Source organism: Macrotis lagotis, chromosome X (genome assembly GCF_037893015.1).
Source record: "Macrotis lagotis isolate mMagLag1 chromosome X, bilby.v1.9.chrom.fasta, whole genome shotgun sequence".
Classification (NCBI taxonomy): domain Eukaryota; kingdom Metazoa; phylum Chordata; class Mammalia; order Peramelemorphia; family Peramelidae; genus Macrotis; species Macrotis lagotis.
This window is the reverse complement of record NC_133666.1, coordinates 104,248,545-105,401,977: the sequence shown is the minus strand read 5'-3', so window position 1 is coordinate 105,401,977 and position 1,153,433 is coordinate 104,248,545. Positions and strand designations below refer to the sequence as shown.

Genomic DNA, 1,153,433 nt, shown 5'->3' with positions numbered 1-1,153,433 from the left:
ACGGCAGTGTCCTGAGCTCGACCACATGCCCTCACTTCCTGGGTGATATAAATGGAGCTACAACCCATGCCCATGTGGCCTGCACAGCTGTCACCGCATTCCCACCAATCACCTGCAGTTGGGGGTACTTCTGCTTGATGTAGTGCACCATAGCAATCTGATGCACTGAATTCCCTTGAGATGAGTTCAGCACAATGACATGGGCAGCTCCTGGGTAAGCAAGTCCAGGCAGTATTTGTCATCTTCCCTGGTGCCCATGGTGGCTCCACAGAGCAACTACTTGTGGGCAACCTTGGAGGCCAGGGGATAATCCCGGTTCTTCTTCAAGTCAGACCAGGCAATGATGGCTACCAGTTCATCACTGTCATTAACAATAGGCAGTTTTCCTTTCTTGCTCCTTTTCAGGATCTCATTGGCCTCTTTCAATGTCACACCTGCTGGTGCCACCACCAAGTCTTTTTGATTTGTCATCACCTCACTGTGCAGGTCATGTGGTCTTTCTCAGCAAGGAAGGCTTTGTCCTGGGAAGTAACGATGCCCACCAGCTTGCTGCCCATGGTGCCTGTCTTGGTGATCCCATTTGGGGTTTTCTCAGTGATCTTGGCTTCTAACATGTCACCCACTGTATGCCAGGGGCTCAACACTACTGGATCTGTGATAAAACCCTGTTCAAATTTCTTGACCTTGAGCACCTACTTCCAGGAACTCAGGAGTACAATTATGGTGGATGAAGTCAATACCACCCATCAAATCCACTGCAATGGCCAAATCAGCTTCAGTTACAGTGTCCATAGGGATGAGATCAATGGAGTCTTCAGGGTGATTTTCTGAGTTAGAGCTGAAATCAAATCTACCTCATCAACTGTGAAGTCTATGAATCCTGGCAGCATCAGTAAATAATTATAGGTGAGGCCATTAATGATGCCTGCTGAGCTGTGAGCCTATCCTCACTGTGGCAGCTGATGAGGAAGTCTGCCATACTTCTGGGAGACACAGAGAGCCAGCATCAACGCTCTGTTGCCCCGCTGGCAGGAGGGTGGGATGGGGCTGCACAGGCACCTGGTCTGGCTCAGCTGCCTTCCCTTCACCTGCCTGCCACTCCTCTTTATGGAATTTTTTTGAGGGGAACAGGTCAATTCTTATCTGTGCCACTTTGAGGTTAGTTCATTAACATATCCAAATCATTTCAGATCAATGAAACTTCAAAGTCATCATCTCAATGTTATCAGCACCTTTTTGATATTCTGCTGGTATAGAGTTACAGAGGTCTGAAATTTGTCTGGAAATTAAATATTATGGAACCAGAACTCTGATAGCAGCATCTAGATGGCTTCTGCTATTTCATCACATATTACTAAAATACAAATTTTGATTATATAAGATACAGAGTGTAAGTTTTGTTCCATTTATCTTTGAAATTTCTTGTATATGACTTCCATGTTTCCCTTGCAATCTTATTTTTTGTTGTTGTCTTTTTATACTGCTGCTTATAAGAGATTAGGGGACCAGAAAGGATACAATTTTAGCACACTTGGCAAACCTGAGTGTTTTTCCATGGGAAAGAAAATATTGAGGTAATATCATCATCATCCTTGTTATTTTTTTCTATTTGCTTGGGGACTTGAGGTAGGCCTTTAAGCCCCAAGGCAGACTTATGCCTAGAGTGATGTTGAGCAATTCTATATTGGAGTGTAAGTATCAGACCCACCTATTATGGGAGATCTGGACCCTTACATAATTTGGTGAATGCCTTAACATAGATATTCTTAGTAGATTGTAATATGCTGAGAAGAGAATTAAACACTAGGAAAGACATTCAGGAAAAAAAGGGCAGATTTCATTGAGTGAGTTCCTGATGTTAGAGATTTCTCATGCTCATACATAGAAAGTTTCCCAGAATATGATATATGGACCACTTGATCTAAATAAATTCTATTCAATGTGTAGGGACTGCACAAATTTACCTAGTGGAGTGAGAGGGTGAGGAGTTGATCAAGGAGAGAATTTCTCACCTTGATGAAATTGTTGAACTTATGAAGCTCTGAGACTATTTTCCTGGAGAATGGAATTGTACCCATTACTGTTGAATTATTTCAATTGAATCCTACTCTTCATGATCCCATTTGGGGTTTTCTTGGCAAGAATGAAATGTTTTGCCATTTCCTTCTCTAGCTCATTTTATAGATTAGGAAGCTGAGACACAAAGGGTAAAGTGACTTGACCAGGGTCACACAGATAATAGGTGCCTGAAGTTGGATTTGAACTCAAAAAGATGAATCCTCCTGATTGCAAGGCCAGTGAACTATGTACCATGGAAGCAACTGGATGGTGCTTCTGACATTTACTAGCTGTATGACTTTAGACAAGTCACTTAGCCCTGATAGCCTCACATCTAGGGTTATCTCCTGATTTTTATCTGACCACTGGACTAAAAATGACTCTGGAGAAGAATGTAAGGCTGTGATTTAACACATTACTCCTCTCACTCAAATCTAATTTACATGCCTGTCATGGCATCACTTCCCTAATATCATGGTCTTTGAGAATATAGGAGAAACATCATCATCATCATCATCATCCACTATAATAACCTAATTGTTCATTGTGTCCATTACCATTTATTTAAGGTGCCTGATACAAAGTAAATACTTAATAAATTCATGTTGACTGACCCCACTGAGAGGGCCATAGATATTTCCTAGGGGGATTCTTCAAATGGGGGAATCTTCAAATAAATTGATGTACTGCAAATAAAATTTTATGTGCATATATAAATATTATATATATCATATTTATACATATATATTTTCCACATATATCACAAACCATATCACACTGAATATATCCTATCTCCATCTCAAAAAAGGCAGAAAGTCCATCCACTGGTCTACTCCTTCAGTCTCTCAAGCTGCAGCCAGGAGGAATAAGGACTCTGGTTTCCTGCCTAGGATGTGAAAATTGAGCTAGGAGGAGTTATTATATTTACTAGAGAAGCAGGCAAGTCTTTTGGGGAAAAAAAGGATTATACTGGAAAAAGAAGGGGAGAGGCAAAATAAGATAAATCACAGCACATGAAAAGGTACATAGGACCTATTTTAATAGAGTGAAAGAAGGGGGGGGCATTTATTAAATCTTATTTTCAATGAATTTGACTCAAAGAGGGAATAACATACACTTCCAATGGAGTTTAGGAATTTATCTTATACTACAGGTAAGTAGGAGGAGAAAGAGAAAAGAAAAGGGGAAGGGAGGGAAGAAGGGAGGACAGAAGTCAGAAGGGAAAAGGGGAATAAAAAAGGTGGGAGACTAATTGAAGAATGTACAGTTTGAGGAAGGTGGTAATCAAAAGCAAAATACTGGTGAGGAGGATTACAGAGTAAAAGGAGAGAGAAAAGCATAAATGAGTAAACTTGATTGATGATGTTTGTCAGTCATTATTTTTTAAATATTTTTATTTAAGACAATGGGGTTAAGTGACTTGCTCAAGGTCACACAGCCAGGCAATTATTAAGTATCTGAGGCAGGATTTGAACTCAGGTTCTCCTGACACCAGGACCAGTGTTCTATCCACTGCACCACCTAGATGCCCCTGTCCTTCATTATTGAAGAAGACTATGACATCAAGGAGGTGATGTTATTTCAAGCACATGAATTGGATTTGAATGAGAGGAGTGCCATGCAATGTAACCAAACTTGCTTTCTCCTCCAAAGTCAACTAAGTCCAGTGACCAGATATGAATCATGAAGATTGGAGATGGCCTTTTATATGAGACAATCAGAGTTAAGAGACTTGACCAAAGTCATTCAGCCAGTAAGTGGCAAGTGTCTGAGGCTGGATTCAAACTCTCAATCTCCTGAATCCAAGGCTATTGCTCTGTCCACTGTACCACCAGCTGCCCTAAATGGGGAAAATAGAATGACAGGAAATACAGAGTTAGTATTCATAATTATGAATGTGAATGGGATGAATTCTCCTATAAAATAGAAATGCATAGCAGAGTATATTAAAATGAAAATGCTACAATATGTTTACAAGAAATATATCTGAAACAGAGAGATACACAGGTAAAAGACTGGAGTAGAATAATGTTATGCTTCAAACTGAAGTAAAAATGGCAGTAGTAACAGTTCTGTTCTCAGACAAAGCAAAAATAGATCTCCCTAAAAGGAATGATACTACACAAATTTGCCTCAAGTGGTATAGCATCCAAATTCTTAGAGAAAAATTCAGTGATTTATAGGAAGAAATAGATAGCAAAGCTATACTAGTAGGATATCTAAGAATTAGATAAATCTAGCCATAAAATAAATAAGAAAGAAGTTAAGGAGGTCAATAGATTTTAGAAAAGTTAGATGTGATAGACTTTTGGAGAAAATTGAATGGGGATAGAAAGGAATATACCTTTCTCTCAGTAGCACATGGCACTTACACAAAAATCAACCATGTATTAGTGCATAAAACCTCACAATCAAATGCAGAAAGGCAGAAATGTTAACTGTATCTTTCTCATATCATGATGAAATAAAAATTACATGTAATAAAGAGCCATAGGAAGACAGACTAAAAATTAATTGGAAACTAAATAAATAACCTAAGTTTAAAGAATGAGTGAATCAAACAGCAAGTCATCAAAATAATCAATAATTTCATCCAAAAGAATAATGATAGTGAGGCAACATACCAAAACTTGTGAGATACAGCCAAAGGCAATTCTAATTATAGAAATACAATTACAAAACCTTTTTACAAAATAAAGTCATTAAATAACTTGAAAACGATCAACTGCTCATAGATTGGCTGAGTTAATATGATAAAAACAACAATTCTACCTAATTAATCCACTTATTCAGTGCCATACCCATCAAAGTACCCCAAAATTATTTTATAGAGTTAGAAAAAAATAACAAAATTTATCTGGAAGAACAAAAGATCATGCATATCAAGGGAAATGATGAAAAAACATTGCAAAGGAAAGTGGCTTAGCCATACCAGATCTAAAACTATATTTTAAAGCTGCAATTAAAAAATTATTTGAGACAGTCAAAGAAATAGAGTGGTGGATCAAAGGAAAAGGTTAGGTTTACAAGACAGTAGTAAATAAGTATACACATAGAGTGTTTGTATGTATGTATGTATGTATGTATATAAAACAGCACTATGCACCAATATTCTGTTAAATTGTCAAATTTAATGCTTCTCTGCAACCTTTGACAATATCAATCCCATTGTTTGCCTCAATACTTTCTTATCTCTCAGTTTTCAATGACATTGCTCTTTCTTGATTCTTCAATCTATCTGATCATTCCTGAGTCTCTTTTGTTGGTTTTTCTTCCAAACTATGAACATATATTATGGGTGTCACTGAAAGACTTTAATCTGGACCTCTCTATCTTATTTCACTTGATACTCTCATCATCAACCATGGATTCAATGAACTCTCATTGACTTAGAAGATTCTCATATTTTTATTTCCAACCTTTGCCGCTTTCCTGATCACCACTATCATGTCTCCAACTACCTATTGTACATCTCAAACTGGATTTCCCACAAATATCTTCAACTCTACATATTTAAGACTGAATTCATCTTTCCCAACCAAATCCTATCATCTTCTTAACTTTTTTTTTTTTAGGTTTTTGCAAGGCAAATGGGGTTAAGCACTTGCCCAAGGCCACACAGCTAGGCAATCATTAAGTGTCTGAGACCGGATTTGAACCCAGGTACTCCTGACGCTGGGGTGGTGCTTTATCCACTGCACCATCTAGCCACCCCTAATCTTCTAATTCCTATTAATTTTGCCATCTCTTCTACTTACCCCCTCCTCTCTTCTGACAATGACACTACCCTAATCCAGACTTTGTGACTTCATACCTAGACCATTGAGACTGCTGAGAGGTTGCCACTCAATTGCCAAAATGATCTTCCTTAAACCGAATTTATTTTAAGGTTTTATTTTTTATTTATGCATTACTAAAATATTCTTGTTTAAGAGTAAGTACAGTACTCCCCCATAAAAATATAAAACCTCATGAGAAATAAAGTAAAAGAAAGAGAAAAAAATGTGTTTCAGTCTGTGTTCTGATACCATAAGCTCTGTCTTGGGTGGATCACATTCTTTATCATAAGTCCATCATGGAGGGGTGGCTAGGTGGCACAGTGGATAGAGCACCGGCCCTGGAGTCAGGAGTACCTTGGTTCAAATCCGGTCTCAGACACTTAATGATTACCTAACTGTGTGGCCTTGGGCAAGCCACTTAGCCTCATTTGCCTTGCAAAAAACCTAAAAAAAAAAAAAAAAGAAGTCCATCATAGAAGTTACTTCCATATTTTTCCACAGTTGCTGTTGCTGATTGTAACTCTCTTCATCCATTACTCCCTGCTACCATCTATTATATTTTCTCTCTCCTTTCTTCTTCTTTTTTTCTCTCCTTTCACTCTATCCCTCTTCAAAAATGTACTGTGGGGCAGCCAAGTGGTGAAGCAGACAGACCACCAGCCCTGGGGCCAGGAGGCCCCAAGTCCACATCACACCCCAGAGACCCAGCAACCACCTGGCCCCATGGTCCAAGACAGGCCACCCAATCCCAGCACCATGCAAAAAGTAAAAAAAGAAAAGTTGTTATATCTGACTACCCTCTCCTATGATCTACCCTCTTCTCTATCACCCACATCCCCCCTCCCATTCCCCTGTCCCCCGTCTCTCCTTTTTCATCTAGATGTCTATACCCTAGAACGAAGTTTCCCTCATTCCCCCTTGCCTTCCCCTCCCTTCATACCATTTCAAAAGCTACATAAATATCTTTTATATGATATATGATATCTTAATCTATTCTACCTCTCCTTTCTCTTACTCCCAATACATTTCCCTTTCACCCACTGACTCCATTTTTACAATATACTCTCTACTGTGCTTCATCTATAAAAGCTCCTTCTACCTGCTCTATTAAATGAGAAGGTTCATATGAGTATTATCAGTATCATCTTTCCATGTAGGAATACACACAGTTCATCATCATTAAGTCCCTCATAATTTACTCTTCTCCTCCACTCTCTATGCTTCACCTGAGTCCTGTATTTGAAGGTCAGACTTTGTGTTCATATCTGGTCATTTCAACAGGAATATTTGAAACTCCCCCGTTTCATTGAAAGTCCATCTTTTTCCTTGGAAAAGGATGTTCAGTTTTTCTGGGTAGTTGATTCTCAGTTACATTCTCAGTTCTTTTGCCTTCCAGCACATTATATTTCAAGCCCTATGAGCCCTTAATGTAGTTGCTACTAAGTCCTGTGTGATCCTGACTGCAGCTCCATGATATTTGAACTGTGTCTTTCTGGCTGCTTGTAATATTTTCTCTTTGACTTGGGAGTTCTGGACCTTGGCTATAATATTCCTGGGGGGTTGTTTTTATTGGATCTCTTTACAGGGGAGATCAATGGATTCTCTCAATTTCTGTTTTGCCTCTGCTTCTAGGATATCAGGGCAATTTTCCTATAGGAATTCTTTAAAAATGAGTTCAAGGCTCTTTTCCTAATCATGACTTTCAGGTATTCCTATAATTTTTAAATTATCTTTCCTGACTCTGTTTTCCAGATCAGTTGTTTTTTTCAATGAGATGTTTTACATTTTCTTCTAATTTTTCATTCTTTTGGTGTTGAAGTATTGTGTCTTGATTTCTGGCAAAGTCATCAGCTTCCTTTAGCTCCATTCTACAGCTGAAGGATTTGTTTTCCTCAGAGAGCTTTCTTATCTCCTTTTCTATCTGGCCAATTTTGCTTTTTAAAGCATTCTTCTCCTCAGTAACTTTTTGAACTGTTTTATCCATTTGACCTATGCTGATTTTTAACATGTTATTTTCTTCAATATTTTTTTGTATCTCCTTGACTGCTGACTTTGTTTTCATGTTTTACCTGAATCTCTCTCATTTCTTTTCCCAATCTTTCTTCTACCTTTCTTCTACCTCCCTTATTTGATTTTAAAAATCTTTTTTTTTTTTGAGCTCTGTCATTGCCTCAGTCCAACTTCTCTATTTCTTGGTGTCTTTAGATGCAGAAGGTTGGACTTTCTCATCTTCAGATTGAGTATTTTGGTCCTCCATGGGACCAAAGTAATTTTCTATGATCAGGTTCCTTTTTTTTCTGTTTACTCATTTTCCTAGCCTGTGCCTGGTTTTGGGGTGCTTCCTGAGCTTTTGCGAATTATTGGGGACACCCCCACAAGGACCTCAGTGTATGAGGCTCTGACTGCTCTCCTGGTCTATGAATGACCACAAACTTGCCCCTCTGCCACAGGGCTGGGGTAGGGTCCTTGCTCTATGGGGCCTAGACTGCAACCAAAGTCTGAATGTGGTTGGAACCCCAGAGTATTGTTCCAGGGACAGAAGACAGACTTCAGCAGTCTCCCTTTGCTCCCTTACCTTCCTTGCTCTGAGTGCTCAGGGAGCAGCTGCCTGGAAGCTCCTTCTGGGTGACTACTCCTGGATCTGGGCTGCTGCTGCTGCTACCACACTGAGTACTGTGACTGCGCTGAGTGCTGTGACCATGCTGGGGGCCTGGGCTTTGTGCTCACTCTATCAGAGGTCTCCCTGCTGCTCTTCCAAGTTGTGCTTGGTGCTTCCTGGGGTGCAAGTCAGGAAACTGCTTCTGCTGCCAGAGCCGGTGCTCCCAGGTGCCCTGGGACTGTTCTCGGGATACTGAAGTTCCTTCACTCTGGCTTAGCTACCTCTCCAATCCCATGGGACAGAGTTTTTCTACTATTTCCCAGGTTATCTTGGGCTGGAGAATTGCCTCACTGGATCTTTCTGTGGGTTTTGTCTCTTGAAAATTTAGTTAGAGTCATAATTTTAAGATTTTTGAAATATTTTGAAGAGAGCACCTAAGAGAGGCTCTTCTCCTGCAGCCATCTTGGCTCTGTCCCCCTTAAGTCGAATTTGACCACATCTCACATACCACTTTCATACCTTATCCTCCCCATTCAAAAATCTCCTGTACTTTCCTATTGCCTCCAGGATCAAATAGAATGTCCTTTAGTTGACTTTTAAAGGTCTTCATATCTGATCCCATCTGTATTCTGCAATCCAGTGACTCCCTTGCTTTTCCTCTCACAAGACACTTCATTTTTCTGAACACATTTTCCACTGGCTGCCATTTATGCCCAGAATTCTTTTTTTTTTCCCTCATCTCTTCTTCCTGATTTTCCTGGTTTCCTCAGATATTGTCTTCTCCAAGAAACCTTTCTCAATACCCCTTAATAATAGTTTTCCCTCTCAAGTGACCTCTCATCTTCCCTTTATCTATCTTGTTTTATTAGTGACAACCAATGTAAATGCTCCTAGTCTGGATGAAGAGTCACAAAAGAGACTGAGGATTGATCACTGCACATGATCCCCCCCTACACACTATAATGTGAGCTTCTTGAGGGTAGAGACTGCTTTTGTCTCTCTTGGTAGCTCCCACACTTAAACAGGCACATAGTAAACCCTTAATACATGCTTGTTGATTGGCTGTCTATCCTAAATTTTATACCATCAATTGTAAAGGAAAAAGTCAGCCACAGTTATTTCTTCTCTGTTTCTGTCCTTTCTCTTTCAAAGCTCTTTCAAGACTTTTGAGTCTCACTGCTGTCTGTCCTCCCATCCAATCACCTGCAAAGGCATCACTATCTCTTGTGTCCTGATGCTTCTATGGCTAGAATATTTCTGTCCTCAACAGGGCAGGTGATTTTGCATCAGAATGCCTTTGCTTTGGCAATAGAGATTAACTCTCTCTTTATGCATTCCCATCTGTAGATGGGAAAAATCTGTAGATTCATTCTTGTCTTTTTTTTCTCTGTTCTAGGTCCCAACAATTCCTTTCAGTCCTATTTTGGGCCTTCAGGTAGAAACTAGTCCACACAGCCTCCTGTTATAACACTTCAACTGCTATTATTCTCAATTTTGTCCTGGGGTAATTGTACTATGTTTCTTGATTAAGGTTCTCAGTTTTCCTGACTTGAGTTTCACATAACTATCCCAGCTTTTATTATCCTTCTCCTCTGCTTCTCTTTTCTTTTCTATGTCCTGTCCTTAGTCGAGGTTTTTCTTATAAGTTCCTTTAAGTCCTTTCAGTCTTGAACAAATCATCTGGCACTTTCTTTTACTTACCCCACAATTTTAGTACAGAGCTCTCTTACCAGCTCTGAGTTCTGCTTCCCACCTGACCAGGTCAAATTTCTCCTCTCTGCTTATAAGGTTTGCTATATTTTTTCTCAAGGATTCATGTCCCTTAACTACACACATATCTAAAGACTATTGCATGTTTCTCTATAAAATCTCCCATTGTCTTCCTTTTCATATTTTAAAAATACTCATGACTTTACACCCAATTTCAAAAAAATATATTTTATTTTTAAATTTTATTTTTTTCTGTTATATCTAAAGATAATTTTCAATATTCATTTTTGTAAAATTTTCTTCCTCCCACCCTCCCCTCTCTTCATCCTAGGAAAACAAGTAATTAGAATATACATGTACAATCATGTTAAACATAAAATATATTTTATTAATATTTTATTTTCTTATTGTCATTTCAGTCCCCTCCTCTAGATTGAGACCTCTTTCTTAATTAAAAAATTTTAAATAAGTGAAAATATGTCTTTTTCAAATTAACTCCCTCTCCCACTTATTAAAAAAAGAGACAAGTAAATAAAATTTCTACATTGATCTTGTTAAAAAAAGTTTAAATTTTTATTTTGAATCTTTGACTTCTATCAGGAGGTAGACAATATGTTTTATCATTACCTTTCTTTTCTTTTTTTGTGGTCTAAGATTGTTTTTACTTTATTTTTTGATTGAAATTTTATTTAAATTTTTCCAATTATATGCTAAGGTAATTTTTCAGTATTCATCTATTTGCAAATTTATGAATTACACATTTTTCTACCAAACCCCTTCCTATGAGGGCAAACAGCCTGATAATAGTTGTACATGGACATTTCTGTTTAACATATTTATATATATTTGATTATTTTGTGTAAGAAGAGTTAGAGCAAAGGAGGAAGCCATGAGATAGAAAGGAAAGTATAAGAGAAGTTTTAAAAAGGTGATCATAGTATGCATTCGAATTCCATGTTTTTTTCTCTAGATGTGAATGGCAGTGTCCATAGCAGATTTCTCAGTATTGTCCTTGATCCCTATTGTCACCTTGCTATAATTAAGGTTAGTTCACATATCTTTCAAAATTATAATAGTTTTATATAGTATTATACAATATTTGTTGTTCTGGTTTTGCTCCCTTTCTTCATCAGTTCATACAAATTTTCCCAGGTTTCTCAAAAAGCATTCCCTTCATTTCTTACAACATTATAATATTCCTTTACATTTATACACCATAATGTTTCAGCCTTTCCTCAATTAATGCCTGACCTTCAATGTATAATTCATTTTCACCACAAAAAGTATTAGAAATACTTTTTGCACATCATAAATTTTTATTTAGGACTAATCCTTTCCTTAATCTACTCTTTTTGCAATTCTCTTTTTCTTTTCCTTCTTTCCCTCTATTTCCTTATTGGGAAAAATGTATTTCTGTACTGAATTCAGCATGTATGTATATATTTGTGTGTATTTTTTCATCCTTTGATCAATTCAGATGAGAATGAGATCCAAATATTGAGCACTACCCACCCTCATTGTATAGATATCTATTTGTGTACCCTAATTGAGCAAGATATTTTTTTCTAGCCTTTTTCTTCCTTATCCTCCCCTTCAAGATATAATAGAATCACTTTCTGCTTATTGTGTAATTGGATTTGTTCTATGACCTCTAATAGTAATAGATTTTAGAGAGGACTTTATCTCCCCATATTAGAGAATTGTTTGTCTTTGTTTAGTCTTCTTTGTTTGTTCATTAATATTTAAAGTTAATACGTAATTCTGTTTTTTCACCAGGAATACTTTGAAAATTTTTATTTCATTAAAGATATATTTTTCCTTTTATAGGATTATACTTGAATTTATTTGATTTAATTGTTCTTGATTAATTGTAATCCTTTTGGAATTTATTGCATGTTCCAAGCTCTCCTCTTAACAGTAATAGTTACTAAATTGTACATAATTCTAATTGTGGCTCCTCAATATTTTAATTATTTTTTGTTTGCTTGAAGCATATTTCTTCTTTGTGACTTGGAAAATTTGGATTTTTAACTATAATGTTTTGGGCAGTTTTTCTTTGTTATGGACTTCATTTAATTCAGTAATTTTTTTTTTTTAGTTTTTGCAAGGCAAATGGGGTTAAGTGACTTGACCAAGGCCACACAGCTAGGTAATTAAGTGTCTGAGGTCAGATTTGAACTCAGGTACTCTTGACTCCAGGGCCAGTGCTCTATACACTGTGCCACCTAGCCACCCTTCATTCAGTAATTCTTAAAATTTCCCTCCTTGATCTATTTTCTAAATATTTGTGTTGTTTTTCCTTTCAGACACATTTTCTTCTATTTTTTTCTATGTTGACTTTTTTTTAAAAAAATGTTTCTTGATTACTTTGGTTTTTACTTGGTCCATTTTAAATTTCAGGGAGTTTATTATACTTCATGTACCATTCTGCAAATTCCTTTTCCAATTCTTTCTCCTATATTTCTCATTTCGTTTCCATTTTTTCTCAATAAACTTAATTTATGAAAATAATTCTAATGCTTAATAAAACCTCTTGCTTCATTTCTTCTGGAAATTCTAGTTGAATTTGTGTCTAAACTGGGTTTTTCTTTGAGGCTTTGCTTGTAAATATTGGAGCCATTCTTTTCTTATGGATTTGTGTCTTGTGTGTCCCTATCAACATAATACATTTTTATGATGATATTCACTCTCTCAGTTTCTTTTTCTTTCTCTGTCATTCTCTTATTCTACTTCCTGTGTTCAATCTATTTGTTAAGAGTTAGGTTTTATGAATTTCCTAAGGGAATGTATGGGCTTGTCCTTCGATAGAGTTCTTAGGATGATGAGTGTTTTATTCTAGGATCTCAGGGACAGCTCAGGCTAGGGATCTGCAAGTTTTCATAGCATTCAAAGTCATCAGACCCAGGGCAAATCTCTGGGTCTGACCTTTTTAAGTCCTGACCTGGATTTGTGTTTGAGTAATAAACGTGTGAGTCTGCCTACTTTCTAGTTTCTGTAGATTATTATTGGATTCAGTTTTATCAGCCATCTATAAATCTCTTCTGAAATTTCACTCTTCCAGAGTGAAAGAACTGTAAACTTCCCTTTGATCGGAGATAGTCTGTCTTTGATTGTTTTTCTACAGGCTTCAGGCTGTACTAGAAGTTGAAAATGAGACCCTGCTCTTCTTCTGGGCATCTGAATCACATAGCTATAAATGCTTCTGAATTTGTTTCTCTTTCAGTATTCCATTTAAGACCAGTATTGCATTTGATACCACTCCAGGTTCAGGTTCCCTTGAATTTGTGATCAAAACTAGATATAGAATGACAAAACTTTCTTTGGACCCCTGTTACTCTACTTACACAAGGTAATATTCTTTCAATATAAGTATGGGATCTCATTTTGCTGGCATTCCTTTGTCCTCTTTTAGTCCCTTTATGCTACAATGATATTTATAGCTTACTCCTGGGCAGACTCTATTCCTCTGGGTCCACAGACCTCTTTTTCTATTTCCATATGCTGATCTGGATTGGAAAAATAAGTTTCGCTGTGATATTTTGCTGGATTTCTCCACTAGACTATCTCCTGATGTGTTTTCTAGAACTGTTTGGAGGAGTTTTGTGGTGTCTTTCCTGCTACTTTACCATCATGGCTCCTCCTCCATCTTGAAAAAGAAAAATAAATAGAAGTGAAAAGATCTGATACAATGTCTGCATCTGACAACATAAAAATGGAAGTAAAAGAGTATTTGTTAAGATGTTTCTATGTGCCAGGCTCTGTGCAGAATCCTGGAGATGCAAGAAAGTTAAAAAAAAACTACAACATGCAATTGTGCCCTCAAGTAGTTCACATGCTACTGTGGAGGAGAGCATGCAAATATCTATGTCTAGAAAATGGGCATGGTGAATGCAAGGTCATCCCAGGGGGAAGGCACCAACCTTAGGGGAATAGAAGTAGAGAAGGGGAAAGTCCTCTTTGAACTGAGGCCTTGGGACCGGTCAGAGCATAAATTGCCATGTGCTAAGGAACAGAAAGGTTGGTTTCACTGTGTCATAATGAACTTCCTGGAAGTTAATTAAGCATATGAACAACATATACCATATTCTCTCTTAAGAGTTCTTTGTGTCACATTTTATTTTTATAATATCCACCTTGCTTTAGAAATCCTTCAACCAACAATAGTTTGCGGAGGTGGGGAAATATGGATATTTGTGACAAGAAGCCTAAGGCATAAAATTCCCTCACATAATCAAGATTAGATAGGCAAAGAAAGTCCTGTTTGGTGAGACCCTCTTCCACAATTGTGTTGGTCAGATAAATAATAATTGGAAGAATTATCAGTGCTCTCCAATAGGGTTCATTTTGCATTAGCGCTCTATGCTCAAAGCAAAGTTCAGGAGGCTTGTGCTTCAGGAGCCTGCTACTCACTTGGCTCAGACACAGACTTGGAGCCCCTCATGGGGATAGATGAGTTTCAAGAGGCAGACCCGATAAATACCTGAGTGGCATTCCACCACCAAATTCACGGGTAGTTACTGCTGCTTCCTAGGCCCTCTATATTTACACACACAAAAGTATTGCTGAACCTACAGGAAAGTCTCCAATTATATTCAAACACAGTGTGACCCTAACTCTAACACTTATTTTTTGCTGTTTGGATCAGTAGGGAAGAAATATTGCTTTTGGTCATAATTTTAATCTCACAGAAAAGACATGTGACCTGTTCAAAATGGAATATAGGATTGCTACCCAGTGTATATAAGTAAAGCAAGGGACAGATAATTCTACAAGGTTTCATTAACCATGGTGATATACTTTGAGTTTAATGGGTTCATCTAGGTCAAACCCTCATCTCAGAAATGAGAAAACTAAAGTCCAGAGAAGTTGTGGGACAGATTGTGTCTCTGTGGTGGCAAAACTAGTAATTGGAAGAGTGAGTATTTGCACCCAGGTCCTCTAAATCCAAATCTGATTTACTTTCAAGGGTATAATAGAAAAGTGGGAAAGTAAAATTTCAGTAGTAAAACTCACCCATGGGCTTCAAACTTTTTTCCCTTGGTTACTAGCATGTATATGGGATTTGGGTGAAATTCCATGAATAAAAATTGAGCTAAAAAGTATCAGGGTATAGCATATTGAGAGTTAGATTTGGAGGCAGGAAGAATTATATTCAGATCCTGCTTCAGATACCTTGTGCCTGGAGCAGAACCAAGATGGTGGAGGGGAGGCATGATTTCCCAGAAGCCCTCCCCCAGACCATTTCAAATGCCTTAAAATTATTACTGTAATCAAATTCTAGAGTGTCAGAACCCACAGAAAGACTGAGTGAGGGGTGGCTAGGTGGCACAGTGGATAAAGCACCTGCCCTGGAGTCAGGAGTACCTGGGTTCAAATCCAGTCTCAGACACTTAATAGTTACCTAGCTGTGTGGTCTTGGGCAAGTCACTTATCCCCATTTTCCTTGCAAAAAAAAATACTGAGTGAAACAATTTTCCAGCCTAAGACAACTTGGAAGATCAGTGGGAAAGGTCTGTTTCACCAGAATTAGAAAGGGCTGCAGCACAGCCTGGTCTGTGCCAGAGCAAACCAACTCCACTCATCCAGGAACAGCTTGGAGGGTGCCTAGGTCTCTGGAGGTACTTAGGTCTGTGGCAGCAGGCAGTTTCCAGACTTCTCAGTCCAGGGATTGCCAAGGACTACTTGAAAAGTCAACAGAAAAACTGTGTGGAGCTCAGGGCAACTGAGGCCTCAGGACCAGGCTTCTGGTCCAGGAACCAGAAGCAGTCTTGCAGAGTCACCCAGCAGCTGCTTGAAGAATGCTCAGTTAATGGATGGCAAGGGAGTTGGGGGAGACTGCTGAGGTCTCTCCCACTATTTCTGGGGTAGGACTCTGTTGCTTTGTCCATATTCAGATCCAGGTCATAGCCTGAGGCCCCATACTGCCATATTGGAATAGGGACCCTCCTCATAACTCCAGATCATCCACAGAGCAGAGAAAAGGCCAGGAGGAGCAGTCAGAGCCTCTCATAGACCTTGAAGGTATTGAGTTGTGTGTGTGTGTGTGTGTGTGTGTGTGTGTGTGTGTGTGTGTGTATGCACGCACGTGCTTGCATGCACACGCACGGGGTGGAGGGAGATCTCAAAAATCCTCAACAGCGTGAGACAGTGCTTTCTCCACCCTGGAAGTAGAGGCTCAGCTCCTTCTATGGAGAATCAAAATATACACTCAGAGGGTAACAAAGTCAAAACTTCTTTATTCAAAGCCTCCAAGGAAAAAAGATTGGTTTCAGGCTATGGAAGAGTTCAAAAAAGGTTTTTAAAATCAAGTGAGGGAGATAGAGGAAAAATTGAAATGAGAAATGAGAGGGATGTGGGAAAATCATGAAAACCAAGTTAGCAATATGGTGAAGAAGATACAAAATTACTGAAGAAAATAACATCTTAAAAACCAGTTTAGGTCAAATGGAAAAGCAGACTAAAAGGTCAATGAGGAGAAGAATACCTTAAAAAGCAGAATTGACCAGGTGAAAAAGGAGATAAAAAAGCTCTCTGAAGTAAAAAATTTCTTAAAATGTAGAAGGGAAGCTAATAACTCTGTGAAAATCAAGAAACAATAAAATAAAACCAAAAGAATGAAAAACTAGAAGAAAATGTGAAATGTCTCATTACAAAAACAACTAACCTGGAAAGCAGATCCAGGAGAGATATTTTTAAAATTATTGGACTACCTTAGGGGGCAGTTAGGTGACACAGTGAATAGAGCACTGACCTTGGAGTCAGGAGGACCTGAGTTCAATTCTGGCCTCAGACACTTAATAATTACCTAGCTGTGTGATCTTGGGCAAGTCACTTAACCCCATTGCCTTGCAAAAAATTATTGGGCTACCTGAAAGTCATGACCAGGAAAAGAGCTTATACTCCATTTTTAAAGAAATTCTCCAGGAAAATTGCCCTGATATCTTAGAAGTAGAGAATAAAATAAAATTAAGTGAATCTAGTGATCACCTCCTTAAAAGAGTCCCAAAATAAAAACTCCCAGGAATATCTTAGCCAAATTCCAGAATTCTCAAATCTAAGAGAAAATATTACAAATATTCAGAAAGAAACAATTCAAATATTGTGGAGCTACTTTCAGGACTACAAATGATTTAACAGCATCTACATTAAGGATTCATAGGGTTTGGAATATGATATTCCAAAAGGCAAAAGAATTCTAAAAGGAAAGAATCAGCTATCCAACAAAACTGAACATATTCTTTCAGGGGTAAAGATGTATGTTCAATGAAATAGGGGACTTTCAACTTTCCCGTTGAAATGACTAGAACTGAACAGAAAGTTTCATCTTCAAATACGGGACTCAGGTGAAATATAGAGAGAGTGGATGGGAAGGGCAAATTTTGAGGGATTTAATGATTTTGAACTGTTTGTATTCCAGCATGGGAAGATAATATACTGATAATTCATATAAACCATCTCATTTATTAGAGCAGTTAAAAGGAGCATATATAAACAAGGCACAGAAGAAGCTAAACATGAAAGTATAATATATTATAAAGAATGATTTAATGGATGAGGAAAGAATGCACTGGAAGAAAGGGAAAAGAGAGAATGGGCTAAGATATTTCACATAAAAGAGGCAAGAAAAAACTTTTGCAATGGAGTGGAAGTAGGGATGATGAGGGTAAGAGCCTTCATTCTCATCAGAAGTGACTCAGAGGAAACAACATCCACACTCAATAGAGTATAGAAATCTCAGACACTTAATCTTTACCTAGCTGTGAGGCCTTGGGCAAGCCACTTAACCCCATTTGCCTTGCAAAAACTTAAATAAAACAAAAACAAAAACAAAAATAGAGTATAGAAATCTATCTTACCTTAGAGGGAAAAAAAGGAGAGGATAGGGATGGAAGAAAGGGGAGGAGGAGAGGGTATGTGTGTGGGGGCGTGATAGAAGAGAGGGAAGATAGTAGGAAAGGATAGTCAGATACTACACACTTTTGAGTAGGGACAGAGTGAAAGTAGAGAGAATAGAATACATAGGGGTGGGGAGGAATAGGATGGACAGAAATAAAGCTAGTTATAGGAACTATGGGAAAAAATACTGAAGTAGCTTCTCTGATGAACTTATGATAAAGAATGCCATCCATCCCAGAGAGAGAACTGATGGTATCTGACACGGACTGAAGTTACACTTTTTTTCCCTCTCACTTTATTTTTCTTGAGGTTTATCTTTGTAGGGAGAGGGGGAATATGTTTACTTTTACAATAAGACAATTGTAGTAATATGAAAAAAATGACTTAAATGTTAAAAAAATGAGTTAAGACTTTGCTTCTTTTTTTTGTTTTTTGCAAGGTGATGGGGTTAAGTGACCTGCCCAAGGCCACACACAGCTAGGTAATTATTAAGTGTTTGAGGCCAGATTTGAACTCAAATACTATTGACTTCAGGGCCAGTGCTCTATCCACTGCTTCACCTAGCTGTCCTAAAGGCTTAGCTTCTTTTTTTTTTTTTTGCAAGGTAAATGAGGTTAAGTGGCTTGCCCAAGGCCACACAGCTAGGTAATTATTTAGTGTCTGAGACCGGATTTGAACCCAGGTACTCCTGACTCCGGGCCAGTGCTTTATCCACTGCACCACCTAGCTGCCCCAGGCTTAGTTTCTTTAAGAAAATTTGTGGATCCTCCTTAATTTTAACACCTTTGAGATGATCTCTAACACATTCATATATATCTTGCTTGTATATAGTTGTTTGTATCTTGTCTCCCCCATTGGACAATGAATTCCTTGAGAGCAAGGTCTCTCTTTTGATAGTCTTTCTACAATGCAAAGCATAATTAATGCTAGTTGATTGGACTTGAAGATAGGGTATGTAAATGTATAAATGCTTACACCAGAACTTTAAACATAGTTTACCTCAACTGTTAGAACTGGCTGCAATTATATCTTTGCTTGAAGATGTCTTCTCATAATGTTATTGCATTGTTCTTAGACCTCTTCCATGCTGAATGTGGAGCCTCTGTTGAATGGATAACTCCTCTATGCTGCTGCATCTCTGTTGGTCTTGCTCCTTACAGGACAAGGACTTTCTGTTCTTATGGACTTTCAGTTAACTAGAGGAGTAGTCATCAAGACATTTTGATCTCATTGAAGCAGGTGAGCTCTGGGCACAGAGAAATGTTGCAGCCCTTTTGTACTGGAAACAAATCTTGTAATTTTCCTGTACTGTTAAATTGGTTTTTTGAAACCTCCTCTGGAGGATGTGGGAAAACTGGAACATTACCATAGTGTTGGTGAAATTGTGGACTGATCCAAGTTTTCTGTAGAGCAATTTAGTATTACACCCAAAGGGTAATAAAACCTTTGATCCAGTAATGCCACTACTAGATCTGTTTCCCATGACAAAGGGTAAAAAAATCCACATATACAAAAATATTTATAGCAGCTTTTTTTTTTTGTAGTGACAAAACTGGAAATTGAGGGGATACCCATCAATTGTGGAATGGCTGAACAAATTGTGATATATTAATGTGATGAGACACTATTATTCTATAACAAACCACGAAGTCTAGGACTTCAGAATAGCCTGATAAAATTTGTATGAACTGATGCTGAGTGAAATGAGTAGAACTAGAAGAATTTTATATACACTAATAGCAACATTAGGTGATAATCAACTATGATAGACTTGTTCACTTTAGCAGTACTATAATCAAAGATAATTCTAAAAGTCTTGGAAGGAAAATATATCCTTATCCAGAGAAGGAACTATGGAGTTTAAATGCAGACCAAAGCTTACTTTCTTCAGTTTTTAGAAGTTGTCTTATATTTTATATATTTCTCTCTCTAATTTTTTTTCCTATTTCAATTTGAGTCTTCTTTTACAGCATGATTAATATGGATTTATGTTTAACATAGTTTTTATGTATCACCTATATTAGATTGCATCCTGTCAGGGGGAGCAGGGAGAGAAGGATAAAAATGTGAAACTCAAAATCTTGCAAAAAAAAATTGCTGCATGAAGTTGGAAAGATAAATGAATAAAATACTAAGAAAAAAAGATACCTTGTGACCTCTAAAAATTACATAACATTTTTTAGCCTCAGTTTCTTCAATTATAAAATAGGAATAATAGTACTTGAAGCAAGAGGCTGAATGGTCAGTGGATGAGTGGTCCCTGAAAATAAGAAAATAAGGGTTAAAATATTGGTTAGGTGATCATGTGACCATGGGTACAAATGGTAACATCTCAGTGTGCTCCTAGGCAAATCTATAAATTACTGTGAATTGCCAATCTGCAATGAGTTGGGGCAGCTAGATGGTGGGTCTGAAGTCAGGAAAACTCATCTTTTTAAGTCCAAAACTGACCTCAGACACTTACTAGATGTATGATCCAGGACAATTCACTTAATCCTGCTTGCCTCAGTTCCTCATCTGTAAAATGAGTTGAGAAGGAAATAACAAACCACTCTAGTATCTTTGCCAAGAAAATCCCAAATGGGGCCATGAAAAGTAGGATACAACTGAAATGATTGAACAATGGGGTTGGGGGTGGAGGACTTTCCTATATTGGGAGAAACTTCTCCCCCTGCTTCCCTGCCCCCTCCTAGAATACTATGAAGTAATACAGGAAATCTGCAAGAGCTAAGATATATTGTTCAGAGAAATTTATATACCAGTCATTAAACTGATCACTGAGGATACAAAGAAAGACAAAAGATAGTCTTTACTCTAAAGAGCTCACAGTGTAATGGGGAGCTAACTTGTAAACAATTAAGTACAAATAATATATATATAAGATAAACAAGATAATCAAGACAGAAGGGAGGAGCAACAAGGGAGTTCTGGATGGCTTCCTATAGAAGGTAAGATTTTAACTGGAACTTGAAGTTAGGAAGAGGGGCAGCCAGGTGAGAGGGACAGTCAGAGAAAATACATAGATTTGGGAAGAGAAATGTCTTATTTGGGGAAAAATGAGCTCAGATTCACTGAATCAAAGAGGACATTAGAAATAGGACTGGGTGTAAAATGCTCCATTACTAAAAAGAAAACTTATGATTCACCCATGATCTTACAAGGACTATGAGAATGGATCAATGTCAAGTTCCATAATAATGATCTTAATATATTTTTCTTAGGTGTGCTTTTCCTGTATGAATCCTAAAAGCTATAAATAAAATAAAATAATGGGGAGTGTCTCAAAAATTTGTAAGTGCTTTTAAATAACATACTACTTTAGTATTGTAGTTTTTACCCTCCACAATAAAGATTTTTATGATTAATATCATAGAAAAAAGATAATAACCATCATCCCCCTGCTTGAAAGGGATAATTTCCAACTGTTTAGTATAAAGTGGAATCAGTGCTTCTTCACTCTTGGCCTTTTGGCTAAGATCAAGTATAGTAACAAAACAATGCTTCCAATTTTTGTCAGTGCTGAAAAGTTATAGATAGAAGAATTCCTGCTTAAATGGAATAAATGGGTATCTGTAAACTTTGACAAGCTGAAGGAATACCTAGGAATACCTCTGAAGTCATCAACTTGAACCCCCACCAGTGTACCTGACATATCCTTTTCCCTACCCCAATATTATCAGTTGAAAGTAAATTTAGTTAGTCCTCTGTTGGGAGCCAGGGTCTCTAAGCTGTTTGACACAGTCGTGGCAAGAAAACTCAAGGCAGTCACACTGCCTGATGGAACAACATTTCCTTCTTCAATATATATAGGGATTCCATGTATACCCATATTTATAGGTCTATTATTGATTGCAAAACTTACTCATCCTAATAGTGGAATGACTAAAGGAAGGATTTCAGAGAAATTCCTTGAATAAAACAGATTGTGAACTCTGTCCAAATTTAACAGGACTGCCTCTCCCTGAGACATACAAAAGGCTTCAACATTATCAAATCTTTGGAAGATACAGCACTGGGAGTTCCAGGGAGATGTCAGAATATATACAGAGAGACCAGATACAAGATGGGTCAGATAGAATTCCAGGGAAATTAACAGTTTTGCCCCCCTTATCATACACAGGAATATATGATAAAGATGGTGAGAGAATAGTTAGTATAGGTAACCAATATGTGAACTCTAACAGCCTTAGTTTATTGGGAAAGAATAAAAAGTCATAGAAACCGTAGCATCTACCAACAAGGCCTGAAAGGAAAATTGGTTACTGAAGGAGTACGGATGGGTGGACAAACATAACTACCCTCACTATAGGTTGTCAAGGGAGCATATCGAAAAACTTTACATATGCAGCACAAAAACATAAAAGCATTCCATTAAACAAATTATATCAAAGATTATTATAAGGAAAGTTCTGTTTAATTAATAACTTTACTATGCAGCAACAAACTAGGCAACAGGCAGGTTGAGGTCATCACAGTCTGAGCAGGGACAAGAAAATTAACTACATGATAGATAATCACACTTGTAACCACTACATGATCAAACTTGTAACCACACGAACTATATGATTAATTATGAAAATTGTACACTTTTGTAACCAAGGAAATGATTTTAGTTTGCTTGTTTCATATGATTCTGAGACTATAAAAATAAATCTGAGCAGCTGACAGTCAATCAACCTGCTCCTGCCTTTACCCACTTGTTGACTCAACTCATTTCGCTGACTCTATCCCTCCTGTCAGGTTCCAAGGACCCCGCGGAGGCTGGACCCCCACAGACTGGTGCCATGAACAGGGACTTGACAGGTAATATACCCCCCCCCTTTTTATTTTCTTAGCGGGTTAGATAGGTTTCTGTTCGGGGAATCTGCAGGCCCCTTGATGATAGTTATATCAGGCAAGAAGGGGCAGTAATCTTAAGAACATCATGGGGTAATACTAAAAGTAGTCAGAGAGTTCTTTTAGGAATCAAGGTTTCTAAGGTTGGAGTCACTCGATTCATCTCATTCATGCATAATTGCTGTCCTTGGTTTCCTGAAAGTGGGTCTATAGATCTTGATATTTGGCAAAAAGTAGGAGAAGATATCAGAAAATATTATATAGAACAAGGACCAGAGAAAGTTCCTACAGATGTGTTCAGTATATGGAGCCAGGTCAAGAACACTCTTGATCCTGACCATGAAATTACAAAAAATAAATACTAAGTTATCATCTGCAGTTTGTGCTGCAACTGAGCAAACTCTTTTATTAATAAAATCTAGAAATAACTTAAGGGCATCTCTTTGAGATGAGCCTGAGGAAGATCCTCCTCTGATAAATTAAATCCTGAGGAAGAGGAGGATCTGGAAGATGAAGCAGCTATATATAATGATGATTGTGGTGCATTTACTGTAGAAAAGAAAAAAGAAGGTAAGAAAAGCAAAAAAATAGTGACTCCAGCTCCCTTATCGGGTGTGGGATTTTATGGGGCTATTAAAGAAGCTCTAAAAAATGGAGATACCACCTTTGGGTGTTATCCTGTCATTTTTGATGAAAGAGAATTTGAAGATGATGAGGCACCCCCGATGGGAACCGCTCCCATATAAATTATTAAAAGAAATAAAACAAACCTGTGCCTCTTATGGCCCATCCTCCCCTTATACTTTAACATTAATAGAGGCTTTGGGAGGACAATGGATGACTCCACATGATTGGAAGCAGACTGTGAAAGCTTATCTGGAAGGGGGTCAGCATCTTTTGTGGAAAGCTGAATATGAGGATTTAGCTAAAGCTGAAGCAAAGACACCTCCTTTTAAAAGACTTGGTACCACAGCTGATATGTTAATTAGGAGAGAATCTGTGGGCTACAGATCAGATGACTCTGCCAAAAGAGGTGTTTCATGTTGTTAGCTCCATAGCATTAGGAGCTTGGAAAAAACTTCCCAATAAACCAGGACAAACTTCAGCATTGTCTGACATTAGACAGAAATCAGATGAAAGATATGAGGACTTTTTGAATTGGCTTATGGATACTGCTAAACAATTGATAAACAATGAGGAGGCAGCCGAGTTAATCATAAAACGATTGGCTTTTGACAATGCTAATACCGCCTGTAAAAATATGATGAGGCATCTTAAGAAAACAGGAAACCTCTCAGATTATGTTAAGGATTGTGAGGATTTTAACCCTTCCTTCCTGCAAGGTATGACACTAGCTGCAGCCTTGCAAGGACAAACTTATTCATCTTTTGTTAAACAAGCCATACAGAACCAAAGGCAGTCAGGTGAAAGAGGAGGAACCTGTTTTTCCTGTGGGCAATTAGGTCATTATAGTAGAAACTGCCCAAAGAATCAATAGCAGCAAGTGCCCAGGGGAAATAATCAGACTTGGCGAAAGAACACTACTGACCCACAGGGTAACATGCCAAAAACACTCTGCCCAAGATGTACGAAAGGTTATCATTGGTTTAAGGATTGTAGATCCAAATATCATAAGGATGGATGCTTGCTTGATACAGGTCAGGGAAACTTCAGGAGGGGCCAGCCCTTGGCTCCTCAACAAATAAAGGGCCTTCGAGGATCAATATTCACGACCTTCTCAGATCCACCCCAGGAAGCTCAGGATTGGCTCTATCAGCAGCAACCTCAGTCATACTAACCAATGACTCTTTCCCCTATGAAAATGAGAATAGGAGTGTATGGTCCTCTTCCTGATAATACAGTAGGATTAATTTCAGGGAGATCATCAACATCCTTACAGGGGATATCAGTAATCCCAGGAGTGATAGATTCTGATTACACAGGAGAGATTCAAATTATGCTTACCCCACCAATAGGAAAAACTGTTCAAAGTCATTCAGGGCAGAGAATTGCACAACTGTTTTTAATACCTTTACTTAAGGTTGGGAGCCCAGCCACAAAACGTAATAGAGGAAATCATGGCTTTGATTCATCTGATTTTGCTTTTTGGATTCAAGCAGTAGGAAAACAGAGACCATTAAAAACTCTGAGGATTAAAGGAAAATATATACAAGGCATTTTAGACACTGGTACAGATGTCTCTTGTATAGCTGGAAAAGATTGGCCTTCTTCATGGCCAGTCCAATCTACCCCCAATAAATTGATTGGAATTGGACAAGCCAAAGGGGTAGGGTAAAGTTCACAAATGCTTAATAGGTTTTCTGATAATGACTCAGGGAAGTTTCTGCCTTATGTTATTCTTTCATTACCCACCTCTCTATGGGGTAGAGACATCCTGTCCCCAATGAGAGTTGTGCTTTCTACCCCAGAGGACTCTAGTCCTGTTGTTAGTTCTCCTTCTACAATCCCACCTCCTTTTTAGGAGGGGCCATTGTTCCAAATTTAACAGCTGACCCAATATCATGGAAATCTAATGAGCCTGTATGGGTGGAGCAGTGGCCCCTTACTACAGATAAATTACAGACTGCTTTCCTGCTCCTGGAAAGGTCTGGGCATTCTTTTAACATCTGGAGGAGAGTTTGCTTGTATATTCCCACAGGATGCGGACTCACCTATCTGGATCCCTGATCGATTCATCCGTCATTATGAGGAAAAGACCGAATCCACAAAACCCCCAATGGAATGATGACTCACAAGTTGTCCCTATTTCTTCCTTGGTGGACCCAGTTTGGAAGCTCTCTCTTGAAGACATGTTTATTCCTCCACCTGCCTCTAGGAAAAGACTCTTCCTCTGTTAGATCATGTGTTTCAGCACCTTTTGCTCTCTTGTTAGTTCCATCTGATGCTGATTTTATTATAAAAGAAATGTCTCCAGATTTATTTATTGTTAACTGTACCACCTGTATAATTTCTAATTGCATTGATTCTAAATCTAATGTAAATGCTGTTATTGTAATCCATCAACCCTCTTTTATCCTACTCCCTACTACCCTCAATGAGACATGGTCTGATGATTCTGAGTTATTTGCTTTAGATGTTGTCAGTAATGCTCTCTCCCCATGAAAAAGATTTATAATTTCCCTGATACTGGGAATTTCTGCCTTAATTGCTATTATAACTTCTGTTGCCTTGGCCTCCACTGCTTTTATTCAAGAACTACATACAGAACACATGGTGGATAAGATTACAAAGAATGTTTCCTGAGCCCTAATGTTGCAAGAAATTATTGATAGGAAGCTAGAAGCTAAGGTCAATGCTTTAGAGGAGACAGTTCTATATTTAGGGGATCAGTTACAAGATCTGAAAGTTCATCAATCCGTTAGGTGTCATTTTTCCCTGAAATCTATCTGTGTTACATCTCTGCTGTGGAATGCTTCAGCTATTCCCTGGGACAATGTTCAGAACCATGTCTTTGGTATCTGGAATCATTCTGATTTGTCATTAGATTTCTCAAAATTACATTCCCAAATATCTGCCTTGTCTTCTGCTCCATCAGCTCTTTTGACTCCCGCTGTGACTTCCAAATTTTTAACAAACTTGAAGTCTTTTTTTAATTCTCGCAATTTAATATTGTATATTATAGGATCTTTGGGTATTATATTATCTCTGTTAATCCTCCTTTTTTGTCTTCCAGTCCTCTTCAAGATTATAATAAGATCAATTCAAACAGCCCAAGTTGAACTTTCTGCTATCAAATTAAATCTAAAAGGGGGAAATGTTGGGAGCCAGGGTCTCTAAGCTCTTTGACACAGTCACGGCAAGAAGACTCAAGGCAGTCACATTGCCTGATGGAACAACATTTCCTTCTTCAATATATAGGGATTCCATGTATACCCATATTTATAGGTCTATTATTGATTGCAAAACTTAATCATCCTAATAGTGGAATGACTATAAAGGAAGGATTTCAGAGAAATTCCTTGAATAAAACAGATTGTGAACTCTGTCCAAATTTAACAGGACTGCCTCTCCCTGAGACATACAAAAGACTTCAACATTATGAAATCTTTGGAAGATACAGCACTGGGAGTTCCAGGGAGATGTCAGAATATATACAGAGAAACCAGATACAAGATGGGTCAGATAGAATTCCAGGGAAATTAACAGTTTTGCCCCCCTTATCATACACAGGAATATATGATAAAGATGGTGAGAGAATAGTTAGTATAGGTAACCAATATGTGAACTCTAACAGCCTTAGTTTATTGGGAAAGAATAAAAAGTCATAGAAACTGTAGCGTCTACCAACAAGAGCTGAAAGGAAAATTGGTTATTGAAGGAGTCAACGGATGGGTGGACAAACATAACTACCCTCACTATAGGTTGTCAAGGGAGCATATTGAAAAACATTACATATGTGGCACAAAAACATAAACACATTTTCCATTAAACAAATTATATCAAAGATTATTATAAGGAAAGTTCTGTTTAATTAATAACTTTACTATGCAGCAACAAACTAGGCAACAGGCAGGTTGAGGTCATCATGGTCTGAGCAGGGACAAGAAAATTAACTACATGATTGATAATCACACTTGTAACCACTACATGATCAGACTTATAACCATATGAAATATATGATTAATGATGAAAATTGTACACTTTTGTAGCCAAGGAAATGATTTTAGTTTGCTTGTTCCATATAATTCTGAGACTATAAAAATAAATCTAAGCAGCTGACAGTCAATCAACCTGCTCCTGCCTTTACCCACTTGTTGACTCAACTCATTTTGCTGACTCTATCCCTCCTGTCAGGTTCCAAGGACCCCACGGAGGCTGGACCCCCGCAGTCTTCCATAAGAAAATTTTAGAAAAGGGCATTTAACAAGATGATACAAAGTATCCTTCCCCACCACAATGACTATGCCATACTCTTCCACAAGTATTTCAGGATTCAGGATGCTGAATGTATTTTCTCTCATTGATGGAATGTTGATAGTATAAATACTGATAATATAAATACTGTTGATAGGAGCTTAATGAGAAGTCCATCATGCTCTTGATCCTTCAGCCTTTTGAAGCTGGAATACATTTTTGAGTAAAAAGGGTGAGAATAGAGGAAATAAAGTCTTTCCTTACCTCTCAGGTGATTTCTCCCTAGCTGTGTATTAGGAGTCTATAGTTTACTCCAATTTTTGAAAAACCTACCCATGCCAGTTGACTTGGTGCTTTTATACAGGAGCCAGCACAGTAGTAAAGAAACACCTCATGAAATGGAACAGATCTCTTGAATATACATTTTGTCTCATTAAATGGCTTTCAAAAACTTTTCACATCTAGTATGAGATCTTTTCACTGTATGACAAGAGATGTTCTCATCATTAAGAAATAAGGCAGGGGCAGCTAGGTGATACAGTGAATAGAGCACCAGCCCTGGAGTCAGAATTACCTGAGTTCAAATCAGACCTCAGACACTTAATAATTACCTAGCTGTGTGGCCTTAGGCAAGCCACTTAACCCCATTTGCCTTGCAAAAGCCTAAAAATAAAATAAGACTAAAATTGCAGAGGAGGTGGAAAGGGTGAGGGAATCATCTCTACACAAGCAAGCACAAGCAGATGGAAAAAAAAAAAAAGCAATTTAACTTCAGAAAGCCAGGTACAAAAACTAAGCTCCAAGTCAGGAATGGGAATAGTTTTTTTTTTTAAATGAGACACGGTTTACAGAGTATATATTGTAGGGAATAATAAATTTGTTTTTTTAAAGCTTTGGTCTTTTGTGATGTATTCCCTGTCCTCAATCTTTGCTGATGTTTTGCTATGTCAGATATTGTGACCCACCTTGATTAAATCACACACTTAAAGGCCATGAGCATGGAGACAAAGTTATTATAGTATATTTTATAGTCAGCCTCCTTCTATCTGGAGCTCAGTTCTAATTTTTTCCTTATTGGGATCATTGAGTATTGCCAAGGTCTTTTTTATTTTACCTTTACAAGATCCAGATAACCAGGAATCAATTATCATAACATTGCCATACTCGCTAGCAGTGGTTATCAAGTAATCAATATTTATGAAATGCTTACTATGTGTCAGACAACGGTAATACAAAGACAACAGTAAAGCAGTCCCTGACCTTGGGGAACTTACATATTTAATGGGAGAGACAACATATTTATATGTATGGACATACAAAAAAAGGCACATTAAGTTTTTGAGGGGAAGAGGGAAAGGAATTAACAGAACAGCCTTTCCAACATTAACTGGAAAAATTTTTTTTACAACTTTATCTGATAAAAACTTAATTTCTTAAACATATAGGGAGCTGTGCCAAACTTATAAAAATAAGAACCATTTCCCATCTGAAATGTGGTCAAAGGATAGGAACAAGAAATCAAAGCTATACAAAGTCATATGATAAGATGCTCTAAATCACTAATAGAGAAATACAAATTTAAGTAACTCTGAGGTACCACTTCCTACCTGTCAGATTGACTAAAAGACCAAATGCTGAAAGGGATGAGGGAAAAAATAAGTATATTAATGCATTGTTGGTGAAATTGTGAACTGATCCAACCATCCTGGAAAACAGTTTGGAACTGTGCCTAAATTGTGCTCAAAGGGCTATAAAACTGTACATGCCCTTTGACCTAGCAATACAACTACTAGGTCTTATTCCAAAGGAAAAAAAAAGAAAAAGGATCAAAATGTATAAAAATATCTATAGTAGCTCCCTTGTGGTAGAAATAAATTAGAAATGGAGGGGATGTCTATCAATTGGAAAATGACCAAACAAGTTGTGACATATGATTGTGATGCAATACTATTGAACATAAGAAATTATGCACAGGATGGATTCAAGGGAAAAAGATAACTAGGAAGACATATAAAATGATGCAAAGTGAAGAGACCAGAATCAGGAGATTTTACACAATAACCGTGATATTATAACAATGATCAAATGCTAAAGTCTTAGTTACTCTGATTAATACAATGATTTAAACAAGATAATTTCAAAAGGACTCATGATGAAAAATGGTATCCACATACAGAGAAAGAAATGATGAACTTTGAGGCCAGATTGAAGCATATTTTTTATCACTTTATTTTTCTTCCTTATTTTTTTACAATATGGCTAATATAGAAATATATTTTGCATGACTTAACATGTATAGTGGTACTATATGCTTGCATTTTCAATGGTTGGGATAGGGCCTGGAGGGGAGTAAGGAATTTAAAACTCCAAATTAAAAAAAAAGTAATAGGCTCATCTAGAAAGTAACTTTTGAGTTGAACTTTGAAGAAAGCTAGGGATTGGGGTGACTAGGTGGTGCAGTGTATAGAGCACCAGCCCTGGAGTCAGGAGTACTTGAGTTCAAATCCAGCCTCAGACACTAAACCCATTGCCTTGCAAAAAAGTAAAAAAGAAAGCTAGGGATTCTTAGGCAGCCATGTGGTTGGGACATACAGAGAAGAAGGAACAGTAAAGTGCAAAGGTTTAAAGACAGAAGTAGATGGATGAGATATTAGGGATAGAAAGATTAGTTTGACTGAATCATAATGTTCATAAAAGGGAGTCATATATAATGAAACTGAAAAGTTAGGTTGGATCAGGTTGTGAAGGACATATAATGCCAGACTTTATTAACAGATCCCACATCGTTGGATCTTGAGCTAGTTCTCATCCAGATCTCACTTGTTCATTCCAATTTTCCAATTAGTTTAATCTTTTGGCCATCATGACATTACTATGATAATGCCAGAAAAACCCATCTCTGATAAGCTTACTCAGCTAGGAAGGCTTTGATTATGAGCCAGGGAAGGGACTGTATGACTAAGGATTAATCTAGCTGGGTTTGGTAGACCATGAAATCATGATTTGTTTTGGCCACAGAAACTTATAAAGTCCACTCACTGAGGGGATAGAGGATTTCAATCTCTATCAGTTGGTAGGGAAGGGCCCACACAGATGAGTCATGCAACCCTGAAACACCAAAATAAGTAGACATCATGTTGTATTAAGTAGGAAGAAACAATTTTGAAACACTTTTAAAAAACCCCCTACAGTATCCACTCTTGAAACTTAGCCTCATGTATTTTTTTAAAAATTTTTTTTATTTAAAAATTTTTTTAATTTTAGAAAGGTTTATTTTGAGTTTTATTATTTTTCCCCCAATCTTGCTTCCCTCCCCCCACCCCCCACAGAAAGCAGTTTGTTATTTACATCATTCCCATAGTATGCATTGATCTAAGTTGAATGTGATGAGAGAGAAATCATATCCTTAAGGAAGAAACATATAGTATGAGATATAGCAGAATTGCATAATAAGACAACATTTTTTTTTTAAATTAAAGGTAATAGTCTTTGGTCTTTGTTCAAACTCCACAATTCTTTCTCAGGATACAGATATCCATTGCAGATATCCCAAAATTGTGTTTGATTGTTGCCCTGTTGTTATGCGCAAGTCTATTAAGGTTGATCATCACTTCCATTGCTATTAGGGTGTACAATGTTCTTTTGGTTCTGCTCACCTTGCTCAGCATCAGTTCATGCAAATCCTTCGAGGCTTCCCTGAATTCCCATCCCTCCTGGTTCCATCACATACATATATCACAGTTTGTTAAGCCGTTCCCTAACTGATAGACATTCCCTCAGTTTCCATTTCTTTGCCATCACAAACAGAGCTGCTGAACCCTCAAATATATAGTTATTTTGATCATATCTTCTAATTTAAGTGACCTAAAACTAAGGTGCTTACCTCTGTGGTATTTTATACTTGTCTTTTATGATTATTTACACATTCTCTTAAGGGAGGGCAGAATAGCTTTCTTTAGCCTTTGCAGGTAGGTCATGAAGAATAGAATTTGAACTCTTTTTATATGACTGAGAGGGTCAGTGTAACAATAGGTGAAGATTTCTAAAAGACAGATTTCAACTCCATGAATAGTAGCTTCTTAATAAATAGAGCTAAGCAAAAGAAAATGGTGCATCTTTTGTAGGTGGTGAATTCACATCACTCAAGTTCATTTCACATAAACTAGCTGACCATTTCTCAGGAATGTTGAAGAAGGGATTTCCTTTCAGGTAGATCTTGGGCCAGATAAAGTCAGATCTCTCTGGGTCATGAGATTCTGAGATTTTTTTTGTACCCAATTTTTCATCACTCCTGAGTTGATTATTGAAATTCATTATGTTTTATCACATTGGAAGAAGAATATTGAAAAGCTGGAAAGTGAACACAAAAACCTGATCTGGATGATCTTAAAGATTAATTAGTAATAGTGTACATATACATGGCACTTTAAGACTTGCATAATCTTCACTTATATTATCTCTCCTGATTCTTACAACAAGCCTGTCAAGTAGATGTTATAATTATCCTCATTTTACAGATTAAAAAACAACAACAAACTGAATTGTGTATCTTTCCCAGAGTCACTCAGCTATGGTTTTCTGAGGAGAGCTTTGAATTCAGGACTTCCATACTATCTCTCTTCCTGACTATGCAATGCTCACTCCTTAAAACCAAATGAAGATTGGTAGAAAGAATTAGAGGTAATAACTTTAAGGAAGAGAAGACTATGGGAGTCTTGAGTCTTGAGGGGACAAAAAATGACTTTAAGCATTTTTAAAGATTGTAATATGGAAAGAAAAGGGAGAAGGAGGCTGTGATGAACTCTGAATGCAACCAGAAGGCAGAAAAGATGAAGGGGGGAAAAAAGCACTACTTAAGTATCTACTATTTCTTTTGATCCTTATAGCTACCCTGGGAGTTAGGTCAAGAAAACTGAGGCAAGCATAACCATATTTCCCCATGAATAAAATTTGAAAAAATCATAATACATAAAGTTATTGAACTCAAGTTTTATTCATCATGAAATTCAAGGACCTTCTGCTCATAGCTTTCAGCCATCTTTTGGGCAAGTCTGATGAAACTTCCATTTCATGAACCCAAAGCACCAATTGTGTCCTCCTTTGAAATCAGTCACTTTCTGTTCATAATCAGTTCTTCTTGCCTCCTGCTGAACCATCTTTGGGGACACAGGATTCTAATGGCTCTTTGCTCTTCAATCCATCTCATCAGTTCCCTCTGTAATTCAGACCATTTTACTGACTTGCCTCTCATGGCCTTCTTCTGCTGGGAGGGTTTCTTCTTCCCATAACCAGTCTCAGATTTTTTTTTTTTCAGTTGGAGGAAGACCAAGCTTACATTCAGCAGCATGATTTCTATTCACTTTTGCAAATTGGATCACTTTGAACTTGAATTCAACATTGTAAAAAAATCTTTTGGGCCATTTCTGGGCAGAATGTGGCAAACTGTAACCTAATATACTATAACAAATAATAACAAATAATATACTATAACAAATATAACAAATATAAAACAATGAGCACAAAGACAACAAGCTTGAAAAAGTGGGAAATGGAAGTAAAAAATTCTATAACCACTATATAAGATGCTCCAAAATTTTTGGGTAGTAACCTGACTATGGTCACAGTGATAATCACATGCCCAAAGTGGGATTCAAATCCAAATTTCCTTATTAAGAATCCAGTGTTTTGCATTTTTCCTCTAGTAGCCATAGGGATACCCAAGATGGCAAATTTAAAAATACAGCAAAGTCATCAGTTTTCTAAAAAACTTATGCTGGCCTCTTTCCCAAAATGGGGACAAGACTTGTAGAATTCTTAGAGAAATTGTAGAGATATCCTTGTGGAGAGCCATAAAGGTAGTACACTTCTCTGATCAACACACACATTTAAGCATTTGGTAAATCATAAAATGCAAGAGAATTCATCAATCAGTTTTAATTTCTTTTTCTGTACACCACTTTACCACACAACTGATTGTTTTGAGGAAAACATTGTGTAAACCTTAATGTATCAAAGAAATGTGAGTCAATTGATTTACTATTTGTTTACTTATCAGTATCATATAATCACATTTTTGGAATGGTTACTGGTACAGACAGACAAAAATAAATAGAAATCTCATATCTCATATAACTTTTGGTCTAGTAACTAAGATCTTGAACTTTTGTTGAGAATAAAGGACTGAGAAATGTTGTTTGATTGGTATGAGAAAGGAGATTGTTTGTCTATTTTTAAAATTGTCCCTGGTGGCCTTAGATATAACAAATCTATCATTTAAGATAAACATTTTTTTTTTTATGCAAGGCAATGGGGTTAAGTGGCTTGCCCAAGGCCACACAGCTAGGTAATTATTAAGTGTCAGAGACCAGATCTGAACTCAGGTACTCCTGACTCCAGGGCCGGTGCTCTATCCACTGGGCCACCTAGCTGCCCCTAAGGTAAACATTAATTAAATTTTGTGATATGCCAGGCACTGTGCTAAACCCTGGGCATGTAAAGAAAAAAATAAGAATGATCTCAGGACTCAAGGAAATTACTCAAATGTAATTTAGGAAATATAATAAAGGGAGACATAAAGTATAAAAACAGGAATATAAAAGATACCTAGAGTAGCTGAAAGATAATGTCAAAGGGGAAGCACTAGCACTTGGGGTTGGGAGAATTGAACAGGAAAGGCCTCTTACAGAAATATCATCACAAATCTACCTAGAGCAAAGTGCTTAATAATTGATTGATGTCCCTTCCAGTCCAATTGGTGTTTTCTTCTGTGTTGTGACATTCCCACCAATTTGGGGTGTACTGATACTATTGTGTTATAAGAAACAAGGAACAGGATATTTTCAGAAATAACTATGAAGTCTTATATGAACTAATGCAAAATGAAGCAAACAGAACTAGGAAAAAATTGCAGTAATAGCAACTCTCTAAAATGATTACTATGAATGACTTAGCTATTCCTAGCAATACAAAATCCAAGACAATTTTGAAAGACCTATGATGCAAAATGCTATCTACCCCCAGAGAAAGAATAGATGGTTTCTGACTGTAGATTCAAGCATATTGTTTTTCTTTAAATTTCTTTATTGGTTTTTTTTGGCCTGTTTGCTTTCACAACATGACTTCTATGGAAATACATTTTGCATGACTGCACATGTATAACTTTTATCACAATACTTGCCTTCTCAATGGGGGAGGAGAGGGAGGGTAAGAGGGAATTGAGAAATCCAAATTATAAAAAGCAAAGTTCAAAATTATTTTTAAATGCAATTTTAAAAAATTTAATATATTTTATTTTTCAAAAAAATATTTTTTATTCCAGTTATATGCAACATTTACTTCCAAAACCTTGAGTTCCAAATTCTCTCCCTTCTTCCCACCCTACTCCCCTCATTGAGAAATCAAGTTACTTGGTGTATGTTAAAAATGTGTAGCCATTAAACACATTTCTACAATAGTCATGTTATAAAAGAAAACATAGTCCCTCCTCAATAAAGAAAGAGAAGCCTCAAGAAAAATAAAGTGAGAGGAAAAAAGTGTACTTCAGTCTGTTTTGAGAAACCATCAACTTTGTCTCTGGGATGGACAGCATTCTTTATCATTAGTCCATCAGAGAAATTGCTTCAAAATTTTTTCCACACAAAATTTTTTCTACAGCTATTGTTAGCTGTATTTTCCTCCATCCTATTCCCCTCACCTCCATGTATTCTATTCTCTCTCTCTCTCTCTCTCTCTCTCTCTCTTTCTCTCTCTCTCTCTCTCTCTCTCTCTCTCTCTCTCTCTCTCTCTCTCTCTCCCTCTCACTCTCACTCTCTTTCTCTCTCTCTCTCTCTCCACCCTATCCCTCCTCAAAAGTGTGTTGTATCTGACTACCCTCTCCCATGATTTTCCCTTTCTTCTATCATTTATACACTGCTTCCTATCCATGGACCAAGCCCTCTGGAAACAGCTGCCAGGTGGCTGCCTGCTCCTGATTCCCAGGGCTGGGCTGGCACTGAGGCCTATGCTACACTTGGCTCTGTGAGGACTCTGACTCAGCAGAGTTTTCCCCTTGACCTTCCTAGTTGTCCTTGGCAATCCCTAGATGGAAATATCTGGAAAGTGCCACCCCTGTCATGCCCCCAGGTACCCAATGCACCTCCAGGAACCCAGGGACCCCTTGGGTTGTCCCTGTTTGACTGGAGTCAGTTTACTTCAGGCCCAAGCTGAGCTGTGGACTCTTTTTAACTCCAGTGTAAGAGATCTTTCCTTTGGATCTTGGACTTGAAAATTGTGTCACTCAGTCTTTTTATGGGTTCTGCCACTCTTTAATTTGGCTAGAGTTATATGCATCATATAATAATGATAATAATAATAAAAAGAAACTTTGAAAAATTTTATAGGGAGCAGCTAGGTGGCGAAGTGAGATAGAACACTGGCCCTGGAGTCAGGAGACTTGAGTTCAAATCCAGCCTCAAACACTTAATAATTATGTCTTGGTTCTTTCCATTTCCTGTGAACATCCCTATATGTCTCTTGTTTCCTCTGAGCCATCTAGCCACCCCCAAATCAATGTAATTTTGAGATAACTCACTTAACTTTTAGGGACCCAGTTTTTTCCTTTTCTAAAATTTTATGACCCTCATTTAGTCACATTCTGCCTTTAGATCAAATAATTAAAATAGGCATGATTTCTTTTACTGGAGTTTACTGAAGCTGGAAGAGATGAGGACCTATCTCTATGATAAGTGGTTTAAATTTATACAGCAGGATTATTAAGCAATGATCATGGTTTTTTTGTTATTTATTTTTTTAATCAGTGCTATAGGTTTACTTCAGCAGTTCATAAAAAGGAACTAAGTTACTCCAGCACAGCTCCATCTGGTGGAAACAAAAGAAGCTAAAATTTGATCTCTGTCTTTACTCGAACAACCACTTTTATATTAATAAAAAAGATATATGGTGAAGCATAATTAATAACAAGTAGAATAAGGAATTTCAGGCTAAATAAATAAGGGACATAATTTCCCTAAAGGCTTTCAGAAACATTATTAATAGATATCTTATTTTGTTTCCAATCTGTGATGTTCATGAAAGGGAAGGCAAACTGATTTATAAAACTCAAGCTAACAAAAATGGTTAGTTGTTTAAATTGCATTTTCATGGATAATTTGAAAATGTAATGCTCATTTTATACTGCTCATCTTACTTGGCATCAATTCATGTTACTCTTTCCAGGCTTTTCTGAATTCCCATCCCTCATGATTCTTTATAGAAAAATAGTGCTCCATCACATACATATACCACAGTTTCTTCAGCCATTCCCAAATTGATGGACATCCCTCTTAATTTCCAATTCTTTGCCACTAGAGAGCTGCTATGAATATTTTTTGTACATGTGGGATTTTTATCCTTTTTTCATGATCTTTTCAGGATATAGACCCAACTGGATCAAGGACATTTTTATTGCCTTTTGGGCATAATTCCTAATGGCTCTCCAGAAAGTTTGGATCAGTACACAGCCCCACTAACAATGCAGATTTCCTACATCCCCACCAACTTGGATCCTTTCTGGTCATATTGGCCAATCTGAGAGGTATTAAGTGGTATCTCAGAGATGCTTTAATTTGCATTTTGCTAATCAATATTGATTTAGAGCAATTTTTCATATGATATACATAGATAGCTTTGATTTATTCATTTGAGAATTGCCTTTGCATATCCTTTGACCATTTGTCAATAGGGGAATGAATTTTTTTTTATAAATTTAACTGAGTTCTCTATATATTTTAGAAATTAGTCCTTTGTCAAAATCACTAGTTATAAAAGTTCTTTCCCAGTTATCTACTTTCTTTTAAATCTTGGTTGAAATAGTTTTGTTCATTTGAAAACTTTTTATTTTAATGTAATCAAAATTATCTAGCTTGTCTTTTAAAATGTTCTCTGTCTCTTTTTTGGTCATCAACTTCTCCCCTTTCCATAGATCTAACAAATAAACTATTCCTTGTTCGCCTAATTTGCTTATAATGTCTTTTATGTCTAAATCCTGTTCCCTTTTTGACCTTATCTTGGTATAGGTGTGAGATGTCAGTCTATTCCTAGTTTCTGTCATACTATCTTCCAGTTTTCCCAGCAGTTTTTTTTTTTTATCAAAGAATGAGTCCTTATCCCAGAAGTTGAACTCCTTGGGCTTATCAAACAGTAGATTACTATAGTCATTTCCTACTGTCTCTTTTGCACCTAATCTATTCCACTGGTCTACCATTCTGTTTCTTAGCCAGTCCCAGACAATTTTGAAAACTGTTGATTTATAATATAATTTTAGATCTGTTATGGCTAGGCCATCTTCTTTTTCATTTTTTCCCATTAATTCTCTTGATATTTTTGACATTTGGTTCCTTCTTACGAATTTAGCTACTATTTTTTCTAACTCACAAAAGTAATATTTTGGAAGTTTGATTGGTATGGCACTAAATAAGTAATTTAATTTTAGGTAGAATTGTCATTTTTCTTATTAGCTCAGGCTATCTATGAGCAATTGATATTTGCCCAGTTATTTTGACCTGATTTATTTGTGTGAAAAATGTTTTATAGTTGTTGTCATAAAGTTTCTGAGTCTGCCTTGGCAGATAAACTGCCAAATATTTTATGTTGCCTGAATTTATTTTAAATGGGATTTCTCTTTCTATCTTTTGCTGCTTTATCTTGTTAGTAATATCTAGAAATGCTGAGGATTTATGTGGGTTCATTTTATCCTGTGGCTTTGCTAAAGTTGCTAATTGTTTCTAGTAGTTTTTAAATGATTTTCTAGGGTACTCTAGATATACCATCATATAATCTTCAAAGAGTGAATTTTGTTTCTTCATCACTGATTCTAATTCCTTCCATTTTTTCTTCCTTTATTGCTAAAGCTAACATTTCTAATACAATATTGAATAATATTGAGATAATGGGCATCCATGTTTCATCCAAATCTTATTGGGAATGCTTCTAGATTATCCCCATTGCATATAATGCTTGTTTGATGGTTTCAGATAAATACTGTTTATCATTTTAAGGAACAATCCAATTATTTATTCCTCCACTTTCCAGTGTTTTGACAATCAAAATACTTTTCAGCATCTTTTGAGATAATCATATGATTTCTGCTAGGTTTGCTGTTGTTATAGTCAATTATGCTGACAGTTTTCCTAACATTGAATCAACCCTGCATTCCTGGTATAAATCCTGCTTGGTCATAGTGTATTGTCCTAATGATAACTTGCTTTAATTGCTTTGCCAATATTTTATTTAAAATTTTTGCATCCATTTTGCATTCATTAGAAAAATCAGTCTATAATTTTCTTTCTCTGTTTTCACTCTTACTGGTCTAGAAATAAGCATCATATTGGTGTCAAAGAAGGAATTAGGCAGAGTTCCATCTTCACCTGTTTTTTCTAAAAGTTCATATAGAATTAGAACCAATTGTTCCTTGAATGTTTGATAGCATTCACTTGTGAATTCATCTGGCTCTGGAGATTTTTCTTAGGGAGTTCATTGATGGCTTGCTGAAATTCTTTTTCTAAAATAGGGTTTTTTAAGTATTTAATTTCTTCTTTTAACATGGGCATTATTTTCATAAATATTCATCCATTTTACTTAGATTATCAACTTTATTGGCATACAGTTGGGCAAAATAGTTCCAAATTATTATTTTAATTTCCTCCTCATTGGTGGTGAACTCACCTTTTTCATTTTTGATACTAGTAATTTGGTTTTGTTCTTTCATTTTTTTTAATCAAATTAACCAAAGGTTTACCTATTTTATTGTTTTTTTCCCATAAAACCAACAATTCTTGGTTTTATTTACTTGTTTTTTTATTTTATTAATATCATCATTAATTTTCAGAAATTCTAATTTGATATTTAATTAGAGGTTTTTAATTTGTTCTTTCTCTAACTTTTTTTTTAGTTACATGCTCAGTTCATTGATCTTCTCTTTATTTTATTCATGTAGAGATATAATAGTTCCCCTAATAACTGCTTTGGCTGTATCTCATAAGTTTTGATATGTTGACACCTTATTGTCATATCTAAGTTTTCTAACATTCTATTTAGCTCCTGTTGGGTTCCTGTTGGCTAGCTTATCCTTTACCCAGATGAAAGTTGAAGAGGTAAAGAGGCGGGAAACAAAGATTAAAAAGTTCTCCAAAAAAATTCTCCATTTATTCAACACCCAGCAAGTGTTTAAATACCCTTTTTTCACTTCCAATCCGAAGGCACTTTCTAATTACGAGTCAAACAATGCCCTGGTGCTTGCAGACAACAGGTGTTAAAAGTTTACTTAGTATTCCCACATACAAATCCCCCTTTTTTGTTTTTGAGGCAAATTTCCTGAAAGCCATCTGCAAGAGGGTGGATTATTTTCAGACTCAGCATGAATCAAGAGGGAGATCTTGTATTGGAACATTATCAATTTCACTTGCTATTTTTCCCCAAACCAATTAAATTCAAAACCCAAACCAAAAGGAGTAATATTTAACATAAGTAACTGTTGACTTATATCAATTTAACATCAGAACAGATCAGATAGTACAAATATCTCTTTGTCAAAAGAAATCAATAAATTATATAATTCAATATTCCCAAATTCCTAGAAATACAATTTATCCCAATGTAATTTCCTTCTGAATTACACACACACACACACAGACACACACAGACACACACACACAAACACAAACACAGGTACAAGCAACAGAAACAATTCTCTTGAAACACATTTATCAAATTGAGATTGATACCCTGGCCAGTACCAGATCTCAGAATATAGAAACATTTTCCCACCTCTAGGCCAGTAGAGAGATGTGAAAACATCCTATTGATGATTTTTTTTTTTAGGTTTTTGCAAGGCAAATGGGGTTAAGTGGCTTGCCCAAGGCCACACAGCTAGGTAATTATTAAGTGTCAGAGACCAGATTTGAACTCAGGTACTCCTGACTCCAAGGCCGGTGCTTTATCCACTACGCCACTTAGCTGCCCCAGATATCCTATTGATGATTAAATATACACATACACATATAATGTACCAATTAAGACCAATCAAGAAAAAATAACTCATATATATTCATGAAAATCTTGAAATAGCCAATCAAAAAAAATTGAATGCATTTTTGGGGGACACTTCACAAAATTCAAAGTTAGCTATTCTATTACAGAAATATTAGCCATAAGCACAGGCTTCATTCAGAAGATAAAATCTAAATTTCCCAGTCCAAAAAAAAGTCTTCCCCTTTTTTCTTAACTAATAGATCACGAAGTTTCCCAATCAATAGCCTAAGAAAAGTGTGGTCATTGCCCAACCTACCTCCCCTCCCCAAACCAGGAAAAAGGCATAGGGGTCCCTTGATTTCTAAAATAAGATTTTTTTGGAGGGGTCTTGCCCTTCTTGCAGCAAAGCATGCACACCTTCTGAGGCATAGGTTTGAGTTTCGAAGTTCTAAAAAGGAAGATTTCACTTCTCCCCCCCCCCCCCCCGCAGAGAATTAGAGAGCATTTGAAATTACTGGAGTTGTTAACAACAGTACAATTTGAAGTTGTTGCATTTTCTGAACAGTAGCCAGCATCATTACAAACTGTCCAATAGCATGTGACATTTTTGCTCTCTACACAGGAAGTGCGGTTAGTGTGTACTTCACAGCTTTCTGGTGCCAGAGCAATGGTCGTGGCATGCTTGGTTGTGGGTTGGAGAGTGGAATTCGTTGTGGCTTTCGAAGTGGAATTAATCGTAGGAGTCAGGTTCAGCAGCACTGATGAGGCGTCTCTGAAGTTAGCTGTAGGTTTAGGGGTTTGGGTTGTGCCTAGCATGCATAGCACAGCCAGGCAGACAGCAGTGACCAAAAGGAACGGTCAGTGGGTCCCCCGCATCCCATTCATGGTGCTGGTGCTTGGGTGATGACTGACTGCTCCTGAGGAAGAAGCTCCATCCCCCTGCAGCGCCGCCTCAGAGACTTCACTTCCCAACTCAACAGCAGCCCCAATCAAAGAATCAGTGCTAATTTTTGCCCCTAATTGAAGCAATATATCTCTTCCCCATAATATTGTAGAGAATCCTTCAACTATGAAAGGAGTCACAGTCCCTGCTTTATCTTCTTTTCTCCATTTCAAGGTTTGACAAGAAATTCTTGTTTCCTGTTGACTTCCATTGCCTACTAGATTAGTATAGTCAGTTTGTTTAGGCCAAGCTTATGGCCAGTTCTATATGGGGTACACAGTCCGATCTGCCCCAGTGTCAATCAAGTCTAGGAAAGCAATTCCTTCTACTTGGGATAACACAAAGAGGTTTTTGGAAGAAATCATAACGGTAAACATAATTTCATTGTGGGTTCTCAGTTTTGGCCCCCTTTTCAACTCACTTTCCTTCCTATTTATACTAGATCTTGAGAAAACATGTAACTAGGCTATGCATTGGTTCTCATTTATATAGCTATCATAATCATTAACATTCACTATTTCAATAGAGAAAATTTCCCCACTCATGTGTTTTACTAAAGGTATAATGTGAGTATACTCTGGATTTGGTGGAGCCAAAATGATTGCAAATTCCTTATGCGTTACTCATAAAGGGTGAATAGGTAGCTCAGTAGAAGCATATGAAGATAGCCTAAATTTCCCAGCACTTTTTTTTAGGTTTTTTTTGGCAAGGCAAATGGGGTTAAGTGGCTTACCCAAGGCCACACAGCTAAGTAATTATTTAGTGTCTGAGACCTCATTTGAACCCAGGTACTCCTGACTCCAGGGCCAGTGCTTTATCCACTGCACCACCTAGCTGCCCCTCAGCACTTTTGACCATCAATAGTTTGATATAGGTCTGTTTGCTGCCAAAACTGCATACTGGTTTTTCTATTCCATCTCCTGCTGGTCCTGAACTGTCATACGCCATGATTATTTTTGAGGGGCCCCTGGGAGAGGGCCCCTTTCTCCATTTAAATTTCCATGTTTACATTCTGATGACCAGTGTCCTGCCTTTTTACACTTTGGGCACAGATTTTTAGGATGATATGCCCTGATCTTTCTCCCTTAATTGCCAGAATATCATATTCAAGGCTCTTTGATCTCTTAATGTTGATGCAATCAAGTCCTTTGTAATCTTGACTGTGACTCCTTGGTATTTGAATTGCTTCTTTCTTGGCCACTTGCAGAATTTTCTCCTTGATCTGATAATTCTGGAGTTTTCATTTTGGGGTTCCTTTCAGGAGGGGAGCAAGGTATTCTTTCAATGGCTATTTTGCCCTTTGGTTCCAGGATAACAGGGCAGTTCTCCTTAACTATATACTGAAGTATGAAGAATAGGTTTTTTTTCCTTCTTCAAGGTTTTCAACTGGATCTATTTTCCAGGTCAATGAGGTAGTTTACATTTTCTTCTTTCATTTTTTGCTTTTGTTTAACAGATTCTTGGTGTCTCATGAAGTCATTCCAGTCTTTTTTTTTAGAGAAGAATTTTCTTCATTTATCTTTTGCATCTCTTTTTCCAATTGGTCGATTCTGTTTTTGAAGGAGTTGTTATGCTTTTCCAGTTGCCTAGTTGTATTTTTAAGGGAATAATTTTCTTTATATATTTGAATCATTTTGTCTTGCAGAGTGTTAATTTTCTCTTGCATTTCTTTCCCCAATTTTTCCATTTGATTATTAAACTTCTTTCTATCTCTTCTAAGAAAGACTTTCTGGACTTGAGACCAATTCATATTCTCCTCTGAAGCTTCATCCCTTCTGACTTCCTTTTCTGATCTAGTATCCCTAATTCCAGGGTAATATTCAATAGACCCTGATTTCTGCTGGTCTGTCTTCATTTCTCATCCTTTCTCTAGAGTCTTGTAAAGGGGAGGGACTGGTTTGCAGACCTTTGTATTGAGATTCCCTAGAGGCCTTTCTTTCTGAGGTTAGGAACATCTAGGTGTTCCTCAGTGGGCCCACCAGCAAGAAATGCCAGAAGCTTTCTCTGGGTTGTCTATGTTGGCCCCTTCCTAGGCTTGGGGCTGAATCTCACATTCTGGACTGGGTCCTCAGGTTAGGAAAGCCATAGGCTCTCTCTGGGGAGTGCTACCCCAGGCTTTGGGGTAAAGTGCAAACACCCTGGGGGAAGTAGCCCCAACTATTTCTATGTTTGAGTTGAAGAAAGTCAGATCCTCCCACTGGAAAGGGGCAGGGGAGGCTCAAGTGGAAACATGGGGACTCCTGATCTGGGTCTTTGAGACCAACCAAACTGACCAGATGGGTGACCCTACCACCCCTTCCTAGGGCTTTGCTCTCTGCCCTGGGTGTAACAATGCTCCCCCATGACAGATCTTGCTGGGAGATATCTCCCCCTGTTCTTCTGTGAGTTCTGTGGATCCAAAAATCTGTTAAAATCTTGATTTATGTCAGTTCTGAGCAAAGGCCAGGAGAGCTTAAAATAGTGCCTGGCTTTTCTCCACTATCTTGGCCAGAAGTTGCTTCCAAGTTTTTCTAAAATCATTTCTACAGTAGCAGCATTCCATCACAATCTATACCACAATTTGTTCAATCATTCCCAATTGATAGACATAACTGCAATTTCTAGTTCTTTGCCACCACAAAGAAAGTGGCTATAAACATTTTAGAATATATGTTATTTTCCTTTTTCTTCAATTATCTTCAGAAATAGAAAAAATAGTGGTATCAATGCATTAAATTCCTCTTAAAGAAATTTTAGGTAAAAGGGAGTTATGTAGAGTTGGAAGGGAAGTCAGTAAAGGGACATTCTCATGTGGCCTTGAAATTGAACCATAATTGGGATATAATTCTAGAAGAGATGACCTGAGGAAACTATTTTTTCTCTTAGGATAGACTAAAATTTGACATCTAGAAGTGAACTGCCAGGATCAGGGTGAGATGTGGAAAAGTTTATGTTTCAATAGCTTTGATTTTTATGAAGCAGTCCCAGGTACTTTCTTTAAGATGGTAAAATGAATAGAAGCAGAACAACCCCATTCTATCAAAACAATACCAGTACAAATTTTAAAAAATGGCATCATCATCATCAATAAAGACCAAGAAATGATCAAGAAATCTAGCTAAGGGACGTGGGAAAGGTAGGTAGCTAATAGTTTGTGGACATTAAGAAAGGAGTCCTGACAGAAAGTTTCATGTCAGAAGTATAACTCATGCAAACCTTCCAGTTAAGGAATGAAAGGCAATCAAAGGAAGCCTAGAGCCTATATCTGTCTATAGGAGTAAAGAGATAGGAGCCCACATAAGGGTTTAATAAAGATGCCTGAAGTCTCTGGTTGTGTCCCTCTGACCCTAAACATGACTCAAAAGTATGGGTGGCTTGGACTGGAAAGACAACATTAAAAGTGTCCTAGTACTGAACACTTCATAGATTATCCTGGTACATAGAAGTGCTAATCAGAAATATTATAGAGCCAAGGATACTTGAGACACAGAGGGTAATTTATACTCATACAAAGAAACCCTTAAAGAAAGGATTTGCCACAAATTTCACTAGAATTCTTAGAAGAAATGAAATAAAAGTTTTAAACTGATCATCTTGTAAATGAAATGATAGCTCTAGCGGAAAGAATGGATAAACAAATAGTTTTTGAGGAAAAAATTACAAGGAGACTACACAACTTAGGGACAAAATATTATTCAAGTGACAAGCTCATTAAAAATTGGATTAAGTAGTGATCAATGACTCCATGAGATAACAAGAAAAATAAGATAAAATTTGAAAAACTAAAATTTTTCCCCTTTGCCTTGAAATGTTTAAATTTAAGCTATGATGTTCCTAGAATTTTTCAATTTGGAGTTTCTTTTATTGCTTTGCCCTCTTTTTTTATTAATTTAAAATTTTTTTTAAGACAATGGAGTTAAGTGACTTGTCCAAGGTCACTCAGCTAGGCAATTATTAAGTGTCTGAGGCCAGATTTGAACTCAGGTGCTTCTGACTCCAGGGCCAGTGCTCTATCCACTGCGCCACCTAGCTGCCACTGTCCTCTGATTCTAAGAGTCTAGGAAATTTATATTAATGATTTTTTTTTTTAGATTTTTTTGCAAGGCAATGGGTTTAAGTGGCTTGCCCAAGGCCACACGGCTAGGTAACATTAATGATTTCTTCAAATATGCTTTCTAGACTTTTTTTTTTAATGGCCAAGAGATACTTTATATTTTCTGACATGTGTTTAGTCTTTCTAGTGTGGAAAGGTCACTTTTTAAAATTTATTTTTTTTTATTTTTTATTAAAGTTTTTTTTATTTTTGTACAAGTGATTTTTTTGATACATTGCTATAACTAAAATATTCTTGCTTAAGAGTAAACATAATACCCTACCCCCCAAAAATATAAACCCTCATGAGAAATAAAATAAAAGAAAGAGAAAAAAATGTGTTTTAGTCTGTGTTCTGATACCATCAACTCTGTCTCAGGTGGATCACATTCTTTATGATAAGTCCATCACAAAAGGTACTTCCATATTTTTCCACTGTTGTTACTGATTGTAATTCCCTCCATCCATACCTCCCCACTACCTTATATTATATTTTCTTTCTCCTTTCACTCTGTCCCTCTTCTAAAATGTCCTGTAGGGAGGCTGAGTGGCACCATGGACTGATCACCAGCCCTGGGGCCTGAGACCCAACAACCACCCAGCCCTGTGGTTCCAGACAGGCCACCCAATCCCAGCCCCTTGCAAGAAGTAAAAAAGGAAAATGTGCTATATTTGACTGTTCTCTCCTATGATTTACCCTCTCCTCTATCACCCACATCCCTCTCCCTTCCCCCTTTCCCTCTTCTCTCCTTTTTACTCTAGATGTCTATACCCTAGTGAGTGTGTATGCTGTTTCCTCTCTGAGCCATTTCTTTTTTTTTTAGGGTTTTGTTTTTTTTTTTGCAAGGCAAACGGGATTAAGTGGCTTGCCCAAGGCCACACAGCTAGGTAATTATTAAGTATCTGAGACCAGATTTGAACCCAGGTACTCCTGACTCCAAGGCCAGTGCTTTATCCACTACAGCGCCCCTCTGAGCCATTTCTAATGAGAGTGAAGGTTCCCTCATTCCCGCTCACCTTCCCTTCTTCCATATCATTGCAATAGCTCATTGCAATAAAATAAAAAAGGATCTTTTACATTAAATATCTTAGCCTATTCCACCTTTCCTTTCTCTTACTCCCAGTATGTTTCCCTTTTAGTCATTGACTCCATTTTTACAAAGATAATATATTATATCTTCAAATTCAACTCTCTCCTGTGCTTCATTTATATAAGTTCCTTCTACCTGCTCTATTGAATGAGAGGCTTTATATGAGTATTATCAGTATCATTTTTCTATGCAGGAATACATGCAGTTCATCATCATTAAGTCCCTCATATTTTACCCTTCTCCTCTACTTACTATGCTTCATCTGAGTCCTGTATTTGAAGGTCAAACTTTCTGTACAGCTCTGGTTGTTTCAACAGGAACATTTGAAATTCCCCTGGTTCATTGAAAGTCCACTTTTTCCCCCTGGAAGAGGATGTTCAATTTTGCTGGGCAGTTGACTCTCGGTTGCATTCCAAGCTATTTTGCCTTCCGGAATATTATATTCCAAGCCCTACAAGCCCTTAATGTGGTTGTTGCTAAATCTTGTGTGATCCTGACTGCAACTCTAAAATATTTGAATTGTGTCCTTCTGGCTGCTTGTAATATTTTCTCTTTGACTTGGGAGTTCTGGAACATGGCTACAATATTCCTGAGGTTGTTTTTTTTTTAATCTCAGGAGGAGATCGGTGGATTCTCTCAATTTCTATTTTGCTTTCTGCTTCCAGGATATAAGAGTAATTTTCCTGTAGTAATTCTTTGAAAATGATGTCAAGGCTCTTTTCCTGATCATGACTTTCAAGTATTCCAATAATTTTTAAATTGTCTTTTCTAAATCTGTTTTCCATAGCTGTTGTTTTTTCAATGAGATGTTTCACATTTTCTTCTGATTTTTCATTCTTTTGGTTTTGAAGTATTGTGTCCTGATTTCTTGTAAATTCAGCAACCTCCTCAGTTCCATTCTTTGGGACACTCCTACAAGGGTCTCAGTGTGTGAGGCTCTGTCCTCCCTCCTGGTCTGTGAATGACCATAAGCAGCTCCCTCTGCCACAGGGCTGAGGTGGGGGGTGCCCTGCTCTTCTATGGGGGGGCCTAGACTGCGATCAGGATCTGAATGTAGTCAGAGCCCCAGAGTCCTGTTCCAGAGGCAGAGGACAGAGCTCTGCAGTCTCTCTTCACTCCCCTCCCTCAGCTCAATGGGCTCATGCCCTGGGGGCTCCTGCTTACCAGCTCTGCCTGCTTCTGTTTCCTGGATCAGGGCTGGGGAAAGACCATGCTGCTCTCTGTGTGCCCTGAGGGCTGGGCTCCATGTGCTCACTCTGGCAGAGGTCCCCCGTTGTTCCCCCACTTTGTGCCCAGTGCTCCTCAGGGTGCAGCTCAGGAGACTCCCCCACTGCTGTGAGCTGAGATTCCCAGCACCCTGGGGCTGCCTCCAGGAGGCTGAAGCTCTTTGGCTCTGGCGGGCCACCCCTCTGGCTGGCTGCCTCTCCGATCCTGGGTTGCAGAGCCTTTCTGCTCTTTTCCAGGTTACCTTGAGTAGGAGAACTGCCTCACTGGGTCCCTTTGTGGGTTCTGTCTCTCAAAAGTTTAGTTAGAGTCCTTAGCTGATGAATTTTATCAGAGAGCTCCTAAGACTTGATCCCTTCTTGTCGACATCTTGGCTCCGCCCCGAGTTCCATTCTTTGTCTGAAGGATCTGTTTTCTTCAGAGAGCTTTCTTATCTTTTTTTCCATCTGGCCAATTCTGCTTTTTAAAGCATTCTTTTCCTCAACAACTTTGTGAATTGTTTTATCCATTTGACCTAAGCTGGTTTTTAGCATGTTATTTTCTACAGCATTTTTTGGGATCTCCTTGACTAAGCTGGGGAGTTCTTTTTCATGTTTTTCCTGCATCTTATTTCTTTTCCCAATTTTTCTTCTATCTCCCTCACTTGATTTTGAAAGTCTTTTTTTGAGCTCTGTCATAGCTTGAGCCCAATTTCCATTTTTCTTGGAGTCTTTAGATGCAGAAGCTTGGACTTCCTCATCTTCAGATTGAGTGTTTTGATCCTTCTTGGGATCACAAAGTATTTCTCAATGGTGTTCCTCTTTTTTCTCTGCTTACTCATTTCTCCTGCCTGTGCCTGGTTTTGGGGTGCTTCCTGAACTTTTTGGGACACCCCCACAAGGATCTCTATGTGTGAGGTTCTGTCTTCCCTCCTGGTCTGTGAATGACCATAAGCCCACCCCTCTGCCACTGGACCGAGGTGGTGGGGGCCCTGATGTTCTATGGGGGGCCCAGACTGCAATCAGGATCTGAATGTGGTCAGAACCCCAGTGTCCTATTCCAGGGACAGAGGACAGAGCTCTGCAGTCTTTCTCCACTCCCCTCCCTATGCTCAGCACTCATGCCCTGGGGGCTCCTGCTTACCAGCTCTGCCTGCTTCAAGTTTCTGGATCTGGACTGCCAGGGACCACGCTGCTTGCTGTGTGCCCTGAGGGCTGGGATTCACTTGCTTGCCCTGGCAGAGGGCCCCGCTGATTCCCCAAGTTGTGCTTGATGCTCCCCGGGGTGCAGATCAGGAAACTGCCCCTGCAGCAGTGAGCTGCAGTTCCCAGTACCCTGGTTACCCTACCTCCAGGAGGCTGAAGTTCCTTCGCTCTGATGGTCTGCCCCTCTGGCCGGCCACCCCTCTGACCCCATGTAGCCGAACCTTTCCAAGCCTTTCTGCTCTTTTCCAGGTTACCTTGGGTTGGAGAACTGCCTCACTGGGTCGCTCTGTGGATTCTGTCTCTCGAAAATGTAGTTAGAGACCTTAGTTTATAAGTTTTGATGGAGAGCACCAAAGAGACGATTCTCTCTTGTCGCCATCTTGGCTCCACCCCCAAAATACCTTGTTCTTAATAGTCAAAAGTTCAGAGAATTAGAAAACCTGGATTCTGAGGCATGCTGAGCCACCAAATCAGAGAATAACTTTTCTTCACTCATTTTTCAATCTAAGAATGAGAGAGTCAGAGACAATTCAGACAGTTGAGAGAGGAAGGATGTAAGATCTTTGTAGGCAGGGATTATTTCAATTTAGTCTTTGTATCCCAGGAACCTGGCATGGTGCCTGACATGCAATGTGGAACTTAATGATTTGCTTAATTAAATATTTCCATGTGTAAAATTCTAGTGAAGTATTTTGAGTTCAAGTTGTGTCCTTTGAATAATGAAGTATTTTAATAAGAATATCTTTTGTTGTATATGAAGAAATTTGATTGGGTTCACCAATTTGATAATCTGATGGTTTCACACTGTGTGGGATAAGAATCCACTTAAGGAGACTCCTATGAGCAAAAAGGAAAGATTATTTTGGCTTTTCTCCAGAAAAGAGCATCCCCAAGTCTCACAAAGGTAGTGAAAATCAAGGAGTAGCCCCGAGGTGACAGTCAAGCAAGATTATATGACCTAGCATGATTGCACCCTCCCTAAACCCCTCTCTTCTAACCTGATTGGTTAAGGTTTTCAGAGTTACAATCTTTACGTGAAAAATCTACTCAGCAGCAAAGAGAAGAATAAAAGGTTTTCATAAAATATTACCTCACCATCCAGATGGTGAGGGTATCAGAAGATTCTAATGACCTACTGTTAAATAAATTAATGTCTGAGTATGCAAGATCTTCTAAGGAGCTCTATCTTTTTAGTTTAGTACTTATCAAACAAGAGAAGCCAGGCTACTGTTCTCAAAGTCTATTATCAAATAGGTAGCTAACTAAAACTACAAGGTCTTTTCTCTGGAAGTATTCCACTATTTCCCTCCCTAACAGAATCAACATAAGGTCTTTCTGGAAACCGTCCACTGTTTCACCCCCTAGCAGAATTGGGAGGGTGTCTGACTGGGAATGCAAGGCCTCTCTCCCTCTTTGTAGAATAGTCTATGGGTAATAGTCTGTCTTTGTTTTAATGCTTTTTCACCCTGAGAGGATTTCACTAAGGATATTAACTCTTAAGAGGGAATATTCCATTCAACACACACACACACACACACACACACACACACACACACACAAACATACACTCATTAAATTCTAGCTGCTCTTTATTACCTCAAATATCTAATACAAAATCCTCTGATGATCATTCACAATCCTTCATAACTTAGCACACTGTATCTCTTGACTCTGGACCTTTTCTTTGTCTCCCAAGTCTGAAGTGCTCTGCCTCATGTCCACCTACTGCCTTTCCTGGCTTCCTTTAAATTCCTCCAAAATTTCATTGTCCAAAGGAAGCCTTTCCCCAAATCACCATGTAAATGAAATTTCAGAGCTGGTAGCTTCTAGATTTAAGAGATAGCAGAAGTTGGTACAATAGTAGAGCATCAGATATTTTTGTAGAGAATGGACCCTGTGCCCAACCAAATAGCAATAGCTATTGCGTAAGCTTTCAGCGATGATGAAAGAAACCCAGTGACGTTAAGAGGAGGATACTAGAATCAACTTGAACGTTAACGTCACAGAATAAAGAGCCAGGGTTTATATTTAACTTTTGACATGAGGTGTTCTCAATGTGAGCTTTATGGTAATGACACCATATATTTATCACCTATCTAACAGTCAGAAGTACATTTTCCTTCCAGGGTAGTCCAAGTACTCAGAGAAGAACCATAGGTTGAATATCTTGTCTTTGGGAGTAAAAGTATTTTATTTCCCAAATGTAATAGTGTTGCTTTTTCCAGCAATTTAAAACTTTGTTTCCCATCTTAGAGAAGTCCAAATTATAGTGAGGAGCTAGGAGTCAGAAGGTTATTGGGACCGTAGAGAAAGTAGGACTTAGTAGGGGGGGGTTCGATAATTGTGTCGATTGTTTAGGAATTACTTGTAAGAAGCTTCATAACACTGATCAGCAGGAGAGACCACAGTCACCTTTTATTGTAATCAGGAAACATAATTCTATTCTCCCTCTTAGGGAGAGGCATGTAATAAATGAAGACATGGTGGCAATCTGTTATTGACCGTGGAGTAGACAAATAACTTTTGACAACATGTTAGATATTAGGCCCTAGAAGAAGAGTACATTGATAATATCAAAAGATAGTAGTCTGAGACTAGGTAAGAATGGTCTTTAGTCAAGGGTCTGTGATGAAGAGACTGCAGAGAAAGATTGCTGGGAAAGGAAGCATACCTCCTCTAAGTGTCGACAACCTAGGTTAAAAACCCAGTTGCTATGCCCTTAAATTATAGTCATAATTTTTTGTTTTATTTTGAGGAAATTTTTTCTCTAAGAATGACAGCTACTTTAGCCAGGATATCTCTCATTCAAAAGGGAAACTATTACATAATCTGGCCCTCATGACCTATGTATTGCTTTAGCTATTTATGGTAATTACCTACTGGGGTCAAGGAAATATCACCCAATACAGGCAATTTCCTCTTACTTCTAATAGATGCCATTTACAGTATAGTATACAGAAGCTGTCCTGAGAGTTTTATAGAGATTTTTTTTTGAGCAGCACAGATGGTGTTGATAAATATTTAAGGTTTCTTGGAGGGTGGAGTTTTCCCAACCCAGGGGAAAACTGATCCTTTTGTTTCAAGTGGTTTGGCCTCTGAAATTCTAAGAAAGAAACTGGGTGACAGAAGGTCTAAGCTCCAACTTCCTGCCTTACCTCACACCAAAGGCTTTTATTAATTACTTTGCAAAGGGCTCTAACTCTACCTTCTCCCCTGTGCCAGAGCAGAATGCCACCAAGTGAGCAAGTGTTTAATAAACAATAAATAATTACAATAAAAATTATGGGAAGGGTGCTTTATTATAATTAGCTGACTAGAGAAACAACACTGTGTAATAAGGCCCCAAACTTACATTTAGGAAGCTGGTCATTGCCCCTGACTTTTCACATCATGATGATAGGGGCTATGGTTATACTTTATATCTCTTTTTCATTTTCCTTTCTCTCCTGGTTAACAAATTGTAGGCCCTGTGGGTCAGGATTAGTCCTACCCATAAATTTCCTATTGATAAGTATGCTCACAAAGCTTATGAAACAAAAAAATAAGATAGATAGCCTGGAGTGGAAGTGATATGGTAGGGAATATTGGTGGTTTTTGTTTTTATTTAATTTTTAAAATTTTTAAGGTAGAGATATAGGAGAGATAAAAGATAAAGGATCTTTGCTTCTAGAATTGTAGGCACCTATTATGATAAAAATATGTTAGTAAGATTCTACCTAAATCTAGGAGCAAGCTCATGAGGCCAGTTGTAAATTTGTGTAGTCATGTCCAGAACTGAGTAATCAAAAATTAGAAACAATATGATCACCTGTGGTTGAGGATTCAGTATTCTATTTAGGTGGACTGCCCTGTAAGAAGATGTGAATCTAATTACCTGAACTATGTCATTCTAAACTCCTTTTTAAAAAAATTCCTCAATTTGAGTGGGGTAGGATATGAGGGGGTTATTATCTACTGGGAGAAATGTGAAACTAAGCACTAAAGATGGTTTCTTTAATTTAACCCTAATTTCACTTGGGGTCAGGAGGCAGAATTTTCTTTTGGTTGAGTGGAATATTCCCTCTTAAGAGTTAATATTCTTAGTGAAGTCCTCTTAGGGTTAAAAAATCATTAAAACAAATACAGACTATTACTCTTAGACTATTCTTAGAAGAGGGAGAAAGGCCTTGCATTCCCAGTCAGACACACCCTTCTGATTCTGCTAGGGAGTGAAACAGTGGACTATTTCCTAAAAGACCTTGAATTGATTCTGTTAGGGAGGGAAATAGTGGAATACTTCCAGAGAAGAGAACTTGCAGTCTTAGTTAGCCACCTGTTTTATAATGGACTGTGAGAACAGTAGCCTGTCTTCTCTTGTTTGATAAGTGCTAAACTAAGAAGACCTTGCATACTGAGACATTAATTCATTTAACAGAAGGTCATTAGAAATCTTCTGATACCCTTGCCATCTGGATGGTGAGGTACTATTTTATGAAAACTTTTCATTCTTCTCTTTGTTGCTGAGTAGATTTTTAGCATAAAGATTGTAACTTTGAAAACCTTAACCAATCAGGTTGGAAGAGAAGGGCTTAGGGAGGGGAGAATCATGCTAGGTCATATAACCTTGCTTGACTGTCACCTCAGGGCAACTCCTTAACCTTCACTACCTTTGTGAGACTTGGGAGTGCCCTTTTCTGGAGAAAAGCAAAATAAACTTTACTTTTTGCTCAGAGGAGTCTCTCTATTTTTTTTTCTTTTTAGGTTTTTGCAAGGCAATGGGGTTAAGTGGCTTGCTCAAGGCCACACAGCTAGGTAATTATTAAGTGTCTGAGGCCTGATTTGAGCTCAGGTGCTCCTGATTCCTGGGCTGGTGCTCTATCCACTGCGCCACCTAGCTGCCCCTCTCTATATCTTTTTAAAGTGGATTCTTATCCCACACATGGTGGCTAGGTAAATCTAACTAGATAAAATTACACATGCACCCTGCTACCATTACCACCTTAAGAACACTTAGATTGACAAGATACATATTGCTTCTTACATAGGACTAGAGAGCCAGAGGAAAAAACAAAGAGAGCATAGTGATTCTCAGGAGGATATAATCATAAGGTTGAGTGTGCCAGTCAGTACCTGTCCTCCATTATTGAGGAGGAACAGGTACCAGTAGCACCACTGGTGGATAATTGCAGTAGCTCACCTGAACTTGTTTTTCAAGGGTGGAGTATTAATTTATTTAGATAAGGAAACAAATTGTTTTCTCTAGAATTTTGATTTATTTTTTCTAAGTGTTTTTGCAGTTTGAAAAATAGATTTTTTTTATTATTCTGAACTTGGCACACATATTTTGTATTTCTCTAATTTATCTGGTCTATATCTTGTTTATACATAGATGTTTACAACTTTTTTCTTCCATTAGATTTTAATTCTTTTTATTTTTATTTTATTGCGATTTTACCTTGCTCATTTCCTATTTATCAATTTTTGTCATCTTTTGATTCAGATTAGCTAAATGGTTTATCAAGTTTTAAAAAAGCAGCTTTTAGTTTTATTATTTCTATTATTTTTTATTTCCAATTTATTTCTCCCCCTAATTTTTAACTATTCTCCTTTTTTCTTCCAATTTTAGTTTGGCTATTATTCTAATTTTTAAAAATGTATATTCAGTTAATAATTCTCTTTTTGTTAGCTATTTTTTTGTAGAGTTAAGAAGACTGCTTTAGAGAACATTCCAGAAATTTTGGTATATATTTTTTATCATTATCATTTTCTTTTTTAATTATTTCTATGATTTGCTTTTTGACCTACCTATTATTTAGGATTTGGGAGCTGTGAAAGTCATGTGAACTGGATAGCATCCTCAGCCCAGATCTTGGTGTGGCATCATGGCCTCTATGGGGCCCCAACTCTCCAGGGCCCCACTCTCCCTCCTGCTGCTCCAAGGGCTGTTCTCTATAGTCTAGAGCATTCACTTGGCCCTGCAACCTCCACAGAAACTCAACCCTGGGAATTGGACCTGAAAAGGCACTGTAAGCTGAGTGAATTCTTATGGGCAGAGACCCCAAGCTCGGCTTCCTCAGCATCAAGATGCTTAACTTCCTTCAAAAAGATGACATTTCTAACTCCTGACTGGCACCTGACATACTATGCCCTCCTCAGATCTGCCAGAGAGGTGAATGAGGAAGACACCAAAGTGCATCAAAGAATCTTCTATCATATTCATATACCACAATTTGTTCAGCCATTCCCCAACTAGTTATTGAATCTCTCACAAACCAAGTTGTTTTTGGTTTGGGAGAAGTCAGAGCCTGGATTCTCTAAGGAGTCTGATGTACCAGGAGCTGCCTTGCAATATCTCAGCTTCAGGCTTCCTGACACTCACTTCTATTCATGTCCTGGGCCAACCAAGAAGTTCCCACCAGATACGCGGCCCTAAACAGTCTGCTATCCTGTGCCCTGCTATCCCTGTGCCCTGGTCTAGTTTGAAAGTGTGGAGACTGCTGACCAGTCCTTTACTACCTTCAAGGAAGATCCCAGGGGTTTCCATGTGAAGGGGCTAGTCAAAAATAATCATTGCCAGGGGGCAGCTAGGTGGTGCAGTGAATAGAGCACAGGCCCTGGAGTCAGGAGTACCTGAGTTTAAAATCCGGCCTCAGACACTTAATAATTACCTAGCTGTATGGCCTTGGTCAAGCCACTTAACCCTATTGCCTTGCAAACAAACAAACAAACCTAAAAACAAATAATCATTTCCAGGATAGACTGGCAGAAGGTAGCCTGTATCAACTGCCTCTGAGGGACTCAAATCATCTCTTTTACCTTCTAATCAGATGGAACCCTTACCCACTATGGCACCTTGCTGGTCCTGGGCTCCAGTCCTGTTTTGCATCTGTCCAAGCTCATTGCGAGTTGCCTACCCTGTTGGCACAAAAGGTTTTTACCACTATACTGGATGTGGCTACACCCTGAGTAACCAAAATATCCTGGAGGCAGTGAGGTATTAAGAAGCATGTGGAAAGTAATGGCAGCAGTGAGGAAAAAGTATGTTTCAACTTGCTTATTTTTTTGTCACTATCACCAATAAATGATACCTCAGTTTATGACTGCATATTTGGGCAAGAAGCAGAGTGGGTAGTGTCCCTGAACCAATGACTATTTTAATTGTTTTATGATCTCCAACAGAGCTAGTCATATAAATCAATCTTCTGGTTCTGCTTGCTTCACTTTTCATTAGTTCAAGTTTTCTCAGGGATTTATGACCCTGTCCTAAATCATTTCTTATAGAACAATAATATTCTATTATAGCATAATTTTTTTGGCAGGTTCCAATTAATGTGTCTACTTCATTTCTAGTTCTTTGCCTGTGTATATGAATTCTTTCCCCTTTATCTTTGAGCTCGTTGGGGATATAAACCTAGAAACATGGCATCCTTGGGTCAAAGGGAATATACAATTTAGTAGTTTTGAGGGTGTGGTTCCAAACTGCTTTGTAGAATGACTAGCATCAGTTTATGCAAATCTTTTCAGGCTATTCTGAATTTCTTATGATGTCTTATAGAACAAAAAAGTGTTCTATCATATTCATATACCACAATTTGTTCAGCCATTTCCCAATTAATGGGTATCCCCTCAATTTCTAATTCTTTAACTACAAAAAGGGTTGCTACAAATATTTTGTATATGTGGGTTTTTTATCCTTTAATTTATCTCTTTGTGATACAGACCTACTGGTGGTATTTCTGGATCAAAGGGTAGAGTTTTATTGCCCTTTAGGCATCATTCCAAATTGCTCTCCAGAAAGGTTGGATCAATTCACAACTCCATCAACAATGCTTAGTGTCCCAATTTTCCCACTTCCCCTCTTCTATTTTCCTTTTTAGTCATATTGGCCAATCTGATAGATGTGAGGTGGTACTTCAGAGTTGTTTTAATTTATATTTCTCTTATTAATAAAGATTTAGAGCATTTTTTCATATGACTATGGATAGCTTCAACTTCATCATCTAAGAATTGCCTTTTCAATATCCCTTGACCATTTTTTTCAATTGTGAATAACTTGTATTCTTATAAATTTAACTCAGTTCTCTCTGTATTTTAGAAATGAGTCCATTGTCAGAAACACTAGTTGCAAAAATTGACCCCAGTAGTTTTTAAAGAATAGTGAATTCTTACTATAACAGTTATGTGCTCAGAGGATAGAGTACTGAACCTGGAGTCAGGAAGACCTAAGTTCAAATCTGAGATGATTCACTTTCTAGCTGTGTGAACATGGGCAAAGCATTTAACCCTGTTGACCTGAGTTTTATCATCTGTAAAATGAGCTTGAGCAGGAAAGGTGAACCACTCTAGTATCTTTGCCAAGACAACCCTAAATGGAGTCACAAAAAGTTTAGTATGACTGAAACAACTAAACAACAATCAAAAAACTATAACAGTGGTGATACTTGGGTTTATTTTACAAATAAATCATGATGCTATGTTGAATTACTTCTGGACCTTGTGTACCTACTGTTCCACCAATCAAGCTTGCTTTTTTCTTTTCTTTTTTTTTAAATTTAAATTAGTGCTTTGATGATTGCTGTTTTGGATCAAAAACTTTTTGAAGAACAATTTTTCCCCTGCTATTTAATTTTTCCTACTGTGATAGCTTTCTGAATTCAATTATGTTTACTTACAATTAAAATTAGCATTTTCTTTTATGGCTAAGATTGCAGTTTGTATAGTTTTGTGTTTAAAGTAATGTCACTTACACTGAGGTCACTTACATTGTGATTAGTACTTTGAAAAATTACTTTGATAGCTCTGTAGTTTGGAGAGGGTAGAGATGAGGCAGGGAGATCTATTAGGTTATTCCAATAGCCCAAGCAATAAGGATCTGCACTAAAGAGGTGGCTGAATAGGAGGAGAGAAATGTTATAGAGGAAGAAATAACAAGATTTTTGACAACTTATTGAATATTTTGAGTGAGGAAGAAAAGACAATGCTGAATTGGTGAACCTGGGTGACTGAAAGATGGTTGTGTTCTCCACAATAATATAGAACTTTGAATATAAATGATTTTCTAGATTGAAGATAGAAAGTGTTTCCTGAAGCTGGATTCTTCTCTACTCATTTTATAAGAAGTATCTGCAAAAGATTCCTCTATATCATATGCATGGTCCCAGATTTTACACAATGATTACAATGATTAACCACATTTACACTAGTTCAGTGTGAGCAACTTCTTAGAAAGGAAGCAAGGTCGTTCCATGCATAAGGTTGATAAACAACTGTGGAATCTGACATGAAGGAACTTTTATCTTCATATTGCTCTGGGGAGCTTTGCCTTCTTTCACTCCCAGCCCCAACTCACTGAAAGCTATCTCCCTCTCAGATATCAGCATCCTGAGGAAATGACCTGGAAGTTCCATCTTAGTTATATCTCTATTGCCTCTGAGAAATAGTGAAGCTGGAAGTTTGAGCAGGTTTAAAAGAAACAATAAATTGTGGACATTATTACGAACCTCCCACCATATAGACTATATGACTCTCCTTTTCTGCAGTTGTCAGGTGAACGAATACATGTATCTCTAAAGCTGATTCCAGGAATTCCAAATCCAGTAGCTTGCATCTGAGATATTAGTCATGAAAAATCACATGTATCTCCCATGTACTTTTTGCCAGGGCAGTTATTATGGATTCTTGGGACTCCTATTTCCTTCCTTCATCCAGTTCTTGTTTATTCTGATAGAGCAGAACTTCAGTTTTACTTTTTTCTTAGAATCTCAGACAAGATAAAATAGGCAAAAGAAGGGTCCCTACCTTTTTTTAAATAAACACCACAAATAGACTATTCTTCCCATAAAAGTTTATACTATAAGAATATGATTCATCCTAAATATTGAAACCCATCCTCTATTGTTTACCAAGGGGTATATTAAAATCTTTCATAGGAAGGGAAGATTAAAATCCCAAACTAAGTTTCACTGCCTTCTAACCTTGTCAAATTGAGTAAGTTATTACTGTGAACAATACCTTATAATATAATATGCCATGTTCCACAATTCCATGTTATAATTATATGTAGTATGTTCTTTATGTAGTCTTCATATTTAGTCATTTTATACCATTTTTATGTGACATTATATATTCTATATTGCACATTTTCCCCTTAATGTATATAATGAGTAATGTTTTGTTATAAAGAATTATATGAGGGGGCAGTTAGGTAACTCAGTGGATAGTGTACTGACCCTGGAGTCAGGAGGGATCTGGGTTCAAATCTGGCCTCAGACACTTAATACTTACTTAACTGTGTGACCTTGGGCAAGTCACTTAACCCTATTACCATTACCAAAAAATCTAAAAAAAAAAAGAATTATATGTTGAAAAGTATATTTTCAGAAATATTTAGAAAAAGATTATATTTTTTGGTGGTTGAAGGAACCTAATCCCTACTTCTCATAAGTTCAATCAATGTATCAACTTTTGTGTTTTTGACTTTTCCCCTGTTTTCTAGGACTATTTATCTTCATGAAAGTTAAGGATTGACTGTGATTATATACCATTATGCCATATATGTGTGGTCAACTTAATTTTGTTGGTTCTAAGTTTGATTAAATTCCATTGAAATGCATCAGGGAAGGCAAGACATTAGAGTTTTCTATTGATAGATGAGTGCAAAAACCAGTAGAGAGTCCAATTAGATAAATATATGCAGGAGCCTCCCTACTACTAAATTTATGAGATTAATCTTGATGTCCACCAAAAGTGCAGAGCATGGAAGGTAGATATAGACCTTTCTATAGACTCTGAGAGGCTTAGAGAGCTTGACCTTTTACTGGATCTCCTTTTGATGCTTAGTGGAGGAGCATGAGATTGTCAGTACCTTGTTCTCAATGAGTATAGTCAGGCACCTGGGCAGCACAAACCCGTACATGAAAGTTGTGTTTTGTTTCTATGTTCCTTTGCTTTCCAGAAGTAAAATGATTGAGGAAAGGGGTATGTTCATATTGTGATAAAGTTTTGTTTTCTGGGATTGTGATTTCATTACCATAGCTATTTGAGAGAAAGGAATTGAGGTGAACTTTGTTTTTAATTTTTAGGTTAATTTTTCATGACTGAAATTTTTATTCAAAGTTACATAAAATCTTTTAAGAGACAAATTTTTATTAAGCAAACACTTGTTCTTTAATGAATGGAATTGCACATTAGAACAAACCACATTAATTGAATGAATAATGAACCAAATGTAACCCAAAGAAATACATACACACACACATACATCTCTCTCTCTCTCTCTCTCTCTCTCTCTCTCTCTCTCTCTCTCTCCAAGTCAATTTTTTTCAACAGAAGATTTAGCTCAAAAACCTTCCCTTCTCTTCTTCTTCTCTTTTTCTTTTTTCCCTTTCCCAGAACTAACTGAATACAATAAGCATGATAGTCACCCATGGACATAGAGGTGGATAGAGTACCAGATCTGGAATCAGGAAGATTCACCTTTCTGAGTCCAAATTTGACCTTGGACACTTACTAGCTATATCATCTTGTGCAAATCATTTAATCCTGTTTACCTCAGTTTACTCATCAGTAAAGAAAACTGGAGAAGAAAATGGTAAAGTACTCCAGTATCTTTGCTAAGAAAACTTCAACTGGGACTGTGAAGAATTAGGTATGATGAAAAAATGACTGAACATTCTAGAGCACCTTATGTAGGTTTGCCCAAAATGGTTTATCTCAAATTTTAGAGACCCACCAAAATCTGTCCCTTTCATCATCTTTTGTTCTTCTGTCCTTTTATATCATTGTAGTTAAGCTTATACATTTTTTTAACCCTCTTGCTGACTTCTTTGGTTTCTTTACCATCATTATAGTTGCTTGCCATTGTGTACACAAAATTTTTTTGTATTGCTTAACTTCTATATTGGGTTAAAGAGGTTATATGTAAAAAAAAATTGTGAAATAAAATGTTAACCATCTGTCTCTAGTCTTTTCTTAAATTGTATTGGTTCCATTTTCCACCATCAGACTTAAGAAACACTATGTAGGGGTGGCTAGGTGGCTCAGTGGACAGAGCACCGGCCTTGGAGTCAGGAGTACCTGAGTTCAAATCTGACCTCAGACACTTAATAATTACCTAGCTGTGTGGCCTTGGGCAAGCCACTTAACCCCATTGCCTTGAAAAATCTTAAAAAAAAACCACTATGTAAAAGTATTCTGTTTCTGATCATGGAAAATGATTTGCGGTCTTGATTCTTAGTTTGGAATAGTCCAAATGAAAAAATATTGCTTTTCATAGTGTTCAGAGAATGGTCACAAATTTTGAAAGCCATTTTGAAAAATTTCTTAAAAGGTACAAAGATTAATTTAGGATTTTCCAGTATATTAATTTCTACTATCTTTTTAAAGTAGGGTATGTAGTTAGAGCAAAAAAAAAAATCATGTGATTAAATAGCTTCTATAAAATTTGGCAAATAATAAGACTCCCTTATAATTTATGCCCAGTAGCAGAGACAAATTATCATAGCACCAGGTTTGAAAGGTTGATAAAGAGACATCATTCCCAAGAATCAAGGCCACTAGGTAAATACAAAGAAAAACTTTTCATTTTGAAAAAAACTTTATTCTGTCAATATAGAAATATTTTTTACAAGACAAGCTTTGTAAACTGAAGATTTTTTAATCTTTTATAATTTTTCAATAAAATTGTATTTCCAATTAATTAATCTTCCCTAGAGTTTTGAAATCTGTCACAGTTCTACAATTAAATTATAAAATCTCTTAAATTAATATTAGTATGTTGCTATCAATATTTTTCTTAAATAGAAATGACAGAAACCAGAAAAGATTTATTATAAATCATGTAATAATATATTTAGACTAAAAGGATCATTTACAAATTAGGAAACTGAGGCTGAGAATGGTCATACAACTGGAGAATACCTGAAGCAAGAGGACAGTGTAGGTACAGATTTAGAAGGGGAAGCCTGGAATGCAGTAGTATCAGAGCAGCAATTTGTCTACTGGTGTAATTATTAGTAAAGAAGAAGATTCTTGGGGTGGCTAGGTGGTGCAGTGGATAAAGCACCGGCCCTGGAGTCAGGAGTCAAATCCGGTCTCAGACACTTAGTAATTACCTAGCTGTGTGGCCTTGGGCAATCCACTTAACCCCATTTGCCTTGCAAAATCCTTTAAAAAAAAAGAATATTCTTTGCCTGCAAAAAGGTGGATGAGGCAAAGATATAAGTGCTATATTTTTCAAACTGTCTTAGTTAAGAAGTAGGGAGCTAGATGGCTTGGAGTGAGAAGGCAGGAGTTTGAATCCAAACTCAGACATTTGAAACTAGCTTGGTGACCTTGGGCAAGTCATTTAACCCTGATTGTCATCTCCAGTAGTCCTGATTCATATTTGGCCACTGGACTCAGATGACTCTGGAGGAGAAAGTGAGATTAGTGACTTAACACAACACCTTTCCATTCAAATCTAATTTATGTACTTGCCATGGTATCACCTCCTGATGTCTTCTTTGAGAATGAAGGACAAACATCAGTTAAGAGGTATATACTACTGTCCCCTAATGAATATTATTATCCTGAGATAAAACCTCAGAAGCACAACAATTGTTATGGTTCAGTTACTATTGACAGAAATGATCAAGGCTAAAGTTGGAGGTTTAAGGCAGAAGAAAATAAACTTAGTTTTTGACATATTGAGTTCATGTTATGGTGGATTAATCAGGGAGCTATATGTTCCATAGTAGTTGAAGATGGATGTCTAAAGTTTAATAAGAGGTCAGGGTTAGAGATATATATCTTAGATTCATCTGCATAGAGATGATAATGCCATGGGAATGAATATGATGATTAAAGTAGAAACTCTAAAGAGAACCCAAGTCAGATCTTTTGGCATAAAGTTGAGAAGATGACAAGATGCCAAAAAAGAAGAAAAAGTGGTAGTCAAAGATGGAAGAGGGAAGTAGGATAGTGTTTATACAATAAAAACTGATGACATTAGAAGCAGTAATTAATAAATAATATTCAATAATATCAAGAATGTAATTGTCATGGTAAGGCTAGAGATTAGACTTCTGATTTTATGGGTATAGAGAAATCTCTGATGAAGAAACTTCCCCAGTCACTACAAATTAGTCCCTTAGAGTCATAGAATTGACTAGAATACTGAGAGGTTCAATGACTTTCCCAGAGTCAAATTGACAGTATGTGTTAAAGATGAAAATTATGATATCCTGAATCTGGCACTTACAAGAAGGATGATCTTAGGCAAATTAACTTATTTGTTAGATGAAGATGGACTAGATGACCTGAATGATGATCAGTGAATTCTGTACCTGACTCAGTCTTCTCAACCTCACTCTTGCTCTTAGACTAGGAGACTACTATGTACATAATAGTGTTCTTTCCTCAGACCACCTTGGTCCTGGCCCTGATCATCTTACATCTAGAGTGTTATATAAACTGCTGATTGTTTTCCTTGCCTCCAGTCTCTTTCTATTCCAGATCACCACTCAACTGTCAAATAGACTTTGCTAAATTGCAGATCTGACAATGTTATCCTCCTCTTCCATTTAATTAACTCTAGTAGCTCCCTAACTCTTCCAGGATCAATTGGTGTTCAAAGTCATTCATTAGCTGACTCCTTTCTACTTTTCCTTGCTATATAATAGTTAGAAATTTGAGTTGGAAGTCAGGAAGACTTCAATTCAAATCCATTCTCCTCTGTTCTTCCCTTAGTGTATCTTCCCCCCAGTGCAATTTCTTTCTCCATTTCAGATTGGCACAAAACAAAAATCATTCCCAGGTCCTCCTTATTTGACTTGTTCTCTGACTAGCTCTCTGATGCTATAGTTCTTAATTCCCCTCCCCTCCTTTAAATTAGAATGAAAATATTTCATCCTTCACTGATTGCTTATTTTTACTGCTGTGTTTGTATTTCAAAGCTTCTACTGAACTTTGGTCTTTCCATCAGGAATCTTTAGAAGTCTACTATTTCATTAAAATACTTCCCCCAAGATTATATTCAGGTTTACCAGATAAATTATTTTTAGTTGCAGTCTTTGACTTTTGGGAAAATGAAGTCCAATTCCTCCTTGCCTTTATACAGTGACTGTCAAGTCATTTGGAATATTGGCTATGTCTCCCTGATATTTAAACTTCTTTTCTTTGTGGTTGTTTGTAGTATTTTTTCCTTTGGATTTTGGTTTTGATGTCTCTAAGAGTTTTGCTTCTGATATTTCTTTCAGAAGATGTCCATGATGTATATTTTCACTTTGTCCTCTTGTTCCAAAAAAATCTGAGCAGTTTTCTTTCATGAATTCTTGAAATCTATCAAGAAATTTTTTCTTTGTCATGGTTCTTTGGTAGTTCAACAATTCTTAAATTATTTCTTCTTATTATATTTTCCAGGTCAGTTGCTATTTGATGTGATATCCCTAATACTTTTATCTTTTCCCCCATCTTTTGACTTTGTTTTAATATTTCTTGTCATTCATGGATGACAAGATGATTAGTCCATTCTAATTTATTATTCTTAGGTAAGATTTTGTACCACTTGGTACAAAGTTCTGATAGTTTTCTTTCCAAAGTTCTCTAACATAGTTCTAATTTTTTAAAAAAAAACTATTTTCTCTATCACTATCATTTCATTTATATTATCATTTTAAACTCATTTTTTAGTACTTACATAATCTCTCCTAGAACTCCTAATTGATCTTTTGGGCAAGTTATGTTTTTTCTTTGTGGTTTTACTTCTCAGTATTTGGGAGTTACTTTTCTTTTCCAGTCTAAAAACTTCTAAGTTTTTGTCTTGAGTATTCTTGACCTGATAATACCTCTCACTCTGTGTGTCTCTGTTTCTGTCTCTCAATACATAAATATGTAAAATAATTCTAATTAATTTTACACTAGTAGTATGGGCTAGTCATACTTTCCCATGTAAATGTATATTAAAAGGTAATAGAAGGAGTACCTTGCCAAATATTGGGATCCTGGTTGTGAACAACAATTAGCAAATACTGAGAGTATAATTGTTTTTTTTTTTGCAAGGCACTGGGGTTAAGTGACTTGCCCAAGGCCACACAGCCAGGTAATTATTAAGTGTCTGAGGCCGTATTTGAACTCAGGCACTCCTGACTCCAGGGCCGGTGCTCTATCCACTGCATCACCTAGCTTCCCCGAGAGTGTAGTTTTGTCATAACTATATATGTCTGAAATGGAAGAAGACACATATTAAACCAATTTTCAGGTTATTCAAAACACCAGCAAAAAACATGCATGCTGAGGCAAAAGAGAATAATTACCAGGGGATACAAATATAATACTTTATACACAATGGAAAACATTATTCTTAAAGCCTTCAAGAAAAGAGCATAGAAAATGATCTCATTGTATCTGATTTTAAAATGAAATTTATTGAACAAAGAATCTTATTTAGAACAAAGTCAGCCTGGGAAGAATAGAGAGGAAAACTCAGTGAAATAAAGACAAATGAATACTCTGATGAGGGGGAGGGTAATTTGTCACATGTTTTGCTTCAGGGGTTATACTCTGGAGTGTAGTGAGTTGGCATGTTACCAAAGGGCAACCTGGGAGGAGAAAAGAAGATGCCAAGTAGTCCACAAGATTCTTTACTTATCTTTCCTCAACCATTTAATACAAGGGAAGGGAGGGTATGGTTAGATGAATGGATGGATGGATAGAGAGAATTGAGGGGCACAGTACAAACAGGCAGGGTAATCAGGAAGCCTTCTTATGGGAAGTGGTACTGGAGCTAGGAATTTCAGGAGTAGGGATGGAGAGAACATTCATCCCAAGTGAGTGTCATGTCCCATGAACCAATCACTATTAACAGACTGCAATTCCCAAGAATTTTATAGTTCAACTGAGATATTTATCTCATTTTGAGAGAGTTATGTTGATTACTCCTTCCAGAAAACAGGGAATTAGTTATTTCTGTCTTTATTTCCTATATCTCCTTCTCAACACCCCAGAAGAATTATGATAGAAGCTTTGGCTGATGACCTTTGAAAGGTTGCCAACCCTTCTTCTTTTTAGAGAGCAGGTATTTTCCTGACAACACTTTACTTTAACTAATTAGGAAAAAGATATTATTTTCTTCATTTGCTGCCTTTGTCTGATAATGCAATCTCCTGCTTCACTATTCATGATCTTATATTTCATAATGTTCATGCATTTAATTTGCAATACAGTAAATTCTGTTCTCTAGACTCCTATCCATCAGGCCCCAGCTCACAAAGGAGAGAAGTTTCATGAGACAAAAGAAATAGTCCTCTCTTGGGAGACAGAAGTCATGGGTTCAAATTTCTTCTCTAATGCTAATTGCCTATGTAACTTTAGGGCAAGTCATCTAACCTTACTGAGCCTCTGTTTTTTCATGTGTAAATGATTAAGTTAAGTTAGATGTCTTCCAAGTTACCTTGATTTTTGACTCTGAAGTACTATCAAATGCTGTGGAGGAAGGATAACTGATGATCAAGATAGCTTTTGCATTGTATATTTTGCTAATTTTAATTTTTTGAAGTACAGTAAGTCATATGAGGTATGGATATCAGCTTAAAATTAAATTCAAATTTTTGTTTGAATAGGACATTCTTCTCCCTGATCTTATTGGGAAATGAAGAGTTTGTAATATATTTTTAATAGTTTCACAGTGTCAGCCTCTTTGATTTCAGATAACAGACTAAAAATGGGTTGATGGTGGAAGGGATTAGTATATAAAAAAAGATCAACAAGTCTTTACAAAGCATTTCCATGTACAAAGCATTCCATAAGAATATTTCATTATTTGGTTGTATAATGGAAACCATTGGAAATAACTGTTGTTGCTATTAATGATTATGATGTTATATAATGACATAAAGAAATTTCAAAAAACTTCAAAAAAACATCTACCATCTAAAACCAAACTAATAAATTGGCAGTCATCAAAACTGCCTAGTACTACTTAAGAAGTAGATAAGTGGATCAATGAATTATAGTATGTTCAAAAGAATCAGTAATCTACTATTTGACAAACCCAAAGACATTAGTTTCTGGGTCAAGAACTCTCTATTTGACAAAAATTGTTGGGAAAAACTGGCTAAAATATCATTAATAAAAGAGATTAGGCCTTCATTTCATTTCTCAATGAGTTTTTTAATTTAATTTTTATTTTTCTTTAATTTATTTACACATTACTAAAATATTCATGTTTAAGAGTAAACATAATACCCCTCCCCCACAAAAATATAAAACCTCATGAGAAGTAAAGTAAAAGAAAGAGAGAAAACTATGTTTCATTCTGTGTTCTAGTATCATCAGCTCTGTCTCAGGTGGATCACTTTCTTTATCATAAGTCCATCATAGAAGTTTTGTCCATATTTTTTCACAGTTGCTGTTGTTGATTGTAATTCCCTCCATCCATTCCTCCCCACTACCATCTATTATATTTTCTCTCTCCTTTCACTCTGTCCTTCTTCAAAAATATACTGTGGGAGAACCAAGTGGTGCAGTAGACAGAGAACCAGCCTTGGGGCCAAGTGGCCACAAGTCCACATCCCACCCCAGAGACCCAGCAACCAGGACCTGTGGTCCTGGACAGACCACCCAATCTCAGCACCTTGCAAAAAGTAAAATAGAAAATGTGTTATATTTGACTATCCTCTCCTATGATCTACCCTCTCTTCTATCATCTCTATCCTCCTGTGCCCCTTCTCTCCCTTTTCTTCTACATGTCTATACCTTATTGAGTGTGTATGTTGTTTCCTCTTTGAGACATTTCCAATGAGAATGAAGGCTCCCTCATTCCCTTCCTTGCATCCCCCCTTCCATATCATTGCAAAAGCTACATGAATATCTTCTACATGAAATATTTAGCCTATTCTACCTCTTCCTTCTCTTACTCCCAGTACATTTCCCTTTCACCCACTGACTCCATTTTTACAATATATTATATTTTCAAATTCAACTCTCTCCTTTGTCTCTTCTATGAAAGCTCCTTCTACCTGCTCTGTTAAATGAGAAGGTTCATATGAGTATTATCAGTATCATCTTTCCATGCAGGAATACATGTAGTTCATCATCATTAAGTCCCTTATAATTTACACTTCTCATCTACTCTCTATGCTTCACTTGTGTCCTATACTTGGAGGTCAAACTTTCTGTTCAGCTCTGGTTGTTTCAACAGGAACATTTGAAATTTCCCTGGTTCATTTACATCTTTCCCCTGGAAGAGGATGTTCAGTTTTGCTAGGTAGTTGATTCTCAGATGCATTCCAAACTCTTTTGCCTTCCGGAATATTATATTTCAAGCATTATAAGCCCTTAATGCAGTTGCTGCTAAGTCTTGTGTGATCCTGACTGCAACTCCACAATATTTCAATTGTGTCCTTCTGGCTGCTTGTAATATTTTCTCTTTGACTTGGGAGTTACGAAATTTGGCTATAATATTCCTGGGGGTTGTTTTTTTTTATCTCTTTCTGTGGGAGATCAGTGTATTCTCTCAATTTCTTTCTCTCTTTCTTTCTCTCAAATTCTTTAAATTTCTATTTCTATTTCTCTGCTTCTAGGTTATCAGGGCAATTTTCCTGTAGAATTTCTTTAAAAATAAGGTCAAGGCTCTTTTTCTGATCATGACTTTCAGGTAGCCAATAATTTTTAAATTATTCTTTCTGGATCTGTTTTCAAGATCAGTTGTTTTTTCCATGACATATTTCACATTTTCTTCTAATTTTTCATTCCTTTGGTGTTGAATTATTGTGTCTTGATTTCTCACAAATTCATCAGCTTCCTTTAGCTCCATTCTACATCTGAAGGATTTGTTTTCCTCAGAGATCTTTCTTATCTCCTTTTCCATCTGGCCAATTTTGCTTTTTAAAGCATTCTTCTCCTCAATAACTTTTTTGAACTGTTTTATCCATTTGACCTAAGCTGGTTTTTAACATGTTAGTCTCCTTCCACTCCTTTTCCTTGCTTGGGCTGAGTGCTCAGGGAGCAACTGCCAGGAGGCTCCTACTGGGTGGCTCCATGCTGTGCTGAGGACCTGGGCTTCATGCTCACTCTGGCAGAGGTTTTCCTGCTGATCTTCCAAGTTGTGCTTGGTGTTCCCTGGGGTACAGGTCAGGAAGCTGCTTCTGCTGCATTTCAATGAGTTTTTTTTATAATTTCCTTGATTTCCTGGTGATTCCCTAATAATGTAGTATATATCTCATCCTTTGTCTCAGAGAATTCTAGTAGGAGATTAAAGAATTTGTTCATGTTCATACAGCCACTATATAAAAGAGACAGAACTCAAACTCAGGTTTCCTGAGGCCTTGAGGTCAGTTCCCTGTCCACTACTTTTGAGGCTGTGTCTCTTACTCTTCTTTTTTGATAATATTTTATTTCAATATTATTTTTCCTTGAAAGTAATTGTAGCATAGTCTTCTTTAATACTGTGATTCTCTCATACTTCACTTTTTCTTTTGGGATTCATTCAATATTTTTCTCTGATATGGAAACTCTAGATTATGAAACTATGAAATTCCTGAGTGTTTTCAATTTGGAGGTTCAGGAAGCCACTGGTGGATTCATTTTATTGTTCATTTTGCTTTCTCATTCTCAATGGAATAGAATAGTTTTCTTTTGTAATTTTCTGAAATATGGTATTTAGATTTTTTTTGTTTGGTCAAAGTTTTCAGAGATTTCAATGTAATAAAATTATATTTTGATTTATTATTCAGTCATTTCAATCATGTCCAACTCTTCATGACTCTGAAGATCACTTTCCAAGCAAAGATACTGGAGAGGTTTTCCATTTCCTTTTCCAGTGGTAAACATAAGTTAAGTTACTTGCCCAAGATCACATATCTAGGAAGTTTCCAAGTCTGGATTTGAACTCAGTTCTTCCTTCCTCAGCACTCTATTCACTGCATCATACCTAGTTGCTCAAATTATATTAAAAATATTAATTATTTCCCTCACCTTGGCCTCTTTTCTTAGTAGTATATACCTTTCTAATTTTTCAGTTATTGACTGTATTAGTATTTGATTGGATCACTGAATTATTTGCTTCATTCTATTTTTCAGAGTACATTTATTTGAATAAGATTCCCAAGCCTTCTGTTTTAAGCTTTGATTTCATTTATTTCATTCAATCAACTTCTTCCATCTGCTTTCAAAGTCTTTGTGATCAAGCCATTGTTTTCTTTGAACATAGATGTGTAATTTTTGTGAAATCACTTTCTTCCTCTACTTTACTTCATGGACTACTTTATCTCTTTGTTGTGATCAGTTTTCTTCTGCTTACTATTATTTCCAAGTCTCAATTCCTGATTTGAGATTTTGTGCCATGAGTAGGTTCCACCTAGTTTTTACAATGTCTCCACTGTTTTTTTAAATTTATTTTTTCACATTACCTCAATAGTCTTGTTGTAACACTAAATATAATTCCCCCTACCAGTCAAAGATAGAGAAACCTCAAGAAAAATAAAATTAGAGGGGGGAAGTGTATTTCAGCCTATATTCATATACCATCAGCTCTATCTTTTTGATGGATCGTATTCTTTATCATAAGTCCATCAGAAAAGTCTGTTTGATATTTTTCCCCATAGCTGCCATTGCTAGCTTTATTTCCCTCCATTCTATTCCTCTGCATCCTATTTATTCTATTCTCTCTCTTTTCACCCTGTCCATCCTCAAAAGTTTATTGTATCTGACTACATTCTCCCAGTCTTCTCTTCCTTCTCTCACTTAAACCCTTCCTCCCCCGTCCCCTTTCCCCATCTCTTTCCTTTCCTTTCCTTTTCCCCCTCTGTTATTAGGTAGATTTCTATACCCAACTGAATGTGGCCTCTCTAAGCTACTTCCAATGAGAATAAAGGCTCACTCATCCCACCCCCCACATCTTCCCCCCTTTCACTCCACTGCAAAAACTTTTTCTTGCCTGTTTTATGTGAAATATCTTAGCCTATTCTACTTCTCATTTCTCTTTTTCCCAGTACATTCCTTTCTCACCCATTAACTCCATTTATATAATATATTATACTTTCATATTCAGTTTCCTCCTGTGCCTTGTCTATACATGCTCCTTATAACTGCCGAAATAAATGAGCTAATTCATATGAGTATTATCAGTATCTTCTTCCCATGTAGTAATACAAACAATTCAACATCATTAAATCTTTCATGATTTACACTTTCTGTCCACCCTTTCCATGCTTCATCTGAATCCAATATTTAAAGATGGAACTTTCTGTTCAGCTCTAGTTGTTTCAACAGGAAAGTTTGAAAGACCCCTATTTCACTGAATATCCATCTTTTCCTCTGAAAGAAGATGTTCAGTTTTTCTGGGTAGTTGATTCTTGGTTGTAATTAAAGTTCTTTTGTCTTCCAGAATATCATATTCTAAGCCCTATGAGACCTTAATGTAAATGCTGCCAAATCCTGTGTAATCCTGACTATAGTGCCATGGTCATTGAATTGTTTCTTTCTGGTTGCTTGTAGTATTTTTTCTTTGACTTGGGAGTATTGGAATTTGGCTATAAAGTTCCTAAGAGTTTTTATTTTGAGTTCTCTTTCTGGAAGTGATTGGTAGATTCCCCAAATTACTATTTTTACCCTCTGCTTCTAGGATCTCAGGGCAATTATTTCTTGAGAAATGAAGTCTAGGTTCTTTTCCTGGTCATGAATTTCAGGTAACTCAATAAATTTTAAATTATCTCTTCTGGATCTGTTTTCCAGGTCAGTTGTTTTTCCAATGAAATATTTCACATTTTCTTCTAATTTTTCATTCTTTTGGTTTTGTTTTATTGTTTCTTGATTTTTGATTTCTCAAAAAGTCATCATCTCCCCTTAGCTCCATTCTACATTTTAAGGAGTTATTTTCTTCAGGGAGCTTTCTTATTTCTTTTTCTATCTGGCCAATACTGCTTTTTAAAGCATACTTCTCCTCATTGACCTTTTAGACTGTTTTTTTCCATTTTACCTAACCGGTTTATAAGATGTTATCATCTTCAGTTTTTTTTAATATCACCTTAACCAAACTGATGGCTTGGTTTTCATAATTTTCTTGCATCATTCTCATTTCTCTTCCCAGTTTTTCCTCTACCTCTCTTACTTGATTTTCAAAATCTTTTTTGAACTCTTCCATAGTCTGAGACCAATTCATATTTTTCTTGGAGGCTTTGACTTTGTCATCTTCTGAGTGTGTATTTTGATCCTTTGTGGGATCAAATTAATTGTCTTTGGTCAGATTCTTTTTCTTCTGTTGTTTGTTCTTTTCCCCAGCAGCCTTTGACTTGATTTTAATTCTTTGTTAAGGTAAAGCTTTTCTTCCAGTTTGAAGGATAAACTTTCCCAAGCTTTTGAGGGGATTTTGTAGCTGTTTTCAGTGACTTCAATTCCTTAAAGATCTTATAAGAGACTCTGACTGCTCTCCTGGCCTGTGCTCTGGTCTGTGGATGATCACAAGCACTCCCTTCTGCCCTGGAGCTGTGAGGAGGATCCTTGCTCCACCATGGCAGAATGGAGTCCCAGACTGTGACCTGGATCTGAGTATGGGCAAAGCAACAGAGTCCTGCCCTAGGGATAACAGAGATAACTGCAGACCTCTGCAGTTTCCCCTTACCCCCTTACCATCCATGGATTGAGCTCTCTAGACACTTCTGATTCTCAGGGTGAGGCTGTGCTGAGACCTGTGCTAGCCTGGACTCCACGTATGCTGGTATGGTAAAGTTTTCCCACTGATTTTCTAGTTGACCTTGGCATCCTTTGACTAAGGTTTGGAAACTGCCTCCACTGCCACAGACCTAAGTGAACTTAGAGATCCAGGTGACTTGCAGGTTGTTCCTGTGGTTGACTGGAGTTGGTTCACTCTGGTGCAGCCTGAGCTGTGCTGCAGCTCTTTCCAACCCCCATGAAGCAGACCCTTCCCTTGGATCTTCCAAGTTTTCTTGGGTCAGAATATTGTTTCACTCAGTCTTTTTGTGGGTTCTGCCAACCTATAATTTGGTTAGAGTCATAATTTAAATGTATTTGGAGTGTTCTGGTGGGGAGCTTCTGAGATTTCCTGCCTTCATTCATCATCTTGGATCTACTCCTCCACCCACTTTTAAACTCTTACATGGCCTCCCATACAAGAAAAATACTAAAATTATGGCTATAACTTGTTGCTACTATGCTTCTCCTCCTGCCACAATCTCTGAATTCTATATTGCTCAGCAGGTTACCCAATATGGATAATGGACTTGGTTCCATCTCTATCTTCTCTTATCACTTTCTTGCCAACTCTAAATAATGCTACTTGTACTCGATTCATTCTCCTCACCCTCCCATTTGATCTTTGACCCTGGACTCTATTAGGTGAGTTTTTGACAAATTTGCCTGAAATTCAGGCCACCATTTATATCCCAAATATTCTCATCCCCTTCCTTTTTTCTTTACAACTCTCTGTTTGTTATCTTTCCATTAGAAGCTTAGTGAAGACCAGCATTTTCTTCTATCATATTTTTATCCTTGATGCTTAGCATAATACTTGATCCATGGGATTTGTTTGTTACTTGTTTTTTCATTCATTCATTCATTCATTCATTCATTCATTCATTCATTTATCAATTCACTGTCCTCAATAAGGAAATTGGTACTACCCCACCTTTGGTCCTGATAGGCTTTAGAGGGATATAATCCTTCTAGTCTCCTGCAAGATTCCAACTGGTTCTGTGTTCTCCTGTGGCTCTGAATTCTCTTTGCAGTATAGTGTTCAGCCCTTTTTATAAAAATATACACCCTATTCCTTGCTGTTATTTTTACAGAATAGGGCAAGATTGAGATTGTTTCAAATTCCATATATAGAAATTCTTGTTGGATTCACATTTCCCTGGAATATTTCTCCTCAGGTCCCTTCCCCTAACCTAAGCTTCACCTCCTCCTTTTTATATACATTCAAGGAGCTCATATATACTTCTTATACACTATAGCATCTTAAGATCAGGCATGCTTCTTCCTTTCATAGTGTGACTGCTCAGAAAACCTGCAGTGTTCCTTCAAGTTTAGACTCTTGAGTGTGTAGAAGAGCTACTTCTCTTCATTCTTTTTGGTCATTGTTCAATCTGATTCTATTTTTAGATCTTTACTGAAATATTAGTAGCTATCTGGGGATGTGTGTATTCATATATGTAAGAGAGTTGAATTCCTCTAGAACATTTCTCATTCACATCACCATTTTGAATCCACTAATACTTATTGGTTTGCGAAAAGGATAAATATCAAGATAGAGTGAGGTCACTAGTGGAGTGCCTCAGAAATTTGTCCTTGACTATTCTGTGTTGCTACTTTTTATCAATACTTTGAATAACAATGCATTTATTAAATTTACTAAAGATATAATTTAGTGGTGGCAAATGCATTGGACATCAGAATCAAGATTAAAGCATTACCTTGATGGGTTAGACTGATGATTATCTAATAAAATCAAATTTGATAGGGATAAAAGTAAAAGTCAACAAGGGTTAACATTTTCGACTGTATAAGTACCAAATGAAGAAGTTGCAGAAGAGTGACATAAAAGTTATTTTTATGTCTAAGAAGGATTAGAGAAGATATTACATTTATTTTATCCCAGAAGGAAGAATAGGTGGTAATTTCATAGAGACAGATTGTAGCTTTATGTAAGAAAATCATTCTAACAATGTTCCCCTATTATAGATCATTTGATATAGTATGGCTTATCATGAATGTTGTAGAGGATGATCCTATTCACATATGGATGTAAAGGAAATGTCAAACCATTTTAATATCTTTGCAAGAAAAACCTCAAATAGGATCATGAAGACCTAAATGAAATTGATTTTTAGGAACTAAAGTTTTAGAGTATCAAGGAAAATAATAGGGGGGAAAGTGGGAATGGAAATGAAATAGCACATTCAGAAAACAAAGTATAACATAAACTAGTAATTATCAAATTTATTTGGTACTGGATAAATTGAGAATTATGTCAATGAATTAGACAAGATAAATAACAATAAAAACAATTTAACTTAACAAGTCCATGTTTGAGAAAACTGAAAATATAAATTCCCAAATATAAATTTAGGAAAAAAACTATTTGGTGGGAACTTCTGGGGAAACTGAAAAATAGTTTAGACCAAATATTATAATATATACCTTAATAAGCTCAAAATGGATTTGTTATCTAAATATTAAAGATTATATCAGGAAAACAAGGAGGGGAAACCTAAGAATCAGTTTTTCCTAGACAGGAGATAATTCTAGAATACAATTACATGAAATTTTATGAATTATAAATTATATGAAATTTTAAAACAATATTTGTGTAAACAAAACCAATGCAAATAAGGTAAGAAAGTAATTAAATAAAAAAACCCTTTGCATCATCAAAGCTCTGCTAAATGTCTATTATTTGAGATATAGATAAATAGTTCTTTAAAGATCAAAGGATAGAAACAGTTCTTAAAAGAAGAATCTCAAACAATTAAACAAAAGATTGTTCCAAATTACTATTAAGAAGAAAAATGCAAATTCAAACAACTCCATCTTACACTCAGCACAGCGGTGATGACAAAATATACTAAGTATTGAAGAGATTGTAGAAGGACAAGTACATTAATTTGCTGTTGTTGAAGTTATGAGTTGTTCTAGCTATTCTGGGAAGCAATCTTAAAATTATGCTAAGAAAGAAAAAAAAGTCCATTGTCTTTGAATTAGAGATCCCAATTCCTGATTCATCAAATTGGTCAATAAAACAATGAATATGAAGAACAATACAGAGAAACTTGAGAATTCTTCAATGAACTGATGCAAAATGAAGCAAGCAGAGCTAGAAGAATAATATATTCAATGATTATGACTTTATAATGGAAAGAATAAATATGAAACAATGATAATATATGCATTACTCTGGTACCACTGAAATAAGTTTTTAGTTTCATTGTGAGGAGCCTCTGTGGCAAACTCATGGAAGGACATGAATGAGAGTGGCACAAGATGGAAAATTTTCTAGACTAGGCCTGATTCAGGTTAATTACTAAGTAGTCTAGGTTTGTTAGTGGAATTGAATAAGACACTCATAGGTCATTCAACATTTAACAAAAGGAAACTTCCTTAACCATAAGAAGGGAAGAATATTTGGTACAGCATGAGGTGATTTCATTGAGTGATGCTTCTCTTCCTCTGAATGGTACTTGGTAACTGATCACTAATTTCCTAAGTGATCTATGCTCAAATAATAAAGAAAGGGATAAGGCAGTTAGGTGTAACAGTGTGCTGGGGTCTGAAGTCAGAAGATGTATCTTCCAAACAAATCTGATCTCAGTCACTTACTAGCTGTATGATCCTGGGTAAGTCACATAATCCTGTTTGCCCCAGTTCCTCATCTGTAAAATGAACTGGAGAAGAAAATATCAAGGCACTCCCAGTAGCTTTGTCAAGAAAATCCCAAATGGTGTCATGCAGAGTCAGACATGACTGAAACTAATGAATAAAAATGACAGCAAGGAAAGGATTTCAATAGTGCCTTCAGTCCTCTAAGTCCAAGAGTATACTGGCAAATGTTTAACAATTGGGTCTTTGGGGAAAACATGAATACATGACAAACTTCTAAGTTTAATCTGCATTATTAATGTTTGCTCCATCACTTCCTTAAATCTTAAAAATCAACAAAACAACAAATACAATCTTAATTTGCTGATAAACCAAAAATTTAATAATTGACTCTCTTGAGGCCTGTACCTACTGACTACAATACCTGAACCAATCAAGTCTCACGAACAGTTGCAATACCTTTTAAGGAAAAAACCAACCTAAATTGCATAGAGGCAGGGATTAGAATATTGTTCCCACCATAAGAGGCATAAAAGAGTTGTTACCTCTAACAATGGAATGAACACTCCTCATCAGAATCCCAGACTCATTTGAGTATTGTATTATTTTTGAGTCCTATTGAAGAATTTTTATTATTAGTTCTACTTCTTAATAGTTCTACTATTAGTTCTAGGTGGTTTCTGATTCTCCTTTCAACAATGAGTTTCTGAGATTCTTAAATATGAGAGTTAGCAAACAGTTGATCCAAAGCTCAAGCCCAGGGCAACTGACTTCAAATCCATTATAGCATTCTGTGTTCAGTAACTGGATAAGCAATTTGTATAATCCTCAAAGGATAGTTTTTCAACCATCAATTCCATAAATATCAGAGTGGTTCCTTGGTAGAACTGGAAGGAAAAACTTTGACAATCTGAAACAAGCCTATCAAAGCACACCTTGGGACAAGTAGCATGAAATCAGCTTTTGACTGCTAGCTGGTAGCTGCTTATTTTCACCAAATGCTTTTTGTTAAATGCAATGTTCAGCTATTCCTAATCATTGAAGGGGTATCAGGATTAGTACTCCAGAAAGCAAAGCTCCAGGCATCCTGTTCTAGTTATAACTGTTCTATTATGTATGTTGGGGGTTTTTTAATTCTATGTCCAGTCAAATGACTTCTTACTTTAAATATTTTGTCATCTTGCCTCTCTTATAAAACAAAAATAACCTATTAAAATAATAAAGTATGCTTCAGTATATACTTGTGATTTGTAATTACTTCATTAAAAAATCTCATTTTGAATGTTAGAAAAAGCAAAAATAAAATTTATTTTGCTAAAGGCTTACGAGTGGGATAGGGAAAAGATTATGGTAGAACAATATGAAATCATGGGCCTGACTCTTACCACATCTCCTTCTTCCATCACAGCTTTCTTCTTTTGGAAGTTGGAGCAGAATTAGTTCTTTAATTGTGAATTGTTTCCTTCCTGCTGCCTCTCTCTCCTCTATCATCACCCTTTCTAACATGACAGGGAATTTACCAGTCTCCACAGAGAGTCACAATTATTAGCACAGAACCTCTTAGTACAGACTTCCTTCTAGAGGGATCTATAGCTTCATTTGTCTTTTTTTTTTTGTAACCAATTAATGCCTAGAAACCCCAAATGGGGTCATGAAGAATTGGATGGAACTGAAATGACTGAGCAACAAATGAATAATCAACCAGCACCTGTAATGTACTACTACTGTATTGGGCATGGACAAAAATAAAACTGTCCCTGCCTTCAAAGGCTCTGCCTTCAGGTGGGTCAGCACAAGTCAACAAGCATTTATTATGCCTACTATTTGCCAGATACTGCACTAAATATTGGATATTCAAACACAGAGAGACAGACAGTCCCTGTTTACAAGGAATATATGGATATACATACATATAAATGTGTATGTGTTCATTAAGTATTATTCTAATATATTTTAATGAATAAGGGGAATGGGGGAGACAACATGAAAACAAAGAAAAATAGGAAATAACAGAACACAGTCATTGAAATCAAGAGGACTTGAGGAAGGCTTCCTGTAGGAGGTGGAATTTTAGTTTGGATTTGAAGGAAGGAGTGGAGTTGGTAGTTGGAGTGGAGGAGGGAGAGCATTCTAGACATGGGGCACAAGCAGAGACCCAATCTTTCATCCCAGATGTGAAGTTTTGTTGGGGGAATAGCTAAGAAATCAGTGACAATGGATTGAAGATTACATGTCTTGGAATAAAATGAAAGAAGAATGTTGGGGGCGGGGGGAAGAGGCTTGGCGGTCGCTTAGCGGGGGAAACATAATCACCTTATAAGGGAATGTTACAGAACTCAGCCCCTCATTGAGTAAGAGTTCATGGGAGGGAGGACAGAGGGGATAAAAGTGTCTGCTGAGAGGTTGGGAGGGAGCGGGAATGTGATCACAGAAGAATAAAGACTCATTATCCACCTCAGGCGCTCTGTCTGGTTCTTCCCCCATCAAAGAGTGGGGGCCGGAGGTACCCCGAAGACTCATCACGCGTTGGACTGGTGAGTAAGAGGACGGACTAGCATAAAGAAGCCGGCGTTGTAAATAAAAACCCGGCAAGTGGCGCCCGGAACAGGGACCTGATTTTGCTAGGGAACGTCTGAATCCGCTGGTCGGATTCTCCAGACAGCCTCGGTCGTTTCTGACCGGGAGGAAGGAGAGGGCGTTTACTCTCAGATATTGCCTGAAGGACATATCCCTATTGTGTTGACTATGCTTCCTTTCTCTTCCCTTTCTCCTTCTGCTCTAATCACGCTCCTTGCCGTGCTGGCCTGTCTGATTGTGCCCTGCTGCCTCCTTCTCTTTTGCCGAACGGGAACTTTCCAGTTCTGCCACCTGTTAGGATTGCAGCCTCGGCTAGTAGACAGCATGGGGGGCCGGAATAGTATTCCCGCCTTTGAGCCGGAGGAAAAAGAGGTCGTTGCAGCGCAGCTTTATAAACTCTGCGCTAAGCATGGCTGTAAATTACCTATCAAGACGTGCCGTGCTTTTGTTGAGAATATCTGGAACATCTGCCCTTGGGTGCAACATAGTGGGATCCAACCAGATAAATGGAAGGTGGTAGGGCAGCAGATGGCCTCCTATGATGACACCTGCCCGGGAAAACTGACCCCTGAGGATTTTACAGTGTATAAGATAGTGGATGCAGCCCTGCACCCCCAGAAGGTGACTTTGGCACGACCAATCAGCACTCAGGTGGGTAGCTCGTTGGCGGGATCGGATTCAGAGAGCTCAGAGGAAGAGGGAAGGCCACCCCCTCCCCTGTATCCGTGGGAGGAACTTAGAAGAAACAATGGGGGAACAAGGGGCCCCCAGGGAGAAGAAAATGCCGCATGCCCCTCCTTACCGAGACAGAATGAAAAGGGGGAGGGCGATGAATGTGGCACACTTAGAGATTCAGGGCCGGAAGTTTCCGAGCGCGGGAAGGGAGGGGTGCAAACAGTCCTCAGGGGTGGCAGGAAGAGGAGCGTGAGTAGGTGGGACCGGGAGGCTGCTGACGAGGAGGGAGAAGTCCGCGCTGATTGGACAGCTGCCGCGCCCCAGACTTGGCGGCCCAGCCAGGAAACAGAGGCAAAAAATCCCCCGTGTTCCTTGTCCGCCCTTCAGAGATCCCCTCAAGGGCTCCGCCCATCCGGCCTACTTGCCACCAGTGCCTCCATAGCAATAGAGAAAGGGGAGGAGGTGGACTGGGATGACTGGGGCCTCTACCCGGTATTTACGGACCCCCTTACCGGAGCCCGAGACTACCGCCCTGTCCCTTTTAAGATGCTTAAGGAACTTAAGGAGGCCGTGACTAAATACGGCCCAAGCTCCCCTTATGTAAAAAGACTGATGCAAAACCTCTTTGCTACGCACCCTTGGACCCCTGCTGACTTTGACGAAATTGCAGCCGCGTGCCTGGATGCCTCCTCATATTTAGCTTTTAAGGCTCAGGCCCGCAGAGAGGCCTCTAAGCTGGCAAAATCCCGGGGTTATACTCCCCTGGATTTAGCCATTGACCTCCTGTGTGGAACTGGAGCCTATACTGACCCTGCTGTTCAGGCCCGGTATGGCCAGTTTGAGCTAGAGACTGTTAAAGAAACACATGTTGCAGCTTGGGATAAGATTGGAGCCATGAAAGGGGGGAGTTGGAGAATGTTGATTGATCTTCGGGCAGTAAATGCCAACATGGTACCCATGGGGACCCTCCAACCTGGTCTCCCTATGCCCACTGCAGTCCCGCAAGGGTGGACTATTATAGTGATTGATGTTAAAGACTGCTTCTATAGCATTCCCCTCCACCCGGAGGACAAAGAAAAATTTGCCTTTTCCCTCCCCGCGATCAATTTCCAAGCCCCCAGTAAACGTTATCAGTTCACCGTCCTACCGCAGGGAATGGCCAATAGCCCCACCCTGTGCCAGCTTTACATGGATACTCTGCTACATCCTATCAGAAAAGAATTCCCGAATTGCATGCTCATACATTACATGGATGATATCTTGATTGCAGCACCTTCTGTGACGGGGGCTCGGGCTTGCTTGCAACGCACCACCCATGTCCTCCGCAAGAAGGGGCTTCACATAGCCCCGGAAAAGGTACAGATGGATTTCCCCTATGATTACTTGGGGCATAGGATTTTTCCGGGAAAGATTAGTAGGGCACTTCCTCCGATCAACGTCGAGGGATACACTACTCTTAATGATTTTCAGAGGCTTGTTGGCGCCATACAGTGGCTGCGTCCCGCTATGCCCCTCCCATCCTCCTTAATGCAACCTCTATATGATGTCCTTAAAGGCGACTCCCATCTGTCATCCCCTAGAAGTTGGACCCCCCAGGCAAGACAGGCGCTCTCGAAATTTTCCGCAGAACCTCTTCCTTCTTGGTTCAATACGACCCGGAGTCGCCTGTCCTCTTCCACACACTGGGGGACAGTTCCCTGGGCTGGGGATGTTTATTCCAGAGACATGGATGCCTTGAATGGCTATACCCCCGGACCACTAAGAGCATCATCCGGGACCGGTGGGAGGCCCTGGCCTTATTTTGCCTTCAGGCCTCAGAGCGATGCCAGCGTCTCTTTGGCCTCTTGCCTGTCCTCAACTTTACCCTCCCAGAGGAGGTGACCCACTCGCTAGTTGATAGATCTATCGCTTGGGCCACTGTCCTGACTACCCTCTCTCAGACCAGACTCACGCCACCTCCCGTGGTTAGAGTGTTCGCTGAACTGCACCTTTCCCGCCCGCGCCCTCTAGTGTCCCCAGAACCAGTGACCGGCCCTAATGTCTTCACTGACGCTACCAGGTTGGGCCGTGCTGTGGTCCATGACCCTGCTAGACCCGCCACCTGGATTTTTGATACCCCCTTTGACTCCACTCAGAAGAATGAACTATATGCTATACTTCAGGCATTCCATCTCTACAGAGACACCCCTTTTAACCTTATTACTGACAGTATGTATTTTGCCATGCTAATCCCTCGTTTAGAAGATGCCTTCATTTCCTCGACTTCTTCCATTAGCCCACTCCTTATACAGCTGCAATCCTCCCTCCGTGATAGAAACCACCCCCTGTTTGTTCTTCACGTGCGCTCTCACGTTTCTTCCACCGGCCCCATATTCCAGGGCAATGCGGAGGCAGATAGGGCTCTCTTGTTAAACCTGTCCACACCTGCCCAGCTGGCACATGGTAAGTATCACTTGTCATCCAGGTCGCTCCGGCGCCTATACAGCATTCCCCGGAAGGAGGCTCGCCAAATTGTGCGCTCCTGCACTTCTTGTGCTCCCTTTAGACAAGCCCTCCCCGCGGAGGGGTCTAACCCACGTGGGGACGGCCCCAATGCTCTTTGGCAGATGGACATTACTCACCTGGGTCGTAAGTACATCCATGTCTCGGTGGACACCTTCTCCTCCTTCACCTTCGCCTCTCTACAGCCAGGAGAAGCGGTTAAACACGTTCTCTCACATCTATATGCCCAGATGGCTGTCTTAGGCGTCCCCTCGGCTATCAAAACCGATAATGGGCCTGCCTACACCTCGAGAGCCTTTGCTTCCTTTTGCAAAGAATTTTCCATTTCCCATTCCACCGGGATCCCTTACAATCCCACTGGCCAAGCTTTGGTAGAAAGAGCAAATCGCACACTCAAAACTACGCTCTTTAAACAGAAAGGGGGAGTTGGCAGGTCACTGACCCATTCAGACCTGTCTCAGGTACTATTTACCATGAATTTCCTACAAGTCAGGGATGACGGCACTACAGCTGCCCAGAGATTTTTCTCCCCAAAAGGACATGCTAAGAAAGAACCAACACTCCTGCCCTCTCCCACCAAGGCCCTACCAGGCTCTAAAGTCATGTGGAGAGATGAAGAGGGAGGTTGGCATGGCCCTGTAACGGTAAAGAACAGAAGACAGGGCCACCTGTCATTTCATCCCGAGGATAAGATAGAAGAGCCAGAAAGATGGCTCCCTGTTTACAAGATAAGAGACCTTGATTAATGCCCAACCCTACGGGGTGAGAGGAATTTCTTCCTTTTTCAGGCCTTCTGATCGTCGTAGGGATCCTTGGAGGTGCTCCATCTGAAGGAAATCCGACATGGGGAATACTCCGAGTTATTCCCTCTCCCCTTCCGGTAGCACGGAACTCCCCGATCTACCCTCGCCTGCTAGTGACCAATACATCGATGGGGCTCAGCCCAGCAGGAACAAAAAAGGGGACCCAGCTCCGAGGCCTTCTGGGTTGGCGACCCCTGGTGAATCAAACTCAACGGGACTTCACGATTCCTCGGTGGGGCCCCTCATGTGTGGCCACAGGGGAAGACATCGAGGATCCCATACCATGGAGGGATTGCCAGATGGCGGGAGGATACCCCCTTGAGGGTGAACAAGGACGCTGATTCTGGGAATCACCCTACTTGTTGTCTGTTTCTGCCGCCTAGCTAGGCGACAGAGGGGCTATATGCTTCTTACTCAGAAAGCCTTCATGGCCATGGAGACGGGGGAGGATCCCCAAGTCTGGCTAGCCGCCATGCATGACATGTGACACCTAGGGGTAAGACGAGGTAAACCCCAAGACGGGCAACCTCTCCTAACCCAGCCACCTAAGACAGGCCCTGAGGGTGTCGGGCGCCTAGGACGGGCAAGGTCCTGGGTTGAAGGAGATGACCTAAGACAGGGTTCCTCGCCCCCGGCTATCAGAGGCCAGTAGAAATGACACCGCTTAAGGCTAACCTCAGCACCACTTAAGGTCACACCAAGTGATAACCTTGTAAAACAGAAAGGGGGAGATGTTGGGGGCGGGGGGAAGAGGCTTGGCGGTCGCTTAGAGGGGGAAACATAATCACCTTATAAGGGAATGTTACAGAACTCGGCCCCTCATTGAGTAAGAGTTCATGGGAGGGAGGACAGAGGGGATAAAAGTGTCTGCTGAGAGGTTGGGAGGGAGCGGGAATGTGATCACAGAAGAATAAAGACTCATTATCCACCTCAGGCGCTCTGTCTGGTTCTTCCCCCATCAAAGAGTGGGGGCCGGAGGTACCCCGAAGACTCATCACGTGTTGGACTGGTGAGTAAGAGGACGGACTAGCATAAAGAAGCCGGCGTTGTAAATAAAAACCCGGCAGAAGAATAGAAAGGGGTAAGGAGGAGGAACTTAAGGCATACACACACATCTATATCTATACATTTATAGATATCTATGAGGGGCAGCTAGGCGGCACAGTGGATAGAGCATGGTCCTGGAGTCAGGAGTACCTGAGTTCAAATCTGGCCTCAGACACTTAATGATTACCTAGCTGTGTGGCCTTGGGCAAGCCACTTAACCCCATTGCCTTGTAAAAAAACCTAAAAAAGAAAAAAAGATATCTATGTATGTGTGTATATGTATGCATAAGGGGTGTGTGTGTGTGTGTGTGTGTGTGTGTGTGTGTGTGTGTGTGTGTGAGAGAGAGAGAGAGAGAGAGAGAGAGAGAGAGAGAGAGGGAGAGCTCTATGAAGGTCTTTCTTTTGCCTCTTTTTCTATCCCCAATGCTTAATATAGGGCCTGGTATGAAGTTGGCATTTAAAAATGTCTATTGAATTGAATATATGCGCACACACACACACACATACACACACACACAGACACTTATAGATCTCTGGAGAGATAGAGAGAACACAAGACACTGAGAGAAGGTTCAAGGCACTAGTAATCCTTGGGCTGAACCTTGGAAGAAATTTAGAATTGCAAGAGCTGGAGGTGAGTTGGGGGTGTATTCCAGGAATGGGGGAAACATATTGCTTGTTCAAAGAGTCAATCATAAGATAACAAATTTAAAGTTGAAAGGGCCATCAGATTCAACTCCCTCAATTTGTACATGAAAAAATTGTGACTGAGAGAGGTTAAGTGATTTGCCTAGAATAGAAAAAAGATTTGGCTAAAGAACAGAAAACAGGCTAGTTTGGTTGAACCATAGAATGTTCCAAGGGGAGTAGTAGGGAACATGCCTGAAAAGACGAGTCAATTTCTTTCTTTCTTTCTTTTTTTTATTAAAGATCTTATTTGAGTTTTACAATTTTCCCCCCAATCTTACTTCCCTCCCCCCACTCCCCCGCTCCCCACGGAAAGCAATGTGTCAGTCTTTACTTTGTTTCCATGTTGTACATCGATCCAAATTGAGTGTGATGAGAGAGAAATCATATCCTTAAGGAAGAGACAAAAAGTCTTAGAGATAACAAGATCAGACAATAAGATAGCTGTCTTTTTTCTAAATTAAAGGGAATAGTCCTTGAACTTTGTTCAAATGGAGTTAATTTTTTTTTAAAAAAAGGTTTTAAGGACAGCTGGGCAGCACAGTGGATAGAGCACTGCCCTGGAGTAGGAGGTTCAAATTCAGCCTAACTATGTGACCTTGGGCCAGTCACTTAACCCCATTGCCTTAAATAAATAAATTTTAAAAAATAAATTTTAAAAAGTTTTGGGGGTGGCTAGGTGACACAGTGAAAAGAGCATTGGCCCTGGAGTCAGGAGTACCTGAGTTCAAATCCGACCTAGGATACTGAATAATTACCTAGCTGTGTGGCCTTGGGCAAGCCACTTAACTCCATTTGTCTTGCAAAAGCCTAAAACAAAAACAGAAAAAACCCAAACAAACAAAAAGTTTTGATAGCTAGGTTGCACAGTGGATAGAGCACCCACTCTGGAGTCAGGAGGATCTGAGTTCAAATCCAGCCTCAGACACTTGATAATTATCTAGTTGTGTGACCTTGAGCAAGTCACTTAACACCATTGCCTTACAAAAAAGGGGAAAAAAAGATTTTAAATGTCAAACAGGCATTTAGCAATTGGGAGCTTTTTAAGGTTTGAGTATTGAGCAATTTTTGAATATTGGTGGTCAAATATTCCTTCCTATCCTGTTGTCCCTGAAAACCTTGCAACTAACTTAAAATCCCTTCTTTCCTAATTTTCCTCCTCTGTTGGAGCTTCTTGCGGGGCGGGGGGGGGGGGTGATCGAAAGAGAACAATAGCTTTAGAGTTTCCTCTGGGAAGAATTTTGCAAGGCATAGAAAGGTCGTGAATGTACTTGGGGAGGTACATGCAGAAGAATAGGGAAAAGAAATCAAGCCTAGCAGCACATAGAATATAAATTGATATAACATTGATGTAATCTAAAGGGAAAATTGTAGCATGTGTTGCTTAAAAACAGCTTGCTATGGCATTTTCAGTGGTATTGTAAGGAGGGAAAATGGAAAGATTTTGGCAGTTTTATCCTGTGTAAATATTCTTGGTCATCCCTCATCTATGTAGTCTCTGTGACTCTTTCCCTGAGTTCATATGGTTGACAGATGGATGCAAAATGTCTTTTTACCCCAAGGAAGGCACACAGAAGGCATTTGTGAATTGTAGCTACATGACAAATAGGATGAGCAGAGCTTCAAAGATTTTCTGCTATTTTTGGTTGGCCAGATCACTACTTCAAACATCAGACTTCCAACTGGGCAGATTTCTTCAGCTTTTTATCACTGTGGCCTCCAATAGAGATTTTTATTGGAAAAATAAAGGGAAGGGATGTTTTTCTGTCTTTGTGAAAGCAGAATTAGCATTTACAGTGACATAAGGTTGTCATTTATTCTCAGTCATCCCAGTGAAGCAAGAGATTACTTTTGTAATCTGGCATGATTTGGTTTATTTCAATGATTTTTTGTCTTTTTCTTTATAATATAGCAGATTTCTTTTAACTGATATATGGGAAATCGTTCTTTTCAAGGATTTGCCTGAAAGGAGCCCTAACCATCCTTCTCAGCTATCATATTATTTTTATATTATAGTACATGTTATAAATGAAATGAAAGAAACCTGCTAGAGTGAGAGAAAATTGTAGATTTTTATTCATGAATCCTGTAGAATACGGGTACTTCACCTAGCATGAGGCATGAGGTAGCATTGGAAAATCAGGTAATTTATCTTCTTCAGAAACTCTTTCCCCTCCCTCTTGGATTTTCATAGGCTCTCAGAATTTGAGTTACAGTCTAAGAGGTCTGCCTATCCCATGACATGCCTCTAATATAATCCTCCCCACATCATACGTCACATAATATGCTGATGAACCCCAATAGTCACAGGGGGTGTGTGGGTTAATATTCCATTACCTAAATTGCACAAACTCAGTTGCATTAGGTCAAGATCTCTAGGTCACTCTTGACTGGCTGAGGACTAGTTTCTTCTAATCTTGGGCTTGCCATCTCTGGAATGGTATTAGGAAAACTCTCAGTTTTGTTGGGCGATTTGTTTGGCTGGGCCATTCCCTAGGGGCTGCCCTCCATATCCTGTGAAGACCAACACCATACATTCCTCACAGTACACATCATTTTTACATGTGACCCTGAATTCTGCCCTTGACTTTTCTTAGTCAATGATGAAACAAACCAAAGCAGATAATGAAGTTTTTTCTTCTCTGGGTAAAGTTTCCTCTTGTCCCAAGGATTATGAGGTGTCCTTATCCTTTGAAACAATAGATAAAAATTGTTCAGAACACTGTGCTAATTATCTTCTAGTTCATCTAGAACTCAGCAGTCTTATAATCTCCCTTTTCTAGAACATAGCTGAGAAACAGAAAATAGACAAAAAGTCATCTGAACAGCCAAAAATATTAAAATAGACTTGTGGTTTCATTGTTCTAAGAGAGCAGTTCAATCTATTTTTACCAATTGTGTTTAATATCTGTCCATGTCCTTCTATACATTTAACATAGATGGTCTACCTAGATTTCTTCAGAGTCTATAGAGAGATAGCTCCTAACCTAATTCCTCTTAATGGGGGGATCTTCCCTTCTATAAGAGCTTAAAATTTCACCTGTTATTGACTGGGCACTGTTAGGTGAAAGAAATTTAAGAACAAAGGCAGTTTTTTCCCTTCAAAGAGTTTGTACTCTATAAGACATGATAATAATATATTATATTTGTATGTACATGTAGGTAGATACAAAATTCATACAGAGTAAATTTAATGCAATTGGACAGGTATCAGGGAAACACTTCTAGTTTTCAAAAAACTTGTGTACTAAAACTCAAGCTTTTGCCTCAGTGGTGAGGCAAATAGCCTGAACCCAAAACTTTGTTTTATACACAGTTCTAAAAATTTGGTTCTTTAGTTTTCCATGCCCTCCTAGGGTTTGATGTCCCTCAGGAGGGACAAGTGCTGAAAGTTCCTTTAAAATTAGCCAAAAGAATTATTGGAAAATCAGGTGAGCTAAGGGAGAGAGAGGTCCAGTAATAGCTGTCTCTTTGATAGAGAATGGATAACTGATAAGGAAATAACTAAGGTTCCAGGTTGAGGATATATGAGGCTGACATTCCTAAGCAAGAAGACAATGCAAGACTGGCATCAGTCTTCTATAGGTGGAGCTATATAAATTGCACTAATTCATTTACAATCCTCATTTGCTGTGCTCAGAGGTTCCTTGAGTCATTCTCTTTCTTCTGCTGCCCTCATACTTGCTCTCATGTTCATAAAACTGCATACTTGTCCCTCACTGTGTCCTCATCCATTAAATGAGAGGAGTTAGATTAGATAACTTTCAAAGTTCTTGTAATTCATAGATCAATTAAATTGAGTGTACCACTTACCACCTTTTTATCTGTGAAAATTCCTACTCTGAAGGGGTTCAGAATCTAGTAGCCGTCATAAGATACAGTTTTTAAGAAATGAACTGCAATATGATGTGTATGAAATGCATTGATTATGGTCTCTCCACCTACAATTGCCTTGTGTTAAGAAGCACAAGACTGTACCTAGCTCTGAGGCATCAATTAATGCAAAAATGTGCTTAGTCCTTGGAGGTGTAGGTGCTGCAGTAGATAGAGCACCAATCCTGGAGTCAGAAGGACCTGAGTTCAAATCTGATATCAAGACTCTTAATGATTATCTAATGTGTGAACTTGCAAAAACAAAAATCTCAAATCAAGAGGAAAGAAGAGATAATTGCAGAGGGGCTACCATTTACGGGACAGATAGGATGGATGGATGATGGAATGGACAGAGTTCAAACAGCCAAAAGAATCAGGAAGACTATGAAAAGACCTCAGAATTCTAAGAGCAGAGATGGAGAGTACATTCATCCCAAGTATCATATCACATGGACCAATCACTATTAACAGACTGTACTTTCCACTTCATACAAGAATTTTATCCTTTAGCTGAGATGTTGACATCATCTTGAGAGAGTTACGATGATTACTCCTTCTAGAAAACACAGGTATCAGTTATTTCAGTCTTTATTCCCTTCTTCCTCTTTAACTCCTTCCCAGCACCTCAGTAGAATTATGATAGAAGCTTTGGCTCATGACTTTGAAAGGTTGCCAACCCTTCTTCCTTTTAGAGAGTAGGTATTTTCCTGATAATGCTTTATTTTAACTGATTAGGAAAAAGATATTATTTTCTTCACATACTACCTCTGTCTGATAATGCAATCTCCTGCTTCACTCTTCATGATTTTATATTTCATAATGTTCATGCATTTGTTTAATTTGCAACACAGTAAATTATGTTCTCTAGACTTCTATCCATCAGAACCCTCTGTGTTACCAGCACAATAGTAGCTGGAAAAACTATAATCAATGCATTTCATACACATCATACTGCAGTTTGATTTTTAAAAACTGTATCTTATGATGGCTACTAGATTCTGAACCCCTTGAGAGTAGGAATCATGTTTTATTTATTCTGGTATCTCTCCCAGAAAGTGCTTAATAAATATTTCTTCGAAAGATGATTTGAAAGGTTTTAAGATACAAAGGTTTGTTTGATATTTTTTTCTACTGCTAATAAGTGAATTTTTTATGTATTAAGAATAAGACAATTTTTTATTTTAAAGAATGTTTTATTAACATCTTAACATTAAACATTACTACAATTATATTTGTTTAACTCTATACACATAAGGCAATCAATTTAAACTTTAAAGTATCAAAACTTTTAAAAATTTCCTTCTGAAAGTGCCTAATAGAATTCTTTGTCTCTTTCATTTTGCTTCATATGATCATTGTTAGCATAGAGTCTGAATTGGTTTTGCTTTTTTTTCCTTTAAAATAATTAAGAAAGGCCATTCCAAATTTCTTTTCTATTCCTCCCTGTTGTTCATACTAATTACTCTACATCAATCCATCATATTATTGTGAAAAAAATTTATTTAACCATTTTACTCTAGTTTGCCTCTGGGTTTTTGTAATTATATGATGCTGCTATGAATATCTTTGAACAGACCTTAAATTTAGTTGGTCAAAGGAGGAATTGCTTTTTGGGAGCAGAAATGTATTGATTCTCATGACCCCTCTCCTATCTATGTCCTCATCTCTATGTGCACTTTCCAAAACAGAGAAAAAATTTGGGTTTGATGTACTTAATGTTGAGCAATTTTATATTTCTTGACAGCAAACCATATGTCCAAATAGTCTCAGAGGAGTTTTTTAGTGCCTTCATTTGGAGGTACATTGATACCCTACTGCTGGTCAGTTGAGCAACACAGCTCATCCATCCATCCATCCATCCATCCATCCATCCATCCATCCATCCATCCATCCATCCTTCCTTCCTCCCTCCCTCCCTCCCTCTCTCCTTACTTCACTCCCTCTTTCCCTCCCTCCTTCCTCCCTCCTTCCTTCCTCCCTTCCTCCTCCCTCCTTTCTTTCCTTCCTTCCTTCCTTCCTTCCTTCCTTCCTTCCTTCCATTTTGTTCCAATAGTCATGTGGTGCAGTGGATAGAGAACCAGACAGAACACTTTCTCTTCCTTATGTCCACTTAGAGTATCACACCTCAAAGGAATGTAAATTTTGATCCCTGAAGCTTTTCAGGAGATCTTGGAGTTTGCTAGTCACATTTATTTCTTAAGGGCCTACAATAGATCCCATGTCAAGTCCCACTTTGATGCTGTTTAGTCCTTGATTGACTCAGAGTAGATGTAAGTAGTTTATTATTCCTGTTTTATCTAGAAACTTTGAGGATCTTCCTTTCCCTGACTGATTTTTTTTTGACTTAGTAAAAGAGGCCATTCTTTGCTTCATTTTTTTCTTACCTAGCCATAATAATGAATAGACATTGACTCAGTCAATGGAGACCTGGGAAAGACCTTAACTAAAAAATGTCAAGGTCTGATACTAAATTTGGAGCCATCCTGATCTATATCTGATCACTGGACCTAGATGTCTCTGGAAGAGACTGGTGACTTTGTACATCTCACTTAAATTTAATTTACTTGTATCTCTTAGCATCACATCCCTGATATTATGGTTTTCTTTGAGAACAAAGGACAAGCAACAATAATATTAATGTATATTAAAATGTACTTATGAACTTCACTGGGCAGCCAAATTTTGACACAATTTCCCATAAACCCTTGGAACTGACAGTTAAATGAGTTAACATATGTAAGGAGTATTGTAAACCTTAAAGTGATACATAAATGCTAGATATTATATTAAAGGATTCAGTATGACAAGGAAGGCAAAAGACATTGTAGAGTACTTTTGTAATTGTCGGAATGCCTTGATCTCTAAATAGTGAAGTCACCACTGAGAAGAGCTTCTCAGAGATAAACCACAAGATCATCACTCAGTCTTTTGAAAGTTGCACACTGAACTGGGTTATTCTTCAAGGTCATCTTTTCAGGGAGCAACTAGGTTAGTGCAAGGAAATGATGTAGAAAATAATGAATGTAGCAAAAATAAAATCTGTACTCTTAAATGCTGTTAAATCTTGATAAATGGGTAGAGATTCCCTGCACTTGAGATGTAAACTGGCCCCTGTTGATTGTATCCTGCTTATCTTGTCCCCATTTTCCCTTGGCCTAGATGCTGGTGTGACAGAAAATGACATGTTGACTTGGGGGTCAAGCACTTTGGAGCAGGAATGACCAGTATGTAGATTGTCATTGGAAGAGACCTGGTCCAAGGTATAAGACCACTCCCCCAAGTGCCATCCTCTGTCCAACCTACCACAGAAAGGTATTTAATAGGAAGTGCCACCCTTCAAGCTTTCTTGCTTCTTCTGGGCTCCCATCTAGAAGGATGGAGCTTTATCATGTTCTTCCTTAATCCATGTGGAGCACCGTGGGCCTCTTATCATGTGGCCTGGTTAAGCCAAGCCCCATGTTTGCCTGCCCTTCTCTCTCTCTCTCTCTCTCTCTCTCTCTCTCTCTGCTTTTACCTGGCCTGTCATCAGGCTTCTTACTATTTTTCTTACTAATTTTGACCTCTGTAGTTTGTGACAATTTTTTGTCATGATAAAATCCTGAGCATTTTTAACATTCTATCTTCAATCTCTAAATCTTAAAAAAAAAAACTGACAACATTGTGACACAGAGGATGTGCTAGACTTGTAATAAAGAAGAGAGAGCTGAGTTCAAATTCCATCTCAGATATTATTATTCTTTGTGACTGAGAAAAATTATATAATTTTTCTGAGTCACCCATTTCCTCATCTGTGAAATGGAGATAATATAGTAGTCCATAGAGTTATTGTGAGGATCGAATCAGATCATCTAAGTAAAATGTTTTGTAAACCTTGAAGCTACATAAAAATGTTAGCTAATGTTATTCTATTTAAAGATAATCTCCTTAGGGGCAAAGTCTATTGTTGCTCTCCCTTTGATAATATATTTTAAATACTTCACACTGTTGCAACATTTACTGTTGCTTAGTCATTTTTCAGTTATCTCTGAATCTTCCTGAGCCCATTTAGGGCTCTTGGCAAAGATATTAGAGTTTTGGTCATTTCCTTCTCCATTTCACTTTACAGATGAGGAAACTGAGGCAAATGTGTTTAAGTTACATTTCCAGGCTCACACTTCTATTAAGTGTCTGAGGTCAAATTTTATGATGAAGAAGATGAGTCTTCTTGACTTCAGGGCCTAGCACTCTATCTACTGCACTGTGCATAGTGGATTCTTTGTTTGTTTGTTTGTTTGTTTTTGCTTTTTCTTTTTTAGGGTTTTTTGCAAGGCAAATGAAGTTATGTGGTTTGCCCAAGGCCACACAGCTAGGTAATTATTAAGTGTCTGAGGTTGGATTTGAACTCAGGTACTCCTGACTCCAGGGCCAATGGCCACCTAGCCGCCCCCCATAGTGGATTCTTAATGTGTTGATTGATTGAATGATCTGAGTTCTGGGTCACTCCCTACTTGGACTTTCTTCTCCTTTCTTATCTCTCCAAAATTTCTTCTCCCTTCCTTTTTTTCACTAATAATTTTCCAGTTCCACTGAGGTCTCAGTAAAGTTAAATGATTTGAATTAGAGACATAGGAACAATTTCTGCAGGAAAGATATCATAGGTGATTTCTGCCTCTGAATTCCTTTGATCTTTGGGAAACTGTGGGTCCAATTGAAGGTAAGAAAAGGCAAAAAATGACTGTTCAAGATTCCTTCAGTTCTGTGATTCACATAGTCATTTTCATTATTATCAGAACCTCTGAGATCATAGAGCAATATTAACCATTATTCAAAGCAACTCAATCTAAATGTCTCTGCACTTTGGACACCTATATTTCAAAAGAGGCAATGTTACTATAAGCAAAGCTACAAATAATGGAGATAACTTTGAGTAACTGAAACTTTGGACACAATACAAAAAAGATAAAGGGGACAATTCTGCAAATTGAGTCATTATAATATGTGCCCTAGGACCTAAAAGAAACCACATATATTAGGGAATGGGATTGAAAAATAACTTAATACATCTCTCTTAGATTTTCATGTAAGTTCTATAAAAATCTTTTTTTTCCCATATATTCTTTTAAGTTATAGCAGAAGTAGGAGGGAAAAGATATAATTAAGGAATAGGGAGAAATGACCAAAGTAAACAAATTGCATGAATACTTCATTATTCCAATTAACTTCAACTTCAGTGAAATACATTATATGATGATAGTGGTGATGCTGATAATTAACATTTATGTAGGACTTATTTTTTGCAAAATCTTTTACATATATTTTCTTGGTCATAATAACCATGGGACATAAGTATTGTTCTAATTTTATAGATGAGGCAATTGTTTACTCGATGATTACACAGCTGATAAATTCTTGAGGTGGGATCCAAACTCAGGTCTTCCTGTCTCCAAGCCTAGCACTCATTCATCATATTACCTAGCATGGTACAGTAGAAAGAGCATTGGCTTGAATGTGTTCAAATCCTTCCTCTGCCTTCCACTTTGGTTCATCTTGGGCAAATCATGTGCACTCCCTGAGCCTGTTTCATCATTTATAAAATGAGGGGGTGTTTGGATCTGTGGGACTATCTGTTCCCTCATCTTTTTAAGTTTATGATCCTCTTGTAGAATTTTTAATTTAGTCCATATATACATTTCTATCATGACAATTGACAACCTCTCTATAACTTCATAGTCTTCCAGAGAAAGTATGACTGAAAAATTCATTGCCATGCTACCAACCAGGGAATGATCCTATATCCACTTCCCTGTATTCAAAGCCTTTCCAGCTTGATAGAATCTGTTACAGCTTGTGCTTCACTTGCATCAATTCTGAGAATCCAGACTCCCTGCACTTAATAAAAGCTTTTGAAAATATTTAGGCAGGTGTAGATGTATAAATTTTTTCTTACATTGCAACAGAACTGATCTTTGGCAAAATTTTGAAGGAAGAATCCTTGAGTTGTCCTAGATTTAGAGCAGAGGACCAGGGTTCAAATATTATCTTTTCTACTTTCTACCTTAACTGTTTGGAAAAGTCATTTAACTTCTCTGGTCCTCAATTTCCTTACATGTAAAATCAAAAGGTTGGACTAGATGATCTCTAAGGTCCCATCTATAATAATAATTAGAGGGTATTAGTTTATAAGCATTTCCTAGGCCGGCTTCTCCTATCAGAACTGTTTCCCTCTCCTACACCTCCCCCTCCATCTGCATACCTCTCACCCCAAGCACTCAGCCTTTGTTCCATTATTATAAGACTTTGCTTTCAAGTTCCAAACTATTCCTACTAAGCTTATTATTACCTAACAAGGAATTACATCATGAAATCATAGGTTTACATTTGGGGGGATGTTGGAATAGACATTTTCTAATATCCTCTTTTTGCAAATGAGGAAATTGAGACCATGCAAGATCAAGAGACTTGTTTAAGGTCACATGGGTAGTTATTTAATAATATGCCTTTCCAAACTGAAAAGTCCTTAAAACAAAGGAATGAATGGGATTTCAGACAACATTGCAAGCAGAGAGGGAGATATTTCATGACAGAAACTCTGCCAGTGCTCCTCAAATCACACTGATAACCTCACCTCCTCTGTCTCTCCCTCTCCCTCTCTCTCTCTCTCTCTCTCTCTCTCTCTCTCTCTCTCTCTCTTTTCTTTTTTTTTTTTAGGATTTTGCAAGGCAAATGGGGTTAAGTGGCTTGCCCAAGGCCACACAGCTAGGTAATTATTAAATGTCTGAGACCGGATTTGAACCCAGGTACTCCTGACTCCAGGGCCGGTGCTTTCTCCACTGCGCCACCTAGCAGCCCCAGAAGGATCTATCTTAAAAAAAAAAAACACTATGTAACCTTACATGAAGAAGAGACGGGGGCAGCTAGGTGGCACAGTGGATAGAGCACCAAATCCGGCCTCAGACACTTAATAATTACCTAGCTGTGTGGCCTTGGGCAAGCCACTTAACCTCATCTGCCTTTCAAAAACCTAAAAAAAAAAAAGATAGATCCTTCTTAGAGGATAAGAGGAAGTTAGCAAACCTGACACAGTTTTGATAAGAAGTTTGAAATGAAATTGGATCTCACAGTTATCTTTGCTTGTTCCCATACTGAGATATGCTCTATAAATTCTTTCAAACCACCAAGAAATTCGTATCTTTATAGAGAAAGCAAAAGAAAGTGAAACAAGACGGTGACTCTTCTCATTCCACTCTCGAATAATGTTAATGTTGGGGAAATAGGAAACCCAACACAAACACCACTGTATCTCTTAATCTCTTCTGTGGCTTCTTTGTACTCACTCATTATTCTCAAGCCAAGTAATGCACAGCTCACCTTAACTTCTGACATTCTCCTCACATTCTAATATTCTCTGTACTGAGTCCAGTATCCCTATCACCACCTTTTGCTAAAAACAAATTTATCTCTGGTATTCCTCCTGATCCTCAGAGAAATACAATCAAGTGCCTGTCTCTTTAGCTGTTCTTGAAGTGAGCCAGGAATTACCTCCTTACTGAAGAAATTACCCCAACTACCAGCAGGACCTTCAGACCTCTTCTAGGCCTACTTTTCATGTCTCAGTAAAATTAAAAAATGCCCACTCTGAAGGAAGTGATTTTGGATAACCTCCTAAGCAGAATGATCTTTTGGAGAGTTGATTTAAACTCCTTTGCTCATCTGTATTGATCCAGAGAAATATGGGCATAGGGAATATTGAAATTAATTGCAGACAAATTTTTCAGATCTTTTGTTTGCATTGTTAAGGAAATCTTCCTTCTTCCTTTATACCTCTGTTAAAATACTCCTTCAGTCTAATCTAGGCCACAACCTGACCTTCAATCTGATCTAGATTGGGTCTTCTTTTACTTTGGGGCAGCTAGGTTGGCAGGTGCTGGAAACAACATCTGAGACTACCCATACCAGAATCTGAGACCCTTCGACCCCTCCCCAAAAGGCAAACTCTCCACTGCGGGATTTGGTCTACTCTCAAGTCACTACCTCTTCCCATGGACCCTGGTGGGGTGGGGAATTTAAGGAGATTTCGGGAGGGACTTGGTCTCTCTCTGTTCCTTTCCAGACTTCTGCTGAGCCTGGCAGCTGGCTGGGGAAGACTAATTAGCAATCCACATGGTTTTTCCTTAATCTCTTCTTAACTTTCCTATTACTTTCATGTTGTGATTTCTTTAAATAAATCTCTTTTATTTTTACACCTGCATTCCAGGGTCAGAAAGTGATTCTTCACAATTGAAAATCAAACAAAATCAGCAACAATATAACCTAGAAGAACTGTATCTGTACACAACTCCATTTTAAAGACAAACCCTGGTACAGTGTAAATGGACTACCTAGATCTCTTCTGATAAAGGCATTCTGCTAGCCAAGCCAAAAGTCACCAGTGCTGTTATCATCTGGGTAACCAGAGACAGCCAGCATTCTCCCTCTCATAGTCTCTTGTTCAGTTACAACAAGTTCTTTTTTTATTTCTTTTTAGAAACAGAATGATTTTTTTCTCCTTTCAAAGGGTGAAATTATTCGTGTTCCAGAAATTGTCTCTGAAAGAAACAATGTAAAATTTCCTCATGGAAACAATAAAATTCACTTATACCAAGTTTTATTTTTGGAAACCATGAGAAATATATACCATGCTTACAAGTTCCCTCACTTGTGAATGCAAAATGTAACATTACTTTTAGCCCTGAACTCTGGACAAAGAATTCATTATGTTCATATTGTTTATTTAAATTAATCATCACAGGTACAAAATGAGCAGTGTTTCCTGACCCCTTTCAATAGTATAGTCACCAAGATTGCCCCTAAAGAGATGAAATCAGCTTAACAAGGAGAGGAGACAAAATGTGGTGGCATAAGATATAGTTATATAAACAAAAATGAGATTATGATGATGTCAAATTAAGTTTGTTTGAGACTCATATGCTCTGTTTAGTTATACTTTCAGCATGAGACCCCCCAAATGTAACCCTTCTGACCTGAGCATTGCACCCCTAAATGGTAAACTAAACATTCATGAAAAATTAATGGGTGAGGAAATTAGTGTCTTCTTACATTTCAGACTGTGAAATGGCACCGGGGAGCATCCTTAATGACAGGCAAAAACTGTGTTGATGTACTAGAGGCTTGCCCTGAAATACTTATCCTTTCAACCTACTGTCTCCCTCAAAGCCAGTCTGCAGCTGAAGCAGCCTGATCACACATTGTCACGATGCCACCCAAAAAAGGTAATTTCAAAAGAAAAAAATCTGTTTAGGGAATGTTATCTTGCTCTCAGATCCTGGGAAGTTTATTCTGGAAGACTTTTCAAAGTTTGGGGTCGTCACTCTGATAGGATTATTCGCTGATTTTGCTATCTGTTCTGGGCAGTCCTCTTCTTTGCTCTTGAGAAATTTGATGGAATAACCTTTGCTTTTGCTTCTTCAATTTTTATTTTGTTGATTTCTCATTTCCTTGATGAGGGAATCCAGAGTACACCAAGAACAATTTGATGGACCTGCTCCATTTTTTCTTCTAATAGGGAAACCAGGATCAGGTTAAAAAAAGAGAACATTTTGATAATTCAGATTATTTCAGACCAATAAATTGGTGTAATGCCAATTAACTATAGGCAATTCATTTTGTGAAATTGTTTTAGACAATACCCACACATGCACACATGTGCTCTGTTGTGAAACCATTTTGAGATGGAAATTAAAAGTCAGAAAAGGAGAGGAAGGGGAATCAGGAAAAGGTAAAGCTAAGAGTCAAATAAAACTTAGGTTTTTGATATGGAAGGGCTAGGCAGTGTGAATGGAATGAGTTGGTCTATGTTTTGTGTGATTTGTTTTAGAGATTGCTTTAGCATATACATGAACATGTACATGAATTGTGATGCAGAGGAAAACACAATGTCTTTTAAATGTAAAGAATCTGGGGTTGAAATCTCACTTTTTGATAAGTGCCATATGGACAACTTTGGACAAATAACTTAGTTGGCTTTAGTTTTTCCATCTGTATAATGAGGTTAGATTGGATGGTCTCTAAGATCCCTTCTCATTCTATGGTCATATGAGTAAGTTGTCGACCTCATGGCAGTAGTTGTGTGGGGGCTGGTGTGCTTTTTTGCCTGCTAGAAGGTTATTTGAAATTTGACTCTTCTCTTCAACAAAAAGATCTAATCAGAACTTTTTTATTTTATTTTCTGTTTCTCTTCTTGTCTTCCTTCCTTCCTTCCTTCCTTCCTTCCTTCCTTCCTTCCTTCCTTCCTTCCTTCCTTCCTTCCTTCCTTCCTTCCTTCCTTCTTTCTTTCTTTCTTTCTTTCTTTCTTTCTTTCTTTCTTTCTTTCTTTCTTTCTTTCTTTCTTTCTTTTTCTTTTGCTGTAGGAAAAAAGCATACCCTCCTGTAGAACAGAAATTCTAATGTACAGAAAGTGTTGGAGAAAATAATCTTTTTGGTTTGATGTATTTAATGTTAAACTTGTAAGTGAATACAAGGACATCATTAAGTGATAATCTATTAAAGTGATCTGGCTTCAAGACTGTCTTTGGAATCTGAGTCCTCCCCTATTGAATGCACTCAGGCAGGATAGTTGACTGCAAACATCTGGAGTATCTTAGTGATAACCATTATCCAAGGTTTTTATTGTCGTCGGAAAGAACACTTCTGTCAAGGCTTTTGTGCACATTCCCAGGAAGGCTTTTGGTAAGGGACCAGAATAGCATATTAGCTTTAGAGGATGGTTCACGTTTCATTATTTTTGGGCAAGAACCAATCTTAGGTAATTCCATATGCTTTTCAGAGTGTCTCAAAATAATTTGGATTATTTATTTAAATATTGGATTATTATTTAAATATTATATATCATCAATGAACTATGACATTTGCAGAATGACCTGAAGTTATGATAAAACATAATTCAGGCTCCCCATCACCTTAATTGGTTTTTTTGCTTCAATGGCAATGGTGTGCTTGTTGTTCAATATTTATTGTATAGCTATGATGCATTAAGCATATTACCTTGAACAGTCAATATATTACAATATTACAAACAAATTGTTTTAGATAAGAACATACATTTGCAAAGCACTCTACATTAAAAATAATGCACAGGGTGGCTAGGTGGCACAGTGGATAGAGCACTGGCCTTGGAGTCAGGAGTACCTGAGTTCAAATTTGGCTTCACACACTTAATAATTACCTAGCTGTGTGGCCTTGGGCAAGCCACTTAACCCCATTTGCCTTGCAAAAACCTAAAAAAATGCAAAAAAAGATTTTTTTTGGGGGGGGGGGAGATGAGAGGAAAATGAATTGCCATAGAAACTCATGGATGCACATTGTCATTTTGATGTAGGGAATTATGAACCAAGAGGAATTTGTAATTGGAAACAAATTTTGTAATGTTTTTCTGAACTTGATCTTTACTTTGACCTTGATCATCTGCTCACCAGTGGGTCAAGTTAGATGCTTACATTAAACCAAGGAGGAGCTCATCTTACAGTCACAACTCCTCCTGCAATTTATCCAATACTACTCCCAAAACACTACCTCTCCCATGAATCCAGAGGGGATATTTAAGGAGGAACTGGAGTCTTGCTCTCTTAGTGCCTTACCTCTCTGATTTCTAATCAGCCACTAGTCTGCTTGGTTTAGCAACTTAGATCAAAATTGTATGGTCTTTAAAGAATTTTAACTCTCTTAACTTTTGGTCTTTTACTTGATGAGCTTTAATTCTTTCTTAATCTTGTGATTTTTAACTTAATGAACTTTAGCTCTCTTTTAATCTTTTGATCTTTAGATCAATGTTTATTGTATAACTATGGTGCATTAGGCATGTTACCTCAAACATTTATTATTTTACACAATAGACAAACTGTTTTGTCTCTTAGAACAGAAATTCTAATGTACAGGAAATGTTGGGGAAAATAATATTTTGGTTTGATGCATTATTTTTAATGCAGAGTGCTTTGTTCCTATCTAAAACAATTTGTCTATTGTGTAAAATATTGACTGTTCAAGGTAATATGCCTAATACACCATAGCTATAAATAATGAACAACAAACACACCATTGCTATTGATGCAAAATTGGTGATGGGGAGCTTGAACAGGCTGGATAATTGTCCAGATACTTGGTTGCATTATGCTTTATCATGACTTCAGGTCATTCTGTAAATGTCATGGGTCATTGATGATGGATAATATTTGCATCCAGATTACTTTGAGACACTCTTAAAAGCCTATAGAATTACCTAAGATTTGACTCTTGCCCAAAATTGTCTCTTAAAATTATGGCATCTAACCTCCCAATGCTTGAATTACACCAGCTGGCCTGCCTGGTTAAACTGCTACATCCAACACGATGTGTCTTTTAAGAAACACTTAGATATCTCTCTCTTTCTTTTGTATTATAATGACCTTTTAGTAAATTTGTGTTTTCTTTTATAACTGCACTCCTGGAGTAAGAATAAGAACTCTTCACAGGAAACTAATGAATCCTTCTACAACAATTTCAATAGTAAACAGAGAACTGAATTTGAAGTCAGGAAGATGAGAATTCTAATTCTACCTCAGAATTTACTAGTGGCATGAGGCTAAGTAAGTCTCCTAGAGTCTCTGATCTTCAGTTTCCTTAACTGAAAATTAAGGTGATTGGGTTTGATGATTTGATGAAGCAGGTCCCTTACAGCTTTAAATCTATGATCTGCAACTTAGAATGACAGTGATTGGGACTTGACTATAGTTATGCAACTAGTATGTGTCAAAGTTAGGATTTAAACCTTGAACTTAGGTCTTCAAATTCTAAAGGCTATGCATTATAGTATACTGCCTCATCTCTGTCTCTTTCTGTCTGTCTGTCTTCCCTACACACACACACACACACACACACACATACACACACACACACACACACACATATTTTCTATACCAATAGTTTAGACACTTTATCATGCATTCCACCATTGGTCCAGGAAACACTTGGTGAGGAAACTTCCAACAATGCAGATTAGACTCAAGTCAACAAATTAATAGTCTTATAGTTAGGGAACTGAGAGATTTAATAACTTGTTCATGGTCATGTATATGTCAATGGTAGGATTGAAATCCAGGTCTTTCTAAAGGCTGACCCTTTATCGACTCTGAAGTATTAAGATAAAGAAAACTGGGAGTGACAGAAAGGTGGGGTTTTTACCAAAGCAGAAAGACCACTGATTTAGGAGGCAGAAGACCTGAGAAGATCTGTCACTAGGACTGTGAACTTAGGTCACTAAACCTCTCTGGGACTCAGTTTTTTTATCTGTGAAATAAGGGGGTAGGACTGGAGAGCATTTCTTAGCTTGGGGGCTTGTGTAACTGTATTTCAACATAATTTATATTCTTTTAAATCCTATGTACTTTCTTCTGTGTACATTATTCTGAGAAAGGTTTCATGGGTTTCACCAGACTGCCAAATGGTTCCCCTAAACCCAAAGAAAAGTTAGACCATCTCTAAAATAAATACCTTTCATTCTAAAGTCTTTGACATGACACTAAATATTTACTCCCCAGGGAACTAATGTGATTTTGCCCCCACTGAGATTCAAGAATCATAGCTCTAAATCTGGAAGGTACCTCCAGCAGTCATCTTTCAGATGCAACCTACCTCATTAGGGTAATCAAGTTAAAAAGGAAATAAGTCTCAGACTTAAACCCAAGTTCTTCTAATTCTGGATCCAAGGTTCTTTCCACAGTTGTATGCTGCCTTCCATGTCTAGAAAGCAAAAGATTATTATGTACTCTTATGCAGAGCCAAAGAATAGTCTATCCTAGATGAACCAACATAGTTTTTTAACAATCCACAGCAAGCCTAAATCTTTGGGGAGCACAGACAAACAATGGAGACCCTTGGTCTTTCTGTGATTTGAAATTCTATTAATAGCTTCTTCAGACCCTGACAGCTCTGACTCAATGATGACATAAAGCTACTGCATTCTTTTTGTAGAGTAGAAAATCCCTGTAAAACTTTTGATTTTCTAAAACTAGAAAAGGACTACACTACTCCCCAGGCCCTACTACACAGGCTGTTTGCCCAATTTAATTGCATCCTAAAGCAATGTCCAACTTGTTAATTTTCTTATTTTTGTAGTTCCTATGCTGCAAGGCAAATTATGATATTCTGATTCTGATGGCTACCCTAGTACTACTGAAATTCAGTTCCATGGAATTTCTATTTCCCAGAAGTTGTCTTAGTTTGAATACTGCTTTCCTGAACCCTTTTCTTTTGATTGGCCATCTGGTCTAGATATATCCTTCCTTCAAATCAACAGACTAGATTTAGCTGGTAGTGGAAGTGGAGATTGAACTAGAAGACCCTGAAGTATATTCTAGTTCTAAATTCATGAACCTGTGAATGTAAATAGGGTAAGGGTTTTCTCCACTATGAGACCATTTTGTAGATCATAAACCATATTCTTTTTTTTTTCTTTTGTGGTGGTGGTGGTGGGGTTTGCAAGGCAGTAAGGTTAAGTGCCCAAATTCACACAGCTAGGTAATTAAGTGTCTAAGACTGGATTTGAGCTCAGGTCCTCCTGACTCCAGGGCATGTGCTCTATCCACTGCATCCACCTAGCTGCCCCTGTAAACCAGATTCTTTATGTCTGTCTGAAAGTTTCCTCTTCTTGCTTTTTTTTACCAACTTTACCCATCACGAATGGACAAATTTTTGTTTTTAGTGTGTTTATTTGTGCCAGTCTAATCTTTCCTTAAACCCTCTGGGGAGAAAGATAATTAGATAAAATTATTGCATCATTAGTGTGTTCTATAAACACAACCTAATTAACACTTCTTTGTTCTGATATTGAAATTTCATCTCTAGAACACAAATAAAGGTGTCCAGGAGATTTAAGTGATTGGAGTCAGGATATTTCATTTGAATCTAGACACCAATGTTTGTTGGCAATGTGATGATGGGCCAGTGAGTTACTTTTTGCATCTGAGCCTTAATAATCTTATCTGAATATATAATTGTATTATTTCACAGAGTTGTTGTAGGGAAAGTTACATAGAAATGTAAATTATCTCATCATCTTCATTGTTCACAGAATCATAGATTTAGAGCTAAAGGAACCCAAGACAAGTTATGACTTGACCATGGTCATAGAGACAGCAAGGAGCAAAGCAGTTCTGACTCCAAAGGATGCTGTCCACTGTACCATATTCCCTCTCCTGCTTTCTGTATGATAAAATAGAAACTTCTCTGCATTTAGCTTTAAAATCCCTTCACACCCTGGGCTCAGTTTATCTTCTAGGCTCATTAGTTATTAGTCCCTTCTTTCATACTATAGGGTCCAGCCAAGCTATCTTTCTTTCTGTCCCTCACACATGGCATTCTATCTCCCTTCTGTCTGTGCCCTGAATATTCCCAGACCTTGGAATGCCCTCCCTCTTTATCCTCCTCTCACTTCAAAATGGAGCCTAGGCATACATTCTTCATGAAGCTTCTATCATCCTAAGCTTTTCCTTTCAGCTGCCAGTGCCTTCCCTCTCAAACTCTCTTGTATTCTTTTTATCTTACATGAGTTCTTATCGTATCTCCATGAAAACATTAAGAGTTTATTATGTGCCTTGCACTGTGCTAAATACTGGGTATATAAAGAAAATGAAAAACAGGTCTAGCTCCCAAGGAGTTGTCTTATGATGCAGATATTATGCATATTGTTACAAACAAGTTATAGACAGGAAAAACTGGAGATAATCAACAAAGGTAAAGCACTAAAATGAAGAGGAATTGAAATTCTTCTTGGGTAAGGAGGGATTTTGTTGTTTTAGTCCTTCATTCTTGAAGAGGACCAATGAGACACCACAGATAATGTCTTGTTTGGAGTGAATTGGATTTAAGTGAGACAGAGTTGCCCAAAGTCTTCATTAAAGACCCTTGGCAATGTTTAAGTCAAGATGACTGGTGATGGTGCAGGATGCAGTAGGTGACCTTGGCCTTTCAAAATTAAGGTCTTTTGGGGGCAGTTAGGTGGCACAGTGGATAGAGCACCAGCCCTAGGGTCAGGAGTGCCTGAGTTCAAATCCAGTCTCAGACACTTAATAATTACCTAGCTGTGTGGCCTTGGGCAAGCCACTTAACCCCCATTGCCTTGCCAAAAAAAAAAAATTAATGTCTTTTCCAGGCCTAATTTTGTTTGAGGTAGTGTCCTTTCAGTAACTAAGTGTGGGATTTTAGCTGGAAGCCAAGTAAGGTGGGAAGTAGAGATGAGAAAAGGAAACATTCCAAGCAGAGGGAAATGCTCAGAGTCAGAGAAGAGTCTTTTTCAAGGAATAATGAGGAAGCCAGTGTCACTGGACAAGTAGAAGGATGAAAAGTGTAAGAAGCCTGGAAAAGTAGGGAAAGACTAGGTTATGAAGGGCTTGGAACACTAAACATTTATAGGGCTAAATGACATTGTGCTTCAGTTTCATAAATAAAAATTATAAATTAAAAATGGAAAAATCAATTAGCATTTAACAATATACTATATTCAATATACTATATTTAATAATTTGATTTGTTATAATGAAAAAATTACTAACAATAATTTATATTATATAGTGCTTCCTTACAATAATCCCATGGGGTAGTATTATTATGAGGAAATTGAGACTCTAAGATGTTTAGAGACTTGACTAAGGGTCATACAAGTAATGTCAGAGCTGAGCTTCAAACTCAAGTCTCTCTTGTTTCTAGGACTAGTGCTCTTCCCACTATATATCATTGCCTTTTGGGGGGGGGGGGGAGCAAAGAAGCCTAATTTGGAGTTTCATGATTTGGATTCAAAACTGTCCTCGTATATCTACTAGCTATATGATCCTGAAAAAGTTACTTAATCTCTCTTTATCTCAGTTTCCTCATCTATAAAATGATTTTTATAATAATATTTCACTTATAGGGTTGTTGCGTGTAAATGGGATAATACATGTAAAACAAAGCATTAGAAAAAAATCATTAGTAATTTTAATTGATCTCATGGTCTCATCATATTGGTCACTGTTTTGTCATAACTCTTTTTTGTTGGGGAGGGGTTCTGCAAGACAATGAGATTAAGTGACTTGTCCAAGGTCACAATTATTAAGGGTCTGAAGTCAAATTTGAATTTATGTCCTCTTGACTCCCAAGGTCGGTGCTCTATCTACTGGTCCACTTAGCTGCCCCTGTCACAATTCTTAGCTGCAGTTTATTCATCTATAATTTGAAGGGTCAGACTAAATGATCCATGGGGTCTCTTCCAATTCTTAAATCTTATGATTTTTAAAGTTAACTGTCACAGAATGACTGAGTCTGAGAGATGAAAGGAAACACAGAATTCAACTAATTCAACTCATGCAATTATTCCCCCTACAATTTTCCTAACAAGTGTCTGGTCAAAGACCAAGAGAGTATAACCCATTGCTTCCTGGATCTACCTATTTCACATAGGCAGTTTTACATACTTGGTAGGCAGTTTTTCCTCATGTTGTGCTGAAGCCTAGCCCTCTGTAAGTTCTATAACTCTTAGTCTCTTTAAGATCATGTATTGCACATGTATAACCTATGCCAAATCGTTTGCCTTCTCAATGCAAAGGGGAGGGGAAGAGGAGGGAAGGAGAGAATTTGGAAATCAAAATTGGAAAAATAGATTGTTAAAATTGTTTTATATGTAATTGGGGAAAAATGAAATATTCAATTAAAAAATAAAATGCAAAAGTGTCAGTATCAAATATTTTTTAAAAATTTCAAAATTAGCAAAAAAAAATTAAGACTTGCAAAACAAGTTCAATCTCTCTTCCACTTGGAAGTCCTGTAAATAATTAAAGCTAACAATATATTTGTCATCCATCTTCTCTAGGGTAAACAAACCCATGTCATTCAATCAATTCACATATGATGAGGTCTCCATTCATTCTGCTCTCCCAGCTCTGGACATACTGTAGCTTCTTAATATCCTCCCTAAAATTTTGTCTTGGGCACAAAGCACTCTACTCAGATATGTACTGACTAAGGCAGAGTTCCTATATTATTCTGAACCCCATGTCTTTCTTAATATAGCCTAAGAACAAGGGGAAAAAAATGTGCTGGCTGATAAGGGCAGTCAGGGTGGCGATATTAGGAGGTAAAGGACTTGGTAACTCTATTCTGATTGCTCACTATATAAACAGAACCATTATTGGAATATTTTGGTTTTTGGCTTCTCTGCCATGATTGTTACTTCAAATTGAGTTAATTTTAAAAAACAAAAACAAAAAACAAAACCCTTTCAATTCTTTTCTCCCCACATGAACTTAGTTTAACTACATGATTTCCATCAAATATATATCAGACTTTTTTAACCCTAATGTAGGGTATTTAATTTATTTTTTTTTCAATTTCATCTTCTTAGGGTTGGTCCATTATTCTAGCCTGAATATTTTTCTTTTTCTTTTAAAAATTATTTTATTTAAGGCAATGGAGTTAAATGACTTTCCCAAGGTCACACAGCTAGGCAATTATTTAATGTCAGAGGCTGCATTTGAACTTAGGTCCTCCTGACTCGAAGGCTGGTGCTCTAATCACTGCAACACCTAGCCCCCTTGAATGTTTTTCAATTCCAATTCTATTCTCTGATGAATTTGCTCTTCTCCTTAGTTTCATGTCATTTGTTCATCTGATAAACTAGCCATCTATGCCTTCATCTTAATCATTGACAAGAGCTCAGAAAATTATGGGACCATGGCAGATATGTGAGACATTCCACTAGAAGCCTCCCAAGATGACATCAAGCCAATAAAGACTTATTGCCTAAATGTGTGTTGTGTATGTGTTTTGGGGGAGAAGACCATGAACTGTTTGATAGTCTGATGACACTTATAGGATCCTTCTCAGACTGTTTTAAAATTTGAAGAAAAAATTAAGAATAACCTCAAAGTACAAAAATGCACAGTGCATTTTTTTTTAAAGGTAGAGAATGAAGATGATTGGATGAAGAATTTCATTTCAAAGTAAAATGATAATATTGTATTACTAGACATACCTGTTCTTTCTGGTGTTGAGACATAAAATATATGAAATTTTAATACAATTAAAAATAGCTATCAAAATGTTAAATAAACCAAAGTTACATACCCTAGATTAAGAACCCCTGTTCTATCAAAAGAATTTTGTACACCCTAACAGCAACATGGGGCGATGATCAACCTTAATGGATCTGCTCATTCCATCAGTACAACAATCAGGCACAATTTGGGGCTATCTGAAATGGAGAATACTATCTGTATCCAAAGAAAGAATTGTGGAGTTTGAACAAAAACCAAACACTATTACTTTTAATTTAAAAAAAAACTGTTATCTTATTATGTAATTTTGTATCTTTTATATTTTATTTTTCTTCCTTAAGGATATGATTTCTCTCTCATCACATTCAACTTAGATCAATGTATAGCATGGAAACAACGTAAAGACTAACAGATTGCCTTCTGTGGAGGGTGGGGAGAGGGAAGAGGGATTAGGTGGAAAATAGTAAAATTCACAATAAATAAATAATAATTTTTTTAAAAAAAAGAACCCATGTTCTAGAGAGTGTTTAATATTTCAAATCTACATAATCACATTGTCACATAGACTTCCTCTCTTTAGATTGTCCACAAAGGAATAAAAGTACTTCTGTACTTGTATTGAATAGAGTTGGAATCAAGAAGATTTGATTCGATTCCTTTCTTAGACTCTTACTAGATACGTTCCTTCTTGTTTGTCAGAATTAAGTTCAGAATACCAGTTTCTCTTGTCATTTTCTTCCATTTTAGAAGAATGAAATTATCATTAAGGCAAATAAAAAAAATTCCTCAGTTGATTCTTTGGAAGTGAGATCTCTCACAGCTATCTTGAACCAGGATGTGTTATGTTTCATAAATTTATCATATTTCTCTACCTCTGCATTATAAAAAATAACCTATTCTTATCAACTCGTTTCCTTGTTTCTCACACAGAACTCTTTGTTTCTAATCTTTATATCATTGCATTCATGTGCCCCCGTGCCTGGAATGCACTCTCTACTCATTTCCATTTCAATTTATAGCTCAAATACTACATTCTCCAAGTTTTTTCTTGACCACCACCTCCCCGTTCCCTATCACCATCCTCCCCCCAATGCTAGTGCCTTCCTTTTTTAAATTCCTTACATTGAGTTATCTTGTATTTGTTCTCTTTTTAGTTATTCTGTATATACTTGCAGAATATATACTGTATATGCTTGTTGACTCCCTTAACAGAATGTTCACTCTTTGAGAGTAGGGATTGTTTTTATATTATATGCCTAGTGATTGGCACTTAGTTAACACAATAAATGCTAATTTAGTGATTGATTTCTTCCTTCTTTTAGATACTCCCACAATGATTTCAATGTTTTCCCCCTCAGGGTTTAATACAATATTTGATGCATAATAAGTATTTAATAATTACTTGTACACTTGAATCGATTTCTTCCTCTATTTTTCTACATTGAAAGAAATTCTCTCCATCATGTTTCCCTTCCAGTTCCTACATTTTTCTCACATTAGTATATCTTTATGATATTCAAAGCTACTTTCCTTTCCTTCTAGTTATTCTTTTCCTTTTGAATGAAGTACACCTTGCCATAGGTATATCCAGTCATTAATCATATCCCAGCAAGTTTGAGGGATACATACAAGATTAGAATTTACCTCTGTGTATTAACACTTCTTACTTCTTGTGTTTTTGGTTATCTATACTCTGTGTATTTAACTCCGATTGCTTCGAATCCAGGGCTATCTCTGGTTGTTCAGATCCATATCTGGCTACTGGACCCAGATGGCTCCAGAGGAGAAGGTGTGGTTGGTGACTTGGGACAGCAACCCTCTACTCAAATCGAATTCATGTGTATGTCAAGGCAGATCCAAATTCAAATCCTGCCTCAGACATTTGTTAGCCTTGTAAGCCTGGCCAAGTCATTTAAACTCTCAAGTTTAAATTCTTATTTATAGAATTGGGATAATATCATTTAGCTCACAGGGTTTTTAGAATCAAATGAAATAATATGTTTTAATATATTGCAACTCTTAAAATTCTTTATAAATGTTAGCAATTATTATTTTTATCTAGATTGGCACATCAATGTATTAGTCTTCTCTATCCTTGCCTATTTTTAGTTTGAAGCCCTCCTGATGAGTTTTGAGGACTCTTGGAAGGTTTCCCCATTTCTTGAATAAATGGCAGTTCTATTCCCAGTTCTGGGAGGCTCTATTGCTGTTAACTCCCGAGCAATGAATTTTGTCATGACAGGCTTCCTGCTTTTTCTCTGTATAATGACACTTTCATTCAGTGCCATTTAGCTTGAAATTAACATGTTCTGCCAAACCCTAATGAAAGCAATAACCAATCCTCAGGCTGTCTGTCCTCTATAAGAGGGGTCCAACACTATGATTCAATTACCAGTGAAGAACTATTTAATTGAATCTAATTACTCTTTTCTTTTCTACAATGCTACAAATCACCAAATCTAAAAAGGGACGAATCTCAAAGATCTTCTAGGTCAATTGGAACCATATAAGGCTAACCCCCAGTCACATAAACCTGACACATGAGCATGACATCTCTGTTTGAAGACCTTTGTGTAGTGGGATCTTTTTTTTACAGTAAATGTCACTTCGGAATAGTACTAAATCTAAATTGATCTCCCTTTGCAACTAGTTCTATCCTCTGGTGACAAGCAGAACAGTTTCCTTCTTTTCCAAAAACCTTTTGATACTTGAATATTTCTGTCTACCTTGCATAAAATTACCTATATTAAATACCATTATTAAAATTAAAGATTATGTCTCACTTAAGTCTTCTTTCATCTCATTCCTAATCCATTTAACTACTCCTCATAGGGTCTGATGCCTGCATGCTCTCCAGTTTATCCAGCACAATCCTCTGAAAATGATCTGACCAGAGAAAAATATAACAAAACATTCCTAGATAGTTCTTGAAGCTTTATTGATTGCCACTTCATTTTACTATTATTGCATCTTAAATATTATCATTTAATACTATCATTGCATCTTAAATATTATCTTATTGAGTTTTTGCCCTGCTATTTCCACATTCTTCTCTTAACTTCTCTTAAACCATTATCTCCCCTTTCTTACAGTTGCAAAGTTCATTTTCTAACATCATCTTATATTTATGTTTATGAGATTTCATTTTATTAGGTGTAGTCTAGTGATTTCTCCTGTCAAGTTCTTTTTGAATTCTGCTCTTTAATTCTGCATGTTAGCTATATTTTCTATTTTTATGTCCAGCTGCAAATTTAATAAGCATGCCATCCATATCTTTGCCAAATTACTTCATCTTTGCCAAGTCATAGATAAAAAGGTACAGGGTCACACTCATAAATAGTTAAGATATTCTACCCTAATCAAGTCTTACCAAGGTGACATTGAACATTTAATGTATGTATATATATATATATATATGTATATATATATATATATATATATATATATATTTGATTCTTTCCTTCAACTATCTTTAAACTCACTTAACCTCATAGTCCTCATCTCTTCTCATTCACAAGAACAGATTTTGCTAAAAGCTTTGCTAAAATCTAGGTAAAGTTACCTACAGCTTCTCTTTATCTAGCAGTCTAATTTTGTTTGCTTTCTTGTCTAGACCTAAGATTTCATTAGCATGGGGAAGTTTTGTTGAGTAAATTGCTTCTATCAATGCAAATTGGTAACTGTTCTGAAACTTATGACTTAGAGAGCTCCTGACACTGAAAAGTTAAGTGATTTGTACAAGGTTGCACCACCAGTATGTGTCAGAAACAAGATTTGAATTAATCTTTTCTAACTCTGAGGTCATTTCTTTGTCTACCATACCACCTTTTCCCTCCCTACTAGACTAGTAACCTTGTCAAAAAAAGTAAGGTCTTTGTGGAAAATGAACAAAGGGAAACACAGTAAGACAGTGTAAAGTAATGAGAAAAATAAGTAAAGTACACAATTACATGTAAATGAAAAGAACAATATAATGAAGCATAACACTGATTGTAATGACCATTCTTTACCTTTGAGAAGAAATGAGAAAATTTATTTCACTCTTTTCATTGGCTATTCATGTGTCTACTGGTATGGAATGTTGCATATATGTCATACATAGCTGTTATGTTTGATTTTGTTTAACTGAAGGAGAGTGAATCTTTCTGTGAGAAAAAGAAACTAAGATAATGGATAATGGATTTAACACAGAGTGGAATTAAAAGACACATTTTTTTCCCTTGTATAAATCACTCAACTTCTCATTTATTTGTTTCTTTATCTGAAAAATGTACAGATTAGACTAAATGATGATGAAGTTCTCTTACAGAAATAAGCTATGACAATAAGAATAGAAAGTCACTAATATGTCTTAATAAATATTAAGTGTCTACTCTGTGGATGTAAAGCCAAAAATGAAAAAGAATATTTTCAAAAATATTTTAGTCTCTTAGTTGGTCTGTGTAACAATATTTACAAAATGAATAAAAAATAATTTTGAGTAAAGGGAAAAGGAGTAGCTTGAGCCAAGTTTTTTAGCAAGAGGTTGTGTTGAAGCGGGAGGGCATTCCAGGTAAGGGGGAAAGGAAAGGCAAAAGTGTGGAGATATTATATGGAGTGTTGTTTGAGAAATAACAAAAAGGCTAATTTGGTTGGTCAGTGGAGTGGAAGAAGAGGAGGATATAGGTTAGAAAGGTATCACAGAATTAGAGGCAGCTAGGTGGTGCAGTGAATGATAGAGAACTGGCCTTGGAGTCAGTCAGGAGGATGGGAGTTCAAATCTACCCTCAAATACAATATTTACTAGTTATGTGACCTTGGGTATCCTGACTTAATCCTGATTACCTTGCATCCACGGCCATCTCCAGGCATCCTGATTCATATCTGGCCACTGGATCCAGAGGTTCTGGAGGAAAAAGTGGGACTGGTGACTTAACACAGCAACCCCTCACTCAAATCCAATTCATGTACTTGTCATGGCATTGCCTCCCTTGTGTCATGGTCTTCATCATCATCATCACAGAATTACAAAACTTCAAGAGTGAAAGAACTCAGCAGCCATTTAATCTAACCCAGATACAAAAGCAATCACCATTTAATAGGCTCAACTAGTGGTCATCTTGGAAGTCCTCCAGGTAAAGGAAACCCACCACCTCTTGAGACACTTTTCCTCTTTCTTGAGACAGTCTTTTCCTCTTTCAAACAACTTTAATTATTAAAAAGTTGTTTTTCTGAAATCAAGCCTAAGTAAATTTGACTCTGTAACTTTTACATGTTGTAGACTGTTATTCTCCCTGAAAAAAAAAGCTGAACAAAATTCTAATCCTTCAAATGCTTAGAAATAATTAATATACCCCTGACCTCTGAATCTTCTCTCCTAAATGATAAATAAATTCAATTTATCCAACCAATATTATGTGAAATCAAGATCCTTTAACTACCTTATTAGTCCTCTCTGGATACTCCATAGCTTATCAATGTCTTGTCAGGATATCCAAAATTGAACACAGTTCTCCAGAGGAATTCTAATGAGGGTAGAGTACAGTGTCTCCAGAAGCTATTCCCTCTTCTTCTTAAGAGATTTAAAAAACAGATTATTTATTTATTTTAAACATCTTTTTCTTTTTAAATTTGAGTTCAAAAGTTCTCTTTCTCTCTCCCGCAACTTCACTACCCAAAGAAAACAATATATCAACAATATATCAACTACACATATGAATCATGTAATACAAATTTCTGCAATAATCATATATTTTTCAAAAGTAAGAAAAATATAGAAAATTATACTCCAATTTGTATTCAGAATTCATCACTCCTTTCTCTCTGCATGTGGATAGCATTTTTTTCCCATAATGAATCCTATAGAATTGTTTTGGATCATTAATCAGAGTAAAAAAGTCTTTCATTAGTGCTCAACAAAACAATATTGTTTTACGGTGTACAAAGATCTCTTTTGGTTCCTCTCATTTCACTTTGTATCAATTCATATAGGTCTTGTCCTCTATCCCCAAAGACATTTCCACCCCATCAACTTCCATGTGGATAAAACTAATTTCAAATAGTCTAAGTAAACTTCAAATTTACATTTCCTTGCTTCAAGGACTGGCTCAGTATTGATGAAATGCATATAAATATCTCAACAAGAAAGCCTGTGTGTTATAGAGAAAAGATCATGTTTTGCAACTATAGGTCCTGAGTTCAAGTACTAAGCTTTGCTACTTGTCAACTATATGACAATGGAACTTTTAATGATAGCATAATGAGCCCCAGTTTTCTCATCTGTAAAATGATGTCATTGGACTGAAGCTCCTTCTTGTTCAGACCCTTCTCAGCTTCCAACTGGTCTCTTTTCCTCTGGGTCAGCCAGCCAGAGACCTAACTGGTTCATGCTTTAAAGGCAGAAATATGAGTAAAGCATCATGTCCATTGGTGCCTATTTTTTAATACTCTTATTTTATTTTGCATTTAGACTCCCTATTTAATCTGAGACATTTTCCTGTATTGTTTTTATTCTTGGTTGTTTTGATTCTAACTTTAAGTCCTAATAAGCAATTTTGCCTCGGCTAATTTGGTTGTATTCATACACCTCTCTCCCTCACATATGCTGAGGTAGACTTTACCTTAGGAAACCCATTAAATTACCTTAAAAGCAGGCTGCAAACTTGGATTTGAGTAGATGTGATAGAAGATAGGGGTTCCCCCCCTTTCCAATTTACCCTGTACATACTGTCCAGATTTGTATTCCTGAAGTACTTCTTTGATTGGGTTATCTCTATTCAAATACCACAAACAGAGGTGTAACCATGAGTAAGAGTTCATGTATATATGAAATCCAATCTGAGTTATTTTAGCTAGCTTAATTTTAGTTGTAATACAGGATTTGATATTGAACTATGCAGAAACACTTCATACATCAAGCAACCTTAGCACAAAACTGCCTAGAAATGCATTGGAGATGACATGGAATGGGATGGAAACCTGACAACCTAAGCATGATGTATCTCCCAACCCTTTGAAAACCAGTTTGTAAAGTTAAATATAGGACTGAGGTGCAGGAGATCTCAAACTCTGACTCACTCTTCTGCTTTGACCTATGAATTGAAGATTATTTAATCTAACCCACCCCAGTTTGTTCACCTCAAAGTAGCAATTATCCTATCTCTCACAGGATAATTTGTTAAGGGCAAGAAAATAGTTTTGAAAGGTTTTGAGTTGAGGTCAGAGCCAAGATGGTGGTGTGAAGGCAGGAATTTCCAGAAACTTGTTCCCCAAAAAAACTCCAAAACCTGTCAAATTATGACTCTAGCCAAAATTTAGAGGGACAGAACCACAGAAAGACTGAGTGCTATAATTTTCCAGTCAAAGACAACTTAGAAATTCTGCAGGAAAGGTTTGTTTTACCAGGACTGGGGGTTGGAAAGAGCTACAGTGCAGCCCGACTGGAGTAAATTGGTAACAGCCCATGTGGTACCTGGGTCCATGGAGAGGGAATGGTTTCCATACCTCTTGGCCTAGAAATCACCAGGGACAGCTTGAATGGGCAATGAGAGAAGTCTACAGCACCAGAGTGAGTGCAGAGTACTGGCCTCAAAGCAGCCCTGTGGTAAGAACCTGCAGCAGGAATTGGCTGAGCCTCCCAGCACTTCCAGAGCTCCCAGCCCACAGACAGTAAGGGGACCAGGGGAGATTGCAGAGGTCTCTCTGCTCTCCCTGGGGCAGGACTCTGCTGTTTGCCCACACTCAGATCCAGGTTACAGCCTCAGCTTCCATATAACCTTAGCAGAGCCGAGATCCTCCTCACAGCTCCAGGGAAGAGGGGAGGGCCTGTGGTCATCCACATATCAAAGCACAGTCAGGAAAGTAGTCAGAGCCTCTCCTAGGATCTTGGAGGAATTAAGGTCCTTATAGGGTGTTCCAACCCCCCAAAGCCTTGGAAGTGTGATAAATTGGTCATAGGCTGAAGAAATGAGCAAACAGCAGAAAAAGAAGAATATAACCATAGAAAATTACTTTGGTCCCATGGAGCTTCAAAATACACACTCAGAAGATGACAAAGTTGAAACTTCTGTATCCAAAGCCTCCAAGAGAAATAAGAAATGGGCTCAGGTAATGGAAGACTTCAAAAAGAACTTTGAAAAAGAAGTATGGGAGGTAGAGGAAAAAATGGAAAGAGAAATGAGAGCAATGCAGATAAATCATGAAAACCAAGTAAACCAAGTCAGCAGTTTGATGAAAGAAATTAAAAAAAAATACTGAAGAAAATAACATTAAAAACCCGTTTAGGTCAAATGGAAAAAATAACCCAAAAAGCAATTGAGGAGAAGAATGTCTTAAAAAGCAGAACTGGCCATATGGAAAAGATTAAAAAAGCTCTCTGAAGAAAATAATTCCTTCAAATGTAGAATGGAGCTAAAGGAAGCTGATACCTTTGCAGGAAATCAAGAAACAATAAAACTATATGAAAAGAGCAAAAAAGGGGCAGCTAGGTGGTGCAGTGGATAAAGCACTGACCCTGGAGTCAGGAATACCTGGGTTCAAATCCGGTCTCAGACACTTAATAATTACCTAGCTGTGTGGCCTTGGGCAAGCCACTTAACCACATTTGCCTTGCAAAAACCTAAAAAAAAAGAACAAAAAATTAGAAGAAAATGTGAACTATCTCATTGGGAAAAAACTGAGCTGGAAAACAGATCCAAGAGATATAATTTAAAAATTATGTGGCTACCTGAAAGTCACAAGCAGGGAAAGAGCCTAGATTTCATTTTTCAAGAGATAATGCATCAAAATTGCCCTGCAATCCTAGAAGCTGAAGGTAAAAAAAAGAATTTAAGGGAATTCACTGATCACCTCCTGAAAGAGATCCCAAAAGAAAAACTCACAAGAATATTATAGCCAAACTCCAAAACTCCCAAGTCAAAGAGAATAGCTGTAAGAAACAAACAATTCAACTACCGTGGCTCTACAGTCAGGATTACACAGGATTTGGCAGCATCTACATAAAGGGTTTGTAGGGTTTGGAAAGTGATATTCCAGAAGACAACTGAGAACCAACTACTCAGCAAAACTGAACATCCTCTTTTAGGGGAAAAGATGGACTTTCAATGAAACAGGGGACTTTCAAACGTTCCTGTTGAAACAATCAGAGCTGAACAAAATGTTTGATCTTCAAGTACAGGACTCAGGTGAAGTATAGAGAGGATAGATGAGAAGGACTAACTTAATGATGTTGAACTGTTTGTATTCCTGCATGGGAAGAAGATACTGATAACTCATGAACTTTCTCATTTATAAGAGTTGTTAGAAGGAACATGTATAAGGCACAAGAGGAAATTGAATATAATGGTATAATATTGTATAAAAATGGAATCAATAGGGGGAAAAGGAAAGTACTGGGAGAAAGGGAAAGGAGAGGAAGAAGGGGCTAAGATATTTCACATAAAAGAGTCATGGAAAGTCTTTTGCAATGGAGTGGAATGAGGGGGCATGAATGAGCCTTCATTCTCATGAGGAATGGCTCAGAGAAGAAATAACATACACACTTAATAAAGTATAGAAATCTATCTTACCCTGGAGAAAAATTAGAGGAAAGGGATGGGATAAGGGGGAATGGGGGGGGAGGTGGGGGGGAGTAGGTGATAGAAAAGAGGAAAGATTGTGGGAGAAGGTATTCAGATACAACTCACTTCTGAGCAGGGACAGCATGAAAGGAGAGAGAGAGAGAATAGAATAAATAAGAGTGGGGAGGAATAGAATGGAGGGAAATATAGCTAGTAATAGTGACTGTAGGAAAAGATATCGAAGCAACTTCTCTGGTGGACTTATGATAAAGAAGGCAACTCAACCCAGAGACAGAGCCATTGCAATCTGAACACAGACTGAAGTACACTTTTTCCCCCCTTTCTCACTATTCTTGAGGTTTCTCTATCTTTTTTGGGGGGAGGGGGTTTATGTTTACTTTCACAAGATAATTGTAATAATATAAAATAAACCATAAAAAGAAACAAAGCTTTAGAATTGTTTGGCATCAAAATATGCTAATACAAGTTTGGTTTTTAAAATTTTTTTTTTGCTGATAACTCTTGCTTTTATTCTTTTTAGATTTTTCCTTGTTTTCTCTACTTCTCTGTACTCCCCCTTTCCAGCGAGCTATCCCTTATAAGAGAGATCACAAGTTATTATTATTATTATTATTGCTCTCATTATTGATTGCATACTCTCCTTTGCCCTTCCTCAACTGGTTCATTTACCTAAATCCTTTCCTCTACCCTGTGAAATTCAGTTTTAAGTTCTTCTTCTTCCATGATGCCTTTTATGGCTTCTTAAATTCACATGGATCGCTTTCTTTGATCTTCTCTGGCTCTCACCTTACACTGTTACTTTGTTTTATGTATACTCTCCCCCCACCCAGACACATACACAATCACACACACACAAAATTTCTCTATCTCAGTGACAAAATCTTATAGAGCTCATTTTAAATTTAAAAAATTCTTTTATACATATCACCATTAGGCATATAATGTTACTGAATTCATAGCCACAGCACTGATTGAATCAATGACATTATTTGAGAGTCTTTGTGTTTCAGTTCATCATCTAAAAATTGAAAAATGAGAAGACATAAAAAGACAATGACAAGAATGAGGAGAAAACTTGATACAGCAGAAGGAGCTAAGGGACATGGGTTTAAATGTTTATTCTGCTATTTACTATTTGTGATAGTTTAAAAGCATTTAACCTATTTGAGTTTCAAATTTCTTTTTTTAACAAAAATGAAGTGGTTATAGTCTACTTCTTGGACTTGTACCATTGTAAATCTATGGCACTGTGCTATGCTTGCATGTAATGAAAACATTCATTTCTCTTCATATTTCCCCCATATGCTAGTCTACTTTAAAATTATAGCCATAAATATCATTATAATATTTGATATTTTAGGCCAATATTGATGAATGTGGTATTAATATTTTATGTGGGTTGGCTTCTCTTTTCCTAAATCCATCTCTGCCATTTGGCACTGGTCCTGAACTGCTCATAATATCCTTGAGTCCCTCCCTAATTTCTCCTTTCTTTAGGTTTTTGGTTGTCCCTCTTTTTTTTTTTTTTTTTTTTTTTTTTTATTAGGTTTTTACAAGGCAAACGGAGTTAAGTGGCTTGCCCAAGGCCACACAGCTAGGTAATTGTGCCTGAGACCGGATTGAGACCAGATTTGAACCCAGGTACTCCTGACTCCAGGGTTGGTGCTTTATCCACTACGCCACCTAGCTGTCCCCAAGAACTTTTTTTTTTTTGCAAGGCAATGGAGTTAAGTGGCTTGCCCAAGCCCACACAGCTAGGTATTTATTAAGTGTCTGAGGCCGGATTTGAACTCAGATACTCCTGACTCCAGGACCAGTGCTCTATCCACTGCACCACCTAGCTGCCCCCAGTTGTCCCTCTTTTAAGAAAGCATAGTAGAGGGGGCAGCTAGGTGGCACAGTAGGATAGAGTACAAATCCTGGAGTTAGGAAACTGAGTTCAAATCAGGTTTCATACCTTTAATAATTACCTAACTGTGTGACCTTGAGCAAGTTATTTAGCCCCTTGAAAAAAGCCAAAAAGCCCCCAAAAATGCATAGTAGAAAGAAACTCTACTGCCAACTTCTAGCAATTTCTAGGTTTTTTCCACAAGATTTAAAATTCCAGATCTTTCTACCAAAGTGACAAGTATACCCAGAGAGGGTATAAGGACAAATAAAGGGGAAGAGCATAAAAATGTATTAATACTGAAAAATTCACATCTTCTATATTGCATTTTTAGTACCTAGCATAGTGCTTAGTACATAGTAGGTTTTTAAGCACTAGTAGAATGAATATTAATTTGTGTTTACAAACCAGGAATTTTAAAATAAATTTTTAATAATTTTAATTAAAATGCAATGTTCAATTTCAAACTCACACAAGTCAATGGACTCTAATAAATATGATATGAGCAACTTAATATTCTCTGAACTTTGCTAATACCAATCTGAAATACAAAACTTCCAAACATAATCAGGAAAAGCTTAGGCGATTTTTTGTTTTGGCACAAATTTCAACTTATACATATAATATTGAATTTAATAACATTTATTAAATATAAACAATGTGCAAGGAATTGTACTAGGTATAAGGATAAGACTGGTCCTGTAATACATTGCTATGGAGAACTCCTGGATGTGGAAATTGCCTTTATTAATGTAAGATAAGCAACTTATTTAGAGATTCTCTAGAGTAGAGGTGCCAAACTTGGCAAAACCAGCTGAAAATGTAATTGGAAAATTTTTAACAAAATAAAAATACAACATAGATAATGTTAATTTCTTTTTTCTAACTCAATATGTCATGCAGGGTGTTCTGTTTCTGTTTGAGTTTGACACCAGTGTTCTAGAGAACTGAGAGATTGGGACTCACACAGGCAGAACTTGATAAAAAAAAAAATGAAACTATTCCTGCCTTCAAGGAATTTACATTCTGGTGGGGGAGAGAACTTATGGAGAGAAGTAAATACAAAGCATATGTAAATGGAAAATGTAGTTAGTGGGGCAGGGGGTATTTTTGAAGGGTTTTGAGCACTAAGGATTTTGGATTTGATCTGGAAGTTGTTAATGAATGGAATGACATGATTGGATCCATGTTTTTAAGAAAATCATTTTGGGTGCAGCAGGATGGTATAGTGGATAGAGCACCGGTCCTGGAGTCAGGAGTACCTGAGTTCAAATCCGGCCTCAGACACTTAATAATTACCTAGCTGTGTGGCCTTGGGCAAGCCACTTAACCCCATTTGCCTTGCAAAAAAGAAAGGAAGAAAGAAAGAAAGAAAGAAAGAAAGAAAGAAAGAAAGAAAGAAAGAAAGAAAGAAAGAAAGAAAACAAAAAGAAAAAGAAAATCATGTTGGTGTCAGAATGGAGGATGAGCTGAAGTGGGAAGTCTTGAGGCAAGCAGTCACACCAGTAGGCTCTTTTAGTAGTGAAGTGTGAGACAATAAGATTCTGCACCAGGATAATGATAGTATCAGTAGAAAGAAGGATTTTTTCCCTTTTTTTTAGGTTTTTTTTTTGCAAGGCAAATGGGGTTAAGTGGCTTGCCCAAGGTCACACAGCTAGGTAATTATTAAGTGTCTGAGACTGGATGTGAACTCAGGTACTCCTGACTCCAGGACCGGTGCTTTATCCACTACACCACCTAGCTGCCCCAGAAAGAAGGATATTTTAAAGGCAAAAAAAAAAAAAAAAATGGAAAGGTTAGGGCACCTAGGTGCTGCAGTGGATAGAGCACCGACTCTGGAGTCAGGAGTACCTAACTTCACATCCAGCCTCAGACACTTAATAATTAATTACCTGGTTGTGGGGCCTTGGACAAGCCATTTAACCCCATGTGCCTTGCAAAAACCTAAAAAAAAAAGTGGAAAAGCGAAATTGACAGGTCTTGGCAAGAGATTTGATTTAGGAGGTGAGAGATAGTAAAGAGTCAGGGATGACACCTAGATAGGGTAGCCCAGGATGTTGCTCTCAGCCAAGATGGAGAAATTAGGAAGTCTGGAAGGGTTTAGGGGAGAGATAATGCATTTAGACAGGTTGTGCTTAGGTTGACTAAGGGACCTCCAGTTCAAAGTGTCTAAAAGGTGATTAGAAATCTAAAACTAGAGTTTGGGAGAAAGGTTAGGGCAGGATGGGAAGATTTGATCATCATCATGCATAAAGATTATAATGAAATTCATAGAAGTTGATGAGATAACGAAGGGAAAAAGAAATGATGGATGAGGATACAGCAAAAGAGGCTGAGAAGGAACCATCTGATTGGTAGAAGGGAGAGCAAGGATACTGTGTACTGAAAACCCAAACATTGGAGATTGTCAAGAAGAAGAAAGTGATCAAAAGTGTCAAATACTGCAGAAAGATCAAACATGAAGTTGATTGACAAAGATACTCAGCTTTGTAAATATTGTCAGCAATAAGAGAAAGATATTCATCTCTGCTTTTGGGAACACAGGGTCAAGGAAGATGTGTCTGTCATATAACATAATTCATAGTATATGGTTTGTCTTATGTGTCATTTCTATTTTCTTCAAATAGTTTAAGACTGTATAAGTTCTTGTTCTTTGTGACTTAGTTTCCTGTTCTATTATTGATAACTAAAACTGGCATTTATATATTATTTTAAGATTTGCAAAGTTCTTTACAAATATTATCTCATTTTAACCTTACGACAACCCTTGGGGTAGATGAAATTGTAATCCTTATTTTATAGATGATGAAACTGGGACACATAACAATTAAGTGACTTCCAGAGAATCACATAGTTAGTAAGTGTCTGAGGCTAAATTTAAATGCAAGTCTTCCTGACTCCAGGACCAATACTCACCACCTAGACTCTTATTTTTCAAAGCTTTGTTTGTTAATAGTGATATTCCTTTGTTTCCTCAATAATCCAATTTTACTTTTCAGCTACCTTCTATGTTCCACCCGAAAAAAGTAAAAATTCAAATTAACTATTTGTCAAGGAATGAATGCATGGAAATGTATAGCTGCTTTTGTTTTTCCACTCATGAAAAGAGAATTAAAAATATCAATAAAATGGACAATAGCATTTTGGTTGCAGATTCACAGCAGCATGTAATCATACTGGGGTAAATTTATTTATTCCTAATATTTGTGGAGCCAAGCTGTTCAATTAAAAAAAAAACAACTTTTACTTCATGTGAGTCCTGTTTCTTCATTGAAGGGTGCCTGAGGTTGTCAGAAGGGTTGTAAATATTCTCAGGTTTTTTTTCTTTTGAACCATCAAGTAATTGAAACCAGTTTCTTAAACCATTTCACCCTGGGATATCATGGAGATCTCACAGTTTGAGGTCACTTAGGACTCAGGGGTCCAGAAGAAGACTGATGGAGGGTAATGATGGAATTCAATGTCAGGTATGATAAGGAGCACCAATCAATGAGTCCATGGGATCCATTAAATTTTATTATTTATGTTCTCAAGCTGAGATGAATAAATAATAGGCTATTCTCATTTTTCTTCCTTGATGCTTTCAGATTGTTGATAAGTAGACTCTTATGATTCACCAAGCATAGGTAACAGACACATTTTGTTATCTGAAACAAATTTCCATCAGAGACTTGGATTTTTTTCAATTTTTAAAAATTTTATTTAAACTTTTGAATTCCAAATTCTATCCTTCCTTCCCTCTTTTTTTCTCTCACTGAGATGGTAAGAAATAAGATATAGATTATACATATACAATTAGGTAAGACATTTCCATATTTGTCATTTTGTACAAGAAGATTCAACTAAAAGAAAAATGAAAGTGAAAATAGCATGCTTCAGTCTGTATTCAATCAATATCAGCTCTTTCTCTGGAGGTAGATAGTATTCATTAGTTCTTTGAGATTGTCTTGAACGATTATATTGCTGAGAGTGTCTAAGACATTCACAATTCTTCACTGAACAATATTGATATTTCTATGTACAACATCCACATGTTCTGTTCACTTCACCATGTATCAGTACATGTAAGTTTTTATGGTTTTTTCTAAAAATACCTTGCTCCTTACTTATGGCACAAGTAGCTATCACATTCATATATCACTATTTGTTTGACCAACTGATGATCATTCTCTCAATTTCCAATTCTTTACCACTACAAAAAGAACTACTGCAAATATTTATGTACAACTAGATCTTACAGTTTTATAGATCTTTGGGCATAGTTCCAAATTGTTCTCCAGAATAATGGAACAGTTCACAACTCCACCAAAGATAATACAGATATTCTTTTTTTCGGGGGGGGGGGCTCCTTCAGTAGTCTTTATTAAAAATTTCAAGGGTAGATCCCTGGGTCCTGAACCACCCCACACCAATTTGAGGCAGGAGAGGAAGGAACTACTTGGATAATATACTGCTACAAAACAGTACCAGGAGGGAAGGATGGTTTAAGATAAGAAACTGCTTTCAGGGCAACTTTCCCTCTTCCACACCATACCCCACTCCAGCTGAAATCTTCACTGGAGCCAGTCATGCTGCCTTTTTGGGAGTCGAGGGGCCAGCAGTACCATCTGCAAGCTACTGGGCACACACCAGTTTATGCCAGGCATCCAGGAGGAGAACGGAAGGCATGATAATCCATAGGGCATTTAGGAAGATGAAGTAGAACCAAAAGTAGAGTGGGTGCCCAAGCTCCCCATGCTGAAAGCCATCTCGATATTCAGTGAGGAAATAAAGGACATCGCCATACAGCTGGCCCAGGGAAATAACAAGCTGGAGAAGGAATCGTTCAGGTCTCTGTCTCAGAAAGGCACCCACAGCCCACAAGCTGAGTGGACCCCATGCCCAGGCTGTCACTGTCTCCATGCACACAACGAAGTTGTTTGCTAGAATGTAGCGGCTGTCACCCTTGGAATATTCCTTCCCCGAGATGGAGCCTTACACGAATCGGGGCTCTCCTGGTCCGAGAGAACAAGCCGCAGTCAGATCACCCCAAAAGGCTGGCTTCTAGACTTCGCAGGGCTCCTACTCCGACCCGTCGAAGAGGGCCCTGGTCGGGGAAGCGCTAATACAGATATTCTTAAGAAGCCTGTATAAGATGTGAAAATAAACCTACAAATGTTCAAAACTCTTCATAAATTTTTGGAATTTATGCAGGCATGAATAAACAGAGTGTGCTGATGACACAAAGATAGAAGGTGAAGCAGAGCAGTAAAGACCAAAATCAGATTAATGTGTGAGGGAATACCATTTCTCAGTCCCTGGAGGAAAGATCTTTTCCATTCCCAGTTGACCCCTGGCTCTTTGCTAGTTCTTACTCTGAGAGATTGGGAAATTTCAAGATTGATTCTGCTCTAGAATGGCCTGAGACTCACTTTAATTTGATAATATTATTGAGCGCCTCCTACATATCAGGCACTGTGCTTGGCATTGGGGATGCAAATGTAGAAATAAATTAGTCCCCAATGTCACAAAAGTTATTCTATTTGGGGGAAATAACTGATGATGACAATGATGATGATGATGATGATATTGATGGTAACTACTGATAACAATTCTTTCAAAATTCTTATTTAGGTGAGAGGAAGAAGGATATAATTTCTTGAGTCCAGGAACTTACTGGGAAATGTTTAGTTTCTGTCTCTCAAAAAAAAAAGGTCATGAGATATTAAAAAAGTCACAGATTACTCTTCATTATTAACATTTTTCATCATTATCTTAAATTAGAACAATCAACAAAACATTAAATCAAGCCCTGATTTGTAATTTACCAATTTCTTAAGTGCAAATGCTGAAAATTTAACAATCTTGCTCTTGCTCGCATCATTTCTGGAGGAGCAGTTTGTGGCTATGTTAAAGAGTACCCTGGTTAGACCAGCAAAAGCTGATAAGTTAAAGGACAGAGGTATTGAAATGTAAAGGAAAGGTATTCTAAGATGCAAAATAAATATTCCATGGTCATAAAAGGTTTAAGACTTGAATATTAAATTAAATAAGAAAAGGTCAGTGAATAAAATGTCAATTCTTGAAAACAAATAACCAAAGAGTCAGAGAGGTTTTACAACCACTGTTAACTCTAAAAATACCAAAAATCTTTTCCAGGTTATCATAACCATAGTTAACTGGGAAAAATAACAAAACAAAATAAAGTCAAAGTGATCTTAAGCAAAAAGCTTTCTTTATTTAGTTGGAAGAGAAAAATTAGACAGGCACAGATCCCAAGATCTATACAATTACATGTATGTGTATATATGATGCCCATGTATATATTATACATGAAGTATATCATGTATATGTAAATATGTACACTGTGTCTTGATAAATCTGTAAAGGGAGACAGAGAGAGACAGAGACTGAGATGGATTTGTGGCCAGAGAATCAAAGATTATGATATGGCAACAGTTGTTAGGCATAACAGTAACATTAAAGTAAGGTTGCCTAGTGACAAAAAGGACTTCATATCTGGGCCTCTTGCTGTTTGCCCAAACTCAGGAAGCAGTAGTCCTATGATTTAGTTGCAGCATTGTCCATCTAGAGGATGAGTACAAAAGACTGTTGTCATACCAAATTCAGGGCAGAGTTTTCTTGCTGGGCCTTAACTCTGGAAAATAGGTATCTTCTAATAGTAAAAAGAGAGGGATGGTCTTGACATGGGATCCCCTCAATAATGAACTTTCATTTTTGTTATCAGCATCAGATCTCAAAAAGTGTGTAGGAGTTATAACAGATTTAAAATGTAATAGTTCCTAAAGAACACATTAGCACTTCAGAATCAAATAGCATAACAGTACTCCACTTGAAGAGACAACAATACCAACCAGCTGAGCCAGTGCCTGTGGTGAAAAACCATTTCTGCCCATCAAAGAGCCTGGCCAGAATTCAATTAATTGACTTGTCCATATAGACTCTTGAAAGAGTCCAGAAGGCAAGGGATCTGCCTGATCCAGATAGGCAGCAGTTTCCCAGAGACTGAGTGACTTGCCTGGTCCAGTCTGTGAAGCAGCTGAGTCTAGTAAGAAGCTGATAGTAGTTGATGGATCTAGCTAAGAAGCAGATGAACCAGTTCAATAGAGATGCTGTGCCCTCTTCAGGAGCCAGCCTAGCTGAGTCACAGAGCTGTTTGTTAATGCTAGGTGCTGTTTCTGAATTGAATTTTGTGGAAACTTCCAGAAAGAAATAGGACACTGAGACTCTGAAATTCAGTACTTATAAGTTGCCCTTAACATGTGTGTCACCTGAATATGAACTTCATTACCTTTTAAGTTAATATCCACTCTTCCCACAATGTATACTTGTGGGAGAGGGTTGTATAATTACTATTCTCTATATACATTTTGAGTAAATTCCTTTGCTAAAGAACTGAGTCAACTAATTGTTAAGGAGAAGCATATTGGTGACAGCTCACGAACTAATGCTAGGGTAATAAACCACCTACAATTAACTGAGAACTCTGAAAGTAGAAGCAGTAGCCACCTTTCTGGGGTCCCAATCTGGTAGTGTCTGTACATTTTTAGAGAATAAATAAACTTAGAGGAATTGCTATACCAATGCAAATTTAGGCAAATAATTTAATCCATTTCCCCACATTTTCCAAATTAGTGATTATCTTATGGCAATCACTAAATGGAAGATGACTCTAGGCCTGTTTGTTTTTGCTTGGTCATCTAGCCACCTTGCCCCAGGACTAGAGACAATTCCTCAGAGGATTTCACTCTCTCTCTCTCTCTCTCTGTACCAGAACTTCTATCCTGAAGCCTTACTGTCCTAATTAGTTTGAAACTACAATTCTTCTCTTCTTCTTGACCCCTATCCCCTACTACCTTCTAGTTCTAGAACTATAATCAAAGGAAAGGCTGTACCAATCTTCTCCCTTATAATTCCATTCACTATCTTTGTAACTTTGCAGTTCAAGATGCCGCTCTCCCAGTTCCCTACTCTCAGATGTGTGTTGTCTTGATCTCCTGGAATATAAAGTCCTTGAGGAATATAAAGACTCTCTTCTCTACTGTATTTATACCTTCCAGTGTTTAGCACAGTGCTTGTTAGATGGTAATTTCTTCATAAATTCCTTTTTCTCATTTTTCTTCCTTTCTTCCTGTCTTCCTTAATTCCTTCCTTCTTTCCCTTATTACTTTCCTACCTATCTTTGTTCATTCCTTCTATTCTTTCTCCTTTCATTCTTCCTTCCTTCCTTTGTTTCTTCCTTCTTTCCTTTATTACTTTCCTAACTATCAGGGTAGCTAGATGGTGCAGTAGATAGACACTACTAGCCTTGGAGTCAGGAAAATGGGAGTTCAAATCCAGCCTTAGACACTGTGTGAACTTGAGCAAGTCACTTAACTCTGATTGCCTCACTATCTCCAGTCATCCTGATTCATATCTGGCCACTGGACTCGGATGTTCTGGAGGAGATAGTGAGGCTGGTGACTTAGCACAGTATCCCTTCACTCAAATCCAATTCACACACTTGTTAAGGCATCACCTCCTTGATGTCATGGTCTTCTTTGAGAATGAAGGACAAACATCATCACCTACCTTTGTTCCTTCCTTTTTTCATTCTCTCCTTCCTTCTTTCTTCCTTCTGCCTTCCTCTTTTTCTTATTTACTTTCCTAACCTTTGTTCCTTCCTTCCTTCCTCCCTTCCTTTTTCATTATTTCAACCATTCTTTCATTTTTTTAAAGTTTTTTTGGAAGGCAAATGGGGTTAAATGGCTTGCCCAAGGCCACACAGCTAGGTAATTATTAAGTGTCTGAGACCGGATGTGAACTCAGGTACTCCTGACTCCAGGGCCGGTGCTTTATCCACTGCACCACCTAGCCACCCCAATCATTCTTTCATTAATGCTCAATGACAGTCTTCCAGCATTTCTATGTGACCCTCAAAGTAGGCTATTATTTTGTGATTTATTGTTTTTTCAAGGCTACTCAAAATGTTTATTCTAACTTAATTTCATTAGGAAGATAATATTGGGTGTGAAGGGGTGAGGTGAGGCAGATTTATCCCAGGCTCTCTCTTTTTCTTTGGTAGACTTCAGTGGCCAGGAGCTCCAAACGGAAATCTGAGCTTGAACTGAGATCTAGTTGAGAGAGATTCGGGGCTTAGATGGAATGGAAAAAGGAAAAGCTAGAAGTTATAAAGTTGCCAAAAATAACTATGTTTAGACTAGGTTAGTGGTATTGACTATAGAAAGAAAGGGATGGATGAAAAAAACTAGAAAAGAATAGATAAGACTTGGTTTAAAAAAAGAGGGAAAAGATAGTCAAAAATAACTCTTGATGAAGGGGTGGCTAGGTGGTGCAGTGGATAGAGCACCGGCTCTGGAATGAGGAGTACCTGAGTTCACATCCGGTCTCAGACACTTAATAATTACCTAGCTGTGTGGCCTTGGACAAGCCATTTGACCCCATTTGCCTTGCAAAAACCTAAAAAACAAAAAGTAACTCCTAATGAAATCATTGAACTTCAGTGACGAGATCTTGGCTCTGGCAGGAACTGAGTAAATCCCTGACCCTAGACACAAGATAACCCCACAATTAACAAAACAATAAATCCCTGCCCCAGTCTGAAAAGCTTCTCTGAGTTATAACTACTCATCCACAAGTCCCTAATTACCTCATCTTTGCTTTCTGAGCTACAGCCCCTCTTCTGTAGGTCCCTGAATAACTCACCTTCTACATCTTTGCCCTCTATCACCCTCTCTTCAATTTTAGTTGCTGTCCCTTTGGGAGTTCAATCCACTTTTGGGAAGCATGATCACCAAAATTAATGCCTTCTATTGAACTGGAGAAAGTCTGAATCTGAATTCTTTTGAGAGACAACCTGAATTCTGAATCTCAACAGAAATTATCTCTTTTTTTCAAATGAGGTAGCATCTTATTATTGTGTTATTAACATGGGTTGAAAACCAAGAACTCATTCATGTTTTATCACATCATATCAAAACATCAAGTCTTTCAACTCTGAGTCACCATATAACTAGAAGCAATCCTTAAATCTCCCTGTAGTTAACTAGAACTAGGAAGAGTAACTTTTGAGTATGTTCTCTGGGAACAACTTTGATACATTGGAAAATGGGCAGAAAAATCTATCACTTATGAATGAAGAGGTCACATCATAAGGTTAAATAGTTAAAACCTTTCTGATCCTTCTTTTGAGTTAGCAGGAGAACTCATCTTCTAATTCTGGAGTCTATTCTAACTATTCTCTCTTCCTCATTCCTCCATCTGTTGGTTTTTCTAAGACACCTCTCCTGTCCTCACTCCCACACAGTAAAACTCCCTCTGCTCCCCCACTTTCTTTTGCTGCTTTGAAATCATTCACTAACATTTTTTAATACATACTAATAAGCACTAATTAGCATGTCCATCTTGAACAAAGGAAATGCTAAGAGTAAAGGCTAAATTATTTGAGCTCAACCAACCCTAATCAACATTTGTTTGTAGTTAAGAAGTCGTATTATTCACAATTTGTTTATTTAACTAAATCACAAAAGCAGCAAATAATTTAGGTTTAGAAAAGCAGAAATTCTGGCCACCATTTTCACTATTTTCAGGATGTAACTGAAGCTAGCATCATGTCCTTAATATCAGTTTGTATTTTCATCTGGGTATTATTGGGGTTTCATAGCACCTTGAAAAACTTTAACAATAATAGATCTCATAAGAAAATGTATTTTCTTTCTATCACATCTATTTACCACACTTACTTTATGGTCATAATTCAGTGTGACAGTTCACCCTGATTACATAATTAATGCATAGCCAAATGATCAATAGGAACTTTCTCCACCTGGAAGCTCCCACAATTATCCTTTCCCTTCTTCCCCAGTCCTCTCTTAAATGCAAAGAAATTTCAGAATTTGAACATTTTCCCCCTACCTTTGTAAGGCATTGAATGCCTTTGTAAATATCAAGTTATCCTATATATATATAAATCTGAACTTCCAAATGATCTGTGTTATAACTGGCTCGTGAATACTTAGTCCAGAGTGATTGAAATGTTTTTTTATTAAGACATCTTAATAAAAAGCACACCTCTCTCTTTGTTCCTACCCCTTCATGCCAATTATTGGCAGGGGTCACAAATCTAATGGATACATTTGTCCCCATATGTCTTTCCCCTGCCCCAATATACTAATGAGCATGAACAACTACCTCCTTGAGCATGCCTGAAGGAGGAGGACACAGACCTTAGGTTAACTCAGAACTAGGTGGGGCCAACCTGACCTAATCTCAATTTTGATCAGATTGAGGCTAAATCTTCTGTTTTAACTCATATTCCTGCCCATAGACAACAATACAGGCAGATCCCAATCTTGTAATGTAAACATTCTTGAAGAACCCAAATATCCCCCATCTTCCTCACACTATGAAAAAAGGGGTTTTTGCTATTTTTCTAGGTCAAGGAGGTTATGAACAGCTTTAACTGCACTATCTTAAAAATATTTCAAGCATTTAATTCTTCCATTTGAATAGCCATGCTTCAGCATTTCATAATTTATTCTTCCCGCTCACTTGTGGTGGGATTTGGAGAGATATCAACTCCTTAATTGGGATCAGTCTGTGTTTAATCATAATTGATGATGTTTGTCCTTCAATCTCGAAGAAGAACATGGCATCATATGATGCCATGACAAGCATTATGGATTGGATTTGAGTGAAGGGGTGCTGTGCTAAGTCACCAGTCTCACTTTCTCCTCCAGAGCCACACCACCTAGGTCTAGTGATCAGATATGAATCTGGACAATTGGAAATGGCCCTGGATGTAAGGCAATCAGGATTAAATGACTTGCCCAAGGTCACACAGTTAATAAGTGTCAAGTGTCTGAGACTGGATTCGAACTCCTCTCCTCCCTACTCCAAGGCCAGTGCTCTATCTACTTCACCACTTAGTTGCCTTTAATTACATGTGGCAAAAAAAAAACCCAAGTAAAAAAGTGTCTTTATCACCTTTTTCCTAACAGAGGTTCATTCTCTTGACTGTTACTGCATTATTTCCCTTTTTTTCCCTCTTCATTCTCTTTAGTGTTACTCATCCTTACTGTGAATACACAATGACCTGTCTTTCCCTATAGATCTCATCCTGTGCCATTTGGAAGCCACTGTGTTTTATTCTGTTTTTAATAAAGCTGAAACCAACAACTCTTTCTTTGTTATTTATCCCTGGCCCTAGAGCTTGAGAAGAAGAGAAACTCAACAGTGGTGATTGCTACTTTAGCAATGGAAGGGTAGGAGGGAACTTTGGTGGGTGGTGGTTGTTCAGCTGTGTACAACTAATCCATGGAGTTCTCTTGGCAAAGATATTGCAGTTTTCATTTAATAACTGAACTGAAAGAAATTGCTGTGTTCATGTTTATTGGGCATTTGATGTCACCAGTCCTTTAGTTCCCTTGGTAACTTCCAAAACACTTTGTTTTACTTCCTTTTCCTAACAGGCAATATTATTAACTTTGAAACAACAACAAAAAAGTAAATAGGGTGACTTTTGTCTCCATTAAAAACATAAATGTATAGTTTCTATATTCAGGAGGGGTAAAATGCTTATTGAGTTTAGTGGGCCAAGATTTATCTTTTTTTGAACAATAATCATTTTTATCTTAACACATCAATTGTTTCCCTAATGAACAAATCCCATTTCTGTAGTATCTTTCACTTAAAACACATACACACAAATGCAAAGTAAAAAAACAAAAACTAAAACCTGCCTAATATACTGATTTTGAATGGTAGCAGGGAAAGGAAGGGAATAAGCATTAATATAGCACTCACTGTGCTAGAACTTTTTAATCTTTATTTTTTCTAATTACATGCAAAGATAATTTTCAACAGTCATTTTTGTAAAGTTTTGAGTGTCACATTTTTAAGTTTCACAGCATCCGTTCCTTACCCTCTCCCCCTGACAGAAAGTAATCTAATATATAGGTTATACATGTATAACTGTTAAACATATATCCATATTAATTATGTTGTAAAAGAACAATCAAATCAAAAAGGAAAAAATATTACATTAAAAAAAATTTTAATTGAATCTACTAAGCTTTTGATCTGCATTCAGACTCTGGATGTGGATGGTCTTTTCCATCACTAGTCCTTTAGAATTGTTTGATTGTTGTACTGCTGAGATGAGTAAGTCCATAATAGTGGATCATTGCACAATGTTGCTGTTAGTGAATGCATTGTTCTGATTCTGCTCAGCATCAGTTTTTGCAAGTCTTTTCAGGTTATTCTGAAGCCCAGTCCTTCATTATTTCTTATAGAATAATAGTACTCCATTACATTCATATACCACAATTTATTCAGTCATTCCCCAACTAATGGGCATCCATTCAACTTCTAGTTCTTTGTCACTATGGAAAGAGCTACCATAAATATTTTTGTACATGTGAGTATTTTTTTACCTTTTCTTTGTGTGATCTCTCTGGGATATAGACCTAAAAATAGTATTGTTGAATTAAAAGATATGCACAATTTTATTGTCTACTGGGCATAGTTCCAAACTGCTCTCCAGAAAGGTTCTATCAGTTCATAACTCCACCACCAAGGCATAAGTGTCCCAGTTTTTCCACATCCCCTCTAATATTGATCATTTTCCTTTTTTCTCCATGTTGACCAATCTAGTAGGTATGAGGTAGTACCTCAGAGATGTTCTAATTTGTATTTCTCTACTCAACAATGATTTAGAGCATTTTTTATATGACTGTAGACAACTTTAATTTCTTCATCTGAAAACTACCTTTTCATATCCTTTGATCATTTATCAATTGTGGAATGACTTGCATTTTTTATAAATTTGACTCATTTATTTATATATTTTAGAAACACTAGCTGTAAAAATTGTTTCCCAACTTTCTATATTCCTTTTAATCTTGGTTGCATTAATTTTATTTGTACAAAAAATTTTCAGTTTAATGAAATTAAAGTTGTCCATTTTGCATCTTTTAATTTTATAAACTGCTATCCTTTCCAAAGATCTTTCAAATAAATTATTTCTTGTTCTCCTAATTGACTTATGTTATCACCTTTTATGTCTAAATCATGTATCCATTTCTACTTTATTTTGATATAGGGTGTGATAGGTTGATCTACAACTTGTTTCTGCTATACTTTCTTCCATTTTTCTAAGCAGTTTTTGGTTTGTTTGGTTGGCTTTTTTTGGTTTTTGCAAGGCAAAGTCATACAGCTAGGTAATTATTAAGTGTCTGAGGCTAGATTTGTACTCAGGTCCTCCTGACTCTAGGGCCAGTGCCCTATTCACTGTGCCACCTAGCTGCCCCTTCCTAGAAGTTTTTATCAGCATGAGTTCTTATTCCAGAATCTGAATACTCTGGGTTTTTCAAATAGTAGATTACTATAATGATTTACTGCTATTTCTTTTGTAGTTAATCTATCCCATTGATCCACCACTGATTCAAAACCAGAGTTTTGATGACTGATGCTTTATAATATAATTTTAGATCTGATGTGACTGAGTCATCTTCCTTTGCATTTATTAATTCCCTTGATATTCTTGATCTTTTGTTCTCCAGGTGAATTTTGTTGCTAGTTTTCTAGTTCAGTAAAGTGATTTTTTGGTAGTTTTATTGGTAATATAATTTGGGTAGAACTGTCATTTTTATTAGCTCAGCCTACCCATAAGCCAATCACATATGCCAAATTTTTTAGATCTGATTTTATTTGCATGAAAATTATTTTTATGATTGTTTTCTTATAGTTTCTGAGTTTGTCCTGGTGGATAGACTCCCAAATATTTTATGCTGTCTACAATTACTTTAAATGGAATTTCTCTATCTTTTGTTGCTGGGTTTTGTGGTAATATATAGAAATGCTGATGATTTATGAGGGTTTATTTTATATCCTGAAACTGTGCTAAAGTTGCTAACTGTTTCAAATGGTTATTAAGTTGATTTTCTAGAATTCTCAGAGTATCCCCTATATCTCCAAAGGGTGAGAATCTTGTCTCTTCATTATCTATTCTAATTTCTTCAGTTTCTTTTTCCTTTTCTTATTGTTAATGCTAAAATTTCTAATACAAAATTGAATAGTAGTGCAATAATGGACACCTTTATTTCATCCCTGATCTTATTGGGAAAGCTTCTAGCTTATCCCCCATTACAAAAAATAATTATTGTTGATGGTTTTAGATAGATACTGCATATCATTTTAAGAAAAACTTCATTTATTCCTATGCACCCTAATATTTTTAATAGGAATGGTATTTTGTTAAAGTCTTTTTCAACATCTATTTAGATTATCATATGATTTCTGTTAATTTTGTTATTGATATGGCTGATAGTTTTCCTAATATTGAACTGTGCATTGCTGGTATAAATTCTACTTGATCAGAGTGTATTATCCCGGTTATAATTTCTTTGCTAATATTTTATTTAAATTTTTTTGTATTAATATTATTTAGGGAAATTGGTCTATAATTTTCTTTCTCTGTTTTACCTCTTTGTGGTTTAGGTATCAGCACTGTATTGGTGTCACAGAAGGAATCTGACAGAACTTCTTCATCCATTTTTTTCAAATAGTTTATATAGAATTGGAATCAATTGCTCTTTAAATGTTTGGTAGGTGATAGAGTGTATAGAGTACTGCCCCTGGAGTCAGGAGGACCTGAGTTCAAATCCAGCCTCAGACACTTAATAATTGTCCAACTGTGTGACCTTGGGCAAGTCAACTTAAGCCCATTGCCTTAAATAAATAAAAAAAAATGTTTGGTAGAATTCACTTGTAAATCCATCTGGCTCTGGAGATTTTTCCTTAGCGAGTACATTGATAACTTGATCAATTTGTTTTCAAGTAATTAATTTCTTGTTCTTTTAATCAGAACAATTTATATTTCTTTAAATATTTATCCATTAACAAATTTATTGTCTCACAGTTGGACAAAATAGCTCCAAATTAGCTTTCATTTCCTCCTTGTTGTTGGTGAATTCATTTTTTTCATTTTTGATACTGGTAATTTGATTTTCTTCTTTCTTTTTTTGAAATCAAATTAACCAAAGGTTTACTTGTTTTACTGATTTTTTCCAATAATAGTTTTCATGCTTTTGATTTTATTAATTTTCAGAATTTCTAATTTTGTATTAATTGGGGATTTTTAATTTGTTCTTTTTCTCACTTTTTTAATTGCAGCCTCAGTTTACTGATCTCCTCTTTCTTGATTTTATTCAAGTAAGTTTTTAGAAATACAAAATTTCCCCAATAATTGCTTTGACTGAATCCTAAAACATTGCTATGTTTTCTCCTTATTGTCATTGATTGGATGCAATTATTAGTTATTTCTATGATTTTTTGCTTGGTCCACTCATTCATTAAAATTAGATTATTTTGTTTTGAATTAATTTTAGTCTATCTTTCCATAACCCTTTATAACATATGATTTTTGTTGCATCATGATCTGAAAATGATATATTTAATATTTCTGCCTTTCTGTATTTGATTGTGAGATTTTTATATTCTAATAAATTGTGTGGGTATGTATGGACATGGTATGTACCACAAAGAAGATGGTATATTCCATTCTGTCCCCATTCAATTTTCTTCAGAAGTCAATTATCTAACTTTCCTAACACTATATTCATCTTCTTAACCTCCTTATTTATTTTATGATTAGATTTATCTAATTCTGAGAGAAGAAAGTTGAGATTCTCCACTAGTATAGTTATGCTGTCTATGTCTTCCTGTAACTCATTTGGTATGTCCTCTAAGAATTTGGATGCTATACTACTCAGTGCATACATGTTTAGTATTGAATTTACTTCATTATCTATTGTAAATAACAACATATTGTATACTTATTTTTAATTGACTTTGCTATCTTCCAATTTGAGAGAATGCATCCCATTCATATTCACAGTTATAATTTCTAACTCTTTATCACTCTCCATTCTATTTCCCCTCAGTTGTACTTTTCTTTCTCCTTTCACCCTCATCAATGTTTTGCTTCTGAATATTACCTCCCTCAATCTGTCCCACTTTATCAGCTTTCTTCCCTCTTCCTTCTCTTTTCCTCTTTCCCCTTCTTCCTTTCCTCCTTTCTATCATCCTTACTTCCCCTTCACCTTTTTCTTTCCTATTGCCTGAAGGCTAAGATAAATTTCTAAACCCAAGTGAGTATGTGTGTTATTCCCCTTTTGAGCCAAATCTAATAAGAATAAGATTCAAGCAATTCTCACCCCCTCCTTTCTTTCCCTCCTCTAGTAATAGGATCTTTGCACCTCTTCATATGGTATAATTCATTTAAAAGCTTGACTAATGTTGTTTCTGAGGGAAACCTGGCAGAGCTTAAGAAAGTTCCTGGCTTCTCTCTATCATCTTGGTTTTGCTCTGCTGTGCAATAGTCTTTTCACATTTATTTCATCTGATCCCAAAGCAATTCTGTAAGGTAGGTTATTATTATCTCCATTTTTAAAGTTGAAAAAACTGAGGCAAATAGAGATTAAATGACTTGCTTAGGAACACATAAGTATCTAAAACCATAATGGCAGTACACTCAGCTCTCCATCTGAGTAAACTGAAATTTCTGTCAGAGAGAAATGTCATTGATACACTGATTCTTGGCTAATAAGGCTAAATTGAGGAACATTTAAAACATTTTAGACCAGAGGAAATCTACAATACAGCTTTTTCTACTTAAATAGGTTAAGTGTGCAGTTTTCAAAAATATGTCCAAATCATAATGGGTCTACAGCCTACTCAGTCAATTTTTGAGAGTTGATAAGTTAAATGTCTTGTTAATGGGATCACATGGTGAAATCAATGTTAGAGGTAGAATTCTAGCCAATGTCTTCCAGACTCCCAATTTCAGTGATTCTAGAGTAGAAAAGTCCATCACAAGGTCTGTTGGCTACATGCATCCTGCAACACTCTTGAGTGTAATCTGGAACATATTAAAATGTAATTGGGAAATAGTTAAGAAAATTAATTAAAATACATAAAAATCATATTGGAACTATGCCCAAAGGGCAATAAAACTGTGCATATACCTTGATCCAGCAATACCACTACTAGATCTATATCCCAAAGAGATCATAAAAAAGGGGAAAGGACCCACAAGTACAAAAATATTTATAGTAGTTCCTTTTGTGGTGGCTAAGAATGGGAATTTGAGGGGATGTCCATTGATTGGGGAATGACTGAACAAACTATGGTATGTGAATATGATAGTGTATTATTGTTCTGTAAGAAATCATGAGCAGCCCAGACTTAGAAAAGCACAGAGAAACTTACATGAATTGATGCTGAGTAAATTGAGCAGAACCCACATCAATAATAACATTATGAGATGATCAGCCATGTTGATGCAACTCCTCTCAGCTGTTCAGATCAAGAACAATCCTGAAAGACCTGTTTTGGAAAATGCCATCCACAACCAGAAAAAAAACAAACAAAACTATGGTTCTAAATGCAGAGCAAAGCATATTATGTTAACTTTTAAAAATTTCTTTTATGTTTTTTCTTTCTTTCTCATGTTTTTTCCCTTTTCTTTTTTTGCAAGGCAATGGGGTTAAGTGCCTTGCCCGAGGCCACACAGCTAGGTAATTATTAAGTGTCTGAGGCTGGATTTGAACTCAGGTACTCCTGACTCCAGGGCCAGTGCTCTATCCACTGCACCACCTAGCCACCCCTTTTTCCCCCTTTTCTAATTCCTCTTTACAGTATGACTGATATGGAAATATATAAAAGGTTGTACATGTACAACTTTTACCAGATTGCTGTCATAGGAGGGAAAGGAGAGTTCTAGAAAAATTTGGAACTCATAAACTTGTGTATGGATGGTTGTTGAAAATTACCCTTGCATGTAATTGGAAAAAATGTAATAAAAATAGCATTGTGTTTTAAAATTACCATGTTACCCATAAGTCTTTATGTATAAATTAATAGCTCTTATTTCCATTTTTTATTTGACAACTACCTAAATAGGTAAAGAATAGAAAAACTCCTTTGATGGGTGACCTCATATGGTTAATTTAATTTAGATAAATAAAAAAGTTATACATTTTGCTCATCTCATTTAAGTGCACACATCTTTTAACTACCTTTTCATTTGTTGTGATTTCCTTTATTGTTCCTCCTTACATTCTTACAAGTCAAAGATAATAATGAATAGTCTTGAAAATTGCTTCAGAGGCTACATGATACAAATACCTCATTTTATGGAGGAGGAAACTATTTTATAAATTTTATATAAATTTTATAGTCTAGAGAAATTAAAATACTTGCAACTAGTTGGTGGACTCAAAAATTCAGATTTAAGTTCAGAGATTCAAATATTTGCTGGTGACTAGGTAAGTCATTTAACCTTTATTTGCCTCAGTTTCCTAATCTATAAAATGGGAATAAGAGGATTTCTCTCCCAAGGGCTGTCATTAGGATAAAATGAAATTATTCAGTTTTCCAAATGCTATATATAAATGCTTATTATTGTTGTTTTAGTAGTGGTAGTAGTGATTATCCAAGGCTACACAGAGGATCAAGAAGATGCTCTTCCCCCAGACATATTATCTAATGTTTTTCTTGCCCTTAGCTCCTTTTCCCTTTATTCTTTCCTCTCCCCTCTCTTTTTGACTCCAACTTTAAATTGAAAAAAAAAATTGTGACCTGTTAAATTTGTTATAAAATCCCTTACCACGAAACCAAATTATGCCCTCTAGATATAAATATACACATAAAAGTCAGATATCATATGGTTTTCTGCAAAGGAAGAATTAATACTTTTCCATGATGATTGTGCTATATTAAAGTACAGGCTCTTTTAGTTCTAAAAAATTCTAAATTTGCATCTCTATGAACTTCCTTTAGCATCTTGTCATGATGACTCAATAAAAGAATATAATGTACTTCTCATTTTTAACCATTAAGCAGAAATTGGTGATCTCTTGTCAAGAATATTATTATTGGGCGACTAGGTGGCGTAATGGATAAAGCACTGGCCCGGGAGTCAGGAGTACCTGGGTTCAAATCCAGCCTCAGACACTTAATAATTACCTAGCTGTGTGGCCTCGGGCAAGCCACTTAACCCCATTTGCCTTTCAAAAAAAAAGAATGTTGTTATTTAGGTAACATTTGGACTAGAAGACCTCTGAGGGCCTTTCCTACTTTGAGATTCTATAATTATGAGTTTTTATTTTATTTATTTTATTTATTTATTACTTTTTTATTTATTATTTTTATTTTATTTTATTTTAATTTTTATTATAAAACAAGCAAAAAATATGATTGAACATTGAAGCTTCCTACTATGTGCAACCTGCTATTCTTTTCAAATATTGAACAAAATGTAAATTACTTATGTTAAGAACATAAATGAATTACTGGTTTTTAAGTTAATAGTCCAATGATACAAATATCTGTTCAAATGAGATAGATATCTAAGATCATTTAAACATAATTCTTGTGCCAAGTGAAGTGCTAAAAAGTTCCAATAATTTATTTTTTAAAAATTAAATATTTGTTAAAAACTCAACATTGAACATTAGTACAACAAAAATACTGATAGTTTGATATCTTTTTACATTGAATTAATTTCATATATTAAATATGTTACTTTGTCAGTCATTGATTCTAAATCCCTATTAGTGTGTTTAATAGTCCATTCTCATTTACTTTTCCCTTCAATGTATATCTCATTCTAATTCTTCTCTTTCCTTCTTCTCCATTATTTCACAAAGATTTTTTTCAGATTTCTTTACATTCTTCCTACTTATAGGCCTATTATATAGCATAATTTACTTTGCCACTTCCTTATCATTAAAAAATCTAAATTATTTCCTGGCTTTTTTTTGTAGGTATATAATGCTGCTTTGAAAAGCTTAGAACAGAAAACGTTTTTCTTGTTTTAATAATAATATCAAAGTATATTTCGAATAGGAGAACTGTTGGGTTAGAGAGCATGAAATTTTGGTAATTTTACTGTGTATTGTATACACTTCAAAAATAATGCTATGGTTTTCAATTGTAGTATCACCTTTCCTGCAACCTAGTTTTATTGTTTTGTCTTTGGTCAACTTTATGGGTATGAAATGATACCTCAAAATTGATTTAATTAGCATAGCTTTAATTATTATTGAGATTGATGGTTCTAGGTGACAGTTATTGGAATTTGAGGTAAGGAAATGACCAATATGGATTATTTTGAAAGGGAATGCCAATATACTTTTCTAAACTTTATACCAGAAAGGAAAATTAATCTATTTATCTCCATCAAGGGACTCTATAAGTTATTCTCATTCACAGTTTTTTGTTTTAAATTGCTTTGATCATTAAGAAGACAATTTAATATATTAGAAATAATCTCATTTTGCCACTCATTTTAGAAGAAAAGGAATCAAGTTGCAAAGAGTTAGTGATGACTTGCTTAAGATTGTATATCAGCTAGTTAATGGAAGAGTCATACATAAATTATTAGTTTCCTGAATTCTGGACTAATGCCTTTCTATCATGTAATTTTGTAACTCTGAAATGAAAGTTTATAGAGATTATGGAAACCATTAATCCTAAACTTTTGCAACCTTCCCCTTGGGTATTTTTTTTAACTGAAAAATTTGAAACTTCTGTATGTGAACTTCTTTTGTTTTTTTTCTTCACCTCTATTCTTCTTAATATCCTCATTCTTTTTCTTTTCTTTTCCTCCAGGCTCAGAGAATGTAGTAATCTTTCTTCCTCCTCTTTATTCAAACCAGGCAGACCACCTTCCCACCTCCTTTGTCCTACTGTGAATTATCCACTTTTCTAAGCATCTTCAGTTTCCTCTCTCTATTGCACCTTTCCCTTCAGTCAACTAACAAACACATTGCTCTTCCTTTTTTTTTTTTTAATTTTAGTTTTTGCAAGGTAATGGGGTTAAGCGGCTTGCCCGAGGCCACACAGCTAGGTAATTATTAAGTGTCTGAGGCCGGATTTGAACTCAGGTACTCCTGACTCCAAGGCCGGTGCTTTATGCACTGCGCCACCTAGCTGCCCCATATTGCTCTTTTTAAAAAAGCACCCTTTTTACGTATCCTCCTCCAACTGTTTCTCTCTTATCATAACATACTTAACAAAAGAGAGCTACTTTCACCCCCTCCACTTTCTTACTCATTCATTCTGCAATATTAATCTCTGACCTGAAATAATTATCTCTAAGGTCATTTACTTATTGACAAAACCAGTGGTCTTTTTACTGACCATATGTATTGCTTCTCTATGTCATTTGGTAATCCCCTATTCTTTTTTGCCATCCTTTTCTCCTCAGGATTCTACATGATCATATACTTGCCTGCTTCTCTTTCTTTACTATTGACTTCTCATTCTCACTATGTTTTCTTACTTCTCTTCCTCCAGTCCCTCAAGTTTCTCTAAAGTTCTATCCTGGCAACTCATCCTTGGTAATCTCAAGGCTTTAATTAGAACCCTTACAGAAATGATATCTCAAATCCTCCAACTTCCCCCTCAACCTTTTGTAACAGCTCTAGTCATAACATCTAGGAGACATATTAAGATAGAGTGCTTGATTTGGAGTCAGAAAGTGTATATATACACATACATACATACATACATACATATATATATATGTATATATATATATATATATATATATATATATATATACTTATGTATGCTTATATATTTGCAGTCCTTAAAATACTTTACAAATATTGCTTATTATGTTTATATACATATTTGTGTATATTTATATATTAATACATTATATTTTGACTTATATTTTCTGTTGGTAACAAAAATACAATATGAGAAATAATGATCATTTCCCCCTAAATGTCTTTTATTCCTCTCAAAACTTTGACCTTTCCAGTCTGAGTTTAAAATCTACTGAACTATGAATCAACCTTGTCTCTTCTCTCTTGACTCCCATATTTAACCATTTGCCAGGTTCTAGCAATCCTAATTCATCCTCATCTACATTCCATTCTGGTATATACCTTTATTTCTTTTCCCTTAGATTATATTAATAACCTCCAAATTAATTTTCCTTTCTCTAGTCTGTTCACTCTTCATTCTATCTTGTACAGCTTTGCCTGAATTTTCTCCCTAAAGTACTATTACAATCATGTCACTTTGTATTTGAAAAATTCCAGTGATTTCTCATTTTGTAAAACAAATCTCTAACTCTGATATTCAGGGCTCACCTAACTCCAACTAAATTGTCTTTATTTAATATAATAACCCTTTATATATTCTACATTTTAGCTAAACATCACTACATTCTTTTTCTCCCATCTTGCCTTCTCTCATCTCCATGTCTTTGCTCAAGATAACTTTCTTCTTTGCTGAAATTAAATTCTCTACTGCCTTGGGCCTCATCTTTTGAAGTTCTTTTCTTCCTTCAAGACCCATGCCAGATATTACATTTTCCATAAAACTTTCCCTGAATTCTCAAAGACCTTCAGGTGAATTTGATATTTGCCTGCTTAAATGTCTTCATTGCACTTTTCTTGGAGACCATTTACTGTGCATTCTCTCATTTTTCTTTGAAATTCATTATTCATGAGTTTATGCTTCTACCCCTTGAATCATAGACTCCTCGAAAAGTTGATTGCATATAATACATTTTTATACATAGCTTTACAAAAAGTAAATACCTAATAAATGTTCATTATTCTAAATTGAATTGGAAAGAAAAAATTCTGAAAATTCCTTTGATAATAGATCAACTGGGAGATGGAGCCAAGGTGGCAGAGTAAAGGCAGAGACTTGCTTGAGCTCTTCCCGAAATCCCTCCAAATACCTTTAAATAATGACTTTAAGCAAATTCTAGAATCCACAAAAAGGCAATGAAATAATTTTACAGTCCAAGACAACTTGAAGGTCAGCAGGAAAAAGTCTGTTGCAGCAAGGTAAGAGAGGAGACCCCAACAAACCAGGAGCAGACCTGGCGGAGGTGCAACAAGGGTGGCTTCCATATCTCTTGACTCAGAGATACCAAGGACAATTTAAAGGTCTGTTGCACCTGGGTGAGAGTGGAGCACTGTTCAGTGCAGGCCTCACCAGCATGCCCTGGCCAACATAGCCCCAGCCCAGCAGATCAGGAGCAGGCCTCAGGGAGCCACTGAATTCATAGTGGCAACAGCTGCTTCTGGAGCTGGAGGGGATCAAAAGCAGGTCAAAAGAAGATGGTGGTCAAAACTGGTCTCTTTGTAGGCCTGAGGCAGGACTGTTGCTTTGCCCATACTCAGATCCTCGTCACAGTCTTGAGTGGCAGTCTCTGGGCAGGAAGGGCACAGGTACCTCAGAGTTTGGGGCCCCAGGAAAGGTATGACCTTCTTACCAGTTCCAGGGCAGAAAAGAGTACTTGTGATTGCTCATAGACCAAAAGAATAGTTAACACCTCTCCTTAGAGCATACCATCTTAGAAGAGCAAAACAGCTGCCCCAAATTTCAAAAGCTTGGGGCAGTGTACCCTCCACCCTGAAAGCAGAGCCATACTTTAGTAAAGAATTAAAATCAAGTCAGAGGCTGTGAAAATAAGCCAACAACAGAATAAAATCTGCCCATAGAAAGTTACTATGTAACGAGTAACTCCCTCAAAAGAAGATAACAAAATTCCAATATCCATAAAGCTCCAAGAAAAATATGACTTTATCTCAGACCATTGAAGAGCTCAAAAATGATTTTCAAAATCAAGTAAGAGGAAAAATTGGGAAGAGAAATGAGAGTGATTAGGAAAACCATGAAAAAGACTCAGCAGATAATCAACCATTTTTCATGGGGGAGGGTTGAAGGGTTGGAGTGAAGATCTGAATTCAAATGACCTTGGTCAAAATTCAAATGACCTTGGCAGAGAAATTAGTGTCACCAATAAAGATTGAGAACTCTTTTGAAAATGAAAGAATTCACTACCAGTTCTGGAGCTGAAATAGCTGGGGATTTATTTCATAAATCTGCATATTCACAGATTAAGACAAAGGACTAGGTGAGGTGCCTCAGGGAAAAAGTGAAAGAAGAGCAGCCAAGAAGATCTGACTGAGCTGAGACTCAAGGAAGACCTGCCATGGAGAGGAGGTCTTAAACTTGAGGACAGGCTGAAAAGCAAAGTTTTAGACAAAACTGCCTGAGGGTGTGGGAGGAAGGAAAAGAGGCCATAGTTCTCCAGTGGCCTAGGCCATGAGCACATGGTTCTAGCTTAGAGAGAGAGTGTGAGTTAGTCACCCTGACAGTGGGGATGGAAGGAAAAAAGAAGAGAGTTCTCTTCCAGGACTTCTTACTTAAATGCATTTCTATAGTGGACTGGACAAGGATGGTCTTTAAAGAGTGCTTTAGCAGGTACTCTCCAATACAGAGGTCACAGGGGTGACCCCTTAAGGAGTGGTCAAGGAAATACTCATTGGGCCTGGAAAAACATGGACACACTAGTCTTTCCTGTCCCAAAGGACATGGCTTTTAAGTCCAACACATCATTTTCTGTGGCTTAAGATGATTATCGCACCTGAAGTTAAAAAGATCAGTAAGTTTACAGGATTTTAACAGTGCAAAAAAGATTACAAAATTTATTTCCAATTACAATATTTCCTATGCCCATAAATCCCTGCATCAAATCACTTACCAACTTTCTTACTCAATTTCCTCATCTATCTCTCCTAGTGGTTGCAAGGATAAAATGAGATAATATGAAAGTTCTTTGCAAACTTTAGAGTGGTTTTTTAAATGTTAGCTAATATTTTATGAACATTAACCAAGTGCATTTAATTAATAAAAATTAGTCCAGTGTATGGTGAGCATTTTTTAAAACTTGCTTTGGTGATATGTTCAAGAGTTTCAGCATTTATGTATCAGCATTTATTCTTTATCCTCAGTTGATGGTCTATATAATATATAGACATATCACAGTTTGCCACATTGACTGATCTCAACATGGAAATTGTTCTTTGGGGAATTCCTCTTTGATTGAAGGAAGACTGACAGAAGCATTCAGTTGAACACAACATATCTTTTCAAAACTGGTTGTCTTCATCATTGCTAATTCTCAACAGTGATGTAAAGTACTTTGTCCAGTACTGATTCATTTACAGCTGGCAATAGCAAGCAGATAACCATACAGAACAAAAGAATGCTTATTTTCACATTCTGCAGCTGATGTTGAATGATAACATTTTTGCATAATTTAAAAAATTTTTGTGCAGATATTGTTCAGATAAAAAAATGTGTGCTAACAATGAGACATTTAGTAAGTGGAATTTAAACTCTTTGCCTATGTCTCTTGAATATGTCTTTCAAGTTTTGAAAAATAACCTTTGACACAATAATTCAAAAACAAAAACAAGGCTTGCAGTGAGTGCATTGTTTCTTCATAGCATGCTAGCACAGTTTTTTTCTTTAATGAATTTAGAGTCATATGATATAAATTGTAATAGCAGTAATAATGTTTTAAAATAAATCTTAGGCTAACAATTCTATGAAATTTAATTTTAATTATTAATCTGGAAAAATTGATAATAAGATAGTTTATAAATTATTAATGATTATTAAAGGAATATTATTAAAATAACTATCAACCTTTGTAAGGCATTTTACATATATTATGATCCTCACATAACAACCCTGAAGGTAACAACAGTAAATATTTTCTTACTTGACAAATGGAGAATAAGAAAGATTGTGACTTAAGGGGACTCTTGTATGACTTTGATTAACTCATGACCAGTGTTCTCATCTTTAAAGTAATAGGTTTGGATTAACTGGCCCTGAGGGTGTCTTTCAGTTGTAGTTTTCTGATTTATTATCCTATGACTTACATGCAGTTACCTTACTTAAATGTAGCTCTACCAGTTAGTCCTAATACCTCCCCATCCCTTGCAAATCTCCCTTCAATTAACTATGTTGCCTATTCATGTAGAATTGGTTGAAAAGCTATCCAATACCCAATTCATGACCTTTATTTTGCCTGAAATTTAAGAACAATTGAAAGAAACTTATCAACAGTGTAGAACTCAAACAAAAGCAAAGATTAGTCTTCCTCCACATTTAGAGCTTGGAGAAATGTCTGAGTCACCTAGTCCAATCCTCTCATTTTCAGATAAGGAAAATAATAGACAAAGAAATTAAATAACCTGCCCATCCCACCCAAATGTAGGAAATATGGAAAAGTCATGATTCAAACTCACTGGTCCTAAGATTCTAACTTCAGTGATTTTTTTTTAATACTTTGCTGCAAAGTGCTTTAAAAATATCACTTTTCACATCCAATCTCACTGGTGAAACACAATATGGCAAGATTTAAATCATATACCCACCACAAATCCAACAGAAACCATTGAAATTGGTGAAAATCATTCACATAATGTGAAAAGTCAGTCTAGCAATATAAAAAATATAAATGATGATGTACAACTGAATTCCCTCTTAAAATTTCCCCTAATGATAATTAAATAATTGGGGGGGGGAACATCAAGCTAGTTTGCGTGTTCACAGTTTTCATAATTGAATATATTTATGTTATATAATATGGCAGCTTATATACAATGTGGTGAATTGTAATGGAAGATTGTTGCTGAATTGGGAGTCAGAAAGCCACTAGATTTAAATCCTGACTTTTTCACTTATGATTTCTGTGATCCTGGCCTCTGTTGTTTCATTCATATGATGTTTATCCTTTGTTCTAGAAGAAGACCATGACATCAGGAGAGGTGATGCCATGACAAGCAAATGAATTGAATTTGAGGGGGTGCTGTGCTAAGTTACCAGCCTCACTTTCTCCTCCAGAATCATCTAGGTCCAGTGGCCAGATATGAATAAGTATGCCTGGGATGGCCCTGGATTCAGGGCAATTAGGATTAAGTGGCTTGCCCAAGGTCACACAGCTAGTAATTCAAATGTCTGAGACTGGATTTGAACTCCTGTCCCCATGACTCCAAGACCAGTGCTCTATCCACTATGCCACCTACTTGCCTTATTTCATCTGTAAAACTTGGGTGGTTGAACTAAATGATTTCTAACATCTCCAGATCTTTTGTTTTACTTAAGTTGGATCTCTGTTAATATTGGAATAGAAACTTTCCTTACCAATGCAGATTGGCATTTTCTTCACAATTCAGAGATACCTCGAAGCACTGAAAAAGTTAAGTAACTCCCCAAGGGTTCTAGTTGTGGCAGAAATGGGATGGGACTTGAACCTTTCTTCCTGAGGACAGTTGCTTGTCCCCTTTGTCAGGCTGCCTCACAATTAAATCTATGACTTTGAGATGGTGGAATGACATTGCCCCCTCCTAACTTTTTCATAACCTCACAGGGACTTTTTTTGATATGGGGTGGTTAGGATTAATCTGACTTGGAAGTTCTTGGGTCAAAGAATACCATGGACAGCAATGCTGGTATTGGTGCTTTTGTTCCAGACTTTTGTTTTCATTGATATGGAATAAAAAGAATGAAGGGAGGGAGGGAGGGAACAACATTTAAGTACCTACTATGTCCCTGGAGCTGTGCTAAACTTTAAAAATATTATCTTGTTTCATCCTCAAAATAACCCTAGGAGGTATTAGCATTCCCACTTCACAGTTGAGGAAACTGAGTTAAATAACTTATAACTGCAAAAAGAAACTTAAAGGAAACATTGACTTTTCTATAGGAATTGCATGAATATCTAAAGGATATAAAGAAAATTTAAAAGATGAAATAAAAACTTGGTGGGCATGGAGAAGGAAGTTGGAAGGAATAATTTCACTCAAGTAACAGACTAACTGAAAATTAGAATAGACCAAACTGAAATCAGTTTGCTCCCTGAGAAAGCAAGAATAAATAAGAGATCATTTAATTAAAAAAAAAACTGATTTGCAAAACAGGATAGAGATAATTTAAGAACATTGAACTACCTGAAAACCATGATCATACATATATATGCACATGCACATACACAGATGCCAGGACACTATATTTCAAGAAGTTAAGAAAGTATATACTGATCACTACCTGAAGAGAACTCCAAAAGATAAAGCTCCAGGAAAGTCAAACACAAAATCTAGGGCTTCAATGCCAAAGAAAAAATATTACAAGATTGTAGAAAGAAGTAGTTTAGTACCAAGGAGCTAACATACATAGAATAGAGTTTGAAAAGATTTGGATTTACAACCATAAATAATTTATCCCATAAAACTACAGAGGGAAAAAAAAGAATTTTAATTCACTAAAGGACTTTCATGCATTTCTAATGAAAAGACCAGTGCCAAATAGTAAATATAAAATGCAAACATATTTATAAATAAGTCCAGTGTATCCTAGAAAAGTATATTTATTTGAGCAATTGGAAGGAATTGTGCAATGAGAAACTGCCAACATCTTTTTTATTAATATTTTATTTGTTTTCCAATTATATACATATACATATATATATATATATATGTAGTTTTTTGTTAAGGCTTTTTGTAAAATTTTGAATTTTATAATTTTTCCCCCCATTGCCCCCACAGAAGGCACTCTAATAATCTTTACATTGTTTCCATGCTATATATCGATCAAAATTGAATGTGTTGAGAGAGAAATCATATCCTTGAGGAGAAAATAAAATATTAAAGATAGCAAAAAATTATGTAGTACCTGACACTTTTTTAAAAAAAATTGAAGATAATAGACTTTGGTCTTTGTTTGAACTCCACAGTTCTTTCTGTGGACACAAATGGTATTCTCTATCACAGGTACTCTAAAATTGTCTCTGAGTTTTGCATTGATGGAATGAGCAAGTTCATTAAGGTTGATTATCACCTACAAGTTGCTGTCAAGGTGTACAGTGTTCTTCTGGTTCTGTTCATCTCACTCAACATCAGTTCATGCAAGTCTTTCCAGTCTTCTCTGAAATCCCATCCCTCTTGGTTTCTAATAGAACAATAGTGTTCCATAGCATACATTGTATACCTCAATTTGTTCAGCCATTCCCCTATTCATGGACATTCACTAGATTTCCAATTCTTTTTTTTTTTTTTAAGTTTTTGCTAGACAATGGGGTTAAGTGGCTTGCCCAAGGCCACATAGCTGGGTAATTATTAAGTGTCTGAGGTCGGATTTGAACTCAGGTACTCCTGACTTCAGGGCCAGTGCTCTATCCACTGCACCACCTAGCTACCCCTTGATTTCCAATTCTTTGCTACCACAAATAGGGTTGCTATGAATATTTTTGCCCAACATATATACCTTTTTTCAGGGTATAGACCCAGTAGTGATATTGCTGTATCAAAGGGTATGCACTTTTTTATTGCCATTTGGGTATAATTCCAGATTGCTCTCCAGAAAGGTTAGATGAGTTCACAGCCCCACCAACAATTTATTAGTGTCCCAGCTTTCCCACATTGCTTCCAACATTGAACATCGTCCTTTCTGGTCATATTGGCCAATTGGATAGGTTGTAAGATGGTACCCCAGAGCTGCTTTAATTTGCATTTCTCTAATCATTAATGATTTAGAGCAATTTTTCATATGACTGTGGATGGTTTTGATTTCCTCATCTGACTATTTGTTAATTGGGGAATGGAAAATGCCAACACCTTAATAATGGGGAAAAATCTTAATGTCTTCAAATGATATTGAAGGAGTTAAATAAGATAAAGAGGTATGGATTGATTCTGAGATTTTTAAGAAAGGGAAGAAAAAGGAAAGTAAAGGGAATGTATTGCTGTTATAAAGGGAAAAAAGGAACCAACACTTGTTTTTTTTCTTTTTTTTAATAATTTCATGCAAAGGTAGTTTCAAACATTCATCCTTTTGCAAGTTTTTGAACTCAGCATTTTTCTATCACCTTTCCTTCCCTTCCCCTTCCCATACACATCTGATATAAATTGTACATGTACAATCTTGTTTAACATATTTATATGTGTTGTAAAAGAATTAGAAAAGGAGAAAAACCCATGAGAAAGAAAGGAAAACTACATTAAAATTTTTTTTAAAGTGAAAACCATGAAAACAGGTCTCTCAGGTTTGTCCTTGATCACTGAACTGCTGAGAAGAACTCATCCAATGTAGATGATAATCTCACAATGTTACTGTTAATGTGTACAATGTTTTCCTGGTTCTGTTCATTTCACTCAATATCACTTTATGTAAATTTTTTTCATAATTAGTCTTATGGGAATGGGTATTAGATGAAACTCTCTCTTGCCTGAACTGAACAAAGAAACACACACACACACACACACACACACAGCAAGTTTGGAATAGAAGTACATCAAAATTCAATAGGAAAATAAATGAAGATGGGAATGTTAAGGGATAGAATAATATCAAGAGGGAATAGTCAGGCTCGGAGGTCATGTTGGGCCCCCGCCGCGGGGCCGGGCCGCCTGGGCGCGCGTGAGCGGCCGACGAGCGGCCCCGCCAGCCCTCCGCCCCGGCCGGCCGGCCTCCCTCCGCGGGCCGCCCCGCTCCGCCGCCTCCCCCCGGCGGGAGGCCCCGAGCCCGCCCTCGCCGCCGCCGGCCCGGGTCCGGGCGGCCCCCCGGGGCCGCGACAGCGAAAGGACCCAACCCACCTTGGTGTCTGATGTCAGGAGCTGAGCTCAACACAGCCATGGCCCAGGAGACCAATCAGACCCAGGGGCCCCTGCTCTGCACCACAGGTTGCGGCTTCTACGGGAGCCCTCGAACCAACGGCACGTGTTCTGTGTGCTATAAGGATTTTCTCCAGCGGCAGCAGAACAGTGGGCGAATAAGCCCCCAAGTAGCCAGCAGCCCCAGCCCTGCCGCCCTGGAGACCTTCCCTGCAGCACGTACAGAGCAGACAGACCCGACACCTGATATCTTAGCCAGATCGAGCTCTCAGACCCCTGTGACCCACCAGATGACAGCTATGAGCATATCGAAAGAAGACAGCCAGAGCCAGACCAGCAGCTACATCCAGGCAGATGAGGCCATCGCCCCAAGTCCTTCAACAGGTTCACTTCTCGAGACATCTCAGAGCTCCTCTGAGGAAGAGAAGTCATTTGAGAAACCCAAACAGAAAAAGAATCGCTGCTTTGCTTGTCAGAAAAAAGTGGGTCTAACAGGCTTTGACTGTCGCTGTACAAATCTGTTTTGTGCTATGCACCGATACTCAGAAAAACACAATTGTCCCTTTGACTACAAGGCTGAAGCTGCTGAGAAGATCCGCAAGGAGAACCCTATCATCGTGGCTGAGAAGATTCGGAAGTTGTGCAGCGTGGCATCCCTGAGGGGCACCGTCATCCATGCCACTTAAGAGGTCCTTGACTCCTTACCCTGAAGTCAGGTCTTTTCCTCCAGACGGGGATCTGGCAGAATCCACTCTGAAGCCGTCTCTGGTGTTTGGGTATTCCCCAAGATAAAGAACTCTGCAGCTCGAAAGCCCTTAGACTTGTTTGTGTCCTCTCCCTCCCTGGCACTAGGGAAGATTGTGGGACCAGCTCCCTTCATGTCTCAGCAGGAAGCCTTGCCCTCATTTCTGTATCTCCTTCCTTCCCTTGCCATTTCCTAGGATGTCCCAGCACCCCCAGCAAAGTGGGGTCTCACTTTCCAATGGTCAAGAGTGTCCCCTCTCGACTCTGATCTTCCTACCTATCACAGGAGCAGTTTGTGACCAGTCATAAGAGATGCATTGAAGAGGGCTCCCCTCCCTTCCCCTGCCACTGCCCCCCATGTCCTCCTTTCCTCTACATGAACTCACCTGGCTACTACCTATGTTCTGCCTTACCATGCATCCCTGATTCTCAGGTTTGCATATCCAGTTCAGACCAGTACCCTGTCTTCCCTCACAGGGAAAAATCTCAGAGGAACTAAGTTTTGTCTAAAGGTATTGCTGATAGTTAGCAAGCCTGGGTGAAGGACAGACCCAGCGTGGTGCTCTGATTCAGAACCTCCATCTTGCTCTTGTGGGCACCCACTCCTCCAAACCTGCGTACCCATACCCCTGCCCATGTCAAGCTGACTCACTTTGCTTTTTCCAGGGGACACAAAATGTCTTGAGCATTGGTCCCCTGATCTATTGGGTACTCAACTACCTGCCCTCAGGTTCCATGGCATCATGAATGGATCTTTGGGGAGAGAGACAGAATGGGAGTCTCCTTAGTGTTGCCTCTTTCTTCCAAGGATGCAGTCCTGACAAGGAAACCAGTTCAGTTTAGAGATAAGGACTGGTGTCCTGTAGCACTGTGAAGGAGAGGGGGCCCCATAGCCAATTAGGAGAAAGCCCTGCTAGGAAGTGAGTATCAGACTCCTTTGGAGTCCAGGACCCCTCAGCACCTTAAAAGATCTTCCTGAGCCTCTCTGAGAGGCAGCAGAAGAATAAATCTCTAGCAGCCCAGATGGATTTGAATCTAGTCTCTGCCCCTTCCCCTCCCCAGGGAGTTGAGCCAGATCTGCATTGGGGTCTTGGCTCAAGATGACCCTCCAGGCCCTTTCCAGAGGCTAGTGGGCAGGATCAGGCTGCCATCATCTCAGGACTTCCACAGCCACCATGGCTGTTCTGGATTCTTAGTGAGTGCTGCTGACTTCCTTGCCACACTTCCTCTGTCTTCTCAAGCACATGCTCCCCTTTGCCCATCAACATGTCATCCCAGTGTTCTGTTTTAACTTTTACAGACAGATTGTATATGGCTGGGCAGGAGCAGCAGTCCTAGCCCATTCAGCCTTCAGGATTAGACTTTGCCCCACTCCACATGACTACTGCCCCTCCACCTCTTGACCTTGCAGACTCTTTGTAGTCCCAGGGGCTAATTGGTGGGCTATGTGGCTTCCAACCTGCTGTCCCCTCCCTCCTGCTGAACCAGTTTGATTCTATTTTTCTTTTCCCTGTACTCCAGTATCATGCCCCACCTATGTAAATATTAATATATTCTGTTTGTCTCCAAGGTGTGCTGTGTCTCACATCCAGCTTGAGCCTGGAGGGCAGAACCAGGTACATTGGTGGGGAAGCAACAAAGTGGTAGATTTAGTGTCCATGTGTGGAAGAACTTCCATAATAATTAGAGCTGCCCAAAAGTAGAACAAGAGCCAAGGGAGGCTGTGAGTTCCCCATCACTAGGAAGTCATCAAATAGCATTTGAATGATCACCTGTCAGAGATGTTTTAGGGAAAAATCCAGCTCAGGTATAGCTTGGACCCAATACTCTTAGAAGTCCCTTACCAGCTCTGCAGTTCAATGATGTTGAATATCAGGGATATGGCCTCTGCCCTTATCTTACCACTGATATTCCTCTTTCTGAGCCTGGTGGAATAGCAGTGGACATAGAAAGGGACATGGAATTGGGGGACCTTTGAGATCAACCCTTCCCATTCATCAGGGCTACTAAGCCACTCAGGCCCAGGAAGGTCCTCAGAGGCTGCTGCCATGTTAAAACTCATTTTAATGGGCCTTTTCTGACAGAATTATCACAGATCTATATCTTAAGGTTGGCCAGTCCCACCTGATTTCTTTGGAGCCCTCACTAGGAAACGAGGCTTTTGAACTTGTTCCCTTCCAGCTTTAAATTCTATGATTTATGGATTTGCCTTATGAGGATTAGACTGGGGTTATCTAGGAGGAAATAAGTTTTAGTGCCCCAGATAAGACCATATTCCTTTTTTCTCTTCCTCTCCTCCCCCCAAAACAGCCCATGTGGAGCTAAAATTCTAGTTCTGAATGCCAGTTTTTCCAGGGACCAGGAGTGGGAACTCCAGAATCTCAAGTCTCCATCCATAAAGAGTTGAACTGAAATGGTCTCCAGAGGGCCTTCTCATTCTGACCTCCTGTGCTCTCCATCTCCTTTTGGCTCTGGAGCTAGCTACATTCACTAGTGTTTGGCGAGCCAGAATTGACCTTAGATATCATTTCATCCAAATTCTTCATTTTAAGATGAGAAAACAGGCCTGAAAGGTAAAATAACTAAGGACCCATGCTGGGACAGAATGTTATGTTCTAAGATTCCTTCTGGCTCAGAGTTTCTTTGAGAGTTTATGATGGATCACAGGGCTCAGATCCTAGACTTGCAGGAACTGAGAGAGGAAGAAGGTTATTAGACATTCTCAACAATATGTCCCCTGCTCTCCTTACTCTGTTCTCATCTTTAAGATCAGCTTTTCTGGATCATTTCCTCTGTCTGCCAGGTACATAACAAGCCACCTTCATCCCACACACCAAGAGACAGTTCACTTTTATTTCCTCTTTTAATAAAAAGTTTCTCAAGCTTGCATATACAAGAGGGAATAGTCAGAAGGAAACAAACATCCTGATACCAAAGGGGGAATAGAAAGCTAAAAGAAAATAAAAGAACTAGAGTTTAAGGGGAAACCCATAAATAAAAGAATGGCTGAATAAATTGTGATATATGAATGTAAAGGAATTATTGAATTATAAGAAATGACAGAAAAAAATGTCCAAGAATCCTGGAAAGGAGAAATTGATGCAAAACAAAGTGAGCAGAGCCAAGAAGGCAATTCATAGAATGACAACAAAACATTGTAAAGAACAGCAATTCAGAAAAACCATATCTATTACCTACTTTCTCATTAAGAAGTTATGGATTCAAATTGTTGAAAAAGACTTTTTTTATTTTGGACATGAACATCACATGGATTTGTTTTGTTTGATGCTGCATATTGTTACCAAGGGTTTTCTTTCCCTCTGATTTTAATTTGTGACATTAATAGAGTTTAGATTAGAAATAATGGTGCAGAAAGATACAGACACATACAGAGACAGAAATCCATCAAAAGATTTTTTCTTTTTTAGATTCATAAATAGAAGAAAGTTCAGAAGGAAGCACAGACAAAAAGCTAGGCAGTTTTTTAAAGGCAACATTTTGGGGACAGTTTAGTGGCATAGTGGATAGAACACCAGTCCTAGAGTCAGAAGGGCCTGAGTTCAAATATGGCCTCAGACACTTAGTAATTACCTAGCTCGTGACCTTGGGCAAGTCACTCTTAACTCCACTGCCTTGTAATTAAAAAAAACCCTCCCCTAAAAGCAATGTGTTCAATTTATTATATGTTTAAAAATCAAGAAGTAGTATGAAATGGAGGCTCAGTTACATGTGTAGTCACTTTTGTGTGTGTGCAAATGGAAATGCCCATTTTGTAATAATTTAGTTAACAGAACTTTTAAAAATGTTTGTTGTTTTAAAAACTCAGCTTTTTATTTTTATATTTTTGACAGTGCAAATAGAAGTGAAAGAAGAAGAAGATGAAGACACTGAAAAGAGTTCAAGTAAGCAGGGTTAAATTTAGTTTTTTCCTTCTTTCCTTAAGAAATAGATGATTGTTGAATTGCCATGAATAATTGTGAGGAAGAGTGTTGTGTTTTGTTGGGCTCTTTTTTACTTATATTTATCATACTATAGATACCCACTGTCTGAATTTTTGATTGTTTTAAGAGAGGCAGATTGAGAACTACTGCTAATCTGTCTCTGAATTCCTTTAGTCTGGAGATTAACATTTCCCACAATCTATACTATATTCCATAATTGAAGAAGACTAGCAGAATGAAGGAAATTTCTGTATTTCCCTCTGTTCTGTATGGATAGCCATCATGGATTTGGAGGTATTTTAGAGGCCTCAGCCTTAATGTCATAATGTTCCTCTACTAGCCATTTTGCCTGAGTTGACCAGTTAGTTCGGTCAATCTACTGATTCTTTTGTATTCAATGGACACTTTTTTTTTGACTGAAACAATCTGTTGTTTTGGCTTTATGTAGTCATAGTCTAAATGTCTAGATTATGTTCCCTTAGAGACCCTGAAGCAACATGAAAATGGTTCTCTTTTGTTTCTTTAAATTTATGCTAGGGTTGGAATAAGAAAAGGTTCATTGTACAGGAAAATACGTTGATTTTCTCAAAGTCAAAAGAAGGAATTGTTATCCAAAGAAGGGTTCAATTAGAGAGCATATAGAGAATGTCTATTGTATGTCCTCATGGAGTTGCAACTAATGAATATTTCATTGTATGAATTCATCATATTAATTAGATGTACCTCCAATTTAATTTTGTAGTAATCCTCATTTTCTTGGGGATAGAATGGTGGGAGGCTAGCCCTACAGAAGCAATCCAGGGCTTCACATAATTTATGAATGCAGTGATCTGTCTTATTTAATTGAACAAATTTAAATGAAAAAAAAGATATTTTAAAACATATCAGCCTTTACTAAACTGTAATTGTAGGCTCTTTAGGATTTAAATCTGAGAAACTCATTTAAACATTAAAAAAAGGCAAAGGAAAGTAACCTAGCCATACCAGATATTTAACTATATTATAAAATAACAGTCATCAATACAACTTGGTATAGGCTAAGAAATAGAGTGGTGGATCAGTGGAATGGTTAGTCACAAGAAACAACAGTAAACAACTAATCTTTTGTTGGATACTGGGTTTTGGGATAAGAATTCACCATTTGATTAAAAACTACTAGAAAAACTAAGTACAAACAAATATCTCACACTTTATACAATGATACATAAAGGGTGATACCATAAATCAATTAGAAGAGTAAGAATTTGTTTACCTGTCAGATCTATGGAGAGAAGGAGAATCTATGAACAAAAAAGATGATGAAATGCAAAGTAGATAATTTTGATTAAATTAAATTGAAAAGTTTTTGCACAAACAAAACCAATACAACCAAGATTAGCATGAAAGTAGGTAGCTGGGAAACAATTTTTACAGCCTGTATTTCTACTAAAGATTTCATTTCTAAAATATATAGAAATCTGAGTCAAATTTACAAGAATACTAGTCATTCCCCTAATTGATTAATGGTCAAAGAATATGAATAAAAAATTAAAGCTATCTATAGTCATGTGAAAAAATACTATTAATTAGAGAAATGCAAATTAAAAGAACTTTATCAGATTGACTATTGTGATAGAAAAGGGAAATGATAAAGGTTGGAGACCCTGGGAAAACTGTGCTGCTAATACACTGTTGATGGAGTTGTGAACTGATCCATATAATGGAGAACAATTTAGAACTATGCTTAAAGGGCGAACTGCATATTCTTTGATGCACCAATACCAATGCTAGGTCTGTATATCAAAGAAATCCTAAAAAAGGACCAAAAGCCCACATGTACAAGAAATTCATAGCAGATCTTTTTGTTAGGTCCAAGAATTGGAAAATGAAAGAATGTCCATCAATTGGGAAATGGTTGAACTAGCTATGGTATTTGAATGTGATGGAGTACTATTGTTCTGTAAGAAATCATGAATGACCTGACTTCGAAAAACATGAAAAGACTTACATGACCTGATGCTGAGTCAAGTGAACAGAATCAGAAGTACAATGTATGCCTTACTAGCAGATTTCTGCAATGATCAACTATAATAGACATGGCTCTTTTCAACAATAAAACAATGAAAGACCTGTGGTGGAAAATGTCATCCACATCTAGAGAAAGAACTATAGAATCTGAATGCAGATCAAAGCATACTATTATCACTTTTTTAAAATTTGGTTTTTTTTTTTGCTTTTTCCTTTTCACTATTTTCCCCTTTTTGTTATGATTCTTCTTTCACAATGTGACTAATATGGAAATATGTGTACATATATAAAACCTATATTAAATTACTTGCCATTGTAGGGGAGGGGGAGGAAAGGGTAGGAGGAAGAAAATTTTATAAAACTGAATATTGGAAATTATCTTTTAATTGAAAAAATTAAAAATATTTTAAAACGAGCAATGAAAAAAGAAATTTAGGAATATTTGAAACAATAAAGTCAGTTAATTTAGGAATGGAAAAGAGATGACAGTTTTCCTCAAAATTGTTCCAGTTAACTGCATTTTCTTAGCCTTCTCCATCATTGCCCTATAGTGGGGCATAGCAGTGGACACAAATTGCCCTTTGACCACTGTAGTTAATTAAAATCCATTGTAACTAAAAATGACTTTTTTTTTGAAGGGCTGACTTAGAAGTAGAATGTACTCACAATATGCTATTTACGCCTAAGGTAATTATTGTGCACTAGATGGTGCAGTTGATAGAGCACTAGTCTTGAAGCCAGGAGGATTGTCCTGATTCATCTGTGGTCACTGGATCCAGATGGCTCTGGAAGAGAGTGAGGCTGGTGACTTATCACAGCACCTCCTCATACAAATCCAATTCATTTGTTATATCTTCACCTCTCTGATGTCCTGGTCCTCTTTGAGAATGAAGGATAAACAGCATCATCAATTATTGTCCTAAAAACAGTGCTTGGCAAATAATAATTACATAATAAATTATTTTTTATTCATTCATTAAGAACTGCTGGAATGTGGAGGCAGCATAAGTTCCAATTTGGATCAAATTATTCATGCAGACCTTAAAAGTGTGAAATGATGTGAGCAAGAGTTGGACTATATTATCTAAAAGGTCTTTTCTCACTTGAAATCCCTATGATTCTTTCTTTTTAATAACACCACTTGCAATTTTGTTGATATCTGGAATTTAGACTAATAAATTCCATCTATCATTATAAATAGGCTTATAGATAGGCTTTGAAATTTAAGATTTTTAGAGTCTTAGAGAGTAACCTTAGAAATTATTCCATTACTTGTCAGGTCTATGGGAAAGAAAGCAGTTTATGACCAAGGAAGAGATGGATAACATCATTAGAACCAAATTAGATAATTTTGATTACATTAAATTAAAAGGTTTTTGCACAAACAAAACCACTGTAACCAAGATCAAAAGAAATGTAGTAAATTGGGAAACAATTTTTACAACTGGTATTTCTGACAAAAGACTCATTTCTAAAATATTTAGAGAACTGAGTCAAATTTATAAAAAAAAACAAGCAATTCCCCAATTGACAAATGGTCAAAGGATATGCAGAGGCAATTTATAGATGAGGAAATCAAAGCTATCCATAGTCATATGAAAAATTACTCTATATCATTACCAATTAGAGAAATGCAAATTAAAGCAGTTCTAGGGTACTATCTCACATCTATCAGATTGGCCAATATTCCAGAAAGGACAATGATCAATCTTGGGAAGCAAGGGAAAAAAGAGAGGAGGAAGATGAAAAGAAGAGCATCAGTTAATTTGGTCTGTTGAATATTTGGAAGTTAACATTAGATTTTATTATGTAAAGAATGTCATAAGTATTTGTCATACTTAGGTATAAAAGATCAATAGCTAAAGCTTGAAATAGTGGAAATTTTAGTATATGTCATATCACCAGGGTAGGAAAGGAGAAACCCATGAAGGGAACCCTCATGAAGGGATGTGGGAAAGCTGGGAAACTAATATATTGTTGGTAGAGTTGTGAACTCTTTCCAACCTTTGTGGAGAGCAATCTGGAATTATGCCCAAAGGACAGCAAAAATATGCATACCCTTTGATCCAGCAATACCACTACTGTGTCTATACCCTGAAAAAGGCATATATGTTGTACAAATATAATATTCATAGAAGCCCTATTTGTGGTAACAAAGAATTGGAAATTGAATGAATGAATGTCCATGGATTGGGGAATAGCTGAACAAATTGTGGTATATGTATGTTATGGACCACTATTGTTCTATTAGAAACCAAGAGGGATGGGATTTCAAGAAGGATAAGAAACCTGGAAAGGCTTGCATGAACTGATGTTGAGTGAGATGAGCAGAACCAGAAGAACATTGTACACCCTAATCGAAATATGGGGTGATGATCAACCTTAATAGACTTTCCCATGCCATCAATGCAATAATCAGGAACAATTTTAGAATACCTGTGATGGAGAATATCATCTATATCCAGAGAAAGAACTGTGGCGTTTAAACAAAGACCAAAGTCTATTAGCTTCAATTTTTTTTAAAAAGTGTCTTATGTACCACATAATTTTTCTATCTCTAATATTTTACTTTCTCCTCAAGGATATGATTTCTCTCTCAACACATTCAATTTTGATCAATGTATAGCATGAAAATAATGTAAAGATTATCAAACTGCCTTCTGTGGGGGATGGAAGGAGGGAAGGGAGGGTGGGGGGGAAATTGTAAAATTCAAAACCTTACAAAAATGATAGGTAGAAACTACTAATATATAATTGGAAAACAAATAAAATATTAATTAAATTTTTTTTAAAAAAGAAGTTATCCCATGGTAACAGAGCAAATATATCTGCCAGGTCTTTCTCATTCTGAGGATAGGTCTTTATATCTTTCCACTACCTCATAATGCTTTGTGTTTTAAAAAAAATGAATTGTAATATAATTGGGACAATGATTTCTTGGGTTGTTTGGAGAATTGCTATGCAGCTCATAAGAAAATTGACCCAAGGAATATTTGTGGAAGTCTATTTTAAATTTTTCTCACTGAATCATAAAATATTCTATCTAGGTGAAGAGGAGAAGGAAGAAAAATTGCCACGAAGAAAGAGCATGAGACCACAGAGGAAAAGGAACAGGGATGTTATCAGTGAGGATGATCCACCACCCGAACCTGAGGATGCAGAAACCCGAAAAGCAAGGGAAAAAGAGAGGAGGAGGAAGATGAAAAGAGGAGCGTAAGTTAATTTTGTCTGTAGATTGTTTGGAAGTTAACATTAAATTTTATTATGTGAAGAATGTCATAAGGATTTGCCATACTTAGGTGTAAAAGATCAATAGCTGAAGCTTGAAATAATGGACATTTTAGTATATGTTATATCACCAAGGTAGGGAAAGGAGAAACCCATGATTGTTAAGATCAATGAAATCTATTTTAAAGGTATCTAGCACCAGTTTGAAGTGGGATTAAAATTAAAAATGCAATATTTCTGTCCATTGGCTCTTCAGATCCAGTTCCCTCATAGCTACTAATCTATGGAGTTACTTGCAAATTATTCATTCATTCATTCCTTTGTATATATCATTGTTAGCTTCTTTACCACTGCATGCACAGTGCTCAGCTTTTTGTATGGTTTTGTCTTGTTTTGGTTTGGTTTGGTTTGGTTTGATTTTTTTTAAGACTACGCCTCCTTATCTTGTCCAGGTTGGAAGTGCAATAGCCACCATCATTAGATTACATTTCTTATTTTAACCATTAACTTTTACCTATACTTTTAACTTTAACTTTAACCTGTCCATATTTTCTGACCTGGGCCAGTTTTACTCTCTTTAGGTAGTCTGGTGGTCCTCTGCTCCTAGAGGTCCACTATATTTGTGTCAAACTTAGTGAAATTACTGAATTGGCTTTATCCCTAATGCAGCTTGGAACTTCTAAGTTCTGAGAAAACTAAGTATCATTTATTTTTACATGAAAGTGTTTGTCCCGCTGAGGTACATTAAGCCAGAACCCAAGCCATTAAATACATTCTTATGCCTCCTATATTATTTGTATCTATATCAATGAAATATGCATCAATAAAGTGTTTTAAGGGTCAAGTGACTGGCCAGACTCAGTCTCTCCCAGTAGCAGAAGTTATAGGCATGTGCCACTATGCCCAGCTATATTCAGTTTATAAAGTTCATAAAAGGACAGTAGACCCTGTACCCAGGGAAGACATAGAGCAGAGATATTTATTTGAAAGTTTTACTCTTCTTTGTGGTCTTTATTGAAATATTCCAACATTTATTAAACACCTACTGTGTGCATAGGACTATACTAGACCTGAATGCTTGGAGTAACCTCTTTTGTTATCTCTGCCTCAAGGCCCAGAAAAGTGGTCACCTCCCTGACAAAATGTTTTAGTACTTAATATTTCAGTTCTAGGTGACTAATATTTCAGTTCTCCCTGACAAAATCATCTTGTATTTATTCTGTGTATACTTATACATACATGTTGTCTTATTTTAGTAGAGTTTATTCTCCCTGAGGGTAGAACCTTTTTCATTTTATTTTTTTATCCTCAACTCCCAGTATAATTTTTGGTATCATGGGTTTTAGAAGTGAATGCTTAATAAATACATGTTCATATACAATATACATATGTATGTAATAACTTGATTCTAATCTCTGCCTTTAAGAAATGTACAGGGGCAGCTAGGTGGATAAAGCCCCAGCCCTGGAGTCAGGAGTACCTGAGTTCAAATGTGGCCTCAGACACTTAATAATTACCTAACTGTGTGGCCTTGAGTGAGCCATTGCCTTGTTAAAAACCTAAAAAAAAAAAAAAGAAAAGAAATGTACAAAATAAAGAGACTTGAGAAAGACAGAAATATGCATAGACTCTATATAAATGAAGGTCTACATTCCTGCTGTTTAGAATTGCCAAGGAGATAAGGTAATGATAGTACAGTTATTCCTTCTAGTTCATGGGGGAACAGGTGCCTCTGTCTAGAAAATTAGTGTAAAATTTTTTTGGACTTCCTTTCATATCAGAGAAGAAGTCCAATCTTTCATTTTCTATTATGGGGTGTTTACAGTTTTGCATTGTAAATTTTGGGTTAAGCATTTGGTCATAGGCTCTGTTTTTTCTGCTGGCCTTCACATGTTGTCTGTGACTTTAACAAAATTCCCTCAATATTCCCATTAAATTTCTTATGCCACAATTTATCAAAACTGTGATGAGAAAAATAGTGATGTGATTCATAGGGGAAACATTTCTTGGAGAGGGGCTAAATCTTGATTTTAAATGTAGAAGACCAGGTAAGTATAAAGCCCTTTAAAGAAGCAAGGACTTTTTCTAAGTCTAAAAGTGACAGAAAAGGAACTGACCTAAATTGCTAAAGAGAGTTTCCTCATTCAGGAGTTTCATATTCCAAATGACATCACAGGTTCAGTTCTTTTTTATAATTAAAATATATTTTATTTATCTTGCTCCTTTTAAATGGGTAAAATGAATTCTAAACACTTTATTGATACATATTTCATTACTATAGATACAAATAATATAGGAGGCATAAGAATGTATTTAATGACTTAGGTTCTGGCTTAATGCACCTCAATGGGACAAACAATTTCATGTAAAAATAAATGATACTTAGTTTTCTCAGTCTTTTTAGGAAAAGAGAGTGGGCAGAGACCCGCAGAGAAAGAGACAAGTAAAGAGAGAATTAGAGAAGGGTGTGTGTGTGTGGAGAAACAGACAGAAATAAAGACAAAAACAGAGAGTCACAGAGATTGTGGATTTGAATTTCTCCCAGGATGACACTCTCCCCCTGCCCCAGAAAGCTTACTCAGGTACTACTTTTCCCAATCTCAGTTTATTCTTGGGCCTTAGACTATTCTGGAGAGTCATAGATCCTTGTGTTTTCCTCTTGAATTTCTCATTCTATCAATATTGCTCTGGGAACCACAGGACTTTCTTAAACTTATTTTATAAAATAACAAATCTGACTAAATGAGCCCTTTTCCTTAAACAAATGAGAATATCTCTGGAAGGGTGATACTCTGCTGCCATTGATACAGAGAACTATGAATGTAAAAAAATTATAAGAAACAAGTTCTGTAATTTTTAATGCTGTTAAATCTGGGGATCTTGTTAAGGGTATGGAAGGCTCTTTGCTCTTGAGATATAAATTGAGTCCTATTGTTTCATTGCTTAATGTACAATTTTTATCTTGTCTCCTCATTCCCGGTGCCCCAGTCTCCAACCTTCTACCTGGTTTGGGTCAGGTAAGGGGAGAAGGATTTCCCCTTTTGCCCTCACTGCCCAGTTAAGGAGCAAGGCTATAAAACCTAGACTGAACCTCTGCTTGGGCTAGTCCACTCTCTCTGGCCCAGTCAGCTCTCCCTGACTATCTTTATCCCTGCCTCTATCTCCCTTTCTTTGTTTCTGTCTCTGTCTACCAAGCAACCCCACCTAGCCTTTTGTAATTCACCTATCCTAAAGTGCTTATTGACCCATTAGAAAGGAAGAAAGATTTTTTAACCTATATACTTTCCTATATTTTATAATAAAATCCTGAGAAGTTTTAAAACCTCAGAAATCATGCGAATTCCTTCATCTTCAGTGACTCTTAATCTCTATCTTTAATTGGTTACCCCAAAATCCAGCAACACCATAATTAATGCTTATGTCTTAATAAGAATAGTAGACTCAATGTGATAAGTGGTAGCTCTGTTCTCTAATTTAGAGCCATCTTCTCTCCTAAATACTAAAGACTTGCATTTTTAAATAGAAAAAACACCCAACAACAATAAACATGTAGGCTTTAAAGAAGATTAGTAGGCAAATGGGGGCACCTTGATTTTAGTTAACTAGGATTTCTCATTCAGAGACTAAAACAATACCTATGGGAATTTCCCTAAGAAAACATTTAAAATCAACTAACATCAAAGATTGTAAAGCTGACCAATCTCTGGAGACAGTTAAAGAACAGTGCCTTCTTCGACAGTTTGGAATTTTTCTCATAATATCACAGGCTTTTCCTGACTCAATTTTAGGAGAATGAGTAATGATAAATGTTCAGAGCTGTGAGAATTTCAGCATAAAAGGATTCTTTTCCTCTAGTAACAACTGTTTAGACAAAGACAAGCAGAAAATTTCATTATAAATATGAAAGATTAAGACAAATATCTCCATACAATAGTAATAGTAATAATAGATCACATTTCTGAAACATTTTAAAGTTTCCATAATACTTTATATAAATTTTACATAATTGATTTTTATACTATATTTAGAATAAGTGCTATCATTTTCTCTTTTTTAATAGATACTGAAACTGAAGCTCAGAATGTTGTGACTGAGTTGCCTTGGGACAGACATCTAATGTATATTAGAAGTGTAGCTACAATCTAGGTTCAGAAAAATCTAGGTTCAAAATGACTCATAATTTAAATTAGATAGTTTGGATCTATAAATTTGGAAACTATTTTTAAAATTTTAACTGTTTTAGCAAAGCTTTTTTTTCAAAAACAGCTGGGAAATGTTATTTTTTAAATTAAGAAATAAAAGTTGATAATGTCTAGATATTGTTACCATCTTTTTCAGTAGCATCCACCATATTTGCTGTAATATATGTTAAGTAGTAATAACGAAAGAATCCATAATACAAACAGGTTGTTATAGTGATCATCAGAGTAAAGTGGTTTATTTTCAGTAAGAATGTTGGTAGCTAAAATGTTAGCCTGAAGTCAGAATAATTGCACATAGTAAATGGTTAATGAATCCTTTTTTTATTTGTTCATTTATTCATTCTTCTAAGTGAAAGAAAGAACCTAAGATACCACCCATTATAATATGCATTGACCCAAGAAAACTTCTATAACATCTTATCTTCAACAATGAGTTGACTTCCAAAGAATGGGTAAATGGGATTTCACTGCTGGATAACTTATTAAAAAGTATTTCCTTGTATTGAGCACAAATTTTTCCTCTCTTCAACTTCAATCAATCAATTAACTTTAGGATGAATTAGGCATTGAGAACATAAAATGAAATGGTCCCCTGCCCTTAACAAACTTACATTCTACTCCTTTACTCTTAATTCTGCCTCTTGGGAACAAGTAGAATAACTCCCCCCCAAAATATATATTGATCTTCAAATTCTTGAAGTTTAGTAATTTACTGAATCAAATTATTAGTAAATGGTACAACCTAGATTTACAATCTGGTTCCCTAATTTCACACTCTAGTGTTTTTTCCTGGACCAAACACTTTGGATTGATCCAAATAACAATAGCTATTTCTTTGATATATTTCTAAAAATGTCTTTTTTAAACTCCAATTTTTACTTAGCACAAATTTACTGATTAGCAAAATATAAATGTTGTAAAGTGGTAAAGAATCAAAAGATTTACTATGAATTATGTTCTTAGTCTTAGTTCTTAGTATCATCTTAGAAGATGCATTATCAAGCATACACACACACATACTAGTAGTATATGTACTAAGTATGATACTCTTTAATTCTATATTTCTAATAAAAATTAGTCTCTTAACCTCTAACAGTTATAAATCTGAATGTTGTCTCAGTGTGTAAATATGTCAATCTGCTATATCAAGGCCTGTCTCCTGCCTCTAAAATGTTGACTTGGCCAATGTCAATACTACCTGGTTAACTCAGTGATGGTACCAATAAATTCCATTACCTAGATCAACAAACCACAAGATGAGAGACATCTTGGATGAGGAAAAAGGAAATAGCTATTTGTAAACATTCCCTCTCTAGCCTAAGTGGGATTTTTATCAATAGGAATTTTTAACAAATATTATAAGTTATGAGAGGATCATAACATAGAACTATGTCATCTACGTGAAATCTCATTGGTTACCTGACTCAGTTTTATGATTCTTTGTCCTTTCTGTATTAAATATCCCCAAAAGTTTGCATCAGAGTTGATATTTGTAAGAATGCCATCCACTCATGGGTTATTGGTAAGAACTTAGAGAATAAATCTCAGTTATAAAACTAACTTTTGTTATTTCATTTTTAGCATTAAAAATTGTGGTTAACAGTAATTATATACATACATGCATACATACAAATACACACATATACATACATCTTGTTGGTTGTAGTTTGTCCTTTGTTCTCAAGGAGGACCAATGATATCAGGAGAGTGATGTCTTGACTTGCAAGTGATGTGAGGCAGGATTGTCAAAGTCATCAGTTTAGCTCTCTTCTCCAGGGTCATCTGAGTCCAATGGCAAGACATAGGTCAGGATGACTGGAAATGACCTCAGATGCTGTGGGAGACCTTGGCCTTTTTAAGCTAAGGTATTTCCCAGGTCTCAGTTGTCTGAGGCAATACTCATACAATGACTTAAGATTTGGTAGGAAATGAGGCAAAAGATGGCTTTGTTTGTCTCTCAGAAAAAGTAAATGAACTGTGTGTGTGTGTGGGGGGAACTGGGGGGCAGACACTCCCCAATACTACCTTGGTCTGTGGAGACAGTAGCCTCAGATTTAGCATAATTTATAACTTAGTAACCTAAGATGTGACATGACAGCTGGATGAGTCCTTATTTTAGCTTTTTCTGACCTGGATTCCAAAAGTCATCCCTGAAGGCCATTTCTTGTTCCTTGGAGCAACAATACTGGATTTGCTACAAAGCCCAACTTGAACTTTTATCCTTGGGATTCTGAGCTTCAGTGACTTTTAGACTGCTGGAAGCTCAGCTTCTTGAACACTAATTTGAGAACATTAATGAAAGGAATATGGCACATTCTAATCTTGAAACTGTGAACTATCTTGAGCTAATTGGTTTCTGACACATGTGGCCATTCTGTATTTTCCTTGTTGGTGCCCTGGGCACCCATGATGTTCAGTTAGAGAACCAAAACCTTTGGTTCCAAGGCCGACAAGTGACCCTATGAAAATAGTCCTTTGCTTCATCATTTTATTTTTATTTTTGAGGAGATTAATGATAAGGCCTTGATACACATACATACATATGTATGTATATATATATATTATATATATGTAAAGAGACAGACAGAAAGACACACACACACAGAAGAGAAAATTGTAGTCTCCATTCTCGTTCTCACATTTTATTTTCTTAATGTCCTGTAACTTTTTTAAAGAAGAGAAATACAAGTACAGAGGATAAAGGACTTGTTCAAGTAAACCACAACTGCTCAATAAATAAGCTATGTTGACTCAAATAAAAATCACATATACACATGTTTACATACATATAAGCATACAACATATGAAAGCTTCACTCCTCATTAAATACATTTGAGTTATCAATTGAACCTTAGAAGCAATAGCATACTATAGCAGGAAAACAGTGAATTTGGAGTCAGAGGACCAAGATTCAAATCTTGCCTCTGCCATTTGCTACCATAAGGTTACCTATATAATCTTGAATAAGTCACTTTACCTTTTTTAAGGCTGTAGTATCCTCATCTGTAAAATGAAAGAAAGGAACTTAATGATCTCTAAGAGAATTCTTTTTTTTATTAAAGATTTTATATATTTTGAGTTTTACAGTTTTCCCCCTAATCTTACTTCATTCCCCCTACCCCATCCCCCACAGAAGGCAATTTGTCAGTCTTTACATTGTTTCCATGGTATACATTGATCCAAATTGAGTGTGATGAGAGGGAAATCATATCCTTAAGGAAGAAACATAAAGTATAAGAGATAGCAAGATGAGACAATAAGATATCAGGTTTTTTTTTCTAAATTTAAGGTAATAGTCCTTGGTTCAACTCCACAGTTGTTTCTCTGGATACAGATTTTATTCTCCATCACAGACAGCCCCAAATTGTCCCTGATTGTTGCACTGATGGAATGAGGGAGTCCATCAAGGTTGATCATCACCCCCATGTTGCTATTAGGGTATACAGTGTTTTTTTGGTTCTGTTCATCTCACTCAGCATCAGTTCATGCAAATCCTTCCAGGCTTCCCTGAATTCCCATCCCTCCTGGTTTCTAATAGAACAATGGTGTTCCATGACATACATATACCACAGTTTGCTAAACCATTACCCAATTGAAGGATATTTACTTAATTTCCAATTCTTTTCAACCACAAACAGGGCTACTATGAATATTTTTGTAAAAGTGATGTTTTTACCCTTTTTCATCATCTCTTCAGGGTATAGATCCAGTAGTGGTATTGTTGGATCAAAGGGTATACATATTTTTGTTGCCCTCTAAGAGAATTCTAATGATCTCTTTATACCTTTAAAACCATTATCCCATTAAATATTTTTGCTCTTTTCCATATCACTTTCTTCTTTCTTGAGATAGGACCATTTGAATTTTGAGGATAATTAAATATCATTGCCACTTTTAGCTCATTATCTGTTGTTGACAATTATAACCAGAAGAGAAAATAAAAGATAGAGTTGACCAGGATGGATAAAGGGAAGAATGGTGAGGTGAGAGGAAACTATGTGGCACAGTGGAGAAAGCACCGGCCCTGGAGTCAGGAGTACCTGGGTTCAAATCCGGTCTCAGACACTTAATAATTACCTAGCTGTGTGGCCTTGGGCAAGCCACTTAACCCTGTTTGCCTTGCAAAAAAAACCTAAAAAAAAAAAACTTTATCTATCCCATTCCCCCCGAAAAGGTCTAATTCCATGACAGAGTATCAAGAAAAGAACTGTTTCAGAACAAAAGACTATTAAAACAAACAAACAGCTACTTAAATGTAATCATTTCTTGAAATTTGAGATGAAAGCTACAGAAACAAATGATAGATTTTGATGAATAGAATACTATTTTTCAGTTTTCAAAGTCAAAGAAATTGAATTGAGTATTTGTTGCAATACAAATATCAGTCTTTTTGTATTTGGAAATTGTCTGACTGTTAACATTATGTGTTCTTCCCTGAAAGAGATGAAGATGATGAGATTGATGAAGAGGAATTGGAGAGAATGAAGGCAGAGTTAGATGAAAAAAGGCAAGTCATTGCCACAGTCAAGTGTCAACCATGGAAGATGGAAAAGAAGATCCAAGTCTTAAAGTATGTATTTATTTTCATAATTTGGGAAAAATTCCTAATATTTAATTGCTAAAACCTCTTAATTTTTTTCTCTTCTACTTTACACAACTAAGAAAAATATGAGCTAATATTTTTAAATAATAAAAAGTTAAAAGCTAACTAGTTAATTAGGAGCATATAGACCCATCTAAAAGTTAACTTCAATCATTCATTTGATCAGATGTTTCATACTACTGTGAAATGTTGCATTTCATATGTCTATTTGATTAATATTCTTGACTCTCAGGTGAATTTCAGCTTCAGGTAAAAGAACACATGACCATCCTCATTAAAGTTTTGGGTGGTTAAGCTAGAACCAAAAACAGGATTCCAATTAAAATAGGATAATAGCCTCAGGTCAATAGTATTCAATGAAAATTAATATATACATGTCTCCATTTTGTCTAATATGCAAAAGTATGCACAACCAAATTAAAACTTCTTGGATATATTATGTATAGAATTATGAAAAGTATAGGGGCAGAATCTCTTCCCTCCACCTTCAATGCCCCTCCCAAATCTTATCCCCAACACTAGAGATCAAGAAGTATTACCTGACTGCACCTTTTATACTAAAGTTCCTTTTTTCATTTAGTGGACTGTTGGGATTCATAGGACCTGAAACTACCTTTGTGATGGGGATGTCTAATCCTCAGTTTCTTAATTTATAAAATGAGGTTTACTAAATGCTTTCTGAGGTTACCTCTAGTTTGAAATTTAGGATCCTTTAGTTAAATGGAAGCAGTTGGGTGGTGCGTTAGAGAGAGCTGGACCCTTCTGTGCCTTTTTCTGTTGTTTTATTTTTTAAATATTTTAATGTTCTTTTAAAAAATGTCTATCACTACCCATTAAGTGACCTTCTCCCTGCTTCTGGTAGGAACCTTCCTTTGTAATGCATTTGCATAGTCAATAAAAAAGTAAATAATATTGATCTTGTTTGAAAATACATTTTACACCCCAAGTTTATTGTCAGATTATCAACTGGTTAGCACAAAGTTCAAAATCAGAAAGAAGAATAATGAAGAGAAGATGACAGTAAAATTACTACAAATCCAGCCTGATCTTTTCAAACGGACTCTGACAAATGGGAAATAAATGAAGAGTCATGAATTATTGGTAGTTCTTAGAGAACTTTAACAAATAAAAATAGTAGCCATATTCAAGAGACCAAAAGAATCCAGAAACGATCTCAGTAAGGAAACACTTCATCTCTTTATAAAGCATAGTGATCTGAAAGTTGAAGTCAACTTTTATTTAGAATACAATCTCATTTTCAAACTATTAAAAGCTATGATGAAAGAGTATGTAGAATATCACCTCATAAAACAGTAAAAAGAGATAGATGGGAAATGAATCTTCAGAAAACAGATCCAACTAAACTAGATCATTCCCCAAAATATTTTTAGATGGACTTAGAAAGAGCTGTCAAGTGAAATAGATTTCTTAGCATTTTTAAGTCATATATTCTCATTTTTGAGTCATTATATTTGTTTTCCATCTCCTCAATTTGTGATATACTATACAGGCATAGCTCATTTTATTATGCTTTGTTTCATTGCACTTTGAAGATATTATGCTTTTAACAAGGTAAAAATTGAGACAACTGTGTCAAAAATATCTTTTGGCACCATTTTTTTCAACAGCATGCACTCACTTTTAGTAGATCTCACAATATTTCAAACTTTTATTATTATATCTGTTATTGTGATTTATGATCAAATGATCTTCAGTATTAACATTGTAACATGAACCATACTCATATAAGAGAGTGAACTTAATTGATAAATGCTGTGAGTGTTCTAACTGTCTCAAATAACAGCTTCCCCCATTCTCCTCCTCCCTTTGAAATTTCCTATTCCCTTATATAAAATAATACTGAAATTAAGCTAACAATGTAGAATCTACAATGGGTTCTTAGTGTTCATTTGAAGGAAGATTCAATTGATGCAGCAAACTTTATTTTTGTCTTATTTTAAGAAATGGCCACAGGCACCTCAACCTTTAACATGGTCATTTATCAGTCATTTAATGATTAAGGCAAGAGCCTCCACCAGCAAAATGATTACCATTCACTAAAGACTCAGATGATAGTACATGTTTCAATTAAAAATACTTTATGGATGTAACACTGTTGTATACTCTTGTGGCTCACTTTGAGATATTCAGTTTCCTATATGAGTAAACTAGGTGGTAGAGTAGATACTAACAATAACAATGATAAAAATATGATGGTAATTATAAACTAAAATTATATAGTAGTTAATGGTTAGAAAAATGTTGCTCATGATCCTTACAATAATCCTACTAAGGTAAATGCTATTATTTGTTCTATATAGATGAAGAAACTGAGGCAGATAGAGCTTAAGTGATTTGAACTTAATCACATAGTTATTGTCCTACCTTAGACACTTACTGCTATGTGACTTTGAACAAGTCACATATCTTCTGTCTGCCTCAATTCCCTCATCTGTAATTGAGGATAATAGGGGCAGTTATCTCAAAATGATTGCTATGATGGGTATGAGACAAGATTCTCAACCTTTAACTGTTATATAAATGTTAGATATTGTTATTATTGACAATACCTGAAATACATACAGAAGAATTCCATGTTGTATTAAAAAATTTTTTTTAAATAATTAGGATTTCCTTTTCAAGATATCTCATAGGAGATTTTTATTTTATTTTTGCAAGGTAATGGGGTTAAGTGACTTGCCCAAGGTTACACAACTAAACAAGGATTAAGTGTCTGAGGTCATATTTGAACTCAAATCCCTGATGCCAGGGCCAGTACTCTATCCACTGTGCCACCTAGCTGCTCCTCAGAGAAGTTTCTAAAGAGTGGAGACCACAGATAATATCACATCCTCCTCTTCTGTTGAGGACACAGCAATTGAAAACACAATTACTAACCCATGTGTCTACTTTCCTATTTCTAAAAAAACATATTTATGAGTATTTTATGCATGTATAGAGTGCTCTTGATGGAGTGCTGTGTAAAGGAACAATAAATAAGACAATATTTATTGTAGAGGTTGTGTGAGTGAACTGGGAAGAAAGGAAGAGCTCTATTTGTGAATGGTTTTAAATGCCTATCAGAGGGTTTTCTTTGATCCCAGAGGCTAACAGAGAATCAGTAGAGTTTATAGAATGGAGTAGGCATGTGAGGGAAGTACATGGAAGACCTTTACTTTTAAAAATAAATTGCTTGGGGCAGCTAGGTGGCAGAGTGGGATAGAGCACCGGCCCTAGAGTCAGTAGTATCTGAATTCAAACCCAGCCTCAGACACTTAATAATTAATTACCTAGCTGTGTAGCCTTGGGCAAGCCACTTAACCCCATTTGCCTTGCAAAAACCTAAAAAAATTAAAATTAAAAATCAATTGCTTTGGTAGCCAAGGGAGAGACTCTGGGGGAGTGATGATCAGAGCCTGTTTGAGGATAGTAGTGGCATGAATAGAACTAAAAGGACATATATGAGAGATGCAGTGAGCCAAGCAAAGAATAAACTAGAATATATTGTCTATGATGTTCCAGGTACTAGTCTAATTGCTGGAGATATAGTGAAAAAGAAGACAGAATTTGCTCTCAAGGAGCTCACAGTCCAACAAGGGAGACAATATGCAAACAATGCATATATATATATATATATATATATATATATATATATATATATATATAAAAGAAGGCACTAAAATTAAGAACTGGGAGTCTTTTTTGTTTTTTTAGATTTTTGCAAGGCAAATGGTGTTAAGTGGCTTGCCCAGGCTACACAGCTAGGTAATTGTTAAGTGTCTGAGATTGGATTTGAACCCAGGTACTCCTGACTCCAAGGCCGGTGCTTTATCCGCTATGCCACCTAGCTGCCCCTGGAAAGTCTTAAAGTAGGTGGGACTTTAGCTGATACTTGAAGATAGCTAGAGAAATTAGACGACAAAGAAGAGAAAGGAGAGAGTTCCAGACATGAGGGAAAGGAGATGGAAATGCACCGGGATAAGGAATGGGGTATAATGTGTGAGGAGCAGCAAGAAGCCTAATGCCACTGGACCTCAAAATATGTAAGGGAGAGGTAAGGGTGTATGAAGACTGGAAAGGTAGAAAGGAGTCAGGTTATAAAGGTTTTAAAAGCCAGATTTGCTAATTGATCCTAGAGGCAATAGGACACCACCATAGTTTATTCCATGGACAATTACTTACAATTAAATCTTTAGGAAGATCAATCTGACAGCTGAGTAGAGGATAGCCTGGAGTGAGGAGGGACTTGAGGCGGGGAATGCAACCAACAAACTATTGCAATAATCCAGACATGATGTGATAAGGATCTGTACTTGTCTAGTGACAGTGTTGGAAGAGAGAAAGGGAAATTTTTGAGGGATATTTCAAAGGTAGAAACAACAAACCCCTTTCTCTTCTTATGTTCAACATTATAACACCAATTTGCCTTTTGAACAGCTCAAAATGAATGTCCCATAGTTATCTCAAACAAAACTCATTGTTATACAACCTAGGTGTCATCCTTAATTTCTTACTATCTCATTCTCCTGCCCACATATCCATTCACTTGTTAAGTTTTGTTGTTTCTTCATTTGAAATTGGTTTCTCTTGTTTTTTCCCTCATTGAGAACACTAAGATGATATTTGAACCTATGGAATCTGAAGAGAATACTAAAACAGTCTTGGGCTGTGAAGGTAAATAATAGCAGGAGAGAATAAGAGAGAAGTAACTCATGAAAGCCCAGAGAGAAGAGAGTAACAAGAGGGAGACAGTGATCAGCAATGTCAATCTGCCTAGAGATAGGAAAAAATAAGTAATGCCCAAGGTCACACAGCCAATGTATTTCAGGAGGACTTGAATCCAGGTTTTCCTGGCCTTGAGATCAATTTGCTCTTTATAACACCATGCTGCTGCAGTATTTAATGATAAAATAGTACTATATATAATAATATATTAGTTTTATATATATATATTTGTGGCAATGGTGGTAAATAGTAGAAATAGGGGTAATAGTGGTAAAACAGTGATAAAATAATAGAATTAATATCAAAGAGTTGAACTATGTGTTGAAATATCTGTGCTCTGTAGTTAGTTCTGTAATTAGTCCAGGTTATGTAAATAGTGAACTGTGTGACTGGATAAAACACTTAATTTCCATGGACCTGAATTTCCTTATCTATAACATAGAGGAATGCATGCCTATAATTGCTGAAACGAGGGAGACTGAAGTTTTTGGAGTTTTTGAGCTCAGGAGTTCAGGGGACTATGTCCATCAGGACTTTAAATTGTTTGGTATAAATACAGTGAGCCCCAGACGAACCTGCTGTAGCGGGGCCAGAAGAAAGGAAAATCAGCTGCCTTCAAAAGCAGAGCTGGTCAAAACTCCCTACAGATCAGAGTAGGATCAGGTTTGGAGCAGCCCCTGTCTTTCAAGCCTGGGTGAGCTAGGAAAGCCCAGTATTTTAAAAATACTTTTTAAATTGAAAAAATTGAAAATAAAAGAGAGGAATGAAACTCAGGACAACCTCTAACATCCTTTTAATTCTAAGATTCCACATTATGGGTTAAATAGGCTTTTGTAAGCTGGTCTGGGAATCAAGCCACTAATTATTATATACTTTCTATGGGAAACTTTGTTTCAAATTCCCCAAAAGAGACATAAATTAGCATTTGGAACAGAATTCTTTTGCAAGCTGGGGGATTGCCTGCTTGTATATGCAGGCATAAAATGTTATAAACTGGAGGGTTTTATATGGAGATCCAGCATTCCAACTCAGTTGCAAATGTTGTTATATTTGAAATTTAGTATGGGTTATACTGGGGACTTTTTTTCTCTTCATTATCCTGGGGCACAAGTTTGAATGAAACAGAATTATAAAAATAATTACTATAGTTTCCCCAGATTGCTAAATAGTTTTTATCCTTCACCATCTGACATATTCATAGTGATGCAGGGAATTATGGACTTAAGCTGTGCCTATCCCAGGAACTCTGTTATGTGAATTCATCAAGATGGCCTTGACTTACTCCCTTTCCCCCAGCTTTCATTTCCCCTCCTCCAGCTTCCAGTTTCCAGATACCTGATCTTGGCCACTGATGGATCAAGCTTACACTGGCGAAATGGGAAATGACATGTTGGACTTGGAGGTCACACTCCTTGGGATGGGAAGGATCAGTATCTAGCTTATCTATTGGAGAACACTCGGAGCCATATGCTAGACTACTCCCCAAGAGCCACCCTGTCCAACCCCGCATTTAAGTCTGGAAGTCTATTCATCTATTCTCTCTCTCTCTCTCTCTCTCTCTCTCTCTCTCTCTCTCTCTCTCTCTCTCAAACCTTGCCTAATCTGTCTTCAAAGTGCTTACTGCTCTTCCAGTAGGAGAAAAGTTTTTAATCTATAATAAATCCTGAGCTGTTTTAAATTCCAGGGCTTAAATCCCAATCTGAAATTTGGCAACACCAATCTCTCTGCCAACAATAACTCTATATTTTTAGATTCACAATCCAAGGGAAACAGATAAATTTTCTTTCGTCATCCAGCATGATAAGGGACTATAAATGAATGGTCCTCTATGCTCTATAACAGGCTAGAAAATACTATACTGAATTTATTTTTATATATTACAGTATATTATAATATACTGCATCCAAATTCATTACATAGTCAGAATGTGTGAGAGAAACCAATTAGAAACCAGTAGGATTGCAGGAAACCAGTAGGACTGCAGTCATTTTCAGTATTTGGAAGCAGCTTTGAATAGGAACTGAAAGACCAAGGGACCCACCTTGTTCGACTTATTACCAAAACTTTTTTTTCAAAAAATTTTTTTATTTACTAAATGTTTAATAAAGATTCTTTCTCTGTTTCTCTCTCTCTCTCTCTGTCTCTCTCTGTCTCTCTCTCTCTCTCTCTCTCTCTCTCTCTCACACACACACACACACACACACACACACACAAAACTATATGCTCACACACACATAAGAAGACACTGTAACTCTCAGACTCAGTCAGAATGTGACCAAATCTAGTGATGTCATGAAAGATAGGATTTACAATGTTAGCTTATAAGGAATGTATGAATATTTGTGATGAGATGGTTTTCCTACAAATAACCCACTTTCATTAGGTCTTTTTCACACCAAAAAATCCTAGTAGGCATTTTCAATTCTTAATTTTATATTAACCTTTTTTTTCTTAAATCTAGGGCAATCAAATGTTTTGTATCCTGAGTGGAATGATATATTTTTTCCTTATTTAGGTGCTAGTTTATTTAAAAGATCAGTCTGTCAATTCAATAAGTATGTGTTGTACTAAGTTTTGGGGGTTTTTTATTTTGAATTTTTTTGAATTTTCCCCCTAATCTTGCTTCCCTTCCCTCACCCCCCCCCCCCCCACAGAGGGCAGTCTACTAATCTTTATATTGTTTCCATGGTATACATTGATCTAAGTTGAATGTGATGAGAGAGAAATCATATCCCTAAGTAAGAAAAATAAAGTATTGTGCCTGATTGTTGCACTAATGGAATGGGCAAGTCCATCAAGGTTGGTCATCACCTCATATTGCTGCCAGGGTGCACAATGTTCCTCTGGCTCTGCTCATCTTGCTCAGTTTCAGTCCATGAAAATCTTTCCAGGCTTCCCTGAATTCCCATCCTTCCTGGCTTCTAAAAGAACAATAGTGTTCCATCCCATACATACACCACATTTTGTTAAGCCATTCTGCAATTGAAGGACATTTACGTTAATTTCCAATTCTTTTGCACCACAAAGAGAGCTGCTATGAATATTTTTGTACAAGTGATTTTTTTATACATTACTAAAATATTCTTGTTTAAGAGTAAACATAATACCCCCCTCCCTCCCAAAACATAGACCCTCATGAGAAATAAAGTAAAGGAAAGGGGAAGAAATATGTTTCAGTCTGTTTTCTGATACCATCAGCTCTGTCAGGGGAGGATCACATTCTTTATAATAAGTCCATCATAAAAGTTACTTCCAAAATTTTCACTGTTGCTGCTGCTGATTGTAATTCCCTCCATCCATTCCTCCCCACTACCATATATTTTCTCCCTCCTTTCACTCTGTCCCTCTTCTAAAATGTTCTGTAGGGTGACTGAGTTGCGCAGTTGCCAAGAGGCCCTGAGCCAACTACTACCCCTGAGACCCAGCAACCACCCAGTCCCATGGTTCCATACAGGCCACTCAATCCCAGCCCCTTGCAAGAAGTAAAAAAGAAAATGTGTTATATCTGATTGTTGTTTCCTATGATCTACCCTCTCCTCTATCACTCACATCCCCCCTCTTCCTCCTTTCCCCCTTTTCTCCTTTTTACTCTAGATGTCTATGCCCTATTGAGTGTATGTGCTGTTTCCTCTCTGAGCCATTTCTGATGGGAGTGAAGGTTCCCTCATTCTCCCCTGCCTTCCCCACTCCCATATCATTGCAAAAGCTCATTGTAAAAAAAAATTTAATTAAAAAAATTTCTTAAAAATTATCTTTCATACAAAATATCTTAGCCTATTCCACCTCTCCTTTCTCTTATTCCCAATGCATTTCCTTTTTAGCCATTAACTCCATTTTTACAATATATTATATCTTTGTATTCAGGTCTCTCTTGTGCTGCATCTATAAAAGCTCCTTCTACCTGCTCTATTAAATGAGAAGTTTCATATGAGTATTATCAGTATCATTTTTCTATGCAGGAATACTTGCAGTTCATCATATGTCCCTCATATTTTACCCTTCTCCTCCACTCTCTATGCTTCACCTGAGTCCTGTATTTGAAAGTCAAACTTTCTGCTCCGCTCTGGTTGTTTCAACAGGAATATTTGAAATCCCCTGGGTCATTGAGAGTCCATCTTTTCCCCTGGAAGAGATGTTCAGTTTTGCTGGGTAGTTGATTCTCAGTTGCATTCCAAGCTCTTTTGCATTCTGGAATATTATATTCCAAGCCCTACGAGATCTTAATGTAGTTGCTGCTAAGTCCTGTGTGATCCCAACTGCTGCTCCACAATATTTGAATTGTGTCCTTCTGGCTGCTTATAGTATTTTCTGTTTGACTTGGGAGTTCTGGAACTTGGCTATGATATTCCTGGGGGTTGTTTTTTTTAATCTCTTTACGGGGGAGATTAGTGGATTCTCTCAATTTCTATTTTGCCTTCTGCTTCTAGAATATCAGGGCAATTTTCCTGTAGGAATTCTTTAAAAATGAGGTCAAGACTCTTTTCCTGATCGTGACTTTCAGGTAGCCCAATAATTTTAATCTTATCTTTTCCTGAATCTGTTTTCCAGATCAGTTGTTTTTTCAATGAAATGTTTCACATTTTCTTCTAATTTTTCATTCTTTTGGTGTTGAAGTATTATGTCTTGACTTCTTGTAAAGTCATCAGCTTCCTTTAGCTCTATTCTACATCAGAAGAATGCTTTTCCTCAGAGAGCTTTCTTATCTCTTTTTCCATCTGGCTAATTCTGCTTTTTAAAGCATGCTTCTCCTCAATAACTTTTTGAACTGTTTTATCCATTTGGCCTATGCTGGTTTTTAACATGTTATTTTCTGCAGCATTTTTTTGGATTTCCTTGACTAAGCTGCTGACTTTTTTTGTGTGTTTTTCTGGCATCTCTCTCATTTCTTTTCCCAATTTTTCTTCTATCTCCCTTACTTGATTTGCAAAATCTTTTTTGAGCTCTATCACTGCCTGAGACCAGTTTCCATTTTTCATGGAGTCTTTAGATGCAGGAGCTTATACTTCATCATCTTCAGATTGAGTGTTTTGATCCTTCTTGGGATCCTAAACAATGTATTTCTCAATGGTGTTCCTGTTTTTTTCTCTGTTTACTCATTTCTCCAGCCTGTGCCTGGTTTGGGGGTGCTTCCTGAATTTTGAGTATTATTGGGACCACCCGCTTTGGGGTTTTTTTGGTACATCCCACTGGGACTTTTATTCCTTCAATGGCATATTCTCTCTTGCCTGTGCTTTGATATGTAGATGACCACAAGCACTCTCCTCTGCCCTGGAGCTGTGAGGAGAACCCCCTGCTATCTTAGTATGGAAAGCCAAACTCCAACCTAGATCTGAGTGTGGGCAAAGAACGGAATCCTGCCACAGGGAGAACAGAAAGCTTTCTGACATCTCTCCCGACCCCCTTACCATCTGTGACCTGTCTTCTGGAGTGCAGGCTGGTTTCCCACATTTCTCATTGCAGGTTCTGTAGCCAGTACTCCTCACTCCACACTCATTCTGGTATAGCAGAGTTCTCTCATGGTCCCTTCAAGCTGTTGCTGGTGATCCCTGGGCTGGGCCTGGCTGGGCTGGGCTGAGCAGCCATGGCTTTTTTCCAACTCCCAGTCTCTGTTCTAAGTTATCTTGGACTGGGAAAATGTATCATTCAGCCTTTGTTGGGTTCTGCCCCTCCAAATTTTGGCTAGAGTCATAATTTGTTGGCTTATTGGTTTTTTGGGGGGGGGTAGTTTCTGGGAAATGCTGCCTTCACACTGCCATCTTGGCTCCACCCCCTATTGTACTAAGTTTTGAGAAAACACAAAGACAAAAGATTTTCTTTCTTCAGGGTGTTTACTAGTCTAATGGGAAGTCATCATGCAAATAACAATGTACAAGCAATAAGCCTCCAGGATAATTAGAAAAAATCAACAAAGAGAAATCACTAGCATTAACATGTAAAAATGTCTTAACTTCTTAAGGTATGACTGTAGAAGGAAGTCGGAGAAGCCAAGAGTCAGAGATAAGGAGGGAGAGAATTCCTGGCATGAGGGAGGTAGATGAAAATACAGACAAAGGAGATGGAAAGCCTAGTGAGAAGAACAGCAAAAGAGGCCAGTGTCACTGAATAACTGAATATATATGGAGGGGGTAAAGTGTAAGAAGAATGAAAAGAAAGGAAGGGGACAGGTTTTGAATGGTGAATAGAATTTTATATTTGATTCTGAAGGAAATAGGGAACTACTAGAGTTTATTGAATAGGAGGAAACAGTCAGATCTGTGCTTTAGGAAGATCAATTTGACCGCTGAGTAGAAGATGGACTAGTGAGTGAGGATAGCACCAATCAGCAGGCTTTTGCAGTAATGCAGGCATGAGATGATAAGGACCTGTACTAGACTGATGTAGATTGATGGCAATATCAAAAGAGAGAAGGAGATATATAGGAGAGATATTAGGAAGGCAAAATTGACAAGAGTTGACATCAGACTGGATATGGGAGATAAGAGAGTTAAGAATAGAGCATAACACTAAGTTTGGCACTCATGTAACTAGAAGGATAGTGATATCTTCAGTAACAGGAAGTTCTGAAGGGGAAAGGAATTAAGGAGAATTAAGTTTCATATGTGTTGAGTCTGACATCCCTTTCAAGATGACCAAAAGACAGAGATTTGAGGAAGTTTAAGGATGGATAAATTAATCTGAGAATCATCAGTATAGAGATGATAAGGGATTCTACAGGAGCTGTCGTGATAACTGAAATAATATAAAGGGAGGAGAAAAGAAGCCCAGGACAAAGCCCTGTGGGATCCCCAACTGCTAGTAGACATGACTTGAAAGAAGATTCAACAAAGAAGACTACAAATAGTATTCAGACAGGCAGAAAAAAGAGAGTAAAGTGGAGTCAAAATTGCAGCAACTGTCAAGAAGAATGAGAGTTGAGAAAATGCCATTAGATTTGGCAAATTAGAAATTATTATGAGGTCTTATGTTTCTGAGAAGATTCATTCCATAGTCTAAATTTCCTTAGGTAGATGACTAGAGTATGTCTCCTTTTCTTTGTCCTCTCTTTTCAGAAGAAGAGAAATGGAGCAGCTGAAGAAGTACTGGAGTAAAGACAGGAACTAGAGTAAACATTCTAGATGGAGATATAATTGAGCAGAGGCAGGACAAGGGAAATTGCCATTCATTACATGAAAAATTCCTCCAATACCAAACTCAAACATTGGCAAGTTAAAGTTGATGGAGATTGCCTTTGGTAGTCTAGAAGATGATTCTCACAAAGGACTCTGGACAAATCAACAATTTGTCCTGGATTTCTCCTTTCTAACATTTCTATTCTATCCGGTTATTTTAGATGGGATATTGCCTTGATTAAAGAAATTGACACAGAAGTGTGAATGACAAATAGACTTAAACCTCCCAGGGTATATTTATATCCCCTCTACTCAGTAGAGTTTATTAACCCAAATGAATCATTAATTGGAGAAATGTGTGACAATGATATTTTTGAGCAAGGGACCTTCTGGTACTTCCTACCATTTCCTCTCCCTCTTATCTCCCCCCTTTTTATTAAGTTATTTTTCAATCATGTCCAATTCTTCATGACCACATTTGAGGTTTTCATGGCAAAGATACTGGAATGGTTTGCCATTTCCTTCTCCAGTTTAATTTTACAGATGAAAAATTGGGATTATAGATGGGAAATGAGTGTTAAGGTCACACAGATTTGAACTCAGGAAGATGAATTTTCCTGACTTTGGGCCTAATGCTGTTCTCCTCGCTATAGCAGGGTGAAATCACATAGATTCAAAATTTTTAACCATGTCATGTAACAATCTCTACCTTTGCAAATGCCTTTTCCTGTGGGGTGGGAGTGTGAGTGGGGAGGAGAAAAGAACATTAGTCTGAGAAAGTCTAGACTGACACAATGAATATTCAACATTGGATACTGGAATGCTGAGGTTCTCCTACTTTTTTATTCCAAGTTTTTCCAGTGAAAGCAATGAAGAAAGGTATATGTGGGGATGATGAATAGAAGGAAGTTGATGAGGAATGAAGACTGAAGGAAAAATATTGAAAAGATGAGATGAAAAGGGAGTAACACTGAAGGAGGTGGGAAGTAGCAAGGCATGTTCTACTGGGCAGGTATAGATTTGGCAGCCATTTCACTACATGTAGAATTTCACAAGAGAAGCTAGGATAATAAAAAAGAATGGAGAGAGGAAGAGAATGATGATATAGGATATATCATTGGGAGAGGAGGGAAAGAACAGAGACTGAGAGAGGTTTAAAAGAGAGACAGAGCACAGAGAGAGAGAGAGAGAGAGAAACAAGGGGAGTCATTTTTCCTTACATCAGATATGTGAAAAATCACCAACAAGCTAATTTTGGTATCCTATTAACTAACTGAGAACCATCCTGACCTAATAGAGAACTAGTCTTATGCTAAGAAAGCCTTGTGTTCAAATCTTGCTTCTACTACACACTATCTGCATGACCCTACCAAAGACATTGAATATCTTAGTTCCCTGAGTCATAACTTTCATGTTCAAATAAAAATGAGGCCCGCTAAATTGTATGTAAGGATCCCTGTGGAACACATATTGACTTAGAAAACCACATGTCATCATCATCTATGTTTAATTGAATTTTTATTTATTTTGTTTTAAATATTTCCCAGTTACATTTTAATCTGATCTGGATCATACTTGGCCCATTGCCAAATTGACACTTCTACTGAAAGCAACTCTCTGAGACTACAGAGTGAAAAGAAACATTGAGCTATATTGGTAGATGAATTTTCTCATTCAGAATTCCTTTTGTCAATGAAATCACTCACAAGCTGAATCTAAAAAAAAAAAGGATTATGAAGAGCCAACAAAGTAGTAAACAGAATGCTAGGCTTTGTCAGAAAGATCAAAATACCAATGCCATCTGACTTTAGCAGTGCCTCAGGCTACTCCCTAGAACTTTTCAACTAAGTAGCAGACAAGCTATGATCTGTTGTGTTAGAAGGTTCCTTCCCTCAAAAATCCTTCCTATAGAGATTAATTACAATTGCTACATCCCTATCCACAATTTTTGCAAGAGCTTCTTTCTCCTGACTCCTACACTAAGAATTGGGAGATGACTCATATTTGAACTCCTTCAAGAATATGGAATTGATAGCATTCACTTATTTCATATCTATATCTAGATTTATATATAATATATATATATATAAATTACATCTCTCTCTCTCTACATATATATATATATATATATAATTCACAGATATTGTTTCATATAATTAAACTTCCAACTTTTTTTTTTTAGGTTTTTTGCAAGGCAATGGGGTTAAGTGGCTTGCCCAAGGCCACATGGCTAGGTAATTATTAAGTGTCTGAGACCAGATTTGAACCCAGGTACTCCTGACTCCAGGGTTGGTGCTTTATCCACTGCGCCACCTAGCTGCCCCCCAAACTTCCAACTTTCAAAGGCTTATTCCTAAATATGATTAGAATAAAGGGGTAAGGTGATATTTTAACTTGCTGATGAATTGGATTTGTGAGGCAGAGATGCACAAAACCATCAATACCAGTAGAATATTGAAGTCCAATGATTATTAGCCTAACACTAACAATAATACTGATTCTATTAATTATATAACTTCTTATCTTTATTCGGGGACCCTATATCCTTCACTTTCCATATCTGTATCCATGGTCTAATACAAAAGATAACAAATCTTAGCCAATGAAAATTCTAGTTTTGGATACTTAGACCAATATAAGTCCTCAGTAATCAAAACAATATTTAATTTTATCTATTACCTATTCACATGAGTGGATGAGTTCATTTTGCAAAGATTTTCAACAAAAAGGGTAGAAACAGGAAGAAACCCAGGTTCCTTATTAGAATCCATTGGGTTTTATCGTAGGGCTAATATCTGGAGTTTATCTTCAAGTTCCCTTGGTGAAGCAGAGGGATGACTTTAAGTCAAAGGACCTGGGTTTGAATTTTGACTCTACTATTAATATCTTTGTAACTAAAGACTCAACCAACAAACATTTATTAAGGAGCTCCATGTATCAGAAAATGTGCTATGGCATTGATTTCATAAATGTTTTGATCTTGACACTTCTAAAGAGATCTCTTAAATATTATTGAAGACCTCCTCCTAATACCCCTTGTTTTTCTGGATTATATCTATTCTTATTTACTATATTAAAAATATAAAGAGTTGCATATTATTATGAAAATAATTTGACTTAGAGAAAGTCTCTCATTGTCCTCAAGGTTGTCCATATTAACCTTTGAGAACCCTCGTGTTAAAGGAATGGGGAGGCAAAACAAAAGAAAAACAGTTCCTGTACTCAAGGACTTTACTTCCATGGGGAAGACAAAGTCATCTAACTTGTCTGAGCTTCAATTTCCTTGTCTTTAAAATGAGGGATTTAGCTACTTGATGCCAAGTAAGACAGTTCTAAAACTGTCTTATGTGATATTTTATGGTCCAATATGAAATATTTCCATGATAATCTTCTGAGAGCAAAATGAGAGCAATCTTTTTGATTTAAGCTTTCCAAGGAGATTGCTACATTCTGTGTAGTACTTCTTTAGGATAAAGTTGGCATACTAGTTTTTTGGCAAAATGGTTAGCATTTACATAGGACTTCAAAATTTGTAAAATACTTCACAATATGTTATTTGTTCCTTACAATAACCTTGGCAAATAGGTGTTACATATTACAACTGAGGCAGAGAGAAATTATGTTGAGGATTATATAAGCTAATAAATATCTGAGGCAGAATTTTAATTCAGATTTTCTTTTTCTTTTTTTTTTGCAAGGCAAATGGGGTTAAGTGGCTTGCCCAAGGACACACAGCTAAGCAATTATCAAGTGTCTGAGACCAGATTTGAACTCAGGTACTCCTGACCCCAGGGCCAGTGCTTTTATCCACTGCTCCACCTAGCTGCCCCCTTAACTCAGATTTTCAACTCTAAATCCATTATTCTATCCACTGGACGACATCAGATTGTCTACATACTTTTGTAATTGTTCAATCACTTTTCAGTCATATCTGATGCCCCATGTCCTGATACTGGAGTGGGTTTCCATTTTCCTTCTCTAGGGTCACCCAGATAGTCATTGTCTGAGGATGATTTTGAATTTAGGTCTTCCTGACTCCAGGCCTGGCATTCTATCTACTATGCCACTTAGCTGCCCCTTACAATACTGTTTTCATTGTATTAATTGTGGTCTTGGATCTGCACACTCTCATTTACTTCCTAGTTATCTCTGAAACAATTTCCTTCATCATTTCTTATAGCACAATTGTATCCCATCACATTTATTTTTTTTTAATTTTATTTAAAGGGGTGGCTAGGTGGCGTAGTGGATAGAATGCCAGGCCTGGAGTCAGGAGTACCTGGGTTCAAATCCGGTCTCAGACACTTGATAATTACCTAGCTGTGTGGCCTTGGGCAAGCCACTTAATCCCATTTGCCTTGTAAAAACCTAAAAAAAAAATTTATTTAAGGCAATAGGGTTAAGTGACTTGCCCAAAGTCACACAGCTAAGCAATTATTAAATGTCTGAGGCTGGATTTGATCTCAGGTACCCCTGAATCCAGGCCTGGCATTCTAGGCCTGCTACCTGGTTTCCTCCCCATCACATTTATATGAACATAATTTATTTAGGCATTCCATAATTAAGAGGGCAACTCTTTTAGTTAATTTTTTTTGCCATCACCAAAAATGCTATTTAAATTTTTTTTTCATATGTATATATATATATATATATATATATATATATATATATATATATATATGCCTTTTCCTCTTTCTTTCATCTCTTTGAGTTATAGGCCTAGTAGTGGTATCATTGTAACAAAGGTAATGAACATTTTAAAAGCTTTTGAACATAGTTCCTAATTGTTTTTCAGAATGACTGAACTAGTTTACAATTATAGCAACAAGGCACAAATATGTGTGTGTGTGTGTGTGTGTGTGTATGTACACATATATATGCTATCCCAAAGTCCCTCCAGTACTTCTCATTTTTCTTTTTTTTCAAATCCAACCAACTACATCAATTTTGATGGGTATTGTTTTAATTTTCATTTCTCTAATCATTAGTAATGTGGAGTATTATTTCATATAATTGATTTCTTGTATTTCTTCCTCTGAAACCACTTGCCTTTTTAAAAAAAATCTTATTTTGTATTACTTGTAAAAAATTTTAGCAATTGCTTTTTAAAAATTTTGAATTCTAAATTTTTGTCCTCTCTTCGTCCTTTACCCCCCCATTGAGAAGAGAATAGGTTATTCATATGCAATCATACTAAGCATATTTCCATATTATTCATGTTGTGAAAGAAAACAGACAAAAAAGAAAAATAAGGAAAAAGAATGCTTCAGTCTTCATTCAGAATTTATCAGTTATATATCTGGAGAAGGATATTACTCTGGAGGGAGTCCTTTAGAATTATCTTGAATTATTATATTGCTGAGAAATACCTAAGATGTTCATAGTTGACCATTCTATAGTATTTTTGGTACTGAGTACAATGTTCTCCAGGTTCTGCTCACTTCACTTTATATCAGTTTATGTATATGAACTCTCCAGGTGAGATTAACTATTAATATTCTTTTTCCATTTATCAAGTATGGAACAACTCTATTATTTTACAGATGAGGAAATTGAAATGCAGAAAAAATGAAATGACTTCTTCAACCTTGTACATAGGTTATAAGTGTTGGATCAGATAACTGAACTTTCTTTTTTTTTAAAGTCATACCATCATGTTCATTGGTTCTTGCCCCCTAGAAAAGTCTGTAAGTTTTTTACCTTAGTGATTATTTAGGTAATACAATGAATAAAGTACCAGGCTTAGAATTAGGAACACTAATCTTCGAGAGTTAAAATCTGACCTCAAACACTCACTTGTTGTCTGATCGTGGGCATTACTTAACTTGCTTATCTCAGTTTTCTTATCTGTAAAATGAGCTGGAGAAGGAAATGACAAACTGCTTCAGTATATTTGCCAAGAAAACCCCAGATGGGATCCTGAAGAGTCTACATGATTGAAAACACTTGATTGACTAAAAAAAATGAAACAAAGGAAACAAAGAAAACTTTGACTCAGTTCATCGTATTGGCAATCTATTCACTACTATCAGATAAAGGGACTTAAAACTTACTTTGCACTCATCTTCCAATCACTTAAAAACTTTCATTGGAATGGTCAGACTCTAGGGAAGCATGGAATGAATTACAACTGATGCTGAGTGAAGGGAGCAGAACTAAGAGAACATTGTACACATTAACAGCAACATTGTGAATTGATCAACCTTGATGGATGAAGCTCCTCTTAGCAGTTCAGAGAGCTAGGACAATCCTAGAAGACTGGCTATGAGTAATGCTATCCCCATCCAGATAGGAACAAACAAAACAAAGCAAAATTCCTACAGAATCTGAATGAACACTACATTCACTTATTAAAAATTTTCTCGTATATAATTCTTTCCTATTTCATGATTTTCTTTCTTTTCCCTTCATCCTAATTCCTCAAACAAAAAATGACTTATCTGTAAACATGTTAAACACAAATGTGTGTGTATAATATTCACCTGACTGTTTACCACAAAGGGGGTGGGAAGGGAGGGTGGAAGAAAATTATGTAACTTAAAAATATGCATATGAATGTGGATGAATGTTGAAAAACTTTCATAATATGTAATTAGAAAAATAAAATCAAATATCAATTTGGAAAAAAAAACTTTCATTGGATTTAGAGGCAGTAGAGTGAAAGTCCCAAAAGTTTTGGAGGAAGACAGACTGGTGTACTATGTAATTCCAGGCAAGTCATTCATAACCTCTCTCAGTCTTGGTTATTTGTCTAAAACGTCAAGGTAAAAGAAATGACTTTTTGGGAGCAGCTAGGTGGCACAGTGGATAGAGCACTGAGTCAGGAGGACCTGTGTTCAAATTCGGTCTCAGACACTTAATAATTACCTAGCTGTGTGACCTTGGGCAAGTCACTTAAACCCATTGCCTGGTAAAAACAAACAAAAGAAATGACTTTTAAATGCCTTTCACCCAGCATATAGATTTGAATCTGGAAACTTTATTTTCTTTTGATATTTAAAAAAAATGTGTGATTAGCTTCTCCAAAAATCCTTCAACTTTTGCACACACATGTCAAAAATTGGGGCTTTTTATTGTACATTTATGGCTGGGAGAGCAACAAGATGGTGAAACAGGAAATATCAGATAAGAGTCAGCAGTATGTCAAAAAGAACAAGCCAAATCTGCACATTCCGAATAAACTGCAGGAGGAGATGAAAAAAAACTGGCTCCGGAGAGAAAGTAAACCCCAAAGAAGCCCAAGATGACCATAGTAGAGTGAGCTCAGTCCAGCAGCGAACCTCTGTGCACAGTCAATGTGTAAGCAGTCTCCCACTTGGGGAGCAGTGAGACAAGTGGCCTGCAGCCCCGGGCAGTCATGCTAGCAGGTCAATTTTAAAGATACTCTTCTTTTTCTGCCCTTATCAGTCCCCTGTCATTCACCTCCACTTGTTACTAGGAGTCATGGTTAAATGATTGATCAAAAAAGGGAAAAAAAGGGTTCTTTGGAGGGGAGGGGGCTCCAAGGAGGGACATTAACAAACCACCCTTGTAAAAAGCAAGCACCTTGTCTTGACAGTCATCCCTAGTGTCCGCAGTGGATGGTGTTTGTAGACCAGACTTGGAGTGTGTAGTTTGGAGGAGATAAAGGAGGGAATTATGAAGAGATACAGGCTTCTGTGTGTGTGTGTGTGTGTGTGTGTGTGTGCCTCAAACTATTTTTATGGAAGGTTTTTGCATTTTAGCTTTTAACAGGATGCACTGGGAGAGGCCAGTGGGTGCCAGAGCAAAGGAACCTTGTTCCATTTCCAGACTTGAGCCCATTGGTGAGCCCAGCCCTGGCATGGGAGCAGGCCCAGCTGTGTATTTACATCCTAATCCAAAATGTCTCGTAGTAGGAGTGAGTGACAGGTTGGATTCTCCCCCACCCCCTTCCTTGACCCTTCTTTAATAAAAAAAAATATGGGGAAATGATGAAGAATCAATTGTAGCAGTGCCTTAGACCTTTTGGGCTTCAAAGCCACTTTTTGGATCCTGAAGGATAACCATTAACTGAAGACAATTATTCCTTTACTGAAATCCTCTGCCAGTGCATAACAAGTTATAAGTTGAAGCCATGATTGGCTGATTTTAATGGGTTTACTTCCTTGAGTGCATTTTTATTTGTTTTTCTACCCAAGTTTTAAACCCCTTAAAAAGATACCTTTTTTTAAAAAATACCAAGACTCCTCTTTCATTCCCTCTTTTCCCTTCATTGGCATCTAGCAAAAGTTTTTAGGGAATTGGTTCCTCTCATTATGTGGTTAGCTGTGGAACTGTGTTGTAATGCTTTGATATTTTAGTAGCATTCTTGAAAGGCAGCTTTGACTTCTTAAAGAAAAAAGTGTGATCTTGAGCAGGTCACTTACACCACACCCCAAACCAGTTTCTTCAACTATAAAATCAAGGGAGTTGGAATAAATATTTTCCAATTTCCTTTTCAGCTCAAGATCTGGTTCAACATGGTAAAAGTTTGCCAGATATTCCTGACTATATCTACAACCTACCTTTCCAATCTTATTTCTGATCATTGTCCTGCCTAAATCCTCAGATTCATCAGAATCAATCTACTCCTGTCCTTCCTCCATCTTTTTGGAGGAGCATATTACCATCTTTTTTTTTTTTAACTTCATCTCATTCTGAACATCCTGCCAGAAATTCCTACATCTTATAATATTTAATAGTAACTAGTATTTAATGCATAGTACTTTAAAGTTTATCAAATATTTTATAAATATCATCTCATTTGACCCATACAACTGTGTATTGATATTCTTATTTTACAGATGAGGAAGCTGAGAAAACTAGAGGTTAAGTGACTTGCCCAAGTCACACAGTTAAAAAAATATCTGAAGATAGATTTGAATTTAGGTCTTCTAGACTTAGTCTATTACTCTACCATCTACACCTGCTGTGCCACCTACCTGACTAGCTATTATCTTCATATAATGGAGAGAGTCTACTGGGATTGGAGTTCAGAATACCTGAGCTGAAATCTTACCAAATCATTAAATTGTAAACTCTTTAAGGGCATGAAATGTTTTTTCCCTCTTTCTGTATATCTAGTACCTAGCACATAGTAGGCATTCAATGGAATTGAATTATACCTTTAGATATTTACTAACTGTGTTGCCTTGGTCAAGTCAATTAAAATTTTTATATTTCAGTTCTTTTATCTAAAATATGAAGGGTTTAAACCTGATAGCTTCTATTGTCTCATCCAGACAGGTGCTACAGTAGATAGAGGATCAGTCCTGCAGTCAAGAAACTCATCTTTCCAAGTTCAAATCTAGCCTCAGACATTACTAGCTGTGTGACCCTGGGCAAGTCACTTAATGGCAAACCATTCCAATAAAGCTCCAAATTCAATCATTGAAGAGTTGGTTATGCCTGAAAAATGACCAAACTACAATAAAGACCTAACCAAAGGTATGCTGGTAAACACTTAGCAAGTTGTTCAAAAAGAAAAATGTATCCAAGACATACTTTTAAGTTTGGTGTAGATTACTGATGTTTTCTCCATAATTTTAAATCTAGACAATCAATGAAGCAATAAATCAAGACCTGATCTGTAGTGTTCTAGGGTATACATTTTTTGGTTGTTCAACTATTTTACAATCATGTCTAATTCTTTTTTTTAATCATTTATTTAAGGCAATGGGGTTAAGTGACTTGCCCAAGGTCACATAGTTAGTAAATTATAAAGTGTCTGAAGTCACATTTTGAACTCAGATCCTCCTGATTCCAGAACCAGTGCTCTATCCACTGTGCCACCTAGCTGCCCCTATGTCTAACTCTTGATTTAGGTTTTTCTTGGCAGAGAAACCTGGGTGCTTTGCTATTTCCTTCTCCAACTCATTTTACAGATGAGGAAACTGTGGCAAACAAGATTAAAGTGACTAGCCCAGGGTCATGTAGCAAGTGTGTAAGATCAAATTTGATCTCAGGAGTCTTCCTGACTCACGCCTAGCACTGTGCTATTTAGATGCCCTTAAGGTATAAATGCTCAGAGGACTTCAGCACAAACCTGCTTTATGTTCTAAATCCATGTTACCATGTTCTTTGGTCAGATCTACAAATGTTGTATATAGACCTCTGTTGTATTCCTGGCATTTTTCCTGGAGTTGTTGGGCAACAAACACCATATCAACTATTCCTCCACCCTTTCTGAAGTCACACTGGCTCTCAGGGAGGTGACCATCTTCCAGGTGAAGGATCAGCCTATTGGGAAGGACTCTGGCAAGAATCTTACCAGCAATGACTAAAAGAGAAATAACCTTGTGATTTTCACTAGACAATTTATTCCCTTTACCTTTTTTTTAAAAATTTTATACAAGGCAATTGGATTAAGTGGCTTGCCCAAGGCCACACAGCTAGGTAATTATTAAGTGTCTGAGGTTGGAATTGAACTCAGGAACTCCTAACTCCAGGGCTGGTGCTCTATCCACTGCGCAACCTAGCCACCCCACCCCTTTACCTTTTTAGAGATGGATAATGGAAAGATCCTTGAATTCTTGGGGAATAACCTCTTCATACCATTTATCCTGGAAAATTTCAGTCAGTTTTTGGATGAACAATAGCCCCCTACTTTGTAGATCTCAGTTGGAAGAGAATCAACACCAGGTGCTTTGCCATTTGAAAGGAGCCTTAATGGCATTCAAAATCTCTTCTTCAGTTGGAACTTCAAGTCAGAATTGATTGACTTCAACTTGAGGTAAATGGTCAATAATTCCTGCATTGATTGAAGATGGTCTATTAAGAACACTATGGAAGTATTCAGCCCATTTCTCTAGCCCATGTCCCTATCATTAATCAATGTGGATCCATCAGCATGCAGTAGTTAAGATGGACCATATGTCTTTGACCCATAAATAGCCTTTAGGGCATTTGATTTGTTATTGTCTGCATAAAATTGAATTTCATCTGCCTAAGAAGGCCATAAGAACTGAGCCAAGAGTCATGCATCTCTCTAAGCTTCACGTGTACTTTATTTTTGATGGAATTAAATGCTGTTGCCTTAGAAATGGACAAACTATATGCTGTTGATAAACCCTGTGGAGTTTTCATTTTTCATTTAGCAGCTTCTGTATTTCCCCATTATTTTCATCAAACCAGTCTTGGTGTTTGCAAATGTTCTTTGATATCATCTGTCATGAGGACATATGAAAAATGATGTCAAAATTTGGTTGTCCAGAGAAGTTAATCAGTATTGTACATCAATTTCATGACAGCATACAGGCCCAGGTTCTGTATAGTGGACAGTGCTCCTAGATTTTCCAGTCACCAATGAAGTGAAACAAGGATGCATCCTTGCTCCCATACTTTTAAGCATGATGTTTTTAGCCATATTATCAAACCTTTCAATGAGGATATACATGGCCTCAAGGCCAGCTTCCACACTGATGGCAAATTCTTCAACTTGAAAAGGCTACTAGCCAAGACCATAGTGCAGAGGGTTGGTGCATGATCTCATGTTTGCAGATGATTGTGCCCTCATTGCAACCTCTGAAACTGAAATGCAACAAAATATGGATTGATTCTCTGCTGCTTGTGCTTGTTTTGGTTTAACAGTTAATACCAAGAAAACGCAGGTGCTCCATCAGCCAGCACCACACCATTCAGATTGTGAAACCATCAATTACAGCAAATGGCGAAGTTTTGAGTACTGTGGACAAGTTCACTTACCTTGGCAGTGTCCTTGTCCTTTTTAGGACACATTGACAATGAGATTGACACATGCATTGCCAGAGCTAACTCAGTATTTGGGAGGCTCTGAAAGAAAGCATGGGAGAAAGGAGGTAATAGACTGACTACCAAACTGAAGGTCTATAGAGCCATTGTGCTGACCTCATTGCTATATACCTGTGAAACCTGGTCAGTCTACCAGTGCCATGTCAGGAAACTGAATCCCTTCCATTTAAATTGTCTTAGGGAGATTCTGGAGATCATCCAGCAGGAGAAGAAACCAGACACTGAAGTCCTTTCTTGAACTAAACTGCCTAGAATTCCAACATTACTAGAGTGCAACTATTATGGGCTGGACACGTTGTTAGAATGCCAGATGTACATTTAACAAAATGGAGAACTTACACAGGGCAAGCACTCACAAGAGGGTCTGAAGAAGTGACACCAAGACACCCTGAAGGTCTCATTGAAGAACTTTAGAATTGATTGTACAGCTTGGGAAATACTGATGCAGGACTGACTGCCCAGCAAGACAGAATTGAAGCAGTTCAAAGGAAACGAGATATGCATAAGTTTAAAGTACCCACCCAAGGTGTTCACATGAGCTATTTGTGCCCAACCAGTGGAAGAGAATTCTGAGATCATATTGGTTTGATCAGTCATAGTTGGACACTCTGTAATTTGTCTCAAACATAGTGATGTCATCTTGGTCTTTTTTGATAACGAAGGACAAGAACCAACCAACCATGCTCTTTTATTAATAAGGGCATGAAGATATAATCCTGCTCAGTTAATAAAGTTAATGAACTTATTGCTGTAGTTCATATTTGGAAGAACTAATTTTTATTTTTAAAATGTATTTCTATAAAGTAAAAGTTTGTTGTACAGGATATTTGCATATTAACAAACTGGGCAGGTAAATGAGATAATACTTTTCTTTTTCCAAATATATGGTCCCTGAGAATATTTCTATTATAATAAAACTAGGATGTTGGCTAAGATAGATTTCAAAACATACATGTGCTATGTTGGTGATATTTTAGCATTTTATTTGGTATTTCAGAGTCTTTATAAAAGTAGAGATTATAAAGTACACTCTCTTGTTTTATGAATTAACACTTTCTAACTCTTTCAAACTTGCTCAGATCAAATCCAAGAATCTGAGGTGACTATAAATCAATTCTTGCATTTCTGCATTAGGTTTTAGACTGAGTTTATGGAAGTAGTTAATTTCATTTCACAGATCTCATAGCATAAAAACATAGAAAATACTCTTCACTAATGCCAACTGAATGTTTACCAAACTAGTTATGTTATAAAACCAGAAAATTATTTTGATTTTATAAGGCTGTTTATTAAAACATCTAATATTTTAACAGGCTGAATGGCTTTGAAATCAGAAGGATCTAAGTTTAAATACTGCTTCTGACTCAGGAAAGTTGTGTGACCTCAGTCAGGCAACTCTTTGAACTACAAATTTCTGTAGTTCTTAACCATTTGTTAACCACTTACTATGTGCCAAGTTACTAGGAAAAGAAATACAAAAGCAAAGATAGTCCCCATTCTAATGGGTGAGACAACACACAAAGGATTGGGTTCAGGAAGTGCCACTTGAGTCAGGAAAGTTACAAAGACAATGAGTGGGAACCAGAGGAGAATAGACTGACCTTATTCAGAAATAGTGGCAGAGTTGATTTGATCATTTTTCATGGTTCAAGAGTTCAAGGAGTTTAGGAGAAGACAGCTCCTATAGGTACAAGAAGGTTGGTGAGGATGCACAGGAAATATTTAGAGAGTTGGGAGTGAAATAATGATCTAGGAAGGGTAGGTAGCAATCTGCGGCAACTGCATGTACACAAACACACCTTCCTAACCATTTTTATGTCACCTGAGAAACCTAAGGACTCCTTTTTCAGAATAATGCTTTTAAATGCATAAAATAAGAAAGTTGATATTTACAAAGAAAACCCATTATATTGAAATGCAGTTTCAAAATATTTTTTTCACTTTTCTCAAACCCCAGGTAACAAACCCCTGATTTGGTTAACATAGTATTTTCCTAGAGAGTTGAGAATGAAGTATCTATTTCTTATGTATACAATTAAATTTAAACTAGAGAGTGGGACCTTTTCAATCAGTCAATAATTTAATTTATTAAGTCCCTACTATGTGTCAGGCACTGTAATAAGCACTAGGGAGACAAAGAAAGGGCTAAGAGAAAATCAATTGTCTCTACTCTCAAGGAACTGTCAGTACATTTCCTTTATGTTTTCTCCTCCTGCTCCACAATGTTCCCCGCCCAATTCAGTGCCAACTACAATGTTATCCTCTCATTAGGTGCTCCTTTTGTCAAAGGAGTTATTAAAAAAACAAATTGTAAACCAGCACAGCTGACGATAATTACCAATCTACAATTCCAGATCCTGTTCAAGATTCTCTATGGAATAATTTCTTTCTTTCTTTCTTTTTTTTTGATCAAGAAACATTCATTTTCTTTTCCCCACTCCTCCCAATTTAAAGTGGGGGGGGGAGCAAAAACTTTTAAAACCCTTGCAAAAGTATACATAGCAAACAAAACTAATTTCTTTCAACACTGACAAATAATGAAAAATATAAATTTCATTCTGCAACCTTTCTGTCAAGTGATGAGAGCATTCTTCATTATCTGAAAATCTAATTGGTTACTGCATTTATCTTAAGTTCTTAAATCTTTCAAAATTGAAAGGAATGATTTCAGGGGGCATAGAATGTACATTAAATTTTATTTTAAAATATTTTGATTGCTGTAAAAATTGGTTTTCTTTGTAATCATATATGTAATTTATGCATTAAAAACATTATTCTGAAAATGTATCAATTTTACACTCAAAATGTTAAGAACCTTTGGGCTAGGTAATTTCTTAGCTCCATTTCTCCTCTGTGAACCTATGTACTTTTTCTTTGGCACTTAGCAAATATTGCCTTGTGTTGTTTTCTTTTTATTTATGTCTTTTTTCTTCAACTAGAGTGAAAATTTATTTAAAGCAGGAACATACCATTTTACCAAAATGCTTTGTACAAGTAATATTTTGATAATGTTTATAATCACAGAGGATATTATAAAGAGATGAAATGAGATAAACTGCTTAACTAGCGTGGAGTTTAAGACAGTCTGGTGAGACAATATAATACTCGTGTTAAACCAGTATTTCTCTAAAAAAAAAAAAATTCTTGCCATTCATCAGTGCTTGACCAAAAAACCCAGCTCCATGTCCCCAAGAAGCTATAAATGACACCATAGATCTAAAACTGAAAGTTCTTTAGAAGCCAAATAGTCCAATTCTCCCTTCCCCTGTACTTTATGGCTTTGGAAACTGTAGGCTCAGGGGACATCTCCCCCCACCCACCCCCCAACTGAAGGAAGCTTTTTATTTTTTCTGTTTTTAAATTTATTTTCATCCATTTGTACATGTATATTTCCAAGTTACAAAGTTTCCCTCCACCCTCCCTTCCTACCCCCCTCCCCTCACTTGAAAATGGTCAGGTTAGCATTTTACATGCATATTTTGTTAAACATATTTACAAATTAGTAGGGTTTTGGGGGGGGGTTAGGTTTTTTTTTTTGCAAGGCAAATGGGGTTAAATGGCTTGCCCAAGGCCACACAGCTAGGTAATTATTAAGTGTCTGAGACCAGATTTGAACCCAGGTACTCCTGACTCCAAGGCCGGTGCTTTATCCACTGTGCCACCTAGTTGCCCAAAGTTAGTAGTTTTTGGCATGAGGAATTAGGATTAAGGGAAAGAGATACGTAAGAGATAAATTTTATAAAGTGTGCATCAGATTTGGTAGGGGGGAGGTTTTTTCCCCCTGTATATTTTGGTTTTTTTTGTTTTTCTTCCTCTGGTTGGGGATAATATAGTCCATAATCTGTCAAATACGGTTGTCCTAGTTCTGTGGACTGCCAAGAGGGCTTGCTTCCATCAAGGTTGCTCATCTCATAATGTTGATGTGTAAATTATTCTCTTAGCTCTACTCCCTTCACTTAGCATCACATTCCATAAATTATTCCGTGCTTCTCTAGAGTCTGACATTCATTGTTTCTTATAGAACAAAAATATTTCATAGTATTCATGTACTATAATTTGTTTAGTCATTCTCTGATTGATGGGCATCCCCTCAATTTCCAATTCTTTGCCTCTACGAAAAGGGCTGCTATGAATATTTGAAACATGTAGACTTTTTCCATTTTTACAATTTCTTCTAGTTATAGTCCTAGAATTGGAATTGTTGAATCAAAGGGTATGAACAGTCTTATTGCTCTTTGGGCATAGTTCCATACTGTTCTCCAGAAAGGTTGGATCTGTTCACAACTCCACCAGCAAAGCATCAATGTTCCAATCCTCCCACAATCTTTCCAACTTTGATCATCTTCCCCTTTTCTCATCTGGGCTAACCTAATAGTGAGATGATGCCTCATTGTTTTAATTTGAATTTCTCTAATCAATAGTGACTAGGAGAATTTTTTCATATGCTTATATGAAAACTGTCTGTTCATATCCTTTGACCATTTATCAATTGGGGAATGACTTGTGACCTTATGAATTTGATTCAATTCTCTCTATATTTTAGAAATGAGACCTTTATCAGAACTCCTGGTGTGAAGATTTTTTCCTAGCTTTCCACTTTTCTTCTAATTTTGGCAGTATTGATTTTATTGATGCACAACCTTTTTAATTTAATATAGTCAAAATCATTCATTTTTCAGTTTATAATGTGCTCTAATTCTTGTTTGGTCATAAATTTATCCCTTTTCCATAGATTAGATAGAATATTTTTTGGTATATTAATTTATCTATGGTATCACTCTTTATGTCTAAATCCTATACCCATTTTGACCTTGTTTTGGTATAGGGTATGAGATATGGATCTATGCCTAGTTTCTGCCATACTATTTTCCAGTCTTCCCAACAATTTTTGTCAAATAGTAAGTTCTTATCCCAGAGGTTGATGTCTTTGGGTTTGTCAAATCATAGATTGTTGTAGTCATGTACTGTGACTTCTTTTGAACCTATTCTAATCCACTGATCTATTTCTTAACCAGTACCAGGCAGTTTTGATGACTGCCACTTTATAGTATAGTTTTTAGATCTGGTAGAGTTAGGCCACCTTCCTTTATATTTTTTTTTCAAAAATTGCTATTCTTGCCCTTTTGTTACTCCAGATGAATTTTGTTACTGTATTTTTCTAGCTTGGTAAAGTATATATTTGGTAGTTTGATTGACAAGGCACTGAATAAGTAATTTAATTTGGGCAGAATTGTCATTTGTATTATATTAGTATATCTCAACATAACCATGAGCATTTGACATTTTTCCAGTTATTTAGAACTGACTTTATTTGGATTAGGAAAGCTTTAAAATTGTGTTCATAAATTTCTAGGTTTATCTTGGGAGGTAGATTCCCAAGTATTTAATGTTATCTACAGTTATTTTAAATGGAATTTCTCTTTCTAAGTCTTGTTCTAAGTCTGTTCATATATAGAAATACTGATGATTTATGTGGATTTATTTTATATCCTGCTACTTTGCTGCGTTTGTTAATTGTTTCAAGGAGTTTTTTAGATGATTTTTTCAGGTTCTCTAGTACTTTATTATGAATAATCAGAAATTGTCAAAAGGAGCATTTGGACCCAGGTTTTCTGATTCCACAGTCAGAGCTCTTTAAAAAATTTTGTTTTAAACTTTTCCCTCTCATTGCTATGCAATTATTTTTTTTCCTCTATCTTCCCTCCCCTCCATTAGGAGGAAAAGACCTTACATAATAAATGGAAGGTCACACAAATTCTTGAATTGGGAATTCTTGGAAAATCGTGCAAAAATGTGTGCTTCTGTATCTTGAGTCCATCATCTCTATGTCAGGAGAAGATTAGAATGAACCAGTGTTTTTTTCATTGGATCACCAAACAGAATCACTTGAACAGAAATAAACACACAGACCACATAGACACAAAGACACACAGACACCCACCCACCCACCCCTCCCTCCCCACAGTTTTTTTTTAGCATGGAGTAGTAAAACTTCATTGAAAAGAAACTCCAGGGTTAAAAATCCCCTTGTCTAATATTGTGTTGTGTAATTACTGAGGCCTTTGTAACCTGACACTTGGGTCCTTCCTTCATGGGTTAGTCTTTTTCCATATAGTAATTACATTCTTGATTACCTTGCTCCAGAAACTATTCATTTTAAATCTCAGGGTTTTTCATAGTGGGAAGAGGAAGAGGTGATGTTTGTTTGTGCCTAGAGATAACCCTGATACATCCCCTACTTTATATTATATATATAGTAAATAAACATGAGAATAAATTATGACATTCCTTTTGTAAATCTCCCTTTCTTTTTGTTTTGCGTTTTCTTAGCAATATGTAAATACCAAAGAAATTCATTAACTTCTCTCTTCCCTGTGGTTGTAATGAAATTGTGTTACAGGTATTTTACTCACTTTGAATTTTTCTGTTACACTAGTGTAACTGACTTCTTACTGTCATTTTTCTGGAAAATATTAATGAACCATATGGCGATTCTCTGTAGTACTGGAGAAGAAAAAAATAATACTATGATATCATTAAGTTTTCTCTCAAGTCTAAAATTTCTAGCAAAAAATATTCACAACAATGAGATATGTTTCTAATTTTCACTAAATGATAATTATGAAAAAAATTTATATTTAGGAAGGTGGTATTTCTTTTCATAATCAAAATCAAAGTACAACTTAGCTAACACAAAGTGCAACGTGTAGCATTCATTCCTAGGATAAGAAAGTGTCCAAGACATCGGAATGTATACAGAGTTCATCATTTAATCATGTCTGTATAATGTGTTAGAAGTAAATTATCTATTTTGCCAAGTTAGGCCAAAATGTGCTCCCTAAACTAACTTCAAAGTCTAAGAAACCTTCTTGATCTAATTACTAACTCAAGGACCTGATCAATGTTTCATGTGGCCAGGTATTACCTGTCATTAAGTAGCCATCCCCCTCCCCCATTAATTATTTAACTTGAGGTCTGGGGTTACAACTTAGAGAACTATTCATATTGTTCTAGGACTGGGTTGAACCAGAAAGGTGGAGGCTGAATTACATCCCTGGCATATTGGAGTACAATTCAAGTGAATCTTTGTCAGGTAGAATGTGTTCTAATTTGGGCTAGAATATTCTCAAATCTCACCAATAAAAGTGTGTGAATGATCTTTATTACTCTCTAGGACAGGGCTGTCCATCCTTTATTTTTAAAAATTTTTATTGAAGCAATAGACAATATATTTTGACTGCCATTTTAGTGAGAGCTCTGCAGTAGCTCAACTTTGCTTACTAGAATATTCAATAAACCCACAGGGGGGTGCATAACATTGCACTGTGGCAACATTTTGGACAGCCCTGTTCTAGGCTGTATTAATTTTCTAACACTTGTATGGATTGCAAAATGCCATATATATATTATCTCATTAAAGCCTCAGAAGCAGGAACTTGTAGGAATTAATATTCCCATTTTACAGAGAAAGAAATTGAGACTCAGCAAAAGGAACTAAGGGTATGGAAACTGCCTTCACCAAAGTAGAGGACTACTCTCTATGACTTAAAAGCTAAATTCCAGGAAATTAATGGCTTGAGGCACAGACAGACAAAGTGACTTCCCCAGAATCACAGAACTAGTTGTGTCAGTGGTAGAATTTGAACTAAGGTTTACTTGATATAATAGAAATCATGTGGGAATTGAGTTCAAATCTCAGCTCTGCTACTTTCTACCCCATTTATCCTCTTTGGACTTCAGTTTCCTTGTCTGTAAAATGAAGTGGCTGAATCAATGCCCTGTACACTCCCTTTCAACTTTAAATCTATGATCTTATAATTTCAAGTGCAATTACACTATCCCAAGCATACTCTTACCAAAATAGACCCATGAACAGTTCTCTTTGCCTACATAAAACTCAATCTAAATGAATTTGTCTGTAGACAATTTTAGGCAGCAAGAAACAGGTGCCATTGAGGAATTAGTTTTGGGGTGTGGGTCTTCCTTGATCCTATCACTGTATTATACTGAATTACATAAAATTCTCCATCAGTAGGACCACTACCTTCTTCTGGCTAAAACTCTAATCTAAAACTTGCCTTGATGACATACTAAAGCACAGTTTTCTGCTTTTGATTCAGTACCAAATCTGTCATATTCTGGAAATCTAATATGTTCTCACTGTGTTTTTACTCCTCCAACACACACACAAAACACACACACACACACACACACACACACACACACACACAGATCCTAGTTCCTTCCATTGGTTTGAATCACTCACCCCACCCTTAGCAATCAACACCTATAACACTTTCCCCCTACTCCCTTGAACCCTTTGCCTCAAGAATGACTGTGATGGTAGGAAGGAAGCAGAGAACAGAGGGAATTGCTGCTAAAAGGTCTCCTAGAAAAATGGTCTGAAAAGAGATGTAGTGGAATGGGGGAGATACAGAGAACTTCAGATTCCAATGAAATAAGGGTTAGAAAAACATGATTAATGGAGGGAGAATCAGATGTACTCTTAAATGAATATCAGAATATGATGAAGATTAATTTTAAAAGCAAATAGGGAAAACTGTCAATATGGATATTTTATAAATACTTGCTAGAGAGATAACAGAAGGCTATATGAAACCTCATTTGGCTATATAAAAGAAATATTAAGTATAGTGATTTAGATGAACTAATGAACATTTATGCCTAGTTATATAATATCATAAGACTATATATCATTATATGCATCAAACTAAAATTTATTATAAGTTTAATTTGATTATAAAATTAAATTCTGTTCATAATTAATAGCTCATAGAGCAAGACCATTTCTTTGCAACTTAAAATAATTAGAACTTTGAGAATGCAAGATAATGCTGTAGAATATAAGTTTAGTTACATGTTCAAAGTTTCTCAACTGGAAACTTACCTCGAAAGTAGCATAAAAATGATTAAAGATTAAGGGTGTCTTATTTGATAGTGGAGGTGGTCTTGATCTAATTTCCTTAGTATAAGGAAATGCCAGTATGAAAATTTCTTACACTTGATAACAAATTGATAACTCATCTGTAATTTGTAGTTTTTAAAGTAGCTTTTAAAATTTATAATCTTATAAATTAAATGACTTGCCTCTGTTCACCTTGTTATTGTTGAATCATTTTTCACTCCTGTCCAATTCTTTGTAAACCCTTTTGAGTTTTTTGTGGCAGAGATACTGGTGTGTTTCCTTTTCCAACTCATTTTGCAGAAGTGAAAACTGAGGTAAACAGGGCTAAGTGGACCAGGATCACATAGCTAGTAAATGCCAGATTTGAAATCTGGAGTCTTCCTGACTCCAGGTCCATTGCTTAATCTACTGCATTTATTTAAAATGCTAATTATTTGCCAGGTATTGTGCTGAGCTCTGGGGATTCAAAAAATCAGATTATTTCAGAAGATCTTGAACCAAAGTTTTCCTGATGTAGCCAATGAGATTTAGGAGTCACAGATTAAAGATAGAGATAGAGAATTACTGAAACACAAAGGAATTCTCATTCTCCCTAGGATTTTAAAACTGCTCAGGATTTATTACAAATTATTACAAAATATACAGGTTAAAGCTTCTAGAAAAGCAGTAAGAACTTTGAGGACAGGCTAGGTGAAGTTTGAGTGTGTGTGTGTGTGTGTGTGTGTGTGTGTGTGTGTGTGTGTGTGTATGAGAGAGAGAGAGAGAGAGAGAGAGAGAGAGAGAGAGAGAGAGAGAGAGACAGCCATAAGAGCTGGTTTAGTTCCACCATGTGGTTAAGGTTCTCTAGAGGCCCAAGTTTGGGAGCACATGGCCTAAGAAAGAGAGAGAGATTAAGCCATCCCACAGGATGGAAGATAGAGTCAAGAAGTACTGATTCTTAAATATAGTTCTGCAGTGGGTTGGGTTCTTTAATGGGTTGGACAAACGGTGGTGTTTGAGAGGTGGTCTAGTACCTGGACCAGGTATTTTCAAATGGCAAGCTACGTACTGGTCCTTCTTTTCCCAAGGTACATGACTTTTAAGATACCTGTCATGCTAGCATCAATGAGCAAGGTCAAGTAACTGGGAACAGGAAAACTGCATGAAGGGGAAGTGAAAAGAACAGGATACAAACAACAGGGGTCAGTTTACATCTCAGGAGCAAACAGCCCTCCACAATTCACAAAATTTAACAACATAAAAGATTAAAGAATTTGTTTCTAATTATAAATTTCCTATATATTTCCTATATTTACAATTCTCTCATCACTGATGTCAAGGACAATTCACTTAACTTAGTCCTGCCTAGGCCTCTAGCCCTGAAGGGTGGCTTCAAATATTTGCATAGGGTATCAGGAAAGGGGATAGACTAAAGAGTTTTTAAAAAGGAGCTCTAAATTCCAATGCAATCAATCAATATCAGGAAAGGGAAAAAAGTTCTTTCAATTTGATTGTTTGAGATGTTATCATTAATTTGGGGGAAGGGTAGGAATTCCTGGGGCTATAGACCTTATGTGGACCTATATGACCTTACTATTTATTGAGGACATAATCCTTTGTGAAAGGATTATTATAATTGTAATTAAGTATTTGCCTCTTGATTTAGTCTTTCCAGATCTGAAACATGCCTTTTAGGGTCAAAGTATACTTGACCTATATGTCAGACATTCTTGTTATTAAAATGATTATATACTATACAATACATAAAAATTTCTTATTATTTTAGGGAGGAGGAGGAGGAGGAGGAGGAGGAGGAGAGAGAGAGAGAGAGAGAGAGAGAGAGAGAGAGAGAGAGAGAGAGAGAGAGAAAGAGAGAAGAAAGAAAAATTTGAAACTCAAAAATTTCATTAAATGGAATTTTAAAATTATCCATATGTAATCAGAAAAATAAAATACTATTAAGATGATAAAATGATTATATACTAAGGTGTCAGAGCAGTGATTAGAATTAGATGTGTCAAGAAGGCTGTGTCAAGAAGACCTCAATCTCAATCTTGCCTCAGACAGTTAGAACAATATTTATAACTTTTTATAAATGTATGTAGATATGCAAGAATATTATCAGTAACCCTACAGCAAACAGAAGACAGACTAGCTATTAACTGTGAGAATATGCAAATCCAAGTTCCCCTACTCACTTTGTAAACTTCTAATATTTTTTATCCCTTCTTTGGAGATGCAACATCTTAATCTTAACAATAGCACATTATTAAGATTTAAATTTTTTTAAAGTACAGATGGAGGTTGGTTAGAGTTTGATTCAAAGGAGGCCTGTTGTTATTCAGTTCTTCTGTAGTGTTAGATTCTTCCTGATCTCATGGACCATAGCATGCCAGACCTTTCCATCCTCTGCTATCTACTATCTTGTCCAAACTCAGGTTCATTTTTTTCCATGATATTATCTATCCATTTACCATCATCTTTTCCTTTTGACCTACAATCTTTCCCTACATGAGTCTTTTCCAATGACTCTCATCTTCTCATTAAGTAGTCAAAGTGTTTAAGCTTTCAGTATGTGTTAGAATCTAATTTGAGGGGCAGTTAGGCGGCATAGTAGATAGAGCATTGGCCCTGGAATCAGGAGAACTTGAGTTCAAATTTGACCTCAGACACTTGATACTTATTAGCTGTGTGACCTTCAGTAAGTCATTTGCCCCCATTGCCCCATAAAAACCAAAAAAAAAAATCAAATTTGAATCAGTTTTTCTGTGTTCTGAAGCCACCAACTTTACTAACCTCCAACTAGTCAGGTCACAAGCATAGGTCATGGAGTCATAGGGGTCTTCAGTAGTCATGACCAACTCTTCACAATTCCATTTGGGAATCTTAGCAAAGATAATGGAGTGGTTTGCTATTTCCTTCTCCAGTTCATTTTACAGATGAGGAAACTGAGGTAGGTAGGGTAAAGTAATTTGCCCAAGGTCACACAGCTGTTAAGTGTCTGAGACCATCTAGCTTTCCCAACTACTGATCTATCCATGGGGTCACCTTGCAACAATAACTAGAAAAATAAGTCAAATCTGATGTCCTATAAATTTTTTTTCCATCACAGTAATTCCATCTGTACTTGAAACTCCCAGTGTAGACATTCACTCCAGCACTGCAGACTGGCAACTTCTCTATCATTTGTAGTCATAGAGAGTCTCTATGGACACTGAGAGGTCAAGTGACTTCAGTTCACATGGTCCCTGGAATATACCTGTCTAGTCAATGTTCCATTACTTAATGCAAAGGAAATGTTTGGTTGCTTGATTGATTGGTTGATATATTTGAGAAAAAGCTTGAATCCTGCTTTCCTAACTACAAAGCTAATCCTCCATTCACTATACAACCTTGTTTCTTACCCTACTAATAGGACAAAAGCGTTACTGTCACATATAAAAGATAGTAACTTATAAAATAAGTGCTGGTATATATTATTATTACTTTAATGGAACATATCATGTTCATCAAATTGAAGCTTTTTATTTTCTTTGCTGACTTTAGACATTCCCTTGAATGATGGAACTATATTCATAACTTATAAAATATCAATGTCAATACATATATATTTATTTCCTTTTATAGACTAAATCAAGCATTTCTATAAGATAGTATAACAAAAAGTTGAATGCATATGAAACTGAATATCTATTATGAACAACTTGCTATTCGTTTTAAATATATAATAAAGTTATCATGTAAATTTTTACATTTTCCTTTTTTTTCTTTCCTTCTCCTTCCACCACTCCAGGGATGTCTACCATTAGACCTAAATAGATATATAAATGTAAAATTATTCTATAATAGATTCAATAATTATATTTACTGCTAATATATGACTTCAAATAGAAATGTATACTATGTATTCATTATAATTTCAAGTACAAACCACCCCTGAGTTTCTCTTTTTATAGGCTCAATTCATATGCCAATGAATCATTCATTTTTTGGTGCAGACCAAAACCCTACCTATATACATAAACACGTATTTGAGAGAACACAGCTAAAATCAGCCCTGCTCAAGTAAACTGAGAATTGAGTTGAGGATTATCTGGTCCCAATCAACTATAGTATACTTTCCAAAAACCAAAATTCATGAATAAATGTTGTTAGGCAAAATTGGATGTCAATTTTAAATTTATTTTTTATGTAACATTTCCTTGGATTGCAAATGGATAGGCAAATCATTTTTCTGTCAGTCTGCCCTAATTTTCTTCCCTGTTTTTGCCCCCCCATATACATACATACATATATATGTATATATAAATACATAAACAGGAAATGAATGTGGCATTAAAATCAGCACACAAAATGTCAGAATACTATGAAAATTTTAAGTCACAGATTCCCGAGGCCTGCCTTTTAGCTGTTTTCAGATCTGTTCTTGTGTCATTTACAACAGCTTATAAGTCAATATAGTAAGTAGGTCTTTTTTGCTAGGTATAATTTGAAAGCCTGAAAGTATGTTACAGTTAACCATTAAAATAAGCACAGGCTCCCACATTCATGGTTTGAAAATGAAGAAGTATTCTAGTAAAATTAGAAAGCCAGTCCAAAATAAGTTAGGAATATTATGACTTCTTTTTTTTTCTTTCCTTATATACCTTTTTGCTCTTTTGTGGGGGAAGCTATTTTAGCTGAAAAACATGGATCATTTCATATATATATATATATGTATATATATATATATATATATATACATATATATATATGTATATGTATATAGGCAGCTAGGTAGCACAGTGTATAGATGTATAGTGCACCGGTCCTGGAGTCAGGAGGACCTGAATTCAAATTTGATTTCAGACACATAATAATTATCTAGCTATGTGACCTTGGGCAAGCCACTTATCCCCACTGCCTTGCAAAAACTAAAAAAAATTAAAAAAATATATTTATAGCCATGCTTATGTTCTTTTAACCCACTCCTTCTCAAACTGAGTTTGAGTCCTTCTGTTTCTGAAACCCATAAGATTCTAACTTTCACCCATAAAAAAAGTTATTTCTGTCATTGGTTCTCTGGATGACAGATGACTGGAAACCTAGTCAGATTTCTAAGGGGTTTTATGCCATCTCAGTCTCAGCCTTGGGCTTTTTCACTCAAGTGTGTGCAAATGTCAGTCATCTTTTGGCTAGAAAAAAATTTGATTTAAAGGAAGATAATTGCAAGTAACAGCAAACACCTTAGAAGGTAGAATTCTACCTCCTCTATAATCATGATATTGATAGGTGATAAAGTTCTTCAAATGTCTGAAGGATATATTTCTATTTTAAACATGAAATTAGTTGAAAGAAAATAATTTCCATCTTAACATAACATCAACTTACATTCCTCTTTCCACTTTTTTTTTCCTTGCAAGGGAAGCCAAAGAATTTGTAAGTGCAAATGAAGGGGCACTTGGGAAAGGAAAAGGAAAACGATGGTTTGCATTCAAGATGATGATGAAGAAAGTAAGTATCTTTATTGAAGGATTTTTTTCAATAGAGAAGTATCAGTCTGTTAATTATACACTTCATAAATATTATCCCTTACATATTCACTCCTTGGGAGCTAAGGAGAGAACCTAAGTCTCCAAACATTCTTTTGTTGTTTTCAATACATCTCAATTACCCTTGTGGGTCAAGGGATGGGGAAAGAGGAAGAGTCATTTGTTCTGTATTGCATTAAATTTTCTGTCAAAGAAACTCTGAATATTATTACAGATATTAGTACAATTTATGGAAAGAACATCCATTTTGAGTCAGAAAATAGGAGTTCTATCCTAGCTCTACCACTTATCTCACAGATTTAGAGCGAGAGAATCCTAGGAAGTCACCTAGTCTTCTCGTTCTTCATTTAAAGATGAGGAAATTGAGGCCCAAAGAAAAGGATTGCTCAAAGTGACACAGGTAGTAAGTGGCAAATTGGGAAACAGACCTAATTTTTCTAAGTCCATATCCAGTTCTCTTCTTCCTGTACTATTATCTATTATACAGATGATCTATGACCTTGGACAATTACTTAACATCTTAGCTTCTTTTCATGGGATCATAAATTTTGAATTAAAAGGGTCCTCAGAAACTTTTTAATCCAAACCCTTCATTTTAAAAATCAGGCAACTTAGATTCAAGGAGGTTAAAGAATTTATCCATGGTAAAACCCAATAACAGCAAACTATCACATCAGAAATGAATTGAACCCAGATCCTCATATCTCAAATCTAGAACTCCGAACTTGAATTATAATGTCTCTCTGTGTCAAGTAAAGTCAAGCCAACATCCATGTGTTGGGCCCACTCTTAGTGCTAAACTCTAGGGATACCAAGAAAGACACATACAATCTTTCCTTTCAGGAACTCACAGTTTAGCTTGATCTAATCACAACTTCTCTGAACCTCTTTTCATTGTGAAATTAGAAAGTTGGACAAAGTCATCTTTAAATTGGCTCAAAACTCCAAAACTACTGTTTGTAGGGAAACTTCCATGAAGTTCTCTGAGACTGGAATAGTTTTCATATGGTCACCTAGTTAATTGGGTAGGAATAAAATGATATAAATGACTGTTATATCTCTAAGGCTAGGCTACCTCTCTGATACTTTCATAAATCTATTATGAAAATTGCTTGTTTTCAGAAAAGGAAGCAATTGAAATGATAGTGGCAAAGCAAAGTACACTATTATTACTCTAAAGGAGATTACTATTTGACATTCAAATCTCCTTTTCCCAGGACAATCATAAAAAGGTATTCCTCGGGTTCATAAAACTGAAGGGTGCAGAAAAATATTATCTCCTACCCTGTTATCTCAAGTAGGCCATACTATTTTTGCTGTAGGTGCAGAATTAGCTAGTTATGTTGTTATCTCTAGGAGCAGATGATCTATGGCACCTTGGGTTACCCCTTTTCCCATTTGACAATTGGATTACCAGGTAAACTTTCCTTCTTGCCAGGGATACATTACATATCCCAATATAAATGTTTAATAATTGGCTCTCTGAAAAAAAATGTGCACAGGACACATCATGAATATTTGTTTATCACTTTCTTAACTCCAGACAATCAATAAATCAGGTCCTGATTTGTAGAATTTGCAGATTTCTAAAGCAAAACTGCCTGAAAATTTAACAATTACTCATTCAAGTCATTTGGAGCAAGCTTAGCACACCTTTGCTGCTGCTTATATTTTTGAACTAGTTTCTGCCCTTTAATCCATGCTAAATTAATTGATCATATGAGCATTCAATCAAGGGGCAGCTGTTGTTTGTCCTTCATTCTCAAAAAAAACCCATGATGTCAGGGAGGTGATGCCATGACAAGCACATGAATTGAATTTGAGTGAGGAGGTACTGTGCTGTCACCAGCTTCACTTTTTCTCCAGAGCCATCTGAGTCTAGTGGCCAGCTAGGAATCAGGACTTGTGAAGATAGCCCTGGATGTGACATAGTCAGGGTTAAGTGACTTGCCCAAGGTCACACAGCTAGTAAGTGTCAAGTGTCTGAAGCAGAATTTGAACCCAGCTCCTCCTGACTACAAAGCCTGACTCCAGGTTCTATCTTTTGTGTCATCTAGCTGGTGGTTACAAAATAGAGCTCTGAACCTGTAACTGAGTTCAAATTCAGGCTCAGATGATTATTTAATCCACTACAAATCATTTAACCTTTGCCTGCTCCAGTTCTCTCATCATTTTTCAAGGTTATTGTGAAGATCAAATGAGATAATAATTTTAAAGTGCTTGGCACATAGTTAGCTTTATATAAATATTAGTTCTTAGAAAGTCTTTCAATATGATAGGTTCTGAGAAAGAAAAAAGGAAAGCAATGCCTGCTCTTAAGGAACTTCCATTCTATTGGAGGAGACCAGATATGAATATATGACAATATATCATATAAATTCAAGGTACCATTGAAAGGGATGGCATTAACTAGCAGCTGAATGGAATCAGAAACATCTTCAAGGAGGGGCTGGACCTCAGTTTGAAGTGGAGAATAATGCATGATTTTTGGATTTCTCTGCTTTTGTTTTACACCATAGATTTGACTCTTGTTATCGGTTTAGTTCTGTCTGTGTAGTTGTGTGGAATCCTGGAATTGTCTGGACATCTGCAGACAAGTTGAAGAGTGTTGCTAGTGGAAAGAATGAAAGCTTAAGAGTCAGATAATCTGAGTTTTTGTTCTTGTTCTATCATTAAATACTCACAGTGTGACCTGAGGCAGGTATTCCTAGGTGTTAGTTTTTCATTTGTCACATGAAAGATTTGAACTAGTTGACCTGTAAGATCCTTCCTGGGTCTGACATTCTATGATTCTTTAGTGCACATCTTGTACACTATCTATTATTCAGTCAATTAATCAATCAACAAGCATTTATTAAGTACTGACAAATATTATGAGTTCTTCTAATAAAGAATTAATACCAGAGTATAGTCTTAATAAGTAACAATTCACCTGGAATTAGGTGAACTTGGGTTAACCCTAGTTTGTTCTTTAGAGAGCACAAACAAAAATTAGGTTAATATTCATGTTAATAACTTTTCCAAGCTCTGCAGTCAAATGCATAAACATGGATTGGGGAGAGGATGTTTCTGACTTGGAACTAGGCTCCCCAGAGTAAGTTCTTGGGGCACCTATATTTATTTGAAGTAATCCGAGGACCATAGAATGACTAGCAGTAGTCAATGAAATTGCAGCTATATTATAATTCCCTTCACTGTTCACAATGCTTACTATGTGCCAAGAACTAAGTAAGGTGTTGGTTATATTAAAAAAATAAATAAAGGAAACAGTCCTTGCCCTCAAGGAGTTTATAATCTACTCTCTCTATAACCCACTCCATAAATTGACTAGATTTACCTGAACCTTGGAATAGGAATGGGTAGTGGGTAAAGTAGTTTAGAACTTTCTGCCTTGTTCCTCCTAAACTTTGCTGGAAGATTCAATGCTCCATGGCAGTCCATTGTTTCATATACTTGATGTTGCATGTTGCACATACCATATTTCCCCATGTATAAGACACCTTAATTTGGGGGCCCAAATTTAAAAAATAAAATGTATTACATAAAGTTATTAAACTCAAGTTTTATTCATCATGAAATTCAAGGACCTTCTGCTCATACCTTTCAAGCATCTTTTGGGCAAGTCTGGTGCATGGATGCATGCATAGTTCATTCTGTTTCATGAACCTGAAGCACCAATTGTGCCCTCCTTTAAAATCAGTCACTTCTTTTTCATCAGCAGTTCTTCTTGCTTTTGCCCTTCATTCCATCTCTTCAATTCCCTCTCTAAATCAGACCAGTTTGCCGATTTGCCTCTGCCATGGTGTTTTAAGGAGGGTCTCTTCTTCCCATAACCAGTCTCAGATTGTTTTCTTACCAAGTTTACCATTCACTTTTGCAAACTGGATCACTTTGAACTTGAATTCGGCACTGTATGAAAATCTTTTCCGAGCTATTTCTGGGCAGAACATGGAAAAAGATAGCCTAACATATCGGTAACAAATGCAAAACAATGAATGCAAAGACAATAAGCCCAAAAAAGTGGGAGATGCAAGTAAAAAAATCTACAACCACTGCATAAGATGCTCTCGGTTTTTAAGTCCCAAATTTTTCGAAAAAGGTATGTACTATACATGGGGAAATATGGTAGTCTTAGTGGAGTTTAATCTTCATATGACTTGACTTTCAAACAATCTGAGAACCAATGATTATGTTTTCTCCCTTTTAGAAATGGGCAAAATTTCTTCGTGATTTTGAAATATTCAAGCAGGCATGTATACCATGGGAAAATAAAATCAAAGCTGTTGAAAGTAAGTGTTCATTAAACCATGGCTGGGGAACTGGGAGGGGAAGGGAGATTGCTTAAGATATCTGTTGATTTCAACCAAACTTGCCTAGTTTGTCAAATGTCTTTCTTTGTCTTTGAGGAAGAAAGAAAAAAAGAAAAAAAACTTCTTTATAGTCTTCTCTTTCATGCTGTGAAGTTTCCTAGAGTGTAAATAGCTATTTTGATTGATCAGTCCAAGAAATAGAGTCATTTAGTTCTACCCTTTCTTCTTAGGCTAAAACAAAACTTTTCCAACATGACTTTACACAGGCTGAATGGGGTCATGTACAAATGGCACCCTATCATATAGTTGTTCTAGCAGAGATTTTTAATCTTATATAATAGTAAATGAATGTGAGTCTTATAAATATGATAATGTAATCCTTATAATTAACAACGATTCCTCTTTTTTAAAAGTCTCTTTTAAGATTCATTTAAATATTTCTGTTTTATATATATATATATATATATATATATATATATATATATATATATATATAAACATTGAATAAGGTGCTATACAGATAATGGAGAAAAATTATTTTCTAATCAAAAAGTTTAGTGAGTAAAATATACCAGTATTTTAAATTTCAAATTCAAAAAAAATTATTTATTTATTATCCCATTATTACAATAATCTTGTTGTGAAAGTAAACATAAACTTCCCTCCCCCTAAAAAATATAGAAAAACCTCAAGAGAAATGAAGTGATTAAAAAAAAAGTATACTTTACTCTGTGTTCAGATCCCATTGACTCTGTCTCTGAGAGGGGTTGCATTCTTTATCGTAAGTCCATCAGAGAAGTTGCTTCAATATCTTTTCCCTCTGTTGCTATTGTTAACTACATCTTATTCCTCCCCATTCCCATTTCTTCTATTCTCTCTCTCTCCTTTCACCCTGTCCTTCCTCAGAAGTGTGCTGTATCTAATTATCCTCTCCCAGGTCTTCTCGATGTTTTATCATGTACGCCCCTCCTCCTCGCCCCCTTCCCCTTTAGCCCATCTTTTCCCTCTCATTTTTCCTCTAGGGAAATTGAATGTGTATTGAGTGTGTATGTTATTTCCTCTCTGAGCCATTTCTAATGAGAATGAAGGCTCAGTCATTCCCCCCTCACTTTCCCCCTTCCATCCATTGCAAAAGCTTTTTCTTGACTCTTATGTGAAATATTTTAGCTCATTCTGCCTCTCCTTTCCCTTTCTCCCAGTACTTTCCTTTATCACCCACTGACTCACCTTTATACTATATAATACCACTATATTCAGCTTCCTCCTATACTTTGTCTATATATATGCTCCTTCTAACAACTCTTATAAATGAGAAGGTTCATATGAGTTATCAATATCTTCTTCCCATGCAGGAATATACACAGTTCAACATCATTAAATCCCTTATATTTAATCCTTCTCATCCACCTTGCTATACTTCACCTGAGTACTGTATTTGGAGATCAAACTTTCTGTTCAACTCTAATCATTTCAACAGGAAAGTTTGAAAGTCCCCTGTTCCATTGAATGTCTTTTCCCTGAAGGAGATTGTTCAGTTTTGCTGGGTAGTTGATTCTCCATTGTACTCCAAGCTCCTTTGGCTTCCAGGATGTCACAATCTAAACCCTACTAAATTCTGTGTAATCCTGACTGTATTGCCATGGTAATTGGATTGTTTCTTTCTGGTTGTTTGTATTATTTTCTCTTTGATTTAGGAATTTGGGAATTTGGCTAAAATATTCCTGGGAGGTTTTTTGGGGGAGGAGCTCTATCAGGAAGTGATTATAATTCATTATAATTCATTTTTCAAGAAATAATCCATCCAGAAAATTTACCCTCTGCTTCTAGGATATCAGGGCAAATTTGCTGGATTATTTCCTTGGAAAATGAATTATAATCTCTTTTCCTGGTCATGACTTTTTTTTAAAAGATTTTATTTATTTTGAGTTTTACAATTTCCCCCCTAATTTTACTTCCCTCCCCCTAGCCCCCACAGAAGGCAATTTGCCAGTCTTTACATTGTTTCCATGGTATACTATACATTGATCCAAACTGAATGTGATGAGACAGAAATCATATCCTTAAGGAAGAAACATAAAGTAAAAGAGATAGCAAGATCAGACAATAAGATATCAGGTTTTTTTTTTCTAAATTAAAGGGAATAGTCCTGGGACTTTGTTCAAACTCCATAGTTGTTTCTCTGGATACAGATGGTATTCTCCATTGCAGACAGCCCAAAATCGTCTCTGATTGTTGCACTGATGAAATGAGTGTGTCCATTAAGGTTGATCATCACCCCCATGTTGCTGTTAGGGTGACAGTGTTTTTCTGGTTCTGCTGATCACACTCAGCATCAGTTCATGCAAATCCCTCCAGGCTTCCCTGAATTCCTATCCCTCCTGGTTTCCAATAGAACAATAGTGTTCTATGACATACATATACCACAGTTTGCTAAGCTATTCCCCAATTGAAGGCCATTTACTTGATTTCCAATTCTTTGCTACCACAAACAGGACTGCTATGAATATTTTTGTACAAGTGATGTTTTTGCCCTTTTTCATCCATTCAGCCCAGTAGTGGTATTGCTGGATCAAAGGGTATGCACATTTTTGTTGCCCTTTGGGCATAGTTCCAGACTGCTCTCTAGAAAGGTTGGATGAGTTCACAGCTCCAGCAACAATGTAATAGTGTCCCAGATTTCCCACAACCTTTCCAACAATGATGATTGTCCTTTCTGGTCATATTGGCCAGTCTGAGAGGTATGAGGTGGCACCTCAGAGATGCTTTAATTTGCATTTCTCTAATAAGTAATTATTTAGAGCAATTTTTCATATGACTATGATTGCTTTTATCTCCTCATCTATAAATTGCCTTTGCATATCCTTTGACCATTTGTTAATTGGGGAATGGCTTGTATTTTATTAAATTTGACTCAGTTCTCTGTATATTTTAGAAATGAGTCCTTTTGTCAGAAATGCTAGTTGTAAAGATTATTTCCCAGTTTACTACATTTCTTTTGATCTTGGTTACAGTGGTTTTGTCTGTACAAAAGCTTTTTAATTTAATGTAATCAAAATCATCTAGTTGATTTTTAGTGATGTTCTCCATCTCTTCCTTATTCATAAACTGCTTCCCTTTCCACAAATCTGACAGGTAAACTGGTCCTTGATCTTCTAGTTTGCTTATAATATTGTTTTTTATGTCTCAATCCTATATCCATTTGTATCTTATCTTGGTATAGGATGTGAGGTGTTGGGCTAATCTAAGTTTCTTCCATACTAACCTCCAATTTTCCCAGCAGTTTTTATCAAAGAGAGTTTTTGTCCCAATAGCTGGACTCTTTGGGTTTATCAAACAGCAGATTACCATAATCATTCCCTGCTAATGCACCTAGTCTATTCCACTGGTCCACCACTCTATTTCTTAGCCAATACTAGATAGTTTTGATGACTGATGCTTTATAATATAATTTTAGATCTGGTAGGGCTAAGCCACTTTCTTTTGCACTTTTTTTCATTGAATCCCTGGAAATTCTTGATTTTTTTATTTCTCCATATTTATTCATTTACCACTTTTTCTAACTCATTAAAGTAATTTTTTGAAATTTTGATTGGTAGGGCACTACACAGGCAGTTTAGTTTTGGTGGAATTGTCATTTTTATTATATTAGCTCGACCTATCTATGAGCAGTTGATGTTTGCCCAGTTATTTAAATATGATTTTATTTTATTTTATTTAAGGGGTTTTTTTGCAAGGCAACCGGGGGTTAAGTGGCTTGCCCAAGGCCACACAGCTAGGTAATTATTAAGAGTCTGAGACCAGATTTGAATCCAGGTACTCCTGACTCCAGGGCCAGTGCTTTATCCAATGCGCCACCTAGCCACCACCAATATGATTTTATTTTTTGTGAGAAGTGTTTTGTAATTGTTTTCAAAAAGTTTCTGAGTCTGCCTTGGCAGGTAGACTCCCAGGTATTTTATTTTGTCTGAGGTTATTTCCAATGGGATTTCTCTTTCTAGCTCTTCCTGCTGTATCTTGCTAGTCATATATAGAAAAGTTAAGGATTTATGAGGGTTTATTTTATATCCTGTAACTTTGCTAAAGTTGCTAATTGTTTCCAGTAGTTTTTTGGATGATTTCTTGGGATTCTCTAGGTATACCATCACATCATCTGTGAAGAGTGAGAGTTTTGTCTCTTCGTTCCCCATTCTAATTCCTTCAATTTCTTTTTCTTCTCTTATTGCTGAAACTAACACTTCTAATATGATATTGAATAGTGGTGGTGATAATGGGCACCCTTGTTTCACCCCTTATCTTATTGGAAATGCTTCTAGCCTATCCCCATTGAATACAATGCTTGTTGATGGTTTCAGATAGATACTGCTTATTATTCTAAGGAACAGTCCATTCATTCCTACACTCTAGTGTTTTTAGTAGGAATGAGTGCTGTATTTTGTCAAAATCTTTTTCAGCATCTATTGATATAATCATATAATTTCTAAAAAGTTTGTTGTTGATATAATTAATTATACTAACAGTTTTCCTAATATAGAACCAACCCTGCATTCCTGGGATAAATCCTACTTGGTCACAATGTATTATCCTAGTGATAACTTGTTGTAATCATTTTGCTAAGATTTTATTTAAGATTTTTACATCTATAATCATCAGGGAGATAGGTCTATAATTTTCTTTCTCTGTTTTATCTCTTCCTGGTTTAGGTATCAGAATCACATTGGTGTCATAGAAAAAGTTAGGCAGAGTTCCATCTTTCCCTATTTTCCCAAAGAGTTTATATACAATTGGAATCAGTTAAATGTTTGGTAGAATTCACCTGAGAATCCATCAGGCCCTGGAGATTTTTACTTAGAGAGTTCAATGATGGCTTATTGAATTTATTTCTCTGAGATAGGATTGTTTAGATATTTAATCTCTTCTTCATTTAACCTGGTCAACTTATATTTTAGTAAATATTCATCTATTTCACTTAGATTGTCAAATTTATTGGCATAGAGTTGGGCAAAATAATTTTGAATTATTATTTTAATTTCCTCCTCATTGTTGGTGAGTTTGCCTTTTTCATTTGTGATACTAGCAATTTGGTTTTCTTCTTTATTTTTTTAATCAAATTGATCAGAGGTTTATCAATTTTATTGCTTTTGTTCATAAAACCAACTCTTGTTTTTATTTATTAATTCAGTAGTTATTTTGCTTTCAATTTTATTAATTTGTCCTTTAATTTTTAGAATTTCTAATTTGGTATTTAATTGGGGGTTTTTAATTTGGTCTTTCTATAATTTTTTTTAGTTGCACATTTAGTTCATTGATTTCCTCTTTGTCTATGTAAGCACTTAAAGATTATAATATATCCCCTGACAGTTGCTTTGAGTGAGTCCCATAGGTTTTGGTGTGTTGTTTTATTATTGTCATTATCCAGGATAAAATATTTAATTCTTTCTATAATTTGTTGTTTGATCCACACATTCTTTATAATGAGGTTATTCAGTTTCCAATTAGTTTTGGATCTATATCTCCCTGGCCCAATATTGCATATGATTTTTATTGCATTGTGATCTGAGAAAGATGTATTCACTATTTCTGCCTTTCTGCAACTGATTATTAGGTTAGTCAATTTTTGTGTAATTGTCATGACTGAAGAAAAAAGGTATATTCCTTTCTATTGCCATTCAATTTCCTCCATAAGTCCATCATATGGTTTTCCAACTATTTATTTAACTCCTTCTTTCTTATTAATTTTATGATTTGATTTATCTAAATCTGAAAGCAGGAAGTTAAGGTCTCCCACTAGTAGAGTTTTGCTCTCTAAGTCTTCCTGTAGTTCTTTCAGCTTCTCCTCTAATAATTTGGATGTTATCTCATTGGGTGCATACATCTTCAGTATTGAAATCACTTTATTGACTATGGTACCTTTTAGGAGGATATAGTTTCCTTCCTTATCTATTTTTATCTATTTTTGTAGCTGCTTTGTCTGAGATAAGGATTGCTACCCCTGATTTTTTCACTTCAGCTACTCTATATGTATCTCTCTGCTTCAAGTGAGTTTCTTGTAAGCAGTATGTTGTAGGATTCTGGTTTTTAATCCAGTCTGCTATTCACTTATGTTTTAAGGGAGAGTTCATCCTATTCACATTCAAAGTTATACTTAACTAACTCTTTATTTGATGCTATCTTCCCTCTATTTGTATTTTTTCCCTTTTATCTGTATTTCCCAGTATTTTGTTTCTGAATACCGCTACCTTCAGTGTCTGTCCTCCTATATCACCCCCTCCCCTTTCCTTCTGCTTTTCCTTTTCCCTTTTCCCTTCCCTTCCTTCTGTTAGTTTCCCTTTTTCTCCCCTTCCCTGCCTCTGTCCCCCACCCTCCCCTTTTCCCCCTATTAATACTTGAAAGGTAAGATGTTTTTTAAGTTAATTGAGTGTGTGTGTGTAAGTTAAGTTTAAGCTAAGTCTAATGAGAGGAAGATTCGGGTGTTTCTCATCTCCTCCTTTCTTCCCCTCTATTACAAAAGGTCTTTTGTGCCGCTTAATGTAATGAGATTTTCCACATTCAATCTCCTCTCTCCTCCTGTCTCCTTCCTGTCCCCCTTTTTAAGGAGGAAGTGTTTTTAAATCATTCTATCTAAGTCATAGAAAATCCTGAGTATTCATCACTTCTGGCTAACTATATTCTTTCTAATAGAGTTACATGTCTTGAGAGTTATTAGAGACATTCTCCCAAGTGGGGATATAGCCAGTTTCATCTTAGTGGGTAGCAGTCTCATGGATAAGTCATGAGTGTCCATCCCTTCTGGCTATGTATATTCGCTCTGATAGAGTTACAATTTTCAAGAGTTATGAGAATCTTTTTTCCCATGCTGGGATATAGTCAGTTTCATCTTATTGGATAGCATTTTTTTCTTTAGCCCCCCCCTTTTATCTATTTATATGTCTCTTGAACCTCCTGTTTGATGTCCAAATTTTCTATTTAGCTCTGGGTTTTTTTTCATCAGGAATGGTAGGAAATCTTCCATTTTGTTAAATGTCCATCTTTTCCCCTGAAAGAGAAGGCTCAGCTTTGCCAGATAGTGTATTCTTGGCTGCATTCCAAGCTCCCTTGCTCTTTTGAATATCTCATTCCAAGTACTTTGATCCCTTAATATTGATGCAGCCAGGTCCTGTATAATCCTTACTGTGGTTCCTTGGTATTTAAATTATTTCTTTCTGGCTGCTTGCAGGATTTTCTCTGTTTTCTGATAGTTCAGGAATTTGGCCACAACTTTCCTTGGTGTTTTCTCTTTCTGGAGGGGACCAATATATTCTTTCAATAACTATTTTGCCCTCTGGCTTCATGATATCCGTGATATCCATCACTAATTCCTGTAATATTAAGTCCAGGCTTTTTTTCTCTTCAGTGTTTTCAGGAAGGTCTATAATTCTCAGGTTGACCCTCCTTGATCTATTCTTGAGGTATGTGGTTTTGCTGATGAGGTATTTTATATATTCTTCTATTTTTTCAATTTTTTGGTTTTGTTTAACAGACTCTTGCTATCTCATGAAATCATTAGTTTCCACAGAATTTATTCTTTTTTTTTAAGAGAAGAATTTTCTTCATTTACCTTTTGCATCTCCTTTTCCAATTGGTCAGTTCTATTTTTGAAAGAGTTTTCCATTTCATCAATTGAAGTTTTGAGATAATTTTCTTTTTGCATTTGTCCAATTGCATTTTGCAATGATTTGCTTTCTTGTTGCAAGGTGTTAATTTTCTCTCCCAAATTTTCCAATTGATTTTTTTTGCAAGGCAAATGGGGTTAAGTAGCTTGCCCAAGGCCACACAGCTAGGTAATTATTAAGTGTCTGAGACCGGATTTGAATCCAGGTACTCCTGACTCCAGGGCCGGTGCTTTATCCACTACGCTAATACCTCCATGTCTCATCACAAACTTCAGATCTATGATTTTAGTCTAGTGGAAGGGGCCCTGGGTTTAGAGGAGGGGAATGAATTCTACTCCCACTGCTGCATTAACTAGAAATATGATTTTGAGGCAAGTCATTTGGAGGAAAATGAAAGGATTTGTGTAAGAAATCCACAAATTCCTTTCTGATAGTTTTGTCATTTCCCTGTGAATTTCAGATATGTTCTATTGCCTCCCAACTTTCTCTCTATTATGATATTCCAGAATCCAGAGAAAACTTTGATAGAGAAAATCCTTAATTTATCTAATTATTTTGGTTGCTTGCAGTATTTTCTCCTTATTTGAGAATTCTGGAATTTAGCTATGATAGTCCTTGAAATTTTTAATCTGATGTCTCTTTCTGGAGGTGTTCTTTCTTTCAAGGACTATTTTGTCTTCTTGATCTAGTATATTAGAACAGTTTTCCATGATAATTTCCTAAAAGATATTTTCCAAGCTCTCTTTTAAAAATCTAGACATTTGGATAGACTGGTAATTCATAAATTATCTCTCCTGGAGCTAGTTTCTGGGTAGTTTGTTTTTGCTAAAAGATACTTAGCATTTTCTTAAATTTTTTCAGCCTTTTGATTTTGTTTGATGGAATCTTGGTGTCTCATGGATACATTTATTTTTATTTGTCCAATTCTAATTTTTAGGGTTTTATTTTTTTACTTAGTTTTTGGACTTGTAATCTATTGTAATTTTATTTTTGCATTCCCTTTCCACTTGATAGATTTGACTTTTAGATAAGGTTACATTCCTTTTCCAGTTGATCAATTTTGCCTTTATATGAATTGCACTCCTTTTCCAGGTGGTTGATTTTAGTTTTTGATGAGCTACGTTCTTTTTTCCAGTTGGTTATTTTTATTTTTAAATGAGTTGGTTCTTTGGTCAATTTTTATCATTTCTTTTTTCCATTTTTCTTCATCCTCTCTTTGTGTTTTGTTTTTTGGGGTTTTTTGAAGTTTTATTTATTTTAAGGCAATGGGGATAAGTGTCTTCCCAAGGTCACACAGCTAGGCAATTAATAAGTGTCTGAGGCTGAATTTGAACTCAGGTCCTCCTGACTCCAGGGCCAGTGCTCTATCCTCTGTACCACCGAGCTGCCCCACTTCTTTGGTTTTTAAAATCTTTTTTAAGCTCTTCTTTCAGTTTGGGATTTGAGCCCAGTTCATAAACTCCTATGAGACTTCTCATGTAGGTAATTTGTCACTGCTTCCTTCTTCTAGGATGGGATTGTTAATATCTCTGTCTGCATAGTAGCTATCTTTGGTTAGTGTTCTTTTTGGGTTTTTGCTCATTTGGATAGTTGAGCTCTGCTCCTGGGGTTTAGAGAGTATGGTCCCAAGCTTTTTGTGCTGGGTCTGGGGTCTGATCCCTGACTTGTCACTGGCCAAGATGTTCCCTATGCACAGGTTTGTTTCCTCCTTTATGTCCAGGCTCTGCCTATGCAGCAATTTCTTCCCAACCCAGTCCTTCCTGTCTGTTGCCCCACTGTTTCTAGGGTTCAAACTTAGGGGTTGGGACACTCCCTTCTGGCCTACCATCTAGCTGCTGGGACCTGAACTGCTGTCTAACTGCTGAGGCTGCATTGTGGTCAGAAGCCTCCTACTGGATTTCCTCCCCCCCCCCCCAAGAGAAAGACCTTCACTGAAGATCTTCCACAATGTCTACAGTTGAAAACTTGTTTCAATCTTTTTTTTGATGGGATCTGTAGTTTTAATATCTATTTAGGAAATATTTAACATTGTGTAGGGAAAAGCTCTAGGAGCATGCTAGCATCTTGGATCCACCTCAGAAATACCAATTACCTAATTATTTTAATGAGTTTGTTTAGCTTCAGTTTAAAGCTATAGGAAATGCTATACTGCTTATACTTGTCATATCTTTCCTTCTTTCTGAATATAAAACTTTTGTAAGAGAGGTTCCTTACCTGTCATACTCACAGACATTGCTCATCCTGCTAAACGCCACACATGTATTAATCTTAGTTGTTTTGTTTCTTGTTCATGCCCACTATAACATCTTTGGCAAAGTCTAGGTTCCAGTATGTTGTAGACTCCCCCTTTGTACTAGAAGCAATCCTGAGGAACTTGCTTATTTTTAATGACTTAATTTGTTTTTTAATGACCTTGACCTAATCTCTTCTGGTTTGGCATGAGTGTAGCCTCCTGGTGGCCATCTCCCATTGACCCTCTCCCCCATACCACTCCTTTAGGTGATCAATGAATCTTGTGCTACACTTCTTCAAGGTTGGATCTTGTCACCCTCTTAACTCCCCCTTAATTTCTTCAGATAAAATGTTTGTGAATAATGAAACTATACATCCTTAAAGAGAAAACTGAATCTAACACAGTTATTGTAAGTACCATTAAGGAATTTTCAATTTCCCATCCTTGACCTGAGCCACATGCTGCCTTCCTCCATACATCCATCCCCTTTCCTGTCTCAAGATCTCAGTTCCTGGAAAAGTTTAATCCCTAAACTACTAGGACTTTTCTCACCTGCATTATTTATTCAGATATCCTAGTTAAGCTGTTCTGAATTCAAATGGGGCTTTTTTTCCTTTGAATAAAAAAAATCAGCCTACTAAAGAAAATTTAAAAGGATAGGTTTCTATATCTGTTCTTGAAAAGAAATACTTGTGATATATTAAAAGAGCAAACAAGGTATATCCTTCATATATCCCACAGTCCTTATTTCCATATACTCTCTCTACACACATAGCCACTATTGTTTTTTTCTCAGGACCATTTCTTTCTACCTTAATGTGAGGAATGTAGGGCATTGTAGGTTTTTCACAGGGTGGAGGGAGTCCCTATGAAATCCATTACAAAGGGGGAATGGCCCCAGCCAATCACAAAACTGAGAGAGTTCTCCTAATCTGTTCCAAAAATGACAAACCCAAGATTAGAAGAATCTAGTCCTAGGGGGCAGCTAGGTGGTGTAGTGGATAAAGCACCAGCCCTGGAGTCTGGAGTCCCTGGGTTCAAATCTGGTCTCAGACACTTATAATTACCTAGCTGTGTGGCCTTGGGCAAGCCACTTAACCCTGTTTGCCTTGCAAAAACCTAAAAAAAAAAAAAGAATCTAGTCCTTAACAGGTCAAGAGTGACCTAGAGATCTTGAATTAGGTAATTGAATATTATCCCACACACTCCCTGCGACAATTGCTTTGTACATACATGCTTTGTATGATGTTGTAGCAGCTAATTTGTTGGGTTCAGTTCTGCCCTGCGAGGAATCGCCACTCAGACTCAGGAATGCAGGTTTTGGGAAAAAAATAGAGATTTATTAAAGGAAGTTACAGCATATTAAGAAAGGGATAGAAAAGTTGGAAAGAGTTTTTAAGAAAAGACCACATGGATTGCTGATTAAATTTTGGCCAGGCCAGCTGGCCAGGATTCCATAACTAACCTGGAAGGTCAAAGAGGCTGCCTCCCCCTTCTTTCCCAGAGTCTATGGGAGGGGGGTAGTAACCTGGGCATGACCCAAGTCCCTCATTGGAGGTTTTGCCTTTTGGGGAGGGGTCTCTTTTAGGTGTTCTTCTAGGACCTGTACTCCTTGGCTGCCCCACCAAAAGAGAATACAACCCAAAACAGGTTGAAGGTCAGGCCCTCAGGTGTGGCCTAAATTAGATGATAAAGGAAGATTCCCTTTGCAATGTGAATAATTTACAAAGTTTGTCTCCAACTGATCTCATCACTCCCATGCCCAGTTTTCTCTGCATCAATGTGGAGGGGAATAATATTAAGGATATTTTATAGGATGGGCAGACCTCTTAGACTGTAACTCAAATTCAGAGAGCCTATGAAAATCCAGGTGGGAAGGGAAAGAGTTTCTAAAGACTATATAATACCTGATGTAATTAGCCCACCTTGTGCCTCACTAGGTGAGGTACCTGTATCCTGCAGGATTCATAAATAAAGTGTTCAATTTTCTCTCACTCCAGCAGATTTCTTTCATTTATAGATAATGCATAATTAGTCATATAATGAAATGGTAATGATTTGATGGCAAGGGACAGTGATCTACCTTTTTTGCATATTTACTGATTTTTGTATGAGGTCCATGCAAATGCACACTTTTTAATTATACAAAAAAGGTTTGATTTCCCAAACTATTAAATGAAAAATTAGAAGGGAAATGTTATTTTGACTGAGAGCTGAGATGAAACATAGAAATCTATTCATTATTAACTTCTTAGGTTTGGTTTAAAAGTTATCCTATGAAAGAAAGACAAATGCATAAACTGTTGCATAGAAATTTTAATTCAATTTTTGATTTTTTAAATTGAATTTTAATTTAAATTTTGATAATTGCTTGCTAAATGCAATGCAGGTGATGGGGATACAAAATGAAAAAAATCTTTTCTCTAGGAATTTAGATTTTATTTAGAAAATACATTTAACAGGTATATAAATACAATATAATTCAAGGAGGAGAATTTGAAACCTGGGGGAAAAGGCATCTAATAGGAGGAAGACATTGAATTGAGCCCTGGAGCAAGCTAACTTGGTCAAACAAAGATTATTATTGTGAGATTATTTTGATGATTGCGCAGAAGGTGGATTAGAGAAGGGTATCAATGATTTGGCCAAGCCAATGTTCAATTTTAGATGTCTAAACAAATGAAAGATCACATTTGAAATGTTATTATGGTGCTGTGAAAAGAACTTTGGATTTGAAATTAGTGAGACTTCTGTTTTGATCCTAGCCTTTCCCATTTACTACCTATATAATTCTGAGCAAGTCATAACTAACTTTTCTAGGTCTGTTTTCTTATCTGAAGAATTAAGGGATCAGACTAGAAGATCTCTAAATTCTCAACTAGCTCTAAGTGTATGATTCCATAACTTGATTATTTTATGTTTATTGGATTGTCAATCATCAAAAGTCAGATGAAGAAAAAAATTGCTATTTAGCAAGATTTTAGAAAAAATACATAAATATCTTAATAAATTGCCTACATAGTCTTTTTTTAGAGAGTTACTTAATCTTATAACTTCACTTATAATATTGCAGGTATGAAGACTGACCTTTACTTTCCTCATTAAAAAAAAATTCAAAACATATACCCCAGAGCTCTTCACAGAAATGCTTGAAGAAATTTTGAATACCAAAGAGTTTTACTGACTTGGTAAGCCCATGAAAGGCAAAAGCACAAAGCCCACAGGGTTGTACTTTATTAACAATGCTTTCCTGAGCAGCCTGCTGAAGAGTCTAGTTACTTTGGCCTCTGGGAAGCATAACCTATTTGAAACCCAAATTAGTATTTCAGCCATTCTAGAGAAGATTAAATAATTGTCCATCTTTCAAAAATAATTTTTATTTTTTTAATATCATATTCATTTAACAATTTATTTTTCTTCTGGATTTGATGTATTAAAAAGAACATTTCCATATACCAAATAGAAGAGGAAAAGAGGATAATAGATAATACTGTGAATCTCTTTATGTACAGTTTGCTTTTTTACTTTTAACAACTATATATTTAACTTTTTAAAATGTATTGCTTGTCTGTATTTTCTTGTCTGACCTTGCTCCCATTCACTCTGATGTACCTGGAAAAAGCCTTTTTTCTTCTTTCTTTTTTGATAACACTATCACTAGCTCTCTCTCCCATAATCTAACTCTTCATTTAAAAAATGAAATGGCAACCTTGTAAAACAAATAAGAATATTCAAGCAATACAAATCTGCCCAATTGCCAATATCATATTCATTACCAAATATCTTCTTCCTGTGATACCCCTCCAATTTTATTTTTGTAACAATGATTAGAGAAAAAAATTTAGCAAAATAGTCAACACATCCACCCTTTATGACAGTCTATTCAGTGTTCTATTCCTTTGCTTCTGTGCTTACATTTCCTTAAGATTTCTCCAGAGATAATTTTGATCATTATAAATGCACATTCAATTTAGTTTTAATATCATTTTCTTTATGTTGATGTAATTATCAAAAATAATAGTGACAAATAAAGAGGCTGAGTTGGTGATATGGCATCTCAAACACCAAAGTGCCACAGGTTTTCAGCAAGCTGTTTGAGAAAGTATTAATATGTAACTTTGAGTTCTATGCTTCCTTAGGACAGTCAAAGTTCTGATAGCTTTCATGTGAAAGAAATCACTAAAGCCTATATAACTTGTATAGTGGATACCTTATAACTAATTTATGGAAATCAATCATGAGCTCATGTTCCTTAGAAAAGCAAATTTGTTTCATCTCAAAAACTTTTTTTCTTGAAACCCATTGTTCTTTTAGTCCATATTATTGTGACCATTATATATATATATATATATATATATATATGTGTGTGTGTGTATATATATACACACATATATATATGTATACATGTATATATGTGTATATGTGTGTGTATATATATATATATATATATATATATATATATATATAGTTTTCCTATACTGTGGGTAAGTTGATGGCAGAGTGAATAGATAAGTCAACGTGACCTTGTGAAAGTTACTTAACCCTATTTGCCTCCATTCATCATCTATAAAATGAGCTGGAGAAAGAAATGGCAAAGTATGCTACTATGTTTGTCAAGAAAACATTAAATAGGGTCATGAAGAATTGGTCATGACTGAAACAATTGAGCAACAGCAACAATATACTTATTGTTCCTAACTTCAACGAAAAATGTAGTGTTCCAGTGGATTAATGAACTGACTGATGTGGATATTCCTTCTGGTTATATAGATCTCAACATATCTTCTCAACCTCTATCATTCTTTTTTACATCTTTACTCATCTCCAAGAAAAATAACAATATTTGACTTTTAATGTTTTATCCTTTCAGAGTCTTAATTTCCTTCCTCTTCTGTAAAATGTGGAGCTTTGAACTAGTTGACCCTTAAGATTAAAACTTGAAAATATGATTCACCTTGTGGCGGAATCCTCAAAGAGATTATTTTACTCAATTTGAAAGCACTTAAATCATTCTCTTATCTTGTTCAGTGGTCCTAGTTTAAGAATCTTGCACAAAAGTGTTTTGTTTACAGCAAGAATTTATTTACCTTGGATTACCATAGAAGTAAGCAGGCTCTTTCTCCAGATAATGAACTTAGAGTCCATTCCATTCAATAAAATATGAAGTGACCTGAACCATGAAGTATCCTTAGCTGATTAAGAGCCCACTGGGTCCTTATCAGAGAAAATAGATAACTTGAATGAAAAGATATGAAATCATTGGGAGTCAATTAAATGTTCAAGTGTTGAAAGAAGGGCAGAATTGCTTTAACATTAATGTTATCTCAGATAATGTGCCTGGTTGCAGTGGCTTGACATGTTAATCAAAACCAGATGCTATTAGAATTTTTTTTACTTTCATGGCATAAAATATAGATGTTCCTTTCTTTTCTTAAATTATGCTGAAGTGATTTCTTTTGTAGGAGAGCAGTTATGATCATAAATCAGACCATAAAGTTAGAGCCATTAATCTCTGAGGTCCTATTCTTACTCTATCTCCCTAATGTATCCTATCCTATTCTATCTTTTTATGAGGATGGAGTACATTTATGCTTTCATTGATGTGGAGACTTCTATGGAATTTCCTTTTTGATGCAAATAGCCAATACAGTTTTAGAGACTTACTTGGGGGTTTGAGAGGTTAAATGATTTACTTGCTCAAATTATTCCATGGGATAATGAGTCAGAGGCAGGACCTGAAGGCAGCTCTTTCCCAATTCAAGACTGGCTCTCTATCTCACTTCCCACACTGACTTTCTCTTCATTTATCCTTCAAACCTCTTTTTGATCCTTAAAAAAAGCATCTTTGTGATAAATGCAGATTACTGAAAGAGAGTCCTAAATTTTCTGGAGTTAGATATATTGGGATTTAGAATTAGGCATTGTGTCAATAGAGACAAGAGAATTTTCTTTTCCTATCCTACATTTTGAGATTAAGTTACAAAAAAGGTATACATCTAGTGACATACAATTGGGCAAAACAAAGTGTTTGATCTAGGTGGGTCTTTATATTTTTGTTGTTTGAGAATGTAAGCTTCTTGAGGAAGTATTTCTTTTTCTTCTCCTTCTTCTTCTTATTAACATTGCTATTATTTTTAGCTTCCTTAGGGCTTAGGTACTTAATTTTACTGAACTGAATCAAACTATTTAATTTTATTAAATACCCTAGGGAGAAACTAACAACTACTTTCATCTTAAGTTACAGAGAGAATCACAGAACTACTTGCCTTTGTAAATCTCTAAAATTTCAAATAGCTTCTCTTTATTTTTGCTATACTTCTTTCTCTTCCTTTCCTATTTTTTTATGGATGGAAGGTAGTGGGCTAAGATTAGTTTCTATAGACTATTTCATTCCTTTCAATTAACCATAATATTAAATAAAGAGAACTTTCCATTATCCAAAGATTTTAGATGAATGTAAGTTATTAGAAAATTTCTTTGTCTCCCACACAGCTGCTGAACAACAATGCCTATGGACACACGAACTTGGCAGACAAAATCAGTTATAGTAGTTCCCTTGGAGGAAGGCTTTGTATAACTGTGAGAAGAAGAAATGTTTAGTTTTGAATAGCAACAAATTGTAGCAGCAATAGTCTGAGCTATGAAGTAAAGCATAGCTTTCCCTTGTTTGAAATACAACACCCACTCTGCTATTATGCTCCCCCTCCCAATTCTTACAGGTTGAGTACTCAAAGGGATGACTGATACTTCAATTAACCCAGTGTGTGTTATTCTCCACGTTCTATAGATCCAAAGTCCTCATTGGTGTGCTTCTTAATAGCAGTTAACCTAGACTCAATCATCTTTAAGCAAGAATTTACTAAGAAAATATACGAATAGTTGTTACAAAACACTCCCTTTCAAAACCAGTGACTCCCTCTCTGAAAATATACACAGCACCCATGAGAAGAATGGTCTCACATGTAGTGTATAATAGCAATGAGATGGACATGTAGAGACCATGTGTAGCAATAAAAAGGGGTAATTCATAACTCCTGGTACTACTTGATATACTTCTTTGATTCTATCTCTTCTTGAAGGTCTGCTCTTCTAGATTCTAAGGATCAATTTTTTCCTTAAGTTTGAAACTGGCACTTTTTAAATCTTGAGAGGTCATGCTCCTTGAAGTTACTACTTTCTTTCAGTGACTTTTTGAATTTGTCATCTAAATATCTTTAAACTTCTAGTGTAGACCATTCCTTTGTCATATTCACTGCCATTCTGAAGATACCTCAGTTGCCTCCTTGGATTTTTGGATCTTTCAGAAGTCAAACTTATTTTTCCTCATATACATATGTGTATTTATATATACAATTACATATATATATGCTGAGAGAGAGAGAGAGAGAGAGAGAGAGAGAGAGAGAGAGAGAGAGGTAGGGAGGAGTATATTTGTATGAATTTTCACTAGCTATCTCCTATGACTGGAACATTCTACCTCCTCAACTCTGACTATTGATTGACCTTTCTGGCTTCCTTCCTTTCTTTCCAACTAAAATCTTACTTTCTTTTAAAAATTTTTATTAATATTTTATTTATTTTCCAATTATACACAATGATAGTTTCTACCTATCATTTTATAAGGTTTTTAATTTTATAGTTTTTCCCCACCCTCCCTTCCCTCCCTCCAACCCTGCACAGAAGGCAGTCTGATAATCTTTATATTGTTTCCATGCTATGCATTGATCAAAATTGAATGTGTTGAAAGAGAAATCATATCCTTAAGGAGAAAATAAAATATTAGAGATAGCAAAATTATGTAGTACATAAGAAGTTTTTTTTTAAAAGAAAAAATTGAAGGTAATAGACTTTGGTCTTTGTTTAACTCTAAATTCCACAATTCTTTCTCTGGATACAGATGGTATTCTCCATTGCAAGTACTCTAAAAATTGTGCCTGATTATTGCATTGATGGAATAAGTAAGTCCATTAAGGTTGATCATCACCCTCATGTTGCTGTTAGGGTATATAGTGTTCTGGTTCTTCTTATCTCTCTCAGCATCAATTCATGCAACTCTTTCCAGGCTTCTCTGAAATCCCATCCCTCCTGGTTTCTAACATAACAGTAGTGTTACATAATGTACATATTCCACAATTTGTTCAACCATTCCCCAATTGATGGACATTCACTCAATTTCAAATTCTTTACCACCACAAATAGGGCTGGCTATGAATATTTTTTGTACAAGTGATGTTTTTACCCTTTTCCATGATCTCACTGCCCAGTAGTGGTATTGCTGGATCAAAGGATATGCACATTTTTTATTGTCCTTTGGGTATAAATCTAAATTGCTCTCCTGGAAGGTTGGATGAGTTCACAGTCCCACCAACAATAAAAATCTTACTTCCTATAGGCAATCTTCTTAAAACCTGTTCTTAATTCTAGTGACATTCTATTTTTAATTATTTCCTATTTATTCTGTACATAGCTCATTTTGTATATATCTGTTGGACTCATTTTGTATTCTAAGTGTTAAGCCCAGGGCCTGGCACAGAATTGACACTTATACAATGTTTATTAATTAATTGATATTTTAACTTGTTCACCTAAGATCAGGAAAGAATAAACACAAATAGATGAAGAATCAGTGACTAGGTAGGGGCATAGAGCCAATTCTCTCTCACTGCTAACTCTATTTAGGCATCTCAAAGCAGTCTAAGTGGTGCAGTGGAAACAGCCTTGGAGTCAGAAGGATAGGAGTTCGAATCCAGCCTCAAACACTTAACACTAGCTGTGTGACCCTGGGCAAATCACTTAACCCTGATTGCCTTGCATCCAGGGCCATCTCCAGTTATCATGATACTTGGAGAAGAAAGTGAGGCTGTTGACTTAGCACAGAACCCCCTCACTCAAATCTAGTTCACATTCTTGTCATGGCATTACCTCTCTGATGTCATGGTCTTCTTTGAGAATGAAGGACAAACATCACCTTACTGGCTTACCAAGAAAGGAAACAGACAGGTACGTGTTGTGTACCTCTCATGTTTCTCACCAGGGAGTTTGCTATACCAGTGAAATCACAGGTCTAATTCTTATCTGTAAATGACTCATTAGTCAGTTATAGAAGTCTTCATTTTCCCATTGGTGATTAATCATACATGGTTGTAGTAGACTCACACAAATTCCACAGTGTAGAATAGAACCAGGCAGGGAATATTTAAATATCTGGTTGCCAAATATTTTTTTCCAGTCATACTTATAATTGGTGGAAGAGTGCTGCCTTTAGAGTCAGAGAAAAGATATATTTGAAGCTAAAATGTTATAACTTTGTTTTGGGGTGGTAACAAAAATAAGAATTTCTTTTGACTCTTTTCCCCCCTTTCTATAGGTCAGTTTGGGTCATCGGTGGCCTCTTATTTTCATTTCTTGCGGTGGATGTATGGAGTGAATATGGTTCTCTTTGTACTAACATTTAGCCTTATCATGTTACCTGAGGTGAGATTACGATTATTAATAATTTGGAAATCACATTTAAGTAGATTTTTCATTAGACCATTAAATTACAAACAAAAAATTTTTTAATCCTAAGGAAGAATGGAATGACTGGCAGGTGATATAGAGTTATATCAAATACTTTTTGGACAAGTTTGCCTCAGGGACCTGCTTACTAGTGACCTCAAGGATATATGTTTCTGATTTTTGAAAGGAAGAGTGACTTATTGTGTGCCTTTTTTTCCCTAGAGAAAATCCAACCAAGCAATGAGACATACAGAAGGTGGGGTTGGCAGGAATTCATACTTAAAATATACACAAATCTAGAAGTAGGATGAGAAAGGAGACAGATTGAGGAGGAAGATGGATAGTAGGGTTAACTTCAGGAAAGAGGAAGGGCAGGTTTAGATATAAAATGTAGTATCTACATAAAACCACCAGGACTATGCTGATGATTATCCAAAGATGCATGATTCATTTTAGAGGAGAAGAAAAATGATGGTATATAATAATTCTACTTTGCTAAGCACAAATATTTCTTCAACTTAAATTGGTAAATATTTATTAAATGCTAATGATCTTTAAGAAATTTGCCATATCTCAAAGTGATAGAATATTTCACACTCCATTTCTCATAGCCAGAAATCATTATCTGGTTGTATGAACTAGCTTGGGTAAAAATAATCTTACATTTCAATAATAGCTTTATAGAATTCTTTAATATTTATGATTTCATTTGGTCCTCATCATAACTCTCATAAGTAGGGAAGGTCTTTATTTAACAAATGAGGAAAAATAAAAGATTAGGAAGATAATAGATTTGCCCTCAAGGAGCTTATATTTGGTCAGGTAAGAAAGCTACAGCAATAACCTAGACAGAAGGTGAAGAATGAACCTAGGATGATTGCTGAATGATGAAAAGTCTATACACACATATGTGTGTATATACGCACACATTTGTATGCACATATGTATATACATATATATGCATATATATGCATGCATATATATGTTTAAGTCCCCTAGAATGAAGGTGGGAGGTGGACAAAGACAAACACAGTTTGTCGGACACAAAACTTATTGAGAAAATGAGGAAGAATATCCTGCAGGTTAGTAGATAATGGCCACTAGCATCTATAATAGATGACAAATTTGTACAAGGTGAATCTCAAAGTGAGTGTTAGTAGTACAGGGAGAGTATGGAAATGGCAATGAGAAGCAAGAAATATTCCAGTTTCACTAACATGACAGTTAGTTGAGACATTTTTAAAAAATATAGCCAGTGCTAAAAATGTTGATCAGGGAAGCAGTTTCATCAATAGGGAGTCAGTTTCATTGAATGCCAGAAGGTAGGTGGAAAGAAAGAGAAAATAAAATGTTTAGGTTCAAGGAATTCATTAATTATGGAGCAAGTGTTCCAAAGGGTCATCAGATCTAGAGAGGACTTTGAGGGAATATTTATAATATAATATTTATAAAATACATTACAAACCTTAAACTATTATATAAATGCTAGCTAGTATTTTTTAAATTTCAGGCTTTATCATTATATGACTTTCAACAGGTTACTCATCCTTTCTGGATCTCAATTTCTTCATCTGTAAAACAAAAGAACTAACTCTAGAGTTAATTCCTTTTCTAAATCTATAATGGTCTATGATCCAACTTTTTCCTACTGTAATAGTTCAATATCTCCCAAGAGCAGTGGCTCTTAATATTTATTTTGTGTTCTTCTCCCTGAGGAAGTCTGATATAGCCTCCTTAAAATTGTTTTAAGATGCATAAAATGATAGGATTACAATAGAAACCAGTTATGTTGAATTATAGCTCTTAAAATATTTTTTAAACTAATTTTATGGACTCCTGGCTAAGAACTGCTACCCTAAAATCTGAAATAAATTAAAATAAACTTTGCAGTTATTTTGAGAGCATATCAGACTACAGTATGACCAGAAAGTAGTGTCATATCTCACAACCTTAGAAATTAAGATATTGACTCTCCATTGAAAATATTGGGATCATTTAATTATTCTTTTTAGTTCTTTAAATATTTGTCAAGTAGTTTTCAAAGAAATTAAAGAATCTACTTTGAAAAAATTTATAAAGGTTGTCTATGTTTCTTATGTCATGTCTCTGATCACTAATTATTATTTCAAATTCTATCTATTTAGGCATTATGGGGTTTGCCATATGGAAGTTTACCTAGAAAAACAGTCCCAAGAGCTGAAGAAGCAACTTCTCAGAACTTTGGTGTGCTATATGACTTCAATGTAAGTGTCTTTCCAGAGGAGCATTGCTCTATTGTCCAGAATGAATCCAAACATCTGAGGCTCCAGGGCAGAGGCTGAATACTTTATATTTGTTGAATTCCAAATACTCCTGAATTAATTTGTTAATTAGGAGATTTTCATGAGACAGGGGTGGAGGTTTTCCACCTTGATCATCTAGTGCATTAAAAACTTCAGCTCTTATCTTTGCTGTTAAGTGTACCAATATACCGCTTTTTATCATGTACAAAACATTTCAGAAGCAAAAAATCTCATTCCACTATACTGGAAATGAGTAGCAATCTATTGGAAATCCAATCCAATTTTGAGAATTTTCTTAGTTATAGTGGAGTAATATCAAACCTAGCCAGCTGTGAGTATAATTTTTTGAGTAAAAAAATGTGACTGAAACTTGAGTGACTAGATAGCAGAAACAGAATGAACACATATACTAGAATTTCAAAGAAAAAACTATCCATACTCTATTAGATTGTAAACTCCTTGAGGACATGTCTCAATCATCCCTATCTTCTGTAACACACTGTGAGCACTTGAAGATCATATTTTTAAAGACAATGTGAAAAAAAAGAACCATTCTGATTTAGTTTCCCTAAGGGTTTAAAAATGTACTTTTTTGATAAGGATAATTGAAATTTTTCTGCTTGTCCAGGAGAAACAAAACTTTAAGAACTGAAAAAAGAACCATCCTTCCTTCCTAAATCTATGCACTTCAAAGAGTTCCTCATTTTCCCAATAACAGTATTTCTTGATGACACAATTTTTTTATTATATACATTTATTATTCCATTGACTTATGTCTATTCACTGAGAATATTTGGATTTAAATCTAGTGAGTCAGAATTCACACCTTATGTTCAAAATTACATCTAGCACAATGTTGCTCAAAGTGTTGTAAAAGTGTGAGGTGAGGTTTGGTCATCTCATGGGAATCCCTGGAAGGGTGTTTAAAGAAAATGAATAGTAAAAGGACAGGTCTTAAATAGAATGGGAAATGAAGGAAAGAAAGAGGAAGAAAAGAGAATACTTATTTAGAGAACTGTTCATATGTTTAATTTGAATGCCATGTGTTTTTCCCAATGTAAATCTCTTGAACTCATCATGGCCAGAAATAATATCTTACAGTTCCTCTGTATATGTGTGTAATGTATAATGTAATATACCTTAGTAAGGTCTCAATTTTATTGACTGACTTTTGAAGGGAAGGAGAGAGACATAGATTTGGAACCAGAAGGGAAGTCAGAGGACATCTACTCTAACTTCCTCTTAGAAGTTTTTGGTGATTTGCATGATTGATGTAATGGATAGAGTCTTGGAATTGGAATCAGATGTAACTTAGTTCAAATCTTTCCTCATAAACTTTGTAGCTGTGTGACTTTAAGCAAGTTTTTTAATCTTTCTCAACTTATCATCTGCAAAATGAGAATAATAGCAACAACAGTATTGTTGTTAGGATCAAATGAGATAATGTATGAAGAACTCTGAAAACCATTAAACAAAATGTTATTATAATTATTATCATCATTATCTACATAGTAAATGACTAAATTGAAATTTCAACCTGTCTTTCTCTGTCTTAAAATCTGATGCTTTTACATTTTTTGCCTCTCTAATATTCTGAAAGCTAAATAATGCCCAACCTGAGAAATCATTGACTGTTTAAGAAGGAAGAAAGTAGCTAACTGATTTGAACAGCAATAGAGGGATTCTTTTTTCAGAGAGATTCCTAGTTTCTGAGAGAAAAAAGTAGTCGGTCAGAGGGGTAAGTAGGATAGGGTGATCCTTAATCCCAGGTCAGTAACATTTAGATTATGTTGATGATACTTATTCAGGAGTAATAAAATAAATAGATAAATAAAATGTTCTTAATAGATGGTTAATAAGCCCTTTCTCCTGAAAATTCCTCCCCAATCTGATTTGTCTTATTACACCTACTCTTTTAATTTTGATTTTATTTAATTTTAAAAGCTAATTTGAGAGCATAGTTTATGCTTCTTGCCCTGGTGCTCTTTTGTGATGCTTTCCTGGGCACTGAAATTTCTAGTTATGTCTCTGATCAAGGTATAGAATAAGTACAATTACCTGATGAGGCCTATATTTCCAAGTTCACAAAATGGACCTTTCTTGTAAAAAAAATTGTTTTCCTCTGTCCCCTTTCCATCCCTTTTCACCCTGTCCATCTTTCTGTTTTTCTTTTTCCCCCCATACCATTCTGTATGTCAAATCTTGCCTATGTATATTATTTGGACCCACTTGGACCCTTGGAGCTAAAGAGATTGATACTTGTCTGGGAGAGACTCCTAGTGAAGGGGAAATGCATTCACAAGAATGTAGGATATCAAGAAGTTCATGAAAATGTGACAGAGAAAGGCAAAATATGATTAGGGCCCATTTGACATCAATATTGAAAATAAAAAGCCAAAAAACTTTGTGTAGGAGAACACCATTGGTAAAAAGGCTGTACACTCAAATGTCTTTCTTATAATTTTCCAAACCAAACACACAAAAACATAGCTATACATACAACATACACATGAACACATACTCATATATGCATACCCTTACCTGGGAATTGGGATTTCTTTTTATAGAAAGATTCATCATACAAATGTGAAAATGGTTGACAGAACTTCTATCACATTTCTTCTCTCCATAGTGTTTTAGTAGGAGGTACCAAAAAACAAGGCATTGATTTTTCACATTGCTTAATTGGGTAGGTAGGACGTAGAATTTCCATTTAGCAGGTAGAAAAATAGAAGCTCAGACTACATAGATAAGTTATGCCTGGACAGCTGGAAAGGAGCAGAGCAAGGCAAGGAAATTTGTTCTTAGGTTTTATTTCTGTGTCATACCCACTATTATGTTTTCAGTGCAAATCTTACATGTAGTAGTTGTTTAATAATTGCGTGTTGAATTATCTGAATAGTAAATTCTGAGAATGCTAGCCACACCAAGGAGGGAATTCTTTCTATTTCTCTAATACAGTTGCTGCCATGCACTCAGATATCCCATGGTCTGTTCCTGGATTTCTGAAGCCAGTTCACTCTGGCACAGCTGAGATTATTCTAGGGTCCCTTCTAACTAATAGCCCCTTCCCACAGATCTTCCAACTTGTCTTGAATTAGAAAATTGTTTCACCCAGTCTTTCTTTGGGCTCTGTCACTATAGAATTTGGTTAGAATCATTATTTAAAAGTATTTGGAGTGGTTTTGGGGAGAGCTTGCAGGAGTCCCTACCTTTACTCTGCCCTTGTAGCTCCACCCTGACTCAATAATCAATAATTGATTCTCTGAACTCAAGGGTAAGACTTTTATTTAGCCCAATGGTCACTTTTTGGTGCCTAATTAAATACTCCTTTGCCAGGAAACTCAACAGCAGATGCTCCTCTACAGAACTCTCAGGGTAAATCTGAGACAACTTTTTCCATCATTTGTCAGAATCTATCAACATGATCTCTCCTTTTAAGAACTCTGAATCTGAGCTCTGTAGGAGCAATAATGACCCATCAACACCTGGGAGTTGGCACCTATATATCCTCACAACATAATATAGAAGAAAATAAGAAAGGGCCATAGACCATTGCTTCACTAATTCTTACTTATGATTTGCTCCCAAACTCTCATATCCATGCCTGGGCTCATTTTGACTGTTTGTTACTAGTTGTTTACCCTAACCACACACACACACACACACACACACACACACACAATTTCATACACACATATACATACATGCACACAACCACATATATGTTATTTTCATGACAAAATTATGAAAACATTATGTAACCCATAATCTTTGGCTTTTCATACTACCATGTGGAGGAATTTTGCATGCTGTTTTGTTTTTCATTGCATGTGGGGAAACGATAAGTTTTTTGATTTTATTTTTATTTATGGAATAAAATAAGCATAACCATTACATAGTACAATAAAAAAGATGATTGCATATGAAACAGAAAATCTACTATGCACAATTTCATATTCCTTTCAAATATACAACAAAATTATCATGTAAATTTCTTTTTACTTTTTTTTCTTCCCTTCCTTGGCTTATCCTAGAGATGGGTATCATTAGATAAAAAAGTCTACATATATGTATGCATGTTTGTATGTGTATAATTATGTAATACATTCTATTTATTGGCTCTTTCTTTGGAAGCAGATAGCATTTGTTTTATATGTTCTTTATAGTTAAACCTGGTATTTATAATAGACAAAATAACTTATTCACTCAAAACCATTCTTATAAAACAATAAAAATGTTACTTAAAAGGAAAAATTAAAAACAATATAGCAAAAAGTTTTCTTGGTTCTGTTCATTTTGCTCTTCATTATTTCATTTGGTTGTTTGGGGTTTTTGCAAGATAATGGTATTATGTGACTTGTCCAAGGACACACAGTTAAGCAAGTATTAAGTTTTTTAGGTCAGATTTGAACTCAGATTTTCCTGACTCCAGGACTGGTTCTCCAACCACTGTACCACCTAACTGCCCCTCTCTTCAGTATTTCATGCAAAGCTAAGTCATTCATAGCTGATCAACCTACAATATTCTTGTTTCTTTGTAAAACACCCAAGAGTGCATTGATGTCTCATTTCCCCCTATGTTCTCTCCAACATTTGTTATTTTCCTTTGCTGTCCTATTATTCAATCAAATAAGTATGAGATAGTACTTAATAATTGTTTTAATTTGCATTTTTCCAATCCTTAGAACATTTTTAAAAACATGGCTATAAGATAGCATTGATGACTTCATATGAAACTGTTCATATCTTTTGATCATTTATCAATTGAAGAATGGCTCTTATTTTTATAAATTTAACTCTATCAAAGAAACTTACTTCAAAAAGTTTTTTTCACAATTACAATTCCTCATTATTTTGCCCTCTCTCCTATTCTCCCACCCCCTCATTTATTGTATTCTCTCTCTCCTTTTACTCTGTCCATTTTATTTTCCTTCTGATTATCCCCACCTAATTTGTCATACACATTTTTGTTTAACATGTTTATAGATTAGTCATTTTCTGTATGAGGAATTAGGATTAAGGGAAAAGAAAGAAAACCATAAGATAGGGAAAAATACATGAGAAATTTTTTAAAAAGTGAACCTAGTGTTCACTCAAATTTTATGGGGTTTTTGTTTGTTTTGTTTTTCTTCCTCTGAATGTGGATAGCATTGTCCCTAACAGATCTTGTAGAGTTGTCCTAGCTCTCTGAACTCATGGTTCTTTACTACTACAAAAAAGAGCTTCTATGAATATTTTAGAACTCTTGTCTCTTTTTTGTGAGATAATTTACCCCATTTTACCCCCCCTTTCCATTTCTCCTAGTACATTTCTCTCTCACCCCTTAATTTTACTTTTTTAAGATATCATTCCTTCAAATTCATCTCATACCTATGCCCTCTAACTATATGTACTCCTTCTAACTGCCCTGATAATGAGGAAGTTCATATGAGTTATCAGTATCATCTTCCCAAATAGGAATATCAACAGTTCAATATCATTAAATTCATTATGATTTCCTTCCTGTTTACTTTTTTTTTGCTTCACTTGAATCTCACATTTAAAGATAAAATTTTCTGTTCAGCTCTGATCTTTTCCTCAGGAAAATTTGGAAGTCCCCATTTTTGTGGACGGTCTATCTTTTCCCCTGAAAGAGTATGCTCATTTATACTGGGCATAATTGTTTATAATAGAAGCTCTTTTGCCCTCCAGAATATCATATTTCAAACCCTATGATCTTTAATGTAAAAGTGGTTAAATCTTATTTTATCCTGACCATGGCTCCAAAATACTTAAATTGTTTCTTTCTGGCTACTTACAATATTTTCTCCTTAATGTGGAGCTCTAGAATTTGGCTATGATGTTCCTGGGAGTTTTCATTCTAAGTTGTCTTGGACTGAAAAAAATTGCTTTATTCCATCTTTTTGAGGGTTCTGTCACTCTAGAATTTGTTTAGTCATTATTTAAAGGTATTTGGAGGAATTTGGGGAGAGCTTGGATGAGTCTCTGCCTTTACTCCATTACCTTGGCTTTTTACCTGTAATTATTTTCCAATACCTACATAGCATTAGATTTAACTGAGTAAGAGAAGAAAAGAAAATATAGTGCTGATAATGGCAATAGTCTGTGAAAAGCAATAAATTTTGGGACTTATTCAAGGCTGCTTAAACAAATCAGAATTGACCTAAGTCAAAATTATAAAAGGAAGCGAATTTATTTTAAGTGTTGTGATTTTTTTCTTATTTTTCCATACATGCCCTCTTTTTCTCCGCTGCTAAATGGCTAGGGATGTTTAGCCTAGGAAGGGCAAAACAGGGTTATGGGCCAAGGAAGACAGTTTTCTTCAAGCACTAAAAGGATTTTTCCCTGGACAAGGAGGATTACACTTAGATACAGTGGGTAGAAGTTATAAAGAATTACTGGGCTGGGTGCAGCTAGGTGTCACAGTGGATAGAGCACCAACCCTGGAGTCAGGAGGACCTGAGTTCAAATCTTGCCTCAGTTTACCTAGCTGTAGGACCTCATGCAAGTCTTACAAAAACCCCATTGACTTGCAAAAATAAGAAAAATAATTATTAGGCTTGTTACAAGAATCTAAAGTGGAATAGGATGCCTCAGGAGCTTCCTCTTCATAAGACAAGGTGTTTAAATAAAAGGTGGATGGATATTCATCAGGTATTCTAGATTGGGTACAGATTAACCAGTTTATGGGGCTTTTTTTCAGATTAAATGAGATGTTTTTGAGGAAATAAGTGATGAAATTTAGTGTTTTGAAAGCAAGAAAGGTTACAAATAATTCTGAGGTTTGATATTGGGAATATAGAAAGGTGGTCTTGTCTCCCAAAATGCCAGTTGATTTGGGTAGTGGGAAAAGCTCTGTCCTTTGCTCACATCACTATACTGCTGCATATGCCTTAATCCTGTAAATTCGTTGGAGGATAGGGATCATCTCTGATTCACTTTTTTAAAAAAAATCCATCTTAGTCCAGTATCTTGTGCAATAAATATTCATTTTGATTACTTAAATGAAGTAATGATGAAAAATTGAATTAGAAGAAATATGTTCATATAGTCACTTTCATATCTTGTGGAAGAGGGAAAAAATGAAAGATACTTCTAAATATCATCCATCTTACTTGATGCTGAATGAATATAATCAATGTACCATAGGGAGAATATATGAGATACATCTCAGGACTTCAGATGACTAGTGAGATAATAAGAAATGCTGTTGCAGGCTTTGGAGGAAGTGTTCTTATCTTTCACTTATTGGATAGAACTTCTAGTGAGCAAACACTTAAAAGCACCCAGAACTCAACCAATGGAAGTATTATTCTACTCATTATTGTTGTGAGTGTGTCTGACTCTTTGTCACCCCATTTGGAGTTTTCTTGTCAAAGACACTGGAGTGTTTTGTCATTTCCTTCTTCAGTTCCTCTTTCAAATGAGAAAATTGAGACAAAAAAGGATTAAATGATTTCATACACACACACACACACACACACACACATATATATAAATATATAAGTTTCTTTGAGGATAGGTATTCTTTCATTTCTGTCTTCTTATCCCCAATGCCTAGGACAGTACCACTTGATAAGTATTTGTTGATAAATAAGTTTACTGATCAATATAATAGTACTATAAGAGTGATCTTATGTCAGGGTAGTGTCTTCTATTTTTCAGTTGAAAAGGCTTCTGCCTGGAAAAACTATAATAACAGCAATAACAAAAACTTGCATCTGCTTAGAAATGTTTGAATTTTTAATATATAAAGTTGCTAATTGGCTAGGCAGCAACTATTTATCCTTCAAAGAAAAACAGGGTCTTTTCTGCCTAGTATCATAACCCAAGATTGAAAATAAATGTTTTGTTGTTCTCTCTTTTGCATTTAATGATATTCCTTTCAGACCTCTTTATCCTTGGGTTTTAGGGTATGGCACAATATTCTGTCCTTTTTTATGGCTATTATGACAATAAACGGACAATTGGAGCCATGAATTTCAGGATGCCTCTCTCCTATTTTCTGGTGGGAATCATGTGCATTGGATACAGCTTCCTGATTGTCATCAGAACGTAAGTTCCATCTGCTCTCAGGGAAGGAGAAAATTATTGATATAACTAAAAAAGTGGGGGTAGACGGGAATAATTTAAGAACTGGTTAAAATTATTGCATTGCTTTGTGTCCAGAGAACACACAAATGAGAGGAGATGTTATACAGTTTTAACATCAGGACTGATGTGAAACTGATGTTATTCCAATATTGGTTCACAAAGTCTTCATTGACAGCTAACCACTTATACCACTGGCCAACTTTTCAGGCCTGAGCGCATTTTTAGCTAATATAAATCTTTTAGTGCTTTAGAAGTATAAGTGAATTGCTCAGCAGATGCTCAGAAAACAGCTGTTGACTTCCTTTATACACTTTGTGATACTTGAGTTCGATCTTCTTTGATCATTTTAAGAAATCTGAAGTCTATTTTCTTATATTTTTTTTTAAAAAGTAGAATAATTATTCAACCAATTTCAACAATATAAGATAGTAGAAAAACAAGTGTGGTCTCCAAAGAGATCATCAGGATTAGGAGTATAATAATGCATTCTCTTGGAAAAGGATACATTTTATCTTAGGGGAGGATTTAAATTGGGAACAAGATCAACTCTTTTTCCAGTGCAAAAAAAAATATATTTTTCAGTAACAGATGTAGGAATTTAAAATAAAATTGAGTCATCTGTATAGGGTTGTGGGCTCTTTTCCCGGTTTGTTGTTTAATTAATTAGTTGTGTTTGACTCTTTATGACACTATTTGGGGTTTTCTTGGCAAAATTACAGGAGTGATTGACCATTTTTTCCTCTAGTTCATTTTACAGATGAGGAACTAAAGCAAATAAGGTTAAGTGACATGGATTTGAATTGAGATCATCTTGATTGCAAGCCTGATACTATATCCACTGTGCCATCTAGTTGTCCCTCGTCTCAGCTAGTAACCAATAATATATTCCAGTTTCACTTGAGAGTTGCAGATGCAAACACTTATCTGCAGTCTACCAAGTTCCTTGTAAGGATGCTAACTTATTTTTTTGATAAGCACAAAGTTTCTTTACAACTAGTTTTCAGGAGCTTCCAAGGATCCCTGAAGGACAAAGTATTACCATAGAATAACATGTGAGGTATTTACCTAAATTGTCTAGACATATTCACTTTGCTGAAGTCAGGATTATCATTTAATTTATTGAGTATTGGTTTGGTTTTTAACTTCCTGGCTAATAAGATATAGGTTATTTGTCCTTTTCCATTTTTCTGTGACCTTCAGTGACTGAGAAAGAGTGTTAGATGGTACCAATTTAGCCTTGATTGTTTTATTGACTACTCTGAAGCTTACAGAGGTAGCATTTTTTTTTGCAAGACAGTGGGGTTAAGTGACTTGCCCAAGGCCACACAGCTAGGTAATTATTAAGTGTCTGAGGTCAAATTTGAACTCAGTTCCTCCTGACTCCAGGACCAGTGCTCTATCCACTGTGCCACCTAGCAGCCCTGAGAGGTAGTATTTATTGCAAAAAATTTTAAAGGCAGCTTTATAGAAGATTATGCTTTTAAAGCTGTAAATAAGGTAGTATAATTGGTTACTTGTGGCTATCTAAACATTCTGTTTTAGCTTTGACAACATCCATCAATTTTCCCATTTCCCCATATCCATTAAAATTGATCAGCTATATTGAAACATATTTGATTTGACTTTTTTTTTTACTTTTTTTGGTTTTGATAACCCAAACTGGCTTGACTATTTTCTTGTGGATTAGGCTACTGAAGACTTGCTACTATTACAAATATAAGATTTATAATAAATTACACTGGGGGGCAACTTTTCATAAACAGAATTAACAGCTACATATATGCTTCTGTTTTATTCTATACCTAAAACTTCCCCAAGTTATTCAGAAATAAGGAAGTTTGGCCATCAAATCAACCATTTTCAAGGACTCCAGGCATTTATCCACAAAATTTTTAAGAAGGTCCCTAAAATATTTTTCTTATTGCCAAAAGTCCAAAGGGTTTTGCCTCCAAACTTTTTATTTTATGATTCACTCTTTTTTAAAATTTTTATTAAAGATATTATTTGAGTTTTACAGTTTTCCCCCATTGATGATTCACTCTTAAGGAATGAACATCCATCAGAGTATTTGAAGGTTTGGGTTCTAGTCCTAGTTCTAGTATCTTCCATTTAGATAACTTTGGACAAATTCTCTCTATATAATATTCTTATCTATTTTATACTTCTAGATTTAGGTAAATCAAATTAGTAGGTTAAAATTATGTGCTACCATACCATAAATATGCAGGATTAGTACTTTATATGTTGTTCTCATTAGTTTTCAAACCAAATAAGATAGATCAGTTAAATGGCAGGTCCTAATCAATTCTACTGGAATCAGTGTATTAAATAGTATGGACTTGACTGGCTTTTTTTAGAACAACTAAAGTATTGGTCAGGATGGGACCCTAATCTTTCCATGCCTAAATGAGAAAGTCTGAACTGGGTTCAAAATGTTCTAGTTTGTTCATACTCTTTTCACAAAGCTGTTCCCTAGGGACAGACAATAATTCTTATTTTGAGTATACTCTCATCTGGAAATAGGATTCTAATTTCTAACATTTATGGAAATTAACTTCAGGGACCTATTTACAATAGTGAAATATTCTCTTTCTTGCAGTTTCATATTAAAGGGAAAAACTTTTGGGGCCATTAGGTGTCATAGTGGATAAAGCACTGGCCTTGGAGTCAGGAGTACCTGGGTTCAAATCCGGTGTCAGACACTTAAAAATTACCTAGCTGTGTGGCCTTGGGCAAGCCACTTAACTCCATTTGCCTTGCAAAAACCTAAAAAAAAAAAAAAAGGAAAAAACTTTTACAAAACACTCAACACACACACACACACACACACACACACACACAAATACTCCAGTCTTATAAAGGCATTTAAAAATGTTTCATGGTCTGCTCAAAATGTTATCATCATTACCCACTGTTACTATCTTCATACTGGTGTTGGAATTCAAGGAAGTTCCACAGATTACATCTTTCATTTTATAAGGGGTGCAGCTGACCCACTTTAGTTGATTAACTCTTGGAATGTTTAAACTATGGACAATAGAATTCAGGGCTGCTTGAATTTTCCTAGAAAAGAAGAGTTAATTTTGAGACATACAGATAGACATCCTTACAAAGATGCAGAGACAGAGACAGGAAGGAGAGAGGTGAGTTTAATTTGACTTTTCAGCTCTAGATCAAGAAGAAAAGAGAGAGACAGAGACAGAGACAGAGAGTCTGAGAAGAGAGACAGAGAGGGAGAGAGAGAAAGAAACAGATAGAGACGGAGGCAGATACACTACTCTTTATACCTCTGCCTACAAAGAAAAGGATGAGAGAAGAATGGGAAAAGACTGAATCTAGGCTGATGTCTTGCTGGATCTCATTCAGACCTAGTTAAGTTTCATCCAGTTTCATCGAAATACAGAGCACAATATATATGAAATCAGAAGTTCTGGTTTCAAATCTTTTTTTTTTTTTGGCTTCTTATGTATGTGACTTTTGGCAAGTTACTTAATCTCTCCTGGCCTCAGTTTCCTCCTTTATAAAATGAACAGGTTGGACCAAATAGCCTCTGATTGCCTTTCCAGCTGTAAATAAATAATTCATTTTCATTTACCTTGTTTCTGTTTTTAAAATATTTTTATTTGTTTTTCCAATTTCGTGCAAAGATAGTTTTTTTACCAATCACTTTTTTTCAAGATTTTGAGTTTTACCATTTTTCTCCCTCCCTCTCTTCCCCCTTTCCCCCCCCTGTCAGAAAGCAATCTGATAAAAATTCTATACCATTTATCCTGTTTCTTGCTAAAGGTTACTGTGTCATTCTCCTTACCATCTATAGTAGGCTAAAGGCAACATAGTACCTTCTACATTCAGTCTTAATGGCATATTTGAGGGCCATTTTGAGGAAGCAAAATAAACCCCGGATGATTTTGATTATAACAATAATGATGGTGATCATGATGATTTCTCCAATGATGGCTTGGAGACAGAGGACCTGGATTTGAATTTCAGTCTTGCCACTTATTAACTGAATGACCTTGGGAAGGCTTTGGACTTTCCAAGGTCAAATCTATGATCCTAAGTTCCTTTTGAATTAAGGATTTGTAACTATGTTCATAATACAAAGTTCCTTCCTCACTCCAGTCCCAGGCCTTAGTTGCAGTTAAATGAAAGAGGGGTGGGTTATTATGCTTCCTTTTCCAAATAGATCTGTTGATAACTCTCATATTGTTAAGAGTAACTAGCAGAGTTTCTTGCCAAAAAGATAAAAAAAAAAGAAAAGAAAAAAGTAAATAAGGGCAGCTAGGAGGCATAGGGATAGACCATTGGCACTGGAGTTAGAAGGATCTGAGTTCAAATCTAGCCCCAGACACTTGCTATATTAGCTGTGTGACCCTGGGCAAGTCACTTAACCCCAATTTACTTGCCAAAAAGAAAAAAAGCAACTGTCAAAAATATCTTTGTTTTGAGAATTTATATGACAAAATACATAGAAAGAAAAAAATACCTCTGAGTGAAGCATTGAGAAAAATGTTTTAAACAAAACATCCTTTCCCCCCCTTCCTTTAATTCATTTCAACACTCCTTTTCCTTTTATTCCCTCTCCAGTTACAAGGAGGCAACAAAAATGAATAAGTGAAAAAATGGTGGGACAAGTGCATTTCACAGGTTTGTTGTATACTACACACATCCTTGACCATCTTGGATTCAATTTAGTTCTATTCAATTCAGAAAACATTTATTAAGCACTATACTGGACTGGAGACCTGTCTGTTCTCTATAAAAGGAAAGAATTGTACTAGTTGGTTTCTGAGGTTAAGTACAGTGTTGTGATGGTCTTGGATTCAGAAAGAATTGATCATGGATCTTTCCTCAGAAGTCTGATCATATATGAGCTCTATAAACCCTAGACGAATCACTTAACCTTTCTTAGTTTTTTAGTTGTAAAATGGGGATAATAAGTACTGAGGACATAGAAGGAAAAAAAGAATCCTTGTTTCCATGGAGTTTATTTTATATTAGATGTTTTATCCTCCAAAATCATCCTTTGTTACTTTCAATTGAAATTCTTACTTCTTTTAGTAGTCTGAAGAAAGCAAAATAATTCAAACTAAGTTTTTTAATAGGCAACAATCATTTATTGTGATATTTGTTTATTTTAGAAAGATCTAATGATAGGTCAATGGAACCCATATGCAACTTCTCTAAAACTTAGGCCTATTACAAAAGTTTGATTCTCTAATGCTATTATGTCAGATTCCTGGGATAGTTGACAGCTAAATTCTTGAACATTTACTCTGTTCATAAATAAGACTGGAACTGATTAAGATATAATTTTTGCCCCTATCTCTGAACAAGAAATCACTAAGTACTTAGAACCTAAAGTTATTATCTTTTAGTATCTTCTGCCTTCTAGGTGCTTAATGAGCTTGAAGGTTTATTACAAAATTCAATAATGTAAGCACTATTATTATCAGGTAGGTAATACATGAGAACAAGGCCATTAATAAATTCTAGTCATTTAAAAAATATTCTATATCAACAGAGACAATTATAGGTTAATTGACCAACAGTGGAGAAAAAAAAACAAACAAAAAACTAGCCCAAAATAAAACAAAACAAAAACCTCAATACAAAGGGTATTGCAAGATGTAAAAGTAATAACTGTCAAATATTCATTTATTCATTTGTTAATATGAAAGTAGAAAATTTTCGAGATTGGAAATCTTACTGGTGATTATCCTCAAAATGCCTATCAAGGGATGAGCAGGATATTACAAGGGTATGTTGGTTACATATTCATTTAAGAAATTTTCATCTTTTCAACCAAAATTTCCATTGAGGGCATCTTTCTTGAGCCTAATCCAATTCATTGTGGCCTTACTGTACCTTTCTGTTGTCTTCTATGGAGTCTTTAATGTAGGGAAAATGTCTGTTTTTCTTAATCTAGATAAAGGATTTACCCCCCACCCAAGCCTGAGTAGAACACAATGAGATGGGGACTAAACAAGATTGAAAAGAATATTAAGTTCAGGGGCAGCTAGGTGGTGCAGTGGATAGAGCACTGGCCCTGGAGTCAGGAGTACCTGGGTTCAAATACAGTCTCAGACACTTAATAATTACTTAGCTGTGTGGCCTTGGGCAAGCCACTTAACCCCATTGCCTTGTAAAAAAACTAAAAAAAAGAATATTAAGTTCAATTTCATTAAGAGTCCTATTCTTCAGGGGTTGATGACTAGATAATGAGGAAATAAGAATGGAAAAAATACTGCATCTCTCCAATAATAATTGATTATTAATTTAAGAGAGAAATAATGATTTCTCCATGATAAGGTAGGTACCCTAGTGTAGTGAATAGAAAGCTGACCACAGAATCATAAAGACCTGCCTTCTTAGAAATGGATGAATTATCCTGCTGGTAATACCTGTGGAATCCTGATTTTCCATGTAGCAGTTTCCATATTTCCCCATCATTTTCATCAAAATAGTCTTAATGTTTGCAAGTGTTCTGAACCAGATAAACAAATGTAATGCTATATACCAAATCTCTGAAAGCTGCCCACTCCTTTCCTGTTCCGCTGCTCAACTTTCCCTCCAAGTTAGCTGCAAATTATTCCAGTTGAGAATAAAGAAGCACTCAAATCTCTTGACATTGATTCTCCTGGTAGTCATTTTGCCCTGGAGCTGCTGCTTTGGTTGAATGTGAATATTTAACCTGGATAGGATAAGTCACAGACTGGCACTCTGTAGCACACATTACTTTCTTCATTCTCACATCCTGTCTTTCTTCTTACAATCACATAGTCTATTTATACTGATGCCAATGTTTGCTTCATGGGTATATCCAGGAAGGTTTATTGTATTTAGGTAACTGGAAGATATTGTTTGTGAGGAGATAGACAGAAATAAATTTAAGAACTATGGGATATCAAGTCAAGAAACATTGTCAAGGAAAAGGTGGTTCTTGATTCCAGGTTTCCATAAACTGAGAGTGGTTCTCAGATTCCATTAGTAGATTAATGGAAGAGAATGTTTCACAAAGCCATTACCTTAAAGTTTGCAAATAGAATTATAAATATGTCATTTTCTTTTCAACAACTCTGGGAGGTGGGTGTTATCTGCATTTTACAGTTGAGGACTAAGATAGGTTGGGTTTAAGTGACTTGTCCAGGGGCACATTAGTCTTTGGTAAATGCCTAATGAGTTATTATTTTATGTATCCTAGCTAATTTATGCAAAACATTATTTGATCAACCAACTGATTGTTTCCTGAAAACGTCAGGTGGACTATATCTTAGATTCAAGTAGGCTGCAGTTGACAAAAGCATTGCACTTTAGTGGAAGTCTTTTTTGGCCTTCTCCATCAACTTCTCTCCCCTTTTTTCCCAACCTTTATTGCTGAGGTATTTCTATGATACTATTAGTCTATTTTTCAGGAGGCTTTTTATGTGATTTGTAAAAAAGTATGCCTCTGAGCATATTTACAGTGTTAAAAATTCAACCTGTATATTAAATAATACAAGAACAAAATAAAAAAAACAAGCAAACACAAAAAAAAAGCTATTCAGAGTGAAAGCCTTAACTAAAAGCACATGGTTTACAATTATCTCATAAAACTTTGCATGGTTGCCTGTACTATATGGCATGGTTTCCTAGTTTAGTCCCTTGAAAAACAAATTTAAGCAAATTGTGAGCTGTATGTGACATGGTATTGACCATCTTGAGGCAAAATTAAGGAATTTGTCCTCAGTGCCTTCCACTCCTTTCAACATCCCAAATGCCTTCCAGTCTCTTAACTTTCCCCTTCCCCCACCAGTTACCTTTTCCTATCTCTTACCCTCTTCCAACTTTCCTGTTTTGTGTCTTATTCCTTCAGGGTCTACACTCAAATGAAGAAAATGAGTGTTAAAGGAATAGTTGAATGAACAATTTGTCTCTCCCAGATAACAAGTTTGAGGGCCGTAAAAGGAGGTAGTTGGACTAGATTAGTACTGAAACTGGGTCCCTTGTAGTGGGTCTGAGATTGAATCCTGATTTGAGACAAGTTAATTAGTCTCTTTCAGACTCAATTATGCAAAATATGCACAATAACAATAATAATAATAGCACCAACTTCAAAAGAATATTATGAAAATCAAATTAGATAATATCTAAGGTGCTTTGTTATATAAATATTGGATCATCATAATCAACATTATCATAGTATCATTTGTGCTACATTTTATAACTCTAGGGGAGAATTCTTAATAAAATTAAATTCTTAATAAAATAAATAATAAAGATAAAAATAAAGAATAAAAGACAAGTAGACACAGCACAATTTCTTTAAGAAAGCTCTTAAATGGAGAATTTTTAAAAACCACATTATAGGGGCAGCTAGGTGGCATAGTGTTTAAAGCACCAGCCTTGGAGTCAGGAGTACCTGGATTTAAATCTGGTGTCAGACACTTAATAATTACCTAGCTGTGTGGCCTTGGGCAAGCCAATTAACCCCATTTGCCTTGCAAAAATCTAAAAAAAACAAAAACCAAAAAACCACATTATAGGGGCAGCTAGGTGGTGCAGTGGATAGAGCACTGGCCCTGTAGTCAGGAGGACCAGAGTTCAAATGTAACCTCAGACACTTAATAATTACCTAGCTGTGTGGCCTTGGGCAAGCCGCTTAACCCCACTACCTGGACAAAAAAAACCCTTAAAAAAACCACATTATGGCTTTCTGCTTATTTTTAATGAGGTGAATTTTTATAGGACGTTAATGCCTATTATTCTAAAGACAAATAGATTGACTATGATATAGAAATAGAGGTGGGCTATGTGGAACCAAGATCTGAAACTACTCAAACTAAACTGCAAGTAAAAACTGGTTTTTTTCTACTTCTACTTCTAATTGGGTTGACTCTAACTACTTGACTTTTAAAATATTTGAAAATCTAACTCTTATCAATACAGTGAAAATTTTGGAACTATATGAAAACACTATTTTGGTAAAATTTTCTTTTGCTGATACATTTTTTAATTTTGTTTTCCTCATTAAACCAAGGTCCTTTAGAATAGAGGCTGCGTTTTTGCCTTTATTTGTATTACTTATGCTTAGCCTGCCACATAGTAGAAACTTAATAAAAGCTTATTGATTAACTGACAAGCTGCATCTGTCAAAAGCAACACCTGAACTCAGGTTTTCCTCACTTCCAAGGTTGGTTCCCTATCCACTTGGGGTCATTGATTTATGTCTTGTCATTGCACTCTGATGACCATGGAGAGAAGAGTGAAACTAATGATTCTGCAAAGCTCTGCCTTACTTAAATCCAATTTACACACAAGTCAAGACATCATTTTCATGAAGTTATTGCTCCTTTTTGAGAATGAAGAATAAACAACAATCCTTTAAATTTGACTTTAAAAAATGTCCTTTATAATTCTAAAGTTATTGTATTAGTTTAAAAATATAACAATATTTTATATATCTTACTTTGCCTACAAAAAAAATCCTCATGTTTGGCATCCATAGAAATGTTAAGACTCCAGGAAAAAGAAATGTATAAAAACATGGACCAGAAAATCTTTTGGGGAAAAACCATTTCTCTTCCCTTATGTATTTTCCTCCCCAGTTTTTTCTTCCCTTAAATTTGCCTTCCTTACTTTTGCCTAATGGTACCATTTTATATTTCCCTTCGAGGTTCAAATTTTGGATTTGCCTTTTTATCTTTGCAGAATGGCAAAGAATCTTGGTGAAGATGGAGGAGGGGATGACAACACTTTCAATTTCAGCTGGAAAATGTTCACAAGCTGGGACTTTCTTATTGGTAACCCTGAAACAGCAGACAACAAATTTAACTCCATCATAATGAACTTTAAGGTAAAGGAATTTTTTTACTGAATTTCTGGGAGCAAAATCTCACTAATCCCAAATCACTTCTTGTGGTCTAATAAAATATTCCCAGGAGAAGGGAAAAGTTGACTCATTTTATCTACCTGCCAGAATTAGGGGACAGTGCCTGCTTAGAGAAAATCTGGTGACATTTTCCAGCATTAATATTGTAGCATTGTCCTGCTTCCTCAGTTTTCACAATAATATTGACAGGAAACAAGAGATTCATCATTCACAATTTTAACACTAGAACGAAGGTCACTTATAAAAAAAGAGTAGTAGATTTGGAATTCTACCCACACTACTACTTATAAGTTCTGGGATCTTAGGCAAGTCATTAACTTTTCTGAAGATGTTGCTTCCTCAGTGAGAAGAAATGAAATATTAGCTATCAGCCTTAGAATCAGGAAGACATGTTCAAATTCTGGCTTTGAAGTATAATGAACATGTAACACTGAGCACATAATAGAGATTGTAAATTGAAGGTCATTTGCAGATGGTAGAGAAAGACATTGCAATGGTAGAGAAAATTTTCTTATTGGTAGTTCCCCATTCCAAAGCAATCTCAGGTTCCAATTCTATTCTTCCCCTTCTTCCTGCCCCCCTTATATTATTTACCTCATTGATCTTGATTCCACATGTCCCACCTCTTTTTCTATCATGCATGCATGACTTGTGAGTAAATTGGATTTAAATGAGACAGAGCTTCACAAAGTCACTAGTCTCACTCTCTTCTCCAGAGATATCAGAGTCCAAACACAATATATAAATCAAGTCTACTGGCAATGGCTCCAGTGGATAAGGAACCAACTTTGAAAGTAAGGAAGACCTAGGTTCAAGTGTTGCTTTCATAGAGGGCTCTCAGTTAATCAGTAAGCTTTTATTAAATTCCTACTGTGTGGCAGGCTACGCATAAGGGATACAAAGAAAGGCAATTTTATTTGCAAGCAAACAAAAAAGGTAAAAAGTTGAACTACTATAATGTGAGTTTTTGCAATAGAGGTCTTTTCCCATTTTAAAACAGTTTTATTGATATTGCTTTTACATTGCCTAGATTTTCCCATATATCCCTTACTTCCTCCTTCCAAAAAGTCATCTATCATAACAAAGAATTAAAGTAAATAAATGAACTAATAAGTAAATAATAAGGGGAAAAATCATCAAAACTTTTTAATACATAGAAAAAATTATTATTCTTACAAATTCTTGATTTCTATTTTAATGTTTAATAAAATTTGATATTCTAAGAAATATTCCACACCTATGGATATTCTAGTTCTATAAAGCAGTTAAGGGCTTTTCATATCTCTTTGTTAAGGACTTGTTATGTATATTTTAATAATACTTATTTGAACAAAATATAAACCATTCTCCAAAGTATCTAAAATACAATCAGAAGAGTAATACTACCCATTATGACAAAGGTCTCCAGGTCTTCCCTAATGCATCTCATCTATTTTGTAGAATCGATTCCCAGAGATTAATGAAAACTGATTTTTCAATTTTCATTTCCCACAAAACTAATCTGAAGTCCTGACCCTTAAAGTAGCTCAGTTTTTCTTTTCTTTTTCTCCTCTTTTTAGGAAGCTATTGATGAGGAATTTGCAGCCCAAAGAGAAGAAAATGTCCATTTGATCCGATTCCTGAGGTTCCTTGCTAACTTCTTCTGTTTCCTCACACTTGCTGCAAGTGGATATCTCATTTTTTGGGCTGTGAAACGATCCCAGGAATTTGCACAGCAAGATCCAGACACCCTTGGGTGGTGGGAAAAAAATGAAGTTCGTCCCTGCATGCTACTATATGTTTGGAATTTGTCATTTACTACTTTGTGGGTTATGGGACATGCTTTGGCTTTTTTCCTTTCTTTCCTCCCTTCATTTGACTTTATTCTCTTGAGTTTTTCCCTTCAATTCTAATCCTATTCCTGGGTCTTCTGTAACAAGAGGACAAGGATGCAGATCTTGCTTTTGATATTTACTAATTAGTCAGCCTTGAGTAAATCACTTAATCTCCCTGGGCCAAAATTTTCTCCACTATAAAGGTGGGCCTTTGAGGCCCCTTATCTTTAACTTTGGTTTTGATATAATTATAGGAATCTAGAGCCAGAAAGGATTGTGGAGTTTTTCTAGGACAATCCTTTATTTAACAAATGAAAAAAACTAAAACTCAAGATTTATTCAAGGTCAAACATTGTTAGAAAGAACTGGATCTTGAACCCAGGTCAGAGACTTGAGTTCAGGTAGCGAAAACAATATGGAAATGAATGGAGGAACGAGAGAGGATGGGATGGACCTCAAGCAATGTGAATTTCTTGGTTGCTGAATAATGGCTCTTTCAAACACAAACAGTAATGTAAACAAGTTAATTTATAGATTTTATTAGGAATCACTTTAATCGAAAGCTGATAAACAATGACAATATTAAATTCTGGGCATAGACAAAGTTTTTCCATTTTCCTTTTTATCCTGGTATACCTCTCATCCCTTGCCATCACCCTAAGGGAAGACACTCTTTTTTTTTTGATAGTGCCAAGAGACTTGCAAATGAGGTAAGCACATTACTCCCCAATCACTATTCTTGACTTTCTCTTTCCATTCCCAAACAGTATTTCATAAATATGCCCAAAGTCCACCGAATAAGGTTAAAGTGAATAACAATATACGGGAAGAACAGTGACAATTCTAAGAGTCTGCATCAACCAGCATCTCAGCAACTGAAATAACTAAATAACAACTATATATCTTTTTTGAACTCTAGTAATGCATCAGCTGCCTAATATAGACTTGCACATGTATACCCCAAACATATTCCAAATTCAACATGTCCCAAATCTAACTTACTATAGTTTCTTTAAAAATTCACTTATCTTCCTAATTTCATCACCATTCTTTTATCACCAATCAACTCTATGATTCTTAGAATCATCATAGCTCTCCTCTTCCTCCCATGTTATGCTCATCCCTTTTTCCTCCATTTATAAGACTACCACCTTGGTTTAGAACCCTCCCTTATTACCTCTCTTCTATACTATTGCAATATTTTCATACTCATTCTCAATTCCAGTCTCTTTCCTCTCCAATCTTTCATATCACTGACAAATTTATTTTCCTACAGGTATGTATCTGATCATCTCACTTTCATGAAATTGAAATGGTTCCAAATTGCTTCTAAATAAAGTAGTAACTATCTCATTGAGCCATTTCTAATTTAGCATCAAACTATCTTTTTGGGTTTTGTTCACATTATTCTCCTCCATTTAATTTGTTTTACAATCAAATTGACCTATTTGCTGTTCCATGTAAATGATATTCCATTTCTTAACTCTGCACTTGCAGAAACAGTTTCAAGTTCTTCCTCAATGTTGTTTTCCCTCCTCACTTTTTTTTCTGGAACCTGCAGTTAAGGGTTGATTTCAACAGAGAGCCTTTCCTGATCCTTTCAATTATTAATGGTCCCTCTCCCTCATCACTTCTAATACTGCATAGTATTTACTTTGCATATATTTAAAATGTACTTTTCTGAATATAGATATATATATACATATATATGTATATATATATATATATATATATATATATATATATATATATATATATATAGTAATCCCCAGGAGAATGCAAAAATCCATGAAGGAAGATCTATTTTGTCTTTTTTCCTTCTTTCTTTTTTTTAGTTAGCAATAGAAACATTGCCTTATATATATGCTTAATAAATGTTCTTAGATAAATAGATGAATGCTAAAACTGGCAATATTTAGAATAAAAATTTTAAAGCAAGAAAGGACCTTAAGGATCATCTTATTAAAACTCTTCCTTGGGGTGGCGCAGTGGATAAAGCACTGGCCCTGGAGTCAGTAGTACCTGGGTTCAAATCCAGTCTCAGACACTTAATAGTGACCTAGCTGTGTGGCCTTGGGCAAGCCACTTAATTCCATTTGCCTTGCAAAAAAAAAAACTCTTCCTTTTACAAATTGTAAAAGAGAAGCCAAGAAAGAGAAAGTCTTGCCCAAAGTCATACAGTTAATTCCTTATTAAGCCAGTCCTGAAACCTGAATCTTCTGACTCCCAGCTAATTTTGCCTTTGGTACTTTTGTCTATCTTCATATAAATGAAGACATGACTGAAGACATGATACTCAAACACTTCTGAGAGTTTGTATATTATACAATTCTAAAAACAGTATAAATACTGTACACAAGGAAAAAAGGCCCTGCAATTCAGTCAGCTCATGTTCAATTCATGGGCGTGTGTGTCTTTTTTTAAAATTTCTTTTGGATTCTGGGTATCTTGGGCTTTGGAAGACAGCTGAAGCTACTTTACTTTAAGTGCCTAATTTCTGTTTTGAAGAGGTTTGAGAGATTATGTAGATTTAAAAAAATGGCTAATCTGGTAGTTTATGTGACTCCTATAGTAATCTTATAGTTTCTATTTCATCACTATTACTATTACTACTCTTCTTCCTCTTCCTGCTGCTGCTGCTGCTGCTACTACTGCTAGTACTACTACTACTAAAACTACTACTATTACTACTATTACTGCTACTACTACTACTACTACTACTACTACCACTACTACTACTACTACTTCTTTTACTATTAATACAACTATTTTATCTCCCATGGAACCTGATACCTATCAAATATCATAAGATACTGACTCATGATTGGAAGCTTCCATAAATTGGTGACAAGCTAGCCTGAAGTATTTCAATAGGAGAGATTTGGGGCTGGATGGAAGTGAGATTAGAGGTTCAGTGATTTTAAATTTGTATGTTAGCTATTATTTCCAGAGTTTCCTTGTATTTTGTTGTTCCTACCTGAACAAACTGTAGAATTAACACTAAAAAATGAGAAGTTTGAACTGGATGAGGTTTGATCTGTATCATTAATTCTTTGATACTCCAACTATATGCCAGCAAATAGATAACTAAATTGTAGAAAGAATGAGGAAGGCTAGTAAAAATGCATTAAGGGGCAGCTAGGTGGCACAGTGGATAGAGCACTGGCCCTGGAATCAAGAGTACCTGAGTTCAAATCTGAACTCAGACACTTAATAATTACTTAGCCGTGTAGCCTTGGGCAAGCCACTTAACCCCATTGCCTTGTAAAAAACTAAAAACAAATGCATTTAAAGGAAAAATTAAACCATACTTTTACAAATTAAAAAAAAAATTATTCAGGGCTAAACCAGAATGCTCAACAATATACCTACTCTTCAAGATCTTTCTTGCTCCCAGGCAAAATGGAGAAAACAGATTTATTAATCAAATTCCATTAAAAAAAACCTGCTCCAAAGCAAGTCATCCTTATCATGTTTGTTCTATGACAAGTAAAGTTATGTTCTATATGAACATAATATTTTATAGTCACAACTTGGGGAAAATTTAGAAAATTGATTAGCCATTATCTAATACCATTTGAAAAAGTTCTACTATGCTTAAACACACACACACACACACACACACACACACACACACACAAACACACACACACACAAAGACACAAACATTGAAAGTTTAGCCATGTCTTATTTTGTCCAAACATCTGACTAGCCTCATGATATACTGCTTTCCAATTCTAGTTCTGAAAACACTGATTAAATCAGCACTAACATTTCTGTAAAGGATGTGTTAATAAATTTCCTTCCAGGGGTGTTGTGCTAGAGTCAACTCTCCTGAAAGTCCTAAGACTAAATACCTAAGAAATTGGCAAACACTTTGAACTAGAATTTGATTTATTGTTTTGTTGATTGTCTAGATTTAAGAAAGGGATAGAGAAAATATTAATAAAGCAGATTAAACTTAAAAACATGCTCATACATCTTTTTCCCTCAAGAGTTGGCAGTTAAGGGACAGCTAGGTGGCACAGTGGATAAAGCACCAACCCTGGAGTCAGGAGTACCTGGGTTCAAATCCAGTCTCAGACACTTGATAATTACCTAGCTGTGTGGCCTTGGGTAAGCCACTTAACACCATTTGCCTTGCAAAATCCTTAAAAAAAGAGTTGGCAGTTAAATATTTACTAGCATGTCCTTTCCTATGATGCCAATCACCATTCTTCTAAGCAAAAACTTTTCAACCATTTTCAAAGGTGGGGGGAAGGCAAGTTCCCTGAAAATAGAGACTAGCTTACTAGTGTGTTATTTGTATCCCTAATCAGCAAATTGATAATTATTAAGTACCAATGTTTAACATAATAAGTAGCTAATTAATTAAGCACTTACTACATGTTTTTTGTTCATTTATTTGGATAAAGACTAGAGTTCTTAGGATCCAAAATAATTCTCTTACCTTACAAGGACTGAAGAAAAGTTGCCAAAGGAGAATCTTAGGAAAAGGGAAAATTTTAAGATGTCTTCAATGTACTCTTTCTAGTTTCATTTATTTATTTAATTATTTTTTCAGATGAACATGATCATGTCGCTCCTGGGGATGTTTTGTCCAACCTTATTTGACTTATTTGCTGAACTGGAAAACTATCATCCCCTTATAGCTCTGAAATGGTTACTGGGTCGCATTTTTGCTCTTCTTCTGGGCAACTTGTATGTATTTATTCTTGCCTTGTTGGATGAGGTCAATAACAAGGTAGGTACTGTTTCTGTATTACTAGCCTTTGACAACTGTGTTAGTCTTTCCTTTTGTTAAATATTTCTCATTTATCCTTTATATAGTTTGTTTTGCATATATTTACTTGTTGCTTCTCACATTAGATTGCAAATTCTATGAGGGCAAGGACTGTCTTTTGTCTCTTTTTGTATCCCTGATGTTTAGTAGAATACTGGGAACATAAAAGGTGTTTAATAAATGTTTATTGCTAGATTAATTGGTTGGTTGTTTTCTTTGTGTTTGTTTTTCCTAGCTGGAAGAAGAAAAGTTAGTTATGGCAAACATCACTATATGGGAAGCGAACATGATCAAAGCCTTCAATTCATCTCAGAGTGAAAATAGCACTGGTCCTCCTTACTTTGTGGAACCTGCCGATGTACCCAGGGGTCCCTGCTGGGAGACAATGGTAGGACAGGTAATGAAATGGATGGGAATACACTGCCTCAGGACTCAAATACTCAAACAGATTTGCTAACAAAGATGTCTATGGCAAACTCATCTTATCTATTCACCCAGGGACATTCTTGTCCCTGCTGCTGGGGCTTTCCTCAATTTCTTTGACATTTTAAGCATACTTGTAGAGCACAGGGGCCATGAATCCTAATCTTAAATTGTAGTCTGTTGGACTGTGAAGAAAGGATGACTAAAGGCATTGTCAGGAAACATTTCTTTGATATTTCTCTCTTTGGATACCTTGCCATCAAACCAATTATGGTCATAACTTCTGAGAATTAATCTTGTTCCATTATTTCAGTTGAGTCTCATTCTTCAAGACCCCATTTGAGATTTTTCTTGGCAAATATACTAGAATGGTTTTCCATTTCCTTCTCCAGCTCAGTTTATAGAAGAAGAAACTGACAAACAGTGTTAAGTGACGTTCCTAGGGTCACACAACTAGTAAAAGTATCTGATTTGGATTTGAACTAATTACATTCCAGTGCTGCCTGGTCATAAATACATACTTCAGAAAATCATTAGCAGTTATCACCATGCTATGAAGATTTTTACACTGTTTGCAAATATTTAGTTAAAATTAAGTCTATTCCACTTCGCAGATATTCTTCTTTTTATTCCCAAACTAAGTCTAAAATGATCAGTACTGTAAAATAATTGGGATGACCAGGTCTTTACTCCAAAGTGCTAACATCTAGGGAGGACAAAGTCCTCTACTGGCTTGTCATTCTTGTTTGTTTTCCTCAAAGAGCTTTTTTATCTCCTTTTCCATCTGGCCAATTCTGCTTTTTAAGAATTCTTCTTGGGGAAGCTAGGTGGCACAGTGGATAGAGCACCCATTCTGGAGTCAAGAGTACCTGAGTTCAAACCCAGCCTCAGACATTTAATAATTACCTCGCTGTGTGGCCTTGGGCATTGCCTTGCAAAACCCTAAAAAAAAAAACTCCTCCTCATTAACTTTTTGAACTTTTATCCATTTCACCTAAACAGGTTTTTAATATGTTATTTTCTTTTTTTTATTTTTATTAAAGATATTATTTGATTTTTACAATTTTCCCCCAATCTTGCTTCCCTCCCCCCACTCCCACCCCACAGATAGCACTCCATCAATCTTTACTTTGTTTCCATGTCATACCTTGATCCAAATTGGGTGTGATGAGAGAGAAATCATATCCTTAAAGAGAACAGAATTCTCAGAGGTAACAATATCAGACAATAAGATATCCGGCTTTTTTCCAAATTAAAGGGAATAGTCCTTGTACTTTGTTCAAACTCCACAGATCCTTATCTGGATACCGATGGTACTCTCCTTTGCAGACAGCCAAAAATTGTTCCCAATTGTTGCACTGATGGAATGAGCAAGTCCTTCAAAGTTGAACATCACTCCTATGTTGCTGTTAGGGTGTACAGTATTTTCTGGTTCTACTCAACTCACTCAGCATCAGTTCATGCAAATCTCTCCAGGTTTCCCTGAAATCCCGTCCCTCTTGGTTTCTAATAGAACAATAGTGTTCCATGACATACATATACCAGTTTGCTAAGCCATTCCACAATTGAAGGACATTTACTGGATTTCCAGTTCTTTGCCACCACAAACAGGGCTGCTATAAATATTTTTGTACAAGCAATGTTTTTACCCTTTTTTCTCATCTGTTCAGGGTATAGACCCAGTAGTGGTATTGCTGGGTCAAAGGGTATGCATATTTTTGTTGCCCTTTGGGCATAGTTCCAAATAGCTCTACAGAAGGGTTGGATGAGTTCACAGCTCCACCAACAGTGTAATAATGTCACAGATTTCCCAAATCCCTTCCAACAATGATCATTATCCTTCCTGGTCATACTGGTCAATCTGAGAGGTGTGAGGTGGTACCTCAGAGAAGCTTTGATTTGCATTTCTCTAATAATTAATGATTTAGAGCATTTTTTCATATGGCCATGGATTGCTTTGATCTCCTCATCTGTAAATTGCCTTTGCATATCCTTGGACCATTTGTCAATTGGGGAATGGCTTTTTGTTTTAAAAATATGGCTCAGTTCTCTGTATATTTTAGAAATGAGTCCTTTGTCAGAATCATTAGTTGTAAAGATCATTTCCCAATTTACTACATTTCTTTTGATCTTGGTTGCATTGGTTTTATCTGTGCAAAAGCTTTTTAATTTAAAGTAATCGAAATCATCTAATTGGTTTTTGGTGATGTTCTCCAACTCTTCCTTAGTCATAAACTTTTCCCCTTTCCATTGATCTGACAGGTAGAATAGTCCTTGATCTTCTAATTTGCTTATAGTATTGTTTTTTATGTCTATGTCCTGTAATCATTTGGATCTTATCTTGGCAAAGGGTGTGAGGTGTTGGTCTAATCTAAGTTTCTTCCATAAAGACTTCCAATTATCCCAGCAGTTTTTATCAAAGAGGGAGTTTTTATCCCAATGGCCGGACTTTTTGGGTTTATCAAACAGCAGATTACTATAATCCTCTCCTGCTTTTATACCTAGTCTATTCCACTGGTCCACCATTCTATTTCTTAGCCAATACCAAAAAGTTTTGATGACTGATGCTTAATAATATAATTTTATATCTGGTAGGGCTAAGCCACCTTCGTTTGCATTTTTTTTCATTAAGCTTCTGGAAATTCTTGACTTTTTACTTCTCCATATGAATTTACTTACAATTTTTTCTAACTCATTAAAGTAATTTTTTTGAATTTTGATTGGTAGGGCACTAAACAGATAGTTTAGTTTTGGTAGAATTGTCATTTTTATTTTATTAGCTCTCCCTATCCATGAGCAGTTGATATTTGCCCAGTTATTTAAATCTGATTTAATTTGTGTGAGAAGTGTTTTATAATTGTTTTCAAAAAGATTCTGAGTCTGTCTTGGCAAATAGACTCCCAAATATTTTACACTGTCTGAGGTTACTTTGAATGGGATTTCTCTTTCTAGCTCTTCCTGCTGTTTCTTGCTAGACATATATAGGAAGGTTGAGGATTTATGAGAGTTTATTTTATAACCTGCAACTTAGCTAAAATTGCTAATTGTTTCCAGTAGTTTTTTAGATGATTTCTTGGGATTCTCTAGGTAGACCATCATGTCATCTGCAAAGACTGAGAGTTTGTCTCTTCCTTCCCAATTCTAATTCTTTCAATTTCTTTTTCTTCTCTAATTGCTGATGCTAACATTTCTAATACAATATTGAATACTAGTGGTGATAATGGGCACCCTTGTTTCACCCCCGATCTTATTGGGAATGCCTCTAGCCTCTCCCCATTGAATATAATGCTTGTTGATGGTTTCAGATAGATACTGCTAATTATTTTCAGGAACAGTCCATTTATTCCTACACTCTCTAGTGTTTTTAATAGGAATGGATGCTGTATTTTGTCAAAAGCTTTTTCAGCATCTATTGATATGATCATATGATTTCTGATAGGTTTGTTGTTGATACAATTGAGTATACTAACAGTTTTCCTAATATTGAACCAACCCTGCATTCCTGGAATAAATCCTACTTGATCATAATGTAGTATCCTAGTGATGACTTGTTGTGGTCGTTTTGCTAAGATTTTATTTAGGATTTTTGCATCTATATTCATCAGGGAAACAGGTCTATAAGTTTCTTTCTCTGTTTTAACTCTTCCTGGTTTAGGTAACAGTACCATATTGGTTTCATAGAAAGAGTTAGGCAGAGTTCCATCTTTCCCTATTTTTCCAAAGAGTTTATATAGGATTGGAACCAATTGTTCCTTAAATGTTTGGCAGAATTCACTTGTGAATCCATCAGGCCCTGGAGATTTTTTTTAGGGAGTTCAATAATGGCTTGTTGAATTTCTTTTTCTGAGATAGGGTTGTTTAGGTATTTAATCTCTTCTTCATTTAACCTGGGAAACTTATATTTTTGTAAATATTCATCCATTTCACTTAGATTATCAAATTTATTGGCATAGAGTTGGACAAAATAATTTCAAATTATTACTTTAATTTCCTCCTCATTGGTGGTGAGTTCACCTTTTTCATTTATAATACTAGCAATTTGGTTTTCTTCTTTCTTTCTTTTTTTAAATCAAATTGACCAGAGGTTTATCAGTTTTATTAGTTTTTCATAATACCACCTTTTGGTTTTATTTATTAATTCAATAGTTTTTTGCTTTTGATTTTATCAATTTCTCCTTTAATTTTTTAGAATTTCTAATTTGGTATTTGATTGGGGATTTTTGATTTGTTCTTTCTCTAATTTTTTTAGTTGCATGTTTAGTTCATTGATTTCCTCTTTCTCCAATTTATTCATATAAGCATTTAGAGCTATAATATATCCCCCGAGAGTTGCTTTGAATGAATCCCATATATTTTGGTATGTTGTTTCATTATTATCATTATCTAGGACAAAATGGTTAATTCTTTCTATAATTTATTTTTTGGTCCACTCATTTTTTAAAATGAGGTTATTCAGTTTCCAATTTGCTCTGGGTCTATATCTCCTTGGCCCAGTATTGCATATGGCATTTATTGCATTGTGATCTGAGAAAGATGTATTCACTATTTCTGCCTTTCTGCAGTTGATCATTAGGTTTTTATGTCCTAGTACATGGTCAATTTTTGTATAAGTTCCATGTACTGCAGAGAAAAAGGTATATTCCTTTCTATCCCCATTCGGTTTCCTCCGTAAATCTACCATATCTAGTTTTTCTAACAATCTATTTACCTCCCTAATTTCTTTCTTGTTTATTTTATGATTTGATTTATCTAGATCTGATAGTGGGCAGTTGAGGTCTCCCACTAGTAAAGTTTTGCTGTCTATGTCTTCCTGTAATTCTTTCAGCTTCTCCTCTAAGAATTTGGATACTGTCCCACAGGGTGCATATATATGTTCAATATTGAAATGACTTTGTTGTCTATGGTACCTTTTAGGAGGATAAAGTTTCCTTCCTTATCTCTTTTAACACTATCTATTTTTGCTGCTGCTTTGTCTAAGATAAGGATTGCTACCCCTGCTTTTTTTACTTCAGCTGAAGCAAAATATATTTTGCTCCAACCTTTTACCTTTATATGTATCTCTCTGCTTCAAATGAGTTTCTTGTAAGCAGCATATTGTAGGATTCTGGTTTTTAATCCACTCTGCTACTTCCTTATGTTTTAAGGTAGAGTTCATCCCATTTACATTCAAGGTTATGATTACTAATTCTTTATTGCCATCTGTGCTATCTTCCCTCTGTTTGTATTTTTCCCCCTATTCCCCAGTATTTTGTTTTTGAATACCACCCCCTTCAGTATGTTTGCCCTCCTATATCACACCCTCCCCTTTCTTTCCCCTTTTTCCCTTTTCCCTTCCCTTCCTTTTGTTATTTCCCCTTATTTCCCCACTCCCCTTCCCTTTCTCTGTCCCCCCTCCCCTTTTCCCCTTTTAATACTTGAAAGGTTAGATGTTTTATAAGTTAACTGAGTATGTGTAGGTTGACTTTAAGCCAAGTCTGATGAGAAGAAGATTCAGGTGTTTCTCCTCTGCTTCCTTCTTCCCCACTATTACCATAGGTTTTTTTATACCTCTTAGTGTAATGAGATTTACCCCATTCAATCCCCTCTCTCCTCCCGTCTCTTTCCTGTCCCCCTTTTTAGGGAGGTAGTGTATTTTTTTAGATCATTCTATCTAGGTCATAGAAAATTCTGAGTGTCTGTCCCTTCTGGTTCAGTATATTCTATTGAATAGAGTCAAAATTCCTGAGAGTTATTAGAGTCTTTCTCCCAAATGGGGTTGAAGCCAGTTACATCCCATTAGATAGCAGTCTCATGGATAGGTCATGGATGTCCATCATTTCTGGCTAGGTATATTCTCTCTGTTAGAGTTACATTTCTCAGGATTTATGAGAGTCTCTTCCCCTGCCCCCCCCCCCCAATGCTGGGATATAGCCAGTTTCAACTTACTGGATTGCATTTTTTTTTCCTTTTACCGCCTCCCCTTTTTTTTTTACCTTTTCATGTGTCTCTTGAACCTCCTGTTTGATGTCCAAATTTTCTATTTAGCTCTGGTCTTTTCATCAGAAATTTTTGGAATTCTTCCATTTCGTTAAATGTCCATCTTTTTCCCTGGAAGAGAAGGCTCAGCTTTGCAGGAAAGTAGATTCTTGGCTGCATTCCAAGCTCCCGTGCTCTTTGAAATATCTTGTTCCAGGCTCTTCGATCCCTTAAATTTGATGCAGCCAGGTCCTGCGTTATCCTTACTGTGGCTCCTTGATATTTAAATTGTTTCTTTCTGGCTGCTTGCAGGATTTTCTCTTTTATCTTATAGTTCTGCAGTTTGGCCACAACATTCCTTGGTGTTTTCATTTTAGGATCTTTTTCTGGTGGGGATCGATGTACTCTTTCAATAACTACTTTGCCCTCTGATTCCATGATATCAGGGCAGTTTTCCATCACTTGATCCTGTAATATTAAATCCAGGCTTTTTTTCTCTTCAATGTTTTCAGGAAGTCCTATAATTTTCAGGTTGCCCCTCCTCGATCTATTCTCGAGGTCAGTGGTTTTGTTGATGAGGTATTTCACATTTGCTATTTTTTCTATTTTTTGATTTTGTTTAACTGACTCTTGCTGTCTCATGGAGTCATTAGTTTCTGTAGACTCTGTTCTTTTTTGGGGGGAGGAGTTTTCTTCATTAACCTTTTGCAACTCCTTTTCCAATTGGTCAATTCTACTTTTGAAAGAGCTTTCCATTTGACCAATTGAGGTTTTGAGAGAATTAATTTCTTTTTGCATTTGTTCATTTGAGGATCTGAAAGATTTAGTCTCCTTTTGTCTTTGTCCAATTGTACTTTCTAAGGTTTTGTTTTCTTGTTGCAAGGTATTAATTGTCTCTCCCAAATTTTTAAGCTCCTTCCTTATTTCTTCAAGGAAGTCTTTCTGTGCTGGAGACCAGATTGTATTCTCCTTAGAGGTTCCAGGTCTCTCTGAGTTGGGGGTCTTTCCCTTCCAGGAATTTTTCTATGGATCTACCTTTCTGCTGACCCTTCTTCATTATGCTAAGACATTGAGTTGGGGGGGCAGTGCTGGTTCACCTGGGCTTGGGATTGCCAAAGGCTTTACTGGATGCACTTTCTCTGGCTGGCCAGTAGGAGGTGCTGGTTGCTTTCTCTGTAGTGTCTGTGACCTTGGTTGAGGCCCTCTCCCTTTGCTTGAGGGAAGGAATTGGAGGTATTGAATTCTTTTGCCTTCAATCAATGGTGGGCTTTGCCCTGGCCTGAGGTCATTCCTCAGCTGGGCTGTTTCTTCTGCTCACACACCTGGGACTGAGGCAGAAGTAGTTTGCAATTGTTTATTTTGGAGGAGGTGTGCAATGGAGTGCAATGGAGGTGTAGACTCAGAGTTTCTCAGACCTGAGGAGCCCAGGGATGATGTCTGCAGCTCTCCTGCACCAGACCTCTCCCCACAGCCCCTTCCCCAAGCTCCAGGGGGACAGCACCAACACCAGCACCTCTGCTTCCCCGAGGACCCAAGCCCCTTTTGTCCAGCCCCACCGCTGATCCAGCAGGTTCAGGTCTCGGGCCCTCAGACTCCCAGTTCCAATTCATCTGTTAATCTGGCTGATCCCGGGCTGATCCTCCCTCGGAGCCCAGACTCACTCACCGGTACTCAGCCAAGGCTGCTGCGGGAGACACATCCTGAGGTAGATGTTCCTCTCCTGGCTTTTCTTTTTGAGTTTCCTGGTTCGGATTTCTTTTAAGAGGTTTGTTTCATGTGATAGATGGGGAAGAGATCAGGAGACTTTAGAACTGTGCCTGTCTTCTCTCCGCCATCTTGGCCAGAAGTTAATGTTATTTTCTTAAGCATATTTTTGGATCTCCTTGACTAAGCTGCTGACTTGGTTTTCAGGTTTTTCCTGCATCTCTTTCATTTCTTTTCCTAATTTTTCTTCTACCTCCCATACTTGATTTTCAAAATCTTTTTTGAGCTGTATAATAGAGCCCAACTCCTATATTTCTTGGAATCTTTAGATGTAGAAGCTTGAACTTTGTCATCTTCTGAGTGTGTGTTTAGGTCCTCCATGGGACCAAAGTAATTATCTATGGTCAGGTTGCTTTTTTTTTCTGTTTACTCATTTCCCCAGCCTATGCCTGGTTTGGGGGTGCTTCCTGAGCTTTTGAGTATTATTGGGACTCCCCTGCAAGTTCCTTCAAGATCCTATGGGATGCTGTGACTACTCTCCTGGTCTGTGGATGACCACAAGCTCACCCCTCTGCCCCGGAGCTGTGAGGGAGGTCCCTGCTCTGTGGGGGCCCTAGACTGCGACCAGGGTCTGAATATGGGTCAAAGCCCCAGAATCCTGTCCTAGGGACAGAGGACAGACCTCAACAGTCTCCCTCTACTCCCTTACCTTCTGAGGGCTGAGCACTCAGAAAGCAATTGCCTGGCGGCTCAGGCCTGCTTCCATTTCCTGGGATCTGGGCTGTGCTGAAGGCCACGGCTATTCTGAGGAGGGCCACACTGGCCTGGGCTTCATGCTCACTCTGGCAGGGGTCTCCCTGCTGATCTTCCAAGTTTTACTTGGTGCTCCCTGGGGTGGCAGATCAGGAAACTGCTTCTGCTGCCAGGAGCTGGGATTCCAGGGACCCAGGAGCCCTGGGGTTGTTCCCAGATGACTGGAGTTCCTTAGCTCTGGTGTTCTGCCACCCCCTCCAACCCCATGGAACAGAGCCTTCCCACTATTTTCCAGGTTACCTTGGCCTGGAGAATTGCCTCACTGGATCTTTCTGTGGGTTCTCTCTTGAAAATTTAGTTAGAGTTATAATGTTACGGTTTTTGAAATATTTTGGAGGGAGCTCCTAAGAAAGGCTGTCCTTCTGCCACCATCTTGGCTCTGCCCTTGTCATTCTTGTTGGATATGAAAGCCCCTTATCTTTTTCCTTAGCTTTAGAGGTCTGTCACTGTGGCATCTAACACCTCCTCTTTTCCTTACCTTCTAAGGACTGGGAGGTCAAGAACTATTGATACCACTAAAGCTCATACTTTCTGGGGATGGGTGATGCCTTCTTCAAAAACATACTTTTGTCCTCTCCACCTCCTTATTAAATTCATTTTTTTCCTGCGGGCTTAAATATTCCCAGTTACGGCTCTGAATATTTTCCACATTTTTAGAATGCTTGTTTCTATGACAGGTATTTACAGGCAAAGTCAATGTCCATTCCTCTGATGCCTTATCAAAGAAAAGAAATAGCTGGCAGGCTTTAGACAATATATTTTATGGATCCTAAAGTTAGTAGGGATGCTAACAAAAGATTAAACAATATGAATTATTGAGATCCTTGCATTGTTGTGAGTTTTTAGATAGTATAGCTCCAACAACCTCAGAATCTGAAAAAGATTTCCTTTCCCAGTGCCATGTGGTCTGGTGTGAGGTTAACAACCCACACATACTCTACTATATCTACCTAGTTGTTTACATATTGTCTCCCCCATTAGAATGAAAGTACCTTGGGGGTAGGGAATTTCATTATTTATTTATTTATTTTTGCTTCTCTTTGTATATCTCAGGGTTTAGAACAGTTTCTGGGCTTTTTAAGTGCTTAGTAAAAGCCCTTAAACTGACATTTACCTAATGTTTGCCACAATCCTATTTAAGGCTTACACCTGGATTCAAAGATTAAGCTTGTCCACATCTGGGAATAATTGATTGAACATAATTGTTGATGAAATCTAACAATGTCCTTCAGTTTCTGAATATAGAGAAGACTCAGAATAAAAGTAGCAATTCATTGATTAAAATTCTTGCTTTCTGAAGTCTCCAGATTATGTCATGAAGTATTGATCTGTTTTTTAAAAAGCTTTTAGTGAATTTCTTTTCTTCTCTCTGTCTCTATTTCATGCTTTCTCTCTCCTTTTTCTCTCCCTTCTTCTTTCTCCTCCTTCCCCTTTCCTTCCCCACTCCCCTACTCTCTCTATTTCTTTTTTTGTGCACTTCTCCCTGTTTCTTTCTCTAATAGTCAATTTATTTGAGAGAGAGTTTGTTTTCTTTCAGCCTCCTGCCTCCTCTCTGAAAAAGCATTTAGCATCTTGAGAAATGGCTGAATGGAGCAAACAGGAGAGGGAGTGGCAGGGTTCTAAATGGAATTGCGGATGAGACAGGTGAAAAGTATGAGAATAAAGTGAACATAATGAAGATAAAAAAATAGCAAGGTTAGCAAGGCTATGACTTGCGAATATCAATATCCATATCTATGCACTTGAGACATTAATGGTTTAGTTCTCATTTTTAAGGAGAGCCTAACAGAAGCAGTATAGCTAGATATAAAACGTAAACTGCCAAAAATTAAAAACTCAGCTTTGAACATTTTGCAGAGTATTGTATACCTTTTCCAAAGTCTCTAAATTTTATGTGAGTTTTTCTAATTTGTCAGGTATTCCAATGTTTCCCTCTGCTTCTTTTTGGACCTCTCTTGGCCCCAACCTATTTTCTTTGAGAGATGAGCAATTTTGGTCAAGTCCAGTCCAACTTAGAATTAAATTCCCTACTTAGGGAAGAGCTTTTCTTCCTCTTTGATGCACTTTCTAAGGAAAAGCTTACTTGCAATATTAGGTGTCAAACAGTTAACATGAGTGAAGTACATACTATATGCCACCCTGTGCTAGATCCTAGGGATACAAATACAAAGTATATAACAACCCCTACTCTCAAGGAGATTAAAGTCTAATAGAAGAGTCAAGTATATATAAAACTAAATGCAGAAGAAGATGGTGTATATATATATATATATATATATATATATATATATGAGTATATATACATGTACACATGTATACATGCATGCATTTACATTTATACATATATAGATACACACAATGCATATGCTTATATATTTAGTTAAATGCAAAGTAGATTGGATTAGGAAACAGTCTTCCCTAAGATATTTGAAATGGGAGTTGGAGGACAGCAGAATCTCTAAGATAGGGAAGTTGCAAAGGATGGCTTCCCAAATGCCTTCTCAACTCCAAATCGGTAATACTTTGGTGCTATTGCCAGGGCTCTTTTATTTGGGCTAGATGAAAGAGCTTGGAAGGCAGAAGAGGTTGTTGGAAGCTAAAGTACCAAGTACTGCCCACCTCAATATATTTCCTCATAATATATTGCTCATCTTCTGTGTCAAGAAAAGATTTCTATCTGTGGTCCTCTATTCTCTGGGACCAAATATAAAATTCTGTCTTCTGTATTTCAATTCCTTCACAACTTAGGCTTTTCCTTCCTTTTCAGCTTTCTCACACTTTCCTTTCTTCTTTTCATTCTACATTTCAGGAACACTAGCTTACTTGGTATTCCATACAAATCACCCTCCATCTAGAACTCTATTCCTTGGCATTTGCTATTCTTTATTTCAAATTCCACTTTCTTCAGGAGGCCTCTGCCAGTGGTATGCTTTTAAATGTTTAACAACTAGCTTCGCTTGATGCCCCACCAAATGTATGCCTGACGTACTTTTAAGTTTGATCTGCTTTTCTAACATTTTTCTCCATCTCTTCCTAGGTCAACAAAGAAACAATAAATCAAGCCTTAATTCACAGAATTTCCTAAATTCTAAGTGATAAATGCTTACATTGAAAATTTAATAAAGGATTCTAACAAATTGAACTGATTCCTTTCCATTTCTCAAATTACCTTTAATCCTCACTATAAATATTATATGTACACAGTTATTTGTATGTTGTCTCCTCCATTTAGAATGTGAGCTGCTTAAGGATTGTTTTTGCCTTTCTTTGAATCTCCAGAACTTAGTACAAAATCTGGCAAATACTTATGAAATGCTTATTAATTGGTTACATTGATCAAAATTGTACTTGTTATTGTCAGTATATTCCATTCATACAAAAATGATAGGTTCACATAATGTGATTTATTTCCCTGTGACCAGGAAGAGGGAAATAACATCTTCTGACTGGAATATTTTTGGTCCATGGACAAGCTGTCTGGGAACATTATGTTGGCTAAGCTTAATATTGCTTCTATTTCCTTTTCTTTAAAGCAGGAGTTTTTAACCTGGGTTCATGGAACCCCATGGGTTCTATGGGTAGATTTTTAGAGGATCCAAGAACTTGGTTAGGAATTAAAATATTCACTTCAGGTTTCCTTTATAATCCTATATATTTTATATTATGTATTTAATACCATTGTTTTGAGAAAGGGTCTACAGGTTTTACCAGATTGCCAAAGAAGGATCCAGGATACACAGAAGAAGTTAAGAACCTCTTCTATAAAAATACAAAGAGTTAGTTCATAAGACAAGTGTGACTTTATATCACAGGGCATCATTTTCTTTTGTGTTCCTTTCCATTTGGCTTTGGGCTCTTGGGAGCAAAGAATTTACTAATTTACCAGAACTAACACCCCCACCCCTGAATTAGACACATCTTACTGGAAAACATCAGTTTGTCCAAAAGTAAATTCTTAGCTCTTTTTCATGACTTTGGGTAGTTATTGCTTTTTAGCTGTTCATTTCTGATTTGTAACTACATTGTTAGTATACTCATGTTATGGAAATAACATAGGAATAGAGATTTCAAGCTGGAATAGACCTCAGAAGTCATTTAGTTCAACCTCCTCATTTGATAGATGAGGAAACTGATACCCACAAAAGTTAATTGATGTGCTCAAGGTCACATAGCTAGTAAATGAGGCAGAATTGAAATTCAAGATTTCCTGATTTCAAGAGAAGGTTCATCTACTCTACCCCATGTTATTTCTTGAAGAAGAAAAGTGGTTCAAAATAATGTACTGTTTTATTTCCTTATGCTAAAATGACTGGTTTAGGCAAAGAGATGGATGAAGATGATATAAAGGAGATGAAGAAGAAAATCATTAAAGTTCAGCTTCCAACCTTCTTATACATACCTCAACCATGCTAGACCAGTTCAGAGAAATTCTTCCAACCTCTCCTCAAGAAGACAAGGAAGATTTTCACATATTTTGCCTTTTACACAGCTTGGAGCCAAGACAGAGTATAATAGTTTAAGTTGATCCATTAAAAATAAAAAAAATATATATAACAGAGAGTGGAAATTTTAGATTTAGTAGTAAGTATCATTCAGTTATTTCAGTCATATCCGACTCTTAGTGCCTCCTTTTGGGCTTTTCTTGGCAATGATACTGCCATTTCCTTCATCATTTCACTTCACAGATGAAAATACTTAGACAAACAGGGTTAAGTGAATTGCCCAGGGTCACACAACTAGTGACTAAAGCTGAATTTTAACTCATAAGATAGCTCCATTTGATCATTTTCATCTTCCCTTTCATCCTTTGTCTTCCCTCATGCCAACACATTGAGAGCCATGCCTATGCACACAAATGCTTTTGGTAAAAAGAGAGTTTTAAAGTTGGGAGAGGGGAGAAAGCAGGAGGAAAATGCAAAGAAAGGAAATGTGAGAAGGGAAAGCAAGAGTCACCGTATTTTTTCTTTGGATCATTTTTAGTCTACAAGTTTTTGGTCTACCAGTTTGCTTTTGTTTCCCCATTTTCACTCTTTTTTTTAACCTTTCCTCTCTACTCCTTTATTTTTTTCCACTATGCCTCCTTTCCCACAAATTTGAAATGACAATGAGGTTAGGAATTCTTCAGTTTAGAGAAGGAAAAGGATAAAGTTGTAAACTAATTTCTTCCTCACTTTCAGATTTAGTAATGGAAAGCATGAGTTTTGGTTCTGAATTGTTGAAATGGGATGAAAATGGAAATATAGAATTTTTCTTAGTTATTACTGTATCCATATTTATAATGCTATAAATCATATTTTTATAAATATAAAAGATAAAATAGCAATAGATAGGTAGATAGAAGCTAAAGATTAAATGTTTGCAGAGGAGTTTACAGACATCATAATTTGAATCTCATGACAACCTTATAGTAGTATAGCTCTATTGTCTTCATTTTTACAGGTGGCTGTGGCTTAGAGAGTTGAAAAAACTGCACGATTATCAGATATTTAACAATTTTTAAGCTCATATTTTTAGGTACTTTTAGGTTTATAAAACTCTCTCCATATGTTAACTCATTTTATCTTCACAACAACCTGGGGAAGGGGAGGAGGAGTAAGGACTTTTATTGTCCTGGTTTTACAGATGAGGAAACCATGTCTTAGTAATTTGTCCTCTGTCAATGTCTGAGGTAGGTTTAGTCTTAAACACTCAAAGTCTCTATTTTATCTGATGTATCACTTAGGAAATTTAAGAGGTCATATTCAAACTGCTGCTACTTACTCTTCCAAGAAGAATATTTGTTTTAATATCAATAATCCATTATTGACAATCCATTCAATTATGAGATTCTTGAAGGCAGCAACTGTTTTTTTCCCTCTTTTGTTTAGCACAGTGCCTGACACATAGGCATTTACTAAATGTTTGTCAACTGATTTGTTAATTTCTCAACAGGAATTTGTGCGACTGACTGTGTCTGATGTCCTGACAACCTATGTCACAATTCTCATTGGTGACTTTGTAAGAGCTTGCTTTGTCAGGTTTTGTAATTACTGCTGGTGCTGGGACCTGGAATATGGCTATGTAAGTACTGATCCTTAACTTTCATTAGGTTGTTTCAGGGTCACTTGCTTTTTTTTTTTTTTTTTTGTAATTCATCACACTGAAGAGAAGAAAGTATCTCATAGCAAGCTATGTGAGAATTTCCTTTTCAAAATACAACTACCAAATGTTTAAGGATGCAAATGATAGTTAAAAGACTGAGGAAAAAAAGAAAAGTCAATCCTAATTTATATTGCATGTCTAGTTAAATAAGCCTAGAATCATGAAAGCAGAATATGTCTAAGGAGCAGGGAGTAGGGTAAGAAGGGTCCTAAATTATTCATTGAGTTCAGTTTTGAAAATATGATAGATTGGTGAGTAGCCACTGGTCCTACTTTTTCTTCCACTTTTCCAACTTCTCATATTTCTAACAGAGAGTCAGAGAGTTATGTCACCTTCCTTGTGTCTATTTGAAATATTGATGAAAAGTTCTAATCATGGCTTCTGGTTTTACTTTCTTTCCTCAAGCTCTCTATTTTCCCTGATGATCACTATTAACCCCTTCCCCTCATTCCCAATCCCTTGCAGAATTTGAGATGAGTCTCAAAATAAACCCTTAACAGAAAATGCTAAGGGGTGGTTAGATAGTGCAGTGGAAAGAGCACCGGCCCTGGAGTCAGGAGTACCTGAGTTCAGATCTGGCCTCAGATACTTAATAATTACCTAGCTGTGTGGCCTTGGACAAGCCACTTAACCCCATTGCCTGGAAAAAAAAAACCTTAAAAAAAAAGGCCGAGACTCCCAGTCTTATTACATAGCATTTCCACTCTTCTACTCTCCCTTCCCATTACTGTTGCTATCAAATCATTTTCTTGCTTCTAAAGAAAGTATTTAAGGGGTGGCTAGGGGGTGTAGTGGATAAAGCACCGGCCCTGGAGTCAGGAGTACCTGGGTTCAAATCCGGTCTCAGACACTTAATAATTACCTAGCTGTGTGGCCTTGGGCAAGCCACTTAACCCAGTTTGCCTTGCAAAAACCTAAAAAAAAAGTATTTAGAAATGATATTGAGCCTGATGTTCCCTTGTTTCCATGTCTCTTTCCACTAAGATTGTACCAGTAATGTTGGACCTATGCAAAACCATATTCCTATATCATATCTAGAATTAAAATAATGTATACTTCGGTTGATCATTCAATCAACAAACCTTTGTTAAGGTCTTAATACAGACAGGTCTATGTGTCATACTATTAGGAATTTGACATACAAAAGTGAAATGATTCTTGACCTGTTTATACAAGATAATTTATCAGGGGAAATATAGAACTAGCAACTATTTCATTTTGAATTTCATGACATTCTCTATCTCTTCTTTGGTCATAAATTCTCCTCTCCATCAATCTGATGGTTATAAAAATTCCTTGCTCTTCTTATGGCTTATAGTATCAACTATATAAATAATCTATCCATTTTAACTTCATCTTTGTATATGGTATGAGATATTGGTCTATGCCTTGTTTCTGCTGTACTATTTTCCAGTTTTCCTAGCAGATTTTGTCAAATAGTGAGTTCTTAATCCAGAAGTTGAAGTCTTTGGATTTATCAAACAGTAGATTAATATAGTTATTTGCTACTCTGTCTTGTGAACCTAACCTATTCCATTGGTCCACCACTCTATTTCCTGTCCAATATCAAATATTTTTGATATCTGCTGTTTTGTAATATAGTTTTCCATCTGCTATGGCTAGATCACCTTCCTTTGCATTTTTGTCGTTTTTCTTGACATTCTTTATCTTTTGTTCTTCCAGATAAATTTTGTTATTATTTTTCTAGCTCTGTAACATAACTTTTGGATAGTTTGATTAATAAGGCACTTATTAATAAGTAGATTAAATAAATAAGTAGATTAATTTAGGGGAAATTGTCATTTTATGATATTAGCTTGTTCTACCCATGAACAACTGATATTTTTTCAATTTCTTTTTCTAAAATGTGATTGTTTAAGTATTTATTTCCTTTTCTGCTAATCTGGGCAATTTATATTTTTGTAAATATTCATCTATTTCACTTAGATTATCAGATTTATTAGCATATATTTGGGTAAAATTAGCTCTGAAGATTGTTTTTAATTTCCTCTTCAATGGTGGTGAGTTCCCCCTTTTAATTTTTAATACTGGTAATTTGGTGTTCTTTTTTAAATCAAATTAACCAAAGATTTATCTATTTTGTTGGGGTCTTCTTTTCATAAAAACCAACTCTTAGTTTTATTTACTAATTCAATAGCTTTCTTACTTTTAATTTTATTAATCTCTTTGGATTTTCAGGATTTCTAATTTGGTATTTAATTGGAAATTTTTAATTTGTTCTTTTTCTAGCTTTTTTAGTTGCATTCTCTATTCATTGTTTTCTTCTTTCTCTAATTTATCCATGTAAGCATTTTCATTAATTTCTCTTAATGCCTGCTTTAGCTGTATCCCATAGATTTCGGTGTGTTGTCTTATTATTGTTATTGTCTTGGATGAAATTATTGATTGCTTCTATGATTTGTTGTTGATCTACTCATTTTTAGAATTGGGCTATGTAGTTTCCATTAATTTTATTCTGTCTTTCCATGGTCCTTTGTTACATGGAATTTCTATTGAGAAAGATGTGTTCATTATTTATTCATTTCTGCATTGTACCGTGAGGTTTTTAATGCCCTAATACATAATCAGTTTTTATGTAGGTACCATATACCCCTGAGAAAAATGTATCTTCCTTTCTTTCTCTATTCAGTTTTCTCTGAGATATATTATACTAACTTTTCTAAGATTCTGTAAACATTTTTTGGTTAGATTTATCTAATTCTAAAAGAGAGAGAGAGGTTGAGGTCTCCTATTAGTATATATATATATATATATATATATATATATATATATATACATATATATATATTTAGTATTGATATTCATTGTCTATGGTGTGTTTTAGCAAGATGTAGCTTCCTTTCTTATTTCTTTTAATTAGGTCTATTTTTGCTTTTGTTTTGTGTGAGATCAGGATTGCTACCCCTGCTTTTCTTTTTTTTTTACTATAGCTGCTCCATAATACATTCTCCTCCAGTATTTTATCTTTATTCTATATATCTCCCTGCTTCAAATGTGTTTCTTGTAAACAACATATTGGAGAATTCTGGTTTATAATCTGCTTTGCTATCCACTTCCATTTTATGGGAAACTTCATCCCATTCACCATTATGATTCCTAACTCTGTATTTCCCTCCATTCTATTTTTCCCCATTTATACTTTTTTCTCTCCTTTCACCTTATTCCTCCTCACTAGTATCTTGCTTTTGATGCCCATCTCTCTCAATCTTCTCTTCCCTTCTATCAACCTCTCTCTTTCCGTTTCCATTTCTTTGTAGCATAAGATAAATTTCTAAACCCAATTGAGAGTGTATATTATTCCCTCTTTGAACCTAATCTGATGAAAGATTAAATCAATGCTCACACCTTCCCTTCTTTCCCTGAATTAAAAAGGTCCCCTTCACTTCTTTATGTGATATGATTTACCTTTATCTGCCTCCCCTTCTCCCAATAGAATTCTTTTTATGCCTTGTTTTTTAATATTATCACATATCACATTTAATATTATCATAATCAACTTATTCCTATACCCTCTGTCTAAGTATATTCCTTCAATTTTCCTAAGAGATATACAATTCTCAAGATTTATAAATATTATCTTCCTGTATAGGAATATAAACTGCTTAATCTTACTGACTAATAATTTTTTTTCCATTTATCTTTTTATGCATCCCCTGAGCCTTATATTTGAAGACCAAATTTTCCATTCAGTTCTGGTCTTTTTAGTTTGTCCATTCTCTATTTCATTGAATATCCATCTCTTCCCCTGAAAGAATATGCTGAATTTTGCAGGGTAATTGATTCTTGGTTTTAATCCAAGCTTCTTTGCCCTGTGGAATATTATATTCCCAGTCCTTTGATCCTTTAAGGTTGAATTTGCTAAGTCCTTGTAATCCTGACTATGACTAATTGCTATTTGAATTGTTTCTTTTTTCACTGCTAGCTGTATTTTCTCCTTTAGCTGATAATTCTGAAATTTAACTACAATATTCTTTGGAATTTTTATTTCTTACTTTTAGGAGGTGATTGGCATATTCCTTCAAAAGCTATTATACTCTTGGCATAATAGGCAGTTTTCCTTGATAATATACTGATAGATATTGTCCAGGTTATTTTTCTGATAATGACTTTTAGGTAGACCAATTATTCTTCAATTGTCTCTCCTGAATCCATTTTCCAGGTCAGTTATTATTCCTATGAAGTATTTTGCATTTTCTTCAATTTTTTCAGCCTTTTGATTTTGTTTGGTGGATTCTTTATGTATTATAGTGTTACTAGATTTCATCTTCCCAATTTAATTTTTAAGGATTTATTTTCTTCATTTACTTTTTTGAATTTCCTTTTCAATTCATTAACTCTTTATATATTGTTTTCCTTTTCCAATATTTCATAATTCTCCTTCATGACTCAATTCTTTTCCTGGTTTTTCTTCTAATTCTCTTATTTGATTTTTAAAATCCTTTTTTGTGCCAATGATATAGTCTTTGGAGTTTTTATTTTAAAATCTCAGGAGGTGATCTATGGATAGTATTGTTGATAGTATTCTTGGAGAAAAGAACAAAGTTCCTATCCTGGATCTTATCCTTCTATTTTTCTGCTGGAGACAGAGGAGGAATCCTGTTTTATAATAATCAAACATCCTTAAATATTGACTTTCTGATGTCAGAATCATCATATTATCAGCCATATTATGCAGTAGTGGAAATTTGTGAATTTAGAGTCACTAGACTTGAGTTTGATTTCCTAAATCTGCTACCAAGTATCTCTGTATCCTTGGTTATTTAACCTTTTGTAATTTCATAATCCTCACCTATAAAATGAGACAATTCCCAAGGTTCCTTCTAGCTTGAGATTCATGATCATATGATCAAAGGAATTATCCATTTACCAAATGTTTATTTATTTAATTTTACTTTTTTTAAAATTTAAGGTCATGGGGTTAAGTGACTTGCCCAAGGTCACATAGCTAGGCAATTATTAAGTGTCTGAGGTCAGATTTGAACTCAAATACTCCTGACTCCAGGGCTGGTGCTCTATCTACTATGCCACCCAGCTGTCCCTACCAAATATTTATTAAATCCCTATTATATTCACGGGACCACATCAAGGTGATGCAGGGAATGTAGAAATATCCTTGCCTAAAAGGAGGCCCTAGTGAAGTTGGAGAAATAAAATAAAATAAATGTGCAAGTAACTGTAAATTATAAATGCCAAAAGGGAGAATTAGAATCTTATGTATTGTTCATGTAGAGGGCTGAATTTGGGGTTAGGAAGACCTAGATTTGAATCTTGTTTACAATTATTACTAACCATGTGACTAGATAAGTAACTTAAACATTGTTTTACTTTTTGGGGGAGAGATGGGAGGCTTCTGGCACATAGTTAGGTTTTAATAAATGCTTGCTGACTGACATATATAAAATGAGAACTAAATAGCATCATGAGTTTAAATTTCTTGTCTTTAAAATGGGAAGAGTAATATCACCTATCCCAGGAGTGTAATATCCAGTCTTCATAGTGAAAATGATGCCTGAAACAGGCACATTTCTTGAAGAAAAGAAGGTTTTCCCCAGATAGAAATATACTGAGAGAAAGTTCTGGCCGTAGGGAATGACCTTTACAAGTGCTTAGAGACAGGAGGGTGCAAGATGAGATCATGGAAGTCCTGTTTGACTAGAATATAGACCAGGGCTGTACAAACCCACTTTTAAAAGTTTTTAATTGAAACAATAGACAACATATTTTGATTTGCTATCTTAGTGAGCTCTGTAGTAGCTCAGTTTCATTTAGTAAACCCACAAGGCAGGTTGCATTTTAGACAACCCTAAAGCAGAGTATGTATCGGAGAAGAAAACAAAGACTGCAGTGGTAGGCTGGAAGCAGATTGCAGAAGGTTAAATTATATATTATATTCTTTTGCCAAAGAGAAAATACTAAGGGTTTTTGAAGCAAAGAGTCAATTACTTTTAAACATTTGGAAGATTATTCTGATAAATATAGGAATGATGAATCATCATGTCAAATAAAACAAAAACATGATCAATAACAAAAACAACAGCAAAAATCATATAATTATTTCAATAGGTGCAGAGAAAATTTTTGACAAAATATAGAACCCTTTCATATTAAGAATATTAGAAAGCATAGGAATAAATAGAGCTTTTAAAAAATGTTAAGTAGTACCTATTGTATGGGATAAAAATCCACTTTAAAAAATATAGAGACTCCGCTGAGCAAAAACGAAAGTTTATTTGGGCTTTTCTCAAGAAAGGGGTATACTCCAAGTCTCACAAAGATAGTGAAGATCAAGGAGTTGCCCTGAGGTGACAGTCAAGCAAGATTGTATGGCCTAGCACAATTCCTCCCTCTGTAGCCCCCTCTCTTCCAACCTGATTGGTTAAGGTTTTCAGAGTTACAATCTTTACGTGAAAAAATCTACCCAGCAACAAAGAGAAGAATAAAAGGTTTTCATAAAATATTACCTCACCATCCAGATGGCGAGGGTATCAGAAGATTTCTAATGATCTTCTGTTAAATGAATTAATGTCTGAGTATGCAAGATCTTCTAAGGAACTCTACTATCTTCTTAGTTTAGTACTTATCAAACAAGAGAAACCAGGCTACTGTTCTCAAGGTCTGTTATCAAATAAGTGGCTAACTAAGACTGCAAGTTCTCTTCTCTGGAAGTATTCCACTATTTTCCTCCCTAACAGAATCAATGCAAAGTCTTTCTGGAAACAATCCACTGTTTCACTCCCTAGCAGGATTGGGAGGGTGTCTGACTAAGAATGCAAAGCCTCCCTCCCTCTTCTAAGAACAGCCTAAGAGTAATAGTCTGTCTTTGTTTTAATGATTTTTAACCCTGAGAGGACTTCAATAGAATGGTTAACTCTTTAGAGGGAATATTCCACTCACTATCTAAAACAGAAGGCAAATGTTATTGATAATGAGCCCTAATTAAAAATTTTTCCAATAAAATCAGGGGTAAAACATGAATGTCCACTATCACCATTATTATTAAATATTGTGATAGAAATGCTAATCAATGACAATGAAATGAAATGACAATGACAATTAAAAGAATTTGAAGGAATAAGCTTAGACCTTGAGGAAACAAAAATATTCCTTTTTGCAAATTATATAATAGTTTAAAGAACCCTAGAATTAATTAAAAAACTGGTTGAAACCTTCAACAATTTCAGTAAAGTTGCAGAAATAAAATAAACCCATACAAATTATCAGCATTTCTATGTATTACCAACAAAACCCAGCAGAAGGAAATAGAAAGAGAAATTCCATTCAAAATAGTCATAAAGAAAATAAAGTACTTGGAAGTCTTCCTGCTAATTCATACATTGGAACTCAATGAATACAACTGCAAAACACTCTATCTAATTAATTGAAGAAATATTAATTACTCATGATTAGGCTGAGCCTATGTTTAAAAAAATGAAAATGCTATCTAAGTTAATTTAATTAGTCAGGTCATACCAATCAAAATATCTAAGAATTATTTTATAGAGCTATAAAACATAATGACAAAACTAGTCTGAAGGAAAAAAAGAGAAGACTATCAAGAGAATCAGTTTAAAAAAAACCTATAAAAGAATGGGTCCTAGAAGTACCAGATCTCAAGCTATACTACAAAACTATCAAGATAAAAAACTAGCAGGATTGATCAGAGGAATAGCTTTAAGTACCTGATTAGTAATCTGCTATTTGATTTTCCAAAGGTCCCAACTATTTAGAGAAAAAAATTCATTATTTGATAGGGGAAGATCTGCTGGGAATTTGGAAAGTAATCTGGTGTAAACTCAACATAGACCTTTATTTCATACCATATTAGTCTCAAATTGGGTACATGATTTAGACAAAAAGGATGAAGTCATGAGTAAACTGGGATGGGGTGGGAACAGAAATAGAAGGAATTACCTATCAGATTATAGAAATTACCTGTCAGATCCATAAATAAAAGAAGAATTCATGACCAAACAAGAATTAGGTAACATTTTAGTTACATTAAATTTAAAAATTCTTTGCACAAACAAAACTAATGAGATTAAAATTAGAAGAAAAGCATGAAACTGGGGGAGATCTTTGAGTAAGTTTCTCTGATAAAGGTTTCATTCAATTTATAAATTGTCAAAGAATATGAGCAGAGAGTGTTCAGAGGGAGAAATCAGCATAGCTTTAAAAATGCTCTAAATCACTAATAATTACAGAAATGCAAATTAAAATAACCTTGGAGTACCAACTCATTCTCATCAGATTGGAAAAGATGACAGAAAAGGAAAATGATAAATACTGGAGAGTATATGGGAAAAATAGGTTAAAGAAAACACTTTTGGTGGACTTCTAAACTAGTCCAAACATTCTAGAAAACAATTTGGAACTATAACCAAAAATCTATTAAACTAGACAATAAACTGCAAATATTGCTATTAGGTCTATACCCCAAAATGACAAAAGAAAAAGTAATAAGGTTCCATATGGGACTGATACATTAGAACCAATGGAATTTCTAAGGGAACTGATTTTTATCTGAACTACATTCTGAGAGCAAATGATTCACTTATATTAGAGGACTTAAAAACTATAGGTCTTCTTGGAAGAAGGGTCTGGAAAAATTAATTTATCTTACATGACGTAGTAATTTCTTCACTTGAGACCAGGATTTGATATTGTGATTCCTCAACCAAGAATTGAAAACCTGAAAATATTTAGAGTCACTTCAAATCCACTCAGTCCTGATACAACTTATTTTAGCATTCTCTGCTCTAATGAATTACATACAGAGTCATATTTCTGTATGGACCATAGAAGTGGAAAAGAATGATCATCAGACCCTATAGTTTTATAATTTTAGGAGACTTTATTGCCAAGTTTATCTTACTCAATGATTTTATAAGAGAGAAAAGTAAAGCCAAGCCAAGGATAAATAAAGGCCTTAAGCTGGGTCTGGAATCTTGGTTTCCTGCATTTTAGATCTACCTCTATAAGATACTATTTTTCATTAAATATTGTAATACTTCTATTATGCTGTAGTAGATTTCTAAGAATGTAATCATTAAAGACATTATTATTTCAATGACTGCTACAGTCCCAAAATTTCACAGTCATAAGATCTCTAAACTATGTTATATTCAACTGGGTTTTTTTGGGTGGGGTGAAGACATCCTTACTGACTATAAAATGATCTCATCTCAGTTGGGTTTTGGGAAACTTTTGTACTTTTGAGAGCAAAGGAAATTTGCATTAAGTTTGTGCTATTCTCTTTCATTTTCTATGAGATCAATTCAGAATGTCAAAGTACTTTGCTAAAATAGGCTAAGGTTTTCTGGTTCCATTCCTAGACTAGAAGAGATAAGAACTCTGGTCCATAACCACATATGGCATAGCCTGTCCACTAGAGCATCTAGTCTCAAGTGATTAGATGAGAAGGTAGGGATATTCTTGGGTGTGTTATAGTAGATAAAGTTCTGAGCTTAGAGTCAGCCTAGGGTTCAAATACCTCCTCTAAAATTTCCTAACTGTGTGACAGTGTACAAATTAGCTAACCTTTATGACTTTAGTTTTCTCATCTTTAAAATCAAACTAATAATACCTGGAGTACTTATCTCTCAGGATTATGATAAGGTCCTAACTTAAGGATACTATAAATCATTGCTGATATTTACATAAAGTGAAGTCCTATGGAAAAAATTTCTAATATAATTTTAAAGTATTAAAGCATTATAACCTCTAGTGTTAAAATACAAAAACGTCTCAACATCAAATCAAACATTTTATTCTATTCTATTCTATTCTATTCTATTCTATTCTATTCTATTCTAGTCTGTTTGTAGAAAAGCAAATGAAAAATATATAAGTATTTTATACATTTGCACACATATCACATGTACACAGAGCTATATTTGTACATGAACATATGCATATGTCTATCTTGCACTTAAATATTAGATGTGATAAATATATTTCATTTAGATATTATGTACATACATATGTATATGTATGTATGTATTCAGAGAAATGTAGAGAGGAAAGACTAACAAACAACTAGGAGAATCAGGAAAGGCCTTTTGAAGGAGATTCTACTTGAGGAGTAGAAAGCAAGTAGAAAATTCTAGGCAGGTGTGAGATAGACTATCCTTTAATAGTGAACAGCAGAAAGACCAGTATGATTAGAGTCCAGTGTGCATGAAGGGGAGTAATGCATTACTATGTAAAATTGCAAAGGATTTTGAATATAATTTTATTATATACAAAAAGAAATTGCAAGCTGTGTATAATAGATTTGCAGTTTCATGTTAGAGAAATATTTGTTTTACTCCATAAATTGAAAATAAAACAAATAATTTTTTAATGAAAAAATGCTATACAGGGCAGCTAGGTGGCACAATGGATAGAACATTGGCCCTGGAGTCAGGAGTACTTGAGTTCAAATGTGACCTCAGACACTTAATAATTAACCTAGCTGTGTGGCCTCGGGCAAGCCACTTAACCCCACTGCCTTGCAAAAAAAAAGAAAGAAAGAAAGAAAAAATGCTATACAAAGGAATTTGTTTTTTTATGCTAGAATTAGGAACCAATACAGTGTGGAGAAATTATATAATCAAACATGTCTTTTAGGAATATCAATTTTTGTAACTGTGTAGAAGAAGGATTGTAGAGGAGAGATAATAAATATGTAGAGAGACTAAGAAGGACAGATCAGACAAGTCAGAACAAAAATACAACAGTATCTGTCATGCTATTAGAAAGTTCTTTCCAAATTCTAAAGCACTATGAAGGTGTCAGTTATTATAAAATGACTAATATCTTATAATTCTTCTCAATCTTGCCCCTTCCTATCTTTCCAGTTTTGCTACATCTTACTTCTCTCCACACTATGTCCAGCCATGTTGACTTATTTGTTATTTCTCACACAATCTCCTGCTTTGCATTAGCTGCCCTTTTTGCCTCAAATGCCTTTTCCTCTTTCCCTCAATTTCTAAAATTCCTTGGTTTCCTTTTAGCCTTAGTTTAAGGGTTATCTTTTGCAAGAGGGTTTCCCTTCTAAATTTGTATTTAATCTTGTATCTAATATACAAATGTTTATGTATGGACTTAAAATTTAAGGACTTAAAATTCTTGTGATTATTTTCCAAGTTAAGAATCTTTCCCCCAGGAGCAGCTGGGTGGCACAATGGACAGAGCACCAACCCTGGAGTCAGGAGTACCTGAGTTCAAATCCGACCTCAGACACTTAATAATTGCCTAGCTGTGTGGCCTCGGGCAAGCCACTTAACCCCATTGCCTTGCAAAAAACCAAAAAAAAAAATAATCTTTCCCCCTAAATCTCTCTGAGTTCATTAATTCTTTTAAGAAGTACTCCATACTTGTCTCTCATACCCTTAGGCCTACTTTTTTTTAATGAAAGACAGTGAAATACAAGAGGAAGAGCCTTGAATTTTTTAGTTGTTTTTAGTTTTTGCAAGGCAATGGAGTTAAGTGGCTTGCCCGAGGTCACACAGCTAGGTAATTATTAAGTGTCTGAGGTCGGATTTGAACTCGGGTACTCCTGAATCCAAGGCCGGTGCTCTATCCACTGTGCCACCTAGCCGCCCCAACCTTGAAATTTGAGTTAAAAAGAGACCTGAATTCAAATCGCAGCTCTGATATTTACTAGGTGTATGAATGTGGTTAAGGCACTTAAATTACCCAAGTCTCAGTTTCCTCATCTATAAAATGGAAATAATAAAATAATAAAACAGCATCTAGCTGTTGTTGCAAGGAACAAATGATATAATGTATCTAAAACTCTTTGAAAACATTGAAGACAGTAGTCATTGTTTCAATATATTGTGATCTCCATTTTCATCTTATTCAAAGTAATTCAGCCAAGAATTCTTCTGGGCAAATGTACTAATTAGCTACTCTTTTGTGTTTAAAGTTCTATGAATTATTGTATAGGTGGATATAATGATTTACCGTTAAATATATTTTGGGATTTAAGATCATTTTATATAATATGCTCAATCAGCAGATCTTTGGGACAACTTTAATAGAAGGTAGTCTAAGTTACAATCAGTTATTAAGTGCAGGTAATTCCATATTTTACCATTTCCCAGATCTGTCACCTTCTCTCTATTTTAATAACATCACTCACTATCAGGCTACAATATTGAAACAATTTCTACCCTTTGTGGTCTACACTCAATCCTTTCTACCTTTACACAAATATTTCGTTTGTATTGATCTAGTCATGCCATCCTTTTGCTCAAAAATCTTCTATAAGGGGTGGCTAGGTGATGCAGTAGATAGAGCACAGGTCCTAGAGTCAGGAGTACCCGAGTTTAAATCCAGCCTCAGACACTTAATAATTACCTAGCTTTGTGGCCTTCGGCAAGCCACTTAACCCCATTGTCTTGAAAAAAAAAAACACATAAAAAAAATCTATAAATTTAACTCTCTCACCTGTTGAGTAAAACTCTTTTCATGATAGGATCATAGATCCATAGCTGAAAGGAACTATGGCTATTTCACCATATGTCTGTTCCTGATATTCCAGATTCACTACAATTTTGTTCCAGCCTTCCTTTTCCAGCTTGCTTAATAGTGATCTCATCATATACTCTATGCTCTGGCTAAACTGGACACCCCAATGACTCCCTACTTTTCTAGTCTACCAGGTCTTGTCCTTTCTGCCTCTCTGCTTTATTGAGACTATTCTCTAAACCTGGAATGCTCTTCCCCATCCCTCACTTTTTTCACCCACTGAACCTTGTCCCATCCTTTTTAATGATGAATCAGAATTCGAAAGAATCAGTGCTGAAGAATGCTACCCACCACATGACAGACTCAAGATTCAGAATTAGACATGGCTAATGTCAAAATTTGTTTTGTTTAAATATGAATATTTGTTTCTTAAGAATTTTTCTTTTCCCAGAAGGCATAGCATCGGGGAGAAGGGAAAAAAAAATAAAGCAAAAATGAGCTAAAATGTCAACTGAAAATGCCATTTCTTCTTTGTTGTCTTCCCTTTAGATTTAGATTTCACATAGCACTTAGTTTAGTAATTTTCTAATGAATTTATCTTATAGTATATGGTATAACTGTACAGGTGCCTTTGTACCTCCCCACTAGAATATAAATTGTCTGAAGGTAAGAAAAGTGTCTTATCAAACCTTTGTATTTTCCTCCTCCTATTCCTATGTCTAACATAATGTTCTGCACAAGAGGTTACTTAATAAATTATTGTTGTGCTATTTCCTATTCTATTCTAGTAATATTATTTGTTAGTGTTGAATGTAATTGGTAATTAATTATCTTGTTCATATTTGTATGATAGTATTTAACTTGCTGTGTTTGAAATCATTGTGATCCTAACCCTATAAAGATATTTATGTTTCCTTTTAGCCCTCTTACACTGAATTTGATATCAGTGGCAATGTCCTAGCACTGATCTTCAATCAAGGCATGATATGGTAGGCAAAGTGTATGATAGTTTAAAATTGCAAGAAAAATATAAAAGGTCACATGTCCTCATGAATTAGCATGACCTCCATTCAAAGGATACTATATATTGAAAAACAATCTGACAGTTCTCTGCACTGAGTAAAAAATATCTATGGTTGCATCATTCTTGAAGCCTTGCCCCTCAAAGGTCACATACCATCTGTTTTGCACAGTCAGTTTTCTTTAGATGTTTCCCAGAGGAAGGATAATGGGTCTACTTGACAGGATATTTTTGAAGTATTTTTCAGCATTTATGAAACCAGAAATTATATGAGGAATTTTCCCCTGATCTCAACGTTGCAACACAGATTAAGTATGAATGTTGTTAAAAAATATTTTACAATCTGATTTTATTACAAATAATTCTATTGTCCTGACCTCTGATTTCATAAATAAAGGGAACTCTCTATGTAGAAACTTCCTTGATCAGCAATTCCTCTGTAATAGTTGCTTCAAGCAAGATAAAGTGAGTTGCCCATGGTAAAGAGATGTACAGTGATTTTCCCATCATCATGAATACATATATTCATAACCAATGAGAATTAGAAGTAAGAGTAAACTCACATCTTAATGACTCAAAGATCAGGTTGCTGTTCACCATATAACACTGCTCCTCATTTTTAAATAGCAATTATTTTTGTAATAATAATAGCTAACACTATGTGCCAGGTACTATGCTTAGCATTTTACAATTATTACCACATTTGATTCTTAAAACAAGCCTAGAAGGGAGTCCCTACTATCATCCCCATTTTACGTATAAGAAACTGAGGCAATCAAAAGTTAAACAATTTGCCTAAGTTCATATAGCTAGGAATGTGCAAGACTGTATTGGAACTCAAATCTTCTGATTCCTTGTTGTTCCAAGGTCCTAATTGCTACCCAAGGTCCAAATTGATCTAAAAATATTGAGTTTTGGACCTCTATTTAGGAAACAGGCATTCTAGACCTATTTTTGCTATTGTTACTAGCTGTTAAGGTTAAATTCCTCATTTATTTAATGAAGGACTTAAACTGAAAAAATGTCTAATTTCTCTCTTGGTTACAACAGTTGATGAGTCTAAAAAGCCATGCTTTTGATCAGAGGCCCAGTGAAATGCTGGATGTTTAGTTTTGAAACAATTTTATATGGAGACATCCCTATTAGAATGGTTCAAATGATTAGCTTACACACCATATTTATATACTTTGTCAAATGAAAACAGGATCATACATGGAAATCTGGTAGGGAGCTCTTTATGTTATAGTCAGAGAAACTGAAGTCCAGAGTCTTAATCTTGGCCAAGCTTGTATGATTAGTAATTGTGAGAGAAAGGATTTGAATCTACGTCCTTTGACCTAAAGCCTGTATTTTCTTCACCAATACTCTTCATAAACCTTTTACAAATTGGTAATGACTTTTTATAATGGGCATAAATTTTTATATTAGAAACATTTTTAATTTTACAAATGGAATCAAACTATATATTTCACTTGGTTGTCTAGAGTAGACCAAAGTACAAATGGTTAAATTTAATCCATTTTATACTGTTATCATACAGTACAAGTCCAATAAAATATCATTCTACTTAGTGATTATTCAGCACTTTATAGAACAGACTGATAGTCAACTATACTTGGAAGAACCTTCATCTATTGCACAAATCTTTACATCATTTATGTTCTGAATAATTGAATCACTATGTACTATCAGTTAAGTTTCTTCTGTTAAATTTTAAAATCATCTTGCTACAGTAATGTGAGGAGGAAAAGAATATGCCAATAAATACACCGTGCTCTTACTTCTGTTTTCAAAATCCCCTTACATGAACAGATGATGTAATCTTAAGGTTATGAGATTTCTGCTCATTTTATCCATTTACATTTTAAAGTAAAATGCAGTTTTTTTTAACTTTAGTTTTCTAAATTGTTACAAGTAGCAGTTCATTCAAGCTGAAGTGATATCAAAAGAAGTGGCATACAAATTCCACATCAAGACTACTTCCCTGATAGAGGAAACTTGGGTTTGTTTCTAGCTCTCCTTAATTGTCCAAAAATAGGTCTCATGCTAAACCTGCTTGGTCATTGTTTGAACCCTGATTGGCTCAAAGTGAATGAAAGTAGCAATTATGTCTTGGCCAGAAATTCCAGTTTGACTTTTTTTTATTTTTTTGGACTATGCAAAAGAAGGGGTTTTTTTGTTTCTTTTCTTTACTTACCTACCTTAATCATTGAAAAATCCTAAGGATCCCCCCCCCCAACAATTTTTTCTTTTTCTTTTTCTTTGTTTGGAAGTGGTCATTCTTGGACTCTTTGCCTCATCTCTCTCTTACCTAAACCTAATGACTGAATGGATAAACTAGCAAATGGCAGTCAAACTGCGATCTGGGAAAGACCTAGCTTTGAAAGATCATTGCATACAGGACCATCTCTAGTCATCCTGATCCAAATCTGACCACTGGACCCAGATGGCTCTGAAGAAGAATGTGAGGCTGATGACTTTGCATGGTTAACTTCAATTCACTTGCATGTCACAGCATCACCTCCCTGATGTGATGGTGTTCTTCAAGAAGACCAATAATATTGTCTTTAAGAAGACAATAATAATTGCTAAAGGTAGGAAAGGGGGGCAGTTAGGTGGCTCAGTGGATAGAGTACTAGCCCTGGACTCAGGAGGATCTGAGTTCAAATCTGGACTCAGACACTTAATAATTACCTAACTGTGTGATCTTGAACAAGTCACTTAACTCCATTGCCTTGCAAAACAAACAAACAAACAAACAAAGGTAGGAAAGGGAGTAAGCATTCTGGATATCTCAGTCATCTGCTGAGTTTCTATCTGTGATGCTAGAGTGGTACTCAATGTTGGTACTCAATAAGAACAAAAAAACTACTGTTGAGAGTAATATAAATCTTTTTAAAATGTCCAACTATCAGAAGGTTCAAGTCAATTCACAAAACTGACTTAGTGCTGTTTGTATAGCCATATGTTACATGTCTACAGGCTACATTCTGAGTTAAGACAACAGATTGGCCTAAACTATAAATCAGCTTTTGTTTTCTGGAAAGCTATCAAAGTGGTTGTCTGTCTTGATTGGTGCTATTTACTGTGTTTTGACTAATTAACCCAAACATCTTTACAATGTATCACAGCCAGAACTCCTTCCCAAAGTCATGCACTATCTCTCCAGTTCTTTCACAAATGTGTATGACATTCTTGGATCACTCTTTTTAGATAATAGGTGGGTATTTTTTTATAGAAAGATGGGCAGAGGGGCAGCTTAGGTGGTGCAGTGGATTGAGTACCAGTCCTGGAATCAGGAGGACCTGAGTTCAAATCCTGCCTCAGACACTGGATAATTACCTAGCTGTGTGACACTGGACAAGTCACTTAACCCTTGGTGAATTAATATCTTAAAAATCCAAAAGAAGAATGCCTTGTTTCATTTAGACTTGTCCAAATCCTTTGCTCAGATCTATTTTTCCTACCTCCCAAGAAGTCAGTAAGGTGTTGAATATATAAACATAGGAAAACTGACCTTTCTAGCAGATATTCAGATAGTCCCACACAGTAGTGCTTATGATTTCTGAGTCAGAAGGGGTAGAAGATAGGTTTTTGTCATTGTTCCAAAGGAAGAGACAAAAGCTCTAGGGATTTTATTTTCATTTCAGCTTGTCAGAGGTTTCAGTTACTGATGTCAGAGGTGATGAGTTGGTTGAATACTTAATGCTATTGAAATAGCATTTATGAGAACAGTCTCTTATTTCATTGTAATGATAGAGATGAAATGATTAGCGGGCCTTTTTTATTATACATTTGTTATCTGAAAGTACTTTCCAGTTAGTTTGATTGGTTAGCTCATTAAAGTTATACATCTCTATTAAGTTAGCACTGAAGCATAGAGGTTTGGGAGCTAGAGGGTTCATATATTTCATATATGATTTCAGCATTCACTCTGCTATTCAATTTAATCTTTTGTACTTGTTTCCCAACTACAGAGTGGTAATAATTTGCCTACTTCACAGGAATGATAAAAATAAGTAGATAAAATGATCCATATTTTTAGTTTTTTGGTAGAAAAGTACATATAAAGTCATCAATAAATAATATTTATTATTTTTAGTATGATTCCCTGGTTCTGGGAGTAGTCCACTAGGCTATGATTCTTTAATTGTTGATTAATGTTTAATAAATGCTGGGTTTTTATTTCCCACTTTTTCTCCCTCACCAGTTTCTCTCTCCATTCCCTCCTTTCCTTCCTCTTCTTTCCATCTCTCCCTCTCTTTTCTTTTTCCTCTCCCTCCCTCCTTCCCTTTCTTCTTTTCATTTGTCCCTTAACTCCCTCCCTCCCTCCTTTCTCCCTTCTTTCCTCCTCTCCCTCTATTCTTCTTTCTCTTCCTTCCTTCCCTTTCTCTGTCTCACTCTTTTTTCTTTCTTAACTTTCTTCTTTTATCCCCCAGATTAAAGTTATGAAATGTATTAGAAGTATCACCCTTTACATTATAGGTTAAAATTATTCTCTGCTTTCTAAACCAAATTCTTCAACTTTGACTACTTTTGAGAGTACTTACTTCATGACTTCATGTAATTAACAAAGGCTTGCTAATTTTGTTAGTTGCATAAAGAACTAACCTCCCCTTGTTCTAACCATATTGAGACCTTTAAAAGATAGTTTGTTGGGGGGAAAATCAATCTGATTGGTTACTTGGCATAATGTCAATAAATAAATCCAACTATTGACATTCAAAAAACAACACTGGGTATATTGGTATTATGTAGATATAAGCTCATTCAAAATATAAACACTTCCTAAACCTATTTTAGATGATGTTTTAAAAGTCTAAAGTTATTTATGAAGTTGCAACAGGTTAAACTTGAAAAAATCAAGTATTATATACATAAATATGAGCTATCTTCATTACCATTATCATTAAGAGCAACAACATTAATTACTATAATTCCTGGGGTTTTTTAAGGTCACTTTTTCCCTATCTTCCTCTAAAAGGGCAAAAACTCTAATTTTATTTGGGAGTATTTATAAAAGACTCATGAAGATTCCTTTGTGGCTTTGAAGGTTTCCCCTAACAAAATCATTGAAACCTATTTTGTTAAACTTATTAGCTCTACTAGGTAAAACTGACCTATTGTGTAACTTGTTCTTGTTTCTAAGAGTTGTTCCAAAATAATTTTTCAAATCTATTTATAAAAATTGAATGAGATTCTCAGTAGAGAGGAAAGGAGAAGTAAAGAAACTTCCTTTTAGTATTAACTGATTTCACAGGTCCATTCTATCTCTAACATTCTGTGCTCTAATGAGGGCAAAGATAAGATCTATTTTGAAGTCAAAAAAAAAAAAAGAGGAAAAAACCCTAATGCTTATATGGAAAGTGGCTTAATTATTTTGATTATAAATAAAATCCTTTTCTGACAGTATATACAAAGATATTTGAGTGATAACAATTACTAAAACCATAGAATAATATAGACCTTGTTAGGGTAGAGCCATTATAATATATGGAGAAAAGAATGACTTGGCCAACTGTTTAATTCATTGACAATAAGACTGAAAGTGGGCATATAATTTCCACCTTTCCCAACAGGAGGGTGATATTAAAGGAGATCTTGTGAGTTTAATATTAGACTCCAAAATTGAGTCATGTTCTTGTTTATTTGTTTCTAGGATGGGATCATTTTATGCTCCTTGCCTCCCAGCTATCAACATACTCCGACTGCATACATCCATGTACTTTCAGTGCTGGGCTGTGATGTGTTGTAATGTTCCTGAGGCCAGGGTCTTCAAAGCCTCCAAGTCCAATAATTTTTATTTGGCTATGCTTCTGCTTATCCTATTCTTGTCTACAATGCCAGTACTGTATATGATTGTTTCCTTCCCACCATCTTTCGATTGTGGCCCATTCAGGTACCTTACTTTTGAAACTCTGTTTTTACTTATTGTAAAATGAGATTGCTGTACATTTGCAAACTCTAATGCTATTCCCTCTTCTTCCCACTCGCACATAGAGGCAAAATTGTTTAGAAGGTCCTAGACTCAATAAAATCCTGGAACAATGAGTTCTAATGCCAGCTCTTCTTGTGGGCTCATAAGTATGGGAGCCATACCTAATGAATTCCTTAACAACTCCAGATCTAAATGTGAATGAATAGTGGTGCAGAGACATTTCCAATTCAAAGGGTAATGGAAGCAATTAGTGAAATTATAACTAGGTTAGCTTCTTAGGGCACATTACCTAAATTCCCATGCCACCAGGCAGATTTTTCTGTGTCAGTTGGAAAGGTACTCTTTCCTACAACCCAGAAGTACAGAAAGTACAGGTTATCCCAGAGGTCACCTAATAAAAGTTGAATTATCCTTCAGAATGGTATAGCTCTAGTTGTGAGAAATAATGAATAAAAAGTAGGACCATACATTTGTGAACAGAAGAATGTACAAAAATGAAAGTATAACAGAAAGAGAGAAAGAGAGAAAGAGAGAGAGATTGTAGAATCTTAATCCACAAGCATTTAATTGCCTACCATGCTCCAATCACAGCTACTGAAGATACAAGATAAAAATGAAAAAGTTCCTGGCTACAAGAAACTTATATTCTATCATATGAAAGCATCACACACATATAAACATATATAAACAAATATATATGCATATATATGTGTATATATGGAGAGAGAGAGAGAGAGAGAGAGAATTGATTGATGAGGAAGGGATAGAGGGGAAGAGGGCATTAGGAACTGGAAGTATGAGGAAAGTAATGTTTCAGTTGACTCTGGGTTTTTTTAGGTTTTTTTGCAAGGCAAATAGGGTTAAGTGGCTTGCCCAAGGCCACACATCTAAGTAATTATTAAGTGTCTGAGACCGGATTTGAGCTCAGGTACACTTGACTCCAGGGCCAGTACTCTGTCCACTGCACCACCTAGCTGCCCCTCAGTTGACTCTTGAAGGAAAATAGGCATTCAAAAAAACTAAGGTGGGGGTGGATAGAGCACTGGCGCTGGAGTCAGGAGTACCTGAGTTCAAATCTAGCCTCACACATTTAATAATTACCTAGTTGTGTGGCCTTGGGCAAGCCACTTAACCCCATTGCCTTGCCTTGCAAAAACTAAAAAAAAAACTAAAAAAAAAAAACAAACTAAGGTGAGGAATTCATTCAGACAGAGGCAACAGTCATTAGCTAAGGCATGGGAATGGGAAATTTGTACTGTTGTTGGAGAAGGTTACTGAACTCATTTTTAGGACTTTACATTTATCTAAATTAAATTCATATTAGTAGATTTGGCTCATCACTATAGCCTACTGAAATCTCTATGAATCCTGAGAGAGAGAGAAGGAAAATGATCCTGATTTTCACACATGCTCCCCAGTTGCCAATGATAAACTTTTGACATCCATAATCAGAAAAAGGCATAAATATGAGTTACTACCCCATTTGCAAATTGTTTATTTTATGCTTCTCACTATAACATAGTTTCCAATTGATCCCATGATTGAGTAAATTCATATATTGGACAAGGAAAATTAATGCCATAAGCCCTCTTAGGAGTGAGTAATCAAAGACTGAGTAATGAGAAAGTTAGCCACTGATTAGCATGCACTTGATGGGTCAACCTTAGTTAGGGAACTGGAATGGGACAATAATGATAGTAGTAGTATTTGTATAATTTCTTTCCATGGGGTCATAATTACTCAGATCCTCTACCCGAAGCTAACTGTCCTCACATAAGTTAAACTACTAGTTGGGTCTCAGTGGACTTGAACAAGATGTTGAGTAATGAGTTCCATTTTTTGAATTGTAATAAATAATATAGAGAATGACCATCTAGAGGCTGAAGACAAAATTACAGCCTTAGACCATAGCACAGTCTTAAGAAGCTGGGGCATTTTGTAACCCTCTCAATCTAATACCATCTCCCTTCATTTTATAGAGGAGGAAATTGAGGCCCAGAGAATTTAAGTGAGTTGCCCAAGATGGCACAGGTAGTAAGAAAGAAAGAATTTGAATAAAGAGCCTGGAGTAATAAGTAAGATTCATCTTCCTAAGTTTAAGTCTTGCCTTAGACACTTACTGGCTATGTGATCCTGGGAAAGTAACTTAACCCTGTTTGCCTCAGTTTCATCATCTGTAAAATGAGCTGGAGAAGGAAATGACAAATCAATTCAGTATCTTTGCCAAGAAAACTCCAAATGGAGTCACAAAAGGTCAGTTATAACTAAAATGATTGAATAGCAACAACCTCTTACTCCAAAGTCAGTGTTCCTTCAATTGTACCATTCTGTACTTTTTTGATTCTTCTTTACACATGACCTCTGTATCACTTTGTTTTTCATCAGTCTGTGAGAGTAAGAAGAGGAAGTTTAAAAAAAAGGGGAATAATTTTTCAGCTTTTTTGTCTATTTGTAACTTTCTTGAATATTTATTAAAATGATTGGCAGATTGGCATTTGAGATTATTGCTGGTTCACATTTTGTTATTGTATATTTCTTTTGTTAAAATTACAAATATATAGATTATATGTCAGCAATCAAAGAATGGCTTCCTTCAAAGAAAACTATGTGAAATAAGAGAAAAATAAGCAAATTTAGTAATGATTGACAAATTAATCTTCAAATTCTATAGAATCTAGCCAAATAAATATAATTTATTAGTTTTATTTGCTAATCCACTAAGATAAACAATTGGGAAACTAAGACAATAAAAAACAAAACTCATAATTCTTAACCTCAAAATTCTATGTTTTAAGAATATCCTCTTGGATTGCAGGGGTTTGTAAAGTGATGATGATGAAAAGGAAATAATGAGTGAAAAATCACTTTTTTTAGAGGTTTAGCAGAGAAGGGAAGAAAAAAGGATACACAGTAGTAGCATGGGACAGTCAAGGAAAAAGTTTTTTTTTAATTGTGGTATTTTCATGAAACTGGTTATAGGTGTGTGTGTGTGTGTGTGTGTGTGTGTGTGTGTGTGTGTGTGTGTGCGTCTATAAGTATGGAAGAAGGAAGAGGAGAATGAAAGAAAAGAGATGGAAAAAAGGAGAGGAAATGAGGAAGAAGAAAGGAGGAAGAAAGAGATAAGGGGAAAAGGCAAAGAGGAGCAGAGAAATGAAGAGCAGAGAGGGATATTTTGTTTTGTTTCTCAAGGCAATTTGGTATTTCATCTCAGTGAGAAGCAAACATGATTATGTTAAGAGAACCATGGATTATGTGTTACCAAATTTTCTTTCTCTGTTCTTGGGCAGTGTTAGAGCATCATTTTCAGTTTTGCTAGTATTAGTGCCACATGTCTGTAGGTAGCAGGATATAATTTGGAAGACTCTATTTGAAGTCACAGACATTTGGGTTTGAATTTTGACTCTAGTTCTTAACTAGCTGTGTGCCCTTGAGTAAATAACTTTATATCTCTGAGCCCCAGTTAGGTCATCTGTTAAATAAATATATTTTATTGAAAGTTTGAGTTGCATTTGAATTGAAGGCTATTGAATTTATATCATAAGGCTGTTGTTAGACTACATAATGCTTATAAAAGAAGCCATTCAAATGGTAAAGACCTTCACAAAAGTCAGTTGTTATCTTTTATCTTCTTGTTTTTCAGCGGCAAAAACAGAATGTTTGAAGTCATTGGTGAAACTCTGGAGCATGATTTCCCCAGCTGGTTGGCAAAAATCTTACGGCAGCTCTCTAACCCTGGACTTGTCATTGCTATCATTTTGATCATGGTGTACGTATATTTCTGTTAAGAGAAAAGCCTTTATAACTCTCTTCTCCTCTCCCACCACTACCCCTTTCCTTTCTCTTTACTTTCCTACATTCTTAGATTCCCAAAGGTCTCAATAAAACCAAACTAAGTTTAGGATTGATTACTTTATGGTAAGGGTCTGAAATTCATGACCCTTAATCTTGATCCTTTTGGATGTGATTCAGGCTTCCACATCTCTTTTCACCATTTAGGATTAAATAACTTGTCTACAACTGGCCAAAATAATAATTAAAACATACAACAAAAGGGAACATTATAATGATAAATCTAATCAGGAAACTGAATTTCACCCTTCTCCCCTACCTCTCAAACCCATGGAGCAGATGGCATTGAATAAACAAACATAATGATCCTGAATTTTAGAGTTAGTCTGAACTTTGAGTATCCTCTGGCCATTTTTCAGAGCTGAGGACCTTAAAGGTCATAGACATTAGAAGCACTAGCACTAGTGGGCCATACATAAATGTTTATTTATGAAATAGAATCATAGGATTCTTGGAAATATCATCTACTCCTTCCTCATGTATGCAAAACACTTAACCCTTGCCTCCTCTCACTCCCTTGAGACATTGATACTTCAAAAAAATAAGAACAAACTATAGGCTTGCCAGTACAACAGAACATAAGGTTTGAAACTAGGAACATGAAGAGGGAGAAGGACATGAGGAAAGATCATTAGAAGTTCATAGAAAAGAGTTCATAGGTTCATAAATTCTCAGAGGTAGGACTTCTCAGGTCACCTAGCAGTTCACTGATCAAGACCCAACATACCCATCAATCTTTCATTCAGTCTTTTCTTGATAATAGCTATTTGAGAGGAGGGTACCACTAGAATTTTGTTAGAATGAATACATTCTTGGAATCAGGAAGACCTGAATTAAGATCTTCCCTTTGACACTTTAATTCACAGGCAAACTATTTAACTTCCTTGAAACTCAGTTTCCTTATATGTAAAATTAAAGAGTTGGACAAGATGGCCTCTCTTCTCTAATGAGAATGTAATAAGGCAAAATTGTGTGACCTTAGACAAGTCATTTACTTTCTAAGGATTTCTCTTTTTTAATTAAGTATTAGACAGAATGATTTCTAAAACAGAAAATTTTCTGATTTTAATAGTTCTTGGTTTATCACAAAGGAAAAAAGTTTTCTAAAAAATTCTGAATGTTATTTTACTTTATTTTTTCAGTTACATGCAAAGGTAGTTTTCAACATTTGTCTTTTAGTAAGCTTTTGAGTTCCATATTTTCCTATCTCCCTCTTTTCCCTCCCTCTCCCCAAGACTGCATGTATCTAAGTTATATGTTTACATTCATGCCAAACATATTTTAATATTCTTCATGCTGTAAAAGAAGATTCAAAACAAAAGGGGGAAAAACATGAGAAAAAGAAAAAACAAAACAAGTTTTAAAAAGTGAAAATAGTATGATTTGGTCTGCATTCAGCCTCCATAGTGTTTTTCTCAGAACGTGGATCGTATTTTCCATCACAAATCTTTTTAGGATTGTCCTTAATCACTAAACTGCTAAGAAAAACTAAGTCCATCATAGTTGATCATAACAGATTGTTTCTGTTAATGTGTGAAATTCACTCCTGGTTCTGCTCACTTCATTCAGCATCAATTCATGGAAGTTTTTCCAGGCTTTTCTGAAGTCCTCTCACTCATGATTTCTTACAGAACAACAGTATTACATTCTTTGCCACTACAAAAAGAGTTGCTACAAATATTTTTGTAGGTCTGTTTCCCATTCCCATTTTTATGATCTCTTTGGTATATAGATCTAATAATGGTATTGCTAGATCAAAGGGTATATGAACAGATTTATTGTCCTTTGGGTATAATTCTAAATTGTTCTTCAGAATGGGTGGATGAGGGGCGGCTAGATGGCGTAGTGGATAAAGCACCAGTCCTGGAGTCAGGAGTACCTGGGTTCAAATCCGGTCTCAGACACTTAATAAAATTACCTAGCTGTGTGGCCTTGGGCAAGCCACTTAACCCCGTTTGCCTTGCAAAAACCTAAAAAAAAAATGGGTGGATGACTTCACAATTCCATCAACAGCAGATTAATGTTCCAGTTTTCTCACATCCCCTCCAGCACTTCTCATTTTCCCTTTTTGTCATTTTAGGCAATCTAATAGGAAATGGCACCTCAGAATTGTTTTAACCTACATTTTTCTAATCCATAATGATTTAGAGCATTTTTTTCATGATCATAGATAGCTATTCTTTATCTGAAAACTGCCTGTTCATATCCTTTGACCTTTATCAATTGGAGAATGACTTGTATTATAAATTTGACTCAGTTCTCTATATATTTTAGAAATGAGTTCTTTACCAAAACACTAGCTGTGAAAGGAAAAAAATTCTTGATAGCATTAGGGGTAACTAGATAACACTCTAACAGACCATTTTGAACAAATGCAGAATAGAGATCTCAGGGCATTTTTTTTTTAGGTTTTTGCAAGGCAAACGGGGTTAAGTGGCTTACCCAAGGCCACACAGCTAGGTAATTATTAAGTATATGAGACCGGATTTGAACCCAGGTACTCCTGACTCCAGGGCAGGTGCTTTATCCACTGTGCCACTTAGCCACCCCTCAAGGTATTTTTAAGTCTATGATAGCAACAATCTGCATAGGAAGGTTAGTAATATGGGTTACTTAAAGCTGTGAGTTGTGTTAAGATGTATAAAATGTACTTCCATAGTTAGGATACTAAGATTTAGTAGGATTTGCATTCAGAGATTGCTATGGATTACTATCCTAGAGTTTTAAAATGTATATTTTGGGGGGGTGGGGTTCAATCTAATGCTAGCTTTGATAAAATTTAAGTATGATATTCTCTCACTATCTTTTGGAGTCACTAGGTAGAATAGTTGGATGGTGAAGTGGCCTTGGAGACAGGAGACAGGAGACTGTAGATATAAATACAAATCCTTGATCAAACACTTACCAGTTCGGTAACCCTGGGCAAATAACTTAACCTTTCTTAGCCTCAGTTTCCTCATTTATAAAATGGTGATAATAGCACTTCACAAGACTATTGTGACGATCAAGTGAAGTAATATGTAAAGCCCTTTGCAAGTCATTAAGTGATATGTAAATGGTAATTATTATTAATTTAAATTAAATTAGCAAGGGGAATAATTGTCTTTTGGAGATTTTGAGCTACTTAATAGACAATTGAACTGTATGTCCATATAGATAACTCAAAATTCAAAATGTCCACAATAGAACTCATTATCTTTTCTCCCTAAACCTATTCCTTCTCCAAATTTCCTTGTTTCTATTGAGGTCACAGGTTTACAATCTTTGTGTCATCCTTGAATCTTCAATGTCATTCATCCCACATACCCATTAAAGACATATTTTTGCTACTTCCGCAACATCCCCTTCTTTACATCCATACAACTACCAATCTAAATCAGACCACTGTAATAGTTTTCTTAATTGACTCAGATCTCCCCCCATTCCTATCTATTCCCTAAACAAGAAGTGTCAAACATGGGGCAACACTTTCAAGTGCCCCAACTAAATTAGAATGCAATTGGGAAATATTTAACAAAATAAATAAAATACAGTAGAACATAATATTAACAATGTGATTTTTCTAAGTCAATATACAGTCCCTAGTGATATATATATATATATATATATATATATATATATATATATATATATATAGAGAGAGAGAGAGAGAGAGAGAGAGAGAGAGAGAGAGAGAGTTTGTTGGTTCTTCTTTTTAAGTTCAGCAGCATTGCCAAAATGATTTCACTAAAATGTATGTTACTCTTCCACACAATTAATCCCAATGTTTCATATTACCTCTAGGATAAAATAATAATTTTTCTGTATAGCAAAAGAGCTCTCTACAACTAGCTTTCATCTGTGTTTCCAGTCTTATTACATAATACTCCCATTCCATTCTAGTCAAATTGGCTTTATTGTTCTTCAGACATTACTCTCCATTTCCCATTTCTATGCCTTTTCTGTGAGTGTACTCAGTACCTAGAATGTAATCCCTCCATTCTCCACTTCTTTTTATTTTCTTTAACTTTTTATTGTTTCTTCTCCTTCCCTACCCTCTCCCTTGAGACTCAATTGAAGACCTGACTTCTACTTCTTCTACTCCAAATATATTTTTCTTATATATAGCACATATTTGTGTGCATATTATTCCCCCTCCCTTTCAACACAGTAAACTCCTTGAGCCCAGGAATTATTTCACTTCTGTCTTGGTTACCCCTGCACCTAAAACATAGTAGATACTCATGAACATTGTTGCTTATTAATTGACCAACTTTTGGTTCACTAAAGTCATGTGTTGAATATTATTTTTTATCCTGTTAGTTAACAGAAAAGAAATGATGAAACCTAGAGTAATTCAATGATTTGCCTGCCGTTCTAGTTAGTGGCAGACACGACCTTGTCTCTTGATTACTAAGACAGCACCATCCAGTGGTTAAAGTGAAACCTGAATGTGATTTACAAGTCTAGCTTTCTTCTGAATTTATGGTAAGAGAGACCTAGAGAGTTTGTTTTATTGAGTAGATTCCAGCAATGATTGACAGACTGTGCAAAAAAGTTCAAGTTCTCATATTACTTAGATAAATACCAATTTAGACTGAGCCAAATCATATAAGTAATTGCCTTACTAGTGCCAGATGGCTCACAAACATTTTAATCTAGGAAGTTTGTGAGTAGAGGAACTGTGTTCCATCGCCAGTTATCAACCTCAGAAAACAATGTTAAATATATATTTATCTGCCTTCAAATCCATACATTAGAAGAGATTAACATCTTTCTTTTTATAGATTCATTTGATTGATACGAATCAAATTGTCCAATTCTAGGTATCTTAAAAGTTCTGAGTTGCTTTTTAAAATAATTAGGTACTAATTTCCAAAAGTAAATGAGCAAATTATATGAAACATCTATGTTAATAAAAAACAGGGATGAATTAGATAAATAGAAGACATTAATGAAAAGAATGATTTTTTAAGTTGGCAAGTACCAACTGTTCACTGTTACATCAGTGAATCATTAAAAATTGGTAAGAAATGAGAGAGTGAAATAGAAGGTTCCAGTGCTTAAATTAACATAATAATAATAGCATTTATATAGTTCTTTAAGATTTGTAAAGTGCTTTATAAATATTATTTACAAAAATTCTGGGAGATAGGTGCTATTATTATCCCAATTATATAAATGAAGAAACTGAGATATGTAAGAAAACTTACCCAAGGTCATAGAGTAAGTACCTGAGGCAGAGTTTGAATGTATAACTTTCTGACTTCAAATTCCAGGTTCCATCTACTACCTTGTTTATCTGCCTTTAAGAAGAGAAGTTGGCTAAGGAGGTAGGGAAGTGTCGGGTCCCAAACATGAGAATAGGAACCTTGATTCCAGTTTTGACCTCTGTCATAATTTGTATGAACTTGGACAAGAAGTCCAACAGGTCTTTGGACCTCAATTTCTTCTTATTATTAAGTTTCTTCATTGTTGTAAAATTCTATGCTTTTAAAAACTCAATTGTTTTTAAAAATTGTCTGAGAGAAAAGAAACTATCTTATTTTCCTCTCCTTTTAGTTTGACTATCTATTATCTCAATGCTGCCAGCAAGGTACAGAAACTTGGAAACTTGGAATTAAAGAAGAAGATGAAGATGGTAAGATATTCATTGTATGGAAATATTGTCTCATTACTTTCAAATCAGAGAAAAGACTAAGATGTGAAGTGTTTCATCTCATTTTCTTTTCTTTGTACAGCAAGCAGAGGAGAACAAAATAAGAAACAAGAAAATGGCAGCTGCAAGAGCAGGTTAGAAATAATTTTGTGACAACATTTTGTAAGTAGATTCTTTTCAAGAGACATTTTGGTAGAATATATGGATCAAGGTGATGGTAGTAGTAGTAGTGGTATTAGTGTCCAGGACAATATACTTATATACTATGCAGTAAATACAAGTAATAGCCATTAGACAAGATAAAGAAATTAAAATAAAAAGACAGACAAAGAGGAAACAAAACCATCTCAATTTACTAATGACATAATAGTTGACTTGGAAAATCTTAGGAATCAGCAAAGAAAGCTCACAAAAATGAATGTCACTTGTAGTAATAGTAAAATTTGAGAAGAAATGATAGAGAAATTCTATTCAAAATAACTAAAAAATGCCTAAAGTTTCTGAAAATCAACAATTTGCCAAGTTACTAATGACTCATATAAATACAATTACAAAATGTTCCTTAAAGACATATTTAAATATCTGAAGGGAGTAAGCCTAGACTGTTTGGATAAAATGAAAATCATAATAGTATATAAATTAAATTATACATTTAGTTCTATATCAATCAAACTATTTTCTAGAAAAGACAAATAATAACAAAATATTTAAAATCTCAAGGGGAAGTTTAAAAAATGGAATTACGTGAATAGATCGAAAATTATGCCATTTATAGTAATTATCAAGCTTATTTAATACTCATTAAAAATAAAAGTATATCAGTAGGCTAGATTAGATAAGTTTGAATCAGGAATAATAAAACACAAACTCCTGACAAAAATTGCTTTGATAACTGGAAAGCATATTGATAGAAATTGGGTTTAGAAAATCACTTTCAGGGGCGGCTAGGTGGAGCAGTGGATAGAGCATTGGCCTTGGAATCAGGAGTACCTGGATTCAAATCCAACCTCAGATCCTTAATAATAATTACCTAGCTGTGTGGCCTTGGGCTAGCCACTTAACCCCATTGCCTTGAAAAATCTAAAAAAAAATCACCTTCACCATATGATACAATAAATTCAAAATTGAGCTAAATATTAAATTTACAGCTATGACTGGAGGAAGAATTCTTAAGTAAATATGAGCTAGAAGTAACCACAAAAGATAAAATAGATAATTTTTCTTCAAAGTGAAAAGTAATTAATTCACCTCTGATAAGAATGGAAACAAAAGTCAAAAAATCTTTATATTAAATATCTCTGATAAGATCTGATTTTCAAGACAGAGGACTAATACAAATATATAAAATAGAAAGTCATTTTTTGATAGATAAGTGTTCAGAGGAAAAGAACAAACAATTCTCAGAAGAACTGCAAACTACCATATTTCTCCATGTAAGACACACTTTAATTTGGGGGTCCAAAATTTGAAAAAAAAATGTATTATTGAACTCGTTTTGTTCATAATGAAATTAAAGGACCTTCTGCTCATAGCTTTTAGGCATCTTTTGGGCAAGTCTGGTGTGTGTGCTCATACTTAGTCCATTCCATTTCATGATCCAATCAGTCACTTCCTTTTCATCAGTAATTCTTGCCTCATACTAAACCATCTTTGTGGACACAGGAATTCCTATGCTCTTCAATCCATCTCTTCAATTCCCTCTCTAATTCAGGCCATTTTTCTGACTTGTCTCTCATGGTCTTCTTCTCCTGGGGTATTTTCAGTAGGGTTTCTTTTTCCCATAGGCAGTCTTAGATTGTTTTCTCAGTTGGAGAAGGACCAAGCTCACATTCAGAAGCATGATTTCCATTCACTTTTGCAAACTGGATCACTTTGAAATTGAATTCAGCACTATACAAAAATCTTTTCTGAGCCATTTCTGGGCAGAACATGGCAAAATGTAACTAATATACTAGTAACAAATGTGAAACAATGAACACAAAGACAAGTACAAAAAAGCAAGATATGCAGGTAAAAAAAACTACAGCCACTGTATAAGATGCTCCCAGTTTTCAGACCCCAAATTTTTCAAAAAAGGATGCATCATATACATGGGGAAATATGGTAGTAACTTTATGAAAGATTGCTTCAAATCACTGAAAAAAGAAAAAAGCATTTCAAAATTTTTAAAAAAGTCTGAGGTTTTACTGCACACTCCATAATTTGACAAAAATGACAATATTTAGTAATAGTGTAGAAAGACAATCAGTTATTGCACTGTTGGTAAAACTATGAATTGTCCTAATCATAATTCAGGATCATAAGTGCCCATACCCTTTGACTTAGACATCACATGCTAGACTTAAATATCAACTTCTGCCTTTTTCTCTTGTCTTGTCCAACCTTTCATATTCTCCTGGTCTTCTTACTCTGAGCTCCACCTTTTACCCAAAACCATAACTAGAGTGCAAAGACCAAGATTTTGTCTAAGTGGGGTGGGATGGGGATATTTAAAGGGTGCTGATAGAACTTACAACTCTTATAGACTTTAGCACCTAATTGACAAGAATATTTACTAAAAATGGGAAGTTGCAAGCTGACAAACTTCTTCTCCGGGTATTCTACTCAAAGTTTACCGCCTCTATAATGCCTATGATGCCCAAAGTAGAAAGTGTCTCCAGGCAGAAGCCTTATTATATCTTATTATATCCATCCCCTTAACCAATATATATATATTGAAAAGTAGATTTGAGGGTGCTTTTAAGTGTGATGATTGCATTGAACCACAAAATATCATAGTTATGACTGCCTTTTGTTCATGTCATCCTCTTCCTCCAAGCGCTCCCATCTTCCATTAGTGTAGAATTTTAAGTCTTGCAATACAATAAACTAAACAAAGAATTTACTGATCTTTTGTATCACCTATATTTCCAAATGAAACCCTTCCTTCTCCCCCTCCCAGAAAGCCATATTTTGTAAAGAACAAAAAGGGGCAAATAGTTCAGCAAAGTTATCAAACATAGCAACTATATTATATAAATTTTTCTACAACTATGGTGGGAGCACTTCTGGAAAATGGGAGGGAGAAAGGGGTATATTTCCTTATTCTTTCTTGGAGCCATTTATTCAGTTTTGATTATTTTGCTGTTATTGTGCTTGCCAGTTACAAAGTTCATTGTATTTGTTGTTTTCCTAATTGACTTTACTTTGCATCAATTCATATGGTTCTTTCCATGCTTCTATTTTCATTACATTCATCATTTCTACTCCTCAATCAATGTACATTTAGAGAGTTGAATTAATCAACCCCTTAGATCACTTTCTGGTATAGCACTATGGTTCCTTATCTTTTCAGTTCTTAGCAATTAGAAAAAAAAGAGTTATAATATAAATATTTTATAAATATATAAATGGGAATTTTTTTAATCCCTGACCTCCTGGGAATAAATGTCTGCAAGTGGAGTTTCCATGTGCAAATTTGTGGAAATTTTAGTCACTGTCTTCCCCTGATTTCAAATTGCTTTGCAGAATTGTTGAACCAATTCACACAACTCTACTCACAGTACATTAGTGCACCTGGATTTCAGGGAGGTTGGGAGGCTCAAATGAGGAAATGGATGTAAAGCACCATGTAAATGTTAAAGAATTATATAAATGTCAGTTATTGGTATTGATATTATTAGTCTACAATTACCAGGACTCTTTTTCAGTGATTATTTTATTCTTTGAGTCTCCTACTAAACAATATTTATAGAGCAAATACATGGGTGTAAATATAACAATTGGACTGGAAGTTACTTTCTATTCCACTTGTTACATGCTTAAGTTTAATGCATTATTCAAACTTTCTTAAGCCTATATACTATATACAGTCTATATACAGTTATGTCTATATACTAACAAGCTGATATACTATTCACAAAACAATAATCCAGATCTGATTTATAGAGATTTCTGATTTCTGAAGTATAAATAAATTCTCATATTGAAATGTAATATGGGTTCTATCATGCAGGTTAGAGCTGACTCTAGCACCCCCTGTGTGCTCTTCCAACACTGACTATTTCCATTTTTGACATCTTGTTGAGAGGTGAAACCTCTTTTCTTTTATTAATAGCAATCTGGGGCAGTCTTTTATATGATTCTTAATAGTTTTAATCCTTATTTGATACTTACAATTACCCTGGTTCAATAGGTATTATTATCACCACTTTATAGGTGAGGGAAATAAAACTGGGGATTGACATGTTCCTAGGATTTAATGTAGGATTCATTGTGAGGCACCCAGGACTCTAAGTCTAGGATTTTCTAGCCACTCCTCCATATTGCTTTCAGGTCCTTTCTAGTCCTAAATTTTGTGATCCTTTGAATCTTCATTTTATTCATCACAAAAGAAATCAACATAGCATTTTAAAATGCTAGAATTATTAGGAAAAAATATATGTTAATGAAAATCAGTTTGCTCACCTTATTTTCTACAGAATTGCTGTGAGGATATGAAAATACTCTCTATGCAAAATTTTTATTTAATCATGTGTTACATATGGTATGCAATATGTTATAAAAATATGAATTTCAAATAAACTTATTTTCATTTATTATATAGAAGACTAAATTTTTATTTTCTTTTTTTCCATATGTTTGTTTCAGCAGCTGCAGCAGGTGGCCAGTAACCCTAACAGACACTCCTGGGACTCACAAATAACCCTAACCTTGGAAAGGAAGAATAATGAGTTGTCTGCATGTCCAAAAAACCTCCATGTTGTTATTTCAATCTTCTTCCTTATTTCTTTTGTCTTTCAAAGTCAAGCACATTTCCAACTATCTTTCTTTTTAAAAAAATTATTTTTTCTAGTTACATGTAAAAGCAAGTTTTAGTATTCATTTTAAAAAGTTTGATTCCACATCTCTCCCTTCTTCCCACCCCACAACCCCCTCATTGAGAAAGAAAGTAAATTGATATAAGTTAAAAATGTGTTGTCATGCAAAATGTTTCCAAAATAGTCATGTTGTGAAAGAAAACAGAGACCCCTACCCGGCAAAAAAGGAACCTCAAGAAAAATAAAGTTAAAAAAAAGATGCTTTAATCTCTCTTAAAGCTTAAGACTTAACAACTTAAAACAATCAGCTCTCTCTCTAAGGATGGATAGTGTTCATCATAAGTCTTGCAGAGTTGTCTTGGGTCACCATACTGCTGAGAAAAGCAAAGAAGTTATTCACAGATGATCATCCTACAATATTGCTGTTACTTCACATCTCACAATGCATCTACTCATATAAGTCTTTCCAGATTTTTACTGAGAGCATCCTGCTGATCATTTCTTATATCATTCCATCATAATCACATTCCACAATTTGTTCAGTCATTCCCCAACTGATAGGTATGCCTTCAATTTCCAATTCCTTGCCACCAGAAAAGAGCTATAAATATCCTTATACAATTAGGTTTTTTTCCTTCCAGGTTTTCATCTCTTTGGAATACAGACCTAATAGTGGCATTACTAGATCAAAGGGTATACGTGCTTTCACAGCCCTTTAGACATTGTAACAAATTGCTCTACAGAATGGTTGAAGCATTCCACAACTCTACCAACAATGCATTAATGTCACATTTTCCCTACATCTCCTCTAACATTTGTCATTTTCCGATTCTGTTCTACTAGTCAATCCAACAGAATTGTTTTAATTTGCATTTCTCCAATCAATAGTGAGAACATTTAAAAAAAATTAAGGCCATGAATAGCATTGATAATCTCATTGAAACTGTTCATATCTTTTGATTATTTATCAAATGGGGATTATAAAAACTTTTTAACAAATTTAATTCAGTTCTTTATGCTTCAAAAATTATCAGTTATCAAAGAAACTTGTTTCAATATTTTTTCCTACAGATACTTTTCCTAACTGTATTTCCCTCCATCCTATCTCCCCCAATCCACATTTTATTCTGTTCTTTCTCCCCCCATGTTTTATTGATACTTGATTTCTTACCAAGTCATCAGATTCCCTTTTGCTCAATTCTATATTTTAAAGAATTATTTTTACAGTGAACTTTTGTATCTCTCTTTTTCCATTTGTTCAATTCTGCTTTTTAAGGCAGTCTTCGTCTCAATGAGGTACTTTTTGTACCTCTTTTTCCATTTGGCCCAATATGGTTTTTATGGTGTTATTTTCTTCAGCAATTTTTTGTGTCTCCTTTACCAAGCTGATGATTCATTTTTCATGATTTTCCCAAATCACTCTCATTTCTTCTCCCATTTTTTTCCCTCTACCTCCCTTACTTGATTTCCAAAATTCTTTTTGAGCTATTTCATGATCTGAGACCAATTCATATTTTTCTTAGAGGCTTTGGATGTAGGAGTTTTGACTTTGTTATCTATTTCTGAGTGTACATTTTGATCTTCTTTATCACCATAATAACTTTCTATGGTCAGATTATTTTTTCTTCTATTGTTTGCTTATTACCCCAGTCCATAACTTGATTTTAAACACTTTTTTAGGGGTTTTTTTTGCAAGGCAAATGGGGTTAAGTGGCTTGCCCAAGGCCACACAGCTAAGTAATTATTAAGTGACTGAGACCGAATTTGAACCCAGGTACTCCTGACTCCAAGGTTGGTGCTTTATCCAATGAGCTACCTAGCCATCCCGATTTTTAACTTTTATTAAGATAAGGTTCTGCTTCCAGAGTGGAAGGCGCACTGTCTCAAGCTTCTGGGGTTTTGTGAAGCTGTTTTCAAAGATATTTCAAGGTACCTGAAAGTTTTCTGTTCTTTTTAATCTCCTGACCTGTGTTCTGGTTTCAAGTGGCCTGTGCTGGAAAATTATTTTGTTCCTCTTTTTTATGAGTTCAGCCACTCTAGAATTTGTTTAAAGTTATTATTTAAAGCTATTTGGAGGGATTTGGAAGAGAGCTCAGGTGAGTCCCTGCCTTTACTCTGCTATCTTGGCTCTGCCCTCCATCTTCCTGGTATAAAGATCTTTAGTTGATTCTTTTTTCTATACTAGTGAATAATTACAACAATAATTTCTTCTTTATAAGACCTCCTTGATCAGTTCTACTGAGCCTGAGAAGGGATGAGCAAGAAATCTTCAAGCACTAATTCAGTGATTGCCTGAGTTTTGTTAAACATGTTACCATGTGGAATGCCCTTCTTTTACATTCTTTCTAAAAAAGAAAATTTTGCTCTTAGCAATTTTGCAGTTGAAATGTGAACAGGTATGTGTCACTTCCCCCATATCCCCCATATGAATGTCATATATAGTAATTATATAGTTCATGGATGATTCATTTATTTTTAAGCAAAAACTAGTCAATAGCATTGTACAGATGAATGTCTGAATGTCTTTCATCTAAAGGAAAATCATAGAGCTTAGAGAAGTAGTTTTTTTTGAAGGATAGAAAAGGTTTATTCATGCTACCCAAGGTATAAGTGATACAACAGGCTGTTCATTTGAATTTTAGTAGGAAGCAATAAAAGCATCTACTGATTTAATATGCTTTTTAAATTTTGGTAAAAATACATTTTTTTAAATCCCCCCCAGCTACATTCAAAAGCAAGTTGCAACATTTACTTCCAAATCCTGAGTTCCAAATTCTCTCCCTTCCTCCTACCCCTCTCTCCCCATTGAGAAAGCCGATTATTTGGTATAGATTAAAAATGTGTGACCATGAAAAACATTACTACAATAGTCCTGTTGTAAAAGTAAACATAACCTCCCCACACACACACAAAGAAAGAGAAACCTCAAGAAAAATGAAAAAAGTATGCTTCACAGTTTGTATTCAGACACCATCAGCTCTGTTTTTGGGATGGATCACATTCTTTGTCACAAGTGTATCAGAGAAATTGCTTCAATATTTTTTTCCACAGTTGATATTGCTAGCTATATTTCCCTCCATCCTATTCTCCCCACCCCCATTTATTTTATTTCTCTCCCCTTTCACTCTGTCCCTCTTCAAAAGTGTATTTTAGCTGTTTACTCTCTCCCACAATCTTTCTTCTCTTCTATCACCTACACCCTCCTCCCTTCCCCTTATCCTCTTTCTCCCATCCCTTTCCTCTTTTATTTTCCTCTGGAGTAAGATAGATTTCTATACCCAAGTGAGGGTGTGTGTTATTCACTCTCTTGGCCATTTTCCATGAGAGTAAGGCTCACTCACTCCACGTCTCCTTTCCCCTCATCCACCTCACTGCAAAAGCTTTCTCTTGCCTCATATAACTTATCCCATTCTTTCTCTCCTTTCCCTTTCTCCCAGTACATTCCTTTCTCTCCTATTAACTCATTTTTAAATATATAATCTTCAAATTCAACTCCCTCCTGTGCCTTGTCTATATATGCTCTGCTACTAACTGCCCTAATAAATAAAAAGGTTCATATGAGTTATCAGTATCATCTTCCCATGAATGAATACAAGCAGTTCAACCTCATTAAGTCCCTCATGGTATGCCCTTCCCATCTACCTTCTCTATGCTCTACCTGGGTTGAAGATTTCAACTATGGTCATTTTATCAGGAAAGCTTGAAAGTTTCATATTTCATTGAATGTCTATCTTTTCCTCTGAAAGAGTATGTTTTGCTGGGTAGTTGATTCTTGGTTGTAATTCAACTCTTTTGCCTTCCAGAATATCATATTCCAAACCCTATAAGCTCTTAATGTAGAAGCTACTAAATCTTGTGTTATCCTGACTGTAGCACCATTATATTTCAATTGCTTCTTTCTGGCTGTTTATAATATTTTCTTCTTGATTTGAGAGTTCTGAAATTTGGCTATAATATTCCTGGCAGTTTTCATTTTGGGATCTCTTTCAGGAAGTGATTGGTAGATTCTTTCAATTTCTATTTTACCCTCTGCTTCTAGATTATCAGGGCAGTTTTCCTGGAGAAGTTCTTGAAAAATTATGGATAGGCTCTTTTTTTTTAATCCTGACTTTCAGGTAATCCAATAATTTTTAAATAATATCTGTTGGATCTGTTTTCCAGGTCAGTTGTATTTCCAATGAGATATTTTACATTTCTTCTAGTTTTTCATTCTTTTTTTTTTGGATTGCTCACAAAGGCATCAGTTTCCCTTTGCTCATTTCTACATTTTAAGGAATTATTTTCTTCAGAGAGATTTTGCATCTCCTTTTCCCTCTAACCAATTCTGTTTTTTAAAGCATTCGTCTCATTGGCCTTGTGGACTGCTTTTTCCATTTGACCCAAACTGGTTTTTAAAATGCTATTTTCTTCACTAATTTTTGGTATCTCCTTCACCAAGTTGCTGACTTGGTTTTCATGATTTTCCCTCATTTCTCTTCCCAATTTTTCCATCTCCCTTATTTGATATTCAAAATCTTTTTGGAGCTCTTCCATATCCTGAGACCAATTTATATTTTTTTCCTTAGAAACTTTGAATTCAGAAACTTTGATTTAGGTTCTAAGCATTCTGAGTGTGTTCTGAGTGTTCTGAGTGTATATTTTAATCCTCCATAGGACCAAAGTAATTGTCTATGGTCTGATTTTTTTTTCCTTCTGCTGTTTGTTCATTTCCCCAATATATGACAATTTTAACTCTTTTTTAAGTGGAACTTTGCTTCCAGGGTGGATGATGTATTCCCAAGCTTTTGAGGGTTTTTGCAGCGATTTCCCTCCTCAGAGACCTGCAAGTTCTCAATTCCTTCAAGGTCTTAAGAAAAGCTATGACTACTCTCCTGACCTGTGCTCTGGTCTTCAGATGACCACAAGCACACCCATCTGCCCTGGAGCTATGAGGAGGGTCCCTGCTCCACTGCAGGCAATAATCTCTGTTGTGCTTTTGCTCCTTTGCCTAAGAGTGGGTCCCCAGTTTGTGACGTGGATCTGAGTACAAGCAAAACCATAGAATCCCATCTCATGGATAGTGAAAAGACCTCTGCAATCTCCTCTGAACCCCTTATCATCTGATAAGGACTGAGCACTCTGGAAGCAGCAACCAGGACTGCTCCTGGTCTCCTGAGGTCAAGTCTATGCTGGGGCCTGCATTGACTGGGCTCTGTTTTCACTCTGGTGCAGCTGAGTTTTTCTGCTGACTTTCCAGATTGTCCTTGGCAATCCCTGGGTTGAGAGGTCTGGATACTGCCACCCTGCGACTGACCCAGCCACTCTCAGGGACCCACATGCTCCATGATTTGTTCCTGGATGACTGGAATCAGTTTACTCTGGGTGGCCTAGCCCTTTTTAACCCCAGTGTGACAGACCCCTCCTGCAGATCTTCCAAATTGTCTTGGGCTGGAAAATTATTTCACTAAGAATTTTTGTGGGTTCTGCCCACTCTAGAATTTGGTTAGTCATTATTTAATGACATTAATTAATTTGCAGAGTCCCTAGCTTTACTCAACTGTCTTGTCTCTGCCCCCCCTCTATATTTTTAATGAATGAGAAAGAATATACCTTTTGGAAGCACAGGGTGTTTATTTTTTGGGTGTAGGTCAGCATTTTTTTTGAGGTCAGAATTGCTTCATTATTTTAGCAGCAGGTTTTCTGCTACAACTGAGAAAATACAAGGCCTTCCCTTCCCCCACAGGACCTCTGCCACCCCAGTAGAGCACCTGGTCTGAAGAGCACCAAAATCTGAATAAAAGATAGAGGGGGACCTCACAGTGTATTAGTAAAAATTAAGGCTTTCAAATGGATTTCCATAGGGAAACAGACTGAAAGAGAACAAATGGAATGGTGGAACTTGCTGGAACCTAGAGTCCCTCAGCCTCTGGGACTCAAGACTCGAGTTCAGATCCCAACTCCAACTTTAGTGTCTAAGAACAAATCACTTCTCAGTTTTTTCACTTATAAAGGAAAAGGGACTGAACTTCTGACTTTAGCGATGAAAGGGGACACTCCAATGAAGAAATTTCCTGTACCGATGCAGATCTGCAGCTTAATCTGAAGAAGATTCTCCGAGGAACCAGGCTCTGTGACTTGCCCAGAGGCACACCAGTGCGCACCAGAAGTGAGACAAGAACCTGGGTCTTCTCTAGTAGATCCACCATCTATAACACGGGGCTACTCTTTGCTCCAGCCATCTCAAAGGAAAGGGGTTAACCCGCCACACAAGGAAGTATTAAGCATTAAGTATCAGGCGCTGTGCTACACCCTGAGGCTACAAAGAAAGATAAAAACATTTTCCCTGATCCCAAGGGGTGCTATGGAGACCCCAGAAGCCACCCAATCTAATTCAGCTGTCATCTGAACAAGAATCCCATCCCCCAACAAGTAGATGTTGACTCTTTAAAGTCCTGCAATGAAGGGAAACCGCATAATAGGAGCATTTGACCCCTAGACTCACTATTCTCTGGACTTCTCCAGCACCATTTTGAGCATTTGATAAGCCCTACATAAAAGGGGAAGCCTATTTCCTTAAAACAATTCCTCGGAGAGACTTTTGGTGAAGAACATTCCATATAGGTAGCTTAATTATTAACTTTCCTGTCAAGCAGGTACATGTACCTTTGCTACAAATGAAACAAATTAAGGCCCCGAGTGGCTTTCAAGGACTAAGATGGTAGACAAATCAAAAGACAGAAAAATCCTAAACCTTAACATCTAGCATTGGGCTCAGCCCAGAGCTTAATATGCTTTTGTTGGATTAAAACAGAAGCCTCTTTACTACCCTTGGGGCCTTGAGTCAGGAGACAGGCCTAGAGAGTCCCTCAATCCCCCTACTTACTCTCTGTCTCTCTTCTAGTATCAAGTTCCTCTGTCAAGTACTGTTAATATGTTGTCTGGGATCTACTGAGCAAACCTAGCAGGCTAGAGTCCCTGGTGCCCCCAGTCCAGGGTCAGCCTAGTAGGAAGAGAAAACTGGCATCTTCAGTGTTTGATGACTGTTGGGGTGATCATCTTGGGGAAGGAGTAGTAGCGGCATTCCTCAGGGGGCACTAGGTCCATCACAGTAGTGCTGATATTCTCTTTCTTGAAACCTGCCTCCACCAGGGCTGCAATCTGGGTCTCCTCAAACATCTTTTTGATATCTGTGTACTTAAGTCTTCAGCAGTTCTCCCTAGGACGTGAGATTGCAATAAGTGAGGACACCCCCAGGCTTCAGCAGGCAGAAAGCATGAGCCTTGATGAAGTTGAATTGATGGGTATGCCAGGTCTCCTCAGAGAGGGGATAGGTGTCATATAGAATTCCATCAAAATGTCCATCATGCAGATTGGGCACCACCTCTTCCCACAAGCCTTTCAAGGGGACAACCTTATGGGGCTGGGCCCACTCCTGAAGCCACTGGAAGACGCCATCATTGCACTCAATGATCCAATGCTCCTGGATGTTGGCTTCTTGCACTTTGCTGGCCAAAATGGCCATTCCAAAGCCAACTTCCAGGACCCTTCCCCCTCGGGCGGAGGCAGCAGCGGCCAGCGAATGCATGTAAGGGGTCGCCCAGCGCTCCATCACCGGCTTGCCCAGGATCTGCAGGTGCGTGTCAGGCCCGTCGTAGCCAGCAGGTGCCCTGGCCCAGGAGGGCCGGTAGTCCTCGCCCACCTGGAAGAAGGGCGCCGGGGCAGCCTGGCCAGCCATGGTCCGCTCTCTAGGTCAGCATTTTAATTTCTTTACAGAAGTAATTTACTCTGAATAATTAACTCTAAAGGCTCTTTATCAACTGGTTTGCCTGTGCTTCTGCATTCTCATTTTTCTGCACTCTCCAAGATGGAAATTCTGCTCTATTTAAGTCTACTTGATGGCCAGCCCCTTGTAAATAACTTATTGATTCCTGCTCCTGCATGCTTGCACATGCTATTCCTGATTATTCCTGCCAAGTCATGGATTTACAAGTTTCTTTAATATCTTTTAATACCCAGTTTTATCCTCCAGGAAATCTGTGTAGAGTAAACCTACTTCTTCTCTGATCCACTCCTTTATTCTTTATCCTTCAATAATATGTATCTTCAATTTGTAGTATATTATTTCCAGTTTTTGGCATTTTTCTGTATCTCTATCAATCTCCTTTGTGCATGTTTCACTTTTTTGAAGTAGATGTAACCTCCCCAAAAGCAGGGATTTTCTTTTAACTTTTATATTCCCCAAAGGGGCTTAATTTAGTACTGTACACATAGTAGACAATTAATACTTGTTAACTAATTAAGTGAGATCATTTATACTTGCCACATTTTAGAGCAAAGAATTTGTTCTATATTTGTACAATATAGATGAAATTGTCATCATGGAATAAAATAATTCATTATCCAATAACACAAATGATCTGTAGGTCAATTTTTCCTTGCATGGGAAATTAGTGGAGCTCCAGGTTTCCTCTGCCTTTTGTACAGTATATGGCACAAGATGAGAGGCAAACTACTTTGTGGCTTTATGGTCATAATAAGCATGCTGCCACTTGCCCATGATCTACATCATAGGGATGGTGAAAATAACAAAATATCATCAAGTGTTATGACCTTTAAAAGTAAAATGTGATCCAAACACAGGTAAAGAGATATGTAATATGAATATAAGTTCTATTTATTTTGGAAAGGATAAATAGAACAAAAAATATAAATAATGAACTATATTTGATCTTGGTCTACCCTAAAAGTGGAGACTATTATGATTATGACCACCCCCATCAAAAGGAGATCAGGATACTTATACAAGGGGGAAAATGGGATATACATAACAAGAATAGAGAAAAAATTACCTCTCCATGGAGGCCATCCTATTAAGTTGATCATCATAGGCTGCTATCTTGTCTAAGAGAGGAAGCTTTCTTTCCTGAATAGAAGTACAAAGAGGGCAGGACAAGTATTCCAGAATCCTGATCATTGTCTTTCTGAGTTTGTAATTAAGATAGGTGGAGTTAATCAATGACTTCTCACCTATTGGCTGAATACTGTCTAAAGAAATCAAATTTTGGGGGGCCATCTAGGTGGTGCAGTGGACAGGACATAAGCCCTGAAACCAGGAGGAACTAAGTTCATATTTGACCTCAGACATTTAACAATTACTTAGCTATTTGACTTTGGGCAAGTCACTTAACCTCATTTCCTTGAAAAAAAAAGAAATCAGACTTTATAAAATCAGAAATTTACTTATGAAAAAAACATTATTATTTATTATTATTATCACACTTTGGCAATTTTTACATCCATCCTGTAAGATAAGCAAGTGTAAGCATTGTTTCCTTCATTTTATGAATGAGTCTGAGTCTTAGAAAGAATTAAGAGATACTTGCCCAAACCCACATAACTAGCAAGGGACTTGAAACAAAATCTTCTGGCTCCAGTGTCATTGCTCTTTCCACTAAATGTATCTCTTTTGTAAGAAAGACAGCATTAAAGCAGTTACCCAGGACATAGCTCACTTTCCTCCTTAATAGTCATGATATTTTGCCTGCTGAGCTCTCTGTCAGTCACCTACTCACAATCATCTCCACTTCAGACCTTTCCTACCTACCTACCTCATATGTTTATGAATGGGCTAAATGTTCTATGATCTATAAAGCAATGGAAGTTTTTCTTATTGGATGGTGGGTCATTTTCAGGCATTCAGTACCAATTCAGCTAATATGGTTTTGTTCTGCCTTAATTTGGTCAGAGACTGAATCTTTATTTGTTAAGAATGAATAATATATAACAACATTAAATAAAGTGTTCCATGACTTGGAGGGACTTATGTGCCATAAAGAGTACACAACTTTAGTGTGTTCATTCTGTAGAAGCCCTCCAATCCATATGCTTACTATTAAAGTTACTATTACTATTAATCTATTAAGATTAGTTTTAAATTTTAAATTCTGGTTTAGAAGCATTGCCATTGTGCTTTATCCTCCTTGTTAATAACTATGAATTCTGGGACACTATTTGGTCATCAAAGGCTAATTGATATAAATATATTTTTCTGTAACTAAAGAGTCTGTTCTCTCTTCCAGAAGCATTAAATTCAAATTTCAGTGAGATTTTTCTCTTGAGATGAAACTAAAACTCTTTGTTTTAACAATTGCCTCTATCATTCAGAGGTTTTTCCATTGATTAGAAATATTAAAAAAGAAATTTGTTTCAGAAGTCAAATCTAATATATTATATTAATGTTATGGAATTGGATATTTGTTTAGTGGCATTTGGGATTCAGTATTGTTTATACCTTGGGACTATCTTCTGGGAACTTAAAAATCATTCATAGTCTATTGGCATAATTAATGCATTAGTCTCTTTCATTACAGATCTAATATATTTTATTAATGAAAATTCAGAGGGAAAGTATTTTCCAGTGACAAAAATGTTATCTATCAGTAGGATGGTGGTAATAAATATTTATTTAATTGAATTGAAATGATGATTAAAAAACTAATAGCATAGTAATGAGGGTTCATGGTAAAGCAGAGAAAAATATTATGCCAACAAATACTTAATATGTTCATATATTACAGGAGCACCATGTAAAATAGTTAATCTGTTCCCTTTTTGAGCTGGCCTTGCACTATCAAGTGTATATCTGACACTCATCACATATATCTTAGTAACAAAGGCACTTTTGGGTATGTACTGTCATGCTGGCTCCTATCCTATGTATCTTCTTTTCTAGATACCTAGACTGGTATCTTAAAGCAATCTGAGCCAAAGAGGAGGCTGAGGCACTCATCCTATTCCATACATTTGATGAGTTATCTCACCAAAAAGAAATGCTAAGCCACATAGATTCACTAGGACACCTGTATATTAATTAAAACTATGATCCTGAATTATGACCCTGAACACTAGTTAAACTGTCTGGACATGTGCGGTAGACACTACCTTAGTCCTTTAGCCACTCCTTAGTACCTTCCTAATATTACCCTACTCCTCCTCCAATTCCTTCCAGAATAGGCACCACTCCATGTTTACCTTTAAATGCCATCTTTCTCTTTCTTACTTGTTATAAATGGCTCATAATAATAAAAACTTAGCCTGGAATGCTTGAATAGCTTTTATTAACTTTTCTGCAGAAAAGTCTAACTCCCCTAACTGGAAAAAAATCTCCAAATTGTGACAATGTCCAGGAGTCTTATATACAATTTCTCCTCCCCTCAGAGCCAGTCATTGGTCTGAATCATGAGGGATACAATCTAATCAATACAATGAGCTTCAATTTTACAGGAGGAATGTATGGTTATATGTATGGAACTCTGTAAGCAAAAGCACTTGCAGAGGTCAGAGACCCTAGGTCAACCCAGGACTAGTGGAGCAGGCCTCTGCCTGATCTCAGGTCTGGCATCTTTAGGTCAGATGGGAAGACCTCTCCCAGTTTGGTGAATGGTGGGGTCAATTCCTTAATCTCCCCTTTATCTCCCCTTAATCTCCCCTTACTCTCATATACCTGCACATAGGCCAGTGTCTTTCTACTCAATAGCCATAGACAAACCCTAGTCTTTGTAATGTATATTTTTTTAACTAACAATAGAGAAGATTTTTCTCTTACATCCTGTGGAAGTCAAGCAGCCTATATTTCTCACATTAAGAAATTAACTTGTTTTCTTAGGAAATCTTACCTGTATTGCTGTGTAATTTCTTTGCTACTTGTTACTCCACTGACCAGTCAATGAACTTGTTATGTATTTGATACTTCTGGGTCAAGAATGTGCAATTCATTCACATTCCTGTAACCTGATTGTCTTTACCACCACCTTTAATTTACCTATCAACAATGGTGTTGTTCAACTGGATCTGATTCTTGTTGACACCATTTGAGGGGTTTTTGTGGCAAATATCCTAGAGTGACTTGCCATTTCCTTCTCCACTCATTTTACAGATGAGAAAACTAAAGCAAACAAGATTAAGTGACTTGCTCAGCATCACGTAGCTAGTAAGCATCTGAGGCCAGATCTGAACTCAAACAGATGAGTCTTCCTGACTTCAGACCCTCTATCCATATGTCACCTCCTAGATGCCTGGATTTACATTTTGATTGATCATTTTTTTTTAGGATTTTGCAAGGCAAATGGGGTTAAGTGGCTTGCCCAAGGCCACACAGCTAGGCAATTATTAAGTGTCTGAGACTGCATTTGAACCCAGGTATTCCTGACTCCAAGGCTGGTTTTTTATCCACTACACCACCTAGCTGCCCCTTGATTGATTATTGATTGATTGATTCTTTCAAAATATATTTATTGAACAACTATTATATACCAAATACTATGTAGGTATTTTGTATATAAAGACAAAATATAAGGTCCCTGATGTCAAATAGTTTATATTCTATTTGAAGGAAACAATTATAATAACTTTCTAACTGATCATCCTGCCTCAAATCTCTCCCCACTTTTGATTCATAATTTTTAGTGGATTCCCAAGGTAATTTTCCTAAAGCTTAATTCTGACCATGTCACTCCTTGATTCAATGAGCTCCAGAGGCACCGTGTTTATCCTTGGGATCAAATATGAAGTCTTTCATTCAACTCATTATAACCTGACCTAGTCCCACCTTTCTAGTGCTTTTGTTTTATTCTCTTCCCCACATAGATTCAGCAACATTGGCCTGCTAACATTCTTCAAGCATAACATCCTCTCTCCTGTCTTTGTGTCTTTATGCTTGCCATCCCCCATACCTGGAATGCTCTGTCTACTTACCTTTGCCTCATTTCCCTAGCTTCCTTCCTAATGCACCTCATATCCCACCTTTTCCCAAGGCCTTTTCTAATCTTTCCTACCTATTCACACTGTTCTCTTCTCAGATGACCTTCCATCTACTCAGTGTATATCTATTGCTATTATGCAACTGATAATTCAGGCACTTTGAGGACAGAGATTGTTTTGGAGCTTGACTTTTTTTTTTTAAAACTTTCTTTGTTTCCCAGAGAAACACATAGTAAGTGCTAAATAAATCCTTACTGACTGATAGACTAATAACTAAATACAAAATGTATAGAAAGTAAATAAAAGTTATTTCCAGGGAAGGAGGAATAAGGATAGACATCTAAATTGAGCTTGAATGAAAATAGAAATCTTGTGAGGCAGGGGTAAAGAGGGACTACATTCCTTGCAGGAAGAACGGTCAATGCAAAGGCACAGAGATGGGAAATAGAATGTTATCTTTAGGAAACATAATTGTTTCCAATAACTGTAGGCCAATGTGTCTGAATCACTGGGTAATTTTAATGGAGTAATACACAATGCACAGTCTAGTCATCGCAGGCCACACAGATTCTGGCCTTAGACAGATCTAGTTGGAATCTAGGGGCTGCCCTAAGGAGAGTCAATATTTCTATCAACTTTATGATTTTCCTATCTCAGATTATTCTGGGAAAATCTCTAAAATAAAGATTAGATATAGCTTGTATCTAGTTGAAGTTCCCTTTCCTATTCAGAAATTCAAGGAAGTAATGGAATATCCTATATTTCATTCCATCTACCCTTCTTTCTCCTCCTCCCTTCCCTACATACAGAATTTGAAAATGGCTCATTAAACACTTAAGACACATGGAGCACTCATATTGTCCATAAACATTTCAATTAGAAGGGAACAGAATTTGATGTTACCCTTGGGGCAATTCTTTCCCCAATGGTACCTCAAATCTAGTGATTTTCTATTTTTTCCTCCCTCTCTTTCTCTCTCTGCCCTCCCTCCCTCTTTCCTTCCCCCTCCTACTGTACTACATCATCCCTCCAAAACTCATTTTGTTTCCCTGTGCTCTAAACTACTGTCAGAAAGTAAACATACTTTGGGGATGACTCAGCATAGGAAGTAATTCCCTTCCTATCAGTCTTGTACTATATGAATAGCACACTATTTTAAAAAGGGATTTTGCCGGGGCGGCTATGTGGCATAGTAGATAGAGCATCAGCCCTGGAGTCAGGAGTACCTGGGTTCAAATCCAGTCTCAGACACTTAATAATTACCTAGCTGTGTGGCCTTGGGCAAGCCACTTAACCCCCTTTCCCTTACAAAAAAAGGGATTTTATGCCACCCTATGTCATATGTGGCTTTTCTTTCTAAGGAGGACACTGTTCAATAATTATGTGGATGATTTTCATCTTCCTCCAAACATCTTTCAAAGGGACATGTATACTGCTCAAGTTCTAACTACTGCTTTCTTCTGGGCTGGGAGTCACTCAGGTTCCCACTCTCTCTTCTCTGGCTTATGCATTTCTCTTTCTGTCATATTTTATGCCTTGGAGACTACTATGTGAAATGCACAGCCAACTTTTATGTATACTAATAGCTGGCATTTATACTGTACTTTAAATTTTCCAAGTTGTTTACAAATATTTTCTCATTTTATTTTCACATCCATCCTGAGAAGTAGATTATTGTCTCTGTTTTATAGATGAGGAAATTGAAGCAGGGTGACTTGCTCAGTTACCACTAAGTATTTAAGGTTGGATTTGATTAAGATCTTTCTAATTCTGAATCTGGTACTCTATCTCTGAACCACCTCACTGCTTCATATATCAACATGGACTCCTCCTCAACTGATTACTATTAAAAATTATCTTTAAATATGGCTCTCCTTTTTTAGCACAAATTATGGTCTGAAGCCTTGCCATAATACTTTAACTTTCTTGATCTTATCCATGACAAATTCTTCTTCTGCCATGTTAGCTCACCAGCTATTTCTGCATTGTTTTCAAATCATATTTCTAAGACATTTTCTTCAGAAGTCATTTATTTTTGGATTTTTAAATGGTTGGTAGGCATAACTTTCCCATAGTCCCATCTCAATATTATGAAGAGAGTTATAATAGGAATTAAAGTAGCTGTCCTGATTTCGTTGTCCCTGGCAGGGTCTTTATCATAACTAATTGTACATTCCTTGAATTAGAATATTGTCATCATAGAATTAAAGAGTTTAATGCCTTAGACTATATCCCTGTTTCCCCCCCTAGCTTTCCACCTCTAGCTCTAGTCAAATCAATTTTACCATTCTTGGAAAGGGTGACAAATATTGTGTGATTCTCTTGACCACCCCTGAGAATTCACAAGTCAAAGAATCTCTTTCCCTGCTAAATGTATGTATTTTTTTTTGAATGGTCACAATTACCAAAACTTACTATACTTGTTGTATTGTCCTACACTAGTGAGTTTATCCTGAGGAAAAAAAATCACCAGAGCCTCAAAATTGATTATTGTCTTTCCCTTCCTTTCCCATTTATGATCAAATCTCTGCTTTTATTGCAAGTCAGAACAATTCAGATTTGAAAATCTGTTTCTTGCAGTGAAAACCACTACTTGATTAGCTAATTTATTGTTAGTGGAACAGAAAAGGAATTTTTAACCTTTTTTTTAAATCACAAACTCCTTTCAGAATAATGTTTTTATATCATTAATTATATCATGATTGGCCTGGGGGGTTGGATATGAGAATGATTAAAATGTCTGGGGATAAGAACTGCAATAAGGGGAGATCTCCAGGGTGGTGGGGTGGTGGCTAGAGTTGCCCTGGCTGGCTGAGACGTCCTCTAGGTGGGAGACCTGTCCCAAAGGAGAGGCCAGAGGATAATAGGGTACCCCAATGGAAGGGAGAGGGATTTGGGGTCCCTTTCAGGAATTTCCCTGAAAGAAACTTAAAGCCCACCAAGGGGTAAGTTGCCAGTAGAGTTGGGGGGGGGGTGAGACACAAGGGAGACATGTGGCCAGTAGCCAGAAGCCATGTATAAATGGCACTGATAACTCTGGGCAAAAGATGATAGAAATAATTCATTTAAAAATGAATTGTTGGGCACCTAGATGGTGCAATGGATATAGCACCGGCCCTGGAGTCAGGAGTACCTGAGTTCAAATCCGGCCTCAGACACTTAATAATTACCTAGCCGTACGGCCTTGGGGAAGCCACTTAACCCCATTACCTTGCAAAAAAAAAACCTATAAAAATGAATTGTCAAGTTCATAGATTATATTTTTATTGCCAAACTTATTGTTTCTCTTCCCAGTGAAATAGGAGTGGGGAATAAACATAAGTCTGGACTGTATTTGATATAAAAGAGAATTATGATTTTCATATGATCAATATGATAAGTGTAATGAATTTACTATTAATTTAGTTTCCAGAGATCATTTTCTCGGTCTGGAAATCAAAGAGAAGAAAGAAGTCTGAAGTAAATCATTAATCTTGACAAGTCTTCATTCTTTCTCTGACTTGTCTTTGCCTATGTTAAGTGAAGTCAATAAAAAAATGTATAACCTGTTTTGTACCCAAATAAAATAATAAAGTACCCCCCAAAACTAAGTAATCAACTTAATCATTTTCACAGGACTTGAGGACACCTATGTTATTGTACTTCAATGGTCAAAATTGCCAAAACTTAGTATACTTGTTGTATTGTCCTACACTAGTGAGTTTATCCTGAGAAAAAAATCACCAGAGCCTCAAAATTGATTATTGCCTTTCCCTTCCTCTCCCATTTATGATCAAATCTCTGCTTTCATTGCAGCAAGTCAGAGCGATCCGGATTTGAAAATCTGTTTCTTGCAGTGAAAACCGCTACTTGATTAGCTAATTTAATGTTAGTGAAACAGAACAGGAATTTTTAACTTTATTTTTATAATGAACTACTTTCAGAATAACATTTTTATATCATTAAAAATGCTAAATTTTTGTTAGTTTTTTCCAGTTTAAGTCCACAGTTTTCTTTTAAGTTTCTCTCTACATACCTATGAACCTTAGGATTAAATAAAGACATTAAGACACCTCATCCTGCAAATAGTATGACATATTAATTATAATTGGCAAATACTGTTAATGAATTCATTCATTTCAATATAGGGGCTTTTTTTTTAGGTTTTTGCAAGGCAAATGGGGTTAAGTGGCTTCCCCAAGGCCGTACGGCTAGGTAATTATTAAGTGTCTGAGGCCGGATTTGAACTCAGGTACTCCTGACTCCAGGGTCGGTGCTCTATCCACTGTGCCACCTAGCTGCCCCTATTTCAATATAGTTTTAAGATTCACAAAACTTTCCTTGTAGTAATCCTATGAGCTAGATTTCATGGAGTGTCACAAACTTCATTACTTATTCATCAAATAGCTGGTGGTCAACCCCAACTAAGGTTGATTCTCAGAGAACATTCAGTCTATTGTCAATGCTACTGCAGAAGTATTTACAGTTAAGAAGTTTTTGCTAGAATTCGCAATACAAACTTTAGCCTTGGAAACCCTGAGACCATCCCTACATCATAATGAGGCTACAGAGTTGTACTTTTGTGGATGCAATGTAGATAACTCAAGTATTATTTTACAGATAAGACCAAGGGACAGAGCAAGGACAAAGCTAAATTTTTCAACTCTAAGATTTTTCTGTGATACCAGATTGCCTTTCCATGGAATGTTTTATCTTCAAAGTGGTCACCTAATCTTTTAAACATATTCTCTTAAAACAGAAGCATCCAAACACCAGGGTGGAATTGAGGAATATTTAACAAAATAAATAAAACTACAGTGGAACACAGATAATATGTGGTTTTCTCAGTCCATGTATGATCTGCAGGGATCTTAGTTTTTGTTGTTTAGTTGTTTTTGAGTCATATGATCCCATTTTGAGTTTTCTGGGCAAAGATACTGGAATCATTTACCTTTTCCTTCTCCAGCTCATTTTACAGATGAGAGACTGAGGCAAACAGGATTAAGTGATTGACCTAGGGTCACATAGCTAGTCTCTGGACAGATATGAATTCAGAAAAATGAGTCTTTCTGATTCCCAAACTAATACTGTATCCACTAAAATACCTAATAGTTCTTGTGTATGGTTTAGTGGTCTCATTTCTATTTTGACATTATTGTTTTAAGAAACCTAAAGAAATCTATTGTTTCTTTATTAAGAGACTTGTCTTAAGAAATTTAAAGAAACCTAAGAGAGAGCTTAAGCAAATTGCCAATGGGAATTGTATAGGTGTTAACTTGGAATTTATTGCTTCTCAAACTTGAGATCCATATCCATACAGGTCATTAATATCAAAGTAGAAGAAACATTTGAAAACAGTAAGTCCAACACTCTTATTTATAGATAAGGAAACTGAGGTCTAGGGCAAGAAAGTGACTTACCCAGAATCACTTAGAAGTGGAAGAGTTAGGATTGGAACCCAGGTCTTCAGATTCCAAATCCAAAACTGAATACTGGTTAAATAAGGTGTGATAAATATGGGGGTGTTTAGGTTCCACAAGAATGTGAAGGGAGAATTTTTAGTTTACATTACAAAGACTGGGGTCTGCCTGTATTGTTGTCTATGAGCAGGTATGTGAATCAAGACAAAAGACTTAGCTTCACCTGATCAAAAAAAAAAAAACTGAGACTAGACCAGGTCAGCCCCTCCTGGCTCTAAGGTAACCTAGAGTCTTGGACCTTCTCATTTGTGCATGCTCAAGGAGGTAGCTCTTCTTGCTCATTAGTATAATGAGGACCAATAATTGGGGACCAATGTGTCAATTAGATTGTAACCCCAGCCAGTGATTGGCAAGAAAGGACAGGATCAAAGCCTTTCAAACTGCATAAAAGACCCAAAATTTCTTGGATTCCTTGCCCTTCTCCCACCTTGTAAAAGGTGTGCCTTTTTAATTAAGATGTCTTAATAAAAAAAAAACATTTTAAACACTCTGAACTAAGTATTCACAAGCCATTTATAACAATTTGGAGGCTCTCCTGGGACTATATAATGTAAATCTCTTTTTCCAGTATTTTCCCAGAAGAACAGAAGAAAATAATGTGAAGAAATGTCTTGATTTCAAGCCAACTTTCTTAGTGTTCTCTTCTGGGGAAATATCTCAGAGATTCCTGGGAAGATTGGCCTGGGGGGTTGGAGCAGAGAATGATTAAAATGTCTGGGGATAAGAACTGCAATAAGGGGAGATCTCCAGGGTGGTGGGATGGTGGACAGAGTTGCTCTGACTGGCTGAGAAGTCCTCTAGGTGGGAGATATGTCCCAAAGGAGAGGCCAGAGGATAATAGGGTGCCCCAATGGAAGGGAGAGGGATTTGGGGTCCCTCTCAGGAATTTCCCTGAAAGAAATTTAAAGCCCACCAAGGGGAAGGTTGCCAGCAGAGTTGGGAGGGGGAGCACAAGGGAGCCACATGGCCAATAGCCAGAAACCAAGGAAGCCAGAAGAAGGAAGCTGATCCAGTCTGATGTATGAGTAAGTTTGAATGTTCCCTCAGGGGTGTGTATGTTTGTTCTATGTCCTGTCTTGTAGAAATGTTCTGATTTAGTTATTTCTGGGTCTGGGGGAACTGGGAGTTGGGTCCAGGAGCTGTAGAATGTGGGGGTGGAGGAAGTAGGTTTGCAGCATCCCCACTCTTGGAGGTCAACCCCTCCCTCACTGGACATTGGTGCATAGAATGAAAGAGAGAAGTGGGGAGGAACTCTCAAGGGGAAAAAAAGCTGTACTTCGGGCAGAGTTTAGAATATTGAAAAGTTATAGCAGGGAAGATTTCTTATCCTTTTGACTGTCTGGGAAAGATCCCATGTTTTCTCCCTGGGTTGGGGGAAGGGGGTGGTGTGTTGGACACATAGTAGTCTTGTTCCCATCCACCATCTTGTTAAGACTTGAACTCTAAACTGAGTTCAGCTGAGAACACTGCCCACCTGTGAGGGATAGAGGAGGAGACTTAAAGTGCTTAAGCCTTAAAGGGAAAGACCCAGCCACAGGTGTGATATGTTATTGGGAAAGGAAGAAAATACAAAATCAGGGATTGGAGACACATTTATTGAAAGGAAATCATGTTTGATGAATGTCTTTGCTCTGGTCATGTGGCTTAAAAATGCTGATCTTCACTCCCTTTTTAAAGTTGACCTCTTTCTGAACTAGAGTTTTGGGAATCACTCTGAGGATTTTTAAAAAGGGTTATTAGTATTGTTATATTCTGACAAAATTTATATAGAATGGGAGGAATTAATCTAGATTGTTAAAGTGGTTTGGGATTTTAAACTATTGTAACACCTTTGAGTTAAAGTAAAGTGGTATTGCATTACTAAGAAGAAAAATACATGATTATGTTATCAGGGATTTTTACTATTTTCTTTTGGGCAAAATCTCTAATTCATTTTAATGTTAAGCCTAATAATGATAACAATTGTATTTTTTTTTTATTTTGGATGGAACTTTTGGAATGTGAGTGCTGGATTCTCTGTACAAGGTACTCTAAACTTTTATCAAACTAAACTGTTGGGAAGTTTCATTGTAGAGTTGACAGCAAATTAGAAGAACTGAGGTTTCATCTAATGATTTGGTACTTTGCCATTGGAATAACCAGGATATTAAAAAAATGGCATTTTAAATGTATCAAGATTAGATTCTTAGAGGATCTAGGTACAAATAATGTGGAAGGCTGTGACTAATAACTGAACAAATAGCAATTGTGTGGTCCATCTATAAGGTAAATTATTGAAGAATAAGATGTATTTATCAGCTAAGTGATATTCTTTTGTAACTGCAGAGAGATTATATTCTCTTGTGAACATATAAGCTATTTGAATACTGTAATGTTAAAGCCTGGGATTAACATGTGATTGCTTTGAAGGGGTAATAAGGGAAAAATAAAAAGTTATGACCCCTTTTGGGATAGATCTGTGAGTTCATGTAAAATGGAATAATGGATTCTTACTTCTGTTTTGTTTATTGGAATTAATAACACATGTTGGAAATTTAAAGTCACCTAAGATGTGCTAATGGTTTTAAAGAATTCTGAAAGTAGTAATTTGTATGTTAGGGGTGGTTAGGTGGTACAGTGAATAGAGCACTGGCCCTGGAGTCAGGAGGACCCAGGTTCAAATCAGACCTCAGACACTTAACTATTACCTAGCTTTGTGACCTTGGGTAAATCACTTAACCCCAATTGTCTTACAAAAAAACAAAAAAAGTAAGAATTTGTATATTAAGGATGACCAGTAGCTAAACAAGTTCATGTACAAAAGTTTCTAGTTATATATGTGAATTGGGAATACTTTGTGTGTGTGTGTGTGTGTGTGTATGTGTATGTATGTATATATTCCAAAACTGTGGTTGTTTGCTTTGAAGTAAAAGCACCAATGTAATATGAGAAAGATAAACACAAGAAAGATAATTTGAGATTTTTCTGTGACAATGTTTAGCTTAATTGTCATGTGAGAATTTAGGAGTCAATCTCCTGGCCAAAGGAGGTTGTAAAATACAACGGGCTAGAAGGAGGGTTCTCTAGCCAAGGGAATCTGATGTATCATCTTTATATAGAGCTAGAGTAGATTTGATTTCAGACAAAAGGATGTGGGTCTGGAGATCAGAGGCCCCAAGTAAGAGGTAGGAGATGAGGCCTGTAGGGCCAGTCATAGTTAGAATTCCTAGTTTTAACAAGGACCCAGGAAGGACATTCAGAGCTTTAAGTTTCATTAATTGGGATCCCATTAAGACTATCATTGGAATTTAGTGAATTGGACTCATTCTAATTAGGTAAAACAACTATTTTAGAACATGGGACTTTTAATCAGTTTTCTCTTTGTCAGATACCAGGATGGTCAGCAAAAAGGAAGTGTTACTGGGTCAATGTGTTGTTCTTGGAGCCAAGGAAGCCAATGCACTGAAGATGCCAGGTGACAGGCTGTACAGTCAAAGGGCAGCTTTTCAGTAAGACCTGGGGCTGGATGGACCCTTTTAACCTGATCTCCTCAAAGTGACATTTGGATAATGTCTTACCTGGTAGAATAAATCTGGCCTAAGGTATTTGACAATCCACATGACTTCTACCTGGACACTGATATTCAAAAAAAGTATATACATACATATATATATATATATATATATATATATATATATATATATATATATATATATATATATATATATAAAGAAGCTTTAGGTCAATTAGATTTAATAGCCAGATAGGTTAGGTATGTGACTCTGACACTTGCTGTCAGCTTCATGTTTAGATAGGAATTAAGATTCCTTAATTCTTATGTTAGAGGGAATATTTAGGTAAAAAGAAATTTTTAGGATAATTACAGTTTCTAGTAATCTAGTTTAAGGTCTATGAGTGAATCGGATAAGTACATCAGGAAAAGGAAAATCTATGGTATATTTTTCAATATTTTTGAAAAAAATTCATTTTCATTAAGGATGTTTGTCATTATTGTAATGAAGGCAAAAGCAAGACTATTTTTTTTTTTTTAGATTTTTGCAAGGCAATGGGGTTAAGTGGCTTGCCCAAGACCACGCAGCTAGGTAATTATTAAGTGTCTGAGGCCAGATTTGAACTCAGATACTCCTGACTCCAGGGCCAGTGCTCTGTCCACTGCACCACTTAGCCACCCCAGACTATTTTTATTTTTAAACCATATGCTGGGTACTCCTTGTACTAAGATGATTGTTGAATGTATATATTACAAGATTATTATAATAATTCTCATTGGAGTTTACTCATGTAGTAAAATAGTTATGGAAGTTTGTGTTCAAGTGAAGTATGTACGTCAATATGACAGTATTGTCTTGTGATGAAAACATATGTTTTGATCTGAGTAAAATGTTAAGCAGTTTCTTTACCAGAAGAGAATGTCTCAAATAGTCACCTGAGTTGGAGAGGACTTTTTTGGAACTGATTCAGAAGAATGTCTCCAGGGGAGAGGAGAAGAGAGAAGGAGAGACACTGGACCAATCCATCTTCACCATCTCTCACCTGTGTGTACACTGTTTAGTCAGGGGGTCTGTACCTGTAACTTCCTGTTGATTTTAAGCATGACCCCCCCCCCCCACTTATGCCCCTCTCCTTATGGAAAGGAGGAGAAGAGGGAGAGTAAAGACGTTCTCCACTGAGAGAAAAGGAAGTTGAGATTATTGGGTGGCATGATTATATTCTACATAGGTCCATTTATCCTATCTAGGGAGAGTCTTATCTCTGATTTAGCGAACAGGTTATTAGTAATGGTGGGAGGAGAATCTAGCTGACAGAAGTCATTGTCCAGTCTTTTGGTATGACTAACCATGGTGGCCACAGAAGTGTGAGAACTGGCCTTGGGTGCCAGTCCTCCTGGGTCCAACCTAGATTCTCCATTCCTTGTCAGAGGTATACTGTGGCACAGGATTCTGGTCCAGAGGAAAGAAACACCAGTGGTATATGACTGAGTCAGTTCAGGGTGAATATATTTACGTCATTCTGGCCAGGATATTTTCCTGGGGAGTAGCAAATGGCTGTGGACTAATGTCCAGAAGCAGGGTACATAGTCTAGACTGTACAATTTACACAGATGGGTAGATTGAGATTCATGTAAGATGTAATGATGGTACCTGGATCCCTTGTCAGGATCCATCACAGTAAAGACAATTGTGATAACCACTGCATACACCCATTTGCCAAAGGATTGGTCAGAGAATTGTCATCTAGATTTAAGGGCCTGCTACCTGGGCACAGGATGGGAGTTGGGGCTATGGAATCCTAATTTACATTCTGATTAGATTCTAAGCTGTAATGGAAACAATTACCAATTAGACAACTAGAGCCTTGGACTTACTTGCTAGCTAAGCCATACAAACAAGAGAGAATTATTCAACAGAGTTTTATTAGACAATCTGTTGGTTGGAGAAGGAGGGGTTTGTAGTAAATTGAATCTATCAAGTTGCTGCCTAAAGATAGACAACAAAAGGTAAGTAGTAAAAGACACCAGAAAATTAGCATGTGCTCTTGCACAAACCTGGACAATAGGACAGGTTCATGTCTCTGATAATGAGGAAGTAAAAATCTTGATAGAAGAAAACTCAGTAGTTATATCAAAAACAAGGAATGTGATTTAAGAAAGAAATCACTAATAAAGTTGGAACCCAAATTCTTATTAAAAAGTAGGAGGGGGGGTAAATTGTGAGGAATATTGAGCTGTTTGGGTTCCACAAGAATGTGAAGGGAGAATTGTTAGTTTACATTACAAAACTGGAGTCTGCCTGTATTGTTGCCCATGGGCAGATTTGTAAATCAAGACAAAAGATAGCCTCACCTGATCAAAAAAACCTGAGATTAGGCCAGGTTTGCCCCACCTAATTCTAAATTAACCTAGGGTTTTCGACCTTTCTCCTTTGTACATGCTCAAGGAAGTAGCTATTCTTGCTCATTAGTATAATGATCAGGGTGGGGAAAATGTATGGGGACCAATGTATCAATTAGATTGTGACAGCAGCCAATGATCGGCATGAAAAGGCAGGCCTTTCAAACTGCATAAAAGACCTAACATTTCTGGGATTCCTTGCCCCTCTCCCACCTTGAGAGAGGTTGCCTTAATGTCTTAATTAAAGACACCTTAATTAAGATATCTTAATTTCAAAAAACATTTTAATTACTCTGGACCAAGTATTCATGAGTCACTTATAACATAAGGTACTGATTATAATTCAGGTCACCTTATGTATTCCCCCTTCTGATATGATTTACTAGATGAACCTGAATCAAGCACTTAACCTGTTTGTACCTCACTGTTTCTACTTGAAAAGGTGAGCAAATTTGCATTATATCCCATTATAATAATCTAAAGATAGAAGTTAATAGGCTCTTCAGGTTAGAGAGGAAAGGATCTACACTCCAACCTTTTATTAAAGAATGTATTCAATTTATTAAATACCTCCTGTGTGCCAGGCACTTTACTTTTGTGCCTGAAGGTAAAAGGGAAGTAAAAGACAGTCCCTTGTGCTCAAGGAGCATACAATCTAGTTGATGGGTCTAACTTGGACTTTGAAATGAAAGGGCCAACTACTAACACAAGTATGCTTTTATAAACCAACCTCAGTATGACTTCCTTCTAGGACAGAGCATAACCTCACACCATTATCTCTGAGGCCCCTTGCTTGCCCTCCCTTTTCCTTGAACTCCAACCTTGAAAAACTTTCCATATAGAAAATTCTTTAGCCTCTCCTGTACCTGGCTAAGGTCCAAAATCTTTCTTTATAAGCATTCCCCTTCCTACCCATGGTCTATTAACTCTCTTAAACCCTTTCTTTCCTTGATTCCTCAAGCTGGTTGAAACAGGTTCTTCTCTCCATGAGTTATGGCACAACCATTCATGAACCAGGTTGAAATCCCTAGAATATTTCAGCATTCCTTCCCTCAATATTTCTCAGTACTGAAACTGGGAACTTGAAATCTCTTTTAACTATAGGCTTTCTCTTGATTTTTTTCCTCCTCATCCCTGTCCCTCACTTCTCTGCTCTGCGATGGGTCCCTGGAAAGCCCCAACCTTTCACAGGTGGCAGTTGCTTTTGGTTTCAGGAAACCATCTGGCAAGTGGACCCAGCCAACCCAACTTGGACTTGGTCAGAAGGGACACCTTCTGCAAAGTCACATCATTTTCCTCCTTATCACTTTCTCTTCTCTTGAGATGCTGGGAAATAGGGAAAGGCCAAAGAGCATGGGGCAGGGACCTTCAACTCCCAAGGATTTCTCCTTTGGGCTTTTTTCAATCGCCAATCAAATTTGGAGCTGATAAGATCAAGCAAAGATACCTTTATTCTTCCTTATATAACATTACCTAGCCTCAATATACCCTAAAATAGTCAAAAAAAGAACCAGACTCTAAATTATAATACAATTTGGCAAGTTGGCTTTTTTTCTTGCCTCTCAGTGGAGCAACCCTTAAGAGGAAACTCATAACCTCCATGCCCACCAGATCCCCCACTTTTTCTTTAAACAAGAGTGGGGGTGCTGCTACACAGAAGCAGGGAGTTCCAAAACCTGACCTAGATTTAACAAAAACTTTTGATTTGTCTAAAACCTTGTAATTTGATTTCTCTCAGGGAAACAATCATTTTTAACTCCACTTACAATATTTTAGACTCTAGCCCAGAAGTTCGCAGATACTATTGTTGAGTTGGTACATAAAGGCCACCCATGACCAATTGCTGTCCCCTTCCCCAAGCACATCCCCAAGGGGATTATGAGAAACTTAGAGAAATCACCTACCATCCCAATAAATGCTCCACACTGGAATATACCTACCTTCCTCTCCTGAGGAGCTGCTATTCTTGGCATGCATTCTTAATGCATTTGAGATCCCTAACACCATTTGAATTCTTTTTTTGCCTAGCTTAATCACTATTTAAAGCCCATGAAAGATTACCAAACCTACAGCTATGCATATAATTGGCAAAATCCAAAACATAAGCTGGCACCTTGAAAGTGAGAAGGTCTGTCCTCTCATTCCTTACTTGAATTTGGTACTGAGGAATCCCCCACCTACATTTTTTCCTTCTCACAGCTTTTTCTTCAAAATAAAATCCAACTTCTGTATAATCTAAGGTCTACCCCATTCTGGGAATTATGTCAATAGTTTCAAGTTTGTCTGCCTCATTAAAAACCAAAAAAAAAAAACCAGGAAAAAGTAAAAGTAATTGAGTTTGCTATTTTTTTTTTTTTGCAGGGCAAACAGGGTTAAGTGGCTTGCCCAAGGCCACACGGCTAGGTAATTATTGAGTGTCTGAGACTGGATTTGAACCCAGGTACTCCTGACTCCAGGGCCGGTGCTTTATCCACTACGCCACCTAGCCGCTCCCTGCACCACCTAGCTGCCCCCAACACCACCTAGCCGCCCCCTAGTTTGCTATTTTGAAATCATGCAAGCTAATATCAAGCAGTGATTACTAAAAATTCATTTTATTATGATTTATATAAGACTTCTATTAATTTTCTATGATTGCATCTTAAATGTTTTGCTACTCATCATACAATTAAGGAAGTAAATTGAATAAGTTTTGCTGATGTTTTTATGTTTTGTATTTGTAAACTGCAACTGATTTTTATAAAGAATTAAAAAACATCTGCAAAGGATTTATAAATTTATTTTTAAAGACTTTGAATTGTGACAATTAAGAAAGAATTGTGCTATGAAAAGTAAAATCACGTATTGGCAATATGGTTTACATAGCTGTAAAGGTAAGGTTTTAAATAAGTCATTGGATCAGGTCAAGAACAATATGTACTAAAATCAGAAAAAGAAAATAATCAAAGAAGTGAATACAGTATGAAATATGGTTAAACAATTTATTAAGGGGAAAATGCAAGTTGTATAAACTGAGTAATGGGTTTGAATAACTTAGAAAAATAATTATTGTTATGTTACAAGGAAAAATGAAAAATCAAAAAGAAGGTTGGGTTTTTGAACCATATGTGAGATATATTAAATTTATGGAAAATAGTTAAAAAACATGTACATAGAGCATATGGGCAGGTTTAATTTTGTATAAGTAAAAACACTAATTTTGGAAGGTTTGGAAATTGATTAAAAAATCAAAGTAAAAATAGAAAAGAGTACGAGAGTTATGATGCAAATAAGTTGGGAATAATGAATCAACTGAAAAACTATGGAGTTTTTCTAGGATTGTATAATCCAGATTTGTGTTTTTAAGTGATTGAGATGTATTCTTAAAGTTATTGAGATAGTTTAAAAACTTAATATTAGACTACCACTTTTACAATCTTGAATTTATTGGAAATGTATTATTGGCAAACTTTTATATAAGTTATGTTTGTGCAACTTGGATACATAGAATTTAGGTTGAAAGAAACTAAAGGGAAAAATCAGTGGAAAAAATGTTTTTAAATCAACTATGCTATTTATCAGCTCTTGTTTTGTAACTGGATTTTTCTACCTTTGTAGATATATAGTAGATATATAGTAGATATATAGTAGATATATAATAACTTTAATAAATGTTATATCTAAAACTATTTATTATCTCTTATGAATATGTAAGTGATTTGAAGTTATTTCATAATGTTGAAACCTAAAGAGCAAAGAGTACAGTCCACCACAAGATGGATAGTTGGACAGATGAGGACAACAAACCTAGTTCTCTTTTCTGCAGTTCCTGTCAGCTTAGTCTGGGCAAAGTCAACCAGCCCTGGAACTTCATTTTTTTTTTTTTTGCAAGGCAATGGGGTTAAGTGGCTTGCCCAAGGCCACACAGCTAGGTAATTATTAAGTGTCTGAGGCCAGATTTGAACTCAGGTACTCCTGACTCCAGGGCCGGTGCTCTATCCACTGCGCCACCTAGCCACCCCAAGCCCTGGAATTTCTAAGCAGTGAACCTGGTCTATTGTAGATCTGCAAGTTACTGTCAAATGCAGGAATTAATTCTAATGATTTAGTCTTTATGTCAGGACAAATTCTAACTGTATTTGTGTATGAACTAGTACACTATTGCAAACCCAAGAAAGAACAACTGCCTAAGTTGTTATTTAAGGTAAAAAAGCCTTTGGAACTATGAAAAATTTTATTTCTAAGGTTTGATGTAGGTATTGTTTTCTGATGGATAATTGTCAGTAATTGACCATTCAGAAGAACTGCTCCAAGTTAATGCCACAAGCTCTTCAGAGGGAATATGATATCTACACCTGGTACAGGTGGAGGTGTTTGGAAACAGGCTGAAAGGATGATCTTTGGTCTCAGTCCAGAAGTTCCTTCTGTTTCTTTCCTCATTGTACTCCTTTGAGAAGGAATGTTTCCCATCTGCCTATTCCTTTTTTTTTCTTTTTTATTAAAGATATTGAGTTTTACAATTTTCCCCCAATCTTGCTTCCCTCCCCCCACCCCCACCCCACAAATAGCACTCCATCAGTCTTTACTTTGTTTCCATGTTGTACCTTGATCCAAATTGGGTGTGATGAGAGAGAAACCATATCCTTAAAGAGAACAGAATTCTCAGAGGTAACCAGATCAAACAAGAAGACATCAGGATTTTTTTTTCCTAATTAAAGGGAATAGTCCTTGTACTTTGTTCAAACTCCACAGCTCCTTATCTGGATACAGATTTTGTAGACAGCCTAAAATTGTTCCCAATTGTTGCACTGATGGAATGAGCAAGTCCTTCAAGGTTAACCATCATTCCCATGTTGCTGTTAGGGTGTACAGTGTTTTTCTGGTTCTGCTCATCTCACTCAGCATCAGTTCATGCAAATCCCTCCAGGTTTCCCTGAAATCCCATCCCTCCTGGTTTCTAATAGAACAATAGTGTTCCATGACATACATATACCACAGTTTGCTAAACCATTCCCCAATTCAAGGACATTTACTGGATTTCCAATTCTTTGCCACCATAAACAAGGCTGCTATAAATATTTTTGTACAAGTAATGTTTTTACCCTTTTTCCTCATCTCTTCAGGGTATAGACCCAGTAGTGGTAATGCTGGGTCAAAGGGTATGCATATTTTTGTTGCCCTTTGGGCATAGTTCCAAATAGCTCTACAGAAGGGTTGGATGAGTTCACGCTCCACCAACAGTGTAATAGTATCCCAGATTTCCCACATCCCTTCCAACAATGATCATTATTCTTCCTGGTCATATGGGCCAATCTGAGAGGTGTGAGGTGGTGCCTCAGCGAAGCTTTAATTTGCATTTCTCTAATAATTAATGATTTAGAACATTTTTTCATATGGCTATGGATTGCTTTGATCTCCTCATCTGTAAATTGCCTTTGCATATCCTTGGACCATTTGTCAATTGGGGAATGGCTTTTTGTTTTAAAAATATGACTCAGTTCTCTGTATATTTTAGAAATGAGTCCTTTGTCAGAATCATTAGTTGTAAAGATTGTTTCCCAATTTACTACTTTTTTTTTATCTTGATTACATTGGTTTTATCTGTGCAAAAACTTTTAAATTTAATGTAATTGAAATCATCTAATTGGTTTTTGGTGATATTCTCCAACTCTTCCTTAGTCATAAACTGTTCCCCTTTCCATAGATCTGACAGGTAGACTAGTCCTTGATCTTCTAATTTGCTTATAGTATTTTTTTTTATGTCTATGTCCTGTAACCATTTGGATCTTATCTTGGTAAAGGGTGTGAGGTGTTGGTCTAATCTAAGTATCTTCCATACAACTTCTAATTATCCCAGCAGTTTTTATCAAAGAGGGAGTTTTTATCCAATGGCTGGACTCTCTGGGTTTATCAAACAGCAGATTACTATAATCCTCTCCTGATTTTACACCTAGTCTATTCCACTGGTCCACCACTCTATTTCTTAGCCAATACCAAACAGTTTTGATGACTGATGCTTTATAATATAATTTTAGATCAGGTAGGGCTAAGCCACCTTCTTTTGCACTTTTTTCATTAAGCTCCTGGCAATTCTTGACTTTTTATTTCTCCATATGAATTTACTTACAATTTTTTCTAACTCATTAAAGTAATTTTTTGGAATTTTGATTGGTAGGGCACTAAACAGTTTAGTTTTGGTAGAATTGTCATTTTTATTAGCTCTACCTATCCATGGACAGTTGATATTTGCCCAGTTATTTAAATCTGATTTAATTTGTGTGAGAAGTGTTTTATAATTGTTTTCAAAAAGATTCTGAGTCTGTCTTGGCAAATAGACTCCCAAGTATTTTACACTGCCTGAGGTTACTTTGAATGGGATTTCTCTTTCTAGCGCTTCCTCCTGTTTCTTGCTAGTCATATATAGGAAAGTTGAGGATTTATGGGGGTTTATTTTATAACCTGAAACTTTGCTAAAATTGCTAATTGTTTCCAGTAGTTTTTTAGATGATTTCTTGGGATTCTCTAGGTAGACCATCATGTCATCTGTGAATAGTGAGAGTTTTGTCTCTTCCTTCCCAGTTCTAATTCCTTTAATTTCTTTTTCTTCTCTAATTGCTGATGCTAACATTTCTAATACAATATTGAATAGTAGTGGTGATAATGGGCACCCTTGTTTAACCCCTGATCTTATTGGTAATGCCTCTAGCCTCTCCCCATTGAGTATAATGCTTGTTTATGGTTTCAGATAGATACTGCTAATTATTTTAAGGAACAGTCCATTTATTCCTACACTCTCTAGTGTTTTTAATAGGAATGGATGCTGTATCTTGTCAAAGGCTTTTTCAGCATCTATTGATATGATCATATGGTTTCTGATAGGTTTGTTATTGATATAATTGAGTATACTAACAGTTTTCCTAATATTGAACCAACCCTGCATTCCTGGAATAAATCCTACTGGATCATAATGTAGTATCCTAGTGATGACTTGTTGTAGTCGTTTTGCTAAGATCTTATTTAGGATTTTTGCATCTACATTCATCAGGGAAACAGGTCTATAAGTTTCTTTCTCTGTTTTAACTCTTCCTGGTTTAGGTAACAGTACCATATTGGTTTCATAGAAAGAGTTAGGCAGAGTTCCATCTTTCCCTATTTTTCCAACGAGTTTATATAGGATTGGAACCAATTGTTCTTTAAATGTTTGGTAGAATTCAATTGTGAATCCATCAGGCCCTGGAGATTTTTGTTTTTAGGGAGTTCAATAATGGCTTGTTGAATTTCTTTTTCTGAGATAGGGTTGTTCAGGTATTTAATCTCTTCTTCATTTAATCTGGGCAACTTATATTTTTGTAAATATTCATCCATTTCACTTAGATTATCAAATTTATTGGCATAAAGTTGGGCAAAATAATTTCAAATTATTACTTTAATTTCCTTCTCTTTGGTGGTGAGTTCACCTTTTTCATTTATAATACTAGCAATTTGGTTTTCTTCTTTCTTTTTTTTAAATCAAATTGATGAGAGGTTTATCAATTTTATTGGTTTTTTCATGATACCAACTTTTGGTTTTATTTATTAGTTCAATAGTTTTTTACTTTCAATTTTATTAATTTCTCCTTTAATTTTTAAAATTTCTAATTTGGCATTTGGGGAATTTTTATTTGTTTTTTCTCTAATTTTTTTAGTTGCATGTTTAGTTCATTGATTTCCTCTTTCTCCAATTTATTCATATAAGCATTTAGAGCTATAATATATCCCCTGAGAGTTGCTTTGAATGAATCCCATAGGTTTTGGTATGTTGTTTCATTATTATCATTATCTAGGATAAAATGGTTAATTCTTTCTATAATTTGTTTTTTGGTCCACTCATTTTTTAAGATGAGGTTATTTAGTTTCCAATTTGCTCTGGGTCTATATCTCCTTGGCCCAGTATTGCATATGACTTTTATTGCATTGTGATCTGAGAAAGAAGTATTCACTATTTCTGCCTTTCTGCAGTTGATCATTAGGTTTTTATGTCCTAGTACATGGTCAATTTTTGTGTAAGTTCCATGTACTGCAGAGAAAAAGGTATATTCCTTCCTATCCCCATTCAGTTTCCTCCATAAGTCTACCATATCTAATTTTTCTAACAATCTATTTACCTCCCCAATTTCTTTCTTGTTTGTTTTATGATTTGATTTATCTAGATCTGATAGCGGGAGGTTGAGGTCTCCTACTAGTAGAGTTTTGCTGTCTATGTCTTCCTGTAATTCTTTCAGCTTCTCCTCTAAGAATTTGGATGCTGTCCCACTGGGTGCATATATATTCAGTATTGAAATGACTTTATTGTCTATGGTACCTTTTAGTAGGATAAGGTTTCCTTCCTTATCTCTTTTAACGCTATCTATTTTTGCTGCTGCTTTGTCTGAGATAAGGATTGCTACCCCTGCTTTTTTCACTTCAGCTGAAGCAAAATATATTTTGCTCCAACCTTTTACCTTTCCTCTATATGTATCTCTCTGCTTCAAATGAGTTTCTTGTAAGCAGCATATTGTAGGATTCTGGTTTTTAATCCACTCTGCTATTTGCTTACGTTTTAAGGGAGAGTTCATCCCATTCACATTCAAGGTTATGATTACTAATTCTTTATTGCCCTCTGTGCTATCTTCCCTCTGTTTGTATTTTTCCCCTCCCCCCTTTTATCCATATTCCCCAGTATTTTGTTTTTGAATACCACCCCCTTCAGTGTGTTTGCCCTCCTATATCACACCCTCCCCTTTCTTTCCCTCTTCCCTGTTCCCTTTCCTTCCTTTTGTCATTTCCCCTTATTTCCTCCACTCCCTTTCCCTTTCTCTGTCCCCCCCTCCCCTTTTCCCCTTTTAATTCTTGAAAGGTTAGATGTTTTATAAGTTAACTGAGTATGTGTAGGTTGACTTTAAGCCGTCTGATGAGAAGAATATTCAGGTGTTTCTCCTCTACTCCCTTCTTCCCCTCTATTACCATAGGTTTTTTGTACCTCTTAGTGTAATGAGATTTGTCCCATTCAATCCCCTCCCTCCTCCCGTCTCTTTCCTGTACCCCTTTTTAGGGATGTAGTGTATTTTTTTTTAGATCATTCTATCTATGTCATAGAAAATTCTGAGTGTCTATCCCTTCTAGTTCAGTATATTCTATTGAATAGAGTCAAAATTCCTGAGAGTTGTTAGAGTCTTTCTCCCCAGTGGAGTTAAAGCCAGTTACATCCCATTAGATATCAGTCTCATGGATAGGTCATGGATGTACATTTCTGGCTAGGTATATTCTCTCTTTTAGAGTTACATTTCTCAGGAATTATGAGAGTCTCTACCCCACCCCCCATGCTGGGATATAGCCAGTTTCAACTTGCTGGATTGCATTTTTTTCCTTTTACTGCCCCCCCCCCCCCTTTGTTTTTACCTTTTCATGTGTCTCTTGAACCTCCTGTTTGATATCCAAATTTTCTGTTTAGCTCTGGTCTTTTCATCAGAAATTTTTGGAATTCTTCCATTTCGTTAAATGTCCATCTTTTTCCCTGGAAGAGAAGGCTCAGCTTTGCAGGAAAGTAGATTCTTGGCTGCATTCCAAGCTCCCATGCTCTTCGAAATATCTCATTCCAGGCCCTTTGATTCCTTAAAGTTGATGCAGCCAGATCCTGCATGATTCTTACTGTGGCTCCTTGATATTTAAATTGTTTCTTTCTGGCTGCTTGCAGGATTTTCTCTTTTATCTGATAGTTCTGGAGTTTGGCCACAACATTCCTTGGTGTTTTCATTTTAGGATATTTTTCCGGTGGGGATCGATATACTCTTTCAATAACTACTTTGCCCTCTGATTCGATGATGTCAGGGCAGTTTTCCATCACTAGATCCTGTAATATTAAGTCCAGGCTTTTTTTCTCTTCAATGTTTTCAGGAAGTCCTATAATTTTCAGGTTGCCCCTCCTTGATCTATTCTCGACGTCAGTGGTTTTGTTGATGAGGTATTTCACAGTTGCTTCTATTTTTTCTATTTTTTGATTTTGTTTAACTGACTCTTGCTGTCTCATGGAGTCATTAGTTTCTGTAGACTCCATTATTTTTTGGGGGGAGGAGTTTTCTTTATTAACCTTTTCCAATTGGACAATTCTACTTTTGTAAGAGCTTTCCATTTGACCAATTGAGGTTTTGAGAGAATTAATTTCTTTTTGCATTTGCTCATTTGAGGATCTGAGAGAATTGTTCTCATTTTGTAATTGTCCAATTGATAATCTGAGAGATTTATTCTCCTTTTGTGTTTGTCCAATTCTACTTTTTAAGGTTTTGTTTTCTTGTTGCAAAGTATTAATTGTCTCCCCCAAATTTTCCAGTTGATTTTTCAACTCCTTCCTCATTTCTTCAAGGAAGTCTTTCTGTGCTGGAGACCAGATTGTATTCTCCTCAGATGTTCCAGGTCTCTCTGGGTTGGGGGTCTTTCCCTTCCAGCAATTTTTCTATAGATCCACCTTTCCGCTGACCCTTCTTCATTATGCTAAGACCTTGAGTTGGGTGGGGCTGTTTCACCTGGGCTTGGGATCTCTAAAGGCTTTACTGAGTGCAGTTTCTCTGGCTGGCCAGTAGGAGGTGCTGGTTGCCCTCTCTGGGGTGTCTGTGACCTTGGTTGCGAGGCCTTCTCCCTTTGCTTGAGGGAGGGAATTGGAGCATTGAATTCTTTTGCCTTCAATCAATGGTGGGCTTTACCCTGGCCTGAGGTGATTCCTCAGCTGGGCTGGTTCTTTTGCTCACACACCTGGTCCTTCGGCAGAAGTAATTTGCATTTGTTTGGGAGGAGGCCTCTGTGCAATGGAGGCTTGGGCTCAGAGTTTCTCAGACCCGAGGAGCCTAGGGATGGTGTCCCCAGCTCTCCTGCACCAGACCTCTCCCCGCAGCCCCTTCCCCAAGTTCCAGGGGTACAGCACCAACACCAGCGCCTCTGCTTCCCTGTGGACCAAAGACCCATTCGTCCAGCCCCACCGCTGATCCAGCAGGTCCGGCTCTCGGGCCCTCAGACTCCCAGTTCCGATTCAGCTGTTGGTCTGGCTGATCCTGGGCTCATCTTCCCTTGGAGCTCAGACTCACCAGCCTGTACTTAGCCAAGGCTGCTGCAGGAGACAATTCTTGAGGTATATTTTCCTCTCCTGGCTTTTCTTTCTGGGTTTCCTGGTTCGGATTTCTTTTAAGAGGTTTGTTTCATGTAATAGATGGGGAAGAGATCAGGAGACTTTAGAACTGTGCCTGTCTTCTCTCCGCCATCTTGGCCGGAAGCTCCTCCCATCTGCCTATTCCTGAGTGTGACCATTAAGCAGAGTGACTGATACATGCTTGGTTGTCAATTGTGACATTTAGCTGAAATCAAACAGAGCTAAGGCTGTTTCCTCCTACTGTATATGTGTTTTCAAGAACATATTTGATTTTGTTTAATCATGTCCCAGATTTTTCTCTTTATCAGTTTTCCTCATTCAAATAAATTATCCAGTGAAAGACATAGGAGTATGCACAATGTGCCTCATTACCATGCAGTGTTCGCCAACATACTGAAAAGGCAAATACCACCTGGAAGGAAAACTGCCACATTATGTACAGTAGACATACTGATTCAACTACTGACTTTGAGTCAGAGTCCTATTTCATTATCTATACATCACTGTATTGTCATGCTTCCTTTTTGCTTTTGCTATATGTAAATATGCAATCTTGAAAAGTTGGACTCTGCACTGAGTGTGTCCTGAAAAAGAGTGCATGGATGCAGAAGGTACATGAGAATCTTCTCTCCTCAGGATCCTTCCCAGGTAGGGCTCCTGGTTTTTTCCATTGTTCTTCCTGATACTACCAGCACACCTACACCAAAATGAGAATTTTAGGAAAATATCTCTGGTACACATCCAAGGGGACTGAATATTTGCTCCCTTGATATAGTCACTGAATATGAAGTCAGTCTTTCTAACTTAACCCTTACTGTTTCACCCCTTGCAAATGATACCTCTCATGCTTTTTCTGCTATTTGGGCATCACTGGACTCTCCTGCCAATGTTATTTTTTAAAATTAGATCACTCTGTATTACCTCCTAGATTCATCTGGAGCTGTCCTTGCACCCGCAAATACTCCCTTCTGTATGCACATCAATAATGATCCCCAGATTGAACTACAGACCAGAAAACAATTCCAAATGAGGCTTCATTGATGAATGATCTTCATGCTAACCTGGTAGCCCCCTCCTTGCCTTCCTCTTTATGGAGTTCCTGGCTACTTCCTGTCCTTGCCCTCTTTTTTATATCCTGTTAATTTGGACTTTATCCATTTATTCTCTTTGTCAAGTTTGTCATCTCTAGACTTCAATATTCACAGTTGTATGACTACATAGTCATTTAAGTTCCTGAGGAAGTGAATTAGCATTTGACAATGTGCATTTTATTTTTTTAATTTTTTTAAGATTTTATTTGAGTTTTACAATCCCCCCCAATCTTCCTTCCCTCCCTACCTCCAGAAGGCAGTCTATTAGTATTTACAATGTTTCCATGGTATACAGTGATCTAAGTTGAATGTGATAAGAAAGAAATCATATCCTTCTATTCACTTATATTTTAAGAGAGTTCATCCCATTCACATTCAAAGTTATAATTACTCTTTATTGCCCTCCACACTATCTTCCCTCTGTTTGTATTTTTCCTCTTTTTTCCCTTTATCCATATTCCCCCAGTATTTTGCTTATGGATACCACCACCTTCAGTGTATTTGCCCTCCTATGTTAGCCCCCCTCCCCTTTCTTTCCCCTTTCCCTTTTCCTCTACCTTGAGGTAGGTCATCTTCTCCTAGTTTCTCTTTCTGGGTTTTGTGGATCAGATTTCTGTTAAGAAGTTTGTTTCATATCATTCATGAGGAAAGATCAGGAGATTAGCACTGTGCCTGTCTTCTCTGCCACCATCTTGGCCAGAAGTCGACAGTTTGCATTTTAATAGAAATATTTTTAAGTTAGTGTAACAGTTGCCAATCAAAAGGTTTTTTTGATAGGACTAGTATTTTGCAAGGGTTGGATGAAAGAATTAAACACACAGATCTCATATCAACAATGACAGAATGTCTCACTGAAGTAAATTCTATTTTATGCTTGTGGATTTTAATATTTTTAGAAATCTTTATAAGTCACTTTTGTGAAAATCCAGCTTGAATGTACACAAGAAAAAGTTGTCTAAAGTAAAATTCAGGAATTAATCTGATGTGTTGAGTGTTCTCTCTAGTGTAGAAATGTGGGAGAGTTATGCTCTACAATGGCAGAGTCCCCAAAATAAGGAAATAATGGGAGATTGAAATTGTAAAATAAATGAATAGAATTAGCGTACATGACTATTCACTTATTCCTCTCCAGCTATCACTTGAAAGCAAGGAGAGCTTGGCCAGGTGGGCAAGGTGGAAAAGGAACTGACTTCAGAATTAGCAGACTTGGTCCAAACCTTGAACCTGTACCTATCACTATGTATTTAACCTTAGGCAAGTAATTTAACTTTACTGAACTTTAGTTTTGTATTTTTTAAAATGAATGGCATAGATTATAAGGTTTCCAGCTCAAAATTCATGATTTTTGACCCAAATATAAATACCCCAAATTGTGTCACTTTGGCAAGTATAACCTTACCAAAATTAATCTCTCAGTGCCTCAGTCTCCTCACCTATAAAATTAAGGAAATGGACTAAGTGACCTGTAATATATCTTTCAACTATAACTTTAAAATCCACATGATCTCCCATCTCTGCTAAAGTTCTAGAAACTTTCCTACCTCTACTTCCACCTTTGAAAAACAACAAAACAACAACAAAAACAACTTCTACTACTCTACCTTCTAGTTTCTGTTCTTATTATACTGCTGAAATCACACTCTCCAATATCAACAAAGATCAACTAAAGGAAATTTAAAATCCTATGATCCTTCATCCTCTTTGGCCCTGCTACAGGTTTTAACACTACTGAACACAATTATTGTTATTGTTGCTCACTCTTTATTTTCAAAAAGTTGGGTAATTGGAGTGGCCAGGTGGCACAGTGGACAAAGCACCTGTCCTGGAGTCAGGAGTACCTGAGTTCAAATCCGATCTTAGACATTTAATAATTACCTAGCAGTGTGGCCTTTGGCAAGCCACTTAACCCCATTTGCCTTGCAAAACAAAACAAAAAAAAACCAAAAAGGTGGGTGAAGTCTTGACTTGCCCATGAATTGGATTTAAGTAAAGCAGAGCTGCACAGAGTCATTGGCCTCACTTCATCTTCCAGAATTATCAAAGTCCAGAGGCAGTACAAAAGTCAAAATGACTGGTAACGGCCTAGGCTGCAGTGGTTCTTCTTACTATGTTCTTCTCTCTTGACTTTCATGTTTCTCTTCATTCTCCCTGCTTTATCATTCTTAATTCTCCTACAACAGTTCTTCCTTTAAGGTTTGCTCTCTTTCCTATCATTCTTTTCTCTATAAATAATTACTCTGTCTTGGTGATTTCATCTAGTAATACAGATGACTTGCAAATTTATAAATACAAATATGATTTCCCCCCACTCCATTTTACATTTTACATTTTCACGCCCCACAAAAAACCCCACAAATAAACCTGGCTCTTTCTCCCAATTTCTCTTTATCTTGGGTAATATTGCCCCATGATCTTGAAACTTGCTCTCTTGTTCAGGCCTACTTTTGCTCCTCCCTCCCCATTTAGACTATTATATTAGCTTTCTAATTGATCTTTTAATGCCCAATATTGCTTCAGTTTCTCCACTAGTAAACTTCATTAAAATGTCTCAGAATATGTCTTCTATATTCAAAAAAAACTTCATTAGCTCCCCATTGACTAAGAAAAAATATAAACTTTTCATCTGTGGATTCAAGGCCCTCAGCAATTCTATTTCAAACGATCCTTCCAATCTTATTTTACATCATCCCCCTTCAAATCTCCCATTCTAAAGAGTAGAAGCTATTTCCTAATCTTTTATGACTATTTTTCACTTCATATCTTTGCTCATTGTGTCTTTCATGAATGATATACCCACTACCATCTACATCCATTCTTTCTCTCTTCAACATTCAAATCTGGTACTATCTCCATGAAGTCTTCTAATTACCTTCATCTATTCTGTATATATCTTATATATATATATATATATATATATGTATGTATATATATATATATATATATATATATATATATCTACTTGTACTATTTTGCTTCTCATTACAGTGTATATTCCATTTGTTTTATTTTTGTCTTCCTTTGTTTACCCAGCTCTTACAAAATGCTTGGCACATAGTAAGTACTTGATATTGTTTATTTTTTATTTTCAATATTATATTTATTAAACTTGTATTTGTTCTCACTCTACCTCCCCCCCTTTATTTTTATCTTGATGATTACATTACCCATATAATCACTTCCAGCATCCAGCATATTTTAACAGACTTTATGAGTCATGGAGGCAAAAGACTACCCTTTTTACCTAGGAGCCAACCTACCATTGATGAGGCCTTCCATTCTTACTTAATTAACTTATTCCTTGGACTAAATACATAAAGTTCAGCATTGGTCCATCTGACTTGCCTAAATTAACAATGTATTGGCAAAATCACACACATCTAGAATACACTAATATATTTAAAGTAGCAAAGGTCCTTATATGTAGAGATTGTTTCACTCTTGTATTTCAATCACCGGAAGTTAGCTTGGTGACCTACAAAACAATACATTTTGCCTGCTGTTTGATAAGTCTTCTAGAGGATAACCCCAATAATGCTTAGAAAGTTTGTGACTTGTTCAGTTTATCCAGTTAGTGGTAGATGTTGCTGGATGGAAATGAATCAAATTCATTCCCTCTTCAAACATTTTACTGCCTAACAGAGCACACAAAGCTATACTATAGATTAAAAAATACTTTAAATGATTGGCATATTGACATGTGTAGAGAAAAAGAAAAAACTGGACTTATTTAGCAGAAAGCTTGGGTTTGAATCCAAACTCCACCACTTACTAGACTTGTGACTTTGGAAAGGTTACAACCTCCTTGAGTCTCCCTTTGCTCATATGAAAAATAGGGATAATAAATTACCTATCTTATAAGAGGTTCATAGGAACCATAAGTTAAAGGTTTTATAATCACCATTAACTTGTTATTAATGTGAAGTCTACATGAGAATGCAATTATAAAGGAGAATAGAAAAATAGGACTAAGCTGCAATGTAATTATAAAGAGTTGAGATAAATAACCTAAAATATTAAAAAGTCAATTTGAAATGAAATTTGATATTACTTAAATATCTGTGGAATTCTACTCCCAAGAGAGTAGAAATTAAATGATTGCAAAAGGATTAAGGCTGAGTCTGTAATTGGGTTTAGTTATATAACTTTCAACAATCTATAGGGAAAAAGCTAAAAGTATTTAACAGTCTACATCAGAAGTGTCAAATTTTTAGTGTGTGGGTCATCACAAAAATCCTAAACCAAATTTAATGTAATTGAGAAATGTTTTAAAAAATAAACTAAAATGCTTATTATATTTTTATCTCTTAAACATTTTCTTTAATAATTACCTAGCTGTGTGGCCTTGGGCAAGCCACTTAACCCCATTGCCTTGCAAAAACCTAAAAGAAAACCAAAACATTTTCTAATCACCAAAATGTTAATTTGTGCTTTTCTAAGTTATATGTAGACCAAAGGACCACATTATTTGAGTTTAATACCACTGTTCTAAATGATCCAGGAAAGATGATCAATCTTTTTTTCCTACCTTGAAATACCCATGTTCAAGATATTAGGTGTGACCATCCGATAGAAAATCTAAAACAATTGCTATAAAAACATGGTATGATGAAAAGAAATTATCTTGGAAAATGGAGACCTAGATTCCAGCCTTCCCACTGTAAGTAATTTAACATTTATGAACTTCAATTTAATCAATTATAAAATAAGGAAACATCAAACCACTGGAAAAATAAGGAAATTGAACCATGTCCAGTTATGCTGTTCTATGGACCTCTGAGTCTATTTGTAATCAAATCCAATGATTTATCATTCAAATGAGAATTCTAGGAAGATTACAAGGGACTCAACTCCTTAATATCTCCTGAAAAAAAATAAAATAAAATTAGTTGAAAATTTTTGATGAAAATTTAAAAATGATGCAAAAGAATAAAAGGAAAAGGCAAGTTCCAATACAATGAAAATGTATCTTTAAAGAAGCAAAGATAAAATTACTGGAAGAAAAATATACTGAAACAACATCATTAACATTAACATGTATGCAAAAAAGTTTAGACAATAAAATATATAATAAATGCAATGTTAAGTAAAAAATAAATTAGATTAAACACTCATAAAATTAAATTTAAAAGTATGATAGTGAAACTAAATCTCAGGTCAAGATGTTAATCAAAGTGAACAATTTATTTTCAGTGAGATAAGAATGTTTTTTAATTGGGAGATAGATAATAGAAAAAATAGTGGGAAAAGAAAAAGAAACAAAAGAAACATGTCTTGAAACCAATGTATAAAGAAAGTTTAGATTTTCAGGACAGATCAGGAAAACAAAAATAATTGTTAGCCTTCTTGCATAAGAACAAAAGAGTCTTAAAATTATATTCCAGAAAATTATACAAGACAATTTCTCACAAAAATAAAAAAACATTACAAGATTACAAATAGAGATAGAATCCATAAGATGGCAACAGGGAAGATCCACAATTTCAACTCATCTTGACACTTCAAGCCACTAAACTTTAGGACTACAGAAAGGAGATGTTCTTACCAGCAGAAGAGGGAAACAAACAAAAACCCAACAACAGCAAAACTAATTTAAATTTTTTTAATTAAAGATTTTATTTATTTTGAGTTTTAAAATTTTCCCCATCTTACTTCCCTCCCCTGCCACAGAAAGCAATTTGTCAGTCTTTACATTGTTTCCATGTTGTACATGGATCCAAATTGAGTGTGATGAGAGAGACATCACATCCTTAAGGAAGAAACAAAGTATAAGAGATAACAAGATCAGACAATAAGATATCAGGTTTTTTTTTCTAAATTAAAGGGAATAGTCCTTGAACTTTGTTCAATCTCCATGGTTCTTGATCTGGATACAGATGGTATTCTCCATTGCAGACAGCCCCAAATTGTCCCTGATTGTTGCACTGATGGAATGAGCAAGTCCTTCAAGGTTGAACATCACTCCCATGTTGCTGTTAGGGTGTACAGTGTTTTTCTGGTTCTGCTCATCTTGCTCAAAATCAGTTCATGCAAATCCCTCCAAATTTCCCTGAATTCCCATCCCTCCTGGTTTCTAATAGAACAATAGTGTTCCATGACATACATATACCACAGTTTGCTAAACCATTTCCCAATTGAAGGACATTTACTTGATTTCCAATTCTTTGCCACCATAAACAGGGTTGCTATGAATATTTTTGTACAAGTGATGTTTTTACCCTTTTCCATCATCTCTTCAGGGTATAGACACAGTAGTGGTATTGCTGGGTCAAAGGGTATGCACATTTTTGTTGCCCTTTGGACGTAGATCTAAATTTCTCTCCAGAAAGGTTGGATGAGTTCACAGCTCCACCAACAGTGTAATAGTGTCCCAGATTTCCCACAACCCTTCCAACAATGATCATTATTCTTTCGGGTCATATTGGCCAGTCTGAGAGGGAGGTGGTACCACAGAGAAACTAATTTGTATTCCTCTAATAAGTAATGATTTAGAGCAATTTTTCATATGACTATGGATTGCTTTGATCTCTTCATCTGCAAATTGCCTTTGCATATCCCTTGACGATTTGTCAACTGGGGAATGACTTTTTTTAAAAAATATGACTCAGTTCTCTGTATATTTTAGAAATGAGTCCTTTGTCTGAAACATTAGTTGTAAAGATTGTTTCCCAGTTTACTAACATTTCTTTTGATCTTGGTTACAGTGGTTTTATCTGTGCAAAAGCTTTCTAATTTAATGTAATCAAAATCATCTAGTTTGTTTTTAGTGATGTTCTCCATCTCTTCCTTAGTCATAAACTGCTCCCCTTTCCATAGATCTGATAGGTAAACTAGTGCTTGATCTTTTAATTTGCTTATAGTATTGTTTTTTTATGTCTATGTCCTGTAACCATTTGGATCTTATCTTGGTAAAGGGTGTGAGGTGTTGGTCTAATCTAAGTTTCTTCCATACTAACTTCCAATTTTCCCAGCAAAAACTACTAATTTAAATTTGGCAAAATTTATCCAAAAAAGATGAACAATACAGCTTATTATGAATAAAAAGTTAACAATTATATAAATTAATCCAAAAAATAAACTTCGAAGAAAGCCTAAGCCTTCTCTCACTTGGTCTACATGCCAAGCAAAGAGACATTGTAAATTCTTATGAAGAAAATGTTGGAAGATATTGAAAAGTATCACCTTATAAAGCAAGTAGAAGTAGTTGAAGGGAAATCAAGTTTAAATACTTGATAAGAGGTCCAACAAAGCAAAGTTACCCTAAGGGGCAATTATAAAAAATCAGAGTGGAAAATCAACCAATAAATGGTCAAGATTATTATAATAGACATATTCAAGGACAAGAGAATTACCATATTTATAGTCCTGGATGCCCTCAGATGTGAATGATAGACAATAGCACTGAAAAAACAAAGATTTAAAAAATTATTTATTTTATAAGCTTTTAATTTAGGTCCCTTTTTTTTAGACCTTATTATGTAACAAACATTAGGAATAAAAAATAAAAGTAAAATGATCTTTGCTCTTACAGAATTTATGTTTTTATTGGAAGGTAACAAAACATGGAAAAATAAGTGAATACAAAGTATTTTCTGGGGGGACAGGAGATGCTAACATCTTATGGAAACCAGAAAAGGCATCCTCTAGGAGCTTACAGATGAGCAATTACCAATACTATTTTCCTTCTTTTCATTCATCAACATAATCATTTGCCAAATCATGTCAATTTTATGTCAATAACATCTTTTTCTTTTGTCCTCTTTTCTCTACTCATGCCACAGTCATCATAGTGAAAGATCTTTTTAGTTTTTGCCTAGACAATTGCAATGTTCTTCTGGCCTTTGTCCAGTCTATCCTGGGTGGGATATTATAAATGCCATGTTAGAGAAATTGAGTCAGGATAATACTACCTCAGCTCATGCTGATTGTTCTCCCACAAGAACTCATCTTATATGTAACACCCCCTTTGGTTGCTGAGCATTGAACCAACAGCATTCCTTGATCATAGCAAGAGACAGCCTTAGAATAATATCACTTGTCAGTTCCATAAGGTCTTTCATGAGCAAGTTTCCATAATCAAAGGTTCAGATGGATTCAGCTCACAAGGATCAACTATGTTAGATAATGACTGTAGGTAATGACATTAGTAATAGCAAGAGATTCACAGAAAAATCACAACTTATCTTGTCAATACTGTACAGATTATTTTGCTTTAAGATGCTTAATAATACACAGCAAAGACCTGGGATATTTAAATACAATAATTCCAAATGTAATATGGTTATTTTATGAAACACTGTCTATAGTAAAATGTATTCAGTTATTTACTACACTCAAATAGACATAAATATACTGTTCTCTGAATCCCTTTAAACAAAGAGAACATCTTTAGGTAACTTTTAAGCATTTTGAATACATTTTTACAAATTTAAACAGCCAAAATAAGAAAGAAAATATGATTTTCAGTTGGGGTGACACAAGATAGCTCATTAATTATTACTCTTCACAAACATAATATTTCTGCACTGAAATCTTATTTCTTATAATAAAAAGAAAATAACAAAAGAGATTTTTAACTTTAACCTAACAACTTAATAGATTTACATCTTTTGTTCCACAAGATGGTTTTACCTTTGCCTAATTATACTCATCATTTTGAAAGAGATTCTTCAGGAATTGAAACTTACCTTAGACTCTGGAATGATAGCAAATTCTGATCAAACAGCAATATCACTAACTTTAAATCCAAGTCATTGAGAGGTTCTGAAAGTACCCATTTAAGGGTGGATCAGGGGCACAGCAAATCTAAGAATGAAAATTCAAAAGAACATTCAGGGTCCCAAGGTCTCAAGGTTTAGACATAATTATGATCAATATCAAATCAAAAGACTTTTACAAAAGTTTCTCCTAAACTTAAACATTTTCTCTAAAAACATTTCCCTTTCATAACTTCTAAAATTATTATTCAGTTTTAGCTTTAAATATCATAAATCCCAGGAGTTATAAAAACCAAATTAATTTGTAATAACCACAAAGTTTTTATGTATTATCTTCCTTTGGCCAAAAGATTTTTACAATAATGAGAAGTCTTACCTTTTCTCAAAGTCAAAGAGAACATATCTTATTACAATATCAAATTTTACCAGTTCTTTAAAATTTACTCAATATATTTTTGTTTTTAAATATATCACTAGAAATAATTCCACATAGCTCATTTAACCTACAGAATAACAGTGCTAGCTAATTGCCCTAGCCATTATCCTAAAATGAAGCAGGCCTAGAAATTACATTCCATTTTGGGTAAGGATTTCTAGAGGAATTCCACAACACCAACAATTCTTGCACAGTGTTGATAGAAGATTTCTTTTGATAATACCTATGTAAATACTTGATCAAAACATTAATTAAAAATAACAGTTAATAATCTTATAATTTTCAAAAGCAATACCAAAAAAATTTAGGTGAATTTTCTTTCAATATAGATAAAAACTAAGAAATTTGTAATTTCTTCAGTTACAATACTTTGGGATATTATAGTACATGGTCAGCAATGTTAAAAGAAAATTATGATTTTCATATTGATCAGCACCATACAACCTAATAAATTTAGTCTCTAGAAATTCTTTTTCTCAGGCAGACTCTGGCTTGGGAGTTGCATTCCTTCCCTTTCCTGATTTGCACTTTGCTTATGTTAAATGAAGAGAAATATCCTGCATGGACTACAGGCTGATTGTGTTATTGTTTTTACAATCTATCCTCCTACCCATGATTCATATATATTTTTCCAGCCATAAGTTAGCAGCTAGGTGGAGCGATCCTGATATGCAAATCTGGTAACAATATTAATTTCATAATATCTAGATTATAACATATTTATTTACCAAATTTTACAATATAAGGTCACTTAGGAACGTAACAATATCATAAAAATATTATGTATTTACCACTTGAATTTTTTTTTTAGGGTTTTTTTTTTTTTTGCAAGGCAATGGGGTTAAGTGGCTTGCCCAAGGCCATACAGCTAGGTAATTATTAAGTGTCTGAGACTGGATTTGAACCCAGGTACTCCTGACTCCAGGGCTGGTGCTTTATCCACTGCGCCACCTAGCCACCCCATACCACTTGAAATTAATTACTTACCAAACACAATCTTAATTTTTAATTTTTTTTAATTAAATGCACTTCCAGATAACTTTACACAGACAATTGTCTCAAGAACATCAACATTGAAGACTTATCATATATAAAACCCATGTGAAGTTAAGAAACAAATATATCTATTTAAAAAGATAATAAAAATAGTTAATATTCATACAGCATTTGCCTCATGCCAAGCACTTTATAGTTATATGATCCTAACAATGATCTAAAGAGATGGGTATCATTATTATCCTTTTACAGAACAGTAAACTGAGATAGAACTTTCTTGGGGCAATACAGCTAAAAGCAAGGCACCTAGGTGGCGCAGTGGATAAAGCACCCATTCTGGAGTCAGGAGGACCTGAGTTCAAATGCTGACTCAGAACTTTAATACTTAACTCTGTGATCTTGGACAAATCACTTAATTTTATTGTCTTTCAAAAATAACTAACTAAATATGTATTTGTGTGTGTGTGTGTGTGTGTTTGTGTGTGTGTGTGTATACACACACATATATATATATATATATATATATATATAGAGAGAGAGAGAGAGAGAGAGAGAGAGAGTGAGAGAGAGCTAATAAATTTCTTAATGCCAAATAGCAAAATATACTGTACTTATTTACTTCAGGACTAAATTTTGGGTTAAATCAAACCAAATTCAGATTTATAATAGCTGATAGTAACACGAATTTTATCCCTGAAGATCTGGGAACTTCTGCTTCTATCTTTGAGATTATCAGATGAGGAGCTGATTCATTTACAGTCTTCCTGATTCCCATCCTCCAAGAGATTTCAAACTCAAATACAAGGGAATACAAGTAAAGATTTACAAGAAACCTGAAAATTTTAAGATTTAACATAATAATCGAAAGACTTCCTCCAGATTATTTCTGAAAGTTTGGGTGAGCATGATTAACTATGTGATCTAACTTTTATTCCTAGTTTAAAGCTGATTACAGATTGTTTTTTTTGGGGGGGGATCCTATTTCAGTTGAATTAGGTTCTCAAATTAAGGTCAGTTTTCCTTATAGCAAGTTATTTCTCAATAGACTGACTGTACACTTAATACAGTTTTTCTGAATTAAAAAGAAATTACACTTACTTTTCTTCTTGTCCTTAATTCAGATGTCTGGGGCTCTGCTCTTGGATGGGTTAGAAATCTATGAATGAAGAAGGGAGGCAGTAGCAGCAGCGGTGGCAGTGATGGCTAAGAGTGTGGGTGGGGCACAATAGCAGCAGGACAGTTGTGAGACAAAGAGTGGGGGAGGAGGGGATGCTGAGACAAATTTATGAGAGAAAAGAAAGGGGAAAAAAGAAACTTCTATGAACCAAAAATTATAAATCAGATAACTATCTATTTTAGCTTTAGTCTTTGAAATCAATCCATTTTAGACTGGTCAAAGAATAATCTAGGGTCATCTTTTAGTTCTACCAGTACTGGTAATATTGAACTTGGACCCATGCCCAAATTTAGGGGTAGCCCCGGAAGAGACCTTCCATGGGTCTCTGTCCCCAGATCAGGCTTAGATAAATATGGACTAGGCCAAAACAGTCATTGATTTGAGGTTATTAGAGTATGGAATTGGGGAGGGGAATAAGCAGATATCCCCTTTTCAAAGCTGTGATTCCAGATATATAGCCGGGGAGCTTTATCATAGCTTATCAAACAGGGTATTTTATACCCCAATTTCTCTAGTCTAATCAGAGTTCATAAAACCTTGGTGAGCTTGACTTTAAAAATAATAATTAGGTTTGAAATGTGTTAACATTCAGAGTTTATCCTAATAAGGGATAAACATGAACCTCCAGAGTTTGACCTCAAGAAGGAGCAAAACAGAATTAGGTTAGCATATGTGTTTATTAATATTTCACTAAGCTTGCTGATTAGACAGGAATACATGTAGGGGAGCCTAGAGAACCAGACTCCCCCAAAAAATCAGTTTTGAAAAGGTTGGTTGTTTTTAAAAAAGCTCCAGTGCCTTCCTGTTGCCCCCAGCATCAATTACAAAAATACACTGTCATTCAAAGCTTTTCAAAACCTAGCCTGCCTTTCCTTTCTCTATACACCTTACTCTCCAATATGTATTTGATCCAGTAACACTGACCACCTGGCTATTCAACAAAGACACTCCATCTCTTTGCCTTTTCTCTGACTGTCCCTCATGTCTGAAATGCTCTTCCTGTTCCACTCACTGGGTTATCATTGATCTCACTGGGTTCCTTCCTATTTTCTATAGGAAGTCTTTCCCAACCTCTCTTAATTCCAGTGTCTTCTCCCTTTTATTTCACATTTATGCTCTTTATAACTTGTTTTGTACATATGTTTGCATGTTGTCTCACCCATTAGACTGTATATACTTGGAGGGGAGAAATTATTTTTCCCTCTTTTTGTATCCCCCAAATGCTCAGCATAGTGCCTGGCACATATTGGGTTATATAATAAATGTATATTAGTCAATTGAATAATTGAAATATTGGAGGAAAAGTTTGAGCCCAGACCTTTATCTCCATAGCCAAAACATTTTCCACTGTACCATCCTGCTTCTTTGCCTCCAGGTTATATGACTAACTGAATATATATCACAGAATCATAAGTTAGAAGGAAGTCAAGAGAATATGTAGTTTTTCCTGTTTTAAGATTAATTATCTTTTTATCTTTAATTTGCATTACTGATAGTTATCTGATTTACTCCAGTCTAAACCTGATCAAGAATTTCCTCCTAAAATATGCTTCCAAATTGCTCATTCAACTTTTGCTTGAAAGCCTCCAGTGGCAATCCATTTAATTTTTTCTGTCATGATTAGGATACATTTTTCTTACATAAGTTTAAATGTGTTTCTCTATGACAACCATTCAGTTTTTCTTAGGGGTCAAGCAGAACAAGTCTAATATTTTTTTCATATAACAGCCCTTCAAATATTTGGAGAAAGATAATTGCAAGTAAAGTAATTTAAATAGAGAGACATTCGGAGCTAATATCTGGGCACTGCCAATATAGCAATCATAATAATAATAATAATAATAATAATGTCTAATTTACAGAGTTAGTGCTAAATGAATTCAACTACTAAAGGGATATTTTATAGAACATTACAAATTCATAACAAAAATCCCTTGAATGAAGAGAAGTTCTAAAATCTCAGGGGGAAATAATGGAATAAATAGTGACAATAGTGACATCCAAAATATTTGATATTGGTTAAAAAATAGAAAAGGAAGGGATGGGTAGGTGGTGCAGTAGATAAAGCACCGGCCCTGGAGTCAGGAGTACCTGAGTTCAAATCCAGCCTCAGACACTTAATAATTGCCTAGCTGTGTGGCCTCTGGCAAGCCACTTGACCCCATTGCCTTGCAAAAAAACCCTAAAAAACCCCCCAAAAATAGAATAGGAGATTTGTAGAACAGGTTAGATAAAGAAGAATGAGAAACAAATGAGTTCATTAAATGACAATAAATTATCCAAGGAATTTCTGGAAAAACAAAAAGTAGTTTGGCAATAATAAGGTTTGGAATAGCATCTTACCACAGTGTCATAATAATCTCAAAAATGATCTAAATAGGAGTAGCTAGGTGGTGGGGTGGCTAGGTGGTGCAGTGGATAGAACACTGGCCCTGGAATCAGGAGCACCTGAGTTCAAATCCAGCTTCAGACACTTAATGATTACCTAGCTGTGTGGCCTTGGGAAAGCCACTTTAACCCCATTGCCTTACCAAAGAAAAACAAACCTTAAAAATGATCTAAATATTAATGATGACCTAAAAAAACTATAGAGAACTATTTCTGATAACTTTTACACTGAGGACAATTCTTATACAAGTAATAGATAGTAGAAATCACAAAAGAAGAATGAAATGAATGAAAAGATGAATCTTAATTAGGGGTTTGAAAAACATTTTCATTAATACTATCCAAGAAACTAGGAGAAATGAAGTAGTACAAATATTTATTAAGCAACTACTAGGTGCCAAGCACCATGCTGAGTATCTACAAATATCTTATTTGATTCTTACAACAACTCTGTGAGGATTATTGTTAATAATAATGCTATTAATACTATTTTTGTGGTTGAAGAAACTGAGGCAAAGGTTAAAATGTCTGAGACTGGATTTGACTTTAGGTAGGATTGGAGTTAGGCCCAGCACTCTATCCACCATGCTTCTAACACAAAAAAGCAACTGACTTTGGGGGGGTGGGATCTTTGCATTATATATCTCCAAAAAGGGTCTGATATCCATGATATGTAAGGAATTAAGAACTTGGGATGTCTGTCAATGAATAAGTAGTTAAAAGATGAGAACAAAGAGTTCTCAAAAGAAAAAAATGCATTTTGCCAACAACTATATGAAAAATTGTTCAAAGTTATAACAAGAGAACTGTGAATAAAAAGAACTCTGAGGTTTCACCTGATAAATAGCAAATTAGCAAAGATTTAATAATCAGCATTGGAGGCAATGTGGGAAGACAAACCAAGAGAAAACTAATAAATCTCTGAATTGGTCATAAAATCAACAGCTTTAATTATTTCCTTACTATGAGCCAATTATGGTGATAAAAATAGTTCATATAAAGAAAGACACTCTGTACCTGTCATCTATAAGGTCATATTCTAATAGGAGAGACAACATGTAAATATATTCAGAGTAGATAAAAGGTAATCTCATGGGAAAAGAAATGGTAATAGGAAGTACTAGGAAAGGTCTCCTGTAAAAAGAAAGAATCTGTAAATAATAAGAAAGAAGCCTTTTCCCTTTAAGAGGTTAGTTTAAAGAAAATTATAACTCTTTGAACATGTTATACATTTTAAACAATCTTGCAGTTCAATACAATCCATAAAATAAAATTTTTATTTTAGTCAAATGGCACCAATTTAGTTGATTTTATGTGGGATAAAAATCCACTTTAAAAAAATACGGATACTCCTCTGAGAAAAAAAAAAACATTTATTTTGGCTTTTATCAAGAAAAGGGCACACTCCAAGTCTCACAAAGGTGGTGAAGATCAAGGAGCTGCCCCAAATTGATGATCAAGCAAGATTATATGGTCTAGCAATCCCCTCCTCCTCCCTATTGTCACTCTCTGTTGACTCATTGGTTAGTCTTCACAGTTACATTCTACTTGTGAAAATCTACCCTAGCAACAAAAAAAAGAATGAAAGGTTTTCATAAAATATTACCTCACCATCCAGAAGGCGAGAATAACCTTCAGCATTATAACTATCTTATTGAAGTAATGTAACTTGTGTTGGAATGCAAGGTCTAGGAACAGTCTACTTATCACCAAACAAGAGGAGGCTTATGGGCTTCTTTGGAATGCAAGATTTTTCTCATGGGGAAAAAGTCTACAATCCTTCTAGTAGTCTTATTAGAAGTAAGTAGTAAAGTAGTAAAAGTAGTCTTACCAAAAGTTAGGAGAGTGAGTGTGAGTCACCTGTTTGGAATCCAAGGGGCTTTCTTCTAGAAATAGTTTAAGAATAATAGTTTGTTCTTTAATATTTCTTAACCTTGAGAGGACTTCACTAGGAATATTAATCCTGAAATGGTTTTATGGGAATATTCCACTCAGTTTTTAAAATAATCCTTCACTGTGGCTTAGCCCTACCTGATCTAAAATTATATTATAAAGCATTAGTCATCAAAACTGTTTGGTATTGGCTAAGAAATAGAGTGGTGGACCAGTGGATTAGACTAGGTGTAAAAGCAGGAGATGATTATAGTAATCTGCTGTTTGATAAACCCAAAGAGTCCAGCCATTGGGATAAAAACTCCCTCTTTGATAAAAATTGCTGGGATAATTAGAAATTAGTATGGAAGAAACTTAGATTAGACCAACACCTCACACCCTTTACCAAGATAAGATCCAAATGGTTACAGTACATAGACATAAAAAAAATACTATAAGCAAATTAGAAGATCAAGGACTAGTCTACCTGTCAGATCTATGGAAAGGGGAGCAGTTTATGACTAAGGAAGAGTTGGAGAACATCACCAAAAACCAATTAGATGATTTCAATTACATTAAATTAAAAAGCTTTTGCACAGATAAAACCAATGTAACCAAGATCAAAAGAAATGTAGTAAATTGGGAAACAATCTTTACAACTAATGATTCTGACAAAGGACTCATTTCTAAAATATACAGAGAACTGAGTCATATTTTTACAACAAAAAGCCATTCCCCAATTGACAAATGGTCCAAGGATATGCAAAGGCAATTTACAGATGAAGAGATCAAAGCAATCCATAGCCATATGAAAAAATGCTCTAAATCATTAATTATTAGAGAAATGCAAATTAAAGCTTCTCTGAGGTACCACCTCACACCTCTCAGATTGGCCAATATGACCAGGAAGGATAATGATCATTGTTGAAAGGGTTGTGGGAAATCTGGGACACTATTACACTGTTGGTGGAGCTGTGAACTCATCCAACCCTTCTGGAGAGCTATTTGGAACTATGCCCAAAGGGCAACAAAAATGTGCATACCCTTTGACCCAGCAATACCACTACTGGGTCTATACCCTGAAGAGATGAGGAAAAAGGGTAAAAACATTACTTGTACAAAAATATTTATAGCAGCCCTGTTTGTGGTGGCAAAGAATTGGAAATCCAGTAAATGTCCTTCAATTGGGGAGGGATTTGCATGAACTGATGCTGAGTGAGATGAGCAGAACCAGAAAAACACTGTACACCCTAACAGCAACATGGAAGTGATGATCAACCTTGAAGGACTCACTTATTCCATCAGTGCAACAATCGGGAACAATATTGGGCTATCTGCAAAGGAGAGTGCCAGCTGTATCCAGATAAGGAGCTGTGGAGTTTGAACAAAGTACAAGGACTATTCCCTTTAATTTGGAAAAAAAAAACCAGATATCTTATTGTCTGATCTTGTTACCTCTTAGACTTCTCTTCTTTAAGGATATGATTTCTCTCTCATCAGACCCAATTTGGATCAAGGTACAACATGGAAACAAAGTAAAGATTGACAGAGTGCTTTCTGTGGGGGGGGGGGGAAGTAAGATTGGGGGGAAAATTGTAAAACTCAAATAATATCTTTAATAAAAATAAATAAAAAAATAATCCTTCACTGTTTTAGATTTTTACAATTTAGGGTCTTCCACAGTTATATTTAGATCACAGCTGTGGTTGAAAAGTCCTTAAACTTCTCATAAGAATTCTACATTTTAAGTCAAAAGGTACTTCATCATTACAATTTTTCAAAGACTGTTATCACATTGATTTTAATAACTCAATGGGGAAATGGCCTCTAATATTAACAACTTAGAAAATTTTCATATAACTGTGCAACTAAAAGCTTATTATCCTAATTAAAAGAGAATGCACATTTCTAATTACCTACTTGATTTTCTCCCCAAATCCACAAATAAGACAAACTAGAGGTTTAAAGAATATGTGGGATTTTTGTTTTGTTTTTTAAACATAATAGCAAACTTCTCAAATTCCATCTAATGTAGTTATATAAAATCTTAACTTATTCTTCTTAGAAAATCATGTATCACTTTCAATATGCTACCTTAATCCAAAACCGAATAAAAATAATTAGATTTTATATAGTACTCACTATGCTAAATACTTTAGAATCATCTAATTATTCTAACAACTCTGGAGGTGGGAGCTTTTATTTATTATCCCTTTTTACATATAAGGGAGACTGATTAAATTTTCTAATATATCACAATTATAATGTACTTTCAGAACAAAATTGCATTATCAAATTCAGATTTAGAATTTGTAATGATATTTCAATTTCAATTTTTCCAAGAGCTTTCTGTTATCTCATGTTCAAAAATTCATACAAGCAGAGCAGCTAGGTGACTCAGTGGTTAGAGTACCAGCCCTGGATTCAGGAGTACCTGAGTTCAAATTTGACCTCAAAAACTTAATAATTGCCCAGCTGTGTCACCTTGGGCAAATCACTTAAACCCCATTGCCTTAAATAAATTTAAAAAAGAAAAAGAAAAAAATTCATATGAGCTCCCTCTAACCATTTAATTTCTTTAAATCACCCAAAAAGCCAAATTAATTCTTTTTATTTTCCTAATTTAACCCTATCAGTATATCTTAAGAAGGCAGATGAAGAACATATCTCTCCTTACCCAGAGGCTTTTTGATTGTAAATTGGCAGAAAAAACTACTTACTAAGTTTTTTTTTTTTTACAAAGGCCTTAAGCATAACTATTTAAATAAGGCCAAAGAAACGATATTTTCTCTACCAGTCAGTTAATATGTACTTGTTAAACTTCCACTTAATTCTTCAAAGTTGTAAAAAATTTCTTTTGTAATTATCCTGATTGGGGAAAGCAAGTATGTAGTACTTATCAAAGAGGTATTTCTCTAAAAATTTCTCAAATCTTTTTATTTCGGTGGGATCAAAACCATCTTACTTTTTTCCCACTTGCTTAATTCCTTTGGTATTTATTTCCCAATCATGTCCAAGATTGTCTACATGACAATGAAGTATAGTAATCTTATATATACTGGAAATAAAATTTTGTAATCTTTTCTGCATTGTTAAAGTATTTCATTTTGGCTTATATGAACCCCATTCTGGTAAAGACACCCCTATATCTTGGGAATTCTAAGTCACTTTGAATGTTAACTTGACTAAACATTTGTCTGTTGGCTAGACTAATTAAGCAGGGGCTGAAAATGTTACCTTAAACCAGGTAGAAGCCCCTCTTATATAGTAACCCTTCCAAAACCATTCCCAAAACATCGCCCTTCCAAGGATCCGAGTGGGGCACTTAAGGAGACTGGTGTAAGCCATGCTCTCCTGCCATTCCTGAGTTATCTCATCAGGCAGCTGCTCTGCCTGGTGCATTATTATTCTCCAGGTAATTTTTAACAGAAATCTTAAACCTCTAAAAGATGTTTAATTGTCTAGCTTTCTTTCTCTGTTTAGCTATTTTTTGTTGCATTTTTTCCTAATAAATTTATTTTTCTTTTTACACTTTTTTACACCTGTACTAACCAATATCATTTTCCAAAAACCCAACATCATATAAATTACTTCTTTTTCTACAAAACTGTGGCTTACAAATACAAAATTCATTCCAATTTCTTTGAAACCTTTTGCTCAATTAGAATTGGTTACAATCACAAAGCTTTTATAATAAAATAAACCAAAAATTAATCAAAATGTAACTCACTTATCCTAACTGCTAAGTTAAAAGTTCCCTCTCTATTTCTCATTGTATTGTGTCACAGATTTCAGTAAGCAGGAAAATATTTATCTTCTCAACCACTTTTTTCACAGTCTACTTGGCAATGACCAGGGGGATCTGTCAGCACCCAACTTTTTCTTTCTTTCTTTTTTTTGTGTTAAAATTTTTTAAATTAATTATTTTGAATTTTCAATTTTTCTCCTAATCTCACTTCCCTCCCTCCACTCCCCCCACCCCCCACAGAAGGCAGTCTGTTAGTCTTTACATTGTGTCCATGGTATACATTGATCTAAATTGAATGTGATGAGAGAGAAATCATATCCTTAAGGAAAAAAAATAAAGTACAAGAGATAGCAAAATTATAAAACAACACAACTTTTTTTTTTTTAAATTAAAGGTAATCGTCTTTGGTCTCTGTTTAAATTCCACAATTCCTTCTCTGGATACAGATGGTATTCTTCATCGCAGATACTCCCAAATTGTGCTTGATTGTTGCACTGATGGAACAAGGAAGTCCATTAAGGTTATCATCACCCCCATGTTGTTGTTAGGGGTGTACAATGTTCTTCTGGTTCTGCTAATCTCTCTCAGATACAAATCCTTCCAGGCTTCCCTGAATTTCCATCCCTCCTGGTTTCTTTTTTATTTTTAGTTTTTTTTTTTTTTTGCAAGGCAAATGGGGTCAAGTGGCTTGCCCAAGGCCACACAGCTAGGTAATTATTAAGTGTCTGAGACCGGATTTGAACCCAGATACTCCTGACTCCAGGGTTGGTGCTTTATCCACTGCGCCACCTAGCCGCCCCCCTCCTGGTTTCTAATAGAACAAGAGTAGAACCCAACTTTTTCAATTTATAGTCTATTATATAAGAACAAATTTGATTTTGGTGCTGGTGTAGCAGGTCTCAATCCTTGGGGAGGGGAACTAAAGTCTCTTCCACAAGGGTCTTGAGCACTCTGGTCCTGTCAGTTAGTGAGTGAACACATGCAAACACAGGATCCCTTCAAGGCGAGTTTAATTATTTGGTAACAGATCAGGAGAGAGTCAGTATGGATCAGACTGAAAATCTGCCATAGGGATAGATGAAATGCCCTCTGGAAATGAGGGTATTTCAGGAATTTTGAAAAAAAGACATCTTTAGTTATGCAGGGGGCAAATGCGAAGAATTCTCTCAGGGTTGCTTTTTTCCATCAAAGGACCTTTTCATACAGACTCATAATTTATCTTAGCACTAGGACAAATAGTCCTAAATCCTGGTGCTAGGATAAGAAATTTTCTCAATCCAGTCTTTTAGCCATGCAAAGACAGAGGGGAATATATATATATATATATATATATATATATATATATATATATGTATATACATATATATATATATATATATGTATATAATTATAGTTTACTCCATCATTACTTTTTTTTTGTTTTTTTAGGTTTTTGCAAGGCAAATGGGGTTAAGTGGCTTTCCCAAGGCCACACAGCTAGGTAATTATTAAGTGAGACCGAATTTGAACCCAGGTACTCCTGACTCCAAGGCCAGTGCTTTATCCACTACACCACCTAGCCGCCCCCACCATTACTTCTTAAATGTGTAAATGTAAACACCTTTTCTTTGACTTTGAAAAATCTTCATTCATAATTGCTTCCTTCTTTCACAAAACTCAGTGATATTTTCCAATACTATACTATAGATTATTCAGTTTTTGTTGGGAGTTTTAGGTTTGCCTCTCATGATAAGAGGAGTTAATTTTCTAATGATTCTGAATAAAGAGAAATTTTTATCATACTATTCAATTTAAAATTTCAATTTTCGCAAGGGCCATGATTTCAAATTTCAGGGTGCACTGTTATTGTTAGTTTAAGCTTTAATTTTTAAAAATTATCTGAGATTGAAAGATAGTGAAATTATAAATGTTTGAACACTATTATGAATGTCACAACTGGTTCAAGTTGAAACAAGTACAGTAAGGCAGCTTATTATCCTTTATGATCTATAATAAAATGTGCCTCATTGTTAAGTGGGAAACAATGATTAAAAGGTCCTTTGATTTGAATTGTAATAATTTCTTGATTTAAAGTGTCAGTTTTTAATCAAAACACTAGGAATATTTTTAGATGTAAGGAATTGTACTACCGAAAATATTATCTGATGACAACTGTTATTTTCTGAAGGACTCAAGGTATAACTTTTTCTCTTATTTCCTTTTAATTACTCAAAGGGATGCTCAAAGGCTAAATTCATTTCTTATATTTTCTTACCCTAACTTATTATAGCCATAACAGAAAAAAACCCCCAACATTAGATTTTACTTTTCAGTTGCTTCATGATTTTAAAACAAACTTTTCTCTCTCTGGAAGTATTTTGGGATGCATCCAAATTCTGAAGTCCCAAAGTAGCACTGATAACAGAACTTGTTTGCTATCTTAAGTTTGATTGTTTAAAGGCAACAATCAATGGAAGGATAAATAAAATTCAACTTTAATTATTTTTATTCTTTTGGGGACTGACTGGTCCAGAAATTTTCCCATTCTGCCTTCTAATAAAAAAAAAATCAAATTTCCTCCTGCAATAAATTTATCATTCCCTTTCTGTTTTTAAGTATAACTTTTAAGGAATTTGAATTGTACAATAAAGCCAAACCAATTCCAGGGGAGGCACCCTAAAAATTTCAGACTGGATGACTAAACAAAGTGAAACTGCTTTAGAAGTATTCTGCTGATTGGATGTGACTGCCCTTGCTGAATCTCATACTTGAGCAGTTTGTAATCGGATCTCAATCTTTAATACTCTGATCTCGATCTTTAATACTCTAACATATTACTTTAATACTTCATTTTGATTTCTGGAATTTTTAAAACTCATGGAATTTTTACTCTTATTCTTTTTATCTTAACACTTCTCTGTCCTTCACTCAATCCCTTTTGAGCAAAGATCTGCTCATTTTTTAAAAAATCATTTTACAAATTTTACTGATACCCCCAAAACTCATCAAAATATTCATAAAAAACTTATTCAAATCATTTAGAAATTTTCAATAGAAAACAAAAATTTAGTACCTTAGTTTTTGTAATTGTCTTTCATCTCTGCAATTTTCAAAGTATTGCAAATATGGAGGAAATATAGAGGAAAACAGAGACTTTTCTTTTGAAGACTTTTTTGAAAGTTTTACCTTTTTTTTTTAGACAGTCTTCTAGCTGATCAGAGCAAGCAAAGAAGCTATGTTAAGGCTTACTTCAATGATTCCCAGTAAATTGGAGGCTAATCTAAATCATCCCCAATATAGTGGAGGCTTACTGAAAACATCCTCAACAAAGTGAGGCTTTTACCTTTGATCAGAGAAAATTGAGCTTAAAGCCTGAAAGGGAATCCAATTTTCAGGGCAGTCAGCCCAAAGGAGTTCTTCCCAGAGGAAGTTCCAGGGTGGAAGGCCCTCACTCAGGCTCCATCTGGGGTCACCTACTGTCCTGATAAAAATCTGTAATGAAGAGAAAAAGCACAAAGTCTCCAAGCATAATCAACTTATTTAGCTTAGTAGTTGCCAATAACTTGACAACCAGAGCCCCTCAATGGCCAGGGATGCATTAAAGTAGGCAGAGCAGCCTTTTATTCAGTTGGTAAAGGCAGTATATAGCATGGGCTTACATTTAGCCTGATATACAGGAGGTAACTCCGAAGACTCAAGACAACAGAATTAATCATCATTCTCTGGAAAGTCCAGTGTTAAGCAATCCTTGACTTATGCCCAGGCAGATCAGTTTATCAATCTGGGGATTCACCTATCCACCCCCTATCTTAAATGTGGGGCGAGTTCAAGCTGAAGCCAGAAAAATAGCAAAATTACCCTGACAAAGAAGTCATCTTATAGTATTATAAATAGTGAAACTGTCTTTTAAATTAAATGAATTCTAATATTGATTACAGTATATAGATTTTCATTCAATAAATAATATAGCAATTTCACAGGTCTTGCTGTCAACTCTCCCTTCCCCCTTATTCAATAAACTTCTATGTATCATCTCAGAAACATCTTCAGAATTAATGTAAAATTCTATTTGATATTCAAAGTCTTTCCCAAATTCCCCCTGCCCCTTTCCAATCTTATAATTTACAACTCCTACACCTCCCTACCCCACCTCCATTATTTTTGTGATCAGTGACCCTGGCCTCTCTACTGGTTCTCTCCAAGGACACTCAACTCCCGACTTAAAGCATTTCCACTGACTTTCCTTCAAGGAGAGTGTATTCCTTTTCTTTATCTCCAACTCCTGCTTCCTTCAAATCCCAACTAAAACTCCATTATTTAATAAAAATAGTAACAGGAATAGTGATTAGATTCTAATTAGATAAATAATCCAATTAAGTAGAATATCAATTAGGAAGCCTTTCCTAATTTCCCTTAATTTTGTGACTTCTTTTTGTTGGTTATTTCCAATTTTATTTTTAATAAAATTTGTTTGTGCTTGGCAGTTTTCATGTCTCCCTCATTAGTTTGCAAGTTCCTTAAGAGCAGGAAATGTCTTTTTGCCTTTTTTGTGCTTAAATGTCTGGCAGACAGAAGTAGTGCTCAATATTTATTTCTGGTAGTTCCACTACAAGATGCTACTCAGATACTGGTCTAACTGTGCTGATACTATATATTCTATGCATAGTGTTAACAACCCACATCTTTGAAATAGAAAGTAATCTAGAACAAAGAATTTAGGAAAATTTTGAATGGAGTCAAGAAAGCTTCCAAAATTTATTATCATTGTGACTTGTCTCAACCTCTCTCAGTCTTTTCTTCATATGTAAAATGGTAATAATATTTGTAGCACCTATCTTACATATAGAGTTGTAGGAGATAACATTTTATAACTTGAAGTACTAATAGGAATTCAGCTTTTATTCTGGGTAGAATGAGGGTAGGGGAGATTGGCCCCTGATAGCAGAATTAGGACCAATGAGGGTAAATCACAGCTGGGCAGATTTTTGTATAGGAAAACATTTCCTAAAAATCACAGCTATCGGGAAATGGTGTGAATAGCTATCCTGAGCAGAATTGTTTATCAATGGAAGTTTCCCCTCTAAGACTGTACAGTCTGAGTAGTTGGAAAGGGAATTCAGGCAAAGGCTGCAAGAATCCATAACCTGAGGTTCCTTCACCAGGGAAATATCAGGACAACATAATCTAGGAGATATCCTCCACCTCCAAGGTATCTGCAAACTTTCCCCAAAGCAGTGGGGGGGGGGGGTAACAAAAAAGTGTTTTGGGGAAACTTGTAATGCTGCAGTCTGTAGGCGAAAAAAGCACCAAAAACACCTTCCTCTAGGGTTAGATTGGGATGCTGCTTTTGAAATCTTCCAGAAAAAGTCTATTCTGTTCCAGATAAATAACTTCCAGTGAACAAACTTAAGGTGCACATCCCAATACTAATTCGAGATGTGCTTGCAACATGCTTGCCCTTCGTTTACCTGGTTTTCCTAACACTAGGAGACGAAAAGCCTACGGAGCAATCAGAACAGGTTTGTCCAGACGGGGCTGCCCGGCAAGCCTAGTCTTCCCACGAGAAGAGGCAGCACCGAGAGGCTCCGCCCGGCGCGCTTCCCTGTGCGCCTCTTACGTCATGGCGTTCTGTGATCCCGGAAATTCCCTCGGTTGGCGATGGCGATGGTGGGAGAGCAGTGGGTGTTGGTGGAGATGGTTCAGGCACTGTATGAGGTGAGCCCCCGAGCCCCGACACCCCCGCAGCGGCAGCGGCAGCGGCAGCCCAGGACAGGGAAGTGGCCCTGGGTGGACGCGAAGAAGGCGCGAGGAGCCTAACTTCTGCCCGCCCGACCGTTTCCAGCGCTACAACTGTGTCTTTGCATGCGGCCCGAGGCGGAGGGTCTTAGGGAACTGACGAGGAAACTACCCAATGAGCGCGTTGGGCAGAAAAGTCGGCTACCTTTCAGCCAATTAGCGGCGTAGTTAACCCTGAGGGGCGATCTTGAGGGAATTGGGCAGGAGGGCAATGCCGAGAATCTCTCAAGTCCTGGGAGCACATTATTTATTTATTCATTTACTTAGCAGGGACGGTGCTACTGTGTAGGCATTGGGAACTCAAAAGGCAGAAACCACAACCACGACACAGTAATGGCCACGGAAGAAATGAAAGATTCAAGGGGGTGAGATCCAAATAAAAGCTAGATCTGGAAGACACTTTGAGAAGACTGTTTTTCCCCCCTCCTTGAGGGAGAATAACCAGTGATAAAATGGAAAAGGAAAGGCTAATGGGACATGGGTGAGGGTGGATAACTAAGAAAAGGGTTTGAGGGTAAAAAAGATTTTTTAGAAGTGAAGCCAGCTGCGTGTTCAAAGTGGAATGCGCCAGAGAGGGAATGATGGTATGAATGGAAGCTAGTGTTTTGGAGACATAAAAAAGGAGGATAATTTGTGATTTTGAAATAAGTTGAGGTATCTTTTTGGGAAGTGAAAAAAATTAGCTGTTGTGCTTTTGTTTTTTTAAACAAGAAATAGAGAAGAACATTGGAAACTAGATAATAATTGTTAAACTGTACTTGAGTTTTATGGATTATTGTTTTGGGTGTGAAAGAAAATTCTTTTGCCCAGGATAGGAAGAATAGGTTTCATGTCTTCCAATCTGTTACGAAACCAAGAGATGAATGTGATCGCCTACTTATTTAATGGTGACCTAATTTCATTTAATCACTAATTAGATAGTATTAATAATTATATAATGAACTACAATGTGAGTGAAATAAGTTTCTTTGTGGATCTCTGTTCATTTTTATTAAAGCTTTGTATTCACAATATACCTCCTATGCTCTTTGGTATGGTGAAAGAAATTGGTAGAGGGAATGGAATTTCCTTGAGAGAAAAGGAGGGTTTGACCTCAAACAGTTCTAGATGCAGATTGTTTATTGACTTTCTGGACTTGCTGCTTAACTTTTTGTAGCCTCAGTTTTTTCCTTGAGGTAGGATACTTATTAGTTTTCAGACATCTGCCTGCTGGAAACCATAGTTGGGGAATTCTAAAGTTGCTGAGTAATTTAATAGCCTTCAGTATTTAGCTATCTTCTTCCCCACAGTGAATTTTGTTGCAGCAGATAAATTTCCAGAGCTGCTCATGAAGATTTTTTTCCCCTTTCCATTCTAATGTGCTATTTATATGAACTTGACCTGTAGAATGAAAATGTTGACCTTATTGTAAAAGGAAGCTTAGTATATAGGGCATATGATGTAGTTAGAAGAAATCAGGGTCCCCTTCTCTTCCTTTACACTTTCATTTAGTTTTTTTCTTCTCTATTTTTTTTTCTAAATTGCTATACCCTCATTTGGTGACCCCATCAGCTCTCATTGATTCAGTTTTGTTTATATAGAAATTACAGATCTATATATCTAGCCTCAGTTTCTTTCCTGTTCCTTAACTACCTATTGAACATATACATCTGCTGGGGACACAAGTACAAAGAAAGAAACAATTCCTATTGGAAGTGAAATATTCTAACAGAGGAAGCAAGTTCATATAAAAACATACAGCATAACTATAAAGTTAATAAATACTAATAATCTTTACAAAATAGTTAAATGCAAAGTATTTTAGGAGAAAGTATGAATTGAGAAAGATTTCATGCAGATGCTGCTTAGGAAATAAAGGAATGGGGACTGATTGGAGCAAAGGCCCATCCCTTTGTAGAGAGATGGAATGAATGTTGTGTGAGGAAAAAAAGAGAGGGCAAATTTGGTTGGACTTCAGAGTGTGGAAGAACGGAATCCTGTGAAGATGGAAAAAGGCCAGATTGTGATGGGCTTTAAAAGCCAAACAAGAGTTTATATTTGAGAGAAGCCACTGGAACTGGTTAAGAAAATAATCAGTAGTCTGAAATGAGTTAAGGAAAATCGCATTGGCAGCAGTGTGTGTGAGATGGACTGGAATAATGAGATACTTTTAATGCAAGGAACTAGGGTCTGTTGGAATAATCTAGGTAAGGAGTAATAAGGGCCCTAAAATAAAGTGGTAGTTGTGTGAGTGAAAAGAAGGTCAGAATGTAAGTTGCAATGAAGGTAGAAATGGTAATGTTTAGCAACTCATTAAAATATGTAGAGTGAGTGAGAATGAGGAATCTAAGATAATGTTGAGTTTGTAGATCTAAGAGGAGAGAATTCTAATACTTTTGACAGAATTAAGTAAGTTTGGAAGAGGGGAAGGTTTAAGATGAAAATTTCAGTTTTAGATTTAACGAGTTTAATAGAGGCTCTATAAGCATCCCAAAGTTTCACATATCCAAAACTCATTTTTTTTCCCCAAAATGCTTCTCTCCTCATCTGAGGATAGCATCATCTTTCTAGTCACTAAGTTTAACAACGGAGGGTCATCCTTGACTTTTTTTTTATCTCCTATTAGATAATCTGTTGTTAAGTACTCTTGCCTAGACTATTGCATAGCCTTTATATTGATCTCAACCCACATTCATACAGCAATCAAATTTCTTTTCCTACTCATATTCTAGTGACTTGCTATTGCCTCTTGAAGCAAATATGAATTTCTCTGGTTTTGAGAGAATGATCCTTACCTATATTATTCATTAATTTCAACATACAATGTTACTTTTGTCTGTAATTCCATTTCATGCCTTTGCACTGTAGCATTGTTTCCTCCTATCACCCAACTCCCTGGGAGTGTGAGTAGGAAAAGAAATTTCACTGCTGTATGAATTAATGTGGGTTGAGATCAATATAAAGGCTATGCAATAGTCTAGGCAAGAGTACTTAACAACAGATTATCTAATAGGAGATAAAAAAAAAGTCAAGGATGACCCTCCGTTGTTAAACTTAGTGACTAGAAAGATGATGCTAATCCTCAGATGAGGAGAGAAGCATTTTGGGGGAAAAATGAGTTTTGGATATGTGAAACTTTGGGATGCTTATAGAGCCTCTATTAAACTCATAAGTACCACTAGAAATAATAAACTTCATCTTATTTTAGAAATTAATATAGTTACAATTGGGTTGTTTGAACTTACAGGCTCCTGCCTACCACCTTATTTTGGAAGGAATTCTTATTCTCTGGATAATCAGACTTCTTTTCTCCAAAACATACAAGTTACAGGAACGATCTGACCTCACAGCCAAGGTAAGAAATTAAAAATATTTTTCCTGTTTTTACTGAATGTCTTAATGTAAAATGGGATATTTATAATGGGTAAGATGTTATATACAAGGCATTTTGAATAATATTGTCAGCTTTTAGAATTAAATGAATTTTGTTCTGTCTCTGGAATATAATTTAAATGTGCAATTGCAACATAGTACAGAATCATTATAACTCTTATGGCAATTATGAATTGAATTTGTGGGAAGTCTTCTGATTCCTGTTAAATAGCTTCTTCCAGAAAGTAAGTGTTGAAATGTTGAAGATCTGTCACTTTTAAGTTTATTACTTATTTTGTGACTTGATACTAAAATATTTTTACTGATAAGTAGTCAATAAATTACATTTTTATAGCATGAAAGCTTGCTTTTCTCTCTCTTTCTTTTTGGTAGTCATAACTTAGTGTTAAGCTATACTGAGTAAGCTACAAAGAAGTTTCAAACTGCAGTCTTTTTTAGACTGCAGGCAAAGAAAAAGAAATGTTCTCTCAATTCTAATTGACTACTAAGATCAAAACCTTGTTCCTAAAACCAGATTTAGTTTCAGACATTGGAAATGTATATCAAATATGCTTTGGGATAAGTGATGGATCTACTTATATAATTATCTAAACATTTTTTAGGAGTTTTTTGTCCACAAAAATTATGTAAACAGTTTGTAGTTACTCTAGACAAATAAAAATATTTGCCTTGGGGCAAAAATTATTAAACACTAAACTCTCTTAAAATATTTTTTTCTTATAGAAATTTATAACAAATTTCAATACTTAATTTAAGACAAAATTAATGCCTAAATGCATTGTGCCTTTATTGGTGTGTATCTTTCTGGCATTTGGGTTGGTGCAGTTTCTAATATTTGAGAACAGTAAATGTAATGATCATTATGTGCATTCAGGAAATAAATAAAAATCATACTTGAATAGTAGTTATAATTAGGGATTTGATTGTCTGTCCCTACTTTCTGAGGTATGACTATTGCCACTAATCCTGTGTCTGTAAAAAGACCTTGCAAAAAAAGTTAGATATTCTAACTGGTATATTTCTTCTTTCATAATTATCTTTTTTTAAAATTTTATTTATTTAAGGCAGTGGGATTAAGAGTGACTTGTCCAGGGGCGGCTAGGTGGCTCAGTGGATAAAGCACCGGCCCTGGAGTCAGGAGTACCTGGGTTCAAATCTGGTCTCAGACACTTAATAATTAGCTAGCTGTGTGGCCTTGGGCAAGCCATTTAACCCCGTTTGCCTTGCAAAAACCTGAAAAAAAAGTGACTTTTCCAAGGTCACACAGCTAGGCAATTATTAAGTGTCTGAGACTCAACTTGAACTCACTCCACTGTCCTGAAGATGTTAAATGATGTAAACCTTAGTTTGTTGAATTTGCAAAATCCTTGTATTTAATATTTGGTGGTGATAGCAGTCTTTGGGCTCACTGACTGTGGTAGGCTTGCCCTGTGCACTTAGAAACTTTGGAATCGTCTAAGAACTTTATTAAATGGACTCCTTGGAGCTTTTTAATATAACATTTGGAAAGCCATTAAGCATTATCAAATGAATGTTTTTTGAGACTCTTTGGTACTAGGAACTGAGGGAAGCATATGAAAGGACAATTCTTGACCCTTGAGATCTTATTAGACACATAAACAAAAATGCTAGAAACACCCTTGTTGACTTGTTTAGAATGAGAGAGGAATTATGCATCAAAATATTGAAGTTCAAAATGAGAGCAATAAGTCTCACTTTTTGGAATTTCCAGAAAGATGTCTTCACTGAAGATCCTACCATTGAAAACTTGTTTGGATTTTCTCTTTTTCTTGGTGGGATCTATAGCTTTAATGTCAGTGTAGAGGCTTCCTTTATCTTTAGTAGGGAAAAGATCCGGAAGCATGCCATCTTGGCCTCTGGAAAAATATGTAATGGGACTTTTTCAAAATAACTTCAAATTGGCAAGTTGGCAAATCAACACTGCCCTCAGTCAGAAAGGTGGGGGGGAGGAAGTTTCATTCTTGACCCAAAAGCAAGTCTAAAAGCTGGAGGCCTTCTGTGGGTTTTTTAGTTCTTCCTATGGCCCTTATGGTTACACCCAAGTTCTAACCAATTACCAAATAATTTGATGGCTACCTGATAAGCTATCTGTTACCAAATTTTCTCCATTGTTGGTCTCTCATCTTGGGGTCTTATATATTTGTCAGTTGTTTATGAGAACATATATGTTTTTACCAATTTATTCCACAGATCTGATTAGCTTATTATTGAAAAACAAACATCAAAAAATGGTATCACAAAAATGGTAGTATAATGTAAAATTTTCCTATGCTCCATTTTTTTGTGTTTTTTTTTCAGCTCCTTCCTGTTGGTTCAGTCATCTCTGATCTTCTGATCATCTTTCTCTTAGGTACCAGAGTGGAATCAATAACTGCATATTTTACATTTTCAACAGGATTTTCCATAAAAAACTCAAATTGGGGGCGGCTAGGTGTGCAGTGTATAGAGCACCAGCCCTGGAGTCAGGAGTACCTGAGTTCAAATCTGGCCTCAGACACTTAATAATGGCCTTGGGCAAGTCACTTAACCCCATTGCCTTGCCAAAAAAAACAACTCAAATTGAAACCATTACCTCTTTTTCTTAACTCATCTGTTTCTTTTGAGGGTATCATCATCCTTTTCACCCCTATTTTCAAATGTTAATCATTCTCAATTCTTCATTCTCTTTCAGCCTTTCTATCCCATAAATTGCAAACACTTGTTGATTCTAGACTCATAATATCTTTTACTTCTACCCTCTTCTCTTCATTTAAGCTCTGTTTGCCTCAGTTTCCTTATCCATAAAATAGAGATAATAAGAACACCTACCTTTCAGGATTGTTATGAGTAGCAAATGAGATAATAATGGTTCAGTGCTTAAATGTTTGCTGTTATTATTAATAGTGAATGTTTTATCCACATTTTTGTGTATTGTTTCTGGGTGGGCATACAAAGGATCCTAAGATTTAGAGATAAAAGTTAGAATTAGAAATTATATAATCCTCTCCTGAGGTCTAGGTTACCCAAGGATACATAGTTATTCAATAACAGTCAGGACACTAGCCCTAATCTAGGTCTTCTAAAGCAAAATCTTTTCTCTATGCTTAATGTATGCCACAATCTAGTCACTAGATAGGTTTTTGATATGCCTGGAAAGTTTTCTTCTTTTACATTTAAGTCCTTTTTAAATCATACCACTCGTTTACCCTATTTAAAAAAAAAATAGGTAAATCCCAGTTTCAGGGCAACATATTTTCTGTTTATTTCTCAGGATGACCTCACTTAGAAGCACATCTGAATTTTAAAAAAATTTAATCCAAAAATTAATGTCAAGAAATAATTACCAGGGGCAGCTAGGTGGCGCAGTGGATAAAGCACCAGCCCTGGAGTCAGGAGAAACTGGGTTCAAATCCGGCCTCAGACCTAGCTTGTGACCTTGGGCCACACTTAACCCCATTTACCTTGTAAAAACCTTTAAAAAAAAAAAAAGAAAGAAAGAAAGAATTACCATGGCAGCTAGGTGGCACAGTGGATAGAGCACTGGCCCTGGAGTCAGAAATACCTAAGTTCAAGTCTGGCCTCAGACCTAGCTTGTGACCTTGGGCCACACTTAACTCCATTTACCTTGCAAAAAAACTAATAATAATAATAATAATAACAATTTATCCCAGTATTACCACTATTTTGTGTATCTGGGACTTCTGGTTTCCCTGCTGACCAATAAAATCTTTGTTGGTTTTGCTCTAATTGTACACAAACTTTTTTTTGTTTGTGACCATAGACCTTAGATAGATTGTGTTAGTCACAACCAATCTAGTCTTAGTTTTTGCTCTTGTAGAAGTGGATAATATTTATTGTAAGGAAAGTGCTTTGTAAATCTTAAAACATCACATAAATATGATCCTTTAAAGAAATTTTATGTAAGCACATTTTTAATATGTGAGGATAGATTAATTAAAAACAATTATTTAATGATTAATCTGTTTTAGGGAAAGATACTTTGACATTCTGATTTGGATAGTTTAGTAAGGAACAAGAAAACTATTCTCAGATTATTATCCTAAAAGTGCTATATGAAAATTTTTTTGACTTGTTTCAAAAATGTTTCACTTTCACAGAAACTCAAGAGGTAGAAGTGGTTCGCAAGTGGAATCATAAAGACTTCATAGGATTTAGAACTAAAAATGACCTTAGATTTTGATCCAACTCTCTTTGTTTCATAGGTGAAACTGAAACCTAGAAAGATGAAATGATTTGCCTGAGGTTCACAGGTAGTAAAAATAATAGATTTAGGATTCAAACCAAGGCCTTCCGATTTTTTCCATAAATCACTTAGGCATCTCCAGTGTCCCTGATTTTTTGAGCCACATTAATACTGCAAGGCTATTGGAAACAATTAATACTGCTAAGAATATAGGGAAAATAAAGAGAAAAATGGACCTACTCAATTTTTAGTGACTTTTGAACTTGTTTTTCACTGTTATAGCAGTAAGAAGTAGTTAAATACATGCCTCCTATTATTTGTAATACAAGCCTGTTATTTTAGTTTGAGGACCATTGGTGTAGGCTGTTCTAGTTGATGTGGTTAAGGAAAGTTAGGGAGAAGAAATGGTGTATCCGGGGAAGATGGCAGAGTAGGTCAGAAATTTTTCTAAGAATTGATAATACAAATATGTATAGAATAATTTTACATATATTTATGTGTGTGTATATACATATATATGTATATACACACACACACACACATATACCTAATTGTTACTAATAGTAGCCATCTCAGGGGAGAAGAAATAAAATAATTTACATGATAATGTATATCTGAAAGGAATAGTTAAATTGTGCATGGGAGATTTGCAGTTCTAGTCTTTTTTTTAATATTAAAGAAATGTTTGTTTTATTCTATAAATTAAAAATATTTTTAAAAGACAGAAAGGCCTATTGTGTGACATGCTAAAAAAAACCTCTTAATATTTGGGCTTAGACCACAGACAGTTCTGAGGACCTGAGAATAAACAACTTAAGAACAAAAATAAAGGAATTAATGAAGGCAGATGTGACCTATTTCCTAGGAGTTAATTTACATGATGATTATGAGGATTTTGAGAATTTTGAGATTGGAAGTTAAGAGACCTTGATAACCAGGACTTTTCTGTTACTGAAAGACAATGGGATATAGTCTCTTTTATGTCATACATAAGCCTTGATTTCAGCCAGGAGAGAAATCAGAAGAACAGCTGGAGATTTAACAGATAAAAACTTATAAAAGCCTGCATATAGAAGCAAGACATCAGAAGTCAATGGAGTTGAGAAATCGACAAGAGTAGCTTGGTTGAGACCAGCTAACTAGTCAGACAAACTCTTCATGATGCGAACAACTAATCTCTTTGGAAGAAGACTCTGATATGGATGCTGACCAGAAAAAAAATTAATCTTTCACTTTTGAAGAGCTGATTAGGGAAGGACTCTCTTATTCTCTAGGTCAATCTTCAGTTTTTTAAAGAGGAGAAATCCCTCCTAGGCTGCTCTACTTTTCTCTTTACAACTCAAAAAACAAAGCCAGAAAATGAACTGAGTAACCACAGAATGTAGTCATAACAGGACTACTTTTTAAAAATTGCTTAATACATTATTTGGGTGGTTTGTGACTATCAGAGAAGCACTTTTATTGCATTGGAGAGACAGACAGATGCAGGTCCACTCAAGCGGGTGACTTCTGGCATTCAATCTGTTCTCTATAGGGATAAAAGAACCTCAGACTTTGAAGCCTAGAACTCTGAGTTGCCCTGGGCATTTAAGTTTTCCTATTTACTGTGCTTCACTCGTAGATTTCTATAATTTGTACCCATTCTTCTACAGTGAATGATGTGTACATTGGTGCAAGATTGTGACATGGTGTACAAAGTTATTTAGTGCTCTATTATGAGTATTTTCACTTTGTATTCTGGTAGTAAGCTTTTCATATTTATGAGTTAATGCTATCATCTTGACTGGATTGTTTGAATGAGAATCACTTTGATTAGTGCTCAGTGTTTTAAGTAGTAGATGTCTATGTCCTCCATGCTAGGATTACCCCTAGGATTTTGAGAATGAGTTGTGGCAGCTTAACCTTTCTCTTTGAGGAACCCTAAATTGCTAATATGGCAGGTGGGGTGAACCTCAGTGTAGATACAGAAAGAATCTGTAAAGAGAAGGTTGGTCTGGGAAAATCTGGAGATAACAGCAATTTTACTACAGAGTAATAATGGCAGGAAAGCCTTAGACTTTTGTTTATCTTGCAGTAAAATCAAATCTTATTTTTTAAAATGGCTTCATTATTTTTTCATGATTTCTTTTTTCAGAACAAGAATGTGTGGCATGAAAAGGTTATACTGAACTGACTATAATAAAGGAAGAATTATCCAATATTGGCTATGATTTAAATTTAAATTATACTTTATATATATATATTATTTATAAATTATACTTGAAAGTGTTAAATGTCAAATACATGCAAAATCCTATTGTGATTAGCATTTAAAATATTATGATTTATTGGATACTTTCTGTTATTATAAAGTGACCTTTTCTATAAATTTTTTATATTCTGACTTTTACAATCCTATAGGAAAAAGAAGAATTAATTGAAGAGTGGCAGCCAGAACCACTTGTTCCTCCTGTTTCAAAAGATCATCCTGCTCTTAACTATAACATTGTTTCAGGGTAAATATAATTTGGTTACTATAGGGGATTTTAAAAAGCTTCAGTTTATTAGTTGTTGTATTTGTTGGAATTTATAATGTTACTTTTTTTATCTAGAAATTCAACTAAAATCTTTTCTTAGCTTCTGAAAAGAATCTTTCTTTTGTTTTCTTTGTATTGTTCAACAAGTGTTTCTATCACAGACTCCTTTGATATAGTATTCTTTTTTTTTTTTTTTTTTTTTTTTTAGCAAGGCAAACAGGGTTAAGTGGCTTGCCCAAGGCCACAGGGCTAGGTAATTATTAAGTGTCTGAGACCGGATTTGAACCCAGGTACTCCTGACTCCAGGGCCCGTGCTTTATCCACTACTCCACCTAGCCACCTTGATATATTATTCTTAAAAACATTTTGGATTATAATTCTTGTAGCACAGAAGTTGACAAGATCACAAATTTTCTCAGATGTTTTTGTTTTCATAGGACAGAGGAAGATTAAAAAAAAATTGAAAGAGGAGTGAGAATTAGGAAAGTGAAGGTAGATCCTGAGATAAAGGAGGCTTGAGAAATGTGAAAGTTATAAACTGATATTAGTTTATGGAAAAAGTATTTGTGGAAAAGAATTTTTACTCTCTAAATAATCCTGAATCTTTTTTTCAGTATAATTAAAAGTGTTAAATTATTCAACTATCACTTTTTACTACTTAGCCCCCTCCAGTAGCATTCAGTTGTCATATCTTTTTCTAGATAAAGAATATCTACATACTCCTTGAATAGTATTCTTTTAGTAAGAGATTTTATAAGGCTCTTGAGGAAAAAAAAGACTTCACCTGTTGTAACTTTATTCATAAATGTGCCATCATTTTTGTAATAATTATCTCTAATTTTCTATGTTTGTTTCCTGTTTTAAGAAATAGAATCTTGGGCGGCTAGGTGGCGCAGTGGATAAAGCACTGCCCTTGGAGTCAGGGAGTACCTGGGTTCAAATCCGGTCTCAGACACTTAATAATTACCTAGCCGTGTAGCCTTGGGCCAGCCACTTAACCCCGTTTGCCTTGCAAAAACCTAAACAAAAACAAAAACAAACAAAAAAAAGAAATAGAATCTTATCCTGCCTGGGTGGTATAAAAATCCACTTAAAAAAATATAGAGACTCCTCTGAGCAAAAAATAAAGCTTATTTTGGATTTTCTCAAGAAAAGGGCACACTCCAAGTCTCACAAAGGTAGTGAAGACCAAGGAGCTGCCCCAAGGTGACAGTCAAGCAAGATTATATGGCCTAGCTTAATTCTCCCCCACCCCCACCCCTTCCAACCTGATTGGTTAAGGTTTTCAGAATTACAATCTTTATGCAAAAAATCTACCCAGTAACAAAGAGAAGAATAAAATGTTTTCATAGAATATTACCTCACCATCCAGATGAGAAGAAGATTTCTAATGACCTTTTGTTGTCTATCTAAATGAATTAATGTCTGAGTATGCAAGGTCTTCTTAGTACTTATCATCAAACAAGAGAAGGCAGTCTGGTTCTCACCAAATAGGTAGCTAACTAAGAATGCAAGGTCTCTTCTCTGGAAGCATTCTACTGTTTCCCTCCCTAACAAAATCAGGAGGGTGTCTGACTGGGAATGCAAGGCCTCTGTCCTTCTTTCTTCTAAGAATCGTCTAAGAGTAATAGTCTGTCTTTGTTTTAATGATTTTTTAGCCCTGAGAGGACATCACTAGGAATATCAACTCTTAAGAGGGAATATTCCACTCATGCCCCTTCTCTGAATTTCCCTTAACTTGTAATTTGAAAAGCTGCTTAAATCCTAAAAAACATGGAGCTTCTTTCCATTTATTCTTGCCTCTATCCCTAATTTTTTGTCTGTTTGCTTCCTATTAAAAATCTATACAAAACCTTTTCAAAGTACAAAAGTATTTTGTGTCATTCCTTCCTCAGATTTACAGTGAATACAAGCAATTTACCCATTTTATTATACCCTCTTTTTCTTTTTTTTCAGAATAGTAAATCATAGGAACAATTCCTATATTATACTTTGAAAGTAGTAAATCCTTAATTGATTGGCTAGAAAGATGTATATATTTGAAATTTGTAATGACCTGTCAAATATGTTGTGATTGTAAAGGTAAAGGAAAATTCTTGAAATACTTATGGTATTGTTTTGATGAACAAATGAGATAATTATGCAAAATACTTAATGAAATTTAAAGCTGTAAGTAAATGTCATATTCTTATGTGGGAGAAATTGAATATCAATATGTAGATAGAGTCCAGTGAAAAAGTTGCTCTTTCTCTAAATTGGGTGATGATGTGTTTGTTCTCCCAAAAATATGATTTTATATTTAAAAATTTTTTTTTTTTTAGCCCTCCAGGCCACAGAATTGTGGTGAATGGAAAGGAATGTATAAACTTTGCATCTTTTAATTTTCTTGGACTCTTGGATAATTCTAGAGTAAAGGTAAATGATGGGGGCGGCTTGGTGGCGCAGTGGATAGAGCACTGGCCCTGGAGTCATTAGTACCTGAGTTCAAATCTGGCCTCAGACACTTAATAATTACCTAGCTGTGTGGCCTTGGGCAAGTCACTTAACTCCATTGCCTTGCAAAAAGAAACTAAAAAAAAAGGTAAATGATGATGATAAACATTGTTGAATTCTGAAATGAGCCACAATTAATATCTCTTTAGTCTTATATTCTTTATTTATAAAATGAAGAGGTTGAACCCAAAAGACATCTCTTTCAACTATAAATTTATGTATCTCTCATCTACTGATAATATGGTTAGTCAGTTTTTTCCCCAGTTGTTATTTAGTTTATATTTTCTGAGTGCATTTTAGGAAGTTTGGTCTTAATTAATTGGCAATTCTAGAATTCATTGGGGAGCTACTGTGTTCCTTTTTGCAGTGGAGAGTTTTAATTTTTTTTTTTATTTAAGAGATAATAGTTTTAAGCTAATTTAACTTTTCTATATGTTTAAGCTTCTGTCTACATTTTCTGTTTTTTTCATATTTCAAATTACATATGAATATTTATGATTATCATAAGTGCTAATTCTAATTAAATAGTAGGAAATGTTCATTTTTCATTCACTAAATTTTCTTTTTTAAAATTTTTTTAATTATAAAGGAGGCAGCCTTAGCATCTCTAAAAAAATATGGTGTTGGGACTTGTGGACCTAGAGGGTTTTATGGCACATTTGGTAAGTATATTGTCCACATTCTTTTTAATTCACTGGTTTTCAAGTTAACATTGATTGAGTTAAAATTTTTATACTAAATTTTCCAAGTATTTTAGGAATACACTGAATCAATACTCACTGAATATTTTGAGATCTTATCTTAGTAAAAAATTTTTTTACTTGTCTTAGTATTTTTTGCTATTTGATTCTAGAATGAAGTTATGAGATAATAAAAATTAGGGGTTTTTTTTGGTCCAAAGTTGACTATGACTCAAATTGAATGAAGTCATACCATGATATGGTAATTGGTCAGATTTTTTAGGGAATTACCATGAGAAAAAGTGTGTTCTTTTCCTCTTTTAGGAGTGGTATTTAGGAAACATCAATTTCTTCTTATTTTTTGTAAACTATTAATTTTTTTAATCTTTTAAGAGTAATATATATATAAAGAACTAATATGTTAATTAGCTATTGATATTCTTTAGGGAACTGGGTACATTAAAAAATCCTATTTCTCCTCATTAGTGTATCAGTACTAAAATTAGGTAGTAATCTTCAGTTTGAAGATTAGAATAATTAACCAGAATCTATAAAATCTTTGATGTTAGAAAATTAATATTAGCTTGATGTTTAAACTTTGTGACTGAATTTATATATTTTAGATTTGATTTATACATATTAAAGATCTATAAGTATTAATAATGTTGAATTTGCTAAAATGAATATATTGCTAGAAATATTTCTAGACTATTAAAATCTAGATGCTCAACTTTTTTATTACTTTAAATGTATTAGTTTTATTACTTTAAATGTATCTTGCAGGTCCTCCCCATATTTCCTATTCCCTTTATTTCTGCTTTGAAATTCTGAATCTTTTTTATATTTTGAGATGTAGTTGTGAACTATAGATAGATTTTATTTATTAAATGCCTATTCTATGCTTTGAGCATATATAGATAAATGTCTGAAGTACCAGCTTTCAAAAGTACTAGCCTTATTTAGTTAGCAATTTGAAGAGGAATAAAGAAAATTGCAGTGTAATTATGCCAGTTCAGAGATCAGAGAATTTTGAGATAAGGAGTAAGCCTATCTCAGATTTTCTTTTACTGCTAGTGCAGAAAGAACACATGGAAGTTCTTTTATTAGGGGACATTTACTAAACATGTACAAGAAGCAGAAAAAGTTGGTAGAGCCTTATTACAAACTGTACTTCTGCCCATGGACATAAATTAGATGGTGACTTTCCCAAGGATTTATAGGAGAGTAATTTCCCATACTTTAGCAGGCCTTCTGTCTTTCTTTAAAATGTGGGCTGACTTTATGACAAATTTAGAAGATTTTGGAATCAGAGAAGGCAAGACCAAACTCCTAAGTTGATCCCAGCCTTTTTTTTTTTGCTTGAGCAAAGTTTCCTTAAAGATCAGAATTATCTTATTCATTTTAAATATATATTTATTTTGTTAGATATTTCCCAACTGCATTAAATTTTTTTAGCTTTCATTTTTAAAAATTTTATATAGAAATCTATCTTACCCTAAGGAAAATAGGAGAGGAAAGGGATGAGAGAAAGTAGATGGGGAGGGGAGGGTAGAGTGTAGGTGATAGAAAAAAGGGAAGATTGTGGAGGGTAATCAGATACGATACACTTTTGAGGAGGGACAGGGTGAAAGGAGAGAGAGAACAGAATAAATGGGGATGGGGAGAATTATATTGGAGGGAAATACAGCTAGCAAATAGCAACTGTGGTGGGAAAATACTGAAGCAATTTCTCTGATGGACTGATAATAATACAATCCATCCCAAAGACAGAGCTGATGGTATCTGAATACAGACTGAAGCACCTGTTTTTTTCTCTCATTTTTCTTTTCTCTTATTTTACTTCAGGTTTCTCTATCTTTGTGGGGGGGAGGGGGGATTATGTTTACTTACTTTACTACTATTGTAGTAATGTGAAAAAATAAAGAAATAAATTTTAAAATTTTGAGTTCCAAATTTTCTTCTCCCTCTCACTCACACCCCTCGCAGTCAAAAAAATATGGTATCAGTTATGCTTGTAAAGTTATGAAAAGCGTATTTCCATTTTAATCATGTTTCAAAAGAACACACACACACACACACACACACACACACACACACACACGAAAATTAAAATCAAAAAAGTATCGTTAATCTGCATTCCAAGTGCATCATTTCTCTTTCTGATTGTGGAAAGCAGTTTTCACAATGTGCCCTTTGGAATTGTCCTGTATCATTGTGTTGATCATTTTACAGTATTGCTGTTTCTGTGTGATGATGTTTGTCCTTCATTCTTGAAAAGGACCTTGACATCGAGGAGCCCTGAATGAATTGGATTTGAGTGAGGGGATGCTGTGCTAAGTCATCAGCCTCAATCTCTCCTCCAGAGCCATCTGGGTCCAGTGGCCAGATATGAATCAGGACAACTGGAGATGGCCCTGGATGCGAGGCAATCTGAATTAAGTGACTTGCCCAAGGTCACACAGCTATTACATGGCAAGTATACATTGTTTTCCTCACTTCATTTTGTATCAGTTCACATATGACTTTATGTCTTTCCGAGGGCATCCTCTTAATCATTTCTTAAAATACAACAGGATTCATATATTACAACTTATTCCCCAATTGATGAACATTTCCTCAGTTTTCAATTCTTTGTCCTAATTAAAAGGGCTGCTATAAATATTTTTTTAAGGAAGATTTTATTTATTTTGAATTTTAGAATTTTTCTCCTAATCTTGCTTACCTCCCCCCACAGAAAGCAGTCTATTACTCTTTACATTGTTTCCATGGTATGCATTGATCTAAGTTGAATGTGATGGGTGAGAAATCATATCCTTAAGGTAGAAACATAAAATATAAGAGATAGCAAAAATACATAATAAGATAACTTGTATTTTTTTTAAATTAAAGATCTTTGGTCTTTGTTCAAACTTCACAATTCTTTCTCTGGATACAGATGGTATTCTGCATCACAGATGGCCCCAAAATTTTTCCTGATTGTTGCACTGTTGTAATGAGCAAGTCCATTAAGGTTGTTCATCACACCCATGTTGCTGTTAGGGTGTACAATGTCCTTCTGGGTCTGCTTATCTCTCTCAGCATCAGTTCATACATTCCAGCCTTCACTGAATTCCCATCCCTCCTGGTTTCTGATAGAACAATAGTGTTCCATGACATACATATACAACAGTTTGTTAAGCCATTCCTCAATTAAAGGACATTCACTTAATTTCCAATTCTTTGCCACTGCAAACAGGGCTACAAGTGATGTTTTTACCCTTTTTCATGATCTCTTCAGGGTATAGTCTCAGTAGTGGTATTGCTGGATAAAAGAGTATACACTTTTTGTTGCCTTTGGGACATAATTCCAAATTGCTCTTCAGAAAGGTTGGATGAATTCACAGCTCCACCAACAATGTATTAGTGTCCCAGATTTTCCACATCCCTTCCAACATTGATCATTGTCCTTTCTGGTCATATTGGCCAGTTTGAAAGGTGTGAAGTGATACCTCAGAGTTGCTTTAATTTGCATTTCTTTAATAATTAGTATTTAGAGCACTTTTTCATATGACTGTGGATTGCTTTGATTTCCTGATCTGTTTGCCTTTGCATATCCTTTGACCATTTGTCAATTGGGGAATGGCTTGTTTTTTTTAAAAGTTTGGACTTAGTTCTCTGTATATTTTAGAAATGAGTCCTTTGTCAGAAATACTAGTTGTGAAAATTATTTCCCAATTTACTGCATTTCTTTTGATCTTGGTTACAGTGGTTTTATCTGTGCAAAAGCTTTTTACTTTAATGTAATCAAAATTATCTAGTTTATTTTTACTGGTGTTCTCCATCTCTTCTTTGGTTATAAACTGCTTCACTTTCCATAGATCTGACAGGTAAACTATTTCTTGATCTCCTAGTTTGCTTATAATATTGTTTTTTAATGTCTAAATACTGTATCCATTTGATTTTATTTTGTCATAGAGTGTGAGTTATTGGTCTAATTCAAGTTTCTACCATACTAACTTCCAATTTTCTCAACAGTTTTTACCAAAGAGTTTTTATCCCAATAGCTGGACTTTTTGTGTTTACTGAACAGCAGATGGTTATAATCATTTCCTGCTATTGCACCTAGTCTATTCCACTGATCCACCACTCAGTTTCTTAGTTAATACCAGACAGTTTTGATGACTGATGCTTTAATATCATTTTAGATCTGGCAGGGTTAAGCCACCTTCTTTTGTACTTTTTTTTTTTCATTAAATCCCTGGAGATTCTCAATTTTTATTTCTCCATATGAATTTACTTATAATTTTTTCTAACTCATTAAAGTAATTTATTAGACTTTTTATTGGTAGGGCACTAAACAACTACTTTAATTTTGGTAGAATTGTCATTTTTATTATATTAGCTCTGCATATCCATGAGCAGTCGATATTTGCCCAGTTATTTAAATCTGATTTAATTTGTATGAGAAATGTTTTGTGATTATTTTGTGATTGTTTTCAAAAAGTTTCTGAGTCTGCCTTCACAGGTAGACTCCTATATTGTTTGAAGTTACTTCGAATGGGATTTCTCTTTCTGGCTCTTTCTGCTGCATCTTGCTAGTCATATATAGAAATGTTGAGGATTTATGAGGGTTTATTTTATATCCTGCAACCTTGCCAAAGTTGCTAATTATTTCTAGTAGTTTATAGATGATTTTTCTCATCATGTCATCTGCAAAGAGTGAGAGTTTTGTCTTTTCTTTCCCAATTCTAATTCCTTCAATTTCTTTTTTCTTCTCTTATTGCTGAAATTAACATTTCTAATAACAATACTGAATAGTAGTGGTGATAATGGGCATCCTTGTTTCTTATTGGGAATGCCTCTAACCTATCTCCATTACATATAATGCTTGTTGATGGTTTCAGATAGATACTGCTTATTATTCTAAGGAACATTCCATTTATTCCTATGCTCTCTGGTATTTTTAGTAGGAATGGGTGCTGTATTTTGTCAAAAATTTTGTGTATGGGGAATTAGGATTAAGGGAAAAGAAAGAAAACGTAAGAGAAGTTTTTAAAAAGTGAGTATAGTATCCATTCAAATTCTGTGATTTTTTTTGTTTACATTTTTTTTTAAATAAGGAATTTCTCTCAGTCTTCTTTCCTGTTGCCTTCTTTGGTAATGCCTAATTCCTCATGACTAATTCTCACTCTATCCTTAGTTCAGTTTTCTGTTACCCTCATATTGCCTAGTAAAATGATTACCCAATTCTACCACAAGGAAACCCAGCTTGGCATCTTATAGTAAATTTAGTTTCTAGCTTCCCTATATCTATCCAAGATATCAGCCTGGTTTACTTCCACTTGAACTCAGACTGTTTCTGGGAAAAGGTATTTCATGCATTAGATTTTTGATTTTAAAGTATTTATTGGAATCTGATCAGGTGCTAAGCTAAAAAAATAGTTTTTTCCTTATGTAGGACCTTTTTAAAAATAGTTTTATAATATTAGTGATGAAATTTTTACTTTGTCATGAAAACATTGCCTGAATTTTCTCCCTGATAAATCAAAATGTGACAGAAATACCAGGGAATATCTTTAGTCTTCTATGAGAACATCTGTATTTTTTTTAAATATTGAAATTTATAATATGATTAGATGTTTTTTCATGAAAAGTATTGTGGTTTTTTTTGGAATTCAGACTCAGAGACTTTAGGTGAACTTTTTAAAATTAGCCATTAACGTTTTTAAAGGGTTATTAGAAGTTATTATAATTAAATTAAGAATTAGAAAGGACCTTAGAAGCCAGTGACTCCAATACCCTTATTGGGTTTGATGAAGCTGAGTCCAAGGTGCTTTTCCAGGGTCTCAAATCTTATGAATGGCTTGAAGCAAGATTCAAAAATCTGGTTTTTTTTCTGATTCTTAAGTCAAATAATATATCCATTATCCCATTCCTCTGTAAATTTTTCTGATGTCTATAAAAACTGGTTGGGGATCTTTTCAAATATGACTTCTTTTTTCCTTTTGTAAAGATTATAATTTGATTTTCATCTTGAGAATAAGATAGAGAATACTTTCCAAGAATTGTTGTACGATTAGAATGCAAAAAATGGTTTTATTTTGGGAAACTAACTGAACTCAAGACCAAAGAGTACTCTGTCAGCATATGTTCTGTCAAGTTTCCTTACGTGTTTCTATGCATCATGAGTGACTTTGCAGATGAATGGTTTACTTGATTTCTCATATTTCTTTCCTGCTCTCTCCTTTCTGAATTAACATCTATGTTACCTTTTCCCATTTGTACTTCTTTTAGTAAATAATGACCTTGTGTCCTTTGGGTTTCCAATAGGGATTTTTGTTTACATTAAAAATTTTTTTTCTTTTTCCACATACTATCAGGGAAATATCAGTCTTAATTTTTAACCATTACTGTTTATTTTTAGTACTAGGTTAAATATAAGATTCTCTTAGTTCAGTAAGAATATTGAACTTGTCTAAGGAGTCTAAGGTCTTGATTTTTAGTCCTGGTACTTATACGTTTTACTTAACCTTGAACAAATCACTGAACTTCTCTGGGCCTCCATTTTCTTTGACTATTAAAAATAGGAGATTGGGATAAATGATTTATAGGGTCCTTTATAATTTTTATCTTAGGATTTAGAGTGGTTGATATTTCCAACTTTAAAATTATGATTCCTGCTGTTTATGGCATATATTCCAACTTTCACTAAAATTTTACAACAGTTGGAAATTTCTAAGCCTATGCTTCTGAATCTAAAAGGAAATTAAATGGTAATGGTTGCCTTCTAATAAGCTTTTTTTATTGTGACCTCCAGCTAAAGAAACTAATTTTTATCTGCATTTGTAGATTTTCTTATTTGTGTTATTTAGATTAATATGCCATTGAAACTAAACAAGAGTAAAAAAGATCTTTCTATTTTCACATGCTACATACCATAGACAGTCTGAATCTCTTGAATAAATAACTTAACAAGGTCTTAGGCTTTTTTTCAGAGTCTGTTATTCAAAACTTTTAAAGTTCATTCTGCCATCCTCACCAGCTTTCTTCTATATTTCTCTTCTTGTTCTTATCTTCTTGAGAAAACCTTCTATATTCAGGACCCCTCATTTATCTCATGAATTGTTCAGTTGTTGAAATGGTTGGAGTTTTTTTTTTTTGCAAGGCAGTGGGGTTAAGTGACTTGCCCAAGGTCACACAGCTAGGTAATTATTAAGTGTCTGAGACCAGATTTTAACTCAGGCTTTCCTGAATCCAGGTACTCTATCCACTGTACCACCTAGCTGCCCCTTAGAGTCATTGAAATGTAATTATAGGAGTCAAGAAAAAACAGAAATTTAAATATATTTGATCAATTGGAAGTAAAGATAGGATAATCTAGAATTTAAATTCTAACTATTGGGCATAGTTCCAAATTGTTCTCCAGAATAGTTGGAACCATTCACAACTCCACCAATATTGCATTATTGTCTAGCCTACCCATGAGCAATTGATATTTTTTTGGTTGTTTAGGTAGGACTTTATTTGTATGAAAAGTGTTTTGTAATTTTGTTCATACAGTCCATGCATTTATTGGCTTGTAGACTCCCAAATATTTAATATTGTATACAGTTATTTTAAATAGAATTTCTCTATTTCTTGCTACTGTGCTTTATTGGTAATATATAGAAATGTTGAGGATTCATGTGGATTTATTTATTTCAGTATACAATTACATCATCTTGAAAGAGAATTTTGTTTCTTCATTGCCTATTCTTGCACTGTTGAATCATAGTGGTAATAATAGGCATCATTATTTCATCCCTCAGTATACTGGGAATGCTACTAGCTTATCCCCATTACAGATAGTGTTTGATGGTGATTTGAAATAGATAATACTTATCATTTTAAAGACAGCCCCATTTATTCCTATGCTCTCTAGTTTTCTTTTTTTTTTTAAATAGGAATTGGTGCTGTATTTTGTCAAAAGTTTTTTCTGCATTGAGATAATCATTTTTTTGTTGGTTTTGTTATTGATATGATCAGTTGGCTGATAGTTTTCCAAATAGTAAACTAGCCCTGCATTTCTGATAGAAATCTGACCTAGTCATAGTGTATGATCCTGGCCATATATTGCTATAATCTCTTTACTAGTGTTTTATTTAAAATTTTTGCATCAATATTCATTAGAGACATTGGGCCATAGTTTTCTTTCTTTGTGACCGATGCTTTAATATTACTTAAATGAGAAGGGTGGGTAGTGTTTTGAGTAGGGAGAAAGACATCAGTCCTTTCAAGGAAAGACATAGAGGAGACTGAAAATAGGCCTGTCACTTTTGGGAGTGGGTATGTATAGCAGTGTATTTAGCCAGAAAAGAGGTACCCCTTTGGTTTAACTTTTAGTTGACTACTATTAAATGTTTTCCTAATATGTAATCTATCTTCTGAGAACAAATTTTGGAAAAAAGGGATTTTAGGCCAGAGAGATATTATTGCTTAATTTTTTTAGTTTTATTAAGGAGGTTTTAAAATATGCTTCCACCATGTGCCTATAGTTATGTTATTGTTTATATGTTTTGTAAAATCTGTTTAATTCTTTGCATCTTCTCACCCTCTTCTACTATTTTAATAACACTGAAAAAGTTAAAAAAAAGTACCATTTTAAATACAAGCCTGTTATAAACTATTTTATTAATTAAATTGCATTTTCAGGAGAGTGTGACTCCTTTAATGTCTTCTCCCTTTTTAAAAAATTTAAATATTTTATTTGTTTTTCCAATTACATGCAATGAAAGTTTTTATCAATCTTGGGGAGTGGGGGGACGAGTTTTTCTCTATCCTTCCCTTCCCTACCTCTTCCTCCTGACAGAAAGCAATCTGATATAAGCTTTATATTCATAACCATTTTAAATATAAATCGATATTGAAGATGTTATGAGAGAAGAATCAGATCCAAACAGGAGAAAGTAAAGATTAGAGAGAAAAAAAGTGACACAATACATAGGACAACTTTTAGAAATTGAAGATAGTAAGTTTTGGTCTCCAATTAAACTCCTCAGTTTTTTCTCTGAATAAGGATGGTATTTTCTATCACAAGTCTTTTAAATTGTCTTTAATTATTGTACTGCTGAAATGAAAAAGCCCATCATGATTGATCATCACCCCATGTTGTTGATATTTTATATAATGTTATTCTGATTCTCCTTATGTCACTTAGCATCAATTCATGCAAGTCTTTCTAGGCTTTTCTGAAATCCTTTCTGTCATGATTTCTTATAGAACAATAGAACATAAACAACACTTCGTTTATCCATTTCCCAATTGATGAACATCCTCTCATTTTCCAATTCTCCACCACTACAAAAAGAGCTGCTATAAACATTTTTGTACATGTGGGACTTTTATCGCTTATCATGATCTCTTCAGGTACATACCCAGTAATGGTATTGTTGGATCAAAGGGTATGCACATTTTTATTGCCCTATGGGCATAACTCCAAATTGCTTTCTAGAAAGGCTGGATCAGTTCACAGCTTCACCAACAATTCATTAGTGTCTCAGTTTTCCTACATCCCTTCCAACATGGATTATTGTCCTTTCTGGTCATATTGGCTAATCTGAATGGTGTGAGATGATAGCTCAGAAATGCTTTAATTTTCATTTCTCTAATAAATGATTTAGGGCAGTTTTTCATATGACTATAGATAGATTTGATTTCTTTGTCTGGGAATTGCCTTAGCATATCCTTTAACCATTTATCAATTGGGGAATGATTTGTTTTTTTATAAATTTGACTTCATTCTCTCTGTATTTTAGAAATGAGTCCTTTGTCAGAAACACTAGATGTAAAAATTGTTTCTCAGCTTACTACATTCCTTTTCATCATAGTTGTGCTTTTGTTTATGCAAAACTTTTTATTTTATTGTAATTAAAGTTAACCATTTTGGTTTTTATGATGTTCTCTATCTCTTCTTTGGTCAGAAACTGCTCTCCTTTCAGTAGATCTGACAGGTAAACTACTCCTTGTTCTCCTAATTGGCTTATAATATTACCTTTTAGGTCTAAATCCGGTATCCATTTTTTGACTGTCTTGGTATAGGGTATGAGATGTTGGTCTATTCCTACTTTCTGGCATACTATCTTCCAATTTTTCCCAGAAGTATTTATTACAGTGAGTTTTTATCCCAGAAGCTGATATCTTTGGGTTTATCAAACAGTAGATTACCATTGTCATTTACTACTGTCTCTTTTGTACCTAATCTATTCCACTGATCCACCACGCTATTTCTTAACCAGTACCAGAGTTTTGATGATTTTTGCTTTATAATGTAATTTTAGATCTGCTATGGCTAGACTGCCTTCCTTGGCATTTTTTTTTCATTAATTCCCTTGATATTCTTGACCTTTTGTTCCTCCATATGAATTTAGTTACTATTTTTCCTAGCTCACTAAAGGAATTTTTTAGAAGTTGGTATGGCATTAAATAAGTAATTTAATTTAGGTAGAATTGTCATATTTATTATATTAACTTGGCTTATCCACAAGCAATTGACATTTTCCCAGTTATTTAGATCTGATTTTATTTGTGTGAAAAGTGTTTTATAGTTTTTTCATAAGTTTTTGATTCTGCCTAGGCAGGTATGTTATTCAAAGTTATTTTAAATGATATTTCTCTTTCTGTCTCTTGCTCTGCTCCAACTGTTAATAATATATAGAAACATTAAGGAGTTATGTGGGTTTTTTATATCCTGTGACTTTGTTAAAGTTGCTAATTGTTTCCAGCAATTTTTTAAGATGATTTTCTAGGATTCTCTATATATACAATCATATCATTGGTAAAGAGTGAGTGTTTTGTTTCTTCATTAAATTCTAATTCCTTCATTTTCTTCCTTTTCTCTTATTGCTAAAACTATCATTTCTAATATAATATTGAATAATAGTAGTAATAACGGACATCCTTGTTTCACCCCTGATCTTACTGGGAATGCCTCTAGCTTATCCCCATTGCATATAATGCTTGTTGATAGTTTCAGATAGATACTACTTATCATTTTAAGAAACATTCCATTTGTTCCTGTGTTCTCAGTGTTTTTAGTAGGAATGGGTGCTATATTTTGTCAAAAGATTTTTTAGTATCTCTTGATATTTCTGTTAGATTTGGTGTTGATAATGGTGAGTTTTGCTTATAGTTTTCCTAATTTTTTTATTTCATTTTCATTCATTCATTCATTTATTTATTTGTTCATTTATTTATTTATTTGTTTGTTTGTTTGTTTTGGGTTTTTTGCAAGGCAAATGGGGTTAAGTGGCTTGCCCAAGGCCACACAACTAGGTAATTATTAAGTGTCTGAGGCCAGATTTGAACTCAGGTACTCTTGACTCCAGGGCCAGTGCTCTATCCACCGCGCCACCTAGCCACCCCTAGTTTTCCTAATCTTGAACCAATCCTACATGCGTGTTATAAGTCCTGCTTGATCATCATGTATTATCCTAGTGATAACTGCCTGTAGTCGCTTTGCTATTTTTCTAGTTTAGTTGTCAGCACCATAGTGGTGTTACAGAAGGAAATGGACAGACATCCATCTTCCCCTATTTTTTTCAAATATTTATATAGAATTGGATCCAATTGTTTCTTGAATGCTTGATAGAATTCATTTATGAATCCATCTGATTCTGAAGATATTTTTCATTGGGGAATTTATTGATAGTTTGTTGAATTTCTTTTTTGTGAGATAGGATTATTTAAGTATTCAGTTTCCTCTTTTAACTGAATGACTGATATTTTTGTAAATATTCACCCATTTCACTTAGATTATCAAATTTATTGGCATACAGTTGGGAAAAATAGTTTAGAATTATTACTTTAATTTCCTCCTAATTGATGGTGAATTTACCTTTTTAAAAAATTTTTATGCTGGTAATTTGCTTTTCTTTTATCAAATTAATTGAAGTTTATGTATTTTATTATTTTTTTCATAAAATCAGGTCTTGATTTTATTTATATTAGTTCAGTAGTTTTCTTCCTTTCAATTTTATTAATTTTTACCTTTAATTTTCAGAATTTCTAATTTGATACTTAATTGCGGATTTTTTTTTGTACTTTCTCTTAACTTTTCTAGTTGCATGCTCAGTTTATTGATTTCTTTCTCTATTTTATTCATGTAAGCATTTTGGGTTATAATATATCCTCTAATAAGTTCTTTGGCTGTCTCACATAAGTCTTGTTATTGGAAGAAATCTTTAATTCTTTCTATGATTTGTTGTTTGATCTGCTCATTCTTTAAAATTAGGTTATTTAGTTTCCAGTTAGTTTTAGGTCTTTCTCTTCTTGGCCCTTTATTGTATCTGATTTGTATTGCATCATGGTGTGAAAGGGATGAATTCAATATTTCTGCCTTTCTGCATTTGATTAGGAGGTTTTTATGCTCTAATACACGGTCAGTTTTTGTCTAGGTGTCATGTAACACAGAAAAAAAGTATATTCCTTTCTATCCTCATTCAATCTTTCTCCATCTATCATATCTAAGTTTTTTTAAAATATTCTATTCATCTTCTTAACTGTGTTCTTGTTTATTTTATGCTTAGATTTATCTAATTTGGAGAGAGGGAGACTGAAGTCCCCTACCAATAGAGTTTTGCTATCTATGTCTTCCTGTGACTCATTCAGCTTCTCCAAGAATTTGGATACTATACTATTTGATGCATACATGTTTACTATTGAAATTGCTTTATTGTCTATGGTATCTTTTAGGATAATAATAGTTTTCTTCCTTATCTCTTTTAATGAGATCTATTTTTGCAGCTGCTTTGTTTGAGATAAGGATTGCTACCTCTGCTTTTTTCACTTCAGCTGAAGCAAAATATATTCTGTTCTAGCCTTTTACCTGTACTCTTTCTTTCTGCTTCAAATGAGTTTATGATAATCCACATATTTATAGGATTCTGGTTTTTAGTCCACTCTATCTGCTTCCATTTTATGGGAGAGTTCATCCCATTCCCATTCCCAGTTATAATTGCTAACTCTTTATTGCCCTCCATGCTATCTCTTGCCTCTGTTTATATTTTTCTCCTTTCACCTTATCCCTCCTCCCCAGTGTTTTGCTTCTGAAACCATCCCCCTCAGTGTGTTTCCCCCTTGAATCACCCTCTCTTTTCTTTGCCATTTTCCTTTTCCCCTTCTCCCTTCTCTCTGTTTTATCAGTCCTTTCTCCACCTTTCCCCTCTTCCCTTCCTATACTTGAAAGTTAAGATAAATTTATAAACTCAGCTGAGTGTATGTGTTAATCTGTCTTGGAGCCAAATCTGATGAGAGTAAGAATCGAGCAGTTCTTACCTCCTATGGCACTTCTTCATGTGATGTAATTTACCTCATTCAACCTCCTCATTCCCATCTCATAACAGTCCCCTCTTTGTAATGAAATAATTTTTTAAAATCATTCCATCATAAAATTATTCCATACCAAGAATATCCATACCTTCAGTCTAAGTATATTCCCTCTAATAGAGTTACAATTCTCAAAATTTATGAATCTTCCTCTCAGGTGGGAATGTAACCAGTTTAATCTTATTGGATGATATTTTTTTTCTTTTCCCTTGTTTACCTTTTCATTTATCTCTTGATTCTCCTGTTTGTAGATCAAAGATTGAAGAACCCCCTATTTCGTTAAATGTCTATCTTTTCCCCTAAAAGAGAAGGCTTAGAGGCTTGATTCCTGATTGTAATCCAAGCTTCCTTGCTCTCCAGAATATCATATTCCAGGCCCTTTGATCCCTCAATGTTGATGCAGCCAGGTCCTGTGTAATCCTGACTGTGACTCCTTGGTGTTTGAATTGCCTCTTTTTGGCTGTTTGTAGGATATTCTCCTTAATCTGAAATTCTGGAGTTTGGCTTTAATATTCCCTGTATTTTCATTTTGGGGTCGATCCCTTTCAGGAAGGGATTGATACATTATTTCAATCTCTATTTTGCCCTCTGGTTCTAGGATATCAGGGCAGTTCTTTTAACTATATCCTGAAGTATGGAGTCATGTTTGTTTGTTTGTTTTTTTATGAAAGTTTTCAAGTAGTCCTATGATTCCTAAATTATCTCTCCTGGATCAATTTTCCATATCAGTTGTTTTACCAGTAAGGTAGTTTACATTTTCTTCTATTTTTTCAATTTTTAATTTTGTTTAACAGACTTTTGATGTCTCATGAAATCATTAGCTTCCACAGATTCCAATCTTTTTTTCAGAGAAGAATTTTCTGCATTTACTTTTGTATCTTCTTTTCCATTTGGTCAGCTCTATCTTTGAAGTAGTTGTTATCCTATCCCATTTGCTCAATGCTGTTTTTGAGGGAATTATTTTCTTTCTACATTTGTCCAATTGAATTTTTAAAGGATTTGTTTTCTTCTGTCATTTTTTTGTTGTAAGATGTTAATTTTCTCTTGCATTTCTTTTCCTAATTTTTTCATTGTATTTTTTCATCTTAAATTTATTTTTTATTCTCATTTTGTACAAATTTTTTTTACATTAATAAAATATTCTTGTTTACAAGTAAACAAAATACCCCTCCTCCCCCATGAATATAGATAGACTTGTTTGGGTGAAAAAAGTAAAGGGGAGAGGAAAAAAATTAAAATAAAAAAAATAATAATAGTAATAATTGTAGGTATGGCCAGGTGGTGCAATGGATGAAGCATCAGCCCTGGAGCCATGAGCACCCGAGTCCACATCCAGCCTCGTAAACCCAACAATCACCCAGCCGTGTGACATGCAAGCCACCTGATCCCCACTGCCCTGCAAAAAACAAAAAAAGAAAGAAAGAAAAAAAGACCCAAAATAAAATCAAATCATAATAATAGTAGGGGTGGCTGGGTGGCAGACAGAGCATTGGCCCTTGAGCCAGGAGCACCTGGGTCCAAATACGGCCCCAGACACCCAAAGATCACCCCACTATGTGGCCCCAGGCAGGCCATCCAGCCCTACTTGTCCTGCACCCTCCCCCAAATAATCATAACAAAAAATGTGCTTGAGTCTTTGTTCCAACACCAACAACTCTGTCATGGGTGGATCTCATTCTTTATGATAAGTCCATCACAAAAGTTATTTCCATATTTTTCCACCATTGACATTGCTGATCGCAACTCCCTCCTTTCTTATTTCTCCACTACCATGTACTCTATTTTCTCTCTCCTTTCACTATGACTCTGCTGTAGGGTCGCTGAGTGGCACAGCAGACAGATCCCTGGTCCTGGGGCCAAGAAGCCCTGAGCCCCCATACCATCCCTTAGGCCTGGAATCCACCTAGCCCTGTGGTCCTGGGCAGGGCTTCCATTCCCAGCCCCTTGCAAGAAGTAAGAAAGAAAATGTGTTATATCTGGCCACTCTCCCCCCATGGTCCATCCTCTCCTCCTTTATTCACATATCCACCCCTTCCCCCTGCTCCCCCCTCCTTCTTACTCCAGATGTCTATACCCCATTGAGTATATTTGCTGTTTCCTCTCCTAGCCATCTCTGATGAGAGCAAAGTTTCCCTCATTCCCCCTTCCCTCCCCCCTTCCATATCATTGCAATAGCTCATTGTCATAAAAAAAATCTTATGTGAAATATCTTGGACTATTCCCCCTCTCCTTTTTCTTTCTCCCCTTCCATTTCCCTTTTTTTCCTATTGACTCCATTTTTACACCATATTTTGTCTTCAAATTCAGCTTTCTCCTGTGCTTCAACTACAAAAGCTCTCTCTACCTGCTCTATTAACTGAGAAGGTTCATATGAGTATTATCAGTGTCATTTTTCTATGCAGGAATACATGCAGTTCATCCTCATTATGTCCCTCATATTTCCCCCCTCTCCTCCAATCTCCATGCTTCACCTGAGTCCTGTATCTGAAGATCAAACCTTCTGTTCAGCTCTGGCCATTCCAAAAGGAGCCTTTGAAATTCCCCTGGTTCATTAAAAGTCCATCTTTTTCCCCTGGAAGAGGACATTCAGCCTTGCTGGGTAGTTCATTCTTGGCTGCATTCTAAGCTCTCTTGCCTTCCGATATATTGTATTCCAAGCCCTAAGAGCTTCCAATGTAGCTGCTGCTAAGTCCTGTGTGATCTGACTGCAGCTCCACGATATTTGAACTGTGTCCTTCTGGCTGCTTGTAATATTTTCTCTTTGACTTGGGAGTTCTGGAACTTGGCTATAATATTCCTAGGGGTTGGTTTTTTGGGATCTCTTTCTCTGGGGGATTGGTGGATTCTTTCCATTTCTATTTTGCCCTCTGCTTCTAGAATATCAGGGCAATTTTCCTGTAGTAATTCTTTGAAAATGATATCAAGGCTCTTTTCCTGATCATGACTTTCAGGTATTCCAATAATTTTTAAATTATCTTTCCTAAGTCTGTTTTCCATATCAGTTTTTTCAATGAGATATTTCATATTTTCTTCTAATTTTTCATTTTTTTTGTTTTGAAGTGTTGATTCCTGATTTTTGTTAAATTCATCAATCTCCCTGAATTCTATTCTTTGTCTGAAGGATTTGTTCTTCTCAGAGAGTTTTCTTATCTCTTTTTCCATCTGGCCCATTTTGCTTTTTAAAGCATTCTTCTCCTCAATAACTTTTTGAACTGTTCTATCCATTTGACCTAAGCTGGTTTTTAGCACGCTATTTTCTTCAGCATTTTTTTGGATTTCCTTGACTAAGCTGCTGACTTCATTTTCATGTTTTTCCTGCATCTCTCTCCTTTCTTTTCCCAGTTTTTCTTCCAACTCCCTCATTTGATTTTCAAAGTCTTTTTTGAGCTCTATCATAGCCTGAGCCCAATTTCAGTTTGTCTTGGAGTCTTTCGATGCAGGAGCTTGTGCTTCCTCATCTTCAGACTGAGTATTTTGGTCCTTCTTGGGCTCATTTGCAAAATATTTCTCAATAGTCTTCTTTTTGTTTCTCTGCTTGCTCATTTTCCCAGCCTGGGCCTGGTTTGGGGTGTTTCTTGAGCTTTTGGGACACTCCCACAAGGGTCTCAGTGTGTGAGGCTCTGTCCTCCCTCCTGGTCTGTGAATGACCATAAGTGCCCCCCTCTGCCAAGGGGCTGATGTGGGGGGGGCCCTTGCTGTTCTCTGGGTGGGGGCCTAGACTGTGGTCAGGATCTGAATGTGGTCAGAGCCCCAGAGTCCTGTTCCAGGGCCAGAGGACTGAACTTACAGTCTCTCTTCACTCCCCTCCCTCAGCTCTATGGGCTCATGCCCTGGGGGCTCCTGCTTACTGGCCCCGCCTGCTTCTGTTTCAGGGATCAGGGCTGGGGAAATAGGATGCTGCTTGCTGTGTGCCCTGAGGGCTGGGCTCCATGTGCTCCTCTGGCAGAGGTCCCCTGCTGTTCCCCCACTTTGTGCCCGGTGCTCCTCGGGGTGCAGCACAGGAGACTCCCCCGCTGCTGTGAGCTGAGACCCCCAGCGCCCTGGGGCTGCCTCCGGGAGGCTGAAGTTCTTTGGCTCTGGTGGGCCACCCTTCTGGCGGCCGCCTCTCCAATCCCGGGGAGCAGAGCCTTTCTGCTCTTTTCCAGGTTACCTTGAGTAGGAGAACTGCCTCACTGGATCCCTTTGTGGGTTCTGTCTCTCAAAAGTTTAGTTAGAGTCCTTAGCTGATGAATTTTATCAGAGAGCTCCTAAGACTTGATCCCTTCTTCTCACCATCTTGGCTCCGCCCCCGGAACTTTCTCATTGTATTTTTAAACTTCCTGGTCTCTTCTAAGAAGTCTTCCTGGACTGCAGACCAATTGTCAATAATCTCTGAAGCTTCACATATATCACCCCTTCTGTCATCCTTTCTGAGCTTTCCTTATCTCCAACATAATATTCAATAGACCCTGCTTTGGTTTGGCCTTTTTTCATTTTGGGGATGTTAGCTTTGCCTAGAGTCTTGTATTGGGGGAGGGACTGGTTCACATTCCTTCAGTTTGATAACCCTATAGGCCTTGCTTACTAGGGTTAGGAACTCCAGGGGGTTATTCAGTGGACCAGCCAGTAAGGAAGTTTTCTAGAGGCCCACTCCCTAGGCCTGGGGCTGGATCTGGGCTGTCTTCACACAGAGGCACTCTGGATATCAGTGCTGGGGAAGTCCTCCACCCACACCTGGGCCTTGGGACAAGGTACCATCATCATCTGGGGCTGTTTCTGTGTTTGTACTAGGGAAAGCCAGGCAGGGGACTACTCTGGGAAACGCTGGGGGCTCATGGCTCTGGCCTTCCACAGCAGCCAAGCTGGAGGAGTGGGTGTCCTAGGCAACCCTGCTAGAGCTGTCCCAGTCTGCCCACTGTGTACACCCCCAAGACTCCCAGACCACAGCAGTTCTCAGGTTAGACCCCTGCTTCACTGTACCACCAGTGTACTAAGTCTTTGCTCTCTGCCTTGAGCATACCCATGCTTCCCTGTAACAGACCTTACTGGGAGATGTTTCTCTCTGTTCTTTTGTATTCTGTTGATCCAAAAATCTGTTAAGGGGCTTGATTCATGTCAATTCTGAAGGAAAGACAGGAGAGTCTGGCTTCACTCTGATATATTGACTGAGTACCAGCCCATTGGTCTCCTTTGATGTCTTTTAAGGATACTGCTTTCTACTTGGTCAAAGTTGAAGTTGAAATACTTCCATTAACTGAAATAATTAAAGATTTTTTCCTCCTTTTTAACCTCTTCATTATTCTAATCTAGTCAAGGTAGTTTGGGGAAAGAAGATGCTTCTCTTTTCTCCTCTCCCTTTATCTGGCCATAGTCTCAAGTCCAACCCCCACTACAAGAAAAGTTCCTTCCTGAACAATGCTGATACTACTATTAAGTCTGTATCCCAAAATAATCATAAAAAATGGGGAAAAGACCCACATGTACAAAATATTTATAGCAACTTGCTTTGTAGTAGCAAACAATTGGAAATTGAGGAATTCCCATCAATTAAGGAATGACTAAACAAATTGTAATATATTAATGTGATGGGGTATTTGTAAGAAATCATGAGCAGGTTGCAGCTAGGTGGCGCAATGGATAAAGCACCAGCCCTGAAGGCAGGAGGACCTGAGTTCAAATGCGGCCTCAGACTCTTAATAATGACCTAGCTGTGTGACCTTGGGCAAGTCACTTAACCTCATTGCCTTAAATAAATAAAATTAAAAAAAAAAAGAAATTGTGAGCAGATGGAGTTCAGAAAAACCTGGAAAGACTTATATGAACGATGCTGAATGAAGTTGGCCACATTGTGTGATGATCAGGTATGACTGAATAGTTCCTGTCAATAGTTAAATGATCAAAGACAGTTTTAAGGGATTTGTGACAGAAAATGCCATCCACATCCAGAGAAAGAACTAAGGACTGTGAATGCAGACTAAAGCATGCTATTTTCTATTTTAAAAATTTGTTTTATGGTTTATGTTTTTTGAACCCTCTCAGTTTTTGGTACCTTTTTGTTTGGAGGTATCTTTCACACCATGACTAATATAGAAATATATTTAACATAGTTATACATGTATAACCTATGTTGGATTTCTAGTTGTTGGAAGAGGGAAAGGAGAGAGGGAGAAAATGTGGAACTCAAAATCTTACAAAATGGTAAATATTAAAAATTTGCATGTGGTTGAATTAATAAATAAATTTAAATTTTAAAAATGATGCTGCTTCTATGTTTTTCCTTTCTTTCCTTCTTCCTAATATTATATTATAATATATAGCTTAAATAGGCAACAAAAGTTGTATGTTTGTGCCTGTGCCATTGTGAAATTTATCGTTTGAGTAAACTTCCAAGGTATTAAAGTCCATTTTATATGCATTTTTCTTTGTTTTCTGGGTTGTCATGGCCAAAGAATTATTCATCTATTGGTGATAATTCTGTTTATTCTTAAGAAATTTGATCCTCAGAAAACAGCTACAATCTGTTATTGTGATCATGTGAAACTTTTTCATTATTTTAGAATCTTCCAGAGCTTGCCATTGTTTATATACCTTTTAGTAACAATACTTGAATATCATTTTATGAAAGAAAACATTTTAATTCTTTATGTTTTTGTCTGTTTGAAAAATAGATGTTCATTTGGAATTGGAAGAACGTCTAGCAAAGTTTATGAAAACTGAGGAAGCTATTATTTACTCATATGGATTTGCCACAATTGCCAGTGCTATTCCAGCTTATTCAAAAAGGGGGGATATTGTTTTTGTGTAAGTAATCTTCCTTTAATGTTTGGAGCAAAATTTCTTTACAAGAAATTGAGTCTCTTGAAGTTTCATTATATAGCAACTTTAAAAAAAATTTTCTTTTTTTGCAACTTTCTTTTGAAACAGATGGTTTCTTCATTTAAAAAATAAACTTAGGGCAGGTAGGTGGCGAAGTGAATAGAGCACTGATTGTAGATTCAGTAGGACTTGAGTTCAAATGTGACCTCAGACACTTGATAATTACCTAGCTGTGTGACCTTGGGCAAATCACTTAACCCCATTGCCTTGCAAAACAAAAAAAATTAATAAACTTATTCAAGTATCATTAAAAAAAAGAGATACATTAGCAATTTTTTAGAAAATAATAATTCAGTTTTCCTGTCATCACCATCTTCATTTTGTTATATCAGGATTTAGTATATATGTGGAGACTAACCTTGATATCTTGAAAACACTCACTGCTTTAAATATTTTGTTTGTTTTGGTTTTTTGTAAGACAATGGGGTTAGATGACAGATTTGAATTCAGGTCTTCCTGACTCCAGGGCCACTGTTCTGTCCACTGCACCACCTAGCTCCCCTTTACTGCTTAAATTTGATCCACTTGTTAAAGGTCAAATAGAATTAAAACTTTTAATTTATAATTTTAAGTTTTTCTCGCGTTTCTCATGTTTTATATACAAGTAAAATTATAGAGGTGCTTGTACTTTTTTATTATGAAACTTTGAAATGGGTAAAATGAAAAAGAAGTATTTAATTCTAAATAATTTTTTATGCAAAATAAAAAAATTGAGTATAATTTTTTCAGAATTGTTAAGAACTACAGCAGTTCTTTTAAGTAAAAATATAATCTGTAATGAAAGGATAACAACAATTTTAAAGTTCCTCCAATATTGATTTTACATAAATGGTAAATTATTGCATCTTTTGTCAATAAGTATTAAGTATCTAATGTATGCCAGGCAGTAAAGTAAATGCTGAGTATACAAAGAAAAACAAAAGAGACACAGGGGAGAGACTAGCATAAAGAGGAATAGGGAAAGGTTTCTTGTAAAAGATGAGGTTTTAAAGAAGACTTAAAGCAAGTCAGGGAGGTCATAAGGCAAAAGTGAAGAAGGAGAACATTCCAGGCATGAGGGAATATACAGTGAAAATGTATAGAATCTACTAGAAGTCTTGTGTGAGTAACAGCAAGGAGGCCAGTTTAACTGGACCACAGAATTTGGGGAATAAGGTATGAAAAGACTAGAAAAATGAGAGTTCAGGCTTTGAGCACCAGAGAATTTTGTATTTGATCTGAAGTGATAGGGAGTCTTTTGAGTTCATTGAATGGAATCTGGGAGGTGACATCAAACCTCTACTTTAAAAAAAATTAATTTGGTAGGAAGATGTATTGGAATAGACATTTGAGGCTAGGGAAGATTCATTCCAGTGGTACCGGCATGAGATAATAAGACCTTGTTCTAGGGTGGTGAGAGAAAGGGGGCATATGTGAGATGTTATGAAGAGAAAATAAATGGGCAAGTACAGTTAGAACAAGCTGAATGCTGTCTACAGAGCATTCAGTTTGATATGTCCAATAGACCATTGGAGATTCAGGTCTGGAGGTTAGAAAAGAAGTGAGGACTTAAATGAGTAAAGAGAAATGAAAGCATTCTTGGCAAATACTTTAACTCTGATCTATCTTGTAAGTGTCCAAGAATTTCATCTCTAGCAGCACAATACGAAAGCCCCAACCCATCCCTCTTAAATATGGTCCCAATTCTGAAAACCAACAAAATAGAACTGGGTTACTATTCCATTATTCTTAGTTGGAATATCTAGGTGCCTCGGATCTGCTTTGAATACTCTTGATTCTTTTCAGAGTCAACATTTTGGGTCCCACGAAATACTCAAAATTAAGATCATTGAGGGGGCACTGATAGTCAGGGACTGGGACAGGTAGTGACTTGCCTCAAAGCAAATCACCAATCCAACTATGAGATTTTTAATTGCAACAATTTTAATATGTTATGGAAACTGAAATTAGTGTGACTACTGACACCAGACTTACCCTCCAATGGATCCTCATTACAGGATTTAAACTGTATTCATTTTCAATTGCATGACTTCAAAAGAATCCTGTATTGTATTTTTTTGTCACTTCATTTCCAGATTGGAAACCAAAGTTGGAGGCTTGAAGACGCTCAGATACCATTATAGTTCCAACCATAAACCATGTCAGCTAGTGATCTGGCAGCAATATTTTCAGATTCTGCTGGACAGCTTCTGGGAAACCAGTCTTTGGGTTCTGGGCGGGGGGGAGTATGAGTAGCATATACCATCAAGTGATAGATTAGTTTTGCCTTACTGGCTAAAGCTTGTTGCCAAATATTTCTGTATTGATGATTAGACCATGAAGAGACAGATTAACTAGGTCAAGGTCTCCCACTGTCCAGACCAACCCCAGAAATCCTTTTTCCCCATACTTAAAGATCACTGAGTTAAGATGGTTCTGGAAGAGACAGTGAGAAGGAGGTCTTTTCACAACATTCCCCTCACTTTAGTCAACATAATGTGCATGTCATGTCATCATTCACTTGTTGTCATGGTTTTCTTTGATTACAAAGGATCACAATCAATCAGTAAAGAAAAAGAAGAGAAAAAAAGTCTAATAGAACCTTAGCGGAGTTAATCAGAGTTATTATTAGGTGTGACCTGGATGAAGAGCCAGGAAAGGAGACTGAGAAAGAAAGAACAGTCAGACAAGTAGGGAGAGAACCAGGATAGAGTGTAATGGAAACCTTGAAAGAAGAGAATATCAAGATGGGGATGATGACCATTGTCAAAGACTGCAGAAAAGGGTGAGGACTGAGAAAAGACCAAAAATCTGACATTTAAGAGATCATTGGTAACTTTGGAGAAAGCAGTTTCAGTTGAATAAGCTAGGAAGTTAGACTATTGAGAATTAGAGACATCAGTTGTAAAGAGCCATCTTCCTCAAATTTAGCTAAAAAGTGGAGGAGAGTTAGGAGATGTTAGTTAATGTGGTTTTAAGTTTGCTTGGTCTTTTGGAGTATAGAATAGCTATCATTTATATATCATTTATGAATTGTAAAGTGATTTGCAAATATTATCTTATTTAATCTTTACAGTGACCCTGTAAGCTAGGTGTAGTAATTATCCCTATTTTATAAATGAAGAAACTGAACCATAAAGCTAGTAATTGTTAAAGGTGGGAGGTGAATTCAGGCTTTCAGCCAGAAAAACTACTTAGAGCTGAGTGATGTAGTATTTCATTTATGGAACAATCAGGAGTCTAGTGTCACTAGATAAAAGAGATAAGTATCTTGATTATGTCAGGAGTTGATCCTTTTAAGATTGAAGCACAACCAATAAAGGGGAAGGGGGCAACATTTATAATGTAGTAGCATTAAAAATTATTTAGAAGAGAAACTTCAAATATATTTTCTTAGAAGCTTTAATTTCAAGAAGAATGTATATACAAAAAGAAGGAATAAGTAAAGTACATGGACCAAGGAATAGAAGTTTAGAATAGAAAGGAAAGAGAATGAGAACTAGGTAAAGAAATCCTTTTAATTGTTTTGATTTTTATTTTAATTAATAAAATAAAATAAAATTTTTTATTTTTAACTTCATTTTATTTTTCCAGTTACATGCAAAGTTAGTTTTCAATATTCATCCATTTACAAGTATAAGAGTTCCATATTTTTCTATCACCCTCTGTTCCTTCCCATGGTGAAGATCAATCTGGTAAAATCTGTACATGTACAATTGTGTTCAGTATATTTCCATATTAGTCCTGTTGTGAAAAAGGAATTAGAACTAAGAAGAAAAAAGCATGAGTTAATAAAGAAAAAGATAAAACAACTTTAAAAAGTCAACAGTGCATTCAGAACTCTGCATTCAGACTCCGTAGCTGTTTTTTCTCTGGATGTCAATGTCAATAGCAGATCTCTCAGGATTGTCCTTAATGATTGAATTGCTGAGAATAGCTTCATCATAGTTGATCATCTCATAATATTATTGTGAATATTAATATTAATATTAATGTGAACAATGTTCTCTTGGTTCTGCTCACATCACTCAGCATCAATTCATGCAAGTCTTTCTCTAATTCTCTAAAGTCTAGCCACTCATGATTTTTTTGATCATGACTTTCAGGTAAGTCATGTTATTCTTAATTATCTCTCCTGGTTCTAAATTTCCAGGTCAGTTGTTTTACCAGTGAGGTATTTTATATTTTCTACTATTTTTTTCATTTTTTAAATTTTTGTTTAACAGATTTTTGGTTTCTCATGAAATTATTAGCTTCCCTTAGTCCTATTCTGTTTCTCAGGGAGGAATTTTCTTCATTTAACTTTTTTTTTAGGTTTGTTTTTTTTTTTTTGCAGGGCAAATGGGGTTAAGTGGCTTGCCCAAGGCCACACAGCTAGGTAATTATTAAGTGTCTGAGACCGAATTTGAACCCAGGTACTCCTGACTCCAGGACTGGTGCTTTATCCACTGTGCCACCTAGCCACCCCCTTCATTTAACTTTTACATCTCCTTTTCTTTTTTTTAGTCAATTTTATTTTTAAAAGAACTGTTGGGGGAGGCTAGATGGCACAATCTGACACTGATTTAATTTAATTTCTTTTCCCCTCAGTTTGCCAGGAAATCAAAGAACTAGTTGCTGTGATCTTCGTTGGTTTTTTCCTAATGTTAATTTTCAAGCCATACATTTACACTCTCTTCTTTTTTTGTTATTTTGGGGTGGTTTTTTTTTGGCAAGGCAATGGGGTTAAGTGTCTTGCCCAAGGTCACACAGCTAGGTAATCATTAAGTGTCTGAGATCAAATTTGAACTCAGGTCCTCCTGACTTCAGGGCCAGTGTTCTATCCATTGTGCCACCTAGCTGCCCCTCTTCTTTCACCTTCATCAATGGGCTTCTTAGTTCTTCTTTTGCTTTCTGCCATCTGAGATTGTTGATGTTTTTCCTGGCAATCTTAATTCTGCCTTTTGGTTTATCCACCCTGGCCTTTCTCATGATCTACTCTGCATGTAGATTTAATAAATTTTAGGTATCATACTCCTTTCCTAGTCTTTAAACAGTCAGTTGGCCCATGTTTGCATGTAGCTGTTGCTTGTTTGTTTTTTTAAATATATTTATTTATTCTTTTCCAAATGCATGCATAATTTTCAGCATTCTTTTTTCTTGTAAGATTTTGAGTTCCATATTTTTCTACCATCTTCTTTTCCCTCCCCCTTCCCCATAGCACCAAATAATCTGATATAGGTTATACATGTACTGCCATGTTTTGTTATATTTCCATATTAGGATATTGTAAAGAAGAATTAGAACTAACGGAGAGAAAAGAGCAAAGGGAAAAAGAAGCAATGTAAAAGAAGTTTTAAAAAATGAACATAGTATGCTTTGTTCTGCATTCAGAAGCCTCAGTTTTTACTCTGGATGTGAATGAATGGCATTTTTCACAACATGTTTCTCAGAATTGTCCTTAATCACTGAATTGCTGTTCTTACACAACAATGGTATTCTGTAGCATACCATAGCTTGTTTAGTTCAGATCCTCAATTTCCAATTCTTTGGCACAACAGAAAGAGCTCCTTTAAATATTTTTGTACATATGGTCCTTTCCCCTTTTTTTTTATGATGCCTTTCAAATATAGATCTAGTAGTGGTATTGTTGGATGAAAGGGCATGCAACAGTTTTATTACTATTTAGGTATAGTTCCAAATTGCTCTCCAGAATGGAGACACAATTCCAACCAGCAGTGTAATTCTGGTTTTTGATGTTAGCTATCTTCTGTCTTATGGGTACGTTCATTCCATTCACATTCATAATTATGATAACTGTGTATTTCTCTCCAATTTATTTTTTCTACTGTTTGTCCTCTCTCTTTACTCTCCCTCTTTATCAGTATTTTGCTTCTATCTACCACTCTCCTGGTCTGCCCTCACTTCTGTCAATTTCCCTCTTCCCCCTTTATATATTTTCCTGTCTGGTAATTTTTACAATAATTTTTTTGTCCAGTAAGATAGATTTCTACATTTAATTGATGGTGTATATTATTCCCTCTTTTAGTTAATACTAATGAGAGTAACTTTAAGTGATGCCCCTTACCCAATCTCCCATCTTCTCCTCCACTATAATGAGTCTTACCCATACCCTCTATGTTTGCGTATTCCTTCTAGCTATACTATTAATGATACAATTTTAAAGAATTACAAGTATCATCTTGAAAGTAACAGTGTAAACAGTTCAGCTCTTTTGAATCCCTTATGTTTTCTTTTCTCATTTTACTATTTATACTTCTCTTGGGTCTTGATATTAAAGATCATAATTCTATTTTCTCCTTATGGAAGCTTAAAATTGTTCTATTTCATTGAATGACTAATTTTTCCCTTTATGTGTTATTCTTAATTTTGCCGAGTAGATGATTCTTGATTGTCAAGCTAGCTCCTTTGCCTTTTGTATTAATCTGTTTTAACTCCTAAATCCTCTGTAATCCTGATTATGGCTCCCCAATATTTTAGTTATTTCCTTCTGGTCATTTGTAATATTTTTTCCTTGACTTGATAGTTCTGAAATTTGTCCCTAATGTCACTTGGCGTTTTTATTTTGGGATCTCTTTTCTAAGGTGATGGGTGTATTCTATCAGTTTACCTTCTGGATCAAGGACATCAAGGCAGTTTTCCTAGTCAATTTCCTGAAAAATGTCCTCTTGATTATGTTTTTTTTGTGTAGTCTAGTGATTATGTCATTGACTTTCCTGCATCTAGTTTTCTAGGTCAGTTGTTTTTCCTATGAAGTTCTTTACATTTTCTTCTATTTTTTCCATTCTTTTGAATTTGTTTGATTCTTGATGTCTCATGGAGTCATTAGCTTCAACTTGTCCAAGTCTAACTTTAAGGAGTTGTTTTCCTCAACTAGATTTTCTTTACTCTTTAGCCAATTGTACTGGTTAAGAACTTGTTTTCTTCAGTGGCTTTTTGTGTCTCCTTTTCCATTCTGCTTTTTAAGGAGTTGGTTTCTTTTTCTAAGCTGTTAACTCTTTTTTTCATAATTTTCTTGCATCACTCTCATTTTTTTGGATTTTTCATCTACTTTTTTCATATGATTTTGTAAGCTTCTTTTTGACTTCCATGAATTCTTTCTGGGCTTGAGACCACTTTCCATTTTTGTTTGATGTTTTGTCCATAGACATTTTATCATAGTTGTCCTGAGTTTATATCTTGATCTTCCCTGTCACCATAACTATGATCAAATTTTTTTCCTTTTTTTTTTTTTTGCTCATCTTTTTGACCTTTTTTCTTTTAAATTTGATCTTTACTCCTTGTCTCAGGCTTCTTGTGCACAGACTACAAACCCTTTCTGTTTACCTGGTGCTTGCAGGTATCTTGCCCTGAGGCCAACAGAGTACTTTCTTGTCTGTACTGCACTGAGGGTGATGGGTGGAGAGTGACTGTCTCTGCTGAGTGGCCATAGGATTCTGGCAGCTTACCTGATACTTAGCTGGTCTTCTAGTGCTGGTGTTGGGGTGTGCCTCTGTGTTTTCTCAGGGCTACAGTGAAGCAGGTGGTGGTCTGGTTGCTAGAGGGGTACTTCTTTGATCAGAGCTCAGCTAAAGTATATGGCAATTCTAGTAACCAGTCTACCCATTCTCCTTGCTGTGCTGAGGCACATGGGAGGTTCTGGTGATACCTGCTCTGCTACACAAGCTCACAGTAGTTTGCTGAGGGGCGTGCTGGGAACTTCCTGCCCTGAACTGTGCTTCCCTTTTATCTGAGTCAGACAGATTTTTCCTGCTGGTCTTCCATGCTTCTTGGGCTCAAAGATTGTATCACCCATCTTTTTTGCTGGTTCTGCTATTCCAGGGTTGCTATTTTAGTTTTTTGATGGTGAATATAAGATATAGATAGATAGATAAACAGATAGATAGATAGATAGATAGATAGATAGATAGATAGATATAGAATATAGAATATACAGCAATTTACTACTCCCATCATCTTAGTTCCTGAAAATCCTATCTTTGCCAAGGTGTTTCTGTTTGTTGATTTTTGCTACTTCCTATAAAGTTTTGCAAATCTCTGTCCCATAGTTCTTCGGACGCTGTACCTGCCAGATCTAATATTATTGCAATAGATATATTGTCACGTTCTTCTTCCCCTCTACTTTGTCTCTTCTCATTCCAATCCATCTTTTGTATACAGGCAAGCTATATAAAAGATAAACTGGAAATATCCAAAGAATTACAATCAATAGTAAAATTAAGAAGAGTTGAAACAAAGGAATCCAGGAGGTGGGGAGGAGGAGAAATAGCAGTGTAAATACCCAGAGAAACACCAAGGAATCCAGTGTTATATTGATCTTCAAGTCTGTTAGGGCATATTAGGTAGGGAGTGGGGAGAGTGGAGCAAATAATGAAGCACTTTGAATGCAAACGGAATTTTATAGTCAATCCCAGAGGCAGTGCAGTCCCCTGGTGTTTTATTAAGTGATTGTGGGTGTTATGGTCAAATCTGAACTTTAGGAAGATTGTTTTGAGAAAGCTAAATTAAAGATAAACTGTAATGAGAGTTTTTGTTAATATAAAGAAAAGAGAGGAGAGCTATAGGATGATAGCTAGTGAGGATGGATATATCGAGAGGGTTTCATCTTTTTCTTTTCTTAGACATGACCATGTTTGCAGGCAGTAGAGAAAGAGCTGGGAATGAGAATTTAAAAATAAGTGAGAAAGTAGGGTCGATAGAGAGAACCATCTGTAGGACACAAGATGTAATGAACACTTGTATATGTATAGGACTTTGCCTTGACAAGGAGAGGGGCCTCCTCTTCATTTGCAGATCAAATGAGAAAATAATTGTAAAGTGCTTAGCACATAATAAGCTCTATAAATATTAATTATAGCTGTTAATTATTACTCATATGAGACATAGATAATGGCAGAAGACATCTGGTTGATGTGAGATGAAGAGGCAGCAAAATAATAATATATGCCAGGGAATGTGTCAAAAATAGTAACATGCAGATCATTTTTATAATAATTAATAATCCTTCCACCAAATTCTGTCTTATCCCACCATTGACTGGTGAGATAGGCTCACAATCTCTTCATTAATATTATCCAACCAGTGCAAAGCGAATTCAGTCCTCATTATCCTAATTATTCATAACTAATCTCTATCCTATTGGAAAGTTACCATAATTATTCATAGCTTAATTTATACCCTTTAAAAAGTGATATTCTACAATTCTTCATCATACATTTCCTCTGACTAAATTTGGAGATGTGCAATCAGAAAAAAAAGAGCTAACTTAATTCTTCTTAAAATTACGTCATTTTCAAGAATATGGAAACCAGACAGTTTTTACTTCTAAATAAGGAATAAAAATAAGGTGCAGCAGAATTGTATACATGAGAAGGCTGTACTGAAGGTCATTGTCACTTGTGCATTAAGAATGTTTTTTTTTCTATATATGAACAAAGCTCAAGAGCAAGAGAAATTCTATTTAAACTAACTGTAGACAGTATTAAATCCTTGAGAATCTACCTCTGCAGGCAAAACCCAGAAACTGTATGAGAAAGGTTCTCATGAGGAAACATTACAGGAGACACATGGATCTTTAAAAGCAATTTTTTCCTTCAGCCTTTCCTTCATGACCACGTACATAAAGATTTTAAAGCGCTTATTTTACTTTCAAAACTTAATATGTTTATGATTTACATGAGACCAAAGAATTTCTGTTGCCATTGTGATAAGAGGAAGATTGTGATGGGAAACAAACTGACTCACCTCTTTTTACCACAATAATAAGAGGAAACTGCGTCTATCACCCTCACTGCACAGTAAAGCTTGGGTTACAAAACCATAGCTCCCTCCTCTGACCAACTGGCAGGGGTCCTTATCTTCTCACTTCTAATGTATATACTTTTATCTCCCCCTATATTTTATATAAAGTTGCTGAAGCAAATTCTCTAGGTTCTTTGATTTTTTTTCAGACAAATGAGCTGGCATTCTGAGCATTAATAAAATGTACAGATATCTAATCAGTGGATCCTTTGGATAATTTTTACTGTGCCTTCCCAAAACCTTAAGATATTTTTGTCATTGTATGGCTTTTCCTTTAATACATGTCATTTGGAGCAAGTTGCTTATCCATTTGTTCAGTTACATTCTATCAATAAAAGTCCACCCACTTAAGTTTGACATCTCTGCTTCCTATACTTAGTGGTAATTTACTTGGCTTGTTCCTAAAAGCTGAAGTTCTTTTTAAAATGTTTACAACTCTCAAACTGAGTATGTATGCTTTGGCTATTTAAAAACTATAAATGTACTTGAAATTTTTATATATGCCAAAAATCTGTTAAGTTTACAATTCTTTCATAAAAGTGAACTAGGCAATTTTTCAATCTTTAATTTTATTTTTAAAGACTTTCTTTACTATAATAGTATTATTTTCCTCGATGGGTCATTTTATTCTTCCTGGATATCTCATTTACTGCTTTGAACTTCCTTATAGTTTGATATATGGTACAATATTTTCTTTCACAATTACTTTTATCTTTTCTCTTAATTAAATTGATATAATTTTGGTTTTACATTGGAAAGAAGTCATATGAAAAAGTTTATACTGCTTTGTATTTAGAAATAGAGTAATTAAGTGTATAGTTTGTCCCAAAAGTCTTTGTATAGTTTTTAAACTTTAACTTTAATTCACAAGTCATTTAAGTTAGCTAAAATGGTTTTGCATACTTTCAAAAATCTATAACATTTTTATTTTCTAAGAACTAGTCAATCTAAAGGATGGTCTCTATTGTTCTTAGAGATAAAGCTGCCTGTTTTGCTATTCAGAAGGGGTTACAAGCATCTCGTAGCAACATTAAATTATTTGAACATAATGACATAGTTCACCTGGAGTGCCTACTGAAAGAACAAGAGATTGAAGATCAAAAGGTATGAGATTCTTTTGAAGGAAAAAAAGGTTTTTTTGGCTCTTCCTCAGAAGTAGAAGTATTTAATTTGTTGAATGGCAACCTGTCAAGAAAACTTATTCTCTTTCTTCATTTACATATTGGTAACAATTTTCATTTAATGCTGTTCTTTACATTTTGATATCCACTAGGCAGTTTAATTTCTAAATTTAATTCTACTGCTATAATTGCATCGGATATGGATTTGAACTCTAATGTAGAAAAATTTTATGTTAATAGTCTATTTTTTTAATTAAATAGGCCAAAGGAAAAATAGCACATATGTTTATCTCCTTTTTCTTTTTGTGCACTGGAAAAACTGTTTAAAAACTCTGGTTTGGTATAGAAAGGTCATTAAAAATATAAGAATTCAAAAGTGGCTTTCATAGATTTGACATTCTTATATTAAAAAAATTTGAAAAATTGCCTTACTAATAAGCATCCATTCAAAGGTCCTTTAGAAGTCTTTTCTTTGCCTAGTCCCTTGAGTCTCCAATCTACCTCATTTAGAGGTCCATGGGAACTGTATCAGATAGATTTGTATACCTATTTTAAAAAAATTTTGAAGTAAGAAAGTACTTACCAAACTTGGATATAAAGTTCGTGTATTAAGTTAGAAACTATCATGTATGATAAATAAAAATCAAGCAAATGAATACTTTTTTTTTAATCAGTTTTCATCTGTTTTCCATCTTGAATATTTATAGTACTCAGAAGGTACACCTCTCTACTTATTGTTTGTTATAGATTAAAGGTATTAAATTAATGTCCTAAAAAGCAGAGATACCCCTCAAACTTTTGATTGATTGAAATACATACCACCTGTACAGGGCCATAAAGGAAAGGTTAAAAATATCTTGATTTTTTAAAAAAAAAACTTCTTCCTACTTTTTAACTTTCTCATTTTGATATGTACTGCAAATGATATTGTCATCTATTTTTCTGGTAAAGCATAGTTTTGCTATGTAGTTTTCATTTTTAAAAATTATTAAATTTTAACTCTGAATCATAAGTAAAAGTTGCATTACTTTTGGGGGAAGAGTATATTTTTCATCGTGATCTTCCTTTGAAAGTAAAAATTTATCCAGGTTTTAAACCTACTTTGGACTAAACATGTTTTTCATTAAAACATTTGTTCTCAAAGACAGGTTTTTGTTTTTCTTGTGGTTTGGGTTTTGGCTTTTTTTTTTCCTTGTAATTCCCTTCCATCTCTTGGAGGCAGCTAAGTGGCTCAATGAATAGAGCACTAGAAGACCCAAGTTCAAATTTGACCTCAAACCCTTACCAGTTATATGACCCTGGGCAAGCCTCTTAACCTCTGTTTGCCTTAATCCATTGAAGAATAAAATGGCAAACCATTCCAATATCCTTGCCAAGAAACTCTGTGGATTAAATAATCCATGGAGTCATGAAGAGTCAAACATGAATAAATGATTGAACTATAACCTCTCCTATGTTTTCTTATTAACCTTATTAATCTTAACCTTTTCTCTGAGGGATAAAAATCCACTTTAAAAAAATATTGAGAGACCCCTCTAAGCAAAAAGAAAAAAGTTTATTGTGGCTTTTCTTGAGAGAAGGGCACACTGACAAGTCTCACAAAGGTAGTGAAGATCAAGGAGCTGCCCCGAATTGACATAGTCAGACAAGATTATATGGCCTAATTCGATCCCCTCCTCCTCCCTGTCCTCTCTCTCTGTTGACTCATTGGTTAGTCTTCAGAGTTGGAAAGAAAAGAATGTAAGGTTTTCATAAAATATTACCTCACCATCCAGATGGTGAGAACATCAAAAAGACTTTTAATGACCTTCTATGTCTGTCTAAGTGAAATGTCTGAGTATTCAAGGTCTTCTACTATCCTCCTAGTCAAAAATAGTCTTATCATCAAACAAGAAGCTTATGAGTTTCTTTGGAATGCAGAGTTTTCCTCATGAGAAAAAAGTCTACTAGTCTTCTAGTAGTAAAAGTAGTCTTTTCAAAAATTAAGAGAGTGAGCCTCCTGTTTGGAATACAAGGGGCTTTCTTCTAGAAATAGTTTAAGATTAATAGTTGGTTCTTTAATACCTCTTAACCTAGAGAGGACTTAACTAGGAATATTAACCCTGAAATGGTTTTATTGGGAATATTCCACTCATCTTCTTAGAGCTTTTAAAGCCCATATTATTATAGCCACCAAAATGAATATTCAGTGATCCTTATCTTTGGTTTTTTCACCTTGTATTAAATCTAAATGGAAAATAAGGAAGAATGGCATTAGCCAATGTTTACTCCCTCTACTTTGGCTGCCTGTATGAAGCTCTATAGCTCAAATCGTCAGAATATCTCTTCATTTCCTTCCTAACTTTCTATTGTGTCAGGTCCTATTTTATATTGATTGTTAGGAAATTTTTTAAGGAAAGTATATTAGAATGAGCTGGCTGGTTTGAGGCATGTCCACTTCGGTTTTTCTTTGAAAAAAACAGAGACCTATGGGTATTGTGGTTTGGTTTTTTCATTTTTTGTCAGGGGGTTATACTAGCCACAGTTGAATAATTATGTTGATCATTTTAGTCTTCTTCAATAACAAAGGACAAAAACCAATCTTTAATATACATTACTTAGCTGAATTTGTAACCTACAGACATTGTTAAGAATCATTCTAATCATTGTACTTAGAATTTTTAAATCCTAGCGGTGAAATGTTAGTTTCTTTTCCTTTTATTTGACATATCACTTTTATTAGTTTAAATTGCTTATTTTTTGTTTTTTGCAAGGCAATGGGATTAAGTGATTTGCCCAAGGTCACATGGCTAGGTAATTATTAAATGTCTGAGGTCGAATTTGAACTCAAGTCCTCCTGACTTCAGGGTTGGTACTCTATCCACTGCTCCATCTTGTTAGTTTTTTAAATTTTGTTTATTTTCCAACTGCATGCAATGGTAGTTTTCAACAATCACTCTTTGCAAGACTGTGAACTTCACATTCCTTTCCCTCCCTCCTCCCCCTGACAGAAAGCAATCTAATATAGGCCATACATGCATAAGCATGCTAAACATAGTGCTATATTAATCATGTTGTGAAATAAGTATCAGATCAAATAGGAAAAAATATGTAAGTCAACTTTTAAAAATTGAAGATCGTAAGCTTTGGTCTGCATTTAAGCTCCTCAGTTTCTTCTCTGGATATGGATGGTATTTTCCTTTACAAGTCTTTTAGAATTCTTTTTGATTATTGTATTGCTGAAGCAAACATGTCCATTAAACAAGTCCATTATGGCATACATCACCAATGTTGCAGTTAGTGAATATAATATTTCTTCAGTTCTGCTCACTTCATTCAAGTATCAGTTCATATAAAGTCTTTCTGGGCTATTCTGAAGTCCCATCCCTCATAATTTCTTATAGAACAATAGTATTTTATCACATTTGTATACTACAATTTGTTCAGCCATTCCCCAATTGATGGGCATCCCTTAAAGGTTTTTTTGTTTGTTTATTTTGAAGAATCCTCGTAAGGCACGTGTAACTCGAAGGTTTATTGTAGTAGAAGGATTATATATGAACACTGGATCTATTTGTCCACTTCCAGAATTGGTAAGCAGTTCCTTTTTTTCCTATTATGCCACGAAGACTTTGAGTTTGTGATACTTTGGTCTTAGGACCATTTGTAATACATGAAATTCACAATCCCCAAGCTTATGTGCATCAGTGTGTATCTTCTAAACATATACTAATTTTCCTGTCTATGTGGATAAAAATTAACTGTGACCAAGAGTTTGTAAGGATTAAGAAGTTTAGCTTCCAACAGATGAAAAGTATAATATGCTAATTAAAGGAATCCCTCTATAGTTTTTGATTATTGATTGATTCTATGAATATTTTTCTTTGAGATAATGATAGAGATCTTGAAATAATTATTCCATAAAGTATTTAAGAAGTAATAGATATGTTAAGGTAGAAATCAGTTATAGTAATATAATCTAATTGATTTACTTCCTCATATTTTTGTGTTAAACAATGAAATTGGTCTGTGATGTTTTCAAAACTCATCAAAAAGGCTGTCATAGAATTCAATAGCACTTTAACAATATCTAAAATATTTTTCCTTTAGGTTAGTTCTCTTATTTTCCAAAATATTTTAGGTGTATTTCCAAAAAGAAAGTAATTTTAACTTATGATTCATTCACATATTTTTAGGTCAAGTTAAAATATAAGTACAAAGCAAGAATATTTTTGGAGGAAAGCCTTTCATTTGGAGTTCTAGGAGAACATGGCCGAGGAGTCACTGAACATTTTGGGATCAATGTAAGTCTGTAAGTTGGGATATAAAATTTCTTTTAGAGGATGGCATTCTAATTAAGTAATCTTAAAGAGATTTTTAAAACTACAAAGCTTTATTCTTTGTGGTATTGCTATAAAGTAAAACATTTTTATGACTTTTTAGCTATCAATTTCTGGAATACTGCCTCATTTCGGTTTGAGACATTTAAATGTCTCATCTCAACAGCAGAATAGGTTATCATTTATGTTTTCTTTACCCATTCTCATATATGAGAAAGTCACCGAAAAGTGACTTTCTCATATATGAGAAGTCACCGAAAAGTGACTTACTCAAAGTCACCCCCCCCAGTAATAGTAATATACCTAGCACTTTTACAGCATTTAATGTTTTTCTAAATGCTTTGTATATGTTACCTAATTGGACAGAATAATCCTATGAAGAAAGAACTATTACTATCTCCATTTTATAAGTGAGGAAGCTGAGGTGGATAGAAGTTAAGTAATTAGCCTAGTTTCATTCAACTAGTAAATGCCTTCTAGACTAGGAAGTTAGCATTCTATTTAATCACTGTACTATCTAATGGTACTTCTTGAATTTAAAATGATGAACTTATGATTCTTAAGAATCTAAAGAATTTAAATATATTGATTTTCATATTTTTCACAATGAAAATGAAATAGATGTATTCTCTTCCATGCCAATGGAAGCTGGTGGAAATAGGTTTGAGTTGTACAACTTTAGCCAGCAGAGAGCAGGTATGTTAAGAATTAATTGACCTGGAAACTGAGCATTGTCTCCTTCCCTTATTAGTTAAGCATTAAGTTTCCTGGGTTCCTACTCCTCAGTTCATTATTAGGAAGTTTATAGAACACCCTGATTTTAGTAGTCTGGATTACCTCCAGTGCTTTGCCTTATCAGTGACTAGGCAGTTTTCTATTAGTGTAAGGTTAGCTCTCTGTCTAAAAACCTCTATATAAATTGAGTCTTAAATGAATTGGGGCCTTGAATGAATTGGCATGTTCATTCACTTTTGGAACAAGGGACAAGAGAGACTTAACACCGATTTTTGTTCTCCATTGATATATTGTGTCTTCTGGCTTCCATCCTTTGTTTGGAAGTGTCACTTTTCAAGAACAGCTCCCTACTCTATTTGGAGATAATTAAGTTCATTTTAGTCCAACATAATGCCATTGCTACTTTTTGTGATTTGGTAGTAAATAGTAAATTTTAAATAGTGTGTTCATATCAAACCTGGATCTGGAATTAGAGGACTTATGTTGGAATCTTGACTCTGTACTTAATTGTACCTGGGCTCCACGGCTCAATTTCCTCATTTGTAAAATGAAATGTTGGATTAGTAGATGGATTATATATCTTTACAAATCCTTTAACTCCTTCCAACTCTAAATATGTTGTCCTTTGAGCTTTCTGAACTAAATGTGCTTTTAGAAAATAATATATCTTTATTTTCTATTTATTGATATGCTTTTTTATTTTAGAGTTCAGTGTATTTATATTTAGTGTTATATTAAATTTTTCTTCTGTCTTCCTATCAAAAGGAAATAGATTCTTATTTATTAATCTTTATTTAATCGAGCTACTCTAAACAAAATTCTTGTTTTTATTAATGTTCATTTTAAGTTATTTTAACTTGAAATTGCCTTTTTTAAAATATAGGAACTTTACCTAGACCCTTTCCCATTCTTCCTTGTGTGCCCCACTTCCTCCCACCCTTTTCAGAAACACCTTTCTGTGCTGTTTGTTATCCTTTTATTAGCAACTATTTTTCTGTTAAGTAATTAATTATTTTCTCTGGAGGCTATTTTAAATTCGCGGACTTGCTTTGCATGGATATCACAGAACATTTTTCAAAGTCTGATTCTCAAATATCTCTTATTGTCATAGTCACAGTTTTCTTTATCTTTAAGACTAATTCTGAGGTTATAATCCATCCTTCTTAATTTTTAAAATATTTCTTCTACTTTCTACATTCTTTCATCCTCTTTCAAAACTGCTATGATCCTAAATATTGTCCTTTTATAAATTATTCCTGCCTTTCTTCTGGCAGTTTGTCATAGTTTTCCTTTTTTGTTTGTTCAGTTTGAATTGAATCGTGTTGTTAAGTAGTATTTTAAATTTTGTCCTCTAATAGGCATTATGTGGATTCTTTCTGTTTGTATTTTGTTGGTTGTTTTCACTTTTGAGAAAAAAATATTTAATGATTTCTTAAACCAAAGGGTTCCAATTCTTATATTTTGCAACATTATGTAGGATGTCAGTAATCATAAAATCATTGCATTGTGAGGTTGGTTTGATAATTGAGTATGTATTTACTAATATTTGGATGAGTCATAGATTTTGTTGAGGTCCTGTTTCTAACTGTGCAATACTTTGTGTACATTCATTTCCATTTTGATAAGTCTTGTTGCTTACTTTTGTTGATTTTTATGAGGTTTTTCTAACATATTCTTTATATTGATTATTTTTATTTTTATTTCAGCATTTGTTTTAACACACCTAAGTCTTGATTTTGTAGTATCATTTTTCTTTTAATTCTGCAAGATCTTATTTTGCCTTTTAATTTTTTCCACTTTATTTTATTTTTTCCAAATTATATGTAAAAACAAATTTTAATGTTCATTTTTTAAACTTTGAATTCTGAATTCTCTCACCTTCTATCGCCCCCCCCCACTCCTCCTCATTGAGAAAGCAAGTTATTTGATATTGGTTATAAAGATAGTCATGCTATATATAGACCATAATAGTAATCTTGTAAAAGTAAACACAGTCGCCTCCCTCCTCCAAAACACAGAGAAACCTCAAGAAAAATGAAGTTTAAAAAATAAGTATCTTTAGATCTTTATTCAAAAAACACCAGGTTCTGTCTTTAGAGATGGATAGCATTCTTTATCATAAGTCCTTCAAAACTGTCTTAGCTCACAGCATTGCTGAGAAAAGGAGAGTCATTCACAACTGATCATCCTGCAATATTGCTGTTACTTAATTTATTTCATTTCCCATTGCATCTGCTCATGTTAGTGTTTCCAGGTTTTACTGAGAGTACCCTGTTCATCATTTCTTATGGGAGAATGATATTCCTTCATAATCACATACCACAATTTGTTCAGCCATTCCCCAACTGATGGACATCCCCTCAATTTCTACTTCTTTGCCAGCAGAAAAGAGCTCCTATAAATACCCTTATACATATAGGTACTTTTCTTTCCTGTTTTTTATTTTTATTTTTATTTTTTTGGAATATAGAACTGATAGCAGGTCAAAGGGTAGGCATGGGTTTATAGACCTTTGGCATAGTTCCCAATCGCTCTACAGAATTGTAAATCATTTCATAGATTCTCCAACAGTGCATTAATCTCATTTTCTACATCCCTTATAACATTTGTCATTTTCTTTTTCTGTCCTATTAGCCAATTCAGTAGGTATGAGGTAGTACCTCAGAATTGTTCTAATTTACACTTTTACAATCAGTAGTGAGTTAGGACATATTTTTTAATCTGGCATGGATAGTATTGAAAACTTCCATCTGAAAACTGTTCATCCTTTGATCATTATCGATTGGTAGTGGCTCTTATTTTTATAAATTTGACTCAGTTTTCTATGTTTGAGAAATGAAGTCTTTATCAGAGAAATGTTTCATTATTTTTTTCCCTACAGTTACTATTGCTAATTATTCCCCTCCATCCTATTCCCCCATCCCTATTTATTCTAGTCTCTGTCTCCTTTCATCCTCAGAAATGTTTTGCATCTGACTACCCTCTCCCAGAATCTTCCCTTCCCCCCTTTTCCTTTCCTCTTTCTCTCCTATTTTCTCTAGTGTAAGACAGATTTCTATCCCCAGTTGAGTGTATGTTATTTCCTTTCTGAGTAAATTTCGAGGAAAGTAAGGCTCACTCACTACCCCCCCAGCCGCCCCTCTCTCCCTCTCCACTGCAAATGTTTTTCTTACTTCTTTTATGTGAAGTAACTTACTCCATTCTCCTTCTCCCTTTTCCTTTTTCGTAGTACATTCCTCTCTCACTCCTTAATGCTAACTTTTAAATATATTATCCCTTCATATTCAATGTCTTCTTAACTGTCCTAATAAATAAAAAAGTTCATGTTATCAGGATTATCTTCCCATGCAGGAATATATAAGCAATTCAACATCATTAAGTCCTTTTTTATGCTTCACTTGAGGCTCATATTTGAAGATCAGGTTTTTCTTTCAACTCTGGTCTTTTTGTCAGGAAAATTTGAAAAGCTCCTTGGTTCATTGAATGTCCATCCTTTCTCCCAAAAGAGTATGTTCAATTTATTGGGTAGTTGATTCTTGGTTGTAATCCAAGCTCATTTGCCTTCCAGAATATCAGATTTCAAGCTTTGCAATCCCTTAAGATAAAAGCTGCTAAATTTTGTGTTATCCTGATTGTGATGCCATGATAATTGAATTGGTTTTTTTTAGGTTTTTTTTTGCAAGGTAAATGGGGTTAAGTGGCTTGCCCAAGGCCACACAGCTAGGTAATTATTAAGTGTCTGAGCCTGGGTACTCCTGACTCCAGGGCTGGTGCTTTATCCACTGCGCCACATAGCTACCCCGAATTGTTTTTTAAAATATTTTCTTCAGTGTTTTTTGTCTCCTTCACAAAGTTGCTAGCTCGATTTTCATGATTTCCCTGAGTCACTCTTATTTATTGCTCTTCCCAATTTTTTTCTCTACCTCCCTTACTTGTTCTTCAGAGTCCTTTTTGAGCTCTTCCGTGGCCTGAGAACAATTCATGTTTTTCTTGGAGGCTTTGGATGGAGAAGTTTTGACTTTGTTTTCTACTTTTGAGTTTGTATTTTGATCTTGCTGATGACCATAGCAACTATTTTTAGATCTTTTTCTTCTGTTGTTTGCTCATTTCCCGAGTCTGTAATTTGATTTTAATTCATTGTTTATGCTGGGGCTCTGCCTCCAGGGTGTAGTGTGCACTGTCCCAAGCTTTTCAGGTTTTATTGTAGCACTTTTCAAAGATGCTTCTAGGGATCTGCAAGTTTTCAATTCTTCCGAGGTTTTATGATTAAGGAGAGATTTGTACCATTCTCCTTAGCCTGTGCTCTAGTCTGTGGGTGACCATAAGTACTCCTTTCTATTCTACAACTGTGAGGAGGATTCTTGCTCCACTGAGGCTGTAAACTCTATTGTGCTTCCACTCCTTTTCGTGGGACTGGGCCCCAAGACTGTTACCCAGATCTGAGTATAGGCAAAGTAACAGAGTGCGGCCTCAGTGATGCAAATAGAACCCTGTAATCTCCTTCTGACCCCCTTACCATCAGTGGACTGAAAGCTCCAGAAACAGCTGCCTCTGCTGATTCAGTGACTCTTGAGCCCTGCTCCTGGTGTACTGGCACCTGGTCTGCCCTGCTAAGGCCTGTGCCAGCCTAGGCTCCACCTCCCACCTGGTGTGACAGACTTTTCCTCCTGATCTTCCAAGCTGTCCATGGCAGTCTCTGGGGTGAGAGGTCTCGAAGTCTCCATCGTTGTCTCTTCTTCGATTATTTGGGCCAGTTTGCTCCAACACAGCCACACTCCAACACTCCTCTCTCTCACCCTGGTACAGCAGACCCTTCCCCTGGATCTTCTAACTTGTTTTGGGCTGGAAAATTGTGTCACTTGGTCTTTTTGTGGGTTCTACCACTCTGGTTAGAGTCATTATTTAAAGTTATTTAGTGTGCTTTGGTAGAGAGTTGGGGTGAGTCCCTGTCTTCACTCCGCCCCTTGTTTCCACCTTCTACCTTTTAATTTTTAAAATTTTCTTATTATCACCATTCATTGATTAATTTTTTTGAATCATTTGTTTATTGTTCTGTGGCTATATCTCAATACTTTGAGTGATTTTTTTCTTTTTTCCAGCTTTGGTCCTGAGTTTTAAACAATTCCTATGTTCTCTAATATTTTAAACATTGTAATAGTATGTTGTTTTTGCTAATGAAAAGCATGTGTGTGTGTGTGTGTGTGCATGTCTATGTGGGTGATTTTCTTGTGTGAGTTCTTTATAATTAATGTTGGTTTTTCCATTTGTTGTTTTGTGGCAGGGTACATAAAGAACCCGATTTCCTTCCGTCTTTATATCAACTCACACCAGAAAAGTTGGTGTTGGAGTAAGCACTATCCCTAAATCAATGAGGTCCAAATTGACTAAGATGGGAAAAATAATCTGTTATTGGCAATTTGCAAATAGAAACAAAAATGCTCCCAAACAAGATCGCACACTTTAAAACTTTAAATGTTAGCATTATCAACAAAGGATTCAAATGAAACATCTCTTAAGTGACTTTGCATCATACCCAGGGAAAGTCAGCAAGCTTTTAGTAGGGTTTGCTACATACCAGACTCAAAAGCAATAGATACAAAGAAAGAAAAAAACAGTCTCTGCCCTCAAGGAGAGCACTCTAAGTGGGAAGACAACATTTAAAAACTGTGTTTATATTACATAAAAATTTTGTACTGTGGTACATATCATATAACATTTATGATAAAATGGATATGATCTCAGAGAAAAGGCACTTGAATTAAGGAAGACTGGAAAAGGCTTCTTTTAAAATGTTGAACTAAAAAAAAAAAATATAGGTGAGACCAGAAGGAAATCAGAGAAACCAGCAGACTACAAAAGAATGTGGAGCAGCCAGTGAAAATGCAGAGATATGAAATTTGAAATATCTTGAGTAAAGACCAACAAGGAGGCTAGTGTCACTGGGTCACAGTAAGTGGAAGGGAAAAAATGTTGAAGAGTATTAGAAAGTATGAATGGGGGTGGCTACGTGGCGCAGTGGATAAAGCACTGGCCCTGGAATTCAGGAGTACCCGGGGTCAAATCTGGTCTCAGACACTTAATAATTACCTAGCTGTGTGGCCTTGGGCAAGCCACTTAACCCCATTTGCCTTGCAAAAACAAAAAAAAAAATATGAATGGATTAAATTATGAAGGATTTTAAAAACAAATCAATTTTATATTTGATCCTGGGGGAATAATATAAATGAAAGTATTATTGGCAATTTTAAAAAAAAATTTAAAAAACTAAAAGACCAAATAAACTCTTTCAGAAAACATGGTCCGTGATATCAAAGAATCAGGCTTTATTGAAGCTTTGAACCACAACAATAGAAATATAAAAATATATTTATTGGAATGAGAACAGCTCAAATAGAGGAAAATAATGATGTTTCATTCCAGCATTCTGGATTCTGATTTCCCTGGTAATTCCCAGGTCATGTCCTCTACTTTTTCCATTTTGAACACTTAGTGAACCACTTCAGCCCTACACTTTTCTTTTCCTGAATCTCTAGCCCTCTTACCATATTGCCAGTTATGTCTAGGCAAGTTTCAGCTTTGAATTTTTCCCATTATTCGATGCCTTCACTCCTATAAATGTGATGTTAAACAAAATAGAGAAAATCATATATCTGACTGGACACACTATAAATTTATATTATACAACTTCAAGTGGGCCCCCTTTGTTGCTAGGACAATCTACCTTATCAGCCAGCTCACTATTCCACTCTGCATGGCAGTTCTTCCAAACCTTTTCTTCCTTTTCAATGCTTTCATGGCTCTCCCTCTCCCACTTTCTCAGAGATCCTTGCTGCATACAATTTTTTAATTTTTATTTTCATCTCTAAATTCTCTCCTTCTAACTGCTCCCCTACCCATTCAGATGCAAGAAGTACAATACACATTCTACATATGAAGTTGTACAAAATGTATTTCCTCATTAGTCTTATTGCTGGGGTAAATGTTAAAAGAAACTATACTTCGATTTGCACTTTGAGTTTACCAGGTTTCCGTTGCTTTTTTTTTGATACATTACAAGAGTGTACAGAGTTCTAGTTCTATTCATTTCACTTTGCATAAGTTCATTGAAATCTTCCCAGGTTTTTCTGAAACTATCTGCTTTATAATTTCTCACAATACAATAGCATTCCCTTACAATCATTTGCTACAGCTTGTTCAGATATTCCCCAATTGATGGATATCCATTTCTGGGAAGAGCTCTCTACTCCATTCAGAGAGGCCCCAGGGCAGAGGATATCAGTACCAGGGCAGATGTGATCTTGGAGGATAATGATGTTTTTGGGATTATGGTGCAGAATGCTTAGGTTCCACTAGGGTGGGAACTGCTGACTAGTAGAAGACCTTATTGGAGAACTCGCTTGCAGACAAAAACTTGTAGAAATTAGATTTGCCATACTCCAAGTGATAACAATATACAAAATAAGCTTTAAATTGGACACATTGAGCTATATATTTACAATCATCTCATAAATAATTTAGAGGAGCATGAAGGACACTGACTTGGTTTTTTAGATAGATAAGGGGAGATATCATTACTAGCAATAGAAAGGAGCCTGCAAAATTAAATGGATAATTTTGATTAATATAAAATTTTAAGTTTTGCACAAACCTACTGTAGTATAAATTAGAAAGTAAATAGATAACTGCAGAAAAACTCTTTGCCACAAGTTTTTGTGATAAATGTCTCAATTCTAAGATACATCAGAATCTGATTCAAATTTTTAAGACTGTTGTTTTCCATTAGATAAATGATCAGGGCATACAGATAGGCAATTTTTAAGGCATAAAATCCAAGCTAGCAATGCCACATGAAAAATGTAATAAATCATCATTAAATTAAAAATGTAAATTAAAAGAACTATGTGGCCCATCCTTCCTTACATCTATCTGATATGCAAAAATGACAAAAATGGAAAATGAAAAATGTTGGTCTGCCAGTGAGAAAAATAGGTATACTGGTACATTATTGGTAGCACTGTGATTTGATCTAGCCATTCTGGAAAGCAAGTTTCAGCTATCCTCCAAAAGTTATTAAATCTTTATCTTTGACCCTAACATAGAATATCTGGCCTATACCCAAACAATGAAAAGGAAAAGGACCTTTTTGTATAATAATATTGATTGCATATCTATTCATGATTGTCAGAAATTGGTAACGCAATAGTTAATAAACAAATTGTGACATTTGACTAATGCAATATGAGAAATAATCAAAAAGTACAATTTCAGAGGGAACTGGAAAGAACTTTGTGAACAAATACTGTGAAATGAGCAGAACAAATGGAATAGTTTATATATTGGTAACATTGTAGAGAAAAACAACTTTGAGACACTTAAAATTGATCAGTACTGGTAAGTAGTTCAAATGAAGAAAATGAAATATTTCCTGACAGAGAGTAGATGTAAAATGCAAAAAAGAGACATATTTTTTGACATATTTTGGCTTTACAGGAATTAGTTTTGAACTGTTAGAACTATTTGGCTTTTATTTGTTTTGTCTTTTAATTTGTTTGCTCAGTGAGGGGGGTGGGAAAATGCGGGACTAATGTAAAAAATACTAAATTTTTGAAATTTTTCTTATTTATTTTTAACATTTTTTTGAATTCCATATTCTTTCCCTCCCTTCATCTCTTCTCCCAACCATTAAGAATGCAAACTATAATACCCATTACATATGTGAACTCATGCCAAACAGATTTCTATTTTAGCCATGTTGAAAAAATTAAGAAAAATAAAGAAAATGAAATACAGTATGCTTCCACTTGCACTCTGAGTTTACTAATTCTCTTTCTAGAAGTCATAGCACTTTTTATCATAAGTCCTTTTGAATTATAATGGCTCAGAGTAGATAAGGCTATCACACTTGATCATTTTTACAATTTTGTTATCACTTTGTATATTGCTTTCCTGGCTTTTTACTTCACTTTGCATTAATTCATATATAAGACTTTCCATTTCTTATAGTACAATAGTATTTCATCATAAGGTGATGTAAATAGAGTACCAGGCCTGGAGTCAGGAAGACTCATCTAGACACTTGCTATTTGTATTGCTCTCCACAAGCCTCTTAACTCTATTTGCCTCACCTTTGCCATCTGTATAATGACTTTGAGCAAGAAATGGCAAAGCACTATTTACCATGTAAAGTCTCAAATAGGATCTCAAGGTTGTTGGACACGAATGAAAAATGACAACACACATTCCACAGTTATGCCAGAAGTTATTCAGTCATTTCCCAATTAATGAGTACCCCCCCCCCAGTTTCAAATGCCATTATAAAAAGAGGTACTATAAATAGATCATTTTGCTTTGTTTTTTTTTTTTTAGGTTTTTGCAAGGCAAATGAGGTTAAGTGGCTTGCCCAAGGCCACCCAGCTAGGTAATTATTAAGTGTCTGAGACCAGATTTGAACCCAGGTACTCCTGACTCCAAGGCTGATGCTTTATCCACTACGCCACCTAGCTGGCCCTTTTTTAAAACTATTTATTTATTTCCCTTTTCTTTTTTTGTTGCTTTTGTCATTGATCATTGGAATACAGCCCTAGTAGGAATATTGCCAATTCAAAGGGTATGTGTAGTTTTGTTTTGATTTTTTATTTTATTTAATGCAATGGGGTTAAGTGACTTGCCCAAGGTCACACAGGCAATTATTAAGTGTCTGAGGCTGGATTTGAACTCACGTCCTCCTGACTCTAGGGCCAGTAGTCTATCCACTATGCCATCTAACTGCCCCAGTGCATAGTTTTTATAACCCTTTGAGTGTAGTTCCACTGTTCTACCTTTCTCCAGAATGGCTGGACAGATTAATTTTTTTAATGTGCTGATTTTTTCTCATTGTTTTGACTTCTAATATTTCTTGTTCTTTCATTATTTTACTTTTTATTTCATATGCCCCATTCATTTTTTGTGGTAGATACATATATAAAATATGCCTCATTCTATTTATTGCCTTTCTCATTTTTCTTCTAGAACTTTTATTTCATTTTGAATTTCGTTTTTAATCCTTTATTTCATGTCCTCCAGCTATTTAACTAGTGCTTGTCACCAAACCATTCTTTTCTCTTGAGACTGCCTGATTTGTGAAGTTATTCACCTTTTCTGTATTTATTTATTTATTGTTTGTTTTTTTTTAGGCTTTTTGCAAGGCAATGGGGTTAAGTGGCTTGCCCAAGGCCACACAGCTAGGTAATTATTAAGTATCTGAGGCCAGATTCAAACTCAGGTACTCCTGACTCCAGGACTGGTGCTCTATCCACTGTACTACTTAGCTGCCCCTTTCTGTATTTATTTATGCTTTTTTTTGGTTTGGTTTTTTTTTTGCTTTAGCCTAACATAGTTAGTCCCTGGTTGGTCACGTCTCTTTTGTGGTCTGAGTGCTCTATCTCTACTGTTTTATTTGAAGTGTTTAAGACTATGCTCTAATAATCTTTGGCTTCTTGCTCAGTCTATTTATATATGACTCAGGGCTCTCCTGGTCTTAGGGCTATCCTCAACTGGGGGCATCTTTTCCTGTGTGTGGCCCTGACAGGTCTCCACTGGATGACAGGTCTCTACCTAGTTGCTGTGTTGACTCTGTCTCATGTATAGTGCTACTTGAGTGAGCGCAGCTTGTCATACTGTGATGTAGGCCCCCAATGCATTGAGTTTCTCTGTTTTCTGCTATGATTTTTTTATTCAGGTCTCCTGAATTCTCTTTTGGCTGGTCTTCCCAATACTGTGCCTCTGCCTTTCCTGGCTGTTTCTACTCACCATGTCCACAGGTTTCTGGTAAACTTACATAATCCTGAATTGGATAAAGAAGCTCATAATTGTTTCTCCTTGATTTTCTTTATCAGTATTTCTTCAAGTTCATTTTTAGAACTTTGTTGTAGCATTTATAGGAGAGGTGGGTTCCTCCTAGACTTTTCACATTGACATTTGGTATTTAAACCATTTATGATATATCCGCTGTTGTCTTCCCACATAATTTACACATTTCTCCACTTCTTGTAATTTCCCTAACTGCTATTCCATATACATATTCCCCCCTCTGCTTTTGCACCAATGCATAGTCTCCTGTTTCCCTCCCTCCTTGCTTCTATACCTCTCAGACTCCTCAGTTCCCCACAAGACTCAGGCAAAATACTGCCTGTTCAAGACACTTTTCCCCACTTTGTTAACTCATGATTTTACCTGTATTCACTATCCCCCTTCATTCAGTCACTTTTTGTCTCTGCTTCATCCTCAGGGAGGTGACTTTAACAATGCTTGTGAATTGAATTTAAATGCTGGAGGGTTGTACTAAGTCACCAGCTTCACTTTCTTCTCCAGAACCATATAGGGTCAGTAACTAGATATAAATAGATAACTAGGGATGAATAAGTGACATTGGTTTTTTAAACTAATGTCTTTAAAAGGTCTCAAGTTTGACAGAGGCAATGCCCCTTCAGTGATTAAAACTGGGTAAGAGAAAGATGAGAAAAAGAGGCCAAAAGTAAACCATTCTAGCTCTTAATCCTCCAGCTCTTATCATGGGAAGGGACAATTAAGGGAGTTGAAATGTAAGGTATCAAAAACTCATTTCATGTGATCAGATCATAGTTATTATACTATGTTTATATAGGTGAACTATTCTCCCAGTATAATGTGAACTCCTTTTGAGACCATAGACGTTTTACTTTTGTATGTTGTATCCTCAATACATAGTATATAAAGAGTTTCTTTTAAAAATGATTGGGGTTTTTTATTTTTTAGTTTCTTCCTATTCTTTTTCTTTTGTCTTTGAAATCTTTGCTAAAATTTAAATTGTGTGTCATAATGTCTAACTTTTTCTGATTTTTATAAACAGTAAGATTGTATGATATTTCTTTCTAAGGTTCCAGATTTTTCTATTTCAACAGCTTATTTATTTTTATGCTTCAGTATCAAATACTTAATGGCATTTTACTTTGTTGGTTCCTCCACTTCTAAAGGATGACATTATCATGTAAACAGAATAGAAATTTTGGTGGGCAGAGAATAACCTGGAAGCTCTCCTCAATTTCCCTTGGAAACAATGTTAATTAAGTCTCTAAAAAGATTCTGGAGCAACAGAACCTACAAAAAACAGAGAGGGGGAGCATCTTGGAAGGACTTCAGGAAATGTCTGTCCCACTTTGGGGTAGGGCAAGTATGACCCAGCACAGGCAGGGGTGATAAAGGCAGCAGCAGGCTCTCAGACCCAATGCAGATCACCAACCAAAGCCCCTTAAGTCCCTGGTCAGCAGGCCAACTGAAAGTCTCCAGGTCTAGCATAGAAGACGTATTGAAAGCCCCAGAACCCCAGCTAAGGGGGAAGCCACTAACAACCTCAAGCCTGAACTGCAGACAGAGAGTTTTTAGTTCTCTCACCTCCTGAGAAGCTTGGGTCCATGCTCCCCTGTGACCCCTGAACAGAGCTCAATTTTAAAAACCATGAACTAGGCAAAGCATGAGTAAGAAGCAAGAGGAAACCCTAACTATAGACATCTTATAAGGATAAAGAAAATTAAAAACTTCTTCTCAAAGGAGGATACTGGAAATATCCCATTGTGAAGCCTCAGAGGGGAATATGAATGTGTCTCAAGTTCAAAAGGCATCTTGGAAGAGATCAAAAAGGATTTTAAAAATCAAGTAGAGTGGAAGCTTGATGGTGCAGTGGATAGAGCACCAGCCCTAGAGTGAGGAGGACCTGCGTTCAAATGTGGCCTCAGACACTTAATAATTAGTAGCTGTGTGACCTTGGGCAAATCACTTAACCCCATTGCCTTAAATAAATGAAATAAATGAATAGATAGATAAATACTTTTTTTAAAAAATAGAACTGACCAAGAAGATGGTGGAATAGGTCAAAAAATTCCAAGCTCTCCAGAATACCTTCACAAACAAGTTATAAAAGACCCTGAGGGTGAATGAATAGTAGCAAAAATAAACATAAGTTGAGGCAGAACTGCGCTCCTCCTGGGACAACCAGAGATCAGAAGGAAGATATGGAAGTAACGCTGGAGTAAAGTGTAAACTCCTCCCTGAAACAGCAAGAGGCAAGCCCTGGGACCAGCTGGATTGTAAGGTATCCTCTGCCCTACACGCAGGAGTTCTCACCTCACATTCAGGCTTCTGAGAGAGAGAGAAGAGGGAATACCTCTCCTAATAAGGAATTCAAGGACCAGCTGTGCTGCCAATGCAGTCCTTGGCAAGAAGGAAGCAATACATGCCCAGTGAGTGCAGAAGAATTGGTGCCCAGGGACTTCATTGGTTGTAGACACTTAGAGCTTGGCCTTTGTTTCAGGCTAGAGGGAAGAATTGAAGATTATAGCCATTGGAGGGATTTCAGGGAATAAGAGAATTTCTAGCACAGGTCTGAGGGTTTATTGGTATAATTGGGCCCTGAAAAACATTTCTGAGGCCAGAGACACCATCCCCCACACCCCAGAACCAGAGATGAATATAACAAGAAGCTGCTAATAAAAATTAAAATAAACAGACAAAGAAAAAGGAATCTAAACATAGATAGTTACTGTGGAATAAAGAAGACCAGGGTTTAGTCTTCAGAGGAAGATGGTGAAGCAGAAACAGCCTCTTCTACTCCAAAGAGTAATGTCAAAAAGAATAGAACTCAGAAAAGACTTTAAAAGTCAATTAAGGGGCGGCTAGGTGGCACAGTGGATAGAGCACCGACCCTGGAGTCAGGAGTACCTGAGTTCAAATCCAGCCTCAGACACTTAATAATTACCTAGCTGTGTGGCCTTGGACAAGCCACTTAACCCCATTGCCTTGCAAAAACTTAAAAAAAAAAAAGAAAAAAAGTCAATTAAGAGAGATTGAGGAAACTCTCCCAGACTACTTTGTGTGTGTGTTTGTGTGTGTGTGTGTTTGTGTGTGTAAAGAAAGTTAAGTGTGGCAGAAACTTAGATTAGACCAACACCTCACATCCTATACCAAGTTAAGATCAAAATGGGTTCAGGATTTAGACATAAAAGACAAAATTGTAAGCAAACTAGGAGATCAAGGAATAGTTTACCTGTCAGATCTACAGAAAGGGAAATAGTTTGTGACCAAGGAAGAGATGGAGAACATCATTAAAAGCAAACTAGATAATTTTGATTATATTAAATTAAAAAGCTTTTCCACAAACAAAAACACTAACCAAGATCAAAAGAAAAGGAGTAAATTGAGAAACGATTTTTATAACCAGTATTTCTAACAAAGGACTCATTTCTAAAATATATACAGAACCGAGTCAAATTTATGTGTGTGTGTGTGTGTGTGTGTGTGTGTGTATAAAACCATTCCCTAATTGACAAATGGTAAAAGGTTATGCAGAGGCAATTTACAGATGAAGAAATCAAAGCAATCCATAATCATATGAAAAATTGCTCTAAATCATTACTGATTAGAGAAATGCAGATTAAAGCATCTCTGAGGTACCACCTCACATCTCTCAGATTGGCCAATATGACCAGAAAGGACAGTGATCAATGTTGAAGGTGATGTGGGAAATCTGGGACACTAATGTGTTGTTGGTGGAGCTGTGAACTCATCCAACCTGAGAAATTTGGAACTATGTCCAAAGGGCCACAAAAACGTGCATACCCTTTCATCTAGCAATACCACTACTGGGTCTATACCCTGAAGAGATTATGATAAAGGATTGGAAATTGAGTGAATGTCCATCATTTGGGAAATGGCTGAACAAATTGTGGTATATGTATGTTATGAAACACTATTGTTCTATTAGAAACCCATCCCCAGGAGAGATGGGAATTTAGAGAAGCCTGGAAAGAGTTGCATGAACTGATGCCGAGCAAGATGATCAGAACCAAAAGAACATTGTACGCCCTAACAGCAATGTGGGGTTCATCAATCTTAATGGACTTGCTCACTTTATCAGTGCAACAATCAGGAACAATTTTAGGGTATCTGCAATGGAGAATACCATATACATCCAAAGAAAGAATTGTGGAGTTTAAACAAAATCCAAAGACTATGACCTTTAATTTTTTAAAAAAGACATCTTATTATGTAATTTTGCTATCATATTTTAATTTTTCCTTAAGGATATGATTTCTCTCTCAACACATTAAACTGATCACTATTTAGCATGGAAATAATGTAAAGACTATCAGACTGCCTTCTGTGGGAGATGGGGGGGGAGGGAAGTGAGATTGGGACAGGAAATTGTTAAGGAAACAATAAAAAAAAGAAAGTTAACTAGAAAAAGAGATCCAAAATCAGGAAAAAATTGAGTTCTTGAAAATTGGAATTGGACAAGGGAAAGTCAGTGAAATTAGACCAAGAAACAATTAAACAAAATGAAAAAAATAGAAGAGAATATGAAATACCTCTTAAGAAAAACAACTGACCTGGACAACAGATCAAGAAGAGAAAATGTAGGGCAGCTAGGTGGCACATTGGATAGAGCACCGGCCATGAAGTCAGGAGGACCTGAGTTCAAATCCACCTCAGACACTTAATAATTCCCTATGTGATCTTGGGCAAGTCACCTAATCCCACTGCCTTGCAAAAAAAGAAAGAAAGAAAAGAAAGCATAAGGATAATCAGGGGTACCTGAAAGTTACAATTGAAAAAAGACTCGATACAACATTATAAGAAAGAAAGAAAATTTTTCTATCCTGAATTCTTGGAACAAGAGGGGAAAGTAGAAATAGTAAAAATTCACTGATCATTTCCTGAAAGGAATCTTGGGAAGAAAACTGACAGTAATATCATAGCTGAATTCCAAAGCCCCCAAATTAAGGAAAAAATATGAAGAACAAAAGTAAAAAAATATTCAAATTTGGAGGAGTCTCAATTAGACCTACACAAGACCTAGCCATGACTACTTTAAAGGACCACAGAAAAGCAAAAGAACTGGGGTTCTGGCCGACAATATCATACCCTGCATAACCCTGAACTCAGAAAAATAAGACATTCAATGAACTGACAGACTGTCAGGATTTTGTGGCAAAAAGACCTGAACTTAATAGAAAATTTGGCATAAAAGATGCAAGTGAAATGAAAGGTAAACATCAAAGACTAGTAATTAATTACAAGGCACTCAATAAGGACAAATTATTTACTATTTGTACATGGTAATGTAAACCTTATGTCCAAGATTGGTATTAGTAATTGGGAGTTCAAAAGAGCAATTAGGGTAGAACCTGAGTATAATAGTGTAGGAAAAGATAAAAAAAAAATTGAGTTATCATCTTATTCAAATGAGATATAAGAGGAATAATTGATACAGAGGAATTGGGAAAATAGAATTAATAGTTCTGGAAACTTATTGTCATTGGGAATGGGATGAAGAAGGAAGGATTTGTTGTATGTGTTTGTGTGTGTGTATTTACATATATGTATAGTACATATTTATAGGTATAAAATCCTTTTAAATTCAGATAGAAATGAAAGGAGTTGATAGGGAAGGTATTGATTTAGAGAGTGAGGGAATAGGATAAGAAGTTATAAAGAAGAGTATGCAGATCAATGGGGAGGGAGGGTGTAGCAGGGTATGTAAGGGAGGAATTGTTCAAAGAGCAATAGAAGTAAAGTAGAGAAGTAGTGGGAGTTATTAGTTTCAAATGTTATAAAAATGAGAGATGTAAATCAAATACATAGAAATCTATGAATATGTATGTATATGTATCTATGAATGTGTATATGTGTAGAGGTATGTGTGTATGCATATATATATATATATATATAATGTTGGTATGTCTATGTAAGTTTGAATATAATTATATGTGTATATATATATATTTATATATACATATGGATGTAGACATCTAAACTTAATTGTAGGCTTCCAGGGGGAAGGGTAGTAAATAATGTACAGCAGAGTACAGAAGAAAACCTGCAAGGAAACAAATTAAAAATGGACAATTTTGAACAAAATGTATAATATTATATAGACTTCCTTGAAATGGAAAAATTGCTTTATATTATGAATCCTTTCATGTTTTGCTGTGCGCATGATAATTTTTTTCTTATTTTGTATTAAAGTTTTAAAAAATATAAAATATAGAATTGGCCAAATGGAAAAAAGATATAAAAGCTAACTGAAGAAAATAATTCCTTGACAATTAGAATTGGGCAAGTGGAAGTTAATGACTTTATGAGATATCAAGAATCAGTCAAATAAAATCAAAAAATGAAAAAATAGAAGCAAATGTGAAATATCTCACTGGAAAAACAACTAACCTGGAAAAAAATCCAGGAGAGAATTTAAGAACTATTGAATAGTAGAAAGCCATGATCAAATAAAGAGCCTGGACTACATCTTTCAAGAAAGAACCATAGGGTAAAATCATCATTGAATGAATCCATTAATTACTTCCTTCCTGAATGGGATCTCAAAGAGAAAACACCAAGGAATATTGTAGACAAATTTCAGAAATATTAGGTCAAGGAGAAAATATTGCAGGACATTCAGTGAAATAGCAAATATTCAAGCTTTTTCTGATAAAAAAAAAAAAAAACCTAGAGCTGAACAGCAAATTCGATCTTCAAATACAAGACTCAAATAAAAAGGTAAACAGGAAAGGGGAAAAATGTTATACAATAACATTAAATTGTTTATATCTTACACAGGAAGATGATATTTGTAAATCTTGAGAACTGTATCTCTGGTAGAAGGAATATACTTGGAGGATATGGGCACAAGCTGAATTTGATGTAATGATATAAAAATTAATTAAGGTATTAAGAAAAGGATTGTATTAGGAAAAGAAAAAGGAGGAGACAGAATAGGGTAAATTACATCGCAGGAAGTGGCACAAATAATGTATTAGAGGGAAAAAAAGGGAAGGGATGAGAGTTGGTTGAATCTTCCTCATTGGATTTGTCTCAAGAAGGAAATAACATAAGCACTCAGTGAGGTTTTAGAAATTTATATTACCCTAGAGGAAATTAAGAAAGGAAAGAGGGAAAATGGAAGGAGAAGATAAAAAGTAGGACACAAAAGTAGGTTAGAAAAAGGAGGGGAGGGGGCAGCTAGGTGGCACAGTGGATAGAGCACCGGAGTACCTGAGTTCAGATCTGGCATCACACACTTAATAATTACCTAGCTGTGTGGCCTTGGACAAAGCATTTAACCCCATTGCCTTGCAAAAACCTTAAAAAAAAATAGAGGGGATCTCTATCAGTTATGAAATGCCTGAAGAAATTGTGTTCTATAAATGGGAGGAAATGTAAGAGATCATGAGAAGGTGGATTTAGAAAAGCCTGGAAAGCACTGCAGGAACTGATGTGAGTTTGAGTGAAATGACAAGAATCAGGGTAACATTATTATGATGGACTTAAATCCTTTCAAGCTGTTCAGCGATGAGGACAATTCTAAAAGTCTTGTCTTGCAAATACCAACCACATCTAAATAAAAAACTGGAGTCTGAATGCAGATCATGAGTTTCTATTTTCAAACTATTTTTGCCCTGTAAAATTTGTTTTATGTTTCCCCCCCCCTTTAGTTCTTAATTCTTTCACAACATGACTGATATGCAAATATGTTAAATATGAGTGTACATGCATAACCTTTATCAGATTACTCACTCTTGGGGAAGTAGGAAAGGGCAGGGGAAGATAGATAAATGTGGAACTCAAAAATCTTTTTTTTTGGGGGGGGGGGCTCAAACTCACAAAAAGATGAATATTCCAAACTATCTTTGCATGTAATTGGAAAAAATAGAGTAAAATAACATTAAAAAACAAATTAGCTTCCCTGCTTTAAAAAGTAAAATAATTTTAAAAGATTCTTGGATGGTTTGCTCTCATTATCAAATTGTTCCTCCATGCAGTTACTAGAAATCATCCTATACTTCTTTTTTGTTGGGTAGCTTTTTCCTCATCCAAACATTTCCAATATTTTCACTTTCTTCCTTGAGTCTAATTCATGAATTTATCCATTTTTGTCTATTATCTTTCTCTTGGACTATATATTTGTTGGATATACTTGTGTCTCAATTGCCCCTTTTAGTTAATCTTTACCTTTTGAATTTTTACCATTTTACTGCCAGAGTCTTTTCATTGAAAAAGCAGTACTGTGGAAAGACTAGCATCAAGAGTCAGAAGGCTGATTTTTTTTTCCTAGTTTCAGATACATATGTGACTATGGCAAATAATTTTAAACCCTCTCCCCCCCCATCTCATCTGTAGAAAAAAGAGAAAATTATAAGTGTTTTGTTCTATTTTATGCAGTTATCATGAGTTTCTTTTTTCAGATTTTATCATATATTTGTACTACTCACAATGTAGATATTAGTTCTGCATTAGTTTCACTAATCACAGTTATAGTTAGAGTGCTTAATAATTTATTCTTTTGAATTTTAATTACAATCACATTAAATTTAGTTTCAAGTTATTCAAATTATTTCTTAAAATAACTATTTAATCCTAATTACTTGTCTAATTAAATGATGAAATTCTCTTTTTATTTATATCTGTTCTTGTAATATTGGACAGTTGTTTTCCTGGAATTAAATTTTAGGATTTTACTTTTATTAGAGTAATGTTATCTAAACATGTATAGGATTGATGCTAAAAGTTTTCCTTTTTATATCTGCCTTAATAATGTTGAACAAATGATCTAGGATATTTTTTGAGGTTTTTCTCTTTTAAAGATGTTCTCTGACCCTTTTTACAGATTGATGACATTGATCTAATCAGCGCTAACATGGAGAATTCCTTAGCTTCTATTGGAGGATTTTGCTGTGGTAGATCTTTTGTAATTGATCACCAGGTATGATTGACATTGTTTGCCTGAAAATTTAAGTTGGCTGCAGAGTTCTTATTTTCTAATTATTCTTGAAATCATGTTGCTAAGAATGAATTGGTGAAGAAGAATGATAATAGAAATATAGAATCATTTTCCACTTCATTAAGGACTGAGTTACATAATTCTTAGACTAGAATAGGAATAGGAACAGAAGAAAAGAATAGCAATAGGAACAGAAGAAAAGAAATTTCAGAGTCAAACTCACTAAAGGATTCTTGATTTAGAGGTTGAAAAGGATCTTAAACATCATCTGCCTTCTACAATTTACAAATGAGACAACTAAATCTTACAGGTGAATAACCAAAGTGGGATTAAACCCAACTTCTCTTATACCAAATCTAGATTCTTTTTAGTATACCTCATTGCTCTCCGTATTTGTAAGAATTTAAAGTCTATTCTACTGGCTTATCTTGTTATTGAAGATTATGGCAGCAGATTGGATTTGGATATGGTCCTAGCTATAGAATATGTCTTATTGTTGGAGGACCAGTTTAGCAAAGTATAGAGAGTCTTATCACCATTATCATTTCTTTGACCATGTAATGAAGAAAAATACAGTCTTGTGTAGTAGTCCCTTTCTGCTTCTAAAATGGTGACATGACTGTTTAATAATGTATAAATATTAATTTAATCATTAGATAACAAAAATATGTTTATGGTGAAAATATTGAGTCATCTGTTAATGAAACCAAAAGATAAAATGAAGTTGTAACTAAAAGAAATAATGTCTTTCTCTATAAAGACAAAAAAAGGAGTAGGCAAAAAATATTTTAATAGATCCAAAGTCAGCAGTAAACATTATTTTGTAGAAAGGATATTAGTTACCAAATCTTCTATTTCAGTGCTCATGATAAACATTTACAAAAAAGAATAATGAAAAATAATTATAGCTTATGTGTCAACATAATAGTTTGGAAGTACCTACCTACCTATGTGGGAGTCCTTTCATTAATCATCTGTCTGTATAGTTAGAACATTGCCTTGTTACAGCAAATGTAAAAATAAATACCAAGTTGGAAAAAATAAGAATATGACTTGCATTTGAGGCTACTTACCTCTAATCTGTTGAAAAAAACAAGTTGATGCTGAAAATGAATAAAATGATAGTCATAGTTCCTAAGGAAATTTAGCTTTTATAAATCATTTGCCACAAAAGGAAGACCAAAAACAATTCAAAAATTGCTTCAGTCAATAAATAGTTGTTTTCCTTGCTAAATAGACAGCAATAAAGGGTAATATTTTCACCTCTATTGAAATTATTTAATTTTTCCACTTTCATGAAAAAGGTAGTATTTAGCATTCATCCATTAGAAAGTTTGTGAGTTCCATATTTTTCTACCACCCTCCCTTCCTTACCCCTTCCCTGAGGAACAATCAGATAAAAAATGTACATGTACAATTGCGATTAACATAATCCCATATTAGTCATGTTGTGAGAGGAGTTAGAATTAAGGGGAAAAAACCATGACAAGAAGGGAAAAATAATAGAAGTTTTTAAAAAAGTGACCATAGAATGTTTTGCTGTGCATTCAGAATCCATAGTTTATTCTCTGGATGTAGACAACTTTTTCCTTATCAAATCTCTCAGGATTGTCCTTGATCATTGAACTGTTGAGAGGAGTTGCATTCATCATAGTTGATCATCTCACAATGTTATATAGTTAATGTCCCAATATTCTCTTGGTCCTGCTTACTTCACTCAGCATGTCTTTCCATGCTTCTCAAAATCTAGCTGCTAATGATTTCTTAGGGAATAATAATACTCCATAGCATTCATATACCTTAACTTGTTAAGCCATTTCCCAATTGATAGGTATCCCCTCAATTTCCAATTCTTTGCCATGGGAAAATAAAAGCTGCTATAAATATTTTTGAACACGTGAGACTTCCTGTTTTTTGTGATGTCTTAGGGATATAACCTTAGTAAAGATACTGCTGTGTCAATTTTGTTGTCCTTTGGGCATAATTCCAAATTGTTCTTCAGAATGACTGGATCAGAAAGGAAATATTCTATTCTATATTATAATTTCATTAATAAAATCTGACAGAAGAGGAAATAGACATTATGAGCAGTACTGCATCATAAAATATTAAGAAACAATAAAGGAAATCAAAAAATTTTTAAAGTCTTGGTGAGACAATCCAGATAAGCCAGATAATTCCAAAGTATGAAATTGCAAAGAAGATAATATATTTTTTAAAATAGAAAAGATTCCTATAAAAATTATTTTTCTCCATCAATGACAGAGAAATTAGTAAATTAGGACTTCAGCATCACATGAGCACATAGCTAGACCAGAAAAAAAAAAGCATATTCTTTGTGTATCTGTATTGGAGGCCACAATTTTGAAGTAATTGAGCAATTAAATTTCAAGGTATCTTTCTGAAAGGGTAATACCAAAAGCTTGGGTAAAAATCATTGGACATTATTACTATTGAAAAAATGTATTAAAATTATTAATAAGTGCAAATTATAGTTTATTTTCCAAATCTACCAAATTGTTATGAGACTATTCTACTTCAAGTCCTCCTTGATGAAGATTTGAAAGAGAATAGGAAGATTTTTGCAAAAAATATTCTATAAAATATTACATCTTTACAGTCATACAGTTGCCTAAAGGGTACCAAGAACACAAAGTTTTATTTTCTATATTTACTATAAAAAATTGCAGCAAGAACTTCCAGGAAACATTCCCCTCCCCCCAAAAAATTAATATCAATATTTTTCTAATAATTCTGAATGGTTGCAAGTCATGGAATATCATACTTCATAATGAATTATTAAAGTCTTCAAGGCACCCCCATCACTAGTTATCTATTGGACATTTCCAGTCATATTTTCCATAAGCATTTCAAATTTAGCACATACAAAACTGAACTCATAATTTCTCCAAAACCTACTTGCCTATTTCTGTGGCGAGTACTCCATCCAATTACCCAAATTTACACCTCATTATCATACTTAACTCCTCACAATCTCTTATTCCGCATATCTTTTTTGCTGCCAAAACTTGTCATTTCCACCTCGACAATATCTTTTACATCTATTATTTTTCTCTCTTCTCACATGCCTATTACCCTAGTTTAGTGCCTTATTTCCTCTTAGGCTTAGTCAGGCCCCACTAGGGCCTAGACTATTGTGGTAGCTTCCTAATTGATCTCCTTGCCTCATATCTCTTCTCTGTTACTTTAATACAGCTATAAAAATCTCTTAAACTTACTATTAACACCCCCACCCCCTATGCACACACACATCAACAGCTTAGCATCAACTGCTAATCTCAGCTAAATAAAATTCTTTAAAAAGTGCTTTTGTGGGGCAGCCAGGTAGTGTAGTGGATAGAACACTGGCCCTGGAGTCAGGAGTACCTGAGTTCACATCCAGCCTCAGACACTTAATAATTGTCTGGCTGTGTGACCTTGGGCAAGTCATTTAACCCCATTGCCTTAAATTTAAAAAAAAGGTTAAAAAAGTGCTTTTGATTCAGTAGAGCAAAATGCTGCTTTAAAGGTTCTCCTCCAACAAGCTGTTCCTTTTCAGAATTCCCCAAAAGACTTAATACTTTCAAGATCATTAATATTAAACAAGGTAAAAAGCAAGTGGTGGATATACTCTCACTAAAAGTGTTCAACACTATCTTGGAAGAAATACATTCCCTGGAACATTATGGAACCTCTTGAATGAAATCTATAAATAGTCAAAAGAATTTAGTCTCATTCTATATACAATAAAAACGCACAGCATTTGGATTATAGCACAAATTATATAGACAACATATAGAACATATAGATCAAATTCATCAGATTTGTTAGATTTGTTAGATAGGTAGAACCTCTATCTATATATCTTGGACAAATGCCCCATATGGACAAAGATTTACTAAGTAAAAGTGAATTAAAACTAGACTTTAAAAGGTCTTGAAAACTTGAGAAAGTGCCTCTTTTTAATTCCTAGTGTCTGGCATTCTTGGTTTACAGTAACTCTTCAGTTGAATTCTTTAGAATAAACAGATTTAAAGTAAAATAAGAGGAATATTTCTATCTATATACTAACATAATATATACTAACATAACTCTAGTAGGAATTAATAAATATGAGAAAAATCCTTAAAAAGAGAAAGAAAGAGAACTTTAAAAGACTCTCCCTACTCCCCAATGTTTTTCTCTGTGTTGTTAAGTTTTGAGTATCAGATGCCCACAAATTTCAAAAAACTTTAGATCAACCTTGATGACTCTTTGAACTGAAGTAAGTTAAACTGATGTTCTATAACCAGTTCAACCTCATAAGTAATTTTTTCTTTACTGTGATCTTAGGCATTTTCCATTCTTTCTTCTCATCTAAGCATTAAAAATCATACTGACTTTAGCTCTAAATTTCTGCAAGTCTATTTTTCACATGTTTTGTTATACTCTGAGGCAACTCTGTAGAGTTTTGAGTATTTAGTTTTACAAAGGTCATTGATAGAGGAATAACCAGAATAGGTATGTGGGAGGGGAAGAACTTAAAACTGTTTCTTGGGGTTTGTTTGAAAGAACTAGAAATGTATAACATGGAGAAGAGAAGACTTACGGAGAGTGAAGGTCTTTGGTGGTGTGGTTTGTAGTGGAAAGATTATTGGATTTTAAGTTAGAAGGGAGCTGGGTGAGAATCTCATGTTTTCAGTCTGCTAACTTTATTTTCATATATAAGTCATTCATGAAATCTTAATTTGTTTCGTCATATTTGATGAATGATAATAGTAACTGTATTATACAGCATGAGAGACACTGGCACAGGACCACCAGCATGTTGTCCCATCATCAGAGAGGGTGTTGTATTCTCTGAGTACAGTGCCTGTTCCCTAAGCATAGTATAAATCACAGCTGTTTAGAAAGAGGACCAATGAATAGAGGACAATGGGATTATGGCTGGGTTTTAAGATTGAATAAAGTGGTGGTGAGAAGAATTTGTTTCTTACTCTTGGTTTTATTTCTTCACAGCGACTTTCTGGTCAAGGATATTGTTTTTCAGCCTCTCTACCTCCCTTATTAGCTGCAGCTGCTATTGAGGCCCTCAACATCATGGAAGAGAATCCAGGTATTTGTTTATTCTGGAAGATTTTAGTAAAAAAAAATCATAGTTCTTTGACATCAAATTATTGGTTTGATTTCTTTTAGAATTACCTAGAGGAAACATCAGCTATATTTTTGCGTGAATTTTTGGTTTCATATCCCAAACCTTTTCACAATGTGATTAAAATGCATCCCATGGAAAAAATTCTCTGTTAGAGAAATACTGCCTTTCACGGATTTATGGTAGTATTTCTTTCTCACTTTTGATCCTATTTCTTGATTTTCATAAAGAAAAGAGAGAGAGAGAAAAATAAATAAATGGAATTGTTCCTCTAATTTTTCCCCCTTCACTCTCTGAGTAATAAATATCAAATTAGTTTTTAGTGTACTGAAAAAGTCATAGTGTTTCTAAAGGGATCTGAGCATCTTATATCTATCTTTCTTATAAGAAGACTCAGCATTGATAGAATCTATCAAAATAGGTGGTGTTTTCATCTCATTTATAGAATAGTGGATAAAGAACCTTTAAAAAAAAAGACTATCTGGGCCCTTACTGGCTATGTGAACCAGGCAAATTGCTTAATCCTTCACTTCTGCAGACAACTTTCTGACACTGTTAGTTACAGAGAAGATGCTAACCTGTATTGGTGGAATGAATTTCCTTACCTCAGAGGTCCTTGTCCCAATGAATTTTAAAGTTTCATTCTGAGCCTAATTCCTTATTTACAGATCTGAGCTTTTTTAATCAGCAAATTATCATCTCTTCTCCCATTTTTGTATTTATCTATATCCTTAACAATTTCTGGGCAGGATTTTAGAATCCTAATATATTGAATTTTGTAGACTTTTTTTTAAAAACTTCCATTTTATTTGATATTAGAATAAATTTACTTTCATTTCCTGAAGACTTCCTGATGAAATTCCTCCAAGTGAAGTAGTTTTTCCTGCTCTTTATGAACAATTTTCTATTCCCAGGAAACTTAAAATATATTTCAGAGAATGACTTTTCTATAAACTTTTTAATGCTTTCACTGAATGAGTTTATTTTTCTTTTTACCAGAAATTATTCATTACAATTAGTCAATTTTCCAGAAATTAGTTATGAAATAATAAGTGATTTATCAGGAAATTAGCTAAGACTATTAACTATCATGATTCTCTTCTTTAAAAAATGCACAAATAAAATTGTAAAAAGTGTTTCTTATCTGCTGCTTCTCATCCTAAACTTTCAATATTCAGGGAAATAGAAAAATTGTATGTTTGTGTGTATATTACTTAAACATCACTTGATTTTTTTTTATATTTCCTTAGCAAATACTAAAATTTAATTTTACTTAAGCATATATTCTTAGAAAGAGAATCTAAAAATTACCTTCATTCCTACTTCTTAGCCTGATTAAGGTTCTTTAGAGTCCAGGAATAGTGCTTGCAAAGCTAAACATTTATTCCTGAACCTCTTATCTAGGTTCACTGGTAATTCCAGCAAAACCAAGCCCTGCCTTTAAACTTCAAATTCTGTTCAAAGTTTGTATATCTAAATGAGAAGAAGATGGATCTTTATTTTCAGTAACATATCAATAATTGTTATTGTTTCCTAAATGCAATTCATTTGTTGTATTTAGTGCTTTTCTGGTCCTTAATCTGCTTTTCTTATAAGTCTTCAATTAAATGATTATCAATATCTATGTATATGTATGAATATACATATTGTAGCCTTCTTGAGGGGTAAGGGAGGGGAGAGAATAATGTAAAAAGTGCATAGCAGAGAACAAAAGAAAAGTATGGGAAATAAAGAAAAGAAAACAATCTCCCAGCTTTATAAAGATTTTCTTGAAATGGGAATTTATTGCTTTATATTGAATCCTCTCTTATGTTCTGCTGTATATATAGCAATACTTTTTTTCTTATTTTGTTTTTAAGTTTAATATAAAAACAAATGACACTTTAAAAAACAATCTTCAGTTAATCTCAGAAAGTAGTGTTTTTGAGCATTCTTTTTAGGTTTATAATGATCCAAATAAAATAACAGGGTTTTTCTTTGCTTCATTAGATATTTTTCAGATGTTGAGGAAGAAGTGCAAACAAATTCATAAAGCCTTACAAGGGTAAGTTTAATATATAGATCATATGTAAAGTTCATTAGAAAGATCAGAGTTCTAGTTGTTTTCTGTTTTTAGCATTGTTTTTAATTATTCTAATTTCTAAACAAGGTTGTAAAATAATGTCACTGTGCCCTAAAACTATGTGTAATTTTTGTTTGTAAAAAGCCAGTAAGTATACATGAATTTCAAAAGTAATATTTCAAATGTTTGAAAAAAAGTTTTCATTTTGATTTAGCCATACTTAGACTATTCATTCTTCATACTAAATTGAAAGAAAAATCTCAAATTTTTAATGTCCGTGCCATTAAGTAAATAAATGTGACACATTTAAAGTCCTCACCTGTTCACATTAGAATTTTTAAGAATATTTTCAACTTTAGTACGTCAGTATGTGTCAAGGTTCAGTTGTGTATATAATAGTGTGGTGGACTCTATGAGGAAATTAAAAAACAAAACAAAACTGGGGGGGGGCAACTAGGTGACGCAGTGGATAGAGTACCGGCCCTGGAGTCAGGCGGACCTGAATTCAAATTCGGCCCTAGACAAATAATAATTAATTAGCTGTGTGACCTTGGGCAAGTCACTTAACCCCATTGCCTTGCAAAAAAACCCTTAAAGAAAACTAGGGGGGAAAAAACAACTAGAGATTTTTCCTAACCTTAAGAAAGTTATCTTAAGTTTGACTTTTTTCTTAAGTACTAAGGTTCATTGTATATTCACACATTTCTCATTGGTTTTACTCTTTTAAATCTTAATATTCTGTTCTTTTGAGATCTTAAATATATTACTATAAATCATAGAATACAGGTTACAGTGTATTGCTATTGATCTTTCAGCATTTTAATTTCTAGTGCTGATTTTCGTTTTAATAACATTGCACATTTTGAGCTATTAGAACAGATTTCAAAAATTTAACTATCAAAACTAAATCCTCTTCCTCCTTTATTTTAAATGTTTAGAAGTCTAAAACCCTCTACTGGAGTGTTTCATTCATCTGTCTATCCAATAAGTATCTGTAATATGCCTAGTATGTACTTACCATTATTAAGTACAAGGAAGATATAAAGTATTATTATTTCTTATTTATTTGTATTAACGTAGGCATACTTCTGGTAACTCAATATATAAATGTCTTGTTGGCTTCTGTTAAGTAAATGTATGTTTTTCAAATGGTTGGTTTTTGTCCTTCATTGTCAAAGAAGACCAAAGAAGACAGGGATCATGTTCCTGTCATTAATCAACAAGGATCCATCAGCACTGAGTAGTTGAGACTCACCATATGTCTTTGATCCATCAGTAGCCTTCAGGGCATCATAAAAACATTTTGATTTGTTACTTTCTACATAAAATTGTATTTCATCTTATTGAACCAAGAGCCCTGTATTTCTCTAAGCTCTGCTTGTACTTTAGTTTTGATGGAATGCCTTCTTAGAAATGGATGAACTATCTTGCTGGTAAACCCTGGGAAATTCTCATTTTTTCATCTAGTAGCTTCTGTATTTCCCCATCATTTTCATCAAACCAGTGTTTGAAAGTATTCTGGCTCATATCTCTGAAAGCTGCCCACTCTTTTTTCTGTTCAGAGATACACTCTAATCTCTTGACATTAATTCTTCTAGTATTCATTTTTTCTTGGGGCAGTCTTTTGGTTGAATGTGAATATTTAGCTTAGAGAGGTGAGTCTGTAATCAGTCCAGCATTCTGCACCACACATTGCCTCTTTCATTCTGACATCCTATCTGTCTCTTCTCCTTACAACCACATAGTCTAATAGATGTCAATGTTCGCTACAAGGGTTCATCCAGGAAGTTTTATTGCACAACTTTTCAGTAGTAGTTGACCATTGCTATTGCTGTTTCCTGCTGCCATGTCTGGTAATCTGAGCTAAATGAAATTTATAATACCAAAAATGTAAGCTTCTTTTTGAAGTAGGAGGGTAATGAAAAAGAGGTGACAAATGCCAGACTGACTTCCACACATATACTGTTAAGCCACTTCATCATAATGTAATGCCTCTTTCTTTACAATAAGAGACAATGCTTTACAAAGTGCTTTCTACTAATACAGGGAAAGGTGACTCACAGATATTCACTTCACTGTAGCCAAATCTCTACCAAAATTTGATTTTGTTCTAGTCAGTCAATCAAAAACAAACTTCTACTGTGTGCCAGGTGATAAGGCTAAACTCTAAGCTTAAAAAGAAAGGTAAAAGATAGTCCCTGCCCTGAAGGATCTTCAAATCTGGGGGAAGATTGCACTAAAGGAAACTGTAGGAGGAGAAAGGAGGGAACATATTCCCTGTTAGGCCATTACAGAGAGATCCAGACAAGTGCAGCTGGTTAGGAAATTGATAAGAAAGGTCTTGTTCCAACCTTCAGGTCTTATTCCAACCTCCCAGCCTTGGAGAACAGGATTGTGTATTGCAAGATTTTGTGTTTCACTTTACAAAAGTGGAACATGCCTGGTTAGGTCATGGAAGTCCCCATCCTTGTCTTGTTATTGCCAAATATATCTGTAGAAAAGGCCTTGAATAGAAGTGCCAGTGAAAAGAGAAGCACAATTGTATATCACAGCTGGTCCCATGGAATTAAGACTAAAAATAATTAAAGTTATTATAGGTATGACTAAATAAATACTAAAATTCTCTGTATGATTAATGTTTCATAAAAAAGTTTTTGTTATTGTTAACCATATGCATACTATCTGAAATATAAATGTAACAAAATTGATAATGAGATATTCTTTATAATGGATTTTTTAAAATTTATTTTTATTAAAGATATTATTTGAGTTTTACATTTTCCCCCCCCAATCTTGCTTCCCTCCCCCCTTCCCCCACAGAAAGTACTCTGTCAGTCTTTACTTTGTTTCCATGTTGTACCTTGTTCCAAATTGGGTGTGATGAGAGAGAAATCATATCCTTAAAGAGAAGACAAGTCTTAGGAGGTAACAAGATCAGACAATAAGCTATCTGTTATTTTTTTCTAAGTTAAAGGGAATAGTCCTTGCACTTTGTTCAAACCCCACAGCTCCTTATCTGGATACAGATGGTATTCTCCTTTGCAGACAGCCTAAAATTGTTCCCGATTGTTGCACTAAAGAAATGAGCAAGTCCTTCAAGGTTGAACATCACTCCCATGTTGCTGTTAGGGTGTACAGTGTTTTTCTGGTTCTGCTCATCTCACTCAGCATCAGTTCATGCAAATCCCTCCAGGTTTCCCTGAAATCCCGTCCCTCCTGGTTTCTAATAGAACAGTAGTATTCTATGACATACATATACCATAGTTTGCTAAGCCATTCCCCAACTGAAGGATATTTACTGGATTTCCACCACAAACAGGGCTGCTATAAATATTTTTGTACAAGTAATGTTTTTACCCTTTTTTCCTCATCTCTTCAGGGTATAGACCCAGTAGTGGTATTGCTGGGTCAAAGGGTATGCACATTTTTGTTGCTCTTTGGGCATAGTTCTAAATAGCTCTCCAGAAGGGTTAGATGAGTTCACAGCTCCACCAACAGTACAGTAGTGTCCCAGATTTCCCACATCCCTTCCAACAATGATCATTATCCTTCCTGGTCATATTGGCCAATCTGAGAGGTGTGAGATGGTACCTCAGAGAAGCTTTAATTTTCATTTCTCTAATAATTAATGATTTAGAGCATTTTTTCATATGGCTATGGATTACTTTGATCTCCTCATCTGTAAATTGCCTTTGCATAGCCTTTGACCATTTGTCAATTGGGGAATGGCTTTTTGTTTTAAAAATATGATTCAGTTGTCTCTATATTTTAGAAATGAGTCCTTTGTCAGAATCATTAGTTGTAAAGATTGTTTCTCAATTACTACATTTCTTTTGATCTTGGTTACATTGGTTTTATCTGCACAAAAGTTTTTTCATTTAATTTAATCGAAATCATCTAATTGGTTTTTGGTGATGTTCTCCAACTCTTCCTTAGTCATAAACTGTTCCCCTTTCCATAGATCTGACAGGTAGACTAGTCCTTGTTCTTCTAATTTGCTTATAGTATTTTTTTTTATGTCTATGTCCTGTAACCATTTGGATCTTATCTTGGTAAAGGGTGTGAGGTGTTGGTCTAATCTAAGTTTCTTCCTTACTAACTTCCAATTTTCCCCAGCAATTTTTATCAAAGAGGTAGTTTTTATCCGAATGGCCAGACTCTTTAGGTTTATCAAGCATCAGATTACTATAATCATCTCCTGCTTTTACACCTAGTATATTCCACTGGTCCACCACTCTATTTCTTAGCCAATACCAAACAGTTTTGATGACTGATGCTTTATAATATAATTTTAGATCGGGTAGGGCTAAGCCAGCTTCTTTTGCACTTTTTTCATTAAGCTCCTGGCAATTTTTGACTTTTTATTTCTCCATATGAATTTACTTACAATTTTTTCTAACTCATTAAAGTAATTTTTTGGAATTTTGATTGGTACGGCACTAAACAGATAGTTTAGTTTTGGTAGAATTGTCATTTTATTATATTAGTTATACCTATCCATCAGCAGTTGATATTTGCCCAGTTATTTAAATCTAATTTAATTTGTGTGAGAAGTGTTTTATAATTGTTTTCAAAAAGATTCTGAGTCTGTCTTGGCAAATAGACTCCCAAATATTTTACACTGTCTGAGGTTACTTTGAATGGGATTTCTCTTTCTAGCTCTTCCTACTGTTTCTTGCTAGACATATATAGAAAAGTTGAGGATTTATGAGGGTTTATTTTATAACCTGCAACTTTGCTAAAATTGCTAATTGTTTCCAGTAGTTTTTTAGATGTTTTCTTGGGATTCTCTAGGTAGACCATCATGTCATCTACAAAGTGTGAGAGTTTTGTCTCTTCCTTCCCAATTCTAATTCCTTTAATTTCTTTTTCTTCTCTAATTGCTGATGCTAACATTTCTAATACAATATTGAATAGTAGTGGTGATAATGGCCATCCTTGTTTGACCCCTGATCTTATTGAGAATGCCTCTCCCCTCTCCCCATTGAGTATAATGCTTGTTGATGGTTTCAGATAGATACTAATTATTTTAAGGAACAGTCCATTTATTCCTACAATTTCTAGTGTTTTTAATAGGAATGGATGCTGTATTTTGTCAAAAGCTTTTTCAGCATCTATTGATATGATCATATGATTTCTGATAGGTTTGTTGTTGATATAATTGAGTATACTAACAGTTTTCCTAATATTGAACCAACCCTGCATTCCTGGAGTAAATCCTACTTGATCATAATGTATTATCCTAGTGATGACTTTTGTTGTAATCGTTTTGCTAAGGTTTTATTTACGATTTTTGCATCTATATTCATCAGGGAGATAGGTCTATAAGTTTCTTTCTCTGTTTTAACTCTTCCTGGTTTAGGTAACAGTACCATATTGGTTTCATAGAAAGAGTTAGGCAGAGTTCCATCTTTCCCTATTTTTCCAAAGAGTTTATATAGGATTGGAACCAATTGTTCCTTATATGTTTGGTAGAATTCACTTGTGAATCCATCAGGCCCTGGAGATTTTTTTTTAGGGAGTTCAGTAATGCCTTGTTGAATTTCTTTTTCTGAGATAGGGTTGTTTATGTATTTAATCTCTTCTTCATTTTACCTGGGCTTTTTACATTTTTGTAAATATTCATCCATTTCACTTACATTATCAAATTTATTGGCATAGAGTTGGGCAAAATAATTTCAAATTATTACTTTAATTTCCACCTCATTGGTGGTGAGTTCACCTTTTCTATTTATGATACTAGCACTTTGGTTTTCTTCTTTCTTTTTTTTAATCAAATTGACCAGAGGTTTATCAAATTTTTTTGGTTTTTTCATAATACCAACTTTTGGTTTTATTTATTAATTCGATAGGGCTTTTTACTTTCAATTTTATTAATTTCTCCTTTAATTTTTAGGATTTCTAATTTGGTACTTAATTGGGGATTTTTGATTTGTTCTTTCTCTCATTTTTTTAGTTGCATACCTACTTCATTGATTTCTTCTTTCTCCAATTTATTCATATAAGCCTTTAGAGCTATAATATGTCCCCTGAGAGTTGCTTTGAATGAATCCCATAGGTTTTGGTATGTTGTTTCACTATTATCATTATCTAGGATAAAATGGTTAATTCTTTCTATAATTTGTTTTTTGGTCCGCTCATTTTTCAAAATGATGTTATTCAGTTTCTAATTTGTTCTGGGTCTATATCTCCTTGGCCTAGTATTGCATATGACTTTTATTGCATTGTGATCTGAGAAAGATGTATTCACTATTTCTGCCTTTCTGCAGTTGATCATTAGATTTTTATGGTCAGGTACATGGTCAGTTTTTGTATAAGTTCCATGTACTGCAGAGAAAAAGGTATATTCCTTTCTATCCCCATTCAGTTTCCTCCATAAATCTACCATATCTAATTTTTCTAACAATCTATTTACCTCCCTAATTTCTTTCTTGTTTGTTTTATGATTTGCTTTATCTAGATCTGATAGTGGGAGGTTGAGGTCTCCCACTAGTAAAGTTTTGCTGTCTATGTCTTCCTGTAATTCTTTCAGCTTCTCCTCTAAGAATTTGGGTGCTGTCCCACTGGGTGCATATATATTCAATATTGAAATCACTTTATTGTCTATGGTACCTTTTAGGAGGATAAAGTTTCCTTCCTTATCTCTTTCAAGGATATCTATTTTTGCTGCTGCTTTGTCTGAGATAAGGATTGCTACCCCTGTTTGTTTTTACTTCAGCTGAAGCAAAATATATTTTGCTCTTACCTTTTACCTTTACTCTATATGTATTTCTCTGCTTCAAATGAATTTCTTGTAAGCAGCATATTGTAGGATTCTGGTTTTTAATCCACTCTGCTATTTGCTTACGTTTTAAGGGAGAGTTCATCCCATTCACATTCAAGGTTATGATTACTAATTCTTTTTGATTTTGTTTAATTGACTCTTGCTGTCTCATGGAGTCATTACTTTCTGTAGACTCCATTATTTTTTGGGGGGAGGAGTTTTCTTCATTAACCTTTTGCAACTACTTTTCCAATTGGTCAATTCTACTTTGGAAAGAGCTTTCCATTTGACCAATTGAGGTTTTGAGAGAATTAATTTCTTTTTGCTTTTGCTCATTTGAGGATCTGAGAGAATTATTCTCATTTTGTAATTGTCCAATTGATGATCTGAGAGATTTATTCTCCTTTTGTGTTTGTCCAATTGTACTTTCTAAGGTTTTGTTTTCTTGTTGCACGGTATTGTCTCTCCCAAATTTTTTTTTTTTTTTTTAGTATTTTGCAAGGCAACCAGGGTTAAGTGGCTTGCCCAAAGCCACACAGCTAGGTAATTATTAAGTGTCTGAGACCAGATTTGAACCCAGGTACTCCTGACTCCAAGGCCGGTACTTTATCCACTACGCCACCTAGCCGCCCTCTCCCAAATTTTTAAGCTCCTTCCTTATTTCTTCAAGGAAGTCTTTCTGTGCTGGAGACCAGATTGTATTCTCCTCAGATGTTCCAGGTCCCTCTTGGTTGGGGTCTTTCCCTTCCAGAAATTTTTCTATGGATCCACCCTTCTGCTGACCCTTCTTCATTATGCTAAGACCTTGAAATGGGGGGGGGGGGGCTGGTTCACCTGGGCTTGGGATCGCTAAAGGCTTTACTGAGTGCAGTTTCCCTGGATGGCCAGTAGGAGGTGCTGGTTGCCCTCTCTGGAGTGTCTGTGACCTTGGTTGAGGCCTTCTCCCTTTGCCTGAAGGGAGGAGTTGTTGGTATTGAAGTCTTTTGCCTTCAATCAGAGGTGGGTTCTACCCTGGCCTGAGGTCATTCCTCAGTTGGGCTGGTTCTTTGGCTCACACACCTGTTCCTGAGGCAGAAGTAGTTTGCCTTTGTTTGGGAGGAGGCCTCAGTGCAATGGAGGCATGCCCTCAGAGTTTCTCAGAATTGAGGAGCCCAGGGATGGTGTCTGCAGCTCTCCTGCACCAGACCTCTCCCCCCACCCCCTTCCTCAAGCTCCAGGGGGACAGCACCAACACCAGCGCCTCTGCTTCCCCGCGGACCCAAGTCACTTTCATTCAGCCCCACCGCTGATCCAGCAGGTCCGGATCTTGGGCCCTCAGACTCCTGGTTCCAATTCAGCTGTTAATCTGGCTGATCCAGGGCTGATCCTCCCTCTGAGCCCAGACTCACTGCCCAAATTCCGCCAAAGCTGCTGCGGGAGACAAACCCTGAGGTAGATGTTCTTTCTCCTGGCTTTTCTTTCTGGGTTTTGTGGGTCAGATTTCTTTTAAGAGGTTTGTTTCATGTGATAGATGGGGAAGAGATCAGGAGACTTTAGGACTGTGCCTGTCTTCTCTCCGGCCATCTTGGCCGGAAGTCTTTATAATGGATTTAAAAGAATGTATGAGTGAGACTAGAATAAATTAAACCTAATGCTAGAGCAGAGGTTCTTAACCTTTTTTTGATTCATGAACGCCTTCTGACAAAGTCTGTTTAACTGTTATTGAAGGAAAGGCTAGTTTATAGAATTTAGTTAGTGGAAAACAAAGATGTAATTTTTTTCTCATTAAAAATCATTGTTCCCTGAAATGTGTTGACAAAGGTATGAGTCCTAAATTAAGAGATATGAGTTAAGAGACTATTTTGTTTTGCTTCTTAGTAAACCATAAAATATTATGTAAATCTGAATACTACTTTATTCACTGGCATAATATTACAATTGTGAGTCACCCTTTTCTGAATTAGTAGAAAGAAAAGGGTGACTCACAATTGTAATATTATGCCAGTGAATAAAGTAGTATTCAGATTTACATAATATTTTATGGTTTACTAAGAAGCAAAACAAAATAGTCTCTTAACTCATATCTCTTAATTTAGGACTCATACCTTTGTCAACACATTTCAGGGAACAATGATTTTTAATGAGAAAAAAATTACATCTTTGTTTTCACTAACTAAATTCTATAAACTAGCCTTTCCTTCAATAACAGTTAAACAGACTTTGTCAGAAGGCGTTCTGTCAACCTTTTGCTCAAAAATCATTTCTGTTTCCTTCCAATTACAATTCATGCTTCATAACCTGGCATTTAATACTCTCCTTGATAGACCCTAGCCTTTTTTTTTAACCTCTGCTTCAGTCACACTGTCCTATGTCCTGTTTCCCTCTTAGCAATACCTTTCTTCCCCTTTCTTTATTGTGCTGACATATTGCCTATACTTTAGATTCAGCTGAAATGCTTCCTGAAATTTTCCTTGATTTTTCCCGCTTTTATCTCCAGCTTCTCTTAAAATTTTATTCTGTTTATAACTTTTCTCACATTTTGACTTGCATTACCTTTATTTATACTCTAGTATTTGTTATAAGTTATATTAGTATATATTAGTAATATGGTTATCATAGTATATTAGTCATATTCAATTCAATTCAATAAATTCCTAGAGGTGAGAATCACAGAATTATAAAAAAGACATTAAGTAAACTGAAGAGAATACAGAAAAGTACAATCAGGATGATGAAAGACCATGATTTCATGCCATATGATAACTGTCATCAAATATTTGAAAGCCTTCCATGTGGAAAAAGAATCAGACTTAACTTTTGCACCAGCATGTTCTTTCTACAGAGAGATAGATTTGGACTTGTCATAAGGAAAAACTAACAATGAAAGCTAGCTAAAAGTGAAATGGATATCTTAAAGAGGTTGAGTGGTCTCAGAATCATAGAAAATAAAAATTGGAAGTACTCCAGAATCCATCTAGATCAAACCCACATCTGATCAAATATTCCTTCCCCACAACACACTCAAATAGTAATGTCACTTATTCCCCCTTCCTTGGGGTCTTCAGAGAAAGGCTTGAAGACTTTTTTTTTTAAGTTGTATGTGTAGGGGATTCTTGTACAGGGATTTATCTCTGAGATTCCTTCTGATACTCCATGGTAATGCTATCCAAAATACAGACGAACAGTGCAGTTTTATGTGGCCCACCTATGAGTTTTATTTTTCATGAGTGAAAAAAATAAAATAATAATTTGCATGGAATGCAGATTTTTAAATTCCATTTCTGATAATCTCATTGATATTAATTTTCTTTGGTGTTTTTAGGACAGAACATACCACATAGAAAATTTTCAGTTGATCTGTGGGATATATTCTGTCTGTACAGTGGAGTCTCATCAGTATGCACCTACTTCATACAATTATGTTGTCACTGTTGTTTTGCGTTTGCTTTTGCACTTTGTGCCTTCACATGTCATATTGATGACTCTCACTCCCCCACTTTCTGAGAAGTTATGAGGCAGTCTTTTATATCTAAGGACCTGGACCCCAGATGACTACTTCTGCTGAAAGTGGACTGAATTTTTTATTCTGGGTGTGGCCCTCAAATAATTATTTTATTTTAATGTGTCCCCAATGTGTCGTAAGGTTGAACAACCCTGTTCTGTGGAATGTACCTAGTAAGCACTCATGAAGAGGCAGTTTTTTGAATTGGAAAAAATACTGGGTTTAATTTCCATATATGATATTTACTAGCTTAATTATATAAGTGTGGTGAAACTATAGTCACTCTCAGTCTCATCTGTAAAATGAAGATAGTATTTTCATTATCTTCCTCCTAGTGTTATCATTAAAGTTTAATAAAAAATAAATATATAAATAAATCATACAGCATTTACAGAGCATGTGTCAGGTATAATGCTAAGTGCTTTATTAATACAAAGTCTGATTGTATTTTTTAAAACACTTTTCAGGTTAGTCTTTTATTTTTAGCCGAAAGAGTTAGTAGTAGAAATAATGTCTGTACTTTGGTACTTTGAAGAAAGGTTTGTAAAATGTTTGCATTAATCTACCAGATTACATTCTTTCTCCTAGGAATATAAGGATGTTATTGTTTCACCTTTGACATCAAAAGATGACAGATATTGGGCAGCCAAGTGGAGTGGACAGGTCAAATCCTTCCTTAACTACTTGATACTTTATTAGCTGTATGACCTTGGTCAAGAAACTTTACCCTATTACCACACAAAAACCAAAAAAAAAAAAAAGGTATCAGATAGATTACTTTGAGTACACTGATGTCTCCCTAGAAGGCAATTTTAAAATTCAGTTCCAAGAAGTTTTATTAATCATCTCTTATATGCCAGTATTAATACAAAGATAAAAATGAAGTAGTTACTGTCTTCGAAAGACCTGTTAGGAGAGATAGTGTACATATATATTAATAAATAAATACATGTATATAGCTACATATATATAGATATAGATATATATGTGTGTATGTCTATATATGAATATATAGGACAGTTTTCATATATACATATGTATTTATGTATGTGTAAGTATGTGTGTAAAAATTGTCCTAGACTTGAAAGGATCTTTGATTTTAAAGGAGAGGACAAAGATCAGTACTTTGTTGGGTTTCTTTTTGTTTTTTTAGGTTCTTGCAAGGCAAACGGGGTTAAGTGGCTTGCCCAAGGCCACACAGCTAGGTGATTATTAATTGTCTGAGACCGGATTTGAACCCAGGTACTCCTGACTCCAGGGCCAGTGCTTTATCTACTACGCCACCTAGCCACCCCAGTACTTTGTTGTTAACATTAGGAACATAACATGAAATGATCAGTCACTAATTGTTATTTTAGTCATAGCTTTGGGATCCATTTCTAACATTTTGCAGTTATGAATGAACCTTTACCTGAGATCACATAGCCACCTGGATTTTGCTTTATTCAGATATTCATTAGAGTCAGCATGGTATAATGAAAAGAATACTAGATTTGGAGGAAGGGGATACCAGTTTGAATCTTGGTACTTACTGTAATCTTAAGTTAAAATCACTTAACATTCCTCAGTTTCCTCATTTGTAAAATGAGATAGTTGACCTACATTATTTCTTAATGTTCTCGCAGCTCTAAATATATGATCTTAAGAATCTTAAGAGCTATCATTTTTCTGTCTCATTCAGGTTTCTCAAGTGTGCTACATAGCCTTTTGTTTGAAAGAAATAAAGAAAATTATGCTGACCTTATATTAAAAAGATAGGATTTTCTTCGGTTTGTTCAGATGGCTCATTGTTAGTTTAACTAGAATTGTGATTGTGCCTTCAGTTTAGTTAGAATTTGTCTTTCAGAATCTGTTATTTTCTAAGCGAAAAAACCCCCTTAAAAATGGAAATATGTTTATTTACAGATTACTTTTTTTCCAGCTTCATCCTCTCCTCCCTATTAGCCTTAAGTGATATGACTTATTCATGTGTTTCATATGTACCTGATACACAATAATTTTTGTTATATTAATATTTAATTATAGCAACTTGATTTGAAATCATGAAATAAATGTATACACACACACACACACACACACACACACATACACACATACACACACACACTCTCTCTCTCTCTCTCTCTCTATCTCTCTCTCTCTCTCTCTCTCTCTCTCTTTTTTCCCCTGAACTTTTATTTCATTGTTATAGGGAACAGTGAAGATCAATAAATATTTAACAAGTATATGGAGAGGTAGAAAAAGATTGAACTTTGTGTTTGGAAGAGTCTACTTCAGACACTTAAATAGTTACTACTATGAACAAGTCACTCTCTCAGCTTCAGTTTCTCCAGTTTCAAATAAGAATAATAACAGTACCTTCCTCACAAGGTTGTTGTAAGGATCAAATGAGATAATATGTGCTAAGCACGGGATCTCACAGTCCCATATAAATATTAACTACTGTTTTTCTACAGTTGAAAGTCTTAACGGGGTTGCCCAGGGCACTGAGATTATAATTGATTTGTCCAGGGTCACACAAGCTCTTTGTTCATCTGTCCATCTGTCTTTCTATCTCTCTCTCTTTCTCCTTTTCTCTCCATATGTATGTGTGTATGTATATTAATTACATTTTGTATTTTCAGACTGACTTATCACTTAGAAATTAACTCATCATTCAGTAATAAAATTAAATTTAAATTATCTCTGACTTAACAAATACCAAATAAATTAAGTATATTCAAAAACATAGTAAGAGAGAAAAGAAAGATTACACCTGAAACAACAGACATCTCATGAAGTATTTACTTTTCTTTTTTAAATATATAATAATTACATGGCATTAATAGTTATTCTTTTTTTAGTATTCTTTTTGATCTGTTTTCATCTGAGTGTTTTTCAAAAATATACTTCTTTGTCCTGTCTCCATCTGCTCTCATTCAGACTAAATTTAGGGAAAAAAAGAAAAAGTTCTTATGACAGATACACATAGTGAAGTGAAATAAATTGCAACATTAGCAATTTTTGAAAATGCAAGTCTTACTCTGCATCTTGAATCCATCATCTTTGTTAGAAAGTGGATAATATGCTTCACTAGTAGTCTTCTGGAATCATAGGTGATCACTTTATTAATTAGAGTTCTCAAGTCTTTTAAAATTGTTTTTCTTTACAATGTTCTTATAGAAATTGTTATCCTGATTCTTACTTCATACTGCATCAATTTATGTATCTTCCTAGGTTTCTTGTCATTTGTTATTTCTTGTCATAAGTATATTCCATTATTTTAATTTGTTCAACCTTTCCCCAATTGTTATGTTTCTTCTTAATACAGTGTTCTTTGCTATATTAAAATGAGTTGCTATAAATATTTTTGAGGGGGTTGCAAGGCAATAGGGTTAAGTGACTTGCCCAAGGTCACACAGCTAGGCAATTAAGTGTTTGAGTCTAGATTTGAACTCAGGTCATCCTCACTCCAGGGCTGGTGCTCTATCCACTGCACCACCTAGCTGCCCCTTGCTGTAAATATTTTTGCAAGTAGTGCTCCTTTTCTTCTTAAACCTGGTAGTTGTATATCTGGTTTAAAAGTTATAAAGTTTAATGACATTTTTTTGCATGACTCCAGATTGCTTTCCTGCCATATTGGACTAATGTTCTATCCTCAATTATAATTTTCCTTTTTTGTAATTTTTGCTCATTTAATAGTTATGAATTAGAACCTCAAAATTTTGATGTTGCATATTTCTTTAATCATAGTGATTTGGAACATTTTTTCATGTGACTATAGATAAATTGAGTCTCTTTTTTATATCCTTTAACCATTTTCCTATCCTTTCTTTTTATATCTTTTTACCATTTATGACAGTTATGATTTGTATTCTTATATATCTTTTGTGTGAGATCTTTGTCAGAGAAATCTTCTGTAAATATTTTCCCCAAAAATTACTTGGTTGCTTTCTAAATTTATCTGCTGGTTTTGTTTGAATAAGACATACAACTTTATGTAATCAAAACTGTCCATGTTATCTTCTGATCTTTATTCCTTTTTGGTCATGAACTCTTTAATGATCCATACATCTAAAAAGTAATTTCTTCTTTCCTCTTTTAATTTGTGTATGATGTCATTTTTAATTTCTAAATCATATATCCATTGGTGGATTCCTTTTGGTGTTTGATTTAAGATGTCACTCTGTTACCTAATTGCTGCCAGACCACATTCCTTTCTCCCCTACAGTTTTATGGTAAGTCCTTACATCAGTACCTGTGGCCCTCAGGTTTACAATAATATTCATTAATTACAGTGTCTCATTGGTGGTGGTGCACTTAATTTGTTCAGCTGGTTAACCTATTTTTTCATCAGTACCTAATAATTTTAAAGACTGTGGCCTTGTAGAATTGTTTCAGGTCTGGTATTGCTTCCTTTTCTGCTTTTTTTTTTTTTACATTATTTCCCTTGAGAACTCTTGATCTTTTCTTTCTCCAAAGGAATTTTAATGACTTTTTTCTCTCTAAAAAGACCTTTGTTAGGTTAATTAATATGACAGTTGAATAAGTTAATTTAGATAATATTGTCATTTTTATTATATTTGTTTGACCTATCCATGAGCAATCAGTTCTTCTACAATTATTTATATCTTTGCATTTCTACAAAGAATATTTTGTAGTTATATGTAGTCTGTGTGTTTCATCCTCTTATATATTTTTTTCATTCTTCAATTATTTTGAATTGAATTTCTCCTTCCTTATCTTCCTTCTGGGTTTTATTGATAATATATTTTCTTGTTGTTTATTCATTTTTCAATCATGTCTGACTTTTTATAACCCCTTTTGGAATTTTCTTGGAAAAGATTCTAGATTGTTTTGCCATTTTCTTCAACTCATTTTACAGATGAGGAAACTGAAGCAGAGTTAAGTGATTTGGCCAAGATTACAGAAACTAGTATCTGAGGCCATATTTGGACTCAGGAATAGAAGTTTTCCTGACTTCAGACTTGATACTCTATTCCCCATGTCACCTCAGCTATTAGTGATTTGTGTGGATTTATTTTATTTCTTGTAGCCAAATTTGTTATTTCACTTAATTTTTAGTTGACTGCTTAATTCATTATAATGAAAATTATATACATTACAGAACTTATTAAAGGCAAAAATAATATCAGTAAGATGTAGAAAAAAGGTTTTTGTCAAAATTCAAAATATGTTTCTATTTATAACACTAAGAAAGCATAGGAACAAATGAATCTTTACCTAATGTGTTATCTGTGTGTGTGTGTGTGTGTGTGTGTGTGTGTGTGTGTGTATATCCATATATATAGATAGATAGATAGATAAAACCAAGAATCAAGCCATTAAATGTCATGTAGAAAGTTTTGAGGCCTTTCTAAATATTAAGATGAGAGTAAAGCAAAAAATGTCCATAATCACCAGAAACCCAAGTTATGGCATTATGTCAAGATAAAAATCAAAGCAATAATAAACAATATCAAAAAGGAAATAAGATTATCACTGCAGATGATATAATGGTCTAATATAATGACTTAAGCAGTCAACTAAAAATTGAGCCAACCAGACATTCCTGGTATAAATAAAACATAATGATAGTGTAGCTTCTTTGCAAATATTTTATTTCATAATTTTATTTCAGTTTTCATTAAGAATTGGTCAGTAGTTTTCTTTTTCTGTTTCATTTCTCCCTAGTTTAGGTATCAAGATTTTATCATAGGAAGAATTTCCACGGCATCTTTTCTCTCTTTTTTGCTGAATTTATATAATATTGGAATTAACTGATCTTTGAATGTTTACTAGAATTCACTTCTAAATCCCCTGATTTGGTTTTTTGTTTTTGTTTTGTTTTGTTTATTTGTTTAGAAATTAATTTATGGCTTACTTGTATTTTTCCTGATATTTTCCAAATAATCTTTTAATCGGAGCATTTACATATCCAAATATTATTCTATTTTTTCCTGGTTTTTTTTAAACTTTGTAATTAGACCATATAGGTTTTTTACTCTTCAATTGTGAATAATTCTACTTTTTCCCTTTTGATGTAAACAGTTTGATTTACTTCTCTCTCTTATTTAATTAGAACTAGCTAACTATTGGGGATGTTTTGTTTTTTCCCAAAAAATAATTCCTCATATTATCAAATTCCATTAGCTGGGCTTTGTTATTGCTGTTGCTTTTATTAGTGTTAATCCCATCTCATTTTCAAAATTTCTACTTTGTTTTTTTTCTTTTAATTTTATGCCAATTCTTTGAACTTCTGTTTTCTCCTATTGTTGAAGTCATTTATAAATATAGTTTTATATCTTATTCTTCACCTGCGTGTATATGAGTATTTTAAAATTTATTTTGTTGAATTGAGGTAGAAGGGAAGTTTATGAAATTTCTTCCTCTCCACCTCCTTCCTCCATGTATACTTTTTGTATACTTTTTAATATCATGTCCTCCTATAATACATAATTAAGAATCTAAATTCATTTTTCCTCCAAAATACTTTTTCTTTTCCTCTCATTTCATTTTTCTCTTAAGACCTTCATAATCCCAGTCTCTCTGCCTTTCTTATTTAAATCTTTCCCTGTGAACCTTGAACAGTTCTGAGTTTCTGCTTAGAACTTTTGTTTCTTCTCTTCCATTAAAATATTTTTAAAATTCATAATTATATTATTCTAGTCAGTCAGATATATTTGCCTTTCTGTATTTCTCTTTACTCTGAATTTATATTTCAGAATTTCAAGTTTGACTTTTTCAGTAGAATTGCCTAGAAGTGGTACCTTATTGATTACATGAGCAACAGTCCAATCCCCACAACCTCTCAAACGTCTCCAAAATTATTCAACAAAGATAAATGCATTTTCAGCTGTTTCTATGGTCTACACCCAGAATCCAAAAGAAGGTTAAGGAAAAAATCCCTAGGACTGGTATTTACTTAGCACATCTCATCCACTTCCCATACCAAGAAGTTTGTACTAGCAAATCTGAGGATTCATCCTACATCTAAGTCCTTCCCTTCTCTCTCATTCGAGTGCCATACACTGAGAGTGCTCTAGGGAGCAAAAGTTTGCCCTGATCTCTAACAGCTAACTTGTTCTTCAAGAGTAAAAACCTGTCAGCACTACAAACCAGAAACACTAGTACTACAAAAACTATGAACTGCTGGTGCCAAACAACTAAAGATCAGAGGGAGAGAGTCAAGTCACTAGTACAGGACACTACATGTCAAAGACTCAACATTCCATCAAGAAGCCAGTTTCTAACTAGACACAGTTCTAACCAACAAAAGACTGTTGAGTCAGAGATATAGGCTGGTAAACTGTGAATTGCCCAGTATGAAAGGAGGCTGAGTTGCTTCAAGATCTAGCCTCTAAGGAAACCCCAGAGGGGAAGTAGTCAGGGAGTGAGTGAATAGGAAAAAGGGGGAGGATGGGGGGACACTGAAAGTATCAAAAACATCTCAAACACTGAACATAAACAGATTAATCAAAAGAAATCAGAATTAATTAAAAATTAATTAAAGGAAGAAAATAGAACTTCCAGCTCTAATAAAAGAATTCAAGCTTCTATAAATAAATACTGCAAAATGTACGATAATGATGGATTTAAGGAGAAAATGAAAACAACACACTGTTCCTGAGTGATTTAAAAGAGAAATAATCATGAGAGCAGGATTTGTGTTCTGCATAGCAAAAAATAATAAGCAGAATAGAACAATTTGAATATGCAATGGTTTCTCTCATCAAAGAAACAAAAGACAGGACCAAAGATTGGAAATGCAATCTGCAGAAGTAAAGGTCAATTTAGAAGAGGAGAACCTAAAAAAAAAATCATATTTTTAAAAATGTGGGGAGCGGCTAGGTGGTGCAGTGAATAGAGCACTGGGCTTGGAGTCAGGAGTACCTGGGTTCAAACCCGACCTCAGACACTTAATAATTACCTAGCCGGTGGCCTTGAGCAAGCCACTTAACCCCATTGCCTTGAAAATATATTAAAAAAAATGTGTCTACTATGCAAGCAAATTATTCTGATCTCAAAGACAGCATGCCTAAAGTCAGCCTAGGAATTATAAGTCTTCCAGAAGAACACAGCAGGACAAAACAACAATTTAACACAGTTAACAAAGAAATATAAGAAGACAACTATCCAGAATTTCAGAACATAAAAAATTAAATTCAATTTGGAAGGATTCATATCGCCTCCAGGAAAAAAAATGGGGAAGGGGAATAAAAACCAAAGATCCAGACTCTTAAGATATTGTGGTTAAATATAGCAATTTTATTGAGAAACAAGTTCCGCAAATGACTAGAAGGGAAAAAAAGCCTTTAAATACAAACGAAAAGATATTCAAGTAATGCAAGACTATTCCATACCTACTAGAAAAAGGAGGAGGGAATGGAATAATATGTTCCAATGAGGATTGGAACTTAAGATAAAGCTCATATTCTGCAGATCTGAACTTAATCACACAGGGAAATAATAAATTTTATGGTAAAAACCAGAAATGAAGATAATATTTGGTTCTTGAACCTCTTAAACAATAGAAATGTAGAAGGAATAAATAAAGAATAGCAGACAAGGGTAGCCACAAAGTGACAATAGGAAGACTAGCAATTATCTTCCAGAGATGAACCCCTAAGAGAACCAGGAGTTAAGGTAGAAAACTAGTAGAGAAACAAAAGGCAGACATAGGCATTATGGTGACTCCCTGCCTGTATGTGAATACTGCTTTTATGGGACTACATTAGAACATGAGATAAGTAAATTAATGTTGGGAGGGGAGCAGGAGTTTAAGAAAGAAATTAAGAGCTAGCTATGAGGAGAAGGTAACTTTTCTGATCTCTGTAAGAGCAGCTGACTCTTAAAATGAGGGAAAGGGTGAGGAAATGAAAAATGCTTTGCTTTGACAAATAAATGTTCATATAGGAGGAGAAAGAGGACCTTTCACTTAATGACATTTGAACCATTTGGTACTTTAAAAGACTTGCTTATCCTGGAAAGGGGTTAGTTGGAACTCTAAGGGCTACTGGAGGGATGGGAGAAAAATTGAAAAAGGAAGCACCTTAGCAAATCCTGTTTTTGAGACAAATGTATTTCCACTACCCAAACCAAGGAAAGATAAAACATAGAAAATGATATGTCAATATCTTCAACAAACATTGACTCAAATATTTGGAACTACACCCAAAGGGCAACAAAAATGAGCATACCCTTTGATCCAGCAATACCACTACTGGGTCTGTACCCTGAAGAGATGATGAAAAAGGGTAAACACATCACTTGTACAAAAATATTCATAGCAGCCCTGTTTGTGGTGGCAAAGAATTGGAAATCAAGTAAATGTCCTTCAGTTGGGGAATGGTTTAGCAAACTGTGGTATATGTATGTCATGGAATACTATTGTTCTATTAGAAACTAGAAGGGACAGAAATTCAGGGAAGCCTGGAGGGATTTGCATGAACTGATGCTGAGTGAGATGAGCAGAACCAGAAAAACACTGTACACCCTAACAGCAACTTGGGAGTGATGTTCAACCTTGATGGACTTGCTCGTTCCATCAGTGCAACAACCAGGGACAATTTGGGGCTGTCTGCAATGGAGAATACCATCTGTATCCAGATAAAGAGCCATGGAGTTTGAACAGATTTCAAGGACTATTCCCGTTAACTTAGGGGGGAAAAAAAACAGGTATCTTATTGTCTGATCTTGTTATCTCTTATACTTTTTGTTTCTTCCTTAAGGATGTAATTTCTCTCTCATCACACTCTATTTGGATCAATGTACAACATGGAAACAAAATAAAGACTGACAGATTGCTTTCTGGGGGGAGGGAGTAAGATTGGGAGAAAAATTGTAAAACTCAAAACTCAAATAAAATCTTTAAAAAAATTGACTAAAAATTTTTTAAAGAAAATCCTATCAGACTATATAATGCTTTGTCTATTATCACCAAGTGGAATTCCATTCCAAATAACAACAAACGACATAAAATATCTTGGAAATAATCTCCCAAAAGCACACTCAAGACTTGTATAGATGTGATTACAAAGTGCCCCTTAGAGAAATAAACAACAATCTAAATAGTTGAAGGTATGGAATATTCAGTGTTCATGCCTGAACCATGCCAATGTAATAAAAATGACAATGCTATCAAAATTAATTTGTTTAAAAAAATTATAGCAGTCAGAAAAAAATATCTAGAATATCAAGAAAAACAGTGAAGAGAAATAAGAGTGAAGGGAAATAACACTTTCAGATCTCAAACTACTTTATAAAGTAGCAGTCATCAAAACCATCTGGTACTGTTTAAAGAATAGAGAGATCAGTAGAATAATATAGAAAAGGGAGATTCAGAAACAATTAGAACTCAATAAACTAGTGTTTGATAAAGTGGAAAATGTAAATCACTGAGGGAAAAACTTGTTAAAAACTGCACAGCAGAGTGGCAGAAATTAAGCTTGGGCCAAGCTTAGTTTGGACCAATAGACTCCGCAATATATTCTCAATGCATATGTGACCAAAATATTAAAAAAGAAAAAGATTATATATTTCTTATAGGGATGAAGAGTTGTATTTTTAACTAAACAGCTAATAGAGGCAATAACAAACGCCAAAAGGGATGAGACTGATCATTTGAAACTAAAAAAACTTATGCATAGACAATATTAATGCATTTAGGATAAGAAGGAAAATGGTGAAATGGGTGGGAAGGGGGGAATTCTTTGTATCACATTTCTCTGGAAAGGGTTTGGTATCCTAGATAGTAATCAACAATAAATGTTAGCTTAATTATAATTAATAATAATGATAAATTTATTTTTTATAAAATTAATTATGACAAAATTAACAGCCATTCCCTAATAGGTTAATGGTCAAAGGATATAAACAAATAATTCTCAAAAGAAAAACTGCAACATTCACAACTATATGAAATAAAGCTCTATATCAGTAATAAAAAGAGAAAATGCAAATCAGAACAACCCTCAGATTTCATTTCACAAAAATGACAAAATGATAAAATATGGCCATTTTTTGAATTTCTCTTACAATTTCCTCCATTCTTTGGTAGAAAATAATTTGCCTAGCTAGGAATAAAAGTAGGCTAAGCCTGCAGGTTTCTTACCTTTGATTCTCAAGTCTTCACCACATTGCTATACTCATTTTCCTGTCATAAGGGCTCAGATCTCATTTTAGTGCAGTGAAATCACATAATTGCTTACTAAATGGCCTATTCTCAGTTTGTTTATTGTTGGCTTTGACCTATCAGTTCTCATCCTCTTCAACAGAATCCCCTTTTCTGGTAATGTTACCAACTCTATCATTCTTTGTATTGTCTTCAGAAGCTAAGAATTCTGGTTTTAGTTGCTGAATATGATGGACCAGTGTATTGTCAGTCTTATTATGTTATGCTGATAGTCCAACTTCTGCAGGATGGTAAACAATAGCCAGAAGACACTAGATCAGATGCTTTCTTTTACCATCTTCCCTGGCAACTTCCTCTAGTACCCAATGAACTCATTGCCCTGAGTCAATGGGGGACTGATTTCTTTTCCATTGAAAGGATTCTATCCATACACCTCCAGAACAGCCCTAGTTTCAAAGTGGCACACTGCCTTGTTCAGCCATGCAATCATCTTCATCTTTTGTATTTTCATAGTCCTTCTACTTTACCTGCAGTGTAGAAATGCAATAAATGGTATATTATCCTCACTTTACCAAATATCAGGGACAGGCCTGACTTGCAATAGTAGTCTTTTAGTTCAGTTTCATTGGTGGGACAAAATGAGACATTTCATAAATCATTTAACAGTTAATAAAATGAAGTTTACATAGCTAAACCCCCTTGGTTCCTTATCACCTCCAAGATCTAATAAATTATGTTTAGCATTCAAAACTCTTTAAAAATCTTCCCCCCTTTAATTTTTTACTTTCTTATACCTTGCTCCCATCATATACCACATCTAAGGGAATAAAACTTTCCACTATTCCTCACATAAAACACACTCTCCACTGATTCCAGGCATTTTTGCTGTTCTCCATCCCTAGAGTTCTCTCATCTCTTTTTGTCTTCATCTCCTAGTTTTCCTTGTCTCTTTCAAATGCCAGTTAAAATTCTTTTGTTTACCAAAAAAAGCCTTTCCTGATTCCCCTTAATAGTAGTCCCTTCCTTCTGTAAATTATTTTCATTTTCAAATATGTTATTTATATTTCAATTTCAAATATATATGTATTTGGAATTATATAAAAATATATTGTTTATAAATAATTGTTTGCATTTAGACTGTAAGCTCCTTTAGAAAAAGAACTATTTTTTGTCTTTCTTTTTATTCCTAACAATTAGCACAATGCCTGGTACATAACAGGAACTTGCTTGTTGATAGTATAGTTTTGATGTATATTCCAGCAATAAAGATAACTCATTTTATTTGCTTAAATGATGTGGCACTTTGTACAGTTATAAAGTATTGCTATTATTTCATTATATAGTATAGTAGGGACATCTGGATAGTGCAGTGGATAGACTGCCTTAAAGTCAAGAAGACTCCTGAGTTCAAAAATCTTCCTGAGTTCAAAATGTTCTCAGATAGTTACTTAATGTGTAATGCTGGGCAAATCATTTATCCCTATTTGCCTTGATTCCTCATCTAAATGTATTTCATTTATTTCATTTTAGTTTCTTTACCAGGAAAACCCCAAATGCAGTGAGAAAGAGTTATACCATTGAAAAATAAACAGTAGCATATAATAGAGAGTCAAGTAGAGTCATAGTATGGTTTCCTTTCTTAACTCTTAAGTTTTTACTACTTTCTTGCATTTTTAAATTCTAAAATATAATAAATTTTGCTATAAGTACTTTGTTTTAACTGTGAAAATCTTTTTTTGGTATTTCTTATAAATACCAAACTGAAATCAGCTTTCTAATCCATTCTACTAATCCATCTAATTCATTCCTTCTCTGTTTTATCAATATTTATTTCATTCCTGTACATTTATTATCTTGGATAGGGCAACTAGCTGGATCAGAGGATAGAACACTGACCTTGGAGTCAGGAAGACAGGAGCTCAAATCTGTCCTCAGACATTTGGCTCTTACTAGCTGTGTGACCTTGGGCACACATCCACTGCCATCGCCAGTTGTCCTAATTCATATCTGGCCCCTGGACCCAGATGGCTCTGGAGGAGAAAGTGAGGCTGGTGACTTAGCACATCACCACCTCACTCAAATGAAGAATAGGAACAGTTAGGTTGTACAGTGGATAGAGGACCAACCCTGGAGTCAGGAGGACAACCTGAGTTCAAATTTGACCTCAGACACTTAATAACTACCATTGCCTTGCAAAAAAACAAACCAAAGAAAATAAAGGAAAAACATCATTGCCATCATCATCTTGTGAATTCTCCACCATCATAACCTCTCATGTCTTTTCTTCTTGACCTTTTTTTTTTGGGGGGGGGAATAAGACAAGGGAATTAAGTGACTTGCCCAAGGTCTCACAGCTAAGTAAGTATTAAATATCTGAGACTGACTTTGAACTCGGATCCACTTGATTCCAGGACTGATGCTCTCTCCACCTCATTGCCCCATTTGACTCCTTTTTTATAAAAAAAAAGAGGAGGGGGTTGTGTGTGGAATGGAAATAGAGAAGGAATCATCACTATTAGTAATCTTCCTAATTTTCTGCCATTTTTTCTCTTTAATAAGCCTAGCCCCAACCTCAGGTTCTTAAACTTTTTTTTCTTTATAACCTTTCTGAAGTGGACATTTGTTTTGCTTATTTACTTTCTAGTACCTTGATGGTAAATGCTCCTTACTTCATAATATATCTTGGCCTTCTTTTTGAGCCCTAATAAAATACTCACCATATAATAATCCTGTAACTTACATTTATATGAACTTTTATATCTTACCATGTTTCCTAATCATCCTGTGACATCAGTAGTATATGTATCATCTGCCTTTGAATTGTTTAAGTTAGACTGAAATAGTTAAAACTAGCTCCAAGAGGAGAATGGCATCTTTTGATTCCTAATGTTTTGTTTGTACCATTTGCTTAAGCTAGTAGAACAGAGAGATAGACAGAGCATGTAATAAGTGCTTATTATGTGTCAGGCACTGTACTGTGTTCAAGTAATACAAATACAAGGAAGTCAGCCACTCTGCCTTTAAAGGGATATGGGTGGAACTAGAGAGGACCATAACATGGAGATGATTAGAAAGTGTTATGAGGTCCTGGTTTTCCGTTACGAAAAAGCAAAAGTTCGCATACAATGTTCCAAGGGTGGAATCCAAGATACAGAACAGAGGGATATGTGAAAATTTCTAGAAAGCAAGCAATATAGTATGGAGATGATCAGGAGGTTTCAGAATTTCATTAGTTAGGTTATATGTTAAATAGTTACTTAATTCTAGAGGTAGTTAGATTTGCCTAATGGAAGTAGCATTGGATTGGGAATCAAAGAAGATCTGAGTTAAAATTTGGTTTTATGTCTATCTCCTCATCTGTAAAATTGGGATGATAATAATGCATACCTCTCAGAATATTAAGTATTCACAAAATGTACTTGTAAAGCACTTTAAAGTCATATACAAATTCTAGTGATTATTATTGCCTCAAATCTTGAGGCTATGGAGACATGATATCCAAAATTTATAATGACTTTAATTTTTAGCATGCAGTATTACTCCTCACGTATTAAAATAGAAATGAGCTTCCCTTACCTTTGATTCTCAATAGAAAACCAACCCTGTAAACAGTAGCTTACATTTTTCTAAATTTTACAGTTTACAAAAATATCTTATCAGCAGTCCTATAAGAAAGACAGTATTATTCCCATTTTACAGGTAAGTCAGGTATTAATAGGAGAAATTTATTTTTATTTTTAATAGAGACTGAGAATTTTAAGTTACTTGTTTGGTTTGGCTCTTAGCACAGTGCCTAACACATAGCAAGTATTTTGTAAATGCTTGTTGACTCATGAAGGAAAATAATCTCACATAATCTGAATTTTGTCCTGTATGTCTAGCATCATATATTTTTTACCCTTCTATGTACATGAATTAATTATATATCATTATCAAAATATACAAATTGCATGCTTCTGTTAAATTTAGTTTTTATTTTTGTGAAGGAACTTTTTGCATATTTCAATTTTTTATTAGTCTCTATATTCATGTTGGTTTTAAAATATAGATATATATTCACATATAGATATGTATATATTTTCATATAATATGTTTTTCTCTTAGCACTTATGGATTAAAAGTAGTTGGTGAGTCAATTTCACCAGCATTTCACCTTCAACTAGAAGAGAGCACAGGATCTCGAGAGAATGATATCAAGCTACTTCAGAGAATAGTAGATCAAGTAAGTTTCTTTAGTTTACTCTGTATGAAAAAGGGGGATCTTTTATGAAGTTTCTGAATGGCTCAGTTGTTTTTTAAAAATCAGATTTCTTGGGTTTAATGATGGGGGAATTACATTTTATTGTTCTACCTTTACCATGTTTATGCATGATCTTTTGAGTAAATTATTAGCTAACTGAAATTATCAATGATGAAATGACACTGTCTATTGAGAAAACCTTTATTCTCCTAAAGAAGAGTTTTCAGGTAATTTTCAAAGTAATACAAAAATTTATTTATCTTTTATTCATAAAATCATATTCTCTAAATATTGCTATATACTATATTTACTTCTTAAATCACAGTTAATATAATTTTTTTGTTGTTGGTAGTGGTGGGTTGTGTCAGTGGAGTATGTAGCTTGCCCAAGTATCAAATGTTTCGGTCAGATTTGAACTCAGGTCCTCCTGACTCCAGCATGGTGTTCTATCCACTGCACCACCTAGCTGCCCTCAGTTAGTGTAAAGTAAATAGTGTTACAGGGAAATATATGGTTGCTTGGGAAAATATAAGTAAATGGATACTTTTAAGACAAGCTAGCTTCACAAAATCTCAGAGCTGGAAAAGGGATCATAATCAAAGAGATTGCCGAATCAAAACATTTTCAAACAGGAATGCCTGCTGTCAGCATGTGTTCATCCAACCTCTAATATATACATGAGTTAATTGTATATCATTACCAAAATATGCAAATTGCATGCTTCTATTGAATTTAGTTTTTGTTTTTGTGAAGGAACTTTTTGCCTATTTCAATTTTTTTCCTCTATTGAGGAAAATGTACTTTCCTCTAATTAGGAAGAAAAATATTCCTTCTAGAATCAGCCCTTCCTTCTATTTTAATACTTCCCTACTTGTTAGGAAGTTGGTTTGGATTTTGGTTTTTTTTTTTGCCTAAATTTGCCTCTTTACTGTATGCACTCACTGCCCCTAGTTCTTTTATCTAGAACCAAGTAGATCAAATCTTATTCTTGTAACATGTAATAATCCTACAAATACTTGACAACTTTCATGTTCTCCCTAAGACTTCTCTTGGCTAAGCGTCCCTGTTTCCTTTAGCTACTCTGAACTCTAGGTCCTTCATCATTCTGGTTATTCTCTTCTGAACAGAGTCCAATTTATCAATTCCTTTCATGTACTGTGGTATCCAGTTCATTATATGAAATCTATCCAGTCATAGTAGCCTCATTGTTCATATGCCCACAGTGGCATTAAGTTTTTCACTGCCTTAATACCACTCCTATTGAATTTAGTGTTCAATAGCCATATGCCTTTTTATGTAACTTAAAGCTTGTTTTTCTCTTTTGGCTAAGGTGCAATGAATGAACCTCAGTTCTCCTGAGTCTCTAAGCCAAAGGTCTAAACATAGCCTCTTTCAGGATTTTTCCCTCTCTATCTGTCCCTACATTTTTTTGGCCCTTACTTTCCTTTGTGGTGCTCCTCTTCCATTAAAGAATTTTGCTGTCATTGTAATCATGTCCTGTCATAACATTCACTTTAACTTATAATTAGGCCTATGATAATAATCACATTGATAACATTTGTATAGTTCTTTTATAGAGTATTTATAAAGTATTTTCTCCACAACAGCCTTATGAAGTAGGCATTATATATATGTGTGTGTATGTATGTGCGTATGTGCATGTATATATGTGTGTGTGTGTGTGTGTGTGTATGTATATTTTCCATTTTAACAATGAAGAAATGTATGTAGTTATGGAAGAGTTGTTCCAGGTTTATGAGGAAGGTATTTCATTACTATTTCTTAAGGAGACATTTTAATTAAATGCCTTTGCTTTGAGCTAATTGTGCCCCTTGGCTGATTATTATCAGTAAGGGACTCATTTGCAGTAGTTTTAGGTATATGGACCCAGAACCTCAGAGCTGATATAATAATCGTTTGGAATTACTGACAGCTTTCACTTTATGTAAATTCTCATTACACAAATTCAACTTCCCAGTAAAGAATTCTGAAAGAAATCCACATTCCAGAAAAAAAAAAACCCATCATTGTTAACTTTACTATACAATATTATGCTTTCTCTTTCTGCTCCTGTCCCTCAGCTTGGTACTCTGTGACCTACCACCCCACCTCACCATCCCCCCAAAAAGAACTTTTAAAAACTCCAATGGAAAGAAGAAGAACAAATAGATACTTGGAGAGACATTGCCACTGCAGCAGTGAATCTAACTTAAGACATCTGTCTGCCAAGAGAGAAGACTTTTGCCATGCTTGACCCACCCGCCTGTTATGTGTCAAATCCCTGAGTGTCTGTCTTCTGTACTTGGGTACCCCATCTGTCCCTGACTCCTCCACATCATCGGTTTTCTTCTGTCTGTGTCCATGCCCAGTCCCTTTGTATCTTGGTTCCAGCCACAAAACCATATAGTTGCCCCAGTCCCCCTTCATCATCTTGTTTCTCTGACCTTTCTGTGTCCTTGAACCATGTGCTGGCCCCTTTCCTGCCTCCCTCACTCCCCCATCCATATTGGCAGGCAAATTTGCATTAGGTAAAAATCATTTTACATAAGTATCTACAGAACAATCCACTTATGTAAAGCAAGAAATTCCTGCATAACTTTTCTGCAAGTTGGGAGTTGGATGAAAGGAAGGAATACCAAGGGAGTTGTTTGCCTCTGGGTGCTATACCATGTCATAATATCATCTGTGAGGGGATGAGAAGAAAACCTTTCCACAGGGGATGCTGGCTGAGATTTCACCCAAATCAGAAACAAATTTAAGTATGTCTTATATTTGGTGATCTAACTAAAATGTAACAGGTTCTCCTCTGGAAAAATTATTCAGTCAAATATGTCTATTTTTATTTTCTCTCCCACTGAAAATGCTCTGCACAAAACCAGAAAATTTTAAACGACTGAACTAACCCGTTACTCTCATTTTATCTTTCCCCAAAATACAGACCCTTTGTCAATTCAAATCATCAACAAGAGTTTATTAAGCATTTCCTAATGGGGCAGCAAAGTCACAAAGTTCGAGGCCTAGAGTCAGGAAGATCTAAGTTCAGTTGTGACTTCAGATACTCAGTAGCTGTGTGACCCTGGGCAAAATCCTAGATGGAATTACAAAGGGTCAGCCAAGACTTAAAACAAATGAACAACAAAAAAACACACAAACAAAAAATAGAGTTGGAATATGAAGAAAGGCAAAAATAGTTTTTTCTCTTTGTGTTCTCCCCTATTAAACTGTGAAGTTCAATAGGGGAGAACACAGACAACAACACATAAAAGCAATTTGTATCTAAATTGGAGATGAGGGAAGGCACTAGAATTGAAGAAAGGCATTAGAATTGAGAAAAGGAAAAGGTTTCTTGCAGAAGTAGAAAGGTGAGACCTGACATCAGTGATAATGCATGGAGCAGAGAATGGAGTGTCTTGTGTTTCTGGGGGAGGAACTTCAAAGTACATTGTGGAGTACATAAGTTGAATAGTGCAAAAGAAGATTTGAAAAGCTAAAGAAGGGCAGGTTATAAAGGACTTTAAAAGCTGTCTTATTTGTTCCTGAGAATTATAGAGGGGTAGCTATTTGTAGGGGCAGGTAAAGGAATTTTCATATGCAACTCAGATTTTCACTTCAAAAATGTCATAAGGTCCAACTGCCCTGACTGTTGAGGGCATGACCATTTTTATAGTTCTTCTACTGCAGGATAATATACTTAAGTTTAGGTATAAAGTAAAGGCATCATCTAAAACTGATCAAATGTTATTCTTGAGTTATATTTTTCTCTTTGTTTTTCTAACACTGTTTTGCTCATTTTGTGTCCCCCACAATCATTCAGTGGTATTTAAGTTTTATTTTGTGTTTTTTTCCCCAGCATCTTTAATTGGGCAAATAAATTGAGACTGCTGTCAAAGTTTTAAGTTTCACTGCATTTTACTGTTTTAATTAACACAGTGTTTCAGGTTCAGGTTGTAAATCTGTTTTTTCTTTCTTTAGTGTATGAACAGAAATATTGCATTAACTCAGGCACACTACTTGGAAAAAGAAGAGAAAAGCCTTCCTCCTCCTAGGTTGGTAGAAATTAAAATCTTCTTCCACTTTTCCCTTGTTATTTTATAGCCTGCAGGTGGATAAAAATTATATTTTTGAAATGTTTCTAAAAGATTGCTTCATGAAATAAGAACTTTTTTTGTTAATGTTGAACTGCAGTATATTTTTAAAAATTTTAGCTGGCATTTTTCATTTGTACCCCAAGCCTGAAGTACCCCAAAATTTGCAGTCTTTATAAGAATGATCACCTCTCAGAAGTTAACTCTGTGTTGGGGTGTACAAAACACCCTGTAAGTAAACTGAATAATTGTGAAAGGTAAAATAACAGTAAAAAGAATACAGAGGAGCTAGAATTAAGCAAGTTATTATATTGGCATTTTTTGAATTGAGCAAATTCATAATATAAGCATAAGGGAAATGGAATAACACTTTAAATGATTGATGATGCTTTCAAGAAAATTTTTTTCCAGTCTTCTTTTCAGCATGAGTTGAGAATTTCTGCCTAATGTCATATTAAATAGACTCAGAAAGATGCCTGATTAAACATAGAATTTCCATGTAAAAGTGGGAAATCAAATTCTAGAAAGTGATTCAGTTCTCGACCAACCTGAGAGGAACAAGTTGTGTTAGCTAGAAACTTTGACAAGAAAAATATATAAAAATTCAGACATTGATTAGATGATGCTATGGTGGCACTTTTTAAAAAAACAATAACAAAGCATCTCCTAAAATCCTTTTATCTCACAGTATTAGAATTGTGGTGACAGTAGAACAAACTGAAAAAGAACTGGAAAAAGCCGCATCTACAATCAAAGAAGCTGCGCAGTCCATCCTCAATTAGACATCATCAGTGGACTTAGTGTGTTCCAAGAAGATGCATCATCTATGTATCAGTCTATGGTGTGTGGACAGAGAATTCAAAACTCTTTGAAAAAGAGCTTGCAATTGCTTACTTGAATTATTCCATAGAAGTGCAGGTAAAAAGTATGAATTTAAGACAAATGGCTTAACATTTACATACCCCCACTCTACACACACACACACACACACACACACACACACACACACACACACACAGAGACACGCGCACATGCGCGCATACCCCACCCTAACAAGTACCAAGAGCAATTCTGTCAAGAAAAATTTAAGTGTATATGAGTAGAAGTTGAACAATATTGTTTAATACTATTTAAATGAGAATTTTCATTATGACACTTTTAATATTCATTTTCCATTTAAAAATGGTTCTTTAAATATTTTTCCTTCTAAAATTGAAGTTCTTTAAAAACTCTTTAGTCCCTAACATTCCATATAAAAAGGATTTAATGAAACTTTGAAGAACAGTTATACATAAATGAAGCTTATCAATTATTATTGAATATATAATTTAACTCCATTTTTCAACAATTCTTAATTCTATCATGCTAAATGATAGATAAAGTCTTAAGGATAAGTCTATACTTTTTGCTATTACTAGGAACTTTTCATTTTAATATATCGTGCTCTGAAATTTTTTGTGGTACACCAAATATATTGATGTTTAAATCATCTCTAATTGAGAAAATGTTCTTACCCAGTCCATATTGTTTATGCTTGCTTTCCAAGGTGGGAAGTTTTAAATCAATTTAGTTAATGTATTTGATCTTGATATATATATTATGTATTGACTTCTGATCTATTTTGGGTAGGAGATTATTGTGATTATTCAAAAATTTAAATTATGGTCATTTATACATTTTAGGATGTTTTAAATGTATATTTTTTTGTATAATAGATTCATATAAGGAGATATTGTAGGTTTTTCTCTGTGTTAAGAGAACACAAGGTGGTCTTCCTTATTGCTTTCAAATATCTAAAATCCATACAGATAGTACAAAAGCTGTAAGATACAATTTTTAAACTCTTAATTATTTTCCCTTTAACAATCAAAATTATTCTTTTTTTCAATAAATACAAATAATGCATAAACATTATATTAATCATTTCTTTCCTTATCAGTGATAATAAAATTATAAAAATTATTCATTTTTGATAATATGTTATATTAATAATATGTGGATTCTAGTATAATTTATGTCAAAATATGTTGCAAAATGCTTTGTTTTGCCTAAGGGGTTTTAATGGTGCTTGTTGCTTCAATAATTACATTACTCCAATGGGAATGATTCTTTTTTTTTAATTTGGACAGGGAAGGCAGTCATAGTTAAGTGACTTGCCTTGGGTTATACAGATGGTAAATGTTTGAGACCAAATTTGAACTGGGGTCCTTCTGGCTTCAGTACTGGTGCCCTGTCATTGTGCCACCTGGCTGCCCCTGGGGATAAGCCTTTGTTAAAAATAAAATAAAACATTTTCCTAATATATTTCTCCTAAACTTCAAAATAAATGGTCTTTGTTTCTAATTTTTATAAGCATATTACTTTTGTTGTTGTAGTTGTTAAATATGTCAGTTCCCTTTTTCACTCCCTTTTCATGGTATTCACACATCGTCACTACTCCACCCACACCAATCCCCCCCCCAAAAAAAAGGTACATATAAGGATCTAAGGTTGTCTTTAAACCTGCATCACTTCTGGCTTTAAGTAAACCCACTTAGTAATTTGTAATACTAGTAATTTTTGTAATTATATTTTGTAATTATAAAATCAGAATAATGGATTCTGTTGGTGTAATTTTTAATGGTTTGAGATCCAGGAATGAAAAGTGTTACAAAGAATTAACTATCTCAAATCCAACTTCATTTAAAGGCAAGAGAAATAATTTTTTTTGAATATATGGTTTGTTTGGGACAAAAGGGAAAGCTCAATGTTTGGATTTGTAGATTCTCTTAGCCTATTCAAACAATATCATAGCAAAATTAGAATTTTTATGAAAAGTATAACTTAAGAAATCAATAAGACAGATTTTGAATAACTCACCAAACTTTAAGTCATTCTCAAATGTGTATTTGGGTAATTAAATATATCTTTTTAGAAACTTTAAGAAATACTGATTATAATCTCAGTCCTAGAGAAGAATTTACCATCAAATTCATTAATTTGTTTCCAGTCTAAATAAGGCTTAGACATGGTCAGTAACCTGTTGCTTAGACACATTATCTTTTAGAATCATACATTATTTTTTGATGATTTTCCCTTACAATTCGTGTTCTCAGGAATTTTCTCATTCATCATCTTTTTTTTAATTGCTTAGCTTGTCTTTGGCAAAATAAATTCTTTCTCTCCTTTAGCTTCCTTTTATGTATTGTCTGACCTAAAATGTATGCTCTTTCAAGGAGAAGACTTTTTTATTTTTTATATTATTTACTTTTTTATTTTTTATTTATTTTATATTATTGCAATAATCTTGTCAGAAGAGTAATCATAAACTCCCTCCCCTACCCCTAAATAAAGTATGAGAAGCCTCAAGAATAGTGAGAGAGAAAAAAAAGTATACTTCAGTCTGTGTTCAAATTCCAATGGCTCTGTCTCTGGGATGAGTTGCCTTCCCCATCATAGCCACCAGAGAAGTTGCTTCAATATTTCTCCCACAGTTGCTATTACTAATTGTATTTCCCTCCACTCTATTCCTCCCCACTCTCATCTATTCCATTCTCTCTCCTTTCATCCTGTCCCTGACCAGAAATGTGTTGTATCCTAGTGCCCTCTCCCATAATCTTCCCTCTCCTCTACCACCTACTTCCCCCTTGTCTCTCCCCATTCCCTCTTATCCCATCCCTTTCCTCTGATTTTCCTCTAGGGTAAGATAAATTTCTATACCCTATTAAATGTATATGTTATTTCTTCTCTGAGCCATTTCTGATGAGAATAAAGGCTCACTTATTCTCCCTCCCTCTCCCCCATTCCACTCCATTGTAAAAGCTTTTTCTTGACTCTTATGTGAAATATCTTAGCCCCTTCTTCCTCTCCTTTCTCTTCCTCCCAGTACTTTCCTTCATCACTCTTTGGACTGTCTTTCTTTTTGGTTGTATTTGGGGGTTTTTTGTTTTGTTTTTTGGCAAGACAATGGGGTTAAGTGACTTGCCCAAGGTCACACAGTTAAGAAAGTATGAAGTGTTTGAGGCCAAATTTGAACTCAGGCCTTCTTGACTCCAGGGCCAGTACTCTATCCACTATGCTACCTGGCTGCCCTTTTTTGATTGTATTCCCAGTGCCTGTCATGTAGTAAATGCTTAATAAATGTTTGCTGACTGTTTCTATTAATAGAGATAAGATATGTATACAGATAAAATTAAAATTCTTAGAAGGGCAATGGAACATAAAGATTCATTTGTTGTTCTGGGCAGTTAATCAGGCTGGACTGTTAATCAGGCTGGACTAGAAAAATGCTATGACAATATTTATTTTAATAAAAAAAATTTTAAGCCTTTTGGGGAAAAAAAAAAGTTGAACTTTACAAGCTTGCATAATTACTAAATACTTTACCTTGCTATAGCTCCAGATATGGAAGAAGCCTCATTTATTTAAAGCATCAGGAAAGACCAATAGGCCAGCAGTTTTCCAGTTTCTTCCTCACTTCCAAGTTGAACTCTTGCCTCTTCCAGTTCTATAAGAGGCAGGGAGTAGGGGTGGGAGGAGATTTAGTACTGCAACTCCTGTCCTGTAAAACCTTTAGTAGATCCCTATTACATTAAAGATAAAATACAAATTCTGCCTCTTTGACTTTAAAATCTTTCAAAATCTTGGATCAGCCTTTCCAGATTTATTTTTTACAACTCTTCACACTATATTTCAATGAAACTAACTCACTTATGAAACTAGCCCACTTAATTTTTTCAGTCTCTATATTCATACAAGCCCCTGAACCTGGAACATTGTATCTTTTCATCTTTAGCCTCCTGGAACCCTGACTACCTTAAAGGTTCATTCAGTTCAGCTGTCACTACCTAACATTGGTACTCTGCCTCCACCAAAAACAATGAAGGAAGGTGGTTATATGCCATTGTGACTAGAAGGAGGTAGGCAGAACATAAGATGTAGGTGGTGCCTGACACAGGCTAATCTCCCAATGGTTTGTGTTTTATTATGGAATGAAATTTAACATTGGCCATCCCTTAGTTAACAAAAGAGAGGTTTACTTAGCCAGAGCATAAGTCTATGCATTAAGGATGCAACAGTTACTTTTAATAGATGCAGTCCCCCCAAGCTTCCATATAAAACTAGTTAACACACAAGGTGGGATGTGGTAACAAGCAGTGTTGAGATAACTACTTACTCTGAGGGATTCCAACACCATTTAGACCTTATGTATCTAAGAAGCCATATTAACATGACCTCAGACCACCAAGAAACAATATTAATGGCATGTGGCTTGAGCCTTAGTCCTCTAATTCAATCAAATATTGGGAACAGCTTCTTTGCCCTTTTAAGGGAAGAACTAGCCTTACCTACCTAATAGGAAGGAGGGTGGGGTTGGGAAGGAACCCTTGTAGATGGGATTCTATCACACCCCACCCCTTGATGGCAAGGTCTTACAGGGTGCATTTAAATGGCTTTAAGACTTTTGGTATAGAATATGTAACCTACATAAGCAATACTGAAAGAAAATGAAGAGAAGAAAATAGGCTAGCAAGAAAAAAGGAACTTAAGCCCTCCCCTATTTACTCAAAGGAGTGTCCATATGTGAGAACATGTTAAAATAACAAAGGAGAGCCCATTCATGAGAATAAACCCCAAAATCTGAAGAAGTTTTAGAAAGAAATTTATTAGGTCATTTGGTGGAAGATGGCCTCTGAAAAGGCTTCCATTATATAGGATTTAGATAAGGATATTGGACTAGTAACCTGAGAGACCAAAGTACCTTGCTTTGAAAGCAAAGTAGATTGAAATAGATCTGTAAATATAAATATTCAATAAAATCTGGGCAAAGCCAAAACCTGAAGGGAACCCAAAATGCAAGTTTGGGTGGACCCAAAACATTAAACAGTATTGTATAGGGTATTGAGACCCCAACCCAAAACGCCTACTCGGAGTCCTCTCAAAGTGGCAGCAAAGAGTTAAAATTTATTATGATTCTTGCAAGAAGTGGTACAGTTCCTAACTCTGTGTGTGTGTGTGTGTGTGTGTGTGTGTGTGTGTGTGTGTGTGAGAGAGAGAGAGAGAGAGAGAGAGAGAGAGAGAGAGGGAGAGAGAGAGAGAGAGAGAGAGAGAGAGAGAGAGAGAGAGAGAGAGAGAGAGAGAGAGAGCAGGAAAAGACAAATTACAGAAGTTGAAGCAGGGTTGAAAAACACAACCCATTCCCCCTCCTCTTTTTTGCTGACTCTTACAACAATTCGTCAAACTTGATGATCCAAAGAGAAGGGAAGTATGCCTAAGCTTTCCCAGGAAAGTTTGTCTTTGTTTACACCTTATATGGTTAGGGTGACATGATTTTTCTAGCTGGAGATCCAGGTTCTCACACTCACCTGATTCTTGAGAAATAAAAACTGAGGCCTATGGCTTAGACTAATTTAGCACTATGTTTCTGAAAAGTCAGCATTTTTGCCCTTCACAATATGATAATAACTTTTCCAAACAATATAATAAATAAATTTCTACAAAATGAAAACTAGTAATCCTAGCCTTCATCTTCTCACTTGGGAACAGCTAGACCTAGATTCCAAGATCTGATCCATGTGCTGGGTGAGCCTAAATTTTCTCAATTCAGAGGTGGGTATCTGAATGTTGAAAGCTATAATGAGCAGGAACAGCACCAAAGACATTCATTAGGTCTTACAGCATTGTGACATAGTTCTTGTTACAATTACCTGTAATAAGCTTTGACCCTGGGAGAGCCAGACTGGGAGTGATAGCATATTTCTCCTCATTTAGAGACCTTTACTGAGAATCTACCCTCTTCTTCAGGATTGGGTAAGGCTTCTCTTCTGTAATTCAGGATTGACATTAACTGACCTAATGGATTTCTTAAAAAATTTTATTTATTTAAGGCAATGGGGTTAAGAGTGACTTGCCCAAGGTCACACTGCTAGGCAATTAGTAAGTGTTTGAGGTCAGATTTGAACTCAGGTCCTCCTGACCAGTGCTCTATCCACTGTGCCACCTAGCTGACCCATAATGAATTTCTTATTGTCAGTTTTTCTGTAACTCATTTTGAAAATAAAAATTTGTTCAAACTCAATTGGGAACAATTTAAACATAATACTCATTTCTCAGGTGCTTATACATGATTTCATCAATGAGAAATTGGAAGAACAGAGAGGAAGCAGAGTCAAGATAGGAAAGTAAAGGCAGGAAATTGCATGAACTCTCCCTTGAGCCTCCAAATACCTAAATACCTTTAAGAGAGGAACATAGTACAGCAAGTCCCACCAGTGCAGACCAGGCTTCAGCAAACCCTAAGCAGACAACTTGGTACATGAATCAATGACATCAGTGGCAATTTCCAGACCTCAGCTCACAGACAGGGGATCAGCTATTATGTCAGAGGGAGATTTATAGAAGTCCTCTCTTGCTGCCAATGACAGGACCATTGCATTACTATACTTGGATCCTGGTCATATTTCTTGGTTTTAGTTCCAGGCAAAAGGAGCACTAGCAAAACAGAACTTGCAACCATGGGAGCAGGGACCCAGGTCACAGTTCCAGGATTGAAAAGAGTACTTGTGATTATTCATAAATCAGTGCACAATTCAAAAATGTAGTAAACACACCTCTCTCTCTCTCTTTTTTTTTTTTAGTTTTTTGCAAGGCAATGGGGGTTAAGTGGCTTGCCCAAGGCCACACAGCTATGAACACACCTCTCTTTATCAGGGCTATCCAAAATGTAGCCCACAGCATTCCACTCCTTAGTGTAAATCCATGTGGGTCTACTAAATGCTTTAATAAATGAAACTGACCTACCATAGATCTCTCACTAAAATGACAAATCAGAATATATTGTGTATTTCAATAAAAACTTTTAAAAATAAGGTTGAACAATCCTGCCCTATATCATATCACCTTGGAAAAATCAAAAACAGATCCCCAGAATTACCTCTGAAAACAACTGCAACAAAAAATCCTGAAGCTTGGGATGGTATTTCCTCCACTTGGGAAGCAGAGCTCTACTTTAGCATAGAGTTAAAAGTAAAAAAAAAAGAGGGTAAATAGGAAAAAAATCTGACCATAAAATTGCTATGGTGATAAGGAAGGTCAAAACACACTTAGAGAAGACAACAAAATTAATATTCTTGCATCCAAAGTCTCAAAGAAAAATATGAATTGGTCTTATGTCACAGAAGAGCTCAAAAATTAAGAGAGGGTGAAGAAAAACTGTGAAGAGAAAATGACAGTGGGGGTAAAAGAAAATCGGGAAAAAATAGTCAACAGGAGGCACAAAAAATATTGAAGAAAACAGAACAGGCCAAATAATAAAAAAGGGGGACAAAAATCCAATCAAGTGAAAAATTCCTTGAAAAGAAGTGACCAAATGGGAAAAGATATACAAAAATTATCTGAAGAGAAGAACTCCTTAAAAATAATTGGCCAAATGAGGAAGGAAAAGTTTGCTGAAGAAAATAAATCCTTAAACATTAGAATCAGAACCTAATGACTTTATGAGACATCAAATTAAAAGAAAAAAAAATCAAAGAATGAAAATAGAAGAAAATGTGAAATACTGAAAAAATGGAAAACAGATTCACAAGGATCATTTAAGAATTACTGGACTACTTGAAAATAATGATCTGAAAAAGAGCATAGACATCATTTTTCTAGAAATTCTCGAGACAACCAAGATGGCAGAGTAAAGGCAGGGTCTCATCCAAGCTCTCCACCAAACCACTCCAGATACCTTTAAATAATGACTCTATCCAAATTCTAGAGTGTCAGTACCCACAAAAAGACTGAGTGAAACAATTTTCCAGTCCAAGAAAATTTGGAAGATCCATGGGAAAGATCAATTGCATGTGAGTTAGAAAGGGCCCACAGCACAGCCTGGGCCACACTAGAGTGAATGGGTTCCAACTATCCAGGAATAGACCTTAAGGCAGCTGGGTCTGTGGTAGCACTGGCAGTTTCCAGACCTCTCAACTCAGGGATTGCCAAGTATAACTGGGAAGCTCAACAGGAAAACTGCTGCACCAGAGTGAGAGCAGAGCCTAATCCAGCTCAGGCCTCATGGGACCAGAAGGTCTGGGGAACCACCTGGCAGCTGCTTCCAGAGCACTCAGTCCATGGCCAATAAGGGGATCAAGGGAGACTGCAGAGGTATCTTTGCTATTTCTGAGGCACACTCAGTTGTAAATAGATAGAAATCTATCATACAGGAAAGTGGGAAGGGAAGAGGATGGGAGGGCAAGGTGGGGAGAGGAGTGCTGATAGAAGGGAAGGCAGTTTGGGGGAGGTAAAAGTCAGAAGCAAAACACTTGAGAATGAACAGGGTAAAAAGTAAAAAAATGGGAAAAATAGGATGGAGAGAAATATATAGTTGACAATCATTACTGTGAAAAAATTTATAGTGAGTATTTCTGATAAAGTCTTCATTTCTGAAACATAAACTGAGTTGAATTTATAGAAATAAGAGCGATTCCTCAATTGTTAAATAATCAAATGATATTGACAGTTTCAGACAATCTATAGTTATGAAAAAATACTCTAAATGAACTACAAAGAGAAATTCAAATTAGATCAATCTGATACCTGTCAGATTGGCTAATATAGCAGAAAAGGAAAATGACAGATGTAGGAAAATAAACTATTAGTGAAGTTGTGTACCAATTCAGTCATTCTGGAGAGCAATTTGAAACTGTCCAAAGAGCTATAAATCCATGCATACCTTTTGACTAAACAATACGACACTGGATATGTATCCCAAAGAGATTTTAAAAAAGAAAATTACCTATGTGTGCAAAAATATTAATAGCAGCTCTTTTAGTAGTGGCAAAGAATTGGAAACTGAGAAGTCCAATTGGGAAATAGCTGAACAGGTTGTGCTATGCGACTGTGATGAAATACTATTGTGCTTTGAAAAATGATGAGCAGAATGCTTTCAGAAAAACATGGAAAGACTTAAGTGAACTGATGCAAAGAAAAAAAATCGAATTTTTCTTTTCTCATCTGGCATTTTCAATATTATGCAGCAAATATATATAATATGCATTCTTTTTAAAATTGATATTTTACTTTTCCATTTACATGTGAAATTTTTTTGACATTCATCTATATGCAAATGTATATTTTTAAGTTACAAAATTTCCTTCCACCCTCCCCATCTCCCCAAGTGATGAACAGTCAGGTTAATATTGTACATATACATTTGTTTAAACATGTTTTTGGTATGAGGAATTAGGATTAAGTGAAAGAAGTATATAAGAGAATTTTTTAAAAAAGTGAATGTAGGGGGCTGGGGCCGGCCGCGGGCCGCCGCACCTGCTCCGGTTTCCCGCTCCCGCCATGGCTCCCAAGGGCGGCCTCACGCAGCAGTCGGAGGAGGATGCTGCTGCAGGACTTCAGCCGCAACCTGTCGGCCAAGTCGTGGGCGCTCTTCTTCGGGAACGCCTTCATCGTGTCGGCCATCCCCATCTGGCTGTACTGGAGGATCTGGCACATGGACCTGGTGCAGTCCGCCGTCCTCTACAGCATCATGACCCTGCTCAGCACCTACCTGGTGGGCTTCGCCTACAAGAACGTCAAGTTTGTCCTGAAACACAAGGTAGCTCAGAAGAGAGAGGATGCTGTTTCCAAAAATGTGACTCAGAGGCTTTCTGAGGCTGACAACAGGAAGATGTCTTGGAAAGAGAAGGATGAAAGAATCCTGTGGAAGAAGAATGAAGTGGCGGATTACGAAGCCACGACCTTCTCCATCTTCTACTATAACACCCTTTTTCTGGTCTTGGTCATTGTCGCTTCTTTCTTTATCTTGAAGAACTTCAATCCGACAGTGAACTATATCTTATCCATTAGTGCCTCCTCAGGCCTCATTGCCCTGCTGTCTACCAGCTCCAAATAGATGAAGAAACAGATCCGTCTTTGTCAGGGTGGGCTTGGGGAGGGCTTGGAGAGGGAGACACACGTAAGAACTGTTTTTCTATAGTCAAATTTAACAGGTTTTGTGGGTGTTTTTTTTTAAACTAAGAAAATATAAAATACCTTTGTGGTTTGGGCTCCTTTTGACAGATTGTTGAAATAAAATAAATTGATCAGAAAAAAAAAAGTGAATGTAGTGTTCATCAGATTTTGAAGGGGTTTGGGGTGGGGTTTGGTTTGATTTTGTTTTTCTTCCTCTGGATGGGGATAGCATTGTCCAGAGACAGTCTGTTATGGTTGTCCTAGCTCCGAACTGCTGACAAAAGTTGCATCCATCAAAGTTGATTAACTCACAATGTTGTTATTAATGTGTATAAAGTTTTCTTGGTTCTGTTCCCTTTGCTCAGCCTCAGATCCCGTAATACATTCCATGCTTCTCTTATAGAACAATAGTATTTCATAACATTCATATACTATAACTTGTTTAGCCATTCCCCAATTGATGGGCATCCCCTCAATTTCCAGTTCTTTGCCACATAGTATGCATTCTGATGTCTAAGGAAGACTTTATGAGGAACTGTAAAAGACTTCTCTCCTTGCAAATAACTTTTCCCAGAAGCCTAGGACTACTACACTTTATTTTTTTTTACTTTTTTTTAGGTTTTTTTGCAAGGCAAATGGGGTTAAGTGGCTTGCCCAAGGCCACACAGCTAGGTCTGAGACTGGATTTGAACCCAGGTACTCCTGACTCCAAGGCCGGTGCTTTATCCACTACGCCACCTAGCCGCCCCTGGACTACTACACTTTAGCTAACATATAGAGTTATTATATGGAATCCAAAGAAAAGAGGAATGAGGCACTTTCTCAAAGGAAATTTTCCATAGTAATTGTGCTTACTCAACTTACTCAACTCACTCAACATTAATAACAGTTAAAAAACATCATTTTCTTTTAGGTCATGTGACAAACAAGAAGGGAGACTAGATATTTTCTTTGATTCTCACTACCTCTCAAATACCTCTAAAACAAAAATTATGGACCAAAGAAGAAGCAAGATCAGCTATCTTCATAGTCTAAAATAAGAGGTCCAACCTTATTTTTCAGTTTTTATTTTAGTGAGAGCTCTACAGTAGCTTGGCTTTATTTACTAAGGCATTTAGTAAATCCACAGGGGGCATAGAAAATTGCACAGCAGGCAGCATGACACCTGTGGGCAACATTTTGGACAGTCCTAATATAGAACACCAGGAATCCAAAAGAAGGTTAAAAAACAAAGGTCAATATAGGTATATGATTAATGTCGGCTAGGTGGCATAGTGGATAAAACACCGGCCTTGGAGTCAGGAGTACCTGGGTTCAAATCCAGTCTCAGACACTTAATGTGTGGCCTTGGGCAAGCCACTTAACCCCATTTGCCTTGCAAAAACCTAAAAAAATATATAGGTATATGATTTAGAAATTAAGAGTGATTCTATCATCAAATGATAAGATCATGGAATAGTTTTTGTCAGATCTATGGATAAGGAAAGAATTTAATACCAAGAAAATAAAGAATATTATAAAATATAAAATAATTTTGGTTCTAAAATTAAAAAGGTTTTACATAAAACCATTGCAATCAAAATTAAAAGTAAAGTAGAAAACTGGTAAAAAAAATTTGCATCATGCATCTCTGCTAAGGGCATTTCTCAAATATCTAGAGAACTGAGTCAAATTTATAAAAATAAAAGTCATTCCCCATTTTAATAAATGGTCAGATATGAACAGACAGTATTCAAAGAAATAAAGCTCTCTATAGTCATATAAAAATGCCCTAAATCACTATTGATTAGAGAAATGTAAATTAAAACAATTCTGAAGTACCACCTCACATTTATCAGATTGGCTAATATAACAGAAAAGGAAAATCATAAATGGAGGGGATGTGAGAAAACTAGAACACTAATAGATTGTTGGAGGAGTTGTGAACTGAATTATTCTAGAGAGCAATTTGGTATTATGCCCAAGGACTATAAAACTGCATACCCTTTGATCCAGCAACACCACTGCTAAGTCTGTATTCCAAAGATATCAAAAATGGTGGTGGGGAGGAGGATCTATTTATACAAAAATATTTAAAGCAACTCTTTTGTGATGGCTAAGAATTGGAAATAAGAAGCCTATCGTTTAAGGAATGGTTAAACAAATTGTGGAATATTATTATGCTATAAGAAAGGATAAGCAAAAATACCTGGACAGATTTACCTGAACTGATGCAAAGAGAAGTGAATACAAGTCGGTGAACCATGTTCAGAATAACAACAGTGATGAAGAATTGTGAATGACTTAGCTATTCTCAGCAATACAGTGATCCAAGATAATCTCAAAGGACTCATGTTGAACCAAGCCATCTCCTTCCTTGGAAAGAACTGATTCTATCTAAATACAACTTTTCTTTCTTCTATTCTTTTTTATCCAAATTTTCTTATTCAAAATTAGTAATACGGTAATGTTTACATGATTGCACTTCTATGATCCATATTGAATTTCTTATCTCAGGGAGGACATGGAGGAGAGAGGGAGGGAGAAATTTGAAATTTGAACCTAAAAAAGTTTAAAAATTGTTTTAACATGTAATTTGGGGGGAAAATCTTACATATTTTTAAAAGATTAAAAACTCCATCAATGCGCCTAGCTCATGCTCATTCAGTAATCCCTCCCTAATCACCCACCATACCCCAAGCAGCAAGACACTAGCCACAAGCTTGCAACATAATTCAATTCCACATATTGACTCAACCTTCTGTCTTTCCAGTTCCATAAAAATCAAAGCTTCAGACTGCAGAAATTTGTTCAGGCCTTGATAACCAGAGTCACTGTAACATTCTGAGCTGCAAAAGATCTCTTCAGGTGAACAGAAAAGAGGGAAACAGGTAGGGCATATTTCTAGGTTTGAAATAGAGTTCAGTCCCACAACTTAACTACGCTGTTCCTCCCAAGAGCCTTAGATGATGATGATGATGATGATGTTTGTACTTTGTTATGGGAGAATACCATGATATCGGGGAAAGTGATTTCATAACAAGTACATGAATTGGATTTGAGTGAGGGGGTGCTGTGCTAAATCACCAATCTCACCAATGCTCCAGAGCCATCTGGGTCCAGTGGCCAGATATGAGCCAGGACAGCTGGAGATGACCCTGAATGTGAGGCAATCAGGGTTAAAAGATTTGCCCAAGATCACATAGCTAGTGAGTGACAAATGTCTGAGGCCAGATTCAAACTCTCATCCTCCTGACTCCAAGAATTTTTCTGCAAATGTGGCACAAAAATGGAAAGTGAAAAGCCTAAGGATAAGCTCTAGAAATAAGTGGCAGAAACTGTTTAGAGAGTTGGGAATGTGTATGTTTGATTCCATGAGTAAAGAAAAGAAGAGAGAGAATAGATGATTATAAAGGCCAAAAGCCAGAGAATATGAATCTAGAGAAGACAGACAATTCATTGAATAGTGCAGAGAGTGAGGGAAAGAAATCCTTTCTGAAAAGTACTACAAAAAGAAAAAGAAAGAAAGAAAGAAAGAAAGAAAGAAAGAAAGAAAGAAAGAAAGAAAGAAAGAAAGAAAGAAAGAAAGAAAGAAAGAAAGAAAGAAGAAATTTAGCAAACAATGGTACTACTTAAGTGGGGGAGAGAGGGGAAAAACTACTTGGCCACTAAGGAAAAAAGGAGAGAAAAGTAAGTAAGCAAATTAAAACCAGAAAGAAAAAGGAATTGAGAACCAAATAGAACACCATGCCCACACCTACAAAAAAAGAAAACAGAAAGAGAAGTTCATGGGTTAGGAGAAGAGTCAGTGGAAAAAGGGAGAAAATTCTTAACTTGAAAAAGTAGTAGTAAAGATAAATGGAAGAAAATATAAACTCATTATTTTAAATAAGAATAGAGGAAATAATTCAGTACAATGAAGAAGAATGACATTGGATAAGAAAATAAACCCCTGCAAGTTGTTTATAAGAAATACATTTAAAAAACAGAAATGCACAAAATAAAGAAGTATGACAAATTGAAAATAAAAGTTCAAAAAATAAAAATGAATAAACTACTTTATGCTAAAGAGAACCATAGATAACAATTATCAGCTCTCAATGTATAAATTCCATATGCCTTTTAATAAACAGAACTAAGAGAATATATAGACAGTAACAAAATAGTGACAGTTAATTTCAAAGTTTCTTAGTTTTGAATAAATCTAAAAAAAAGATAAAGGGAAAATAGGAAACTGGACATGTTGCTGAATAAATTAAAGCTAAAAGAATTAATTACAAACAACAATCTGTAACAGTAGCTGCCCCACTGGGGATCTAACTGTTCAATTCCAGTTGAGAAATGATCCATACATTCATACTTCCTTCCTTCCCCTCTTTCTGTCCACATTGAGGGGAGGGGGGGAGTTTGGGAGGGGAGGGAGGAAGAATCATAGCTTTGTATGTAGATGCTCTGCCAAAAGGAATGTAAATTTTAATTGTTTTATGCTCATCTCTAAATGATTAAAATACTGTTTTCTGCCCTGAAACTGTTAGTGGGGTAGTTCAGCTATGACCAGGAGTTCTAGTGAATTAGTGCCCCTCCTTGCCCTGTCACTGCAATACAGAACTGAGTATGGGTAATGCAACTTAGTACTGCTCCCAATAATAGGTTAGAGTCCCTGTACTCAGTGGAAGTTTCAAAAGAGAAAATTACAAGAGAAATCTAGAGATGATCGGATAATTAGGTTCAAGTTGACCTAGGTCTAGCTGACTTCTTTTGAGATGAGAGAAAATGTTCCTTACAGAAAGGCTAAAAGAACTACAAGCTACATGCTCTGAAGAAAATAAGAAAGGGATAGTAGTTGATGTCATGCTTTAAAAACAAAAATCTACTTAATGGTAGAAAGAGTCCTCTTTCAGTGAAAATTCTCTTTGTCATAGGATAGATAAAGCTTCCCAACTCCCTGATTTATCAAGAGGGAGGTGTTAAGAAAATAATTTGTGTTTTCCACATCATCACAAAGCACCAAGGCCTTCAGCACTAAGTTACTTATGTCCCCAGAATTTTCAAGAAGAGCTTATCAGATGATTCATTGATTGGCTCCAATGGACCATCCTCAAGAATGTTCAGAATATTCCAGTCTAATTTATGGAAGCTTATGTCATTTTACTTAAATCATAATTAGTGACTGCATTGATTAGATACCTGATGATTTTTTTTAAAAATTTAAATATGTTTTTCATTTGTTTTTTCCTACTTACATGTATTGGTAATTTTCAGCATTCATTTTTTTTTTAGGATTTTGCAAGGCAAATGGGGTTAAGTGGCTGCCCAAAGTCACACAGCTAGGTTATTATTAAGTGTCTGAGGCCGGATTTGAACTGAGGTCCTCCTGACTCCAGGGCCGGTGCTCTATTCACTGCGCCACCTAGCCGCCCATTCATTTTTTTTTGCAAGGTTTTGAGTTTTACATTTTTCCCTCTCTCCCTCCCTTTCTTCCCTACTTCCTCCCCATGACAGAAAGCAGTCTAATATAGGTTTTACATGTATAACCATCTGTATCAATCATATTGTGAAAGAAGAGTTGAGTTCAAATGGAAGAAAAAAATTAGGAAAAAACAACATAATACAACTTTTAAAAATTGAAGATAGTAAACTTTGCTCTTCATTTCTCCACAGTTCCTTCTCCCTGGGGCTCCCTCCAGGAGGCTGAAGTTCTTTTGCTGTGTTGGGCCGCCCCTCCAACCCTGGGGAGCAGAGCCTTTCTGCTCTTGACTAAGAGAACTGCCTCACTGGGTCCTTCTGTGGGTTCTGTCTCTTGAAAGTTTAATTAGAGTCCTTAGTCTAGAAGTTTTATGAGAGAGCGCCTAAAAGCTACAATTCTCTCTTGTAGCCATCTTGGCTTTGCCTAATGTTAATTATTTCAAGTAAATTTTTAGTTGATTCTCTAGGCTTTTCTAAATATATCATTTTATATATATCATCTGCAAAGAGTGGTACTTCTGTTTCATTATTGTCTTTTGTAGCTCCTTCTACTTCTTTCTTCTCTTATTGCTATAGCTAACATATGAAGTACTACATTGAACAATAGTGGTGATATTGGGCATCTTTGCTTCAATTCTGAGCTTATTGGGAAGACTTCTAGCTTTTCCCCCATTACAAATAACAAAGGGCAACTCGGTGGCATGGTGAATACTGGCCTTGGAGTTAGGAGTATGGGAGTTTGAATCCAGTTTCAAACTCTTGATCATTACTAGCTACTAGCTGTGTGACCTTGGGTAAATTACTTGATCCTGATTGCCTTGCATTAAGGGTCATCTCTAGTCATCCTGATTCATATCTGGCTACTGGACCCAGATACCACTGGAGGAGAAAGTAAGACTGGTGTCTTAGCACACCACCACCTAAATCAAATCTAATTCATGAGCTTGTCATGGTACTGCCTTCCTAATGTCATAGTCTTTTACAAGAATGAAGGATAGGGGCATCTAGGTGGTGCAGTGGATGGAGCACCAGCCCTGGAGTCAGGAGTAATTGAATTCAAAGATGGCCTCAGACACTTAATAATTACCTCACTGTGTGGCCTTGGGCAAGCTACTTAACCCCATTGCCTTGCAAAAAAAAAAAGTATTAAAACAAAAGAATGAAGGATAAAAATCGTTACAGATAATGCTGGCTCATGATTTTAGATGTTATCATTCCAAGGAAGACTACCTTTATTCTAATGGTATCTAGTGTTTTTTTAATAGAAATTGATTGTCAGTGTTGATTGATATAGTCATGTGATTTCTGTTGGTTTTGCTATTGATAGGACAAATGATATTGATAATTTTCCTAATATTGAACTTTGTATTCCTGGTATAAATCCCACCTGATCATAGTGTACAATCCTTATGATATTTGCTGTCATCACCTTGTTAGTATTTTGTTCAAAATGTTTACATCAATATTAGGGAAATTGGTCTATAAATTTCTTTCTCAGTTTTGCTTCTTGTTTAGGTGTCAACACCATATTTATAATATAAAAAGAATTTCTTTGCCTATTTTCCCAAATAGTTTATATAGTGGAACTAGTTTGAATTAATTTTTCTTTAAATGTTTGATAGAAATCATTCATGAATGGCAGCTAGGTGGCATAGCGCACAAAACACCATCCTGGAGTCAGAAGGGTCTGAGTTGAAATTTGACCTCAGACCTTTGATACTTATTATTGCGTGACCATGGACGAGTCACTTTACCCCATTACTTTGCAAAAACACACATACGCGAAAAAATAATTTACTTGTGATCCAATTTGATTGTGTGGATTTTTTCTAGGGAGTTCAAATAATGGCTTGTTCAATTTTTTTTTCTAAGATGGGCCTCCTGGGCTTGGCGAGCCCACCCGTATGCACGGTCACGATGGCCGTGGCCGTGGCTGTGCTCCGGGCGGGCTGGCGCTAGCGAGGCCGGTGGGCTGGAAGCCGGGCCGGCCGGGCTCTCGGGAGCGGCGGGGCCGTGGCCCGGGGCCGCGCCCAAGGGGACCCCGCGGCTGCTGGGGGTGGCGGCGCTGGCCCTCGGGGCGCCCTGGGGCTCGGCCACACGATGCGGGCCGGCTGCGGTCTCAGGAGCAGCTGGCCAAGCAGGCGGCCCCGCAGGCCACTTCTTCTGTCTACAGCTTGCTGAGGGCCGTCCGCAACTGACCCTGTACCAGTACAAGACTTGCCCCTTCTGCAGCAAGGTCCGAGCCTTCTTGGACTTTCACGCTTTGCCATATGAGGTGGTAGAGGTGAACCCTGTCCGGAGGCAGGAGATCATATTCTCTTCCTACAGAAAGGTGCCTATCCTGCTTGCCTAGGAAGGAGAATTACTACAGCAACTTAACGACTCTTCTGTGATCATTAGCGCATTCAAGACGTACCTGGTGTCTGGAAAGAACCTGGGGGAAATCATCTCCTATTACCCATCAATGAAGGCAGTGAATGAACAGGAAAAAGAGGTGACTGAATTTGGCAATAAATATTGGCTCATGGTGAATGAGAAGGAGAACCATCGTCTCTACAGTGGGAAAGAAGCTCGAACGGAAAAAAATGAAGTGGCAACAATGGGCAGATGATCGACTGGTGCACCTCATCTCACCCAATGTCTACCGCACCCCCACAGAAGCCCTGGCTTCTTTTGATTACATTGTCCACAAAGGCAAGTTTGGAGCTATGGAAGGAGAGGTGGCCAAATATGTGGGTGCGGCTGCCATGTTCATCATCAGCAAGAGACTCAAGAGCAGGCACCACTTGCAAGACGACGTCCGGGAGGACCTGCACCAGGCAGCAAACCAGTGGGTGGCAGCAGTTGGCAAAGACAGGCCCTTTATGGGGGGAAAGGAACCCAACCTTGCTGACTTGGTGGTGTATGGCGTACTTCGTGTGATGGAAGTACTGGAGGCCTTTGAGAACATGATGTGCCACACTCAACGTTGGGCCCTGGTACCTTCGGATGGAGAAAGCCATTGCTGAAGCCCAAGGAAACTACTGACTCTCCCTTGAGCTTCTGTCCCATGGCGGGGCTAAGTATAAGGGACCTGTGAATTCTAGAGCCACAGTGGGGCCTGCCAGCAAGCAGGGAGGTGTGTGTGAAGCTCTCCTTTGCCCCTTCCCTCCTCCATCTCCCTAGCATCTAACCCTAAGCATGCTGTTAAGCCTCAGCCTGGGGAACTGGGGAAGGAGCCAAAGAATCTTTTTTTAGGGCTGCCCCAATCCCAGGGAAGTTGAGATCCCGACTCAGAGATTCAGGACTTTCACTATTTATTTTTGGTCTTCTTTGAAGGCTTCAGGGACCTCTCTCCTGGCCTACCTTGGTAACTTTCTCTGGACCCTTGGGTGTCTGTGTCCTGGAGGGAAAGAGCAGTCAAGGGCCCTAGAACCTTGAGAGAGGAGCTACAGGATTCTAAAGAAATTTTCTAGGAAGTTCCAAGGCCTTGGATGTGAGGGCCAGGTGGTTCTTTGTGGACTGGTTATCCTTCCATTCACTCAGAGAGTCCTGGAAGGAGGCCTCCTCAGTTGTGAATCATGTCTACAATAAAGAAATGGTTTGCTGTTCCAAAAAAAAATATTCATCAGTTTTACTGATTTTCTGATTTATTGACATATAATTGAGCAAAATATTTACTAATTATTGCTTTAGTTTCTTTTTTCATTAGTGGGGCTTTCACATTTTTCATTATTGTGAGTGAATTTTTGGTTTTCTTTTTTTTTCAATTTTTTTTAGGATTTTTCTTTTGCAAGGCAATGGGGTTAAGTGGCTTGCCCAAGGCCACACAGTGAGGTAATTACTAAGTGTCTGAGACTGGATTTGATCTCAGGTACTCCTGACTCCAAGGCTGGTGCTTTATCCACTGTGCCACCTAGCTGCCTTCTTTTTTTCTTAATCAAATTAACCAATTGCTTGTTTATCATTGATTTTTTTCATAGAATCATTTCCTATATTTATTAGTGCAATAGTTTTTCTCACTTTCCATCTTAATGATCTAATCTTTGATTTTTCAGTATTTCCATTTTGGTTTCAATTTTGGATTTTATTCTTTTTTCAAGTTTTTTAGTTTCATACCCAATTCATTAATTTATTCTTTTTTCCATTTTATTGATATCAGCATGTATAGTAATTACTCCCTAATACTTCTTTGATTGCATCCCATAAATTTTTGGTGTATTGTCTTTTTGTTGTCATTCTCTTTAATGAAATTATTGTTTCAGTAATTTATTCTTTGAGCTACTTATTCTTTAGAATTAGATCATTTAATTTCCCATCAGTTTTTCTTCTCTCTACTGCCTTTTGTTGAATATAATTCTTACTGTATTATGATCTGAAACAAATATATTTAATATTTCTATCTTTTTTACATTTTATTTTGAGGGTTTTATGTTATTAGTTTTTGTGTTATGTGCCATGTCCTGCTGAGAAAAAAGGTGTATTCTTTTCTGTTCCCATGTAGTTTTCATTAAAGTTCTATCATCTTTAACTTTTCTAATATTCTATTTGCCTCCTTAACTTTTTTCTTGTGAAATTTTTGTTGGATTTCTTTAGTTATGATAAGGTACAATTGAGGGCCTCCAGTAGTATAGTTTGCTATCTGTTTCTTTGTGTAACTCATTTGACTGTTCTTTTACTATTTTGGTGCATATATATTAAATCTTGATATTGATTCATTGCCTATGGTACTTTATTGTAGTTTATTGCTTTTAATTAGATCTATTTTTGCTTTAACTGAAGCATAGTGGATTCTGCTCCAGCCCCTTACTTTTACTCTGTGTGTGTCTCTTTGTTTTAAACACGTTTCTTGTCAACAACATATATTGTAGGACAGTTTTTAAAATTTAAATTTAATCATTTTGAATTTTACAATTTTTCCCCCTAATCTCTCCCTCCACCCCCAACAGTCTTTACATTTTTTCCATGGTATACATTGATTTAAGTTGAATATGATGAGAGAGAAATCATATCCTTAAGGAAAAAAAACTATAAGAGCAAAATTACCTAAGATGATTTTTTTTAAATTAAAGGAAATAGTCTTTGATCTTTGTCTAAACTCCACAATTCTTTCTCTGGATACAGATGATATTTCCCATAGCAGATATCCCAAAATTGTGCCTAATTGTTGCACTGATGGAATGAGCAAATCCATTAAGTTTGGTAGCAGACAGTTTAACTTCATTGAATCCCTTATATTTTCTTTCCTTTTCCACCCAATTTATGGTTCTCTTCAGTCTTGATATTGGAAGTCAACTTTTGGTTTACATCTGGTCCTTTCTTTATGAAAACTTGAACTCCTTCCAATTCTTTAAATGACTATTTCCCCCTTAATTTTGCTGTGAAAGTAATGCTTGGTTTTGGTCTAAGTCCTTATCTTTCAGAATGGCAAGTTTCATGACCTTTGATCCTTTAATAATGCAACTACCAAGACCTGTCTTTTTCTGATTATGGCTCCTTGATATTTGAATTGTTTCTTTCTGACTGATAGTATTGTTTCCTTAACCTGATGATTCTGAAATTTGGCTATAATGTTCCTTGGAGTTTTTAATTTTAGGATCTCTTTTCTTTATCTTCCAATTTTAGTATGTGTGCTGCAAAAGTGAGCACTAGGATCTCTTTCCTGTTGTGATGGATGGATCATTTCAGTTTTGTCCTCTGATTTCAGGATATTAGGTCAGGTTTTTTTTGATAATTTCTTGAAGAATGCTATCCCAGCCCTGCTTTTGATTATCTCTTTCATGTAATCCAATAATTCCAATATAGTGTCTCCTGGATATAATTTTAGAAGTCAGTTTTTTTTCTCCAAGAGATACCTAAATTTTCTACCATGTTTTCTTTCTTTTGAAACTGTTGGATTCTTGATGTGTCATAGATTCAACTGCTCATTGATAGGGAGAGCTAATATAATAAAAATGACAATTCTACCAAAACTAAACTATCTGTTTAGTGCCCCACCAATCAAAATTCCATAAAATTACTTTAATGAGTTAGAAAAAATTGTAAGTAAATTCATATGGAGAAATAAAAAGTCAAGAATTGCCAGGAGCTTAATGAAAAAGAAAATGCAAACGAAGGTGGCTTAGCACTACCCGATCTAAAATTATATTATAAAGCATCAGTCATCAAAACTGTTTGGTATTGGCTAAGAAACAGAGTGGTGGACCAGTGGAGTAGACTAGGTGTAAAAACAGGAGAGGATTATAGTAATCTGCTGTTAGATAAACCCAAAGAGTTGGGCCATTGGGATAAAAACTCCCTCTTTAATAAAAACTGCTGGGATAATTGGAAGTTAGTATGGAAGAAATTTAGATTAGACCAACACCTCACACCCTTTACCAAGATAAGATCCAAATGGTTACAGGACATAGACATAAAAAAACAATACTATAAGCAAATTAGAAGATCAAGGACTAGTCTACCTGTCAGATCTATGGAAAAGGGAACAGTTTATAACTAGGGAAGAGTTGGAGAACATCACTAAAAACCAATTAGATGATTTCAACTACATTAAATTAAAAAGCTTTTGCACAGATAAAATGAATGTAATCAAGATCAAAAGAAATGTAGTAAATTGGGAAACAATCTTTACAACTAATGATGCTGACAAAGGACTCATTTCTAAAATTTATAGAGAACTGAATCATATTTTTAAAACAAAAAGCCATTCCCCAATTGACAAATGGTCAAAGGATATGCAAAGGCAATTTACAGATGAGGAGATCAAAGTAATCCATAGCCATATGAAAAAATGCTCTAAATCATTAATTATTAGAAAAATGCATATTAAAGCTTCTCTGAGGTACCACCTCACACCTCTCAGATTGGCCAGTATGACCAGGAAGGATAACGATCATTGTTGGAAGGGATGTGGGAAATCTGGGACACTATTACACTGTTGGTGGAGCTGTGAACTCATCCAACCCTTCTGGAGAGCTATTTGGAACTATGCCCAAAGGGCAACAAAAATGTGCATACCCTTTGACCCAGCAATACCAGTACTTGGTCTATACCCTGAAGAGATAAGGAAAAAGGGTAAAAACATTACTTGTACAAAAATATTTATAGTAGCCCTGTTTGTTGTGGCAAAGAATTGGAAATCCAGTAAATGTCCTTCAATTGGGGAATGGCTTAGCAAAGTGTGGTATATGTCTGTCATGGAACACTACTGTTCTATTAGAAACCAGGAGGGACGGGATTTCAGGGAAACCTGGAGGGATTTGCATGAACTGATGCTGAGTGAGATGAGCAGAACCAGAAAAACACTGTACACCTGTACACCCTAACAGCAACATGGGAGTGATGTTCAACCTTGAAGGACTTGCTCATTCCATCAGTGCAACAATTGGGAACAGTTTTGGGCTGTCTGCAAAGGAGAGTACCATTGGTATCCAGATAAGGAGCTGTGGAGTTTGAACACAGTAGAAGGACTATTCCCTTTAATTTGGAAAAAAAAACCCCAGATATCTTATTGTCTGATCTTGTTACCTCTGAGAATTCTGTTCTCTTTAAGGATATGATTTCTCTCTCATCACACCCAAGTTGGATCAAGGTAAAACATGGAAACAAAGTAAAGACTGATGGAGTGCTATCTGTGGGGTGGGGGTGGGGGAGGGAAGCAAAATTGGGGGAAAATTGTAAAACTCAAATAATATTTTTAATAAAAAAAGGAATTTTCCTCAATTAAATTTTGTAGAATCTTTCCTGTTTGGCCAGTGGTATTCTTTAAGTAGTTATTTTCCTCAGTGGATATTTGGTCTTCTCTGCTTTTTAAGCAGTTTTCTTTTTCGTTTTTCTTCTACATCTCCTATGATTTCAAAACTCCTTTTTAAGCTCTTCTGTGAGTTCTTTCTGTGCTTAAGACCATTTCCAGTTTTCCTTTGGGGTTTATAGGTGTTTTGTCATTGTTGCCTTCTTCTGAATTTGTGTTTTGGCCTTTTCTATCATTCTCATAAATTTCTATGATTGTATTTTTTGTTTTATTTTTTACTCATTGTTTTTTGACTTTTTCCCTTTTTTAAAAATTTGAGGTTTGTTCCTAGGATATAAGTGGCACTGTCTCAGGCTTCTTGTTCCAGTGACTATAGGTCCTGGCTGTTTACCTCATCTTATGTTGCTGTGTCCCTAGGGTCCATGGGGGACCCTCATGTCTGGTACTCCACACTGAAGTGATGGATTCGTAAATGAGCATAAAGGGTCTGGCAGTTTACCTGGTGCTGAGCTGGGGTCCTAATGCTGTTTAGACCCAGTGACATGATTCTGAATTTCTCTGGGGCTAAACTGAAGTACATGGTCTAAGCAGTGGAGCATGCCTGTCTCCTCAGAGCTGTGCTGAAGCAGCTATGTAGTGGTTTTCAGAGTTGGAGTCTGCCATTTCCCCTGCCTTTGTTAAGGCTGGTGGGGAGTTTTGGTGTTGGTATTTGCTTGCTCCACCACATTGAGATTTACGATCTCCTTCTGGGTTTGCTGCTGGCTTGCTAGGATACTTCCTGTCCTGGATTGTGCTCCCCTACTCTCCTTCATTGGAATGAAATGAACCTTTCCATAGTTCCTCTGAATTTTCTGGTCTAAAGACCATCTATACACTATTTCCAAATTTCTTCAGTCATCCCTAGTCTTTCTTTTGAGGTTTTACAACTCTTGAACTATCAAGAACTGCCTTTTTGACATTTTCAAATTGATTATACCATAAGCATCACAAGCTCAATATGTCTATATCTTTCTTCCTAAAAATGCCCTGCTCTATTATTAAACATTACTTTTTAAAAAATTTTTATTTTTCAATCAACAAATATCTGCCGTCCTAACTCCCCTTTCCCAATTGAGAATAAAAGAAAAATAAAACCTGTTTTACATACACACACTCACACACACACACACACACACACACACACACACACACACACACAAACACAAACACATTCAAGCAAAAGAAATTTATGCTTTGCCTATGTCCAAAACATATTGGAATTAATTTGTACTCTGAATCCTTCACTTCTCTATCAGGAGGTAGGTAGTACATTTCATTATTGCTTCTCTGAAACTGTGGTTAGTCATTATACTAATAAAAATGTATAAGATTTTCAAAGTTGATTGTCTTATAATCTTTTTGAAATGCTATAAATTGTTTTTTTTTTTTGCTTCTCTTCACTCCACTGTTCATCAGTTCATGTAGGACTTTCCATCTTTTTTCTGAAATCATCTCACTCATCATTTCTTATAGCACAGTAGAAATTTGTCACGTGCATAAGTTTGATGGAATACAATTGTGCTATAAGTAATGCTGAAGGAGATGATTTCAGAGAAACTAGTGTATACGTGTCTGTATTTATGAATACATATTTTAACTTGGTTATTGTTTCCCCAAATTATAGTGTTCATCCATTCTCCAATTCCTACACATTTTAATTCTTCGTCACTTCAAAAAAGTTAAAAAGTTCTGTTCGTTATTTTTTTTTGCTTAGGATTAATTGCTCATTTAATCTACCTTCCCTCTAATTTTCCTTTTCCCCCTCCTCTTTTTCTCCTATTTCCCAGTTGAGTGGAATGTATTTCTATACTCAACTCTATGTCTGTGTGTGTGTCTGTGTGTGTATGTGTGTTTTTCTTCTCTGTTTGACTAATTCAGATGAGAGTGAGTTTAAAGTGTCAATTGTTCTACCTTATAATGCCTCGGTATGAGTATGATATGAGTCTGGTTGTGCCCTTATTTGGGCTGAGGTCTCGCACTTGATTTATAGGTTCTTTTTTTTAAGCAATTATCTTTTTTTATTATACAATTCTATGAACATAAAATGAACAGAATACTCAATTTATTTACCTGTACATGTGAACATAACATTTTAGCTACAGTTATTTAATATAATTCATACTGACTTTAATTTTACAGTTCATAACTATGTATAACCTTATTGCAATAAGGGCAATTCTACAGGGGGTGTTTCACAGGCCAATCATGTTAGGCATTATCAGTATATTCACAAATCGTAGATCATGAATACATCTTCCCTGATCCTGTAAATTTAGTTTTCTTTATAGTTTAAGCTCATTTGCAATTTTGGATGAAATGCTCTTAAATGCAATAGAAGTTCCAGATATTCTTTTGAAGCGAACCCCATTAAGTGACAAGCGAGGCAACTTGCAGACTTCCATCTCCCACTGAACAAGACTATCTTGTCTGAGATCTCCGTGTACACAGAAAAGTAAAAACTTCTCTTTTTGTTCATAATCACAATTATTTGCATCTAACACTTTTTGGATCTCTCTCATCATATCATTGGTGTCCATAGAACTAGTGGTCTTCATACTCCAAGTGAACTGCAAAGAACGTGGCTTAGAATGTTTACTGTCCTCTTTTTCTCTTTCCTTTGGTTCCCCAGAAGTATTTTTGCAAACAAACTTGGAAGTTATTTTGCTTATTAAACCAGTTGATATCCCCCTTCTGGCATGTGAAAATGTCCCAGTTTCATGTGATGGTAAGGCAGCTGGTCCATTATAAGTAGCATTCTGTTGTTCTCCAAGCTGTTCTCCATGAAAGGTACTTCGACTTGAACTCCCATGAGGAAAACGGGTGCGGTCTGTTGTAGCACTAATACTTTGTAGCACTAATACTGTGAGCAGAAGGGGAAGCAGTAGGACCTCTCTGAGTTGTAGCAGGTCGACAGTCAGGTCCGTCTTTGATGGTTGGCAACGTGACTTTTATAGGGTGGCCAGAGGCAGACACAGACTTCTGGTGTCGAGGGTGAGTCCACGCTGCAGCAGAAGTGATGTCGGAGCCCGCAGAAGGGGTGCTACTTGCAGACATTTCTGTCAGACTGCTGTCTTTCCCATTCTGTATTTCAGAATAACGATCTGTTGTCCTTTCACAAACATATGTGTTTCTTCTTGTCATACCACTTCCAGGAAAGACATTCTTACTTGGCATAGAAGATTTTTTTCTTTCGGGTCCTACAAGAGAACTTGCTGTCATCTCTGCCTTGGATCCAACTACAGTGCTGCCAAGTATATGAGATACATCTTTGTCCCATTCCTCTTTTTGCTCACTTTCCACACTGTTTGCCTGAGCCCTTTTGGTGTATGACACTGCGGCAGGAATTGATGGACCAACATGGTCACTGAAATGCCTCTGTTTCTGATTTGCTGGTATACTCCTCTGGACCTTCAGATGAGCAGGAGATTGCATAGAACTGTTGTTTAGGTCACTGCTGGCGTGAGATCGCTGACACAAATTACCACTGGACAAAGATTCACTTCCTTCAAATTCAGGTGGTTTAACGCCCAGAAGTAGATAAGTAGCCATAACTTTATCATATTTCTGATTTATTAAGGATACATTTATTTCATCTCTTGAAAAACCCATTGTTACCATGATGTCTGTTCTTTTTGTGTCATTGAAATCTGGTTCTGGCTCAGTATATGGCTTTAGTTCTTCTTCATGACCAACATTTATCCATTGATCTTTCATTATTTGTTCCAAGCTGCCTCTTTTTATACGATTCAGTACTAATAATTTTTTCAGAAGATTTTCACAGTCTGTAGACATATAGCATGGAATGTGATACTTTCCTCTAGAGACTCGCTCCTGCAGTTCCTTTAGATTTTGACCATCAAATGGCAAAGATCCACTGACTAATGTATACAAAATAACACCAAGACTCCATACATCTATTTTAGGGCCATCATATTTTTTTCCTTGGAAAATTTCAGGAGCTGCATAGGGACGACTTCCACAAAATGTGCTTAATTTATTTCCAATTGTAAATTCATTACTTAAACCAAAGTCAGCAATTTTAATGTTCATATCACCATCAGGAAGCAGGTTTTCTGCTTTAAGATCACGGTGCACGATACACTTTTGATGACAATATTGTACTGCAGACACAATCTGTCTAAATTTTGCACGGGCCTCTTTCTCCTTCATTCTTCCATGGGCAACTAAGTAATCAAACAATTCACCCCCACTGGCATATTCCATGACTAAATACAGTGTCTTCTCTGTTTCAATAACTTCAAATAATTTTATGATATTGGGATGATTCAATATCTTCATTATTCATACTTCTCGAAATAACTTTTGTAGACTGGTAGGATTCAGTGGAGTTTTACGTATTATTTTTACAGCAGCCTCTCTACCTGTAAGAATATGTCTTGCCAATTTCACTTTGGCATAATTTCCCATCCCTATTATTTTAAGCAACTGATAATTTCCAAAGTGAGGCTGTCCATCTGTAGCAGATGTAAGGAAATTTCTACATCGTGGTACGTTTTGTGGGCTACTTGATTTGGTAGGCTGGATGTGTGGTTCAGTGTATCCATCAACAGATGTATGATGTTCCGTGTCCCGCTCGTTCACGGTCGGCAACGGTGTCCGGGCAGACATCTTGTGCGGGCGCGGCGGCCGCCGCGGGGTCGCTCGGGGTCTCGGAGGCCGGGCCGAGGAGGGGCGGGCCGGGCCGGAGGGGGGCAGCGGGGCGGCCCGCAGTGCGCGGCCCGGGCCGGAGGACGAGGACGAGGAGGAGGACGAGAAGGAGGACGAGAGGAGGACGAGGACCAGGACAAGAAGGAGGACTAGGAGGACGAGATGCAGACGGGCGCCTGGGCTGGGGCGTCCGCTCCCGCTACGCTCGCCAGGTCGTGGCAGCGGGGGAAGGCAGTGCCTCGATCGCCACAGAAGGGGCGGGTCTGGACCTCGGGGGACGCTTCGAGGAGAGGCCGGGAGCAGCTCAGGGTCAGCGCGTCTGGCCGCCGCCGCCGCCACTGCGGGTCCTTCCCTCGTTCCCCGGGCAGCGCGTCCCGCATCCTTCCCTCGTTCCCCGGGCAGCGCGCGTTCTCCAACAGGCATTCTGCCACCGCCGCCGGGTGGGCGGGTCGATTTATAGGTTCTTTCTGAAAGTTTTAATACTCCTAGTACAGGGGATTCCTCTTCAATTCTAACTCAATTCAGCATTACCCCTCATCATTTGGTCTAGTAAATTTTCTAGATCTACTCGAATAAAATTGCTTTTTTCTTGTTTGTTTGTTTTGGATTTTTTTTTTTACGTAGGACACTTTCTGCTATTATGTCATCATGGTTCTTTTCCCTTTCTTAATACTATTGAAGGCACCACATCTTCTAGCCACTCAAGTTTACAAGCTCTTTATTATTATTATTATTCTTAGCAGTCCACATACCCAGTTAAGTTCCACATTTCATCATACATTTCTGATAGAATTTTCCTTGTATACTTCACTTTTTCTTTAGTCATGCAAATATGAACTTTGTTCAGGTCCTCATCAACTATTTCCTAAAAAAATAACTTTTTAATTGAACTTCCCCCTCTCAAGTTTTTCCTCATTGCTATCTATCCAATACACAGCTTACAAAGTGATTTTTTCTTAAGTGTGTGTCTCATTGTGTCAAACTCTAATGATTCACTCAAGTCTTCTATTTGACATTCTGTGCTCTTCACAATCCTGAGCTCTGTCTATCTTTCCATTATTTTTAGACATTAATTGTCTTGGCACAATTCAAAATCCAAACTACTATTATTCTTCTTCTCATTTGGCCTTCCATTTCCTATCTTTATGACGTTGCCTTGACTGTCTACCATGCTGGGAATGCTCTCCATCCTGACCTCTTATTCTTAGAATCCTTGCTTTCCTTTAAGAGTTCAAGAGCCACTTTCCTGTGTTAGAGGAGTCTCTTTTACTGGTCCTCCTGATAGTGCCTTTCCTTCTAAGGCTATCTTACATTACCTTGTTTTTTCTTATATACACTATTTGTCACTTATTCAACATTTGTTTTTAGTACATTCAGCTGAAAATCACTACTCCTCTGAAATTTCTTTCCATCTTCTTTGTATATATCTTGTGCATCTAGTTATTTGAATGTTGTTTCTTTATTAGAATGTAAGTTTCTTGAGGACAAGGAGTGATTTTTCCTTGTTATTCCTTCAGTGCTCAATACAGTTCCTGGCACAAATTAAGCATTTGGTAAATGTTTGTAATTGACTTTTTAGAAATTTAATTCAATTATATGTTTGTAATTAATTTTAAAAAAATCTAATACAAATATATCTGTGGTGGGCAAAAATATCAGAATAGAATGTGGGAAAAAATAAGGAAAAATGGTAACTATAAGTACTGCAAATAAGGTCAATACATCTGAAGAAATTTTATTTTAAAGTTTTGATGACCAAACTGAATTCTTTCATGGTCAAGTTTGGTTTAACAGTATGTGTCTTAAAATAAGACACAAAACTCCCGGATTGTTTGATCCAGAAGAGGCAGAAAACTGGGCTTTAGGATTAGAATGAAAAAAAAAACACTAGCTGTGTTATTCTTTCCAGTAATCAACCTGCCTTCAAGTATGGCTCAGAAAAAGCAGTAAAGTCCAAGGCTATTGGGAATGTGGACTTTGGGAATTGTTACACAAAATAATCTATTTGGGTGATGAGATTTTTTTTCAATTTAGTCTAATGAAGTCTTATGGTTAATTATTTTAAGAAATCCAAGAGTCTAATATGAGAGAAAACATGAAAATCAAACAGATGTTTGGAAAACAATTTGTCTTGATATGTTAGTATCAATCAGCAGATTGATCTATATGCCCATAGAATAATTAGCATTAAAATTAAAATTAATTTTCTTATCCAATGCACAAGAATGGGACATTTTGACTGAATTTACTTTAAGAATTTATAAAAAGCTTTATGACAATGTCAGGAGAGGGCACTTTAAAAAAGAGACAACTTGCTTCAGCTTTCTGAAATGGTAGCATGGTCAAATTGCAGTTCTTTTACAGAAAAAAAAAGAATCAGTAATCTTTGAAACATAGTGATCATGTAGTTTAGGTGATTTCTTTCAGAGAGAGTATATATGTATATATACTTATATACAACATATAACTTTAAGTTTTAAAGAGAATAAAAAAAGACTCCCACCCATTTTTCCATCCTTCAAAAAAATATCTCTCACATCTTATTACAGGCTCACTATGAAATGCCTTAAATTGTGAAGCTCTAAACCTGGCAACATCAAGGAATTTGGTAAGGAAGGTACAACATTTATGGATATGAAAATATATAGTGGAATATCCCTGTACCCCATGATTCTGAAATGTTTTATCTAAAATCTTTTCCTGCCAGATTGGTGGGACTTTTGCCTACTTTGTGTCAAATCCCCTTCTGGACTCCCTCAGTCTTGGAGGGGTGGGAGACAATGATGACAAGGGAGACAAGGTTGACTTCAGATACAAATGCTCCATCAAGGCCTCCAAGTGCTTTGTTTATTCACCAGAATACAACTACTTAACTATCCTTTCCAGATTCTAATCCACTCCCACTAGTAAAACAGGTTTCTGATGCTCAAAGGCACCAGGTGATGATAATTTACAGTATTCTTAGATACACAGACATACAGCAGTCCCCAAGAACAGTGAGTGAACAGAAAGCAGACATCTGTTCTAGAAATGAAAATTTATTTTTGTTGTAAATTTTAAACATCATTTAAAACATTTAAACATAAAATAGAAAGAGAATGAAGTGTCTGAGGCTGGTTTTGAATTCAGGTACTCCTGATTCCGGGGTTGGTGCTCTATCTATGGGGCCACCTAGCCGCCCCTTTCTTTTTAAGTAGACTATAAGTTTGACTTCTTGTTTTCAAAACTCTCCTGTTAGCCTGGTCTTCCTTCTTGTTTTGTTTCTATTCTTTTTTCTATATATATATAAAAAGGAAAGATGACTCATTGATAATTTTGGTATATTTATTTATTTATTTGCTTTATTATTACCCCTTGTCATCATATTCCTCCATTTCCCATTGGGAAGAAAAGGAAAATCAAAGTCTTTAAACAAATATATAGTCAAATAAAGCTAATTTTCTTAATAGCTATGTCAAACAATATGTGCCTCATTCTGTGTCTTATTTAAAAAAATTATTTATTTATTTAGAATTTTACAATTCCCCCCACCAACTTGCTTCCCTCCACCCATGCCCCATAGAAGGCAGTCTGTTAGTCTTTACATTGTTTCCATGGTATGCAGTTGAATGTGATGAGAGAAGATATATTCTTTAGGAAAAAAAAATAAAGTATAAGAGATAGCAAAATTACATAGTAAGATAATGTTGGTTTTTTTTTTAATTAAAAGTTATAGTTTTTGGTCTTTGTTCAAACTCTACAATTCTTTCTCTGGATACAGATCATATTCTCCATTGCAGAAACCACAACATTGTGCCTCATTGTTGCTCTGATGGAATTAGAAAGCCCATTAAGGTTGATTATCACTCCCATGTTGCTGTTAGGGTGTACAATGTTCTTCTGGTTCTTCTATCTCACTCAGTTCATGCAAATCATTCAGGCTTCCCTGAATCCCCATCCCTCCTGGTTTCTATTAGAACAATAGTGTTCCATGTCTCATTTGATGGACATTCACTCAATTTCCAATTCTTTGCCACCGTAAACAGGGCTTGCTATGAATATTTTTGAACAATTGATGTTTTTACCCTTTTTTCATCATCTCTTCAGGGTATGGACCCAGTAGTTGTATTACTGGATCAAAGGGTATGCACATTCATAATTAATTCCAAATTGCTCTCCAGAAAGTTTCAATGAGTTCATAGCTCCACCAACAATGTATTAGTGTCCCAGATTTGTCACATCCCTTCCAACATTGACCATTGTCCTTTCTGGTCATGTTGACCAGTCTGAGAGCTGCTATGGCAGAGATGCTTTAATTTGCATTTAATTTGCATTTCTCGAATAAGTAATGATTTAGAGAAATTTTTTCATATGACTATGTATTGCTTTGATTTCCTCATTGGTAAATAGTTTTTGCATATCATTTAACCTTTTGTCCATTGGAGAATGACTTGTTTTATTTTTTAAGTTTTACTCAATTCTCTGTATATTTTAGAAATGAGTAATTTGTCAGAAAGTACTAGTCATAAAAATTGCTTCCCAATTTACTACATTTCTTTTGATCTTGGTTACACTGGTTTTGTCTGCAAAATCTTTTTAATTTAATGTAGTAGAAATTATCTAGTTTGTTTTTAATGATGTTCTCCATCTCTTCCTTAGTCATAAACTCCTTCCCTTTCCATAGATCTGACAAATAAACTATTCCTTGATGTCCTAGTTTGCTTATAATATTGGTTTTTTATGTCTTAATGGATACATTTTGATTTTATCTTGGTATAGGGTGTGAGGTGTTGGTCTAATCCAAGTTTCTGCCATATTAACTTCCAGTTTTCCCAACAATTTTTATCTAAGATGGAGTTTTTATCCTAATAACTGGACTCTTGGGTTTATTCTGTGTCTTAAGTCTGTTATTTCATTGTCAAGAAGGGAATAGTAACAGCAACATGGAGGTGATGTTCAAACTTAATTGGCATGCTCATTCCATCATTGCAACAATCAGGCACAATTTTATGGTATCTGCAATGGAAAAAAACATCTGTATCCAGAGAAAGAATTGTGGAGTTTGAATAAAGACCAAAGACTATCTTTAATTAAAAAAAATCAAAAACCATTATCTTGTTATGTGATTTTGCTATTACTTATACTTTATTTTTCTTTAAGGATATGATTTTTCTCACATCACATTCAACCTAGAACAATGTGTACCATGGAAACATTGTAAAGAGGAATATACTGCCTTCTGTGGGGTGTGGGGGGAGGGAAGCAGATTAGGGGAAAAATCATGTAATTCAAAATCAATAAAAACAGTCTTATATGATATAGAAAATATGTATATTCTTTTGCTTTTCCAACTGGCAGACATCATATATTGTTTAATGTTTGTCCTTTGTTTTCAAAGAAGACCATTACATCAAGGGAGCTGATAGCATGACAAGCTTATGAATTGCATTTGAGTGAGGGGTGCTGTGCTAAGTTACCAGCTTTACTTTCTCTTCCAATGCCATTTGTGTCCATTAAAGAGATATGAATCAGGACCACTGGAGATTGTCCTGGATGGGAGGAAATCAGGATTAAATTACTTGCACAAGGTCACACAGCTTGTAAGAATCAAGTGTTTTAGGCCCGATTTGTATTCCAATTCTTCTGACTTCAGGGACTATGTTTTATCCACTGAACTACCTAGATGCCCAGATGTCATTTAACTGTAGTTTCTATAATAATTTGTTCAATTCCCCTTTTTATATTTCATCTGTCTTTCCATGAGACTTATCTAAAATGGATATGGAAGTCTATTGTTACTTCAGTGTTTCCTTTTCAAATTGTTTGGCAAAGTATTTGAAGAGTGAATTTACTACTGAATTCTTTCATTATCAGTTTCAACACAAAATAATTTCCATTTATCTCTCTTATTTTTGAATGTTTGGTTTGCTTTACCAGTTATCTTGCTGATGATTCCTGATTATTTGGTATTAACTTGTTTTTTCATCCCCAAATCTTTATTTTGCATTTGTATTTGTTTTTTTAACTATTTATTGCTAACTCATCTATATCTTGTTTTGTTTTACTGAAATGCTTAATCCTTTCTCATTTAAATTTTTTTTTTTAGGTTTTTGCAAGGCAAATGGGATTATGTGACTTGCCCAAGGCCACACAGCTAGGTAATTATTAAGTGTCTGAGACTGGATTTGAACCCAGGTACTCCTGACTCCAAGGCCGGTGCTTTATCCCCTATGCCACCTAGCCGCCCCCTCATTTAAAATTATAAATTACATTTATGTTTTTAGTCTGTATCCAATTTTTTTCAAGTTCTGATTTTTTTTTACTCTTTTTCTATAAATATAGTTTTATATTCCTTTAGTTATTTTAATTTTTATGATGACCCTATTCCCACTGGCTCTTTTTCTCTCATTGCTTATCCCCTCTGTATTTGTTATGTCTTTCCTTTTTGGTTTTAGTTCAACAGTAACTTGTTCTTTCAACTTGTGATGTCATTATATATTTCTTTCCTCTTTTTTCTCTGTGAAGTAGATTTTGCTTCTCACTTTAACTTAATCCTTTTCATTAGCTTTAAAAATGTCATTTTTGTCCCCCTTTCCAAAAAAGATTTTCCTGCTTCCTTTATTCATCCTCTTAGTATACTGCCCCTAAAATAATTACTCTCTGATTCATGACTGCTATATTTATCTGAATTTTCCTTTTTGTTTTGTATTTTTAATGTGATCAATTTAATATGTATTCTAAACTTTCCACTTAGGTTTTTAAATTCTTCCTCTTCCTCCTCCTCCTCCTCTTCCTTCTTCTTATTTGCCATTGCTTTGTATGGCTTACTTCACAGATTCTACTTCCCTTGTGTCTCCCTAAAAGAACAATGCAGAATCAGAGAGTCCCCATGGTAGGGACTCTCTTCCACTAATCTATTCCCTTTCTTAATGACCTTTTCCTCCTCTACATTTCTCTGGAAATTTTCTTCCTATGTTCCTGCTCTCCTGCTCCTCCAGATACCATTTGCCCCCAGGGATTCAAATTTCTTCCTTTCAAATAGTTTTAAAGCACCAAATCACCCTGACATGATCTAGTGTAAGGTTCTAATGTCCCTTCAATGACCAACTCTTTTCACTCATAGGAGAAATCATAAGTTTTCCCAGTTCCATCTATAATGTCAGATCTCTTTCCTTCCCTTTGTATTCAATGCCCTCCACTTCCTCTTCACTCAATCTCCTGCAGTCTCTTCTCTTTCTGACACTACCTTCCCCTCATTGGCAACTCTAGATTTGAACCTAGTGCAGCAATATTCTTCTTCATCTGCTTGTTCCCCTTTTACCCTTCCAGTGCTCTAATATGATCCCACAAAAGTAGATAGTAGATTCGGTCCATAAAGCTCCCTGTCTACTTCTTTGCTGTTACTTCTATCAGATTCCCACCCTCATCCATCTCTCATTGTGTCTATTTAGAAAGCTATTTCTTACTGGTTTTTCTGTTGTCATTGTATTGCTTTTGTTATTCTTGTCTGTTCCATTTATTCACTTCTTCATTTCCGTTATTTGATTTATTAGAGAAGAAAATATTCAATTCTGGTTTTAGTTCTCAAAAAAATGTTTCAAATTCTTTTTTATTGAATGTCAATCTTTTATGTGTTATAATTAGGCTCAGATTTGTAGGATAGGTCATTTAGGCCACATTCTGTGGTCCAATCTTTCCTTTCTCTTTTTCCTTTTATTTATTATATGGTCAGTATCAATAAGTGTTTTTAATTTAGTATTTTATTTTTCCCCACTTAGAAGTAAAAACAAATTTTATGTTCCTTTTTAAAATGCTGAGTTCCAAATTCCCTCTCTTACTCCTGTCCCCCTCCCCTTATTGAGAAATCATGCATTTTGATGTTGGTTAATAATGTGTAGTCATGCACACCATTTCCAAAAGAGACATATTTTGAAAGAAAATATAGAACCCCTTCAACAAAAAAGGAAACCTCAAGATAAATAAAGTAAGGGTAGCTAGATGGAGCAGTGGATAGAGCACTGGCACTGAGTTCAAATTTGGCCTCATACACTTAATTATCTAGCTGACCTCTTGGGCAAGTCACTTAACCTGCAAAAACAAAAGCAAAAGCAAAATAAAGTTTATTTATATATATTCATATGTATGTATGAATATTAGCAAGGAATCCCAAACCTAAGAATTCATTTAACTAATTGTTTAGGATATGGAATTGACAACAAATTCAGCTTAAAAATAATTAGTTCTTTCATGCTTAAATCTCATTACAGCAACTCATGACCATTTTAGTATAGCAGTGACAAAACTTATATGTTTACCTATCCTAATTGTAGAAATTTGTTATGAAAAATAAATAAAGACATGGTTATAATATCAAGACAGTCCGTTTAAGGGCATGGTTTGATAAAAGCAAAGCAGGAGAAAATTCTTTACCTCTGTTTGATTTCTTATAAGAGCCGACAGTCAATTTTAGTAAAGTTCCACATTATTTACAGTATATCTGTCCATCATAACCAGCTTTAGGATTAGGCAGATAGGAAAATTTTCTGTTCAGAAAAGAAACAGTACAATGGAAAACAAGGAGAAAAGAGGGTTCAGTTTTCCTCCAAGCAAAGTTGTCTCCTCAACCTTCCTAAGCACAAATACTTGCAGCAGTTCTTAGGCTGTACTTTCCAGGGGGCAGTAGATATAATTTTCCTTGAATGGTATACCATTGGCTTAATGACAAATCAGGCAACTATACCTGAAATAAAAAAAAAAACCCAAAGATTTGTACCTCAAATGATAATATTTCAGAAATGGGAAAAATTTCAGTATTCACAATTTAGAACTAGGCTGATTTGTTTTTTCTTCTCATGTTGCAAAAAGAGTTAACAATAAGCCCATAGAAGCACATATAAGGTCTTTTCTTACTTATCTTTTCTTGTTTAAACTCCTCTCAGAGCAATTTAGAACTTTACATTTTGGAACTTTATATATCAATGAATCAGATAATTATCTTTTCTAATTCCTCTCAGAAGAATTTAGAATTTAGCAATTTGGAATTTCACATTTTGGAGCTTTGCCCATCAGTGAACATGATAACTATTTTAAAAACCAAGAAAAACCACAGACTAAGAGATATCTTTATTGCCTATTTGTAAGGCAAAATAAAATCTTTAAATCTAAGATCTACTGTTACTCAAAACTTCTATACATACAATTTATTAATAGAGACAACTTCATAATTTTCATAAGTAATGGCCAAATCTATCAGATAAAACTCACTCTCTGTTCTAAGTAAACTTATAAATTCTTTAGAACTTGATGATTTATTGTTACCATGTTCAAGTAGAGGATCTTAGATATGGACAAATTAAGAGATCAGTTGTAATTCCCCCCCAGACATTAAATTATTTTATAATCATCTATCTTGATGCAAAATATGACCAATTACTTTTTTTAATACTTTATTACTACATTTTAACAATTTTAACAAATTTTACAATTTAAATTCAATGATTTTAGTAATTTATAATCTGAAAATATCCAGATCAAAAGAGAAATTATTTGTCTAATTATAAAATTGTAATAACCTCCAGATAGAATTTTTCTTATTAGTAGTATTTCTTATACAATGATTTCCTAAAATTCATCATATAAGAAAAATTAGAAGCCTGTAAATAATATGGATAATATTATGAATTTTTGAAATATAACAAAAAACTTTTTAGGAGAACTAAGCCTTTATCCAACATTTCGTGAGGCCAAATTTCAACTGTTTGCAAGTCACCTGATTTTAGAGAAATCACAAAATTAACTCCCCTCCCAAAGTTCACTCAATTTAAGGAATATCACAAAACTGTCCTCTCTTTCAGCTCAGTATCTCCCATCAGTAAGAAATCAATCATCTTTATCCTTCTAAATTCTGGTTTTTCCTGTTCTTTACTTCCCCACCTTGTTTATTAACTGTATGGAAACCAAGCTTCTGGACCCTTGAAACTCATTTGTTTTGCAACCACATGCATTGATAAATAAAATATTTGGTTGGATGAAAGTGTGTTTCTTTTTCCTTCTAAAGTAGTTCTGGCAGCTATAAAGGGGACTGAGATTATAATTTTCTATGTGATGACAGACTTTCTCCAAAGAACCACTCTAGACTCTTGGGTGAGATTTCGATTGATGAACTTCCTTGACAAAGGGTCTTCTATCCTTGGACATTCATGTCATCCAAACTATATTAGCCTTTTTTCTTTCTGCAAGAATTTATAGTATTTTTGATTGATAGTCAAAGGATATGAACAAGCAGTTTTTCCAGTGAAAACACCAAAATGATTTATAATCATATAAACATGCTCTGAATCATTGTTGATTAGAGAAATGCAGATTAAAAAAACCTTGATATCATTTTACACCTATCAGATTGACTAAAATGATAGAAGGGAAAATGGACAAATATTGTGGAATTGTAAAATTCAACCCTTTTGAAATTATACTTAAAGGAGTACGCCTATATCCTTTGACCCAGCAATACTACTACTACTGGATATATTTCCAAAACTAGTTAGGGGGAAAAAAGGAAAAAGAACTTATTTGTTCTATGTTACACATGGCTTGTAAATATTTTAGTCCAGAGTGACTAAAATGCCTTTAATTAAGACAACTTAATAAAAGGACTTCCTCTGTCTAAAGGAAATAGGGCGCCGAATCCTGAAAATGCTAGTTCTTATATACACTTTGAAAGGCTTGTACCTCTCCATTTGTGCCAATCATTAGCTGGGGTCATAAACTAATTGATACAGTAATCTCCTTTCCCCTGCAGACCCTAGGTTAACTCAGAACTAGATGGGGCAGACCTGACCTAATCTCAGTTTTGATCAGATTGAGGCTAAATCTTTTGTCTTACACTCACATACCTTCCCATGGGCACCAATACAGGCAGATCCTAGTCTTTGTAATGTAAACTAACAATTTCCTTTCACATTCTTATGGAAGTCAAACACCTCCATATTCCTCACAATTCCCCCATTTTCTTTTTTTAAATAAGAATTAAATAAGAATAAGATGATTCCCATCTTATTAGTGATTTCTTTCTTTAAATCACAGTCCCTGTTATTGACATGACTACTGACTTTTTCTATCAAGATTTTTACTTCCTCATTATCAGAGACATGAACTCATCCTATTTTCCAAGTTTGTGTGGGAGCATATGCCAACTTTCTGTGTCCCTGGATATTTCCTTTACTATTTGCTTTTTGTCATCTATCTTTAGGCAGAAAATTGATAGATTCAATTTACCATAAACTCCTACTCTTTAGTACATAAATCTATTACAAATCTTGTCTCTCTTGTTTGCATGGATTAGTCAACCAAAGAATTCAAGGCCCTTGCTGTCTTATTGGTAGTTGTTTCCACTATAGCTTAGTATGTAATCAGGATATAAATTGGGGTTCCATAGCCCTAGCTCCCATCCTGTGCCCAGGTAGCAGGCCCATAATTCTGGAAAATAACTCTCTGACCAACTGTTGGCAGATTGGTGTATGCAGTGGTTATCACAGTTTTCTTTATCTTAATGTATCCTGACAAGAGATCGAGGTACCATCATTACATCTCACATGAGTCTCAGTCCATCTACCTCTGTGAGCAGTCCAGAATATATGTATCCTGCTTCCAGACATATGTCCACAGATATTTACTAGTCCTCAGGAAAATGTCCTGTCCAGACTGGTATAGACTATAGTCACCCTGAACTGGCTCAGTCATATGCCACTGTTGTTTATCCGCTCTGAATCAGAATCCTGTGCCACAATGTACCTCTTACTAGGAACTGAGAATCTAGGCTGGACTCAAGGCCACTGGCACCTAAGGCCAGTTTTGGACCAGCGCAAGTTCAACAGTCACACCAAAAGACTGGGTAGTGACTTCTGTCAGCTGCATTTCCTCCCACCATTACTAATACCCTGTTCTCTCATTCAGAGATAGGATATATAGATTCATGCAGGATATGATCATACCACCCAATAATCTCGACCGTGTTTTCTCTCAGTGGAGTACATCATCACCTTGCCCCCTTCCTCCTTTCCATCAAAACCTTCATCCCTTGATTGGTACATTTAAGGAAAGGGTAGGGGTAACATACTTAGAGAATCATAGAGAAGTTATAGGTTTCAAAAGGGGAAGATGCCTTGACTAAACAATGTACACATAGGAAAGAGATGATGGGAATGATTTGGTCCAGTGTCTCCTCGCTTCTTTTTTCCTCTGTAAACATCTGATGCCCTTTTGCATCTTTTGATTCTGTTACAAAAAATTCTTTCCAGCTCAGGTGACTTGTTGAGACCTTGTCTTCTGGTAAGGAAACTGCTAAATATTTTAGTCAGACCAAAACATGTTTTCATCACAAGACAACAAGATTCTATAGCTTATCACAATGTATATTTCACCATACTCACTGTCATGTTGATATACATCTTTCACTTTAACATAATAACTTCCATAAGTATTTCATTACATGAGTGGACTCACTGAGAATTACCATATTAACTTCACATTGTAACATACACATTTGACAATCATCTTAGTATAAAGAGTATTCAACATATGATTTAAAAATAAAAAATTTAATCTTAATCTTTTGCTCATTACAATAAATGACTCAAACTTTCTTAGGCAAAGTGAATTTTTTCTTCCAAAACATTCCCAAATATATCATAGATTTTTTCCTGATTACTTATTTGACTCACAATCTTTTCTTTAAACTAGACCTTGAAACTGTAATTATCGTAAAAATTTCCTATTCTTCTTACCTAAATATCCCCTCCTATATAAAAATTAAGGAATCTCAATTCCTATCTGAACATGTAGCTGACAGGAGGTACCAGTCTCAATTTAAACTACTGATTATTAAATCCAATTAACCTAAAATTTCATTATCTGATTTTCTTGCAGTGGCTTAATATAAAGATCCAGAACATCAAAGGAAAATTCCTTTATAGGTATGTTTTTTGAATGTCTGTGTCCAGGTCAGAGGTCATGTGGGTAGTTAAATGTCTTAGGCCAGATTTATTCGACCAGGTGAAACATCCAAATGTCATATTTGGGGATATCAAGTCAAATTGGTCCAAACTCAGACCACATTGAAAGACTTTCAACTCTATAATCCTATCACTTGTAATCTTCAGTTCATTGGCCTTCTTGACTCCAGGAATACATTGACCTAGTAACATTTTATTTTTGGTGACCATCCTGGTATCTTTATATAAAGAAAAATTGATTAAAAGTCCCATGATCTAAAATAGTAATTTTACCTAATTAAAACTTAAAGTGAGTCCAGTTAACTAAATTCCATTCATAGTCTTGGTCCCTAATAATGAATCTCCTACCTAAAGCTCTTTAGTGTCTTTCCTGGGTCCTTGCTAAAACCAGGAATTCTATCACTGGCCCTATATGCCTCATCTGCTACCACATACTGGAGGCCTCTGATCTCTTTCTAACTCCATATAAAGATGGTATATCTGAGTCCCCTTGGCTAGAGAACCCCCCACCCCTTCTAGTTGTATTTTACAACAAATAAACACCTCAGGTGGTGAAGTGGATAGAGCACTGACCCTGGAGTCAGGAGGATCTGAATTCAAATCTGGCCTCAGACACTTAATAATTATATAGCTGAGCAAGTTAGTACATTACAAAACAAAACAAAACAAAACAAAAAAACCAAATAAACACCTCCTTTGCCTAGGAGATTGTTATGTGAGAATTTAGGAGATGATAGACATCAGTTAAATATTGTCACAGAAGAATCTCAGATTGTCTTTCTTGTGTTTATCTTCCTCATATTACATAGGTGCTTTTACTTCAAAGCAAACAACTACAGTGTTGGGATATATAACCACAATAATCCCAATTTACATAACTAGAAAATTTCCATACATAAACTTGTTTAACTACTAGCCTTGATTAACATACAAATCATTACTTTGAGTTCTTTCAAACCATTAGAGTGAGATGACTTTAAACTTCCCCACATATATTATTAGTTCCAGTATAACAAAGCAGCAGTATGATTACCATATGAACTATTAGATTGTACAAACCTTTCCATTATTACATTATACATTAACCCAAAGATCTATACCAAGTTCATTACAGAATTTAAAATTTCTAGAATCCCAGAGTCATAATTTTTGTTACTTCCCTTATTACCGCTTCAAACAGTCACTTAACCCCATTGCCTTGCAAAAACTAAAAAGAAAATAATATTACATTACTAATAAACTCATCTTTCATTAATAAGTTACCTTACAGTGGGACCACACAATTGCTATTTGTTCCCTCATCTTTCAGAGCCCCCCACATCAACTGTCTGCAGTAACCATGGGAGAAGAGCACAATCTTGACTTTTTAAAAATTCAACATAATTAACATCAAACATAAGATTCTTATGCTAATATCGTATTCTCTCAGAACAAGAGCAAAGTGAATATCCTAATTTTTTTTACATTCTTGTCTTCCAAGCTTCTCTGCCCAGATCCTCCAAGAATCCAGTCTCAGACATATGATTCATTTTAAATCCCAGGGTAATTCTTATTTATGCCAATGGCAAAGGACTAAATCATTAGAATTTAGAAATTAGTTTGCCTATCAACTATACAATTTTAACTTCCCAATAATTTAGTTTGATAAATGCTTTAGAGTACCTTGTACAGTGAAATCCAGCACTCACATTCCAAAACTCAATCCAAAATAATAAAATTATCATCAGTATTAGGCTTTACATTAAAATGAATTAGTGAGGTAATAAACTCTCTCCATGAATGCCTTCATAAACTCTTTCCTCTCCTGTTTTCTTTTTCCCCTAAAAAAATCAATAAATATATCTGATAACATAATTATATATTATTCAATATCATAGACTCCCAAGTTTCTTCACATACAATTAATAACATAATTATATTTTTTTCTTAATAGCCAATATCATTTTCCTTAAATTCAAAGATGTTGAAATAAAGCTCAAGATTCCAAACTAATCTTATAATCTAGGTTATTTAATTCCTCCTAGTCAGTACAAATTTTATTAGAATGGAACACTAATACCCCCTCTTAAAATCCTCAGAGTGATTCCCAAAGTTGTAGATCAGAAAAGGGTTAATTTTCAATATAGAAATAGGGTCAGGAGAACAGAACTTTTAGGCCATGTGACCAGAGCAGAGGCATTCATTAAACATTATTTCCTTCCAATGAACTTATCTCCTAACCCCTATATTAAAAAAATATTTTCTTCCTTTCCTGACCACATCACACCAGTGGTATTCTCTTCCCCTTTAAAGCAAAGCACTTGAAATTTTCCTCCCCCCTTCAAAACTCTTTGGCTCAATTCCCAGCTCCCCCACAGTCTAAAACTTTAGCTGGTTCCCTGACCCAGAAATACAAGATTAGGGACTAACCCAGACAATTTAGAATGCAGGACACATGAACACACACCTGTGGGACCACATACATACATTCACACACACTTATGCACCACACTGGATCCAATCAGCTTTCTTCCTTCCACCTTCTGGCTCCTGACCATGAAATTCCCTTGCCCTCCAAGTGCTCCAGCAACCTTCCTTATGGTGGGCTCTGGTTTTGGGGAAATTCCTGAAGAGGTACCCCAAATCTCCCTCTCCCTTGGGGCACCCTATTATTCTCTAATCCTCTGACTTCTCCTTCGGGATAGATTTCCCTCCTAGAGGAATTCTCAGTCAGCCAAGGTGGTTCTAGCCACCACCCCACCATCCTGGAGATCACCCCTTACAGCGTGATATTTTAATCACTTGGCTCTAAACCCAGGCCAGTCTTCCCAGGAATCTTTGAGCTATTTCCCCCTCAGAGAAGGTCAAGAAAATGTGCTTGAAGTCAAGCCATTGGCACATGCTATTTTCTTGTATTATTCTGGGAAACCATCAAAGATATTTATATTATCAAATCCTGGAATAGTCCACAAATTGTTGTAAATGACTTATAAATACTTAGTCCAGAATGATTAAAATGGCTTTTATTAAGACATCTTAATAAAAGGACCACCTCTCTCAGAAGGAAAAAGGGGCACCAAATTCCCAAAATGCTTGGTCCTATATGCACTTTGAAAGGCTTGTTCCTCTCCCTTAGTGCCAATCATTGACTATGGTCATAATTTAATTGATACATTTGCACCCATATGTTTTCCCTGCCCTGCTCATTATAATGGAGGGAATAGTAATCTCCTTGAGCATGAACAGGCAGATCCTAGTTTAACTCTGACCTGGGGGTGGTGGGGGTGAGGAAGGGAGGCAGACCTGATCCAATTTCAGGTTTTGATCAGGTTGAGGCCAAATTTTTTGTCTTACACTCACATATATTCCCATAGGCACCACAGGCAGACCCTCTAATGTAAACTAACAAATTCCCTCCACATTCTTGTGGAACCCAAACACCCCCATATTCCTCACATTCTGAAATGTTTATTTTTTTATTTTTTTAGGATTTTGTGAGGTAAATGTGGTTAAGTGGCTTGCCCAAGGCTACACAGCTAGGTAAGTATTAAGTGTCTGAAATCGGCTTTGAACCCAGGTACTCCTGATTCCAAGGCTGGAGCTTTATCCACTGTGCCACCTAGCCACCCCTGAAATGTTTATTTTATCAGCTTTCATTGTGGTGACAAAGAACTGAACTTTGCTGGGATATCCATCTATTGGAGAAAGACTGAAAAAATTGTGGTATATGATTATGATGGAATACTAATATACTAAAGGAAACGATAAGCTTAGAGAGGGAATTCTGAGGAGATGGAAGAGTTGGTCAGAAAATTCCAAGCTCTACAGATTTTCTCCACTAACAAGTTAAAAACAATCTCAGGGTGAACATGGAGTGGCAAAAACAAAGACAAATTGTAGCAGAAGAATTTTTCTTCTGGGACAATCAGAGAAGATCCTAAAAAAAAAAAACCCTGTACTAAAAGCCCAACCAACTGATTGAAGTCCAAATACCTCCAGGCAAGCCCTAAGGACAACCATTTGGGGAAGTAGCCTTCACCTCAGCCACAGTAATTTTCATCTATAGAACAATGTGGGAAGTTGGGAACAATGGGGAGAGTCAGATGTCTGAAGGGGGTGATGCTGATAAGGCATAGAAAGCCCAATTGTGCAGTTGAGGACTCAGTCCTGGGCACGGGCCCCATGAATGCTTAGGCAGTAATGTGCAGGGACACTGCTCATTGCGTACACTAATAGAATTGAGTTCTTGGTCTTGATTCCATGCCAGAGGGGAGAATTGAAGGTTATAGTGACTGGAGGATTCTCTGGGAGTTAGATCATTTCCAGCACAGTGTGTTGAGGGACCCCAGCTGAGACATGGCAGGGGAAAAGGAGTGCAGAGGTTGGGTCCAGGACAAAGCTCCTGATGTAAGAGACATCATTCTCTACCCTTCAGGACTAAAGTTGAATGTAAGAAAAAGCTCCTTAAAATTAAAAAAAAAAAAACTAAAACTAATGATTCTGACAAAGTACTCATTTCTAAAATATACAGAGGACTGAGTCATATTTTAAAACCAAAAGCCATTCCCCAATTGACAAATGGTCAAAAGGATATGCAAAGGCAATTTACAGATGAGAAGATCAAAGTAATCCATAGCCATATGAAAAAATGTTCTAAGTCATTAATTATTAGAGAAATGCAAATTAAAGCTTCTCTGAGGTACCACCTCACACCTCTCAGATTGACCAGCATGACCAGGAAGGATAATGATCATTGTTGGAAGGGATGTGGGAAATCTGGGACACTATTTTACTGTTGGTGGAGCTGTGAACTCATCCAACCCTTCTGGAGAGCTATTTGGAACTATGCCCAAAAAATGTGCATACCCTTTGACCCAGAAATACCACTATTAGGTCTATACCCTGAAGAGATGAGGAAAAAGGGTAAAAACATTACTTGTACAAAAATATTTATAGCAGCCCTGTTTGTGGTGGCAAAGAACTGGAAATCCAGTAAATGTCCTTCAATTGGGGAACAGCTTAGCAAACTGTGGTATATGTATGTCATGGAACAATATTGTTCTATTAGAAACCAGGAGGGATGGGATTTCAGGGAAGCCTGGAGGGATTTGCATAAACTGATGCTGAGTGAGATAAGCAGAACCAGAAAAACACTGTACACCCTAACAGCAACATGGGAGTGATGTTTAACCTTGAAGGACTTGCTCATTCCATCAGCACAACAATTGGGAACAATTTTGGGCTGTCTGCAAAGCAGAGTACCATGGGTATCCAGATAAGGAGCTATGGAGTTTGAACAAAGTGCAAGGACTACTCCCTTTAATTTAGAAAAAAAAACCAGATAGCTTATTGTCTGATCTTGTTACCTCTTAGACTTCTCTACTCTTTAAGGATATGATTTCTCTCTCATCACACCCAATTTGGAACAAGGGACAACATGGAAACAAAGTAAACACTGACAGAGTGCTTTCTGTGGGGGGGGGGGGGGGAGGGAAGCAAGATGGGGGAAAATGTAAAACTCAAATAATATCTTTAATAAAAATAAATTTAAAAAAATTAAAAAAAACTGAGCGGGCATAAAAGAACAAACACAACCACTGACAATTATTATGAGAGTAGATCAGATTGGGGTTCATCTTCAAGAGGAACATACTGAAGGAAAAAAACAGAACTACCCCTAAAGACTAATGTCAAAATGGCTATTTTCTCAAAAAGAATTCACAGAAAAATTAAAAAAAATTAAAAAATAATTAAGACAGATTAAGAAAAAAACTTAAAAAATAAAATAAGAACAATCCAAGAAAAAAAAAGAAAATTATGAAAAGAAAGCCAATCAATTTTAAAAGAAATTTTCCCCCTAGCTTTCTGCATTCCTTCTAATTTTGGTTGCTTTGGTTTAATAATTGTATGTAAAATCTTTTTCTTTCCTCTACCCTTTCCATCCCTTATTAGTGCTTTACCCCTCATCACTCCTCTCCAATGTTTTTGTTTTTGACTGCTGCCTACCATACGCTGTCCTTAGGATAGCGTAGAGTAGAATAAATTTCTAAACACAATTGGGAATGTATTCTTCCCTCTTTGAGCTGAATCTGTTGCTAGTAAGATTTACGCAGCATTTATGCTCTCCCTCCTTTTTCTCTACTATTTTATGTTCTTTGTGCCTCTTCGTTGCTGCTAATTATCCTTTCATATCATATCTTCACCCTCTTTTCCTAGTATAATCCCATTTTCAAATTTTACTTGTGTTTTGTACAGATCTTGTACTTATAGCCCTTGTCAAAGTATGTTCCTTTCAACTATCCAGATAGAAATACAATTCTTAAGGGACATAAACATCATTGTATAATAATCAATTTATATTCACTTGTCTTTATGAATACTCCCTTTCCAATTGTTCCAATAGAAATAACCCACTCCCTCTGAGTAATTATGTTGCTTTCTTCTATGCTTAGATAAATTTAATTCTCAAGAGTTACATGTGTTTCTATTTATTCTTATTGGCTAACATTTTTTTCTGTTTACCTTTTTATGCATTTTTTTGAGTACTGATATGAAAATCATTTTCTGTTTAGTTTTGATCTTATGTCAGATAAGTTTAAAAGTCCACTATTTCATTGAAAATCAATTTTTCCCCCACTGAAAAGATAAGCTCAATTTTGCAGGGTATTTGATTCTTGATTGTAGTGCAAACTTTTTTGTTCTTCCAAATATCTTATTCCAGGCCCTCCAATTTAATGTTGAAGCTGATAAGTCCTGTGTAATCCTTATTTTAACTCCCTGATATTTAAATTGCTTCTTTTTTGCAAGCTTTCATTATTTTCTCCCTTAGTTGAAAATTTTAAAAGTTTTTATCTAGGAATTTCTTTCTGGGGGTGCTCGATGGATTTTTTTTTTAGATTTTATTTATTTTGAGTTTTACAATTTTTTCCCTAATTTTACTTCCCTCCCCCTACCCCCCACAGAAGGCAATTTGCCAGTCTTTACATTGTTTCCATGGTATGCATTGATCCAAATTGAATGTGATTAGAGAGAAATCATATCCTTAAGGAAGAAACAAAGTTAAAGAGATAGCAAGATCATAAGGATATAATTTTTTTTTCTAAATTAAAGATAGTCTTTGGTCTTTGATCAAACTCCACAGTTTCTCTGGATACAGTTGGTATTCTCCTTGATGGATTTTTAAGGTGTTTTTTTTTTGCAGGGCAATGGGGGGTTAAGTGGCTTTTCCAAGGCAACACAGCTAGGTAATTATTAAGTGTCTGAGGCCAAATTTGAACTCAGGTACTCCTGACTCCAGGGCCAGTGCTCTCTTCACTGCACCACTTAGCCTCCTGTTGGATTTTTTTAAAGGAGTATTTTATCTTCTTGTTCTAGGATTTTGGAGCAATCTTCCATGTTAATTTCCTTCCTTCCAAACCCTTTTTCCTGTTTGTGGCTTTCCAGTAGACTGACTATGGACAATGCTATCCCCAAAGGAAGGAAAAAATGAAAGGAAACAAAAAAATTTTAAATAGGGGAAAAACCCTTCAGAATCTGATGAACACTTTATAAAAATATCTCTTATGTATCACTTTCTCTTAATCCTAATTCCTCATACTGAAAAATGACTGGTCTGTAAGTATGTTTATCACAAATATGTATATGCAATGTTAACCTGACCGCTGCTATTGGGAAGGGAGGGCATTGGGAAGGGAGGGCAGAAGGAAATTTTGTAATTTAAAAATATTTATATGCTTGTGGATGAATGTTGAAAAAGTTTCATAATATGTATTTGTAAAAATAAAATATCAATTAAAAAAAGTGCCACCTATGGGGCGGCTAGGTGGTGCAGTGGATAGAGAACCAACCCTGGAGTCAGGAGGTCCTGAGTTCAAATCCGGCCTCAGACACTTAATAATTATGTAGCTGTATGACCCTGGGCAAGCCACTTAATCCCAGTGCCTTGCAAAAACAACCCCAAAACCCTAAAAAAAATGTGCCACCTTGTGGGCACACAATCTCTCTCTCTCTCTCTGGCTATGTGTTCCCGATTTAGGGCTCCTGAGCATCATAGGCAATCCCTAATGGCTATCTATCCTTTTTCTCTTTCTCACTCTCACTCAAACTTTGACTAGTCTGTCCTAAAATTGGTTACTGCTTTTCTAGGAATTTTAATCTATATACTTTGTAAGCCATCTTTAATAAATCCTGAGCAGTTTAAAAAAAAAGGAACAGGTGCTGTATTTTGTCAAAAGCTTTTTCTGCATTTATTGAGATAATCATGATTTCTATTAGTTTGTTACTGACATAGTCAAGTATGCTTTCTGTTTTTCTAATATTGAACTATCCATGCATTTCTGGTATAAATTCTAGTGTTGTTATCCTAGTGATAATTTGCTGTAATCTCTCTGCTGTTATTTTATTTAAAATTTTGGTATCAATATTCATTAAGGGATCTGGTCTATAATTTTCTTTGTTTTGGTTCTTCCATTAAGGTATCAGCACCATATTAGTGTCCTAAAATGAATTTGGCAGAATTCTTTCACATATTTTTTCAACTTGTTTATATAAAATTAGTCTTTCTTTGTTTTTTTTTAGGTTTTTGCAAGGCAAATGGGGTTAAGTGGCTTGCCCAAGGCTACACAGCTAGGTAATTATTAAGTGTCTGAGATCGGATTTGAACCCAGGTACTCCTGACTCCAAGGCCGGTGCTTTATCCACTGTGCCACCTAGCGGCCCTAAAATTAGTCTTAATTGGTTTTTAAATGTTTATAGAATTTATTTGTAAATCAATCTGACCCTGGGGATTTTTTCTTAGGGAGTTCTTCGATGATTTGCTCAATTTCCTTTTCTGAAAGGGGGTTAATTAAGTATTTTGTTTTCTCTTCTGTTAATCTGGGCAGTTTATATTTTGGTAATTATTCATTTCACTTGAATTTCTGATTTATTGTTGTACAATTGAGAAAAAAGCTCTAAATTATTGCTTTAATTTCTTCTTCATTGATAGTGAATTCACTCTTTTCATTTTTGATGTTGATAATTTTTTCCTTTTTTTTGAAATCAAATTAACCAAAGTTTTGTCCTATTATAATGGTTTTCATAAAACCAACTCTTACTTGTATTTATTAGTTTAATAGTTTTAAGAAAACTATTTCAAAACTTTCAAGTTTATTTATTTCTCTTTTGATTATTAGAATTTCTAATTTGGTGTTTAACTGAGGATTTTTTATTTGTTCTTCTTTTTAGCTTTTTTAGTTACATACCCAGTTCATTGATCTCTTCTTTCTATTAATTTATTCATTTAAGCATTTAGAGATATCAAAATTTCCCCTAATAAGAGACTGCCTTGACTGAATCTCTTAAATTTTGATACAATATTTCATTATTGCTGTTTCTTTGGATGAAATTGATTATTTCTATGATTTGTTATTTGATCTACTTATTCCTTAAAAATTAGGTTATTTAGGGGTGGTTAGGTGGCACAGTGAATAAAGCACCGGCCCTGGAGTCAGGAGTACCTGTGTTCAAATCCAGTCTCAGACACTTAATAATTACCTGTGTGGCCTTGGGCAAGCCACTTAACCCTGTTTGCCTTGCAAAAAAACCTAAAAAAGAAAATTAGGTTATTTATTTTCTAATTAGTTTTTCTTTCCATGGCTCTTTATTATTACATATAATTTTTATTGCATCATGGTCTGAGAAGGATGTATTCAATATTTCTGCATCTCTGCATCTGATTATGAAGTTTTTATTCTAGGCCTTGCAATGCACATCAACACTTCTGTGAATGAAGAGTATCCTCAAAAGGTGGAAGAAGTCAATAGTAGTTTAGCTGCTGGGTAGTGTGGGATAAAAATTGCCAAAGTTGTTGCTTCCTATAACTATGTAAAAGCTAAAGAAAATTCTAAAATCTCACAAGACACTCAAAAAAAGAAGAGACTTGCATAAGGCTTTGAAATAAAAGAGATGGAAAACTAAGAGCAGCATGCAATATATATAACTAGATTTTCGTCTTTGAAAAGTGAAACTCTTAGTATTTTATACTCAGCTAAATTTGATACCAGTTAGGGAAAGTAAACATTAGTGGAACAATACTTCTTAATTTTCAACCTTTTAAATATATATATATATATATATATATATGTATATATATGTAATTTTTATAAACTTAGTTTTTTAATAAATATGAGAATATAGTTAAGAAAAATATAAGAAATATGTATCTAATGTAGTGCTTAAAGTATTAATGAAATCATTGATTTGGATATACCTGTTATTGGTAAACACTGAAACCCCTCATTGTGCCATAGAAAACAGTATTTTGTTAATTGCTATGGCCAAAGTAATTTTGTGTTTTGGTAACTTTCATCTAGTAATGAATCTCTGTCCAAGCTTGGATAGTCTGGTAGTCAGAAGAGATATACTCTTATTTGCAAGCCTTGACCAAATTTACTGTGAAGATCAGGATCACTTGCACTTAATGCTAACAAAGCCTTGGGATTTATTGGAAAAATATAATTTCATATAGCAAAAGTTATTTGTTCTTCCACTGATGAATATCAAATGCTTGACATACATGTAATAAGTATTTATGGTCATAAACTATCCTCATAGATTTTTTAAAAAAATATTTGCTAGTAAATAGGTCCTAAGTATGTCTAAGAACATATCTGAACAACTAAGAAACATTCAATTCTAATATGTGATATTTTGTCTCAGTGATATTTAATTCTAGAAAATTGAGTTGTTTTGTTTTTCCCTGTGGTTGCCTGATAAGAGTCAGTGAATAATTTTAAATAGCTTTGAGGATAGAAAAATTTTGCTTTGGTTTAAATTCTGCCTCTGATTAGTCATAAACTGCTCTTTTTCCTGTGATTCTTTGAATTTTAAAGCTCTTCTTAGCATATTAGTTGTTGAGTTTGAATATTGATAAAGATAATCATTTTGTTATTATTTAGAAAATAATCTTGAAAATTCTTTACATATATGATTTGGATTATTTTTAAAAAGCAGTACAATTGTTGTGGGAAGTTTTCCACTGTGAAACTTAGTGTCTATATTGTACTCACTTGGGTAGCTTCCAGTGCTGTATTCTGTTTTATTTTTGTGGGCAGAGACCTCTAAAAACAGAGGAACCCCCCCCACCACCACAATCAGGGAAGTGAGTTTTCTAGCTGATGTGCCATATGTGCCTAATTCCAAAGAGGGAGATTTGTGGTGACTTGGTAAATAGGGACAATAAGAAGATCTACATGGGGAATGTGAATTCTACTGTTGAATAGGAGGAAGTCACTTATAGAACTTATTCTAAGTTGTCTGACTTCTAGTTATGAAGATCATTATATGTGAATTGCTATATCCGAGTGAATTTTTTTTTGTCAAACAACTATGAATATGGTTTCTTCCATCTCTCCATAGTTCATCTTCTTAGATTTGCTTATTATCTAGCTGGAATTCATTTAGTTATACAGTGTGAGGTATGAGTCTTAGATCCATTTTCCATTAAATTACTAACTTATTTTGCAAAACATATTTGTTTAATTCACCAAAATACTTCTTTTGTTTGTCCATTTGTGCTATTTTAATGTTATAATATTGATCAGTTTCTTCATTTTTTTAACCCAGGTAAACTTTTGGTAATTAATTATAATATGTTTTAAGCCTAGAATATTTTTTAGAACATTATGCAGAGTAGAGTGATTATAACTGAATTGGTATGACAAATGCAAAAAAGAGCTTTATTCTTTCTTAGTACTTATACTAAGCCTTTACTGCTTGCTGCCTCTAAATGTGTAGGGCATTTCTATTTGTCTGTTTTGCCTCAACATAACTTATACTATCCATCAATTAATGTTGATATGGTTTAGTATAGCCCTGTAGTTGTCCAGTTTGTCCTCAGATCATTACAGCAATGAATATGGAAGCATTAGTAGATATGATTTGGCTCCCCATGCTGCTATCAAGATTTGCAGCTGTCCTGGATTATAGAAGTTCAGCATGGAATAGTATCTAATTCTTAGAAAGATTAAGTTGTTTTAATATATAACATTATAGTATGTAATATTAATTAATTAATATGTTAATATATAATATATGGTCTTACCATATAATCTTCAATGTTTAAGAAAAAATAAAAATTTTGCACTCGTTATGGGGCACTTACTAGATTGCCTTATAATTTTCAGTAATTTTACCTTTAGGAATCTGTAATTTACTTTAAATGTTAATAAAATCCAGAATGAATATTATTGAGGAAATGCTTATTTACAGTTTTCTTCTATCTTCCAAGAAGTAGCTGGGAGAAGCCAAAGATTATCATCTCATTGTATTCTGAGACTCTTTGTAAGAATTGCTTTCATCTTTAGTCCCCTGCTATCAGAAATATTTATTGCCTGACTGCCTGAAGAAACTGCCTTTAGCCTTATGTTTTCTATGGTCCATAAAACTGAATGGGTCACTTCTCTTTGTTGTGTTCAGTATATTGGGGAAAAGTGAAATTCTGATAGACTAATGTGCCTTGTGAAATGGTGTGTGGATGACACTGAAAGATGCAATCCCGAAGTTTCTTTCTCTTCTTTCTTTCCATGCATTCATCCTTTTCCTCTTCCCCTCTCCTTCCTTCCTTTCTTTTTCTTTCCCTTCCACCTTTTTTTCCTTCCCCTGTCTCTTCCTTCCCTTTTTCTTCTCTAGAAGAAAGGTTGATTGGTAACTGCAGTTGATAGTCATCGGTTTGTAGAGGCAGTATGTTTCAGTGAAAAGAACATTGGCTTTAATCAGATGACTTGATATATCACTGGAATGATTTTGGTCAAATTGGTTAACCTTTCTCGTTCTTGATTTTCTCATCTGTAAAATGAAAACATTGGTGCAGGTAAGGCTTGAGATTCCTTTTAGTTCTAAATCTGTATTCTTAAGGTTGTAAAAGTAATATAGTGTCAGTATATGTTCCAGTCCACTGCTTTTTCATGTATCAAGAGAATTTTTTCAAATATGTACCAAATCATTTATTTTGATACCAAAACTCTAAAATCACACGACAAAATTAGGATCATTGAAGTTTTTGACTAGTATGGTTTCTTTTTCTTCCCTGATATTTGCAGTTCTTTATAATCAGATGCCTGTGAAGCCAAACTGAACATCTAGTTTGTTGATGATATAGTTATGTTATTATTTATGAATTTCTTTGTCATTCTAGATTTTTTATGTCATTTCTTAATTTTTATAATGTGCTTAATTAATACTTTGATGTTCTTTTCATATTTTAAATGAAGGTGCTTGACCCAATCATTTCTAAGATTCCAAGTACTTGTATTTTTTTTATCTAATTAATTAATTAATTTATTTTGAGTAAATGATTGCTAATTGAAATTTTTTTTCATCCTGGAGGAGTTTTGTACATCTGAATTATCTTCTCTGGTATTTATAAATTCACAAAATCAAGTTAGTAGATTAGACAAATATTCTTTTTTTAAGAAAATCGGGAAAAGATTTGATTTGAATTATCCAGATTAATGTCATAATTGATTTAAGTATATGTTTAATTTGTCAAGTCACCACTTATTGTGTCTGTCTAGAACAACTTACATCATTTATTATCAAAAATCTTGATTGCAAGAAAAAGGACTGTATTGATTTTCAGATATTTTCTTGGAAATATCCCCAAACAACGCAAAACTTAAATCTTTTTTTATTATGACTTGGAAGTTCTAGAAAGATGTTGAGGGTTCTGTGGGCTAACTTGAGACAATATTTAACATAAAACATTTAGAAGTTTTGAGAATCTCCTGTAGTACCTGAACCAAAGAAATCTTAACGGAATTTGTGAGTTATTTTAAGAAATCTGAAAAACTTCTTTTTAACTACTCCTCCTCTTTGGGTCTTAAATGCAAATGAAAATATGATTTTATAAGTTTGCATAGTTCTCTCTAACTCTACTGCCACTTCCTCCATTTATATTTAATGATCTTTTTATTTGTGGATAAAAGGCCTGCAAAAAATTTACCTGCACTCATTTGGAGTTGTGTGTCTATTTCCATTTCCTATCCTGGAAAATGTAACACTTTATGTAAATCAGTCACCAATAGAGTCTGATTTTTCAAGTTAAGCATCCACTTTTTTAAAGATTTTTTTTCTCATTAAAATATAAAATTCCTTAGGTCAGGTACCTTTTTCAGCTTTCTTTTTAACCCCAAACACAGTGCTTAGCTCAAAGAAAGCATTTAATAAATGCTTGTTGACTGACAGATTAATTGACCAACTGAATTACTTGGTATCATCTGGACACTTTAAATTATATCTTCTTTCTAAAGTAGGACACCCAGAAGGGAACATAATATGCTTAATTTAATCTGACCAGAGCTGAGTATAGTGAGACTCTTACCTTTAATGTGTTTTTCATAATTTTTTTGACTGTCATATTGCTACATATTGAACTCCTAGTTTCTAAATACATCAGTTTATCTTCTAGTTTTTTTTTTTTTGCTAGCTCTAGATTTAAGACAATTCCAGTGTTATAATTTCAGGTTTACCAAGAAATATTTCCAAATGGGCTCATGACATTACAGGAAATATAGGAGAAGAGTTTTATTTTTTTTTAGAAGCATGTAGGGGATGTGACAACTGGGCCTGTATTCAAGAAGACCTGTGTTTGAATTCAGCCTCAGATACTCATTAACTGTGTGACCCTTGGGCAAGTCACTTAACTGTAAATGGAGATAACAACATAACTACTTTGCACGTTAGTTGTGAAAATCAAATGACATATTATTTGTAAAGTTTTATGGATAGTGCCTGGAAAATAGGTACTCTATAAATGATTTTTCTCTCTCTTCCTTTATTAAAATATGTGTATTTCAAATTTTTTTCTTTTGTGCTAGTTAAAAGAGTGTCAGGAGTTTGTGTAGAAAGTGAGATAGTGGGGGCATCTAGGTGGTGCAGTGGATAGAGCACTGGCCTGTGAGTCAGGAGGACTTGAGTTCAAATGTGACTTCAGACACTAAATAATTACATAGTTGTGTGACCTTGGGCAAATCATTCAACCACACTGCCTTACAAAAACCAAAAAATTAAATAAAGGAAGTGAGATAGTATGAACTAATAATTGTCGGTGACTTTTTGGCAAATTTTTTCAAAGAGTTTAATTTTTTTTCTAAATTTCATGTAAAAACAATTTTAACATTTTTTCCCCAAAATGTGAGTTCTAACCTGTCTCTCTCTTCCTTCCCTACTCCCATTGAGAAAGCAAGCAATTTGAACAGGAGTTTTACATGCGCAATTATGAAAAATACATTTGCAGTATAAGTCATGCTCCGAAAGAAAACACTGACCAAAAAACTCTAAGAAAATAAAATTAAGAACAATATCTGCATTTAGACTCCATCCATTCTTTCTCTAGAGATGGATAGTACCTCTCATCATAAGTCTTTAAGAATTTTCTTGAATCATTGTATTGATGAGAATAGCTATGTTATTCATTCTAGATCAGCTTACAAAGTTTTCCTGATTTTCCTCATTTCACTGTGCATCAGTTCTTGTTAAGTCTTTCCATGTTTTTTCTTTTTTTCCCAATTACATGCAAAGATAGTTTTCAACATTTATCCTTTTGCAAGTCGTTGATTTCCATTGATTTTCCTGTCTTCCCCTTTCCCCATGGCAGTGGTTATACAAGTACAATCTTGTTCAACATATTTTGATATTAGGCATGTTGTGAAAGAAGAATTAAATCTAAGGAGAAAAAATGATCATGAGAGAGAAAGAAATATCAAAACCTTTATTCCCCTCCATCCTATCTTTCTCCTATTTGTACTTGTCTTTTTCTTTATTTGTTTTTTTAGGTTTTTGCAAAGCAAACGGGGTTAAGTGGCTTGCCCAAGGCCACACAGCTAGGTAATTATTAACTGTCTGAGACCGGATTTGAACCCAGGTACTCCTGACTCCAAGGCCGGTGCTTCATCCACTACGCCACTTAGACGGCCCTATCTTGATCAATTTCTACATACACTCTCTGTTCAAGTATACTCCCTTCAACTTTCCCAATAGAAACATAACTTTCATGAACTAAAGTACCATCACTTCATGATAAATTTATACTAATACCCTCTGACTGAGTACTTGCACTCCAACTGTCTAAATGGAAATGTAACCCTCTTGGGCTAAAGCAAATCATCACATGAATATTAATTTGCAGACATCCTCTATATAATTATAATTATATTTCTTTCACCTCTCCTAAAAGAAATAAAATTTTCAAGAGTTATAGGTCCCATTTTCTCGTTTAGTGTTTTGGTAGAATATTTTTCCATAGTTTTATTGCCTAGCATTTTTTCTTTCCTTTTACCTTTTAATGCATCTCTTCTGAGATGGCATTTTTTTTATTGTTCATAACACAATAGAAGCTTTTTATGATTATTGATTTTTGGAGGGGTTTGATCATTTTGATAGTTGAACTCTGTTCCTGGGGAAAAGGGGCCACAATTCCAAGTTTTTGTTTTGGTGTCAGAGATCTGGTACCTGGCTTATTGTTTACCAGTGGCATTTTAGGTACTAGTGATTTGTTACCTGTATTAGGTTAGTCCATCCCAGTTCCACCTGTTGCACCAGTATTCCTGAGGCTTGAACATTGTCTTCTGAGCTGGGTTTGGGACCCTCACTACTTGCTTACTGTACTGTTGGTTTACTGACCTGCACTGTGGTTAACAGACTTCCCCCATCTTTCCAGTTCTTTCACCTATGTTGGGCTATGTTCCTCTGTTATCCATGCGAGTCAGACCTTTATAGAAGTTCCTTCACATTATTTTGAGTTTAGAACTCGTAGTTTAATTTGAAATTGTTTTCTAAAAAGCCCTGGAAGCTTCCTAGCTTCACAGAGCCATCTTGACTCTGATCTCCAGAAGTCCTTCCATGTGAATTCTTGCTGGTAAGGCAAGGACAACTTTCTAATTTTTAGTTTTAGCTCTCTTTTGTCTATTTTGAAAAAAAAATGGCTTTTAATAGGAGAAAATGTTTCTTTTAGACCTCTCACAACAGTTTGAACTTGGTTTGTGACTTAGAAAATTATAAAAGTATTTGCTTTTATACAAATATATGAAGTCCTGGAGAGGGGGAAGGGTAAAGTATCATTCTTTTGTTTTTGCAATTTCATGAGATAATCAAAACTATTCTAGGGTTTGGGAAGTCCTTCCAGGTGAATTCTTGCTGCTAAGTCAAGGACAACTTTCTAATTTTTAGTTTTAGCTCTCCTTTGTCTATTTTGAAAAAAAAAATGGCTTTTAATAGGAGAAAATGTTTCTTTTAGACCTCTCAGAACAGTTTGAACTTGGTTTGTGACTTAGAAAATTATTCAAGTATTTGCTTTTATACAAATATATGAAGTCCTGGAGAGGGGGAAGGGTAAAGCATCATTCTTTTGTTTTTTTCAATTTAATGAGATAATCAAAACTATTCTAGGGTTTGGGAGATATTTTTATTCCAAATTTTCTAGTATTTTCACTTCATGACCTTTATAATTTTTGCTTCAAAACCATGTCAAATCATTTTCATATCTTTGCTCTCTGATATTCTTACATTTTTCTAATGGCAATGGCTTCATACAGGTATTCATCACTTCATGTTATCATTCTTTAATCAAATTGTTTACAGTTGTGTAGTGATGTATTAGGACAGTGTGTGTGTGTGTGTGTGTGTGTGTGTGTGTATGATTGAGAGTGAATTTTCCATCTCATGAAAGTTAGTGTATATCTACACTAGTTTGGGAACTGAATGTTTTTGGTATTAAAATCAGTTAACAGTAAGTGCAATATACAAAGCTTTGAGATGGACTTAATAATATGAAATTGAAAGCATGGATGCTCATTTAAAGTGAGAATCAGAACAATTTGTAATCCCTTACAAAATGCTTCACCCAAATGTTCACCTCAAGAGGATTTAATCCAATGAGTAAACATACCTTGTCAAAATGTTTTATAATTGATTGGGTTCACTTGGCTAGTGTAAGCTAAATGAAATGAAATACTGAAGACAAAAATCATTTATCAAATCCTTCCTCTTTGACACCTCAATGATGGCTTAGAATTGGAGCTTTGCTGAGTGTGACAAGACAGAGAATGTGAACTTTCAGAGAAATTACTGAAATTTTCACTTGAAACTTCTTTATCTTTAACAGTTTTGTAGAACCTCTATGAAGGGAAAAGGGAAAATGACAAATAGTTTAGATATGTTTGCAATATGCTGTTAATGAACCTTCTAGAACAATGAGCAGCACTGTGCTGCCTGGATGCCTACTGTGTCAAAAAATAATTTAATTTATAGATATTTATTTTAAAATGTGTATAACTGAAATTCACAATTTCACATACAACCTTCTTTCTTGTTCTTTATTTTTGGAAGTGTCTGTGTATATTGATGATTAAATTCTTAATAAAATGAAAATATTGGTTTAGAAAACAAATGAAAATTAAGGAGATTATGATTAGAATTGTTCTATATAACCAAAGAGAGCAGGAGTAGGAGCTGTGGTTGGAAATTATTTCATGAAGATTTAGATGTGAGATGAGGGAGAAACCTCCTAGGAGTTACCACTATCCAGAAATGATCTTGATATTGTAGGTTTCTCCTTCTCTGAAGTTTTCAAGAAAAGCCATTTATATCTTTGTCCAGGATACAAAATTAAGAATAACCAATAGAAGAGATAATATACCAGGAGGTTTACTCTGAAACCATTTTCTGTTTGCTCTCAGAATGGATTCCTTATTATCTGATTTATGGAATATAGAAATAATATGGCAAGTGGAGGATGCAAGCTTTTACTCCAGCTTGAATCACACACAAAATGTATTTTATGGCATATTCTCTAGTGAATAAGTATGTACTACAATATATGCACAGTTTTAGCCAAACCTAAAATAGAGACTTGTTTCAACTGAGTGTCACCCACTGAAAAAAAATTAAATAAAAATTCTATGGTTATATTTGTCTTTAAAATAATAACGTTCTATTTACTTGTTTTAAAGATTAACATAGGAAATAATTCTCCATTCAGTAAATATAACATACTCTTCATTTCTTTATTGTTCCACATTAATGAAGAGAGATGACTATAATGAAGTGAGGGTGAGTTAAAGATACAGAGATACCGAGGTAGAGAAATAATATATGTGAAGATACACAAACATTGTCAGAAATTCTAATAAGTTTAAATTTTTAAGCATTAAGTAATCTTCCAGTAGGTATAAGACATCATGTTAGACTTTCAGTATTTAAAGATTTAAAATTTAGTATAGTCCTTAATACACAAAGACAAGCGAGAAAAATATAGAAAATAAGAAATCTCATGTTATGATACATTTTTACACTAAAGACATAAATGAAAATATTATAGCATCTAGATGGTTCAGTGGATAGAGCTCTGGACCTAGACTTAGGAAGTCTGAGTTCAAATCCAGATCCAGATACTTATTGATTTTTGTGAATCTGGGCAAGTGACTTAAGGAAAGAGCAAATTACTCCAGAATTTTTGCCAAGAAAACTCCATGGAGAGTATTGATGTGCTATAGGCCATGGGGTCATGAAAGTTAGATATGACTCAATGACTGTACAATTTGTCATGCACACCATATTAAATTATCTCAATGGACATAATTAGCCAACAAAAGGTTCTCTGAAATTGTATTTCTACTTAATATGAATTCTGACAAGTTAATGTTTTTGTAAATACTGAAATTGTCTTTTTATATTCTTGTTTCTAAAAAAAGAGACTTATCTACAGCTTTTATGACCTTACTTAGGTAAACATTTTTCCCAGAAGAACAAAATATTACACACATTGCCACAACTTTTCATTTGAAATCAATTTCATATTCATAGCCTGTGACAATTTCAGGCTGAAGTAACATAGTCCAGATTTCTTGAAATGCAAAGGAATTTTCTTTCTTTCTACATCTGTACTTTAGAATGTAGGTTTTTATTTAACCTAAAAAGGATCCTTAACTTCCAATGTTTCTTTTAGTTCAAAATCTTTTAAGTGACCCCGACTTCTTTTGAGGAAGTGAAAAATGGATTTTTTCAAAAATTCAGAAATGATAAAAATAATCTCTTTGTTCTTTCCTTTTAACCTAGTTGACATTGAAAGTTCTGTTTTTTTAACATGTGGTATTGGGTAAAGAGCATTAAACTAGTAATTAGGAGAACTGAGGTTCTAGCTCAATCTTTCATTTGCTATTGTACTGGATGCATCAGTAATTTTTCTGGATTTAAATTGCTTCATGTGTAAAAAGAAGAGAGGGGGTATTAAATAACTTCTGTCCCTCTTAACTTTGAAATTCTATTATTGTATACTTCACTAAGAATACATACTTAAAGTGAAATGGAAAGTCCAGGCTAATATTTGGATAATTATATGGGTATATATTTTAAGAACAGTAATTATTTTACCTAGGATGGGATGGTTTCCTTATAAGTTGGAAATTAATCCATCAATCATGCATCAAGTTGTATAAAACTATTGTAAAATCTAGTATCCAGTCTCAATAATGGTGATAGAATAGTTCAAACATCGACATAAGAAAAAATGAAAATAAGTTGTCTGCAAATTCAGCAATTGTATGAAGACTCCTTTTAGTTTTAGGTTCTGTCTTAAAGGCAGAGTAACAGGTAGTGGACTTGGTGACAGCTCATGAAAAGGGACCACTAACTTTAGGTGGGGAATATGCACTGAGATTATGTTTTTAGGGGAAAAGAATGAGAGTCAGAATAAGAATGAGACTAAGAAACTGTCAATTAATGAATGACTCTTAGAAGCATTTTTAAGTACATGTATAAAAAATGAAACAATCCCTACTCTCATTTTGATGAGGTTAACAAGTATATATAGAAAAATATATTTAACAAATAGAAGATAAATACATATTAATATATAAAAATAGTAAATTCAAAGTACCATTTTCCCCATGTACAAGTACCCCTTAATTTGGGGGTCCAAAATTTGAAAAAAATGTATTCCATAAGGTTATTGAGCTCAAATTTTATTCATCATGAAATCCAAGGACCTTCTGGTCACAGCTTTCAGGCATCTTTTGGGCAAGTCTGGTGCATGTACACATGCTTATTCTATTCCATTTCATGAATCTGAAGCATCAATTATGTATGTCCTCCTCTGAAATCAGTAGCTTCTTTTTCATTGGCAATTCTTGCCTCATGCTTGCCCCCATCCTTCTGGACAGAGGAATTCCATTTGTCCTTTGTTCTTCAATCCATCTTTTCAATTCCCTCTCTAATTCAGGACATTTTTGCTGACTTGCCCCTCATGGCCTTCCAGTCTTGGATTGTTTTTTCAGTTGGAGGAGGAACAAGTTTATGTTCAGCAGCACAATTTCCACTCACTTTTGCAAATTGGATCACTTTGAACTTGAATTCATTACTGTATGACTCTCTTTTCTGATGCATTTCTGGGCAGAATATGGTAAAACATAACCTAGTATACCAGTAACAAATACGAAACAGTAAGCACAAAGACAACGAGCACGAAAAAGTGGGAAATGCAAGTAAAAAATTCTACAACCACTGTATAAGATGTTTCCATTTTTAGACCTCAAATTTTTCACAAAAATGTGTGTCTTGTACATGGGGAAATATGGTAGTTTGGAAAGGATATTAGCAAATGGAGGGTGGGGCAGGAAAGAGCAAAATCAGGGAAGGCTTCCTGCAATTTGTCAGCAGTGTTAAGAAAACCTTAAAGAGTGTGGAGCATCACTGGCATTCACTAGCTAGGAACTTGGGAGTTCTCAGGAAAAGTTTAAATATCAGTTTAATGAATTGGTTTGACGATGTTCAGTGAAGTTGACTAATTGATGCAACCTGAGACCATTCCCTGGAGATGACACAGAAGATATGGAATGTGTTTGAGATGAATCTCCTCTGGAGCTAGTTTCCAATTGTGGACAGTTAGGGAGGAGGTAAAATGGGACATCTCTCTGATTTCCTGAGATCTTTCTGTGTTTCCTCCAGTGGCATGAATCCCCAAATCTGAAATAATTTTAGAAAGAATGTTGTTAAGGTCATTTAGCAAAGGACAGAGATAGAAAAGGGTGTTGCTCCATCTTGGTGTTTTTTGTGAGTTTAACAGTTAAGTCAAAGAAGTAAGGATGTAGGCAGTATTTATTTCCAGAGAAGGACAGTTTGAAATGTGTATCAGCATGTAAGCATAAACATTCCAGTTTTGGGAACTCAGTGTATTGACGTTATTGTTGTTATGTTGTTTGTCCTTCACTCTCAAAGAGGACCAGTGACATCAGGGGGCTTAGTGCCTCACAAGTAAATTGGATTTAAGCAAGGCAGGAACATGCATTATCATCATTCTTATTTTCTTCTCCAAAGTCATTGGAGTTCAGAGGCAAGACATAGGTCAAGATTTCTAGTGTTGGCCCTGGATTCAGGGGGAGACCTGGGGAACCCCAAGCATAAGGTAATACTCAAATGATTATGCTATTTATTTTATCATTCAATTTTTCAGTATTATCATTTTGCTATTTTATTATTTAATTATTTGCTATTTTTCTGCTATTATTTTACTATTTCACCTACTCTAAATCCTGGGGTGAATGGACTATAATGATGTAGTAGGTTCAGCTAAACTGGGAGCAGTAGAGGACCTGCACACAGGAGACCCAAGGAATGCAGTCATCTTCTCACTGGATTGAAAAAGCAGTGGGATTTGGCAAGTCTTGGGTTGCCTTTTCTTTTCTTTTTTCAATTTTTTAAGAAATACTTTATTTTGAGTTTTACAATTCCCCCTCCCCATTCTTGCTTCCCTCCCCCCACTCCTCCACAGAAGGAAGTCTGTCAGTCTTTACATTATTTCCATGGTATACATTGATCTCAGTTGAATGTGATGAGAGAGAAATCATATCCTTTAGGAAGAAAAATAAAGTATAAGAGAGAGAGAGAGAGAGAGCAAAATTACTTAATAAGAAAATGTTTTTTCCCCCTAAAATTGAAGGTAATAGTCTTTGTTCCTTGTTCAAACTCCACAATTCTTTCTCTGGATACAGATGGTATTCTCCATCGCAGATACCCCGAAATTGTCCCAGATTGTTGCACTGATGGAATAATCAAATCCATCCAAGTTGATCATTACCCCCGTGTTGCTATTAGGGTGTATAATATTTTTCTGGTTCTTCTCATCTCACTTAGCATCAGTTCATGCAGATCCTTACATGCTTCCCTGAATTCCCATCCCTCCTGGTTTCTAATAGAACAACAGTGTTCAATGCCATAAATACACCAGTTTGTTAAGCCATTCCCCAGTTGAAGTATATTCACTTAATTTCCAATTCTTTGCCACCACAAACAGGGCTGCTATGAATATTTTTGTACAAGTGATGTTTTTATCTGAGTTGCCTTTTTAAAAAAATATTTTATTTATGTTCCCAACTACATGCAATGATACTTTTCAGCAATCATTTATTTGTAAAGTTTTGAGTTTTTACAATTTTCTCCCCTTCCTTCCCTCCTTCTTTCCCCCTGACCAAAAGCAATCTAATACAGACTCTACATGTATATCCATTCTAAACATAGATCCATATCAACTATGTTGTGAAAGAAGGATCAAATCCAAACTGAAGAAAAATAAAACCTTGAGGAGAAAAAAAATTGACATTATATAAGACAACTTTTTATTTATTTATTTATTTATTTAATGGGGTTAAGTGATTTGCCCCAAGTCACACAACTAGGTAATTAAGTGTCCGAAGCTGGATTTGAACTCCTCCTGACTCTAGGGCCAATGCTCTATCCCTTGTACCACCTGGCTGCCTCCTATAAGACAACATTTAAAAACTGAAGATAGTACGCTTTGGTCTACATTTAAACTCCACAGTTCCTTCTCTGGATCTGGATGGTATTTTCCATCATAAATCTTTTGGAATTGTCTTTGATTATTGTACTGTTGAAATAAAAAATACAGCATGGTCGATCATCATGGAATATTACTATTAGTGTGTATAATATTCTTTTGATTCTGCTCATCTCACTTAGCATCAATTCATGCGAGTCTTCCAGACCTTTCTGAAATCCTGTCCCTGATGATTTCATTTAGAACAGTAGTGTTCCATCATATTCATATAATCACCATTTGGTCAGTTATTCTCCAATTGATGCACATTCCTTTGATTTCCAGTTCTTTATCACTATAAACAGAGCTGCTATGAACATTTTTGTACATGGAAGTTTTTTACCTTTTGCATGACCTCTTCAGGATACAGACCTAGTAATGGATCAAAGGGTATGGATGGTTTTATTGTCCTTTGGGCATAATTCCAAATTGTTCAGCAGTCTTCTTTAGGACTGCACTACTTCCCTTTCATGAGAATGGGTGTAGACAAAAATTGTCTGTTTCACCAAACTCTGACTTTCTTACCTCAGGGATCCCACCATGTAGGTGAAACATACACACAACATTCATGCTCACACACTCATATATTCACACACACAAAATGTATAAAGATTTTTGTGAAGCAAAGTTCATGTAATGTGCACTTTCTTATGAAGAACATGAGATCCAGTAGACCTGAGAGACAAACACTTCTTGTTGTGAAAGAACTCAACAGGTATCAAATACAAATAGCAATCCGGAATGATACAAGTTTGGCAAATGATTATCAAAGTTGTAGTTGTATAAACATTTTTCTGAAGTGGCTCCATAGTGGAGAGCATGTGTTTCTGGTGTAGCTTTTGCAATCAAATCTAATCTAGTTAATAAGTTTATATGCTTCCCAAGAGGCATGTTCATGACAATGTGATTGATACTTGCAGGAAAGTGCAGTCTCACTGTCATCAATGCATATGCTCCCACCATGATAAAACCTGATCAGATGACAGAAAAATTTTATGAAGGCCCTTGTCATCAATGTGCTGAAAGAGAACAAGTTTATAATTCCGTTTGCTTTTAATGCCAGAGTAGGCATGGAGTCTTTGGGAGGAATTTAGTTAGTTAGTAACAACAACAACATTTACTAACTTCTGAAGACCAATATGTTTCATGATGATCTCATCACTAATAGAGAAAAGACAGGATGTGAGTTTGATGAGGGTGATAGACCTATTCAAAGAGTCCAGTTCAGAGCACCAGACCCATCAAAGACTTTCTCCTCTCCTCTTTCCCTCCAACTTTATTGTAGGGTAAAATATATTTCTATACTCCCTCCATGAACCATATCTGATGAGAGTAAGGTTCACTTACTTCCCTCTCCCCTTTTCCCTCTACCGTTCTACTGTAAAAGCTTTTTCTTGCCTCTTATATATGAGATAACTTACCCCTTTTCTCTTTTCTTCCATTACATTCCTTTCTTAACCCCTTAATTTTAATTTTTAAAAACATCATCTCTTCATATTCTACTCACACCTGTGCACTCTGTCTGTATATATATAAAACTGCCCTAATAATGAGAAAGTTTGCATGAGTTTATCAATATCTTCTTCCCATGTCAGAATATAAATAGTTCATCATTACATCCATTATGATTTCCCTTTCCTGTTTACTTTTCACTTGAGTCTTGCATTTGAAGATGAAAATTTCTGTTCAGTTCTGGTCTTTTCATCAGGAAATTTGAAAACCTTTTTGTTTTTGTATGGACTTGCTAGCCTGGAATGTACCCCAACCTACAACCCCCCTCTTGGAATCCTTTATTTCCTTCAAGATTCAATGCAAATATCAAATGTTGCTTTTCCTTATTTCTCAGGCTACATATAATATCTATTTATTAAAGTACCTTTTATCAATTTTGTATACTCATATATGTTCATTTTGTGTATTCATATATGTTCATTTTTTTACAAGTTTGATTGGAGCTTCCTTGAGGACAGGAGTAGCTTCAATTTTCTTTTCTTTGTAAATGCTCTTTGATTTTAAAACATTTTTAAAATATTTATATGATTTCTGTGAAGAATTTCTTTAAATTTTAGAACAGTATTTTGAGTGGGGAAAAAATTCTGTTTAAAAGACTTCAATAACTTCGCATTGTTTTCCTTTTTATTTGTAAAGACTTATAGGGATTTGTATAAGTTTTCTATTCCTGTTCTCTATTCCAATAGCCCCAAATTAACCCCTTTATTTTTTTTCATGTTCAGTTGAATAGGATTTATGCTTCATCAAGTTACTGTCTTTTATCATAATTAAAGAAAAATGTTGTAGGAAGAGACTAAAAACTCCATTGCATGAAAACCAGCTTGCTGGACCTGCAATGAAACCAGAGTGCCTGTCACATATTATCTCTTTTACTTGTAGTACCAGAGAGATTTATCTATTGTAAAAATGATTCAGCTGAACCAATCTGTGAATCAAGGCAAAAAGAGAATATATTTAAGTTGGTTTTTTTTTTTTAAATGAAACTGTGTACTGCTATTGTTTTTGGAGATCACATTATAGGCTATACTGGCTGATCTAACATTTATAATATTTCAATTTATGCCAAAAAAGGTGTCAATTATGTTTAGTAGTATTCCTCTTTAGTAAGAGAAGTGAATTACTATGCATACAGGGATCCTGATTTATGAAGATCTTCTCATTTTAAATAAAAAGGTGTCTCACATTTTTAAAGTGTATTTCTGAATTCTTCTTTAACCAAGGCACACTTTAAATAAATTAGGTTCCATATATCTTGTTTTTTCAACAATCTTCGTTTGAAAAGTTTAATTTTCTTCTCCATATTCTTCATCTTTATTTTGCAATCTCTTTTTTCTTTAATATTCGCTCTACCATTTCAAACTACTTCATGATTTGAAAATCATTTGACTAGCTTGGAATTCAAAGAGCTTTGTTTGCTATGGCTTTCCCCCATATGTAACCACTTAATCATGAAGTGCTGTTCTCTTAATATATCCTGGAAGCACCATAATTACCCTCCTTACCACTAGATCTTTCTTCATTTCCAAACTGGTTGTTCAAGTCTTAATCAAGATAGTGTTCCCAAATATAGGAGAATATAGGTTGAAATTTGTGGAATTTTTCTAAGGGTATTTTGTGGTTCTTATACAACCTGTAATACTTTATGTTGTGTATGAACAGAATAGATCCAGTTGATGACCAGTTTAAGTTTTTAGAGATTAATAAAGTTAAGCAAAATGACTTTGTAAGGTAAGGAATGAACGTGAAGATGGAGCTTCAAAATGGCACTGCTTTGAAAATGGAGCTTACTCTAGATTAGAAAGGATACATATTTGTAAGGAAATTTGAAGTATTTAATTAAATCTTTGGATGCATATATTATTCAGATGATATTTCTTTGACCTATTCTGAATTCCTTAAAATTTCAATCTGTTATAGACTTAGAGGAATACTATTTCTTTCAGAAAAACTCATTCTTTTGAACTTGTTGGCAATAAATATCATTCATTCTTTAAGGGATATTTAATTTCTACTTTTTTCCTCTCTTCTTTTCTCTTCCTCCTCTTTCCCTGTCCTTGTCCTTGACTGACTTGACCATCTCCCTTTCTCACCCACATTACTGGAAGTGCAGTGGCCACCTATCGCTTGATCCCAATATTGATCAGCTTTGTTAGGACTTGTGATAGCTCGCCCTGCCTTAGGCAGGGTTTTTCTTCTGCTATTGGTGCTAGACTTAATACAAGAACCAGTAAGTTTTAGCCAACTTTAGTTCAGAATTTCCTACTTCAAGTGATCTTCAGTCTCAGTCTTCTGAAGTAGCAGGGATTTAAGTGTAATATTACTCTACCCAGATAAAAGATTATTTTCCTAAATCACTTATTAATGAATTCAGAAAATATATGTAGGCATATCATCGATATTCTATAGATTAAAACTATTACTCCATCTCCAAAGTAATACAGTCTCAGTAAAAGGAGCAGCTCAGTAGGTTACTAAGTTTATTCTACTGCCTCTGGGAAGTAATACATTCAAAATGACCCAGAAAGGAGACATTTCCTTTGCTCAAAAACCTTTGGGGAAATTAGTATAATTTATTTCAATATGCTACTCTAAATTAAATTTCTCTAAACATAGAAGATGTTTGTTTTTTATAGTCTTGCTGATCAGAACTAGAACTAGTAAGTATACTGTATCTGAGAAATAATAATTTCTTTTTATTTTATTCTCTAATACTGTTGTATCTAAAGATGAGTCTTCATGTTCCTGCTTGAAAGATTCTATAATATAAATGACTCCCTTCTTTTAAAGGCTCATCTGTTTTTTATTTAGAGGAAGTTGAAATATCACTGGGAGATATTAGAATGGGAGTTGTACTTTAATTGATTCATGTGTGCTTCTTTTCCTGTAAAATGATTCTGTAAGCAGGTTTTTCTCAGCAACAAAGGACAACACTGACCCCAACAACACAGGACTTGAATCATGCAAAATATAATTTGTGGTTACAATGAAGAAATGAAGTAAGTTATCCTACTTCACTGCATTCTAATAAGTTTAAAAAAGAATGGAATGATAGTTAACTTAGACTTGACAAGGTGGTGTTTATATTGTTTTCCTCAATTACTGACATGATAAAATTTAGAGAAAATGGATTTTTTATATTGACTAAAACTCATATACTAACTGAACTGAAATTTTGCGTATTATTAAACTGAATAGAATAATTTTTATGATTGCAATTATTAAGCCTTTGTAATGACTATAATAAGGGGAACCTGCTGGATCAGCTTTCTCTGTACTATATACTCTAAAGAGCATAACTGGAGTTTGGTACCTTCTGGTGATATATGTGCCTTTTCTTGGAACTGGGTCTTTACTGGTGGTAATATTGGTGAAAATTTAAGTTATTAAAGCTGAAGTCTCCAATGAGACATTTCTGGACACTTCATATTTTTTCTTGGTTATTTTTGTGCTAGGTCAATGCTGAAACACTTGGTTGATACATCCTCAGGTTAGTTCAAAATCCTGTTCTTTTCTTTCCTCCAACTTCATTTGTTTAATATTTTTCTATTGGCATGCTTTTTTTTTAGGTTTTTGTGCAAGGCAAATGGGGTTAAGTGGCTTGCCCAAGGCCACACAGCTAGGTAATTATTAAGTGTGTGAGACTGGATTTGAATCCAGGTACTCCTGACTCCAAGGCTGGTACTTTATCCACTATGCCACCTAGCTGCCCAATATTTGCATGCTTTTTAAAGAATTTCTTTACCTTGTATACTTTGTTATTTTTCTTCTTGCTTTATCTATTCTGAACTTTCATTCTTTGATAGTTTATATAAATATTTCTCTTAATTTCTGTTTCTCATAAAATTGATGTTGTGGGGCAGTGGATGGAGAACTGAACTGGGAGTCAGGAAGACGCTGAATTAAAAGCCAGCTTCAGAAACTTACTGTCTCACTGTTGTCAAGTCACTCAATTTTTGCATGTCTTAGTTTCCTCAACTATAAAATGGAAATAATAGAACCTACCTGCCAGGGTTGTTGTGGATCAAATGAGATAATAATTGTAAAATCCTTTGCACAGTGCTTGGCAAAAAGTGCTGTTAGCAGTTATCATTATTGGCTATTCTTATTCTTAGTATAATAATTATTACCTGTTACTGTTTTCACTTTTGTAGATCTTGGCTCATTGTCCTTCTCTCTCTCCCTACCCCCCACTTTATTTTCTGTGTATATTCATGAAAGAGGTAATGAGGAGAGAAGAATTGCTGCATAGAAGCAGTTACTATGAGCCCCAAAGTGTGAAATCCAACTTTTATCCTTTATCATCAGTGTTAGCATTCTCCTTCACCTTTACCATACATTTATCTTTCTAGATTTCTGTCCTCACAAACTTCTGTTTGTTGGTTGTGCACAAGAATTCTACCTTTCTTCTAAGACAGAATTTTGTCAACGAAATCTCAATTGAAGTATCAATATGTACCTATTACCTATTTTATATACCAACAATCCCCATATTATTCATTATAGAAGTTTTCTATCTCCCTTTGCAGGAATATGTTTGTCCTTCATTCTTGAAAAAAAATGCCATGACAACAAGCACATGAATTGAATTTGAGTGAGGGGGTGCTGAGTCACCAACCTCACTTTCTCCTCCAGAGCCATTCAGGTCCAGTGGCCTGATAAGAATCAGGATGATTAGAGATGGCCTTGGATGCAAGACAATCAAGATTAAGTGACTTTCCCAAAGACACACAGCTAGTAAATGTCACATATATGAGTCTGGATTCAAACTCTCATCCTTCCGACGCCAAGGCTAGTGTCTATCCATTGCACCATCTGGTTGCCCTACAGGAATATAGCTCTTTTCCCATAAATGTGAACTCCAGTGACACCCTCTATATCCAGTGGCTTGAGTCCTTCCATTTCTTTCCCTTCCCCCCTATTTCAGATCCTTTATTTAAAAAAAATTCTGTCAGTATTTTATTTTTTTCCAATTACATATAAATATAGTTTTTAAGATTTTTTGAGCTCCAAGGTTTTCTTCCTTCCCCTCTTCTCTCCTACTGCCGCACAACAGGAAGTCTTCTGATACAGGTTACATAAATACAATCATATTATATATATTTCCATATTAGTCATGTTGTGAAAGAAGAATCAAAATAAAAGGGGAGGGGGGAATGCCAGAAAGAAAAGAAATCCAAAAAACAAACTTAAAGTGAAAATAGTACGTTATGGTCTGCATTCATACTCCATAGTTCTCTCTCTGAATGTGGATGGTATTTTTCATCATAAGACTTTTGAAATGGTCATTGATCACTGTATTGTTGAGAAAAGGTAAGTCTTTTATAGTTGGTCATCACAAAATATTGCTGTTCAATGTTTGCAATGTTTTCTTCGTTCTGTTCACTTCACTCAGCATCATCCGTTCATGAAAATCTTTCCAGATTTTTCTAAAATCTAACTGCTCATAGTTTCTATAGACTAATAGTATTCCATCATATTATTATATCACAACTTGTTCAGTCATTCCCCAATTGATGGGCATTCCCTCATTTACTAATTCTTTGCCACTACAAAAAGAACTACTATAAATATTTTTGTATATATGGATTCTTTTCCCTCTTTCATGATCTCTTTATGATACAAACTAGTTAGTGGCACTGCTGGATCAAAGGCTATGCACAATTTTATAGCCCTTTGGATATCCCAAATGGTGGGATCAGTTAAGAACTCCACCAATAATGTATTAGTGACTCAGTTTTCTTATATTTTCTTCAATGTTTAACATTTTCCTTTTTAGTCACATTAGTCAATCTGATATGTGAGAGATGTCACCTTAGTTGTTTTAATTTGCATTTTTCTAATGAAGTGATTTAGATTCATATGACTATAGATAACTTAAATTTCTTTCTCTGAAAACTCTCTGTTCATATCCTTTGAGCACTTGTCAGTTGGGAAATGAATCATATTTTTAAAAATTTGAGACAAAGAACAAAGATCTTTAATTTTAAAAACGTTATGTAATTTTGCTATCTCTTATTTTTTTCCTTAAGGATAAAATTTTCCCCTCAGCACATTCAGTTTTGATCCATGTATAATATGGAAACAATGTAAAGACTATCAGACTGCCTTCTTTGGGGTGTAAGGGAAGAGAAGTGAGATTGGAGGAAAATTATAAAATTAAAAAAATTGACTTTTATATATATATATACGTATATATATATATATATATATATATATATATGAGAAATGAGGTCTTTATCAGAAATGTTGGTTCTGTTTCCTTTCTAATCTTGTTGCATTGGTTCTATTTGTGCAAATGTTTTTTACATAATGTGGTCAAAATTATCCATTTTACTTCATAATGTTCTTGATCTCTTGCTTGTTCATAAATTCTTCCCTTTTCCTTAGATCTGACAGATAATTATTCCTTGTTCTCCTAATTAAAACCTTTATGTCTAAATCACATACCCATTTTGACTTTATCTTGGTATAGGGTGTAAGAGGTTGGTCTATGCCTATTTTCTGCCATTCTATTTTCCAGACTTTGTCTGCAGTTTTTGTCATTTAATGAATACTTATTCCCGGAAGTCTACGGGTTTATCAAATAGTAGATTCCTATAGTCATTTGCTACTGTTTCTTTTGTATCTAATCTATTCCACTGATCTTCTACTCTATTTCTTTTTTTCATTTTCTTTTTCTTTTTTTAGGTTTTTTTGCAAGGCAATGGGGTTAAGTGGCTTGCCTGAAGGTCAAGCAGCTAGGTAATAATTATTAAGTGTCTGAGGCCAGATTTGAACTCAGGTTCTCTTCACTCCAGGGCTGGTGCTCTATCCACTGCACTAACTAACTGCCCTCACTAGTCTATTTCTTAGCCTGTTCCAGACAGTTTTGATGACTACCACCTTATAATATAAACTTAGATCTGGCACAACTAGACCATTTTCATTTATCTTTGTTTTTTTTTTAATTTCCTTGATATTCTTGATCTTTTGCTTCTCCAGATGAATTTTGCTATTCATATTTTTTCTAATGATAAATTTATTTGGAAGTTTGATAGGTATGGCACTGAATGAGTAATTTCATTTAGGTGGAATTTTCACTTTTATTACATTAACTTGGCCTAACCTTGAGCAACTGACACATTCCCAGTTGTTTTGAACTGATTTATTTTTATGAGCTTTCTTTTTGTAAGTACATTCATATTCTTGACAGTCAGAATCCCAACTATTTTATGTTGTCTACAGTAGCTTTATTTTTAAATTTTTTAAATTTATTTAAGACAATGGGTTAAGTGATTTGCCCAAGGTCACACAGCCAGGCAATTATTAAATGTTTGAGGTCGCATTTGAACTCAGGTCCTCCTGATGCCAGGGCTAGTACTCTATCCATTGTGCTACCTTGCTGGCCCCAGTAACTTTATTTTTTTTACATAAATTTATTTATTTGTTTTTCCAAATACCTGCAAAGGTAGCTTTCAGTATTCACTTTTTTTGGTAAGATTTTGAGTTTTGCAATTTTACCCTCCCTCCATTCCCTTTTCTTTTTTTGAGTGTGAGACAGTGGAGTAACTTGCCCAGAGTTACACAGCTAGTAAGCGTCAAGTGTCTGAGATAGGATTTGAAATCAGGCATTCCTGACTCCAGGGTGGGTATTCAGTCCACTGCGCCAACTAGTTGCCCCCAATAATGAGTAATCTAATACAGGTTATGCATGTCTAGCTATGTTAAACATATTTCCATATTAATCATGTTGTGAAAGAAGATCAGAACAAAAAAGGGAAATAAACCATGAGAAGGGAAAAAAAACATAAAATACAAAACAAATTTTAAAAATTGAAAATAATATACTTTGGTCTGCATTTAGATACCATAGTTACTTTTCTGAATGTGGAAGGTATTTTCTATCACAAGTTCAGTTATTTAGAATTGTCTTGGATCTTTATACTGCTGAGAAATGCAAATCCATCATAGCTGATCATTACACAATGTTGCTGTTAATGTGTAAAATTTTCTTCTGATTCTGCTCACTTCACTCAGCATCTATCTGTTACTATAAGTCTTTCTAAGCTTTTCTGAAGTCTGGCTACTCATGATATCTTATAGAACAATAGTATTCCATAACATTCATATACCACAATTTGTTCAGTCATTTACCAATTAATGGGCATTCCCTCAAGTTTTTTCCTTAGGTTTTTACAAGGCAAACGGGGTTAAGTGGCTTGCCCAAGTCCACACAGCTGGGTAATTATTAAGTGTCTGAGGCTAGATTTGAACTCAGGTCCTCCTGGCTCCAGGGCCAGTACTCTATCCACTGCATCACCTACCTGCCCCTATTCCCTCAATTTTTAATGTTTTACCACTGCAAAAAGAGCAGCTATATTTTTGTTTACTTGAGTTTTTTTTTTGGGGGGGGAGACAGACCCAGAAGTATTATTGCTGAATCAAAGGCTATTCACAGTTTTGGGTTTTTCTTTTTAGGTTTTTGCAAGGCAAACGGGGTTAAGTGGCTTGCCCAAGGCCACACAGTTAGGTAATTATTAAGTTTCTGAGACGGTATTTGAACCCAGGTACTCCTGACTCCATGCCGATGCTTTATCCACTGTGCCACCTAGCTGCCCCTGTGCACAGTTTTAATGCCTTTTGGCCTTAGTTTCAAATTGCTCTCCAAAATGGATGGATCACTTTACAACTCCACCAACAAACCATTAGTTTACCAGTTTTCCTACTGCCCTTATGACATTGATCTTTTTCTTTTTTTATCATACTAGCAATCTGATGTGACACCTCAAGTTGTTTTAATTTTCATTTTTCTAATCAATAATGATTTAGAGCATTTTTTCATAAGACTATAGGTAGTTTCAATTTCTTTATCTGAAAGCTGTTCATATCCTTTGAGTATTTATCAATTCAGGAATGACATGTAATTGTTAGAAATCTGGCTCAGTTTTCTATGCATTTAAGGAAAGAATCATTTATCTGAAATATTAACTATAAAAATAATTTCCTAATTCATTGATTTCCTTTTAAACTTGATTGCATTCATTTTATTTGTGCAAAGCCTTTTCAATGTAATGTGATCAAAATGATCAATTTTGCATTTTATAATGTTCTTTATCTGTTTTGGTCATAAACTTCTTTTTCCATTTATCTGACATATACACTATTCCTTGTTCACCTAATTGGTTTATAGTTTCACCCTTTATGTCTAAATCCTGTACCCATTTAGACATTAGCTTGGTTTGGGGTTTGAGATATTGGTCTCTGCTTAGTTTCTGTCATACTATTTTCCACTTTTCTTAGCAGTTTTTATTAAATTCTTATCCCAGAAGCTGGAGAATTTCAATTTATCAGTGTATTATTATAGTCATTAAACAACTGTTTCTTTTTTGCCTAATCTATTTCACTTATCCAGATTTCTTGACTAGTACCAAACTATTTTGATGACTATTGCTTTATAATATAACTTTAGATGAAATATAGCTAGGCAACCTTCCTTTGCATTTTTTACATTAATTCCTTTAATATTCTTCAACTTTTTGTTACTCTAGATGAGCATTGTTACTATTTTTAGCTCAATAAAATATGCTATTGGTAGTTTAATTAGTATGACCTGGAATAAGTAATTTAATTTAGGAAGCATTGTAATTTTTTTGATATGAACTTGGCCTATCCATGAACAATTGACATTTGCCCAATTATTTAGATCTGATTTTATTTGTGTAAAACATTAGGGGAACATTATAAAACATCTAGGGGATGATTCTTCAGGTTTCAGATTCTTTATATGGTTGTTTTCTTTGCTATGTCTGGCAACCCATTTTCTCTACACCTACTGAACCATAGGTTAGGGGATCTAGTTATGCAGTCACTACAGATATTCTTGCTCTCTTGAGTCCCTCTTGGGGTTGAGAACTTTAACTCTCCCTTTTGGCTTGGAACTGAAACTCAAATCAGAGATTCCAGTCTTCTCCATGTTTCCATAGCAAGCAAAGTCCTCACCACTCTGTTGCTGCACTCTCTGGTATTGTGCTCACTTCTTGCCCACAACCACAGCCATAGTCTTGGGCAACACACCTGTGACTGGCATCCAGCAACTGTGGAGGATCCTCATATCTTCCCCTACTTAGCCTTTAGACCTTCACACTGTCTGTGAGATGAAAGTGTCTGCAGCCCTAGCTGCCACCTGCCCTAGGGCTTGTTTGTAGTTTCTATGGTGTCTGCCTTGAACTGTTTGCACTTCAATCCATCAGGCCTCAACTTCTAGGTTCAGTGGAGTTGAATTTTCCTGATATCTTGTTATGAAGGACTTTACTCAGATTTTAAATTATACTTGCTTTTTAAAATTCTCTTTAAGGCAACATTTTTGTTGTGCTTATGGATAATTTTGCAAAGCTTGGTCTTTCCTGTTTTACCTTGCCACTTTCCTAGAATCTTTTCTGAGTATACTTATTTGTTGCAATGTTTTGTTTTTATTTTTGTTTTTCTTATAGTTGGAAATGTCTTAGAGAAGAGCAAAAAGGCTTAATTAAAGGAAAAAATTAATTTAAATTAAAGTCCTATGAGACTGAATAAGAAAATGGGTTTTAAAAACTTTAAAAATTAATTAAAATCTTATATAAACATCAGTTTCAATAATTACTCATTATCAACATAAAGATCAAAAAATTGTTCATATTATTGAATAATTATGTTACTGAATGCCCTTGGTCTGAAGCTAGAAGACTTGTTCATTTCAATTACAAGTTTTCTGGCTTACTTCAAGTTCATGAAAATAGATCTTTGAGCATGGAGAAATAATTATTAAATATTTATTAATAATTATCATTAATAATTACTAATATATAGAAGATATATTAAATAAATTATTAATAACAATGCAATTAATGTTATTTCACATTTGTAATGTAGAGAATAGGTTGGTTTAGACATATTAAAACCCCTTTTCAAAATGATATTACTTTGTTTTTCTAGAGTGGAAATGAATGCTAACTTTACTCCTGCTTAATATTATTGCTATTCTTTAGTTAATTTTATTTTTACTACCTATCCACCTTATATATTGTGATTGTTTATTCCTTCAAAACCTTTTCTTGCTCCCTTTTTCTAATTCCAAGTTGATCTTGTTTAATCAACTTGTCTATTATGAAACATCCTCAAGATTAACTTTGTCTAGATTCATTTCTCATGATTGTAGCTTCTTGGAGGACTACATTTGATTGGCAGCCTGAATATTTTACTCTAGGATAGGATATAGGGACAAGATGACTGATAGATAAGGCTTTTAGTATATAATGGGATCTTTTTCATTTATATAAGAATTGATTAATAAATTTCTAAAATTTCATTTTTTATTAATTTTAGTATTTTTTCCTCTTTCAACAGAGGATTAAAAAAAGGGGGTATGGAGAGAGGGGAAAAGAGAGATCTTTAAGGCAAATATAAAACATTTTGAAAGGATACTCTAAAATTAAAAATGTGAAATGTGAAAGAGTCCAAGACATTGTATATTGTTCAGAAAGTCACATGAATCAAGCACTCTTTGATTTCTTTAAACTGTACTGTAAAATTGACCTCTATTCTACTGATGAAGAATATTTGTGGAAAATGGGAAGGGAGAAAAGGAATACGTATTTTTCTTAAACCTGCTTTATCTAATAGATGCATCTAAGAAGAGTGGCATGCTAAGAACAGTAAAAAACTAGAATAAAATTTAAATCCTACTACCATTATCTAAGGTGTAAATTTAACCTCCAGATCCCTTTCTTGCTAGCCCACCCATAAATACTGACATTTTTGCCATGAGACAAAAGACAGAACAAACTTTTTGTGCTGAACTGGAAAAGCAATTATTTCCTGCAAAGAACACATTTACTCAAGTAACTTGAACTGAGTCTGTGCTAGCAACTTTTATTGGGCTCCTAGTTATTTGTTAGAGAAAAGGAATTGTTTGAATAGAATTTTAGATAAAACTTTTGCTGCATTTGAGAGGTAATTCTTTTGTGAAATAAGGAATTTGAGGGCATTTTTCTCTGCTTTAAATTATTAATATTTTTCTTAAGATTATTTTTGAGAAGTCATAAAATTATGTTTCACTCAGCTTTTATATTTAGAGTTTTAAGAATTATACATGATTGGATTATTAACCTGTGTCATATTTCATGGGAGGGAAAAGAGGACTTGAGTATATTGCTTACCAATGTTTCTCCTGGTGGTGAATGTTTGTCTCTTGAAATCACTAGATTCCAGTAAGACTTGTTTTAAGTCTGCCTTAATGTGATGGTAGTACAATTTTCCTGATCCTACAGTTGCTCACCCTCTCCCACATAACAAAAACAAAACCAAAAAATTCCACAGTTTTATAATAATGGGGGTTACTTGCATCTTTCAGTAGAATCAAGAAATCAGAGATATGAACTTGTAAATAAAGTCTGTATATCTCCATTGAATCAAATAGACAAGCTATCTCACTTAATGTAACTACCTTAATCAGATGAGAACATTTTTATTAAATCCATCAATTACTCAAGGGCATTGGATTCAATTTAAGTGGTGTTTGAAAATCATTACACAAAATGAATAGAACAATGTAAAAAAAATGTATTTGAATTGACTCAAGAAATTTCATCAAATAGTATGATTTTGTATCAAATAGCAAATTAATTCAAATTAAATGGTCTAAGTATCTGGTAGCTCTGAAGAGGAATCTATTCCAACTAAACTCCTGAGAAATACTCACTTAGAGGTTGTGGTATAAGTAGAACCTTTGTCTCCCCATCTTCCCTTGCCCACAGGGACGTCTAAGGATACTAGTTCAGAGAATCAGAAGACTTGGATTTTTTATGTCCTAGAAACAAACTAAACACACTGAGAAAAGGTAATTTCAGGACTTAATAAGTACTGCTAATAGAACTATATTATTTATAGAGAATACATTCTAGCATAGGCTCTTACAGAAAATTCTTTTACAAAATGCCCTTTAAGGTAATTTCTGCTTGCTACTGCATTTAGTATAAGCTTATGGGAGAGTATGTCACAGTCTTCTAGGGAGGATATTTTATAATATATTCTTATACCACTTCCATAAATATCCCCTTTATAAATAACTCTGGTTGACTAACACCAACTGCTAATCATGAGTGCAGAGAGAGAGAAGAATACTTGTGGGATCTTGTGAACTATACTTCTAGAAACCACCCCTAAACTTTCAGGATTAACTCTTTTAATCTTGAATAGAGAGAAAGTAACCAGGTGAAAGAACAAATTAAGAGAGCAGTTTCAGAGTACATACTACACCTTTATATGTACCTGTTCTTTTTTTTTACTGCCTTAACTGTTAAATCCTTGAAGAAAATGATGTTTTAATTTCTTCCTATGTATCCTCAAGGGCAGAGATTCCACTCTTCTGTGGATTTCCACAGCCAGAAAAGTTCTCACCATTCTGTTGCTGCACTCCCTGGTACTGTGCTTACTTCTTCTTGCCCACAGCCATAGTCATAGTCATTAGATGCTTTATAAATTCTTGTTAATTAATTCATTGAGATCTATTTGTTTTGTAACGGGATGATAGTCATGCACTTTTCAATTTTCCAGGGATCATTATCATATTAGTACATATTTAGGTAGAGCTTTACACCTAATCAGTCATTCCTACAATAACTTTGTGAGACAGATGATATTATATTATTTGCTTCCTCTACAAATTGAGGCTTACATGGTGTTTTGACTCCAAATTCAGTCGACTTTCCACTATACCAAGTGAGTATGAGTATTCAGTTTCCTCTAGAGAATAAAAGAGAAAGGCCATTTCATCACGTCTCCTATCTGGCATGTCTATAATCTGTGGCCCTCAAAACCCATTCAGGTGACTTATGTCACACGAACCTGAAAATGAAGGAATGGATTAGCCCATCCCCCAGTATGGCAACATCACAGGCTAACTTAACCCTTAACTAAAATGACCTTACTGTTTCATGTGACTAGAATTGTGTGATTCTCACAGACACGAAGTTCTTGTTTGTTTGTTTTACAAAAGAAATGCTTTATTACATTATTGAATTTTATTATTGTACTCATTGGTAATATGGGTTACATTATAGTAATAAATATTAATTCTATATGTGGCCTTCACAAGTTTTTGTTGGACATTACGGACCAGAAGAGCTAGAAGATAGAACTCCTATGGTCTGTCTTGAGGAAAGGGAGTAACATGTTTCCTTTTGCTTCCAAGCATTTTTTAGCTCCCCTAAACTGCCCAAGACCTGATAAAACTTTATACTAAGGTTTGAAAAAATGGACAAAGCTTCCTAGGTCATACCCTTCTCATACAACTGTTTCTGAATTCATCTGTAAACATTTAAACCACATTCTCCTACAGTGCTTGATCCCCTATTCCCTTTCTTTTCAATCCAATCCTGCCCTCTAATGTTCCACTCTAAAGCTACTCATTTCACTGCTCTCTGGAATCTTGCTTCATTGATTACAAACTTGCCTTCATCCTAAATATTTTCCTTTCCTCCTTTTTCCATCTTGGGACTCTTACTGAGAGTCCTATCTATCCTGTCCTTATGACTCCATCTCTCTGGCATCTCTTTTCAGCACAAGCTATACTTTGCACTCATTTAAGTGCAAAGTCTTCTCTTTCCCCACTACCCAAACTGACTGATTGAAGGGAGGGAGTTAGAATATTCCTCTACTCATTGCCACTTTTTAGTTTTTAGTTTTAGTTTTACCTTTACCACCATCATTCTTCAACTACCTTATAGATGTCTAATAGTACACTTTAGTCTACTAATGTAGGTATTTTTATTAAAGATTTTATTTTTTTATTAAAGATTTTATTCAGTGTAGCTATTTTTAATCAACCTTTCTGTCTCTTCATCCTTCGTTTTGTTAATATGCAGAAATGCTAGTTAATTTTAAAGATTTATTTTCCATTTAACTAATATCTTGATGCTATTAAATATCGGAATTTACTTTCTAAATTGTTGACTTTGTTTTTCCACAAATTTTTATTTTTTTTCAATTTCAAGCATTTTTACTCTCCTATCTCTTCCTACATACTGAAAAATAGATACAGAAGGCTATTTTTATAGAAGTATAGTTAAGAAAAACAAATTCCCACATCCACTTCTTCTGCATATTATATGGTCATCATCTCTGTTATGGGGTAGGCAATAACTATTTCAGAACCCTGGAATGATTATCTGACCACGGACACTTAATAATTGCCTAGCTGTGTGAGCTTCGGCAAGTCACTTAACTCCATTGCCTTGCAAAAACAACTGAAAAAAAAGAATCTGGTCTGAGGTTGGATTTGGACTCAGGTACTCCTGACTCCAGGGCTGGTGCTCTATCCACTGTACCACCTAGCTGCCCCATTGATTAGAATTCTCAAATCATTCATAATAGTTCATTTTGAAAATATGGATATTGAAATCTAAATTTTTCTTCTGTTTCTGCTCACTTTATTCTGCATTTAATTCATACATGACTTCTTTAATCTTTCTGAATCTATCTCTTCATTTCTTAAGACTCAGTAGTATTCTAATGTATTCATATACTATAACTTATCCTAGTTTACAGGCTCCTCCTTGGTTTCCACTTCTTTGCAATTGCAAAAAGACCTGGTACTTTTTTATTTATACATTTGGAACTTTTTCTTCATTATTTAACCTCTTTAGGGCCTAGTTATAGTATTACTGAGTGAATGAAATGAAATGTGAAATGCAAAAGTCTCTTCAGGGACATATTTCCAAAGTGTTTTCAAGAATGACTGGAGGGGGGCAGATAAGTGTTACAGTGGATAGAACACCAGCCCTGGAGTAAGGAGGAACTGAGTTCAAATCCAGCCTCAGACAATTAATAATTACCTAGCTGTGTGGCCTTGGACAAGTCATTTAACCCCACTGATTTGCAAAAAACAAAACAAACAAACAAACAAAAAAAAGAATGGCTGGGGGACTTCTGGCCAAGATGGAGGAGTGAAGCCAGGTTCTGTGCTAAGGTCCCTTGATCTTCCCTCATAAACAGTATGAACAAACCTCTTAATGGAAGTTCTATTGACAAAATCCAGAAAGAGAAACTAGGAAAAACAATACATACCTCAAGGTCTGTCTCTGGGGATCAGGGGTGTGGCGAGTGAAGAGTGCGACAACCAGTGGGGGAGGGGGGAGAGCCAGACTAATCTAAGAACAGCCCTGGGGGCTTTCTCTGTTGGAACCACTTAGGTATGGGAACCAATTCACTCTGACAAAGAACCAGAGAGTGGAGGCCTGGCTGTGTGACTGACAGTCTTGGACTTTACTGGAAATGGTAGTAAGTAGGTTCCAGCCTCTATCACCCCCTATTGATCAGGAGGAGGTATTATAGCCAGTGAGAAAAGCCTACAACACCCCCTACTAGACACTAAGTGAGCAAAGTCTCCATCACTCCCTACTGGCCAGCTCTAGATTGCCTCTAGGGATCTCAATACCAAATCTCTGTGAATCAGCCCCTCCCCCAACACAAGATCTTAGGAAAATGAAGGGCAGTGAAAAGGGGGGCCCATAGAAAAATTCATAGAAGGAAAAGACCCAAATTCAGAGAGACGAACCCCTGAGGTGAACACAGAAAAGTTTTCTTGAATAAATCAGGAAGGAGTTTAAAAATCAATTGGAAAATTTGGGAAAAGAAACCCAAGAGAAAATTAACAACTTGCAACAAGAAAGCAAATTCTTAGAAAATACAATTGGACAAATGCAAAAAGAAAATAATTCTCTCAAAACCCCAAATGATCAAAGGAAAAACTGTTACAAAAATAGAATTGATCAATTGGAAAAGGAGTTGCAAAAGGTAAATGAAGAAAATTCTTTCTTTAAAAAAGAATGGAATCTATGGAAGCCAATGACTCCACAAAACTACAGGAACTGGTTGAACGAAACCAAAAAATTGAGAAAATAGGAGAAAACCTTAAATACTTCATCAGCAAAACCACTGACCTTGGGAATAGATCGAGGAAAGATAACCTAAAAATTATTGGTCTTCCTGAAAATATTGAAGAGGAGAAAAAGCCTGGACTTAATATTACAGCATTTAGTGATGGAAAACTGCTCTGATCCTGATATCATGGCACCAGAGGGCAAAATAATTATTAAAAAAATACATCAGTCCCCTCCAGAAAGGGATCCCAAAATGAAAACAAGGAATATTGTAGCCAAATCCTGAAACTATCAGGTAAAAGAAAAAATCCTGCAGGAAGCCAGAAAGAAACAATTTAAATACCAAGGAGCCACAGGAAGGATTATAGAGGACCTGGCAGTATCAACATTAAGGGATCAAAGGGCCTGGAATGCAGTATTCCAAAACCAAGGGGGCTCGGAATGCAACCAGGAATCCAATATCTGGCAAAACTGAGTCTTGTCTTCCAGGGCAAAAGATGTACATTTAATACATGTACATGAAATAGGAGACTTCCAACTTTTTCCTGATGAAAAGCACAGAGCTTCCCAGAAAATTTAGACTTCAAACAGGAGACTCAAGAAACATATGAAAAGGTAAAATTTAAAAAAAGGGGAGTGGGTAGGAGCAGCTAGGTGGCGCAGTGAATAGAACAGGCCCAGGATTCAGGAGGGCCTGAATTCAAATCCGACCTCAGACACTTAATAATTGCCTAGCTATGTGCCCTTTGGCAAGACACTTAACCCAATTGCCTTGCAAAAGCTAAAAAAAGGGGGATGAGGGGAAGGGGAGGGAAAACTGTTGTCAAATAGGATGAAACAGGTAATATCCCTACATCAGGAAAGACTTTAACAACTCTCGAGAATTGTAACTCTATTAGAGAGAATTAATTATCCAGAAGAGATGAATACACATGACTCATTTGAGAAACTCTTATCCAATAAGAAGAAACTGGATAGATCCATACCTGGGAAAAAGACTCCAATAACTCTCAATAATTGTAATTCTAGTTTAGAGAACAGCAAGAACTGATGGACACTCATGCCCTATCTGTGACTTAGATAGAATGAGATCAGAGGATGGCCAGGTCTGAATGGAGTAAATCTCATTACTTTAAGAGGTACAAAGGACTTATTGCAATAAAGGGGAAGAAGGGAGAAGGTGAGAACCACCTGAATCTTATTCTCATCAGATTGGGTTAAGTTAACATACACACACTCAGTTAAATTAAGAAATTTATCTTACTTTTAAAGTGTTAAAAGGGGAAAAGGGGAGGGAGAGGAAAGGGGGAATCAACAGAATGAAAGGAAGAAGTGGCAAAGGGATGGGGAAAAGGGGGAGGAGGGTTGAATACAGGAGAGCAAAAATACTGAAGGTGGTGGAATTCAGAAACAAAACACTGGGGATATTGAATAAAGGGAAAAAGGGGGGAAATTCAATAAGAGGGAAGATAACAAGGAAGGCAATAAAGTGTTAGTGATTATAACTTTGATTGCGAATGGGATAAACTTTCCCCTTAAACATAAGCAAGGGGTGGCTAGGTGGCACAGTGGATAGAACACTGGCCTTGGAGTCAGGATTGCCTGAGTTCAAATCTGACCTCAGACACTTAATAATTACCTAGCCGCGTAGCCTTGGGCAAGCCACTTAACCCCATTGCCTTGCAAAATCTAAAAAAAAACCAAACATAAGTGAATAGCAGAGTGGATTAAAAAACCAGAATCCATTTTGCTTCAATTGAAGTGAAAAAAATCAGGGCTAGAAATCCTTATCTCAGACAAAGCAGCTGCAAAAATAGATATTATTTAAAGAGATAAGAAAGGAATCCATGTTCTCCTAATAGGTTCCATAGACAGTAAAGTTATTTCAATACTAAATATGTATGCACCCAATGTTATAGCATCCAGATTCTTAGAGGAGAAGTTGAAGGGGTTACAGGAAGACATAGACAGCAAAACTCTACTAGTGAGAGACTTCAACCTCCTGCTATCAGATTTAGTTATATCTAACTACAAAATAAACAAGAAGGAAGTTAAGGAGGTAAATAGATTGTTAGAAAATCTAGATATGATAGCATTATGGAGGAAATTGATTGGGGATAGAAAGGAATGTACTTTTCTTATGTGCAGTACATGGCACTTCCACAAAAATTGACCATGTACTAGGACATAAAAGCCTAATGATCAATTGCAGAAAGGTAGAAATAGTGAATGCATCTTTCTCAGGTCACAATGCAATACAAATCATATGCAATATTGGGCCAGGGAGATATAGACCCAAAACTAATTGGAAACAGAATAAGCTAATTTTAAAGAATGAGTGGATCACACAACAAATTATAGAAAGAATTAATTATTTTATCCTAGATAATGACAATAATGAAACAGCATATAAAAGTCTATGGGATACACTCAAGGAGGCTGTCATGGCATATGTTTATCATTAAATGCTTATATGAATAAATTACACAAAAGGAAATCAATGAACTAAATATGCAACTAAAAAAAATTAAAGAAAGAACTAATTAAAACCCACCAGCTAAATACCAATTAGAAATTCTAAAAATCAAAGGAGAAATTAATAAAATTCAAAGCAAGAAAACTATTGAACTACTAAATAAAACCAAGAGCTGGTTTTATGAAAAAAACCCAATAAAATTGATAAATCTCTTATCAATTTGATTAAAAGCAGAAAGAAGAAAAAGAAAGAAGAAAACAAAATGTCTAGTATCATATATGAAAAAAAGGTGAACTCACTACCAATGAGGAGGAAATTAATGTAATAATTCAGAATTATTTTGCCCAACTGTATGCCAATAAATTTGATAATCTAAGTGAAATGGATGAATATTTACAAAAATTTAAATTGCTATTCCCAAAGGGCCACAAAAATGTGCATACCCTTTGATCCAGCAATACCACTACTGGTCTTTACCCTGAAGAGATGTTGAAAAAGGGTAAAAACATCACTTGTACAAAAATATTCATAGCAGCCCTGTGTGTGGTGGCAAAGAATTGTAAATCAAATAAAGTCCTTCAGGTGGGGAATGGTTTAGCAAACTGTGGTATATGTATGTCATGGAACACTATTGTTCTTTTAGAAACCAGGAGGGATGGGAATTCAGGGAAGCCTGCAGGGACTTGCATGAGTTGATGCTGTCTGAGATGACCAGAACCAGAAAAACACTGTATACCCTAATAGCAACATGGGGGCGATGATCAACCTTGATGGACTCACTCCTTTCATCAGTGGACAATTTTGGACTGTCTGAAATGGTGAATACCATCTGTATCCAGATAAAGAACCATGGAGTTTGAACAAAGTCCAAGGACTTTTTCCTTTAATTTAGAATAAAAAACTGATATCTTATTGTCTGTTCTTGTTTTCTCTTATACTTTGTTTTTTCCTTAATGATATGATTTCTTTCTCATCACACTCAATTTGGATCAATGTATAACATGGAAACAATGTAAAGACTGACAAATGATCTTCTGCGGGGCATGGGGTAGGGAAGTAAGATTAGGGGGAAAATTTTTAAAATAATAATAAATAAAATCTTTAATGGACAAAAAGCTCATATATATCTGATGATAATGGAAGACCTGTGGCCAATTGAAGGACTGTATCCAATCAGGAGTGACTCTAATTACCTGATCAGATCAAAGGACATAATAATCCACCAAAATATAGCAATATAATCCTAAAAAAAGTTGCCCAGCTTAAATCAAGAGGAAATTAAATACCTAAATAACCCTATCTCAGAAAATGAAATTCAACAGGCCATCATTGAACTCCCTAAGAAAAATTCACTAGGCCCAGATGGATTCACAAGTGAATTCTATTAAACATTTAAGGAACAACTGGTTCCAATTCTATATATACTCTTTGGAAAACTAGGTGAAGACAGAACTCTGCCTAACTCTTTCTATGACAGCAATGTGGTGCTGATACCTAAACCAGGAAGAGTGAAGACAGAGAAAAGAAAATTATAGACCTGTCTCCCTGATGAATATAGATGCAAAAATCATAAATAGAATCTTAGCAAAATGACTTCAACAAGTTATCACTAGGATCATACATTATGACCAAGTAGGATTTATCCCAGGAATTCAGGGTTGGTTCAATATTAGGAAAACTGTCAATATTATAAATTATATCAATAGCAACCTATCAGAATTCTTATGATTATATCAGTAGATGCTGAAAAATGCTTTTGACAAAATACAGCCCCCATTGCTATTAAAAACACTAGAGAGCATAGGAATAAATGGATTGTTCCTTAGAATAGTAAGGAATATCTACAAGAACCCATCAACATGCATTAGGGATAGGCTAGAGGCATTCCCAATAAGATTGGGGGTGAAAAAGGATGCCCACTATCACCAATACTATTCAATATCATATTAGAAATGTTAGATTCCGCAATAAGAGAAGAAAAAAATGGGGAAAGGCAAGGGAAGGAAGAGAGAAATCTCTCATTCCTTGCAGATAACATGATGGTATACCTAGAAAATAAAAAAAATCATCTAAAAAAACTACTAGAAATAATTAGCAAGTTTAGCAAAGTCTCAGGATATAAAACAAACTCATAAATCCTCAACATTTCCATATATGCAAGATACAGCAGAAAGCTAGAGAGAGAAATCCCATTCAAAGTAACTTCAGACAATATAAAATACCTAGGAGATTACCTGTCAAGGCAGACTCAAACTTTTTGAAAACACTTCTCACACAAATAAAATTAGATTTAAATAACTGGTCAAAAGTCAACTACTCATGGATAGGCCAAGGTAATAATAAAAACGACAATTCTACCAGAATTAAACTAACTGTTTAGTGTCCTACCAATCAAAATTTTTAAAAACTTACTTTATTGAGTTAGAAAAAATTGTCAGTAAATTCATATGGAGAAATAAGAAACCAAGAATCTCCAGAAAAAAAAAAGTGCAAAAGAAGGTGGCTCAGCCCTAGCAGATCTAATATTATATTATAAAGCATCAGTCATCAAAACTCTCTGGTATTGGCTAAGAAATAGAGTAGTGGACCAGTGGAACAGACTAAGTGCAATAGCAGGAAATGATTATAGTATTTAGCTGTTTGATAAAGCTAAAGAGTCCAGCTATTGGGAGAAAAACTCTCTCTTTGATAAAAACTGTTGTGAAGATTGGAAGTTAGTATAGACAAACCTTGGATTAGACCAACATCTCACACCCTGAACCAAGATAAGATCAAAATGGATAAAGGATCCAGACATAGAAATCAATATTAGAAGCACACTAGAAGATCAAGTTTACCTGTCATATCTTTGGAAAAGGAAGTAATTTATGACCAAGGAAGAGTTGGAGAACACTAGTTTTTTAAAATAAACTAGATAATTTAAATTACATTAAATTAAAAAAGCTTTTGCAGAGAGAAAAGTACTGTAATCAAGATAAAAAAATGTATCGGGAAACAATTTTTATGACTAGTATTTCCGATAAAGGACTCATTTCTAAAATATACAGAGAATTGAGTCAAATTTTTTTTAAAAAAATAAGCCATTCCCCAATTGACAATTGAAAGAGCTTTCCATTTGAACAATTGAGGGTTTGAGAGAATTATTTTCTTTTGCATCTGCCCAGTTGAGGATCTGAGAGATTTATTCTCATTTTGTATTTGTCCAGTTGTGTTTTCCAATGATTTCTTTTCTTGTTGCAAGGTGTTAATTGTCTCTCCCAAATTTTCCAGTTGATTTCTAAACTCCTTCCTGATTTCCTCAAGGAAGCCTTTCTGTTCTGGCTTTACTCTGCAATTTCTCCACTGGCCAGTAGGAAGTGCTGGTTGCTTTCTCTGGAGTGTCTGTGACCTTGATTGAGGCTTACACTGAAGAGATAGACTGAAGCTATTTTTTTTGTTTTCAATGAATAGTGGGCTTTACCCTGGGGTGAGGTCATCCCTCTCCCTATTGTCTGCTGGGCTGGTTCTTCTGCTCACACACCTGTGCCTGGGGCAGAAGTAGTCTGTAATTCTGTTTTTTCTGTAATTGTGTTTTTTCTGGGAAGAGGTCTCAGCTGCAATGGAGATGTGGACTCAGAGTTCCTCAGACCAGAGGAGCCCAGGGATGGTGTCCACAGCTCTCTGGCGCCAGAACTCTCCCTCCAGCCCTGTCAGGAAGCTCCAGAAGGTCAGTGCCAACACCAATGCTTCTGCTCTCTAGTAGATCCAAGCCTCTTGGTTTAGCCTCACCACTGATCAAGCAGGTCTGGCTCTTAGGCCCTTTGGCTCACAGGGCTCCTGCTGCTAATCAGGCTGATCCATGGCTGATCCACTCTCTGAGCCTGCACTCACCCAAGGCTGCAGAAGAAAAATCCTGAGGTTCTTTCTCCTGCCTTTTCTTTCTGGGTTTTGTGGATTGGATTGCTGTTAATAGGTTTGTTTCATATCATAGATGGGAAAAGATCAGGGGACTTTAGAAGTGTGTCTGTCTTCTCTCCACCATCTTTACTGGAGGTGCCCATCATCCTTTTTTTTAAGAAGAAAATTATACCATTATTCAATCTAATGAATTTTGGCCTTAACTCAAATATGTCTTTCAAAATCTAATAGAGGGGGCAGCTAGGTGGTGTAGTGGATAAAGCACCGGCCCTGGAGTCAGGAGTACCTGAGTTAAAATGTGGTCTCAGACACTTAATAATTACCTAGCTGTGTGGCCTTGGGCAAGCCACTTAACCCCATTTGCCTTGCAAAAACGAAACAAAGCAAAACAAAACAAAATCTAATGGAAGTTGAAATTCAACATGCAGTATCCATAAATTAGCCAATAACATTTATTAAATGCCTGCTATGTGTTCATTGTTGAAATATGAAGTCTACTTGACTTTCAGCTATCTTTTTTTTTCTTAACTGGATATTTTTGTATTATTTTGAAATTTTCTCTTTCTTTTTCTAGAACCTCTCCTCCTCCTCCTCTTCTTTCCTCATCTTCTCTCCCTTTCCTCCTGTTCCTTCTTCTGCTCTTTTTCTTTATCTTTCTCCTCTTTTTCTTTGCAAATATGCTAAGTTCTTGTCAGTATGAATGAAAGCATTATCTCTTTTACTGGTTAGCATGTAATGAGGAATCTTGAGAGAAAGGAATTCTATATTTGAATCTAGCACTTTGACATATAATTCTTTCTAATTAATCAAAAAGGCAATGTTCTCTTACCACTCCCAACCCCCTCATTTTTGGTCCCAACCTATGATTTCACTGGTGAGAGGAAAAGGTGAATAAATTTTCTCTACCATGTTGTTAAGTCGATTGTTTTATAAATTATAGTCTTGGTTGTTTAAGGCATTGCTAAGTTAAATTATGGAGTTATAGATTTAGATACTGCACAAGCCTCAGGTCAACCTTCTCATTTTATAGATGAAGAAACAAGTTTAGAGAGATGAAATGACTTGTGAAAGTGACTTGTCCAGAGTCACATGGGGGAGAAAGGATTTGAATCTAAGTCTTTTTTAATTGAAGACTTTTCTATTGATTATGCAAAAGTACCTATTTATGCAGTTTAGAATTTAGTGACACTATTTGATATTTGTCTCTTTCACTCTATATACTTGATGGGCAAATTAAATGTATTTTCTACTGTCTCTGTAACATTAATTCTTTTCTATTTGTGTGTGTGTGTGTGTGTGTGTGTGTGTGTGTGTGTATGTGTGTGTGTGTGTCACTAAGATCTCAACTGTAACTTGTCCCAAAATCTTATCTGCTTTCTGACTTTACAACTTTTGTCAGTGGCATTGAGAGTAGTAGTTATTTACTAACTGTCCTTAAAACTTTGAAAGTATCTCTGATTTTTCCCTTTTCTTCTCGTGAAATGAGTTATCTAATCATTTCACTACTTTCCATTTCTTAGAAGTTTAGAATAGGACCATATTACTAGTTGTCTATCGCAGTTATCTTCTACTAGGCATTTCCATTCATTCTTTACCCTCACTCAGTACTGTTCTACTCACTGATGCCAGATTTTTTCCAAATATATGTGAACATGTAAATGTGTATGCACATATAAGAAAAATAAATATCATGTATGTTCCTGATTTTCAACATGGATGCATATATATTTATATAGATATATGTAAAATAAATATGGAGGTGACCCCCTATAGCCTTGCCTGGCATTCATGAATTTTAGCAATTGCTGTCTTTCAAGCTTTATTCTCATTTTCCTTCAATTTCTTTTTCTTCTATTGCTATAGCTAACACTTCTAATATAATAGTCTTATTAGGAATCCTTCTAGCTTATCACTGTCACATATAATTTTTACTGAAAGTTTTAGGTTTATATTGCTTATCATTTTAAAGAAAACTTCATTTATTCTTATATGCTCTAATGTTTTTTAATAGGAACAGGTGCTGCATTTTGTTAAAAGCTTTTTCAGCATCTATTGAGGTGATCATATGATTTTTGTTAATTTTGTTATTCATATGGTCAATTTTTTATTAATATGGTTAATTATGTTGATTCAATATATCTTTTCCTTATATTAAACCATCCCAACACACAAGGGATGATTTCTATCTGATTATAATATATTTTCCTATTCACAATTTGCTGTAATCTTTTTGCTAGAATTTTATTTAAAATTTTTGTATCAATATTCATTAAAGAGTTTGGTCTATAATTTTCTTTATATGCTTTATCTCTTCCTGGTATAGGAATTTTGGTCTTGTTGTTTGACAGAATTCCTTCACCTCTGTTTTCAAATAGTTTACATAGAACTGGAATTAATTATTCTTTAATATTTGGTAGTACTATCTTATAAATCATCTGTCTTTGAATATTTTTTCTTAGAAATTAAACAAGCCATTAATGAACTCCCTTTTTTTCTGAAATGGGGTCATTTAATATTTTATTTCCTCTTCTGTTAATCTGGGCAGTTATATTTTTGTAAATATTCCTCCATTTCACTTTTATCGCCAGATTTGTTGTTAAACAGTTGGAGAAAAAAAACAAATTAATACTCAAATTTTCTCCTCATTGTTGATGATATCACTTTTCATTTTTGACAGTGGTAATTTGGATTTATTTCTTTACTTTTTGGTTAAATAGTTTTCTCATATTCAATTTTATTAAATTCTCCCTTGATTTTCAGAATTTTTTATTTGACATGTAATTGGAGGATTTTTAATTTGTTCTATTTCTAGCATTTTTAGTTGTATGCCCAATTCATTGATTTCTCTCCAATTTATTCATGTAAGAATTTAGATATAAAATTTCCCTTTAATAATTACTTTTGCTTCAAACCGCAAGTGTGGTATAATGTCTCATCCTTGTCATTCCTGTGGATGAAATTATTACTTATTTTTGTGGTATGATCCACTCATTTTTTGTAGCTTTTGCAAGGCGGTGGGGTTAAGTGGCTTCCCCAAGGCTGCACAGATAAGTAATTATTAAGTGTTTGAGGCAGGATTTGAACTCCGGTACTCCTGACTCCAAGGCCAGTGCTCTGTGCCCCCTAGCTGCCCCCACTCATTTTTTCATATTAGGTTATTTAGTTTCCAAATAAATTTTAGCTTGCTTTTCCTTGGTTCTTTATTGTTTCTGATTTTTATTGTATTATGATCTGAAAAGGATGCATTTAATATTTCTGCCTTTCTGTATTTAATTGTAAGATTTTTATACCCTTAATGCATGATCAGTTTTTGTGTAGGTTGAGATTTCCCAATAATATAGGTGTCATGTCCTATTCAATTTTCTCCATCATCTAACTTTTCTAAAATTATATTCATCTCCTTAACTTCCTTCTTGTTTATTTGTTGATTAGATCTATTTAATTCTGAGAAAGGGAGGTTGAGGTTCCCCACTAATATAGTTTTGTCCTCTATGTCTTCCTGTAGTTCATTTAACTTCTCCTCTAAGAATGTGGATGCTATACTATTTGTTGGATACATATTTAGTATTGTTCCGTTGCCTATGGTACCTTTAATCATGATGTAGTTTCCTTTCTCATCTGTTTTAATTAAATGTTTTTTCTTTTGTTTTGTTTGAGATTGGAATTTCTACCTCCTACTTTTTCCAACTGAAGCATAATATATTCTGTTCTAGCTGGTTACCTTTACTCAGTTTGTATCTTTGTTCTTCAAATGTGTTTCTTTTAATCAACATATTGTAGGATTCTGGTTTTTAATCCACCCTGCTATCTGCTTTTGTTTCATGGAAGTGTCCATCCCATTTCCATTGCCGGTTATAATTGCTAATTCCATATTTTTCTCCATCCTAATTTTCTTATTTGTACTTTTTTCTCTCCTTTCCTCTTTTTCTTCCTCAACAGTGTTTTGCTTCTGACTGCTGCCTCCCTCAGGTTTATCAGTTCACTTTCCTTTTTTTTTGTTTTCTGCAATGCAAATGGGGTTAAGTGGCTTGTCCAAGGGCACACAGCTAGGTAATTATTAAATGTCTGAGACCAGATTTGAACCCAGTTACCCATGACTTCAGGGCCGATGCTTTACCCAGTGCCACCTAGCTGCCCCTTCACTTTCCTTTTTTGACTCCCTTTTTTTAAACTTTTGCTTTTATTTTTCCCTTCTCTTTTACCACCCCCCCATTTCATTTCTTCCCCCATTCCCCTTCTTCCTCCCTGTATAGTAGTATAAATCTCTAAAACCAATTGAGAATGTATGTTACTCCTTCTTTGAGTCAAATCTGTTGAGAGTCAGATTTACTCGGTGCTCACATCTTCCTTTCTTTCTCTACTATGTCATTTGTGCCTCTTCTTAAGATGTTATTTATCCCCTAATGTCTCTGCCTTTTCCCCCCAGCAAAATCCTTTTTTGTCATGTCTTCTTTTATAGCTGTCTTGTACCAACAGCTTCTATCAAAGTATACTCCTTTCAGCTGCCCTGATAGTGGTACAATTCTCAAGGGTTATAAGCATCATCACAGCATAATCACTTTGTACCCATAGCCTCTGTCTATGTATGCTCCTTTCAACTGTCCTAAGAGAAATGCAGTTCTCTAGAGTTACATGTAATGTCTTCCTATGTAAGGATGTATACAATTTAGCCTTATTGCTTAACATTTCTTTCTATTCCTTTTTATGCATCTCTTGAATCTTTTTTATCAAATTTTGATTTGATCAAATATCAATCATATTTTCTATACACTTCTGACCTTTTTGTCAGTTAAGTTTGAAAGATCCCTATTTTGTTCAAAATCCATGTTTTCCCCTAAAAGAATAGGATGAATTTTTCTGGGTAGTTGATTTTTGTGGTTGTAATTTGAGCTTATTTGCCCCTCAGAATATCATATTCTAGATCCTCTGATCCATTAATGTTGAAGTTGGATCCTGATTTTGGCTCCCTGGTATTTAAATTGCTTCATTTTGACTGCTTGCAGTATTTTCTCCTTTAACTGATAATTCTGAAGTTTGACTATAATATACCTTGCAGTTTTTAATATGGAATCTTCTTTCTGGGGGTATCAATGATTTTTTCCCAAGGACTATTTTATCTTGTTCTAGAATATTAGGACAGTTTTCCATGACAATTTTCTGAAAGTAAATAGGATAGTTGTCACTTTGCAAATTAACTCTTCTGGATCCCATTTTCCATGTTGGTCATTTTTTCTTAAGAGGTACTTTACATTTTCTTCTATTTTTTCAGCCTTTTGGTTTTGTTTGATGAAATCTTAGAGTTTCATAGAATTACTAGTTTACATTTGTAAATTGTATTTTTTTACTAGTATTTTATATTTACTTCATGATTCCCCCCCCTTGATTATTTTTACTTTTACATGAATTGTTTTCTTTTTCCATTTGGTTACTTTTACTTTTTGATGAGTTGGTTTCCTTTTCCAGTTGTTCAATTTTATTTTTAAAGGTGTTATTTTCTTCAGCCAATTTTTCACAATTCTCCTCCATGATTCATTTTGTCACTGCTTTCCTCTTCTGTGATGGTGTATTTGTCATCTTTATCATAATAATAACTTTTTATAACTTTTTATGGCTAGTGTTCTTTTTGGGTATTTTGCTCATTTAGAAAATAGTTGAACTCCTGGGGTACAATGCGTTCAGTCCCAAGCTTTTTGTATGGGAGTTATCAGTCTGGTTTCTGAATTTCTACTCTGACATTTTTGATGCTCTAGGATTGCGTCTTATGCTAAGGTGGTCAAATGCTGCACCAGCATTCTGAGACTTGAACCTTGCACTCTGAGCTTGAGTTAGGCTCTTCATCACTGACCTGTTGTACCACTGGCCTACTCAACTGGGACCTGAACTGCTTTGTGGCTTAGAGCCTCTCTCTGGCTTCCCAGTTCTCCTGCCTGCACTGCATTCTTCTTTTACCCATGTGAGACAGATCTTTTCCTTAAGTTCCTCCAAGATATCTTGCTGAAAGTTGTTTCTCTATTTTTTTTGGTGGGTTCTGTCTTTTTAGTATCACTTTAGAAGCTCCATTCAAAGCTGTTTCAGTAAAAGCTGTGGCAGCTTGCTAGTTGCTTGCCATTTTGATGCCACCATTGCAGAAATTTATTGTGCAAAGGAACATTTCTTCACAGTGGCTTAATGATTGTTCCATCCCCAAGACAGTATTGCAGAATGGAGATTCGTTTTCCTTGTACTTTGATTGGAAAAGAATGAAGCAAAAAACCAAAGACCAAGGTCAATTTCCTATGGCCACATGACCCCAAGGGGAAAAGATGCTCCCTCCCCTTCCTTTGAGATCTCATTAACCGTGAATGAAGGTACCCTCTCATTCTGTAGGCACAAATAGCACACAAGTTCAGACCTTGCTGAATTAACCTATTTTATACACCAACAATTTTGACTATAATTAATATAGTCAATAGGAAAGGACTGCTCCCAGTCACACAGTAGCCAAATACCGAATGTGCTCCAGTTTCTCCTGGATTTTGCTGGAATACAAAACCTAGTGTCTCATGGCATGATGTCATCTTTGGAAAACTGATTGTGTTTGCATATGTATCTGACCTGTATTTCTTTAACTTCTGTTTAGATTTGAAAATCCTTCTCATTTTTGCTCCAATGTATCTCCAATCTAATTGTACCACACTTTGCATCCTAACCAAATGGACTACATTGTTCGTCACTCTTGGCAACCTTTCTTTCTGCCCTGACCATGCATCATATTTTGAAAGCATTTACTCCTTATCTCCACAGTATAGTATCTATCTGCCACAGCCTCAATTTGTTGCTAAGATTAATTTAAAAATGAAGTATTTGAAGCTGATTATTTCGCTCAGAGTCTTTTTCTTACCCTTTTGAACTATTCTCAGAAATCTTTATGCATGGATGGCTCAAATTAGAAGTATAATCTCTTTTTAAATGTTTGCTTTCCCATAAGAAATTTTAGAGGAGAATAAGAAACTTTTTTCTCAGTTATTGATTAGACTTGAGCAATTAGTTAATAAAAAATTATTAAGCATCTACTATGTGCCAAGAACTTTGCTGAGGATACAAACAAAGGTAAAAGATAGTTTTTGTTCTCAAGGAGTTCATATTCTAATGGGGGAGACAACATTCAAACAACTATGTATAAACAAACTATATACAAGATAAATTGGAAATAATCAGCTGAAAGCGTATATATTAGAATAATGGGAATTCACACCTTGCAACCTCTCTACAAAAGCCCAAAAGTGGTGATGATGAGGCAGAACATTCTGGGCAAGGATGCTGGTGATGCTGGTTATATCTATAAAATTGCTAGGAGCTGAGATGGAGGGACTTGTACAAGGAATAACAAGGAAACTTGTGTCACTGGATAGAAGAATATATGAGTTGGGGAGGATGGTATGGTGTAAGTCAGGGAATAGAATATTAATGGCATTCAACAAATTATTTAATTGTAGAGTTAGAAGTAATCTTAGAAGTCAATGACTGTTTGAAATAATGTAATGTGAGGGTCTATAAGCTTACCATTAAAATCTTTTTTCATTTTAAAATTGTTTTTAGAAGCCCTTATTAAAAAATTAACCAAAACAAGTGGTAAAATAATTCCATTAATACAGATAAATTTTTTTAGGTGTTAGCCAGAAAGTTTTCAGGAGGAAAGCAGATGACTACTTAGTAGGAATATTTAGAAAGGATATATAGGCTAAATGACTGAAAATCTATTCCAGTTTTGAGATGCTGGGATTTATGAAAAGAAGTTTCAAATGTATGGTTCATAATGTACTGCACACTGAATCATTGAAACAAATGGTCTTAGATAACCATAGGTACCTGTTGGAACAAAAACTCAGTTTAAATTATTTACCAAAAAGTACCCATTTAGAAGCAGAACTAGATCTGAAGCCCAAATCTCCCTCCTTTTCACTCTGTGGCTATTTCAATGGAAAGGGAAATAAAGGAGACTATTGGAAATGTGCTACTTAAAATTAGTGGTCTGTTTCAGTCTGGCCCAAAGTTGCTCAGAGATTTCAAATCACTATTAATATGTGTGAAAATATAAAAAAGAATTTTGGGGGTTCAATGTCCAGTACTTACTCATGAAATAGACCTAATTTTGTCTAAGAGCAATCAAAATTAAAATGTTGAAAAAATGTTTTGACTTTTAAAATTTTTATGTAATTATAATAATGTTCATTCTTCACTTTTGAAGAAGACCACAACATCAGGGAAGTGATGCCATGACAAACACAGAAATTGGATTTGAGTGAAGGTGTGTTGTGCTAAGTCACCAACCTCACTTTCTACTCCAGAGTCCATCTGGATCCAATGGCCAGATATGAATCAGGATGACTAGAGATGACCCTGAAAGCAAGGAAATCAGGGTTAAATAACTTGCCCAAGGTCACATTGCTAGTAAGTGTCAGAAGAGGAAGTGGAACTCCTGTCCTCCTGACTCCAGTGCTGGTGCTCTATCCACTATACCATCTAACTGCCTTTTTGTGTGATTAGAAAACTATAACAAATATTATTTCTTGAATGTGCATGTATAAAATATTATATACATTCTAAATATGTAATTTCTTCTTGCTTTAAGCTAACATATCTTCTGATTGTTTAAAGAAAGACTTCAGGGGCAGCTAGGTGGCTCAGTGGATAGAACACCAGCCCTGGCGTCAGGAAGATCTGATTTTCAAATCTGGCCTCAGACACTTAATAATTGCCTAGCTGGGTGACCTTGGGAAAGTCACTTAACCCCATTGACTTAAATATATAAAACTTTTAAAAAAAGAAATTAAAAAAAGACTTTAGCTTTTCTAACACGTTGCTATAATCTTTATTAATCCTTTTTCTACATTGTCCTGCCTTTTAGTGATTTTTGTTGAAGTGCCTCTTCTATACTTCTTTCAGATCATAACTTCAGATTCTATCTTAGTTCTATTGAGATTCAGACCCACAGTAGTAGACAGATAGTTATCTTTTTAACTGCATTTCTCTTGCCTCTGACAGTGTTCCAGCTGCAAAACTGGAGGGAAAAAATTATTTTTTAATTCTTATCATGAATCTAGCTGCTAAATTCAAATAACCCAGGCAACTTGACTTAGCAAAACCAAAAGGTTTTATTCTACTTTTTGACCAGCAATGAGGTAGGCATTTATACAATATAACCACCTCCTTTGCCTTTTACTGAGGTGTTTTGTGTTAATTTAAAATGAAATATTAGATATGGTAATAGAAATTTAATGTTTCTGTAGCTATATAAAATGATATTCAAATATGTTAATGAAGAGATCAGAAATTATAGTAAAGTTTTGTGATACAAATATGAATAATTGTCAATTATATTCTGCTAAATAAATATTCTTGACCATCTTAGAAAAAAAAAAACCAAAATTTGAATGACTGAGCACAGTCTGACACAAGTTGAAATAATTTCTTTTTATAGAAACTACATCAAACTTATAGTTTAGTGGAAAAAACCCAAAAGTTTCATTGAAAAAAGGAGATACTTAATAAATTGCCTAGTGTACTGGTCAGCCAACCTAAATTTCTTAAGTGATCTCTATGCTGTTTGCTTACTATTGGGAATTCAAAGAAACATAATGATAAGCTTCTTATCCCAGAGGAGGTTCATTCCAATAGATGAGACAACATGAAAATAACTATGTGCAATATGTTCTATGACTGTTCTCCATTTCCCAAATTCTCCCATCAAATTTAATATCATGTAGAGACCTTGCACCACTCCCCACTCCAGATAAATAAATCTACTGCTACTCTATGACATTCCTTACTCTGTTTATGAATGTGTTTTAATTAATCTGTGTTATTGATTCTCAAAGGGCATTCTGGGAGTCCTCAAATTCCTTTCAAGGAGATTGTCAAGGTCAAAACTTTTTTTTCCATTAATAATATAAGATGTTTACATTTCTAATATCTTAAATATAAAATATCTAATGTCTTGAATATTTGATGCACATAAACAAAAGTTGTATATTGTGGTGGGGAGAGTCTGCAATAATTTCTAAGAGCATAACACCAAAAATTTCAGAACCTTTGACCTGTGTAACAAGTTAGATATGTATTTCTGTCTTATTTTTCTTCCTAACTCTGAATTAAAATTAAAATCAGAATTGCTTTAAATGTGTGCTTATTTTGAATGGGGAGATAAACATATGTATAGCATTTTTTCTTTGCAAAAAGAATCATGTTGCTCTTCCAATTAGAAAGTACTACCAATTTGTTGGGAGAAAATTTGCATATCATCATTTCAACATTTTCTTTAGATTTTTGCCATGGTACTACCAGTAAAATGTAAAGTTCATGTGATCTAAAGAACTAGATTCCTGATATCTAGCTTTTTTCATTCCATTTATTATGTTCTATATTTCTATGTGGTATGTTGGTATGAGAATGGCATTTTTATAGTCTTTCTCAAAGTATGCTAATGTGAAATAAATGCTTTGTTAAATCTTTAAAATAATAAAATTATGTAGGTATTTATGATATGTTCTTCATTTTTATTTTCAAATACTGTCCTTGTGGAGCGATTTGAAAAAAATAAATTTACATAGTATTTGGATTTTGGTTAAATTGAGTTTGCAAGAAGGCATTATCAGTAAACATCCTGACACTAAACAACTTTAGCCTTTATTGTTCGTTCCTTTTCAAACATTAAGTCTAGATTATATTAAAAGTAAAAGTAAATAAAGCATAGAAAGAGTAAATTTGTAGTTTAGATGATTACTTTTTAAGGTTGACTAAAGTAGATTTTTTTTTTTAGTTTTTGCAAGGCAAATGGGGTTAAGTGGCTTACCCAAGGACACACAGCTAGGTAATTATTAAGTGTCTGAGGCCAGATTTAAACTCAGGTACTCCCGACTCCAAGGCCACTGCTCTATCCACTGGGCCACGTAGCCACCCACTAAAGTAGAGCATATTAATTTACCTTATTTCAGTCATCCAATTGAGGAACAAATATCTGCATCTTTGGTTTATGACTGAAAAGTCCTCCAAAGTTTCCTATTGTTTATTTATTTTTTGTAGATTTTTTTTTTTCTTGCAAGGCAATGGGGTTGAGTAGCTTGCCCAAGGCCACACAGCTAGGTAATTTTTAAGTGTCTGAGGCTGGAGTTGAACTCAGGTACTCCTGACTCTAGGGCGGGTGCTCTGCTCCACTGCACCACCTGGCCACCCTATTGTTTATTTTTTTAAAAGATATAACTTATATTTTTCCTGGGATAGAGAATTGGTCATGACAGTGTACTCATTCAGTATATATAGTATAGATGAAGTGTGTTACATTAATTATATACTATAAATATATATATTTATATTCAAAAGATATAAAATTTACCCATCCTTTATTCAATTTCTGCTACCCTGAAAAGGTATTTATAAATGATTTAAAATATTTTCTATATCCTGGGGGAGTTTTCAGTAAAGAAGTCTTAGGATAATTTACCATACTTTTAAAAAATTGAATAATTAGTCTCTTTTATTTGCCTTTGGAAAAAAATTAGATTTTCCTAAAATATGGTAAGGAAACAAATCCATATCTGTCTATCTATCTATCTATCTATTTATCTATCTCTCTATCTTATCTATCCATCTATCTGTTTATCTATATGTAAGTAAGACATTTGAGTAAAAAATTTGTAAAAGTGTCCTTCTTCATGTGACCAGCCTATTTTCAAATTACTTTTGGTTTCATGATGCTTATATTTTACTAAGCCAGGGGATCTAAGATCTCAATATTGTATTGTTCATTGTTCAGTTGTGTCTGACTCATTGTGAAACCTTTTGGGGTTTTCTTGAAAAAGATATTTGCCTTTTCCTTCTCCAATTCATTTTATAGATGAGGAAACTGAGACAAACAAGGTTACATGATTTGCTAGGAGTCACAAAACTAATAGGTGTTTGAGGCCAAATTTGAACTTTGCAAGAGGAAACTTACTGATTCCATGGTTGACACTTTGTCCACTGCACCACCTGGATACCCCAACATTGTTTTTCCCACCAATCCACTCATGCCTATGCTGCCTATTTGATTCTTATTTATTTCCCCTTCTTTACTATTTAAATTTATTTCTTTTGGAATTTCTGCAAAAGTAGAACTTAGCTTTTTTATTTGAAAGTTTGAATGTACTTTACCAGATGTTTCCCACATTCTTTGCCAGTATGTTAGGTTGGTATTGGTTCTGATGTTAGGTTGTTATGGGTTCTGTTGCGGAAAGGAAAATTCTTAATTTGGATGTTTACCCTGCTTAACAAGCAAAACTCAGAACAAAGAGTTTTCTTAATAGTTTATCAAGGGTGCAGAGCCAAGATGGGGTGCGAAGGCAGGAATTCCTGGAAACTCATTCCCCAGAAAATTCCAAAAGCTATCAAATTATGACTCTAGCCAAAATTTTGAGGGCCATGACCCACAGAAAAACTGAGTATTGTAATTTCCCAGTCCAAGACAACTCAGATGTTCTGCAGTAAAGGTCTGTTTCATTGGGACCAGGGGTTAGAAAAAGCCGCAGTACAGCACAATCTGGCTGAGTGCCTAGATCCTCGGGGTACCTGGGACCATGGCAGAGGGGGGTGGTTTCCAGACCTTCTGGCCAAGTGATCACGGGAACAGCAGGAAGTGGTGGTGAGAGAACTCTGCTGTACAGAGTGCAGAGCAAGCACTGGCCTCAGAGCAACCCTGTGGTGAGAACATGCAGTGGGAATCATAAAGGCAACCTGCATCTACGGAGCACAGCCCACAGATGGTAAGGGAGTCAGGGGAGACTGCAGAGGTCTCTATGCTCTCCCTGGGGAAGGACTCAGCTGTTTGCCCACACCCAAATCCAGGTTGTAGTATGGGCTCCCATACCACCATAGCCTAGCAGGGACTCTCCTCACAGCTCCAGGGAGAGGGGAGGACCTATGGTCATCCACATACCAAAGCACAGGTAAGAGAACAGTCAAAGCCTCTCATATGGCCTTGTAGGTCCATGTTCATTGTTCCCAAAAAACCCCAAGCCTTGGAAGTGCAGCAAATCAGTCATAGGCTCGGGAAATGAGCAAACAAAAGAAAAAAGAAGACTCTGACCAAAGAAAATTACTTTGGTCCCATAGTAGATTCAGAAGATGAAAAAATCCAAATTTCTGTACCCAAAACCTCCAAGATAAATAGAAAATGGGTGCAGGCTTTGGATGAGCTCAACAAAATACTTTGAAAAGTAGTTAAGTGAGGTAGAGGAAGCATTGGGAAGAGAAATGAGAGTGATGCAGATAAATCATGGAAACCAAATCAGCAGCTTTGTGAATGAAATACAGAAAAATAATGAAGAAAATAATATATTAAAAATCTGCCAAATGGAAAAAGCAACCCAAAAGGCAAATGAGGAGAAAAATGTCTTAAAAAGCAGAATTAGCCCACTGGAAAAAAAGATAAAAAAACTCTCTGAAGAAAATAACTCCTTCAAATGCAAAATGGAAGTAAAGGAAGTTGATAACTTTGTGAGAAATCAGAAGAAATAAAACTGTTCCCCCAAGAAAACAAAATTAGAAGAAAATGTGAAATATTTCATTGGAAAAATAACTGACCTCACAAATAGATCTAGAAGAGATAATTTAAAAATTATTGGACTATCTAAAAACCATGATCAGGGAAGAGCCTAGACTTAATTTTTTAAGAAATATTACAGCAAGATTGCACTGAGATGCTAGATGCAGAGGGTAAATTAGAAATTGACACTGATCACCTCCTAAAAGAGATGCGAACAGAGAAATATCCAGCAATATTATAGCCAAATTCCTAAACTCCCGAGTCAACGAGCTGCCAAAAACAAATAATTCAACTACTGTGGCTCTATAGTCAGAATTACACAGGATCTGACAGCATCTACATTAAAGGGTCATAGGGCATGGGATATGATGTTCTGGAAGGCAGGAGATCTTGATTTACACCTGAGAATCAACTACCCAGCAAAACTGAACATCCTCTTTTAGGGGGAAAAGAAGGATTTTCAGTGAAACAGGGGACTTTGAAACTTTCCTATTGAAACAACCAGAGCTGAACAGAAAGTTTGATCTCCAAGTACAGGACTCTGGTGAACCATAGAGGGGGTGGATGAGGAATAACTATGAGGAACTTGATGATGTTGAACTGTTTGTATTCCTGCATGGGAAGAAGATATTGATAACTCATATGAACTTTATCATTTATAAGAGCTGTTAGAAGGAACATATATAGACAAGGCACAGGAAGGAGCAGTGAAAAGATGGAGTCAGTGGGTGATAAAGGAAAGACTGGGAGGAAGAGAAAGGAGAGGAAGAAGGGGCTAAGATATTTCACATAAGAGTCACGAAAAAGATTTTTCAATGGAGTGGAAAAGGGGAATGAGTGAGCCTTAATTCTCATGTGAAATGACTGAGAGGAGATAACATACACATTTAATATGGTGAGTTTTCAGAGAAAAATTAGAGGAAAGGAATGGGATAAGGGGGAATGGCAGGAGGGAATGGGGGAAACAGGTGATAGAAGAGAGGGAAGATTGTGGGAAATGGTACTCATTTACAACACACTTTTGTACAGGGACAGGGTGAAAGGAGAGAGAGGGAATAGAATAAATGAGAGTGGGAAGGAATAGAGTGGAGGGAAATACAACTAGCAATAGCAATTGTGCAAAAAATATTGAAACATCTTCTTTGGAGGACTCGTGATAAGACAATTCATCCTAGAGACAGAGCCAATGGAATCTGAACACAGACTGAAGTACCTTTTTAACTCGTTCACTATTCTTGAGGTTTCTCATCTTTTGGGAGGGTGGGGTGGCGGGATTTATGTGTGCTTTCAAAGCAAAATTATTGTAATAATATAAAATAAATAAACCAAAAAAAGTTTATTAAGGTAGCAATACACTGATTGGCTAATTCACTGAAGATCTGCTATAGATTTTTTTTTTAGATTTTTCAGGGCAATGGGGTTAAGTGGCTTGCCCAAGGACACACAGCTAGGTAATTATTAAGTGTCTGAGGTCAGACTTGAACTCAGGTACTCTTGACTTCAGGGCCGGTGCTCTATACACTGCGCCACCTAGCTGCCACTCTGCTATAGATTTTATGGGTAACTTTAAGACAATTTACATAGACTACCCTAGCTTAAGACTTTGGGCCCTTGCATCTCAGTATCTCCCCAAGGTAGCAAGAATTTGACAAAAAACAGGTAATACAAAAAGATGAAAGTTTGATTTCTCCTTTCCTACCAGAGCTTCCCCAACACTGGTAGATAAGCAGGACTGAGAACAATGAACAACTGAGTCAACATAGTTTTCAATACTATTTCACACCATTGTACTTGATAAAATATTTCTCCTAAATTAATCTACATTCTTATCCTCTTGGGTAGTTCTTTGTGCTTTTGTTTTTTCCAATTTACCTTTGATTTGGATTGTTCCTTTCCCAGTCTAGTTTCATTGCTCTTTCATTGGTTTTCCCCCATTTCTTGAATGTTCATATCCCTCATCTCCACTTCCCTAATTTCCTTTAAGATTCAACTTGAATTCCAACTTCTGCATGAGATTTTGCCAGGATCACACTACTTGTCCCCACTCATCCCCAACCAACCTTGGTGCATTTCCTGCTGAGATTATCTCCCATTCTGTGTATCTCTTGTGTATAATTATTTTCTTCTTGTTTCCCTAGTTAGAACACGAGGCTCTAAGGACAGGGTCTAATTTTTTTCTTTCTTTATATTTCTAAAAGTTTTAAACCTGTGCCTGTCACATCAAACACATAATAAATAAGTGTTGATTGATTGACTGACACCTTGCCTTCTCCCTGATGCAATAGTTACTGTTCTTCCAAACAAAACAGAACAAAAACCAATATCAAAATGGATACTCTAAAACTGAGGTTGTTTCCAAAATTTAATTTTTGGATAAAATCCAATCTAATGAATTGATTCTATGGAACCTTTCACAGAATAAAACTTTTAAATGTACAAAATAAAAAAATTTTTTAAGGAACCAAATTATTCTAAAGTACAGTTATTTTCTTTTGAAATTTCATACACCACAGATGAACAGCCCCTGACCTAGAGGAATCAAAAAAATGTTTAGGAAAAAATATTCCAACATTAACACCTGGGAATTAAAAATAAGATTATCAAATATATTAGTGTTTTTGACCACATGGGTCAATACCTGTAAAGATACAGTTCTCTGTATAGTTTTGTTTTAGTTTGATTATTGAAATTATATTAAGTCATCTTGCTAATGTACAATTCAAGTTAATTCAACAAATATTTATTAGGAGTATCTATCATGTGCCAGGTGTAGTGCAGGAAATGAAAAGGCAAAAACAAAAATCAAGGCAGTTCCTGATTTAATGAACTTACATTCTTTTGGAGGGAATGATGTTAAACAGTAATGGGTAAACACAAATGTATACAAAGAATTCTTTTTTGGTTAATTTTAATTTGATTTGATTTTTGAAGAGGATCATTTGTATCTGTAGTATATGTGCAAGAAAGCAAGAAAGTCCTTGGCATAGGAAGAAGCTTGAGTTTCCTTGAGGAAAAGAGAAGTTACATGAAACCCAAAGATCTTTTGGAGAGCCATTTAATTGAACTGAAACAAATGATAAAACCTAGAGCAATTAGAAGACTTATTCAAAATAAACCAAGGAAGGATCATGCCTGAAATTTGTAGTTTTTTAAAGCTTCCAAAATGCTTTGCCTGTATTATTTCCTCTTTGATGGTATCATAATTTTTTGAGGCATGCATAACAATTATTATTCCCACTTTACAGTTGTGTGAAGTCAGTTGTGTAAAATACATTTCCAGTGGTCATAGATTCAGTCAATGCTAAGGTCAAGTTGAGCTCTCCTTACTCTATCTCATGTTCTTTCTAGTTCTTTTTGGTAAGTAGAAGAATGCAGTGAAAGGTAGATTAAATAGGTCATTTAATAGAATGGCACTGACTTTTAATTGCTATTTCAGAATGCAGAAGACAGTAAATTGTACGTTATTCATTATACATCAATATTATTGTGCTCTAGGGTGCTCAGAATTACAGGTATATATGTGGTAAAGGACAATCTCCTAAGGAGCACAACTTATTGTATTTCCATTGAAACAAATTCTTGATATATTTAATAGATTGTGAATTTTTTAAATTTATGTTTTAACTCTGGTTCTAGAATATAGGGAAAATTTCCTTGATAATTTGATGATTTCTAGGCTTTTTTTTATCCTGACTTTCAGTTAGTCCTATAATTTTTAAATTCTCTCTTCTGGATCCATTTTTCAGGTCAGTTATTTTTCCAGTGAGATATTTCACATTATCCTCTATTTTTCATTCTTTTGGCTTTGTTTTATTGCTTTTGGTTTATTCCAAAGTCATTAGCTTTCATTTGCTCAATACTAAATTTTTTTGAAGCTTTTACTGAAACTATTTTATTTTTTAAATTTTTTAAATTAATATATATTTATTCTGATTTTGTACAATTTTTTATACATTAGTAAAAATATTCTTGTTTAAGAGTAAACCAAATACCCGCTCCCCCCAGAAAATATAGACTCACTTGAGCAATAAAGTAAAGGCGAGAGAAAAAATTAAAATTAAAATAAAAAAAATATTAATAACTGTAGGTATGGCCAGGTGGCGCGGTGGATGGAGCACCATCCCTGGAGCCAGGAGCACCCAAGCCCATATCCAGCCCCATACATCCAACAATCACCCCAACCCCACTGCCCTGCATAAACCAAAAAAAAAAAGGGACAAAAAGATATCAAATGAAATAAAATACTACTAATAATAGGGGTGGCTGGGTGGCAGACAGAGCATTGGCCCTTGAGCCAGGAGCACCCAGGTCCGAATCCGACCTCAGTCACCCAAAGATCACCCTGCTATGTGGCCAGAGGCAGGCCACCCAGCCCCATTTGCCCTGCACTCCCAAAATAATAATAATAATAATAATAATAATAATAATAGTAATAATAATAATAATAATAATAATAATGATACATGTGCTTCAGTCTGTGTTCCAACACCACCAACTCTGTCACGGGTGGATGACATTCATTATGATAAGTCCATCACAAAAGTTACTTCCATATTTTTCCACCATTGCCATTGCTGATCTCAACTCCCTCCTTTCATATTTCTCCATACCATGTACTATATTTCCTCTCTCCTTTCACCATGACTCTGCTGTAGGGTAGCTGAGTGGTGCAACAGAGAGATCCTTGGCCCTGGGGCCAAGAGGCCCCGAGCCTCCTACCACTCCTTAGGCCCAGCATCCACCTGGCCCTCTGGTCTCAGACAGGCCATCCAATCCCAGCCCCTTGCAAGAAGTAAAAAAAGAAAATGCATTATATCTGATGACTCTCCCCCATGGTCCATCCTTTCCTCATTCATTCACATCCCCACCCCTTCGTCCTGTCCCCTCCTTCTTACTCCAAATGTCTATACCCCAATCAGTATATATATGCTGTTTCCTCTCCTAGCCACCTCTGATGAGAGCAAAGATTACCTCATTCCCCCTTGCCTTCCCCCTTTCCATATCATTGCAATAGCTCATTGTAATAAAGAAAAATCTTATTATATGAAATTTCTTGGCCTATTTCCACCTCTCCTTTTTCTTTCTCCCATTATATTTCCCTTTTTTTCTATTGACTCCATTTTACACCATATTTTATCTTCAAATTCAGATTTCTCCTGTGCTTCATGTACAAAAGCTCCTTCTACCTGCTCTGTTAATTGAGAAGGTTCATATATGAGTACTATCAGTGCCATTTTTATATACAGGAATATATGCAGTTCATCATCATTAAGTCCCTCCTATTTTCCCCTTCTTCTCCAATCTCTGTGCTTTACCTGAGTCCTGTATTTGAAGATCAAACCTTCTGTTCAGCTCTGGCCATTCCAGCAGGAACATTTGAAATTCCCCTGGTTCATTGAAAGTCCATCTTTTTCCCTGGAAGAGGACATTCAGTATTGCTGGATAGTTGATTCTCAGTTGCATTATAAGCTCTTTTGCCTTCTGGTATATTATATTCCAAGCCCTATGAGCTTTTAATGTAGTTGCTGTTAAGTCCTGTGAGATCCTAATTCCAGCTCCACTTTATTTGAATTGTATCCCTCTGGCTGCTTGTAATATTTTCTTTTTGACTTGGGAGTTCTGGAACTTGGCTATAATATTCCTGGGGGTTGGTTTCTTGGGATCTCTTTCTCAGGGGGATCTGTGGATTCTCTCCATTTCTATTTTGCCCTCTGTTTCTAGGATATCAGGGCAATTTTCCTGTAGTAATTCTTTGAAAATGATATCAAGGCTCTTTCCCTGATCATAATTTTCAGGTATTCCAATAATTTTTAAATTATCTTTCCTAAATCTGTTTTCCATATAAGTTGTTTTTTCAATGAAATGTTTCACATTTTCTTCTAATTTCTCATTCTTTTGGTTCTGAAGTATTGAATCCTGATTTGTCGTAAGATCACCAATCTCCCTGAGTTCTATTCTTTGTCTGAAGAATTTGTTTTCCTCAGAGAGATTTCTTATCTCTTTTTACATCTGGCCAATTCCACTTTTTAAAGTATTCTTCTCTTCAATAGTGTTTTGAACTGTTTTATCCATTTGACCTAAGTTGGTTTTTAGCATGCTATTTTCTTCAGCATTTTTTTGGATTTCCTTGACTAAGCTGCTGACTTCATTTTCATGTTTTTCCTTTATTTCTCTCATTTCTTTTCCCAGTTTTTCTTCTAACTCCCTCATTTGATTTTCAAAGTCTTTTTTGAGCCCTGTCCATAGCCTGAGCCCAATTTCTGTTTTTCTTGGAGTCTTTAGATGCAGGAGCTTGTGCTTCCTCATCTTCAGACTGAGTGTTTTGATCCTTCTTGGGCTCACAGGGAAAATATTTCTCAATGGTGTTCCTCTTGTTTCTCTGCTTGCTCATTTTCCCAGCCTTAGCTTGTTTTTGGTGTGCTTCCTGAGCTTTTGGGACACTCCCACAAGGGTCTTAGTGTGTGAGGCTTTGTCCTCCCTCCTGGTTTGTGAATGACCATATGTGCCCCCCGCTCCCGCCATGGGGCTGAGGTGAGGGGGTGCCCTGCTGTTCTATGAGGCAGCCTAGACTGCGATCAGGATGTGAATGTGGTTAGAATCCCAGAGTCCTGTTCCAGGGGCAGAGCTGGCTGTCTCTCTCTCCCCTCCCCTCCCTAGATTCAATGGGCTCATGCCCTGGGGGCTCCTGCTTACAGGCTCCGCCTGTTTCTGTTTCCTGGATCTGGACTGCCTTGGCCAAGCTGTTCTCTGTGTGTTCACTCTGGCAGAGGTCCCTCCACTGTTCCCCCCAATTTGTGCCTGGTGCTCCCCAGGGCATAGGTCAGGAAACTCCCCCTGCTGTGAGCTGCGGCTCCCAGCACCCTGGGGCTGCCTCCGGGAGGCTGAAGTTCTTTTGCTCTGGCAGGTCACACCTCCAACCCCAGGGAGCAGAGCCTTTCTGCTTTTTTCCAGGTTACCTTGAGTAGGAGAACTGACTCACTGAGACCCTCTATGGGCTCTGTCTCTCAAAAATTTAGTTAAAGTCCTTAGTTTATAGGTTTTATGAGAGAGCGCCTAAGAGATGATCTTCTCTTGTCACCACCTTGGCTCTGCCCCTCAATACTAAATTTGAAACAATTATTTTCTTTAAGCAATGAATTTTGTGTCTTTTTCCATTTGGTCAGACCTGCAATGAATTTTTGTGACTCTTTTTCCATTTGACCAGTTATACTTTTTAAGGCATGCTGCTCCTCTTTGATTTCTTGTACCTCTATTTCCATTTGATCTAGCCTGTTTTTTAAGGTATTATTTTCTTTATTATTTTTTTGTCTTTCCTTTACCATACTGATGATTCATTTTTCATGGTTTTCTTGTTTCACTCTCATTTCCTAATTTTTCCTCTACCTTTTTAGTTAACATTCAACATGGTTTTTGAGATCTTCCTTGGGCTGAGACCAATTCATATTTTTCCTGAGACTTTGCATTATAGGAGTTTTGATTTTCTTATCTTCTGACTTTATGGGTTTTTTTGTTTTTGTTTTTGCTTTTTAGGTTTTTGCAAGGCAAATGGGGTTAAGTGGCTTGCCCAAGGCCACACAGCAAGGTAATTATTAAGTGTCTGAGGCCTCATTTGAACTCAGGTACTCCTGACTCCTGGACCAGTGCTTTATCTACTGTGCCACCTAGCCGCCCCGCTGACTATATGTTTTGATCTTCCTTGTCTTTGTAGCGATTTTCTATTGTCAGAATTTCTTCTGTTGTTTTCTCATTTTCTAAATTACTTGACTTTACACTCATTGTTAAAGTGAGACTGCTTCCAAGGTAGAGGGCTCTCTGTTGCAAGGTTAAGGGGTTTTGTACAACTATTTTCAGAGAGAAACCTAGGGCCTTGTTAATTTTCAGTTCTTCTAAGGTGATATGATCTATACAGAGGTGTTGACTATTCTCTTGGTCTTTGCTATAGTCTGTGCGTCACTTTAAGAATTCTTTTTTTCCCTTGGGACCAAAAGCTTAACTGCCACCCAGGACTGTGACTTCCATCTGAGTATGGGCAAAGCAACAAAGTTCTGTGCCTATGCCAGCAAAAGAGATGCCTATAATCTCCTTCTGGCCCCCTTATCATCTGCAGGCTAAGACTTCTGGAAGTAGCCACTGCCACTGCTGATTCAGTGACTCCCAAGGCCTTCTCCTAGTTTGCTGAGACCAAGGCTCTGCTGGCACAGCCCATCATGGATGGTGCTCCACTCTCATCAGGGAATACCAGTCCTTCTTGTCTGCCTTCTAAGTTGTTTTTTGGTTTCTGTGTACTGTCTATGCTGCCTCTGATTCAGTCACTCCCAGGCCTGTTCCTGATTTTCTGGGGTAAGATCTGTGCTCCTCTCCCACCCTGTTGCAATAGACTTTTGTATCAACTTTTTAAGTTGTCTTGGACTCAGGCAAGTCCCTACCTATATTCTGTCATCTTGATTCTTCCCCCTACTTCATTTCTTCTTATTCTTGCCCATATTTGTTGTCTGAAATGATCATTTGAATTAAATTCATTCATTCCTGTCTGTTTATACTTTCTTCTTCCAAGATATCAATAACTACTATTTAACCTTATCCAGCTTGCCTTGCATAGTTCATCAATCTTCTATTCCATATCTCAAAGCCATATTTATTTTTGTAACATCAGACTTTCTTTTCACCACCAGACACATTTACAGCTGAGTTTCCATTATGCTTTGGCCTGCTACTTCATTAGTACCGAACAACCTGTAGTCATTCTCCAATATTGGGCAGTAGTGTATCGGACACTTTCAGACTTGAATGTCCACCATAGACATGTAAGAACCCATGGTTAGCAGTTATGACCTGAATAAAGAGACATAAGGACGACTTGTCATTCAGTGAGGAGAACTGCAAGTGTAGTGAAACAGAAATCTAAAGAGGAGAAAGTATTGAGGAGAAGAAAATAAGGGTGAGCTTTTTTTTAGGCTTTTGCAATGCAGTGGGGTTAAGTGGCTTGCCCAAGGCCACAAAGCTAGATAAATATTAATTGTCTGAGGTTGGATTTGAACTCAGGTACTCCTGACTCCAGGGCCAGTGCTCTATCCATTGCACCACCTAGCTGCCCCTGAGAGTTAGGATTTTTAAAATACATTAAATTTGTCAATTAGTAGAACATTGATAACTTTGAAGAGAATGGTTTCTTTTGAAAGAAGAAATTGGAAGCAGATTGTGAAGAATTAAAAAGAGATGGAAAAAAAGCAGAAGAAGAAATTTTGCCACAACAGGAAGAAGAATTAGGCTTCAAATGACATCTTTTTTGGAGAATAGAGGAAGATTTTGATAATTTTTAGGCTATTGGTAGGAGTTAGTAGGCTGAAATTGAAGATAAATATTAGAATGAATATCACTCGGACATGTAGAGGAGTTTGTTTCCTTTACAGCTAAGGAAAAGAGAGAAAGGAGTAAAGGAAGAAATATTGGCAGAAGGCTGATGGGACATGGAAGATGAAAAGGAGAGGAAGAAGAGGAAGTTCTTAGTCATTGACCTCAATTTTTTTCTATGAAATATGAGGCAAATGTCTCAGTTGAGAGTATGAATGGAGGGTGAGCTGTAAGAGTTTTCAGTAGGAAATAAAAAGGTTTGGAAATTCATTGGAGTGAATGGATAGTGAGTCAGTTATGGAGTATAAATTGGTTACAAGTAGCCATAAAGCCTTCATTAATGTATCATAAATTTGTCTTGGTTCCAATCAGCAATATGGGTATTAAGGAATATATTGTGGAAGGAATCCATGTTCATATGTCTAGATTGGTTATTAGACAGGGGAGTAAAGTACATTAGAGAAGAGATTATTGTAGAGATGAATTACTTCACTAAGGCATCAAGATGGAAGAAAGGAGGAAAAAATGTGGTCAGTGGTGTTTGGCCTGGGAAAGAATTGAAACCTGGAAAGACTGAAAGTCATAGTGAATACAAAGTATCAGGTTAGGGTGTTCAAGCCAGGGGGACTGGTAGAATTAAAACAGTTTGTAATCATATAAAGGTGTCTGAAAGTTGATGAACTTGGAAGTTTACATTTGTGAATGAAGACAAGATTAACAGTATGAAAAGCTCCCTAAGGTGAAATGAAAGATCTGGCTATGGGAAGTGAGTTAACTTGAGGAACTGCCAATTTAGAGTGTTAGAGGGATTATCATTATGTTTGTCAAAGTCCTCTAGTATTAGGGCAGGACTTAGAAGCCGAATTATGACCCAGCCACTGAGCTCATTGAGGAAAAAGAGGAATGTCCTAAAGGTCAGTAGACAAAAGATAATAGAATTTTCATTAACTGGTCTATCTGATTTGAGAGAACCACAAAGGAGGGGAGGTTACTGAGTGATAGAGACAGAAGGCAAGCTTGGAATCGGCAGTGGGGATCAAAGCATATTTCAATCCCTCCCAATACCAGTAAGTCTGAGAGAATGAGTGAAAGTTCTGGGAAGGATGGCAAAAGAAACTATATCATCAAGCATGAAACCGGTCTCATAAGATCTAGAAAATGTAGAGAATAGGAAAGGAAAATATTTAAAATGAAATCAATTGGTTCATTGTAGAGGAGGTATTCCAGAATGTATAATAGAATGGGTGGGTAACTTTAGAATAGGAAAGAGATGTTTGAGAGAATAGGAGTAAGGAATTGGGAAGTGTGATATGAAAAATAGGAGTTTGGGAGTAGCTACATGGTACCATGGATAGAGCACCAAATACGACCTCAGAAACTTAATAATTGCCTAGCTGTGTGACAATGAAAAAGTCTCTTAACCCCGTTGCCTTAAATAAATAAAATTTGCTCAAAATCCTATTTTTATTTTTTTTTATTTTAAAATCATAACCAGGGCTTTAGAATCATTGAGAAGAAGTGCCCCCGTCTACTATGGGGATTAATTCTGCTCAGGAGAGAAAAGAAACCTTTGTACATTTGGGTGGAGATGCTAGCAGGACAATTAGCAGAAATGTTTATTGATAGTATCAGATAGTTTTTTTAAAAAAGAAAACCACGAAATTAGCACATAAGATAAAACAATGATGTTTCTCAAATTTGCTCAGGAAATAACCTAGCAGGATGTTACCCAGGTCAAGAAGTTTGGGTACAGGGCTATCACCAAGTGAAGTCAGTAATGACTCATTTGTTTTATCACAGCCGAGTTCCGTGGAAAGCCTTCAGCCCAAGGATCGCCAAAGCCTGGGCCTTTTAGTCATAACTGACTTTTAAACCAAACTTGTTTGAGCAGCCCTCAATGATAGTTGGGTAAAAATTTGTTAGATCTTAAGGAACAAGTTTTGGAAGATTTTGATTGATTGTAAGGAGATATCCTCAGACTCCTGTCTGTTTAGGTTATTAGACAGTAAAGCCAGTGATCAGTGTGGGCTATCAATGGAATCACATTTCTCTACTTTACCTGAAAGTAGCCCAGTCTATGGTATGAGTCTAGAGAATGGAAAAAAATAAAATGAAACAGATTAGCATTTCTTTCTATTCAGACTGAAAGTAATAGGACAGACTAGATGCTCTCTGTCTTCCCAGTATGAATTGCTATATGAATATTAGAGTAGCTAGGTGGCACAGTGGATAGAGTGTTTGCCTTGGAGTCAGAAGTGCCTGAATACAAATTAGCTCTTTATGATCCTAGACAAGTCACTTAACCTTGTTTACCTCAGTTTCCTATCTGTAAAATGAGCTGGAAAAGGAAATGGCAAGTATCTTTCACAATAAAATTCCAAATGAGGTCATGAAGAGGTAGGTATAACTGGAAAAACTACTTAAGTGCTTATATTGAATCAAATCCATGTTTCTGTTATAAATTCAAATCTTTCTTTTTTAAAAATGATTTTTTGTTTCAATAAGCCCAAGATCATCCTTCTGACCCTCCCCAACTCTTCTTTCAGTTGAGAATACAAAAACAAATGACATTACAAACATATATAGTCAATCAAACCAAATTTCAACAATGACCATGTTCAATTGTTTTTTTCTCTGAAGTCTTCACCTTTCTGTCAGGAGGTATGGATAGCATGTTTTATCATTAGACTTGTATAATCCTGGTTGCTCATTATGTTGATAAGAGTTTGGCACAAAATTATTTCATCACATTTATATACTTTAACTTGATCATTCTTTCTTCAATTCATGGATATCTTCTCAGATTTTCATTCTTTGTCACCGGATAGTTATAAAAAGTTAGATTTGATAGTGTTTAAAAATTAATCACTCAATATATGTTCCCATAAGTTATCCATTTCACTTCACTTATTTTGCTCCTGCTTTCCTGTGTAAAATATATTTCTTTACCCAACTCTGTGTCTTGAGTAGGAACAAGCCCAGCACATAGTAAGCACTTATTAAATGTTTCTTGATTGATTGTGTGAGAGTGAAGAATCAGCCATTCCTTCACCTCCTTTTCTTTGTATGTTGTTTGAATTTAGTTCTCAAAGAAGATCATAACATCAGAAAAGTGATGGAATGACATGCAAGAAAGTTGGATTTAAATGAGGGAGTGCTGTGCAAAGTCATTGGTGTCACTTTTTCTCCAGAGCCATCTGGGTCCAGTGGCCAGAAGTGGATCAGTCAACTGGAGATGATCCTGGATGCAATGGGAGATGTAGGTCTTTTAAAACTAGGTCTTTTCCAGGTCATTGTCTGACTGAGACATTATGCATCAAATTATTAAGAGAGAGATGAAGAAAAGAGACCAAGAATGACCACTCCAAAAAAAATGAATCTGGGAAAGTAAGAACATTAAAAAAAAAGATTTCTATACTGAATTTTATTTTTCTCTCCCTCCCTTCATTCCTCCCCTCTAAGTAAGTAACCAATATAGTGGAGTCATGAATAATTCCTAATTAGTCACTTTGCATTAGAAGTATAAAAGAAAAAAGGAGGGGAAAAAAAGAAAAAAAGAAAAAAAATGATTCAGTCTGTTTCCAGACAATATTAGTTCTTCCTTTGGAAGTGGGTAGCATGCTTCATCACGAGATCGTTGGGTTGGTCTTGAATCATTGTATTCCTGAGGATAACCAAGTCATTCATAGTTCTTCAACATGCAATATTTCTGTTCATAATATATTATCTTAAAGTTGTTTGCTATCTTCCTGGGACCATTAGAAGTTTCCAAACATGTATCAGAGTAAGGATGCTATGAGAGACATCACAGAAACCAGCCTTCTCTGTACTCTGGACACACAGAAATTGGAGAGGCATATGAGGACCTGAAAGGTTTGAATCAGATTAGGAAATATTATACTGTACTAATTGGGCACAGATGCAAATAGTTCTATAGTAGTGGAGATTCTCTGATATTTTGTGCATTCTGGAACAATCAATAACCAAATTGTTTCACAGAAATCTAGAAGGCAATTACTGCTACCAGAAACTTGTTGGTTTCTTCTGTCCACTAACACTACAAGGTATGGGGCAGCTATGTGCCACAGTAGATAGAGCACCAGCCCTGGAGTGAATAGTACCTGAGTTCATATCAGGCCTCAGACACTAAATATTACCTAGCTGTGTAGCCTTGGGTAAGTCACTTAATCCAATTGCCTTGGAAAAACCTTAAAAAAAGAGTATAAGGCAAAGAGACATGAGGACCACATAAATATGTCTACCATTTCCTAAAAGGTTCCAGTCACATTTTGGTGAGGCAGGCTTATAGGGTTTGTGTGACATTAAAAGAGAAGATTGAAATCTTAGAACTTTATAGTCATTTTTCTATAAGCAGTTAGCAGAATATCAAATAATATTTTTGGTTAAAATGTATGGCCTGTTAGAGTTTTCTTTCTTGTTTATCATGATTTCCTACGTTATAGTTCCACAGTTCACCATTAGCAAGCTTCCATAGTAATCATAACTAACAAGGAAGAAGAAATTGGCCCAAGTACTTGGTTTATACTCATACTTGTACCCAATAAAAAGGTCAATGAATGTTGAGTTTGTTTTGTTTGGATTCTTGTTGACTTTTATCAATGTATTAGCTCAGCTTTCTTTCTCTCTCTCCCTCTCCCTCTCCCTCTCTCTCTCTCTCTCTCTCTCTCTCTCTCTCTCTCTCACACACACACACACACACACACACACACATACACACACGCAAACAGACACATTAACTAGAGTGTCAAGACATAGTACCTAAAGTATTTTTTCCCATTAAAAAATCAATTAATTCCCTTCCAGAATCTTATGTCATTGTGACCTAAAGAAAATGGAAAAATTGGCACAAAATTGTCAGAGGTGGGCACTATTCAGATTTTCATTAGTAGCTTGACTGTGATATCAAGTTATCTTGCTCTGGGGATAAAGGGTAGAACCAATCAATCTATTCTTTCATGGATTAATGTTACTAGGACAGTAATAGAACACAGCTTGTTATATCACTGTAAACAGAAAGTTCAGTGATTCTTAAATTATTTCTCTTTCATTTATTTTCCATTTTAGTTATTTTCCTATGAGCTATCTCACATTTCCTTGTTTTTTATTCTATTAATTTTTTTTATTGTATCTTGATGTGATCAGTTCTACTTGGCGAATTCTAATTTTTAAGAAATTATTTTCTTCAGTGAAGTTTTGTATCCCCTTTACCACTTGATCAAAATGGACAACTTGGGCAAGAGAGTTTTACTCAATTAGATCATTTGAGTGTTTTTCACACATTTCCTTGCTGAAAAATCTCTCTCTCTCTCTCTCTCTCTCTCTCTCTCTCTCTCTCTCTCTCTCTCTTTCTTGTTATAACTAATTATATCTGCTTTTTAAAATTATTGAATGATAGTGGGTCTCATTTCATTCTAGTTAATCTAAACTATCTAGGGACTTCCCTGAGTTAGACCTTATCTAAAACAGTTAAGATAAGAGTCAATGAAATTACTTTAATTAGTTATCTCATTTCAAAGTTAGTGACTCTCTGATACCTTAACCAAATGAATCATGCTTCAGTCATGATTTAAACAAAATAAGAGAAGTCCTTGAAAACAATTTAATGAAATGGTGTGATATTACACAGAAATGTGTGTTTAGATTGAGGAAAAATTATTTTTCCAAATGGATAATTTTTATTTCTATAACTGAGAGATTAAACTAGTGGAAATTCAGGAGTCATTCTGATCAAGTCCTGGAAAGGAGGCTAGGGTCTCACCCTTTGTCCACTCCCAATACCTTGGGTATGAGAAGGACCACAGGAGACTCAAAAGTTCAAGAAAATAATAAATTTTCCATATTTTTATTAGCATTGTAGTCTAATCTTTAGGACAGTAACTACTGATGACAACATCTACATTAAGTACCAGGAATATTACCGTATTTAAAGAAGAAAGGCAGATTCAATGTTCTACAAGGACATAAGCAGAAAAACTATAAAATATCTACGTAGGATATCATGAAGGGAAAAAAAAGACCTCTGGCAACCAAGAAATGTAATTTTCCCTTTGTCACATGAGTCCATGAGTCCTCTGAGTTTTAATCCACTTGCTCACTTTACTTATGAAGAAGAATGTCACAGACTTTTGAAGTGGTTCTTTTGTACCAACTATTCTTTGCATAATAATAAACAACTATTTCTAAATCATGGATCCAGCCTAAGTTCCGGGTGTAGCAAGTTGATATGGAAGAATGGGTCTCTGTGGAGAAGAAACAGTATTATGAAAAGAAATAGTAACACATGATAGAAAAATAACTGTAGGTAGATCATTAATCTCCAAGGTGGGAAAGATGCTCTGGAAAGTGTTAAAAAGGACAATTGCTCAAAAAGAAAAATCATTTGTAATATTCCATTTTACATGTAAGGACATAGAAATTATGATATAGTCACGCAAAAATAGCTGCAGGCTAGAATTGTAAACTGGAGAGTAGGATGTGTTGTATACAGATGACAATTATCCTGTTTAGAATATTTTCTTTTCAACTGAGGAATGGCTTAGCAAACTGGTATATGTATGTCATAGAACACTATTCTTTTTTTCTAAGGTTTTTGCAAGGCAAATGGGGTTAAGTGGCTTGCCGAAGGCCACACAGCTAGGTAATTATTAAGTGTCTGAGGCCTGATTTTAACCCAGGTACTTCTGACTGTAAGGCCGGTGCTTTATCCACTATGCCATCTAGCCGCCTCTATTGTTCTATTAGAAACCAGGAGAGATGGGAATTCAGGGAAGTCTGGAGGGATTTGCATGAACTGATGCTGAGTGAGATGAGCAGAACCAGCAAAATATGGTACACCCTAACAGGAACATGGGAGCGATGATCAACCTTGATGGACTTGCTCATTCCATCAGTGCAACAGTCAGGGACAATTTGGGGCTGTCTGCAATGGAGAATACCATCTGTATCCAGATCAAGAACCATGGAGATTGAACAAAGTTCAAGGACTATTCCCTTTAATTTAGAAAAAAAAACCTGATATCTTATTGTCTGATCTTCTTATCTCTTATACTTTGTTTCTTCCTTAAGGATGTGATGTCTCTCTCTTCACACTCAATTTGGATCCATGTACAACATGGAAACAATGTAAAGACTGACAAATTGCTTTCTGTGGCAGGGGAGGGAAGTAAGATGGGGAAAATTGTAAAACTCAAATAAAATCTTTAATTAAAAAAAAGAATACCTTCCTCATATTTGCATTTAATTAAAGATTTTATTTGAGTTTTACAATTTCCATCCAAACCAGAATTTATTATTTGATTTTTATTTGATTTTATATTTATTTCATTTTTATTTTATTTTAGAGATTTCCCTGAGATTCCTGTTTATGTGTTTGCGTGTGTGTGTGTGTGTGTGTGTGTGTGTGTGTGTGTGTGCACATGAATGTCTATGGGTATGTAGGTGTGGCTATGAATATGTCCATGAGATGCTAGGTGGTTGCTGGCAGAAATGTATTTTACAGATTGTTTCAAAAGTGGTATTGGTGTATCTCATTTATGTCACTCCTGAGATGTGAAACCAGGCTAAAGAAGTAGATTTTTAAAAAAAAAAGAAATTCCAAAACCTATAGTTCATATCTAGACATCTCAATGTCTGTTTCTATTGTTTTTCTTTTCCTCTTCTTTTAGTCTTTAAGTATCACCTTAAGGTGATTTTACTCTGGGTTTGAACAGTGTAATGAGCATGATACTTTAAAGGGATAGTGGGAAAAAGTAAGATAGCAGAACACTAGAAATACTAGAAAAACTCAATTCTCATGAACAGAACACTTTTTTGTTAGGTTGAGAAGATGCAGTTTGATTTTTCTTTACCAAAAGACTTTTCCTTAGACAAGATGCTTTCTAGAGAAATTTTTAAAAACCTAACAAAATGTTTACAATGAAATGTGCAAATGAAATTTTCAAAAGTGAATGGTCATAACTATTCTATTTCCAAAAAAAAAATCAGAAAAATCTTTTTTGCTTCACCTAATATCCAAGTAGCAACTAAGGCAAAAGTCGATCCATTGGCTGCTTACTGGGGGGAAGGAAGGGGGGGTAAAGAAGCTGTTTTTATTGAAACTGCAAGCATACTGCTATGAAGAAAGCCAGGATCATAATTCATCCTAACTCTGAAAAGGGCACAATGATCACATTGCACTAACTGCATCATTTATGGTCTACGGCTTTACCAAACACACTCTAGAATTGGTTGCCAGGAGCTAAATTGGAAATAATGATTAAAAATTACAAACTATTGTCTGTTAAGAATTAAGATTGCCAACTTATCCTGAGTTCTGCTTGGTTTTCTAAGTTAGCAATTTAAGCGTAAAATTAAATTCTGATAAAATTATGTCTGTAAGCAGCATCAGTTCTTTTTACTAAAGAGATTCTTATGAGTCTTATTAAAGAACTTTTCAAAAATTTAACCATCTATTATTTTTTCTTTCATCTCTTTTCTTCAGAATAGTAAACACCTTTTTCTGTTTAAAATGTTTAATTAAATTTTGCATTGCCAGTTGAATACTATTGCTTTTTAAAATCTGAAAGGATGATCTGTCCTATGAAATAGTATAATTGTTTTTTGAACTGGCAATAAATGTTTCAGAAGAAGTGGAATAATGCTTTGTTGCCAGCATTACTTTTTTAATATTAGTTCATCAAAAACATGAAATTATTTTCATAAAGGATAGCCATTTCCAGTGTAATTACCCTTCCCTCCTTCCTTCTGCCTTTTTTTTATTACTATTGACATATTTTCTTCAACACGGCTTGGAAATATGCAGTCATTTTAATATGAACACAAGCAGTAAAGAATGCTATGTACTGGTTATTCAAAATAAACTCACTATTTAGAAGGAAGCCTTGAAGTAAAGTCTATACAAAGGCTGAAACTTGCATCTAAATAATTATACAAAGCCTTCCTTATTTGTTCTAATTGATGGAAAAAAACCCTTATGGATTGGTGAAAACTCTGGACAACAATACATTTTAGAAATGAGCCTTTATAATCCTAAAATTCTTATAAAAATCAAAATAGGCAAATAACTCATTGAATAATAGAATTCCTTACAATAAATAAGAACAATTTGTTCCAATAAAGTCTATTTTTATTAATATTGCAATTAATTTCATTTTATGAGTAGTGATATAGTAAATTGGAATTCTGGAAATTTAGAGTTTTGGTTGTTTTTATTTATCTCCAAGAGCTTTAAGATTAAGTGACTCATGCATATAATTATAGACATTCAGTGGATACAGCAGGATGTTGGTTCAAAAATCCTACATGTTTTATGTAAGACTGAAAAAATAGTTAGACTTATAGAGTTTCTTCTGTCTTGTAGAATCTCTACTTTTCTTCAGATATCAATTTAATAACATGAGCCTGATTCCTCTAGGAGATACTGCCCTCAGTCATCATCCAAATCACTGACTTAAATGTTATGTAAATGTTGCTTACCCCAGTCTATCACAATTCATGGCATAGAATTTTGTCTTATTAGATTCAGAGTAATGCTTTAAATTGTCAAAAAAAATTTTTACACTTTTCATTCTGTCATCCAGTTTGTAACTATCACCTTCAGTTTTGTGTTGCCACAAATTTGATGAGAATCGCTTTTATCTACGTCATGTTAAAGAAGATAAGAAATACAGAATTAAGTATTAGTCTTCTTGGTAAAATGATATTGACTTATCTGTGAGTTGCACAAAGGAATATAGAAATGGGAACTGACTTTTCCAGTGTCATAATCAAAGAAGAATAGCTCTATTCTGTATCAATTGAATCACATTCCATTTTATTTCTCTTTAAATTACAAGACATTAAATAGGTCCTAAGACTGTGAGGATACAGAAATAGAAATGTCATTTAATGTAACCCAACTTTATAGAGAGAAAAAATGAGATACAAAGTATCACACATTCAGTAAATGAAAGTTAGAATCTCTATCTCTAATGAGTTCTTAGGACATCAATATAATTTTTTAAAGAAGATGAGATCATTAATAAAAATTGGTTAGCATATGTTCTACAATCATGATTTTTATAATTCAGGTAGATAATTCCTGATGAACTTGGAGAAATGGCTAACTGTACTTTACTCGTATTATGAGTTTATTGTGGGACAGCTAGGTGGGTCAGTGGATAAAGCACTGGCCTTGCAGTCAGGAGTACCTGGGTTTGAACCTGGTCTCAGACACTTAATAATTACCTAACTGCATGGCCTTGGGCAAGCCACTTAACCCCATTTGCCTTGCAAAAAAAAAACCCTAAAAAAGAGTACCATAACTATGGGAATTATGTAAAGACTAGCAAATTGCCTTCTATGGGGGGTGGGGGGAAGGAAGCAAGATTGGGGGAAAAATTGTAAAACTCAAAATAAATACAACTTTTCTAATTTTTTACAAAAGTGTTTATCATGTACCATTTCGTCATCTCTGAGACTGCCAGAGATGCTTTTTTTTTGGAGAAAAATAAGAATTTTAATGAGGGGGTAAGGATTTGGCCTAAATTTTAAAAATCTGAGCTGTCAGAGGTCTCACTGTAAATTCCATATGAAAGGTTTCCCTATAACATATTGTCAGAGATATACAAAATCTCAGTTTTCAAACAATCATAGAAATATATCTTTGAGAATGTCTATGTTTGTATGCACATCATACAGATGGAGAAACTAAGTCACATAATGGTTAAATAATTTCCCCACGGTAACATAACCAGTAAAATGAACCTAGGTCCTGATTACAAATCTAGTCAGTAGTATTTCTGCTACATATCATGACTGGATTGTGCAGTTCTCTAACAAAATTATTATAATTGCAATAACAATTAAACTTTATATATTGTTTAATGGTCTATTAAGTATTATATTTGAGTGTATATTATATATAAATAAACTCACAATTTTTTATTCCTATTTTAAGTACATAAAATGCCTTGATAAATGTAACAGCAAAGATAACTTGTTTAGTAATTATTTATATCATCAAGTGATAGAGAAGCATATTATTCTAAAGAATAGTATTTATCATAATCTCAGAAGAAATACCATGCAGAGTCTAAGTGGGAGTTAAAACAACTAAGTGAAAGAACAAATAACATAATAATTGAATCAAATACTAAAACATTATAGGACTTCTTGCTTACGATAAATGATGAGTCAAAAAAGATAGGTTTGACAATCCATATAGGAAAAAAACTAAGAGGATTAAAAATATCTACTGTGCTGTTACAGAAAAATTGTTGGCCATTCCTTTGAACACATTTGAACATTTGGAACAGGAATTATAGATAGTTAATAAATTATCTATTCAAGAAGAAGAGGAAAACAAACTAGATTCATTCTTTAATTTTAATTATCCCAAGTTGTTCCATAGTTTAAAATTTTTTAACTGGAGATATTCACCTACTGACTGGATATCTTGAAATACCACAACTTTTGATAAAGTAAAATTGTGAGTGAGAAATATGCAGTAGTTCAAGTAGAGTATAGGATATTTCCAAGGATGACTTGTAAATAAGAAGTCAGGTAAGGAATATCCAGAGAGAAATGCATGTTTGTAAAAGAATCATATGAAGGGATTAAGGACTAAAGCAGATTTGCAAAATGTAAAAAGAAAATAAGATCCAGATAGGAAGAATTATGCAAGATGCAAAGAAATAAAGGTTATAGTAGAAATCAAACCTGTGCTTGGCATTTTAAATTGTCTGTCAAACAGCTAATTGTTTCTGCTTGAAGAGAAGACCCAATCGTAATTCTTGTCTTCCGTTTTCCACTCATTTTTTCAGTATTTATTTACAGTCTTTAAGGTAAAATTCCATGACAAGGGAACACAAAAATTCAGAGTTTGGTTTGATTTTAATGAGTTTAATATGTGTGTAGGTATATGTGTGATATACACATATATATGCATATATATACATAATCTATATTAAGGTTATAGATGTATAATCATGTTATGCATATATCTATACTTGTCTAAGAAAAATCAAACAAAATAAAAAAAACATGAGAAAGAAAAATATAACAAATGTAAGAGTGAAAATATTATGGTTGGCTTGTATTCAGTCTCCATAGTGCTTTCTTTGGATATGGATGGCATTTTCAATGTCCAGTCTTTTATAATTGTTTTTTTTTTATCATTGTATTAATGAAAAGAGGTATGTCTGTCACAACTGACCATCACATAATGTTGCTGTTAAGGTGTATAATGGTCTCCTGATTCTGCTGACTTCATTCAGCTTCAGTTCATATAAGTCTTTCCAGGTTTTTCTGAAATACATCTGTTTATGATTCCTTTGGAATAGTAACATAAACCTTTTTTGAATTTTAATTTTTCTTTGAATATTATTTTATTTTTCAATCACATGCAAGTTTTCAGCATTCATTTTTTAATTTTTTCAATTTTATTTATTTTTTTTTGAATTTTACAATTTCCCCCCAATCTCACTTCCCTCCCCCCACCCTTCACAGAAGGCAGTCTGTTAGTCTTTACATTATTTCCACGGTATACATTGATCTAAGTTGTTGAGAGAGAAATCATATCCTTAAGAAAGAAAAATAAAATATAAGAGATAGCAAAATTGCATAATAAGATAATGTTTTTATTTAAATTAAAGGTCTTTGGTCTTTGTTCAAACTCCACAATTCTTTCTCTGGGTACAGATGGTTTTCACCATTGAAGATATCCCAGAATTGTGCCTGATTGTTACACTGATGGAATGAGTAAGTCCATTAAGGTTGATCATCACCCCATGCTGCTGTTAGGGTGTAAAATGTTCTTCTGGTTCTGCTCATCTTGATTAGCATCAGTTCAGCATTCATCTTTTTGTAAACTTTTGAATTCCACATTTTTCTACTTCCTTTACCTGCCCCTCCTGTACAATCATTACATAGTTCTATTAAAAATAATTCACACTCAAAAGACATTATTTGGATATCCATTTTTATATTTGTATATTAAAATCAATCAACAAAGACCACAGACTATTCCCTTCAATTTAAAAAGAATTATCTTATGTACTATGTGATTTTTCTATCTCTTATATTTTATTTTTTTCTCAAGGATATGATGTTTTTCTCTACACATTAGATTTTGATCAATGTGTAGTGTGGAAACAATGTAGGAAGGGAGGTTGGGGGAAAATTATAAGATTTAATGTAATAAAATAAATGATAGGTAGAAACTACTATTGTATACACTTGGAAAACAAATTAGATATTTATATTAAAATATATATAATCAAGCATTATTCATTATTTCTTAGAATATAGAACCAGACTTTTCTATGTCAACAAAAAGAAAAGACTATAAAATATTCCAAATTATTTTAATTCTGTATAGTAGATAAGCAATCTGGAACAGTGGAAAGCACACTAACATTGGAATCAGGAAGAGTGCTGATTTAACGGTGGAATTGTGGCTAAGTCACTTATCTTCTCTAAGTGTAAACATTTAGTTCACAACTAACAGAGATATTCTCTTGATATTTGCAGTGATAGGTCCTTAATTTAAGTCATCATATATGGGGTATTCATGGAGTACTAGCACCTCTGATGTGTGTACTTGAACTTTTTTCAAGGTTACTTATCCCACCTCTGGTATCTACCTATCATCTATCTCTTTCCTGTGCCTTAAAGAAGCTTGTAGCATGTGCAGCAGCTAGATTCCTGTAAAACCATCTCAGCAAACAGTCTGAATAAGGTTGAGAGTAAACAACAGATATCAAACCCATCTGTGAGTTAGGAAGAGGTCTACCCCAAACCTGTATAGACTTCCCCCAATGGGATGGGTGGATGAGAACAATTTGTTACAATATCTATGAAGGTAACTGAAACAAGTTCTATGGAGAATTTAGTAAGAATTTAGTCAGACATAAAAGACACCAGGTTCATGTACTGCATCTCAGGCCTTTTGTCTTGCCACCAGACTCTGGGAGAGAGTTAAACGTATGGCTTCTGACTCACTTAAATCCATATTGGACACAAGTCATCATTCATTGATGGTGTTTGTCCTCTTTGAAATGAAGGATGAAAACAAATTTAGCTGGAATTTATGAAAGAGTTAAGTGTCTGCCAAGCTGTGCTTTCACAAATTGATTGTTCAGAAAGTTTATCCTATGTAGTAGTAATTTTGTTCAATTGATATGATATGGATACCCTTGTGCACTCTTTCAATGTTTTGACTGTTCTACTTATACAGTTGTTGAGTTAAAGACTTGCTTTATGATCAATGAATGGATATATTATTTTACCATATAATCTTGGCATCCTTACTGTAAAGAAGAGGAAGAAATTTGTATCTAGGTAGGAGGATAGCTCAAAAGTATTTTGGGGAGTGGCAAAGAAAGTGAGGGTTTTGTCAAGTTCTCCAAAGCAACAATATTATTGTTGTGCATCACTAAGGAAAACTCATGACTAAAACATTATGAGAAAAAAATTGCAAAATGAATTGATATCAGGTCCTGTGGCAGAGAAATGTACAATGAACCCTATAATAATATCCAAATCCAATTGATATACCTAATCAATATATTCTAAATGACTATAATGCACAGGTGAGAATGAGAATAAATACATGGAAAAGCAGAAGGTTTTTTGGTTATATTTTTTGTACCTTGTCATATCCCAAACGTATCATTAACAAACTATCATGATAGGAAAAGCATGATTTTTGAAGGAGAGACTAGAACTAAAAAGTCATTTATATTACACCAAAGTTTCATGCATCTATATCTTGATTATATTTTTCAAGAAAAGCATTGGTTGTGGTGGGACTAGCAAGCAACAAACAATTCCATGAAGAAAAAAATAGTATTTTGACAAGTACAAAAAGACATATTATTTATGTGGGAGTTTTTCTTGTATCCGCTATTTGTTATGGATTCATCCAAGCTAAGGTTAGAATTAGCAATTGGATGGTGGTGATGATGATGATAATGAAGATGATGATGATGAGAAAAAAGAATCCCCTTTTGAAACTGTTTGATCTTGAACTATCTAAAGAAGCAGTTGATAATAAAAATGAGAAAGGGACAAAGAATGTTATTAACTGATTATAATAATTTTATCCAGAAGTTTAAGCAAAGAAACTAAAACAGCCAGGATGTGCCTTAATCAGCATGAATCTATCTAGTTGATTTGTAATATGGAGAGAGATGAGTGACAGAGGTAATACTGGCTTGGAATATAGTCATTTTAAAATTATAATAAAGAATCTGGACAACTGTGAGCAGTAGTTTTATAAATCAAGAGAAGCAGTAGAGGATAAAAGTGGCTTAAATCAATTTGATCATCAAACTGGCAAAATAATCCCAAGAACATTCAGAGATGAATATAGAACTACAAGTAAACTTAATAAGAATGCAAAATCATGAAAAACTTTTTTCTCCATCAGTGACAAATGAGCCATAGCATTGAACCAATCACAGTTTCAGATGAGTTAATAAAGAAGGTAGACGGATGGGAAAAAATGAGAGTAGATGGATAGGAATTTATTATGTATATGTGTACATGTGTGTGTATAAATGTATGTACACACACACACAAACAAATAGACATATAGCGTTAAAAATAACACAAGTATTAAGGTGTTAGTGAATCAGATTATCTACAAGCTGAAGGAGAGGAAGATATCAAAGCATATGGTAAAAGTCCTGGACTTCATTAATGACAAAAAAAGGTTGCTATAAAAAAATCAATAACTACTTTCATCTATATGTGTCATATTTACTCAAATCAAGGCTTGTACAAACAATATTTAAATGTTCCATATGATTACTATTTCATAATTTAAAGATATAGAGAACATGTGATCCTAGTCTGCTAATTGATTTTATAAAAACACTTGGATTCAATAAAACACTTCTTTACTCTTATTATTTTTGCTTAGCATTTTATTTTGCCTCTATTACATGAAAAAGCAATTTTTAACATTTGTTTTTAAAATTTAATTCTAAATTCTTTCTTTTTTCTTCCCACAACCCTCAATTGAGAAAGCAAGAATTTCAGTACATGTTATACATGTGTAGATATGCAAAACATTTTTTCCTTATTTGTCATGTTATAAAAGGAAACAGACAAAAAATTCAAGAAAATAAAATTAAAAAAATTTTCCTTCAGTCTTTATTCAGATACAATCAATTTTTTTCTCTGATGATGGACACCATTTTTCATCATAAGTATTTCAATATTTTCTAAGATCATTGTATTGGTGAAAATAGCTATCATTCACATTACTGTTACTTTGTAAACAGTACATGTTTTTTGGTATCAGCTCATGTAGGTCTTTCCAGGTTTTTCTGAAGAGTGTCCTGCTCATCATTTCTTATAGCAGAATAGTATTCGATCAAAATCATATACCACAATTTGTTCAACTATTCTCCAATTGATGGACATTCCCTCATTTTCTGTTCATTGTTGCCACAAAAAGAATTACTATAAATAATTTTTACATATAGGTCCTTTTCCCATAAATCTCGTTTTGTCTACAGATCTCATAGTGGCATTGCTAGGTCAAAGGGTATGCATGGTTTTATAGCTCTTGGATGTAGTTCCAAATTGTTCAACAGAATGGTTGAATCAGATCACAACTGTACCAACAGCGCATTAATGTCTCATATTTCTCACATTCCCTTTAACATTTGTCATTTTCCTTTTCTGTCCTATTAGTCATGAGGAAGGACCTCAGATTTGCTTTAATGTGCATTTCTAATCAATAGTAATTTGGAGCATTTTTTTTTCATATTGCTATAGATAGCTTTGATTACTTTCTCTGAAAGCTGTTCATATCTTTCAATCATTGATCAAGTGTAGATTGGTTCTTTATGAATTTCACTCAGTTCCCTATGCTTCTTATCTCCTTCTCTTTCTACTTTTGGTAGGGTCAGATAGATTTCTATGCCCAACTGATTCTGTAGGTTATTCCCTCTTTGAACCAATTCTATTGAGAATAATGTTTAATCTCTTCCCCTAATCTTCCCTTCCACAGGAAAAGCTTTTCCTTGCCTCTTTTATGTGTGATTATATATATATATGTATATATATATATATATATATATATATATATATATATATATATACACACACACATCGCTAACTCCCCTAATAATCAGAAGGTTTTAGTGAATTAAAAATATCATCTTCTCATATAGGAATGTAAAACAGTTTGTACTTAACTAGTCCTTATGATTTCTTGAATGTCAAATTTTCTATTTAGCTCTGGTCTTTTCATCAAGAATTTTTTTTCCTGCTTAATATTTTATATTTATGTTTCCAACTAGGTAGTTTTCAACCACCATTTTTATAATGTTTTGAGTTTCACATTACTCTCCCATTCTTCCCCCTTAATAGAAAGCATTCTAATAGAGTACATATTATAGACTATATATGTTTAGTTTTTTTTTTAGTTTTTTTCAAGGCAAATGGGTTTAAGTGGCTTGCCCAAGACCACACAGCTAGCTAATTATTAAGTGTCTGAGACCATATAGACTATATATGTTAAACATACACCCATATTATTCTTGTTGTCAAAGAAGAATCAAATCAAAAAGGAGAAAAAGTCCAAAATACATAATAGAAATTTTAAAAATTAAAATAGTTAGGATTCAGACTCCATGGTTCCTCTTCTGAATATGGATGGTATTTTCTATCACATGTCCTTTAGAATTGTTTTTGATTATTGCACTAATGGAGAGCAAACTCATCAGAGTTGATCATCAGTGCTGCTGTTAGTGTTTATAATTTTCTTCTGGTTCTGCTCACTTCATTCAATTAAAAGTTCATGCTAGTCTTTCCAGACTTCCCTGAAATCCTGTCCCCCATGAATTTTTCTTCTTAATTTAATTTAATTTAATTTTTCCAGTTACATGTAAAGATAGTTTATAATATTCATCCATTGTAAGTTTATGAGTTCCAAATTATTCTGCCACCCTTCTTTTCCTCCCCTGCCTCCTAAACTGACAAACTATCTGGTAAAAACTGTACATGTACATTCATGTTTAACATATTTCCAATTTAGTCAAGTTTTGAAAGAAGAAATAGAATTGAGAATAATAAGAAAAATAAGAAAAAAAACACTTCACACTTACAATTATGAATACTGACTCTGTATTTCCCTCTGTGCTATCTTTCCCATTTATACTTTTCTCTTTCCTTTGCCATTATCCCTCCTCACCAATGTTTTGTTTCTAATTGTTGCCTTTCAATCAGTCCTTTCTATCAGTTCTTTTTCCTGTCCTCCCTTTCCCCATAATTTTCTCTGTTAACTTTGATTTTAGCCTCACATTTATTTTCACCCTCCCTTTCATCAGCCCCTTCTGCATTCTTTCCCCTTCTCTCCACCATTTTCCTGTAGGGTAGGCAAAAATTTTAAACCAAATTGGTAATATATATTACTTCATCTTTGCACCAAATCTATGTTGAGTAAGATTTGCTCAGTGCTCACAACGTGCATTCTTTCCCTCTGCTTTAATATGTCTTTGTGCCTCTTCATGTGGTGTTATTTATCCTCTAATTACTTGCCATCTCCTAGTTTAATCCTTCTTTTCTCTAATTACTTGCCTTCTCCTAGTATAATCCTTTTCATGAATTGATTGTTTTAAACCTGTCTTGCCACACCTACAACCTTGATCAAATTATGCTTCTTTTATCTGTCTGATCTAAGTACAATTCTCAAAGGTTTATTGGTTGATCAATTAATTTATAAGCAACTACCTCATAGTCACTTCATACCCATAACTTCTGTCCAAATACACTCCCCTCAATTGTTCCATTAGAAATACAATTCTCATGAATCATAAATATCAACAAATTAGATTCAATTTATATCACACCCTCTTTCCAAGTATCCTGTATACATTCCTCCTTAGCTAAAGTATCATATAAAGTGAAATCACTCAAGAGCTAAACATTTAATCACAACACAATTTATATGCACACCCTTTGTCTAAATCTTCCTTTCAATTTTCCTAAGAGAAATACATTTCTCAAGAGTTACCAAAAATCCTCCCCTTTAGTTTACCTTTCTATGAATCTCTTGAGATTTTTAATTGAAGATCAAATTTTCTTTTCATTTTTGGCATTTTTTTAGTTAAGAAAGTTTGAAAATTCTCTATTTTGGTTGAAAAAATATCTCTTTCCTGAAAGAATATATTGAATTTTGCAGGTAGCTGATTCTTGGTTGGAATATCCTATTCTAGGCCTTCCTATCCTTTAAATGCTGAAGCCAATAAATCCTGCATAATCCTTTCTTATGTCCTGTATTGCTATTTTTCCTACTGCTTTGTCTGAGAGAAGGATTGCTACCTCTGCTTTTTTTTCTTAAGCTGAAGCAAAAAATATTTTGCTCCAACCTTTTACCTTTACTCTATATGTATCCCTCTGCTTCAAATGAGTTTCTTGTAAGCAGCATATTGTAGAATTTTGGTTTTTATACACTCTGCTATTCATATATATATATATATATATATATATATATATATATATATATATTGCAAGGCAAACGGGGTTAAGTGGCTTGCCTAAGGCCACACAGTTAGGTAGTTATTAAGTGTTTGAGACTGGATTTGAACCCAGGTACTCCTGACTCCAGGGCCACTGCTTTATTCACTACACCACCTACCCGCCCCTCGCTTATGTTTTAAGGGAGAGTTCATCCCATTCACATTCAAAGTTATGATTACTAATTCTTTGTTGCCCTCCATGCTTTGTTCCCTCTGTTTTTTTTTCCCCATTCTCCCCCTTTATCCATATTCCACAGTATTTTCTTTCTGAATACCACCCCCTTCAGTGTGTTTGGCCCCCTTCTTTCCCCTTTCCCTTTTCCCTTCCTTTCATTAGTTCCCTTTTCCCCCACTCCCCCTCCCTTTCTCCATCCCCCTCCCCTTTTAATACCTGAAAGGTTATATGTTTTTAAGTTAACCTGAATTTAAGCCAAGTCTGATGAGAAGAAGATTCAGGTGTTTCTCATCTGCTCCCTTCTTCCCCTCTATTACCATAAGTATTTTATACCTTTTAGTATAAGGAGCCTGGCTTTTCTTTCTGGGTTTTGTGGGTCAGATTTTTGTTAAGAGATTTGTTTCATATGATAGATGGGGAAACATCAGGAGACTTTAGAACTGTGCCTGTCTTATCTCTGCCATCTTGGCCAGAAGTCCTCTATGTCTTTAAGTGTGTATCTCACTACCCACCCCAGTAGTCTTTTGGGTTGAATATTCTTGCTTGTAATCCTACCTGCTTTGTTGTGTAGAATATCATTCCAAGCCCTCTTCTCTACTAGAATGGTAGCTACTAAATTTTGTATGATCTTCATTGTGACTCCATGGTATTTAAATTATTTCTTTCAGAATACTTGTGTTTTCTTCTTGACCTAAGAACTTTGGAATTCTCCAAGGATATTGCTTCTGGAGCAGCTGGGGTGGGGGGATCCAAGAGGGACAGCTGTGGATCATTGTGGTTGACAAAATCACCAAACTCTGACTCAGGGAGGTACGAAAGGTCTACATTTTAATTCACAGAAGTTACACAGAAAGTTTAAAAATTAAGTTCTTTGGATAAATAAAAAATAGTGAGTTTCAATATTGCTGTGAGCTAAAGTGAAAGAGAGACTAAGAGGGAGGAAAACACTGATTCCTAATGAGAGAGAGATCCATGTGGGAAATCACATTTTTGTTATTTTACCAAGGTAAAGAAGGTAAATTTCTAGGAAGATAGTAAGGTTAAGAAAAAGTATCAGTTACAAGCTGTGCTAAGAATAACACAGACAGTTTAGAAAGGGAAAGAAAGTAATCACAAGACAATGACTGACCTTAGATCAACAGAGATCCAGCCAAATGGATTTGGAACTAAATAGGACCAGCAGCATGGAGCTAAGATCATATGGATCAAACATGGAGAAGGGTGTTAGTCAAACTTTTATAGGGAGCCCAACCCACCTTCTGTGCAGGAAGGAGTTGAGGAAGGGGGTCAAGGAGTGACCCACCTGGATGTTACTGGAATCAGACATTCATCATGGAAAGCTTGGAGCCAGACAGATGGAGGAGGTATAGAGGGAAGGAGTTGAGATTGCTTTCTATTTTTCTTTTTTCTTAGTAAATTTACATTTGAGAAGAGAGTCAAATGAAACAATAGAGAGGGAATCAGAGGTCCATAGAAAATTTCTGACAAGTACAGATAATAGTTCCTTAATATTACAGGAAAGGCTAAACAAATATTTCTTTAATATTTCTCCTTCAACATATTACTGGGAGTTTTCATTTTGTGATTTCTTTCAGAAGGTAATTGGTAAATTATTTTCATTTTTACTTTAAGATATTTGGACAGTTTGCCTTCATACTTTACTGAAATATGATTTCTGGGTCTTTTTAAAATTAGGGTTTTAGGTACTTTAATTCTTCAATTATGTCTCATATATTTATATTTCAAATGAGTTATTTTTCCTGTGAGATTTTCCTCACATTCTCATTTTTTTCATTCTTTTGACTTTGTTTCATTGTTTCTTGATGTCCTCTTTCCCTTGATCAATTCCAATTTTTAAGAAGTTATTTTTGAAAAAAGGGGGCAGAGCCAAGATGGGAGCAGGAGCACAGTCTTTCTTAGGTGTTCTCTCCAAAATATTTCAAAAGTTTAAAATTATGACTCTAACTAAATTTTCAAAAGACAGAACCCACAGAAAGATCCATTGAGGCAATTCTCCAGCCCAAGATAACCTGGAAAATAGTGGGAAGGCAATGTTCCATGGGGTTGGAGGGGGCAGCAGCATGCCAGAATGAAGGAGCTTCAGCCTTCCAGGAGCAGTCCCAGGGCACCTGGATCCCTGGGAACCCCAGCTCCTGGCAGCAGAAGCAGTTTCCTGACCTGCGAATCCAGGGATCACCAAGCACAACTTGGAAGATCAGCAAGAAGCCCTCTGCCAGAGCAAGCATGAAGTCCAGGCCAGCATGGCCCTCCTCAGCATAGTCTCAACACATCCTAGATCCCAGGAAACAGAGCTGGCCAGCAGGGAGCTGGCCAGCAGATGCTATCTGAGCACTAAGCACACAGAAGATAAGGAAGTGGAGGGAGACTGCCGACTTCTGTCCTCTGTCCCTGGGACAGGACCCTGGGGCTTTGACTATATTCAGACCCTGGTCGCAGTCTGGGGCCCCCATAGGGCACAGACCTTCTTAACAGCCCAGGGAAGAGGGGTGAGCTTGTGGTCATCCACAGACCAAAGCACAGAACAGGAGAGCAGTCAGAGTCTCTCTTAAGACCTTGAAGGAATGGAGGTCTTTGTAGGGGTGGCCAATTAATGCTCAAACGTTCAGGAAGTACCCTAAAACCAGGCACGGCTGGGGAAATGAGTAAACAGGAAAAAAAAGAAACTGATTATAGACAATTACTTTGGTCCCATGGAGGACCCAAAACACATACACACACTGAAGATGATATAGTCCAAGCTTCTGGATCTAAACGTTTCAAGAAATGTAGAAGTTGGGCTCAAGCTATGACAGAGCTCAACAAAGGATTTTGAAAAATCAAGTAAGGGAGGTAGAGGAAATATTGGGAAGAGAAATATGAGAGAGATGCAGAAAAAATATGAAATCAATGTCAGCAGCTTAGTCAAGGAGATCCAAAAAAAATGCTGAAGAAAATAACATATTAAAAACCAGTTTAGGTCAAATGGATAAAAACAGTTCAAAAACTTAATGAGGAGAAGAATGCTTTAAAAAGTAGAATTGACTAGATGGAAAAGGAGATGAGAAAACTCTGAGAAAAACAAATCCTTCAAATTCTAAAGGAAACTGATGACTCTGCAAGAAAACAAAACACAATAATTCAACAACAAAAGAATGAAAAAACCACAGGACCTGATATCAATTCATTTTGCAATTTTTTTCACATAATGTTTTAGTCATGAGTTTTCCTTAGTGATGCAATATGTGAAAATCAAAATATCTAATACAATAATATTGTTGCTTTGGAGAACTTGACAAAACCATCACTTTCTTTGCCACTCCCCAAAATACCTTTGAGCTATCCTCCTACCTAGATACAAATTTATTTCTCTTCTTTATAGTACGGATGCCAAGATTATATGATCCAATAATATATCCATTCATTGATCATAAAACAAGACTTTAACTCAGCAACTGTATAAGTAGAACAGTCAAAACATTGAAAGAGTGCACAAGGGTATCTGTATCATATCAATTGAACAAAATTACTACTATATAGGATAAACTTTCTAAACAATCAATTTGTGAAAGCACAGCTTGGCAGACACTTAACTCTTTCATAAATACCAGATAAATTTGTTTTCATCCTTCATTTCAAAGAGAACAAACACCATCATTGAATGATGACTTGTGTGTGACCTGGATTTAAGTGAGTCAGAATTCATCAGTTTTTAACTGTCTCCCAGTGTCTGGTGGTAAGACAAAAGGCCTGAGATGCAGTACATGACCCTGGTGTCTTTGATGTCTGACTAAATTCTTACTAAGTGCTCCATAGAACTTGTTTCAGTTACCTTCATAGATATTGTAACAAATTGTTCTCATCCACCCATTCCATTGGGGGAAGTCTATACAAGTTTGGGGTAGACCTCTTCCTAACACACAGATGGGTTTGATATCTGTTGTTTACTCTCAACCTTATTCAGACTGTTTGCTGAGATGGTTTTACAGGAATCTAGCTGCTGCACATGCTACAAGCTTCTTTAAGGCACAGGAAAGAGATAGATGATAGGTGGATACCAGAGGTGGGATAAGTAACCTTGAAAAAGATCAAGTACACACATCAAGTACTCCATGAATACCCCATATATGACTACCTAAATTAAGAACCTGTCACTGTAAATATCAAGAAAACATCTCTGTTAGTTGTGAACTAAATGTTTACACTCAGAGAAGGTAAGTGACTTAGCCACAATTCCACCGTAAAATCAGCACTCTTCCTGATTCCAATGTTAGGGTGCTTTCCACTGTTCCAGATTGCTTATCTACTATACAGAATTAAAATAATTTGGAATATTTTATAGTCTTTTCTTTTTGTGGACATAGAAAAGTCTGGTTCTATATTCTAAGAAATAATGAATAATGCTTGATTATATATTTTAATATAAATATCTAATTTGTTTTCCAAGTGTATACAATAGTAGTTTCTACCTATCATTTATTTTAATATATTAAATTTTATAATTTTCCCTCAACCTCCCTTCCTACATTGTTTCCACACTACACATTGATCAAAATTTAATGTGTAGAGAAAAACATCATATCCTTGAGAAAAAAATAAAATATAAGAGACAGAAAAATTGCATAGTACATAAGACAATTTTTTTAAATTGAAGGGAATAGTCTGTGGTCTTTGTTGATTGATTTTAATATAAAAATATAAAAATAGATTTCCAGATAATGTCTTTTGAGTGTGAATTATTTTTAATAGAACTATGTAATGATTGCACAGGAGGGGCAGGTAAAGGAAGTAGAAAAATGTGGAATTCAAAAGTTTACAAAAAGATGAATGCTGAACTGATGCTAATCAAGATGAGCAGAACCAGAAGAACATTTTACACCCTAACAGCAACATGGGGTGATGATCAAACTTAATGGATTTACTCATTTCATCAGTGTAACAATCAGGCACAATTCTGGGATATCTTCAATGGTGAAAACCATCTGTACCCAGAAAAAGAACTGTGGAGTTTGAACAAAGACCAAAGACTATTACCTTTAATTTAAATAAAAACATTATCTTATTAAGTAATTTTGCTATCTCTTATATTTTATTTTTCTTCCTTAAAGATATGATTTCTCTCTCAACAACTTAGATCAATGTATACCATGGAAACAATGTAAAGACTAACAGACAGACTTCTGTGAGGGGTGGGGGGAGGGAAGTGAGATTGGGGGGAAATTGTAAAATTCAAAAAAATAAATAAAATTGAAAAAATTAAAAGATGAATGCTGAAAACTTGCATGTAATTGAAAAATAAAATAACATTCAAAGAAAAATTAGCATTCCAAAATGGTTTATGTTACTATTCTGAAGGAATCATAAACAGATGAATTTCAGAAAAACCTGGAAAGACTTATATGAACTGAAGCTGAATGAAGTCAGCAGAATCAGGAGATCATTATACACCTTAACAGCAACATTATGTGATGATCAGTTGTGACAGACTTAGCTCTTTTCATTAATACAATGATAAAAAAAACAATTATAAAAGACTGGACATTGAAAATGCCATCCACATCCAAAGAAAGCACTATGGAGCCTGAATGCAAGCCAACTATAATATTTTCACTCTTACATTTGTTATATTTTTCTTTCTCATTTTTTTCCATTTTGTTTGATTTTTCTTGGACAAGTATAGATATATGCATAACATGATTGTACATCTATAACCTTAATATAGATTATTATATATATATATGTGTGTGTGTGTGTGTGTGTGTGTGTGTGTGTGTATCACACATATACCTACACACACATTAAACTCTTTAAAATCAAACCAAACTCTGAATTTTTGTGTTCCCTTGTCATGGAATTTTACCTTAAAAGCTGTAAATAAATACTGAAAAAATGAGTGGAAAACGTTGGAAGACGAGAATTACGATTGGGTCTTCTCTTCAAGCAGGAATGCTAATATATTAATAAGCTGTTTCACAGACAATTTAAAATGCCAAGCACAGGTTTGATTTCTACTATAACCTTTATTTCTTTGTATCTTGCATAATTCTTGATTGTCTTCTTTAGAAGATCATCCACATCCAGATCCTATCTGGATCTTATTTTTTTTTTTTTTTACATTTTGCATATCTGTTTTAGTCCTTAATCCCATCATATGATTCTTTTGCAAACATGCATTTCCTCTCTTGATATTCCTTAGCTGACTTCTTATTTACAAGTCACCCTTAGAAATATCCTATACTCTACTTGAAACTACTGCATATTTCTCACTCACAATTTTACTTTTTCAAAAGTTGTGGTATTTCAAGATATCCAGTCAGTAGGTGAATATCTCCAGTTAAAAAATTTTAAACTAGGGAACAACTTGGGATAATTAAAATTAAAGAATAGAATCTAGTTTGTTTTCTTCTTCTTCTTGAATAGATAATTTATTAACTATCTATAATTCCTGTTCCAAATGTTCAAATGTGTTCAAAGGAATGGCCAACAATTTTTCTGTAACAGCACAGTAGATATTTTTAATCCTCTTAGTTTTTTTCCTATATGGATTGTCAACCTATCTTTTTTGACTCATCATTTCTCTTAAGCAAGAAGTCCTATAATGTTTTAGGATTTGATTCAATTATTATGTTATTTGCTCTTTCACTTAGTTATTTTAACTCCCACTTAGACTCTGCATGGTATTTCTTCTGAGATTATGATAAATGCCATTCTTTAGAATAATATGCTTCTCTATCACTTGATGATATAAATAATTACTAAACAAGTTATTTATGCTGTTACATTTATCAAGGCATTTTATGTACTTAAAATAGGAATAAAAAATTATGAGTTTATTTATCTATATATAATATACACTCAAATATAATACTTAATAGACCATTAAACAATATATAAAGTTTAATTGTTATTGCAATTATAATAATTTTTGTTGGAGAACTGCACAATCCAGTCACCATATGTAGCAGAAATACTACTGACTAGATTTATAATCAGGACCTAGGTTCATTTTACTGGTTATGTTACCGTGGGGAAATTATTTAACCATTATGTGACTTAGTTTCTCCAACTGTATGATGCACATACAGTTGTAGACATTCTCAAAGATATATTTCTATGATTGTTTGAAAACTGAGATTTTGTATATCTCTGACAATATGTTATAGGGAAACCTTTCATATGGAATTTACAGTGAGACCTCTGACAGCTCAGATTTTTAAAATTTAGGCCAAATCCTTACCCCCTCATTAAAATTCTTATTTTTCTTAAAAAAAAAACATTTCTGGCAGTCTCAGAGATGACGAAACGGTACATGATAAACACTTTTAAAAAAATTAGAAAAGTTTTATTTATTTTGAATTTTACAATTTTTCCCCCAATCTCGCTTCCTTCCCCCCACCCCCCACAGAAGGCAGTTTGCTAGTCTTTACATAATTCCCATATTTGTGGTATTTTTTTTTTAGGTTTTTTTTTTTGCAAGGCAAATGGGGTTAAATGGCTTGCCCAAGGCCACACAGTTTCGTAATTATTAAGTGTCTGAGACTGGATTTGGACCCAGGTACTCCTGACTGCAAGACCGATGCTTTATCCACTGCCCCACCTAGCTGTCCCACGATAAACTCATAATAGGAGTAAAGTACAGTTAGCCATTTCTCCAAGTTCATCAGGAATTATCTAACTGAATTATAAAAATCATGATTATAGAACATATGCTAACCAACTTTTGTTAATGATCTCATCTTCTTTAAAAAATTTTATTGATATCCTAAGAACTCATTAGAGATAGAGATTCTAACTTTGAGTCTCAACTCTGACATTTACTGAATGTGTGATACTTTGTATCTCATTTTTTCTCTCTATAAAGTTGGGTTACATTAAATGACATTTCTAATTCTGTATCCTCACAGTCTTAGGACCTATTTAATGTCCTGTAATTTAAAGAGAAATAAAATGGAATGTGATTCAATTGATAGAGAATAGAGCTATTCTTCTTTGATTATGACACTGGAAAAGTCAGTTCCCATTTCTATATTCCTTTGTGCAACTCACAGATAAGTCAATATCAATTTACCAAGAAGACTAATACTTAATTCTGTATTTCTTAACTTCTTTAACATGACTTAGATAAAAGCGATTCTCATCAAATTTGTGGCAACACAAAACTGAAGGAGATAGTTACAAAATGGATGACAGAATTAAAAGTATAAAAATTTTTTTGACAATTTAAAGCATTACTCTGAATCTAATAAGACAAAATTCTATGCCATGAATTGTGATAGACTGGGGTAAGCAACATTTACATAACATTTAAGTCAGTTATTTGGATGAGGACTGAGGGCAGTAGCTCCTAGAGGAATCAGGTTCATGTGATTAAATTGATATCTGAAGAAAAGTAGAGATTCTACCAGACAGAAGAAACTCTATAAGTCTAACTATTTTTTCAGTCTTACATAAAACATGTAGGATTTTTGAACCAACATCCTGCTGTATCCACTGAACGTCTATAATTATATGCATGAGTCACTTAATCTTAAAGGTCTTTGAGACAAAAAAAAAAACCAACCAAATCTCTAAATTTCCAGAATTCCAATTTACTATATCACTACTCATAAAATGAAATCAATTGCAATATTAATAAAAATAGACTTTATTGGAAAAAAATTGTTCTTATTTATTGTAAGGAATTCTAATATTCAATGAGTTATTTGCCTATTTTGATTTTTATAAGAATTTTAGCATTATAAAGGCTCATTTCTAAAATGTTTTATTGTCCAGAGTTTTCACCAATCCATAAGGGTTTTTTTCCATCAATTAGAACAAATAAGGAAGGCTTTGTATAATTATTTAGATGCAAGTTTCAGCCTTTGTATAGACTTTACTTCAAGGCTACCTTCTAAATAGTGAGTTTATTTTGAATAACCAGTACATAGCATTCTTTACTGCTTGTGTTCATATTAAAATGACTGCATATTTCCAAGCCATGTTGAAGAAAATATGTCAATAGTAATAAAAAAAAGGCAGATGGAAGGTGGGAAGGGTAATTACACTGGAAATGGCTATCCTTTATGAAAATAATTTCATGTTTTTGATGAACTAATATTAAAAAAGTAATGCTGGCAACAAAGCATCATTCCACTTCTTCTGAAACATTTATTGCCAATTCTAAAACAATTATACTATCTCATAGGACCGATCATCCTTTCAAATTTTAAAAAGCAATAGTATTCAACTGGCAATGCAAAAGTTTATTAAACATTTTGAACAGTAAAAGGTGTTTATTATTCTGAAGGAAAGAGATGAAAGAAAAAAGAATAGATGGTTAAATTTTTGAAAAGTTCTTTAGTAAGACTCATAAGAATGTCTATAGTAAAAAGAACTGATGCTGTTTACAGACATAATTTTATCAGAATTTAATTTTATGCTTAAATTGCTAACTTAGAAAACCAAACAGAACTCAGGATAAGTTGGCCATCTTAATTCTTAACAGAAAATAGTTTGTAATTTTTAATCATTATTTCCAATTTAGCTCCTGGCAACCAATTCTAGAGTGGGTTTGGTAAAGCCGTAGACCATACATGAAGCAGTTAGTGCAATGTGATCATTGTGCCCTTCTCAGAGTTAGGATGAATTATGATCCTGGCTTTCTTCATAGCAGTATGCTTGCAGTTTCAATAAAAACAGCTTCTTTATCCTCCCTCCTTCCTTCTCCCCTAATAAGCAGCCAATGGGTCTACTTTTGCCTTAGTTGCTACTTGGATATTAGGTGAAGCAAAAAGATTTTTCTGATATTTTGTTTGGAAATAGAATATTTATAACCATTCACTTTTGAAAATTTCATTTGCACATTTCATTGTAAATATTTTGTTAGGGTTTTAAAAATTTCTCTAGAAAGCATCTTGTCTAAGGAAAAGTCTTTTGGTAAAGAAAAATCAAACTACATCTTCTCAACCTAACAAAAAAAGTGTTCTGTTCATGAGAATTGAGTTTTTCTAGTATTTCTAGTGTTCTGCTATCTTACTTTCTCCCACTATCCCTTTAAAGTATCATGCTCATTACACTGTTCAAACCCAGAGCAAAATCACCTTAAGGTGATACTTAAAGACTAAAAGAAGAGGAAAAGAAAAACAATAGAAACAGACATTGAGATGTCTAGATATGAACTATAGGTTTTGGAATCTCTTTTTTTAAAAAAATCTACTTCTTTAGCCTGGTTTCACATCTCAGGAGTGACATAAATGAGATCCACCAATACCACTTTTGCAACAATCCATAAAATACATTTCTGCCAGCAACCACCTAGCATCTCATGGACATATTCATAGCCACAACTACATACCCATAGACATTCATGTGTGCGCGTGCACACACACACACACACACACACACACACACACACATACACACACACATGCACAAAGACATAAACAGGAATCTCAGGGAAATCTTTAAAATAAAATAAAAATAAAATAAATATAAAATAAAATAGAATAAAAAATTCTGGTTTGGATGGATCGTCATTGCTTACTAAATAATTGTTCTTAATAGTTGAATAGTATACAAAGCTTACTGATATTCATAATGGATACCAAAATTAGCCGCAGAACACAGATTAAACAAATAAGCATGTGTGCTAAGTAAGTATAATAGAATTAAATGCAAACATGAGGAAGATATTCTTTTTTTTAATTAAATATTTTATTTGAGTTTTACAATTTCCCCCATCTTACTTCCCTCCCCCACCCCCCACAGAAAACAATCTGTCAGTCTTTATTTTGTTTCCATGTTGTACATTGATCCAAATTGAGTGTGATGAGAGAGAAATCCCATCTTTAAGGAAGAAACAAAAAGTATAAGACATAACAAGATCAGACAATAAGATATCTGGATTTTTTCCTAAATTAAAGGGAATAGTCCTTGAAATTTGTTCAGACACGACAGTTCTTTATCTAGATACAGATGGTATTTTTCATTGCAGAGAGCCCCAAATTGTCCCTGACTGTTGCACTGATGGAATGAGCAAGTCCATCAACGTTGATCATCGCTCCCATGTTCCTGTTAGGGTGTACCATATTTTGCTGTTTCTGCTCATCTCACTCAGCATCAGTTCATGCAAATCCCTCCAGACTTCCCTGAATTCCCATCTTTCCTGGTTTCTAATAGAACAATAGAGGCATAGTGGATAAAGCACCGGCCTTGGAGTCACGACTACCTGGGTTCAAATCAGGCCTCAGACACTTAATAATTACCTAGCTGTGTGGCCTTCAGCAAGCCACTTAACCCCATTTGCCTTGCAAAAACCTTAAAAAGAAAAAGAACAATAGTGTTCCATGACATACATATAGCAGTTTGCTAAGCCATTCCTCAGTTGAAAAGAAAATATTCTAAACATGATAATTGTCATCTGTATACAACACATCCCACTCTCCAGTTTACAATTCTAGCCTGCAGCTATTTTTGCTTGACTATAAGATATCATAATTTCTATGTCCTTACATGTAAAAATGGAATATTACAAGTGGTTTTTCTTTTTGAACCATTGTCCTTTTTAACACTTCCCAGAGAATCTTTCCCACCTTGGAGACTAATGATCTACCTACAGTTATTTTTCTATCATGTGTTACTATTTCTTTTAATAATACTGTTTCTTCTCCACAGAGACCCATTCTTCCATATCAACTTGCTACACCTGGAACTTAGGCTGGATCCATGATTTAGAAATAGTTGTTTATTATTATGCAAAGAATAGTTGGTACAAAAGAACCACTTCAAAAATCTGTGACATTCTTCTTCATAAGTAAAGTGAGCAAGTGGATTAAAACTCAGAGGACTCATGGACTCATGTGACAAAGGGAAAATTACATTTCTTGGTTACCAGAGGTCTTTTTTTTTCCCTTCATGATATTCTACGTAGATATTTTATAGTTTTTCTGCTTATGTCCTTGTAGAACTTTGAATCTGCCTTTCTTCTTTAAATACGGTAATATTCCTGGTACTTAATGTAGATGTTGTCATCAGTAGTTACTGTCCTAAAGATTAGACTACAATGCTAATAGAAATATGGAAAATTTATTATTTTCTTGATCTCCCAGGGTCCTTCTCATACCCAAGGTATTGGGAGTGGACAAAGGGTGAGACCTTAACCTCCTTTCCAGGACTTGATCAGAATGACTCCTGAATTTCCACTATTTTAATCTCTCAGTTATAGAAATAAAAATTATTCATTTGGAAAAATCATTTTTCCTCAATCAATCTAAACAAACATTTCGGTGTAATATCACACCATTTCATTAAATTGTTTTCAAGGACTTCTCGTATGTATTTTGTTTAAATCATGAATGAAGCATGATTCATTTGGTTAAGGTATCAGAGAGTCATTAACTTTGAGATGAGATTTCATTGACTTTTATCTTAACTGTTTTAGATTAGGTCTAACTCAGGGAAGTCCTTAGATAGTTTAGATTAACTACTGGAATAAAATGAGACCTACTATCATTCAATCATTTTAAAAAGGATTTATAATTAGTCATAACAAGACAGAGAGAGAAAGAGAGAGAGAGAGAGGGAGAGAGAGAGAGAGAGATTTTTCAGCAAGGAAATGTGTGAAAAACACTCAAATAATCTAATTGAGTAAAACTCTCTTGCCCAAGTTGTCCATTTTGATCAAGTGGTAAAGGGGATACAAAACTTCGCTGAAGAAAATAATTTCTTAAAAATTAGAATTCGCCAAGTAGAACTGATCACATCAAGATACAATAAAAAAAATTAATAGAATAAAAAACAAGGAAATGTGAGATAGCTCATAGAAAAATAACTAAAATGGAAAATAAATGAAGGAGAAATAATTTAAGAATCACTGAACTTTCTGTTTACAGAGATGTAACAAGCTGTGTTCTATCACTGTCCTAGTAACATTAATCCATGAAGGAATAGATTGATTGGTTCTACCCTTTATCCCCAGAGCAAGATAACTTGATATCACAGTCAAGCTACTAATGAAAATCTGAATAGTGCCCACCTCTGACAATTTTGTGCCAATTTTTTCCATTTTCTTTAGGTCACAATGCCATAAGTTTCTGGAAGGGAATTAATTGATTTTTTAATGGGAAAAAATACTTTAGGTACTATGTCTTGGCACTCTAGTTAATGTGTGTGTTTGCGTGTGTGTATGTGTGTTGTGAGAGAGAGAGAAAGAGAGAGAGAGAGAGAGAGAGAGAGAGAGAGAGAGAGAGAGAGAGAGAGAAAGCTGAGCAAATACATTGATAAAAATCAACAAGAATCCAAACAAAACAAATTCACCATTCATTGACCTTTCTATTGGGTACAAGTATGAGTATTAAACCAAGTACTTGGGCCAATTTGTTCTTCCTTGTTAGTTATAATTACCATGGAAGCTTGCTAATGGTGAACTGTGGAACTATAATGTAGGAAATCATGATAAACAAGAAAGAAAACTCAGGCCATAAATTTTAACCAAAAATATTATTTGATATTTTGCTAACTGCTTATAGAAAAATGATTATAAAGTTCTAAGATTTCAATCTTCTGTCTTAATGACACACAAACCCTATAAGCCTGCCTCACCAAAATGTGACTGGAACCTTTTAGGAAATGGTAGACATATTTATGTGGTCCTCATGTCTCTTTGCCTTGTACTCTTTTTTTAAAGTTTTTGCAAGGCAATTGGATTAAGTGACTTACCCAAGGCTACACAGCTAGGTAATATTTAGTGTCTGAGGCCAGATTTGAACTCAGGCACTCCTGACTCCAGGGCTGGTGCTCTATCCACTGTGCCACCTAATTGTCCCTTACCATGTAGTGGACAGAAGAAACCAACAAGTTTCTGGTAGGAGTAATTGCCTTCTAGATTTCTGTGAAACAATTTGGTTATTGATTGTTCCAGAATGCACAAAATATCAGAGAATCTCCACTACTATAGAACTATTTGCATCTGTGCCCAATTAGTACAGTATAATATTTCCTAATCTGATTCAAACCTTTCAGGTCCTCATATGCCTCTCCAATTTCTGTGTGTCCAGAGTACAGAGAAGGCTGGTTTCTGTGATGTCTCTCATAGCTTCCTTACTCTGATACATGTTTGGAAACCTCTAATGGTCCCAGGAAGATAGCAAACAACTTTAAGATAATATATTATGAACAGAAATATTGTATGTTGAAGAACTATGAATGACTTGATTATTCTCAGCAATACAATGATTCAAGATCAACCCAAAGATCTCGTGATGAAGCATGCTACCCACTTCCAAAGAAAGAACTAATATTGTCTGGAAACAGACTGAATCATTCTTTTTTTCTTTTTTTCTTTTTTTCCCCTCCTTTTTTCTTTTAAACTTCTAATACAAAGTGACTAATTAGGAATTATTCATGACTCCACTATATTGGTTACTTACTTAGAGGGGAGGAATGAAGGGAGGGAGAGAAAAATAAAATTCAATATAGAAATCTTTTTTTAATGTTCTTACTTTCCCAGCTTCATTTTTTTTGGAGTGGTCATTCTTGGTCTCTTTTCTTCATCTCTCTCTTAATAACTTGATGCATAATGTCTCAGTCAAACAATGACCTGGAAAAGACCTAGTTTTAAAAGACCTACATCTCCCATTGCATCCAGGATCATCTCCAGTTGACTGATCCACTTCTGGCCACTGGACCCAGATGGCTCTGGAGAAAAAGTGACACCAATGACTTTGCACAGCACTCCCTCATTTAAATCCAACTTTCTTGCATGTCATTCCATCACTTTTCTGATGTTATGATCTTCTTTGAGAACTAAATTCAAACAACATACAAAGAAAAGGAGGTGAAGGAATGGCTGATTCTTCACTCTCACACAATCAATCAAGAAACATTTAATAAGTGCTTACTATGTGCTGGGCTTGTTCCTACTCAAGACACAGAGTTGGGTAAAGAAATATATTTTACACAGGGAAGCAGGAGCAAAATGTGTGAAGTGAAATGGATAAGTTATGGGAAGATAGATTGAGTGATTAGTTTTTAAGCACTATCAAATCTAACTTTTTATAACTATCTGGTGACAAAGAATGAAAATCTGGGAAGATATCCATGAATTGAAGAAAGAATGATCAAGTTATAGCATATAAATGTGATGAAATAATTTTGTGCCAAACTCTTATGAACATAATGAGCAACCAGGATTATACAAGTATTGTATACAAGTCTAATGATAAAACATGCTATCCACACCTCCTGACAGAAAGGTGAAGACTTCAGAGAAAAAAAAATTTGAACATGGTCATTGTTGAAATTTATTCTGATTGACTATATATGTTTGTAATGTCATTTGTTTTTGTATTCTCAACTGAAAGAAGAGATGGGGAGGGTCAGAAGTATGATCTTTGGCTGATTGAAACAAAAAAATCATTTTTTAAAAAAGAAAGATTTGAATTTATAACAGAAATATGGATTTGATTCAATATAAGCACTTAAGTAGTTTTTTCCAGTTATATCTACCTCTTCAAGACCTCATTTGGAATTTTCTTGTGAAAGATACTTGCCATTTCCTTTTCCAGTTCATTTTACAGATAAGAAACTGAGGCAAACAAGGTTAAGTGACTTGTCTAGTATCATAAAGAGATAATTTGTATTCAGGCACTTCTGACTCCAAGGCAAACACTCTATCCACTGTGCCACCTAGCTACTCTAATGTACATATAGCAATTCATACTGGGAAGACAGAGAGCATCTAGCTAATGGTCTGTCCTATTACTTTCAGTCTGAATAGAAAGAAATGCTAATCTCTTTCATTTTATTTTATTTTAAAATTATTTTAAAAATTATATTTTTCAAGAAAAGCATTGGTTGTGGTGGGACTAGCAAGCAACAAACAATTCCATGAAGAAAAAAAAATAGTATTTTAACAAGTACAAAAAGACATATTACTTATGTGGGAGTTTTTCTTGTATCTGCTATTTGTTATGTATTCATCCAAGCTGAGGTTAGAATTAGCAACTGGATGGTGGTGATGATGATGATAATGAAGATGATGATGATGATGAGAAAAAAGAATCCCCTTTTGAAACTGTTTGATCTTGAACTATATAAATAAGCAGTTGATAATAAAAATGAGAAAGGGACAAAGAATGTTATTAACTGATTATAATAATTTTATCCAGAAGTTTAAGCAAAGAAACTAAAACAGCCAGGATGTGCCTTAATCAGCATGAATCTATCTAGTTGATTTGTAATATGGAGAGAGATGAGTGACAGAGTTAATACTGGCTTGGAATATAGTCATTTTAAAATTATAATAAAGAAATCTGGACAACTGTGAGCAGTAGTTTTATTAAAGCAAGAGAAGCAATAGAGGATAAAAGTGGCTTAAATCAATTTGATCATCAAACTGGCAAAATAATCCAAAGAACATTCAGAGATGAATATAGAACTACAAGTAAACTTAACAAGAATGCAAAATAATGAAAAACTTTTTTCGCCATCAGTGACAAATGAGCCATAACATTGAACCAATCACAATTTCAGATGAGTTAATAAAGAAGGTAGAAGGATGGGAAGAAATGAAAGTAGATGGATTGGAATTTATCATGTATATGTGTGCATGTGTGTATATAAATGTATGTACATGCACACACAAACAAATAGACATATAGCGTTAGAAATAACACAAGTATTAAGGTGTTAGTGAATCAGATTATCTACAAGCTGAAGGAGAGGAAGATATCAAAGCATATGGTAAAATTCCTGGACTTCATTAATACCAAAAAAAAGGTTGCTATAAAAATCAATAACTACTTTCATCTATATGTGTCATATTTACTCAAATCAAGGCTTGTACAAACCAATATTTAAATGTTCCATATCATTACCATTTCATAATTTAAAGATATAGAGAACATGTGATCCTAGTTTGCTAATTGATTTTATAAAAACACTTGGATTCAATAAAACACTTCTTTACTGTTATTATTTTTGCTTAGCATTTTGTTTTGCACCTATTACATGTAAAAGCAATTTTTAACATTTGTTTTTAAAACTTAATTCTAAATTCTTTCTTTTTTTCTTCCCACAACCCTCAATTGAGAAAGCAAGAATTTCAGTACATGTTATACATGTGTAGATATGCAAAACATTTTTCCTTATTTGTCATGTTATAAAAGGAAACAGACAAAACATTCAAGAAAATAAAATTTAAAAAAGTTTCCTTCAATCTTTATTCAGATACAATCAATTTTTTTCTCTGAAGATAGACAACGTTTTTCATCATAAGTATTTCAATATTGTCTAATGGTATTGGTGAAATACGGTGGTATTAGTGAAAATAGCTATCATTCACATTACTGTTACTTTGCAAACAGTACATGCTTTTGGGTATCAGCTCATGTAGTTCTTTCTAGGTTTTTCTGAAGAGTGTCCTGCTCATCATTTCTTATAGCAAAATAGTATTCGATCATAATCATATACCACAATTTGTTCAACTATTCTCCAATTGAAGGACATTCCCTCATTTTCCATTCATTGTTGCCACAAAAAGAATTACTATAAATAATTTTTACATATAGGTCCTTTTCCCATAAATCTCGTTTTGACTACAGATCTCATAGTGGCATTGCTAGGTCAAAGGGTATGCATGGTTTTATAGCTCTTGGATGTAGTTCCAAATTGTTCAACAGAATGGTTGAATCAGATGACAACTGTACCAACAGTGCATTAATGTCTCATATTTCTCACATTCCCTTTAACATTTGTCATTTTCCTTTTCTGTCCTATTAGTCATGAGGAAGGACCTCAGATTTGCTTTAATGTACATTTCTAAACAATAGTAATTTGGAGCATTTTTTCACATTGCTATAGATAGCTTTGATTACTTTATCTGAAAGATGTTCATATCTTTCAATCACTGATCAAGTATAGATTGGTTCTTTATGAATTTCACTCAGTTCTGTATGCTTCTTATCTCCTTCTCTTTCTACTTTCTGTAGGGTGAGATAGATTTCTATGCCCAACTGATTCTGCAGCTTATTCCCTCTTTGAACCAATTCTATTGAGAATAATGTTCAATCACTTCCCCTAATCTTCCCTTCCACAGGAAAAGCTTTTCCTTGCCTCTTTTATGTGAAAAAAAATATATATACATACATATATATACATATATATATATATATATATATATATATATATATATATATATGTATACACACACCCCTAACTCCTCTAATAATCAGAAGGTTTTAGTGAGTTAAAAATATCATCTTCTCATATAGGAAGGTAAAACAGTTTGAACTTAACTAGTCCTTATGATTTCTTGAATGTCAAATTTTCTATTTAGCTCTGGTCTTTTCATCAAGAATTTTTTTTCCTGCTTAATATTTTATATTTATGGTTCCAACTAGGTAGTTTTCAACCATCATTTTTATAATGTTTTGAGTTTCACATTACTCTCCCATTCTTCCCCCTTAATAGAAAGCATTCTAACAGAGTACATATTATAGACTATATATGTTTAGGTTTTTTTTTAGTTTTTTTTTTTTTTGCAAGGCAAATGGGGTTAAGTGGCTTGCCCAAGACCACACAGCTAGCTAATTATTAAGTTTCTGAGACCATATAGACTATATATGTTAAACATACACCCATATTATTCTTGTTGTCAAAGAAGAATCAAATAAAAAAGGAGAAAAAAGTCCAAAATACATAAAAGAAATTTTAAAAATTAAAATAGTTAGGATTCAGACTCCATGGTTCCTCTTCTGAATATGGATGGTATTTTCTATCACATGTCCTTTAGAATTGTTTTTGATTGTTGCACTAATGGAGAGCAAACTCATCAGAACTGATCATCAGTGCTGCTGTTAGTGTTTATAATTTTCTTCTGGTTCTGCTCACTTCATTCAATAAAAGTTCATGCTAGTCTTTCCAGACTTCCCTGAAATCCTGTCCCCCATGATTTTTTCTTCTTAATTTAATTTAATTTTTCCAATTACATGTAAAGATAGTTTATAATATTCATCCCTTGTAAGTTTATGAGTTCCAAATTTTTCTGCCACCCTTCTTTCCCTCCCCTGCCTCCTAAAGTGACAAACAATCTGGTAAAAACTGTACATGTACATTCATGTTTAACATATTTCCAATTTAGTCAAGTTTTGAAAGAAGAAATAGAATTGAGAATAATAAGAAAAATAAGAAAAAAGTACTTCACATTTACAATTATGAATACTAACTCTGTATTTCCCTCTGTGCTATCTTTCCCATTTATACTTTTCTCTTTCCTTTGCCGTTATCACTCCTCACCATGGTTTTGCTTCTAATTGCTGCCTTTCAATCAGTCCTTTCTATCAGTTCTTTTTCCTGTCCTCCCTTTCCCCATAATTTTCTCTGTTAACTTTGATTTTAGCCTTACATTTATTTTCAGCCTCCCTTTCATCAGCCCCTTCTGCATTCTTTCCCCTTCTCTCCACCATTTTCCTGTAGGGTAGGCAAAAATTTTAAACCAAATTGGTAATATATATTACTTCATCTTTGCACCAAATCTACATTAAGATTTACTCAGTGCTCACAACTTGCATTCTTTCCATCTGCTTTAATATGTCTTTGTGCCTCTTCATGTGGTGTTATTTATCCTCTAATTACTTGCCATCTCCTAGTTTAATCCTTGTTTTCTCTAATTACTTGCCTTCTCCCAGTATAATCCTTTTCATGAATTGATTGTTTTAAACCTGTCTTGCCACACCTACAACCTTGATCAAATTATGCTTCTTTTATCTGTCTGATAGAAGTACAATTCTCAAAGGTTGATTGGTTGATCAATTAATTTATATGCAACTACCTCATAGTCACTTCATACCCATTACTTCTGTCCAAATACACTCTCCTCAAATGTTCCATTAGAAATATAATTCTCATGAATCATAAATATCAGCAAATTAGATTCAATTTATACCACACCCTCTTTCCAAGTATCCTGTATACATTCCTCCTTAGCTAAAGTATCATATAAAGTGAAATCACTCACGAGCTAAACATTTAATCACAACACAATTTATATGCACACCCTTTGTCTAAATATTCCTTTCAATTTTCCTAAGAGAAATACAGTTCTCAAGAGTTACCAAAAATCCTCCCCTTTAGTTTACCTTTCTATGATTCTCTTGAGTCTTTTTATTTTCTTTTCATTTTTGCTGGTTTTTTTAGTCAAGTAAGTTTGAAAATTCTCTATTTTGGTTGAAAAAATATCTCTTTCCTGAAAGAATATATTGAATTTTGCAGGTAGCTGATTCTTGGTTGGAATATCATATTCTAGGCCTTCCTATCCTTTAAATGCTGAAGCCGATAAATCCTGCATAATCCTTCCTTATGTCTTTTATTGCTATTTTTGCTACTGCTTTGTCTGAGAGAAGGATTGCTACCTCTGCTTTTTTTTACTTAAGCAGAAGCAAAAAACATTTTGCTCCAACCTTTTACCTTTACTCTATATGTATCCCTCTGCTTCAAATGAGTTTCTTGTAAGCAGCATATTGTAGAATTTTGGTTTTTATCCACTCCGCTATTCGCATATATGTATATATATATATATATATATATATATATATATATATATGTATGTATTTGCAAGGGAAATGGGGTTAAGTGGCTTGCTCAAGGCCACACAGTTAAGTAGTTATTAAGTGTCTCAGACCGGATTTGAACCCAGGTACTCCTGACTCCAGGGCCACTGCTTTATGCACTACACCACCTACCCGCCCCTCGCTTATGTTTTAAGGGAGAGTTCATCCCATTCACATTCAAAGTTATGATTACTAATTCTTTGTTGCCCTCCATGCTTTCTTCCCTCTGTTTTATTTTCCCCATTCTCCCCCTTTATCCATATTCCACAGTATTTTCTTTCTGAATACCACCCCCTTCAGTGTGTTTGCCCCCCCTTCTTTCCCCTTTCCCTTTTCCCTTCCTTTCATTAGTTCCCTTTTCCCCTACTCCCCCTCCCTTTCTCCATCCCCCTCCCCTTTTAATACCTGTTTTTAAGTTAACCAAGTATGTGTAAATTGAATTTAAGCCAAGTCTGATGAGAAGAAGATTCAGGTGTTTCTCATCTGCTCCCTTCTTCCCCTCTATTACCATAAGTATTTTATACCTTTTAGTATAAGGAGCCTGGCTTTTCTTTCTGGGTTTTGTGGGTCAGATTTTTGTTAAGAGATTTGTTTCATATGATAGATGGGGAAACATCAGGAGACTTTAGAACTGTGCCTGTCTTATCTCTGCCATCTTGGCCAGAAGTCCTCTATGTCTTTAAGTGTGTATCTCACTACCCACCCCAGTAGTCTTTTGGGTTGGATATTCTTCTTGTAATCTTACCTCCTTTGTTGTGTAGAATATCATTCCAAGACCTCTTCTGTACTAGAATGGTAGCTACTAAATTTTGTATGATCTTCATTGTGACTCCATGGTATTTAAATTAGTTCTTTCTGAATACTTGTGTCTTCTTCTTGACCTAGGAACTTTGGAATTCTCCAAGGATATTGCTTCTGGAGCAGCTAGGGTGGGGGGATCCAAGAGGGACAGCTGTGGTTCATTGAGGTTAAAAAAATCACCAAACTTTGACTCAGGGAGGTACGAAAGGCCTACATTTTAATTCACAGAAGTTACGCAAAAAGTTTAAAAATTAGGTTCTTTGGATAAATAAAAAAATAGTGAGTTTCAATATTGCTGTGAGCTAAAGTGAAAGAGAGACTAAGAGGGAGGAAAACACTGATTCCTAATGAGAGAGAGATCCATGTGGGAAATCACATTTTTGTTACTTTACCAAGGTAAAGAAGGTAAATTTCTAGGAAGATAGTAAGGTTAAGAAAAAGTATCAGTTACAAGCTGTGCTAAGAATAACACAGACAGTTTAGAAAGGGAAGGAAAGTAATCACAAGACAATGACTGACCTTAGATCAACAGAGATCCAGCCAAATGGATTTGGGACTAAATAGCACCAGCAGCATGGAGCTAAGATCATATGGATCAAACATGGAGAAGGGTGTTAGTCAAACTTTTATAGGGAGCCCAACCCACCTTCTGTGCAGGAAGGAGTTGAGGGAGGGCGTCAAGGAGTGACCCACCTGGATGTTACTGGAATCAGACATTCATCATGGAAAGCTTGGAGCCAGACAGATGGAGGAGGTATAGAGGGAAGGAGTTGAGATTGCTTTCTATTTTTCTTTGTTCTTAGTAAATTTACATTTGAGAAGAGAGTCAAATGAAACAATAGAGAGGGAATCAGAGGTCCATAGAAAATTTCTGACAAGTACAGATAATAGTTCCTTAATATTACAGGAAAGGCTAAACAAATATTTCTTTAATATTTCTCCTTCAACATATTACTGGGAGTTTTCATTTTGTGATTTCTTTCAGAAGGTAATTAGTAGATTATTTTCATTTTTCACTTTAAGATATTTGGATAGTTTGCCTTCATACTTTACTGAAATATGATTTCTGGGTCTTTTTAAAATTAGGGTTTTAGGTACTTTAATTCTCCAATTATGTCTCATATATTTATATTTCAAATGAGTTATTTTTCCTGTGAGATTTTCCTCACATTCCCATTTTTTTCATTCTTTTGACTTTGTTTCATTGTTTCTTGATGTCCTCTTTCCCTTGATCAATTCCAATTTTTAAGAAGTTATTTTTGATAAAAGGGGGCAGAGCCAAGATGGGAGCAGGAGAACAATCTTTCTTAGGTGTTCTCTCCAAAATATTTCAAAAGTTTTGACTCTAACTAAATTTTCAAAAGACAGAACCCACAGAAAGATCCATTGAGGTAATTCTCCAGCCCAAGATAACCTGGAAAATAGTGGGAAGGCAATGGTCCATGGGGTTGGAGGGGGCAGCAGCATGCCAGAATGAAGGAGCTTCACCTTTCCAGGAACTGTCCCAGGTCAACTGGATCCCTGGGAATCCCAGCTCCTGGCAGCAGAAGCAGTTTCCTGACCTGCCAATCCAGGGATCACCAAGCACAATTTGGAAGATCAGCAAGAAGCCCTCTGCCAGAGCAAGCATGAGGTCCAGGCCAGCATGGCCCTCCTCAGCATAGTCTCAACACATCCTAGATCCCAGGAAACAGAGCTGGCCAGCAGGGAGCTGGCCAGCAGATGCTATCTGAGCACTAAGCACACAGAAGATAAGGAAGTGGAGGGAGACTGCCGATTTCTGTCCTCTGTCCCTGGGACAGGACCCTGGGGCTTTGACCATATTCAGACCCTGGTCGCAGTCTGGGGCCCCCATAGGGCACAGACCTTCTTCACAGCCCAGGGAAGAGGGGTGAGCTTGTGGTCATCCACAGACCAAAGCACAGAACAGGAGAGCAGTCAGAGTCTCTCTTAAGACCTTGAAGGAACTGAGGTCTTTGTAGGGGTGGCCCATTAATGCTCAAACGTTCAGGAAGTACCCTAAAACCAGGCACGGCTGGGGAAATGAGTAAACAGGAAAAAAAAAGAAACTGACTATAGACAATTACTTTGGTCCCATGGAGGACCCAAAACACACACACACACACACACACACACACACACACACACACACACACACACGCTGAAGATGATATAGTCCAAGCTTCTGGATCTAAACATTTCAAGAAATGTAGAAGTTGGGCTCAAGCTATGACAGAGCTCAAAAAAGGATTTTGAGAAATCAAGTAAGGGAGTAGAGGAAAAATTGGGAAGAGAAATATGAGAGAGATGCAGAAAAAATATGAAATCAATGTCAGCAGCTTAGTCAAGGATATCCAAAAAAAAATGCTGAAGAAAATAACATTAAAAACCAGTTTAGGTCAAATGGATAAAAACAGTTCCAAAACTTAATGAGGAGAAGAATGCTTTAAAAAGTAGAATTGACCAGATTGAAAAGGAGATGAGAAAACTCTGAGAGAAACAAATCCTTCAAAAAAAATTAAAAAAAAATAAAAAAGCAAAGAAAAACAAATCCTTCAAATTCTAAAGGAAACTGATGACTCTGCAAGAAATCAAAACACAATAATTCAACAAGAAAAGAATAAAAAAACCAGAAGAAAATGTGAAATATCTCTTAAAAACAACTAATCTAGAAAACAGATCCAGAAGAGATAATTTTAAAATCATTGGGCTCCCTGAAAGTCATGATCAGGAAAAGAGTCTTGATCTCATTTTTAAAGATGAACCTTGCTCTGATATCCTAGAAGCAGAGAGAAAAATAGAAATTGAGAGAATCCACCAATCTCCTACGGAAAGAAATCTAAAAAAAACCAACCCCCAGGAATATTATAGCCAAGTTCCAGAACTCCCAAGTCAAACAGAAAATATTACAAGGAGCTAGAAGGACACACCTCAAACATTGTGTAGCTACAGTCGGGTTCACACAGGACTTAGCAGCAACTACATTATGGGCTTGTAGGGCTTGGAATATAATATTCTGGAAGGCAAAAGAGCTTGTAATGCAACCAAGGATCAACTACCCAGCAAAACTGAACATCCTCTTTCAAGGGAAAAGATGGAATATCAGTGAAACGGGAATTTTAAATGTTCCTTTTGAAACAGCCAGAGCTGAACAGAAAGTTTGATAGTAAGTACAGGATTCAAGTGAAGCACAGAGAGGTTGGATGAGAAGGGTAAATTATGAGGCATTTGTTGATGAATTGTGTGTATTCATGCATGCATAGATGATACTGATAATACTCATATGAACCTTCTCATTTAATAGAGCAAGTAGAAGGAGCTTTTATAGTTGAGGCACAGAAGAGAACTGAATTTTAAGGTATAATATATTGTAAAAATGGAATCAATGGGTGAAAAGGAAATGTACTGGGAGTAATAAAGGAGAGGTAGAATACACTAAAATATTTCATGTAAAAGAGTCAAGAAATAACTTTTGAAATGATATGGCAGGGAGGAAGGTGAGGGGAATGAGGGAGCCTTCATTCTCACCAGAAATGGAACAGAGAGGAAATACCACACACACTCAATAGGGTAAAGAAATGTAGAAGAAAAAGGAGAAAAGGGGGATGGGGGAAGGGAGGGAGGATGTAGGAAATAGAGGAGAGGGTAGATCATAGAAGAGGATAGTCAGATAAAACATCTTTTTTTTTTCTTTTTTGCAAGGTGGTGGAATTGGGTGGCCTGTCCCAGGACCACAGGTCAGGTACTTGCTGGGTCTCTGGGGTGTCATGTAAGCTTCTTGGCCCCAGGGTTAGTCTTCAGTCCACTATGCCATTCAGCTGCCCCACAGCACATTTTTGAAGAGGGACAGAGTGAATGGAGAGAGAAAATATAATAGACGGTAGTGGGGAGGTGCAGCTAGTGGCACAGCAGATAGAGCACCAGCCCTGGAGTCAGGAGTACCTGAGTTCAAGTCTGACCTGAGACACTTAATAATTACCTAGCTGTGTGGCCTTGGGTAAGCCACTTAACCCCATTTGCCTTGCAAAAGACAAAAAAATTAAATGTGATAGTGGGGAGGAATGTATGGATAGAATTATAATCAGCAATAGAAACTGTGGAAAAATATGGAAGTAACTTCTATGATGGAGACAGAGCTGATGGTATCAGAACACAGCCTGAAACACATTTTTTTCTCATTCTTTCATTCACTTTATTTCTCTTGAGGTTTTATATTTTGTGGGGGTAGGGGATATTATGTTTACTCTTACAACAAGAATATTTTAGTAATGTGTAAAAATTGAAGAAAAAATGGGGCAGATATATGGAAGGCATATCAAGAGTGTGGTTCAAAATACAAACACTGCCTACACAATTATGTCACATTTATGTCTTTGTAATTGCAGTTGTAGTAGCTTGAAATAGCATACCTTGAACCTAACTGTGCCTTGCAATTGAAAGGAACTCAAAATCTTTCCCTTAATCCTAATTCCTCATATTGAAGATGACTAATCTGTAAACATGTTTATCAAAAATATGTATGTACAATGCTAACCTGACTATTCGCTGATGAGAGGAGGCAGGGCGAGAAGAGAAGGTGGAAGCAAATTTTATAATTAAACATACACATGTGCCTATGTATGAAATAATTAATTGATTGAGTTTCAAAATAGAAAACCGTTTTCTTCAGTGAGATTTTTATACATCTTTTTCTATTTGACTAAGTCCTAATTTTAAGGAAATATTTTAACATTTTTATGACTTTTACCAAACTGTTGTCTTTTTTTATTAAAAAATCTTATTTTTTTCCAATGAAAATTTTTTAAAAAAATGTTTGAATTACAAACTCTCTTCCTCCCCCACATTGAGAAGGCAACCCATTTGAAATGTTATATATGAACAGTCAAACAAAGCAAATTTCCATATTTATATTATGATTTCTATACCTAACTGAGTATGTATGTTATTACCTCTTTGAGCCAGTTCTAATGGGAGTAAAGGTCAAGCATTATCACATTTTCTCTTTCAATAAAAAAGTCCTTCCTTTCATCCTTTTATGTAATTTATTTTATCCCATACTATCTTTTCTTTCCTTCTTTTAGTGCAACCTTTTTTTCTCTCATCTCTTAATTCTATTTTTTAATTTTATTTATCATTTCATCTAAGTCAATTAATATCTTCATGCTCTATATATGCCCCTTCTACCTGCCCTAAAAATTATAAAGTTCTTAGGAGTTAAAATATCATCTTTCCATGCAGAAATATGAACAGCTTAACCTTATTGAATCGCTTGTGATTTCATTTTCCTGTTTACCTTTTTATGCTTCTCTTCAATCTTGTTTTTTAAAGTCAAAATTTCTATTCAGCTCTGATGTTTCCTTTTGGAATGCTTGAAAATGCTCTATTTCATTGAATGTTCGTTTTTCTCCTGAAGGAGTATACTTAGTTTTGCTTGGTAGTTGGTTCTTGCTTATAATCCTTGCTTCTTTGCCCTCTGGAATACCAAATTCCAAGTCTTCTAATCTTTTAATGAAACAGCTACTAAATCTTATGCTATCCTGATTGTAGTTCATGCCTTTTGAATTATTTCTTTCCAGCTACTTGCACTATCTTCCCCATAACCTTGGAACTCTGGAATTTGGTTATAATATTCCTGGGAGTTTTCATTTTAGAATCTCTTCAGGAGATGATTAATGAATTCTTTCAATTTCTATTTTATTCTATGGTTCTAGGATATCAGGGAAATTTTTTCGAAAATTTCTTTAATGATAATGTCTAGACTTTTTTCTGATAATGGCTTTCAGGTAATCCAATCATTTTAAAATTATGTCTTTTCAGTCTGTTTTCCTATTCAGTTGTTTTGCCAATGAGATATTTCCAGTTTGCTTCTATTTCTCATTCTTTTGACTTTTTTTCTCACTTTTTTTTTGTTGCTGTCTCAGAGAGTCAGTAATTTCTACTTGCTCAATTCTAATTTTTAAGGAGTTATTTTCTTCAATGAGCTTTTGTACCTCCTTTCCCATTTGGCCATCCTCTCCTATGATCTACCCTCTCCTCTATTACCCACATCCTCCCTCCCCTCCCCCATCCCCCTTTTCTCCTCTTTCTTCTAGATTTCTATACCTTATTGAGTGTGTATGGTATTTCCTCTCTGAGCCATTTCTGGTGAGAATGAAGGCTCCCTTATTCCCCTCACCTTCCTGCCTGCCACATTATTTCAAAAGTTATTTCTTGACTCTTTTACATGAAATATTTTAGCCTATTCTACCTCTGCTTTCTTACTCCCAATAAATTTTTTTAAGGAGTTTTTTCTTCTGTATTTAAGGAGCTTTTTTCCTTTTGCATGTTTTATGCTTCCTTTACAAAGCAGTTGATTCCCTATTAATGCTTTTCTTGCATCATTCTCATTTTCCCAAAATCTTTTCCTCTTTATCTCCTATTTGAGTATTGAAATCCTTTTGAACTCTTCTGGGTTCATGAGACCAAGTCACATTTTCCTTTGTTGCTTTAGTTATAGCTGTCTTCCCTGGTACAGTAGTAACTTTCTTTGGTCTGATTCTTTGTTGTTGTTTGCTCATTTTTTCAGTCTATTTCTTGACTTTTAACTTTATATTAAAATTGATCTCTGTTCCCAGGCTAATTTTTGACCTACTGTTTTTAAAGATAGATTGGGTGTGTGTGTGGGGAGAAATGGTGTAAATTTTTAGTTCTTCCAAAGTGATATGCTCTCTGGTTTTTACACAGGGCCTTTCTTCTCTTGTAACTGTGACCATTCCCTTCTGTCGTCAATATGACCTGACTTGGGGCTAATAGAAGGGTCCACAGAATCTCTTTCTAAGCAGATAATGAATCTCCTTATCATTACTGAGTGCTTGAAATTGTTCCCCACTTCTATTGCCATTACTATAGCCCACTTTTGTTGCCACTACCTTGCGCTTCTTCTTCTTCTGCCACACTCCAAGAAGAAGAATTCCAAAAACACAACTTTTCCTCAAAGTTTTGAGCAAGGGTGCAGAATATAGATCAACAAAGTATGGAAATACTACCTGGGTGGCATGCAGCAGGGGTTCTTTGGGCTCTGCAATTGCTATAGTCATTGTGAAGACCTGGCAAGAATCTTCAAACTAGGTAATTGGACTCATACCATTGATTGAGTAAATATCACAACCAATGTCATAAAATATTGCTTTGAATCTAAGAAATAGATATCATGGCATATCTGACACTACTTAATAACAGCTTGTTCCATAAGACGTCTTTATATCATTGAAGGGAAGCACCATCAAGACAAATTTGAAAAAGTAATTCTCCATCTCCTGGAAAAGAATGAGTGGCATTAATGTGGAGAAACCAAATATATTACCATCTTGTGTACTGCATCTTAATAGCAATAATTAATATAGTTCTTTAAAGTCTACTAAGCACTCTAAAAGTGATCATCACAAATACCCTGCAATGAAGAAGATAAAATTCACATTTTGCAAATGAAAAATTGATATTACGGCAGATTATAAGTAACTTGTCCATGGCCACACAGCAATTAAGTGGCTCGGTTTGTATGGGAACTCATTTTTTAACTTCAAGTCCAGTTTTCTACTAACTAAGTTACCAAATTTACCCCTATGTCTGGATTAGAAGAAATAAGAGATGAAATTGATCATCTAGAGAGGGCTAAGTGAAAGCAATTTATAACTGTTCTCAGAGGGCAATAAAAGTATATATACCCTTTGATCCAACAATATCACTGTTGAGTCTGTATTCTTAAGAGATCATGAAAAACAGAAAAAACTCACATGTATAAATCTTTTATAATAACTGTCTTTGTGGTGGCAAAAAATTGGAAATTGAGGGGATGTCTATAAATTGAAGAAAGTCTAAGGAAGTCATGGTTGGAATAATAAATAAATAAATTTTAATTTTAAAAAATTGCTTAAGAAAATGTGAGAAGGGGTGGCTAGGTGGTGTAGTGGATAAGCACCAGCCCTGAAGTCAGGAGTACCTGAGTTCAAATCCTGTCTCAGGCACTTAATAATTACCTAGCTGTGTGGCCTTGGGCATGCCACTTAACCCTTATGCCTTGCAAAAGCCTAAAAACAAAAAAAAAACATGAGAAAAGAGCAGCTAGGTGGCACAGTAGATAGAGCACCAGCCCTGGAGTCTGGAGGACCTCAGTTCAAATGCGACCTCAGACACATAATAATTACTTAGCTGTGTGACCTTGGGCAAGTCACTTAACCCCATTGCCTTAAATAAAAATTTTAAAAAAGCAAAAAAACAAAAAAAATGAGAAGCAGAAGCTTGTCTGAAACAGACAAGCACCCACTGTGTGCCTATTAAGTAGTTACTTATGTGCTTGTCACAAAGTTCTTGGGATACAGTTATTAAAAATAATTAGTAATTTCCCTCAAAAGATATGTAATCAAATGGGGAAAGGCGGCACACACACACACACACACACACACACACACACACACACACAGAGGGGTGTGTGTGTGTGTGTGTATGGATATAGATATGCATATCCAGTATATGCATATGTATGGATGTATTTATAAATATATATATATATACATACATATATATATATATATATATATATATATATATATATATATATATGTAACTTTTCCTTCCTGTTTTTCATCCCTCTTGGAATATAGACCTGGTAGTGGCATGGCTAGGTTGAAAGGCAGTTATAGCTTTATAGCTCTTTGACCATAGTTCCAAATTGGTCTACGGAGTTGTTGAATCTTAGCACAACTTAGTGCAACTCCAATTTTGATGTCTAATTTTCCTTACATTTCCTCTAATATTTGTCATTTTCTTTCTGTCATAAAAGTCAATCCAATTGGATAAGGTAATACCTCAGAATGGTCCTAATTTAACTTTCTCCAATCAATGATGAGTTAGCACTTTTTTTCACATGACCATAGATAATATTGATAACCCATCTGGAAACTGCTCATATCTTTTGATCATTTATCAATTGGAAATGGCTTTTATGTTTTATAAATTTGACTAAGTTCTCTTTGTTTAAGAAATGAGATCTTTATAAGAGAAACTTGTTTCAATATTTTTTCCCACAGTTACTATTGTTAGCTATATTTCTCTCCTTCCTATTGCCCCCCCATGACTATGTATTCTATTCTATTCTATCTCTCCTTTCAGCCTCTCCCTCCTCAAAAGTGTTTTGCATCTGACAACCCCTTCCACAATCTTCTCCCTGTTCTATCACCTTCCCCACTTTCTCCCATTCCTTTCCTCTCCTACTTTCCTCTAGGATAAGATAGATTTCTATGCCCAATTATGTATTTTATTCCCTCTCTGAGTCAGTTTCAATGATACTAAGCCTCATTAATTCCCCTTCAATTTCCCCCCTCTCTCACTTGACTGCAAAAGCTTTTTCTTACCTCTTTTATGTGAGGAATGTCAACATACCCCATTCTTCCTCTCCCCTTTTCCCTTTCTCCCACTACATTCTTCTCTCACCCATTAACTCCAACTTATTAATGTATTATTCCTTTATATGCAACTCCCAACTGTGCCATATCTATATATCCTCCTCCTGTACTAATAAATGAGAAAGTTCAAATGCATTATTAGTATCATCCTCCGTGCAGGAATATAAGCAGTTACAACATCTTTAAGTCCTTATGATTTATCTTTCCTGTTTTTTTTATGCTTCACTTGAGTCTCATATTCGAAGATCAAATTTTCTATTCAAATCTTGAGTTTTTCATCAGGAAAGTTTGAAAGTTCCCTTTTTAATTGAATGTTTACTTTTCCCCCTGAAATTGTATATTCAGTTCTGGGTGGTATATGATTCTTGTTTATAATCCTGGCTCTTTTGCCTTCTAGAATATAATATTATGAACCCTACAATCCCTTAGTGTAGAAGCTCCTAAATCTTGTGTTATCCTGCTTGTGAATCAACAATAACTGGATTGTTTCTCTCTGACTGCTTGCAATATTTTCTGCTTGACCTGGGAGCTCTGAAATTTGGCTATAGTATTCCTGGCAGTTTTCATTTTAGGATCTCTTTCTGGAGGGGATTGGCTGCTTCTAGAATATCAAGACAGTTTTGATAATAAGGGAATAATAAGATGATGGTTAAGCTCTTCTTTTTAATCATGTTTTCATGTAATCCAACAATTTTTAAATTATCTCTCTTGGATCTATTTTCCAAACAGATATTTCTCATTCTCTTTTAATTCTTTTGGTTGGGTAGTTTGAAGGAAGGGGGGGGGGGTGTTTTATTAGTGCTTGATTTCTCACCAAGTCATCAGCTTCCCTTTGGTCACTTCTATGTTTTAAGGAATTATGTTTTTCAAGTGTGCATTTGTGTCTCCTTTTCCCATTTAACCAATTCTGTTTTTAAAGTGTTCTTTGCTTTATTGGCTTTTTGGACATCTTTTTCCATTTGGACCAGCCTGGTTTTTAAGGATGCTACTTTTTTTTTTGTGTCTCTTTCACTTAAACTATTAACTCAATTTTCATGGCTTCCCACATCACTCTCATTTCTCATCTGAAATTTTCCTCTACCTCCTTTACTTGATTTTTTCAAAATCCTTTTTGAATTCTTCCATGACTTGAAACCAATTCTTATTTTTCTTGGAGTCTTTGGATATAGAAACTTTTACTTTGTTATCTTTTCTAATGATCTTCCTGATGATCATAGTAACTATATGGTCAGATATATTTTTCCTTCTGTTGGTTGCTCATTTCCCCAGCTATCGCTTGTTTTTAACTCTTTGTTAAGGTGGGATTCTGCTTCCAGGGTGGAGCATACATTGTCCCAAAATATTTTGATTTTTTTTTTTTGCAGCTTTTTTCAGAGTTACCTCTTGGGATCTGCAAGTTTTCAATTCTTCCAGGATCTTATGATATAAGGAGAGGTTTGTACCATCCTCCTGGCCTGTGCTCTGGTCTATGGGTGACTACAAGTATTTTTTTTCTGCTGAAACTGTGGGGAGGGTCCCTGTTCTTCTGTGGAAGCAAACCCTGTTGTACTTCTGCTCCTTTTCCTGGAATGGGAACCAAGACTGTGACCCAAATCAGAGTATGGGCAAAGCAGCAGAGTCCTACCCCAGTGATAATAAAGAGATCCCTTTAATCTCCTTTGACTGCCTTATTATCCATGAATTGAGAGCTCTGGAAGCAGATGCCACTGCTGGGCTCCCAAGGCCTGCTCCTGGTCTGTGCTGCTGAGGCTTGTGCTGTACTGTGCTCCACTCTCACCCTAATGTGACAGACTTTTCCTGCTGATCTTTTTTTCCCCCTTTTTATTAAAGATTTTATTTCAGTTTTACAATCCCCCCCCCCGTCTTACTTCCCTCCCCCCACCTCCCCACAGAAAGCAAATTGTCGGTCTTTACTTTGTTTCCGTGTTGTGCATTGATCCAGATTGAATGTGATGAGAATCATATCCTTAAGGAAGAAATACAAAGTAATCTGTCAGTCTTTACTTTGTTTCCATGTTGTGCATTGATCCAAATTGAGTGTGATGAGAATCATATCCTTAAGGAAGAAACACAAAAGTATAAGAGATAACAAGATAGCTGCTTTTTTGTCTAAATTAAAGGGAATAGTCCTTGAACTTTTTTCAAACTCCCTGGCTCTTTATCTGGATCCAGATGATATTCTCCATTGCAGACAGCCCCAAATTGTCCCTGATTGTTGCACTGATGGAACGAGCAAGTCTATCAAGGTTGATCATCACCCTCATGTTGCTGTTAGGGTGTACAGTGTTTTTCTGGTTCTGCTCATCTCACTCAGCATCAGTTCATGCAAATCTGTCCAGGCTTCCTTCCTGCTGATCTTCTAAATTGTCCTTGGCAATGTCTGAGCTGAGAGGTCTGGAACCAACCACTGCTGCCACTGACCCAGTCTCCCTGAAGTCTGTGCCTGGATTGCTAGGTGCCAGTTAGCTCAATCACAGTCATACTGCATTGTAATCTTCTCTTACCCTAGCACAACAGACCCTTCCCATCTATCTTCCAAGTTGCTTGGACTGGAAAATTGTTTCCCTTAGACATTTTGTGGGTTCTGCCACTAGAATTTGTTGAAAGACATTATTTAAAGGTATTTGGAATGCTCTGGGGGGAGAGCTCAGATGAGTCCCTGTCTTTATTCTGTTATCTGTTTATTCTGTTATATGGCTCTCATTTTTATTACATTTCCTGAAAGCAACAACCCCTCCTCATTCCTCTACTTGATTTCTGTTCACTACCTTGCCTTCCTTTTCCTTGATCTACTGCCTTTTCAAAAATTCCTCCCTTATCCACCTACCTATATCACTCCTCCCCATTGATCTACACAATCTTCTATATAGTCTCTTCTTGTAGTCCCTCAGTACACTCTCTATGCCCTCTTCTTATCTCTTACTGAATTGAAAGGGCTTTTATACTCTTCTATCTATATACATACAAACACTAACATACAAGCTCCACTTATACATATATATCAATGTATGCATGCATGTATGTATGTTGTTCCCTCTTTAACCGATTCCTATGAGACTAGGTTCCCAGAACTACCAGTTCTTTCCCTTCTAATTTCTCTGTATCAATAATTCCTCTCTCACTTCATTTATATAATGACCTTTTTTTGTCTTTACCTATAATATTTTACTTTTTTTGAAAGTTTTTTTGCAAGGAAATGGGGTTAAGTGGTTTGCCCAAGACCACACAGCTAGATAATTATTAAGTCTCCGAGGCCGTATTTGAATTCAGGTACTCCTGACTCCAGGGCTGGTGCTCTATCCACTGTATCACCTAGCTGCCCCCTACTATTTTACTTTTAAGAATCTGATCCTACTGAGCTGTAAACTATCCAATTATTAATTACAATCTAAAACATATGATTTACACATCCATGTATAGATAGTAAACAGTTTATCTCTATTGAGTCCCTTGTAATTAGTCTTTGATGTTTATCTTATATTTGTCTTGGCTCTTGTATGTCAAATGTTTTATTAAGTTCATGTTTTTTTGGCAACAAAATCCTGAAAATCTGGCAATTCATTGGGTGTCCATATTTTTTTTTTCGTTCAAGATTATGCTTAACTTGCTGGGCCACAACTCAGTTCTTTTGCTCTTTAATATGTTATGTTATAGTTCTTGTGTAATTCGAATTGACTCCTCCATATTTGAATTGTTTTTTCTTTTGTTCTTAATGTTTTCCCCTCACCCTGGGAGCTTTGGAATTTAGCTAAGATATTCCTGTCAGTTTTCCTCCTAGGATACCTTTTAGATAAATTTTTCTCTTGAACTAAAACTTCAGGACAATTTTCTTTAAAATTTTCTTTTCTTGATTATAGCTTTCAGGTAATCTGATTATTCTTATATTTTTCACTTCTTGATCTGTTCTCCATATTGGTTGTTTTCTTGCATTTTCTTTTTTTTTTTATCCATTACATTTTGTTTTATTATTTATTGGTCTCTTATAAGTTCATTGACTCTCTCTTGCCCAATTCTAATTTCTAGAGTCATTTTCTTTAAGATATTTTCCAGTTGTATTTTCACTTCATAATCTTTTTTTCTTGGATTGTTCTTATTTGTCTTTTTATAGTTTTTCCTCATTCTGCCTTATTTTATTTTTAAGGTTTTTTTTGAGTTCTATGAATTCTTTTTGAGTAAGTAAGTAGTTGATGTTATTCTTTGAAGTAGGAGAGGCTCTTTTTGCTTCAGGATCTTTCTCTGAACCCGGTCTTCTCTATTCCCATAGTAACTATGATTGGGTTTTTTTGTCTGTCTACTCATTAAAAAAAATTTTTTTTAACTGATTGATGTCATATTTACCTCCAGTTCTGGAGTGTGGGATATTGGTACCTCTGTTCTCAGAATGTTTATCCAGGGCCCAACCTCTGTACTACTTTCCCCCTCCAAGTCACAACTAGGGTCATTTAGTACACTATTTTGGAAATGCTCTCATACCTTGAAAACCTCCCCAAGGGCTATAACCCCTCTGACTTGGAACCAAGACCAAAAAGCCAGTAGTGTCCCTGTGCCACTTCTGCACTCACCAGGTTTGTGCTGGTTCCTTCTTGTCCAGAATTACTTTGGCAGCACAGCTGGCTGTCATCCTACTCAATTTCTCAGGTACTCATACTGTCCAGAAGGTGAGAATTCCTGTGGCTGTCAGAGGCTACCTCCCAATTTGTTTGTCCCTAGTGCTCATCTCTTGCTGTTTTAGGGAGCTAACCTGAAGCACTTCACTCATTCCAGCCTTTCACTATGGGTTCTTTCTTTAGATCTTTTCTAGTTGTCCCAAGAAAACCACTGTCCTGCTCCAACTCTAATTTATTTTTGCCATTCTATGTTCACCCTGAGGTGCTTTGTTGTCTTGTTTGTAGTGAAGAGGTTGGAATTTTCTGACCTATTCCATCATCTTTCCAGAATCCTCTCATTTCATAAGATTTGCCAGATGAGACAAGTTGCCTTTGGAAGCCATTTCTTTCCTTTTGACAAGTCAAATTGCTAAGGAACTTTCCGGACCCTTTTGAATAATTTGTAGCAATTAATTTACTTTGGTTTAACATGTAGATGAAATTATTATAATTGGTAATGCTATCATTTCTGTTATCCATTTAACATTTGTGGAAGTCTTTATCTTCTGTGAATTAATTCTGATTAAATTCTATCATTTTATTCTCATGAACCATACATTTCAATATATTTCATCCCATTCTCACCTTTTTTTTTCACCTTTGTACAGAAGTCACCCATATTTATTGTGATGGCATAGCTTTTCCTGTCCTGTATATGGTACAATTTACCATTTGAAGACAGAATTTGTAAACAAATAGTCTTTTTACTAAAAATAATTCTAATATCCATAAGCAAAAACAATTTTCAATGCTATCTTTAAAAAGTTCAAAGGACAGTAACAAATAACCACTGTCAAGAAGATTAAAGGGAGGTTCTTTGGGGGGTCTCATGAGTTCCAATCCAAAGACACAAAAATCTCTTTTACACTCCTGTTTTTCCAATAGTGTAGTAATGTGGGATTAAGTATCATTTCCACAGTTCCTAGTCATTAAGACATGTCATCCATTCAAAATAACATTAAATATAAAAATATAATTATAGTACTTCAGTTTGTCCCAAATTCATTCCAAGCTAAATGTCATTGAATAAGTTGTGAAAACTGACACAGTGATGCTGAGGATGATGATAACAATAATATAATAAAATTTTAAAATCCCACAATATATGGGATGTGCTTATACTTAAACTGACAGTAGCCTCCAAAATTATTTTTGCACCAATTTATTTGATATGTGTTAGGACTGGTAAATTCCAGTTTGGTCAGAGTGTGGTTGTCCATCATAAAAAAGAGCTGAATAACTCAGGCAACCAGGATATACTACATAAGATATGCTACAACCAGTTCATGCTACATAAGAGAAAGGTGAATGAAATGGATAAGTTCAGTCTGGATAAGAGAAGGGTCATAAGTTTTTAAAGATTTGTCACTTAGAAGAGGAATTAAATTTGTCTTAATTGACCCTAGAGCTAAAGGTGCCTATCACAAAGAGGTAAATTTAAATGAGATAAGGAAAAAAATTGCAATTGTTAGAGGTCTTCAAGTTGGATTGCACAAGTGGTAAAGGATTGCCCTACCGAGGTCTTCCGTAAAAGGCTAGATAACTACTTGTTTAGTAGTTTGTGGACTAGAACCGTATTCCAGTATGGATTGATGAATTTAGAGGCTTTTTCTGGAACTGAGCTAACTATTCTGTGGTCTGCCGGGTTTTTATTTACAACGCCGGCTTCTTTATGCTAGTCCGTCCTCTTACTCACCAGTCCAACGCGTGATGAGTCTTCGGGGTACCTCCGGCCCCCACTCTTTGATGGGGGAAGAACCAGACAGAGCGCCTGAGGTGGATAATGAGTCTTTATTCTTCTGTGATCACATTCCCGCTCCCTCCCAACCTCTCAGCAGACACTTTTATCCCCTCTGTCCTCCCTCCCATGAACTCTTACTCAATGAGGGGCCGAGTTCTGTAACATTCCCTTATAAGGTGATTATGTTTCCCCCTCTAAGCGACCGCCAAGCCTCTTCCCCCCGCCCCCAACATCTCCCCCTTTCTGTTTTACAAGGTTATCACTTGGTGTGACCTTAAGTGGTGCTGAGGTTAGCCTTAAGCGGTGTCATTTCTACTGGCCTCTGATAGCCGGGGGCGAGGAACCCTGTCTTAGGTCATCTCCTTCAACCCAGGACCTTGCCCGTCCTAGGCGCCCGACACCCTCAGGGCCTGTCTTAGGTGGCTGGGTTAGGAGAGGTTGCCCATCTTGGGGTTTACCTCGTCTTACCCCTAGGTGTCACATGTCATGCATGGCGGCTAGCCAGACTTGGGGATCCTCCCCCGTCTCCATGGCCATGAAGGCTTTCTGAGTAAGAAGCATATAGCCCCTCTGTCGCCTAGCTAGGCGGCAGAAACAGACAACAAGTAGGGTGATTCCCAGAATCAGCGTCCTTGTTCACCCTCAAGGGGGTATCCTCCCGCCATCTGGCAATCCCTCCATGGTATGGGATCCTCGATGTCTTCCCCTGTGGCCACACATGAGGGGCCCCACCGAGGAATCGTGAAGTCCCGTTGAGTTTGATTCACCAGGGGTCGCCAACCCAGAAGGCCTCGGAGCTGGGTCCCCTTTTTTGTCCCTGCTGGGCTGACAGTCGTCTGCGGGAAAAGGCCGACGCAGGGGTCAGTCGGGGCAGTGCTATAGTTAAAATCGTTCTGCCCTGTGGAGTTGAAGTTCCAGGACCGATTTTCTTCCCCGATGTCGAAACATAGGGAGTTGTTCAGGTCCCAGCAGAAGGAGTTCTGGACCGGTGCTTCAGCGGGGTCCATATATGCAGAAGGGAGCCCCATCGATGTATTGGTCACTAGCAGGCGAGGGTAGATCGGGGAGTTCCGTGCTACTGGAAGGGGAGAGGGAATAACTCGGAGTATTCCCCATGTCGGATTTCCTTCAGATGGAGCACCTCCAAGGATCCCTACGACGATCAGAAGGCCTGAAAAAGGAAGAAATTCCTCTCACCCCGTAGGGTTGGGCATTAATCAAGGTCTCTTATCTTGTAAACAGGGAGCCATCTTTCTGGCTCTTCTATCTTATCCTCGGGATGAAATGACAGGTGGCCCTGTCTTCTGTTCTTTACCGTTACAGGGCCATGCCAACCTCCCTCTTCATCTCTCCACATGACTTTAGAGCCTGGTAGGGCCTTGGTGGGAGAGGGCAGGAGCGTTGGTTCTTTCTTAGCATGTCCTTTTGGGGAGAAAAATCTCTGGGCGGCTGTAGTGCCGTCATCCCTGACTTGTAGGAAATTCATGGTAAATAGTACCTGAGACAGGTCTGAATGGGTCAGTGACCTGCCAACTCCCCCTTTCTGTTTAAAGAGCGTAGTTTTGAGTGTGCGATTTGCTCTTTCTACCAAAGCTTGGCCAGTGGGATTGTAAGGGATCCCGGTGGAATGGGAAATGGAAAATTCTTTGCAAAAGGAAGCAAAGGCTCTCGAGGTGTAGGCGGGCCCATTATCGGTTTTGATAGCCGAGGGGACGCCTAAGACAGCCATCTGGGCATATAGATGTGAGAGAACGTGTTTAACCGCTTCTCCTGGCTGTAGAGAGGCGAAGGTGAAGGAGGAGAAGGTGTCCACCGAGACATGGATGTACTTACGACCCAGGTGAGTAATGTCCATCTGCCAAAGAGCATTGGGGCCGTCCCCACGTGGGTTAGACCCCTCCGCGGGGTCTAAAGGGAGCACAAGAAGTGCAGGAGCGCACAATTTGGCGAGCCTCCTTCCGGGGAATGCTGTATAGGCGCCGGAGCGACCTGGATGACAAGTGATACTTACCATGTGCCAGCTGGGCAGGTGTGGACAGGTTTAACAAGAGAGCCCTATCTGCCTCCGCATTGCCCTGGAATATGGGGCCGGTGGAAGAAACGTGAGAGCGCACGTGAAGAACAAACAGGGGGTGGTTTCTATCACGGAGGGAGGATTGTAGCTGTATAAGGAGTGGGCTAATGGAAGAAGTCGAGGAAATGAAGGCATCTTCTAAACGAGGGATTAGCATGGCACAATACATACTGTCCGTAATAAGATTAAAAGGGGTGTCTCTGTAGAGACGGAAAGCCTGAAGTATAGCATATAGTTCATTCTTCTGAGTGGAGTCAAAGGGGGTATCAAAAATCCAGGTGGCGGGTCTAGCAGGGTCATGGACCACAGCACGGCCCAACCTGGTAGCGTCAGTGAAGACATTAGGGCCGGTCACTGGTTCTGGGGACACTAGAGGGCGCGGACGGGAAAGGTGCAGTTCAGCGAACACTCTAACCACGGGAGGTGGCGTGAGTCTGGTCTGAGAGAGGGTAGTCAGGACAGTGGCCCAAGCGATAGATCTATCAACTAGCGAGTGGGTCACCTCCTCTGGGAGGGTAAAGTTGAGGACAGGCAAGAGGCCAAAGAGACGCTGGCATCGCTCTGAGGCCTGAAGGCAAAATAAGGCCAGGGCCTCCCACCGGTCCCGGATGATGCTCTTAGTGGTCCGGGGGTATAGCCATTCAAGGCATCCATGTCTCTGGAATAAACATCCCCAGCCCAGGGAACTGTCCCCCAGTGTGTGGAAGAGGACAGGCGACTCCGGGTCGTATTGAACCAAGAAGGAAGAGGTTCTGCGGAAAATTTCCGAGAGCGCCTGTCTTGCCTGGGGGGTCCAACTTCTAGGGGATGACAGATGGGAGTCGCCTTTAAGGACATCATATAGAGGTTGCATTAAGGAGGATGGGAGGGGCATAGTGGGACGCAGCCACTGTATGGCGCCAACAAGCCTCTGAAAATCATTAAGAGTAGTGTATCCCTCGACGTTGATCGGAGGAAGTGCCCTACTAATCTTTCCCGGAAAAATCCTATGCCCCAAGTAATCATAGGGGAAATCCATCTGTACCTTTTCCGGGGCTATGTGAAGCCCCTTCTTGCAGAGGACATGGGTGGTGCGTTGCAAGCAAGCCCGAGCCCCCGTCACAGAAGGTGCTGCAATCAAGATATCATCCATGTAATGAATGAGCATGCAATTCGGGAATTCTTTTCTGATAGGATGTAGCAGAGTATCCATGTAAAGCTGGCACAGGGTGGGGCTATTGGCCATTCCCTGAGGTAGGACGGTGAACTGATAACATTTACTGGGGGCTTGGAAATTGATCGCGGGGAGGGAAAAGGCAAATTTTTCTTTGTCCTCCGGGTGGAGGGGAATGCTATAGAAGCAGTCTTTAACATCAATCACTATAATAGTCCACCCTTGCGGGACTGCAGTGGGCATAGGGAGACCAGGTTGGAGGGTCCCCATGGGTACCATGTTGGCATTTACTGCCCGAAGATCAATCAACATTCTCCAACTCCCCCCTTTCTTTTTTATGACAAAGACGGGGGAGTTATACGGGCTAAGGGACGGTTCCACTTTGTTCTCGCGCAGGAGGGTCATTACTATGTCTGTGAGGGCGATGAGCTTTTCTTTTGTCAGGGGCCACTGCTCAACCCAAATAGGTTTCTTATTAATCCATGTTATTCTGGGGGAAAAGCTCATCTCTAGAGTGGCCCCAATTAATTTCCCCGCAGGCTATCAGGGGTGGCAAGTGTCAGGTTAAGCTGGCTCAAGATGTCTCTACCCCATAATGCATAAGGGAGGTCGGGTAGGCACAGTGGGGTGAAGAGTCCAGATTCTTCCAAAGCTGACCACCGTAAGGCGTGTGCTGCTTTCATGGCAGATCTATTGCCCCCCACCCCCGTCACTGCTTGAGGGCTCTGTAGGAGTGGCCACTCGCGCCTCCACTGTCCCCTATTTATGACAGAGCAATCGGCTCCAGTGTCAATTACCCCTTCGAGCTTCTGATTTTCCACCGTGACGGTTAACAGTGGTCGCCCAGAGCTGACCGGGTGGACCCAGTTCACATGAGCGGGAGGGGTCCGCAAGGGCAGCGCCTTTCCCACCTCTTGGCCCTGATTTACCAAGGTGGGAAAGGGGTGGGGGTTTGTGACCCTTACGGATGTGGGACTTCCGGGACCAAAAATGACCTGGGTATGGGTGACTAAGTCCACACATCTCTCAGCCCCTGTGATGAGCGCTGGGAAAATATTTAGCTCGATGGGAATCATCGAGGTTTCCCAAGGCCCGATCTCTCTCTGCTGTGTCCCTTCTCTATAGTCAACCCTCACGGGGATAGTCACAGTGATGGGGCCGCTGTCTTCGAGCACGGGGGGGGGGGGGGGCCCGCGGCCGGGCCCCTCCCTTTCCCTTTTCCCGACTTCCCTTTGGATCGGCAGAACCTGGCTATGTGACCTGGCTTTCCACAGGAATAACAGGTCGGAACTGAAGTGGAGGGGGGCCGCTGCCTGCACTGTGCTTTGAGGTGCCCTGGCTTTCCGCACCCAAAACAGGTGGGTCTCACCTGCATACCGTGAAGGGCGGTCAGGAGGCTATCCTCCCGGTTCTCCATGGCAGTCACTAAGGCTTGAATTGAATCCTCGCTGGGCATGTCCAGCAATTTGTCAACAATTTCTTCTAATGAAGCGTCGGGGGGAAGGCTGCTAATGGCTGCAATCCCTTTGGGGCGAAGTCCCTCTTTAATCAATTGTCTCATAAGTAGATCAGATCCCGGGGTGTCTCCCATTATACGAGTCACTGTCTCTTTAACCTCGTTCACAAATGAGAGGGGTGTCTGATCTGCTCTCTGCTTCAGCCCAACCAACTTCTGTGTGGCTCTCCCCCCTTTCATGGCTCCAATCTTATCCCAAGCTGCAACATGTGTTTCTTTAACAGTCTCTAGCTCAAACTGGCCATACCGGGCCTGAACAGCAGGGTCAGTATAGGCTCCAGTTCCACACAGGAGGTCAATGGCTAAATCCAGGGGAGTATAACCCCGGGATTTTGCCAGCTTAGAGGCCTCTCTGCGGGCCTGAGCCTTAAAAGCTAAATATGAGCAGGTATCCAGGCACGCGGCTGCAATTTCGTCAAAGTCAGCAGGGGTCCAAGGGTGCGTAGCAAAGAGGTTTTGCATCAGTCTTTTTACATAAGGGGAGCTTGGGCCGTATTTAGTCATGGCCTCCTTAAGTTCCTTAAGCATCTTAAAAGGGACAGGGCGGTAGTCTCGGGCTCCGGTAAGGGGGTCCGTAAATACCGGGTAGAGGCCCCAGTCATCCCAGTCCACCTCCTCCCCTTTCTCTATTGCTATGGAGGCACTCGCGGCAAGTAGGCCGGATGGGCGGAGCCCTTGAGGGGATCTCTGAAGGGCGGACAAGGAACACGGGGGATTTTTTGCCTCTGTTTCCTGGCTGGGCCGCCAAGCCTGGGGCGCGGCAGCTGTCCAATCAGCGCGGACTTCTCCCTCGTCAGCAGCCTCCCGGTCCCACCTACTCACGCTCCTCTTCCTGCCACCCCCTGAGGACTGTTTGCACCCCTCCCTTCCCGCGCTCGGAAACTTCCGGCCCTTAATCTCTAAGTGTGCCACATTCATCGCCCTCCCCCTTTTCTTTCTGTCTCGGTAAGGAGGGGCATGCGGCATTTTCTTCTCCCTGGGGGCCCCTTGTTCCCCCATTGTTTCTTCTAAGTTCCTCCCATGGATACAGGGGAGGGGGTGGCCTTCCCTCTTCCTCTGAGCTCTCTGAATCCGATCCCGCCAACGAGCTACCCACCTGAGTGCTGATTGGTCGTGCCAAAGTCACCTTCTGGGGATGCAGGGCTGCATCCACTATCTTATACACTGTAAAATCCTCAGGGGTCAGTTTTCCCGGGCAGGTGTCATCATAGGAGGCCATCTGCTGCCCTACCACCTTCCATTTACCTGGTTGGATCCCACTATGTTGCACCCAAGGGCAGATGTTCCAGATATTCTCAACAAAAGCACGGCACGTCTTGATAGGTAATTTACAGCCATGCTTAGCGCAGAGTTTATAAAGCTGCGCTGCAACGACCCCTTTCTCCTCCGGCTGAAAGGCGGGAATACTATTCCGGCCCCCCATGCTGTCTACTAGCCGAGGCTGCAATCCTAACAGGTGGCAGAACTGGAAAGTTCCCGTTCGGCAAAAGAGAAGGAGGCAGCAGGGCACAATCAGACAGGCCAGCACGGCAAGGAGCGTGATTAGAGCAGAAGGAGAAAGGGAAGAGAAAGGAAGCATAGTCAACACAATAGGGATATGTCCTTCAGGCAATATCTGAGAGTAAACGCCCTCTCCTTCCTCCCGGTCAAAACGACCGAGGCTGTCTGGAGAATCCGACCAGCGGATTCAGAGGTTCCCTAGCAAAATCAGGTCCCTGTTCCGGGTGCCACTTGCCGGGTTTTTATTTACAACGCCGGCTTCTTTATGCTAGTCCGTCCTCTTACTCACCAGTCCAACGCGTGATGAGTCTTCGGGGTACCTCCGGCCCCCACTCTTTGATGGGGGAAGAACCAGACAGAGCGCCTGAGGTGGATAATGAGTCTTTATTCTTCTGTGATCACATCCCGCTCCCCCCAACCTCTCAGCAGACACTTTTATCCCCTCTGTCCTCCCTCCCATGAACTCTTACTCAATGAGGGGCCGAGTTCTGTAACATTCCCTTATAAGGTGATTATGTTTCCCCCGCTAAGCGACCGCCAAGCCTCTTCCCCCCGCCCCCAACAGTGGTCTATCTTCCTTCAAGAATCTCATTGTAAAATAGTACTTTGTAAAATAAAGCAAGAAAATTATTATTTTTTAAGTTTCAAGGAGTATATACTATTTACAAGATTTGTAATTGAATTGAATAAGCAAGAATTGAACAAGACCAGCCTATGTATATTCTTACTTTATAGACTTTCAGACCTCTGTTCCATTTAACTCATGTTTTAATCAAGTTGCTTTTTCTATCAGTTTACAGTGATTTCAGCTTTTAGATGATTAGACTAGAATTTTCTAAGGTACTTTCTAGGTATAAAATGTCTCTGAGAAGCCATTTGGAGTGGAATATGAAACTTTGCTTCTTAGACTTTCCAAGAGACTTTCCTAAAAAGGAAGCTGTTTTTTTCCTGGTTCCCTATTGCACCTTCTCTGTGAACATTTGCAAGTATGTTTTGCTGCCAAATAGAGGACTAAACAAGTGAATAACACTTGATCCCTCTAAGAAGTCAAGAATATCTGTCTTTTCACTTTTGCAACTGAATTGAATATGATAACTTTTAAGGTATCACATAAAAGTGTTAAACTGATAGTAGTAGGAGTTATTGACATTAACCAGATAATTAGTTCTTAGATGAATGTTTTTCTTGATATTATAAAAACATAATAAATAATACTTTCTAGTGGTCTAGATATATTTCTCACCCACATCAAATTTATTTGAAATCTGACAAATGTGAGAAGCAGATTATGTACATTCAAGCCATATATAAAAGAAACTGGGAGTAATTCACAGTGAGAAGGCACTAGAATTAAGGGGGATCAGGAAATGCTTATTGTAGAACAGGGACAGGAAATCTCCAGTCCACAGACTCTATTGGTCTGATGTTGCCAAGTCAACATTGAATTGACTTGAATTGAAATTGAATTGAATTGAATTGAAATTCAATAAATCTAGGAGCTTTTAGGGGTGAATTAATTAAATGTTTGACTAAATATAACCCAGGAGTAATGTTATAAATATCCAAATGGACATTGGCAGAAAAAAAAGTTCCCCACCCCTCCTTATAGAAGATAGCATTTTAGTGGGGACTTGAAGGAAGTCAAGGAAACCAAGAGAGAGAAATGAAGAGGGAGACTTTTCCAGGTATGGAGCATAGTCTGTGAAAATACCTAGAGATGGGAAATCAACTATCTTGCGCAAAGAACTGTGAAGAGGTCACAGATTATAGAGGCTAAATATTTGAGAAAAGTGGAAAGGTAGAAAGGCGTCAGGTTACAAAGGCCTTTTAATGCCAAACAGTTTAATTCAATTAGTTTACTACTAACAAGCTACAAAGAAAAGGAGAGGGGAAAAAATCTGTTACTATAAGTACTTAGATATTTAAAATGTATTTAAGAAGTTTTTGATAGAAATAGTGACTATTGAAACAGAGTGCTGAGTCACTCAAACATTGACACCAAATATTGTTAGATTATTTGTTCTCTAGTTTCGTTACATTGAAAAGAGATCTGCTTTAGAAAACAGGAAGAGTTAGAATAGAACATGCTGAGGAGATAAGGTTACATGGAAATCAAATCCATGACTTTGTTTCTAATAACATCAGTACTTGAACTTTGCTTTTTTTGAAAGAGATAAAATAAAATATATAATATTCACTCACTGGAATTTGTGGAATACAAATTTCATATTGAGATCATTCAAATGAATATTCTCTGTTCAAACATTTTCTCAAAGTTTTCTGAGAAGGATTCAAGGGCCACTTTAAAACAAAAATAACTGTTTCCTAGGAATTTTTGTTTCCAGTTCTCCTTAGTTCTTCATCAGAAAGTCACCCTGGTATATCTGCTTGAGTTAACTCTTGATTTGCCCTTTGTGGAATCTCTTGAGTGCCACTTAAAACAATAAGAATAAACACTTCAAGATAGTTCATAGTCTAGAGATTTAATTAAAGAACATCTTTAACAAGTTCAGCATCATGAAATTTGACAATTTCCAAATCAACTCTCAAGGGAAAGAGTTAACTACAGATTGTGTTTCTTCTGTTAATATTACATACATAAATCACCATTATTCAGAATCTTTAAATAAATTTGAGTAAGTGCAGTTTACTAAGGAAATTAAGATGTTTGAGCTAGCTAACTGAATTTATCACTGTAATAATTATGCTCTCCTTTTAATTCATAGTCCTACAGTCCTTATTTCACGAGAAAGACCAAATGAATGAATTCAAAGAACTTAGAATTGAATGTACTTTTCTTCAAAGGGAAAAACATGTTTCATTCACTTTTCTTTTACTCATAGTGCTGATAGACTTGTTTTGCTCTTTGGTAGGTGTTCAATAAATGTTTATTGATTGGTTTTCTCCTTGCCAAATTACATAGAGATCATAATATGTACATTATTGTAATTGGCTTTAGATTAAACACAACTGTAAAAGAAATTCTCATTAGCATTATTTTGGAATTAGGTTCATTTTATCATAAGAATCTTGTATTCATGTAAATTGGGGCAGGAAACATCATGTTGGGAATTAATATTTTTTTCCTATCTATACTTTCCACATTTTCCTTTTCATCTGTGTACCTACCTTAAAGAAGTTGAATCATTTATTTATTTATTTATTTATTTATTTGTTTGTTTGTTTGTTTGTTTATTTATTTAACTGAATATGGACTTATTTAAAATTTCTATTTGTGTTTTTCACAGGGATGATTATCATGAAAATGGGTTTTGTCAGCCCTACAGGGGTATTGCATGTGCAAGATTCATTGGAAACAGGACTATTTTTGTAGACTCCCTCCAGATGCAAGGTGAAATTGAAAACCACATTACAGGTAAGAATTATGTACATTAACAAAACGCAATAATCTGTTGAGCTCAATCATATAATTGCAAACATTACTAGTCTCATTGCCCTTTATGCTTATCAATTTGTTGCCTTATTATCCTTATGCTAATGATGTGGCAAAGGAATCCTCACTTTTTTTCTGTTATAATTGAAAATTGAGATCTATGTTGTTTGTATTATGTTTAGGTAAGGTGGGCGGCAGGTAGTGAAGGTGTAAACATGATTGTGCAAGTGTTTCTTTAGTGCTCTAATTCCTAAAATTAGCTAACAAATTAGAAAAATTTTAATTTTGTATACCAAATTTATCGTGTGCTGCTTTTTGGTCAGTACTATTTTCCATTGTTGCTTTTCTTAAAGTAGATCAAGTAGTACTGTTAGAGTAATAGTTGCTTTCCCTTTTTGTCCTCCAGGTCCAGAATCATATTTGTTTCATCAGTAACATCACTTGACATTTAATTAGACTCAATTCTACTTTCTTCTGCATTTATTCACTATTGTATGCCCTCTTAGCTATTTGGGCAAAAGATAAACATTCTTGATTCTTAATATTTCAAGGTTCTTCGTTAAATCAAGAAGTTCTGGTAGGCATCTAAAAATTAACTTGTTCAAAACAGAATTCATAATACTTTATTATACAACTCATTTTGAACTTTCATTTTTTAACTTCCTTATTACTGTGAAAGGCATCATAACAAGCTCCCCAATCTCATTCATCTCTAATCTTAATTAATTTTGTCATTTCTACATTCAGAATATTTCTTTCATAAACACACACACACACATACACACACTCACACACACACAGCCCTCCTTCTATTCACTCATAGAAAGCCCTAATTCAGACAGTTATTTATCTTTCTCTAGGACTATTGCAAATGTCTTCTGATTGTTCTTCTTGTCTCATGTCTTTCTCTACTCCAAATTATTCTTCATATAGCTGCCAAAATTATTTTCCTAAAGTATTGCTCTGAATATGTTAGCTCTCTCTTTCTCTTCCCTTTCTACCCTTCAATATTCCATTACCTACTTGTAGCTGCTCATATGTGACAATTCATCTCTCATTCCCCATGCATTTGCATTAACTATCCCATGTAACCTAGAATTAGTTTCCTCTTCACCCCATCTCTTAGAATCCTTGGATTCTTTCAAGATTTAGATTAAATGTCACATTCTGCATGAGAAAATCTCTTCTAATCTCCATAGCTGCTAGAACCTTTCCCTCTAAGGTTGCTTTCCATCAGCTCTGTAAATATCTTGTCTGAACCTATATATATGACATCTTCTCAACTAGAAACTCCTTAAGAATAAGAATTGGTTTTGGATTTCTTTTTTCCTCAGTTCTTAGTGTTATACCTAAGATGTGATAAGCATTTAAAGTTTAAAATTAACCTTTCATATATAATATTGGGAAAGAGTTTGTGACCAAAAAAAAAAAAAGATATAGAGGATCACTGAATATAAAATGGACACTTTTAATTATATAAAATTTAAAAGTATTTTGAATAAGTCTATTTAACAATCCAGTTAAAATCAGGAGGGGAAATAGTTGATTGCTAAAGACAACAGATTCCTCTAATAAAGGTCTCATCTTCAAGTTATAAAAAGACTTGACTCAAATATATAAGAATAAAAGATATTCTCCAGTTCATAAATGGTCAAAGGACAAAAAGCTAGTTTTCTGACAAAGATGTCTAAACTATTAATAACCATATGAAAAAAATCACTAATAATTAGAGAAATGTATATTAAAATAACTCCAAGATTCTGTCTTACATCTATCGGATTGCCAAAGTCAATCAAAAAAAAAGGAAAATAACAAATTCTGGAGAGAGTCAGGGAAACAGACATATATTGTTTGTTTTTAGTTTTTTGCAAGGCAAATCGGGTTAAGTGGCTTGCCCAAGGCCACACAGCTAGGTAATTATTAAGTATCTGAGGTCAGATTTGAACCCAGGTAATCCTGACTCCAGTGCTGGTGCTTTATCCACTACGCCACCTAGCTGCCCTGGACATATATTGTTGATAGAACTGTGAAATGTTCCAGCCATATGGCCCCAAAGTCATTAAATTGTATATACCCTTGGACCTATTTATACCACTACAAGGATTATACTCTAAATGATCTTTTTAAATAAAAGTACCGCTCTGTTCATAAAAGTTTATAGCTGTTCTTTTGGTAGCAGTAAAGAACAGGAAACAAAGAGGATGTTCATCAGCTGGGGTAAGGCTGAATACATTGAAGTTCATCAATGTATAGAATATTATATTAGACAATAAAAATGATGTAATGGACATTTTTACAAAAATCTGAGCTATGCATGAACTGAAATGAAGAGACCCAAGAGAACAAGTAATAATAACAATACTGTAAACAAAACAATTTGAAAGGTTTAAGAATTCTGATCCATGTACCAAGATTTCAGAGGACCAATATTGACCCACTTCTGACAAACGGATTTAAGGAACAGAATAATTTTTGGATATGGTCAATAAAAAGGAATCTTTTTTGATGATTTTGCATTTTGTAAAGGTTTTGTCCATGTTTTGTTTTCAATTTTTTTTATTTTATCTTTTTTTAGTGAAAGATGGAAAAAAGAAATTAATTGAAAAAAATAAAATTAAAAGGAGAAAAAGATAGTATTAAAACTACACAGTAATTCAAAATTGTTTTGTTTGCACTTCCTTCCATGAACTGAACTCATTCTTCAAGAATGAGGTCATCTACACCTCCCCTTCAGTAATGTTAACTAACCAACCCCTGTCACTGTTTTCCCCTTAATTAATAAACTGGGAAAAGGAAAAAAATCTTCTAACCAATAAAAAGTCAAACAAAACAAATCCACAAAATATATTTCTTTCTGCATCTTAAGTACAACCTCGTTCTGGTCAAGAGGTTCTTCTTAGGTCCTCCTGAGACACAATTTTTCAGTAATATCTTCAGAGTTCTTGGATCTTAAGAAGTTGTTTTGCTTAACAATGTTCTTATTGTTGTATAAATTATTCTCCTAGTTATGCATATTTCACTCTGAATCAGTGCATGCTATCCAGGATTCTATGTAATCATCTCTTTTGTCATCCCTTACAGCCATGGCACTAATATTCCATGACATTTACATACCATAACCTAATAAACCATTCTTTTAATTAATTTTAATTCCAATTAAATTGAATACTCACTTCACATTGAAGTTCTTTTCTTTGTTTTCTTTTGGGGATCCCCATTTGGGATCAGAAAATGCGTTTTGTTTGCAACTATTACCTCTATTATCCTCCCTTTGAACTTATCCTACTCTTTTTACACACATTTCATATTGAGTTTCATCTGAAATCCAAACCTTATATTTATAATTCATCTTCTCATATACCCCATTTATAAGTAGCAAATTCTCCCTTCTTTTCTCTTTTTATACAGTAGTGTATTACTTTTGGGCTCCTTTCTCTTTCCCTTTTACAAGCTCTCTGAAGAGATCCCTGAGTTTAGGACAGTACTCAGCTTTGTAAGGTAAGTTTCTTGGTTGTAAGTCTGCATCTTTTGATTTTCCTTTAATATCAAATTAGATAATACTGGTAAAGTGCCCAATACAGCACATTGCACATAGAAAGTTCTCTATAAAGACCTACTCACTTACCTTCACCATTTGGGAATAGTATAATCTGAGATCTCCTTTGTTTCTTGGTAGAATCTGGTACATCTTAAATGATCTGACTTTAGTTCCTTGGTCATTGAACTGCTTCCTTCTGGATGCTTGAAGTATATTTTCTTTAATGCAGGAGCCTAAATTTGTCTACAGTGTTCCTGGGACTTTTCTTTTTAGAGTTCCTTTCTTTAAACAAATGTATTTTTAGCATTGATTTTTTTTTTAAATTTTGAGTTCCAAATTCTCTGCCTCCTTCCAGGCCCTCCTCAAATAATTGAGATGGCAAGAATAGGATATCAATTACATATGTGAAATTATAAAATCACATTTCTAGCTATATTGCCAAAATCATGAAAAAAATAATGCTTCGGTCCTCAGTTCTCTTTATGGAGGTGGAGAGTAGTTTTCATAATAAATCCTTTGGAACTGTCTTGGATCATTACACTGATCAAAGTAGTTAAGTCTTTCACCATTGATTTTCATTACTGTTATTATATACAATGTTCTGCCAGTTCTGTTTACTTCATTTTTCATCAATTGATATAAATCTTCCCAAATTTTTCTAAAACATCCATCTTCATCTTAGAGCAAGATAGTATTCCATCACAATCAAATACCACAACTTGTTCAGCTGTTCCCAAATTGATTGGTAACCCATCAATTTCTAATTCTTATCAACCCAAAAGTGCAACCTTAAGTATTTGTTGTAAATATGTGTCATTTACCTTTGATCTCTTTGAGATATAGAGCTAGTACACATAAGGCTGGGTCCAAGAATATATGCCAAGTTTTATAGTCCTTTGAACAGAATTCCAAATTGTACTTCAGAATGGTTGGAGACTCTACCAACAGTGCATTCATGTACCTATATTTCCACACCCCCCTCCAGCATTTATCATGTTCCTATTCTGTAATATTAGTGAATCTGATAGATATGAGGTGGTACCTCAGAGTTTATCTAATATGCATTTCTCTAATCTTTAACAATATTTGGCTTTTTCCTTCTTTCTAACCTTGACTGCAAAGATTGGTACAAAATTTCATATAATCAAAATTATCTATTATACTTCCCTTAATCCTTTATGTCTCTTGTTTGGTCATACACTCTTCCTTTATGCATATATTTAACAGAGAAAAATTTCCATGCTTCCGTAATTTGCTTATAATATCATTTTTATGTCTAAATTATGTATACATTTTGATCTTATCTTGGTTTATGATGTGAGATGTTTGACTGTGCTAAGTTATTCTCAGACTATTTTGCTGTTTTCCCAGCACTTTTTGTCAAATAATAAATTCTTGCCCTAAAAGTCTAAGTCCTTGAGTTATAAAACACAATTGTAGTCAATTACTGCTATAATATTTTGGACTATATTTCCTACTGTGTATTCCAATGATCTATCCACTCAGTTTTCTTAGTCAATACCAATTTTTTTGATGATTACTGCTTTGTATATATTAGGTACCATTGGACTTTCTTCCTTCAGTTTTTTTTATCCTTTACTCCCTTGATATCCTTGACCTTTGTTCTTCCAGGTAAATTTTGTTATTTTTCTAGATATATGAAATAATTTCTGATACTTTGGTTGTATCTGCAAATTAAATAGAATTTTCCTTTTATTATTGACTTGACAATACCTAAAAGCAATGTTGTTTTTTTTAAAACTTTTTGTCATCCAAATGCACATGTATATTTTTAAGTTACAAAATTTCCTTCCACACTCCCTTCCCACCCACTCTTCCTCTCGGTGGTGAACAATCAGGTTAGTATTGTATATACATATTTTTGATAAACATATTTACAAATTAGTCATTTTTGGTATGAGGAATTAGGATTAAGATATACATATATATATTATATATATGTGTGTGTGCGTGCGTGTGTGTGTGTGTGTGTGTGTGTGTGCGCACATGTGATACTTTTTTTTGAAGTGTTCATCAGATTCTGAAGGGTTGTTTTGGGGGTTTTTTGGGGGGAGTTTCGTTTCAGTGAAGATAACATTGTTCATAGCTAGTCTAACATGTTTGTCCTAGCTCTCTGAACTACTAAGAGGAGCTGCTTCCTGATGATCAAGGTTGATCATCTCAAAATGTTTTTGTTAAAGTGTACATTTTTCTCTTGATTCTGCTCCCTTCATTCAGCATCAGATCCTGTAACTCATTCCATGCTTCTCTAGATTTTTACCATTTATGTTTTTTTTATAAAACAATAATATTCCATAGTATTCATTTACCATAACTTGTTTAGCCATTCCACAATTGATGGGCATCCCCACAATTTCCAATTTTGTGCCACTACAAAAAGAGCTGCTATGAATATTTTGGGACTTTTTCTAATTTTTATGATTTCTTCTGTATGCAGGCCTAGAATTGAAATTGCTGGGTGAAAGGGAATGAACATTTTTACTGCTCTTTGGGCATGGTTTCATATTGCTTTACAGTTTTCCAGAATGGTGGATCTGTTCACAACTCTACCAGCAATGCATTAATGTCCCTATCCTCCCATAATCTCTTCAACATTGATCATTTTCCTATTTTGCTTAAATTAAACTACTTATTTAGTGCCTTTCCAATCAAACTTCCAAAAATTACTGTAATGAGCTAGAAAAATTGTAACTAAAGTCATATGAAGAAACAGAAAGGCAATACCTAGGGTGTTTTAATGAAAAAAAATTAAAAAGAAGGTGGCTTAGCCCTATCATTTCTAAAATTATATTATAAAGCATCAGTTATCAAAACTGTCTGGTAAGGGGTGGCTAGGTGGCGTAGTGGATAAAGCACCAGCCCTGGAGTCAGGAGTACCTGGGTTCAAATCCGGTCTCAGACACTTAATAATTACCTAGCTGTGTGGCCTTGGGCAAGCCACTTAACCCCGTTTGCCTTGCAAAAACCTAAAAAAGAAGTGTCTTATGGGGGTGACTATGTGATGCAGTGGATAGAACACTGGCCCTGGAGTCATGAATACCTGAGTTCAAATTCAGTCTCAGATACTTAATAGTTACCTAGCTGTGTGGCCTTGGGCAAGCCACTTAACCCCATTGCATTGCAGAAACCTAAACAAAAGTATTTTATGTACAATATAATTTTGCTATATCTAATATTTTCACCTCAAGATTATGATTTCTTTCCCAACATTCAGTTTTGAACAGTGCATAACATGGAAACAATGTAAAGATTATCAGACTGCCTTTTGTGGGGGGAAGGAGGGAAGAGAGGGTGGGAGAAAATTATAATATTTAAAACCTCACATAAAATGATAGATAGAAACTACTATTGTATATAATTGAAAAATTAATAAAATATTGAAAAAGGATAGAAAAAATACATTGATCTTTTCCCTTTTTTCTCATATTGGCCAAACTGATAGATGTGAAGTGATACCTCATTGTTGTTTTAATTTATATTTCTCTAATCAATAATGATTTGGAGCATTTTTTCATGTGATTATAAATAGCTTTAATTTCTTCTTTTGAAAACTGTCTATTCATATCTTCTGACCATTTATCAATTGGGGAATGACAGGATAACCTTATAAATTTGATGCAATTCTCTATATAGTTTAGAAATGAGACCTTTATCAGAAATATTAGTTATAAAGATTGTTTCCCAACTTTCTGCTTTCCCTCTAATTTTGGTAGCATTGTTTTTATTAGTGTAAAAACTTTTAAATTTAATATAATAAAAATCATCCATTTTGCAGTTTATAATGTACTTTAATTCTTGTTTAGTCATAAATTTATTCCCTTTCCATAGATCTGATAATTTCTTTCAATAGAATATTAATTTGTCCTTGTTGTCACCCTTTATGTCTAATTCCTGTACCCATTTTAACCTTGTTTTGGTATTGGGTGTGAGATGTGGGTCATGTATAGTTTTTGCAATACTATTTTCCAGTTTTTTTTCCAACAGTTTTTGTCATATAATGAGTTCTTATCTCAGAAGTTAATGTCTTTGGGTTTGTCAAACAGTAGATTGCTGTAGTCATTTACTATGGGTTTTTTTAACCTATCCTAATCCACTAATCCATCACTCTATTTTTTAACCAGTACTGGACAGATTTGATGACTGCTGTGTTACAGTGTAATTTTAGATCTGGTAGAGCTAGACCACCTTCCTTTACATTTTTTTTCATCTGTTCCCTTGCTAATCTTGAAGTTTTGTTGCTCCGGATGAATTTTGTAGTATTTTTACTAGCTTGGTAAAATAATTATTTGGTAGTTTGATTGGTATGGCACTGAATAAATAATTTAATTTAGGAAGAATTGTCATTTCTATTATATTAGCTTGACCTAACCATGAGCAATTGACATTTTTTGGGTGAGACCTTATTTGGGTGAGCAGTGCTTTATAATTGTGCTCATAGAGTTTCTGACTTTATTTGGGAGGTAGATTCCCAAGTATTTAGTTTTGTCCATAGTTACTTTAAATGGAATTTCTCTTTCTATCTCTTGCTCTTGAGCCATGTTCTTCATATATAGGAATGCTATGTGAGTTAATTTTATATCCTGTACTTTGCTGTATTTGTTAATTGTTTCAAAGAGTTTTTTAGATGATTTTCTTGGGTTCTCTAAATATACTATCAAATTATCTGCAAAGAGTGAATGCTTTGCTAACTCAGTTCCTAATTCTGATTCTTTCAATTTCTTTTTCCTTCCCTTATTGTCACAACTAGCATTTCTAATACTTTATTGAATATTAATGGTGATATGGCTATCCTTGTTTCACCCCTGATTTTATTGGAAATGCTCCGAATTAATTCCCATTACATGCAATATTTGTTGATTGTTTTAGATAGATATGTTTTCTATTTTAAGGAAAACTCCATTTATTCCTAAACTTCCTAGTATTTTAATAGGAATGATGCGTTTTTTTTGAAAGGCTTTTTCACCATCTATTGACATAGTCATATGATTTCTATTGATTTTGCTACTGATATGTTCAATTATGTTGAATATTTTCCTAATATCAAACCATCCTTGCCTACTGGTATCATGGTGTATTATCTACCCTGAAAACTAACTTCTGTTGTCTCATTGCTAAAATACTTTTAAAAAATTTTGCATCAATATTCATTAGGGAGATTGGTCTTAAAAATTCTTTGTCCGTTGTCCGGGGTCTTCTTCCCCGGACTCCCGAGTGAGCTCCTCAGTGGGCACTGCTTCAGGCGTCCCTGGTGTTTTCCCTCCCCCGGGGATCAGCGAGGAGGGACTCAGGCAGACACTTCTTCAGGAGGCATATGTTTTATTAGGTGCAGAGGGATCCCCCGAATAGCTCAGGGTGATGACTAATATAGGGAGTTCGTACTGGGCTGCCACCCCGATCCGCCCCGAGGGCAGAACCTACCACCCGATTGGAGCAATGGACACAGGCCAACCAGGTGAAGCCACTGCTCCCCTTAAGGAACCGTGTCTTCTTTAGATTGGCCTGACCTCACTCTCGGGGAGGTCCTATCCACTCAAGCGGTCAGGGCCGACCCCCGACAAACTCCCCCTTTTTGTTTAACACAATTAGCGCCCCACCTGCTTATGGGGGGGGGCAGAGCACCCTGGCTCGGCTCGGTCAGTAATCACACAGGGGCTGCCCGAGCCCGGCGATGGCGTGGGCCTAGGAGGTCCGCCTTCAATGCCTCCAGAGAACGAGAAAAGATGAAGAACAATAGTTTCAGGATACATGGGAAAAAAAGACAAATCATAATAAACATTCCTACAGCCGGCAAGAAGGAAAACAACCATCTCAGGTGGAGGGCACCCGTAAACCATTTTAGAAAGGAGTCTTCTTGATCATCCCACTCAGCTCTGAAATGGGAGGAAATGTTGTTGAGCTGGGCTATCAGCATATCTAATTGGCGGATGTCATTGGAGGTGTTGTAGGCTAACATTGCCCCCTGTAATGCCTGTTTAACTCTACCCCAGTCTGATGGGAACTGTGACATATTTACAGGCAAATTAAGCACACAGAGAGGCTGACACTTATAATGGCATTGAAGTTTCATGTACCCTGCCATAAGGGCCAGTCTATCCCCTAACCAGAGGACTGTTGTTTCCAATGCTCCTATTTGCTTCTGTAGAAGGGAGTCAACATGTTGCTGGTAATGCCAGAGGGAGACCTGGTTTGTTATGAATGTTTGGATAGTAGAAGCTAACATAGTCACCTCACTCTCTAGTTCCTGGATCTGCCATTCCTCATACATCTCAACAGCCAAGTTCACCAAACTCAAAGCATCCCCGATCCCATCCCTCCTGGTACGTAACAACTTTTCCCCCAACACTGCACGGTACAATTTTTTCACCAAAGAATCAGCGGGGGACAACGCAAAATCTTCTGCTTTGACAGGTAGGAGTTGGTAGGGAGGGGATACAGCTAGGAACACAGCATACCCAGTATGATTATACCGTAAAACATTTGTAAAAATCGGGTCAGTACAAGTGATGTTAAAAAGGGGTAAACCAGCGGACTCCCCCTTTAGTTGAATAGTCAGGTTAGCAGGGGGACAAAGAAGGAAGAGAACGTCCGGAGGGGTGTGCGCGGTGGCGCTCAGCCGGTAGCACAGGTGGTCCGTGCCATCCTTGGTTTGATGGCAAGAGCTGTTAAGAGTCTTAAACACATTATACCATTGTTGGAATGAAAAGTCATGACAGGCATCGTCATTACGAGGGCATGGCCACAGGCGAAAAGAGGCGTTCACTCCCCCTAAGGCCGCTCCTATTTTCCAGAGGTCGGGATGCATCTGTCCATACGGTAAGGCAACAGGAGTGGGAGAGGGTCTCATGGTGTACGTGGTGTGGTTCTGCTGTCCATCCCAAAACCATAACTCAGTGTTGTTAGGTAGCCCAAGTGGTCCTAGTCTTGGGATGCCCGTGGAGCAGGGTACCGTAGGTATGCTCCGATATCTTTTCCTTCGTCTCTTCACAGGCCCTGGTCCATTTGACGGGCACCCAGCGTGTTCCCTCACCTGTTTGGAGACATAAGAATCCCTTTCCCCACACCCTAACCTGTGCAGGGCCGTGCCAACGACCCTCCTCATCTCTCCACCAAACTGTGGTCGGACTTTGCAAGTGTGCTTTTTTATCATGTTTTTGTGTTTGTTGTTCATCATGTTTTTGTGTTTGTTGTTCATGTTTTTGTGTCTGTGTTGATGTTGACAGCATCTGTTTCATGGCAGGGGTGATGCCTTGTTCATTATCAATCAAATAATTCCTAGTGAATACTGCTGTTGCTACCTGGGCTGCAGTGAGCCTACCACGCACTCCCCCTTTTTGTTTAATGAGAGTGCGCTTCAAGGATTGATTGGCACGCTCCACGATGGCTTGACCGGTGGGGTTGTAAGGGATACCGGTAACATGAGTGACACCGAATCAGTGGCAGAAGCGAGCAAAAGCAGAGGAGGTATAGGCCGGGCTGTTGTCGGTTTTTAACAACCGAGGTATCCCATGGGTGGCAAAGCAGTGAAGGCAATGAGCTATCACATGGCGTACAGCCTCACCAGGCTGCAAAGTGGCCATAATAAAGTTAGAAAAAGTGTCCACAATGACATGAATCAGGCTGGCCTGAAAGTGGGTGACATCCATCTGCCAAATGTCATTAGGGGCCAGGCCCCAGGGGTTGGTGGCATGTACAAGCGGGGCAGGGCGGAAAGGGACACAATGCCTGCATTGTCGGACAATGCGACATGCCTCTTCCTTAGGAAGACCATAAAGCCGTGCAAGTGTTTTTGCTGGGAGATGAAATGTGTCATGAACAATAGAAGGATCTGCATACATGACTATCTCACTTTTGATATCAGGGTCAAGGAGAGCCGAGTCAGCTATGGCATTCCCTGAGTATATTGGGCCAGAAGTGGACACATGAGATCTGACATGTAAGACATAGAGGGGGTCAGAGCGGTGTAGGAGAGACCGTTGTGCTTGGTGTAAAAGATCTATGACTGCAGAATTGGACAAAGAAAGATCTGCTAGAGCTAGCTGTTGCAATAAGACAAAGCAGTAATAGCTATCAGTGATTAAGTTAAAAGGCTCATAAGCACACAGTTCTAAGGCTATCACAATGGCCTGCAATTCATTCTTTTGAGCTGAGGTATATGGGGTTTGTAGCACCTTCAATATCTTCTTGTCTGGAATATAAATAGATGCTCTATGGTGTTTGGTAGCATCCGTAAAAACATTGACTCCCTGTACTGGCTGAGGAACTACAGGGTTGGAGGGATACTTCAAAGGGAGTTGCAACCATCCTCGTAATGAGGGAGGTGGATGACCCTGAGAAGTGGGATAAATAGACAATAACATGGCCCACTCCTCTGAGTTCTGTGCTAAATGAGTAAGTATTGCAGGGTCCTCCTGGAGCAGTAACATAGGAATGGTACCAAAAATAGTGATTGCAGCTTCCGCTGCTTTCAAAAGGAGTTGTGCATCCACTTCAAACTTGGAGGGTATAGACTTCATGGATTTAGATGAATGTACCCATTGTAAAGGACCTGTAACTTGGAACACTACTCCGGCCTTACCCAATGAAGGATGACACACCAGAGTTACATAAACCGGAGCGGCTGGATCTAATCGGGCAACAATGGATGTGGATGCTAAGTCCTGTATCTGAGTAACAGCTTCCCTGGCTTCAGGGGTCCATGTACGAGGCGAGTTCAAATCAGATGAGCCTTTTAAAATATTATACAATGGATACATCATATCATTGGAAATAGGAACTACATTCCTCAGCCATTGGATTGAACCAATTAATTTCTGAAAGTCATTTAATGTAGAAACTTGAGCTGTATCAATCTTAGGAGATTTCTTCACTAAATCCTTGTATACCTGATGTCCTAAATATGTGTAGGGAGGTTCTGTTTGTATCTTTTCAGGGGCAACTTGTAACCCATATGCTGCTAGGGCTGAGGTAATCTTTTGTAAAATAAGCGAGACATCAGTCCGGTGGGATGCAGAAATTAATATGTCATCCATATAATGAATAATAATGGCTCCTGAGTGTTCTCACCTAATGGGCATCAAAATCTGTGCAACATAAACCTGACATAGAGTGGGACTGTTTGCCATGCCTTGGGGAAGGACTTTAAACTGAAAACGCTGAGCAGGTTCTTGATAATTTACAGCAGGTACACTAAAGGCAAAGCGCTGTATATCTACAGGGTTAAGGGGTATACTATAAAAACAATCCTTTATATCTATAACAGTTATGGGCCAAGTCTTTGGAATGGCAACTGGAGAAGGCAACCCAGGCTGGGTGGTACCCATAAGTTGTGGAGTGGCATTTACTTTTCTTAGATCTACTAACATTCTCCATTTCCCACTTTTCTTTTTGATTACAAAAACTGGGGAATTCCATGGGCTGGTGGATGGCTCTACTTGTCCAGCCGATGAAAGTCCTTGTACTATGTTAGCAAGGGCCTGTAATTTCTCTTTTGTGAGGGGCCACTGATCTACCCAAACCGGTTTGTCAGATCTCCACGTCAGTGGTATGGGTTGCGGCCCTCCAGTGACCCCTAGTGGTTTAAAGCTGTGTCTGTAGTCAGAGACAAGCCCAAAGTTTGCAAAACATCCCTCCCCCATAGGGACATAGGAATAGTAAGTACCAAAGGGCGGAAAATCCCTGCTATATCATCACTTTTCCATTTTAGAAATCTTAGAGACTTTTTCGCCAAAGTTCCTCCTGAAACTCCAGTGATATCTTGGGGAGTTTTTGAAAGTTCCCAACAGGGCTGCCAATCTTTTGTGGATATGACCGAGACATCAGCACCTGTATCAATTAAACCTACAATCTCTCTTCCCTCCACTATAAGTGGTAAAGTGGGACGGTGGGCTGATATAGCCTGTGTCCATGCCACAAATGTGTCCTCATTGGTACACTCTCTCCAATCCTTATCTATCCAGGGGAGGGAAATAGCAAGAGCAACAGGCTCACCGCCTTTTAGTTCTATTGGGTAATGGTGGGGATTTGTAACAGTTATAGAAGTCTGGCCTGGGTTTAGGAGCTGTGTGTGGACAATGACCTGGGGAGCGAGAGCAGTTCCAATCACTAAACGGTGGAAGTCCCTAGGGGAGGCTTTAACAGTGGTCGTAGTCCATGGGCTCAATTCTGTGCTCTCTGAGAGGGGAATAGTAACCGAGGGATTTAATAGGTCAGCCCTGGGGTCGGGCCCTCGGCTTCCCGACCCCTCTTCCCGTTTCCCTGTGGCCCATCATTACTATACTTCTTATTTTTCTGTCTACAATGCTTTGCTATATGACCAGGTTTACCACAGACAAAGCACTTCATTGCACTCTTCTGGGAATTACGGCACTCAGCTTGAAAGTGACCGGCCTTCCCACAACGAAAACAGTTTCCTTTACCCTTTGATCTAGGCACCAAGCTTGTGGTTTGTAAAGCATTAACGAGGAGGTTAATAGAGGTTTGGAGAGGATGGGGGGGGGGGGGGTTCCTCGTCTAGTGCCTTATCAATTATCTCGTCTAAGGAGGGGTCAGCAGGCAGAGTAGCTAGCAAGCCTTTTGAATGAGTTAGCCCTCCCTTTATCAACTGAATGATTAGTGGCTGTGCTGCATTTCCTGTCCCGAATTTCCCTTCCACAGTAGTCTGCACTCTGCTGATAAAATCTACAGCAGACTCCTTAGTTCTCTGTTTCAGCTGCTGCAGGGGAGTCGAGGTTGCTCGAGCCAGTTTGTTCAGGGCATTCAGTCCTGCTATCTGCACTGCCCTGACAATGGGTTCTGAAAGTTGTAATTGAGCCTCCACCGTGTTAAATTGGCCACATCCAGTGAGTTGATTAGTGACTAAATCAGAATTATTTGGGTCTATGATCTCAGCCTGTAGCCTGGCCTCTCTGCGCCAGTAGGCAGTCCAGGCGGTGTAATGTGATGACTCTAACACCGCTTGTAAAGTTTCATCCCAATCCATGGGGAGCCAGGCGGCAGTCTGAGTGTTAGAACTTATGAGCCGTTTTACATAGGCAGATCCTGGCCCATAATTATGGACTGCCTCTCTGAGATCTTTGATAAATTTGTACGGTATTGGGTGGCGAACTCTAACCTGTTGGCCGTTTTCTCTTTGCACAAATATTGGGTAAGCAGCTGCTGAGGAGGTAAGATAGTCTAGGTCTTCTTCCTCTACTTCCTCCCCATCCTCCAAAGCCTTATGAATGGCCTGCTGTAAACGAGTCCGGCGGGGTGCCTGTCTGGGGACGGTTGCCCCAGACCCTTCCTTTCCTGTTATCAGCACGTGGCTCCGGCCATCTGCACCCTGTCCGCAGATCCCTTGCCATTCTGTATGTTTGCCCTTTTGTTCTAAAATCTTACTATCACTTTTTACTGGGGCAGGCGATCGACTCGCGGCAGCCAGTTCTTCCCAAGGGTATTTGGGGGCTGGTTCCCTCGGTCGTCAAGCCCCTCATCTGGGGGCGGGGCCATTCAGGTTCCCCCAGTAATGAGGGTCCTGTTTGTGATTCTCCGGACATGGCTCCTTGTGGGGGCTGCGGGTCAAGGGCCGCAGCCACCACGGAGTAAATTACAAAGTCTGTGTCCGTTAGAAAGCCAGGTTTTTCTGTGTTGTAAGAGGACATTTGAGTTCCTACCACTCTCCACTTCTGAGGGTCAATGCCGGTGTGGGAGACCCAAGGAGAGACAACCAATATTTTTTCCACCCAATCCTTACATTCTTTTATATGGACTCTTATACCATGAGTCTTTACTAGTGCATGTACTTGACATGCTAATACTCCTGAATCCTCTGGCTGTAAATGCTTAGACATTCCTTTGCCCATCTTTACTCCCTCTAGGTGTCCCGTGGACCTAGGGTGTCTGCCTCTTCTGTTTTTACTTAAACAGGCTTACCTCACTCGGCGGGGTCTTCGGGTGTCCCTGTTCGGGGGCCAGTTCTGTCCGGGGTCTTCTTCCCCGGACTCCCGAGTGAGCTCCTCAGTGGGCACTGCTTCAGGCGTCCCTGGTGTTTTCCCTCCCCCGGGGATCAGCGAGGAGGGACTCAGGCAGACACTTCTTCAGGAGGCATATGTTTTATTAGGTGCAGAGGGATCCCCCGAATAGCTCAGGGTGATGGCTAATATAGGGAGTTCGTACTGGGCTGCCACCCCGATCCGCCCCGAGGGCAGAACCTACCACCCGATTGGAGCAATGGACACAGGCCAACCAGGTGAAGCCACTGCTCCCCTTAAGGAACCGTGTCTTCTTTAGATTGGCCTGACCTCACTCTCGGGGAGGTCCTATCCACTCAAGCGGTCAGGGCCGACCCCCGACAGTCTGTGTTGCTTCTTCCTGGTTTACGTGTCAGCATCATGTTTGTGTCGTAAAAGGAGTTTGGCAGAACTCCTATTTTTTTAAAATAGTTTATGTAGAATAGGAATTAATTGTTCCTTAAATGTTTGGTAGAATTCACTTGTAAATCCATCTGGACCTGGAGACTTTTTCTTGGGAGTTTATTGATAGTTTCTTCAATTTTTTTTTCTGAAATGGGGTTATTTAGAAAATTTATTTCCAGGTAGTTTGTATTTATGTAAATATTCATCCATTTCACTTAGGTTATCCAATTTATTGACATGCAGTTCGGCAAAGTATCTCTGACTGAGTTATCTTTTTTAATTTCCTCTTCATTGGTGGTTAACTCACCCTTTTCATTTTTGTGTTTGCCTTCTGTTTTGTGATTTTGATGAGGTTTGGATTCGTTCCTGCAAATGACGCTCTCACTCAGTTAAAAATGAAAGTATTTTAATTAAACAAGGAATAGATTGCTTACAGTAGCATCCAATACAGCAAATAATACATAAAAGACAAAGGATTATTAATACTGTAATCAAAATACAAGAGAAAAATAAAGAAAACATCACCAATTTGGGGAGCACCAACTCTCGAGATGTCAGGTCGGGGAATCCCAGTTTTCATTGACCCTCAAGGTTCAAATTAGGAGACCACATTCATACCCCAGGCAGGACGTCTCCTCCATGGGTGAGATTCCAATGAGGAGAAGGGGCTTACAACTTTTATACCTTTGAGGACACAGAAGGCTCAGAGCCATCTAAGTTGAATGGGATCCAGTTCCCTTTTGGCTTTAGGTATAGATTGAATCAATATGTTATTTTTTAAGGAAATGCCATTATCGGGCTATGAGGTTTATTTTTGTTAAATATCAGTATTGGGAGAATAGCCAGTTCCTCCCAATCCTGTTTTGTCTTTCCCAGGGATGGCTAGTCCTTGGGATGTCAGAAATACAGCCAAATCACATAAGGCATACTCCAAATGGTGAGTTCGTATACCGGTCATTGCCTCAATTACAGCCTTCATACATATTGAAGAGGCCTTACACTAATAATTTGGTAATTATTAATTAGGAGCTAGTAATTATCAATTCACTTGGCCTTAAGGCCTCGAAAGATGTATGAAGATGGGACTACAGGAGTAAATTGATTAAAAATTTGTCTCATTCTGGTATACATATAACAATTACAAATGCATAACAATAAGAAGAAAACCAATAATGATAATATAGGAATAGCTAAGCTGTTAAAATATTTGGTAGCAGTTGGCGATTTAAACAAGAACAACTATATGAGTCTGTATTCGATGTTCATTCAAAGCGTGCTGGTTGGACTCTAATAGTTTCTTCAAGACATGTGATTGATCAAGAATAGCAATTAAGGGTTGTAAAGATAAAGAAGTATAAGGAAGAGGTAACAATTTGGGTACCCAAGTCAAATTCTTAACAACATCTGTATCAGGGGAAAAGTAAAAATCATCACCCTGCCAATGAAGGAAAGAAACATTAGTAAGACATCCAGAAAAGGGAGGTTTCTGTAAGACAGAGGCTAAATTAGTACTATTATTAGAGGTTAAACAAATGTATTGGGAAGATACTTCATATAACATTGAAAAGTTAGAAAGAGGATATACAGTTAAGTCACATAGGTTAGATGAGTGTGAGAGAAGGCAGGGCTCCATCTGCCAGGTCATCATCCCACACACAATACCTTGGTTAGTAAAAGTACAGTCCTGTAAAGTATGAGTTATATTGTCTTGATCTACATAGTTGCTATATACATGTGGCAAAACAAAATGATCATGTAGCACAAAAGGAATCACATGGAACTGACACGTAATTTTCCACATATGAACTTGATAATATACTACAGTCCCACTACACCAAAGGGGAGTACATCGAGCTTGTTCAGGTTTGTTTTGCTTCCAATATTTAACCATTCTAGGGAGTACACTGTCCCAAATATGGGTATCTCCTTCTTGTAACAACCTCTGAGCATTCTCATTTTGTATTAAAGTGTACATGTTTTGCAAAGAACATTTGGTCCATTTAAACAGGGCACTTATCTGGGTATCCATCTGTATATTAGCTAGAATGCTATCATTAAAAACTTGTAAGAATTGGCCTTGGTATTTTAATGTATGTTGGTGTGGCAGGATCATCGTGGGCAACCAATTACCATTAACTGTTAAAGCTTGAGATACATCCTGCCCAGCACTGCACAGTCTGCTGGCCAAGGTCTCAAGATCTATAGAATTTTACTATACCCAAACCTGTTCCAGCTCCACCAAGTAGAGTTATCTATATCCCACCGTGCACAATTCTTAATTAGTCCTTGTTCCATTGTTGATGGACAACTTTCAATTAATCTGTTACACCATGAGGCCGGGGATGCAAAGGGAAGAGGAGTAATACAATATGAAATGTCAACTAACAGATAGTAAAACTTAGGTTCACAGAAAAAGGCCCTTTCAGGATATAGGACAGGGAATCTGATAAAATGTAGCATTAGTGATAGTCCAATTAACAATGTTACAAAAGGTGGGTGCAGGGCAGGTGTAATTTCCCTGTTGTGAAGGAACGATAGATGACCACCACTTCAGTTGGATCTTGTTCCCAGAGAATCTCAACTGGGCTCCCGGAGTCCAAGTCCAGACAATCCAACAGCAACATGTAAGAACTACAAAATACTTAATTTCGTAAAAACATTTGAGTTAGAGGTGCATAATACCAAGTATCATCTCCAGGATAACATACAATGGCAGTATTATTATTCCCTTGGGCTATTAATTCAGCTGGCCTAGAAGCATCTGTAGGGTGTCCTTTTTATCCATACTTTAGTTCCTGGGATTACCTTCTCAGGTATCCATTGCATTTCATCCAAGCTCATCTAGTAGTCTTATCAGGGGAGTAAACCATTCGTTCTTCCTATTAGTCCAGCTGCTTGTGGGTAATATGGGATATGATAGATCCATTCAATATTATTATAATTACAATAGGTTTCAATTTCTTTTCCTGTAAAGTGAGTTTCATTATCACTCTGAATTTGCATAGGGGTACCATAATATAATGAAATAACATCTAAACTCCTACAAATATTCTTTTGGGTTGCCTGCCTATATGGGCAAGCAATTAGTATTCCTGAATAAGTGTCTACAAAAGTACAAGCATATTGGCACCCTTGATTTAGAGGTAATGGGCCTATATAATAAATCTGCCAAATTTGGGCAGGCAAAGTAACTCTAGCCAATTCTCCAGTTACAGTTCAAGGTATGGATCATTGACTGAAGAGCTGGCATTTGGGGCACCCCGAGTGATCTGTTTAAAAATATCTAAGGGAATATTAATTCCTCTAGCCAATGCCCACCTGTAAGATACAAGAGCGCCAAGATGGCCTGCAGTGATGTGAATCCATTTTCCTAGCACCAAATCATCCCTTTTCTCCAGGGGCATCTTTTGCAGGGATTTTCCTTCTACTTTTGAGAGTTCATCAGCTTGAGCATTATACTCACGTTCCACCGAATTAGCTTTCACATGGGCATCTACATGAAACACAGACACATTAGTATACTGGACCCAAATACATTTATCTTTCCACATATTCATAAGCCCAAACTTGTTTCCCATAAAAATCCAATTTTTTTTTTTGCATGCCACATGGTCATCTAAGTGGTTAGGCCATTTGCCACTACTCAGGTTTCTGTAAAAAATATGACATTGTCTCCCCTTCTCTTGTTTCAATACTTGACATACAGCTATCAGTTTTGTCCACTGACTGCTTTCCTGTTCTTTCTAAAATACTATTTGTTACAGCCTTCCAATACTTAATTTGTCCTAAATATCTAGCAGAGCCATCCGGTAAACCAAATGTTTTTCTTTTATTCAGGACTCAATGCATCATATCCTTGATTCCATTTGACTGGTGAAACTGCCTTCTGAGGGGGAGTGGTCAGTGGAGACTGCACTGAGGTTAATTCAGATACTTTCTCAGGCAGGGGAGAGACACCAGATTCTCCTGGTTTAGTTCTGTTCTGTATGTACCATTTCCATTTAATTATACTAGACTTCTGTGCATGTCCTATCTTATGAGAGATCAGAGTCTCCATTTATCCAGCTCATAATAGTTATTTGGGGCCTTAACAGAACATTATGATTTAAAGGGAGCTGTTCAGTTTCTACTATTGTCCAATATGCAGCTAGCAACTGTTCAAAAGGAGTATAGTTCTCTCCCACAGGTAGTAGTCTAATATTAATTTTTTAATTTCTTCAATCACTTTTAAGAACACATCTCAATTTAGTACAAATCTGGGTTGCCAATCCCAGAAGAAACTCCATAACCTATTAGTTGATTCATAGCTCTCTGTGTTCTTTCCCACTTTACATTGATTTAAAATCAATTTTCAAAACTTCCAAAACCAATATCTTATTTATACAAAGTCAAACTTGCTCATACCTTCATTCTACATGCTTTAGCTTCCATAAATTAAAAAGAACCTCACCTCTATGCCTCCTTATTTTTCTTTGCACCCCTTTTCACTATTCTCTTCACAAGTCCTTAAATCTGGTATTCAGAATGCACAACTTGCATTTTCTCTTAACATACTACTTAAGCATATTTCAGACTTTATTCACCCCTCTTTTCTTCTTTTTTATTCTAACACATACTGTTCATGACCAGATCTAATGATTTATTTAAAACCTTACTTTTGCAGCTAAATAAGCATAGTTTTATTTATAAGTTCTTGGGCAAGATTTTTCAATGTTCCCAATTCCATTGTATACTCAAAATTTTACAGATTGTAATGGTCTTTGTACTTTTGCAAGAATAATTTCTCATCAGGTAAATTGAGAGTCATCCCCCTTAAAATGTACTAATATATACTCGGGGAGAAAGGGAACAATCATCACTGAGTACTCCTTTTTTGGGTAATTGACTTACTTTCATCATTATTTTAACTTGTTTTACCTAAATTTCTATTTCCTCCCAAGCCTGTAATTTTAACAGACATTCCATTTCTAAATATACTAGGATTCCCATCCATTAAAAAGGTCTTGCCCCAATTTCAAAACAAAACAAAACAAAGAAGCAAACAAACTTTAGTAACAGTTGTATATCCATTTTTCTAATTTCTAATCAATTAATCTTATGAGAGAGCAATAGTTCCTCTGTCTGATCTCCCTTACTGGGGTTTGATCCCTATCTACTATTCTCCTTTAAAATGTTCTAATGAAGGATACAAAGGGGCGGGTGGGGCTGAAGGAGCAACATTCAGAGCAGATACTTTATTTCCCACTTTTCTTTTATATAATTGTAACATGTTTGAAGTGGTGATCCCATCAATCTCTTCTTTCTTAACTCCTGCCTTTAAAAGTGCAGTAAACATTTCCCTCCTCGACATTCTATTATTGGACCCTGTTCTAGGTTTTGCCCACTCTTTGGGTGTATGATCTCCTATATCTCTAAATTCCCCCAAGTCTCCTAATTGAGACAGCTTATCAATCACTTGTCCAAGGGACTCCCCAGTTGAGGCTACCAACAGGGTTAAAATAAGATGTTTATAAGCAGGAGGAGCAGTTTTCACTATGGGGGGTTCTATGTATGGCAATAGCAGGGGTGTCTGTATAAGAATCTGCTTCCCCCACCAAAACAGCTGTTTTCATAACTTCCTCTTTCAATCTCTGCATTCCATCCTTCAATGTATAACAAGGATGGGATGGATTTGGCCACATGGAAGTATCAGGGTATTGAGTACTTAGTCCAGAGGCCACTAATGCCAGCATATTAGTACCAGCTCTCTGCTGTTCTACAGCAATTTGGCTATGATCTCTTATTGCCTGCTGAACAAAAGGATTAGAAGTCAAACTTAAAAACTTAAAGTAATCTTTGGAATCCAACCAAACTCCTCCTGCCCCTCCATCACTCAGCCTCACAAGCCAAGAGATAGCAGATTCGCCTGGCCTCTGTGAAAACCTACTTAACAAATCTGTTATTTTTTGTTGTGAATAATCTTCAGTGATCTCAGTAAATTTGGGGGGGGTTATTTCCCTCTTTCTCATTTCTTCTCCTAACAATGGGTCTTACTTCTTCTCCTACATCAGGTATATCTCCTTCAATTATTTCCTTCCATCTTTCATCATCTTCATCCCAAATATCACCATCCCAGTTATCAGGATCCCAATCCATATTAGCAGAAGCAATTACAGCATGAACCTTCTTTTTATTAACCTTTCCTCTTCTATTCCTATATTTATATTGTGCCACTCACACCACTGCTTTTTCTGTAACATTCTGATAATTTGTGGCCTGATCTCCCAGAATGAAGTTCTGACACTGTAGCATAGACATTTGCCCTTGCAGCTCAACTACTTCTTTCTCCAGCTGTACTTTTTCTTCTTCCTTTCTATCTACCTCTTGGCATACTTTACGATATGCCATTAATAAAGCCCAGCCTCTCCTACATATACCTGCCATCTCTTTCCCTTTTTCCACAGGAATATTGGACAAACATTCTGTTAATTGGGGTGGCTTGCCATTTCTTACTTGGCTACCCTAATCCTCACAAGATCCCGTATTTTGTGCCCAAACTTTTGCTAAAGAAGAGAATGGGGCATCCTCCCACCCTGGTACTTCAACAGGGATGGGGGGTTCTGTACTTTTCTAAAAGAGAGACATTTGCACAATGAATCCTGTTCTTGATGCCAATTTATGTTTTGTGATTTTAATGAGGTTCGGATTCATTCCTGAAAATGATGCTCTCAGTTAAAAATGAGAGTATTTTAATTATACAATACAAGGAATAGATTGCTTACATAGCATCCAATACAGCAGATAATACATAAAAGACAAAGGATTATTAATACTATAATCAAAATAGAAGAGAAAGATAAAGAAAACATCACCAATTCGGGGAGCACCAACTCTCGAGATGTCAGGTCGGGGAATCCCAGTTTTCATCGACCCTCGAAGTTCAAATTAGGAGACCACATTCATACCCCAGGCAGGACGTCTCCTCCATGGGTGAGATTCCAATGAGGAGAAGAGGCTTACAATTTTTATACCTTTGAGGACAAAGAAGGCTCAGAGCCATCTAAGTTGAATGGGATCCAATTCCCTTTTGGCTTCAGGTATAGATCAAATCAATATGTTATTTTTTAAGGAAATGCCATTATGGGGCTATGAGGTTTATTTTTATTAAATATCAGTATTGGGAGAATAGCCAGTTCCTCCCAATCCTGTTTTGTCTTTCCCAGGGATGTCTAGTCCCTGGGATGTCAGAAATACAGCCAAATCACATAAGGCATACTCCAAATGGTGAGTTCATATACTGGTCATTGGCTCAATTACAGTCTTCATACATATTAAAGGGGCCTTACACTAATAATTTGGTAATTAATTAGGAATTAGTAATTATCAATTCACACTCCTATATCACTCCCTCCCCTTTTTCACTTTTTCACTTTTCTCTTGCTTTCCTTTTGTTAGTTCCCCCTTTCCCCCCTCCCCCTCCCTTTCTCCATCCCCCCTCCCCTTTTCCCTCTTTTAATCCTTGAAAGGTTAGATGTTTTTAAGTTAACTCAGTCTGTGTAAATTGACTTTAAGCAAAGTCTGATGAGAAGAAGATTCAGGTGTTTCTCATCTCCTCCCTTCTTCTCCTCTATTACCATAGGTATTTTGTACTTCTTAGTGTAATAAGATTTACCCCATTCAATCCCCTCCCTCCTCCCATCTCCTTCCTGTCCCCCTTTTTTAAGGAGGTAGTGTTTTAAAAATCATTCTATCTGAGTCCTAAAAAATTCTGAGTATCCATCACTTCTAGCTAAGTGCATTCTATCTAATAGAGTTAAAATTCTTGAGAGTTATTAGAGTCATTCTCCCAAGTGGGGTTAAAGCCAGTTACATCTCATTAGATAGTAGCAGTCTCATGGATAGGTCATAGGTCATGAATGTCCATCACTTCTGGTTAGGCATATTCTCTCTGTTAGAGTTACAATTCTCAAGATTTATGAGAATCTTTTCCCCCCATGCTGGGATATAGCCAGTTTCAACTTATTGGATAGCAGTTTTTTTTCTTTTACCAACCCCCCCCCCCCCTTTTACCTTTTCTTTTGTCTCTTGAACCTCTTGTTTGATGTCCAAATTTTCTATTTACCTCTGGCCTTTTCATCAGAAATTTTTGGAATTTTTCCATTTCGTTAAATGTCCATCATTTTCCCTGGAAGAGAAGGCTTAGCTTGCAGGATGGTGGATTCTTGGCTTCATTCCAAGCTCCCTTGCTCTTTGAAATATCTTGTTCCAGGTCCTGTGTAATCCTTACTGTGGCTCCTTGATATTTAAATTGTTTCTTTCTGGCTGCTTGCAGGATTTTCTCTTTTATCTGATAGTTCTGGAATTTGGCCACAACATTCCTTGTTGTTTTCATTTTAGGATCTTTTTCTGGAGGGATCGATATATGCTTTCAATAACTACTTTGCCCTCTGGTTCCATGATATCAGGGCAGTTTTCCATCACTAGATCCTGTAATATTAAGTCCAGGCTTTTTTTCTCTTCAATGTTTTTAGGAAGTCTAATAATTCTCAGATTGCCCCTCGAGGGCAGTGGTTTTGTTGATGAGGTATTTTACATTTTCTTTTTTTTTTTCCCTGTTTTTTGATTTTCTTTAACAGGCTCTTGCTATCTTATGAAGTCATTAGTTTCTGCAGTCTCCATTCTTTATTTTTATGGAGGAGTTTTCTTCATTAACCTTTTGCAAATCCTTTTCCCATTGGTCAATTCTATTTTTGAAAGAGCTTTCCATTTGACAAATTGAGGTTTTGAGAGAATTATTCTCATTTTGCATTTGCCCAATTGAGAATATGAGAGAATTAGCCTCATTTTGTATTTGTCCAATTGTATTTTCTAAGGATTTGTTTTCTTGTTGCAAGGTATTAATTGTCTCTCCCAAATTTTCCAGTTGATTTTTCTTTTGCAAGGCAAATGGGGTTAAGTGGCTTGCCCAAGGCCACACAGCTAGGTAATTATTAAGTGTCTGAGCCCAGATTTGAACCCAGGTACTCCTGACTCCAAAGCTGGTGCTTTATCCACTATGCCACCTAGCCACCCCTCCAGTTGATTTTTAAACTCCTTCCTTATTTCTTCAAGGAAGTCTTTATGTGCTGAAGACCAGATCATCCTCAGAGTTTCTAGGTCTCTCTGAGTTAGGGTCTTTACCTTCCACGAATTTTTTTATGAATTCACATTTCCGCTGACCTTTCTTCATTTTGCTAAGACCTTGAGTTGGGGAGGGGGTGGTTCACAGCGGTTTGGTGTTGGGATTACTGAAGGCTTTATTCACTGAGTGCAATTTCTCTGGCTGGCCAGTAGGAGGTGCTGATTGCTTTCTCTGGAGTGTCTGTGACCTTGATTGAGGCCTTCTCCCTTAGCTTGAAGGGAGGGGTTAAAGCTATTGAATCCTTTTGCCTTCAATCAATGGTGGGCTTTACCCTGGGTTAAGGTCATCCCTCTCCCTATTGTCAGCTGGGCTGGTTGTTCTAGGAAGAGGCCTCCACCAATGGAGGCAGGGCTCAGAGTTCCTCAGACCAGAGGAGCTCAGGAATGGTGTTTATAGCTCTTCTGTACTGGAACTCTCCCCCCAGCCCTGTCAGCAAGCTCCAGAGGGTGAGTGCCAATACCAGTGCCTCTGCACCCTGGTTGACTCTAGCCCCATTGCTGATCCAGCAGTTCCATCAGACTCCCCGATTCCAATTCAGCTGCTAATCTGGTTGATATGGGGCTGATCCTCCCTCTAAGCCCAGACTCACCAGCCTGGACTCGCTCAAGGCTGCTGCTGAAGACAAATCCTGAGGTAGATGTTCTTTCTCCTGGCTTTTCTTTCTGGGTTTTTGTGGGTCAGATTTCGGTTAAGTTTGTTTCATATGATAGATGGGGAAAGATCAGGAGACTTTAGAAGTGTGCTTGTCTTATCTCTGCCACCTTGGCTGTAATTCCAGCCCTTTTCCTTTTTGATACTGATAATTTGGTTACCTTCTTTCTCTTTTTTAATCAGATTAACCAAAGACTTGTCTATTTAATTGACTTTCTCATAAAACCAATTCTGTTTTATTTGTAGATCAATTTTATTCATCTGTCCCTTAATTTTCAGAATTTCCAATTTGGTATTTAATTGGGGATCTTTAATTTGTTCTTTTTCTAGCTTTTTTTAGTTGCATACTCAATTCATTGATCTCCTCTTTCTCTGTTTTATTCATATAGGCATGCAGAGATATAAAGTGTCCCCTCAAAACTGCATCCCATCCATTTTGGTATGATGTCTTATTAATATCAGTTTCTTGGATATAATTATTGATTATTTCTATTATTTGCTGTTTGTTCCACCCATTATTTAAGATAAAATTATTTAATTTCCTTTTTAAAATTTTTTTTTATTTTTTTAAGACAATGGGCTTAAGAGTGACTTGCCCAAGGTCACACAGCTAGGCAATTATTAAGTATCTGAGGTCAGATTTCAAGTCAGGTCCTCCTGACTCCAGGGTCAGTGCTCTGTTCACTTCACCACCTAGCTGGCCCCTTAAAGAAGATGAGTCTTTTGTTTTTTTGCAAGCAATTGGATTTAGTGACTTGCCCAAGGTCACACAGCTAGGTAATTATTAAGTGTCTGAGGCCAGATTTGAATTCAGGTACTCCTGACTCCAGGGCCAGTGATGTATCCCCTGCGCCACCTAGCTGCCCACCATCAATTTTGCTTTTACTTTATCTGAGACCCGCATCACTACCTCTGATTTTTTTCCTTCAGCTGAGGTATAATATATTTTCCTCCAACATTTTACCTTTACACTGAATATATCTTTCTGTTTCAAATGTGTTTCTTGCAAACAACATATTAGAGGATTCTGGTTTTTAATCCATTATGCTATCCACTCCCATTTTATAGGACAGTTCATGTAATTCACATTTACAGTTAAGATTACTAATCTGTATTTCCCTCAGTGCTAACTTTATCTTTTTCTCTTTCCTTTCCTCTTATTCCTCCTCAACAAAGTTTTACTACCTTTTCCCTCCCTGCAGCAATTAATATTTCTTCAGATATTTAGATCTGAATTTGTGTCAAAAGTGTTTTGTGTACATAGAACTCCTGGATGTCTCTTGGCAGATAGACTATTGTTTACAATATGAAGTTATTTTAAATGGAATTTCTCTATGTCTTCATCCTGGATTTTGATGGTGATGTATAGAAATACTGGTGATTATATGGATTTATTTTATATCCTGTAAGTTTGTTAAATTTGTTAATTGTTTTGACTAGTTTTTTGATTGGTCTCTTCATTCTCTAAACTACCATAATATGTTCTGCAAGCAGTGATAGTTTTGTTTCCTTGTTGTCTATTTTTATTTCATAAATTCATTTTTCTTGTCTTATTGCTAGAGCTAGCATTTCCAGTACAATACTGAATAATAATGTTAATAATTGACATACTTCCTTCACTCCTGATCTTATTATTATCCTCATATACATATATATATATGTATATATATATATATATATATATATATATATATATATATATATATATATATATAAAATGTTTGCATATAGGAACACATAGATGTTACTTATTTTAGGAAAGGTTCCATTTTTTCCTTGTTATTTTAACATTTTTAATAGGAATGGATGTTGTATTTTGTAAAAAACTTTTTCTGCCTCAATATATATAATCATTCTTTTTGTTGTTATTCTTATGGAAGCAATTAATTATGCTTATAGTTTTCTTAATATAGAATCAGCCTTGCATTCATAGTTTACTAACATTGTGACATTTTGCTTTGGTATCCTTGCAGATATTTTATTGAAAATGTTTATATCAATATTCATTAGGGAGAGAACTAAATGAACAAAAGTATTTATAAAAACTCTGTGAATTTGTAATTGAGGGAATGCCTATTATCAGGGGAATTGCAGAACAAGTTATAGTATATGGTATAGTATATTATTATGATGAATACTATTGTGCTATAAGAAATGATGAGCACAATAGTTTCAGAAAATCTGAAAAGTCATACATGATCTGATATAAAATTAAATGAGCACAACTAGGAGAACACATAATCATAAGAGCAATGTAGTACAATGATCAACTTTGAATGTCTTAGCTTAGCTAAGATCCAAGACAATTCCCAAGGTCTTATGTTGAAAAATGCTATCCACCTCTAGAGAAAGAACTGATAGAGTCTGAATGCAAATTAAGGGTTTTTTTTTTTACTTTATTTTCCTTAGAACTTTTTTTTGGTCTGAATTTTCATTCACACTATAACTAATATGGAATTAGGTTTTGCAGGACTGCACATGTATAGCCTATAACAAATTACTTGAGCCCTTATTTGATTCTCTGTGTGTCTTTTTATATTAAGTGTGTTTCTTGTAAACAATATATTGTTATATTCTGATTTCTAACTCATTCTATTACCTGCTTTCATTTTACAGGTGAGTTCATGCCATTCTTATTGACAGTTATAATTACTGTTTATTTCTCTCCATCCTATTTTCTTCTGTTTAACCTTCGCTCTCGCTCTCGTTCTCTATTTTGTTGACCTTTCTCAAAACTTTGCTTTCCTTCTAATCACTGTCTCTTATTCCTCATTCTTATTTCTTCTGTCCTCTTTCTTATCCCTTTCTTCTCTTTCTTCCTTATTCAGTAAGATCATGTTCCTCTATCTATATCTACATAAGCCTATTTATGCACATATAGATTTATATAAATATATTTCTATAGATCTGTCCTATACATCTAGACATAGATCTACATATGGAAGATTTACGTAGATCTATCTATTCCTATGCATCTAGATAAATTTATCTATATTTTTGTATATAAAGACTGTGATCTACATGTAAATATCTCTTCAAATCTATATATATGAATGGATGAATGTCTATGCAGTTAATCTTTGAATCATTTTAGATTAGAATGATGTTAGAATTTTTTATGCTTCTCTGTTTTCTAACTTCCATTATAAAAACCTTTCTTTTTTTCATTCTTCATTTTTTAGATCATTTCTGACATAATCAATTCACACCCATGCCCTCTGTCTATGTAGACTCCTTCTTTTCCTACTATTATAATGATAAAGTTCTTAGGAGTTACATTTTCCACATACTAATACAAACATTTTAAACATATTGAGTCCCTTATGATTTGTCTTTCATATATACCTTATCCTTTTCTTGAACCTATGTTTGAATATTAGATTTTCTATTTAGCTCTGGTCTTTTCATCAAGAATGTTTGAAATTCCTTTCTTTAATCAATGTCATTTTTCCCTTTGAATTATATTCAGTTTTATTAGGTAGGTTATTCTTATCCTAGTTCCTTTGCCTTGTAGAATATCATTCTAAACCCTCCACCCCTTTGACATGACATCTGCTAAATCTTGATACTCACTGTGGCCCCATGATATTTAAATCATTTCTTTCTGGCTGATTGCATTATTTTCTCTTTGAACTGCGAGCTCTGAAATTTAGCTATAATATTCCTGGAAGTTTTCATTTTGCAATCTTTTTCAGGGGATTTCAGTTTCTGTTTAACCCTCTGATTCTAAGGTGAAGTTTTCCTTGATAATTTCTTGAAAAATTATTCCAGACTTTTAGACATTCTAAAATTATCTTACCTCAGTATGTAATCCAAAATCAGTCATTTTTCTTCTACTTTCTTATTCTTTTTAATTGTTTTATTTTTCTTGTTGTCTCTTGGAGGTAGTTACTTCCATTTGCTCAATTCCAGTTTTTGAAATTTTTTTTTTAGTTTCATTTTGCATTTATTTTTTCCTTTGGCAAATTCTGGTTTTTTGTAGATCTTTTTTTTCCCTGCAGTTTTTTGTACCTCTTTTACCAAGAGGTTAAGTCTCTTTTCAAAATTTTCTTGAAATACTCATACCCAATTTTACATTTTTTTCCTCTACACTAATATTTGGTTTTTACCATAGTTTATTTTTGCTCTTCCAGTAATTCTTGATGAACATGAGCTCAATTTGCATTTTTCTTTGACTTTTTTAAGTAACTATTTTCATAATATGCTCACTTTTCCAGCCTATTTCTTGACTTTGAATCTAATATTAAAATTGGGCTTTGCTGACCTGGGGTCATTGTCCTAAACTGCAGGTTTTTTCACAGATGATTTCAGAGTTCTGTAGGTTTCATACCACAAAGATTATGTGTTGTAGAGAAAGGTGTGACCACTGCTTTCCTGATTTGTGTTATGGTCCTTATTCAGAAAGGGCCTCTGCTGCCTTACAACTGCAAGAGTTCCTTATTGCCCTCAACTTGCAACTAGGGTCCTTGATACCTTGCAACTTTCCTCTCTGCTCTCTTCACTTGAAACCTAGAACTGTGTATGAGCAATGAATTTGCCAAAAAAAATATCAGATACTGTGCCTAGGGTTATTAGAGGATCTCCTATAATCTCTTTCTGGTCAGTTGTCCCATCACCTGACCATCGATTGACTGAGAACTACTGAAAGTGTTACTTCTGTTGTTTCTATCAGAGCCATCTCCAAGGTCTGTGGCTAGTGTTGCTACTGAATGCACTCTGGGAAAGCCCCTCAGTGTTTCAACTTCCTAAGTTGTCTTGGGTCAGAAAATTTTCTTTATCTTAGTCTTTTGTTACTCATATCACTCCATGATCCTATTAGATACATCATTTTAAAATTGTTTGAAGACAGAGTTCTAGGAGCCAAGATGGTGGAGCAAGCAGAAAATCATCAGAGCTTTTCCATATTCATTCACTTCCAAACAGTCATAAACTAGCACCTTATGACAAAGCCTTGAAATGCAGAACCAGCAAAAAGGGGTGACATATTCTTTCAGTCCAAGAAAGGATTAAAAAAAGATGAGTAAAAAAATTGGGGGGAGAAAGAACTGACCACAGCAAGCTATTGTGATTATAAGGACAATTAAGATACAACCTCAGAAGAGGACACTATTCCTTTGGAATTGTCTTGGATAATTGTATTACTGAGAATAGCTAAATTATTCACAATTTTTAAAAAGAAATTTTTGTTTTCCAATTATATACAATAATAGTTTCTATCATTTTTTGCAAGGTTTTGAATTTTTCAATTTCCCCTCTTTCTCCCCTTCCCCCTACAGATATGCACAGATTAATATTGAATGTATTGAGAGAAAAGATTTAGCAGTAAGGAGGAAAGAAAATATTAGAGATAGCAAAATAATGTAGTACATAAGACAACTTCTTAAAAACTGAAGATAATAATCTTTGATCTTCATTCAAATTCCACAGTTCTTACTCTGGATACTGATGGTATTCTCCATCAAAGACCCCCTGATTATTGCAGTGATGGAGTGAGCAAATTCATTAACATTGATCATCATTACACATTGTTGTTAAGGTGTACAATGTTCTGGTTCTGCTTATCTCACTTAGCATTAATTCATGCAAGTCTTTCCACGCTTCTCTGAAACCCCATCCCTCCTGATTTCTAATAAAACAATAGCATTCCATCACACACACACACACACACACACACACGTATATATATATATATATATATATATATATATATATATATATATTTTATATATATACATATCACAATTTGTTCAGTCATTCCCCAATTGATGGACATCTCCTAGATTTCCATGTTTTTTGCCACCACATTGCTGCTATGATTATTTTTGTACATGTGGAGTTTTACCCTTTTTCATGATCTCTCTTCAGGATACAGATGTGTTAGTGGTATTGCTGGATCAAAGGATCACATTTTTATTGCCCTTTGGGCATAATTCCAGACTGCTCTCCAGAAAGGTTGGATCAGTTACCAGCTCCACCAACAATGCATTAGTGTCCTAGATTTCCCACATTCCCTCCAACACTGATCATTTTCCTTTCTTTAACTATTGACCAATCTGAGAGGTATGAGGTGGTACCTCAGAGATGCTTTAATTTGTATTTCTCTAATCAATAATGATTTAGAGCAATTTTTCATATGACTATAGATAGCTTTAATTTCCTCATCTGAAAACTGCCTTTGAATATCATAATTCTTTATGGCAAAATATTGTTACTTTGTAGTACTGCTTTCTCCTGATACTTCTCACTTCACTTTGGATCAGTTCAAGTATATTGATCTCAAGGTTTTTTCCCTGAACTCTTGCAGCTTGTCATTTCTTATAGCACAGGTATTCTATCACAATCATATATATATATCAGGGTTTGTTTAGCCATTCTCCAATTGATGAGCATTCCTTCAATTTCCAATTCTTACTTACCAAAAAAAGATCTGCTATAAATATTCTTGTACAAACTCATCCTTTTTCTGTTTTATATCTCTAAGATACAAATGTAGCAATGGTATTGCTGGAGTAAAGGGTATGCAGTTTTATAGCCTGTTGGACCATAGTTCCAAATTGCTCTCCAAAAGATTTGGATCTGTTTACAACTCTATCCCAATGCATTAATGTTTCCACATCCCCTCCAACATTGATCATTTTCCTTTTTTGTCATAAAGTATTTTTATATTTTTAAAATTTTTTTCTTTGTGTGAAAATTGCCTCTTCATATCTTTTGGTCATTTATTAGTTGGAGAATGACTTGCATTTTCATAAATTTGATTCAGTTCTCTAGATATTTGATAAATGAGACCTTTATCAGAGATACTTATAAAATTTCCTCTTCCCTAGTTTTCTATTTTACTTACCTATTTTATATCTTGAAATACTCTTCATATTTTCTTTGGTCCTAAATTCTCTCCTTATTCATATGTCTGACACACCATTCCTTGCTCTCCAATAGTTATGGTTCACCCTTTATGCTGATGATTTATGTGAATTTTATTTTGTATCTTGCAACTTTGCTAAAATTTTTAGTTCTTATTTAGTTTTTAGTTGATTCTTTTGGATTTTCTAAATATACTGTCATAACATTTGCAAACAGTGATAGTTTTGTTCCCTCATTGCCCTAATTCCTTCAATTTTTATTCTTCTCTTATTGCTTATCTAACATTTCTAGTTTAATATTGAATAATAGAGGTTATAATGGGCATCCTTGCTTTACCTCTGATCTTATAGGGAAGACTTCAAGCTTATCACTATTAAAGATAATGCTTGCTGATTTGTTAGATCGCTATTACTTATCATTTTAAAGTAAGCTCCATTTATTTCTATGGTCTCTAGTGTTTTTGATAGGGTTTGGGTGTTGTCTTGTGTCAAAGGTTTTTTCTGCATCCATTGAGATAATACTATGGTTTGTGTTGTTTATGTTACTGGTGTAATCAATTTTACTGAAACTTTTCTTAATACTTAACCAGCTCTGCATTCCTGGAATGTCATAAGTGTATGAACCTTCTGATTTATTGCCTTGCTAGTATTTTATTTAAACTTTTTGCATCATTATTCATTAGGGAGCTTGCTCTATACTTTCTGATTTTGGTTCTTTCTAGTTTTGGTATCAGCACATATTTGTGTCATGAAAGGATTTGTTAGGTCTCCATCTATTTTTCCAAATAGTTTTTATAGTATTGGGAGAAATTCATTATATGCTTGGTAGAATTCATTTGTGAATCCAGTTGACCCTAGTTTTTTTTCCTTAGGAAGATTGCTGATGATTTGTTTAATTTCTTTTTCTAAGATTGGGTTAAGTATTTTATTTCGTCTTCTATTAATCTGGGTAATTTATCTGATTTTCATTCTATAGTTGGACATCACTCCTAATCATTACTTTAATTTCTTCATTGATGAACTTACTCTTTTTTCATTTTTGATATTAGTAATATGTAATTAGTAATAGTAATGTGATAGTGTAATGTAATACTATGTAAATATAAAATGTAATAGTAATTAGTAATATGATTTTCTTCTTAAGTCAAATTCACCACTGTTCTTTTTTTTCCATTATACTGGTTTTTACATAAAAGCCAGCTTCTTCATTTATTAGTTCAATGATTTTCTTTCAGTTTTATTCACCTCATCTTAGATGTTCAGGATTCCTAACTTGGTGTTTAATTGGGGGATTTTAAATTTGTTCTTTTTCTAGTTTTTTTTTAGTTGCATGTCCAATTCCTTGATCTAGACTTTCTCTATTTTACTGGTGGAAGCAATTAGAGATTACTATACCATGCTGCTTTTTAAAGGTTTTTCAGTGTTGCAATGAAAAAATATTTTCTCTAAAATAAGAGAAAAATAAATAACCCTTTTTTCTTCTCCCCCAGCGGGCTAAATCTTCAAAGTCCTCTGGATTTTAAAAACAAGAATAAAAAACATACTGTTTGAATTGCCTTCAAAAATTTTTTTCACTGCTGAAGTCAATTACTTTTGCATGCTTTGTAGCTTTTTCAGAGAAGCTTTTTCTTCAGTGGGTATAGTTATACCATTCACTTTTAATGATAAGACCAAATAAAATTAAAGCAAAGGATCAGATTCCCAGGAATGCTCACCTTGAATTGACTGTTATTCTGTAATTGCTGTAAATATTTTGGTGGATTTTTGGTTCCTGGACTTTAGAAATTAAAAAGCAACTGATGGAAGTAGATAAGTTCATAAATTCTTCCATGGATCAATGTTTTTCTCCATTCACTTTTTAATTTCCCAAATATTTTTTCAGTTTCTTCCGCTTCGACCCCATAGTCCATTTTAGTATTAATGAATAACTTTTTTAAAAAATTGCATTTGAATTTCCTTTTCATTTGATTACCTGTCTTAAATGCTCCCCGAACAAAAGGTTGCACACAATGGCTCCAAGTTCTTCAAGCTATTCCTTTTTCTACTGTAAGCTTCCGTGAAGATGGAGAGATGCAACTCTTTGTGTTTGGAGGGGTGAGCCATCCCGTCTTGCCCTCCATAGGGCTAAGGCCAGTGTCTTTTTAAAATACCGAGCCCTTGTTGCTTCTCTTTGGCCCCCGGGTGAGCTGCTGTCCCCGCGGCGCCTGGCCCACCTCTGCTCCCCGCCAGAACAGCTTTTCTGGCCCTGCCAGCACAAGTGACCCGCTGAGTCCCCAAGTCTCCTCCGCTGCTGCTCACAGAGCCTTCCAAAGCCTTGGGCCGGGTGTACGGCAGAGGGCGCGGCTTTCAGGATTTCCCTTCTCACTTTCTTTCTCCATAGCGGTGTTTGAGGGGTGAGCCCCTCAGTCCATCCCTCCCCTTCCCCTCCCGGGAGTTTTCCTCTCCGCGCTGTCTGCTCTGCGGCGGGCGGTTCGGGACCGGGCTGGGACCGGGGCGCTGGCATCGAAAGTCGCAACTGGAAGCTGGAAGTCTTGGGAGCAACCTTAGGGAGGATGCACTAGTGAGAAAAGAAAAGTTTCCTGGAAAACAGCCAAATTTGAAAGAGCTGGGGGGGGGCACCGAACGGTTGGTGGGGGTGCTGGGGTAAACCCAACCGGAGTCAGCCCTCGCCGCAGGACCCAGTGGAGCGGCCGGAAAAAAAATCACCGGTGTCGTCTTCAGTGCCAAACAGTTGCATGGGCATCATGAAGAGCAAGGCGACGGCCCGGGAGCGGCGCGCTGGACCAGCTTCGGCGGCCCGGACCGCCCAGCTCAGCAGCCAGCCCGGGGAGACAAGGCGCTTCTTTGTGTGCGCGGAGCGAGGGCGGAGACGCCCGGGCTGCCCGGGGCTCTGCAGGGCCGGGCAGGATCCCCGCCCAGAGGACGCCGCTCGCCCCAGGCCCTCAGCCCGCACCAGCGGGAGCGCAGCGCGGCATGGCCCACCCCGCGGAGGCCCGGGGCTCCGACAAGCCCGGGGCTCAGCTAGGGGCTCTCCGCAGAGCCGTGGCGTTTCTGGTGACCTTTGCGCCTCTCCTGCAGATGCCCGGGGCCGCAGGTAAGCCTCGCTCCCCGGGAGCGGTTCCTCGGGGTCCTCCTCCTGCCCGCTGCCGCGCCCGGAGCCCCGGCTCTGCCCGTCCCGGCGCCGCTGAAGAGCCTCTCAGCGTCCGAACGCTCCTGGCTTGGCGTTCGGGCGCCCGGGTGCCCGGGTAGCGTTTTCAATTGTTTCACTCCCTTGGGGGAACGAGAGTCGGTGGGGAGCGGGAGGGGGAGGGGACGTAGCGGTTTGCCCGAAGGGCGAAAAAGGAGGGAGCTTTCCCCCAGCTTCCTAAGAGAAACATGGCCGGCCCTCTGTCAAAGTGAGTGCGAGGGCCGGGGTGGGAGCGAGCTTCCCCTGTGCAAGCCCCCCGCCCCGCTCTGGCCCTTCTTTCGGTCTGCGGGCTCCAGCCCGGGGCACGGCAACGCCGCTCACTGCCTGCGCCCGACTTGGCTTGTTACTCCAAGGAGGGAGTCTTGGGGGGGGGGGTTGCCTGTCGGGGCGGCGGATGTGGGGCCCCGGAGAGCCGGAGTTGGAATGGGGCGGCTGGAATTGCGCCGTGAACTCTGGGCCGGTCTCTGCTCTTTCCTTATATGAACAATCTTGGTCTTGTTGCTCCAGAGCCTCCCAGCCCCGAATCCTTTGGTCCAGCCTCCTAAAGGGAAAGAAGGGCTGGGGAGAGACCTTTGCAACCACGAACCATCTGCCCAGCTGGCTTTTTAGAACTAAATACACTAGCCCAGGGAAAGTGAAAATCCATTTATTTTTAATTCTACTTTTGGGTCGCTCACCTCCTGCTCAAGCCCAGCAGAGGACGCAGGGATAGACCCCTTCTCTCCAAAGGACTGCGCTTTGTAGGGAAAGATTTGCCAAATTTAACCCGATCGTCCACCTTCCCTCAAAATCCCAAGGGGGGGGGCAGTCAGGGGAACTCTAATCTCGGGCCCCAACTCCAGAAACCAGACTATGGCTCTACTGGTGCCAGTTTCCTTTGGAAGTCTGGACTCTGAAGGGGTCTTTTTGTTGACTTATTTTTAAGGGGTGTAAGGGGTCTTCTCAGTTCTCCAGTCTTCTGGGGAGGTCCCCGGAGGCTCAGAGGATGCTGCAGTCCTTGAGGGCCGCTGCTGGATGCTGCAGACTGGAGCAACCCGTTAATCTTGTACAACTGCACATTTGAAAGGGACTTTTCTTTCCTTTGTTGGCTCCCTTTAATCCATTTACCACTCTCCAGGAGGTGACAGTTACCTCTATTTCCTGTTATTCAGTCCTGGGTCTCAGGTTCTGCCATTTGGTTGGGGTGGAGAGGGGGAGGAGACTGAAAAACCTTGTTTTCTCCTCCTTAACTTTTTGGGAGGAAGGACCCGAGATGGAGGCGCAGTTCTGTCTTCATTGTCTCTTCCCCCCACCCGTCTTCGGGAAAGTGTGTGCGTGTGGGTCCTAACTCCAATAATTACTCCCCCATTTCCCCGATACTTTAGGAAATCCTTGGGATCTCCACCTTACTTCTCCCTGCCCTCCTCGCCCTACCAAAGCCCCAGGCAACTGGAGGAGATAAGGGGTTGATTGTCCAGAGAAAGGAATCCTCTTATTAGAAGTTGATTATTAAACCAGTAGGAGATGGGAAAGGTGGTTGGTTGAGTTGTCTAGGAAACATTTTTTTCTCCTTTTTCTCCTTGATATCATATAATATTGCCTTGTTCTCTGACAAACCACACTTCTCCCCCTCCCACCTTTTCTCTCTGAAAATTTCTAAACGTGGACTAAGTCAACCCTTTACTGTTTTCCTTCATATTTTTTATTGCCTTGGTCTACTTACCAAAAAGAGTAGTAGAAATATTAACCTTGATCTTTAACCGACCACCCCCTGATTTAAAATTTTCAGAAGTTACTCGGCATTATTTGTCTTCTTTAATATGTATGTAATGAAATATATCCTATCAAAATGGAAAACAAAACATTGGGCAATTCTTCATGACTGTCGACTTGGGCCAGCTAACTTTTCTTTTCCTTGTATTTGCTCTTTTTTTTTTTTTTTGGCAGTGTGTGCTTTGGCAACATTTGCTTGTGGCAGAACTCCTTAACTGATTTGTAGAGGCTGAGACTAACAAGGGTAGGTGCCACCTTGTTTTGTTGGGTTTCTTGGTTGAGTCTTTTGTTTGTACTGTAAAGATTGATGGAGAAGGCCTATCTCGGGACCTAAATCAAGATTTAGCAAGAATGATTAAACTGCCAACAAGTTATTTTAAATGCTACATAAGTTTCAGTGAAATGAAAGCATCTATTTGTGGAGACTGAGTAAAATGTCTATATTTAAATTTAAGAAAGGTGACATTTATACAACTTGTATCTATAAGCGGTAACCAGGCTTGATATCTGGGGAATAATGATAACTGGCAAAAATAAAGATTTTAAGCAGTTTCATTTTATCTTCCTTTTTATCATGAGTTTTGGTATGTTTTACAATCAACTGATCAATATACATACATACAGTATTCTAGGTAATCATAGTTATACATATTAAACAATATAAGTCACAAGAATAAAGATGGATGATTTTCTTTCATAAAAAATATTTGGTCAATGTTTTTTAGTTGGAATGTCTTGTATTATAAAAACATTAAAAAACACACACAATGAAATATTCAGTATTCTAAAATTCTTACTCTATTTTATAAGAAGAAAACCTTCCTTTTCCTAAAGGAATAATATGCTACTACATGGCCATCAGATCTACTAGGTGAAATTGTCTCTAGAGCATTCTATATTCTAACTTATCTTTAGGGGGTAAAAAGATTTAAAGGCATATAATCATGTTGTTTCTCACATACAAATTATACCAGCATACCCATTCTATTGTCAAAGAAATTCACTGATATTTAAAAATTGTTGGGTTAAAAAATTAATTTAAAAAGTTTTAAATTATTAAAAGTTACTCTGTTGTTGACAATGAATTACATAATATGAGCAGGTGTTTTATCTTTAAGGTAGTGATACTAATAACAAAGTGCTAGCAAAGATGAAATGGTCACTTGTTGAAAATGGCATAGTAATGAATGTCTGTTGCCCTCAGGTTAATTGACTCTCTAACCCCTCCCCCACTTTATTCATAGCCAAAAGAAAAAGCTACATCCTTAGTGCTCATATATGAGCTATTATAATATATGCATATATATGTTGTGGAGTGTACTTTAGCATGAAAAATAAAATATGTTTATATAAGGAGTATCAAAGTCATCAAATCTGGAAACTTAAATAAAGAATTACAATTTTTTGTAGGGCTCTGTGGCTTCACAAAATGCTTGCTTTAAAATTTTATTGATTGAATTTTTAGTGGCAAAAAATTATATAGCAAGAAATTCAAATTGAAATCTTGCTTACAAATCTTAAATTTTGTACTTCCAAAAAAAACTTGCAATGGTTTATAAAAGTATGTTTTGCCACAAAAGGGGTCTTTGTGGCTACCTTGGGATATGGTAACTGATTTTTGTATACATTTGATATATCTGTAATGGAAAAATTTAATTTTTCATTGGCACAATTTTTCTAAGATAAAGTTTATTCTCCAAGAAACATTTGTAATATGTTTAGAGGTTGTATAAAATGAATTAGTTTATTCTTTGGTTTACAATTTTGCTGCGTGAGATCTCAGCCAGCTTTTTTTGTTGTTGTTGTTCAGCAATATCTTCATTAATTAAAAAATACATGCTAAATTATAAAGAAATGCAAATTGGGGTGAAACCCTAAATTATTCTTATTTGGTACATGGTAGACTTTTAAAACTCATTTTGCCCCAGGCCAGGACGTTTGTCTTTTGAGTGGAAATTTATTTGATTACTAATTGCAAAACTTCCTACACCCTGTAGGCATGAGATCAAAAGAAATTAACCTTCTGTAAACTCTTAAAGACTTTTCCTGACAAAAATGTCAGTCTAATTTCTTAGTTAAATTAGTCAAATTCACTTTGAGGATTTGTTAATATTGGATTTGCAACTAGATTTAAAGTTATAGTTAACAAAAAGAAATTGCTGTTTGAATTTCTTTTGACTCTGTATTTCATAATTTTTCATTGTAAATAATTTCACTGCAGAGTCAGTGTTTGTTATTGGCAGGGACCTTTTCTTATTTATTTGGTTCATCCCCAGCTAACATAACACATATAGTTATCACTTGGTTACAAACTTTGTAGTTAGGGTTTTGTTAGTTACAGGAAAGAGGAATTGTTGAAAATACTCAGTTGTTGAGTTAATTCATCATAATACAATTTTTAAAAAAGTGGGTCCCACAAGTTTATTTTTTCTACTTATTACTTTTTTAAAAGGAAGTTGTTAGGAAATATACTGTTTGGGAAAGTAGTTCTTGGAATTCAATGTCCTTAAGTACTTAGACTTTGAAGGTCAGTTAACTTCAGGTCTTTGCAACTCTTAGGAACTGTGTGGTTTCGTATTTTGGTTTTCCATTTTTATTTGGATTTCTGGATTATAGCTCATAACAAGTGGTTAGTTTGATGGTTATTTTAAAATTGTATCTTAATAATAAAATTTGGTATTGGTTTGAAGTCAAATTATGTTTACCTGGGCATCTAAATATGGTACTAACAATATTTCGTAACAATTTGGAGTCTGAAAAATGCTTTCAAATCCTAACTTTAATACTTAATGTGTCAGGGCAGCTAGGTGGCACAGTGGATAGAGCACTGGCCCTGGAGTCAGGAGTACCTGAGTTCAAATCCAGACTCAGACACTTAATAATTACCTAGCTGTGTGGCCTTGGGCAAACCACTTAATGCCACTGCCTTGCAAAAAAAACAAAAACAAAATACTTAATGTGTGATGATGTTCAGAAAGTCATTTAAATTATGTGGGCCTTAAGTTTCCTCATCTGCTAAATAGGGTTGGACTAAATAGGGATCACGATTATGATCTTATTATCTTGCAATTAACTAGTGTATTGTTTAATTGACAGGTAAGTTTTGTATTCTGGGTTGTAGGAGGCCGCCCCACAGCATACCTACTGGCCTTGCAGGACATGAGATGAAGTCCCGTAGAGCAAACTCTGGGATAGAGGCTAAGGCAAAGCTTGGTTGCCTCAAATCCTTGGCCACAAGGAAACTGGAAGGCGCCCCCATATCTACCCCCCCATATCTACCCATCTACTTCCCTATTTCACCCATCCCTTGCTTGACAAATTTCTGCATAGAGACAGTCGACTAAGGCAATGCAAGAGGCTCAGGCCAATCTGATACAGGCCTCAGGAGATGCTCCCATACCCTGCTTCCGCATATAGAATATAGTATATAAGCTTACAGAAGCAGAAATAAATTGGACTTGTCCCCTGATCGCCTGTGTGAGTTGTCTTTCTTTGGCAGTCCCCGAGGTTCTGCAGAGGGAAGAGCCCCGCCCGACAGCAAATGGTGTGGAAACCTGGGAACCAGTCTGAAATTGCAGGCAATCTTTGGCTGATTTCCCCTGAACCGTGAGTAACACAACTGGTCTTCCGCCGCCTCCTGCAGGTCCCATAACCGGTTACACTCTTCTTATCATACTTTCGCTTTCCTGTCTTTTTTGCTTCCTCTTATTTTCTCTCTCATACTGTTTCCTGAAAAGAAAGCGAGATAGCCAAAGATGGCCAACTGTCCTTCTGGGTCCTGTACAGCCCAGGAATGGGTGGTTCAATCACTTCTCAAATCTGGAAGAGCAAAATGCTCCCTCAAAGAATGCATAGCTACCTTGTCCCTGGTAAAGACAATAGCTCCCTGGGCAGAGGCCTCACATGTCATGGATCCTGACATTTGGAGCCGTGTTCTTGCACTGGCCCGGAGGAGGGAAGCCTTTGGGGACTTCAAGCCCCCCCTTTGCTTCTATCCCATAGTAACAGCTGTACACTCCTGCCTTTCAGGACAAGATCCTTCCCCTCCCACAATATTACAAGGCACTGCCCATGACTCGGGTGACAGTGATTCTGAATACACTGATTGAGAGGATCCTGCCATAGCCAGTATTGACTGAGAATAACCCAAAACAGTCAGGGGAGACTACCCAAGTGGAGGATAAAGATAAAGCCCCTAAACTTGATGAGGGAAGAAAAGAACAAGGGCAAGAGGGAGACGACAGTGAGGCAGAGGAAGGGGAATCTGTACCACCCTCCCCCGCTATTCTCCTCCCCCATGCAATGAGGAACAGGCAACACAGACAGCAACAGGATGTGGCCCCAACTCATGTGGCCTCAGCTGCTGTGCCCAGAAGTCAGCAACAGGAACCAGCCCAGACATACTAAAAAAAGGAAAAAGCAGACATAAGCACCTTAGAGGCGGGTATCCCCCCCTTTCCCCACTACTCCCGTACTCCCCACCCCCACTTGGGCAGAGGACTTGTGTAGAATGAGATATGCCGCATGGGGGCAGTGGCCACCCACTGGGAAGGACTTTCAAAGTCCTTTGTTTCCTCCCATAATGCCACACCCTGAGGCTCCTCAACTCCCCCAAATCTCAGCTTTCCCAGTTAACACCAACCCAACACCACAACGTCCTGCCAGGTGGTACCCCACTGATTCTAAACTTATGGAGAAAATGAGGAAAGTTGCTAGAGAGGAAGGTTTATTGAGCCCTTATCTACAACAACTTCTGGATGACTGGAGTATAGATTTATGCTGCCCCAGGGACTATAAACAAATTATGAGAACTCTTTTCACCTCAGGAGACTTTGTTCTACTGAAGTCTCTATATTATGACGAGTGTGAACAGCTCGCTGAAAGAAATGCGGGCTCTGGGGTGCCGATCACAGCAGACATGCTGCAGGGGGAAGGTGCCTATTCCACCACAGCGGCTCAGGCCCAAGGACCCCCTCAATATTTTGATCAGATCAGGCTCTGTGCTCTGAGAGCCTGGTGCCGTATTCCCAGGTCTGGCCTAGCAAAAGAGAAAATACATAAATTAATACAAAGACCCGATGAGCCTTTCTCAGAATTTGTAGCAAGAGTGGAGGAGTGGGTGTCTTACAAAATCACTCATGCAGTGGCACAGGAAGCTATGATTAAGGAGGTACTGAAGGAAGGATGCACGGCAGATTGTAAGCAGGCCATAGAACTCACTAAAAGTCAGGAGATACTAGACTGGGTCTTGGCCTGTAAGGATATTGGCACTCCTAAACACCAGGCCACTGCCCTTGCCCGAGCTATGGCAGCCCTTCGCCTAGATAACACACCAAAGGGAAATGCCCCCCCCACAAGACAGCCCAAATGGCAGCTGCTTTGCATGTGGGGGTTTTTGGTCATGTGGCAAAGGATTGCGCCAATAGCCGCAGCCCATGAAACCACCCCTCATCAACCACAGCAGACAAGACCCGCCCTAGAACAGAGTGCCCCAAGTCACACAAAGGTTTTCACTGGGCCAAAGATTGTAGGTCAGAAACAGGATGTGGGGCAGCCCTCAGCCCCACCCCAAAGAGGGAAGGACATCCTATGGACAGCCCTGATAACTTTCAAACAACCCAAAACCACCCTCCTCGTGTAGGGACTCCCTTACATGGGAGTCATCGATACAGTGGCCGATACCACGATCTTTCCTTTAGAACAGGCCTCCCCATTGTGGCCTTGTAATAACGGCCCTACTGTTCATGGAATATCTGGGTCAACCCCCAGTGCCCTGGTAATGAAGGACCTGCAATGGGCTGACCTTGTCGGCCACTCTGGTCACTTTAGACCCTTCCTCATCCCTGGTGCTTCCACCATCTTATGGGGACGAGATATACAAACCTAGATGGGCCTTGCCATAAGCACAGATGTTAGCAGTCACCCCCAATTCTAAGGGCCCTGGTCGATCCTCTGCCCTCATACCCATCTCCCCTTCACCATTCCTCCTACGAAATGGAAGGTGGAGACTCCGGTATGGGTTGATCAGTGGCCCCTCTCGGCAGAGAAACTGGTCCATCCTCAAAGACTTGGTTAAACAACAACTAACCTTGAAGCATATTGTCCCCACCACCAGTCCCTGGAACTCTCTAGTCTTTGTCATCAAAAAGAAAGCCTCAGGAAATTTCTGCTTTCTACATGACCTTTGGGCCCCAAATTTAGTAATAGAACCCATGGAGGCCCTACAACCCTTTCTCCCTGCCCCATCAGCCATTCCAATACAACAACCCATCATCATTATAGATATTAAAGACTGCTTCTTCAGCATTCCCCTTCACCCTACAGACACCCCACATTTTGCCTTTTCTGTGCCATCAACAAATTTAGAATGCCCAGCAGAACATTACCATTGGGTCGTGCTTCCACAAGGCATGGTTAATAGTCCCACCTTGTGTCAGCTTTATGTCAATCATGCTCTAGCACCAATTCACATCATCCCTAAACTTACTCTCATTCACTATATGGATGACATCCTCCTATCCCATCCTGAGCCCTCCACTCTCCAAATATGCTATGACTGGACTTTGGGCTCTTTAAAAGCCTCCAACTTGGCTATAGCCCCTGAGAAAGTTCAGCGCATACCCCCTTACACATATCTAGGATTCACCCTCAAATCTGGCACGGTCCTTGTAGGAAAACCAAAAGTAGATCTAAAACGGCCACTCAATCTCACGTCCCTCCAAGAAATTTGTGGAAATATAAATTGGGTCCAGACCCTTTCTCAACCTCCCAACAGATGCCCTTAGACCTTTATTTGACTGCTTGAAAGGTGACCCCCACCCGGCTAGTTCTCGTAAACTCACCCCCGAAGCACTTAACTCCCTAGACCTTGTCAACAAAGCCCTCCCTAATGCAGGCCTTAAACGTTATGACCCCTCATCTCCTATTTCTGCTCTGATCTACCAACACCTCTCTGTCCTGTGGCAAGATGGACCACTATATTGGATCCACATGGCTCTTTCTCGCCTTCCTCTCATAGGCTCACTTAACCATGTAATTTCTGATTTCATTCAACACTCTAGACTAGCCTCTCTCCTAATTTTCGGGAAAGAAGCGGACTCCATAATCCTCCCTTTTCCGCTTCACTCTTTAATTATCTCTTTTGCCTCTGGGGATCTTATAGCTCTCTCCCTGGTAGGATTCCCTGGCTGTCCTTCATGTCACTACCCTAAACACCCTCTCCTCAAATCCTTCCCCTCCCTTCCTCTCACAGTAGTCACATGTGCCTTTCCTCAAAAACACCCTCTCCCCGAAGCCGCTACATTCTTCACAGATGCCAATCGTGCCCGCTGTGGTTACTTTACCATGGATGCTGTTATAACCCCAACCACACACACAGTCCCACACACCCAGTCTGTCCAGTGGGTGGAACTGTATGCCATCCTTTCTTGTATTTCTCCATTTTCCTTCCATCCCTTTTAACAATTTTTCTGACAGCTCTTATGCGGTACAGATTGTCTCCTCTCTACCCCTGGCCTTTCTATCCCATGACGGGTCCCCTATCTCAGCTCTTATGACTCTTCTCCAGCAAGTTCTCCACATCAGAAACCAACCTTGGTTTATTTCTCACATACGTTCTCACTCTGACCTCCCAAGTCTGTTGGCCTCCGGCAATGCTTCCATTCACTCTGCCCTTGCATTAACCTCTCACACCCTTTCCCCAATACAAGCAGCAAAGGAATTACACACTGGCTTCCATTTATCTCCTCCTTCTCTGCACTCACTATACCCCTCTCTCACCCTTGTCACTTGTAAACACCTGGCTAGGGCATGCTGTCGATGTGCTGCCTTTCTACCCCTAGGACCTCTTTCCCATTCAGGGGTAAATCCGAGAGGCCTCCACCCCAATTCCTTATGGCAAGCTGATTTCACTCACATTCCCTCTTTTGGCTGCCAAAAATATGTTTTCACAGCCACTGATACCTTTTCCAGATTTTTATGGGCTGACCCATTCTCCAGTGAAAAACGCCCCAGCTGCCACTCAAGGCCTTCTCTCAGCTATCTGTGTATTGGGAGTACCCCACACACTTAAAACAGACAATGGTCCCTCATTCACATCTGCCACTTTTCGCACCTTCTGCTCTGAGTGGACTATCTCCCTTAAACACGGTATTCCATATAACCCCCCAAGGACAGGCTCTGATTGAGAGAGCTCACTGCACTCTTAAATCTCTCCTAGAAAAGCAAGCGGTGAACTCCTATAAGACACCCGAATTGCACCTTCCCCAGGCAATGTTCACCATGAACTTCTTACAATCTGATGACAAAGGTCTCACCTACAAACATGGGGCATCCCTTTTTCCCTCTTCCACCCCCATCCCCTTGGTGTCATGGAAGGACCCACTGTCTGGGAAAATGGCAACCTTCCGCACCATTACTAACCCAAGGCTGAAGTTTTGCTTGTGTTTTTCCTACAGACAGCTCATCCCCTGTTTGGGTTCCTTCACGCCTAATCCTCCTGATCTCCTCTGAACATGGATCAAGACCTTCAACATCAGATTGAGCAGCTCTCCGTGACAGAACGTGACTCAAGGTCCTAATTCCTCTCATCCTCAACCGAGGGGAAAGAGATGCAGCCTATGCTGTGCTAAAGACTCTAGCCTTATGACTTAGGGGGGATATAAAAGCCTTACAATGCCAGGCTGAAGAGATGTTACGCTGCCAGGGTTACTCCTCCTCCTCCCCCGCATCCCTTTTTCTCATGCCCCGTTTTTCCTGGCACCCCAATCCTCCCAGGCAAGCCTGCATCGATTACCAACCATATGTCATGACTCCCTCTCTTTCCCTCTGGCAGACTCCCCAACCATCCCTTGCAAGTGTCCACTTCATATCTTGCCCTGGACAGGGAGAAACTATTGCCACTCACTCCTAGTTATTGGAGGTCTCTGGTTGTCCTGTACTCTCTGCAAACACCTCAGTGGCCAGACCCAAGAAATTTCCCTCCACACTGAGATCCTCTTGGCCTCTTTAAAAAAGGAAGGGGGATATGTAGGAGGTGGCCCCATAGCATACCTACTGGCCTTGCAGGACATGAGATGAAGTCCCGTAGAGCAAACTCCAGGATATAGGCTATGGCAAACCTTGGTCGCCTCAAATCCTCTGCCACAAGGAAACTGGGAGGCGCCCCCATATCTACCCATCTACTTCCCGATTTCACCCATCCCTTGCTTGACAAATTTCTGCATAGAGACAGTCGACTAAGGCAATGCAAGAGGCTCAGGCCAATCTGATATAGGCCTCAGGAGATCCTCCCATACCCTGCTTCCGCATATAGAATATAGTATATAAGCTTACAGAAGCAGAAATAAATTGGACTTGCCCCCTGATCACCTGTGTGAGTTGTCTTTCTTCAGCAATCCCCGAGGTTCCACAGAGGGAAGAACCCGGCCAACAACAGTGGGTCATCCTGGTTTTGTTTTCATGTTTGTTTGAAGGTTTAAAATGGAAGTAGTATGGATTGGGCAAACTACTTATGATGGGTAGATCTTATATTATTTTGTTTTCTAGTAAATATTTATCTGGTAAAATAGAATACCAAATTGGAAACGAGTACAGACTAGAGTGTTCAGTTGTCATAGGGCATATTTGGGGTATTATCTTTGTAAAATCATAGCAGGTGGTAGTGGTGGAAACTCTTAAAGTAATTTAGGAACAGTGTTGAGAATTTTAACAACACTTTCAAAAATAAAGAATTACTACTGGGTGTCATATTTGATATTCTATTTTTGGAGTGGGGAAATGAATGATGAAATTCAAAGGAAAATTTTCAGCTAAAGAAAAACTTAGTTTAATTTTTCTAAGTAGTGTATTTCCTGAAAAAGGATTTTAACTTTCATTATCTTGGGAATGGGTGAAGAAACTCAGCCTTATTCATCTGATTTATCAGGGACATTTTGAACTTTCCTTCACTTTATCAGTGTCTTTTTTTGGGGGGGGAGGGGAAGGTGGCAGGAGAGTAAGGGTTGTCATGAAATCTTGGTTAATTCAACTTGGGTTAATATTTTCCACATTCCTCCACCCTCAAACCCCCATATGGGTGTGTATAAGTTGCATAGTCTTCATTGAGTTAACTGCTTTCTAAATCACAGATCATGTTGATCTCCTGCCCAAGAAACACAAATTTCTTCCTCTTGCCCTTGTTACTAAATACAAGTTCCTGGTGTCATTTGAAGTCCTTTAAAATCTGGTTCTAGTTTTCCTTTTCATATTTATATTTTGTTCCCCTTTACAAATTCTCTAGATGGTCTAAACTTTTTTTTTGTTTTTACTCCTGCTATGGGAGACATATCTCCTCTCTGAGTTGATGTGGTAGGCAGCGCTGCCAAATATATATTTACATGATACAGAAATTGTAGAGATAAAAACCTCGGCTTTATTCCTATGCTCAAATATAATTTCAGATCTCAGAGAAAACCTGAACCTTGAAGAGAACTCCCACAAATCTTCCTATAATCAGAATTACATCAGCATGTCAGAGAGATAATTCTCTTATGTATTGTAATCTTGTACATTCCTCTTAGGCTATAAAAGTTAAAGGGAAGATAGATCCATAATCCTAAGCTTCTTTCAAAGTCATAAACATTGAACTAACTTAATAATATAACCTCATATGTCCTCCAAGGAAACAAATTTTGTCACGCAGTAGGTAAATTAAATTAACTTTTAAATTAGACTACATTCAGAGGATTCAAAGTTAGACTGACTGAGGAGTTAGAAAAGGAGTCCAAGACAGTTGACATTCTTCCTTTGACTTCTTATCTAAGAAGTACTTAGAGGTCTTAGGTAGATTTTTACATTATTTGGAATGGCTTTTTTAAAGTGTGGTTAAAGATTTTCAATTAATCAAAAATTGCAAGAGGAATCACCTTGAGTCTTGTTTAATAAGAACGAAATGAAAAAAAAATCTTGTAACTTTAAATGATTTTATCTCTGGTCTCTTAACTTTTATATTGGTTATTAGTCTTGCCTATACCTCTTTCTTACCTCAGTCTCTCAGAATTTTTACCTTTCTTTAAAGCTTACTTACTGGCTTTTTACAAGAAAACTTTCCTGATCTTCCTAATGTGGGAGAGAGGAATAGCTGTGTTCACTCAGGGATCTCAGAGCATCTGGGGTGGTTCATTTGAGTGAACCACCAATCTCTGACTCAGGGAGGTTGAAAAAACTTAAATTTACAGGGTTACACAAATGGTTTACAAGTTACTACAAAAAGTTCACAAGTTTTGGTCCTTTAGAGAAGCAGTTGAATTGAAGGGAGAGAAATTCCTAAGGAGGGAGAGTGGTCATGTGGGACTTGAACTAGGGGAAGAAAGTGAGTTTCTAAGAAGGTAATGGAGCTAAGCAGAGACTGCTTCGGGATAATAGCAAAGAAGATAGTCAAGTTAAAAAGGAAAGGAAAGGAAACTTAGATCAATATAGATTCAGGTGCATGGATCTGGGACCACATTGTAAAGACATGGCCAAGGTAAGATACATGGTCACCCACCAAGCCCAGACCTGGAGGGGTTTTCTAAAAAACCAATGTAACAGTACAGTAAAATTACAATATTCGTTTTCAATATAAAAAGGATTACAACATATCTCTGTGCCCAACGTTCTGCTACATTCCCAAGTTCTAATTCCTTCCCTTTGCCTGTTGTCTTGTATTATTTTGCATTTGTTTAATATCTACTTATATTTGTATGTTGTTTTCTTGCTTATACCCTAAGCTTGACTGTAGAGACTATTTCATTTTTTGTTTTTTTGTTTTTATTCTCAACACTTAAAGGGCATGCAATAAATGTAGTCCAGCCAGATTGGTCTTCTGTCTCCTTATTTGCCGCATTCCACCTTTACCCAGGCTACTCTTGGTGCCTGGAGTGTTCTTTTTTTAACCTCAGTGTCATTCCAGTCTCAGCTCAGGTTCAATCTCTTTGAAGATTCTCCCAGCCCCACTCCCCTAAACACCATTGTAGTTATTTTATACATTTCCATTATTTACTTATATGTAATTATGTTGATTCTCTACTATTAGAATGTATGTTCCTAAAAGGCAGAGACTGTTTCATTCATATTTGTTTTCCAAAATGTAACAGTGTCTGACACAGAGTAGGTATGTGACAGATGAACAACCTGAGAGACAATTTTGGGGCAATTAATAATCTTTTTATTAATTATTAGCTGCTAATCAATAAATTGATAGTCAGTGGTTTCTCTTAGTAACCAAAGACATGTAATGGTGATATTGAATGCCTTAATTTTTTTTAAAGGGATGAATGCCCCTATCAGAAGAAATCAAGCCTGATTGGTGGACATTTATGTGAGGATGTGAGCTAAAATTCTTGTTCTTCCTGCTGAAAACATGACTTGATATGAGACTCAGCAATCTGGACAGAGGACTCCTTTCCACCCAGATTGCTAGTTGTATGAACTGGGCACCTTAAATTCTAATGAAGGAGGGGTTCAAGAGCTTGGGATCACTGCTTTGGGGGGCACAAATTAACCTAGGTTAGAATCTGTTTATATATCAAACAGAAGTAAGGTCTCCTAGTGGGGTTGGATCTTGCCCAAGATTGAGGAGCATGTTCCCCAAAGATTATGGTAATCTCATCTATCATCTGTGGCCTTCAAAGACTGGTTGACTTATATATAGGGACTGATCACTGAATAAGGAAATAAAAAGAAAAAAGCCTTAATCCTATTTCAATAATTGGTTAACATAATAGCAAAAATAATAAGTCCTCTCGAATATTTATTAATTGATTGATAGAATCAATAAGAGCTGAGATAATGATGTTAGACCAGACCTGACATGCTGTCCACATTGAAAGTATGAACTGGTGATTTAATAAGGGTTTGTCTGTGAAAACAGAATAGAATTGACTAATATGAAACCAAAATCCAATAAAGGTGAGGAAGGAATAAATGAGAGCAGGCATAATTAGCATTCTATAGTGTAGCTGATGAAATATACAAAACTGAGCCCAGGCACTTTCCGTCCTCCTCCATTCCTGTAGTGAGGAAATGGTATCTCATTTACATGTATGAACTCAGTGAGAGGAAAGATGTCTCAAAATGTTCCAACTCAAAATGTTCCAACTAAGTGGGGTGAAGAAAGTCATTTGCCCCTTATTAGCAATGGTTAAGTTTTCTGACTTTTGGAGGTTTATATTTTCATATTCTTACCGTCACTTCTATGTGATCTGAAACTATTATTAAAAAACCCCCAAAAGTTCTAGATGGTGATTTAATAAGAGTTTGTCTGTGAAAACAGAATAGTTTTGACTAATATGAAACCAAAATCCAACAAAGGAGAGATTTTTTTTCTGTCATAGACTAAGCAGAAGTCAATAAGATAGAGATTGTGTTTGCTGTTAATAATTTCCATAATGTTTGATAATATGTATATTTATGGTATGCACACAAACTTATGTTTCTCCAACTTTCTGACTGGAGAATGTGAGGACATATAGACGCACACATTTAAGGCCTAGAACCTGATTATAATCCCAGCAATGTCACTGTATGTGAACCAACTTCATCTTCTAATTGATTCATTGCTATATATTTAATCTTAAACTCTTAAATTTTGAAATATTCTAGGGGTTATGTTTTGCTAATTTATTTCTCATTAATAAAAACACAATTTCTCTCTAATCAATAGTCTGAGACTTTCTAGTTCATTATATAATATTTAATGAACTTTCCCCATAAGAATACATGATACCTTTACTTACTGGAAATAGTCATACTCCAGATATTGATTAAAATATCTCAATTGTCTTCCTAAAGTTTTGTCTAGACTAGACCACAACTTTTCAGAATATACTGTACTAACCTGACACTGTATAAAATTCTTTTTATAAGGAATATTTCCTTCATCATTATCTTTGAATTTCTAGTGCCTAAAACAGTGTGGACATTTAATTAATACTTGATTGATAATAACAAATTAAAATAAATCCAACAAGAAGTTTCTACTTACTTTTTTCTTTATATATCCCTTAAAAATTTCTTTTAGATCTCCATTAATTCATCATATAACTCACACCTCCCTCATTTCCATAGAAAAATACTTCATATTAGTCCATTTTACCAATTGTTTTTTGGGGTTTTTTTCCAAGGCAAATGGGATTAAGTGGCTTGCTAAAGGCCACACAGCTAGGCAATTAAGTGTCTGAGGTCAGATTTGAACCCAGGTACTCCTGACTCCAAGGCCGGTGTTTTATCCACTATGCCACCTAGCCACCCCGACCAATTGATTTTTGGAATTGTCAGTTCATACCTCTTTTCTCAATATTCTATGAATACTTTTTTAATGAGATAGAATCAGTTTCTATTGCTTTTGCAGGAGAAATTTTCTTAAAACAATTTTAAGACACATATTTAGATCAGATTGCTTAAGAGAGATTTCTAAAGAAAAAGAACATAATAGTAGTATGATTTTTTTTTTTTGGTGGGATTGGTGTCACTTTTTCCTGAGAATACCTATGCACGTAATCAGATAAGGCTGTTACTGACTTAGCTTAGTGTTGATAATGCTAATAGGGTTTATGTAGTTTTAAGGTTTGCAAAGTTCTGTAACTATCCCCATTTTTTGTAGGCTCCATGTCTCTCAATATATTCAATCCCAAGTGCTTTAGAAAGGTGTTTTACCAATTTAGTTGAGAATAAGTTAGATTGGAGTGAGAGTAATAATCTAAAAATGAGGTATGAACAGCTTTAGCTAGATTCAAAACAGTGGATATGGAGAACAAACCATGGTTTTGAGAGAATTCTTAAAGAAATGATAAGATTTTATTACAAATTGGATGTAGGATCCTAAGGTAGTATCTTGGATGGAAGGAACCTCCAGCCTGTAGGCTGTATTGGTCTGATATTATGAAGGCAACCTCAGGCAAGACTTGAAATTAATAAATTTAGTTACATTTTAGGGGTGAATTAATTAAACGTTTGTCCAAATATAGCTAGACACAAATATTATAAATATCTCAATGGCCCTTGACAGAAAAAAAGATTCCCTATCCCTGATTGACATTCAATTTTATTTTTAAAGTATCTACTGTGATGTAGTATTCTAGGCACTGGGGATAAAAGGACACAAATAAAGCATTTCTTCAATTTTATTGGGTGAGTCAATGTGTACATACATTAGTATATATATATACATATATATGTATATATATATGTGTGTGTGTGATTTTTTTATGGAAGTTTTAGCATCTGAGGATATCATTCATTTTATTAAAAACATGATAATTTATTTTTTTATCATTATCTTTTTGTCTCCAGTGCCTGGAAGAATGCCAGTCACATATTAGGTACTTAATAAATACTTGATTAATTTATACTACTAAAGGTAAAATAAAGAAGTTTCTCCTTCCTTTTTTCTTTACATCTCCCACAAATTTCTTGTAGATTTAAGCCAATACATACCTGACTCCATGATGATGATATTTGTCATCTGTTCTCGAAGGAAAACCATGACATCAGGGAGGTGATTCCATGACAAGCATGAGAATTATATTTGATGACGGGGTGCTGTGCTAAGTCACCAGCCTCACTTTCTCTTCCAGAGTCATCTAGATCCAGTTACCAGCTATGAATCAGGATGAGTGGAGATGGCCCTGAATATCAGGCAATCAGAATTAAGTGATTTTGTTCAAGGTCAACAATTAAAAACTTGAACTCCTGTCCTCCTGACTTGAAGGCCAGTGCTTTATTCGATGAGCCACCTAGCTGCCCCTCTGACTCCATAGAGTTTTGAAGGAAACTAGGAATTTTGTGAGAGAGATGACAAGGGATGTCAATGCAAAATAATAGAGATGTGAGAGAGAAGGAAATAACAAGACCAGTTTGAACTGCTGTATCACTTCATTAAAAAGTTCCCTGGTCCCCTCCAGTGAAGTGAATCTCTAATCATCCTCACAATCTGAGATGTACTCTTCTTTCAGGGCCTTACTTTTTTTTTTTTGTTTTTATTTTTTGCAAGGCATTTGATTTAAGTGACTAGCCCAAGGTCATACAGCTAGGTGATTATTAAGTGTCTGAGGTCAAATTTGAACTCACGTCCTTCTGACTCCAGCCAGTGCTCTAGCCATTGCAACCACCTAGCTGCCCCACACTGTGCTACCTAGATGCCCCAGGGCCTTACTATTTATAGGGGTTTGGTATCTAGACATTCAATAATAGCTATCTCAAATACAGAATGATTCTATTGCTGTTCATATGATGCATAGGCTAAAATAGGTAAAAACAAATATCAGCAAGATCTTGGGTGAAGCAAAGAATCTTTGTTTGTCACAAGGTGCATGGACTTTGCCTTAGGTTAAGGAGGAAAAGATGGTATGGGCTGTACAATTGACTAGGTCATATTAAGACGGATGGGCTTAGGTTAGGTAGGAGAAGATGGTCAGGAGTTACAGAAATTAATTGGTGGATTTGAGTCACTTCTGATACACTGGAATTGGTCACCAAAGCTTTGTAAAACAAGGCTAAGAGGACCTCTAGGTATAGCTTCCTATGATTATATAAGTGATCTTGCCATACTAGATAACTCTGGAACCTAATATACAAAACTTATAATCACTACACCTATGGAATCATATCAGATATATTGATACTGTTTAGAATAGAGCTGGGGTCTGAATGAATTATTTCTCTTACTGAATCTATAGGGTAAAAAAGTGTGGTAATAAGTGGTTTATATTTGAATTTGGGCATTTAGGAGCCACTGGAATTCATTGAATAGGAAATGAATGGCATGTTCCAAGCTATGCTTTTGGAAAATCACTTTGACGGCTTCACAGATGGGTTGAAGATGAAACTTCAGTCATTTCTCTATAGAAAATAAGAGTTAAGTAGTGCGAATTTTTTCCCCAATCTATATCTTCTTTAACTTCTTAGAAAACAAATCTAAATCTACTTGTTAAAGATATAGCCTAAGATTAAAGTAGATAGTAGTTAAAAGACTCATAAGCCCATTTTTCTTATGTGTTAAAATAATATATTTTATTACATATTTATATATGCCTTTTTTATTTTTTATTTTTTTTTGCAAGGCAAATGGTGTCAAGTGGCTTGGCCAGGGCCACACAGCTAGGTAATTATTAAGTGTCTGAGGCCAGATTTGAACTCAGATACTCCTGACTCCAGGGCCGGTGCTCTATCCACTGTGCCACCTAGCTGCCCCTATATATGCTTTTACATGAAATGCTTATAAATAGGTCAGAAGCTTTATAAAGTGGCATTTAAGTCAATGGAGATGAGAGTTTTCATTTATTTGAAATATTTGACTACTGGATTTTTCTTTTAGATTTGAAAGTTGTGTTTCAGAAGGTAAAAAAAGTTGTGTTTTTAAGGGAAAAATGTGGCAATCTTTTATTTTTGTTTTGTGTTGATAGCCAAAAATAGAATTAAATAAAATTGGGTTAATCTTTGATATATTAAGAATGTCTCATTTGTCTCAAAATCCAACTTGAACTAACAGGGTATTTGCCCCTAAAATTTAGTATAATAAGTATTTGGTAAGAGATGAGACAATTTTGTGACACACATCAATGTTGAATTGCAGTAAGGGTACAGGAAACAGAGAGAGTGGATTCAATGAATGCCTGAATATTGCCTTGTCACATCTGGTCCTAAGAGTCTTTTTTTTTTAACCTTTATGAGAAGTCCTCTTATTGAGACAGGGAGCTTACTGTCTCTTACCTAGACTTATTAGTTTAGTATATTTAGTTAGTGTACTGGAGGAAGCTACTGAGGAGGGAGGGTAAAGAAAACTTCAAATTCAACATTTTTTGTTTGTTCATTCAGCAACTAGAGTGAGATCTTTGCTTTTAGGTATCATATAATGAAAAGTAATAGAGCTAGAGGTTATGCAAGTAGAGGAATCTCTCTTAAGTGTAAATACTGAAAGTCCAAAGTAAGAACTCACTTTAGACACCTTGAAGAAGCAGGGAATTGTGGTGGGGGTGGTGAATTATCCACTAAGAAACTAGGATGCTTGCATGAAAAATTCAAAGATAAATTCCTGAAGCAATGAGTAATGATGGTATAGTCCAACATAATCAAGATGAATTCTTTATCTGACTTTCCTAAACTTGAAAAGAATTTGTTACAGAATCAGATATTTATTAAACATTCTAGATAGATACTGCCTTTTGCCTTTTTTTAGGTAGCTTAGATGAACCTCATTTGAATATGGCTCCTTTGTATCCAGTGTCCAAAATGGGATCTATAAGGGAAAGAGCTAAGTTTCTAAAGGAAAAGATTTCACTAGCATAGATCTGTGTGTTCCTGTCACCCCAACTTCCAGCCACATTCTGTGCCCAGCTTGCCTTGAGAGACAATTATATTATATCCTCTTATTATTTTTTGAAAGTACTCACAGAATTATTTAAAGAAACCCTCGGACAAAGCATCATTGAGCTAAGAATTCAAGTAAAATAATATTAGCTATTGTACTAGCTATTGTGACTATTATGATTTGAGAAAGGGTCAGAAAAGAAAGTAAATTTTGAATGTCACTGAGATCTCTATTGCATGCAACTAAGCGTCCTGGCATGTCTGCTTTCTTTATTACTGCCTTCTTGGAACTTATCTTTTCCTTGGGTTCCTACTGTGATGAAAGGTAGCCAAGCATCTCAGGCACTCTGGGCTTTAGAACCAAATTTACAAATGTATGATGCAGGGGTCCTTTATGAGTTTATTTTGGTTCTTGTTGAGATGAAATATACCATGATCTCTGGGAAATTTTCATGTAGCCAAGATGATTGCAGAGTTGTGACTGTAGTGGGTAATAGTTAAGATTTGGGGAATGAGAATAAGGACCTGTGTTACAACATTGAACATATAAATATTAGTAATAGAGAATGTACCTGTTATTTTATTGATATAGGTAACTAACTACCAAATGGGAAAACTAATGTGATTTTGTTGAGTCATGGAAAAATAAAAACAGGATATGAACAAAATTTTTCCTGATGGTACGGCTGGTCTCTATACTATTTGATGGGACCTCTTATATGAGTATGTAATGGTTTTGAAATTTTAATATGCTTTGAAATGTTGTCTTCAAGTAGGTGTTAATAAAAATCCTATATTAGATGAATGATTATGAGTCAGGAAGTTGTCTCTTCTTTAAAATTTAGGTGAATATTTTAGTCTTGTAAGTTTAAACTATTTGCCCATCTATAACAAAGCTTAATGTAACATCATTGACTTAACTGTAGGAGCTTTACTAGGTCACTTTATTAGGTTACTAGGTCAGCTATATAGTTGCCCTCTTTGTGGGTTCAAATATGGTTCACTGAGATTTTTCCTCCTATTATTTTAAACTTTGTCCTTCATCTTAAAAAAAATCCTTGATTTCTGAGTGTTGCTTATTGGCCTAAGTAGTTCTAATTCACAATTGTTTATTCTTTACCTCAGTATCCAAAACCATCAAATCAACCAGTGAAAATCAAAATCAATTGTAAAGAAAAATTTAAAATGTCATGAGTGTTGCTATATTTCTCAAGTAGACTTTTTTATTTCTATTTTTAAAAATAAAAATTATTAACTTTAATTTTAAAAAACTGAATTCTGAATTGTCTCCCTCTTGCTTACCCCCACTCTCATCCCATATTAGCCACATTGCAAAACAAAAGAAAGAAAAAGTGAAAAAAATTATGCTTCAATTTGTACTTAAACTTCATCAATTTTCTCTCTGGATGTGGATAGCATTTTTCATTAGTTCTTCTGCAATTCTCCTGGATCATTGTATTGATCAGATCACAGTTGATCAGCATCACCATATTGCTGTTGCTTTGAGCAGTGTTCTGGTTTTTCTCACTTCCCTTTGCATCAATATTTAGAAGTCTTCCCAGGTTTATCTGAAACCATTCTGCTCATTATTTCTTATCACAATCATATACCATAACCATTCCTCAGATGGGAAACTTATCAATTTCCAGTTCTTTACCACCCTAAAAAGAGCTGCTGTCTTTTTTTGTATATTTGTTCATATTTTTTATGTTTATTTTGCAAGGCAAAATAGGGTTAAGTGGCTTGCCCAAGGCCAAACAGCTAGGTCGTTATTAAATGTCTGAGACTGGATTTGAATCCAGGTAGTCTTGACTCCAGGGCTGGTGCTTTATCCACTGTGCCACCTAGCTGCACCTGTTCATTTTGTTTTTATTAACTTTCTTTGGGATATAGACCTATTAGTATTATTTTGGGGTGAAAGGGTATATATATATGCACAGTTTCATAGCCCTATGGGCATAATTACAAATTATTTTCCAGAATGGTTGGACCAGTTCACAACTCTACCAACAATGCATTTATCATTTTTGTTTTCCATCATGTTAGCCAATATGATAGGTATGAGGTAGTTCCTCAGTTATTTTAATGTGTATTTTTGTAATTAATAGTCATTTCGTTGAAATTGTATTGTAATAAATTTTATAAAAACCCAATGATAATAGATAGGTATAAAATACTTTGCAAATCTGACTGTGATATTTAAATACTATTTAATTGTAACCTCATTATAATCCTAGTAGACAAGTGTCACTTTTGTGCTCATTTCATAAAGAAACTGAAACAAAGATTAACTGGTTAACCTAGGGTAGCTTAACTGAATTTGAGACTGGATCTGAAATCAGGTTTTCTGACTACTAGGTGAGTGCTCTGTCTACTGTGTTAACTAGCTCTCTTCCATACCTATGGCTTAATATATGTCCCCAGCAAGCTTTATATTTTTCATTACAAATAACTATGAACATGCTATAAGGTTGCTGTAAACAAAGATATCTTTATATAATTCAATTGATATTATCCCTTACTTCTAACTTTGAAGTCTAGAGATTTTGTTTAGTCATTCAAGAGGTTTAGAAAAAGGGAAAATGCTTTTTAATTTGGTCACATTCCTCCTAGTTAAGAGTTTAGCTGGAAATCCTACGAAAGTCAGTTGAAAACCAGCAAGGGGGAAGTGATAGATTGTAGCTTGATGTAGTGAATAATGTAGTTTGTTAGACTTGGAGTTAGAAGGTTGTTGTTCTGTCATGTCTGACTTTTTGTGATCTTATGGACCATAACATATGGTCTCAGCCAATACGTTCCAAGGTTTTTTTGAGTTTATTTTTGGTTTGCCGTTTGTTTCTCCAGTGGATTAAGATAGAGATTAAATGTCTTGCCCAGGGTCCACAGCTAGTATCTGAGGTGGATTTGAACTCAGATCTTCCTGGCTCCAGGCCCAAAACCCTCTTCACTGGGAATCATCTAGCTGCCCCGCCTTGGAGTCAGAAGAAATAGGTTCAAATTTGTCCTCTGATTAATCGTGTGATCCTTTGCAAGTCACTAACCCTCTATGTGCCTAAGTTTTTTCACCTATTAATAAAGGGTGAACTTTACTACCTCCTTGGTCTTTGTGATCTTTTAAGGAATGTAATGCTCATCTATCTAATGAGGGTATTAGACAAAATGATTTCTAAGATAGTGGAGTAGCAGTTAAATTATATTCTAGATTTATTTGGTGATGTTATAAATTTTATTCTTTCATTCAACATTCATTCTTATTCAACAACCAATCAATAGGCATTTTTCAGACCTTTACTATATGCCAGACATTGTGCTAAGTGTCAGGGATGCAAAGAAAACAAAACAAAACAAAAAGAAAAAACATAAAAAACATTCATTTCTCGTCTTAATATGTGCAAAAAACAAAGGTTGCTATGATACTGGTTCTATGATCAAGAAATTACAATCCAAGAAGTAAGGGAGGTATCAAGTGTACAAATACTAGTTCCACTTGTTTCATAGGGTTATTGTAATATTCAAATAAGAAAATATCATATAAATATTACCCAATTTTGTTGTTGTCTAGGTTGATGATTTTACTGGTATAGGAAATTCCTACCATGGAAACTCCTTGACGGGTGTTTAAAATAATAAAACATTTGTTTTTCATGCATGTATTATACCAGTAGTAATAAAAATTCCAAAATTTACAAAATATTTTCTTCCCTATTATTGTCCACATTTTCACCATTAGATCATATTATGGAGCACCTTATGGCAGGTCAAAATTAATACTCATATCTGTTAACCTATTTAAATCTGTGGTTTATATCAGTTTATATCAGTTTTAGATCTTTTTTTTTTTACTAAAATAGCCTCAAAAGTAACCGTTTGTGAGTAAAGGTAACAATAATTGATTCAAAATAGTCCATACCTCAAAACACCATTATGCTTATTAACTATATTTAATATAGCATACTGGCTAATTGGAGACATCTCAACATGTCTCCACTATACTGGAGTCAGTTGAGGTTATAAAAGATTAGAATTAAATATGAGTGTTTTCTTTACAAAATAAACGTGTCAAAATGGATTGCTCTTGATTTCTTGTGCTTCACTTAGGTGATAAGTCAAATGCTTTATGTATTAATTGATTTACATTAGTTAAATTCATCTGAAGCAATGGATAAAATAGCTAGAGTTGTAATCAAGAATCCCTGGGGACAATATCTTGCTCATACTCTTATTAGCTTTATGAGCCCTAGCCAACAACATTGTACATCAATTTCCTCATCTAAAACATGAGGAAGTTGAATTTAATGACCTCCTAAGTTATTTTCAATTCTTTATCTGGAATCCTATGATTGGATAAGCTTCTCTGTTTTCAGATGCTTTTAAATTCTTTAAGGATACATTTTGAGGGTAATGTTGAATGTTATATTTTGCAGAACAACATCTGAAAAACTATAAAATCTCTTAATACTCTTAAATTAAGATAATTTATGTCTTGGAATTTATTCTGTGAACCTGAAATTTCTTTGTCTAACTCCTTGGAAAGACTAATTCTCCAGTTGTCTTGCTTTCTCAAAGGACTAGTGAAATAAAGATTTGACTAGAAGTTGTGATTGAGGCAAAGTAGTTTAGGGCAAAGCAAATATTAAGAAAGGACAAATAGGGTAAAACCAAGACTTTCTGTTGTAGAAATTTACTTTTGGTTGTTTTTTATGTGTGTATGTGTGTGTGTGTGTGTGTGTGTGTGTGTGCACATGTACGTACACACATGCATACATGCAAACTTAAACACAATGAAATATAAGAATTTTTAAGTTAGGTATAAATAGTTTCCTGACAGAAATCTTGTTAGGTGATTACATAAGTGATCTCCTTTTTGATCACATACCCCATCAGTAAAAATATTGTGTTGAAGTCCTCTCTTCCTATTAATTATTTTATAAATAATATACATGTTTCACAGGCATGGCCATGAGTGTAAGCATTTAGTCCTCAATGCTACTCATTTTCTCTTTCTCAGTGCAAACGTATGCAATGGAATCATTCTGGTATGTCATATGGTTTTGCCAGAGGGAGCAACCACATTGTTACAACTCTCTCCCAGAATACTAGGACTTACTCTAGTTTAGGCAAATTCTATTACCCACAACTATAGCTCCATATGTGCTTTCCAGGAAAAAAAAATTAACCAACATGAAATCATTCACTCTTCAAATTAAAAATAAATTTTCAGCTTAAACATAAATTGCATTTCCAGACACAGAGAATTACAAAAAGAAGATTCTCTGTGACACTGTGAATCATCATTTTTACACTACTTTTCAAAAATATAATAAAATCTACATTTAGCTGAAACTTTCTCACCTGTCTGTGTTTCCTTTATAGCTCTCTTTTTTCCCCTCTTCTATGCTTTAAAAAAGTTTCAGTGACTTTTATTTTTGACATTATATCTTTCTCTCTCTCAGGCAACCTTCCTATTTAAAAGTGAAGAAAGAAAAAATAAGAATAATCAAGCAAATACATTTATACATTATACATATAGTACCCACACTATTATAATTATGATCGACTATGAGTAAAGCTACTCTGAATGATATAGTAATCTGAGACAATTCCAAAGGATTCATAATGAAAAATGCTATCCATTCCAGAGATAGAGATTGGATGAAGTCTGAATGCAGCTTGAAGCATAGTTTGTTCTCTTGCTTTATTTTTCTTGCTTTTTTTTGGCAGTGCTATTTTAGAAATATTTTTACATGATTTCACATGTATAATTGATCTTGTTTTCCTTTTCAGTGAGTAGTAAAGAGGTTGGAGGGAGTTAATTTGGAACTCAAAATTAAAAAAGAATGTTAAAAATGAGTTAATAATTTAAAAAAAGAAAAAATGAATTCATTTAGTGATCATCACTAAAAAGAAATATTTCTTTCTGAACCTTGTGTTTATCAACCCCATTTGACATGGATAAATATTTCATTATAGAGTTATCAAGTTTTTCAAAGTTGATTTTTTTTACAATGTTGCTCTCCTTGTATTTCTGCTTCAGTTTGTTTCTATCTAGGATTCTTTGAAATCACCTTATTGTCATTTATTTATATTTTTAAGAATCAAATTAGATAATTTTTAATTTTAATTTATATTTTTATTTATTTATGCATTATTAAAATAGTCTTCTTGTAAGAGTAAATATAATCCCCTCTCTCCACATAAAAATAAAAAAACTTCATGAGAAATAAAGTGAAAGAAAGAGAAAAAAATGTGCTTCACTCTGTGTTTGTATACCATCAGCTTTGTCTCTGGGGTGGAGCACATTCTTTGTAAGTCAATCAGAGAAGTTACTTCTATATTTTTTCACTGTTGCTGTTGCTTATTGTAATTCCCTTTATCCATTCCTCTCCACTATAATTTATTATATTTTCTCCCTCCTTTCACTCTGCTCCTCTTCAAAAGTGTGTTATGGGGCAGCCTGTAGGAGGCAGAGCAATGGCCCTGGGACCAGCAAGCCCCAAGCCCATATCCTACCCCAGAGACCCAGCAACCACCCAGCAAAAAGTTAAAAAGAAATTATGTTATATCTGACTACCCTCTCCCATGATCTACCCTCTCCTCTATCACGCACATCCCCCCTCCCCTCCCCCTGTCCTTTTTCTCCCATCTCCTTTCTTACCTTTTCCCCTCTAGATTTCTATACCCTAATAAGTATATATGTTTTTTCCTTTCTGAGCCATTTCCAATGAGAATGAAGGTTCCCTCATTCCCTCCTCACTTTTCCCCCTTCTACTCCGTCGCAAAAATGTTTTTCTTGACTCTTTTACATGAAATATCTTAGCCCATTCTTTCCCTTTCTCTCTCCTCTCCTTTTCCTTTCTCCCAGTACAATCCTTTTTTTCATCTATTAAGTCCATTTTTACAATATATTATACTTTCAAATTCAGTAATCTCCCGTGCCACGTCTATATAAACTCCTTCTAACTGCTTTATTAAATGAGAAGGTTCATATGGCTATTATGAATATCATCTTCCCAAGAAGGAAAACATGCAGTTCATCATAATTCCTCATAATTAAATCCCTCATAATTCACCCTTCTCATTCATCCTTTTCATTCACCCTTTCTGTGTTTCAAGTCCTGTACTTGAACATCAAACTTTCTGTTCAGCTCTGCCTATTTCAACAGTAATATTTGAAATTCACCATTTCATTGAATATTCATCCTTTTCCCTGGAAGAGGATATTCAGTTTTGCAGGGTAGTTGATTCTCAGTTGCTTTCCAAGTTCTTTTGCCTTCTGGAATATTATATTCTACCCTATGAGCCCTTAGTATGGATGCTGGTAAGTTCTGTATAATCCTGACTGTGGCTCCAATTCTGGTTACTTTTTTGGTTTTCTTTTTTTTTAGGTTTTTGCAAGGCAAATGGGGTTAAGTGGCTTGCCCAAGGCCACACAGCTAGGTAATTATTAAGTGTCTGAGAACGCATTTGAATCCAGGTACTCCTGACTCTAAGGCTGGTGCTTTATCCACTACACCACCTAGCCACCCCCAGGCCACCTAGCCACCCCAGACAATTCTGGTTACTTGTAATATATTCTCTTTGACTTGGGAGTTCTGAATTTTGGCTCTAATTTTCCTGGGGGTTATTTTTTTTTTTTGATCTCTTTGAAGAGGAGATTGGTGTAGTCTCTCAATTTCTATTTTGCCCTCTGCTTCTAGGATCTCAGGGCAAGATTCCTGTGGAAATTCTTTTAAAAATGAAGTCAAGGCTCTTTTCCTGATCATGGCTTTTAAGTGCCCCAATAATATATATATATATATATATATGTATATATATTTTGGTGAGGCAATGTGGTTAAGTGGCTTGCCCAAGGCCACACAGCTAGGTAATTATTAAGTGTCTGAAGCCAGATTTGAACGCAGGTGCTCCTGACTCCAGGGCCAGTGTTCTATCCACTGTGCCACCTAGCCGCCCCAGCCCAATAATTTTTAAATTGTATCTCCTGGATCTGTTTTCCAGGTCAGTTGTTTTTTCAATGAGATACTTCACATTTTCTTTTAGTTTTTTTTTTATTATTTTGGTATTGTTTTATTGTTTCTTGATTCCTCATAAAGTCATCAGTTTCCTTTAGCTCCATTTTTCATTAGAAGAAGTTGTTTTCCTTTTCCATCTGGCCAGTTTTGTTTTTTAAAGCATTCTCCTCATTAACTTTTGGGACCGCTTTTTCCATTTGACCTGGTTTTTAACATGTTGTTTTATTCATAATTTTTTGGGTCTCCTTGATTAAACTGCTGACTTGGTTTTCATGTTTTTCTTATATCTCTCTCATTTCTCTTCCCAGTTTTTTTTCTATCTCCCTTACTTGATTTTCAAAATTATTTTTGAGCTCTGCCATAACCTGAGCCCAATTCCTATTTTTCTTGGAAGCTCTGGATGTAGAAGCATGGACTTTTTCATCATCTGAGAATGTGTTTTGATCCTTCATGGTACCAAAGTAATTGTCTATGATCAAGTTCCTTTTTTTCTGCTTACTCATTTCCCCCTGTGCCCTGGTTTGGGGGGTATTTCTGAAGCTTTTGAGTGTTATTAGGACAAACCGTGCAAGAACCTCAGTTCCTTCAAGATCTTATGAGTGTTTCATTTCAAAAGGAACAAATTTAATGCCGCCCTTGAATTTAAGAAGTATGTGATGGGATCTAGGGCTACAGAAATTTTTTTTTTTTTTAGTTTTTGCAAGGCAATGGGGTTAAGTGGCTTGCCCAAGGCCACACAGATAGGTAATTATTATGTGTCTGAGGCTAGATTTGAACTCAGGTACTCCTGATGTCAGGGCCAGTGCTCTATCCACTGTGTCACCTAGACGCCCCCAGAAAAATTAATATGAAAAAAAGACTTTGGGGCTTTGGTTTATTGATAAAGTTTCTTATTTTTTTCCTTTATGCAGTTGATTCCCAGATCTCCATACACAGTTTTAGTCTTTTTCCTAATTTTTTGATTCAAATCGCCAATTGCCTTTGGACATATCAGCCTGGATGTTAGTAGGTATTTCAATCTTAACGTCTCCAAATCAGAGGTCATTATCTTTACTCCCCAATTTTTCTCTCTCAAATCCTAGGATGTGAGAGAAGTTTTCCTTGCTGATACCTTTAAGTATAATGTCTAGTCTCCCCCCCACTCTTTTTTAATCATGAGTTTCAAGTAGTCCAATGAGTCTTAAGTTATTTCTCCTTGATGTATTTACCAGATCACTTGTTTTTCTAGTGAGGTATTTCATATTTTCTTCTATTTTTCTATTCTTTGGATTTGTTTGATTGACTCGATTTCTCATGGAGAAATGGATGAGCTTCTACTTGACTATTCTAATTTTTAAAGATTTCCTTCATTTAGATTTTTAATCTCCCTTTTCATTTGTACAATTCTATTTTTAAGGTGTTGTCTTCTGTGAATTTTTGTACCTGTTTTTCCATTTGACTAGTTCTATTCTTTAAAGAATTGTTTTCTTCAGTGAATTTTTACACCTGTCTTCTCTTTTTTGTGCTTCCTTACCAAGTTGTTGACTCTTTTTTCATGATATTCTTGTATAACTCTCGTTTCTTAGCCCCAATTTTTCTACATATTGATTTTTAAAATTCCTTTTGAGCTCTTCTAAGAGTTTTTTGGGTGCTGGGTCCAATTTACAGTTTTCTTCAAGGTTTCACTTTTTAGCATTTTAACATTATCTTCCTCTTCTAAGTGTGTGTTTTGACTGTCTCCATCACCATAGTACCTTTCTATAGTCATGTTCTTTTTTTTTGTTTTTTTGCTTTTGTATTCTTATTTTAAGACATTTAAAGCCAAACTTTGCACCTAAGGTACAGAGAATACTATCCCAAGTGAACCTTTAGGGTCCTGGTCATTTACCTGCTGCCTCCCCAGGACTTTTTTTTTATCTAGCAGGCATAGCTAAATTTATTCCTTGTTTATAAAAAACAAATCTATGTGGTTGCCACAGCAGCTTCTTGGGTCCTCTGAACAGACATTCGAGTGTGAGTCTTCACAAGATGATCCGTGAATTCCTGATAAGGAGACTTCATGAACACAGTCTCCTTCCACAGGTCAGGGGTTAGGTAGCTGTATGTTTTAGAGGTGGCATCAGAGGTAGCTTTAGCAAAGTTGCCCAGAATTGCAGTACAGCCTCTTCCAGAAGTGTAGCCGTTACCAATTGCAGCCATCATTAGGAGGTTCTTAGGCACAGGAGCAGAAACAATGCCAGTACCTCTAGGGGCGGGGATCAGGCCCACCAGAACCGATCCACATCACCCAGTGACCTTGCAGGGCACTGTGTGAGGCTTGCCAATCTTGTTCCCCCAGTAGCCACGTCTCACAGGAACGATGGAAAGCTTGGCCAGAATGATAGCACCACGAATAGCTGTGGCCACTTCCTTGGAACACTTGACACCCAGACCAACATGGCCATTGTAATCACCAATAGCTACAAAAGCCTTGAACCTGGTACGTTGTCCAGCTCTAGTTTGTTTCTGCACAGGCATGATCTTCAGAACCTCATCTTTCAACGAAGATCCCAGGATGAAATCTATGATCTCAGACTCCTTGAGAGGAAGGGAGAAAAGAGAAATCTATTCCAAAGACTTGATCTTCATGTCCTTGACGAGGCGGCCCAGCTTAGGGACAGGAACCCACTCCTTGTCTTCGGCCTTTCCTCCCCGGGCCCCGCGGCCGCGCCCGCGGCCTGGACCACAGCCCCGGCCCCGTCCCCTGCCTCGGTCTCCGCTGCCGAAGCCACCGCGGAGGCCGCTGCAAGCTCCGACGCCCGGGCCGCGGCCTCCCGCTCCTCCTGCGGCCCCGGCGCCGTCAGCCATTTGGTGTTCGCTGGAAGTCGAAGCTCCCCGGGACTTCTGAGCCTTGGCTGCTCACCTCATGCTGGTGAGTTACCTTTGGGTGCCCCGGAGCTGCAGGGGACCTTGGTCACTGACCTGAGTTGGGTCTTGGGGCTTTCCATTGGCTTGTTGGGGCACAATCTGCCGCTTGCTTCCCTAGAAACTAGATCAGGTTGTTCTTTTATGCCTTTAGTCTGCTAATCGGTCTCCCTGCCTTAAGTCTCTTTTCTCTCCCTCTCTCCCTAACCCTATACATTCATACAATTCCTGAGTTTTTTCCATAGACAATATTTATTTTTAAATTTTTAAAATTTGGGTTTTTTTTTTGCAAGACAATGAGATAAAGTGATTTGCCCAAAGTTTCAAGTAGACATACATTTAGATAAATCAATTTGGAAGTAAATATACAGTTTTATGCTTACATAATTGACCCTGGCTTTCCTTGTACATAAAAGAAATCATGATACAGGAAATATTTAGATAAAAGAAGAGCAATTATGTAACAATAGAAAGCTGAGTGGACAGAAAATTGAAAAAAGAATGGATCCTTTGAAGCTTCACTGAAGACTTTTGAAATTTCTGTCCAAATTCTTTTTTCCATGATGCCTCAAGGGAACCCAAATCGTCCCTGATGCTCCCTTCTCTCTCTCTCTCTTTCCCCATTCCAGTGCTGCTGCTTCTCTCCACTTTGGCTCATTAAGCTCATGGATTAAGTTTATGATACCATCTCCCTCATTGCTGCTGCTAGTTCATGCAGCTTCTTCTTTGTAGTCTGTTATCTCACACACTCTATGTGTCTTTATCAGAATTTGCAAACATGGCACAGGTCTAGCTTTGGGATTAAAGATCTAAATTGTTCAAATAACTCTCAGGGTTTAGAAAGAATGTTTGTCCCTCTCAAAAAAAATTCAAGAATGCCATTAATTTTTTTATTAAATACTTCTTATTTGCATGCAAAATAAATCAATAGCTTTATCATATTCTTGGACAACCTCTACCATCTGGTTCATTAGAAGGAAGTATAGTATCCGTTGATTTCTTCATGTCATAGAGAATAGAACTCCATGAGAGTTCATAAAAATCTTAGCATAAAAGGAATAAAAGAAAATCAAATAAATTTTAAAAAAATTAATTAGGACAGATATAACTACCTCTAAAATAAAGTTTTTCAGAAGAAGGATTCTTTGCAGTGAGCTTCAAAAATTTGCCCAACATTTCTGGTAAGTATGAATTCTGGTTCCACTCAGGCCCAGTTTCTAGTTTATGGTTAGCATTTGTCCTAAAAGTTGAATTGTCTTTTCCTACTACTTGCAACTGCTTTTCTATAGCATTATTACTTTCTTAGAGTCAATTTGAGTTAAATTTGATATCTTTCTCTGGACTTCAGTTTGCTCATCTTTAAAATAAGGGAATTGACTCCTACATTTATGTCTCAAAGAAGAAGAGAGAATCAAAAGCTATTTGCCCAAAAATATTTTAATTAATTCTTTTTATTTGGTAAAGAATTGGAAACTGAGGAAGGGTATCTATTAATAAGGTAATAATTGAATAATGGTTCACTGATGAGCTGGAATACTATGGATTATTGTAAGAAATGTAGAATAAAGTGAGCAGAGATGGAAGAACAATTTGTACAATTAAGAAAAAATTATAGACAACCAACTGTAATATTTATGTGCTCTGTTAAATGTCTATGTCTTTATCCTTAATGCAATACTTTAAAAAGTTTTTTTCATTAAAGGTGTTTATTTTTTTTGCATTCTATTATAAAGATTTTATTTATTTTGAGTTTTACAGTTTTTCCCCTAATCTTACTTCCCTCCCCTACCCCCCCCCCCACAGAAGGCAATTTGTCAGTCTTTACATTGTTTCCAAATTGGATGTGATGAGAGAGAAATCATACCCTTAAGGAAGAAACGTAAAGTATAAGAGATAGAAAGATCAGACAATAAGATATCAGTTTTTTTTCTAAATTAAAGGTAATAGTCCTGGGTCTTTGTTCAAACTCCACAGTTCTTTCTCCGAGTACGGATGATATTCTCCATTGCAGACAGCCCCAAATTGTCCCTGATTGTGGCACTGATGGAATGAGCGAGTCCACCCATGTTGATCATCACCCCCATGTTGCTGTTAGGATGTTCAATGTTTTTCTGGTTCTGCTCATCTCACTCAGCATCATAATGCAATACTTTGTAGAGAGTAGATACCTCAATATTTTTTTATTTATGCAATTTTTAAGAAAAATAAATCAATTACTAGCAGAGCTATTAATTGATCACTCCTCCACTGATAACTTGCAACAGTTATTCAGTGCTATATTAAAGAGGGTTTTAGTGGAACACATTTATTTAATAGCTCCAAGCCTACTGATAAAATTACAGGAAAATTACAAGAAGCTCAAGACCTTCTTTTGGAACACAAGGGTTGTTTATATGCCTAAAATATATCACATTTTCTGTTCAGGTGATGCTATAAATTTAGTACCAATTCTCCAATCACATCAGTTATGAGCATAAAGTAAATCATGAAAACTCAAATCTCTTAATAGTAGAAAGCTTTAACATAATGGATGCTGCTGCAATAATAGTATCCTTTGATATGACAATTGCATATCTATCTCCCTCCCTCCCTTTTAGTTGGTCTCTTTAGCATCTGTTACAGCAGTGAGGAATGGGTTTAGTCTTCATAACCAAGTTAGTATGAAGATATTGACCACAAAATACACATGCTCCATTTTAAAAAAAAATCCTCTGACTCTTGTGCAATATATTTCTAAATTAAACCAATAAAATGAGGTAATAACTTTGCCTTTTCTTAGTTATAGAATACAAATAAGCTAATTGTTATGTATATGTCCAATGCAAAATTAAATGCTGCACATTTATAGTTACTTTATGTGCTTCTAGTTGCCATTTTCTTTTTTAAATGTTTTATATTTTTATTTATTTATTGTTTTTGTTTTTGTAAGGAAATGGGGTTAAGTGAATTGCCCAAGGTCACACAGCTAGGTAATTTTTAATTGCCTGAGGCTGGATTTGAGCTCAGGTCCTCCTAACTACAGGACTGGTGCTCTATCCATTGTGCCAGCTAGGTGCCCCAATGTTTTATGTTTTTAAACTGTATTTTTTTCTCTCACTCTTTCTTTTCTCCTCCCTCCCCCCCACATACTAAGAGAAAGTAAGAAAAATAAAGTCCTCCATAGTTAATCAAAGCAAATTTTTATATTGTCCTTGTTTTTTCCCTCATTTATTTATTTTCTTTTTAATTTATGTAAAAAATATTTTCTTAGTATATGATATAAAGATGAATTTGCACATAAATATGCATATCTGTTTTGTACAACTTGTCTTTTTTCCAAAAATATAATAGTTACCATGTGAATTTATTTTTGTTTTCTTTTTCCCCTTACAGAAGTCATTTGTAACAATGTTGAGACTAGGATGTGACCTTTTAACTTGTAGTATAATATTCTTTTCAGTTTTTTTTATTTGTGATTATTCATTTTTTTCCTAAAAGAGTTTGTTGTTGAATCCTGGACTGGGAAAAATTCTTTGTAGGCTCTGAGCACAGGGAGGAGGCTATGTAAAATTTTCAACTTCTTCTCTTGTAAATATTGTGAAATTGAGTGCATCTTCCTTTATTTGAAAAAACAATGAGTGAGCAGGTAGCAATATTTTTCCTGTTAAGAGTAGTCAGGATGGCAGAAACAGTTTATAGGAAAAATACACTTAAATGACAATCAAGAGTCCTGGGTTATAGTCCTTGATATGCATTCATTAAAAGTTTTATCTTGGGCCAAGACATTTACCATCTCTGAATCTGTTTCCTAATTTATGAAATGAGGGGGCTAGAGTAGAGAAGAAAGGAAAAGAGAAGACTCAAGGGAAGCATTATAATTGTATTCAAATATATAAAAGATATGAAAGATTTGATTTTTTTTACTCTAGATGGTAGAAATGGGTAGAAGGGGCAAAGAGACCATTTTAGATCAAATGTCATTTGCTAACAGTTCAATAGTTTTGAAATTTGTTGAAATTTGATTTGTAAATTTCTATCTTCCTAGGTTCAATCGGTTGTTTCTTTTTTTTTGCAGTCAGAAGTATTCTATTTTAATTGTAACAAATGGATCTGAATCCCATTTATTTGAAAGATTTTAAAAAGTTAGATTCTGTTTTCAAGTTTTTAATGTGTGCAGATATAATTGTGAGTTAGCAGCAAACCCTCTTGTCTTCTCCAGCAAGAACGTGCCTCCTGGAATCCTGCCTTGAGCACATAAGGGAAAACTTGGGTCTCAAAACATAAGGGTTTGTCACTTTGGAATGACAGAAAAAACCCTGTGTTGTCCTTTGATCTCTCATGGTGTGAGTATTGAAGAAGAAGGGGTGAGAAGGCCATGAGAGGAGTAACTACTAAGCCAGGAGGAATGGCTTCCTCACTAAACCTTAAAAGAAATGACTTTGCTCTATGTTTCTGTTTCTTTCTGTCTCTGCTTTCCCTTCTGCCAAACTTTTAAGTAGCTTTCTCCAAGGCTTGGGCAAAGGTACAAAACTGGTGTCTTCTGCATTTCAGCAGCATGGTGATTGAATTCATGGCAGCTAAAAAACATGAAATGGCTCATGTTAACTTGAGCCTGGATATAGGGTGGAGGAAAAAGAATCAAAGAAAAAGAGTGAGAGGAACCATTATATTCTTAGCGTTCTTAATGGAGTCATCTAATAAACCTGGATCAAGTTCCTCTTAAAACTTAACATCCAGTTCTATCTGTGGGTCCAGAACTGAAAGAGAGAGAAATTTAATGGAAGAGACTTTCAAGAGTAACCATATATAGGTATATAGCTAATATAGGCCAGGCCTCTTCATGTTGATTAGATGCCACAGGGGCACAGACTATAAATATAGCCAGCAAAAGATTTACTTATCTTCAGCTGTTATAACCCAGTTGTTTTGTGTTCATGAAACTGTTGTAAAAGATTTGGAGACTGAAGACAGAAGATTAAAGGCTACTGAAAAGGCAAAATTAATTATCTGCTCTCTGGGAATTTAAAACTGCTTGGGATTTTATTATGGCAAAATATTACAAATATACAAATTTTAATACAAATATACAGAATATACAAAACTCCTAGAAAAGCAGTAACCATTTTAAGAACAGACAAGGGGGAGGGGCGGCTAGGTGGCACAGTGAATGGAGCACCAGCCTGGAGTCAGGAGTACCTGAGTTCAAATCTGGCCTTTAATAATTACCTAGCTGTGTAGCCTTGGGCAAGCCACTTAACCCCATTTGTCTTGCAAAAACCAAAAAAAAATATATAATGAACACAATTCAATATTTCAAATGATACAAATAATATCACTTTATTGGGAAAATTTTTTTTATCAGATCTTATTGGATTATCATTATTTTTTCCTGGTAACTTTGCTGATGAAGAGCTTATAAAAAGAGAGAAAGTTTCAACTCTACCTTTTCTTAATGTTCACCTCTAGCCTCATTATTAACATTATCATTAAACTTTGTGACTATTTTTAAAAATTATTTGTCTATTTTATGAGGACTTTATGAGTTTGGTTATTACTAGATAATAACATCTACTCAAATAAGGTAAACAAAAATTGCAATATACTGAAAGTGGATGAGTGATGTTTTCTCTGTCCATCTCTTTTAGGATACCTAAAGTACAAATATGACATACCTAAAGTATATATGTGACATGACTATTAGATCCAATTTATCCTATTTCATCTCAAGGGTGGAAACATTAAGTTAACTATAAACTAGTCTGAACCATCTCAACACAGTTATTTATATCTGACTAAAGTCAGAAATAATGATCTAAGAACAGTACTACATAATTAGTAAACATCTAGCCTATAATTTCCTGAATTTTGTATTTTAGTTAATGTGCAATCTTCTCTGATATCTAAAATTCTTCAAGATAGACTTTCTTCTAAGAAAAGGGAATTTTGCAAGTAGATTTCTCTCCCATCTCTGTCTCTTGCCTTTTCAGATTCCTTCATATGTATATATATATATATATATATATATATATATATATATATATATATATATATATATATATATTTGTTCTCTTGAAGAACATTTTCCCTATTTTTCCCAACTCCCATTTATATCTAGCACTATTTACTTATTTCTTTATTTACTATATTACTTATATCATTCACATATAGAAGACAGTTTTTCAGTCTTTGAAAAAAGAGGAAAAAAAACTAAGACCTATGGGGAAAAGTTGACTATCATTGTTTTATAGCTGATAGAGTCTTGAACAGTAATCACAGTAATTAGGAGTTAATAGTTTTTGTTATGTCTTGTGACATTTTTAAACTTACAGATATAAGGCTGAATTAAACCTTGGGTTATCATCTACCCTATGTCACAAAGGAGGACCAAATTAGTGAATGGATATAAAATACTGCAAAATTTGAGCATATTAGCTACACTTATTGTTACCCTCTTGTTCTCCTATGCCACAGAATAACTAAATTAACCCACTTTTAGTCATTTTAGCTTGAACCACAGCTAGTTTTGGAATTGAGGACTCTAGGGCTCACAAATTATTTCTTTCCTACCACATCATGTTGTCTCATAGACCTTTCTGTATGCTGTCTCTGCTGCTTATTGTTGGCAGAATGAAGGAAGACAGAAAGAAGAAAAAATACAAGGGATAAAAAGCGGGGTGAAACATGGAGCTATGCTGCTATAAATGTAGAGAATGGAAAAGAAGAACTTGTAGGGACTGACATTCACAATTCTATCCCACAATGGTGATAGCAAGAAATAGAATGAAATAATGGAATGAGCACTGAAATTGGATAGTAGAAACCCCTGTCTTATCTCTGACTGACTTATCAGTATGACCTTCAGAAAATTCCACAAAAAATTGAGAATTATACTAGATAAGCCCCAGGATCTCTTCTAGTAATAATGGTCTATTACTGTTAATCAGAGCAGTTAGGCTTAATTGTAATACAAGGTAATTTACATTGAATGGATAAAGCTAATTAAAAGAAAACTGATAACTAAAATATTTAAGAGAGTTGCCAAGACCATTTTCCATTTTCTATAGTAAATGGGACAGTGAATTTTGTAAATCCTTGTTGAATTTATCTTATTAAAACCAAAATATCTCAGATTATTATTCTCAAAAGCTAAGTTTTAGCATCACCTGTGAAACTAATATTGAGGTTATTATACCATTTTAAGATTTGAAAAGTTTTACATACATCATCTTACTTTAAGACTCAGAAAAACCCTTTGAGATAGTTATTGCATATGTAATTAGAACCATTATTTTAAAAATGAGTAAATTTGGATTTGAAGTTGGTTAGGTGATTTGCCCATGGTCACAAGAGTCAAAAGTAGAATTTGTACAGAAGTCTTCTTATCGCCAAGAACAGTGTTCAGGAATTGCTTTTTTTTATGAAAATTTCAGTAGAAAAAATAATGTGTTTCCCAGCTAAACATATTATAAGGGCTCTTTGATTAAGCAAAATCTCAGTAGAAAAAATATTGAGTTTTCCCAGATAAACTTATTATAAGGGCTCTTTGATTAGTTTGTTTTGAATACTACCCACAGTTTCCTTTTCTGCTGAGTATCCTAAATTCCTATTCTCTGACAAGGTCCAGAATTCTGACCACAGAATTTTTAGTTCCCTATCTCAATCAGTCCTTGGTTATAGATCTGGAAAATTGAAATACATTCCATTATGAGCTGAGTTGCTGGTTAAAATATTGAATTTATCTTGAGTAGGCAATATGTGATTTGAACACATGATAACGTTTTATATGTTTGAGGAAAAAAAAGGAGATAGGAACTAAAATATAATTTTTCCTATACAGGGAAAGAACTCTTTAGGTATTAAGTAACTTGATAAAAAAATTGTATCAGATTATAACCTAGTAGCAACATCAGTTTTTAAAATTTAACTTTTAATTGTGAATTTAATAATCATTAATATGCATAAATTTTCAAGATGCAAAGAAAAGGAAGTAACTTTTTAAGCAATTGTGAGCTTCAACATATATGACATATATAAAACATTCTCTAACATATAATAGTCAAACAAAAAATAGACATATTGGAAAATGTATGTTTAATTCTGTACATAATCACTCTAACTTAAAGGTAGAACATATATTTCATTGATATTTTGAACTAGGTAGTTCACAAGAACATTGCTGAACTTGAGAAGTCAAGCAACTAAATTCACATTCTGCCTTGAACATTTATGTGTTTGATCCTAGGCAAGTCATTTAAAGCCACTAATCCTTAGTTTCTTCATCTTTAAAATGCAGAGTAATGTCTCATACATTTTACCAACATTAGGTAAAAATGGATACGTGGCCTGGATATAAAACAAGATATTACAAGAAAATTTGAATAACATTGAACATATTATCAAACTTATGGACAGGTGAATAGTTTGTGAATAAACTAGAGATAGCAGAGTGAGGTTTAAAATGGTAATTTTGATTCCCTAAATTAAAAAGACTTTGTACAAATAAAACAAATGTAGACAAGATCAGACGCAAAGTAGAAAAATGGAGATTTTTATAGATAATTTCTTAAAGATCTCATAAAGAACTTTGTTGGATCTTTAAGAATAGGTATCATTTCCCAAATGATAAATAGTCAAAGAATATGACTATAAGTAGTTTTCCAATGAAGAAATCAAAATTATTTATAGACATGAAAAATACTCTAAATTATTGTGATGTTTGCCCATCATTCTTGAAGACCATAAATTAAATTTGAGTCAACAGCCTTGCTTTTTCCTCTGGAGCCATCTGGGTCTAGTGATCAGATATGGATCAGGATGACTAGAGATGGCTGTGGGGTTGAATTGACTCACCCAAGGTCACACAGTTAGCAAGTGCTTAGTGACTAAGGTCTCAATTGAACTCAGGTCTTCCTGACTCCAGAGTCTAGCTGAGTAGAGAAAAGGTAATTAAAACAACCTTAAGATATCATTTTACTCCTATCAGAGTGACCAAAATGTTTGAAAGAAAAAGCAAAAAATGTTGGAGGGAATGTGGAAAAATTGAGACCAATTCAGTTGTGTACTCATTCAACCATTTTGGAGAGCAATCTGGAATTATGCCCCAAGAGTTATTAAACTGCCTGTTGTTTTTGACCTAGGAATACCAATTATTAACTCTATTTCCAAAAGAAGATTAGGGAAAAAGGAAAATAACCTCTATATTCCTAAAGAGTTTATAGCAACTCTCTTTGTAGTGACAACGAATTGGAAATTGCAGGAATTCATCAGTTGGGAAATGGTTGAACAAGTTGTGGTATGATTGTGATGGAATAATACTATACTGTAAGAAATGATGAGCTTGATGATCTTAGAAAAACATGAATAGATTTCATGAAATAATGAAGAGCAAATTGAGCAGAATGGAAAGAATATTGTCTATAGTAACATTAATATTGTTTTTAAAAAACTGAGTAAAGGAGTCATTTTGATTATTATAAATATCCAAAATAGTTTGTGTCTGTTATTCATCTGGAGAGAGGGAAAAATTTTATAAAACTTAATTATGTATTTAAAGGGAATAGAAAGTTTTATATAACAGATCTTGCAGTTTCATGTGCAGCCATTGTAACAGATAATTCTGTGTTAAGGAAATGTTTGTTTTGTTATAAATTAAAACTAAAATAAAAATAAAAAACTTAATGAAGGAGTTGATTTTGATGGTCTAGGGAACTCTTAAAATTTGAGATGTTTATTAACCTAACAGCAAGATTTCTGATGTCTTTCAAAGTTCTTTTCCTTCATTTATTATTGTGTAAATGTGAGGCCATGGTGTAAATCTTTCTCTTTCTGCTCATTTCATTCTGTTTCAGTTCATGTCAGTCTCCATATTTCTTTGACTCTGTTGTATTCCTCAATTTGTGTGGTGCAGTATTGTTCTATTACATTGTCTATAATTTGTTCAGCTAATCCCTAATTGATAGTCACCTTTTTTGCCTTCAGTTTTGTTTTGGGTGTTTTTTTTTTGGTTACAACAAATGATATTTCCATAGTTATGCATCTTTTCCCTCTGTTCTAGAAATTCTGGGGGCATATGCCTAATTATTATTATTATTACTGATTCACATATTATAGTAGTTTAGTGACTTTTGGAATATAGTTTCAATTCTTTTTCAAATGGTGGAATTGCTTCATAGTTTTACCAACAATGTATCAGATGTTTCTTCTAAAATTAAAATCACCTCAAGAATTGCTGCTTTCCTTCTTTTTTGTCATTTTTTTTTGGAATTTTATGTATGTGAGGTATAACTTCAGGAGTGTTTAATTTGCATTTTTCTTATTTTTAGTAATTTGGAGCATTTTTTATAGGTCTTTGCAATTTGCAATTTTCATCAGCCAACTTCCTGTTTATATGTATTTTGATCACAAATCTATCGAGAAAATAGCTCTTCTTTTATATTTGTATAAATTTTCAAAATTTATCTTAGATAGTAGAGCTATATCAAATTCGCTATAAATATTTTTTTCCAATTAAGTGCTTTTCTTGTAATTCTAGCTATACTCTTTTTGTTTATGTGAAACTCTTAATTTTATATGCTTTAAATAGTCCATTTCATCTTTTATGTTCTCTTTCCCTTGGTTAGGTAGGAATTCTCTCCCAATAATAATTAATAAACATTCTCATGTTTTTGTCATCTAGATTTTTTAATGATATGACCTTTTAGATTTAAGTAGTGTAGTGTTGCCTTTTGAAGTATATCATGATTCATAGTGTCATCTATTGCTCTAAATCTTTAGGATCATACCTGGCATATTTTAAGTACTTAATAAATATTTGTTGACTTCACTAAAACCAGTTTCTGATCTCTCATTTTAAAAGCAGTTTTACCAAAAAGAAAGTCCAAATAGTTTTGGATGATTGTTTTTAAAGTTTAAGATTCAGTACTTGCAAGGACTACTTCATTCCTACTTTTATTGCTCTTCAGGTCTTCTGTCATGTCCAACTGTATGTGATGTCTTAGATCAATTGTCCCTGGGATTTTTTGGTAAAGATACAATAATGACTAGGGACCCCTTCATTCCTACTATACATGCATGTATGTATATGGTATTCATTTCTTTATTAAGTAGGAATGAAGGAATGAATACCATATACATATAAAACATTTTGGATGGACCCAAAACATTAAACAGTATTGTATGGGGTATTGAGACCCCAACCCAAAATGCCTACTCAGAGTCCTCTCTAAGTGGCAGCAAAGAGTTAAAATTTATTACGATTCTTGCAAGAAGTGGCATGGTTCCTAACTCTCTTTGTATGTGTGTGTGTGTGTGTGAGAGAGAGAGGGGGGGGGAGAGGGGGAGGGAGGGAGAGAGAGAGAGAGAGAGAGAGAGAGAGAGAGAGAGAGAGAGAGAGTGAGCAGGAAAAGACAAATTACAGAAGTTGAAGCAGGGTTAAAAAACACAACCCATTCCCCCTCCTCTTTTTTGCTGACTCTTACAACAATTGGTCAAACTTGATGATCCAAAGAGAAGAGAAGTATGCCTAAGCTTTCCCAGGAAAGTTTGTCTTTGTTTACACCTTATATGGTTAGGGTGACATGATTTTTCTAGCTGGAGATCCAGGTTCTCACACTCTCCTGATTCTTGAGAAATAAAAATTGAGGCCTATGGATTAGAATAATTTAGCACTATGTTTCTGAAAAGTCAGCATTTTCGTCCTTCACAGTATGATAACTTTTCCAAATAATATAATAAATAAAGAAATTTCTATAAAATGAAAACTAGTAATCCTACCCTTCATCTTCTCACTTAGGAACAACTACACCTGGATTCCAGATCCATGTGCTGGGTGAGCCTAAATTTTCTCAATTCAGAGGTGGGTATCTGAATGTTGAAAGCTATAATGAGCATGAACAGCACCAAAGACATTCATTAGGTCTTACAGCATTGTGACATAGTTCTTGTTACAGTTACCTGTAACAAGAGTCAGCTAAGATTCCCTTTGCATGCAACTTTCTTTGACCCTGGGAGAGGCAGACTAGGAGTGATACCATATTTCTCCTCATTTAGAGACCTTTACTGAGGATCTACCCTCTTCTTCAGGATTGGGTAAGGCTTCTCTTCTGTCATTCAGGATTGACATTAAGTGACCTAATGGATTTCTTAAAAAAATTTATTTATTTAAGGCAATGGGGTTAAGAGTGACTTGCCCAAGGTCACACTGCTAGGCAATTAGTAAGTGTTTGAGGTCAGATTTGAACTCAGGTCCTCCTGACCAGTGCTCTATCCACTGTGCCACCTAGCTGACCCATAATGAATTTCTTATTGTCAGTTTTTCTGTAACTCATTTTGAAAATAAAAATTTGTTCAAACTCAATTGGGAACAATTTAAACATAATACTCATTTCTCAGGTGCTTATACATGATTTCATCAATGAGAAATTGGAAGAACAGAGAGGAAGCAGAGTCAAGATAGGAAAGTAAAGGCAGGAAATTGCATGAACTCTCCCTTGAGCCTCCAAATACCTAAATACCTTTAAGAGAGGAACATAGTACAGCAAGTCCTACCAGTGCAGATCAGGCTTCAGCAAACCCTAAGCAGACAACTTAGTACATGAATCAATGACATCAGTGGCAATTTCCAGACCTCAGCTCACAGACAGGGGATCGGCTATTATGTCAGACGGAGATTTATAGAAGTCCTCTCTTGCTGCCAATGAAAGGACTGTTGCATTACTATACTTGGATCTTGGTCATATTTCTTGGTTTTAGTTCCATGAAAAAGGAGCACTAGCAAAACAGAGCTTGCAACCATGGGAGCAGGGACCCAGGTCACAGTTCCAGGATTGAAAAGAGTACTTGTGATTATTCCTAAATCAGTGCACAATTCAAAAATGTAGTAAACAAACCTCTCTTGATCAGGGCTATCCAAAATGTAGCCCACAGCATTCCACTCCTTAGTGTAAATCCATGTGGGTCTACTAAATGCTTTAATAAATGAAACAGAGCTACCATAGATCTCTCAATAAAATGACAAATCAGAATATATTGTGTATTTCAATAAAAACTTTGAAAAATAAGGTTGAGCAGTTGTGCCCTATATCATATCACCTTGGAAAAATCAAAAACAGATCCCCAGAATTAAATCTGAAAACAACCGCAACAAAAAATCCTGAAGCTTGGGATGGTATTTCCAACACTTGCGAAGCAGAGCTTTACTTAAGCATAGAGTTAAAAGTCAACAAACAATGTTAAGTAGGAAAAAAATCAGATCATAAAATTGCTATGGTGATACGGAAGGTCAAAACACACTTAGAAGAAGACAATAAAATCAATATTCTTGCAACCAAACTCTCGAAGAAAAATATGAGTTGGTCTTATGTCACAGAAGTGCTCAAAAATTAAAAGAGAGTGAAGAAAAATTGAGAAAAGAAAATGACAGTGGTAAAAGAAAATCGGGAAAAAATAGTCAACAGGAGGCACAGAAAATATTGAAGAAAACAGAACAGGCCAAATAATGAAAAATGGGGACAAAAATCCAGTCAAGTGAAAAATTCCTTGAAAAGCAGAAGTGACCAAATTGGAAAAGATATAAAAAAATTATATGAAGAGAAGAACTCCTTAAAAAGAATTGGCCAAATGAGGAAGGAAAAGTTTGCTGAAGAAAATAAATCCTTAAACATTAGAATCAGAACCTAATGACTTTATGAGCCATTAAATTGAAAGAAAAAAAGAAAATCAAAGAATGAAAATAGAAGAAAATGTGAAATATTGAAAAAATGGAAAACAGATCTACAAGGATCATCTAAGAATTACTGGACACCTTGAAAATAATGATCCAAAAAAGAGCATAGACATCATTTTTCTAGAAATTCTCGAGACAACCAAATGTCAGTAAAGGTAGGGTCTCATCCAAGCTCTCCACCAAACCACTCCAGATCCCTTTAAATAATGACTCTATCCAAATTCTAGAGTGGCAGTACCCACAAAAAGACTGAGTGAAACAATTTTCCAGTCCAAGAACACTTGGAAGATCCATGGGAAAGATCAATTGCATGTGAGTTAGAAAGGGCCCACAGCACAGCCTGGGCCACACTAGAGTGAATGGGTTCCAACTATCCAGGAATAGACCTTAAGGCAGCTGGGTCTGTGGTAGCAGTGGCACTTTCCAGACCTCTCAACTCAGGGATTGCCAAGTATAATGGGGAAGCTCAACAGGAAAACTGCTGCACCAGAGTGAGAGCAGAGCCTAATCCAGCTCAGGCCTCAGAGGACTAGGAGCAGGTCTGGGGAACCACCTGGCAGCTGCTTCCAGAGCACTCAGTCCATGGCCAATAAGGGAATCAAGGGAGACTGCAGAGGTATCTTTACTATTTCTGAGGCACACTCAGTTGTAAATAGATAGAAATCTATCATACAGGAAAGTGGGAAGTGAAGAGGATGGGAGGGCAAGATGGGGAGAGGAGTGCTGATAGAAGGGAAGGCAGTTTGGGGGAGGTAAAAGTCAGAAGCAAAACACTTGAGAATAAACAGGGTAAAAAGTAAAAAATGGGAAAAATAGGATGGAGAGAAATAAATAGTTGGCAATCATTACCGTGAAAAAATTTATAGTGAGTTTTTCTGATAAAAACTTCATTTCTGAAACATAAAAAACTGAGTCGAATTTATAGAAATAAGAGCTATTCCTCAATTGTTAAATGATCAAATGATATTGAGAGTTTCAGAAAATCTATAGTTATGAAAAAATACTCTAAATCAACTACAAAGTGAAATTCAAATTAGATCAATCTGATACCTGTCAGATTGGCTAATATAGCAGAAAAGGAAAATGACAGATGTAGGAAAATAAACTATTAATAAAGTTGTGTACAAATTCAGTCATTCTGGAGAGCAATTTGAAACTGTCCAAAGGGCTATAAATCCATGCATACCTTTGGACTAAACAATACCACACTAGATATGTATCCCAAAGAGATTTGAAAAAAAAGAACCTATGTGTGCAAAAATATTAATAGCATCTCTTTTAGTAGTGGCAAAGAACTGGAAACTGAGAAGTCCAATTGGGGAATAGCTGAACAGGTTGTGCTATACAACTGTGATGAAATACTATTGTGCTTTGAGAAATGATGAGCAGAATGCTTTCAGAAAAACATGGAAAGACTTAAGTGAACTGATGCAAAGAAAAAAATCGAATTTTTCTTTTCTCATCTGGCATTTTCAATATTATGCAGAAAATATGCATTCTTGTTAAAATTGACAATTTACTTTTCCAAATACATGTTGTGAAATTTTTTTGACATTCATCTATATGCATATGTATATTTTTAAATTACAAAATTTCCTTCCACCCTCCCCACCTCCCTCCCCTAAGTGGTGAACAGTCAGGTTAATATTGTACATATACATTTGTTTAAACATGTTTATAGATTAATTATTTTCGGTATGAGGAATTAGGATTAAGGGAAAGAAGTATAAAAGAAATTTTTTTAAAAAAGTGAATGTAGTGTTCATCAGATTTTGAAGGGGTTTGGGGGGAGGTTTGGTTTGATTTTGTTTTTCTTCCTCTGGATGGGGATAGCATTGTCCAGAGACAGTCTGTTATGGTTGTCCGAGCTCTGAACTGCTGACAAGAGTTGCATCCATCAAAGTTGATTAACTCACAATGTTGTTATTAATGTGTATAATGTTTTCTTGGTTCTGCTCCCTTTGCTCAGCATCAGATCCTGTAATACATTCCATGCTTCTCTTATAGAACAATAGTATTTCATAACATTCATGTACTATAACTTCTTTAGCCATTCCCCAATTGATGGGCATCCCCTCAATTTCCAGTTCTTTGCCACATAGTATGCATTCTGATATCTAAGGAAGACTTTATGAGGAACTGTAAAAGACTTTTCTCCTTGCAAATAACTTTTCGCAGAAGCCTAGGACTACTACACTTTAGCTAACATATAGAGTTATTATATGGAATCCAAAGAAAAGAGGAATGAGGCACTTTCTCAAAGGAAATTTTTCATAGTAATTGCGCTTATTAGCTCACTCAACATTAATAATATTTAACAAACATCATTTTCTTTTAGGTCATGTAACAAACAAGAAGGGAGACTAGATATTTTCTTTGATTCTCACTACCTCTCAAATATCTCTAAAACAAAAATTATGGACCAAAGAAGAAGAAAGATCAGCTATCTTCATAGTCTAAAATAAGAGGTCCAACCTTATTTTTTTTAAGTTTTTATTTTAGTGAGAGCTCTATGGTAGTTGGCTTTATTTACTAAAGTATTTAGTAAACACGGGGGGGGCATAGAAAATTGCACAGCAGGCAGCATGACACCTGTGGGCAGCATTTTGTACAGTCCTAATATAGAACACCAGGAATCCAAAAGAAGGTTAAAAAACAAAGGTCAATATAGGTATATGATTAAGGTCGGCTAGGTGGCATAGTGGATAAAACACCGGCCTTGGAGTCAGGAGTACCTGGGTTCAAATCCGGTCTCAGACACTTAATGTGTGGCCTTGGGCAAGCCACTTAACCCCATTTGCCTTTCAAAAACCTAAAAAAATATGTAAGTATATGATTTAGAAATTAAAAGTGATTCTATAATCAAATGAAAAGATCATGGAATAGTTTTTGTCAGACCTATGGATAAGGGAAGAATTTAATACCAAGAAAATAAAGAACAAAATATAAAATAATTTTGGTTCAAAATTAAAAAGGTTTTACATAAAACCATTGCAATCAAAATTAAAAGGAAAGTAGAAAACTGGTAAAAAAATTTGCATCATGCATCTCTGCTAAGGGCCTCATTTCTCAAATATCTAGAGAACTGAGTCAAATTTATAAAAATAAAAGTCATTCCCCATTTAATAAATGGTCAGATATGAACAGACAGTATTCAAAGAAATAAAGCTATCCATAGTCATATAAAAATGCCCTAAATCACTATTGATTAGAGAAATGTAAATTAAAACAATTCTGAAGTACCACCTCACACCTATCAGATTGGTTAATATAACAGAAAAGGAAAATCATAAATGGAGGGGATGTGAGAAAACTAGAACACTAATAGATTGTTGGAGGAGTTATGAACTGAATTATTCTAGAGAGCAATTTGGTATTATGCCCAAGGACTATAAAACTGTATACCCTTTGATCCAGCAATACCACTGCTAAGTCTGTGTTCCAAAGATATCAAAAATGGTGGTGGGGAGGAGGACCTATTTATACAAAAATATTTAAAGCAACTCTTTTGTGATGGCTAAGAATTGGAAATAAGAAGCCTATCATTTAAGGAATGGTTAAAGAAATTGTGGAATATTATTATGCTATAAGAAAGGATAGGCAAAAATACCTGCACAGATTTACCTGAACTGATGCATAGGGAAGTGAATACAAATAGGTGAACCTTGTTCAGAATAACAACAGTGCTGAAGAATTGTGAATGACTTAGCTATTCTCAGCAATTCAGTGATCCAAGATAATCTAAAAGGACTCATAATGAACCATGCCATCTACTTCCCTGGAAAGAACTGATTCTATCTAAATACAACTTTTCTTTCTTCTATTCTTTTTTATCCAAATTTTCTTATTCAAAATTAGCAATATGGTAATGTTTACATGATTGCACTTTTATGATTCATATTGAATTTCTTATCATCTCAGGGAGGACATGGAGGAGAGAGGGAGGGAGAAATTTGAAATTTGAACCTAAAAAAAGTTTAAAAATTGTTTTAACATGTAATTTGGGGTGACTCTTACATATTTTTAAAAGATTAAAAACTCCATGAATGTGCCTAACTCATGCTCATTCAGTAATCCCTCCCTAATCACCCACCATACCCCAAGCAGCAAGACACTAGCCACAAGCTTGCAGCATAATTCAGTTCCACATATTGACTCAACCTTCTCTCTTTCCAGTGTCATAAAAATCAAAGCTTCAGACTGCAGAAATTTGTCCAGGCCTTGATAACCAGAGTCACTGTAACATTCTGAGCTGCAAAAGATCTCTTCAGGTGAACAGAAAATAGGGAAACAGGTAGGACATATTTCTAGGTTTGAAATAGAGTTCAGTGCCACAACTTAACTACACTGTTCCTCCAAAGAGCCTTAGATGATGATGATGATGATGATGATGTTTGTACTTTGTTATGGGAGAATACCATGACATCGGGGAAAGTGATTTCATAACAAGTACATGAATTGGATTTGAGTGAGGGGGTGCTGTACTAAATCACCAATCTCACCAATGCTCCAGAGCCATCTGGGTCCAGTGGCCAGATATGAGCCAGGACAGCTGGAGATGACCCTGAATGTGAGGCAATCAGGGTTAAAAGATTTGCCCAAGATCACATAGCTAGTGAGTGACAAATGTCTGAGGCCAGATTCAAACTCTCATCCTCCTGACTCCAAGAATTTTTCTGCAAATGTGGCACAAAAATGGAAAATGAAAAGCCTAAGGATAAACTCTGGAAATAAGTGGCAGAAACTGTTTAGAGAGTTGCGAATGTATATGTTTGATTCCATGAGTAAAGAAAAGAAGAGAGAGAATAGATGATTATAAAGGCCAAAAGCCAGAGAATATGAATGTAGAGAAGACAGATACTTCATTGAATAGTGCAGAGAGTGAGGAAAAGAAATCCATTCTGAAAAGGACTACAAAAAAAAAGAAACAAAGAAAGAAAGAAAGAAAGAAAGAAAGAAAGAAAGAAAGAAAGAAAGAAAGAAAGAAAGAAAGAAAAAAGAAATTTAGCAAACAATGGTACTACTTAAGGGGTGGGGGGAGAAAGGAGAAAAACTACTTGGCCGCTAAGGAAAAAAGAGAACAAGTGAGTAAGCAAATTAAAACCAGAAAGAAAAAGGAATTGAAAACCAAATAGAACACTATGCCCACACCTACAAAAAAAGAAAACAGAAAGAGAATTTCAGGGGTTAGGAGAAGAGTCAGTGGAAAAAGGGAGAAAATTCTTAACTTGAAAAAGTAGTAGTAAAGATAAATGGAAGAAAATATAAACTCATTATTTTAAATAAGAATAGATGAAATAATTCAGTACAATGAAAAAGAATGACATTGGATAAGAAAATAAACCACTGCAAGTTGTTTATAAGAAATACATTTAAAAACCAGAAATACACAAAATAAAGAAGTATGACAAATTGAAAACAAAAGTTCAAAAACTAAAAATGAATAAACTACTTTACGCTAAAGAGAACCATAGATAACAATTACCAGCTCTCAATGTATAAATTCCATATGCCTTTTAATAAAACAGAACTAAGAGAATACATAGAGAGTAACAAAATAGTGACAGTTAATTTCAAAGTTTCTTAGTTTTGAATAAATCTAAAAAAAAGATAAAGGGAAAATAGGAAACTGCACATGTTCCTGAAGAAATTAAAGCTAAAAGAATTAATTACAAACAACAGTCTGTAATAGTAGCTGCCCCACTGGGCATCTAGCTGTTCAATTCCAGTTGAGAAATGATCCATACATTCATACTTCCTTCCTTCCCCTCTTTCTGTCCACATTGAGGGGAGGGGGGAGTTTGGGAGGGGAGGGAGGAGCAATCATAGCTTTGTATGTAGATGTTCTGCCAAAAGGAATGTAAATTTTAATTGTTTTATGCTCATCTCTAAATGATTAAAATACTGTTTTCTGCCCTGAAACTGTTAGTAGGGTAGTTCAGCTATGACCAGGAGTTCTAGTGAATTAGTGCCCCTCCTTGCCCTGTCACTGCAATACAGAACTGAGTATGGGTAATGCAACTTAGTACTGCCCCCAAGAATAGGTTAGAGTCCCTGTACTCAGTGGAAGTTTCAAAAGAGAAAATTACAAGAGAAATCTAGAGATGATCGGATAATTAGGTTCAAGTTGACCCAGGTCTAGCTGACTTCTTTTGAGATGAGAGAAAATGTTCCTTACAGAAAGGCTAAAAGAACTACAAGCTACATGCTCTGAAGAAAAGAAGAAAGGGATAGCAGTTGATGTCATGCTTTAAAAACAAAAATCTACTTAATGCTAGAAAGAGTCCTCTTTCAGTGAAAATTCTCTTTGTCATAGGATAGATAAAGCTTCCCAACTCCCTGATTTATCAAGAGGGAGGTGTTAAGAAAATAATTTGTGTTTTCCACATCATCACAAAGCACCAAGGCCTTCAGCACTAAGTTGCCTATGTCCCCAGAATTTTCAAGATGAGCTTATCAGATGATTCATTGATTGGCTCCAATGGACCATCCTCAAGAATGTTCAGAATATTCCAGTCTAATTTATGGAAGCTTATGTCATTTTACTTAAATTATAATTAGTGACTGCATTGATTAGATGGCTGATGATTTTTTAAAAAATTTAAATATGTTTTTTATTTCTTTTTTCCTACTACATGTATTGGTAATTTTCAGCATTTATTTTTGTTTTAGGATTTTGCCAGGCAAATGGGGTTAAGTGGCTGCCCAAGGTCACACAGCTAGGTTATTATTAAGTGTCTGAGGCCGGATTTGAACTCAGGTCCTCCTGACTCCAGGGCCAGTGCTCTATTCACTGCGCCACCTAGCTGCCCTTTCATTTTTTTCAAGGTTTTGAGTTTTACATTTTTCCCTCTCTCCCTCCCTTCCTTCCCTACTTCCTACCCCTGACAGAAAGCAATCTAATATAGGTTTTACATGTATAACCATCTATATCAATCATATTGTGAAAGAAGAGTTGAATTCAAATGGAAGAAAAAAAATTAGGAAAAAAACAACATAATACAGCTTTTAAAATTGAAGATAGTAAGCTTTGCTCTTCATTTCTCCACAGTTCCTTCTTCCTGGGGCTTCCTCCAGGAGGCTGAAGTTCTTTTGCTCTGTTGGGCCGCCCCTCCAACCCTGGGGAGCAAAGCAGAAAGCTCTTTTCCAGGTTACCTTGAGTAGGAGAACTGCCTCACTGGGTCCTTCTGTGGGTTCTGTGTCTCGAAAGTTTAATTAGAGCCTTAGTCTAGAAGTTTTATGAGAGAGCGCTTAAGAGTGACGATTCTCTTGTAGCCATCTTGGCTTTGCCTAATGTTAATTATTTCAAGTAATTTTTTAGTTGATTCTCTAGGGTTCTCTAATTATATCATTATATATATATATATATATATACATATATATATATGTATATATATATATATATATATAATCTGCAAAGAGTGATACATCTGTTTCATTATTGTCTTTTCTAGCTCCTATTTCTTTCTTCTCTTATTGCTATAGCTAACATATGAAATACTATATGGAACAATAGTGGTGATATTTGGCATCTTTCCTTCAATTCTGAGGTTATTGGGAAGACTTCTAGCTTTTCCCCCATTACAAATAATAAAGGGCAACTCGGTAGCATGGTGAATACTGGCCTTGGAGTTAGGAGTATGGGAGTTTGAATCCAGTTTCAAACTCTTGATTATTGCTAGCTACTAGCTGTGTGACCTTGGGTAAATTACTTGATCCTGATTACGTTGCATTAAGGGTCATCTCTAGTTGTTCTGATTCATATCTGGCCATTGGACCCAGATACCTCTGGAGAAGAAAGTGAGACTGGTATCTTAGCACAACACCCCCCTAAATCAAATCTAATTCATGTGCTTGTCATGGTACTGCCTTCCTGATATCATAGTCTTTTACAAGAATGAAGGAGAGGGGCATCTAGGTGGTGCAGTGGATAGAGCACCTGCCCTGGAGTCAGGAGTAATTGAATTCAAAGTTGGCCTCAGACACTTAATAATTACCTCACTGTGTGGCCTTGGGCAAGCCACTTAACCCCATTGCCTTGCAAAAAAAAAAAAAAAAACTATTAAAAAAAAGAACGAAGGATAAAAATTGTTACAGAAAATGCTGGCTCATGATTTTAGATGTTGTCATTTCAAGGAAGACTACCTTTATTCTAATGGTATCTAGTGTTTTTTAATAAAAATCGATTGTCAGTGTTGATTGTTATAGTCATGTGATTTCTGCTGGTTTTGCTATTGATAGGACAAATGATATTGATAATTTTCCTAATATTGAACTTTGTATTCCTGGTATAAATCCCACCTGATCATAGTGTACAATCCTTGTAATATTTGCTGTCATCACCTTGTTAGCATTTTGTTCAAAATGTTTACATCAATATTCATTAGGGAAATTGGTCTATAAATTTCTTTCTCAGCTTTGGTTCTTGTTTAGGTATCAACACCATATTTATAACTTAAAAAGAATTTCTTTGCCTATTTTCCCAAATGGTTTATATAGTGGAACTAGTTTGAATTAATTTTTCTTTAAATGTTTGATAGAAATCATTCATGAAGTGCAGCTAGGTGGCATAGTGCACAAAACACCATCCTGGATTCAGAAGGATCTGAGTTGAAATTTGACCTCAGACCTTTGATACTTATTATTGCGTGACCTTGGACGAGTCACTTTACCCCATTACTTTGCAAAAATACACATAGGCAAAAAAAGAATTTACTTGTGATCCAGTTTGTGTGGATTTTTTTCTAGGGAGTTCAAATAATGACTTGTTCATTTTTTTTCCTAAGATGGGATTATTTAGCTATTCTATTTCCTGAACAGTTAGTTTAGGTAATTCATATTTTTTATAAATATTCATCAATTTTACTGATTGTCTAATTTATTGACATATAATTGAGCAAAATATTTACTAATTATTGCTTTAGTTTCTTTTTTGTTAATGAGGCTTTCACACTTTTCATTATTGATATTGAATTTTTGGTTTTCTTTACTTTTTCAATTTTTTTAGGATTTTTTTTTTGCAAGGCAATGGGGTTAAGTGGCTTGCCCAAGGCCACACAGATAGGTAATTATTAAGTGTCTGAGACTGGATTTGATTTCAGGTACTGCTGACTACAAGGCTGGTGCTTTATCCACTGTGCCACCTAGCTGTCTTCTTCTTTTTTTCTTAACCAAATTAACCAATTGCTTGTTTATCATTGATTTTTTTCATAGAACCATTTCCTATATTTATTAGTGCAATAGTTTTTTTTTTCACTTTCCATCTTAATGATCTAATCTTTGATTTTTCAGTATTTCCATTTTGGTTTCAATTTTGGATTTTATTCTTTTTTCAAGTTTTTTTTAGTTTCATCCCCATTCATTAATTTATTCTTTTTCCATTTTATTGATATCAGAATGTATAGTAATTACTGCCTAATACTTCTTTGATTGCATCCCATAAATTTTTGGTGTATTGTCTCTTTGTTGTCATTCTCTTTAATGAAATTATTGTTTCAGTAATTTATTGTTTGAGCTACTTATTCTTTAGGATTAGATCATTTAATTTCCCATCAGTTTATCTTCTATCTCTCTTCTGCCTTTTGTTGAATATAATTCTCACTGTATTATGATCTGAAACAAATACATTTAATATTTCTATTTTCTACATTCTATTTTGAGGGTTTTATGTTATGATTAGTTTTTGTGTTATGTGCCATGGCCTGCTGAGAAAAAAAAGGTGTATTATTTTCTGTTCCCATGTAGTTTTCATTAAAGTTCTATCATCTCTAACTTTTCTAATATTCTATTTGCCTCCTTAACTTTTTCCTTGTCAAATATTTTTCGGATTTCTTTAGTTTTGATAAGGTACAATTGAGGGCCTCCAGTAGTATAGTTTGCTATCTATTTCTTGTTGTAACTCATTTGACTGTTCCTTTAATATTCTGGTGCATATGTATTAAATATTGGTGCATATATATTAAATATTGATATTGGTTCATTGACTATGATACTTTATTGTAGTTTATTGCTTTTAATTAGATCTATTTTTTGCTTTAACTGAAGCATAGTGGATTCTGCTCCAACCCCTTACTTTTACTCTGTGTGTGTCTTTTGTTTAAACACGTTTCTTGTAAACAACATATATTGTAGAACAGTTTTTTAAATTTAAATTTAATCATTATGAATTTTACTATTTTTCCCCCTAATCTCTCCCTCCACCCCCAACAGTGTTTACATTTTTTCCATGGTATACATTGATTTAAGTTGAATATGATGAGAGAGAAATCATATCCTTAAGGAAAAAAAACTATAAGAGCAAAATTACCTAAGATGATTTTTTTTTAAATTAAAGGAAATAGTCTTTGATCTTTGTCTAAACTCCACAATTCTTTCTCTGGATACAGATGATATTTCCCATAGCAGATATCCCAAAATTGTGCCTAATTGTTGCACTGATGGAATGAGCAAATCCATTAAGTTTGGTAGCAGACAGTTTAACTTCATTGAATCCCTTATATTTTCTTTCCTTTTCCACCCAATTTATGGTTCTCTTCAGTCTTGATATAGTAAGTCAACTTTTGGTTTACATCTGTTCCTTTCTTTATGAAAACTTGAACTCCTTCCGTTTCTTTAAATGACCATTTCCCCCTTAATTTTGCTGGGAAAGTAATGCTTGGTTTTAGTCTAAATCCTTTTCTTTCAGAATGGCAAGTTCCATGACCTTTGATCCTTTAATGATGCAACTACCAAGACCTGTCTTTTTCTGATTATGGCTCCTTGATATTTGAATTGTTTCTTTCTGGCCAATAGTATCGTTTCCTTGACCTGATGATTTGGAAATTTGGCTATAATGTTCCTTGGAGTTTTTAATTTTAGGATCTCTTTTCTTTATCTTCCAATTTTAGTATGTGTGCTGCTAAAGTGAGCACTAGGATCTCTTTCCTGTTGTGATGGATGGAACCTTTCAGTTTTGTCCTCTGATTTCAGGATATTAGGTCAGTTTTCTTTGATAATTTCTTGAAGAATGCTATCCCAGCCCTCCTTTTGATTATGTCTTTCATATAATCCAATAATTCCAATACAGTGTCTTCTGGATATTATTTTAGAAGTCAGTTTTTTTTTCCAAGAGATAGCTAAATTTTCTACCATTTTTTCATTCTTTTGAAACTGTTGGAATTTTGATGTGTCATAGATTCAACTGCTCATTGATAAGGAGAGCTAATATAATAAAAATGATAATTCTACCAAAACTAAACTATCTGTTTAGTGCTCTACCAATCAAAATTCCATAAAATTATTTTAACGAGTTACAAAAAAATGTAAGTAAATTCATATGGAGAAATAAAAAGTCAAAAATTGTCAGTAGCTTAATGAAAAAAAATGCAAACGAAGGTGGCTTAGCACTACCTGACCTAAAATTATATTATAAGCATCAGTCATCAAAACTGTTTGGTATAGGCTAAGAAATAGAGTGGTGGAGCAGTGGAATAGACTAGGTGTAAAAACAGGAGAGGATTATAGCAATCTGCTGTTTGATAAAAACAAAGAGTCTGGCCATTGGGATAAAAACTCCCTCTTTGATAAAACTGCTGGGATAATTGGAAGTTAGTATGGAAGAAACTTAGATTAGACCAACACCTCACACCCTTTACCAAGATAAGATCCAAATGGTTACAGGACATAGACATAAAAAACAATACTATAAGCAAAGTAGAAGAACAAGGATTAGTCTACCTGTCAGATCTATGGAAAGGGAAACAGTTTATGACTAGAAAAGAGTTGGAAAACATCACTAAAATCCAATTAGATGATTTTGATTACATTAAATTAAAAAGCTTTTGCACAGATAAAACCAATGTAATCAAGAGCAAAAGAAAAGCAGTAAATTGAGGCACAATTTTTACAACTAATGATTCTAACAAAGGACTCATTTCTAAAATATATAGAGAACTGTGTCATATTTTTAAAACAAAAAGCCATTCCCCAATTGACAAATGGTCAAAGGATATGCAAAGGCAATTTACAGATGAGGAGATCAAAGTAATCCATAGCCATATGAAAAAATGCACGAAATCATTAATTATTAGAGAAATGCAAATTAAAGCTTCTCTGAGGTGCCACCTCACACCTCTCAGATTGGCCAGTATGACCAGGAAGGATAATGATCATTGTTGGAAGGGATGTGGGAAATCTGGGACACTATTACACTGTTGGTGTACCTGTAAATTCATCCAGCCCTTCTGGAGAGCTATTTGGAACTATGCCCAAAGGGCATAAAAATGTGCATACCCTTTGACCCAGCAATACCACTACTGGGTCTATACCCTGAAGAGATGAGGGAAAAGGGTAAAAATATTACTTGTAGAAAAATATTTATAGCAGCCCTGTTTGTTGTGGCAAAGAATTGGAAAACCAGTAAATGTCCTTCAATTGGGGAATGGCTTAGCAAACTGTGGTATATGTCTGTCATGGAACACTACTGTTCTATTAGAAACCAGGAGGGACGGGATTTCAGGGAAACCTGGAGGGATTTGCATGAACTGATGCTGAGTGAGATGAGCAGAACCAGAAAAACACTGTACACCCTAACAGCAACATGGGAGTGATGTTCAATCTTGAAGGACTTGCTCATTCCATCAGTGCAACAATTGGGAACAATTTTGGGCTGCCTGCAAAGGAGAGTACCATCTGTATCCAGATAAGGAGCTGTGGGGTTTGGGAAAAAGTACAAGGACTATTCCCTTTAATTTGGAAGAAAAACAGATATCTTATTGTCTGATCTTGTTACCTCTGAGAATTCTGTTCTCTTTAAGGATATGATTTCTCTCTCATCACACCCAATTTGGATCAAGGTAAAACATTGAAACAAAGTAAAGACTGACAGAGTGCTATCTGTGGTGTGCGGGTGGGGGAGGGAAGCAAAATTGGGGGAAAATTGTAAAACTCATATAATATCTTGAATAAAACAAAAGAATTTTCCTCAATTAAATTTTGTAGAATCTTTTCTGTTTGGCCAGTGGTATTCTTTAAGTAGTTATTTTCCTCAGTGGATATTTGTATCTCCTTTTTCATTTGGACTTGTCTACTTTTTAAGCAGTTTTCTTTTTTGTTTTTCTTCTACCTCTCGCATGATTTTAAAACCCCTTTTTAAGCTCTTCTCTGAATTCTTTCTGTGCTTAAGACCATTTCTAGTTTTCCTTTGGGGTTTATAGGTGTTTTGTCATTGTTGCCTTCTTCTGAATTTGTGTCTTGGCCTTTTCTATCATTCTCATAAGTTTCTATGATTGTATTCTTTTTGTCTTATTTTTTACTCATTGTTTGACTTTTTCCCTTTTTTAAAAATTTGAGGTTTGTTCCTAGGATGTAAGTGTCACTGTCTCAGGCTTCTTTTTCCAGTGACTACAGGTCCTGTCTGTTTACCTCATCTTATGTTGCTGTGTCCCTAGGGTCTATGGGGGAGCCTCATGTCTGGTACTCCACACTGAAGTGATGGAGTCGTAAATGAGCATAAAGGGTCTGGCAATTTACCTGCTGCTGAGCTGGGGTCATAATGCTTTTGTTTAGACCTAGTGATGAGATTCTGAATTCTTCTGGGGCTAAACTGAAGTACATGATGGTCTAACCAGTGGAGCATGCCTGTCTCCTCAGAGCTGTGCTGAAGCAGCTATGTAGTGGTTTTCAGAGTTGGAGTCTGCCATTTCCCCTAGCTTTGGTAAGGCTGTTGGGGAGTTTTGGTGTTGGTATTGGCTTGGTCCACTACATTGAGATTCAGGATCTCCTACTGGTTTGCTGCTGGCTTGCTAGGATACTTCCTGTCCTGGACTGTGCTCCCCTACTCTCCTTTATTGGAGTGAAATGAACCTTTCTATAGTTCCTCTGAATTTTCTGGTCTAAATACCATCTACACACTATTTCCAAATTTCTTCAGTCATCCCTAGTCTTTCTTTTGAGGTTTTACAACTCTTGAACTATCAAGAACTGCCTTTTTTACATTTTCAAATTGATTATACCATAAGCATCACAAGCTCAATATGTCTATAACTTTCTTCTTAAAAATCCACAGCTCTATTATTAAACTTCTTATTACTTTTTAAAAAACCTTTATTTTTCAATCAACAAATATCTGCTGTCCTAATTCCCCTTTCCCAATTGAGAATAAAAGAAAAACAAAATCTATTTTACATACACACACTCACACACACACATTCAAGCAAAAGAAATTCATGCTTTGCCTATGTACAAAAAATATTTGAATTATTTGCACTCTGAATCCTTCACTTCTCTATCAGGATGTAGGTAGTACATTTCATTATTGCTTCTCTGAAATTGCAGTTTGTCATTACACTACTAAAAATGTATAAGATTTTCAAAGTTGATTGTCATAATCTTTTTGAAATGCTATAAATTATTTTCTTACTTCTCTTCACTCCACTGTTCATCAGTTCATGTAGGACTTTCCATCTTTTTCTGAAATCATCTCACTCATCATTTCTTATAGCACAGTAATTTGTCACGTGCATAAGTGTGATGGAATACAATTGTGCTATAAGTAATACTGAAGGAGATGATTTCAGAGAAACTAGTGTATACATGTCTGTATGTATTAATGAATACATATATTAACTTGGTTATTGATTCCCCAAATTATAGTGTTTATCCATTCTCCAATTCCTACACATTTTAATTCTTCGTCACTTCAAAAAAGGTAAAGAGTTCTGTTCGTTATTTTTTTTTTTGCTTCGGATTAATTGCTCATTTAATCTACCTTCCTCTAATTTTCCTTTTCCCCTCCTCTTTTTTCTCCTATTTCCCAGTTGAGTGGGATGTATTTCTATACTCAACTCTGTGTGTGTCTCTGTGTGTGTTTCTGCATGTGTGTGTATGTGTATTTTTCTTCTCTGACTAATTCAGAGGAGAGTGAGTTTAAAGTGTCAGTTGTTCTATCTTATAATGCCCCAGTATGAGTCTGATATGAGTCTGGTTGTGCCCTTATTTGGGTTGAGGTCTCGCACTTGATTTATAGGTTTTTTTTAAGCAATTATCTTTTTTTATTATACAATTCTATGAACACAAAAAGAACAGAATACTCAATTTATTTACCTGTACATGTGAGCATAACGTTTTAGATACAGTTATTTAATATAATTCATACTGACTTTAATTTTACAGTTCATAACTATGTATAACCTTATTACAATAAGGGCAATTCAACGGGGAGTTTCACAGGCCAATCATGTTAGGTATTATCAGTACAATCACAAATCGTAGATCATGAATACATCTTCCCTGATCCTGTAAATTTAGTTTTCTTTATAATTTAAGCTCATTTGCAATTTTGGATGCAATGTTCTTAAATGCAATAGAAGTTCCAGATATTCTCTTGAAGCAAACCCCATTAAGTGACAAGCGAGGCAACATGCAGACTTCCATCTCCCACTGAACAAGACTATCTTGTCTGAGATCTCCGTGCACACAGAAAAGTAAAAACTTCTCTTTTTGTTCATACTCACAATTATTTGCATCTAACACTTTTTTGGATCTCTCTCATCATATCATTGGTGTCCATAGAACTAGTGGTCTTCATACTCCAAGTGAACTGCAAAGAACGTGGCTTAGAATGTTTACTATCCTCTTTTTCTCTTTCCTTTGGTTCCCCAGAAGTATTTCTGCAAACAAACTTGGAAGTTATTTTGCTTATTAAAGCAGTTGATGTCCCCCTTCTGGCATGTGAAAATGTCCCAGTTTCATGTGATGGTAATGTAGGTGGTGCATTATAATTAGCATTCTGTCCTTCTCGAAGCTGTTCTCCATGAAAAGTACTTCGACTTGAACTCCCATGAGGAAAACGGGTGCGGTCTGTTGTAGCACTAATACTTTGTAGCACTAATACTGTGAGCAGAAGGGGAAGCAGTAGGACCTCTCTGAGTTGTAGCAGGTCGACAGTCAGGTCCACCTTTGATGGTTGGAAACGTGACTTTTATAGGGTGGCCAGAGGCAGACACAGACTTCTGGTGTCGAGGGCGAGTCGACACTGCAGCAGAAGTGATGGCGGAGCCCGCAGAAGGGGTGCCACTTGCAGACATTTCTGTCAGACTGCTGTCTTTTCCATTCTGTATTGCAGAATAATGATCTGTTGTCCTTTTACAAACATATGTGTTTCTTCTTGTCATACCACTTCCAGGAAAGACATTCTTACTTGGCATAGAAGATTTTTTTCTTTCGGGTCCTACAAGAGGACTTGCTGTCACCTCTGCTTTGGATCCAACTACAGTGCTGCCAAGTATATGAGATACATCTTTGACCCATTCCTCTTTTTGCTCACTTTTCGCACTGTTTGCCTGAGCCCTTTTGGTGTATGACACTACGGCAGCATTTGATGGACCAACATGGTCACTGAAATGCCTCTGTTTATGATTTCCTGGTATACTCCTCTGGACCTTCAGATGAGCAGGAAATTGCATAGAACTGTTGTTTAGGTCATTGCTGGGGTGAGATCGCTGACACAAATACCACTGGACAAAGATTCACTTCCTTCAAATTCAGGTGGTTTTCTGCCCAGAAGTAGATAAGTAGCCATAACCTTATCATATTTGTGATTTATTAAGGATACATTTATTTCATCTCTTGAAAAACCCATTGTAACCATGATGTCTGTTCTTTTTGTGTCATTGAAATCTGGTTCTGGCTCAGTATATGGCTTTAGTTCTTCTTCATGACCAACATTTATCCATTGATCTTTCATTATTTGTTCCAAGCTACCTCTTTTTATAGGATTCAGTACTAATAATTTTTTCAGAAGATTTTCAGTCCGTAGACATATAGCATGGAATATGATACTTTCCTCTAGAGACTCGCTCCTGCAGTTCCTTTAGATTTTGACCATCAAATGGCAAAGATCCACTGACTAATGTATACAAAATGACACCAAGACTCCATACATCTACTTCAGGTCCATCATATTTTTTTCCTTGGAAAATTTCAGGAGCTGCATAGGGACGACTTCCACAAAATGTGTCTAATTTATTTCCAATTGTAAATTCATTACTTAAACCAATGTCAGCAATTTTAATGTTCATATCACCATCAAGAAGCAGGTTTTCTACTTTAAGATCACGGTGTACGATACACTTTTGATGACAATATTGTACTGCAGACACAATCTGTCTAAATTTTGCACGGGCCTCTTTCTCCTTCATTCTTCCATGGGCAACTAAGTAATCAAACAATTCACCCCCACTGGCATATTCCATGACTAAATACAGTGTCTTCTCTGTTTCAATAACTTCAAATAATTTTATGATATTGGGATGATTCAATATCTTCATTATTTGCACTTCTCGAAATAACTTTTGTAGACTGGTAGGATTCAGTGGAGTTTTACGTATTATTTTTACAGCAGCCTCTCTACCTGTAAGAATATGTCTTGCCAATTTCACTTTGGCATAATTTCCCATCCCTATTGTTTTAAGCAACTGATAATATCCAAAGTGAGGCTGTCCATCTGTAGCAGATGTAAGGAAATTTCTACATCGTGGTACGTTTTGTGGGCTACTTGATTTGGTAGGCTGGATGTGTGGTTCAGTGTATCCATCAACAGATGTATGATGTTCCGTGTCCCGCTGGTTCACGGTCGGCAACTGTGTCCGGGCAGACATCTTGTGCGGGCGCGGCGGCCGCCGCGGGGTCGCTCGGGGTCTCGGAGGCCGGGCCGAGGAGGGGCGGGCCGGGCCGGAGGGGGGGCAGCGGGGCGGCCCGCAGTGCGCGGCCCGGGCCGGAGGACGAAGGAGGACGAGGATGAGGAGGACGAGATGCAGATGGGCGGCTGGGCGGGAGGCGTGAGCTAAGCGGGGCGGCCCGCAATTCGCGGCCCGGGCGGGAAGACTAGGACTAGGAGTAGGAAGAGGACGAGGAGGAGGACGATGACCAGGAGGAGGACCAGGAGGAGGACGAGGAGCCGCTTCCTGCAGCGCCGCAGAGGAGGAGGAGGAGGGGGCCGGGGCGAGATGCAGACGGGCGCCTGGGCTGGGGCGTCCGCTCCCGCTACGCTCGCCGGGTCGTGGCAGCGGGGGAAGGCAGTGCCTCGATCGCCACAGAAGGGGCGGGTCTGGACCTCGGGGGACGCTTCGAGGAGAGGCCGGGAGCAGCTCAGGGTCAGCGCGTCTGGCCGCCGCCGCCGCCACTGCGGGTCCTTCCCTCGTTCCCCGGGCAGCGCGTCCCGCGTCCTTCGCTCGTTCCCCGGGCAGCGCGCGTTCTCCAACAGGCATTCTGCCACCGCCGCCGGGTGGGCGGGTCGATTTATAGGTTCTTTCTGAAAGTTTTAATACTCCTAGTACAGGGGATTCCTCTTCAATTCTAACTCAATTCAGCATTACCCCTCATCATTTGGTCTAGTAAATTTTCTAGATCTATTTGAATAAAATTGCTTTTTTCTTGTTTGTTTGTTTTGGATTTTTTTTTTACATAGGAGACTTTCTGCTATTATGTCATCATGGTTCTGTTCCCTTTCTTAATATTATTGAAGGCACCACATCTTCTAGCCACTCAAGTTTACAAGCTCTTTATTATTATTATTATTATTCTTAGCAGTCCACATACCCAGTTAAGTTCCACATCTCATCATACATTTCCGTATGAATTTTCCTTGTATTACTTCACTTTTTCTTTAATCATGCAAATATGAACTTTGTTCAGGTCCTCATCAACTATTTCCTAAAAAAATAACTTTTTAATTGAACTTCCTCTCTCAAGTTTTTCCTCATTGCTATCTATCCAATACATAGCTTACAAAGTAATTTTTCTTAAGTGTGTGTCTTATTGTGTCAAACTCCAATGATTCACTCAAGTCTTCTATTTGACATTCTGTGCTCTTCACAATCCTGAGCTCTGTCTATCTTTCCATTATTTTTAGACATTAATTGTCTTGGCACAATTCAAAATCCGAACTCCTACTATTATTGTTCTCATTTGGCCTTCCATTTCCTATCTTTATGATGTTGCCTTGACTGCCTACCATGCTGGGAATGCTCTCCATCCTGACCTCTTATTCTTAGAATCCTTGATTTCCTTTAAGAGTTCAAGAGCCACCTTCCTGTGTTAGAGGAGTCTCTTTTACTGGTCCTCCTGGTAGTGCCTTTCCTTCTAAGGCTATCTTACATTACCTTATTTTGTTCTTATATACACTATTTCTCACTTATTCAACATTTGTTTTTAGTACATTCAGCTGACAATAATTACTACTCTGAAATTTCTTTCCATCTTCTATGTATATATCTTGTGCATCTAGTTATTTGAATGTTGTTTCTTTATTAGAATGTAAGTTTCTTGAGGACAAGGAGTGATTTTTCCTTGTTATTCCTTCAGTGCTCAATACAGTTCCTGGCACAAATTAAGCATTTGGTAAATGTTTGTAATTGAATTTTTAGAAATTTAATTCAAGTATATCTGTTTGTAATTAATTTAAAAAAATCTAATACAAATATATTTTTGGTGGGCAAAAATATCAGAATAGAATGTGGAAAAAAATGAGGAAAAATGGTAACTATAAGTACTGCAAATAAGGTCAATACATCTGAAGAAATTTTATTTTAAAGTTTTGATGACCAAACTGAATTCTTTCATGGTCAAGTTTGGTTTAACAGTATGTGTCTTAAAATTAGACACAAAACTCCTGAAATGTCTGCTCCAGAAGAGGCAGAAAACTGGGCTTTAGCATTAGAATGAAAAAAAAAAAAAACACTAGCTTTGTTATTCTTTCCAGTAATCAACTTGCCTTCAGTATGGCTCAGAAAAAGCAGTAAAATCCAAGGCTATTGGGAATGTGGACTTTGGGCATTTTTACACAAAAAAATCTATTTGGGTGATGAGATTTTTTTTCAATGTAGTCTAATGAAGTCTTATGCTTAATTATTTTAAGAAATCCAAGAGAGATAGTCTAATATGAGAGAAAACATAAAAATCAAACAGATGTTTGGAAAACAATTTGTCGTGATATGTTAGTATCAATCAACAGATTGATATATATGCCCATAGAATAATTAGCATTAAAATTAAAATTAATATTCTTATCCAATGCACAAGAATGGGACATTTTGACTGAATTTACTTTAAGAGTTTATAAAAATCTTGATGACAATGTCTGGAGAGGGCACTTTTAAAAAGAGACAACTTGCTTCAGCTTTCTGAAATGGTACCATGGTCAAATTGCATTTCTTTTACAGAAAAAAAAAGAATCAGTAATCTTTGAACATAGTGATCATGTAGTTTAGGCGATTTCTTTCACAGAGAGTATATATGTATATACACTTATCTACAACATACAACTTTAAGTTTTTAAGAGAATAAAAAAAGAACCCCACCCATTTTTCCATCCTTTAAAAAAATATCTCTGACATCTTATTATACGCTCATTATGATATGCCTTAAATTGTGAAGCTCTAAACCTGGCAACATCAAGGAAATTTGTAAGGAAAGTATAACATTTATGGATATGAAAATATATAGTGGAATATCCCTGTACCCCATGGTTCTGAAGTGTTTTATCTAAAATCTTTTCCTGCCAGATTGTTGGGATTTTTGCCTACTTTGTGTCAAGTCCCTTCTGGACTCCCTCAGTCTTGGAGGGGTGGGAGACAATGATGACAGGGGAGACAAGGTTGACTTCAGATACACATGGTCCATCAGTTTCTCCAAGTACTCTGTTTATTCACCAGAATACAAGTACTTAACTATCCTTTCCAGACCCTAATCCACTCCCACTAGTAAAACACAGTTCTGATGCTCAAAGGCACCAGGTGATGATAATTTACAGTATTCTTAGATACACAAACATACAGCAGTCCCTAAGAACTGTGAGTGAACAGAAAACAGACATCTGTTCTAGAAATGAAAATTTATTTTTGTTGTAAATTTTAAACATCATTTAAAACATTTAAACAAAAATAGAAAGAGGATGAAGTGTCTGAGGCTGGTTTTGAACTCAGGTACTCCTGATTCCAGGGTGGGTGCTCTATCTATGGGGCCACCTAGCCACCCCTTTCTTTTTAAGTAGACTATAAGATTGACTTCTTGTTTCCAAAACTCTCCTGTTAGCCTGGTCTTCCTTCTTGTTTTCTTTCTATTCTTTTTTCTATATGTAAAAAAAAAAGAAAAGATGACACGTTGATAATTTCAGTATATTTATTTATTTATTTGCTTTATTATCACCCCTTATCATCATATTCCTCCATTTCCCATTGGAAAGAAAAGGAAAATCAAAGTATTTAAACAAATATATAGTCAACTAAAGCTAATTTTCTTAATGGCCATGTCAAACAATATGTGCCCCATTCTGTGTCTTTTTTAAAAAAAATTATTTATTTAGAATTGTACAATTTCCCCCCCTAATCTTTCTTCCCTCCACCCATGCCCCACAGAAGGCAGTCTGTTAGTCTTTACATTGTTTCCATGGTATGCAGTTGAATGTGATGGGAGAGAAAATATAATCTTTAGGAAAACAAATAAAGTATAAGAGATTGCAAAATTACATAGGAAGATAATGTTTTTTTTTAATTAAAAGTAATAGTTTTTGGTCTCTGTTCAAACTCTACAATTCTTTCTCTGGATACAGATGGTATTCTCCATTGCAGAAATAACAAAATTGTGCCTGATTGTTGCTCTGATGGAATTAGCAAGTCCATTAAGGTTGATTATCACCCCCATGTTGCTGTTAGGGTGTACAATGTTCTTCTGGTTCTGCTCATCTCACTCAGTTCATGCAAATCCTTCCAGGCTTCCCTGAATTCCCATCCCTCCTGGTTTCTAATAGAACAATAGTGTTCCATGACTTACATATACCACAGTTTATTAAGCCATTCCCCATTTGATGGACTTTCACTCAATTTCCAATTCTTTGCCACCGTAAACAGGAATTGCTATGAAAATTTTTGAACAAGTGATGTTTTTACCCTTTTTTCATCATCTCTTCAGGGTATGGACCCAGTAGTGGTATTACTGGATCAAAAGGCATGCACATTCATAATTCATTCCAAGGTGCTCTCCAGAAAGTTTTGATGAGTTCACAGCTCCACCAACAATGTGTTAATGTCCCAGATTTGTCACATTGCTTCCAACATTGATCAATGTCCTTTCTGGTCATGTTGACCAGTCTGAGAGATGCTATTGCAGGGATGCTTTAATTTGCATTTAATTTGCATTTCGCTAATAAGTAATGATTTAGAGCAATTTTCATATGATTATGTATTGCTTTGATTTCCCCATCTGTAAATTTTCTTTGCATATCCTTTAACCTTTTGTCCATTGGGGAATGGCTCATTTTTATTTTTTAAAATTTGACTCAATTCTCTGTATATTTTAGAAATGAGTAAATTGTCAGAAAGTACTAGTCATAAAAATTGCTTCCCAGTTTACTACATTTCTTTTGATCTAGGTTACAGTGGTTTTGTCTGCAAAAGCTTTTTAATTTAATGTAGTCGAAATTATATAGTTTGTTTTTAATGATGTTCTCCATCTTTTCCTTAGTCATTAACTCTTTCCCTTTCCATAGATCTGACAATTAAACTGTTCCTTGATCTCCTAGTTTGCTTACAATATTGTTTTTTATGTCTTAATCTATACATTTTGATTTTATCTTGGTATAGGGTGTGAGGTGTTGGTCTAATCCAATTTTCTTCCATATTAACTTCCAGTTTTCCCAACAGTTTTTATCGAAGACAGAGTTTTTATCCTAATAACTGGACTCTTGGTTTTATACTGTGTTTTAAGTCTATTATTTCTTTGTCAAGAAGGGAATAGTAACAGCAACTTGGAGGTGATGTTCAACCTTAATTGGCATGCTCATTCCATCATTGCAACAATCAGACACAATTTCATGGTATCTGCAATGGAAAAAACCATCTGTATCCAGAGAAAGAATTGCGGAGTTTGAATAGAGACCAAAGACTATCTTTAATTTTTTTTAAAAAGCAAAAACCATTATCTTGTTATGTGATTTTGCTATTTCTTATACTTTATTTTTCTTTAAGGATATGATTTTTCTCACATCACATTCAACCTAGAATGATGTGTACCATGGAAACATTGTAAAGAGTAATATACTAGTGGGCGGCTAGGTGGCATAGTGGATAAAGCACCAGCCTTGGAGTCAGGAGTACCTGGGTTCAAATCTGGCTTCAGACACTTAATAATTACCTAGCTGTGTGGCCTTGGGCAAGCCACTTAACCCCATTTACCTTTCAAAAACCTAAAAAAAAAAGATTAATATACTGCCTTCTGTGGGGTGTGGGGGGAGGGAAGCAGATTAGGGGAAAAATTATGTAATTCAAAATAAATAAAAACTCTCTTATATGATGCAGAAAATATTTATATTCTTTTGCTTTTCCACCTGGCAGACATCATATATTGTTTAATGTTAGTCCTTCGTTTTCAAAGAAGACCATTGCATCAAGGGAGCTGATAGCATGACAAGCTTATTAATTGTATTTGAATGAGGGGTGCTGTGCTAAGTTACCAGCTTTACTTTCTCTTCCAATGCCATTTGTGTCCATTAAAGTGATATGAATCAGGACCACTGGAGATTGTCCTGGATGGGAGGAAATCAGGATTAAGTGACTTGCACAAGGTCACATAGCTAGTAAGAGTCAAGTGTCTGAGGCCTGATTTGTATTCCAATTCTTCTGACTTCAGGGACTGTGTTTTATCCACTGCACTACCTAGATGCCCAGATGTCATTTAACTGCAGTTTCTATAATAATTTGTTCAATTCCCCTTTTTATATTTCATATATCTTTCCATGAGACTTATCTAAAATGGATGTGGAAGTCTCTTGTTACTTCAGTGTTTCCTTTTCAAATTGTTTGGCAAAGTATTTGAAGAGTGAATTTACTATTGAATTCTTTCATTATCTGTTTCCTTTCAACACAAAATAATTTCCATTTATCTCTCTTATTTTTGAATGTTTGCTTTTGCTTTACCAGTTATATTGCTAATGATTTCTGATATTTTGGTATTAACTTGTTTTTTCATACCCAATCTTTATTTTGCATTTGTATTTGCTTTTTTAAAAAAATATTTATTACTAATTCATCTATAACTTTGGTGATTTACTGAAATGCTTAATACTTTCTCATTTAAATTTTTTTTTAGGTTTTGCAAGGCAAATGAGATTAAGTGACTTGCCCAAGGCCGCACAGCTAGGTAATTATTATATGTCTGTGACTAGATTTGAACCCAGGGTACTCCTGACTCCAAGGCCGGTGCTTTATCCACTATGCCACCTAGCCGCCCTCTCATTTAAAATTATAAATTACATTTATGTTTTTGTCTGTATCCAATTTTTTTCAAGTTCTGATTTTTTTTTACTCTTCTGCTGTAAATATAGTTTTATATTCCTTTTGTTATTTTAATTTTCATGATGACCCTGTTCCCACTGTGGCTCACTTTCTCTCATTGCTTATCCACTCCGTATTTGTTATGTCTTTCCCTTTTGGTTATAATTTAACAGTAACTTGTTCTTACATCTTTTGATGTGATTATATATTTCTTTCCTCTTTTTTCTCTGTGAAGTAGATTTTGCTTCTCACTTTAACTTAATCCTTTTCATTAGCTTTAAAAATTTTATTTTTGTCACCATTTCCAAAAAAGATTTTCCTGCTCCCTTTATTCATCTTCTTAGTATACCTCCTCTGAAATAATTACTGATTCATGACTGCTATATTTATCTGAATTTCCCTTTTTGTTTTGTATTTTTAATGTGATCAATTTAATATGTGTTCTAAAATTTCCACTTAGGTTTTTAAATTCTTCCTCCTCCTCCTCCTCCTCCTCCTCCTCTTCCTCCTTCTTCTTCTTATTTGCCATTGGTTTGTATGGCTTACTTCACAGATTCTACTTCCCTTGTGTCTTCCTAAAAGAACAATGCAGAATCAGAGAGTCCCCATGGTAGGGACTCTCTTCCAGTAATCTATTGCCTTTCTTAATGACCTTTTCCTCCTCTACATTTCTCTGGAAATTTTCTTCCTGTGTTCATGCTCTCCTGCTCCTCCAGATACCATTTGCCCCCAGGGATTCAAATTTCTTCTTTTCAAATAGTTTTAAAGCACCAAATCACTCTGACATGATCTAGTGTAAGGTTCTAATGTCCCTTCAATGACCAACTCTTTTCACTCATAGGAGAAATCATAAGTTTTCCCAGTTCCATCTATAATGTCAGATCTCTTTCCTTCCCTTTGTTTTCAATGCCCTCCACATCCTCTTCACTCACTCTCCTGCAGTCTCTTCTCTTTCTAACACTATCTTCCCCTCATCGGCAACTCTAGATTTGAACCTAGTGCAGCAATATTTTTCTCCATCTACTTGTTCCCCTTTTACCCTTCCAGTGTTCTAATATGATCTTACAAAAGTAGATAATAGATTTGGTCCATAAAGCTCCTTCACTACATCTTTGCTGTTACTTCTATCAGATTCCCACCCTCATCCATCTCTTATTGTGTCTATTTAGAAAGCTATTTCTTACTGGTTTTTCTGTTGTCATTGTATTGCTTTTGTTAATCTTGTCTGTTCCATTTATTCACTTCTTCATTTCCATTATTTGATTTATTAGTGAAGAAAATAATTATTCAATTCTGGTTTTAGTTTTCAAAAAATGTTTCAAATTCTTTTTTATTGAATATCAATCTTTTATCTGTTATAATTAGGCTCAGATTTTTAAGATAGGTCATTTAGGCCACATTCTGTGGTCCAATCTTTCCTTTCTCTTTTTCCTTTTATTTATTATATGGTCAGTACCAATAAGTGTTTTTAATTTAGTATTTTATTTTTCCCCAGTTATAAGTAAAAACAAATTTTACATTCCTTTTTAAAATGCTGAGTTTCAAATTCCCTCTCTTACTCCTGTCCCCCTCCCCTTACTGAGAAATCATGCAATTTGATGATGGTTAATAATGTGTAGTGATGCACACCATTTCCAAAAGAGAAATATTTTGAAAGAAAATATAGAACCTCTTCAAAAAAAAAGGAAACCTCAAGACAAATAAAGTAAGGGTAGCTAGATGGAGCAGTGGATAGAGCACTGGCACTGAGTTCAAATTTGGCCTCATACACTTAATTATCTAGCTGTGTGACCTCTTGGGCAAGTCACTTAACCTGCAAAAAGAAAAGCGAAAGAAAAATAAAGTTTATTTATATATATATATATATATTCATATGTATGTATGAATATTAGCAAGGAATCCCAAACCTAAGAATTAATTTAGCTAGTTGTTTAGGATATAGAGTTTACAAGAAATTCAGGTTAGAAATAATTAGTTCTTTCATGCTTAAATCTCATTACAGCAACTCATGACCATTTTAGTATAGCAGTGACAACACTTATGTGTTTAACTATGCTAATTATAGAAATTTGTTATGAAAAATAAATAAAGACAGGGTTATAATATCAAGACAGTTCCTTTAAGGGCATGGTTTGATAAAAGTAAAGCAGGAGAAAATTCTTTACCTCTGTTTGATTTCAGATAAGAGCCGACAATCAATTATAGTAAAGTTCCACATTATTTACAGTATATCTGTCCATCATAACCAGCTTTAGGATTAGGCAGATAGGAAAATTTTCTTTTCAGAAAAGAAACAGTAAAATGGAAAATAAGGAGAGAAGAGGGTTCAGTCTTCCTCCAAGCAAAGTTGTCTCCTCAACCTTCCTAAGCACAAATACTTGGAGCAGTTCTTAGGCTGTACTTTCCAGGGGCAGTACATATAATTTTCCTTGAATGGTAAACTATTGCCTTAATGACAAATCAGGCAACTATATGTGAAGTAAAAAAAAAACCAAAGATTTTTACCTGAAATGATAGTATTTCAGAAATGGGAAAAATTTCAGTATTCACAACTTAGAACTAGGCTGATTGTTTTTTCTTCTCATGTTGCAAAAAGAGTTAACAATAAGTGCATAGAAGCACATATAAGGTCTTTTCTTATTTATCTTTTCTTGTTTAAATTCCTCTCAGAGCAATTTAGAACTTTACATTTTGGAACTTTATATATCAGTGAGTCAGATAATTATCTTTTCTAATTCCTCTCAGAAGAATTTAGAATTTAGCAATTTAGAATTTCACATTTTGGAGCTTTGCCCATCAGTGAACATGATAACTATTTTAAAAACCCAGATAAATCACAGACTAAGAGATATCTTTATTGCCTATTTGTAAGGCAAAATAAAATCTTTAAATCTAAGATCTTCTGTTACTCAAAACTTCTATACATACAATTTATTAATAGAGACAACTTCATAATTTTCATAAGTAATGGCCAAATCTATCAGATAAAACTCACTCTCTGTTCCAAGTAAACTTATAAATTCTTTAGAACTTGATGACTTATTGTTACCGTGTTCAAGTAGAGGATCTTAGATATGGACAAATTAAGAGATCTGTTGTAATCCCCCCCGCCCTAGACATTAAATTATTTTTACAATCATCTATCTTGATACAACATATGACCAATTACTTTGTTTTGATACTTTATTACTACATTTTAACAATTTTAACAAATTTTACAATTTAAATTTAATGATTTTAGTAATTTACAATCTGAAAATATCCAGATCAAAAGAGAAATTATTTGTCTAATTATAAAATTGTAATAACCTCCAGATAGAATTTTTCTTATTAGTAGTATTTCTTATACAATGATTTCCTAAAATTCATCATATAAGAAAAATTAGAATCCTGTCAATAATATGGATAATATTATGAATTTTTGAAATATAACATAAAACGTTTTAGGAGAACTAAGCCTTTATCCAACATTTTCTGAAGGTAAATTTCAACTGTTTGCAAGTCACCTGATTTTAGAAAAATCATGAAATTATCTCCCCTCTCAAAGGTCACTCAGTTTAAGGAATATCACAAAACTGTCCTCTCTTTCAGCTCAGTATCTCCCAATGTTCTCCATCAGTAAGAGATCAATCATCTTTATCCTTCTAAATTCTGGTTTTTCCTGTTCTTTACTTCCCCACCTTGTTTATTAACTGTATGGAAATCAAGCTTCTGGACCATTGAACCTCATTTGTTTTGCAACCACATGTATTGATAAATAAAATATTTGGTTGGATGAAACTGGGTTTCTTTTTCCTTCTAAAGTAGTTCTGGCAGATATAAAGGGGACTGAGATTAGAATTATGTGATGACAAACTTTCTCCAAAGGACCACTCTAGACTCTTGGGTGAGATTTCTATTGATGAACTTCCTTGACAAAGGATCTTCTATCCTTGGACATTCACGTCATCCAAACTATATTAGCCTTTTTCTTTCTGCAAGAATTTATAGTATTTTTTTTGATTGATAGTCAAAGGATATGAACAAGCAGTTTTTCCAGTGAAAAAACCAAAATGATTTATAATCATATAAAAATGCTCTAAATCATTGTTGATTAGAGAATTGCAGATAAAAAAAAACCTTGATATCATTTTACAACTATCAGATTGACTAAAATGAGAGAAGGGAAAATGGACAACTATTGTGGAATTGCCCTTTTTCAGAGTAATATGGATTTATACTTAAAGGAGTACACCTATATCCTTTGACCCAGCAATACTACTACTGCTGGATCTATTTCCAAAACTAGTTGGGGGGGGGAAGGAAAAAAACTTATTTTTTCTATGTTACACATGGCTTGTAAATATTTAATCCAGAATGACTAAAATCCCTTTAATTAAGACAACTTAATAAAAGGACTTCCTCTGTCTAAAGGAAATAGGGCGCGGAATCCTGAAAATGCTAGTTCTTATATACACTTTGAAAGGCTTGTACCTCCCCATTTGTACCAATCATTAGCTGGGGTCATAAACGAATTGATACATCTAGTCCCATATGTTTTGCCCCCCCCAACCACAGGGGAGGTAATAGTAATCTCCTTTCCCCTGCAGACCCTATGTTAACTCAGAACTAGATAGGGCAGACCTGACCTAATCTTAGTTTTGATCAGATTGAGGCTAAATCTTTTGTCTTACACTCACATACCTGCCCATGGGCACCAATACAGGTAGATCCTAGTCTTTGTAATGTAAACTCACAATTTCCTTTCACATTCTTGTGGAAGTCAAACACCTCCATATTCCCCACAATTCCCCCATTTTCTTTTTTTAAATAAGAATTAAAAAAGAAAAAAGATGGTTCCCATCTTATTAGTGATTTCTTTCTTAAATCACATTCCCTGTTATTGACATGACTACTGACTTTTTCTATCAAGATTTTCACTTCCTCATTATCAGAGACATGGTCTCATCCTATTTTCCAAGTTTGTGTGGGAGCATATGCCTACTTTCTGTGTCCCTGATTATTTCCTTTACTATTTGCTTATTGTCATCCATCTTTAGACAGATAATTGATAGATTCAAATTATCATAAACTCCTACTTTTTAGTAGATAAATCTATTACAAATCTTGTCTCTCTTGTTTGCATGGATTAGTCAGCCAAAAAGTTCAAGGCCCTTGCTGTCTTATTGGTAATTGTTTCCACTATAGCTTAGAATCTAATAAGGATATAAATTGGGGTTCCATAGCCCTAACTCCCATCCTGTGCCCAGGTAGCAGGCCCATAAGTCTGGAAAGTAACTCTATGACCAACTGTTGGCAGATTGGTGTATGCAGTGGCTATCACAATTTTCTTTAGCTTAATGTATCCTGACAAGAGATCGAGGTACCATCATTACATCTCACATGAGTCTCAGTCCTACCTCTGTGAGCAGTCCAGAATATATGTATCCTGCTTCCAGACATAAGTCCACAGATATTTACTAGTCCTCAGGAAAATGTCCTGTCCAGACTGGTATAGAAGATAGTCACCCTGAATTGGCTCAGTCATATGCCACTCACTGTTGTTTATCTGCTCTGAATCAGAATCCTGTGCCACAATGCACCTCTTACTAGAAACTGAGAATCTAGGCCGGACTCAGGGCCACTGGCACCTAAGGCCAGTTTTGGACCAACACAAGTTCAACAGTTAGTCACACCAAAGGGCTGGGTAGTGATTTCTGTCAGCTGCATTTTCCTCCCCCTATTACTAATACCCTGTTCTCTCATTCAGAGATAGGATATATAGATTCATGCAGGATATGATCATACCACCCAATAATCTCGACCCTGTTTTCTCTCAGTGGAGTACATCATCACCTTGCCCCTCTTCCTCCTTTCCATCAAAACCTTCATCCCTTGATTGGTACTTTTAAGGAAAGGGTAGGGGTAACATAGTTAGAGAATCATGGAGAAGTTACAGGTTTCAAAAGGGGAAGATCCCTTGACTAAACAATGTACACATAGGAGAGAGATGATGGGAATGATTTGGTCCAGTGTCTCCTTCTCACTTCTTTTTTCCCCTGTAAACATCTGATGTCCTTTTGCATCTTTTGATTCTGTTAGAAGAAGTTCTTTCCAGCTCAGGTGACTTGTTGAGACCTTGTCTTCTGGTAAGGAAACTGCTAAATATTTTACTCAGACCAAAACATGATTTCATCACAAGACAAGATTCTATAGCTTATCGCAATTTATATTTTGCATTACTCATTGTCATGTTGAAATACATCGTTCACTTTAACACAATAACTTCCATAAGTATTTCATTACATGAGTGAACTCACTGAGAATTACCATATTAACTTAACATTGTAACATATACATTTGACAATCATCTTAGTATAAAGAGTATTCAACATATGACTTAAAAATAAAAAAATTTAATCTTATTCATTTGTTCATTAAAATAAATGTCTCAAACATTCTTAGCCAAAGTGAATTTTTTCTTCTCAAAACATTCCCAAATATAACATAGATTTTTTCCTGATTACTTATTTGACTCACAATCTTTTCTTTAAACTAGACCTTGAAACTATAATTATTCTAAAAATTTCCTATTCTTCTTATCTAAATATCCCCTCCTATATAAAAATTAAGGAATCTTCCTATCTGAACATGTAGCTGACAGCAGGTACCAGAGTCTCAATTTAAACTACTGATTATTAAATGCAATTAACCTAAAATTTCATTATCTGATTTTCTTCCAGTGCCTAAATATAAAGATCCAGAATATCAAAGGAAAATTCCTTTATAGGTATATTTTTTGAATGTCTGTGTCCAGGTCAGAGGTCATGTGGGTAGTTAAATGTCTTAGGCCAGATTTATTCGACCAGGTGAAACATTATCCAAATGTCATATTTGGGGAAATCAAGTCAAACGGGTCCAAACTCAGACCACATTGAAAAACTTTCAACTCTATAATCCTATCACTTATAATATTCAATTCATTGGCCTTCTTGACTCCAGGAATACATTGACCTAGTAACATTTTATTTTTTCTGACCATCCTGGTATCTTTATAGAAAGAAAAATTGATTAAGTCCCATGATCTAAAATAGTAATTTTACCTAATTAAAACTTCAAGTGAGTCCAGTTAACTAAATTCCTTTCATAGTCTTGGTCCCAAATAATGAATCCCCTACCTAAAGCTCTTGAGTGTCTTTCCTGGGTCCTTGTTAAAACCAGGAATTCTATCACTGGCCCTATATGCCTCATCTGCTACCACATACTCGAGGCCTCTGATCTCTTTCTATCTCCATATAAAGATGGTATATCTGAGTCCCCTTTTCTAGAGACCCCCCCCCTTCTAGTTTGTATTTTACAACAAATAAACACCTCAGGTGGTGAAGTGGATAGAGCACTGACCCTGGAGTCAGGAGGATCTGAATTCAAATCCGACCTCAGACACTTAATAATTACATAGCCCAGCAAGTTAGTACATTACCCTGGGCAAGTCACTTAACTCCATTGTCTTACAAAAAACAAAACAAAACAAAAAAAAACCCAAATAAACACCTCCTTTGCCTAGGAGATTGTTATGTGAGAATTTAGGAGATGATACACATCAGTTAAATATTGTCACAGAAGAATCTCAAATTGTCTTTCTTGTGTTTATCTTCCTCATATTACATAGGTGCTTTTACTTCAAAGCAAACAAGTACAGTTTTGGGATATATAACCACAATAATTCCAATTTACATAACTAGAAAATTTCTATACATAAAGTTGTTTAACTACTAGCCTTGATTAACATACAAATCATTACTTTGAGTTCTTTCAAACCATTAGAGTGAGATTGCTTTAAACTTCCCCACATATATTATTAGTTCCAGTATAACAAAGCAGCAGTATGAATATCATATGAAGTATTAGATTGTACAAATCTTTCCATTATTACATTATACATGAACTCAAAGATCTATGCCAAGTTCATTACAGAATTTAAAATTTTGACAATCCCAGAGTCATAATTTTTGTTACTTCCCTTATTACCTCTTCAAACAGTCACTTAACCCCATTGCCTTGCAAAAACTAAAAAGAAAAGAATATCACATAACTAATAAACTCATCTTACTCATCAATAAGTTACCTTACAGTGGGACCACACAATTGCTATTTGTTTCCTCATCTTTCAGAGCCCCCCACATCAACTGTCTGCAGTAGCAATGGGAGAAGAGCACAATCTTGACTATTTTAAAATTAAACATAATTAACATCAAACATAAGATTCTTATGCTGACATCCTATTCTCTCAGAACAATAGCAAAGTGAATATCCTAATTTTTTTTACATTCTTTTCTTCCAAGCTTCTCTACCCAGATCCTCCAAGAATCCAGTCTCAGACATATGATTCATTTTAAACCCCAGGGCAATTCTTATTTATGCCAATGGCAAAGGACTAAATCATTAGAATTTAGAAATTAGTTTGCCTATCAACTATACAATTTTAACTTCCCAATATTTTAGTTTGATAAAAGCTTTAGAGTACCTTGTACAGTGAAATCCAGCACTCACATTCCAAAACTCAATCCAAAATAATAAAATTATCATCAGTATTAGGCTTTACATTAAAATGAATTAGTGAGGTAATAAACCCTCTTCATGAATGCCCTTCATAAAACTCTTTCCTCTCCTGTTTTCTTTTTCCCCTAAAAAATCAATTAAATATATCTGATAACATAATTATATAGTATTCAGTATCATAGACTCCCAAGTTTCTTCACATACAATTAATAACATAATTATATTTTTTCTTAGTAGCCAATACCTTTTTTTCCATAAATTCAAAGATGTTGAAATAAAGCTCAAGATCCCAAACTAATCCTATAATCTAGGTTATTTAATTCCTCCTAGTCAGTACAAATTTTATTAGAATGGAATACTAATACCCCCTCTTAAAATCCTCAGAGTGATTCCCAAAGTTGTAGATCAGAAATTGTTAATTTTAACTATAGAAATAGGGTCAGGAGAACAGAACTTTTAGGCCATGTGACCAGAGCAGAGGCATTCATTAAACATTATTTCCTTCCAATGAACTTATCTCCTAACCCCTATATTAAAAAATATTTTCTTCCTTTCTGGACCACATCACACCAGTGGTACTCTCTTCCCCTTTAAAGCAAAGCACTTGAAATTTTCCTCTCCCCCTTCAAAACTCCTTGGCTCAATTCCTCCCCCATAGTCTAAAACTTTAGCTGGTCCCCTGACCCAGAAATACAACAAGATTAGGGACTAACCCAGTCAATTTAGAATGCAGAACACATGAACACACACCTGTGGGACCACATACATACATTCACACACACTTATGCACCACACTGGATCCAATCAGCTTTCTTCCTTCCGCCTTCTGGCTCCTGACCATGAAATTCCCTTGCCCTCCAAGTGCTTCAGCAACCTTCCCTATGGTGGGCTCTGGTTTTGGGGAAATTCCTGAAGAGGTACCACAAATCTCCCTCTCCCTTGGGGCACCCTATTATTCTCCAATCCTCTGACTTCTCCTTCGGGATAGATTTCCGTCCTAGAGGACTTCTCAGTCAGCCAAGGTGGTTGTTGCCACCACCCCACCATCCTGGAGATAACCCCTTACAGGGTAATATTTTAATCACATGGCTCTAAACCCAAGCCAGTCTTCCCAGGAATCTTTGAGCTATTTCCCCCTCAGAGAAGGTCAAGAAAATTAACCAAAGGTTTATTTATTTTGTTGCATTTTTTTCATAAAATCTACTCTTCATTTTATATACTAATTCAATAGGTTTTTTCCCTTTCAATTTTATTAATCTCTCCTTGAATTTTAAGGATTTCTAAATATGTATTTAACCGGAGATTTTAATTTATTTTGGTTTTTTTAGCTTTTTAAAGTTTCATGTCCAATAATTGATCTCTTCTTTCTCCATTTTATTCATATATTTACTTAGAGGCATAAAATTTTCCCTAAGAACTTCTTTGGCTGTATCTTATAAATGGTATACTATCTCCTCAGTGTCATCCTCGTGAATGAAATTCTTGATTCTGTAATTTTTTTTGTTTGACCCACTCACATTTTTGGGATGAAGTTATTTGATTTCCAATGAATTTTTAGTATATTTTTCCATGGCCCTTTGATATGTATAATTTATAATACATCATGATCTGAAAAGGATACATTTATTATTTCTGCCCTTCTACATTTGATTGTCAAGTTTGTTTGCCCTATTTAATACATGGTCAATTTTTGTGTAGGTGACATATACTACTGTACAATGTATTCCTTTCTATCCCCTTTCAATTTTTTCTAGGGTCCTATCATATCTAAGTTTCTGGTAACTTCTTTCACTTCCTTGTTGTTTATTTTGTGGTTAAATTTATCTCATTCCTGAGAGGGGAAGATTAAGGTCCCCTACAAGTATAATATTTCTTTCTATATCTTCCTGTAACTCACTTAACTTCTAAGAATTTGGATGCTATATCACTTGGTGTATATATATTTGGCATAGATATTACTTTATTTTCTATGCTGCCTTTTAGCAAGATGTAGTCACCTTCCTTATCCCATTTAAATAGTCCTATTTTTGCTTTTCTCTTTTTCTGAAATCAGGATTGCCACCTATGCTGCTTTTTTTTACTGCATAGTTTATTTTGTTCCAGTTTTTTACTCTTACTCTGTTTTTATCTCTCTACTTCATATGTGTTTCTTAAAGGAAATATTGTAGGATTCATTTTTTTAATCTGCCATCTGCTTCCATTTTCTTGGGAGTGGGGTTCATCCCATTCACATTCACCATTATGATTATAAATTCTGTATTTCCTTCAGCCCAACTTCCCCATTGATACATTTCTCTTTCTTTTCTCCATATACCTCACCAACAGTATTTTATTTTTGATCACCTTCCTCAGTTTCCCCTCCTTTCTGTCAATTCTCTCTTTTTCTTTTTCCTTTTCCTTCCTAAGTTTGCCCTTCCTTATATCACACTTTCTTCCTCTTTGTTCCCTCAACCCTTGTCCCTGTAGATTAAGGTGAATTTCTAAACCCAATTGGGACTGTATGTTATTTCTTCTTTAACCCAAATATATTGAGAGTAAGATTCAGTCAATGCTCATCCCCTCCCTTCTTTTCCTCTACTCTAATAGATTCTTTGTGCTTTTTCTGTAATTTATCCTCTTCTATCTCCACTTCTTCTCCCTGTACAATCCTTTTGTTCATTTATTTGGTTTTTTTGTTAAGTTGTTTTTGCAAGGCAATGGGGTTAAGTGGCTTATCCAACCAAGGCCACACAGCTAGGTAATTATTAAGTGTCTTAGGCTGGATTTGAACTCAGGTACTCCTGACTCCAGGGCCAGTTCTCTATCCACTGTGCCACCTAGCAGCCCCTCTTAATTGTTTTTTAATATCATCACATAATCAGTTTATTCCCACAACCTCTAATAGAATTTGAACTGTCCAAATAGAAATACAGTTCTCAAGCTACAATAAACAGTTTAGTCTTATTAACTAGCATTTTTATTTCCTTTTATCTTTTTTATGCATCTCTTGCATCTTGTAATGCAAAACAAATTTTCTGTTCAACTCCAGGCTCTTTTATCAGAAACATTTGAAAGTCCCCTATTTCATTTGAACATCCATATTTTTCCCCTGAAAGAGTATGCTGAATTTTGCAGAGTAATTGATCTTTGGTTATAATCCAAGATCCTTTGTCCTACATAATATCATGCTCCAGGCCCTCTAATCCTTTGTTTTTGAGACTGCTAAATCCTGTGTAATCCTGACAATGACTCCTATGGATCTGAATTTTTTCTTTCTGTTTGCTTGTAGTATTTTCTCTTTTTTACTGATAAATCTGGAATTTGAGTGCAATATTTACTATTGATCTCTCTTAGGGCAGTTTTCTTTTATAATTTTCTGAAATTGTCCAGGCTCTATTTTTGATCATGGCTTACAGACAGTCTGATTAGTCTTAAAGTCTCTCTCCTGTATCAGGTTGGTTGTTTTTTCCCTATGGTGTAATTTGCATTTTCTTCTATTTTTCCAGTCTTATGATTTTTGTCTGATAGAGTTTTAATGTCTTAATAAAGTCATTACATTCAATTTGTTCAATTCCAGTTTTTAAGGGTTTGCTTTCTTCATTTACATTTTTCCATTTGGCCAATTCTACTTTTAAATGTACTTTTTTCTTCAGTCAATTTTTCTGCTTCCTTTTCCAATTTTTCACAATTCTCCTGCTTTGCTCTCGTTTCTATTCCCAATTTTTCTTCTACCTCTCTTAGTTAGTTTTTAAAATACTTTTTGAGTTCTTTTAACAATTCTTTTTGAGGGGCAGCTAGGTGGCACCTGAGCTCAAATCCAACCTTATACACATAATAATTCCCTAGCTGTGTGTCCTTGGGCGAGTCACTTAGCCCCATTTCAACAACAACAAAAACAACAACAACAAAAAGATAAAGTAAGAATATTTTTGAATTTGAGATCAGTTCTTAATCCTTTTTGAAGCTTCTCATGAAGACTTCTTGTCACTACTTTCTTCTGAGATCGCATTGCGATCTTCCTTGTTGTCATAGTAGTTTGCTCTGGTTAAGACTCTCTTTTTTTATGAATTGATCAACTTTTTAAAGAAATTTTTATTGTTTTTGAATTTTACAATTTTTCCCCCAATCTCACTTTCCTCCTCTGACCTCCCACAGGGGCAGTCTGATAGTATTTACATTGTTTCCATGTTATACATTGATCAAAATTGAATGCATTGAGATGTAAATCATATCCTTAAGGGAAAAAAATAAAATATGAGATAGCAAACTTACATAATAAAATACCTTTTTTATTTAAAAAAAAAGGTAATAATCTTCGGTCTTTGTTCCACAAATTCCCTCTTTGGTTACAGCTGGTATTTTCCATTTCAGATATCCCAAGATTGTCGCTGATTGTTGCACTGATGAAATGAGCAAGTCCAGCAGGGTTATCATCATTCCTATGTTGCTGTTTGGGTATACAATGTTCTACTGGCTCTGCTTGTCTCACTCAGCATCTGTTCATGCAAATCCTTCCAGGCTTCTCTGAATTCCTATGCCTCCTGGTTTCTAATAGAACAATAGTGTTCCATAACACGCATATTCCACAATTTGTTTAGTCATTCCCCAATTGATGGATATTCACTCTATTTCCAATTCTTTGACACCACAAGCAGGGCTGCTATAAATATTTTTGTACAAGTGAAGTTTTTTACCCTTTTTTCATGATGGCTTCAGGGCATAGAACCTGTAGTGATATTGCTAGATCAAAGGGTATGCATTTCTTTATTGCTCTTTGGGCAAAATTCCAGATTGCTCTCCAGAAAGTTTGGATGAGTTCACAGTTCCACCAGCAATGCATTAGTGTCCCAGATTTCTTACATCCCTTTCAACATGGATCATTATCATTTCTGGTCATATTGAGTCTGAGAGAGAGAGAGGTGGTACCTCAGAGAAGTTTTAATTTGCCTTTCTCTAATAATGAATGATTTAGAGCAATTTTCATATGACTATGCATAGCTCTCCTCATCTGTAAATTGCCTCTGCATATCCTTTAACCATTTGTCCATTAGGGAATGGCTTGTGATTTTCGTTTTTTTATAAATTTGACCCAGTTCTCTATGTATTTTAGAAATGAGTCCTTTATCAGAAGTACTAGTAGTAAAAATTATTTCCTAACTTACTACATTTCTTTTGATCTTAGTTACAATAGTTTTGTTTGTGCAGAAGCTTTTGAATTTAATGTAATCAGAATTATCTAGTTTGTTTTTAATGATGTTCTCCATCTTTTCTTTGGTCATAAACTGCTTCCTTTTCTATAGATCTGACAATTAAACTAATCTTTGATCTCCTAGTTCACTTATAATGTTGTTTTTTTTATGTCTAAATCCTGTACACATTTTGATCTTATCTTGGTATAGGGAGTGAGATGTTGGTCTAATCCAAGTTTCTGCCACCAACTTCCAATTTTCCCAACAGTTTTTATTGAAGAGAGAGAAGCTGGACTCTTTGGGTTTATTGAACAGCAGATTACTACAATCATTTCCTGCTATCTCTTTTGCACCTAATCTATTCCACTGAGCCACCACTCTGTTTCTTAGCCAATACCAGTCAGTTTTGATGACTGATGCTTTATATAATTTTAGATCTGATAGGGTTAAGCCACCTTCTTTTGTACTCTTTTTCTTTAATTCCCTGGAAATTCTTGACTTTTTATTTCTCCCAATGAATTTACTTACAATTTTTTCTAACTCATTAAAGTTATTTTTTGGAATTTTGATTGTTAGGGCACTATATAAGTAGTTTCATTTAGCTAGAATTTTAATTTTTATTATATTACCTTGACCTATACATCTGCAGTTGATATTTGCCCAGTTATTTAAATCTGATTTTGTTTCTGTGAGAAATGTTTTGTAAAATTGTTTTCAAAAGGTTTCTGAGTCTGCCTTTGCAAGTAGACTCCCAAATATTTTATATTGTCTGAATTTAACTTTGAATGGGATTTTTCATTCTAGCTTTTGCTGCTGTACCTTGCTAGTAAGATATATAAATGCTAAAGATTTATGAGGGTTTATTTTATATCCTGCAACTTTGATAAAGTTGTTAATTGTTTCTAGGCATTTTCAGATGATTTTTAGGATTCTCTAGGTATACCATCATGTCATCTGCAAAGAGTGAGAGTTTTGTTTCTTCCTTCCCAATTCTTATTACTTCAATCTCTTTTTCTCCTATGCTAATGCTAACATTTCTAACACAATATTGAGTAGTAGTGGTGATAATGGGCAGCCTTGTTTCACCCTTAATCTTATTGGGAATGCTTCTAGCTTATCCTCATTGCAAATAATGCTTGTTGGTAGCTACAAATACATATTACTTATCATTCTAAGGAATAATCCATTCATTCCTACTCTCTCTCTCTCTCTGTCCCCCTTGGTTTTTTTTTTGTTCTAGTAGTTTTAACAGGAATGGGTGGTACATTTTGTCAAAAATATCAGTATATAATCATATGATTTCTGATAGGTTTGTTATTGATATAGTTAATTAACCTAACAATTTTCCTAATAAACTAACAGTTTTCCTAATATTAAACCAACTCTGCATTCCTGGGATCAATCCTGCTTGGTTATAATGTATTATCATAGTGATAACTTGCTGTAGTCAATTTGCTAAGATGTTATTTAAGATTTTTGCATCTATATTCATGAGGGAGATAAGTCTATAATTTTCTTTCTCTCTTTTGACTCTTCCTAGCTTAGGTATTGGGACCATATAGGTGTCATAGAAAGAATTAGGCAGTTATTTTGAAAAAGATTTTATATAGAGTTAGAACTAATTGTGCCTTAAATGTTTGATAAAATTCACTTGTGAATCCATCTGGCCCTGAAGATTTTTTCTTAAGGAGTTCAGTAATGGCTTCCTGAATTTTTTTTAGGTTTTTGCAAGGCAGATGGAGTTAAGTGGCTTGCCCAAGCCCACACAGCTAGGTGATTATTAAGTGTCTGAGACTGGATTTGAACCCAGGTACTCCTGACTCCAGGGCTGGTGCTTTATCCACTGAGCCACCTAGCCACCCCATGAATTTCTTTTTCTAAGATAACGTTATTTAGGTATTTATTCTCCACTTCATTTAACCTGGCCAACTTATATTTTTTTGTGAATATTCATCAATTTCACTTAGATTATCAATTTTATTAGCATACATTTGGGCAAAATAATGTCAAATTATTATTTTAGTTTCCTCCTCATTGGTGCTGGGTTCATCTTTTTCATTTATGATACTAGAAATTTGGTTACCTACTTTCTTTTTTTAAATCAAATTCACTAGTTTTTGAATTTTATTGTTTTTTTCATAAAACCAACTCTTGGTTTCATTTATTAGTTCAATAGTTTTCTTGCTTTTGATTCTATTAATGTCTCCTTTAATTTTTAGAATTTCTAATTTAGTATTTAATTTGGGGGTTTTTAATTTGTTCTTTCTTTAATTTTTTTAGTTGCATGTTTATTTCATATTTCTTTTTCCTATTTATTCATGTAGGCATTTAAAGATGTAATATCTCCCCTGACAACTACCTTGGCTGTATCCCAAAAATTTTGGTATGTTGCCTCATTATTGTCATTATCTAGGATGAAATCATTAATTCTTTCTATAATATGTTGTTTGATCCACTCATTTTTTAAAATAAGGTTATTTAGTTTCCAACTAGTTTATTGTCTATGTCTCCATGGGCCATTATTGCATGTGATTTTTATTGCATTATGATCTGAGAAGGATGTATTCACTATTTCTGCCTTTCTACATTTGATTATGAGATTTTTATGCCCTAGTACCTGGACAATTTTTGTGTAAGTGCCATGTAGTGAAGAAAAAAAGCGTATTCCTTTCTATCCCCATTCAGTGTTCTCCAAAGGTCTATCATGTCTAGATTTTCTAACATTCTGTTTACCTCTGTAACTTCTTTCTTGTTTATTTTAGGATTAGATTTATCTAAATCTGAGAGTGGGAGGTTGAGGTCTACTACCAGCAGTGTTTTGCATGTCTTCCCTTAACTCATTTAACTTCTCTAAGAATTTAGTTGCTATACCACTTAGGGAATACATTTTTAGTATTCAAATTGCTTCATTGTCTATAGCACCTTTTAGGAGGATATAGTTTCCTTCCTTATCTCTTTGAATGAGATCCTTTTTATAGCTGCTTTGTCTGAGATAAGGATTGCTTCCCCTGCTTTTTTTACCTCACCTGAAGCAAAATATATGCTTCTCCAATATTTTACCTTTACTTTATATGGATCTCCCTTCTTCAAATGTGTTCTTGTAACCAGCATATCGTGGGAGTCTAGTTTTTAATCTACTTTGCTATTCATTTACATTTTGTGGGAGAGTTCATCCCATTCATATTATAAATTATAATCACTAACTCTTTATTGCCCTCTAACCTATCTTCCCTCAGTTTATATTTCCCCCTTTTTTCAACTTATGCATATTCCCCAGTATTTTGTTCCTAAATACCATCACCTTCAGTGTGTTTGCCCACTTGTAACCATCCTCCTTCCTTTTTCTTTCCCCTTTCCCTTTACCCCTTCTTACTTCTGTAAGTTCTTCTTTTCCTCCCTTCTCCACCTTTCCTTTTTTAATACTTCAAAGGTAAAATAAGTTTCTTAATTTAACTTAATGTGTGTATGTTAATTTTAGGCCTAATCTGATGAGATAAAATTCACATAGTTCTCATTTTCTCCTTTCTTCCCCTCTATTTCAATATGTCCTTCATATCTCTTTATGTAATGTGATTTACTTCATTCAATCACCTCCATCCTCCCATCTCTTTACTGTCTCCCCTTTAAGGAGATATTGTTTTTAATTCATTATATCAGAGTCACCGATAAGTTATGAGTGTCCATCATTTCTGGCTAAGTATATTCTCTCTAATAGAGTTACAATTCTCAAGAATTATGAAAATCATTCTCCCCAGTGGGTATACAGCCAGTCTCATCTTATTGGATAGCAGTATTTTTTTCCTTTACCCTTTTACCCTTTACCGTTTTTTTAACCTTTTCATGTGTCTCTTGAATCTCCTGTTTGAAGTCTAAGTTTTCTATTTAGCTCTGGTCTTTTTATCAGGAGAAGTTGAAAGTCTCTTATTTTATTAACTGTCCAACTTTTTCCTTGGAAGACAATGCTCAGTTTTGCCAGATAGTGGATTCTTGACTGCTTTCCTAACTCCCTTGATCTTTGGAATATCACATTCCTGGCCCTTTGATCCCTTAATGTTGATGCATCCAGGTCTTGTGTCATCCTTCCTGTGGCTCCTTGGTATCTAAATTCTTTCTTTCTGGCTGCTTGTAGGAATTTCTCTTTTATGTGATAGTTCTGGAATTTGGCCACAAATATTCCTTGGTGTTTTCAATTTGGGATCCCTTTCCAAAGGGGATCAATGTATTCTTTCAATAACTATTTTGCCCTCTGGTTCCATGATATCAGGGTAGTTTTCCATCATTAAATCCTGTAATATTGAGTCCAGGCTTTTTTTTTCCTCTTCAGTCTTTTCAGGGAGCCCAGTGATTCTTAAGTTGTCTCTCTCGGATCTATTCTCAAATTCAGTGGCTTTGCTGATGAGTTATTTTACATTTTCTCCTATTTTTTTTAGATTTTGCTTTTGTTTAACAGTTTCTTGTAGTTTCATGAAGTCATTAGTTTCCACATCTTCCATTCTTTTTTAAGAGAAGAATTTTTCTTCACTTACCTCTTGCAACTCCTTTTCCAGTTGATCAATTCTATGTTTGAAGTTTTCCATTTTCCTAATTGATGTTCTGAGATAATTATTTCCTTTTTTAATTTGTCTAATTGTACTTTGCCAAGGATTTGTTTTCTTGTTGTGAGATGTTAATTTTATTTTTTTTTGCAAGTCGAAGGGGGTTAAGTGGCTTCTCCAAGGCCACAGAGCTAGGTAATTGTTAAGTGTCTGAGACAGGATTTGAACCCAGGTACTCCTGACTCCAGGCCGGTGCTTTATCCACTGTACCACCTAGCCACCCCCAAGAAATATTAATTTCCTATTACAAGGTGTTAATTTTCTTTTCTCAATTTTTCCTGTTGATTTTTCAATTCCTTCCTGATTTCTTCTAGGAAGTATTTCTGGGCTGGAGATCAATTCATATTCTCCTCAGAAGTTCTAAATCTCTCTGGATTAGGATCTTTGTTCTCAAAGTAGTTTTTAATGGGACCCACTACTGCTGGACTTTCTTCATTTTCCTAAGATTTTGTCTTGGGGGGAGAGGCTGGTTCACAGAACTTTGGTATTGAAAATTCCTGAGGCTTTACTCACAGGTTTTAGTAATGCTACATGGGCCAGTCAGTAGAGGGTGATGGTTACTTTCTCTGGAGCGTCTATGACTTAGATTTGAAGCCCTCTTCCTAGGCTAGGAGGGGTGGGAGGGTTGCAACTGGATACTGTTATCCTTGAACTATGTGGCCTGAGCCCTCTGGCAAGCTAGTTAATCTCTATATTCAGCTGAGGGAGCTGTGCTGCCTATACCTGAGTCTGGGGGGGTTAGGGGGGTTGGGAGGGTTGTTTCTGTGCTTTTTCTGGGAAGAAGGCTCTGCTGAAATTATGGAGCTCACAGCCCTGAGCCTAGCGAATTGATGTTCAGTTGTACTCTGAAACTTTCTGTCCAGGACCTCCACTCCCACAGCCAAATACCCAGTGCCTTAGGTTGGTCCTTCTGCTTCACCCTGCCGCCAATGGGCTGACTCTCTGCTCTCTCTCCCCCAGCTAGCCCATGCTACCCTGAGACTGACCTTTTTGGGAAATGCTTTTCTCCTAGCTTCTTTTCCTGGGTTTTGTCAATTGAATTTCTTTAAAGAGGTTTCTTTCATATTATTTCTGAAGAAAAGCCAGAAGACCTTAGCACAGTGTTTGACTTCTCTCTGCCATCTTCACTGGGCAGTTAGGACTTTTTGTGAGCTTTTTCTTCATTTTAAAACTTGAGTTTTCCTCTTGCGGCTCAAGGAGTCAGAGTTTCAATTTTCTTGTGGTGGACACCAGGTGTCTAGTGGTGACTTGCTCCCTGACTTAGCGTAACCTAGCTCTTACCCTGGAATTCTGGGATTTGCAGCATGCCTTTTGCTCTGGGTTTGGAGTTCACATTGCTGGTTTGAGATATGCTGTATTGTTTTGCCAGGATGCAAACTCTTGGTCATAATCTCTGTTGTAGCTAAGAACCTCCTGCTACCTTACTCATTCCCTGCCAGTGCTGGACTGTGTTCCCCCTTTTACCCAAGTGAGACAGACTTTTCCTGAAGTCCAAGATATCTTGAATAGAAAAAGTGTTGAGGGTTTGTTCGTTGAATTCATTTAGAATTGTTTTAGAGATTTCTATTATCTTTCTTTTCTTTTTTAATTATAGTTATTTTTTTATTTTTCCATCTACACACAATAGTAGGGTATTTTTAAGTTTTTGCAGGGCAAATGGGGTTGAGTGGCTTACCCAAGGCCACACAGCTAGGTAATTATTAAGTGCCTGAGGTCGGATTTGAACTCAGGTAATCCTGACTCCAGCAGCAATAGTAGTTTTCAACAATAATTTTTTTTTGCTGGATTTTGTGCTTTATATTTTTCTCTCTCCATCTCTTCCCTCTCCTTCCCCTGACAGAGAGCAATCTAATATAGGCTATACATCTATAGTCATGCTAAACTGAGATCCATATTAATTATGTTGTAAAAGAAGAATCAAATTGAAACAGAAAAAAAATAGAGGGGAAAAATCATAAGGCCGAATCAGTTTTTAAAAAATTGAAGATAGTAAGCTTTGGCCTGTATTTAAAATCCTTCTCTGGATGTGGATGTATTTTCTATCACTAGGCTTTTAGAATTGTCTTAGATAATTGTACTACTGAAATGGACAAAGCCCATTATAGTTGATCATCACCTAATGTTGCTGTTATTGTATATAATGTTCTGGTTCTGCTACCTTCACTCAGCATCATTCATGCAAGTCTTTCTAGGCTATTCTGAAGTCCCATCCCTCATTATATCTTATAGAGCAATAGTGATACATCACCTTTATGGTATTTATTGACTTTCAAATCAAACTACAAAATTCTCATCTGCAATCTTCCTACTTAAAACAAAGTCAAACTTTCTTGCCTCTCTCAACATGATTACACTATCTGAAACTTGTACAAGGGCACCCAGAGTAACTCTCCAGGGATATGAGGGGCTTAGAGTACATGGTCTTTCTGTGACTCACCTGATGCTTGGAGGGTATTTCCCACATTTGTCCCCAAATCTTATCTGCTCTCTATATTATTGCTTAAGCCTTTTTTTCACTTTCCTAATCTTTCAAACTCTTTATTCAAACTACCCCATTTCCTTTTGCATTTTAACCATATTCTAGACTATACATACTGTTGTTACAGACATTGGTCTTACTAGAACTCTACTTTCTCACGTTTTCTTCATTAATCTGCATTGCAAAAAATTCAGATATTCTCTAGGAGATCAAAGAGCTCCCAATCATTCATTTGCTGAAACAAGAAACAAACTATTTATAGTCCCAATATAGGAAAAAAATTTTTGGGAGAAAAACTTTTTTTTTATAAAAACTTTCAGGAGACATGTATTGAAACAGAACAGTGGGGTTCTGGCTATTCAGAAACCCTGTTAGCAGATTACAAAATTCCTGACTGACTAATTAAAACAGTTTCCCAAATGAAAAAAAATCATCACTTTACTTCTTGTCTTTAAAATAGACCATCTGAGGTAGGGTGGTGTCCCATTTGAGAAAGAAAGACTGACAGAGAGCAATGGCAGTGGCTGGGGAGTGGAGCTATGGCCAAGTTATAGGAGAAAAGAAAAAGAAAAGCAAGAACTTCTACAAACCACAGATTGTAAATTAGACATCTATAGTTTTAGTTCCTTTTTTTTTAAAGATCAATCCAAATAAAGACTGTGGAATAATAATAATAATGAAGACTTATTTAGGATCATCTTTTATTCCTGCCAGTGCTGGTAATATTGAATTAAACCCATCTCAATTTTTATTATTTTCTAGGGAACCATTCAAAGAATATCTCAGAGAAATGTGGACATGACCTAAACAGTCATTGGTTAGAAGTTAGGTCAAAGAATTGGGAGTCAGGGATAACAGACATAAGGTGCCTTTTCAAAGCTATAGTTACAGGTAAAAATAACCTGGGGGCACTGATCATAGCTTGACAAAGAGAGTTTCTGGTACCCTAAATTGCTAGTCTAATATAATCATAGCACATGAGTGTTGAGGGGTAGTGAGTTCAGCTTTTAAAATAATAATTAGATTAAATATGCATCAACTTTCAGAGTTTGTGCTAATAAGGGACAAATATTAACCTCCAGAGTTTGAATTTAAAAGTAATTAACATATGCATTTATTGATATTTCCTCTAAGTTTGCTGATTATGTAGGTTTACATGGATCATCTGGCTAGACAACCAAACCCCTAAAATGGACTATTGGAAAAAATTTTTATACCATTTCTCTGTCAAAGTTGGGATCCGATCAGCTACTTCTAACTTGTCCATCAAAGGAAGGGAGTGGACTTCAATTTAGGATAGCGTTGAACACCATAGGAGATATTTCCAGTTACCAGGAGAACTGTGTCTATCAGTTATGCCAAGACATTAGCAATTGTGAATCCTTCCTCTTCAGGATGTCAGCATGATTTTTATACAATGGGATTAGTTATTAGTGGTTACATTATCAATCAAGATTCTGGTTGTTTTTATTACTGTCCATTCTCTCTGCCCCAACCTGCAATATTCTCTATATTTTCTCAGTGACTTTAGTACCTGACTCATATTCTCTGTCCACCTCACTTACTGCCCTCATTTATAGGACCTTTCAACATACATTTTATTATTCCCATAAAAACCATAATTCCCTAAGTTTCTCATTTCAGCTACAGAGATAGTTCCATGGCATCTAAAAGCTGAGAAACTTACCTCATGATTCACTGAAAAAATTGAGGCCATCAACAAGACTTTCTTTTCCCTTCTTCCTCACTTTACTTATTTCCTCCTGTACCTCTTCTCACATGACTTTTCCTTGCAAAAGCAAAACTTTATATGTGAACACTCCATCTAATTTCATCCTACCATCTCCTTCATATTCTACTTTTTCATAAATACCCTCAGACATCTTCAGTGTCTCCAAAAGAGAAGAGAGGAAAATGAAAGTGCTAATTCTGATTTATACGAATTGTGTGACTTGTCAATATGGACTGTCTTAAAAAAAATTTATAATTGTTTTTCTTCTCAAATGACTGCCTGAAAAGAAAGCAAACAACTCGTATCATATTCTAGTAAATTCTTAAAGTTTCTCAAATAGCAATAGTCATTCAATGATAAACTGCATGTAATTTCTTCCTCCTCAGAGTGGTATCGCATGGACAATAAAAGGGGTTCCCTCAACCAAGTGAGCATCAGTATGATCAGAGACATGACATGTGTAGCCAACAAGGCAACTAGAGTAGAGAGTTCCATTGAGAAAGCTCTATACAAGGCATGAAGCCCTAGTTTGGGGACTTTGAAAGCTCTGGGGAGTAGCAGCTAGAAGAAAGTAAGAATATTTTACATTGCAAAGCTGGGTGAGGGGATGTGGGGTTGAGACTAGAGATGATTTGAAGCTGACAAAAAGGATGACAAACATTTGAAACATTCTAATGCTCAGAAGGGAACAGAAGGAAGTTAAGAAGCATAAACAATACAATTTTGAAAGTAACAAGTAGATTTTATTAATAATATTAAAATTTATAAAATTTAATTTATACTTTTAAAACATGTATATTTTGAGTGAAATATAACCTTGAGAAGGTTAGCAATAAATGTCATTGTGAAGAACAAGAAGAAGGAAAAATAATAAGGGTAAGGGACAGCTAGGTGGCGTAGTGGATAAAGCATCCACCTTGGAGTCAGGAGTACCTGGGTTCAAATCCGTTCTCAAACACTTAATAATTACCTAGCTGTGTGGCCTTGGGCAAGCCACTTAACCCCACTGCCTTGAAAAATCCTAAAATAATAATAATAATAATAATAATAAGGGTAAAGTTTCCAATTTAAGTCAATTTTTCCATTTTCCAGCTGAGTACTAGCATTATGATCTGAGAAAGATGTATTCACTATTTCTGCCTTTCTGCAGTGGATCATTAGGTTTTTATGTCCTAGTACATGGACAATTTTTGTATAAGTTCCATGTACTGCAGAGAAAAAGGAATATTCCTTCCTATCCCCATTCAGTTTCCTCCATAAGTTTACCATATCTAATTTTTCTAAAAATCTATTTACCTCCCTAATTTCTTTCTTGTTTGTTTTATGATTTGATTTATCTAGATCTGATAGAGGGAGGTTGAGGTCTCCTACTAGTAGAGTTTTGCTGTCTATGTCTTCCTGTAATTCTTTCAGCTTCTCCTCTAAGAATTTGGGTGCTGTCCCACTGGGTGCATATATATTCAATACTGAAATGACTTTATTGTCTATGGTACCTTTTAGGAGGATAAAGTTTCCTTCCTTATCTCTTTTCACTCTATCTATTTTTGCTGCTGCTTTGTCTGAGGTAAGGATTGATACCCCTGCTTTTTTTTACTTCAGCTGAAGCAAAATATATTTTGCTCCAACCTTTTACCTTTACTCTATATGTATCTCTCTGCTTCAAATGAGTTTCTTGTAAGCAGCATATTGTATGATTCTGGTTTTTAATCCACTCTGCTATTTGCTTACGTTTTAAGGGAGAGTTCATCCCATTCACATTCAAGGTTATGATTACTAATTCTTTATTGCCCTCTGTGCTATCTTCCCTCTGTTTGTATTTTTCCCCCTTTCCCCCCCTTTTATCCATATTCCCCAGTATTTTGTTTTTGAATACCACTCCCTTCAGTGTGTTTGCCCTCCTACATCACACCCTCCCCTTTCTTTCCCCTTTCCCTGTTCCCTTCCCTTCCTTTTGTTATTTCCCCTTATTTCCTCCACTCCCCTTCCCTTTCTCTGTCCCCCCTCCCCTTTTCCCCTTTTACTTATTGAAAGGTTAGATGTTTTATAAATTAACTGAGTATGTGTAGGTTGACTTTAAGCCAAGTCTGATGAGAAGAAGATTCAGGTGTTTCTCCTCTACTCCCTTCTTCCCCTCTATTACCATTGGTTTTTGTACCTCTTAGTGTAATGAGATTTGTCCCATTCAATCCCCTCCCTCCTCCTGTTTCTTTCCTGTCCCCCTTTTTAGGGAGGTAGTGTATTTTTTTTAGATCATTCTAAGTCATAGAAAATTCTGAGTGTCTGTCCCTTCTATTTCAGTATATTCTGTTGAATAGAGTCCAAATTCCTGAGAGTTATTAGAGTCTTTCTCCCCAGTGGAGGTAAAGCCAGTGACATCCCATTAGATATCAGTCTCATGGATAGGTCATGGATGTCCATCATTTCTGGCTAGGTATATTCTCTCTGTTAGAGTTACATTTCTCAGGATTTATGGCCGAAGGCCAAGCAGCTAGGTAATAATTATTAAGTGTCTGAGGCCAGATTTGAACTCAGGTTCTCTTGACTCCAGGGCTGGTGCTCTATCCACTGCACTAATTACCTGCCTCCACTTTTGATGACTACCATCTTATAATATAGACTTAGATCTGGCACAACTAGGCCATTTTCATTTATATTTGCTTTTTATTAATTCCCTTGATATTCTTGATCTTTTGCTTCTCCAGATGAATTTTGTTATTCATATTTTGTCTAACTATAAAATTTTTTTGGAAGTTTGATCGGTATGGCACTGAATAAGTAATTTCATTTAGGTGAAATTGTCACTTTTATTACATTAACTTGGCCTAACTTTGAGCAACTGACACATTCCCAGTTGTTTTGAATTGATTTATTTTTATGAGCTGTCTTTTTGTAAGTACATTCATATTCTTGACAATTTGAATCCCAAGTATTTTATGTTGTCTACAGTAGCTTTATTTTTAAATTTTTTTTATTTATTTAAGACAATGGGTTAAGTGATTTGCCCAAGGTCACACAACTAGGCAATTATTAAATGTTTGAGGTAGGATTTGAACTCATGTCCTCCTGACTCCAGGGCTGGTGCTCTAACCATTGTGCTACCTTGCTGGCCCCAGTAGCTTTATTTTTTTAACATAAATTTATTTATTTGTTTTTCCAAATACCTGCAAATGTAGCTTTCAGTATTCATTTTTTTGGGTGAGATTTTGAGTTTTGCAATTTTACCCTCCCTCCATTCCCTTTTCTTTTTTTGAGTGTGATACAGTGGAGTAACTTCCCCAGAGTTACACAAGTAGTAAGTGTCAAGTGTCTGAGATAGGATTTGAAATCAGGCATTCCTGACTCCAGGGTTGCTATTCAGGCCATTGTGCCACTAGTTGTCCCCAACAGTGAGTAATCTAATACAGGTTATACATGTCTAGCTATGTTAAACATATTTCCATATTAATCATGTTGTGAAAGAAGATCAGAACAAAAAAGGGAAATAAACCATGAGAAGGGAAAAAAACATAAAATATAAAACAAATTTTAAAAATGGGGAAATAGTATACTTTGGTCTGCATTTAGATATAGTTCCTTTTCTGAATGTGGAAGGTATTTTCTATCACATGTTCAGTTACTTAGAATTTTCTTGGATCTTTATACTGCTGAGATGTGCAAATCCATCATAGCTGATCATTACACAATGTTGCTGTTAATGTGTAAAATTTTCTTCTGATTCTGCTCACTTCACTCGGCATCTATCTGTTCTTATAAGTCTTTCTAAGCTTTTCTGAAGTCTTGCTACTCATGATAACTTATAGAACAATAGTATTCCATCACATTCATATACCACAATTTGTTCAGTCATTATCCAATTAATGGGCATTCCCTCAATTTTTTTTAGGTTTTTACAAGGCAAATGGGGTTACGTGGCTTGCCCAAGGCCACACAGCTAGGTAATTATTAAGAATCTGAGGCTAGATTTTAACTCAGGTCCTCCTGACTCCAGGGCCAGTGTTCTCTCCACTGCATCACCTAGCTGCCCCTATTCCCTCAATTTTTAATGCTTTACCACTACAAAAAAGAGCAGCTATATTTTTGTATACTTGAGTTTTTTGGGGGGGGCAGACCCAGAAGTATTATTGCTGAATCAAAGAGTATGTACATTTTTTTTTTAGGTTTTCGCAAGGCAAACGGGGTTAAGTGGCTTGCCCAAGGCCACACAGCTAGGTAATTATTAAGTGTCTGAGACCGGATTTGAACCCAGGCACTCGTGACTTCAGGGCCAGTGCTTTATCCACTGTGCCACCTAGCTGCCCCTATGCACAGTTTTAATGCCTTTTGGCCATAGTTTCAAATTGCTCTCCAAAATGGATGGATCACTTTACAACTCCACCAACAAAGTAGTAGCTTACCAGTTTTCCTACTTCCCTTATATTATTGATCTTTTTTCTTTTTTTTTTTTATCATATTAGCCAATCTGATGTGACACCTCAAGTTGTTTAATTTGCATTTTTCTAATCAATAATGATTTTTAGCATTTTTTCATAAGACTATAGGTAGCTTCCATTTCTTTATCTGAAAACTGTTCATATCCTTTGAGTATTTATCAATTCAGGAATGACATGTAATTGTTAGAAATCTGGCTCAGTTTTCTATACATTTAAGGAAGGAATCCTTTATCTGAAATATTAACTATAAAAATAATTTACTAATTTATTGATTTCCTTTTAAAACTTGATTGCATTCATTTTATTTGTGCAAACCCTTTTTAATGTAATAGGATGAAGATTATCAATTTTGCATTTTATAATGTTCTCTATCTGTTTTGGTCATAAACTTCTTTTTCCATTGATCTGACAGATACACTATTCTTTGTTCACCTAATTGGTTTATGGTTTCACCCTTTATGTCTAAATCCTGTACCCATTTAGACATTAGCTTGGTTTGGGGTTTGAGATATTGTTCTCTGCCTAGTTTCTGTCATACTATTTTCCATTTTTCTTAGCAGTTTTTATTGAGTTCTTATCCCAGAAGCTCGAGAATTTCAATTTATCAGTGTATTATTATAGTCGTTAACTACTGTTTCTTTTTTGCCTGATCTATTTCACTTATCCACATTTCTTGACTAGTACCAAACTATTTTGATGATTATTGCTTTATAATATAACTTTAGATGAAACATAGCTAGGCACCCTTCCTTTGCATTTTTTTTTATTAATTCCTTTATATTCTTTAACTTTTGTTACTCTAGATGAGCATTGTTACTATTTTTAGCTCAATAAAATATGCTATTGGTAGTTTGATTAGTATAACCTGGAATATGTAATTTATTTTAGGAAGTATTGTAATTTTTATGACATGAACTTGGCCTACCCATGAACAATTGACATTTGCCCAATTATTTATATCTGATTTTATTTGTGTAAAAATATTTTGTTATTATATTCATATAATTTTCAGGTTAGTCTTGTTAGGAAGTATTCCAACTACTCTATGCTGTTTATAGTTACTTTAAATGGACTTTTTTCTATCTCTTGCTGCTTTGCTTTGTGGGTAATATATAGAAATGCTGATGAATTCTGTAGGTTTAATTTATATTCCTCAACTTTGATAAATTTATTGTTTTTTAGTTGATTTTCTAGAATTCTCTAAAATAAACTATCACATCACCTGCAAATAATGATAGCCTTTTTTCCCTCATTACCTAATCTATTTTTTTCAATTTCTGTTTCTCTTATGGTTAAAGCTAACTTTTGTAGTATAATATTGAATAGTGGTAATAATGGACATTGGGATTGTATTGGCAATACTTCTGGCTTATCTCCATTACACATACTGCTTTCTGATGGATTTTAGATCCTGCTATTCCTTTTAACCATGCATTCTTACATCCTCTAGTATTTTTATAATTTTTTTTTATTTATTTAAGGCAATGCGTTAAGTGACTTGCCCACCGTCACACAACTAGACAATCTAAGGTCAGATTCGAATTCAGGTCCCCCTGACTCCAGGGCTGGTGCTCTATCTACTGTGCCACCTAGCTGCCCCCTGTTCTCTAATATTGTTGTGTATTTTGGTAAAAAAATTTTCAGTCTCTGTTGAAATAATCATATGATTTCTCTTAGTTTTGTTATTGATATGGTCAATTATGCTAATTGTTCTCCTAATATTGAATGATCCCTGCATTCCTTATATAAAACCTAACTGATCATACTGAATTATCCTAATAACTTGCTTTAATCTCTTTGCTATTTTGTAATTGAAAACACGTTTGTATCTATATTCAGTGGAGGAATTGGTCTATAATTTTCTTTGGTTTTGCTCCTCCTGGTTTAGGTATCAGCACCCTGTGGTGTCCTTAAAGGAATTTTGCAGAACTCCTTCATCACTAATTTTTCAAATGGTTTATAGAGAATTAAACTATATTGTTCTTTAAGTGTTTAGTAGAAATCTCTTGTAAATACATCTGATCATGCAAAATATTCTGAGTGAACTCATTGATGGGTTGTTCAGTTTTTTCTTCTGAAATTGGGTTATTATTTAAGGAATTTAATGCCTCTTCTTTTAATCTGGGCAATTTACATTTTTGTAAATATTTATCCCTTTCACTTAAATTGTTGGCATACCATTGAGCAAAATAGTTCTGAATTATTACTTCAGTTTTCTCCTCTTTCATGATGAGATCACCCTTTGGATTTTTGATATTGGCAATTTGGTTTTCTTTCTTTACTTAAATCAAATTACTCAAAGGTTTATTTTATTTGGTATAATATTCCTTAAATTTTAATCAATTTTCCTTGATTTTCGGAATTTTTGATTTGGTATTTAATTGGGTATTCTTGGTTTGTCCTTTTTTGCCCAATGCGGTGATCTCCTCTTTCTCTATTTTATTCATGTAGCCATTTAGACAAATAAAATTTCCCCTAATAATTGCTTTGGCTGAATCACACCAGATTTAGTATCATATCTCAACATTGTAATTGTCTTGGATGAAATTATTGGTTATTTCTATGATTTGCTGTTGGATCCACTCATTCTTTAAAATCAGGTTATTTAGTTTCCAATTTATTTCTGTTCATCTTTCCATTGACTTTATTACTTGTAATTTTTATTCATCAGGATCTGAAAAGGATGCATTTAATATTTCTGGCTTTTCTACAATTTGATTGTAGAAATTTTATTTCCTAATACATGGTCAACTTTTCTGTAGGTATCATGTACTACTGAGAAAAATGTTTATTTTTTCAATCCCCATTCAATTTTTTTCAAAAGGTAATCATATCTAAGTTTTGTAACTTCCTTCTTGTTAATTTTGTAGTTAGATTTATTTAATTCTGAGAAAGGAGGTTGAGATCCCTCACTAATACAATTTTGCTCTCTATGTCTTCCTGTAACTACTGTAGCTTTTCCTCCAGGAATTTGGATGCTATATTATTTGGTGCATATTTTTTGAATATTGTTATTACTTCATTGCCTTTTGTACCTTTTAGAAAATTGTAGTTTTCTTCTTTATTCCTCATAATTAGATTTATTTTTGCTTTTGTTTTGCTGGAGATCAGGATTCTACCCCTGCTTGTTTTACTTAATTTGAAGCATAATATTTACTGCTCTAGCCTTTTTACCTTTAAACTGTGTGCATCTTTCTGCTTCAATTCTGTTTCTTATAAAGAACATATTATTCAAGTTTTTAATCCACTCAGGTATCCACTTCTTTTCTATGGAAGAGTTCATCACATTCACATTCAGTTATTATTTTAACTCTATATATTTCCCTCCATTCTAAATATTCTGTTTGTACTTTTCCCCCCTCTTCTTTCACCTTCTTACTTCAGTTTTGCTTCTGACAGTTGTATCCTTCAATCTGCCCTCCTCTCAACCCACCTCCATTTTCTTCTTCCTTACCTTTTTTTTACTTATCTCCTCTCTTCTTTCCTTTCTTTCCTTTCCTTTGCTTCCTTTCCCTTCCTTTCCACTTTCATCTCCTATTTCCATATTGGTTAGAATATATTTTTAAACCCATTTGGGAATTTGTTATTGCCTCTTTGAGCCAAATCTGTTGAGAGTAAGATTCACTCAATGCTCTCTTCCTTATTTCCCTTTACTATAATAGGTGTTTTTGCCTTTCCTTTTTCTACTTTTTCTTTTTGGGTTAAGTGACTTACCCAAGGTCATCAAAGCTAGGTAATTATTAAGTGTCTAAGGCCGCACTTGAATGCAGGTCCTCCTGACTCTTGGGTCAGTGATTTACCCCCTATACATCCTAGCTGCCCCCTCTCTTATAATTTTTATTTTTATTTTATTTTTAGGTTTTTGCAAGGCAAATGGGGTTAAATGACTTGCGCAAGGCCACACAGCTAGGTAATTATTAAGTGTCTGAGACCAGATTTGAACCCAGGTACTCCTGACTCCAGGACCGGTGCTTTATCCACTATGCCACCTAGCCGCCCCTCTCTTATGATTTTTAAAGTCCTTTTCAAGTTGTGACCATTTAACATTTTTCTCTGAAGGAGTATTTTTTTTTCAGCTTTACTATCTACATCTGAGTTAGAAGCCAGTCCTTTTTTGTCTCCATAGTAGCTGTCTAACCCTTCCCTCTCTTGAATCTTTAACCTTTCCCTGATTCACTTCTATCAAATTGAAATATATTCAAAATTCTATCATCCTTAAAAAAAAAAAAACTCTTTTCTATCTTCCACTACATCATACTATACCCCTAAGCTATCACTTTTTTCTTCCCTTTCTCAACCTGTATAATCTCATTACATCTAATTGTCATTCATTTCTCAATCTTTAGCAGTAGTTTGTCAGTCATCCTGATCATTCAAATGAAATTTCTCTCTTCAAATTTATCAGGGTCCTCTTAATTGCCAAAATTTTAATGGCCTTTTCTAAGACAAAATCTTTTTTGACCTGAGTGTTGCACTTGATAGTATAGTTCACTTTCACCTACTCTATACCCTCTCCTCTTTAGATTTCCATGACTTTACACACTTCTGGTTCATCTCATCTTTGTCTGACATTCCTTCTCAGTTTCTTCTTTGTAGTTCATTACTCACATCATATTCCCTAATTCCAGTTATTCAAAAGGTTTCGTTTTGGTCCCTCTTCTTTTCTCCTCTTATACTCCTTGTGTTTCTATCCATTGTCATGGCTTTAACTATCACCTTTATGAAAATTACTCCCAACCATACATGATCTGTTGTACATTTCAAACTGTATCTCTCAGAAATATCTTAAACTCAGTATAACTAAAAAGAAACTAATTTTCTTCCCTATTTTTGTCAAAAGCATCATTATCCTTTCAGAGTCTCAGCTTTGTAATTATCCTCATAGAGGCATTATCCTTGAATTCTCATTCTTAGTCACCCCTCATATACAGTCAGTCTCTTGCCATTTATGCCTTACCATCTCTCAAATCTCACTCCCTTTGCCCCCCACAAAGCCATCACCTTATTTCAAGTCCTAATCAACTCTTGCCTAGATTATTGCAAGAGCTTCTTGATAGGTCTTCCTATCAAGTCTCTCCCTAGTGCAGTCCACCCTTCACACTGCTGCCAAAGTACATGTCCTTAAGCAAAGAGCTGAACCTGTGACTTCCTTACTCAACCAACTCTAGTGACTTCATTTTGCCTCTAAGATAAAATATAAACTATTTGGTTTAGTCTTTAAAGTTCTATACAACCTGATCCCAATCAATATACAGCCTTTTCTGAACCATTATTTATAGTCAGATAGGATATTACTCTCCCTTCTTTACCCTGAGATCCAGTCAAATGGCCTTTCTCTTTGTTCCTCACTCTGAAAACTCATCTTCATTCTCATCTCCCCTTCCTAGCATATGCTTCTTACTTCTATCCCATAGAGTCACTTTCTTCCATTTAAGTCTGAACTCGAGCACCATTTTCCTCATGAAACGTTTTCTGATCTGTTCAATTATTGATGCTCTCCTCCTGTTCAAGCTTCCTTGTATTGAAGTATATGGTCTATATTTGCATTTATTCAACTTATTTTTGCTGTATATATTTTAACATGCACACTTTTTAGTGTATATTTGTGTGTGTGTGTGTGTGTGTGTGTGTGTGTGTGTGTGTAAAAGCTCCCTGTAGGTAGGAATTTCCTTGTACTTTCCTTGTACTTTGTACCTCTATTTTGTTATTTTGTAATTCTATTCCCAGAGCTTAGATAGACAAATGAATGGAACTTGCACTGTCTTTAAGTAAAAGATAAGACACTTATACATATTTCTACAATTTATATCATGTTAAAATATGATAACTTTATAGGGAAATTGCAAAGGAGAAACAGAACTCTTTTTTTTCAGGGGGAAAGAGAAGGGAAAGCTTCATAAAACAGTTTTAATTGAGCCAAACCTTGAAAGATGTAAAATATATGTGTGTCTGCGTTTGTGTGTGTGTGTGCGCGCGCGCGTGCATAGTAGGGGTGGGGGAGATTGGAACAATTAAAACATAGGGACCAACATGAATAAAACTATGGAAAATCTGGAAAACATCAGCAGTTTCAGGGGAACAAAAATAGTTATGTTTTGAGTATTGAGTATCAGAAAAGGTTGCCAAAGCAGTAATAACTTCCTGAAGCAAAAAAATAACTGTTATTGCCATATTCCCCTTAAAAAAACAAATGAGACCTAACCAGAAAACAAGGGCTAGCATGATTTTTTTCAGGATGTTTATAGTATAAGCCCTGCTCCCAAGTAAGCCCTAGTTAAACTCATCAGTCAGACAGACACATTTAATGTGTTCTTTGCAATACTTGAGAAATATTGAATTATAAAACAAAAATATTTATAATTAAATATAAATAAATAATATTTTTTACATTAATACTTAAAATAAATGATAGTATAAATTATAATTCTTTGTTAAATACCCAATAGAACACCTTTGGACAAGAGGTAAATGGCTCAGTAAACAGATGAACTCAAAACTCATTGCCAAATGGCCATTTGGAGTACAAATATATCATTCAAATAACTGTATACTTGATAACATCTGGATGGAAAGGAAACCCCACCTCTAATCATCACTAAGGGCAAGAAAGATAAGCCTAAATGTGTTTCAGGCATTTTTGTTCTTGAAACTGGAAGAAAAAAAGCCTGTTATCACTGTAGAGGCAGTGATAACCAAGTGAGTACATTTAATGCTGCCACTTGTTTTGCAAGGTGGCCAGAGAGATCTGCTAGCTAGTATGGGATTCAGCCAATACCCACTGCACTAGAGACATGAAGAACTTCCTTGCAGAAAGAAAAATAGATCAAGTAATGATTCTGAAGGAATGACTACCTATCTCCAGACTCTTGACATTGCAATAAGCAAGTCATTCAAGGACCATTTGCACATGGAAATCATTGACTATACTGAAAATAGAATGGAGAGAAATCAGTGTGGAAATTTGTTGAAGCCTTGACTGCAAGATGCTGTGTCTTGGGTGAAGAATTCATGGGATAAAATCACTGACACCTGTATTGCCCAGTGTACTATTGTAAGCAGGCTCCATGGAAAAGAAGTGCTTGTTTAAGGAGAGCTCCATTGCTGAACATGAGAGATGGGGCCAATGGTTCTACAAGAAATGGAGTTTCAAGAAATTCAGGCCAGAATTCAGGGTTTGAAAAGTTATGATAATATTCCAGAAGATGACATGACTGCATTTGAACATAGATATTTTTATAAATGAATAAGTGTAGATTGTTGTACTTGAAAAAATAAAACATAAAACATTTCCTGAAAAATAAGCCATAATATTTCAATTGGAGCAAAAATTAATGTAAGACCCAATCTTATTTTCAGAGAGATACAGTAGTGTTAAATATTGTGTCTTCTATAAGAATCACAGAATTTGCAAGTTGAAAGGGACCTTAAACCATAAATTAAAAAAGGTATTATTATTAAAATATACTTAACAAGTGGCCATCCAAACTCTGCTTAAAGGCTTTCATAGAGGAGTCCACCATCTCAACATAGAATGTTCTATTTTAGAATAGCTTTAAGGTTTTCATCTACCCATGGATCCTGGTTATCCCTCTGAAGTCAAATAGGTCTAATTCTTATCTCATATAATGACCCTCAAACACTTGAAAACACTCAATACATAATTAGCTCCACTCCTTCCAGCCCAGTTCCCCCAGTCAGATTTTCTCCAGGCTAAAATATGTTAATTCCACTAACTACTTCTCATATGACAATGACTCAAGAACTTTCACCATTCTGCTTGCCTTCTTATAGACATTCTCCAGTTTACAAATCAGATCTGAACACTGTATTCCACTTGAGGAAGACATTTTAATTGTACCATATCCCCATTCATAGAAATCCTCTTCTTAATGCAAACCAATTGCATTGGCTCTTTGGATGTAGCAAAATACTACCCATCGTGTTGAGCTTGCAGTCCACTAAAACCCCCAGTTCCTTTTTTTCAAAATAGCAGCTATCAAATAACTTCCTCCCTATTCCCCATCTTATACAGGTAAATTTGGGGAAGGAGACGTTGTATCCAACTGCAATATTTTTTTAAATATTCCTGTTGAATTCTATCTTAAGAGCATCAGCCCATTTTTCTATATTGAGTTGGACATGATTAATACAACTGAAGAGTAGCAATAAATTCATCTGATTCTATCTTCTCCAGAGCAATATTTAAAAATAATTTTATCAAAAGCTCGACAAGCAATATACCCAGAATGTTTGTCTCATTTTCCAGTTTATTACAAAAAAAAGAAATTTCTGGAACTGTGCTGGCTTTGTAATCACCATGTCTCTATCTAGATATTTGCCAAGTATTTTTTTAATCACATATTCTAGAATTTTCCTGGAAATTTAAATCAAGCTCTTTTGCCCATAGTTTCTAAATTTTGTTCTCATTGCCTTTTTTTGAAAGTCCCTTCTTCTAATTATGTAGTTCCTCTCCCATTCCATATAATCTTTCAAATAACACTAATAGTGGATTAATAAATACATGTCAGCTTGGTCAGTATTTGAGTATGCACTGATCTGGGTCAGATGACCTGAATTTATTATGGGCAGCTAGATATTTGTTTACTGCCTCATTATTATCTTGAGTATTAACTCCCTATTTATAGTTTCTGTTCTGTCATTTCAAGAATAAAGATCATACTCCTTGATAAAAAGTATCAGATAAACATATTAACAGAGTACTCAGCTTTTTGAACACAAGCCTTTCAAAAATAATTTTATTATTTCATCCTTATTCTAATTCAAGCTTTCTTCTTTTAAAAAAAATTATTTATTTAAGGCAATGGGGGTTAAGCAATTTGCCCAAGGTCACATAACTAGGCAATTATTAAGTGTCTGAGGTCAAAGTTGAACTCAGGTCCTCCTGATTCCAGGATGGACAAACTTTATTCTTAAAGAAACATCCAAGCTGACAAAGCAGTTGGACCTCTTTCTTTAATGCAAGATATTTCTAAATAACCTAGGAATCTAAAGCAAGGGAAATTTCATCATGTAGCTTTTTATTGATTGTGTTATTGTTGATGTTTGTGTCATTGATTGTGTTTAAACAATCTAAGCTTAAGGTTCTACTTCATCTCAATAGAACAATAGTCACATAATCTTTCAGAAATGCCCTCTTAAAACCACTCAATTGTTTTTTTTTTTTTTGTTGTCTCCCTCAAGGGCTCACTCTAGCTACTCAATATTGACCTGAAATAATCCTGTTTCTGATTAAAACCCTAATTTCTATAGAAAAGGTGACTAGCACTGCCTTAAATGAGTAATTACTCTTATCTAAGGGTTCTTAACCATTTTTTTTGTGGTATCTAGTTAAGCCTATGGATCCTTTCACATAACAATGTTTCTAATTCATAAAATACATATGAAAAAAGGAAATACAAAGGAAACAAACTATACAGAAATAGTTATCAAAATATTTTTAAAAATTAATATGTATACCCCAGATTAAGAACTAGTACTCTAAAATCTTCTTTTGAGACTGGGGGGGAAATGATCTCACTAAAACATGAGGTATTTCTAACTCTCAGTTTGGTATATTTCTCCTTTAATCAATTTTCTTCTTTTGTTCATTACCATTTATATATTTTCCAAAACAAAGTGGTTAGTCATAAGAGAAAGGGGTCAAAGCCATGTTTTAGTGGAGGTTTTGAGGAGTTTAATTAATAAAGTTCCCTTCCTTCAGAAAAGTATGTAAAGATTTTAGACTAAAGAAATATTTATTTATTATTTTCAATGAACAAAAATAAATTTAATATACTTACATGCGAAGATGAAAATAAAAGAAGATTTAAGGAGTCCTTTATTCTCTCAGTAATCATTGCCTTGTCAGTGCAAAAGATACATCTTATCTTTTATCTTCCCTTTTTCTCCTAATAAAATTCTTAAAAAATTCAACCTTTTTATTGTCTTTAGCTTTTTCCACCCTCCTAAACATTCTGTACTTTAGTATTTCTGAAACTATTTTAAAGTATAAAGTCAAGTTCTTATGTTAATTCTCTGTTACCTAGCCAGCCTGGCTTCCATCTTCTGTACATTTATTTGTTATATGCATTTATATATATATATATATATATACACACACACACACACACACACATATATATATATATATATATATATATATATAAATTAGTTCATGAGTTCCTTTATGCACCACACTGATGATTCTTCTCATTAGAATTGTTTTTCTTTGTGTCTTCAGAATTTCATTCATTTTTGAGCATCTCCTACCTCTCCCCAGACTTGAAATCTGTTTTCCAAAATCTATATCCATGATTTCTTTCTATTCAGATAGTCTTCAGTATAGTCTAGTAACAGTATCAATTCAGTTTCTTTGGACATCATCTAAAGTTTAAAATCACTAATAAACAAAAATCACTAATAAGTAACTTCTCATTTAAGGTTCACTAATTTAAATTTTTTCACTTGAGAAGGAGTCCTCCATGAGTGTGGCCTTAAAAATAATAATTTGATTAAATATGTGTTCATTTTTTTCTAATAAGGGACAAATATGTTTTGCCTTCAAAAAAAAGATCAAATCATACACATTTAATAGTATTTCTCTAAATTTTTGATTAAGCAGGTATGAGTGAGACATCTGACTAGACAACCAAACCCTTAAGATAAAATCTTAGAAAGGTTTTTTTTTCCTTTAAAGCAATTTCATTTTCAGAAGGTGGGATCTGAAAAGCTACTTCTGATTTGTCCATCAAAGGAAGGGAGTGGCCTTCAATTTAGGATGAGGCTGGATATCAGACCCACCTATTAGGAGGTATGCCAAGGAAGACAAGCCAGGATCTTTGCCCCTTCTCAGTTATGCCAAGACATCTGTACATTTGAATCTTTCCTTTTCATGTCATCACACTTAGTGATCTTTGATACAATGAGATTAGTTATTAAAGGTCAACAGTTTCCCCATTTTGATTAAAGTGACAACATGGCATTACCTGCAGACCATGAAAGAAGAGGTGGGGATCTGAGGGGCATAAAGGAAGAAAATGGTACACCTTGAAGCAAAACACTACCTAACTTAGGCTTATAAGAGATATAGGCATCCAGTGTAGGGCTTCTAAGGGGAGACAGTCTAAAAAGGGAAAGGGAAGGATGGATAGTACTTTGACAAAATCAAACAAGGTTAGTTGTCCTTTGATAAGTGGACCTTACAAATAGAAGGGAGGAGGTTTGCAATGAAGGAAATTCAGTTCCATTCCCCTGTAAACACCCAAGCAATCCAGTCATGTGGTTTAGGGGGTGATCTAAGAGCAGTAATCTAGTTTAAGTCACTTCTCTGCTAAAAAAAAGAATCTTAACACAAATTTGATTTTGTTAAAAACCAGGTCAAAAGTGATGTTTCTGTAATTAGAAAATGAAATTTGGAACCTTTTAGACCAGGGAATTTATGATTTTTTGTTGACCGTTTTTCATGCCACTATATATAGAAAACATAGTTTTTATACTTCATTCCCCCATTTGGAGCATGAGATTTTACTAAGAAATTAATAATCAAACTCTTTTATAAGAATATTATCTCTAATATAAAATGATTTTATTTAAAAGTAGTCAGATTGACTTCAATTGTAACAAAAGTTTCAGGGATGGTATATATAAATACATTTAATGATCAATTTCAAAACTGCATATTAAGTTATTTCTAATAATGCATTTCAACTTCTAGCCATGTTTAAATAAGCAACTCCTAGGAGAAATTAATTTGCCTCTTTTAATTTTCATTTGTTACAATTACATGAAAAAGATATTTTTCCATAATTCATTTTCTGTAAGATTTTAGATTCCACATTGTTCTGCCTCCCCATCTCTCTCACCTTCCAATTACAGTGAGTAATATAATATAGGTTATACATATACAATCATGTTGAACACATTTCCATATTAGTCCTATTGTGAAAGCATAATCAGAACAAAATGGGGACAAAATCTTTGAGAAAGAAAAACACATATAAAACCAATTTTTAAAAAAGTGAAAATAGTATGCTTTGATCTGAATTCAACCTCCATAGTTCTTTCTCTAAATATAGATGGCATTTTCCATCACAATTTTTAGAATTGTCTTTGTTTATAGTACTGCTGACAACTGTCTGTCATAATTAATAGTAACATAATGTTACTCTTAATGTGTCAAATGTTCTCTCTGCTCACTTCACTCAGTATCAGTTCATGTAAGAAGTCTTTCCAGGTTTTTCTAAAATCCACCTGCTCATGATTTGTTACAGAATAATAATATTCCAACACATTCACATGCCACAGTTTGTTCAACCAGTCCCCAGCTGATAGGTATACCCTTTAATTTCTAATTCTTTGTCAGTACAAAAGAGCTACTATAAATATTTTTGTGAATGTCTATCTTTTTCCTTTTTTTATGATCTCTTTGGGATAAAGATCTAGTTGTGGTATTGCTGGATCAAAGAATATGCACAGGGGTGGCTAGGTGTTGTAGTGGATAAAGCACCGGCCTTGGAGTCAGGAGTACCTGGGTTCAAATCCGGTCTCAGACACTTAATAATTACCTAGATGTGGGGCCTTGGGCAAGCCACTTAACCCCATTTGCCTTGCAAAATCCTAAAAAAAAGAATATGCACAATTTTAAAGTCCTTTGGGTATAGGTCCAAATTACTCTCCAAAATAATTGAATGAGTTCATAACTCCTTCCATAGTGCATTAGTATCTCAGTTTTCCCACATCTTCTCCAACCTTAATTGTTTTCCTTTGTCATATTAGCCAATCTGAATCCTCAGAGCATTTGATTTTTCTAATTAATAGTGACTTAAAACATTTTTTCATAGGACTGTAGAACATATCTCTAGTGCCATTTTCATTTTCAAGATAGATCACAGGGCATCTTCTGATGTAACTAATTTTGTTGATAAACCTTTCCTTAAAGAAAACTGACACAGTTATATTTGCTTAATAGAAAAATCATAACCTAATTTCACAGATCTTTATCATTCACCTAATTATCCTGAGTATTATAAGAAATTAAAGGATTTGGACTAATACAGTAATATGTAGCTAGTAATAGATACCAAAACTAAACACTTGACCACTTAGATGTTTAGAATCTGAGAATTGTAGACCAAATAACTCAAATCTTCTACCTTCATCTTACTATAGTAATTCAGAAATGCTTCAATATTAGTCTATAAGATAAGGCTTTAATGTTGTTTTATACTAATCATTTGATATTATTATAAAATTTTGTCATAAAGAACAGGGAAATAAAGAGAAGTGTTTCCTTATTTTAATATTAATTCCAGGCAAAGATTATATAAATGGCCACTTGCATTGATCCAGGCTTAAATTTGACCAGGTGGAAGACTTTAAATTACATGTTAGAGAAACTGAGTCAGGGAATTTTACCTCAGCTCATGTTGACTGTCATTCTCTCAGTCTTTCTCATAATAACCCCTTGCATTTAAATATACATAGGGTTGCAGGCATCATAGATCATTGGCCCAACACCATTCCTTGATCATATCTCCAATCAGGCTGATAACAATATTAGTCTCTTAAGGTCCTTCAATAGCAAGTTCCCATAAGCAGAGCTTCCTAGATAATCACTATAATCTTGCATTACTAACAGCAAAATTTCATGAAAAAATCACAACTTATTTTGTCAATTTTGCACAAATTATTTTCCTTTATTATTCCTAATAACAAACAGAAAAAAACTTGAGATATTTAAATATAATAATTCTAAGAGTCATTTAGTTGGTTATTTTATGAAGTATCTATTATATGACATGTTCGGTTATTAACTGTGCTCAAATAGACAAAGACCGCAGTTGTCTGAACTTAGGTGATAAGCATTTTACATACATTTATACATATGCTCTAATTCCAGATTAAATAGTCAAAATCAGATTTCCTCAAGATAACTCATAAATTGGATGACTCAAGATAACTCATAAATTATTACTCTTCACTAATAGCATTTCTGCCCCGAAATCTTATTTCTTAGAATTTCTTTGTTCTTAACTTTAACTTTATTACTTAATAGGTTTCATAAATTATTCTTACCATTATCTATACTCATATCATTATGAAAGTATGAGAAATTTGAGGAATTGAATCTTATCTTAACCCCTGATATGATAGCAGATGCATATCAAATGTCAAGATCATTAGCTTTAGATCTGGGTTGTTCAGCTGCTTGTTTCTGCTTCACCAAAAATACCCAGTTAATGGCAGACCAAGGCCTCCATACACCTAAGGATGAGACTCCAAAAAGAATATTCGTGTTCCCAAATTCTTCATTAATCCCAATATGTTGGACATAATTGCTTATCAGCATCAAATTAGATTACAGATGACAATTTAGTAGGCCATTATAAATTACAGAAAAGACATTTACAAAAGTTTTCCCTAAACTTCAGCATTTTCCCTAAAAGTATTTCCTTTTCTTAACTTCTAAAATGACAGAAATTTCTTTCTTATTCAGCCTTAACATTAAGTATCATAACTAAATCCCAAAAGTTTTACAAAACAAAATAAAGTCTTAATTATCACTTTGGCCAAAAGGATTTTCTAAGAATGAGGAATTTAAGTTTTTTGCTAAGCTAGAAAGAATATATACAATAACAACTTTTGCCAGACCTGTAAAATTCACTAAATATATATATATATATATATATATATATATATATATATATATATATAAATTTTGTCTTTAAATATGTCATTAGAAATTGCCCTACAAAGATATTTCATTTAAAATCCAGAAACATAGCATTGGCTAATAGCTATAACCCTTCAAATTAACATATACAATTATATCCAAAAACTTAGAAGTTTATGGTTTCTTCAATTATAGTCCTTTTCAACTTTACTTTCAAAACCTTGAATTTCAAATTCTCCCCCTTCTACTTCACTTTCCCCTCATTGAGAAAACAAGTTACTTGATATGGGTTAAAAAATCTGTAGTCATGAATACCATTATCATAATTGTCATGTTGTAAAAGTAAAGATTACCCTCCCTCCCAAAAAAGAGAAATAAGAAAAATAGAATTTACAAAAGTATACTTTAATCTATATTCAGATATTATCAGTTCTATCTTTGTGATGGATTAGTATTTTTTATCATATGTCCTTCAGAGTTCTTTCACTGCTGATTATCCTGCAATATTGCTGTTATTTGTATATAGTATATCTGCTCATGTAAATTTTTTATTGAGAGTGCCCTGTTCATCTTTTCCCCACATCAGAACATTTCATATCAATCATTTACCACAACTTGATGGGTATCCTTTCAATCTCCAACTGCTTGCCACCACCAGAAAAAAAAACTGTTATAAATATACCTATACATATAGGTTCTTTTCTTCCTGTATTTTGTCTCTTCTGATGGCACCACTAGGCCAATGGGTAGGCTTGATCCCCTAATCTTTTCAGCTTAGTTCCAAATTGCTCTACAGAAGTGTTGCTCACTTCACAAGTCCTCCAACAGTGCATCAATGTTTGAATTTCCCTACATCCCCTCCAACATTTGTCATTTTCTCCTATCCTATTAGCTGATTCAGTAGGTGAAAGGTAGTATACCCTAGAATTGCTCTAACCCACGTGTCTTTTATCAATAGCATTAAGACTTTTTTTTTAAAAAATAGTTTAACTGGATTGCATTGATAAACTCATCTGAAAGTTATTCATATGTCTTGATAATTCATCAATTGGAGACTGGCTCTTATTTTTTTAAAAATTTGTCCCTATGATGGAGAAATAAGGTCTTTATCAGAGAAATTTGTTTCTATGTTTTCCCACAGTTATATTTCTCTATCCAATTCCTCCTATCCACTTATTCTATTTTCTCTCTCCTTTCACTTGTCCTTCCTCAAAAGTGTTTTACATCTGACTACCTCTTCCCATAATCTTATGTCCCTTCTGTCACCTACCCCTGGCCCCCTTTCTTGCATCACTTTCCTCTCCTAGTTTCCTCTAGGCTAAGATAGATTTCTATACCCAATTGAGTGTGTATGTTTTCACTTGCAATTCTTTAGAATATTACAGAACATAGTCAGCAATTTTAAAAGAAAATCATTTTCATATTCATAAATACAATCTGCATAATGAATTTACTAATAATTTAGTTTCAAAGATTCTTTAGACTGAGGTTAAGGGAAGACAATCAGCCTGCACTAGTGGGCTTTATAGTCAAGCCCCCAAAATGATTGTTTTATTGCTTTCTTACTACTGATTCATCGATATATTTCCTGTCTTAATTTAGCAGCTAAGTAAAGAAAGCCCAATTTGAAAATCAGTTAGCAATTTTAATCCAACACATATAGATTTTCTTTTGCAAGGCAAATGGGGTTAAGTGGCTTGCCCAAGGCCACACAGCTAGGTAATTATTAAGTGTCTGATACCGGATTTGAACCCAGGTACTCTTGACTGCAAGGCCGGTGCTTTATCCACTACGCCACCTAGCTGCCCCAATATATAGATTTTAAAAGAAATTTCCTTTGATTCAGTTGTTTACCAAATTTCACAATTTAAGGAGAGCATAATAAATACCATAAACACTATTATGCATTTAAAACTTAAAACAAATTTATTATCAAAACATAAGATCTTAATTTAGTTGAAAATACTTCCAGATTACTATATACTGAAAATTGTCTCAAGAATATTGGTATTGTATGCTATTTTCACTAATAAAAGTCATGTAATTGCATCTAATTAACATTCATATAGGATTTGTTTTATGTCAAGCATGTTACAGTTATATGATCCTCACTACAATCCAGAGAAATAGGTTTCCTTATCCCTTTATAAAACTGAAGTAGAACTTTCTTTGGGTCATATAACTAACAAAATTTCTTGATGCCAAATAATAAATGTAGATGTAATTTACCCTGAAAGGTGAATGAACACCATTGATGAAGTAATTATCTAATCTTACTCTTTGACTTGGACTGGTTAGATAAAGAAGTGGGAGAAAAAGAGCAAATTTATAAAAGTGAAAATAGTATACTTGGATCTGCATTCATATTCTGTACTTCTTCCTCTAGTTGTGAATGCCATTTCCTTCATTTGTCTTTAAGAATTGTCTTTGATTTTTATATTGACATAAGTCTTTCAGAGTTGATCATCACACAAAGTTACTATCAAAGTGTATAATGGTTCTTCTTATTTCACTCTGTATCACTTCACATAAGACTTTTCAAGTTTTTCTGAAATCCACCTGCTCATGATTTCTTATAGAGCAATAATATGCCACTGCATTCATATATCAGAACTTGTCCAATCATTCCTCAATTGATGGGCATTGATCAACTCAATTTCCAATTCTTTGTCATGACAAAAAAAGCTGCTATAAATATTCTTGGACACTAGTTTTTTTCACTTTTTTTCTGATGGGGGAATACAGACTTTGTGGTAGCATTGTTGGATCAAAGTGTATGCACAATTTTATTGTCTTTGGGGCACAGTTTAACATTGCTCTTAAGAATATTCAGAACTCTGGGTGGCAGCTAGGTGGCGCAGTGGATGGAGCACCGGCCCTGGAGTCAGGAGTACCTGGGTTCAAATACAGCCTCAGACACTTAATAATTACCTAGCTGTGTGGCCTTGGGGCAAGCCACTTAACCCCATTGCCTTACAAAAAGTAAAAAAAAAAAAAAAGAATATTCACAACTCGATCAGCAGACTAGTTGACCCCAGTTTAATTGCATTTGTTCCAATATTTATCATTTCCCTTTTCTCTCCTATTTGCCAATCTGATAGGTGTGAAGTGGTACTTCAGAGTTGTTTTAATTTGCATTTTTCTAATTACTAGTGACAGAGCATTTTTTCATATGACTATAGAGAGGTTTAATTTCTTTATCAAAAAATGTTCATATCCTTTGACCATTTATCAGTTGGGAATGACTTAACAGTCTTATCAATTTGACTAAATTCTCTATTTATTTGAGAAATTATGTCTTTATCAGAAAATTGTTCCCTAGCTTTCTACTTTCCTTCTAATCTAATCTTGCACTGGTTTTGATTGTGTAAATACTGTTCAGTTTTATGTAATCAAAATCGCCCCTTTTGATAATATTCTTTATCTCTTTGTTGGTCCCAAATTCTACTCTCTCTCTCTAGATCTGACAGGCAAATGATTCCTTGCTCTTTTTTTTTTAGGTTTTTTTTTTTTGGATAGGCAATGTGCTTAAGTGACTTGCCTAAGGCTACACAGCTAGGTAATTATTACGTGCCTGAGGCCAGAATTGAACTCAGATACTCCTGACTACAGGGCTGGTGCTCTATCCTCTATGCCACCTAGCCACCCTATGATTCCTTGCTCTTTTAATTGGCTTATGGTATCATGATTTATGCCTAAATCATGTACCTATATACTTTATCTTGGTATAGGTTATGAGATTGTTGGTCTATGCTTGCTTTCTGCCAAAGTATTTTCCAATTTTTCATAGTTTTAGTCAGATAATGAACAATTATCCCATAAATCTTTATGTTTATCAAACAGTAGATTACATAGTCATTTGCTGGTGGTTCTTTTATACCTAATCTATTTCCACTGATCCACTACTCCTTTTCTTGGTCCAGAACCAGACAGTTTTGATGACTGCTACTTTATAATATTTATTTAGATCTGATATGACTAGACCATCATCCTTTGTGGACTAATGCTATATTATAGCATAATTTTAGATCTGATTCATATCAGATTCATTCATTCATTCATATCTAGGGTGCTCTCCCTTGCATTTTTTTTAAAATACCAATTCACTTTATATATTAGACCTTTTGTTCCTTCAGCTGAATTTCGTTACTCTTTTTTCTAACTAAAACAATTTTTTGGTAGTTTGATTGATATGGCACTGAATAAGTACCTTCGGTATTTTATGTTGTCTTCAGTTACTTTAAATGGAATTTCTCTTTCCATTTTTTTCTGCTGGGTTTTGATGGTTGAATTAGACATTCTGATGATTAATGTAAGTTTATTTTATATTCTGCTACTTTATTAAAGTTGTGAATTGTTTGAAGTAGTTTTTTAGTGAATTCTCTAGGATTCTCTATGTATATCATCATATCATCCACAAAGAGTAAGAGGTTTGTTTCCTCATTGCCTATTCTAATTCATTCAATTTGGTTTTCTTTTCTTATATTTAAAACTAACCATTTTTAGTACAATATTGAATCATCCCAGATTTTTTGGGGGGTGCTTCTAGGTTTTCCATTACATATATGTAATGTATGCATACATATAACACATACTAATCAATTTGTTTTGGTTTGACTTGGTTCTTTTGTAAGCCATTGGGGTTAAGTGACTTGCCCAAGGTCACACAGAGGCAATTAAGTTGTCTGAGGCTGGATTTGAACTCAAGTCCTTCTGACTCCAGGCCTGGTACTTTATCCACTGTGCTACCTAGCTGCTACTACTACTGCTAATCATTCTAAGGAAAATCAGTTTATTGATATACTCTCTAGTGTTTCCAATAGGAATGGGTGCTGTAGTTTTTTTGAAAAGCCTTTTCAGTCTCTATTGAAATAATTATGTGATTTCTGTTAGATTTGTTCTTAATGGTTTTACAAATTTTGAACCAGTCCTCCATTCCTGATATAAATCTGACGTGATCATAGTGTTTTATTCTGTGAATAAATTGTTATAAACTCTTTGCCTATATTTAATTTAAAATTTTTGCTTTAGTATTCATTAGGTAAATTGGTCTTTAATTATCTTTTCTTTTTTGTCTCTCCCTGGTATAGGTAACAGCACCATATTTCTGTCATTAAAGGTATTTGGGTAGGACTCCACCTGTATTTCCAAATACTTTTTATATGATTGGAATTAATAGTTCTTTAAATGTTTGTTAAATTCATTTGTGAATCCATCTGTCCCTAAGATTTTAACTTAGGAAGTTCATTTATGGCATGTTCTACTTCTTTTTCAGAAATGAGGTTAAGTATTTTATTTTATTTTCTGCTAGTATAGGCAATTTATGTTTTTGTAAGTATTCATCTATTTCACTTACATTGTCAGATTTATTCGTTTATAATTGTACAAAATTTCTTTGATTGTGAATTTAGCCTTTGATATTCAATACTGGTAATTTGGTTTGCTTTCTTTTTTTTTGATCAAATTAACCAAAGGTTTATCAATTTTTTTGCATTTTTTTCATAAAACCTACTCTTGATTTTATATACTAATTCAATAGGTTTTTTTACTTTCAATTTTATTAATCTCTCCTTGAATTTTAAGGATTTCTAAATTGGTATTTAATTGGAGATTTTATTTTTTTTTGTTTTTTTTAGCTTTTTAAAGTTTCATGTCCAATTAATTTATCTCTTCTTTCTCTATTTTATTCATATGTTTATTTAGAGATATAAAATTTTCCCTAAGAACTTCTTTGGCTGTATCTCATAAATGGTATACTATCTCATCAGTGTCATCCTCGTGAATGAAATTCTTGATTGTTTCTGTAATTTTTTTTGTTTGACCCACTCACATTTTTAGGATGAAGTTATTTGGTTTCCAATGAATTTTTAGTCTATTTTTCCATGGCCCTTTGATATGTATAATTTATAAAACATCATGATCTGAAAAGGATACATTTAATATTTCTACCCTTCTACTTTTGATTGTCAATTTTGTTTGCCCTATTTAATACATGGTCAATTTTTGTGCAGTTGATATATACTACTGTACAATGTATTCCTTTCTATCCCCTTTCATTTTTTTCTAGGGTCCTATCATATCTAACTTTCTGTTAACTTCTTTAACTTCCTTCTTGTTTATTTTGTGGTTAAATTTATCTCATTCCTGAGAGGGGAAGATTAAGGTCCCCTACAAGTATAATATTTCTTTCTACATCTTCCTGTAACTCACTTAACTAAGAATTTGGATGCTATATCACTTGGTGTATATATATATATATATATATATATATATATATATATATATATATATATATATATATATATATATATATATATATATATATAGCATAGATATTACTTTATTGTCTATGCTGCCTTTTAGCAAGATGTAGTCACCTTCCTTATCCCATTTAATTAGTCCTATTTTTGCTTTTCCCTTTTTCTGAGATCAGGATTGCCACCAATGTTCCTTTCTTTTTTACTGCATAGTATATTCTGTTCCAGTTTTTTACTCTTACTCTGTTTTTATCTCTCTGCTTCATATGTGTTTCTTGTAGGAAATATTGCAGGATTCATTTTTTTAATCTGCTATCTGCTTCCATTTTCTTAGGAGTGGGGTTCATCCCATTCACATTCACCATTATGATTACAAATTCTGTATTTCCCTTCAGCCCAACTTCCCCATTGATGCATTTATCTCTCTTTTCACCATATATACCTCACCAACAGTATTTTATTTTTGATCACCTTCCTCAGTTTCTCCTCCTTTCTGTCAATTCTCTCTTTTTCTTTCTCCTTTTCCCTCCTAAGTTTGCCCTTCCTTATGTCACCCTTTCTTCCCCTTTCTTCCTCCCCCCCCCTTGTCCCTGTAGATTAAGGAGAATTTCTAAACCCAATTAGGACTGTATGTTATTTCTTCTTTAACCCAAATATATTGAGAGTAAGATTCAATCAGTGCTCATCCCCTCCCTTCTTTTCCTCTACTCTAACAGATTATTTATGCATTTTCTGTAATTTACCCTGTTCTTCTCCCTGTACAATCCTTTTGTTCATTTAATTGGTTTTTTTGTGAAGTTGTTTTTGCAAGGCAATGGGGTTAAGTGGCTTATCCAAGGCCACAGAGCTAGGTAATTATTAAGTGTCTGAGGCTGGATTTGAACTCAGGTACTCCTGACTCCAGGGCCAGTTCTCTATCCACTGTGCCACCTAGCAGCCCCTCTTAATTGCTTTTTAATATCATCACATAATCAGTTAATTCCCACAACCTCTAATAGAATTTGAACTGTACAAATAGAAATATAGTTCTCAAGCTACAATAAACAGTTTAGTCTTATTAACTAGCATTTTTATTTCCCTTTATCTTTTTTTATGCATCTCCTGAATCTTGTAATGCAAAACAAATTTTCTGTTCAGCTCCAGGCTCTTATATAGGAAGCGTTGAAAGTCCCCTATTTCATTTGAACATCCATATTTTTCCCCTGAAAGAGTATGCTGAATTTTGCAGAGTAATTGATCTTTGGTTATAATCCAAGATCCTTTGTCCTACATAATATCATGTTCCAGGCCCTCTAATCCTTTATTTTTGAGACTGCTAAATCCTGTGTAATGCTGATAATGACTCCTATGGATTTGAATTGTTTCTTTCTGTTTGCTTGTAGTATTTTCTCTTTTTTTACTGATAATTCTGGAATTTGAGTGCAGTATTTGCTTTTGATCTCTCTTAGGGCAGTTTTCCTTTATAATTTTCTGAAATTGTCCAGGCTCTATTTTTGATCATGCCTTACAGACAGTCTGATTAGTCTTAAACTCTCTCTTGGATCAGGTTAGTTGTTTTTTTTCCTATGGTGTAATTTGCATTTTCTTCTATTATTCCAGTCTTTTGATTTTTCTCTGATAGAATTTTAATGTCTTAATAAAGTCATTACATTCCATTTGTTCAATTCCAGTTTTTAAGGCTTTACTTTCTTCATTTACATTTTGAATCACTTTTTCCATTTGGCAAATTCTACTTTTGAATGTACTGTTTTCTTCAGTCATTTTTGCTGCTTCCTTTTCCAATTTTTCACAATTCTCCTGCTTTGCTCTCATTTCTATCCCCAATTTTTCTTCTACCGCTCTTAGTTAGTTTTTAAAATACTTTTTGAGTTCTTTTAAGAATTTTTTTTGAGGGGCAGCTAGGTGGCACCTGAGCTCAAATCCAACCTTAGACACTTAATAATTCCCTAGCTGTGTGTCCTTGGGCAAGTCACTTAGCCCCATTTCCTTGTACAAAACAACAACAACAAAAAAGATAAAGTAAGAATATTTTTGAATTTGAGATCAGTTCTTAATCCTTTTTGAAGCTTCTCATGAAGATATCTTGTCACTACTTTCTTCTGAGATCGCATTGCGATCTTCCTTGTTGTCATAGTAGTTTGCTCTGGTTAAGACTCTCTTTTTTATGAATTGATCAACTTTTTAAAGAAATTTTTATTGTTTTTGAATTTTACAATTTTTCCCCCAATCTCACTTCCCTCCTCTGACCTCCCACAGAGGAAGTCTGATACTCTTTACACTGTTTCCATGCTATATATTGATCAAAATCGAATGCATCATATACTTAAGAGGAAAAAAAATAAAATATGAGATAGCGAAATTACATAATAAAATACCTTTTTTTTAAAAAAAATAAAAGGTAATAATCTTCGGTTTTTGTTCCACAAATTCCCTCTTTGGTTATAAATGGTATTTTCCATTGCAGATACCCCAAGATTGTTCCTGATTGTTGCACTGATGAAATGAGCAAGTCCATCAGTGTTATCATCACTCCTATGTTGTTGTTATGGTATACAATGTTCTACTGGCTCTGCTTATCTCACTCAGCATCTGTTCATGCAAATCCTTTCAGGCTTCTCTGAATTCCCATGCCTCCTGGTTGCTAATAGAACAATAGTGTTCCATAACATATATATTCCACAATTTGTTTAGTCATTCCCTAATTGATGGACATTCACTCTATTTCCAATTCTTTGCCAACACAAGCAGGGCTTCTATAAATATTTTTGTACAAGTGAAGTTTTTAACCCTTTTTTCATGATGGCTTCATGGCACAGACCCTGTAGTGATATTGCTAGATCAAAGGGTATGTATTTCTTTATTGCCCTTCGGGCATAATTCCCGATTGCTCTCCAGAAATGTTCACAGTCCCACCAGCAATGCATTAGTGTCCTGGATTTCTTATATCCCTTCTAACATGGATCATTATCGTTTCTGGTCATATTAAGTCTGAGAGAGAGAGGTGGTACCTCAGAGAAGCTTTAATTTGCATTTCTCTAATAATGAATGATTTAGAACAATTTTCATATGACTATGCATAGCTTTGATCTCCTCATCTGTAAATTTCATCTGCATATCCTTTGAGCATTTGTCAATTAGGGAATGGCTTGTGATTTTTGTTTTTTTTATAAATTTGACCCAGTTCTCTAGGTATTTTAGATATGAGTCCTTTTTCAGAAATACTAGCTGTAAAAATTATTTCCTAACTTAGTACATTTCTTTTGATCTTAGTTACAATACTTTTGTTTGTGCAGAAGCTTTTGAATTTAATGTAATCAAAATTATCTAATTTGTTTTTAATGATGGTCTCCATCTCTTCTTTGGTTGTAAACTGCTTCCTTTTCTATAGATCTGACAAGTAAACTAATCTTTGATCTCATAGTTCACTTACAATGTTGTTTTTTTATGTCTAAGTCCTGTACACATTTTGATCTTATCTTGGTATAAGGCATGAGATGTTGGTCTAATCCAAGTTTCTGCCACCAAATTCCAATTTTCCCAACAGATTTTATTGAAGAGAGTGAAGCTGGACTCTTTGGGTTTATTGAACACCAGATTACAACAATCATTTCCTGCTATGTCTTTTGCACCTAATCTATTCCACTGAGGCACCACTCTGTTTCTTAGCCAATACCAGTCAGTTCTGATGACTAATGCTTTATATAATTTTAGATCTGATAGTGTTAAGCCACCTTCTTTTGTACTCTTTTTCATTAATTCCCTGGAAATTCTTGACTTTTTATTTCTCCAAATGAATTTACTTACAATTTTTTCTAACTCATTAAAGTTATTTTTGGGAATTTTGATTGGTAGGGCATTTGCCCAGTTATTTAAATCTGATTTTGTTTGTGTGAGAAATGTTTTGTAAAATTATTTTCGAAAGGTTTCTGAGTCTGCCTTGGCAGGTAGACTCCCTAAGATTTTATATTGTCTGAATTTAAATTTGAATGGGATTTTTCTTTGTAGCTTTTGCTGCTGTATCTTGCTAGTAATATATAGAAATGATACAGATTTATGAGGGTTTATTTTATATCCTGCAACTTTGATAAAGTTGGTAATTGTTTCTAGTCATTTTTCAGATGATTTCTAGGATTCTCTAGGTATACCATCATGTCATCTGCAAAGAGTGAGAGTTTTGTTTCTTCTTTCCCAGTTCTTATTACTTCAATCTTTTTTTCTCCTCTTATTGCTAAAGCTAGCATTTCTAATGCAATATTGGGTAGTAGTGGTGATAATGGGCTGCCTTGTTTCACCCTTGATCTTATTGGGAATGCTTCTAGCTTATCCTCATTGCAAATAATGCTTGTTGATAGCTTCAAATAGATATTACTTATCATTCTAAGGAACAATCCATTCATTCCTACTCTCTCTCTCTCTCTCTGTAACTCTCTCTCTTTCTCTCTCTCTCTCTTGTTTTTTTTTTTTGTTCTAGTGCTTTTATTAGGAATGGGTGCTACATTTTGTCAAAAATTTCAGTATATAATCATATGATTTCTGATAGGTTTGTTATTGGTATAGTTAATTAACCTAACAATTTTCCTAATAAACTAACAGTTTTCCTAATATTGAACCAACTCTGCATTCCTGGGATAAATCCTGCTTGGTCATAATGTATGATCATAGTGATAACATGCTGTAGTCAATTTGCTAAAATTTTATTTAAGATTTTGCATGTATATTCATGAGGGAGATAAGTCTATAATTTTCTTTCTCTCTTTTGACTCTTCCTACTTTAAGTATTGAGACCATATAGGTGTCATAAAAAGAGTTAGGCAATTATTTTGCCAAAGAGATTATATAGAATTGGAAGCAATTGTGCCTTAAATGTTTGATAGAATTCACTTGTGAATCCATCTGGCCCTGAAGATTTTTTCTTAGGGAGTTCAGTAATGGCTTCCTGATTCATAAGTTGTCTCTCTCAGATCTACTCTCAAGGTCAGTGGCTTTGCTGATGAATTATTTTACATTTACTCCTATTTTTTTTGATTTTTTGCTTTTGTTTAACAGTTTCTTGTTCTTTCATGAAGTCATTAGTTTCCACAGATTCCATTCTTATTTTAAGAAAACAATTTTTCTTCACTTACCTTTTGCATTTCCTTTTCCAGTTGATCAATTCTATTTTTGAAGGAGTTTTCCATTTTTCTAATTGATGTTTTGAGATAATTATTTCCTTTTGTTATTTGTCTAATTGTATTTTTCCAAGGATTTCTTTTCTTGTTGTGAGATGTTAAGTTTATTTTATTTTTTCAAGGCAAAGGGGGTTAAGTGGCTTGTCCAAGGCCACACAGCTAGGTAATTATTAAGTGTCTGAGACAGGATTTGAATCCAGGTACTCCTGACTACAGGTTGGTGCTTTATACACTGCACCACCTAGCCGCCTGCAAGAAATATTAATTTTCTCTTGCAAGGTATTAATTTTCTTTTCTCAATTTTTCGTATTGAGTTATCAATTCTTTCCTGATTTCTTCTAGGAAGTCTTTCTGGGCTGGAGATCAATTCATATTCTCCTCAGAAGTTCTAAATCTCTCTGTGTTAGGATCTTTGTTCTCAAAGTAGTTTTTAATGGGACCCCCTACTGCTGGCCTTTCTTCATTTTCGTAAGATCTTGTCTTGGGAGAGGCTGGTTCACAGAACATTGGTATTGAAAATTCCTGAGGCTTTACTCACAAGTTTTAGTAATGCCACATGGGCCAGCCAGTAGAGGGTGATGGTTACTTTCTCTGGAGCATCTATGACTTTCATTTGAAGCCTTCTTCCTAGGCCTGGAGGGGTGGGGGGTTGCAACTGGATACTGTTATCCTTGAACAATGTGGCCTGCACCCTGGGGCAAGCTAGTTAATCACCCTATTCAGCTGAGGGAGCTGTGGTGCCTAAACCTGAGTCTGGGGGGGGTAGGGGTGCTGGGAGGGTTGTTTCTATGTTTCTTCTGGGAAGAAGGCTCTACTGAAAGTATGGAGCTCACAGCCCCAAGCCTAGCAAATTGATGTTCAGCTGTACTCTGAAACTTTCTGTGTAGGACCTCCACTCCCACAGCCAAAGCCTCAGTGGCCTAGGTCGGTCTTTCTGCTTCACCCTGCTGCCCCTCCACTGACTCTCTGCTCTCTCTCCCCCAGCTAGCCCATGCTACCCTGAGACTGAACTTGTTGGGAAATGCTTTTCTCCTAGCTTCTTTTCCTGGGTTTTGTCGATTGAATTTCTTTAAAGAGGTTTCTTTCATATTATTTCTGAAGAAAAGCCAGAAGACCTTAGCACAGTGTTAGACTTCTCTCTGCCCTCTTCACTGGGCAGTTAGGACTCTTTTTGAGCTTTTTCCTCATTTTAAAACTTGAGTTTTCCTCTTGGGGATCAAGGAGTCAGAGTTTCCGTTTGCTTGTGCTGGACACCAGGTGTCTAGTGGTGACTTGCTCCCTGAGTTAGCTTAACCTAGCTGTTGCCCTGGAATTCTGGAATTTGCAGCATGCCTTTTGCTCTGGGGTTGGGACTCACATTGCTGGTTTGACATATGCTGTATTTTTTTGCCAGGATGCAAAAGTTTTTGTCATAATCTCTGTTGTAGCTACGAACCTCCTGCTGCCTTCCTCATTCCCTGACAGTGCTGGACTGTCTTCCCCTTTTACCCAACAGAGACAGACGTTTCCTGAAGTTCAAGATATCTTGAATTGAAAAAGTGTTCAGGGTTTGTCTGTTGGATTCATTTAGAATTGTTTTAGAGATTTCTATTACCTTTCTTTTCTTTAATTATAGTTATTTATTTATTTTTCCAGCTACATGCTGAAAGTAAGGGTTTTTTTTAGGTTTTTGCAGGGCAAATTGGGTTGAGTGCCTTCCCCAAGGCCACACAGCTAGGTAATTATTAAGTGTCTGAGGTCGGATTTGAACTCAGGTACTCCTGACTCCAGGGTAAGTGCTCTATCCACTGTGCCACCTACCCAGCCCTAATAGTAGTTTTCAACAGTAATTTCTTTTGCTAGATTTTGATCTTTACATTTTTCTCTCTCCATCTCTTCCCTCTCCTTCCCCTGACAGAAAGCAATCTAATATAGGCTATACATCTATAGTCATGCTAAACTGAGATCCATATTAATTATGTTGTAAAAGAAGAATCAAATTGAAACAGAAAAAAATAGAGGGGGGAAAAAAGCATAATGCCAAATCAGTTTTTTAAAATTTGAAGATAGTAAGCTTTGGCCTGTATTTAAAATCCTTCTCTGGATGTGGATGTATTTTCTATCACTAGGCTTTTAGAATTGTCTTAGATAATTGTACTACTGAAATGGATAAAGCCCATCATAGTTGATCATCACCTAATGTTGTTGTTATTGTATATAATATTCTGGTTCTGCTACCTTCACTCAGCATCATTCATGCAAGTCTTTCCAGGCTATTCTGAAGTCACATCCCTCATTATATCTTATAGAACAATAGTGATCCATCACCTTTATGGTATTTATTGACTTTCAAATCAAACTACAAAATACTCATCTGCAATCTTCCTACTTAAAACAAAGTCAAACTTTCTTGCCTCTCTCAACATGATTAAACTATCTGAAACTTGTACAAGGGCACCCAGAGTAACTCTCCAGGGATATGAGGGGCTTAGAGTACATGGTACTTCTGCTACCCAGCTGATGCATGGAGGGTATTTCCTACATTTGTCCCCAAATCTTATCTGCCCTCCATATTATTGCTTAAGCCTTTTTTTCACTTTCCTAATCTTTCAAACTCATACCCGATTTTCTTTTATATTTTAACTGTATTTTAGACTGTACATACTGTTGTTACAGACATTGGTCTTACTAGAACTCTACTTTCTCACGTTTTCTTCATTAATCTGCATTGCAAAAAATTCAGATATTCTCTAGCAGATCAAAGAGCTCCAAATCTCTTATTAGCCCCCCAAAAGAAACAAACTATTTCTAGTCCCAATACAGGAAAAAATTTTGTGGGAGAAAACCTTTTTTAAAAACTTCATTTAGATGATTTTAGCAATTATACAAACTTTTAGGAGACATGTATTGAAATAGAAGAGTGGGGTTCTGGCTATTCAGAAACCCTGTCAGCAGATTACAAAATTCCTGACTGACTAATTAAAACAGTTTCCCAAATTAAAAAAAAAATCATCACTTTACTTCTTGTCTTTACTATAGACCATCTGGGCAGGGTGGTGTCCCATTTGGGAAAGAAAGACTGACAGAGAGCAATGGCAGTGGCTGGGGAGGGGAGCTATGGCAAAGTAACAGGAGAAAAGAAAAAGAAAACCAAGAACTTCTACAAACCACAGATTGTAAACTAGACATCTATAATTTTAGTTCCTTTTTTTTGAAGATCAATCCCAATAAAGACTGGGGAATAATAATAAAGACTTATTTAGGATCATTTTTTATTCCTGCCAGTGCTGGTAATATTGAATTAGACCCATCTCAATTTTTATTTTTTTTTTTAGGGAACCATTCAAAGAATATCTTAGAGAAATGTGGACATGACCAAAACAGTCATTGGTTAGAAGTTAGATCAAGGAATTGGGAGTAGGGGATAACAAACATAAAGTGCCTTTTCAAAGCTATGGTTACAAGTAAAAATAACTGGTGGACACTGATCATAGCTTGACAAAGAGAGTTTCTGGTACCCTAAATCTCTAGTCTAATATAATCATAGCACATGAGTGTTGAGGGGTAGTGAGTTCAGCTTTTAAAATAATAATTTGATTAAATATGCATCAACTTTCAGAGTTTGTGCTAATAAGGGACAAATATTAACCTCCAGAGTTTGACTTCAAAAGTAATTAACATATGCATTTATTAATTTTTCCTCTAAGTTTGCTGATTATGTAGGTTTACATGGATCATCTGGCTAGACAACCAATCCCCTAAAATGGACTATCGGAAAAGATTTTTATATCATTTCTCTGTTAAAAGTGGGATCCAATAAGCTACTTCTAACTTGTCCATCAAAGGAAGGGAGCTGACTTCAATTTAGGATAGGGTTGAACACTATAGGAGATATTTCCAGTTACCAGGAGAACTGTGACTATCAGTTATGCTAAGACATTTGAAATTGTGAATCCTTCCTCTTCAGGATGTCAGCATGCCTTTGATACAATGGGATTAGTTATTAGTGGTTACATTATCAATCAAGATTCTGGTTGCTTTTATTACTGCCCATTCTCTCTCCCCCAACCTCCAATAATCTCTATATTTTCTCAGTGACTTCAGTACCTGACTCATATTCTCTGTCCACCTCACTTACTGTCCTCATTTATAGGACCTTTCAACATACATTTTATTATTCCCATAAAAATAATAATTCCTTAAGTTTCTCATTTCAGCTACAGAGATAGTTCCATGGCACCTAAAAGCTGAGAAATTTACCTCACGATTCACAGAAAAAATTGAGGCCATCAACAAGACTTTATTTTCCTTTCTTCCTCACTCTACTTAGATGTCTTTCTCTTTTATTTCCTCCTGTAAAGCTTCTCACATGTGTTTTCCTTGCCAAAGCACACTTTATATATGAACACTGTATCTAATTTCATCCTTTCATCTCCTTCATATTCCACTTTTTCATAAATACCCTCAGACATCTTCAGTGTCTCCAAAAGAGAAGAGATAAAGATGAAAGTGCTAATTCTGGTTTATATGAATTGTGTGACTTGTCAATATGGACTCTCTTAAAAAAAATTATAATTGTTTTTCTGCCCAAATGACTGCCTGAAAAGAAAGCAAACAACTCATATAATATTCTAGTAAATTCTTGAAGCTTCTCAAATTCCAATAGTCATTTAATGATAAACTGCATGTAATTTCTTCCTCCTGAGAGTGGTATCCCATGGACAATAAAAGGGGTTCCCTCAACCAATTGAGCATCAGTATGATCAGAGACATGACATGTGTAGCCAATAAGGCAACTAGAGTAGAGTGCTCCATTGAGAAGGCTCTATACAAGTCATGAAGCCCTAGTTTGGGGACTTTGAAAGCTCTGGGGAGTAGCAGCTAGAAGAAAGTAAGAAAATCTTACATTGCAAAGTTGGGTTAAGGGATGTGGGGTTGAGACTAGAGATGATCTGAAGGTAACAAAAAAGGATGACAAAGTGGAATAAAAGCCTTTTGAAACATTCCAATGCTTAGAAGGGAACAGATGGAAGTTAAGAAGCATAAACAATACAATTTTGAAAGTAACAAGTAGATTTTATTAATAATATTAAAATTTATAAAATTTAATTTATAGTTTAAAAACATGTATATTTTGAGTGAAACATAACCTTGAGAAGGTTTGCAATAAATGTCATTGTGAAGAACAAGGAGAAGGAAAAATAATAAGGGTAAGGGGTGGCTAGGTGGCGTATTGGACAAAGCACCCAGCTTGGAGTCAGGAGTACCTGGGTTCAAATCCGGTCTCAGACACTTAATAATAACCCAACTGTGCAGCCTTGGGCAAGCCACCTAACCCTACTGCCTTGCATAATCCTAAAATAATAATAATAATAATAATAATGATAAAGGTTCCTATTTAAGTCAATTTTTCCATTTTCCAGCTGAGGGTACCCACAAAGTACTAATGAACCTAAGAATATATTGAGTATTTTTAATGGGAGAAAAAGTCTTTAATTCAATATTGAATGCCTATTTCTGTTTTAGTTATATGTTTTGGTCTTTGTCTGGAATCTGAAGAATTTCTAAAGGCAACCAGAATAGTATCCACAGAAGTTCTTTAAAAATTCTGGTAATGTTTAGCCTCAAGAGTTGACAAGACAGTAGAAATAGGGGAAAAGTATTGCATTTGCTCCATTTTACTCAGCCAGTCAATAAACATTTTTAAGTGCCCCCTATATTCTATCTAGGCACTGTGCTAAGTGCTGAGAATACTAGAAACAAAAGACAATTCCTGGCCTCAAAAAAACCAATATTTTAATAGGGTAGACAACACAAAGCATATCAGATACATAAGAGTACAAATGAAAGATAATTTGAGAGAGAATCTATTAATAGAGTTGGCAGCATTTGGAGGGGAGAGGAATCTTTCCCGCAGAATTGTGGGGGTGTAGGGGAGAGTCTTGGAGGAAGCCAGGAAGATAGATTAAGAAAATTCCAGCATTTCATGCTGAAAGGCAAAAGCAACATTTAGTGGCAGTTGCAAAAAAAGTATATTGATCTTAATGCCAGAGAAACCTTCTTAACAGTTACAAGTATACTCAAAAGGAGTGGGCAGTTGCCTCAGGTGCTTTCAAGCAGAAATGACTGTCTGTAACCTATATTGGAGTCAACTTCTCTTTCAGCAATGGTTTGTTGATTAGCTGGCCATGAAGATCCATATCAACTCTGAAATTCTGTGATTCAATTACAAAGTCAGCAACTTTAGTTCCTTTACAATTATTTAGTTCATTAAATGACATTTTTTCCTAGGGTTCTAAAGTATCCATAAAAAAAATCAGCTACGATTAAGCATTATTCAAATAAAGTACTCTGAAATTATCTTGATAGTGTTGATGTTTTACCTGGTTAAGATTAGAAATACCAGTTAAATTGCTGAGAACACTAAGGGAAAACTCATCTCTTTCTTTAGAATACTTCATCAGACTTGTTTTATTTTTTATTATACCCTTATTGAAGTTTGATTTTTTCAATCTTTATAATTTATAGGGTACTTTTTGAATTTTTTGGAACCAGTAAACAATATCACCATAGTTCAGGGCCAGACAGCAATTCTCTACTGCAAAGTGGCAGGAAATCCATCTCCAAACGTCAGATGGCTAAAGAATGATGCACCTGTGGTTCAAGAACCACGTAGAATCATCATCAGGAAAACAGAGTATGGTTCTCGTTTAAGAATACAAGATCTGGGTCTCGGCCTGCCCCGGCCCGGCCGGCTGCCCCCGTGGCTCGGGCGATCCCGGCCGCGGCGAGGACGGTGCAGGCGGCCATGCTGCAGCTGCGGGATTCGGTGGACTCGGCGGGCACGAGCCCCACGACGCTGGTGCCGACCCACGGGGGCGTGAACGTGGGCGTGCCGGCGCCCACGGCGGGGGTCGGGGCCGGCGGCCGGACCCCGATGCGCCAGACGCTGTGGCCGCTCAAGGTGCACGAGCCCACGCGCCGCCCGCGTCGAGGAGTACTTCGTGTTCCTGGCACCATCGAACAGGCTGTGGAGGAGATCCGTTTAGTTGTCCTCCCCACGGAGGATGGAGAGGTGCAGGCGTGTGGCTGCTACCTGAGGCTGACCATTGGAATCATGAAAAGGAGCGGCAGCTTCTCATCACAGAGCAGGCCCTGCTGATCTGTAAATACGACTTCATCAATCTCCAGTGCCAGCATCGAGACCTACGAGGGGCTCATGTCCTTCATCAATAATGAGGCCAAGCTAGGCTACTCTATGTCAAGAGGCAAAATCGGCTTCTCAACTGCATTACACAATCTACTTGCTGTAAAAGTTCTCATTTGGTTGTTATGACTGCAAAAGAGATAGGTAGATGGAGGACCCAGGGTATGCTTATAGGTAAAAGGATATGTAATGGTGATTCACCTCTAGGGTTTCCAATAATAAAAAAGGAGTCGCAGTCTTCAGATAATGGACACTTGACAACAATACAAGCTATACACAAAGGGCGAATTGAATCCAGGGGTCAGTTGTATTCGCTGGTATTTTGTTTTCTACTTCTAGTGCTTTGTTCTTGAGTGTGTGGATCGTGTTTCTTTTAACGTTTCCCAACACAGCCACTCTAGCATGTTCATAACAAGGCCAGAGTGACTCCACATAGAATATAAAGTCATGGCAATCCTGTACAAGGAGAGCTACCTGATGTTTAGTGCCTGTAGCCACAAAAGTTTACACTTAGTGGCAATTTTAATATTTTTTAAATGAATAAACTTCATCTTTTTTTCCTTTTTAAGAAGCTAAATGCAAAAGAAGCCAACAGACTGGTCCACCTTAAGCTGGACTTTGTTTGCCTTTGTTAGCTACTGTTATGGGAGACAGTAGTTGTTTTGTAAATATAAGTTTGGTCTGAAGTCGTACTTTTCCCTAGAATGAATCTAAATTTTATCTATATTTATGCTACCTAATATAGGCCCAAAGATTTATTGGGGTGGAATCACTTGAAGACAATTTAACTGATTTTATTAGACAGTCACATTGATAATGCTTTGCACATCATTTTATTAACTTATGTGATAAGTTTTTTATTGCCACATGAGTATTTAAAAGGGAAGTGGTTTGCTTTGCTCTTCGAGTAACCGCACTTTTTAAAGGCCTCCTGTTAGCCTAGCACAAAGCAACTTTTATCTAATATGGTTATTCATGTGTATAGTTGATCAGAACACTGCATTCACTTTATCCAAGCTTTTGTGTCTCACTGTGAATAATATAGTTGGAAGATGATAGCCCTTTTAAAAATATACATATCACATAATTGCTAGACTTAGAAGATTAAGGATCCAGTCTGCCACAGAATACAACTTGTTCACAGGCTTTCTATGCTGTCTAACCAGCCTCTCAGTGTGTATGTATGTGTTTGAATACTTTGTTTTTAACTCAGATTGAACAGTTAGCTTGTCAGAAGATTGGCATGTGTGTATTTGGAATGCAATACACTGCACCTGTGTGTCTCACTTTCTGTTTCTAATCTTGTAGTAAAGACAACTCCAACTTTAAAAAAAAATAATACAAGGTCTGGATACCAGAGATACTGGGTACTACCAGTGTGTGGCGACCAATGGAATGAAGACAATCACTGCAACTGGAGTCCTTTTTTGTGAGACTTGGTGAGTTATTATATTGAAAATATGTTATGTTTTAAACTACCTTCTCTTAAAAATGTACTGTATTTAACTGAAATATTAATTTGCTGTTTAAAAGTACTCACACACAACTCAATAATAAAAGCAAGCTAATAAAGTAATACCTTGCTGACTCAAGAGTTCTTATTTTGAACTGATATGTAGCCATAAATAATGAAAGAAATGACAATATAGTTTAGGGGGGAAAACCATTGTATCATATGTAACAAAGATAACGTTTCATTTTCTATTTTTTTATGCTGACTGCATCCTATTCAGTGAGGTTATATGAACACTTTATTGGTAGTATTTTGACTTTGTATTCAAACCAATATTTGCTTCTGTTATTATTATTATCATCATCATATTTTATATTTGTGACGTGGCAAGTATTATGAGCTTCAGAATACTTAAGTCATTCAAAGTAAAATTCAATTTGTATGTATTTGAAAGGAACAGGAAGCATCAGGGGGAGAAAGAGAAGAGAAAGAAAGAAAAAGGAAGAAAGAAAGAAGGAAGAAAATCATAGTTTAATTTATTAGAACTTAGAGAATCAATGCATCAAGCAATCTTTTATCATTTGAAAAATGTATATTTACATAACAAAAACTTCTCTAAAATTAAGTTCTAGCAGGTTTCATTCACAGCAGAGCTGGTATAGGATAATTAATAGACAGCTTTCTAGTCAGTTCAGTTTTCACATTTGATATTTGCTAAACATTGATGGTTAATTAACCTCTCAATGTTCTAGGAAATTACCTTAGACCATTCGCTATGTATTTGTAAAGGGAGTTTCTTTATCTACTTTTTTAAAAAATGCACATTTTTCAGTATAGCTTATGTATAAGAAGTAATGAGTCCAAAACCTTGACTTGAGACAAATTCTCTGTAAAATAAATCACAAATTCTAGATATTGTTTCTGAATTTTAATATTATTAGTCATAGATTTCTCTTTAGGTCCAACACACAGCCCAAATCATAATTTTCAGTAAGCATTTTTTCCTCTACAAATCATTTTCTATGAACTTTTACTACAGTAGAATTGACCATAAATTCAAAAAAACACTTCTTATAGTTCCTATTTTTGGCCAAAAATATTTAAGTTGCTTGTCATTTCTTGGAATGAAAAGAATGTGTTCTGAAAAGGACAGGATGATGGTTACTTTTTGGTAAAAAATCTTTTTTGGGAAGCTTAAATTTCATGTCTTCAAAATGACATAAAACCATGATGTTATGATGCTATAATATAATATAATAAACATAGTATAATATAATACTGTAATGTGATGGTGCAATATAACATAACATAATAAAATATGATGGAGTTGAGGTAACATTGGAAATAATGAATGTCTAAACTGCATTGCTTAGGTCACTTCACTAATATTTCCAGAAATTACAAAGAAAGTAATAATTACAGAAAATCAGCTTAAAGAAAAATATCTTCTGAGGTTGAAATGGGTTGACATGTGACAAAGAAACCATGCCATGATGATTTCTTAGAGATTTTATCATTAGTTCACTGACCAAGTTGTTAGTAACCACAATGAGATATCTATCTTCTTGCCAGATTTTAGTGTCTTATGTAAATGTTGTCTTAAATAATATTTCTATGATAAAATAGATCTATATTCATCCTAAAGTACATATTTCTCTATTGTAACATTTTTGAGTTCTTAGGGAAGCGTTCTCTGGTTCTGTGCAAAGGGGAATATCTGTTGACATCCATCAGGTCAACTTATAGTACACACAATTTTGAATCTTGAGCACACAAAATGATATGATGGAAATAAAAATATATTTGGCAATCTATTCTCAGTTTTGCCACCAACTATCTATGTAATTTAGGAAAGTCACAGTTTCTCTAGGAAGTTTTTACATCTTTAAAATGAGAAAATTGAACTAGATTATCTCAAGGATTCTCATTAACTCCCACATTCTCTTAATGCCTTGCTTCTTAGGATTTGATCTTTATTTGTTTAATTTGATTTTTTGATTAAGGTTATTCAATGCTAATAAATAACCCTCATACAATCCTCTTAACTTTCTTCAAACCTATATCCTTAAGCACAACTGCTTCACTAAAAGGAATCACTGGACTCAAGGGAAAAAGGAAATTATTTAGTTCAACCAATTATCTTTAATAGAAGTAGCAATGTTTATATAGAGCTTCCAGACTTTACCACTGCTATGTGAGGTAAATAGAAATATTATTAGTCGTGTTTTATTGATGAAGAAATTAAGGCTCAAGTTACTCAATTTGCAAAGAAATTTTAATTAGGACCTGAAGAAAAAATCTTCTTAATCTAAGATTGATAGCCTCTTTAATTTAAAAATGTAGACACCTTGCTATTTTTTAAAAACTAGAAATGAGTGTTGTGTTTTGTCAAAATCTTTTTATTTCATTTATTTTCATAATCATGATTTTTATTAATAGTTTTATTTATAGTTTTCTAAAAATTGAACAAATGTTTCATTCAATCTCATGTAGTCTTAATTGCTATTATGGTCATTAATTATTTTATTTGTTAATTTCTGAGACTTTTAAAATTTGCTTTCTCAATCCTTGTGATATTTTGCTGTAGTTTCTTTGGTAATATCTTATTCATATTTTTTGCATTAATGTTCATTAGGAAAATTGTTCTATAAATTTCTTTCTCTTTAGTTTCTTCCTGGGTTAAGTTTCTAGATTGTATTTTATTGTGTTTGTCTGTTTGTCTGTCTGTGTGTGTGTGTGTGTAATTTGGTAGAATCCTGTTTTCCTTTATTTTCACGTAGTGTTTTTAATATTAAAATTAATTATTCTCTGAATGTTTGATTAAATTTGATTTTAAATATATCTGGTCATAGGTTTACCCAACCCATCCCAATAAGCATTTATTTATAGCATGTTCAATTTCTTTTCCTGAGGGTGAATTATTTAAATTTTCTGTTTGATTCTTTTCTCTTGGTATATTGTATTTTAAAATATTCACATACTTCATTTAAAATATAGGTTTGATTTGCATTGGAAAATGGTTTTAATAATGTTCATTATTCTTCATTACATGTAAAGAATTAATACCTACCTTTTTCTTTGTAATTCATTGGTTTTAAAATTTTTAATTTTGCTAAGAATGAGTTTGTTTTTTTGGCTTGTTATTTTGGTTGTTCATTTATGATTTCTTAAAAATTTGCATTCTTAATTTGATGATTATGTTCTTTTTATCTCCTTTGTAATGAGAGTATTTGGAGATATGTTCGTATTTATTTAAAAATTTTGGCAAGCTATCACATTATCATAATTTTAATCATATTTGTGTCATAGAATGAATTTGGTAAGATACCTTCTTTCCCTATTGAAATTAATTGTTCTTTAAATTCATAATGGTTCTGAGGACTCTTCTTAGAGAGTGCATTTAACCAAGCTGTTAATTCATTTTTTTAAAACAAAATATTATTTTTTCCATTAAAAAGTAAAATAATTTCTTCAGTATATTTTTATTTCTATTTTCTATGTATTTCTTTTTATTTTGGAGGAGATTGGGATTTAGTGGCTTGTCCAGGGTCACACAGTAAGTGTCTGTATTATGTCTGTATCATCTTTTTTTCTAAGATATGATAATATAGTGTTCCATTTCTTTTTCCTCTTCTTCTTCTTCTTCTTGTGTTAATCTGGGCATTTTGTATTTTTTTATAAATATTGATTATATTTTAATCATTTGTTTTATTGGAATATAATTTGGCAAAATATAATAGTTGCTTTCATTTTATTTTTGATTGTTCATTCCAATTTTTATTTTTGAGACTGGTAATTTGATTTTATTCTTTCTTTTTAGTTTTTTTTTTTTTTTGCAAGGCGATGGGGTTAAGTACCTTGCCCATGGCCACACAGCTAGGTAATTATTTAAGTGTCTGAGGCCATATTTGAACTCAGTTACTCATGACTCCAGGCCTGGTGCTTTATCCACGGCACCACCTAGCTGCCCTGGTTTTATTCTTTTTTTAAAAAAATCTACTTAGCTAAAGGTATAGCTATGTTCTTTTTTCCCCCATAAAACCAGTTCTTAGTTTCATTTATAAGTATAATGGTTTTTGTATTTTAAATTTTATAAATCTCTCCTTTAACTTTTAAGATTTCTATTTTGTTGTGTTTGATAATGTTTAGGTTTTTTTGATTTTATTTTATTAAAGATATTATTTGAGTTTTGCAATTTTCCTCCGATCTTGCTTCCCTCCCCCCACCCCTACCCCACAGATAGCACTCTGTCAGTCTTTACTTTGTTTCCATGTTGTACCTTGTTCCAAATTGGGTGTGATGAGAGAGAAATCATATCCTTAAAGAGAACAGAATTCTCAGAGGTAACAAGATCAGACATAAGCTATCTGTTTTTTTTTCTAAATTAAAGGGAATAGTCCTTGTACTTTGTTCAAACTCCACAGCTCCTTATCTGGATACAGATGGTACTCTCCTTTGCAGACAGCCCAAAATTGTTCCCAATTGCTGCACTGATGGAAGGAGCAAGTAATTCAAGGTTAAACATCACTCCCATATTACTGTTAGGGTGTACAGTGTTTTTCTGGTTCTGCTCATCTCACTCAGCATCAGTTCAGGCAAATCCCTCCAGGTTTCCCTGAAATCCTGTCCCTCCTGGTTTCTAATAGAACAGAAGTGTTCTATGACATACATATACCACAGTTTGCTAAGCCATTTCCCAATTGAAGGACATTTAGTGGATTTCCAATTCTTTGCCACCACAAACAGGGCTGCTGTAAATATTTTTGTACAAGTAATGTTTTTACCCTTTTTCATAATCTCTTCAGCGTATAGACCCAGTAGTGGTATTTCTGGGTCAAAGGGTATGCACATTTTTGTTGCCCTTTGGGCATAGTTCCAAATAGCTCTCCAGAAGGGTTGGATGAATTCACAGCACCACCAATAGTGCAATAGTGTCCCAGATTTCCCACAGCCCTTCCAAGAATGATTATTATCATCCTTCCTGGTCATACTGGCCAATCTGAGAGGTGTGAGGTGGTACCTCAGAGAAGCTTTAATTTGCATTTTTCTAATAATTAATGATTTTAGAGCCTTTTTTCATATGGCTATGGATTGCTTTGATCTCCTCATCTGTAAATTGCCTTTGCATATCATTTGACCATTTGTCAATTGGGGAATGGCTTGTTGTTTTAAAAATATGACTGAGTTCTCTGTATATTTCAGAAATGAGTCCTTTGTCAGCATCATTAGTTGTAAAGATTGTTTCCCAGTTTTTCTACATTTCTTTTGATCTTGATTACATTGGTTTTATCTCTGCAAAAGCTTTTTAATTTAATGCAATTGAAATCATCTAATTGATTTTTGGTGATGTTTTCCAACTCTTCCTTAGTCATTAACTGCACCCCTTTCCATAAATCTGATAGGTAGACTAGTCCTTGATCTTCTAATTTGCTTATAGTATTGTTTCTTATGTCTATGTCCTGTAAACATTTGGATCTTATCTTGGTAAAGGGTGTGAGGTTTTGGTCTAATCTAAGTTTCTTCCATATTAACTTCCAATTATCCCAGCAGTTTTTATCAAAGAGGGAGTTTTTATCCCAGTGGCCGGACTCTTTGGGTTTATCAAACAGCAGATTACAATAATCCTCTCCTGCATTTATACCTAGTCTATTCCACTGGTCCATCAAGTCTATTTCTTAGCCAATACCAAACAGTTTTGATGACTGCTGCTTTATAATATAATTTTAGATCGGGTAGTGCTAAGACACCTTCGTTTGCACTTTTTTTCATTAAGCTCCTGGTAATTCTTGACTTTTTTATTTCTCCATATGAATTTACTTAAATTTTTTTCTAACTCATTAAATTAATTTTTTGGAATTTTGATTGGTAGGGCACTAAACGGGTAGTTTAGTTTGGTAGAATTGTCATTTTTATTATTATTTGTTGTACCTATCCATGAGCAGTTGATATTTGCCCAGTTATTTAAATCTGATTTAATTTTTGTGAGAAGTGTTTTATAATTGTTTTCAAAAAGTTTCTGAGACTGTCTTGGCAAATAGACTCCCAAATATTTTACACTGTTTGAGGATACTTTGGGATTTCTCTTTCTAGCTCTTCCTGCTGTTTCTTGCCATACATATATAGAAAAGTTGAGGATTTGGGAGGTTTTATTTCATACCCTGCAACTTTGCTAAAATTTCTAATTGTTTCCAGTAGTTTTTTAGTTGATTCCTTGGGATTCTCTAGGTAGACCATCATGTCATCTGTGAAGAGTGAGAGTTTTGTCTCTTCCTTCCCAATTCTAATTCCTTCAATTTCTTTTTCTTCTCTAATTGCTGATGCTAACATTTCTAATACAATATGGAATAGTAGTGGTGATAATGGGCACCCTTGTTTCACCCCTGATCTTATTGAGAATGCCTGTATCCTCTCCCCATTGAATATAATGCTTGTTGATGGTTTCAGATAGATACTGCTATGTTTAGGCTTTTTTGTAATGTTCCTTTTAGTTTTGCTGATGTACTCTTTCTCTTTTAATGATGTATTCACTTAGATATTGAAATTTTCCTCTCAATCTTGTTTTGACTTCATCCAACAAATTTTGGTATTTTGCTCTTTTGTGTCATTATCTTTAACGAAATCATTAATTGTTGGTATAATTTGTTATTTGAGCCACTTGTTCTTTATGATTAGATTAGTTTACAATTATATTTTAATCTCTACTTCCAAGTCCTTTTATTGAATGCAGTTTTATTGTATTACAGCCTTAAAATTGTACATTTATATTTCTGAACTTCTATATTCATTTGTGAAGTTTTTATGCCAAAAACATTATTGTGTGAAAGTGCCATGCACAACTGAGGGAAATATGTAATACTTATGTTCTCATATTCCTCCAGAGATCTGATTCTACTCTTTTCTTTCACTTTTTTCTTGTTAATTTTTTTTAGATTTATCTAGATCTAACAGGATTAATTGAGATTTTCTGCCTGTGTGACTGTTTCCACCTTTAATTTATTCAACTTTTCCTTTAAGATTTGGATGCAGCAGTGCTATTTGGTGTACATCTTACACATATATATATATATATATATATATATATATATATATATACATGTATGTGTACTGATTTGTTGTTTATGGTCCCTTTATGGTTTCTTTGATTATTTGTTTTGATCAGGGCTATTTTTACTTTTGCTTTCTCTGAGCTACTTCAATTGAGAATAGATTATACTTCAGCTGTACTTTAATTTTATATGTGTCTTTCTGCTTCAATTCCATAACTTTTAAACAACATATTGTTAGCTTTCTGGGTTCTAATACATTTTGATATCCTCTTCAGTTATAAGGTTAATTGATTTGTACCTGTGTTGTGTCCTATTGTCTTCTGTTTCTTTTTCTATTTTACGCCTACCCCCAATTTGTTTTATTCTGGTCACTACTTCCCTTAATCTACCTACTTTCATATCACTCCCACACTTTCTCATAACCCCTATATTTTATGTGTGTATGTATTCTTCCCTCCTTGCACCAATTCAAGTGACATTCAAACATTTCCTACCTTTCCATTTTCACCTCCATTGTAAAAGGTTGTACTTCTGCACCTCTTTTTTGTGAAATTATTTCCTCCATTTTCCTTTCCTTTCTCCCTTTTCCCAGTGTATTACTATTCCTCACCTTTACATTTTTCTTTTCATTTTATTTCAACATTATAGACTCAGATCTATGAACTCTGTCTAAATAGATAAATTTTAATTGTCCTAATGATGATAATGTTCATAATGGTTACACATATCATTATCCCATAAAGGAATGTAAAAAATTTAAGCTTGTTAAATCTCTTATGATTTCTCACTCATATTTACTTTTATACTTTGTCTGAGTATTGTATTGGAATGCTGGATTTTCTATGATTCTGTCTTCCTTAATTCATCATAGTCCTCTATGTCTTTATTTTTTAATTTTAATTTTTTTATTAAAGATATTATTTGAGTTTTACAGTCTTCCCCCAATCTTACTTCCATCCTCCCACCCCCCCCACGGAAAGCAATCTGTCAGTCTTTACTTTGTTTCCATGTTGTACATTGATCCACATTGAGTGTGATGAGAGACAAATCATATCCTTAAGGAAGAGATAAGAAGTTTAAGAGGTAGCACTATCAGACAATAAGATATCTGTTTTTTTGTCCATAAATTACAGGGAATAGTCCTTGAACTTTGTTCAAACTCCACGGCTCTTTATCCAGATACAGATGTCATTCTCCTTTATAAACAGCCCCAAATTGTCCCTGATTGTTGCACTGAGCAAGTCCTTCAAGGTTGAACATCACCCCCATGTTGCTCTTAGGGGTTACAGTGTTTTTCTAGTTCTGCTCATTTCACTCAGCATCACTTCAAGCAAATCCCTCCAGGCCCTGAAATCCCATCCTTTCTGGTTTCTAATAGAACAACAGTGTTCCATGACAAACATATACCACAATTTGCTAAGACATTCCCCAATTGAAGGACATTTACTTGATTTCCAATTCTTTGCCACCACAAACAGGGCTGCTATAAATATTTTTGTACAAGTAATGTTTTTACCCTTTTTCCTCATCTCTTCAGGGTATAGACCCAGTAGTGGTATTGCTGTGTCAAAGGGTATGCACAGATTTGCTGCCCTTTGGGCCTAGTTCCAAATAGCTCTCCAGAAGGGTTGGATGAGTTCACAGCTCCATCAACAGTGTAATAGTGTCCCAGATTTCCCACATCCAGTCCAACCATGATCATTATCCTTTCTGGTCATATTGGCCAATCAGAGGTGTGAGGTGTTACCTCAGAGAAGCTTTAATTTGTATTTCTATAATAATTAATAATTTAGAGCAATTTTTCATATGGCTATGGATTGCTTTGATCTCCTCATCTGTAAATTGCCTTTGCATATCCTTTAACCATTTGTCAATTGGGGAATGGCTTGATGTTTTAAAAATATGACTCAGTTCTCTGTATATTTTAGAATTGAGTCCTTTGTCAGAATCATTAGTTGCAAAGATTGTTTTCCAATTTCTACATTTCTATATTATACATTTCTTTTGATCTTGGTTACAGTGGTTTTATCTGTGCAAACTTTTGAATTTAATGTAATCAAAATGATCTAGTTGGTTTTTGGCGATGTTACCTAACTCTTCCTTAGTCATAAACTGCTCACCTTTCCATAGATCTGACAGGTAAACTAGTCTTTGATCTTCTAATTTGCTTATAGTATTGTTTTTTTATGTCTACTTCCTATAACCATTTGGATCTTATCTTGCTAAAGGGTGTGAGGTGTTGGTCTAATCTAAGTTTTTTCAATAGTAACTTCCAATTTTCCCAGAAGTTTTTATCAAATAGGGAGATTTTGTCCCAATAGCTGGACTCTGGGTTTATCAAACAGCAGATTACTATAATCGTCTCCTGCTTTTGCACCTAGTCTATTCCACTGGTACACCTCTCTATTTCGTAGCCAATACCAGTTTTGAAGACTGATGCTTTATAATGTAATTTTAGATCAGGTAGGGCTAAGCCCCCTTCTTTTGCACTTTTTTCATAAGGCTCCTGGAAATTCTTGACTTTTTATTTCTCCATTTGAATTTACTTATAATTTTTTCTAACTCATTAAAGTAAATTTTTTTGGAATTTTGATTGGTAGGGCACTAAATGGGTAGTTTAGTTTGGTAGAATTGTCATTTTTATTATTATTAGCTGTACCTATCCATGAGCAGTTGATATTTGCTCAGTTATTTAAATCTGATTTAATTTTTGTGAGAAGTGTTTTATAATTGTTTTCAAAAAGTTTCTGAGTCTGTCTTGGCAAATAGACTTCCAGGTATTTTATATTACCTGAGGTTATTTTGAATGGGATTTCTCTTTCTAGCTCTTCCTGCTGTATCTTGCTAGACATATATGGAAAAGTTGAGGCTTTATGAGGGTTTATTTTATAACCTGCAACTTTGCTAAAATTGCTAATTGTTTCCAGTAGTTTTTTGGGTGATTTCTTAGGATTTTCTAGGTAGACCATCATGTCATCTTCAGAGAGTGAGAGTTTCCCAATTATATTTCCTTCAATTTCTTTTTCTTCTCTAATTGCTCAAGCTAATATTTCTAATATGATATTGAATAGTAGTGGTGACAATGGACACTCTTGTTTCACCCCGATCTTATTGGGAATGCTTCTAACCTCTCCCCATTGAATATAATGCTTGTTGATGGTTAGAGATAGATACTGCTAATTATTCTAAGGAAAAGTCCATTTATTCCTACACTCTCTAGTGTTTTAATAGGAATGGATGCTCTATTTTGTTAAAAGAGTTTTCAGCATCTATTGATATTATCATATAATTACTGATATGTTTGTTGTTGATATAATTGAGTATACTACCAGTTTTCCTAATATTGAACCAACCCTGCATTCCTGGGATAAATCCTACTTGATCATAATGTATAATCCTAGTAATAACTTGTTGTAACCTTATTGCTAAGATTTTGTTTAAGATTTTTGCATTTACATTCATCAAGGAGATAGGTCTATAATTTTATTTCTCTGTTTTATCTCTTCCTGGTTTAGGTAACAGCACCATATTGGTGTCATAGAAAGAGTTGAGCAGAGTTCCATCTTTCCCTGTTTTTTTCAAAGAGTTTATATAGAATTGGAAGCAATTGTTCCTTAAATGTTTGGTAGACTTCACTTGTGAATCCATCAGTTCCTGGAGATTTTTTTTTAGGGAGTTCAATGATGGCTTGTTGAATTCCTTTTTCTGAGATTAGGGTTGCTTAAGTATTTAATCTCCTGTTCATTTTACCTGGGCAACTTAAATTTTTGTAAATATTCATCCATGTCCCTTATATTATCAAATTTATTGACATAGAGTTGGGCAAAATAATTTTGAAGTATTATTTTAATTTCCTCCTCATTGGTGGTGAGTTCACTTTTTCATTTATGATATTAGCAATTTGATTTTCTAATTTCTTTTTTTAATCTAATTGACAAGAGGTTTTATCAATTTTATTGTTTTTTTTCATAATACCTGCTTTTGGTTTTATTTATTCAATAGTTTTTGTTTTGAATTTTATTAATTTCTCCTTTAATTTTTGGAATTTCTAATTTGGTATTTAATTGGGGTTTTTTAATTTGTACTTTCCCTAATTTTTTTAATTGCATGTTTTGTTCATTAATTTCTTCTTTCTCCAATTTATTCATGTAAGCATTTAAAGCTATAATATATACCCTGAGAACTGCTTTGAGTGAATCCCATAGGTTTTGGTATGTTGTTTCATTATTATGATTATCTAGGATAAAATGGTTAATTCCTTCTATAATTTGTTTTTGATCCACTCATTCTTTTTTTTTTAATTTTTATTAAAGGTATTATTTGAGTTTTACAATTTTCCGCCAATCTTCCTTCCCTCCCCCCACCCCCACCCCACAGATAGCATTCTGTCAGTCTTTACTTTGTTTCCATGTTGTACCTTGATCCAAATTGGGTGTGATGAGAGAGAAATCATATCCTTAAAGAGAACAGAATTCTCAGAGGTAACCAGATCAAACAATAAGACATCTGGGTTTTTTTCCCCCAAATTAAAGGGAATAGTCCTTGTACTTTGTTCAAACTCCACAGCTCCTTATCTGGATACAGATGGTACTCTGCTTTGCAGACAACCTAAAATTGTTCCCAATTGTTGCGCCTTTGGAATGAGCAAGTCCTTCAAGGTTGAACATCACTCCCATGTAGCTGTTAGGGTATACAGTGTTTTTCTGGTTCTGCTCATCTCACTCAGCATCAGTTCATGCAAATCCCTCCATGTTTCCCTGAAATTCCGTCCCTCCTGTTTTCTAATAGAACAATAGTGTTCCATGACATACATATACCACAGTTTGCTAAACCATTCCCCAATTGAAGGATTTCCAATTGTTTGCCACCACAAACAGGCTGCTATAAATATGTTTGTACAGGTAATGTTTTTACCCTTTTTCCTCATCTCTTCAGGGTATAGACCCAGTAGTGGTATTTCTGGGTCAAAGGGTATGCACATTTTTGTTGCCCTTTGGGCATAGTTCCAAATAGCTCTCCAGAATGGTTGGATGAGTTCACAGCTCCATCAACAGTGTAATAGTGTCCCATATTTCCCACATCCCTTCGAACAATGATCATTATCCTTCCTGGTCATACTGGCCAATCTGAGAGGCGTGAGGTGGTACCTCAGTGAAGCTTTAATTTGCATTTCTCTAATAATTAATGATTTAGAGCATTTTTTTCATATGGCTCTGGATTGCTTTGATCTCCTCATCTGTAAATTGCCTTTGCATACCCTTTGACCATTTGTCAATTGGGGAATGGCTTTTTGTTGTAAAAATATGACTCAGTTCTCTATATATTTTAGAAATGAGTCCTTTGTCAGAATCATTAGTTGTAAAGATTGTTTCCCAATTTACTACTTTTCTTTTGATCTTGATTACATTGGTTTTATCTGTGCAAAAACTTATTAATTTAATGTAATCGAAATCATCTATTTGGTTTTTAGTGATGTTCTCCAACTCTTCCTTAGTCATAAACTGTTCCCCTTTCCATAGAACTGACAGGTAGACTAGTCCTTGACCTTCTAATTTGCTTATAGTATTGCTTTTTATGTCTATGTCCTGTAACCATTTGGATCTTATCTTGGTAAAGGGTGTGAGGTGTTGGTCTAATCTAAGTTTCTTCCATACTAACTTCCAATTATCCCAGCAGTTTTTATCAAAGAGGGAGTTTTTATCCCAGTAGCCTGACACTTTGGGTTTATCAAACAGCATATTACTATAATACTCTCCTGCTTTCTATTCCACTGGTCCACCACTCTGTTTCTTAGCCAATACCAAACAGTTTTGATGACTGATGCTTTATAATATAATTTTAGATTGGGTCGTGCTAAGCCACCTTTGTATTTTTTTTTTCATTAAGCTCCTGTTAATTCTTGACTTTTTATTTCTCCATACGAATTTGCTTACAATTTTTTCTAACTCATTAAAGTAATTTTTTGGAATTTTGATTGGTAGGGCACTAAACAGATAGTTTAGTTTTGGTAGAATTGTCATCTTTATTATTATTATTTGTTGTACCTATCCATGAGCAGTTGATATTTACCCAGTTATTTAAATCTGATTTAATTTGTGTGAGAAGTGTTTTATAATTGTTTTCAAAAAGATTCTGAGTCTGTCTTGGGAAATAAAATCCCAAGTATTTTACACTGTCTGAGGTTACTTTGAATGGGATTTCTCTTTCTAGCTCTTCCTGCTTTTTCTTCCTAGTCACATATAGGAAAGTTGAGGATTTATGGGGGTTTATTTTATAACCTGCAACTTTGCTAAAATTGCAAATTGTTTCCAGTAGGTTTTTAGATGATTTCTTGGGATTCTCTAGGTAGACCATCATGTCATCTGCGAATAGTGAGAGTTTTGTCTCTTCCTTCCCAATTCTAATTCCTTTCATTTCTTTTTCTTCTCTAATTGCTGATGCTACCATTTCTAATACAATATTGAATAGTAGTGGTGATAATGCGCACCCTTGTTTAACACCTGATCTTATTGGGAATGCCTCTAGCCTCTCCCCATTGAGTATAATGCTTGTTGATGGTTTCATGCTTTATATTTTTAAGGAACAGTCCATTTATTCCTACACTCTCTAGTGTTTTTAATAGGAATGGATGCTGTATTTTTTCAAAAGCTTTTTCAGCATCTATTGATATGATCATATGGTTTCTGATAGGTTTGTTGTTGATATAATTGAGTATACTAACAGTTTTCCTAATATTGAAACAACCCTGCATTCCTGGAATAAATCCTACTTGATCATAATGTACTATCCTAGTGATGACTTGTTGTAGTCGATTTGCTAAGATTTTATTTAGGATTTTTGCATCTATATTCATCAGGGAAATAGGTCTATAATTTTATTTCTCTGTTTTATCTCTTCCTGGTTTAGGTAACAGTACCGTATTAGTTTCATAGAAAGAGTTAGGCAGAGTTCCATCTTTCCCTATTTTTCCAAAGGGTTTATATAGGATTGGAACCAATTGTTCCTTAAATGTTTGGTAGAATTTACTTGTGAATCCATCAGGCTCTGGAGATTTTTTTTAGAGAGTTCAATAATTGCTTGTTGAATTTCTTTTTCTGAGATAGGGTTGTTCAGGTATTTAATCTCTTCTTCATTTAACCTGGGCAACTTATATTTTTGTAAATATTCATCCATTTCATTTAGATTATCAAATTTATTGACATAGAGTAGGGCAAAATAATTTTGAAGTATTATTTTAATTTCCTCCTCATTGGTGCTGAGTTCACTTTTCCATTTATGATATTAGCAATTTGATTTTCTTCTCTTTTTGTAATCTAATTGACAAGAGGTTTATCAATTTTATTGTTTTTTCATAATACCTGCTTTTGGTTTTATTTGTTCAATAGTTTTTGTTTTGAATTTTATTAATTTCTCCTTTAATTTTTAGAATTTCTAATTTTGTTTTTAATTGGGGTTTTTTAATTTGTACTTTCTCTAATTTTTTAATTGCATGTTTAGTTCATTAATTTCTTCTTTCTCCAATTTATTCATGTAAGCATTTAAAGCTATAATATATCCCCTGAGAACTGCTTTGAGTGAATCTCATAGGTTTTGGTATGTTGTTTCATTATTATCATTATCTAGGATAAAATGGTTAATTCTTTCTATAATTTGTTTTTGGTCCACTCATTCTTTAAAATAAGGTTATTCAATTTCCAGTTTGTTCTGGGTCTATATCTCCTTGGCCCAGTATTGTATATTGCATTGTGATCTGAGAAAGTTGTATTCAATATTTCTGCCTTTCTGCAGTTGATCATTAGGTTTTTATGTCCTAGTACATGGTCAATTTTTGTATAAGTTCCATGTACTGCAGAGAAAAAGGTATATTCCTTTCTATCCCCATTCAATTTCCTCCATAAGTCTACCATATCCAGTTTTTTCTAAAAATCTATTTACTTCCTTAATTTCTTTCTTGTTTATTTTATCATTCAATTTATCTAGATCTGAAAGTGGGAGGGTGAGGTCTCCCATCAGTAGAGTTTTGCTGTTTATGTCTTCCTACCATTCTTTCAGCTTCTCCTCTAAGAATTGGGTTGCTGTTCCATTGGGTGCATATATATTCAGTATTGAAATATCTTTGTTGTCTCTGGTACCTTTTAGGAGGATAAAGTTTCCTTCCTTATGTCTTTTATTGCTATCTATTTTTGCTACTGCTTTGTCTGAGATAAGAATTGCTACCTCTGCTTTTTTACTTCAGCTGAGGCAAAATATATTTTTTCCAACCTCTTACCTTTACTCTATATGTATCTCTCTGCCTCAAATGAGTTTCTTTTAAGCAGCATATTGTAGAATATTGGTTTTTTCCCACTCTGCTATTTGCTTTTTTTTTTTTTTTTGCTAGGCAAACGGGGTTAAGTGGCTTGCCCAAGGCCACACAGTTAGGTAATTATTAAATGTCTGAGACCAGATTTGATCCCAGGTACTCCTGACTCCAGGGCCAGTGCTTTATCCACTACCCCATCTAGCTGAGCCTTGCTTATGTTTTAAGGGAGAGTTCATCCCATTCACATTCAAAGTTATGATTACTAATTCTTTATTGCCCTCCATGCTTTCTTCCCTCTGTTTGTATTTTCCCCATTCTCTCCCTTTATCTATATTCCCCAGTATTTTGATTCTGAATACCACCGCCTTCAGTGTGTTTGTCCCCCTTCTTTCCCCTTTCCCTTTTCCCTTCCTTTCATTAGTTCCCTTTTCCCCCACTTCCCCTCCTTTTCTCCCCCCATCCCCTTTTAATACTTGAAAGGTTAGATGTTTTTAAGATAACTAAGTATGTGTAAATTGCCTTTAAGTCAAGTCTGATGAGAAGAAGATTCAGGTGTTTCTCATCTCCTCCCTTCTTCCCATCTATTACCATAAGTATTTTATACCTCTTAGTGTAATGAGCCTGGCTTTTCTTTCTGGGTTTTGTGGGTCAGATTTATGTTAAGAGGTTTGTTTCATATGATAGATGGGGAAAGATCAGGAGACTTTAGAACTGTGCCTCTCTTCTCTCCGCCATCTTGGCCGGATGTCCTCTATGTCTTTAAATGTGTATCTCACTACCCACCCCAGTAGTCTTTTGGGTTGGATATTCTTGCTTGTAATCCTACCTCCTTTGTTGTGTAGAACATCATTCCAAGCCCTCTGCTCTACTAGAATGGTAACTACTAAATTTTGTATGATCCTCATTATGACTCCATGGTATTTAAATTAGTTCTTTCTGATCCATGGTATTTAAATTAGTTCTTTCTGAATACTTGTGTTTTCTTCTTGACCTAGGAACTTTGGAATTCTCCAACGATATTGCTGCTGGAGCAGCTAGGGTGGGGGAATCCAAGAGGGAGATCTGTGGTTCATTTTGGGTGACAAAATCACCAAACTCTGACTCAGGGTGGTACAAAAGCCTGCATTTTAATTCATAGAAGTTGAGCAAAAAGTTTACAAATTAGGTTCTTTGGATAAATAAAAAAATAGTGAGTTTCAATATTGCTGGGAACTAAAGGGAAAGAGAGACTAAGAGGGAGGAAAACACTGATTCCTCAGGAGAGAGAGAACCATGTGGGAAATCACATTTTTGTTACTTTACCAAGGTAAAGAAGGTAAATTTCTAGGAAGATAGTTATGTTAAGAAAAAGAATCAGTTACAAGCTGTGCTAAGAATAACACAGACAGGTTAGAAAGGGAAAGAAAGCAACCACAAGACAATGACTGACCTTAGATCAACAGAGATCCAGCCAAATGGATTTGGTACTAAATGGGACCAGCAGCATGGAGCTAAGATCATATGGATCAAGCATGGAGAAGGGTGTTAGTCAAACTTTTATAGGGAGCCTAACCCACCTTCTGTGCAGGAAGGAGTTGAGGAAGGGGGTCAAGGAGCGACCCACTTGGATGTTACTGGAATCAGCCATTCATCATGGAAAGCTTGGAGCCAGACAGATGGAGGAGGTGTAGAGGGAAGGAGTTGAGATTTATTTCTCTTTTTCTTTTTTCTTAGTAAATTTACATTTGAGAAGAGAGTCAAATGAAACAATAGAGAGGGAATCAAAGGTCCATAGAATATATCTGACAAGTACAGATAATAATTCCTTAATATTACAGGAAAGGCTAGACAAATATTTCTGTAATATTTCTCCTTCAACATATTACTGGGAGTTTTCATTTTGAGATTTCTTTCAGAAGATAATTGGTAGATTATTTTCATTTTCACTTTACCCTCTGTTTTTAAGATATTTGGACAGTTTGCCTTCATACTTTATTGAAATATAATTTCTGGGCCTAGTTTAAATGAGGGTTTTTAGGTACTTTAATTCTTAAATTATGTCTCATATATTTATATTCCAAATGAGTTATTTTTCCTATGAGATTTTCCTGACATTCTCATTTTTTTCATTCTTTTGACTTTGTTTCATTGTTTCTTGATGTCCACTTTCCTTTTATCAATTCCAATTTTTAAGAAGATATTTTTGAAAAAAAGGGGACAGAGCCTAGATGGGAGCAGGAGAACAGCCTTTCTTAAGAGGTCTCTCCAAAATATTTCAAAACTTTAAAATTATGACTCTAACTAAATTTTCAAGAGACAGAACCCACAGAATGATGCAGGGAGGCAATTCTCCAGCCCAAGGTAACCTGGAAAATAGTGGGAAGGCACTCTTCCATGGGGTTGGAGGGGGCAGCAGTATGCCAGAATGAAGGAGCTTCAGCCTTCCAGGAGCAGTCCCAGGGCACCTGGATCCCTGGGAACCCCAGCTCCTGGCAGCAGAAGCAGTTTCCTGACCTGCCACTCCAGGGATCACCAAGCACAACTTGGAAGATCAGCAAGAAGCCCTCTGCCAGAGCAAGCATGAAGTCCAGGCCAGCATGGCCCTCCTCAGCATAGTCTCAGCCCTCAACACATCCTAGATCCCAGGAAACGCAAGCAAGCCTGTGGAGCTGGACAGCAGGGAATAGCCCAGCAGCTGCTATCTGAGCACTAAGCCCACAGAAGATAAGGAAGTGGAGGGAGAATGCCAACTTCTGTCCTCTGTCCTTGGGACAGGACCCTGGTGCTTTGACCATATTCAGGCCCTGATCACAGTCTGGGGCCCCCATAGAGCATGGACCTTCTTCACAGACCAGGGCAGAGGGGTCATCCACAGACCAAAGCACAGAACAGGAGAGCAGTCAGGGTCTCTCTTAAACCTTGAAGGAACTGAGGTCTTTGTAGGGGTAGCCCATTAATGCTCAAAAGTTCAGGAAGTACCCTAAAACCAGGCACAGCTTGGGAAATGAGTAAACAGGAACAAAAAGGAAACTGACTATAGACAATTACTTTGGTCCCATGGAGGACCCAAAACGCACACACCCTGAAGATGAGATAGTCCAAGCGTCTGGATCTAAAGATTCCAAGAAATGTAGAAGCAGGGCTCAAGCTATGACAGAGCTCAGAAAAGGAATTTGAAAATCGAGTAAGGGAGGTAGCAGAAAAATTAGGAAGAGAAATATGAGAGAGATGCACAAAAAATTTGAAATCAATGTCAGCAGCTTTGTCAAGGAGATCAAAAAAAACTGCTGAAGAAAATAACATATTAAAAACCAGTTTAGGTCAAATGGATAAACACAATTCAAAAACTTAATGAGGAGAAGAATGCTTTAAGAAGTAGAACTGACCAGATGGAAAAGGAGATGAGAAAACTCTGAGAAAAACAAATCCTTCAAAAAAAATTTAAAAAAAGAAAAAAGAAAAGAAAAACAAATCCTTCAAATCCCAAGGGAAATTGATGACTTTGTGAGAAATCAAAACACAATAATTCAACAACAAAAGAATGAAAAACCAGAAAATAATGTGAAATATCTCTTAAAAAACAACTGATCTAGAAAACAGATCCAGGAGAGATAATTTTAAAATCACTGGGCTCCCTGAAAGTCATGATCAGGGAAAGAATCTTGATCTCATTTTTAAAGATGAAAATTTGCCCTGATGTCCTAGAAGCAGAGAGAAAAATAGAAATTGAGAGAATCCACCAATCTCCTACAGAAAGAAATCTAAAAAAAACAACCCCCAGGAATATTATAGCCAAGTTCCAGAACTCCCAAGTCAAACAGAAAATATTACAAGGAGCCAGAAGGACATACTTCAAACATTGCGGAGCTACAGTCGGGACCACACCGGACTTAGCAGCAACTACATTATGGGCTTGTAGGGCTTGAAATATAATATTCTGGAAGACAAAAGAGCTTGTAATGCAACCAAGGATCAACTACCCAGCAAAACTGAACATCCTCTTTCAAGGGAAAAGATGGAATGTCAATGAAACAAGAATTTTAAATGTTCCTGTTGAAACAGCAAGAGCTGAACAGAAAGTTTGATAGAAAGTACAGGATTCAGGTGAAGCATAGAGAGGGTGGATGAGAAGGGTAAATTATGAGGCATTTGTTGATGAATTGTGTGTATTCATGCATGGAAAGATGATACTGATAATACTCATATGAACCTTCTCATTTAATAGAGCAAGTAGAAGGAGCTTTTATAGTTGAGGCACAGAAGAGAACTGAATTTTAAGGTATAATATATTGTAAAAATGGAATCAATGGGTGAAAAGGAAATGTACTGGGAGTAAGAAAGGAGAGGTAGAATACACTAAAATATTTCATGTAAAAGAGTCAAGAAATAACTTTTGAAATGATATGGAAGTGAGGAAGGTGAGGGGAATGAGGGAGCCTTCATTCTCACAAGAAATGGCACAGAGAGGAAATACCATACACACTCAATAGGGTATAGAAATATAAAAGAAAAAGGAGAAAAGGGGGATAGGGGAGGGGAAGGAGGATGTGGAAAATAGAGGAGAGGGTAGATCATAGGAGAGGATAGTCAGATAAAACATCTTTTTTTTTTTCTTTTTGCAAGGTAGTGGAATTGGGTGGCCTGTCCCAGGACCACAGGTCAGGTACTTGCTGGGTCTCTGGGGTGTCATGTAGGCTTCTTGGCCCCAGGGTCAGTCTTCAGTCCACTATGCCACTCAGCTGCCCCACAGTACATTTTTGAAGAGGGACAGAGCGAACGGATAGAGAAAATATAATAGACGGTAGTGGGGGGTGTGTGGCTAGTGGCACAGTAGATAGAGCACCAGCCCTGGAGTCAGGAGTACCTGAGTTCAAGTCTGACCTGAGACACTTAATAATTACCTAGCTGTGTGGCCTTGGGCAAGCCACTTAACCCCATTTGCCTTGCAAAAGACAAAAAAATTAAACTTGATAGTGGGGAGGAATGGATGGATAGAATTATAATCAGCAATAGCAACTGTGGAAAAATATGGAAGTAACTTCTATGATGGAGACAGAGCTGATGGTATCAGAACACAGCCTGAAACACATTTTTTTTCTCATTCTTTCATTCACTTTATTTCTCTTGAGGTTTTATATTTTGTGGGGGTAGGGGATATTATGCTTACTCTTACAACAAGAATATTTTAGTAATGTGTAAAAATTGAAGAAAAAATGGGGTAGATATATGGAAGGCATATCAAGAGTGTGGTTCAAAACACAAACACTGCCCACACAATTATTACACATTTGTCTCCTTGTAATTGTAGTTGTATTAGCTTGAAATAGCATACCTTGCACCTAACTGTGCCTGGCAATTGAAAGGAACTCAAAATCTTTCCCTTAATCCTAATTCCTCATATTGAAGATGACTAATCTGTAAATATGTTTATCAAAAATATATATGTACAATGCTAACCTGACTATTCACTGATGGGGGGGCGAGAAGAGACAGTGGAAGTAAATTTTATAATGTAAACATACACATGTGCCTATATATGAAATAATTAATTGATTGAGTTTTAAAATAGAAAAAAGTTTTCTTCAGTGAGATTTTTATACTTCATTTTCTATTTGAGTAAGCCCTAATTTTAAGGAAATATTTTAACATTTTTATGACTTTTACCAAGCTGTTGTCTTTTTTTTTAAAAAAAAAAATCTTATTTTTTCCAATGAAAAGTAAAACAATTCAAATTTTTTAAAAAAATTTGAATTACAAACTCTCTTCCTCCCCCACATTGAGAAGGCAAGCCATTTGAAATGTTATACATGAACAGTCAAACAAAGCAAATTTCCATATTAATCATATTATTATTTCTATACCTAACTGAGTATGTATGTTATTACGTCTTTGAGCCAGTTCTAATGGGAGTAAAAGTCAGCATTATCACATTTTCTCTTTACCTGAAAAGTCCTTCCTTTCATCCTTTTATATAATTTATTTTATCCTATTCTATCTTTTCTTTCCTTCTTTTAGTGCATCCTTTTTTTTTCTCATCTCTTAATTTTATTTTTTTATTTTATTTATCATTTCATGTAAGTCAATATCTTCATGCTCTTCATGCCACTTCTACCTTCCCTAAAAATTATAAAGTTCTTAGGAGTTAAAATATCATCTTTCCATGCAGAAATATAAACAGCTTAACATTATTGAATCACTTGTGATTTCACTTTCCTGTTTAACTTTTTTATGCTTCTCTTCAATCTTGTTTTTTAAAGTCAAAATTTATATTCAGCTCTGATGTTTCCATTGGAAATGCTTGAAAATGCTCTATTTCATTGAATGTTCATTTTTCTCCTGAAGGAGTATACTTAGTGTTGATTGTTAGTTGGTTCTTGCTTATAATCCTTGCTTCTTTGCCCTCTGGAAAACCAAATTCCAAGCCTTCTAATCTTTTAATGAAACAGCTACTAAATCTTATGCTATCCTGATTGTGGTTCATGCCATTTGAATTATTTCTTTCTAGCTACTTGCAATATCTTCCCCATAACCTTGGAACTCTGGAATTTGGTTATAATATTCCTGGGAGTTTTCATTTTGGAACCTCTTTCAGGAGATGATTAGTGAATTCTTTCAATTTCTATTTTATTCTATGGTTCTAGGATATCAGAGAAAATTTTTTGAAAATTTCTTTAATGATAATGTCTAGACTTTTTTCTGACAATGGCTTTTAGGTAATCCAATCATTTTAAAATTATCTCTTTTCAGTCGGTTTTCCTATTCAGTTGTTTTGCCAATGAGATATTTCCAGTTTTCTTCTATTTCTCATTCTTTTGACTTTTTTTCCTCGCTTTTTTTTGTTGCTGTCTCAGAGAGTAGTAATTTCTGCTTGCTCAGTTCTAATTTTTAAGGAGTTATTTTCTTCATCAAGCTTTTGTACCTCCTTTTCCATTTGGCCATCCTTTCCTATGATCTACCCTCTCCTCTATTACCCACATCTTCCCTCCCCTCCCCCATCCCTCTTTTCTCCTCTTTCTTCTAGATTTCTATACCCTATTGAGTGTGTATGGTATTTCCTCTGTGAGCCATTTCTGGTGGAATGAAGGCTCCCTTATTCCCCTCAACTTCCTCCCTGCCGTATCATTTCAGAAGTTATTTCTTGACTCTTTTACATGAAATATTTTAGCCTATTCTACCTCTTCTTTTTTACTCCCAATACATTTTTAAGGAGTCTTTTCTTTGGTATTTAAGGAGTTTTTTTTCCTTTTGCATGTTTTGTGCTTCCTTTACAAAGCTGTTGATTCTCTATTAATGCTTTTCTTGCATCATTCTCATTTTCCCAAAAGTTTTTCCTCTTTATCTCCTATTTCAGTGTTGAAATCCTTTTGAGCTCTTCCAGGTTCATGAGACCAAGTCACATTTTCCTTTGTTGCTTTAGATATAGCTGTCTTCCCTGTTACAGTAGTAACTTTCTTTGGTCTGATTCTTTGTTGACGTTTGCTCATTTTTTTCAGTCTATTTCTTGACGTTTAACTTTCTATTAAAATTGATCTCTGTTCCCAGGCTAATTTTTTAAAGATTGATTGGGGGTCAGGGGTGGGGGGGAGAAATGGTGTAAATTTTTAGTTCTTCCAAAGTGATATGCTCTCTGGTTCTTACACAGGGCCTTTCTTCTCTTGTAACTGTGACCATTCCCTTCTGTCCTCAATATGACCTGACTTGGGCTTAATAGAAGGGTCCCCTAGAATCTCTTTCTAAGCAGATAATGAATCTCCTTATCATTACTGAGTGCTTGAAATTGTTCCCCACTTCTATTGCCATTACTATAGCCCACTTTTGTTGCCACTACCTTGTGCTTCTTCTTCTGCCACACTCCAAGAAGAAGAATTCCAAAAACTCAACTTTTCCTCAAAGTTTTGAGCAAGGATGAAGGATATAGATCAACAAAGAATGGAAATACCTGGGTGGCATGTAGCAGGGGTTCTTTGGGCTCTGGAATTGCTATAGTAATTGTGAAGACATGGCAAGAATCTTCAAACTAGGTAATTGGACTCATACCACTGATTGAGTAAATATCACAACCATTGTCATAAAATACTGGTATGAATCTAAGAAATAGATATCATGGCATATCTGACCCTACTTAATAACAGCTTGTTCCATAAGACATCTTTATGTCATTGAAGGGAAGCTCCATCAAGACAAATTTGAAAAAGTAATTCTCCATCTCCTGGAGAAGCATGGGTGGCATTATTGTGGAGAAACCAAATATATTACAGACTTGTTTACTGCATCATAATAGCAATCATTAATATAGTTCTTTAAAGTCTACTAAGCACTCTATAAGTGATCATCACAACTACCCTGGAAAGAAGAAGATAAAATTCACATTTTGCAAATGAGAAATTGATATTAAGGCGGATTATAAGTAACTTGTCCATGTTAAGTGGCTGGGGTTGTATGGGAACTCATTTTTTTAACTTCAAGTCCAGTTTTCTACTAAGTTACCAAATTTACCGCTATGTCTGGATTAGAAGAAATAAGAGATGAAATTGATGATCTAGAGAGGGCTAAGTGAAAGCAATTTATAACTGTTCTCAGAGGGCAATAAAACTATATATTCCCTTTGATCCAACAATATCACTGTTAAGTCTGTATTCTTAAGAGACCATAAAAAACAGAAAAAACTCACATGTATAAAACTTTTATAACTGACTTTGTGGTGGCAAAAAATTGGAAATTGAGGGGATGTCTATCAATTGAAGAAAGACTAAAGAAGTCGTCGTTGGAATAATAAATAAATAAATTTAAATTTTAAAAAATTGCTTAAGAAAACATGAGAAGGGGAGGCTAGCTGGCGTAGTGGATAAGCACCGGCCCTGAAGTCAGGAGTACCTGGGTTCAAATCCGGTCTCAGACATTTAATAATTACCGAGCTGTGTGGCCTCGGGCAAGCCACTTAACCCCGTTTGCCTTGTAAAAACCTAAAAACCAACAAAAAAAAAACCATGAGAAGGGAGCAGCTAGGTTGCACAGTACATAGAGCACCACCCCTGGAGTCAGGAGGACCTGTGTTCATATGCGACCTCAGACACATAATAATTACTTAGCTGTGTGACCTTGGGCAGGGCACTTAACCCCATTGCCTTAAATAAAAATTTTAAAAATAGAAAAAAAACAAAAAAAAAAGAGAAGCAGAAGTTTGTCTTAAACAGACAAGCACCCACTGTGTTCCTATTAAGTAGTTACTTATGTGCCTGTCACTAAGTTCTTGTGATACAGCTATTAAAATAAATTAGTCATTTCCCTCAAAAGATATGTAATCAAATGGGGAAAGGCTGCACACACACACATACACACACACACACACACACTCACACACAGAGGAGTGTGTGGGTGTGTGTGTATGGATATAGATATGCATATCTAGTATATGTATGGATTTATTTATAAATATATATATATAAATATATATATATGTATATATATATATATATGTATATATATATATACATATATATGTAAACTTTTCCTTCCTGTTCTTCATCCCTTTTAGAATATAGACCTGTTAGTGGCATTGCTAGGTTGAAAGGCAGTCATAATTTTATAGCCCTTTGACCATAGTTCCAAATTGCTCTACAGAGTTGTTGGATCTTAGCACAACTTAGCACAACTCCTCCAATACATTGATGTCTAATTTTCCTTTCATTTCCTCTAACATTTGTCATTTTCTTTCTGTCATAAAAGTCAATCCAATTGGATAAGGTAATACCTCAGAATGGTCCTAATGTAAATTTCTCCAATCAATAATGAGTTAGGACTTTTTCTTCACATGACCATAGATAATATTGATAACCCATCTGGAAACTGCTCATATAGTTTGATCATTTATCAACTGGAAATGGCTTTTATTTTTTATAAATTTGACTAAGTTCTCATTGTTTAAGAAATGAGGTCTTCATAAGAGAAACTTGTTTCAATATTTTCCCACAGTTAATATTGTTAGCTATATTTCTCTCCTTCCTATTGCCCCCATCCCTATTTATTCTATTCTATTCTACACTATCTGTCCTTTCATCTTCTCCCTCCTCAAAAGTGTTTTGCATCTGACAACCCCTTCCACAATCTTCTCCCTGTTCTATCACGTTCCCCACTTACTCCCATTCCTTTCCTCTCCTACTTTCCTCTAGGATAAGATAGATTTCTCTACCCAATTATGTATTTTATTCCTTCTCTGAGTCAGTTTCAATGAGACTAAGCTTCTTTAATTCCCCATAAATTTCCCCCTCTCTCACTTGACTGCAAATGCTTTTTCTTACCTCTTTTATGTGAGGAATGTGAACATACCCCATTCTTCCTCTCCCCCTTTCCCTTTCTCCCAGTACATTCTTCTCTCACCCATTAACTCCAACTTATTAATATGTTATTCCTTTATATTCAACTCCCTCCTGTGTTGTATCTATATATCCTCCTCCTGTCCTAATAAATGAGAAAGTTCAAATGCATTATTAGTATCTTCCTCCATGCAGGAATATAAGCAGTTACAACATCTTGAAGTCCTTATGATTTATCTTTCCTGTTTTTTTGTGCTTCACTTGAGTCTCATATTCGAAGATCAAATTTTCTATTCAAATCTTGAGTTTTCATCAGGAAAGTTTGAAAGTTCCCTTTTTAATTGAATGTTTACTTTTTCCCCTGAAATTGTATATTCAGTTTTGGGGGGTATATGATTCTTGTTTATAATCCAGGCTCTTTTACCTTCTAGAATATCATATTCTGAACCCTACAATCCCTTAGTGGAGAAGCTGCTAAATCTTGAGTTATCCTGCTTGTGACTCCACAATAACGGGATTGTTTCTCTCTGATTGCATGCAATATTTTCTCCTTGACCTGGGAGCTCTGAAATTTGGCTATAGTATTCCTGGCAGTTTTCATTTTAGGATCTCTTTCTGGAGGGGATTGGTTGCTTCTAGAATATCTAGACAGTTTTGATAATAAGGAAATAATAAATAATTTAATCATGTTTTCAGGTAATCCAACAATTTTTAAATTATCTCTCTTGGATCTATTTTCCAAACAGATATTTCTCATTCTATTTTAGTTCTTTCAGGTGGGTAGTTTGAAGGATGGGGGGTGGTGTTTTATTAGTGTTTGTTTTTTCACCAAGTCATCAGCTTCCCGTTGGTCACTGCTATGTTTTAAGGAATTATGTTTTTCACGTGTGCATTTGTATCTCCTTTTCCCATTTGACCAATTCTGTTTGTAAAGTGTTCTTTGCTTTATTGGCTTTTTGGACATCTTTTTCCATTTGGACCAGCCTGGTTTTTAAGGATGCTATTTTGTTTTTTGTGTCTCCTTCACTTTAACTATTAACTCAGTTTTCATGGCTTCCCACATCACTCTCATTTCTCTTCTGAAATTTTCCTCTACCTCCTTTACTTGATTTTTCAAAATCCTTTTTGAATTCTTTCATGACTTGAGACCAGTTCTTATTTTTCTTGGAGTCTTTGGATATAGAAACTTTCACTTTGTTATCTTCTTCTAATGATCTTCCTGATGATCATAGTAACTTTATGGTCAGATTTATTTTTCCTTCTGTTGTTTGCTCATTTCCCTAGCTATCACTTGTTTTTAACTCTTAGTTAAGGTGGGGTTCTGCTTCCAGGGTGGAGCATACATTGTCCCAAGATTTTTTGATTTTTTTTTTTGCAGCTTTTTTCAGAGTTACTTCTTGGGATCTGAAAGTTTTCAATTCTTCCAGGATCTTATGATATAAGGAGAGGTTTGTACCATCCTCCTGGCCTGTGCTCTGGTCTATGGGTGACTACAAGTATTTTTTTTCCGCTGAAACTGTGGGGAGGGTCCCTGTTCTTCTGTGGAAGCAAACCCTGTTGTACTTCTGCTTCTTTTCCTGGAATGGGAACCAAGAGTGTGACCCAAATCAGAGTATGGGCAAAGCAGCAGAGTCCTACCCCAATGATAATAAAGAGATCCCTTTAATCTCCTTTGACTGCCTTATTATCCATGAATTGAGAGCTCTGGAAGCAGATGCCACTGCTGGGCTCCCAAGGCCTGCTCCTGGTCTGTGCTGCTGAGGCTTGTGCTGAACTGTGCACTACTCTTGCCCCAATGTGACAGACTTTTCCTGCTAATCTTTTTTTCCCTTTTATTAAATATTTTATTTTAGTTTTAAAATCCCCCCCCCAATCTTACTTCCCTCCCCCCATCTCCCTACAGAAAGCAATTTGTCGGTCTTTACTTTGTTTCCGTGTTGTGCATTGATCCAGATTGAATGTGATGGGAATCATATCCTTAAGGAAGAAACACAAAAGTATAAGAGATAACAAGATTAGACAACAAGATATCTGGGTTTTTACTAAATTAAAGAGAAACTTTGTTCAAACTCCATGGCTCTTTATCTGGATACAGATGATATTCTCCATTGCAGACAGCCCAAAATTGTCCCTGCTTGTTGCACTGATGGAATGAGCAAGTCTATCAAGGTTGATAATCACCCCCATGTTGCTGTTACGGTGTACAGTGTTTTTCTGGTTCTGCTCATCTCACTCAGCCTCAGTTCATGCAAATGCATCCAGGCTTCCCTCCTGCTGATCTTCTAAATTGTCCTTGGCAATGTCTGAGCTGAGAGGTCTGGAACCCACCACTGCTGCCACTGACCCAGTCTCCCTGCAGTCTGTGCCTGGATTGCTAGGGGCCAGTTAGCTCAACCACAGTCATACTGCATTGTAATCTTCTCTTACCCTAGCACAACAGACCCTTCTCATCTATCTTCCAAGTTGCTTGGCCTGGAAAATTGTTTCCCTTATACATTTTGTGGGTTCTGCAACTAGAATTTGTTCAAAGACATTATTTAAAGGTATTTGGAATGGTCTCGGGGAGAGCTAGGATCAGTCCCTGTCTTTATTCTGTTATCTTGACTCTACCCTTTATGGCTTTCATTTTTATTATATTTCCTGAAAGCAGCAACCCCTCCTCATTCCTATACATTATTTCTGTTCACTACCTTTTCTTCCTTTCCCTTGATCTACTGCCTTTTCAAAAATTCCTCCCTTATCCATCTACCTATAGCTCTCCTCCCCATTGATCTACACAATCTTCTATATAGTCTCTTCTTGTAGTCCCTCACCCTCTAACTCAGTACCCTCTCTGTGCCCTCCTCTTATCTCTTACTGAAGTGAAATGGCTTTTATACTCTTCTGTCTATATACATACAAACACTAACATACACACACCACTTATACATATATATATATATATATGCATGTATGCATGCATGTATATATGTTGTTCCTTCTTTAACCGATTCCTATGAGACTAGGTTCCTAGAATTACCAGTTCTTTCCCTTCTAATTTCTCTGTTTCAATAATTCCTCTTTCACTTCATTTATATAATAACCTATTTTTTTGTCTTTTCCTATACTATTTTACTTTTTTTAAAGGTTTTTTGCAAGGAAATTGGGTTAAGTGGTTTGCCCAAGACTACACAGCTAGGTAATTATTAAGTGTCTGAGGCCATATTTGAACTCAGGTACTCCTGACTCCAGGGCTGGTGCTCTATCCACTGTGCCACCTAGCTGCCCCCTAGTATTTTACTGATCCTACTGAGCTCTACTCTATCCAATTATTAATTATCATCTAAAACATATGATTTACACATCCATGTATAGATAGTAAACAGTTTGTCTCTATTGAGTCCCTTGTAATTAGTCTCTGATGTTTATGTTATATTTATCTTGGCTCTTGTATGTCAAATGTTTTATTAAGTTTATGTTGTTTGGCAACAAAATCCTGAAAATCTGGCAATTCACTGGGTGTCCATATTTTTTTTTTCATTCAAGATTATGCTTAACTTGCTGGGACACAACTCAGTTCTTTTACTCTTTAATACGTTATGTTATACTTCTTGTGTAATTCTCATTGACTCCTCCATATTTGAATTGTTTTTTCTTTCGTTCTTAATATTTTCCCCTCACCCTGGGAGCTTTGGAATTTAGCTAAGATATTCCTGTCAGTTTTCCTCCTAGGATACCTTTTAGATGAATTTCTCTCTTGATCTAAAATTTCAGGACAATTTTCTTTAAAATATTCTTTTCTTGATTATAGCTTTCAGGTAATCTGATTATTCTTATATTTTTCACTTCTTGATCTGTTCTCCATATTGGTTATTTTCTTGCATTTTCTTTTATTTTTTTATCCATTACATTTTCTTTTATTATTTATTGGTCTCTTATAAGTTCATTGACTCTCTCTTGCCCAATTCTAATTTCTAGAGTCATTTTCTTTAAGATATTTTCCAGTTGTTTATTTTCACTTCATAATCTTTTTTTTCTTGGATTGTTCTTATTTGTCTTTTTATAGTTTTTCCTCATTCTGCCTTATTTTATTTTTAAGGTCTTTTTTGAGTTCTATGAATTCTTTTTGAGTAAGAAAGTAGTTGATGTTATTCTTTGAAGTAGGAGAGGCTGTTTTTGCTTCAGGATCTTTCTCTGAACCCAGTCTTCTCTATTGCCGTAGTAACTATGATTGGGTTTTTTTCCTCTGTCTACTCATTTAAAAAAATTTTTTTTAACTGATTGATGTCATATTTAGCTCCAGTTCTGGAGTGTGGGAGATTGGTACTTCTGTTCTCAGAATGTTTATCTAGGGCCCAACCTCTGTACTACTTTCCCCCTCCAAGTCACAACTAGGGTCATTCAGTACACTATGTTGGAAATGCTCTCATACCTTGAAAATCTCCCCAAGGGCTGTAACCCCTCCAACTTGGAACCAAAACCAATAAGCCAGCAGGGTCCCTGTGCCACTTCTGTACTCACCAGGTTTGTGCTGGTTCCTTCTTGTCTAGAATTACTTTGGCAGCACAGCTGGCTGTCATCCTACTCAATTTCTCAGGTACTCATACTTTCCGGAAGGTGAGAATTCATGTGGCTATCAGAGGCTACCTCCAAATTTGTTTGTCCCTAGCACTCATCTCTTGCTGTTTTAGGGAGCTAACCTGAAACACCTCACTCATTCCAACCTTTCACTATGGGTTCTTTCTTTAGATCTTTTCTAGTTGTCCCAAGAAAACCACTGTCCTGCTCCAACTCTAATTTATTTTTTGCCATTCTTTGAGATTCTTTTTTGTCTTATTTATAGTGAAGAGCTTGGAATTTTCTGACCTATTCCATCATCTTTCCAGAATCCTCTGGTTTCATAAGACTTGCCAGATGAGAAAAGTTGCCTTTGGAAGCCATTTCTTTCCTTTTGACAAGTCAAATTGCTAAGGCACTTTCTGGACCCTTTTGAATAATTTGTAGCAATTAATTTACTTTGGTTTAACATGTAGATGAAATTATTATAATCAGTAATGGTATCATTTCTGTTATCTATTTCACATTTGTGATAGTCTATATCTTCTGTGAATTAATTCTGATTATATTCTATCATTTTATTCTAATGAACCATACATTTCAATATATTTCATCCCATTCTCACCTTTTTTCACCTTTGTACAGAAGTCACCCATATTTATTGTGATGGTATAGTTTTTCCTGTCCTGTATCTGGTACAATTTACCACTTAAAGACAGAATTTGTAAACAGTCTTTTTACTAAAAATAATTCTAATAACCATAAGCAAAGACAATTTTCAATATGATCTTTAAAAAGTTCAAAGGATAGTAACAAATAACCACTGTAAAGAAGATTAAAGGGAGGTTCTTTGGGGGGGGCTCATGAGTTCCAATTCAAAGACACAAAAATGTCTTTTACACTCCTGTTTCTCCAAAGGCCTATAGTGGCGTAATGGGGGATTAATTATCATTTCCACAGTTCCTAGTCATTAAGATATGTCATCCATGCAAAATAACATTAAATATAAAAATAAAATTGTAGTATTGCAATTTGTCCCAAATTCATTCCAAGCTGAATGTCATTGAATAAGTTGTGAAAATTGACACAGTGATGCTGAGGATGATGATAACAATAATATAATAAAATTTTAAAATCCCACCATATGTGAGATGTGCTTATACTTAAACTGACAGTAGCCTCCAAAATTAATTTTGTGCCAATTTATTTAATATGCATTAGGACTGGTAAATTCCAGTTTGGTCAGAGTGTGGTTGTCAGTCTTAAAAAAAAGCTGAATAACTCAGGCAACCAGGATATACTACATAAGATATGCTATAACCAGATCATGCTACATAAGAGAAAGGTGAAAGAAATGGATAAGTTCAGTCTGGAGAAGAGAAAGGTCATAAGTTTTAAATATTTGTCACTTAGAAGAGGAATTAAATTTGTGTTAATTGACCCTAGAGCAAAAGGTGCCTATTACAAAGAGGTAAATTTAAACGAGATAAGGAAAAAATTGCAATTGTTAGAGGTCTTAAAGTTGGAATGCACAGGTGCTAAAGGATTGCCCTGCCAAGGTCTTCTGTAAAAGGCTAGATAACTACTTGTTTAATAGTTTGTGGACTAAAACCTTATTCCAGTATGGCTTGATGAATTTAGAGGCTTTTTCTGCGATTGAGATAACTATTCTGTGGTCTATCTTCCTTCAAGAGTCTCATTGTGAAATAGTACTTTGTAAAATAAAGCAAGAAAATTATTATTTTTTAAGTTTCCAGGAGTATATACTATTTACAAGATTTGTAATTGAATTGAATAAGCAAGAATTGAACAAGAACAGCCTATATATATTCTTACATTATAGACTTTCAGACCTCTAGTCCATTTAACTCATGTTTTAATCAAGTTGCTTTTTCTATCAGTTTATAGTGATTTCAGCTTTTAGAAGATTAGACTAGAATTTTCTATGGTACTTTCTAGCTATAAAATGTCTCTGAGAAGCCATTTGGAGTAGAATATGAAACTGTGCTTCTTAGACTTTCCAAGAGACTTTCCTAAAAAGGAAGCTGTTTTTTTTCCTGGTTCCTTATTCCATCTTCTCTGTGAACCGTTGGAAGTGTGTTTTGCTGCCAAATAGAGGAATAAACAAGTGATTAACAATTGATCTCTCTAAGAAGTCAAGAATATATATCTTTTCACTTTGCAACTGAATTGAAAATGATAACTTTTAAGGTATCACATAAAAGTGTTAAACTGATAGTAGCAGTAGTTATTGACATTAACCAGATAATTCGTTCTTAGATGAATGTTTTTCTTGATATTATAAAAACATAATAAATAATACTTTCTAGTGGTCCAGATATATTTCTCACCCACATCAAATTTATTTGAAATCTGACAAATGCGAGAAGCAGATTATGTTCATTCAAGCCATATATAAAAGAAACTGGGAGTAATTCACAATGAGAAGGCACTAAAATTAAGGGGGATCAGGAAATGCTTATTGTAGAGCAGGTACAGGAAATCTCCAGTCCACAGACTCTATTGGTCTGATGTTGCCAAGTCAACATTGATTTGAATTGAATTGAAATTGAATTGAATTGAATTGAAATTCAATAAATCTAGGAGCTTTTAGGGGTGAATTAATTAAATGTTTGACTAAATGTAACCCAGGAGTAATGTTATAAATATCCAAATGGACCTTGGCAGAAAAAAAGTTCCCCACCCCTCCTATAGAAGATAGCATTTTAGTGGGGACTTGAACGAAGTCAGGGAAACAAAGAGAGAGAAATGAAGAGGGAGACATTTCCAGGTATGGTTGATAGCCTGTGAAAATACCTAGAGATGGAAATCAACTATCTTGTGCAAACAACTGTGAAGAGGAGACAGATTATAGAGGCTCAAAATTTAAGAAAAGTGGAAGGGTAGGAAGGTGTCAGGTTACAAAGGCCTTTTAATGCCAAACAGTTTAATTCAATTAGTTTACTACTAACAAGCTACAAAGAAAAGGAGAGGGAAAAAAATCTGTTACTATAAGTACTTAGATGTTTAAAATGTATTTAAGCAGTTTTTGATAGAAATAGTGACTATTGAAACAGAATGCTGAGTCACTCAAACATTGACACCAAATGTTAGATTATTTTTTTTCTAGTTTCTTTACATTTAAAAGAGATCTGCTTTAGAAAACAGAATGAGACGGAATAGAACATGCTGTGGAGATAAAGTTACATGGAAATCAAATCAATGACTTTGTTTCTAATAACATCAGTACTTGAACTTTGCTTTTTTTAAAAGAGGTAAAATAAATATTTAATATTCACTCACTGGAATTAGTGGAATACAAATTTCATATTGAGATCATTCAAATGAATATTCTCTGTTCAAAAATTTTCTCAAAGTTTTCTGAGAAGGATTCAAGGGCCACTTTAAAACAAAAATAACTGTTTACTAGGAATTTTTGATTCCAGTTCTCCTTATTTCTTTATCAGAAAGTTACCCTGGTATATCTGCGTGAGTTAACTCTTGATTTACCCTTTGTGGAATCTCTGAGTGCCACTTAAAACAATAAGAATAAACCCTTCAAGACAGTTCATAGTCTAGAGATTTAATTAAAGAACATCTTTAACAAGTTCAGCATAATGAAATTTGACAATTTCCAAATCAACTCTCAAGGGAAAGAGTTAAGGAGAGATTGTTTTTCTTCTGTTAATATTACTTACATAAATCTCCATTATTCAGCATCTTTAAATACATTTGAATAAGTGCAGTTTACTAAGGAAATTAAGATGCTTGAGCTAGCTAACTGATTTTATCACTGTAACAATTATGCTATCCTTTTAATTCATAGTCCTACAGTCCTTATTTCACTAGAAAGACCAAATGAATGAATTTAAAGAACTTAGAATTGAATGTACTTTTGTTCAAAAGGAAAATATGTTTCATTCTCTTTTCTTTTACTCCTAGTGCTGATAGACTTGATTTGCTCTTTGGTAGGTGTTCAATAAATGTTTATTGATTGGTTTTCTCCTTGCCAAATTACATAGAGATGATAGTATGTACATTATTGTAATTGGCTTTAGATTAAACACAACTGCAAAAGAAATTCTCCGTTAGCAAGATTTTGGAATTATGTTCATTTTATCATAAGAATCTTGTTGTATTCATGTAAATTGGGGCAGGAAACATCATGTTGGGAATTAATATTTTTTCCTATCTATATTTTCCACATTTCCATTTCATCTGTGTACCTTCCTTAAAGAAGTTGAATCATTTATTTGTTTGTTCATTTATTTATTTATTTATGTATTTATTTGTTTGTTTATTTGTTTATTTATTTATTTAACTGAATATGGACTTATTTAAAATTTCTATTTGTGTTTTTCACAGGTATGATTATCATGAAGATGGGTTTTGTCAGCCCTACAGCGGCATAGCATGTGCAAGATTCATTGGAAACAGGACTATTTTTCTAGACTCCCTCCAGAAGCAAGGTGAAATTGAAAACCGAATTACAGGTAAGAATTATGTACATTAACAAAAGGGCAATAATCTCTTGGACTCAATCATGTAAGTGCAAACATTACTAGTCTTATTGCCCTTTATGCTTATCAATTTGTTGCCTTATTATCCTTATGCTAATGATGTGGCAAAGGAATCCCCACTTTTTCTTTTACAATTGAAAATTGAGATCTATGTTGTTTGTATTATGTTTAGGCAAGGTGGGTGGCAGGTAGTGAAGGTGTAAACATGATTGTGCAAGTGTTTCTTTAGTGCCCTAATTCCTAAAAATTTTGTTTACCAAATTTATCCTGTGCTGCTTTTTGGTCAGTACTATTTTCCATTGTTGCTTTTCTTGAAGTAGATCAAGTAGTACTGTTAGAGAAATAGTTGCTTTCCCTTTCATCCTCCAGGTCCAGAATCATATTTGTTTCATCAGTAAAATCGCTTGACATTTAATTAGACTCAATTCTACTTTCTTCTGCATTTATTGACTATTGTATGCCCTCTTAGCTATTTGGGCAAAAGATAAACAGGCTTAATTCTTAATATTTCAAGCTTCTTCATTAAATCAAGGAGTTTGGGTAGGCCTCTAAACCTAAACTTGTTCGAAACAGAATTCATAATACTTTATTAAATAACTCATTTTGAACTTTCATTTTCTTAACTTCCTTATAACTGTGAAAGGCATCATAGCAAGCTCCCCAATCTCATACATCTCTCATTTTAATTAATTTTGCCATTTCTACATTCACAATATTTCTTTCATAAACACACACACACACATACACACACACACACACACACACACACACACACACACACACACACACACACCCCTCCTTCTGTTCACTCATAGAAAGCCCTAATTCAGACAGTAATTTATCTTTCTCTAGGACTATTGAAAAGGTCTTCTGATTGTTCTTCTTGTCTTATGTCTTTCTCTACTCCAAATTATTCTTCATATAGCTGCCAAAATTATTTTCCTAAACTATTGCTCTGAATATGTTAGCTCTCTCTTTCCCTTCCCTTTCTAGCCTTCAATATTCCATTATCTCCAGGTAAAATATAAACCTTTTGGCACTTAAAGCTCTTTACGTTTCGGTGCCTTCCTACTTTTCAGTTCTTCTTATACTTGACTGCCTCCGAGCATTCCACAATCCAACCATAGTAACCTACGTGTAACTGCTCATATGTGACAATTCATCTCTCATTCCCTATGCATTTGCATTAACTATCCCATGTAACCTAGAATTAGTTTCCTCTCCACCCCATTTCTTAGAATCCTTGGATTCTTTCAAGATTTAGATGAAATGTCACATTCTTCAAGAGGAAATCTCTTCTAATCTCCATAGCTGCTAGAAACTTTCCCTCTAAGGTTGCTTTCCATCAGCTCTGTAACCTATATATTTATATGACATCTTATCAACTAGAAACTCTTTAAGAACAAGAATTGGTTTTGGATTTCTTTTTTCCTCAGTTCTTAGTGTTATACCTAAAATGTGATAATCACTTAGTTTAAAATTGACCTTTCATATATAATATTGGTAAAGAGTTTCTGACAAGAAAAAGATATAGAGGATCACCGAATATAAAATGGACACTTTTAATTATATAAAATTTAAAAGTATTTTGAATAAGTCTATTTAACAATCCAGTTAAAATCAGGAGGGGAAATAGTTGATTGCTAAAGACAACAGATTCCTCTAATAAAGGTCTCATCTTCAAGTTATAAAGACTTGACTCAAATATATAAGAATAAAAGATATTATCCAGTTCATAAATGGTCAAAGGACAAAAAGTTAGTTTTCTGACAAAGATGTCTAAACTATTAATAACCATATGAAAAAAATCACTAATAATTAGAGAAATGTATATTAAAATAACTCCAAGATTCTGTCTTACATCTATCGGATTGCCAAAGTGAATCAAAAAAAAAAAAGGAAAATAACAAATTCTGGAGTCAGGGAAACAGACATATATTGTTTTTTTTTAGGTTTTCGCAAGGCAAATGGGGTTAAGTGGCTTGCCCAAGGCCACACAGCTAGGTAATTATTAAGTATCTGAGGTCAGATTTGAACCCAGGTAATCCTGACTCCAGGGCTGGTGCTTTATCTACTACGCCACCTAGCTGCCCTGGACATATATTGTTGATAGAACTATGAAATGTTCCAGCCATATGACCCCAAAGTCATTAAATTGTATATACGCTTGGACCTAATAATACGACTACAAGGATTATACTCTAAATGATTTTTTAAAATAAAAGTACCCCTTTTTTAATAAAAGTTTATAACTGTTCTTTTGGTAGCAGTAAAGAACAGGAAACAAAGAGGGTCCTCATCTGGGGTAAGGCTGAATACATCATAGTTCATCAATATATAGAATATTATATTAGACAATAAAAATAATGTAATGGACATTCTTACAAAAATATTAGATATGCATGAACTGAAATGAAAAGACCCAAGAGAACAAGTAATAATAACAATACTGTAAACAAAACAATTTGAAAGATTTAAGAATTCTGATCCATGTACCAAGATTTCAGAGGACCAATATTGACCCACTTCTGACAAATGGATTTAAGGAACAGAATAATTTTTGGATATGATCAATAAAAAGGAATCTCTTTTGATGATTTTGCATTTTGTAAAGGTTTTGTCTATGTTTTGTTTTCAATTTTTTTATTTTACCTTTTTTAGTGAAAGATGTAAAAACAGAAATTATTAATTAAAAAAATAAAATTAAAAGGAGAAAAAGATAGTATTAATACTACACAGTAATTCAAAATTGTTTTGTTTGCACTTCCTTCCATGAACTTAACTCATTCTTCAAGAATAAGGTCATCTATACATCCCCTTCAGTAGTGTTAACTAACCCACCCCTGTCACTGTTTTCCCCTTAATTAATAAACTGGGAAAAGGAAAAAAAATCTTCTAACCAATAAAAAGTTAAGCAAAACAAATCCACAAAATATATTTCTTTCTGCATCTTAAGTACAACGTCTTTCTGGTGAAGAGGTAGATAATATGGTTCTTCTTAGTTCCTCCTGAGACACAATTGTTCAGTAATATCATCAGAGTTCTTGGATCTTAAGAAGTTGTTTTGCTTAACAATGTTCTTATTCTTGTATAAATTATTCTCCTAGTTATGCATATTTCACTCTGAATTAGTACATGCTATCCAGGATTCTATGTTATCATCTCTTTTGTCATCCCTTACAGCCATGGCACTAATATGCCATGACATTTACATACCATAACCAAATAAACCATTCTTTTAATTAATTTTAATTCCAATTAAATTGAATACTCACCTCACATTGAAGTTCTTTTCTTTGTTTTCTTTTGGGGATCCCCATTTGGGATCAGAAAATGCGTTTTGTTTGCAACTATTACCTCTATTATCCTCCCTGTGAACTTATCCTACTCTTTTTACACACGTTTCATATTGAGTTTCATCTGAAATCCAAACCTTATATTTATAATTCATCTTCTCATATACCCCATTTATAAGTAGCAAATTCTCCCTTCTTTTCTCTTTTTATACAGTAGTGTATTACTTTTGGGCTCCTTTCTCTTTCCCTTTTACAAGCTCTCTGAAGAGAACCCTGAGTGTAGGACAGTACTCAGCTTTGTAAGGTAAGTTTCTTGGTTGTAAGTCTGCATCTTTTGATTTTCATTACTGTTATTATATATAATGTTCTGCCAGTTCTGTTTACTTCATTTTTGCAACAATAGATATAAATATTACCAAATTTTTCTAAAACATCCATCTTCATCTTAGAGCAAGATAGTATTCCATCACAATCAAATACCACAACTTGTTCAGCTGTTCCCAAATTGATTGGTAACCCATCAGTTTCTAATTCTTATCAACCCAAAAGTGTAACCTTAAGTATTTGTTGTAAATATGTGTCATTTACCTTTGATCTCTTTGAGATATAGAGCTAGTACACATATGACTGGGTCCAAGAATATATGCCAAATTTTATAGTCCTTTGAATAGAATTCCAAATTGTTCTTCAGAATGGTTGGAGACTCTACCAACAGTGCATTCATGTACCTTTATTTCCACATCCCCTCCAGCATTTATCATGTTCCTATTCTGTCATATTAGTGAATCTGATAGATATGAGGTGCTACCTCAGAGTATATCTAATATGCATTTCTCTAATCTTTAACAATATTTGGCTTTTTCCTTCTTTCTAACCTTGACTGCAAAGGTTTTGTTGTTACAAAATTTTATATAATCAAAATTATCTATTATACTTCTCTTAATCCTTTATGTCTCTTGTTTGGTCATAAACTCTTCCATTATGCATATATCTAACAGAGAAAAATTTCTATGCTTCCGTAATTTGCTTATAATATCATTTTTATGTCTGAATTATGTATACATTTTGATCTTAACTTGGTTTATGATGTGAGATGTTTGACTGTACTAAGTTATTCTCAGACTATTTTGCTGTTTTCCCAGCACTTTTTGTCAAATAGTAAATTCTTGCCCTAAAAGTCTAAGTCCTTGAGTTATAAAACACAATTGTAGTCAATTACTGCTATAATATTTTGGATTATATTTCCTACTGTGTATACCAATGATCTATCCTCTCAGTTTTCTTAGTCAATACCAAATTGTTTTGATGATTACTGCTTTGTATATATTAGATACTATTAGACTTTCTTCCTTCAGTTTTTTTTCATTCTTTACTCCCTTGCTATCCTTGAACTTTGTTCTTCCAGGTAAATTTTGTTGTTTTTTTCTAGATATATGAAATAATTTTTGATACTTTGATTGTATCTGAAAATTAATTAGAATTTTCCTTTTATTATTGACTTGACAATACCTGAAATCAATATTGTTTTTTAAAAACGTTTTTGTCATCCAAATGCACATGTATATTTTTAAGTTACAAAATTTCCTTCCACCCTCCCTTTTCACCCACCCCTCCTCTCAGTGGTGAACAATCAGGTTAGCATTGCATATACATATTTTTGATAAACATATTTACAAATTAATCATTTTTGGTATGAGGAATTAGGATTAAGATATATATATATATATATATATATATATATATATATATATCTGTGTGTGTGTGTGTGTGATACTTTTTTTGAAGTGTTCATCAGATTTGGAAGGGTTGTTTTGGGGGGGTTTTGGGGACTTTTGTTTTGTTTCAGTGGAGATAACATTGTTCATAGCTAGTCTAACATGTTTGTCCTAGCTCTCTGAAAAACTGAGAGGAGCTGCTTCCTGATGATCAAGGTTGATCATCTCAAAATGTTGTTGTTAATGTGTCCATTGTTCTCTTGATTCTGCTCCCTTCATTCAGCATCAGATCCTGTAACTCATTCCATGCTTCTCTAGAGTTTGACCATTTATGGTTTTTTATAAAACAATAATATTCCATAGTATTCATTTACCAGAACTTGTTTAGCCATTCCGCAATTGATGGGCATCCCCACAATTTCCAATTTTTTGCCACTATATAAAGAGCTGCTATGAATGTTTTGGGACTTTTTCTAATCTTTATGATTTCTTCTGTATTCAGTCCTAGAATTGAAATTGCTAGGTGAAAGGGAATAAACATTTTTTATTGCTCTTTGGGCATGGTTTCATATTGCTTTCTAGCTTTCCAGAATGGTGGATCTGTTCACAACTCTACCAGCAATGCATTAATGTCCCTATCCTCCCATAATCTCTTCAACATTGATCATTTTCCTATTCTACCTAAATTAAACTACTTATTTAGTGCCTTTCCAATCAAACTTCCAAAAATTACTTTAACGAGCTAGAAAAATTGTAATTGGGAAATGGCAGAACAAACTGTAGAACATGCATTTTATAGAACACTATTGTTCTATTAGAAACCAAGAGGGATGGGATTTCAGAGACATCTGGAAAGACTTAGGTGAACTGATGTTGAGCAAGGTGAGCAGAACCTGAAGAACATTGTACATCCTAACAGCAACATGGGGATGATGAACTTAATGGACTTGTTCATTCCATCAGAGCAATAATAAGGGACAATTTTAGAGATCCTGCATTGGAAAATATCACTTGTATCCAGAGTAAGAATTGTGGAGTTTAAAGAAAGTCCAAAGTCTATTAACTTCAATATTTTTTTAAAGTGTCTTATGGGGAGTGGCTAGGTGGCACAGTGGATAAAGCATTGGCCCTGGAGTCAGGTGTACCTGAGTTCAAATTCAGTGTTAGATACTTAATAATTACCTAGCTGTGTGGCCTTGGGCAAGCCACTTAACCCCAGTGCATTGCAGAAACCTAAACAAAAGGATCTCATGTACAATATAATTTTGCTATATCTAATATTTTCTCCTCAAGATTATGATTTCTTTCTCAACATTCAGTTTTGATCAATGCATAATATGGAAACAAATTAAAGATTATCAGACTGCCTTTTGTGGGGGAAGGAGGGAAGAGAGGGTGGGAGAAAATTATAATATTCAAAACTTCACATAAAATGATAGATAGAAACTACTATTGTATATAATTGAAAAATTAATAAAATATTTTGAAAAAGAATAGAAAAAATACATTGATCATTTTCCCTTTTCTCATATTGGCCATATTGTTGCTTTAATTTATATTTCTCTAATCAATAATGATTTGGAGCATTTTTTCATGTGAATATAAATAGCTTTAATTTCTTCTTTTGAAAACTGTCTATTCATATCCTCTGACCATTTATCAATTAGGGAATGACAGGATAATCTTATAAATTTGATGCAAATTTCTATATATTTTAGAAATGAGACCTTTATCAGACATATTAGTTATAAAGATTGTTTCCCAACTTTCTGCTTTCCCTCTAACTTTGTTAGCATTGTTTTTATTAGTACAAAAACTTCTAAATTTTATATAGTAAAAATCATCCATTTTGCAATTTATAATGTACTTTAATTCTTGTTTAGCCATAACTTTATTCCCTTTCCATAGATCTGATAATTTCTTTAGATAGAGTATAAATGTATCTATGTTGTCACCCTTTATGTATAATTCCTGTACCCATTTTGACCTTGTTTTTGTATTGGGTGTGAGATGTGGGTTGTGTATAGTTTTTGCAATACTATTTTCCAGTTTTTTTCCAACAATTTTTGTCATATAATGAGTTCTTATATCAGAAGTTAATGTCTTTGGGTTTGTCAAACAGTAGATTGCTGTAGTCCTTTACTGTGTTTTTTTTAATTTATCCTAATCCACTAATCTGTCACTCTATTTTTTAACCAGTACTAGACAGTTTTGATGACTGCTGTGTTACAGTGTAGTTTTAGATGTGGTAGAGCTAGACTACCTTCCTTTACATTTTTTTTTCATCTGTTTCCTTGCTATTCTTGACCTTTTGTTGCTCCAGATGAATATGGTAGTATTTATACTAGCTTGTTAAAATAATTATTTGGTAGTTTGATTGGTATGGCACTGAATAAGTAATGTAATTTAGGAAGAATTGTCATTTTTATTATATAAGTTTGACCTAACCATGAGCAATTGACATTTTTTGGGTGAGACCTTATTTGGGTGAGAAGTGCTTCCCAAGTAGATTCCCAAGTATTTAGTTTTGTCCATAGTCACTTTAAATGGAATTTCTCTTTCTATCTCTTGCTCTTGGGCCTTGTTGTTCATATATAGAAACGCTATGTGAGTTAATTTTATATCCTGTAGTTTGCTGTATTTGTTAATTGTTTCAAAGAGTTTTTTAGATGATTTTCTTGGGTTCTCTAAGTATACTATCAAATCATCTGCAAAGACTGAATGCTTTGCTAACTCAATGCCTAATTCTGATTCCTTCAATTTCTTTTTCCTTCCCTTATTGCCACAACTAGCATTTCTAATACTTTATTGAATAGTAATGGTGATATGGCCATCCTTGTTTCACCCTGGATTTTATTGGCAATGCTCCGAATTAATTCCCATTGCAATATTTGTTGATGGTTTTAGATAGATATATTTTAAGGAAAACTCCATTTATTCCTAAACTTTCTAGTATTTTAATAGGAATGATGTGTTTTTTGAAAGGCTTTTTCAGCATCTATTGACATAATCATATGATTTCTATAGGTTTTGCTACTGATATGTTCAATTATGTTGAATATTTTCCTAATATCAAACCATCCTTGCCTACTGGTATCATGGTGTATTATCTACCCTGATAAATAACTTCTGTTGTCTCATTGCTAAAAGACTAAAAAATTTTGCATCAATATTCATTATGGAGATTGGTCTTAAATATTATTTGTCTTTTTTGGTTCTTCCTGGTTTACGTATCAGCATCATGTTTGTGTCATACTAGGAGTTTGGCAGAACTATTTTTTAAAATAGTTTATGTAGAATAGGAATTAATTGTTCCTTAAATGTTTGGTAGAATGCACTTGTAAATCCATCTGGACCTGGAGACATTTTCTTGAGAGTTTATTGATAGTTTCTTCAATTTTTTTTTTCTGAAATGGGGTTATTTAGAAAATTTATTTCCAGGTAGTTTGTATTTATGTAAATATTCATCCACTTCACTTAGGTTATCCAATTTATTGACATGAAGTTTGGCAAAGTATCTCTGAGTTATCTCTTTTAATTTCCACTTCGTTGGTGGTTAACTCACCCTTTTCATTTTTTTGTGTTTGCCCTCCTATATCACTCCCTCCCCTTTCTTTTCCCTTTCCCTTTTTCACTTTTCTCTTGCCTTCCTTTTGTTAGTACCCCTTTTCCCCTCCCCCTTCCTTTCTCCATCCCCCCTCCCCTTTTCCCTCTTTTAATACTTGAAAGGTTAGATGTTTTTAGGTTAACTTTGTGTAAACTGACTTTAAGCCAAGTCTGATGAGAAGAAGATTCAGGTGTTTCTCATCTCCTCCCTTCTTCCCCTCTATTACCATAGGTGTTTTGTACTTCTTAGTGTAATGAGATTTACCCCATTCAATCACCTCCCTCCTCCCATCTCCTTCCTGTCCCCCTTTTTAAGGAGGTAGTGTTTTAAAAATCATTCTATCTGAGTCCTAGAAAATTCTGAGTATCCATCACTTCTAGCTAAGTACATTCTATCTAATAGAGTTAAAATTCTTGAGAGTTATTACAGTCTTCTCCCTAGTGGGGTAAAAGCCAGTTAAATCTCATTAGATAGTACCAGTCTCATGGTCATGAATGTCCATCACTTCTGGTTATGTATATTCTCTCTGTTTGAGTTACAATTCTCAAGATTTATGAAAATCTTTTCCCCCCATGCTGGGATATAGCCAGTTTCAACTTGTTGGATAGCAGTTATTTTTCTTTTACCCACCCCCCCCATTTTTTACCTTTTCTTGTGTCTCTTGAACCTCTTGTTAGGTGTCCAAATTTTCTTTTTAGCTCTGGACTTTTCATCAGGAATTTTTGGAATTCTTCCATTTCGTTTAATGTCCATCATTTTCCCTGGAAGAGAAGGCTGGTCTTCATTCCAAGCTCCCTTGCTCTTCGAAATGCCTTGTTCCAGGCCCTTCAATCCCTTAATGTTGATGCAGACAGGTCCTGTGTAATCCTTACTGTGGCTACTTGATATTTAAATTGTTTCTTTCTGGCTGCTTGCAGGATTTTCTCTTTTATCTGATAGTGCTGGAATTAGGCCACAACATTCCTTGGTGCTTTCATTTTAGGATATTTTTCTGGAGGGGATCCATGTATTCTTTCTTTTTGTCTTTTTTTTTTTTTATAAATTTTATTAAAGATATTATTTGAGTTTTACAGTTTTACCCCAATCTTGCTTCCCTCCCCCCACCCCCACCCCAAAGATAGCACTCTGTCAGTCTTTACTTTGTTTCCATGTTGTACCTCAATCCAAATTGGGTGTGATGAGAGAGAAATCATATCCTTAAAGAGAACAGAATTTTCGGAGGCAACCAGATCAAACCATAAGACATCTGGATTTTTTTCCGAATTAAATGGAATAGTCCTTGTACTTTTTTCAAACTCCACAGCTCCTTATCTGGATACAGATGGTACTCTCCTTTGCAGACAGCCAAAAATTGTTCCCAATTGTTGTGCTGATGGAATGAGCAAGTCCTTCAAGGTTGAACATCACCCCCATGTTGCTGTTAGGGTGTACAGTGTTTTTCTGGTTCTGTTCATCTCATTCAGCATCAGTTCATGCAAATCCCTCCAGGTTTCCCTGAAATCCCATCCCTCCTGGTTTCTAATAGAACAGTAGTGTTCCATGACATACATATACAACAGTTTGCTAAACCATTCCCCAATTGAAGGACATTTACTGGATTTCCAATTGCTTGCCACCACAAACAGGGCTGCTATAAATATTTTTGTACAAGTAATGTTTTTACCCTTTTCCCTCATCTCTTCAGGGTATATACCCAGTAGTGGTATTGCTGGATCAAAGGGTATGCACATTTTTGTTGAACTTTGGGCATAGTTCCAAATAGCTCTCCAGAAGGGTTGGATGAGTTCACAGCTCCACCAACAGTGTAATAGTGTCCCAGATTTCCCACATCCCTTCCAACAATGATCATTATCCTTCCTGGTCATACTGGTCAATCTGAGAGTTTTGCATTTCTCTAATAATTAATGATTTAGAGCATTTGTTCATATGGCTCTGGATTGCTTTGATCTCCTCATCTGTAAATTGCCTTTGCATACCCTTTTACCATTTGTCAATTGGGGAATGGCTTTTTGTTGTAAAAATATGACTCAGTTTTCTGTATATTTTAGAAATGAGTCCTTTGTCAGAATCATTAGTTGTAAAGATTGTTTCCCAATTTACTACATTTCTTTTGATCTTGATTACATTTGTTTTATCTGTGCAAAAGCTTTTTAATTTAATGTAATCGAAATCATCTAATTGGTTTTCAGTGATGTTCTCCAACTCTTCCCTAGTCATAAACTGTTCCCCTTTCCATAGATTTGACAGGTAGACTAGTCCTTGATCTTCTAATTTGTTTATAGTATTGTTTTTTATGTATATGTCCTGTAACCATTTGGATCTTATCTTCGTAAAGGGTGTGAGGTGTTGGTCTAATTTAAGTTTCTTCCATACTAACTTCCAATTATCCCAGCAGTTTTTATCAAAGAGGGAGTTTTTATCCCAGTGGCCTGACTCTTTGGGTTTATCACACAGCAGATTACTATAATCCTCTCCTGCTTTTACACCTATTCTATTCCAGTGGTCCAACACTCTATTTCTTAGCCAATACCAAACAGTTTTGATGACTGATGCTTTATAATATAATTTTAGATCGGGTAGTGCTAAGCCAACTTCATTTGCTCTTTTTTTTTCATTAAGCTCCTGGCAATTCTTGACTTTTTATTTCTCCATATGAGTTTACTTACAATTTTTTCTAGCTCATTAAAGTAATGTTTTTTGGAATTTTGATTGGTAGGGCACTAAACAGATAGTTTAGTTGTGGTAGAATTGTCATTTTTATTATATTAGCTCTACCTATCCATGAGATCTTGTTCCAGCCCCTTCAATCCCTTAATGTTGATGCAGCCAGGTCCTGTGTAATCCTTACTGTGGCTCCTTGATATTTAAATTGTTTCTTTCTGGCTGTTTGCAGGATTTTCTCTTTTATCTGATAGTTTGGGAATTTGGCCACAACATTCCTTGTTGTTTTCATTTTAGGATCTTTTTCTGGAGGGGATCAATGTATTCTTTCAGTAACTACTTTGCCCTCTAGTTCCATGATATCGGGGCAGATTTCCATCACTATATCCTGTAATATTAAGTCCAGGCTTTTTTTCTCTTCAGTGTTTTCCTGAAGTCTAATAATTCTCAGATTGCCCCTCCTCGACCTATTCTCAAGGTCAGTGGTTTTGTTGATGAGGTATTATACATTTTCTTCTATTTTTTCCTGTTTTTTGATTTTGTTTAACAGCCTCTTGCTGTCTTATGAAGTCATTAGTTTCTGTAGACTCCATTCTTTTTTGGGGGGAGTAGTTTTCTTCATTAACGTTTTGCAGCTCCTTTTCCCATTGGTCAATTCTACTTTTGAAAGAGCTTTCCATTTGACCAGTTGAGGTTTTGAGAGAATTATTCTCATTTTGCATTTGCCCAATTGAGAAGATGAGAGAATTATCCTCATTTTGTATTTGTCCAATTGATGATCAGAGAGATTTATTCTCATTTTGTATCTGTCCAATTGTATTTTCTAAGGATTTGTTTTCTTGTTGCAATGTATTAATTGTCTCTCCTAAATTTTCTAGTTGATTTTTCTTTTGCAAGGCAAATGGGGTTAAGTGGATTGCCCAAGGCCATACAGCTAGGTAATTATTAAGTGTCTGAGACAGGATTTGAACCCAGGTACTCCTGACTCCAAGGCTGGTGCTTTATCCACTACGCGATCTAGCCACCCCCTCCAGTTGATTTTTAAACTCTTTCCTTATTTCTTCAAGGAAGTCTTTATGTACTGAAGACTACATCATCCTCAGAGGTTCTAGGTCTCTCTGAGTTAGGGTCTTTACCTTCCTCGAATTTTTCTATGGATCCACCTTTCACTGACCTTTCTTCATTTTGCTAAGACCTTGTGTTGGGGAGGGGCTGGTTCACAGCAGTTTGGTGTTGGGATTACTAAAGGCTTTATTCACTGGGTGCAATTTCTCTGGCTGGCCAGTAGGAGGTGCTGATTGCTTCCTCAGGAGTGTCTGTGACCTTGATTGAGGCCTTCTCCTTTAGCTTGAAGGGAGGGGTTAAAGCTATTGAATCCTTTTGCCTTCAATCAATGGTGGGCTTTACCCTGGGTTGAGGTCATCCCTCTCCCTATTGTCAGCTAGGCTGGTTGTTCTGGGAAGAGGCCTCTGCCAATGGAGGCGTGTGCTCAGAGTTCCTCAGACCAGAGCCCAGGGATGGTGTTTACAGCTCTTCTGCACCAACACTCTCCCCCCAGCCCTGTCAGGAAGCTCCAGAGGGTGAGTGCCAACACCAGTGCCTCTGCTCCCTGGTTGACTTTAGCTCCACTGCTGATCCAGCAGGTCCATCTCTCAGGCCCTCAGACTCCCTGTTTCCAATTCAGCTGCTAATCTGGTTGATCTGGGGTTGAGCTGCCCTCTGAGCCCAGATTCACCAGCCTGGACTTGCCCAAGGCTGCTGCTGAAGACAAATACTGATGTAGATGTTCGTTCTTCTGACTTTTCTTTCTGGGTTTTGTGGGTCAGATTTCTGTTAAGAAGTTTGTTGCATATGATAGATGGGGAAAGATCAGGAGACTTTATAAGTGTGCCTGTCTTATCTCTGCCATCTTGACTGTAATTCCAGCCCTTTTCCTTTTTGATACTGATAATTAGGTGATCTTCTTTCTCTTTTCTAATCAGATTTACCAAAGACTTGTCAATTTAATTGACTTTCTCATAAAACCAATTGTGTTTTATTTATAGATCAATATTATTCATCTCACCCTTGATTTTCAGAATTTCCAATTTGGTATTTAATTGGGGATATTTAATTTGTTCTTTTTTCTAGCTTTTTTTAGTTGCATACTCAATTCATTGATCTCCTCTTTCTCAATTTTATTCATATAGGCATTTAGAGATATAAAGTTTCCCCTCAAAACTGCATCCCATAAATTTGGTATGATGTCTTATTGATATCAGTTTGTTGCATATAATTATTTCTATTATTTGCTGTTTGATCTACCCATTATTTAAGATAAAATTATTTAATTTCCTTTTTTTAAATTTTTTTTTATTTATTTAAGACAATGGGGTTAAGAGTGACTTGCCCAAGGTAGCTAGGCAATTTTTAAGTGTCTGAGGTCAGATTTCAAGTCAGGTCCGCCTGACTCTAGGATCAGTGCTCTGTTTACTTCACCACCTAGCTGTCCCTGTTAAAGAAGATGAGTCTTTTTGTTTTTTTTTTTTGCAAGGCAATTGGATTTAGTGACTTGCCCAAGGTCACACAGCTAGGTAATTATTAAGTGTCTGAGACTGGATTTGAATTCTCGTCATTCCAAATCCAGGACCAATATTCTATCTACTGTATCACCTAGCTGCCCTAGGTAATTGGCTTTTCCTCTAGTTTTGGATGCTACACACTAGGTGCACACATGTTTAGTAATTATACAGCTTCATCACCGATGGTGCCTTTTAATAAGATATAGTTTCCTTCCTTGTCCCTTTTAATGAGATTGAATTTTTTTTTTTTTTAGTTTTTGCTAGGCAGTGGGGTTAAGTGACTTGCTCAAAGCTACACAGCTAGGTAATTACTAAGTATCTTTGAAAACTTTAACTTTGAATTCAGGTACTCCTGACTCCAGTGCCGGTGCTGTATCCACTGCGCCACCTAGCTGCCTGAGATCAATTTTTGCTTTTACTTTATCTGAGATCAGGATCACTACCCCTGATTTTTTTACTTCAGCTGAGGCATTATATATTTTTCTCCAACATTTTACCTTTACACTGAATATATCTTTTTGTTTCAAAAGTGTTTCTTGCAAACAACATATTAGAGGATTCTGGTTTTTAATCCATTTTGCTACCCACTCCAATTTCATAGGACAGTTCATGTAATTCACATTTACAGTTGAGATTACTAATCTATATTTCTCTCTGTGCTATCTTTCTCTATTTATATTTTTCTCTTTCCTTTCCTTTTATTCCTCCTCAACAAAGTTTTACTACCTTTTTCCTCCCTGCAGCAATTAATATTTCTTCAGCTATTTAGATCTGAATTTACGTGAAAAGTGTTTTGTGTACATAGAACTCCTGGATGTCTCTTGGCAGGTAGACTACTGTTTACACTATGAAGTTATTTCAAATGGAATTTCTCTATCTCTTCATCCTGGATTTTGTTGGTGATGTATAGAAATATTGGTGATTATATGGATTTATTTTATATCCTATAAGTTTGTTAAATTTGTTGATTGTTTTGACTAGTTTTTTGATTGGTCTCTGCATTCTCTAAACTACCATAATATGTTATGCAAGCAGTGATAGTTTTGTTTCCTTGCTGTCTATTTTTATTTCATAAATTCATTTTTCTTGTCTTATTGCTAGAGCTAGCATTTCTAGTACAATACTGAATAATAATGGTAATAATTGACATCCTTCCTTCACTCCTGATCTGATTATTATCCATATATATATATATATATGTATATAAAAGTATATACATACATAAGTAACATCTATATGTTACTATATGCAAAAATATAGATGTTACTTATTTTAGGAAAGGTTCCATTTTTTCCTTCTTATTTTAACATTTTTAATAGGAATGGATGTTGTATTTTTGTCAAAAATTTTTTCCACCTCAATATATATATAATCATTCTTTTTGTTGCTATTCTTATAGAAGCAATTAATTATGCTCATAGTTTTCTTAATATAGAATAAGCCTTACATTCACAGTTTACTAACATTGTGACATTTTGCTTTGGTCTCCATGCAGATATTTTATTGAAAATGTTTACATCAACATTCATTAGGGAGAGAACTAAATGAACAAGAGTATTCAGAAAAACTCTAAGAATTTGTAATTGGGGGAATGCCTATTATCAAGGGAATTGCAGAACAAGTTATAGTATATAGTATAGTATATTATTAGGATGAATACTATTGTGCTATAAGAAATGATGAGCACAATAGTTTCAGAAAACCTGAACAGTCATACATGATCTAATGTAAAATTAAATGAGCAGAACCAGGAGAACACATAATGACAAGAGCAATGAAGTACAATGATATAGCATTCAAATTCTTCAAGACGTTAACTGAGATACAGGTATTTTAAACTACAGAAGAAATAATTTTGTTATATTAAAATTGAAAGCATTGCAAACAGGATTGGAAGAACAGCAGAATCCTGGAAAACAATCTTTTACAAAAGTCTCTGATAAAGGTCTTATTTCTGAAATATATAGAGAACTGAGTTAAATTATAAGAATAGAAGGCATTTTTCAATTGATAATTGATCAAAAGATATGAACAGGCCATTCTCAGATGAAGATATCAAAAGTATCTATACCCACATGAAGAAGAGATCCAAATCAGTTTTGATTACTTGGCAAAATACAAAAAGGATGATGATAAATGTTGGGGAGGATGTTGGAAACTGGGGACATTAATGCACTGCTAGTGGAGTTGAGAACTGATCCAACCACTCTGAAGTGCAATGTGAAACTATGGTCACAAGGCAATCAAATTGTGCCTATTCTTTTATCCAGCAATACAACTACTAGTTCTATATTCCAAAGAGATCATAAAAATGGGGAAAGGAGTTACATGTGCAAAAATATTGATAGGAGGCTTTTCAAGTTGTCAAAATGTTGAAAATTGAGGGGATGCCCTCCATTTGGGTATGACTGAACAATTTGTGATGAATATAATGGACTACGATTGGGTAATAAGAAATGATGAACAAGTACATTTCAGAAAAACCTGGAAAAAGTTTTATGAACTGATGCAAAGTGAAATGATCAGAATTAGGTGAACATTGTATACAGTAACAGCAACATTCTTCTCAGCAACATAATGATCCTTACAAGTATAAAGGACTCATGAAGGTAAACACGATCCACATTCAGATAAAGAAATAATGGACTCTAAATATAGATTAAGCATATTTTTTCACTTTATTCTTTTTCTTTTTTTTTTTCTTTTGATCTTTTTGAAAACTTTAACTAATAAGGAAATATGTTTTACATGATAGTACATGTATTACATATCAAATTACTTATAATTTTTAGAAAAGGAGAAGGGAAGAAGAGAGAAAATATTTGAAACTTGTAATCTTGTAAAAGTGAATGCTAAAAATTGTCTTGGCCTATAATTGGGGAAAAATAAAATACCATTAAAAAAATCTCCAAAAGTTCTTTGGAGGGGAATGTTGGGTGAACTTCATTTTAATGCTCCCTATATGCTGTTTCTTTACCTACATTATCACTCAATTGCTAATATCCTTTTTCATTGACTTCATTAGTTTTCTTTTTTTTTTGTTAAGTTCTGAAACTGGAAAAATCACTGTAGTTTCTGACTGGACTTTTTAAACCAGCTTTTTGCTACCATATACATGAGGAAGATAATTTGTTTCTGTTCAGACAGTCATCTTGGTTGGAATTCCCCTATACTTTTTTATCAGAATCTACCTATAGCATGAATTTCTTTAGTAAATATCACTCAATTAATTTTCTTAAAACCAGATGTGGCTGGGTGGCTTAGTGGATAAAGCAGCAGTCCTGGAGTCAGGAGTACCTGGGATCAAATCCGGTCTCAGACACTAAAGAATTACCTAGCTGTGTGGCCTTGGGCAAGCCACTTAACCCCATTTGCCTTGCAAAAAAATATTGCATCTTTTTTCAATAAGTATGAAGTATCTAATGTATGCCAGGCAATAAAGTAAATGGTGAGTATACAAAGAAAAACAAAAGAGAGACAGGGGAGAGACTAGCATAAAGAGGAATAGGAAAAGGTTTCTTGTAAAAGACGAGGGTTTAAAAAAGACTTAAAGCAAGCCAGGGATGTCATAAGGCAAAAGAGAAGAGAGAGAACATTCCAGGCATGAGGGAATATACAGTGAAAATGTGTAGAATCTACTAGAAGTCTTGTATGAGGGGAACAGCAAGGAGGCCAGTATAACTGGATCAAAGAATTTGGGGAATAAGGTATAAAAAGACTAGAAAAATGAGAGTTCAGGCTTGGAACACCAGAGAATTTTGTATTTGATCTGAAGTGATAGGGAGTCTCTTGAGTTCGTTGAATGGAATCTGGGAGGTGACATCAGACCTCTACTTTAAAAAAAATTAATTTGGTAGGAAGATATATTGGAGTAGACGTTTGAGGCTAGGGAAGATTCATTCCAATGATACCAGCATGAGATAATAAGACCTTGTTCTAGGGTGGTGAGAGAAAGGGGGCATATATGAGATATTATGAAGAGAAAATGAATAGGCAAGTACAGTTAGAACAAGCTGAATGCTGTCTACAGAGCATTCAGTTTGATATGTCCAATAGACCATTGGAGATTCAGGTCTGGAAGTTAGAAAAGAAGTGAGGACTTAAATGAGTAAAGAGAAATGAAAGCATTGTTGGCGAATACTTTAACTCTGATCTATCTTGTAACTGTCCAAGAATTTCATCCCTAGCAGCACAATACGAAAGCCCCCAGCCATCCCTCTTAAATATGGTCCCAAATCTGAAAACCAACAAAATAGAACTGGGTTACTATTCCTTTATTCCTAGTTGGAATATCTAGATGCCTTGGATCTGCTTTGAATACTCTTGATTTTTTTCAAAGTAAACATTTTGGGCCCCACGAAATACTCAAAATTAAGATCATTGAGGGGCCACTGAGAGTCAGGGACTGGGACAGGTAGTGAGTTGCTTCAAAGCAAATCACCAATACAACTATGAGCTTTTTAACTGCAACAATTTTAATATGCTATGGAAGCTGAAATTAGTGTGACTACTGACACCAGACTTACCCTCCAATGGATCCTCATTACAGGATTTAAACTGTATTTAAACTGTATTCATTTTCAATTGCATGACTTCAAAAGAGTCCTGTATTGTATTTTTGTTTCCAGATTGGAAACCAAAGCTGCAGCCTTGAAGACACTCAGATACAATTATATTTCCAACCATAAACCATGTCAGCTAGTTATCTGGCAGCAATATTTGCAGATTCTGCTGGACTGCTTCTGGAAAACCTGTCTTTGGGTTCTGGGGGGAGTATGAGCAGCATATACCATCAAGTGATAGATTAGCTTTGCCTTACTGGCTAAAGCTTGTTGCCAAATATTTGTGTATGATGATTAGACCATGAAGAGACTGATTAACTAGGTCAAGGTCTCCCACTGTCCAGACAAACCCCAGAAATCCTTGTCCCCCATACTTAAAGATCACTGAGTTAAGATGGTTCTGGTAGAGGCAGTGAGAAGGAGGTCTTTGCACAACATTCCCCTCACTTTAGTCAACATACTGTGCATGTCATGTCATCATTCACTTGTTGTCATGGTTTTCTTTGCTTACAAAGGATCATAATCAATCAGTAAAGAAAAAGAAGAGAAAAAAGTAATAGAACCTTAGCGGAGTTAATCAGAGTTATTATTAGGTGTGACCTGGATGAAGAGCCAGGAAAGGAGACTGAGAAAGAGAACAGTCAGACAAGTAGGGAGAGAACCAGGATAGAGTGTAATGGAAACCTTGAAAGAAGAGAATATCAAGATGGGGATGATGACCATTGTCAAAGACTGCAGAAAAGGGTGAGGACTGAGAAAAGACCAAAAATCTGACATTTAAAGAGATCATTGGTAACTTTGGAGAAAGCAGTTTCAGTTGAATAAGCTAGGAAGTTAGACTATTGAGAATTAGAGACATCAGTTGTAAAGAGCCATCTTCCTCAAATTTAGCTAAAAAGTGGAGGAGAGTTAGGAGATGTTAGTTAATGTGGGTTTAAGTTTGTTTGGTCTTTTGGAGTATAGAGGAATAGCTATCATTTATATATCCTTTATGAACTGTAAAGTGATTTGCAAATATTATCTTATTTAATCTTTACAGCAACCCGACCCTGTAAGCTAGGTGTAGTAATTATCTCTATTTTATAAATGAAGAAACTGAACCATAAAGCTAGTAATTGTTTAAGGTGGGAGGTGAATTCAGGCTTTCAGCTAGAAAAACTACTTAGAGCTGAGTGATGTAGTGTTTTGCTTATGGAACAATCAGGAGTCCAGTGTCACTAGATAAAAGAGATCAGTATTTCTATCTTGATTATCTCAGGAGTTGATCCTTTTAAGGTTGAAGCACAACCAATAAAGGGAAAGGGGGCAACATTTATATTGTAGTAGCATTAAAAATTATTTAGAAGAGAAACTTCAAATATATTTTCTTAGAAGCTTTAATTTCAAGAAGAATATAGATAGAAAAAGGAGGAATAAATAAAGTAGATGGACCAAGGAATAGAAGTTTAGAATAGAAAGGAAAGAGAATGTGAATTAGGTAAAGAAATCCTTTTAATTATGTTGATTTTTATTTTAATTAATAAAATACAATAAAATTTTTTATTTTTAACTTCATTTTATTTTTCCAGTTACATGCAAAGTTAGTTTTCAATATTCATCCATTTACAAGTATAAGAGTTCCATATTTTTCTATCACCCTCTGTTCCTTCCCATGGCAAAGATCAATCTAGTAAAAGTTGTACATGTACAATTGTGTTCAACATATTTCCATATTAGTCCTGTTGTGAAAGAGGAATTAGAACTAAGAAGAAAAAAGCATGAGTAATAAAGAAAAAGATAAAACAGCTTTAAAAAGTGAACATTGCATTCAGAACTCTGCATTCAGACTTTGTAGCTGTTTTTTTCTCTGGATGTCAATGTCAATAGCAGAACTCTCAGGATTGTCCTTAATGTTTGAATTGCTGAGAATACTTTCATCATAGTTGAACATCTCACAATATTATTGTTAATGTGAACAATGTTCTCTTGGTTCTGCTCACATCACTCAGCATCAGTTCATGCAAGTGTTTCTCTAATTCTCTAAAGTCTAGCCACTCATGATTTTTTTTTGATCATGAATTTTAGGTAAGTCAGGTTATTCTTAATTATCCAGGTCAGTTGTTTTACCAGTGAGGTATTTTATATTTTCTATGATTTTTTTTTCATTTTTCAATTTTTAACAGATTTTTGGTTTCTCATGAAATCATTAGCTTCCCTTAGTCCTATTCTGTTTCTCAGGGAGGAATTTTCTTCATTTAACTTTTTTTTTAGGTTTTTTTTGCAAGGCAAATGGGGTTAAGTGGCTTGCCCAAGGCCACACAGCTAGGTAATTGTTAAGTGTCTGAGACCAGATTTGAACCCAGGTACTCCTGATTCCAGGGCAGGTGCTTTATCCACTGCACCACCTAGCTGCCCCCTTCATTTAACTTTTACATCTCCCTTTCTTTTTTTAAGTCAATTTTATTTTTAAAAGAACTGTTAGCGAGGCTAGGTGGCACAATATTTCACTGATTTAATTTAATTTCTTTTATCCTCAATTTGCCAGGAAATGATAGAACTAGTTGCTGTGATCTTAGTTGGTTTTTCCTAATGTTAATTTTCAAGTCATACATTTACACTCTCTTCTTTTTTTTGTTATTTTGGGGTGTTTTTGTTTGGTAAGGCAATGGCGTTAAGTGACTGGCCCAAGGTCACACAGCTAGGTAATCATTAAGTGTCTGAGATCAAATTTGAACTCAGGTCCTCATGACTTCAGGGCCAATGTTCTATGCATTGCGTCACCTAGCTACCCCTCTTCTTTCACCTTCATCCATGGGCTTCTTAGTTATTCTTTTGCTTTCTGCCATCTGAGATTGTTGATGTTTTTCCTGGCAATCTTCATTCTGCCTTTTGGTTTATCCACCCTGGCCTTTCTCATGATCTGCTCTGCATGTAGGTTAAATAAATTAGGTATCATACTCCTTTCCTAGTCTTTAACACGTCAGTTGGCCCATGTTTGCATGTAGCTGTTGCTTGTTTGTTTTTTTAAATAAATTTATTTTTTCCAAATGCATACATAATTTTTAGCATTCTTTTTTTGGTAAGATTTTGAGTTCCATATTTTTCTACCATCTTCTATTCCCTCCCCCTTCCCCATAGCACCAAATAATCTGATATAGGTTACACATGTACTGCCATGTTTTGTTATATTTCCATATTAGGATATTGTAAAGAAGAATTAGAAATAACGGAGAGAAAAGAGCAAAGGGAAAAAGAAGCAATGTAAAAGAAGTTTTAAAAAGTGAACATAGTATGCTTTGTTCTGCATTCAGAAGCCTCAGTTTTTACTCTGGATGTGAATGAATGGCATTTTTAACAACATGTTTCTCAGTATTGTCCTTAATCACTGAACTGCTGTTCTTACACAACAATAGTATTCTGTAGCATACCATAGCTTGTTTAGTTCAGATCCTCAATTTCCAATTCTTTGGCACAACAGAAAGAGCTCCTTTAAATATTTTTGTCCATATGGTCCTTTCCCCCTTTTTTATGGTGTCTTTCAAATATAGATCTAGTAGTGGTATTGTTGGATGAAAAGGCATGCAACAGTTTTATTACTCTTTAGGTATAGTTCCAAATTGCTTTCCAGAATGGAGACACAATTCCAACCAGCAGTGTAATTAGTATTCCAGTTTTCCCACATCTCTCCAACATTTATCATTTGCCTTTTTTTGTAATATTGGCCACTCTGATAGGTGTGAGGTGGTACTTCAGAGTTGTTATCAATTTGCATTTCTCTAATCAAAAGTAGTTTAGAGTATTTCTTCCTATGCCTATATATAGCTTTGATTTCTTCATCTGAAAACTGCTTATTTATATCCTTTGACCACTTATCATTTCAGGGAATGAGTTGTATTCTTTTTTTTTAATATTTATTTACTTTGAATTTTACAATTTTTCCCCTAAACTTGCTTTCCTCCCCTCACCCCCCCACAGAAGGCAGTCTGTTAGTCTTTACATTGCTTCCATAGTATACATTGATCTAAGTTGAATGTGATGAGAGAGAAATCTTATCCTTAAGAGAAAAAAAGTATGATATAGCAAAATTACATATTAAGATAACAGGTTTTTTTAATTAAAGGTAATGGGGGCAGAGCCAAGATGGCAGCAGAAGAGCCTTTCCTAGGTGGTCTCTCCAAAATATTTCAAAAATCTTAAAATTTTGATCCTAACTAAATTTTTGAGACACAGAACCCACAGAAAGATCCAGTGAGTCAATTCGTCAGCCCAAGGGAACCTGCAAAATAGTGGGAAAACTGTTCCATGGGGTTAGAGGTGCAGCCCACCAGAGTGAAAAAACTTCAGCTTCCCAGGAATAGCCCTAGGGCCTAGGAACCGTGGCTCCTGGCAGCAGAAGCAGTTTCCTGACCTGCACCTGAGGGAGCACAAAGCAAAAATTGGAAGATCAGCAGGAAGACCTCTTCCAGAGTGAGCAGGAATCCCAGGCCCTCATCATTGCCACAGCACTTAGCATGCCCAGATCCAGGAAATGGAAGCAGGCTCATGGAGCTGGCAAGCAGGAGCCCCTAGGCAGCTGCACTCTGACTGCTCAGCCCACCAAAAGTAAGTGAGTGGAGGGAGACTTCCAAGGTCTATCCCCTGTCCCTTGTACAGAACTCAGGGGCTCTGACCAGTCTAGGCCTCCCATAGAACAGGGACAGCTTCCCCAGCCCCATGGCAGAGGAGTGTGCTTGTGGTCATTCACAGACCAGGAGAGCTGTCAGAGCCTCACACACACTGGGGTCCTTGTGGTGGGGTGACTCAATAAAACTCAAAAGTCAGGAGGTGCACCAAAACCAGGCACAGGCTGGGTTAATGAATAAACAGAAGGGGAGGAAAAAGGAACCTGACCATTGACAAATACTTTGTCTGTGATCCCAAGGAGAATCAAAATACTCATTCTGAAGATGAGGAAGTACAAGCTTCTGCATCTAAAGATTCCAAGAAAAATAGAAGTTGGACTCAGGCTATGACAGAGCTCAAAAAAGATTTTGAAAACCAAGTAAGGGAGATAGAAGAAAAATTGGGAAAAGAATTAGAGATGCAGGAAAAACATGAAAATGAATTCATCAGCTTCGTCAAGGAGATCCAAAAAAAATGTTGAAGAAAATAACATGTTAAAAAGCACCTTAGGGGCAGCTAGGTGGCACAGTGGATAGAGCACCAACCCTGGAGTCAGGAGTACATGAGTTCAAATTCAGCCTCAGACACTTAATAATTACCTAACTGTTTGGCCTTGGGAAAGCCACTTAGCCCCAGCAAAAAACTAATAAAAAAAACCAGCTTAGGTCAAATGGATTAAATAGAGCAAAAAGTTACTGAGGAGAAGAATACTTTAAAAAGCAGAATTGGACAGATGGAAAAGGAGATAAGAAAGCTCTTTAAGGAAAACAAATCCTTCAGATGTAGAATGGAGCTAAAGGAAGCTGATGACTTTATGAGAAACCAAGACAAAATATTTCAGCACCAAAAGAATGAAACATTAGAAGAAAATGTGAAACATCTCATTGTAAAAATAACCGATCTGGAAAACAGATTCAAGGAAAGATAATTTAAAAATTATTGGGATATCTGAAAATCATGATCAGGAAAAGAGCCTTGACCTCATTTTTAAAGAATTCCTACAGGAAAATTGCCCTAACATCCTAGAAGCAGAGGGCAAAATAGAAATTGAGAGAATTTACCAATCTCTCCCGGAAAGAGATCCAAGAAAACAACCCACAGGAATATTATAGCCAAGTTCTAGAACTCTCAAGTCAAAGAGAAAATAAAACAAGCAGCCAGCACACAATTCAAATATTGTAGAGCTGAAATCAGGATCACACAGGACTTAGCAGCAACTGCATTAAGGGCTTATAGGGCTTGAAATATAATATACCGGAAGGCAAAAGAGCTTGGAATGCAACCGAGAATCATCTACCCAGCAAAACTGAACATCCTCTTCCTGGGCAAAAGATAGACTTTCAGTGAACCAGGGGAATTTCAAATGTTCCTGTTAAAATGTCCAGAGCTGAACAGAAAGTTTGACCTTCAAGTGCAGGACTCAAGTGAAGCACAGAGAGTGGAGGAGAAGGGTAATTTAAGAGGCACTTTAGATATTTCATATAAAAGATTTTTTTTTTTTTTGCAATGAGCTTCTGAAGTGATTTCGGAAGGGGGAATGAGGTAACCTTCACTCTCATCAGAAATGGCTCAGAGAGGAAACAGCATACACACTCAATAGGATATAAACATCCAGAGTAAAAAGGAAAGAAGGGGGGCAGGGGGAAGTGGGGGGATGTGAGTGAGGAGAGGGTAGATTATAGGAGATATAACACATTTTCTTTTTTACTTTTTACAAGTTGGTGGGATTGGGTGGCCTGTTCCAGACCATGGGGCCGGCTGGTTGCTGGGTCTCTGGGGTGGTATGTGGGCTTAGGGCCTCTTGGCCCCAGAGCCAGTGCTCTGTCCACTGTACCATCCAGCTGCTCTACAACAATTTTAGAAGAAAGACAGTGAAAGGAGAGAGAAAATATAATATATCGTAGTGGGGAGGAATGGATGGAGGGAATTACAATCAGCAACAACAGCTATGAAAGTAACTTCTGTGATGGACTTATGATAAAGCATGTGTTCCTCCTGAGATAGATTTGATTTATTTTCAGTTTTACAATTTTTCCCCTAATCTAGCTTCCCCTCCCTCCATCTCCCACAGAAGGCTGTTTCCATGGTATACATTTATCTAAGTTGAATTTGATGAAAGAGAAATCATATACTTAAGGAAGGAAAAATGAAGTAGAAGGGAAAGCAAAATTACATAATAAGATAAATTTTTTTTTCTCAATTAAAGTTCTTTGGTCTTTCTTCACTCACTACAATTCTTTATCTGGATGCAGAAGGTATTCTGGATTGCAGATAGCCCAAAATTGTCAAGTCCACCAAGGTTGATCTTCACCCCCATGTTGCTGTTAGGATGTACAGTGTTCTTCTGGTTTGGCTTATCTCCCTCAGCATCAGTTCATGCAAATCTTTCCAGGCTTCTCTGAATTCCCATTCCTCCTGGTTGCTAATAGAACAATAGTGTTCCCCGACATACATATACCACAGTTTCTTTAGCCAGTCCTCAATTAAAGGACATTTACTTAATTTCCAATCCTTTACCACCACAAACAGAGCTGTTATGAATATTTTTGTATAAGTTGTTTTTACTCTTTTTCATGATCTCTTCAGGGTATAGGCCAAGTAGTGGTATTGCTGGATCAAAGGGTATGCACATTTTTGTTGCCCTTTGGTCATAATTCCAAATTGCTCTCTAGAAAGTTTGGATGAATTCACAGCTACTCCAACAATGTATTAGTGTCTCAGATTTCCCACATCCCTTCCAGTATTGATCATCGTACTTTCTGGTCATATTGGCCAGTCTAAGAGGTGTGAAGAGGTACCTCAGTGATGCTTTAATTTGCATTTCTCCAATCAGTAATGATTTTTCATATGACTATGGATGACTTTGATTTCTTCATCTGTAAATTGTCATTGCATATCTCTTGACCATTTGTCAATTAGAGAATTGCTTTTTTTAAAATTGAACTCAGTTCTCTGTATATTTTAGAAATGAGTCCTTTGTCATAAATACTAGTTGTAAAAATTGTTTCACAGTTGGTTTTGTCTTGCAAAACCCTTTTTAATTTACAGCAATTTTAATCAAAATTATCTAGTTTGTTTTTAATGATGTTTTCCATCTCTTCCTTGATCATGAACTGCTTCCCTTTCCATAGATCTTACAGGTAAACTATTCCTTGGTCACCTAGTTTGCTTATAATAGTGGATTTTATGTCTAGGTCCTGTATGATGACTTGTATTTTTATAAATTTCCCTCAGTTCTCTATATATCAGAGAAATGAGAACATTATTAGAGATATTTATTGTAAAAATTGTTTCCCAATTTTTTTGCTTTCCATTTACTCTTAGTTACATTGGTTTTTCTAAAAGCTTTTTTATTTTAATGTAATCAAAATTACCTATTTTATATTTCATTATATATGTAACTCATTTGACTTTTGTAAGAACTGGGATGCACTACCACTTGTGCGTATATGTTTCAAATTAAAGTTGCTTCATTTTTTCAGAATCTTTTAGCGAGATGGAGTTTTCTTATCTCTTTTAATTAGGTCTATTTTTGCTTTTACTTCATCTAGATCATGATTGTTATCCATGGTTTTTTATTTTATTTTAACTGAAACATGCTAGATTCTGTTCCAGTTCCTTAACTTTACTCTGTTTTGTCTCTCTTCTTCAAATGTGTTTCTTGTAAAAAAAAAAATTTCTAGAATTCTGGTTTTTGATGTTAGCTATCTTCTGTCTTTTGGGAGAGTTCATTCCATTCACATTCATAGTTATGATAACTGTGTATTTCTCTCCAATTTATTTTTTCTACTGTTTGCCCTCTCTCTTCTCTCTCCCTCTTTATCAGTGTTTTGCTTCTATCTACCACTCTCCTGGTCTGCCCTCACTTCCCTCAATTTCCCTCTTCCCCCTATATGTATTTTCCTGTCTGGTAATTTTTACAATAATTTTTCTGTCCAGTAAGATAGATTTCTACTTTTAATTGATGGGTGTATATTATTCCCTCTTTTAGTTAATACTAATGAGAGTAAGGTTTAAGTGATGCCCCTTACCCAATCTCCCATCCTCTGCTCCACTATAATGAGTCTTACCTGTACCCTCTGTGTTTGCATATTCCTTCTAGCTATTCTATTAGTGATACAATTTTAAAGAATTACAAGTATTATCTTTAAAGTAACAGTGTAAACAATTATAGCTCTTTTGAATCCCTTATGTTTTCTTTTCTCATTTTACTATTTATACTTCTCTTGTGTCTTGATATTAAAGATCATAATTCTATTTTCTCCTTATGGAAACTTAAAATTGTTCTATTTTATTGAATGACTAATTTTTCCCATTATGTGTTATTCTCAGTTTTGCTGAGTAGATGATTCTTGATTGTCAAGCTAGCTCCTTTGCCTCCTGTATTAATCTGTTTTATTAACTCCTAAATCCTGTGTAATCCTGATTATGGCTCCCCAATATTTGAGTTATTTCCTTCTGGTGTCCTGTAGTATTTTTTCCTTGACCTGATAGTTCTTAAATTTGTCCCTAATGTCACTTTGGGTTTTTATTTGGGGATCTCTTTTCTAAGGTAATGGGTGGATTCTATCAGTGTTTAATTTGCTTTCTGGATCAGGGACATCAAGGCAGTTTTCCTGAAAGATGTCCTCTTGATTATGATATTTTGTGTAGTCTAGTGATTATGTCATTGACTCTCCTGCATCTAGTTTTCTAAGTCAGTTGTTTTTCCTATGATGTTCTTTACATTTTCTTCTATTTTTTCCATTCTTTTGAATTTGTTTGATTGATTCTTGATGTCTCAGAGTCATTAGATTCAACTTGCCCAAGTCTAACTTTAAGGAGTTGTTTTCCTCAACTAGCTTTAGTACTTTCTTTACTCTTTAGCCAATTATACTTTTTAAGGACTTGTTTTCTTCAGTGGATTTTTGTGTCTCCTTTTCCATTCTACTTTTAATGGAGTTTTCTTTTTCTAAGCTGTTGACTCTTTTTTCATGATTTTCTTGCATCACTCTCATTTTTTTTATTTTTCTTCTACTTTTTTCATATGATTTTGTAAGCTTCTTTTTGACTTCTATGAATTCTTTCTGGGCTTGAGACCACTTTCCATTTCTGTTTGATGTTTTGTCCATAGACATTTTATGATAGTTGTCCTGAGTTTATATTTTGATCTTCCCTGTCACCATAACTTTCTATGATCAGTTTTTTTGGGGTTTTTTTGCTCATCTTTTTGAACTTTTTTCTTTTAAATTTGATCTTTGCTCCTTGTCTCAGGCTTCTTGTGCACAGACTGCAAACCCTTTTTGTTTACCTGGTACTGCAGGTATCTTGCCCTGAGGCCAACAGGGTACTTTCATGTCTGTACTGCACTGAGGGTGATGGGTGGAGAGTGACTGTCTCTGCTGAGTGGCCATAGGATTCTGGCAGCTTACCTGATACTTAGCTAGGCTCCTAGTGCTGGTGTTGGGGTGTGCCTCTGTGTTTTCTCAGGGCTACAGTGAAGCAGGCGGTGGTCTGGTTGCTAGAGGGGTACTTCTTTGCTCAGAGCTCAGCTAAAGTATATGGCAATTCTAGTAATCAGTCTACCCATTCTTCTTGCTGTGCTGAGATGGGAGGTTCTGGTGATACCTGCTCTGCTACACAAGCTCACAGTAGTTTGCTGAGGGGCGTGCTGGGAACTTCCTGCCCTGAACTGTACTTCCCCTTTATCTGAGTCAGACAGATGTTTCCTGCTGGTCTTCCATGCTTCTTGGGCTCAAAGTTTGTATCACCTATCTTTTTTGCTGGTTCTTCTGTTCCAGGGTCACTGCTTTAGTTTTTTGATGGTGAATATAGGATATTGATAGATAGATAGATAGATAGATAGATAGATATAGAATATAGAATATCCAGCAATTTACTACTCCCATCATCCTAGTTCCTGAAAATCCTGTCTTTGACAAGGTGTTTCTGTTTGTTGTTTTTTGCTACTTCCTATAAAGTTTTGCAAATCTCTGTCCCATGGTTCTTCAGGCGCTGTATTTGCCAGATTTAATATTATTGCAATAGACATATTGTTGTGTTCTTCTTCCCCTCCACTTTGTCTCTTCTCATTCCAGTCCATCTTTTGTATAAAGGCAAGGGATATAAAAGATAAACTGGAAACATCCAAAGAATTACATTCAATAGTAAAATTAAGATGAGTTGAAACAAAGGAATCCAGGAGGTGGGGAGGAGGACAAATAGCAGTGGAAATACTCAGAGTAACACCAAGGAATCCAGTGTTATATTCATCTTAGGGTGTGTTAGGGCATATTAAGTAGGGAGGGGGGAGAGTGGAGGAAATAATGAAGCACTTTGAATGCAAACAGAATTTTATAGTCAATCCCAGAGGCACTGCAGTCCCCTGTTGTTTTATTAAGTGACTGTGGGTGTTATGGTCAAATCTGAACTTAAGAAGATTGTTTTGAGAAAGCTAAATTAAAGATAAACTGTAATGAGAGTTTTTGTTAATGTAAAGAAAATGGAGGCGAGCTATAGGCTAGTGAGGATGGATATATCGAGAGGGTTTCATCTTTTTTTTTTTCTTAGACATGACAATGTTTGCAGGCAGTAGAGTAAGAACTGGGAATGAGAATTTAAAAATAAGTGAGAAAGTATGGTCGATAGAGAGAATCATCTGTAAGACACAAGATATAATGAACACTTGTATATGTATAGGATTTTACCTTGAAAAGGAGAGGGGCCTCCTCTTCATTTGCAGATCAAATGAGAAAATCATTGTAAAGTGCTTAGCACATAATAAGCTCTACAAATATTAATTATGGCTGTTAATTATTACTCAAATGAGACATAGATAATGGCAGAAGACATCTGGTTGATGTGAGATGATGAGGCAGCAAAATAATAATACACACTAGAGAATGTGTCAAAAATAGTAACATGCAGATCATTTTCATAATAATAATCCCTCCTCCAAATTCTGTCTTATCCCACCGTTGACTGGTGAGATAGGCTCCCAATCTCTTCATTAATATTATCCAACCAGTGCAAAGCAAATTCAGTCCTCATTATCCTAATTGTTCATAACTAATCTCTATCCTATTGGAAAGTTACCATAATTATTCATAGCTTAATTTATACCCTATAAAAAGTGAGATTCTACAATTCTTCATCATACATTTCCTCTGACCAAATTTGGAGATATACAACCTGAAAAAAAAAGATCTGATTTAATTCTTCTTAAAATTACATCATTTTCAAGAATATGGAAACCAGAAAGTTTTTATTTCTAAATAAGGAATAAAAATAAGGTGAAACAGAATTGTATTCATGAGAAGGCTGTACTGAAGGTCATTCTCACTTGTGCATTAGGAATGGGTTTTTTTCTATATATGAACAAAACTAAAGAGCAAGAGAAATTCTATTTAAAGTAACTGTAGACAGTATTAAATCCTTGAGAATATACCTCCCAGGCAAAACCCAGAAACTGTATGAGAAAGGTTCTCATGAGGAAACATTACAGGAGAGACATGGATCTTTAAAAGCAATTTTTTCCTTCAGCCTTTCCTTCATGACCACGTACATAAAGATTTTAAAGCACTTATTTTACTTTCAAAACTTAATTTTAAAATGCTTTTGAACAGTGTCATTTTTCTTAAGATTATAATCATGACTAATAATAAATATGTGAGCACAAATGGTCTTTTATAATTCTTTGATCATCAAAATATATTTATGATTTACATGAGACCAAAGAATTTCTGTTGCCATTGTGACAAGAGGAAGATTGTGATGGGAAAGAAACTGACTCAGCTCTTTTTACCACAATAATAAGAGGAAACTGCATCTATCACCCTCACTGCACAGTAAAGCTTGGGTTACAAAACCATTGCTCCCTCCTCTGGCCAACTGGCAAGGGTCCTTATCTTCTCACTTCTAATGTATATACTTTTATCTCCCCTTATATTTTATATAAAGTTGCTGAAGCAAATTCTCTAGGTTCTTTGATTTTTTCAGACAAATGAGCTGGCATTCCGAGCATTAATAAAATGTAGAGATATCTAATCAGTGGATCCTTTGGATAATTTTTACTGTGCCTTCCCAAAACCTTAAGATATTTTTGTCATCGTATGGTTTTTCCTTTAATACATGTCATTTGGAGCAAGTTGCTTGTCCATTTGTTCAGTTACATTCTATCAATAAAAGTCCACCCACTTAAGTTTGACATCTCTGCTTCCTATACTTAGTGGTAATTTACTTGGCTTGTTTCTAAAAGCTAAAGTTCTTTTTAAAATGTTTACAACTATCAAACTGAGTATCTGTCAGATTTTATGCTTTGGCTATTTAAAAACTATAAATGTACTTGAATTTTTTATATATGCCAAAAATCTGTTAAGTTTACAATTCTTTCATAAAAGTGAACTAGGCAATTTTTTAATCTTTAATTTTATTTTTAAAGACTTTCTTTAGGATAATAGTATTATTTTCCTCGATGGGTGATTTTATTCTTCCTGGATATCTCATTTCCTGCTTTGAACTTCCTTATAGTTTGATATATGATACAATATTTTCTTTCACAAATACTTTTATCTTTTCTCTTAATTAAATTGATATTATTTTGGTTTTACATGGGAAAGAAGTCATATGAAAAAGTTTATACTGGTTTGTATTTAGAAACAGAGTAATTAAGTGTACAGTTTGTCCCAAAAGTCTTAGTATAGTTTTTAAACGTTAACTTTAATTCACAAGTCATTTAAGTTAGCTAAAATGGTTTTGCATACTTTAAAAAATCTATAACATTTTTATTTTCTAAGAACTAGTCAATCTAAAGGATGGTCTCTATTGTTCTTAGAGATAAAGCTGCCTGTTTTGCTATTCAGAAGGGGTTACAAGCATCTCGTAGCAACATTAAATTATTTGAACATAATGACATAGTTCACCTGGAGTGCCTACTGAAAGAACAAGAGATTGAAGATCAAAAGGTATGAGATTCTTTTGAAGGAAAAAAAGAGTTTTTTGTCTCTTGCTCAGAAGTAGAAGTATTTAATTTGTTGAATGGCAACCTGTCAAGAAAACTTATTCTCTTTCTTCATTTACATATTGGTAACAATTTTCATTTAATGCTTTTCTTTACATTTTGATATCTACTACCAGTTTAATTTCTAAATTTCATTCTACTGCTATAATTGCATCGGATATGGATTGGAACTCTAATGTAGAATAATTTTATTTTAATTGTCTATTTTTTTAAATAGGCCTAAGGAAAAATAGCACATGTGTTTATCTCCCTTTTCTTTTTTGTGCACTGGAAAAACTGTTTAAAAACTCTGTTTTTTTATAGAAAGGTCATTATAAATATAAGAATTCAAAAGTCGCTTTCATAGACTTGACATTCTTATATTAAAAAAATTTGAAAAATTGCCTTACCAATAAGCATCCATTCAAAGGTCCTTTAGAAGTCTTTTCTTTGAGTAGTAAATTGTGAAACAATCTTTACAACTAATGATTCTGACAAAAGACTCATTTCTAAAATAGACAGAGAACTGAGTCATATTTTTAAAACAAAAAGCCATTCCCCAATCGACAAATGGTCAAAGGATATGCAAAGGCAATTTACAGATGAGGAGATCAAAGCAATCCATAGCCATATGAAAAAATGCTCTAGATCATTAATTATTAGAGAAATGCAAATTAAAGCTTCACTGAGGTACCACCTCACACCTCTCAGATTGGCCAGTATGACCAGGAAGGATAATGATCATTGTTGGAAGGGATGTGGGAAATTTGGGACACTATTACACTGTTGGTGGAGCTTTGAACTCATCCAACCCTTCTGGAGAGCTATTTGGAACTATGCCCAAAGGGCAAAAAAATGTGCATACCCATTGACCCAGCAATACCACTACTGGGTCTATACCCTGAATAGATGAGGAAAAAGGGTAAAAACATTACTTGTACAAAAATATTTATAGCAGCCCTGTTTGTGGTGGCAAAGCATTGGAAATCCAGTAAATGTCCTTCAATTGGGAATGATTTAGCAAACTGTGGTATATGTATGTCATGGAAGACTATTGTTCTATTAGAAACCAGGAGGGACAGGATTTCAGGGAAACCTGGAGGGATTTGCATGAACTGATGCTGAGTGAGATGAGCAGAACTAGAAAAACACTGTACACCCTAACAGCAACATGGGAGTGATGTTCAACCTTGAATTACTTGCTCCTTCCATCAGTGCAGCAATTGGGAACAATTTTGGGCTGTCTGCAAAGGAGAGTACCATCTGTATCCAGATAAGGAGCTGTGGAGTTTGAACAAAGTACAAGGACTATTCCATTTAATTTGGAAAAAAAAATCCAGATGTCTTATGGTTTGATCTGGTTGCCTCTGAAAATTCTGTTCTCTTTAAGGATATGATTTCTCTCTCATCACACCCAATTTGGATCAATGTACAACATGGAAACAAAGTAAAGACTGATGGAGTGCTATATATGGGGTGGGGATGGGGGGGAGGGAGGCAAGATTGGGGGAAAACTGTAAAACTCAAATAATATCTTTAATAAAACTTTAAAAAAAAGTCTTTTCTTTGCCTAGTCCCTGGAGTCTCCAATCTACCTCATTTAGAGGTCTATGAGAACTGTATCAGATAGATTTGTGTACCTATTTTAAAAAACATTTTGAAGTAAGAAAGTACTTACCAAACTTGGATATAAAGTTTGTGTGTTAAGTTAGAAACTATCATGTATGATAAATAAAAATCAAGCAATGAATACTTTTTTAAATCAGTTTTCATCTGTTTTCTATCTTGAATATTTATATTACTCAGAAGGTACACCTCTCTATTTATTGTTTGTTATAGATTAAAGGTATTAAATTAATGTCCTTAAAGGTGAGATACCCCTCAAACTTTTGATTGATTGAAATACATACCACCTGTACAGGGCCATAAAGGAAAGGTTAAAAATATCTTGATCTTCAAGAAAACTTCTTCCTACTTTTTAACTTTCTCATTTCGATATGTACTGCAAATGATATTGGCATCAAATTTTCTGGTAAAGCATAGTTTTGCTATGTAGTTTTCATTTTTAAAAATTACTGTATTAAATTTTAATTCTGAATCATAAGTAAAAGTTACATTACTTTTGGAGGAAGAGTATTTTTCATCGTGATCTTCCTTTGAAAGTAATAATTTATCCAGGTGTTAAACCTACTTTGGACTAAATATGTTTTTCATTAAAACATTTGTTCTCAAAGACTGGTTTTTGTTTTTGTTGTGGTTTGGGTTTTGGGTTTTTTTTCCCCTTATAATTTCCTTCCATCTCTTGGAGGCAGCAAAGTATCTCAATGAATAGTGCACTAGAAGGCCCAAGTTCAAATTTGACCTCAGACCCTTACCAGCTATGTGACCCTGGGCAAGCCCATTAACCTCTGTTTGCCTTAATCCACTGAAAAATAAAATGGCAAACCATTCCAATATCCTTACCAAGAAACCCTGTGGATTATATAATCCATGGAGTCATGAAGAGTCAAACATGAATAAATGATTGAACTATAACCTCTCCTATGTTATCTTATTAACCTTATTAACCTTAACCTTTTCTCTGAGGGATAAAAATCCACTTTAAAAATAATATTGAGAGACCCCTCTGAGAAAGAAGAAAAAAAGTTTATTGTGGCATTTCTTGAGAGAAGGGCACACTAACAAGTCTCACAAAGGTAGTGAAGATCAAGGAGCTGCCCCGAATTGACATAGTCAGACAAGATTATATGGCCTAATTCGATCCCCTCCTCCTCCCTGTCCTCTCTCTCTGTTGACTCTTTGGTTAGTCTTCAGAGTTGGAAAGAAAAGAATGTAAGGATTTCATAAAATATTACCTCACCATCCAGATGGTGAGAACATCAAAAAGACTTTTAATGACCTTCTATGTCTGTCTAAGTGAAATAATGTCTGAGTATTCAAGGTCTTCTACTATCCTCCTAGTCAGTAAAAATAGTCTTATCATCAAACAAAAGGCTTATGAGTTTCTTTGAAATGTAAGGTTTTTTCAAGAGAAAAAAATTCTACTAGACTTCTAGTAGTCAGTAAAAGTAGTCTTTTCAAAAGTTAAGACAGTGAGCCTCCTGTTTGGAATACAAGGGACTTTCTTCTAGAAATAGTTTAAGAATAATAGTTGGTTCTTTTTTTTTTTAATATCTCTTAACCCAGAGAGGACTTAACTAGGAATATTAACCCTGAACTGGTTTTATTGGGAATATTCCACTCAGCTCCTTAGAGCTTTTAAAGCCCATATTATTATAGCCACCAAAATGAATATTCAGTGATCCTTATCTTTGGTTTTTTCACCTTGTATTAAATCTAAATGGAAAATAAGGAAGAATGGCATTAGCCAATGTTTACTCCCTCTACTTTGGCTGCCTGTGTGAAGCTCTGTAGCTCAAACCGTCTGAATATCTCTTCATTCCCTTCCTAAATTTCTATTGTGTCTGGTCCTATTTTATATTGATTGTTAGGAATTTTTTAAGGAAAGTATATTAGAATGATCTGGCTGGTTTGAGGCATGTCCACTTCGGTTTTCTTTGAAAAACAGAGACATATAGGTATTGTGGTTTGTTTTTTTTCATTTTTTGCCAGGGGGTTATACTTCCTAGCCACATTTGAATACATTATGTTGAATACATATTTGTCTCAAACATTTGTCTCAAACATTTTGGTCTTCTTCAATAACAAAGGACAAAAACCAATCAACTTTAATAGACATTACTTAGCTGAATTTGTAACCTCCAGACATTGTTAAGAATCATTCTAAGACAGAATAAAAGATTCTCCTTTGTACTTAGAATTTTTAAATACTAGTGATGAAATGTTAGTTTCTTTTCCTTTTATTTGACATATCACTTTTATTAGTTTAAATTTGTTATTTTTTGATTTTTGCAAGGGAATTGGATTAAGTGATTTGCCCAAGGTCACATGGCTAGGTAATTATTAAAGTTCTGAGGTCAAATTTGAACTCAAGTCCTCCTGACTTCAGGGCTGGTACTCTATCCACTGCTCCATCTTGTTTGTTTTTTAAATTTTATTTATTTTTCCAACTGCGTGCAATGGTAGTTTTCAACCATCACTCTTTGCAATATTGTGAGTTTCACATTCCTTTCCCTCCCTCCTCCCCCTGACAGAAAGCAAGGCCATGCATGCATAAACATGTTAAACATAGTGCTATATTAATCATGTTGTGAAATAAGTATCAGATCAAATAGGAAAAAATATGTAAGTCAACTTTTAAAAATTAGTCTTCATAAGCTTTGGTCTGCATTTAAACTCCTCAGTTCCTTCTCTGGATATGGATGGTATTTTCCTTTACAAGTCTTTTAGAATTGTTTTTGATTATTGTATTGCTGAAGCAAACAAGTCCATTATAGCAGATCATCACCAATGTTGCAGTTAGTGAATATAATATTTCTTCAGTTCTGCTCATTTCATTCAAGTATCAGTTCATATAAGTCTTTCCAGGCTATTCTGAAGTCCCATCCCTCATAATTTCTTATAGAACAATAGTATTTTATCACATTTGTATACTACAGTTTGTTCAGCCATTCCCCAATTGATGGGCATCCATTAAAGATTTTTTTTTTGTTTATTTTGAAGAATCCTCGTAAGGCTTGTGTAACTCAAAGTTTCTTGTAGTAGAAGGATTATATATGAACACTGGATCCATTTGTCCACTTCCAGAATTGGTAAGCAGTTCCTTTTTTTCCTATTATGCCATGAAGACTTTGAGTTTGTGATACTTTGGTCTTAGGACCATTTGTAATACATGAACTTCACATTCCCCAAGTTATGTGCATCAGCGTGTATCTTCTAAACATATACTAATTTTCCTGCCTATGTGTATAAAAATTAACTGTGACCAAGAGTTTGTAAGGATTAAGAAGTTTAGCTTCCAACAGATGAAAAGTACAATATGCTAATTAAAGGAATCCTCTATAGTTTTTGATTATTGTTTGAATCTATGAATATTTTTCTTTGAGATACTGACAGAGATCTTGAAATAAATATTCCATAAAGTATTTAAAAAGTAATAGATATGTTAAGTTAGAAATCAGTTATACTAATATAATCTAATTGATTTACTTCCTCATATTTTTGTGTTAAACAATGAAATTGGTCTGTGATGTTTGCAAAACTCATGAAAAAGGCTGTCATAGAATTCAAAAGCACTCTAACAATATCTAAAGTATGTTTCTTTTAGTTTAGTTCTCTTACTTTCCAAAGTATTTTAGGTGTATTTCCAAAAAAGAATGTAATTTTAACTTATGATTCATTCACATATTTTTAGGTCAAGTTAAAATATAAGTACAAAGCAAGAATATTTTTGAAGGAAAGCCTTTCATTTGGAGTTCTAGGAGAACATGGGCGAGGAGTCACTGAACATTTTGAGATCAATGTAAGTCTCTAAGTTGAGATATAAAATTTCTTTTAGAGGATGGCATTCTAATTAAGTAATCTTAAGGAGATTTTTTAAAGTACAAACCTTTATTCTTTGTGATATTGCTATAAAATAAAACATTTTTATGAATTTTTAACCATTAATTTCTGGAATACTACCTCATTTCGATTTGACTGTGACATTTAAATGTCTCATCTCAACTGCAGAATAGGTTGTCATTTATGTTTTCTTTAGCCTTTCTCTAATATGGGGAAACTGAGACGAAAAGTGACTTACTCAAAGTCACCCCCCCCCCCAGTAATAGTAATATACCTAGCACTTTTACAGCATTTAATGTTTTGCAAAATGCTTTGTATATGTTACCTAATTGGATAGAAAAATCCTATGAAGAAAGAATTATTACTATCTCCATTTTATAAGTGAGGAAACTGAGGCAGATAGAAGTTAAGTAACTTGCCGAGTTTCATTCAACTAGTAAATGCCTTCTAGACTAGGAAGTCAGCATTCTATTTAATCACTGTACTATCTAATGGTACTTCTTGAATTTAAAATAATGAACTTATGATTCTTAAGAATCTAAAGAATTTAAATATATTGATTTTCATATTTTTCACAATCAAAATGAAATAGATTGATTCTCTTCCATGCCAATGGAAGCTGGTGGAAACAGGTTTGAGTTGTACAACTCTAGCCAGCAGATAGCAGGTATGTTAAGAATTAATTGACCTGGCAACTGGGCATTGTCTCCTTCCCTCATTAGTTAAGCATTATGTTTCCTGGGTTCCTACTGCTCAGTTCATTATTAGGAAGTTTATAGAACATCCTGATTTTAGTAGTCTGGATTACCTCCAATGCTTTGCCTTATCAGTGACTAGGCAGTTTTCTATTAGTGTAAGGTCAGCTCTCTGTCTAAAACCCTCTATATAAATTGAGTCTTAAATGAATTGGGGCCTTGAATGAATTGGCATGTTCATTCACTTTTGGAACAAGGGACAACGGAGACTTACCACAGATTTTGGTTCTCCGTTGATATATTGTGGCCTCTGGCTTCCATCCTTTGTTTGGAAGTGTCACTTTTCAAGAACAGCTCCCTACTCTATTTGGAGATAATTAAGTTCATTTTAGTCCAACATAATGCCAATGCTACTTTTTGTGATTTGGTAGTAAATAGTAAATTTTAAGTAGTGTGTTTATATCAAACCTGGATCTGGAATTAGAGGACTTATGTTGGAATCTCGACTCTGTTCTTAATTGTACCTGGGCTCCACGGCTCAGTTTCCTCATTTGTAAAATGAAATGTTGGATTAATAAAAGGATTATATATCTTTACAAATCCTTTAACTCCTTCCAACTCTAAACATGTTATCGTTTGAGCTTTCTGAACTAAATGTGCTTTTAGAAAATAACATATCTTTATTTTCTATTTATTGATATGCTCTTTTATTTTAGAGTTCAGTGTATTTATATTTAGTGTTATATTAAATTTTTCTTCTGTCTTCCTATCAAAAGAAAATAGATTCTTATTTATTAATCCTTATTTAATAGAGCTACTCTAAACAAAATTCTTGTTTTTATTTATGTTAATCTTAAGTTATTTTAGCTTGAAATTGCCTTTTTTAAAATATAGGAACTTTACCTAGACCCTTTCCCATTCTTCCTTGTGTGCCCCACTTCCTCCCACCCTTTTGAGAAACACCTTTCTGTGCTGTTTGTTATCCTTTTATTAGCAACTATTTTCCTGTTAACTAATTAATTATTTTCTCTGGAGGCTATTTTAAATTCGCGGACTTGCTTTGCATGGATATCACAGAACATTTTTCAAAGTCTGATTCTCAAATATCTCTTATTGTCATAGTCACAGTTTTCTTGATCTTTAAGACTAATTCTGAGGTTATAAGCCATCCTTCTTAATTTTTAAAATATTTCTTCTACTTTCTACATTCTTTCATCCTCTTTCAAAACTGCTATGATCGTAAATATTGTCCCTTTATAAATTATTCCTGCCTTTCTTCTGGCAGTTTGTCATAGTTTTCCTTTTGTTGTTTGTTCAGTTTGAATTGAAACATGATGTTAACTAGTATTTTAAATTTTATCCTCTAATAGGCATTACATGGATTCTTTCTGTTTGTATTTTGTTGGTTGTTTTCACTTTTGAGAAAAATTATTTAATGATTTCATAAACCAAAGGGTTCCAGTTCTTTTATTTTGCAAAATTATGTAGGATGTCATTAATCATAAAATCATTGCATTGTGAGGTTGGTTTGATAATTGATTATGTATTTACTAATAGTGTAGATGAGTCATAGATTTTGTTGAGGTCCTGTTTCTAACTGTGCAATACTTTGTGTACATTCATTTCCATTTTGATAAGTCTTGTTGCTTACTTTTGTTGATTTTTATGAGGTTTTTCTAACATATTCTTTGCATTGATTATTTTCATTTTTATTTCAGCATTTGTTTTAACACACCTAAGTCTTGATTTTCTAGTATCATTTTTCTTTTAATTCTGCAAGATCTTATTTTGCCTTTTAAATTTTTCTACATTATTTTATCTTTTCCAAATTACATGTAAAAACAAATTTTAATGTTCAGTTTTTAAACTTTGAATTCTGAATTCTCTGCATTCTACCCCCCCACTCCTCCTCATTGAGAAAGCAAGTTATTTGATATTGGTTATAAAGTCATGCTATATATAAACCATAATAGTAGTTGTAAAAGTAAACACGGAGAAAACACAGAGAAACCTCAAGAAAAATGAAGTTTAAAAAATAAATATGTTTAGATCTTTATTCAAAAAACATCAGTTTCTGTCTTTAGAGATGGATAGCATTCTTTATCATAAGTCCTTCAGTACTGTCTTAGTTCACAGCATTGCTGAGAAAAAGAGAGTAATTCACAACTGATCATCCTGCAATATTGCTGTTACTTAATTTATTTCATTTCTCATTGCATCTGCTTATGTAAGTGTTTCCAGGTTTTACTGAGAGTACCCTGTTCATCATTTCTTATGGGAGAATGATATTCCTTCATAATCACATACCACAATTTGTTCAGCCATTCCCCAACTGATGGACATCCCCTCAATTTCTACGTCTTTGCCAGCAGAAAAGATCTGCTATAAATACCCTTATACATATCGGTACTATCTTTCTTGTTTTTTATTTTCATTTTTTTTTGGAATATAGAACTGATAGCAGGTCAAAGGGTAGGCATGGGTTTATAGACCTTTGGCATAGTTCCCAATCACTCTACAGAATTGTAAATCATTTCACAGATTCTCCAACAGTGCATTAATCTCATTTTCTACATCCCTTATAACATTTGTCATTTTCTCTTTCTGTCCTATTAGCCAATTCAGTAGGTATGAGGTAGTACCTCAGAATTGTTCTAATTTGCACTTTTACAATCAATAGTGAGTTAGGACATATGTTTTTTAATCTGGCATGGATAGTATTGAAAACTTCCATCTGAGAACTGTTCATTCTTTGATCATTATCGATTGGGTAGTGGCTCTTATTTTTATAAATTTGACTCAGTTCTCTATGTTTGAGAAATGAAGTCTTTATCAGAGAAATGTTTCATTATTTTTTCCCTAAAGTTACTATTGCTAATTATTCCCCTCCATCCTATTCCCCCATCCCTATTTATTCTAGTCTCTGTCTCCTTTCATCCTCAGAAATGTTTTGCATCTGACTACCATCTCCCAGCATCTTCCCTTCCCCCTTCTCCTTTCCTCTTTCTCTCCTATTTTCTCTAGTGTAAGATAGATTTCTGTCCCCAGTTGAGTGTATGTTATTTCCTCTCTGAGTAAATTTCGATGAAAGTAAGGTTCACTCACTCCCCCCCCCAGCCGCCCCTCTCTCCCTCTCCACTGCAAATGTTTTTCTTACTTCTTTTATGTGAAGTAACTTACCCCATTCTACCTCTCCCTTTTCCTTTTTCTTAGTACATTCCTCTCTCACCCCTTAATGCTTACTTTTAAATATATTATCCCTTCATATTCAATGTCTTCTTAACTGCCCTAATAAATAATAAAGTTCATGTTATCAGGATTATCTTCCCATGCAGGAATATAAGCAATTCAACATCATTAAGTCCCTTTTTATGCTTCACTTGAGGCTCATATTTGAAGATCAGTTTTTTCTTTCAACTCTGGTCTTTTTGTCAGGAAAATTTGAAAATCTCCTTGGTTCATTGAATGTCCATCCTTTCTCCCAAAAGAATATGTTCATTTTATTGGGTAGTTGATTCTTGGTTGTAATCCAAGCTCATTTGCCTTCCAGAATATCAGATTTCAAGCTTTCTAATCCCTTAAGATAGAAGCTGCTAAATTTTGTGTTATCCTGATTCTGATGCCATGATAATTGAATTGTTTTTTAAAATGTTATTTTCTTCAGTGTTTTTTGTCTCCTTCACAAAGTTGCTAGCTCGATTTTCATGATTTCCCTGAGTCACTCTTATTTCTCTTCCCAATTTCTTTGTCTACCTCCCTTACTTGTTCTTCAAAGTCCTTTTTGAGCTCTTCCGTGGCCTGAGAACAATTCATGTTTTTCTTGGAGGCTTTGGATGGAGAAGTTTTGACTTTCTACTTTTTGTTTTCTACTTTTGAGTTTGTATTTTGATCTTGCTGATGACCATAGCAACTATTTTTAGATCTTTTTCTTCTGTTGTTTGCTCATTTCCCGAGTCTGTAATTTGATTTTACTTCATTGTTTATGCTGGGTCTCGGCCTCCAGGGTGTAATGTGCACTGTCCCAAGCTTTTCAGGTTTTATTGCAGCTCTTTTCAAAGATGCTTCTGGGATCTGCAAGTTTTCAATTCTTCCTAGGTTTTATGATTAAGGAGAGATTTGTACCATTCTCCTTAGCCTGTGCTCTACTCTGTGGGTGACCATAAGTACTCCTTTCTATTCTACACCTGTGAGGAGGTTTCTTGCTCCACTGAGGCTGTAAACTCTATTGTGCTTCTACTCCTTTTCATGGGACTGGGCCCCAAGACTCTGACCCAGATCTGAGTATAGGCAAAGTAACAGAGTTTGGCCTCAGTTATGCAAATAGAACCCTGTAATCTCCTTCTGACTCCCTTAACATCAATGGACTGAAAGCTCCAGAAACAGCTGCCTCTGCTGATTCAGTGACTCCTGGGCCCTGCTCCTGGTCTACTGGCACCTGGTCTGCCCTGCTAAGGCCTGTGCCAGCCTAGGCTCCCCCCCCCCCACCTGGTGTGACAGACTTTTCCTCCTGAACTTCCAAGCTGTCCATGGCAGTCTCTGGGGTGAGGGGTCTCCAAGTCTCCATCGTTGTCTCTTCTTCGATTATTTGGGCCAGTTTGCTCCAACACAGCCACACTCCAACACTCCTCTCTCACCCTGGTACAGCAGACCCTTCCCCTGGATCTTCCAACTTGTCTTGGCCTGGAAAATTATGTCACTCAGTCTTTTTGTGGGTTCTACCACTCTGGTTAGAGGCATTATTTAAAGTTATTTAGTGTGGTTTGGTAGAGAGTTGGGGCGAGTCCCTGTCTTTACTCCGCCCCTTGTTTCTTCCTTCTACCTTTTAATTTTTAAAATTTTCTTATTATCACCATTCATTGATTAATTTTTTTGAATCATTTGTTTATTGTTCTGTGGCTATATCTCAGAAAACTTTGAGTGATTTTTTCTTTTTTCCAGCTTTGGTCCTGAGTTTTAAACAATTCCTATGTTCTCTAATATTTTAAAAATGGTAGTAGTATGGGGGTTTTTTTGCTAATGAAACGCATGTGTGCATGTGCGTGTCTATGTGGGTGATTTTCTTGTGTTAGTTCCTTATAATTAATGTTGGTTTTTCCATTTGTTGTTTTGTGGCAGGGTACATAAAGAACTCGATTTCCTTCCATCTTTATATCAACTCACACCAAAATTTGGTTTTGGAGTAGCCACTATCCCTAAATCAATGAGGTCCAAATGGACTAAGATGGGAAAAATAATCTGTTATTGGCAATTTGCAAATAGAAAAAAAAAATGCTGCCAAACAAGATCACACACTTTAAAATTTTAAAGTTTTAAAACTTTAAATGTTAGCATTATTAACAAAGGATTCAAATGAAAGCTCTGTTAAGTGCCTTTGCATCATACCCAGGGAAAGTCAGCAAGCTTTTAGTAGGGTTTGCTACATACCAGACTCGAAAGCAAGATACAAAGAAAGAAAAAAAAGCCGTCTCTGCCCTCAAGGAGAGCATTCTAAGTGGGAAGGGAACATTTAAAAACTCTGTTTATATTACATAAAACTTTTGTGCTGTGGTACATATCATATAACATTTATGATAAAATGGATATGATCTCAGAGAAAAGTCACTTGAATGAAGGAAGACTGGAAAAGTGTTCTTTTAAAATGTTGAACTAAAAAAAATATTGAACTATAGGTGAGACCAGGAGAAAATCAGAGAAACCAGCAGACTACAAAAGAATGTGGAGCAGCCAGTGAAAATGCAGAGATATGAAATTTGAAATATCCTGGATAAAGAACAACAAGGAGGCTAGTGTCACTGGGTCACAGTAAATGGAATGGAAAAAAAAAGTTTAAGAGTATTAGAAAGTATGAACAGGGGTGGCTAGGTGGTACAGTGAATAAAGCATCAGCCCTGGAATTCAGGAGTACCCGGGTTCAAATCCATTCTCAGACATTTAATAATTACCCAGCTGTGTGGCCTTGCTCAAGCCACTTAAACACATTTGCATTGCAAAAATGAAAAAAAAAGTATGAATGGATTAAATTATGAAGGATTTTAAAAACCAATTAGAATTTTATATATGATCCTGGGGGAATAATATAAATGAAAGTATTATTGGCAATTTTAAGAAAAATTTTAAAAAACTAAAAGATCAAATAAACTCTTTCAGAAAACATGGTCCATGAGATCACAGAATCAGGCTTTATTGAAGTTTTGAACCACAACAATAGAAATATAAAAATATATTTATTGGAATGAGAACAACTCAAATAGAGGAAAATAATGATGTTTCATTCCAGCATTCTGGATTCTGTTTTCCCTGGTAATTCCCAGGTCATGTCCTCTACTTTTTCCATCTTGACCACTTGGTGAACCACTTCAGCCCTACACTTTTCTTTTCCTGAATCTCTAGCCCTCTTACCATATTGCCAGTTATGTCTATGCAAATTTCAGCTTTGAATCTTTCCCATTATTGGATGCTTTCACTCCTATACATGTGATGTTAAACAAAATAGAGAAAATCATATATCTTTTCTGACTGGACACACTATAAATTTACATTAAACAACTTCAAGTGGGCCCTCTTTGTTGCTAGGACAATCTACCTTATCAGCCAGCTCACTATCCCACTCTGCATGACACTTCTTCCAAACCTTTTCTTCCTTTTCAATGCTTTCATGGCTCTCCCTCTCCCACTTTCTTAGAGAACCTTGCTGCATACAATTTTTAATTTTTATTTTCATCTCTGAATTCTCTCCTTCCAACCGCTCCCCTACCCATTCAGATGCAAGAAGTACAATACACATTATACATATGAAGTTGTACAAAATGTATTTCCTCATTAGTCTTATTGCTGGCATAAATATTAAAAGAAACTATACCTCGATTTGCACTTTGAGTTTACCAGGTTTCTGTTGCTTTTTTTTGATACATTACAGAGTGTACAGAGTTCTAGTTCGATTCATTTCACTTTGCATAAGTTCATTGAAATCTTCCCAGGTTTTTCTGAAGATATCCACTTTATAATTTCTCACAGGACAATAGCATTCCCTTACAATCATTTGCTGCAGCTTGTTCAGATATTCCCCAATTGATGGATATCTATTTCTGGGAAGAGCTCTCTACTCCATTTAGAGAGGCCCCAGGGCAGAGGATATCAGTACCAGGGCAGATGTAATCTTGGAGGATAATGATGCTTTTGGGATTATGGTGCAGAATGCTTAGGTTCCACTAGGGTGGGAACTGCTCACTAGTAGTAGACCTTATTGGAGAACTCACTTGCAGACAAAAACTTGTAGAAATTAGATTTGACATACTCCAAGTGATAACAATATCCAAAATAAGCTTCAAATTGGACACATTGAGTTATATATATTTACAGTCATCTCATAAATAATTTAGAGGAGCATGAAGGACACTGACTTGGTTTTTTAGATAGATGAAGGAAGATATCATTACTAGCAATAGAAAGGAGCCTGCAAAGTTAAATGGGTAATTTTGATTAATATAAAATTTTAAGTTTTGCACAAACCTATTGTAGTATAAATTAGAAAGGAAATAGATAACTAGAGAAAAACTCTTTGCCACAAGTTTTTGTTGATAAATGTCTCAATTCTAAGATTCATCAGAATCTGATTCAAATTTTTAAGACTGTCGTTTTCCATTAGATAAATGATCAAGGCATATGGATAGGCAATTTTTAAGGCATAAAATCCAAGCTAGGAATACCACTTGAAAAATGTAATAAATAATCATTAAATTAAAAATGTAAATTAAAAAACTATGTGGCCCATCCTTCTTTACATCAATCTGATATGCAAAAATGACAAAAATGGAAAATGAAAAATGTTGGTCTACCAGTGAGAAAATGGGTATACTGGTACATTATTGGTAGCGCTGTGATTTGATCTAGCCATTCTGGAAAGCAAGTTTCAGCTATCCTCCGAAAGTTATTAAATCTATATCTTTGACCCTAACATAGAATATCTGGCCTATACCCAAAGGATGAAAACAAAAAGGACCTTTTTGTATAATAATATTGATTGCATATCTATTCATGATTGTCAGAAATTGGTAAAGGGATAATTAATAAACAAATTGTGACATTTGACTAATGCAATATGAGAAATAATCAAAAAGTACAATTTCAGAGGGAACTGGAAAGAACTTTGTGAACAAATACTGTGAAATGAGCAGAACAAAAGGAACAGTTTATATAATGGTAACATTGTAGAGAAAAACCAATTTGAGACACTTAAAATTGATCAGTATGGGTAAGTAGTTCAAATGAAGAAAATGAAATATTTCCTGACAGAGAGTAGATGTAAAATGCAAAAAAGAGAAATATTTTTGACATATTTTGGCTATACAGGAATTTGTTTTGAACTGTTAGAGCTATTTGGCTTTTATTTGTTTTGTCTTTCAATTTGTTTGCTCAATGCGGGGGGGGGGGAATGTGGGACTAATGTAAAAAAATACTAAATTTTTGAAATTTTTCTTATAAATTTTTGACATTTTTTTTGAATTCCATATTCTTTCCCTCCCTTCATCTCTTCTCCCAACCCTTAAGAATAACTATAATACCCATTATATATGTGAACTCATGCAAAACAGATTTCTATTTTAGCCAAGTTGAAAAAAATTAAGGAAAATAAAGAAAATGAAATACAGTATGCTTCCATTTGCACTCTGAGTTTACCAATTCTCTTTCTAGAAATCGATAGAACTTTTTATCATAAGTCCTTTTGAATTATAATGTCTCAGAGTAGATAAGGCTATCACACCTGATCATTTTTACAATTTTGTTATCACTTTGTATATTGTTTTCCTGGCTTTTTTACTTCACTTTGCATTAATTCATATATAAGACTTTCCATTTCTTATAGTACAACAGTATTTCATCATAAGGTGATGTAAATAGAGTACCAGGCCTGGAGTCAGGAAGACTCATTTAGACACTTGCTAGTTGTATTGCTCTCCACAAGCCTCTTACTTCTATTTGCCTCACCTTTGTCATCTGTAAAATGAGTTTGAGAAAGAAATGGCAAAGCACTATTTACCATGTAAAGTCTCAAATAAGATCTCAAGGTTGTTGGACACCAATGAAAAATGACAACACACATTCCACAATTATGCCAGAAGTTATTCAGTCATTTCCCCATTAATGAGTAACCCCCCCTCAGTTTCCAATGCTGTCACAAAAAGAGGTACTATAAATAGATCATTTTGCTTTTTTTTTTTTTAGGTTTTTGCAAGGCAAATGGGGTTAAGTGGCTTGCCCAAGGCCACCCAGCTAGGTAATTATTGAGTGTCTGAGGCCGGATTTGAACCCAGGTACTCCTGACTCCAAGGCTGGTGCTTTATCCACTACGCCACCTAGCCGCTCCTTTTTTAAAATTTCATTTATTTATTTATTTGTTGGTTGTTTATTTATTTATTTATTTTTCTTTTTACATTGATCCTTGGAATACAGCCATAGTAGGAATATTGCCGATTCAAAGAGTATGTTAATTTTGTTTTGTTTTTTGATTTTATTTATTTAACTCAATGGGGCTAAGTGACTTACCCAAGGTCACACAGGCAATTATTAAGTGTCTGAGGCTGGATTTGAACTCAGGTCCTCCTGACTCCAGGGCCAGTACTCTATCCACTATGCCATCTAACTTCCCCAGTGCATAGTTTTATAACCCTTTGAGTGTAGTTCCACTGTTCAACTATTCTCCAGAATGGTTGGACAGATTAATTTTTTTAATGTGCTGATTAATTGGGAAAAATACATTATTTTTCTTTAAAGAGAAGAGCACCCATAATGCTTTTCATAAACTAGTCTGTTAAAGGCCCTTTATTAGCTGCAGTTTTATTTATAGGTATTTATTATTATAGTTATCCTAAGCTTTTAATGTTTCGCTATTTAATGCTATATTCTAAAACATACTCTCTCTTATAGCTATTGCACTATTACTTTAAATCTTTCTTTTTGATGTTTTGTAATATTTCGTTCATGACACTCTTAGGCATTTTTGATTTGGAATTTCCTTTAGCTTACCAGTATATTCTATTTTTCTTCTTTTTTAAAATTCTAATCGATCTGGGTAGTTTCTTTTTACTGATTTCTTAAATTCTAGCTTCAAAGTTTTTTCATGAGTGTCCGGGAGTCCTTAATCTATAGGTCTTTCTCCTTGATCAGCTTTCTAGTTGTTTGGGTTTTTTTTTAATATCAAATATATTTTTTCTAAGTGTTTTGACTTCTAATATTTCTTGATCTTTCACTATTTTACTTTTTATTTCATATGTCCCATTCATTTTTTTTTTGTGGTTGATACATATATGAAATATGCCTCATTCCATTTTTTGCCATTCTCATTTTTCTTCTAGAACTTTTATTTCATTTTGAATTTCTTTTTTAATCCTTTATTTCATGTCCTCCTGTCATTTAACTAGTGCTTGTCACCAAACCATTCTTTTCTCTTGAGACTGCTTGATTTTTGAAGTCATTCCCTTTTTCTGTATTTATTTATTTATTGTTTGTTTGTTTTTTTAGGTTTTTGCAAGGCAATGGGGTTAAGTGGCTTGCTCAAGGCTACACAGCTAGGTAATTATTAAGTGTCTGAGGCCAGATTCAAACTCAGGTACTCCTGACTCCAGGGCCAGTGCTCTATCCACCGTGCCACTTTCTGTATTTATTTATGCTTTTTTTTTTTCCTCTAGCCTAACATAGTTAGTCCCTGGTTGGTCACGTCTCTTTTGTGGTCTGAGTGTTCTATCTCTACTGTTTTATTTGAAGGGTTTAAGACTATGCTCTAATAATCTTTGTCTTCTTGCTCAGTCTATTTATATATGACTCAGGGCTCTCCTGGTCTTAGGGCTATCCTCAACTGGGGGCATCTTTTCCTTTGTGTGGCCCTGACAGGTCTCAACTGGATGACAGGTCTCCACCTAGTTGCTGTGTTGACTCTGTCTCATGCATAGTGCTACTTGAGTGAGCCCATCTTGTCATACTGTGATGTAGGCCCCCAATGCATTGAGTATTCTCTGTTTCCTGCTATTATTCAGGTCACCTGAACTCTCTTTTGGCTGGTCTTCACAATACTGTGCCTCTGCCTTTCCTAGTTGTTTCTACTCGCTATGTCCACAGGTTTCTGGTAAACTTCTGTAGTCCTGAACTGGATAAAGAAGCTCATAATTGTTTCTCCTTGATTTTCTTTATCAGTATTTCTTCAAGTTCATTTTTAGAACTTTGTTGTGGCATTTATAGGAGAGGTGGGCTCCTCCTAGACTTTTCACATTGACTTTTGGTATTTCAACCATTTATGATATATCCATTGTTGTCTTCCCACATAATTTACACATTTCTCCACTTCTTGTAATTTCCCTAGCTGCTATTCCCTATACATATTCCCCCTCTGCCTTTGCACCAATGCATAGTCTCTTGTTTCCCTCCCTCCTTGCGTCTATACCTCTCAGATTCCTCAGTTCCCCACAAGACTCAAGCAAAATACTGCCTGTTCAAGACACTTTTCCCCACTTTGTTAACTCATGATTTTACTTGTCTTCACTATCCCCCTTCATTCAGTCACATTTTTGTCTCTGCTTCATCCTCAGGGAAGTGACTTTAACAATGCTTGTGAATTGAATTTAAATGTTGGAGGGTTGTACTAAGTCACCAGCTTCACTTTCTTCTCCAGAAATATATAGGGTCAGTAACTAGATATAAATAGATAACTAGGGATGAATGAGAGACATTGACTTTTTTAAACTAAGGTCTTTAAAAGGTCTCAAGTTTGACAGAGGCAATGCCCCTTCAGTGATTAAAACTAGGTAAGAGAAAGATGAGAAAAAGAGGCCAAAAGTAAACCATTCCAGCTCTTAATCCTCCAGCTCTTTTCATGGGAAGGGACAATTAAGTGAGTTGAAGTGTAGGGTATTCAAAACTCATTTCATGTGATCAGATCATAGTTATTATACTATGTTTATATAGGTGAACTATTCTCCCAGTATAATGTGAATTCCTTTTGAGACAATAGACGTTTTACTTTTGTATATTGTATCCTCAATACCTAGTATATAAAGAGTTCCTTTTAAAAATGATTAGGGATTTTTATTTTTTAATTTCTTCCTATTCTTTTTCTTTTGTCTTTGAAATCTTTACTAAAATTTAAATTGTGCATCATAATGTCTAACTTTTTCTGATTTTTATAAACTGAAATATTGTATGATATTTCTTTCTAAGGTTCCAGATTTTTCTATTTCAACAGCTTATTTATTTTTATTCTTCAGTGTCAAATACTTAATGGCATTTTGCTTTGTTGGTTCCTCCACTTCTAAAGGATGACATTATCATGTAAACAGACTAGAAATTTTGGTGGGCAGAGGGTAACCTGGAAGCTATTCTCAATTTCCCTTGGAAACAATGTTAATCAAGTCTCTAAACAGATTCTGGAGCAACAGAACCTACAAAAAACAGAGGGGAGCATCTTGGAAGGACTTCAGGAAATGTCTGTCCCACTTTGGGGTAGGGCAAGTATGACCCAGCACAGGCAGGGGTGATAAAGGCAGCAGCAGGCTCTCAGACCCAATGCAGATCACCAACCAAAGCCCCTTAAGTCCCTGGTCAGCAGGCCAACTGAAAGTCTCCAGGTCTAGCATAGAAGACGTATTGAAAGCTCCAGAACCCCAGCTAAGGGGGAAGCCACTAACAACCTCAAGCCTGAACTGCAGACAGAGAGTTTTTAGTTCTCTCACCTCCTGAGAAGCTTGGGTCCATGCTCCCCCATGACCCCTGAACAGAGCTCAATTTTAAAAACCATGAACTAGGCAAACCATGAGTAAGAAAAAAGAGGAAACCCTAACTATAGACATCTTATAAGGATAAAGAAAATTAAAAACTTCTTCTCAAAGGAGGATACTGGAAAAAATCCCATTGTTAAGCCACAGAGGGGAATATGAATTTGTCTCAAGTTCAAAAGGCATCTTGGAAGTGATCAAAAAGGATTTTAAAAATCAAGTACAGTGGAAGCTTGATGGTGCAGTGGATAGAGCACCAGCCCTAGAAGGAGGAGGACCTGCGTTCAAATGTGGCCTCAGACACTTAATAATTAGTAGCTGTGTGACCTTGGGCAAATCACTAAACCCCATTGCCTTAAATAAATGAAATAAATAAATAGATAAATACTTTTTTTTTTAAAATAGAACTGATCAAGAAGATGGTGGAATAGGTCAAAAAATTCCAAGCTCTCCAGAATACCTTCACAAACAAGTTATAAAAGACCCTGAGGGTGAATGAATAGTAGCAAAAATAAACATAAGTTGAGGCAGAACTGTGCTCCTCCTGGGACAACCAGAGATCAGAAGGAAGATATGGAAGTAAGGCTGGAGTAAAGTGTAAACTCCTCCCTGAAACAGCAAGAGGCAAGCCCTGGGACCAGCTGGATTGTAAGGTATCCTCTGCCCTACACGCAGGAGTTCTCACCTCACATTCAGGCTTCTGAGAGAGAGAAGAGGGAATACCTCTCCTAATAAGGAATTCAAGGACCAGCTGTGCTGCCAATGCAGTCCTTGGCAAGAAGGAAGCAATACATGACCAGTGAGTGCAGAAGAAGTGGTGCCTGGGGACTTCATTGGTTGTAGACACTTAGAGCTTGGCCTTTGTTTCAGGGATTCCAGGAAATAAACAAAATTCTAGTACAGGGATGAGGGTTTATTGGTATAATTCGGCCCAGAAAAACATTCCTGGGGCCAGAGACACCATCCCCCACACCCCAGTATCAAAGGTGAATATAACAAGAAGCTGCTAATAAAAATTAAAATAAACAGACAAAGAAAAAGGAATCTAAACATAGATAGTTACTGTGGAATAAAGACCAGGGTTTAGTCCTCAGAGGAAGATGGTGAAGCAGAAACAGCCTCTTCTACTCCAAAGAGTAATGTCAAAAAGAATAGAACTCAGAAAAGACTTTAAAAGTCAATTAAGGGGCAGCTAGTTGGCACAGTGGATAGAGTACCGGCCCTGGAGTCAGGAGTACCTGAGTTCAAATCCAGCCTCAGACACTTAATAATTACCTAGCTGTGTGGCCTTGGGCAAGCCATTTAACCCCATTGCCTTGCAAAAACTAAAAAAAAATAACTACAAGTCAATTAAGAGAGATTGAGGAAACTCCCCCAAACTTTGTGTGTGTGTTTTTGTGTTTGTGTGTGTGTGTGTGTGTGTGTGTGTGTGTGTGTGTGTGAAAAGAAAGATAAGTGTGGCAGAAACTTAGATTAGACCAACACCTCACATCTTATACCAAGTTAAGATCAAAATGGGTTCAGGATTTAGACATAAAAGACAAAATTGTAAGCAAACTAGGAGATCAAGGAATAGTTTACCTGTCAGATCTATTAAAAGGGAAATAGTTTGTGACCAAGGAAGAGGCAGAGAACATAATTCAAAGCAAACTAGATAATTTTGATTATATTAAATTAAAAATCTTTTGCACAAACAAAATCACTAACCAAGATAAAAGAAATGGAGCAAATTGAGGAACAATTTTTACAACTAGTATTTCTGACAAAGGACTCATTTCTAAAATATATACAGAACTGAGTCAAATTCATATATATCTATATATATATATATATATGTATATATGTGTGTGTGTATATGTGTGTGTATATGTGTGTGTGTGTGTTTAAAACCATTCCCTAATTGACAAATGGTAAAAGGATATGCAGAGGCAAATTACAGATGAAGAAATCAAAGCAATCCATAATCATATGAAAAATTGCTCTAAATCATTACTGATTAGAGAAATGCAGATTAAAGCATCTCTGAGGTACCACCACACACCTCTCAGATTGGCCAATATGACAAGAAAGGACAGTGATCAATGTTGGAGGTGATGTGGGAAATCTGGGCCACTAATGCTTTGTTGGTGGAGCTGTGAACTCATCCAACCTGAGAAATTTGGAACTATGTCCAAAGGGCCACAAAAACGTGCATACCCTTTCATCTAGCAATACCACTACTGGGTCTATACCCTGAAGAGATTATGATAAAGGATTGGAAATTGAGTGAATGTCCATCATTTGGGAAATGGCTGAACAAATTCTGGTATATGTATGTTATGAAACATTATTGTTCTATTAGAAACCCATCCCCAGGAGACATGGGAATTTAGAGAAGCCTGGAAAGAGTTGCATGAACTGATGCCGAACAAGATGATCAGAACCAAAAGAACATTATACACCCTAACAGCAACATGGGGTTGTGATAAGTCTTAATGGACTTGCTCACTTTATCAGTGCAACAATCAGGAACAATTTTAGGGTATCTGCAATGGAGAATACCATATACATCCAAAGAAAGAATTGTGGAGTTTAAACAAAATCCAAAGACAATGACCTTTAATTTTTTTAAAAAGACATCTTATTATGTAATTTTGCTATCATATTTTATTTTTTCCTTAAGGATATGATTTCTCTCTCAACACATTCAACTTTGATCACTATTTAGCATGGAAATAATGTAAAAACTATCTGACTGCCTTCTGTGGGGGATGGGGGAGGGAAGTGAGATTGGGACAGGAAATTGTTAAGGAAACAATAAAAAAAGTTAACTAGAAAAAGAGATCCAAAATCTTAAGGGAAAAAAATGATTTCTTGAAAATTGGAATTGGACAAGGGAAAGTAAGTGAAATTAGACCAAGAAACAATAAAACAAAATATAAAGAATGAAAAAATAGAAGAGAATGTGAAACACCTCTTAAGAAAAACAATTGACCTGGACAACAGATCAAGAAGAGAAGATGTAGGGCAGCTAGATGGCATATTGGATAGAGCACCAGCCATGAAGTTAGGAGGACCTGAATTCAAATCCACCTCAGACACTTAATAATTACCTGTGTGATCTTGTGCAAGTCACCTAACCCCATTGCCTTGCAAAAGAAGAAAGAAAAGAAAGCATAAGGATAATCAGGGGTACCTGAAAGTTACAATTGAAAAAAGACTCGATCCAACATTATAAGAAAGAAAGAAAATTTTTCTATCCTGAATTGTTGGAACAAGAGGGGAAAGTAGAAATAGTAAAAATTCACTGATCATTTCCTGAAAGGAATCTTGGGAAGAAAACTGACAGTAATATCATAGCTAAATTCCAAAGCCCCCTAATTAAGGATAAAATATAAAGAACAAAAGTAAAAAATTATTCAAATTTGGAGAAGCCTCAATTAGACCTACACAAGACCTAGTCATGACTACTTTAAAGGACCACAGAAAAGCAAAAGAACTGGGGTTCTGGCCAAAAATATCATACCCTGCATAATCCTGAACTCAGAAAAATAAGACATTCAATGAATTGACAGACTGTCAGGATTTTGTGGCAAAAAGACCTGAACATAATAGAAAATTTGGCATAAAAGACTGAAGTGAAATGAAAGGTAAATATCAAAGGCTAATAATTAATTACAAGGCACTCAATAAGGACAAATTATTTACTATTTGTACATGGTAATGTAAACTGTATGTCCAAGATTGGTATTAGTAATTGGGAGTTCAAAAGAACAATTAAGGTAGGACCTGAGTATAATAGTGTAGTAAAAGATAAAAAAAATCGAGTTATCATCTTATTCAAATGAGATATAAGAGGAATAATTGATACAGAGGAATTGGGAAAATAGAATTAATAGTTCTGGAAACTTATTGTCATTGGGAATGCGATGAAGAAGGAACGATTTTGTTGAGTGTGTTTGTGTTTGTGTGTATTTACATATATGTATAGTACATATTTCTAGGTATAAAATCCTTTTAAATTCAGATAGAAATTAAAGGAGTTGATAGGGAAGGTATTGAATTAGAGAGTGAGGGAATAGGATAAGAAGTTATATAGAAGAGTATGCAGATCAATGGGGAGGGAGGGTGTAGCAGGGTATGTAAGGGAGGAATTGTTCAAAGAGCAATAGAAGTAAAGTAGAGAAGTAGTGGGAGTTATTAGTTTCAAATGTTATAAAAATGAGAGATTCAAATCAAATACATAGAAATCTATGAATATGTATGTATATGTATCTATGAATGTATATATGTGTACGGGTATGTGTGTATGCATATATATATATAAAATGTTGGTATATCTATGTTATCTATATGTGTGTTTATGTAAGTTTGAATATAATTGTATGTGTATATATATACATACATATATATATATTATATATAGATATATAGATGTAGACATCTAAACTTAATTGTAGGCTTCAAGGGGGAAGGGAAGTAAACAATGTACAGCAGAGTACAAAAGAAAACCTGCAAGGAAACAAATTAAAAATGGACAATTTCGAACACCATGTATAATATTTATTATATAGACTTCCTTGAAATGGAAAATTGTTTTATATTCTGAATCCTTTCATATTTTGCTGCGCACATGATAATATTTCCTTATTCTATATTAAAGTTTTAAAAAATATAAAATAAAGAATTGGACAGATGGAAGAAGAGATATAAAAGCTAACTGAAGAAAATAATTCCTTGACAATTAGAATTGGGCAAGTGGAAGTTAATGACTTTATGAGATATCAAGAATCAGTCAAATAAAATCAAAAAATGAAAAAAATAGAAGAAAATGTAAAATATCTCACTGGAAAAACAACTAACCTGGAAAAAAATCCAGGAGAGAATTTAAGAACTATTGAACGGTAGAAAGCCATGATCAAATAAGGAACCTGTACTACATCTTTCAAGAATGAACCATAGGGTAAAATAGTCATTGAAGGAATCAATTAATTACTTCCTTCCTGAATGGGATCTCAAAGAGACAACACCAAGGAATATTGTAGACAATTTTAAGAAATATTAGGTCAAGGAGAAAATATTGTAGGACATTCAGTGAAATAGTAAATATTCCAACTTTTCCTGATTAAAAAAACCTAGAGCTGAACAGCAAATTCGATCTTCAAATACAAGACTCAAAAAGGTAAACAGGAAAGGGGAAAATTGTTATACAATAAGATTAAATTGTTATATCTTACACAGGAAGATGATATTTGTAAATCTTGAGAACTGTATCTCTGGTAGAAGGAATATACTTGGAGGATATGGGCACAAGCTGAATTTGATGTAATGATATAAAAATTAATTAAGGTATTAAAAAAAAGGATTGTATTGGGAAAAGAAAAAGGAGGAGCCCGAATAGGGTAAATTACATCGCAGGAAGAGGCACAAATAATGTGTTAGAGGGAAAAAACAGAAGGGATGAGAGTTGGTTGAATCTTCCTCATTGGATTTGTCTCAAAAAGGAAATAACATAAGCACTCAGTGAGGTTTTAGAAATTTATATTACCCGAGAGGAAATTAAGAGGGGAAAGAGGGAAAATGGAAGGAGAAGATTAAAAAGTAGGAGACAAAAGTAGGTTAGAAAAAGGAGGGGAGGGGGCAGCTAGGAGTACCTGAATTCAGATCTGGCATCACACACTTAATAATTACTTAGCTGTGTGGCCTTGGACAAGCCACTTATCCCCATTGCCTTGCAAAAACCTGAAAAAAAAGTAGTGGGGATCTCTATCAGTTATGAAATGCCTGAAAAATTGTGTTCTATGAATGGGAGGAAATGTGAGAGATCATGAGAAGGTGGATTTAGAAAAGCCTGGAAAGCACTGCAGTAACTGATGTGAGTTTGAGTGAAATGACCAGAATCAGGGTAACATTATTATGATGGACTTAAATCCTTTCAAGCTGTTCAGTGATGAGGACAATTCTAAAAGTTTTGTTCTGCAACATACCAACCACATCTAAATAAAAAACTTGACTCTGAATGCAGATCATGAGTTTCTATTTTCAAACTATTTTTGCCCTTTTAAATTTGTTTTATGTTTTCCCCCCTTTAGTTCTTAATTTTTTCACAAGATTAATATGCAAATAAATACCAACCACATCTAAATAAAAAACTTGACTCTGAATGCAGATCATGAGTTTCTATTTCAAACTATTTTTGCCCTTTTAAACTTGTTTTATGTTTTCCCCCCTTTAGTTCTTAATTTTTTCACAACAAGATTAATATGCAAATATGTTAAATATGAGTGAACATGCATAACCTTTATTAGATTACTCACTCCTAGGGAAGTAGGAAAGGGCAGGGGAAGCTAAATAAATGTAGAACTCAAAAATCTTTTTTTTTGGTGGCAGACTCAAACTCTCACAAAAAAGATGAATATTCCAAACTATCTTTGTATGTAATTTGGAAAAATAGAATAAAATAACATTAAAAAACAAATTAGCTACCCTGCTTCAAAAAGTAAAATAATTTTAAAAGATTTTTGGATGGTTTGCTCTCACTACCAAATTGTTCCTCCAAGCAGCTTCTAGAAATCATGCTATACTTCTTTTTTGTTGGGTAGGTTTTTCTTCATCCAAATAGTTCCTATATTTTCACTTTCTTCCTTGAGTCTAATTCATGAATTTATCCACTTTTGTCTATTATCTTTCTCTTGGGATATATATAATATATATATATATATATATATATATATATATATTATATATATATATATATATATATATTTGTTGTATATTCTTGTGTCTCAATTGCCCCTTTTCATTAATCTTTGCCTTTTGAATTGTTACCATTTTACTGCCAGAGTCTTTTCATTGAAAAGCAGTACTGTGGAAAGACTAGCATCAAGAGTCAGAAGGCTGAATTTTTTTTCTTAGTTTCAGATACATATGTGACTATGGCAAATAATTTTAAACCCTCTTCCCCCCCCATCTCATCTGTAGAAAAAGGAGAAAATTATAAATGTTTTGTTCTATTTATGAGTTTCTTTTTTTCAGATTTTTATCATATACTTGTACTACTCACAATGTAAATATGAGTTCTGCATTAGTTTCACTAATCACAGTTATAGAGTGCTTAATGATTTATTATTTTGAATTTTAATTGCAATCACATTAAATTAGTTTCAAGTTATTCAAATTATTTCTTAAGATAACTATTTAATCCTAATTATTTGTCTAATTTAATGCAAATGACGAAATTCTCTTTTTATTTATATCTGTCCTTGTAATATTGGACAATTGTTTTCCTGGAATTAAATTTTAGGATTTTACTTTTATTAGAGTGATGTTATCTAAACATGTATAGGATTGATGCTAAAAGTTTCCCTTTTTATATCTGCCTTAATAATGTTGAACAAATGATCTAGGATATTTTTTGAGGTTTGTTTTTCTCTTTTAAAGGTGTTCTCTGACCCTTTTTACAGATTGATGACATTGATCTAATCACCGCTAACATGGAGAATTCCTTAGCTTCTATTGCAGGATTTTGCTGTGGTAGATCTTCTGTAATTGATCACCAGGTATGCTGACATTTTTTGCCTGAAAATTTAAGTTGACTGCAGAGTTCATATTTTCTAATTATTCTTGAAATCATGTTGCCAAGAATGAATTGGTGAAGAAGAATGATAATAGAAACATAGAATCATTTTGCACTTCATTAAGGACTGAGGAACAGAAGAAAAGAAATTTCAGACTCATACTCATGAAAGGATTCTTGATTTAGAGGTTTAAAGGGATCTTAAACATCATCTGCCTTCCACAATTTACAAATGAGAAAACTAAATCTTACAGGTGAATAACAAAAGTGGGATTAAACCCAACTTCTGATACCAAATGCAGATTCTTTTTAGTATACCTCATTGCTCTCTGTATTTGTAAAAATTTAAAGTCCTATTCTGCTGCCTTATGTTGTTATTGAAGATTATGGCAGCAGATTGGATTTGGGTATGGTCCTAAATATAGAATATGTTTTTTTTTGTTGGAGGACCAGTTTATCAAAATATAGAGAGGCTTTTCACCATTATTATTTCTTTGACCATGTAATGAAGAAAAATACAGTCTCATGTAGTAGTCCCTTTTCTGCTTCTAAAATGGTGACATGACTGTTTAATAATGTAAAAATATTAATTTAATCATTTGATGTTAATGAAACGAAAAGATAAAATGAAATTGTAACTAAAAGAAATGTCTTTCTCTATAAATACAAAAAAAAGTGTTGGCAAAAAAATATTTTAATAGATCCAAAGACAGCAGTAAACATTATTTTGTAGAAAGGATATTAGTTATCAAATCTTCTGTTTCAGTGCTCATGATAAGCATTTACAAAAAAAGAATAATGTAAAATAATTCAGCTTATGTGTCAACATAATAGTTAGGAAGTACCTTCCTACCTATGTGGGAGTCCTTTCATTAATCATCTGTCTGTATAGTTAGAACATTGCCTTCTTACAGCAAATGTAAAAATAAATACCAAGTTGGAAAAAATAAGAATATGACTTGCATTTGAGGCTACTTACCTCTAATCTGTTGAAAAAAATAATTTGATGCTGAAAATGAATAAAATGATAGTCATAGTTCCTAAGGAAATTCAGCTTTTATAAATCATTTGCCACAAAAGGAAGACCAAAAACAATTCAAAAATTGCTTCAGTCAATAAATAGTTGTTTTCCTTGCTAAATAGACCGCAATGAAGGACAATTTTTTCACCTCTATTGAAATTATTTAATTTTTCCACTTTCATGAAAAAGGAAGTATTTAGCATTCATCCATTAGAAAGTTTGTGAGGTCCATATTTTTCTACCACCCTCCCTTCCTTACCCCTTCCCTGATGAACAATCAGATAAAAAATGTACATGTACAATTGTGATTAACATAATCCCATATTATTCATGTTGTGAGAGGAATTAGAATTAAGGGAAAAAACCATGACAAAGAAGGGAAAAATAATAGAAGTTTTTAAAAAAGTGACCATAGCATGTTTTGCTGTGCATTCAGAATCCATAGTTTATTCTCTGGAGGTGGACAACTTTTCCCTTATCAAATCTCTCAGGATTGTCCTTGATCATTGAACTGTTGAGAGGAGTTGCATTCATCATAGTTGATCATCTCACAATGTTATATAGTGAATGTCCCAGTATTCTCTTGGTCCTGCTTACTTCACTCAACATGTCTTTCCATGCTTCTCAAAATCTAGTGGCTAATGATTCCTTAGGGAATAATAATACTCCATAGCATTCATATACCTTAACTTATTAAGCCATTTCCCAATTGATAGGTATCCCCTCAATTTCCAATTCTTTGTCATGGGAAAAAAAAAGCTGCTATAAATATTTTGAACACGTGAGACTTTTCTTGTTTTTTGTGATCTCTTAGGGATATAACCCAAGTAAAGATATTGCTGTGTCAATTTTCTTGTCCTTTGGGCATAATTCCAAATTGTTTTTCAAAATGACTAGATCAAAAAGGCAATATTCTATTCTAGATTATAATTTCATTAACAAAATCTGACAAAAGAGGAAATAGACATTATGAGCAGTACTGCATCATAAAATATTAAGAAACAATAAAGGAAAACAAAATTTTTAAAAAAATCTTGGTGAGACAATCCAGATAAGTCAGATAATTCCAAAGTATGAAATTGCAAAGATGATAATATATTTTGTAAAACAGAAATGATACCTATAAAATTATTTTTCCCCATCAGTGAAAGAGAAATTAGTAAATTAGGACTTTAACATCACATGAGCATATAGCTAGACCCGAAAAAAGCATATTCTTTGTGTATCTGTATTGGAGGCCACAATTTTAATGTAATTGAGCAATTAAATTTCAAGGTATCTTTTTGAAAGGGTAATACCAAAAGCTTGGGTAAAAATTATTGGACATTATTACTATTGAAAAAATGTATTAAGAATTATTATTAAGTGCAAATTATAGTTTATTTTTCCAAGTCTACCAAATTGTTAGGAGACTATTCTACTTCAAATCCTCCTTGATGAAGATTTGAAAGAAAATAGGAAGATTTTTGCAAAAAAACTTCTATAAACTATTACATCTTTACAGTCATACAGTTGCCTAAAAGGTACAGAGAACACAAAGTTTTATTTTCTATATTTACTATAAAAAATTGCAACAAGAACTTCCAAGAAACATACCTTCCCTCCAAAAAATTTCATATCAATATTTTTCTAATAAATCTGAATGGTTGCAAGTCATGGAATATAATACTTCAAAATGAATTATTAAAGTCTTCAAGGCACCCCCATCACTATTTACCTATTGGACATTTCCAGTCATATTTTCCATAAGCATTTCAAATTTAGCACATCCAAAACTGAACTCATAATTTCTCCAAAACCTATTTGCCTATTTCTGTGGAGAGTACTCCATCCAATTACCCAAATTTACGCCTCTTTATCATTCTGAACTCCTCACACTCTCTTATTCCACATATCTATTTTGCTACCAAAACTTGTCATTTCCACCTCTACAATATCTTTTAGATCTATTATTTTTCTCTCTTCTCACATGCCTATTACCCTAGTTTAGTGCCTTATTTCCTCTTAGGCTTAGTCAGGGCCCAGTAGGGCCTAGACTATTGCGGGGGGCAGCCAGGTAGTGTAGTGGATAGAACACTGGCCCTGGAGTCAGGAGTACCTGATTTCACATCCGGCCTCAGACACTTAATAATTGCCTAGCTGTGTGACCTTGGGCAAGTCATTTAACCCCATTGCCTTAAAGAAAAGGTTAAAAATGTGCTTTTGATTCAGTAGAGCAAAATGCTGCTTTAAAGCTTCTCCTCCAACAAGGCTGTTCCTTTGCAAAAGTCCTGAAAAAATTTAATACTTTCAAGATCATTAATATTAAACAAGGTATAAAGCAAGTGGTGGATATACTCTCACTAAAGGTGTTCAACTTCTTCTTGGAAGAAATATATTCCTTGGAACTTTATGGAACCCCTTGAATGAAATCTATAAATAGTCAAAAGAATTTATTCTCATTCTATATACAATAAAAAAAAATCACATCATTTGGAGTATAGCACAAATTATACAGACAACATATAGAACATGTAGAACAAATTCATCAGATTTGTTAGATAGGTAGAACCTCTATCTATATAGCTTGGACAAATGCCCCATATGGACAAAGATTTACTAAGTAAAAGTGATTTAAAACTAGACTTTAAAAGGTCTTGAAAACTTGAGAAAGTGCCTCTTTTTAATTCCTAGTGTCTGGCATTCTTGGTTTACAGTAACTCTTCAGTTGAATTCATTAGAATAAACAGATTTAAAGTAAAATAAGAGGAATATTTCTATCTATATACTAACATAATATATACTAACATAACCTTAGTAGGAATTAATAGATGAGAAAAATCCTTAAAAAGAGAAAGAGAGAAAGAGAACATTAAAAGACTCTCCATACTCCCCAATGTTTTTCTCTCTGTGTTGTTAAAATTTGAGTATCAGATGCCCACAAATTTCAAAAAACTTTACATCAACCTTGATGACTCTTTGAACCAAAGCAAGTTAAACTGATGTTCTATAACCAGTTCAACCTCATAAGTAATTTTTTCTTTACTGTGATCTTAGGCACTTTCCATTCTTTCTTCTCATCTAAGCATTAAAAATTGTACTGACTTTAGCTCTAAATTTCTGCAAGTCTATTTTTTCACATGTTTTGTTATACTCTGAGGCAACTCTGTAGAGTTTTGATTATTTAGTTTTACAAAGGACATTGATAGAAGAATAACCAAAATAAGGTATGTGGGAGGCGAAGAACTTAAAACTGTTTATTGGGGTTTGTTTGAAAGAACTAGGAATGTATAACATGGAGAAGAGAAGACTTAAGGAGAGTGAAGGTCTTTGGTGGTGTGGTTTGTAATGGAAAGATTATTGGATTTTATGTTAGAAGGGAGCTGGGTGAGAATCCCATGTTTTCAGTCTGCTAACTTTATTTTCATATATAAGTCATTCATGAAATCTTAATTTGTTTCATCATATTTGATGAATGATAATAGTACTGTATTATACAACATGAGAGACACTGGTACAGGACCACCAGCATGTTGTCCCATCATCAGAGAGGGTGTTGTACTCTCCGAGTACAGTGTCTGTTCCCTAAGCATAGCATAAATCACAGCTGTTTAGAAAGAGGACCTTGAATAGAGGACAATGGGATTATGGCTGGGTTTTAAGATTGAATAAAGTGGTGGTGAGAAGAATTTGTTTCTTACTCTCAGTTTTATTTCTTCACAGTGACTTTCTGGTCAAGGATATTGTTTCTCGGCCTCTCTACCTCCCTTATCAGGTGCAGCTGCTATTGAGGCCCTCAACATCATGGAAGAGAATCCAGGTATTTGTTTATTCTGGAAGATTTTAGTAAAAAAAAATCATAGTTCTTTGACATCAAATTATTGATTTCTTTTAGAATTACCTAGAGGAAACATCACCTATATTTTTGTCTGAATTTTTGGTTTCATATCCCAAACCATTTCACAATGAGATTAAAATGCATCCCATGGAAATAATTCTCTGTTAGAGAAATATTGGATTTCGTGGATTTATGGTAGTATTTCTTTCTCACTTTTGATCCTATTTCTGGATTTTCATAAAGAAGAGAGAGAAAAATAAATAAATGGAATTTTTCCTCTAATTTTTTCCCCTTCACTCTCTGAGTAATAAATATCAAATTAGTTTTTAGTGTACTAAAAAGTCATAGTGTTTCTAAAGGGATTTGAGCATCTTATATCTTTCTTATGACAAGACTCAACATTGATAGAATCCATCAAAATAGGTGGTGTTTTCATTTCATTTATAGAATAGTGGATAAAGACCCTTAAAGAAAAAAAAAAAGACTATCTAGCTCCTTACTGGCTATGCGACCCAGGCAAATCCCTTAATCCTTCACTGCTGCAGACAACTTTCTGACACTGTTAGTTACAGAGAAGATGCTAATCTGTATTGGTGGAATGAATTTCCTTACCTCAGAGTTCCTTTTCCCAATGAATTTTAAAGTTTCATTCCGAGCCTAATTCCTTATTTACAGATCAGAGCTTTTTTTAATCAGCAAATTATCATCTCTTCTCCCATTTTTGTATTTATCTATGTCCTTAACAATTCCTGGGCAGGATTTTAGAATCCTAATATATTGAATTTTGTAGACTTTTTTTTTAAACTTACATTTTATTTGATATTAGAATAAATTTACTGTCATTTTCCCAAGACTTCCTGATGAAATTCTTCCAAGTGATATAGTTTTACTACTCTTTATGAACAATTTTTTATTCCCAGGAAACTTAAAATATATTTTCAGAGAATGGCTTTTCTATAAACATTTTAATGCTTTCACTGAATGAGTTTATTTTTATTTTTACCAGAAATTATTCATTACAATTAATCAATTTTCCAGAAATTAGTTATGAAATAATAAGTGATTTATCAGGAATAATTCTCTTCTTTAAAAAATGTACAGTTCTTCTGGGCCAAGATGGCAGAGAGAAGACAGGCAGAGTTCTAAAGTCTCCTGATCTCTTCCCCATCTATCACATGAAACAAACCTCTTAAAAGAAATCTGACCCATAAAACCCAGAAAGAAAAGTCAAGAGAAAGAACATCTACCTCGGGATTTGTCTCCAGCAGGAGCTGTGGCTGAATTTGGGTGGGTGAGTCTGGGCCCAGAGGGAGGATCAGCCCCGATCAACCAGACTAGCAGCTGAATTGGAACCAGGAGTTTGAGGGCCGGAGAGTGGGACCTGCTGGATCAGAGGTGGGGCTGGACTGTAGGGGCATGAGTCTGCAGGGGAGCATAGGCGCTGATGCTGGAGCTGTCCCCCTGGAGATCCCAGACAGAACTGGGGGGAGAATTCTGGAGCAGGGGAGCTGTGGACAACATCCCTGTGCTCCTGTGGTCTGTGTCCCATTACAACTCAGACTTCTCTCCTAGCAAACAAATGCAAACTACTTCTGCCTCAGGCCCAGTTGTGTGAGCAGAAGAACCAGCCCAGCTGAGGAATGACCTCAGGCCAGGGTAAAGCCCACCATTGATTGAAGGCAAAAGAATTCAATACCTCCAACTCCTCACTTCAAGGAAAGGGAGAGGACTTCAACCAAGGTCACAGACACTCCAGAGAAAGCAACCAGCACCTCCTACTGGCCAGCCAGAGAAACCACACTCAGTGAGTAAAGCCTTTAGCGATCCCAAGCCCCTGTGAACCAGCCCCTCCCCAACTCAGGTCACAGCAAAATGAAGAAGGGTCAGCGGAAAGGTGGATCCATAGAAAAATTCTTGGAAGGGAAAGGCACTAACTCAGAGAGACCTGGAAGCTCTGAGGAGAATACAATCTGGTCTTCAGCACAGAAAGACTTCCTTGAAGAAAAAGAAATGAGTTTAGAAATGAACTAGAAAATTTGGGGGAGACAATTAATACCTTGCAACAAGAAAACAAATCTCTCAGATCTTCAAATGGGCAAATGCAAAAAGAAATTAATTCTCTCAAAACCTCAATTGGTCAAATGGAAAGCTCTTTCAAAAGTAGAATTGACCAATCAGAAAAAGAGTTGCAAATGGTTAATGAAGAAAAGTCCTGCCCCCCCATAAAGAATGGAGTCTACAGAAACTAATGACTCCATGAGACAGCAAGAGTCAGTTAAACAAAATCAAAAAATAGAAAAAACAGAAGCAAATGTAAAATACCTCATCAACAAAGCCACTGACCTCAAGAATAGATCGAGAAGAGGCAACCTGAAAATTATAGGACTTCCTGAAAACATTGAAGAGAAAAAAAGCCTGGACTTAATGTTACAGAATCTAGTGATGGAAAACTGCCTTGATATCATGGAATCAGAGGGAAAAGTAGTTATTGAAAGAGTACATCGATACTCACCAGAAAAAGATCCTAACATGAAAACACCAAGGAATGTTGTGGCCAAACTGCAGAACTATCAGATAAAAGAGAAATCCTGCAAGCAGCCAAAAAGAAACAATTTAAATATCAAGGAGCCACAGTAAGGATCATGCAGGACCTGGCTGCATCAACTTTAAAGGACCAAAGTGCCTGGAATGAGATATTTCGAAGAGCACAGGAGCTTGGAATGCAGCCAAGAATCTACTTTCCTGCAAAGCTGAGCCTTCGCTTCCAGGGAAAAAGATGGACATTTAACGAAATGGAAGAATTCCAAAAATTGCTGATGAAAAGACCAGAGCTAAACAGAAAATGTGGGCATCAAACAGGAGGTTCAAGAGACACATGAAAAGGTTAAAGGGGGAGGCAGTAAAAGAAAAAAAATGCAATCCAGTAAGTTGAAACTGGCTATATCCCAGCATGGGGGTAAAAAAAAAGATTCTCATAAACCTTGAGAAATGTAACTCTAACATAGAGAATACACCTAGCCAGAAATGATGGACATTCATGACCTATCCATGAGACTACTATCTAATGGAATGTAACTGGCTTTAACCCCACTTCGGAGAAAGACTCTAATAACTCTCAGGAATTTTGGCTCTATTCGATAGAATATACAGAAACAAAAGGGACAGACACTTAAAATTTTCTATGAATTACATAGAATGATCTAAAAAAACACTACTGCCCTAGAAAGGGGGACAAGAAAGAGATGGGAGGAGGGAGGGGATTGAACGGGGTAAATCTCATTACACTAAGAGGTACAAAACATCTATGGTAATAGTAGGGTAGGAGGGAGCAGAGGAGAAACACCTGAATCTTCTTGTCATCAGACTTGGCTTAAAGTCAATCTACACATACTCAGATACCTTATAAAACATCTTACCTTTCAAGTATTAAAAGGGGAAAAGGGGAGGGGGGATGGAGAAAGGGAAGGGGAGTGGGGGAAATAAGGGGAAATAACAAAAGGAAGGGAAAGGAAAAGGGAAAAAGGGAAAGGGGTAAAAAGGGGAGGGTGTGATATAGGAGGGCAAACACACTGAAGGGGGTGGTTTTCAGAAACAAAAGACTGGGGAATATGGATAAAAGGGGCGAAGGGGGAAAAATACACACAGAGGGAAGATAGCATGGAGGGCAGTAAAGAATTAGTAATCATATCTTGAATGTGAATGGGATGAACTCTCCTTTAAAACGTAAGCAAATAGCAGAGTGGATTAAAAACCAGAATCCTACAATAAGCTGCTTACAAGAAACTCATTTGAAGCGGAGAGATACATACAGAGTAAAGGTAAAAGGTTGGAACAAAATATATTTTGCTTCAACTAAAGTAAAAAAGCAGGGGTAGCAATCCTTGTCTCAGAGAAAGCAGCAATGAAAATACATAGCATTAAAATAGATAAGGAAGGAAACGTTATCCTCCTAAAAGGTACCATAGACAATAAAGTCATTTCAATATGGAATATATATGCACCCAGTGGGACAGCACCCAAATTCTTAAAGGAGAAGCTGAAAGAATTACAGGAAGACATAGACAGCAAAACTCTACTAGTGGGAGACCTCAACCTCCCACTATCATATCTAGATAAATCGAATCATAAAACAAACAAGAAAGAAATTAGGGAGGTAAATAGATTGTTAGAAAAATTAGATATGGTAGACTTATAAAGGAAACTGAATGGGCATAGAAAGGAATATACACTTTTCTCTGCAGTACATGGAACTTCTACAAAAATTGACCATGTACTAGAACATAAAAACCTAATGATCAAATGTAGAAAGGCAGAAATAGTGAATACATCATTCTCAGATCACATGAAATACTGGGCCAAGCAGATATAGACCCAGAACAAATTGGAAACTGAATAACTTCATTTTAAAAAATGAGTGGACCAAAAAAAATTATAGAAAGAATTAATCATTTTATCCTAGATAATGATAACAATGAAACAACATACCAAAACCTATGGGATTCATTCAAAGCGACTTTCAGGGGATATATTATAGCTCTAAATGCTTATATGAATAAATTGGAGAAAGAGGAAATCAATGAACTAAACATGCAACTAAAAAAATTAGAGAAAGAACAAATCAAAAATCCCCAATCAAATACCAAATTAGAAATTCTAAAAAATTAAAGGAGAAATTGATAAAAGCAAAAGCAAAAAACTATTGAATTAATAAATAAAACCAAAAGGTGGTATTATGAAAACCCAATAAAATTGATAAACCTCTGGTCAATTTGATTAAAAAAAAGGAAGAAAGAAAACCAAATTGCTAGTATTATAAATGAAAAAGGTGGACTCACCACCAATGAGGAGGAAATTAAATTAATAATTTGAAATTATTTTGCCCAACTCTATGCCAATAAATTTGATAATCTAAGTGAAATGGATGAATATTTACAAAAATATAAGTTTCCCAGGTTAAATGAAGAAGAGATTAAATACCTAAACAACCCTATCTCAGAAAAAGAAATTCAACAAGCCATTATTGAACTCCCTAAAAAAAAATCTCCAGGGCCTGATGGATTCACAAGTGAATTCTGCCAAACATTTAAGGAACAATTGGTTCCAATCCTATATAAACTCTTTGGAAAAATAGGGAAAGATGGAACTCTGCCTAACTCTTTCTATGAAACCAATATGGTACTGTTACCTAAACCAGGAAGTGTTAAAACAGAGAAAGAAACTTATAGACCTGTTTCCCTGATGAATATAGATGCAAAAATCCTAAATAAAATCTTAGCAAAACGACTACAACAAGTCATCACTAGGATAATACATTATGATCAAGTAGGATTTATTCCAGGAATGCAGGGTTGGTTCAATATTAGGAAAACTGTTAGGTTCCTATCAGAAATCATATGATCATAACAATATATGCTAAAAAAAGCTTTTGACAAAATACAGCATCCATTCCTATTAAAAACACTAGAGAGTGTAGGAATAAATGGACTGTTCCTTAAAATAATTAGCAGTATCTATCTGAAACCATCAACAAGCATTATATTCAATGGGGGGAGGCTAGAGGCATTCCCAATAAGATCAGGGGTGAAACAAATGTGCCCATTATCACTACTACTATTCAATATTGTATTAGAAATGTTAGCATCAGCAATTAGAGAAGAAAAAGAAATGAAAGGTATTGTAATTGGGAAGGAAGAGACAAAACTCTTACTCTTTGCAGATGATATGATGGTCTACCTAGAGGATCCCAAGAAATCATCTAAAAAACTACTGGAACCAATTAGCAATTTTAGCAAAGTTCCAGGTTATAAAATAAACCCTCATAAATCCTCAACTTTTCTATATATGTCTAGCAAGAAACAGCAGGCAGTGCTAGAAAGAGAAAATCCCATTCAAATTAACCTCATACAATATAAAATATTTGGGAGTCTGTTTGCCAAGACAGACTCAGAATCTTTTTGAAAACAATTATAAAACACTTCTCACACAAATTAAATCAGATTTAAATAACTGGGCAAATATCAACTGCTCGTGGATAGGTAGAGCTAATATAATAAAAATGACAATTCTACCAAAACTAAACTATCTGTTTAGTGTCCTACCAATCAAAATTCCAAAAAATTACTTTAACAAGTTAGAAAAAATTCTAAGTCAATTCATATGGAGACATAAAAAGTCAAGAATTGCCAGGAGCTTAATGAAAAAAAAAGTGCTAAAGAAGGTGGCTTAGCCTTACCAGATCTAAAATTATATTATAAAGCATCAGTCATGAAAACTGTTTGGTATTGGCTAGGAAATTGAGTGGTGGACCAGTGGAATAGACTAGGTGTAAAAGCAGGAGATGATTATAGTACTCTGCTGTTTGATAAACCCAAAGAGTCTTGCCATTGGGATAAAAACTCCCTCTTTGATAAAAATTGCTGGGAAAATTGGAAGTTAGTATGGAAGAAACTTAGATTACACCAACACCTCACAACCTTTACCAAGATAAGATCCAAATGGTTACAAGACATAGATATTCTAGAAGAATGCTATCCCAGCCCTCCTTTTGATTATGTCTTTCATATAATCCAATAATTCCAATATAGTGTCTCCTGGATATAATTTTAGAAGTCAGTTTTTTTTCCAAGAGATAACTACATTTTCTACCATATTTTCATTCTTTTGAAACTGTTGGATTCTTGATGTGTCATAGATTCATTTGCTTCCACTTGTCCAATAATAACTTTTTTTAAAGATTTTTCAAGGCAATGGGGTTAAGTGGCTTGCCCAAGGCCACATGGCTAGGTAATTATTAAGTGTCTGAGGTTGGATTTGAATCCAGGTACTCCTGACTCCACGGCCAGTGCTTTCTTAACTGTGCCATTTAGCCGCACCCTAGCTTAACTTTTAAGTTAGAATTTTCCTCAATTAAAATTTGTAGAATCTTTCCTGTTTGGCCAGTGGTATTCTTTAAGTAGTTATTTTCCTCAGTGGTTATTTGTATCTCCTTTTTCATTTGGTCTTGTCTACTTTTTAAGCAGTTTTCTTTTTCCAGCTTTTCTTCTACCTCTGGTATGATTTTAAAACTCCTTTTTAAGCTCTTCTGTGAGTTCTTTCTGTGCTTAAGACCTTTTCCAGTTTTCCTTTGGGGTTTATAGGTGTTTTGTCATTGATGCCTTCTTCTGAATTTGTGTCTTGGCCTTTTTATCTTTTTCATAATTTTCTATGATTGTATTCTTTTTGTTTTATTTTTTACTCATTGTTTTTTGACTTTTTCCCTTTTTTAAAAAATTTGAGCTTTGTTCCTAGGATGTACGTGGCACTGTCTCGGGCTTCTTTTCTACTGAGTACAGGTCCTGGCTGTTTACCTCGTCTTACGTTGATCTGTCCCTAAGGTCCATGGGGGACCCTCATGTCTGGTACTCCACACTGAAGTGATGGAGTCATAAATGAGCATAAAGGGTCTGGCAACTTACCTGGTGCTGAACTGGGGTCCTGATGGTTTTGTTTAGACCCAGTGACATGATTCTGAATTTCTCTGGGGCTAAACTGAAGTACATGATGGTCTAACCAGTGGAGCATGCCTGTCTCCTCAGACCTGTGCTGTAACAACTATGTAGTAGTTTTCAGAGTTGGAGTCTGCCATTTGCCCTGGCTTTCTTAAGGCTGGTGGTGAGTTTTGGTGTTGATATTTGCTTGCCCCACTACATTGAGATTCAGAATCTCCCACTGGTTTGCTGGTGGCTTGCTAGGATACTTCTTGTCCTGGATTGTGCTCTCCTACTCTCCTTTATTGGAGTGGAATGAACCTTTCCATAGTTCCTCTGAATTTTCTGGTCTAAATACAATCTATACACTATTTCCAAATATCTTCAGTCATTCCTAGTCTTTCTTTTGAGGTTTTACAACTCTTGAACTCTCAAGAACTGCCTTTTTGACATTTTCAAATTGATTATACTGTAAGCATCACAAGCTCAATATGTCTATATCTTTCTTCCTAAAAATCCCCCTATTATTAAACTTATTATTTTTTAAAAAAATTATTTTTCAATCAACAAATATCTGCACTCCTAAATCCCCTTTCCCAATTGAGAATAAAAGAAAAACAAAACCTGTTTTACATACACACACTCACACAAACACACATTCAAGGAAAAGAACTTCATGCTTTGCCTATGTCCAAAACATATTTGAATTAATTTGCATTCTGCATACTTCACTTCTCTATCAGGAGGTAGGTAGTACATTTCATTATTTCTTCTCTGAAATTGCAGTTAGTCATTATACTAATAAAAATGTATAAGATTTTCAAAGTCGATTGTCTTATAATCTTTTTGAAATGCTATAAATTGTTTTCTTGCTTCTTTTCACTCCACTGTTCATCAGTTCATGTAGGACATTCCATCTTTTTCTGAAGTCATCTCACTCATCATTTCTTATAGCACAGTAGTAATTTGTCATGTGCATAAGTGTGATGGAATACAATTGTGCTATAAGTAATGTTGAAGGAAATGATTTCAGAGTAACTAGTGTGTACGTGTCTGTATGTATTTATGAATACATATTTTAACTTGGTTATTGATTCCCCAAATTATAGTGTTCATCCATTCTCCAATTCCTACACATTTTAATTCTTCATCACTTCAAAAAAGTTAGAGTTCTGTTCGTTATTTTTTTTTTGCTTAGGATTAATTGCTCATTTAATCTACCTTCCACTAATTTTCCTTTTCCCCTCTTCTTTTTCTCCTATTTCCCAGTTGAGTGGAATGTATTTCCATACTCAACTCTGTGTGTGTGTATGTGTGTGTGTGTGTGTGTGTGTGTTTCTTCTCTGTTTGACTAATTCAGATGAGAGTGAGTTTAAAGTATCAATTGTTCTACCTTATAATGCTCCAATATGAGTCTGATATGATTCTTGTGCCCTTATTTGGCTTGAGGTCTTGTACTTGATTTATAGGTTCTTTTTTTAAGCAATTATCTTTTTTTTTATTATACAATTCTCTGAACATAAAATGAACAGAATACTCAATTTATTTACCTGTACATGTGAACATAACATTTTAGCTACAGTTATTTAATATAATTCATACTGAATTTAATTTTATAGTTCATAACTATGTATAACCTCATTGCAATAAGGGCAATGCTACAGGGGGAGTTTCACAGGCCAGTCACCTTAGGCATTATCAGTACATTCACAAATCATAGATCATGAATACATCTTCCCTAATCCTGTAAATTTAGTTTTCTTTATAGTTTAAGATCATTTGCAATTTTGGATGCAATGTTCTTAAATGCAATAGAAGTTCCAGATATTCTTTTGAAGCGAACCCCATTAAGTGACAAGTGAGGCCACTTGCAGACTTCCATCTCCCACTGAACAAGACTATCTTGTCTGAAATCTCTGTGTACACAGAAAACTAAAAGCTTCTCTTTTTGTTCATAATCACAATTATTTGCATCTAACACTTTTCAGATCTCTCTCATCATATCAATGGGGTCCAAAGAACTAGTGGTCTTCATACTCCAAGTGAACTGCAAAGAATGTGGCTTAGAATCATTACTATCCTCTTTTTCTCTTTCCTTTGGTTCCCCAGAAGTATTTCTGCGAACAAACTTGGAAGTTATTTTGCTTATTAAACCAGTTGATGTCCCCCTTCTGGCATGTGGAAATGTCCCAGTTTCATGTGATGGTAAGGCAGGTGGTCCATTATAAGTAGCATTCTGTCATTTTCGAAGCTGTTCTCCATGAAAAGTACTTCGACTTGCACTCTCACAAGGAAAACGGGTGCGGTCTGTTGTAGCACTAATACTCTGAGCAGATGGGGAAGCAGCAGGAACTCTCTGAGTTGTACCAGGTCAACAGTCAGGTCCTTCGTTGATGGTTGGCAACGGGACTTTTATAGGGTGGCCAGAGGCAGACACAGACTTCTGGTGTCTAGGGCATATCGACGCTGCAGCAGAAGTGATGTCGCAGCCCGCAGAAGGGGTGCTACTTGCAGTCATTTCTTTCAGACTGCTGTCTGTATTGCAAAATAACGATCTGTTGTCCTTTCACAAACATATGTGTTTCTTCTTGTCATACCACTTCCAGGAAAGACATTATTACTTGGCGTAGAAGATTTTTTTCTTTCGGGTCCTACAAGAGGACTTGCTGTCATCTCTGCTTTGGATCCAACTACAGTACTGCCAAGTTTATGAGAGACATCTTTGTCCCATTCCTCTTTTTGCTCACTTTCCGCACTGTTTTCCTGAGCCCTTTTGGTGTATGACACTGTGGCAGGAATTGATGGACCAACATGGTCACTGAAACGCCTCTATTTCTGATTTGATGATTTATTCCACTGGACCTTCAGATGAGCAGGAGATTGCATAGAACTGTTGTTTAGGTTACTGCTGGGGCGAGATCGTTGACACAAATTACCACTGGACAAAGCTTCACTTCCTTCAAATTCAGGTGGTTTTCTGCCCAGAAGTAGATAAGTAGCCATGACTTCATCATATTTCTGATTTCCTAAGGATACTTTTATTTCATCTCTTGAAAAACCCATTGTTAACCATGATGTCTATTCCTTTTGTGTCATTGAAATCTGGTTCTGGCTCAGTATATGCCTTTAGTTCTTCTTCTTCATGACCAACATTTATCCATTGATCTTTCATTATTTGTTCCAAGCTGCCTCTTTGTATAGGATTCAGTACTAGTAATTTTTTCAGAAGATTTTCGCATTCGGTCGACACATAGAATGGAATATGATACTTTCCTCTAAAGGCTCGCTCCAGCAGTTCCTTTAGATTTTGACCATTAAATGGCAAAGATCCACTGACTTATGTATACAAAATGACACCAAGAATCCATAGATCTACTTTAGGGCCATCATATTTTTTTCCTTGGAAAATTTCAGGAGCTGCTTAGGGACGACTTCTACAAAATGTGTCTAAATTTATTTCCAATTGTAAATTCATTACTCAAACCAAAGTCAGCAATTTTAATGTTCATATCACCATCAAGAAGCAGGTTTTCTGCTTTAAGATCACGGTGTACAATACACTTTTGATGACAATATTGTACTGCAGACACAATCTGTCTAAATTTTGCACGGGCCTCTTTCTCCTTCATTCTTCCATGGGCAACTAAGTAATCAAACAATTCACCCCCACTGGCATATTCCATGACTAAATACAGTGTCTTCTCTGTTTCAATAACTTCAAATAATTTTATGATATTGGGATGATTCAATATCTTCAATTATTCGTACTTCTCGAAATAACTTTTGTAGACTGGTAGGATTCAGTGGAGTTTTACGTATTATTTTTACAGCAACCTCTCTACCTGTAAGAATATGTCTTGCCAATTTCACTTTGGCATAATTTCCCATCCCTATTGTTTTAAGCAACTGATAATTTCCAAAGTGAGGCTGTCCATCTGTAGCAGATGTAAGGAAATTTCTACATCGTGGTACGTTTTGTGGGCTACTTGATTTGGTAGGCTGGATGTGTGGTTCAGTGTATCCATCAACAGATGTATGATGTTCCGTGTCCCGCTCGTTCACGGTCGGCAACGGTGTCCGGGCAGACATCTTGTGCGGGCGCGGCGGCCGCCGCGGGGTCGCTCGGGGTCTCGGAGGCCGGGCCGAGGAGGGGCGGGCCGGGCCGGAGGACGAAGGAGGACGAGGACCAGGTCGAGGAGGAGGACGAGGACTAGGAGAAGGACGAGATGCAGACGGCGGCTGGGCCGGAGGCGGGCGGGGAGCGGGGCGGCCCGCAGTGCGCGGCCCGGGCAGGATGACGAGGACGAGGAGGAGGACGATGACCAGGAGGAGGACGAGGATGAGGAGGAGGACCAGGAGGAGGACGAGGAGCCGCTTCCTGCAGCGCCGCAGAGGAGGAGGAGGAGGGGGCCGGGGCGAGATGCAGACGGGCGCCTGGGCTGGGGCGTCCGCTCCCGCTACGCTCGCCGGGTCGTGGCAGCGGGGGAAGGCAGTGCCTCGATCGCCACAGAAGGGGCGGGTCTGGACCTCGGGGGACGCTTCGAGGAGAGGCCGGGAGCAGCTCAGGGTCAGCGCGTCTGGCCGCCGCCGCCGCCACTGCGGGTCCTTCCCTCGTTCCCCGGGCAGCGCGTCCCGCGTCCTTCGCTCGTTCCCCGGGCAGCGCGTCCCGCGTCCTTCGCTCGTTCCCCGGGCAGCGCGCGTTCTCCAACTGGCATTCTGCCACCGCCGCCGGGTGGGCTGGTCGATTTATAGGTTCTTTCTGAAAGTTTTAATACTCCTAGTACAGGGGATTCCTCTTCAATTCTAACTCAATTCAGCATTACCCCTCATCATTTGGTCTAGTAAATTTTCTAGATCTATTTGAATAAAATTGCTTTTTTCTTGTTTGTTTGTTTTGGATTTTTTTTTTTTACTTAGGACACTTTCTGCTATTATGTCATCATGGTTCTTTTCCCTTTCTTAATACTATTGAAGGCACCACATCTTCTAGCCACTCAAATTTACAAGCTCTTTATTATTATTATTCTTAGCAGTCCACATACCCAGTTAAGTTCCACATCTCATCATACATTTCCGTATGAATTTTCCTTGTATACTTCACTTTTTCTTTAGTCACGCAAATATGAACTTTGTTCAGGTCCTCATCAACTATTTCCTAAAAAAATAACTTTTTAATTGAACTTCCCCTCTCAAGTTTTTCCTCATTGCTATCTATCCAATACACAGCTTACAAAGTGATTTTTTCTTAAGTGTGTGTCTCATTGTGTCAAACTCTAATGATTCACTCCAGTCTTCTATTTGACATTCTGTGCTCTTCACAATCCTGAGCTCTGTCTATCTTTCCATTATTTTTAGACATTAATTGTCTTGGCACAATTCAAAATCCGAACTCCTACTATTATTGTTCTCATTTGGCCTTCCATTTCCTATCTTTATGACGTTGCCTTGACTGCCTACCATGATGGGAATGCTCTCCATCCTGACCTCTTATTCTTAGAATCCTTGCTTTCCTTTAAGAGTTCAAGAGCTATCTTGCTGTGTTAGAGGAGTCTCTTTTACTGGTCCTCCTGATAATGCCTTTCCTTCTAAGGCTATCTTACATTACCTTGTTTTTTTCTCATATACACTATTTGTTACTTATTCAACATGCATTTTTAGTACGTTCAGCTGACAATAATTATTACTCCGAAATTTCTTTCCATCTTCTTTGTATATATCTTGTGCATCTACTTATTTGAATGTTGTTTCTTTATTAGAATGTGAGCTTCTTGAGGACAAGGAGTGATTTTTTCTTGTTATTCCTTCAGTGCTCAATACAGTTCCTGGCACAAATTAAGCATTTGGTAAATGTTTGTAATTTACTTTTTTAGAAATTTAATTTAATTATATCTTTTTGTAATTGATTTTTAAAAAATCTAATACAAATATATCTGTGGTGGGCAAACATGTCAGAATAGATTGTGGGGAAAAATGAGGGAAAATGGTAACTAAAAGCACTGCAAATAAGGTCAATACATCTGAAGAAATTTTATTTTAAAGTTTTGATGACCAAACTGAATTCTTTTATGGTCAAGTTTGGTTTAACAGTACGTGTCTTAAAATTAGACACAAAACTCCTGGATTTTCTGATCCTGAAGAGGCAGAAAACTGGGCTTTAGGATTAGAATGAAAAAAAAAACACTAGCTGTGTTATTCTTTCCAGTAATCAACCTGCCTTCAGTATGGCTCAGAAAAAGCAGTAAAGTCCAAGGCTCTTGGGAATGTGGACTTTGGGAATTGTTACACAAAAAAATCTATTTGGGTGATGAGATTTTTTTTCAATTTAGTCTAATGAAGTCTTATGGTTAATTATTTTAAGAAATCCAAGAGAGATAGTCTAATATGAGAGAAAACATAAAAATCAAACAGATGTTTGGAAAACAATTTGTCTTGATACTTTAGTATCAATCAACAGATTTATCTATATGCCCATAGAATAATTAGCATTAAAATTAAAATTAATATTCTTATCCAATGCACAAGAATGGGACATATTGACTGAATTTACTTTAAGAGTTTATAAAAACCTTGATGACAATTTCAGGAGAGGGCATTTTAAAAAGAGACAACTTGCTTCAGCTTTCTGAAATGGTACCATGGTCAAATTGCAGTTCTTTTACAGAAAAAAAAGAATTAGTAATCTTTGAAACACAGTGATCATGTAGTTTAGGTGATTTCTTTCAGAGAGAGTATATATGTATATACACTTCTATACAACATATAACTTTGAGTTTTAAAGAGAATAAAAAAATGAACCCCACCCATTTTTCCATCCTTTAAAAAAATATCTCTGACATCTTATTATACACTCTTTATGAAATGCCTTAAATTGTGAATTGGTTTTGTGCGGAATAAAAGGCTGTTCAGATACTATTTAAATGGAGTTGATGCACTGCATCTTCAGCTATGGCTGCGTTAAAAGAAACTATCACATGAAGGAACAACTTCCAACAGCACACAGTCGGCCTTTGCATGCAATGCCATTTGCACAGAATTACTTTGCAGGTGGATTTCATAATTTCCATGCAGGTCTTACCTGTCAGTGTCTCATTGAGTGTCGCACATATTTGTTGCACTATAGCATGGCACATTTGTTCTGAATTAAAAGATTGTTTCCAACTTCAAGAGTTCTTTTGGTATCAGCAAGTTGTGCCAGTTGCTAGCCAAGATTTGTTTGTTCATTTGCAAGTCTACTGACAAAGTTATATACCACAGTGAACATTTTATCACAGAACCTGTATGTGGAACATAATTTTTCTTCCTGAAAAAGCCAATTTAGATTGTAAAATTCTCTAAGTATACTAACACTTCATGCAAAACTTGCCATAGTTTTCTGGGGGTGGGGGAGGGAAAGCTTCAATTTTAGGTTTTATTTTTCAATATTGAATTTTCCATTTTTGAATATTGGTACCTCAGTGATTAGTGAATGAAAAAAGTGTATTGTAGGGTGGGGTGTGTGTTACAATGAGTAACAGTAACAATTAAATTGCATCTCCCAGTGCCTGTATAAATAAGTATATTTGTCTTCATCTCTAATTTTTTAGTGCATGCTTTCTTTTCATTTCTTTTAAAGATGTCTTTGCAAGAAAACTGCTTTTATTTAAATTCTGAATTTGATAATAAATTATTTCAGATTTTATAATTTGGATACTTTTCCCAGGCAAGAGACATAGCTATTCTTTTTCAACAAAAAAATTGAAACTGGAAAATTCTTCAGTAGTTGCTAAGGGGTAGGGTGAAGGGTTGGGAACTTGAAGGCTCCAGTGAATTGCTGGGTTTGGATGCACTTTTTCTTTTTGATAGGGATTTTTGGAAAGGAATAGAAAATTAATGTAAATTGGTATGATTTTATTTAATCAAAATTATTGCTATGAGCTGTGAAAAACAGCTTTTATAAAGCATTAGAGCTTTTTTTCACTTGGTTTGGATTCAGATTGCTTCAGTGTTCCAAAATGCTTTGATTTTCAGTTCTTTGTCTTGGAAATAAGTTTCAAGGTGGCTTTTATCTATTTCAGCTGCTTTTTATTCCTCTACACTATGTAAGTTCTGGGGGGAGGATCTGTCTTTTTCTTTTCCCTCCTAAAATAAAAACGGAGAAGAATATATATATATATATATATATATATATATATATATATATATATATATATATATGTATATTTTGAATGAGTTACATGGGTTTTGTCAAAAAAAACCAATCAATCACGGTGATTGATCACCATGTGATCCATCAATCATCTTTGGCTACATTGTGTTTTGCTAACTTGTCAATTGGCATGGTATAACAGCTTGTTACAATAAATTGATTGTTTTTCAATTTCAGCAATAAACCAATGTTGATTTATTCCTATAACTGGAAAACCTAAGTATACATGGAAAGGGATGCACTCACTATGAAGAATGTTCTAAGGAAAACATAATTTTTCAGAATTCATATTTGCCTTACTATAACTATATTGTTAGGATTTAGTTATTATTTAATTTTATTATTTTTTAAGTCACTGTAATTACTGTACATTTAAAAAAGAACCCTACCTCCATTAACATTTGAAAAGCTCCACTTTCAGGAAAAAATTTTTTTTTAAAGGAAACCTACTCTTTGCTCAGTAGAGTGTATTTGAAGTAAACAAGCACTTTTCAAATAAAATGTTCAATATATATATATATATATATATATATATATATATATATATATATGTGTGTGTGTGTGTGTGTGTATGTGTGTGTGTGTGTGTGTGTGTATGTATATATATATAGTGAAAAAAAATTTTACTTCAGCTGGTGGGATCATTTGTCTTAGTTTAAAGAGATATATTATTAAAAGTGCCCAATCCTATTTAATCCTTCTAAAGGCTTCATAGAACAGTAAGTACAATTTAAAAAAATGGAATTTGTGCAGATGAACCCACATAGCACTATGAGGGTGACAACCTTTAGAACAGACTGTTTATTTTAAGCATAAGCAGTCAGTTTTTATTTAGGTTCTGGCATTCAACGATAAAAATAGTACTGATCACAGTTGTATTTTGTATGTTTTAACTATAAAGGGAACTTTAACAGAAACAACAGATTAATTGCACAGAAGATTGCACAGAAGTCTTTAAACATTAGTTCACAACTTTTTTTTAAATGATGGTTCAGAGGTGAATGCTGTTATAAACTAATCACTCAGTGTGATTAGACTACCCATGCACAATTGTAAAGAAGGCAAGATGTTTGAATAAACAAATCAGACCAGCATTTTAACTTGTCAGACTAGTGAAATAATGGATTTAAACTTCTTATTCTTTCAGATTTAGTTTCACTGAACTGACTGAATCAGTTGTTTTGGCATAGGGTTATTCAATTATTCAATATATTCCATCCATGCATATTTGTTACATATTTTTAGTGCACACAAAAATTATTTTGCCCAATTGAAACTATTGAACTATAACAGCCCGCTATCAAAAGTAAAACTCTAATAAAAATCAATTTAGCATTTTAAAATGGATTTTTTTTGAGAAATGAGAGTTTTTCTCCTATTTTACACAGTATTAGTTGATTGTTATTTTGAGGTACTGTAATTTAAATATAATTATAGAGCCATTGAGTTTGTATTTATATATGACATTGGAAATCACATAGCTAAAACTGAGCAAAATGGATAGAACTTTCTTTTAAAAGATTGACAGTTTGCACAACCTAACAGTTTCATTACAGGCCATAAAGAAGCTGTACATGTTAGCATTAAAGAAACTAATGGGTGTGTACTCTCATGGTTGATGTGTGGTCTAATTGTAATTCTCCTTGTATGAAACTCAGAATACTTGTAAGGTTCCAGTTTAGAAAACATTGCAATGGTTTTTCAGGTTAATAATAAGAATAACTATTAATTTCCTTTTTTTTCCAGATTTGGTTTTAAGGATTTCTCTCCTATTTTCTCCTCAACAATCTCCCCATTTGCTTGACAGGTCTACATAGAAGAGTTTGTCTTTGTCACTTAGGTTTTAGATTTACCTTGAACTATATATGCTGGCATTGGATCCCATGGATAAGGCTGGGTATGTGTTTCACAGTGCCCCAAATCATGAAATTCCTCATTTTCCAGGAGTGGAGACATAGTCTAATTGGCATAGTGCATCAAAATTATTTTTCATTGCACCATGACATTTCTAAAATTGAGTGCTATAATGTTACAGGGCTGTCAGGTTTGTAAAAGCATAACCATAAATTATATTGGAGTTGGATATGAGTTAGATATCTATACAATATCACGTGTATTTCAAAAATATTGAACTGCTGCATAATTTTCTTCTGTTCTGTATCCTTTGGAGAAAGGGATTATAATGGAGTTTGAAATGTGCAAGCTGTCTAAACAAGATGCAGTCAAATAAAACTTGGTTAAGTTGTGAAAAAAAAATATGAAGCTCTAAACCTGGCAACATCAAGGAAATTGGTAAGGAAGGTATAACATTTCTGCATATGAAAATATATAGTGGAATATCCCTGTACCCCATGGTTCTGAAATGTTTTATCTAAAATCTTTTCCTGCCAGATTGGTGGGATTTTTGCCTACTTTGTGTCAAGTCCCCTTCTGGACTCCCTCAGTCTTGGAGGGGTGGGAGACAATGATGACAAGGGAGACAAGGTTGACTTCTGAGACAAATGCTCCATCAAGTACTCCAAGTGCTCTGTTTATTCACCAGAATACAAGTACTTAAATATCCTTTCCAGACCCTAATCCACTCTCACTCCCACTAGTAAAACAGGGTTCCAATGCTCAAAGGCACCAGGTGATGATAATTTACAGTATTCTTAAACACACAGACATACAGCAAGCCCTAAGAACTGTGAGTGAACAGAAAGCAGACATCTGTTCTAGAAATGAAAATTTATTTTTGTTGTAGATTTTAAACATCATTTAAAACATTTAAACATAGAATAGAAAGAGGACGAAGTGTCTGAGGCTGGTTTTGAACTCAGGTACTCCTGATTCCAGGGTCGGTGCTTTATCTACGGAGCCACCTAACCGCCCCTTTCTTTTTATGTATACTATAGATTGACTTCTTGTTTTCAAAACTCTCCTGTTAGCCTTGTGTTCATTCTTGTTTGATTTCTATTCTTTTTTCTATATAAAAAAGGAATGATGACTCATTGATAATTTGGGTATATTTATTCATTTGCTTTATTATCACCCCTTGTCATCATATTCCTCCATTTCCCATTGGGAAGAAAAGGAAAATCAAAGTCTTTAAACAAATATATAGTCAAATAAAGCTAATTTTCTTAATAGCTATGTCAAACAATATGTGCCTCATTCTGTGTCTTTTTGAAAAATGTATTTATTTATTTATTTATTTAGAATTTTACAATTCCTCCCCCAGTCTTGCTTCCCTCTACCCATGCCCCACAGAAGGCAGTCTGTTAGTCTTTACATTGTTTCCATGGTATGCTGTTGAATGTGATGAGAAAGAAAATATATTCTTTAGGAAAAAAATAAAGTATAAGAGATAGCAAAATTACATAGTAAGATGATTTTTTTTTAAATTAAAAGTAATAGTTTTTGGTCTTTGTTCAAACTCTACAATTCTTTGTCTGGATACAGATGGTATTCTCCATTGAAGAAACCACAAAATTGTGCCTGATTGCTGCTCTGATGGAATTAGCAAGCCCATTAAGGTTGATTATCACCCCCATGTTGCTGTTAGGGTATACAATGTTCTTTTGGTTCTGCTCATCTCACTCAGTTCATGCAAATCCTTCCAGGCTTCCCTGAATTCCCATCCCTTCTGGTTTCTAATAGAACAATAGTGTTCCATGACTTACATATACCACAGTTTATTAAGCCATTCCCCATTTGATGGACATTCACTCAATTTCCAATTCTTTGCCACCGTAAACAGGGCTTGCAATAAATATTTTTGAACAAGTGATGTTTTTGCCCTTTTTTCATCATCTCTTCAGTGTATGGACCCAGTAGTGGTACTACCGGATGAAAGGGTATGCACATTCATAATTAATTCCAAATTGCTCTCCAGAAAGTTTCGATGAGTTCATAGGTCCACCAACAATGTATTAGTGTCCCAGATTAGTCACATCCCTTCCAACATTAATCATTTTCCTGTCTGGTCATGTTGAACAGTCTGAGAGCTGCTATTGCAGAGATGCTTAAATTTGCATTTAATTTGCATTTCTCTAATAAGTAATGATTTAGAGCATTTTTTTCATATGACTATGTATTGCTTTGATTTCCTCATCTGTAAATTGTCTTTGCATATCCTTTAACCTTTTGTCCATTGGGGAATGGCTCTTATTTATTTTTTTTAAAATTTGACTCAATTCTCTTTATATTTTAGAAATGAGTACTTTGTCAGAAAGTAATAGTCATAAAAATTGCTTCCCAGTTTACTACATTTCTTTTGATCTTGGTTACAGTGGTTTTGTCTGCAAAAGCTTTTTAATTTAATGTAGTTGAAATCATCTAGTTTGTTTTTAATGATGTTCTCCATCTCTTCCTTAGTCATAAACTCCTTCCCTTTCCATAGATCTGATAATTAAACTGTTCCTTGATCTCCTAGTTTGCTTACAATATTGTTTTTTATGTCTTAATCTATACATTTTGATTTTATCTTGGTATAGGGTGTGAGGTGTTGGTCTAATCCAAGTTTCTGCCATATTAACTTCCAGTTTTCCTAACAGTTTTTATCAAAGTTGGATTTTTTATCCTAACAACTGGACTCTTGTGTTTATTCTGTGTCTTAAGTCTATTATTTCTTTGTCAAGAAGGGAATAGTAGCAGCAACATGGAGGTGATGTTCAACCTTAATTGGCATGCTCATTCCATCATTGCAACAATCAGGCACAATTTTATGGTATCAGCAATGGAAAAAAAAAAATCTGTATCCAGAGAAAGAATTGTGGAGTTTGAATAAAGACCAAGGACTATCTTTAATTTAAAAAAAAATAAAAGCAAAAACCATTATCTTGTTATGTGATTTTGCTATTTCTTATACTTTATTTTTCTTTAAGGATATGATTTTTATCACATCACATTCAACCTAGAACAATGTGTACTATGGAAACATTGTAAAGAGGAATATACTGCCTTCTGTGGGGTGTGGGGGAAGGGAAGCAGATTAGGGGAAAAATTATGTAATTCAAAATAAATAAAAATAGCCATATATGATGCAGAAAATATGTATATTCTTTTGCTTACCTACTGGCAAACATCATATATTGTTTAATGTTTGTCCTTCGTTTTCAAAGAAGACCATTGCATCAAGGGAGCTGATAGCATGACAAGCTTATGAACTGTATTTGAGTGAGGGGTGCTGTGCTAAGTTACCAGCTTTACTTTCTCTTCCAATGCCATTTGTGTCCATTAAAGAGATATGAATCAGGACCACTGGAGATTGTCCTGGATGGGAGGAAATCAGGATTAAGTGACTTACCCATGGTCACACAGCTAGTAAGAATCAAGTGCCTTAGGCCCGATTTGTATTCCAGTTCTTCTGACTTCAGGGACTGTGTTTTATCCACTGCACTACCTAGATGCCCAGATGTCATTTAACTGTAGTTTCTATAATAATTTGTTTGATTCCCCTTTTTATATTTCATATATCTTTCCATGAGACTTATCTAAAATGGATATGGAAGTCTCTTGTTACTTCAGTGTTTCCTTTTCAAATTGTTTGGCAAAGTATTTGAAGAGTGAATTTACTACTGAATTCTTTCATTATCTGTTTCAACACAAAATGATTTTCATTTATCTCTCTTATTTTTGAATGTTTGCTTTTGCTTTACCAGTTATCTTGCTGATGATTCTTGATTTTATGGTATTAACTTGTTTTTTTAATCCCCAAATCTTTATTTTGCATTTGTAATTTTTTTTACATATTTACTGATAACTCATCTATAACTTTGGTGTTTTACTGAAATGCTTAATCCTTTCTCATTTAAATTTTTTTTTAGGTTTTTGGAAGGCAAATGGGATTGAGTGACTTGCCCAAAGCCACACAACTAGGTAATTATTATGTGTCTGAGACTGGATTTGAACCCAGGTACTCCTGATTCCAAGGCCAGTGCTTTATCCACTATGCCACCTAGCCGCCCCCTCATTTAAAATTATAAATTACATTCATGTTTTTCATCTGTATCCAATTTTTTTTCAAGTTCTGATTTTTTTTTACTCTTTTGCTGTAAATAATTTTATATTCCTTTAGTTATTTTAATTTTCAGGATGACCCTGTTCGCACTGTGGCTCTCTTTCTCTCATTGCTTATCCCCTCTGTATTTGTTATCTTTTTCCCTTTTGGTTTTAGATTAACAGTAACTTGTTCTTTCATCTTTTGATGTCATTATATATTTCTTTCCTCTTTTTTTCTCTGTGAAGTAGATTTTGCTTCTCACTTTAACTTAATCCTTTTCATTAGCTTTAAAAATTTCATTTTTGTCCCCTTTTCCAAAAAAGATTTTCCTGCTCCCTTTATTCATCTTCTTAGTATACTGCCACTAAAATAATTACTCTCTGATTCATGACCGCTATATTTATCTGAATTTTCCTTTTTTGTTTTGTATTTTAATGTGATCAATCTAATAAGTATTCTAAACTTTCCATTTAGGTTTGTAAATTCTTCCTCCTCCTCCTTCTCTTCCTGCTCCTCCTCCTCCTCCTCCTCCTCCTTCTTCTTCTTATTTGCCATTGCTTTGTATGGCTTACTTCACAGATTCTACTTCCGTTGTGTCTCCCTAAAAAGAACAATGCAGAATCAGAGAGTCCCCATTGTAGGGACTCTCTTCCACTAATCTATTCCCTTTCTTAATGACCTTTTCCTCCTCTATATTTCTCTGGAAAATTTCTTCCTGTGTTCATGCTCTCCTTCTCCTCCAGATACCATTTGCCACCAGGGATTCAAATTTCTTCCTTTCAAATAGTTTTAAAGCACCAAATCACCCTGACATGATCTAGTGTAAGATTCTAATGTCCCTTCAATGACCAACTCTTTTCACTCATAGGAGAACTCACAAATTTTCCCAGTTCCATCTATACTGTCAGATCTCTTTCCTTCCTTTTGTTTTCAATGCCCTCCACTTCCTCTTCACTCACTCTCCTGCAGTCTCTTCTCTTTCTAACACTACCTTACCCTCATTGGCAACTCTAGATTTGAACCTAGTGCAGCAATATTCTTCTCCATCTGCTTGTTCCCCTTTTACCCTTCCAGTGCTCTAATATGATCCCACAAAAGTAGATATTAGATTCAGTCCATAAAGCTCCCTGTCTACTTCTTTGCTGTTACTTCTATAAGATTCTCACCCTCATCCATCTCTCATTGTGTCTATTTAGAAAGCTATTTCTTACGGGTTTTTCTGTTGTCATTGTATTGCTTTTGTTATTCTTGTCTGTTTCATTTATTCACTTCTTCATTTCCATTATTTGATTTATTGGAGAAGAAAATAATTATTCAATTAGGGTTTTAGTCTTCAAAAAAATGTTTCAAATTCTTTTTTATTGCATGTCAATGTTTTATCTGTTATAATTAGGCTCAGATTTCTAGGATAAGTCATTTAGGCCACATTCTGTGGTCCAGTCTTTCCTTTCTCTTTTTCCTTTTATTTATTATATGGTCAGTATCAATAATTGTTTTTAATTTAGTATTTTTTTTTCCCCACTTAGAAGTAAAAATAACTTTTACATTCCTTTTTAAAATGCCAAGTTCCAAATTCCCTCTCTTAATCCTGTCCCGCTCCCCTTATTGAGAAATCATGCAATTTGATGTTGGTTAATAATGTGTAGTCATGCACACCATTTCCAAAAGAGATATATTTTGAAAGAAAATATAGAACCACTTCAAAAAAAAAGGAAACCTCAAGACAAATAAAGTAAGGGTAACTAGATGGAACAGTGGATAGTGCACTGCCACTGAGTTCAAATTTGGCCTCATACACTTAATTATCTAGCTGTGTGACCTCTTGGGCAAGTTACCTAACCTGCAAAAACAAAAGTGAAAGAAAAATAAAGTTTATATATATATATATATATATATATATATATATATATATATTCATATGTATGTATGAATATTAGCAAGGAATCCCAAACCTAACAATTCATTTAGCTAATTGTTTAGGATTTGGAGTTGTCAACAAATTCAGGTTAAAAAAAATTAGTTCTTTCATGCTTAAATCTCATTATAGCAACTCATGACCATTTTAGTATAGCAGTGTCAAAACTTATATGTTTACCTATCCTGACTATAGAAATTGGTTATGAAAAATATAGACATAGTTATAATATCAAGACAGTCCCTTTAAGGGCATAGTTTGATAAAAGTAAAGCAGGAGAAAATCCTTTACCTCTGTTTGATTTCAGATAAGAGCCCACAGTCAATTATAGTAAAGTTCCACATTATTTACATTGTATCTGTCCATCATAACCAGCTTTAGGCTTAGGCAGATAGGAAAATTTTCTGTTCAGAAAAGAAACAGTACAATGGAAAATAAGGAGAAAAGAGGGTTCAGTCTTCCTCCAAGCAAAGTTGTCTCCTCAACCTTCCTAAGCACAAATACTTGCAGCAGTTCTTAGGCTGTACTTTCCAGGGGCAGTAAATATAATTTTCCTTGAATGGTAAACCATTGCCTTAATAACACATCAGGCAACTATACCTGAAATTAAAAAAAAACCCAAAGATTTTTACCTGAAATGATAATATTTCAGAAATGGGAAAAATTTCAGTATTCACAACTTAGAACTAGGCCGATTGTCTTTTCTTCTCATGTTGCAAAAAGAGTTAACAATAAGCCCATAGAAGCACATATAAGGTCTTATTTATCTTTTCTTGTCTAAATTCCTCTCAGAGCAATTTAGAATTTCACATTTTAGAAGTTTGCCCATCAGTGAACATGATAACTAATTTAAAAAGCCAGAAAAAGCACAAACTAAGAGATAACTTTATTGCCTATTTGTAAGGCAAAATAAAATCTTTAAATCTAAGATCTACTGTTACTCAAAACTTCTATACATACAATTTATTAATAGAGACAACTTCATAATTTTCATAAGTAATGTCCAAATCTATCAGATAAAACTCACTCTCTTTTCTAAGTAAACTTTTAAATTCTTTAGAACTTGATGATTTATTGTTAAACCATTTTCAAGTAGAGGATCTTAGATATGGACAAATTAAGAGATCTGTGGTAATTCCCCCCCTGCCCCATACATTAAATTATTTTTATAATCATATATCTTGATGCAAAATATGACCAATTACTTTGTTTTAATACTTTAATACTACAATTTAACAATTTTAACAAATTTTACAATTTAAATTTACTCATTTTAGTAATTTATAATCTGAAAATAACCAGATCAAAAGAGAAATTATTTCTCTAGTTATAAAATTGTAATAACCTCCAGATAGAATTTTTCTTATTAGTAGCATTTCTTATACAATGATTTCCTAAACTTCATCATATAAGAAAAATTAGAAGCCTGCCAATAATATGGATAATATTATGAATTTTTGAAAAATAACATAAAACTTTTTAGGAGAACTAATCCTTTATCCAACATTTTGTGAGGCTAAATTTCAACTGTTTGCAAGTCACCTGATTTTAGAAAAATCACGAGATTAACTCCCCTCCCAAAGGTCACTCATTTTAAGGAATATCACAGAACTGTCCTCTTTCAGTTCAGTATCTCCCAATTTTCTCCATCAGTAAGAAACCAATCATCTTTATCCTTCTAAATTCTGCTTTTTCCTGTTCTTTACTCCCCCACCTTGTTTATTAACTGTATGGAAACCAAGCTTCTGGACCCTTGAAGCTCATTTGTTTTGCAACCACATGCATTGATAAATAAAATATTTGGCTGGATGAAACTGGGTTTCTTTTTCCTTCTAAAGTAGTTCTGGCAGATATAAAGGGGACTGAGATTATAATTTTCTATGTGATGACAGACTTTCTCCAAAGGACCACTCTAGACTCTTGGGTGAGATTTCTATTGATGAACTTCCTTGACGAAGGATCATCTATCCTTGGACATTCATGTCATCCAAACTATATTAGCCTTTTTCTTTCTGCCAGAATTTATATTATTTTTTGATTGATAGTCAAAGGATATGAACAAGCAGTTTTTCCAGTGAAAAAACCAAAATGATTTATAATCATATAAAAATGCTCTAAATCATTGTTGATTAGAGAAATGCAGATTAAAAAAACCTTGAGATCATTTTACACCTATCAGATTGACTAAAATGAGAGAAGGGAAAATGGACAAATATTGTGGAATTGTAAAATTCAACCCTTTTGCAGAGTAATATGGAATTATACTTAAGGGAGTACACCTATATCCTTTGACCCAGCAATACTACTACTGCTGGATCTATTTCCAAAATTAGTTAGGCGGAAAAAAAAGGAAAAAGAACTTATTTGTTCTATGTTATACATGACTTGTAAATATTTTAGTCCAGAATGACTTAAATGGCTTTAATTAAGACAACTTAATAAAAGGACTTCCTCTGTCTAAAGGAAATAGGGTGCCGAATCCTGATAATGCTAGTTCTTATATAAACTTTGAAAGGCTTGTACCTCCCCATTTGTGCCAATCATTAGCTGGGGTCATAAACTAATTGATACATCCGCTCCCATACATTTTACCCCCCCCCCCACAGGGGAGGTAACAGTAATCTCCTTTCCCTTTCAGACCCTAGGTTAACTCAGAACTAGATGGGGCAGACCTGACCTAATCTCAGTTTTGATCAGAGTGAGGCTAAATCTTTTGTCTTACACTCACATACCTGCCCATGGGCACCAATACAGGTAGATCCTAGTCTTTGTAATGTAAACTAACAATTTCCTTTCACATTCTTGTGGAAGTCAAACACCTGAATATTCCTCACAATTCCCCCATTTTTGTTTTTTAAATAAGAATTAAATAAGAATAAGGTGGTTCCCATCTTCTTAGTGATTTCTTTCTTAAATCACAATCCCTGTTACTGATATTATTACTGACTTTTTCTATCAAGATTTTTACTTCCTCATTATCAGAGACATGGACTCATCCCATTTTCCAAGTTCGTGTGGGAGCATATGCCAACTTTCTGTGTCCCTGTTTATTTCCTTTGCTATTTGCTTATTGTCATCTATTTTTAGGCAGAAAATTGATAGATTCAATTTACCATAAACTCCTACTTTTTAGTAGATAAATCTATTACAAATCTTTTCTCTCTTGTTTGCATGCATTAGTCAGCCAAAAAATTCAAGGCCCTTGCTGTCTTATTGGTAATTGTTTCCACTATAGCTTAGAATCTAATAAGGATATAAATTGGGGTTCCATAGCCCTAACTCCCATCCTGTGCCCAGGTAGCAGGCTCATAAATCTGGAAAATAACTCTGTGACCAACTGGTGGCAGATTGGTGTATGCAGGGGTTATCACAATTTTCTTTATCTTAATGTATCCTGGCAAGGGATCCAGGTACCATCATTACATCTAACATGAGTTTCAGTCTATCTACCTCCGTGAGCAGTCCAGAATATATGTATCCTGCTTCCAGATATAAGTCCACAGATATTTACTAGTCCTCAGGAAAATGTCCTGTCCAGACTGGTATAGACTATAGTCACCCTGAATTGGCTCAGTCATATGCCACTGTTGTTTATCCACTCTGAATCAGAATCCTGTGCCACAATGCACCTCTTAGTAGGAACTGAGAATCTAGGCCGGACTCAGGGCCACTGGCACCTAAGGCCAGTTTTGGACCAGCACAAGTTCAACAGTTAGTCACACCAAAAGACTGTGTAGTGACTTCTGTCAGCTGCATTTTCCTCCCACCATTACTAATACCCTGTTCTCTCATTCAGAGATAGGATATACAGATTCATGCAGGATATGATCATGCCACCCAATAATCTCGACCGTGTTTTCTCTCAGTGGAGTACATCATCACCCTGCCCCTCTTCCTCCTTTCCATCAAAACCTTCATTGCTTAATTGGTACATTTAAGGAAAGGGTAGGGGTAACATCATTAGAGAATCATGAAGAAGTTACAGGTTTCAAAGGGGGAAGATCCCTTGACTAAACAATATACACATAAGGAGAGAGATGATGGGAATGATTTGGTCCAGTGTCTCCTTCTTGCTTCTTTTTCCCCCTGTAAACATCTGATGTCCTTTTACATCTTTTGATTCTGTTACAAAAAGTTCTTTCCAGCTCAGGTGACTTGTTGAGACCTTGTCTTCTGGTAAGGAAACTGCTAAATATTTTACTCAGACCAGAACATGTTTTCATCACAAGACAAGATTCTATAGCTTATTGCAATGCATATTTTGCATTACTCATTGTCATGTTGAAATACATCGTTCACTTTAACACAATAACTTCCATAAGTATTTCATTACATGAGTGAACTCACTGAGAATTACCATATTAACTTCACATTGTAACATATATATTTGACGATCATCTTAGTATAAAGAGTATTCAACATATGACTTAAAAATAAAAAATTTAATCTTTATCATTTGCTCATTAAAATAAATGACTCAAACATTCTTAGCCACAGTGAATTTTTTCTTCTCAAAACATTCCCAAATATACCATATATTTTTTCATGATTAATTATTTGACTCACAATCTTTTCCTTAAACTAGACCTTGAAACTATAATTATCCTAAAAAATTCCTATTCTTCTTACCTAAATATCCCCTCCTATATAAAAATTAAGGAATCTTACTTCCTATCTGAACATGTAGCTGACAGCAGGTCCCAGAGTCTCAATTTAAACAACTGATTATTAAATCCAATTAACCTAAAATTTCATTATCTGATTTTCTTGCAGTGGCTTAATATAAAGATCCAGAACATCAAAGGAAAATTCCTTTGTAGGTATATTTGTTGAATGTCTGTGTCCAGGTCAGAGGTCATGTGGGTAGTTAAATGTCTTAGGCCAAATTTATTCGACCAGGTAAAACATTATCCAAATGTCATATTTGAAGAAATCAAGTCAAACGGGTCCAAACTCAGACCACATTGAAAAACTTTCAACTCTATAATCCTGTCACTTGTAATCTTCAATTCATTGGCCTTCTTGACTCCAGGAATACATTGACCTAGTAACACGTTCTTTTTGTTGACCATCCTGGTATCTCTATATAAAGAAAAATTGATTAAAAGTCCCATGACCTAAAATAGTAATTTTACCTAATTAAAACTTCAAGTGGGTCCAGTTAACTAAATTCCTTTCATAGTCTTGGTCCCAAATAATGAATCCCCTACCTAAAGCTCTTGAGTATCTTTCCTCGGTCTTTGATAAAACCAAGAATTCTATCACTGGCCCTATATGCCTCATCTGCTCCCTCATACTCGAGGCCTCTGATCTCTTTCTACTTCCATATAAAGATGGTATATCTGAGTCACCTTGGATAGAGACCACCCCCCTTCTAGTTGTATTTTACAACAAATAAGCACCTCAGGTGGTGAAGTGGATAGAGCACTGACCCTGGAGTCAGGAGGATCTGAGTTCAAATCCGGCCTCAGACACTTAATAATTACATAGCTGAGCAAGTTAGTACATTACCCTGGGCAAGTCACTTAACTCCATTGTCTTAGAAAAAACAAAACAAAACAAAAACACCCAAATAAACACCTTCTTTGGCTAGGAGATTGTTATGTGAGAATTTAGGAGATGATAGACATCAGTTAAATATTGTCACAGATGAATTTCAAATTATCTTTCTTGTCTTTATCTTCCTCATATTACATAGGTGCTGTTACTTCAAAGCACACAACTACAGTTTTAGGATATATAACCACAATAATTCCAATTTACATAACTAGAAAATTCCTATACATAAACTTGTTAAACTACTAGCCTTGATTAACATACAAATCATTACTTTGAGTTCTTTCAAACCATTAGAGTGAGATGACTTTAAACTTCCCCACATATATTATTAGTTCCAGTATAACCCAGCAGCAGTATGAATACCATATGAAGTATTAGATTGTACAAATATCTCCATTATTACATTATACATGAACCCAAAGATCTATACCAAGTTCATTACAGAATTTAACATTTCGACAGTCCCAGAGTCATAATTTTTGTTACTTCCCTTATTACCTCTTCAAACAGTCACTTAACCCCATTGCCTTGCAAAAACTAAAAAGAAAAGAATACCACATAACTAATAAACTCATCTTACTCATCAATAAGTTACCTTACCGTGGGACCACACAATTGCTATTTGTTCCCTCATCTTTCAGAGCACCCCACATCAACTGTCTGCAGTAACCATGGGAGAAGAGCACAATCTTGTCTTTTTGAAAATTAAACATAATTAACATCAAACATAAGATTCTTGTGCTAACATCGTATTCTCTCAGAACAAGAGCAAAGTGAATATCCTAATATTTTTACATTCTTGTCTTCCAAGCTTCTCTAGCCAGATCCTCCAAGAATCCTGTCTCAGACATATGATTCATTTTAAACCCCAGGGCAATTCTTATTTATGCCAATGGCAAAGGACTAAATCTTTAGAATTTAGAAATTAGTTTGCCTATCAACTATACAATTTTAACTTCCCAATAATTTAGTTTGATAAAAGCTTTAGGGTACCTTGTACAGTGAAATCCAGCACTCATATTCCAAAACTCAATCCAACAGAATAAAATTATCATCAGTATTAGGCTTTACATTAAAATGAATTAGTGAGGTAATAAACGCTCTCCATGAATGCCCTTCATAAAAGTCTTTCCTTTCCTGTTTTCTTTTTCCCCTAAAAAATCAATAAATATATCTGATAACATAATTATATAGTATTCAGTATCATAGACTCCCAAGTTTCTTCACATACAATTAATAACATAATTATATTTTTTTCTTGGTAGCCAATACCATTTTCCTTAAATTCAAAGATGTTTCAATAAAGCTCAAGATCCCAAACTAATCTTATAATATAGGTTATTTAATTCCTCCTAGTCAGTACAGATTTTATTAGGAGCACTAATAACCCCCTCTTGAAATCCTCAGAGTGATTCCCAAAGTTATAGATCAGAAATGGGTTAATTTTAAATATAGAAATAGGGTCAGGAGAACAGAAATTTTAGGCCATGTGACCAGAGCAGAGCCATTCATTAAACATTTTTTCCTTCCAATAAACTTATCTCCTAACCCCTATTTTAAAAAAATATTTTCTTCCTTTCCTGACCACATCACACCAGTGGTATTCCCTTCCTCTTTAAAGCAAAGCACTTGAAATTTTCCTCTCCCCCTTCAAAACGCTTTGGCTCAGTTCCCAACTCCCCCACAGTCTAAAACTTTAGATGGTCCCCTGACCCAGAAATACAACAATATTAAGGACTCACCCAGACAATTTAGAATGCAGGACACATGAACACACACCTGTGGGACCGCATACATACATTCACACACACACTTATGCACCACTCTGGATCCAATCAGCTTTCTTCCTTCCACCTTCTGGCTCCTGACCATGAAATTCCCTTGCCCTCCAAGTCCTCCAGCAACCTTCCCTATGGTGGGCTCTGGTTTTGGAGAAATTCCTGAAGAGTTACCCCAAATCTCCCTCTCCCTTGGGGTACCCTATTATTCTCTAATCCTCTGACTTCTCCTTCGGGATAGATTTCCCTCTTAGAGGACTTCTCAGTCAGCCAAGGTGGTTCTACCTACCACCTCACCATCCAGGAGATCACCCCTTACAGGGTGATATTTTAATCACTTGGCTCTAAACCCAGGCCAGTCTTCCCAGGAATCTTTGAGCTATTTCCCCCTCAGAGAAGGTCAAGAAAATGTGCTTGAAACCAAGCCGTTTGCACGTGCTATTTTCTTGTGTTATTCTGGGAAACGATCAAAAAGATTTATATTATCAAATCCTGGAATAGTCCACAAATTGTTGTAAATGACTTGTAAATACTTAGTCCAGAGTGATTAAAATTGCTTTTATTAAAACATCTTAATAAAAGGACCACCTCTCTCAGAAGGAAAGAGGGGCACCAAATTCCCAAAATGCTTGGTTTTATATGTACTTTGGAAGGCTTGTTCCTCCCCCTTTGTGCCAATCATTGACTGTGGTCATAATTTAATTGATACATTTGCACCCATATGTTTTCCCTGCCCTGCTCATTATACTGGAGGCAATAGTAATCTCCTTCAGCATGAACAGGCAGACCCTAGGTTAACTCTGACCTGGCGGGGTTGGGGGCAGGGGAGGAAGGGAGGCAGACCTGATCCAATTTCAGGTTTTGATCAGGTTGAGTCCAAATTTTTTGTCTTACACTCACATACATGCCCATAGGCACCGCAGGCAGACCCTCTAATGTAAACTAACAATCTCCCTCCACATTCTTGTGGAAACCAAGCACCCCCATATTCCTCACATTCTAAAATGTTTATTTTTTTGCTTTTTTAGGCTTTTGCAAGGCAAATTGGGTTAAGTGGCTTGCCCAAGGCTACACAGCTAGGTAATTATTAAGTGTCTGAGATCGGATTTGAACCCAGGTAATCCTGACTCCAAGGCTGGTGCTTTATCCACTGTGTCACCTAGCCGCCCCTGAAATGTTTATTTTATCAGCTCTCACTGTGGTGACAAAGAACTGAACTTTGCTGGGATATCCATCTACTGGAGAAAGGCTGAAAAAATTGTGGTATATGATTATGATGGAATACTAATATATTAAACGAAATGATAAGCTTAGAGAGGGAATTCTGGGGAGATGGAAGAGTTGGTCAGAAAATTCCAAGCTCTCCAGATTTTCTCCACTAACGAGTTAAAAACAATCTCAGTGTGAACATGTAGTGGCAAACACAAAGACAAATTGTAGCAGAAGAATTTTTCTTCTGGGATAATCAGAGAAGATCCTAAAAAAGATCCCTGGATTAAAGCCCAACCAACTGATTGAAGTTCAAATACCTCCAGGCAAGCCCTAAGGACAACCATTTTGGGAAGTAGCCTTCACCTCAGCCACAGGAATTTTCATCTATAGAGCAATGTGGGAAGTTGGGAACAGTGGGGAGAGTCAGATGTCTGAAAGGGGTGATGCTGATAAGGGATAGAAAGCCCAATTGTGCAGTTGAGGACTCAGTCCTGGGCACGGGCCCCATGAATGCTTAGGCAGTAGTGTGCGGGGATACTGCTCATTGCGGACACTAATAGAATTGAGTTCTTGGTCTTGATTCCATGCCAGAGGGGAGAATTGAAGGTTATATTGACTGGAGGATTCTCTGGGAGTTAGATCATTTCCAGCACAGTGTGTTGAGGGTCCCCAGCTGAGAGGTGGCAGGGGAAAAGGAATGCAGAGGTTAGGTCCAGGACAAAGCTCCTGATGTAAGAGACATCATTCTCTACCCTTCAGGACTAAAGGTGAATATAAGAAAAAGCTCCTTAAAATTTAAAAAGAACCGAGCAGGCATAAAAGAAAAAACACAACCACTGACAATTACTATGAGAGTAGATAGGATTGGGGTTCATTTTCCAGAGGAAGATACTGAAGGAAAAAAACAGAACTACCCCTAAAGACTAATGTCAAAAATGGCTACTTTCTCAAAAAGAATTCACAGAAAAATTCAAAAAAAAACTTTAAAAATAAAATAAGAGAGATTAAGAAAAAAAAACTTAAAAAAGAAAATAAGAACAATCCAAGAAAAAAAAAGAAAATTCTGAAAAGAAAGCCAACCAATTGTAAAATAATTTTTTCCCTAGCTTTCTGCATTCCTTCTAATTTTGGTTGCTTTAGTTTAATGATTGTATGCAAAATCTTTTTCTTTCCTTTACCCTTTTTATCCTGTAATAGTGCTTTACCCCTCATCACTCCTCACCAATGATTTTGTTTTTGACTGCTGCCTACCATACACTGTCCTTAGGATAGTGTAGAGTAGCATAAATTTCTAAACAGAATTGGGAATGTATATTCTTCACTCTTTGAGCTGAATCTGTTGCTAGTAAGATTTACCCAGTATTTATGCTCTCCCTCCTTTTTTTCTACTATTTTATGTTCTTTGTGCCTCTTCATTGCTGCTAATTATCCTTTCATATCATATCATATCTTCACCATCTTTTCCTAGTATAATCCTATTTTTAAATTTTAATTGTGTTTTATACCGATCTTGTACTTATAGCCCTTGTTAAAGTAAGTTCCTTTCAACTGTCCAGATAGTTCTTAAGGGACATAAACATCATTATATAATAGTCAAGTTATATTCACTTCTCTTTCTGAATACCCCCTTTCCAATTGTTCCAATAGAAATACCCACTTCCTCTGAATATTATGTTGCTTTCTTCTATACTAAGAAAAATTTAATTCTCAAAGGTACATGTGTTTCTATTTATTCTTATTGGCTAACATTTTTTTCTGTTTACCTTTTTATGCATCTCTTGAGTATTGATATGAAAATCATTTTTTGTTTAGTTTTGATCTTCTATCAGATAAGTTTAAAAGTCCACTATTTCATTGAAACCCACTGCAAAGATATGCTCAATTTTGCAGGGTATTTGATTCTTGATTGTAGTGCAAACTTTTTGGTTCTCCCAAATATCTTATTCCAGGCTCTCCAATTTAATGTTGAAGCTGATAAGTCCTGTGTAATCGTGATTTTATCTCCCTGATATTTAAATTGCTTCTTTTTTTTGCAAGCTTTCATTATTTTCTCCTTTAGTTGAAAATTCTAAAAGTTTTTATCTTGGAATTTCTTTCTGGGGGGTGATCAATGGATTATTTTAAGATTTTATTTATTTTGAGTTTTACAATTTTTTCCCTAATTTTACATCCCTCCCCCTACTGCCCAAATAAGGCAATTTGCCAGTCTTTACATTGTTTCCATGGTATACATTGATCCAAATTGAATGTGATGAGAGCAAAATCTTATCCTTAAGGAAGAAACAAAGTTAAAGAGATAGCAATGTCATACAATAGGATATAATTTTTTTTTTCTAAATTAAAGATAGTCCTTGGTCTTTGATCAAACTCCATAGTTTCTCTGGATACAGTTGGTATTCTCCTTGATGGATTTTTTAAGGTGTTTTTTTTTTTGCTGGGCAATGGGGGTTAAGTGGCTTTTCTAAGGCTACAAGAGCTAGGTATTTATTAAGTGTCTGAGGCCGGATTTGGACTCAGGTACTCCTGACTCCAGGCCTAGTGCTCTATTCACTGCGCCTGTTAGCCTCCTGTTGAATTTTTTAAAGGAGTATTTTATCTTCTTGTTCTAGGATTTTGGAGCAATCTTCCATGTTAATTTCCTTCCTTCCAAACCCTTTTTCCTGTTTGTGGCTTTCCAGTAGACTGACTATGGACAATGCTATCCCCAAACAAAGGAAGGAAAAAATGAAATGAAACAAAAAAATTTTAAATAGGAATAAAATCCTTCAGAATCTGATGAACACTTTCTAAAAATATCTCTTTATGTATCACTTTCTCTTAATCCTGATTCCTTATACTGAAAATGACTGGTGTGTAAGTATGTTTAACACAAATATGTATATGCAATGTTAACCTGATTCCGCTGCTAAGGGGAGGGTATTGGGAAGGGAGGACATTGGGAAGGGAAGGTAGAAGGAAATTTTGTAATTTAAAAATATTCTTATGCATAAGGATGAACATTGAAAAAACATCCATAATATGTATTTGTAAAAATCAAATATCAATTAAAAAAAAGTGCCACTTATGGGGTGGCTAGGTGGTGCAGTGGATAGAGCACCAGCCCTGGAGTCAGGAGGTCCTGAGTTCAAATCCGGCCTCAGACACTGAATAATCACCTAGCTGTGTGACCCTAAGCAAGCCACTTAATCCCAGTGCCTTGCAAAAACAACCCCCAAACCCTAAAATAGTGCCACCTTCTGGGCACACGATCTCTCTCTCTCTCTCTCGCTCTCGCTCTCGCTCTCGCTCTCGCTCTCGCTATGTGTTCCCGATTTAGGCCTCCGGAGCATCATAGGCAATCCCTAATGGCTATCAATCCTTTTTCTCTTTCTCACTCTCAGTCAGACTTTGCCTAGCCTGTCCTGAAAGTGCTTACTGCTTTTCTAGGAATTTTAATGTATATACTTTGTAATTGATCTTTAATAAATCCTGAGCAGTTTTAAAAAAAAGGAATAGGTGCTGTATTTTGTCAAAACCTTTTTCTGCATTTATTGAGATAATCGTGATTTCTATTAGTTTGTTGCTGATATAGTGAAGTATGCTTTCTGTTTTTCTAATATTGAACTATACATGCATTTCTGGTATAAATTCTAGTGGGTTATCCTAGTGATAATTTGCTGTAATCTCTCTGCTGTTATTTTATTTAAAATTTTGGTATCACTATTCATTAAGGGATCTGGTCTATAATCTTCTTTGTCTGTTTTGGTTCTTCCATTAAAGTATCAGCACCTATTAGTGTCCTAAAATGAAATTGGCAGAATTCTTTCACATATTTTTTCAAATTTTTTTTATAAAATTAATCTTTCCTTGTTTTTTTTTTTTTAGGTTTTTGTAAGACAAATGGGGTTAAGTGGCTTGCCCAAGGAAGCTAGGTAATTATTAAGTGTCTGAGACCGGATTTGAACCCAGGTACTCCTGACTCCAGGGCCGGTGCTTTATCCACTGTGCCACCTAGCTGCTCTAAAATTAGTCTTAATTGTTTTTTAAATGTTTATAGAATTTATTTTTAAATCCATCTGACCCTGGAGATTTTTTCTTAGGGAGTTCTTTGCTGATTTGCTCAATTTCCATTTCTGAAAAGGGGTTAATTAAGTATTCTGTTTTTTCTTCTGTTAATCTTGGCAGTTTATATTTTGGTAATTATTCATTTCACTTAAATTTCCGATGAATTGTTGTACAATTGAGAAAAATAGCTCTAAATTATTGCTTTAATTTCTTCTTCATTGATAGTGAATTCATTCTTTTCATTTTTGATGTTGATAATTTGTTTTTTCCTTTTTTTGAAATCAAATTAACCAAAGTTTTTCCTATTCTAATAGTTTTCATAAAACCAACTCTTACTTGTATTTATTAGTTTAATAGTTTTAAGAAAACTATTTCAAAACTTTCAATTTTATTTATTTCTCGTTTGATTATTATCATTTCTAATTTGGTGTTTAATTGAGGATTTTTTATTTGTTCTTTTTTTTAGCTTTTTTAGTTACATACCCTGTTCATTGATCTCTTCTTCCTGTAATTTATTCATTTAAGCATTTAGAGATATCAAAATTTCCCCTTATAAGAAACTGCCTTGACTGAATCTCCTAAGTTTTGATACAGTATTTCATTATTGTTGTTTCCTTGGATGAAATTATTGATTATTTCCAATATTTTGTTAATGGATCCACTTATTCCTTAAAAAGTAGGTTATTTAGGGGCGGCTAGGTGTCACAGTGGATAAAGCACCGCCCCTGGAGTCAGGAGTACCTGGGTTCAAATCCGGTCTCAGACATTTAATAATTACCTGTATGGCCTTGGGCAAGTCAGTTAACCCCGCTTGCCTTGCAAAAAAACCTAAAAAGGAAAATTAGGTTATTTATTTTCTAATTAGTTTTTCTTTCCATGGCTCTTTATTATTACATATAATTTTTATTGCATCATGGTCTGAGAAGGATGTATTCAATATATCTGCATCTCTGCATCTGATTATGAAGTTTTTATTCTAGGCCTCGCAATGCACATCAACACTTCTGTGAATGAAGAGTATCCTCAAAAGGTGGAAGAAGTCAATAATAGTTTAGCTGCTGGGTAGTGTGGGATAAAAATTGCCAAATTGTTGCTTCCTATAACTCTGTAAAAGCTAAAAAAATTTCTAAAATCTCACAAGACACTCAAAAAAAGAAGAGACTTGCATAAGGCTTTGAAATAAAACAGATGGAAAACTAAGAGCTGCATGAGATATATAACTAGATTTTAATCTTTGAAAAGTGAAAGCTCTTAGTATTTTTACTCAGCTAAATTTGATACCAGTTACAGAAAGTAAACATTAGTGGATCAATTCTTCTTAATTTTCAACCTTTTAAAATATATATATATATATACATATATATATATATATATATCTCATTTTTTAAAAAACTTAGTTTTTTCTTAATATGAGAATATAGTTAAGAAAAATATAAGAAATATATATCTAATGTAGTGCTTAAAGTATTAATGAAATCATTGATTTGGATATATCTGTTATTAGTAAACACTGAAACCCCTCATTGTGCCATAGAAAACAGTACTTTGTTAATTGCTACGGCCAAATTAATTTTGTGTTTTGATAACTTTCATCTACTAATGAATCTCTGACCAAGCTTGAATAGTTTGGTAGTCAGAAGAGATATACTCTTATTTGCAGGCCTTGCACAAATTTACTCTGAAGAGCAGGATCACTTGCACTTATGCAAGCCTTGGGCTTTATTGGAAAAATATAATTTCATATAGCAAAAGTTATTTGTTCTTCCACTGATGAATATTAAATGCTTGACATACATGTAATAAGTATTTATGGTCATAAACTATCCTCATAGATTTTTTAAAAAATATTTGCTAGTAAATAGGTCCTAAGTATGTCTAAGAACATATCTGAACAACTAAGAAACATTCAGTTCTAATATGTGATATTTTGTCTCAGTGATATTTAATTCTAGAAAATTGAGTTGTTTTGTTTTTCCCTGTGGTTGCCTGATAAAAGAGTCAGTGAATAATTTTAAATAGCTTTGAGGATAGAAAAATTTTGCTTTGGTTTAAATTCTGCCTCTGATTAGTCATAAACTGCTCTTTTCCTGTGATTCTTTGAATTTTAAAGCTCTTCTTAGCCTATTAGTTGTGGAGTTTGAATATTGATAAAGATAATCATTTTGTTATTATTTAGAAAATAATCTTTAAAATTCTTTACGTATATGATTTGGATTATTTTTTAAAAAAGCAGTACAATTGTTGTGGGAAGTTTTCCACTGTGAAATTTAGAGTCTATATTGTATTCACTTGGGTTGCTTCCAGTGCTGTATTCTGCTTTATCTTTGTGGACAGAGACCTCTAAAAACAGAAGACCCCGCCCCCACCACAATCAGGGAAGTGAGTTTTCTAGCTGATGTGCCATATGGGCCTAATTCTAAAGTGGGAGATTTGTGGTCACTTGGTAAATAGGGGCCATAAGAAGATCTACATGGGGAATGTGAATTCTACTGTTGAATAGGAGGAAGTCACTTACAGAACTTATTCTAAGTTGTCTGACTTCTAGTTATGAAGATCATTATTTGTGAATTGCTATATCTGAGTGATTTTTTTTGTCAAACAACTATGAATATGTTTTCTTCCATCTCTCCATAGTTCATCTTCTTACATTTGCTTATTATCTAGCTGGAATTCATTTAGTTATACAGTGTGAGGTGTGAGTCTTAGATATATTTTCCATTAAATTACTAACTCATTTTGCCATACATAATTGTTTAATCAAAATACTTCTTTTGTTTGTCCATTTGTGCTATTTTAATGTTATAATATTGATCAGTTTCTTCATTTTTTTAACCCAGGTAAACTTTTGGTAATTAATTATAATATGTTTAAAGCCTAGAATATTTTTAGAACATTGTACAGAGTAGAGTGATTATAACTCTGTTGTTATGACAAATGCAAAAAAAAGAGCTTTATTCTTTCTTAGTACTTATACTAAGCCTTTACTGCTTGCTGCCTCTAAATGTGTAGGGCATTTCTATTTGTCTGTGTTGCCTCAACATAACTTATACTATCCATCAATTAATGTTGATATCGTTTGGTACAACCCTGTAATTGTCCAGTTTGCCCTCAGATCATTACAGCAATGAATATGAAAGTATTAGTAGACATGATTTGGCTCCCCATGCTGCTATCAAGATTTGCAGCTTTCCTGGATATAGAAGTTCAGTGTGGAATAGTATATAATTCTTAGAAAGTTTAAGTTGTTTTAATATATGATATTATAAAATGTAATATTAATTAATTAATTAATATATTACTGTATAATATATGGTCTTACCCTATAATCTTCAATGTTTAAGAAAAAATAAAAATTCTGCGCTCATTATGGGGCACTTACTAGATTGTCTTATAATTTTCATTAATTTTACCTTTAGGAATCTGTAATTTACTTTAAATGTTAATAAAATCCAGAATGAATATTATTGAGGAAATGCTTATTTACAGTTTTCTGCTATCTTCCAAGAAGTAGTTGGGAGAAGCCAAAGATTATCATCTCATTGTATTCTGAGACTCTTTGTAAGAATTGCTTTCATCTTTAGTCCCCTGCTATCAGAAATATTTATTGCCTGACTGCCTGAAGAAACTGCCTTTAGCCTTATGTTTTCTATGGCCTATAAAACTGAATGGGTCACTTCTCCTTGTTGTGTTCAGTATATTGGGTAAAAGTGAAATTCTGATAGACTAATGTGCCTTGTGAAATGGTTTGTAGATGACACCGAAAGATGCAATCCCGAAGTTTCTTTATCTTCTTTCTTTCCATGCATTCATCCTTTTCCTTCCCCCCCCACTTTCCTTCCCTTCTTTTACTTTCCCTTCCACCTTTTTTCCTTCCCCTGTCTCTTCGTTCCCTTTTTCTTGTCTAGAAGTGTACCAAATCATTTATTTTGATACCAAAAGTCTAAAATCACATGACTAAGTTAGGATCATTGAAGTTTTTGACTAATATAGTTTCTTTTTCTTCCCGGATATTTGCAGTTCTTTATAATCAGATGCCTGTGAAGCCAAACTGAACATCTAGTTTGTTGATGATATAGTTATTATTTATGAATTTCTGTTTAATTCTAGATTTTTATGTCATTTTTTAATCTTTAAAATGTGCTTAATTAATACTTTGACATACTTTTCATATTTTTAAAGGAGGGGGCTTGACTCAATCATTTCTAAGATTCCGAGTACTTCTATTTTTTTATCTAATTAATTATTTTATTTTGAGTAAATGATTGCAAATTGAAATTTTTTTTCATCCTGGAGGAGTTTTATACATCTGAATTATCTTCTCTTCTATTTATAAATTCACAAAATAAACTTAGTAGATGAGACAAATGTTCTTTTATTAAGAAGATAGGGAAAAGATTTGATTTGAATTATCCAGATTTATGTCATAATTGATTTAAGTACATGTTTACTTCATCAAGTCACCACTTATTATGTCTGTGTAGAACAACTTACATCATTTACTATCAAAAATCTTGATTGCAAGAAAAAAGACTGTATTGGTTTTCAAATATTTTCTTGGAAATATCCCCAAATAACGCAAAACTTAAATCTGTTTTTCGGTTTTATGATTTGGACGTGCTAGAAAGATGTTGAGGGTTCTGTGGGTTAACTTGAGACAATATTTAACATGAAACATTTAGAAGTTTTGAGAATCTCCTGTAGTACCTGAACCAAAGAAATCTAAAAGGAATTTGTGAGTTATTTTAAGAAATCTGAAAAACTTCTTTTTAACTACTACTCCTCTTTGGGTCTTAAATGCAAATGAAAATATGATTTATAAGTTTGCATAGTTTTCTCTAACTCTACTGCCACCTCCTCCATTTATAATTAATGATCTTTTTATTTGTGGATAAAAGGCCTGCAAAAAATTTACCCACACTCATTTGGAGTTATTGTGTGTCTATTTCCATTTCCTATCCTGGAAAATGTAACACTTTATGTAAATCAGTCACCAATAGAGTCTGATTTTTCAAGTTAAGCATCCACTTTTTTAAAGATTTTTTTTTCTCATTAAAATATAAAATTCCTTAGGTCAGGTACCTTTTTCAGCTTTCTTTTTAACCCCAAACACAGTGCTTAGCTCAAAGAAAGCACTTAATAAATGCTTGTTGACTGAAAGATTAATTGACCAACTGAATTACTTGGTATCATCTAGCCACTTTAAATTATATCTTCTTTCTAAAATAGGACACCCAGAAGGGAACATAATATGCTTAATTCAATCTGACCAGAGCTGAGTATAGTGAGACTCTTAACTTTAATCTGTTTTTCATAATTTTTTGACTGTCATATCACAGTGTTGCTACATATTGAACTCCTAGTTTTTAAATGCATCAACTTATCTTCTAGTTTTTTTGCTAGCTCCAGATTTAAGACAATTTCAGTGTAATAATTTCAAGTTTACCAAGAAATATTTCCAAATGGGCTCATGACATTACAGGAAATAAAAGAGAAGTGTTTAGAAGCATGTAGGGGATATGACAACTGGGCCTGTATTCAAGAAGACCTGTGTTTGAATTCAGCCTCAGATACTCATTAACTGTGTGACCCTGGGCAAGTCACTTAACTGTAAATGCAGATTACAACACAACTACTTTGCAGGTTAGTTGTGAAAATCAAATGACATAATATTTGTAAAGTTTTATGTATAGTGCCTGGAAAATAGTAGGTACTCTATAAATGGTTATTTTTTTCTCTCTTCCTTTATTAAAATACATGTATTTCAATTTTTTTTTCTTTTGTGCTACTTAAAAGAATGTCAGGAGTTTGTGTAGAAAGTGAGATAGTGGAGGCATGTAGATGGTGCAGTGGATAGAGCACTGGCCTTTGAGTCAGGAGGACTTGAGTTCAAATGTGACCTCAGAAACTTAATGATTACGTAGTTGTGTGACCTTGGGCAAATCATTCAACCACACTGCCTTACAAAAACCAAAAAATAAATAAAGGAAGTGAGATAGTATGAACTAATAATTGTTGGTGATTTTTTGGCAAATTTTTTCAAAGCGTTTAATTTCTTTTCTAAATTTCATGTAAAAACAATTTTAACATTTTTTTCCCAAAATTTCAGTTCTAACCTGTCTCTCGCTTCCTTCCCTGCTACCATTGAGAAAGCAAGCAATTTGAACAGGAGTTATACATGTGTAATCATGAAAAATACATTTGCAATAGAAGTCATGCTCTGAAAGAAATCACTGACCAAAAAACCCTAAGAAAATAAAATTAAGAACAATATCTGCATTTAGACTCTATGCATTCTTTCTCTAGAGATGCATAGTACCTCTCATCATAAGGCTTTAAGAATTTTCTTGAATCATTGTATTGATGAGAATAGCTACGTTATTCATTCTAGATCAGCTTACAAAGTTCTCCTGATTCTCCTCATTTCACTGTGCATCAGTTCTTGTTAAGTCTTTCCATGGTTTTTCTTTTTTTCCCAATTACATGCAAGGATAGTTTTCAACATTCATCCTTTTGCAAGTCATTGATTTCCATTGTTTTTCCTGTCTTCCCTCTTCCCCATGGCAGTGGTTATACAAGTACAATCTTGTTCACCATATTTTGATATTAGGCATGTTGTGAAAGAAGAATTACATCTAAGGAGAAAAAAAGATCATGAGAGAGAAAGAAATATCAAAACCTTTATTCCCCTCCATCCTATCTTCCACCTATTTGTACTTGTCTTTTTTGTTTGTTTTTTTAGGGTTTTGCAAAGCAAACAGGGTTAAGTGGCTTGCCCAAGGCCTCACAGCTAGGTAATTAATAACTGTCTGAGACTGGATTTGAACCCAGGTATTCCTGATTCCAAGGCTGGTGCTTTATCCACTACGCCACCTAGCCGCCCCTATCTTGATCAATTTGTATATACACTCTCTGTTCAAGTATATTCCCTTCAACTTTCCCAATAGAAACATAAATTTCATGGACTAAAGTACCATCACTTCATGATAAATTTATACTAATACCCGCTGACTGAGTACTCGCACTGCAACTGTCTGAATAGAAATGTAACCCTTTTGCCCTAAGGCAAATCATCACATGAATATTAATTTGCAGACATCCTCTATATAATTATATTTCTTTCACCTCTCCTAAGAGAAATAAAATTTTCAAGAGTTATATGTCCCATCTTCTCAATTAGTGTTTTGGTAGAATATTTTTCCATAGTCTTATTGCCTAGCACTTTTTTCTTTCCTTTTACCTTTTAATGCATCTCTTCTGAGATGGCATTTTTTTATTGTTCATAACAGAATTAGAAGCTTTTTTTGATTATTGCTTTTTTGGGGGGTTTTGATCATTTTGATAGTTGAACTCTGTTCTTGGGGCAAAGGGGACACAATTCCACATTTTTGTTTTGTCAGAGATCTGGTCCCTGGCTTAATGTTTGCCAATGGCATTTTAGGTACTAGTGATTTGTTACCTGTATTAGGTTAGTCCATCCCAGGTCCACCTGTTGCACCAGTATTCCTGAGGCTTGAACATTGTCTTCTGAGCTGGGTTTGGGACCCTCACTACTTGCTTACTGTACTGTTGGTTTACTGACCTGCACTGTGGTTAACAGACTTCCCCCGTCTTTCCAGTTCTTTCACCTATGCTGGGCTATGTTCCCCTGTTATTCATGCAAGTCAGACCTTTATAGAAGTTCCTTAACAACATTTTGAGTTTAGAACTTGTAGTTTAATTTAAAATTGTTTTGTAAAAAGCCCTGGAAGCTTCCTAGCTTCACAGAGCCATCTCGACTCTGATCCCCAGAAGTCCTTCCAGGTGAATTCTTGCTAAGTCAAGGACAACTTTCTAATTTTTAGTTTTAGTTCTTCGTTGTCTATTTTGAAAAAAAATGGCTTTTAATAGGAGAAAATGTTTCTTTTACATGTCTCACAGCAGTTTGAACTTGGTTTGTGACTTAGAAATATAAAAGTATTTGCTTTTATACAAATATATGTAGTCCTGGAGATGGGGAAAGGTAAAGCATCATTCTTTTGTTTTTGCAATTTAATGAGATAATCAAAACTATTCTAGGGTTTGGGAGATATTTTTATTCTAAATTTTCTAGTATTTTCTCTTCATGGCCTTTATAATTTTTGCTTCAAAACCATGACAAATCATTTTCATATCTTTGCTCTCTGATATTCTTGCATTTTTTAATGGCAATGGCTTCATACAGGTATTCATCACTTCATGTTATCATTCTTTATTCAAACTGTTTACACTTGTGTAGTGATGTATTGGGATAGTGTGTGTGTGTGTGTGTGTGTGTGTGTGTGTGTGTGTGTGTGTGTGTGTGTGTGTGTGTGTGTGTGTGTGTGTGTGTGTGTGTGTGTGATTGAGAGTGAATTTTCCATCTCATGAAAGTTAGTATATATCTACACTAGTTTGGGAACTGGATGTTTTTGGTATTGAAATCAGTTAACAGTAAGTGCAATATACAAAGCTTTGAGATGCATTTAATAATATGAAATTGAAAGCATGGATGCTCATTTAATGTGAGAATCAGAACAATTTGTAATCCCTTACAAAATGCTTCACCCAAATGTTTGCCTCAAGGGGATTTAACCCAATGAGTAAACATACTTTGTCAAAATGTGTTATAATTTATTGGGTTCACGTGACTAGTGTAAGCTAAATGAAATGAAACACTGAAGACAAAAATCATTTATCAAATCCTTGCTCTTTGACACCTCCATGATGGCTTAGAATTGGAGCTTTGCTTAGTGTGACAAGACAGAGAATGGGAAATTTCAGAGAAACTACTGAAATTTGCCCTTGAAACTTCCTTATCTTTAACAGTTTTTTAGAACCTCCATGAAGGGAAAAGGGAAAATGACAAATAGTTTAGATATATTTGCAATATACTGTTAAGGAACCTTCTAGTACAATGAGCAGCACTGTGCTGCCTAGATGCCTACTGTTTCAAAAAATAATTTAATTTATATATATTTATTTAAAAATGTGTATAACTGAAATTCACAATTTCACATACAAACTTCTTTCTTGTTCTTTATTTTTGGAAGCATCTGTGTATAATGATGATTAAATGCTTAATAAAATGAAAATATTGTTTTAAAAAATGAAAATTAAGGAGATTATGATTAGAATTGTTTTATATAACCAAAGAGAGCAGGATTAAGAGCTGTGGTTGGAAATTACTTCATGCAGATTTAGATGTGAGATGAGGGAGAAACCTCCTAGGAGTTACCACTATCCAGAAATGATGTTGATATTGTAGGTTTCTCCTTCTCTGAAGTTTTCAAGAAAAGCCATTTATATCTTTGTCCAGGATACAAAATTAAGAATAATGAATAGAAGAGATAATATACCGGGAGGTTTACTCTGAAATTATTTTCTGTTTGCTCTCAGAATGGATTCCTTATTATGTGATTTATGGAATATAGAAATAATATGGCAAGTGGAGGATGCAAGCTTTTACTTGAATCACAAACAAAATGTATTTTATGGCATATTCTCTAGTGAATAAGTATGTACTACAATATATGAACAGTTTTAGCTAAACCTAAAATAGAGACTTCTTTCAACTGAGTGTCACCCACTGAATAAAAATTAAATAAAATTCTATGGTTATATTTGTTTTTAAAATAATAACATGTCCTATTTACTTGTTTTAAAGATTAACAAGGGAAATAATTCTCCATTCAGTAAATATAACATACTCTTCATTTCTTTATTGTTCCACATTAATGAAGAGAGTTGAATATAATGAAGTGAGGGTGAGTTAAAGATACAGAGATACAGAGGTAGAGAAATAATATTTATGAAGATGCACAAACATTGTCAGAAATTCTAATAAATTTAAATTTTTAAGCATTAAGTAATCTTCCAGTAGGTATAAGACATCATGTTGGGGGGGGGGGGGGGCCGAGCCAAGATGGCGACAAGAAGGGATCCAATCTTAGGAGCTCTCTGATAAAGCTCATCAGCTAAGGACTCTAACTAAACTTTCGAGAGACAGAACCTACAAAGTGACCCAGTGAGGCAGTTCTCCTACTCAAGGTAACCTGGAAAAGAGCAGAAAGGCTCTGCTCCCTGAGGTTGGAGGGGCGGCCTGCCAGAGGGGTGGCCCACCAGAGCGAAAGAACTTCAGCCTTCTGGAGGCAGCCCCAGGGTGCTGGGAGTCTCAGCTCACAGCAGCGGGGGTTGTTTCCTGAGCTGGACCCCGAGGAGCACCAAGCACAAAGTGGGGGAACAGTGGAGGACCTCTGCCAGAGCGCGCATGTGGAGCCCAGCCCTCACAGGGAGCAGTTTGGTCTTTCTGCAGCCCAGAAAGGAAACAGAAGCAGGCAGAGCCAGTAAGCAGGAGCCTCCAGGGCATGAGCCTATTGAGCTGAGGGAGGGGAGTGAAGAGAAATCGAGAGCTAGGTCCTCTGCCCCTGGAACAGGACTCTGGGGCTCTGACCACATTCAGATCCTGATCGAAGTCTAGGCCCCCTGTAGAACAGCAGCCCCTCCCCCCACCTCAGCCCCATGGCATAGGGAGGTACTTATGGTCATTCACAGACCAGGAGGGAGGACAGAGCCTCACACACTGAGACCCTTGTGGGAGTGCCCCAAAAGCTCAGGAAGCACCCTCCAAACCAGGCCCAAGCTGGGAAAATGAGCACGCAGAGAAACAAAAGGAAGACTATTGAGAAATATTTTGCAAATGAGCACAAGAAGGATCAAAATACTCAGTCTGAAGATGAGGAAGCACAAGCTCCTGCATCTAAAGACTCCAAGAAAAACAAAAATTGGGCTCAGGCTATGACAGAGCTCAAAAAAGACTTTGAAAATCAAATGAGGGAGTTGGAAGAAAAACTGGGAAAAGATAGGATAGAGATGCAGGAAAAACATGAAAATGAAGTCAGCAGCTTAGTCAAGGAAATCCAAAAAATTGCTGAAGAAAATAGCATGCTAAAAACCAGCTTAGGTCAAATGGACAAAACAGTTCAAAAAGTTATTGAGGAGAAGAATGCTTTAAAAAGCACAACTGGCCAGATGGAAAAAGAGATAAGAAAACTCTCTGAGGAGAACAAATCCTTCAGACAAAGAATAGAATTCAGGGAGATTGATGAATTTACCAGAAATCAGGAATCAATACTTCAAAACAAAAAAAAAAATGAAAATTAGAAGAAAATGTGAAATATCTCATCGAAAAAACAACTGATATGGAAAACAGACTTAGGAAAGATAATTTAAAAAGTATTGGAATACCTGAAAGGCATGATCAGGAAAAGAGCCTTGACATCATTTTCAGAGGATTACAACAGGAAAATTGCCCTGATATTCTAAAAGCAGAGGGCAAAATAGAAATGGAGAGAATCCACCTATCCCCCCAGAGAAAGAGATCCCCAAAAAGCAACCCTTAGGAATATTATAGCCAAGTTCCAGAACTTCCAAGTCAAAGAGAAAATGTTACAAGCAGCCAGAAGGACACAGTTCAAATATCGTGGAGCTGCAGTCAGGATCACACAGGACTTAGCAGCAACTACATTGGAAGCTCGTAGGCCTTGGAATACAATATACCAGAAGGCAAAAGAGCTTAGAGTGCAGCCAAGAATGAACTACCCAGCAAGGCTGAATGTCCTCTTCCAGGGAAAAAGATGGACATTCAATGAACCAGTGGAATTCCAAATGTACCTTTTGGAATGGCCAGAGATGAACAGAAGGTTTGATCTTCAGATTCAGGACTCAGGTGAATCATGGAGATTGGAGGAGAGGGGGGAAATATGAGGGACTTAATGAGGATGAACTGCATGTATTCCTGCATGGAAAAATGACAGTGATAATACTCATGTGAACCTTCTCAGTTAATAGAGCAGGTAGAGGGAGCTTTTATAGTTGAAGCACAGGAGAAAGATGAATTCGAAGATAAAATATGGTGTAAAAATGGAGTCAATAGGAAAAAAGGGAAATGAAATGGGAGAAAGAAAAAGGAGAGGGGGAATAGTCCAAGATATTTCACATAAGATTTTTTTTTTATTACAGTGAGCTATTGCAATGATATGGAAGGGGGGAGGCAATGGGAAATGAGGGAACCTTTGCTTTCATCAGAGATGGCTAGGAGAAGAAACAACATATATACTCAATGGGGTATAGACATCTGGAGTAAGAAGGAGGTGGGAGCAGGGGGAAGGGGTGGGGATGTGAATAAAGGAGGAGAGGATGGACCTTGGGGGGACAGTGGTCAGATATAACACATTTTCTTTTTTACTTCTTGCAAGGGGCTGGCATTGGAAGGCCTGCCCGGGACCATGGGGCCAGGTGGATGCTGGGCTTAAGGGGTGGTATGGGGGCTCAGGGCTTCTTGGCCACAGGACCAGGGATCTGTATCCTGAGCCAGTCAATGACCCTACAGCAGAGTCAGAGTGAAAGGAGAGAGAAAATAGAGTACATGGTAGTGGAGAAATAAGAAAGGAGGGAGTTGCGATCTGCAATGGCAAGAGGGGAAAAATATGGAAGTAACTTTTGTGATGGACTTATCATAAAAAATTAGATCCACCCACGACAGAGTTGGTTGTGTTCCAACAAAGACGCAAGCACAGTTTTTGTTATTATTATTTGGGGGAGGGTGCAGGGCAAGTGGGGCTGGATGGCCTGCCTGGGGCCACATAGCAGGGTGATCTTTGGGTGTCTGGGGCTGGATTTGGACACAGGTGCTCCTGACTCAAGGGCCAATGCTCTTTCTGCCACCCAGCCACCCCTACTATTATTACTATTTTATTTTATTTTGGGTCTTTGTTTTTCCTTTTTCTTTTTCTTTTTTGGTTTTTGCAGGGCAGTGGGGATCGGGTGGCTTGTATGTCACACAGCTGGGTGATTGTTGGGTTCAGGAGACTGGATATGGACTCGGGTGCTCGTAGCTCCAGGGCTGGTGCTTCGTCCATTGCGCCACCTGGCCATAGATACAATTATTACTATTATTTTTTTATTTTAATATTTTTCTCTCCCCTTTACTTTTTTCGCCCAAGGAAGTCTATCTATATTCATGGGGGAAGAGGGGTATTTTGTTTACTTGTAAACAAGAATATTTTATTAATGTAAAAAAATTTGTACAAAATGAGAATAAAAAAATAAATTAAAAAAGACAACATGTTCATCTTTGAGTATTTAAAGATTTAAAATTTAGTATAGTCCTTAATACACAAAGACAAGCGAGAAAAATATAGAAAATAAGAAATCTCGTGTTATGATACATTTTTACAGTAAGGACATAAATGAAAATATTATAGCATCTAGATGGTTCAGTGGATACAGCTCTGGACGTAGACTTAGGAAGTCTGAGTTCAAATCCAGCCTCAGATACTTATTGATTTTGTGAATCTGGGCAATTGACTTAAGTAAAGGGCAAATTACTCCAGAATTTTTGCCAAGAAAATTCCATGGAAATTATTAATGTGCTATGGACCATGGGATCATGAAAGTTAGATACGACTCAATGACTGTACAATTTGTCATGCACACCATATTAAATTATCTCAATGGACATAATTAGCCAACAAAAGGATCTGTGAAATTGTATTTCTACTTTATATGAATTCTGACAAGTTAATTTTTTTGTAAATATTGAAATTGTCTTTTTTATGTTCTTGTTTCTAAAAAAGAGACTTATCTACAGCTTTTATGACCTTACATAGGTAAACATTTTTCCCAGAAGGACAAAATATTACACACACTGCCATAAGTTTTCATTTGAAATCAATTCCATATTCAAAGCCTGTGGCAATTTCAGGCTGCTTGAAGTAATATAGTCCAGATTTCTTGAAATGCAAAGGAATTTTCTTTCTTTCTGCATCTGTACTTTAGAATGTAGGCTTTTATTTAATCTAAAAAAGATCCTTAACTTCCAATGTTTCTTTTAGTTCAAAATATTTTAAGTGACCCTGACTTCTTTTGAGAAAGTGAAAAATAGATTTTTTTTCAAAAATTCCAAAATGATAAAAATAATCTCTTTGTTCTTTCCTTTTAACCCAGTTGACATCGAAAGTTCTGCTTTTTAACATGTGGTATTGGATAAAGAGCATTAAACCATTAATTAGGAGTGCTGAGGTTCTACCTCCATCTTTCATTTGCTATTGTACTGGATGCATCAGTAATTTTTCTGGATTTAAATTGCTTCATGTGTAAAAAAAACAGAGGGGGTATTAAATAACTTCTGTCCCTCTTAGCTCTGAAATTCTATTATTGTATCCTTCACTAAGAATACATATTTAAAGTGAAATGGAAAGTCCAGGCTATTATTTGGATAATTATATGGGTATATATTTTAAGAACAGTAATTATTTTACCTAGGATGGGATGGTTTCCTTATAAGGTGGAAATTAATCCATCAATCATACATCAAGTTGTATAAAACTATTGTAAAATCTTGTATCCAGTCTCAATAATGGTGATAGAATAGTTTAATCATCAACATAAGAAAAATGAAAATAAGTTGTCTGCAAATTCAGCAATTGTATGAAGACTCCTTTTAGTTTTAGGTTCTGTCTTAAAGGCAGAGTAACAGGTAGTAGACTTAGTGACAGCTCATGAAAAGGGACCAATAACTTTGCGTGGGAAATATGCACTGAGATTATGTCTTTAGGGGAAAAGGTTGAGAGTCAGAATAAGAATGAGACTTAGAAACTGTCAATTAATGAATGAATCTTAGAAGCATTTTTAAGTACATGTACAAAAAATGAAACAATCCCTACTCTCATTTTGATGAGATTAACAAGTATATGTAGAAAAATATATTTAATAGAAATATTTAATAAATAGAAAATAAACACATATAAATATATAAAAATAGTAAATTCAAAGTACCATTTTCCCCATGTACAAGTTCCCCTTAATTTGGGGGCCCAAAATTTGAAAAAATGTATTCCATAAGGTTATTGAGCTGAAATTTTATTCCTCATGAAATCCAAGGGCCTTCAGCTTTCAGGCATCTTTTGGGCAAGTCTGGTTCATGTACACATGTTTAGTCTATTCCATTTCACGAATCTGAAGCAACAATTATGCATGTCCTCCTTTGAAATCAGTAGCTTCTTTTTCATTGGCAGTTCTTGCCTCTTGCTTGTCCCCATCCTTCCGGACAGAGGAATTCCAGTTTCCCTTTGTTCTTCAATCCATCTCTTCTTTTCCCTCTCTAATTCAGGCCATTTTTGCTGACTTGCCCCTCATGGCCTTCCAGTCTTGGATTGTTTTTTTCAGTTGGAGGAGGACCTTTATGTTCAGCAGCACAATTTCCACTCATGTTTTCAAATTGGATCACTTTGAACTTGAATTCATTACTGTATGACTATCTTTTCTGATGCATTTCTGGGCAGAATATGGCAAAACATAACCTAGTATACCAGTAACAAATACGAAACAGTAAGCACAAAGACAACGAGCATGAAAAAGTGGGACATGCAAGTAAAAAATTCTTCAAACACTGTATAAGATGTTTCCATTTTTCAGATTAGATCTCAAATTTTTCACAAAAGGTGTGTCTTGTACATGGGGAAATATGATAGTTTGGAAAGGATATTAGCAAATTCAGGGTGGGGCAGGAAAGAGCAAAATCAGGGAAGGCTTCATGCAATTTGTCAGCAGTGTTAAGAAAACCTTAAAGAGAAGAGTTTGGAGCATCACTGGCATTCACTAGCTAGGAACTTGGGAGTTCTCAGGAAAAGTTTAAATATCAGTTTAATGAATTGGTTTGACTATGTTTAGTGAAGCTGACTCATTGATGCAACCAGAGACCATTCCCTGGAGATGACACAGAAGATATGGAATGTGTTTGAGATGAATCTCCTCTGGAGCTAGTTTCCAATTGTGGACAGTTAGGGAGGAGGTAAAATGGGACATCTCTCTGATTTCCTGAGATCTTTCTGTGTTTTCTCCGGTGGCATGAATCCCCAAATCTGAAATAATTTTAGAAAGAATGTTGTTAAGGTCATTTAGCAAAGGACAGAGATAGAAAAGGGTGTTGCTCCATCTTGGCATTTTTGTGGGGTGAACAGTTAGAAGTAAGGATGTAGGCAGTATTTATTTCCAGAGAAGGACAGTTTGAAACGTGTATCAGCAGGTAAGCATAAACATTCCAGTTTTGGGAACTCAATGTATTGATGTTATTGTTGTTATGCTATTTGTCCTTCACTCTCAAAGAGGACCAGTGACATCAGGGGACTTAGTGCCATACAAGTAAATTGGATTTAAGCAAGGCAGGAACATACATTATCATCATTCTTATTTTCTTCTTCAAAATCATTGGAGTTAATTAGCAAGACATAAGTCAAGATTTCTAGTGTTGGCCCTGGATGCAGTGGGAGATGTGGGGAACCCCAAACATAAGCTCAAATCATTATGCTACTTATTTTATCGTTCAATTTTTCAATATTACCATTTTGCTATTTTATTATTTAATTATTTGCTATTTTTCCTGCTATTATTTTACTATTTCACCTACTCTAAATCCTGGGGTGAATGGAGTATAATGATGTACTAGGTTCATCTACACTGGGAGCAGTGGAGGACCTGCACACAGCAGACCCAAGGAATTCAGTCATCTTCTCACTTGATTGAAAAAGCAGTGGGATTTGGCAAGTCTTGAGGTTGCCTTTTCTTTTCTTTTTTTCATTTTTTAATAAATACTTTATTTTGAATTTTACAATTCCCCCTCCCCATTCTTGCTTCCCTCCCCCCACTCCCCCACAGATGGAAGTCTGTCAGTCTTTACATAATTTCCATGGTATACACTGATCTCAGTTGAATGTGATGAGAGAGAAATCATATCCTTTAGGAAGAAAAATAAAGTATAAGAGAGAGAGAGACAGAGAGAGAGGGAGAGAGAGAGAGAGAGAGAGAGAGAGCAAAATTACTTAATAAGAAAATGTTTTTTTTTTCCCTAAAATTGAGAAAGTATTGTGAATTCTTTAGTCTTTGTTCAAACTTCACAATTCTTTCTCTGGATACAGATGGTATTCCCCATCGCAGATACCCCAAAATTGTCCCTAATTGTTGCACTGATGGAATAAGCAAATCCATCCAAGTTGATCATCACCCCCATGTTGCTGTTACGGTGTATAATATTTTTCTGGTTCTGCTGATCTCACTTAGCTTCAGTTCATAGAAATCCTTACATGCTTCCCTGAATTCCCATCCATCCTGGTTTCTAATAGAACAACAGTGTTCCATGCCATACATACACCCATTTGTTAAGCCATTCCCCAGTTGAAGGATATTCACTTAATTTGAAATTCTTTGCCACCACAAACAGGGCTGCTATGAATATTTTTGTACAAGTGATGTTTTTATCTGAGTTGCCTTTTTAAAAAAAATATTTTTATTTTCCCAACTACATGCAATGATACTTTTCAGCAATCATTTATTTGTAAAGTTTTGAGTTTTTTACAATTTTCTCCCTCTTCCTTCCCTCCTTCCTTCCCCCCTGACTGAAAGCAATCTAATACAGACTCTACATGTATATCCAGTTCTAAACATAGTTCCATATCAACTATGTTGTAAAAGAGGGATCCAATCCAAACTAAAGAAAAATAAAACCTTGAGGAGAAAAAATTGACAATATATAAGGCAACTTTTTATTTATTTATTTCAGGTGATGGGGTTAAGTGATTTGCCCAAAGTCACACAACTAGGTAATTATTAAGCGTCTGAAGCTGGATTTGAACTCCTCCTGACTCTAGGGCCAGTCCTCTATCCCTTGTGCCAGCTAGCTGCCTCCTATAAGACATTTAAAAATTGAAGATAGTACATTTTGGTCTACATTTAAACTCCACAGTTCCTTCTCTGGATCTGGATGTTATTTCCCATCTTAAATTTTTTGGAATTGTCTTTGATTATTGGACTGTTGAAATAAAAAATACATCATGATCGATCATCATGGAATATTACTATTAGTGTGTATAATATTCTTTTTATTCTGCTCATCTCACGCAACATCAATTCATGCGAGTCTTCCAGACCTTTCTGAAATCCTGTCCCTGATGATTTCATTTAGAACAGTAGTGTTCCATCATATTCATATAATCACATTTTGGTCAGTTATTCTCCAATTGATGCACATTCGTTTGATTTCCAGTTCTTTGTCACTATAAACAGAGCTGCTGTTCTGGCTTGCTTCCTTGGGGCCCACAGCGGCGACCTCCCTCCAGGAGGGGAGCTGAGAATAAGGAGCCAAGCCACTACTGCCTTATGCCCCCAGCTCAATTTTATTATTGCTTAGCTATTACATATATACTGTTAGGTCTTCCGGGGTAGAACAAAGAATAATGAGGTATATGTTAGGGGTGCAAGCAGTGTGTATATGCAGCTTCTTGCATTACAGGGTAGGAGGGTACGTTAGGGAGTTACAGCTGTTTCTAGTGCCCTTGGACAGTGGGGCAGAATGTCCAGCTCCCAAGGACTCTAGCTCCCAAGGACTCCAGCGGCAAGCCAGCTCCTGAGACTGTCCAGGTGGCGGTTTACTTGGAGATGATTTTTGTCATGGCTGTTAGAATAGCCTGTGTACTCACAAGCTGCTATGAATATTTTTGTACATTTAAGTTTTATACCCTTTTGCATGATCTCTTCGGGATACAGACCTAGTAATGGATCAAAGGGTATGGATGGTTTTATTGTCCTTTGGGGATAATTCCAAACTGTTCTGTAGTCTTCTTTAGGACTGGACTACTTCCCTTTCATGAGAATGGGTGTAGACAAAATTGTCTGTTTCACCAAATTCTGACTTTCTTACCTCAGGGATCCCACCATGTGTGTGAAACATACATACAACACTCATGCTCACACACTCATATATTCACAAAGAAAATGTATAAAGACTTTTGTGAAGAAAATTTCATGTAATGTGCACTTTCTTATGAAGAATATGGGATCCAGTAGACCTGAGAGACAAACACTTCTTGTTGTGAAAGAACTCAACAGGTATCAAAGACAAATAGCAATCCTGAATGATACAAGTTTGGCAAATGATTATCAAAGTTGTAGTTGTATAAACAATTTTCGGTAATGGCTCCATAGTGGAGAGCATGTGTTTCTGGTGTGGCTTTTTGAAATCAAATCTAATCTAGTTAATAGGTTTATATGCCTCCCAAGAGGCATGTTCTTGACAATGTGATTGACACTTGCAGGAAAGTGCAGTCTCACTGTCATCAATGCATAAGCTCCCACCATGATAAAACCTGATCAGATGACAGAAAAATTTTATGAAGGCCCTTGTCGTCAATGTGCTGAAAGAGAACAAGTTTACAATACTGTATGCTTTTAGTGCCAGAGTAGGCATGGAGTCTTTGGGAGGAATTTAGTTAGTTAGTAACAACAGCAACATTTACTAACTTCTGAAGACCAATATGTTTCATGATGATTTCATCACTAACATGATCAGGAGAAAAGACAGGATGTGAGTTTGATGAGGGTGATAGACCTATTCAAAGTGTCTAATTCAGAGTACCAGACCCATCAAAGACTTTCTCCTCTCCTCTTTCCCTCCAACTTTCCTGTAGGGTAAAATGTATTTCTATACTCCCTCCATGAACCATATCTGATGAGAGTAAGGTTCACTTACCTCCCTCTCCCCTTTCCCCTCTTCCATTCTACTATAAAAGCTTTTTCTTGCCACTTATATATGCGATAACTTAACCCTTCTTCCTCCCCTTTTCTCTTTTCTTCCATTACATTCCTTTCTTAACCCCTTAATTTTAATTTTTAAAAACATCATCTCTTCATATTCTACTCACACCTGTGCCCTCTGTCTGTATAAATATAAAACTGCCCTAATAATGAGAAAGGTTGCATGAGTTTGTCAATATCTTCTTCCCTTGTCAGAATATAAATAGTTCATCATTTCATCCATTATGATTTCCTTTTCCTGTTTACTTTTCACTTGAGTCTTGCATTTGAAGATGAAATTTTCTGTTCAGTTCTGGTCTTTTCATCAGGAAATTTAAAAATCATTTTGTTTTTGTATGGACTTGCTAGCCTGGAATGAACCTACCTACAACCCCCCCCCCTTGGAATCCTTTATTTCCTTCAAGTTTCAATGCAAATATCAAATGTTGCTTTTCTTTATTTCTCTAACAATTGCAATTTTTTTTCCTTATCTCGTTTAAATTTACCTATTTGTAATAGGCACCTTTTGCTCTAGGGTCAATTAACACAAATTTAATTCCTCTTCTAAGTGACAAATCTTCAAAAACTTATGACCTTTCTCTTCTCCAGACTGAACTTATCCATTTCTTTCACCTTTCTCTTATGTAGCATGATCTGGTTGTAGCATATCTTATGTAGTATATCCTGGTTGCCTGAGTTATTCAGCTCTTTTTTGAGACTGACAACCACACTCTGACCAAAATGGAATTTACCAGTCCTAACACGTATTAAATAAATTGGTGCAAAAATAATTTTGGAGGCTACTGTCAGTTTAAGTATAAGCACATCCCATATATTGTGGGATTTTAAAAATTTATTGTATTATTGTTATCATCATCCTCAGCTTCACTGTGTCAGTTTTCAGAACTTATTCAATGACATTTAGCTTGGAATGAATTTGGGACAAATTTCAATACTATAATTTTATTTTTATATTTAATGTTATTTTGCATGGATGACATGTCTTAATGACTAGGAACTGTGGAAATGATAATTAATCCCCCATTACTCCACTATAGGCCTTTGGAGAAGCAGGAGTGTAAAAGAGATTTTTGTGTCTTTGGATTGGAACTCATGAGACCCCCCAAAGAACCTCCCTTTAATCTTCTTGACAGTGGTTATTTGTTACTATCCTTTGAATTTTTAAAGATCATATTGAAAATTGTTTTTGCTTATGGATATTAGAATTAATTTTAGTAAAAAGACTATGTGTATACAAATTCTGTCTTCAAATGGTAAATTGTACCATATACAGGGCAGGAAAAGCTATACCATCACAATAAATATGGGTGACTTATGGACAAAGGTGAAAAAATGTGAGAATGGGATGAAATATATTGAAATGTATGGTTCATGAGAATAAAATGATAGATTTAATTGGAATTAATTCACAGAAGATATAGACTATTACAAATGTGAAATGGATAACAGAAATGATAGCATTACCAATTATAATAATTTCATCTACATATTAAAGCAAAGTAAATTAATTGCTTCAAATTAATCAAAAGGGTCCAGAAAGTACCTTAGCAATTTTACTTGTCAAAATGAAAGAAATGGCTTCCAAAGGCAACTTGTCTCATCTGGCAAATCTTATGAAATGAGAGGATTCTGGAAATATGATGGAATAGGTCAGAAAATTCCAGGCTCTTCACTATAAACAAGACAAAAAAGCACCTCAGGGTGAACATAGAATGGCAAAAATAAATTACAGTTGGGGCAGGACAGTGGTTTTCTTGGGACAACTAGAAAAGACCTAAGAAAGAACCCATATTGAAAGGTTGGAATGAGTGAAGAGCTTCAGGTTAGCTCCCTAAAACAGCAAGTGATGAGCGCTAGAGACAAACAAGCTGGGAGGTAGCCTCTGACAGCCACAGGAATTCTCACCTTCTGGAGAGTATGAGTACCTGAGAAATTGAGTAGGATGACAGCCAGCTGTGCTGCCAAAGTAATTCTGGACAAGAAGGAACCAGCACAGACCTGGTGAGTGCAGAAGCGGCACAGGGACACTGCTTGCTTTTTGGTCTTGCTTCCAAGTCAGAGGGGTTATAGTCCCTGGGGAGGTTTTCAAGGTATGAGAGCATTCCCAACAAATTGTGCTGAATGACCCTAGTTGTGACTTGGAGGGGGAAAGTAGTACAGAGGTTGGGCCCTGGATAAAAATTCTGAGAACAGAGGTACCAATCTCCCTCACTCCAGAACTGGAGGTAAATATGACATCAATCAGTTAAATTTTTTTTTTAAAAATGAGTAGACAGAGAAAAAAACCCAATCGTGGGTACTATGGGAATAGAGAAGACCAGTTTCAGAGAAAGAGCCTGAAGCAAAAAGAGCCTCTCCTACTTCAAAAACAACATCAACTATTTACTTACTCAAAAAGAATTCATAGAACTCAAAAAAGACCTTAAAAATAAAATAAGGAAGAATGAGGAAAAACTATAAAAAGACAAATAAGAACAATCCAAGAAAAAAAGATTATGTAGTGAAAATAAACAACTGGAAAATATCTTAAAGAAAATGACTCTAGAAATTAGAATTGGGCAAGAGAGAGTCAATGAACTTATAAGAGACCAATAAATAATAAAACAAAATATAATGGATAAAAAAATAAAAGAATATGCAAGAAAACAGCCAATATGGAGATCAGATCCAGAAGTGAAAAATATAAGAATAATCAGATTACCTGAAAGCTATAATCAAGAAAAAAATATTTTAAAGAAAATTGTCCTGAAGTTTTAGATCAAGAGAGAAATTCATCTAAAAGGTATCCTAGGAGGAAAACTGACAGGAATATCTCAGCTAAATTCCAAACCTCCCAGGATGAGGGGAAAATATTAAGAACAAAAGAAAAAAATTATGGAGGAGTCAATTAGAATTACACAAAAAACTATAACATAACGTATAAAAGAGTAAAAAAACTGAGTTGTGGCCCAGCAAGTTAAGCATAATCTTGAAAAAAAAATATGGACACCCAATGAATTGCCAAATTTTCAGGATTTTGTTGCTAAAAAACATGAACTTAATAAAACATTTGACATACAAGAGCCAAGACAAATATAAGATAAACATCAAAGACTAATTACAAGGGATTCAATAGAGACAAACTGTTTACTATCTATACATGGATGTGTAAATCATATGTTTTAGATTGTAATTAATAATTGGAAAGAGTAGAACTCCGTAGGATCGGATTCTTAAAAGTAAAATAGTAGGGGGCTCCTAGGTGGCACAGTGGATAGAGCACCAGCCCTGGAGTCAGGAGTACCTGAGTACAAATCCGGCCTCAGACACTTAATAATTGACTAGCTGTGTGGCCTTGGGCAAGCCACTTAACCCCATTGCCTTGCAAAAACTAAAAAAAAAAAGTAAAATAGTATAGGAAAAGACAAAAAAAGGTTATTATATAAATGAAGTGAGAGAGGAATTATTGATACAGAGAAATTAGAAGGGAAAGAACTGGTAATTCTGGGAACCTAGTCTCATAGGAATCGGTTAAAGAGGGAACAACATACATACATGCATGCATACATGCATATATATGTATAAGTGGCGTGTTTATGTTAGTGTTTGTATGTATATAGATAGAAGAGTATAAAAGCCTTTTCAATTCAGTAAGAGATAAGAAGAGGGCATAGACAGGGAACTGAGTTAGAGGGTGAGGGACTACAAGAAGAGACTATATAGAAGATTGTGTAGATCAATGGGGAGGAGAGCTATAGGTAGGGGGATAAGGGAGGAATTTTGGAAAAGGCAGTAGATCAAGGAAAAGGAAGGCAAGGTAGTGAACAGAAATAAAGTAGAGGAATGAGGAGGGGTTGTTGCTTTCAGGAAATGTAATAAAAATGAGAGCCATAAGGGTTGGAGTCAAGATAACAAAATAAAGACAGGGATTCATCTGAGCTCTCCCCCAGACCATTCCAAATACCTTTAAATAATGTCTTTGAACAAATTCTAGTGGCAGAACCCACAAAATGTCTAAAGGAAACATTTTTCCAGGCCAAGCAACTTGGAAGATAGATGAGAAGGGTCTGTTGTGCAAGGGTAAGAGAAGATTACAATGCAGTATGACTGTGATTGAGCTAATTGGCCCCTAGCAATCCAGGCACAGACTGCAGGGAGACTGGGTCAGTGGCAGCAGTGGTGGGTTCCAGACCTCTCAGCTCAAACATTGCCAAGGACAATTTAGAAATCAGCAGGAGGGAAGCCTGGACGGATTTGCATGAACTGTTGCTGAGTGAGATGAGCACAACCAGAAAAACACTGTACACCGTAACAGCAACATGGGGGTGATGATCAACCTTGATAGACTTGATCCTTGCTTCAGTGCAACAATCAGGGACATTTTGGGGCTGTCTGCAATGGACAATATCATCTGTATCCAGATAAAGATCCATGGAGTTTTAACAATGATCAAGGACTATTCCCTTTAATTTAGGAAAAAACCCAGCTATCTTGTTGTCTAATCTTGTTATCTCTTAAACTTTTGTGTTTCTTCCTTGAGGATATATGAGTCTCATCACACTCAATTTGGATCAATGCACAACATGGAAACAAAGTAAAGACCTACAAATTGCTTTCTGTGGGGAGGTGGGGGGAGGGAAGTAAGATTGGGGGTAAAATTGTAAAACTGAAATAAAACCTTTAATAAAAGGGGAAAAAAAGATCAGCAGGAAAAGTCTGTCACATTGGGGTGAGAGTGGAGCACAGTTCAGCACAAGCCTCAGCAGTACAGACCAGGAGCAGGCCTTGGGAGCCCAGCAGTGGCATCTGCTTCCAGAGCTCTCAATTCATGGATAATAAGGCAGTCAAAGGAGATTAAAAGGAGCTCTTTATTATCACTGGGGTAGGACTCTGCTGCTTTGCCCATACTCTAATTTGGGTCACAGTCTTGGTTCCCATTCCAGGAAAGGGAGCAGAAGTACAACAGGGTTTGCTTCCACAGAAGAACATGACTCTCCCCACAGTTTCAAGGGCAAAAAAATAATTGTAGTCACCCATAGACCAGAGCACAGGCCAGGAGGATGGTACAAACCTCTCCTTATATCATAAGATCCTGGAAGAATTGAAAACTTTCAGATTCCAAGAAGTAACTCTGAAAAAAGCTGCAAAAAAAAATCAAAATATTTTGGGACAATGTATGCTCCACCCTGGAAGCAGAAACCCACCTTAACAGAGTTACAAACAAGTGATAGCTGGGGAAATGAGCAAATAACAGAAGGCAAAATATAACTGACCATATAGTTACTATGATCATCAGGAAGATCATTAGAAAAGATAACAAAGTAAAAGTTTCTATATCCAAAGACTCCAAGAAAAATAAGAATTGGTCTCAAGTCATGGAAGAATTCAAAAAGGATTTTGAAAAATCAAGTAAAGGAGGTAGAGGAAAATTTCAGAAGAGAAATGAGAGTGATGTGGGAAGCCATGAAAACTGAGTTAATAGTTAAAGTGAAGGAGACACAAAAAAGAAAATAGCATCCTTAAAAACCAGGCTGGTCCAAATGGAAAAAGATGTCCAAAAAGCCAATAAAGCAAAGAACACTTTACAAACAGAATTGGTCAAATGGGAAAAGGAGATACAAATGCACACTTGTAAAACATAATTCCTTAAAACATAGAAGTGACCAAAGGGAAGCTGATGAATCAAGCACTAATAAAACATACCCCCCCTTCCTTCAAACTACCCAACTAAAAGAACTAAAAGAGAATGAGAAATATCTGTTTGGAAAATAGATCCAAGAGAGATAATTTAAAAATTGTTGGATTACATGAAAACATGATTAAAAAGAAGAGCTTAACCATCATCTTATTATTCCCTTATTATCAAAACTTTCTAGATATTCTAGAAGCAGCCAATCCCCTCCAGAAAGAGATCCTAAATTGAAAACTGCCAGAAACACTATAGCCAAATTTCAGAGCTCCCAGGTCGAGCAGAAAATATTGCAAGCAGTCAGAGAGAAACAATCTAGTTATTGTTGAGTCACAAGCCGGATAACGCAAGATTTAGCAGCTTCTCCACTAAGGGATTGTAGGGTTCATAATATGATATTCTAGAAGGCAAAAAAGCCTGGATTATAAACAAGAATCATATACCACCCAGAATTGAATATACAATTTCAGGGGAAAAGTAAACATTCAATTAAAAGGGAACTTTCAAACTTTCCTGATGGAAAAACTCAAGATTTGAATAGAAAATTTGATCTTCGAATATGAGACTCAAGTGAAGCATAAAAAAACAGGAAAGATAAATCATAAGTACTTCAAGATATTGTAACTGCTTATATTCCTGCATGGAGGATGATACTAATAATCCATTTGAACTTTCTCATTTATTAGGACAGGAGGAGGATATAGATATGGCACAGTTGGGAGTTGCATATAAAGGAATAATATATTAATAAGTTGGAGTTAATGGGTGACAGAAGAATGTAGTGGGAGAAAGGGAAAGGGGGAAAGGAAGAATGGGGTATGTTCACATTCCTCACTTAAAAGAGGTAAGAAAAGGCTTTTGCAGTCAAGTGAGAGAGGGGGGGAAATTGAAGGGGAATTAATGAGGCTTAGTCTCATTGAAACTGACTCAGAGAGGGAATAAAATACATAATTGTGTATAGAAATTTATCTTATCCTAGAGGAAAGTAGGAGAGGAAAGGAATGGGAGAAAGTGGGGAAGGTGATAGAACAGGGAGAAGATTGTGGAAGGGTTGTCAGATGCAAAACACTTTTGAGGAGGGAGAGGCTGAAAGGAGAGATAGAATAGAATACATAGTGATGGGGGGCAATAGGAAGGAGAGAAATATAGCTAACAACAGTAACTGTGGGAAAAAATATTGAAACAAGTTTCTCTTATAAAGATCTCATTTCTTAAACAAAGAGAACTTAGTCAAATTTATAAAACATAAAAGCCATTTCCAATTGATAAATGATCAAAAGATATGAGCAGTTTCCAGATGGGCTATCAATATTATCTATGGTCATGTGAAAAAAAAGTGCTAACTCATCATTGATTGGAGAAATATAAATTAGGACCATTCTGAGGTATTACCTTATCCAATTGGATTGACTTTTATGACAGAAAGAAAATGACAAATGTTAGAGGAAATGTAAGGAAAATTAGACATCAAAATTGGAGTTGTGCTAAGTTGTGCTAAGATTCAACAACTCTGTAGACCAATTTGGAACTATGGTCAAAGGGCTATAAAACTATGACTGCCTTTCAACCTAGCAATGCCACTACCAAGTCTATATTCCAAAAGGGATGAAAAACAGGAAGGAAAAGTTACACACACACACACACACACACACACACACACACACATATATATATATAAATACATCCATACATATGCATATACTAGATATGCATATCTATATCCATACACACACACACACACACCCCTCTGTGTGTGTGTGTGTGTGTGTGTGTGTGTGTGCTGCCTTTCTCCATTTGATTACATATCTTTTGAAGGGAAATTACTAATTATTTTTAATAACTGTATCCCAAGAACTTTGTGGCAGGCACATAAGTAACTACTTAATAGGCACACAGTGGGTGCTTGTCTGTTTCAGACAAGCTTCTGCTTGTAATTTTTTTGTTTTTTTGCTTTTTTAAAATTTTTATTTAAGGCAATGGGGTTAAGTGACTTGCCCAAGGTCACACAGCTAAGTAATTATTATGTGTCTGAGGTCGCATTTGAACTGAGGTCCTCCTGACTCCAGGGCTGGTGCTCTATCTACTGTACCACCTAGCTGCTCCTTTCTCATGTTTTTTTGTTTTTAGGCTTTTGCAAGGCAAAAGGGTTAAGTGGCATACGCAAGGCCACACAGCTCGGTAATTATTAAGTGTCTGAGCCCGGATTCAAACTCAGGTACTCCTGACTTCAGGGCTGGTGCTTATCCACTACGCCACCTAGCCGCCCCTTCTCACGTTTTCTTAAGCAATTTTTTAAAATTTAAATTTATTTATTTATTATTCCAACCATGACTTCTTTAGACTTTCTTCAATTGATAGACATCCCCTCAATTTCCAATTTTTTTGCCACCACAAAGACAGTTATTATAAAAGATTTATACATGTGAGTTGTTTTTCTGTTTTTCATGATCTCTTAAGAATACAGACTCAACAGTGATATTGTTGGATCAAAGGGTATATATAGTTTTATTGCCCTCTGAGAACAGTTATAAATTGCTTTCACTTAGCCCTCTCTAGATGATCAATTTCATCTCTTATTTCTTCTAATCCAGACATAGGGGTAAATTTGGTAACTTAGTTAGTAGAAAACTGGACTTGAAGTTAAAAAATGAATTCCCATACAAACCGAGTCACTTAATTGCTGTGTGGCCATGGACAAGTTACTTATAATCTGCCTTAATATCAATGTCTCATTTGCAAAATGTGAATTTTATCTTCTTCATTCCAGGGTTTTTGTGATGATCACTTTTAGAGTGCTTAGTAGACTTTAAAGAACTATATTAATGATTGCTATTAAGATGCAGTACACAAGACGGTAATATATTTGGTTTCTCCACATTAATGCCACCCGTGCTTTTCCAGGAGATGGAGAATTACTTTTTCAAATTTGTCTTGATGGAGCTTCCCTTCAATGATATAAAGATGTCTTATGGAACAAGCTGTTATTAAGTAGTGTCAGATATGCCATGGTATCTATTTCTTACATTCAAAGCAATATTTTATGACATTGGTTGTGATATTTACTCAATCAGTGGTATGAGTCCAATTACCTAGTTTGAAGTTTCTTGCCAGGTCTTCACAATGACTATAGCAATTGCAGAGCCCAAAGAACCCCTGTTGCATGCCACCCAGGTAGTATTTCCATACTTTGTTGATCTATATTCTGCACCCTTGCTCAAAACTTTGAGGAAATTTTGTGTTTTTGGAATTCTTCTTCTTGGAGTGTGGCAGAAGAAGAAGAAGCACAAGGTAGTGGCAACAAAAGTGGGCTATAGTAATGGCAATAGTAGTGGGGAACAATTTCAAGCACTCAGTAATGATAAGGAGATTCATTATCTGCATAGAAAGAGATTCTGTGGACCCTTCTATTAGCCCCAAGTCAGGTCATATTGACGACAGAAGGGAATGGTCACAGTTACAAGAGGAGAAAGGCCCTGTGTAAAAACCAGAGAGCATATCACTTTGGAAGAACTAAAAATTTACACCATTTCTCCCCCCTGCCACCCCCAATTTATCTTTAAAAACAGTAGGACAAAAATTAGCCTGGGAACAGAGATCAATTTTAGTATAGTTAGAAATAGACTGAAAAAATGAGCAAACAACAACAAAGAATCAGACCAAAGAAAGTTACTACTGTAACAGGGAAGACAGCTATATCTAAAGCAACAAAGGAAAATGTGACTTGGTCTCATGAACCCAGAAGAGTTCAAAAGGATTTCGATACTCAAATTTGAGATAAAGAGGAAAAACCTTTGGGAAAATGAGAATGATGCAAGAAAAGCATTAATAGGGAATCAACAGCTTTGTAAAGGAAGCACAAAATATGCAAATGGAAAAAAAAAAAACTCCTTAAATACAGAAGTAAAAACTCCTTAAAAATTTATGGGGAGTAAGAAAGCAGAGGTAGAATAGGCTAAAATATTTCATGTAAAAGAGTCAAGAAATAACTTTTGAAATGATGTGGCAGGGAGGAAGGTGAGGGGAATGAGGGAGCCTTCATTCTCACCAGAAATGGCTCAGAGAGGAAATACCATACACACTCAATAGGGTATAGAAATCTAGAAGAAAGAGGAGAAAAGGGGGATGGGGGAGGGGAGGGAGGATGTGGGTAATAGATGAGAGGGTAGATCATAGGAGAGGATGGCCAAATGGGAAAGGAGGTACAAAAGCTCGCTGAAGAAAATAACTCATTAAAAAATAGAATTGAGCAAGTAGAAATTACTGACTCTCTGAGACAGCAACAAAAAAAGAGAGGAAAAAAAGGCAAAAGAATGAGAAATAGAAGCAAACTGGAAATATCTCATTGGCAAAACAACTTAATAGGAAAACAGACTGAAAAGAGATAATTTTAAAATGATTGGATTACCTGAAAGCCATTATTAGAAAAAAGTCTAGACATTATCATTAAAGAAATTTTCAAAAAAATTTCCCTGATATCCTAGAACCATAGAATAAAATAGAAATTGAAAGAATTCATTAATCATCTCCTGAAAGAGATTCTAAAATGGAAACTCCCAGGAATATTATAACCAAATTCCAGAGTTCCAAGGTTGTGGGGAAGATAGTGCAAGTAGCTAGAAAGAAATAATTCAAATGGCATGAATTACAAGCAGGATAGCATAAGATTTAGTAGCTGTTTCATTAAAAGATTAGAAGACTTGGAATTTGGTATTCCAGAGGGCAAAGAAGCAAGGATTATAAGCAAGAACCAACTACCAAGCAAAACTAAGTATACTCCTTCAGGAGAAAAATGAGCATTCAATGAAATAGAGCATTTTCAAGCATTCCAAAAGGAAACATCAGAGCTGAATAGAAATTTTGACTTTAAAAAACAAGATTGAAGAGAAGCATAAAAAGGTAAACAGGAAAGTGAAATCACAAGCTATTCAATAAGGTTAAGCTGTTCATATTTCTGCATGGAAAGTTCTTAGGGCAGGTAGAATGGACATATATAGAGAATGAAGATATTAATTGACATAGATGAAATGATAAATAAAATTAAAAAGTAGAATTAAGAGATGAGAGAAAAAAAGGATGCACTAAAAGAAGGAAAGAAAAGATAGTATGGGATAAAATAAATTACATAAAAGGATGAAAGGAAGGACTTTTTTAGTGAAAGAGAAAAATGTGATAATTAGAACTGACTCAAAGAGGTAATAACATACATACTCAGTTAGGTATAGAAATCATAATATGATAAATATGGAAATTTGCTTTGTTTGACTGTTCATATATAACATTTCAAATGGCTTGCCTTCTCAATGTGGGGGAGGAAGAGAGTTTGTAATTCAAACTTTTTTTTAAAAAATTTAAATTGTTTTACTTTTCATTGGAAAAAAATAAGATTTTTTATAAAAAGACAACAGCTTGGTAAAAGTCATTAAAATGTTAAAATATATCCTTAAAATTAGGGCTTGGTCAACTAGAAAAAGATGTATAAAAATCTCACTGAAGAAAACTTTTTTTCTATTTTAAAACTCAATCAATTAATTATTTCATACATAGGCACATGTGTATATTTAAATTATAAAATTTTCTTCTACCTTCTCTTCTCGCACCCCCCCTCCCCTCATCAGCGAATAGTCAGGTTAGCATTGTACATAAATATTTTTGATAAACATGTTTACAGATTAGTCATCTTTAATATGAGGAATTAGGATTAAGGGAAAGATTTTGAGTGCCTTTCAATTGCAAGGCACAGTTAGGTGCAAGGTATGCTATTTCAAGCTAATACAACTGCAATTACAAGGAGACAAATGTGTCATAATTGTGTGGGCAGTGTTTGTATTTTGAACCACACTCTTGATATGCCTTCCATATATCTGCCCCATTTTTTCTTCAATTTTTACACATTACTAAAATATTCTTGTTGTAAGAGTAAACATAATATCCCCTACCCACACAAAATATAAAACCTCAAGAGAAATAATGTGAATGAAAGAATGAGAAAAAAAAATGTGTTTCAGGCTGTGTTCTGATACCATCAGATCTGTCTCCATCATAGAAGTTACCTCCATATTTTTCCACAGTTGCTATTGCTGATTATAATTCTATCCATCCATTCCTCCCCACTATCACATTTAATTTTTTTGTCTTTTGCAAGGCAAATGGGGTTAAGTGGCTTGCCCAAGGCCACACAGCTAGGTAATTATTAAGTGTCTCAGGCCAGACTTGAATTCAGGTACTCCTGACTCCAGGTACTGTGCCACTAGCCGCACCCCCCCCCACTACCATCTATTATATTTTCTCTCTCTGTTCACTCTGTCCCTCTTCAAAAATGTGCTGTGGGGCAGCTGAGTGGCATACATGACACCCCAGAGACCCAGCAAGTACCTGACCTGTGGTCCTGAGACAGGCCACCCAATTCCACTACTTTGCAAAAAAGAAAAAAAAAAAGATGTTTTATCTGACTATCCTCTCCTATGATCTACCCTCTCCTCTATTTCCCACATCCTCCCTCCCCTCCCCCACCCCCTTTTCTCCTTTTTCTTCTACATTTCTTTACCCTATTGAGTGTGTGTGGTATTTCCTCTCTGTTCCATTTCTGGTGAGAATGAAGGCTCCCTCATTCCCCTCACCTTCCTCCCTGCCATATCATTTCAAAAGTTATTTCTTGACTCTTTTACATGAAATATTTTAGTATATTATACCTCTCCTTTCTTACTCCCAGTACATTTCCTTTTCACCCATTGATTCCATTTTTACAATATATTATACCTTAAAATTCAGTTCTCCTCTGTGCCTCAACTATAAAAGCTCCTTCTACTTGCTCTATTAAATGAGAAGGTTCATATGAGTATTATCAGTATCATCTTTCCATGCATGAATACACACAATTCATCAACAAATGCCTCATAATTTAGCCTTCCCATCCACCCTCTCTGTGCTTCACCTGAATCCTGTACTTACTTTCAAACGTTCTGTTCAGCTCTGGCTGTTTCAACAGGAACATTTAAAATTCCCATTTCACTGATATTCCATCTTTTCCCTTGAAAGAGGATGTTCAGTTTTGCTGGGTAGTTGATCCTTGGTTGCATTCCAAGCTCTTTTGCCTTCCAGAATATTATATTCCAAGCCCTACAAGCCCATAATGTAGTTGCTGCTAAGTCCTGTGTGATCCCGACTGTAGCTCCACAATGTTTGAGGTGTGTCCTTCTTGCTCCTTGTAATATTTTCTGTTTGACTTGGGAGTTCTGGAACTTGGATATAATATTCCTGGGGTGTTGGGGGCGGGGGGAAGAGGCTTGGCGGTCGCTTAGCGGGGGAAACATAATCCCCTTATAAAGGAATGTTACAGAACTCGGCCCCTCATTGTTTAAGAGTTCATGGGAGGGAGGACAGGAGGGATAAAAGTGTCTGCTAAGAGGTGGGGAGGGAGCGGGATGTGATCACAGAAGAATAAAGACTCATTATCCACCTCAGGCGCTCTGTCTGGTTCTTCCCCCATCAAAGAGTGGGGGCCGGAGGTACCCCGAAGACTCATCATGCGTTGGACTGGTGAGTAAGAGGACGGACTAGCATAAAGAAGCCGGCGTTGTAAATAAAAACCCGGCAAGTGGCGCCCGAACAGGGACCTGATTTTGCTAGGGAACGTCTGAATCCGCTGGTCGGATTCTCCAGACAGCCTCGGTCGTTTCCGACCGGGAGGAAGGAGAGGGCGTTTACTCTCAGATATTGCCTGAAGGACATATCCCTATTGTGTTGACTATGCTTCCTTTCTCTTCCCTTTCTCCTTCTGCTCTAATCACGCTCCTTGCCGTGCTGGCCTGTCTGATTGTGCCCTGCTGCCTCCTTCTCTTTTGCCGAACGGGAATTTTCCAGTTCTGCCACCTGTTAGGATTGCAGCCTCGGCTAGTAGACAGCATGGGGGGCCGGAATAGTATTCCCGCCTTTCAGCCGGAGGAGAAAGGGGTCGTTGCAGCGCAGCTTTATAAACTCTGCGCTAAGCATGGCTGTAAACTACCTATCAAGACGTGCCGTGCTTTTGTTGAGAATATCTGGAACATCTGCCCTTGGGTGCAACATAGCGGGATGTGATCACAGAAGAATAAAGACTCATTATCCACCTCAGGCGCTCTGTCTGGTTCTTCCCCCATCAAAGAGTGGGGGCCGGAGGTACCCCGAAGACTCATCATGCGTTGGACTGGTGAGTAAGAGGACGGACTAGCATAAAGAAGCCGGCGTTGTAAATAAAAACCCGGCACTGGGGGTTGTTTTTTTTTTAGATTTCTTTCTGTAGGAGATTGGCGGATTCTCTCAATTTCTATTTTTCTCTCTGCTTCTAGGATATCAGGGCAAGTTTCATCTTTAAAAATGAGATCAAGACTCTTTTCCTGATCATGACTTTCAGGGAGCCCAATGATTTTAAAATTATCTCTTCTGGATCTGTTTTCTACATTAGTTGTTTTTAAGAGATATTTCACATTTTCTTCTGGTTTTTTTCATTTTTTTGTTGTTCAATTATTGTGCTTTGTTTTCTTGCAGAGCCATCAGTTCCCTTTAGAATTTGAAGGATTTGTTTTTCTCAGAGTTTTCTCATCTCCTTTTCCATCTAGTCAATTCTACTTTTTAAAGCATTCTTCTCCTCATTAAGTTTTTGAACTGTTTTTATCCATGTGACCTAAACTGGTTTTTAATATGTTATTTTCTTCAGCATTTTTTTTGGATTCCTTGACTAAGCTGCTGACATTGATTTCATATTTTTCTGCATCTCTCTCATATTTTTCTTCCCAGTTTTTCCTCTACCTCCCTTACTTGATTTTTCAAAATCCTTTGTTGAGCTCTATCATAGCTTGAGCCCAACTTCTACATTTCTTGAAACGTTTAGATCCAGAAGCTTGGACTATATCCTCTTCAGTGTGTGTGTGTGTTTTGGGTCCTCCATGGGACCAAAGTAATTGTCTATAATCAGTTTCTTTTTTTTTCCTGTTTACTCATTTCCCCAGCCGTGCCTGGTTTTAGGGTACTTCCTGAACTTTTGAGCATTAATGGGCCACCCCTACAAAGACCTCAGTTCCTTCAAGGTCTTAAGAGAGACTCTGACTGCTCTCCTGTTCTGTGCTTTGGTCTGTGGATGACCACAAGCTCACCCCTCTTCCCTGGGCTGTGAAGAAGGTCTGTGCCCTATGGGGCCCCCAGACTGCGACCAGGGTCTGAATATGGTCAAAGCCCCACTGTCCTGTCCCAGGGACAGAGGGCAGAAGTCGGCAGTCTCCCTCCACTTCCTTATCTTCTGTGTGCTTAGTGCTCAGATAGCATCTGCTGGCCAGCTCCCTGCTGGCCAGCTCTGTTTCCTGGGATCTAGGATGTGTTGAGACTATGCTGAGGAGGGCCATGCTGGCCTGGACTTCATGCTTGCTCTGGCAGAGGGCTTCTTGCTGATCCTCCAAGCTGTGCTTGGTGATCCCTGGATTTCCAGGTCAGGAAACTGCTTCTGCTGCCAGGAGCTGGGGTTCCCAGGGATCCAGGTGCCCTGGGACTGTTCCTGGAAGGCTGAAGCTCCTTCATTCTGGCATGCTGCTGCCCCCTCCAACCCCATGGAAGATTGCCTTCCCACTATTTTCCAGGTTATCTTGGGCTGGAGAATTGCCTCACTGGATCTTTCTGTGGGTTCTGTCTTTTGAAAATTTAGTTAGAGTCATAATTTTAAACTTTTGAAATATTTTGGAGAGAACACCTAAGAAAGACTGTTCTCCTGCTCCCATCTTGGCTCTGCCCCCTTTTTTCAAAAATAACTTCTTAAAAATTGGAATTGATCAAGGGAAAGAGGACATCAAGAAACAATGAAACAAAGTCAAAAGAATGAAAAAAATGAGAATGTGAGGAAAATCTCACAGGAAAAATAACTCATTTGAAATATAAATATATGAGACATAATTGGAGAATTAAAGTACCTAAAACCCTAATTTTAAAAAGACCCAGAAATCATATTTCAGTAAAGTATGAAGGCAAACTATCCAAATATCTTAAAGTGAAAAATGAAAATAATCTACCAATTACCTTCTGAAAGAAATCACAAAATGAAAACTCCCAGTAATATGTTGAAGGAGAAATATTAAAGAAATATTTGTTTAGCCTTTCCTGTAATATTAAGGAACTATTATCTGTACTTGTCAGAAATTTTCTATGGACCTCTGATTCCCTCTCTATTGTTTCATTTGACTCTCTTCTCAAATGTAAATTTACTAAGAAAAAAGAAAAATAGAAAGCAATCTCAACTCCTTCCCTCTATACCTCCTCCATCTGTCTGGCTCCAAGCTTTCCATGATGAATGTCTGATTCCAGTAACATCCAGGTGGGTCACTCCTTGACCCCCTCCCTCAACTCCTTCCTGCACAGAAGGTGGGTTGGGCTCCCTATAAAAGTTTGACTAACACCCTTCTCCATGTTTGATCCATATGATCTTAGCTCCATGCTGCTGGTGCTATTTAGTCCCAAATCCATTTGGCTGGATCTCTGTTGATCTAAGGTCAGTCATTGTCTTGTGATTACTTTCCTTCCCTTTCTAAACTGTCTGTGTTATTCTTAGCACAGCTTGTAACTGATACTTTTTCTTAACCTTACTATCTTCCTAGAAATTTACCTTCTTTACCTTGGTAAAGTAACAAAAATGTGATTTCCCACATGGATCTCTCTCTCATTAGGAATCAGTGTTTTCCTCCCTCTTAGTCTCTCTTTCACTTTAGCTCACAGCAATATTGAAACTCACTATTTTTTTATTTATCCAAAGAACCTAATTTTTAAACTTTTTGCGTAACTTCTGTGAATTAAAATGTAGACCTTTCGTACCTCCCTGAGTCAGAGTTTGGTGATTTTGTCAACCACAATGATGCACAGCTGTCCCTCTTGTATCCCCCCACCCTAGCTGCTCCAGAAGCAATATCCTTGGAGAATTCCAAAGTTCTTAGGTCAAGAAGAAAACACAAGTATTCTGAAAGAAATAATTTAAATACCATGAAGTCACAATGAAGATCATACAAAATTTAGTAGCTACCATTCTAGTAGAGAAGAGGGCTTGGAATGATATTCTACACAACAAAGCAGGTAGGATTACAAGCAAGAATATTCAACCCAAAAGACTACTGGGGTGGGTAGTGAGATACACACTTAAAGACACAGAGGACTTCTGGCCAAGATGGCAGAGATAAGACAGGCACAGTTCTAAAGTCTCCTGATCTTTCCCCATCTATCATATGAAACAAATCTCTTAACAAAAATCTGACCCACAAAACCCAGAAAGAAAAGCCAGGCTCCTTATACTAAAAGGTATAAAATACTTATGGTAATAGAGGGGAAGAAGGGAGCAGATGAGAAACACCTGAATCTTCTTCTCATCAGACTTGGCTTAAATTCAGGTTAACTTAAAAACATATACCCTTTCAGGTATTAAAAGGGGAGGGGGACGGAGAAAAGGAGGGGGAGTGGGAGAAAAGGGAACTAATGAAAGGAAGGGAAAAGGGAAAGGGGAAAGAAGGGGGGCAAACACACTGAAGGGGGTGGTATTCAGAAAGAAAATACTGTGGAATATGGATAAAGGGGGAGAATGGGGAAAATAAAACAGAGGGAACAAAGCATGGAGGGCAACAAAGAATTAGTAATCATAACTTTGAATGTGAATGGGATGAACTCTCCCTTAAAACATAAGCGAGGGGCGGTGTAGTGAATAAAGCAGTGGCCCTGGAGTCAGGAGTACCTGGGTTCAAATCTGGTCTCAGACACTTAATAACTACCTAACTGTGTGGCCTTGCGCAAGCCACTTAACCCCATTTGCCTTGCAAAATATATATATGTATATATATATATATATATATATATATATATATATATACATATATATATATATATGAATAGCAGAGTGGATAAAAACCAAAATTCTACAATATGCTGCTTACAAGAAACTCATTTGAAGCAGAGGGATACATATAGAGTAAAGGTAAAAGGCTGGAGCAAAATATTTTTTGCTTCAGCTTAAGAAAAAAAAGCAGAGGTAGCAATCCTTCTCTCAGACAAAGCAGTAGGAAAAATAGCAATAAAGGACATAAGAAAGGATTATGCAGGATTTATCGGTTTCAGCATTTAAAGGATAGGAAGGCCTAGAATAGGATATTCCAACCAAGAGTCAGCTACCTGCAAAATTCAATATATTCTTTCAGGAAAGAGATAGTTTTTCAACCAAAATAGAGAATTTTCAAACTTTCTTGACTAAAAAAATGCCAAAAATGAAAAGAAAATTTGATCTTCAATTAAAAAACTCAAGAGATTCATAGAAAGGTAAACTAAAGGGGAGGATTTTTGGTAACTCCTGAGAAATGTATTTCTCTTAGGAAAATTGAAAGGAAGATTTAGACAAAGGGTGTGCATATAAATTGTGTTGTGATTAAATGTTTAGCTCTTGAGTGATTTCACTTTATATGATACTTTAGCTAAGGAGGAATGTATACAGGATACTTGGAAAGAGGGTGTGATATAAATTGAATCTAATTTGTTGATATTTATGATTCATGAGAATTGTATTTCTAATGGAACATTTGAGGGGAGTGTATTTGGACAGAAGTTATGGGTATGAAGTGACTATGAGGTAGTTGCTTATAAATTAATTGATCAACCAATATACCTTTGAGAATTGTACTTAGATCAGACAGATAAAAGAAGCATAATTTGATCAAGGTTGTAGGTGTGGCAAGACAGGTTTAAAACAATCAATTCATGAAAAGGATTATACTAGGAGAAGGCAAGTAATTAGAGAAAAGAAGGATTAAACTAGGAGATGGCAAGTAATTAGAGGATAAATAACACCACATGAAGAGGCGCAAAGACATATTAAAGCAGAGGGAAAGAATGCACGTTGTGAGCACTGAGCAAATCTTACTCAACATAGATTTGGTGCAAAGATGAAGTAATACATATTACCAATTTGGGTTAAAATTTTTGCCTACCCGACAGGAAAATGGTGGAGAGAAGGGGAAAGAATGCAGAAGGGGCTGATGAAAGGGAGGGTGAAAATAAATGTGAGGCTAAAATCAAAGTTAACAGAGAAAATTATGGGGAAAGGGAGGACAGGAAAAAGAACTGATAGAAAGGACTGATTGAAAGGCAACAATTAGAAACAAAACATTGGTGAGGAGGGATAATGGCAAAGGAAAGAGAAAAGTATAAATGGGAAAGATAGCACAGAGGGAAATACAGAGTCAGTAATCATAATTGTAAGTGTGAAGTGTTTTTTTTCTTATTTTTCTTATTATTCTCAATTCTATTTCTTCTTTCAAAACTTGACTAAATTGGAAATATGTTAAACATGAATGTACATGTACAGTTTTTACCAGATAGTTTGTCAGTTTAGGAGGCAGGGGAGGAAAAGAAGGGTGGCAGAATAATTTGGAACTCATAAACTTACAATGGATGAATATTATAAACTATCTTTACATGTAACTGGAAAAATTAAATTAAATTAAAAAGAAAAAAATCATGGGGGACAGGATTTCAGGGAAGTCTGGAAAGACTAGCATGAACTTTTAATTGAATGAAGTGAGCAGAACCAGAAGAAAATTATAAACACTAACAGCAGCACTGATGATCAACTCTGATGAGTTTGCTCTCCATTAGTGCAATAATCAAAAACAATTCTAAAGGACATGTGATAGAAAATACCATCCATATTCAGAAGAGGAACCATGGAGTCTGAATCCTAACTATTTTAATTTTTAAAATTTCTTTTATGTATTTTGGACTTTTTCTCCTTTTTGATTTGATTTTTCTTTGACAACAAGAATAATATGGGTGTATGTTTAACATATATAGTCTATATGGTCTCAGACACTTAATAATTAGCTAGCTGTGTGGTCTTGGGCAAGCCACTTAAACCCATTTGCCTTGAAAAAAAACTAAAAAAAAAAAAAAACCTAAACATATATAGTCTATAATATGTACTCTATTAGAATGCTTTCTATTAAGGGGGAAGAATGGGAGAGTAATGTGAAACTCAAAACATTATAAAAATGGTGGTTGAAAACTACCTAGTTGGAAACATAAATATAAAATATTAAGCAGGAAAAAAAATTCTTGATGAAAAGACCAGAGCTAAATAGAAAATTTGACATTCAAGAAATCATAAGGACTAGTTAAGTACAAACTGTTTTACATTCCTATATGAGAAGATGATATTTTTAATTCACTAAAACCTTCTGATTATCAGGGGAGTTAGGGGTGTGTGTTTATATATATATATATATATATATATATATATATATATATATATATATATATATATATATATACACACATAAAAGAGGCAAGGAAAAGCTTTTCCTGTGGAAGGGAAGATTAGGAGAAGAGATTGAACATTATTCTCAATAGAATTGGTTCAAAGAGGGAATAACCTACAGAATCAGTTGGGCATAGAAATCTATCTGACCCTACCAAAAGTAGAAAGAGAAGGAGATAAGAAGCATACGGAACTGAGTGAAATTCATAAAGAACCAATCTACACTTGATCAATGATTGAAAGATATGAACAGCTTTCAGAGAAAGTAATCACAGCTATCTATAGCAATATGAAAAAAATGCTCCAAATTACTATTGTTTAGAAATGCACATTAAAGCAAATCTGAGGTCCTTCCTCATGACTAATAGGACAGAAAAGGAAAATGACAAATGTTAAAGGGAATGTGAGAAATATGAGACATTAATGCGCTGTTGGTACAGTTGTGATCTGATTCAACCATTCTGTTGAACAATTTGGAACTACATCCAAGAGCTATAAAACCATGCATACCCTTTGACCTAGCAATGCCACTATGAGATCTGTAGACAAAACAAGATTTATGGGAAAAGGACCTATATGTAAAAATTATTTATAGTAATTCTTTTTGTGGCAACAATGAACAGAAAATGAGGGAATGTCCATCAATTGGAGAATAGTTGAACAAATTGTGGTATATGATTTTGATCGAATACTATTCTGCTATAAGAAATGATGAGCAGGACACTCTTCAGAAAAACCTGGAAAGACCTACATGAGCTGATACCAAAAAACATGTACTGTTTACAAAGTAACAGTAATGTGAATGATAGCTATTTTCACCAATACAATGATCTTAGACAATATTGAAATACTTATGATGAAAAATGGTGTCCATCATCAGAGAAGAAAATTGATTGTATCTGAATAAAGATTGAAGGAAAATTTTTTAAATTTTATTTTCTTGAATTTTTTGTCTGTTTCCTTTTATAACATGACAAATAAGGAAAAAATGTTTTGCATATCTACACATGTATAACATGTACTGAAATTCTTGCTTTCTCAATTGAGGGTTGTGGGAAGAAAAAAGAAAGAATTTAGAATTAAGTTTTAAAAACAAATGTTAAAAATTGCTTTTTCATGTAATAGAGGCAAAATAAAATGCTAACCAAAAATAATAAGAGTAAAGAAGTGTTTTATTGAATCCAAGTGTTTTTATAAAATCAATTAGCAGACTAGGATCACATGTTCTCTATATCTTTAAATTATGAAATGGTAATCATATGGAACATTTAAATATTGTTTGTACAAGCCTTGATTTGAGTAAATATGACACATATAGATGAAAATAGTTATTGATTTTTTTATAGCAACCTTTTTTGTCATTAATGAAGTCCAGGACTTTTACCATATGCTTTGATATCTTCCTCTCCTTCAGCTTGTAGATAATCTGATTCACTAACACCTTAATACTTGTGTTATTTCTAACGCCATATGTCTATTTGTTTGTGTGTGTGTACATACATTTATATACACACATGCACAGATATACATAATAAATTCCAATCCATCTACTCTCATTTTTTTCCATCCGTCTACCTTCTTCATTAACTCATCTGAAACTGTGATTAATTCAATGCTATGGCTCGTCACTGATGGAGAAAAAAGTTTTTCATGATTTTGCATTCTTGTTAAGTTTACTTGTAGTTCTATATTCATCTCTGAATGTTCTTGGGATTATTTTGCCAGTTTGATGATCAAATTGATTTAAGCCACTTTTATCCTCTACTGCTTCTCTTGCTTTATAAAACTACTGCTCACAGTTGTCCAGATTCTTTATTATAATTTTAAAATGACTATATTCCAAGCCAGTATTACCTCTGTCACTCATCTCTCTCCATATTACAAATCAACTAGATAGATTCATGCTGATTAAGGCACCTCCTGGCTGTTTTAGTTTCTTTGCTTAAACTTTTGGATAAAATTATTATAATCAGTTAATAACATTCTTTGTCCCTTTCTCATTTTTATTATCAACTGCTTCTTTAGATAGTTCAAGATCAAACAGTTTCAAAAGGGGATTCTTTTTTCTCATCATCATCATCTTCATTATCATCATCATCACCACCATCCAATTGCTAATTCTAACCTTAGCTTGGATGAATCCATAACAAATAGCGGATACAAGAAAAACTCCCACATAAATAATATGTCTTTTTGTACTTGTCAAAATACTATTTTTTTTCTTCATGGAATTGTTTGTTGCTTGCTAGTCCCACCACAACCAATGCTTTTCTTGAAAAATATAATCAAGATATAGATGCATGAAACTTTGGTATAATATAAATGACTTTTTAGTTCTAGTCTCTCCTTCAAAAATCATGCTTTTCCTATCATGATAGTTTGTTAATGATACGTTTGGGATATGGCAAGGCACAAAAAATACATAACCAAAAAACCTTCTGCTTTTCCATGTATTTATTCTCATTCTCACCTGTGCATTATAGTCATTTAGAATATATTGATTAGATATATCAATTGGATTTGGATATTATTATAGGGTTCATTGTACATTTCTCTGCCACAGGACCTGATATCAATTCATTTTGCCATTTTTTTCTCATAATGTTTTAGTCATGAGTTTTCCTTAGTGATGCACAACAATAATATTGTTGCTTTGGAGAAATTGACAAAACCCTCACTTTCTTTGCCACTACCCAAAATACTTTTGAGCTATCCTCCTACCTAGATACAAATTTCTTCCTCTTCTTTACAGTAAGGATGCCAAGATTATATGATAAAATAATATATCCATTCATTGATCATAAAACAAGGCTTTAACTCAACAACTGTATAAGTAGAACAGTCAAAACATTGAAAGAGTGCACAAGGGTATCCATATCATATCAATTGAACAAAATTACTACTACATAGGATAAACTTCTGAACAATCAATTTGTGAAAGCACAGCTTGGCAGACACTTAACTCTTTCATAAATTCCAGCTAAATTTGTTTTCATCCTTCATTTCAAAGAGGACAAACACCATCAATGAATGATGACTTGTGTGCGATATGGATTTAAGTGAGTCAGAAGCCATACGTTTAACTCTCTCCCAGAGTCTGGTGGCAAGACAAAAGGCCTGAGATGCAGTACATGACCCTGGTGTCTTTTATGTCTGACTAAATTCTTACTAAATTCTCCATAGAACTTGTTTCAGTTACCTTCATAGATATTGTAACAAATTGTTCTCATCCACCCATCCCATTGGGGGAAGTCTATACAGGTTTGGGGTAGACCTCTTCCTAACTCACAGATGGGTTTGATATCTGTTGTTTACTCTCAACCTTATTCAGACTGTTTGCTGAGATGGTTTTACAGGAATCTAGCTGCTGCACATGCTACAAGCTTCTTTAAGGCACAGGAAAGAGATAGATGATAGGTAGATACCAGAGGTGGGATAAGTAACCTTGAAAAAAGTTCAAGTACACACATCAGAGGTGCTAGTACTCCATGAATACCCCATATATGATGACTTAAATTAAGGACCTATCACTGCGAATATCAAGAGAATATCTCTGTTAGTTGTGAACTAAATGTTTACACTTAGAGAAGATAAGTGACTTAGCCACAATTCCACCATTAAATCAGCACTCTTCCTGATTCCAATGTTAGTGTGCTTTCCACTGTTCCAGATTGCTTATCTACTATACAGAATTAAAATAATTTGGAATATTTTATAGTCTTTTCTTTTTGTGGACATAGAAAAGTCTGGTTCTATATTCTAAGAAATAATGAATAATGCTTGATTATATATATTTTAATATAAATATCTAATTTGTTTTACAAGTGTATACAATAGTAGTTTCTACCTATCATTTATTTTATTATATTAAATCTTATAATTTTCCCCCAACCTCCCTTCCTACATTGTTTCCACACTACACATTGATCAAAATCTAATGTGTAGAGAAAAACATCATATCCTGGAGAAAAAAAATAAAATATAAGAGATAGAAAAATCACATAGTACATAAGATAATTCTTTTTAAATTGAAGGGAATAGTCTGTGGTCTTTGTTGATTGATTTTAATATACAAATATAAAAATGGTTATCCAAATAATGTCTTTTGAGTGTGAATTAATTTTAATCGAACTATGTAATGATTGTACAGGAGGGGCAGGTAAAGGAAGTAGAAAAATGTGGAATTCAAAAGTTTACAAAAAGATGAATGCTGAACTGATGCTAATCAAGATGAGCAGAACCAGAAGAACATTTTACACCCTAACAGCAGCATGGGGTGATGATCAACCTTAATGGACTTACTCATTCCATCAGTGTAACAATCAGGCACAATTCTGGGATATCTTCAATGGTGAAAACCATCTGTACCCAGAGAAAGAATTGTGGAGTTTGAACAAAGACCAAAGACCTTTAATTTAAATAAAAACATTATCTTATTATGCAATTTTGCTATCTCTTATATTTTATTTTTCTTTCTTAAGGATATGATTTCTCTCTCAACAACTTAGATCAATGTATACCGTGGAAATAATGTAAAGACTAACAGACTGCCTTCTGTGAAGGGTGGGGGGAGGGAAGTGAGATTGGGGGGAAATTGTAAAATTCAAAAAAATAAATAAAATTGAAAAAATTAAAAAATGAATGCTGAAAACTTGCATGTGATTGAAAAATAAAATAATATTCAAAGAAAAATTAAAATTCAAAAAAGGTTTATGTTACTATTCCAAAGGAATCATAAACAGATGTATTTCAGAAAAACCTGGAAAGACTTATATGAACTGAAGCTGAATGAAGTCAGCAGAATCAGGAGACCATTATACACCTTAACAGCAACATTATGTGATGGTCAGTTGTGACAGACGTACCTCTTTTCATTAATACAATGATAAAAAAAACAATTATAAAAGACTGGACATTGAAAATGCCATCCATATCCAAAGAAAGCACTATGGAGACTGAATACAAGCCAACCATAATATTTTCACTCTTACATTTGTTATATTTTTCTTTCTCATGTTTTTTTTTATTTTGTTTGATTTTTCTTAGACAAGTATAGATACATGCATAACATGATTGTACATCTATAACCTTAATATAGATTATGTATATGTATGCATATATATGTGTATATCACACATATACCTACACACATATTAAACTCATTAAAATCAAACCAAACTCTGAATTTTTGTGTTCCCTTGTCATGGAATTTTACCTTAAAGACTGTAAATAAATACTGAAAAAATGAGTGGAAAACGTTGGAAGACAAGAATTACGATTGGGTCTTCTCTTCAAGCAGAAACAATTAGCTGTTTGACAGACAATTTAAAATGCCAAGCACAGGTTTGATTTCTACTATAACCTTTATTTCTTTGCATCTTGCATAATTCTTCCTATCTGGATCTTATTTTCTTTTTACATTTTGCAAATCTGCTTTAGTCCTTAATCCCTTCATATGCTTCTTTTACAAACATGCATTTCTCTCTGGATATTCCTTACCTGACTTCTTATTTACAAGTCACCCTTGGAAATATCCTATACTCTACTTGAAACTACTGCATATTTCTCACTCACAATTTTACTTTATCAAAAGTTGTGGTATTTCAAGATATCCAGTCAGTAGGTGAATATCTCCAGTTAAAAAATTTTAAACTATGGAACAACTTGGGATAATTAAAATTAAAGAATGAATCTAGTTTGTTTTCCTCTTCTTCTTGAATAGATAATTTATTAACTATCTATAATTCCTGTTCCAAATGTTCAAATGTGTTCAAAGGAATGGCCAACAATTTTTCTGTAACAGCACAGTAGATATTTTTAATCCTCTTAGTTTTTTTCCTATATGGATTGTCAAACCTATCTTTTTTGACTCATCATTTATCGTAAGTAAGAAGTCCTATAATGTTTTAGTATTTGATTCAATTATTACGTTATTTGTTTTTTCACTTAGTTGTTTTAACTCCCACTTAGACTCTGCATGGTATCTCTTCTGAGATTATGATAAATGCTATTCTTTAGAATAATATGCTTCTCTATCACTTGATGATATAAATAATTACTAAACAAATTATCTATGCTGTTACATTTATCAAGGCATTTTATGTACTTAAAATAGGAATAAAAAATTGTGAGTTTATTTATATATAATATACACTCAAATATAATACTTAATAGACCATAAAACAATATATAAAGTTTAATTGTTGTTGCAATTATAATAATTTTGTTAGAGAACTGCACAATCCAGTCATGATATGTAGCAGAAATACTACTGACTAGATTTGTAATCAGGACCTAGGTTCATTTTACTGGTTATGTTACCGTGGGGAAATTATTTAACCATTATGTGACTTAGTTTCTCCATCTGTATGATGTGCATACAAACGTAGACATTCTCAAAGATATATTTCTATGATTGTTTGAAAACTGAGATTTTGTATATCTCTGACAATATGTTATAAGGAAACCTTTCATATGGAATTTACAGTGAGACCTCTGACAGCTCAGATTTTTAAAATTTAGGCCAAATCCTTACCCCCTCATTAAAATTCTTATTTTTCTCCAAAAAAAAGCATCTCTGGCAGTCTCAGAGATGACGAAATGGTACATGATAAACACTTTTTTAAAAAATTAGAAAAGTTGTATTTATTTTGAGTTTTACAATTTTTCCCCCAATCTCGCTTCCCTCCCCCCACCCCCCACAGAAGGCAGTTTGCTAGTCTTTACATAATTCCCATAGTTATGGTACTCTTTTTTTTAGGGTTTTTTTTTTTTTTGCAAGGCAAATGGGGTTAAGTGGCTTGCCCAAGGCCATGCAGTTAGGTAATTATTACGTTTCTGAGACCAGGTTAAAACCCAGGTACTCCTGACTGCAAGGCCAGTGCTTTATCCACTGACCCACCTAGCTGTCCCACGATAAACTCATAATACGAGTAAAGTACAGTTAGCCATTTCTCCAAGTTCATCAGGAATTATCTACCTGAATTATAAAAATCATGATTATAGAACATATGCTAACCAATTTTTATTAATGATCTCATCTTCTTTAAAAAATTATATTGATGTCCTAAGAACTCATTAGAGATAGAGATTCTAACTTTCACTTACTGAATGTGTGATACTTTGTATCTCATTTTTTCTCTCTATAAAGTTGGGTTACATTAAATGACATTTCTATTTCTGTATCCTCACAGTCTTAGGACCTATTTAATGTCCTGTAATTTAAAGAGAAATAAAATGGAATGTGATTCAATTGATAGAGAATAGAGCTATTCTTCTTTGATTATGACACTGGAAAAGTCAGTTCCCATTTCTATATTCCTTTGTGCAACTCACAGATAAGTCAATATCATTTTACCAAGAAGACTAATACTTAATTCTGTATTTCTTATCTTCTTTAACATGACGTAGATAAAAGCGATTCTCATCAAATTTGTGGCAACACAAAACTGAAGGTGATAGTTACAAACTGGATGACAGAATGAAAAGTGTAAAAATTTTTTTTGACAATTTAAAGCATTACTCTGAATCTAATAAGACAAAATTCTATGCCATGAATTGTGATAGACTGGGGTAAGCAACATTTACATAACATTTAAGTCAGTGATTTGGATGATGACTGAGGGCAGTATCTCCTAGAGGAATCAGGTTCATGTTATTAAATTGATATCTGAAGAAAAGTAGAGATTCTACAAGACAGAAGAAACTCTATAAGTCTAACTATTTTTTCAGTCTTACATAAAACATGTAGGATTTTTGAACCAACATCCTGCTGTATCCACTGAATGTCTATAATTATATGCATGAGTCACTTAATCTTAAAGCTCTTGGAGATAAATAAAAACAACCAAAACTCTAAATTTCCAGAATTCCAATTTACTATATCACTACTCATAAAATGAAATTAATTGCAATATTAATAAAAATAGACTTTATTGGAACAAATTGTTCTTATTTATTGTAAGGAATTCTATTATTCGATGAGTTATTTGCCTATTTTGATTTTTATAAGAATTTTAGGATTATAAAGGCTCATTTCTAAAATGTATTGTTGTCCAGAGTTTTCACCAATCCATAAGGATTTTTTTCCATCAATTAGAACAAATAAGGAAGGCTTTGTATAATTATTTAGATGCAAGTTTCAGCCTTTGTATAGACTTTACTTCAAGGCTTCCTTCTAAATAGTGAGTTTATTTTGAATAACCAGTACATAGCATTCTTTACTGCTTGTGTTCATATTAAAATGACTGCATATTTCCAAGCCGTGTTGAATAAAATATGTCAATAGTAATAAAAAAAAGGCAGAAGGAAGGAGGGAAGGGTAATTACACTGGAAATGGCTATCCTTTATGAAAATAATTTCATGTTTTTGATGAACTAATATTAAAAAAGTAATGCTGGCAACAAAGCATTATTCCACTTCTTCTGAAACATTTATTGCCAGTTCAAAAAACAATTATACTATTTCATAGGACAGATCATCCTTTCAAATTTTAAAAAGCAATAGTATTCAACTGGCAATGCAAAATTTAATTAAACATTTTAAACAGAAAAAGGTGTTTACTATTCTGAAGAAAAGAGATGAAAGAAAAAATAATAGATGGTTAAATTTTTGAAAAGTTCTTTAATAAGACTCATAAGAATCTCTTTAGTAAAAAGAATTGATGCTGCTTACAGACATAATTTTATCAGAATTTAATTTTACGCTTAAATTGCTAACTTAGAAAACCAAGCAGAACTCAGGATAAGTTGGCAATCTTAATTCTTAACAGACAATAGTTTGTAATTTTTAATCATTATTTCCAATTTAGCTCCTGGCAACCAATTCTAGAGTGTGTTTGGTAAAGCCGTAGACCATAAATGATGCAGTTAGTGCAATGTGATCATTGTGCCCTTTTCAGAGTTAGGATGAATTATGATCCTGGCTTTCTTCATAGCAGTATGCTTGCAGTTTCAATAAAAACAGCTTCTTTACCCCCCCTTCCTTCCCCCCAATAAGCAGCCAATGGATCGACTTTTGCCTTAGTTGCTACTTGGATATTAGGTGAAGCAAAAAAGATTTTTCTGATATCTTTTTTGGAAATGGAATAGTTATAACCATTCACTTTTGAAAATTTCATTTGCACATTTCATTGTAAACATTTTGTTAGGTTTTTAAAAATTTCTCTAGAAAGCATCTTGTCTAAGGAAAAGTCTTTTGGTAAAGAAAAATCAAACTGCATCTTCTCAACCTAACAAAAAAGTGTTCTGTTCATGAGAATTGAGTTTTTCTAGTATTTCTAGTGTTCTGCTATCTTACTTTTTCCCACTATCCCTTTAAAGTATCATGCTCATTACACTGTTCAAACCCAGAGTAAAATCACCTTAAGGTGATACTTAAAGACTAAAAGAAGAGGAAAAGAAAAACAATAGAAACAGACATTGAGATGTCTAGATATGAACTATAGGTTTTGGAATTTTTTTTTTTTTAAAATCTACTTCTTTAGCCTGGTTTCACATCTCAGGAGTGACATAAATGAGATACACCAATACCACTTTTGAAACAATCTGTAAAATACATTTCTGCCAGCAACCACCTAGCATCTCATGGACATATTCATAGCCACACCTACATACCCATAGACATTCATGTGCACACACACACACACACACACACACACACACACACACACACACAAACACATAATCAGGAATCTCAGGTAAATCTCTAAAATAAAATAAAAATGAAATAAATATAAAATCAAATAAAAATCAAATAATAAATTCTGGTTTGGATGGAAATTGTAAAACTCAAATAAAATCTTTAATTAAATGCAAATATAAGGAAGGTATTCTTTTTTTTTAATTAAAGATTTTATTTGAGTTTTACAATTTTCCCCATCTTACTTCCCTCCCCTGCCACAGAAAGCAATTTGTCAGTCTTTACATTGTTTCCATGTTGTACATGGATCCAAATTGAGTGTGAAGAGAGAGACATCACATCCTTAAGGAAGAAACAAAGTATAAGAGATAACAAGATCAGACAATAAGATATCAGGTTTTTTTTTCTAAATTAAAGGGAATAGTCCTTGAACTTTGTTCAATCTCCATGGTTCTTGATCTGGATACAGATGGTATTCTCCATTGCAGACAGCCCCAAATTGTCCCTGACTGTTGCACTGATGGAATGAGCAAGTCCATCAAGGTTGATCATCGCTCCCATGTTCCTGTTAGGGTGTACCATATTTTGCTGGTTCTGCTCATCTCACTCAGCATCAGTTCATGCAAATCCATCCAGACTTCCCTGAATTCCCATCTCTCCTGGTTTCTAATAGAACAATAGAGGCGGCTAGGTGGCATAGTGGATAAAGCACCGGCCTTAGAGTCAGGAGTACCTGGGTTAAAATCAGGCCTCAGACACTTAATGATTACCTAGCTGTGTGGCCTTCGGCAAGCCACTTAACCCCATTTGCCTTGCAAAAACCTTAGAAAAAAAGAATAGTGTTCTATGACATACATATACCAGTTTGCTAAGCCATTCCTCAGTTGAAAAGAAAATATTCTAAACAGGATAATTGTCATCTGTATACAACACATCCTACTCTCCAGTTTACAATTCTAGCCTGCAGCTATTTTTGCGTGACTATAAGATATCATAATTTCTATGTCCTTACATGTAAAATGGAATATTACAAATGATTTTTCTTTTTGAGCAATTGTCCTTTTTAACACTTTCCAGAGCATCTTTCCCACCTTGGAGATTAATGATCTACCTACAGTTATTTTTCTATCATGTGTTACTATTTCTTTTCATAATACTGTTTCTTCTCCACAGAGACCCATTCTTCCATATCAACTTGCTACACCCGGAACTTAGGCTGGATCCATGATTTAGAAATAGTTGTTTATTATTATGCAAAGAATAGTTGGTACAAAAGAACCACTTCAAAAGTCTGTGACATTCTTCTTCATAAGTAAAGTGAGCAAGTGGATTAAAACTCAGAGGACTCATGGACTCATGTGACAAAGGGAAAATTACATTTCTTGGTTGCCAGAGGTCTTTTTTTTCCCTTCATGATATCCTACGTAGATATTTTATAGTTTTTCTGCTTATGTCCTTGTAGAACTTTGAATCTGCCTTTCTTCTTTAAATACAGTAATATTCCTGGTACTTAATGTAGATGTTGTCATCAGTAGTTACTGTCCTAAAGATTAGACTACAATGCTAATAGAAATATGGAAAATTTATTATTTTCTTGAACTTTTGAGTCTCCTGTGGTCCTTCTCATACCCAAGGTATTGGGAGTGGACAAAGGGTGAGACCCTAGCCTCCTTTCCAGGACTTGATCAGAATGACTCCTGAATTTCCACTAGTTTAATCTCTCAGTTATAGAAATAAAAATTATCCATTTGGAAAAATAATTTTTCCTCAATCTAAACACACATTTCTGTGTAATATCACACCATTTCATTAAATTGTTTTCAAGGACTTCTCTTATTTTGTTTAAATAATGACTGAAGCATGATTCATTTGGTTAAGGTATTGGAGAGTCACTAACTTTGAAATGAGATAACTAAAATTAAAGTAATTTCATTGACTCTTATCTTAACTGTTTTAGATAAGGTCTAACTCAGGGAAGTCCTTAGATAGTTTAGATTAACTAGAATGAAATGAGACCCACTATCATTCAATAATTTTAAAAAGCAGATATAATTAGTCATAACAAGAGAGAGAGTGAGAGAGAGAGAGAGAGAGAGAGAGAGAGAGAGAGAGAGAGAGAGAGATTTTTCAGCAAGGAAATGTGTGAAAAACACTCAAATGATCTAATTGAGTAAAACTCTCTTGCCCAAGTTGTCCATTTTGATCAAGTGGTAAAGGGGATACAAAACTTCACTGAAGAAAATAATTTCTTAAAAATTAGAATTCGCCAAGTAGAACTGATCACATCAAGATACAATAAAAAAATTAATAGAATAAAAAACAAGGAAATGTGAGATAGCTCATAGGAAAATAACTAAAATGGAAAATAAATGAAAGAGAAATAATTTAAGAATCACTGAACTTTCTGTTTACAGTGATATAACAAGCTGTGTTCTATTACTGTCCTAGTAACATTAATCCATGAAAGAATAGATTGATTGGTTCTACCCTTTATCCCCAGAGCAAGATAACTTGATATCACAGTCAAGCTACTAATGAAAATCTGAATAGTGCTCACCTCTGACAATTTTGTGCCAATTTTTCCATTTTCTTTAGGTCACAATGACATAAGATTCTGGAAGGGAATTAATTGATTTTTTAATGGGAAAAAATACTTTAGGTACTATGTCTTGGCACTCTAGTTAATGTGTGTGTTTGCGTGTGTGTATGTGTGTGTGTGTGTGTGTGTGTGTGTGTGTGTGTGTGAGAGAGAGAGAGAGAGAGAGAGAGAGAGAGAGAGAGAGAGAGGGAGAGGGAGAGAGAGAAAGAAAGCTGAGCTAATACATTGATAAAAGTCAACAAGAATCCAAACAAAACAAACTCAACATTCATTGACCTTTTTATTGGGTACAAGTATGAGTATAAACCAAGTACTTGGGCCAATTTCTTCTTCCTTGTTAGTTATGATTACTATGGAAGCTTGCTAATGGTGAACTGTGGAACTATAACGTAGGAAATCATGATGAACAAGAAAGAAAACTCTAACAGGCCATACATTTTAACCAAAAATATTATTTAATATTCTGCTAACTGCTTATAGAAAAATGACTATAAAGTTCTAAGATTTCAATCTTCTCTTTTAATGTCACACAAACCCTATAAGCCTGCCTCACCAAAATGTGACTGGAACCTTTTAGGAAATGGTTGACATATTTATGTGGTCCTCATGTCTCTTTGCCTTATACTCTTTTTTTAAGGTTTTTGCGAGGCAATTGGATTAAGTGACTTACCCAAGGCTACACAGCTAGGTAATATTTAGTGTCTGAGGCCTGATATGAACTCAGGTACTATTCACTCCAGGGCTGGTGCTCTATCTACTGTGCCACATAGCTGCCCCATACCTTGTAGTGTTAGTGGACAGAAGAAACCAACAAGTTTCTGGTAGGAGTAATTGCCTTCTAGATTTCTGTGAAACAATTTGGTTATTGATTGTTCCAGAATGCACAAAATATCAGAGAATCTCCACTACTATAGAACTATTTGCATCTGTGCCCAATTAGTACAGTATAATATTTCCTAATCTGATTCAAACCTTTCAGGTCCTCATATGCCTCTCCAATTTCTGTGTGTCAAGAGTACAGAGAAGGCTGGTTTCTGTGATGTCTCTCATAGCATCCTTACTCTGATACATGTTTGGAAACTTCTAATGGTCCCAGGAAGATAGCAAACAACTTTAAGATAATATATTATGAACAGAAATATTGCATGTTGAACTATGAATGACTTGGTTATCCTCAGCAATACAATGATTCAAGACCAACCCAATGATCTCGTGATGAAGCATGCTACCCACTTCCAAAGGAAGAACTAATATTGTCTGGAAACAGACTGAATCATTCTTTTTTCTTTTTTTCTTTTTTTCCCCTCCTTTTTTCTTTTATACTTCTAATGCAAAGTGACTAATTAGGAATTATTCATGACTCCACTATATTGGTTACTTACTTAGAGGGGAGGAATGAAGGGAGGGAGAGAAAAATAAAATTCAGTATAGAAATCTTTTTTTTAAATGTTCTTACTTTCCCAGATTCATTTTTTTTGGAGTGGTCATTCTTGGTCTCTTTTCTTCATCTCTCTCTTAATAATTTGATGCATAATGTCTCAGTCAGACAATGACCTGGAAAAGACCTAGTATTAAAAGACCTACATCTCCCATTGCATCCAGGATCATCTCCAGTTGACTGATACACTTCTGGCCACTGGACCCAGATGGCTCTGGAGAAAAAGTGACACCAATGACTTTGCACAGCACTCCCTCATTTAAATCCAACTTTCTTGCATGTCATTCCATCACTTTTCTGATGTTATGATCTTCTTTGAGAACTAAATTCAAACAACATACAAAGAAAAGGAGGTGAAGGAATGGCTGATTCTTCACTCTCACACAATCAATCAAGAAACATTTAATAAGTGCCTACTATGTGCTGGGCTTTTTCCTACTCAAGACACAGAGTTGGGTAAAGAAATATATTTTACACAGGAAAGCAGGAGCAAAATAAGTGAAGTGAAATGGATAACTTATGGGAACATATATTGAGTGATTAATTTTTAAACACTATCAAATCTAACTTTTTATAACTATCCGGTGACAAAGAATGAAAATCTGAGAAGATATCCATGAATTGAAGAAAGAATGATCAAGTTAAAGTATATAAATGTGATGAAATAATTTTGTGCCAAACTCTTATCAACATAATGAGCAACCAGGATTATACAAGTCTAATGATAAAACATGCTATCCACACCTCCCGACAGAAAGGTGAAGACTTCAGAGAAAAAAACAATTGAACATGGTCATTGTTGAAATTTGGTTTGATTGACTATATATGTTTGTAATGTCATTTGTTTTTGTATTCTCAACTGAAAGAAGAGATGGGGAGGGTCAGAAGGATGATCTTGGGCTTATTGAAACAAAAAATCATTTTTAAAAAAGAAAGATTTGAATTTATAACAGAAACATGGATTTGATTCAATATAAGCACTTAAATAGTTTTTCCAGTTATACCTACCTCTTCATGACCTCATTTGGAATTTTATTGTGAAAGATACTTGCCATTTCCTTTTCCAGCTCATTTTACAGATAGGAAACTGAGGTAAACAAGGTTAAGTGACTTGTCTAGGATCATAAAGAGCTAATTTGTATTCAGGCACTTCTGACTCCAAGGCAAACACTCTATCCACTGTGCCACCTAGCTACTCTAATATTCATATAGCAATTCATACTGGGAAGACAGAGAGCATCTAGTCTGTCCTATTACTTTCAGTCTGAATAGAAAGAAATGCTAATCTGTTTCATTTTATTTTTTTCCATTCTCTAGACTCATACCATAGACTGGGCTACTTTCAGGTAAAGTAGAGAAATGTGATTCCATTGATAGCCCACACTGATCACTGGCTTTACTGTCTAATAACCTAAACAGACAGGAGTCTGAGGATATCTCCTTACAATCAATCAAAATCTTCCAAAACTTGTTCCTTACGATCTAACAAATTTTTACCCAACTATCATTGAGGGCTGCTCAAACAAGTTTGGTTTAAAAGTCAGTTATGACTAAAAGGCCCAGGCTTTGGCGATCCTTGGGCTGAAGGCTTTCCACGGAACTCGGCTGTGATAAAACAAATGAGTCATTACTGACTTCACTTGGTGATAGCCCTGTACCCAAACTTCTTGACCTGGGTAACATCCTGCTAGGTTATTTCCTGAGCAAATTTGAGAAACATCATTGTTTTATCTTATGTGCTAATTTTGTGGTTTTCTTCTATAAAAAAACTATCTGATACTATCAATAAACATTTCTGCTAATTGTCCTGCTGGCATCTCCACCCAAATGTACAAAGGTTTCTTTTCTCTCCTGAGCAGAATTAATCCCCATGGTAGACGGGGGCACTTCTTCTCAATGATTCTAAAGCCCTGGTTATGATTTTAAAATAAAAAAAAATAAAAATAGGATTTTGAGCAAATTTTATTTATTTAAGGCAACGGGGTTAAGAGACTTTTTCATTGTCACACAGCTAGGCAATTATTAAGTTTCTGAGGTCGTATTTGGTGCTCTATCCATGGTACCATGTAGCTACTCCCAAACTCCTATTTTTCATATCACACTTCCCAATTCCTTACTCCTATTCTCTCAAACATCTCTTTCCTATTCTAAAGTTACCCATCCATTCTATTATACATTCTGGAATACCTCCTCTACAATGAACCAATTGATTTCATTTTAAATATTTTCCTTTCCTATTCTCTACATTTTCTAGATCTTATGAGACCGGTTTCATGCTTGATGATATAGTTTCTTTTGCCATCCTTCCCAGAACTTTCACTCATTCTCTCAGACTTACTGGTATTGGGAGGGATTGAAATATGCTTTGATCCCCACTGCCAATTCCAAGCTTGCCTTCTGTCTCTATCACTCAGTAACCTCCCCTCCTTTGTGGTTCTCTCAAATCAGATAGACCAGTTAATGAAAATTCTATTATCTTTTGTCTAATGACCTTTAGGACATTCCTCTTTTTCCTCAATGAGCTCAGTGGCTGGGTCATAATTCGGCTTCTAAGTCCTGCCCTAATACTAGAGGACTTTGACAAACATAATGATAATCCCTCTAACACTCTAAATTGGCAGTTCCTCAAGTTAACTCACTTCCCATAGCCAGATCTTTCATTTCACCTTAGGGAGCTTTTCATACTGTTAATCTTGTCTTCATTCACAAATGTAAACTTCCAAGTTCATCAACTTTCAGACACCTTTATATGATTACAAACTGTTTTAATTCTACCAGTCCCCCTGGCTTGAACACCCTAACCTGATACTTTGTATTCACTATGACTTTCAGTCTTTCCAGGTTTCAATTCTTTCCCAGGCCAAACACCACTGACCACATTTTTTCCTCCTTTCTTCCATCTTGATGCCTTAGTGAAGTAATTCATCTCTACAATAATCTCTTCTCTAATGTACTTTACTCCCCTGTCTAATAACCAATCTAGACATATGAACATGGATTCCTTCCACAATATATTCCTTAACACCCATATTGCTGATTGGAACCAAGACAAATTTATGATACATTAATGAAGGCTTTATGGCTACTTGTAACCAATTTATACTCCATAACTGACTCACTATCCATTCACTCCAATGAATTTCCAAACCTTTTTATTTCCTACTGAAAACTCTTACAGCTCACCCTCCATTCACACTCTCAACTGAGACATTTGCCTCATATTTCATAGAAAAAAATTGAGGAAAATGACTAAGAACTTCCTCTTCTTCCTCTCCTTTTCATCTTCCATGTCCCATCAGCCTTCTGCCAATATTTCTTCCTTTACTCCTTTCTCTCTTTTCCTTAGCTGTAAAGGAAACAAACTCCTCTACATGTCCGAGTGATATTCATTCTAATATTTATCTTCAATTTCAGCCTACTAACTCCTACCAATAGCCTAAAAATTATCAAAATCTTCCTCTATTCTCCAAAAAAGATGTCATTTGAAGCCTAATTCTTCCTCCTGTTGTGGCAAAATTTCTTCTTCTGCTTTTTTTCCATCTCTTTTTAATTCTTCACAATCTGCTTCCAATTTCTTCTTTCAAAAGAAACCATTCTCTTCAAAGTTATCAATGTTCTACTAATTGACAAATTTAATGTATTTTAAAAATCCTAACCCTCAGGGGCAGCTAGGTGGTGCAATGGATAGAGCACTGGCCCTGGAGTCAGGAGTACCTGAGTTCAAATCCAACCTCAGACAATTAATATTTATCTAGCTTTGTGGCCTTGGGCAAGCCACTTAACCCCACTGCATTGCAAAAGCCTAAAAAAAAGCTCACCCTTATTTTCTTCTCCTCAATACTTTCTCCTCTTTAGATTTCTGTTTCACTACACTTGCAGTTCTCCTCACTGAATGACAAGTCGTCCTTATGTCTCTTTATTCAGGTCATAACTGCTAACCATGGGTTCTTACATGTCTATCGTGGACATTCAAGTCTGAAAGTGTCCGATACACTACTGCCCAATATTGGAGAATGACTACAGGTTGTTCGGTACTAATGAAGTAGCAGGCCAAAGCATAATGGAAACTCAGCTGTAAATGTGTCTGGTGGTGAAAAGAAAGTCTTATGTTACAAAAATAAATATGGCTTTGAGATATGGAATAGAAGATTGATGAACTATGCAAGGCAAGCTGGATAAGGTTAAATAGTAGTTATTGATATCTTGGAAGAAGAAAGTATAAACAGACAGGAATGAATGAATTTAATTCAAATGATCATTTCAGACAACAAATATGGGCAAGAATAAGAAGAAATGAAGTAGGGGGAAGAATCAAGATGACAGAATATAGGTAGGGACTTGCCTGAGTCCAAGACAACTTAAAAAGTTGATACAAAAGTCTATTGCGACAGGGTGGGAGAGGAGCACAGATCTTACCCGAGAAAATCAGGAACAGGCCTGGGAGTGACTGAATCAGAGGCAGCATAGACAGTACACAGAAACCAAAAAACAACTTAGAAGGCAGACAAGAAGGACTGGTATTCCCTGATGAGAGTGGAGCACCATCCATGATGGGCTGTGCCAGCAGAGCCTTGGTCTCAGCAAACTAGGAGAAGGCCTTGGGAGTCACTGAATCAGCAGTGGCAGTGGCTACTTCCAGAAGTCTTAGCCTGCAGATGATAAGGGGGCCAGAAGGAGATTATAGGCATCTCTTTTGCTGGCATAGGCACAGAACTTTGTTGCTTTGCCCATACTCAGATGGAAGTCACAGTCCTGGGTGGCAGTTAAGCTTTTGGTCCCAAGGGAAAAAAAGAATGCTTAAAGTGACTCACAGACTATAGCAAAGACCAAGAGAATAGTCAACACCTCTGTATAGATCATATCACCTTAGAAGAACTGAAAATTAACAAGGCCCTAGGTTTCTCTCTGAAAATAGTTGTACAAAACCCCTTAACCTTGCAACAGAGAGCCCTCTACCTTGGAAGCAGTCTCACTTTAACAAAGAGTGTAAAGTCAAGTAATTGAGAAAATGAGAAAACAATAGAAGAAATTCTGACCATAGAAAATCGCTACAAAGACAAGGAAGATCAAAATATATAGTCAGCGGGGTGGCTAGGTGGCACAGTAGATAAAGCACTGGTCCTGGAGTCAGGAGTACCTGAGTTCAAATGTGGCCTCAGACGCTTAATAATTACCTAGCTGTGTGGCCTTGGGCAAGCCACTTAACCCCATTTGCCTTGCAAAAACCTAAAAAGCAAAAACAAAAACAAAAAAACCCATAAAGTCAGAAGATAAGAAAATCAAATCTCCTATAATGCAAAGTCTCAGGAAAAATATGAATTGGTCTCAGCCCAAGGAAGATCTCAAAAACCATGTTGAATGTTAACTAAAAAGGTAGAGGAAAAATTAGGAAATGAGAGTGAAACAAGAAAACCATGAAAAATGAATCATCAGTATGCTAAAGGAAAGACAAAAAAATAATAAAGAAAATAATACCTTAAAAAACAGGCTAGATCAAATGGAAATAGAGGTACAAAAAATCAAAGAGGAGCAGCATGCCTTAAAAAGTATAACTGGACAAATGGAAAAAGAGTCACAAAAATTCACTGCAGGTCTGACCAAATGGAAAAAGACACAAAATTCATTGCTTAAAGAAAATAATTGTTTCAAATTTAGTATTGAGGGGCAGAGCCAAGGTGGTGACAAGAGAAGATCATCTCTTAGGCGCTCTGTCATAAAACTTATAAACTAAGGACTTTAACTACATTTTTGAGAGACAGAACCCATAGAGGGACTCAGTGAGTCAATTCTCCTACTCAAGGTAACCTGGAAAAAAGCAGAAAGGCTCTGCTCCCTGGGGTTGGAGGTGTGACCTGCCAGAGCAAAAGAACTTCAGCCTCCCAGAGGCAGCCACAGGGTGCTGGGAGACGCAGCTCACAGCAGGGGGAGTTTCCTGACCTATGCCCTGGGGAGCACCAGGCACAAATTGGGGGGAACAGTGATGGGACCTCTGCCAGAGTGAACACACAGAGAATAGCTTGGCCAAGGCAGTCCAGATCCAGGAAACAGAAACAGGAGAAGCCTGTAAGCAGGAGCCCCCAGGGCATGAGCCCATTGAATCTAGGGAGGGGAGGGAAGAGAGAAACTGCCAGCTCTGGCCCTGGAACAGGACTCTGGGATTCTGACCGCATTCACATCCTGATCGCAGTCTAGGCTGCCCCATAGAACAGCAGGGCACCCCCTCACCTCAGCCCTATGGCGGGGGGGGGGGGCACATATGGTCATTCACAAACCAGGAGGGAGGACAAAGCCTCACACACTAAGACGCTTGTGGGAGTGTCCCAAAAGCTCAGGAAGCAAAACAAGCTAAGGCTGGGAAAATGAGCAAGCAGAGAAGCAAGAGGAACACCATTGAGAAATATTTTCCCTGTGAGCCCAAGAAGGATCAAAACACACAGTCTGAAGATGAGGAAGCACAAGCTCCTGCATCTAAAGACTCCAAGAAAAACAGAAATGGGGCTCAGGCTATGGACAGGGCTCAAAAAAGACTTTGAAAATCAAATGAGGGAGATAGAAGAAAAACTGGGAAAAGAAATGAGAGAAATGCAGGAAAAATATGAAAATGAAGTCAGAAGCGTAGTCAAGGAAATCCAAAAAAATGCTGAAGAAAATAGCATGCTAAAAACCAACTTAGGTCAAATGGATAAAACAGTTCAAAATGCTATTGAGAAGAAAAATACTTTAAAAAATGGAATTGGCCAGATGTAAAAAGAGATAAGAAATCTCTCTGAGGAAAACAAATTCTTCAGACAAAGAATAGAACTCAGGTAGATTGGTGATTTTACGAGAAATCAGAACTCAATACTTCAAAACCAAAAGAATGAGAAATTAGAAGAAAATGTGAAACATTTAATTGAAAAAACAACTTATAAGGAAAACAAATTTAGAAAAGATAATTTAAAGATTATTGGAATACCTGAAAATCATGATCAGGGAAAGAGCCTTGACATCATTTTCAAAGAATTACTACAGGAAAATTGCCCTGATATCCTAGAAGCAGAGGGCAAAATAGAAATGGAGAGAATCCACAGATCCCCCTGAGAAAGAGATCCCAAGAAACCAACCCTCAGGAATATTATAGCCAAGTTCCAGAACTCCCAAGTCAAAGAGAAAATATTACAAGCAGCCAGAAGGATACAATTCAAATAACGTGGAGCTGGAATTAGGATCTCACAGGACTTAACATCAACTACATTAAAAGCTCATAGGGCTTGGAATATAATATACCAGAAGGCAAAAGAGCTTAGAATGCAACCGAGAATCAACTGTCCAGCAATACTGAATGTCGTCTTTCAGGGAAAAAAGATGGACTTTGAATGAACCAGGGGAATTTCAAATGTTCCTGCTGGAATGGCCAGAGCTAAATAGAAGGTTTGATCTTCAAATACAGGACTCAGGTGAAGCACAGAGATTGGAGAAGAAGGGGAAAATAGGAGGGACTTAATGATGATGAACTGCATATATTCCTGTATAGAAAAATGGCACTGATAGTACTCATATATGAACCTTCTCAATTAACAGAGCAGGTAGAAGGAGCTTTTGTACATGAAGCACAGAAGAAAGCTGAATTTGAAGATAAAATATGGTATAAAATGGAGTCAATAGAAAAAAAGGGAAATATAATGGGAGAAAGAGAAAGGAGAGGTGGAAATAGGCCAAGAAATTGCATATAATAAGATTTTTCTTTATTACAAAGAGCTATTGCAATGATATGGAAGGGGTGGAAGGCAAGGGGGGAATGAGGTAATCTTTGCTCTCATTAGAGGTGGCTAGGAGAGGAAACAGCATATATATATATATATATATATATATATATATATACTCAATGGGGTATAGACATCTGGAGTAAGAAGGAGGGGACGGGGGAAAGGGTGGGGATGTGAATGAATGAGGAAAGGATGGAGCATGGGGGGAGAGTCATCAGATATAATGCATTTTCTTTTTTACTTCTTGCAAGGGGCTGGGATTGGATGGCCTATCTGGGACCATAGGCCCAGGTGGATACTGGGCCTAAGGAGTGGTATGGAGGCTCGGGGCCACTTGGCCCTACGGCCAAGGATCTCTCTGTTGTGCCACTCAGGTACCCTACAGCGGAGTCATGGTGAAAGGAGAGAGGAAATATAGTACATGTTATGGAGAAATATGAAAGGAGGGAGTTGCGATCAGCAATGGCAATGGTGGAAAAATATGGAAGTAACTTTTGTGATGGACTTATCATAAAGAATGTCATCCACCCCTGACAGAGTTGGTAGTGTTGGAACACAGACTGAAGCACATTTATTATTATTATTATTATTATTATTATTATTATTATTATTATTATTATTATTATTATTTTGGGGGTGCAGGGCAAATGGGGCTGGGTGGCCTGCCTGGGGCCACATAGCAGGGTGATCTTTGGGTGAGTGAGGTTGAATTCGGACCCGGGTGCTCCTGGCTCAAGGGCCAGTGCTCTGTCTGCCACCATCACCTCTACTATTATTAGTACTTTATTTCATTTTATGTCTTTTTTTTCCTTTGTTTTGGTTTATGCAGGGCAGTAAGGTTGGGGTGGCTTTCATGTCACATAGCTGGGTGATTGTTGGGTGTATGGGGCTGGATATGGGCTTGGGTGCTTCTGGCTCCAGGGATGGTGCTCCATCCACTGCGCCACCTGGCCATACCTACAATTATTAGTATTTTTCTTTATTTTAATTTTAATTTTTTTCTCTCCCCTTTACTTTATTGCTCAAGTGAGTCTATATTTTTTTGGGGGGAGTGGTTATTTGGTTTACTCTTAAACAAGAATATTTTACTAATGTATAAAAAATTGTACAAAATCAGAATAAATATATATTAATTTAAAAAAAATTTGAAAAATAAAATTGTTTCAGTAAAAGCTTCAAAAAAATTAGTACTGAGCAAATTACAGCTAATGACTTTGGAAGAAACCAAAAGCAATAAAACAAAGCCAAAAGAACGAAAAACAGAGGATAATGTGAAATATCTCACTGGAAAAATAACTGACCTGAAAAATGGATCCAGAAGAGAGAATTTAAAAATTATAGGACTAACTGAAAGTTGGGATAAAAAAGTCTAGAAATCATCAAATTATCAAGGAAATTTTCCCTATATTCTAGAACCAGAGTTGAAACAAAAATTTAAAAAATTCACAATCTATTAAATATATCAAGAATTTGTTTCAATGGAAACACAATAATTTGTGCTCCTTAGGAGATTGTCCTCTACCATATATATACCTGTAACTCTGAGCACCCTAGAGCACAGTAATATTGATGTATAATGAATAACGTACAATTTACTATGTTCTGCATTCTGAAATATCAATTAAAAGTCAGTGCCATTCTATTAAATGACCTATATAATCTACCTTTCACTGCATTCTTCTACTTACCAACAAGAACTAGAAAGAACATGAGACAGAGTAAGGAGAGCTCAACTTGACCTTAGCATTTACTGAATCTATGACCATTGGAAAGATATTTTACATAACTGACTTCACCCAACTGTAAAGTGGGAATAATAATTGTTGTACATGCCTCAAAAAATTATGATACCTTCAAAGAGGAAATAATACAGGCAAAGCATTTTGGAAGCTTTAAAAAACTACAAATTTCAGGCATGATCCTTCCTTGGTTTATTTTCACTAAGTCTTCTAATTGCTCTAGGTTTTATCATTTGTTTCAGTTCAATCAAACGGCTCTCCAAAAGATCTTTGGGTTTCATGTAACTTCTCATTTTCCTCAAGGAAACTCAAGCTTCTTCCTATGCCAAGGAATTTCTTGCTTTCTTGCACATATACTACAGATACAGATGATCCTCTTCAAAAATCAAATCAAATTAAAATTAACCAAAAAAAGAATTCTTTGTATACATTTGTGTTTACCCATTACTGTTTAACGTCATTCCCTCCAAAAGAATGTAAGTTCATTAAATCAGGAACTGCCTTGATTTTTGTTTTTGCATCTTCATTTCCTGCACTACACCTGGCACATGATAGATACTCCTAATAAATATTTGTTGAATTAACTTGAATTGTACATAAGCAAGATGATTTAATATAATTTCAACAATCAAACTAAAACAAAACTATACAGAGAACTGTATCTTTACAGGCATTCACCCATGTGGTCAAAATCACTAATATATTTGATAATGTTATTTTTAATTTCCAGGTGTTAATGTTGGAATATTTTTTCCTAAACATTTTTGATTCCTCTAGGCCAGGGGCTGTTCATCTGTGGTGTATGAAATTTCAAAAGAAAATAACTGTATTTTAGAATAATTTGGTTCCTTACAAAACTTTTTTTTTATTTTTTACATTTAAAAGTTTTATTCTGTGAAAGGTTCCATAGAATCAATTCATTAGATTGGATTTTATCCAAAAATTAAATTTTGGAAACAACCTCAGTTTTAGAGTATCCATTTTGATATTGGTTTTTGTTCTGTTTTGTTTGGAAGAACAGTAACTATTGCATCAGGGAGAAGGCAAGGTGTCAGTCAATCAATCAACACTTATTTATTATGTGTTTGATGTGACAGGCACAGGTTTAAAACTTTTAGAAATATAAAGAAAGAAAAAAATTAGACCCTGTCCTTAGAGCCTCGTGTTCTAACTAGGGAAACAAGAAGAAAATAATTATACACAAGAGATACACAGAATGGGAGATAATCTCAGCAGGAAATGTACCAAGGTGGGTTGGGGATGAGTGGGGACAAGTAGTGGGATCTTGGCAAAATCTCCTGCAGAAGTTGGAATTCAAGTTGAATCTTAAAGGAAATTAGGGAAGTGGAGATGAGGGATATGAGCATTCAAGAAATGGGGGAAAACCAATGAAAGAGCAATGAAATTAGATTGGGAAAGGAACAATCCAAATCAAAGGTAAATTGGAAAAAACAAAAACACAAAGAACTACCCAAGAGGATAAGAATGTAGATTAATTTAGGAGAAATATTTTATCAAGTACAATGGTATGAAATAGTGTTGAAAACTATGTTGACTCAGTTGTTCATTGTTCTCAGTCCTGCTTATCTACCAGTTTTGGGGAAGCTCTGGTAGGAAAGGAGAAAGCAAATTTGCAGCTTTTTGTATTACCTGTTTTTTGTCAAATTCTTGCTACCTTGGGGAGATACTGAGATGCAAGAGCCCAATGTCTTATGCTAGGGCAGTCTATGTAAATTGTCTTAAAGTTACCCATAAAATCTATAGCAGAGTGGCAGCTAGGTGGCACAGTGTATAGAGCACCAGCCCTGAAGTCAAGAGTACCTGAGTTCAAGTCTGACCTCAGACACTTAATAATTACCTAGCTGTGTGTCCTTGGGCAAGCCACTTAACCCCATTGCCCTGAAAAATCTAAAAAAAAATCTATAGCAGATCTTCAGTGAATTAGCCAATCAGTGTATTGCTACCTTGATAAACTGTTTTTGGTTTATTTATTTGATATTATTACAATAAATTTGCTTTGAAAGCACACATAAATCCCGCCACCCCACCCCCCAAAAAGATGAGAAACCTCAAGAACAGTGAATGAGGTAAAAAAAGGTACTTCAGTCTGTGTTCAGATTCCATTGGCTCTGTCTCTAGGATGAATTGTCTTATCATGAGTCCACCAAAGAAGATGTTTCAGTATTTTTTGCACAATTGCTATTACCAGTTGTATTTCCCTCCACTCTATTCCTTCCCACTCTCATTTATTATATCCCCTCTCTCTCCTTTCACCCTGTCCCTGTACAAAAGTGTGTTGTAAATGAGTACCATTTCCCACAATCTTCTCTCTCTTCTATCACCTATTTCCCCCATTCCCTCCTACCATTCCCCCCTTATCCCATTCATTTCCTCTAATTTTTCTCTGAAAACTCACCCTATTAAATGTGTATGTTATCTCCTCTTAGTCATTTCACATGAGAATTAAGGCTCACTCATTCCCCTTTTCCACTCCACTGAAAAATCTTTTTCGTGACTCTTATGTGAAATATCTTAGCCCCTTCTTCCTCTCCTTTCTCTTCCTCCCAGTCTTTCCTTTATCACCCACTGACTCCATCTTTTCACTGCTCCTTCCTGTGCCTTGTCTATATATGTTCCTTTTAACAGCTCTTATAAATGATAAAGTTCATATGAGTTATCAATAACTTCTTCCCATGAAGGAATACAAACAGTTCAACATCATCAAGTTCCTCATAGTTATTCCTCATCCACCCCCTCTATGGTTCACCAGAGTCCGGTACTTGGAGAGCAAACTTCCTGTTCAGCTCTGGTTGTTTCAATAGGAAAGTTTCAAAGTCCCTTGTTTCACTTAATATCCTTCTTTTCCCCCTAAAAGAGGATGTTCAGTTTTGATGGGTAGTTGATTCTCAGGTGTAAATCAAGATCTCCTGCCTTCCAGAACATCATATTCCATGCCCTATGACCCTTTAATGTAGATGCTGCCAGATCCTGTGTAATTCTGACTATAGTGCCACAGTAGTTGAATTATTTGTTTTTAGCAGCTTGTTGACTCGGGAATTTGGGAATTTGGCTATAATATTGCTGCATATTTCTCTGTTCGCATCTCTTTTAGGAGGTGATCAGTGTCAATTTCTAATTTACCCTCTGCTTCTAGCATCTCAGTGCAATCTTGCTGTAATATTTCTTAAAAAATTAAGTGTAGGCTCTTTTCCTAATCATGGTTTTTAGATAGTCCAATAATTTTTAAATTATCTCTCCTAGATCTATTTGTGAGGTCGATTATTTTTCCAATGAAATATTTCACATTTTCTTCTAATTTTGTTTTCTTGGGGGAACAATTTTATTTCTTCTGATTTCTCACAAAGTTATCAACTTCCTTTACTTCGATTTTGCATTTGAAGGAGTTATTTTCTTCAGATACCTTTTTTATCTTTTTTTCCAGTGGGCCAATTCTGCTTTTTAAGAAATTTTTGTCTTCATTTGCCTTTTGTGTTGCTTTGGCAGATTTTTAATATATTTTTAATATATTATTTTCTTCAGTATTTTTCTGTATTTCATTCACAAAGCTGCTGATTTGGTTTCCATGATTCATCTGCATCACTCTCATTTCTCTTCTCAGTTGTTCCTCTACCTCACTTAATTACATTTCAAAGTATTTTTTTGAGCTCATCCAAAGCCTGCACCCATTTTCTTTTTATCTTGGAGGTTTTGAGTACAGAAATTTGGATTTTTTCATCTTCTGAATCTACTATGGGACCAAAGTAATTTTCTTTGGTCAGAGTCTTCTTTTTCTTTTGTTTGCTCATTTCCTGAGCCTATGACTGATTTACTGCACTTCCAAGGCTTTGGGTTTTTTTGGGAAAAATGCACATGGACCTCCAAGGCCATATGAGAGGCTTTGACTTCTCTTGCCTGTGCTTTGGTATGTGGATGATCACCCTCTGCCCTGGAGCTGTGAGGAGAGTCCCTGCTAGGCTATGGTAGTATGGGAGCCCATACCAAAACCTGGATTTGGGTGTGGGCAAACAGCTGAGTCCTTCCCCAGGGAGAGCATAGAGACCTCTGCAGTCTCCCCTGACTCCCTTACCATCTGTGGGCTGTGCTCCGTAGATGCAGGTTGCCTTTATGATTCCCACTGCATGTTCTCACCACAGGGTTGCTCTGAGGCCAGTGCTTGCTCTGCACTCTGTACAGCAGAGTTCTCTCACCACCACTTCCTGCTGTTCCCGTGATCACTTGGCCAGAAGGTCTGGAAACCACCCCCCTCTGCCATGGTCCCAGGTACCCCGAGGATCTAGGCACTCAGCCAGATTGTGCTGTACTGCGGCTTTTTCTAACCCCTGGTCCCAATGAAACAGACCTTTACTGCAGAAAATCTGAGTTGTCTTGGACTGGGAAATTACAATACTCAGTTTTTCTATGGGTTCTGCCCCTCAAAATTTTGGCTAGAGTCATAATTTGATAGCTTTTGGAATTTTCTGGGGAATAAGTTTCCAGGAATTCCTGCCTTCACCCCCCATCTTGGCTCTGCACCCTTGATAAACTATTAAGAAAACTCTTTGTTCTGAGTTTTGCTTGTTAAGCAGGGTAAACGTCCAAATTAAGAATTTTCCTTTCTGCAATAGAACCCATACTGACCTAACATCAGAACCAATACCAACCTAACATACTGGCAAAGAATGTGGGAAACATCTGGTAAAGTACATTCAAACTTTCAAATAAAAAAGCTAAGTTCTACTTTTGCAGAAATTTCAAAAGAAATAAATTTAAATAGTAAAGAAGGGGAATTAAATAAGAATCAAATAGGCAGCATAGGCATGAGTGGATTGGTGGGAAAAACAATGTTGGGGTATCCAGGTGGTGCAGTGGATAAAGTGTCAACCATGGAATCAGTAAGTTTCCTCTTGCAAAGTTCAAATTTGGCCTCAAACACCTATTAGTTTTGTGACTCCTAGCAAATCATGTAACCTTGTTTGTCTCAGTTTCCTCATCTATAAAATGAATTGGAGAAGGAAAAAGGCAAATATCTTTTTCAAGAAAACCCCAAAAGGTTTCACAATGAGTCAGACACAACTGAACAATGAATAATACAATATTGAGATCTTAGATCCCCTGGCTTAGTAAAATATAAGCATCATGAAACCAAAAGTAATTTGAAAGTAGGCTGGTTACATGAAGAAGGACACTTTTAGTAATATTTTACTCAAATGTCTTACTTACATATAGATAAACACATAGATGGATAGATAAGATAGAGAGATAGATAAACAGATAGATAGATAGATAGATAGATAGATAGACAGATATGGATTTGTTTCCTTACCATAATTTAGGAAATCTAATTTTTTCCAAAGGCAAATAAAAGAGACTAATTATTCAATTTTTTAAAAGTATGGTAAATTACCCTAAGACTTCTTTACTGAAAACTCCCCCAGGATATAGAAAATATTTTAAATCATTTATAAATACCTTTTCAGGGTTGCAGAAATTGAATAAAGGATGGATAAATTTTATATCTTTTGAATATATCTTTTTGATATTATATATATTATATAATTAATGTAACATACTTCATCTATACTATATATACTGAATGAGTACACTGTCATGATCAATTCTCTATCACAGGAAAAATATTAGTTATATCCCTTAAAAAAAATAAACAATAGGGTGGCCAGATGGCGCAGTGGAGCAGAGCACCGGCCCTGGAGTCAGGAGTACCTGAGTTCAACTCCAGCCTCAGACACTTAAAAATTACCTAGCTGTGTGGCCTTGGGCAAGCCACTCAACCCCACTGCCTTGTAAGAAAAAAACATCTACAAAAAATAAATAAACAATAGGAAACTTTGGAGGACTTTTCAGTCATAAACCAAAGATGCAGATAATTGTTGCTAAACTGGATGACTGAAATAAGGTAAATTAATATCCTCTACTTTAGTGGGTGGCTACGTGGCCCAGTGGATAGAGCAGTGGCCTTGGAGTCAGGAGCACATGAGTTTAAATCTGGCCTCAGACACTTAATAATTACCTAGCTGTGTGTCCTTAGGTAAGCCACTTAGCCCCATTTGCCTTGCAAAAACTAAAAAAAAAAATCTACTTTAGTCAACCTTAAAAAGTAATCATCTAAACTACAAATTTACTCTTTCTATGCTTTATTTACTTTTACATTTAATCTAATCTAGACTTAATGTTTGAAAAGGAACAAACAATAAATGCTAAAGTTGTTTGGTGTCAGGATGTTTACTGATAATGCCTTCTTGCAAACTCAATTTAACCAAAATCCAAATACTATGTAAATTTATTTTTTTCAAATCACTCCATGAGGACAGTATTTGAAAATAAAAATGAAGAACACATCATAAATACCTACATAATTTTATTATTTTAAAGATTTAACAAAGCATTTATTTCACATTAGCATACTTTGAGAAAGACTATAAAAATGCCATTCTCATACCAACATACTACATAGAAATGGAGAACATAATAAATGGAATGAAAAAAGCTAGCTATCAGGAATCTAGTTCTTTAGATCACGTGAACTTTACATTTTACTGGTAGTACCATAATAACTCATAAATGTAAGATAACAAAATGACAAAAATCTAAAAAAAATATTGAAATGATAATATGAAAATATTCTCCCAACGAATTGGTAGTACTTTCTAATTGGAAGAGCAACATGATTCTTTTTGCAAAGAAAAAATGCTATATATATATATATGTATATGTATATATGTATATATATATGTATATATATATATATATATATATATATACAAAATAAGCACACATTTAAAGCAATGCTGATTTTAATTTTAATTCAGAGTTAGGAAGAAAAATAAGACATAAATACATATCTAACTTGTTATACAGGTCAAAGGTTCTGAAATTTTTGGCGTTATGCTCTTAGAAATTATTGCAGACTCTCCCCAACACAACATAAAACTTTTGTTTATGTTCATCAAATATTCAACACATGAGATATTTTATATTTAAGATATCAGAAATGTAAACATCTTGTATTATTAATGGAAAAAACGTTTTGACCTTGACAATCTCCTTGAAAGGAATTTGAGGACTCCCAGAATGCCCTTTGAGAATCAATAACACAGATTAATTAAAACACATTCATAAACAGAGTAAGGAATGTCATAGAGTAGCAGTAGATTTGTTTATCTGGAGGGGGGAGTGGTGCAAGGTCTCTACATGATATTAAATTTGATGGGAGAATTTGGGAAATGGAGAACAGTCATAGAACATATTGTACATAGTTATTTTCATGTTGTCTCATCTATTAGAATGAACCTCCTCTGGCATAAGAAGCTTATCATTATGTTTCTTTGAATTCTCAGTAGTAAGCAAAGGCCATAGAGATCACTTAAGAAATTTAGTTTGACTGACCAGTACACTACGCAATTTATTAAGTATCTCCTTTTTTTCAATGAAACTTTTGGGTTTTTTTCCACTAAATTATAAGTTTGATGTAGTTTCTATAAAAAGAAATTATTTCAACTTGTGTCAGACTGTGCTCAGTCATTCAAATTTTGGCTTTTTTTCTAAGATGGTCAAGAATATTTATTTAGCAGAATATAATTGACAATTAAATTATTCATATCTGTATCACAATACTTTACTATAATTTCTGATCTCTTCATTAACATATTTGAATATCATTTTTATATAGCTACAGAAACATTAAATTTCTATTACCATATCTAATATTTCATTTTAAATTAACTCAAAACACCTCAGTAAAAGGAAAAGGAGGTGGTTATATTGTATAAATGCCTACCTCATTGCTGGACAAAAAGTAGAATAAAACCTTTTGGTTTTGCTAAGTCAAGTAGCCTGGGTTATTTGAATTTAGCAGCTAGATTCATGATAAGAATTAAAAAATAATTTTTTTCCCTCCAGTTTTGCAGCGGGAACACTGTCAGAGGCAAGAGAAATGCAGTTAAAAAGATAACTATCTGTCTACTACTGTGGGTCTGAATCTCAATAGAGCTAAGATAGAATCTGAAGTTATGATCTGAAAGAAGTATAGAAGAGGCAGTTCAACAAAAATCACTAGAAGGCAGGACAATGTAGAAAAAGGATCAATAAAGATTATAGCAATGTGTAGAAAAGCTGAAGTCTTTTTTTATTTCTTTTTTTAAAAGTTTTATTTATTTAAGGCAATGGGGTTAAGTGACTTTCCCAAGGTCACCCAACTAGGCAATTATTAAGTGTCTGAGGCCAGATTTGAAAATCAGATCCTCCTGACACCAGGGCTGGTGCTCTATCCACTGAGTAACCTAGCTATACCTGAAGTCTTTCTTTAAACAATCGAAGATATGTTAGCTTAAAGCAAGAAGAAATTACATATTTAAAATGTATATAATATTTTATACTTGCACATTCAAGAAATAATCTTTGTTATAGTTTTCTAATCACACAAAAAGGCAGTTAGATGGTATAGTGGATAGAGCACCAGCACTGGAGTCAGGAGGACAGGAGTTCTAATTCTTCTTCTGACACTTACTAGCAATGTGACCTTGGGCAAGTTATTTAACCCTGATTTCCTTGCTTTCAGGGTCATCGCCAGTCATCCTGATTCATATCTGGCCATTGGATTCAGATGGACTCTGGAGTAGAAAGTGAGGTTGGTGACTTAGCACAACACACCTTCACTCAAATCCAATTTCTGTTTGTCATGGCATCACTTCCCTGATGTTGTGGTCTTCTTCAAAAGTGAAGAACGAACATTATTATAATCACATACAAATTTTAAAAGTCAAAACATTTTTTTCAGCATTTTAATTTTGATTGCTCTTAGACAAAATTTGGTCTATTTGATGAGTAAGTACTGGATATTGAACCCACAAAATTCTTTTTTGTATTTTCACACATATTAATAGTGATTTGAAATCTCTGAGCAACTTTGGGCCAGACTGAAACAGACCACTAATTTTAAGTAGCACATTTCCAATAGTCTCCTTTATTTCCCTTTCCGTTGAAATAGCCACAGAGTGAAAAGGAGGGAGATTTGGGCTTAAGATCTAGTTCTGCTTCTATATGGGTACTTTTTGGTAAATAATTTAAACTCTGAGGCTTTGTTCCAACAGGTACCTATGGTTATTTAAGACCATTCGTTTTAATGATCCAGTGTGCAGTCCATTATGAACCATACATTTTGAAACTCCTTTTCATAAATCCAAGCATCTCAAAACTGGAATAGACTTTCAAAGTCATTTTGCCTATATATCCTTTCTAAATATTCCTACTAAGTAGTCATCTGCTCTCCTCCTGAAAACTTTCTGGCTAACACCTAATAAAATGTAACTGTATTAATGGAATTATTTTACCACTTGTTTTGGATAATTTTTTAATAAGGGCTTCTAAAAACAATTTCATAATGAAAAAGATTTTAATGGTAAGCTTATAGACCCTCATATTACATTATTTCAAACAGTCATTGACTTCTAAGATTACTTCTAATTCTACTATTAAATAATTTGTCCACTGCCATTAATATTCTATTCCCTGACTTACACCATACCATCCTCCCCAACTCATATATTCTTCTATGCATTGATGCAAGTTTCCTTGTTATTCCTTGTACAAGTCCCTCCATCTCAACTCCTAGAAATTTTATAGATATAACCAGCATCACCAGCATCCTTGCCCAGAATGTTCTGCCTCATCATCACCACTTTTGGGCTTTTGTAGAGAGGTTGCAAGGTGTGAATTCCCACTATTCTAATATATATGCTTTCAGCTGATTATTTCCAATTTATCTTGTATGTAGTTTGTTTATACATAGCTGTTTGAATGTTGTCTCCCCCATTAGAATATGAACTCCTTGAGAACAAATCTATCTTTTACATTTGTTTGTATCCTCAGCAAAATTCTTGGCACATAGTAGATGCTTAATAATTTTTTATTAACTAATTGCTCAAGTCTAATCAATAAGTGAGAAAAAAGTTTCTTATTCTTCTCTAAAATTTCTTATGGGAAAGCAAATATTTAAAAAGAGATTATACTTCTAATTTGAGCCATCCATGCATAAAGATTTCTGAGAATAGTTCAAAAGAGTAAGAAAAAGAATCTGAGCGAAATAATCAGCTTCAAATACTTCATTTTTAAATTAATCTTAGCAACAAATTGAGGCTGTGGCAGATAGATACTGTACTGTGGAGATAAGGAGTAAATGCTTTTGAAATATGATGAATGGTCAGGGCAGAAAGAAAGGTTGCCAAGAGTGAAAAACAATGTAGTCCATTTTGTTAGGATGCAGAGTGTAGTACAATTAGATTGGAGTTACATTGGAGCAACAATGAGAAAGATTTTCAAATCTAAACAGAGGTTAAAGTAATATGGGTCAGATACATATGCAAACACAATCAGTTTTCCAAAGATGACATCATGCCATGAGACACTAGGTTTTGTAGTCCAGTAAAATCCAGGAGAAACTGGAGCACATTCAGTATTTGGCTACTGTGTGACCATAAACAGTCCTTTCCTATTGACTATATTAATTATAGTCAAAATTGCTGGTGTATAAAATGGGTTAATTCAGCAAGGTCTGAACTTGTGTGCTATTTGTGCCTATGGAATGAGAGGGCACCTTCATTCACAGTTAATGAGATTGCAAAGGAAGAGGAGGGAGCATCTTTTCCCCTTGGGGTCATGTGGCCATAGAAAATTGACCTTGGTCTTTGGTTTTTTGCTTCATTCTTTTCCATTCAAAGTACAAGGAAAACAACTCTCCATTCTACAATACTGTCTTGGGGATGGAACAATCATTAAGCCACTGTGAAGAAACGTTCCTTTGTACAATAAATTTCTGCAATGGTGGCATCAAAATGGCAAGCAACTAGCAAGCTGCCAGAGCTTTTCCTGAAACAACTTTGAATGGAGCCTCTAAAGTGATACTAAAAAGATAGAACCCACCAAAAAAAATAGAGAAATAACTTTCAGCAAGATATCTTGGAGAAACTTGAGGAAAAGATCTGTCTCACATGGGTAAAAGAAGAATGCAGTGCAGGCAGGAGAACTGGGAAGCCAGAGAGAGGCTCTAAGCCACAAAGCAGTTCAGGTCCCAGTTGAGTAGGCCAGTGGTACAACAGGTCAGTGATGAAGAGCCTAACTCAAGCTCAGAGTGCAAGGTTCAAGTCTCAGAATGCTGGTGCAGCATTTGACCACCTTAGCATAAGACGCAATCCTGGAGCGTCAAAAATGTCAGAGTAGAAAGTCAGAAACCAGACTGATAGCTCCCATACAAAAAGCTTGGGACTAAACGCATTGTACCCCAGGAGTTCAACTATTTTCTAAATGAGCAAAATACCCCAAAAGAACACTAGCCATAAAAACTTATCATTATGATAAAGATGACAAATACACCATCACAGAAGAGGAAAGCAGTGACAAAATGCCTACCTACGAAGTCTCAAAGGAGTTTATGAATTGATCTCAAATCCAAAAAGACCTATTGGAAGAGCTCAAACGGAATTTTCAAAAGCAAAGGAGCGAGGAAAAAGAAAAATGGAAAAAAGAAATGAATCATGGAGGAGAATTGTGAAAAATTGGCTGAAGAAAATAACACCTTTAAAAATAAAATTGAACAACTGGAAAAGGAAACCAACTCATCAAAAAGTAAAAGTAACCAAATGGAAAAAGAAAACAATTCATGTAAAAGTAAAAATAATCAAGGAGGGGAATCATGAAGTAAATATAAAATAACAATAAAAAAATACAATTTACAAATGTAAACTAGTAATTCTATGAAACTCTAAGATTTCATCAAACAAAACCAAAAGGCTGAAAAAATAGAAGAAAATGTAAAGTACCTCTTTTTTTCCTGTTAAATTTATTTTTTTATACTCATTTTGTACAAATGGTTTTTTTTACATTAATAAAATATTCTTGTTTACAAGTAAACAAAATACCCCTCCTCCTCCCCCATGAATATAGATAGACTTGTTTGGGTGAAAAAAGTAAAGGGGAGAGGAAAAAATAATTAAAATAAAAAATAATAATAGTAATAATTGTAGGTATGGCCAGGTGGCACAATGGAAGAAGCAACAGCCCTGGAGCCATGACCACCCGAGTCCACATCCAGCCTCGTAAACCCAACAATCACCCAGCCGTGTGACATGCAAGCCACCTGATCCCCACTGCCTTGCAAAAACCAAAAAAAAAAAAAAAGAAAGAAAGAAAGAACGAAAATAAAATAAAATAGTAATAATAGTAAGGGTGGCTGGGTCTCAGACAGAGCATTGGCCCTTGAGCCAGGAGCACCTGGGTCCAAATCCGGCCCCAGACACACAAAGATCACCCCACTATGTGGCCCCAGGCAGGCCATCCAGCCCCACTTGCCCTGCACCCTCCCCCAAATAATCATAACAAAAGATGTGCTTGAGTCTTTGTTCCAACACCAACAACTCTGTCATGGGTTGATCTCTTTCCTTATGATAAGTCCATCACAAACGTTATTTCCATATTTTTCCACCATTGCCATTGCTGATTGCAACTCCCTCCTTTCTTATTTCTCCACTACCATGCACTCTATTTACTCTCTCCTTTCACTATGACTCTGCTGTAGGGTAGCTGAGTGGCACAGCTGACAGATCCCTGGTCCCGGGGCCAAGAAGCCCTGAGCCCTCATACCACCCCTTAGGCCCAGAATCCACCTGGCCCTGTGGTCCTGGGCAGGCCTTCCATTCCCAGCCCCTTGCAAAGAAGTAAGAAAGAAAATGTGTTATATCTGGCCACTCTCCCCCATTGCTCCATGCTCTCCTCCTTTATTCACATCCCCACCCCTTCCCCCTGCTCCCCCCTCCTTCTTACTCCAGTTGTCTATACCCCATTGAGTATATTTGCTGTTTCCTCTCCTAGCCATCTCTGATGAAAGCAAAGTTTCCCTCATCCCCCCTTGCCTCCCGCTTCCATATCATTGAAATAGCTCACTGTAATAAAAAAAAATCTTAGGTGAAATATCTTTGACTATTCCCCCTCTCCTTTTTCTTTCTCCCATTCCATTTCCTTTTTTTTTCTATTGACTCCATTTTTACACCATATTTTATCTTTGAATTCAGCTTTCTCCTGTGCTTCAAGTATAAAAACTCTCTCTACCTGCTCTATTAACTAAGAAGGTTCATATGAGCATTATCAGTGTCATTTTTCTATGCAGGAATACATGCAGTTCATCCTCATTAAGTCCCTCATATTTCCCCCCTCTCCTCCAATCTCCATGCTTCACCTGAGTCCTGTATCTGAAGATCAAACCTTCTGTTCAGCTCTGGCCATTCCAAAAGGAACCTTTGAAATTCCCCTGGTTCATTGAAAGTCCATCTTTTTCCCTGGAAGAAGACATTCAGCCTTGCTGGGTAGTTCATTCTTGGCTGCATTCTAAGCTCTCTTGCCTTCCGGTATATTGTATTCCAAGCCCTATGAGCTTCCAATGTAGCTGCTGCTAAGTCCTGTGTGATCCTGACTGCAGCTCCACGATATTTGAACTGTGTCCTTCTGGCTGCTTGTAATATTTTCTCTTTGACTTGGGAGTTCTGGAACTTGGCTATGATAATCCTAGGGGTTGGTTTTTTGGTATCTCTTTCTCTGGGGGATTGGTGGATTCTCTCCATTTCTATTTTGCCCTCTGCTTCTAGAATATCAGGGCAATTTTCCTGTAGTAATTCTTTGAAAATGATGTCAAGGCTCTTTTCCTGATCATGACTTTCAGGTATTCCAATAATTTTTAAATTATCTTTCCTAAGTCTGTTTTCCATATCAGTTGTTTCTTCAATGAGATATTTCACATTTTCTTCTAAATTTTCATTTTTTTGGTTTTGAAGGATTGATTCCTGATTTCTGTTAAATTCATCAATCTCCCTGAATTCTATTCTTTGTCTGAAGGATTTGTTCTCCTCAGAGAGTTTTCTTATCTCTTTTTCCATCTGGCCAATTTTGCTTTTTAAAGCATTCTTCTCCTCAATAACTTTGTGACCTGTTCTATCCATTTGACCTAAGTTGGTTTTTAGCATGCTATTTTCTTCAGCATTTTTTTGGATTTCCTTGACTAAGCTGCTGACTTCATTTTCATGGTTTTCCTACATCTCTCTCCTTTCTTTTCCCAGTTTTTCTTCCAACTCCCCCATTTGATTTTCAAAGTCTTTTTTGAGCTCTATCATAGCCTGAGCCCAATTTTTGTTTTTCTTGGAGTCTTTAGATGCAGGAGCTTGTGCTTCCTCATCTTCAGACTGAGTATTTTGGTCCTTCTTGGGCTCATTTGCAAAATATTTCTCAATATTCTTCCTTTTGTTTCTCTGCTTGGTCATTTTCCCAGCCTGGGCCTGGTTTGGGGTGTTTCTTGAGCTTTTGGGACACTCCCACAAGGGTCTCAGTGTGTGCGGCTCTGTCCTCCCTCCTGGTCTGTGAATGAACATAAGCGCCCCCCTCTGCCAAGGGGCTTATTTGGGGGGGGCTGTTCTATGGGGGGGCCTAGACTGTGGTCAGGATCTGAATGTCCTCAGAGCCCCAGAGTCCTGTTTCAGGAGCAGAGGACAGAGCTGGGCAGTCTCTCTGCACTCCCCTCCCTCAGCTCAATGGGCTCATGCCCTGGAGGCTCCTGCTTACTGGCTCCACCTGCTTCTGTTTCCTGGATCAGGGCTGGGGAAAGAAGATGTTGCTTGTTATGTGTCCTGAGGGGTGGGCTCCACGTGCTCGCTCTGGCAGAGGTCCCCCGCTATACCCCCACTTTGTGCCCAGTGCTCCTCGGGGTGCAGCTCAGGAGACTCCCCTGCTGCTGTGAGCTGAGACCCCCAGCACCCTGGGGCTGCCTCCGGGAGGCTGAGGTTCTTTGGCTTTGGTGAGCCACCACTCTGGCGGGCCGCCTTTCCCACCCTGGGGAGCAGAGCCTTTCTGCTCTTTTCCAGGTTACCTTGAGTAGAACTGCCTCACTGGGTCCCTTTGTGGGTTCTGTCTCTGGAAAGTTTAGTTAGAGTCCTTAGCTGATGAATTTTATCAGAGAGCTCCTAAGACTGGATCCCTTCTTGTCACCATCTTGGCTCCACCCCCTAAAATACCTCTTAAGAAAAAATGACGAACATGGAAAATGGGATCCAGAAGAGTTAATTTGCAAAGTGACAACTATCCTATTTTCTTTCAGAAAATTGTCATGGAAAACTGCCCTAATATTCTAGAGCAAGATAAAATAGTCCTTGGGAAAAAAACCATTGATACCCCCAGAAAAAAGATTCCATATTAAAAACTGCAAGGTATATTGTAGTCAAACTTCAGAATTATCAGTTAAAGGAGAAAATACTGCAAGCAGCCAAAAAGAAGCAAATTAAATAACAGGGAGCCAAAATCAGGATCCAACTTCAACATTAATGGATCAGAGGATCTAGAATATGATATTCTGAGGGGTGAAGAAGCTTAAATTACAACCACAACAATCAACTACCCAGAAAAATTCATCCTATTCTTTTAGGGGAAAACATGGATTTTGAACAAAATAGGGATCTTTCAAACTTAACTGACAAAAAAGTCAGAACTTTATAAAAATATGATTGATATTTGACCAAATCAAAATTTGATAAAAAGATTCAAGAGATGCATAAAAATGAATAGAAAGAAATGTTAAGCAATAAGGCTAAATTGTATACATCACTACATAGGAAGATATTACATGTAACTCTAGAGAACTGCATTTCACTTAGGAGAGTTGAAAGGAGCATACATAGACAGAGGCTATGTGTACAAAGTGATTATGCTGTGATGATGCTTATAACCCTTGAGAATTGTACCACTATCAGGACAGCTGAAAGGACTATACTTTGATAGAAGCTGTTGGTACAAGACAGCTATAAAAGAAGACATGACAAAAAGGATTTTGCTGGGGGGAAAAGGCAGAGACATTAGGGGATAAATAACATCATAAGAAGAGGCACAAATGACATAGTAGAGAGAAAGAAAGGAAGATGTGAGCACCGAGTAAATCTGACTCTCAACAGATTTGACTCAAAGAAGGAGTAACATACATTCTCAATTGGTTTTAGAGATTTATACTACTATACAGGGAGGAAGAAGGGGAATGGGGGAAGAAATGAAATGGGAGGGTCATAAAAGAGAAGGGAAAAGTAAAAGCAAAAGTTAAAAAAGGGAATCAAAAAGGATAGTGAATGGGCAGCTTGGTGGCAGTGGGTAAAGTATCAGCCCTGAAGTCAGGGGTAACTGGGTTCAAATCTGGTCTCAGACACTTAATAATTACCTAGCTGTGTGCCCTTGGACAAGCCACTTAACCCCATTTGCCTTGCAGAAAACAAAAAAAAAAGGAAAGCAAAAAGAAAAGGAAAGTGAACTGATAAAACTGAGGGAGGCAGCAGTCAGAAGCAAAACACTGTTGAGGAAGGAAAGGAGAGAAAAAAGTACAAATAAGAAAATTAGGATGGAGAAAAATATGGAATTGGCAATTATAACTGGCAATGGAAATGGGATGAACACTTCCATGAAACAAAAGCAGATAGCAGGGTGGATTAAAAACCAGAATCCTACAATATGTTGATTGAAAGAAACACATTTGAAGAACAAAGATACAAACTGAGTAAAGGTAACCAGCTAGAACAGAATATATTATGCTTCAGTTGGAAAAAGTAGGAGGCAGAAATTCCAATCTCAAACAAAACAAAAGAAAAAAATAATTAAAACAGATAAGAAAGGAAACTACATCATGATTAAAGGTACCATAGGCAATGGAACAATAGTAAATATATATCCAACAAATAGTATAGCATCCACATTCTTAGAGGAGAAGTTAAATGAACTACAGGAAGACATAGAGGACAAAACTATGTTAGTGGGGAACCTCAACCTCCCTTTCTCAGAATTAAATAGATCTAATCAAAAAATAAACAAGAAGGAAGTTAAGGAGGTGAATATAATTTTAGAAAAGTTAGATGATGGAGAAAATTGAATAGGACATGACACCTATATTAGTGGGAAATCTCAACCTACACAATAACTGCTCATGCATTAAGGGTACAAAAATCTTACAAATAAATGCAGAAAGGCAGAAATATTAAATGCATCCTTTTCAGATCATAATACAATAAAAATCAGAAACAATAAAGAACCAAGGAAAAGTAAGCTGAAATTTATTTGGGAACTAAATAACCTAATATGAAAAAATGAGTGGGAGCAGCTAGGGGGCACAGAGCACTGGCCTTGGAGTCAGGAGTACCTGAGTTCAAGTCCTGCCTCAAACCCTTAATAATTACATATCTGTGCAGCCTTGGGCAAGCCACTTAACTCCACTGCCTTGCAAAAGCTACGAAAAATGAATGGATCATACCACAAATATAAGTAATAATTTCATCCACAGGAATGACAAGGATAAGACATTATACCACACTTGAGGTTTGAAGCAAAAGTAATTATTAAGGGGAAATTTTATATCTAAATTCTTACATGAATAAATTGGAGAGAAATCAATGAATTGGGCATACAACTAAAAATGCTAGAAATAGAACAAATTAAAAATCCCCTAATTAAATGTCAAATAAAAAAATTCTGAAAAACAAGGGAGAAATTGATAAAATTGGATATGAGAAAACTATTTAATCAAAAACTAAAGAAATAAATCCAAATTACCACTGTCAAAAATGAAAAGTGATATCATCAATAATGATGAGAATATTTGAGTATTAATTCGTTTTTTTCTCCAACTGTTTAACAACAAATCTGGCGATAAAAGTGAAATGGAGGAATATTTACAAAAATATAACTGCCCAGATTAACAGAAGAGGAAATAAAATATTAAATGACCCCATTTCAGAAAAAGGGAGTTCATTAATGGCTTGTTCAATTTCTAAGAAAAAATATTCAAAGACAGATGATTTATAAGATAGTACTACCAAATATTAAAGAATAATTAATTCCAGTTCTATGTAAACTATTTGAAAACAGAGGTGAAGGAATTCTGTCAAATAACAAGACCAAAATTCCTATACCAGGAAGAGATAAAGCATATAAAGAAAATTATAGAACAAACTCCTTAATGAATATTGATACAAAAATTTTAAATAAAATTCTAGCAGAAAGATTACAGCAATTTGTGAATAGGAAAATATATTATAATCAGATAGAAATCATCCCTTGTGTGTTGGGATGGTTTTATATAAGGAAAAGATATATTGAATCAACATAACTAATCATATTAATAAAAAAATGACCATATCAATAACAAAATTAAGAAAAATCATATGATCACCTCAATAGATGCTGAAAAAGCTTTTAACAAAATGCAGCACTGTTCCTATTAAAAAAACATTAGAGCATATAAGAATAAATGAAATTTTCTTTAAAATGATAAGCAATATACATCCAAAACTTTCAGTAAAAATTATATCTGACAGTGATAAGCTAGAAGGATTCCTAATAAGACTATTGTATTAGAAGTGTTAGCTATAACAATAGAAGAAAAAGAAATTGAAGGAAAACGAGAGTAAAGCTTGAAAGACAGCGATTGCTAAAATTCATGAATGCCAGGCAAGGCTATAGGGGGTCACCTCCACATTTATTTTACATATATGTATATAAATATATATGCATCCATGTTGAAAATCAGGAACATACATGATATTTATTTTTCTTATATGTGCATATACATTTACATGTTCACATATATTTGGAAAAAATCTGGCATCAGTGAGTAGAACAGTACTGAGTGAGGGTAAAGAATGAATGGAAATGCCTAGTAGAAGATAACTGCGATAGACAACTAGTAATATGGTCCTATTCTAAACTTCTAAGAAATGGAAAGTAGGGAAATGATTAGATAACTCATTTCACGAGAAGAAAAGGGAAAAATCAGAGATACTTTCAAAGTTTTAAGGACAGTTAGTAAATAACTGCTACTCTCAATGCCACTGACAAAAGTTGTAAAGTCAGAAAGCAGATAAGATTTTGGGACAAGTTACAGTTGAGATCTTAGTGACACACACACACACACACACACACACAAACAGAAAAGAATTAATGTTATAGAGACAGAAGAAAATACATTTAATTTGCCCATCAAGTATATAGAGTGAAAGAGACAAATATCAAAAAGTGTCACTAATTCTAAACTGCATAAATAGGTACTTTGTCATAATTAATAGAAAAGTCTTCAATTAAAGAAGACTTAGATTCAAATCCTTTCTCCCCCATGTGACTCTGGACAAGTCACTTTCACAAGTCATTTCATCTCTCTAAACTTGTTTCTTCATCTATAAAATGAGAAGGTTGACCTGAGGCTTGTGCACTATCTAAATCTATAACTCCATAATTTAACTTAGCAATGCCTTAAACAACCAAGACTATAATTTATAAAACAATCAACTTAACAACATGGTAGAGAAAATTTATTCACCTTTTCCTCTCACCAGTGAAATCATAGGTTGGGACCAAAAATGAGGGGGTTGGGAGTGGTAAGAGAACATTGCCTTTTTGATTAATTAGAAAGAATTATATGTCAGAGTGCTAGATTCAAATATAGAATTCCTTTCTCTCAAGATTCCTCATTACATGCTAACCAGTAAAAGAGATAATGCTTTCATTCATACTGATAAGAACTTAGCATATTTGCAAAGAAAAAGAGGAGAAAGATAAAGAAAAAGAGCAGAAGAAGGAACAGGAGGAAAGGGAGAGAAGATGAGGAAAGAAGAGGAGTAGGAGGAGAGGTTAGAAAGAGAAAGAAAGAGAAAATTTCAAAATAATTCAAAAATATCCAGTTAAGAAAAAAAAGATAGCTGAAAGTCAAGTAAACTTCATATTTCAGCAATGAACACATAGCAGGAATTTAATAAATGTTATTGACTAATTTATGGATACTGCATGTTGAATTTCAACTTCCATTAGATTTTGTTTCGTTTTGCTTTGTTTCGTTTTTGCAAGGCAAATGGGGTTAAGTGGCTTGCCCAAAGCCACACAGCTAGGTAATTATTAAGTGTCTGAGACCACATTTTAACTCAGGTACTCCTGACTCCAGGGCCCGTGCTTTATCCACTACACCACCTAGCTGCCCCCTCCATTAGATTTTGAAAGACATATTTGAGTTAAGGCCAAAATTCATTAAAGTGAATAATGGTATAATTTTCTTCTTAAGAAAAAGGATGATGGGCACCTCCAGTAAAGATGGTGGAGAGAAGACAGACACACTTCTAAAGTCCCCTAATCTTTTCCCATCTATGATATGAAACAAACCTATTAACAGCAATCCAATCCACAAAACCCAGAAAGAAAAGGCAGGAGAAAGAACCTCAGGATTTTTCTTCTGCAACCTTGGGTGAGTGCAGGCTCAGAGGGTGATCAGCCATGGATCAGCCTGATTAGCAGCAGGAGCCCTGTGAGCCGAAGGGCCTAAGAGCCAGACCTGCTTGATCGGTGATGAGGCTAAACCAAGGGGCTTGGATTTACTAGAGAGCAGAAGCATTGGTGTTGGCACTGACCTTCTGGAGCTTCCTGACAGGGCTGGGGGTAGAGTTCTGGAGTCAGAGAGCTGTGGACACCATCCCTGGGATCCTCTGGTCTGAGGAACTCTGAGTCCACATCTCCATTGCAGCTGAGACCTCTTCCCAGAAAAAACACAATTACAGAAAAAACAGAATTACAGACTACTTCTGCCCCAGGCACAGGTGTGTGAGCAGAAGAACCAGCCCAGCAGACAACAGGGAGATGGATGACCTCACCCCAGGGTAAAACCCACTATTCACTGAAAACAAAAAAAAAATAGCTTCAATCTATCTCTTCAGAGTAAGCCTCAATCAAGGTCACAGACGCTCCAGAGAAAGCAACCAGCCCTTCCTACTGGCCAGTGGAGAAACTGCAGAGTAAAGCCAGAACAGAAAGTCTTCCTTGAGGAAATCAGGAAGGAGTTTAGAAATCAACTGGAAAATTTGGGAGAGACAATTAACACCTTGCAACAAGAAAAGAAAACATTGGAAAATACAATTGAACAAATACAAAATGAGACTAAATCTCTCAGATCCTCAACTGGGCAGATGCAAAAGAAAATAATTCTCTCAAACCCTCAATTGTTCAAATGGAAAGCTCTTTCAATTGTCAATTGTGGAATGGCTTATTTTTTTAAAAAAAATTGACTCAATTCTCTGTATATTTTAGAAATGAGTCCTTTATCAGAAATACTAGTCTTAAAAATTGTTTCCTGATACATTTTTTATCTTGATTACAGTAGTTTTCTCTCTGCAAAAGCTTTTTAATTTAATGTAATTAAAATTATCTAGTTTATTTTTAAAAAACTATTGTTCTCCAACTCTTCCTTGGTCATAAATTGCTTCCCTTTCCAAAGATATGACAGGTAAACTTGATCTTCTAGTGTGCTTCTAATATTGATTTCTATGTCTGGATCCTTTATCCATTTTGATCTTATCTTGGTTCAGGGTGTGAGATGTTGGTCTAATCCAAGGTTCGTCTATACTAACTTCCAATCTTCGCGACAGTTTTTATCAAAGAGAGAGTTTTTCTCCCAATAGCTGGACTCTTTAGCTTTATCAAACAGCAAAATACTATAATCATTTCCTGCTATTGCACTTAGTCTGTTCCACTGGTCCACCACTCTGTTTTTTAGCCAATACCAGAGAGTTTTTGATGACTGATGCTTTATAATATAATGTTAGATCTGCTAGGGCTGAGCCAAATTCTTTTGCACTTTTTTTCCTTAAATCTCTGGAGATTCTTGGTTTCTTATTTCTCCATATGAATTTACTGACAATTTTTTCTAACTCATTAAAGTAAGTTTTTAAAATTTTGATTGGTAGTGCACTAAACAGTTAGTTTAATTCTGGTAGAATTGTCATTTTTATTATTAGCTTGGCCTATCCATGAGTAGTTGACTTTTGACCAGTTATTTAAATCTAATTTTATTTGTGTGAGAAGTGTTTTCAAAAAGTTTGAGTCTGCCTTGACAGGTAATCTCCTAGGTATTTTATATTGTCTGAAGTTACTTTGAATGGGATTTCTCTCTCTAGCTTTCTGCTGTATCTTGCATATATGGAAATGTTGAGGATTTATGAGTTTGTTTTATATCCTAAGACTTTGCTAAACTTGCTAATTATTTCTAGTAGTTTTTTTAGATGATTTTTTTTTATTTTCTAGGTATACCATCATGTTATCTGCAAGGAATGAGAGATTTCTCTCTTCTTTCCCTTGCCTTTCCCAATTTTTTTCTTCTCTTATTGCTGAATCTAACATTTCTAATACAATATTGAATAGTAGTGGTGATAGTGGGCATCCTTATTCACCCCCAGTCTTATTGGGAATGCCTCTAGCCTGTCCCTATTGCATGTTGATGGGTTCTTGTAGATATTCCTTACTATTCTAAGGAACAATCCATTTATTCCTATGCTCTCTAGTGTTTTTAGTAGCAATGGGGGCTGTATTTTGTCAAAAGCATTTTTCAGCATCTATTGATAGAATCATATAAATTCTGATAGGTTGCTATTGATATAATTTATAATACTGAAAGTTTTCCTAATATTGAACCCTGCATTCCTGGGATAAATCCTACTTGGTCATAATGCATGATCCTAGTGATAACTTGTTGAAGTCATTTTGCTAAGATTCTATTTAAAATTTTTTGCATCTATATTCATCAGGGAGACAGGTCTATAATTTTCTTTCTCTGTCTTCACTCTTCCTGGTTTAGGTATCAGCATCACTTTTCTGTCATAGAAAGAGTTAGACAGAGTTCTGTCTTCACCTAGTTTTCCAAAGAGTATATATAGAATTGGAACCAGTTGTTCCTTAAATGTGTAATAGAATTCACTTGTAAATCCATATGGCCCTAGTGAATTTTTCTTAGGGAGTTCAATGATGGCCTGTTGAATTTCATTTTCAGACATAGGGTTATTTAGGCATTTAATTTCCTCTTGATTTAAGCTGGGAAACTTTTTTTATGATTATATTGCTATATTTTGGTGGATTATTATGTCCTTTGATGTGTTCAGGTAATTAGAGTCACTCGTGATTGGACACAGTCCTTCAGTGGGCCACAGGTCTTCCATTATCATCAGATATATATGAGCTTTTTGTCCATTAAAGATTTTATTGATTGTTATTTTAAAATTTTCCCCCTAATCTTACTTCCCTCCCCCACGCCCCACAGAAGCTCATTTGTCAGTCTTTCCATTGTTTCCATGTTATACATTGATCCAAACTGAGTGTGATGAGAAATAAATCATATCATTAAGGAAAAAACGAAGTGTAAGAGAAAACAAGAACAGACAATAAGATATCAGTTTTTTATTCTAAATTAAAGGAAAAAGTCTTTGGACTTTGTTCAAACTCCATGGTTCTTTATCTGGATACAGATGGTATTCACCATTTCAGACAGTCCAAAATTGTCCACTGATGAAAGGAGTGAGTCCATCAAGGTTGATCATCGCCCCCATGTTGCTATTAGGGTATACAGTGTTTTTCTGGTTCTGGTCATCTCAGACACCATCAACTCATGCAAGTCCCTCCAGGCTTCCCTGAATTCCCATCCCTCCTGGTTTCTAAAAGAACAATAGTGTTCCATGACATACATATACCACAGTTTGCTAAGCCATTCCCCACCTGAAGGACTTTATTTGATTTACAATTCTTTGCCACCACACACACAGGGCTGCTATGAATATTTTTGTACAAGTGATGTTTTCACCCTTTTTCAACATCTCTTCAGGGTAAAGACCAATAGTGGTATTGCTGGATCAAAGGGTATGCACATATTTGTGGCCCTTTGGGAATAGCAATTTACATTTTTGTAAATATTCATCCATTTCACTTAGATTATCAAATTTATTGGCATACAGTTGGGCAAAATAATTCTGAATTATTACGTTAATTTCTTCCTCATTGGTAGAGTTCACCTTTTTTTCATATATGATACTAGACATTTTGTTTTCTTCTTTCTTTTTTTTTCTTCTGTTTTTAATCAAATTGATGAGAGGTTTATCAATTTTATTGGGTTTTTCCATAAAACCAGCTCTTGGTTTTATTTAGTAGTTCAATAGTTTTCTTGCTTTCAATTTTATTAATTTCTCCTTTGATTTTTAGAATTTCTAATTGGTATTTATCTAGTGGGTTTTAATTTATTCTTTCTTTATTTTTTTAGTTGCATAATTAGTTCATTGATTTCCTTTTCTCTAATTTATTCATATAAGCGTTTAATGATAAACATATGTCCTGACAGCTGCCTTGAGTATATCCCATAGACTTTTATATGCTGTTTCATTATTGTCATTATCTAGGATAAAATAATTAATTCTTTGTATAATTTGTTGTTTGATCCACTCATTCTTTAAAATTAGCTTATTCTGTTGCCAATTAGTTTTGTGTCTATATCTCCCTGACCCAATATTGCATATGATTTGTATTGCATTGTGACCCGAGAAAGATGTATTCACTATTTCTGCCTTTCTGCAATTGATCATTAGGCTTTTATGTCCTAGTACATGATCAATTTTTATAGAATTGCCATGTACTGCAGATAAGAAAAGTACATTCCTTTCTATCCCCAATTAATTTCCTCCATAATTCTATCATATCTAGGTTTCCTAACAATCTATTTACCTCCTTAACTTCCTTCTTGTTTATTTTGTAGTTAGATATAACTAAATCTGATAGCAGGAGGTTGAAGTCTCTCACTAGTAGAGTTTTGCTGTCTATGTCTTCCTGTAACCCCTTCAACTTCTCCTCTAAGAATCTGCATGCTATAACATTGGGTGCATACATATTTAGTATTGAAATAATTTTACTGTCTATGGAACCTATTAGGAGAATATGGATTCCTTTCTTATCTCTTTAAATAATATCTATTTTTGCAGCTGCTTTGTCTGAGATAAGGATTTCTAGCCCTTCTTTTTTTCACGTCAGTTGAAGCAAAATGGATTCTGGTTTTTTAATCAACTCTGCTATTCACTTATGTTTTTTGTTTTTTTTTAGATTTTGCAAGGCAATGGGATTAAGTGGCTTGCCGAAGGCCACACAGCTAGGTAATTATTAAGTGTCTGAGGTCAGATTTGAACTCAGGTAATCCTGACTCCAAGGCCAGTGCACTATCCACTGTAGCACCTAGCCACCCCTTGCTTATATTTAAGGGGAAAATTTATCCCATTCACATTCAAAGTTATAATAACTAACACTTTATTGCCTCCCATGTTATCTTCCCTCTTATTGTATTTCCCCCCTTTTTCCCTTTATCCATAATCCCCAGTGTTTTGTTTCTGAATTCCATCACCTTCAGTATTTTTGCTCTCCTGTATTCAACCCTCCTCCCCCTTTTCCCCCTATCCCTTTGTCACTTCTTCCTTTCATTCTGTTGATTCCCCCTTTTCTCTCCCTCCTCTTTTCCCCTTTTAACACTTTAAAAGTAAGATAAGTTTCTTAATTTAACTGAGTGTGTATATGTTAACTTAACCCAATCTGATGAGAATAAGATTCATGTGGTTCTTACCTTCTCCCTTCTTCCCCTTTATTGCAATAAGTCCTTTGTACCTCTTAAAGTAATGAGATTCACCCCATTCATACCTGGCTGTCCTCTGATCTCATTCTATCTAAGTCACAGAAAGGGCATGAGTGTCCATCACTTCTTGCTGTTCTCTAAAGTAGAATTACAATTATTGAGAGTTATTAGAGTCTTTTTCCCAGGTATGGGTCTATCCAGTTTCATCTTATTGGATAAGAGTTTCTCAAATGAGTCATGTGTATTCATCTCTTCTGGATAATTAAATTCTCTCTAATACAGTTACATTTCTTGAGAGTTGTTAGAGTGTTTCTTGATGTAGGGATATTACCTGTTTCATCCTATTTGACAACAGTTTTCCCTCCCTTTCCCCTCATATCCATATTTTTTTTGGTTTTTGCAAGGCAATGGGGTTAAGTGTCTTGCCAAAGGGCACATAGCTAGGCAATTATTAAGTATCTGAGGTCGGATTTGAACTCAGGCCCTCCTGACTCCTGGGCCAGTGTGCTATTCACTGTGACACCTAACTGCTCCTACCCACTCCCCTTTTTTTAAATTTTACCTTTTCATATGTCTGTTGAGTCTCCTGTTTGAAGTCTAAATTTTCTGAGAAGCTCTGTTCTTTTCATCAGGAAAAAGTTGGAAGTCTCCTATTTCATTAAATGTCCATCTTTTGCCCTGGAAGACAAGACTCAGTTTTGCCAGATATTGGATTCCTTTTTGCATTTCAAGTCCCCTTGGTTTTGGAATACTGCATTCCAGGCCCTTTGATCCCTTAATGTTGATACTGCTAGGTCCTCTATAATCCTTCCTGTGGCTCCTTGGTATTTAAATTGTTTCTTTCTGGCTTCCTGCAGGATTTTTTCTTTTACCTGATAGTTTCAGGATTTGGCTACAATATTCCTTGGTGTTTTCATTTTGGGATCCCTTTCTGGAGGGGATTGATGTACTTTTTTAATAATTATTTTGCCTTCTGGGGCCATGATATCAGGATCAGAGCAGTTTTCCATCACTAAATCCTGTTATATTAAGTCCAGGCTTTTTCTCCTCTTCAATATTTTCAGGAAGACCAATAATTTTTATGTTATCTTCCCTCGATCTATTCCCAAGGTCAGTGGTTTTGCTGATGAAGTATTTAAGATTTTCTCCTATTTTCTCAATTTTTTGGTTTCGTTCAACCAGTTCCTGTAGTTTCGTGGAGTCATTGGCTTCCATAGACTCCATTCTTTTTGAGAAAGAATTTTCTTCATTTACCTTTTGCAACTCCTTTTCCAGTTGATCAATTCTATTTTTGTAACAGTTTTTCCTTTGATCATTTGGGGTTTTGAGAGAATTATTTTCTTTTTGCATTTGTCCAATTGTATTTTCTAAGAATTTGCTTTCTTTTTGCAAGTTGTTAATTTTCTCGTGGGTTTCTTTTTCCCAAAGTTTCCAATTGATTTTTAAACTCCTTCCTGATTTATTCAAGAAAACTTTTCTGTGTTCTCCTCAGGGGTTCATTTCTCTGAATTTGGGTCTTTTCCTTCTATGAATTTTTCTATGGGCCCCCTTTTCACTGCCCTTTCTTCATTTTCCTAAGATCTTGTGTTGGGGGAGGGGCTGATTCACAGAGATTTGTTATTGAGATCCCTAGAGGCAATCTAGAGCTGGCCAGTAGGGGGTGATAGAGACTTTGCTCACTGAGTGTCTAGTAGGTGGTGTTGGAGGCTTTTCTCACTGGCCATAATACCTCCTCCTGATCAATAGGGGGTGATAGAGGCTGGAACCTACTTACTACTATTTCCAGTAAAGTCCGAGACTGTCAGTCGCACAGCCAGGCCTCCACTCTCTGGTTTGTTGTCAGAGCGAATTGGTTCCCATACCTAAGTGGTTCCCACAGAGAAAGCACCCAGGGCCATTCTTAGATTAGTCTGGCTCTCCCCCCTCCCCCACTGGTTGTTGCACTCTGCACTCACCACAACCCTGATCCCCAGGAACAGACCTTGAGGTATGTATGGTTTTTCGTAGTTTCTCTTTCTGGATTTTGTCAATAGAACTTCCATTAAGAGGTTTGTTCATACTGTTTATGAGGGAAGATCAGGGGACCTAAGCACAGAAGCTGGCTTCACTCCTCCATCTTGGTCAGAAGTCCTCCAGCCATTCTTTTGTTTGTTTGTTTGTTTTGTTTTTTGCAAATCAGTGGGGTTAAATGACTTGTCCAAGGCCACACAGCTAGGTAATTATTAATTGTCTGAGGCTGGATTTGAACTCAGTTCCTCCTTACTCCAGGGCTGGTGTTCTATCCACAGTAACACTTATCTGCCCCCCTCCAGTCATTCTTGAAAGCACTTTGGAAATATGTCCCTGAAGAGACTTTTGCATTTCACATTTCATTTCATTCACTCAGTAATACTATAACTAGGCTCTAAAGAGGTTAAATAATGAAGAAAAAGTTCCAAATGTATAAATAAAAAAGTACCAGGTCTTTTTTGCAATTGTAAAGAAGTGGAAACCAAGGAGGAGCCTGTAAACTCAGGATAAGTTATAGTATATGAATGCATTAGAATACTACTGAGTCTTAAGAAATGAAAAGATAGATTCAGAAAGACTAAAGAAGACATGTATGAATTAAATGCAGAATAAAGTGAGCAGAAACAGAAGAAAAATTTAGATTTCAATATCCATATTTTCAAAATGAACTATTATGAATGATTTGAAAATTCTAATCAATGGTGTAGCTAGGTGGTACAGTGGATAGAGCACCAGCCCTGGAGTCAGGAGTACCTGAGTCCAAATCCGACCTCAGACCAGATTCTTTTTTTTTAGTTATTTTTTCAAGGCAATGGAGTTAAGTGACTTGCCCAAGGTCACACAGCTAGGCAATTATTAACTGTCCAGGGTTCTGAAATAGTTATTGCCTACCCCATAACACAGATGATGACCATAAAATATGCAGAAGAAGTGGATGTGGGAATTTGTTTTTCTTAACTATACTTCTATAAAAATAGCCTTCTGTATCTATTTTTCAGTATGTAGGAAGAGATAGGAGAGTAAAAATGCTTGAAATTGAAAAAAAATAAAAATTTGTGGAAAAACAAAGTCAACAATTTAGAAAGTAAATTCCGATATTTAATAGCATCAAGATATTAGTTAAATGGAAAATAAATCTTTAAAATTAACTAGCATTTCTGCATATTAACAAAACAAAGGATGAAGAGACAGTAAGGGTGATTAAAAATAGCTACACGGAATAAAATCTTTAATAAAAAAATAAAATCATTAATAAAAAAATAGCTGCATTCGTAGATTAAAGTGTACTATTAGACATCTATAAGGTAGGTGAAGAATGATGGTGGGAAAGGTAAAACTAAAACTAAAAACTAAAAAGTGGCAAGGAGTAGAGGAATATTCTAACTCCCTCCCTTCAATCAGTCAGTTTGGGTAGTGGGGAAAGAGAAGACTTTGCACTTAAATGAGTGCCAAGATCAGCTTGTGCTGAAAAGAGATGCCAGAGAGATGGGGTCATCAGGACAGGATAGATAGGACTCTCAGTAAGAGTCCTAAGATGGAAAAGGGAGGAAAGGAAAATATTTAGGATGAAGGCAATTTTGTAATCAATGAAGCAAGATTCCAGAGAGCAGTGAAATGAGTAGCTTTAGAGTGGAACATTAGAGGGCAGGATTGGATTGAAAGGAAAGGGAATAGGGGATCAAGCACTGTAGGAGAATGTGGTTTAAATGTTTACAGATGAATTCAGAAACAGTTGTATGAGAAGGGTATGACCTAGGAAGCTTTGTCCATTTTTTCAAACCTTAGGATAAAATTTTATCAGGTCTTGGGCAGTTTAGGGGAGGTAAAATATGCTTGGGAGTGAAAGGAAACATTTTACTCCTTTTCCTCAAGACAGACCATAGGAGTTCAATCTTTTAGCTCTTCTTGTCTGCAACATCCAACAAAAACTTGTGAAGGCCACATATAGAATTAATATTTATTACTATAATGTAACCCATATCACCAATGAGTAAAATAATACAATGCAATAATGTAATACAGCATTTCTTTTGTAAAATAAACAAACAAGAACTTGGTGTCTGTGGGAATCACACAATTCAAGTCACATGAAACAGTAAGGTCATTTTAGTTAAGGGTTAAGTTAGTTTGTAATGTTGCCACACTGAGGGATGGGCTAATCCATTCCTTCATTTTCAGGTTAGTGTGACATGAGTCACCTGAATGGGTTTTGAGGGCCACAGATTAGAGACATGCCAGATAGGAGATGTGATGAAATGGCGTTTCTCTTTTACTCTCTAGAGGAAACTGAATACTTATACTCACTTGGTATAGTGGAAAGTCGACTGAATTTGGAGTCAAAATGCCATGTAAGCCTCAATTTGTAGAGGAAGCAAATAATATACTACCATCTGTCTCACAAAGTTATTGTAGGAATGAGTGATTATGTGTAAAGCTCTACCTAAATATGTACTAATATGATAATGAGCCCTGGAAAATTGAAAAGTGCATGACTATCATCCCATTACAAAACAAATAGATCTCAATAAATTAATTAACAAGAATTTATAAAGCATCTAATGACTATGACTATGCCTCTGGGCAAGAAGAAGTAAGCACAGTACCAGGGAGTGCAGCAACAGAGTGGTGAGAACTTTTCTGTCTGTGGAAATTCACAGAAGAGTGGAATCTCTGCACTTGAGGATACATAGGAAGAAATTAAAACAATGTTTTCTTCAAGGATTTAAAAGTTAAGCCAGTAAAAAAAGAACAGGTACATATAAAGGTGTTGTATGTACTCTGAAACTGCTCTCTTAAATTCTTCTTCCACCAGTATGGTTACTTTCTCTCTATTCAAGATTAAGAGTTAATCCTAAAAGTTTAGGCATGGTTTCTAGAAGTATAGTTACAAGATCCCACAAGTATTCTTCTCTCTCTGCACTCATGATTAGCAGTCGGTGTTAGTCAACCAGTTATTTATAAAGGGGATATTTATGGAAGTGGCATATGAACATATTATAAAATATGCTCCTAGAAGACTGTGATATACTCTCCCATAAGCATAAACGAAATGCAGTAGCAAGCAGATATTACCTTAAAGGTCATGTTGTAAAAAAATTTTCTGTAAGCACCGATGCTAGAATGTATTCTCTATAAATAATATAGTTCTATTAGCAGTCCTTATTAAGTCCTGAAATTAACTTTTCTCAGTGTGTTTAGTTTGTTTCTAGGACATAAAAAATCCAAGTCTTCTGACTCTTTGAACTAGGATTTTTAGATGTCCCTGTGGGCAAGGGAAGATGGAGAGACAAAGGTTCTACTTATACCCCAACCTCTAAGTGAGTATTTCTCAGGAGTTTAGTTGGAATTGATTCCTCTTCGGAGCTACCAGATACTTAGACCATTTAATTTGAATTAATCTGCTATTTGATACAAAATCATACTATTTGATGAAATTTCTTGAGTTAATTCAAATACAATTTTTTTACATTGTTCTATTAATTTTGTGTAATGATTTTCAAACACTACTTAAATCGAATCCAATGCCCTTGAGTAATTGATGGATTTAATAAAAATTTTCTCATCTGATTAAGGTAGTTACATTAAATGAGCTAGCTTGCCTATTTGATTCAATGGAGATATACAGACTTTATTTACAAGTTCATATCTCTGATTTCTTGATTCTACTGAGAGATGTAAGTAACCCCCATTGTTATCAAACTGTGGATTTTTTTGGTTTTGTTTTTGTTTTGTGGGAGAGGGTGAGCAACTGTAGGATCAGGAAAATTGTATTACCATCACATTAAGGCAGACTTAAACCAAGTCTTACTGGAATCTAGTGATTTCAAGAGACAAACATTCACCACCAGGAGAAACATTGGTAAGCAATATACTCAAGTCCTCTTTTCCCTCCCATAAAATATAACACAGGTTAATAATGCAATCATGTGTAATTCTTAAAACTCCAAATATAAAAGCTGAGTGAAACATAATTTTCGACTTCTCAAAAATAATCTTAAGAAAAATATTAATAATTTAAAGCAGAGAAAAATGTCCTCAAATTACTTTTTTCACAAAAGAATTACCTCTCAAATGTAGCAAAAGTTTTCTCTAAAATTCTATTCAAACAATTCCGTTTCTCTAACAAATAACTAGGACCCCAATAAAAGTTGATAGCACAGACTCAGTTCAAGTTACTTGAGTAAATATGTTCTTTGCAGGAAATAATTGCTTTTCCAGTTCAGCACAAAATATTTGTTCTGTCTTTTGTCTCCTGGCAAAAATGTCAATATCTATGGGTGGGCTAGCAAGAAAGGGTTCTGGAGGTTAAATTTACACTGTAGATAATGGTAGTAGGATTTAAATTTTATTCTAGATTTTTACTGTTCTTAGCATGCCACTCTTCTTAGATGCATCTATTAGATAAAATAGGTTTAAGAGAAATATGTATTCCTTTTCTCCTTTCCCACTTTCCACAAATATTCTCCATCAGTAGAATAGAGGTCAATTTTACAGTACAGTTTAAAGAAATCAAAGAGTGCTTGATTCATGAGACTTTCTGGACAATATACAATATCTTGGACTCTTTCACATTTCACATTTTTAATTTTAGAGTACCCTTTCAAAATGTTTTATATTTGCTAAAAGCTCTCTCTTTTCCCCTCTCTCCATACCCCCTTTTCTTTTATCCTCTGTTGAAAGGGGAAAAAATACTAAAATTACTAAAAAATTAAATTTTAGAAATTTATTAATCAATTCTTATATAAATGAAAAAGATCCCATTATATACTAAAAGCCTTATCTAGCAAACTCTTTGTCCCTATATCCTATCCTAGAATAAAATATTCAGGCTGCCAATCAAATGTAGTCCTCCAAGAAGCTACAATCATGAGAAATGTATCTAGACAAAATTAATCTTGAGGATGTTTTCATAATAGACAAGTTGATTAAACAAGATCAACTTGGAATTAGAAAAAGGGAGCAAGAAAATGTTTTGAAGGAATAAGCAATCACAAAATATAAGGTGGATAGGTAGTAATAATAAAATTACTAAAGAATAGCAATAATATTAAGCAGGAGTGAAGTTAGCATTAATTTCCACTCTAGAAAAACAAAGTAATATCATTTTGAAAAGGGGTTTTAATATGTCTAAACCAACCTATTCTCTACATTACAAATGTGAAATAACATTAATTGCATTGTTATTAATAATTTATTCAATATATATTCTATATATTAGTAATTATTCCTGATAATTATTAATAAATATTTAATAATTATTTCTCCCTACTCAAAGTCCTATTTTCATGAAGTTGAAGTAAGCCAGAAAACTTGTAATTGAAATGAACAAGTCTTCTAGTTTCAGACCAAGGGCATTCAGTAACATAATTATTCAATAATATGAACAATTTTTATCTTTATGTTGATAATGAGTAATTATTGAAACTCATGTTTATATAAGATTTTAAATAATTTTTAAAGTTTTTAAAGCCCATTTTCTTATTCAGTCTCATAGGACATTAAATTAATTTTTTTTTCCTTTAATTAAGCCTTTTTGCTCTCCTCTAAGACATTTCCAACTATATGAAAAATAAAAATAAAAACAAAACATTGCAACAAATATGATTTAAGCTGGGAAACTTTTTTTAGGGATTATTATATTGCTATATTTTGGTGGATTATTATGTCCTTTGATCTGATCAGGTAATTAGAGTCACTCCTGATTGGACACAGTCCATCAATTGGCCACCGGTCTTCCATTATCATTAGATATATATGAGCTTTTTTCCATTAAAAATTTTATTTATTTTTAGTTTTACAAATTTCCCTCTAATCTTACTTCCCTCCCCCATGCCACACAGAAGATCATTTGTCAGTCTTTACATTGTTTCCATGTTATAAACATTGATCCAAATTGAGTGTGATGAGAAAGAAATCATATCATTAAGGAAAAAACAAAGTATAAGAGTAAACAAGAACAGACAATAAGATACCAGTTTTTTTCTAAATTAAAGGAAAAAGTCCTTGGACTTTGTTCAAACTCCATGGTTCTTTATCTGGATACAGATGGTATTCACCATTTCAGACAGCCCAAAATTGTCCACTCATGAAAGGAGTGAGTCAATCAAGGTTGATCATCGCCCCCATGTTGCTATTAGGTTGTACAGTGTTTTTATGGTTCTGCTCAACTCACTCAGCATCAAGTCATGCAAATCCCTCCAGGCTTCCCTGAATTCCCATCCCTTCTGGTTTCTAACAGAACAATAGTGTTCCATGACTGACATATACCACAGTTTGCTAAGCCATTACCCACCTGAAGGACTTTATTTGATTTCCAATTCTTTGCCACCACACACACAGGGCTGCTATGAATATTTTTGTACCAGTCATGTTTTTACCATTTTTCAACATCTCTGCAGGGTAAAGACCAGTCATGGTATTGCAGGATCAAAGGGTATGCACATTTTTGTGGCCATTTGGGCATAGAAACAAATTTTTGTAAATATTCATCCATTTCACTTAGATTATCAAATTTATTGGCATACAGTTGGGCAAAATAATTCTGAATTATTACATTAATTTCCTACTCATTGGTAATGAGTTCACCTTTTTTTCATATGTGATACTAGCCATTTTGTTTTCTTCTTTCTTTTTCTTCTTTCTGTTTTTAACTAAATTGATGAGAGGTTTATCAATTTTATTGGGTTTTTTCATAAAACCAGCTCTTGGTTTTATTTAGTAGTTCAATAGTTTTCTTGCTTTCAATTTTATTAATTTATCCTTTGATTTATAGAATTTCTAACTGGTATTTAGCTGGTGGCTTTTAATTTGTTCTTTCTTTAAATTTTTTTTAGTTGCATATTTAGTTCATTGATTGCCTTTTCTCAAATTTATTCATATAAGCGTTTAATGATAAACATATGCCCTGACAGCCGCCTTGAGTGGATCCCATAGACTTTTATATTTTGTTTCGTTATTGTCATTATCTGGGATAAAATAATTAATTCTTCGTATAATTTGTTGTTTGATCCACTCATTCTTTAAAATAAGCTTAGTCTTTTTCCAATTAGTTTTGGGTCTATATCTCCCTGACCTAATATTGCATATGATTTGTATTGCATTGTGACCTGAGAAAGATGTATTCACTATTTCTGCCTTTCTGCAATTGATCATTAGGCTTTTATGTCCTAGTACATGGTCAATTTTTGTCGAAGTGACATGAACTGCAGATAAGAAAAGTACATTCCTTTCTATCCCCAATCAATTTCCTCCATAATTCTATCATATCTAGGTTTTCTAACAATCTATTTGCCTCCTTAACTTCCTTCTTGTTTATTTTGTAGTTAGATATATCTAAATCTGATAGCAAGAGGTTGAAGGCTCTCACTAGTAGAGTTTTGCTGTCTATGTCTTCCTGTAACTCCTTCAACTTCTCCTCTAAGAATCTGCATGCTATAACATTGGGTGCATACATATTTAGTATTGAAATAACTTGTTTTTCTTAACTATACTTATATAACAATTGCCTTCTGTATCTATTTTTCAGTATATAGGAAGAGATAGGAGAGGAAAAATGCTTGAAATTGAAAAAATAAAAATTTGTGGAACACCAAAGTCAACAATTACGAAAGTATATTCCGATATTTCATAGCATCAAGATATTAGTTAAATGGAAAATAAATTTGTAAAATTAACTAGCATTTCTGCATATTAACAAAACGAAGGATGAAGAGACCAAAATGTTGATTAAAAATGGCTACACTGAATAAAATCTTTAATAAAAAAAATAGCTACATTGGTAGACTAAAGTGTACTATTAGACATCTAGGAGGTAGTTGAAGAATGATGGTGGGAAAGGTAAAACTAAAACTAAAAACTAAAAGGTGGCAATGAGTAGAGGAATATTCTAACTTCCTCCATTACAGTCAGTTTGGGTAGTGGGGAAAGAGAAGACATTGTAATTAAATGAGTGCAAAGTATAGCTTGTGCTGAAAAGAGATGCCAGAGAGATGGGGTCATCAGGACAGGATAGATAGGACTCTCAGTAAGAGTCCTAAGATGGAAAAAGGAGGAAAGGAAAATATTTAGGATAAAGGCAATTTTGTAATCAATGAAGCAAGATTCCAGAGAGCAGTAAAATGAGTAGCTTTAGAGTGGAACATTAGAGGGCAGGATTGGATTGAAAGGAAAGGGAATAGGGTATCAAGCACTGTAGGAGAATGTGGTTTAAATGTTTGCAGATGATTTCAGAAACAGCTGTATAAGAAGGGTATGACCTAGGAAGCTTTGTCCATTTTTTCAAACCTTAGGATAAAATTTTATCAGGTCTTGGGCCGTTTAGGGGAGGTAAAAAATGTTTGGGAGCGAAAGGAAACATGTTACTCCCTTTCCTCAAGGCAGACCATAGGAGTTCAATCTTTTAGCTCTTCTGGTCTGCAACATCCAACAAAAACTTGTGAAGGCCACATATAGAATTAATATTTATTATTATAATGTAACCCATATCACCAATGAGTAAAATAATACAAGGCAATAATGTAATACAGCATTTCTTTTGTAAAATAAACAAACAAGAACTTGGTGTCTGTGGGAATCATACAATTCAAGTCACATGAAACAGTAAGGTCATTTTAGTTAAGGGTTAAGTTAGTCTGTGATGTTGCCACACTGGGGGATGGGCTAATCCATTCCTTCATTTTCAGGTTAGTGTGACATGAGTCACCTGAATGGGTTTTGAGGGCCACAGATTATAGACATGCCAGATAAGAGACGTGATGGAATGGCCTTTCTCTTTTACTCTCTAGAGGAAACTGAATACACATACTCACTTGGTATAGTAGAAAGTCGACTGAATTTGGAGTCAAAATGCCATGTAAGCCTCAATTTGTAGAGGAAGCAAATAATATACTACCATCTGTCTCACAAAGTTATTGTAGGAATGAGTGATTATGTGTAAAGCTCTACCTAAATATGTACTAATATGATAATGAGTCCTAGAAAATTGAAAAGTGCATGACTATTATCCCATTACAAAACAAATAGATCTCGGTGAATTAATTAACAAGAATTTATAAAGCATCTAATGACTATGACTATGGCTGTGGGCAAGAAGAAGTAAGCACAGTACCAGGGAGTGCAGCAACAGAATGGTGAGAACTTTTCTGGCTGTGGAAACCCACAGAAGAGTGGAATTTCTGCCCTGGAGGATACACAGGAAGAAATTAAAACATGCTTTTCTTCAAGGATTTAACAGTTAAGCCAGTAAAAAAAGAACAGGTACATATAAAGGTGTAGTATGTCATCCGAAATTGCTCGCTTAATTTCCTCTTGCACCAGTATGGTTACTGTCTCTCTATTCAAGATTAAAAGAGTTAATCCTGAAAGTTTAGGGGTGGTTTCTAGAAGTATAGTTCAAAAGACCGCACAAGTATTCTTCTCTCTCTGCACTCATGATTAGCAGTTGATTTTAGTCAACCAGAGCTATTTATAAATGGGGTGTTTATGGAAGTGGTATAAGAACATATTATAAAATATCCCCCCTAGAAGACTGTGACATACTCTCCCATAAGCATATACTAAATGTGGTAGCACGCAGATATTACCTTAAAGGGCATGTTGTGAAAGAATTTTCTGTAAGAGCCTATGCTAGAATGTATTCCCTATAAATAATATAGTTCTATTAGCAGTCCTTATTAAGTCCTGAAATTGCCTTTTCTCAGTGTGTTTAGTTTGTTTCTAGGACATAAAAAATCGAAGTCTTCTGACTTTCTGAACTAGGATCTTATGAGGTCCCTGTGGGCAAGGGAAGGTGAGGAGACAAAGGTTCTACTTATACCCCAACCTCTAAGTGAGTATTTCTCAGGAGTTTAGTTGGAATAGATTCCTCTTTGGAGCTACCAGATACTTAGACCATTTAATTTGAATTAATTTGCTATTCGATACAAAATCACACTATTTGATGAAATTTCTTGAGTCAATTCAAATACAATTTTTTACATTGTTCTATTCATTTTGTGTAATAATTTTCAAACACCACTTAAATCTAATCCAATGCCCTTGAGTAACTGATGGATTTAATAAAAATGTTCTCATTTGATTAAGGTAGTTACATTAAGTGAGCTAGCTTGCCTATTTGATTCAATGGAGATATACAGACTTTATTTACAAGTTCATATCTCTGATTTCTTGATTCTACTGAGAGATGTAAGTAACCCCCATTATTATAAAACTGTGGATTTTTTTGGTTTTGTTTTTGTTTTGTGGGAGAGGGTGAGCAACTGTAGGATCAGGAAAATTGTATTGCCATCACATTAAGGCAGACTTAAACCAAGTCTTACTGGAATCTAGTGATTTCAAGAGACAAACATTCACCACCAGGAGAAACATTGGTAAGCAATATACTCAAGTCCTCTTTTCCCTCCCGTAAAATATGACAATGGTTAATAATGCAATCATGTATAATTCTTAAAACTCTAAATATAAAAGCTGAGTGAAACATAATTTTATGACTTCTCAAAGATAATCTTAAGAAAAATATTAATAATTTAAAGCAGAGAAAAATGTCCTCAAATTCCTTATTTCACAAAAGAATTACCTTTCAAATGTAGCAAAAGTTTTATCTAAAATTCTATTCAAACAGTTCCTTTTCTCTGACAAATAACTAGGACCTCAGTAAAAGTTGATAGCACAGACTCAGTTCCAGTTACTTGAGTAAATGTGTTCTTTGCAGGAAATAATTGCTTTTCCAGTTCAACACAAAATGTTTGTTCTGTATTTTGTCTCCTGGCAAAAATGTCAATATTTATGGGTGGGCTAGCAAGAAAGGGATCTGGAGGTTAAATTTAGACCTCAGGTAAGGGCAGTAGGATTTAAATTTTTTCTAGATTTTTTAATGTTCTTAGCATGCCACTCTTCTTAGGTGCATGTAGTAGATAAAACAGGTTTAAAAGAAATACGTATTCCTTTTCTCCCTTCCCACTTTCCACAAATATTCTTCAGCAGTAGAATAGAGGTGAATTTTACAGTACAGTTTAAAGAAATCAAAGAGTGCTTGATTCATGTGACTTTCTGGACAATATACAATGTCTTGAACCCTTTCACATTTAACATTTTTAATTTTAGAATATCCCTTCAAAATGTTTTATATTTGCCTTAAAGATTTCTCTTTTCCCCTCTCTCCATACCCCCTTTTCTTTTATGCTCTGTTGAAAGGGGAAAATACTAAAATTGAAATTTCAGACATTTATTAATCAATTCTTATATAAATGAAAAAGATCCCATTATATACTAAAAGCCTTATCTAGCAATCATTTTGTCCCTATATCCTATCCTAGAGTAAAATATTCAGGCTGCCAATCAAATGTAGTCCTCCAAGAAGCTACAATCATGAAAAATGTATCTAGACAAAATTAATCTTGAGGATGTTTTCATAATAGACAAGTTGATTAAACAAGATCCACTTGGAATTTGAAAAAGGGAGCAAGAAAGGGTTTTGAAGGAATAAACAATCACAATATATAAGGTGCATAGGTAGTAAAAATAAAATTACTAAAGAATAGCAATAATATTAAGCAGGAGTGAAGTTAGCATGCATTTCCACTCTAGAAAAACAAAGTAATATTTTGAAAAGGGGTTTTAATTTTTCTAAATCAACCTATTCTCTACATTATAAATGTGAAATAACATTAATTGTATTGTTATTAATAATTTATTTAATATTTGTTCTCTATATTAGTAATAATTATTGGTAATTATTAATAAAGATTTAATAATTATTTCTCCCTGCTCAAAGATCTATTTTCATGAAGTTGAAGTAAGCCAGAAAACTTGTAATTGAAATGAAGAAGTCTTCTAGTTTCAGACCAAGGGCATTCAGTAACATAATTATTCAATAATATGAAAAATTTTTTATCTTTATGTTGATAATGAGTAATTATTGAAACTCATGTTTATATAAGATTTTAAATAATTTTTAAAGTTTTTAAAACCCATTTTCTTATTCAGTCTCATAGGACTTTAATTTAAATTAATTTTTTCCTTAAATTAAGCCTTTTTGCTCTCCTCTAAGACATTTCCAACTATAATAAAAAACAAAAATAAAAACAAAACATTACAACAAATATGTATACTCAGAAAAGATTCTAGGAAAGTGGTAGGGTAAAACAGGAAAGACCAGCTTTACAAAATTATCCATAAGCACAACAAAAATGTTGCCTTAAAGAGAATTTTAGGTTCCACTGTCAGCCCCGAAGTCGGTCATCTTCTGCAGCTCGTCCTCGTCCTCGGCCGGGCGCTGGCCTCTGAGCTCTCGGCCGAGGGACCCCCGCGGCCTGGCCACTGGAGAAACATGGTGGAGAGCGCGGCGTTGTCCTTTGGTGAACGTCCCTGAATCCGCAGAACTTTGTGCAAAAAGTGCGGCAAGCCTCAGAAAATGACGCAGTTCGAAAAAAGCCAGGATTCCCTGAAGGAACTGGGGAAAAGACGAAACCATTGGAAGCAGAGTGGTTGTGGTGGGCAGACAAAAGAAAGTTTTCAGAAAAAGGAAAAAAAAACAAAAAGATTGTACTGAGGCTTGACTGTGTGGAACCCAGCTGCAGGTCTAAGAGGAAGCTTGCCATGAAGAGGTTTAAGCATTTTGAACTGGGAGGAGTTAAGAAGAGAAAGGGCCAAGTGATCCAGTTCTGAATTTCATTGTTTTCCTCTTGATAGGGGAAAACACCCACCTCATTCCATTTCTTGGTTTTTGTGTTTTTTGTCTTGGAAAGGAAAAGACTTGAGAAAAAAAACCAAGTCTGATACTATGTGAAGCTGTTCCCACATAGGGATAGTTTTTGAACATGTGACCGAATGTTGTAATTTAATCATCTACTTAAATGAAATTTATGTTATAGAGAGAAAATCCAGCTGATCATTGGGGGAGGAGCCTGGAGAACTTGGTTGTTAGGACTATGGCTAACATAGTTGCTGACAGCCTGGATTCCTAGGCAGCTTGCAAGTTCGATAAATTAGGGATATAAATCAATTAAAAAATCACTAATAAAAAATACAGGAAAATTTTATTCCTATTATAGACTTTCAGCAAATTAAAAGTACTTAATTCATCACTTTTAGGGGCTGCCCTGTTTGAAAAATATTAATGATTGAACTGCCTGGTCATTTATTAGTCAAACTAATTCATACCCTGTTTTCAAAGTATTAATGAAGTGACTTCCCATTTCTAGGTTGAATTCTCTGTGAACTAATCAATAGTGATTGAAATACTTGTGAACTGAAAATTGATAAAAAATTATGTTTAGGGAGAGGTAGGAATGACAGCTGGGCAAGATTTTGAACAGTAGAGAATGTTTTTCATTTTACATCGTTTGTTTGTGTTTCATAAATCTATATTAGCCTTTAAGCCCTCTCACGGGCTGAATGTTTGTCGGTGTCACTCTATGTATCTTGGTACAGTGCTGAGCACTGTACCTTTCACAACTAAAGGTGCTTAATAAATGTTGAGTCTTCCTAAAAAAAAAAGAGAGAGAATTTTAAAAAGTAAATATAATTTAAAATCTGAGTAAAGTCCTTCATAAGAAGATCTCAGGAAAATTCAACTCCACTGAACCTAGAAGTTGAGGCCTGATGGATTGAAGTGCAAACACTTCAAGGCAGACACCATAGAAACTACAAACAAGCCCTAGGGCAGGTGGCAGCTAGGGCTGCAGACACTTTCATCTCACAGACAGTGTGAAGGTCTAAAGGCTAAGTAGGGGAAGATATGAGGATCCTCCACAGTTGCTGGATGCCAGTCACAGGTGTGTTGCCCAAGACTATGGCTGTGGTTGTGGGCAAGAATTGAGCACAATACCAGAGAGTGCAGCAACAGACTGATGAGGACTTTGCTTGCTATGGAAACATGGAGAAGAGTGGAATCTCTGATTTGAGTTTCAGTGCCAAGCCAAAAGGGAGAGTTAAAGTTCTCAACCCCAAGAGGGACTCAAGGGAGTAAGAATATCTGTAGTGACTGCATAAATAGATCCCCTAACCTATGGTTCAGTAGGTGGAGAGAAAATGGGTTGCCAGACATAGCAAAGAAAACAACCATATAAAGAATCTGAAACCTGAAGAATCATCCCCTACACGTGTGTTCTAAAACTTGACTATAAAAATGAAACATTTAAAATAATGATAATAACAAAAACAATAATAATAACAATCAGTAAGTAGAGGAGAAAGAACACGATCACAGACAGCTACTATGGAGACAGAAAAGAACTGGGTTTTACACAGAAGTAGATAGTAAAGCTGAAAAAAATACTCCTTCAGAGAAAAATGTTAAATGGTCACAACTTGAAAAGTACTTTAAAAATCATAAGAGAGGGGCCGCTACGTGGCGCAGTGGATAAAGCACTGGTCCTGGAGTCAGGAGTACCTGGGTTCAAATCCGGTCTCAGACACTAAATAATTACCTAGCTGTGTGTCCTTGGGCAAGCCATTTAACCCCATTTGCCTTGCAAAAATCTAAAAATAAAATAAAAATAAAAATCGTAAGAGAGGGGGCAGCTAGGAGGTATAGTGGGTAAATCACTGACCCAAGAGTCAGGAGGACCTGCATTCAATTGCAGCCTTAGACACTTAATAGTTACTTAGCTTTGATGACCTTGAGTAAGTCACTTAACCCAAAAAGAAAAAAGAAGAAAAAGGAAAGGCAAAAAACACCAATTATAGTAGAGGGAAATAAGGAAGAGAACATTGAGTGAATCTTACACTCAATAGATTTGGCTCAAAGAGGCAATAACAAATTCCCAACTGGGTTTAAAATGTATTCTAACCAATATGGAAATAGGAGATGGAAGTGGACAGAAAGGGAAAGGAAACAAAGGAAAGGAAAGAAGAGAGGAGATAAGTAAAAAAGAGAAGGAAGAAGAAAATGGAAGTGGGCTGTGAGAAGTGCAGATTGAAGGATGCAACTGTCTGAAGCAAAACTGAAATAAGAAGGTGAAAGAAGAGGGGAAAAAAGTACAGACAGTATATTTAGAATGGAGAGAAATATAGAGAGTTAAAAATAATAACTGAATGTGAATGTGATGAACTCATTCATTGAAAAGAAAAGGATATCTGAGTGGATTAAAAACTTGAATAATATGTTCTTCATAAGAAACACAATTGAAGCAGAAAGATACACACAGTATAAAGGTAAAAAGGCTAGAGCAGTAAATATTATGCTTCAAATTAAGTAAAACAAGCAGGGGTAGAATCCTGATCTCCAACAAAACAAAAGCAAAAATAAATCTAATTATGAGGGATAAAGAAGAAAACTAGAACGTCCTAAAAGTTACAAAAGGCAATGAAGTAATAACAATATTCAAAAATATGCACCAAGTAATATAGCATCCAAATTCCTGGAGGAAAAGCTACAGTAGTTACAGGAAGACAAAGAGAACAAAACTGTATTAGTGAGGGATCTCAACCTCCTTTCTTGGAATTAAATAAATCTAACTACAAAATTAACAAGAAGGAAGTTAAGCAGGTGAGTAGAATTTTGGAAAACTTAGATATGATTAGCTTTTGAAAAAAACTGAATGGGGATTGAAAAAAATAAACTTTTTTCTCAGTAGTACATGATGCCTACAGAAAAGTTGACCATGTATTAGGAAATAAAATTTCTACAATCATATTGTAGAAAAGTCAGAAATATTAAATGCATCCTTTTCAGATCCTGATGAATAAAAATTCCATATAATAAAGGCAATGGAAAGATGAACAGAAATTAATTGGAAACTAAATAACCTGATTTTAAAGAATGAGTGTATCCAACAGCAAATCATAGAAATAACCAACAATTTCATCCAAGACAATTACAATGTTGAGATATGATACTAAATCTGGTGTGATGCAGCCAAAGCAATTAATAGGGGAATTTTATTTGTCTAAATGGCTACATGAATAAAACAGAGAAGGAGTAGATCACTGCACTGGGCAAAAAAGGACAAACCAAGACTCCCCAATTAAATACCAAATCAAAAATTCTGAAGATCAAGGAAAATTGATTAAAATTTAAAGTAAGAATATTATACCAAATAAAATAAACCTTTGATTAATTTGATTTAAGTAAATAAAGAAAACCAAATTGCCAATATCAAAAATCCAAAGGGTGATCTCATCATGAAAGGGGAGAAAACTAAAGAAATAATTCAGAACTAGTATGCCAACAATTTAAGTCAAAGGGATAAATATTTACAAAAATGTAAATTGCCCAGATTAAAAGAAGAGGCAATTAATTACTTAAATAATTACCCAATTTCAGAAGAAAAAACTGAACAACCCATCAATGAGTTCACTCAGAAAATTTTGCAGGATCAGATGTATTTACAAGAGAATTATACTAAACATCTAAAGAACAGTAAAGCTTAATTCTGTATAAACCATTTGAAAAAGTAGTGATGAAGGAGTTCTGCAAAATTCCTTTTATGACACCACAGGGTGCTGATACCTAAACCAGGAGGAGCAAAACCAAAGAAAATTATAGACCAATTCAACCACTGAATATTGATACAAATGTGTTTTCAATTAAAAAAATGGCAAAGAGATTAAAGCATTTTATTAGGATAATTCAGTATGATCAGTTAGGTTTTATATAAGGAATGCAGGGATCATTCAATATTAGGAGAACAATTAGCATAATTGACCATATCAATAACAAAACTAACATAAATCATATGATTATTTCAACAGTGACTGAAATTTTTTTTACCAAAATACACAAAAATATTAGAGAACAGGGGGCAGCTAGGTGGCACAGTGGATAGAGCACCTGCCCTGGAGTCATGGGTACCTGAATTCGAATGTGACCTCAGATTGTCTAGTTGTGTGACCTTGGGCAAGTCACTTAACCCACTGCCTTAAGTAAATAAAAAAAATTATAAAAATACTAGAGGACATAAGATTGCATGGTTAAAAGGAATAGCAGGATCTAAATCCATTAGCAAGCAGTATATGTAATGGAGATAAGCCAGAAGTATTCCCCCCAAAAATCCCAATATCCATTATTACCACTATTCAGTATTATAATGCAAAAGTTAGCTTTAGCCATAAGAGGAAAAAGAAATTGAAAAAAATCGATTAGGCAATGAGGAAAAAAGGCTATCATTATTTGCAGGTGATGTGATAGTTTATTAGAGATTCTCTAGAGAATTCTAGAAAAATTCTAGAAAATTCTAGAAAATCAACTAAAAAACCGTAAAGTTGCAGAATATAAAATAAACCTACAGAAATCATCAGAATTTCTATATATTACCCACAAAGCACAGCAGCAAGAGATAGAAAAAGTCCATTTAAAGTAACTATAAACAGCATAGAATAGTTGGAACACTACCTAACAAGACTGAACTGAAAATTATATGAATACAATAACAAAGTATTTTTACACAAATAAAATCAGATCTAAATAATTGGACAAATGTCAATTGTTCATGGGTAGGCCAAGTTCGTGTCATAACAATTACAATACTTCCTAAATTAAATTAATTATTCCATCTCATAGTAATCAAACTATCAATATCGTATTTTATTGGGCTAAAAATAGTAACAATGCTCATCTAGAGTAACAAAAGTTAAAGAATATTAAAGTTTAATTAATGAAAAAAAATTCAAAGGAAGGTTGCCTAGCCAAATTTCATCTAAAGTTATATTATAAAGAATAGTCATCAAAATAGTTTGGTACTCATCAAGAAATGTGGATAAGTGAAATAGATTAGGCAAAAAAAGAAACAGTAGTTAATGACTATAATAATACACTGATAAATTGAAATTCTTGAGCTTCTGGGATAAGAACTCAATAAAAACTGCTAAGAAAAGTGGAAAATAGTATGACAGAAACTAGGCAGAGAACAATATCTCAAACCCCAAACCAAGCTAATGTCTAAATGGGTACAGGATTTAGACATAAAGGGTGAAACCATAAACCAATTAGGTGAACAAGGAATAGTGTATCTGTCAGATCAATGGAAAAATAAGTTTATGACCAAAACATATAGAGAACATTATAAAATGCAAAATTGATAATTTTGATTGCATTACATTAAAAAGGGTTTGCACAAATAAAATGAATGCAATCAAGTTTAAAAGGAAATCAATAAATTAGGAAATTATTTTTATAGTTAATATTTCAGATAAAGGATTCTTTCCTTAAATGTATAGAAAACTGAGCCAGATTTCTAACAATTACATGTCATTTCTGAATTGATAAATAGTCAAAGGATATGAACAGTTTTCAGAAGAAGAAATGGAAGCTACCTATAGTCTTATGAAAAAATGTTCTAAATCATTATTATTTTTTTTTACATTCTTTTTTGCAAGGCAAACAGGGTTAAGTGGCTTGCCCAAGGCCACACAGCTAGGTAATTATTAAGTGTGTGAGACCCTATTTGAACCCAGGTACTGCTGACTCCAAGGACAGTGCTTTATCCACTGCGCCACCTAGCCGCCGCCTAAATCATTAATGATTAGAAAAATGAAAATTAAAACAACTTGATGTGTCACATCAAATTGGCTAATATGATAAAAAGAGAAAAAGATCAATATTATAAGGAAAGTAGGAAAAATAGGTAAGCTAATGCTTTGTTGGTGGAGTTGTAAAGTGATCCAACTATTTTGGAGAGCAATTTGAAACTATGGCCAAAAGGCATTAACACTGTGCATAGGGGAGGCTAGGTGGCACAGTGGATAAAGCACTGACCCTGGAGTCAGGAGTACCTGCGTTTAAATACGGTCTCAGACACTTAATAATTACCTAGCTGTGTGGCCTTGGGCAAGCCACCTAAACCTGTTGGTGTTGCAAAAACCTAAAAGAAAAAACAAAAACTGTGCATAGCCTTTGATTAAGCAATAATACTTCTGGGTCTGTCTCCCACCACCCCCCAAAATAATTCAAGTATACATTAATATAGCGGCTCTTTTTGTAGTGGTAAAGCATTAAAAATTGAGGGAATAGGGGCAGCTAGGTGATGCAGTGGATAAAGTACTGGCCCTGGAGTCAGGAGGACGTGAGTTCAAATCTAGCCTCAGACACTTAATAATTACCTAGCTGTGTGGCCTTGGGCAAGCCACTTAACCCCGTTTGCCTTGTAAAAACCTAAAAAAAATTAAGGGAATGCCCAGTAAATGGCAAATGACTGAACAAATTGTGGTATATGAATGTGATGGAATACTATTGTTCTATAAGGTATCATGAGTAGCCAGAATTCAGAAATGCTTAGAAAGACTTATAGGAACAGATAGATGATGAGTGAAGTGAGCAGAATCAGAAGAAAATTTTACACATTAACAGCAACATTGTGTAATGATCAGCTATGATGCATTTGTACTTCTCAGCAGTATAAAGCTCCAAGACAATTCTAAATAACTGAACTTGTGATAGAAAATACCTTCCACATTCAGAAAAGGAACTATGGTATCTAAATGCAGACCAAAGTGTACTATTTTCAATTTTTAAAATTTGTTTTATATTTTATGTTTTTTCCCCTTCTCATGGTTTATTTCCCTTTTTTGTTCTGATTTTCTTTCACAACATGATTAATATGGAAATATGTTTAACATAGCTAGACATGTATAACCTGTATTAGATTACTCACTGTTGGGGTCAACTAGTTGGCACAGTGGACTGAATACCAACACTGGAGTCAGAATACCTGATTTCAAATCCTATCTCATACACTTGACACTTACTAGTTGTATAACTCTTGGCAAGTTACTCCACTGTCTCACACTCAAAAAAAGAAAAGGGAATGGAGGGAGCGTAAAATTGCAAAACTCAAAATCTTACCAAAAAAAAAATGAATACTGAAAACTACCTTTGCAGGTATTTGGAAAAAGAAAGAAATAAATTTATGTAAAAAAAAATAAAGCTACTGGGGGGCAGCAAGGTAGTACAATGGTTAGAGTACCAGCCCTGGAATCAGGAGGACCTTAGTTCAAATCCCACCTCAAACATTTAATAATTGCCTAGCTGTGTGACCTTGGGCAAATCACTTAACCCACTGTCTTAAGTAAATAAAAAAATATTTAAAAATAAAGCTACTGTAGACAACATAAAATACTTGGGATTCTAACTGTCAAGAATATGAATGTACTTACAAAAAGACAACTCGTAAAAATAAATCAGTTCAAAACAACTGGCAATATGTCAGTTACTCAAGGTTACACCAAGTTAATGTAATAAAAGTGATAATTCCACCTAAATGAAATTACTCATTCAGTGCCATACCGATCAAACTTCTAAAAAAATTTTATCATTAGAAAAAATATGAATAACAAAATTTATCTGGAGAAGCAAAAGATCAAGAATATCAAGGGAATTAATAAAAAACAAATATAAATGCAAATGGCCTAGTTGTGCCAGATCTAAGTCTATATTATGAGGTGGTAGTCATCAAAACTGTCTGAAACAGGCTAAGAAATAGACTTGTGGGGGCATCTAGTTAGCACAGTGGATAGAGCACCAGCCCTGGAGTCAAGAGAACCTCAGTTCAAATGTGGCCTCATACACTTAATAATTATTACCTAGCTGCTTGGCCTTCAGGCGAGCCACTTAACCCCATTGCCTTGCAAAAAAACCCTAAAAAATTAAAAACAAAAGGAATAAAAGAAATAGGGTAGAAGATCAGTGGAATAGATTAGATACAATAGAAACAGTAGCAAATGAATATGGGAATCTACTATTTGATAAACCCATAGATTTCTGGGAATAAGTATTCATTAAATGACAAAAACTGCAGAGAAAATATCTGGAAAATAGAATGGTAGAAACTAGGTATAGACCAACATTTTACACCCTATACCAAGATAAAGTCAAAATGGGTATGTGATTTAGACATAAAGGTTTTAATTAGGAGAACAAGGAATAATTATCTGTCAGATCTATGGAAAAGGGAAGAATTTATGAACAAGCAAGAGATCAAGAACATTATGAAGTAAAATGGATAATTTTGACCACATTATGTAAAAAACATTTGCACAAATAAAACCAATGCAATAAGATTAAAAGGAAACAGAACCAACATTTCTGATAAAGACCTCATTTCAAAGATATATAGATATATATATATATATATATATATATATAAACGTCAATTTCTTTAATTTTATAATTTTCCCCCAATCTCACTTCTCTTCCCCCACACCCCAAAGAAGGCAGTCTGATAGTCTTTACATTGTTTCCATATTATACATTGATCAAAACTGAATGTGTTAGGGAAAATTATATCCTTAAGGAAAAAAATAAAAATAAGAGATAGCAAAATTTAAATATCAGTTTAATGAATTGGTTTGACTATGTTTAGTGAAGCTGACTCATTGATGCAACCAGAGACCATTCCCTGGAGATGACACAGAAGATATGGAATGTGTTTGAGATGAATCTCCTCTGGAGCTAGTTTCCTATTGTGGACAGTTAGGGAGGAGGTAAAATGGGACATCTCTCTGATTTCCTGAGATCTTTCTGTATTACCTCCTTTGGCATGAATCCCAAAATCTGAAAAAAATTTAGAAAGAATGTTGTTAAGGTCATTTAGCAAAGGACAGAGATAGAAAATGGTGTTGCAACATCTTGGCATTTTTGTGAGGTTAACAGTTAAGTCAAAGAAGTAAGGATGTAGGCAGTATTTATTTCCAGAGAAGGAAAGTTTGAAACGTGTATCAGCAGGTAAGCATAAACATTCCAGTTTTGGGAACTCAGTGTCTTGACGTTATTGTTGTTATGTTATTTGTCCTTCACTCTCAAAGAGGATGGTGACATCAGGGGACTTAGTGCCATACAAGTAAATTGGATTTAAGCAAGGCAGGAACATACATTATAATCATTCTTATTTTCTTATCCAAAGTCATTGGAGTTCACGGGCAAGACATAGGTCAAGATTTCTAGTGTTGGCCCTGGATGCAGTGGGAGACCTGGGGAACCCCAAACATAAGCTAATACTCAAATCATTATGCTATTTATTTTATCATTCAATTTTTCAATATTATCATTTTGCTATTTTATTATTTAATTATTTGCTATTTTTCCTGCTATTATTTTACTATTTCACCTACTCTAAATCCTGGGGTGAATGGACAATAATGATGTAGTAGGTTCAGCTACACTGGGAGCATTAGAGAACCTGCACATAGGAGACCCAAGGAATGCAGTCATCTTCTTACTGGACTGAAAAAAGCAGTGGCATTTGGCAAGTCTTGGGGTTGCCTTTTCTTTTCTTTTCTTTTTCATTTTTTAAGCAATACTTTATTTTGAGTTTTACAATTCCCCCTCCCCATTCTTGCTTCCCTCCCCCCCACTCCCCCACAGAAGGAAGTCAGTCAGTCTTTACATTATTTCCATGGTATACATTGATCTCAGTTGAATGTGATGAGAAAGAAATCATATCCTTTAGGAAGAAAAATAAAGTGTAAGAGACAGAGAGAGAGAGCAAAATTACTTAATAAAAAAAAGTTTTTTTTTCCCTAAAATTGAAGGTAATAGTCTTTAGTCTTTGTTCAAACTTCACAATTCTTTCTCTGGACACAGATGGTATTCCCCATTGCAGATACCCCAAAATTGTCCCTGATTGTTGCACTGATGGAATAAAGAAATCCATCCAAGTTGATCATCACCCCGATGTTGATGTTAGGGTGTATAATATTTTTCTGCTTCTGCTTATCTCACTTAGCTTCAGTTCGTGGAAATCCTTACATGCTTCCATGAATTCCCATCCGTCCTGGTTTCTAATAGAACAACAGTGTTCCATGCCATACATACACCCATTTGTTAAGCCATTCCCCAGTTGAAGGATATTCACTTAATTTCCAATTCTTTGCCACCACAAACAGGGCTGCTATGAATATTTTTGTACAAGTGATGTTTTTATCTGAGTTGCCTTTTTAAAAAAAAATATTTTTATTTAAATTTTTCTATTTGGTACACTTCTAGACAAGAAAAAGGGAACTAAGAGACAGGGGAAGGAAAAAAGGTGGAAGGGAAAGAAAAAGAAGGGAAGGAAGGAGGGGAGGGAAGGAAAAGGATGAATGCATGGAAAGAAAGAAGAGAAAGAAACTTCGGGATTGCATCTTTTGGTGTCATCTACACACCATTTCACAAGGCACATTAGTCTATCAGAATTTCAATTTACCCAATATACTGAACACAACAAAGAGAAGTGACCCATTCAGTTTTATAGGCCATAGAAAACATAAGGCTAAAGGCAGTTTCTTCAGGCAGTCAGGCAATAAATATTTCTGATAGCAGGGGACTAAAGATGAAAGCAATTCTTACAAAGAGTCTCAGAAAACAATGAGATGATAATCTTTGGCTTCTCCCAACTACTTCTTGGAAGATAGCAGAAAACTGTAACTAAGCATTTCCTCAATAATTTTCATTCTGGATTTTATTAACATTTAAAGTAAATTACAGATTTCTAAAGGTAAAATTAATGAAAATTATAAGACAATCTAGTAAGTGCCCCATAATGAGCGCAGAATTTTTATTTTTTCTTAAACATTGAAGATTACAGGGTAAGACCATATATTATATAGTAATATATTAATTAATTAATATTACATTTTATAATATTATATATTAAAACAACTTAAACTTCTAAGAATTAGATACTATTCCACACTGAACTTCTATATCCAGGAATGCTGCAAAACTTGATAGCAGCATGGGGAGCCAAATCATGTCTACTAATACTTTCATAATAATTGCTGTAATGATCTGAGGGCAAACTGGACAACTACAGGGTTGTACCAAACGATATCAACATTAATTGATGGATAGTATAAGTTATGTTGAGGCAATACAGACAAATAGAAATGCCCTACACATTTAGAGGCAGCAAGCAGTAAAGGCTTAGTATAAGTACTAAGAAGGAATAAAGCTCTTTTTTTTTGCATTTGTCATAACAACAGAGTTATAATCACTCTACTCTGTACAATGTTCTAAAAATATTCTAGGCTTTAAACATATTATAATTAATTACCAAAAGTTTACCTGGGTTAAAAAAATGAAGAAACTGATCAATATTATAACATTAAAATAGCACAAATGGACAAAAAAAAGAAGTATTTTGATTAAACAAATATGTTTGGCAAAATGAGTTAGTAATTTAATGGAAAATGGATGTAAGATTCATACCTAATACTGTATAACTAAATGAATTCCAGCTAGATAATAAGCAAATGTAAGAAGATGAACTATGGAGAGATGGAAGAAAACATATTCACAGTTGTTTGACAAAAAAAAATTCACTCAGATATAGCAATTCGCAAATAATGATCTTCATAACTAGAAGTCAGACAACTTAGAATAAGTTCTATAAGTGACTTCCTCCTATTTAACAGTAGAATTACATTCCCCATGTAAATCTTCTTATGGCCCTTATTTACCAAGTCACCACAAATCTCCCTCTTTGGAATTAGGCACATATGGCACATCAGCTAGAAAACTCACTTCCCTGATTGTGGTGGTGGTGGTGGTGGGGTTCCTCTGTTTTTAGAGGTCTCTGTCCACAAAGATAAAGCAGAATACAGCACTGGAAGCTACCCAAGTGAGTACAATATAGACACTAAATTTCACAGTGGAAAACTTCCCACAACAGTTGTACTGCTTTTTAAAAAAATAATCCAAATCATATACGTAAAGAATTTTAAAGATTATTTTCTAAATAATAACAAAATGATTATCTTTATCAATATTCAAACTCCACAACTAATATGCTAAGAAGAGCTTTAAAATTCAAAGAATCACAGGAAAAAGAGCAGTTTATGACTAATCAGAGGCAGAATTTAAACCAAAGCAAAATTTTTCCATCCTCAAAGCTATTTAAAATTATTCACTGGCTCTTTTATCAGGCAACCACAGGGAAAAACAAAACAACTCAATTTTCTAGAATTAAATATCACTTAGACAAAATATCACATATTGGAATTGAATGTTTCTTAGTTGTTCAGATATGTTCTTAGACATACTTAGGACCTATTTATTAGCAAATATTTTTTTAAAAAATCTATGAGGATAGATTATGACCATAAACACTTATTACATGTATGTCAAGCATTTAATATTCATCAGTGGAAGAACAAATAACTTTTGCTATATGAAATTATATTTTTCCAATAAAGCCCAAGGCTTGCATAAGTGCAAGTGATCCTGATCTTCACAATAAATTTGTGCAAGGCTTGCAAATAAGAGTATATCTCTTCTGATTACCAGACTATCCAAGCTTGAACAGAGATTCATTACTAGATGAAAGTTACCAAAACACAAAATTACTTTGGCTATAGCAATTAACAAAATACTGTTTTCTATGGAACAATGAGGGCTTTCAGTGTTTACCAATAACAGGTATATCCAAATCAATGATTTCATTAATACTTTAAGCACTACATTAGATATATATATATCTTATATTTTTCTTAACTATATTCTCATATTTATTAAGAAAAATCTAAGTTTTTAAAAAAATTATATATGTATATATATATATATATATATATATATATATATATATATATATACACACACACATTTAAAAGGTTGAAAATTAAGAAGAATTGATCCACTAATGTTTACTTTCCCTAACTGGTAACAAATTTAGCTGAGTATAAAATACTAAGAGTTTCCACTTTTCAAAGATGAAAATCTAGTTATATTTTTCATGCTGCTCTTAGTTTTCCATCTTTTTTATTTCAAAGCCTTATGCAAGTCTCTTCTTTTTTTGAGTGTCTTGTGAGATTTTAGAATTTTCTTTAGCTTTTACACAGTTATAGGAAGCAACAACTTGGGCAATTTTTATCCCATACTACCCAGCAGCTAAACTACTATTGACTTCTTCCACCTTTTGAGGACACTCTTCATTCACAGAAGTGTTGATGTGCATTGCAAGGCCTAGAATAAAAACTTCATAATCAGATGCAGAGATGCAGAAATATTGAATACATCCTTCTCAGACCATGATGCAATAAAAATTGTATGTAATAATAAAGAGCCAGGGAAAGAAAAACTAATTAGAAAAATAAATAACCTAATTTTCTTTTTTAGGGGTTTTTGCAAGGCAACCGGGGTTAAGTGACTTGCCCAAGGCCACACAGGTAATTATTAAGTGTCTGAGACCGGATTGGAACCCATGTACTCCTGACTTTAGGGCCACACTTTATCCACTGTGCCACCTAGCCGCCCCTACATAACCTAATTTTTAAGGAATAAGTGGATCTATTAACAAAATATTGGAAATAATCAATAATTTCAATCAATAATGAAATATTGTATCAAAACTTAGGAGATTCAGTCAAGGCAGTTTCTTATTAGGGGAAATTTTGATATCTCTAAATGCTTAAATGAATAAATTACAGAAAGAGGAGATCAATGCACTGGGTATGTAACTAAAAAAGCTAAAAAAAAGAACAAATAAAAAATACTCAATTAAACACCCAATTAGAAATTCTAGTAATCAAAAGAGAAATAAATAAAATTGAAAGTTTTGAAATAGTTTTCTTAAAACTATTAAACTAATAAATAAAAGTAAGATTTGGTTTTATGAAAACCATTAGAATAGGAAAAAATTTGGTTAATTTGATTTAAAAAATGAAAAAACAAATTATCAACATCAAAAATGAAAAGAGTGAATTCACTATCAATGAAGAAGAAATTAAAGCAATAATTTAGAGCTATTTTTCTCAATTGTACAACAATAAATCGGAAATTTAAGTGAAATGAATAATTACCAAAATATAAACTGCCCAAATTAACAGATGAGAAAATAAAATACTTAATTAATCCCTTTTCAGAAAAGGAAATTGAGCAAATCATCAAAGAACTCCCTAAGAAAAACTCTCCAGGATAAGATGGATTTAAAAATAAATTCTATAAACATTTAAAAAACAATTAAGACTAATTTTAGGGCAGCTAGGTGGCATAGTGGATAAAGCACCGGCCTTGGAGTCAGGAGTACCTGAGTTCAAATCCGGCCTCAGACACTTAATAATTATCTACCTGTGTGGCCTTGGGCAAGCCACTTAACCCCATTTGTCTTGCAAAAACCTAAAAAAAACCAAGGAAAGACTAATTTTATAAAAACAATTTGAAAAAATATGTGAAAGAATTCTGCCAATTTCATTTTAGGACACTAATATGGTGCTGATACCTCAATAGAAGAACCAAAACAGACAAAGAAAATTATAGACCAGATCCCTTAATGAATAGGGATACCAAAATTTTAAATAAAATAACAGCAGAGAGATTACAGCAAATTATCACTAGGATAACACACTAGAATTTATACCAGAAATGCATGGATAGTTCAATATTAGAAAAACAGAAAGCATACTTGACTGTATCAGTAACAAACTAATAGAAATCATGATTATCTCAATAAATGCAGAAAAAGGTTTTGACAAAATACAGCACCTATTCCTTTTTTTTTAATTGCTCAGGATTTATTAAAGATGGCTTACAAAGTATATACATTAAAATTCCTAGAAAAGCAGTAAGCACTTTTAGGACAGGCTAGGCGAAGTCTGAGTGAGAGTGAGAAAGAGAAAAAGGATTGATAGCCATTAGAGATTGCCTATGATGTTCTGATGTTCTAATGTTCTGGAGGCCTAAATCGGGAACACACAGAGAGAGAGAGAGAGAGAGAGAGAGAGAGAGAGAGAGAGAGAGAGATCGTGTGCCCAGAAGGTGGCACTATTTTAGTGTTTGGGGGTAGTTTTTGCAAGGCACTGGGATTAAGTGGCTTGCCTAGGGTCACACAGCTAGGTAATTATTAAGTGTCTGAGGCCGGATTTGAACTCGGGACCTCCTGACTCCAGGGCCAGTGCTCTATCCACTGCACCATCTAGCCACCCCATAGGTGGCACTTTTTTTAATTGATATTTTATTTTTACAAATACATATTATGAAAATTTTTCAATGTTCATCCATATGCATATGAATATTTTTAAATTACAAAATTTCCCTCTGCCCTACCTTCCCAATGCCCTCCCTTCCCAATACCTCCCCTTAGCAGTGGTCAGGTTAACTTTGCATATACATATTTGTGTTAAACATACTTACACACCAGTCATTTTCATTATGAGGAATTAGGATTAAGAGAAAGTGATACATAAAGAGATATTTTTAGAAAGTGTTCATCAGATTCTGAAGGGTTTTTTTCCTATTTAAATTTTTTTTTCATTTCATTTTTTCCTTCCTTTGTTTGGAGATAGCATTGTCCATAGTCAGTCTACTGGAAAGCCACAAACAGGAAAAAGGGTTTGGAAGGAAGGAAATTAACATGGAAGATTGCTCCAAAATCCTAGACCAAGAAGATAAAATACTCCTTTAAAAAAATCCAACAGGAGGCTAAGTGACACAATGAATAGAGCACTGGCCCTGCAGGCAGGAGGTCCCGAGTTCAAATCCAGCCTCAGACACTTAATAATTACCTAGCTCTTGTAGCCTTAGAAAAGCCACTTAACCCCCATTGCCCTGCAAAAAAAAACACCTTAAAAAAATCCATCAAGGAGAATACCAACTGTATCCAGAGAAACTGTGGAGTATGATCAAAGACCAAGGACTATCTTTAATTTAGAAAAAGAAATTATATCCTATTGCATGACCTTGCTATCTCTTTAACTTTGTTTCTTCCTTACGGATATGATTTCTCTCTCATCACATTCAATTTGGATCAATGTATACCATGGAAACAATGTAAAGACTGGTAAATTGTCTCCTGTGGGGGGTGGGGGAAGGGATGTAAAATTAGGGCAAAAAATTGTAAAACTCAAAATAAATAAAATCTTAAAATAATCCATCGATCACCCCCAGAAAGAAATTCCAAGATAAAAGCTTTTATAATTTTCAACTAAGGGAGAAAGTAATGAAAGCTTGCAAAAAAGAAGCAATTTACATATCAGGGAGATAAAATCAGGATTGCACAGGACTTATCAGCTTCAACATTAAATTGGAGAGCCTGGAATAAGATATTTGGGAGAACCAAAAAGTTTGCACTACAATCAAGAATCAAATACCCTGCAAAATTGAGCATATCTTTTCAGTGGGTTTCAATGAAATAGTGGACTTTTAAACTTATCTGACATAAGATCAAAACTAAACAGAAAATGATTTTCATATCAATACTCAAGAGATGCATAAAAAGGTAAACAGAAAAAATGTTAGCCAATAAGAATAAATAGAAACACATCCACCTCTTGAGAATTAAATTTTTCTCAGTATAGAAGAAAGCAACATATATTCAGAGGAAGTGGGTATTTCTATTGGAACAATTGGAAAGGGGGTATTCAGAAAGAGAAGTGAATATAACTTGACTATTATATAATGATGTTTATGTCCCTTAAGAATTGTATTTCTATCTGGACAGTTGAAAGGAACTTTGACAAGGGCTATAAGTACAAGATCGGTATAATACAAAATTAAAATTTGAAAATAGGATTATATTAGGAAAAGAGGGTGAAGATATATATGTTATAAAAGGATAATTAGCAGTAATGAAGAGGCACAAAGAACATACAATAGTAGAGAAAAAGGAGGGAGAGCATAAATGCTGGGTAAATCTTACTAGCAACAGATTCAGTTCAAAGAGGGAAGAATATACATTCCAAATTGTGTTTAGAAATTTATTCTACTCTACACTATCCTAAGGACAGTGTATGGTAGGCAGCAGTCAAAAACAAAAACATTTGTGAGGAGTGATGAGGGGTAAAGCACTAATATGGGATAGAAAGGGTAGAGGAAAGAAAAAGATTTTGCATACAATCATTAAACTAAAGCAACCAAAATTAGAAGGAATGAAGAAAGCTAGGGAAAAAAATTATTTTACAATTGGTTGGCTTTCTTTTCATAATTTTCTTTTTTTTTTCTTGGATTGTTCTTATTTTCTTTTTTAAGTTTTTTTCTTAAACTCTCTTATTTTATTTTTAAACTTTTTTTGAATTTTTCTGTGAATTCTTTTTGAGAAAGTAGCCATTTTGACATTATTTATTAGGGGTAGTTCTGTTTTTTCTTTCAGTATCTTCTTCTTGAAAATTAACCCCAATCCTATCTACTCTCATAGTAATTGTCAGTGGTTGTGTTTTTTCTTTTATGCCTGCTCGGTTCTTTATAAATTTTAAGGAGCTTTTTCTTATATTCAACTTTAGTCCTGAAGGGTAGAGAATGACGTCTCTGACATCAGGAGCTTTGTCCTGGACCCAACCTCTGCACTCCTTTTCCCCTGCTACATCACAGCTGGGGTCCCTCAACACACTGTGCTGGAAATGATCTAACTCCCAGAGAATCCTCCAGTCACTATAACCTTCAATTCTCCCCTCTGGCATGGAATCAAGACCAAGAACTCAATTCTATTAGTTTCTGCAGTGAGCAGTGTCCCCGCACACTACTGCCTAAGCATTCATGGGGCCCATGCCCAGGACTGAGTCCTCAAGTGCACAATTGGGCTTTCTATCCCTTGTCAGCATCACCCCTTTCAGACATCTGACTCTCCCCACTGTTCCCAACTTCCCACATTGCTCTATAGATGAAAATTCCTGTGGCTGAGGTGAAGGCTACTTCCCAAAATGGTTGTCCTTAGGGCTTGCCTGGAGGTATTTGAACTTCAATCAGTTGGTTGGGCTTTAATCCAGGGATCTTTTTTAGGATATTCTCTGATTGTCCCAGAAGAAAAATTCTTCTGCTACAATTTGTCTTTGTGTTTGCCACTCCATGTTCACCCTGAGATTGTTTTTAACTTGTTAGTGGAGAAAATCTGGAGAGCTTGGAATTTTCTGACTAACTCTTCCATCTCCCCAGGATTCCCTCTCTAAGCTTATCATTTCCTTTAGTATATTAGTATTCCATCATAATCATATACCACAATTTTTTCAGCCTTTCTCCAATAGATGTATATCCCAGCAAAGTTAAGTTTTTTGTCACCACAATGAGAGCTGATAAAATAAACAATTCAGGGGTGGCTAGGTGGCACAGTGGATAAAGCTCCAGCCTTGGAGTCAGGAGTACCTGGGTTCAAATTCGATTTCAGACACTTAATAATTACCTAGCTGTGTAGCCTTGGGCAAGCCACTTAACCCCATTTGCCTTGCAAAAGCCTAAAAAATAAAAAAATAAACATTTCAGAATGTGAGGAATATGGGGGTGTTTGGGTTCCACAAGAATGTGGAGGGAGATTGTTAGTTCACATTAGAGGGTCTGCCTGTGGTGCCTATGGGCATGTATGTGAATGTAAGACAAAATTTTAGTCTCAACCTGATTGAAACCTGAAATTGGATCAGGGCTGGCTCCCTTCCTCCTCCCCACCCCACCAGGTCAGAATTAACCTAGGGTCTGCCTGTTCATGCAGAAGGAGATTACTATTGCCTCCAGTATAATGAGCAAGGCAGGGAAAACATATGGAGACAAATGTATCAATTAAAGTATAACCACAGTGAATGATTGGCACAAAAGGGGAGGAACAAGCCTTTCAAAGTGCATATAGGACCAAGCATCTTGGGAATTTGGTGCCCCTCTTTCCTTCTGAGAGAGGTGGTCCTTTATTAAGATGTCTTAATAAAAGCCATTTTAATCACTCTGGACTAAGTACTTATAAGTCATTTACAACAATTTGTGGACTATTCCAGGATTTGATAATATAAAACTTTTTGATGGTTTCCCAGAATAACACAATAAAATAGCACATGCAAATGGCTTGATTTCAAGCACATTTTCTTGACCTTCTCTGAGGGGGAATTACCTCAAAGATTCCTGGGAAGACTGGCCTGGGTTTAGAGCCGAGTGATTAAAATATCACCCTGTAAGGGGTGATCTCCAGGATGGTGGGGTGGTGGCTAGAACCACCTTGGCTGACTGAGAATTCCTCTAGGAGGGAAATCTATACCGAAGGAGAAGTCAGAGGATTAGAGAATAATAGGGTGCCCCAAGGGAGAGGGAGATTCAGGGTACCTCTTCAGGAATTTTCCCAAAACCAGAGCCCACCATAAGGAAGGTTGTTGGAGGACTTGGAGGGCAAGGGAATTTCATGGTCAGGAGCCAGATGGCGGAAGGAAGAAAGCTAATTGGATCCAGTGTGGTGCATAAGTGTGTGTGAATGTAAGTATGCGGTCCCACAGGTGTGTGTTCATGTGTCCTGCATTCTAAATTGTCTGAGTGAGTCCCTAATCTTGTTGTATTTCTGGGTCAGGGAACCAGCTAAAGTTTTAGACTGTGGGGGCGTTGGGAATTGAGCGAAGGAGTTTTGAAGGGGGAGAGGAAAATTTCAAGGGCTTTGCTTTAAAGGGGAAGGGAATACCACTGGTGTGATGTGGTCAGGAAAGAAAGAAAATATTTTTTAAAATAGGGGTTAGGAGATAAGTTTATTGGAAGGAAATAATGTTTAATGAATGCCTCAGCTCTGGTCACATGGCCTAAAAGTTCTGTTCTCCTGACCCTATTTCTATATTGAAAAATTAACCCATTTCTGATCTACAACTTTGGGAATCACTCTGATGATTTTAAGAGGGGGTATTAGTGTTCCTTTCTAATAAAATTTGTACTGAATGGAAGGAATTAAATAACCTATATTATAAGATTAGTTTGGGATCTTGAGCTTTATTGAAACATCTTTGAATTTAAGGAAAATGGTATTGGCTACTAAGAAAAAATATATAATTATGTTATTAGTTGTATGTGAAGAAACTTGGGAGTCTATGATATTGAATACTATATAATTATGTTATCAGCTATATTTATTGATTTTTAGGGGAAAAAGAAAACAGGAGAGGAGTTTTATGAAGGGCATTGATGGAGAGGGTTTATTACCTCACTAATTCATTTTAATGTAAAGCCTAATACTGATGATAATTTTATTATTTTGGATTGAGTTTTGGAATGTAAGTTCTGGATTTCACTGTACCAGGTACTCTAAAGCTTTTATCAAACGAAATGATTGGGAAGTTAAAATTGTATAGTTGATAGGCAAACTAATTTCTAAATTCTAATGATTTAGTCCTTTGCCATTGGCATAAATAAGAATTGCCCTGGAGTTTAAAATGAATCATATGTCTGAGACAGGATTCTTGGAGGATCTGGGTAGAGAAGCTTGGAAGACAAGAATGTAAAAATATTAGGATATTCACTTTGCTCTTGTTCTGAGAGAATACGATGTTAGCACAAGGATCTTAATGTTTGATGTTATATGTTTAATTTTTAAAAAGTCAAGATTGTGCCCTTCTCCCATGGTTACTGCAGACAATTGATGTGGGGGGCTCTGAAAGATGAGGGAACAAATAGCAATTGTGTGGCCCCACTGTAAGGTAACTTATCGTTGAGTAAGATGAGTTTATTAGTTATGTGATATTCTTTTCTTTTTAGTTTTTGCAAGGCAATGGAGTTAAGTGACTGTTTGAAGGGAAGTAACAAAAATTATGACTCTGGAATTGTCGAAATTTTAAATTTTGTAATGAACTTGGTATAGATCTTTGGGTTCATGTATAATGTAATAATGGAAAGATTTGTACAATATAATACTTCATATGGTATTCATACTGCTGCTTTGTTATACTGAAACTAATAATATATGTGGGGAAGTTTAAAGTCATCTCACTCTAATGGTTTGAAAGAACTCAAAGTAATGATTTGTATGTTAATCAAGGCTAGTAGTTTAACACGTTTATGTATAGAAATTTTCTAATTATGTAAATTGGAATTATTGTGGTTATATATCCCAAAACTGTAGTTGTGTGCTTTGAAGTAACAGCACCTATGTAATATGAGGAAGATAAACACAAGAAAGACAATTTAAGATTCTTCTGTGACAATATTTAACTGATGTCTATCATCTCTTAAATTCTCACATAACAATCTCCTAGCCAAAGGAGGTGTTTATTTGGGGATTTTTGTTTTGTTTTGTTTTTTTAAGACAATGGAGTTAAGTGACTTGCCCAGGGTAATGTACTAACTTGCTCAGCTATGTAATTATTAAGTGTCTGAGGCTGGATTTGAACTCAGATCCTCCTGACTCCAGGGTCAGTGCTCTATCCACTTCACCACCTGAGGTGTTTATTTGTTGTAAAATACAACTAGAAGGGGGGTGGTCTCTATCCAAGGTGACTCAGATATACCATCTTTATATGGAAGTAGAAAGAGATCAGAGGCCTCGAGTAGGAGGGAGCAGATGAGGCATATAGGGCCAGTGATAGAATTCCTGGTTTTTGCAAAGACCCAGGAAAGACACTCAAGACCGTTAGGTAGGGGATTCATTATTTTGGACCACGACTATGAATGGAATTTAGTTAACTGGACTCACTTGAAGTTTTAATTAGGTAAAATTACTATTTTAGATCATGGGACTTTTAATCAATTTTTCTTTATAGAAAGATACCAGGATGGTCAGCAAAAAGAAAGTGTTACTAGGTCAATGTATTCCTGGAGTCAAGAAGGACAATGAATTGAAGATTACAAGTGATAAGATCATAGAGTTGAAAGTATTTCAATGTGGTCTGAGTTTGGACCCGTTTGACTTGATTTCCCCAAATATGACATTTGGATAATGTTTCACCTGGTAGAATATTTCTGGCCTAAGACATTTATCTACCCATATGGCCCCTGACCTGGACACAGACATTCAAAAAATATATATAAAGGAATTTTCCTTTCATGTTCTGGATCTTTCTATTAAGCCACTGAAAGAAAATCAGATAATGAAATTTTAGGTTAATTGTATTTAATAATCAGTAGTTTAAATTGAGACTCTGGTACCTGCTGTCAGCTACATGTTTAGATAGGAATTAAGATTCCTTAATTTTTATATAGGAGGGGATATTTAGGTAAGAAGAATAGGAAATTTTTAGGATAATTACAGTTTCAAGGTCTAGTTTAAGGAAAAGATTGTGAGTCAAATAAGTTATCAGGAAAAAATCTACAGTATATTTGGGAATGTTTTGAGAAGAAAAAATTCACTTTGGATAAGAATGTTTGAGTCATTTATTTTAATGAGCAAAAGATTAAGATTAAGGTTTTTATTTTTAAGTCATATGTTAAATACTCTTTATACTAAGATGATTGTCAAATGTATATGTTACAAAGTTAAGTTAATATGGTAATTCTCAGTGAGTTTACTCATGTAATGAAATACTTATGGAAGTAATTGTGTTGAAGTGAAGGATGTATATCAACATGACAGTGAGTATGGCAAAATATACATTGTGATAAGCTATAGAATCTTGTTGTCTTGTGATGAAAACATGTTTTGGTCTGAGTAAAATATTTAGCAGTTTCCTTACCAGAAGACAAGGTCTCAACAAGTCAAATGAGCTGGAAAGTACTTTTTGTAACAGAATCAAAATATGCAAAAGGACATCAGATGTTTACAGGGGGAAAAAGAAGCGAGAAGGAGACACTGGACCAAATCATTCCCATCATCTCTCTGCTATGTGTACATTGTTTAGTCAAGGGATCTTCCCCCTTTGAAACCTGTAACTTCTCCATGATTCTCTAAGTAGGTTATCCCTACCCTTTCTTTAAATGTACACATCAAGGGATGAAGGATTTGAGGGAAAGGAGGAAGGGGGCAGGGTGATGATGTACTCCACTGAGAGAAAACAAGGTTGAGATTATTGGGTGGTATGATCATATCCTGCATGAATCTATATATCCTATCTCTGAATGAGAGAACAGGGTATTAGTAATGGTGGGAGGAAAATGCAGCTGACAGAAGTCACTACACAGTCTTTTGGTGTGACTAACTGTTGAACTTGTGCTGGTCCAAAACTGGCCTTAGGAGCCAGTGGCCCTGAGTCCGGCCTAGATTCTCAGTTCCTAGTAAGAGGTGCATTGTGGCACAGGATTCTGATTCAGAGCAGATAAACAACAGTGGCATATGACTGAGCCAATTCAGGGTGACTATAGTCTATACCAGTCTGGACAGGACATTTTCCTGAGGACTAGTAAATATCTGTGGATTTATGTCTGGAAGCAGGATACATATATTCTGGACTGCTCACAGAGGTAGATGGACTGAGACTCATGGGAGATGTAATGATGGTACCTGGATCCCTTGTCAGGATACATTAAGATAAAGAAAATTGTGATAACCACTGCATACACCAATCTGCCAACAGTTGGTCAGAGAGTTATTTTCCAGACTTATGGGCCTGTTACCTGGGCACACAATGGGAGTTAAAGCTATGGAACCCCAATTTATATCCTGATTAGATACTAAGCTATAGCAGAAACAATTACCAATAAGACAGCAAGGGCCTTGAATTTTTTGGCTGACTAATGCATGCAAACAAGAGAGACAAGATTTGTAATAGATTTATCTACTAAAAAGTAGGAGTTTATGGTAAATTGAATCTATCAATTTTCTGCCTAAAGATACATGACAATAAGCAAATAGTAAAGGAAATAACCAAGGACATGTTATATGGTATATGCTCCCACACAAACTTGGAAAATAGGATGAGTCCATGTCTCTGATAATGAGGAAGTAAAATTGTTGATAGCAACAATCAGTAGCTTTGTCAATAACAGGGATTGTGATTTAAGAAAGAAATCACTAATAAGATGGGAACCATCTTATTCTTATTTCTTATTTAAAAAAAAATGGGGGAATTGTGAGGAATATGGAGGTGTTTGACTTCCACAAGAATGTGAAAGGAAATTGTTAGTTTACATTACAAAGACTAGGATCTACCTGTATTGGTACCAATGGGCAGGTATGTGAGTGTAAGACAAAAGATTTAGCCTCAATCTGATCAAAATTGAGATTAGGTCAGGTCTGCCCCATCTAGTTCTGAGTTAACCTAGGGTCTGCAGGGGAAAGCAGATTACTGTTACCTCCCCTGTGGGTGGGCAACACATATGGAAGCAGATGTATTCATTAGTTTATGACCCCAGCTAATGATTGGCACAAATGGGGAGGTACAAGCCTTTCAAAGTGTATATAAGAACTAGCATTTTCAGGATTCGGTGCCATATTTCCTTTAGACAGAGGAAGTCCTTTCATTAAGTTGTCTTAATTAAAGGCATTTTAGTCATTTTGGACTAAAATATTTACAAGTCATGTATAACATAGAAAAAAATAAGTTCATTTTCCTTTTTTTTTTTTGCCCCTAACTAGTTTTGGAAATAGATCCAGTAGTAGTAGTATTTCTGGGTCAAAGGGTAAAGGTGTACTCTTTTAAGTATAATTCCATATTACTCTGAAAAAGGGTTTAATTTTACAATTCCACAATATTTGTCCATTTTCCCTTCTCTCATTTTAGTCAATCTGATAGGTGTAAAATGATCTCAAGGTTTTTTTAATCTGCATTTCTCTAATCAACAATGATTTAGAGCATTTTTATATGATTATAAATCATTTTGGTTTTTTCACTGGAAAAACTGCTTGTTCATATCCTTTGACTATCAATCAAAAAATACTATAAATTCTTGCAGAAAGAAAAAGGCTAGTATAGTTTGGATGACATGAATGTCCAAGGATAGATGATCCTTTGTCAAGGAAGTTCATCAATAGTAATCTCACCCAAGAGTCTATAGTGGCCCTTTGGAGAAAGTCTGTCATCACATAGAAAATTATAATCTCAGTCCCCTTTATAGCTGCCAGAACTACTTTAGAAGGAAAAAGAAACACACTTTCATCCAACCAAATATTTTATTTATCAATGCATGTGGTTGCAAAACAAATGAGGTTCAAGGGTCCAGAAGCTTGGTTTCCATACAGTTAATAAACAAAGTGGGGAAGTAAAGAACAGGAAAAACCAGAACTTAGAAGGATAAAGATCATTGATTTCTTACTGATGGAGAACATTGGGAGATACTGAGCTAAAAGAGAGGACAATTTTGTGATATTCCTTAAACTGAGTGACCTTTGGAAGGGGAGTTAATTTCATCATTTTTCTAAAATCAGGTGACTTGCAAACAGTTGAAATTTAGCCTCACAAAATGTTGGATAAAGGATTAGTTCTCCTAAAAAGTTTTATGTCATATTTCAAAAATTCATATTATTATCCATATTATTGGCAGACTTCTAATTTTTCTTATACGATGAATTTTAGGAAATCATTGTATAAGAAATACTACTAATAAGAAAAATTCTATCTGGAGGTTATTACAATTTTATAATTAGACAAATAATTTCTCTTTTGATCTGGATATTTTCAGATTATAAATTACTAAAATCATTAAATTAAATTGTAAAATTTATTAAAATTGTTAAAATGTATTAATAAAGTATTAAAACAAAGTAATTGGTCATATTTTGCATCAAGATATAGGATTTTAAAAATAATTTAAAGTATGGGGCAGGGGGGGAATTACAACAGATCTCTTAATTTGTCCATATCTAAGATTCTCTAATTGAAAATGGTAATAATAAATTATCAACTTCTAAAGAATTTAGAAGTTTACTTAGAACAGAGAGTGAATTTTATCTGATAGATTTGGTCATTACTTATGAAAATTATGAAGTTGTCTCTATTAATAAATTGTATGTATAGAAGTTTTGAGTAACAGTAGATCTTAGATTTAAAGATTTTATTTTGCCTTACAAATAGTCAATAAAGATATCTCTTAGTCTGTGCTTTTTCTGGCTTTTTAAAATAGTTATCATATTCACTAATGGGCAAAGCTCCAAAATGTATAATTCTAAATAGCTAAATTCTAAATTCTTCTGAGAGGAATTAGAAAAGATAATTATCTTATTCACTGATATATAAGGTTCCAAAATGTAAAGTTCTAAATTGCTCTGAGAGGAATTTAAACAAGAAAAGATAAATAAGACCTTATATGTGCTTCTATGGGCTTATTGTTAACTCTTTTTGCAACATGAGAAGAAAAGACAATTGGCCTAGTTCTAAGTTGTGAATACTGAAATTTTTCCCATTTCTGAAATATTATCATTTCAGGTAAAAATCTTTGGGTTTTTTTTTATTTCAGGTATAGTTGCCTGATTTGTTATTAAGCCAATGGTTTACCATTCAAGGAAAATTATATCTACTGCCCCTGGAAAGTACAGCCTAAGAACTGCTGCAAGTATTTGTGCTTAGGAAGGTTGAGGAGACAACTTCGCTTGGAGGAAGACCGAACCCTCTTTTCTCCTTATTTTCCATTTTACTGTTTCTTTTCTGAACAGAAAATTTTCCTATCTGCCTAATCCTAAAGCTGGTTATGATGGACAGATACACTGTAAATAATGTGGAACTTTACTATAATTGACTGTGGGCTCTTATCTGAAATCAAACAGAGGTAAAGGATTTTCTCCTGCTTTACTTTTATCAAACCATGCCCTTAAAGGGACTGTCTTGATATTATAACTATGTCTTTATTTATTTTTCATAACCAATTTCTATAGTCAGGATAGATAAACATATAAGTTTTGACACTGCTATACTAAAATGGTCATGAGTTGCTATAATGAGATTTAAGCATGAAAGAATTAATTATTTTTAACCTGAATTTGTTGACAACTCCATATCCTAAACAATTAGCTAAATGAATTCTTATGTTTGGAATTCCTTGCTAATATTCATACATACATATGTATATATAAATAAACTTTATTTTTCTTTTGCTTTTGTTTTTGCAGGTTAGGTGACTTGCCCAAGAGGTCACACAGCTAGATAATTAAGTGTATGAGGCCAAATTTGAACTCAGTGCTGGTGCTTTATCCACTGTTCTATCTAGATAACCTTACTTTATTTGTCTTGAGGTTTCCTTTTTTTGGAAGGGGTTCTATATTTTCTTTCAAAATATGTCTCTTTTGGAAATGGTGTGCATGACTACACATTATTAACCAACATCAAATTGCATGATTTCTCAATAAGGGGAGGCGGACAGGAGGAAGAGAGGTAATTTGGAACTTGGCATTTTAAAAAGGAACGTAAAATTTGTTTTTACTTCTAAGTGGGGAAAAATAAAATAGTAAATTAAAAACACTTATTGATACTGACCATATAATAAATAAAAGGAAAAAGAGAAAGGAAAGATTGGACCACAGAATGTAGCCTAAATGACTTATCCTAAAAATCTGAGCCTAATTATAACAGATAAAACATTGACATGCAATAAAAAAGAATTTGAAACATTTTTTTGAAAACTAAAACACGAATTGAATAATTATTTTCTTCTCTAATAAATCGAAGAATGGAAATGAAGAAGTGAATAAATGGAACAGACAAGAATAACAAAAGCAATACAATGACAACAGAAAAACCAGTAAGAAATAGCTTTCTAAATAGATACAATGAGAGATGGATGAGGGTGGGAATCTGATAGAAGAAATAGCAAAGAAGTAGACAGGGAGCTTTATGGACTGAATCTACTATCTACTTTTGTGGGATCATATTAGAGCACTGGAAGGGAAAAAGGGGAATAAGCAGATGGAGAAGAATATTGCTGCACTAGGTTCAAATCTAGAGTTGACAATGAGGGGAAGGTAGTGTCATAAAGAGAAGAGACTGCAGGAGAGTGAGAGAAGAGGAAGTGAAGGGCATTGAAAACACAGGGAAGGAAAGACATCTGACATTATAGATGGAACTGGGAAAATTTGTGATTTCTCCTATGAGTGAAAAGAGTGGATCATTGAAGGGACATTAGAACCTTACACTAGATTATGTCAGGGTGACTTGGTGCTTTAAAACTATTTGAAAAGAAGAAATTTGAATCCCTGGGGGCAAATGGTATCTGGAGGAGCAGGAGAGCATGAACACAGGAAGAAAATTTCCAGAGAAATGTAGAGGAGGAAAAGGTCATTAAGAAAGGGAATAGATTAGTGGAAGAGAGTCCCTACAATGGGGACTCTCTGATTGTGCATTGTTCTTTTAGGGAGACACAAGGGAAGTAGAATCTGTGAAGTAAGCCATACAAAGCAATGGCAAATAAGAAGAAGGAGGAGGAGGAGGAGGAGGAAGAGGAGGAGGAAGAGGAGGAGGAGAAAGAATTTAAAAATCTAAATGGAAAGTTTAGAATACACATTAAATTGATCACATTAAAAATACAAAACAAAAAAGGAAAATTCAGATAAATATAGCGGTCATGAATCAGAGAGTAATTATTTTAGTGGCAGTATACTAAGAAGATGAATAAAGGGAGCAGGAAAATCTTTTTTGGAAAGGGGGACAAAAATGACATTTTTAAAGCTAATGAAAAGGATTAAGTTAAAGTGAGAAGCAAAATCTACTTCACAGAGAAAAAAAAGAGGAAAGAATTATATAATGACATCAAAAGATGAAAGAACAAGTTACTGTTAAACTAAAACCAAAAAGGAAAGACATAACAAATATGGAGGGGATAAGCAATGAGAGAAAGAGAGCCACAGTGGGAACAGGGTCATCATAAAAATTAAAATAACTAAAGGAATATAAAACTGTATTTACAGCAAGAGTAAAAAAAACAGAACTTGAAAAAAATTGGATACAGACGAAAAACATAAATGTAATTTATAATTTTAAATGAGGGGGCGGCTAGGTGGCATAGTGGTTAAAGCACTGGTCTTGGAATGAGGAGTACCTGGGTTCAAATCCAGTCTCAGACACATAATAATTACCTAGCTGTGTGGCTTTGGGCAAGTCACTCAATCCCATTTCCCTTGCAAAAACCTAAAAAAAATTTAAATGAGAAAGGATTAAGCATTTCAGTAAAACACCAAAGTTATAGATGAATTAGCAGTAAATATTTAAAAAAAAAACAATTACAAATGCAAAATAAAGATTTGGGGATGAAATACAAGTTAATACCAAAAAATCAGGAATCAGCAGCAAGATAACTAGTAAAGCAAAAGCAAACATTCAAAAATAAGAGAAATAAATGAAAATCATTTTGTGTTGAAACAGATAATGAAAGAATTCAGTAGTAAATTCACTCTTCAAATACTTTGCCAAACAATTTGAAAAGGAAACACTGAAGTAACAAGAGACTTCCATATCCATTTTAGATAAGTCTCATGGAAAGATATATGAAATATAAAACGGGGAATTGAACAAATTATTATAGAAACTACAGTTAAATGACATCTGGGCATCTAGGTAGTGCAGTGGATAAAACACAGTCCCTGAAGTCAGAAGAACTGGAATACAAATCAGGCCTAAGACACTTGATTCTTACTAGCAATGTGACCATGGGTAAGTCACTTAATCCTAATTTCCTCCCATCCAGGACAAACTCCAGTGGTCCTGATTCATATCTCTTTAATGGACACAAATGGCATTGGAAGAGAAAGTAAAGCTGGTAACTTAGCACAGCACCCCTCACTCAAATACAGTTCATAAGCTTGTCATGCTATCAGCTCCCTTGATGCAATGGTCTTCTTTGAAAACGAAGGACAGACATTAAACAATATATGATGTCTGCCAAGTGGAAAAGCAGAAGAATATGCATATTTTCTGCATCACATAAGGCTATTTTTATTTATTTTGAATTACATAATTATTCCCCTAATCTGCTTCCCTCCCCCCACACCCCACAGAAGGCAGTATATTCCTCTTTACAATGTTTCCATGGTACACATTGTTCTAGGTTGAATGTGATGCGAGAAAAATCATATCCTTAAAGAAAAATAAAGTATAAGAAATAGCAAAATCATATAACAAGATAAGTGTTTTTGCTTTTTTTAGATTAAAGGTAGTCTTTGGTCTTTATTCAAACTCCACAATTCTTTCTCTGGATACAGATGGTTTTTTCCATTGCAGATACCATAAAATTGTGCCTGATTGTTGCAATGATGGAATGAGCATGCCAATTAAGGTTGAACATCACCTCCATGTTGCTGTTACTATTCCCTTCTTGACAAAGAAATAATAGACTTAAGACACAGAATAAACACAAGACTCCAGTTGTTAGGATAAAAGCTCCATCTTTGATAAAAACTGTTAGGAAAACTGGAAGTTAATATGGCGGAAACTTGGATTAGACCAACACCTCACACCCTATACCAAGATAAAATCAAAATGTATCCATTAAGACATAAAAACAATAGTATAAGCAAACTAGGAGATCAAGGAACAGTTTAATTATCAGATCTATGGAAAGGGAAGGAGTTTATGACTAAGGAAGAGATGGAGAACATCATTAAAAACAAACTAGATGATTTCGACTACATTAAATTAAAAAGCTTTTGCAGACAAAACCACTGTAACCAAGATCAAAAGAAATGTAGTAAATTGGGAAGCAATTTTTATGACTATTACTTTCTGACAAATTACTCATTTCTAAAATATACAGAGAATTGAGTCAAATTTAAAAAAAAAATAAAAAAGAGCCATTCCCCAGTGGACAAAAGGTTAAAGGATATGCAAAGACAATTTACAGATGAGGAAATCAAAGCAATACATAGTCATATGAAAAAATTGCTCTAAATCATTACTTATTAGAGAAATGCAAATTAAATGCAAATTTAAGCATCTCTGCAATAGCAGCTCTCAGACTGTTCAACATGACCAGCAGGACAATGATCAATGTTGGAAGGGATGTGACAAATCTGGGACACTAATTCGTTGTTGGTGGACATATGAACACATCGAAACTTTCTGGAGAGCAATTTGGAATTAATTATGAATGTGCATACCCTTTCATCCAGTAATACCACTACTGGGTCCATACACTGAAGAGATGATGAAAAAAGGGTAAAAACATCACTTGTTCAAAAATATTCATAACAAGCCCTGTTTACAGTGGCAAAGAATTGGAAATTGAGTGAATGTCCATCAAATGGGGAGTAGCTTAATAAACTGTGGTATATGTAAGTCATGGAACACTATTGTTCTATTAGAAACCAGGAGGGATGGGAATTCAGGGAAGCCTGGAAGGATTTGCATGAAGTCAGTGAGATGAGCAGAACCAAAAGAACATTGTATACCCTAACAGCAACATGGGGGGTGATAATCAACCTTAATGGGCTTGCTAATTCCATCAGAGCAGCAATCAGGCACAATTTTGTGGTTTCTGCAATGGAGAATACCATCTGTATCCAGAGAAAGAATTGTAGAGTTTGAACAAAGACCAAAAACTATTACTTTTAATTAAAAAAAAAACATCATCTTACTATGTAATTTTGCGATCTCTTATACTATATTTGTTTTCCTAAAGAATATATTTTCTCTCTCATCACATTCAACTGCATACCATGGAAACAATTTAAAAACTAACAGACTGCCTTCTGTGTGGCATGGGTGGAGGGAAGAAAGATTGGGGGGGGGGAATTGTAAAATTCTAAATAAATAAATAAATACATTTTTTAAAAGACACAGAATGAGGCTCATATTGTTTGACATAGCCATTAAGAAAATTAGCTTTATTTGACTATATATTTGTTAAAGACTTTGATTTTCCTTTTCTTCCCAATGGGAAATGGAGGAATATAATGACAAGGGGTGATAATAAATCAAATGAATAAATAAATATACCCAAATTATCAATGAGTCTTCTTTTCTTTTTTATATATAGAAAAAAAGAATAGAAAGAAAACAAGAAGGAAGACCAGGCTAACAGGAGAGTTTTGAAACAAGAAGTCAATCTTATAGTATACTTAAAAAGAAAGGGGTGGCTAGGTGGCCCAGTAGATAGAGCACCGACCCTGGAATCAGGAGTACCTGAGTTCAAAACCAGCCTCAGACACTTCGTCCTCTTTCTATTCTATGTTTAAATGTTTTAAATGATGTTTAAAATCTACAACAAAAATAAATTTTCATTTCTAGAACAGATGTCTGCTTTCTGTTCACTCACAGTTCTTAGGGATTGCTGTATGTCTGTGTGTTTAAGAATACTGTAAATTATCATCACCTGGTGCCTTTGAGCATTGGAACGCTGTTTTACTAGTGGGAGTAAGAGTGGATTAGGGTCTGGAAAGGATATTTAAGTACTTGTATTCTGGTGAATAAACAGAGCACTTGGAGAACTTGATGGAGCATTTGTCTCCGAAGTCAACCTTGTCTCCCTTGTCATCATTGTCTCCCACCCCTCCAAGACTGAGGGAGTCCAGAAGGGGACTTGACACAAAGTAGGCAAAAATCCCACCAATCTGGCAGGAAAAGATTTTAGATAAAAAAAATTTCAGAACCATGGAGTACAGGGATATTCCAGTATATATTTTTATATCCATAAATGTTATACCTTACTTACCAATTTCCTTGATGTTGCCAGGTTTAGAGCTTCACAATTTTTTTTCACAACTTAAGCAAGTTTTATTTGACTGCATCTTGTTTAGACAGCTTGCACATTTCAAACTCCATTATAATCACTTTCTCCAAAGGATATGGAACAGAAGAAAATTATGCAGCATTATCATCAAACAGCAGTTCAATATTTTTTGAAATACACGTGATATTGTACAGACACCCAACTCATATCCAACTCCAATATAATTTATGGTTATGCTTTTACAAACCTGACAGCCCTGTAACATTATAGCACTCAATTTTAGAGATGTCATGGTGCAATGTAAAATAATTTTGATGCACTATGCCAATTAGACTATGTCTCCACTCCTGGAAAATGAGGAATTTCATGATTTGGGGCACTGTGAAACACATATCCAGCCTTATCCATGTCAGCCAATGCCAGCATATAGTGCAAGGTAAATCTAAAACCTAAGTGACAAAGACAAACTCTTCTGTTTATACCTGTCAAGCAAATGGGGAGATTGTTGAGGAGAAAATAGGAGAGAAATCCTTGAAACCAAATCCGGAAAAAAAGGAAATTAATAGTTATTCTTATTATTAACCTGGAAAACCATTGCAATGTTTTCTAAACTGAATAACCCTATGCCAAAACAACTGATTCAGTCAGTTCAGTGAAACTGTAAATCTGAAAGAATGAGAAGTCTAAATCCATTATTTCACTAGTCTGACAAGTTAAAATGCTGGTCTGATTTGTTTATTCAAACATTTTGCCTTCTTTACAATTGTGCATGGGTAGTCTAATCACACTGAGTGATTAGTTTATAACAGCATTCACATCTGAACCATCAATTAAAAAAAAAAGTTGTGAACTAATGTTTAAAGACTTCTGTGCAATCTTCTGTGCAATCAATCTGTTGTTTCTGTTAAAGTTCCCTTTATAGTTAAAACATACAAAATACCACTGTGATCAGTACTATTTTTATTGTTGAATGCCAGAACCTAAATGAAAACTGTCTGCTTATGCTTAAAATAAACAGTCTGTTCTAAAGGTTGTCACCCTCATAGTGCTATGTGGGTTCATCTGCACCAATTCCATTTTTTTGAAATTGTACTTACTTACTTACTTACTGTTCTATGAAGCCTTTAGAAGTGATGCCAGTCCAAATAGGATTGGGCACTTTTAATAATATATCTCTTTAAACTAAGACAAATGATTGCACCAGCTGACATAAAAATTTTTTTCAATATATATATATATATATATATATATATATATATATGTATATATACTGAACATTTTATTTGAAAAATGCTTGTTTACTTCAAATACACTCTACTGAGCAAAGAGTAGCTTTCCTTTAAAAAAACTATTTTTTCCTGAAAGTGGAACTTTTCAAATGTTAATGGAGGTAGGGTACTTTTTTAAATGTACAGTAATTATAGTGACTTAAAAAATAATAAAATTAAATCATAACCAAATCCTAACAGTATAGTTATAGTAAGGCAAATATGAATTCTGAAAAATCATGTTTTCCATAGAACATTCTTCATAGTGAGCACATCCCTTTCCATGTATACTTAGGTTTTCCAGTTATAGGAATAATTGGTTTATTGCTAAAATTGAAAAACAATCAATTTATTGTAACAAGCTGTTATACCATGCCAATTGACAAGTTAGCAAAACACAATGTAGCCAAAGATGATTAATGGATCACATGGTGATCAATCACCATGATTGATTGTTTTTTTTTTACAAAACCCATGTAACTCATTCAAAGAAAAAGATGTATATCCTTCTCCCTTTTTATTTTAGGTGGGAGAAGAAAAAGACAGATCCTCCCCCCCCCAGAACTTACATAGTTTAGAGGAAAAAACAGCTGAAATAGATAAAATACACCTTGAAATTTATTTCCAACAGCAAGAACTGAAAATCAAAGCATTTTAGAACACCAAAGCAATCTGAATCCAAATCAAGTGAAAAAAAAGCTCCAACTGCTTTATAAAAGCTGTTTTTCACAGCTCATAGCAATAATTTTGATTAAATAAAATCATACCAATTTACATTAATTTTCTATTCCTTTCCAAAAATCCCTATCAAAAAGAAAAAGTGCATCCAAATCCAGCAATTCACTGGAGCCTTCAAGTTCCCAACCCTTCACCCTACCCCTTAGCAACTGCTGAAGAATTTTCCAAACAGTTTCAATTTTTTTTGTTGTATAAGAATAGCTCTGTCTCTTGCCTGGGAAAAGTATCCAAATTACAAAATCTGAAATAATTAATTATCAAATTCAGAATTTAAATAAAAACAGTTTTCTTGCAAAGACATCTTTAAAAGAAATAAAAAGAAAGCAAGCACTAAAAAAAATAGAGATGAAGACAAATATACTTATTTATACAGGAACTGGGAGATGCAATTTAATTGTTACTGTTACTCATTGTAATACACACCCCACCCTACAATACACTTTTTTCATTCACTAATCACTGAGGTACCAATATTCAAAAATGGAAAATTCAATATTGGACAATAAAACCTAAAATTGAAGCTTTCCCTCCCCCACCCCCAGAAAACTATGGCAAGTTTTGTATGAAATGTTAGTATACTTAGAGAATTTTACAATCTAAATTGGCTTTTTCAGGAACAAAAATTATGTTCCACATACAGGTTCTGTGATAAAATGTTCACTGTGGTATATAACTTTGTCAGTAGACTTGCAAATGAACAAACAAATCTTGGCTAGCAACTGGCACAACTTGCTGGTACCAAAAGAACTCTTGAAGTTGGAAACAATCTTTTAATTCAGAACAAATCTGCCATGCCATAGTGCAACAAATATGTGCAACACTCAATGAGACACTGACAGATAAGAGCTGCATGGAAATTATGAAATCCACCTGCAAAGCAATTCTGTACAAATGGCATTGCATACAAAGCCTGACTGTGCACTGTTGGAAGTTGTTCCTTCATGTGATAGTTCCTTTTAACGCAGCCATAGCTTAAGACACAGTGCATCAACTCCATTTAAACAGTATCTGAACAGCCTTTTATCCTGCACAAAATCAATCCACAATTTAAGGCATTTCATAAAGAACGTATAATAAGATGTCAGAGATATATTTTTTTTAAAGGATGGGAAAAATGGGTGGGGTTTTTTATTCTCTTCAAAACTTAAAGTTATATGTTGTATAGAAGTGTATATACATATATACTCTCTATGAAAGAAATCACCTAAACTACATGATCACTATGTTTCAAAGATTACTGATTCTTTTTTTTTTTTCTGTAAAAGAACTGCAATTTGACCATGGTACCATTCAGAAAGCTGAAGCAAGTTGTCTCTTTTTAAAAGTGCCCTCTCCTGACATTGTCATCAAGGTTTTTATAAACTCTTAATGTAAATTCAGTCAAAATGTCCCATTCTTGTGCATTGGATAAGAATATTAATTTTAATGCTAATTATTCTATGGGCATATAGATCAATCTGTTGATTGATACTAAAGTACCAAGATAAATTGTTTTCCAAACATCTGTTTGATTTTTATGTTTTCTCTCATATTAGACTATCTCTCTAGGATTTCTTAAAATAATTAACCATAAGACTTCATTAGACTAAATTGAAAAAAAAAAAACATCTCATCACCCAAATAGATTTTTTTGTGTACCAATTCCGAAAGCCCACATTCCCAATAGCCTTGGATCTTACTGCTTTTTTCTGAGCCATACTGAAGGCAGGTTGATTACTGGAAAGAATAACACAGCTAGTGTTTTTTTTTTCGTCCTAAAGCCCAGTTTTGTGCCTCTTCAGGATCAGACAATCCAGGAGTTTTGTGTCTAATTTTAAGACACACACTGTTAAACCAAACTTGACCATAAAAGAATTCAGTTTGGTCATCAAAACTTTAAAATAAAATTTCTTCAGATGTATTGACCTTATTTGCAGTACTTATAGTTACCATTTTCCCTCATTTTTCCCACATTGTATTCTGATATTTTTGCCCACCACAGATATAGTTGTATTAGTTTTTTTAAATCAATTACAAACAGATATAACTGAATTAAATTTCTAAAATGTAAATTACAAACATTTACCAAATGCTTAATTTGTGCCAGGAACTGTATTGAGCGCTGAAGAAATAACAAGGAAAAATCACTCCTTGTCCTCAAGAAACTTACATTCTAATAAAGAAACAACATTCAAATAAGTAGATGCACAAGATACATACAAAGAAGATGGAAAGAAATTTCGGAGTAATAGTTATTGTCAGCTGAACATACTAAAAATGCATGTTGAATAAGTAACAAATAGTGTATATGAGAAAAAAACAAGGTAATGTAAGATAGCCTTAGAAGGAAAGGCACTATCAGGAGGACCAGTAAAAGAGACTCCTCTAACACAGGAAGGTGGCTCTTGAACTCTTAAAGGAAATCAAGGTTTCTAAGAATAAGAGGTCAGGATGGTAGGCAGTCAAGGCCACGTCATAAAGTTAGGAAATGGAAGGCCAAATGAGAAGAATAATAGTAATAGTTTGGATTTTGAATTGTGCCAAGACAGTTAATGTGTAAAAATAATGGAAAGATAGACAGAGCTCAGGATTGTGAAGAGCACAGAATGTCAAATAGAAGCCATGAGTGAATCATTGGAGTTTGACACAATAAGACACATACTTAAGAAAAATGATTTTGTAAGCTGTGTATTGGATAGATAGCAATGAGGAAAAACTTGAGAGGGGGAAGTTCAATTAAAAAGTTATTTTTTTAGGAAATAGTTGATGAGGACCTGAACAAAGTTCATATTTGCATGACTAAAGAAAAAGTGAAGTATACAAGGAAAATTCATACGGAAATTTATGATGAGATGTGGAACTTAACTGGGTATGTGGACTGCTAAGAATAATAATAACGATAAAGAGCTTGTAAACTTGAGTGGCTAGAAGATGTGGTGCCTTCAATAGTACCATGATGACATAATAGCAGAAAGTGTCCTACCTAAAAAAAAAAAATCCAAAACAAACAAGAAAAAAGCAATTTTATTCGAATAGATCTAGAAAATTTACTAGACCAAATGATGAGGGGTAATGCTGAATTGAGTTAGAATTGAAGAGGAATCCCCTGTACTAGGAGTATTAAAACTTTCAGAAAGAACCTATAAATCGACCCGCCCACCCGGCGGCGGTGGCAGAATGCCAGTTGGAGAACGCGCGCTGCCCGGGGAACGAGCGAAGGATGCGGGACGCGCTGCCCGGGGAACGAGGGAAGGATGCGGGACGCGCTGCCCGGGGAACGAGGGAAGGACCCGCAGTGGCGGCGGCGGCGGCCAGACGCGCTGACCCTGAGCTGCTCCCGGCCTCTCCTCGAAGCGTCCCCCGAGGTCCAGACCCGCCCCTTCTGTGGCGATCGAGGCACTGCCTTCCCCTGCTGCCACGACCCGGCGAGCGTAGCGGGAGCGGACGCCCCAGCCCAGGCGCCCGTCTGCATCTCGCCCCGGCCCCCTCCTCCTCCTCCTCTGCGGCGCTGCGGGAAGTGGCTCCTTGTCCTCCTCCTGGTCCTCCTCCTCATCCTCGTCCTCCTCCTGGTCATCGTCCTCCTCCTCGTCCTCGTCATCCTGCCCGGGCCGCGCACTGCGGGCCGCCCCGCTCCCCGCCCGCCTCCGGCCCAGCCGCCGTCTGCATCTCGTCCTTCTCCTAGTCCTCGTCCTCCTCCTCGACCTGGTCCTCGTCCTCCTTCGTCCTCCGGCCCGGGCCGCGCACTGCGGGCCGCCCCGCTGCCCCCCTCCGGCCCGGCCCGCCCCTCCTCGGCCCGGCCTCCGAGACCCCGAGCGACCCCGCGGCGGCCGCCGCGCCCGCACAAGATGTCTGCCCGGACACCGTTGCCGACCGTGAACGAGCGGGACACGGAACATCATACATCTGTTGATGGATACACTGAACCACACATCCAGCCTACCAAATCAAGTAGCCCACAAAACGTACCACGATGTAGAAATTTCCTTACATCTGCTACAGATGGACAGCCTCACTTTGGAAATTATCAGTTGCTTAAAATAATAGGGATGGGAAATTTTGCCAAAGTGAAATTGGCAAGACATATTCTTACAGGTGGAGAGGTTGTTGTAAAAATAATACATAAAACTCCACTGAATCCTACCAGTCTACAAAAGTTATTTCGAGAAGTGCAAATAATGAAGATATTGAATCATCCCAATATCATAAAATTATTTGAAGTTATTGAAACAGAGAAGACACTGTATTTAGTCATGGAATATGCTAGTGGGGGTGAAGTGTTTGATTACTTAGTTGCCCATGGACGAATGAAGGAGAAAGAGGCCCGTGCAAAATTTAGACAGATTGTGTCTGCAGTACAATATTGTCATCAAATGTATATCGTACACCGTGATCTTAAAGCAGAAAACGTCCTTCTTGACGGTGATATGAACATTAAAATTGCTGACTTTGGTTTAACTAATGAATATACAATTGGAAATAAATTAGACAGATTTTGTGGAAGTCGTCCCTATGCAGCTCCTGAACTTTTCCAAGGAAAAAAATATGGCCCTGAAGTAGATGTATGGAGTCTTGGTGTCATTTTGTATACATTAGTCAGTGGATCTTTGCCATTTAATGGTCACAAGCTAAAGCAACTGCGGGAGCGAGTCTTTAGAGGAAAGTATCATATTCCATGCTATATGTCTACAGACTGTGAAAATCTTCTGAAAAATTATTAGTACTGAATCCTATAAAAAGAGGTAGCTTGGAACAAATAATGAAAGATCAATGGATAAATGTTGGTAATGAAGAAGAACTAAAGCCATATACTGAGCCAGAACCAGATTTCAATGACACAAAAAGAACAGACATCATGGTAACAATGGGTTTTTCAAGAGATGAAATAAATGCATCCTTAATAAATAAGAAATATAATAGAGTCATGGCTACTTATCTACTTCTGGGCAGAAAACCACCTGAATTTGAAGGAAGTGAATCTTTGTCCAGTGGTAATTTGTGTCAGCGATCTCGCCCCAGCAGTGACCTAAACGACAGTTCTATGCAATCTGCTCATCTGAAGGTCCAGAGGAGTATACCAGGAAATAAGAAACACAGGCGTTTCAGTGACCATGTTGGTCCATCAATTCCTGCCACAGTGTCATACACCAAAAGGGCTCAGGCAAACAGTGCAGAAAGTGAGCAAAAAGAGGAATGGGACAAAGGTGTATCTCATAAACTTGGCAGCACTGTAGTTGGATCCAAAGCAGAGATGACAGCACGTCCTCTTGTAGGACCCGAAGGAAAAAAATCTTCTATGCCAAGTAATAATGTCTTTCCTGGAAGTAGTATGACAAGAAGAAACACATATGTTTGTAAAAGGACAACAGATCGTTATTCTGCAATACAGAATGGGAAAGACAGCAGTCTCACAGAAATGTCTGCAAGTAGCACCCCTTCTGCGGGCTCTGCCATCACTTCTGCTGCAGCGTCGAGCCCCCTTGACACCAGAAGTCTGTGTCTGCCTCTGGCCACCCTATAAAAGTCACGCTGCCAACCATCAAAGACGGAACTGACTGTCGACCTGCTACAACTCAGAGAGGTCCTACTGCTTCCCCTTCTGCTCACAGTATTAGTGCTACAAAGTATTAGTGCTACAACAGACCGCACCGGTTTTCCTCAAGGGAGTTCAAGTCGAAGTACTTTTTCATGGAGAACAGCTTCGAGAACGACAGAATGCTACTTATAATGGACCACCTGCCTCCCCATCACATGAAACTGGTACATTTTCACATGCCAGAAGGGGGACATCAACTGGTTTAATAAGCAAAATAACTTCCAAGTTTGTTCGCAGAAATACTTCCAGGGGAACCAAAGGAAAGGGAAAAAGAGGTTAGTAATGATTCTAAGCCACGTTCATTGCAGTTCACTTGGAGGATGAAGACCACTAGTTCTATGGACCCCAATGATATGATGAGAGAGATCCAAAAGGTGTTAGATGCAAATAATTGTGATTATGAACAAAAACAGAAGTTTTTACTTTTCTGTGTACACGGAGATTTCAGACAAGATAGTCTTGTTCAGTGGGAGATGGAAGTCTGCAAGTCGCCTCGCTGGTCACTTAATGGGGTTCTCTTCAAAAGAATATCTGGAATTTCTATTGCATTTAAGAACATTGCATCCCAAATTGCAAATGACCTTAAACTATAAAGAAAACTAAATCTACAGGATCAGGGAAGATGTATTCGTGATCTAAGATTTGTGAGTGCACTGATAATGCCTAATGTGATTGGCCTGTGAAACTCCCCCTGTAGAATTGCCCTTATTGCAATAAGGTTATACATAGTTATGAACTGTAAAATTAAAGTCAGTATGAATTATATTAAATAACTGTAGCTAAAATGTTATGTTCACATGTACAGGTAAATATATTGAGTATTCTATTCATTTTATGTTCATAGAATTGTATAATAAAAAAAGATAATTGCTTTAAAAAAAAGAACCTATAAATCAAGTGCGAGACCTCAACCCAAAGAAGGGCACAACCAGACTCATATCAGACTCATATTGGGGCATTATAAGGTAGAACAACTGACACTTTAAACTCACTCTCATCTGAATTAGTCAAACACAGAAGAAACACAAACACACACACACACACACACGCACACACACATATACAGAGACACACACAGACACACACGCACACACACACACGCACAGAGTTGAGTATAGAAATACATTCCACTCATCTTGGAAATAGGAGAAAAAGAGGAGGGGAAAAGGAAAATTAGATGAAGGTACATTAAATGAGCAACTAATCCTAAGCAAAAAAAAATTACAAACAGAACTAACTTTTTTGAAGTGATGAAGAATTAAAATGTGTAGGAATTGGAGAATGGATGAACACTATAATTTGGGGAATCAATAACAAAGTTAAAATATGTATTCATAAATACATAAAGACACGTATGCACTAGTTTTTCTGAAATCATCTCCTTCAGCATTACTTATAGCACAATTGTATTTCCATCACACTTATGCACATGACAAATTGCTACTGTGCTATAAGAAATGATGAGTGAAATGATTTCAGAAAAAGATGGAAAGTCCTACATGAACTGATGAACAGTGGAGTGAAGAGAAGCAAGAAAACAATATATAGCATATCAAAAAGATTATAAGACAATCAACTTTGAAAATATTATAAATTTTTATTAGTATAATGACTAACCTCAATTTCAGAGAAGCAATAATGAAATGTACTACCTACCTCCTGATAGAGAAGTGAAGGATTCAGAGTGCAAATTAATTCAAATATGTTTTGGACATAGGCAAAGCATGAATTTCTTTTGCTTGAATGTGTGTGTGTGAGTGTGTGTATGTAAAACATGTTTTGCTTTTCTTTTATTCTCTATTGGGAAAGGTGAGTTAGGACTGCAGATATTTGTTGATTGAAAAATAAAAAATTTTTAAAAAGTAATAAGAAATTTAATAATAGAGAGGGGGATTTTTAGGAAGAAAGATATAGACATATTGACCTTGTGATCCTTATGGGTATCATCAATTTGAAAATATCAAAAAAAGGCAGTTCTTGAGAGTTCAAGAGTGTAAAACCTCAAAAGAAAGACTAGGGATGACTGAAGAAATTTGGAAATAGTGTATAGATGGTATTTAGACCAGAAAATTCAGAGGAACTATGGAAAGGTTCATTTCACTCCGATAAAGGAGAGTAGGGGAGCACAGACCAGGACAGGAAGTATCCTAGCAAGCCAGCAGCAAACAAGTGGGAGATCCCGAATCTCAATGTAGTGGAGCAAGCAAATACCAACACCAAAACTCCCCACCAGCCTTTACAAAGCCAGGGGAAATGGCAGACTCCAACTCTGAAAACTACTACATAGCTGGTTAAGCACAGCTCTGAGGAGACAGGCATGCTCCACTGGTTAGACCATCATGTACTTCAGTTTAGCCCCAGAGAAATTCAGAATCATGTCACTGGGTCTAAAAAACACCATTAGGACCCCAGTTCAGCACCAGGTAAATTGACAGACCCTTTATGCTCATTTACGACTCCATCACTTCAGTGTGGAGTACCAGACATGAGGGTCCCCCATGGACCCTAGGGACACATCAACATCAGACGAGGTAAACAGCCAGGACCTGTAGTCACTGGAACAAGAAGCCTGAGACAGTGCCACTTACATCCTAGGAACAAAGCTCAAATTTTTAAAAAAGGGAAAAGGGCAAAAAACAATGAGTAAAAAATAAAACAAAAACAATACAATCATAGAAAGTTATGAGAGTGATAGAAAAGGTTAAGACACAAATTCAGAAGAAGGCAACAATGACAAAACACCTATAAACCCCAAAGGAAAACTAGAAATGGTCTTAAGCACAGAAAGAACTCACAGAAGAGCTTAAAAAGGAGTTTTAAAATCATACGAGAGGTAGAAGAAAAACTGGAAAAAGGAAACTGCTTAAAAAGTAGACAAGACCAAATGAAAAAGGAGATACAAATATCCATGGAGGAAAATAACTACTTAAAGAATACCACTGGCCAAACAGGAAAGATTCTACAAAATTTATTTGAGGAAAATTCTAACTTAAACGTTAGGCTAGGGGGCAGCTAGGTGGCCTTGGAGTCAGGAGTACCTGGGTTCAAATACGACCTCAGACACTTAATAATTAACTAGCCATGTGGCCTTGGGCAAGCCACTTAAACCCATTGCCTTGAAAAAGCTTTTAAAAAAGTTATTATTGGACAAGTGGAAGCAAATGAATTTATGAGACATCAAAAATCCAACAGTTTCAAAAGAATGAAAACATGGTAGAAAATTTAGGTATCTCTTGGAAAAAAAAACTGACTTCTAAAATTATATCCAGGAGCCACTATATTGGAATTATTGGATTACATGAAAGACATAATCAAAAGGAGGCCTGGGATAGCATTTTTCAAGAATGTCTATGTCCTGTAACCATTTGGATCTTATCTTGGTAAAGGGTGTGAGGTGATGGTCTAATCTAAGTTTCTTCGATACTAACTTCCAATTTTCCCAGCAATTTTTATCAAAGAGGGAGTTTTTATCCCAATAGCCAGACTCTTTGGGTTTATCAAACAGCAGATTACTATAATCATCTCCTGCTTTTACACCTAGTCTATTCCACTGGTCCACCACTCTGTTTCTTAGTCAATACCAAACAGTTTTCATGACTGATGCTTCATAATATAATTTTAGATCTGGTAGGGCTAAGCCACCTTCTTTTGCACTTTTTTTTTCATTAAGCTCCTGGCAATTCTTGACTTTATATTTCTCCATATGAATTGACTTACAATTTTTTCTAACTTGTTAAAGTAATCTTTTGGAATTTTGATTGGTAGGGCACTAAACAGATAGTTTAGTCTTGGTAGAATTGTCATTTTTATTATATTAGTTGATATTTGCCAAGTTATTTAAATCTGGTTTAATTTGTGTGAGAAGTGTTTTATAATTGTTTTCAAATAGATTCTGTGTCTGTCTTGGCAAATAGACTCCCAAATATTTTATATTGTCTGAGGTTACTTTGAATGGGATTTCTCTTTCTAGCACTGCCTGCTGCTTCTTGCTAGACATATATAGAAAAGTTGAGGATTTATGAGGGTTTATTTTATAACCTGGAACTTTGCTAAAATTGCTAATTGGTTCCAGTAGTTTTTTAGATGATTTCTTGGGATCCTCTAGGTAGACCATCATATCATCTGCAAAGAGTAAGAGTTTTGTCTCTTCCTTCCCAATTCTAATTCCTTTCATTTCTTTTTCTTCTCTAATTGCTGATGCTAACATTTCTAATACAATATTGAATAGTAGTGGTGATAATGGGCATGCTTGTTTCACCCCTGATCTTTTGGGAATGCCTCTAGCCTCTCCCCATTGAGTATAATACTTGTTGATGGTTTCAGATAGATACTGCTAATTATTTTAAGGAACAGTCCATTTATTCCTACACTCTTTAGTGTTTTTAATAGGAATGGATGCTGTATTTTGTCAAAAGCTTTTTCAGTATCTATTGATATGATCATATGATTTCTAATATGTTTGTTGTTGATATAATTGAGAATACTAACAGTTTTCCTAATATTGAACCAACCCTGCATTCCTGGAATAAATCCTACTTGATCATAATGTATTATCCTAGTGATGACTTTGTTGTAATCATTTCGCTAAGATTTTATTTAGGATTTTTGCATCTATATTCACAAGGGAGATAGGTCTATAATGTTCTTTCTCTGTTTTAACACTTCCTGGTTTAGGTAACAGTACCATATTGGTTTCATTGAAAGAGTTAGGCAGAGTTCCATCTTTCCCAAATTTTTTTCAAAGAGTTTATATAGAATTGCAACCAATTGTTCCTTAAATGTTTGGTAGAATTCACTTGTGAATCCATCATGCCCTGGAGATTTTTCTGTAGGGAGTTCAGTAAAGGCTTGTTGAATTTCTTTTTCTGAGATATGGTTGTTTAGGTATTTAATCTCTTCTTCATTTAACCTGGGCAACTTATATTTTTGTAAATATTCATCCATTTCACTTAGATTATCAAATTTATTGGCATAGAGTTGGGCAAAATAATTTCGAATTATTACTTTAATTTCCTCCTAATTGGTGGTGAGTTCACTTTTTTCATTCATGATACTAGCAATTTGGTTTTTTTCTTTCTTTCTTTTAATCAAATTGACCAGAGGTTTATCAATTTTATGGGTTTTTTTCATAATACCAACTTTCAGTTTTATTTATTAATTCAATATTTTTTGCTTTTGATTTTATTAATTTCTCCTTTAAATTTAGAATTTCTAATTTGGTACTTAATTGGGGATTTTTGATTTGTTCTTTCTCTAATTATTTTAGTTGCATGTTTAGTTCATTGATTTCCTCTTCATCCAATTTATTCATATAAGCATTTAGAGCTATAATATATCCCCTAAGAGTTGCTTTGAATGAATCCCATATGTTTTGGTATGTTGTTTCATTATTATCATTATCTAGGATAAAATGGTTAATTCTTTCTAAAATTTGTTTTTGGTCCACTCATTTTTTTAAAATGAGGTTATTCAATTTCCAATTTATTCTGGGTCTATATCTCCTTGGCCCAGTATTGCATATGACTTTTATTGCATTGTGATCTGAGAAAGATGTATTCATTATTTCTGCCTTTCTGCACTTGATCATTAGGTTTTTATTCCCTAGTACATGATCAATTTTTGTATAAGTTCCATGTACTGCAGAGAAAAAGGTATATTCCTTTCTATCCCCATTCAGTTTCCTCCATAAGTCTACCATATCTAATTTTTCTAACAATCTATTTACCTCCCTTATTTCCTTCTTGTTTGTTTTATGATTCAATTTATCTAGACCTGACAGCCGGAGGTTGAGGTCTCCCACTAGTAGAGTTTTGCTGTCTACATCTTCCTGTAATTCTTTCAGCTTCTCCTCTAAGAATTTGGGTGCTGTCCCACTGGGTGCATATATATTCAATATGGAAATGACTTTATTGTCTATGGTACCTTTTATGAGGATAAAGTTTCCTTCCTTATCTATTTTAAAGCTATCTATTTTTGCTGCTGATTTGTCTGAGATAAGGATTGCTATGCCTGCTTTTTTTACTTCAGCTGAGGCAAAATATATTTTGCTCCAACCTTTTTCCTTTACTCTATATGTATCTCTGCTTCAAATGAGTTTCTTGTAAGCAGCTTAATGTAGGATTCTGGTTTTTAATCCACTCTGCTATTTGCTTAAGTTTTAAAAGAGAGTTCATCCCATTCACATTCAAGGTTAAGATTACTAATTCTTTAGTGCCCTCCATGCTATCTTCCCTCTGTTTGTATTTTCCCCCTTCCCCCCCCTTATCCATATTCCCCAGTCTTTTGTTTCTGAAAACCACCCCCTTCTGTGGGTTTGCCCTCCTATATCACACCCTCCACTTCCTTTTCCCTTTCCCTTTTTCCCTTTTCCTTTCCCTTCCTTTTGTTATTTCCCCTTATTTCCCCCACTCCCCTTCCCTTTCTCCATCCCCCCCTCCCCTTTTCCCCTTTTAATACTTGAAAGGTTAGGTGTTTTATAAGTTAACTGAGAATGCGTAGGTTGACTTAAGCCAAGTCTCATGAGAAGAAGATTCAGGTGTTTCTCCTCTGCTCCCTTCTACTCCACTATTACCATAGGTTTTTTTGTACCTCGTAGTGCAATGAGATTTACTCCATTCAATCCCCTCCCTCCAACCATCTCTTTCCTGTCCCCCTTTGTAGGGCAGTAGTGTTTTTTAGATCATTCTATCTAAGTCATAGAGAATTCCAAGTGTCTGTCCCTTTTGGTTCTGTATATTCTATTGAATAGAGTCATAATTCCTGAGAGTTATTAGAGTCTTTCTCCCAAGTGGAGTTAAAGCCACTTACATCCCATTAGATAGTAGTCTCATGGATAGGTCATGAATGTCCATCATTTCTGGCTAGGTGTATTCTCTCTGTTAGAGTTACATTTCTCAAGGTTTATGAGAATCTTTTTTTTACCCCCATGCTGTGATATAGCCAGTTTCAACTTAGTGTATTGCATTTTTTTCTTTTACCGCCCCCCCTTTTTACCTTTTCATGTGTCACTTGAACCTCCTGTTTGATGCCCAAATTTTCTGTGTAGCTCTGGTCTTTTCATCAGAAATTTTTGAAATTCATCCATTTCGTTAAATGTCCATCTTTTTCCCTGGAAGAGAAGGCTCAGCCTTGCAGGAAAGTAGATTTTTGACTGCATTCCAAGCTCCCATGCTCTTTGAAATATCTCGTTCCAGACCCTTTGATCCCTTAAAGTTGGTGCAGCCACGTCCTGCGTGTTCTTTACTGTGGCTCCTTTATATTTAAATTGTTTCTTTCTGGCTGCTTGCAGGATTTTCTCTTTTATGTAATAGTTTTGCAGTTTGGCCACTACATTCCTTGGTGTTTTCATTTTAGGATCTTTTTCTGGTAGGGACTAATGTACTCTTTCAATAACTACTTTGCCCTCCGATTCCATGATATCAGGGCAGTTTTCCATCACTACATTCTGTAATATTAAGTCCAGGCTTTTTTACTCTTCAATGTGTTCAGGAAGTCGTATAATTTTCAGGTTGCCCCTCCTCGAACTTTTTTTGAGGTCTTTGGTTTTGTTGATGAGGTATTTTAAATTTGCTTCTATTTTTTCTATTTTTTGATGATGTTTAACTGACTCTTGCTGTCTCATGGAGTCATTAGTTTCTGTAGACTCCATTCTTTTTTTGGGGGGAGGAGATTTTTTCATTAACCTTTTGCAACTCCTTTTCTAATTGGTCAATTCTACTTTTGAAAGAACTTTCCATTTGACCAATTGAGGTTTTGAGAGAATTAATTTCTTTTTGCATTTGTCCATTTGAATATCTGAGAGATTTGTTTTCTTGTTGCAAGGTATTAATTGTCTCCCCCAAATTTTCTAGCTGATTTTTAAACTCCATCCTTTTTTCTTCAAGTTAGTCTTTTTGTGCTGAAGACCAGATTGTATTCTCCTCAGAGGTTCAAGGTCTCTCTGAGTTAGTGTCTTTCCCTTCCAAGAATTTTTCAATGTATCCACTTTTCTGCTGAGCCCTCTTCAATTTGCTAAGACCTGAGTTGTGGAGGGGCTGGTTCACAGGGGTTTGGGATCGCTAAAGGCTTTACTCACTGAGTGTGCTTTCTTTGGCTGGCCAGCAGGAGGTGCTGGTTGCTTTCTCTGGAGTGTCTGTGACCTTGGTTGAAGTCCTCTCCCTTTCCTTGAAGGGAGGAGTTGGAGGTATTGAATTCATTTGCCTTCAATCAGTGGTGGGCTTTACCCTGGCCTGAGGTCATTCCTCAGCTGGGGTTCTTCTGCTTACACACCTGGGCCTGAGGCAGAAGTAGTTTGCATTTGTTTGTTAGGGGAGAAGTCTGAGTTGTAATGGGACTCAGCCCAGGGATGGTGTCCGCAGCTCCCCTGCTCCAGAGTTCTCCCCCAAGCCCTGTCCGGGATCTCCAGGGGGACAGCACCAGCACCAGCGCCTCTGCTCCCACGCAGACTCACGTCCCTGCGGTCCAGCCCCACCTCTGATCCAGCAGGTCTCTCTCTCCGGCCCTCAGACTCCCGGTTCCAATTCAGCTGCTGGACTGGTAGATCGGGGCTGATCCTCCCTCTGGGCACAGACTCACCCGCCAGAATTCAGCCACAGTTCCTGTTGGAGACAAATCCCGAGGTAGATGTTCTTTCTCTTGGCTTTTCTTTCTGGGTTTTATGGGTCAGATTTCTTTTACGAGGTTTGTTTCATGTGATAGATGGGGAAGAGATCAGGAAACTTTAGAACTGTGCCTGTCTTCTTTCCACCATCTTGGCCGGAAAAACTGTATATTTTTTTAAAAGGAGAATTATGATAGTTAATAGTCTTAGCTAATTTCCTGATAAATCACTTATTATTTCATAAGTAATTTCTGGAAAATTGACTAATTGTAATGAATAATTTCTGGTAAAAATAAAAATAAACTCATTCAGTGAAAGCATTAAAAAGTTTATAGAAAAGGCATTCTCTGAAAATATATTTTAAGTTTCCTGGGAATAGAAAATTGTTCATAAAGAGCAGTAAAACTATATCACTTGGAAGAATTTCATCAGGAAGTCTTGGGAAAATGACAGCAAATTTATTCTAATCTATCTAATATAAATCTATTTTAATCTATCAAATAAAATGTAAATTTAAAAAAAAAGTCTACAAAATTCAATATATTAGGATTCTAAAATCCTGCCCAGGACTTGTTAAGGACATAGATAAATACAAAAATTGGAGAAGAGATGATAATTTGCTGATTAAAAAAAGCTCTGATCAGTATATAAGGAATTAGGCTCAGAATGAAACTTTAAAATTCATTGGGACAAGGAACTCTGAGGTAAGGAAATTCATTCCACCAATACAGGTTACCATCTTCTCTGTAACTGACAGTGTCAGAAAGTTGTCTGCAGCAGTGAAGGATTAAGCGATTTGCCTGGTTCACATAGCCAGTAAGGGCCCAGATAGTCTTTTTTTTTTTTTAAAGGATCTTTATTCACTATTCTATAAATGAGATGAAAACACCACCTATTTTGATGGATTTTTTCAATGCTGAGTCTTGTTATAAGAAAGATATAAGATGCTCAAATCCCTTTAGAAACACTATGACTTTTTAGTACACTAAAAACTAATTTGTTATTTATTACTCAGAGAGTGCAGGGGAAAAATTAGAGGAAAAATTCCATGTATTTATTGTTCTCTCTCTCTTTTCTTTATGAAAATCAAGAAATAGGATGAAAAGTGAGAAAGAAATACTATAAATCCATGAAAGGCAGTATTTCTCTAAAAGAGAATTTTTTTTTTCCATGGGATGTATTTTAATCACATTGTGAAATGGTTTGGGAAATGAAACCAAAAATTCAGACAAAAATATAGGTGATGTTTCCTCTAGGTAATTCTAAAAGAAATCAAACCAATAATTTGATGTCAAAGAACTATCATTTTTTAATAAAATCTTCCAGAATAAACAAACACCTGGATTCTCTTCCATGATGTTGAGGGCCTCAATAGCAGCTGCAGCTCATAAGGGAGGTAGAGAGGCTGAAAAACAATATCCTTGACCAGAAAGTCACTGTGAAGAAATAAAACTGAGAGTAAGAAACAAATTCTTCTCACCACCACTTTATTCAATCTTAAAACCCAGCAATAATCCCATTGTCCTCTATTCATGGTCCTCTTTCTAAACAGATGTGATTTATGCTATGCTTAGGCAACAGACACTGTACTCAGAGAGTAAAACACCCTCTCTGATGATTGGACAGCATGCTGGTGGTCCTGTGCCTGTGTCTCTCATGTTGTATAATACAGTTACTATTATCATTCATCAAATATGATGAAAGAAATTAAGAGTTCATGTAAGACTTATATATGAAAATAAAGTTATCAGACTGAAAACATGGGATTCTCACCCAGCTCCTTTCTAACTTAAAATCCAATAATCTTTCCAGTACAAACCACACCACCAAAGACCTTCACTCTCCTTAAGTCTTCTCTTCTCCATGTTATACATTCCTAGTTCTTTCAAATAAACCCCCAAAAACAGTTTTAAGTTCTTCCCTCCCACATACCTTATTCTGGTTATTCCTCTATCAATGTCCTTTGTAAAACTAAATACTCAAAGCTCTACAGAGTTGCATCAGAGTATAACAAAACATGTGAAAAAATAGACTTGCAGAAATTTAGAGCTAAAGTCAGTACGATTTTTAATGCTTAGATGAGAAGAAAGAATGTAAAATGCCTAAGATCACATTAAAGAAAAAATTACTTATGAGGTTGAACTGGTTATAGAACATCAGTTTAACTTGCTTCAGTTCAAAGAGTCATCAAGGTTGATCTAAAGTTTTTTGAAATTTGTAGGCATCTGATACTCAAAACTTAACAACACAGAGAAGAACATTGGGGAGTAGGGAGAGTCTTTTTAATGTTTTCTTTCTCTCTCTCTCTTTTTAAGGATTTTTCTCATATCTATTAATTCCTACTAAGGTTATGTTAGTATATACATAGAAATATTTCTCTTATTTTACTTTAAATCTGTTTATTCTAATGAATTCAACTGAAGAGTTACTGTAAACCAACAATACCAGGCACTAGGAATTAAAAAGAGGCACTTTCTCAAGTTTTCAAGACCTTTCAAAGTCTAGTTTTAAATCACTTTTACTTAGTAAATCTTTGTCCATATGGGGCAATTGTCCAAGATATATAGATAGAGGTTCTACCTATCTAACAAATCTGATGAATTTGTTCTATATGTTCTATATATTGTCTATATAATTTGTTCTATAATCCAAATTATATGCTTTTTTATTGTCTATAGAATTAGACTAAATTCTTTCGACTATTTATAGATTTCATTCAAGGGGTTCCATAATGTTTCAGGTAATGTATTTCTTCCAAGAAGACGTTGAACACCTTTAGTGAGAGTATATCCACCACTTGTTTTATACGCTGTTTAATATTAATGATCTTGAAAGTATTAAGTCTTTTGAGGAATTTTGCAAAGGAACAGCCTTGTTGGAGGAGAACCTTTAAAGCAGCATTTTGCTCTACTGAATCAAAAGCACGTTTTTAAACTTTTTCTTTAAGGCAATGGGGTTAAATGACTTGCCCAAGGTCACACAGCTAGGCAGTTATTAAGTGTCTGAGGCTGGATGTGAACTCAGGTACTCCTGACTCCAGGGCCAGGGTTCTACCCACTACACTATCTGGCTGCCCCCCAAAAGCACTTTTTAAAGAATTTTATTTAGCTGAGATTAGCAGTTGATGCTAAGCTGTTGATGTGTGCGTGTGTAGGGGGTGGGGGTGTTAATAGTAAGTTTAAGAGATTTTTATAGCTGTATTAAAGTTACAGAGAAGAGATATAAGGCAAGGAGATCAATTAGGAAGCTACCACAATAGTCTAGGCCCTAGTGGGCCCTGACTAAGCCTAAGAGGAAATAAGGCACCAAACTAGGGTAATAGGCATGTGAGGAGAGAAAAATAATAGATCTAAAAGATATTGTAGAGGTGGAAATACCAAGTTTTGGCAGCAAAATAGATATGTGGAATAAGAGAGTGTGAGGAGTTAAGGCTGATAATGAGGTGTAAATTTGGATAATTGGATGGAGTACTCTCCACAGAAATAGGCAAGTAGGTTTTGGAGAAATTAAGAGTTCAGTTTTGGATGTGCTAAATTTGCAATACTTATGGAAAATATGACTGGAAATGTCCAATAGGTAAATAGTGATGGGGGTGCCTTGAAGACTTTAATAATTCATTTTGAAGTATTATATTCCATGACTTGCAACCATTCCAAATTATTAGAAAAATATTGATATTAATTTTTTGTGGGGGAGGGGATGTTTCTTGGAAGTTCTTGTTGCAATTTTTTATAGTAAATATAGAAAATAAAACTTTGTGTTCTCTGTACCTTTTAGGCTACTGTATTACTGTAAAGATATAATATTTTATAGGAATCATTAGCAGCTATGTTTTGAGAAGCATGGAAAGACATGCTAAGTGAAGTAAGCAGGACCAAGAGAATATTGGGACATTAACTATATAACATTGTGAGATGCTCAACTATGATGAATGCAACTCCTTTCAGCAGTTCATTGATCAAGGACAATCCTGAGAGATTTGTTAAGGAAAAAGTTGTCCACATCCAGAGAATAAACTATGGATGCTGAAGGCAGAACAAAACATTCCATAGTAACTTTTTTAAAAACTTCTATTATTTTTCCCTTCTTTGTCATGGTTTTTTCCCCTTAATTCTAATTCCTTTCACAACATGACTAATATGGGATTATGTTAATCACAATTGTACATGTACATTTTTTATTTGATTGTTCATCAGGGAAGGGGTAAGGAAGGGAGGGTGGTAGAAAAATATGGAACTCACAAACTTTCTAATGGATGAATGATAAACACTACCTTTTTCATGAAAGTGGAAAAATAAAACGTGAAAAACATTGCCCTTTATTGCTGTCTATTTAGCAAGGAAAACAACTATTTATTGACTGAAGCAATTTTTGAATTGTTTTTGGTCTTCCTTTTGTGGCAAATGATTTATAAAAGCTGAATTTCCTTAGGAACTATGACTATCATTTTATTCATTTTCAGCATCAACTTGTTTTTTTCAACAGATTAGAGGTAAGTAGCCTCAAATTCAAGTCATGTTCTTATTTTTTCCAACTTGGTATTTATTTTTATATTTGCTGTAACAAGGCAATGTTCTAACTATACAGACAGATGATTAATGAAAGGACTCCCACATAGGTAGGTGGGTACTTCCAAACTATTATGTTGACACATAAGCTGTAATTATTTTACATTATTCTTTTTTGCAAATGTTTATCATGAGCACTGAAACAGAAGATTTGGTAACTAATATCCTTTCTACAAAATAATGTTTACTGCTGACTTTGGATCTATTAAAATATTTTTTTTCCAACTCCTTTTTTTGTCTTTATAGACAAAGACATTATTTCTTTTAGTTACAATTTCATTTTATCTTTTGGTTTCATTAACAGATGACTCAATATTTTCAGCATAAAATATTTTTGTTATCAAATGATTAAATTAATATTTTTACATTATTAAACAGTCATGTCACCAGTTTAAAAGCAGAAAGGGACTACTACACGAGACTGTATTTTTCTTCATTATATGGTCAAGGAAATGATAATGGTGATAAGCCTCTCTATACTTTGCTAAACTGGTCCTCCAACAATAAGATATATTCTATAGCTAGGACCATATCCAAATCCAATCTGCTGCCATAATATTCACTAACAAGATAAGGCAGCAGAATAGGACTTTAAATTTTTACAAATACAGAGAGCAATGAGGTATACTAAAAAGAATCTGCATTTGGTATCAGAAGTTGGGTTTAATCCCACTTTTGTTATTCACCTGTAAGATTTAGTTTTCTCATTTGTAAATTGTGGAAGGCAGATGATGTTTAAGATCCCTTTAAACCCCTAAATCAAGAATCCTTTAGTGAGTTTGAGTCTGAAATTTCTTTTCTTCTGTTCCTATTGCTATTCTTTTCTTCTCTTCCTCTTCCTATTCTAGTCTGAGAATTTTGTAACTCAGTCCTTAATGAAGTGGAAAAATGATTCTATGTTTCTATTATCATTCTTCTTCACCAATTCATTCTTAGCAACATGATTTCAAGAATAATTAGAAAATAAGAACTCTGCAGTCAACTTAAATTTTCAGGCAAACAATGTCAATCATACCTGGTGATCAATTACAAAAGATCTACCACAGCAAAATCCTCCAATAGAAGCTAAGGAATTCTCCATGTTAGCGCTGATTAGATCAACGTCATCAATCTGTAGAAAGGGTCAGAGAACACCTTTAAAAGAGAAAAACAAACCTCAAAAAATATCCTAGATCATTTGTTCAACATTATTAAGGCACATATAAAAAGAAAAACTTTTAGCATCAATCCTATATATGTTTAGATAATATCACTCTAATAAAAGTAAAATCCTTAAATTTAATTCCAGGAAAACAATTGTCCACTATTACAAGGACAGATAAAAATAAAAAAGCGAATTTCATCATTTGCATTAAATTAGACAAGTAATTAGGATTAAATAGTTATTTTAAGAAATAATTTGAATAACTTGAAACTAAATTTAATGTGATTGTAATTAAAATTCAAAATAATAAATCATTAAGCACTCTATAACTGTGATTAGTGAAACTAATGCAGAACTCATATTTACATTGTGAGTAGTACAAGTATCTGATAAAATGTGAAAAAAACTCATGATAACTGCATGAAATACAACAAAACATTCATAATTTTCTCCTTTTTCTATAGATGAGATGGGGGGGAGGGTTTACAATTATTTGCCATAGTCACATATGTATGTGAAACTAGGAAAATAAATTCAGCCTTCTGACTCTTGATGCTAGTCTTTCCACAGTACTGCTTTTCAATGAAAAGACTCTGGCAGTAAAATGGTAACAATTCAAAAGGCAAAGATTAACTAAAAGGAGCAATTGAGACAAGCATATCCAACAAATATATAATCCAAGAGAAAGATAATAGAAAAAAGTGGATAAATTCATGAATTTGACTCAAGGAAGAAAGTGAAAATATAGGAAATAATTGGATGAGGAAAAAGCTACCCAACAAAAAAGAAGTATAGGATGATTTCTAGAAGCTGCATGGAGGAACAATTTGGTAGTGAGAGCAAACCATCAAAGAATCTTTTAAAATTATTTTACCTTTTAAGCAGGGTAGCTAATTTGTCTTTTAATGTTATTTTATTCTATTTTTCCCAATTACATACAAAGCTAGTTTGGGATATTCATCTTTTTGTGAGAAGTTGAGTCCCCCACCAAAAAAAAAAAAAAAGATTTTTGAGGTCCACATTTATCTAGCTTCCCCTGACCTTTCCTACTTCCCCAAGAGTGAGTAATCTGATAATGGTTAATACATGCTCACTCATATTTAACATATTTGCATATTAGTCATGTTGTGAAGGAATTAAGAACTAAAGGGGGGAACATAAAACAAGTTTTAAAGGGCAAAAATAGTTTGAAAATAGAAACTCATGATCTGCATTCAGACTCCAGTTTTTTATCTAGATGTGGTTGGTATTTTGCAAGACAAGACTTTTAGAATTGTCCTCATCACTGAACAGCTTGAAAGGATTTAAGTCCATCATAATAATGTTACCCTGATTCTGGTCATTTCACTCAAACTCACATCAGTTCCTGCAGTGCTTTCCAGGTTTTTCTAAGTCCACCTTCTCATGATCTCTTACATTTCCTCCCATTCATAGAACAAAATTTCTTCAGGCATTTCATAATTGATAGAGATCCCCTTGATTTTTTTTAAGGTTTTTGCAAGGGAATGGGGTTAAGTGGCTTGTCCAAGGCCATACAGCTAAGTAATTATTATGTGTGGGAGGCCAGATCTGAACTCAGGTACTCCGGTGCTCTATCCACTGTGCCACCTAGCTGCCCCCTCCCCTCCTTTTTCTAACCTACTTTTGTCTCCTACTTTTTTATCTTCTCCTTCCATTTTCCCTCTTTCCCCTCTTAATTTCCTCTAGGGTAATATAGATTTCTAAAACCTCACTGAGTGCTTATGTTATTTCTTTTTTGAGACAAATCCAATGAGGAAGATTCAACCAACTCTCATCCCTTCCCTTTTTTTCCCTCTAATACATTATTTGTGCCTCTTCCTGCGATGTAATTTACCCTATTCTGTCTCCTCCTTTCCCAATACAATCCTTTTTTAATACCTTAATTTTTATATCATTACATCAAATTCAGCTTGTGCCCATATCCTCCAAGTATATTCCTTCTACCAGAGATACAGTTCTCAAGATTTACAAATATCATCTTCCTGTGTAAGATATAAACAATTTAATGTTATTGTATAACATTTTTCCCCTTTCCTGTTTACCTTTTTATTTGAGTCTTGTATTTGAAGATCAAATTTGCTGTTCAGCTCTAGGTTTTTTTAATCAGGAAAGTTTGGAATATTTACTATTTCACTGAATGTCCTGCAATATTTTCTCCTTGACTTAAATTTCTGAAATTTGTCTACAATATTCCTTGGTGTTTTCTCTTTGAGATCCCATTCAGGAAGGAAGTAATTAATGGATTCATTCAATGACTATTTTACCCTATGGTTCATTCTTGAAAGATGTAGTCCAGGTTCTTTTTTTGATCATGGCTTTCAGGTAGTCCAATAGTTCTTAAATTCTCTCCTGGACTTTTTTCCAGGTTAGTTGTTTTTCCAGTGAGATATTTTACATTTTCTTCTATTTTTTCATTTTTTTAATTTTATTTGACTGATTCTTGATATCTTATAAAGTCATTAACTTCCACTTGCCCAATTCTAATTGTCAAGGAATTATTTTCTTCAGTTAGCTTTTATATCTCTTTTTCCATCTGGCCAATTCTATATTTTACATTTTTTAAAACTTTAATACAAAATAAGAAAGAAATTGTCATGTACACAGCAAAATATGAAAGGATTCATAATATAAAGCAATTTTCCATTTCAAGGAAGTCTATATAATAAATATTATACATGGTGTTCAAAATTGTCCATTTTAATTTGTTTCCTTGCAGGTTTTCTTCTGTACTCTGCTGTACATTGTTTACTGCCCTTCCCCCTTGAAGCCTACAATTAAGTTTAGATGTCTACATCCATATATATACATATATGCACATAAAATTATATTCAAACTTACATAAACACACATATAGATAACACAGATATACCAAAATTTTATATGTATATATATGCATACACACATATCCATACACATATACACATTCATAGATACATATACATACATATTCATAGATTTCTATGTATTTGGTTTGCATCTCTTTTTTTATAACATTTGAAACTAATAACTCCCACTACTTCTCTACTTTACTTCTATTCTTTAATCTATTGGTCTTTGAACAATTCCTCCCTTACATACCCTGCCACACTCTCCCTCCCCATTGACCTGCATACTCTTCTGTATAAACTCTTATCCTATTCCCTCACTCTCTAACTCAATACCTTCTCTATCAACTCTTTTAATTTCTACCTGAATTTAAAATGATTTTATACCTATAAATATGTACTATACATATATGTAAATACACACACAAAACAAATCATTCCTTCTTCATCACATTCCCAATGACAATAAGTTTCCAGAACTATTAATTCTATTTTCCCAATTCCTCTGTATCAATTATTCCTCTTGTATCTCATTTGAATAAGATGATAACTCAATTTTTTTATCTTTTCCTACACTACTATACTCAGGTCCTACCTTAATTGTTCTTTGGAACTCCCCATTACTAATACCAATCTTGGACACATGGTTTACATTATCATGTACAAATAGTAAATAATTTGTCCTTATTGAGTGCCTTGTAATTAATTATTAGTCTTTGATGTTTACCTTGCATTTCACTTGGATCTTTTATGCCAAATTTTCTATTAAGTTCAGGTCTTTTTGCCACAAAATCCTGACAGTCTGTCAATCCATTGAATGCCTTATTTTTCTGCGTTCAGGATTATTCAGGGTATGATATTTTTGGACAGAACCCCAGTACTTTTGCTTTTCTGTGGTCCTTTAAAGTAGTCATGGCTAGCTCTTGTGTAGGTCTAATTGAAGCTCCCCCAAATTTGAATAATTTTTTACTTTTGTTCTTTATATTTTTTCCTTAATTAGGGGGCTTTGGAATTTAGCTATGATATTACTGTCAGTTTTCTTCTCAAGATAATGTAAATTTATAGTGTGTCCAGTCAGAAAAGATATATGATTTTCTCTATTTTGTTTAACATCACATGTATAGGAGTGAAGGCATCCAATAATGGGAAAGATTCAAAGCTGAAACTTGCCTAGACATAACTGGCAATATGGTAAGAGGGCTAGAGATTCAGGAAAAGAAAAGTGTAGAGTTGAAGTGGTTCACCAAGTGTTCAAGATGGAAAAAGTAGAGGACAAGACCTGGGCATTACCAGGGAAATCAGAATCTAGAATGCTGGAATGGAACATCATTATTTTCATCTATTTGAGCTGTTCTCATTCCAATAAATATATTTTTATATTTCTATTGTTGTGGTTCAAAACTTCAATAAAGCCTGATTCTTTAATCTCATGGACCATGTTTTCTGAAAGAGTTTATTTGGCCTTTTAGTTTTTTAAATTTTTTCTTAAAATTGCCAATAATACTTTCATTTATATTATTCCCCCAGGATCAAATATAAAATTCTGATTGGTTTTTAAAATCCTTCATAATTTAATCCATTCATACTTTTTTTTTGTTTTTTGCAAGGTAAATGGGGTTAAGTGGCTTGCCCAAGGCCACACAGTTAGGTAATTATTAAATGTCTGAGACTGGATTTGAACCCAGGTACTCCTGAATTCCAGGGCCGGTGCTTTTTCCACTGCACCACCTAGCCACACTCAGTCATACTTTCTAATATTCTTAAACATTTTTTCCCTTCCATTTACTGTGACCCAGTGACACTAGCCTCCTTGTTGTTCTTTATCCAAGATATTTCAAATTTCATATCTCTGCATTCTCACTGGCTGCTCCCAATTCTTTTGCAGTCTGCTGGTTTCTCTGATTACCTTCTGGTCTCACCTATAGTTCAACATTTTCTTTTAGTTCAACATTTTAAAAGAAGTCTTTTCCAGTATTCCTTAATTCAAGTGACTTTTCTCTGAGATCATATCCATTTTATCATAAATGTTATATGATATGTACCACAGTACAAAATTTTTATGTAATATAAACACAGTTTTTAAATGTTGTCTTCCCACTTAGATAGCTCTCCTTTAGGGCAGAGACTGTTTTTTTCTTTCTTTGTATCTATTGCTTTCCAGTCTGGTATGTAGCAAACCCTACTAAAAGCTTGCTGGCTTTCCCTGGTTATGATGCAAAGGCACTTAAGAGATGTTTCATGTGAATCCTTTGTTGACAATGCTAACATTTAAAGTTTTAAAGTGTGTGATCTTGCTTGGGAGCATTTTTGTTTCTATTTGAAAATTGCCAATAACAGATTATTTTTCCCATCTTAGTCAATTTGGACCTCATTGATTTAGGGATAGTGCTTACTCCAACACCAACTTTTTTGGTGTGAGTTGATATAAAGAGGGAAGGAAATCGGGTTCTTTATGTACCCTGACACAAAACAACAAATGGAAAAACCAACATTAATTATAAAGAACTCACACAAGAAAATCACCCACATAGCACACGCACACATGCTTTTCATTAGCAAAATAAAACATACTATTACAATTTTTCAAATATTAGAGAACATAGGAATTGTTTAAAACTCAGGACCAAAGCTGGAAAAAAAGAAAAAAAATCACTCAAAGTTTTCTGAGATATAGCCACGGAAGAATAAACAAATGATTCAACAAAATTAATCAATGAATGGTGATAATAAGAAAAATTTAAAAATTAAAAGGTAGAAGGTGGAAACAAGGGGCGGAATAAAGAAACGGACTGGCCCCAACTCTCTACCAAATCACACTAAATAATTTTAAATAATGACTATAACCAAAGTTGTAGAACCTACAAAAAGACCGAGTGACACAATTTTCCATCCCAGGACAAGTTAGAAGATCCAGGGGAAGGGTCTGCTGTACCAGGGTGAGAGAGGAGTGTTGGAGTGTGGCTGTGTTGGAGCAAACTGGCCCAAATAATCGAAGAAGAGACAACGATGGAGACTTCGAGACCTCTCACCCCAGAGACTGCCATGGACAGCTTGGAAGTTCAGGAGGAAAAGTCTGTCACACCAGGTGGGAGGTGGAGCCTAGGCTGGCACAGGCCTTAGCAGGGCAGACCAGGTGCCAGTAGACCAGGAGCAGGGCTCAGGAGTCACTGAATCAGCAGAGGAAGCTGTTTCTGGAGCTTTCAGTCCATTGATGGTAAGGGAGTCAGGAGATTACAGGGTTCTTTTTGCATCACTGAGGCCGAACTCTGTTACTTTGCCTATACTCAGATCTGGGTCACAGTCTTGGGGCCCAGTCCCACGAAAAGGAGTAGAAGCACAATAGAGTTTACAGCCTCAGTGGAGCAAGAATCCTCCTCACAGTTGTAGAATAGAAAGGAGTACTTATGGTCACCCACAGACTAGAGCACAGGCTAAGGAGAATGGTACAAATCTCTCCTTAATCATAAAACCTCAGAAGAATTGAAAACTTTCAGATCTCTAGAAGCATCTTTGAAAAGAGCTGCAATAAAAACCTGAAAAGCTTGGGACAATGCACACTACACCCTGGAGGCAGAGCCCCAGCATAAACAATGAATTAAAATCAAATTACAGACTTGGGAAATGAGCAAACAACAGAAGAAAAAGATCTAAAATTAGTTGCTATGGTCATCAGCAGGGTCAAAATACAAACTCAAAAGTAGAAAACAAAGTCTAAACTTCTCCATCCAAAGCCTCCAAGAAAAACATGAATTGTTCTCAGGCCACGGAAGAGCTCAAAAAGGACTTTGAAGAACAAGTAAGGGAGGTAGAGAAAAAAATTGGGAAGAGAAATAAGAGTGACTCAGGAAAATCATGAAAATCGAGCTAGCAACTTTGTGAAGGAGACAAAAAACACTGAAGAAAATAACATTTTAAAAAACAATTCAATTATCATGGCATCACAATCAGGATAACACAAAATTTAGCAGCTTCTAACTTAAGGGATTGTAAAGCTTGAAATCTGATATTCTGGAAGGCAAATGAGCTTGGATTACAACCAAGAATCAACTACCGAATAAACTGAACATAATCTTTTTGGGAGAAAGAATGGACATTCAATGAACCAAGGAGATTTTCAAATTTTCCTGACAAAAAGACCAGAGTTGAAAGAAAAACCTGATCTTCAAATATGAGCCTTAAGTGAAGGATAAAAAGGGACTTAATGATGTTGAATTGCTTATATTCCTTCATGGGAAGATAATCCTGATAACATGAACTTTTTTATTTATTATGGAAGTTAAGAAGACATTGAATATGAAGGGATAATATATTTAAAATTTAGCATTAAAGGGTGAGAGAGGAATGTACTATGGAAAAGGAAAAGGGAGAGGTAGAATGGGGTAAGAAGTAAGAAAAACATTTGCAGTGGAGTGGAAGAGAGGGGTGGCTGGGGGGAAGTGAGTGAGCCTTACTTTCCTCGAAATTTACTCAGAGAGGAAATAACATACACTCAACTGGGTATAGAAATCTATCTTACACTAGAGAAAATAGGAGAGAAAGAGAAAAGGAGAAGGGGGGAATGGAAGATTCTGGGAGAGGGTAGTCAGATACAAAATATTTCTGAGGATAAAAGGAGACAGAGACTAGAATAAATAGGGATGGGGGAATAGAATGGAGGGAAATAATTAGCAATAGTAACTGTAGGGAAAAAATAATGAAACATTTCTCTGATAAAGACTTCATTTCTCAAACATAGAGAACTGAGTCAAATTTATAAAAACAAGAGCCACTACCCAATCGATAATGTTCAAAGTATGAACAGTTTTCAGATGGAAGTTTTCAGTATTATCCATGCCAGATTAAAAAATATGTCCTAACTCACTATTGATTGTAAAAGTGCAAATTAGAAAAATTCTGAGGTACTACCTCATACCTACTGAATTGGCTAATAGGACAGAAAGAGAAAATGACAAATGTTATAAGGGATGTAGAAAATGAGATTAATGCACTGTTGGAGAATCTGTGAAATGATTTACAATTCTGTAGAGCGATTGGGAACTATGCCAAAGATCTATAAACCAATGCCTACCCTTTGACCTGCTATCAGTTCTATGTTCCAAAAAAATAAAAATAAAAATAAAAAACAGGAAAGAAAACTATATTTATAAGAGTATTTATAGCAGCTCTTTTTTGCTGGCAAAGAAGTAGAAATTGAGGGGATGTCCATCAGTTGGGGAATGGCTGAACAAATTGTGGTATGTGATTATGAAGGAATATCATTCTCCCATAAGAAATGATGAACAGGGTATTCTCAGTAAAACCTGGAAACACTTACATAAGCAGATGCAATGGGAAATGAAATAAATTAAGTAACAGCAATATTGCAGGATGATCAGTTGTGAATGACTCTCCTTTTCTCAGCAATGCTGTGACCTAAGATAGTTCTGAAGGACTTATGATAAAGAATGCTATCCATTTCTAAAGACAGAACCTGATGTTTTTTGAATAAAGATCTAAACATACTTATTTTTTAAACTTCATTTTTCTTGAGGTTTCTCTCTGTTTTGGAGGAGGAAGGCGGCTATGTTTACTTTTACAAGATTACTATTATGGTCTATATATAGCATGACTATCTTTATAACCAATACCAAATAACTTGCTTTCTCAATGAGGAGGAGTGGGGGGGGGAGGGAGAGAATTCAGGATTCAAAGTTTAAAAAATGAACATTAAAATTTGTTTTTACATGTAATTTGGAAAAAATAAAATAAAATGGAAAAAATTATAAGGCAAAATAAGATCTTGCAGAATTAAAAGAAAAATGATACTAGAAAATCAAGACTTAACTGTGTTAAAACAAATGCTGAAATAAAAATGAAAATAATCAATACAAAGGATATGTTAGAAAAACATCATGAAAATCAACAAAGGTAAGCAACAAGACTTATCAAAGTGGAAATGAATGTACACAAAGTATTGCACAGTTAGAAACAGGACCTCAACAAAATCTATGAGTCCTCCAAAATATTAGTAAATACATACTCAATTATCAAACCAACCTCACAATGCAATGATTTTATGATTACTGACATCCTACATAATTTTGCAAAATAAAAGAATTGGAACCCTTTGGTTTAAGAAATCATTAAATAATTTTTTCTCCAAAGTGAAAACAACCAACAAAATACAAACAGAAAGAGTCCACATAATGCCTATTAGAGGACAAAATTTAAAATACTACTTATCATCATGGTTCAATTCAAAATGAACAAACAACAAAAGAAAACTATCACAAACTGCCAGAAGAAAGGCAGGAATAATTTATAAAGGCACAATATTTAGGATCATAGCAGTTTTGAAAGAGGATGAAAGAATGTAGAAAGTAGAAGAAATATTTTAAAAATTAAGAAGGATCGATTATAACCTCAGAATTAGTCATAAAGATCAAGAAGACTGTGACTATGAAAATAAGAGATATTTGAGAATCAGACTTTGAAAAATGTTCTGCGATATCCATGCAAAGCAAGACCTCAAATTTAAAATAGCCTCCAGAGAAAAGAATTAATTACTTAACAGAAAAATAATTGCTAATAAAAGGATAATAAAGAGCACAGAAAGGCATTTCTGAAAAGGGTAGGAGGAAGTGGGGCACACAAGGAAGAATGGGAAAGGGTCTAGGTAAAGTTACTATATTTTAAAAAAGGCAATTTCAAGTTAAAATAACTTAAGATGAACATTAATAAAAACAAGAATTTTGTTTAGAGTAGCTTTATTAAATAAGGATTAATAAATAAGAATCTATTTTCTTTTGATAGGAAGACAGAAGAAAAATTTAAAATAACACTAAATATAAATACACTGAACTCTAAAATAAAAAAGCACATCAATAAATAGAAAATAAAGATATATTATTTTCTAAAAGGACATTTAGTTCAGAAAGCTCAAAGGACAACATATTTAGAGTTGGAAGGAGTTAAAGGAGTTGTAAAGATATATAATCCTTCTACTAATCCAACATTTTATTTTACAATTGAGGAAACTGAGCCGTGGAGCCCAGGTACAATTAAGTACAGAGTAAAGATTCCACCATAAGTCCTCTAATTCCAGATCCAGGGTTGATATGAAGACACTATTTAAAATTTACCATTTATTACCAAATCACAAAAAGTAACAATGACATTTTGTTGGACTAAAATGAACTTATTATCCCCAAAGAGAGTAGGGAGCTGTTCTTGAAAAGTGACACTTCCAAACAAAGGATGGAAGCCAGAGGACACAATATATCAATGGAGAGCAAAAATCGGTGGTAAGTCTCTTTTGTCCCTTGTTCCAAAAGTGAATGAATATGCCAATTCATTGAAGGCCCCAATTCATTTAAGACTGAATTTATATAGAGGGTTTTAGACAGAGAGCTGACCTTACACTAATAGAAAACCGCCTAGTCACTGATAAGGCAAAGCACTGGAGGTAATCCAGACTACTAAGATAGGAATGTTCTATAAACTTCCTAATAATGAACTGAGGAGTAGGAACCCAGGAAACTTAATGCTTAACTAATGAGGGAAGGAGACAATGCCCAGTTTCCAGGTCAATTAAGTCTTAACATACCTGCTATCTGCTGGCTAGAGTTGTACAACTCAAACCTGTTTCCACCAGCTTCCATTGGCATGGAAGAGAATCCATCTATTTCATTTTCATTGTGAAAAATATGAAAATCAATATATTTAAATTCTTTAGATTCTTAAGAATCATAAGTTCGTTATTTTAAATTCAAGTAGTACTATTAGATATTACAGTGATTAAATAGAATGCTGACTTCCTAGTCTAAAAGGCATTTACTAGTTGAATGAAACTGGGCAAGTTACGTAACTTATATCCTCCTTAGTTTCCTCACTTATAAAATGGAGATAGTAATAGTTCTTTCTTCATAGGATTGTCCTATCCAATTGGGTAACATATACAAAGCATTTTGCAAAATATTAAATGCTGTAAAATTGCTAGGTATATTACTATTACTGGGGGGGGGTGACTTTGAGTAAGTCACTTTTCGGTCTCAGTTTCCTCATATATGAGAAAGGGTAAAGAAAACATAAATGACAACCTATTCTGCTATTGAGATGAGACATTTAAATGTCATAGTCAAACCTAAATGAGGCAGTATTCCAGAAATTGATGGCTAAAAAGTCATAAAAATGTTTTACTTTATATCAATACCACAAAGAATAAAGCTTTGTACTTTTAAAAATCTCTTTAAGATTAATTAGAATGCCATCCTCTAAAAGAAATTTTATATCCCAACTTACAGACTTACATTGATCCCAAAATGTTTAGTGACTCCTCGGCCATGTTCTCCTAGAACTCCAAATGAAAGGCTTTCCTCCAAAAATATTCTTGCTTTGTACTTATATTTAAACTTGACCTAAAAATATATGAATGAATCATAAGTTAAAATTGCATTCTTTTTGGAAATATACCTGAAATACTTTGGAAATTAAGAGAACTAACCTAAAAGAAAAATATTTTAGATATTGTTAAAGTGCTATTGAATTCTACGACAGCCTTTTTGATGTGTTTTGAAAACATCACAGACCAATTTCATTCTTTAACACAAAAATATGAGGAAGTAAATCAATTAGATTATATTAGTATAACTGATTTCTACCTTAACATATCTATTACTTTTTAAATACTTTATGGAATATTTATTTCAAGATTTCTATCATTATCTCAAAGAAAAATATTCATAGAATCAATCAATAATCAAAAACTATAGAGGATTCCTTTAATTAGCATATTATACTTTTCATCTGTTGCAAGCTAAACTTCTTAATTCTTACAAACTCTTGGTCACAGTTAATTTTTATCCACAAATAGATCCAGTGTTCATATATAATCCTTCTACTACAAGAAACCTTCGAGTTACACATGACTTATGAGGATTCTTCAAAATAAACAAACAAAAAACTTTAAGGGATGTCCATCAATTGGGGAATTGCTGAACAATTTGTAGCATACAAATGTGATAAAATACTACTATTCTATAAGAAATTATGAGGGATGGGACTTCAGAATGGCCTGGAAAGGCTTTTATGAACTGATACTTGAATGAAGTGAGCAGAACTGAAGAAATATTATATTCACTCACTGCAACATTGGTGATGATCTGCTATAATGGACTTGTTTGCTTCAGCAATACAATAATCAAAAACAATTCTAAAAGACTTGTAAAGGAAAATACTATCCATATCCAGATAAGGAACTGAGGAGTTTAAATGCAGACCAAAGCTTATGATCTTCAATTTTTAAAAGTTGACTTACATATTTTTTCCTATTTGATCTGATACTTATTTCACAACATGATTAATATAGCACTATGTTTAGCATGTTTATGCATGCATGGCCTATATTAGATTGCTTTCTGTCAGGGGGAGGAGGGAGGGAAAGGAATGTGAAGCTCACAATATTGCAAAGAGTGATTGTTGAAAACTACCATTGCACACAGTTGGAAAAATAAACAAAATTTAAAAAACAAACAAGATGGATCAGTGGATAGAGTACCAGCCTTGAAGTCAGGAGGACTTGAGTTCAAATTTGACCTCAGACATTTAATAATTACCTCGCCATGTGACCTTAGGCAAATCACTTAATCCCATTTCCTTGCAAAAAGCAAAAAAAAAATAAGAAATTTAAACTAATAAAAGTGATATGTCAAATAAAAGGAAAAGAAACTAACATTTCATCGCTAGTATTTAAAAATTCTAAGTACAAAGGAGAATCTTTTATTCTGTCTTAGAATGATTCTTAACAATGTCTGGAGGTTACAAATTCAGCTAAGTAATGTCTATTAAAGTTGATTGGTTTTTGTCCTTTGTTACTGAAGAAGACCAAAATGTTTGAGACAAATGTTTGAGACAAATATGTATTCAACATAATGTATTCAACTGTGGCTAGGAAGTATAACCCCCTGGCAAAAAATGAAAAAAAAAACAAACCACAATACCCATAGGTCTCTGTTTTTCAAAGAAAACCAAAGTGGACATGCCTCAAACCAGCCAGATCATTCTAATATACTTTCCTTAAAAAAAATTCCTAACAACCAATATAAAATAGGACCTGACACAATAGAAATTTAGGAAGGGAAAGAAGAGATATTCTGACGATTTGAGCTACAGAGCTTCATACAGGCAGCCAAAGTGGAGGGAGTAAACATTGGCTAATGCCATTCTTCCTTATTTTCCATTTAGATTTAATACAAGGTGAAAAAAACAAATATAAGGATCACTGAATATTCATTTTGGTGGCTATAATAATATGGGCTTTAAAAGCTCTAAGGAGATGAGTGGAATATTCCCAATAAAACCATTTCAGGGTTAATATTCCTAGTTAAGTACTTTCTGAGTTAAGAGATATTTAAAAAAAAGAACCAAGTATTATTCTTAAACTATTTCGAGAAGAAAGCCCCTTGTATTCCAAACAGGAGGCTCACTCTCTTAACTTTTGAAAAGACTGCTTTTACTGACTACTAGAAGACTAGTAGACTTTTTTTTCTCATGAGAAAAACCTTGCATTCCAAAGAAACTCATAAGCCTCTTGTTTGATGATAAGACTATTTTTACTGACTAGGAGGATAGTAGAAGACCTTAAATACTCAGACATTATTTCGCTTAGACAGACATATAAGGTCATTAAAAGTCTTTTTGATGTTCTCACCATCTGGATGGTGAGGTAATATTTTATGAAAACCTTACATTCTTTTCTTTCCAACTCTGAAGACTAACCAATGAGTCAACAGAGTGAGAGGACAAGGAGGAAGAGGGGATCGAATTAGGCCATAAATCTTGTCTGACTATGTCAATTCGGGGCAGCTCCTTGATCTTCACTACCTTTGTGAGACTTGTTAGTGTGCCCTTCTCTCAAGAAAAGCCACAAAAAACCTTTTTTTCTTTTTGCTCAGAGGGGTCTCTCAAAATTTTTTTGAAGCGGATTTTTATCCCTCAGAGAAAAGGTTAAGGTTATTAATAAGATAACATAGGAGAGGTTATAGTTCAATCATTTATTCATGTTTGACTTTTCATGACTCCATGGATTATATAATCCACAGGGTTTCTTGGTAAGGATATTGCAATGGTTTGCCATTTTATTCTTCAGTGGATTAAGGCAAACAGAGGTTAAGTGGCTTGCCCAGGGTCACATAGCTGGTAAGGGTCTGAGGTCAAATTTGAACTTGGGCCTTCTAGTGCTCTATTCATTGAGATACTTAGCTGCCTCCAAGAGATGGAAGGGAATTATAAGGGGAAAAAACCCAAAACCCAAACCACAAGAAAAAAAAAACAGTCTTTGAGAACAAATGTTTTAATGAAAAAAATATTTAGTCCAAAGTAGGTTTAAAACCTGGATAAATTTTTACTTTCAAAGGAAGATCATGATAAAAAATACTCTTCCTCCAAAAGTAATGTAACTTTTACTTATGATTCAGAATTAAAATTTAATACAGAAATTTTTAAAAATGAAAACTACATAGCAAAACTATGCTTTACCAGAAAACTAGATGCCAATATCAGCTGCAGGACATATCAAAATGAGAAAGTTAAAAAGTAGGAAGAAGTTTTTTTAAAGATCAAGATATTTTTAACCTTTCCTTTATGGCCCTGTACAGGTGGTATGTATTTCAATCAATCAAAAGTTTGAGGGGTATCTCTTCTTTTTAGGACATTAATTTAATACCTTTAATCTATAACAAACAATAAGTAGAGACCTGTTCCTTCTGTGTACTATAAATATTCAAGATGGAAAACAGATGAAAACTGATTTAATAAAGTATTCATTGCTTGATTTTTATTTATCATACATGATAGTTTCTAACTTAACACACGAACTTTATATCCAAGTTTGGTAAGTACTTTCTTGCTTCAAAATGTTTTTCAAAATGTATACACAAATCTATCTGATAGTTCCCATGGACCTCTAAATGGAGGATTGGAGACTCCGTGGACTAGGCAAAGAAAAGACTTCTAACGGACCTTTGAATGGATGCTTATTAGTAAGGCAATATTTCAAATTGTTCAAATTTTTTTAATATAAGAATGTCAAGTCTATGAAAGCCACTTTTGAATTCTTATATTTATAATGACCTTTCTATACCAAACCAGAATTTTTAAACAGTTTTTCCAGTGCACAAAAAGAAAAAGGAGATAAACATGTGCTATTTTTCCTTTGGCCTATTTAATCTAAAAAATAGACTATTAACATAAAATTTTTCTACATTAGAGTTCAAATCCATATCCGATGCAATTATAGCAGTAGAATGAAATTTAGGAATTAAACTGGTAGTGGACATCAAAACGTAAAGAACAGCATTAAATGAAAATTGTTACCAATATGTAAATGAAGAAAGAGAATAAGTTTTCTTGATAGGTTGCCATTCAACAAATTAAATACTTCTACTTCTGAGGAAGAGCCCAAAAACCCTTTTTTTCCTTCAAAATAATCTCATACCATTTGATCTTCATTCTCTTGTTCTTTCAGTAGGCACCACAGGTGAACCATGTCATTATGTTTAAATAATTTAATGTTGCTACAAGATGCTTGTAATCCCTTCTGAATAGCAAAACAGGCAACTTTATCTCTAAGAACAATAGAGACCATCCTTTAGATTGCCTAGTTCTCAGAAAATAAAAATGTTATAGATTTTTTAAAGTATGCAAAACCATTTTAGCTAACTTAAATGACTTGCGAATTAAAGTTTAAAAACTATACTAAGATGTTTGGGACAAACTGTACACTTAATTACTCTGTTTCTAAATACAAACCAGTATAAACTTTTTCATATGACTTCTTTCCCATGTAAAACCAAAATTATATCAATTTAATTAAGAGAAAAGATAAAAGTAATTGTGAAAGAAAATATTGTATCATATAACAAACTATGAGGAAGTTCAAACCAGGAAATGAGATATCCAGGAAGAATAAAATCACCCATTGAGGAAAATAATACTATTATCCTAAAGGTCTTTAAAAAATAAAATTAAAGATTAAAAAATTGCCTAGTTCACTTTTATGAAAGAATTGTAAACTTAACAGATTTTTGGCATATATAAAATATTCAAGTACATTTATAGTTTTTAAATAGCCAAAGCATACAGTCTGACAGATACTCAGTTTTATAGTTGTAAACATTTTAAAAAGAGCTTTAGCTTTTAGTAACAAGCCAAGTAAATTACCACTAAGTATAGGAAGCAGTGGGTGGACGTTTATTGATAGAATGTAACTGAACAAATGGACAAGCAACTTGCTCCAAATGACATGTATTAAAGGAAAAACCATAAAATGACAAAAATATCTTAAGGTTTTGGGAAGGCACAGTAAAAATTATCCAAAGGATCCACTGATTAGATATCTGTAAATTTTGTTAATGCTCAGAATGCCAGCTCATTTGTCTGAAAAAATCAAAGAACCTAGAGAATTTGCTTCAGCAACTTTATATAAAATATAGGGGAAGATAAAAGTATATACATTAGAAGTGAGAAGATAAGGACCCCCGCCAGTTGGTCAGAGGAGGGAGCTATGGTTTTGTAACCCAAGCTTTACTGTGCAGTGAGGGTGATAGAGACAGTTTCCTCTTATTATTGTGGTAGAAAGAGCTGAGTCAGTTTCTTTCCCATCACAATCTTCCTCTTATCACAATGGCAACAGAAATTCTTTGGTCTCATGTAAATCATAAACATATTCTGATGATCAAAGCATTATAAAAGACCATTTGTGCTCACATATTTATTATTATTCATGATTATAATCTTAAGATAAAATGACACTGTTCAAAAACATTTTAAAATTAAGTTTTGAAAGTAAAAAAAAGCGCTTTAAAATCTTTATGTGCGTGGTCATGAAGGAAAGGCTGAAGGAAAAAATTGTTTTTAAAGATCCATGTGTCTCCTGTAATGTTTCCTCATGAGAACCTTTCTAATACAGTTTCTGGGTTTTTCCTGGGGAGGTAGATTCTCAAGGATTTAATACTGTCTGCAGTTACTTTAAATAGAATTTCTCTTGCTCTTGAGTTTTGTTCATATATAGGAAAAAAACCCATTCTTAATGCACAAGTAAGAATGACCTTCAGTACAGCCTTCTCATGAATACAATTATGTTTCACCTTATTTTTATCCCTTATTTAGAAGTAAAAACTGTCTGGTTTCCATATTCTTGAAAATGATGTAATTTTAAAAAGAACTAAATTAGCCCTTTTTTTCTGATTGCATATCTCCAAATTTAGTCAGAGGAAATGTATGATGAAGAATTGTAGAATCTCACTTTTTATAGGGTATAAATTAAGCTATGAATAATTATGGTAACTTTCCAATAGGATAGAGATTAGTTATGAATAATTAGGATAATGAGGACTGAATTTGCTTTGCACTGGTTGTATAATATTAATGAAGAGATTGGGAGCCTATCTCACCAGTCAACGGTGGGATAAGACAGAATTTGGAGGAAGGATTATTATTATAAAAATGATCTGCATGTTACTATTTTTGACACATTCCCTGGTGTATATTATTATTTTGCTGCCTCTTCATCTCACATCAACCAGATGTCTTCTGCCATTATCTGTGTCTCATATGAGTAATAATTAACAACCATAATTAATATTTATAGAGCTTATTATGAGCTAAGCACTTTACAATTATTTTCTCATTTGATCTGCAAATGAAGAGGAGGCCCCTCTCCTTGTCAAGGAAAAATCCTATACATGTGCAAGTGTTCATTACATCTTGTGTCCTACAGGTGGTTCTCGTTATCGACCCTACTTTCTCATTCCCAGTTCTTTCTCTACTGCCTGCAAACATGGTTAAGTCTAAGAAAAAAAAGATGAAACCCTCTCAATATATTCATCGTCACTAGCTATCATCCTATAGCTTTCCTCCCTTTTCTTTACCTTAACTAAAACTCTCATTACAGTTTACCTTTAATTTAGCTTTCTCAAAGCATTCTTCCTAAAGTTCAGATTTGACCATAACACCCACAATCACTTAATAAAACACCAGGGGACTGCAGTGCCTCTGGGATTGACTATAAAATTCTGTTTGCATTCAAAAGAACTAAATTAGCTCTTTTTTCTGATTGCATATCTCCAAATTTAGTCAGAGGAAATGTATGATGAAGAATTGTAGAATCTCACTTTTTATAGGGTATAAATTAAGCTATGAATAATTATGGTAACTTTCCAATAGGATAGAGATTAGTTATGAATAATTAGGATAAAGTGCTTCATTATTTGCTCCACTCTCCCCACTCCCTACCTAATATGCCCTAACACACCCTAAGATCAATATAACACTGGATTCCTTGGTATTTCTGTGGGTATTTACACTGCTATTTCTCCTCCTCCCCACCTCCTCGATTCCTTTGTTTCAACTCATCTTAATTTTACTATTGATTGTAATTCTTCGGATATTTCCAGTTTATCTTTTATGTAGCTTTCCTGTATACAAAAGATGGATTGGAATGAGAAGAGACAAAGTGGAGGGGAAGAAGAATACGACAATATGTCTATTCCAATAATATTAGATCTGGCAGATAAAGTACCCGAAGAACTATGGGACAAAGATTTGTAAAACTTTATAGGAAGTAGCAAAAAAACAAAAAACAGAAACACCTTGGCAAAGACAAGATTTTCAGGAACAAAGATGATGGGAGTAGCAAATTGCTATATTTTCTATATTCTATATCTATCTATCTATCTATCTATGTATCAATATCCTATATTCACCATCAAAAAACTAAAATAGTAACCCTGAAATAGCAGAACCAGCAAAAAAGATTGGTGATACAAACTTTGAGCCCAAGAAGCATGGAAGACCAGCAGAAAACATCTATCTGACTCAGATAAAAGGGAAGCACAGTTCAGGGCAGGAAGTTCCCAGCAAGCCCCTCAGCAAACTACTGTGAGCTTGTGTAGCACAGCAGGTAACACCAGAACCTCCCATGTGCCTCAGCACAACAAGGAGAATGGGTAGACTGGTTACTAGAACTGCCATATACTTTAGCTGAGCTCTGAGCAAAGAAGTCCCCCTCTAGCAACCAGACTACCACCTGCTTCACTGTAGCCCTCAGAAAACACAGAGGCACACCCCAACACCAGCACTAGGAGCCCAGGTAAGTATCCGGTAAGCTGCCAGAATCCTATGGCCACTCAGCAAAGACAGTCACTCTCCACCCATCACCCTCAGTGCAGTACAGACATGAAAGTACCTTGTTGGCCTCAGGGTAAGATACCTACAGCACCAGGTAAACAGAAAGGGTTTGCAGTCTGTGCCCAAGAAGCCTGAGACAAGGAGCAAAGATTAAATTTAAAAGAAAAAAAGGTCAAAAAGATGAGCAAAAAAAAAACCAAAAAAATTTGATCATAGAAAGTTATGGTGACATGGAAGATCAAGATATAAACTCAGGACAACTATCATAAAATGTCTATGGACAAAACATCAAACAAAAATGGAAAGTGGTCTCAAGCCCAGAAAGAATTCATAGAAGTCAAAAAGAAGCTTACAAAATCATATGAAAAAAAGTAGAAGAAAAATAAAAAAAATGCGGGCGATACAAGAAAATTATGAAAAATGAGTCAACAGCTTAGAAAAAGAAAACTTAAAAAGTAGAATGGAAAAGGAGACACAAAAATCCACTGAAGAAAGCAAGTTCTTAAAAAGTACAATTGGCTAAAGAGTAAAAAAAAGTACTAAACCTAGTTGAGGAAAACAACTCCTTAAAGTTAGACTTGGGCAAGTTGAAGCTAATGACTCTATGAGACATCAAGAATCAATCAAACAAATTCAAAACAATGGAGAAAATAGAAGAAAATGTAAAGAACTTCATAGGAAAAACAACCGACCTAGAAAACTAGATGCAGGAGAGTCAATGACATAATCACTAGACTACACAAAAAAATCATAATCAAGAGGACATCTTTCAGGAAATTGCCTAGGAAAACTGCCTTGATGTCCTTGATCCAGAAGGCAAAATACTGATAGAATCCACCCATCACCTTAGAAAAGAGATCCCAAAATAAAAACCCCAAGTGACAGGGACAAATTTCAGAACTATCAAGTCAAGGAAAAAATACTACAAGTGACCAGAAGGAAATAACTCAAATATTGGAGAGCCATAATCAGGATTACACAGGATTTAGGAGTTAATAAAACAGATTAATACAGAAGGCAAAGGAGCTATCTTGACAATCAAGAATCATCTACTCAGCAAAATTAAGAAAAATACATAGAGGGAAAAATTGCTCATTCAATGAAATAGAACAATTTTAAGCTTCAATAAGGAGAAAATAGAATTATGATCTTTAATATCAAGACCTAAGAGAAGTATAAATAGTAAAATGAGAAAAGAAAACATAAGGGATTCAAAAGAGCTGAATTGTTTACACTGTTACTTTCAAGATGATACTTGTAATTCTTTAAAATTGTATCACTAATAGTATAGCTGGAAGGAATATGCAAACACTCTGTGTACAGGTAAGACTCATAGTGGAGGAGAAGATGGGAGATTGGGTAAAGGGCATCACTTAAACCTTACTCTCATTAGTATTAACTAAAAGAAAGAATAATATACACCATCAATTAAATGTAGAAATCTATCTCACTGGACATAAAAATTATTGTAAAAATTACCAGACAGGAAAATACGTAAAGGGGGGAGAGGGAAATTGACAGAAGTGAGGGCAGACCAGGAGAGTGGTAGATAGAAGCAAAATACGGATAAAGAGGGAGAGTGAAGAGAGAGGACAAACAGTAAAAAAAATAAATTATAGAGAAATACACAGTTATCATAATTATGAATGTGAATGGAATGAAGTCACCCATAAGACAGGAGATAGCTAACATCAAAAACCAGAATTCTAGAATATGTTTTTTTACAAGAAACACATTTGAAGAAGAGAGACAAAACAGAGTAAAGTTAAGGAACTAGAACAGAATCTAGCATTTTTCAGTTAAAATAAAAAAAATCCATGTGTAACAATCATGATCTAGATGAAGTAAAAGCAAAAATAGACCCAATTAAAAGAGATAAGAAAACTACATCTCACTAAAAGATTCTGAAAACAATGAAGCAACTTTAATTTGAAACATATATATGCACAAGTGGTAGAGCATCCTAGTTCTTACAAAAGTCAAATGAGTTACAAATATAATGAAATATAAAATAGGTAATTTTGATTACATTAAAATAAAAGACAAAACCAATGTAACTAAGAGTATATGGAAAGCAAAAAAATTGGGAAACAATTTTTACACTAAATATCTCTAATAATGTTCTCATTTCTCTGATATATAGAGAACTGAGGCAAATTTATAAGAATACAAGTCATCATACAGGATCTAGACATAAAATCCACTATTATAAGCAAACTAGGAGACCAAGGAATAGTTTACCTGTAAGATCTATGGAAAGGGAAGCAGTTCATGATCAAGGAAGACATGGAAAACATCATTAAAAACATACTAGAAAATTTTGATTAAAATTTCTGTAAATTAAAAAGGGTTTTACAAGACACAACCAATTGGGAAACAATTTTTACAACTAGTATTTCTGACAAAGGACTCATTTCTAAAATATACAGATAACTGAGTTAATTTTTTTTAAAAAAACAAGCCATTCTCTAATTGACAAATGGTCAAGAGATATGCAATGACAGTTTACAGATGAAGAAATCAAAGTCATCCATAGTCATATGAAAAATCATTACTGATTAGATAAATGCAAATTAAAGCATCACTGAGGTACCCCTTCACACCTCTTAGACTGGCCAATATGACCAGAAATTACGATGATCCATATCGGAAGGGATGTGGGAAATCTGAGACACTAATGCATTGTTGGAGGAGCTGTGAATTCATCCAAACTTTCTAGAGAGCAATTTGGAATTATGACCAAAGGGCAACAAAAATGTGCATACCCTTTGATTCAGCAAAACTAGATCTATACCCTCAAGAGATCATGAAAAAGAGTAAAAACAACTTATACAAAAATATTCATAACAACCCTGTTTGTGGTGGTAAAGGTTTGGAAATTAAGTGAATGTCCTTTAATTGAGGATTGGCTTAACAAACTGTGGTATATGTATGTCATGGAACACTATTGTTCTATTAGAAACTAGGAGGGATGGGAATTCAGAGAAGCCTGGAAGGATTTGCATGAACTGACGCTGAGGGAGATAAGCCAAACCAGAAGAACACTGTACACCCTAACAACAACATGGGGGTGATGATCAACCTTGATGGACTAGACAATTTTGGGCTATCTGCAATACAGAATACCATGTGTATCCAGATAAAAAATTGTAGAGATTGAACAAAGACCAAAGAACTTTAAGTGAGAAACAAAAAGTTATTGTGTTATCTAATTTTGCTATACCTTATACTTTATTTTTCCTTCCTTAAGTATATGATTTCTCTCTCATCAAGTTCAACTTAGATAAATGTATACCATGGAAACAATCCTCTGTGGGAGATGGAGTTAGGGGAAGCAAGATTACGGGAAAAATTGTAAAACTCAAAATAAATCAAATCTATCTCAGGAGGATCACATTCTTTATCATAAGTCCATCACAGAAGCTACTTCCATAACTGTTGTTGCTGAGTGTAATTTCCTTCATCCATTCCTCCCCACTACCATATATTATATTTTCTCTCTCCTTTCACTGTCTTTCTTCTAAAATTGCTGTAGAGCAGCTGGGTGGCACAGTGGACAGAACACTGGCCCTGGGGCCAAGATACCCCAAGCCCACATAACACCCCAGAGACCCAGCAACCACCCAGCCCCATGGTCTGGAACAGGCCAACCAATCCCAGCAACTTGTAAAAAGTAAAAAAGGAAATGGGTTATATCTCCTATAATCTACCCTCTCCTCTATTACTCACATCCCCCACTTCCCCCTGCCCCCTTTCTTTCCTTTTTACTCTAGATGTCTATATCCTATTGATTGTGTATGCTGTTTCCTCTCTGAGCCATTTCTGATGAGAGTGAAGTTTCCCTCATTCCCCCTTGCTTTCCTCCCCTTCCATATCACTTCTAAAGCTCATTGCAAAAAAAAAAAACTTTTATATGAAATATTTTAGCCATTATTAAGTACCTCTTAAATTACCCTTGTCTTCCACTCTTTATGCTTCACCTGAGTCCTGCACTTGAAGGTCAAACTTTCTGTTCAGCTCTGGTCATTTTAATAGGAACATTTGAAATTCCCCTGGTTCACTGAAAGTCCATCTTTTGCCCAGGAAGAGGATGTTCAGTTTTTCTGGGTAGTTGATTCTCGGTTGCATTCCAAGTTCTTTTGCCTTCTGGTATATTATATTTCAAGCCCTATAATCCCTTAATGCAGTTGTTGCTAAGGCCTGTGTGATCCTGATTTCAGCTCTACAATATTTGAATTGTGTCCTGGCTGCTTGTTATATTTTCTCTTTGACTTGATAATTCTGGAACTTGGCTATAATATTCCTGTGGGTTGTTTTTTTTTTTTTGGATGTCTTTCCAGGAGAGATTGGTAAATTCTCTCAATTTCTATTTTGCCCTCTGCTTCTAGGATATCAGGGCAATTTTCCTGTAGGAATTCTTTAAAAATGAGGTCAAGGCTCTTTTCCTGATCATGACTTTCAGATATCCCAATGATTTTTAAATTATCTTTCCTTGAATCTGTTTTCCAGATCGGTTATTTTTACAATGAGATTTTTCACATTTTCTTCTAATGTTTCATTATTTTGGTGTTGAAATATTCTGTCTTGGTTTCTCATAAAGTCATCAGATTCCTTTAGCTCCATTCTACATCTGAGGGATTTGTTTTCCTTAAAGAGCTTTCTTATCTCCTTTTCCATCTGGCCAATTCTTCATTTTAAAGTATTCTTCTCCTCAATAACTTTTTGCTCTATTTAATCCATTTGACCTAAACTGGTTTTCTTTTATTAGTTTTTATCTGGGGTTAAGTGGCTTGCTCAAGGCCAAACAGTTAGGTAATTATTAAGTGTCTGAGGCTGAATTTGAACTCAGGTACTCCTGACTCCAGGGTCGGTGCTCTATCCACTGTGCCACCTAGCTGCCCCTAAGGTGCTTTTTAACATGTTATTTTCTTCAACATTTTTTGGATCTCCTTGAAGAAGCTGATGACTTCGTTTTCATGTTTTTCCTGCATCTCTAATTCTTTTCCCAATTTTTCTTCTATCTCCCTTACTTGATTTTCAAAATCTTTTTTGAGATCTGGCCATAGCCTGAGTCCAACTTCTATTTTTCTTGGAATCTTTAGATGCAGAAGCTTGTACTTCCTCATCTTCAGAATGAGTATTTTGATTCTCCTTGGGATCACAGACAAAGTATTTGTCAATGGTCAGGTTCCTTTGTCTTACCCTTCTGTTAATTCATTTCCCCAGCCTGTGCCTGGTTTGGGGGCACTTCCTGACTTTTAAGTTTTATTGAGTCACCCCCCCCCCACAAGGACCCCAGTGTGTGTGAGGTTCTAACAGCTCTCCTGGTCTGTGAATGACCACAAGCACACTCCTCTGCCATGGGGCTGGGTGGTGGTTCCCTGCTCTAGAGGAGGTCTAGACTGGTCAGAGCCCCTGAGTACTGTTCCAGGGACAGGGGATAGACCTCAGAAGTCTCCCTCCACTCCCTTATTTTTGGTGGGCTGAGCAGTCAGGGTGCAACTGCCTAGAGGCTCCTGCTTTCCAGCTCCAAGAGCCTGCTTCCATTTCCTGGATCTGGGCATGCTAAGTGCTGCCGCAATGATGAGGGACTGGGCTTCCTTCTCACTCTGGCAGAGGTCTTCCTGCTGATCTTCCAAGTTGTGCTTTGTGCTCCCTCAGGTGCAGGTCAGGAAACTGCTTCTGCTGCCAGGAGCCATTGTTCCCAGGCCCTAGGGCTATTCCTGGGAGGCTGAAGATTTTTCCCTCTGGTGCGCTGCCTCTCTAACCCCGTGCAACAAAGTTTTCCCACTATTTTCCAGGTTGCCTTGGACTGAAGAATTGACTCACTGGATCTTTATCTGGGTTTTGTGTCCCGAAAATTTAGTTAGAATCCATAATTTTAAGATTTCTGAAATATTTTGGAGAAACAACCTAGGAAAGGCTCTTCTGCTGCCATCTTGGCTCCACTGGCATTACCTTTAATTAAAAAAAAACCTGTTATCTTATTATGTAATTTTGCTATCTCATACTTTTTCCCCCCCTTAAAGATAAGATTTCTCTCTCATCACATTCAGCTTAGGTCAATGTATACTATGGAAGCAATGTAAAGACTAACAGACTGCCTTCTGTGGGGGGGGGGGTGAGGGGAGGAAAGCAAGTTTAGGGGAAAAATTGTAAAATTCAAAATAAATAAATAATTTTTTTAAAAAAAGAATGCAACTCATTCCCTGAAATGATAAGTGGTCAAAGGATATAAATAAGCAGTTTTCAGATGAAGAAATCAAAGCTATATATAGGCATAGGAAGAAATACTCTAAACTACTTTTGATTAGAGAAATGGAAATTGATAACAACTCTGAAGTACCACCTCACACCTATCAGAGAGGCCAATATGACAAAAAAAGGCCAATGATAAATGTTGGAGAGAAGTGGGAAAATTGGAATACTAATTACACTGCTGGTTGGAATTGTGTCTCCATTCTGGAAAGCAATTTGGAACTATACCTAAATAGTAATGAAACTGTTGCATGCCCTTTCATCCAACAATACCACTACTAGTTCTATATATGAAAGACATCATAAAAAAGGGGAAAAGACCATATGTACAAAAATATTTAAAGGAGCTCTTTCTGTTGTGCCAAAGAATTGGAAATTGAGGATCTGAACTAAACAATCTATGGCACCGGCCTTGGAGTCAAGATTACCTGGATTCAAGTCCGATCTCAAACACTTAATAATTACCTAGCTGTGTGGCCTTGGGCAAGCCACTTAACCCCATTTGCCTTGCAAAAGAAAAATCAACTAGAAAATTTTGGAGAGACAATTAATACCTTGCAACAAAAAACAAATCCTTAGAAAATACAATTGGACAGATACAAAATGAGAATAAATCTCTCAGATCATCAATTGGACAAATACAAAATGAGGATAATTCTCTCATCTTCTCAATTGGGTAAATGCAAAATGAGAATAATTCTCTCAAAACCTCAATTTGTCAAATAGAAAGGTCTTTCAAAAGTAGAATTGACCAATGGGAAAAGGAGTTGCAAAAAGGTTAATGAAGAAAACTCCTCCATAAAAAAAGGAATGGAGACTGCAGAAACTAATTACTTCATAAGACAGCAAGAGCCTGTTAAACAAAATCAAAAAACAGGAAAAAATAGAAGAAAATGTGAAATACCTCATCAACAAAACTACTGACCTCGAGAATAGGTCGAGGAGGGGCAATCTGAGAATTATTAGACTTCAGGAAAACACTGAAGAGAAAAAAAATCCTGGACTTAATATTACAGGATCTAGTGATGGAAAACTGCCCCGATATCATGGAACCAGATGTCAAAGTAGTTATTGAAATAATACATGGATCCCCTCCAGAAAAAGATCCTAAAATGAAAACACCAAGGAATGTTGTGGCCAAATTCTAGAACTATCAGATAAAAGAGAAAATCCTGCAAGCAGCCAGAAAGAAACAAATTAAATATCAAGGAGCCACAGTAAGGATTACACAGGACCTGGCTGCATCAACGTTACGGGATTGAAGGGCCTGGAACAATATATTTCGAAGAGCAAGGGAGCTTGGAATGAAGCCAAAATCCACCATCCTGCAAAGCTCAGCCTTCTCTTCCAGGGAAAATGATGGACATTTAACGAAATGGAAGAATTCCAAAAATTTCAGATGAAAAGTCCAGGGCTAAATAGAAAATTTGGACATCAAACAAGAGGTCCAAGAGACACAAGAAAAGGTAAAAAAAAAGGGGGGGATGGTAAAAGAAAAGAAAAACTGCTATCCAATAAGTTGAAACTGGCTATATCCCAGCATGGGGTGGGGGGGATTCTCATAAATTTTGAGAATTGTAACTCTAACAGAGAGAATATACATAACCAGAAGTGATGGACATTCATGACCTATCCTTGAGACTGCTGCTATCTAATGGGATGTGCATGGCTTTAACCCCACTTGGGAGAAAGACTCCAATAACTCTCAAGAATTTTAACTATATTAGATATATATTATATTAGATAGAATATATTTAGCTAGAAGTGATTGATAGTCAGAATTTTCTAGGACTGAGATAGAATGATTTTTAAAACACTACCTCCTTAAAAAGGGGGACAGGAAGGAGATTGGAGGAGGGAGGGGATTGAATGGGGTAAATCTCATTACACAAAGAAGTACAAAATACCTATGGTAATAGAGGGGAAGAAGGGAAGAGATGAGAAACACCTGAATCTTCTTCTCATCAGACTTGGCTTAAAGTCAATTTACACAAACTTAGTTAACTTAAAAACATCTAACCTTTCAAGTATTAAAAGAGGGAAGAAGGGAGGGAAGATGGAGAAAGGGAGGGGGAGGGGGGGAAAGGGGAACTAACAAAAAGAAGGCAAGAGAAAAGTGAAAAAGGAAAGGGAAAGGAAATGGGAGGCAGTGATATAGGAGGGCAAACACAAAAATGAAAAGGGTGAGTTAACTACCAATGAAGAGGAAATTAAAAGAGATAACTCAGAGATACTTTGCCAAACTGCATGTCAATAAATTGGATAACCTAAGTGAAATGGATGAATATTTACATAAATACAAACTACCTGGAAATAAATTTCCTAAATAACCCCAGTTCAGAAAAAAAAAATGAAGAAACTATCAATAAACTCCCAAGAAAAAGTTGCCAGGTCCAGATGGATTTACAAGTGAATTCTACCAAACATTTAAGGAACAATTAATTCTTATTCTACATAAACTATTTCAAAAAATAGGAGTTCTGCCAAACTCTTTTTTTATGACACAAACATGATGCTTATGCATAAACCAGGAAGAACCAAAACAGACAAAGAATATTTGAGACCAAACTCCCTAATTAATATTGATGCAAAATTTTTTAAAAGTACTTTAGCAATGAGACAAAAGAAGTTATTCATCAGTGTAGATAATACACCATGATACCAGTAGGCAAGGATGGTTTGATATTAGGAAAATATACAACATAATTGAACATATCAATAGCAAAATCTATAGAAATTATATGATTATGTCAATAGATACTGAAAATGCCTTTCAAAAAACACATCATTCTTATTAAAATGCTAGAAAGTTTAGGAATAAATGGAGTTTTCCTTAAAATAGAAAATATATCTATCTAAAACCATCAACAAATATTGCATGTAATGGGAATTAATTCAGAGCATTTCCAATAAAATCAGGAGTGAAACAAGGATGGCCATATCACCATTACTATTCAATAAAGTATTAGAAATGCTAGTTGTGGCAATAAGGGAAGGAAAAAGAAATTGAAGGAATCAGAATTAGGCATTGAGTTAGCAAAGCATTCACTCTTTGCAGATGATTTGATAGTATACTTAGAGAACACAAGAAAATCATTTTAAAAACTCTTTGAAACAATTAACAAATACAGCAAAGTACAGGATATGAAATTAACTCACATAGCATTTCTATATATGAACAACAAGGCCCAAGAGCAAGAGATAGAAAGACAAATTCCATTTAAAGTAACTAGGGGCAAAACTAAATACTTGGGAATCTACCTCCCAAATAAACTCAGAAACTCTATGAGTACAATTCTAAAGCACTTCTCACCCAAATAAGGTCTCACCCCCAAAATTTTAATTGCTCATGGTTAGGTAGAGCTGATATAATAAAAATGACAATTCTTCCTGAATTAAATCACTTATTCAGTGCCATACCAATCAAACTACCAAATAATTATTTTACCAAGCTAGTAAAAATACTACAAAATTCATCTGTAGTAACAACAGGTCAAGAATAGCAAGGGAACAGATGAAAAAAAATGTAAAGGAAGGTGGTCTAGCTCTACCAGATCTAAAACTACATTGTAACACAGCAGTCATCAAAACTGTCTAGTACTGGTTAAAAAATAGAGTGATGGATTAGTGGATTAGGAGAGGGTCAAAAAAAATCACAGTAAATGACTACAGCAATCTACTTTTTGACAAACCCAAAGACATTAACTTCTGAGATAAGAACTCATTATATAACAAAAATTGTTGTAAAAAAGGGGGAAAACAGTATTGCAAAAACTATACATGACTCACATCTCACAATAGCAAAACAAGGTCAAAAGGGGTACAGGAATTAGCCATAAAGGGTGACAACATAGATAAATTAACACTCTATCTAAAGAAATTATCAGATCTATGGAAAGGGAATAAATTTATGACTAAACAAGAATTAGAGTAAATTATAAACTGCAAAATGGATGATTTTTACTATATTAAATTTAAAAGTTTTTGCACTAATAAAAACAATGCTACCAAAATTAGAGGGAAAGCAGAAAGCTGGGAAACAATCTTTATAACTAATATTTCTGATAAAGGTCTCATTTCTAAAATATATAGAGAATTGCATCAAATTTATAAGGTTATCCTGTCATTCCCCAGTTGATAAATGGTCAGAGGATATGAATAGACAGTTTTCAAAAGAAGAAATTAAAGCTATTTATAATCACATGAAAAATGCTCCAAATCATTATTGATTAGAGAAATGTAAATTAAAACAACAATGAGGTATCACTTCACATCTATCAGTTTGGCCAATATGAGAAAAAGGGAAAATGATCAATGTATTTTTTCTATCCATTTTCAAAATATTTTATTAATTTTCAATTATATACAATAGTAGTTTCTACCTATCATTTTATGTGAGCTTTTGAATATTATAATTTTCTCCCACCTTCTCTTCCCTCCTTCCCCCACAAAAGGCAGTCTGATAATCTTTAAATTGTTTCCATGTTATGCACTGATCGAAACTGAATGTTGAGAAAGAAATCATAATCTTGAGGTGAAAATATTAGATATAGCAAAATTATATTGTACATAAGATACTTTTGTTTAGGTTTGTGCAATGAAATGGGTTTAAGTGGCTTGCCCAAGGCCACACAGCTAGGTAATTATTAAGTATCTGAGACTGAATTTGAACTCAGGTACTCATGACTCCAGGGCCAGTGTTCTATCCACTGCATCACCTAGTCACCCCCATATGACACTTTTTTTTAGGTTTTTGCAAGGCAAACAGGGTTAAGTGGCTTGCCCAAGGCCAGACAGCTAGGTAATTATTAAATGTCTGAGACCGGATTTGAACCCAGCTACTCCTGACTCCAGGGCCAGTGCTTTATCCACTGTGCCACCTAGCCACCTCCCATAAGACACTTTTAAAAAAAATATTCAAGTTAATAGACTTTGGTCTTTCTTTAAACTCCACAGTTCTTACTCTGGATACAGGTGATATTTTCCAATGCAGGATATCTAAAATTGTCCCTTATTATTGCTCTGATGGAATGAACAAGTCCATTAAGTCCATCATCCCCATGTTGCTGTTAGGATGTACAATGTTCTTCAGGTTCTGCTCTCACCTTGCTCAACATCAGTTCACCCAAGTCTTTCCAGGTTTCTCTGAAATCCCATCCCTCTTGGTTTCTAATAGAACAATAGTGTTCCACAAAATGCATATTCTACAGTTTGTTCTGAGATTTCCCAATTGATGGACATTCACTCGATTTTCAGTTCTTTGCTACCACAAACAGGGCTACAATGAATATTTTTGTACAAGTTATATTTTCATCCTTTCTCATGATCTCCAGGATGCAGACCCAGGAGTGGTATTGCTGTATCAAAGGATATGCACAATTTTTTTTGCATTTTGGGCATAATTCCAGATTGCTCTCCAGAAAGGTTGGATGAGTTCACAGTTCCATCACCAATGTATTTGTGAAAAAAAATTCCAATGTATTTGTCCCCCAGATTTCCCACATCCCTTCCAACATTGATTGTATCCTTTCTGGTCATATTAGCCATCTGATAGATGTAAGATGGTACCTCAGAGATGCTTTACTTTGTATTTTTTAATCAGTAATGATTCACAGCAATTTTTCATGTAACTATAGATACTTTTGATTTCCTCATCTGCAAATTGCCTTTGCATTTTCTTTGACCATTTGTCAATTTGAAAATGGCTTTTGTTTTTTATAAATTTCACTTAGATTTCTGTATAATTTAGAAATCAGTCTTTGTCAGAGATACTGGTTGTAAATTTTTTCCCCTCAATTTACTACATTTCTTTTCGTCTTGGTTATAGTGGTTTTATTTATATAAAAGCTTTGTAATTCAATGTAATCAAAATTATCTAATTTGCTTTTAGTGATGTACTCCATATCTTCCTTGGTCATAAACTGCTGCCCTTTCCATAGATTTGACAGATAAACTATTCCTTGATCTCCTAGTTTTCTTATGATATTGTCATTTATTTCTAAATCCTGTACCCATTTTGATCTTATCTTGCTATAGGGTATGAGATGTTAGTCTGATCCAAATTTCTGCCGTACAACATTCCAATTTTCCCTGCAGTTTTTATGGAAGAGGGAGTTATTATCCCAGAAGCTGGACTCTTTGGGCTTATCAAACAGCAGATTATAATCCTTTCCTGCTGTCTCTTTTGCACCTAATGTATTCCGCTGATCCACCACTCTATTTTTTAGCCAATACCACACAGGTTTTTTTTAGGTTTTTGCAAGGCAAACAGGGTTAAGTGGCTTGCCCAAGGCCACACAGCTAGGTAATTATTAAGTGTCTGAGACCGGATTTGAACCCAGGTACTCCTGACTCCAGAGCTGGTGCTTTATCCACTATGCCACCTAGCCACCCCTTACCAGTTAGTTTTGATAATTGATGCTTTATAATATAATTTTACAAATGGTAGGGCTAAGCCACATTCTTTTTCTTTTTTTTCATTAAATCCCTAGGTATTCTTGCCATATTTTGTTTCTTCATATGACTTTAGTTACAATTTTTCTAGCTCATTAAAATAATTTTTGGAAGTTTGATTGGTAAGGCACTAAATAAGTAGTTTAATGTAGGTAGAATAGGAAAATGATCAATGTTGAAGAGATTATGGGAAGATAGGGACATTAATGCATTGCTGGTAGAGTTGTGAACAGATCCACCATTCCTGAAAGCTGGAAAGCAATATGAAACCATGCCCAAAGAGCAATAAAAATGTTCATTCCCTTTCATCCAGCAATTTCAATTCTAGGCCTGAATACAGAAGAAATCATAAAAATTAGAAAAAGTCCCAAAACATACATAGCAGCTCTTTTTTGTTGTGGCAAAGAATTGGAAATTGTGGGGATACCCATCAATTGCAGAATGGCTAAACAAGTTATGGTAAATGAATACTATGGAATATTATTGTTTTATAAAAAACCATAAATGGTTGAACTCTAGAGAAGCATGCAATGAGTCACAGCATCTGATGATGAACAAAGGGAGCAGAATCAAGAGAACAGTGTACACTTTAACAACAACATTTTGAGATGATCAACCTTGATCATCAGGAAGCAGCTCCTCTCAGTAGTTCAGAGAGATAGGACAAACATGTTAGAGTAGCTATGAACAATGTTATCTATACTGAAACAAAACAGAACTCCCCAACCCCCCCCCAAACAACCCTTCAGAATCTGATGAACACTTCAAAAAAGTATAACACACACACACACACACACACACACACACATATTAATATATATATATATATATATATATATATATATATATATATATATCTTAATACTTCCTCATACCAAAAATGACTAATTTGTAAATATGTTTATCAAAAATACGTATATAAAATGCTAACCTGATTGTTCACCACTGAGAGGAGGGGTGGGTGGGAAAGGAGGGTGGAAGGAAATTTTGTAACTTAAAAATATACATGTGCATTTGGATGACAAAAAGTTTTAAAAGAAAAACAACATAATGCTCTTAGGTATTGTCAAGTCAGTAATAAAAGGAAAATTCTAATTAATTTAGAGATACAATCAAAGTATCAAAAATTATTTCATATATCTAGAAAAAATAACAAAATTTACCTGGAAGAACAAAGGTCAAGGATATCAAGGGAGTAAAGGATAAAAAAACTGAAGGAAGAATGTCTAATAGTACCTAATATATACAAAGCAGTAATCATCAAAACAATTTGGTATAAGAAAACTGAGTGGCTAGATCATTGGAATACACAATAGGAAATATAATCCAAAATATTATAGCAGTAATTGACTACAATTGTGTTTTATAACTCAAGGACTTAGACTTTTAGGGCAAGAATTTACTATTTGACAAAAAGTGCTGGGAAAACAGCAAAATAGTCTGAGAATAATTTAGCACAGTCAAACATCTCACATCATAAACCAAGATAAGATCAAAATGTATGCATAATTTAGGCATAAAAATGCTATTATAAGCAAATTATTGAAGCAAGGAAATTTTTCTCTGTTACATATATGCATAATGCAAGAGTTTATGACCAAGCAAGAGACATAAAGGATTAAGGGAAGTATAATAGATAATTTTGATTGTATGAAATTTTGTACCAACAAAACCTTTGCAGTCAAGGTTAGAAAGAAGGAAAAAGCCAAATATTCTTAAAGATTAGAGAAATGCATATTAGATAAACTCTGAGGTACCACCTCTTATCTATCAGATTCACTAATATGACAGAATAGGAACATGATAAATGCTGGAAGGGGTGTGGAAATATAGGTACATAAATGCACTGTTGGTAGTCTCCAACCATTCTGAAGAACAATTTGGAATTCTGTTCAAAGGACTATAAAACTTGACATATATTCTTGGACCCAGCCATATGTGTACTAGCTCTATATCTCAAAGAGATCAAAGGTAAATGACACATATTTACAACAAATACTTAAGGTTACACTTTTGGGTTGATAAGAATTAGAAATTGATGGGTTACCAATCAATTTGGGAACAGCCGAACAAGTTGTGGTATTTTATTATGATGGAATACTATCTTGCTCTAAGATGAAGATGGATGTTTTAGAAAAATTTGCGAAGATTTATATCAATTGACACAAAATGAAGTAAACAGAACTGGAAGAACATTGTATATAATAACAGCAATGAAAATCAATGGTGAAAGACTTAACTACTTTGATCAGTGTAATGATCCAAGACAGTTCCAAAGGATTTATTATGAAAACTACTCTCCACCTCCACAAAGAAAACTGATGCCTGAAGCATTATATATTCATGATTTTGGCAATATAGATAGAAATGTGATTTTATAATTTCACATATGTAATTGATATCCCATTCTTGCCATCTCAATTATTTGAGGAGGGCCTGGAAGGAGGCAGAGAATTTTGAACTCAAAATTTAAAAAAAATCAATGCTAAAAATACATTTTTTTAAAGAAAGAAACTCTAAAAAGAAAAGTCCTAGGAACACTGTAGACAAATTTAGGCTCCTGCATTAAAGAAAACATACTTCAAGCATCCAGAAGGAAGCAGTTCAATAACCAAGGAACTAAAGTCAGATCATTTAAGACATACCAGATTCTACCAAGAAACAGAGGAGATCTCAGATTATAATATTCCCAAATGGTGAACATAAGGGAGTAGGTCTTTATAGAGAACCTTCTATGTGCAAAGCACTGTTTTGGGTACTTTACCAATATAATCTAATTTGATATTAAAGGAAAATCAAAAGATGCAGACTTACAACCAAGAAACTTACCTTACAAAGCTGAGCACTGTCCTACTCTCAGGGTTCTCTTCAGAGAGCTTGTAAAAGGGACAGAGAAAGGAGCCCAAAAGTAATACACTACTGTATAAAAAGAGAAAAGAAGGGGGAATTTGCTACTTATAAATGGGGTATATGAGAAGATGAATTATAAATATACGGTTTGGATTTGAGATGAAACTCAATATGAAACATATGTAAAAAGAGTAGGATAAGTTCACAGGGAGGATAATAGAGGTAATAGTTGCAAACAAAACACATTTTCTGATCCCAAATGGGATCCCCAAAAGGAAACAAAGAAAAGAACTTCAATGTGAGGTGAGTATCCAAATTAATTGGAATTAAAATTAATTAAAAGAATGGTTTATTTGGTTATGGTTTGTAAATGTAATGCCATATTAGTGCCATGGCTGTAAGGGATGACAAAAGACATGATTACATAGAATCCTGGATAGCATGTACTGATTCAGAGTGAAATATGCATAACTAGGAGAATAATTTATACGAGAATAAGAACATTGTTAAGCAAAACAACTTCTTAAGATCCAAGGACTCTGATGATATTACTAAACAACTGTGTCTCAGGAGGACCTAAGAAGAACCATATTATCTACCTCTTGATCAGAAAGAGGTTGTACTTAAGATGCAGAAAGAAATATATTTTGTGGATTTGTTTTGCTTGATTTTTTATCGGTTAGAAGATTTTTTTTTTCCTTTTCCCAGTTTATTAATTAAGGGGGAAAAGAGTGACAGGGATGGGTTAGTTAACATTACTGAAGGGGATGTATAGATGAACTCATTCTTGAAGAATGAGTTCAATTCATGGAAGGAAGTGCAAACAAAACAATTTTGAATTACTGTGTAGTATTAATACTATCTTTTTCTCCTTTTAATTTTATTTTTTCAATTAATTTCTTTTTTCCATCTTTCACTAAAAAAAGATAAAATAAAAAAATTGAAAATAAAACATGGACAAAACCTCTACAAAATGCAAAATCATCAAAAGAGATTCCTTTTTACTGACCATATCAAAAAATTATTCTGCTCCTTAAATCCATTTGTCAGAAGTGGGTCAATATTGGTCCTCTGAAATCTTGGTACATGGATCATAATTCTTAAATCTTTCAAATTGTATTGTTTACAGTATGGCTATTATTACTTGTTCTCTTGGGTCTCTTCATTTCATTTTATGCATATCTCAGATTTTTGTAAAAATGTTCATTACATCATTTTTTATTGTCTAATATAATATTCTATACATTGATGAACTGTAATGTATTCAGCCTTAGACCAGCTGATGAACACCCTCTTTGTCTCCTGTTCTTTACTGCTACCAAAAGAACAGTCCCAAACTTTTATGAACAGAGGGGTACTTTTATTTAAAAAAATCATTTAAAGTTTAATCCTTGTAGTGGTATTAATAGGTCCAAGGGTATATACAATTTAATGACTTTGGGGTCATATGGCTGGAACATTTCACAGTTCTATCAACAATATATGTCTAGGGCAGCTAGGTGACGTAGTGGATAAAGCACCCGCCCTGGAGTCAGGAGTACCTGGGTTCAAATCTGGTCTCAGACACTTAATAATTACCTAGCTGTGTGGCCTTCGGCAAGCCACTTAACCCCATTTGCCTTGCAAAAACCTAAAAAAAAAACCCCAATATATGTCTGTTTCCCTGACTCTCTCCAGAATTTGTTATTTTCCTTTTTTTATTAACTTTGTCAATCTGATAGATGTAAGACAGAATCTTGGAGTTATTTTAACATACAATTCTCTAATTATTAGGGATTTTTCTCATATGGTTATTAATAGTTTAGATATCTTTGTTGGAAAACTAACTTTTTGTCCTTTGACCATTTATGAATTGGAGAATATCTTTTATTCTTATATATTTGAGTCAAGTCTTTTTATAACTTGAAGATGAGACCTTTATTAGAGGAGTCTGTTGTCTTTAGCAATCAACTATTTCCCCTTCTAATTTTAACTGGATTGTTAAATAGACTTATTCAAAATACTTCTAAATTTTATATAATTAAAAGTGTCCATTTTGTATTCAGTGATCCTCTATATCTTTTTTTTTTGGTCACAAACTCTTTCCCAATCTTATATATGAAAGGTTAATTTTAAACTTTAAGTGCTTATCACATCTTAGGTATAACACTAAGAATTGAGGGGAAAAAAATCCAAAACCAATTCTTGTTCTTAAGGAGTTTCTAGTTGAGAAGATGTCATATAAATATATAAGTTCAGACAAGATATTTACAGAGCTGATGGAAAGCAACCTTAGATGGAAAGGTGCTATCAGCTATGGAGATTAGAAGAGATTTCCTCTTGCAGAATGTGACATTTAATCTAAATCTTGAAAGAATCCAACGATTCTAAGAGATGGGGTGAAGAGGAAACTAATTCTAGGTTACATGGGATAGTTAATGCAAATGCATGGGGAATGAGAGATGAATTGTCCCATATGAGCAGCTACAAGTAGGTTAGTATGGTTGGATTGTGGAACGTTCAGAGGATTGTCAAGTATAAGAAGAACTGAAAAGTAGGAAGGGACCCAAATGTAAAGAGCTTTAAGTGCCAAAAGGTTTATATTTTACCTGGAGGTAATGGAATATTGAAGGGTAGAAAGGGAAGGGAAAGAGAGAGCTAACATATTCAGAGCAATACTTTAGGAAAATAATTTTGGCAGCTATATGAAGAATAATTTGGAGTAGAGAAAGATATGAGACAAGAAGAACAATCAGAAGTCCTTTTCAATAGTCCTAGAGAAAGATAAATAACTGTCTGAATTAGGGCTTTCTATGAGTGAACAGAAGGAGGGTTGTGTGTGTGTGTTTGTGTGTGTGTGTGTTTATGAAAGAAATATTGTGAATGTAGAAATGACAAAATTAGTTAAGATGAGAGATGAATGAGATTGGGGAGCTTGCTATGATGCCTTTCACAGTAATAAGGAAGTTAAGAAAATGAAAGTTCAAAATGAGTTGTATAATAAAGTATTATGAATTCTGTTTTAAACAAGTTTAGTTTTAGATGCCTATCAGAACTTCTTGATTTAACAAAGAAGCTTGAAATATTAAGAATTAAGCCTGTTTATCTTTTGCCCAAATAGCTAAGAGGGCATACAATAGTGAATAAATGCAGAAGAAAGTAGAATTGAGTCTAATTAAATGTCAAGTGATGTTGCTGATGAAACAAATATGATTCTGGACCTGGAGGACAAAAGGGAAAGCAACTATTTCTCTAACAGTACTACTTGATCTACTTTAAGAAAAGCAACAATGGAAAAATAGTACTGACCAAAAAGCAGCACAGGATAAATTTGGTAAACAAAATTAAAATTTTTGTAATTTGTTAGCTAATTTTAGGAATTAGGGCACTAAAGAAACACTTGCCCAATCATATTTACACCCTCACGACCTGCCACCCACCTTACCTAAACATAATACAAACAACATAGATCTCAATTTTCAATTATAAAAGAAAAACTGAGGATTCCTTTGCCACATCATTAGCATGAGGACAATAAGGCAACAAATTCATAAGCATAGAGGTCAGTGAGACTAGTAATGTTTGCACTTACATGATTGAGTTCAACAGATTATTGCCCTTTTGTTAATGTACATAATTCTTACCTATAATTCAGTTTTCAATTTCGCCTTGCATCTGGAGGGAGTCTACAAAAATAGTCCTGTTTCCAATGAATCTTGCACATGCAATGCCCCTGTAGGGCTGACAAAAACCCATCTTCATGATAATCATCCCTGTGAAAAACACAACCAGAAATTTTAAATAAGTCCATATTCAGTTAAATAAATAAATATACAAATAAACAACCAAATAAATAAATAAATGATTCAATTTCTTTAAGGAAGGTACACAGATGAAATGGAAAATGTGGAAAGAATAGATAGGAAAAAATATTAATTCCCAACATGCTACTTCCTGCCCCAATTTACATGAATACAACAAGATTCTTATGATAAAATGAACCTAATTCCAAAATCATGCTAATGAGAATTTCTTTTGTAGTTTTGTTTAATCTAAAGCCAATTACAATAATGTACACACTATTATCTCTATGTAATTTGGCAATGAGAAAACTAATAAATGAACATTTATTGAACACCTACCAAAGAGCAAAACAAGTCTATCAGCACTATGAGTAAAAGAAAAGTGAATGAAACATGGTTTTCCTTTTGAAGAAAAGTACATTCAATTCTAAGTTCTTTAAATGCATCCATTTGGTCTTTCTCATGAAATAAGGACTGTAGGACTATGAATTAAAAGGAGAGCATAATTATTACAGTGATAAAATCAGTTAGCTAGCTCAAGCATCTTACTCAAATTTAAAGATGCTGAATAATAGCGATTTATGTAAGTAATATTAACAGAAGACAAACAATCTCTCGTTAACTCTTTCCCTTGCGAATTGATTTGGAAATTGTCAAATTTCATTATGCGGAACTTGTTAAAGATGTTCTTTAATTAAATCTCTAGACTATGAACTGTCTTGAAGGGTTTATTCTTATTTTTTTAAGTGGCACTCAGAGATTCCACAAAGGGCAAATCAAGAGTTAACTCAAGCAGATATACCAGTCACTTTCTGATGGAGAACTAAGGAGCACTGGAAACAAAAATTCCTAGGAAACAGTTATTTTTGTTTTAAAGTGGCCCTTGAATCCTTCTCAGAAAACTTTGAGAAAATTTTTCAACAGAGAATATTCATTTGAATGATCTCAATATGAAATTTGTTTTCCACAAATGCCAGTGAGTGAATATTAAATATTTTATTTTATCTCTTTCAAAAAAAGCAAAGTTCAAGTACTTATGTTATTAGAAACAAAGTCATTGATTTGATTTCCAGGTAACCTTATATCCTCAGCATGTTCTATTCCATCTCCTCCTGTTTTCTAAAGCAGATCTCTTTTCAATGTAAAGAAACTAGAGAACAAATAATCAAACAGTATTTGGTGTCAATGTTTGAGTGACTCAGCACTCTGTTTCAATAGTCACTATTGCTATCAAAAACTTCTTAAATACATTTTAAATATCTAAGTACTTATAGTAACAGATTTTTTCCCTCTCCTTTTCTTCGCAGCTTGTTAGTAGTGAACTAATTGAATTAAACTGTTTGGCATTAAAAGGCCTTTGTAACCTGACGCCTTTCTACCTTTCCACTTTTCTTAAATATTTAGCCTCTATAATCTGTGACCTCTTCACAGTTCTTTGCACAAGATAGTTGATTTCCCATCTCTAGGTATTTTCACAGGCTATGCTCCATTCCTGGAAAAGTCTCCCTCTTCATTTCTCTCTCTTGGTTTCCCTGACTTCCTTCAAGTCCCCACTAAAATGCGATCTTCTATAGCAGGGGTGGGGAACTTTTTTCTGCCAAGGTACATTTGGATATTTATAACATTACTTCTGGGTTATATTTAGTCAAACATTTAATTAATTCACCCCTAAAAGCTCCTAGATTTATTGAATTTCAATTCTTTTGAATTCAATTTCAATTCAATTCAATTCAGTGTTGACTTGGCAACATCAGACCAGTAGAGTCTGTGGACTGGAGATTTCCTGTCCCTGCTCTACAATAAGCATTTCCTGATCCCCCTTAATTCTAGTGCCTTGTCACTGTGAATTACTCCTAGTTTCTTTTATATATGGCTTGAATGTACATAATCTGCTTCTTGCATTTGTCAGATTTCAAATAAATTTGATGTGGGTGAGAAATATATCTAGACCACTAGAAAGTATTATTTATTATGTTTTTATAATATTAAGAAAAACATTCATCTAAGAACTAATTATCTGGTTAATGTCAATAACTCCTACTACTATCAGTTTAACACTTTTATGTGATACCTTAAAAGTTATCATGTTCATTTCAGTTGCAAAAGTGAAAAGACATATTTTCTTGACTTCTTAGAGCGATCAAGTGTTAATCACTTCTTTATTCCTCTATTTGGCAGCAAAACACACTTCCAAAGGTTCACAGAGAAGGTAGAATAAGGAACCAGGAAAAAAACAGCTTCCTTTTTAGGAAAGTCTCTTGGAAAGTCTATGAAGCAAAGTTTCATATTCCACTCCAAATGGCTTCTCAGAGGCATTTTATAGCTAGAAAGTACCTTAGAAAATTCTAGTCTAATCTTCTAAAAGCTGAAATCACTGTAAACTGATAGAAAAAGCAACTTGCTTAAAACATGAGTTAAATGGACTAGAGGTCTGAAAGTCTATAAAGTAAGAATATATATAGGCTGGTCTTGTTCAATTCTTGCTTAATCAATTCAATTACAAATCTTGTAAATAGTATATACACCTTGAAACTTAAGAAATAATAATTTTCTTGCTTTATTTTACAAACTACTATTTTACAATGAGATTCTTGAAGGAAGATAGACCACAGAATAGCTATCTCAGTCCCAGAAAAAGCCTCTAAATTCATCAATCCATACTGGAATAAGTCCACAAATTACTAAACAAGTAGTTATCTAGTCTTTTACAGAAGACCTCGGCAGGGCAATCCTTTACCACATGTGCATTCCAACTTGAAGACCTCTAACAATTGTAATTTTTTTCCTTATTTCATTTAAATTTACCTCTTTGTAATAAGCACCTTTTGCTCTAGGGTCAATTAACACAAATTTAATTCCTCTTCTAAGAGACAAATTTTTAAAAACTTATAACCCTTCTCTTCTCCAGACTGAACTTATGCATTTCTTTCACCTTTCTCTTATGTAGCATGAACTGGTTGTAGCATATCTTATGTAGTATATCCTGGTTGCCTGAGTTATTCAGCTCTTTTTTATGATGGACAACCACACTCTGACCAAACTGGAATTTACCAGTCCTAACACAT

The 1,153,433-nt window shown here is 35.5% G+C and overlaps 4 protein-coding genes, 2 long non-coding RNA genes and 11 pseudogenes across 10 annotated transcripts; 8 read left to right on the top strand and 9 right to left on the bottom strand.

Moving 5' to 3' along the window:
- LOC141498792 (inosine-5'-monophosphate dehydrogenase 1-like) overlaps nt 1-979 on the bottom strand; it is a 1,418-nt pseudogene extending 439 nt beyond the window's left edge.
- A 149,598-nt stretch (nt 980-150,577) lies between these two features.
- Nucleotides 150,578-151,664, top strand: LOC141498542 (AN1-type zinc finger protein 5-like). The gene has a single exon (XM_074201757.1). The coding sequence runs from the start codon at nt 150,695-150,697 to the stop codon at nt 151,385-151,387; it is 693 nt and encodes a 230-aa protein (XP_074057858.1). The 5' UTR covers nt 150,578-150,694; the 3' UTR covers nt 151,388-151,664.
- An 8,802-nt stretch (nt 151,665-160,466) lies between these two features.
- TMC1 (transmembrane channel like 1) lies at nt 160,467-306,796 on the top strand. The gene is made up of 18 exons (XM_074203763.1): nt 160,467-160,606; nt 169,265-169,393; nt 207,337-207,427; nt 211,673-211,754; nt 231,025-231,131; nt 233,300-233,398; nt 241,353-241,495; nt 251,225-251,369; nt 252,965-253,159; nt 257,784-257,963; nt 258,238-258,399; nt 272,829-272,957; nt 286,437-286,504; nt 292,196-292,435; nt 296,115-296,240; nt 301,865-301,943; nt 302,044-302,095; nt 306,591-306,796. Exons 1-18 carry the CDS (start codon nt 160,482-160,484, stop codon nt 306,611-306,613), a joined length of 2,175 nt encoding a protein of 724 aa, XP_074059864.1. The 5' UTR covers nt 160,467-160,481; the 3' UTR covers nt 306,614-306,796.
- Nucleotides 306,797-313,648: 6,852 nt separating this feature from the next.
- On the bottom strand, nt 313,649-314,474 carry LOC141501983 (guanidinoacetate N-methyltransferase pseudogene; annotated as a pseudogene).
- A 36,983-nt stretch (nt 314,475-351,457) lies between these two features.
- On the bottom strand, nt 351,458-368,226 carry LOC141500979 (uncharacterized). Its single transcript, XR_012472102.1, has 4 exons — nt 367,851-368,226; nt 365,726-365,874; nt 354,317-354,490; nt 351,458-351,874 (listed from the first exon to the last, which is right to left on the bottom strand). It is a non-coding gene; the product is annotated as an uncharacterized LOC141500979 (long non-coding RNA).
- LOC141500978 (serine palmitoyltransferase 1) lies at nt 368,011-892,725 on the top strand. Of its 5 annotated transcripts, none has more exons than XR_012472099.1 (15): nt 368,011-368,097; nt 371,405-371,512; nt 378,155-378,249; nt 380,592-380,685; nt 381,353-381,425; nt 401,432-401,564; nt 412,394-412,523; nt 416,023-416,112; nt 416,716-416,823; nt 437,267-437,362; nt 442,379-442,475; nt 444,501-444,555; nt 887,158-887,287; nt 891,946-892,034; nt 892,637-892,725. XR_012472099.1 is itself a non-coding variant. In XM_074204601.1 (15 exons), exons 1-15 carry the CDS (start codon nt 368,041-368,043, stop codon nt 475,035-475,037), a joined length of 1,422 nt encoding a protein of 473 aa, XP_074060702.1. In that variant the 5' UTR covers nt 368,026-368,040; the 3' UTR covers nt 475,038-476,804. The 5 variants fall into 5 exon arrangements, 2 of the variants coding, with proteins under 2 accessions (XP_074060703.1, XP_074060702.1); XM_074204601.1 differs by lacking the exons at nt 887,158-887,287; nt 891,946-892,034; nt 892,637-892,725 and adding exons at nt 470,035-470,152; nt 474,143-474,216; nt 474,944-476,804 and having other exon boundaries at nt 368,026-368,097; XR_012472100.1 differs by lacking the exons at nt 444,501-444,555; nt 887,158-887,287; nt 891,946-892,034; nt 892,637-892,725 and having other exon boundaries at nt 416,716-416,831; nt 442,379-442,466.
- Nucleotides 484,567-485,201, top strand: LOC141499099 (translocon-associated protein subunit gamma pseudogene; annotated as a pseudogene).
- LOC141501498 (prostaglandin E synthase 2-like) lies at nt 492,839-493,653 on the top strand (annotated as a pseudogene).
- Nucleotides 500,406-503,429, bottom strand: LOC141499766 (serine/threonine-protein kinase MARK1 pseudogene; annotated as a pseudogene).
- On the bottom strand, nt 662,974-672,714 carry LOC141503235 (uncharacterized). The gene is made up of 4 exons (XM_074208436.1): nt 672,578-672,714; nt 670,398-670,456; nt 669,609-669,691; nt 662,974-664,725 (listed from the first exon to the last, which is right to left on the bottom strand). Exons 1-4 carry the CDS (start codon nt 672,712-672,714, stop codon nt 663,340-663,342), a joined length of 1,665 nt encoding a protein of 554 aa, XP_074064537.1. The 3' UTR covers nt 662,974-663,339.
- Nucleotides 719,931-720,907, bottom strand: LOC141502552 (small ribosomal subunit protein uS5 pseudogene; annotated as a pseudogene).
- On the top strand, nt 732,791-851,233 carry LOC141502554 (uncharacterized). Its single transcript, XR_012472584.1, has 5 exons — nt 732,791-732,988; nt 738,801-738,918; nt 820,462-820,592; nt 821,566-821,596; nt 851,069-851,233. It is a non-coding gene; the product is annotated as an uncharacterized LOC141502554 (long non-coding RNA).
- Nucleotides 749,713-752,260, bottom strand: LOC141497047 (serine/threonine-protein kinase MARK1 pseudogene; annotated as a pseudogene).
- Nucleotides 818,755-819,182, top strand: LOC141503233 (tumor protein p63-regulated gene 1-like protein pseudogene; annotated as a pseudogene).
- Nucleotides 892,726-927,642: 34,917 nt separating the features above from the next.
- LOC141498420 (serine/threonine-protein kinase MARK1 pseudogene) lies at nt 927,643-930,794 on the bottom strand (annotated as a pseudogene).
- A 164,860-nt stretch (nt 930,795-1,095,654) lies between these two features.
- LOC141499847 (serine/threonine-protein kinase MARK1 pseudogene) lies at nt 1,095,655-1,098,518 on the top strand (annotated as a pseudogene).
- A 7,706-nt stretch (nt 1,098,519-1,106,224) lies between these two features.
- LOC141498790 (serine palmitoyltransferase 1-like) lies at nt 1,106,225-1,127,483 on the bottom strand (annotated as a pseudogene).
- Nucleotides 1,127,484-1,153,433: the final 25,950 nt, after the last annotated feature.

Excerpts from the sequence above, each read along its gene's own strand:
- LOC141498542 (XM_074201757.1), top strand. The coding sequence starts at position 150,695 with ATGTCAGGAGCTGAGCTCAACACAGCCATGGCCCAGGAGACCAATCAG.
- TMC1 (XM_074203763.1), top strand. The coding sequence starts at position 160,482 with ATGAGACCACAGAGGAAAAGGAACAGGGATGTTATCAGTGAGGATGAT. Across the intron at positions 160,607-169,264 it reads AGGAAGATGAAAAGAGGAGC|AGATGAAGATGATGAGATTG; the intron begins GTAAGTTAATTT and ends CTTCCCTGAAAG. Across the intron at positions 233,399-241,352 it reads GTGTGCTATATGACTTCAAT|GGTATGGCACAATATTCTGT; the intron begins GTAAGTGTCTTT and ends CTTGGGTTTTAG.
- LOC141500978 (XM_074204601.1), top strand. The coding sequence starts at position 368,041 with ATGGCGATGGTGGGAGAGCAGTGGGTGTTGGTGGAGATGGTTCAGGCA. Across the intron at positions 381,426-401,431 it reads AGGGTTTTATGGCACATTTG|ATGTTCATTTGGAATTGGAA; the intron begins GTAAGTATATTG and ends TTTGAAAAATAG. Across the intron at positions 412,524-416,022 it reads AAGAGATTGAAGATCAAAAG|AATCCTCGTAAGGCACGTGT; the intron begins GTATGAGATTCT and ends TTTATTTTGAAG.
- LOC141503235 (XM_074208436.1), bottom strand. The coding sequence starts at position 672,714 with ATGTTGCTGTTGGATTGTCTGGACTTGGACTCCGGGAGCCCAGTTGAG. Across the intron at positions 670,457-672,577 it reads CTGCCCTGCACCCACCTTTT|GAACGAATCCAAACCTCATC; the intron begins GTAACATTGTTA and ends CGTCATTTGCAG. Across the intron at positions 664,726-669,608 it reads CGAAGACCCCGCCGAGTGAG|GTGAGGGAACACGCTGGGTG; the intron begins GTAAGCCTGTTT and ends GTCTCCAAACAG.